The sequence below is a fragment of the Talpa occidentalis genome, unplaced genomic scaffold, assembly GCF_014898055.3.
Source record: "Talpa occidentalis isolate TD23 unplaced genomic scaffold, MPIMG_talOcc4v2.1, whole genome shotgun sequence".
Classification (NCBI taxonomy): Eukaryota; Metazoa; Chordata; class Mammalia; order Eulipotyphla; family Talpidae; genus Talpa; species Talpa occidentalis.
In genome coordinates, this window is record NW_026555331.1 from 107,619,642 (window position 1) to 108,497,750 (window position 878,109).

Sequence of the window (878,109 nt, forward strand, 5' to 3'; positions counted from 1 at the left end):
AAATAAATAAATCTTTTTTTTAAAAAAAGAAAGAAACATTATATGAACCTATTTGAGGGACATTCTATAAGATAATGGTGCAAGATGTTGTTGTTGTTATAGTCAAAAGACTTAGAAATGTTCCAGATTAAAGGAGAATAAAAAGATAGGACAAGTGAATGCAACTCATTACCCAAGATTCTCCTTTATTATAAGGAATGTTTCTTAAACAATTACTTGGTGATTTCTCAATAAGAACATTGTCTGTAGGTTAGATAATATAGTATCCTATCAATGAAAATTCCTGATTTGATCACTCTCTAGTAGTATGTAAGAGATTGTTCTTATTCTTACACAATAAACAGGGAAATGTGAAATATTTATAGGTAAAGAGATAGCACACCTGCAATTTACCCATATATATGTATCTACACAGAGCTATCTATATCTATATATACCTATATATCTATCCATATATATATATAAAGGTGAAGACAGAGAGGATAGCAAAATTAGTACAATTTTAAGAAGAAATAACTGGGGCAAATGACATGATATATTCTTTAAACTTTGTAATATTTTTGTGAATTTTCTTTAAAAATGAAATTAAATCAAAAAAGTGTTTTAAATTACAATGTACATACTTCCCGTCCCTCTCCTCACCTTATATTTCTTTTCTACACTTATTACCTTTGGATATATATTTGATTACTTGTTTGTCTGTTTTCCTTCATTATAATTAAAATTCAGTAGATCTGTTGGGCCCAATTGTGATCCCAATATGGAGAATAGTACCTGGCACATAGTAAGTACCAATACAGTAGACAAACATGCAGTAACTATGCGATGAATATTCTCAAGAGAACATAAGGGAGGTTACCAGAAAAAGAAAGCTGGCACAATAATTTATAAAGAATTCTAAGAGATACTAGACATGATGCATATCACAGTTAATAAAATATAAGAACATGAAAGAAAAGAGTAAGTTCTGAAAGCTTCTGAGCAGAAAAATAATACCTAAAGAGTGGTGATGCCAGGTTTTTCAGCTGCAACGCTGGATGAAAATACAATGAAATGCAATTTCAAAAGATTAAAAGAAGAATTTAATCTAGAATTTTATATCCAAGTTTTGAGTAAACTGCATACATTTTTAGAAACATATTAAATGCCAAAATTGGCATAAGAATAAATAGGGAAAAATAATAAACTGTATTTAAAAAAAACAATTAAAATCCTCTATCCTGCTTTCATTAACAGAAAGTCCAGGTCTTGGTAGTTTTAAAGGAGAGTTCTATATACTTTTAAATTAAAAAAAAAAAAAAAAAGAATGGAGAAAGGGGGAATGGAGGGAGGCAAAGTGATGAGCTTATTTTATGATGCTAGTATATTTGCAACATCAAAGGCAGATAAAAAAAGGAAATGGAAATTATATGGACATTTCATCTAAAAGCATAGATGAAAAAGTAAAATTAGATATTAACTATTGGAATATTTAGTATATATAAATAATACTGTGCCATAATCAAGGAACATTTTTCTCAGAAAAGTGGTACAGAAAAGGAACATTTAACTTAGGAAAAGCATAGAAAACTAGGACTAGAAACTCATTTCCTTACCTTGATAAATGTTACATTTTAAAGACCTCCAGAAACCATATGCAACAGAGAAATATAGACCTGGTTCTTTTAATTTAGGGAGAGAATTAGGATATGCCACTGTCATGATTAATGTGTTATCTAAAATAGTAGTAGAAGTTCTGCCAATGAAATAAGACATAAAGTAAACAAGAGAGGGGAAAAAGAAATAAAAGGTAGAAAACAGAAAGGAAAGAGACAACACAGATGTTACTGTAAATTATACCATTACCTACTCAGAAACCTCGACAGAATTTTCAGAATGTGTTAGTAAATAGGAGAGTTCAGCGAGACTGTCAGATACAAGCTTATGTACTGATATTAGTTTTTTATACCAGTATATTGGGTTCTCCAGAAAAAGAGAGACAATTGTATGTGTATGTGTTTACATCTCCTAGGTAGATAGGTAGATTAGATGATAGATCGATCAATCGATAGATAGATAGATAGATAGATAGATAGATAGATAGATAGATAGATAGATAGAGATAGGTAGATGATAGATAGATGTATAATAGATGTACGTATTTTGGGATATCTGTTTATTGAGAGAGCAAACAAGAGTAAAGGGGCCCTCTTCACTGAAGATTGTTTAATAGATGGTATTCAGAAAACTATCCCTGATGAGTTTCATGCTTACACATAAAAAATAAGTTTGGGTCCATACTTTATGAGTGAACTCCAGAGGTATAAAGAACTATATAATAAATATAAAACTGTAAAATGAATGGGAAAGGCAGTATTTAAAAAAATTCATTAAGTGGGAAAGTTCTTCTTAAATAAGAACCTCAAAGCACAAACCATAAGGCAAAAATTGGATTTGACTACATCAAAATTAAAGACCTCTGCTCAATGAAGTGCTCTATAGATTATGCTAACATATGGGTGGCAGATTAGGAGAACATATTAGCAACTTCAAAAACAACAAGGGATTAATCTATAAAATACAAGGGACTCTTATGAATCAACCAGAAACAAAAATGAACACAATAGAAAAATAGGCAAAGGTTATGACTATGCAATTTTAAAAATGGAGAGCATGGAGAGAGAGCAATATTTGAAAAGGTTCTCAGCTTTGTTAGTGACAGTGTAATGAGAAATGAATTTAAAACAAAATAGACACACTGCTTATATCTCAGAAAATCAGATAACACACAGAGTAAGCAAATGCTTGAAAATGGGATTTCTCCTGAACTAGGGGAGTATGGACACTATTACACCCTTCTGAAGAGCAGTGGACAGAACTGGGTGAAATTAGGAGTGCTTAAACCCTCTAGGGAGGGCAACCTGTGGAGATGAAAAACAGTGGATGTCAAAAGGAAAAATGCAAACAGAAAAGCACCCTTATCATTCAGTTGTGTGTGGTTTACAATTCTATTTGTGGTAATAAAGTAGACCATTGACATTAATGGTACCCACACCTACCTGCACTCCAAACCAAAACAGCAAGAAGACAACACAAGATTCAGGCCTCACATTTCTGGCATGATTTCACTCTTCGAAACTAGCTGAGAACTCAGATTTTGTAGCTATCCCCTTGATACCCAGGGACCCAGTGTGTGGTGATCATTCAGACCACCCTGGATCCTTAATCATCTGTATGTCATTTATACAAAAACAAAAAAATATTGTGAACCTAGTTATTTCTGAGTCATTGAGGATGCTCACCAATCCTTGACTATAGACCAGTCTTTGTGACTTGGATTAGCTGACCCTGATCCAAAAGTCAGATTCCTAGGTGTATTTCCCTACAGTTCATATACAAGGTCATAAAAGACTATTCATGAATGGTATGAACAAAATGATTATAAATCCATTGGGGGGCTGGGTAGTCAAGTGAGGTTCCATCAATGGTGAGATGGATAAACAAAATAAATTGAGTCCTGTATGAACAAGAGTCATACAGCCAAATAAGGAGAAACTTTTTCTTTTTTTTTTTTTTTTTTTTTTTATAAATTTTATTGTTATATTCCCCATACAATGCAGCCCCCCCATTCTGACCCCAATCCCTCCCCTCCCGCCCCGCCCCCCTAAAATTGTCTCTGGTTCATAGTTTTTTGTTGATTTTGATTTTCACTTTCTTTTAGTTATTCATTTTCCTGGTCCCTTATTTAAGTTTTCTAGATTCCTGCTATGAGTGAGACCATCCGGTTTTTTTTTTCTTTTTGCTTATTTCGCTGAGCATGATCCCTTCAGCGCCATCCATGTTGCTGCAAATTGCATGTGTTATCTTTTTTGAATGCTGAGTAATATTCCATGGATATATGTACCACATCTTCTTGATCCAGTCATCTATTTTTGGGCATTTGGGTTGTTTCCAAAGCTTAGCTATTGTAAACAGTGCTGCTATAAACATAGGGGTGCAGGTGTTCTTTGGAATTGATGTTTCTGTGTCCTTTGGGTAAATACCTAGGAGTGGAATTGCTGGATCATATGGAAGCTCTATGTTTAGTAGGTCCAGAAATCTCCACACAGCTCTCCACAGTGGTTGGACCAGTTTGCACTCCCACCAACAGTGCAGAAGAGTTCCTTTTCTCCACACCTCGCCAGCATTTGTTGTTGCTAGTTTTTTAATATGTGCCATTCTCACTGGTGTAAGATGGTATCTCATGGTAGTTTTGATTTGCATTTCCCTGATGGCAAGTGATGTTGAACATTTTTTCATATGCCTGTTGGCCATTTGCATTTCCTCTTCAGAGAAGTTTCTTTTTAGCTCTTCTGCCCATTTTTTGACTGGATTATTTTCTTTGTTGTTGCTGAGTCTCATCAGTTCTTTGCAGATTTTTGTGATCAGTCCTTTATCATTAGTGTTGGGTGCAAAAATGTTCTCCCAGTTGGTGGGGTTTCTTTGTTTTTGTTATTGTCTCTTTTGCTGTGCAGAAGCTCTTTAATTTGATGTAGTCCCAGCTGTTTATCTTTGCCTTCACTATCACTGCTTTGGGTGATGTGTCTGTAAAGATGTCTTGATGTGCAGATCACGTAGTGTTTCGCCTATATTTCCTTCTATATATTTTATGGTTTCAGGTCTTATGTCTAGTTCTTTAATCCATTTTGAGTTGATTTTTGTGTGTGGTGTGAGGTAGTGGTCAAGCTTCATTCTTTTGCATGTAGCGACCCAGTTTTCCCAGCACCATTTATTGAACAAACTTTCTTTGCTCCAATGCATAGTCTTTGCTCCTTTGTCAAAGATTAGTTGACCATAAATCTGTGGATTATTTCTGGATTTTCTATTCGATTCCATTGGTCTGTATGTCTGTTCTTGTCCAATACCATGCAGTTTTGATGATTATGGCTTTGTAGTATAGTTTGAAGTCTGGAGATGTAATGCCTCCATTCCCTTCTTTTTTTTTCAGGAGAGCTTTGGCTATTCGGGTTTTTTGTGATTCCATATGAATTTCATCAATAATTGTTCTATTTCTTTGAAGAATGACATTGAAATTTTGATTGGAATAGCATTGAATCTGTATATTGCTTTTGGAAGGATGGCCATTTTAATAATGTTTATTCTTCCAATCCACGAGCAGGGGATGTCTCTCCATTTCTTTGTGTCTTCTTCTATTTCTTTTAACAGGTTTTATAGTTTTCTTTGTATAGGTCCTTTATCTCTTTTGTTAGTTATTCCCAAATATTTGATTTTTTTGTTTCAATAACAAAAGGGATGGTTTTTTTTATTTCTTCTTCTTCAGATTTATTGTTTGTGTATAGGAAGGCTACTGACTTTTGCATGTTGATTTTGTATCCTGCCACTTTACTGAACTGATTGATGAGTTGAATTAGCTTTTCTGTGGAGTTTTTGGGGTTCTCTATGTATAATATCATATTGTCTGCAAATAGTGATAGTTTGACTTCTTCTTTTCCTATTTGGATTCCTTGGATGTCTTTCTCTTGTCTTATTGCCCTGGCTAGGACTTCCAGTATTATATTGAAAAGCAGTGGTGAGAGTGGACATCCTTGTCTTGTTCCAGATCTTAATGGAATTGCTTTCAGCTTTTCACCATTGAGAATGATGCTGGCTGTTGGCTTGTCATAGATGGCCTTTATGATGTTGAGGTATGTTCCTTGTATCCCAAGAATTTCAAGGGATTTTATCATGAATGGGTTTGCACTTTGTCGAAAGCTTTTCAGCATCTATTGATATTTCATATGGTTTTTATATTTCTTTTTGTTGATGTGTTGGATAACATTGATTGATTTTCGGATGTTAAACCATCCTTGTGCCCCTGGAATGAATCCTACTTGGTCGTGGTGAATTATCTTATGGATACATTGTTGGATTCTGATGGCTAAAATTTTATTGAGGATTTTTGCATCAGTGTTCATTAGGGGATTGGCCTGTAGTTTCCTTTTTTAGTGTTGTCCTTGTTCGGTTTTGGTATTAGTGTAATGTTGGCTTCATAGAACGTGTTGGTATTGTCCTTCCTTCTCAATTTTTTGAAGAGTTTGTGAAGGATAGGCACTAATTCGTCTCTGAATGTTTGGTAGAATTCATTTGTAAATCCATCAGGTCCTGGGCTTTTGTTTTTGGGGAGGTTTTTGATTACCGTTTCAATTTCGCTAATTGTAATTGGTCTGTTTAGGTGTTCTATTTATTCTTTATCTAGCTTTGGGTGATTGTAGAGTTGTAGGAATTTGTCCATCTCCTCTAGATTATTAAACTTATTTCCATATAACTGTTCATAGTAGTTACTGATTATTCTTTTGATTTCTGCTGTGTCCGTTGTGATTTCTCCTCTTTCATTGATGATCCTGTTTATTTGTGCTTTCTCCTTTTTTCCTTTGTGAGCCTGGCTAGGGGTTTGTCTATTTTATTGATTTTTTCAAAACCAGCTCTTGGTTTCATTGATCTTTTGGATTGTTTTTTTTAGTTTCAATTTCATTTATTTCTGCTTTGGTTTTATTATTTCTTTTCTTCTACTGGTTTTGGGGTTTTTTGTTGTTTTTCTAGATCTTTGAGCTTCGAGATTAGGTTGTTTCTTTGAGTTCTTTCTTGTTTCTTGATGTGAGCTTCTATTGCTATATATTTTCCTCTTATTACTGCTTTTGCTGCATCCCATACATTTAGGATATTGGTGTCCTCCTTGTCGTTCAATTCAAAAAATTTTTTAATTTCTTCTTTGATCTCCTCATTAGTCCAGTGGTCTTCCAGTAGTGTGGTTTTTAATCTCCATGAGGTAGGAAAGTTCCTTGCCTTCTTTTTATGGTTTAGTTCTAGTTTGATGCCTTCATGGTCAGAAAAGATGGTTGGTATGATTTCAATCTTGGTGTATCTGTTGATGTTTGTCTTGTGCCCCAGTATGTGATCGATCCTGGAGAATGATCCGTGTGCGCTTGAGAAAAATGTGTACTCCGTTTTTTGGGGTTTAGTGTTCTATAGATGTCTGTTAAGCCCAATTGCTCTAGGTCCTTATTTAGAGCTTTGGTTTCTTTACTTATTTTTTGTCTTGTTGATCTATCCATTGTTGATAGTGGTGTGTTGAAGTCTCCCACTACGTATGTGTTTTCTCTGATGTCTGTTTTCAGAGAAGACAACAGTTGTCTGATATATTTTGGTGCTCCTTCATTTGGTGAGTATATGTTAATGAGTGTTATTTCTTCTTGAAGTATTGTCCCCTTGATCATAATGTAGTGACCATTGGGGTCTCTTTTTATCTTTTTGAGTTTGAAATCTGTTTTTATCTGATATAAGTATAGCTGTTCCTGCTTTCTTTTTTGGCCCATTTGCTTGTAGGATTGTTTTCCATCCTTTGACTTTGAGCCTATTTTTATCTTTTGTAGCTAAATGTGTTTCCTGGAGACAGCAAAAGGTTGGGTTTTGTTTCTTAATCCAGGCTGCAACTCTGTGTCTTTTTATTGAAGAGTTTAGTCCATTTACATTTAGAGTTAATATTGATATGTTAACATCTGTATTTGCCATTGTGTTTGTCTTTCCTTTGATTTTATTTATTTATTCTTTTATAATTTTTTTTTTTTTTGGCCTTCTTTCATTGTTATTCGTCCCTCTGAGGTTCTGGCTTTAGGACTCCTTGTAGTATTTTTTGGAGTGGGGGTTTAGTTGCAATGAAATTCCGGAGTTTCTGTTTGTCTGGGAAGGTCCATATTTTTCTTCAAAGAGGAAGGAGAGCTTTGAGGGATAGAGTATTCTTGGTTGGCATCTGTTTTCTTGGAGTCTGTTGACTATGTCCCTCCACTCTCTCCTTGCCCGTAGTGTTTCTTCGGAGAAGTCTGATGTCAGCCTGATTGGCTTTCCTTTGAATGTTATCTGTTTCTTCCCTCTTGCCAGCTTCATTATTTTTCCCTTGTCCTGGATTCTTGGGAGCTTTACTATTATGTGTCTTGCTGTATTTTTTCTTTCGTCGTGGAAGTTTGGTGTTCTTCTTGCTTCTTGTATATCAATTTTCAGCTCCTTCTTCACATTTGGGAAGTTCTCTTCAATTATCTCTTTGAATATTTTCTCTGTTCCTACTTCTCTCTCCTCTCCTTCTGGTATTCCTATAACTCTTATATTTCCTTTCCTCATGGAGTCAGATAGTTCCCGAAGTCTTTCTTCATTCTTTTCCTTCGTACTTCTCTTTCCTTTTCTGTTTTGGTTCTTTTTATTTCTGTGTCTTCAAGAGCACTTATTCGTTCTTCCATTTCATCAATTCTGCTTTCATTGCTTTTCCCAGAATTCTTTAGTTCTTCCACTAATTCTTTGATCTCCTGCATTTCTTTTACTTCCCTCTTTAGGGACTCAATTTCATTTCTGATCGTTGATTATTTTTCCCTTATCATTGTTTTCCTTTTGACTTCTGTCAGTTTTTAATCACGGCAATTTTAAATTCTCTTTCTGGAAGGCTCAGAAGTTCTTCCAAGTTACTGTCGTTGCAATCTGGGGGCTGTTTTTCTTTTGTGGTGTGTTTTTTCTCTGGAGAGTTGCTAGGTTGCGTGTGGTTCTTCTCCTCCCTACTGTCTGTTTTCTAATTTGCCGTATGCGTTGGGACACTGTGGTTGGGACTGGCCGGCATCTTGGGTGGGCTTCTCTTCTCCCCTGGTTCCTCCTGGAGTCATCGGCAGCCCGGGCTGTGTGCGCGTCTCCCGGGGTCTTTGTTCTTCTCTAATGGCGCCCGGAGCCGTTCGCTCACCGCCGCGGCGAATCCTGCAGGGTTCTCCACAGCTCCCGTTCACGGGTTGTGGTGGCTGCAATAGTTCCTTTCCACGCACAGTCCCGCTTGCTGCGTCCGTTTTTCTTGTTGGCCGTTTTGGTTTGTTGTTTCCTCCTCTCCGCCGGTCGGAGAGTGCCACCTCTGTGGGCGGGGGAGGGGAGCAGGGTTCTGTGCTTCCCTCCCTTCTGGTCCTCTTTTATGGCAACTTTCTTCTTCGGGCAGTTTGCTGGAGTCGTCCGTTTATCTTCCGTGTCCCAGTTCTCACTGGGACCTGCCGCTTTTCCTCCCTATTCACTTTTTTTTAATGGGAGATCTTACTCGCAGCGTCTCCTCGCCGCCATGTTGCTCCGCCCCCCGAAACTTTTTCTAAAAGAAGACCCAACATCAACCAACATGGGTGTGCTATGTGGGATAAAAAAAATTCTGGGTACTTTTAAATAACTACAGTTGTTGAATAAATGAGTGACATGTTAAATTGCTAATAACTGTGATGATAGATTAGAGTAAGAGAAAGTCAGGAGACAAGAAAGCCAGCAACGTGGCTGAAAAAACTGAGAAAAAAAATGTTCAGGCTTGAAATGTTCAGGTAGATAGAGAGAAAAGGATACATTTGAGAAGTATTTGGGAGGAAGAATTGACAGTGTTTTGTTCTAATGAGAATGAGGAAGAAAAGAAATCTGTGATAATCCCTACATTTTTGGGCTGGATTCTGAGTGAATTATTATTAATAATAATTGTATTATTAATTGAGATCAGAAATACAGGGAAATGTTTTTTGGCATTAACAGGTACATAGAATCAGCAACAACAGTTTCTAGATTTAACAAGTACATATAATTATCTGTGAACAAAGATGTTTAAAGACATTGACTCTGGTGTCCAGGATCTTGAAGGTTTTTTTTTAAAGATTTATTTATTTATGCATACAAGAACTGAGGTAGAGGCCAGAGGTGGGGGTGGGTGAGAGGATTCATCAGAGACAGAGTGGGGAACAGAACAGGCAGACTGACTGAAATATACTGCTGAGGGGAGCCTCAGGTGAGGCTGGAGAGATCTGTTGCGCCATGTGGAAGCTTCCTGGCCAGCCAGGGATCGAACTCATGCTGCAGGGGCTGAATATATCTTCATAGTGCTGTGCTAAACCTCTTGTGCCACCAGGGAGGCCCCAGGATCTTCAAGTTTAATGTGTAAAATAGCCATATAAACTATAGCAATATGTGAAGGTACAGTAATGGCGTTAGGGAAGAGGGATAAACCATACAAAAGGAGGGATGTCAGGAGTAGTTAAGAGTACAGACTCCAGAATAAAACTACCAGGCTTAGAATCCTGAATCTTCTGAGAGGTTGCATCCCATAACTTCTCCATGTCTCAATTTTCTTATCTACAAAATGGGAATAACAGTAGCACCTAAGCCATAAGGTTAATGTGAGGTTTTAATTAGAACGGTGTTGGAAATATAGACAATGCTTAATTAAATAAGTTGGTGAATGAGGCCTCATGAGAGATTTATAAAGCAGATTGTAAACCAAACTTGGAAAAGTGATTAAAAAGAATTCGACCAACTAGGAAGAAGATGTCAGGCAGAAGAAAGTCCATATGCAAGTTCAAGAGACAAGATAGAGCAAAGGATCTGGGGAGATTTGAGGAGTTCAGGGTGAATGGAGAGTACTATTTATGTCTGCTGTTAGGAATGGACAGAAGCGGAAAGAGGCTGAGGCCTGTGGAGCCCTAGTTTAACCCAGACTCTGCTACTCTTTGTCACCTTCCTTTCCACTGCCCACCACCTCTCTGGCACTTTCCTTTATCTGCATTCTGTCTTGGTCTCACAGATGAGTATTCGTGGCTGTTTGTATTTGGTTAAGATTTTACTCCTCTACAACCATGTTTGCACCCTAACATTAAAGCCAAAAGCATGTTATTTCTTACTGCTTAAATATCTCCTGTTCATCCCTACCTGGCATCAGACCCATATTGGCAGGACATTAATCTTGAAAACTCATCTTGATCCTTAGTCTTGATATTCTGCATTATAATTCTAGATAAGGCTTTGGTTTCTCTTAACCAGATTTTTATTTTCATGCCATCCACCCAGTTTACCTTTGGTAAATAACCCTTCAGGTCTGACCTTCCAGAATGCCCATCTTGTTCTGGTATTGCATGGAGGAGCCCCGTACCTTGCCTATGCTCTTAGCTTTCGGCCTAGAGCCCCAGTGATTCATCCTCTCTGACAGGTAACTGAAAGTCTGGGATGCTGAGATGGGTCAGGGACAAACATAAGATTGAGCTATTACTTGTTTCATCACTTACAGTCTATATTCTTCACAGAATCAACTGAAGTCAATATTATTGAAAGAAACAAATCAAGGACAAACAGGCGATTCAAAGGAGTTTTGAAACTTGAAGTTGCTAGACAAAATCCAAAAGAAGCAGGGTTGCTAGGGAAAATCCAGAGGCAGGAGACAGAACCTGGGAAAACCAGGTGAGTGTTAGAGAAGTCCAAGTGCAGGTGGAAAGAAGCCATTTTTTATGAGGTGATGACCTAGGCAGAATGTCAGAGAATACTTGGGAAGCTGGGACACAAGACCACATAAAATCAATTGAACCCTGTGAGAAATGGTTAGGTATTCCTCGAGACTACCCCAAAAGTATAACTTATTGACCAAGGACATTTTTTTTATAAAGACAAGTGTTCAGGGCTATAGGATATTGTAGAAAGGGATATTCAGACTTGGTAAAAAGCTGTGTAGCAGTCCAGGTCATGTAACTGTGGACAAAACAAGTCATCTTTTTTTTTTTAATTTAAATTTTATTTTTATATTCCCCATACAATTACAACCCCCTTATTTTGACCCCAATCCCTCCTTTCCTCGCCCCCCATCCCCATAGAGTGTCTCTGGTTCATAGTTGTTTGTTGATTTTGATATTTTCTTTCTTATAGTTATTCTTTTTCCTGGTCCCTTATTTAAGTTTTCTAGATTCCTACTATGAGTGAGACCATCCGGTATTTTTCTTTTTCTTTCTGGCTTATTTCGCTGAGCATGATCCCTTCCAGCTCCATCCATGTTGCTGCAAATTGCATGTGTTTATCTTTTTTGATTGCTGAGTAATATTCCATGGTATATATGTACCACATCTTCTTGATCCAGTCATCTATTTTACGGCATTTGGGTTGTTTCCAAAGCTTAGCTATTGTAAATAGTGCTGCTATAAATATAGGGGTGCAGGTGCTCTTTGGAATTAAGTCTAACAAAAACAAAGAAAATAATCCAGTCAAAAAATGGGCAGACGAGCTAAAAAGAAACTTCTCTGAAGAGGAAATGCAAATGGCCAACAGGCATATGAAAAAATGTTCAACATCACTTGCAATCAGGGAAATGCAAATCAAAACTACAGTGAGATACCATCTCACACCAGTGAGAATGGCACATAATAAAAAAAAACTAGCAACAACAAATGTTGGCGAGGTTGTGGAGAAAAAGGAACTCTTCTGCACTGTTGGTGGGAGTGCAAACTGGTCCAACCACTATGGAGAGCTGTGTGGAGATGTCTTGACCTACTAAACATAGAGCTTCCATATGATCCAGCAATTCCACTCCTAGGTATTTACCCAAAGGACACAGAAACATCAATTCCAAACAAGTCATCATTTTGAGACTTCGTGTGTTCCATGTTAAATATGGGGGTAGGGGGAACCTAACTTTCCTGCCCTGGATACCCAGCAGGTTTTTAAAAATAAAGTAAAATAATGGATATGAAAGCACTTAATAAAGCTGTGAAGCCAATACTAATGGAGCAAATTATAATCATTAATGTGATTTCACTGGGGTTGGGGGATGTTAACAATAAAACATACTCTTTTGTGTGTTTGCTACTCTGTGGGAACAGGGAAATACCAAGGACGGAGGTTTGACCTAGGGATAAAATTACCAATTCATTCTACCTTCCTTTCAGAGTTCTTATGACAATTAACTTGCCAAGTTTCAACCACAAGACCATATGTTTGCTGGATCACATGGGGAAATGTGGTTTATTCTGATTATTTGTTTGTATTAACATTATTAGCGCAATGCTTCATTTATTACACTGGCCCAAATTCAATCTGTCAGGAGGCTTCACAGCATTTGAAAGTGTAAAAGTATTCCAAATGCAAAGGATTTTTAAAATAGGAGAGCCCTAAGCTCACCTCCTCCCCAGCAGACCTAGTTGGCAATCACCTTGAATATTACAGTGATATTCATGCCAATGAGAATCCTGACCTTTAATAAAATCCTGAAATTCCTTCTGAAGTGTCAAAGGGATATTCACATATACTAATGACAGCTTTAATATTCAATGTACTTTAATTATTGTAATTATTTGGAGATTAGTAATCATTGTCCTAATTCGCAAGGGGTCATTTGATGGACCATACCACCCATTTTCTGAGCATACAGTAACAAAACATACTTGGAACTCTTCCTTCAATGCTCTTTCTCACAAATACAAGTAACAGGCCAAGTTCAGACACCAGCGTGTAAAGCATTGCAGTACCCAAGTCACAATTATTGTTTCTAAGTCACAAGGCAGCCCTCAGTTGAGGTGTCCTGTTTCTTTGGTTTCATTGCTGTGCTTTGCTTCACATACTCCACATTTCAGTCATACCAATACCTTTGCAGTTCCCCAAATGTATCAGTCTGTTCAATTTTGTGCTTTTGTATATGCTGTTCTTTCTTCCTTCGATGTCCTCGCAGCCTTAAGTCCAGCTCAACACTCAATCATCTGGAAAGTTCTGACTAATACTTCGGAAGTCATCCAGGTGTTATCTCTGTGGGGAAGCTTCCCCAAATTATCACTAGATAATGTGACTCCTCTGTGTCCTCAGTCTCCTATGTGAGTTACTAGTTGTGCCCTCAAAGACTGAAAGCTCCTATTCCCCACCCAGGGTCTGCCACCAAGTAGACCTCCCAAACATTCTGTAGGGCCCATGAATGCAGGGAGTCTCCTCCAATCTGAAGGAGCCCCACTGTCTCAATCTCCTATTTTGAATGTTTCCTGATCCAAAAGGATCAGTAAAACAGGTTTTTCCATAGGACAAATGGGCGTGGGTTATGAAAATGTTATGCAAGATTAGTCAAATGCTACACTGCTCCCTTCAGGAACTGTCCAGACACGATGTCCAGGCAGTTCAAGAGTGGACAATTTCGTGAAAGGGCCTGTCACAAATGTGGCTGGTCAAACGGGGCCCGTGAAGTTCGGCTTTAGGTGGTGGACTTTGCTTATCTCCTGAGCTCTGCTCCAACTGGGGAGGTAAGATGTTTATCAAGAACTTTCCTTTGTGCCATAGCAGCCTGAATGTTTTCCCTGTTCCCCGAAAGAACAGACACAGAAAGTCTGCTTTCCTTTTTCCCTCTTCCTATTCATAGAAATGTTGACTGCAGCCAAGCTAAAAAAATGGGTTGAGTTCAGGTGAAATAAATGAGACTGAAGCTGTTAGAATGATGTTAAGTGTTGTTGGTGATGAAGTGGTTGAAGGGTTCACCGAGAAAGAGGCAGAAGTCTGAGTCCCTGGAAGAGGCAAATCAACAATGACGATAACTTCGCATTGCAGGGGTGAAGAATTGACAACTAGGTGGTGTGGCCACCAGAGCTAGCCCACTCCAGGGAAGGGGAGAGGGAGGCATGGGACAGAGAGACCAGGAGGCAAGAGGGGCTTCTAAGCGTAATGTTCCATTTATGGTTCCTGGATTGTGATATTTTTGTGTGAGGATATAATTCTCAACATAGTACAGAACACCACAATCAGAAGATATCTCATTTTAAACAGATATAAGTTATTTAATGAAATACAGTAAGTACTAATAAAATTGTATTTTCCTGTGATAGAGCAGAGCACATTTACAAATATATATTTCCATTGGGACACAGGTAATAGAGTTGCTTTTATTTTATATATGTCTATATCTACGTGTGTCTACTTCTCTGTTGTATATAATAAAAGCAACTGTATTTTCAGCAGATTCTTTTCTTAAGTCAGCCCAGTGGTCCCTCTCACTTCTGGTTCTCACGTGAGGCCAATCCATTCCAATCACTATCAGTGGGGAACTGCCAGGAGAAATGGTAGTGGTGATCTAGTAATTATTTATTCATGTTTGAAAACAAGCAGCTAAGTAATAACTTTATCAATTCACTCCTCTAATTCCTCCAAAATGAGAGTAAGAAGAAGGGAGTTTGGGAGAAAGGACTTTAAGAGATATTGTTGTAATACGGCTTTGCTATACTTTTATAGTTCTTCTCTGTTAAAAAAACAAATACATGGGTAAAGGCAATGAGGGGTGAGTGCACTGCTTTCTACAGCAAGAGTAAAAAGAAACAGAGAGAGAAACAAATCATGGTATGTCATGCAATAGACTACTATGTGGTCACCAAAAAAAAAAAAATCAAATCTGCAGGTTTGGGCATAAGCATGCCATTCAGCAGCTGCTCATATGTGAAAAATCCTAAAGGACAATGATTGGCAACATTTTTATAATGATCATATTATTGAGAAAGCAGGAGGAGTTTCTCGCTTCATTTTATGTTGTATTATTTAAAATGTTTGCAATAAGCCTATCTGTTACATTTCTTATATAAAGAGTGAATGACAGAACAAGAAGAAAACAATGAAGGAATCTGGGCACAGATCCCAAGAATGTGAGCAAGGTGTAAATTTCTTTTGTGGTGAGAAAAATGATTTCTCTTTCATATTATAAAAGGCTAATGTGTTAAGAAAAGGAATAGTCTATGTATTTGGAATCATTTTTAATAAATTATTTTGCTATTAACATACTAGGTTTTTAAGTAATATTGAATTTTAGAAAATTTAATAAAATATTAACTAAAGGAGATATTGGGAAAGGAAAAGGAATGATTTTGCAAAATTAGTTTAATTTTAAAAAGGACAAATCAAGCTGGACTTACAGAACCTTACAGTGCACAGAACAACCTCAAAATTTCAGAGAATCATAGAGATACAGGGGTTGAGCAAAGAGAACAATAAGCCACTAAGATTAATAAAAGATATTTTTTGTAAATATCTTATTTTATAGTGTACTCAGTATTTCATCACTGGGTACCTTATTTGTGTGTGTGTATTATAGGTTCTGGAAAATAAAGATTGAATATTTTCAGAGAAGGGAATTAATATACCAAAACTTAAAAAAACCCACTTAAATTATATGATCTTACTTGTTTTCCACCGACTAATTTCTAGTGTGTCTGCAAAATTCAATTATGACTCTTGCTACATAATTTTAGACATACTTCTATTTTTTGAACCTCACAAAGGGAGACTTGAGGGGCATTAGGGCATTATATAAATGGGGATAAAAATATCACTGAATTAGAGATGGCAAAGCTCATAGAAAGAAAGTAGCTTACCCTTAGTAACATAGGTAATAGGAGGTAAAACCCATATATAAATTTAAGTCTGTTTCACTATATCTTATACTCTTAAGAAGAAAAAAATTTGTCTGAATGCAAAAGTGTTCAGGTGCTCACATAGCTATAATTAGAGCTTCATATACCCATTTATACTTTTTTAAAGGGTGATCTTTATAGAATCAACCAAGCAGTGACTTCCCTACAATAGATGTGACAGATGTCAAAGGTACCTAAAAGGAGGCTGCAAAGAGGAATCTATGCAAATAGAGTTTCATACAAGAGGTGTCCACAGATAGAGTGTGGGCAGCCTCAAGAGGGTGAAGATGTAGAAATGAAGTATCCTATAGCCCTATCCTACAACCCCCAGAAAGGAATGCAGCCTCGCTGACACCTTGATTTTTGCCCATTGTGAGGCCCTTTTCAGATTTCTGACCTCCAGAGCTATAAGATAATGAACTTGTGTTGCCCTAGGTTACTGTGTGTGGAAATTTGTTATAGCAGAAATGAGAAACTGATGCAAACTGCAGTAGTCTCCTCTAAGTGAACTTGAGGTTTCAAATGATGTGTCAGTTAGAAGATAGGAGCGAGGGATTTGGAGAATGTCACTGAATAAGAGAAGGCAGAGTCACTGATGTTGGAAGAGCCTCAGAGTTTAATTTTGAGACATGTGGATGGTGAATTGTGCTTTTCCATCATTCTCCCTTACTCCCAGTTTTACGGTAAAAACAGTGTAATTAGAATGACATATATATATACATATATATATATAGTAATATGCTCATTTTATCGCACAGATATTTTCTACAGTTTATAAAAAAATTTTAAAAATATCTCACCAAGGTCTTATGAATTATCCTTGTATTTAATCCATGCATATTTTAATTATTCTCATGTATTCAAGTCTTTGTAAATTTCCAAGGACAAATTTAACTTCAAATAATAAATTATTGAAAACCCATTAAAAAAGCTTTCTGAACCAATTCCCACAGACCAGATACTTCCTGACTCTGAATCTCCCACCACTTTCCAGAACATACAAAGTTGGGCAAGACACATAATCTCCCTGGAGTTCCTATTTTATAAAATGATGCCTAATTCTTTGAGACAAGTAGAGAATCTTAAATCTTAGACCTGAAGAAAACCCAGAGATGGCAGCAGCCTAAATTTCCCATTTTACATATGAGAAAACTGAAGCACTTAGCAGATTTCACACTGCCTTGTCCTCTGCCTGCACCCACAAATACACTGTATACCATGCTCTGTACAAGAGAATAGGGGTACTGAAGAAAGCTTATTTTTGTCCTAGGAAGTTTATGAGCTAGGAAAGATGATAGAGAAATAATATCAGTGCATAAAATGCTTTCTCACTAATGACAGAGGTTAAGTACAGGTTTTTGGTTGGGCTTGGAATAGGAGCACATAGCCTGGCCAGGTGTCACTCATCATCAATACTGGTTTGTAGAAACTTCTATTAATTTCTTTTTTACTTTACAAAAAAATTGTGTTTTGGTCAATTCTTTTAAAAATTCTGATGAATGAAATGAAGAGCAGAAAAATAGTCCATAATCATGTCATCCAGAGATAATTACACCTATGCAAAGATACACACACAAATACAAACACACACACACACAAACACCCCTTCCTGCTGATTACCACAAATACCTTCTTTTAGAATCACTGAATCACAGACCTGGAGTGGGTATACTAAATACCATCTAGTTCAACTACCAAAATTTTATATTAGTGTGGTACATATATTACAATGAATGTGCCAATATTAATACATCACTATTAACTAAAATTCATACTTTGTTTATTTTCTTAATATTCTCATGTTTAGACTAGATTTTGGGGTGGAAGATAACAGAGAGATTTTTCAGCTGTACACCTATTATTTATTGGAATCTTATTGGTATGTTCATAAAATGTGGGAGAGAGGAAGTGTTCTGTAATATTCTGATTAGATATCAATATTTCAGTGGACCTGTATGCTGGGGCTATGACTTTCACAAGTATTTCTCCAATAAGGTAATATATTCCCTCTTGCCCTTTATTGCTATACCTGGCTACTGATCTCCTTGAACCCTCTATTATTTATATTTCTACCAATATTTATATAAATATATTTATATAAATATATTTATATAAATATATTTATGTAAATTTATATTTATATTTGTCTAATCTCCTTGATCCCTCTATTGTTTATATTTTTTTCCTAGATGAAACAAGAAGGTTTAGGTAGTCTAGAATAGAAAGAATGTTCTACAATTAGGATAATGAGCTGGCAATATATTGTCCCTAGAGAGCAGGCTTTTTGTTATGGAGAAGGATTTGGCCATATTTCACAGTATTTATTCTTCCCTTCCCTCTGCCAGAGCCATGAGGGTATCTTTCTTGCATTTTCATTGTGAGGATCTTGATGGCCGGTCCTTGAGGGAAAACCCACAAGAATGGAGATTCTCTTGAACTGCATTTGTGAGGGGTCTTAGTTGCTCACAAGCTGTTATATTATTGTATTCATAGTATGGAATAATAACACACAGATATTCTTCATTAAGCTTGTAGGATTATATCAGAAACCTGGGTTTTTTTCTAACTAATGATAAGATACTCCTTGACATAAATTGTAGTTGTGAGCGTGTTGGCTCTGCTTGAACCACTGAAGTGCCCTTTGGACTAAAATGACCTGAAATAACTAGTCCAGGCAATATTGAGTTCATTCTAGATGAGGAGATTCATGGACTACGATAAGAGACCATATAGGAAGTATATGTCGGTAATAAAACTATTCAAATGTTCTACTGTGGTTGGGCACCAGACAATGTGTGAGATGAGTCCACTCACTATTTTCTATGAAATGCCCCTGAATGTTTGGTACTGTCTTCTCCAACCGAACATGTGGTGACTTGGTAGAGAAAGGAGTAAAGTGACATTAATTCAGTTCATTTTATCAAAAATTTATCGAGCGGTTATTTATTTCCTGTGAGCAAAGTTACTCAGAATACTATCAGCTGCCTGGAGTGCCCTAGAAAACTTACCCAAATACCATTATTTTGCATCTGAAAATATTTTATACCTTAGTTACTATGATGAGCAATTCACAGCACATACAGCTGTTTTGAACCATGGTCGGTTGTCTAATTTCAGGATTAACTATGACAGTGTTGTCTGCATTTTATTATTTTCTGTATGGTCAGATTTAACAAATTCATTGTGAAAAAGCAGTTTCCATTTTTTTTTTTACTGATTTCCATCTATTTGTGGAGTCATAAGAATGTGTTTTCCCCCATGGGGATCAGTAAAGTAAGTTAGCAAAGAAAGATTTTTTGTTATTGCTTGTAAAACTGCAACTCATAAACATTTTTTATGTATCTTGAATTGTCCTGCTTCTAAGAAACTTTATTTGCCTATCCACTGTTATATAGCTTAAGTTACATAGTAGAATAACTATTTGCTTATGGTTCTAGCTTCATCCTTGAAAAAGAGCTCCTTAATTGAGGAAGAATATCTATTTTTAGATCCCTAGTATCTATGGGAGTGATAGTCTAGAAATGCTGCTCAATAAATACTTATTAAGATAAAATTAAAATTAATAAGATTTGGGTTCATACTTGAAACTCAGCCCAGACTTCATTACTGAAATCTAGACCTATATATCCCAAACTACACAATTACTATTTTGTAGTTATCAGATACATATAATCATATATATCTATGATAGCACTACATTTATAGGTCATTTCTCATGCATTATATAATGCATGTACAAATGTAATAATTGTATAAGGAGCACATCTATAAAATAATTATCTGCCCTCTAAAGATAAGAACATTGGGACTCAGAAATGTCATCTAGGTAGTAAGTATTACAGCTAGGGCTGGAGCTAAGCATTTGTGAATTTAAATTCTTTGTCTAATTCAGAACTTTTCTGTCTCAACATTCTTGCTATTTGAGATTGAAGAATTCTTTGTTGGAGGGTAACGGAGCTTTATGTTTATCAGTATTCTTGGCTCCTTCCCATTAGATACTAGTATCACCCTCCATCCCACTGTGACAACCAAAAATACCTCCTGACATTGCCGAAGTTCTCTTGGGAGCAAAATAAACTCTAGCTGGGAATCAATGATCTAATATTTCCTTTCTCTCCCTAGTATAGTGAGCACGCTGGGAAAGGCATACACAAAATGATGGAAGGTATGGAGGCACACCTCACAGTGGAGGCAGCATTTGATTTAGATCTTTACTATAGAAAGCTTGAATTATCAAGCACGATTTATAGTGATCAGAATAAATGCTAAATATTTGTTGAGTGTGCATGACCTGCCAAATTTAAGTCTAAGAGGTAAAATATAATAAACACCATTAAATGTTTTTCTAAAATCAAAAGCCATCTTAAAATTCATTCAGTGGAACATAGAATTATCTGTAGTCATGTAATCTCATGATATGTATTTAATATCCAGATTTATCATAAAGGAAAGAATTACATCCCATTTATTTTTGTAGCATATATATATATATATATATATATATATATATATATATATCTCAATTCCAATCATCTAATTGTACTGTATGTGAAGACTACTTTCTGGTAAGTCCTTTTTGTAAGATAAGAGATATTCTTAGAAGATAGGAAACGTTTCAGTTGGTCTTATTATAGGCTGGGGGTCTAATGGGGATTCTGAGGCTGAAGACCTAACTCCACTTGGCTTTTCTTTACCCCAGCCATCCTGTGACAGGATTACTATGCAGATCCAAAGAGATCAAGATCATGTGAATGATTTTCTAATTAAAGATGTGGAGAAAGCCTGATATCACTTTTCTAATCTCACTTTGCCATACTGTCACTTCCCTTCTACCGGGAGCACCTCCTTTTTTGGTTTATTTCCTTTCTCTTCTACCTCTGAACTAACTCCTGGTTTCCTTTCAGACCAAGCTCAGATGCAATATTTTCCAAGATGCTTTTTTCCAAACTCTCAAAAAGCTGGGCTGAGAGTGCTATCTATGAGATTTCATGAAACTTCTCCTTACAAAAATTTTGTCACTAGGATAATATTCTTCTGTATGTTGGGGAATAGACTTGGATGGGAAGTGTTCAATTTGAAAGATAATGTTTAAAATAGCACTGACTATCAAATGCCCACTGTTTCACAGAACAATTTTTTCTTCTTGAAGTAATCTTCTAGAATTTAAAATCACTAAATTTTAAATTTAGTGATGTACACATTGTTTTTCTGCTCTAAGAAGGAAATTGATATTTCCAAGATCATTTTAACATGAACTAAATTTTTTTGGGTCCTGTTCAGCTAATTTCTAATGCACGTTTGAAGGTACTATGTATTGCAACCTCCCAACAAATGAACTATATAAACAATACATAGTTAACTAATAGGTAATTAAAATATACGTAATTGAGGACTGGTTTTTGGGCATAATTGAATGTTCATTTTAATTAAAAACCATTTTTATTAAAATCTGCTAAAATATAAGCTATTAAAATGGGTCTTCATTTTCCAAGTGTAATTCTGGACATGATATTTCAATTAAAATATGTTTTGTGAATTAGCCTTTGTCCAAGGTCACCAGGTACTGAAGAATGGTGCAAAATTTCTGGTCTTCTTAGCATTAGTGGGTAGCATATGCACAGCAGGAGAGGTTATGGTGTTATCTCAGACCTTGAGACACTACTGAGCTCCTGAGAATAAAGTCCTCAGACACTGTGGTGAAGAGGTAAAAGAAATCTTAAGAGATAAGAGAGACTGTTTCTGGAGCCAGTTTTATAGAACTATTCAAATCCTGTTCCCTGATGCCTGGAGCTCTGCAGAGCGACTTCTCCAGCTGTCATAGAGGGAGAGGGAAATTGCGTGAGGCCTTCTGCCCTCAGTGCCTTCAAAGACAACCTTAGCTTTCATTTTACATATTGGGGTTCCTCTTTGTTTGGAGTCAATTGTAATTTGAAATGCACATGGTTCTTTGCATAATGTCGAACTCTGATAATGAAGCGTATTGTTGGAATGCGTGACTCCAGAATCAAATTATTTTTAGGTCATGCTTTAGCATTATGTCCTCTGTATGCTAAATGTGACTGTGAAATTTAATTTAGAAAAATGAGGTTGATAATGAGCTTATTTACCTTTTTAATGTGAATTGTCTCATCTTTCAACTAAAATACTTCCTAAAATCTGAAATTCCCTGGAGCACAGGAATGACTGTTAGCCATCACAGTTTGTTCCTCTACCTTATGACTTTGTAAGTACATGTTTATATCTATCTTGTGTTCCCTCTGAACTTTCCAATAGAGGTTTCTGTGAATTGAATCTCTCTACCCGGAATATCAAGTTCTATTGTCCTCATTTCCAGTGATAGTTTGCAATGCAAATCATCAGGTTGGTAACACACAGCACCATAACCATGGTAACCAAATGAAGACAAGTTTGCTTTCCTTCTTCAGTGAAGCGCTTTCCAGTCCTGTATTCAGACCTGGCGGTGCCAACAAGTCAAAGGGCATTCAAGGAACAGCAAGGAGGGTCATAGTAATAAACTACAACTGGAACGTCATGTTCACTCTCCACATTTTCCTCCTTGAGAACAGGACTTGTTACTAATAAATCCTGCCATGTCTACTTTCTTACAGCTTTCTTTCCTATAGAAGAGAAGAAAGAGAGAATCTACCTGACCACAGATTTTTGGCAAGCTGACTACCTTGGCTTTCTGTGACTAATTTTACATAGGCATAGACAGAAAAGTAGGTCACAGCTCTCAGTCTCGGGACATTTCAGTGTTAGCAGCCGTGATGCTGAAGGAGCTAGGAAGGTACCCAACCTTCTACAAACACTTTGAGAACAACTACAGCAAACTAGGAGGGCCACATCTTTGCCGAGTCTCCTTTCTTCTGGTACAATAACTTATCATTTGTTTCCAACTGATGTGTGCAGGTAGGAGTGTGTTGGGGGGGAGCAGTGTTCTCATTTCTTCTCAGCTGGAATCAAAGGGCAGCTGTGGCAAGCTCTGAAACTTCCTTACCTGCAGCTGTGTGACTGGATGACTCCTAGGAAGAAAGACTATTAGCAATAGGGTAAGCGATTTAATTGTCATGGATTCTGGCTTGGATGATTTCAGTCTGCCCTTGACTGCCTGGGTGGCATCATTAACATGGAAAGGTCTAAAATACAGGGGATGGCAGCTCTCAGTTCAATATTGTTAAGGTATTTCCCCTATATTGTGAGTGTTATTTCAAGCAATGATTTTCAGGTGAGAGGCAAGAGTTGTGTTTTTCTTCCTTGTCTAGCTATTCTTGGTATCTTGGAGATTTTGTCATTTTCAAAATTACTTTTTTACTTATTGAAGGGGTCTAATTCTAAGATGAAGATAAGGCATAAAACTTTGGTTTTTAACTGTCAGCAAATTCATTAAATATGAAAACTGAGCTGATATGCTGGGACTATGTGGGATCTTTGGTACAGGCAGAATCACTATAGTAGTGAAAATTTCTCCTTTTGAAAGAGCAGAAAAAGCTGATTCAGAGGTACAGTTGCCAGAATTTTAGCTAAACAGTTGAATTTTAGATAAAGAGCTTGGGGGGGGGCATAGATATATCCTAAATAATATCCCAATCTCATGCTAATAATTATCTTTGATCTGAAATCAAAAGTAACTAAACATCCTGTGTTTTTATTCACTAAACCAAGCAATTCAATTCAGGCATGAAAATTGAAGTAGGTTATAAGAAAATAAGAGAGCACCCATTTCTCACTATAAATTTTGCAGTAAAATTTTCCATTGAAAAGTCCCCTAAATTATTATTATCTTAAAGTACCGTATTAGAAAATTATTTAATATTGGGGCTAAAATCTAAAAACATTGAAACAATGGTCAAAATAATCCTAAATTCAGAGTTCAATACTGATTACTTTGTAATATGAGCACATGAGATTTTTTTTTTTTATTAGGTTCCCAACCAGATTTTGAAAATGAGTTTGGGGCCTCCCTGGTGGCGCAGCAGTTGAGCACTGGGCTATGAAGCTGCCCGCAGCCTCTGCAGCACAAGTTCGATCCCTGGCCACCGGGCAAGGGTCCCACATGGCGCGCAGACCTCTCCTGCCATGCCCGCTGCTCCCCTCAGCAGTGTACTTCATCAGTCTACCTGTTCTGCTCCCTGCTCTGGCTCTGGTGAACTCTCTCACCTTCCTGTGCTTCTGACTGTACCCAGTGCTTGTATAAATAAATAAATAAATCTTAAAAAAAAAACAAAACAAAAACAAACCACATTATAAAGGTATAGATAATGAAGCATTTAAAAAAAAAAGAAAGAAAATGAGTTTGGTCATGATCATGGGTTGGATTTCTAGCTGTTTGATAGATAAGACTTCAGAGCGCTGCCTGAGCTGCCGTACTGGAAGCTTCTCTACCAATTTGCTCAAGTGGGTGTCCGGTGTGCTGGGAGATACTGATGCCCTTGGTTCCTGAGGCTGCCCCTCAGAGAGGGGCTGGGAGAACTCCAGGGCTGGTCATCTTCCAGATCAGGCTTCTGCAGGACTTTTGGGGGATCTAAGAGCAGCAGGGCAGAGAGGTGTTGTGCCTGTCCTAAAGTTAGAGAGTGCTACCCAACTTCTCAGGGAATTCTGGGCATATTGAGACTTTGCATAGTGACGGGATCATCTCTGTATACTAAAAAAATAAATCAAATGAATTGATGAATTTTAGGAAGGAAGAAATTGATACAGAGAAAATAAATATTCTTTTGGTAATATTTGTAACTATACTGCAGGGTACAAAACAAAATACCTTATAATCAACGTATTTTTCCAGTTGTAAAACTAATTTGTGATTTTGGGCCTCCCTGGTGATGCAAGGGGTTAAGACACAACCTATGAAGCAATCTGCGGCCACTGCAGCAAGAATTCAATCCCCACCCAGGTTGCTACCCACATGGTGCAGCAGACCGCTCCTGACTTACCCGCTGCTCCCCTCAGCAGTGTATTTCGGTCAATCTGCCTGTTCTGTTCCCCACTCTGTCTCTAGTGAATCCTCTCACGCCCCACACCTCTGGCCTGGACCCCAGTTCTTGTATACATACATAAAATAAATCTTTAAAAAAATAAATAATTTGTGATTTTGATAGAATGTTAAGAAATAACAAGGATGAGGAAGAAAACAGCAATCATTCTGAACCACTGAGAATGGTGCCCTGTTGGAAATTTGGACTAATTTATTTCCATTTTGAGAGAATAGCATATTAACTACACGTATAATTGTATATAAATTTTTATTACATAGAAAATTTTATAGCATGATTTTTTTATTATCCATACATTTATTGTGCTATAGACATTATGATGACAACAGCTTTAATGTTGAGTAGTTCTCTATTCAATATTGAATAATTCTGTATCACTTGCTGGAAAGAGGTTTCTTTTCTCTTTGTCATGCTTATCTATAAAAAAGGACAATTTTATTTCTTCCTTTCTAATCTTCTGTTCTGATTTTCTTTCTTTTCTTACTTTATTGAACTAAGATCCACAATAAGGTTGAGTAGAAGTGGTTACAGCAGACACCCTAGTTTGTTTGTAAACTGAGGGGAAAATGCCTAGTTTTCACTGTTTGGGATGAAAGTTACTGCAGGTTTTTCACAGACACCTTTTCAGTGTGAAGAAGTTCATTTCTATTCCAAGTTTGCCAAGAATTTTTATGGTGCATGGATTTGAATTTGGTCAAATGCCTTTTCTGAATCTATTATTTGATCATCTGATTGTTCTCCTTTATTCTATTGAGGTGAATTCCATTGATTATTTTATAGGTGCTTGTTACTTTCTGAGAAGGTACAATTACATGACAACAATGGTAGGGAAAAAGAAAAGTGAGGTAGAGGATTAGGGGAAACAAATACAAGGCAGAGCTTTATTTAGCAAGCTGGCCTCGCTGCCCAGACAGGTTTGAAAACTGCACTTTCAGGACAACTCAGGGCCAACATTCTAATAATCAGCTAATCTTACATTCCAACGATAAACTTGAGCCTGATGCAGTGTCCCTTTTATGTATTGCTGTATTAACTTGCTAATACTTTGTTAGGATTTTTTGCATTTATGTTTGTTAAAGATACTGGTTTATAATTTTGGTTCCCTGATATTTTCAGCATGTTTTGTTATCAGAGTGATGCCAGCCTCATACAATGAATTGAGAAATTTCTTCTTTTCTTGTGCTCAAAAAAAGTTTGTGTAATATTGGTGTTATTTCTTTCATAAATACTATTACCTAATAATACATGTAGGAAAAGGGATTTAGACACAGGAGCTGACTTAAATCTTGATCTGTTCTTCTCATGTCCAGTTATTTCATTGTGTTCTCAGGCAGAATATTTTCTCTCTTATGTAATAAAGAACTTTATTCAGTCCAAAAGGACTGAAAATGGTAATGCAATTTTTATTGTATAGCAACATATATTTAAACTTTAGATGTGTATATCCAAAGATCTTATAACTGTCCAAGTATTTCCTAAAAGCACTAGGAAAGATATATGGAAAGAAAATGTGATACAGTCCAACTAAAACCTTTCTTAAGAGAAACAATTATCTGTATTTGTCAGTTTTCTTCAGAGAAATAGGGTAACTAACTATCTACCTATCTACCTGCTTACCACCTACCAAACTATGCAGGATATAGAAAGACAAAGCTACTAAAAGGATCTGCACCCAGTGGGGTCAAAAAGGAGAGTATATTTGGGAACAATAAGTAATTCTGCCATTCAGAATATGGTGTAAGGGAAGGAAACTGGACTACAATAATGGAAGGAATGGTAGACCTGAGGTAGATTGTAGATGCCCTCACATTCTTTAATCTCTCTTCTCAGGATGAGGAAAGGTAAATATTGAGAAGACATGAGTAGAAATAATGGGCAAAGAGGGAATCATTAAGAAAGAAAAATCTCTTTAAAGTTAGAAAGCCATTTGAATAGTGCTAGCAGTAGATGAATCAGTTGCTCCAACTTTACAACACTCAAAGTCATTTCAAGCTGCCAGGAAGCTGTATGTATGGACCTTGAATTAATAATCCTTTGCTAATTTTCACCAACAAAAGATGAAAGCTCCAAGTCCAAGAAAACTAACTTTGTATTCCACCTTGGACATAACTGCCTTGTCTTTAAATCCATCTTGCTCCTAAATGGCAGGAGTGAGCACCCTTCACATATTTCATGGTGGGAGGAAGCCACCCACAGAACAAGTCATCACAGACTGCTTGTTCCTCCCAGCAGAGTGTTGACAGAACACTCTATTCCCCAGATCTGCCTCTACTTTACTGAATCACTTGGAAATCTTTACAAGTGTCTGTGGGACTTTGATACTTGGATAAGGAGGAAGAGCAGAAGGGCATTCCTGGCTTGGCTTTACTTGAGTTTTTGAGCGGTCTTCCAAACTTATGAGTAATAGTAGCAACGTTGTATCATTCTCATTTTTGTAGTTTCAAGGAACATAGCTTTAAAATATTCTGAAAATGTGAACTTCTTTGATCAAATATTAAACAGTCTATGTAGAGGTTAGAAATAGAGTAATCAACTTATGGAATTAGCTCATATCATTCAATTCTCTCATATTATGCAAAAGGAAATTACATTCTAAGATAACTTGAAACTACAGTGTCCAGTGTCACATAGCCAATTAACTGTTTTTTGGTAAATTACAATAAAGTAAATTACTTTTTTGCTTCCTGGGGATGAATTGATACTTTCATCAGTTTATTCGTTGTTGGAAGGCCCAAAAGAAAGTATTCACTTTGAGAGTTTGGGTAAAATAGCAGAAGTGGGCATTAAGTGACGACCCAGAAAACTCTGGTTCAAACTGGGAGGTAGAATATATATATATGTGTGAATGTATGTACATAATCTTAACACTTTTCTAGCTCAGATGTACAGTGCATTACTTCTTGATACTGTGTGCTTATTCTTGGCAAGTTGCACCTTCTGAGAAGTTATTTACTAAATACCAAACCATTCTTAATGATTACAAAACTAAATTTGCTTTGATACTTCTCAGTTCCTTGTTGGCATTTATTTAACTAGTCATTTATTCAACATATATTTATTGAGTAAATTTTCCTTACACCTATGATATGAGAGCTAAGATTTCTGTCCTGAAGAAAATCCCAGAATAGTTAACACAGGCTTGCGAAAATACTTTAGTTGAGTTTTACGTTAAACTGTGGGATTATAGAGGAATGATTAAAGCCAGAGTTACATAGGGAGAGAACGAAGATAGAGAGGATGAAAGGGGGCTGAGGATTGAGGTATAAAACACTCAGACTTCAGCAATATAATGGAGAAAACCAGCAAACGAACTTGAGAAAGAGTTTTGAGCAGTGCAAGAGGAAATCTGGGAGACCATCGAATTCAAAGTTAAAAAAATGTTTTCCATTAAGAGGAAGTAGTTAACTATATTAAATGCTGCTAAAAATTCTGAATTGATAAGAACTGAGAGTTGACTATTAGCATCCTGATTGGAGTGGGGTATGAAAGAAAGGGAAGTGAAGATAGTTTTATAACTGGAGTCATTTGCCATGATCTAAGTGATACTACACGTCTGGTTCACACCAAGTCCATGCAGTAGAGGTGGTTGGTCTGAGAATAATGTAAGACCCCCACCCTCTCTTTTATTAATAGCTTTCATGAGAGGTGAAGGGAATAAAGGAATCAAGGAAGTCTCAATTTCTTGACCTGAGCAACTGCCTGAATAGGGGTGCCATTTATTAAGATGAAGAAATACTATAATTACACAGAGGCTCAAGTAGAAGTCAAGGAAAAATAAAGAATTTAGTGCTCTTCACAGTTCTTGACAGGACAAAAATAGGAGACAACACAAAAAAAAAAGGAAAAGAAAAAAAAAACTGATCAACTTAAGCGTTGATTGTTTTAAACATGGCGCAGCGGACCTCTCCTGTCTCGCCTGCTGCTCCCCTCAGCAGTGTATTTCAGTACATCTGCCTGTTCTACTCCCCACCGAAGAACTGGTTGTTTCATACTCATTATAGCAATGAACAAATAGATTGTCAAAGATATTTGAAAATTTCCCCAAGAAAATATTAGAAAAGCCAGCTGAACTCAGATTAAAATTTTGAGTTATCTGACCTGAAAGCACTTGCTTATTTAATCATATAAGAACCAAGAATGCTGGCTTAACCAATTAGATGTTTCATTCCCAAATAACCAAGCAATCAGCTATCAGTTACAGATTATTTATCCTGGGAAAAGTGCAGCACAGGAATCAAGGGGGAATGCAGAGATAAAGCACAGTCCCTATTCTCTCAGTACAGAACAACCTGTTTGGCAAGACAGTCCACTTGCATAGAGGGGTAAAAAGTTAAGTAACCCCAGAGGACAAGAATTTAATCATGATAACTGCTCTAAGTATCAAATTATTAAATTCTATGGTTTCACTGTGGACTGAAATCTTCAAAATGATAAGGCACTTAAAAGGTTGAATTTGCTCAAGTGAAAGAAAATGCAGTGTAAAATTAATGTAACAGTCATTTTTTCTCACTTTGCTTATTTTTCAAATTTTAAAATTGTGATAACATTTCAGTACGTTTCTTTTTTTGTTTGTTTTTTTAATACATTATGGTTTTTTGTTACTGTGGGTTTGTTTTTTTTTTTTTTTTTTTTTTTTTGCTATTACAAAATTGAGTTCTTGGTGCATTTAGAGAGTTTTTTTTTTTTAAAGATTTATTTATTTATACATACAAGAGCTGGGGTACAGGCCAGATATGTGGGAGATGAGAGGATCCACCAGAGACAGAGTGGAGAACAGAACAGGCAGATGGACGGAAGTACACTGCTGAGGGGAGCAGTGGGCGAGACGGGAGAGGTCTGCTGCACCATGAGGGTTGCTCCCTGCCTGGCCAGGGATGGAACTCAAGCTGCAGAGGCTGGGGACTGCTTCATAGTGTGGGGCTTTAACCCCTCGCGCCACCAAAGAGGCCCCATTTAGAGAGTTTTGTATCCTCTTTTGATAACACTGAAATTTCTCATGTTAGTGGGAGTTCTTTATGCACATAAATATTAATGGCATAGTAATCAGAATAGAAGGGATCTGAAGAGAGAGAGACCTTTGAGCCCAGGGGACAACATCACCCAGGAAGAGGATTCACTTTGGGTTAAGTCAAAGTTAGTAAGAATTTGGTTCCAAATAGTCATGGGGACAGAGGGGTTAACTAGAGGAGTCAGCAGTGGCCACATGCCATAACTTCTGCCCTGTCAGTACACTGGGCAATTCAGGGCTGCCACCTGATCTGTGTCCCTTTCCCAAGGTCTGCCCTGGAGGAGCAAGACAGCGGATGCCAAAGGAAGGTCACCCAGGCATCGAGATTCTGTTTCCAGCAGCAGATTTGTTTGCTAACTGGGAAGGCATCCACTAAAACAGAGGGGACAAAAGAGTTTTTCTTTACAAACCGGTCCCTCACCCTTGCCTTTAGCAAGGGTTCCCACTTTCCTTGGCAAGCGTTTTCCTGATCTAAAGCCAAATACAAGTGAGCTGGCAGGAGCTTATCCTCACTGGTTGTGCAAGGCTGGTTGCCGAGGTCAAATTTGCCGTTGCAGAATGGAAGTTTGGGGACATAAGAAAAAGCAGAACCTTTATCTAAGAAGCTTCATGGTTTTTACAGGGTTCCATTTGAAAAAGTGGTAGCTGGGGTGAAATTTGACATTATAGCACAGAAGCAGCCATTTGAGGAATCTCAGCTGCTTCACAGCTTCTGCTGCCACTACCAGCAAAATCTTCCCTGCTAAACAGAAACTCACTTTTGGCTGAGGTCAGTGGCGGAGCAAGATTCTTTTGGGGATTTCATTTTTCCATAATATATTATCTTTTCTTCACACCCTGATCCTTAACTGAGTCTGATGTTTCATGAATTTTGTTGAGTACGATTTTGGAGACTTTCCTTCTTGTGAAATTTTGTACTGTCAGAGTTGATGCTCTGATTGCAACTCATGCTCACGAGACTCAAGGCATTGCCAAAGATGCCGAAGAAAGCCATTTTTTTTCTTCCAAAGACCCAAAAGCTACCTAAAATTTAAGTTCCTAACATTTACTTTGTCCAGTGTTAGAAATTCTAGTATACCATACAACTCTAAAGTGGTTAGAAATATAATTTTGTCTCTATAATGTTTGTCTTCTGTTATAATCAAAAATTTTATAAACATTAATTTGCTCACAGATTATGTCCCTGAAATTAACTTACTAAGGTCAATTGACAAAATACTTATTGTTAATATAAATATTAGCTGTCAACCTTAATTTTAATTAATTTGAATTTCAGTAATTGCATTTTTTACATAAAATTAAGTTATCACAACTGTCATTAGTCTTTTCAATTCTTTTCTATTGCCTTTCTTTTATTTTTATTTTATTGCAATTATTTAGAAATCTACTTATATTTCTATTGCAATTATTTTTCTAATGCATGTGTATTTATATTTAAACTGACTGATAGGTTTTAATATATAAAGCTTATAAGGAGATTCTTACTACTAATTACATCTAGAATGCTCACTTATTCTTAAAAGAGAATACTTAATGTTTACATTAAATGTGACTTGCTATGTTGAAATGATGATTAGAAGGGATGCCATGTGTGTCATGTGATCAATCATTATGCATAATTTTAGGAATGACAGAAATGTTGATGACATTGACATCTCACTATTTGGCAATTTCTCTAAATTTGAGGAATAAATGCATGCATATATTCAAGTAGATGCCATGGAAAGAATTTAGTCAGAAAGTAGTTTGGCAACCTAGCTCTGCTACTGTTATTGTTACTTAGCACCTGCTCTGAGCCGAGAATGCAATCAAATACTACAGATACATCGAAGTAAGAGTGAGGTCATTGTTTTCAATGTTCAGAGGATCTGGGGAGTTTTAACCATTTCCACAGTGGCTCTAAAAGGATGCAAACAAAGGTCAAGTAAGATAACAGAGGCAGGCAGTATATCCTTTACAATGTGCATGATATAACTATATCATAATGATATGCACGCTGTCTCCACCACGTAGCAGGGGAGATGGTTGCTTTCCTGTTAGTTGATTGCTTTACCAGTCATGGTAACATACTTGGAGTTGTGCTGGGTTTGAATCCCTGTTGCTGTGTGGCTTTGGGTCTGCAACTTCACCCCCCTGCTCTTCAATTTACCATAAAAGTGTGACCATTTGGTAACTTCCTTCATTGACAATTAAATTAATAATGGATGTACAGAATTCAGCATACGGTTTGACACATAGCCATAATAATAACAGAACATAATCAGAGAACTCACCTGAGGTTGTTATTACCAGTTAATACAGTTTATTCCCACCTTGAGAACAAGTTCCAGAGCTGAGACTCAGTAGGCAGTCAGGCAGATCTGTTGCAAAAGCTCTCATTTTCCATAACAATTTGCATCCCTAAAACTGTTTTAATGGATGTAACTGTTGAATAAAACTGAAGAATACTTATTATGTTAATCAATGCTTTGAAACTTTCTCCTTGGCGAAGTGGGCCCTCCAGTCCACTTCTGTGCTCTCCATATCCAACACTACCAGCTTGAACCTGACAGAGTGTACAGCTGTGGCCCTGTGACCCATGAGGCCACATCTCCAGCTCCTATTCATTGAAAGGGAAACATTTCACCAACTGAATCAGGAAACTCAGCTCAGGTGGGTGAGTGAGGATCCTGAGGGTTATCAAGCAGGACCCACCCACTGGACTGTGAGCATTCTAGCCAACCTCACTGAGCCAAGCCGAAAGCTGAGCTCATCGTGTCTGATTTGTTCGTGTGCATGTCTTAAATCAGCTTCCCGAATCACTCTCATGATGGCGGAGATGGCTCACGGATCTGACAACCCTCAAGGAGGCCAGGAAAAGGGCAGACGAGGCATCCTGTGGTCCACAAAGACAGCCTGGGCTCCGCTGGATGAGCAGCTGCCTCCCGGTTCTGAGGAGGAAAGTCAGGGTCATATGGATCCCATACTGGGTGAGAAGGGCCTCCAGGGCTGCTTAAAAAAGTCCTGCTGTGGGTGGTGAGAGATGCGGGGGCTTTGGGCTGTGAGCAAACACATTTTGGAACAAGGGCTTGACTTTGAAGAGTCCAGTCTTGCGGCATAATGTTAGATAGGACTATGAAGTGGGCGCTTCCGACTTCCCCACAGAAACCCAGGACATAGACCTTTTTGATGGACATAGACCAAGCGAGGTTGGTTAATGCAGGCACCTCATTGGTGGCAGGATAAAGTCAAAGACACTCAACCCACAGGGCATTGTAGCCAATTAAAATGGTCTGGGCTTCCCCGGTGGCGCAGCGGTTGAGCGCCCCGCTGCGAAGCTGTCCGCAGACTCTGCAGGGCCGGTTCGATTCCCCGCCGGCCAGGGAGAACCCCACATGGCGCAGCAGACCTCTCCTGCCTCACCCGCTGCTCCCCTCAGCAGTGTCTTCGCTCCGTGTGCCTGTTCTGCTCCCCACTCTGGCCCTGGTGAATTCTCTCACCCTCCCGCGCTTCTGACCTGTACCCCAGTTCTTGTATAAAATAAATAAATAAATCTTTAAAATGGTCTGCTTCTGGGCCTCCCTGGTGGCGCAAGGGGTTAAGCACAGCACTATGAAGCTATCTGCAGCCTCTGGGCACAAGTTCAATCCCCGGACGGGCAGCGAGCTACCCACATGGCACAGCAGACCTCTTCTGTCTTGTTCGCTGCTCCCCTCATCAGTTTATTATCAGTAGATCTGCCTGTTCTGTTCCTCACTCTGTGTCTGGTGAATCCTCTCACCCCCACCCCCCTACCTCTGGCCTGTACCCAAGTTCTTGGGTGCATAAATATATCTTTAGAAAAATAAAATAAAATGGTCTGCTTCCTTTCCACTCCAGCATCCCCTCATCTTAAGTCCCCTGGGGCTCTGAAAATGTGGAGTTCATGCCATGCACCTGAGGTTTCCTGCAAAACAGCAAACACTTTGCTGAAAGGCACTTATTTGCTGGGTCTCCTATGAAGCTTTAATAACCATGATAATAGTCTAAAGAATAATAAAGTAAGGAAATATTTCTCCCTCTACTATCATGTAACTGGTGGTTTATCTTCTTTGTTCACCTCCCGAATCATTCTGTCCCTTCACATAACCTCCACGGAAGAAAAAGCATCCTTCATGTACACCTTGCTCTGTTGGTTCACCAGGCAGCTTGTGAGGGGTTAATTCAGGCACCTCCTTGGTGGTAGAATAAAGTCAAAGACAGTCAATCCACAGGAGACTATAGCAAATTAAAATGGAAGCAAATACTTAACAGGAAATGTTGCCTTTATATAATCTCATTTTTGCCGTTGACTATTTGTTCAGCCCATGATAAAGATCCACCTTAAAAGACTGGTGCCTTTTTAACACAGGGTGCCTTTGGCAATTCTGGGACTCTCATGCAATTTGTCTCTGGAATGAATGCAAATTTGGTTTCTAACCTGGCAGAGAACTCCTTGCAAATAAATATCACTGGCTAGCTGCCTCAGGTAAATGCTGTGATTCAATAAGGACAGGCTCTATGGTGATTTATATCCAACAAGAGGGAGACAAAAGTCTCCTATATTCCCTTCATAGTCACACCAGGTAATGTAAATGTTATTCTAATAATTCTCCTTCTCTGTTCACTTCTCTCTTCCCTTTCACATTTTCTCTTTCCTCTTCTTTTTTTCAAGTTAAAGTCTTTTTGGCAAGTTTACACATCATTCTCAGCAAAGGCTGATGGAAAATAGCAAGTTTTGCCTTGGGGGGGAAATGAATATGATTATGGAAGCATGTGACTAAATATGTAGGAAACAGAGCTATTAAGTGGTGGCTGAATGATGGGGTAGGGTTGTTTTTGCTCTTATGCTTTAACTGACTGAACTGTTTCATTCTTATTTATAGAAGATTCCAAAAAAGAAAGCATTCAGCAGTGGCTGGACTCTGGATTATTGTAAGTGTTTCCTTGTGGCCTTGGCCTTACATATTTCTCTTGCGAAGATCTTTGAAAACAATGTGGGTAGTAACTCTGGGGGGCCAGGAGTGACACGCAGGGATTTTCCTTTTAACTGGGTTCTTGCGGGATTACTCTACTATTGCCTAAGTTACATATCAGTTTAAAAGTATGAAACAATACAATTTCAATCTGGCTATTGATCGGTTTCCAAAAGTCCTCTTATAATAGTCAAACTCTACATTTGCTCTCATCTGTTTAATTAAAAGGTAACTTTTAATTTGTTTACACAGCTTGTTGGACTCACAATACTTTTGTTTCCTTACAGCATCTCTGTAAATGAAAACTTTAAGCAAATCATTCACCAAGCTGGTAAGACAAGAGAACGGGCAATAATTATGCTGTGTGGACCTGAGTAGGAGGTGTATTCAAATGTCTGTGTGAATAAATCTTAAAAGGGGTATTGTCAGTGGTTCCTAGAAATGGAACCAATCTGTCTGATATATGAGTCTTCAAAAGGATAGATGTTTGCTTAGCAGGTTGGGGGTTGGAAACCAGGACACTTGCCACATTGCTCAGTAGCTCAGACTGGTAGGAAACTCACAAGGTGCTGTGAAGACATTTTGCAAGAATGTAATTATGGAAAGGAGATTGTTTAATTTTCATTGTACTGCATTGTACTTTTATTTCTAAATCTAGTTTCTATTCTTTGATCTCAAATTATATCTTTTCTAATGATGCATCTATTCTCAAAAAAGAACAGATGACTGAATTCTAAGGCAAACTTCAAATATTTCTGAGGCAGAAAATGTATCACACTCGTTATATTGAGATTTGATAGGAAGATTATAAAGGGAAAAATTTCAATACAGGTTTCACAGTTTCCATATTCTTTAAATGAAATGCCGTATTTCATAGACTCTCCATTATAAAATACACTCATATTATATGCAGTGAGGATATACATTATATATTAAGTATCATTCAGATGGGGAAAAAATCAGTCCTGGCAATTATAAGTGAAAGGGTGAAAAGCAAAATTTACTATAAGATTTCATAGATGTTAAAATATGAAAAAGTGTGTTTTACATTGGTGAAATGTCATAAATAATTATATATAAAAATAACAAATTAGGAGTTCACTGATTTGAGAGAAAAATTATTAGTCTAATAGTTACTTGGTTTGTTTTAATGATCTCACTCCCTCCACTATCATCTGAAGATAGACCATTGGTTACAAAACAATACAAGTTTAGGATTTTTTACTGAGAAATAGTGGGTATATTGTCAAAATTTCTCCCTCTGCCAAGCTTATTTTTTTGATATAAAAATTCCATAAAGCTGAATTCTCTGAAGATGTTTGCCAATAAATTGAACTTAAGTACCTCTGTTCACAATAGTTTAGACTCAAGAAAAGAAAGAACTTTTCAAAACGCCAAAATTTCATATCCTTCGGCATTTCATCTTGCATGGTTGGTTGTTAAGAGCCCTGGCACCAGTTCTGGGGTTGTCAGTAACTGTATTAAAAGCTCCACTTCCCAGAAATTAAATTCACTGCATCAAGTCAGTGAACTGTAAAGGCACAGACATGAGGTGAAGACCTCAGAGTAAGAAGGTTTATCAGCATGGCTCTGGGGTCAGAAATGTACAAGTTTTGATTTACCGGATACTTTATCTACAGTGAGGTTTTTTTTAATAATAATGGAATAGCTTCTTACAAGTTTAATTGACCCTTCACTTCCACAAATCCTTCTCTCATCTATCATATTTTAAGCTCAGTAACCTGTGTGGTAGCTGGGCTGGTGTTCATCTGTGTTTTTCAGGTGAAGCTGAGCACAAAGTGGTCACGTGTTACAATTTTTGGTCACAGCTGGTTAGAGACAGGAGGAGGAACTTGAGGCCAAAAGTTCTGTCAGCCCTGCTGTGTGCTGGTGTTAGCCACTATCAGGCCAATACACACTAAGTTGTAAAGTTAGAAGCCACCCCAAGAAGTGTAGAAGATGGACTAGAACCTGCCACCTGAATGTTTTGGTGAGAGTGGCAGGAAGAAAAACTGGTGAAATGAAAAGGAACTGAAGAGGGAAAAGAAAAGTAGTCACCACTGACAGAAGAGTTTATAAAAACTCATGCCATCCTGATGTGAGATAGAGGGGCACATTACTTCCTACAGCAGCAATAGCAAATGACCTTATACTCGGTGGATTAAAAAAAAAAGAAAGTTGCTCTCTCATAGTTCCAGAGGCTGAATGTGTAAAATCAAGCTTCATCAAGGCCATGCTCCCTTGGGGGGTTCTTGGGAAGACTCCTTCCTTCCCTCTTCCTAGCTTCCTGTGTCTCCTAGCAATCATTGGTGTTCTTGGGTTTGTAGCTAATTATTCCATTCTCTGCCCCTCTCTCTCGCCAAGGATCTCTTTAGCCTGTGGGTCTTCTCTCTTACAAGGAGATCAGTCATTGAATTTGGACCCATCTTTATTTCTATATAAAAGATATCCTGAAATTAAATTTCTGACATAGAAATGAAATGTAAAGGGATGTCCTTCAGTCCTCTACAAGTGAGATTGGTTCTGAATCTGTTTTTTTCCTCATTGATCCCTTCTGAGGTTTAATGAATCTGGTAGAAACAAGATGCAAGTATCTTGTTATAGATGACTCAGTGCCTGTCGTAGAAAGCATTCTGGTGGCTCACTAAGTCTTGGTCTGTGTCCCATATAAAATAGAGAAGTGGAATAAGCCTTTAGCAGTCCTATCGCTGGTTCTTTCCTGAGTTGCGAGATGGTCAAGGTGGGGTCTCGGCTTTCATGGTAACTCTTCAACTTTGGTTCTTCAACTCTTCCTCTCTAGCTGCCCCAAATCTCATTTGCATTAAATATGAACATGTCTGGTCCATATACACCTTGTTCACCACCATCGATGCTGGGGAAAATCCCTGACCCTTGGTTTTTTAGTCTCTTTAGTGACAGAACTGGGAAGGTGAAGAAATTTGTATCTGTGGAGAACACAGGCTAGGGACATCACACATTCTAGTTCATTTACCAGGACAATCTTCTGAGGTAATTATTACCATTATGAAGTTTTGCAAAAAAGAAAATAAAGCCCAAAAATGTTATGTAAGTTGCCCAAAGATATGGAGTTAGTAGTTAAGGGAGTTGAGATTTGAGCTTGGATATGTCTGCTTCTACAACCACGTTGCCCCTCTAGAGGTATAGTATAATTCACTATATATATTATGCACGGAAACCTGGGAGGAAAGCCCTACACCAACATCCCTGCTAGAGGATGAGCAAAGTCTGAGCAACACATGCTCTTGTGTAAGTCATCAGGGTCTCAACAAAGTCCTGAATTTAAATTTTTTGATGTGAAATGACTCTAAATTTTTTACATCAACCAATTGGCAATGGAAATGCAAAATAGCCACATCTGAATCTTAAAATCAAAAAAAAAGATATATGAAACAATTCATCTGGAAAGCTATAGAAAACACCTCAAATCCAGAAAATTTAAATTATAAGAAACCAAATTCTTAGAAAACTGGTATGACTGAGAAACTAATGCTAATTGTCAGAAAATTCTCTGATTGTTATGCTTTTTCCAAGACATGCTAAATATTGAGGAAACAGGCATTAAATTAAACACACATATTAAATATTAGGAAACAGACTCAGAAAAAAATTAGAAATTTTCCTATAACCACATACCAATAAGATAGAGACATGATTTGAATAGAAGCCTTTCTGATTTCAAAGTTCATGTACTTCCTGCCTCTACTGACTGGTGTTATCTACTGCCATTACTTTTATCTCTAGATTTTCCTTTTCTCTATGAGCCAAGTATGGGATGTCAGAAAGGGACATTTCCTAAATAAGATTTTTCATGTTGATGGCAAAGCAGACCTCTCCTGTCTCGCCCACTACTCCCCTCAGCAGTGTGTTTCAGTCAGTCTGGCTGTTCTGTTACCCACTCTGTCTCTGGTGAATCCTCTCACCCTCCCCCATCTCTGGCCTGTACCCCAGCTCTTGTATGCATAAATAAATAAATCTTAAAAAACAAAGATTTTTCATGTTGAGACATACTCTAAATGAAGATTTGGTTAAAAAAATTAATTAAAGCCAATTGTAAAAGTAAGAAAGAAGTAAAAAACTATTCTGAAACTAATTTCTTATAACTCAAATTTTTCTCAGGCCTCATGTGTCTGTGGGTACATTAGACTACAATAAAATTAGCTCCCCCATTTTGATGGAGTATTGTTCCATCTTGGAGACACAATGTCTGTTGCAAGTATCCACCATAATTATTTCTGGATGTCACCAGGAGATGCCTCATATTTTTTCATGAATGACTTAGTTCCCCCTGTCACTGCTGCTACTTCAAGAGACTCCCTTTGGTATCACCATAAACACAATTCTTGTAACATCAGTTCCTTAACACAGTTCTTCATCTGTTCCTTGTGTACAGCCTTCACTGCCTTTGATGCCTGATGATGCTTGCTCTAGTTTTTACAGAATGTGTATAAACACTCATTGCCATTATATAGCATGAACCTTTACATCTGAGTATCTACTGTTCTGAGTAACACCAAATGCATAAATCTTTCAGTTTCTTCCCATATCCCAGATTTAGGTTGGCAACTGGAGAAGAAAAATACTATCAACTCCTTTTCCTTGCCCATAACCACACAAAAATTCTGACACATTTATTCTTCTTCAGTTATTTAATAAATATTCATGGAGTGCCTCCTACAAATGAGAAATTCCTTTAGGATTAGGGATACTGAATAATTCCTCTAGGATTAGTGGAGATTGAGTCAATAAACAAATAAATATGTAATATGCCAAAGGTATAGATGGTCAGGTAAAGCATCCCATATAAGCTGACTTTTGAGTAACTACCTAAAGGAAGTGAAGAAGGAGGACATTTTTGTATGGAATGAGCTGTTCTAGGCAAATGAGATGCTAATGTGCAAAGGTCATGGGAGGGGAACATACCACATGTATTCCAAGAATAGTAAGAAGATTTTAATATGATTGCATGGTAACTGTGCAATAAAGAGAGTAGAGGATCAGAGGTCAAAGAACTATCCAAAGGCCAAATAAGTTAGGGCCGTACAGTCTCTGTAATAACTTTGACTTCTATTTTGAATGAGAAATGAATCTTTTCAAAGTGTTTGCAAAACAGGCACGACAGAATAACTTTATAGACTGGATGTAAAGTATGAAAGAAAGAGAGAATTCAAGATTTTGCCTAAGTGTCTGGGATGGTGGATGGCTATTCATAGAGATGGGAAAAACAACAAGAAGATCAGGCTTGAGATGGAAAATTTAATTTAAGTGTATTATGATTCAAATGCTTAATAGATACCCAAGGAGATACTATTCCATAGGTCTACATTCATATAAACTGGAGATACAAATCTAGAATTCAGGAGGAAAGTCCAGGAGTAGATATGTATGTGTCAATTAGTTGGCATATATATGGCATTTAAAGCCAGATAACCAGATAAGATCACCAAGTAAGTATATTGAATAGAGAAGAGGCCAGGAAAAGACCAAAGAGCCAGCAAAGAAGAAGGAACAGGTCATGAGGTAAAAAAGAGAAGCAGGGCCTCCCTCGTGGCACAGCGGGTTAAGCACCGCGCGTGAAGCTGTCCGCAGCCTCTGCAGCGCAGGTTTGATCCCTGCCGGCAGGCAAGAATCCCACATGGTGCGGCAGACTGCTCCTGCCATGCCCGCTTGCTCCCCTCAGCAGTGTTTTTGGTCAGTCTGCCTGTTCTGCTCTCCGCTCTGTCTCTGGTGAATTCTCTCACCCTCCCACACCTCTGACTGTGCCCCAGTTCTTGTGTAAATAAATAAATCTTTAAAAAGAGAGAGAGAGAGAGAACCAAGTGACAACTATCCAGAAGGCACATGAAATTTGGGTATTGAGAGGAAGAGAGCAACGCTGTCAACCATTGTTCATAGGCTATATATGATGAGAAATGAGAACTGGCCATTAGGTTTGCCAGTGGAGGTTGTTGGTGACCTGGAGAAGAGGTGGTTCAGAGAAATGGTGGTGGAGAAAGGCTGACTATCTTGTTTTGAGTGGGAAGAGGAGAAGAGAGGTAGAAACAGAAAAAAAATAGCTGGCAGATTTGTGAGCTGAAAGGGAACAGTTAATTGAATGATAGCTGGCAGAAATGTGGAGAAAAAGATTTTCTCTTCGAGAGATGAGAACTATTGCATCCAAGTGTGGCACTGATGGTCCTGCGGCCTGATACCCCGAAGTGGGTGTGGCACCTCCCATGGCTTCCCAGAGCAGCCAACACAGCTTGGACCTCCCCTGTGGGACCTCTCCTCTTAGGACTTTGAAGTGTCTGCCACTGAGACATTACTTACCCACACTTACTGACAGAACTTATTTAGTACTGTCCCTTGATGACAAATACATTTTCTCATCCCTTTTTCACGCTAACTTCAATAACAGAAAAAGGTCGTACAACATCCCTTGCTGTTTTTGTCCTGAGCGTCATGGATGCATTTCATAAATAATGCCATCTCTCACCCTCTAGCCTCTCTTCTGCCTAATACTAGGGCGTCTTGTTAAGTGCTCTATCTCCTTTTTAAGTATCTCTAGAGCATTATCTGCTCAGGACACATACATGACTTACAAGGGGGAAACTCACAAGGATTCTTCACCTTCTCTGTTCCCTTTCTGTGAACCACCATGACCTGGTGCAAATTAACTCCTCTCAGTGATCACCAACTGAACAAGCAAACAAGTTTGCTCAACAAGGATCCACTGACCTTCCTATAGTGATCAACACAATAGAATATTCAGAACCTCTTTGGGGTTAATCCTGATGCTCAAAGACCAATGGTCATGGCTGTGAAGCAGCCTTCTCAGGCCACTGACTCATCTTAAAACCAAATTCCAGGGTCTCTATCCGCAGCCACTGCAGCAAGAGTTTGATCCCCAGCCAGGGAGGAACACACATGGCACAGCAGACCTCTACTGATTCCCCCACTGCTCCCCTCAGCAGTGTATTTCAGTCAATCTGCCCGTTCTGTTCCCTACTCTGTCTCTGGTGAATCCTTTCACCCCCCCCCCCCACACTTCTGGCCTATACCTCAATTCTTGTATGCATAAATAAATAAATCTTTAAAAAAAAATTAAAAAAGAAACCACATTCCATTTTAAAGGTGTGTATGGCGAGAGGAAAGCCTGGAAAGATGAGCTGGTTTGTGGCAAACACATTTGTTGGAAAACAAATTAAAATTCAAGCACTGTCTGCCTATAAGAGTGCGTTGTCTTTATGCTGCAAAGACAGACACACACATGGAGGCATGTGTCCCTGTGTAGGTTCATATCAGGTATACTTGTTTGCGACACAGTCAAGCATAATGGTGAGTGAACAAACTAGAACTCCTACAACAGAAAGACCTGCTTTTGTAAAAGATCTGCTTGGTACAATTGACTGCTTGATGGGTGGTTAATTCATAGTCCTTTTTAATATTTAAATATTTCTTCTCTCATCCCCAAAGTAATCCCACAAGAGGAAACCTATTTCTTTCCAGAAGGAATTTATTAAATAATAAGAAACTTACAAAGTCAAATTCTACTTTTTGCAGACTATATCATAAGAAAAGGTCAAAGTAAATCCAATTAAATATAATAGATGTTCCCTTAATGTTTATCAAAGAAAAACATCCAGAGCAAAGAACTGTGTGAGGTGGAGGTACAAAGATATAGAATATATGACTCTTGTTCTCAAATATGTCACTCTGAATGACAGGACTTATACAATCTTGATATGACCTATAACAATTTCCTACAAAACCCTCTAATCCTTTTTCATTAAATTCTTAGTTCTTTTCCTTTCTTCATCGAGTTTCTCTTGTCTCAAAGTCTTTTCTGTTTTGTTCACTTCTTTCTCTTCTTTTGAGTCCCGTATGCTCTATATGACTATTCCTGACATCTGCACCAAGAGACTCAACTTTTCTCAGCCACATCCAGTATGGGTTCTACCCATAGGACCCTCACTTTGTGCTGTCTCAAATTTATTAGGTACATGATTAGTCTCACTAACAAAACTATAAATTCCACTGAGGCAGGAAGCTTTTCTGATACATTTATTTCTCCCAAAGCTAGTCAACAAAAGGATCCTAGTAAAATGATCCATAATGAAGATGATGTACGATGTAGTCAGAATGGGAAATATTAAAGAAGGGGTGGGACTTAATCTAGTCAATCAAAGAGAGATGGTCTTGACCAAACAAAGTGGCAAAACAGGATGATATAATTTGGTGAATGTAGTAGCAATTTGAACAAAGACACAACACAAAACTGAATGTATGCCGCTTACAGGAAAGCCTATGGAAGGTGGTCAACAGACAAATAGTTTCCTGCTTGGAAGCAATGGTGGAAATTTTTCTGTCAAATAGGATGTGGTCGGGTTATTACTGCATTAAAACCCAGAGAGAAGGACTCACACTGACGTCTTAAGACAGGGATGGCAAAAAGGGCCATTTTGGGATCTTGTCAAAAGATAGGTAGTTGTGACAGGGGTCTGTGTTGAGTAGGATTTTGAAATGGTGTCTTTGTTCACCAGAATGATCAGTGATTAGCCCTGGGGAGCCAAAGCAAGTGTATCAGATGTTTGCCATCTCTGTTGTCATGAGTTGGGAATGGTTTCTGGAAAGAGAAGTGACAGATTCCACCATTTATCCTGGAAATGGGAAGAAAGTGCAGACCTTGGGAAGAAGCTAGCAGGAACTCAGGCTTGTGGTAATGAGGGTGTGTACTGGTGTCAGTGATGGAATGGAGAGAAGTCAACATCATCTGGAAAATAAGCAAATATGTGGGTGAAGAAAAGTAAAGCATTACAATTGGCTTTAATGTTTGAGCATGAAAGTCAGAGATGATGTCAGTGTGCTTTTTTATATTTTCAGTAATAATTTAGGTTAATAGTTTACCAACAGAGCTAAATAAACCTTGCTGACTGCCTCTTCTAAATGTCTTGGTCATGCAGGAGTTAAATATACAGAAAGCTACAGAATGCTATTATTTTAGAGCCCTGTGAAAATGTAATTTGATTAGTCTATTGGACGATATTCCAAAGAACCAAATGTCTTCCATGAATCAGTCAGAAATGCTTAGGAAAACCAAAATAAAAATTGCTTTCTAAGCCAATAAAGGTGCTAATTAGTGCCTTCTGCATATCTCACTACATCTTCTCCAGTAATACATTTTGCAGGGTTAAGTGCGGTGTCTGCTGCTTCAGATGGCAGAAGTCCACTTAACAGTAGGGGGGGTGGCTGGAGACTCAAGTATCTAAAAGAGAATCAGAACTGGCATTTTAACCCATGTAATGGGATGTTTTGAGTGGAACAGGAAAAAAAAAAATTCTTGCTTCAATTTTCTTCCAAATCAACCCTTTGGAAACTTGGGGATAGTAGGACCGTTTCTTTCTTTCTTTCTTTGTAATTCCAATGTATTTGTAGAGCAAAATCTGATTTTAAAAACCTACTAAGGGTATCTTGGGAGAAAATGAAGAGAGTATCAAAACCAAGCCCAAGCATCCAAGCATGTGAGTGTGGAATTGAGGGGACCTACACAGCAGGGCTTTATGTGGTAAATACAAGGCATCCTCTACCCTCAGCCTCACAAGACTGGTGCCTGCAGAAGCTGGAGAAAATCCAGGGTAACCGAAGCAGTCTGTCCTATTATGGCATCCCCTAGGTGCCAAATTCTTGCTCTGATCACAGGTGGCAAATTCAAGGGTTCCAGGAGCCAGGCAGGTCCCCACTCATGAGCCAAGCAGTAGGGTAGAGATGGCAGAGAATGTAAAATGCCCTCAAGAGATTGCTGTCCTGAAGACATGGCCGGTCCTGCTGGATCTTCTCAGTTTTAAGGAAAGTCTAGGAATCCCACTGCTGGTGAGAACTGGGCCACCAGGCTGCGCCTCAGCTTCAGGTACATTCTTGAAGACACACAAAGGGAGGCAAGGACTGACCCTCACAAGCCTATCCTCAGGCTGCAGAAAACTTACCTTACAAATCAGCAAAATGGAGAAAAACAAAACAAAACCACAAAAACCCACTAGTGGACAAAGAAGAATTGTTTCACACTGTCCTATAAAGACTATCAAGTTCCTGGATCCCAATGATGGGGAGATGAATCGCTGCCTCCACCATCATCAGGAGGTGAAACAATAACCATGAACATGACACTTGGTCTTGCAGAATTCAGGGAGCCTAGGAATGCCAAAAGGCGAGCAGATATTGGACCTAGTATTTTTTTTTTTTTGTGGGTCCCTCACCGGTGGCTGGGGAATGAACCAGCACTGCAGAGGCTGCGGGCAGCCTCGCAGCCCAGCGTTCAACCGCTGTGCCACCAGGGGAGGCCCCGAACCTAATAAATTTTTAATAATTTTTAAAATTGGGCTTATTTTTGTAAGTTCAAAAATTTATATCAATTTTTCCTGGAGTGGTTTTCTTAAAACATCCAAGCTTGGCAGCAGAGAAGTCTGAGTCTGAATGTATGGGATGGAGATAAACATAATTTTTAACAAGATCAAGAAGGAAGAGTATAAGAAGTCTAGCAATGGGTGTAAGTTGTGTCTGTAGTCAGTGAAGCTGGGATTCAAGTGAGGGGAGTTAAACATACCTCTTGCCCCATAATTGTCAATGATGACTGGGCCTTATAAGCTGTAATGTGTAATGTGAGCAGGCCCTGTCCCCAGCTGGTGCTAAAACTCTGTAATACAGACCTTCCTGAGTAACATCAGGTCAGAAACAACAGCCTTCTCTCTCCCTCACTCACACTGTGATCTAGCCAGGTCCACCTTGCTCATTCCACAGAAAACATGTTGCCATTAGGGGCTTCTTTCTCTCTTTGGGGTTTCTCTCTGGACACCAGATTGCTCTTGAACATGGATGGCAGGGCAGCAGTGTGACCACTAGAATCCCACAAAGATGCCCTGGGTGAGGGCTGTGGATTTTTCCGGGTGACTAGATTTTCTGCAGGGCTAGGATTTTTTGAAAACTCAGCAAGGCTGAGCTAATCTTCTCATCAATATCTGAAAATGGATCATTTTCTCTCTGACAGTTTGAGCAATTTGCTGTGGCCACCATGCCAGACCACTGGCCTGTATGTGCACATTCATTTACATGTTCTAGAAATCCAAAGTGACATCAGAAAACCAGAATAGGCTGGGGTAGTGGCAAAAATGCCATCAAATCCCCAAAGAAAAATGAAATATTTTCAGAAAGCAGAAATGCCCAGAAACCCCAGAGTTTTCTAGATAAGCTAACCAGGCACACATGGAACATGCTTTTATAAATTATATACAAAGCAGTATTGGAGGAGGGGGTGATAAGAAGGGAGGCAGGGAGATACAGAAAAATTTTACTTAAAAGATATTTTACCTTACACTTTGAGCAGCTTACTATTTAATTCATCATGGCATTAAGTCATTATACCACGACTGTTGAAAATAATGATGTGTTTGCATCTATAACATGGTTAACAAGGTGGCAAATCAGCTTTTTCTCATGTGACAAATTCAATAACTTGGCAATGACTTTATGGTTCGAGAAGTTCTGAGACTGAGTTGCGTTTGAATTAGCTGCAATGGATTAGCAATGTCTGCTTGGATGAGAGACTTGGTATTCGAGAGCAGATATTTTTCACTCTGAATGCTGGAGGTGCCACACCAGTTGAAATAAGAGCCAAAAGAAAGAACACTCCCATTTCAACTATTAGAATTTTGCAAAATAACTCCTCTACCAAGACCCTGGTAGTAAAACCACTGGTGTAAATGGGCATAAATACAGGAGTTTGGGTTTTAAGCTCATTTCTAACTTGGTGCATAAGTTTGAGAGAGACATTGTATTTTAAATAACATGAATATTTCTCACCAGATGTCACATAGGGCATTTAAGAAATGTCACATATATATCTTAACAATGGTCATTCACCTTGATATTCCATCTTCAGTAGTGGCTCTCTGGAATGTTTCATGAAGAAGTTGTACATTTTTCTCAAGTTAACAACTTAGAAAGTTTAGATATGTACCCAGAGTTACTGTTTTTCACAAAAACCCACCTGTCACCCTTATTCTAAACAAAGGATGACAAATAAGCTTTGTCTTACTTCACTTTGTTGTCAGCAGCATTCCCAACAGTTTTGAGAGCCCCTTAGGATCTGTGAGAATGATGTGACTGATTAATGATGTCTACTTCAGGAACAGGCATGAGAGTGATGGCCCAGGGGTCACATATAGACATATATATATATATATATATATATATATATATACACACACACACACCCCCTATTTAAACCTTTATCATGAGATATCTATTTTACCCTTTAAGACTGGTGACAGAGTTCCATTTGTTTTGAAAGGCAAACATTTGCTGTATCTGTTCTCTCATCACTACTTCCTCACATCTCAATAATATACAACCAGTCTGTTTGTTTTTCCAAAATATCTCCCAACCTGCATTATCTTTCTTATTGTGAAAAACAAGTTCTCACAGAAGTGCTGGATGGCCATACTTTCCAGTTTACACATCTCACACATTTGCATCCAAGAGAGCTACAAGAGAGGGGAAATAAGAAGACTGATGAAGCTTCTGTGGACTTTGCCTGTCTTTGTAACATTTCCTCCTGCAGATGTCTGCCCCATATCATGTCATGACCAGGGTTCTGAACAGTCCAGGGCTCCTTATGGGCCTCATATCCAGCATTTAGCTTTTCTAGCCTGTCCTCAGCACCACTACCAGGCAAATGGACCTTCAGCATCTTCTTTCTTGCATTTACTTGTTTGTTCTTAAAAGTTTGATGGTTCTTCATATCCTGACATTACCTATAAACACCTCATTTTGATTTTTATTTATTTATTGCTATTTTTATTTATTTATTTTTTAAGATTTTATTTATATATTTTTACATCATTGTTCATTTTTAAAGAATTTTATTTTTATATTCCCTATACAATTGCAACCCCCTTATTTTGACCTCAACTCCTCCTTCCCCGCCACCCCCCATAGTGTGTCTCTGGTTTGTAGTTGTTTGTTGATTTTGATTTTTTCTTTCTTCATTTTGATTTTTAAATAAGCTACAAGACCTTCTGTTGGCAGCGTGGTGTTTTGAAAAGAAATGACAGCAATAAATTAAAATAAGCCATGACATCTCCTAGCCATGAGAATTTTATTCAATTTCTCTGAGCCTGTTTGCCTCTCTTTTCAGTGGGAAATAATACTTATTTCTTGGATTTGTTGTGAGAATTAAAAGATATTTTTCACAATAACATTGCCTCACTTGAGATTAAGGCAATAGTATATTCCTGGATCTGCTACTTTTGAATGTGATCATGGGTTCATTATTCAGCTTTCATGAGTCTTAATTTTCTTATCTGAATAATAAGGATAGGTCAAAAATTATAAGGCAATTGTAAAAATTAGGATGGAAGTTGCTCAATAAATATTGTACTCTTGTATTCTTTGACTCATCCTTGCTTCTCAGTTAAATGTATCATGAGAGAATATCCGCAGTTCCCTATGATATTCCCAGATTAGCCATATCCTTGTGCTTTGCACTTGCTATAAACACTTTTCTTTCATGCCAATTCCTCTTTTTTCATTCATCAAAATCTCCCCATTCTTAAAAATCTAAGACACATACCACTTTCTTCATGAAACCTTTGCTGACTATTTCCTCGCCACTGACTTCCCTCTTCACTAAGCAAATACCGTATTTCTTCAAGTGCTTGTCACACAGTTTAGCCCTCAATTGCATTCTGTCTTGTTCACTGCAGAAAGACCTTGTATCAGTTTCAGAGACGGAAATCAATTCCACATTGTTCATTTGAGGATAAGAAAATCTTCCATGAGATAAAAGAAATTAAGTGTATCTCCCCTTTCTTTTTTTGCAGGTTCTTTGCCTGAACTAGGAATGGTTCAAATGACTGTGAAAGAATACATGAGGTAGGTGGCAGAGGCAATGACATTTCACTCCAGGATTTCACGGCTGTGTCTTTGTCAATGAAATGGGAGTGGGGGGCCTCCCCTGGTGGCGCAGTGGTTGTGCGATGGGTTGCGAAGCTGCCCTCAGCCTCTGAGGCGTGGGTTTGATCCCCGGCTGCTCCCCGGCCACCAGAGGAGGGTCCCACATGGCGCGCAGACCTCTCCTGCAGCCCGCTGCTCCCCTCAGCAGTGTACTTCGGTCCTTCTGCCTGCTCTGCTCCCCACTCTGGCTCTGGTGAATTCTCTCACCCTCCCGCGCTTCTGACTGTACCCAGTGCTTGTATAAATAAATAAATAAATCTTAAAAAATATATATATTTAAAAAAAAAAAAGAAATGGGAGTGGGGAGGTTTCTTAATGTCATAGATCTTGGCATCTTGTCCCTTGATTAATCACAGTGTCTAGACTCCAAAACCAGGACAGTGCCTGGGTACTTCGCTGAACTTTCCAAAATGAGGTGCAATACTTCAATCCAGTGTGAAACAGGGATTATGGCAGACCTAATACAAGCTGAGGTCAGGCAGTGAAAGAAAGGATATCTTCTGCTTCTCTTCAAGACTCACAGCAAGCTCAACTGTCTGTTGAAACCAAAGTCTATTGTTCAGATCCGTGCACCTTCTCAGTTTTAAGTATGGAAGCAACTGAACAAAGAAAAGGCAAGGCCCAGTCATTCTTACTAAGTGGGGACAAAATTAAATCAAGTTCAGTTGCCCAGGTAGGAAAACTTAGTTTCCTTAGAAAAATTGCAGGGTCTCCCCAGTGGCGCAGCTGGTTGAGTCCCATGCTGTGAAGCTGTCCACAGCTTCTACAGCGCAAGTTCGATTTCCGGCTGTCCAGGGAGAAACCCACATGGTGCAGCAGACCTCTCCTGTCTCGCCCGCTGCTCCCCTCAGCAGTGTCTTTGATCCATCTGCCTGTTCTTCTCCCTGCTCTGTCTCTGATGAATTCCCTCACCCTCCTGTGCCTCTGACCTGTACCCCAGTTCTTCTATAAATAAATCAATCTTTAAAAAAAAAGAAAAAGAAAAATTGCTATCTATAGTGTATTTTTTGATAAACTCCAATTTTGTGCCCATTGGCTATTGTATGTTTAAACTACATGTATCTAGGTATAGCTGATCTATATAAAATGGGACTATATTACATAAACAGTGTTCCATTATGTTTGAAAGTGCTTTCAAATATCTTGTAATGCCAGCCAATTTGGACAGAGGGACACTCACTTTTGCAGTAGCACAGGAGTTTTATACCTTTGCATATGGATACAGCACTTAGAGATTGTTAACCACACTGTACGAAATCCTCTACCACCAAGAGATTTAATGTGGTGTCGCTTCAGTGGCTGCTCACTGTACCTCTTTCACCATGTAATTTTAACTTCTTCCTGAAAGTTGGTGCCTAGCAAAGCTGTGTTCCTGAAAGGATTCCTAATGATTTGCCATCTGTCAAAAGTGAGACATTCTATCACCTTTATAATGAGCACTAGCCAGCACCTAACACTTAAATTCTCACACCTTCTGTAACACTAGGCTCTTGAAAAGAGATGCAACTCTTCTGATGCATGCTCTCTTCTTCAAAGGCGTGGCCATTGTGGGATTACTAGAAAGGAATAGAAAATGCAAATGTTTGCTCTGGAAGGGAAAGACTCATCATGACCTCCTAGTAGACTCTAAATCAGTATTGGTATTTGTCTCCCTCAACCTCCATAGATCTTTGCATCACTTTTCAGAAACTCCCACCTTATCCAGAGGGACCAGTTTCAACTCTTACCATTCTGCAGCAAGTATACCACAAAGGTATGTGATTTCCAGGCACTTTTCATCCAGAGAAATCATTCTGTGCAACAACTGATTTCATGAAATTATAAATAGGCACTTGAGAAATACTTGTATGGTTGAGAGAATTAATAAAGGATTTCTAAACACCAACTTGCAAGAAAGTGAGAGTCGATGAAATTGGACTAAATATCTGTTACAGGGCAAATGGTTAAATAAACTATAGGTCCACCCATTTGATGGAATTGTGTACAGCAATGAAAAGGATAGGTAGAGTTATATACACTAACTTAGAATGGTATTCATGTCATATTTTTAAGGGAAAAAAAGCAAGATGCAGAAAAATATAGAAAGTATATTAGCATTTATAAAGTAAACAGTGAAAACTACAAAGCAAGTTTACAACTATAGATAAAATGTCTGAAAGTTACATATAGATTTACCAGGAAGGAGGTCAGAATTGTGAGGTTACTAGGGGGAAAAAAGAGACTTAATTGTAATATTATAATTTTTTTAACATGATGAGTATCCATTATTGAAAGATTAAACATAAATAGAAAGTTAATGGTCCTGAAAATATGACAAGTTGATCCATTTTTACTTTTTTGGTCACAAGACTGTGAACCTTAGACCATGTCTCAGCGACATTTTGTACCTTAGGTGCCCAGTAGAAAGACTAGAACATGACAGATGCTCCATAAATATTTGTATAAACGGTGAAATTTGTACCAAGATATCCATAAGATAACAGATTAAACTTTCATGAGTAATTTAGATTTCTCACAGGAATTATTTTCTCCCTTGAACCTCTGATATATTACCAAGTGATTAGCACCTCCAGGTCTCCAGCTTTTTCCTAAGGTTACGACATCCAAGTGATGCCATTTAAGGCCCACAGTGAGGATTCTTGGCTTGTCTATTCTCCCTTGATGAAATCAGGAGCAAAGTACAGGTTCCTACTTCACAGGAGAAAGTGTGGACACAAGATTAGGAGGTGTCTGGTAAATGGACCTCTCCAGTGTGACTATAGGTGGTGGTTGTTGGATGTGTGAGTGGCCAAATAAACGAGCTGTAATTTATCCAATTTAAAAGAAGTGATGAAAGCAAAATTATTGTAACTATCTCAAATGAGCTCCTTAGCGTAGCATGTAAAATAAAGGCAAATGTAAACTTCAACAAAAGAATCTAGCAAATGTAGGAAAGCCTCATCAAAAGTTCTGATTCTGGGGCCTCCCTGGTGGTGCAGGCGGTCGAGTGCCGTGCTGTGAAGCTGTCCACAGCCTCTGCAGCGCGGGTTCAGAGCAACCCACATGGCAAGCAGACCTCTCCTATCTCACCCGCTGCTCCCCTCAGCAGTGTATTTCATCAGTCTGCCTGTTCTGTTCCCCACTCTGTCTCTGGTGAATCCTCTCACCCTCCCGCACCTCTGGCCTGTACCCTGGCTCTTGTATAAATAAAAAATAAATCTTTAAAAAAAATTTAAAAAAAAATTCTGATTCTGATAGCATCCCTGAGTTCTTAAAGTCATAGTTACCAAGAAGTATGTTGGGAGTATGTTGGAATATGGAGATATAATTTCCAGATAGCTGATGGTTATCATTTTAAATGTCAGGCTGAGTGAAACAATTTGATCAAAGTACTTGTTTCTCAGTCAAGTCCAAAAAACCACAGAATCCATTTAAACCTTAACTAGGGACTTAAAATCATTATTTATAAACATCAGCCCTTGTGATCTGCATTTAGTGATATCCTCAACAGCCTTGTGGAGCTGATGATACCCCAGACTGACTCTTGTAAATATTCTTCTCTCAATCTTCTGATTAGTGTTGTTTTTTTTCTTTTTCATCTCTTGCCATCAACTTCCGTTTCTTTGTGGTTATCAGTGCGCTATCTCTGTCTACTATTCAAAGTCTCCCTGCCCTATCTAATTGAATGTTTGCATATTATGAAACTGAGTCAAATAAATAAAATCATTAATATTGCATATAAAATACAGGCAAGAATTCCCTGAAAGGGAGTGACAGACTCCCTTAAGTAAGTGTGGATGAGCCCTAACAAATGTACCACTTCTGTCTATCCAGATTCCTCTTTCACACAATTTCTGCAAGGTTGAGTTGTTAGAGTTGACTAGAAAAAAAATGGCTTTTAGTTAATTAATGTTACTGGATAAAGATATTCATCCTTTTACTGCAGCATTCCTGAATGGCTGGAATTTTGTGAAAAAGATCCAGTGGAGATTCTCTTGGATCTAGGTTTTGGTGCTGATGAGCCAGACATCTGCACACAAATCCCAGCCAGATTCCTGGGTTGTGCCTCTGCAGCCAGAGGAATCAACATTTGTGTCTTCCTTGAAGCTCAAAAGCAGCGAATGGACATAGAAAACCCTAACTTGTATGGTAAGTGAGGATCGGGTGCATTTGAATCTCAGATGGATGAGGGGTCAGATGAGTCACAGTATTCAGAGGGCTGGCCTGAGGTCTATGTGCAAAAACAATCAAGCCCTTCATTGCAGTGACTTCAAACAGAAAAGGTTGTCTTTGTCACACTGTGTGTCCACATCTAGCTGGCGTGTATGTTGGGGATGTCAGGAACTACTCCTTGTTATCCTCACTCATGGACTTTAAAAAGTCACTGGTTTTAGTGACAGGGAAAAGGTGGAAATGGAATTTTTTTCCAAGGTTTGATCACTTTTTAAATTTTTATTTTAATTTTTGACAGTAATTTTCATGCCTATATAACTTTGGGAATGGAAATAGAGAATCATACTTGGCTTTTAAATTCTCCCACTCAGAATTTCCACATATCAAGTCTGGCTAGATTTCATGGTCCAAAATAAGCCAAGTGGCCACATTTACCTCTAGAAGTGAAAATGTACAATTCTATCATATGCCCAGAAGAAAGAAAGTAGGCAACATGTACTGTGAACACATACCCAGGATCTGACAAAGCCTATCATGAGTTAGAAGGTACAACATTAATTTCTTCATAGATAAGGTTTAGAACCTTACTCCTTCCTCTATAAGCTGCTTGTGGCAGTTATCAATCAGCCATATCTCTAGATTTGTGGATTAAAATGCTGAAACCTTTTAGGTATCATACATGCTGCTATTTTTCCCCCACTGGTGGCCAAAGGATGCTTTTCTGTAGGACATTAGTAATGACATTCTTGGGGTACTTACACTGTACTCAAGTGATTTGGAGGAAAGATGCCTTGCAGTTGGCAGTTTCCTCCTGCAGGATTTGTCTTAAACGCTGAGCTGTGCTCTCAATCTCCACAATGGGGCGTTGTGCACTGTATTCAAAGTCATTCAGTTTCAGAACCACTCCTGGAGGCACATTAAAGAACATCTCTGTTGAGTAAAGTTGGTAGACTTCTGAGCTGGGGGAAACAGCAAATTTCTTTCTGAAATAAATTCTCTTCAATAAATAAATTCACTGAAAAGAAAGTCAAGTGAGATGAGGTGTTTCTCTCAAACAAATATCTGGAATAGAAATTTCAGTTAGATCTTTCATCTTTGTTTCTGTTTTCCCTGTTTTCATGTGGATAAAATAGGTCTCAAAAATCTCAGCAATGAGATTGAAAAGAAAACAGGTATGTCAACCAAAAGAATTTGCAATCTAACAGTTCTTTACATTTTAGAAGAAATTAATAGCATTTTTTTTGTTATCTCCTTCTCCAAGTCACACAGAAATGCAAGTTCTTTGATCAAATCTTTATTTGGGCAGAATAATAACACTTACCAATATTTGAGGAGTTTTTGAGCTGATCTGTGAAGTAAACATTTTACAGATGAAATTGACACATGGATTATAGGACAACCAGGATTTGGCCCCTCATCAGTGCTTGCTCACCCACTCCATTTTCTCACCACCTAATGCTTCGCTGCTAGTGCACAGTAACTATTCTCACTCAACACTTATGCATACATTATTGATTCAAGAAAGCTGGGAAGGTCAAAAGTAAAAGAAGCAATAATAAAATTAGCTGACTCTTTAAAGGCATAATGAAAATATCTCTCATTCAAAGTCAATACAAAAAGCTCTAACTTGGGGGCATGAGAATCAATTGTTTCATTGTTCAGTTTACCCAAAGGCACAAAAAATAAAACCCACTTCAGACTATAGTGCGCTCTGAATTGACTTAGCCAATTAAATTGATTGGTTTCGTCTTAATCTAAGTATAAAACCTGCTATGGGATGGAAATGAAAACAATCATAAAGGAGGAATTATGATTATATCATAACCTCAGGCTCACAAAACAGATTTAGTTTCAACTAAAGCTGAATGTAGGAGGAAAATGTAATCAGAAATGCTTCTAGAGCTCCTCTCTGCCTTGAAGGAATATGGCAGTCCTCTTTGAGAAACCCATCACATTTGTGGAGTGGATATTAGTCCATATATTCTCCATTCAGGTAGACATAAAAATATGCTCATGGACAAGTCAGTAGGATTTCTGTGATGGTACAAACAGAATAGAAGATAGACAGATCTCACCAGTGTGGTCCTGTGTGATGTCTCTGGGGCTGAGAGAAAGCAGTGCAATAAAAACAAAACGTTCTCAATTAGCATGGCCTCTGCGCAAGGATTACACGCAAATTGTGAAGTGTTCCATATTTTTAAAATAAATTATAAAGTGTTGTTGGTTAAAAAACAAAAAAGTTCTCTATTACCATGCTTTCATTATTTAGAGATGCCAAAAATATTTTTTTGCCACTTGTTTTAACGGTGATACATTGCATTAAGATTTCTCTATATGCTATTTAATTCATGGTTTGTATATTGGCTAGATGACTGAGGTCAGACCTTCCAGAAAGACTTAGAAGAGATTTTGGTTTGTTTGGAAAGGTAAATGGGTTTTCACATTCATAATGATCTTTTCTTAGAAGACTGAAGACAATATATTCTCTTCTTGAGTCTCACACCTTTATCATTCTAACAACTGAAATTTAGGCAGTATTCAGATTTTACAATAGATGTGAAATCTACATAAGACAGGTATTAATACCCTCATTCTTCAGTAAAGAAACTGACCATTAACTGTGTGTCTGGCACAGGACTAGCTTAGCAACACGTATCTATTAATTAATTAACTTTGTGGTCACATTTCTAGTCTCAGGTAGAGTAGTTTACCTGAGATTTGGCCCAGGCCTCCTGATACCATGTGCCACAATCTTTCCATACACTCAGGTGACAGCATAAATGGAGACAATGAAGGTGAAGATGAGGATACCTATCACCTAACTTGCGAAGGAATACTCAAGGTCACCCATGTGAAAAGAACTGGATTTACTCTTTTCCATTTTGTTGAACTCAGGTTTAGTTTAATACAAGATCAAACTCAAGAGTCACTCATGTTTATGTATACAGCCATAAATCTATGAAAATATGTGAATCTATATTGTTATGCATAATCAACTAGATATAAGTAACAGGTATCTCCTGTTTTTTGAAAGTTAAAATTATGCCACTTTTTTTTTTTTTTACAAAAGATCTCTGTTAGTACAACAGGTTTTCAAATTATTTCATTTTGCTCAACTTAGTTTTGTTGTAACATTGATGAGAAGAAAAGAATTTTGGTTGATGTTGAAGGAAATGATGTCATTTGAGAACCTGGTTCCTTCTTTGTCTTTTCACTTAAAGTTGCAGTTTCCAAGAATTTATTGAGGATTTACTGTACTTAGTGTCACTAACCAAAAAAATTCAACGATTATTGCTTTTACAACAAAAGCTGCAAAGAATGATATCAGGAATCAGCATTTGTTCTGATACAAATGCTGCAGCTGTTCTAGAAGCAGCGACATCTTGAGCAATGACAGCAGCACTGCTAAGCTCCCTCCCCAGTAATTATCCATCCAGGTTGTGTATTTATCAGATCATTCCTGATTTTACTATATGTGAGTGTTATTTTAGGTTTTATGTGCATGACTTGGTAGGTTATTTTTGGAGTCTGAGATCAATTCTAATATTTTGTTATAAATTAATAGTAATTCTTCACTTTACATTATTTTGTTTTATAGAAGTTTCCATGTGAATGTTTTCAAGTTCCTTGGGAGTGGGGTAATTCTTTATTCACATTTCCCCATAACATGTTATTGGAAATGAATAGGGAGTCGATTCCATAACCAAAGTTTAAAATCTCCCCCATTTTGAAAATCACATGTGCTAACCATCCTCCTTAGTTTTGACTACATTTAAAAGACCCAGTCTGCAAACTGTGTGTTTTTTGTGTGTTTCAGGTCGTTTCCAACAGTTAAAAATCCTGGACCATGTGGCCAATGCCTTCTCATCTTTGCTGGATGATGTTAATGTCCTGCAGAACAAATCCAAAGAAAAAAATGGGGGAGAGAGTGTACAAAAATCCTCAGCCAGTGGGTCCAAAGAACATCGAAAAAGAATGGGCAAACTTTTCAGGAGAGCTTCCAAACAGAGCAGAAAGGGGAATTGTAGCTCAGAAGGGTTGGAGCCATTGAAGATGAGAGACAGATCTTTCATCACCTCTGAAAAATCAGTGGAGTTATCAGCATCAAAAAGTAACTATGGCCAAAGTCATTTGTCTCAATTAGCTGAGCTGTCCTCTCTCCAAGCCTGTGATGACTTGACACCTTGTCATCCCCCCTGGGCACCTCTGACCAAGCAGTGGTCTCACTCGTCCAGGGCAGCCAAGCAGACTCCTCCTTGCTATGTACTTAATGGCTCAGCCAAAGAGAGAATACGAAAGGAGAATTCAATTCAGACTGACAAGCTCAAGAACTTGTTTCGTTGTGCGGGCAATGCCCCAGACTCCTTTGAAATGGAAGAGGTCAGTGTTATACCTAAGTACTCAACTTTTAAGGGAAATAACCTTCACCAAGACACTTTTTTTCCTTCCAGCCCACCATCTTTCAATCACTCAACATTACATCTTACTGTTCTACACTCCTGTTTAGTCCAGGATATTAGTGTCATTCTCATTGATTCCATCATAATTGGGCTAGTATGAAACTACCCTTTGCTTTTTCTTATTCTTTTTCATTTTCTAGTTCACAATTAAGTCCATAGGTCATTTCTGACCTTGTTTTGCTGTTTTATTATGCAGTTCAGCATCCTGATATCTACTATCTACTTTTCCATGTTTCACTTTCCTTGAGGGTCAGTTCAACTACCTCCCACTAGGTGAAATTGGCCCTGCCCAATCCTCCTCATTCCACAGCCTCCTCGGCAGGGAGAGCTTGTTGCAGGGGAGGTAGCGTGTGTGTCCATGACACCTCCCTGATGAGATTGTCAGCTCCTCAGGACCAGGAGATGTGCTTGGAAATATTTCCCCCATGATGCTGATTGCAAGAACTTGGACAAGGAAGCAGGGACTCAGATTTGGTTTTGATTGTAGTCAAATGGCATTTTATTTGCTTGCTTACTTTGGTATTGACGGAACTTGAACACCATCTCACACATATTCATTGCCCCTTCATCCCCACCTTTACTCACACACTAATTTTTACCCACGTTTAGATGACCCTCTCACCCACACTTCTGTCTTTTTATTCAATATAGACATATACTTTTACTTATTTCTCTGTTCTTTAATATAATATAAAAGAAGTACATTATATCTAGACTTCTTCCTCCTTTGAAGTAAATTGTCCACAAGTTGGTGGACATTTTTAGGCACATTTTAAGACCACTTCTCCTTTGGGACATTTATACTCCAGGCACTCTTGTGGGATCTATTTACAAACTCTGCCCTCAAGGGAACCACAATACAGTGGCAGGGAGAGCACAAAAACGAATTATATGGACGGGACAGTGACAGCCTTACGAATGTACTTTCTCAGTCACTATGTAGAGATGCTTAGTTATCTGGGAGTAAGTAAGAAATTAAGTGATTCTTGACCAGTCAGTGGACTTGTGGAAAATAAGGTTTATACATAATCCTAAAAAAGAATAGGAGTTAGGTGAATATGACTATTGGTAGCCCTCTCCATCCCACAAAGATATAAAAATCACCTCAAAATACAATCATGCAACACTTAAGGACAGATAGCTTCTAAGAATGCATCATTCCGTGATTTCATTGTTGTGCAAGTTTAGGGTGTAAATATACTAACCTCAAAGCTACAGTCTCCTACACTGGAGGCTATCTGGTCTGGCCTATGGAACCACCACTGTATTTACAATCCGTTGTTAACCACAATGCTAAGCAACACATGTCTGTATAGAGCTGCTTATGATCCTAAGGTCTATGTGAATACGTTTAGGGATGCGTATATCTTATGTCAAAAATAATTTTAAGAACCTCAAAATAGGCATCAGAATTTAAAATAGTAGCTTAAAAGGAATAAAAATTACAAAGGGTTAAACAAAAACAAACCTGTGGGCGTTGCTCAGATTTAAAAATGTGAGGTGACACTAAAAGAGTGTATCATTTAGTTCATCTTGCAAAGACTATTTAATTACAAAACTAATAGTTAAACTACTATAATATATATTAAGAAAACATGCAAATCACTGGTCAATCTGCTATTTAAGGTAGGATCCAAACAAGGAGTTTCACCAAAAGCCAGACCATTGTCAAGTTTCAATAGACAACACTGTGCCCTTAGTTAAGTTTCTTCTGCTTCACTTAAAGGCACTAAAATGTTCATTGTATGCCAATTTATATGTGAATGCACAGGCAATGGTAATTACATTCAACATAAACATCCAAGGACCTCCTTTCAAATACTCTCAAATGATAGTAAAATTTGAAGAAAAGCAACATATTAGTATAAATCGGGAGAGAACAAACTCAGACATCAAAGAAAACAAACTCACATGGGTTTTTTGGCACATAGCAGGCATTCAATACATAACTGTTGTTGATGCGTAAATTAATGTAAGAAGTATTTGATAACATTGCTTTAGTGTGTGAGCGGCTTCCATAGAAAAACAGGATATTCTGTTGAATTTTTTAGTCAACTTAGTTAATAGTGTTTCTTTAATATTTTTGTCCAGATTGCTTATGTGTGAGGCTACATGTGTATTTAATGCAGACATAGCCTTAAAAAAAAACTTACTACTTGAATTTTGTTTTTCTGAAAAAGTATGCTTCAAATACTACCTCCTCATCACACAGACTGGAGTAAAAATATTTGTTTCACTCAATACCCATGGATAAGTAAATGAAGCATGGGTAGGTTGCATCTTAAACAGCAGCTAATGCCAGATTTAGTAGTCATTTTTTCAATGGCAAATTAAAAATCTAATTATAAGAAATGAAAAATATGTGTGAAATTGGCAGATTTTCATGACATTTAAAACATGAGCCAATGTATTTAAATATCTAGATATCAGACTTTCAACTGTGATTGGCCAAATTTGGCCTCCAGATCAATCTCTGATGCTTTCCCTAAAGTCCTACTAAAAGGCTGAGTTTGGCAATATTTGACTCACTTCTCAAAATTATGATTCCAACAAAATTGTACATAGATTTTTAATGCAAAAATCAACATATTTTTGTGTTTAATCTTACTTAGTGGAGTCGAATCTGTTCCTTTCCCTTTTAATTCCCAAACATATTAAGGGAATTTAATATTTATGAAATATCTGCAACTGTAAACTCAAGGTAGGATGTTTCTTTATATTGGCAATAAACCATCTTTAACTGTCCCTGCTGCTTGCCTATAGGGGTCCTGATCACAAGAAGTCTCCTATAAGAATGTTACCTAGTTATTAAGCCCAGGAATAAATCTGGCTTACACTTATAATTGTCAGAGCTTTTTTGTTTTGTTATTTTTTCAACAGACAAACGTAATGTAATTGCAACCCATGGATTTTTCTCCATGATAATGGTCACAGTCAAAGAATTGTTTTATTATACTTGAAAATTTATATGATGCACTCTGATTTGAGTTGCAAAGCCAATAAAAACAACATTAAGAAGTATGTCTATACAGTAACTTCTTTTAAAAATAGAGATGAAGGAGTAAAAAAGGAATAAATATTTCTTCTTGCATTGCTGAGCTATAAACTCGTAGTCTTCTCTTTATTCTGGGTTAAAGGTCATTGTGGGCATAGATGCCATCGTATTTAAAATGTTTACATTCCTGTAGTTAGTTTTCAATATTCAGATATCAATCCCAAGTAAATAGTGTGACATGTACAAATAGATGTAGGTACAAGAAATCCCATCTCAGCATTATTTCTATCTGCAAAATTTAGAAAACATTCTAACATTGGAAGAATCATTACATAAATTAATATACCTTCAAAATGCAGCCTATTGTGTAGTCATTAAGGAATCTGTTTCCAAAGAAAGTTTAAGAATTTTTTATGAAAAAAAAATTTTTTTACCTTTTTTAAAAAGATTTATTTATTTATTTATCTATTTATCTATTTATTTATTTATTTGTTTATACAAGCACTGGGTACAGTCAGAAGCACAGGAGGGCGAGAGAATTCACCGGAGTCAGAGCGGAGAGCAGAGCAGGCAGAAGGACCAAAGTACACTGCTAAGGGGAGCAGCAGGCGGCAGGAGAGGTCTGCCCCCTTGCCTGGCGACCGGGGATTGAACCGGCGCAGCAGAGGCAGCTTCACAAGCCAACACTCAACTGCTGCACCACCAGGGAGGCCCCTTTTATGAAAAATTTTGAAAAAAATTTAGTGAAAATCAGCTATATGACTATCTCCAGAATAAATATATTAAAAAGAAAATAGGGAAAAAAAAAGGCACTCCAAAATACTATAGTAACTACATCCTCCTCTTCTTTAACTTTTTGGGTTTAGTAAGTTTCTATAGCAAGTTATGTTACTATTATTAAGTAAATATTTATTTTTTCAGTAATAATTATATTTTTATTTACAGTAGCATTTACTAATTTCTAAAAAGAAAATTTTATAAATAAATTCCATTCTATCAATTTGAAAATTAAATTTTCTTTGAGTTCTATGCCTCCTATAGCAACTATGTTATAGATTTTCTGAATTTTTCATAAATTTTCTAAGTGATAAATCTCTTGGGGAAAATACTTGCTTTCTCCAAAAATTCTTTGGGAGCAAAAAAAAATGTAATAATAATAATATTCCCTCTCTTAAACTCCAGTCCTTTGAATCTTTATTATGTCTTTATGTGCTACCTGCCTGCAGAAGACTACAAATTATTGGAATTCAAAAATCATATTCACTCCTCTTAGCAGTATCCAGTGGACACTTATTATATGTTGATAAAATTATTGAAAACTTATTTCTAACACAATTGATCCATTTTGGTGTCTCAGGTCCAGAGCTTTGAAGAAGAGACTGGTAATCCTCTTGACGTGACTCCAGGAACTGAAGGTAAGAGTTCATTAAGGTGTGCAGCTTCATCAATGGTCCTCCAAAAGGAGAATGTAAATAATTGGTACTCAAATTTCTTAATATGTAGAATTTAAAATATTTCCATGAGATACCTTACAAACTACTACTATCTCTATGACTGTTTTTTTAAAAACCTAGTAGCAATGTAAATATCAATGCAAATTTCAAAATATTTCCCACAGCAATGTTGGCTATCACTAGGGCTAACATAATAGGTGGCTTGTCTAATATTAACTCTCTATGTTCCAACCAGGATAGAGGATTGGACATAGGCCCGGGGTTAACTTGATGAATATGTTCTTACTCCTACTACTAGCAGCTTGTTATTGCATAAATCTTGCCATTTTACTGGGCCTCGGTTTTTCCGTCTGCAACAAAGAGATAAGTGTACAAAAAAATATTTTCAAATTTCAGGTTTTTTTCCTTTCAGTTTCATTGAGATATAATTGAGAAATAAAACTGTTTTAGGGGTCCTGCTAGTGAGTTGGCTTCCATATATTGTTAAGTGACTACCATAAGCTCAGTAAACATCTAACACCTCATATAGTCACTAAAAGAAAAAAGAAAGGACTTTTAGAATCTACTCTCTTAGCAAATTTCAAATACCCCACATAGCAGTGTTAGTTATAGTCAACATGTTCTACATTACATCCCCAGGATCTACTTATAGCTAGAAAAAATTGCCTTTTTTGCCTACTCCCTACCCCGTCTCTGGAAACTTGCAATCGTCTTTTTAGCTATGAGTTTGTTTGTTTGTTTGTTTGTTTTGTTTTGTTTTTCATTCAACTCCCCCACCCCTATCTAAGTGAAGATACTTTTTTAAATTCCCTGTCATCACTTATATTCTAAATTATATTATAATTTATGACGGTATTATATGACCGTCATATCAAACTCTCAGTGGAAACAAGTTGCATGGCTAAAACTTTCAAATAATTTCTTAGAATGATGCTATATCATCCTGGACAACAGGGAAGGGAGCCTTTCTCTACTCCTGGTACTTATGCCCCCACTTAGCCATCACTATGATTCAGTGTTTCCATGATCTTATAACAGAGCTAGAAGTAGCCTGGGATTAGTGAAGCAAAATAAAGCAGATGAAGCTAGTACATTTCCTGGAAGAAAATATGCAAATTTTTAATTTAATTTAGTGTGGTGTCAAACACATCTTTTTCATTACAAAGTGTATGTATGGGCCTCATTTTGCTAAATGCTGTTTAGAAATTATGCATTAGTAATTATAGGGTCCCGCTGATTACATAAATTGTTATCCTGCTCTTTGAAGTAATTACCACATAACCTGCATTGAGGTTTATAAGACAAAAATAAGCATCTGTTTTCCATCTAATTGAATGCTTCTCAATGAAGCTAGAGGTCCCCTTGCCAATAGAAACTGCCTTCCTTGACATTCAATTATGAGGTCTGCACATATCATGTAAGACACCCCAATTATTCCAAAAAAATTATTTGGGAAGTTAGGCAAAAATATTATTCTACATTTGATTTCAAATTGAGAGAGCAAATAAGAATGTGAAAATTAACCTAATGGAGATTTTATTAATGGGATTTTATTACTTTCAAAAATAATGTTGCTAACCCAAGAAAAATAGTAGTAGGGGTTAAGTAATAAAACTACTTCACTTAATGGGAAAAGGGAAATATTTGATATTTAGTATTTAATATTATTGCTTTGATATATAAAGTTAGATGATAGCTAGGAAGACAGATAAGAATTTTTAACTTAAAGTTCAAAAGATGACTTCCTTCAAAAAGTAAAGGCACATAGACTGTTTTGATCAACTGTATATGGTAGAAGTGCTTCTTTCATTGCATAGCCCTTCACCTCCTTGGCTTAAACTTCCTGGCTTTTGAGATATCGGTTTTTGGAATATTTCCTTTGGAAACCCAATTCTCATATTGTAAGACATACAAGCCATAGAATGCCACATGCAGGCCCTCTTATGGACAGACTTGAACGAGCCCCATGTGAACGGCTACCTTAGACATCTAGAGGAGTCAGATTTTCAGATGTCGTCTGGCTATAACTGCATGAGGGAGTCCAAAAGACAGCCACTTAGCTAAGCCAAAGTAGCTCACAGAAGCAGGGAGAGCACAGAAACCAATTACATGGGGCCTCCCCTGGTGGCTCAGGCGGTTGAGCGCGGCGCTGTGTGGCTGTCCGCAGCCTCTGCAGCGCCTGCTGGATCCCAGCTAGTTCCCAGCCTGCCAGGGAGGGTCCCACATGGTGCGGCAAACCTCTCCTGTCGTGCCCGCTGCTCCCCTCAGCAGTCAATATGCCTGTTCTGTTCCCCTCTCTGTCTCTGATGAATCCTCTCACCCTCCCACACACATCTGGCCTGTACCCCGGCTCTTGTGTAAATAAATAAATTAAAAATTAAAAAAAAAAAGGAACCAATTGTATGGAAGGGACAGTGATAGCCAATAAATTACTGTTTTAAGCCGCATATATACATGTAGTAGATGAAGGCACAAGATGAACTCTTCAAATACCTTTAACACTTAGGTAAAAAACATTTTAAAGACTATATTTCTTCGAGTCATGCACAATATTCCGAATATTGAAAAGGTCTATTTTAGCATTTTCCTAAATGAATTCGAATAAAATGACTTCTTATAAAAGATGGAAACTCAAGGCCACAAATATATTGTCCTCTTTTCACTTCGGAAAAATTATCACTGAAATGATCAGGGTAAAATGTATGAAGCAGAAGAATATCATGGGGAGAATGGTAATCTATGACTTTCCAGGCAAAAAAAATACTGATTACTAACAAAGTGAAAAAACCAAGCATCTCATTAGCAACACTAAGTGACCAATGGAAACAAACAAATACACATGTGATTTGGAATTAGAAAAACGTGAACCAATGACTTCATTTCCATCCATACTCCTTGTATGCAAGGACTGCATAAAGTCATTCTCCAAGGAATTGAGAAGTATACCCTTCACCACTTCCCTAGGACAATGTCCCGATGATTTACATATTACTCAAAGTAAAGTACTCTAGGATAACTGAACTAGGATATGCAAAAAAGTGAACTCCACTCAAAGTAATAGCAAAACATAGTTAAAATTTAGTCAATTGTGAAAACTTTTGGAAAAAATAAAATGTGACAAAATAATGGGATGAAAAATAAAAATTCACTAAAGATTTGCTTAAATTCCATTGTTTTCTACAAAGTTACTGAAGAAAGTTAACTGTGAAAGGTTGCACATAGGATGAAAGAGAAATAAAGGCAAAAACTAATCATTGTTTATGATATTAATACCTGATAAAATATTCTTCAAGGCAAAAGAAAATTTTAAAATAAAAAGACTTAAATAAAAATTATAAATCCCATTTAACAGACATGAAGTACTATATACTAAGTAATTAATATCCATCTATAAAGACTGGTTTTGTGACTGTAAAAAGGCTATGTACATCAGTAACAACATCATATTAGATTAATGAGAAAAAGAAATACATAGATAGCCCAAAGAAGAAATACACAAACTGCAGAAAAATGGTATAACAGATCAACTAAAGAAATGCAAACTTAAAAATAATGATAACATGTTACACCTATCATGTTATCAAATATTTGAAGTTTTAATCATATCAAGTAACTGTAAAGCGTGAAACAAACACTTGGTTGGAAGTTAAAATGTCATCATAACTTGAAGTTAATTTCAAATTGTTCAATTTGAAACAATATGGTACCTATTTGAGGCAACTATTGCAGTTCTGGAATTTAGCTTATCAATAGACACACAAAAATTTTCTTTGCAAAAATGTAATAACTTAAGGCAGCCTAAATGCCCACAATTACATGTGGTATAGCCTTACATTAAAAAATATTCAGACATTATTTTGAAAAATGAGACAGAGATTTATGTGTAGATATAGAAAAGTCTCTGAGATATAGAGCTGTTAAATGAGATAAGATATGTGTAAGAGTCTTTATTGATACCGCTCTGTATTAAGAGAGTATCTATTTCTGTTGGGAGGTAGAGGTGGAGGGGGAATGGCAGAATGCCTCTGGAAGAAGGTAGACGCAAGTGCTAAAGGTAGTATTTTAACAGAAGGGAGACTAAAATGCTTGAAATTAATTGGCATCTTTTAATTTTCTTTTGTTATGATGTGCATATGTTATTTTCACAACACTACTTAGCAAAAAATTCTGCAATACCATGGGAAACTGACATAATAAAAATGGGAGACTTTTTGTTGTTGTTAATTTTCAGCTCATAACAACAGTCCAAACTTTTTATTTTAAAAAAAATTAATAAAAGTTATATATATTTAAGGTGTATAACATAATGATTTGATATATCTAAATGGGGAAATGGTTGCTATTGTTAAACTAATTAACCTAAAATTCTACACATAGTTACCTTTTTAAATCTGATTAAGAACCTGAAATCTACTCTTTTTAGGAAAATTTTAAAATTCAACAGTATTATTAACTATAGTCATCATGCTATAACTTAGCTCTCTAGATTTGTTCACCCTACAGAGCTGCAACCTTTTACCCTTTGGCCAACATCTCCTCTCAAATTAGGATATTTTAACATTCTCTTCAGTCTTTCACAAATCAAATATGAAACAGTAAAAGATGATAGAAATGATATCAAAGTTGTAATGAGAACATACACTTAATAGAAAATATTACAATAACCTTGGATTATTCATTAAAATATCTAACAATTTATAAATATGAAGATTAACTCACATATTTCTTAAATATAAACACATGTATTAACTACTTTGCCAGAGATTTAAATGCAGAAATATTTAATTCAGTAATTAAAAATATAAGCAACACTTTTCACCTCCAAAGAAAAATACCGAATCCAGGACATGGGGACTAAATCTTCCATCCTAAAAAAAAGTACAGAAAATGTTATGTTAAAACTATATATTTTGATCATTTGAATAATGATGAACATTTCATATCAAATGGAAGAACTCACGAGGAAGCAATAATCTGAGGCAAATTCATAGCATAAATGTTTTTTATTATGAAATAAGAGAAAACTAAAAAAAATCTATCTTTTGCCTAGTAGAAAAATAAGGTTTAGCAAAGTAAGGTTGAATGCTAGAGCAAAATGCAAAAATCATAATTATTTCTATGCATCAGCAGTAACCAAATACGTAGACCATTAAAGGGGAGAAAGGATGTCTTTCACAATATAACAGCAAATGGGGAGAAAGGATGACTTTCACAATATAACAGCAAATGTAAAGCTATGAGAATACTATAGAGTATATTTAAATCAAGAATCAGGATATTTATTGGGAAAATTATAAAGTCTTATCTCACAAGGAAGACCTACATAAAAGCAGCATAAACAAAAGTCAGAGACTTAGAAGGTATTTTCAATTTACATAGAACACAAATAGTCATTTCCAAAATTAATAATTTCTAGACATCAATAAGTAAAAAGCAGATGACCAAGCCAAACTGAATAGAACATAAATATACATCACAGAAAAAATGGTCAATAAAGAAAATGACTTATCCCATTATATTCAGGAACAGATCAAGTTAGATGATTAGATAGCATTTTAGGCCCCAAAGACTGACAGCAGTTTTAAAATTTGATACTACCAAATGTTGGTTAGCCTATGGAGAGAGGAAAGATCTGTTACTTTAAACTGCTGATGAGATTATAAATTGGTAAAACACTTTGCCAAACAGTTTGGCAAAATCTAGTATAGTTAAATGATGTTGAACGCTTTTTTTTTTCAATTTTATAAGTTTACTTCAATTAATGCTATTTACACGGTGAGAAAATTGCAAACAGTAAATAACAAAGCTTCTAAAATCAGAAGTCAAAACAACATGAATAAAAATATAAGTTAAGAAAATGGGGCCTCCCTGGTGGCGCAGTGGTTGAGCACTGGGTTGCGAAGCTGCCCGCAGCCTCTGCGGAGCCGGTTCGATCCCCGGCTGAGGGTCCCACATAGCGCGCAGACCTCTCCTGCCGCCCACTGCTCCCCTTAGCAGTGTACTTCGTCAGCCTGCCTGTTCTGCTCCCCCCGCTCTGGCTCTGGTGAATTCTCTCACCCTCCCACGCTTCTGACTGTACCCAGTGCTTGTATAAATAAATAAACAAATAAATAAATCTTTTAATATATATATATATAAAACTTAAGAAAATGAGTTTAGATAACACTTCACAAAAAAATTTTCTCACTGAGTGATAAAGTCAGGTTAAAATATAGGTCGAACAATTAATTGCACAATCATGTGTTCATTTCATATCTCTTTTGATAAATTTACAGATGGTCAAAGGTGACCATCTCATGGTGATGAGTTTCAGGTAATTTTTCCTTCTTTTTCCTTTTCATATTGTACAAGTTTTAATTATTTTAGCAAATGTCTAACTCACTCCTCCCACAAATTAGATGGGGATGGGAGGGATAGGGAGAACAGTGTTGGTATTAGCAATCTCTACATGATAGAATTCCATCTGGTTTTTTCTTTTCCTTATCTGTATTTTCTAATTTGTCCTCAGCAGAATAAATAATCATTCAACAAAGATAATCACAAATGTTAATTTTTACAAATTGAGTATATTTGGGGTTTCATGAAAGCTAAATTATTGATGTTTTGCTGATAGGATTTTTGCTCCAAAGCAGATTTAGAAAAGAGAACTTTCAAGAAGCATCTTTTACACTGTGTCTCCTAGGTTAATCATCTTGTTGATCACTTACGACCAGACTAAATTCTCTCCTCTCATGCCCCCTCTCTTCCCTTTTTTCCTTTCTTCTCTCTCCTCTTGCTTCAGAAGGGCTGGTGTACTAATTCAGGGAAAATACAGCCTGTCCTCCTTTCTTTTTTTTTAAAGATTTATTTATTTATGCATACAAGAACTGGGGTACAGGCCAGAGGTGTGGGGAGTGAGAGGGTTCACCAGAGACAGAGTGGGGAACAGAACAGGTGGATCAACTAAAATACACTGCTGAGGGGAGCAGTGGGCAAGACAGGAGAGGTCTGCTGTGCCATGTGGGTGTCACCCTGGCCAGGGATCAAACTCGTGCTGCAGTGGCTGCTGATAGCTTCATAGGTTGTGTCTTAACCCCTTGTGCCACCAGGGAGGCCTCTGTCCTTCTTTCTTAAGCAGACAAATTCTGAAGTCCCTGCTTCTTTCCTCCCTTTCTAACCTCTTTCCTTATACTACAGCTACCTTGGTAAATAACAACTTTACAGGACTCTTTTGGGGGAAATTGTAACCATTTGCTTATATTTCTTATGCTAATTTGTGTTGTCTTGAGGATACCTGTCATCTTATTTGCCCCGAACTAGCTGCAGGTGCCTGACTCACTCATACTTGTTGTCTCCCCACATTGGTCATATTATTATCTAGACTTCTCTTATCCAGAGAGTTCTTGTTCTTATTCACCAATGGTGATTTAATCTTGCAACAGTGTATTATGGTCAGAGGAATAATGATTATTCCTAAAATATACCAAATGGGAATTTAATGATTTTTCTGCATGGATTTTAATATTTTTAATTTAGGAATGTATCAAATTTGTATATTCCATTCAAATCTATGAGTGGTGCTTTATTTTTACATGTTGCAATTGGTCTTAAATAATGTACGTAGACTTAATTTATTTTGCTTTGTACATATTCCAGCAACATCTCAGAAAGGTGGTTGACCTGAATATGATTGGAATCTGTTACTTAACTTTTTATTCCAGTCAGTTACAATTATTAGGGGGCCATTTGTTGTTAATTTATTTATATGGATACATAGATTTGCATTGCTGCTAGCAGTTTCAATTGCATTACTTAATGTGATCATCACACTATTCTTTCCTCTTTAGAGATGAGACACCAAGAAATAATGTAATTTGTCTAAGTTTACATAACTGCCAAAAAAGGAAGGACCAAAATTCAAGCCACAGTCTTTTTAATTCACATCTAGGCTTCCCTCCACACTGAATTCATTCATTCAACAAATATTTCATGAGCACTTGTACATACAAAAACCTATACTAGGTATTGGGGGAAACAATGCAAAAAGACATAGTCTCACTGAGCATGTAAGCATCTGCAAAAACCAATTAATTATTAAATTATAATTGTGACGAGTGTCTTGAAGAAAAAGCAAAAGTTGCATAAAAGGCTGCTCACATCCAGTAAAGGGCCATCTGAAGGCCTAGCTGAAGTGTCTCTTTAAATCCTCGGCAGCATTTGTTGGGTACTTCCTCTGGGCCAGGAGCAGCTCCAGCCTTTCACATGAGTTCATTCATTGAAACCTCCCTTGGAGGTGGATTGTTTCCATTTCACAGATGAGGAAACTGAGGTAGAGAGATTCTATAACCAATGGCCACATACTTAGGAGCCCCTGACTGCCTTTTGCTTCTGTAGCCTTCAAATTGACCTTGAAAGAACGCCCCTCATCATGAACTCAGCACTGGCCTTAAATCCTAATCCAGAAAATCTACTAACACAACATAATTGCTCAAAGATGAAACAGACGTAGAGCACGAGACTCAGAAGACCCTTATTTCTGTAGTAAAGTCCCACACATGAATCTCTTTTGCAGCCTGTGAGTTTGTACCTGGATCATTATTCCACTGACCTCCCGCTGATGTAGTCGGCTAACACGATGGCAGAAATGGACATGGTGGCACTGAGAACAGGGGCCAGAGAGCCCATCTCTTTTGTTATTTGTTTGGTTTGGGTGGTATTATTTGTTTTCAGGGGATTAGCACACAGGGAGGCAGAGTAGCCAAAATGAAGGGAACTGATTGCAGCGGCTGCCTATTCACAAGACAGATTAGGACCAGGACACTGGTGGAGTACAAGTCTCAGGGGCCCTGTCCCTTGGCTCAGTCACCTGGCCTCAATTTGAGTCCAATTGCTTAATTTTCTGCACACCCCACGAAAGCCAATTCCCATGCTGCTCTGTGTCTTCTTTATATTTCTCCATAATGCAGTCTCTGGCTGTTTAACTGCGGCAGGCTTTATGATAAGGGTTGTTGTTTGGTTTTTTTCTTCCTTGGCAGTAGGCAAAGACTTAATTTTAAAAGACACACTCAAACTCAAACAGTCCTGAATGACTTACACAGAAAGAAGGGTGTTTTCTGGGCTTGTTTTTGAAATATTACAATTTTTTTATTAGGTAATTTTATCATTGTTATAAATAAGTAATTGTACTGGGGAGAAGGGATAATCCTTATTTAATTAAATTCATCTATACTCCCAGGTTGGCAGCAACAAGACATATGTGAGACTAATACCCACAGCCTGCCTCTTTGCATGTGCAATTAAAAATTCACTCTACAGTAGCACTGGCAGTTTAGTGTTGCTTTTGGCATTTACAAATTCTTTTATTTTGTGACTTTTTTTTTTACCATACACATATGCTGGAGCAGATGTTGCTTATTTGTTGTTTATTCAAATCTGTAGGCTCTGGCAGCTAACTCCATTGTTCTGTAATGAAGCTTTATTCACTGTCCTGTATTAGGACCCAGTGCCTGCACGAGAGGCTGCTTTAGTTCTCAGTAGGACGCCACAGTTATTGCCCTTGTAGTTGGCTGTTTATAGTTGGAAGCTTGCATTGGGGAAAAAAAACAACAACAACAAAGGGCTGGGTGGTGGTGGTTGGGGTGAGTGAGAGGGAACAGGCGGGCGGGAAGGTCACCCGCAATGCTCTGCTCTGTGCTCCTGCCCTGTGGTCTCAGCCCCGCATCCAGACTCATCTGCTATGGGGATTTGTATTGAAGCTGGGAAGCATTCTTGCTTTCTTTTGCACTCTCCATTTATTGAATTCGTTCATAAGCAGCGTTTCTACCGCAGCTCCCATCCCCGCTCTCCCACCCTTATTTCCAGTACAGTCATAGAGCTATAAAGTCATGCTTAGCCATGGGAGCTCTGTCCACTACAAAACTCTTTCTTCCACATAGCACACCCTCATCACATCTTTCCTCCTCCACACACTGTTTCTGGCTGCCCGTGTCTTGAGAGTAGCCACACTTCATAAAGTCGAGAATGTCAGGTCCATGTTGACCAAAATAAAGACCTGCTGATCTCTCAGCTCCAATGCCAATTTGGAGACATTCGCCTTCTGGAAAACCCCTGTCTTGGCCAGGAGGCAATCAATCAGAGATGTAACCACCTCCATCTGGCACATTATGACATGGAACCTCACTATTAACACATTTGTGATTCATCTTGTCCCAATGAGTGGTGCCAGGGATCAAACCACATCTTTCCTCCCTGTGGCAGCTGGGAGCACTCTAGCTTCCCAGCATGCAGAGTTAACACGTTGGCTCCTGTGACATCGCAAGTAACAATTCTTTTAATTATCACACCTTCCTTCCCCCTCCCCACCCACTCCACAGACATTTTGGCACCATGGGGATATTTTGCAGCCGGCAATCAGTACTTTTCTTAATTGACTGAGTATGTTTCAATAGTGTGAATCCTGGTATTATCCACTATTGAGTGAGAAGGATAGTTACTTGATGCTAAGTTCTGTAGATATGACTCCCTATACTTATCTGGGACCTTATACTTCCATAAGGATGCTGTGGTATTCATTTATAATATTTTCTAAATGCATTTCTCTTACCAGTCCATATTTGAGTGTGAATCTCTTTAGGATTGAATTCAAGGTCTTTCCTTTCTGATCTAGTCCATACTGACAGTCTCCCACAACCCAAATTCTGTATGCATTCAATTGTTCAGTGTCCTCCAGCATTCTCACTGCTGTATCTTTGTAGCTATATTACTCCCTCCTCTTCATGAAATCCACTCCCAATGTCCTTGGTCACCTGCTGAAAGCCATCCATCCTTCAAAGGCTCTGATGACATTATCTCTTGTATCATCACCTCCAAGAATCCTAATTACTGGGGATACAACCTTGTTCAGTAGTCCCTTAAATTTTGATATATGCCTTTACGATAGGCCTGAACAGTTAGCCTTGGATTATAATTAGCTGGTGCAAAACATAACTAAATTGCTATTCCCTTTAAAGAATCTTTGCATACATCTTTGTAGCCATCTCTCCTCTAAGGGTTGGCATCACACCTACAGAGGATTTAGCATGGGTTTAAGGAATGGGAAAAAACAATATTGAACATTCTTTTTTTTTTTTTAAAGATTTATTTATTTATTTATACAAGCACTGGGTAGGTACAATCAGAAGCGTAGGAGGATAGGAGAATTCACCAGAGCCAGAGTGAGGAGCAGAACAGGCAGAGTGACGAAGTACACTGCTGAGAGGAGCAGCAGGCGGCAGGAGAGGTCTGCACGCCATATAGGACCCTCGCCGGTGGTCAGGGATCGAACTGGCGCTGCAGAGGCTGTGGGCAGCTTCGCAGCCCAGCGCTCAACCGCTGAGCCACCAGGGAGGCCCCATATTGAACATTCTTTCTGTTCAATACCAAACACTGCATAAAGCACTTTACATGCTTAATTATCCTCAAAACAGCCACCATCATAAATGGACTTTACTCCCATTTTACAGATGAGAGCCTTAAGGTCCAGCGAGGAAAAGCAATTCTATCAGAGTAGCCCAGCTAGTTACTCAGTGACTAAGCTGGAATCACAAATTGGTCTGATTCCAAGGTTTTAATTCTTCCTAAAACTCTTTTCTATTTCCCTAGCATTTTTCAAATGTTTCATGTTAACATAATCAAAAAATGACCCTAATTTTAAAAGTAAGTAGAACAAGATTTTAGGTCAGCAGAGGAAATCCTGCTGTATTTCTAAGGGAATATTAAATATACATGAATGTGACTGAAATGATCCACACCAGAAAGGGTGCACACCGAAGTCTATGACTTAACTAGAGGTCGAGTTTATGTGAAATCAGAATTCACAACCTACCTAGCACAAAGTATGCTTAGATATGAAAATAAATAGGAATATGTTTTTCTATGTCCCTTATACAAATTTTTTGTTGTTGTTGTTTCTCAGGACATGTGTTTCAAAGGTTTTATCAGGGGAGAGTGATGTCAGATATCAAACTAAGAACATTTGTTTTGTACCTGAGCGGTTATTTCAGAAGGAGATTAGAAAATCAGTCTCTCACGGATATTTTCAAGTCTGGACAGGGGATTATTGAAGGGAGGCAAAGGGAGGCAACTGCCAAGGCAGTTGATCAAAGTCAGGACAAGGAAGGAAGGGGAGGGAAAGTGGATGCATTTTTATGCTCATAGCTTCATTTTATCCTCTTCTCCTCTCCCGGTTCAACCGCATCACTTTCCCCCATTCCTTTCTAGGTTCCTTCATTTACTAGCCAAGTGTTAGTGCAATATCAGTGAATATCATATCAAGAAACAAGGCCATAGTTATGGGGTTTTGTGTTTTGTACAATGCCTAATGTGGTATGAAAGTAATGTGAAGAGCAATGGTCTGGAGGAGTGCAAAGGGAAAAGTGCAGCTCTCCTTGCCCTTTTCAGGGATCTTTTTGAAGATCCCAGATATTGTCTTGTGTAGCAACCATCATCCTTTATAATAAGCAGGAGGGTCTAGAAAAGGGCAAGGAAATGAGAGGAAAATTGGTGCTGAAAGAGGCTACAAATATTGTGTTCTTCCTTCCATGATTGACCTTATTCTGGCTGTCCTCTTTGCTTTGAAAAGAAAATTGTCATTTTTCCTCTTTTAGCCTTCCATGGGAAAGCTGAAGCCAGAGGTGAGGTTGATTCTTCCTTTAAAAAGAAAAAAAAAAAAAAGGTTAGAGAGTGATTTGGAGTCAGAGCAGCTGAAATTTTGATTGGTTTCTTCTGCTGCCAGCTCTGGTCTGCTTCTAGTGCCCACACAGACATCAGTCCTGAAATCTGACATGGCCTACTTCCTTCACCACATGTACTTTGCCCACCTGCATGGCAGTCACAAGGGTTTGACCTTGGTCATGATCTGACATGTTAGCCAATAGGATTTAAATTTTATTTTATAAAACATAGAATAATATAAACTTGTAGATACTCTATTTTCCTTAAACTATTTTCCTTTGAAAAATGTATAAAGTTGTCCTATAGGGAATTCTGAAGTTTTGTGTTCCTTGTTTTTCTTATAATAGCAGATAATAGTATAAATACTTGCCTCCTAAAAAATATGATTATTTCAAAAACAGCATTTACTCTTTGTTAAATATAAAGTGAACCGATTATGATTTGGTTGCATAACCTGATAACTTATGGGGGACCTGATACATACTGGAATATCAAAAAGTATTTGTTCAATGGGTAGAGGGGATCAACAAACACTTTTCAGGGCTTTATTTCTACCTATTGTAAAAAGACAACAAAACCAAGTCTGTCCCTAAATGTCTAGATAGTGCAATGATGTAAGACAAATGGACACACATACACAGAGAAAGATGAAAATTCATCATAGCCAAACCCCAGAGAGTAAATGAAACCAAGGTCATGTATATAAAACTGCAAAGTTAGTATAATCCAGTATCATATATTTCTGTTGATCTGACAATATGGAGCAAGAGTTTTGAATTTAGAGGTATAAAAGATTTTTATATCCATGAGAGTATCATTTTCATATATTAATAACAAATTTTATATCACCTGGGAATTTCATTAGGAAAATTGATGAAAAAATTGAAGTTTTATAAAGATATTGAATAAAAGATATGGACCAAGCTATTTCTGGCAAAACATTTTTTTTTTCCCTTTGTACATATTGCCAACCTTTTTATACTTTCTGATACCTCCTCAGTGTATTTTTTTCACAAAGTAAACTTTTATATCTGGTAAGCTAGCAAATCTAATCATTATTTCACCTATATGTGCAACATAAGAAAACTAAGTAGGTAAATGGAAAAAATAAAAATAAACTAGTGGCCATTGAGAAACAAAATGAAGTTACCACAAGTGAAAGAAAAGGGGGAGGGAGTAAACAGGAGGGGCATACTAGATAGTGGGAGGTCTTTTATTTTGTTTAAAAATAAAAATAAATGACTTTCCTATACAAAATTCTCTGACATTGTTATAAGATCCTTAGCATAGATACAAATTATTAGAATTCCCATTTTTTTTAAGTTATGGTTTGAGATCAATACAGTTATAACCACCTTGAAAGATGACAGTTTTTAATTGTGGCTGTTCTTGTTTTTTAATGTAAATTATTATTGTTAATTTATCATTTTTCACTTAATATATGATAGCTAGCCTTTCAAGGCCTAGTGATGAAAATGTGCACAATTGGCATATGGTCTTCAATAATCATATTTTTAAAATATAAGTCATAGAGTTCAGTTAGGTCATCCCTATAGTTTTGGTTCCCCAGAAAGGGGCCTTTGGAGGAGTTTGTGTTAAAGTGATTTATGAGCAAACATTCCTAAGAAAAGCAGTAGGAGAATGGGGAGCAGGACCATAAAGAAAAGGGGGTGATGCACATTTAACACACCCTTCCACATAACAAAGACACAATTTTTTCATCATTTCCATTGATAACACAAGCACTATCTGCTATTTTAACTTTGATAATAGCTAGTACCTTAAATCCCCTGATAGCCAGAAGAATAGTTTTCAGTGGCTCTTTTCTGATTTCCTCTGTGCCCAATACAAGAAACAGGAGGACTACACACAAGTGAATGAGACAAAAACCATAAGACCAAAAAGGTTTCTAAAATTCTTTGTTGGCAGCATAAAAACATTAACTTATCTTTCAAGCAATTGTCAGACTCCCAGCCCTCTCCTGCCTCCTTTTTGCCTTTCCAACCCTGGGTACTCCAATTAGAAAAGAAATTATTTTAATCTTGGTGGTTTGTGTGTACAGTGTGGTTGTCCTGGTCATATTCCAATCTAGATAATTATATCTTCTCTCCTGAAACCCCCTGTTGCTTATATTTCAAGCAACATTCTTCTTTCCTTTTTAACCAACTGCTCCCAGGCACCACTGTGAAGTGGTAAACAGCTGGAGGGAGCTACCCCAGAGATGGATGTACATTAGTGGTAGGTGAGCTCTTCCCGGTAGAATTTGTCTATCAACTTGTTCAATTTTTAAAGCATTTGGCTTCATCTTACAGAAAGAAAAGCCTGATGAAGGGAAGATCCTATTATTACTCCTATAATCTCAGTAGGTTTGAAGCACTGCTCTAATTAGAATGGAGATGGCACCAATGATTAAAAAGTGATAGACCTTTGCAGAGAGGGTGATTAATGTAAATGAGTTTCTCAATATCCAGTAATTCATTGATAACTTATAAAAAAATTAGCCTTAAATTTTCAATTGCCAAAGTATCATATCTCTAAACAGTATCAAGCATTTCTAAGTTAAACATGAGGGGTATTGAAATAGTAACCAAATATCCCAACAGCTTAATTCAAAGAAAATGTGTACAAATACAAAATCAAAGCATTCTTGCCTTTTGTGAGGAAAACTTCATTTTAAGTGGAAATAACAGAATTCGGACAAAATTATTTCAGAGGAAACACATTTTGATTTAAACAAGCCCTTTAAATAAACCCCTTACATTGTAAATCATTCAATGCCCCCCCTTTAATGAAGGAACTCTCCATATTCTGTTATAGTTTTTTGGTTTATATTTATAAATCCCCACCCCTCCAGCTCCTGCATTACTTTAGGAACAGCCTCTAAAATAGATTCAATAATATGTTTGAGAGAATGGAGATAAAATATTTATATATCAGAAGAAAATATCTTACTTTTTCAGAAGAAAAGTGCTTCAATTTACTTCCAACACTAGAGATTACCTCAGAAAAAGAAAATAAAGTCCTTTTATTTATAGGCAGGGAAGTGATGGGGTAAGAATTTCAAAAGCACATTTATATTTATTATTGTTAAAGAAAGTGTATGTGCTCCCCTCCTCAGATACTGCCTAGTCGTGGTAGCCTTGCTGGGCTAACACTCCGCTCACCACCAACTACCCTTCCCTCCCCATACAATCTGACTGATACCCATAACAAATAATTAGGGCTGTTTGATGGGAAAATCCAAGGAAGGCAAGTTTATATTTTTCTTAGGAGATCTTCTCATGTCCATTTCTTCTCTCACAAAACACTGCTAATTAGCTTATTAAAAAGGAGGCATCTGGGGTGTTGCCTTTGGCACCAAGTTTCACAAATCTTTTTGCAATGGAAGGGAAGGTTTGGAATGTTTCTTTGTTGATATGTGGTCTAATCCTAGGACAAAATGTCTGCAGGAAGCCCTTCTCCTTAGAGAAGGATTAATGAATAGACTTCTAGACCAACCCTCATTCATATGAGGTTAACCATTTGCACATGAGAGAAGAAAGTTAGTTTTTCCCTTTGTAATGGCTACTGACATCCTCAGAATTAATCCTCAGAGCATTATGCTGTGGACTTCTAGAAAGGGGAGTATAGTCCTCTTTATCATATACCCCTTGAATCCAAGCTACTGACCAACATATCGTAAGCACTAGATGAATATTTGTGGAACAAATAAGTACAGCATGCTTTCTCCTAGAGGTGACTAATCACCAGCTTGAAGATTTTTGTAAACAAAAAAACCTCCTAAAAGAGATTAGTGATTTCTTACAGATAACAAATCTAAGAGCGGTAACAAATCTAGATCCAAACCGCTCAGTTAAGAATCTTCAATTCTGATTATTTAATGACTAACAAGTTCTCTGTGTAACATGTTCTTAACTTACTCTTTGTTTAAATCATATGTGTAAAACTGAGTTTAAGCAGATAATTCCACTATACCATAGCATTTGGATGAAGGAATAATGTCTGATTCCTCTTCAATTCCTCAAATTTACCTTCATGACCAACACAGCGCAAATATTCAAAAATACCCAGTTGAGGAAACAAATGATGAAATAGCTTCTTAAGTATGTTCTTCTCTTCAGAGTTAAAAAAAAAATAGAGTAAGATTTTCTTAGAATGCCTTTTCTAAAAATCATTTTTATGTATTCTTAATTAAAATAAGATATGTAGTCTCACCTCAAATTAAAACACTGTAGTTCAGTTTCAGCTACACTCAATGTTAATGAAAAAGTTTTTTATTTGCAGCTATCAGGTAATGACAAAAATCTTAAGTAAACTTTGTAAGACTTCTTTATGGCTAAATCTGTGATTTTTCCAATGTTATAAGGAACCCAACTTGATTTTAAAAATCAAAGAACAGACAGAAGTTCAAGTGGGTTGCAAACTTGGCAAAAACATCTTCTACCAAGAAAAAGAAGAATTCAGTCTCAAAATCTGTTACTGTGCTTGCATCTTCTGGTTTTCTTTTTATAAGAACAAAGTCCAGGAAAAATTATAACATCACATAAAATAATGGAGTATATTTTATGTATCAAAGGATATTTAAATGTATGTTGGAAATTTGTCCAGCCATGTAACTCCTTCTGAAAAGCCCATTTGAAATAGGCCACCTTGTAAGCAACATCATGATTTAAGTTTGGGTCTGTCATTGTAGCCACTGTAACACTGTAAACTACCATCGCTTAGTGTGGTGCTACTAGATAGAAATGCTTTTCTAATATATTTTTGTTTACATTTACTATAAATAGTATGATTGTCCTTTCGATTTGCTATCATGACCATCGCAAAGATGGAAAGAGCACTTGATTTGATTATTTTCCTTATTCAGGATTTCTTTTTGAGATAGTTTTTAACATTTGAACTGAGTCAGCTTTCTCATGTCAGTGAATCCATGTTCTAAAGAGGAGTCCGTGCTGCTGGAGTCCAGATAAAGTAACTTTGCATCAATGTGCCCAAACACTCATGTGTTACGGCAGTTTTTCCCTTTGTAATAGCTACTGACATCCTCAGAATTAATCCTCAGAGCATTATGCTGTGGACTTCTAGAAAGGGGCGTATAGTCCTCTTCATTATGTACCCCTTGAATCCAGGCTACTGCCCAACACATTGTAAGCACTAGATGAATATTTGTGGAATAAGTAAGTACAGCATGCTTTCTCCTAGGGGTGACTAATCACCAGCTTGAAGATTTTTGCATTGTATTTTACAGCTTGGGAGAAATGCCTTATGAATTATGTGTTTCTAAACACAAAATCTTAAAACACATGTTCTATTTAAAAATATAATGTTCAGATCATGGAACAAAGAGAGAATGTTTATCATGCTCACTTACTTCTCAACAAATACCCTCTTATTAGATACTAGAAGATAGTGGGGGTACTTCAGTCCATTTTAAAATTTTGCAACTCAAGAATTCTATACTCTTTTCAGTTGTCATATATTTTAAAGCAATATTCTAAGGAATTATAAATTTTACAGGTACAGCACAAATATCACGAAAATCCTTTGAAAAGGACCATAAAAATAATTTAATTACATTCTAGACCTTAAATTTTAGACATCATATCATAGAAAGGTGAATGTAGAAAATAAAATTGTCAGTTCTGATTACTTGCAGTTAATAGATGCTATATAATTTTTCTTGTTGTTAATTGCATTTTGAAGCAGTTTAAAAAAATTTTTTAAGTCACTACTAATTAAATTTATTTTTTTTTTATTATTTTTTTTTTATATAGAGGCATGTTTTCTTTCTTTCTTTCTTTCTTTCTTTCTTTCTTTCTTTGTTTTTGTTTATACATGCACTGGGTACAGTCAGAGGCTCGGGAGGTGAGAGAATTCACCAGAGCCAGAGCGGAGAGCAGAGCAGGCAGAAGGACCAAAGTACACTGCTGAGGGGAGCAGCGGGCGGCAGGAGAGGTCTGCGCGCCATGTGGGACCCTCCTCCGGTGGCCAGGGAGCAGCCGGGGATCGAACCGGCGCCGCAGAGGCTGCGGGCAGCTTCACAACCCAGCACTCAACCGCTGCGCCACCGGGGAGGCCCACTACTAATTAAATTTAAAAATGCACTACATGCCTCCTGAATCACTAGAGGAAAAAAGCAATCAACAAAAATATAATCTACTTGGCAAAAAGAATAATCATTAAAAATTACTCATATTAATATTACTACTAAATGTTGAATGTCAGGCATTACACTAAGTGTTTCACATTATCTCCTTTAATTCTCATTTATGTCTCTGATATAGCTATACTTGATGAATTCAATATTAGATCTGCTTAACTGTCAAATTACAATCTTTATTAATACAGTAATAGGATAGAAAACAGATTATAAATTGTGTCTCAATTCTCCTGATTTGTACTAACCATTAGTAATGTTGAACTGATAAATATTTTGTGGCTAAATTCAAGCTCAGCAGCAAAGAATGTCATGGATTATCAGTGATGTGAATTTTCAAAACAAGGAGGACTAACATCAGTTTCATCACAAATTTGTTTACTACATCAATCACAGGTATAAAAATAGATGACATGAACTAAAAGCATAAAACCAAATGTGAATCTTATGAAAATAGTCACAGATGGAACTTCTAACAAGGAAGGAGTCAAATCTTTTTATAAACCTTCAACTACATTGAGGGTGAAGAATCACAGAGAAGTAAATAGAAAATGAGTGAGCAAAAGCATACTAGAAACTAAGTCAATGTAAACTAAAATAGGAATTATGATATTACTATTCAAGTATAGACATAAAGCACACATACATGCAACAAAGTATACATAAAAACTTAAGAAATAAAGCCAAAGCTATTACAAGAGGCAGAGACATAGTCTTTTCTCTTTTTAAAGAATATGAAATGAAAATAAGTCAAAAATATTTGACTGATGGCTTGGAGCATAAATAAGAAAAAAGGCATTGGTCCTAACTCAAGTCAGAATCCTGAAATATCAATTACTGAAGAGTAGTCAAAGAATTTTATCATTTAATATACATCATGGGCAGTGATTTTATAACTACATCCTTATAAAGGTTTAAGGAAGGTGATGTAATTAAGTTTTGGAAGCTGCTTGAGAGCATAGAAAAACCTATCCATATATTTTTACATAAGCGGCATAACTTTATACCAATATCTGAAAAAAGAACTCATGCACTCACAAACATGCACACGTGCACACACATTCAAACTACAAAAAAGGTTTTGATAAAGAAAATATATTGTGTGAAAAGAATATCAGCTGAGTGTTATGATTATTTTACAAAGCACACACATACACATCTACACACACACACAAAAAACCATACAAAAGAGAATACACTGGACTGAAATATATAGAAATATAGTGATTTCCTTCATGGTTGGGTAATAAATGATTTTTATTTTCATACTTATCATTTTAACTTTTCCAGATGTTTTTCACCACTAAGTACTACCGCTTTACCGATATCATTTTAACTTTTCCAGATGTTTTTCACCACTAAGTACTACCGCTTTACCGATATCATTTTAACTTTTCCAAATGTTTTTCACCACTAAGTACTACTGCTTTACTGATGAAAAAGCAATTAATGGCATTAAGTCAACAAGAACTTTATTTTAGAGAAACTGCTCTATTGTTATGACAACATAGTGTTACTCTTCCTTGTTCTAAAAAAACAAAGGAGAAACTGCTAAACTTGGAAGTATAAACAAAAAAAAAAATAGAAGAAAAGGAAGGAAGAATTCCTGATCATAAAAGATTAAAACAAAAATGCCAGTTGGACACTAATGAACTTTATCAAAACATTATACAGAAATCTTTCCAAGATAGACAAGCCTTCTGGAATAGAAGGAAGAGTTAAATTCCTTCAGGAGTATTGACCACAATCACCAGTGATTCTGCTTTTCTTTAGTTCTAGCTGAATGAGAGCAGATACCTTTTCTGACACTGCCTGTGGAGTTTTAAGAACATTTGTGGGATGCCACCATGGCTCCCTGAACATTCGTGAACTGAGCATGTAGGGATTCCAAGCTCCCAGGGGCTGTTCTTTTCAGAATATCAACAAAAGATTTGGCCCACAGCAAAGAGGTCTTTAAAAGCCATGGATAACACAAATGGATTTCAGAATGAAGATCAAAGTTATCTTTGACAAGATAGAACTCCAGTCCCAAATTAGCTAGATTAAATTTCAAAAGAATACAAATTAAATCATTCATTTGGATGCCAAATCATTTATTTTTTTAATGTCAAAATGGAGACTGATCTATAACCTACACTGGGCATGCAAATTCTGGCTAACACATCGCTTCTTGGCCTTTTGGCTAAGATCAAGTGTAGCAAATTCTGGCTAACACAACCTTAGACTGTGTGTATAGAGCCACTCTCTTCCACGCCATGCTGGAACCACTGGGTGCCTTGGTTTACAGCAAACATGATTAAGTAAGAGCTTTCTTAAAAGTACCAAACACAAATGGAGACCCTGCCTATGAGGGCTGCCTTAAAGGACCCAGGCATACATAAGCTGTGGAGAAATGCCTGGTGGGTACAAGAGCACTGTCTAGAGGAAAAGAGGTTAGACATGTCTTGTATTACTCCACAGAGCAGAACGATGATGGAGAAGTAGAAAATAATCATTTGGCTCAGTATAAAGAGGCATTTTAAAAGGCATGATATGCTCTGACTACGTAGGTGGGTCTCCACCACTACAAGTATGTAAACACTAGCTAGATGACGATGACAAGGAATGTTGTGGAAGGGATTCCTGCACCGGCTGATCAGTGACACCATCCTGGCTTCCAACCCAGGGACTATGGACTGACAGTGGCCACAGAGAGGTTCTGATTCTTCTAAGAAAACACTGAAAATTCATTTTTTAAAATGCCTTTGGGGAACACACACTCTCACATCCCAGCAACCCACACTACTCTCTATTGCCTTGAATCCCAGCTGTTTCACATACTTCTGCAAGCTGTCCAGCTCCTAGAGACCTCTGAGTTTGGCATAATGTGTAACATCCAGTCCAATTTGAAGAGATTTTTTCTTCTGGGGTTCAACTTTACCACAGAACTGTCCCAGAATTTTCTACCGTGGGGGGACAGAAAAGAGAGAAACTTAGCAAAGAAGTAAGGTAGACTATTTCAGTGTAGGTGGTGAACACCAAACAGTCAAATGTTGAGACTTTTTTTGCTCCACCATTTATCTAACCCTGAAAGACCCCTTTTCTTTTTCTTTCACCCTTGATTTATGTTTCAAGTTCATAGTTGTTGTTTTTGTTTATTTTGGTTTTTTTTGTTTTTCCTGAGCTTCTAGGAATTCAGATTATGCTAAGTGTAAAACTTTCCATTTAGGATTCAGAAGCTTTTATTGCCAAGCCAGTTCAGAAAAGCTGGCCCTTCAGCCTGACTTCTCAGGCTAGTTTAGCCACTCCTGAGGTGCTGCTCCCTTCCGTGGTTGATGTGATGCTGCCACCTGGTGATTATTCAGACAAAGTGCTTGAGGCATCGGCCTCCTCCTAGGCAGAAAGTAGGTGGTAGAGTAGGTCCCCCCTGGCTCCCATCCACCTAATTGGGAAAGTAAAATATAACTTTATGATGATAATTGTAAGCTGAGAAGGGTAATGTCTTATAAATTTAAATATTAATAATGACCTTCATTAAGGATATTTAATATTGATGTTAATTGTAATTGTGTTCTAATCATAATATCAAGATGTTCAGCACAAATGTATGCATATAATCATATCATGTTTTACATGTACATACATTCTTCATGTATGCATTATTGGATATTATCCTCATCACAATCCCTAAGTAATCTTATGCTATTTCTTCTTTTCCCCACGAGGAAAGAAGATTCAGCAAGAGTCTGTGTCTAAGAGCACACAGTAGGAGAGTAGGAAAGTCAGAATCTGAATCCAATCTAGTTGATTGGGCTGTGGAACGTTACTGGATGTCAACAGTCATGCTTTCAGTAGAGTGAGGGAACAAGCAGCGTAAGACAAAACAAATCAATACAGGGGTTGGTGGTGGTTTGGAAGGAGACCCAGCCAGTAGTGGGGAGTTTGTGTGATAAGAGCTAGCTAGAGGGAAAAGACTAGTGAGGGTAAAAGGCAAAGTTAAGACCCCCATTTAGTGGGCCCCAGTCTAGAAGAGCTGTGGCTCTTTGGGCATATTACATGCCTAGGAAAAATACTAGAGCTGACCAAGCTTCTACAGATCCCTCAGTCTTGACTTAGACACTCTCAAGACTGGATTGTGTCATCCTAGGAGGTGCTCTCACTGCCTCCCTTGTATTACATGTTCGGTGTGAAGGTGGGGGAGTGATAGATGATGCACATTTGTATTTGTCTATTTGTTTAATCATCTATTATAGCCATTTGGTCTAGGCGATTTCTCATGTCTTGTCTCGTTTAATTCCATCAACCCTAAAAATATATTTAGAATTTACAAACCCAATTCTGAGATGTTTCTTGTCTAGTTGCTGAAAAGGTGCTTTATAGGAAAGATTTTTAGCCTCCTGAAGAAACGAAACCACCTGTCAATTGGCCAACATTTTGTTTGTTAGTCTCTCACATTCAGACACATGTATCTGACTTCCAACACAAGCAAAATCAGCCTCTACCCCTGAGAGAGCTATGCCCAGTTCACTATTTGATTTCACCATCAAAGAGAAGTTCTCGAAATTCAGTTGTTTGACAAATTTACTTAAATCTGTTTCAGATGTTTTTGTTTGTTTTTGTATTTGTGCAGTTAACTAACTGTAACAGTTACAATACAGGGCCTCCCCGGTGGCGCAGGCAGTTGAGCTCCCGCACTGTGAAGCTGTCCTCAGCCTCTGCAGTGCAGGTTCGATCCAGTCCGGCCAGCGAGAATCCCACATGGCGCGGCAGACCTCTCCTGTCTCGCCTGCTGCTCCCCTCAGCAGTGTATTTCATCAGTCTGCCTGTTCTGTTCCCCACTCTGTCTCTGGTGAATCCTCTCATCCTCCTGCGCATCTGACCGGTACCCAGATTCTTGTATAAATAAAAATAAATCTTTAAAAACAAAACAGTTACAATACAAATATTTCCCATTAAAATGAAATTACCTACAAACCTTTATATTCATGGTGGTTTACTTTCACTTGGACCAGAATAGCAGAGGATCCATCAATAATCACCATTAATTTTGTACCCATCGTTGATATAAAGTAGAAAATGGGTGGTTTGTTTTCTAATTCTAAAGATTTTTAGTGTTGGTCAAGTTAATTGTAACAAGATTAGTGAAGTCTTAAATAGTACACAATGTTATGTAAATAGTACACAAGTTAAATATTCTATAAGTAAATCTATAAATATACAATGAGTGAACAGTCAGCAAAGAATAATTCTATGACCCAAGTTAAGGGCTGTAAAAATTGCACACCAGTCAAAAGAAAATCTCATAGGAAGTTCCTTCCATACAAATTGCTCCATTTTGTAACAATAGGTGCTTATTTTTGTAGACTTGTACAGCTCTTTGCTATAAATAGTGCATTGTAATTATTTTTGCTTAAATAGTTCATTAGCTTTTGAAAAGATTTAAGTACTAAAGAAAGCATTAAGAATTATCCACAGGGTTTGTTTCTTTTAGGATTTTAAAGATGTTACTCAACTATCTTCTTTTTTGGATTATTTCTGAAAAGAAATCTGCAATCAGCCTTATTTTCTGATTCATCTGTATGTAATATATCTTTTCCTCTGGTTTGTTTTAGGAATTTTCTCTCATCATTGGTGCTGGATGATTTCATTTCTATGTGCCTTAGTTTAGTTTTTCTTCATATTCTTATGTTTGAGGTTTATAGAGCTTTCTGAAATAAAGTTTTATTTGAGTATTTCTTCAAATGTTTCTACTCCTCTTTAGGATTTTTAAATTCCCTATGCTGTGACTACTTGGAATTGTCCCAAAGGTCACTGATACTCTTAATTTTTTAAATTTTTTTTTAATGTGTGTTTTATTTGGGATAACTTATAATGCTATGTCTTCCATTTCACTAATCTTTTCTTCTGCAATAACTAAAATGCTGTTAATTTCATGCAGTATAAATTTTACCCAAGATAATTATAGTTTTTACCTTGAGAAGTTCAACTTGGGTATTTTCCAATATCTTACCATATTAAATCTTCCGTAATTCTTGTGAACATATGGACAATAAGCATAACAAGTGTTTTAATGGCCTTGTCTACTTATTCTAACATCTGTATCAGTTCTAGGTTGGTTTCACTTGATTGACTGTTCTCTGTGCTGTGGGTCATATTTTCCTGCTTCTTTGCAGGCCTGATATTTGTTAATACGTACCAGATATTGTGAAGTTTACCTCGTGGGTACTAAATATTCCTATAAATATTCTTAAGCTTAGGTCTGGGACATGGTTGTGTAACTTAGCAACAGTTTAATCCTTTCAGATCTTGCTTCCAAGCATTCACTGTTTCAGATCTGGGTGAATATTGGGTATTTTACACTGAAAGTGAAGTATGCAATACTTTCAGATGATTCTTTCTCCAATATTTGGTGTTTTCTTACATGTATGAGCTGATCAATAGTCAACTGAATTCTCACCAAGGACCCTCGAGTTCACTGTCCATGCATCTCTCTCCTTTGTCTTTGTCTGCTCTTTGAACTCTAGCTGGCTCAATCTTTGTGGACCTTAGCTCTATCTCTTCAATTTAGGGAGCCTGTCAAGTTCTGCTTGGGTTCCCTCTCCCTACACCTTAGCCTGCAAACTCTCTAAAGACATAAACTGGGTAATTAAAGGATTCAGATTATTTGCTCTTGCCTCTTAAGGATTGCTATCTTTAATTACCTGATGCCCATTGTCTTGCAAACTATTTTTTCCCACATGCTTTGTCCAATTTTTCAGCTGTTTCAGGTGGAAGGAAAATAAGCCTATTATTCCAGATTGCAAACACTAGGTAAAAGACATTGTTTTACCAAATCTTTGCTCAATTTCTTTCCATCTTTCTAGGATTCAATATTGAAAACTATATCCTCAGATTTTTAGCCTTTCATTTTACTTGAGACTAATTAATGAGTACAGATTTAGGACTTTATTTATTTTTTTTTTATAGAGGCATGTTTTTATTTATTTATTTGTTTGTTTGTTTGTTTGTTTTGTTTATACATGCACTGGGTACAGTCAGAGGCGCGGGAGGGTGAGAGAATTCACCAGAGCCAGAGCGGGGAGCAGAGCAGGCAGAAGGACCGACGTACACTGCTGAGGGGAGCAGCGGGCGGCAGGAGAGGTCTGCGCGCCATGTGGGACCCTCAGGTGGCCGGGGAGCAGCCGGGGATCGAACCGGCGCCACAGATGCCGCGGGCAGCTTCGCAACCCAGCGCTCAACCGCTGCGCCACCGGGGAGGCCCCAGATTTAGGACTTTAAACTCTGCAAAACTAAGCTTCTTTATCTTTACTTCGATCTCAGGGTAATGTAGTGGGAATTCTAGCTGGGTAGCCCAACTCCAAGACCATGTCTCTACTAGCTGTCTTTGCTTGGACACATGGATAGGTAAGGCTGGTGGAGGACAGTCCTACAGGGACACGAGATGCTGCTGACCTTGTTAGCGGATCTGTCTTTGAAGGCTAGATAGTGACTGCCTAAGCAGAGGCTAGTGGGTTGGTTGCTTGTCTTTGAGCACTTCTGCAGCAGCTAGTTCTTTAAACACAGGAAAATTCTCTGTAGGTCCCAGATATCCAATTACTGTATCTACCAACAATCGGCTTTTTCCTTTCAAGTCTCTCCCCAGATCCACACTCAGTCTTTTCTCCCAAGATAAATAACATTTCTCTCTCTGCTCCTTCTATTATAAGGACACCATTCTCTTTTTTTTTTTTTTTTAAGATTTATTTATTTATGCATACAAGAGCTGGGATACAGGCCAGAGGTGCAGGAGGTGAGAGGATTCACCAGAGACAGAATGGGGAGCAGAACAGGCAGGTCTACTGAAATACACTGCTGAGGGGAGCAGCAGGTAAGACAGGAGAGGTCTGCTGTGCCATGTGGGTAGCTCCCTCGACAGGGATTGAACTCATGCTGCATAGACTACGAATAGCTTCATAGTGCTGAGACTTAACTCTTTGTGCCACCAGGGAGGCCCTTAAGGAGACCATTCTTTATCCCTCCTCCACAAAAGTTTTTTATTCTACAGTGGTATAGGTGGTGACTTTCCACGTAATTTTATAGCTCCATGCAGTGGGCCTTTACTGAGCATCTTTGGCATGTCACACATGTAGTGGGTTTGATCCCAGGCCCACTGGCAGCTAAAACAGCTCACTGACCACAGTCCTCTTTATTTCTTTCCACAGGTGCCGTGGTGAACAGAGCAAACAGCTGCCAGTCTGACAGCAGCGGGTTCCTGGAGGAACTGCCGGAACCACTACCTCTGCAGGTAGAGGGCCACCTGAGTGTTGAAATAGGAATCAAAGGAAAGATAAGTTGAAAGCAAACCACTGCAACCAACCAAAGCTAAAACAGACATAGGCCACGGGCATCCAAAGGGCCAGGGATGAGGGTGTCATCCTGCACAACGTGCCAAAAAGTTCTGCATTCCTTCCTTTATTTTATTTTGATTTTTCTAAACAAGGAAGCAGAGCATCATAGAAGGAAGGTCCCAGAAAAAGTCATGACTGATGTAAACCTGAGTATTTGTGTCTCCTAAATCAATGGAAATGATAAGAAAAAAATTTTAAAGCACTTCTTAAACGGAGTGCCTCCCCACTTCCTGACCATATGCCTTACGCCCGGTTTCTCCCATAGATGCCTTCCTGGCCAAGCAGCCAGGGTCTTGCTGAGGATGGATGCCCAACACGAGGGCATCAGAGCCCCAGCTTAAGGTCCTCCCAGGACTGCCAGCAAGAGTCAGACGAGTCTGATTCCAAGAGCACATCTTTTTCAAGCCAAGACTGGAGTGCCTTGGAAGAAAAGGTCTCAACATCTGCGGTGGAGAAAGGGTCTCAGTTTGAGGCCATGGAGGGCTCAGTAGAACTGTTGACCCCTAATAAGGTTGGGTCCAAGCCTACCATGGCGGGAGAATGTCCAAGGACAGGCAACCGTCTGCCGCAGAACCAACCAAGATCCTGGAATGAAAATGAAGTCATTGCAGGCACAGTTACTGCCAAGTGTGCTTGCCCTCTGGAGTTTATGGCGGGCCACATTGCAGAAGCGAAGGAAGGATTTGTGAGGCCTGCAGGCGCTGGGAACGTGCATGAAGTACATGAAAAACACCACCACTGTGGATCTCCACAGTCATCTAGAATTGATCACACACAGAACAAGTGTCCTCATGCTGACGCTGAGGTGCCAAGAGGAGTGGCAAGCGGTCAACTCTGTCCTGATGTGGACAACACTTTAATCACCTTAGAAAGGCCACCACAGCCAGTCCCCAAGCCCAGTGAAGTCACGCCCTATACAGCTGACCTTATTCAAACATCTGAAAAGTCCATCCCCTGCTTAGATAAGCTGCATGAAGTTATTTCTCCAGAGGAACCAAGGGGTAGTGCTCTGGCTCCAGGACCACCAAGGTCAGAATCTGGGACAGGAAACCTTCCTCCAAGTGCTGACGCAAGTACTGGCAGCTCCAAATCTGTGACAATCCAGATGTCCTGCAAGCTGGCCTCAGCTGCTCAGAGTGCTGTGGCCTCGGGGACTGATTGGAGAGGAAGAACTTCAGAATGCACTAAGTGTGACCCTATCACCACCACAGGACCAGAACTCAGGAGAGAAGCAAAACAGTTCAATGATGCTTCTGTTCAGACTCATCATTGTGAGCCCAGGCCCTGGCATTGCTGTTTGGATCCAAGTAACAAGGCCTCGGCACACACAGCCCAGCCCCTCACCAAATCTGTCTCACTAGACACAGGTTTCCAGGGGGGAATTTGCCACACCATCCCTGCTCACTGCTGCAGCTGCTGTCATCACCGTCCCCACTGCCACTCAGAGAGGCAAAACCCCAGCCCCGTGCCCTCAGCCTGCAAGCATTGCCTCTGCTCACATCATCATCACTCAGAAGCCCATTTCATGAAGATGTTGGAAATCCTTCAGGAAACCATAGTGAGAGAGCTGTGCTCGGTGAGTATGTACTTCTACCTGGGTGGGAAGGCAGATGCATGAACAAACACCTCAGGCACAGGTCAGCCTTCCTTTCCCAATGAGAGCTCTTGGGGCATGTCTTTCCATTTCAAATCACGAATGATATTTATAGTGTTTTATTGTTTATAGTATATTCTCAAAAATGTTTTCTTAATTGATCACCTAGTGATCAAAGTTTTATTATAAATCCACATTTTCCAGAGAGATAGAAAATAACAAATCTGTATGAAAGGTGATAGATGTCAGTACATCTGCGCCTTATCTCCAGTTCAGTCTCCCTGACTGGTTCTGTCTTAGATTCACTCAGCTTCATCCGTTGATCTTATACAAGGCATGGAAACTTGTGTCTACTTCCTATTTTAAAAAAGAGGGACACTGTTCATGCCACTTAGGTTTGTCTTAGGATTAAATGAGAGAAAGCTTTAGAAAACTTAGCACCCTTAGGCGTTGAACATGGTGACTGGCACATAGAGCTATAGGCAAGGGTAACTGTGGTTTTTTTCTTTTTGCAAGTTTTGCTACCATTTTATTATTATTGAGGTCTTGAATCTAGAGTTTCTAAGGTCAAATAGAATAACTTTTGCTAAGCTTATTTAAAAGTGGACATTGAGGGCCTCCCCGGTGGCGCAGCGGTTGAGCGCTGGGTTGTGAAGCTGCCCGTGGCCTCTGCAGCGCCGGTTCGATCCCCGGCTGCTCCCCGGCCACTGGAGGAGGGTCCCACATGGCGCGCAGACCTCTCCTGCCGTCCGCTGCTCCCCTCAGCAGTGTACTTCGGTCCTTCTGCCTGTTCTGCTCCCCGCTCTGGCTCTGGTGAATTCTCTCACCCTCCCACGCTTCTGACTGTACCCAGTGCATGTATAAACAAAAAAACAAGCAAACAAACAAACAAATAAATAAATAAAACATGCCTCTATTAAAAATAAATAAATAAATAAATAAAAGTGGACATTGAACTTACAAAAACTGAATGGCCCACACATTTTCTCAAACCCTGATAAATCAACACATATGTAATGTGTTCTTCCAGTGCCCCTCTTTAGGGAGTCTCAAGTTGAGAAGACCTAGGCTAGCCACTGATTAAAAAATTAAGAGAATCACACATGAAACCACATAGAGAGATATAGTTTTTCATGTGCACCAAGTCCATCCAGGATGGGGTGCAGAAGGGAGTGACCTGCACGGAGGGCACAACTCTCCCCATTCTGCCTACCTGGTGTCAAGAGAAGGCCTTAGACCTGAGGAGCTCCAATTGCGTGGAAAGATCTGATTATTGAAAGTACATATTCTTCCTGATTTTCAGCTAGGCTATATCAGCACTTCTGCAGATAATACAGGGATTGGCTGAGGTGACTGTGATAAATCAATGCAGACGAAGAAGACACGGGGACCAAAGTGGCTGCATTATGCACAATGACTGCTTTCACCCTGTGTACTGGCTTGGGTCAGCAGAGCAGATTTGACACTGTATTAAGTGATAATGCAACCCTTATACTGGAAAAAAGTTCAAAGCATCCTTTGTGTGTGTGTATATATATATAATTTTATAATATAATGAAACTGCTCTAGAGCTGAAATGTATCTTTAGTGTTTCAAAATGACCAGGAGATGGCAGTGTTTCAGAATCTTCCATATCATACCCTCACAGAGCATGAACAAACCATCTGATTCCTAAATCCCAGTCCTTGTAACTTCCTATCACATGTTGCTCCAAAATAACTAAGTGAAGCATAAATTCCAATGTTTATAATGTCCAGCCTATTGGAGTACCACAGTTTCAGGATCCTGGCCTTACTCTCCCTACAACTTGGTGACCTCGTAGGACTCTACTTGGACAATTCCCAGTAAATAACACCTCTGTGTGCCCAGGCATGAGTCGTCCCTGCTATGAGCCAGTTAGAAAAAGAAAGAAATGATGAATTGGAAGAACAAAAATAAGCAGCAGGAGACTTGGGTTTGAAATATGACTGCCATTTCTTTGTCTAACAAGTTAGCCAACATTGTGTGTACAAACATTTCTTAATGAAAGAAGCCCCTCATGGTTACTGGTTTTAAGAGTCAAAATTGCAGCTTCCCTGGTGGCGCAGCGGGTTGAGCGCTGTGCTGCACTGTGCTGTGTCTGCAGCCTCAGCAGCACAGGTTCAATTCCTGGCCAGCCAAGGAGAAACCCACAAGGCGTGGCAGACCTCTCCTGCCTCGCCCACTGCTCCCCTCAGCAGTGCCTTCAGTCTGTCTGCCTGTTCTGCTCCCTGCTCTCTCTGGTGAATTCTCACCCTCCCATGCCTCTGACCTGTACCCCAGTTCTTGTATAAATAAATAAATCTTTAAAAAAAAGTTTTTTTAAAAAAAGTCTAAATTATAGTCATATTTTAAGTAGCTTTGCACACATCAATAATGCTTCAAATATTCCTCTTAACTGGTTCAAATGCACTCACACAGAAACAAAAGTAACTGGAAAGTTTTGCTCTACCAAATGTCTTATTTGATATAAAAATTACAGGATTAACTCAAAACCAAACCTTCAAGGAAAAATGGAGAGTTTTAATGCAAAGACATTACTCCTAGGAAAGTATTTCCATTATAGCAATTCCAGTAAAAATAACCATTAGGGTGCTGGAATCTTGGCCATTTGATTTTGAGGAGAAGTGTAAAATATCTGGGATTTTGTAGAAATAGGATAGGGAGAAATCAATATGGCTATAAGATTTGTTTCAATTAAAGAAGGAAGAAGAAAAAGTTCAAGGACCCATCTGCTTAATCAGTTTCCTTTAAAGGCCTTCCCAGAAGTCTCAATCTGTTCTCTTGGTTTCCATGGCATTGTCATCCTATCTTCAAAGGCTGCTGGGAAATGTAGTATTCCAGCTAGTCACACTGTTGCCCCAGAAATATTAGCATTCTGTTAAGGTGAATAAAAGGAAGAAAGCTAGTGAGTGGGTGGCTGGAAGATTATGCCACACTAGTCTGAGAGGGAGTCCCAGTGGTAGAGAGAACCAGGGGGCCTGGTAGAGAGAACATTAGGGTCCAACAAGCATTAATATCAATCTGTGTCAGATAGAGATGCTGGGGTTCTAGATGGTGTGTCTATTCATAGCATGAGCCAATCTTAGCTAGAAACAAAGGGGAAAGCTGCTAAGAACCCAGCAAATCCTCAGACTTCCCAACAAATGGACAGCATTTGATGGCTAACAGAAGATATTTATGTCAGGAAAACACAGCAAAAGCACAATCACAGAGATAGTAAGAGTTAGAGAATGATTCACGTCAGAAGAAATAGGGAGCAGGATTGGGAAGACAGTGCAATTCTAGACTCCAGTTGATGGGAAGGATGGGTGCCTACTGTATGCTTAGCTGGGTGGTGCTGGTCCTACCGCTTGCAACCACTGCGACTGTGATTATGCAGGGCTAAGACTAATAGAAAATATTCTAAGCAGACTTTCTCTAAACAAATACAAACCATCCAAATGGATGTGTTCTATGTTATTGAGATTCAAAGTGAGGCATTACTCCACACCAAAGTTAAACAAGATAAAACAAGATTCAACTTCTTAAAGCACAAGTCTTATATGCAGGCCCTTCCCCTCCTGGCTACATCCATGCCTCCATCACCTTGTCCTCCAGAGCGCCTTCCTGTCTCCAGGACGTGAGGCATGCAAGGGTCACTCCCCAACTGCTGCTCCCCTGTCCAGCCAAGTACTGCCTCTGGTGGCTTTTAGATGTCAAGGTCCAAGCGAATCCCTCTTCTCTTCCCCTCCTGAGCAGCAAGGCTGCGCTGCCAACAGGTGAGCCCAAGCTGAAGGCAGGCTCCAACACAAACAACTCTTGCAGAGAATCAAAAAGGACTTTCTTCTCAGCTCTTTCTAATTGTTCTCAGTGCACAGTCCATGAGATGGAAGCCATGAAGACCGTATGCCAGAGTTTCCGGGATCATTTAGAGGAAATTGAAGCACACCTTACAGGACAGCAGGCACTCTTTTCCAGGGACATGTTGGAGGAGGAAAGGTAATTATCTAGGGGAGCCATAAAAGTAAGTACCAGACATACACCTGCAGCAAGGAACAGTAATCAGGGCAGGACAGATGAGCGCCAAGGAGAAGGGCTAATGAGAGGTTGGCCAGCGTTTCTCCTGCTTTCATGCTCTTCCTCAGTGGGTGTCTGAGAGCCATTTAGTAGACAACAGCCTTCTGCTCTTTTAGACCAGGAAGATTTGAGGTCAGAAGGTGGGTTGCAGGGAGGGGCCAGCCAGCCAGGATATCTCCTATCTACTTGAATCCATTTCATGCAAATGCAAATGTTGGAGGTTGTTAGAGTTTTGAAAATCCGCATTATTTTCACAGAGGTTAAAAGTGTAGCTCCTTGAAAGTAGATTCCTTTCTGACTGAGGCCTGAGGGGTAAGGAATAGGGATTAACTGTAAAGAGACAGAAAAGTCCTTACTGGAGACAGGGAAAGCTCCCAAACTGGACGGTGGTTACACAACTTGGCAAATTTCTTAAAAATCATTGAGTTGAAAAAAAAAGATAATTGAGTTGAGCTCTTAAAATTGATGAAATTGATGCTGTGTAAATTATTCTGCAAGAGAGTTATTTTACAACTATGAACCAGAGACACACTATGGGGGGGGGGCAGGGAAAGGAGGGATTGGGGTCACAATAAGGAGGTTGCAATTGTATGGGGAATATAAAAATAAAATTTAAAAAAAAAAGAGAGTTGTTTTTAAAAAAGGTGGGGGGTGGGGGTGGGGAGAGCCCTGCTCTAGTAATATGCCAGTATGCCTGCAACAGACACTACTAAAGATGTTTTCTTTTAAGACATGTCAAAAGAGCAACCTACATTTTGAGAGGGACATTGGCAGATTGCACCAGCAAGTGATTGTAAAATTTGACTTTTCTATTATTTACCTGCAGGGAGGAGGCCCAGCAACTGCAAAGTCTACGTGAGGACGTGAGGCAGCAGGTGGAGGAGCTAGCCTTTCAACTAGGAGCCCGGGCTCAGCAAATCAGAGAATGCATTCTATTAGTTTGGGATGTGAGTGGCAGAATTTGATCCAATCCACCAAAAAATGGGTGCATTAAATGAGAAGCTTCACTGTGCAGTCATTTTAGATTCCCAGAGAATATGCCAACACCTTCATCTTAAGTAGAATGAAATTGAGGCCAGAAGCACTTTGCTTTGCTAAAGGTCACAGGCTAGTTGATGAAAATTCAGGATTAGAACTGGAGTCCCCTAACTCTTAATGCTAATCTCTCACTCAACCCTGTAAATAAGAGCTAAGTATTACTAGTTCATTTGCCAAATGAAAACAAGAAGCACCACTTTTGAGCTAATATGGGCTAAGTTACCAGTACAAGCTCACAGACCCCCTCCAGAGAAGTCATCACCCATAATGCCTTCCCCACAAGTCTGACTTAGCTGTTTGAAACAAATATGGTAAGTCACCCACTCTTGTTCTTGTTTCCCTTTTAGCAGTTTGAGTTTCTCACAGAGAAAACACCTGAACACTATCCAAATCCACATCAACTCAACTGGACTGGAGACAAGAATGGTCCGTCTGTGTTTCCTCCAGATGATGGCCAGCAGGCTCCCTGCTCGGATGTGACCCCTACAGCTAACTTTCCTCCCTCAGCCTTGGGGAGCAGCCCCAGGATGTCTCCTCCAGCTCAGGCTGAGTCAGATGAAACCCCTTTGTCAAACTGTGCTGTTGGAGGAAAGGGGATGAATGTCTTCCTCTAAATCAGAATGGATTGATGATCTTTCTGCAAAACGTAAGAACATGTTCTTGCCAGAGCAAGGAAATCTAAATTTTCCTCAATGAGTGTCTATCATCAGCTATTTTTAAAAATATCCTACTCTATGGCTAAAATCAGGAAGAACTGAGAATACTTTAATGTTCATTCACTATAGAAGAGGTAAGCACCTACTCTGTGCTGGCACAAGGAATATATGGTGGCCAACACAGCAGACAGACAGAAAGACAGGTACAGATTCAGAGCTCAAGGTACAGATGGTATACAAGCCTTGCCCCACTGAAACTTATGCTCTACTGAGAAAGAGAGAATGTAAACAAATAAATATGTACAAGTTTTGGAAACTGTGAAAAAGCTTTGAAGGAAATTATAAGGTGTTATGGAAAAGGACATAGCAGGGGTCTGAGTTAGCTCAGGGTTTCAAGAGAACCTGACTGAGTGACAACAGAAGGGGGAGAGAAGATCCAGGCCTGGTGCTACCAGACTACGCAATGACCTTGAGTCCATCAGTGGGACCCCAGAGTATTGATGAAACACACACCATGTGTCAGGAATCGTCCAGTGCTAGAGACAGCTGTGAACAAGTCAGGGAGAATTTCCACTCATGTACGTTGGACAAAGAGTGAGGGGGGGAAAAGTTAATTAATAATAAATAAATAAAATTTTAATGCTGCAAGGTGCCATGGAGACAATGGTGTGGTGCTACTGTGATGGGTGATGTTGGCTGAAACTCTTATGCCATTGATCAGATGAAGGTTTTGCCCAAGGGGAGCCATTTGATAGGACCTGAATGATGAGGAAGAGGAAGCCATGCCAAATTCCATTCTAGAAATGGAAAGTGTAACGGTCCTGAGACAGAAACAGAGTTGTGAATGAGCAGTGGACTGTGGAGGGAGAAAAAGTCCAGGAGATAGGCTGCTGTTCACTGAAGGTGGACCCAGCTTCTTTATCCACGGTATTGAAGGCCATCACAGTGTTTAAACAGGGTTGTCAGAGAATCCAGTTCACACTTAAACATCGCGATCACTGCCTCGTGGAGAACACACTGCTGGGGGCTTAGAGTTAGTCACGGCTTCCCTCCAGCTGGGGAGGCTTGTGCGGCCCCCATGGTGAAGGCAAGGCAGGGAGGCAGACACAAAAGCTGAATGAACTGCAGGAATTCTAAGGAATGAGGAATAAGTGAAGAATAGAACAATTAAAAAGTTCATAGAAAAACTTACCCCTTGAAGAAAGTTTATAATTTATGTAAGATGGATAAGTAGAGGACACTTCCTAACAAGGAAACTACGAAGTTTCTTTTGAAAGTACTCATCTCCAGACCCACTCTCACAGCCTCTCTCACTGTTCATCCTCCTTGCTCCTTGGCAGTCCTTAAACTTCCAGCAGATCCATCCTTGCCTTTGGACTATCGCTCAGTTTCCTCCATCGGCTGTACTTCCTCAGGGTGAACTTTCCCTTTCCACACTTAATTCTCTTATTTTTCTCTCTCCATGCCATCTTCTTCAATATACACACTCATTCTACTGATATCTGTGCCTCCAGGTCCCAGCTTTCTGCACAATTCCTGTCCAGCATTTTCTATTCTCTGCATAATACTTTCCACCTGGAAGATTTGTCTGTGTATCGCACTCAGCATCTAAAACTGATCCTGTCATTTCCCTGAATCAGTTCATTTTCCTGATACTTTCTGTCAGTGGCAAATCCATCTCCTGGACATGCAGACTCAGAACTGAAAATTCACTTTGTCTCTTCATTCTCCTTCACCCTCTTCCCTTAGAATTAGTCCATGATCCCATCGCTACCTAGTCTACTGCCACAATGCAGTTTCCAGAAACATCTTCAGAACTGATTATCTAATGGTGATACAACTGAGGGGTCTCCTGACTGCTTCTGGATTCCTTCTCTCTGAACTACACTAGCCTGTGCCAAACTAGACTCCCTCAGGTCCCTTTCCCTAGCCTCGCACATACCAGGTAGTACTTCAGGACAGCCCTGGGAATGAGAGACGGCACAGGCTCATACTTCCCAGGGCAGTCTTATACCAGATAGACTGTGCCCATCCCCTCTTCTCCTCTTGTCCCCTCTCTGCAGCCCTCTTCTGACTCTTACTCCTGGCTCAGCTTCCACCCCAACTTGGCTCCAGGTACTTTGCATTTGTACCCCCCACATTTCTTCCCTTCCAAAGGCCCTAAACCTTGACCTGAGTCAGACTGTCGACCTCCATTTCTCCAATGTCATCATCTCAAAGCTTGCCCAGGGTTTCTGCCTTCCTCCTTCCCCACCACACCTAGTGAAAAAAGAGGAACACCTGGCTTTGAGTCCTCCCCAAATTCGCAGCCATCTACTTTACAAATCTCGTATCTTATTTTGTCTTCATGTGAATCTGAAGTGCTCTTTCCCTAAACCACCTCTTGCTTTCCTGTTCCCTTTACCTCACTAAATATACACGAAATATATCTCCAGTAAGTCCTGGGTCAGCCCCCACCGCCTGCAGAGGCTCTCTTCTTTTTGGCCCTTCAAGCGTTTTGCACCTTGATAGGCATACTTAATACCTCCTGCCTATCATCTTATATTACTACAGGTGTGGGTCATATTTGCTCCATTAAACTTAAAGCCACTGGAGAACTGTATTAACATCCTTTATCTTTGTGTTTGGGAGACTTTCAAGATGAAAGTTCATGTTCCCACATTTGACCTTAGGCACTTGCTCTCCACACCCTGGTTTCTTCCTCTGTAAAATAAGGATAATAAAAGCAACACAGTGTTGTTGGACAGAATGAGTGCAGTAAATCACCCACAGGGTTTTTCCCACTATCCATCATATAGTAAGTGCTCAGTGTATATCAGCTTTTACTATGAATACACACTCCAAAAGCTCAATAAATGAAAGCTGGTATTATTATCTTCCTTCTGTTATCAAAGTATTTTACACCTGGAGAATACTACCAAATGATGAATGATCGCATTGGACAAACATGCAGCAGCAGTTTCAGGGGAGGACAGCAAAGGGAATAATCAGTGGCGGTGGCACTATTTTAGGTTGTAGCAGGAGTAAGTTTGCATTTTAAAAGGAGGCACATTGTTGGATGGTTTTGACAATCAGGTAAGTAACTTCAGATGGGATGGAAAAGGGACACACACACAATGCCTTCAGATGAGGTTCCCCAAAGGGCACCAAACATTAATGGATTTTTCTGTTTTTTTTTTTCTCCTAATTCTCCAAAGAAAAAGAGCCAAAAGTAAAACCAAGATGTAGAGAGGCTGTCCCCCTCACCCAGAGCCTTTGCTGCCTTCAGCCCATGATGAACAAATTGTCAGTTCACCTACCCAGTGGTTCTCAGACCTGTAGATCCTTTAGACTCACTGGAGAGGTTAAAGACTGACTGATACTGAAATCCCACTTAAGACCAATTAAATAAGAACCCCTTCTTCCTTGCTTATCTGTCCCTATATTTCATCTTGATTTGTAGAGGAGTAAAGAAACAGATGACAATGGTCTTTATTTTCCTTTCTTTCCTCAAAGAGCAAGTTCTAGTCTCAATTTGACAAGCCAAAATGTGTGTGTGTGTGTGTGAAAATCTGCAGGTTGTAAAAATTCTTTGACCTTTGGCAAAACATTCAAGTCATTTAGAATTACGACTGGAAATTCCATATTCCTTATTAACCTTTGGCTCTTTCACAACATCTGAAAACAGTATCTTACTCATAGTTACGTCTCTATAAATGTTTACTTAAATAATTTAAAAAGGAATGCTTTGCATTGTACACTATACAATGTTTGGGGATATCATCTCTTTATATTCCAAGTGAGACATTTATACGTATATCCTTGTAAAGCCTAAGTCCTCTGCATCATATCACATTTTATAAAGATACATATTATGGACAAAATTGTTTCCCACCCCAAATTTATATCTTGAAGCCCTAACCTCCAATGTAACTGCACTTGGAGACACGGTGATTAAAGAGGTAATTAAAGTGATTTTGCTGTATGTATGCAGTTCATAATAAACCCAAGATTCTATACACAAACTTTAAAATTTGTTTCTTCAACTACCTCTTCTCTAACACTCACCCCTTAGTCTCTGACTCTAATGACCTCCTTTATTTGACTTTGCCTAAAAACCTAAGGTTTTGGCACCGTGCACTTTAATGAATTTCTGAAACTAGGTGTACATGAGAGGAAATGGTAAGAGAAAAGGGCATGTAGAACCCCTCCTGCTGTAATTGCAATTGCTTCTGCTGCTATTGCAATTTCCTCACATGGGATGCCCAAAGTAGGACTTAGAGATGCAAGGGTTATCTTTTCTAATGGCTTCCTTCCCAGTGCTCTAGACCAGGATATAGGATTTTCCTTGCAGCTTTTTCTGTTAACATCTATTGCAGTTTCAAGATTCAAACTGCCCTAGACTCCAACCCAGGAAATATGGGAGGGAAGAAGAAGCAGGGACTCATCTCCATAAACATTACTGCTCTTTGAGTTTTTTATTCTCTTCCCCTTTTGGCTTGCTATTAACATGCTTTTTAGAGTCCACAGATAGTTGTTCCATGTAGTCTGTTTAGGACTTGTAGTTATTATAATTAGTAGAAAAGACAGGGTGTTAGTTATGTACGTACTCCATCTTAACTGGAAGTGAAATTTACCAACCTGATTGTTTTTAATGTTCTATTATGGTAAAAAAAAAATGCTAACACATCTTACTATGTGCTAAATACTGTGCTGAGCCTTTTATATGTGTTACTTACATATAGAAAAAAAACAAACAAACATTTGTGGTAAGCATCGATATCCTCATTTTAAAGATTAGGAAACAGTGACTTAAACTGGTTAAGTGATTCCTCAGTGTTTCACAGCTGGGAAACCAGGTATCACCAGAGGCTGGCCTGACTTCAGAGCCAAACTCCAAATCCCTCTGCAATATAGTCATGGCCAGCTCTGTCACGCAGCCTGGTGGGGCCAGAGCTGCACATGCTCGTATTACAGGTGAGGATCAGGCAGCAGTCTTCTCCGAGACCTATGTTTCCCCAGCTTTCAGCATTGATTAGGTCAAGTTGAAAGATGTACTTATGCACTAGGCAGGTTGAGATTTAATATTGCTTTGTGTTAGCTATTGGGCAGGTGTTTGTTTAAAGGAAGTGGAAACAGGTGTGTGGGCCTTGATTCAATTATATGATGGAGGAGAACACACTAATCCATGGCCATTTTCAAGGAGAGATGTTGATTGTGCTAATTAATCATTTGACTGTCAGGACAAAATAGAACATAATAGAAAATGATGTTCCAGTTACTAGAGGTATGGAACACAGACTCTAGTGTCTGGTTCTCCAGCAACCAGATGCAACTGTTTATAATGACAGCAATTAAGATGCAGTCCTCACGTCCTCCTGGATTACCATGTCTCAGACAGTTTGAAGGAACGGAGTTTTATAAGCTCTTGCCAACAGCATGGGACCTCATCCAACAGGAATTGCCTCTCAAAGGAACTTTTCCCTTCAAAGAGATTAATTGAGTTCTTTCAGATCAAGAAGGGATCCCAGAGATGACTGAATGGAATGTTTTTCCACTCTGTGTCTTGGAACGCTGGCTCTACTTTACCTAGCCAAGACATTTCTGCTTATAGTGGTGTGTCATAATCATATTTTACTTTTTTCATCTATGCACTTGCTAACCAACAGTCAGGGTATTTTTTAATAAACATAATGCAGATATACATTATTCCCTGTTTAAGAATCTCAGGTGGGTTTTAGTACATTTGTAACCAAATGTACTTATTTCATTCTACTCTTTTCCTCTCTCAATGTGATCCAACTTCATAGATCTTGCTATTTCCTGAACACATGAAGGTCACTTTCACTTCAGGGACATTTCCATTGCTACTCCCTCTTTGCATTTGCTCTTCCTCTTTCCATGGATATTCTTATGGCTAGTACCTTCTCATTCAGACCTCTTTTTGAGGGCCACATCTTCAGGGAGGCTTTCCTTAACAGTTATCCAAAACAGGGATCCTTCCTGCACACATCTCTGTGTATTCTTTATTCACTTATCCTACCTTGTTTTATTCATAGCATTTGTTATAGGATCTGCTTCAAAGCAGGATTTAGTATGGACAGGTTTCCTTAATCTTTAAGACCCTTTGTTTACATGGGCTTTTCAGTTTCTACTGAAGAATCTAGGTCTGTGATTCTCAAGTTTGACCTTCTATGAAAACACTCCAATAAGCGACTAAAAGGTAACATTACCTAGAAGAAAAAACCAGAAATGTTTGTGTTATTGGTCATATTAAGGTGCTTCAAGTAATTTTAATATGTGTACAGGATTGAAGACAATTGGTCTCAGTAATTTACAATGAGTGCTATTTATAGGGAAATAATTTTAAACATGCCTGGTGAATCTGACTTTTCTTCTTATCCTCACAAATTAAGCACTTCTTAGGAGGTCCCTTTATTAGATACCCACCATGTAGTATCCTAGCTCACTGTTACTCAGCTTCTGATTTCTTCTCACAGTGCTTCATTCAATCAAGTTGTCGGAAAAAAACTATTCTTTCTCTGTTACATTGCTTGGTCATTTTGTCAAAAATCAACCATCCACAGCCGACTTTCATATGTGGTAGTTATGTTCTACAAAGTCCATGTAAACACTGAACCAACACTCTGTGCCTCGGAGAACAGTATTACCTTAATAGGTCCCTATATGTTTTATGTATTTTTGTTTAAAAACACCTTATTCAACATATTTTGTTGATTTAATAACGTTGAATGTATGGAAAAATTGATCATAGGTAGAAACATAAAACCCCAAATCACAAAAATTTTCAAATAGAAACAGAGCAAAAAATTCTTTATGACTTTGGGTTAAGCAATATTTTCTAGAAAAGATATACAAAAACATAAACCATGAAGGGGAAAAAATTGATAAGTTGGACTTCAACATAATCAATATTTTGTCTCCCATACTTACCTTGACAATTATATGTTGTCTTACTAATTTTGATTTTGGCTTGTTCTATAAGTAGCTATTGAGTTCATATTCAACACCAGTCACTGCTGAAGGATCTCAAACATACAAAGATAGACAGTCTTCTTTATTGTGACTTATATTTTAGAAATTTAAATAGTAAATGCTTTTATGTAATCAATAAATAACACAATCCAATACTTATTGCAGAAGTTATGGTCCATCATTAAAATGGACCAGGGCCTCCCTGGTGGCACGAGGGGTTAAGACACAACCTATGAAGCTGGCCGCAGCCACTGCAGCACAAGTTCAATCCCCGGCCAGGGAGATGACCCACACTTCGCAGTAGACCTCTCCTGACTCATCTGTTGCTCCTCTCAGCAGCGTATTTCAGTCAATTCACCTGTTCTGTTCCCCACTTTGTCTCTGGTGAATCCTCTCACCCCCTGCAACTCTGGCTTGGCCTGTACCCCAGTTCTTGTATGTATAAATGAATGATTTTTTTTTTAAAGGGACCAGCTCTATCACTGGGAAGCATATCAGAATGATGGAATACTAAGTAAAGCAGATAGTAACAAATGTTGCCATGAATGTGATGATATAACTTTGGAACCCTCTGGCATTGCTAGGGGGATGTAAAATGGCACAGTTACTTTAGAAAACAATTTATCGGTTGCCCAAAATGCTAAGCACAGTGATGCCATTTAATTCAGTAATTCCATTCCTGTCCATTCAAGAAAAATGGAAATTTATATTCAACAAAGACTTGTGCATCAGTGGTCAGAGAAGCACTGTTTTTAATAGCCACAAAGTAAAAACAGTACAAAATTCCAGCAGTTGATGAATGACTAGACAAAATATGGTATACCCATGCAAAAGGAGTATTCTTCAGCAATCAAAAAAATGAAGTACTGATACATGCAATAACATGGATCAACCTCAAAAACATACTAAGCGAAACCATGTATTTTACATACAATTCATGTAAAATGTCCAGATTAATCAAAACTAAAGGTACAGAAAGTAGATCAGTAGTTGTCTAGGACTGGAGAATGAGGCAAGAAAATAGATGTGACTGCTAATTGGCATAAGATTTCTTTTAAGGGTAATGAAAACATTGTGAAATTAAAATACGGTGATGGTTGCACAATTCTATACTAAATACCATTCAATTGTTCACTATAATTGTATTTCATATAAGTTATATCTCAATTAAGTGTTAAAAAATAATAAGCAATCAGTCAAACACCAGAGAGAGACTGTTTCCAGGGAGAGAACAGCAAGCAAATCTCCTGAACTGGGGATGAATTTACTTATTTAAGGAACAGAGAGGAAGTAAGACTGGAGCCAGTAGAGGAGGGAGAATTAAGTAGGAACCAGGTCAGATAGGTCTATTAAGTCATGGCAGGGAGTTTGAATTTTATTTTAAATGTAATGAGAAACCATTGAAGGGTAACAAGTAGAAGAGCAACAGGATATGATGCATACTGGTCTGGACACCTAGTGGATAAATTGATATGGGAGATGTGAAAGGAAGCAGGGAGACCCACCAGGAGCTACTATAGCAGTTTGGGCAACACTCAGATATAGTAGATTTCATTTTATTTCCTCCTTTAAACATTTTCTTCTGTTCTCTTTTTATCATAAACAAAAAAGCAAAGTCACTTTAAATTTAACAGAACATATTACATGAGTTGTCCCAGAAAAAGACACTAGCCAAAATATTAGAACCACTGTTAACCTTTAATAATACATCCAACAAATCGCACGTCACTGGTCACAAGAGAACAATCTATTAATAATGAATATTCTGGACTACTCTTATATAATTAGTCCTTATGAAGAAGGTATTATCCTAATTTAGTCAAAACCTGCTTTTCATTCCAACTAGCACTATCAAAGTAAAACATAGACCACGTTATTTGTCTATGACAACTCTTTCCACACAAATTTCCTAGCTCACAGCAGCCAAATGATTTTCATACATCACAAACAAACTACAATCTTCAGTGCTATATTTGGAAAAGGAACAATAAGGCATCTGCAGAAAATATCTTTTGTATTAGTCTGCACTTCCTGCCTGAGGGGTTATTTCCATCGTGCAAGCTCAAGTGGGTGGCAAAGAGTAGGCAGGCTTTGTTAGACCATTACTCATGTAATGAGATCAGAGGTCTGCTATTCAACACAATTTTCAATGGGCACTTTCCCCAGAACTAAATTGCTGCCTACAGATATTTTGATTATCGAACATAATTTAAAAACAAACGAATACAAACATCCCTTCTTTTCTTCAGCCCCCTTCCTTTTGAGTTTGTGGGTTTATCTGATAGAGGAGTTTCGCTCAGACGAGTACTGTGCTCAAGGCTGGAATAGCTAACTCTCACCTGGGACTCCTCCAGCCCTCCTCTCCGCCCTCGAGAGGCCCCAAGGTGTCCCTCCAGATGACCCAGATATTTTTATCATAACTAATCAACCTTGAAAGTAGGAGTGATTTGATACCTTGTCTTTCAGTCAACCCCAAATACTCACATACCACATGCCCTCTTCTCCCATGCCACACTCACCCACTGGTGATTGATATGGTTGTTTCAGAGTCTTTTTTATCAATTTTAAGCATACTAGAGTCACTGCCATTTTCTCACAGGTTCTTTGCTTTATGCACTGGCTTAGGTCCCTGTGAAGTTTGTTTCACTCCCATCTCTCTAACCGGTAATGTTTTCCATTCCATTGTGGATTCTAGAAACATCAAGCTATGCATTAAAGTAGACTTGTGGGTACTGAAGAACATTAAGCCCAAGCCTTCTCTATAAACTGCTTTTGATATGGGGCAAGTGGGGGTTCTTTGGATCCCCTTGAGGGGTTCAACAAAGTTACCTTACCCAGCACACAGTGAGTATATTAAGAAAAAGAGACACTTGCTGACTAAAGCTGCATTTTTTAATGGCCTTATATGTTATTCTTTGGTGTTAGGTTGGTTTGCTGTAACAATTGTTAGTCCTCTCTACATCCCTATTCCCGTACCTGATCTTTTTTTTTTTTTTAAGATTTATTTATTTATTTATTTATTTATTTATTTATTTATTTATTTATTTATTTATACAAGCACTGGGTACAGTCAGAAGCGTGGGAGGGTGAGAGAATTCACCAGAGCCAGAATGGGGAACAGAACAGGCAGACTGATGATCTACACTGCTGAGGGGAGCAGCGGGGGTGGCAGGAGAGGCCTGCGCGCCATGTGGGACCCTTGCTGGTGGCCGGGGATTGAACCGGTGCTGCAGAGGCTGCGGGCAGCTTCACAACCCAGCGCTCAATGGCTGCACCACGGGGAAGCCTGTCCAGTACCTGGTCTTGATAAATCTGCATAGTTGGTTTTAACAACTATGTTAATCATCCCTACCCCCACCTCAGACTCCTCCAGGAGACAGACAGTCTAGGTCTCAGGAGTCAAGGTCTTTGACTTCCCAGCAGGGTGTTCTCTTCAGCAATCAGATGTTTCTGATGCCACTATCAACCTCAGAGGGACACAGTGAATTTTATTAGGGGAAAGGGTGTAAGGAGTGCAATTCAGAGAGTCAACAGTTAATCCTAAGGAGAGACTACAAGACAGTGATCAGCGTTTAATTCTGCTTACTCCTAAATTTTCAGTCTAGAACTTTTTTGTTCCATAATGGAAGGGATCCGACGATACTATGAGACTATCTTATCACCTTTGGTACAAAGTCCCCTCATGTACTCACTGGTCACTTGTTGCCCTGTGTCATGGTGATGGCCTCTTAGGTCCACTGTCTTTCAACTGTCAGTTACTTGCTGTGCATCCCACACCATCTTGATCTACACCAAACTGGGCGTGTTATAGGGCAGGGAGAGGGGCACCCCAGATCCTGCAAACCTGCCTGCTCTAAATGGGTTCTGTCATCTGCTGAATCAACACAAAACATATGAGACTTTAATGGGAAGGAACTTTAATACAACTAGGAAACAATACAGGAAAGGCAAAGACTATAGTTTCTAAATCAAGCACCCAAAGTTACCCGTCCCCTCGTGGGTAAAAGTCCACCCAAGCAGGATTGGCCCAGAGCAAGGCCCCAAAGCCTGCCACAAGTCTAAAGCATCTTCCACTGGGGACCCACAGAAAAGGATCAGAAACAACCAGACAATTTTGGAAGGAAAAGAGCAAAATCAAAATCAAGACAAAAACCGCCATTGTCACCTCCCCACGGGTCTCTCACCCACATCTGTGTCACCCAGTCCACGACCAAAAGGCAAGTGCAGTTTCTTTATGTGTCTCTAGGCTCCATGTGCCTCATCCAGGTCTCCTTTTGGATCTCCATCCTGCTTCCTTCCTTCCTCAGTCTCCTCTGCAGCTTCTCTCTCCCTGCTCAGCTCCACCCTCCATTTGGGTGGGGCAGGGAACCTGGAACCTCCCCCTTTCCTGGAGACCATCCTGTTACAGGTGGACTGTATTACCTGGCTCTCTCAACATCATGCAGGCTGTAGGGAGTCAAGGAACCATTTCTCAGACTATCTCTTTACCTAAGGTCACCATTTCTGTTGTTCCACCCCATAAAATCATGGAGCATATAAAAATAATGCAATGAGAAGACACACAGGGTCAACCAGAAGCTCAGGTTGGAAGCAAGTTATAAGCCCCTGAGTTCTGGGGTTCCAGACGTCTCTCAGAGAATCCCAGAGATCCATGGGGGATCTAACAGGACACCAGAACTAGGACAGAGCTCATACTAAAACTAAATTCTTTACCCTCTCTTCTCTCTCATCCAGCTACTCTCGCCACTAATACCACAAGGACTTTTATATTAACCTCATTGTATCAGTCTCTGTGGGTCAATTCTTGATTTATGAAAAACACACTTTAGAAATTTTCTACAAAATTACTACTTTTGCCTACCTAAAGCCCTGTTTTTATGACTATTATATTGGCAGGGACTTTCAAATACTCAAAATTGAGTTATGACTTCTTTGTTCTAGGTACTATAAGTCTTCCCCTCTCCTTGGGTAAAAGCCTCAAATCCTTGGCCAATTGTTAATATCCAAAAGAGCAAGGGGGAGGAAGCTATGTTCCATGTCTAACATACATGGAGTTCACACTTACAGTCTTCTCTCTAAAAGGGATGATTTTACAAAAAGATCTCATATTAAGCTGGTCAAAGTGGGGTACATATGACATACTAAAATAAAAATTTGAGCACACATTTAGAACAAGTTGGCTCAAAATTTTTAAAAAGAGCAAAATGCCTTCCTAGATGGGTACTTGGAGGCTTCAAAGAAAGGATATGATTGTGCTACTTCAGTGCAGCCACTGAATAGGACATTAACAGAAACTGTCTAAATTAGAGAAAGCCACTGAACAGTTCTTTCTCTTCAGCTCCCCCTGCTTCTGTCTACTTCTCCACTCTCAAAACTTCCTGTGCCTGAATTTATTCCTCTACCTCTTCCTCCTTCCCCTACCTTACCTTCAAAATCTTTGGAGGACAGCCAGGATGCCAAACTTCTTATATATAGGCCCTTAAAGGGAAGAGAGAAGCTATGACCACTGTGACTTATATCCCATGGTCCAGGACTGAATGATGTGCTATTACTAAAGAATTCCCAGATCCCTTTATGGGACCCCATAGGATTTTCAAGTTACTTAGTAGGGCATGTAAGTTAGGATTCTCAGATCTGTATCAACTAATCCAAATGCTTGTGTCAGGGAACAAAACTAAGCAAAGCTAAGCAATGGGTGGGAAAAGCAGAATGGAAAAACCCTTTACAGGATTTTGGCTACCATTCCCCAGCTGACAAGCAAGGATGTCAGGCATTAGCAAACTGTCTTCATGCTGTCATTTCCCTTGCATTGCCTACAACTACTAATTGGACTAAAAATCAGCTATGTAAACTAAGTCCTGATGAAAATATTCCTGATTATTCTGAAAGACTTGAGAACATCTATAAGCAATATTCAGGCATAGCTGCAAACTCCTTCCAAGATAATCTGAATGATCCTTTGCTAAATGCAGCTTTGATTAAAGAATTGGATGAAGAATTAGCCACTTTAATTAAAAGACATAACCTTAACTGGTCAGAACTTCATTCCAATGCATTAGTCATGCTACCATCTGATTTTCTGAAACTATGAAGAAGAAAGAGAAAGAGAAGGCCACTAAGGCCATGAATCTCCAGTTAAAGCAACTGAATAATCAGACTGCAATGACTGCAAGAGCAGGACAGATTCCCATCCTCTTGGAGACTCTGAAGTTTTCTTTCACTGTAAGAAACTTGGCTATCAAAAGAAAGGCTACAGGAAATGGCAGAGAAATATTGAAAAAATAAGAAAGACCCTACAAGTTGTTAGGAGTACAAGTTCCTGCTAGGGTAGGGATGTTCAGTGGCATAGGAAGGTCTTCTCTCTCCTAAGTGCTAAAAGTCTTTGGATAAAATTGAGAAACAAAGGCAAAATGTAAGTATAACAGTCTTGATATTGGGGCTAGACTTCAGCTCTAACTGCTACCAAACTCAAACTCTCTCCCTTGGAGTGCAAAAAACATTACCAGTGATTTGGCTATCTAGTTCTCCTATGATGGTCTATTTCACCCTCCCCATTCATTTCCAACTAGGGGAAATTGAAGGCAGCTACTTTTCTCTCTTTGTAGGATGCACTCCTACATCTGATTAGGCAAGACCTTGAACAATATGAAGCACATATCCCCATTACTCCCACAGAAGAAACACTTAAAGTTAAAGCCCACACAAACTAATGAGCCCACATGCCATGTGATCCTGACTACACCTGCAGCCTCAAACACTGAGGACTTCCTAAATCAAGTTCCTCGAGAACTTGGGCTACATCCTCTACAGATACAGGCAGAGTCCATTCTGCTGAGTTCATGAAAATAACAACAAACTCGAATAAGCTCCTTCCCAATACCTAACAGTAGTCACTAAGTCCAAAGGCAATAAAAGGCATACAAGACCCCACGCAAAACTTTATTTAGAAAAGAGGCTCATCATTTTCTGTACAGACCCCTGCAGCACCCTATCCTAACAGTAATGAAACCTCGTGGTAAGGGATAGAAGTTTGTCCAAGATCTGAGAGCAGTAAATTTCATGGTTATACCCTGTCACTCTGTGATGCCAAATTCCAACCTCTTATGAATTGCACTTTCTTTCTCAGAAGCTGAGACACTGGAGCTCGGGGAAGAGAAGTGGGAAGAAATCCTTAGGCACCACTGAGTGACTGGGTTGGAGAGGTAACGCCAGTTCAGATTGAGTCTGGATTCAAATTGTAGATGTTTAAAATCAGACTCAAAGACAATTAAAATCTTTTCATTTCCTGGATTGTGATGGGCATGTAAGAAAAGTCTTACAAGAACTGGTAGAGACAAGAGCTGGGTGACATAGACACTCCAGAGTTTGCACCACCTATCCAGACCCCACGAACATGCAACTTAGTAGAAACTGTGTGCTTCTTTGCGCATGCAGCTTAAAGCAGATCCTCTAACTTTCCCTTCCAACTGAAGTCCACTCCAGCCCTCAAATACTCCAGGGCTGCCCTGTTGGGGGTCTTTTTCAACTGCCTCTGCCCTGTACTGGACAGACAGTTGGAGGGGCCAGAACTCAACATAGAGACTCTTTCCAGAAACTGGGCAACTGACCTCACTGGCAAAAGGCAAGAGAGTTTCCCACTGGGCTTTATGAGTGTCATAATGTGAGGAATGTAATTTCCTTGAAATCAAGTACAGAAGTTATAGCTGCTATTTTAAATACATGCTGGGTTCAAAATTTGCTTCCTCATATTCCTAAATTGTGTGTCATTTTTCATCCAGTTGAAACCAAAGAGGCAAAGTCCTAAAACTTCAAAACATTTTTTCCACATCATAGATCCCTTAGCCAACACTTTTCCTTGTGCTCATAGTTAATGAACTTACTTATTAATATTTTTGTAGCCCAATTCAAACATAATTTTTCATTTAACTACTTTTCTCTGAGCAACAGTTTTAAACTACATTGTGCATACCTTAAAATTCTATGTGCCCTTTGGGGAAATATATGTGCTGTTCCCTCTGTGTTGAGAAGCCCCCATAAACAGTGTGTCGTGTCTGCTGCTTTTACCATCTGGTAGCTGACATCAATTCCCTTGCTGGTTTCCTCCGACAAAGCAGCCATATATGAACACTTGCAGTAACATTTGACAGGCTTTGGTGACACAGTGGGGATTAGGCTCAGTTCCTTTATTGTGCTGACTCTTTCATGGAAATTTTTTAGAACCCAGACAAGTCTCAGATTTGGAAAATTCTAATAAGAGCTGGAAGGAAGCAAACTGGAGAAAGAGCAGTGAATTCACTCTTGCAGACCTGGTCGCTCTTCATGCTGTGAGTGGTATCTAGTGACCAGAGAGTATTCAAGCACTCTTATTGACTGAGAATTGCATTAGTCAGCATATTTTCAGCATATTTCACATCTTTAGTATGCTTACTTAATTAAACATCAAAGGGTGCGTGAAAAATTAATATTCAAACAAAGCTTTGGATTAGTAACCAAATAAAAGCCACATGTTTCCCTTGTTGTTCTGCTGAGTGGTGATCACTATTTTATACAGTAGCCAGATGTCCAGCTTTGAGAGCATGTTACTCATAAAGAATAAAATCATCTTGATTTTCATGCAGGAACAAATATTTGGTCAGATCTGTCCATTACATTGATGCAGGAAAATCGATGAGCATGAAGTGTCGGAAACTAATCAATGCAGAGGCAACTAGGGAAGTGTCACACTCACTATGGAGTGAGGTAGAATGAAAAACAATGACTCTGGAGAAGAGAATCTGAGTTCAATCCCTCCCTTTCTCTTTAGCAGCTACTCAGCATTGACAAGTGGCCCTGGCACCTGGAAATCAGATTTTAAGCCTGAATAAAATAAATAATAATAATAAATAAAATAATAATAATAATAAATTAATGATAAATATATAATAAATAATAAATAATAAAATAAATAATAATAAACAAAATAAAATAATAACAATAAATATATAATAAATAATAAAAAATAAAATAAATAATAATAATAAATTAAATTAAATAAATTCCCCTGATGTGGCTGTGGTGAGAATGAAGCAGAATATAGTTAGGAAGTTGAAATGGGAACTTGTTAAAAGGTAGTTAAATGAAGTTCAATATCAGTGTGGTAATGATCCTTTGGGTCAAAATGGAATGAAAGGTCAATGGGACTGTGGCACCTTTGATCAGAATGTTGCTCATGGTTCTGGGACTCTATTGAATAAGACAAACCAATAGTCCAGGACCTGGACTGCATATAAGGAATGCATGTAAGTAGGCAAACCCTGAAACTGAGTCAGCTGTAGGAAATGAGGGAAAATCAAGGGAGTGATAAAGGAGAGATAAAGGATGTGGTGTGCATGTGAAGAGTGGTACTGTATCACAGATCAAATACCCAATCGAGCATCAGGAAGCTCCAATGTCAGGTCCTGATACCTGCATGGTGCATCCTTAGAGACCTTCAGGCCAGCCAACTAACAGTAAAGTGAGGGGCCAGCTTACAACCTTTCAAGACAATCTGTTCACATTCCTGGGTAGATGTTTTCATTAGGCCAGAAATGAAACATTCAGTTTTATTTGAGCTCTGATGGTTTTGAAACCATATAACACAGTCCCTATGGGAAGATTATAATTTTTTTGTTGTTATTTTTCAGAAGGGCCAATAAATCATTGCCGCATTTTTCTAACTTTCAAAACTTGGCTGTCTTTGATCATCTCTCTCTGCCACATTCCTTGCAAGGGAATATAAAATTGTGGTGACACTGTATTTTATGTACCATTATTTCTGCAGTGCCTAACACTGCCTGCACATTGTTTCTCAAAGTTCAATTCGATGGATATTTGGACGGATGGATAGGTGTTTGAATATGTTATTATTTCTCAGTGTAGATTATCATTTTCTGGCTTTCTTTTCAAGTCATCCTTCAACTTCTGTATATTTCATTGTCCCAGATTATTCATTCTCTTTCAATTGGCAAACTGGGGTCCCATCACCTGTTGACACAGAAACTGCCTTAAGTTTATTTTGGAAGGCAAATACTTCAAGTGCACATTTTACAGCATATAGACTGAAATAGATTATCAGGAAATGTTTATCACTATATCATTCTCATTCAGCAAGACTGAATATTTGTGACTCAAATGAAAATTTATTCATTTGAAGTTAGTTACCATTTGGCATCCATCAGGAATGAAGTCAGAGGAAATCCAGCCACACACCAAAGGGTTCCTGGACATACAAATCATGTCATGAACTCAATAGCTCCTTGCAATTACAGTGGGAGTGCTGTAGGCCAGGGGTCTATGACTTCAATGTTGCACATATGTGGCTGTTATTTAGAACTCTCCAAGGTATAGATTTACATTACCATCTGCCAGCTCAGTTGCTGTTTACATCTGCCTTAAAAGGGGGGTTGAGCATAATCAATTAAAGGGTGCATAGAAAGCTCTGGAAAAAACCAACAACAACCTGAACTTCAGAGAAGCACACAGGTCAATCTAAGGGAAAATAGGGAATTTATACACTCTTGGAAACTATTTCTTTTGAACTATAGGATTAAGTGACAAAAGAGTGTTTAAAAATCCCTAACACACTTCAGTATCTCTAAAGAGCCTCAGAAATAACCTCAACTATACAGGCTTTAAATGTAATTTAAAGAAAAATGAAATTTCATAATGATGAAAAACTTTTGCTCTACAAAAGACTCACATTTGAAAAGCCAAACTACAGATAGGGAGAAAACATTTGCAAACTTAATTTCTGATAAAAGAAATATAATCTGATATATCTAGATTATATATATAATATTTTCAAAACACAGTAAAAAAAAGCAATTCAATTAGCAAAAAAAAAAAAAATTCAAAAAACAATTCAATGGGTGAAAGACATGAAGAGAGATTTCACCAAAAAAAAAATACAGATCACAATAAACACATGAAAAGTTGTTTAACATCATTTTGGCCTTTATCTCCCCAAAATGAATACTTATGTTCACACTAAAGCTTGAACATACATAATAGCTTCATTTGTAATAGCCAAACACTAAGAACTACCCAGTTGCTCTATAACAGGTGAATGGTTAAACTTTGGCACGTGCCATGGAATACTACTCAGTGATAAAAAGGAACAAATTATTGATGCATGAAAGTAATTCAAATGAATCACCAGGAATAATGCTGAGAGAGGAAGGAAGTGACCCCAAGAGGTTATGATTCCATTTGTATTACATTTTTGAAATGACATTATTGAAATGGAGAACTGATTAGAAGCTGCCAGGAAGGTATAGATGTAGGGGAAGTAAGAAAAGGGAGGAGAAGGGGGGTGAATAATAAGGGTAAATGAAGGATATCTACGGATGTGCGACTGTGTTGTGTCTTGACTGTATCAATATCAACACTATGGTTGAGATATTATACTATGGTTTTGCAAGATGATACTATTGGAGGAAATTGCTGAAAGGATATACAAGAGTTCTCTGTATTATTTCTTATAACTGCATGTGAATCTGTAATTTTCTCAAAAAAGGGTTTAATTGTAACAAAGAATTGAAGAATTTGAGGAGAAATTATATTATTCCACTCGAGCTTTGGAATGAGAACACTTCTAACCCTTTGATCCATGAAGCTGTTGATAAGAAGGTAAAGCCAGCAGTTTGAAATAGAGAACTATTTCTAGGGACATTCCCCGGCATCCAGGGTCTCCCTTCCTAGCCAGGAGCATTACCATTTAGGCAGCCTCCATCTTTTTCCAGGAGGTTCCAATAATGACTAAGAAGATCTGGGAACTATCTCAAACAAGGAAGCCTATTCCCTAGTGATTGATTACCATGGCTTTTAAATAAATTCTCATTACAGGAGTCAAGTTCAGGATTTGTGGTTCAGTCCTATTATGGTTATTATAATTAATATGGTTCTGCCCTATTATTTGGGTTGCTAGTAAATAAAAAGGCATCAACCAACCAATGACTGGTAACTAATGGCTGCCCAGGACCTGTGCTGCATGAAACTTGAGAAGGAAAGGAGACAACACAGACAACACTTATTCCTCTTCTTGAGGACCTTCCCTGGCATCCTTGGTGGGTGCCCACTTGGCTAGGAGGTATCTGCAACCTTCCAGTTGGCAATGATTCCTCCCTTATCCCTGGACTGACCATCCTGCTGTTAATGCCCAGACCAAGGATTACAAACTTCTGCTCCTCCAAATCAGCACAGGACACTCTCCTGTGAGTTTTCCCAAAACACAGACCCTTCCTCTTTACTTGACAGTGCACCTGTGCATGCACACCACCCCCCCCCACACACACACACTTCTCACTCCCTTAACCATTCTTGGCCCCATGTCTTCCTGGAGTGCATAGGAATTCCAAAAGTTGAAATGTTTGATTTATTTCTTTTGAAGGTACACGTTTTCTTAACCTGCACACCCTAACCTAGATAGTTGGGGCTGCTTCCTTTGCCATGTGCTGTCCTGCTCCAGCAGTACTGAAGCATGGTTGAGGGTAAGGACTCGAGCATTCAGTTTCTCAATGCAAATCCCAGCTTTAATCACTTACTGGCAGTGAGACATGGGCTGGTGATTATGGACTGTGTGTCCCAATTTCTTCACCAGTGAAATGGGGGTGATGATAGCAGCTTATCTTTAAAGACTATTAAGAGATTAAATCAGTTAATAGATATAACGAAGAGTGAGTACTTTCTGCATGGGAGAACTTTTGTAAGTGTCTCTGTTATTAATCATCTCCTCTTACTATTATTTCTCATCTCCTCTTCATGATACTACTCTAAGAGTAGTGGTGAGTGGTGAGTGAAAGTATTCTGAATGTAAACATACATAGATTTGAGAATCAAAATTAGCTATGGCACCTATTGGACAAATTGTAACCTCTGTGTGCCTCAGTTTCCATATTTTCAAAGGAAGCCCAATAAATGGTCCCCAAATACATAGCATTGTTATGGGGATTAAAGGCTCTAGCTGATGTCTAAGTTTCTCCAGGCTGCATACCAGCTACTCAAAACACAACTCTGTGTATTGTATTTTTGTAATGGACAATTATTGCAGCTGGGAGTAGTGGCTGTGAGATTAGTCCTCGTTCCCTCTCCATCCCCCTTGCCCTGGCGCCTGAGAAACAGAGCATCCCCATGGCAACAGCTGCAGCTGGTCCCTTGATAAGAGAGCTGGAGCCAGGCAGCCTCAGCCACAGCCTGCAGAGGAGCTGGCCCAGCTTGGGGAGACAGCACACCCTCCCCATCTCTCACCTCCTCAGCCCAGCACCTGCTTTGATTGGTAAGTGCTTTAAGGAATTTTACTCCCCCAACTTTTGTGATGAGAAGAGCAAGTTTCCAATAAGTTAGTTTCTTTATGGTTGCTGGGACAAAGAAAATTGCAGCTGGTGCCTGGGATTGGGGGTTGGGGTGGGGTGGGCTGTGCTTTCCTGATGCAGACTAAGCTGCCACCAGATAAAGAGCAGGAAAAATCACCACTTAAGAGTCATTTTTGCAAGGAAGGTGAGAGTTCTGAGTTCTGTAGGAGTCCTTCTACAAATTAAATTGTGAAGTTTCCAGATGAACATTGTGGTATCTGCATATTACATAGCCTGTGGAGGTTGTGGGGAGGCTAATCTTCCCAGACTGAAGGTGGAGACTGAAATAAAGAGGGAAAATGTGCTTGGCAAAAAAACTTTGCAAGCCCTACTTTAAATAAGAGCTGCTCCTGGAGGAATATTGAAAATTTAGGTCTTCTATAAATGAACATATTTGATTTTAAAATATGGTGCTTTTTGACCTGAATTCAATCTTCCGGGTAAAATGAGATTTGACAAGGGATATGAATTTTCTGTTAACCAGACATCACATTGGGTTGTGGGCATAACCTTCTAACTTTGTATACCATCAAGTAAATCCATGTCTGATTAATTTTTTTTGACTTAATTCAGTTATTTATTTTTTAACTGAGATAACATTGGGGTATTCCCAGCAGGTGTTACCTCCATAATGTTGGCCTGATTATTTAGGGAGATTCTCTAGCTTGCCTGAGGGCTAAGCAAAGCTGATTCTTAATCAGCTTCACCATGTTCCCAAGCCCTGGAACTGGGCTCTCTGCAGCTGGTCTGTACTTTGGACTCTTCTAATCTTATCGTTAGTTTCAGGGAAGTCAGAGGTGGGATGAGGAGATGATTCCAATGGTTCAGTTTAGATAAACATGTTTAATCATGATGTGAGGACTGAGAGAGAAAAGAGTTAGCAAGTGCTGGTCTGGGAGCTTTACAAATATGGATTGTATCAATCCTCTCAAAAAAAAAAAAAAAGACCTATCATGCAGAAACTAAGTTTCCAAGAAGACATGTAAATTCCCTATATTTGCCCAGCTAGAGCATGTTGCAAGCTACCCAACATTTGCCTCTTCCTCATATTACCTCACAACACCAAACACAGTGAGTGAGGAATTTTCTGCCCACGAGTTGAACTACATATTCTAGAATCCAACTGGGAAATCTATTCCAGAGAGTATTACTTAAGAAAAAGGACAAAATGCCCAGACCAACTTCTGACCTCAAGCTGAATTGAGCAGGCTTTGCTAACTGTGGAAATAGCACCACTGTCCTCCTGATGTATCAACTTACTCTGAGCTGGTGGGTTGAGGCAGGTTTCCCCAAACTTGTCCTCAGTCTCAGGCCACTCCGGTGTACTGTCCTGCAGCCTTGTGAGTTCTTCCCTGGCCCTGCATCCCTGGATTTCATGTTCCCCTTCTCCTAAGAGGGTACATTTGTCATTTACAACCCCCTGCTGTTGTGGTGTCAGTTAAAGTAGCTCTTCTTTCAGAGATATTTACATTTGTAAGTGTCTTTGTGAAAAGAAAGGTTTTGTGAAAAGAATGTAAGAATCAGCCAGGGGCACTTGTTTGAGTTTTGCATCTCTGGTCCTGAAACACTCCTCAACCCCCTGAAATGATACCTTTTGGTCTCTTGTGTATGCTGCATCAAATGACCCAAGTTCTCTCAAACAGCAACAATCATCCTTTATTTTCTTAGTAAAATAATCAGAAGAATTCCAAAGAGCAAAGGTTTTGTTGTTTATAGATATAAAGTTCAACATAAACTCACTTGGTAGAAAACCCTGACCTGAAAAGGTAAGAATCTTTCTGTCATCTTTTATGTGTCAGTTAATGTAAATGTTCATATTTTTGCTGCAGAAGTAATGCTAGCAACTGCAATACTTCCTGAGATCTGGGGGTGCTGGGGACAACAATTTCCTGAGGGCAACAGCAGTGGCCTCAGACTTTTCAGATGAGGGTGGGCAGGCTGAGAGTGACAATGGCAGCTCAAGTAGTCTTCCTGCTGCCACTGCTCAGAGGTCACAACTGAATGGATAGGCAGTGAGAGAAAGTTAAATATCACAAATCTGTGTACAAGAGAAGCATTTATGAAACACCCCAGAGCATCTGTTAAGGCCTAAGCTTTTGGGGTAGAATCCAAAGACCTAGGGGACCAGGTGTGTAGGCATGAAAGTAAGATGAGCTGGTGCTTCAGAGACTTCCCAAATTACAGTAAGTTGCTACAGGAGATGATGAAACCTTCCCCGGTCAGCAGGACAGGACAGTAGCCCCTTGCCTGTGCTTGGTGTTGAGCGTGGAGCCTGAATTGGAGATGCTTAGGCAGTCAGGCATAGGAGGAAAAATATTCCACTTCTTAGTCAGAATCAGACTGGTTCACGCCTTCCAGTGGCTCAATCAGGAAGAGTACCCCGTCTTACTAAGGAGGAAAATGGAGTGTTGGAGACAGCGGGGTCATCTTAAGCTAACATTCAACAGGCAGGTGAAATGAAATAAAACAAGCTACACACCAATTACCTCCCCCTCCATGTACTTACTATTTGTGTGAGGTCTTCTACCAAAAAGTTCAGTGATGTCATCCATGATGAAAGCAGTTTCTGACTCCACAGGCAGAACACAACTTGCCCGGCACAGTGTTTTTATAATGTGAAACACTCAGTCTGAGACTCCCCTTGATATTCCTAGCAAACAGAGGTTGCCAGTTCAGCATGAGGTTCCAAACACACCGACTTAAAAATAGTGTTATTTCTCCACGGAGACTCAGGGCAGCAAGAGATTTGGGGGATCTCTATTGGGGAGAGTGTATGTGTCAATTTTGAAACTAATCAAGGGTACCCTCACCTTGTCCAGAGACTTCTACCATTTGCATAATTCTTTTCCCAAAGGCAGGCTCTTCTGTCTCAAGTCCTGCTTTGTGAAAGCCATTTTGCTCAGAGGAAGGTTTCTCCTCCCATGGTTCAGCATCTAGATAAAAAATGAAGGTTCCAGTGATTTTTCGAAACTTTCCTGTTAAGACAGCTGTCTCCGTGAGCTAGCTGTGTAGCTGGGGTAGACGATGGTACATAACAATGCTGCAACTTATTCCATGCCGACAATGTGGAAGCAAGCGTGGAGCTACACATTTAATCTTCCAAGTAGCTCTCCCAGGTAGATACTATTATCTCTACTTTACAGATAAGAAAACAGTATAAGAATAGAGGGCAGGGAGGGAAATAATTTTATGGGCACATGTCTATGTACATACCACAAAGATGCTAGCCATTGCAAATTCTGCCATAGCAATAGGAGCTTGGAGAAAGAAAGGGAAAAAATTATATTACACACGGATTTCATTTATCCTCACCACATCGTGAAGATTTAGAGACTTTATTGAAATCACATGGGTTTTAGAGACTTAACCTACATCTATTTGACTGGAGAGCTCAGTTCAAACAATACCTATTGAGCACGTGGAGCAGCTGTGTGATTTGAGTTCAAAAAACAACTTATGTTAGGTTGGAGAGGAGAGGAGTGCCACACCAGCTAGCACCTAGAAAGAATAAAAGGCAGGGGGCCTGAGTTGAAATGATGCCTCTAAGTGTGTAAGTAATGGTGGGTCATTTTAACCTCGGGGAACCTTAGTTTCTTCTAGAGAGTGAACAGTCCAACCAGATGCTCTCTGGGGTGATAGGCAGCACAGTCTTTGACTGAGCCCATGACCTTCTGTCGAAAGAGAAACATTAGTGGAGTAGGTGCACAGGCCAAATTTGGGGCTGTAACTTTGCCTCTGGCTTTCGGCACCGAGCCCACACATCCACAGTAATATTCCCATAGCTGCCCTCTCCACTCAAGCTGGTGGGGGCTGGCCCCTCAAGATAATAGCGTGCTTCCTGAGGGTCCCAGGGAGTCGGCATTCTGTATGCAAACACTGAAAACAATGGTCAGATTGATTTTTGCTGAAGTCACTCAGGACAATCCATCTGCTCAGAGTGGCACTAAAAGCTGAGCTCAAGAAATCCATTAATGGCTCCATCTGCTGTGCTATGATCTCAGCTTGTAGGGGGAAAGACCCTCCAGCCTTCCCGGAGGTTTCACCTTAGAAAACAAACGAGTAGAACTGGGTCTGTGAGCTTGAAATATTAACGCCGCTGGTCCATGGGAAGACCTGTGTGCCGGGGATCCTGGGATCTCAAGAGAAAAGGATCAGTTGGATCATTTTCTCTTATTCCTCTCCAATCATTCTTGTGATGCTAGGACATGAATAATAGATTATCTGAAAGAAATTCAAGAAACAAAGTCCAGGCGGACGCCAATGAGATATCATGTAACTTATTAAACACACTTCTCGTTCAGTTTGACACATGTCCATTCTGAATTTCCAGTCCTCCTGGACAATGGCTACAACTAATAGCTCTGGAAACTCAGTTGGTTGTGGGCTAGGAAAAATAGGGTATGGGGGGTGGGGGGAACTGACTTGCATTAATAATAAAGAGACATTTCAGGAACTAGATTTTTTTATCCCAGGACATCTCTACCACTATTGACACATAGAGAAGTCTCATTACTTCACAGTTCAAGGCTATAAGGTAGAAAAGTTAAGTGAAGCCTGATTCAATTAGAGCTCAAAGGCTTTGCTTTATTTCTAAGTGTCAAATAAAAGTCTGCAGAACTAGATTTGGACCCTTATTTGGCTATTTTGTGCAAATGTGATTAACTAAATTAACTCGATTTTTAAAGCCTCAGCTTCCTCGTCCGCAAGGTAAGTTTTGCCGAACTCAACAGAGAAAATATAGGCAAGGTATAATCAAAGTTGTAAGTTTGTAAGTTTCAGTTAACTCATTTTTAATTCAGATTTGTCTATAATGTTCTGAAACTTCCACAGTGCCTCTGAGAGAAGGTAGGTATTAAACATTTGATGCATGACAGTTACTAATAAATGCATGTAAGTGTGTGTGTGCGGTGTGTGCACGTGGGCTTGAAATTCATTTATTTTGGCTTAAATATTAAGTTCAGAGCTTCTAGTAGCTAAGTGTAAAAAGCAGACTTGAGAAACAGGCCTGGAGTGGAACATAATAGTAAGTGCTCAATAAATATACTTGATAAGTGAGTGAATGGAAAGAAGGCAGATTAATGGATTTTTCTTCTACTTCTTAGTGCTGGAGAAGAAGCCTCCACACCAGCCCTCCTTTGATGATGTCCACCGAGCAAATGCAGCCACTGGATCTCTCAGAGGACAGACTGGACAACCTCGACAATCGTCGCAGCCACTCAGGTAAAGGCTTCAGTCTGAATGTCAGAGTGGCAGTCAGAAAGGGGGTGTCTCTGCCATTTGGTTTGCAGGGGAAATCAGAGGTAGGCCCCCTGAATCCTGATAGTTTGTGCCTTGTGGTAACAGCCAACACCAGATGGACAGGCAAATAGCCAGGGGTCTGTGTGTTCTGCCATGTAAATATTAGCTAACGCACTGGAGAGAAGTTTATTAGAGTTAAAAAAAAATGATGAAAGGCATTGTCCCCTTTTTTTGGTCTGACCGAGTCCCAGGCAGAGCATTTTTGAGGCAATAAATGGAATGTGGCAGTATAGCTTGTTTCTAGTATTTCCCAGCACATTTACACTCCACGTGCAGTGCCAATAAAATATTTCAAATATCTCTCTTTGCCTATCAAGACAGAATTTTAAATAGCCTTTTTCTGCTTTATTGTCAATCTGTTTCCTTTCCAGAACTGACTTTTTGCATAACCTTTGTAATGAAAATACCAGAAACATTTCTGCCTCTACCCATTTCTAAAAATGAGACACTCAGACTTTTGATGGATAGGCCTTTTGCATATTCATAGTCTTTGTTTATGTCTCGCCTGGTTATGACTCCCCCCTCCACTCCCCTCTCCCTATTTGCCATCAAGATATTTTATGTTCTGGATTTCTCCAAAAATGGGAAAAAGTGTAATTGAAGTAAAAGTCAAAATTGAAGCAAATGCCTTGCTCTCTGTACTGTGCCCTGAGTGGCCTCTTGGGGTTGACAAGTGACACATGACAGATCCACATCCAGCCTATACCTCCAGGGACCCCACAGCTGGCCAACATCCATTCTGAGCAACATTCATTTATTAAAAAGAAAAAATAGCTATGCTATGTATAATTCAGGAGGAAGTTAACTATGCTATGTGGTAATAATTTTTTTTAAATCCTTTGTTAGCCAGATAGTATAGTCCCAAGACCCTGGGTTTAGCTCTGATCCTGTACCCTGCCAGCAGAATCATCTTTTTATTTGCTCTTTTGAACCTCAGTTTCCACATCTGCAAATTGGGCTTAGTTATGGAATTCTAGCTTTCTGTGTTAGTATATGTGTTCAGGAAAGGCTACTAAAGTGCTCTGCAGAAGAGGCCCAAATAAATCAATACTTTGCTTTTTCAGACCAAATGCCTTATGCCTTTGTTATCAGATAGAACTGGAAACTAACCAGTTTGTGAATGGACCCTGACACATGTTGTATTCTTTATTTTTGCACAACCTATCAAAACCAGATGATCTTTCAGACCAATTCATTAAGGACTGTGATCTCAAAAGGAAGCCAAGAAAGGGGAAAAATGCACAAGTCACCCTGAACGTTGAGTCAGACCAAAAAAAACCCAGGAGGAAAGACACGCCGGCCTTGCACATCCCCCCTTTTATACCAGGTAAGGACAATGAGGTCCTTTGCACACCTTGACAGGAAACCACTTGCCATGAGATCACATTGTTTTTGTGAATTTTTCCTTAAATATTGTATTATTTGTTGCACTCCCTGTATCTGTCTTAATTACAATATAGCTGACTGCTATAACTGATAAACCCTTAAAATAACAGTGACATAACCAGCACACGTGAGTTTGTTTCACTTACCCCGGTGGGAGTCAGGGTGGGAAAGCAGGCTCTGCTTCAAACAGTCATTCAGGGCTAGTGCCTGATGGAGGGTCGGCTGTCAGGCGCGTATGGCTTCCCTGGTTGTCGTGAGCGTCCACATCCAGCAGACATGGGGGAGACAGGATGTAGGGTTGATGGGCCTGGAAGTAGAATGCATCACTTCCTTCTGTCACAAACTTCTTGACTGCAAGGCAGGCTGGCATGTGTAGCCCCGCAGAAAAGTAAAACAGTTTGGCAAACAGCTTCAGAACGTGTGACATGTGATATACTCTTGTTCCCAAAAGTTTTATTTCCTTTTCCCCTTTGCTCCTCACCATTTATTTTATATTCTCTCTATTCACAACCCACTTGGAAGAATACAAAACAAATGGCACACATTTGCTGGGAACTTACTGTTTTATAAAAAATAACAGAAGCACCCAAATAGCTGAAATACACACTAGGAAGTAACTTAATGGAGGTCCTCAGATAAGGCCGCCCAAAGGCTCAATCTGGGTTGAGAATTATAGAAATTTTTCAACAGAAGGTTCACTTTTAGAGAGTTTGTAAATGATGGAGAAAATTTTCACGTGCAGAGGAGAGGTGAGAGGTAGGTGGGTGCAGGCAGAATACTAATGGAGTCATTGAGGTGGGTGGCAGGGGGCTTGTAAAACAGCAGATCACCCACCACGCTGACGATGGACTTTGGAGGCAGACAAGCCTGGGCTCACACCTGGCTCTGACACCAAGATGAGCTGTGTTACCTGTGTTACCTCAGCTCACGTTCCTCAGATGTGTGATAGCAGTGACGGGAAATTGCTCAGGGCCTTGTGAGGCAAAAGTGAAATCAGGCACGTGAAAACCCTTTGCATAGGAGGTGGTCTCTTGTGTGGTCTTATTAATTCTTAGTATAAAGAAATGGCTATTATAAAAATAAGTTTTAAAGGGGTATGACTTCTGTTACCTGGTATATGTGCAAATATGGATGCTCAGTCATCAGGTATGAGAACAAAGTATCTATTTGACCCCGTCTCTCCCTCTGTTCCCCTAACTATGCAGGTGTGCTTTCAGAACATTTAATTAAAAGATATGATGTCCAAGAGAGACATCCAAAGGGCAAAACAAGTCCAGCTCTTCATAACACTGACCTGGAACAGAAAAAGCCAAGGAGAAAAGACACACCTGCCCTGCACATGTCCCCCTTTGCAGCAGGTAAAAGAGCTGGTGCAGGGTATTTGCAGGGGGTGATGGGAAAAAGGTCAAGAGCCTTACCATCTGGAGGTGCTGTGGGATTGGGCTTTCTCCTGGCCCGGCAATCTGTGTCGTGTGGATGTGCCCCGGGGAGGAACAACATTTATTGCTGCCTTTCAGGTTTACCTTTATTGGCGGCTCCCCGGGGGCTGACCTGGATATTTGGAAGGGGTCGAGCATTATTCACACTTCAGCAGAACTGATAAAATTCACTGAGACAATGAAACAGAAATGTCGATGGGTCCTTAAGAGGAGTTGAAATACCCTCCTCTCCATTCTTCCATGGATCATGCCTCCTGTGGCTGATGGCTAATTCTCCCAAGACACCTGGACATATTGAACAAATCCTCAAAACAAGAGAAAGAGAGAGAGAGCGAGAGACAAAAAGAGCGCGATGCAGATGTGTGCATAGCTATCTTAATATGCGACAAATCAAACCCAAAACTTTTGCTATGCTCACCAGCCCAGCTGATAAGGCAGTCAGTGTATGATACACAGTCCTTGTCCCTGAGAAGCTGATGTGCAAGTTGGAGAATAAGATGGATATTTATTCATGATTAAAGTATGACTGAGGGGTGTGTGTGTGTGTGTGTGTGTGTGTGTGTGTGTGTTTTGTAGATGGTGGTTTGCCAGGATGAAAGGAAATGATGTTCATTGAGCTCTTACTAAATGTGACTTTGTAACTGGCATGTTTCACAGACTTTCAAAATTCAACTCAATAACACAATAAAGTTACTGTTGTCTCCCTTTACAGAGAAAGAAACTGGGAGAGAATTTAAGTAACTTACTCAGTCTTTTTAAAGTCTTATGTGAATGAAGTTGATGGATGCTTTGCTGAGCGTCTGACTGGCGGTCCTGAGGATGGGTTTGTGACTGATGATGGCTAGATGAAAGGATCAAATTATGCCCAAGATCAAACACTAATATTTGGCAGAGCTGGGGTTCAAAGCCAGAACTCTCTCACCTTTGGGTAATTTTTCATCATTCTGTGCTATGGTTTATACATATAGCACTACAGGGATTCAGAGGAACACTTGTGGGAGGAAATGAGACTTCCTTGCTATTATAAGCCATGTTTGCAGTTATTTGGAAAGACAGCTCAGAAGGAGACATCCTGCAGTCAAGGATGAAGTCAGGGTTACTGTCTTCTGAGGAGCAGAGCTTGGCTCTGACATGAGGCTGTGACATGAAGAGGCCCTTCTTTTTTTTTTAAGATTTATTTATTTACACAAGCACTGGGTACAGTCAGAAGTGTGGGAGGGTGAGAGAATTCACCAGAGCCAGAGCGGAGAGCAGAGCAGGCAGAAGGACCGAAGTACACTGCTGAGGGGAGCAGCGGGTGGCAGGAGAGGTCTGCGCGCCGTATGGGACCCTCCTGGTGGCCGGGGATCAAACCGGCGCTGCAGAGGCTGCGGGCAGCTTCGCAACCCAGCGCTCAACCACTGCGCCACTGGGGAGGTCCGAGGAGGCCCTTTTTTAGAGAAAAGGACCAAGGACCATTTGGGAGCATCTGAACCTGCCTCACCATCATAGATACAGACATTCCTACCTACACTCATCTTCCAGCCATTACACATTCCCTCAAGGTCTGCTTCTGTCTGAGTTCCAACCAACTTTCAGGACTCTGTCACCTCAAAGTCTCTGCTAATAGACGTTTCTAAGTCCAAAATGAATCTTGCCTATTGTGAACTAACTGTGCTACCCAAAGGCATGCAAGCACCTTTGCCCTGCTGTCTCTATTAGTACCCTTCTTGTTGCTCTTATTTCAATTAATTTACATCAACAACTTGTTTGGTGAATGTATGAGAACTTTGATTGCCCTGTGTTGGTGATATTGACCTTGTTGTCTAGTCCAGTCCTTCTATACGACAGTGCTCAATAAGGATCTGTGGAGTCAGTTTTCTATATGGCAGTCAGAAGTCTGTGGCTGCAAATTCTCCATTAAGAGACTGATTACTTTCTGCTAGTTTTTCTATCTCTTTTTTACTGAAGTTTGGTCTAGGAGAAGACTTGATAGAGGAGCAAAAATGAGCAGTGAGTCACCTTAGTACATAGCATGAAGTGAAAATGTGGGGATCAGAAAAGTCTAGGTTTGCCTCTCATTCTGTCCTTTCTAGCTTTGTGACACTAAGTAACTCACACAAACTATAAGCCTCCTTTGTTTTACCCATCTCTGAAGAACATCCAGAAAGTATCTTTGCCAGGTTTGTCAACACAATTAAATAAAGTATATAGAGCAATTAGCACATTTCCTGGCTCATTGAAAGTCTTCAGTCAGTGTTGCCCCCCCCCCCATTATCTGTCCAATCTTAGGTTCTTTGAGATAACTCAAACATTTCTAAAGGTGACAATGTTCCTGGCTAGAGTGTTTTATCTTTCTCTATAAGCTTACTGATTCAAGGACCTTCTTAAGGAGTTGAGCTCTGTATACCTGAAAATGTGTGCTAGCTACAGCCCAATCCCTATAGCCAAAAAGAGCTGCTTTCTGGGTGAATAAAAAATGTTTATCAAACAGTACGACATACACAGAATTGAAGAGGGGGACTGTATATCCATAGACTCAGTACACATTATGGAAACCCTTGAATCAGCAAATCTCTGTGTTACAAGTATTTGCAGTTATAGATAGTGTTCTATGATTCTAGCTTTTATTAGCATATTAGCTGAAGCACTTTATTTTTGAAGAGCCTGTTAGTATCTAAAGATTTGGCAGTAATCGAAATGCTAGTTAAGCTGCTAAGGATGGAGTCTTCAGCAGATGCTCAGAGAGACTCACATTGCTTCTAACAAGGGTGTTGAGAGAAACTCACAGACAAATGCACTCCAGAGGAAACTCCTCTCATTAGCCCTTGGCAAGTGAAGACTGGACAAGGATTCACTCTCTCTTCTAAATCTCTTGCTAACTACCTTCGCTCCCCCAGGTTAATGAGCTTATTTGACAGGTTCCAACTGCCAGAGAATTCCTTAGTGAGATGTAGTTCCAGTCTTCTTTGCCAGCCCAAGGTCTGCTCAAACTTGGCCCATGGTTTCCAGGGCTCCTATCTTGAAAGCTGCATGACAGGGAGCATCGGGTTGTGATTGGTCAGATCTGGGTAGCTTCAACCTGCATACAAGAGAATTTTCTAGTTGAGGTGTGTAAGGAAAAACCAAAAGGATAACTAAAGAATAAAGAGGCTGGAAGCCCTGAAGTGGAGCCTCTTGGAAACTGACTCACGAGCTATGAACATGTAGGATTAAGCAGCCTGCTGCACTTGTAGATGGGGAGGATCTGTGCTTTGAAAGTGACACCTCTTCTGGCCTGCTGGGAACAGAGCATCATGTCTGGGTTGGTTTACCAGGAAAGGTGGTATCTTAGCCCTATCTCTTTTAGATCAGAGGTGCATATTTTTAATGCTTTATGTGTTGCTCTGGGTGAGATCATGAACCACCACAGCTTGCTGCAAGGCTGACTGACCCTCAGGTCTTGAACTGACAGCTTTGGCCTTCAAAACATACCAAATTCTAACAGGCAGTCAAGTTGCTCAACTCTTCTTCATGGAGAGTGGAAGAGTAGAAAACTAATGTTCTAAATCCTTATTGTATTCCAAGTTCTGTGATTTTTGTTAGCATATTCTTTTGAAAATCTCACAATTCAGTGAAGGAGGTACATGTAGTGTCCAATGATTCTCACAACATAAGAAGGACCTTAAAGGTTCATGTGAGGTGGGGTGGAAACATAAAAGAATGTTGGCCTAAATCTGATGGTATCATCTGCTAAAGAAATTATTTTTCTTTAATTTTACAGATGAATGAACTGGGCTCAGATAGGTTTAAGTGACCAGCTCGAAGTTGAATAACCACTTAAATCAAAGTGTTCTGGATCTAAAGTCTATGTTCCTTTCAATGACACACCACAGCTTCCCACAGGAGAGCATGACTATCAGGATGGGGTTAAACCAGACAGACCAGTGCTTATCAAACCTTGTTCAGCAACCAGTCACCAAAGCCAATGATAAGGAAGTATCAAATATAAGAATACAATGATGACTCACAGATGCTACTGATTTACTTAGAATCTCAACTGATTTCACTCTCTCTCTCTCTCTCTCATTTTATCTCAAAATCCAAGTGTCTTTGATAACATTCCTAAGATCTTTTAGCCTCGTCCTAAAAAACAATATCCTTGAATCAAGATTTTGATGAGCTATTGTATTTTTTTAATGTCTTGTAAGACATTAAAAGGCATGCCTGGCAATCCTGATACAAAATACTTGTTCCCGTTCCACTTGAAAGCATTTCCTTTGCCACTATGGAAAACCTAACCCACTTTGGGAAAGGGCTGACCTTGATCTTGATAATTAAGCAGGTTCATCTCTTCTCCCTTCTCTGGGATCCCAGAACCTTTTTTTTTTTTGGTACAGATGCTCCTTTGCCTAGGTTTCAAGGCTACCCAAAATAACCAGAAAGTTGACCAGGACCTGAAAATTTAAAGGCTCTTCTCCACTTTAAATCAGCCCAAACTTAATATAAAGAGATGTCAAGGAAAGTAGGATAGATAGTTTAGGGGCTCAGCATAGCTAAGTGTGTTCTCCTACCAAGATAGCCTTAATGCCAAACAAGAATCCAAACTCTGTGCAGCTGTTATAAGAGCAAATATCCCCCACTGTTTCTCATAAGTGATTTATGCAAAAGCCTTAGTTTCAGCCAGACTCTTGAAATTGTTTTTCTCCTCCAATAAATATCAGCTAATTGGTAAAGAACCCATATGAACAAACTAGAAACTGAATCAAATGAATAGTCATTAAGATCAGCACATAGTTTTCATTAATTTGCTGCTGTTGAATGGAGTCCAGTGTTGTAGAAAGGGCCTCTTGTGGTGCACAGCTTTCCTCCCACAAATTTAGATCTTTATGAAATGCTTCATGAATGGAAAGACCTTTAATTATGAGAAGGAAAAGGGGTGGTGAAGGCAGTGGTGGGGAAACAAAACTGGCTGACTGGAGTGGGATGACAGAAATCTAGGAGGACTGGTATTGAATCACAGTTTCCTTGTCGTTTTATTAAAGTGACCCTACTTCACATTCACAGGATGATCAGAACCACCCAGAATGGCCTCTTTGGAGGGTCTTTTTGGGGGTCTATCAGCCCAGATAATTATTTACAGATTTCTAAATTTCACAGCCCAGTAAACTTTTAAAAGCAAAGCATTATGGATCATAATATAAGGAGAAGTATCCCTTTTAATTTTGCCTATTAAGGAACTTTTAAAAAGCCCAACCACCTAACACCTCTAAAATTTCATAAGAGAATAATCTGAAAATAAGGAACTGTATAAAATTGTAGCCAAATAGCTTATGAAAAACTCACTACACTTTTCTTATTTTCTCATTCGGCTCTGAACTATGTAAACTTTAGTATCTGTTGGTACTGACATTTAGAAATGGCATGTTCGGAGCCTCAGCTCAATAATTTTCCCAGATGTTAGTAAAATCTGTTTAAGTTTGACTTCTTCAGGTTTACTTACCAGTTCTTCTCAAAAGGAAAATAAACTAACAAATTGGGAAAGGAAAGGAAAAGCTGTCTTGGTAGCTCTATGGGGTGGCTCTGTGCTAAGCAGTGACACACTCCTTACTTATAACAATAGCCCTTTCCACAAGTGCTAGTGTCCTTGATTTGTATTAGAGAAAACAGAGGGTGGCTTTGCATTGACTGGGAGGCAGACTGAGAAGTCCAAAGCGCTAGACTCCAAATCTATGCTTCCTATTCTTCTGTGCAGCAAGCCTGGGATCCACGGTAACCAGATGCCCCAGTTGAGCACCCCAGTTCCCTGGTAACTAGAACAGCATCCTCATTGAGCCACAGCCCCTTTAGGAAAACCAAGTAAGGACACTGACTCCTTCTATCTTGGTTGGCACCTGTAGTTATTAGTTCTGAAAAACTAAAAGTTTTCTAGGTTGTTGCACTCCTGTGTACTGTCTCTGCTATAAGATTGTTTAATATTTTAATTAGAGTCCTTAATTGCAGGTCTGTGCTTTGTTTTGCAGGTGTCACACTGCTCAGGGACGAGAGACCCAAAGTGATCATGGAAGATGACGAAAAGGATAGCGACAAGATAGCTATTTAAAGATACTCCCCCTGAGATCACGTGTAAATAGGTTAGATTGGTTCCCTATGGTGACCTAGAAAAAAATAGACATGTTTCTGCTCTCATTTTGTCATAGTTTGCCTTGAAGATCCAGACACCCTTTCCCCACGAGACATATGATATCAAATTGCTGGTCACCTCTTTGTCTTTCTTCTTCCTTGAATATGGTTTCTATCCCTGCCTCTTGAATTTTCATTTTGTAATGCAGTGGAAAGGAATCAGGCATTCCCACATTAGAAGATAACAGGGAAAATTCTAGAGTTCAATTTTCACATCTTCTGGATAAATTCATGGAGTAAAGAACAGAGATCACATGGAAATCCAGTATTTCATGATTTGTGCTGCTGAGTAGAACTTGACTAAATGTTATCCGAACACCAGTCAAGTGGGGGCTCCCTATGACCAGTTAGGGAGGTAAGAATATTTGGGTCCTAACCCACTGGAGAACATGGACCTGTCTGTTATTCTGTTTCAAATCCAGGTACCTCTGGTGACATTCCTGAGATCTTTGTATTGTAACTGGTACCCCAAAGTTGAATATGTGAGCTGGGTTGTTATCCCAGCCACCTATACCTTGGCTATAAATACCAGAGGTAGAGCATACTGGTCTATGTGGAGAACTTCGCAGTATGTCCTAATTATTTTTATTTTTTAAAATGTTTCTTAATCACATCCTGATTTGTGAGTTGGGTCACAAGTAAACTGCCACAAAGGACAGGTAAAATACCAGTGTTTGTGATGACTTTACTTTTAAGAAAATTAAGTTGGGAGGAACTCATAACTTTAGCATTCTCACTCATTTAGACCCCAGTATGCCTTCTTGAATAGGAGGGAAAGATGTGATGTTAGCTAGTTAGCAAGGGTCTATCTAGAACCCCTGCTCCAACCTGCAGTCTGTGGGTGTCATGGGAAGGTTTTGCACAAGGGCCTCATCTACCAGGTGATGGAGTTTGGGACAGGTGAAAACTACTTCTCAGAGGAAGAGAGGTGACTATTCAAACAGATCCTGCCTAAAAGTGATAACATGGAAGCTCTGTCTAGACTTTGTTCCAACAGTTTAATGTCTTCTGTCTTTCTGTCCACCATATAAAGGTGGAAAAGATACTGGATCCTACTGGTGATAAAGGTACTTCTACACAAATCTTTATGTTCTCTATGTCTACTTAAAATTATAAAGAGCAGAAGTTGAAAAAGACATTCACTTAGTTGTTGTGCATATTTGTTTTGGCCCACAGAGGTTTAAAAATGATTGAATTAGCCATTAATATTTAACAGGAGAATTTTCTTAACATTCTAGATTTCCACAATCTCTAGGAAAAAATACCTGAAGGTCTGCCAACCCTGGACCTGATTAGAAACATAGCAGCTGTGAGCTGGCACTGAGCACTGGATGCCCTTTTCAAAGGAACATACATTCTCCAGCTCCCAACCTGGCAGTTTTACCACCACCCCAACTTGAGTTGGGAGCCCCTGAGGAAGACCCACACTTTGTGATCCTAATGCTCTCTCATCTCTTTGACCCCAGGGCTCCATTTTCTTTACTGAGTGTCCAAATCACAGCCTCAGGGTGAGGGAATAAGACTGTGGCCAGGTTGATGGTTGAGACATAAGTGGTAAAACAGGCCACTGTAGAGTCTTTAGGAAGTCCAAAGCCATTACAGGTATGTGAGAATGGGATTATATCACAACCAGCAGCAATTTTCACCAAGGGATTCTCGCAGAAAACACAGACACTCCCTTATCCTATCAGTCACTATGTACACACAGCATACTCCTGCACACCCACACACCAGGGTCACTAAACTCAAAGGCTGCACAGAGGAGCCCCCCTGTTTCTGCTTTCTGCAGTGGGTGGAAGTAGATGGGCTGCTGTAAATACAAAGACCTTGAGTTGTGGCCCCCACTGAGGACACTGAGCAAGTCCCTGGAACTTGCTCTGTTTCCTTATCAAAAGGAGGATAATAACAGTACAAAACACAACAAAGCAAAAATGGACAATTATAAACCAGAGACATCCTGCAGGGGAGGAGGAGGGAGAGGGATCAGAGGGAGGGAGGGAGGAGCACAGGGGACCGAGGTGATGGTACGCAGGTGCATTGGGGAAGGAAACTATGGGGACTACACCAGAAGGGGGGTTGGGGAAGCAAATATTGTTTAAAAATGAACAATGATGTAAAAAATTTAAAAAATTAGTATTTTAAAAAAAGAAGGATAATCATCTCTACGTTGCTCTCTGTATAGTTTGAGAATTAAATGAGCTAATGTCTGGCAAAGGACATTGTGAACTGAAAATGTCCTATCCATCTGTAACGCAGGACAATTTTAGGACACCTTCAGATTGCGGACTGTGCTTTTTCTGTTGCCAAATCTCCATCCCCTGGCTTTTAAATGGGCAGTAGTGATGTGCCATTGACTCACAACCCCGGAAGAAGGACTTCAAGTAGGAATAGACTCTCACGGGTATACAGTACAGACTTAACTGAAAGCCCAGGACTCCCTTTTCTGGGAAGATGATTTTCATAGTAGTCCCAGCCTCAAAGGAGCATTCACGGAATAGTGAGGGCCAAAGCCAATCTAACCAACCCTGGACATCACAGGGGTGATTTGGATAGTTGCCAAATCTCTCTCACTCCCCTTGATCCACATGACCATTTTCTGGGTAAGGTAGAGATTTAATCATCAGGATTATACTCCGATTAAAATAGTTTTCCGTACACTGTGAGTAACTGCCCTCTAACCAAATAATAGTTACATTAAAAAAATAAAAGCAATACATGGTAATCCATTCAGAAAGAAGGGCCAAATTAAAGATGTCTCAAGAGAAGTGGCAAACCAATTGGCCATTTGTTCATTCTGAAGGCATTTAGTTCAACCCCAGGCTACCTAAGATGAGGAGACACAGATATGAGATGTTCATCTCTTCTTCAAAAGCTCCGCATGGGATGGGTGCCTTTTGTTAAATCCAGACCCCCTTTAAAAGCTATTGCCTGAGATCACAGTCAACTTCTAATGCCTAATTATCACTTGGTGAGGCAGAAGCTGGTGCTGAAGGATCAGGATAGGACCATAAAGGATTCAAGCAGTGTTTCCTTTTAAATGCAATTAAGTGAATTTCCCCCTCAGAGCCTGCGCTGTACAGGTTGTTTTTCTTAAAACAAGGATGGACTGAGATAGCATGTGGATATGAAAATATGTTAGTCAGGCAATTATTTTCCCAGCTGAGAATCAGAGGCAAGTTACATGATGGATGCTCTAGAAACTCTTGTCATCTTGTATAATATAAATGAGTCTCCCTGGACACTTGTAATTTGTAAATATGAAAATGTTTCTCAGAAAACTCCCCGAGGTAGTAAATGAACACATAGGAAGTGGCAAACTGGTACTATCCCCTTCTCCTGGACACAGGATTGCTTTTCAGCTGGTTTTAATATATCCTCTCTACAGAGATTCAGAACACCATCCTGACCGTAGTTTCCAAAAACCCAGGCAGAATACTCTCCACAGAGAAGTGTATTTATAGGGAAAACAACATACATACCAACTGAACTGAGTTCTACCCTGGAAAATCCAAGACAGCAGCTTAGCCTTCTCAAGGAGAAAGTGATGGATTATTTGTGTCTTTCCTCTCCACTCCATCATCCATGTTACCCGTTCTCTACTTTGCTGCTAGAGTGGCCTTTTCAAAACACAAATCTGAACCTGTGAGACCCCTCCTTAATGTCTTGTGCTTCCTTAGAATAAAGGTGTTTGCCTTTATTCTAAGGTAAACACCTCTAGGCTGTTTGCCTCCACCTTACTCCCTCCAACATTTTCTGTGCTCCAGGGACATTGGCCCCCTGATGGGTTCTTAATATATGGGGTGCTCCCTCCTACTGCAGCATCCTCCCATTGCCAGGGACTCTCCTCTCTCCTCCCCATGCCCCAGCCCCAAAACACCCTGGTCCTGCCCTTCCTTCAGAGCTCAGAAAAATGCCACTTCCAGGGGAAGAGGGTGACTCTTCCTCACCCTATTGATCAGGTCAGTTTTCCCCACTATTTGTAGTTTCTCTAATTGCCCTGTTCTTTTCCTTCATAGTTCTTACCTCTAATAAGTGTAACAAGGTGGTCTCGGGAAAGGGGGAGTTTCCAGTTTCCAGCCCCACCCAAAAGGAGGGTAGAGCTGAGCAGGGAGAGAAGAGGCTGCAGAGGAGACTGAGGAAGGAAGGAAGCAGGAGGGAGAGCCAGAAGGAGACAGACCTGGATGAGGCACATGGAGCAGAGAGACACATAAAGAAACTACACTTGCCTTTTGGTCGTGGACTGGGTGACACAGATGTGGGTGAGAGACCCGTGGGGAGGTGACAATGGCGGGTTTTGTCTTGATTTTGCTCTTTTCCCTCCAGAATTGTCTGGTTGTTTCTGATCCTTTTCTGTGGGTCCCCACTGGAAAATGCTTTAGACTTGTGACAGGCTTTGGGGCCTTGTTCTGGGCCAATCCTGCTTGGGTGGACTTTTACCCATGAGGGAACGGGTAAATTTGGGTACTTGATTTAGAAACTAGATTCTTTGCCTTTCCTGTATTGTTTCCTAATTGTATTAAAGTTCCTTCCCATTAAAGTCTCCTATGTTTTGTGTTGATGCGGCGGATGGCAGAACCTATTTAGAGCAGGCAGGTTTGCGGGGTCTGGGGTACCCCTCTCCCTGCCCTGTAACAGATCTGGAGCCCAATGTGATTTGGGACAGAGCCATCTGTGGTTAGTCAGCCACATGGGGAAATTGGGCTTCCCTATGGCACTGGCTACCATAAGCACAAATGTGATTTTTGGTTTCTCTAGTATGTTTGTTTCATATGTAGATTTGCTGTTAAAAAACTGGCTTGAGCTCTGTGAAAATTCGGTGTGTCTGTCTGTAATTTGTAGTGACTTTCTAAGAGACTTGATTTTGTGGAAATTGTTCTGTGCAACAGTTTTACTCAAAAGATTAGGTAGTGGCTTGGACCATACGGCCAGATCAAAGATGGCGTCTGAGGCCACTTGGCAGGCTCTTGTAAAACTCAGGAGTTCTTGTTACTAGGACTTTGGACCTTTTTTCTTTTTGTGATCTCTGCTGTCTCATTAGCATTTCTAAAGGCAATAATGATTCTTCAGTGATATGTTGCTTTGTCTTCCACTATTTCCTGACCTCTGCCTGAGGGGTTTCATTAAAGTCTCCTGCTTTGTGTTGATGCGGTGGATGGCAGAACTTATTTAGAGCAGGCAGATTTGCAGGGTCTGGGGTACCCCTCTCCCTGCCCTGTAATATAACTCTTATAAGTCCTGATCTCTTTTTTTCTGGTCATCCATTAATCAAACTGATTAATGTCTGCCTCCTCACTGTTGTGCAAGGTCCATGAATGCAGGGATTGCATCTGGTTTTGCATACTTATCCCCTATACCTGACACAGTTTTTAGCATGTTGTAGATACTCAAGAAATATCATTGAGTGAAAGAGTGAGAGAGTGAGTGACAAATGAACACTTTGCAAGAAGCCATGCCTGGTAGTCCAGGTTTAGGCCACCTGCCTAATTGGAGGGACACTAAGCTATGAATTGAGTACAAATATTAACCACAACAAGCTGGTCTGCTTCTTGGATCCCACAACCTCCTTATAGTACCAGGGAGTGCTCTCATTAAGCAGCCCCCCTCTTCAAGAACAGTTTCCTGTTACTAAGTGGCCTCCCACTTGGGAGTCAGAAAGGGGGAGGGAGGGGCAATAACCTGAGGGCATGAGTGTCTCAGAAGGCCAAGGATAGGAGCTCACAGATGCTGGAGTTGTGGAATGTCAGCAGGAGGGGAAAGCAAGGGCTGCTGTGTTCCTGTGTGTAAGACTTCTGCTTTGTAAGATGTTGGCTTATCACCATATGTGCTCACTCTTGCAGTTAAATAGTATAAGAAGGAAATGCCAATCATCATTGACATTTGATAACTAACAAAATGACAAGGGAATGTCTAAGATGTTGGTTTGATTGTGTAAAGATACTTAACAATTTCACTAACAGCCTTTGAGGGAAGAGTTTATTATTCAGATGTAATATCATTACTGCAATAGTAGTTAGGTTCCTCATTAATTATCTGTGAAGACATTTTTGCTCTACCTTTTTTTCTAATCATTGAAGGAATCTCTACGACACTCTTTCCAGTCTGTTAACTTTGCAGCACAGATGTTCTCAACTTAGGCTTGACTCGTCCCCTTGATGGCCCAAAATCCTTTGAGCTAAAGTCCTGAGAATATGCGCCCTCTAATACATCAAATGCCTTAAGAAGCTGAAGTAAACAAGAATAGTACTATTTGAGACCCCCAAGGACTAAATCATCCCTGCAGTTTTGAGTGAACTCTAGATCATTCGGTGTGTCCTGTGGAATCAAGCACCCTGCGAGCTCACGCCACCTGTGCTTGGTCTTCAAAGAATTCACACTAGTCCCGGCCATTTAGCAGTGTCATTCAGCTAACAACCAACTGCCCACCTTGATGCTGTGAACTTGCCAGATGAGTGTGAGGGAATTACCTCTGTGTACAACTTTCCTCATCTGCAAGCTGCTTCTGGGCCTCCAAGGTAGCTCCTATGGGCTACTCATGGGTCATGTTAGGGGAAAAGTACCTGAAGCTGCCTCTAGAGTGAGTAGAGTCGAGGTGATGACCCCTCCTGGGGTTCCAGAACTGGGCCCCTAATACCAAACTGACCCTCAATTGCCAGCACGGGGTGGCCAGAATGAGCATTGCTGCAGGCAAAGGCAGGTTGAGAGATAGAGGTTTGAAAGAAGTGCGTGAACCATGGCAATGGAGGGAAAGAAATGGGTGGGAGACAATGAGTCCAGTGATAGATCCAGTTTCTGAAATCTTGAATATCTGGGTTTGTTCTTCCACCAGGTGGGCACAAGGGACGGATGGATGCACATGTGTACTGTGAGGGGAAGGGAGTTGCTATAATTCAGAGCAAGTCTGGGCACCAGCTTCTTACACCATGATTTGCAGTGGTTCTTAGATGCCCTATATTCTCCACCCTCCATTGACCAGCTTTTCATCAGCATGACAGATGCACATAATGCTGAACGTTCATAAGATAGGAATGCCAGTTTCAGGAAATTTAAAAAGGAAGTCTTTCCTCAGTCTTGGAGTGCCTGTGTGGTTGCCCTTACCGCTGAAGGATTGATTCTGTTGTAGAAATAAATTCTACTTTTTACCCAGGCAGAAGAACAAGCAGTACTTCAGGAATGGTGAGGTCAGGAGAAGTTTATTACTCATGCATAAGGCCCAGACCTGGGTAGCCCAGTAAGGTCTGAGCACCTGTTTACAGATAAAGAATTTCTTTTATACATAACTATCCTTACATTGATAACATCATTTGCTGCAAAGTTCCTAAACAAGCGACTGGGAAAAAGCAAGAACACAGACATCTCGGGGTCTTGAGAAGATAGACTAACTTGGCAGGCTGCCTGACCTTGTAACTTTGATAGTCTGCTAAGGAAATATTCGTTAAGTGAGCAAACTTGTTGATTACAATTGCATTGGATTATTAACTGCACCAGGCCTAAGACCCTCAAGCATGGAGCTAGAAAGCTTTATTTACTTAGCAGTTCCCCTTCAGTTCAGTTCTGTACTGTCCTGGTCAATGATATTATAATTTCTTGGCACCAACTTGTCACATGTTCCTGAGAACCTAGATCTTTCCTTGATGGGATTTCCTCCATCCTCTCGCCAGCCGCAAGTTGCCCTCCCATTAAGGACCACATGGCTCTGTGTTCCATTGACAGACAGTAGTCAGGACAGAAGTAAATTCCACACGCTCATTGACATGACTCATCACAGATATGAAGGGTTTAAGGCACATTGTTCAAAACCTATTGCTCTAAGACTTAGAGCAATACTTAGAAAATAAAACTGGTAGCATGGTCATTGCTGCCCCTCCCTAAGCCCTTCAATCCCATAGGAAAGCTCTTGCTTCCATTGTCAAGTGCTGGGGGATCCTTAAAAGAAAATGATACTAAGAAGTCTAATCAGCAGAATGCAGAGAAGCTGAGGGGCTGAGCAGGCACACTGGGAGCCACCATACATATTCCCACTTTTCTCCCTTCTCATGCCCTCTTGAGTTCCTTTAAGAAAACCACCCACTTCATCCCCATGGGCTACCACACTAGGAAATTGGGGAGGTTATTCCTTTGGCTGCCTCCAACATAAGAATCCTCAGTTCACAATCAGCTCAAGCCTCTCGTGTGGAGTGGGATGATGGTTTTCATTGTGCAGGTAATGTATGGGTTTTAATATACGCATTTGAAGCTCCGTCTTTGATATACCCTGTGCATTTTTGAATAGGAACAATGTCCCTGGTGATTCCTCAATCTGAGCAGCAGCCAAATCTGCAGTCAGTCTCCTATAGAGCAAAGCAAAAAGCCAGCAATAAAAAAAGGAAAAAAACTAAATAGCAAATCAACAGGGTGTAGTTCTTGAACAAATGCACATTCATAATTTGTAACTGTATAGTAATAAATCCCCTCCTAGAGCTTTGCTCTAACGACCCAAAACAGAGAGGAAGCTTTTATTTTTTATTTTTTTACCACTTGGGTTGGTGAAGGAGCAAAGCACATTTGCCAACAGTACAAATATTTATACTTTTTAGTACTTCAAAGAATTACTTCATATGTAGTGGAGTTACAGAGAATCAATGCCTGATTTTACCAAACCTTGCTTTGGCAAAAAATCTCCTATCAACCATAGACATAAATTTTATAGAAAAAAGAGAATTCCTGATTTGCCACAAGAGATTTAAAGATGTAGACTCCGTTTGCAAATCCTCAGTTGCTTGCTTGTATGAGTATACGCATAAAAATATCACCCAAAATGTTCTTGCCACCAATATCACACAATGGCTTGGAAAACAGCAGAATATTCTGGGTCCATTTCATTTCAAGCTCAACCCTGGTCAAGAAGAGTCGTCAAAAAGAGGTCCACAGGATGAGAATTCTAGACTTGAGATTATGTCTACCATTCAGATGATCAGCCTTGAAAAACAAGTCTCCCTTATCATAGACTTAAATGAGGAAATGACATCCAAGTTTTGGAAATTCCCTGACCAATAGCAGCCCTTGTGATGCTGTAAATACTGGAAATGCTCAAAATTGAGCTGCCCTGTGTGGGATGCACTAGCCACTTGCAGCTACTGAGCACTTAAAATTTGGTTGGTGAGATGGAGGAAATCAATGTTCAATTTAATTTAATTTTGATTAATTTAAATGTAAATAGTCACGTGTGCGTAGTAGCTATTACTCTACAGAATACAAGGTTAGAACATCTAAAACACCTAACTTAGGAGACTGTGGTTGAAAAAAATCACCCATCCCAGCAGTCTGATTGGGTCTATCAAAACAAGGGAATTTAAGTTGGAAGTTTTCTTATGGCTGGGGCCATAAGGTTTAGAACTTCATGAAATGCTAGAAGTCAAGTATAATAATGGAATTTGATAGATCCCTGGCGATGTTTGGAAAAGCTCTGTTCAGGAAACTCCAACCCATATAGGAACACCCGCTGAAACACGTTTGGTCTAAAAAGGGTCACTCAATGTCCAGCACTTCCATGGTTGCCCAAGGAAGGCCAAGTCAAAAAGGCAGGGGATAGAAGGAATTGGAATTCCCTAAACAACAACCCTGTACCAGGTGCTTTCTCCAATATTCTCATTTTATCCTCACAATAACCCCAATTCCATAGAGCAGGAAGAAGAAAATGTCTCAGAAAGTGGGTGCCCAAGGCTCACGCATTTAGAAAGTACAACCCTTGGGATTTGAACCCTAGTCATGATTGCGTCAAACCTCCACTCACAAAACCTTCCTCTAGTAGGTGAGTTTTACATTCAATGATCTTCTCTCTCTCTCTCAACTCTCCCCTTTGGATTTCCTATCCCTTTCCCACAGGCATCATCCTCACATCTCTCCTCTGAGTTATCGAGTGTTTTACACTAAGATAATTGAACAAGAAGTCTTCTCCTGCCCCTCCTTGCTAAGACTCCCCACAATTCTTGTGGTGCATGTTCTTCCTCATTGCAATGAGCAATAACTCTAATTTGCTGAGCTGCTTGCAGGTGGGTTTCCGACAGCCTTTTGCTAGAAGGCATTGAAACAATACCTGGGGGCCTCCCTGGTGGCACAAGGGTTTAAGATGCAACCTATGAAGCTGTCCACGGCCACTGCAGCCTGAGATCAATCCCCAGCCAGGGAGCTACCCACATGGCACAGCAGACCTCTCCTGACTCACCCGCTGCTCCCCTCAGCAGTGTATTTCAGTCGATCCGCCTCGCCTGTTCTTTTCCCCACTCTGTCTCTGGTGAATCCTCTCACTGCCCCACACCTCTGGCCTGCACCCCAGTGCTTGTATGCATAAATAAATAAGTCTTTAAAAAATAAAAGACACAATAGGGCCTCCCCTGGTGGTGCAGTTGTTGAGCGCTGGGCTGCGAGGCTGCCTGCAGCCTCTGCAGCACCGGTTCGTTCCCCAGCATCCCTTGAGAGTCCCACAAAAAAAAAAAAAAAAAGACACAATACATGGTAAGCATTCAACTTTGTGATCACATAGGCCTTTAATTCTCCTTTTTAATGGTTGTATGTATTCCATTCAATTACTAGTTCCTAGTTTATTTGACTCTACTGATGGACCCTTAGTTATTTTTCAGGTTCCCATATTATAAATAATACTGTAACGTAAGGTGTTCAAATTATTTCTGGTTATTTCCTCAGGCAAGATTCATAGAAATAGAATTCCTGAGACAAATAGTGTGGATATATTTGAGGTCCTTGGGGCATACTCGCCATCTCTTCATTTTACAGAAGAGGAAATTGAAGGACACAGATGGAAATTGACTTGTCCAGACTCATTAGCCATCCGATAACATATCCAAGCAAGTCACGCATCTCCTGACTCCCGATGCAGCCTTATTTTATCTTTTGAGACTGAAACTGGAGATATGAGTACATGAATCAATAAAATATTTCATGTTGTTTGATTCATAATCACTAAGGTAATAAGGACCCCGCAGGGGTAAATCCACGAGCCATGTCCAATCATGCTGAGATTTTCTGGAATGGTCTTGTACTTCAAGCTCACAGACCATTCTGGATAAGGATATTTTCTAAATGTTTTAGATGCATAAGCCTTTTAAACACTAATCCAATGGCCAGTGGGCCTAGAGGAACCTGGAGCCTGCTCTCTGTCATTTGGGAAAGAATATAAGCCAGTCCTTCTCTCATGGGTGAAGATAGCAGGCCACCCAATGTAAACTCATCAGGCCTTGAGGGCCACTAGCCTCTTTCTCCCATTCACTAACCATTTAGTCTGACCAAATCCCCAAAGCATAAGAAACACAGCATATGTCTTATCTGGCTCTGCTTTTCACTATGTTATTTTGGAAGTTATTTCATAGTTCTTATAGTCAGTTTTCTATTCTTATCTTCTGGAATTGGATCACTTCATTCATGTATTTATTCCTTCATTCCTCAAGTATTTATGGATCATCCCGTCAGACACTAAGGATTTAGAAATAAAAATAAGACATGGTCCTAGACTGTGCTCACACCATCCTGGAGGAAGCTGCCAGCAAATACCAATGACCCACTGTATTCAGTGCTAAACAGATTTCAGTTCTGGAAACTAGAAAAGAGGACTGGGGGTGTGGGGAAGTTAAAAGCTGCTAGGAAGTCTTTAAAAAGTTCATTAACAAGATAAATTTGAGCCTGGCTTCAGTCATTTAACAGAGAAAGAGAAAATGGAGATAGTATTTCAGACCTTAGGACACTTAAGTTAAAGCAAATAAGGGAAGAAGGGAAAAGATATTGTGTGTCCTATAGTGATAAATCTCTCAGTCCAGAGCCTGGAGTTCAGGTAGACCTGTTATACTTGGGATTTGAACTTCCTTACCTCTTTGAGGTCTTGATTCCTCATCTAAAAGATAGAAAACGATAGATACAGAATTTGTGAGGCTTTTGTGAGGATTAAATGTAAAAACAGGCATCAAAGTTTCTAGCACTTGACCTGGAATTAAGGAGGCATAAAACAAACTATAGTAGATTTTCAGTATAAGTTGGCTTACTTTCTTCATTCCACTGGATAAAAATCTTCCACTCTGGTCCTTGGCAAAGGCTGCCCTCCTGCCCAGATACCTGGATGATAGGCCTGGTGCAGAACTTAGATGGAATGATTTCATTTGTTCCTATCAAAGACTTTGTTCTGACATCTCATAAAAACTCACCTCCTGAACACTACAAGCCTGCACAAAATAGGCACTTAGTGAGGGAAAAGCACAAAATAGGTTTTGCACTTTTTATCCATTGCACTGCATGGTCTTTTTTAAAATTAACACAGCAGTAGACTTAGCCTCAGCAATGCCCGCAGATTGGAGGCCAGCTCCAAGTCATAAGCTCAGTTCAGTAAGGACAAGAGGACCAGGCAGGTGAGGGATACCTGGACTTGTGAAAGGATCTCGCGAGATCTTCTCCCGTTAATGGAGGATCCATGAGAGTTTTTCTGATTGACTCCACTTTGGGAAGCAAAACATCTGAAACTGTTCTCAGGACCCTTCTATATAAAATGAACTCAAACATAATCTGAGACTTCAAATCTATACCCGGGCAGGACAGCTGGTAAAATGGGAAACTTTGGAAGCAGACCCATGGGTATGGTGACGCTCAGATACTCACTGGGCTATGACTTCTGCGGTGAATTACTCAATCCCTCCTATCCTCACATCTTCATCTAGGAAAACAATCTCCTTACCAGGTTGGTGGCCGGAACCTGAGATCATGCATTTAACATTTCTGGCTCCCGTGAACAATTCAGTCTCAGTCTCTCTTACTCACCACTTTCCTCTTGGCAGCTGTAGCCTTGGCCTCATGAATCAGGCAGTTCACCAACAAATACAGTGTACAAACTCATGCGTGTGCGTGTGTACAACATGCACACACTCACAAACACTCATACGGACATCATCCTTTCAGCTCAACAGATATATTTCAGGATTATGTCCTCTAACATCAGTTCTTGGGTTCAGAGGCTGCTCTCTCCACTCGATTTCCCCTTGTACCCTTCACCAGGCATGTGGGTGACACCCCAGAGCCCCTCATTCTTCCTGGGGTTATGCCAGCCCCTTTCCACTCTACAGATCCCATCGCACTTCATCGTCTCTAGCCTGCGCGCTGTAAACTGACAGGTGGTGGGCACAGAGGAGAGGTCGGTGTTTCATGTGTGTGTCCTGTTGGAGCAGACCCGCATGGGAACAACCAGGGGCGGCTGAGCCCTCCCTCTCCTCAGGGAAGCTGGTGTGGCCCCCAGAGCTGAGAGGCACGATCCTCCCCTCACCACTTTCCCTGCCAAGATGGGGTTTTCTGGAACTTGGCTCCCTGCCATCTGAAAACCACCCAAGCCTGAGGGGACACTGGAGTCAGAGTGTTGTGGCCAGAGCTCTACCCGCTGACGTCCTGAGTGGGGGAACTGCTGGGAAGGGGATGGAGGGAAAGCTTTTAAAAGTTGGAAGACACACAGGTGGCCTTTCTTCATGTGGACTGTGATGGTGTGGACCTGCTTCTTTCCAGCTCGGCTCTTCAGTGTTGGACAGTGCAGGACCATGGGGCTCTCCAGTCTCCTCTTCAACAAGCCACAGGATTTATTCCCCCATGTGCATGGCTGGCTACACCATTAGTCCCAGGCTGGCCAGGCAGGCCTGCTACACCTATGAGCTCTTCTTCCTGAGGGGCCAGCAAATATCTTGTCACATCTGTATCTCTCTCTCACTCTCTTCTCTGTAAAAAAATGCTGTTATTGTTGTTTCTCCTGTAGTCTGCTTTTGAGTCATGTCCTACAGTTGTAAGCACATGGGTTACCCGCTAACCTGGTCATCCCTTTTCTGTCCAGGCTCCCCTGATTTCATTGCCAGCTTGGAGCTGCCCTCTATGCAGTGTGAAAAATAAAAAGGACTTTCAGATCAATTCGGTTAAATACAAATTTACTAAAAATCCTATTTTTCCACGTTGAAGAGTGAATGCCCGCTCCGTGCTCAGCACTTTGTTAGTTGCTGCAGACACAGGGTTGAATCATTCCTGCCTTGAATAGGAAGGGGAAATGCACATATAAGTAAATAGATATAATTCACTGTAATATATACAACCATATCTATACATTCGAGGGACAGATGTCACACATGATAGAGTGGGAGTTTCTCTGCCTGGAAGAAAGTGAGGGGAACAGAAAGAGGATGAGATTGTTATAGACAGGGAGAGGGCAGCCCAAACCCCGCAAACCTGCCTATTCTAAATGGGTTCTGCCATCCGCCGCATCAACACAAAACATATGACACTTTAATGGGAAGGAACTTTAATAAACTAGGAAACAATACAGGTAAGGCAAGAGTCTAGTTTCTAAATGAAGCACCCAAAGTTACCATCCCCTCGTGGGTAAAACTCCATCCATATGGGGTCGGCCCAGAGCAAGGCCCAAAGCCTGCCACAAGTCTAAAGCATCTTCCAGTGGGACCCACAGAAAAGGGTCACAAACAACCGGACAAGCCCGGAAGGAAAAGAGCAAATCAACATCCAAATAAAAGCTGCCATTGTCACCTCCCCATGGTCTCACCCATCTGTGTCACCCAGTCACGACCAAAAGACAAGCGCAATTTCTTACATGTCTCTAGGCTCCATGCGCCTCCTTCAGGTCTCCTGGCTCCATCCTGCTTCCTTCCTCAGTCTCTTCTTGCAGCTTCTTCTCTCCCTGCTCAGCTCCACCCTTCCTTGGGTGGGGCAGGGAAGTTGGAACCTCCCCCTTTCCTGGGGACCACCCTGTTACAAGATGACGAGTGGAGAAGAATATGAAGGAAAGACAGAGGAGGAAATGACATAGCAAAGAGAAGGAGCAAAAATAGAGGAGACTTACCTGTATTAGCCTGGTCAGTCAGAAGAGCAAATGTCTAGATCAGAAAATACAAGATGAAGGGAATTGAATCAAAATTTCATAGGCACATCACAGGTATGGGCCTTGATGGTCCTGTCTGTGGGAAGTCTTTGGCGTTACAGGAACGAAACAGCCTGCTGATAACTAAGCACAGCATGGGGTCAGGGAGAATGGCATCTTTCAATAAACGTGCCGAATTTCTCTAGGAATGCTTTTCCACAAAATTCCTGGCCTTATGCTAACTTTCCAGCAAGCTAACCCCTGGCCCTTGGGCTGATCTGGCCACAATCTGGCCAGGGGCAAGGGGGAGGGAGAAGGCTACTCTCTCTGAATAACTATTTCTCATTGTTTGTTTTCCCAGAGCTGCATACTTCCTCTAATTCTGAATCTGATAAAAGTGTTACTTAAGAGGGACTCGCCCTAGTGGAGGAGGAAATGTTAATAAAAAAGGAACATCAGCCCTCAGATTGATTGTCTCTCATGAGCACCAGAGGCAGGTGTTCCCACACCCACCCAGATGTTGCCATCCTCCGCCTGGTCGGGAAACCCAGACACGGCTGCTGGGGGAGGAGCTTTAGCATTTCATTTTCCTAACAGCTTTTCCTGGGAAAGTTTTCCGTTCCAAGTCTTCTCTCCCACTTGGTTCAATTCATCTTAAGATGGTATCAATGGAATTATGATGGATAGCTGATTTTAGTGTTTTTGTGAGGGTCTCAGTCACCAACTGTGGTGCTTAAATTTAGGTTTCAATCTGAGTAGACATGGTGCTTGGTTGTTTGGGGCCCAACACAGCCTAGGTGTTTCTGTGAAGCTAATTTTTAGACATTATTTACATTAAAATCAATAGAATAAATGGTAAAGCCAGTGGATGCTTTGGGGGGGTGTGGTGTGGTGTGGTGTGGTGACATACATCGAGGAGGTGTGAGCCTATTCCCCTGGGTTATATATAGGGTTGTAAATCAATGTTGCCACGATATAAATAGACAAATAAATAAATCTGCAGACTGAGTAAAGCAATGTGGGTGGCTTCACCTAATCAGTGGAAGGCCTTAAGAAACAAAGACTGAGGTTTTCCAATAAAGAAGATATTTGGCACAAGGAGTTGTTATAGAGCCACCCCGATATTAAACGGGTTCCTGGCTGTGGGTCCTCACCCGCGCGCTTTAAAGGACTTATGAATACTACTACAGACACACACAAAAGGTTATAAAAGGTTATTTACAAGAGAAAAGAAATAAGGAAAATGTACAACTCAGGGAGAAAATAGGGAAATAAAGTCTTTAATGCGTCCTACCCGATCCGATGACCTGGAAACCCAAAGTCACTCTCAGAGCTGGCTGGACGCTGCGAGCTGGCCGAGAGCCCAAAATGGAGAGCCCCTCAAAGCCCACGTGTCTGCCTTTTGTATCCACCTGGCTGCTTAACCCCACCCTCAGGTCCCAGCCACCTTCCCTTTGGTGGTGATGGGATTTGGAGTTCCCAGTGTCTTTGGCTTTGACCTGGGGTGGGGTGGAGTCCACAAAGCCTATATGGAATTTGCTTTGGGACATCCTTTTCCCCCTAACAGAGTTAAGACACAACCTATGAAGTTCGCTGCAGCCACTGCAGCATGAGTTTGATCCCCGGCCGGCCAGGGACCTACCCACATGGCCCAGCAGACCTCTCCTAACCCACCCCCTGCTCCCCTCAGCAGTGTACTTTGGTCAATCTGCCTGTTCTTTTCCCCACTCTGTCTCTGGTGAGTCCTCTCACCCCTCGCATCTCTGGCCTGTACCCCAGTTCTTATATGCATAAATAAATAAATCTTTTTTTTTAAAAAAAAAGAAAGAAGATATTTGACCTCAAAAGTACAACATAGAGACTGCCCAAGCTTTCAGTCCAGCTGCCCCCCACAATTGCCAAATCCCACAATTGTTTGCCAAACCCCACAATTGTTTGAGCCAATTGATGTATATTATTGTTTCTGTTTCTCTGAAGGCTTAAGTTTGCCCGCACACTTAGAGTTTTTTATTTCCACAATTTGTGTTTGTTTTAATGTCTCTTTATCAGTTAATATAGCTAAGCTCAATGATGGTAAACTGTAAATTCAAGGAGGACCTTGGGGATTAATTGGTGGATGTTCTTGGATCTAATTCTCAAAAGAGAGAGTTGCAGAATCCTGAGGCTTCATCAGTCAAGAGAGAAGAGGTGTGTGGAGTCTGGTGGGTGGAAAAAGTGACTCATCTTGATACTGAGGTGAGTCTGGAAGATGGATCTGTCCTTGCAGGGATGTGTCAGCCTCTGAGCCTGGAATTTCCATCCTAGGGGAAAACCACTCCATAGGGCCATCCCAAGAAAAGAGTAAGAATACCTGGCATTCTGCCGACAATCATTTTCTTTTTTTGCTCCTACATGAAAGTGAAAGGTTTTGCCCCAAAAGAAACATAAATATTTATGAAATAAATTGACTTGTGATACCTAGTTTGATATCTCCCAAATGGATAGAAATTGAGTCTCTTCTTATCTTCTCCAAAAGGCTCCTTTCCAATTATCTGGATAACATCTGAGCCCTATAATTAAAGTAGTGACACTGAGCAGGGATCCCTATGGTTTCTGGGAACTGAAGTCATTAACTGAACGTCGTCCACAGTGAGTCACCTGTCTATGGAGGGGACAATGACTGGTGACTGCGGATGACCGGAATCCTAAGTCACAAAGCATTCTCATATGCTTTAACTTTCTAACTATTCTTCCTTGCCCAGAATGCAGAGAGCAAATATGATTCTCCTAAAGAGAAAGAAACTGAAATACAAAGACTCACATGACTTGCTCAAATGTGCACAGGTAGCAAGTAGTTGTCCTAGAATTAGAATTTAGGCTTTTGTCTTTGATTCCTTGCCCATTGCTATTTGTGTACCTGCCCTTCTAGAATGTCATGGTGCAAATGTCTCCACTACAGATCTTTTTAAAGTTAATGCAAAGAACTGGCTACTAAGTGTTTCCTTCATACATAAAAAGGTTTCACTTTTTAAGATGTACTGAAACCTCTATCCACAACCCCCACCTCGACACACCAAAAATTAAGATGTTTTAAAAGGCATTTATTGCCCAGCTATATACTGAGCAACTACTAGGAAGGTTCTGTGGAGTTTGATGTGGAATGTGACACAGTTGCTGCCCCTGAGAGCCTAATCTTTTGGAGGACTTGAGATGAGCATACAGATCATTAGAATCTTAGGTATTACATCTGAATGATCTTTAAGGTTAGTTACTGTGATTGCTGCTCTATGCAGAAAACCACCCTTAAGTGCTTAGTACTCTGCTGAGGTCACAAAGTAATTTTGTAAGAGGGTGGTCCCCAGAAAAAGGGGAGGTTCCAGGTTCCCTGCCCCAGCCGAGGGAGGGTGGAGCTGAGCAGGAAGGAGAAGCAGCAGAGGAGACTGAGGAAGGGAAGAAGCAGGATGGAGATCCAGAAGGAGTCCTGGAGGAGGCACATGGAGCAGAGAGACACGTGAAGAAACTGCGCTTGCTTCTTGGTCCTGGACTGGTTGACACAGACGTAGGGGAGAGACCTGTGGGGAGGTGACAATGGCAGTGTTGATCTTGATTTTGCTCTTTTCCTCCTAGACTTGTCTGGTTGTTTCTGATCTTTTCCTATGGGTCCCCACCAGAAGGTAATTTAGGCTTGTGGCAGGCTTTCGGGCCTTGCTTTGGGCCAATCCTGTTTGGACTTTCACCCACGAGGGGATGATGGGTAACTTTGGGTGCTTGAGTTGGAACTATATTCTTTGTCTTTTCTGTATTGCACACTAATTGTATTAAAGTACCTTTCCATTAAAGGTCTGTATGTTTTGTCTTGATGCAGCGGCGGGTGGCAGAATCTATTTAGAGCAGGCAGGTTTGGGGGTTCTGGGGACCCTCTCCCTGCCCTGTCACAATTTGGTGAAAGATTCTTGGCTGTTAGTCCAAAGCGCTCTCCCTTTTGCTGCTCGCTGTTCTGTACCACAACAGAGTGCATCAGGCACAGTTCCCAGACTGCACAGGCGGACACCGGGGCACCACGGGATATTTTTGATTCCCAAGGAGTTTGCAATTTAAAAATGCTCTAAACTACTTTTGGTGTTGTGCTTTATTTTTGAACCTGTTTTCTACTGTTGCTGTGGCAGAAGAGAAAGTATGATAAAAAAAAAATCACATGGAACAGGAGATGAGGATGAGAGTGTCCAAATTGAATTCGAAGTTCAAGAAGCTGTGCAGGATCGTCTATATCCCACAAGTAATTGTGTATATTTAAGATAAAGTAAAAATAGTATCATTTTCTTTCAATTTATGTATGCATTTTTTTCCAAATGTCTGCTAAATTATTAGAGCATAGTACTTATTGTTAGCTCCTAACAACTAAAAACTAGAATGGGAATTTTTTTTGTCCTAGAATCTCCAGAAAAAATTTCAGAGACAAGAAGTTTGGGAACCTCTGTAAATTAGTCTTACTACTCAAAATGGTCTCTCAACCAGTACTTTCGCTATCCCCTGGTTCTTTTTTTTTTTTTTTTTGTGGGACCCTCGCCGGCGGCACCAACATGCGCTGCAGAGGCTGAGGCCAACCTTGCAGCCCAGTGCTCAGCCTCTGCGCCACCATATCCCCTGGTTCTTGCAGGAAATGCAGGCTCCTGTCAAACCCAAATCAGACTTCCTTTTTTTAACCCATATCCCAGGTGATCCTTATACACTTGATTCACATTTGAAAACTGCTGCGTCTGAGAGTCAGAAGGATGCTCGAAGCTAACTTCCCCATCTGCTATCTTCTCATCAGCCACAGAGTGTCCACTGGACTCAGACTTCAGATCCTGCCCCTGACACTTAGTAGGTAAAGACCTTGGGTAATATTGTGAAATCTGAGCCTTAGTTTCCTTACCTGTCAAGTGAGATTAATGTTTGTCTTGATCTCTTTGGTGGTTATAAAGGATAAAGAAGATAACACAAATGGAATGCCCACGCCAGAATAAATGGTGAATTATCAATTCTCTTTGCCTCCTGAGTCTGGCTCCCAGGCAGGTAACTTGCTTTCACTTTCTGCACCTTTGAATGGTCACAATTATAGGAGAAGTTGCATTTTCATGGACAGTCACTGGATTGATGATCATTCCTGCTCTAATATTCAAGCAAATGCAAACACTTATGTGTTTGCAGGTCTTTTACCAGTAATGCTGCCTGGGAATGTATGCAGATGTGCCTTGGAGAAATTGTTAACACCCTAGGCAGGCTGATGGGCAGGAAAGAATTTGCTGTGTGTGTGTGTGTCTGTGTGTGTGTTAAAATATATGCAACAGTTAGTCTTAACTGTTTTTAATGGAATTAAAAGCATGCACTTTGCTGTGTAACCATCACCACCATCCATCTCTCTAACTCTTCATCTCAAAAAATGAAACTATTCCTTACACAATAACTTGACATCACTAGTCTACTCTGTCTCTTTGATTTTGACTATTCTAAGTCCCTCACATCAGTGAAATACTGTAGTATCTGTTTTTGTGTGTCTGTGTGACTGGCTTGTTTCAGTTAGGATAATATATTTAAGTTTCATCCACACTGCAGCATGTGTGAAAGTTTCCTTCCCTTTTACAGGCTGCATAATATTCCCTTGTATATGCACGCATGCATGTATGCATATATACTTATATATATCACACTGTGCTCATCTCTTTATGCATCAGTGGACACTTCTGTTATAAAGACAGAGCACAAATAATTCTTGGCGATCCTCCTTTCATTTTTTTTTTTTTTTAGATATATTTCCAAAAGTGGAGTTGCCGGACACATGATAATTCTATTTTTAATTTTTTGAAGAACTGTCATGCTGTTTTCTAAAGTGGCTACACCATTTTATATTCTCACCTAGCAGTGCATAATGCATGAATTCTGTTTCGAACTTATTTTCCAATATACATGAATATATTTTCTGATACAATCAATGACCCAGCCGGGTAGACAAAGACACTCTCCCCTAAGACTGAGAGCTCTCCAAACTGGGAGATCCTGCTTTACTCTTATTGGATCACTGCACACCTAGGGTGGTTTTTTGGAACTAGAAGGGTTTGCTGCCTGTTTGTTGACTTAAATGGAATGTTTTCTACCCCCATTCTTCTGGGTCCTGAGGACATTTATCCCAGAATGTAGCTTTTCTTCCTATACAGCAGCGCCACCTGCTGGAACCATTGTCACATTGCAGTTGTCTGGCCAATATCTACGCCTTTGATTCATACTCCGCCCACACTGATTTGGAACCTGTGTGTTCAGGCTTTTGTAATCCTTTAGACAAGGTTGAGGTTTATTTTCCTTTTGCAAAGTTTTTTTCTCAGAGATAAACAATGTAATGGAATTAAAATTATGGGTATGTGAAAACCATGTGCGCGAGCGCGCGCGCGCGCGTGTGTGTGTGTGTGTGAGAGAGAGAGAGAGAGAGAGAGAGACAGAGACAGAGAGAGACAGAGACAGAGAGACAGAGAGAGAGAGAGAGAACAAGGTGATGTTGCACACGATGAGGACAGCTTGAGTGGGAGGGAGGGTCTGTAAAGAAATGGAATGTGGCAAAGTGTGACTATTGTAAGAAGGATGCAGGAGGCTGAGACCAGACCAAGCCCACCTTGAGGCATTTTTAAAGTGGACACAAAGCAGTTGATGTTATAATTACAAACTATTTACTCTTATTAATAACTCTTTTAACTAAAAATAGCTGCAGGGAAAAAAAAATTAATGGGAACCTCCATCATTAACTTACTTAAGACTCTTTATCTCCATATACAGTAAGATTGTTACTTTCCAAACTTCGAATCAAGAATTTGGCTTTTCAGTAGTTCAATCTGATTTCCCCAAAATAATAGTCTGAACACTTCCTCAAATATGAAATATCATTCCCACTCCAAAGATATCATCATGGAGTACAAAAGTCTACACTCATCTATTTCTTCTCTATTTCATCATTAATAGGAAGAGGGGTGAACAGATTTAAGCTTTGCCGGCCTCGAAGTGGTTTTATATGATGAACTAATATAAAGCCCGACAAGCACATTGGGTGCTCAGGGAATTTCTTTGCTTTCTTATTGGGCTGGAATTTCTCTTCCTGGCCCCCCTCTGTGTTACAGCTCCTTCTTTCTGCCATCACCCAGGCCCTAAGGAAAAGGTCTGACCCTGGGATGGGCCTCAGTTCAGGACTCCTCCTAGTGGCTGAGTCGACTAGTAGCACAGATCAGGGTGTGGGATGGTGTGAGTGAATACAGGGTAAGGAGAAGCAGGGATGAAAGCAATCTCATTGAAAGCGATGCGACTTGAAAAGAAACACAGCTAGGAGGGGAGGTGTTTCAGAGGAGCCATTCTAAGGGTGCTAGTTTCCACAGTACCTAGCACTTCAAAAAAGGCCCTTGGTGAGTTGGAAGGCAGCAAACCCACCGGTTCATTGGGGGGTTTGTTGGGGAAGTGGAGCTGGCAACAAAGCCAGAGCTTTGGATTCTGGCCCATCTGGGTTCAAACACAATCTTTACCAGTCATTGGTCATGGAGCTCACCCTGGGGGCTGAGCCTGCTAAGTCTCTGCCTGCTCGTGAGTAGAAGAAAGGTGGAGACGGTGAGGATGCAACTCATAAACCTAGGAAAGTAGGTCCCACACACACCTTCTAGAGCAAATTCTCGAATGTGCTTGTTGTCTTTGGAGAACACCAGGTTCCCCTCCTAATCTCACCCCCATGCACCCACACATACCTATATATGTGATTCAACCCATACCCTATAATCACTCTACCTGCCACCCCCATCCTCAAATCCCTGGCCTCACTGGTTGATTACCCGTTGTGATCTCCCAGACTTCCTCTTCACTAGAACTTTATTGACTGTTGACAACAATAATTCAGACACACACACACAAGTCAACTTTTCTAAGGGGAATTTTAATCATGATCACACTTTTGAAACAAATGGGACCAAGTCTCACTCAGGAATCGGCTAGCCCAGGAACAAATTATGAACCGAAAGTGGCAGCCTTACCTCTCATTAGTGAAAACTGCATCACATGATCCCTATAAATGTAAAACAACTGGGCTACTGGGTGTTAACTTACAGCTTTTCTAGAAGAGACAGGTAAAGGGAAAAGACACGGATATGGAGTCTGGGCTGGCATATTACCACCATGATAGGGATAATAAATAGAAATTCACAGTACTGTAATTAAATTGTGCAATAAATACATTGTTATTTTCTTCCATATACAAAATAGCACAGAAAATGTCTTTTATGTAGAGTTCTGTCTTTATGACACTTATTTGTACAATTCATCTGTCAATATTTCCCTCAACTCTTTTTTAATTTTCTCCATGGAATTTCTTAGCATATAAATACATATTTCAACACACACACACACATTTTGTTCGTTTATTTTGAGCAATAGAACTATTTAAGGACTATTTTTATAGCAGAGCACACTTTTCCAGAAATGAAATGGCACCTTTTGGAAACAAGAATATTTTCCACAGGCTTCTGAAGCCTAAGATTCAAGTTTCCTCCAGCTGAAAATCATCACCATTCAAGAGTCCCTGAATTCAGCAAACATGTCATGCCCCAAAGAGACGCCAGGGGGCAGGGCAGCATAAGAAGTGAGCGTGCTCCTCACTTGTAGGTCTGTAATTTGATTGTATCAAATTAAACCCACCTGTATAATTGTGATCAGGATGTTCCTTACCTAAGTTTTTGTGCCGCCAGTTCATCGTGGTTTCAACCTCATTTCCAGAAATGAGCAAGGCATAAAGCACTTCCAGTGACCCATACTTCATTTGGCTAATTAACAGACCAATTCTTTTTAAAAGAGGAGTCTGTTTACTGAAAACACAACTGTGTTGTTGAATGCAACATCACTCAGGATCTTTTTAACCTATTTTAGGAAATAAACACTCTGATATTTGTTTCCAAAATTCTAGATCATATGGGCAGATGTTTGTGGGAAAGAATGACTCAGGCAAACTCTCTACTATTAAGGGTGAGGCTCTAACAACTAGAACTGATCTTTCCTTTTTAAAAATTTTGAGTCTAATAATGAAACAGAGACACTTATGAGCAGCAAAGTAGCTTTTTTTTTTCAGAAACGTGTAATGACACTCTAATCTTTAAACATATATTCCATTTTCTGAATCAACTGAGATTTTGACAGATGAAGAGCCGTTGAATCAGCAGAGAATTAGGGTAAAGGCAAATTCAGGTTATATCTTTAATTCAGGATGATAACATTGATTTCAATAGAATGGAAGCTCCGGTGGATTCAAACCATTTGCAAAGAACTCATGTTGGGAAGGCTTTTCAGATTTTGTTTGCACTTGGTGAGAAAAGGTGCACTGACTGATTATTGACATTGGTCCTTGGTGAAGAAATGAGTTGTGTAATAAATACATTTGTCACGTCTTGACACATTTCCTCTCTCTGACTCTGGTTTAGGACCATCTCCAACCATTATATTTTTTGAGGATCTGTTTTATATAAAGCACAGTGTTGGTGCTAACGAGGACAAATATGAAATAAAACAGGCTGGTCCCTGTTCTTCCTGAGATGATCATGCAGTGGGAAGAATTAATACCTTTGCAATCTGAGGCAGAATCACTGAAGTTCATAATAAGTAAAACAGTGAACATTCTGAGGGTTAAGCAGGGCAAAGACCTCTTCTAATTATTGGGCAGCCTGCAGACAAGGGGCCAAACACTACACTCCTCCCCAAAAGACCCACTCAGGCTGGAAGGGGCAATGCCTGAGGGGTGCCTCCTCTGCACTCTGCCCCAGACTTTCTTAGTTTGGGGGGCTGCTGGGAAGGGGGTGGGGCCCAGTGGCCATTTTAGGAACCCTGAAGAGGGAGCAAAGCACAGGAGCACCCTCTTTCTCCTCAGAGTTGCTGGGCAAGCCAGCCACCTCTCCTGCACATGGTGGGGGGTCCTCCCACCCCATTGAAGGCAGGTGACCCCAAGCCTCGGAAGCTGCAGGCTTCAGTCAGTCGTAGCCTGCCGGTTCCTGTAGCTGCAGCTCCTCTGAGCGCCATCAGTCTGTGACTGGACCTTCTGCCTTGCTCGCTCTCCCACGCCCCTGCCCTATTGGTCAGAATAACTTTTTTTTCTTTTTTTGCTGCACCAAAGGCCTTTTTGTTTGCATTTGCAATTGCGTGCAGCCAGCCCCAGCACTGATGAGAGAAGTTCTGACCCAGTGACACATTTTTAGACCCGCTACCCAGTAATATAATCAAGGAGGTGATAGTACATGTCCCAGAGGGACATTTTCTGCTGGAACTTGAAGAAAAAGATTTCTGCAGAGAAACTAGATATAGAAGAAATTTCATAAAAGAGGAGTGATGTGAACACAAATGAAAATAGGCCTTGTCCAGTCAGTAGACAATAAATGTGAAGGTGAATGGTGCAAAGCAGTGCCGAGTGTGATAGGTGTCACATCACGGAGGGCCTGGTCCTCCAGAAGAGGCCCAATTCCCTACTTATTTTTCATTAACAATCATCTAGTGCTGCCTGCATGCTTTTTTGGCTCAGAATGCCTGAATCCACATTTGAACCCATGATTCCTTTGACCTCTAGCTGAGCATGGCTGGAGAACAAGGGGACAAGGAATACTGCAAACTTTCTGTAAAAATGTAATCTTTTTGACTCTCAGTTCATTGACCATCAATGAGGACAGTAAGTCTTCCCACACAGGTTTATTAAAAGAATTAAATATATCGGTGGGTATTAAAGTGTTTGGGACCTAGTAGGATTACAGAGAATCTCCATAATAAGGGAAGGTTCCACGTTCCCTGCTCCACCTAATGAAGGGTGGGACTGAGCATGGAGGGGAGCAGGAGGAAGCTTGGAGGAGACACATGGAGCAGGAGGGCCGCTCGCTTCTCACCTTTGGAACTGCTCCAGGGACTTTGGGGACATGTGGCGTCAAGGCATGTAGAGGAACTTGCAAGAGACATGGGAAGACTGACAATGGCAGCCTTTAACTTGATTTATAGTTTGATTTTGCTCCTTTCATTCCAGGCTTGGCTGGCCCCTTTAACCCATTTCCTGTGGTTCCCTGCCAGAAGGTGCCTTAGACTGGTGGCAAGCTTTTGGGCATCAGTGGTCTTGCTTTAGGCCAACCCTTTTTGGCTGGGCATTTGCCCAGGAGGGGATGGATAACTTTCACGGTATTTTATTGGGAAATTATTACCTTCTCTTCTTTCTCTATGCACACTATTCTATTAAAGTTCTTCCACTCTCAGAGTATGCTTTATTTTTATGCACCAGTCGGCAGAACCCATTTAGAGTATACAGGTTTGGGAGTCCTGAGAACCCCTCAGTCTACCCCCAACAGTGAGTTCTCAAAAATAATAACCCGATTTTAAAATCTATTGTATAAGAGCAGCTTTGTACAATTTTAGTTTCACAGTAGTTCTTGAACCAATTTCTCTCTGTTTTTGTATATACTTAGTATCCTTTAACCTCTGTGTCCTGAGGTAGAATCTTCTTTTATCCAGTAAACCATGTAAGGTGCTGCTGAAAGGGCGATGAGCATATATGGCTATTTCCCGGACAGGGTGTTACTTTAAGTGAAGGGCAGCTGGACCTCTCTTACTCAGATTTCAAAACACAGCATGCCAAAGGATAGCCACAGGAACCCAAGTTAAATACTGAAATGCCCAAGTGAATATAGCATTCCCATAGTTTTTATTTCTCTTTCCCAAAAAGCAGATTTTCATGTCTTTTGACTGTAACAAAAAATGAGTGCCCATAAATCTCCTAGATCAGGCCCCTTCCTCCGTCTATGACACTGCATGGTCTTCTTTGACCTCCAGGTGACCTTGCTGTGGGCACCTGGGGCGAGGGAGGGGTCAAACCTGGAAGCCAAATCATCAATCCTTCACCCACTCCTGGCCCTAAGGATTCTTTACTTCTCACCTAATTTGTCAGACTCACAATAAATCAAGATACTGGGCCAATAGGATTTTTTTAATTAAAAATGGATCAAAGGGAATATTATTGATCAAGTGAAGTTGGCAGCCAATGAGAAAATAAGTTTAAGCCTTCCATCTGTCTTATGAATGAAGATCTGTATGGAAACCCTAGACTTAAACAGTAGTGGTGATAAACTATTTCTACCCTATTCCTCTATCTCACAGGGATTAGAAATCCTAACAATCTCTAAAGCTCGGTGGATGTTCTCTTGCTAAGCCTTAACTTGCTTGTGATAGGAAGAGATAGGAAGAGAAAGGAATAAGCATTGCCTGAGCACCTGCTAGTGGCATCCCTGCCCTACACATCAGGTGGGTATTATAACCAGAGTGGAAAAACACAAAACCAACCAGAACTCGTGAGCGTTTCGTGTGGGCCAGGAGTGGTGGTGGTGGTGGTGGAAGAAGAGACGTATTTATACTGCTCTTTTCTTACAGGAACCGATCCCGCTTGAGAACTGGAGTACATTAGAGAGGAAAACTGCCATTTTGAAGTTTCTGTTGTTCTTACCGTGGTAGAAATTTGGAAGGGTAAAGGACGTGGGGTGGGAAACCCAATGGGGTGAACAGGAACAGAAAGTAGAGCAGCTGTGGGAAGTACAAGGCAGGGTGGTATGAAGGGGGTGTCAGAGAAGAGGGGTGGCCGTTACAGAAAATAGATGGTGTCCCCAGAATTCTGAGGAGACACAGGTGAAGGAAGCTTCGAGGAGGCGATGTCAGGTGTCTGACTGAAGGCAGGAATTCACATTAAAAGTTGAAGAGCAGTGTGTGTGGCAACTGGTGCCTGTGGGTAATATCAGGGGAAATTATTCTTTTCACTGACGTTGAAAAATGCTAACAACCTACCTGATGTCATAGAACTCCTGGGGGACATGTTCTTAATCTCAAAAGCCTAAATTCTTTTTTTTACTGCACACCACTCTTTCTCTACGAAATAATAGGTAACATCGATTGACTCCTTGCTATAGGCTTAGGTCTGTGTTATGCTGAGTCATGTTCTTTTATCTTTATTTTAAAGCCAAGGAAACTAACATTCAGAAAGTTACATAACTTGGTAAAGCTCTCAGAGCAAACAAAAGACAGAGTAGAGATTTAATTGGAGGTTTTCTAACCCCAAAGTGCCAGTTCTAAACCACCAACTACACAGCTTAGCCTGGGGAAAAACAAACTGAGTTGATAACACAGGTAAGTTTACCTGTGGACTAGCTCTATTATGGATTATGCATATTCACAAATTTATTTATTGGATATGATGTGTAGGGAGGAGTTGTTTTTTAAAGTTGTTGCTGGGGCCTCCGTGATGGCGCAGGGGTTAAAGTCTCAGCATTATCAAGCTATCAGCAGCCACAGCAGCATGAGTTCAATCCCCGGCCAGGGAGATAGCCCACATGGCACAGCAGACCTCTCCTATCTGGCCCGCTGATCCCCTCAACAGTGTATTTCAGTAGATCCTCCTGTCCTGCTCCCCACTCTGTCTCTGGTGAATCCTCTCACCCCCACACGTCTGGCCTACACCCTAGTTCTTGTATGCTTAAATAGATACATCTTTAAAAAAAAGAAAAAAGTAATTGTTTAAAAAGCTGTTGCCGCTACCATCAGGAAGCACACTGAAGAGTCTGAGTTCTACTATTCACTTTACAAGATAATCAGGACTAACAGGCACCAAGCATGGGGAAAATCTATTTTCAAAGGAATCCAGAATTCTGGAGAAGAAAAAGATGACTCACATACAAGAAAGTCCTTTAAAAGCATCTTTTTATTTGCTGTAAGAATATAATCTGGCATTTCTATACAATCCAACATGCAAAAAACATGGTTGGCATTTTACAAGCAGTGCAGACTCTCCATGTCTGTACATTTGCTCAAGTAAAATATTAGCAAAGGGTGAAAAATAACATCTTGGGATAAAAGAACACAGAGGGAGCCGTTTCCCCCCCAGGATCGTGGCTTCTAAGTGAAGATGTACAGTCAAGAGAGTATAGCGGCCCTCACGTTCCACACCGAGGTGAAGGAACTAAGAAATAGGTGAGGGAGTCCGTGTACGGACTGAGTCACTGGGCAGCAGGGAGGCCCCACTCCATGGGCGGTTTCATTGGGGGCCTACCTAGCTCCTCACAACAGGCGTCTGTATAAAAACAGACAGGAAATAATCTAACTCAGGTGGAGCGGTCACTACCAGCCTGCAGAAGGGCCACAGCTCAGGCACTAGCGGGGTGCTAAGAATTACAATGCTGCCCTAACAAAAGTCACAGTGATTTTTCTTTTTGTATAGTAATTACGTTTCCCTGAAATACCATCGTAAAGCACACTGTAAATAAATTGCTCGCTAGCATGATGGGCACTAAAATCTGGAGCTGTCTCAACTCATGTAACTGTGGTTTACTGGAAATGAAATGTGGAGAATGAGAGCAGGCGAGGACACTAACCCCTTTACCACCAGACTCCAAAGGCCATGGCATCGACCTTCCAGGGGAGTCTTAGAGAGTTTGTCTGGATGGAGAATGCTTCTGGCTGCATCTGCGGTGCACCTACACTCTCCAGCCAATCTCAGCAGCTACGATCTGAACCTACATTAGCCTTCATCGGTCTTACAATAGGCAGAGTGAGTATTATGAATCCACTTTCTAGTTAAGCAAACGGAAGCTTTTAAAGATGATGCTGTTTGACCGAGGACCTGCATCTAGTTAAAGTAGGGACAGGGATGGGAAATCAGACCGGCCTGACGACAAACCTCAAGTTTTTCCACTGCATCTGACCATTTCTGAAGGGACAAGAATTTTACTGGCCTTGCACTTTTTTCTACCTTTCCTGTGCTTTTAGTCCTAGGGTAAAAATAAATATTTTATTTTTAAACAGTATTTGCTTCCCCCCACTCCCTCAGATTGAGTCCCCGTAGTATACCCTTCCCAAAGGCATCTGTGCACTAGGGTAAATATTTTATGGAAAGAGACACAGGGCTGAAAATGTCACCATGGAGTGCTGGGTTTTCAACTTACATTCTCCCAATAGTTGGGAGAGCAACCCACCTCAGCAATGTGGGAAGATGGTCTGAAATTTAACTTAAAGGCATCTCCAACCTTATGAAGGAAAATCTGCAAATAGGGAATTCCAGTTAGGTTCATGGACATCTCTTGTCATGAATCTCAAACCTGGAATACCTGAGGCATGGGCATCCCTCGATTTTTAGCATTTTCTAATGTGAGAGAAAGTAAGGGATTAGAAGAAGTAAAGTCAAAATGCATTTCCTGAAATCACCCATAACTTTAAAGGTATCACAAGGGTATTGGGCTTGAGGCACCCAATGAGAACCAAAACCCAGGACTTTGCTTTGAATTTGGATCTCCTTCATGAAGCTTGTGTTTGGAAATCTCTATGAACACAACAATTCATCTGTCTCTTCCCTCTACGACTGCAATATTCATAAGGACAACTATTGTTTTGAATGGGCTTACTTCAAAAGTTACACATTTACTTGAATTTTAACTACTAGATTTAAAATTGGAAAAGACGTTTTTGAAGTTTATTTCTTAAATACTTAAGTATGATGATCACCGGACCAATATTTTTATTGGGGCAAGTCAACTTCCAAAGATGAAAAAACTGTCACTGGAGGTATTTTTACTTTTTCTGAACAGGTAGCATTATTCTAATTTTAGTCCAATTTAGATTTTAAAAAATTCATACCAAGAAAAGCCTCATGGGACTACCCTCTAAGTGATTTTGCTGCTGGAGTTTACGTTGACCACAAGTCCAGCAACTAAAAAGTGTGTAACATGACAAAGGGGAAATCACACGTGGCCTTCACTTGTCCTCTTGGAGTCACCATGACAGTGCCAGCCCCTAAAGCTTCCAGGGTCTTGGGGGCGTTGCCCACAGTGGCTGGTGAGTGCTGAGAGGTGGGTGGGTAGGTGGGCCTCGCCATCACTCCCACTATTGCCCCGGACCTATTTTCTGTTCCAGTTATGTGAGATGTTCTGAATCTTTTTCATTTTGATCCTCTGATCCAGCATCTTGTACCTCGCAGGATGCTCATCAGTTTTCTTTGGGATCGAAGGTGCATAGGAGCTAGATGCGTAAGCAGGGCGTTTAAAGTGACGCAGAGGAGGCTTGATGACTGGAGGCCATGAAAAGGAAGACAGACAACCATTAGCCTCACCAACGACATGGCACACCCCTAGATCTGTCTGTTTGCTTTAAAACCAGGAAATAAACAGGGTTGGATTCTCACTGGGAATCTTACTGCAGAGAGATGAACAAGCACATCAGCACCTTGGTCATTCACTTAATAGAAAAATTCCTAGAGACAGACAGACAGTGATGACCCCAGAATATAAAGCTTCTCTCACAGTGAATGGATGAGATGAAAGAAATGAGAGGGACAATGGGGTCACTTCGGGAACAGAAAGGCAAACCAAGTTGAGTAGAGCATATCATTAATCAGCATTTAGGGGCATATGCAAGCTTTCAGGCTGCAAAGTGGAACACAATCCTGAAGTGTTACTAAAAAGGACATTATGAAATTATTTGCAAAAACACATTTATAAAAAGGCATTATTGCTAAAATATAAAAAGGGCCCTTGAATTCAATAAAAGAAAACAACCCTGTTTAAAGACAAGCAAAAGATCTGAACAAACTCCTCACCAAAGAAGGTATACATAAGGCCAAAGAGCATAAGACAGGTGCTTGACAAATTTTGGCATCAGGGAACCACAAATTAAAACAGCAATGATATATATGACACACCTATTAGAAGACATAAAATCCAAAAATAAACTCGATGATACTAACTGCTGGTGAGGATACAGAGCAACAGGACCTCTCATTCTTGTTGGTGGGAAGGTACAATGTTGCAGTAGCTTGGAAGACAGTTTGAAATATCTTAGGAAGTTACACATAGTCTTGCAATGGAACTCCTAGGTATTTACCCACCTGATTTGAAAACTGAGGTCCACATAAAAACCTGCACATGAATTTTTATAGAAGTTTATTCACAACCATCTCAAACTGGAAGCAACCCAGATGTCCTTCAATAATAAGAGGATAAACAATTTGCAGAACATCCATACAACAAAATATTAGTCAGAGATAAAAAGAAATCAGTGGTAAAGTCAGACAAAGACACAGATGGATCTTAAATACATATTGCTAAATGAAAAAAACAATCTGAAAAAGTTTTATACTTATGATGCCATGTGATATTCTTGACGAGGCTAAAGAATAGAGATGATAAAAAGATCAAGATCAAGAGTTCAGAGGGAGGAGGATCGGTAAATAGGTAAGCACATGGGATTTTCAGAGCAGTAAAACTAAGTACTATGGTACCCAGCAGTCAACACATAATTCTATTCACTTGTTGAAAGCCAGAGAGAATTGCAGCACGAGGAATGGATATTAACATATACAAATTAAAAAAAAAATAATTTAGGTGGGGGATGCATGGAATGAATGCAGAACATAACAAAAATAATCTCACTGCATTGTAAATGTAGAGACAACCTCACTAAAGACAGTGGGCCAGAATGAAGCTCACCCAAGCAACTCTGGGCTGAGTGGATTCTGTTAGACTGAAGGCCAAAGAAACAGGGCATAAAGATTGCATGCTCCTCGCTGGAGCTGTTTCCCAGGGGCACACAGTCGAAAGATCCCAACACTCTAACATGGGTACTGGAAACGACTGTGTAAGTGGGCAGTGGATGGTGAAAGCCAGGCTTCTCATTGTTGGAGTAGGAGAGAAGCAACAAGAGGAGGCAAGAATGGTCCACGTGGTAATGGATTAGAGTTGGAGGTATCAGTATGAATACATGTTTAACTAAATAAAGATTCATATGATCACACATAGAAATACACACAGACACACATTTCCTTGCTCCGTCAGCTGAGAGAACCCATATCATATGATGAGGCCTAGAAGCCTCAGGAGCAATGAGCATTCCTAGTGCTCACCAACCATTTTCCAATAAAAGGACTCCTTGTAGAAATAGCTGATCCTAGAACTAGGAAACAAAATAAACAAAATGAACATGGAGCATCTCTGAAATTAAGAAAGAGCTAAAATAAACAAACAAACAAAACCCACTGTGGAAAGACAAAGGAGGCCTCAAATGAAATAATTCCCCAATGGTCGAAGTTGGAACTATTTGAGCAACAGAATAAATATGGCAGTATTCAATTATAACCCAAAGTGTAAGATTAATATATGTAAGTCCATAACAATATAAATAATTGAGAGAGAACAGATGAATTGCTTAAGCAGAAGAATTACAAGTAATTTATCTAGATGCTCCTACCTAAGGAGGAGGAGACTTCAGTGTGGGGAATTCAGGGAACAAAAGCACAGCTTTACAGTGGAGAAATCTACTATAAACACCACTTTAGTCAGCAGAGATCAAGGTCTCCTTCCACAGCAATGCCGTGTCTTTGTATTATGTGATGAAAACGTACATTATATGATAAAAATAGCACTTTATCCCCAAAGCTTCTCCCCAAGAAACATAACCCCCTTCTAATGATGAAAAACTATCAGACAAATCCCAATTGAGGGACATTTGACAAAATAGCTGATCAGTATTTCTCAAAGTTATTAAGGTCACCAAACACAAGGGATGTCTGAGGACCTGACAGTTGAGGAGCTTAAGCAGACAGGATGACTAAATGTGATGGAGTCTCCTGGGCAGGATCCTGGACAGGAAAAAGACCCTGGGTAACAACTAAGGAAATCCAAATAAGCTATGGATTTTAGGTAATGATGAAAGGGCATCAGCTAAGCTGTACATCTATAATTAGAAGAAGGTAAAGTACTAATTGGTTCTTCCTGCCTCTATTGCTCTCTGTTCACACCACACATGGTCCTGCTGAAACAGTGTTTAGTTGATGAGACAATGTAAAAGTGAACTAAACTAAAAACAGTTAAATGATAATCACAAATAGAGGGGAATATAATAATTAGGTAAACTGTGAGGACAGGAGTAGATGCTAAGATACTGCCTCAACCCATACTCTGTTTTCACTTAAAGGGACCACAAAGGCAAGTGACACACAATAGTCAGCTTGTGGACAAAGATGGGGGCAGGGTACACAGATCTATTAAGTCATTGAGGTTAGTTACCCTTATAAAAACCCAGCTTTGCAAATCTCTTCCAATAACAGGAAAATGCATGGTGTTTATGATCAAGCAAAAATTAGAAGCAAATAAACAATGACAGGAAATTGGTTAAATTCTTATACGTTCTTAAGACACTACTGTGACACTGTGGGAAATGATAAATATACCCATTAATAAAAATAGCAGTTTAAGTAATACTGTTAAATGAAATAAAAACATAACTGACATAATCAAATACTTGAAAAATATATGAATAGGGAAAACACTTAAACATAGCAGTGTTTATCTCTGAGGAACACAAACGTGGCTATTTTATTTCATTTTGGTTATTTATACATTCTAATTTTTCTGTGATCAGGTTTCAGCGATATAACTTTTGTAAAAGAAACATACTACTAAAAAATCCTTCTATAGAATCACTTATCAGCGCTAGCTTACAAACTCATAAAGAATAGAAAGTCAGTAAAACTGAGTTTATTATGGGCTTAAGTACTAGACAGCTCAGAAAGGTCCTAGCTCAGTAGAGACATTTCACAACCTACCGATGAGTACTCATTCTTTGACTTCTTTGGGCAACTAGTGTGTCCTATTGATATAGTAGTGAACAAGTCAAACAGAAATCCCTGCCGTCCTGAGGTTTCCATTCTAGTAACACCCTCTGAAATTGTCTGTTGCCTATAAAAGAAAACCATCTTCAAGTATAATAAACAATGCTGTTACCACAAGCTCCAGAATATACCCATATCACTTTGTCTTTTGAGTTAACCTAACACGCTGTAAAACTTTTTCAGCAAATGGCCCTGCAGTGACATAATACATACGCAGAAGAAAAGATTTGTTTTTTAAGATCTCAGAGTGCTTAATTCTGTTTCTTAGGGTAAACAAGGAATCGGGGTGCAAAACACTCTAGGAACAGATATAAAAACAGTCCTGACAGTCTGGAGAATGGGGTAGAGCCAGGACAGGGTTTCAGAGTAGAAGCTGATTGTTGCAAATGTCTGGGCTAGTTGATTTACTGCTTTTCGCGTCACCGTGCCTCTCTGTAGTCATTCTATTTTCACTGCTCAGCATGAACCAAGTCAAAGTATTATTGAATTTCCCACTTCTCAGCATGAAGATACATTTTACCATTTGCTGGAATTCTGATTGTCAGAACAAAAACTCTCCCTGCCACTGGAGTCGCTGCAAATAGAGTTGAACCCACTGATAGGGATCAGCTCCCCACTGAGATTGTGGAATTACATAAAGGCCTGCTGTCACCCACACTCAAAATATGGGAAAAAGAAAAATTCATACAGTGCTGCTTGGTATGCATTGATTGCCTTTCCCTTCTACAAGAGCGCGCGATTTGAAGGCAGGGCAAACAGCAGGTGTGAGGAGGGTACCATCTTGAATTTAATAGGGGTCTTTCTTCTGGGGTCCTGGCATGGCCTCCTGAGGAGTCTTTCTGGCTACTTCTAAGATATTGGAAGGGAGTCTGATCTTTCCCTTTTCAATCACTGGGCACTTCCTGGAGCTGAGCCCAAGCAGCGGGTTACAATCCTCTCCCCCTGGGGAAGACCAAACTGGGAACTGGGTCTCCTCCCCTCTGTAAGCTTGATGATCAGCAAGTCAGACTCTTTTTCTCTTGGGGTCACATTCAAAGAGCCTGCTGTCATCTCTTAGAGCAATTTACTTGAAGAAAAAGATCTAATTAGCTAATGAATATTTGACAAAGGCGCATGTCTCTGCACAGAGTCTGAACTTGGGAAAGTCATTATCTAGATTACTTACAAATGTGCTTAGGAAAAGGAAAGTTCAAGACAAAAATGGACAGACACATTATTATCCTTTATTTTGCCATTACATGCAATGTAGTTTTTAGTAAAAGCAATGCACTTCAGGAGTTTTAATCCTCAATTGCTTAATCTCATCTTTTTTTATAAATACCACAAGGCAGGTGTCTGATTTCCTTCCTTTCCTCTGACATCGCCAGTCTATCTTTTATTGTCTCACTCTCTTTCTCTCTCAGGCCATTTGTTTGAGAGTTACTTATGTTTTTGGTGTGAAAGATAATTACATTGAATTATTGCTCTTCCAAAAATTGAGTTAGACTTAATTCATATATAAAGTTAATATAACCGTTAAATGAATTCCAGTGTTGAAATATAAATGAGGATTTTTTTTAAGCTCCTTGTTTAAAAGTACTCATATTAATCCAGTTTCTCTAAGTACCTTCAATAGAGTTACCTATGGAGTGTTGCTGGGGGCGGGGGATGGGCTCTTCAATTAAAGTTAAATTAGGGGCCTCCCCGGTGGCGCAGCGGTTGAGCGCTGGGTTGCGAAGCTGCCCGCAGCCTCTGCAGTGCCGGTTCGATCCCCGGCTGCTCCCCGGCCACCACAGGAGGGTCCCACATGGCGCGCAGACCTCTCCTGCCGCCCGCTGCTCCCCTCAGCAGTGTACTTCGGTCCTTCTGCCTGCTCTGCTCCCCGCTCTGGCTCTGGTGAATTCTCTCACCCTCCCGCGCTTCTGACTGTACCCAGTGCATGTATAAACAAAACAAACAAACAAATAAATAAATAAATAAAGCATGCCTCTATAAAAAAATTAAAAAAAAAAAATAAAGTTAAATTAGTATCTTCATGGCAGGACTGCTCAGGGACCTAAAAAATGGCAACAAATATGATGAATCCATACAGACATTCAATGGCATGTAGCTTTTCTCAATTTCCTTAGGCTAAGGAACCCCTTCACCAGAAGCTTCACACAGCGTCAGCGAAAGCACTTTCAGAAAGGGTAGGTTAATGCATCACCATATCCTGCCCCAGTCCATCCATCACATTGTAAATCCTAATTCAGTACGCCATGCTGTTTTGCACTGAGTGAGGGCAGACCTGTGACAATAGTCACTAGTCCACATCTAATCCAGGCCTAGCTTAATGCTGGGGAGTTAAACATCAATCCGCCGTAGATTCTGTTATTTCAAGTTCAGGGAGGCCTCCTGGAACACCGGGCCGCACAGCGCAGCCTCACCTGGTGTGTTTCTGAATCTCCCTTACAGAGAAGCCTCCACAGGCAGCACTGGGTCTGCTCTAGGCTCCTGAATTAATTCTAATACCGGCACTTTTCAAGAAATGTGGAACGCGTTTTCAAAGACAATGCCTTTCAAAGACAATGCCACAGCACCTTTCTATTTATAGACATTTTCTGTCAGTATTTACACACACATACACAAATACACTAAAATAGCAAGGTAAGAATTATCATTTATTATCTCTTACATGTTATTTTATATAAAGAACAAATTCTATTTCTATAAATTCCATTCCTAAAATCAATGTCTATAACCTCTGGTATCTGCTTGAAATATGATGGCGAGTCCTCCTAAGGCACAAAAATCACCTGTGAGCTTTGAACTGCCGGGGTTGGGATGTTAATGTCAGCTCCACTGAGGATGGACAGTATAAAGAGGTAGCCTGTGCTTTTCACTGCAGGATCGGTCTTGGTAAAGTATAATACCTGACACAGATTGTGTACTAGGCACCAGGATAGCAATTTAATATGAAGTAGCCTGTAATCTTCACCACAATCCCATGAGACTATTATCATCCCTTTTTGGGTGAGGTAACTGAGGCCTAAAGAGCTTAAGCAACTTGCCAAAGCTCACCCAGCCAGTGCTCAGGATGTTTGGAGTCGGCATTCACACCCAGGTGGTCTGACCTCATAGCCTTCCTCCCATATTTAAAATGATCTCTGATCACAGTTCAGAGTAAGCTTTAACAATGACTGTACCTCAATCACTCTGATCACAGTTCAGAGTAAGCTTTAACAATGACCTCAATCACTTAAAAGAGGTCAACTAAAAATTGTACCTTATTTATACTATCAATATCTTAGTACATATCTGTGTGCTAGTCAGGGTTGTGGGATGTCCCTGTTAGTAGCTGTAACCACACTTCAATGCAAAAGCAAATCACCAGCCCCTTCTCCCAGTAGGATGTGGGGTAGTGATTCAGGAAGGAACTGCATACCTGCCTAACAGGTCTCTTCAGTAAATAACTTGACTGCTTCTTCCCTCACCTCCACCTCCTACAATGCTACCTGCAATGCTAACAGGTTTTCTGAAAATTAAAGACAATCAATCCTAGGTGAGTCCCCGGACAACATTTTGGGATGACATATTAACTCGGTGGTTCTCACCTCTGGCTGCCTATGACAACTACCAGAGGAGCTTTGAAAGATATCAGTGCTCAGGTTGTACCCCAGACCAAGTAAAGCAATCTGTGGGCACAGGCTGAGACTGTAACAGGGTGGTCCCCAGGAAAGGGGGAGGTTCCAGGTTCCCTGCCCCACCCAAGGAAGGGTGGAGCTGAGCAGGAAGAGGAGAAGCTGCAGAAGAGACTGAGGAAGGAAGGAGGATGGAGCCAGGAGACCTGGAGGAGGCACATGGATCCTAGAGACACGTGAAGAAACTGCGCTTGTCTTTTGGTCGTAGACTGGGTGACACAGATGTGGGTGAGACCTGTGGGGAGGTGACAATGGCAGCTTTTCTCTTGATGTTGATTTTGCTCTTTTCCTTCCGGGCTTGTCTGGTTGTTTCTGACCCTTTTCTGTGGGTCCCCACTGGAAGATGCTTTAGACTTGTGGCAGGCTTTGGGGCCTTGCTCTGCGCCGATCCCATATGGATGGACTTTTACCCACGAGGGGACGGGTAACTTTGGGTGCTTCATTTAGAAACTAGACTCTTTGCCTTTCCTGTATTGTTTCCTAGTTTTATTAAAGTTCCTTCCCATTAAAGTCTCCTATGTTTTGTGCTGATGCGGCGGATGGCAGAACCCATTTAGAATAGGCAGGATTGCGGGGTTTGGGCTGCCCCTCTCCCTGTCCTATAACAAGACCTCAGGAGTTTTTAAAGCTCTTCAGATAACTCCCCTGTGCCGGCATTTGAGGACTACAGTTTTATTCTCTCCAATCTGCTCCTTCCCTGTCTTCTCTAAAGAAAGAGCAGTACTAATATTTTGCACACTCTGTAAAAGCCAATGCTGTTGTTATATTTTGTTAGATGAGACTATTTTTATGGATTCATCATACTTGTATATATTAATGTAACTTGTGTTCTGCAGGACTATGCCCCTTTTTTCCTCTTAGCCTCTGTATTTTGTCCTTCCAGTTGGATCTACCGCAAAGACATAAGTTCTGAGAAATGAAAATTTCTTCTTATGTTGGAGAAAGTAATGCTGAGCTCTCATTTGTAGACTGTGAGAAAATATAAAAGAAGAGGTAACAATGAGAGTCAACCCATCTTTTCTAAGTAAATCTAACATTTGAAAAAGCAAAGATTAGACCAAAGAGGATGTTCCTGGTATCTGAGTAGTGTAAAGGAAGAGAGCTTTGCAATCAGTGAGAACAGGTTATAAAACCCCTTCCCATCACTCCCAGCTATTCCATCCTGCGCAAAACACTGCACGTGCCTTAGCTTCACTTTTCCCTCCATAACTTGAGCATAATGATATCGTCTGTCTGGCTGTTGGGAGAACTCGGTGAGACTGGGCGTGTAAAGTATGTACCACAGTGTCTGGCATAATAAAGTCTGTCTTTGGTTAATGTAACTTCTATTATTATTACAATGATAGAGAGACCCTGTCATGTGCAACTCTGGTGGGTAAAGTGATAATTAGCCCTAAATAGAGTTCCAGAGAGATTTCTGGGACAGGCACCCCATTTCTTACAGTACTGATCTGGGGCTGTCCCAGATCAGTAAGAGGCTACCCCACTCTTTCTGCCCTTTTCAGATCATGTGCTTGATATTAGCTTAAATTTCTGAATTTATCTTTGCTCTGGATTCTTTCTACTTCTTTCTAGGACATCTTTTCACATTATTTGTTACTCCAAATCTGCTTTATGACTGATTGTGATCAAGTCAGTCATGCTTGCTGTTTTGGTGTAAATCAACTGCATATTGGAGGCGAGCTCATGAGAACACATAAAATCAGCGCTGACTCCTCTCACTGCCAACATCACTCCATGAGGACTAACTCAGGAAGCACTCACCCCAGTCCCAAGGACAGAAACACACACTTTAAAACTCCAGAAGGTTTTCAAAGCTGGTCTTTTTCTTAGGTAGCAAGTGGAAGATACTCATTGTTTCGCCAGAAAGGGAGACCTGGCCCTAGTTAATTATATAGACTTCTATGAGCTATTTCTAAAATTAAAAATGAAATATAACAACATTACATAAACCCAGATGTTTGCTGTTTGAAGAGCCCAGTAGCAAGGCCTTCACGTTCTGTCCTATTTAAAGTGTTTTCACATCCATTGTCTCATTTGTAACCCCCCTCCTAGTCCTTTTTGGAAGGGAATCAGATTCGGTTCAGTGTCTGCCCCTGTGTGACTTGGGCACATGATTTCAGTTTCCCATTTAAAAAACAGAGATAAGAACACTCACTTCAGAGTGCTGTGGTGAGAATGAAAAGAGGCATGCATGTACAACAGCCGGCTGGCATGAAGCAGGCACCTGTTCAATGCCTTCCCTACTCCATTTCAGGAATTAGCTAGAAGTTTTGCAACTGCCAGCAAAATTCAGTGGCAGCATACTTTCTCAACTAGGCCATTCATTGGTCTCCCAAGACACAAAGGCAATAAAGGTATCCCTTCCTTTTGTAGAAATACAATTTAGCAACATTCATTCACCCAGAAAATTACTCTTAAACCACGCACATTAGCTGAAGTGTTGTCTAAGGTGATGATCTATTCTGAGACTCTTCAAGGTGTATTTTATATTAAAAGTAGAATAATTAAACCCATCATTAACATTTTAAAAGACTCTGAACTCCCTGAGGACTTTACCACAAGAAAATGAAATTGCAAAAATAATCTGATTCCATATTTCACCTCACAGAGCAAGGAGTGCAAGACCGGAGGCTGGCTGGCTGAGGAGCTGCCCTGGATGAGCTGAGCTGACACCCCCTGCACCAAACCACCACCTGGTGTGGGAAGGTGACCTGTCCAGGTCTCCAGAATCATGTATGTTCACAGGGAAAAGATAAACTGGAATTTTGTTGCCTCATCCCAGGCAACATCCGAGTGAAGCTGTTTGCTTTCACTTCACGTGTGGTTCCCAATCCTGGAGGAACATCAGATCACCTGAGAACTTAAAAACTTACTGACCACGAGGCTCTGGGGAAAACATTATCTTAAGGTGTCTGCAGTTCCCCGTGGTCCTGGCATGCAGTAAGGCTCCACCCCACTAGATTAGGTGTGGGGTTTGTTTTGAGATGGGACTAGTTAGTTTATACTGAGGTTCTTATCCTTAGGGCAGTTGACGAAGTCTGTTCATCACGAACAAGAGTCACCTACCCATGGCCACGTGCTAAGCTCCATGACAGGAAGCAAACCCATGAAAATCTAACTTGGGGAGAGGGAGTGTGTTATACGAGAAACCTGGTCTTGGGGTGACACCACAGTTGTGTGACACTACTAGTTGTGTGGTATAGGAGATAATCTTTTCTGGGATTCATGTTTTTTAATTTTTCCTGTAAAATGAGAAAAATAGAAACTGGCTGGCACAGTTGTCGTGGAGATTTTAAGGGGGATATAAACGAGGCATTGTACACATGCTACCTTGCAACTTTGCATGGATACATGGACCCCACTATATGTAGCACAGAAGATGAAAGGCCATCACCGGGGTCCTCTGAAAAGTAACTCCCTGTAGATGTTCTTATTATAGGATAGAAAAATCACATGATTTCCCATACAACTTGATGTTATTACGTGAAAGACCTCACCACAGAATTAACTTAAAGAATTTATTTGCAAATGTTTGGCAAGGAACATGCCACTCTGATTCACAAAAGACTAATCTGGAAAGTGCATTCGTAAAAAAAAAAAAAAAAACATGCATAGAAATATTTTTCATTCAGCTACCTGAGGGAACCACTATGCTGAAACCAAGGGCCGGTCCAAGCAAAGCAAAACCATCTAGGCCCCGTTCTAAACAATGCATGTGAATATGGGGCCTCCTCAGAGACTGTGGGCAATACCTAGCGAGGAGTGCAAGGAGCCAGGAAACCCTGGATGAGACTTGCAGCTTAGCCAACCAACCAGGATGGAAAGCGCTCCAGTCCCTGAATTCTCATCATGATACATTTAGGAAAATGACAAGTACACTCTTGAATCTCATGACACGACACATCTTGTAACACTGAGCCACACTACTTCTTTGTACCCTGCCCCATAATTAGTCGTGGCTATGTAAAATTCATGAGGACAGGGACAAGGTGTTATGCACACTTGCATCCCTAGAATTTAATCACAGTACCGATAACAGTTGGTGCTAAGAAATATTTAATGAACAAGTGAAATACTTTATATCACCTTCATAAATCTTCCATTTACTAGAGAATAAATGAATCACTTAGAATACACACCAGCTGGCAAAGTTGATTGGAATCTATAGAACCTAATATTTCTCCCTTGCTTCAACAATGTCTCCATATGTAGATCTGCTGCCCATATTTGCACAAAAAAGAAAATCAGCAAGTTCAAGATTCAAGTCTGAGCCATGAGCACCTTTGTTTTACAAAAATGCTCCGATCTCGGCGCATTTCTACAGGTCTTACCCTAGTGTGGAAAGGCACTGAGGCAGTTTTGTTTCCCTTCCTCCCTGATGACTAGGTAAAAGAAGAGCAATTTTAAGGTTGGTAACTCAGCTCTTTTCTTATTCAGTGTTACCTATTAGATGCCCTGCAATCATACAATTTAATGATTAATGACTTAATTTAATAAAACTAATTTTTGCTTTAATTACTAAAGAAGGTAAGATAGCCCTCCATCAAGGAGATAACCATTTTCAATTTAGTTCTTTGTTTTCATCTTGTTTGCTCTGGCAAGTCAAAGTACATGATACATGCCTTTTCAAATGAGAAAAATATTTTGGAGAGTATGCAAGCTTAGCCTTTTGCTGGATCTTTCTCAGCAGCAGGTGTGTTTCCCTGAGTACATATGAAGATGGGGAATGTAAGGCTTGATCAATAGTTCTAAATCCTTTGTTCACACCAACAGTGACCTGTGCCAGAGGAAACCTGCAAAGATAAGTTTCTCCAGGTTCTGGGGCTCAGAGAGCTTAATCAGTGCATAACAATGAGCTTTGATCTAGTCCATAATAAGACAACTGTCATTTGTTAAACTGAACTCAAGACAGAAAACAGTTGCAAAGAGAGTATTCATTGGAATCGTCACTTAAAAGACAGCAAAGGCAGGACACCCTCTACCTCATCATTGCCCTTAAAATTGGTACATGGGCAATTGATCTAATCCCTGGGTAGATGGCAAATGTGAAAGAAAGTGTGGACCCTTTGATGTCAATTTTTACCCACTAACAATGAAACTTGGCACAAAAAGCAGAGGTTTGCCTACTGCTAATTTTGGGTAAATTATATTTGATTATGCCTCAGTTTCCCAATTTGCAAAATGGAGCTCACAGTACCTTCCTTAGAGGTTGTGAGGCTTGAGTGAGATAATACGTGTTATGAACCCAACATTGTCTCTGCTCTTTGATTAGCTGTGCAATACATATCAAAGTATTTATTGTTAAAAAACACAATGTAGGAGATCGAACATCATCATTTTTGATATTAATACCTTCATAACTTACAATACACATTATATTTTGTTTTGATAAAGGAAACATAAGCTTCCTAAAAAGTCTTCAGACCTCAGAGCCGGTCCATTCTCTTCTGAAGAATCCGTTGGATAGACGTTTTATCCATAGTCTCCTAGAACAGGACACACAACAATGTCATTGCAAGCCAGTTGGCACAGAAACACACAAACTTTCTACATTAGACAGTAGAGATTAGAAGCTGTGTCTAGATTAGGGCTGCGTCTACCAACTACACTACCGTGCATGCAAGCAGCTGCACAAACAGGAGCAATCTTCTATCTGTAGGAGCAAATGGCTAGGGTACTGTACCTTTGGATATAAGGATCACTTCGGAAAAGGGAGGTGGCTGAGGCGCCCTGGGGGATCTGCTGAGAAGTCAGTCACTGACTAATCTCCATCATTAGCAGTCATGACTGAAAGTGGTGCTGAGACACTGTGCCACTCCTCCAGCGAGAGCCTACACTTCCTCAGCAATCCCCGGAGCCTGATTGGATTCAGAAAGCTCAAGGGACATTAGTTGCAGTTGCCTCTAGAAAAAAATCAGCTGCAGGTGCTATCACTTTGCCATATAAGAGTCACTGTGCTGCAGATGTGCAAGGAATCAAGGTGAGGTCCCCAGAGAGGTTTCCTGGTGCCAGAGCTGCAGAATGACCCCTTCGGTAATTTTGGAAACCAAACAAGCAGTTCCTAATGAACTGGTATCTGCTGGCTTCTGTCTTGAAGCATGTTACTGGCAGAACTTCTTCACCTCTGAATCTTCATGTCCCAACACCCATCTCTTCCAATAGGTTTAAAGGGAAAATGTTAAATTTCTCTAAATATAGGTAATACCATGTCTACATGGATGAAACCAAACAAAACTGTCTTGGTAGATGGTGATGGACTTTTCACTTATAAAAACCCCTTAATATATATGATTTTGAGCACAGAAATGTATAAATCCATGTACATGTACATATCCATGTACTCTCAAGACAGTTTCAACAAATCAAATATTTTGTATATTTGCTCAAAACTGTAATTAAAGAGATAAATAGCACACAGATTTGAAGTATCCAGTATACCCTTCCACATATTTCTCCCCAGCACCAAAAAAGCTGCAATTCAGAATTTGATACTATTCTGGAACATATATTCAATTAATCACTGCATTTGTATGTATCCATAAAATACCTCATATTTTTTCTTGCTTTAAAAAATATAAATTGTGTTTGATGGTATATATCTTATAAAAATTATGTTAATCATTGTTCATAATTTAAAAAAGAAAAATAACTATCAGCAGGAAAATAATTAACTACCCTGTAGCCCATTTATATAATAAAATGCTAAATTGAGGTTAAAATGGAGAACATTTTTCAAAGAACTACCTTATATGTTGCATGGGATTTCTTCTGACAATCATTAAACTTTCTGCGAGGATTTTGTAAAGGTTGTCTCCTAAAAGCAGGCTAGAATGAAATTTTGTTTTTCTTGCTGATCAGAAAAGTTCTGTATTTTTTTGGGGGGAGCTGAAGCCATTTGCAATTATTGTTATTACTGATATTTCACCATTCTTAATTTCTTGCTCCTTTCTTCCTTTCTGCCTTCTGTTAAATTTACATATTCTCTATATTCCTTTTCTCTGTTGGTTTTCACTTGCTGATTTAGCTTATATATGTCACATCACAATTATTTTATTTATGTTCCTTTGTGTCAAAAAGTTATAAAATTACAAAGTTCTGCCCAAGGATAAAATAGATCTTAAGTCCTTGTTAAATAGCCTTCCTTCCAGCTATAGCTTGTTTTCTATTTTATCACAAAAACTGGACATTATTGTTCTGCTCACATGTTTCATTTACTCATGTGTTTGCATTAGGGCTTGTATCACACATGTGTTAGGGGCGCTCTTTTCTTGTTGTAGTAGATCCCTTTTAATTGAGAAATAATTCCCATACCATAAAATTTACCCTTTGAAGTGTACAATTCCAAGGTATATTCATGACGTTTTGCATCATCGCTATCTAATTCCAAAACACTTCATCACCCAATTTTCATTACCCCATGCCCAGGAGAACTCATTCTCCATTCTCTCTGTTACATTGACAACACTGCACTGACAAACAGGAGTCATGGGGCAAGCTGTACAATATAGAATGCTGCTGAAAGAGCAAGATCCTGACCTTATTATTCATAGAATAATCATATAGCATCAGTTGTGCGGGGAAGAGGGACAAAGAGAAAAGGGAGGGTTGAAACTAGAAAATGTGCTCTGTAATCTATGCTATCTGTCCCCCAGGCATTCTCATCTGCTTGATGACTCAGTATTGAGATTGAAATCAAGCCTTAGTTCCCCAGTCACAGTTTCAATCTTATCAAGGTGTCCCATTAACCAGCTTCTGGGGGTCCTTTGTCATTATCAGTCAAAGGGCCCCCAGGTGTTCCCAGTCATACCTCTAGATGTATAAGTCAGGGGTAAGTTTAGGCATCAGTCATTAGGCCCCTGGGCGTTACTGGTCATAGCTCGTGATGCATACCCTTCCCAGGGTGATCAAGTTTTCTATTCTTGATGGCTTGAAAGGCACCTTATAGGGTTGGGCTCCCAGAACTGATTGACCAGGCTGTTCTGACCTTGTGTAGGAATGCAGAAACATAGGTAACAAAATGGTGGCCAAACAGGCCACTTAGGATTACCAGACTCATATCTTTCCTCTCCTCTCCTCGGCCTCTAGCTACCACTGAACTACTGTCTTTCTGCATTAGCCCGTTTGAACATTTCACATAAATGGAGTCATGTGTTATGTGGTCTTTCATATCTGGTTTCTTTCATTTAGCAAAATGTTTCCAATGCAGGAAGCATCCATGCATCATTACCTTAGCAAAGTCAGATAATAACCTATTTCTATGGATTTACCACATCTTATTAATGTATTCATTCACTTGACATCATGGACATTTAGATTATTTCCACTTTTTCGCGTATTACAAGTAATACGTCTATACATATCTGTAGACATTTTTTTTTTAATTATAGACAAGTTTTTGTGTGAACACGTTTTCAATTCTCTTGGGAACATACCAGGAGCAGAGTTGCTGGATCGTACTGTCACTTTATGCTTAACTTTTTGAGAAACTGCTAAACTGCATTCCAATTTACATTCCTACCAGCAATGTAGGAGGGTACTGTTTTTTCCACATCATTGTCAACCCTTGCTATTATACATCTTTTTTTCTCCACATCATTGTCTAGTCATCTTTTTTATTCTCATCATTCTAGTGCATACAAAATGGTTTAGGTTTTAATTCCCTAAACACCAATGATGTTGAGCATTTTTCTCACTGCATTTGCATATCTTTTTTTTTTTTTTAAAATGTTTATTCAGATCTCTTGCTCACTTTTATTTGGGTTGTCTTTTTATTTTTCAGTTATAAGAATTCTTAACATCTTCTGGATTTTGGATCCTTATCAGATACGTGATTTGCAAACATTTGCTTCTATTTCATGGATTTTCTTCCCACTTTTCTTGATGGTATCGTTTGAAGCACAACTTTTCAATCTTGGTGAACCTTTGTTACTTATTTACTCTTTGGTTGCTTGAGCTTTAAGTACCATATTTACAAAATGATTGCCTAATTCCAGGTCACACAGATTTACCCCTATTTTATTTTCTAAAACTATATGTTTCATGCCCTTTCATATTATATTATGGTTCCCTCTCCACACTGTCTTTCATTAGAAATAAGGACTATTTTCCAATATTAATTCTCTTTTCAGCTGTGTTCTACCTTGAGGTTATCCCATCAACTGAGTTTATCTTTTTTAAAAAATTCCAATGGCTATATTTGTTTGCATTTTTAAATTTTCAGATTTTGAATAATTTCTTTTGCCTGTCTTTGTTTTTTTCTATATAATTTTACTTCATTATTATATTTTCAAGAAACAGTATTCCTCCATTTTTCTCTAAGTATCCTAAACATTATATTTTAAACTGCTTGACAGCCTGCATCAAGAGCCGATGATGTAAGCATTGAGTCAGAGAGAGACAACACGTGGTGTTCCTGAGATGGGAGAGAGAAGTAGTGAGCTGGCCATTGTAATGAGAGAGATGAAGAGTGTCTGGCAGGCCAAGAATGGCAAATTATGTCAAATGTTTAACTACCCATGCCATCTCTAATGGTATGGGAGTGGTCAGAACATGGAGCATAAGACACAATTTGGGACCTGCTTATACTGCCAAATGACAACCAAAGACAGATGGCTAAGACTGACTTGGAGGACTTGGAAACTCAACTGACTAGCAGGAAGCCCCCAGCACAGCATGTAGAAATTAGGTCAGCCCTGGCTATTCTGATCCCTGCCCAGGATGGCCTCCAGGTCCCACCTGACTGAATGTTAAGACCTAATAAAGAAGAGCAACCCCCACCAGTATACACTGGAGTGGTTTGATCTACAACATGTTTTCTCCTAATGCTCATCGACCAAACAGCATAACTTCAGAGCAAGGTCTAGTCAATATTAAAAAAACAAGTTAGCATACATACATGATGGAATACTACTCAACTATAAAAAATAAGATGAACTCTTGCCATTTGTGACAACATGGATAGAACTGGAGGGAATTATGTTAAGTGAGGTAAATTAGAAAAAAGACAAATACTGAATGATTTCACACAAATGTGAAATATAGAGAAACAAATCAAAGAAAATGACACAACTGAACCAAATAAACCCTAGAAATATGACTGCAGAATTGAGGCTGTTAGAAGGGTATGGTGGAGAGGGATTGGGTGAAAGGGGGGGAGCAATAGTCTAAAGTAAAGGACAATGGATGCTTTGGTGGTGGGTGTGGTGTTGTGACATACATTTGAGGAGGTGTAAGCCTATTTCCTTAAATCAACACAGTGTTATAAACCAATGTCACTTCAAAAAAGGGAAAAAATTCAGTTAGTTTACTAGATTCAGAACCAAATTTGAAAAAAAAAAAAAAAAAAAAAACCAAAAACAATGAGCCTTTCTGTGAGTATGGTTGCTTTCTGTATAGAGTAAATTCAACTGGAGAATACACACTCATACCCACACATTCAGTCTTATAAAAGTAGTGAGCACCCAATATGTGCTTGCCACTTTGTCAGGCACAGGGCAGAAAGGAAGGCAGTCCCCACCCCTGAAAAAGCCACCTATTAATGGAGAAATGGATTGATAAGCAAATAATTGTGCTAATATTACTTCTCCTAGATGATCTGGAGGGACTGCAAAGAGAGATGAATCGGGAAAATACAAGGGTAAGAGCATTGCAGGCAGAGGGCGAGAAGCAAGAAAGTTTAAGTAGACACTGAGTCCAGCTGTTGGAGTGAGGTGGGGAAGCCACAGAAGCTAAGGTTGAAAAAACAGACATAGATTATATTTCATCTAATCTAAAATGTCAATTATTTTGAAAAGTTAAATATTATTTTATATAAAACCTAGAAAAATTGCTGGTAATTAAATTATGACAAAGCACCATTGATTGCAAACATTCCTATTTCAAAAGGGCTAACATGTAAGGGTATCTCTCAGAATGGGTAAAATATGGCAATTTCAGAAAAAAGAAATGTGAAAGATTAATTAATGTTAGAAAGCAGATTTTTTAAAAGATAAAATAAATGCGAATCTAATGCAGATATAATTTTTCTTATTTTGTTAACATATTAATGTTGGCATTAGCAAGAGCAGAGTGAAATGGCAAACTCACTACACATAGTATAAAATACTACCTTTCCAGAAATCACTTTCACAATAATGACAAAGAATATGAACCTAAATATGTATGTATTCTTGATCCAGTAATTCTACTACAGAAATCTATCCTAGCACCATACTTATGGACTAGAAAGAAGATTTAAGTACAAGAACATAAGGTTAATTAAAATAATAAAAATGCTAACTACTTAAATGTCAAATTATCAACGATCTTATAATATAAATTGTGACATAATTATATGAAATGTTAGTCAATGAAATATTTTTCATTTATTTAATAACATGGGGGGAAATCTCATAATGCAATGGCAAATTTTAAAAGGAAGGAAACAAAAACTCCATGTAGAATAAAAAACCTGAGAAAGACATATTCAGTGGAGACTGGAAAGAGATGTAATATTGGTGAGCTCTGGGTGGTATATTGGCAAAAGTTTTTCTTCTGATAATTGTTAGCATTTTTTCCATTTTCTGGGATGTTCATATTAACCTTTTATTACCTCTCCTCAATAGATATGTCTTTCTAAGTCTACTTACAAACATTAAATTGTAGTAGACAATGTTGTCCCATGCATAGAGACAGAATGAACAATATATGGCTCTCACATGAAACAGTGATCACACATGGATATTGTGAAAGCTCAAAATTCACTAATAGGGCCTGGTGGCGCAGCGGTTGAGTGCTGGGCTGCAAAGCTGCCTGCAGCATACGCAATGCCTGTTCAATCCCCGGCCGCTGGTGAGGGTCCCACATGGCGCGACAGACCTCTCCTGCTGTACCTGCTGCTCCCCTCAGCAGTGTGTTTCGTCAGTCTGCCTGTTCTGTTCCCCGCTCTGGCTCTGGTGCATTCTCTCACCATCCCACGCTTCTGACTGTGCCCAGTGCTTATATAAATAAATAAATAAATCTTTTTAAAAAATCACTAATAAATGTTAGATGAGATTCAATACAGACCACACATGACTTCCATATTTCTCAATAGCAGAAACTGATTAGCTATGAACACCCAATATACATGTCAGCATATATATGTATGTATTTGCATATGCAGTGTATATATGTATGCATATAAATACATGCTGTATTTGCAAGAATTATTTCTAATCCCAATCTGTAGAGATAAGGACAGAGTTGAACCCAAATGTCTCTCACCGAAGACTCACACTCAGCCCTGTACCATCAGTCTCTCAAAGAAATGCTTCCATAGCACATCTTGATAAACATCAAGGAAGAACATGGGAGGCAGTGAACCAGCTATGAATATAGTATGTCCTTTCCTGGAGGAACCTCAGATAAAGCTCTCTGATAACAGGTTGGAGTGGAAAAGTAAGGGGTCAGATACTCTGTCCGCTAACTGCTAAACTCAATTCCTGAGAAACCATCCTGAGAAAACTCTCCGGATCACTAGGATTATGGCACAGTACAGTTTACCCACCTGGCAAGGTCAGGCGACTTGTGGAGCTAGTGCTTGGGGCTGGGGAGCCATGAGAACGCTTCTTAGTGCCTGTGAAGAGGAAAAAGAGGATAAGGGAGGGTAGCATTGTGAATACGCTTCTGGGACGGGTAATAGTCATCAAATGATATCTCAAACATTATCCAATGACCTGAAAGCGAGAGTCTGAAAACAATGTTTAGAAGAAAGTAGGGGCGGGGCCGCCCCTACTCCAGGGTCAGAGAAGCCAGGAGCACAGCCTTGGCCTGTGTGCACCTGTGTGCACTTGACCCTTCTCGGTCTTCTGGGGGGCAGGTTGGTATGTTGAGACCAACACACCCTGAGCGGGCTGAATGTGAGGACCAAGAGGGAGAGCTTCTAAATGTGCAGAAGCCTGAGAACCGTCACCGGAGAGTCGGTCTCATTTGCGAAGATGGAGCTTAGCATCAGTGTTTGTAACGCCCCCGGCCCCCAGGTCATAATTGTTTCCAGGATGGAGAACTACTGTTGCGGAAGTAGCTCCTCTGAACAGTTGTCACCCTTGACATCGTGTTATTGTTATTATTGTATTATTACTATTATTCGTAGTTGTAGTGTTAACTGTACTACTAGTAATAATAAAAATAGAAAACAGAATGTTAACCCAAATGCCTCAGACCCACCCAAACAGTTACTTTGCATGAGGTGAGAGCAGTGAAGCAGGAGGACTTTAGGCCCCAGGCCTCATAGATGCTCTGAATGTCAGAGTTGGCGAAGAACTTAGAGGTGCAAACTTGGCTGTAAGAGAGCTTCAGAATCCCCTGAGGTGATTTTTATAAGTGTGGCTCCCAGGGTGCTTTCCAGAGCCTACTGAAGCAGAATCTCGGGGAATGGAGCCAGAAGTTTGCCTTTCAGCAAGTTTCCCAGGTGAACGTAATGATTATCAGTCTAATGAGGTGTCCTGGACACACAGAGGTGAACACGTTCACCCAAAGTGAAGGTGGTTGTCAGGGCTGCCTGGTGCACAACCCCAGGGGTGCCATTCACTCTGGATCCCACACAAAGAATGGTGGGCATGAGTGTGGAAAAGTCAGCCCCAATCAGAGGCACTATGTGAATCACAGGTGTAGGGTAAGGGAAAATGTCAGGCTTTTCTGCCCTCCCGCCATCAGGATAGATGGTGGATCCTTGCGGTCTTGAATGCATGCCTGATGGCGGGCACCTGGAATAGGGTGTGGGCATAGGTAGATGGGATTCACCTGGGCCAAGACTGGGCCTTTAAGGGCGGCGTCACGGGGACGCCAGCAGAAGCCGAGAAGCAGCAGAACGAACAGAAGAGCAGAGAAGCAGAGAGAAGGCCAGAGAGCCCAGATAGAGTAAGGATTTGCTGGGGCCTGGGAGGTCTACCAGCCTCCCGGCCCCCCAGCACCCCTGCCTGCCATATGCCTGGTAAACCCCAATAAAAGCCTGCAAAAAGCCACTGAGGACTCTGACTCCTCCTTTACCCGGTCTGCTGGATCATAGAAAACCTGCACTGTGTCCTTTCCTGACCCTACAACAGGACGCAAATCCATGCCTCTGATTTTTGGGTGATCTCCTAGAAAGGCATCTGTGTCCCACTGGATCCACCTGCTCTATGGGGTGACCCAGAGTATTTATTCTTCCAGTCACAAGACTTTTTATTTGTCTCACTGTCCCTTTGGGGTAGGGCTTCTTAACCGCAGCAGTATGACATTTGGGTCACATAATTCTTTGTGAAGGAGACTGTCCTGTGCACAGTAGAGTGTTGAGCTGCATTCCTGACCTCTGTCCACTAGATATCAGGGGCACCTCCCCTGTCCTGATGATCAGAAATGCCCTCCAGACAATGACAAACACCCCATAGGAGCGCAGTTACCCTCAGCTGTGACCACTGCTTCAGGCTGGAAGTTTAGAGTGTCAGTTCACAGTTTGATAGTTCGGTCCTAAGTAATAGTCACTGTCATACATCAAACTACCACCAATGTCCTAGGTACCATATTACATGGTATTGTACCATTTTTTAAATAAGCAGCTACCCACAATTAAATGCATGTTAGTTGTCTTTTTTGATACTCTGATGATTAAATGATTTCCATTTTACAGAATTTGGAAGCAAAGGACATACAAGTAATTTGCGTAAAGTTGATGTGTGTTACAACACAAAATCCTTCAGAGTTACAGTTACAGACTCTTTTTCCAATGACTCCTATTGTTTTTTGACCAACCCATTATCCAGATTTCCTTCACGTGCAGTCTTCCTAAATTTACCTAAGGATAAGAAAAACCTGCAGTAAGTATTTTAACAAAAAGGAAAAACAAAACCAGATTCCCAGGCCTTACCAAGTACTAGTGAGTCAACATTTCTGGAAGGGCCTGTGAGTTCCATAGGTCCCCCAGGTGACTGTGACTTTCAGGCAAACTTGGAAAACCTTGTGTGATACATTTTCCTTCTTGTCTAACTGTTGGAAAATATGGCACCCTCTCTCTATGGATACTCAAGAGATCAAATGTAAGGTTGCCAACACAAGCACTTGAAAATCTTCAAGGCACTCGGTGGCTACAAGCTTCCAATACTGTTACTGCCTGTAGAAACACTCACTTATTATTTTATAGGAATGATTGGTGCAAGTTTTAAAGGTCATCTACTAGGATCTCCCAAAAGCTTGCAGCTTGATGATTCTCTCTTGGGGAAGCTTTTCATTCCCTCGGTATCTTCTTTGCAGACACTGAGTGGGATCGGAATCTCTGGGGGCCTTGGGCCATTGGGAAAGCAAAACTAAAAGCCCTCTGGAAATGATGTTGTTTTTCGCTGTGCTTGATGACATCCCTCTGTATCAGGAAAGGGGAGAAGCCAGCCCCACTTCTCCTAATCATGAGTCATACACAGGTAGCAGGCAGAGATGCATAAAATAAAGCTGCTTGAGAATTCTTCAGCACTTTAGCAGCAGCGTGAGCCATCAGGGATGTTTAGGTTCTGAGTCAGCTTTCACTGGCTCCCCTTTAATTGAGGTGGTATTCCTGGAATAAATTCTCAATCCATGGTCACCAAATTACATATCACTTTACTCAGTCCCCTTTGTGGGAATAACACTCAATGTATCTAAGTTTCATTTTCTAAAACCCTTTACCCCTCCCTTACTCCCATTCCTAGGAAAACATCTGAAACTGAGCACCCAACTACCCCATTCCCACAGTTGGCCTGGGGACACAGAGATCCCTCTGGGATTTACTGGAGAAATCTACTCAGGGATGTTACTTCCTCAGTGACACAGAATTTACTCTGTCAGAGGTTTTTAATCTTCACTACCCATCAGGATCATACAGGGAGTTTTAAGGAAAATATGCTGCTATCAGGACCCTTGTAAAGACGCTGTTTAATTGGTCTGGGGTGGCATCCAGCACTCGGCTTTTTTTTTGCAGCTGTGAGAGAGAAACATCATATTTGGTGGTCCCTGCAGAAGACATTTCTTTTCCTTCAGCCATCAGGGAAGGCACCCTGTCTTCTGAATAACTGGTGTCCTTTATTTTCCTGGATGAAATGACGTTTTATTTTCCATTTTTATTTTGGGTTTCAGGAAACTCAAATCCAGTTTATGACAATGTTGTGAGGTGGGAGGCCTATTTAGCCTGTGTGTCTACATACGAACATTTGCCCTGGTATGCTCTCTCTACACAGACTCTCCTTTCTGCCACTGATTTTATTTTGCTTTATTAATTATTACAAAACAGATTGATTACATTATGTTTTAGAATCCTGAACTATTACATAAATGATTTGGATAAAATGGGAACAAATAAATAAGTAGCTACATCAGTGTTGATATGCTAAGCTTCATTTTCCTCATCTATAAACATTTTAAAAACATCAATTTCAGAATGTAATTGTGAAGATCAAGTAAGAGTAGACAGGTAAAGTGTTTAGCAAACTTCAGTGAAATAAAATGTTTGCTATTAACTTAAATTGAAAGGTGTGCATTATATTTATGTGTGTGTGTAAAGTAGCTAATATATCATCTGTGGGAGAGAGGCATTTTAAGGTCATGAATTGCGTTGTCCTCGACCCAGGGTACGTGACTTTTCAGAAAGTAAACAACCCAATCAGTCAGTTCAGGGCAGAAATGTCATCACTGCAGCTTGTGTGACTGGAAGTATCTTTTGACAAATGAATAGCTTTCAGATATTTCAAATTAATGTCCTTGGTTGGTTCAGTTAAAGGGCAATGAATCCAATTCATCAGGAGTCTAGAGAAGACAGTGATGGAAGTGACAACCAAGGCTGCCCCCCTGGGGACAAATACACACACATAAGACTCAGGACATGAGTTTGCATTAAACACCAGTGATTTTCAGCTCGACATCAAACAAATAGTCTCCCTTCTACAAAATAGGGTTAGCACAGCCAAGCCCATGCCTGCTGAGGAAAGGGTGATTTAAGAGCTCCTGAGAACAAGCGTCACCATTAGTAATGATCCAACAATAGCACTGCTGTTATCACACAACTGGCTCCCACAGGGCAGAGGTGGGAGCTGCAAGACCCAGGAGGGAGAAGTTTCTGTCAACCTACTGAGTACTTGCAATCTCTTTTATTTAGCATATTGTAAAGTCTGCCTTTATGATACTCACAAACCTCTGATCCTTACTTATAAACACATCTACCAACATCTTTACTACGTTGTACTTGGGCAGCAGTAGAGGGCAATTGGCTGTTGCCTGATGTCTGGGAACAAAATGTCATTTTTGTCTCTTTACAGTCTTAAAAAAAAAAAAAAAGAGCATCAAGAGAAGCCCAAGTTCAGCTCAGGGCTGAAAATGGAAATGTTGGAAGACTTGGAGGACTTCTAATCTGACAGCACTTACCTAAGCGTTGTCTTCCAGTGGTATGTAAATAAGAGTTGCATACTGAGAATGTTTAATAACAACTACCCTCCACAATACAACCACCACCAGTACTATGCTTGCTTTTGTGTGACCTGATCTCTGTTCATTACAAAGAAAATCACCAAAAACACAAGAGTTATTTATATAGCACAACACTATATACATTTTAAATACAGCTGCTTTACTATTTGAATATGCTTTGGAATTGACTATAGGAATGAGGCATTGAAACTGTTCATGACCTTTGGCCAAACTTGTACACCTAAAAAGCTGCTCAATGGAGAGATTCAGAAATGCAACAAAGCCTTATGCACAAAGAACTCCATTTCTATGCTAATTTTAACTGCAAAAAAATAAATAAGAGCATGTAAGCTAATTGTCCAAGAGCAGAGGGGCAGTTAAGTGTGCTAGAGCCACAGAATGAAATAAAATGTTGCTACTGAAATTATATTAATAAAGAGCTTTTTAAAAATGGGACAATGCTCACAACCCAATATTATATGAACAAACCATAGTACAGAATTAAATACACTGTAGGGTAAGGTCACGACTGTGTAAAAACACATAGCAAGAGACCATAAGGAAATACAGTGAAAAGCTAACAGTGAATAGCCATTGGATGGGATATTACACGTGATTTTAGTTTTATTGTACTACTCTGTATTTTTCAGAATCAGTAAGTTCTACTTTTGCTTTCAAAAAAGAAGACATATATGACAAATACAACAGCACTGAAGAAAATCACACTCCGTTTGTCAGTAATAATCCAGTGGATTAGAGGGTGGTGTTTGTGTAATACACATCATCACTACTAGGGGAGTCATTCTCACATGTTGCTGGCTAGAGGAGTGAGGCCAGGTGCCATCCCGCTTGCCCACAAGCAGGGGTAGTGACTAGTCCTAATCAGACTCCGAGTATTTGTGGCTGGAGAGGAAAAACATATATATTTCCAGGTAGACCTTTCAAAAGAAGGAGGAAGAAAAAGAGCCTGGAATTCACAAGCCAGTATCATGGACTGTCAAACCATTATCATCAGACCCAAAAGATTGAACATCTGGATGCTAGTCCAATTCTGAGAATTCTGACATTTCCTACGCCTCTAAGGAGTTTCTGATAATCCATTCACCTCACCCCACCTACTCATTAAAGATTATATGAGATGTGAGGCACTGTGTATATCTTCCAGCACGTAGGCACTTGTACCTGGGTATCATGTGGTTTTGAAGGAATACAAGACACAGATGGTTGAGTGAGTACGAACAGTCACTTATCTGGGATGGTGACAACAATGAAAAACACTGAAAGAAAAAAGGCACCTTTTTCATTTTTCAAATTCCAATTGAGAGGTTAACTCATTGTTTTTATTTGGTAATCAGAAGAACATACAAGACATTCATTATTAGATGCTGGGGGAAAATAATACATTGAGGAACTGTCAGCCTCATCTGTGCAAATAAGATTTACAAGAAACACATCTTTAATTTATTGAGCGCAGTTTAGCATATTGTTTTTACATGAATCCTCATGATTTATTTTTGCACTTGGAGATGTGATGCTATGGCATTTGAATAGTTTCAGTATAAACCAGCATCACAGGAAACAAAAACGCTCTTCTTCAGACCCTATGGTCTTTCTCTAGCTCGATGATACACAAAGGCAATTTGCAACCTGCATTTTATCTGCTAGAAGCATATTTCACACCGTGGAAGTATATTCTATCACTGCTATAAAATACAGACAAGTCCATTTAACATCTTCCTTTTGGAAGAGTATTCTCAGAACTCAGCCCCAAATCCCTTTCTTATTTCTCCAAAGAACTAAGTATTTGGCATGATTTGAATTGAGGTTTGGGGATTTGATTCTGCTTGCCTCCCTCATTCAGTCTTGTTCAGCATTGTTGAAATTAATTCAGACATCTCCCACAAATTCAGTTGAACAGCAACAAAATCTAAGGCTTAGGAGATGAGCTGAGTGATCCATTCACATGTTATGTATTAAGAGAGACTCTACAGACCCATGGAGGGGCATAGCATCCTATGGAGAAAAACCCTGTGACAGAAATAATTGTGCTCTGCACTGAGGGAAGATAATGTGGCACATATTAGCCTCAGAGTGACTCGCCTTGCATTGGGTGATGGGTCTCCCCTGAGGATTTCCTTTGTCCTGCTTCCTTCCCCAGTGTAATCCCTCCTGCCCACCTACCCCTTGGCACCAAACATTTCCTCATGTAGGATGTACTAGAACAAGTTGCTTTCACTTTTTCCCTATTATTTTATGTTTCCATGTGCTAAAATGATACTGCAAGCTAAATGGCTTGCCTAGACAGAGGCAAAAGAAGGAATTTTCAAATGGCAGGAAAATGAAGAAGAGAGGAAAGGTAAAAGAAAATTTATGAAAAGGGGAGGAGACTCAAGCTAGGGGTGTGTGGAGGAATCTGGCTGTACAGTGGACACCAGAGCTCATAAAAACCTAACTGAGTTCTACAAATGAAAATAGCAAATATTTAAAAAATTTTTACAGTGTATAAAATTGTATAAAAATATCATCAAAGCAAAAAAAAATGGAAAGTGTATACTCTACAGTTCTAGCTCTAGAGTCAGTGACTTGACGATATACCTATGGCTATGAATCTATACTATAAATCTTTACTATAAAGCTATGTATATTAATGTGTGGCTATATTTCTATACCATCACACATATACCCACTCAAAGACAAATATATAAGTACATAAATCCTTACTCCAAGCTAGACCATGACAGAGAAGCAAAGACTATACAATGATGTGCCTCCAGGACGACCTATTTAAGAGCCATTTCATAGTCACCAGGTTTTAATGGGCTTTATTTCGAGTAGTTATCCTGCACCATCACCTGAGAAATACTTCTGTATGGTCAAATGCCAGCTCCCACAGAGATACATGGTTTGAGGGGCCCCTTGTGATGACACTCTCTGGCCTGCTGCAGTCAGCATTTGCTCCAATTAATAGCAAGGATGACTAAGTGTGCCCCAAGTGAGCTGAAAGGGTTCATGTGGTATCCTCTATTTCCCTGGTTCAGTGCGCAGCAAACTAAACTGGGTAGCCAGATTATGTAAATTCATCTCAAATAATGTTTGCCGATGTTTTAAGGAAAAGTGCTTGAGGTGGAGAAATGAGTTAAAATAACTAGAAATGAGTAATGTTTAAATTGGCTTTCATGAATCTTTCAGTCAGGTCTCCCCTGTTCCTTCAAAGAAACAGTTCTGGCTTGTTGCAGACTTCCCTGATGGAGCATCCTGACTTTTAGAAATATCTAATGAGAATATCTGGGGGCCTCCTTTCTGTTTTTCTACTCTCCCTGGACCGAAAATGACATGTCAGAGGAAGCCTGTCTAATGTCATAACTGGTTCTAATACCATTCTAATTCACTTGTCACCTCCATGCCCATCAGCGTTTTTGTTGAAAGGAAACCTCAAAAGCTGAAATCTGATCTTGGCAGGTAATGTATCTCTTGTTTCTCAAAGGGGTATTTTATAGAAATACTGTGCTGTTCATTGTATAATTTTTCATTAAGTTTAATTTCTTTTTTTTAAAGTTCAATTTCTAAGAGATAATGAGGCCTTTAGTCAAGGATCACTGTTGATGAATTACAAGTATTACTTTCCATTTATTCACCCATAAAATCCAATATAATTATTGCAACATTATTTTCTTTAACTTCCAATTTTGCAGAATTCAGTGCTATACCAATCATAATACTGGTGGAGCAAAACTGGGCAATGATTCCCCACTCTGTACCTAGAGAATCTCCTATTTTCTCCAAGAGAGTGAATTCTGGATTTAAAAGTTACAACTTAGGTTATAAATAAATCCACTAGTATTTCCAAAAGATTGGTATCCTCATCCCATCCCAAAACCAGATTAATCCTACCTTGGTTTTGGTTTTAGCTTTTCTTAAATACAAGAGTCAAAGAGAAGTTTTTATTGTTTGGTATTTTATAAACTTGGCTCTGACAAATTTCCACAAACTACCTGCAATTTCCCATTCATTATGATAAGTTATTTGCGTGGTTAGGTTGTCTGTATATACCGAGAAGCAAGTCGTTAGCAATATGCTTGGTATATAGGAGATGCTAAATAAATTTCAGACAAGTCTGAAATTTGTTTGCACTCACAGGATGGAGTGGGATTCAGCTGGATAATTTTGCATGTGTTTCCTGAATTCTGACCACACCGGGCACTATGTAGATTTCAAATCAGAATGAAGTTTCCCACTAGAAAGAAAAAAAGTGTTTCCTGGATCCTTAAATTCTCTTTATTTGAGACATTTGCCACCTACATGTACTTTAATCTCTGAATCATCTCTATATCACTATAAGAAGATTTTATTCTATTTTTCTCTTGTTTTCTCCAATATTCCATAAGTAAAATTATGAAGTAATTCTATCATATAAGTCTTTGCTCTAAGTTTAAGACTAGAAAGAAACATTATATTATCTACCTATATCTGTGTATCTTTCATCTATCTATCTATCTATCTATCTATCTATCTATCTATCTATCTATCTATCTATCTATCTTTCTTTCTTTCTATCTGGTATCCATCTAAAGAAAAGTGATCTACGAGAGGAATAATATTAAAAGACCAGTATCCTTTCTCCCAAATACAGATTACAAATTTGGTCTCTATTTTTAGGTCTGCTCTATGCCTTACATCCTGTGACAATTTTGCTCTTTACTTTTCATATTTACTAAATGCATCATTCCAGGTGGAAAATGTAATATGATGGCTTTAATTCTGCAAATGAAATGAACAGGTGCTAGACTACTCTGGCTCTCAAGTGTTTAGGTATCATTTTATTGTTTAAGTATATCATGTCCTTAATAGGAAGCTGTCCAAAGTTTCTAATCATTTTTAAGAGCTCCGAGAATGAAATGGACAGTGGAAGAAAGCCCATTTGAATTTAATGTGCTAGAAATGTGTTTCTTGTCTGTGCCATAAGCTATTAGGGCCCATGACCCAAGAAAGGTTAACATGAATAAAAGATGGACAAAGACCTCTCTATGGATGGGTCCCATAACACTGAAATAAACAATATCAACACAACTGGGATATAGAGCTGTTTGGCGACGTGGGGACCCAGACTCAAGGCCCAAATCCATTTGCCATTTTCCACCAAGAGACACACAGAACTTGTTTGTCAGTGATAGGAATGTTCCTACTGCTTTCCCTACCTGCCAGTCAATTCTTAATCTAGACGAGCAAACTTTTGCTTTCTATGTGACAAGGTTAACACAGAATTAAGATGCCAAGGTCTATGCAATGGAAGGATGAGTGCCCAGCGTCACTTGTCTTGGAGGACTCTGAAGAAAATGAAAACTGAGCTGGGACATTGGAAATATTGTTCTTCCAGTCAAGACTAACTTGAAGTCATGATTTTAATGTATCAACTCCAGTATAAATTCATAGCATAACAATATATTGTTTTATACTTTTAAAAAATAGTCTTGCATTTCTTTCAAACCTTTCAAAATACTTTTTGAGGATTTAAAAATCCACATAACGTGGAGCTTTTATTTTTCCACATTAAAAGGTGCATACAGAGCTCTGTATAGTCTTCCCATTCTTTTTCATCTAATCAATGACTTAAAGCAAATGAAAAACAATTTCATCTTTAGTGATGCTAGAAAAAAATGGCTATAATCCTATTTCTTTTTTAAAAAATTGGTTAATGTTGCTTGTTAACGTATAAAAGGGAAGTTGCAGGCTTTCTATTTTGACTGGCTATGAGATACAGAATAGAAATGAGGTAAAAGGTTCAGGTTCCAAGGTCAAGAACAGACATGTACTGGCTGTATTTCATTCCTATACAAAACCACAAAGAACAGTTCACAAACTGAAGTCCCGTGGACTGAATGCGGGGCATAAGTATGTTTTCTGTGACCAGCACAGTGTAAGTTTCTGAATGAGTTGCCAGTATTTAAAAATTTAGAGAGGGTTTATATAAAATCCTAGGTTTCTAGGGCCCCCCAATCCTACATAACACTCATCCTGTTGCTGGCTAGCAACTGCTCCCTTCCTAAGCATATGTGCCCCCTCTCCAATTTCTCACTGTCCCTGCTACTCCTACTGCCTCACAGATACCAAGGCCCATTGTGAATTGTCATTTATCACAATAATAGCGGTATTACATGGCTTGCTTTACTCATTTACATGACCTGCTAGGTCCCTGATTTGAATTTGCAGCCACATTATTTATTGTGATCACAGTTAGTAAAATGGGGGGTGAGGGGGGCAAGAGAAAAAAACATGTTATTACAAAGCAAAATGCAAAGCTGACCAATACACCCTGTTCAAATATCCACACACCACTGTGCAATGTGTGTGACAGATTTCTTCAAATCATACTGCTGGGGAACACTTCAGCAAGGCAAAAGGTTTTGCAGACCACATATACAATTTCCTTTCTGTCTGAAGAAATACCAACTTTCCGAATTAGTAATAAGAAAATTTTTTTTAATATTTGTTTTTGTGCTCTTTTAGTAGAAATTAAATCTTCAATTGGAAATACATGTAAGAAAATCCTCTCTTTCTTCCTATTACTAATTCCCTTCCATCACCAGCATAGTCACATGATTTATCCCTGGGAAGCACTCAAAGATTCCTTGTGAACCACAACTATATTGTTAAGAATTTGTTTTATCCAAACCACACCCTTTATATCCATAAAATTATACTCCATAGGGTTCCATTTTGGACTTGGTTTGGACGAGGAGGGATTGCATCTATATTCTCTCAGTGCTACATCTACTATTCTTATATTTGATTTGTGCTATTAATCAGGTCCTACCTCGTATTGCTAAATCTTCTTAAAATGAAAAAAATTTTCTGGCATATCTCCCTGATACTAATTAGGTCAAACCATAGATGTCCGAAATAAGAGGACAAGCTAGTGGTAAATATTTCAGTAACCACTTAGTTAGAGATGCTATCCAACAAAACAGGATTTTCCACCTGAAAAGTATGGCCAAGAATGAAACATTCAGGTTTATATTGATGAATACACAGATAAATTCAACATCAAATAAAGATTCCTACAGGATTATCTTTAAAAAAGAATTTCATATTATATATATATGTATGTAAAGGAAAGCATATGAACAAATTTTTAAATCTGAAAGGAAATTGGAGGGAAAAAAAAGAATGTTCCTGATTCAGGATAGGAACAATCAGAGACTGGAATCATCATCTTAGCTGTGATGAAGGCCAGCATAGCTGTGTCTACTATCAGCAGCCCGTGCAAAAAAAGTAACATTTAAAGTAACAGCATTGACAGTAATAACATGGCAGTTTCTGTGTGTGGCTTTTCAGGCCCCTTTCAGCATATCCAGGACGTCCATTCTCATCAGGCCAGACAGGTGCCTTGAAAGTCAGGGCATTAGCAAAGGATTTTGTGGAAGTCCCTTCAAGTTTTATTTCTGTTTGTGCAAAAATCTCAAGTTGCTTGGTTTGCTCAGGGGAAATTCCCAGACTTGTAAGAGCTCAAACCAGCCCTCAGAGGATCAGCCCCTGGGAGGGAGTGGCATGAGAGAAGGCCAAGTGTGGGGGCTTGTTTTTGAAAGTTGTACACCTTCCCCAGATATGGGTCTTTGTGGAAGAAGGAGAAGAAGGAGAATGAAGAAGCTCAGCTAAAATGATGCAAGACACTGGCAGCCTCTTTTATTGTATATGAGGTGTTTTTTACTCTTCTGAATCTGAAAAAAAGAAAAAGAAAAAGAAAAGTGTCAATGCTGCCTTTCCCCCCCCTTCTCCACCCTCCAGATCTGAGGAGAAGAAAATCTGAAGGTTAAAAAAAGGGGGGGGGTTGGTGATCAATTAAACATTTTGATACCAGTCATTGCTGTCTCCTTTGTAACAAGATTCATTCTATTCATAAAGGGAAAAACCTCAGTGGCGAAACTGAAGCATTGGTTATATTTGAAACCTTGGTGATTCCTTCAAACTGATTATGAAACATTTATTAATACACCTTATTTTGTGTATTAATTGTGCCTCAGGGGTAAGTGGGATTGGAAGAAATCAGATTCATCTAGTCCATCCCAAGCATTTCATACCAAAAACAGTGTCCCTCTCTCAGAATTTTTGCCCCACCCTTCAGAAGCTTCTCAAAGAGATTTAGAATAAGATGTATCCCAAGCAAAATAATCATGCAGCTGGGTAAATCACCTGAATCCTCTACTGGACCCAGACCGAGGTGGTGGCGAAGAAAACAAAAACAGAAATAGGATGAACTTAACAAAAATACACATCAGATTTTCTTTTCACCTGGAATAACCTCAGCATAACCATGTAACCTCAATGGGTTTCAACAGAATTTTTAAAAAGCAAACACACAAACAAAACCCACTATGCTATTGTTTCCCATAACCACTAGCTTGTTCTGTAAGTCATGTGTCTTATAGTTAGAGAGAGTTTCCTCCTCTGTGGGGTTCCCCAGGGACAGCAGTCCAGCGGTCATCTACAACAAGTGAGGAGTCATTAGAGGACAAAAACATTTCCTGTTCGACTCTAAAGACAAAGATCTTCTCCTAAATAAGTCTTAGTTGAAATTAGGCAACATACCATCTGAGAGACAGGAGAGCCCTTTCTGATCTATTGCAATTACTGTCACCTGTCTACTCTCCTGGGGCCATAAGAATCAGTCTCCTGCTGTTCCTCTTTCTTTGTCTTGGTTTTGAATATGTTTTCCCACCATTAGTACCTTCACCTATTTGGCAGCGATAACAGAAAATAGAAAAACTTCTAACCAATCAATTCACACTAATACTAGAAGAAGGACTGTTGAGGGAAGTTGCCAGTTGCCTCACAGGAATTTGTCAATGAAGGAAAGATGTGAAACAGAGGCTGAAATCAAGGATTAGATGTTTTCCATTGATTCAGATTGTCTATGTGCAATCTGGTTTGCACAGGAGTTGCAAGATAGGCCCCCACTTACTGCTCAGACTCTGCCATTATCAGCCTGGGATTATATGTAGTGAGAGTCTTTTTAGATGTTCATCACAGTACTAAGCACCAAGAAAGATGTCCCCAGTTTTGCTATGATGACATAGTTTGGATGTGATTTTTTAAATGAAACAATTATATTGGAAGCTAGGGATGTATAGTTGGGGGTAGCTGACAAGGATAGCTGCAGTGAACCTCCATTAGTCAACAGACAGTGGTGCATATCTTGTTTCATAAAGTCTGGGTTTGCAGTTGCCTGCCGTCTGGACAGCTTGGTTTGAGAAGGAGGGGTCCATTCAGGATCTTAATGGAGCCCAAAGGCTCCTAATGGGAGATCTTCCTCCCATTCTAGTCATTGCTTATTAGTAATGGTAGCATGTACCCTCTGGCTATGGATCTCCTATAGCCTTTGGTCAAGGGAGGTATGTAGAGTTGGTCAAGGGGCGGAGGAAGGGATAAACAAAGGAAGCTCATGTGTTTATGCTGCATCTGTGTTCACAGTCATTAATAACCAAGAGCAAAAAAAGAACAAGGATGCATGTTCTGAAGTTGATTGTGACCTTAGTGAACTCAGGTTTCCCAAACACATGCTTGCTCTAATGTAACTTCTGTTTATGATCTCTTAGGGTTCTCACCCTAAGGTAACCAATATTATAGCTTATCTGCAGGAGGATGATTTTCACTAGTCTGTAGAATCCTTGAGGGCAGGGAAAACATCATTTATTGTTGTAATTCTTTTTGAGGCATGCTTTATTTATTGTTTGCTATACATGCACTGGTACAGTTGCTCAGCGGGCGGCAGGAGAGGTCTGCGCGCCATGTGGGACAGCAATGAAGAGGCCGCGCGCAGCTCGGCTGCAACTTTTTGCATGTACTACAATGCCTGGTACATGGCATATGCTCAATGGATTGCTATTTTAATGAAAGGAAATGAACTGAATAAGCAGAATGTAAAGGGGACAGATAAAGGGATAAGCATGAGTAAGAAGTTTCTCTCCACATTTTTCCTAATCTTGATTTTCACAGTGTGAAAAAAAATTAAAGATAATAAAATACATTGCTTTTATATCTTATTCAATAGCAACATATGATATGTCAAAAATTATATTCCCAATCAACAATGAAAAGGCAGACAACGTGATTAAAACATGGGCAGAGGATCTAAATAGACATTTCTTCAAAAAAGTCATACATAAGTCAACAAGTACATGAAAAAGATGTTTATCTTCAGTAATCATTAGAGAAATTCAAATCAAATCCACAACAAGATATCATCTCACAGCTGTGAGAATGGCTATTATCAAAAAGACAAGAAACAACAAGTGTTGGCAAGGATGTAGAGAACACTATGGTAATAGGCTAAATTGGGACAACCTATATGGAAACATTATGGAGATTATTAAAAAAATTAAGAACGGAATTAACTTATGATCTAGAAATTCCACTTCTGGCTATTTATATGAAGAATTCAAAAAAATTTTAAAATATATTCACCCCTATGTTACCAGTGGTATTACTTACAGTAGCCCACATATTTACATATAAAGGCAACCAAAATAACTATCAATACATGAATGAACAAAGAAGACTAATGTATAAATACACACACACACACATATACACATAGTGGAATATTACTCAGTCATAAAAAGGAATGAAAACTTGCCATTTACGATAACATGGGTAGGAAATATATTAAGCGAAGTCAGTCAGATGGGGAAAGACAAATACTGTATGATTTCACTCATGTAGAATATAAGGAAACAGAAAAGGGAACAAAAGAAAACAAAAACAAATCCTTATTACAGAGAACAGAATGGTGCTTAGAGAGCAAAGAGATTGAGGAGTGAATTAAATGGTGGTAGTGGTGAAGGTGGTGGTAGACAGAAACAAAAACAGACTTTTGGTGGTGATGATGATGTAGTCTATAGAGATGTCAAATTATAAAGAGGCACACCTGAAACCTATATAGTATTATAAATCAATGTTATCTCAATAAATATTTACTTAAAAAAATGTATATTCCTTTTGAAGTAGAACTTCTGTAGATGGCTTTTTTGGGACAAATCTCCCACAGAAGGAGACCTGCTATCCAGGCATTTCTCTAGATCTGCTGCTCTCCTCACTCCATACTTCTCTGAATTCCAAAGTTGACTTCGTTATGTTTCAGTTTTGTATTTGTTTTCAGTGTAAACTAAAATCAATTAAGCCTATTAAGCTAAGGTTTGGTAAGACTATAAAGTATATGAAAAGGAGGACCTAAAGATAAAATATGAGAGGCCACTTTTTATTTAACTGAGACCTATGACTATTTTCAATAAAACTGCTTTCAATTACATTGGTTGTAAAGCTATGTGGGCTTTGGACGTCACAAAATGTAGTTAAACTCATCTATCTTTTTAAGAGTGATTGAAGAAATACAATGGAGAGTATCTTCACCCAACTTCCAACAAGTCCTGAAAATATCTAAAATAAGTGTTATCTCCTTCACCTTTGTTCTTTTTGGTTTTGTTTTGTTTTTTGCTTTTTTTTTTTTTAATTTATACAAGCACTGGGTATAGTCAGAAGCGCGGGAGGGTGAAAGAATTCACCAGACCCAGAACAAGGAACAGAATGGGCAGACTGACGAAGTACACTGCTGAGGGGAGCAGTGGGCGGCAGGAGAGGTCTGCGCGCCATGTGGGACTCTCACTGGCGGCCAGGGATCAAACCGGTGCTGCAGCTTCGTAGCCTGGTGGTCAACTGCTGCGCCACCGGGGGAGGCCCTCTCTTCACCTTTGACCAAAGACTTTCTTGATCTCAGAGAAGAAAAGCCCCAGTGCCCTCAAATCCTGATGGGATTTATTCACGGGAGTGAATAGCAAAGACTGTTCCAGCAACTTCAATTAGAGAATTAGATGGAGATGTAAAATACTATGGCCTTGTTTATTTCACCCTTCCCACACCATCCTGAAGGTAAATGTAGATGCTGCATAAAACCACTTGACTTAAGGATAATTGTTTTAAGAAAAGGCTCTTGACATTTAAAGAAGAATCTTGAGGTTAACATGATGACTCTGAAAATGTGTTAATCAGTCATAATGTTTATTCCAAAATCATCACAAGTCAGGCATCTATGAGATGGGCCTCAGAAGAATCTTGCACTGGACTTTAAAAAACAACTGTAAACACTTTCTTTATAATTTTTCTTGGGTTTTAGTTTATTTGTTCATTTTTTTTAAAGCATGAGTCAACTATCACCCAAGTTCAAAGAAGTAAGATGACTTGGCTGAGGGCAGCCATGGGCTCCAAAATCAGATTTTCCAGTCAGAAAATCTACGATTGCTACCTCCCTATGAGTCACTTTCTACAAAAACAATAAGGTGATACAGTAAGCAACAGAAACAACTGTAAAAAGCTAAATAGAAAAACAAAACATGGTGAAGAATAAATGTGGTGAAACCAAACCCAATTTTAAATGTCTAGTAGAATTTCTGAAGTGCTTATATAAATGGATCAGGTTTTTTTTTTTTTTAATAATGAAGAAATACTAAAAACAAGCAAATATTATTTTAGCGATAACTCTTGCGATTTATCCAGGCATAGATTCCACTGTCATAGGTCAAAAGTGCACAACAGTTATTTTAAATGGCTACCACCAAGTACCCAAAAGCACGTGTGTATGGTCTTCTACTTGCCCCAAATGATAGTGGATATGGTCACAACAGGATTATTCTAAATTCATTTCACTGCATATAATACCAATGCTAGAGCCCTGTACAGATGGATGGAAGGATGGGTGGGTGGATGGGCGGACAGACGGTGAGAGAGATATGAAGAGAGTGAGTACATCTGTGGGAATATAACTTCCAAAACTTGGCCAATTTGATCACCTCCTAAAAATGTACCCACTTGATCAAACAGAGTAAGAACAGCACAGAGATGGAAAAGCTCAGGTGTAGCTCATGCACTTTCTTTATCTTTGCTTTTTTTTTTTTTTAAGATTTATTTATACAAGCACTGGGTACAGTCAGAAGCACGGGAGGGTGAGAGGATTCACCAGAGCCAGAGCGGGGAGCAGAGCAGGCAGAAGGACCGAAGCACACTGCTGAGGGGAGCAGCGGGAGGCAGGAGAGGTCTCCCCTGGCTGGGGATTGAACCTGTACTGCAGAGGCTGCAGGCAGCTTCGCAACCCAGTGCTCAACCGCTGTGCCACCGGGGAGGCCCTCTTCTTTATCTTTGCTTTTGATCCACGACACTGGTGCTATCACTGAGAACAATGATGTCATATTTTTATTTTCTAACCTTGCTGTCTTCTCTCTTTGTATAGCATGGTTTTTCTTTCAAAACTTAAATATGTAAGTAATTGTCTCTGCTCTTTCATCCCGCACTGCCCAAGGACTTTTACTGCTATTACTTTCTGTATCAAGAACCTACTTCTTTAACACCTAAGAAAACAATTAAAACATTTAACTCTCTATGCACATCAGGGCTGAACCACTCTTAACTCGTAAGTAAAAGTGAGGTATTGGCAGCCCTACCACTCCTCTGGTGCTAAGCAAGAACCCAGCCAGGTTCACATAGGTGCAGGAAGGGTAGACTTGTCAGCACATAAGAGGTTTGTTATTTCTGAAGTCAACAAGAAGCCAGAGGCTTCATCATGAAATTAAGGAAGTCCTCTAGGGAAAGCTAAGTGATGCTGGGATTTTTAAACCCAAAACATTTTTACTGCTCTTCATGATTTTCTCTTTACTAGTTCAGGAAAAGTAACACAACACGCAAAATGAATGAAAGAAAAAGCAAACACTTCTAATATTTTCACTATGGTTTCAGGGTATAACATAAAAATAGCATGTACTGTAAAGGACTAACATGTATGAAATACAGATGATGTCACTTGGAGATCTGAGTGTCCCTCAGTGGAGAACACTGAAGGGACCAGGAAAAAGACTAATTATAATAAAGTAAAAATCAAAATCAACAAGGAACTATAAACCAGAGACACACTATGGGGAGGCTGGGGAGAGGAGGGATTAGGGTCAAAACAAGGGGGGTGGGAATGGTATGGGGAATATAACCAAGATGAAAATGCATACATTGTGCAAAAATGAAAAATGATGTAAAAATTATATAAAATAAAATAAAATAAAGAATAAATACAAAGAGGAGGCATTGATGCATGTTTGATATTACTTTTTTAACAGCTCTCCTAGCAAGTGAGTGCCTAGAAAAGAAATGGCATCAACAACATAGAAAGTGCTAGCTCCTGGCTTTCACATATATTTATCAAAGGCAGGTGTTACTTTAAAGAATTTTTACAATGTTAATGATGTTTCTTTTGACTTTTTGCCAATGCCTTGCATAGAATCTCACAAAATAAGATTTTTCTGAGGGGAAAACAGATAAATATTTATTTCTGAATACTAAAAAGTTATCTTTTATCCTAAACATTAGTATTAAAAGAAAAATCACATTTTCAACTAAAGTTCCAAATTTTGAATCCTTTCTGTCAAACTGATTTCCTTTAAAAATATGATGGTACATTAAGAATATAACAAAATGTCTAGGAGATATAGCAAAAACATGAAAGATTTACTACCAATAATTGGAAGGGAAAAGTTGTTTAAATGATTAATTTTGTCATTAACAAATAATGCATAATATACTTCTTTTTTTTTTTTTAAATAGAGGCATGTTTCATTTATTTGTTTGTTTTTTTTTTGTTTATACATGCACTGGGTACAGTCAGAAGCGCCGGAGGGTGAGAGAATTCACCAGAGCCAGAGGGGGGAGCAGAGCAGGCAGAAGGACCGAAGTACACTGCTGAGGGGAGCAGCGGGCGGCAGGAGAGGTCTGCGCGCCATGTGGAACCCTCCTCTGGTGGCCGGGGAGCAGCCTGGGAATTGAACCGGCGCCGCAGAGGCCGCGGGCTGCCTCGCAACCCAGCGCTCAACCGCTGCGCCACTGGGGAGGCCCTGCATAATATACTTCTACTTGACATTTCCTCTGTGTACTTATTTGGTAAGAGTCTAGAATCTAAATGGCTATGTACTAAGCATGAACTGACTATAGGCATTTTCTTTAATAGAACACATTTAACTTTTCTGAACCCACAAATTTTGCATCATTATATATTCACACATATATACAAAATATGCACATACTATATGTACACATATATACATGTATGCACATACATATATGTGTGTACATAAATACACAAACACACACACAATTGCTGTTGTTACTTTGATCCTACAGATGTGAATTTCAGTAACACAAGAATCTACTGGAGGATAATGGTAGTGGGATGTCATCTTTCTCCTTTATAGTCACCATGAGGATATCTATTATACTCCCTCCTTTAAAGACACAAAGACAGCCACTGAAAATAAAACTACATAAAAATGCACTGGTTTAAAATCAATGTTTGTAATCAAAAGCTAATTATTCTGATTCACTGTGACTCATCAATATTAGACCCACATATAAATAATAGGTTTTGCACTTCCAAGAGTAGAAGTCCATCGCAAGAAGGAACAAGCAGATTTTTAAGTTTACCCTATTTGACCACTTACCACCCACGTATCATGAATCAGCTAATAGTTTTACCCCAAATCCATCCAAAAAATAATTCTGTTAGGGCCTCCCTGGTGGTGCAGCAGGTTGAGCACAGCGCTGTGAGGCTGTCCGCAGCCTCTGCAGCGTGGGTTCAATTCCCGGCCGGCCAGGGAGATTTCCACATGGCGTGGCAGACCTCTCCTGTCACGCCCGCTGCTCCTCTCAGCAGTGCTTTCAGTCTGTCTACCTGTTCTGCTCTCCACTCTGTCTCTGGTGAATCCTCTCACCCTGCCACGCCTCTGGCCTGTACCCCAACTCTTGTATAAATGAAAAATAAATCTAAAAAAAATAATTCTGTTAGGGTTCATCATTGCTGAACTGACAATAATTTATTGTTTGGTTAACCTACCACACAGCTGCTAAAATTAGCTAGAAAATGACACTAAAGTATATCAAAGTGCTCAAGCAACAAAATCTTTTAGATTCTATATAGTGAGGTTCTATCCAAATGTGTGAAAATAAAAGGCATCTAAATATTATATTGCCAATTTTTCATTCATTTAATGTTGTTGTTTTCCTTGACAGGGATTTGGAATAGACACCTAGTTTATCATACTACTTGAGGAAATAAACATGCAAAATGTGTTGAAAAATAAATATTTCATGCCTCTTCTTATGAAACCACATAACTTCTTGTTCCATGTGTACATATACAAATGTATATATGCACACACACACATACATACATACATATATATATACACATGTTAAGGAAATGGGTCACAAGAGTTTTCATGGGCAAATGATTAAGGCAAACGGGATATTAATCAGAGCATGTATTGTTCTGATAGCTAATCTAAATTGGGAAACAGGGCACTACAGATATTTGGTACAGGGATACACTCATGGGAAAAATCTCACAAAGATACTGGATTCTCATGTTCAGGGTAATATCTTTGTTAAAAAAGCAAGCCTACTTTTTGCCAATACTTAGAAGGGTACAGAGAGAAATCTTTCCAGTAATAAGAAATAGTGTTATTCTTTGAGAAGGAAACAAGTAAAATCCTTTCTCAAAGGAGAGGACTGACAATTGCACAAACTACCTCGAGGCAGAGATTGTTGATTTCAGTGGCATGATCAATGGTGAGGTGGACCACAATCATTCATTGCTAAAAACAGTTAAGCCCTGATGTTTTGCAGGCCAATTTTTTTTAAAAGATTCACCTATTTATGCATATAAGAACTGGGGTACAGGCCAGAGGTGCGGGAGGTGAGAGGATTCACCAGAGACAGAGCTGGGAACAGAACAGGCGGATTGACTGAAACACACTGCTGAGGGGAGCAGCGGGTGAGACAAGAGAGGTCCGCTACACCATGTGGGTAGCTCCCTGGCCAATGATCGAACTCATGCTGCAGTGGCTGTGGACAGCCTCATAGGTTGTGTCTTAACCCCTTGCGCCACCAGGGAGGCCCCGTGCAGGCCAATTTTTTTAAAGGAAATTTGAAGGGATTCAAGGTTATTAGAGTGACACTGCGTTGGGTGTGAGAGAAAAGGACAGGTAACAGATAATGTTGCCAGAGCTGTTCACCATCCTTGACTTATTCTACCTTCCATTAGTCATGATCTGGCATACATTCAGCAGTGTATAGCACTTAGGAAAATCTGGTGAGCTAAAGTAGCAAAAAATTGAGAAAAAAAAAATGTTTGAGAACATCTGTCTTGAAAACCAACATGTTTCCTTAAAAGTCTGAAAAAAGAGAGGTGCCATGGAGGAGTATCTCTTGCATTGTCAGGATATAGCATACACAAGATGATGTCTATTCACTCTTCAATGTATGAGATAACAATTGAGGTCATAATTCATCAACTAACTCCTCTGACAGTTTCAGCTTGTCAAGTAACTTTCTTATATGATTTGACTTCCCAAGAGGAAAAAAAAAATTGACTGGCCAGTTGACATGAGCACTCCCTGGGGAATATATGGGAGATATATTTCATATTATATATCAATGAATAAGCAATGAGAATCACACATTGGTCACAATCATTGATTTTAGTGTCAACAAGTCTTCTGAAGCATAATCAGCTCCTTATTTGCTGCCAATGTGGAATTCCTTTATCTGTCAATGTATAGAGACCTACTTTCCACTCAGTACATTTCTCTTTATATCATCACACAACATATGCTTATAGATGAAGGAATTGCTTGTTTCTCAGACAAAACAATATAGAAGAAAAAGATGAGCCACACAGTGAATTTCATTCCAAAAATCCTATGTTAAGAATTCTTAAGAATCCATAACCTCTTCTATTACTATTAATATTATACATTGTCTTAGGGTAACTTATGTAACATAAATTGGCATGAAAGTTTGAACTAAGATGTCCATTGTCCTCTAAGAATTGTGAACCCATTAGAATTCTGACTAAATCACATTGATAACTGCTTAGAAGTAAATCAATCTTTCATAAACTGGCAAAAAAAAAAAGTAATAAGTGAAAATCAAATGTGCTGTAAAGTCCCATATCTCAGGTCTAAAGGGACTAATTCAAACATGATTGTGCTCACGTGTGCTGAAGATGAGCATATGTGTTAAAGTATCTCTCTGGCTCTGTATGGACAAATGCAGAGCCAACATCAGCTACAAGTGATCACAAGCAGCCCTGTAGGAAGAAATGGCAAAGACTGGAACCATGAGGTACTAAAAAGAGCATCAACCTTAAGTTAAGGTTTTGCTGGGTTTGGTGGGAGTCCTTTATTTTGGCTATAAAGACAGTTTAATGTTACTGTCCTGAGTAGGATGGAGGAAAATATTTGGAAGAAAATATGAGGTGAGTATGATTCCCTAACATGAAAATACTAGGATACAGGTGTCTCTGCCTCTACAAAAACTGATGATGTCAGCAAAGGCATCCATATAAATAAAGGCAAATGTGTTAGTACATTAGTTTATTCTCAAATCTCTAGACACCAACTTGAGTCAGAACAAAGTTTGTTCTAAACACATAGATGCGTCTCAGTTCTCCCTGTAACCTACTCTTTGACTGTCTGCTCTTCAAATCTGCAGAGCAGAACATACTTCCAGGCCTGGACAGTGCCCTTCTGTCTCTCACTACTGATTCCATGACAGAGCAAGTCATCATGCTCTACCCTTTAAGCAACTAAAAAAATTTTCAACTTCAGCTGAAAAATAAAAACATTAAGTATAACTTAAGTGGAAAGGCTTAGACTATATTTTTCTACTGGTTTATTAATACCTTTGTAAATCTATTCTAATAGAACAAAAGATATCTAAAGCCCAAAGTCATCCACTGAATTTATTTATTCCATTCCAAACTAACTTGGTAGAGGTCAGCTAAAAAGAAAACAAACAAGAAGTATTTCTTTATTCAGGAATTCTTGTGAGCCCCAGGGCTTGCTGATTGTTAGTTAATTCCTCAATTCAGGGAGTCCATCTGTCAGTCTGGGTTTCCCCCTCTCTGCCTGAAAACCCCCTGAAGGCAGTAAACTGTAGCAGTAGAGGTCTCACTTTTTTTTTTTCTGTCTCTCACTGTTGTTCATTTTTTGATGATCAGTATCTTGAAAACCATATATATATATATTCGTAAAAAAATTTCAGGTAGAAGGGACAATCTAATTCTTCTAACTCCACTTCGACAGAAGCAAATTTCCATAGATTGTCTTCTGTACACTCTTCCCTCTGTTTACAACTGAATTTTAAATTTCATGGACCAACATCTGTAAGTATTCCAACTCTCAGAACAGTCCATGAAGGAGAAGTTTCTGCTGATCTCCCTCCTGGGGACTGGGCAAGTAACCCTTTAGGGTCTAATTATAAAAACCTTTGAGAGATGCGTACACAGAAAAATTACAGTAAATCTTTTGAGTGACTATCACCTAATGTACTCAAGTAAAGTTAAGACAAGTCCATGTTTCTGGGCAACTAGAAAAGTTTATGGCATGTCCTCCTTCAAGAGGCTGTGCTGTTACAACATGACTGGAAACACACTGGCAATCACTCATCCATGGGGTGCTCCCACTCGCCTTCCAGCAACAGTGTAAAAGTTTAGGCACTGAGAGAATCTTGACTTAGATGCCGAGATCTTTTTTGTTAGTACATTTCTCCCTGAGACTAAGTAGTGTATTTCAAAGAACACCATTCTTCGAAGTCAGTTAGAAAATTAGTGCTGCAGGGTACTAAAGAGTACCCTAGTAGCCTGACAGAGATAATGTACAATTGCATTGTGTTCATTATACCAGGAGGTAATTTGCCCTTTCAGCCCTCATTCCTCCCCACTGTGCATGCCTCAGCTCACTGGAGTTTAGGAATAACTAACTGTGGTTCAGTTTCCATTGAGTTACTTTCTGAATGTATACAGCACTGGCACTTCATCCACAATGGGTGTGATCCTTCTGTGCACTGAATTGTACCTGGATACTCCCTCTGAAAAATTAGACAGCGCTGGTCACCATTAGTGCTCAGGGGTTGGATTAGGAGTAGAGGCATTAAAAATGGTTAAGTTGACTTCCCTTGGTCATCCAATGTAATTGGATCTACTAATAGAAATGTTCAAAATATATCTGCTGGTTTCTCCATAGCTTTGAAAAATCAACATATGTACATATCTACACATATTGGAATTAAAATTTTCTAAAGTAGAGATCTTTGATAACCAAAGGGTAAGGGGCTGGTGAGACTAATTGATTTCTTTCCCACTTCATGCCACCAAGAATTAGCTTTAGTTCTGGTAAAAATTTGGGGCTAAGATAGCAGAAGTAACTTTAGCTCAATGATCTAAGGGCTGATGATACCAAACGAATGATAAAAACTATTGTCATATAATCTGTCAAAGTCATTTATGCCAATGCTTGGGTACAAACTTGCAAGCATAGGTACACAACAGGCACCATCTGAAATAGTGAAAGATTGGAGTTAATGGGGAAAAGGTTGTTAGAAGATGTCTCCTCTTTATTCACTACAGTCTATGCATTCACTTTATTCACTACAGACTTGCCCTAGAGTACCAAGATTCCTGTTCATCAAACAATCAAGCTTTATATTTACACATATGATAAAATATAATATCTATTTTATCACTCCTCCTCACAAAGAAATGTGTAATTATTTTAAGCATTTGGGGGCAATTTAGTTAAAAGGGGCAAAATAAAAGGGGCAGGATGAAGGTAATAAAATCTAATCCACAATGGCCACATGACAACATTATAACAGATATTTATAGCACAATACAGATATACAACAAGATTCAAAACCTCATGTTAAAGATTTGGAACTTGACTTATTTTGGACTTTTACGTTGAAGAAATTCAGATGCGGCCAGTTGGTGGATGCAAGATGGGTCAGGTGTCCAGGTGCTAGGTTTATAGCTAACACCATTCTCTACTGTATATTTATTGTCTGACTTGTGCTACCTTGATTGGGTTCTAATGATACAAGGCAGAGAACCTGTAGTATCTGAATAAGCCTTGCCCATACCAGAATCTGGCTGAGAGACTGTCATTTCTTTTTTTTTTTTTTTAATATTTATTTATTTATTTATACAAGCACTGGGTACAGTCAGAAGTGCAGGAGGGTAAGAGAATTCACCAGAGCCAGAGTGGAGAGCAGAACAGGCAGACTGACGAAGTACACTGCTGAGGGGAGCAGCGGGCAGCAGGAGAGGTCTGCGTGCCATGTGGGACCCTCACCTGGAAACAAACCGTTGCTGGAGAGGCTGCAGGCAGCTTCACAGCCCAGCGCTCAACTGCTGCGCCACTGGGGAGGCCCAGAGAGACTGTCATTTCTAAATCTATTTTATCTCCTGTGATTCATATCTTAGTCACAATCACTCAAGGAGAGTGTATTTATTACCTAAGTGGTTTCCATTTGTATAAACAATTTGGTGAAAAATTGCAGCTGTGTATTCCTCAAAAATTATGTGATAAGATACATGGAGTGAATTATTTGAATGACCTTAAAAGTGAAGATTTGAGAACTGATTTCAAACATGTGAGTATAGGAAATTAATCACAATGGCTTTGAGATGAAAGCTAAAGGAAGTGTTTCTTTTGTAACAGATGTGGGAAGGCTGTGTTCATATTTCTTCTTACCCCTCAACCTGTTTACCCAGCATTTGTTCTTCAGTGGGATTATAAACAAACAAAACACAGAAAAGCCTAGTATCTTGCGTGATGTCTCTGGGGAGGAATGATTCAATGAGGGTGTGGGACTCTATCAAAAGCCATTCCTTAGAAGCTTCCATTTTTAGTTTAATGTCATATACGTGTATGAGGAAATAGCTAGAAATGAGTCCTTATTATAACTGAAACTGGAGATTTATATAAAAGGTAAAAGTTGTTTTTCAGAGTATACAAAGTTTGGGGGGTAGTAATAATTTGAACTGTCAGGTTTTAGAAAGAGTGAAATGGTTCTTAATGAAAAATAACAGCAGTGCTCATGAAGCATGTTACAATGTAAGTTCATTCTAACTGGTTTGAGGTTGTCACCCAAGTTTGCCTTTAAGAATTACTCTTGCTGGGACTACATCAAATTAAAGAGCTTCTGCACAGCAAAAGAGACAATAACAAAAACAAAGAGAAACCCCACCAACTGGGAGAACATTTTTGCACCCAACACTAATGATAAAGGACTGATCACAAAAATCTGCAAAGAGCTGATGAGACTCAACAACAACAAAGAAAATAATCCAGTCAAAAAATGGGCAGAAGAGCTAAAAAGAAACTTCTCTGAAGAGGAAATGCAAATGGCCAACAGACATATGAAAAAATGTTCAACATCACTTGCAATCAGGGAAATGCAAATCAAAACTACCATGAGATACCATCTTACACCAGTGAGAATGGCACATATTAAAAAAACTAGCAACAACAAATGTTGGCAAGGTTGTGGAGAAAAAGGAATTCTCCTGCACTGTTGGTGGGAGTGCAAACTGGTCCAACCACTATGGAGAGCTGTGTGGAGATTTCTGGACCTACTAACATAGAGCTTCCATATGATCCAGCAATTCCACTCCTAGGTATTTACACAAAGGACACAGAAACATCAATTCCAAAGAGGACCTGCACCCCTATGTTTATAGCAGCACTATTTACAATAGCTAAGCTTTGGAAACAGCCCAAATGCCCAAAAATAGATGACTGGATCAAGAAGATGTGGTACATATACACCATGGAATATTACTCAGCATTCAAAAAAGATAAACACATGCAATTTGCAGCAACATGGATGGCACTGGAAGGGATCATGCTCAGCGAAATAAGCCAAAAAGAAAAAGAAAAATATCGGATGGTCTCACTCATAGCAGGAATCTAGAAAACTTAAATAAGAGACCAGGAAAATGAATAACTAAAAGAAAGTGAAAATCAAAATCAACAAAAAACTATGAACCAGAGACACTTTTTGGGGGTGGGGGGCGGGAGGGGAGGGATTGGGGTCAGAAGGGGGGGGTTGCAATTGTATGGGGAATATAAAAATAAAATTTATTATTTAAAAAAAAAGAAAGATAATGGAAGTACACCTTTCACAAGTGCTTGAAATAAAGCAGGTATTACAGCAAAAAAAAAAAAAAAAAAGAATTACTCTTGCTGACCAAACTACATTCCACAGCTATGGATGCTATCTATGTGGGCTTCACAGCACAATGGTAACACTACAGAGATTTCTGTTTCTGCCAAAAGTAGTAACTATATTAAAAGGAAAACAAAATGGACACCATGGAACATTTCCCATTTACATTGCATAATTCATGATCAAAGACCCATATTTCATCCTATTACAATAAGTCCAGAGGCAACATTTTATAAAGTTTAAAAGGAAAAATGGCAGTGAGAAAAGAGAGAGCATAGAATACAATTGTGATAGAAAAGGTATGATGGGGGCGGGGAAGAGATACAACAGTAATTTGTAAAGTATTGAATAAAGGGATAATAATGTTCTTTAAAAATAGTGAAGTGTTTTTACAGGGTATAATATGAGAACATATTAACAACCACTATTTCAATTTTAGGTGCAATTTTAACCAGCTTGCATTAAATTACACATTTTATGGAAAAAAAGTAGTGGGAATTATGCTCTTACCATCTGTTTTCTTTGAATCATTTCCGACATTGGATTGATCCTTCTTGTCAGTCTTATTTTTACCATCTTTCAAGTCACCTGAAAGTGATAAACATGACAAACAGTAGATGTATATAGCTAAGGGGGAGGTTATAAATAACTTTAAACCTGTCAAACCCAAAAAGATTAAAAGTATAGCATAATTGTAGTAATGAGGAGGTATTTGTCTGAGTGTAAATATTTTTTATAACCACATATTAGGTCCTGGAAATTGGATTATGGTCCATAAATTAAGATGGAAAGTTCTTGTTAAACAGGGTTGTAATTAAGTCAATGGTATTTTTCCTCCAAGAAGGACTGTTGGGCTGTGGAGTGAGGGGAAATATGAGTCCAATATAAGTTAAATCAATTAATGCCTTTGTACTTCAGTTTCCTTATGTGCAACATGGGGATAACAACTACTTCATGGACAAAATGTCAAGACAAATGCATTTAAGGTATAGAGGGTGATATCTGACACATCTTTAAGCATAGTTGTTATTAAACAGCTATAAATGGTTTTCTAATTAATGAGCTTGTTGAAAGATAATTTATAAAAGTCAAAATATGTCTTTGCATACACATATAGAGTAGATATGCCAAAAATTTAACTCACTTATGAAGAAACAGTGAGATAGTAAGGATGTTTCCAAGAGCACTCAAGGAACTGGGGATTTACAGGCAATTTATAAATATGTTAAAATAGGATTGCCAGATTAGAGAACAAACTGGTAATGTCCTTCAGAACATTTGGGGTAACTCCTCTATGGGTCAAAAATCTACAAGTGAACATACAAACTCAGAAGATCTGGACTTGAATCAAATAGTAAATGAAAAAGTTAAATTCGGCACATACTCCTAAAGCAGGGGCCAGCAAATTGTGGTTCGTGGGCCAATATGTAATTATAGTTTTTACTCGAAGCCAGAAATATTCATTCCTTTGGAGTCTATGGCTGTTTCTATGCGGCAGTGACAGAGATGAATAGTTGCAACAGAGATGAATAAAATCCAGGAATAAATATTATATGACCCTTTACAAAAAGAAAAAAAAAGTTTGCTGACTGCTGCCTAAAATAATTAAATAATCTTTGGGTAGTTCTGTTCAACAATATGTGGGTATGGAACACATATCATGAAAGGACATGACATCCCTTCCTCAAGTCTTATTCTCAGCTTTTGGATATTTTTCCTACCAGCCTTACTAACAACAGCTTTCTTTTTAGCCTGCATAAAACCAAGAATATATTACTACTAAAATAGCAGTACTTAGTGAAGCAAAAAGGCTCTAGTAATAATTGTAACCAGGAAAGAGTGAGCAGAATCCAATATGGGAAGGGGTACATTTATCTTCTGTGCTTTCTTTGTGCCAGGAAATGTGTAAATGCTTTGCATACATCATTTCATTAAATTCTTATAAAAACCCCAATATGGAGGTACTATTATTTAAAACAGAACACTTCATCAAAGATTACCGTACTAAATGTTCAATTTGCTAAATAACAAACTCACTAAATGATTGAGGATGTTTTCCAAGTTTGAGTTTTTCCTAGACCTCCTGCACGAACTCAGTCACACACCGGTAAGTCCAGCCATGGGGACCACAATGAATGGCTCACCCGCCTGCATGTCACACACCTCCTGGCCCACCTCTGCACCTGCAGGTCGCTCTGGCAGCAAAATTATGCATATTGGCTGTCGTCGATCTGGTTTAAACCATTCATCTGACAGCTTCTGAACAAATGGCTAATTGCTCTTTCTACAAAGTGATTTTACTTGAACTGACTAGTGGAAAATTGATGTGAAACTCACATTATCATCTCCATTTTATGTCTATGGGACCTAAGTCACAGATAAGGTGATTTAACACAATGTACACAGATGGGTTTGATTTTGGAGGCCAAGTTCTCAGCTATTATAATTTTCAGCTTCCTGATGAAGCTCAAGTTTTAGGCTTTAGGCTTCCACTTTCTGTTGCCATTGCTAATATCTCATAGATTGTTAAGGAAACAGTTATCTAGAATAATTCAAGACCATTTTGTGCTGATATATAGTCTACAAAGTACTTCTAAGAGAATGTGATATGTGCTAAGCTATGTTCTGAGTCAATAAACCTTCCAAGTTTCCTCTTATTCTTAATTCTAAAATGGGATGAACTGGCTCCTGGGATTGAGGGGAAGGAGAGTGGACTCTGATTGTGAAAACAGGAGGGCTTGAAGCGAAGGAACTGGTTATCGCCCTCTTCTACCACCAATGGCCAAACGGGACTGACTTTTACCCATTTTATTTTTTTTAAAGATTATTTATGCATACAAGAACTGGGGTACAGGCCAGAGGTGCGGGGGGTGAGGTGGGATGAGAGGATTCACCAGAGATGGAGTGGGGAGCAGAAGAGGCAGACTGACTGAAATACACTGCTGAGGGGAGCAGCGGGCGAGTCAGGAGAGGTCTGCTGCACCATGTGGGTAGCTCCCTGGCCGGGGATTGAACTCATGCTGCATTGGTTGCAGATAGCTTCATAGGTTGCATCTTAACCCCTTGAGCCACCAGGGAGGCCCAACTTTTACCCATTTTAAAGATACCAGAGATGAACTGGAGGATCTTGAGCACTGTAATAAAATTAATTCCTTGAAGAAAAATGATCTTTCTTTCCTAAATGAGCCTTCTTCACACCCTTAAGGCACAATACTCTAGGCTTCAACATGCCCTGGACTGGAGCTTTACGCAGAGGCAGCAAGACCAGGAGGTCTTCCAGAAGGTCAGTAGGAGCAGTTGGATTTGCCAACCAGTCACACAAGGCAACCTGCCTTCTCTTCAGTCAATGTTGAGAAGGCTGAAAGGGGAAGTGGCTTGATGCAGACCAAAGTTTGGAGGCTCTCATAACTGTTGATAGGGGACCGAACTGCTGTAAGCCCAACTAACCAACGTCCTTGTGCTCCAAACAGCAAATATCTGAGGTGGTCACAGAGGAGTGTGCTGGAAAAGTGACACATGTTTGTTTGATGATGTTCCTTGAACAGATCCATTAGGTCATTTCCCATGGGTCGTATATGCAGTAATGGTCAATTGTGAGCTGTTATTCAATAAACAGAAGGAAACAAAGAGCCTTTCTGTGTAGTTATAAATCATTTTAATTAGGCTGCTGTAATACAGTCCTGACCACTGTTAGCTTTTCTTATTATTGTGCTAAATTGATTTCTTTTCCCACCTCTCATTTAATACTTAATTTTTAAGGGAAATGGTAGACTGCTGCTAATGTTGGGAAATAAAAGTTGTGACATCAACGCGATCCAGCTGAAGACCCAGGCTCCTGCTTTAAATCCTTCACTTACTCCCTGTAGTTGTCCTCAAAATAAATTATTGTCACCTCTGCCCTCCCCAGGTTTTTGTTTAGACTTCTCTTACAGAATTTATAACCTTTGTGATGGGCTCATTGGTTTTTCTAGTTTTTTTTTTTTTTACTTTTTTTTTTAAAGCTTTATTTATTTATTTATACAAGCACTGGGTACAGTCAGAAGTGCGGGAGGGTGAGAGAATTCACCAAAGCCAGAGAGGGGAACAGAACAGGCAGACCAACGAAGTACACTGTTGAGGGGAACAGCGGGCGGCAGGAGAGGTCTGCGTGCCATGTGGGACCTCGCCCAGCGGCCAGGGATTGAACTGGCGCTGCAGAGGCTGCGGGCAGCTTCCCAACCCAGCGCTCAACCGCTGCGCCACCTGGGAGGCCCGGTTTTTCTAGTTTTATGTGGCACACAAACCAAGAGTGTTTTTTTTTTTTAATATTATTAAATGGTTGGGGGGCGGGGAAGAGGAGAATTTCATGATGTGAAAATTATATAGAATTAAAATTTCAATTTCCGTAAGTAAAGTTTTATTGGAACACAGTCATGCCCATTTGTTTATGTGTTAATTCTGCAAACCCAGCAGTGCTGAGTAGTACAAACAGAGATTATATGGCTTGCAAAGTGTAAAATACTCTATTGTTCTTTCCAGAAAGTGTGCCCACCCGGGAATAAGTGAATATAAGCTTCTTGTGAGCAGCTGCTGAGACTCAATATTTTGGGGACTCCCCACTGTCCTCGATGGTGCCCAAAAGGGTCAGTAGATGGAGAATTTGGATTAATTTAGATCTGAATCTGACTTGAAATCGCTCCTTTTTTTTTTAAGTGGCTGTCAGACCTTAAAAAAGTGACTTAACCTCTTTGAGTTAGTTTCCTCGTGTGAAACAGAAAAGGTGCATCCACATGTCAGAGTTGTTAGGTTCTTAAAATGATTTAACACTCAATAAATGCAAGTGATACTATGATGACTCTTTTTGTTGAGGGAAAGAAATTTTTAACCCACTCTTCTAAAAGGAAAAAAGCAGGGAAGAAACATGCCTTGTCTCTTTCACTAGCCCTTATATACCCCACCTTTGAGAAGGAGAGATTCATCTGGAAGGAGGAGTTGAGCATGCAGAACTCAGTCCAGACCCCCATATCTCCAGCTCTCAGCCCCCGCTGAGGTGTTTTTCACAAGACACACACCTTTTCTGTCACTCCAGAGCAGCTGGGGTGCTGGGGTGGGGCAAGAGCAAGCTCTGAGCCTGTCTGCTATGACAGTATCTGGTTGGTGATGCTCAGTTCAGGGAACATCATTACTTTTGTGTAATATACTGTCTTCTGGTTCTATTTTTATTTATGCTGATTGTAAAAATGATTGAAGTATGTTGTGTAAGCACATTTACATAGCTCTCCTTCCCTCGGCCTATGTAGCATAACAGCTAAGACACAGTTCTGAGCAGGTCACTTGGCCCAACAGGCAGGTAAGGGTGAATTTGTAAAGAGAGAACTTAAAACAGCATCAGGCATATAGTCAGTAATCGCTGATTGTTTTACTGTCACTGTTTTGCTATTATTATTGGAAGCTCACCAGTGGCCCGTGCTGTGAGCACGTACATTCTACATGAGGATTAAGTAGAAGGTTACGTAACCTGACCAAGATCACTGAGAAGTGAGAAACGGTTGTGTCTTGAATCCTGGTCTAACTTGAAGCAAGGTCAAGCTACCTTGCCACAAGCTGGCACTGGAACACTCCAGAGACTCTGAACTTCCTGTTATTCCTTAAAACAGGTAACCAATGTCACACCTGTGAGTGCTAGCTCATTTACTCTCCCGGTAATAAGTCACTGTCTCACAGCGGAGCAGCAAACTATAGCATTTAAAACCCAGCTCTTCATTATACACACACATGCACACCAACACTCACTCTCTCTCTCTCTCTCTCTCTCTCTCTCTCTCTCACTCAATGGAATACTATTCAGCTATAAAAAAGAAATTTTGTCATTTGTGATAGCGTGAATGGCACTGGAAGAGATCATACTAAGTGAACTAAGTCAAAATGAGAAAGATAAATAATGGGTGATTACACTCACATGGACTATAAAAAAACAAAACAAAGGAACAGACAAAATTAAACCAAAACAAACGCTAGAAATTTGACTGTAGAATTTAGGCTATCATAAAAGGAAGGAAGAGGTTTGGATTAAAAGGGAAAGAGGTTCCAATGGAATGTGGAGGACTGTGGCTACTTACATGGTGGGTGTGGTATGAAAATATACACTGAATAGTTGTGTACCCATATTCCCACAATAATACACAGTATTGTTTAAGCCACCATTACCTCAATAAAAAATAATGCAATTAAAAAATAAAACAGAGCCCAGCTCAGATATCACCTCCTCTTGAAGCCCTCCTTGACATTTACTCCACTCCACAACCCCCACACCCAGCAAAGCTGTCTCTGCCTTTGCACGCGGCCTTTGGGCATCTCTTCTGCCATGGCACTACTGTTACTTGTTCACAAGTGACTAGAATTACTTGTGACAATATCTATACATCCTGCGAGATCATGGACTCCTGTAGCCTTTCACTTTCTAAAGCACACTGCTTGGCAAGTAGTTCCTAATCAACAAATATTTTGTGCATTAAATACAAGAAACCGTCAACTATACGCACACTATGGTGAGCAGCTCTTCTTGGTTTGCCTGAGTCTTTTCTGGATTAAAAACTGAATTCCTCGCATCCCAGGAAATCCCCTCAGTCTCAGGCAAACTGGGGCAGCTGGTCACCCTAAATTAGTATACAGCTACTCACCTACAGATAAACAGGTACACACTACAGGAGCTGAGCTGGGGCAGACCTGAGACAGGGCCTGCTAGGATGCTATACACAGAAATATGGCTCTTCCATCACCCATCTGGGCAGCAAGCACTCAGGAATGTGCTGGGTTGTTAACAGTAACTTCCCCAGTGGGCAGGAGACACTGCTCAGAGTCCCCAAAACAGCTGGGAAGGGCCCAAAAGGTATAAATATCCTCAGACAGCTTCTGGCTGCTTCTGATGGGATCCTGATGGGATCCTGATGGGATCCACAGCCCAGTGTGGCAGGATCCACAGCAGCTGGGTGACCAGGGAAGCCAGCGCTGCTGCTCCGGGAGCTGCCTCATAGGCACAGCTGTTTGTCAGTTTCCATTCATCACGTCATTAACACCCTGAAAAGAGCTTTTCACCAGCACAATTTCTACTCACCATTCTGTTGCTTTTCTCCTGACGACTTCTCAGCTTTGGAATTCTTCCCACGAGGGTTGTGGTTTTTGTTGGTGCGCGTTCCATTGACTTGGTTCTTAGCTTCCTCAGACGTCTTTTTCTCAGCATTGCCAGATGCTCCTTCTTCAGCCTGGCCTTTGGCTTCCATTTCCTTCTGCTTCTCCTCTGCAGCCAAGCGAGCCTTTTCCTCTGCTTCCTTCTTGGCTTTCTCCTCTGTTTCCATGGCAAGTCATAAACGGCATAGAAAAGATAAAAAGAGATCCCTATTAGAAGAGTTGACTCTGACAAAAACAATTATTGGCCCTGGGAATTATTACACTAAAATGATATAAGATGACTACTGAGTGTTTGGGCTTATTTTTGGTTAATATATATCAGACTGGCATGTGTATTCAGAGACCTAATAAAATTGATTCTTGGTGATGCCATTTCTGAAAACAGTGGGTTAGAAGAGAAAGCAGGAAGAAAATAAAATTAAGGATAATAATAATGAACAAACCAAACTGTCACTAGCATTATTGTGACAATGTCTGTAATAAATTAATTAATAAATTCTCGAGTGTATCCCCTATGTCAGGTGTTAAGCTAAGTGTTTTTTAAGGATTATCCCCTTTCATTCTCAAAACAATTTTATGTTGTAGCTACTACTACCATAATCTTATTTCACAAAAGTGGAATCGAGGCTCAGAACCAAGTTTCTCACATGGCCCAGGAAAAATTGGAGTTTCATGTTGAAATTCTAATGCTTGGAACTGGGAGTTTAAACATAAACAATTGACTACAAGACAAATAGGGAAAACCACCACCACTCGAATAATGCCTTTTCAGGCCACTGTGAATTTATAAGTAGGAAGAGGATAAATAAAACAGTCTTCAAACTGTCTACAAAGAGAGGTAATCTTTAGTTTGGCCACTGGCTCTTGTCTGTGACTTCCCCTCTACTGAGAAGATATCAGTCTTATTTCCAATTTGGTTGACTAATAAAGGGTATGGTTCTGGGCTTAATCAAAAACATAGCATAGCTGCATACATTAAGTATTTATAAAAAGATTGGTTCATTCATTCAATTAATGTTTACTGATCAACTATAGTGTCAAGCACAGTTTTAGGCACTGGGAATAGAGCCGCAAGCAGGATGACATATAGAGTGCAGAAGACCACGGTAAGATCACTAAGTTAATTTCAAATGTTGAAAACTGCTTTACAAGCAGGAGAACAGAATAATATGATGGAACACCATCAATATACGGGAGTGGGGAGCCATTACAGAAGGAGGTAAAGAAAGTGACACTTGATCAAGTCCTGAATGACAAGGAGTTAGCCTTGTGGGAAACAGTGTTCCAGATGGAGGAAATTTTAGAAAATATAAAGGCCATGAGGAAAGTATGAGCTTTGTATGGCCAAGGGACATTGGTTATGGTTATGGCAGTATGGTTAAAGCAAAGTTGTTAGCAAGTGGCAAGGACAGATGATGTGATCAAATGACTAAGGACAAACAAGGCTAAGGCAATGCAGGGCCTGAAGGCATGATCAGGCAATAAAGGGGTGCTGGGCTGTAGGAATTCCATAATATACATGGAAGGCACCTCACAAACCAATTTTTTCTGAGACTCAACCTGTCTGGCATTCAGTTCACTGAAAAGGTCATCCATCAAGCTCCCTTATGAAAAACATTATTGCTTGCCCCCTTGAAATATGCTAGAAATGTCCCATACCTCATGATCAGGGGTCCTAAAAAGCCCTGGTTTTCATAGACAAGATTGCTTTTTTTTTTTTTTTAAAGATTTTATTTATTTTTATTTATTTATACTAGCACTGGGCACAGTCAGAAGCGCGGAAGGGTGAGAGAATTCACCAGAGCCAGAGCGGGGAAGAGAGCAGGCAGAAGGACCGAGGTACACTGCTGAGGGGAGCAGCGGGCGGCAGGGGAGGTCTGCGCGCCATGTGGGACCCTCCTCTGGTGGCCGGGGAGCAGCCGGGGATCGAACCAGCGCTGCAGAGGCTGCGGGCAGCTTCGCAACCCAGCGCTCAACCGCTGCGCCACTGGGGAGGCCCGACAAGTTTGCTTTTAATTTAATGGCCAGCAGCATGATTATGCACCTTACCAAGTTTTCTTTTATCATGCTGCTAAAAAGCACAATGTCCAAATGGGGTCCAGGTCCACAGGCTTTGTAGTACTGTGCTCTGTGGAGGTCTGTGAGCTCTGGCTTCACTGTATTTTCCTGCCCTTACATTTGTTTGTTCAGGTGTCTTCAATAATACATTATAAAATTTTCATTTATCCTTTCATTGATTCACCCAACCACCCATCCAAACCAATAACTTGGCCTCACCCCAGATATTTAAATCAGGTTCTGGGGAGAAAGAGGTAAGAACAGAATATGCTAAAATCTCTCCAGAGGATTCCAACATTCAATCAGGGTTGTCAAGTATTGATTTAAATTTTAAATGTTTAGCACTCAGTTTTTTATGGCAGGATGTATCTGCAATTTACACTAAAAAGATAAAGCGATTTCTTTACAAAATAACATAATCATGTGCATATATAGAATAATAAGGCTCCTTACTTTTATATAAAGATACAATTGTTGGGGGGAAGGATGTCCTGAACAACCGCACAAACACAGGTTTTATGGACGCCTCCCCGAACCCAGACCAAAGAGATCCAAGACACCAAAGACTACAAATCCCATAATGTCATCATCACCACTGAAGGGAAGATTGCTGGGAACTGAGGATGGAGCTAAGTAGCCAGGCTTGGTATATAACCAGATATGTGGGCCTTGGGGGTGTTTGGTTTTTCGCCAGCTTTCAGTGTGCTATTGGGGTTCCAGCTCAGCAGAACTGGTAGGCCGCATTCACAAATTTCTCTCTCTCTCTTTATCCCTCAGTTATTCATTTCTTGATTTTCCCCTTTTTGTAAATAAACCCTTTATTAACCTGCAGTTGAGTCTCATGATAAGTCCCTTTTAAGCACAGGGGTGAGGACCCACACTCGGGCCACCACATTTCACAGTGGGGCTGCCCTGTAACACAATGAATAAGATGGCCCTGCAGAAGAAGATGATGGTGAGAAAGCATCCTCAGCAGACTGGCAGGACCACAGAAGGCCCCCGAGAATGTCCATCCAAGCTTCTTCTCATCTTTCTGCAATGCCTTCAGGAAAAAGATCAAATGTCATCTGCATCAGTGAATTTCCAGTGTTTGTACACCACCAGGCACACAGCAGATGCTCATGGATTATTTGTTGATTAAATGAAATCTGCTCAACAGGTATGATTCACCCTATCTGCCAATGAACCTGACCTGCACATACTCGTCACTAACAATCTAAAACAGTGTGAAATATAGAAAATAAATAAACTCCAAAGTCCTATTCTGAAAGAGTTAGCTATTTGACAAATAGTTTCCTCAACCACTAATGTAGGTGAGTAAAAAGATGACTGTTTTTACTACTCTGAGAGGGAAAATAATACAAGTAGGAGAGGAATTTGCTCATACTCAGGTATGAGGTAAAATAACTTATAATCCCCTCACATAATCCCCACTGACTCGGTGGCAAACTTTCAACATCTGAAATGCCCCCAAGTTAAAAATAATTTGATAAAAACTGAAGGTGTTAAATTCTGGTTTACTACAGAAGAGCATAAAATATTATCTGAGCAAGAAAAATTCATTTGACAACTGAGTCAGACCAATTTTCTATGGGAACTCTAGCAAAAAAAAAAAAAAAAAGTAAATGAAAAACTGAGAGGAGGGTACATTTCAGAAATAACTCTGCTTTTGCTCAACTCCAGGTGACAGCAGGCAATTAATGCTTAAATGAAGAGATGGTCACTCTCATAATATCATAATCAGATCAGAACATGAGCTCACCCCACTGTGGTGATGGTGCTTCAGGTTGGCTCTGCAAGGGCCTTCAATTTCTCTACCTCCATCCCTTGCTCAAATCTCTGAAATACCTGATATTAGTGTGGCCAATCATCAACATACCATGGTACTACTCAAAATAAAGAGACAAAGCAAATCAACACATAAATAAGAAAAAAGGTAATAAATGGGCAGGAGGTAGGGCAGGCTATCACACTATAATTAGATTCCCTCATGTTTTTAGGATAAAATATCTAATATATCATAAAACTTTCTACAATGAGAATATGAGAATGCACGTAATCTGTATGTGCTAACAGTTTCCAAAGGTGGCATGTGTACAGTCAAATTAGCTTTTCAGATCTTAGATTTAACATCCTAGGCTTCTCAACCAGCAGAGAACAAATATCGTGTCCAATCCTGTCTCCTTTTGCTTCCCATTTCAAACTGTCTATCTGATGTGACCTATTATGAGAAAGCTCAGAAATAAGTAGCTGAAGAGTTAAGGTAGAGCAGAGCCCTTGTGATGCATAAACTGCATTTCTCTGAGAGTGGTTCTATCCCACACTGAATATCTACACAGTCTGGTAGAAAAACATTGATTACTTAATTTGTCCTTCTGAATAATGATACTATAGGCTCTTGGTTAAAAATGGCATTGGGCCAGTTGTCCCTTCATGTAATTTTTCTGAAATGCTTAGGTAAATTACCTATAAACAGATAGAAAGGAAACTAGACAAAGAAAAGGAGAGAGAAAAATGGACTAATTGAAAAAAAATACTATATTAACTTTGACTTGCCAATTCTCAATTACATACAAGAATAACAGAAAGGTACTTCTAGACATGTAAAGATGATGCTCCCACAGAAATCTGAAAATTTTAGCCATACTGCTTAAGCTGACAGAAAAATTCAAATTCAATGTTAAAAACTCAAGAATGAAGGAAATATATAAGTGTACTGCAATAAAACTTGTAAAGCTTAGTGTGTTAAATAGATTGCTGTTAAACTGCAAATAAAATGATGTAAATATTTAAAATAACATAAAAAAGATAAGTGTATTATAAAATAATAATTTACTTATAATTACCAAGGCTGGAAATTTCAATTTCAATAAAAAAACCAATGATGAAGGAGGAAATAAATAAAAATTCACTAAACATCTCAGCATTAGCAAACAAGCATCACTATTTATTGTAGTATATACTATTCTATATTTACATTGAGAGAAATAATAAAAAAAAGAGTGGTGGTAATCTCTGTAAACGTAAATAAAATTAGCATATATAAAAAAGACTATAAGCAAAATTAAAAGCATAGGAAAAACTGGGGTGGACCACAAATTGCAAAACATTTTGTCAACTTATGATTATCATCCTTAATATAGAAACAGTTATTATGAACCAATAATAAAAATATAAACATCCTTGTGGAAAAAATGAAGGATAGGATAGGGAAATAGGCCCTTTCACTATATTTGTACTGGGAGAGAAAATTGGTAAAGCAAACAAAAGCACAAAAAACGTTGCAGAGAGAAATTTGACAATATATATCAAGAGAAATTTGACAATATATATCAATATATATCAAGCTTTAAATTTTTTCAACTTTGACAGCATCTACCCAATACTGCAGAAGAGCAAAGTGAAAGTAACTGAAATTTGTTTGATAACTCAATAAATCTCACACAAAATATAGAGAGCCCAGGCTCTTTGCCTGAGGCCATCCCCTTCCTCCTTGCTAAATACAACACCTCCAACAGAACTCAACCCCAGGCTATGAGATGACTTTCATTCTTGGCTACAAAATTTGTTCCCCAAGCCTGAAGCATGGTTAAGAAGGAGTCCTTCTAAAATAGCTTAAGCATATCTCTCTCAATATACCACAAGTCTAAAGCATCTATGTTTTAAAATTATTGACATTTGGGCCTGCCCTGGTGGCACAGGCGGTTGAGCGCCACACTGTGAAGCTGTCCACAGCCTCTGCAGCACTGGTTCTACCCCAGCAGGCCGGCGAGGGTCACACATGGTGCGGCAGACCTCTCCTGTCGCACCCGCTGCTCCCCTCACCAGTGTATTTCATCAGTCTGCCTGCTCTGTTCCCCGCTCTGTCTCTGGTGAATCCTCTCACCCTCCCGCACATCTGGCCTGCACCCCGGTTCTTGTATAAATAAATGAATAAATTAAAAAAAAGTTAAAAAATATTATTGACATTTATTTATCTTTTTTTAAAGGGCCAGTTTTCCTCTGGAAAAGAAACTGTCTAATGCTCCCCCAGGTAATTAGTTTCAGAAGGTAATTTTAGTAAGCCAGCTAATTGCAAACAAATTATTTTGAAGTACTTTTTAAAATGTGTGTTGTCAGGAATTGGATTTTCATGAGTAATGAGTATAATTGATTACGAAAGTGCTTATCTTTTTTTTTTTTTTTTTTTTTTTTTTTTGGAGATGATACGGTAGCTGCCATCACTGCTTGCAACGCCTGCCAAAAGGGAGGGTGTTAATGTTTAAAGCATCTGAACAGACTATGAGAGGCTACCTAAAATATAGACAAGGCACTGGCTTCCTCCATAGTTTAGGGTGAATATCTGTCCTGAAATGTTAAGGACCCAATTATACCTTAAAAACACCACAGGTATAAATCCTTTGCATCACCTGAAATGAGAGGTCACTAGGACAGGATTTTGTGGGCAAGTCAGTGGTTGGCTTTAAAGTAACTTCAACAGAGAGGTCTCGCTCACTCTAGAAGCAGTTCCCCACAACACCCATGCATGAGGGGCTACTCCCACCCTTGTCACTTGTGTTTATACTCAGTAAATGAAAGTGTTATTTTGAGGATTAAAAACTCTCTGTGCCTGTTATGAGGGTCTGGGGTTCAGAGCCGGTAAGCACTGGCAGCAAGTGCAAGTTCAGTCAAGGGATTAAATATCTGTTCTTCTTTTGGAAGACACTGTGTAATAATATTGCCCCCTCCCAGAACACTGCAAACTTGAGGACAAGGATGTCTATCTTCATCTCCATACCCTTCCACAGAGCCTGGCACACAGTAGGCGCTATACAGATTATCAACTGACATGTTGAAGGTTCATCTCCACAGTGAGGACCAGCCCCCTCACTGAGCTCCAAGAGTCATCCAAGAGGAAGCAAGTAGCATAAGAGTGTAATTTTCACACAAAGAGGAAGTTCCCTGTTCCCAGCCCCACCTAAGGAAAGGTGGAGCAAAGCATCAGGGAAACTGAAAGAAGACTTGAAGACTTGGGGGAGGCAGCCCCACCTGCTTCTCAGCCTTGGACTTGCACCAGGGTTTTGGGGGAGATGAAAAGAAGGTGGACTTGGAGTAGAGACATATAAAGACACTTAGAAGAGACATGGGTGAGAGAACTATGGCAGGCTGACAATGGAAGCTTCTATCTTGATTTGTACTTTGATTTTGCTCCTTTCATCCCAGACTTACCTGGCCCCTTCTGCCCTTTCCCATTGTTCCCTGCTAGAAGATGGCTTAGACTTGTGGCAAGCTTTCAGGTCTCAGTGGCCCCACTGACGGTCAACCCTGTTTGGCTGAGCATTTACCCATAAGGGGATATGGTGGTCTGGGGAGTTTCATTGGTAAAATACATCTTTTCTTGTCTTTCTATGCACACTACTTATTCTATTAAAGCTCTTTTCTAGAAGTCTTACACACTAACAATATGCTTTGTCTTCATGAAGTGAATGGCAGAATCCATTTAGAGCATGTGAGTTCAGGGATCTCGGGGTGCCCCTCAATCTGCCCATTAACAGTACCACAGCTTCATACCCCTATGTCAGGTACGTGTCCCTCCTGAGACTACAGTATGAGCATGTAGTGAGTGCGATCATTTTGTATGTTTTCAACAAAAATACATGCATGTATGACAAATGAATTTCAGCTGTCAAAAACCACATGGGCTTTAGTCTTTTTTGTTCACTTGTTTACAGTTTTCTTGTCTTTTATGGGACCCGAAGTCACGACTCTTCTGATTTGAATTTTGATGGTGTCCACATCAGCAAATTTCTGTTCACCTGCATTGTTATCTTCATTTCAGAAGACCAGCCTGAGTAATGGTTAACGGGAAACTCTGAACATGAAAGGAAGATAACAACGCATTTAAGAAAATAAAGCTCTTTCTATTCCAACATAATGACTGAGGTGGCTCCTGGCCAGACTTTAGTTAAAAGATGTCACAATGGCCACATAACTGTGCCACATGAAATAAAAACGATGAGATCATCTAGAAGAAACCAAGATATAACAAAAATTTAGACTCTGGGACCCCTCATACCAAGAAAAGTCGTTCAATCACACAGCACAGAGGTCACGCTGTCAGGAGTCAGGTGGTCCACGGCCTGTTATCAAGCCCTGGTGTTAGATATAATGATCAAAATACCTTAATGTTCAGGAATTTAAACCTACATGCTGAGATTGTGCTTTGTTTGCAACACTCATAAATCAGGTGTAGCAGGGCCAGGTTTTATGAGTGGGAGCTGAGCAGTTTGGACTGGCCTTCTGGAAGATTCACCAATAGCACATTACCTTTGGGGACCTTGGCCCTCCATCGCTCCCGATTGATGTGCACCACCTCCGTCCAAGTGGTTTTAAAGCTCTTATAGTCAACGGGGATCACGTTGTTGTTGACCGGGGCACTTCCTTCTGAGCCAGCGCTCTTGACACCTGATCGCTTGGCATCTGCCGAACTGATGCTGTTCAGACTGGAGAGCAAAAAAAAAAAAAAAAATCATACCAAAGAAGAGGGTCAGTGTTAAGAAAATGAGTATCAATGGACAAGCCCAAGAGAGTGGTGGTTAGTATTCCTCAAGTCACTGCCATGAAATCTCTAAGTCAGGAGGCTTGTGATTATTCTATTTTCCAATTGTGACAGGTGGAAAATTTGGCATTTTCAATAGGAAAAAAAATCAAGTTTTCGCCTTACGACTACAGATAATCCCCATATTTGTTCTGTTGATTGGTCGCATCTCTTTTTCAACAAGACTAAAATCCTCTCACATGATTTTCTGTCCTCAACTCTCTGACATTAACTAATTTGAACTCAACTTCCAGTTGGTCCCACAGTTCAGCAACCGCTTTCACAGTAACCACTTTTCCAAGTTATCCAATGTTATTTATAACAAGAAGCATGTGTTTGGTCTTCACCTCATTCTTGGCACAGAGCTCCCGAAAGCCCTGGGGATTTCCTAAGTTACCAGAGCTATAAAATTACCTTTTATTATTTTAATAAGGAGATTTGGGGACCCTACCAATGGATGGGGGTTGGCTGCCCCCACAGAGAGCCAACTGTGTTCAGTCCCACCCTCAACCTCCTGAGAGAGGAGAGGGCAGGAGGTTGAATCATTTGCCAAAGGCCATTGGGTTAGTTATGCCTTGGTAGTGAAAACTCTAGAAAAACCCAAAGGGACAGGGTTTGGAGAGTCTCTGGGTGGGTGTACATGTGGAGATTTGGGGAGAATGGTGCACCTAGGGAGAGCCCAGCAACTTGACACTCTTCCCCCATATGTTGCTTGATGCATCTCTTTCATATGGCTGTTTCTGAATTATACCCTTTTACAATAAATTGGCGATTTGATATGTAAGATGGTCCTCTGAGTTCTGTGATGGGTCATGGGAATCTCTGATTTAAAACTAGTTGGTCAGAAGTACAGGTAACAACCTGAACTTGACCTGATGTCTGAAGTTCAAGGAGGAGGTTTGGGGGACCTTCAATTTGTAGTCCATGGGTTTGAGAAGCACAAGTAACCCAGGCTTGCAACTGGAGTCTAAAGTGGGAGCAGGAGGCTGGGGCAGATGGAATACTTTCTCTCGGTAGGCAGTGTCAGAAGTGGGTTGAATTCCAGACACCTTGTTGGTGTCCTGGCATTGCTTATTGTCGGATGTGGAGAAACTCTCTTCCCATACATGTACTGACTGGAATTGGATCTAGAAAAACTTTTACCTAGCAACTTGGTGTTCTTTCTCTCCACTCCCATGTCCCTCTATATTCAGCGTGTCCCTGATCCTAGACTTCCCAAGGCCTGGGTAACGGGATTTCCAATGTTCTGCGGGAATGCCAGTGAAGAGGTAGTCAATTTGGAGATGATGAGAGACCAGTGGTGCAAGAGATCTTTTTTATATGAATATTAATTTATGTTTTTAATCATGGGCAACTTCACGAATATAAGGATGTGCCATCCTCTGGGAAACTTTAAAGAATCATTGCTCATCTCCAGGTGGCTAGCTTGGGACTGACATGAATCCAAACAGAATGACTGACACTAAGCCTGACTAGAGGAACAGAGTACATTTCAGTCCAGTGTTTGCAGCACTCTAGCCATCTAGAGATGACTCAACTAGTAAGTAATGGGGTCAGAAGTTTAACCCCAACAATGGGACCCAGACCCTGAATCTTTTAACTATGAGTCTTCTCTCCGTATAATGATGTTAGGTGAGTTAAAACATTCAGGGTTTTTTCCTCTCTACTTTATTCTTTTTCTGAACCTAAAAATGAACATTAGTGTCTTTCTTGTGAAACTTTGGTCAAGCCTACTATCTTTTTGGATGAGGACCAAGAACTGTGTGAGCACAGCAGGTAAAAGTGTAGTCAGTGGTGCCGCCATTTACTCTTACATAAGAGTAAATGGGTGTGTGTGGGGGGACGTGGGGGGCTGAGGGGTGGAGGGTGGGTGTGGGTGTGTATGCCGTGCTCACACACACGTGTCAGGAGAAGGGGGGATGTGTACCAGGTACCTGGCAGTCATATTTTAGACCTTGGGTGTCACCCTCCAGGCCAGCCTGGAGAGCATATATAATACAACTTCAATTCCTCTAAAAAAGAAAAAGGTAGGCAATTCTCTTCTTTAAAAATGTAGAGCAAATGTCATTATGAAATAGCCACCCCATCTCTTCTGAAAGTAGAACCCTGTCATCATGGACAGCCAGCCTGACCCTCCAGCCTGAAGCTTCTCCACTGACCTTGAACGCCTCTGTCCAGTGCCACCCGTTTGAGAGGGCTCATCGATTAGGGGACTCACAATCTTCTCGGTCATGTCTGTGAGCACAGTGAAGGTGGGTTCCACAATGAAATCAATGAAACCTGAAGAGACACAGCAGTACTTCAGAGGAACTCCATATTAACTTAGGCCTTTTCATACTTTCCCATGGAAATTCACGAGTTCTCATCTTTCTTTTAAAACTAATCTACACATGAGCGCCAGATGAGATTGAGAGAGAATAGGTTGGTCTTATAGTCCTTGATTTGAACAGCTAGAGCCAGTTCCCTTTTTCCTCCATAAGTTACCTATGGCATTTTAGTAGATATTCAATAAAATGCCTAAAAATATATATTCAACACCTACCATGATACAAACACTGTGTACAAGACTAAGATGTACAACCTACAGATTGTAATGACCCCAAGAGTATAAGGGACAAAGGAAAAGCACAAATAAAGGCTCTGGTGAAGGTCAGGGATGAGGAGCCAGCAGGGTGACATGCAACAGCTTTATTGAGGTGGTGATGTATGAGCTGAGCCCTAAGACCAACTCTACACTCTAGGTGCAGAAGGTGGAATAAGCAAAAAGAAAGGGATGGGGAGGGTGCAGGATGTGTGATGCTGGGGTTCAAGGGTTCTTTTGCTGCCAGGGAAGGAAACCCTGGGGAGACACATCATCATCAGCCAGGGAGGCTCCCATTGTCAGTTAAGAGACAGGCTTAGAGGGGCACTAAAAGCCTCTGGAAATGTTTGGGCAGCATTGTGATGACACTTTCAGGTATTCTTTGGTAAAATGAACCTGGCAGGATGAATGGTAAGGGAGAGCGCAAGAGGGACTAAGGCTAAGAAAAGCATTTTAGAAGTTGTTGAAGTAGCTCAAAGGAAAAGGAAGGAAGGTGGACTCCAGCGGCACTATAAGAAGCAGGAGGTGGGATCTGTTGAAGACTTCCTACAGCAAAGCAGAGGACACAGAGACAAGGGGGTAGGAAAGACAGCAGGTTCGGTCTTAGATGTGTTGCATTTGAGATTCAAGAGACACATCCAGATGGGAGAGGAAGAAGAGTTGGAAGAAACAGGGTGAAAACCAGGAGAGGGGTCAGACCTAGGATGTACCTGTGAAGATCACCACAGGTAGTTTCATGAGATAGCTGATGTTGAGCTAAAGTGAATGTCTCAACAGTTCAAAAATACCTGTGTTGTGTGACACATTTGGAGAAAATATATGCTCTGGAACTAATGGTAGTGATTCATTACACAGTCATGTGAAAGTTGGAAGGAAACTAAATAACAATCAAAGGAAATGCAGTGTTTGGAAACGTACAAAAAGCCTATTTGGTTTTCACAATGACTGTGGTGGGGTGATTCTGGCATTTCATGTACAGCAGTGAAGGATGCAAAATAAAAATCATTGCTATCAGATGCCAAAAGTATCCTGATAGGGAAACCTGACATTCAAATTTGTGTTGTAGTTAATTCTGGTTTAATTTTAAGTTGAAATTGAAGAGTGTGATGGCACCGTTTTCACCATTTTCTTTTTCTCACAGGTTAAGCTGAACATTCTAAACCAGCACTAACTGATCACCTCTCCCTCGGCATCCTGCACGTGTTAGCCCAGCCACTTAACCTAGATTTCTGCTTCTACCTTGACTCGGCATGACAACATGCACCGCTGCTTGCTGTGTCCCTGATGGAGGCACCCAGCTAGTTTCCTTGCCTCTAGTCCTTCTCAAAACCCTCCAATCAGTCCCCATGGTATGGATAGAGAAATATTTCTAAAATGGAGTTGGCAAACTTTTGTGGTAAAAGATGAGAAGGTAAATATTTTCCATTTTTTGTGGATCTTCCCTATAACAACTGCATAACTGGCAGTGTATGGCAAAAACAGCCACAGACTATCTGCAAATGAATGAGCATGGCCACACTGTAATGAAATTTTATTTATAAGACCATGCAGTGGACTAGACAGATTTAGTCCATAGGCTAGAGTTACTATGTTTTATTCTAAAATATCCATTTATGTATATTTAACCATCCTTAAAATTCTTTAGCTATGCCTTCATTGCTGAAGAAAAGTAAAACATATGCTATTCTTTTATAATATATAATGTGGGCCTGGTTTCTCTCTAAACATGTCCCTCATTGCATTTTAATCCCTCCAGTCATATAGAATTATTTGTAATTCTTTGATCATATCAAGCTGTTTTAAAATTCCCTATTTATTACATACTTGTGACCTTCCATACAACTCTAATCCACATCACCATTAGACACTGCCTACTTATCTTTTAAGACTCAACTCAAATACTGCTCTTCAACAAGTTTTTCTACGTCTAGGGATTCACGTACTCTGTTGTACCTGGGTGTACTTCATGCCAACTCTTCCTAGTGTCATGATACTTCAATAGATTTTGTTTTCATGCCTTACATCTCTGAGAGAAGATTCTATGTACTATTTGTCTTTGTTTTTTTGTAACATCTATTGTAGTGCTCATCAGTGCCCAACACCTAACAGGGACTCAATCTATTATTATGAAAAAAAAAAATGAGTAAGTACTCAAAACACAATAAATCCTTGTTGGATTTATTTTTTGAATGACTTCAGACTCTTCTGCAGAGGAGATAACTGGTGACATTTAATTTATGTTTGGCACTGGTACTCTCTCATCTGAGTATTTTTTGTTATATACATATTTTAAGGCTATTAGCAGCACAAAAGTTATTCTTACCAAAAAAGAAAAAAAGTGCTAAAGTTTTTTTTTGAACGGAAAGGAAGGGAGGACGAAAACATTTAAAATGTGCCATTCCTGGAAGTAGGGATCCAAGAATGAGGATCTCCTGGAACAGAAGCAGAAGAAGCATAAATGATGAGAAATGTCATGGAGACTTATGCTACTGCAGGCAGAATGAATTGATGAAGCAGAATGGGCATTCTGCCACTAATTCTTGTCATCGTCTTGGAGATCTGAAGCTCCCTTTTGTCTTGGCAGGGAATGATGGAGATGGCAGAGAGGTGCTGAGCCAGTCCATGAACCAGCCCATCGCAGGAAGAAAAGTACGGGTATAGCGGCTCCATCAACTCAGGCAGTCAAAGCCCCGAACACAGCAGGGCAAGATGGAGCCAGGTTCCCAGGAGAAAAATCACTGAGAGTGACTGAGTTTACTTCTATGGACACCTCTCCGGTTTGTCTGTCCAAAGGGCTGGCAAACACTTACCTACTTGGGACTGAGCAACCATGGTTGACTTTCGGTCACACAGAGGAGAAAAAGGCAGCCCCAGTTCTGCTTCTCTGTCACCCTAGAAAAATAAGAGGTCATAGTAAATTAAGAACATTAGGCTGAACCTCCCAAATTTGACTTAGTGACTTCAACTGCTCTGAAGGTCAATGGTCTTTATGTTAATTATTACAATTACATTATGTAATAAGTCTTTATGGGGTCTGCTCTTCTGCATAAAAGACACCAAGAGGCTGAAGCCCTCTGGGGTCCAATCACTCCATCCAACTGCAAAGGCACATGCTGTTGTAGAGAAAGCCTCATCAGGCAGCAATAGGTCCCCTGAGGAATGTAAGAAAAGCAACCCGTCCTGTGGCTTGGAGCCAATACTGCAGTCAGAATTCCTCTGTTCTCAAGTGGTCCTGTGTCCACCCCTGGTCTTTCTGGAGCCAGTGCACCCCTCCTAGCCATGGGCAGTGTCCAAAAACAAATCTAACTGAACTGCCATGGATTTATTCTCCAAGTGCTACCAAAAGCTACACAACTGCAGCAAATGCTTCTGGGTCCTTAACCACAGGGCTCAGTCCATAATGAAAAGTGGACAAATAAAGCAGCAGGATAAATAATTCCTTGAGCTTAGTGAATCAGAGAACAATAAAACATGATTCTCTGGCCAATATATTTTCAATTGCTTTCTCAAAAGGCATCACTATAGCAAGCAAGTGCTATAAAAGTCCAAATCATGATGGAGAGGGTTTTAAAAATCAGAACCAGAAACTCAACGCTCCCATCACACATTGGAAGAAAAGGAAGACCTCCATCCCCTTCTTAAAGTGTGAAGTTGTGCTGATTCACTTTACCAGGAAAGCATCTGCACAGGTTAATGACTTCTGACTTGGGTTTGAGTCTTCTCTTTCTCCTACTACCTGTAGGCTATTTTCCCTTCCTACATTTCAGTTTTAGGTGCTATAAACTGGAGGATAATAATCCCTACCTCGTTAGATTATGATGAAGATTAATGACAAAATGCATGTAAATAAATAATAAAGAACTGTTATTGTTTCCCAACAGGTATCTCTAATTTTTAAGTCAAGGTTTGAGAAGCATTTAGTAAATATGTTATGCCTAATACATTCTGATTACAATAAATATCACCAACAAAATCAATAGTAAGTAAAGAGTAATAACAACCTAGTTTAAAATTCAGACCTAATTCAAAAACAGAATGCATTTTCTTTGTAAGGCATGCTACCAAAGAGAAAGGACACCAATTCACACACATTTAGCATCTAATGAAAGGCCGGAAAAGGAATAGACGTTAAGGAAGCTGAACAGAGGGCTCATGATGGGAGCTAAAGCAATCCAAGGGCCTCTCAACAGCCCTTAAGTGTCTCAGTTCCTCTGCACCCTTTCCTGTGCAGACACCCCATCAGGCACAATGGCTTCTCTGTTTCTGAGTTTGCCTTGCTGAGAGTTATGCCATCTCTAAGGGGCATGATAAAAATGATTTACTCCCAATTATTTTTACTTGGATAGGATGATGAAAAGGAAGAGCATTCATAACATAAATTGTCCTTGTAGCTGTTCAGTAAGACTAGCTCAGTTAAAACTAGTTAAACCCATTTTTGTCCCCTGCTTAATTGGGATACAAGTTCTTAGCATATTTTAATGGGGGCTGGAGGTTTGGAAGAAGAGATAGTGAACATGAATCACATGACTAATAACATGCAAGTATTAATTTGAAGCATTTATTTCTGAAAATCTACATGATATTAAATAACTTTTTATCCCATGGGCTTGCCCACGCACCTCTATCTGCCCATCTCTTACAACTATTGGATTTCATTGAGCTGGTATACTCAACTGTTAACAGGCTATTCTAAAATAGTGGTCAATGAATTTCCTTTGGAGGACAGATACTTTTATGAAATGGAAAGAAAAGTTTGGAAGATAATATGGATGGATGTTCTTCTAAAGGTGAATTCAACTTGAATGATAATTCAGTACTGCATGACTCATAACTACTGGCTCTGGTGGAATTACACATTTTCTGCTTTATAAAAGAGTTCAGTATGTTTTTAAAAGGGCAAAGGTCTTAGCTGACACAAAGGATTTTCTTTTAACTCATACTTTTTTTCTTCCAGGACACTGCAGGAAAATAAATAACTATTATTCCTCAGGTGGGGGTTAAGATAACTCTGAATGAGAAGCTCGTGTAGTCAGTCTTCAAAAGAACACAAGAATATTTGTTGAATAAATGAAAAGATGAATCTGGTTAGAAGTAGTCAGGACATTTATGACAGGCAAGCAGGGGGAGTAATGAGGCAGTTAGCTGTTCACCAAACTCCATCCTCCATTTCCTATCCTGCAGCTAGCACACTTCCCAGAATTTCTACCAGTTAATGCCAGATAATAAAACAAGAGGAGAAGGGATGTATTTCTGTCACAGTTCTCACCTATAAAATCTCCTATGCCTTGTAGGACTGAGGTTACCAGAAGGGAAGGGAGAGGAGAAAGAGCAAAGTGGGGATGAGGAACAAAGGATACGGTGGAGGACTGCAGGGGTGTTGGTGGTGGGTGTGTTTACCAACACCTGAAAGCAGTGATCAGATACTTCCAAATCATATACAGTGTTGTAAACCAAGGTTAACTCAATACAAAAAAAAAAGTCTTCCATGCCTACTTCTCCAGTATCGTCTCTTTTGTAGATCTGATACGGACAAGTACCATGGAAGCCGTGTGGCTGGTAAACTCTGGGTCTAAAATCACTGCTTATCATAAAGCACCTGCCAGTCAAGAAACACCTGTCGTACACACACCTATGTGTGTTGTCAAACATTTTGGGTATGTTTGCTACAGCAGCTCTATGTAATAAGCAACATATCAATTAAGAGAAGCAAAGGTTCTTTTTGTATGGGAAGTTCACAGGGCAGATGGCACCTGCGATGCATGAGCTTTGAAAGATCTTTAGGTTACATTTCCAGGGAATCTTTTCAGGTAGAATCAAGAAAACTTATTTGACTGGGAAGATAACAAAAGCACCCAGCCAAATAAAATGCAGAAACGTACCAGCTTATTTCTCAGGGGAAGAAGTTATAAATATGAGGTATGAGAAATCTATCATGATTTTGGATTTAAGATAGTATAACAAAGACAACTTTGTCCTTTCCTCTCAGAAATTACCTTCACAAACCAAGAACAATGAGAAACACAAACACAAATCTAGAAAAAAATCTGTTATCTCAATGCAAAATTACATGATATAGGACTGTCGAATGTTGCATCATGGGGGAGGTAAGATTCCCAGAGATGAAGATTATGGCTGCAAGTCTCAAAAACTCTTGAAGAAGACAATTCAGAATAGACAGTACATGCAGGTGTGAAGAGCAAGCCTGGGCCCTATTTAGCCCCAGGTATAGTGAAGAAGGAGGAGCTGAGTAAGGAAACACAGGGGCACGGTGAGAGGGTATGTGAACTGTGAGAGGCCTGACACCTGCTGTCACCAGTGACTGGGAAGAAGTAAAAGCTAACACGCTCACACTCACATGCACGTGAACACACACACACACTTAATAAAAGCCTCACAACAAACCAAAGGGAATCCCAGCTTGTTTAGGATATTGCTATTCTGGCTCCTCCTTGGAAGGAACACATTTACAAATAGTTGATTTAAAAATAATATATTTCATTCAAAGATAGTAACTAATAAAAGGAAGAAAGAGGAGGAGGATGGAGAGAAATAACAGCAGCACACCACCACCAAGAAAAAAAAATGAATGAAAATATACCTCCATTAAAAAAAGGAAAATAATAAGAAGGAGGGAAAAACCAGATAGGGAACACTCACCCAAAAATGGTGCCACTGAGTGACCAAATATAGTGCCGTGAGTAGAAAGAAATTCCTGAAATTATTAAGGACTCAGTAAAAACAGGAGCTCAGACCGGAAAAGTAAAGACTGCATGGGCATCAATGCAAAGAATTGTTCCTGATGAAGGCACATCGAGGGACATGCAGGTCAGGGAAGAAAACAGCAGGCCGTAAACAAACACCATTGATCCAAAATTTAGAGAATTAAAGGAAATATGGAAGAGAAACCAAAGAGAGGCAATATATGAGTGACAGTTTTTCCTAAATAAATGAACTAAGCAATGGAAAAGGAATAACGTCAATATTTAATCAATGTAATGTGACTCCATAGAGAAAAAGAACACACCAATCCCAAGAAAAGCTAAAGATTCAAAGGTAAAGAAATAATGCCTACGGCACATAAGCAAAAAATATATCACCTAGACATGGAAATGATTCCAGACTGGCATCTGACCTCTCCATAGCAACCTCACAAATAGAAGACATTTGAGAGAAATCCAAATAAGACCTCAACAAAAGAAAGTTTGATTTGAAAAATTTCATACCCAAGCAAGCTATGACCCAAACACAACAGCAGCAGAAAAGCCTGTAAGCACTCAAAAATGTGGCTTCATTAGTGCTTCTAAAAGAAAGTACTCAAGGAACAGGGTCAGAATGGGGCGTTTGCAATTGTATGGGGGAATATAAAAATAAAATTTATTATTTAAATTAAAAAAAATTAAAAAAAAAAGAAAGTACTCAAGGAACAACTCTGGCCAAGCTGTAGCTGCACAGACCAAGCTTTGCCAACGTGACAGCATCGAGTAGAATCAGGACATGAAGATCGGAAGACTCTAGCTTTTGCCAGATTTTTCTTTCCGAGCCTACTGTTTCAGGTATGATTTTTGTAAAGCACATGTAGCACGTGAAATAGCATGTTCATTTAGAAAATCAGGTCACTTTAGAAATAATATAGTCAACAAAGAGTAGCAAGGAGTTATGAAAGAAAAACGGGGAAAGGTATTGTAAGGTATTGAATGAATACTTGCATCCTTATCTATTGTGGAATCAGTCCATACCTTTCCCTATTTTTACAAAAATCATACCTGAAAGACTAATTATAATAAAGTAAAAATCAAAATCAACAAGCAACTATTAACCAGAAACACACTGTGGGGGGAGGGAAGGAGGGATTAGGGTCAAAATAAGGGGGTGGGAATTGTATGGGGAATATAACCAGATGAAAATGCATACCTTGTGCAAAAATGAAAAATGATGTAAAAATATATAAAATAAAAAATAAATAAAATAAAATATAAATGAATAGATATATAGAGATATAAAGAAATAGAGCTATATTTAAAGAATAAAGGTACAGACCACAAAAAAATTAAGCAAGTTGATAAAACCACCTAAAATCAGGTGTTGCATAAAAGTGAGAGGAAGCAGAAGTTTGCTAATTTTTATGGTGTGGAAGCAATAAATATTGTCTAAATAAATAGAAGATAGAAAGTTTTCACTATTGTGTTAGCTACTAGAATAACTAGAGATATCATACAAAACTTCCAAAACATCAGAAAAACAAATACATAACTAACATAACAAAGCAGATGGTACAGACAATACAGTGAACTATTTATAAAGAAGCCATAAAAAACCAGAGAGCATAATATAGAATATGATGATACCTAAGATCAAACATTCCTGTCATTTCAATGGATGTTACTATATGGCTGATTTAAATAATGAAATAATCTTATATTGGCTCATTAAAAAAAAAAAACTCAGTTATATGCAGTGTTTAAAAGACACACCCAATCTAAAGTAAATCTAAGGTTAAAAGTAAAAAGTTGAGCAAAGATAACAGTCATCATCTTAAAATGAGGAGAATTTGAATTCTAGGGAAACGCATTAAAAAGAAGAAGCAGGTTTTATTCTGAAAAAGGGCACAATAAAATTTGAAGTTCTAACAGGAATACAAAGAACCAAATAACATAGAATCAACATTCCAGAAGCAAAAATTACCCTGCATAGAAAAAGAATAGAAATATGTACCAGTTCCTGACAGATCAAATATTTTTAAATGATATAAAATGCCTAACTTACAAAAAGGCAGATGTACCTGGTGTTCTCTGAATTCTGTATCTTCCAAGTAGAAAATAAATCTGCTTTTTAAGAGCCATGCACATTCACAAAAGGTAATTATACAGTAGGTGACAAATTTCACAATAAACTCCAAACAATGAAAAAAATCTTTGATCAAATTTCAATAAGCCATGAAATAATTATGAAACTAGAAAGAAAGTAGATAGTTTCTTCTACCTCTATCTGAAGGAACTCTTAGGTAAAAGAGATATCAAACCAAAAATCACAGAACATTTAAAAAAATTCATTATCAGAGTGTATAAGATTGATGATGAGAAAAAGATAAACTCCTAGCCTTACATTTTGTACTATTAAACAGACAGACAGAATGAAAATAAGTAAATGTTCGAGTTAGGGAGTTAGCACAAGGACAGAGTTAACTCAAGTAGAAGAAATGAATTAATAAAAATAAAAACACCAACTAAGGCATTATAAAATAAAAAAGAAATAATAAATGAGTCAAATGATTAGCTAATTTTATAGTAAAGAAAGGGAGAAACACTCATACATGAAATTTTTAAAAAATGGTGAAATAGCCCGTTACACAGAGAAAAATTAAAAGGGTTATAAGAGAGAGTTGCAAAATTTAAAAATATGCAGCAATACAAAGAAAATGAACCTCAAGATTTTTACCAGATATATTTACCAAGGAGATAAATTTATATTTCTTTAAAGTCAGTATTTCATTGACAAGCACCTTGAGACAGTCACTTGAATTTTGTAAAATAAGGCTATAAAACCAAAGATACAACATTCTTTTAGCAAAGTATGGAAGGTTGTATTCATCGGCACTGGTACCATTCCCTCATTTTGAAATATAACCTAACTTCTCATTGAGATTTCCCACTGGAATTGTTCAATCTAAAATCTATAGTTAAGTACTAAGGCAATATTTCTCCTACACAGGTTACTTACAATGGCTTATAGTCTCTGGGTTAAAAAATAAGTCAATAAAAATAATTTACTGAACCATAATTACTAGAAAATAGTTTTAGTCCAGTGAGCTAACATTCTATTCCCAGCAGACAAGAAAGTCAATATGGTCATTTTCACATATCCTCTAGCATATTTTCATTCAATTCAAGCATATGTGTATGCACACAAGATTTCCTTTATTGGAAAAAATATACTCAACATAGATACACTAGTTAAGATCTACCTTTTGCTACAGATTAAACACTCCTAACTATATGGGGTATGATATACCTCAAAAGCAGAATCAAAGAAAGCATATGATAAAGGGAGTGGGTATTTGGAAAATGGCTCAAAAAAGCCCTCAATGAGGGATGAATTGGCAGTGTCATACTTGTATACAGAACCAGGACTCACCTGTACAGCTCTAGTTCCTCCTGTGCTATTGGGATCCATTTGAAAATTTCCAAGAGTTGTAGTTTACAACTGAGGCCAAGAGTTGACGTTACAATATGAAATATACATGTATGTTGAATGAGGAACCTGCTGGTGTGTTCATATATACCTTTTAAAGGTGTGTGTGTGTGTGTGTGGTATTGATGTACACCCATGGACAGAATGAAGGAAACACGGAACATGCAATGCTTGGAAGGATACACCCAGTGACAGATGTTAACTAGAATTATTGTGATCAATTTGCAGTATATATAAATATCAAACCAGTATACGGTACACCTAGAGCTAATATGTTATGTGCCAATTATGCCGCAATAAAAAATGTGATACCTTGAGTTAAAAAAAAAAACACATCTGGTCCAACCTTCTGAATCCCTCCCATTCCTATTTCCCGCCCCCCAAAAAATTAATATTAAAAAAAGAAAAAAATGTAAAATGTTAAAAAAATAAAATAAAATATCTGATAATAAGTTAATGTTATGCAAAAAAAAAAAAACAGCAAATCAGAGATAGACCACTGGGAACTAGAGGAGTTATCTGATGAGTCCCAGGCCACAAAGCAGTTAGAATTAAAATTCCAATAAAGGGTGTTCTGGCCTTTGTTTAATATGCTTTTAACTCTAGTCCAACTTCATTACCAGATAATGTAGACAGCTTCAGAAGAAGAAAGACTCAAATACCTTCCACAATTTCTCCACTCAAACTAGAATCACAGGAATGAGAGTCATCATACAAGAGTAACTTGCTTCCAAAAATCTGAGTCATCTTTGAAAGAGTCTACCTTTTGTTAATTTAGATGACAAAGTTGAGCTGGTTAAAATCATGTTTTATGGAATCTCAGGTATCTCTGAATCCATTATATGAACTTCCCTTCTTAAATTAACAATAATTAACTGAACTAACTTGAATCAACTATAATTAACATGATCATTCTTTTAACCTCAGGACCCCCAAGTCTGGAAGCAGATGTCTTAATGGCAGCTCTTTCTGAGATGAGGTTAGCACACATGCCTGAATTTAAGAAGAGTCTTGGTGCTATATACTCATTTTTCTTTCTATGTTTACAATGTGTACTCATAAAGACTCTGGCTATTCATATAGAAAACACAATCCTGGGTCTTAGGAGCTGTCAATTATAACTGGAAGAGTAGCTTCAGTAATTTCTTGACCCCCAAATTACCATGTCTGGCTTAGGAATTTGACATCATGTACGTGTGTGCTAGAAGCAACCCACTCAGTTATAATAGACAGGAGTTAAAGATTAACATTTTAATCCCTTTGGCAACATCCAGGGGACCATCAGTTGCTTCACCCATTAGAATAAAAAAGTAAAAGCACTACTGAGGTGACTTTTTCTTTCCTTTCATTACAGATGACTGGATAAACAAATTATGGGATATGTATATCCAATGGAATACTACTCAATGATTTAAAAAGATGAAATAGTGCCTTTTAGGACAGCATGAATGGATCTTGAGGTGATTATACAAAGTGAAATAAATCAGAAAGTGAAAGACAATTACCAGATGGTTTCATTCATATGTGGAATATAAATAACCAAAGAAAACAAACTAGCAAAACAATACGTATAATTCTTAGGCACTTTGCAAAATATACTGGTTACCGGAGGGGATAGAAAGTGGGGGTGGAGGGATAAGGGAGGTATGGGCAGGGATGCAAATCGAATGCAGCAATATATTAAGAGAATCATCCCCCATGACCAAATGGGACATATCCCAGGGATACAAAGTGGGTTCAACATATGCAAATCAATCATATCATTTCCAACAAGAAGATTAAAGTCACATAGCCATTTTAATAGCTATGGAAAAAGAATTTGATAGATTTAACACCCATTTATCATAGAAACTCTCACACAGGAATAAAATGAACATTGTCTCAACATAATAAAGGCCATATATGGCAAATCCAAAGCCAGCATCATATTCAGTAGTGGAAAACTGAAAGCATTTCCCCTAATATTAGGAAGAAGACCAGGGTATTCACTTTCACCACTACTGTTCAGATGACATTTTGACAAAAGATTGCTGCTTAGAATTTTGCTTTCTAAACAGAAATTCTTAGGCTAGAGACACCATACTTTTCTGAGAAGCAGAATTTAAGGAAGATTCAAACATCACATCATCAGGAGGTAAAACCAAAACCAATAACCCGCAAATCTTCCTTCCCCAAAGAAAATTCCTGTAATCTCTATAGTCCTTATTTTAGCATTGTTAAAATATAAAGTCCATAAAATAACTACAGATGATAGCCCTGGGGGGTAGCACACCCACAAGGTACCTGTCTGAAGAACTCCTCCAGGAGAGACATTGTCCAGCGATGATGGAGATCCCATGCTTTTGCTGGATGGCTAATATCTGCCGTGTGCAGCATCAGAGATAAGGCTTTTGGTTTTTCAATCCTAAAACCCAAAGGACCAAACACAATGACAAAGTGATCAAAACCTCCATAGAGTTGGAAAAATTCATTAAATTTAATCCCTTCTATTCTCCCATCTTAAACCCTGAGTTGGCACAAAGCATCATTCCATCCTACAAATGGGGTATTCATCAGCTTCATCTCCATGTTTATTGAGAGGCACCTCAGAATCAAAACTATTTCTGGAATGACTGCATGATTCCAAAAGACAAGAATCCAAGCGTCACTCACTGATTTTTATTTGTTGCTTCTGCATCAAGTGGATCTTTGATAAATTCCTTTTTCCAAAGGGAAGCATTTTAAAGTCTAATTAGGATAGATTGTTACTGGCTTTACTATTTATTGCCATCCTGAGAAGAACAGGATATGAGATGTTCAATTTGCCTATCACCCCTCTAATTACCCCCCACTTTATGAGACCAGTCAAAGTTCCATTGAAGGAGGTATGTCTTTAAGATGCAATCATGTGGACAGCCATTCCCAACAGCTAAACAACAGAGGATGTCACAAGAGCACTCACGCTTCTGGCTGCTGCAGGGCAGTCTTCATTGCTTTGATTTGTTGGAAATGACAGGACATATCCGTGGCCATCACCATCTCAATTACCAAAGTCCGAAATTCCCTTTTAAAGACATGGGGTTGGCGTGGGGCAGGGGAAGAAGAGGAATTTAAAAAATGGAAAGTAAATATTTTTTTCCATTTCTAATCAAAATCAGTTAATTACTTGTGACATTTCTAATCTAATGGGATCCTTTTAGGTAGGCATTTTTATGAGGAATAAAAGTTAAGGGTTAAAGAAATCATTTATTACAAATATAGTATGTGGAATGCACACATCATTTGGGAAATTAACTCACAGGAAAAATTCCAAATAGTACAGAGAGCTCCCATACATTCCCTCTTCCCAGCACAGGTTCCCTGATTAGGACCAGTATTATAGGACCAGCATTATTTAACATCTTGCAGCATTTGTTGCAATTGATAAGCTAACATTGGTACATCGTGTACATTGGTACTGCCAACAGGAATACAGAGAAAAACGACTAGGATTGTGTCCTAGTGTGAGCCTTGTTTTTTTGTGTGAGCTGTGAACTGATGTGTTCTGGTCTGCTCTGGTACCTTGCATTTAGATATTCCGATACTAGCCTCGCTAACCCTCAAGTAGACTGCAAAGATCAAAGAAGCTATGATCATACAAAAGTGAGAATAAAAAATACCTAACTACTTTTTCTTTAACAGAACTAGAATTAAATAGAAATAGAAAAGCCTTACCAAAAATATTGATAATTGAAGTGACATATCTATGGTTTGAAAAAATGGTAAGAGGCAACGAAGCACGTTTTTGAAGCACTTGATTAGATTTTCTTGAGACCAGGAATATACATCTAAATAAGACCTCACACAAATCCTTCCAAACCCTGATACGTCTGAATATTCATGAAGCCTTTCTTGCCATATTCAAATATTTCATTACATTTTTACAACCATTTTAATTGGATAGAGGACTCCTTTTTTATCCAGAAGACATGCATTGATTAACTGAAATGCTCTGTATTTTTTAGATTCTGGCTGAATCTAGCATTTTTCCAATAATATTCAAGCCAAATACTCTCCTATCTTTTAATAAACTGGAGCTGCATAGAAACTAGTGGCAAACTCTTACTGGAAATCAGTTTTACGTTTATGGCTCAGTATGGCTGCTTTCTCTGCATTCCTTGCAGAATAGCTGTCATACAGATCCTCTATAAACTGCAGATCATTTAATTTAAATACAAATACTATTTCCATCAAAGTAGATTCAGAACTTTGTAAAGACTTACATGATTTTGCCTAAAAGCTTTGAAACACCTTCATCTATATTTATAGCAAGAATGATTTGCAGGCTTGCTGTGTGTGCCACAAAGTGTGTTAAGCATCCTAAATAGATTATATTACTTAAGCTAGCCCTCACCAAGTCACAGGGCAAATAATAATTCTCTTCTAGAAATCAAATATTTAAGAAGTGTAAAGAGTTGATTAACTTCCTAAACATCATATCAATAGTAACTTTGTCATATTCAAAGTCAGGTGTTTCTATATTTAGACACACAGTGTCATACAGGCAACAGAACTAGGTATCTAATGTTACTTTTACATGTCAAAATACTTTTCTTAGCAAAATTTTTGAATACTTGTGTCCAAAAAAAGAGACACAGAGTGTTTGGGAACTGGGGGAGAGAAAAAGAGAGAATAATATAAATTTCAAACAGGGTATTATTTCTTCCAAAGCAGCACACTTCATCTCACAGTTCTTTCCTGGCCTCCAAATATCTCTCCTGTCTCATCCTTACCTCCAGTCATCCTTTGAGAGGTTGATCAAAATATTCATTTCCTCATCTTCTTGCAGAAGGCGATAAGCTGCACTTAAGTGGTGATTTTCTAATACAGACCTATCGTTGTACAGAATAGCTGGATCAGACCTGAAGAGACAGCCAAGCAAAGAAATTTAGGATGTACAATGCTCGAGGTTGTCCAATGCACCATCTGTTTTTCCTATATTTAGCAATTATTTTTTGCCCCCATGCAAATTATATCAAGCAAAAAGTTCTAACACTACAAATTACCAATAGATATGTAGAATGTTTTGTTAATATGTGGATGTGATGTCCAACTCTTCAAAAACTGTTCCATAACCAGATCTGAATCATCTGTCCTAGTGGCAACAGTGAGTTTTAAAAATGCAGGTCAAGTCAATTTTCTTATATTTTCTGGAATGATTTTATTTTTTTTTTTATTTTTATTCTATTCAGCAAGAGAATTTATTTGTTTTAGTTGCAACTCTCTGAACACAGAACACCCTGTGGCTACAGTTCTAAGTTCCTTTGGTAGTTGTTTGATATTAAAATTTTGCCCAGCAGAAGTCACAAGTGGACAGTTAAAAGTAAAGAATGTAAGAACCACACAATTGTTAGTCACTCTCTCCAAAGCTACTCCACAGCTGAATGGCACTATACACAAAGCTGTGTGATATTTCAACATCTTTAATTTAAAGAAATATTAAATTACTAGAGCTTATTTGTTTCTCATCAAGAAAGCTGGGTTCCAGAGGTGTGAATGACTTCTCAGAGTCCTACAGCGGAGAAAGGTCAGGGTTGGGATAAAGGTGAGGTCTTCTGAGAGTTGGATCCGTCTCCCCAAAATAATTTCCACCTGTCATTAGCGAAACTTTGGGATATATGCAGCATATCTTTCAAGTGTTAGGTGTAACATTGTGTCCCTCAAAGAGAAGAGGTTACAGACTTAGCTTTCTGAACAGGGATAACAAGGGCTGACATGCTTTGGATAAAGCTCTGTTGAAGAAGGCCAATGTTTAAAATACCTTCCCAACCCAGTTTAACTAAACTCACTGGAATTTTTCTTACTCCAATGGACTTGACACCAAACATGCACATCCTGGCTGAAAGAGCTGATCTTCTACCTGTCAAGTAAGTAAGGTACCCACTGATGTGTATTTTGTGACATCCAGTTATTTTCTAATTCCTGAAATTAAGCCATTTCCCTCTGAGTTGTGACTAGTTCTGCTACTGTCTCCAGTCAAGATCCACATATAACTGCTCCTTCAGCCACCTATCTTCCTGCAGGGCTAGTCACCACAGCCTCTGTCCTCAGAGCAAGGGCTCTACCTGCAGACAGCCAATAAACACGGCTGCTCCGTGGAACTCTCTGGATTTAAAAATCTTACAACACGACTACAAAAGACTGTTTGGCAGCAGCTGAGACTGTGAGGAGGCAGGAGGTAGAAAATGAAGCAAGGGGCTTAAGTCCTTTTGTCCTCCATTCTATTGAAATTCTCTTCTGCACAGAGATCAGATAATATTGTCTTCTTTTGTGTACCCCATAATTAAGTGTTGGGTTCATTATATACATACAGATTGATTTAAAGAACACAAATCTATCTGGAGAGTGCACCTGTTTTTCAAGAGAAATTGGTATTTATTTGGTATTAAACTCTCACCCCTCCCTGCTATATTCTTTGTCTTGTTGCCTCTCTCCAAATTCTAGCTTCTTTTGATTTCTATGCCAGGGCCCAATGAAAGCCAGTCAGGGTCTTCAGTTCCATATCATTGTGTTGAGAGAAGGTAAGTTTTTAGAGGATAAGGAAGGGGCACAGCGGGTTTAATACTAAATGGAAAGGACAGCTGGCTGGTATTCTTGCCTAGAATTCTGTGCTGGAGGAATAATGAGAATAAATTTGCAATTTGGTAAGAGAAAAACACCAGAATTAATTAGTGAGTGCCCCCCTGAGATTTGTGCCCACTGAGAGGGCATGCAGGTTGCCTTTGGGGAAGTTGCCTATGTGGGACTACCTGGCTCCCCAAATCCTGTGTCAGGGGGCACTGCAAGCACTGAACAGAAGAGATGAAATCAGGGAGGATGAGGAGATTATCACCAGGACCCCAGAGATCAGAGGGTAAGAAGCTTCAATTATTTTCCATGTCAATGGAAGCTCCATGCTTGTTTGTCCTGATTTAGCTTACATGGCATCTCAGCCTTTATGGAAACTGTTTCACATCCTTTCAGAAACAGATAGAGTAGGCATTGTTCATATGTAAATCAACAAATTTCTGCATTAGAATGCAGAAAAAGAGGATATCTAGGCTAGATGTGAATAAAATGTGAAAATTAGGCAGATAGCCTCTTAAACTCTAGTACTTGATCAAAGCTGACCCACTGATCTCTTGTTTGAAGTTTTATTTTTCTAGAATGTACAATAGAGCAACCATGTGCAAATAAGAAGGTGACAAGCACCTTCCTGAGTTCTAAAACTCTGTTCCTGCCCCCTTTGCCTCTTATCCAAACACTTCAACATTCTCACCGGGTCTGAATGTGGAAATTGTTGGTGGTTCCGGTGTGTTCATAGTCATGGATGGCAGCTGAGAAGATTATAGCAAAGATCTCCAGCTCCGTCAGCCAGTTCTGAAAGGGAGATTACAGAGCAATCAGATAATCTGTCTCTTTCTCAGACAAAGTCTTCAGCTTGCTGACAACACACCCACATTGCTGCCTCTGCACCCTGCAGCTGGCAAGCTATTGCCAAACACACATTTTCTGACAGACAGAAATGTTTGTGTGTGTGTGTGTTTCTGTGAGGAGAAGGGGTGGTGGGGAGGGGACATGTGGTTTGAAAACAGCAGGCCGAGCAAGGTTGGACTGCTAACTTTTTCAAGGAAGCAAAATATAATGAACACGGTATTTTTTTAATGCTCGTTGCATACTCTCCCAAATTCCAAATAAAACCCCTAGGTAGACACAGAAAGTAAGTTAAAATTTCAACACAATACCAAGAACTAAGAGTAACGGGAAATCTAATGTCTATCCATGGAAAGGGGTTAGACAGAGACACATGGAGAGAGAAACGTGGCCTTTGCCTAACAAATACTGATGTTTGAGGAGCCCCATACACACCACTAAGATTGGCTGTAGTTCAACGGTACTCAAAGAGTGTTCCCTGGCCAGCAAAGGCAGTACCATCTGAAGCGTGGCAGAAATGCAAATCACACTTGTATCCCACTGGACTGGAAACTCTGGGCCTCAGACCACCTCTGTGTTTAACCAAATCATCAGATAATTCTGATGCAAGCTAGGGCTTGATAACTGCCGCTATATTTGAAGCTCTCTTAATTAAATTCCTTTTCAGGGGCTCTTTGAATTCATCCCTGCTTCTCCTCCCTCTGCAAACCATACTTCCTGATGCCCACATGACTGTTGGTCCAACCATTGATACTCTCTGATCACTTTTTTTTTAAGATTTATTTTATTTATTTATGCATACAAAAGCTGGGTTGTAGGCCAGAGATGTGGAGGGGGGGGGCAGTGAGAGGATTCACCAGAGACAGAGTGGGGAACAGAACAGGCAGAATGACTGAAATACCCTGCTGAGGGGAGCAGCGGGCAAGACAGAAGAGGTCTGCTGCGTCATGTGGGTTAGCTCCCTGGTCAGGGATCGACTCGTGCTGCAGTGGCTGCGCATAGTTTCATAGGGCTGAGACTTAAGCCCTTATGCCACCAGGGAGGCCCTTTGCTCACTTTCATTACTATTGGAATTGATATTTGCAAGTTTCAATGTGGTGTATTCCAGCTCCTATTTAACATGTCATTAAACAATTAATTATACCATTGAATATCATATTAAACAATAAATTATTAAAACAAATTTGGAGTTGGTATGTCTGTAGAATTCAAGTTCAGTGCTTTGGACAAACACAGTTCAGTGCTGTTGACAGAGCTGTGACAACAGTGGAAGAGCAGAAGAAAATAAACATAAATCTAGAGATACTGCAATCAGTTTTCTTCATAAGTATGCTTAAGTTACAATTTCACTTTAAAGAAGTAAAACAAGGAATCTTACATAGGGGCAGGGTAAATGCAAGGTAAATATGAGTATGTAAATTAGCATAACTCAGCAAAGAGCCTGAAGTCTGAATGAAAGTAGAGTGAATAAAATATATTTACTGGATCTAAGTTAATAAAAATTATTTTTAAATGAACAGGTACATTTTTATAATTCCAATTAGAACAAACAGAATAAAATGAGAAAGAAATGAGTAAGATAAGCAAAGATTGCAAAAAAAAAAAAAACCCCAAAACAACAAACTGGATTTTAAAACATATCTTAAAAACAGCAAAGAGCCTCCTCATCAGGGTTAACACCTGTAGGGTCTATTCTAGGTGCTTGATATCTAAAATACTCATACAGTAGACAATCCCTTAATGGTAGGTACTGTTATTATCCCCACTGTAGAGATGATGAAACTGAAGCTCAGAGGTGTTTAACTTACTAAAGTCACACAGCTAATCGTGTGACAAGCCACACACTATTACTCCAGAATTCTCACTCATCATCTTGAAGTCATCTTTGAGTTCAATTTTGTGTGCTGTCATACAGGTTTAATTTCATATTCCACATGTTCTTAATATTTTCCATACCTGTATATATTTTATGTTGGCAACGTCTTTCTTTTCATCTTCAACACCCTGTCCCCAACCAGCTTCCCTGACTCCCTCTACCCAAGTCCCCCATATACTTCTCTGTCCAAACTCACGCAATGATAATTTAACATTTTAAAGGAAGGTTATGAATGGGAGACATTGCACCATGTAAATAAACCTGAATCACAGAGCACTGGTGCAGGTGATTCAGAAGGTGTTCAAATAATCACATAATTGCAGTTCTCACATTACAAGTATTAGTGTAACTTCCTTACTCAAATATTCTAACAAGATATTTCTTAGTTGTAACCTTCTTCTAAATACCAAAACAACACATTAGTAAATGAGCATGCAACAAGAGAAATAAAACCTTAGCTTTTAACATTCGTTTTAATATTCTGGCTTTTCAACAAAACCTTTGGTTGCTTAAAAGTCAGTTTTGCTGTTTGAGTATAAGAAGAAAGGAGAGAGAATATCTGGGGGGGAAAAGCAAAATAAAAAAAGAAAAGAAAGAATGAGATAAGATGAGAAACAGCTTCACAGATGAGAGAGATTTAAAATGGGCATTGAAGACTGGAACGAGCAAGAAATGGAAGTGGTTATTTTTAGAAAAATGCTCAAATGAGCAAATCCCAGTGGCAAAAGCTTACTAGTCACGAGTAATGAAATTCTTGTGTTTACTGGAGTGAGAGTTAAGTCTGACTAGGGACCTCTGATGTCAGGTATTAAAGGCCAGGATGAGGAACACAAACTGGATTCAATAGGCAGTGACGTTTACATATAAGAGATGTGGTAAAAATGTGGTCAGCCTGCCACCGAAAGGAAGAAAGGAGAGAAGTATTTTTGGACTAGAAAGTTTTTATGTGTAGAGAGTGTGGAGGCAAAATCCATGCAGCCTAGCAATGAAGTGAATGTGGGGGCAAGAAGAGGTGGTGGTCAAGAAGAACAAGGAATTAAAGATGACCTCAATCTGCCTTGCCTGAGTGGCTGAAAAAGCGACAGGTGGTAGCAGATGGCATCATTCACAGGAATGTAGAAGGTTGGAGAAGTTATTTTGAAGGAAATTTAGTTTCATGTTTTCATATGGCTCAGATTTTGTAACCTTTTCCAAATTAATTATTGTGAACCCAGCTTTTATGGAAGTCTAAGAAGTCAGAAGTTTTAATTCTGCACGAATTTTATTCCAGTTTATCAAATGAAGACAAGACACATGTCACAGAGCCTATCAGTATCACCATCTACAAATTATGAGTGTCACAACCAATTAAATGACAAGGATGCTTTAGTGGACCGTGAATTTTGCTACAGGTGACTCAGAAGATCAAGAGGTGCGTGTGTGTGTGTGCATGCACGTGAGTGCACACACATTGACACACCTCGGGGTAAGTGGGGAGCAATGGAAACCTGAAGGGAAAAGACAGGAGCAAAATATCAGAGACAATATTAACAGTTGTGACTTTGATATATGACTGACAGTTTCTTTAGTAATTTGCATTCACCCCTGTATTATTGATAGATTTCTATTGTGACCTTAACAAACAACTGCAAACTTAAGCTTTAAGAAACCACTCCTATTTATTGGCATACAGTTCTGAAATCCAGCATAGCGTGGTTGGATTTTCTGGTCAGGACATCAAGGTGTTCTCAGGGCTTCATTCCTCTCTAGAAGTTCCTTGGAAAAATTCACTTCAGGCACATTTAGGGCATTAGCAGAATTCATTTCTTTCTCATGCTTTTCACCTGACTTCCTTCATGTTCAAGCTACAAAGCTTCATTGATTATTTCCCACTTTTTTCTACCACACCTCTTGACTTTTAAAACTCATGAGATTCCATTGGTCCCACCTGGGGAGTCCACCATCACTGCCCCACTGTAAGATCCTCTGATTAGTAACTTTGTTGTGTCTCAAAGTCACTTTTACCATCAAATGTAACATATCAACAGTTATGATACTAGAGGGCAAAGGTCATGGTGACCAAAATTATGTAAACTACAAAGTCTAATAAAATTACTTAGCACACTTTAACCAGAATGTTGTTTTGATGTCCATAGTGATTCTCTTATAATTATGTGTGATAAGTGAGCTAAAATACAAGATACACAGTTTCTCCCTTTAAAAAAAAAAGTCAAAAGGAAAATTGATGGCACCTTGCCTGGCAAAAGCAATGAAAGGGGCCAAGAGGCAGCTTTTGAGTTTGGAATCTTTTGACCCAAATCAAAATCAAACTGGAGTTTGGAGTCTGAATCATCTCTATTCAATGATCAACAACTCTTCAATCTAATTTTGTTTAAGGATTTTCTCTTAGAACGAGCAAACTAATTCTGAAAGCATTCAAGTGTCTTCTATGCACCCAAGTTAAGCAATAATGAGTAATATAAGCAGATTACAATGAGTAATACTGTCGATGTTGAAGCCAAGACATCACTTTATCAATGGGATGTTTTGAATCCCTGTGCATCTTACAGTTTATAACACTGAAATGATTTAAAGCATTTCCCCCTCTTGGTTTGTAATGAAAGGTTAGAGTAACAATATGTTCTCCATTCATCAGCATGCTCCCCACTGTTTTTGTAAGCTTGCAATGAAAGATGTTTGTTTTAAGCTGCATTTCCAAGAGAGAGTGGGTGGGAAGTAGTTTCTAAATTTAAGAATTATTCTGAATATAGCCAGAATTGATAATAAAAATTCAATGGTAAATGGCAAATGAGCTCATTTAAGAACAGTATGCAGTACATCATGATCATTGGCTGCTATGATCTAACATTTATGTTAATGATAACCTGCATTAGCATATATGCTTGGGAGTTTTTCTTGAGGACTGAAGAAGCTATATATGATTCACCCTTATATCCCAAGGCATACTGTACACAGCAGGTACTAACTAAACAAATGTTGAATAGATGAGTTCAAAGCACATTTTCACCTTCATTTTGATCTTTACCATAATATTTTGAAGTTATACAGGAGGATAATAAGGTTTCTTTTCTTTCTTTCTTTTTTTTTCTTTTTTTTTTTTTTTGCCTAAAGCATTGTTAAAGCAAGTCTAATTACTCAAATGCTTGCGATGCCAAATCTGGTCTGTGTCCTGCCTTCTTTTCTGACCTCATTTGCATCACTAACTCCATGTGTGCTGTCCACCAGGCTTGCTCTGTGCTCCTTGAATACTGCAGAGCTCTCATGAAGGTGGACAACCCTGCACGCACTGTGCTGGCACACTCCTCTTCAGTTCTTAGTATGGTTCAACCCTACAATCACAACCTCCCCCCCCAGATTAAATGTTATCTTTGGAGAAAGGTTGTTCCCAATTATCTAATTAAACCCCCAATTTTCCCTATACAAGTACACAATTTTAATTCTCTACAGAACACCACTGTCATTCTCTTATTTATGCTTTCATTGGTCTTCTACTTTAAGTTCCCACTAGAATGCAAGTTCTGTAAGACCACTATCATGTAAAAAAGGAACCATACCCAGTAAGTGCTCAATAAATATGCAAGTTTAGTTTTTGAAGCTCTACTGAAATCCATTGCTATAAGTGTCTATTTTGCACAAATACATTTTTTCCTTACTACAGATTCAGCAGATACTTTAATATTTAATAGAGTAAGAACTACCCACCATATACATTATCTTTTTCAAAACTGTCTGTGATAAGGTTGCAAGACATCCATTTTTACATAAATTTCAGACTCAAATGATCTTGTTTCATGTTGAAATTTTTTATTGATATTGCCTTGAATTTAGAGATTACCTTAAGGAAAATAAACATCTATATAATAATGAGGATTTCATTAAAAATATGTGTTTCTCCACTTATTGAAGCATTGGTTTTTTGTCTTTTCATTTCCTTTTCTATGCCATTTTTGAAGTTCTTAGTAGAAAATTTATCACTGTTTAAACTGTTGGGAATGTTTTTTCTATTGTACTTGTTAATATCTAGTGTATAGGACAGCTATTTTAATCTGAACTTACTTTTTTTTTAATGTGCTTGTCTAATTTGTAGTTGTTTTTTTGATTTTTTAAAAATGATCAAACTACTGTCATGGTGTACTTCTTGGTTTTGGGGGATAATATTGTCTAAGACCTCCAGAAAAATGCTCAATAGCAATATTAATGTGGGTGTTGTTTGGTTCCATGCTTGCACGGAACCTTTATTGCAGTAAACAAATTACTTTTTTTAGTGTTGCTATAATTAAACAAAAAGGTTTTTAATAATATATTCAAGAAATCAGCATAATCATAGAGAAGAACTAAAAACCAATGATATATTTTGGGAAAAGCCTCCAGTTTTAATAGCAATTCCCAACTACTGAACTTCCTTTCTGAGACAGAGCACTTCAGATTTTTGATGCTTTACCCCTAACCATCACAGAAGTTTTACAAGATAGAATGTTTTTCTCTATTTTAGAAATTAGGAAATCCTGACTCAGAGATTCAAGCAATTTATCATAGGTCACAAAATCTAATAAGTAATTAAGCTAGGATTTATAGCCAACTATATCTAGCTCCAAAGCCCACACTCCTCCCACTGTATTCCATTTTTAATTCAGCAAGATATTAGACCAACTTCTTGAACATGCCCTAGCAAAAAATATAACAAATGTGTACTGGGTTTATGGGCTAATTAAGAACCATACCCAAAGAATGTCTATCTTGATGTCAATTATGAAGATTTCAAAATAAAGTCATAGAAAGCTAACATAGAGACTTAGCTGTTTGTCACTAACACTTTTAACTTTTAAAATTAATGTCTTACATCAGCCACAGGGCAAAGGCATGGATGTCCAAGCTGAACAGATCAGTAAATACAATGGATTACAGAATAGAAACTACACAGCTATGAAACAAAAGATCTCATTTTGCTGTTTCTGGGTGGCAGTAGGTGGAAATTATACTAAGATTAATAAGCCAGAAGGAGAAAGATCAATATCAAATGATACCACTCATGTGTGAAATATGAAGAAACAAAACTAAATAAAACAAGCCCTAAAAATCTGAGTGTAGAATTGAGGCTACCAGAGGTAGAGGGATAGCGGTTAGAGAAAGTCAGGAGGGGGACACAATGGACCACGGTGAGGATTATGGGGGGCTTTGGTGGTAGATATGGTGTGATAACATACATCTGAAGAGGTGTGAACATATATTTCTAATCATATAAAGTGTTGTGAACCAATATTAACTCAAGAAAAAAGACCACAAATAGAAATATGAAACATAAATTTACTCCCTTAGTTGAAAAAAAAATCTAAAGGTTGAAAGCAAGCAAGAAAAATTTCAAATAATTAGATGTAAAGACTGACCCTTAGGTTCAAAAAATTCAAATGTATGAGAATAACCTTTGTCCTTTTGAAAAAGACGTAGTGGTCTAAACCAGAAGTGAGCTCTGTGCCACACAGCTGCCATGTACACTCAACGTGATTTCACATGCATGTATGTCATCGCTGGTGACCACAGCCAGAGGTTATGGTATTCTTAAGTTCTAGAAACTATATTTAATCTGATCATAACCTAGTAAGGATAGAGAGAATTCCAGAGGCAAAAGAAGACCCCAAGACTATCTGTGATCAGTTAGACAATTTTTGAGGGTCAGGAAGCCCACAAAATGATGCACTTGTGAATTCAACCTTATCAGAATAGGAACAGCCTCGAATATAAAAATCATCATCACACCTTTTGTACAATCTGAGAGTTCCTATCTTTACGTACCGCCACTCCTGTCTTATAGAGAAGGTAATGCACAGTCTGTGTCACATCAGCAGCATGCATTAAATTGTGGTAAGGATTTTTATGTTTGCTGTATCCCACTTCCAAGGCTTCCACAAATGAGACGAGTGCAGAAATGGGGATCTGTAAGAGACCAGCAAGGTTAATTAGCTAATGATTTTATGACTCTAAGGAAGGAAGCAAAAGTCTAAGTGTGGTTGTCTCTTTCTGGAAGCATATCACATGAAAAAATGAGAACTTTTCTAACAATAAAAATCACTGGAGAAATTATCAGATAATTTAAAAATCTAGCAGGAAGTCTGGTTTAGAAATAATCTGCATTACAAATTGTTCATTGTTCTCTCATTCAGTGGTCCAGAGAAATGACACAGGATCAATTTCAAAGATGTTTAGGTGAAAACAGTACATGTGTTCATATATTTCTCAGGCAAAGTCTTTCATTTTTTGAGAAATCAAAGACCAGCTATTATGAAGCATATCTCATTTATTTATGAGTAAACAAAAGTACACAATTATACAATAAATGTAAAATAAACAAAGGCGCCATCATTTAGAAGGAAAATGGTATGTACAAGACATATTTAAAAAAGAAACAAAATGGGATAGTCTATTACTTGTGGTAACAGAAACAGGCTGTATTTGTATACTCATTATTTGTCTATTTATTATTGGAGGCTTATAATCTGGAATAATATTTCCAATAAGTTTAATTGTTTTTCTGTCTCCAATATGTACAGTACACATACCTCCTTTTTCTATGTGGCAGAAAGTGAAGGACATAATATCTGTAAAAATTAAGGGAACCCTGAAATCATTCATTGCATTCATTTTTTGGATCAATTCCTTGGTCTAGGGTAAATTATCAAGTCCAAAGCTGGGGGAAAGGAAAGAGTATGTTCCAGATTAGCAATCACATTAGTAGGAGGGAAAAAATGGAAAATGCTATGCTAATGATTCCTAAGAGTTTATAGCATGTTTTACCTCGGGCACATTCTTCAATATTGACTGATGGTGGATTTCTTTTTAATTTAAATATTGCCTTTTAGATATTAGAGATGAAATCATTATCATTTTACAAAATGAATATCCAGTGAACCTGGGTTTTTTGAGCTGCTCTTGGGAGAGCTATGAATCCCCAAAGTGCTTGATAAAGGGGTGTATGTGCAGAAACCTTGTTCTGGGGAAAAGTCTGCACCATCCACAGAATTTTTAATCTGGTTTCTGATGCAAAAGGAATTAAGGACCACTGTTGTAAAGTACTGGTGGCTATGCAAGAAATACCTTCCCAGATACACAGCCCTTAGGAAAGTGATAGAAAGCTATGCTGTCTAGAGAAAAAAGACCTACAATTTCCAGAACCTTCTGCATCTTAAGAGAAGCCTGAAGACCGTGACATGGTACTTGTCAGCAAATGAATGCACGGTTCCCCATAGAACTTCATTGCACCTCCAGATTTCATGCTATTATAAGGTTGGGGGAGTTGAACACTGGAGACAATTCATGCCCTTTACTTTAAGTTGAAGAATTAATCTGAAGCATGAATGGTTGGGAAATACCAATGATCTGTCACAAATGATAAGTGAGAGTGTTTGTCTGAATTTGAGCCAAGTGGTGTGAAAAAAAGTTTGCAGAGACAGAAGTACACTCTGTCTCCATTACTGTCTCCTTGCAGGCAGGGGTCGATGGTACATGAAATGAGGCTGAAATGAGACCTGTGGGTAGAGCCGCAAAAAGGTTCTGCCAGTCGAGGCTTCAAGTTGTACTTCTAGGAAAATGGGGTTATATTATTGTTATTATTTTTGTTTTTTTTTTTACAATGTTTGCTTTCTTTTCTCAGGTGTAGTCCCCATAGAATTTCACCACCAATCTATCCTTGTGCCATCACAGCAGTCCCTTGGGTTCTTCCAGCCCTCGCCCTGGTCTCTTTTCCTCCCCCTCCCCTGCAGAATGTCTCTGATTTGTAGTTGTCTTTTTATTGTTGTTTGGTTCTAAATGGAAGCTCCAGCCTCTCCTTGACAATGAGCCCATCCAGGCAAGGGAGTAACAAAAAGTTCCCACCACAGAAGCATTCAGGGCAGCAGCTGCCACCCAGGGCAGTTTTCAGTCTATATTAAAAGGATTCTCTTGGCATTGGCCCAAATTCATGCAAAGATGGACAAATGTGTGCATTTTTTAAAAATTAGGCACTGACCTTGAAACGGCTGATCAGATCATAGCGTGTGAGTAACTCATAGAAAATGAATTTCAATGCGTGATCCCCACTGGCTTCATTGAGGGAAAAGACATCAAAAGACCACTTGTCCACATCCTGCAGAACAAGGTCAAGAGAAATAAGGCATCAGTCCACAGCCGATCATGCAGCTACTGCTGTCCCAGCCCCTCTGGGATCAGCCTGCAGCCCTCACCTGGGATTTCACAGCCTAAGAATCCAAAGCCCTGCTCACGCTCACTTTTCCCCTCCTGGCAGAGGTACGTAACATTCCTGATAAAATACTAAATAGAATTATTACTAATCACAGCTAGAATCTCTGAGTGCCTACCAATTGTTCAGCATTGTGATGGGATGAATAAAATTTATCCTGAAAATAACTGTAGGGATTAGGTAATAATATTTCACTTTACACATGAGAAAACAGAGAAGTTAACTAATTTCTCCAAGACCCACTGTGAATAAGTTCTAGGAACATACAAGGGGCCAGAACACAGATAATGCTTAACTGTTGACTAAGTTCAGAATCTTTCCATCAAGCCCTCCAGCTACAATTGCTAAATGCCATGTTCTTAATTCACTCATGGCTACCTAGGGTGCTTCCCTACTTTAAATTTCTCCCCATCTGCTTGATACTATCTACTGAATTATTCTTTTTCCACACTGAGTGTTAACCCACTTAAAAGTGTACAGAAACAGGTGTCAATATAAAAAGCCACTTCAATCTAAACTGCTGAGCTGAAAGCAAGGAAAAAGCTTTCATGTCACAGACAGAAAAACACTACCACTTTTGGGGTCACCGATCCAGGGACCTAGACCTTAAACCTATCACATTACTTTGCTGAAAAGAGTAAAATGAAGAACTAAGTTAAACACACTCTTCATACACTGTTCTTGAAGTTCAAAACCTGTCTATAAATAGCTACTCCAAAATATTTGTGAACACTGTACTGTCTGCTGAGCCTTTGACTTAAAAGCAAAGTAATGAACAAAGGTGTGTTTAAGCAATAGTAAAAGCAACAGCTCTTTGATTTCTCATCACACCCAGAGTTTTACTTTCAGCTTTAAAGAAAGTACAGAAAGGATACCCGTGAGGCGACATTTAGATGGTTCCTGAAGGAGACCTTGGCGTTCAGGAACTGCTGGGCTGGGAGTCCTTACCTCTGTCCTCACTGCACCCAACATCATGCACCCACCTCAACCCTTCATTCTCCCACCATCCCAAAGGTCAGGATTATCCTAAGACCATCAAGTGCCTCTCTCATTAATGACAGGGCACAAGAAAACTGAAATACAGATAGGGAATACCAGACCTTTCCAAAAAGGTTCCAACTGAATCATTTCAATTCACACTTGTTGGAACCTCACCTCAACCTTCAATAAATTTTCTTTCATTATAATAACTAAAGAAATGGCTGTAAGCAGTGAGAACATTTTCTGTGCCAGGCACATGCAAAGTATTTTATATGCATTTGCAAATTCTCACAACTTTAGAAACAGATGTTACTTCCCTGAGGTTTAAAGGTGACAACCTCAGATTCAAGTGTCTAATGTCACTGGGTAGCAGAACCACAGAAGAACTCCACTGACACCACTGGTGATATCATTGTCAGCAGATGGCATTTTTAACTCAATGAATAATGCTGCTGTGGCACCAACAGGGCCAGACCACAGGTAGTGAGGTCATCAAGAACTCAAGATCTAAAGCATCACCTTTACTACTATAATTGGCATCATCACAATGTCTATTGTCTGACCAATGGTCCTAAAAAAAAGTCCACTGACAATTCAGTAAGTGGAGAGACACTTTGTCACGTGTGATGATTTTTAATTTTATTCTTCAGAGTAAAATGGGGTGGGGCTCTATATCACTGGAAAGAAATAGATTCTCATAGCAAAAAATCAAGATTTACTTTGAATATTAGGACTCAGAGAAACAGGAGGATGAGTAAAAAGAGACAGTGAGACAGCTGTCCTCTCCAGGCCCTCCTGTTTGGGAGGTGTTAACTGTGGTTCTCAAATTTTAATGCTCTTCAGAACCACCTGGAGCACTCAGAAAAAAAATGGTAATTCTTGGGAGGAAAACTGCAGCCTCCCAGTGTGGGTCTGGAATCTGCATTTTAATAAGCATCAATTTTAACTGCTGTAAGCCACTTCTCTTTAACCAAATTTGGCCTCAGGGCTATTGGCATGGAGAAAATGCAGGAACTCCCTACCAGTCCACTGTAAAGGAAGCCTGATCCTCCTCATCTCCCTCCTCCCTCTTTAAACCTGGAATCTGTCCAGGGTGTTTCTTCCTGAGCCACAAAAGACAGCACATGTCTACATGATTTATGACCCACCCCAAGTACCAGAGTTCAGACACCCCAAATTAGAAGTTAGTATATGTGCTGCCGAAGCAAACACACCAAATTAGAAGTTAATATAAATTGAATGGAAAGAAAACAAAAAGAAGAAAAGCATGTTCTCATATTCCAAATCTAGAGGTTGGTGGTGCTTAATTATTCTCTTACTTAAATGTTATTTTAGGCCATGTTCTTAGAATAATCACAAAGTTTAACATGACAGTAGCAGCGTGGGTATTTTATTGAATTGTATTCTCTCAGTCTTTGGGGAAATTTTCTGTACTAGAAGAAAACAATAGTGATTCCACATAAACTGCCAGTGGCAAAGTGGAAATAACCTTTCCCTAACAGGCACTACATAAAAAAAGAACCCATCCGTGTGATTTCTCCAACTCACCTCCAGTCCACTGCAAATAAAACCAGAGTCTTGGGAGGCGGAAACATATTACATTGTAAAAAGGTCTTGAACTTCCCCAGTAAACAGGAGAACAAGAGAAATAGCAGTTTTAGGCTTATGTACATACAAGCAAGACATGTGGAGAAGGGTAGCAATTCTGAGTTAGTGCTCATTCTTTGTCTGAAACATCTAAGTATCTTTCACTCAGAGAGACAACTTGTGTGCATCTGAGAGTTATTTTTCCCCAAAAGTAAAATAACAGCTCATGAGCATAACAAGTTGTCCCACCTTTTCTTCAGTTAGTCTGCATACAAAAGCTGCTTCATTTAGGAAGAAATATTTTCATAAATTTCTTTGTATCTATATAACCACCTGTATTTATGTTCACAATAAAGGAAGAAATTAAAAAGACTTTCACTGACTGTTTCAAGTTCAATTATCAAAATCAATGCAACTTCATAGTGAGTTTTATGAAACATTGTTCTTGTAAAGTGATTTCACTGATTAAATGAGCTGTAAATCACACTGAGGTATTGGGCATAAGTATGTGGTTAAAGAGGAATAAGAGAAAACATTTAACTTTTTCTTTTATCCTTCTTACATATCCTTTCTGTTCTTATAAGAGCTAAAAAGACAGAGGAAAAGAAAGACCGAAAAAAGATGCCTGCATATATGGGTCTCACAAACTCAGCCCTTGAATGTCTCTGAGATAAAAGAGAGCACTATGAATACATAATCAAAATGACCCTAAAGGACTCTCTCCTGACATTAAATTAAGAAGCACCCTACCCCTGCTTTCATGACATGGCAATTTCAGTTATCTTCTGAAAATATCATCAGATAATACCCTTTTCAGGTTTGAGAGCAAAGCAACAAAATGTTTTAACAATAGAAAGGTAGGACGTTCCTAGCAAGTGAATCGACTTCTAGTGTAGGCACCCGGCAAAGTCAACCAGTCCAGTGATCCTAGATCTCAGCACAGCCCTGTGCTCCATCCAGAAGCCAGAATAGCTTTAACCCAGCTGGGATGCCCCCAGCCCTGTGGATCTGCAACATCACACCGATAGGGGTACATCTGCTTTGGGCCTCATAAAGATAGTCTACAATCCAGAAGTTTGCTTGATTGGGAGTAATTCTGCAACATTCAGTTCACTTAAATGCAAACATCTGCATGTCTTCCCATGGAGCTTTTAGACCCAGGGAGAGGCTTCAGAGAATAGTACTATATGTGGAAAGGACAAAGGCGCTGGGGGCATTCATTCCTGCAGCAAAATGTTATTGAGAGAAGGTTGTAGCAAGCCTTAGTTCTGCCTCTAAATGCATGTGACTTTCTAAAAACTTTCTGAGTCTAAGTTTGCTTTTTTTTTTAATCTACAATGAACTTTGAGTAAGAAATCAGATAATGGTAAAATTATGATCACCAAAGGCCTGATGTTGAATACCTATAACCACAACAAATTTGATCTCCTAGAGTCAAAATCAGCCTGTGTACCACAATGTACAGATCACTAAACTATTCCAGGGGAACAGAAAGAATTAAAAACCCACCCAGCGTTTGACTTTTTTTAATTAGCAAGACCAAGACTCAAAATAGAGTGATACTGTTCAAATAGATTAGTAAAAGGTAATAAAAGAACAAAAAGTCATAAATGACTGGGAAAACTATACATGAACTGTATGAAAACTTATTTTGTAACAAATTTAACTGAATTTTTTATTGGGTACAATGTACATAGTCAAGACTTTTCATTGGTGTTACCTTTAAAGCTTCAATAACTGCTGGTGGGTAGCTCAGTCCAACCATGTTTGATGTTCGTCTGTACATTCTGGCAAAATCAGAGGGGGAAAATGCAATATTGTATTTGACAAAGGAGGATTAGCAAGTCACAGATTTATAACAAGTTTTGATAGAATATGAGAAGGGGCATCACCTGGTTACCCAAGGAACCTGAAAATTCATTTACAACCTATTTCATAGTCACTCAAGTGGCTTAAATGTTAAATTCTAAAGAAATTAAAGCAATTGAAAACACATGAACCTCTAGGGACAAAAACTATCTGTGCGTCCCAAATGGGAAATTAAGTATTAAAAATGGGTCACCTCTTCTGCCAGAAGTGACATGGACAGTATGCAATGTGGTACTTTCTGAAAGGAGAACTTCTAGAGGTAACTGATTCAGAAGAGATTGCTCTTTAGAACTGTCAAAAACTAGAAGGAAAAATGTCCCAGGTGAACTTTGACCTGACCATGGTATTTCTAAACACATAATTGTGCAAAAAGAATTACAGGAAGAGTAACTCTATTTCTCAATTTTTAAGAACCGGGGCAATTCCATTTCAAAGAACAAAATGGTTAACAAAATTGGAAAGTGTCATGGGGAACTCAATTCCTTGAAACAACTGTCCCCTCTGGGTCAACAACCCCAAAATATCCCTGATTTGTTCCAAATGCAGACACCATCCACATATGCTAACGAATGATATATTAAATGATGTTTTTCTGAAGAATCTAGAGTTTGAACTCAAACTACATCTTTTCTGGTTAACAAAAGGAATTTTGAACAAATGCAGTTTGTCCAAATGATGCTACAGAGATTAAAAATACATAATTTTTTGGTCATTTCTTATTCAAGACTACCCTTTCCCAGCCAGATAGTTACATTTATAATATCGATATTTATAAAGATACTAAATATTTAAAACACAAAATTTAAATAGAAAAGTATTTATAAAAGTACCAGGATTACATTGAAGCAAAGCTTCCAATTACAAAAACTGGTGTTCCTTTTGCTGCTCTGGTTCCTGAATGACGTCTGCATTTACCTTTCCACAAAGATCCCAGCCTGTACTGCATGGACGATGCTCTTGAATCGTGGTTTCTCTTCACTCCTTCTGAGCATCATCCCCATCTGTCGGGTGAAGGTGGAAGCCAGCCAGTCTCGAACCTCAGAAGGCACCGCATCCGACTGGATGTCACTGAGCTCATCCTCTGTATCCAGGAGTCGCCTGAACGCAAGAAACCCAATACACAATCAGGACATGGAGATGAAATCTGAAGTGAGAACTTTCTGTTCAAAACAACTGTTTCTATCTCTAGTCTACCTGAACACACAGGTGCAAGGAAACCAAATTAAATTAGCCACCTAACAAATATAGCACCTTTACAGTAAGGCTTGTGAGAACCATCTCTTTCAGAATGGCCTTTCCCATCATTTATGGTCCAGGATGGTTTTCTGTCCACAAGACTGGACAGAGGTTCCAAGGAGTTGGAAAGTCTAAAAGTCTCCATCTCAAGCTCCTGGATCTCAGACCCCTCACACTCGAGAATACCCAGTATCTTTATCCCTAGGTTTGTCTAATTTGAATGGAATCAACCTTCCATTTTAAAATGCATTCACATGGAAATTTATTTCATAGATGGGTCATATGGCATTATAGTATATGTCCATTTAAAAATATGGACATTTGAAGACTTTCTTATAGATGACAATATTTACCATAAAGAGTTGCTAAGAGATAGATCTTGTTTCCACCACAAAAAAGAAGCAGTAATTATATGATATGATATGATAGAAGTGTTGGCTGACATTATGATGGTGAGCATATTGCAATAGCTCTCCCTATATAAATATATCAAGTCAACATATTGTTCACCTTAAATTTATACAATGTTACATGTCAGTTATATCCCAAAAGCACAGACTCTGAAAAGAAACAAAAATAAATGCTTTGCGAAGTATTACATAAGTCACCTCAACACAGTCCTCCGAAGTAATGAACCTAAATGATATCAACTGATATTCTCTCTAGTTTGATAAGTCATGCAGAACGCTAATGTCTAAACTTAAGCAAAATTTCCACAACAGTGCAATTCTTTACACAGTGATTGCAAAATTGCTCATAGGTTAGAAAACTAGAAAAGAACGTACAGAGAATAGTAAACTTGAAAATTGTATTTTTTTTTTTTAATAGAGGCTTGTTTATTTATTTATTTATTTGTTTGTTTGTTTATACAAGCACTGGGTACAGTCAGAAGCGCGGGAGGGTGAGAGAATTCACCAGAGCCAGAGCGGGGAGCAGAGCAGGCAGAAGGACCGAAGTACACTGCTGAGGGGAGCAGCGGGCGGCAGGAGAGGTCTGCGCGCCATGTGGGACCCTCCTCCGGTGGCCGGGGAGCAGCCGGGGATCGAACCGGCGTCGCAGAGGCTGCGGGCAGGTTCGCAACCCAGCGCTCAACCGCTGCGCCACCGGGGAGGCCCTGAAAATTGTATTTTATACTAACATTAAACCCTATCAAAAATGAACAGTAAAAGTAAGTATCAGTGAGGGTATTTTTTTTTCTTTTAGACACATCAATTGGGGAGAAGAGGAGGGAAATACAGAATTTGGAAAAAGTTTTGATTGCAAATGTCCTTAAATAAGGAGACAAACACATCACCAAAACCTAAACTACATAGCCCTTAGAAAACAGGGAAACCTTTTCAGATCAGAAATTGCCATAGAAAAGTAAAACATCATAAATTAGAAAAAAAAGAGAAAAACCCTTTCTTATTTACCATTTTGACCTCCCCCCCCCCAAAAAAAAAGCCATTTCGTTACTTTCAAGTACATTAAGTAACTGGAATTTCTTTAATAATTTTGCACAAGTCAAATGGAAAGACTCTGCTAAGAAAATCATTAACATACATAAGCTCTTAGGGGGAACACTGGGTGCTAGAGAGAACAGATGTTTCTCTCTCCCTTCAGGAATCTCCACTTATGGATGGATAATATACCTTAAAACATGGACATCATTTTTAGACACAAGTTAACACCATGCAATATACCATGGAAATCTGAGTTTGATAAAATATTTTTAGAAACTCCTTTTTCTCCTCTTACATAAATTATCTCACTTCATTGCCATAATGGCTGGGAGATCAGTTCCATTTCATAGATGAAAAAGGTACAAAGGATATCTGACATATCTTAGTCTATCCCGTTTGTTTGTGGAACTTCAAGTTCCAAGCCCAGTCATTTGAATACCACCCCATCCTTGCCGGGGTTGGGGGGGATACCCTTAGAAAAGCCACGGTCGCTGTGCTAACCTCTGTCACGTTTAGCTTACCTGGTTTCGTCGATGTACACAGATTCAAGCACTGTAGCTGCATATTCCAGATTCTTCTTAAGATCTACCACCGAAGCCTCCCCTCTCTCTAATTGTTTGACCAAAGACCGTAACCTAAAGGGGCGGGGGAGATATAATTCAATTAGAATAGAGGAAACAAGGGAATGATCCTACAATTAAAGTTATAAATTTTATATTCAGCAAATGCTTTTATTTATTCCAACATATGTGACAGGAAAACACAAGTCGAATGATGGAGCTGATCAGTATTTCTCAAAAGAGAAAATCATAAAATAAGTACGAAAAATTTTTGCCATTGTAAAACAAAACCTAACATGGTCTCATCCACCAGGCACCAACCACCCCAATACCTTCTAACTACCTTTTTTCTTTCTTAAAAAAATTATATAAAAGTAACATTGGTTTGTAATGCTATATAATTTTCAGGAGTACAGCATTATAAACCAACATTCATCTATAATAGATTATGTTCAACACCAAAAGTATGGTTTCCAATTCTTCACCGTTCAATGACCCCTTTTACCCAATTTATCTTTCAAAAAGTTCCCAAATTATCAGTGATTTTGCTTCTCAATTTTATTGGTGTTATTGGTAGTAAAGCATGACCAGCAGCAACATCACTAAGCACCATTAGAGATTCTGTTACATGGAAGGTGCTGTGCTCACAGTGGCCATAGAGAACAGCAAGCCACCAGCCCACAAGTGCCCCAAGTCAGGAAAGGAGATTTAAGCCACAAAACAACCATAGAGAGTTGTATAAAGAATACATGAAGACAAGCTCTTTTCCTAAAGGAGAATTCTTCTATTTAACAGGTAAATACCCTACTTTTTCAAAAATGAGAAAGCACAATAAGCCAAAGCACTAAAGATAAGACATTGCCCACTGCTAATCGAGTTGTAGACAGTGTAAGACAAATGATGAAACGTGCTTCTCTCTTATTTACACGAACATTATTTGCACAGAGAAATTCTCAGTATAGATGAGAGCTGATGCCAAACGATGGCCAAGACTAGTAACTGGGAAAACTGTAAATGCCACAGAGATTTGGAATTTGGAAAAACTCTCCAGGCTGTTCAACAGTCAGCAAAGTCATGAGCAGAAACTGAGGACAATCTTAGTTTCAAATCCCACTTCACAGCAGTCACTATGTAGTACCAGGCAAGGTTATTTACCTTCTCTGAGTGCCAGCTATAAAATGGAAATCCAACCAAACTTCCTAAGTTGACATAAAGATGGAATCAAATTGAGATGAATATAGTCACAACGTGACCCACAATTATTTTTTTCTAGCTTTATTGAGATTTAATTGACATACCACATTGTATAATGATTTCATGCACATACACATGCTATGCAGTTGCCAAAATAGTTAGTGAACACATCCATCATATCACATCACCACATTATCTTTGTGTATGTGGTGAGATCCACATTTAAGATGCTCGCAACTTTCAACTATGCAACGTAGTATTGTTCAGTGTAGTCACCATGCTGTAATTAGAGCCCAGAACATATTTAAATCATAACTGGGGGCCTCCCCTGGAGGCGCAGGCGGTTGAGCGCAGTGCTGTGAAGCTGTCCACAGCCTCTACAGCACTGGTTCAATCCCAGCCAGTGGGTGAGGGTCCCACATGGTGTAGCAGACCTCTCCTGTCTCACCTGCTGCTTCCCTCATCAGTGTGTTTAGTCAGTCTGCCTGTTCTGTTCCCCGCTCTGTCTCTGGTGATCCTCTCACCCTTCCGTGCATCTGGGCTGTACCCTGGTTCTTGTATAAATAAATCTTTTTTAAAATAAATAAATAAATAAATCAGAACTGGAAGTTTGTACTCTTAAACAACACCCTTCTATTTCCCAGTTATTTTTTAAGGCAACTGTTACAATCAGGCCATTGTTGTCTTGTTATTCAGCAGCCTTGACCACCATCAGTAACCAAATGAGAAACATCCTAGCAGGATACTTCACATCACGTCTCCATTTCCCAAAGCTGTTCCAACTTCCTGACTTCAAAATATGCTCAGACTAGCATCCATAAAAGAGAACAGGTCTACTTCTTGGCTAATATAAACTACTCCTCTCCAGATCGCCATGAAAACGATCAATTAAGAATGAGCAAAAACGCCAAATCAACCTTTAAGAGTAGGCAAGTGTAAGTTATACAAGAGAAATTCCCAGGAATTTCAACAATGTAAAATGCAGAGGATATCAGATTAAGGGTAGCTGCTACTTGACTTTTGAATCTCCAATATGCAAAAGGGCACTATGCAGAAGAAATCAGCAGAGGTTTTGGCAGGTTTGGGGGTGCAGGTCAGCCCAGCAGCTCCACCAGCAGCACTAGAAAGTGTTCTGGTTTTGGAGGCAGCATGAGACAGGGAGCTGGAACGGAAGGACTTCCTGGTCACACGCAGTGGACAGTCAGCTTGCCAGAGAATGGGGAAGCTGTGGCAGCAAGTCCTGAGCACTGTTCCAACTAAGGAATGGAAGCTCTTCAGCAGAATGCACTCCTGGCTAAGGCTGCCTCCACTTTTGACTCTCACCTCCAGGGCCCAATTACCTCCTTGGGTTTTTGGACTCTGAACTGGGCAAAATAAAATGAGCGTAAATTTAAACTTAAAAATAGTCTCCCTTCATTTGAAGCTTAATGAGTCTTTCAGGAATTGACAAAAATCTTCAATAGAACCTATCTCAATTCTCAAAACCTAAAAGGAAAAAACAGAACAGAAAAAATGATGAGGAAAAATATAAGACTAAGAGAAGTAAGAAACACACGATCCTATCTGTTTATAACAGAGCTTCCATAGGAAATAAACAGAAGTAGCATTAATCCGCTAAATGTTCCCAGATGAAAGCCTGCACAAATGAAGAAGATAAAATAAAACCGGGGGGGGGGAATGAAAGAGAAGGTCCAATATATGCTGTTGCAACTTTTTATTTCAAAGAACAAAGAACTTGAAAATCTTTGAGAGAAAATAGATAAACAGATAGATAGTAGATAGCTAGTAGATAAATAGACAGATAGATGTCACAAAATAACAAGAATTTAAACTGGTCATATACTTGTATCATGCCAAATAGCTATTTAATAACAATACCAGTTTTTGAGGCTAATAGGGCATAATTTAAGCTATCAATCATTAAATCTATACTTTGCAGAATTTCCATGGGTGGGTATATGAAGTTGACAAATATATGCTCAGGGTAGAGGATGGAAAAGTTCAAAATTCCATAATTAATATGCTTTTCCAGAAAATAGAAATAAAAAATCTTTAAGATATGCATACTCTAGGACAGTGGTTTTTCATGGCAGGGAGGAGGGCTGGGGGGTTTCATGAGTTCCCAGTTTTTACCACTGCTCACTAATGGGTCTCAAAAATAGAAAAATTTCCTAAAATGTTTGGGAATAAAAAGGAACCTTCCCTAATTTTTCACCAGCATACAGTTTTCCCCTGGATCTCAAAATCATATTCAGAAGGGTGGTCTAGGGGCCAACCTGGTGGCGCAGGGGTTATAGACACAGCACTATCAAGCTATCACCAGTCACTGCAGCATGTTCAAACCCTGACCAGCCAGGGAGCTAACCCATTGGCGGAGCAGGCCTCTCCTGTCTTGCCCACTGCTCCCTTCAACAGTGTATTTCAGTAGATCTGCCTGTTCTGCTCCCCATTCTGTCTGGTGAATCCTCTCACCCCCACAACTCAGGCCTACACCCCAGTTCTTGTATGCAAAAATAAATAAATCTTTTTTTTAAAAAAGAAGTTGTCTACAAATAACCAAGGTATTTCATATCCATATTATGAAGTATTTTTGTTAAACTTGAAGACTATGGCAGGAAGGCTCAGTGCCTTCAGTTGGTTTCTTAGTAAAGTTTGTCGGTGAATTCATTTTACCTAAAAGGTGAAGGTCCCCAAAAGAGGTGCTCTAGTAAGTTGTAGTCTGTATATTTACCTTTTCAATACTATCCAAAAGGAGTTAGGGTCCAAGGAAGGAAGAAAGGACAGGGGGGGTGGCTAGAGGGATGGAGAGGGGAAATATGCAATAATGATAATAAAGTTTCTCTTCGGAGTAGATACTCATAGTTTCCAGCACTCCATCTATTTCTGTCACTGTGGCTGCCAGATAATAGTTCCAGTGTAGAAGCACAGCACCATTTTAGGAATAGCTTACGCTTTCAAGTTTTGGCAAGATGTCTTTCAGTTAAGATAATGTATAATTACATTGTAGATGAGCCATTACATCTTTACGAGTTTTTCATTTCTCAAAAAAAAAAAAAATTGCTTTCTATATGCTTCCTTGCTACAGGCATGCGAGGGAATGTTGCATGACTTCAGTTCTCTGTGCTCTTAAGTCCAGAGACATCCTAGACGCCAAGTTTCCTTGAAACCCATCATGGGGATGCATGAAAGTGTTGGGAAAGAGGAACTAAGTAAGAAAAGGACCGAGGACCTCCCCTGGTGGTGCAGGCAGTTGAGCACAGCACTGTGAAGCTGTCTGCAGCCTCTGCAGCGCGGGATTGATCCCGGTGGGTCAGCGAGGGTCCCACATGGCACAGCAGACTTCTCCTGTCTCACCCCCTGCTCCCCTCAGCAGTGTATTTCCTCAGTCTGCCTGTTCTGTTTCTCGCTCTGTCTCTGGTGAATCCTCTCACCCTCCCGCACATCTGGCCTGTACCCCGGTTCTTGTATAAATCAATCAATCAATCTTTTTTTAAAAAAAGGAAAGAAAGAAAAGGACTGAGTAGTGTATTTTGGAATTCAGAACGACATTGGAGTAGAAGATAAACAATCTTCTTTCCCCCCCACCACCCACAAAGATAACTCTAGGGCCAATGGAGTTGACTTTATTAGGAAGCAACTTACTAAATCAAATTCATAACTTAGAAAACTGCCTTACCATGGATGGGGCACAATGCTTTGAGAGTATATACATTCACTGACCTTTAGACACTGCTAGAAAGAAATTATCAGAAAAGTATAAGCAAAAATAACTAGACTAAAAACTATAAAACACCCTCTCTTAGGTCTGGCCATTCTACACAGCATGATTCCCTCTCACAATGAATAAACAGTCCCTAAGGTGTCAGCATGACATGGCCGACAATGACTGTTGTCTCATTTTGTTTCACTTGAAAGAATATGAGGGCCTCCATGGTGGCGCAAGAGGTTAAGATGCAACCTCTGAAGCTATCCACAGCCACTGCAGCACGAGTTCGATCCCCGGCCTGGGAGCTACCCACATGGCGCTGTAGATCTCTCCTGTCTCGCCCGCTGCTCACCTCAGCAGTGTATTTCAGTTGATCTGCCTGTTCTGTTCCCCACTCTGTCTCTGGTGAGTACTCTCATCCCCACACCTCTGGCCTGTACACTAGTTCTTGTATGCATAAATAAATCTTAAAAAAAAAAAAATCTAAAAGACCCTTTAAAGCTCTTCCCAGATATGTCCGAATGAATCATGAGTCCTAAAAATTCATTTGAATAAAAAAAATCTCCATTTTAGTTCATCCTATTGGTGTATTTGTAAGGCAAAGGCGTCTGTGTATTTTTCACACAGCTGCTTTCTCCCTGTCACCTAAATGCCACAGAAAACAACTTCTCCAAACAAAATGCCCAAAGTGACTTTTAGGTTTAAGTTTTAATGCCATTCAAGGATGTCACTCAGGCATTTCTCTGGTAATGTGTTTGTTTCTAAAATTAAGTTGGCTGCACTTGAAACACTCGTTCAACATTTACTGTGTACTTTTTTCTGTGCAGGCTCTGTGATAGGTTGTAAGAATACAATGTGGAAAGTGCCGTATCCTCCCTCAATTAGAAAAGACAAACAGCTAATTGGTATAGCACAGCACTCGTGCGGCAGAAGCATAAGACAGCACAGAGAAAACAGAAGAGAGGAATCTCCAAATATCAAAGCCCTTCCTAGATGAGATGATGTCATCGCTATCTTGAGATCAATTGGGAATCAGCCAGACCAGCAAGATGGTGTGGAGAGAAAGTGGGCTCTGGAGAGGTGGGGGGCAGTTTGAAAACTGTGATCCATCCAGGGAATTGCATGGCAGGCTGGAATTCAGGGGTGCATGAAGAGATAAAACTTCAGAAGAAACAGCAATTAGACCCTGATGTGCTTAGAGTGCTAAGATAAAGAAATTCTTTCCTGGAGATAATGGGAGATCCTGTAATTTTTTTAATGTGTAGAGGGGTAGCATGATAAAACTGGCAGTTTAGAAAGATCAATCTAGCAGCAGAAGGAAGCATGCAGGTACTCACTGAGAGGGGTAGTCAATGTTTTTGTTATAATGAGGTTTGTCTGACACCCTGACCAGTGCATCACCAATACGCTCACACGAGAGCACTTTGATAGGGTGCAGCATGAGTTTGGTTGCTTTTAAGACTTTCTGGGAAAGCATTTGTTTTGGGGTGTGGTTTCCTCACTTAATGACCTCCAAACTAAAAACAAGAGTGCCTACAAAATTAATGACTGGCAAGAACAGCTTAATGATGCAGCTTTCATCTTTTGTTAATGCCACTAATAAAGGACAATTTTGCTTCAATTATACATTTTTAAGGTAGATATACAAATAGATTTAAGCAAATTATTGAGCTCCATTACTTCTTCACTTAAGAAAATAAATTTGGCATCAGCTGCATTATTTATAACAGCTAGGACGTGGGAGCAACATAAATGTCCATTGATGGACAACTGGATCAAGATGTAGAATATCCACCCCCATAGAATATTATATAGCCATAAGAAAGGATGAAATGAAGCCATTTTCAACAAAATGGAGGAAATGTGAGACAATTGTGTGTAGAAAAGTAAGTCGGAACTACATTGTATCTCTAAATTATAAGTCTAGATTGACAGAAGTACTGGGAAAGGATGCTAAAAACAAATTCTGGACATAAAATACTTTAAAAATCAGTGAATTGCAATAAATATCCTGAGGGCACTGAATTTAAGAGGGTGAGGGAGGGAAGGGATAAGAGATATAAGGGATAGTGGGGGAGGATAAAAGAGAAAGGAGTGGAAAGAAAAAATAAAGTCACTGTGGATGAAATAATACATAGGTACCTAAAGGAATTTGCACGTAAGTTTTAATTAAAAGGTGAATTTAGCCAGGTCACTAGATAAATAGCAATAAACAATTAGAAAATGCTGCCATCTACAAAAACATCAAAATAAAAAATATCTAGGAACGAATCTATAAAAGACAAAAAAAAAAAATCCACTACATAGAAAACTGTAAGACATTATTAAAGGAAGTTTAAATTGTCTAAACAAAAAAGGGATGATGCTCATAAACTTGTGAATTCAGCATTTTAAAATTTGAATTCAGGGACTCCCTGGTGGTGCAGGAGTTAAGTCTCAGCACTATCAAGCTATCTCCAGCACTGCAGTGTACGTTTGATTCCCGGCCAGGGAGCTGACCCACATGGCCCAACAGACTGACCTGTCTCACCCGCTGCTCCCCTCAGCAGTGTATTTCAGTAGATCTGCCTGTTCTGTTCCCCACTCTGTCTCTGGTGAATCCTCTCACCCCTTGTACCTCTGGCCTATATGCCAGTTCTTGTATGCATAAATAAATAAACAAAATAAATCTTTGAAAAATATGAATTCTGCCTCAAACTTTTATCTTTATATCCAACGTAATCCCAAACAAATTCTCCACAGGTTATTCGGTGGAAATTGAGACTGATTCTAAATTTTTTTTTAAATACAAACAACCAAATATGCCAGCATGGTTTTGATACAAAAGCACGAAACTGAGAGGACTTATACTCTCAAATATCAAGACTAATATCAATATTTTAAAGCTTTTAATTCTGGGCTGTGTCTCTCATCTCACCATTCCAGCCTTTTTCTCTCACCATCCAGCTGGTATGTGTGAGAATGTACGCATATATATATATTTTTTAAGCTGCTCTGAACATTTGTGTTCAGTCTTTGTATGGAAATCCTTTTCATTTCTCTTGGGTGAATGCCTATGAAAAGACAGAATGTTGGACTATAGAATAGGTGTATATTTAACTCTAAGAAAGTGTCCTTCAAAACGGTTGTCAATTTAAACATCCACTGACAATTTATAAGAGTTTCAATTGCTCCATATCCTCTGCAATGTTTAGTGATGTCAATTTTATTTCATTTAGTCATTTCATTTATTTATTTATTAATAAAGATTTATTTATTTATTTATTTATTTATTTATACATACAAGCACTGGGTACAGTCAGAAGCACAGGAGGGTGAGAGAATTCACCAGAGCCAGAGCAGGGAGCAGAGCAGGCACAAGTACACTGCTGAGGGGAGCAGCGGGCGGCAGGAGAGGGCTGCGCGCCATGTGGGACCCTCCTCCGGAGGCCGGGGAGCAGCCGGGGATCGAACCGGCGCTGTAGAGGCCGCGGGCAGCTTCACAACCCAAGCTCAACAGCTGCGCCAACGGGGAGGCCCTCATTTAGTCATTTTAATAAGTTTATAGTCGTATCTCAGGGTAGTTTTAACTTGCATTAATTAATTATTTAATTTCACTTCAGTTAATTTTCATTAATGATGGTGAATGTTTTGTGCATTTATTGATGATTTACATATTTTCTTTTTTAAAATCATTTCATTATAGTTGTTTTCCTTTTATAGTTTTATTTTTCTTTCTCAAATTACTCAATCTGTTGTAGTCCAGTGTATTTTTGTATTTACATAAGCATAAGTAGAGAAGGAAATGTACAAGAAAAAAAAATAGCCAAACCTAAATTGCCTGTGAATGATCTCTTTCTACACGGATTGTTCCATTCCATTCGCATGGATCCATTCACTGGGTGCCCAGTTGAAATGTTGTCACTAGTATTCTCTTGTGTGCTGTGGATTTCCTCATAAAAATTTGCTTCCTTTTCTTCTCACGAAGCTGTGCCATGAAGCATCCCAGTAGATGCAGTATTCTCCTATTTCTCCTTCCTAGAATAAATCTCTTTCTAGGAAGCAAGTTTGTGGCATGAGAGTGAGTGAGCAATTATATGTACATGCATGCAAACTCACTGACCCACGGAAAGCACCGCTGGGTCCACAAGAAGCCTTATATTTTTGTGGTATTCTAGGAGGTATTATGACCCAAGGTTAAAGTTCCAATTCATTTTGAGTTTGTAATACTGACTTGATTCCCCTGGAGTTCACGTAGTACTGTAACACTTTGGTAAGTGTAAGGGGCTACATTTCCCCCCTCCAGTCATTCTTCACCTTAAACTAGTTTATTATTTAACCTGTTTTTTACAGTCATTCAACTCACACATTTTATTAAAAGAAGTAATCCAAAAAGAAAATTTACAAGATTCACAATTATCAGATGACAATTTTTATTCCTAAAGGAAAACATTTTACCTCAGGATGATGACTCTAGGTTGACATTGTTTATTGGGAAAGGAAGTTAATATAAAAAACCCATTTTGGCCACTGTTTTTCAGGAGAAAAAAAATAAGGAAGGAAAGACAGGGCATCATTCACAGTCTACCACAGGCCATGCCAGGGAGGGAGGTGAAATTCTGCCAGGCTGCCAAGTGGTAAGTTCCAGAAGCCTTTTTTCATTTACAGCTATTCATGTGGAAAGAATCACCATCACTTTTCTCTGCTGATAAATATGCCACTTCAAAAACATCTGTTTCAATAGACCAAAGAAATGAGAAGAACTTAAAAACATCTCTGAATAGTGGTAATGAGAAAAGGAAGATGAGCAGAAACTAGAAGAAAGTTTGCAGGAAGATTTAGGGAGGTTGACACATTTATTCACATCTTAAGAGTCAACCAACCCCAAAGTTCCTTCATTTTCCTTCCCTGAATTCAGTTCCTTACTCAGTCTGAACTGTGTTGTGTTGGTATGAGTATCCAGCAGAAGCTTATTCATCCAGCAAAATCCCAGGAATTCTACCATTCTAGAAACATAGTATGTTTTAGTAAGATAAATCCAGTTACCTTTCCCCTCACTTCTGCTATCAATTTTTTCTTTTATGACAGAAATAAACAAAAGTAATTTCATGGGCATAAACCTACAAAGAATAGCTCACAGGATGCTAATTAGTCGAGTTCCCTTCCTTGAGATTAATTCCATCACATTCTATTGTGCTCACCTCTTCACCCCATTCCCCTCCTGAATGTTCCACACCTGAGGGGAGAAATCTTATATTGTAAAAAAATAAACAAGAATGTTTAAAAATAAAAAGTAAAAAAAAAAAATTAATTCCAGAAGAATTTTAGCACTAAAAAAAAACAAAACTCCAAAGAGAACTGAGAAACGCCTATGGTGACTTGAGAGAGTGCTATTTGGACTGTGCGAGCAGGGGGCAGTGCACATCCAAGGTTTAGGACCCGAGGCAGACCAGTCAAGGCCTGTAGGGAATGACAGGGAAGGAAATGATACTCTGCGATTGCTTCCCTGCTCTCCACTGCCACTCTTATGCCTCCCCACACTCCAAAGGTCAAGGGATCCTAGAGAGTTAAATCAGGGTTGTTTGTCACATCTTGTGGCTTCACTAAGTTTCTACTGATTTTCAAGACTGTGAGAGAAGGGGGGGAAATGTGCAAGGAAGACAAGCAGGTTGGGTTTGGGACTCATGGTCTCTGGTCATCTCCCATTGTCCATAACCCAGCCACATGGCCACACCTTTCCAAGAGAGACACTGGAAAATGTGACCCAGTTACAATCCCAGAGGAAGAGGAAGTGGGTTTGATGGAGAGCCAGCCAAACTCTGCATAGGCCAGAAAAAGGAAACCTGTCATGTATGCTTGGTTTTTCTTTTAAGTCTTTTGTTTCTACCCTGTTGAGAGGATCAAATGGAATGCTTTATATTAAAGTGGCTTGAGAACTTTATAATATGATCAAAAAGGAGATGTAATCATCTTGATCATGAGCTAACCTACTAAACATTCTGATTAAAAATGAGATGATTCTCAAGGGAATTATGCTGAATGAGAGAAGCCAATTCCAGAAGGTTACATACTATACAATTCCATTTATATAACATTCTTGAGATGACAGATTTAGGAGATAAAGGACTGATAATGGTTGTCAGGCATTGGGGGGAGATAGAAGTGGGATGAAGATGGATAGAAAAAGAGCAACACAAGGAGACTTGAGATGTGAAGCACTATTCTGTATCTTGAATGCAGTAATGGATGCCCAAAGCACCACACATAATAAAACTGCACAGAGCATAATAAAAATACACGCTCACACCATTACAATACAGCTGGGGTGATCTGAAGAAGATTGGTGGTATATGCTAGTCTCCTGCTTATACTGCAGCTTTGAAAGATGTTTCTTTTGAGAGAAAGTGAGTAAGTAGTACGTAGGAATTTCTGTTATTTCTTATAATGAAAATCCACAACTATCTCAAAATAAAAATTTTAATTTTAAAAAGTGGGACCTGGTCTTTCAGCTGAAAGAAATTAATAATAGGCTGGGCTTGACTGTCTTTGCCATGGCGGGTTTTATAAGGACCTCTCTGCTCATGTGGCCTATTGAGTTATTTATCTCCCAGGTCCTTCTGCTTGGCCTCACAGCAGTAGGAAGGAAGGTAGAAATGTTCACAAGTGAGTTGTATAGGATCAGCCTCCCCAAAAGTTTTCACACAGGTTTTCTCCAATACATGTTACCTTGACATGTAGAGCTAAGGTCAACAGAGATCCTATGGGCCTTGGGGGAAACTATTAATTAGCATTACCTGTAAGATGAAGACTACTCAGATTTATGATCATCTGCAGAAATAAACCTGTTATTAGAGGAACCTATGTTACAGCAGGACAAACATCTAGAGGCAAGGCTTTATCATACAAAGTCATTCCCTGGTCATGTAAGACTACCGCTTCTCTCCCCCAGCCTCCATTCCAATTCCAGCTCAAGATATAAACCCTCACCTTGTTCCATTTAAGCGAGAGTTTACAGCCATGTAATTCTCCAAACATATGTAGTTAAATTGGGTCCTTTTCTCCTACTAATCTGTCTGATGTTAATGTGCTTGCTAACCCACCCAGAGAAGAATCCAAAGAGGTGGGGGAATTTTCCCCTGTGCCTCAACAGCTGTTTACCTTGGGTGGTGGCATTGGAGAGACTCTAGGGAAAGCTTCCAACCAGTGACACCGGAGCTTGGTGAGCACTAGAGAAAGACCCAAGCCCATTTCATGCTGGAATTTCTCAAGATCAACCGGAGAAACTGTGATGCCAACGAATGGTCATTGCTCTGAGATGAAGGAACGAGGATTGCAGGGGACACTATCAAAGGCTATGTTTAAGTCTCTAAGTCTTAGGCACGTCCTCTCTCCCTTTGCAGCTCATCCTCCGAAGCTGGTTTCATTTCAGGTAATTTCGCGAGGCAGGCTGGCCCAAAAGATTTTGAAAGAAGGAAATTCAGTTAGGTGTGAGCTGATGGAGTTGGGTAAGTAAGTAGGGGTGTCATGAAAAACAGACAGACAAACTGTCACAGTGATCGTCTTGCATTGTATAGTCATATCCCATCTAACAGCAAAACAATTTGCATATTATTAACATTTCAAGTTTGTTTTCAACATAACTGCCATTCAATTTCCTGCCAACCATAAATCACTTTGTAATGGCTTTGGGGTGGGGGATGGGTAGGGATCCGGACCTGTAGTGCATTATCACTTATTGTCTGTCAGCACCAGCACATTCATGTAAGTGACTGTGTCAAAAGCTTTTCAATTTTTTCACTCTGTATTAATAAAAAAGAGTACTTGGAGTGTGTTTTTATTCAGGCATTACCATCTCATTCACTAGCATGCTTTATCTCTCTTTGTAGATGAGGGCTGGGACTTGTTTCCCTTACCCTTCTATTAAAATACTTCTGTTAAAATACTTTCCCTTCCATTAGAATACTTTCTCCCTGGTTATAAGCATAAGCTTGATATAGCTCAGGTAATTGAAAGAGGTAAATGCCAATCTAAGACCCAACTCCCAGAACTATTTAGGAACAAAACTCATCCCTTGTTAGCTATTTTCTGTCAGAATTTACAAGGAGAATTGATTTACAGAGGAATTAACAGGAATAGTACAAAATACCAATAGATCAATATGGATAAAGGACTCTGCTTGGCACGAATAAACTATTCTTCATTGTTCATGATGGTAATTTTGGCTGCTTAAAAATATTGTCTAGTGCTCTGGAGTGCCCCTCGTGAGCACTGCGGGCCTCTCTGCACTAAGACTTCCTCAATTAGTGTTTTTAAAGTCTTCTAAATCTTGCCACATACTCTGAAGGATTTTTTTAATGACATTTGAACCTACACGGTATCATAATATGTTCTATTATTGAATGTAAAAAGAACGCTTTTTCTTTTTTCATTTAGAACTGCTTTGTTGAGTTTTTAGACTCTGGCTCAGGGAATAGAAAGAAGAAGAAACAATTCCATTAAATGATCCCCTATTAAAGGGAAAAGAGACACCGTGGGAATCACAAAACGTCCTATACTTGATAGGGATATTGATTCTTTGGAAGTGTACATGAAATTGTCAGATCACAGGAGGGAGTGGAGTGGTGGCCTGTGTTATCTCAGGGAGGGAGTTTTCCCTTCTCACTGCAAGACACACATGAGCAACAGGGATGCAGTGATGTCCCTGACCTGGCCTCATAGGACAGGGGCCCCTGCTCTGTCTACTTGTGAAGCCGAAGGCCAGCCAGAGCAGATGTGCCTCCTCTTCACCTATTCTTCCCACAGAACTGTGAAGTGGCTGAGCTTGGTCCACTGCTGGTGTGAAATAAGAAAAAAATGAGTATCCTTACTACATTTGGGACTGGTCTTTGAATTGTATCCTCACACATGGTTTGATGAATAGCCCCAGCCACTTCTGGGTGTGCCTTTGGTGCTGGGCCATCTATCTCTACACTCTGAGGACTGGGTGGGCTTCCTTCCTTCTCTTTTGCTCTTAGCTCCTGCACTCACACCCTTTCCCTGAACCAAGAAGCAGAAGAGAAGAGCTAAAATCTGTGGCTTTTGATTTACAGCTCCTAAAACCCAGCTCCTCCGAGTACATAGATTTCTACCACCTAAATTCACTGATGTGTAATGGAAGAGTATTTTTATGTTTTCATCCCCATCCCCTTCCCCGCCTGCCACTATCAGCCTTTTCCACCATAAGTCCTCAGGGAGAGGAGGAAAGAGAAGACTAGGGAGTGGGTAGTGTCTGGTGGTATCTGAGTGAGATGGGAGGTTGAGACAGGCCAGGCGGAAACTCAGAGCTTCCCATGTCCTTTTTTAGACTCAGCATGGAAATGACCTTCGAGGTGACTCGCAGCACACCCTCACACCAGTCCAGGATTGTGGCATCAGTAGAAAAGCAGCTACTAAACTATCAATACACAGAGGGTGACTATAGTTTCAATCCACAGAGTCTCCCTTGGCTTTTCCCAAAGATCCCTTGTATTGAATGGAGAGATCACAGGGGTGCCACCATGGCTGAGGGTCACAGGATGTCCTTCCAAGCCAGAGACCACACCGGAGTCACAGTCAGACCTCAGCAAGATCCACGGAGCCATGGGAGCTGAGCAAGGCCAAGTTGGTGTGGAGGGACAGACACAGACCTTGCTTAGAGATGTCACTATGACTCACAGTTTCCAAGCGGACAGAGACACTGCATAGAGACAAGAGTTCTAGAGGACAGCAAGAACACAAGGGCCTGGGCAGTCTTGGTGAGCACAGAGAAGGGAATAAAACAATCTGTAAGACTAAATATTTAAAAATTTTTAAAAAGAAGTGAGTTATCTAAAAAGACTAAATTATTACACTGGGTGGAGTTTCATGAATTGGATTATGAGATTCTCTCATTCCACCCTCACACACACACTTCTCTCTCTCTCTCTCTCTCTCTCTCTCTCTCTCTCTCTCTGTGTGTGTGTGTGTATATGTTTCTCTCTCTCTCTCTCTCTCTCTCTCTCTCTCTCTCTCTCACACACACACACTCCAATCACACACACTGTCCAATCATAGATCCTGAACCAGTAGGATGGGATCATGAAGGAAATCTGATCATACATAAGAAGTAACAAAGCCACAGATCCTTTGCACACTTAAAGGTGCTGTTTTCTCTGCCTTCTCAAAGCTGTTTCCATTGAGGTTGCTGTGAATGGGTGGGTATGTACACATTTACCCACTAGAATTGACACAAGTCTTGTAAATCCTCCAGGACTTAAATACTCTCTTGCAGGGGCCTTGGCAGCACTGCTCTAGAGTGGGGGCCCAAGCCCACTTTCCCAATACGCAGGTGCAGTAAAGTGAAGGCACCCAGCTCACTTGAGAAGAAATGATGATTATAAATCTAAAATGAGATTTTTGTATTACATATTGAGATAAAAAGGTAAGGAGCAAAAAACATGCAGTGATTTTTATGAAATCATTCCATTCCTAAGGAAAATATGCCAAAAAAAAAAAATTTTCAAGTGAAAACTTCAGAAAAGAAAATAAAGCTTTGCCTTGGCTGCTACAAAGAAATTGTTTTAAAATAGAAAATATTGGGCCTCCCTGGTGGCGCAGCGGTTGAGCGCTGGGTTGCGAAGCTGCCCGCGGCCTCTGCAGTGCCGGTTCAATCCCCGGCTGCTCCCCGGCCATGGGAGGAGGGTCCCACATGGCGCGCAGACCTCTCCTGCCGCCCGCTGCTCCCCTCAGCAGTGTACTTCGGTCCTTCTGCCTGCTCTGCTCCCCGCTCTGGTGAATTCTCTCACCCTCCCGCACTTCTGACTGTACCCAGTGCATGTATAAACAAAACAAACAAACAAACAAATAAATAAATAAAACATGCCTCTATAAAAAAAAAAACTTTAAAAAAATAAAAAAATAAAATACAAAATGTTCCCATAGCACACATAAAAAGATAGATGCAATTATTAAAACTGTTAATAAAGTATATTTTATTCCCTGCTAAGCACCAGAGTCAAGAGATTTTTACAAATATTCCACAAAATACAGGGATTTTTTTTTTAAATTGTATGGACACTGCTAATAAAATTAATTCAACTGTAAGAAATTCTAATGATCCAACTTCTCATACTTCAGTACTCCAGTGAATTGTAAATGGCACTCAAATACAAGGCCAGTTCTTAGATCAATTCCTGCATTAATATTTATTGTAAAACTTGTAAATCTTTGAACACTAGCTACTCTACTCAGCCTACATATAATGTAATAATTAAAAGAATTTAAACACCAGGACAGTCCATTATTTTGCCAAAACTTCAAAGGGAGCATGTAATGCAAAAACTGTTTCCTTTAGTGAGATTTCTCCAAAGATAGCAGCATGCGTCAAATAGGGAAACAATTGGGCAAACTCTTTTATTATTACAATTTAATCATGTTTTGCAGCTGCCCATGGGATGTCTAGGAAATTACATTTACAACTTTAATCAAAGGACCAGCACTAATGCTTATTCAATAATCCATTCTTCTTTGGTTATCTCTGTCATTGAGATAAATACAATTAAGACAAGATAGGAAGTGGTCATTTCCCTCTTAAACTTATTCTGACCCTCAGTCTTGGTTCCCATATTTATTTATACTTCTGCAAAAGCAGAGGAGTGATCATAAGCTCACCAGAAAATTAAAAGTGAGAATTTTTCTAAACTTCATGAGCAGTCTTCTAAGTACACAAGAATATAAATAGCTCCACATGAAATCTTTTGGGAAATACTTAGTCTGTCCAGCTCTGTAACCATGACAGGACAGAAGCTGAATTCAGCTTAGATTCACTTAGAAGTAGGCAGTAGGAAATAAACCATTTCATCTCTTGAGTCACTAAAACCCAAAGAAAAGCACAGAGCAAAATGAAAAACCAAAGAGAAACAACTTGGGGGGAATGTAATCACATGTTCCACAAACTAGACTACGATAACTTCCATTGTTAGGATACTGCATCTATACACCTACTTATAATTTTATGTTCATCCTTTCTTTTCATTTTTCATAGACAGTTAATGTAATGCAACTCATTGGATGGTGCAGCAGATCTCTCCTGTCTCACCTGCTTCTCCCCTCAGCAGTGCATTTCAGAGTGGGGAGCCTGTTCTGCGCCCCGCTCTGTCTCTGATGAATCCTCTCACCCCTGTTCCCACACCTCTGGCCTACACCCAGTTCTTCTACATAAAATTAAATAAATAAAATCTTTTTTAAAAGCCTATAGAGAGATTGGGAGAAATCAGTGAGCACAAAAGTTTTCTAATAAACTAAAACCTGTAAAACTTTCTGGGAAGAAGGTGTTTGTGTCCCATCTGACAGAACAAGAGCCTAATGAAAAGGGTTATGTGGACCTTTGTGAGGTTATCTGTCTGCAAGCAATGGTGGGAATGTAATTACCTGCTCCACAAACTAGACTATGATCACTGTGCAATTGTTAGGATACTGCATCTATACATCTACTTATAATTTCATGTCCCTCCTTTCATTTCATTCTTCATGGAAAGTTAATGTATTGCAACTCATTGGCAGGCAATTTACTTTAGAGTGAAAAGTAACCTAGTGAAACAATAAAATCTGTGAATGCGAAAACTATCCCAAAGATATAAGCAGATTTATTATACATCACTGAAAAATACATCTCTTACATGAAGGCATTCATAAATTGAGTTAACTTTTCTGTATAGCTTTTTTGAAATATCCTTGTACACAGTCATTCACTTTCAATATCAGAAATCACCTGGGAATAAGTAGGTGAAAGTTATTTGTACAAATAAAGAAGTAATTATAGGCAGCCAAGTGATAACTACAACAAAATAAAACCTTTTTGAAGAAATAGATGAGAACACTGGGGGAAAAAAGCAGGGGATACAGAGAAGAGAGAAAAATGTAAAACAGTAATTTAAAGACAACATTTAAACAGACCCCGTAACCAATAATGACTGAATTATAGGACACCTATAATCTTGATTTCATTTGACAACTTTCAATAGATAACTTTTTAGAAAGTGCCAGTCAATTATTTAATATTAGTCTATAACCTGGAACTTTCTTCAGGATCTTTAAATTTAATTTTTAAGGTCACGGATCTGAGTTACCATGAAAAGATTCAATATAATTTTCTTTTATTAATTGCTGCAATCAGTTCCTCTTTTATCACATCATTAATCTCAATGCCAAGTTTTGATGGTTTTGCTAAGATTCACTATCTCTGTGGGCAGTGGATGGTCAAAACACAGTTATTCTCACTCCACTGCCATCCACCATGCTCTGAACATTCATCATTAGCAGGCACATCACGGTGTGTTGTGAAGGTCAGCATACACGACTCTGTGGGTTCTTGGGCTGAGCCAAGACATTCAAGGACTGAAAGTCAGGTCCATGAAGCAAACACTCTGACTGTGCAGGATAACTTCATTTTGTCCTCAATGCAAATCTATTAAATTATATTGTTTCTATTTCACAAATGCAAAAAATGCTTTACTTTATGTGACTTTTTTCATGGTGACATGCCTAGGAAGTGATGGCATTTGACTCCAGAGACTGTGCTTTTAGCCATTACATTATTCAACTAATAAAGCAGATTGGATGGTTTAACAAATGACTAAACAAATGAATAAGACATACTAAAGTGAATTATACACCATGATCATGTTGCTACTCAGTATCTGGTCTCTTTGAGCTCGAGTATTCTTAAATTTCAGTATGCTTATTCCCAATTCAAAATTAGCTCCCAAAGGCCTTGCCCATTGCTATGGATACTGCCATCCAATGAATGAGCTGTAGGGCTAAAGGGAGATATTAGTAGCAAGGGATTATATCCTCAAATGTTGACACACTTAAAATGTGAGTTTATAAATTCACCAAATTTATGCAAAATCAGGCCTTTTATTTTCATTTCACTGATTTCATCAACTAACTGTTGTGATGCTTTTTAAATGCAATATTATAATGTCAAGGTACAAATAGAAAAAATGATTATAGACTGAGCTACTCTGGCCATTATTTATCCACTAAAATGTACGTTTTAAAACAAACTTCTTCCAAACATTAACATGATGCTCTTCTACATGTAAACTTGGTTAGACTAGTCCCTTGTTATTCAACAAAATACAGATATAGGGGTTGCTGAGAAGGTATTTTGTTGATGTAACTAAATTCACAATATGCTGACTTTAAATAAAGCAGATTATACTAGACAATTTGGGTGAACTGGATAAAAGAATTTAAAAGTAGAACCTCTCAGACTTCACATCTCACCCAGAGTCCCACTGAAATAACCACTAAATATTAAAAAGCAGATATCGTCACTGAGAAATAAGAAAATGAAACAAAGACAAAATAACTTACAAAACATGTGGCTTAAACCCTCTTAGTTGGTTACCCACATGTCTAATTTGGTCACATAGCAGGACAGAGGCTAATGATAAGAATTAATATTGGGTCAGAAGACACATAGGAAATCTGGAGTCAGAGGACATGAGTCATGCAGCAGGTGACAAATTAAAGATGTGACTATGGAGGAACAAGGAATAGCAGACAAAAAACACCAGAATCTGAAAAGGACAAGTGGTGGGGTGATTTCAGTTTTACAGGCCATAAAGAGATCAAATGAAGTCTGGGATGTGTGCTCTGGGACCAAGACAAGAAAAGACTGAAGGAATTTCAAGAGATGGCTTCGGGATCTCTTTTGAAGGACCAAGTGCAAACTGAGTCTCATCTTTACAAAGCATTCTCAGATTGGAGCCTCATAAAACCAGGGCAGCAGTGACTAGTGAGCAGAATTTGAGTGTGTGTTTGTCATCTCTGTTCATGAGAACAAAGAGCAAAGTTTTTTTCACAAGGAACTTGCATAGTCCACATCCTTCGTCTCCTTAGCTTGCTATCTTCCACCTCCATGACAGGGTTGTATGCCAGTTAAATTCACAACACTTATATTTTTAAGCCAGCAATTATCCTCATTCCTTCTCATTACACTCTGTATAGTTAGTTTGGATTAGGTCCAAGGCAAAGAAAAGAAAAGCCTATACTGGCTAAAATAAATTTATATAAACATAACTCAGATTGGCTCAAAAATCACTCATGATTTTTTAAGCAGTTCCAATATGATTTACAGGTCAGATTCCAAGTTGGTTTTATACCAAGTATGCATCAATTACAAAATATTTCCAAAACAGCTATAAAAGAAGTCAAAGACCAAGATCTTCATTAAAATACAGATTCTTTTAAAGAAGGTCGAGATTATCTTTGGAAAGCCCTATCACATCAAGACAAATATAATAGTTTAGATTACATGCAGAGAAATAAGCACAGGCTGAAAAGGAAACCTTTATGAAAAAGGATTCAGGAAGGAATTCGGCAATTCTACATCTAAATGTCAACATATACCTTGCTTTTTCTACTTGTTTATTAAATATGGATGCTGATATTGGCTATGGTCATAAAAGCAATCTAGTGAAAGCAAATAGCAGGCCTAACATGATACCTCTCAGTCTAATCATAGTCAACTCACTCAAAATACATGCTTTCAAAGCAAGGAGAGTAGATTAAGCAAATTATATTTCCCTTTTTTACCCATTATCCTCTGTCTTCTTCAATCATCACAAAGGTTAAATACTAAACTACCAAATACATAAAAAGTGGTTGCCTCAAGAGCAACTTTGGTGAAAGATGCTTATGTCATGTCAACAAATATAACTAATGGTTATCTCAAGTTTGCTTGTTTTTCTATTTTAAATGTTTTAAACATTTTAATATCAATAGTCTTAATATCAATAGTTGCAAGAATTGCTGTCCATTTGAAAAATGTTTGAAAGAGAAGATTTCAGTTTAATTGTGGAGGAAAGTCTCTACAGGCAAACCTGGTCATATTGTGCTGTATCTTATTTGGCTGCACAGACACGGTGCCATCTATAAACTCAAGGCCTGTAGCCACACAATGGTGAGCAAGTCTACCAGCGCCATTTTCCCATGTGCTCACCTATCTGTCTTTGTGTCATGTTTTAATAAGTCTCACAAACTTGTCATCAAACATCTCTCACTTCAAGTCAAAAAATTAGACATGATTAAGCTTAATGAGTCAAACGCTAGATCCCTTGTACCAAACAGTAAACCATGCTATGAACATAAAGGAAAAGTTCTTGAAGGAAAGTAAATGTTACTCCAATGAACACATGAATGCCGAGAAAGGGAAACCACTGTATTACTCATATGGAGAAAGTTTTGCTCATCTGGATTGAAGATCAGAGCCTTAAGTCAAAGCCTAATCAAAGCAAGGTCCTTACCTCTTCCATTTTATGAAGGATGAGATTGGTGAGGAGGTTGCAAAAAAAAAAAAAAGTTGGAAGCTAACAGTAGTTTTTTCAGAGGTTTTCAGAAAAGAAGTTGTGCAAGGAAAACAAGAGCAGAAATAAACAAATGGAACTACAACAACATATTTTCTTTTTTTTTTTTTAAGATTTATTTCTTTATTTATTTATACAAGCACTGGGTACAGTCAGAAGCGCAGGAGGGTGACAGAATTCACCAGAACCAGAGTGGGGAACAGAACAGGCAGACTGACGAAATACACTGCTGAGGGGAGCAGTGGGCACAGCAGGAGAGGTCTGCGCACCATATGGGACCCTTGCTGGTGGCTGGGGATCGAACTGGTGCTGCAGAGGCTGCGGGCAGCTTCTCAGCCCAGCACTCAACCACTGAGCCACCAGGGGAGGCCCACTAACATATTTTCAATATAAATGAAATAGCCTTATGTTGGAAAAAGATGCCAACAAGAACTTTCATTGAGAGGAGAATTCAATGTCTGGCTTCAAAATTTTAGAAAGCTGATACAGGTGGTGACTTAAAGTTAAAGCCAGTGCCTCATTTGCCATTGCAAAAGTCCTAGGGCTCTTAAGATTATGCTAAGTCTTGTCTACATGTGCTCTATATGGAACAACAAAGTCTGGATGATAGCACATCTGTTTACAACATGGTTTACTAAATATTTTTAGCCCACTATTGAGACCTACTGCTCAGAAAAAAACCAAAAATGGTTCCTTTCAAACTATTACTGCTCACTGACAATGCAACCAGTCAGCCAAAAGCCCTTATGGAGACTAGATTTTCATGCCTGCTAACGCAACATTCATCCTGTAGCTCATGAGGTAATCTCAATTTTCAAGTTTTATTATTTAAGAAATACGTTTCATGAAGCACTAATTGCCACAGACAGTGATTCCTCTGATAGATCTCGGCAAAAGTCAACTGAAAACCTCCTGGAAAGAATGTGTCATTCTAGACACCATTAAGAACACTTGTGATTCCTTGGAGGAGGTCAACATTATTACAGGAGTTTGGAATAAATTCTGAGTATGATTCTGAGGGGTTTAGAATTCAGTGGAAGAAGTGTGACAGCTGTGACAGAAATAGCATGAGAATTAGAATCAGAAGTGGAGCCTGAAGAGGTGACTAAATTGCTGCAACCTCATGCTAAACTTTTAACAAATGAGGAGTTTCTTCCTGCGGCAGAGCAAAGAAAGTGATTCCTTGAGATGGAATCTACTGGTGAAAAGCTGTGAACATTGTTGGAAAAAGGACTTGAACTATTACATAAGCTTAGTTGAAAAAGCAACAAGGTTGAGCCTCCCCTGGTGGCGCAGAGGTTAAGCCTGGGCTGCAAAGCTGCCTCTGCAGAGCCGGTTTGATCCCCGGCCACTGGCGAGGGTCCCATATGGCACGACAGACCTCTCCTGCCGTGCCCACTGCTCCCCTCAGCAGGGTGTTTTGTCGGTCTGCCTGTTCTGTTCCCCACTCTGGCTCTGGTGAATTCTCTCACCCTCCCTTGCTTCTGACTGTACCCAGTGCTTGTATAAATAAATCTTAAAAAAAAAAAAAAAAGAAAAGAAAAAGCATATATAATTTCAGAGCTTTGACTCCATGTTTGAAAGAATATCTACTGTGGGTCAAATATTATCAAGCAGTATCACAGGCTAAAGAGAAATCTCTCATGAAAAGAAGAGCTGATCATAGAGGCAAACTTCATTTAGGGCATTTCCTTTTAAGAAGTTGCCTGAGCAAACACCGCCCTGCACAGTCGGCAGCCATCAACACTGAAGAAAGACACTCTACCAGCAAGTGACTGAGACTTGATGAAGGTTCAAACGATTATTAGCACTTTTTTTTAGCAGAAAAAAACATTTTAATTAAGGTAGATATGGGTTTTTTATATAATACTATTGCACACTTAACAGACTGCTGTATAGTATCAATATAAGACATAACTTTTATATTCATTGGGAAATTAAAAAATTTGTTTGAATTGCTTTATTCCAGTGATCTGGAACTAAGCCTGCAATAACTCAGATGTCATCCCATATTCCTCTGAAGTTATGAGAGGGTTTGCTAAGAATAAATACTTTAGCACAGAAAAACTGCTTATGTGACAATGATGCATCTGCCTTCCTGGCCCAAAATATCTCCAATTCACCTAATTCTATTTACTTAGTCTCACCAAAATGATGTCCATACATTTATTCATTAATTCATTCATTCACCCACTCATTCCATTAACCTTCCAGAATCCATTTGCTACTCAGGATTGGATTCAAGGACTCCCAAGAATAAAATCAAAAAGTCAGCCTTATTCTTGTACAGATTCTGATCAGTGGGCTATGAGCCTACGGCATTTAATAAGATCTTGCTTTATCCATGAGAGTTATGCTTTCGTAGTCCAACCTATATCCTAATAGCCCAATCTAAATGCTTCCAGCAACCCCAAGCCAGACATGGCTGGCTCTCCGGTGGCAGCAACACTCCAATTTCAACTGTTGAGTCACAATCCTTATACCTAGGTTTTGGCCGAATATATCTTCCTAAGAATACTACCTGCCAGGTAGGGCTGCCTGCTGCCAAATTATCCCACGATGGAAATCTATCCAATCACCAGTTTTTTTTTTTTTTTTAATAGAGGCATGTTTTATTTATTTATTTGTTTGTTTGTTTGTTTGTTTGTTTTGTTTATACATGTACTGGGTACAGTCAGAAGCGCGGGAGGGTGAGAGAATTCACCAGAGCCAGAGCAGGGAGCAGAGCAGGCAGAAGGACCGAAGTACACTGCTGAGGGGAGCAGCGGGTGGCAGGAGAGGTCTGCGTGCCATGTGGGACCCTCACCCGGTGGCCGGGGAGCAGCCGGGGATCGAACCGGCGCCTCAGAGGCTGCGGGCAGCTTCGCAACCCAGCGTTCAACTGCTGCGCCACCGGGGAGGCCCCCAATCACCAGTTTTGATATTGACAAAACTAGCATAGGAACTGCTACCTGCGCATTTGGGGCGATTATTGATATTTATGTACACTTCAGATTTCACTGAATTCAAAGAATTTTTCTCTGGACTATCTTAGCCTAAAGTGTATAACTTAAAATGTCTTGGTTTCCTTATTTGTTAAAAGGAATAAATGTTAGTGTGCACCATAAAGTTTATATATATATAATTATACAGAGAGAGAGAGAATCTATCCTCTACTATCTATCGATCAATCGATGGATCAATTGATCGATCTATCCATCTATCTCTTACTTAGAAACTTAGAACAATGTCTGGCAGATAATAAAAGCTCCGTAAGTGTTATTTTTAACATTATTACTATTATTGTTGACCTCCTCCAGGAAGTTGTAGGATTCCTAAAGACGGAGACTATCTCATTCTTAAAATTTCTCAAACCTAAAGGGTGATCTGCATATCTCAGACAATAAGTGACTGTCAAATAAAATTGAATTACTCAGTACTTTACAAAGATCTCTAAAAATATTATGTCTATTATATAGTTGTAGAAAGTAAGACAATAGAAGTTAATCTGCCTACTTAAGGACATAAAATCACTGAAAGAGCCAGGAATGAAAGACATAAGTCCACACTGCTGGTTCCATGCAGCATCTTCATACCATACTGTTTTCCTGACAGGAAAACCAAAGCCTTTACTCTGAACTTATGCTTTATGTAAATATACTTCTGGTTGGACAAGGACATGTCAAAGGGTAGTTTAGATGAAATTCATTCATTCATATGTTTATTGAGCAGCCCTATGCCAGACTGTTTTAGGTAAGGAAACTACAGGAAGCTGAGAAAATGAAAAGCAGTGCCTCATGGAACTTTCAACTTTTAGCGTAAATGTTACAAAATATGACTCTAGAGTAAATTGTGATAAACATGAAGCATAATATCGAGGGGCTGCTCCCTTACACCAACTGTAATGGCAATATCAGCTCCCGCCCCATTTATTCATACCCCTTTGATTCACTGGGCATTTTTCTCTAACACTTGGTTGGTGAAGGAAAATTACTGATTTGATGCTGAGAGGGGTGTTACACTGATATTTTGCTGCCAATCCCCCTGCCAATATATACATATCACAGTCTTCCTGGGGAAGAATCCCACTACTACCAGGTATGGACAGAAACTTAAGTGGCCATAGGAAGCTCAAAATGAGACAGTTCTCTTGGATGGGAGAGACATCACTTCTATTCATTCACAGGAAGAGAAGGAAATGGCCCCAATCCTGAACTAGGTTGTCTCTCAAATAATAATTTGAGATATAATATATAAAAATATATAAATGATATAGAAATTTATATAATAATATATAAATAATATATAAAAATTATATAAATAATATAATATATAAAGATATAATATATAATTTGAGAAAGGGATAATTTTCATTTAATAAGCATAAATTATGTTTTGTTAGATAATGTGCTCTAAGATCACAGGGACTATTTTAGAGAAAAAGATTTTTATAAGTCATCCATTTCATTTTAAGATTTTTTGAGGCATCTTCAAGATTTTATGACCTTTCTCCAATGCAATAATCATAGATGGATATTGCTCTTTAAAGAAAATTAATGTCAACCTAGCTATAAATGAGTCAGACCTATGAGTCTCTGATTACTGTGGTTTATTACACTTCTAAAACCAAGCCTTTGTAGTTTTAATTCTCTGACTCTTTGAATAAGCCTGCAAAAGAAATATTTAACTTAGTGACATTAATTGTCCCTATATTGTGTTTAGATAAGTTGCTTTTTCATACAGCAACTGAATGAAAAAAAAAATAACCTAATAAAAAACACATGAAAAAACAGAAATAAATCAATAATATTTCTTTTTCCACAAGTTACTGTATTAAACCTGTATTAAGGACCTGGTAAGTTATTGAGCCATTCATCAAAATTCTCCATGTTTCTTCCAAATAATCATATTCTTCATTAAAATATTGCTCTTCAACCATGATGCTTGATAAGCAACTTGCCTTGCCAAAAGTAATAATAGGTAATAAAAATATCTACTCTGTTGCTCTGGGAAAGTCTGTGTTAGAAATGAAACATTAAATAGTTTAGACTCAAATCACTGGTTGACTTAAACCCTGCAGAAATATTACAGCAAATAATAGAGAGAACTACCGACAATCCCATACATCAAAGATATGTATATTGAAGGCCTTTCCAATACAAAGCCCAGGAGAATGACAAGAGGTCAAGGTGATTAGACCTCCTTAATTAGAATGTAAGTTCATTGACTGATTTATTGTATCAAACAGATCCATAGCAGCTGCTGATTTTTTTAACATGTTCCTTTTCTATTTCAACAGTAGATATCAAATTAAATATGAATCAGAATTCCCCCACCTCACCTGTATAGTCACTGTTATGTGATTAAGTAAAACAGGAGCATTTTATGTCAAAATTTTATCCCATTCTAGATTCAGAGTTTGGGATATAGAATATACCACACTACACAAATAATTTGTGACAAACTACCACCTCTAGGCAAAATATTTTTTTTTTATGATATGTACATGTCACGCATGTATGCTCAGCCCAGCTCTGTAGCCCTATGTAAACCCACGTGACTTCTTCATCCCAAAGCAAAGAGACAGAAAGAACTGCTCAGCTGTGCGTGTTTCAGAGAGGAACTGGGGGGGAATGTGTAACTTGAAGACTGTGAACCTGTCATTCAGAGGTTCTCATGCCCCTAGCCCTTGTGTCTTTCTGTAGTTCTGTATCACATGTGAGCCAGCCTCACTACCTTCCCTCTCGAGGCTGTCTCCAGTTTGCTAAGACAGCACTAGCTCATGAAATTTCCAACTTTCAAATTTTTGATGGTATGTTTTCTTCTGTCATATCTTTTTTTCCTTTGTTCTTGTATATTTATGACTTCATCATTGCTCTTCTGTTAAACGGAAGAGTTTTATGAACTAACAGGAATAACCTCATGTGTCTAATCTGACATGGTTAGCCAGAAGTTTCAACTATACTAGAAGATACCACTCCCATCTAAATCTATTAAAGCCAAGATGGCTCATTTCTAAGACAGGGAAGACTAACATAAAGTAATGTAAATGGCATTCCTTTGCCTCTCTCCTGCTCCTCTGTTTCCATGGATCAGGTTATATGCAAATAATCAGCAGCAACTCTGTTATGATTAATCATATTTTAGTGGGGCTTACAGATAAACTCCAAAGTTCACTTTTGAGTATCTGATAAACTATTTACTCTCTCATTGAGATATTAAGAATAGGGAAATAGCACTCAAGACAAGAGAAATAGTTGTAAGAGTAGCAGAGTATACATATTATATAAACCTGAATAGACAGTATTATTACATGCGGAGTGAAAAGAGTGAGGATGATGGAATAAAGGTTACAAGAAATTGCAAGCTCTTATCTCTTCTCTTTGCTCCTCTAATTGCTTGAATTCCACTGTCCTGACTTTGACTTCCTTCCACCTGATCTAGTTGTCTACTGATTCTGTTGACTTTTATTCGGCTCAGTTATTGTATCATTCACCTTGTGTTTCACTTTTTAATATTTCTCACTCACTGTATTCATTCTTTTCTCTGACATCCATGGGCATCTTTATGACCATTACTTTGAACTGTCTATTGGGTAAATCGCTTACCTATGTTTTGTAAAGTTAGGTATCTGAAGACTAATCTTGTTCTTTTGTTTGGAACATACTCACCTGTTTTTTTCATTTTCAATAACTCTCTGTTTTGGTTTCTATGCACTATTTAAAAAAAGCCACCTTTTTCAATCTTGACAGACTGGTCTCATGTAGGAGATAAATCCCATCAAACAGTCAAACCCAAATAACCATTTGCCTCTCAAAACTTTGTGATTGTCCAACATACCACTTAGGTTCTTCCTGGTTTGAGGGTATGCCGAGACCCATCAGTGTCAGCACCTAGATGTAGGCTAGTGGAAGCCACACCTTCAGGCAGCCGTTGGGAAACTATGCAGTCAAACCCCATGAGGAAGAAACTGCAAGATGGCATTTTCATCTGCTCCCTCTATACTGAGCCCAGGTGTGTAGCCTGGTGGTTTGCTAAGGTTCTGTGGGACAGATGAATGCAAACCCATTGACTATAAAGAGCTAGGTGATGTGGGGTTCATGCCTTGGGTGGCAGCCATAAAATCTGGGGAGCTAGAGTAGTAAACAAGCTCCTTCCAAAGAGTGCTGGCAATTTGGTTTTGTTGTGAGTCTGAGGGAGAATGTGTAAGAAGTGTCCACCAGCTCTTTGAGATCCAGAGAGCACACAGATGTATTCTAATTAAAAGCAGGAAGTGTAGGAAATAGTTTGCAAGTATGCAGTCAAACTCTTTCCAGAGAAAGTCGGGACAATGGGCATTTTCATCTGCTCCCTCTGCCTTGAGTCCTGGGCAGACAGTGTCAGCGACTGTTTACACAACCATTGATAACCATTTCCTTGATTTCTATTTTCTATGGGACTCATGTCTGCAAACCTGACTGGCTTTCAGAGCTATGTGACATGTCGCCTATATCTCCAATAGTAGCCGTAAAAGTTCGGGTCCTAGGTATGGGATTCAAAGCCTTCACTCCTCAGGGAGAAGGCATGAGTTAAGGGTTCCTTCTCAAACTGTATGATACTATGCCAGTGAGTGTGTCTCAGTCTTCACTACCTGATTCAATGCAGGTGCTTTCTCAGTTGCCCTATGCATAGGAGTCACTGAAAAAATTTCTCGATTTTTCGCAGAGGGAATTGCTCTGTGTGTAGCTCTACATTTGGTGTGCCCATGGGAGGAGGAAAATTTATGAGCTTCCTACGTCACCATGTTGGTCTGGATTTGATTATTTTATTTTTCTTGGTGAAAGGGCCCTTAAAAGAATCAATGCTGCTTCTATTGATAATTACAGTATTTAACAAATTAATTATAAACTATTTTTGAGCTTGTATTTTGTGAGACATTATGCCAATTATTTGATGTACATGAACTCATTTAATCACAACCATATGATACACATATTTTAATATCATTGTATAAGTGAGAGAATTGTAATTAAGAGAGGTGAACAGTTTGCCAAAGTTACACAGCTGACAGGTCGTAGAGCAACCATCTAAATCTTGTTAGCCTCCGAAACTCACTTCTTGCCTCTTTATTATACTACCTCATATGCCTATGAAATTATACATCATAAAGAAAAGGGAGGGTGCCACTGGGATATTTAACTTTTCTTGAAATACCTTTTTGTGTGATGTCCTTTGTCCCTCTTGCAAATACTGCAGATTATTTTGGGTAGACTCCATGAAACAGTCCTAGGAAAATGCTCTGGGAACACGAATGGAATTGAGCTTTTAAGATATAAAATCTCACTGCCCCAAGCAAGAATACACTTTGAAATTACAGCCAGATTTCACTTATAACTTAATTGTCCTTTTTTCTCCATCATTTGCATAGTGATACACTGTTTATAGAGTTTTAATTCTGAATTTATATTCTAGAAATGTCAATCTGGAGGCTATAATCCTACTAATTTTTCTGTATGCCTATTTTTCTGAATACGTATAAATGTTTATTTTCTTTAAGCAGCATATTTCAGGGGTAAAATGTATTCCAAAGGCTTTAATATAAGCACAGGCTGCCATAAAACTTCCCTGGCATATCTTTCTCTTACAGTTAACCAAATTACATTTGGGTATTTGAAGCAAATGAGGATATAACAAAGTGATTTGGGTGGACAAAATGTATGAACTGCATCCTGTTTATGGGACATTTTTACAATTGTATGGGCTGACAGCTTGGCTTAGAGAAACAGTTGAAGAAGCAAATAAAATTATTCACTCAGTGGTTTATAAGCAAAAGGGAAAAGGGGATGTTAATCTTCATGATAAAAGCGTGGTGCCAGTAATTAGTTTTATAAAGAAAAAAAATCATTACAAAAGTCCTTGAAAGGATGTAAAAGACAACACAATTCATAATGACTGGCAAAGTGGGCCCACTGTTTCCAAACTGGAAGCCTCTGTCCTTCTTTCTGTGACTCTCTCTATATAAAGACTTTTTTGTCATCTTGGGTGCAATTTCATCAATTTGGGAGTGTACATTTCGGAAGCTATGGCTAAACATAGACGAATAACATATGCTGAATCGACTTGGGCAGAGCAAGGTGGGGCGTGGGGGTTCTCAGAGCAGCTGACGCCGAAGTTGATGAGGAAGGTCCCCACAACACACTGTGATTCTCTCAACAGAGAAAACCTACAGAGATTTTAAATGTTAACCCTAAAATCAATAATTCCACTGGCAGATGCTCCAAATTGCCTTTCTGATTTGGGACTGAGCTACTTTTCACCTGGGCCACAGCATGATTCTGGCACATTAACATTATTGGGAAGACTTTTAAAGAACTATGGGTGCTCAGGACCCAGCCAGTCTAGTTAAATTGGAAATCTATGGCAGTGGGCATAGCATGAATTAGTGGCCACAAGATACCAGCATGTTTAAAAGCTTCCAGGTGATCCTAAGGAGCAGCCAGAGTTGACAACCACTGGTTCAGTAGCAGCCAGAATTTATTTAATGATAGTTCATGGTTCTTTCCTGAATAACATGGAAGAGGACAGCTATTATATAAAATTAAAACTTTGCTAGTGAATAACTGAAAATACTTTATCTGTCAATTCTATATGTCTGTATCATATAACATACTTCCAAGAAGCTGAGACACTAAAAGTTAGAAACTTGCAGATCAGTAGAGGGATTTGGCCAAAGCAAGGCCACTGCTTCTACCCAGGTGTCTTCTAGCAGCAAATATAATAGTCCTGACTTCATAAGGACAATCTTTTTCTACTACTCAGAGCCTCATTACCATGGGTTAATGGAAACCTGAGTTTTAAGATCCAAGTGTGAGAGTTCCAGTCACCTCGGCTAGCACACTTCTAGGGAAAAACTGGTAACAGGGGAGGTAATATAAGGCCTCCCCAAACAGGTAAACAGACCCACTTTAATTTACTGCAAGATTCCTCTAAGTTGACAAGCATTTTCCATTCCCCCCATTCCATCAGTATTTTTGGATTCAACCTAAGGAACAGAAGGGACTCTCTTGTGACTCTCTTGTGCCTCTCTCTTACCAACTGGCTGCTGGTAAATCCTTGCCTTAGAGCATTTCAGACAGCTTCGAATAACAAATCAAGGAAGGCTACAGGCATCTGGCCCATGAAAGTGACTTTTCACCTTCTCCATGGTCCCTCAGCTGTTCTTCCTTTGGGAACCACACATTTGTGTATTGGCACAGTTCAGAAGAAGAATACTGCAACCGTGTTTACTCCAAAGCTTCTTCCATTTGAGGAATGGTGGCAGTGGTCACACTCAGTTCTGCTTCCGGAGCCCACTAGAAAGTCCAAAGCATTGTGCTTTTCCCAATGAGAAATGGCAAATCCTTGTGGTGACAGCATGATCTTGTTATTAAGATAATTTTTGTATATAAAAGAGTAAGGTCAAATACAGTGCCATCAGCAAAGAATGAGGAGTATAATTTATTCAGATTACAGTTGTCAAGTCCATTGACATATACTCCACCTAATGTCAAAATATATTCAAGATGGGAGGCACATGAGCGGAAGGTGATACCGCACAGCTCTATGGAAGAAGCCTATCTTTGTGAGATGCCCAAAAAAGATGGGACCTAGAATTCAGTCAACCCAACCATACTATTGCTATCAAAGTGCTTCCACTGCAGAGCAGGAAAGAGCAAACATCAATATAAAATTCTCAATGATAGGGCTACTAAGCAAATTTATAGAAATAACCTGATAGAAAACCCATCCCATATGTTAGAAGCAGCTCTGTAAGTACAGACATCTCTTTACTCCGTGTGTGTGTGTGTGTGTGTGTGTGAGAGAGAGAGAGAGAGAGAGAGAGAGAGAGAGAGAGAGAGAGAGAGAGAGAGAGAAAGGCAGAGGAAACAGAGAAAGAGAGAGAGACAGAGAGAGATTCTCTATTACGGAGCTTGGAACTGAAGAATTTCTTTGGTCTTGTTAGGGGGAAAGGATGTCCTGAGATAATCTCATACAGCTTTGTGTGGCTCCACCCCCACTCCAGACTAAACCATCAGGACATTGGGAAAGACAAATCCCACACACCAAGGAGAGGGTGGCTGGGACCTGGGGTGGAGTTGGGCAGCCAGGTTGGATATAAAAACCAAACACGTGGGCCTTGCTCTCTCTCTGGCTCGCGATCGCTCGCCTCCTGGCTTCACCGCTCCTGGCTGGCGCCAGCTCTCAGAGCGCCATTTTGGATTCTGATCGGCGGATCGGGTAGGACTCATTTAAAACTTTGTCTCCCACTTTTCTCCCAGAGCTTTACATTCCTCATTTCCTTTCCCTGTAAATAAACTTTTATTAACCTTTCACGTGTGCCTGCAGTAGAGCATTGATAAGTCCTTTTAAGCGCGCGGGTGAGGACCCACAGTCAGGCACCCCGTTTTGTATCGGGGTTGCTCTACAACAGTTTGCGCCCAGCGGGTTTCAAGTTTACACCGCGGTTGACCAGCCCAAAGTAACATTCCTTGTGTTGGTCACCATAAGCGCACTAGTTCTGCAGGACTAGCAGTATAATATTTGTCTCTAGTCCTGAAAAGTCTTTTTTTTTCCCTGTGCGTACAGCCTTGTGGGTGTTTTGACTCAAATATGGCCTCAACCATGAGCCTATACAGTTTCATCCCTAGCCTGAGTTCTTTCAGTTTCCTTCCGGCCTTGAATTTGAGCAGCCTTCTTCCATTAATATCACCAACAGTTTCATTAATAAAATTATTTGATGAAGCCTGGTGTATGGCATGTGATTTTACTATTGTCTACATACATGGGTGGTTTACAAGCCATCCCTTTACAGACTGTGCTTCTGGGTGGTTTTTTGGTAATATTTGTCTTTACATAAGTTGAACCATTTTAAGATTTTTTTTTCCTGTGATTTTGACATATCTGCTGTCTTGTTCTGGCTAATGCCTCCAGATGTTTTCTTTTGGCTGGGACTGATGAACTGTTTTCCAGGAATGGAGGACTTTTGCTTTCCACAATGGACACTACCTGGAGGGATTGTTTTCTTTCAGACTGGAACCCTGGAAAATTTTCATCTGAGACTGTATCCCAGAATCCATATGTTTGATCTTCATCACCATGGAAATGGTGGCAAAAAGTGAAAGGGGGGAATTGTTAGGGGGAAAGGATGTCCTGAGATAATCTCATACAGGCTTTGTGGACTCCACCCACTCCAGGACTAAAGCCATCAGGACATATAAAGACAAATGTCATCATATATTCAAGATGGGAGGCACATGAGCTGGAAGGTGATACCGCAGTTGGAAGAAGCCATCTTTGTATAGATGCCCAAAAACGTGGGACCTTGAATTCTCTGGCCGCGATACCTCGCCTCTGGCTTCACCGCTCCTGGCAGGCGGCAAGAATCTCAAAACATCAATTTGGATTCCTGATAGGCATAAGGTAACCTCATAGAAAACTTTGTCTCCCACTTTTCTAGAAGAGCTGTAGAGTACAGACATTTCCCTTTACTCCGTGTGTGTGTGTGTGTTGTGTGTGTGTGTTGAGGTGTGAGAGCAGAGAGAGAGAGAGAGAAGAGAGAGAGAAAGAGAGGGTGAGGAAACAGAGTCAGAGCAGAGACAGAGAGAGATTCTCTATTACGGGGTTGGAACTGACAATTTCAGGTCTCACCACTAAATGGACACTGGTGGCACTTGATTTTCTGGGAATAAGTGATGGCCAGGCTTGCCTTCTATTTTCTGTAGGATCACCACGAGCTAGAAGAACACGCATGTCTGCCTCTATAAGACATAAAATCCTCAAATACTGAATTTCCTTTCCAATACTACAAGTAATTTCAAGGGGGAAAGGCAGCAAGTTAGTGATTATGTCCAGTGTTGTTTTTAAAATACTCCATTTTGAAACTAAATAATCACATTTCTGGAAGGCACATATAAGAGTAAAAATGACAATTAGTGGATTAGTCTTATATAACAAAGGCAACAAAAGCTCAAATGTCTTCTTTAATAGGTCAATGAATAAAGCTATCATCCATACATAGCTCTACAAATTCTAAAATGTCAAAACACTATAATAGTGAAGAGAAGGCATCCTGGATAGACAGAAAGGAATAAAGAGTTTCACTTATAGACACAAAACTCTTTTGTTTAATTGAAATCAATGCTTTTTAAAATGCCTGCCTGACAACGCTGAGCCCTGGGCATTCTCCACTTCCTTAACAAATCAACTCACTCACTTCAGTTCAACCCTTGCCCCAGGCCTGTACTTCATTCACTTAGTTACACAACTTCCCTCTTACTGATTTCAGGGCACAAGTTCATTCTCCTTTAGCCTTTGCTTTTCACACTGAAGTTCCTATCACTCAAAGGAAAACCTATAAATCAGCCCTCAGGACAAATGAAAAGCAGCAATGCCAAGGTCAGAGAAGGTTCCAATGACACAGGGCACATTCACTCATTCATTCATTATTCACAAGCACTCACTTGACGGCAGGCCCAGTGTTAGGTCCTGGAAACAGATATAGCAGTAAATATGACTTAGTCCCATGTCTCAAGATGTTTAAAACCTAGTCAGTGGCTAATACAATGAACTGAAGTTAAGACACATGTGCTGAGAGGTATTGATAAAGTACCATGGGGGTTCCAAAAACAGGGCTTAGGGGTCCTTTGCCTCCAAGAGCTTCACTGCCTCTGGGATCCCTCACCTGTCAGGGATGTACCACCAGGGAGCAATTGGTAGGAGGTAAGACAATTCTAGCAGTAATAGCAGCTTCTATCATGCTTATTCCATTGAGTATGAGCCAGGAACGGGCAGGGACAAGAAGGTCTATTGCTCTACTCCTCAGTTTGATAGAGGAAAAGGAATTTTACTCTTCTTCCTATGGGGGAAAACAGGAGAGAATAATTTCCTTCCATGTGATACAGATGTGTCTAGGTTTCACTCATTCCCAGTAGTGACCACATTCTACAAACCAAAAATTGAGACATGTGGTTTGACAAAAGATAAGCTTTCTTTAAAAAATTACGTATATTTATATAAACTATTTTAAAGACCTAAGAACTGAATCACTCAGGGCTATATACTTGACAAGTAACCTTTATCTACTAGACAATGATCTCTGCCATGTATCTATGTCTTTTTGTAATTCGCTTATTTCTCTGTCTACCATATTCATCCATGCTACCACCTGTGGCAGGATTTCCTTTCTTTTTAATGCTGAAATACATTCCAATTGCATTTCTCTATTTTTGCCTCAAAGCAAAAAAAAAAAAACAAAAAAAAACCCTGCTTTATTTATACTCATTTGAAATAAACCTCTTTACGATAAAGAAGTCCTTTTTTTATCCTTAATCACCCAGACTGGAGATCTATATTGATTTAGCCCTCTGGCTAATTACTCATGACACATTACATATTGTGTAGATACAATCTAACACCTATTACAGGACTTACAAGCAATTTTGAAATTCTTGCAAGAATGTCATTTTGGAAGGTGGATGCGTTTTTTATTTAATAGAGTTATTAATCTAGTAACCTGGGGTTAAAAAAAAAGTCAGCACACCTAATACACTTAAAATTGGTTCGAGAGGTCTAGAATTTGCGGTTTCCAAAACAATTCATATCTTTGGTCATTCCAAATAGTTCCTTTGTGGCTTTTGTCTTGTAAGTAAGATATCTCAAAAAAGAGCAGGCCAGCTAGATAAATGAAGGTCAAAATATCAATAAGCTTAAAGCCAGAATAATTTTACTGGTGGAAAGTCTTTTACACTTAATATAATATTTACTCTTAGAACACATTTCTTTTAATCATGTATTCAGTACTATAACTTTGTGTCTCTACCTTACTAATAACAACATTGACAGAAGTTTACTGTAAAGCTTTATAAAAATCTACTTTGGGTCATCTTCATATATCATAATTAGTTCCTAGCACATAGAAGTATTCAATAACTTCATTTTTTTGGAATGAAAAATTAAATGAGTGATTTATATTACAAGTCTTAGTGACACAAAACCAAAGGTACTTTTCTAGCCTTAATTACAGTTACAGTACACTATGGATTCAGCACCAACATCCAGGCCTCAGCAAGTATTACCACCCAGAACATCAAATCATTTTTAGCTAATACTGGTATGTTCCATGAGTGGAGCAGAACACTTCAAACACATAATCTAAGTCCTTTAAGAGAGTCCAAATGAAACAAGCCCAATGGCATAACTTCTAATACACTAGCATTGCACACAACTATTTAGGCGACTAAACTACTTTTCTGGTCACACAGAGTGAAGAGAGTAGTTAAATCATTTACACGGTGATTAAATTATGCATAACTGACTTGGGTGGACAATGAGTAGACAATTTCATTGAGTTTTTAAGATAGCTGTTTATTCATGAAGTTGACAGAGTCTGACAAGAACTAAAAGAAAACAAGCATTAAAAATAAACCTCTGCTTGTTTTAAATAGTGATATGGGCTTTGCCCAGATTTGGAAAGATAGTATATTGCCAGAAAACACAGAATAGACAAGCATCTTATACGAGACAAGTAAGAGGTATATCTGAGAATTGAGAAAAACACAGGATTTGTAAGGGGAAAGAATTGGTGGGGAAATGAAGATGCAAAAAAGATTTCAAAGAGCAGTTTCAGGACATGTAAGAACAGTTCTCATTCTGCCAGACTCATCAGGCCATGCCTAGGACTGAAATGATAATTATCTCTTCTCTACCAAATGGATTAATGATATATAGCAGAAATGGATCAAAATAATAGAAAGGAAGGAAGACGTAAAACACAAGACAGTATGAGACAAAGGTCGATGCAGAACTGAAGTCATCTAGAAAGACAGAGACTACTGGCAAAGAACAGTCCCAAAGAACAGTCCCCTCAGGATTAATTGAGATTCATGGAAAGGAAATGGGCTCTGCAGTCCAGAGTCTGGGGAAAGGATGAGTCACCCATTATCACAGATATGCAATCTAGAGATTGGGACATTAGGAAATTCTCCCCAAACCATTGAGTGTAAAGGACCATTGTCAGACTAGGCGAGCTCGGGATGCATATTAGCATCACCTGGGGAACTTGTGAAACTGCTGACTCTAGTCCCCACCTGGAAAGTCTGATTCATTTAATTCAGGTTTGATCTGTGTACAGAAATTATTTTAAAGCTGTCCAGGTAATTCTAACACACAGTCGGGGCTGCATACCAAGATTTTCATTCCAACTGTATAATAAAGAAGAATCCACAGTCAAAGAGGGTTAGACTTCACCTTCTCCCAACAATTTTCTAACTTTTTCTCTGGGTATCTGTTGATGTTATATCAACAGATGTATTGGAACAGGCAACAAACTGGGAAACCAGAGGCTTCCATCTAAGTCTTGATTCATCTAAAGCAAGTCTGTCCATTCTGCAAAGGTAAATGAAGACCTACAAACACTCAGCAATCCCCTGGTACTCAAAGAGTTCCCAGTGCTAAAAATGCAAATTCCAAATATAAAGAACCCACCAAGTTGCAAGCATGATGAACTAAGAAATTTAAGAGGAACCTTACTTTATATATTGTGGTGAAATTTCAGAACATCAAAGTCTGTGAGAAAAAGAACAATACATGATTCGAAAGAGAAGCAACAGATTTCCTACAAAGGTACCAATTGCTATCAAATTTCTCATTGGCAACACTGGATGCTGGAAAGAAAAGATCATGTTTTTTGAGAATGGGCAGGATACTATTTTGAATCTGTACCAGCTATGCTCTACCTCCTTTGCTTAGCTCTTGAGAAGCACAGAACATTGAGATAAGATCCCTGTCTATGAGGGGCTTCTAGAAAGGTAGCTAGCAACCATTTTTGGTGTCTTTCCAGTTTCAGTGCAGAGTCTCAGGCTGGGCCTCCAACACTGTCTGGGAGAGTATCACAGAATTCATTTATCAAATACTCATGTCAAGGATATGACACATAAATTCTCCCTATCATACCCATCTTCCAAAGGAAATATTATAGCCACTTTGCTGGGGACAAAATGGGGGTCATGGAGGGATGGGGTTATTTTCCCAAGGTTTCTGCTAATAAGCAGCAGAGTCAGAATTTGAATTCACATCTACCTTATGTCAAATCCCACTTCCCTTCTGGTTATGTCAAACTGCCTCCTTCTAGCTTGACCAGCCACACTGCTGAAAAGGTGAAGTCACCTGTGCTGTGCTTTCTCATCTGTGATGTTCTCAGGTAAATGAAGCCTTGTTGAGATGAAAACAGAGGCAGTAATTGAGAGAGCAGATGGGAAAGACCTGAATGACATTTCCCTAAGTGATGTTTCAGCTCTTCTGTGTAAGGTAGAGTTGTTGATGCACCCACTTCTGGACTAAGAGAAAACATCTGCAAAATTTTGCAGTGGGGACAAAAAAATGGAGCCTAGAGAATACTTAAATAATCCAGTATTGCTGGTGTAGACAGCCTGGGGAGAGCTGAGGAGGACAGGTGGGGCAGGAGAAAAAGCAGGACTAGTGGAGTCTAGACACCCCACAAAATACTTAGAGATGGATACCATAAGGCCCTCAAAAAAAGTCAGAGCTTCCTTGGAGGACAACAAACCTGCATCTACTCACCTGAGTGGACTGTTATTTCATATGGGAAGTCCACTTAAGACGTATTACTAAAGAAAATACAGTAAGATGCACAGGTGGCCTTGGTAAAATGTGATGGACAATGTTTAGAGATTTACCTCTATCTTCAGGAGCATCAAAGATTAAAAAAACCAATACCAACCAAGACTAATCTCTTCATTTGTGCAGCACCCGAGACAGTGTTTATCTTAAATCATGACTTCTCTCTGGGATTTTTTAACACCCTGCTCACTATATAACAACTTGACATTTTTTCAAAAGTTGACACAAAAATACATCCCAATTACTCAGTTTCAGTAATTCTTTTAAGAATTCCTCCCTTAGAAATACAGGTATGTGGACTCTGGACCTGACCCTTTTTTCAGTGATCAAAACTAAGCAGACTGAAAACCAGGAATAGGAGCAGTAACTAATAAGCTCTACACAGGTTTCGTTTAGTTTTGCTTTTATGCAACAGTTTAGATATTGGCTGAAGGAGTCATCATCTTAAGCTTAAAAATAGTGAATTATTTAAAGTGATAGTTGAATCTTAATTTATTGTCTTTACATTCACTTAGTTCCATGAGGTTGTGAATCATTCAATACTCTTGTGATTTAAAGTATGAAACTCAGTAGTGTTCAAAATTACTCCTCTGGACACCTTCTCCAGACGTTTTTAAGCCTCCTAACTTTCTTTTCTTATCTATCCTTTTTTGGGGGATGGGACTAGTCACTTTGGAGGGATTTTGGTTTTATATTGGGGAGGGTAGTATCATCCTGGCACCTTTCCTGGTCATCTAAGTGAGAGATATTTTGTTTAAAATTACAGATCTCATCTTACTAGTCATAAAAACCTGGCAACCAAAATACATGCAAGTCCTAAACTGGAGCACAGTAAACAGAACTTCCCACCCACACTCCTACAAAAATCAATATGCTCAAATTTGTGCAGTTTGCTGGAAAGTCACTAATTTTATAGGAGCACTAACTTTATGTCACAACATGGCTTAGTACTCCTGAGCACATGAGAAAGTGCACACTTTAAGGCACAGGCAAGGGCAACAGGCTGACACGCTGCCTCCAGTGGCAGGAGCTATTGAACACCAGAAAATACATGCCAGGCAGACAGAAGCTCCACAAACAATGAAGTCCAGAATCTTGTAGAGCAATAAATTATATTCAGCAGACCTATCCAGTTTGAGCTAAAAATCATTACTACTATTTTCCTCTATTCTTAGATATAATTTTTTTAAAACCTTTTAATGTTTTTAAAACTGAAATCAGTCTAAGAACTCATCTATTCCTTTAACACACTAATGCCTCTTTTCTTTAATGAAATTCAATAACAGTATAACTTACAATCTAGGATGGAATAAGATAAAAATATTCCTAAAGAGGTTGAATTGGGTTTATGGTTCTCCTGATTAAGAGCTTTCAAAATTTTATAGAAATGTTCACCTAAAGTAAAGCATTTTTATTTTTAAATTTGACTTAGAGGTGTAAAATGGAAAATTACGTGGCACATCACATCACTTTCCCTAAAGACTCCGGATAAGTGAGCTATATCTTGGGCACAGGGACCTCCCGCAAAAGCATTCAACTGTCACCAGGAGTAGTTACTAGTTGACTCTTTTTAGCAATTTTCCCCTCCTAATTAACTTAAATATGGCATTCCTGTGTCTTCAAAGACCTGTTCCACTGAAGTTTAGAGGCTTTCTATGCATCAAAGTACAATTTTTCAATTTTCACATAAAAAACCATATGCACATTGCCATTTTTGCTTAATAAAGAAAAGTTATATACTTGAGCACATGTTTCTTCACCATTTTTTACTTGATTTTGGTAACAGTTCACTAATCTAATCGTCAAGCTATTCTTCCACATGTTAAAGAATTGAAGTTCCTATTTAAATATCTCTAAATCTCCTTATTTAACTGGCACTGAGATCAATCAGCACTGCAATGCAAAGATAAAGAAGATGCAAGTTATAACCAAAGGGCACAAGAGAGCATTGACATGAGGGCTGATCATTAATCAATATAAATCACGTTTTGATCATCTGAAACACATTTCTCCAACTTCAATAAACTGAGGCACATACTCCTAGCTCACTCCAATTTCTGTATCAGCCCCAAAAGTGTGTAGAATAGAGTAGAACTAATAAATAGCTGTTACCACAATTGCTATCAGACAATGAAGTTCTCTGACAGAAATTTTCAGTATGTGATTGTGTGGGTTTAAACCTGCACACACATATCTGTATGCTCACGTTATCACTCACCTTCCCTTTCACTAATGAAAAGTATATCTGAAAGAAAGCAAGAGCTACAGGAATAGCCTTAATTAATTTAAGTGCACTGTTCATAAACTTTGTTTCATTATCAGTAACAAATTACTCATGACACCCCACAAGATCAATTTATAGTGGTCATTATCCAGAGAATCTAATCTAGTATAAATGCTACATGTTAAATCAGAGTAAGATTTAAATTTGAAATAGTCTGAAAAGGGTCAAATTTCTAATTTTAGTGTCTTCACCAAAGTATAGAGTACTTTAATTACAATGTAATCTCTGGGAGTTTAGCAATTATTCCTATTCAGCTGATCCCCGAATTGTCCACGTATGGACTCAGAGAGGAGTAGGTTCCAGACCTAAGCAGTCAGGCGTAGCTCAGGGACTAGCTCATCTTCAGCCTTCAGTAAAGCTGTCTTCCCTCTTTTAGTTTGCTGTTCTTCTTACTAGTCTGCTAGTAAGAAGAGATCACTAGTTGCCAAGTAGGTCTGAGCAATAAGCCAAAGAGAAATGGTGAAATTAACAGTTACTTCACTTGTTACTGTGCAATTCTCAGGTTTTCTTCCCAGGAAGCTGATGTATCTCCCTCATAGCTAGCCACGTTGGCAGGAACTTCCTATATCCAGCATTTTCTTGTCAGATTTCGCCATGGGATTAGTTTTTGTTTTATTTGACCTAACACCTGATCCCAATGTCAGTTAAATCTCCTCTCAGTCTTCAAAGCACCTCAGCCTGCACTGTGCTTGTAAGAGAGCAGGACCGTCCCCACTCCCTGGACACATTCCCTTGACCTCGTTCCCCCTGTCTCTCATGGGGATACAGGTACAGGCTCCAACTCCTACCCTTCCTTTGGTCTTCCATGAGAAGATACCAACTTACAGTTCACTCCCCACCACTGTTATGAAACCCATAAACAACTAGGAGTATTAAAATATATAACAGTAAGTACTAATTAGAATTAGTGACTGACTTTTTTAAAGATTTATTTATTTATGCACACAAGAACTGGGGTACAGGCCAGAAGTGCAGGGGGCAAGAGGATTCACCAGAGACAGAGTGGGGAACAGAACAGGCAGACTGGCTGAAATACACTGCTGAGGGGAGCAGCGGGAGAGTCAGGAGAGGTCTGCTGTGCCATGTGGGTAGCTGGGAACCGAACTCGCGCCACAGTGGCTGCGGATAGCTTCACAAGTTGTGTCTTAACCAGGTTGTGCCACCAGGGAGGCCCCAGTGAGTGATTATTATGAGAGGCACTCTCATAAATTTCCTAAGTAACGTGCCTATATTAGGGAATGATTTACCTTTTAGCAAAATGTTGTAACATTGGGAGGTACACAGGTCTCAGAAGTACTGCTTCTGGATTTCATATACTATCTATCCCCAATGGGGCTGTAGTTATTCCTCTCTGTGCTTCAAGTTCCACATCTGGATTAATATAACCTGCTCTCCCCAGCTCACAGAGCTAAAAAAAAAAAACAAAAACAAAAACCAAAAAAACAAAACCCTGAAATGAGATGCTGCCTGTGAACTAGTTTTTAGAAAAATCAACAGATAATAAAATCAAGAAAAAAGTTAAATAAACATAAATTATTTACGTGGGTCAAAATTCAAGGCAGAATTCTATTTTCCATGGTGTTTCCTTCAACACAGCAATCCCAGCCACCCAAGTTCTATTCTCCTTCCAAACTCTTTTAAGAACTCAGTTTCTTTCTTTCTTGCAGTCCTTCAATATACAACACAATTGGCAATATAGAAGTTTTTGCATGCATCAATCTAAAAAACATAAATGAGTCAGAAGTACCTTGATTTGGAGCTGATGTTCATTATTTTTAATGTTTCTTATATTGCCATCAATGCTTTTCTAACTGGTGAGTATTCAAAAAATTTCATATTGTCGGGTTAATAATAAATATATGTATCTCCAACGTCATAACCAAGGAGTTGCCATTAAGTGAAAACCATTTAAAATAGGAAATTCAATTTCTTCCATAATTAAATGAATTTTTACTAATTGTACCTTTAACCAATCTGCCTGCCTTAATCTATTTGGGCCTACAAGAACCTTGGTTTGCAGCTTTGCTGATTCAATTAGTAACCACAGCAGGTTCTACCCAAAACTTGGCTTAATGGATTCCACCATTTACATCCTATGTCCACAGCTTAGAAAATGCTTTCCTCATTTTGAAGGTACAGGGGGAATCTTGGGTCAGAAGAGGAAAACTTGATTCTTTAGTCTCAAAGTAAATGCAAAACCACTTGCTGCAGTCTATAAGTAAGATCTGGACAGGCCCTCAGCAAAATCATTGAATTGATAGGAAATGAATAACAATCAAGGTACCTCACAGCTGTAAGAAAGCATAACTTCACTAGGAAGACTGCTCGTTGGATTTCCTCTATAAATTCAAATTTTGTTTTCACTTTAAACCAGTTTTCTAGAGAAAAATATCTATGCAACTTGCCAGATTCTTTGACCCAGGAGTTCTGTGCTAAGCAAAATGTATTTTGATACATCAGAATAGCTACTGAAACTGTTTCATATGACGCATCAAAAAGGCTTTAGGCAAGCCTCTGTGTCATGAGACCTACCACTCAGAACCACTTCTGAGTATCTTATATGAAAAAAATAGCAAATAAGCTGTAAAAATAAGGCAGTAAGCCCAATAAGTCCAAAAAACCAGAAGGAGTAGAGCAAGAAATAGGGTATCCTTCATACTTTGGTGCACCATATTTTAATGGGAATATTTTAAGCTGTGATGATTCGAAATTTTGTCATTTGAAGTAAGTAACACCAGTCGCCAAATATGTCCTCCACTCAATCTTCTGCTATAATAAGCAAACAAAACTCAATAATAAGATGCCTAGGGAGATAAAGAAGGCCCTATTTGTACAGCTGAGTGACTAACGATCTCCCCACACTCATGTTCCCCTTCTGTAGTATAGAGCTGTTGCTGGAAAGTGGCTGCCGAGCCCCTGCATCTAGGGACACCATGGGGCTAGTTTTTGAGCAGATGTGATGTATGTCACTTCAGAACCCAGGACCCTGCAGAGTAAGTAGCTGTACCTTCTTCACATTTGTCCTCTTAGTCTCTGGCTAAATTCAGATTTTGAAGGCTGCTGAACTTTCACAAGTTGTGTGCCACAAATGTAGAAAGAGCCTGAAAAACCCAATCACCAGCTGGAAGGCTGATCATCCACTTGACCAGAAAGATGAGAGCAAAATATAAACTAATAACGCTGTCACTGGGCATCTGTGTTTGTTACAGCAATTAGTGTTACCTTAAATGATCCAATTTGCAATTTTTGCTGTAACTATCCATTCTACAACTTTCCATTTTGAGATCTTTTAACAGGTATATGCCTCTATAACTAATAGTTTGATTCTCTGACCTATTTCTCACTTATTTTATGTACTGTGAAGTTGCCAAGAATATTCCCTCCAGCTTACTGAAAGTTATCTAACTATTCTTTGCATATCTATGGCAGTTTGGCTTAGCATACCCAGTTACTCCTTTCTGATGGAAGTGATTAGAATAGTAGTGCATATGTAGACATAAATTTGAATGTTGATTCTGGGTCACCATGGACAAATTATCAGCATGTATTGGCTTAATGATGGGGCCACATTCTGAGAACATTGTGCAAATGTCAGAGAGTGTAAATATAGAAGCCTAGATGGTATAATCGGCTGCGAGGCTATGTGTCATGGCCTGTTGGGACCAATCATCTTACACACGGGCTAGAATATAGTCACATAGCACATGACTGTACTTACTTTCACCATGCTTTAGTTTCCTCCTTTACTCTGCTTTAACATTTCATTTTCTAGTCTCAAAATGTGAGTTACTACCCCAACATATCTGCCATAGTTCTGTACTAAAGAATCTTATTTTACTTAACAGATAAGAAGCATATCCAGGAGCAGCCAAATGTGATCTGATGCTGGGTGGTTTATCTTGACAACCCTCCTGCTCCCTGCACTTGGATTATGTTATATACAATTTGATTTGGCTGCTGTGATTTGTCACATATAATTTATCTGACATCTACTATGCCCATTTCATTAATTCCTTCCTGCTGAAACAGAACACCCTTGGAATCCCAAAGCTGGCACACCCAACTATACGGAAGAGTTTTCTCCTGAAGTACAAATATTCTTCCTAAGTCTACTTAATTTCTCGATAAAGAGATCATAATCTAAACTCTGCCAGCTCCACAGGCAAAAATGACTGATAAGTGCATTAAGGAGTAAGAACTGGAAAATTCATTAATAGTCCTTTTCAAGAAAGAAAGAAAAAAAACTGCTCTGTATTAGAACCATAGTGCTAGTAAAAATATAAGTTTTGAAATACTTATTTCCCCCAGTCTTATGCGTCGTACTAAAAAACCATGTCAGTCAACCCCTCTGATGTAGACATAAGGAAGGTTTACATAACACAATATTTGGCATTTAAGGAAAACATGTCATTTTTCCATTTGTTCTACTGCTGGCATTAGACAGCTAGTGGCTATCAGGCACAAACAGAAATCTTTTCCTGCAACCCTAGCATCACGATTTCTGTCATTCAACGGTTTCTTTTCACATGGTCCTTGAAAACAGCTGCAGACAATACCCCAACAGAATCTAATAATCTATCTTCTGTGTGAACAGACCAAACCCCCTCATGGAAGCACTGGGTTTTCAGTGCCAAGACACAGAGCAGGCTGATGACAGAAATGAATCAACATTTGGGAACTGTGCCTCACTGGCAAACTTAGGTTTGTTCTCTGTAAGATATAACATAAGAATTCTTCCTTTTCCCTATTAGTGCTATCGTTGTTCTTTTTTTTTTTTTAATGGGGAACACAGGCCACACTAGCACAGTTTTCATGCAGCATTACACACACTGCTGTTCCCTTCCTGAGTAGCACGTCAAAAATGCATTTTCTCAGCAGTTCTCTTCTCAGGAAGAGCTTTGGTTAAGGCTGGAGGCAGTGAGGGCAGGGCAGGTAGAAAACATTGTGTCAAGCCACTGAGCAGCACCCGGGACACCTAGGGCGCTTTATATTTTTTAACAAGCTGCCATCCAAAGGCTAAGTGACTCTGAAAATCAATTGGTCTTTATTAAAAGCACTGTTTCCAGCCACAAATCTCTAGCTTGACCGACCTAGGATGTTGGATTGCCAATGAGTTGGCTCTCTAGTCACTGAGGAGTTCCGATCTTGAATATACTGTAGCGGTTAAATGAAATGCCTTTTTGGTTTACAAATTGCTCTAAAGTTAAGACTATTCTCCCCAAAATGGGTTTTGGATTATTATAAATAATGCTACAATGAACATGGAGGTAAATAGATCTCTTTGAAATTAGTGTTTTCATATTATGTGGATAAATACTCAGAAGTGGAATAACTGGATCATATAGAATTTCTCTTTTAATTTTTGACGAATCTCTATGCTGTTTTCCATAGTGGAAACCAGTTTACATTCCCAGCAACAGTGTACAAGGTTCCCTTCTCCATAACCTCACCAACATTTATTTTTTATCTTTGATAACAGTCATTTTCACAGGTGTGAGGTGGCTTCTCATTGTTGTTTTGATTTGTATTTCCCTAATAAAAAGTGCTAGTGAACACATCTTCATGTGCCTGTCCGCCATCTGTATGTCTTCTCTGGAAAAGTGTCTATTCACTTGAGTGCCTAATGTATTCTATTTTTTTTAATTTTATTTTTATATTCCCCATACAATTGCAACCCCCTTATTTTGACCCCAAACCCTCCCTTCCCCGCTCCCCCCATAGTGTGTCTCTGCTTCATAGTTGCTCGTTGATTTTGATTCTAGTATTCAATACTAGAATTCTAGTATTCTAATATTCAAAATGATTATTTTGCAGTGATTAACTTCTAAATAAAGGAGAAATGAGGAGGGAGAAAATTCATTCCTCGCGGCTGTGTACAGATTGGGAATCTGCTCCATCAACATTCAGTTTACAAGCAGGTAATTATATTTACATGGATGAGACCTGCCTTATCATGTACAAGATTCTTGCTAACAGTTAAAAGGATAAGCCCTAATACTCTAAATGTAGGCAATTTATCATTGTCCTGATTCACTGCAACCCAGAGACACATCTTTATCTAATTTTCTACTTAACTTATGCCAAACTCTGAAAATGATCTGTATTATTGCCCTGCACTATTTTCTCTATTCTTTCCCTTCTAATATGAAGAATGACAATGAGGATCTCTTTGCCCAATAATGTCTCTTTTGATACATTTTAAGCACATTTATTCTGCAGACTTTTATTGAGTTTTTACAATGACCAAGGTGTTTTCAAAATTCGGTTTTGTTTTTAAAAATGTACTCACAAAAAAATAAGTGTCATTTAGATACTTTATCCATTCTTTAACTAGGTTGCTTGCTTTGTCTGGTTGTTGTTGAGTTATATGAGTTCTTTATATAATTTGTATATTGACCTCCTGTCAGATGTATAATTTGCAAATATCTTCTCCCCCAATACATTGCTTTTTCATTTGGTAACAGTTTCTTTCATTGTGCAGAAGTTTTTTAGTTTCATGTAGTTCCACTTATTTATTTTTGCTTTTGTCTCTCTTGTTGTTAGAGTTGATTCCCCAAAGATATCTCTAAGGTTGATGCCAAGATGCTTTCTGGCCTATGTCTTCTTCTTTGCAGCTTACAGTTTCAGATCTTAATTTAGTGCAGAATTGCAACAACCTAAGTGTCCATCAGCAGATGATCAGATAAAGAAGAAACAGTGTAAATACACAGTGGAGTCCTATTTAACTGTGAAAAAAATGAAATCCTGCCATTGGCATTAACATGGATGAAACTAGAGAATATTATGTTCAGTGAAATAAGTCAGATGGAGAAAGGCAAACATCACATGACTTCACTCATATGTAGGAGATAAACAAAGCTAATCAACAAAACAAAAACAAACAGACTGGAAGAACAAAATAGTGTCTACTAGAAGGAAAGAGGGAAAGGTTGTCAGTCAGTTGGGTAAAAGGAGTCAACTGCATGGTGAAGGACAGAAACTTCACTTTTGATGGCAAACATAATGTAGTATATACAGATGCTGATTTACAATGCTACATATCTTATATAAACCTATTTAAAGATATAAACAAATATTGCTTAAGTAAATTTTTTTAAGAAACAATCAATCCAAACTTAAAAAACATTTTCTTACCCAAACATCTGTAGAGCAAGTTACCTGGCATTCATGCTACATTCAAACCAGTGACACAGATACGAAAGGCTTGATCTTAGTTTCTCCATTAAGGGTCTTTCTTGCATTTTTCCAGCCCTCATCAATTTACCCCAACAAATATCCATCCAATGATCTCAATTGCTTCCTTTAAAAACCACAGTCATATTTACACGTTTTAGCTTTTATAAATACTTGTTTCAAGCATAGAAGTGCATTTAACATATATAGTAAAAATATTCCCAAGGAACTGTCTGTAAACTGATTTTTTTTTTTTGCAAATTGAGCAATTTAAATAAACAGTAGAGAGTACTCATTAGTTACAAAACCATACAACTAATTCTTTTGCAAAGTTCTCTTTTGCAATCTGAACATCCAGTCCTGATTCATCTATTTTGTAACTTCAAATCATCATGTATCAAGCACTTCAAAAAAATGCCTACCAAAAGCACCTGGCAAATAGTCATCATTCAATAAATGTTCTGGTTTAATGATCTTGCTGCAGTTCCATGAAATTCACAAAATAATTTAATATCACAGTGCACCCAGATACCTCTTGTAAAATACTGTACATGTTGATGAGCCTAGAATAAGTTGGGCATATTAGTTCCTTTGCAGATATTAGATGACTCTATGGAATATTTGGATTTTAGAGAAATCTTTGGATTGAGTTAACTAGCAGAGAGGTATCTAACTAGGGAATCAATTTCCAGATCCTTAAATTCTATGTAGTTTTTTCCAGAAATAATCCTCCTGCAGCCAAAGCGTCCACCAGTACTCTTTCCGTACACCCTTTCCCCTCATGTAATGATCTCACGAGTGACAAACAAAAAGACAAGACAAAATGGGAGTTCTCAAAACCTAGTTTAATCAAGGCTCCATAACACCTCCTTCTACTTCTTAAGAGATAAATACCAGCTTTACTATTGCTATGCAACAATTATTACATTAACTATTATAATGACTAATAATATAACTAATTATAATGATAATCAAGTATTTACCTATATCTGATTATATTTTATTATTAGTGTAGCTATATATTATTATAAAAAGATATGTATCATTATATAATTAATTATATTAGTAATTATACAAATTATAATTAATTTACATGATTTTGATCAATTTTATACTAACAATAATGGTAAGTAAATGGAATCCAGAGGAAAAGGAAAACTATTCAACAGTTAAAGACTTAAGGTCACAGGAAATTGAAAATAAATAGCTTGATTAATATTCATATTGCCATGCTATGGTGATCAAAAAGAGATGATCGAATATAGGGTAATATTTTTAGGAGAAGTGGAATGAAAATAGAAATTCCAACTGTTATTCCTGTTATTCTTTTAAAAATAAATTGGATATCAAATTAAACTAAATCAAATGTTCAATTGCATACCTGTTAAGGAATAATATAAAAGCTTTACTTTTAATCATCAGTATTTACAAATCACCAGAAATTTCAACTGGCTAAAATTAAAATATGAACTTTGCAGTAGAGAATTCTAGAGAACAATGTGCTGACCAAGTGATAAAGTTAACACACCAAATATGAGATAATTGGGGCTGTGCTTCCTGATGTGTCAGAGTGACAAGGACATGTCACTTCTGGAAAATTCCTGCCAAAAATACATACCCCCTGGCCCTCCCCTGGTGGCACAACAGTTGAGCGCTGGGCTGCGAAGCTGCCCACCGCCTCTGCAGCACCAGTTTGATCCCCAGTCACCAGAGAGGGTCCCACATGGCACACAGACCTCTCCTGCAGCCCACTGCTCCTCTCAGCAGTGTATTTCGTCGTTCTGCCTGTTCTGTTCCCCGCTCTGGCTCTGGTGAATTCTCTCACCCTCCTGCGCTTCTGACTGTACCCAGTGCTTGTATAAATAAATAAATAAATAAATAAATAAATAAATAAATCTGTAAAAAAACAAAAACAAAAACAAAAAATACATACCCCAAAACTAATTATGAAAAAACTCAAATTAAGGAATATCCTACAAAACAGTCTTGTCTCCTAAATGTCAAGAAAGATGGAGGAACTTTCAGGCAATACGTAATCTTAGACTGGAGGGGAATGCATACAGACAAGTGGTGAAATCTGAACACAAAATTGTCAATGTGATAACAATATTTTCTCAGTTAAACTTGATTTTGATTATTGCATGGTGATTACGTTAGAGAAAGTCATTGTTCTTAAAAATGTACACTGACATATGTAAGGGCAAGAGAGAACTTACCCACAAATGGTTTAGGGAAAAAAACCAGACAGACAGCTAGATAGACTGCTAGACAGACAGACAAGTAGATAGATAAATAATGAATGACGAACAAAACTAGCAACTATCCACAAATAATGAATCTAGGTGAAGGGTATACGGGAATTCTTTGTACTAGTCTTGCAAAATTCTCTGCAAGTCTGCAATTATTCCAAAATGAAATGAAATCCACATGTTGAATTAAAACTGGGAGTGACTACATAATACTCCAAAATCTTATCAGGTGTTATTGGTCAAAATGTTCAAATTCTGGATTCTTTTCTTCTTCTCTCCAGGATCCTTGTCTGTCATACAGTTCTACTCTCTTATGTTCCTCCCATTCACACATTTCCCAGCAACAAGATCTGTATGTTCAATTTTTTTCATCTACTTTCGTGATTTTGTCTAACAAACTGACACTGTCTATCGCCTTCTTAAGAAAGAGTAAAGGAGTGTCACTTTCCATTTGATAAGCATGAACTGCTTTGTCTAGAGAAGTGATGAATTCATTATGTTTAAAGATAAATGAGCTACAATTAATCTAGTTGAATTTATATTGTCAGCATATGCAGAAAATACAGAATGCAATCCCAATTCTTTGCTAGTATTAAATCACTATTATCTACATATATTTTATAAGTGGTATGTGTTATATACACTCATAAATACACACATACATTACATATATTTGAATTTGAGTATTTATAATTGAATTTAGATATATGAATAAAGTTATTCCTTAAATATCAGTTAATACATTAGGTATAATATTGAAAATTATCTTTAAAAGGAAAGAAGTGGCTGTGAATTCATATTCCATACTTGTTTTATGTGTGGTCTCAGAGTGTGTGGAATACACACTCTCAATTATCCCCATTCCATTCTTTGGAAGAAAACAGCAAACAATCCCATTTAACAGATAGAACACTGGGGTTAAATGACACAAGGCAGAAGCACTGTGCAAAATCACAGGTAGAGAGATGGGTCAACTAGAGTGAGAAATCAGCCCTCCCTGTGTCCATCTATAATTATTTTAGTGCATCAGGCTGGGATAGAGGATCATGCTGGATTCTGCTGGGACTTTCCCATTGCCATACATAGACATATATATATATGTATGTGTATGTTGTATGGACTGCACATACGCACGAACATACACACATGCATACAGGCATGCATGCATACATGCACACATACATATCATTTCATGTGAACTCAAGCAAGAACATACACCAGTAAGAATACTTCCAGAAACCATTTTTTTTCCTTATGCCCTTATCAACAAAAGGAGTTACATATTTATTAATAGCAGAGAGTGGGTATTTGCAAAAATAAATCCTGTCTCAGCTTGGATTAAGGCACAGGCAGTTCCAATTTCAAAAGACATATATTGTATGTCAGATTTTATATGTCAGATTTTATAAGATAAAACTTATAGCCAGCAATCTCTGTAAACTCTAGAGTAAATGTCAATATGAAATTTCTGATGTAGTGTCTGTCTATAATGCCCCATGTTTCATAATTAGAAGTCATGCTCTGACTGCTAAATGATCAAAAACTGGTTTTTCATCAAAATAGAATAAAATAAAGAGGTACTTTGTTCCCACTGACTTCTTGGGCTTTTGCCTGGACATAAGCTAATTTTAACTAGAGGAGCCTAGATAATATTTCAGAAAGTGTTACTACTCCTAAAATCTCTTTCCCATGGAAGCACGTAAGTGCAAGTTTCATCCAAAGCAAGTTCACTGCAACTGGAAAGTGTCAAACCCCCTGTAAATCTGCAAAGAAAAGTTATTCCTTTGGTGTCACTTGGAACAGTTGAAAACCAGATTTTCATTTCAATACAATTTCTTCCAGGACAGAAATATAGAACATTTTGCTAATTACCAGCTTCTTTAAGAACTGCAATGTTCTGCCATACTTTTGTTGAGATTATTCTCAATTTGGGGTACAGTTCTAACTAGGACCCTTCTCTTAAAATTCAAATGAACAGGGAGACCAAGACTTTTCATAGAATCCATAGAATCTGGAAGAAAAGCTCCCAAACTATGGCCAGCATAATTTTCTTAGTTCTTCTGAAAACTGTTTATCACAGTGCTCAAGACCCACTGTTATCAAAATACCACTACAGCCATTTTGCAAACCACCATTTTCAACCATATTCAGTTAGGACTTGACAGAAGTCACTTTAGTAGGTCTCATTTTTTTCCCTAGCAATTCCAAGTATAATTGCTAATCAATCCACAGGGCATGAATAAGCATGTAATTACTCAGTTAAAAAGTAATTATATGGGCATTTATTTGTACCCTTCAAGCTCAAGGGATTTGGGATGCAATATCCAAAAGAGGCGTACTGTATGTTTTCAAAGACTCAAATTTGTGTTTGCTTCAGTGTTTCCTTTTTGCTGTTTCTGCGGATCTTTTTATAGCTTTTGTTTTGGTGCACAGTTTTGCTGTGTGAAGCTTAGGCTCTTTAGATAGAATGTTCAAAGTAAAGCACCACAGTGTCTCACATGACTGAGTAATCGTTGTGATGAGTTGAAGTGATTTTGTAAGTTACCCTACATTATTAGTGAATCACTGCAAATTTCCCATTTTGGAATGGAACAATAAAGCAGTGGTCCTGACAATTGCTGGTCATCAACAGCTTCAAGCTGGCAAGGCACAGCTCTGAGAAGCTGGCAGCTTGCCACTTTCAATAATTATATTCTGCCAATCTTAATTCCCAGCTGCACTGTCAGCTGTGTCCAGAACTCTTACCTACTTCCTGCCCTGTATACTGCACCGCATGGCCACACAGTGGCTGGGTTTTGTACCAGATGTGAGGGCGTTCCAGTGTGGACCAAGTAATGGCTAAAAAACGCTCCTCTTATTAGAGTGAGGAAATATTCTGGAGTCAGAAGGGTCCATGAAGAAAGAGGTGGCCTTGGCCACACTTCCTTGTCTTCTTGCGATCTCAGCCTCCTCGGATGCACACTCCACTCATCCAGACCTGTTTGTCCTTTGTGTCATGGTATTTGCATTCACCTTTACAGTTGCCAACCCCTGCCTGACGCTTAGGTTTTTGCCTAACAGATAGTAGGCATAAATGAATACTTGATAAATGAGTGAGTAAATAAATAAATGAATGAGCCTACCTGGATGTCCCTAAACATAAACAGACTTATATGTGCCCAGCAACTCTACTTCAAAAGGCACCAATATTATAGAACTTGGTGATGAAGCCCCAGGACCAGGACCAAATTAGAACCCAAATCCTAGCTCCAGCCTCAGCCCAGCTGCCCCCCTCTGCTGGCAGTGCAACTGACCAAAAGTCCCTTCTGCTCCTTGCACCTCGAGGTCATCCTTTGTGTAGGGGGATGCTGGAGACTGTGCTGGCTCACAGACCTACTTGATAGTGTCAAGAAAGTGCTACAAATACATAAGGTATTAGAATAATGTTATTGTTGTTGACATATGCAGGAGATAAACAACTGCAACCCTAAGGTCTCAGATCCACAAATTTGGGGAAAGGAAATGGGAAAGCCTACTCTCAGAAAGATGACAGATTCCACTTCTGCTCCTCCCCGCTAAGTATTTAAAACCCTGTAAATAATGACACAAATAATCACCGATCATAAGTAGAAAGAAGGAAGCAAACTGGCTAGGGACCTTAAAACCCTTAGTACAGTGCTGTGACCACATCTCTAAACTCCTGCCCAGCAGCAGAGACAGCCTGAGTAGATACTAACCTCTGCACGGAAGGCCAACAGCCAGCACCAAATTGTGAAAGGAAGCCCTGTACCCATGGTCTTGACACTATTAGTGCCAGGAGGAAACAGGGACACACCTTCTTGCCCTCATAGGCAACGCAAGCGAGATTGAGTGAGAACCCACCAGCACACAGCAGAATGAGCTCAAGAAAGGGGTATCCATTCCTCAAGTCTGCAGCCCCCATCTCCCACTCTGTGGTCCCACAGGGGCCCTGTAAAGTGCCTTCCACTTACACAAGTGAAACCAGCAGGCACTTAGTGGAAGCCCCAACAGTGTCATGGTAGCAAAGCTGACCAGAACAGCATGGCAAAGGCTCTGAGAGCCAAATTGTCATTTTGACAGTTGAGACTATAGTTTACCAAAACAGGCCAGGACTTGGCATGCCAACCCAAGGAGGACAACTGCCTACTAAAACAGAAGATAAAATCTGATTCATAGCCTCCTAACATAATATCCAAATGTCAAGGATACAACAAAATAGATCACAGAGAATAATAAGATCCAGGAAAGACACAACCTTGATGAGAAAAGAGAGTCAACAGAGGCCAATAGAGAAAATTTGCTTTGAATTATCTGTCAATCATTGTAAAGCAGTCATTATTTCTATTCTTCATTAATAGTAATTAAAGGATCTATTAATGCCTTTGAACAAAGAAAAAGATAGAAAAATCTCACAAAAGACTCAACCTAGCACACAGTGGGAAAGAGAGGTCAAGATCATATTCTTCTCCAAAAACAACTATCAATATAAAAAAATAATATTTGCTCAAAGGAAGACTCAGAAGTTTCCCAATAGTACCCCAGGACTTTCCTGCCTCTACCTCTCACCAAAGTAAATAAAGGAAAGAAAACAAAAAACTAAATCCACAGTGTCCCAACCAAATATAAATAAATAAATAAATAAGGCAAAACACATAGCCATAAAACAAGGAGTGTCTGTACACAAGATGGAGAAGCAAAATGAGAAGAATAAAAGTTCTGGGGAAAATATAAAAGGTACAGAAATAGAGGACCTATCAGATGAAGACTTCACAATAATATTAAAAATGCTAAATGAGATACTGAAAATCAGTCAAAGGCAGAAAAGCAGGTGCAAAATCTTGGGAAGGTGATCCAGGAAGAAAGAGCATTCTGCACCAAAGAGATTAAAAATATTAACACAGAGAGACTCGGGCCAATGAAGACAAGTATAGAAAGCACTTAAATAGTATTCAACTGACAAAAGAAAGAATTTCAGAAATCAAAGACTCAAATTAGGAAAAAAATCAGAGAAATAAGATACAGTTAACAGTTAGGAAACTGTACAAGGAACATCAGAGTGCATTAGAAGAGGAAACATAAGGAGAGTGGTTATTTCAGCAGGTAAAGAGGAAGAGAGAAGGGAGCAGAGAACCTATATAAAGAAATAATAACTGAAAATTTCCCAAATCTAAGGAAGGAATTAAATATAGATGTTCAGAAAAAAAGAGAAAACACTCAAATTTCTATATACAAGATGATCTACCCCAAGAAAAATCATTTTTAAATTATTAAAAATCAAAGAAAACATTTTACAAGAAGCAAGAAAAAAGAAAATAATTTACAAAGGCACCCAAATTAGGCTGTGCTCAGATTTTTCCCCAGACACTCTCTAAGCAAGAAGAGAGTGGAAGGAAATAACCCTAACACTGAAAAACAAGAGCTGCCAGCCAAGACTACTCTATCCTATAAAACTATCATTCAAGTATGAAGGTGAAATAAAGGCTTTCCCAGCAAACGGAAACTAACAGCATTTATCAACCAGCAGACAAGCCCTACAAGAAATGTTGAAGGGAATTCTTCTACAAGAATGAAACACAAAACACTGTGCAAAATGACAATATGAATATAAAACTAGAAGCATAGGTAAGAAAATTATGAGTCAACAACAAAACACCTAAAGTAGTGGAAGAAATGGACAGAACCTGTACCGTTAAATGTAGGGGAGAGGACTCTGGCTCATAAGGATTTAAACAAACCCCCTATGGTAACCACTAACCCAAAATCCAGATTAGAGGCCCACATATCAAGAAACATAAAAATTGATAGAGTCACTAGGGAAAGTCATCCAAAATGAGCTGAAACAAATGGAAAAAGAAAAATAGAAAAATAAAACAATCAAAAATACATAAATAAAATGATAATGAAGAGTACATATCAACAATCACCCTAAATGTGAACAGCTTGAACTTGCCATTAAAAGGCACAGAATAACAGTGTAGGTCAAAAAGTTTCAGCCATTTATACTTGTGTACAAGAGGCCTATTTAAAACCAAAAGACAAAAATGAACTAAAAATAAAAGGTCGAAGCAAGATTTTACAAGCTAATGATGTATAGAGAAAAGTGGGAATTGCCATTTTCATGCTGAATAAAGTAGACTTGCATTTAGCAAATAATCAGGGACAAAGATGAACACTACATAACAGTCAAACAAACCATTCTTCAAGAAGATAAAGCAATTATTAATATTTATGCACTTAAGAAAGGGACACCTAGATATGTAAAGCAACTATTAACATACCTCAAACAACATATTGACAAAAATACAATTATGGTCAGAGACCTCAATGCGCCACTGACACAGAGGGTTAGATCATTCACACAGAAATTTTTTAACAGAGAAATAAGTCTTACTGAAGTGTTGGATTGGATGAAGACACTGAAATGTAACTGAAAGGCTAAATAAATTGTGAGACAACAGAGCTGCTCATTGCAGAGCCAGGGATCAAACCGAGGCTGTCCTACTCCAAAATTCATACTCTTTACCACCATTCCATCACCTCTGTTGAAAAGCCACTGACCCAGATATTTTCAATATGGATTTTAGGCGTCTCTCTGCAGGATGTAGCAGTGAAGACTCTGTCTTCCCAAGTCGGGTCGCTTACAGATGGAAGCTGGGCAGAGGGGTAGCCAACTCTGCCATCTGAGTCTCACGAAATTATAATGTTAACTGATGGGCACTTAGAGAATGTACATTTTGGAAGACTTTTAAATTGAGTACAGATGTTTAGAAGATTACTGTCAAATTAGAAAGCATTAAGCTGACATTAAGGCCGACCAAAATGGCTTTTTTGGGAAGTTGGGATAGCATGGAAGAAATGTATGCTTGCTAAGTAGGCCAGGTTACTCAGAAGCGGTCCTCTAACTCTGGAGGAAAAGGACCCAGCTTTGTCAGAGGTTGAGACACAGTAAGGGGCCTGCACCCTGGGGCTCAGGATCCAGCCGCTGCTTTCAGATGAGGTGGAAAGAAAGAGGATTCTCTTTCTAAGACATTTTTCACACGTGAGATCTACCCTCTTAACAAATTACTAAATGTGCAGGACATTATTGCTAATTATAAGCACAATGTTACCCAGATCTTTTTATCTTGCATGACTGAAATTAAAGCCCTTGCACACTGATGATGGAAATGCAGACTGTCATAGGCTCTATGGGAAAAAGTATAGAGGTTCCTCCAAAAAGTTAAAAAATCAAGCTACTATATGATCCAGGATCCCACTTCTAGATATTTATTGCAAAGAATTGAAATCAGAACCTTGATGAGATATAAGCACCATGATGCTCATGGCATCATTATTCACAACAGCCAAGCGTGGGAGCAAACCAAATGTCCACTGATAGATGAAGGGATAAAGAAGTGTGCTGCATGCATACAATGGAATATTAGTCTGCTTTGAAAGAGGAAAATCTGGAATGCTTTCAAAATCATTAATTGATCTAGAGGTGCTGAGATTGGCTTGGAACTCCATTTTTTCAACAGAAATTACTGGGAAAAAGGCATGAGTTCCTGCTCCCTTGAAAGACATGCTCATTTCATCCATCCATGGGGTTCGGTTCAAGAGGAGACAGTGGTCTCTGAGGGTTTTTGAGCCAAACTCTCCCTTTCTTTTTTATGCAGCATTTCATATTCAGAAAGGTTGGGTTTTCTTCTTCATTAGGAAACCTCATTGTCAAAATTCCTTTTGGGATCTATGTGTTGGACTTTTAATCATGCTACGTGCCTAGCCATACCTGCTTCCAAAACGAGATGTGAACAATATAACCTCAGGTAAAGATATTTTATCTTGTGTAGCTAAACGTGCTGAGCACTCACCTTCCTAACTCATGGCAAACGTCATTAATAAATCACAGTCTCAGAATCCTCCTTAATCCATCAATCAGAATCAGCACTCATAAACTGCGTGCTCCCCTATCATGAGTAATTGTATGGATATAAAGAAGTCTATGAGGCATATAAACTGGCAGTTAAGAGTTCCACTCTGCAGTGAGACAGACAGGTTCACCTCTCAGCTTTTTCACTTACCAACCATGTGCCATTGTTTCCATCTTTATTTTTTTTTTTATTTATTTTTTTTTTTATTTTTTTTTAAATATTAAATTTTATTTTATATTCCCCCATACAATTGCAAACGCCCCATTCTGACCCCAATCCTTCCCCTCCCGCCCCCCACCCCCCAAAAAGTGTCTCTGGTTCATAGTTTTTTTGTTGATTTTGATTTTCACTTTCTTATATTCATTTTCCTGGTCCCTTATTTAAGTTTTCTAGATTCCTGCTATGAGTGAGACCATCCGGTATTTTTCTTTTTCTTTTTGGCTTATTTCGCTGAGCATGATCCCTTCCAGTGCCATCCATGTTGCTGCAAATTGCATGTTGTTTCCATCTTTAAATGGAATAAAGATAATCCCTAACTTATTATGTGAAGGTTATAATTATTAAATAATCCAAATAGTTACTATTTTATAAAAAAAAATGTGCAGAGACTGCACTGGTCATCTTCCACATATTGACTTATCTAGTCCTCAAATAACCTTATGAGATAAAAGCTATCATTATTCCCCTTGTTGAAGAATCAGGTACACAAAGAGGTAAAGTAAGTTGCCCAAGGTTACACAGCAGTAGGAGGCAGAGCATGGGTCCAAAGCCAGGCAGTTTGGTCCAGAGACCACATGCATAAACACTGCACTACTAAGAAGACAATTCTCATGTTTATTAGTGTCTTACATCAGTAATATTCTCGGTTTCATAACAAGTGAGCAAAAAGATACCTACTAGCTATGATTTAAGATCTCCATATGAAAGTTACTAGAAAAATACAGAGAAATACCTTTTGATTCCAAGCAGAAGCAACAGGACCAACTCTACCCAAGCATTGTGTTATTTGGAGACAGGTCAGCAACTACAGCAGATCTGGTCTCCACCTTCCTGAGCAACACTCTTCCAATTCTATAACCTCAAAATATTCATCTTACCCTGACACTAGGGGGAAATAACATACAAATCACCACGTGGAGATGGACATCTAAGTAAATGTTCCAGGAAAGAGCTTCTTGCATAAGTAGTAGCTCCTTCATACTTGCTCACACTTCAGGGAGGAGGCAACCCAAGACTGTCAGAGCTCTTCTGCTCTGCCCTCCTGGAACCCTGACACAGCAAGGCAATCAGTATTCTTCTGGTGGCCCAGCCACGGCTAGTGGAGCAACTTCATCACAAGGAGTCAGTTGAGTCACAGATAAGAAGTGAGTCCTTAAGTATTAGTGGTCATTATCTTAGGAAGTAATGATTTTTTTAGAAACAATATTTTAATTTTAAGAAATATGGAAATTAAAGCTTTATCCTATGCAGAATGATTTAAATTCTGGTTTAATTTCCAACTACTAATATAATTACAATGACTAATCTTGATAAAAAGTACTCTGAACTTGCCTAATACTTCCTAAATGATTAATTCCAAGGGCTTCAGTATATCCTGAGTAGCAAGATTACTATTTTTTTTTCCTATTTCATAAGACCTTTGGGTTGACACTCTGGGAAACGAGCCACAGGCAGGTTTCACCTTCCTGATCAAAAACAGTTATACAGTTATACCTATGACCAACTAGCTCCTAAAGCAAATTACCATAAACTTAAAATTACCATGGCTTAAAACAACATAAATTTCTAACCTTATAGTTCTGGAGATCGAAAGTTTAAAATGGGTTTCATTGAGCTAAAGTCAAGACATCAGCAAGGGTACATTCCTGCCAATGGCTCTAGTGATGAGTCAGTTTCCTTGCCTTTCCCATCTTCTAGAACCTGCCTGCAGTCCCTGATTTATGGCTTTTCTTGAGTCCTAAAGTGAGCCAGCATAGCATCTTCAAGTCTCTCCTGTTCTCTGACATCCCTCCCTCTTATGAGAAGCCTTGTGATTACACTGAGCACAACTGGATAACATAGGGCCATCTTCCCATCTCAAGATCCTGAACTTACATGGTCTACAAATTGTCTTTTGCAGATAATGTGACATATTCAGATTCCAGGGACAAGGATTTGGACAATTTGCAGTGTGTGTTTAGGGACGGGGGGGGGGGGCGGGGAGGCATTTTCTACCTACATTAAGAATTTAATTCTTAAAGTATTTTATCCTATTCTAAATGCATTACATGTTAAAAATACATATGGTGGCATATTTACATGTTACATTTTCAGGGACTATAATGTGGACACCTTGGAGGAGAAAGAACATTTTCTACCTATCACATTGAATACTGACTTCGATTATTAAAGTCTTTCTCCTGCTCTATAAGAATATTCAATGTCAAAAATACTAAATCTAAAGTTTTTTTTAGACTACATACCATCTTGTCTATATCTAGTAACTCAACATTATAATAATAATGTCAAACTATAACCAAGAATGTTGACATTATAAATAATCATTTACATAAACCTGGGGACCGAAAGTACAATAAGAAATTTTTAATCTTAAATTCTGCTTTCTTACATTTATATACCTAGGAATTTACAGATAATTGAAATGTAGTAGATAAGGTTATAAGCACATTTTAACAATATAACACATCACTTATCCTCAATTGATCCATTTCATATATCCAAATTATAAAACTCTTGCTAATAAAAGTTAAAATCCAATTAATTTGCTTTCTACTGAAATGTTTCAATAGATATATCAGTCTAAAGCAATTCTTTCCCCTGAATTTGGATGAATGTTTTTACTCATTAAGAATAAAAACTACAAACGATGATATAGAGTTGACAAAATTTTATCACTGTTTTAGCTTTAAAAGTATGTCTGTCTGTAATCACATTTTGTAGACAGCCACACCTACTCTCTTAGCTTAAGTAGATGATATACATACATATTGCATGTGTCAATATACATAAAAGAAAACAAGTATTAATCTGCATATATTATATCTTGTGATGACATCCAAGCAATCTGGAAAGTTTTATATGCAACAGGAAAAAAAAAGTTTCATATCTTACAGATGATATTGATGTCTTGGAAGCAAGAAAAGAACATTTTCTGAGCACATTTTATGGGTGAGACATTTTTCTAAGTGTTCTATTGAAACAGCCATCTCAATTATATTATAGTTTGTGTCAGTGCCTTAAAAATAGCCTACTCTGTTGCCTCCAAGAACCCCCTTCCTAGCTGCACAACATAATTCATTCACTGTTCCACCAGAAATGTAGAGTAGAGCATTGTTCTTTCCACACGCAAATATCCAAACAGAATTACATGGAGGGTAAGTGTCTCCTCACTGGGCCTCCCCTGGTGGCGCAGGAGGTTGAGCGCAGCGCCGTAAAGTTGTCCGCAGCCTCTGCAGTGCTGGTTCGATCCTGGCCAGCCGGCGAGGGTCCCACATGGCGCGGCAGGCCTCTCCTGTCTTGCCCGCTGCTCCCCTCAGCAGTGTATTTCGTCAGTCTGCCTGTTCTGTTCCCCATTCTGTCTCTGGTGAATCCTCTCACTCTCCCATGCATCTGGCCTGTACCCCGGTTCTTATATAAAATAAATAAATCTTACAAAAAAAGAGTGTCTCCTCCCTGGAACCAAAGGTAGCCCAGGGAATGGTTCTCGACTTGACCCCTGATAAGGCTGCACTCGGGCACAGCTCCCTAGCAGGTGGCACAGCCAGCAGAGGTCTCACTGAGGCTCCTGCTTTCCAGATATTTCTTCTCTCAACGAACACCTCAATATTAATTCAAAGAATGAAAAAAACAATTCTCTACAATTTTTATTGATGGTTTGGTTCTGGGAGTGGCTGTGGTAAATTATGTAACAGGAATTTAATGTTAAATTCCTGTGATCTATTAGACATAAAGTCAACTCACAGTGTAGGGTAAGTAAATGATATCAGGCTTTTCTGCCCTCCTGCCATTAGGATAGATGATGGATCTGCGGTCCTGAATGCATGCCCGATAGCAGGCACGTGGAATAGGGTGTGAGCATATGTAGATGGGATTCACCTGGGCTGAGAGACTGGTCTTATAATGGTGGCGTCACGGAGATGCCAGCCGAATGAACAGAGGAGTAGAACGAAAGAGAGAATGGAATAGCAGAGAGAAAGGAGCGGAGAAGCAGAGGCCATGAGAGAACACCAGAGAGCCCAGAAAGAGTGAAGACTTGCTGGGGCTGGGAGGCCTGCCAGCCTCCTGACTCCCCAGTCCCACTGCCTGCTGCGTACCTGGTAAATTCAATAAAAGTCTGCAAAAGCCACTGAGGGCTTCAAGACATTCTCCTTTACCCCATCTGCTCGGGTCATAGAAAACATGCCCAGTGCCCATTCCTGCCACTACACACAGTAACCTATAAAAAAGAATGTGAAAGAATGAAGATAAATAAAATTCACAAAAAAACAGGGAGACCTCACTGGAATCAATAGGTGTTACAACTTAGCGTCATCAAAAACACTAATACAGAAATTCTGTGTTTTTTTTTTTTTAATTTTGCATATTGGTAGAAGTCAATGGGTCCCTCTTAATTTGGAAAATTGCAACAAGCCAATACCAACAGATTTTGAAGGGGGACCAACAATAACACCAAAAAATTGGCTAACCGTTGTCAAGAACCAACTTCCTATAACATTGGTTGAATCTAGGTGGTGGGTATAAGGTAGTCATTACACCAAACTTTCATCTTCCTTTTATGTTTGAAAAAATTCAAAGTGAGGGTCTCCCCAGTGGCGCAGCAGGTTGAGCGCAGCACTATGAAGCTGTCTGCAGCCTCTGCAGCGTGGGTTCGATTCCCGGCCGGCCAGGAAGATACCCACATAGCGTGGCAGACCTCTCCTGTCTCGCCCACTGCTCCCCTCAGCAGTGTATTTCAGTAGATCCGCCTGTTCTGCTCCCCACTCTGAGTCTAGTGAATCCTCTCATCCCCCCACATCTCTGGCCTGTACCCCAGATCTTGTGTAAATAAATAAATATTTAAAAAAAATTCAAAGTGAGGGCCTCCCCTGGCAGCGCAGCGGTTGAGCACTGGGCTTATAAGCTGCCCACAGCTTCTGCAGCACCGGTTTGATCCCCTGCTGCCAGCGAGGGTCCCACATGGCATGCAGACCTCTCCTGCAGCACCTGCTGCTCCCCTCAGCAGTGTACTTCGTCAGTCTGCCTGTTCTGTTCCCCGCTCTGGCTCTGGTGAATTCTTTCACCCTCCCGCGCTTCTGACTGTACCCAGTGCTTGTATAAATAAATAAACAAACCTTTAAAGAAAAAAAATTCAAAGTGAAAAGATAGAAATAAAGACACAATTCAGAAGACTTTTATGCAACATTTGGGGACTTAGAGAAAACTGCAAAAATTGACACATATTCAGACTCACCACTTAGTTCATCTTTCCATACACAGCACCATCCAAAATAATTTATGTAAAACCTACCACCTGAGAAAATGGAAATCCACATTATTTCACACCCCTTTGGGAGAACAAAATGTCAGTGGTGTAGAGTTACATTCTTTAAAGAAAATTCCTTTTGCAGATCATGTCATATTGACATGTACTAGAATAGCAATTAAAATATTCCAAATCTATTCCCCTCTTCCTGTAACTGTCCTTCTCACACTGTCTTCAAATCAAAGTACAAACTACCCTAGGGCAAAGCAATGATTGAACCATCTCCCAATTGCTCCTAGTACACAAATTCAAACATGGATACAGTGAATATTTTTATGTCTGCACCCTCTGAGGTGCATTCGGATTTCCCCAAATGATAAATAATCAAAAAGCAAAAGGAAATGTGAGCCAGCCTCGGCACGGGAGGTGCGGAGCGGGGGTGGTGTCCAGAGGAGGGAGATACAGAGAGAGGCTTTGCTTAAAGTAGTTTATGGATGATTTCCTAACACACCTCAAAAAACTTAGGACAAAGCCAAATGCCCTGAAACATGAATACCATTTACAGTCACAGCTCGTACCCCCAAAATATTTTATTGTTATTTGGCAATAAAACGAGTGTTCTTGAAAAGTGATATAAGATTCAAAGGCACTATAGTTTGAGGTGAAGAACATTGCTACCAATGCACAGAACCCTAATGTCCCAAAGTGATGTGCAAAAGCCTTCTTACTTCCTTCACAAAACATGAGAGCTAATTTCACATGAGAAAGCCCTCTAATTTATCTTCCAATATCTTATTGATTTTGGTTGTAATACTAACTAAACAAAAACTGAGTGACTCTAGGCTGAGGTTCCCAGAACTTCTCTGCATTCCCATGGGTAGCACACTTCACCCTGCACACACCTCATGCACTCTTTCTCTCTTCTGCCCCACCCCACCTCACAGATACAATGCCTTCTCTCCTGGCTACTTCAATAAGCCTCAACTCCTGCTTTTATTTTCTATTTTTGCCCTTCCACTTTGCCTCCTCCTTTTAGGTAAACTTCACCCCCAGCAAATGGCTATCCCAATGGGCAATGAATAGTTCTAAAGAAATAACACTGGTAAGAATCAGTGATTGAACCAGACAGAAAGATGCTTCAAAAATTAGTGACCTAACTATATAGAACTGGTGACCAAACTATACAGAAAATTGACCAAACTATGCAGAAAAGTATAAAGAAAGTAAAAGAAAAGCTGGTTGATACTTTGTAAACAATCCTTCAATCGGCAGTGAGTGGTTAAGCCAACCGAATTAGTTGAAGGAGGAATTCAATGCCTATATAATACTTTAAAAACTGTTATATAAAACTCTCTATGAAAACTTTAATTGAGGATTATTAATTTGAATGGCAGAATTTGTCACAGAAATCTGTAAGCTTGGAATAGACTGACCTGTGTCACCACCCAGCTAAGAGACCTTGAGCAAGTTATGAAACCTTTCTGAACTCTGTTGTCGTATCTATAGAGAAATGACAAGACCTACCTAACAGGGCAAGAGGACACATGACTGCACACATAGAAAGGGCACAGAATATACTTAGATAAAGAACAAAATAATGAGTAGTGAGCTGTTGAATACTAAGCTTTGTGAAGTGTTTTGCACATGCTGTCTCACTGAATCCTCACATCAGATGAAATTTTAGCTCCTCTTCCCTGGAGAGAGCAGAGTCCTTGTCAGTACCCAGTGCTTCCCCAATTTGGCTTTATGTTTGAATCACATGAGGAGTTTTAAGAAATCTTGATACCTGAGTTTCTCTTTTTTTATTTTTATTTATTTATACAAGCACTGGGTACAGTCAGAAGTGCAGGAGGGTGAGAGGATTCACCAGAGCTAGAGTGGGGAACAGAACAGGCAGACTGACGAAGTACACTGCTGAGAGGAGCAGCGGGCGGCAGGAGAGGTCTGCGCGCCATGTGGGACCCTCGCCGGCAACCGGGGATAGAACCGGTGCTGCAGAGGCTGCGGGCAGCTTCACAGCCAGCGCTCAACCGGAGGCATTGATACCTGAGTTTCTTATTAAGAGGTCTGAGACGTAGACCAGACACTGGGATTCCTAAAAGCTCCCGAGGTGACCCGGTGCACAGATACAGTTGAGAATGATTGTTCCATAAACGCCTTTCCCCTCCGACCTTCCACCTTGCTGCATCGCTGGGCAATACTTTCACCCTTGAGGGGGCAAGTACATTTAACCCACATTCAAATTCTAGTGGCGCTTATCAATGAATTAGCCAATCATTCATTCACTGGGAATTTGGATAGAAAGACGACATGGTTACCAGCATATGGAAAATTAACTGGAAGCCTAGAATACTAAATGTAACAGTAAGCCAGCAGTAATTGTCTAGGGTGTTCGATCATGCCCCAGACAGCACAATGGTAGGTGCTGGAGGCAGAGAATGAAAAACACAGACACACAGCCTGACCGGATGGCACTTTAAGTCAATTGATAAGAACTGTAAGGAAGGTAATATCTGGCTGCACTGGAAAAAAAAAGGAATGACCTCCCTCCAGAGTCTGTTTCCCAGGTTGGAGAAGCACAAGCACTGAGGATGAAACAGCATGAAAGTGGGAAGGTGGGTAAGAGGAAAGGTCTTGCTAAGGACAGGTGTGACTGAAAGCCAAGTGTAGACACTGAATTATCTGCACTGCCTTAAAAGCATCTTGTTTTCCCACATGCAGCCTGGGAATTCAGGAAAAGTCTTCATGAGGGGGAGCTCTGCACTGACTCTTCAAGGAAGAAAAGGTGGTACTCAGGTTGAGAGATGGTGTGAAGATTCTAAAGAAAAAGACAACACGGGCAACAACTTTGAAAGAAACATGGGCAAACTGCGTCAGAGGACCTGCCCGCTTTCCTCCCCTTCTCTCCCAAATCTCCAATCTCTCCTCCACCCCCTTTTACTGTCTACCCCAACTCTTTATATCCCTGTCTCTGCCCCAACCATTTTTTTCCTTTTGCTTGTTCCTGTAAGTGGCCTCTAACACCTCTGACCCACCGACGCCACCCGGACCCTCCCTCCACTGCCTCATTCTGGGTCATTGTCCTGGAAGCAGGGCCAGATTCACTGACCTGCGCTCAGCGGGTCCCCACGCTTGATTTAATGCTCTGATGTCACCATCTGGAAATACTTAATAATTTTTGAACAAGAGGACACACATTTTTATATTGCACTGTATCCCACAAATAATGCGGTTTGTCCTGCCTAAAAGATTTAGGGACTGACCAGTCTAGGTGCAGCAAATAATTTTTGAGAAGTCACCTCTGGTGCAATGATCTTTTAAAAACTGACTGAGTTTGTGGATTGTCTATAATATCCATTTATAAAATACATGGGCTATTAAATTGGATGCTGACACAAATGAATAAAACCTCTTTTTCTCTCTGAAAAAATTCTAGTGAATAAACAAATTGCAATATGGAAGCCACAGATGGGAAACATAAGACATTAACAAGACATCATCCTTCAGAACAACTGTTCATTGGACTTCCTACCCCAGGTCCATTCCTGGCCTCCTCTGAAAGAAAGATAACTTTTACAAATTACTGGAGGAGAAATGTAGCGAAACCAGTGCTTAAAGAAAAAATGCAGGAAGACTGAGGAAGACTGCTGTTGAGGCACCATCAAACCATGAGAGCAAAACATTTCTCTTCTGGGGAAGGATTTTTCAGTCCAGAGAAAAAGCCTGGGAGAACACTAGTCCATGTGCATACAACAGTGATGAAATGATACCCATCCTCACTGAAAAGGAAGAGCTTTCTTAAGATTCTCTTTGTTCCATCAAGTACAAAAGGGTGCTGGCCACATTTTTTAAATTGCAATGATACAATGGAATAAATTAATTTATGATCAACTCCCCCCCAGAAAGAATTTTGAACTTGGGATTTCCAAAATAAAACTAAAGCTGAACTGAGTTCCCATGCCTTCCCATAGGAGCTTGCTCCTCATTTGTATGACAGATGACAGGTAGGCAGGTTCTGGAGCCACCAGAACCTGGAAGAGGTAGGCCAGCACTGGCCAACTCCCCTCATGACAAGGTAGTCTTAAGGGCTAACTAAAGTTCATTTATCTAAAAGTGCTTAAATCTGGGTGAATGAGTCATTCATATAAAGTGTATACTATTGCTACCTGAGATCACTCCTTTTTCTCATCTTAAGTCAAGACATCCTATGACTTCCTTTTCCTTGCTCAGACCAAGTCTATCTGTCAGTCCCTGCTCACCTCTGTCTTGCCCAGCTACAGATGCCACTGAGGATCTGTCTCTTGCTAGCTTCTAGAGAATCCACAAACCCTTCATGTTCTTTGACTTGTAGTTGTGTTATTTCACTCTTATCTTCCTACTTCACATGTCTTTTCTCAGTATCCTCTCCCCTTCTAATAAGTTATTGGATTTAGGACTCCACTAATCTAATAAGATCTCATTTTGACTGATTACAAATGCAAAGACTACTTCCAAATAAAGTCACATTCTGATGTTTCAGGTAAACATGAATTCTAGGGGGATAGTATTCTACCTACTACAGTGACCTTATTTGGTAGGATCTTTGCAGATGTGAATAGTTAAGGATCAAGATGAGATCATACTGGATAGGGTGTGTCCTAAACACAATGACTGGTGAGGTTATAAGGAGAGAGGACCAAGTGAAAACTGAGACAGAGTTTGGAGGGATGGAGCCTTAAATGAAGGAATGTGGGAGCCACCAGAACCTGGAAGAGGCAAGGAAAGATTTTTCCCTAGAGTCATCAGATAGAGCGTGGCCTACTGACACGTTGATTCTGGACTTTCAGTCAACAAAACTGTGAGAGAATAAGATTTTATTGTTTAAACCACCAAGTATATGGTAATTTGTTGCAGCAGCCCTCAAAACTAACTGGAAGAAGGGGAAGGATAAAGATGAAGAGTTTTTGAACATGACCAAATGACTTTAACACTTAGATGAACTTCCAATTAAAAAAAAAAACAAACTAGGGGGCCTCCCCAGTGGCGCAGCGGTTGAGCGCTGGGTTGCGAAGCTGCCCGCAGCCTCTGCAGCGCCGGTTCGATCCCCAGCTGTTCCCCGGCCACCTGAGGAGGGTCCCACATGGCGCCCAGACCTCTCCTGCCGCCCGCTGCTCCCCTCAGCAGTGTACTCTGGTCCTTCTGCCTGCTCTGCTCCCCGCTCTGGCTCTGGTGAATTCTCTCACCCTCCCGCGCTTCTGACTGTACCCAGTGCTTGTATAAATAAATAAAATAAAATAAGTAAATAAATCTTTAAAAAAAAAAAATAAAAAAAAAATAAAAAAATAAAAAAAAAAAACAAACTAGGAAGAAATGCATCTGTGTTAACACAAACTCCAAACCTATATAATTTAATGTCAAGGCTAATTAAATCAAAGGAATATAATAGTCAGAACTCTTTAAATTTTACTTGGTCTGTTCCTGAAGCAGTTGTATGGAAGAAAACATTCTTGGAAGGCTGGGATTAAGCTACTAGATATTTCCTTTATTTATTTATTCATTTATGTATTTATTTATTGTGTAGAGTAGACTTTTGAAAAAGAGGAAATTTTAAATTGTTTATCAGGAAACCCCTGCTAAGGAAACAACCAGTTCTTAATAAACTAAAGATTCTTGAGGAGATTAATAAAGAATAAACAGAGAGATACAAATGAATGTGCGAGACAAAGTTTTTATTCCCAGTGACCTTGCGAACTAGGATGAGATGGTTCCACCCAGTTGAGCTCATCTTGCTCAGCCTTCCTCTTCCAGAATGTCTATAAACTAAATCCCTCCTCAGTTCCTTCTCAAAAGCAGTGGAAGATATTACTGAGAGCTGAAACTTCAGAAATTACCTTTGAAAATGTTTGGGTGTGTAGAAAACTACACCCAGACCTAAAGGAATAATAACGTTTTTGGAAACTAAGAAAATGTCTCTAGCTATCAATAGAATTTTCTCACAGGGCTTTGTTCTCTTAATTCCTAATTCTGCAAAGTACCTGGGTGAAATGAAGGGGCAGGGTTTTGAGTTTCATTACAATGTATTTTTCTAGAGAAAAATGTTATCATCTCATTAGCAAACAAAGTAGACTTAAAAGAGGTTCCTTCAGTAATAAAATTCCATTGAATATAGGGCTATCTTTAACTGAATTTATTGATGTGAACAATTCTACAATGAACTTTCAGTATAAAGCTGAAGTTAGTAGCAAATGCCACGTATCTGTGTTGATTATTCTGCCAAGTCAGATCCATCAGCCACCTTTTTCTCCATGGCTCCAAGGACCTATGGATGTGCATTACTCTGGCAGGTGGGGTGGTTACTCTGGCAGGTGGTGCATTACTCTGACAGGTGGGATGTGCATTACTCTGGCAGGTGGATGTGCGTTACAATGGCAGGTGGGGTGGTTCCTTTCATACAGCTCTATCCAGTCCAACCCCAATTAACTCTTCCCTCCCATGTTCCATAAGGCCCAGGTAGAGATAGCTTCCCACTGTGGTCAGTTCCTAGGCACCTCTCCATTGTCTTAGAATCTCTAAGCCTGTCTACACTTCTGTAAAGTGCAGCTTCACTAAGGGGCCCTGAGTTAAATCCTAGGGCCTGCCACTGGTTTCCCACCAAGAAGCATGACTGATCAAGTAAAAATGTCAACATCTGTAAGTCAATTATACATATGTATATGTAATATAATTCAAATAAATAGGTGCATGTAATAGAATACAAATAAATAATCAAAGCAACACACAAGATGACTTCACTTTAGGTGCCTTTTCACTGTTCCATGTTTACATATTGAAATTTAGTCTATCCTCTAAGAATCTGCTTTAACATATTTCTGCACACAGTTCCTTCCAACATTTGAGCCTCTATTTATTATTGTTATTGCTATAATTTTGGACTTTACTTAAGGTATTTTTCTCACTCTGCTTTATCTTTCTCTCTGTTCCAGTTGTGACCCCTTTTTTTGGCTAAAATCTCCTTAAAATGAAGGATAGAATGGTACAAATTTTTATGACTCTTCCCAACCCAGTAAGTAGTTCACGAGAAGCACAAGTGTCCAATAACTGTGTGCTGCTGTCATAAACTATAACCAGGTAGGTATTTCAAATTATTCCCCACTATCAAACTAAGACCATCTCCATAAACAGGCATATCAGATTTTCCTATAATACATACATACATTATATATTACATATAACATATACACCCTCCACTAAAATTTTTACCCAGTATTTCCTTTTCCATTTGTCTTTTTATTTACATAGAAAATTTTTCTTCCTGTTCCCCTTTCCATTACAGCTGTAGTTGTCCCTGATCGGCCAGCTTTCCTTCTGGCCTTGATGTCTCCAGATACCAGCTATGGGTGTACCTTGAACCTTCCTCTAGGTGGCTCCTTTTTCTGCCTGCTCTGTCACCTATTTATCATGTTGAATTATCTACCATGTCTGAGCTTTGCTTTCTTTAATAAAAAGTAAAACTTTAGGCATTCATTGATTCAATTATTCAGTAGCCATTTGTTGAAGATTAGCCACTGTTAATGGACTCAAGGAAGCAAACCCTCCTACATGGATTTTCAGTCTGGTGGGGGAAACCAGACGAGAAAGCCAACTACAGTGTGTGTGGATGGGAAGGTGACAGGTATTAGTATGGGGTCCTAACAGAGCACACAGGAGGGTGTGGTTGGTGGAAAGGGGTAAAGGAAGAGGTCCCAGAAGAAGAGAATACTAAACCAAGTCCCCAGTTCTAAGTTAAAGTTAGATGGAAAAAGAAACATCCTTGATATTTCATTGATTTTGAGAATTATGGAAGTAACAGTCATAGTTGCACCAGCAAAAGATGCTTTTTTACAACTTAAATTCATACAAATTTACTTGAATTCTACTATGTATGAAGAGAAATTAACTGCTCTAGTGAATCTGACAAGTGAATTAAATTCAACTTCAAAATTAAATTATCCCTCTGCTGGAGATTCACTTAGAGCAGCAAGATGCAGGAGAAAAGTAATGTAAATTAAAATTACACTTAAAAATTCAATATGTCACTGTGATCTTACGATGATGTTTATTTCATGTTTAAGTCACTACAATTTTCTCCTCCTACAGAAGAGCCTCCTGAATGACTTTGCCAGCAACTGGGAGCTGCCTCTGGATGGCGATGAGGCTCCCAGCTCCAAGAGTCCTCTCACTTCACCGAGAGAGAGTAGCGGACACTGATGGAATACTTTAATTTTTTAATAAATTTAACTAAATTAATGCTATTAACAACCAACCAACTTACACATTTTCAAAGTTAATTTATTATCTATAATTTGAATAGGTATTACATATTAAAAGTTTATTTGTAAGACATTTAATTGATATTTAATAGTGCTACATCTCCAGGCTAAGTAGGCCTCACAAGTTTATTACAGCAGACATTATGGTCAACATATCAAACAACCTCACCAGAGGGGAAAATCTATGGCCAATGATCAAATACAAAGGCCTGGAGTCCTGATTCTAATGAAGTAAATGAAGTTAGGGCCTCTGAGGCAAAGACTGGAAAAAGGGCTGTGGGTACAGTTAAGTGGGGTGTCTGGAGCTCTTGCACTGCACCAAGGAAAGAAGGGAGGGCAGAATCTCATATTCACCAACTACTAACTTTGTGGCCAATGACAAATTTTGTTCTCTCTTCCAGTCTTTACCCCCAATGTAGGAATGGCAGTGAGGATTAAGTCAGGTACATATGGAGCACACCTCCACAGTGTCTGCCACAGAGCAGGACTCAGTAAATACTGGCTCCCTTCAATTCCTCCCTTTGCTTTTTGAACCTTTTTGGAACCTGTTGCCAGTCAAACCTATAGGGCTGAGGAAAAAGAATTCAGCGAAAACCATGTGGTATGTGCACATGTGTACACATGAGTGCGTGTATACATACATGTATATATGTACATGTAAATAATAAGCACGTGGTCCAGTGAATGTAAGAATTTGATTGAATATTGGGTTATTTTCCACCAGCTCCAAGCACTATGCTGAAAGAGCCTATTTCCTTTTCTACCAATACCATTCTTGTCACCACTCTGTTCCCAGGCCACTGCAGTGTGAATCATAGCATTCCTTCTCACAGTCAAAAGCCATCATTTTAATGGCTGGCAACATGTTAAGGGGGGGTTCCTAGTTGGTTCCATATCTCTGGGTTAGTATGAAAAGGCAAAAGGAGACAGCCTGGAGGCAACTGTTTCTATAAGTCAATCCACAAGGCACCACAGGGTCAGGGTGAACGAAAAGAGAATGACCCAGTGGGGTCCCACACACGAGGCCTGAGCCCAGAGGAGAGGAGCATTATGGACAGAGGCTGTAGTAACATTTCACATGTGAGCATGTGAAAAGAAACCCTTCTCATGTATGCACAGACAACACGTGGCTTAGCCCAGTGGCACCTGAGGGGTAATAATACCATTGGAACTATAAGCTGTTTGCTTTCAAGAAAAGGAGGGTTATCAGCCACAGGAGTAAGGATGAGCAAGATACTAGAACCCAGTGCTTCCAAGCATCTTGGACATCAGGGAAGGAAGCATTCAGAAAGGAAAACCATGGGAGAACTAGTTCATGACCACATATGAGATGACCCCAGCAACTCCCAAACAACTCCGGGGAATTCACTGGGAGGCAGAGAAGTGGCACTGAGGTCTCAGCAGGAACACAAAACAGGAAAGCTTGAGTTCCCTTGATGTGCTTATTTTTCATTCATTGGAAGGTGAGGCCTGTGAAAAGGCACAGAGAAGGCCAAGGAAGAGCCCAGGAGGAAGCCCAGGGCCTGCATGTCAGGCACGTCAGAGTGACTGCAGGGATCTATATTCCAATGATTGGATAGCAGGACAGAGTAAATGGTTACACTGCCACTATGTAGATTATATAGTTTCTAAATATTATGGCACCGATATTACTAAGCATGTCTCTTCTAAGCAAACATAAGCTGAATCCTTTTGTTGATTGCCACCCAGAGATGACAATGATGTCTGGCTAGCATTTATCAGATTCTTGGGCAGAGGACCCCATATAAATATCAATTATAATCAACTTTTCCCATTCTACAGTGGCCTTTTATCTATAATAAATGAAGTTTTGATCTCTAAGCCATATACCATACAATCAGCACCTGCAGAGTAATGTCTCCAGCATCTAAATTCTGATTCATTTATGCCGGTGCTCGAGGAATACTTCTTATAATGACTTTGCTTATCTAATAATTATGCCTTTGGTGCCTTCTAAACCACAGCAATATATACTGATTAATATTTAAGTGGTTTCACACTGAGATAAGACAGGCTGTGAAATATCTTAGCTATGTCTGAGATAGAAAAGAGCTGTGACTTTATTTGAACTATAATACAATAGTTCCTGATCATTTAATAAGAATGTTTAACCCAATGGATAACCACTGCTTTCCAGGCTAACACTTCAGTTGTTGATTTAGAGATATTCTGAGATATGCAAAAGAACAACTTTGAGGGGAAGAGGGCAAACAAGAGTGCAGAAGACCCTGGTTGGCAGGTATTTGTAACTATAATTTAGGAAAAACGACAGAGGTATACAGCCCAGGACAATTTCAGATCTCCGAACTGATCAACTAGAAATCAGAAGGATGTATGGATAATGTTCCTGAGTCTAATTTGTTTCCTACTATATAATACAGTAGGTTATACATATAAAAGCTTTGGATCAGGGAAATTGAAAGAAAAATTTTAGAGTGGGAATTTCACAAAATCTTGCAAAAGAGTAAGAAACATTAAACAACAAAGAGTTTGAATCCCAACATATCCAAAGGATGAAACAGAGCAAAAAAAGAATGGAACAGAAAATTATGAGGCCTGAGCTATGGTCCTGAAGTTTACACTAACTCACTCATGCCTTTGACAGGTCTTTTCATCATCAGTCAAGAGAAAATGATACATGAAAAGGATCATTTTGAAACATCAACGAAAAGCAATAGTCACGAGTTTTTCCCTTTTTAAGCAGTATTCATGGTTTTAAAAGCATATACTCCCACTTATCAGTATAAAACAATTGCCCTGGATAGAAGGCAGGATATGCCATTAACCCCCAAGGAATAGAAACTAAGAAAGTGGAAATTCTATAATATTCCTGAATTGCTGTTGTTTTGATACCCCAGTCTCACAAGCAGTGACACCTGCCCAAAGACTGAGGAGACTGATGCAAACGCAAACAGCAATCAATCGCAATGTTGCAGAAACAGCCACCATTCTCCTGGTGTCTAATTTTATGACCTTCAGTAAGCCTCACATTTTCTCATGCTTCAGTTTTCTCATCTGAATATGTATGTAATATTATCTAAACCATTCTTATCATAAAAAGAAGGAAAATTTTTAAAATATTCAAAATCGAGAAGCATTTCAGATCAGAAAGTACCAGTTTTGAGTCCTAATGTGCTTAATGGAAAAATCACTGAGCTTGGAATCAAAATACTGACTTTGAAAGCAGGTTTGCTGTAAGAGCTGGGAGACCTTCTAAGCTCTGTTTTATGGTCTGATAAGGGCGAACTGCCAAATTTTCCTTGTTCACCCCAAGATTGCCAAATTCAAATGAGATTATGTACTTCATGGCATTCCTTGAGCTCTACTGACTGTTAAGACTGAGCTCCTGACAGCCTGGATAGAACAGGAGTAGCCTGGCGAACTGTTTCTGCTCTCCTCCAGCCATTTTCACAGGCCCAACCACTGTAAGTCAGGGATCTTCAGAATCCCCAGAAGGTGAAGGTACACCTACAAAAGAAGTGAATTGAACCTAAGCTTCACGGCTTTATGTAAATTCAGGAAGAGTAACTTAAACTTGTTAGAAATGGCTAATCATTATTCTTAACTGGTTTGTGAAACCATAGCAGCAGATACAAGCAAAAGCTTATTTACCAACAAGTTCATGTTGCAATAAAATCTTTTGTCCCAATTAAAATGTAGCAAGAGCCAATTGGTAATGATCTGGGTCTTCACCATGGGAAAAAAAAACCCACATTGTCAGGATTGGCTGGATTATGACAAGGCTCTCCAGAAATGCTTTTCACACCATACCCAAAAACAGGACCATCCTGGAAAGAAGTCCAAATAATCCCAGATGATCTTTGCTCATTTTATTTTATTTTAAGATTTATTTATTTATTTATACAAGCACTAGGTACAGTCAGAAGCACGGGAGGGTGAAAGAATTCACCAGAGCCAGAGCAGGGAACAGAACAGGCAGAAGGACCCAAGTACACTGCTGAAGGGAGTAGCGGGTGCAGCAGGAGGGGTCTGCACGCCATGTGGGACCCTCGCCGGTGGCCGGGGATCGAACCGGTGCTGCAGAGGCTTGCGGGCAGCTTTGCAGCCCAGCACTCAACCACTGCGCTATGGGGGAGGCCCACTCATTGCTCATTTTATGGATAATTCTTCTGTCTACATACTATTTTGGATATTTTTTTTTCTTATTCAGAAAGGTAGGTTTTTCTCCCCCCACAAGAGTAACCCTGAATTCCCTTTAATTATAGGGGTAGCTCCTGGCAGTGGTGGGGAGCTCCTTAAATAAAATGGGAAAAGAAGGGGACAGAAAAGAACAACAAGGCCCCTCTTGATTAGAGATCTTCTTTGTAAAATATTTACTGGAGATCTTCTTTGTTAAATATAGATTTAGATACCAATCTGCAACAGTTCAATCTCTACCACACATTTAGTGCCCAGAAGCCTTGTTCCTCAGTAGGGACTATTTCTCCAACATTTTTTTCCAGCTCTGAATTTAAATCCACCTAATAATAAAACATTTTCTAAATTATGTTTAAAATTGTAACATAATTATCATATTACATTCCTAATTTTGTACCAAGAATTTTTTTTTAATTCTTATTGCCTCTCAATTTTGGCACTGAAAGAATTAATTGAATCATCAGTCTCTTAAGAGCAAGAAAAGATTTTCTACTCAACTTTCAAATTCCTCAAAGGAACTGAAAGAGTTTTATATCTATATAGAGTTAGTGCTGCTTATAGCTGATGGGGCAACTGGTCTCGTGTAAAAGGCACCATGCCATAGAATGAAAATAAACAAACAAAAAGCATCAATTTCAAACTGTCACCAGCATCCAGAGCAAACAAATGCCTTTCTATTTGTTTGTGATTTCTAACTGGGCTGTGTTTCGTCTGTCTACTTGAGCTCCAGGTTGCCTATTCATAGGGTGGAAGGACCTTTGGCAATGGGTGTGGGTGCCAGAAAACTGAGGTTTACTGGGCAGCCGGCATTACTCTGAGAGGGACATCTGTTCTCAGGAAGCTCCCACTCTGCCATCCTTCAAAGCCATCTGCCTCTTTATGCTTCGGGACACACACACACACACACACACCATTTCTACGCACTGCCTAAGTGTGAAACCCAAATTGGGGAAAGAAGTCTCTCTGCAAAGGCTGAAGGCACACACAGGGAAGACCCACAATTACTCTATGTACGTGTCCCTGTATGGGAGGAAAGACTCTCCCACCCTGCCAGGGCCCACCGCTAAAACAGTCATCTACAGCTTGGGAGACTGTAGATCACCCAAGATGATATCCAAAACCAAATGTCAAGGTCATACAGCTATTGTCAAAGCTTTCAACATTCAGAAAATGACTTAAAAAAATTATCCTTAAGTGATTTCCGTTGTTCGTTTTCTTCTGCTTCTAGAATCTATTTTATTATAACATTTGGTGGGCACAGCTCAGATCAGATCCCTCTCCAGGTAGATTCTATAGAGTAAGGCCTGAGGGAGGAAGAGACCAGAGTCCTGACCAGCAGCCCCTCTCCAGCCCTGGTTCCAGCACCCCTCTTTCAGATCACGCTGCTGCTCAGCAAAACAGAACAGGCCTGTTTTCTTTTTTATTATTATTGAGGTAAAATTGACATAGAACATTATGTTAGTTTCAGGTATGCAATATAAAAAGATTCAAGAATATTTATATATTTTATGAGATAATCAGTTCCTTTGAAAACATATACAATGCAGAAATGCCACTTCTGGGTATTTATCTTTTAAAAAAAAAAACACTCTCTCGAAAAGATATCTGCACCCTATGTTCACTGTAGCATTATTTAAATAGCTAAAATATGAAAATAACTTAAGTGGCCTATAATGGGTAAAAGAGATGGATAGAGCCTCCCCGGTGGCACAGCGGGTTGAGCACAGCGCTGTGAAGCTGTCCGCAGCCTCTGCAACACGGGTTTAATTCCCGGCCGGCCAGAGAGAGTCCCACATGCCACAGCAGAGCTCTCCTATGGCGCCCGCTGCTCCCCTCAGCGGTGTATTTTGATCCTCTGCCTGTTCTGCTCCCCGCTCTTTCTCTGGTGAATCCTCTCACGCTCCCGCACCTCTGGCCTGTACCCCAGCTATTGTATAAAAATAAATAAACCATTAAAAAGAAGAGATGGGCAAAAGAGATATAATAGGCATATACACACACTGGGATAATACTTAGAAATGCCTCTTTTATTTATTTATTTATTTATTGAAGATTTATTTTTATTTATTTATACAAGCACTGGGTACAGTCAGAAGCACGGGAGGGTGAGAGAATTCACCAGAACCAGAGTGGGGAGCAGAGCAGGCAGAAGGACCGAAGTACACTGCTGAAGGGAGCAGCGGGCTGCAGGAGAGGTCTGTGGCCATGTGGGATCCTCCTCTGGTGGCCAGGGAGCAGCAGGGGATTGAATTGGCGCTGCAGAGGCTGCAGGCAGCTTCGCAACCCAGCGCTCAACCGCTGCGCCACTGGGGAGGCCCAGAAATGTCTCTTTTAAAACAGCTTTCATATAGGGAGTTAGAGAAGTGAGAGGGAAAGAGTTCTTTAGAGGGGATGCCTTATTACACTGTGTGGTTGGTCAGATCAGGTAAATAGAGAGTAGGGTCAGAGAGACTAATTTCCCCCAAAACAGACATACAGAGGCCATGGCCAGGAGAATCAAAGGGAACGTCTGACTAATTGTGTGTCCGTGCACATCCATACACTCATATACATTGTATACACATGTGTGTAAAGACAGAACACAAAGCTATTGCTTAAATGGTTTCAGTCTGTCCCCACTACTGCACATTGTTAAGTTGATATCCAAGATGGGGAAAGTGGTTTTACTGTTTGAAAAATGTTGTGATGATTTCATAAGTTGTATCATACTTTAAGAAATAATTTAGGAGCTTAAGAGGCAGTTAAAATAAAAAAAAATGTGGTAGAAAATTCTAGATAGAAAGGTGGAGATAATCGTACAAGAAAGCAGAGATGAGAATTATTGCAATTGAACATTCAATCTGGTTCTCCAGTCAGGCAAAAAAAGAATCATGAGAAGTGAAATAACCCTCACAATGCAATAAAAGGGCACATTATAGCTTTACAGGAAGAGAGTTTTTTCCAGGCACTGAGTTTAGGAAGAATTTATCGCATGAAAATAGGAAATATCAATAAATACCAATAAAATATTAAATAGCAACAAATAATGCTGCAAGGAGCAAATCAGCAGAGAAGTTTTGAGTATGGATTTTGCAGTAGACAAAATTGGTTTCCAGTTAGTAAGCAGGGCATTGGGCAAGCTACTTAAGCACACGAAGTTGCTGGTTCCTCATCTCTGAAAAGGAGGGTGCTTAGAGCTTAAAAATGTCATGAGGTTTAAATGAGATGACACAGGTAATGGATCCCACAATCCATTACTAGCAAGTGCATAGGAGATGTTGCAGGAATAAATCTTGAACCCAGTGAAAGAATTTAAAGGTTGCCAGAGGAAACAGAAAGGAAGGAGAAGGGGATGGGTAAGGGAGACACAAGGGTTACTGGCACAGGTGGCTTGGAGGATGAGAGGAACATGTGCAGATATGGAAGAGTGAAAATGTAACCGCAAAATTAAAATTTTTAAAAATTTAAAAAGAGATGTTGGTTTCATATCCTACCACTCACTTCCACTCACAATGGTTGGATTTGGGTCTCTGTCCAAATGGAACAAAATCAGAGACCTAATGGCCCCGAAGACACTTCCAATGAGCACTTAAATTAAATATTATAATAATCTAAAATAAATTGCCAGCTAGCCAGATGCAACAGCAGAACTCAGAGAAAGTAGAGGAATGATAGCTAGTGTATCTTAGATTGACAATGATGTCAACCACAATCAGAAAACTGTTGCAGGAGTGTCAAGACTCAACTGTCTGGCAAGTATCTAAAATATAGATGCTCTCTGATGCTAACCAGGTGTTTGAGACACTCATTGCCAAGTGAAAGGATTAACATCTTTTTGACTGTCTCACCAAAAGAGTAGACCACATTACCTCCACCTGGACAACGACTGCAGGCATGATTATGGACAAAGCCAACTTTTTTTCTCAAAGAAAACACATATTGTAAACTTCTCAAATGCTTAGACAAGAACGAACTGGGATTCCAGATCTCTGTCATATAGCTCTGGAGCAATTATTGAAACGTGAAATATTTAAGAATAAATGTCACCTACCTAAAAAAAAAAACACACAACAAAATAGAATGCCTTTATATGGCTGCTAAAAATTATCTTATTTTTAATAGCACTATCACCAGATGGAAAAGTGGATGTACACATATTGGGTGGATGACTAAATGCTTAGCAATCTTTTACCATATGTTTGACTCTGTGCTAGAACTTTACACATATATTATTTCAATTAATTCCAGCAACAGAAAACAAAAATAATACATTCGGGTTTTTATCATCAATGACACTCACATCTAGGTACAACTTCAAATTTATATTAGTGATCAATAAAAGAACTATTAAACTAAATTAAAGAATGCTACAAGATCACATATGTGATCCATAAATACACTTAAAGAGACTGAAGCAGAAAATGGCCATTAATAGGAACATTATGGTTACTTAGTAATCACATACATTACTTTGAGCATAATTAGCAATTTGGTTAATACATGCAAGTTCTTTAGCTAAAGGAAGAATTAACCAAAATTCATTTTCACAGTCAAATTCCAGACTGTGGCAAAAAAATTTTTATATCTGTACATTTTCTCAAATCTTGAAAGCAGAACAATGGCACTAAGCCAAAGCAATGGCTTAATTTTAGTGACTCTATACAAAATCCACTGCAATCAAGGTCACAGCCAAGGGTACTGCGCCACCTCCTAAAGGCTCTGCCATCAGAAACACCATGAGTCATTTGCAAGTACTGACACATGACAGAAATGTCAGTGTTCGGTAACAGAGGAACCAATGTACTTGGAGTCTTTGCAGAATCTCACTCTTACCGAGAACCTCTCTCATCTCCCTAAAGACACCACTCTTCACTCACTCAATATTTATGGCTTGTCCACTGTGTGCCAGCTACTGTGCTAGGCAATATGTAAAGAAACAGGTACATTAGACACTGCCATGGCTCTGTTAGAACTTACAGACATTCTGGACATGAACACAAACTTCAGGGGCACTTCATGGTCATCAGGAGTGATATTTAAACAGACTGCCATAGTTTGACGCTGGGCTTTACCACTCACTTAGGCACACAGTCCTAAAGAAGAAAAGGACTAAAAATCAAAGTGCAGGCATATTAAGATGCAAATATGCTCTTCCTAAGGACATAACGTCTATTTGATATGTTCAAAATACACTTGGGGAAAATGATCCAACATAATGATCCACTCGATCTAAATGCCCATTAGCAAGTGTGGGTTTGGTCAGGAGAATTGTGTAAACTGTGCCCAGTGAAGCACATCACAGCCTGGAAGAGCACCAGGAATCCCTGCATTCCCTGATTCTCTGGTCCAAGAGTCACTTCACACTCACACTCGCTCACATGTGACACTGATAAATTATTAAATCTGCTGATTGCTTAGCAGATTAGGATCATGGAGAGAAAGGCACTCCTACAAGGATATAAACACACCCTTAGGCAGGAAACCTGATGAACTCCAGGTGAAATACCAACATTAAGCCTTCTCAGGTTTTTATACTTTTTTATATATAATTTTAAAGTTATTACAGTGAGATATATATTTAAGATAAGGAGCACTCACATAGAAGAGAAACTGAGAGAAACTGAGAAACTGACCATGCAACAATTGTTGGATGAGTGCCTGCTTCATGCCAGGAGCAATACTAAGCATAGCTGTTATTGGGGGAGAGAAGGAGACCCCAGTAGTGGAGGGCCCATCAGCATAAGACTCTTAGCACCAAAGGTGTATGTACAGAAACAGTGAGTGGGAAAGGAAAAATCACGAGAGTTGAATTGAAAACCCAGTTCTGCCAGGTGACTTTGGCAGGTTGCTTAGCCTCTCTGGGCTCAGTTTCCTCATCTGTGAAAACAGAGATAATCACAATCATCCAGCAGTAATTGGGAAGACGAAGTGAGAGCAGTTATGGCTATTAGGTCACACATCTCACCCTGCCATAATTTAACACGGGGCTTCATTGCTCTGTAAAGGTCCCATTTCTGTGCCTCAAACTTCTTCATATGAAAAATAGGGATGAGAACAGTCCCTTACAGGTAGTGGTGAGGAGTCAAAGAGCAAATCATGTAAAGAACTTAGAGCAGTGTGCAGAATATAGTGAGAACTCATATGAAGTTAGTTCTTACCAGGCTTTGAAGCAAGAGTAGGATTTTACCAGGAAAAGTTGGGAGCAATGGGTGAGATGGGAAGGGAAGAAATGTAGAGAGGGAGAAAAAACCAAAGACTAGGAAAGTCATCTGGGTGACCTGCAGTAGAAGATGGCAACCCTTGCTCTCTGGTGTCCCTGCCAACAGCTGCTTCTGTCCCAGTCAGTCCCCAAGCCAATCCCAACAAGCACAGTGTCCTCTCACCCACCTCAACACCCGCCAGAAGTGTGGGAGTCACTTCTTTCATCACAGAGCATGAGCCCCAGACACGCTCACGTCAATGAGACACTCCCCACCCACCTCTGTTCTCCACTGGGATGATCAGGATGCCCCAGGATCAGAGTTCTTTCCTGAAGTCACTGAGCTTGAGTTCTTTTGGGTCATATTTGCTTTGTATATATTTTTACAGAACATATTCACATGACATGATTTTTAAAAAATCAACATTTTTTTAAAAAGAGATATTTACTTATGCGTACAAGAGCTGGTGTACAGGTCAGAGATGCGGGGGTGAGAGGATTCACCAGAGATTGGGGAACAGAACAGGCAGATTGACTGAAATACACTGCTGAGGGGAGCAGCAGGCAAGTCAGGAGAGGTCTGCTTGCGCCATGTGGGTTGCTCCCTGGCTGGCTGGGGATCGAACTCATGCTGCAGAGGCTGTAGATTGCTTCATAGCACGGTGCTTAACCCCTTGCGCCACCAGGGAGGCCCCTCAACATGATTTTTTTAAAAAATCAAATTCTCTGCAAAAGAGTGCTAATCACTACCAAAAAATGAGATAGCTATTTTAATTTGTCTCTTTGCATCCATGTGTGTGTGTGTGTGTGTGTGTGTATGTGTGTGTAAAAGAAAGAGAGAGGATAAACCAAGTGAAAAAACAAGGTATAGAATTGTACATAATTTGATCTCATCTGTGCAAAACAATGAATATGAGAATGGAGCCTATAGGTGAATAATTTGAATAATTCTTGAAAGATACAAAAAAAATGTTTACACGATTTCTCACTGAAGAGTAGAATTGAGAAACCTATAGTGGAAAAGAGACTAACTTTTCATTTAATGCACTTTTGTCTTATACCATGCATATGTATACTTTAAAAAAAATTAAGTTTAGTGAATAAACTAAAAACCCCAGAAGTTGACTCTAAAGCCTAAATAAACGTATGTGTTCCCAGTACCATGTAAGTTGTTGGTCATGGTAACTGCTGATTGCCACTACTACTATTATTTACATACTAATAACTATTGCATAATTAATAAAGTTATTTAACAATAGTAACTATTTGCATAGTAATAACAGTGCTCAAGCTTATTTATATATATCAGCTCTCCCCCAGTGAGGCTGTGCCTCCATGAGGACAGCTCCTCTCTGGAATGGCTTTCCTTACAGCAAACACAGCACCACCCATAGCAGAAAACATTACCACAGACTGACTGACTGAAACAACACTCAGGAATAAATGCCCTGCCCAGGATCCCATGGGTGAGGGAGCAAATGCAATCTTATCTCCATTTTGCAGATGTGGAAACTGAGATCCAGTGGGGTTGTGTGAAAGGCTTAAAGCTGGGAGAGGAACGCCAACAAAACTCCGGTGCCCAAGTCTCCCAGGTAGAACTGCTGTCCCTCAGCTATAGCAGGCACTTTACAACACAACAGATGAGATTCAGTGCTGGAGAAGAATATGGAGAACTCGGAGGAACCACAGCTGGAACTAAGCTTTCTGAAACTGACAACAGATGTTGTTTCACTGTACACATATAAAGCAAGTTTTTCTCCTGATACAAGTCATATTAAGGTTTACCAGAGAAACAGCTCAAACAGCACAGCAGAAGAAAATTGGAAAATCCCTCCATTGTCCACCTTTTGTCCTATTCAAGTCCTCAAAAATTTGAATGACGCCCATTTACATAGAGAAGAGTAAACTACTTTACTGAGTCTAGCAAAGCAAATGCTCATCTCATCCAGAAACAATGTTTAACTGGGCACCCTGTCCCCAGTCAAGCTGATACAAAAATAGTGAAATTGCCTTAGAGGCACATACATGTGCACAGATTCCAAACAGGAAGAGACTAGCCATAGGGCGAGAAAGAATCCCTTAAGATCTGTGGACAGCACTTCCAGGAGAGTTGTGCCAACTAGCCTGGAAGCAGAAAGGCCACTGGTGTTGGGCAGCCACAGCTGACAAGTGTCACAGAGTTTCTGTGACCATGGGCAACTCACTGGTGTGCCGTAAACTTATTTTCCTCATTTGTAAGAGCAGAACAATCCTATTCCACAGAATCTACTATGAGGAGTAAATGAGATAATAGGTATAAAGTAATTAGAACAATGCCTGACATTAAAAGCACTCACTAAATGCTAGTTGAAAATTTACTGTTAATATTATTATTACAGATAAAAAGTCACAGTCAGGGCATAAACAACACACACACACACTTACACACACCACCCCAAGAAAAATTATTTGCCACTTCCTCTGCTATTTTGCAGACTTCCATCATACTACTTATCATAGATACTAAATTGTGTGCAACTCTGTCTTCTCCTTGGAGAGGTTACTGACACCCGAACTGGTTTCATCTTATTCAATTTTATACCCTCACCACCTAGGACCTATACAGCATTTACACATGTTTGTCAAAAATGTCAGAACGGAACGAAAAAATGTGAATCATTTAGACACACAGAGTGACAACTGCATGCAATATTCTGAAAACTGAAACTCGGTTTCATTTCATTTTGTTAATGTCTTTTTAGATAATTCACCATAAAAGCAATGTCTATAAAGAAAGCGAGTGCATACTCTGAGATTCCCTAACATGTGGAAGCATCAGCCCTGTAGCTTCTCTTGATGTATTCAACTTCATTTCTGCAAAGTTTAAGCCAATACATTTGACCAAATGAATCCAATTTGTCAAGGAGCCCAGTCTGACGCAGATCTATACAGAGATCCAATCACCAGGTTCACTCTGAAATGGGGAAATGCTGACCCCTTTAACAAGTGCAGACACTGGAATCAGTTGTCTTTCTCACGCTTGGTGGGCTGGAGGGAGGCATATGTGGAGGAACTGACAATGGAAACGTTAATTCACTGCAGGCACTATGGTGAAATTCTATGAATGAGGTAATTATTTCTATATTTCCTCCAAGTAGATTGTGATTGTGAGATTGCAAGCCCCAGCAGCACATTAATAACAAACCTTATTCCATTTCTATATAATGCAATCACATTTGTACTCAGATGCAATTGTGTGGCTCGAGATAAAACACTACAGTATAATGTTTATTGTCTTTAAGTGTAAGTTAGCACCATCTATCATGGTGGCCAGACCCATTCCTTGCCTAAAGCCAGTAATATGTCTTTTGGATAACGTACAAACTTTAGGACTTAATAACTTCATTACGTTGCATGGTCCATCCATTATAACAACACAGCTGTGGCTGGACTCGGCAGTTACTCAAGCCAGGCTCATCTACAAAAGACAGTTTGTGTCTACAGAGGCAGTAGAAGGATGGTTCTAGGAGCCGTGCATTCATGTTCTAGTAACTGCTTGTTGAGTGTTCACTATGTACCACACACTGTTCTACCACACTGAAGAAAATGAGATAGACAAAAAAGTTTTGCTCTTAGCGAGAGGACATAGAAAAAATACTTAAAACAGAAGCTAATTCAGACAATGATGTATTAAGAAGAATCAGGAAAACTGGTCTGACGAGGTTCTGATGAAGTGAAATGTGCAAGATGAGAAAGGGATATCCATGCAAAGATTACCCTTTGCTCAAAATTTAATATGGCTTTTCTGTTCATGCTTCTGGGAGCTTTGTGGAAGAACCAGTTTCCCAGAAAATCAGAGCCACACAGTGAATTTGAGAATCCAAGAATGTACTGGCTTAGATGCAACATGATGGAGGCGCTCAGATGAAAGTGTCTCGGCCCAGTGCCTCAACTCCATCTTCCCACGTTCCTCTCCTCATATGAAAGAATTCCAAGCACCAAAATCTCTAGATCCCTAAAAAAAGATCAGACCCATGAGAATAGCTTAGACATTTGGGGAAAGGCTATGTTTGTGTTTTATTGCCTGTGAACACAAAATGGCCCCCCAGACACCTGAAAACAGATGGGAATCTTATCATAAAATAGACTATTTAGAATCGTCACTATCTCATTAAAGATAATATCCCTTATCTAAGCTTTGCTTCTAAAGAGGAGTGAGTTACATTGGGCATATTGTCCAAAATTCTGACCAAATGATCCTGGAACATGTAGGAACTGCTACAGACACTATTTTTCCCTGCTGCACTGAACCTGGAGATACGTGAGGCCTAAATGCAGCAGGTAAGTCTGATGAAAACAGAGACATGAGGAGCAGGAGCATGGGGAGATGGCGTGAGGCCGAGCCGCCATCATCTGAGCCACTCGATCAAGTCACATCTAACCAATATACTCTTGTGTTCTCAAATTCATTGTTTAATAAATTACCTTGTTTTTCTTTTATTAGTTTAAGATGGGTTTTCTATCATAAGCCACAAAAAATGTTCAAACACAGGTAAATTCTCTCTAATACCAAATTATTGAGAACTGAACACAATTCTCAATATATCCAAAGAGCCATGTGTAGAGAAGTTTAGATCCTTATAAGAGAAAAAAAATTTTTAAAAGGATTAATAAATAATTTTTTCTAAAGATTTATTTATTTTTTATACAAGAGCTGGGGTACAGGCCAGAGGTGCAGGGGGTGAGAGGATTCACCAGAGACAGAGTGAGGAATGGAACAGGCAGAAGGACTGAAATACACTGCTGGGGGAGCGGCGGGCGAGATAGGAGAGGTCTGCTGCGCCATGTGGGATTCTCGCAGGGCGGCCGGGATCAAACCCGCACTGCCAAGGCTGTGGACAGCTTCACAGTGTGGCACTCAACCTGCTGCGCCACCAGGGAGGCCCAATAAATAATTATTATTTGGCACATAATAGTTATTCATATTATCAGTTCCTATGGAGAATGGAAACAGAAAACACTGCTTTCCTGGTCTCAAAATGCATAACTTAATCTATTACTAGAGTTAATGCACTTATAAAACACTGAATTTTAGATGCATACAATCAGACTAGATCAATCAAAATCTAAATCTGTTTGTTATTGCCCTACACATAGCCCTTTTTCATGAAGTGCTCACTAAGCCCCACTAAAAGTCATCTCATTGCATCCTCACAAATGAACAATGAAGCTGGATTCTGAGAAATCATCAAAACCTCATCCTTAGTGAGATCCAGATCCAGAATTTTAACTGAATTCCTCCCATTCCCCATTATCAGCCCTCTGATAAGAGCATAAACATAGTTCTTCCAATCACATGGCAAGGAGCCGCACTGAACTGGCTCGTGTATTTGAAAGTTGTAATTCAGAACAGAATGCTAAACACAGATCCAAAGCGTAAGGGGCTGCTTCTAGTCTACTGCTAATCTGCCATCGTTGAACGTGATCATTTAAAGTGATTTTGTAGAAATTCAGATTTTGTAGAAATTCAACTGTAGATGCACTGAAATATTCAGGCCAGAAATAAATCAAATTCTTCCAGGACAACAATGGGTGTTAGCTTAAAAGCAATATTGAATTTTTTCCTTCAAAAGTCACTTCTTTAAAATGTCATTACTGCCCCACTTTAGTGGCATTTTCCTTTTACAGATCAATAATAAGTCTATTGTCCCTTTCTTGGATCCACTGGTTCTGACTAAAGTCAATCAGGAAAGAAAAGGCACAGGAGTTTCATTTATTTAAATCTAGAAATATAAATACCTATGAAAAGATTTTTTTTTTAATTTACAGGTAATTGATTTCTACTTCTTTGCCTGACATCACTCTTCTCTTATTCTCCTGGCACGTGAATGTAGTGAGGAGTTTCACTTTATAAGAACAATGCTCTCAGAAGCATGAATTTCCTGCATTGGCTCATCAATTTAGAAAAATTGTCTTATTCACCTTAAAATACAAAATCCTACCCCACACCATGTAATGCAACGGGGTGTAAGCTGTAAGAGCAAAAGAAAAGAAATGATTCTACGGTCTTAGTTTACAGAGGAAGTCCACAGCTTGGATCCCAGAGCTTTCAGCCACCACCAGTGCGTGATAATTCTGGATCAGAACCCTGTGTTCAGGGAGGGCACCACTGCCAGGTTCATCACTATCTGGGAGCTGGAGCACAAGACAGACTGGTGGTGTGGGGCTTCGAGCTGCCAACCACAGAAAGAAGGACTGTGGCAATACAAATGCTCCATCTCTATAGTCATCCAGCACAGGTCCGAATTCCAGCTGGCACTCTCCAGCTTTGCTGTCATATAGCAAGACAAGAATAAGAAGAGTCCACTGTCTGGCCCTCACTTTCTAGAATGGTGCTTGGATGTGCTAGGATGATGGAATCAAAGACTCATCCTGTCTTCCAAGGTTTACCTTATTTTTTTTTATATATATATATAATATTCAAATGCATGCCTGAAATAGTGAATACAGAATCTGGAGTACCAGAAACAGCCTATTTTTTCATTAAATTAGACTAACTGACTACATCATGACCCAGAGGGGGTTTAAAATAGAACTTAGCTGATTGTGTCAAGAGTTAATTCTATGTCCACTATTTCTGTCTGTGCCCTAAATAACAAGCTTTACCCTCACAAATTCCCCACTAACTCTTCCCCATAAGAGCCACCTCCACACAACTACCATACGGGCCTCCTAGCTGTACTTTGTCTCTAACAAAGTCTCATCCCACTGGCTTTTAGAAGAGTGTAAATCAGATCAGTCATATTCTAATTTCCTCAGTGGAGAGAAGGAATATAGGTAAAGGAGGTCATTGGAAGGAATGGAGCTTGTAAAATGATTTTAATTATCATTTTTAAGACACTGCCATGCAGGTTTACCATAAAATAAATAGTCAAGAGTTAGTGATACAATCTTTGCTTTTTTCTGTCCTCACTATTTTCATTTGCACACCAACACTATTTCCAGTTCCCACTATTTTTATTTTTCTCTTGAGCACTGGTGGTTCCATATGTTCTACTTATTTACTTTTGCTACTTTATGTCTTAGTCTAATAGAATGGAGGTTTAAAAAATTCATCAATTTGTGTGTTCATTTTCACTTCCATAACCCCAAGCCTAAAACAGAAGCTGGCACAGAGCAGGTGCTGAGCAAATATTTGTAGGATGAATGATCAGATCTACTATTTTTCTGAGACTTTCTCTCCAAAAAGAACATCATGAAAAGCAAAATCTAATATAACATGCAACTACCAAATAATGGATTTCAGAGAAACATGTAGAAAAATGTTTTTTTTTTTTTACAAACAAAACCTTCTGGTAATAATTCAAGTATAGTTTTTAGTCTTGTTTCCCGACAGTCCTTTAGTGACTATTTAGTAAATGAAAAATATTCCTTTCCAGATTCTGCTGCAACTCTAGGGCTATCCAGGCCTGACCCACCATGTATAACCTGTCAGACATTAAAAAAAAAAAAAAAAAAATGGCAGCTGTGGATATTCTCATGTCATTTGAATCGATGGCCCAAATGCCTACTCCATTGGTTTAGCTGCCAACTTGGCTATAAATTCTTCCAAATTAGATAGTGGGATATAGACTCTTAACAAAGATGCAGCACAATGTAAGGCTATGGGAAAGAAATATGGGGAATTACACTTCTGACCAAGCTGGAGTATCAGTGACCAGATTCCACCCCTTCCCACACCCATCATGAGAAACAACTATTAATACAGGCAAAATATATGGTTTTTCAAGATACAGGCAAAATCAATGGTTTTTCAAGATACTGGACATCAAGCAATAAGGAATGGTGACAAAAAGCAGTGACTGAGACACAGGAATTAAAAGAGGGAAGTTCTCTGATTGCCACAGCTCAATACCTTGAGAACGTTTTCAGGCTCGATGTAGGGAAAGTAACATAGTGAACTTTGAGTTAGGAGACTGGTTTCAGATTCCAGAGAGATCAAGGCAGCTAGAAAACACAGGAAAACAGAAGTGCACACCAGGAATACAGCAGAACTCTGTAGAGAATTTCCCTGGGGTCAGTGCGTATGTGTGAGAGTTATGACTGCTCTTGTATTATAACAGCAAGTTGAGTAGTTACTACAGAGACAATGTGGCCCTCACGCGACTAGAATGTTTACATTACCAACTGTTGACTAACATCATACTTAACAGTGTAAGATGAATGCTTTCCTCCTAGGGCAGTTACGTGACAAGATTGTCACTGTTTTAATGTTATGATGAAGGCTGTATTTGGTGTACTAAAGCAAGAGAAAAAAACAAAAGACATACAATTGGAAGGGAGAAATAAAACTGTCTTTTGTTTATGGACAACATGATCTTTTATGCAGAAAACCTGATGGAAGCTACCAAGAAGATAGTAGTCAATTTAGCAAGTTTGCAGAATGCAAATCACTACACAAAAATCAATCAATAAAGTCAATCTATAATCTCTCAGAATCACAGAAATTCTATATAGTATAAATGAATAATCAGAAATTAAAATTTTCAAAATAATACCATTTATAATGTAAAAAATATGAAATAGGAGTAAGTATGACAAGAGATTGCCAACACATGGATACTGAAAGTTACAAAATATTGCTGAGAGAAATTAAAGAAAACCAAAAATAATGGTGACATATATGCTTATGGACTAGCAGGTTCGAATTTGTTAAGATATCAAATGCCCCCTCCAAGTTTATCTATAGATTTAACACAATTCAAATCCAAATCACAAAGAATTTTTTTAATGATTTTTAAAATTCATATGGTAACACAAAGGTCCCAAAATAACCAAAGTCACTTTGAAAAAGAACAAAGATGGAAGACAAATGCAATCTGATCTCAAGTCTTACTGTAAAGCTACAGTAATCAAGGCAGTTTGGGGTTAGCATCAAGATGGACAAATATATAAATGGAACAAAATAGAGACCCCCCCCCAAAAAAAAAGACATATATACACATATTATAAGATGTAATAGCAGTTCAGTGAAGAAAAGATAATCTTTCCAACAAATGGGGCTGGAACCACAGGATACTCCTATGTAAAACATTAAGCTTCATTCCATATCTCCCAAGGCATACTCAAAATGGATCATAGCCCTGAACAGAAATCTTAAAAATATATATACAACTTATAAGAGCATATATAGAAGATAATCTGTGATACTTTATTAGCTTAATAATAAATAAAGCTTTATTAGCTTTATTATCTTTGTGGGATAACAAAGTACCACAATCTGTGTGTTTTAAACTACAGAAATTTATTATCTACAGTTGTGGAGGCAGCAGTCTTAGATCAAGTTGATAGCAGAGTAACATTTATTTCACAGAGTAACTGTGGATTTCAATTGATAACTAACTTGTGTCTGAAAGTGTAGTTCTTATTAATAAGTGTAGTTCTTATTATAAGTGTAGTTCTTATTAATAAATAATAATAAAGGTACACATTCTTGTTAACTTCCTTGAAAAGCTATACTGAAAGACGAGATGTAGAACCCATATTTTAATTTATTTTTTTGTATTGAGGTAACACTGACTTACAGCACTGTCTTTTGCTAAATCAGAAAGTCAGAAGTGTGTCTTTTTGAGCTTTTAAAATCCTATTTTCAAATGTGAACTGTGACCTATTCTGTTACAAACACAATGACTTCAAAGGTTATACAGTCTCAGCAAAACAACCTTCTTTTATCCACATAAAACGCTTCCTCAATTGCAGCTGACGAAACCACAAAAACACAAACACACACACATACACACACTTTCGTATCTCAAAAATTTCAACTTAAAGGTCCTATAATATGTAATGGTTCAGACCCTCACGAAAGAAAGCATAAACAACTGTTGTCCCCTATCACAGCCCATGCAGGAAGGCTTATTAGACTGCTCAAAGAGAAGGCACAGGTCTGGCTAGCAGCCTCAGAAGATATGGGGGAAAGACCAGGTCTGGAAAGAGGGCCCTAGCCACTGCAATTGGTTAAAAAGGCAAGATACATAAGCACTTTGCTGAGACTTCAGGAAGTGAAATTAGGAAAATTCACATGCAAAAAGCATTATATATCCAGTCAGTAAGAATACAGTTACTGTCGGCGAGGAGCAGCAGAAAAAAAAAAAAAAAACAGTTTGAAAACAATTAAAAGCTAGTCAGTCAACAAAACAAAAAACTTCTGATACAACCTGTCTCAAAAATATCACATCTTCACAGCAACCAATGAATGACATCATTTTAATGCCTACAGATCTGAATTATTTAGGAGCAAATGCCTGCAAGAACTTTATTTACTGAATCATTAAGAAATTTATTAAAGTCTTTTTTAAGGCTGAGATTATAAAGTAATCACTCCCAGCAGATATTTTTCAAGTTCATATAAAGAGACAGGGTCTGCAGCTCTGCATTGAAAACTCAATTATATGTATGCTGCTTAAACACTAGTTTTCTGGGTGTATGTATTTAAAATTTTTAAAGGTAAAAGAGATAAACTAAACAAATAACAAAAATAAGGGGTCAGATATACATATACAATATAAATGCTGACCATACAGTATGCAGAACTTAACAAATGTAGAAACACTTAAATAACAGGCACTATGGTATATTGCTATATGGGTAAAGTTTCACGCATATTTCATTTCAACAAAGCTATCCAATTCCTTTTCTCTTCTGAGCAAGGAGTTACACATGGGCCTCCAGTCTGACACCTGGGTTTAAAATCTGTACAACTGTTTCCTAACTCTTTGATCTTGAGCAATTTACTTAACCTTCTCCCAATTCCAATTTCCTCCTATGCAAAACAAGTGTGAAAACAGTGTATTTTATTGTGATGATTAAATGAGATAAAGTTTATAAAGTGTAAAGTGTTCAGCACAGTTTTGCAAAAGTACTTAATATTAACTTCTAATTGAGACAGGCACATTTCTAGCCCTCTGTCTAAACCCTTTGAAAGAGAGTAAGTCTGAAATGGAGTTGGAGCCCAAATTAGAAGTGTATTTCATAAGTATGGGAAAAAAAGAGTTAAAAATTGAAAGATTCTAGGCCATGAAAACCCCATCCAGGCTCCCTCTGCCTCCTGAGTCACCTCCCCTCTAACCTCACCTAATGACTTAGGGTCTGACCACTGAAGAACTAAGCTAAGTTCCTTAGCTTTTAGACCTCCTCGCCCTTTTATACACCTCCTATGAGCATTTACCTCAAGAATCTTGAGGGAAACCTATGTACCAAGCACCATCCTGGTGCAAGCGTATAAAAAAGTCACAAATTCTCTGTCCTAAAAAAAGTCTCACTGGGCAGAGGAGCAAAAAATATGCAAAGGACATCATGTGGCAAGATGTGCCAAAAGAATCATGTGGCAAGTGGGTCTAATGAGGGCCACACCCTCAGGTGGCTCTAGGACCAGAGAAAGGAGAGGCAGAAGAAGGAGAAACACTTCTACTCCGGAGGTCTGGATAGGCCTAGCAGAGAGCACTTCTGGCATATGAGTTTTAAAAATGAGAGAAACCAAGTGCTCAGAGTGAATTGTGCCTGATGTTTGGGGGATGCAAGTATTTCAGAATGGCTATAGCTTAAAATGCAAATGGAGAAATTCTTTTATCTCAAGAGAGGAAAAATCACTGAGGGTTTGAGTTGGAGCACTTTGATGAAGCTCGTGTTTTTAAAAAACAAGCAGTAAAAAGAAAATTCTAATTTATGAGTCAGATCCCAGGTACCACTCACATGGGTGTCTTTCAAAAGCGCAATACAAATGTTAGTTTATAATCATTTGCTATATGCTAATATATTCCCAGCAAATACTGCTAACTGGAGGAGCATTTGTCCTAGACAACAGGGGCCAACAGCTCCCGGGTATTGTATCCAGAAATGCACTTAAAGTTTCTGAATATCTTCATTGTACCTGAAAAATAACCAAAAATAAACATACAAAAATTTTCTATATATTTTTTAAAGATTTATTTATTTATACAAGAACCGGGGTACAGGCCAGATGCGCAGGAGGGTGAGAAGAGTCACCAGAGACAGAGCGGGGAACAGAACAGGCAGACTGATGAAATACACTGCTGAGGGAGCAGCGGACGAGACAGGAGAGGTCTGCTGCGCCATGTGGGATTCTCGCTGGCTGGCCAGGATCAAACCCACGCTGCAGAGTCTGCAGACAGCTTCACAGTGCAGCGCTCAACCACCTGCGCCACCAGGGAGGCCCAAAAAATTTCTATATTTTTCCTCCTTAATTTGTTTTTGGTGGACAAAAAAAAAGGGGAGTAATTTAATTTTATAGATTCTAAATTCACTTTTCTGAAATAGGAAGCACAATAAAATACAAGGACTTAGAAAACACCAAATATTTTAATAGGTCCTTTCTCAAAATTGTGTACTTAAGCCAAATCCCACAGGTCTGACATACTAAAACACGGAGATACTTTGAAATCAAGACAGAAAGAAAAAAATAAAAAAATAGAAACTTGTTTTTACACAGTAAAAACATTTATTATAAAATTGCAGTTACATTTTCTGAAAAGCACGCTTGAGCCTCAAATCCTGGCAATTTGTGCAAGGATAAACTGTATTCAAACAAGACCCAAAAGAGTTCAGTTCAGACTATGACAGACAAATTTCACACAAATCTAAAAGTTCACTCTAGGGAGCAAATCAAAATCTTCCCAACAAAGTACAGATTATATGGCATTGTTTTCATGGCAACAGCCAGGAATCTAAAACCCAAGCCACTTTTTTCCTTGCAGTGATGTCTATACCTCAGGCTGGTAAACTCTGATGACGCGTGACACAAGGTAGGGCAGCCACATTTCTCTGCTGCCAAATGTTTTGCCCAGACAGAAAGGAAGTAGATACAGGAAAGAAACTTCATAAAACTACCATCGGAGGAGGACATAGAACTGAATTCTAGAAGGTTTTCTCAATTCATCCCTCTATATCCTTCCCTAATTAGCACCATGATCCACTGAGTTTCTTCCACATGAAGTCAGTCGGTCATTTCCAGCTGCCTTGAATGTCCTCCCTCAGCCTGTCTCCTTGACATTCCCACATTAACGCTTCCACAGGCCAGCCTCACATTTTGTCGAAAGGAATGTTTCCCAAAGATTTTGTTCTCATGCTTGACTTTTTTTTTTTTTCCTTATAATCCAGGACACTACAATTTGTAGTTCTGACTGCTTTATAGACATTTCCCTACAAACCCTAACTGCACTAACTTCTCTAAACAGATTACACTCAGCCTAACTCAGAGTATCTATCTTAACTTTTTGAGAATGAAGAAGGGCAAAGAAGAGCTATCAGAGAGCATAAGGAAAATGCATCCTGCCTTTACAGACAATTCTTGTTTACCACTTATCAAGCACTGCAGTCGTGGGACAAGATGCAAAACCAGATACTGCGCAGGTCAGTAATAAGCAAACCCAATCCTTACTCTCTGCTTCCGCTTTTCTTATATTTACATTTTCAAAATGCTGAATTGAAGCATTTTGTGTACCAAGAAAAAGGATTCTACTACATAATTTTAACTCCAGAAATAAATTAATCTGCTATTTTCAGTTTATATCAGTTTTGTTTGCAGTTGATGTCTGCAAACAAAACATAGGAACACTGTATTTTTCTTAAATTCACAGAATCCCAAATCTGGGAGTGAAATGGGTCCCCTTTAATCTACTACCTGTGAGAAGACTATAGTCACACACCCTCTCTTAGGAAAATGTTTACTATCATTTAAAATTTCTGAAGAGGACTATTTAATACACTCTCTTTCAAGATGTCCCTGGGCCATTAACTAAAATTAATTCCTAATTTTTAACTTAAATATAGAATTACATCAACCCCAAGGAATGTAGTATGTGTTTAATTCTCTCCATTCAAAACTCCCATTACAGTGTTCGGCACATAGTAGATGATCAGCTAATATTTAATGAACACTTTAAAAAGAGAATGATGAGAAGAAAAGAAGGGGTAGAAGAAAGAGTGGGAGAGAGGAGGAAGAAGGGAAAGAGGGAGGAGAGCAAATAAATTCTTGCAGGCACAGAAAAAGCCATAATATAAACTCAGAAAGTGTTCAAGAGCCGCTGATAAAATGTTGGGCAAAATATGAAGAAAGTTTTGGAATTTCGAGCTAAGACAAGAGTGATGATATCTGGGTAGGCTTTGAAGAGGATGTCGAATTCAAACAAGAGGTCATAAAGGGCAAGTGGAATGTTAAAGAGAAGTGAGAAATGTGAGAAATGATAAGGTGATGAGAAATAAAGTGGCTTGAGGGACGTGTAGAAAAAGGACTGGGGACTCCTTAGTCTCCAGGCTTATAGTGATATCAGAAGTATTAATAATGACTTATGAGATTATTTGAATGAGTAAATGAAAATACTAACAAATGAATTAGCTAATAGGATCTTTTAGAGAAAGAAAAACAGCTAGAGTTTTACAACCCTTGACCAACAACCATAAATTATACTTCTATTACAATGCAAAGAATCTTGGGGACAACCTTCTTCCACCCTTCTACTTGAATGAAAAAAGAATGAGAGAATTTTATTTATTTCACAGAACCTTCATGTCATTTTATTTTAATCCCAGGGAAACTGGAAACTTAGGTGAAAATGGACTGTCATTTTCCCTAATAGAACAATCCAATATGCACTTGCTTTTCATCTTTACTTCTGATATTTCTTAACATTTAGAAGCAAACAGAAAAAAAGATTTTGTTCCTTTTGCCTATTAAGTGCCCATTTAATATACATTAAAGTTTGGCCAACCAATGTGTCAGTGAGCTACTCTCCTGTTGGCTATTATGTCTGAGTTTTACTTCTATTAAAGAACTGAAAAATAGGACATACTACTGCATGATTGGTCCTAGCAGAAAGGTTAACTCTAGATCAGATGGATAAAACAAAATCAGCATGAAAGCTGGTTGGATTAGTGAAAGCTTAACATACAAGTTTCAATGGGCAAAATCTCTGCTCACTGGTGATGTTTGTTAAAGATGACGTTTGTTGAAAAACAAGCTCAGTCAATGTCGTTAAGGCTAACAGGGTTTTCATCTATAGCTAGCAAACTTCCTATACAACATCATGGGGCTTTTTCAAACTTAAGTTCAAATGAATTTTTAACCATACATCAGAGAACTTAATCCCTTACTAGTGCAGAAATTTGCACATAAATATTCCTAACAGTTTTATCTATAATAGCCCCCAACTGGAAACTATCCAAGCAAATTTTAGTGAGTGAAGGGTTCACACGATGAACTACTACTCATGACTAAAAATGAGCAAAGTATTATGCCCACACCTTGAAGGTACTTCTGGCAAACCGCACTGAGTGAAGAAAAAGCCAGTCTTAAAAGGCTTTGGGAAGATGCCACTTAGGAAACACCAATGGAATAAAATTATAGAAATGAAGAACATTAGGAATAGAGGAGAGGGGATGTGTGTGATTTAGAGGAATAACATGTAGGAGTCTTATGGTGATGGCAAAACAGACTCTTTTGATGGTGCAGTTTACTTTACAAGGCCACACATGTGATAAAACTGCACAAAGCGACACCCACATGCAAACGAGTATGAGCACAATGAAGTCTGACTAAGCTTGAAGCATTGTACCAGAGTTAATTTCTTAATTTTCATGTTGTACTATAGTCATTTAAAATGTTACCACTCGAAGTAGCTGGAGGATGGATACAGAGGACTTCTCTGTATATTTTTCTGTAATTTGCCATGAATCTATAAATTATTTAAAAAATAGAAGGTTTTAAAAGATAAGGTCAGTCCAGATCAGTGTGCGTCATGAGGTTCAAATCCTGAGTTGAACATTGCTAAATAAAACACTGTGTGCAGAATAAGGCCCCAAACAAATGCTTCTTTTTGGAAAAAAAAAATAAAAAGCGGTGGTGGGGTGAGGGGGAGAAAGGGAAAAAAAACATTTAACCATGCCTAGTAGTTCAAATTTGATGAGAACCTGCTTTAGGAAATAAGTGACAAGCCTGTCTTAAACTTTCAATATACCTTTATTAATGGGGACACTAACACCATCTTTATAAAGTAGGTGTGCAAATTAAAAATTAGATGTGGTGGGCCTCTCTGGTGGCGCAAGGGATTAAGCACTGCACTATGAAGCAATCCGAAGCCTCTGCAGCATGAGTTCGATCCCCTGGCCGGCCAGGGAGCAACCAACATGGCGCAGCAGACCTCTCCTGCCTTGCCCACTGCTCCCCTCAGCAGTGTATTTCAGTCAGTCTGCCTGTTCTGTTTCCCACTCTGTCTCTGATGAATGCTCTCACCACCAGCCCCTGCCACCCCGCATCTCTGGACTGTACCCCAGTTCTTGTATGCATAAATAAATAAATCTTTAAAATAAATAAATAAATAAATAAATAAAAATAAAAATTACATGTGGTATTTAGTAAGTCCCTACGAGTCAAGAGGTATTAATTCTCTTTCACTAAGCAAAAGACAAAAAGAAAATTTTCTTCCACTTTATTCTTCTTTCTCTGCTCCCTTATGAATGATCTTAGTCTTAGTAAAACTATTTCCTCCTCCATTATCAACTATCAGAGACAGCAAAGATTAAACATAAAATCAAAGTTCCTTTCATCAAGGTTCATCTGTTGTAAACAAGCCTAAATTTAATCACTGAACACTGAGTCACAGTTCTGTAAGCTCTCAGAGGCACAGAATTCCGTATACAGGCTATTCAGTCCCAGGGCTGAAATGAGGTAGCACTTTAGCAAGAGTCACGGCTTGAACATTAACACCAAGCACTCTACCAGTTTCCTTTCAGAGATGATTGCAATTCTACTTCTCTTAGTGACTATAATCCCCCGTCTTTTTTCCTTTTAGTGAATTGTAATGACATGGCAAATAGCACATAAGAAAAGTGATGCCTCAAGTACCAATCCAATGAGGAAATCCATTCAGGGAGCTTAAAATGGAACACTCAAGCAGGTCAAGGACCAGCAAAGCAGGGAACTGCCCCCAGAATCAGCTGACGGAGGACACAAATGCACTGACCTCACAGGCACAAGTAGACAGGCCAGACAATGGCCATCAAATTAAGAGTCATCATCATATAGAGTTACTATCTTTTCAGAAAACACCTTCCCATCTCTAAATGTGCCTATTTATTTATATTATTTTTATGCAAATACCAAAAAGGTATAGTATAATAGAAAGGTTGGGCCAAAGACAGCCTAGAACTCAAACCAGGGTCTGGGTGGGAATGAGGGTACAATCAGCAGAAACCAATGGGTAATGGGGCATGAAAACAGTAATTAGGAGCATCGATGTACCCTGGCTTGAAGACATATGGGGACTGCCTGTTACTGCTCCAAACGTGAGGAACTAATCCTCATGGGGTAGGTAGGGCTGACAGAGACTTCCAGGATAGGACAGACCAGCAGAGAAGCCTGGCAGAAATGGGCCATGATGGGGAGAATAGAAACAGAAGCTCTCGGTAAGCTAATTTTATTGGCATCAGAAATGAGGCAGAGCAGTAAAGTAGGTTCACCATGGGTGGATTTCATTAGAGCAGGGAGAGAATGGTGATGGTCAGGTTTTGGTTGACTCAGATTGGCACGCCCACAATTATTTAGCCAGCACCCATGTTACGGACACATTTCCCAATACACATTTTCAGCTAAAGGTCACACAGTCAGGACACAGACCACTGTTCTGGTGCTCTGTTCATCAGGGAGCACATTCTCTTTTTGATCATAAGGTAGAGGATCAGAGCACCTATCTAACTGTCTTTTCAAGCCAACCAAGTTCTGGCAGCTTCTGTTTCCTTGCAATACCTCCCCAGGAATTTGCTCTGCTAATGAGGTTCCTCCATCTGACAGCTTGTTACACAAGCTGCTCTCAGAAAACAAAAGCTGCATGTTGAGGTAACCAGTACCCCCCACACTCTCCCCAATAAAATTCAGAAACTGTGGTTAGAATGAACCCAGCACCAAAAGGAATAAAACCTGTCTCCAGCTTAGACTCAACATTCCTACCTTTCCTTTGCCAAGTCCACAGCAAGAGCTATACTTAGCTTCACTCACAGAGCAAAGCTGGCACACAGATGAATTACTGATGCTCAACCTTTGGCCTGCCACATTCTTCTATCCCTTGATAGTTGCCACAGATGGGGCTCACTGTATGTCTCAGGACACCAGGAATATATCTCAGTCCCCCCAAGAACAGCATGCTGCTGGGACAAGAGAATTCCAACTGAACCATTTACCAATCTAGTCACATAAAAGTAAACTGTCGCCACCTATTAGAACAGCCAAAATTCAGAACACTTGACACCACCAAATGCTGGTGAGGATGTGGAGCAACAGGAACTCTTAGTCATTGCTGGTGGGAATGCAAAATGGCACAGTCACTTAAGACAACAGCTTGGCAGTTTCTTAGAAAACTAAACATACTGTTGCCATATGACCCAACAATCACACTTATTAGTATTTACCCAAGTGAACCTAAAACCTCTGCAAACCGATATTTATGGCAGTTTTTTCCATAATGGCCAAAACTTGGAAGTGACATGTCCTTTAGTAGGTGAATAGATAATAAAATGTGATAATAAACTGACAATGCAATATTAATCAGTAATAAAAAGAAATGAGCAATCAATACATGAATAAAAACAGAGAAAACTTGAATGCATTTTACTAAGCGGAGGAAGGCAATATGAGAACATTACATACTTTGTGATTCCAACTATATGACGTTCTAGAAAAAGAAAAACTATGGAGCTAGTAAAAAGAAGGTAGAGGTTGTGGGAGACAGCGATGACTAGATGAAGTACAGAGGATTTTTAGGGCAGGGAAATTATTCTATATAACATAATAATGGAAACATGTCATTCATTATCTGTTTATCCAAATCCATAGAAGGCCCATCACCAAGAGTGAATCCTTAATGTAAACTACTAATCTTAAGTGACAATGATCAATGTAGGTTTGTTAACTGTAACAAATGTACCAATTTGGTGGAGGACATTGACAGTGGGGAATCCCCACTATCATGTATATATATGGGAGCAAGGGTACAAATACAGGAACACTATACATTCCACTCAGCTTTGCTGAGAACCTGAAACTGTTCTAAAAAATAAGACTTATTAATTAAAAAGAAAAACTTCAAAGACTGAAAAAGTCAAACAAAAAATACTGACATGTAAGATTATTGGTGCACTGCATCTTTTTGTGTGCATTTGTATGTGTATTTGTATGTGTATGTCTAATGTAGCATTCCAATGGAATGTTGTCTTTACCAATGTGATACTCCAAATACACCACAAATAAATGCCATTGTCTTAAAATTTCTTTTGCAAAAACAAAGAAATACAGGTCCTCCCCTGGTGGCGCAGCGGTTGAGCACTGGGCTGCGCAGCTACCCACAGCATCTGCAGCACCAATTTGATCCCCAGCCCCCGCCCTGGAGAGGGTCCCACATGGCACACAGACCTCTCCTGTCTCACCCGCTGCTCCCCTCAGCAGTTTATTTCGTCAGTCTGCCTGTTCTGTTCCCCGCTCTGGCTCTGGTGAATTCTCTCACCCTCCCGCGCTTCTGACTGCACCCAGTGCTTGTATAAATAAATAAATAAATCTTTGGGGGAAAAAAAAACAAAACAAATGAATTTAAAAAAAAAACAAAGAAATACATTTAAAATGGAAAAGAAGCCAAAGGAAAGAATTTTTATCAAAAATCACAACTCTGGCTTTTTTTTTGCCCAGCGCACCGGAAGAGGAGGCCCTCTTTCCGTGCCTAGCGCAGCCATGGCTCGTGGTCCCAAGAAGCATCTGAAGCGAGTGGCGGCTCCAAAGCATTGGATGCTGGATAAACTGACCGGGGTGTTTGCTCCTCGTCCATCCACCGGTCCCCACAAGCTGAGAGAATGTCTTCCTCTAATCATTTTCCTAAGGAACAGGCTTAAGTATGCTCTCACAGGAGATGAGGTGAAGAAGATCTGTATGCAGCGGTTCATTAAGATAGATGGCAAGGTCCGCACTGATATAACCTACCCTGCTGGTTTTATGGATGTCATCAGCATTGACAAAACTGGAGAGAATTTCCGACTGATCTATGATACTAAGGGTCGTTTTGCTGTTCATCGCATTACACCCGAGGAGGCAAAGTACAAGTTGTGTAAAGTGAGAAAAATATTTGTGGGCACCAAAGGAATTCCTCATCTTGTCACCCATGATGCTCGTACCATCCGCTATCCTGATCCCCTCATCAAGGTGAATGACACCATTCAGATTGATTTGGAAACTGGCAAGATTACAGATTTCATCAAGTTTGACACTGGTAACCTGTGCATGGTAACCGGAGGTGCTAACTTGGGAAGAATTGGTGTGATAACCAACAGAGAGAGACATCCTGGTTCTTTTGATGTAGTTCATGTAAAAGATGCTAATGGCAACAGTTTTGCCACTCGCCTTTCCAACATTTTTGTTATTGGCAAAGGCAACAAACCATGGATTTCTCTTCCCCGAGGAAAAGGTATCCGCCTCACCATTGCTGAAGAAAGAGACAAGAGATTGGCAGCCAAACAGAGCAGTGGGTGAAATGTTTACTAGGTGGATGGAAGAGTCTTGATGCTTAAATAAAGATGATACGGCATGATTTAAAAAAAAAAAAAATCACAACTCTGATCCTTTATCAAGAGGAACCTCACTGCTATGGGCTACGTTACAAACTACTGCAATTCTTAAATTCTTAAAAAGAATTTTTATCTGATAGGCAAATGTGGTGTTAACCATTTTCTCAAATTCCTCACTTCATGTTTTCAGAGCAGCAAAAACCTGATACAGTAAGCCCTACATTAAAATGATTAGATTTCAGAAATCAAAAAAAGTATAGGTAAGTCTTGGGATTTAGATTTAATCAACTTTAAGGATTAAAATAGCACCAGAATTTAAGTATGTCCTTAGCAAAAAGGGTGCTGCAGAAAATACCCTGGCTGAGGACCAGCCTTCTTCCAGATTAACAGATAGAGTAGTCCACCCAACAGAAAGATACTGCCAGTCTCATGCGGAATTTGGATTTTCTAGTAGTTATGCTTTAAAAAATAGACAAGTAAGATTAATATGAATGATGCATTTCAATTCACTCAAAGTATCCAAATATTTATCATTCCCCCATGTGGCAGTGGCAGCCGCATTTGGGGAGTTCAGTAGCCGGAGGTGGCCATGGTCACCATATTGAACAACACAGATGGAGACTTTCAGTGTAAATCTAAAAGGTCCCAAGCTTCCCTTCTCAAACATTTATTTCTTCATTCAAACTGACTTATCAAACACACTTCATTACTGTTGTCCTAGAGGTTCACCAGAGAAAGCAGCAATAGCACTTGAATTATCCCCTTTATGGAAACTATGCAAACTATAAAACTGTACTTTTATATGCAAACTATAAAAATTAAAGGTTAAGATCTCTGTTAAGATCTCAGATCAACTTCAGAATCCATCATCATCATTTCTAGTTTATATCCTTCCCATGTTCTCTGAAAAAGAAAAGAATTCATCTCAGGTTTATCTTTATGACTCAAAGAGATGTTGTCCATAGTTCTGTTTTGACAATAACCTACAGAATTTAAAGAAGCAGAATAAATCAAGAAATTGTGCAATGCTACAAGAGGCTTGCCAAAAGAGTAGAGGTAAGTGTCGTGACAGGAGGGAGAAGAGAAAAAAGGGGTGAAAGAGAGAAAGCAGTGAGGGGCAGATAACACAGCATTTAGTATAAATAAATAAGGAATTGAGTTTAAAAACAGGATTTCACATTTAATGACTTTCACCCAACCGCGTAGAGCGACTGAGGTTTAAAAATTGTGTAAATGTTAATAAGAGGGATTTTTCAAAGCAATGAACACTGATTACATGCACCAATACATCTGAAAGAGCAAAAGGCACAGAATTTGCCATTGCACTTGTGCCTTTTAAAACTGTGCCTTAATAAACACAAAACACAATAATAGGCCTTATTTCACTGCAGCATAACACCACAGTAAAGAACTGGAAACAATCTAAATCCCTATTGTCAGGAGATCAGCCCAATTAATTATGATTTAGCCACATTATAAATATTTTTAAAAGAAGTAGTTTTTTTATGAGCAGAGAGAAAAAGCTCTATGCTGTAAGTATGTATAAAGGCACTTTTCAGAAAAATACATACTATATAAAATACACACATTCCAAGCTAGTAACTGTTATGACATCCCAGGAGGAACCTAGGATAAGATGGCTGACGGGGCAAAGCAGGTGTCCCAGGCGACCGGGCACTTCAGCCTTCTCAATATTTTCATTTTTTATAGAAGGAGTAGATTCATATTTTACTTGATAGCAAAGAAGAGTTTTAGAACAACAGTGCACACATCAAATATGTTTACCCCCATATAAGATACAGCATATTGCACTCACCTAAGAACAAAGCTTCTCCCACCTCTCACTATATCTGTGTATATATCTGAATATGTAGGTGCATCTCTGCATCAGAGAAATAATTTTAAATTTGTATTTTAAAAATTCAGATCTCTGTACGTTTTGTCATGTAAAACTAAACATATGCTTCTACTTATCTGTATATGAATCAGGATCTTGGTGATATTATGAAATGAAAATAAAATGGATAAATAAACTACATATGAGGTTGCTGCAACACTGCAAGTGTAATTCACATCTCCTCATTCTCCTTTGATGGACTCTACAATAAATGAGTAAAGAACGTATAATAAATCTGATTAAGAATTTATAAAAATAAATGCAAACTGCAGAAAATGCTATTGACACATGGAAGTAAGGACTACACTCCACCCTGTTGATGTTGCACTTGACCATGAGATTTATTTTAGCTGAAAGAATGTAAGTTGTGAAATACATTACAACCAGGCAAAAGCTCTAAAGGTGACCACCTGGTTTGTCTTTCTCTTGCTTTGTCTTTACCACAACAGGCACAACCCATGTAGTCTTTGAGCTATTTTACAAATCCATAAATTGCAGATCACTAAAATAATACAAAATAATTCTTATCTATAGACGTGCAAATACATTATGACTGGTAGAAAATGAGTTGACTTTCCCCATTGAAAAAAGGTTTAGCCTCCATCTGCATTCCTAATCTAGAAATGTTTCTGTTCTTTGGACTGTCATTTGAACTAGCTGCAACTTCTTACCAGTTTCCTCATTAATAATAGTTCAATAAATATTTAACTACTAATAAATATTTAACGGTTTATTTTATAAATGAGTTACAATTTTACCTTTTTTCAAAAATTCTCCTAAAAATACTTAATATGTATTAGATACTTTATTATTTGATCCTCCAAACTACCCCTTCTTCTACTCATGAGAAAATGCTGACACACAGAGATAAAATAACTTGCTTAAAGGCACACACTGTTTGACAGAAGAGCTGGGAGACTTAAACTCAAGTGTAGATGAAACTTCTCCATAGTATCTTAAGGGTAACCATTCTGAGAAAGGATAGATTAATATGGGATTGGGGTATCATGAAATCACAGAAATATCAAGGGCCAGTTCTTTTGTCATATGAGAGAACCAAGGTACAAGAGTATAAAGAGCTTGCCCATATCACATGAGGAGGGACCAGAACTCAAGGCTCCTGATATGCAGCTTAATGATCTTGGGTTTGAGGAGGAAGTCAAATTAACCAGACATTATCTGAGAGTCCCAGGGACTGGAATCCATAGGTTATTATTCCAGGAGCAGCACTGCTTAGTGGAAAAATGCCAAGAGGTTGTTAAATGAATTCTGTACTTTCCAAAGCTAGGTATGAGGCACATATCCCTTCACCTTTGGTCTTGTTGCTTCACCTGACACCAAACAAGATGGTGTGTAAGTTTACTTTCTAGGACCAAAGCTAAAGCATATTCAAAAGAGAAGATACATTTCCTCTTCAACTGATCATGGTGGTGTGTTGAATTACAATCAAATGTTTACTGAAACCCAGGATGTCAATAGGTAGAAAGGCCATGAGGCTGTCCTTGAGGGAAGAGGCTGGATCAAAGGGGATATGAGGAGGATTTGAAAAAAAGCTATTTGCTATCATCCAATTGCTCAGCCTGTACCCCAAATCAGCAGGGACTTCACGCCAAGCCTACGCTATTTTTTCTTGTTGGGAGTTGTGCCACTATCAAGAATTTCTCACACTCTGCCACCTGGGCATACCCTGTTCCTCACAACTCCAATGCAAAAGCAGTGAATCCCTTCTCTGCTGAGGGTGTGCACAGACAGCTGCTGACAGGAAACTGGACCCTTATTCCCAAAAGGCACATGTAAAATACAAGAGGAACATGGAAGGTAAGGTCATTAGACCGAAGGGTAAAGAGCAACTCTGCCAAGAAGGAATGATGATCCCGGAGTCTCTTGTTGTAAAATAAAATCTCCAGCCTACAACCAAACACCAGGTATAATGAAAATAACAGACAAAGCAGAGAATGCCCTTCCGGCCACTTCCACATCAACCTATGAGTCACAGTCTTCAAAGAAGGGCCAGAGACAAGGAACATCAACATCACCCATAGAAAGCAGTCTCACCCAAACCCCGTGGATAAGAATCTGCATTTTAACAACACTCTCAAGTGATGACATGAAAGTTGGAGAAGCACTTTTTGTAAAGTTCCCAGGAATAACACAGCAGCCAAGCACACTTCCATAATGAAGGCCTAAAAGTGTTCAGACCACAGAGATAAGCAAAGACCATAAGCAAAGTCTATGAATTGGGAAACACAAGCACTATTACCAACACGGTTCATTGAGAAGGCAACGTCTCAAAACTCATCTTCAGCTGAGATGGGCTGCAACTCCAAGACCTTCCCATGGTGAACTGTGGACTGAATTCACAGGTAGCCACAGGCAAAAGGGGAAGCATGGACTCTCTTCTAGCCGCATCCCAGCAGAATCCAGCACTGGTTCCCAAAGCTGTCCTAGGATGCCTGCTGCTCTGTGGTAAATATGCTGTCTCTTTGTGACTCACCCATAGATGAATGGACTTGAAGGAAAAGGAGAAGTGAGCCATGAAATACAGTAAATTACAGCTTAATCTCCTCACCGTGGAATTCATTCACTGTTTTAATGAACTCACAGGCTGGAAATCAGGTTGAAGAACGTTAGCAGAGAGCATTTCATGCCACCCTGTGCATCAGCAAAGCTCAATTCCCTTCATTATTAAGGGGATAAATGTCCTTCTTTCAACCAGCACTTTGGCAAAGGGGAAAAAAAGCAAAAACTTGCTTTCTATTACCACTGTTGTCCACTATGGAGTTCCAAAAATGCTGATTCTCAAGAACTTATTAGAACAAGAAGTGTTTTCCAAGACACAGTCATCTCCTGTTGCCTTGTGCTTTCACCTGTACCCAAAGGCAGGCAGAGATGAAGGACCCTGACACTCTACCAGGTTTTCTTCCTGTGGGCTATTTCTTTTGACTTGATCCACACAGACATGAGAGGGGTACACAAATGACTTATTTCTAATTTAGGCTGGAGGAAAACCCAATCTCCGGGAAGGATATTGAAATACCCCTAGGGAAAAAAAAATATGGTACCTTGATTTACTAATACATTTAAGCTAGGTCCAGGTATTCAAATTTATCCAGAAAAGGACAGTTCATGCTCTTATCCTGGGTTCCCACTGATCACCATCAGTAATTTTCCAAGGATGGGTGATGCTTTTGGCATCAGCAGTTAATAAAATGAGTTCTGAGTTCTGTATCACAGCCAAATTTTTTACATTAACAAAATAGCACAGAATATGAAATACAGACTTAATCATTAGTGTTAAGATTAAAATTTTTATTTCAGTTGTGTGTGTGAAACAGAGTGTGTGAGTGCATGCACATGTGAATGTAAACATATACTAAGTCACAGTATAAAATGGGTTTCCTGCTGTGGCTCAGACTAAGCTGGAAGGCCACCTGATATGTTTCCTAGCACCTGGAAGTTGGCCCCTTACTGGAAAGAGGAGAATCATGGGAAGAAGACTGGAGAAATCTATTTCCTCCAAGAGCAGCCAAAAGCAGAAGGAGAAAATATTGTAATTAAGCCCTCTTGCAGCCTAACAGACGGGACTAAAGCTTCTAGATATCTCCCAAACTTTTTCACATACCCCCAACAATTTTAACTCAATCAGAAGCCTCATCTTACCATAAATCTCATAAGAAAGAAAAGCTGATTTGTGCTATCAAAGATTTGAGCCTTATACAGAGATGCCAGTTGGCCACATGAGCAGATCAAGAATAGGCTGAACAATCAGGAGAGCCTTTTTCTTCACTTAGGTCCTCGTTCTCTACCAAGATTATTTTTGCTTTCTCCCCCACTATGTTCATAATAGGCCCAAGTCATGTTCAGCTTGAAATGCATAAGAAACTAAACAAAGGGGCCTCCCCTGCAGTTGAGCGCAATGTTGTGAACCTGTCCACAACCTCTGCAGCGCAGGTTCGATCCCCAGCCAGGGAGATACCCACATGGTGTGCAGACCTCTTCTGACTCATCCACTGCTCCCCTCAGCAGTATATTTCAGTCAGTCTGCCTGTTCTGCTCCCCGCTCTGTCTCTGATGAATCCTCTCACCCTCCCACACATCTGGCCTATACCCTGGTTCCTGTATGCATAAACAAATAAATCTTTTTAAAAATAAAAAAGAAACTAAACAAAGGAATTAAGCAGATGTCCAAATCAACGCTGACAATGAGTTTAATACAAACACCAAGTCCTAACCCCACTTTTAACTCCATACCCAATATTCCCAAAATCAAATAAAAAGGCTGAAGAGGATAGGCCTCATGAGCTTGGGCTCAAGCGCCAAACTATTCTCAATGAAACCAACCCCCCCACAGTTCTCTAATGTTGGGAAAGTTACTCATGTTCTCACCCACAAGATAGAGACAAAAACAATACCTACTTCAGAGACTGTAGGACAAATTAAATGAGAAAACTGTGGAAAGCACTTAGGCCAGTGCGAGGAACATAATGACTATCATGTATTATTATGCCCTATTACTGTTACCATCATAATTTTATTACTTTAAAGCAAAGTTTAATTTCTCCTCAGCCTGGCTTGCTTGTTTTGAGATCTATACCATTGGTATAGCCTTTAAAATACAGAAAATGAAATGATTTTTTTATGTTCATTATATATGATTTATGTAACGCCAGGCCCCCAAATTATATAAATCTCCCAGGGAAATTCCATTTCCACTGGGAGAAAGAACACCATAATTCTTCTCCCTTTAAATGAGTTGCCAAAAAGCAGAAAAAACACGCATTTGAGAGTTTTTATTTCTGAAGACTTCAAGGGCTGGAAATTCCAACAGGATGAATCTGTGTCTGTTCTAATATATGGAGTACATTAGCAGAGAATAGTTCTTGCCTCTGATAGCAACAGACACCAGCTGCTGCTGAGAAAATGGGAAAAGCAAGTCCACGTTTCAGCTATAATGCACCTGGTCAATTGTGAAATCTGACTTGAAGGGAGAAAGATTTCATCTTGACCTCATTTGGTAATGAGAAGGAAGGGAAGCTGAAGAAGGTGTTTTGCAGAGAAACAGCTCAGAGAATATTCAACCAACTTAGGCAGAGGAATAATGTTCTTTGAGTGCCAGGCAGCCTCATAGCTACCTACTATCAGTTTTTTTTTTAACAAGAATTTCTCCACTCCCACATAGTTTGTCTCAGAAATGACTTCTGCACCTACAAATGGTATTCTTTTGTCAGAGAATCACATGCTCTCCCCCCACAAAAAAAAAACAACAACAACAAAAAAAAAAAAAACAGGAGAAAAGGAGACATCTAAGCCACAGATCAGCCACAATCACTGAACCACTTGCTCCAACATATTCATCCTATGGTTTACTTAGGGAAACAAAAAATGAGCAATAGCGTCTTTTCTATGAAGAAGATTATGGGATACTCAGGGAGACAAGCAAGAGTCCAGTGTGATGAGTAACACTACAGGTCTGTATGGATCAGGAACCAGGGAGGTACAGAAAGGCCTTGCTGGGAAACTACAGAAATTTGATGATTAAATTTAAAAAGATGAGAGGTTTAAAATCAATCAGTTTCATACTGAGAAATCAGAAAACTCAACCCAAAGTAAGCAGAAGGAAAGGAGTAAATATAAAAGCAAAAAAGCAAGAAAATACAAAACAATAAATAGAAAAAGATTTCAAAGATAAAATTTAGTTTATTTTATACTGGATGGTCTCACTCATAGCAGGAATCTAGAAAACTTAAATAAGGGACCAGGAAAATGAATAACTATAAGAAAGTGAAAATCAAAATCAACAAAAAACTATGAACCAGAGACACTTTTTGGGGGGTGGGGGGCGGGAGGGGAGGGATTGGGGTCAGAATGGGGAGGGTTGCAATTGTATAGGGAATATAAAAATAAAATTTATTATTTAAAAAATAAAATAAAATAAATTCATTTATGTTTAAAGTAAAAAAAATTTAGTTTATTTAAAAAAAACTAGTAAATAAACAAGTAGCAAGATTGCACAATAAATAATGAGAGAAAGCAGAAATTACAAAGGTCAGCAATGAAAGAAGGGATATCACTGCAGGTATTAAAGACATTAAAAAGATGGTAAGCAACATTATACCAATTAATATCACAATGTAGATGAAATGAACAAATTTCTTCACAAACATAACTTACCAAGAATGACACAAGAAGAAACAGAAAATCATAATAGTCCTATACCTATTAAGGCAATGGTTATCCAAGTGGTATTCCTAATTAGCCACACGTTGGAAATTTTTGAAATGCAAATCCTCAAGCCCTAATCCAGACCTACAAAATTGGAGTTTGGGGTGTAGGGTCTCAGCAAATTGTGTTTTAACAGACCTTCCTGGAGATTCTGGTATTATTTGAGAACTCTTTGAATATCATCATCCCACCACAACCCCAGACCCAGAGAGCATCACTGATGAATTCTATCAAACATATGAGAAAGAAGTAATACAAATCTTACAAAAACTCAGAAAACATAGAAGGAACACTTCTCACCATTACTTTGACCCTCTATTCCCTTACTGAAGATAAGGGTGATTCTTCTGTCTGCCTTCTGGTTCTTGTTTTCCAGTGATTCCTGGTTTCTTTGGGTAAGCGATTCTGACAGACAAGACGTCCACAATGCCAGGTGACACACTGTATGTCCTCAACTAAAGAAAAGTTTTTTCTTCTCCTCTTTCCACTGCTTACAGCCCTCAGAGGAGTGATTATCTACTTTTCTGTGTGGAAACTAACCAAAGCTCACAGCCATCCCACAAGGCTGCCCTAACTTACACTTGGATGCCAAACTTAATTCAATCCAGAGCAGGGGCTGGAACTCAGATAACAAAAGTGGTGGTAAAATCAACTACCTGCTCATGTTATTTCCTCTAAATAAACAGACATCCCCCCTTTCCACACTATTTTTTCTTACTCATCCTTTGTCTCAGCTCAGTTGTCATCTCCTGCAAGCCTTTTCTGAACCTGCAAAGCAAGCAGAGTGCCTCTCTTCTATGCCTCTGCACCTAACCAGAGAATTAATATTAAAATTCCCATCTCCTTCCATTATGCCATTAAATCCTTGAGAACAGAAAACACACTTTTCTTTTAAAATTTTTTCCTTCTGTCTCACAGTGCTTGACCTTCACACATAGGTGATACTTGGTAAATATGTAATGAAATGAAGTTTAGGAATGGAGTTAGAAAAGTTGAAACTTACATCCATTTATATATACACACATATGCCTAACTTAATCTACACAATATTTTTGGTAGAAATCCTTTTCAAAAAATATATATTTTCAATTTGCTTTTCACACAACCTTTCGGTGGTATTCTTTTTTTTATAAAGATTTATTTATGCATACAAGAACTGGGGTACAGGCCAGAGACGAGGGGGGTGAGAGGAACCAGAGTGGGGAACAGAACAGGATGAGTGACTGAAATACACTGCTGAGGGGAGCAGCAGGCGAGACAGGAGCGGTCTGCTGCACCATGTGGGTCAACTCCCCAGCCGGCCGGGGAATCAAACTCATGCTGCAGTGGTTGCGCACAGCTTCATAGGTTGCGTCTTAACCCCTTGCGCCACCAGAGAGGCCCCTCGGTGGTATTCTTAATGCAAACCATGTGGACTGGCTTTCATTTTGCACATTTGACCTCCACTTTTAAATCTCTGGTGAGTATATTTGGTCCCTGCCCTCTGCTCCAGGCATTGTAGGATCTCTTAAGAGTTTGAGTACAGGCAGCAGTAATGAACATATGACACGTAGTTTCATTGGCTGAAACAGTTGGATTCCTTCTTTTATGCTCTTTCTGCAGCTCTGTGTTTTATCACAGTTTTGTGGATCAATCTGGAAACACAGGCATCAGCTTTTCCACCTTTGCCCATAATTTGCTGGCACCATACCAACTACTCCTCTGACAAATGAGATCCTGAAAAATTAATCTCCTGTATAAGCAGAATATATCCTTGAGGGAGGCCAAATTTGCAGAGAGTTTGCAAGATCTCACTCTTAATTATGATAAAGAATGGCATTCTATGGCCATTATTTTTTATTGGGAGGGACCAGTGTTATATAATGAGCTAATAATTATTAAAACACTTATACATCTAGAATCATATGTACATTATTTTCTGAAATCCTTATCAATAGCCCTACACATTAGGTACAATTAGTAGTCCATATCCTGAGAATATATATGCTTTTATACCTGAAAAATCACAAAACTAGGGAAGTGTGGAAATGGAGATTTCAGTTTATGTCTCTCAGACAGCAAAATCCATACTCAGAACACCAAGATTATATTGTCCTGCTTATAGACTTCTGGTATGATTATGCCCCTGTAAAGCCCCACACAAACCAACTGCAGAAGTAAGTCACTGATATCAAGGAGGAGGAACAATCCATCCCACCAATTTAAAGAGTAAAAGTACCCTTTAAATATGATACATTTTCTACATAAGAGACTAATTTAAGAAAAATTTCTTTCTCTTCAAAATAATGACGCTAAATGAGAAGTGATTTAAGCTTTACAATGGCTTCATCAGAACCTCATCTGTCAAATCCCAAAATCATGCTCCTAGAACACATTTCTCAATAAAGAGAAATCAGCAGGGGGAAAAGGCAACTATAAATCAAATAGGTAAAAGTATGAAGTTAGTGTGAGCTAATGAGCATAAAACAGTCTTTTAATATTTTATTTTATATAATTCTTACATCATTTTTCATTTTTGCACAATGTATGCATTTTTATTTTGGTTATATACCCCATACAATTGCACCCTCCCCCCTTATTTTGACCCTAATCCTTCCTCTCCCCCCTCCCTGTAGTGTGTCTCTGGTTTATAGTTGCCTGTTGATTTTGATTTTGATTTTGTATTAATTAGTATTGTATTCTTTTTCCTGGTCCCTTATTTAGGTTTTCTCAATTCCTGCTATGAGTGAGACCATCCGGTATTTTTCTTTCTGACTTATTTCACTGAGCATGATCCCTTCTAGATCCAACCATGTTGCTGCAAACTGCATGTGTTTATCTTTTTTGATTGCTGAGTAATATTCCATTGTGTATATGTAGCACATCTTCTTGATCCAGTCACCTATTTTGGGGCATTTGGGTTGTTTCCATAGCTTAGCTATTGTAAATAGTGCTGCTATAAACTTAAGGATGCAGGTGCCCTTTGGAATTAATGTTTCTGTGCCATTTGGGTAAATACCTAGGAATGGATTTGCTGGATCATATGGAAGCTCTATCTTTAGTAGACTGAGGAATCTCCACACAGTTCTCCATAGTGGTTGGACCATTTTGCATCCCACCAGCAGTGCAGGAGAGTTCCTTTTTCTCCACAACCTCGCCAACATTTGTTGTTGCTAGTTTTTTTAATATGTGCTATTCTCACTGGTGTAAGATGGTATCTCATTGTAGTTTTGTTCATGAGCCACCACCAACACCACTACTGCCTTCATCATCATCATCATCATCACATCACTGCCATCATCATCACCATCATTGCTATGTTATTACTATGTAACCTCATCCCCAAAGGGAACACCGAAGGAGTTAGGCTTCTGTTTACCCTCAAACAGGCACTGTTTGTACTACCAAGAGGGTTAATCTCTTATCTTTTTCTCTTAGAAAAAATGGGGCATGGTGAGTAATAGTGATCAGGACATATGTTATTATTATTACCAATAAAGTACACTAGAATTAGTAAAATCATCAAAAAATCATGGTAAAATTACTTGGAATTATGAAGTTGGCATAACAGCAGAAGGATAATGCCTCTTCTCACAACCTATATGGCACATATCAGGCTCTTTTGTTAAAGGATTTCATTGCTATGCTACCTCTAAGAAATTCTTTATTATGACCTAAATAATAATATGTGTTAAAGATTAAGGAACTGATGATAGGAAACTGAAAAGTCAACCCATAAGCCCTCCATTTGCATTTATACCAGAGGACAACCAGACACCCAGGCAACTCTACAGCCTAGTAACAAAGAAATTCACAGTCTCACAGCAGAGACTTACCCTGTGACTCTAGATATAGCTGTGCTTTCAGAGGCCTGGTTTTGGTGACAATACTTCTATCACTTTCAAGGAACAGTTCTGTTGTCGTGGAGTACTAAGTAGGAATCAATTGAAATTTATATTGGGCTTTGCTTTGTAGCTACCAGTTTTAGCTAAAATTACTATCATAATTTACTTTGTGCATGCTCATATGTAAGGAGTAGGACTTTATTTCCTATTAATTGATTTATTGTCTCCTATACAACAATATGAAATAATACCAAACTGCTTCATTTAAGATTTATGATTTTATGTCTTTTCCAGGGCAGTAGAATAAAACAGCATGTAAAAGTTAATATTATCTCAATGTATACTGCATTTACATAAATTGAACAGCATTCTCCCTTTAAAACAACTTTAAAAATCTTTCAATACATGATTAAAAGTACTTTTTAAAATTTTTCCTCATAAAACTTAAATACATCTACTACACCTGTAAAACTTCATCTTTCAGCTATACAAATTATGAAACAGAATCCATAAATCTGCTACATAGGTAATGAATCATAGGTCAAAATAGAAACATTCATAAAAATAATTGCTAAAATACTCTGCACTTACTAACAGCTAGGAAGTACACTTCATGCTTTCAAAAGTCATCTCTTTTAACCCTTGCAACAACTATATGAGGTAAAAAACTATGATTATTCCCCTTTGTACAGGTGAAGAAAATGAGTCTTAAAGTAAGGTTTGTCCAGCTCAAGACTGCACATTTCGACTGGACAATTCTTTGTTATGGTGGAGATGTACTGTGCACTGTAGAATGTTTTGCAGCATCTTTGGCCTCTACATCTTAGATGTCAAGAATTTACTCCCACACCCAGATGTGACAATGCCAAATGTCTCCAGACATTGCCAAATGTCCTCTGGGGGAACATCACCACACATGAGAATCACTGGCTTAAAGAAATGAAGTCATTTATTCAAGTGCATACACTCAGTATTTAGTAGAGCAGGGATAAGAAAGCAAGCATTGAGTCTACAACACATGCTTATCATCCAGTAAGATACAGTGTTATTCACTCTATGATAAGTCAAAGAACATAAATTTTCCTTCAAATAGAAAACTGAAAATGATTGCACCCTTCCAACCTTTTTTTTTCTTAGTTAGGGCTCTTGTCCCAATTGCTATTACGTAGCACAGTTTGATCCCCTTCTTTCCATTCTGCTCTTGTGTCTCAAAAGAAAGTCAACCATCACTTGCAGCTGATTCACCCCTTCAGTAAATAAAGACACATTCCCTACCTTCCCGGAGCCCTTGAACTTCTTGGACTGTTTCCTACCAGTTTCATTAGAGGACCCGAGCCTTCCACCCTGCACCATGTCAAAGTGCAGGCCCTTTGCACAGTGATCACTGAATTCTGGTTTCTCTCTGAAGGATCTCCCAAGCCCTCAGACACTGAACAATTCCATATATCAGACTTCCCATGTGCATCCTACACACCATTATCTTTTAGACTCCTAAGAACCCAGGAAGCAAGTATTATGATTTCCATTTAACCATGAGGAAACTGAAGTTCTGGCAAATAGGGGAACCTAGCCAAGCATTATACAGAATTTGTTCCAGAACTCAGATTTCAACCTAAGCATGGATAACTGCAAACCCCTGCTCTTGACTCAACCTTGTATCTTTCTTATTTCATGACTGAAGGAAGACTACAAACATTCTTCTTTTCAAGCAGATTCTCTACTTAGCCTACGCAAGCTTTCCTAAACTTTTCATCCAGGTCCCCTCTCTTTGACATCCCAAAGTTACAAAAATAAACAGTCCAGATTTGAGAGTGATTCCAACTGTGGAAAGCCAGGGGATAAATCAGACACTGACCAGGGGAACTTTGAAAGGAACTATCATACTAACTTGGAGGATACAAAAATACAAAACACATTATCTTTTATGTGATTCTATTTATGTCATTTACTTCTTATGCATAAGAATTTATGTATTCATGTCTGACTGATTATATCCCTTCAAAGTACTTTAAGTTGTTATGTACCAAAATAGATGATTTTGAAAAAAACCACCTGGTAGTGGAGGTGAGAGATTTTCCCCCATTCAATCACATTATTTAAACACAGACTGTTTTTCTAAGTCTTCATTAAACTTTCCTGAGAGCCTCAACTTTTGGGTTAAGGTCAGGATGAAAGTTTTCAAGCATAAAATGTCCCAATGAAAAAAGAACAACTGGTAAGGTGGGGAAATGAACTCCAAAAGATGTATCTTCCTGACCTTTGGTTTTATTCAGCTTTAAGTTGCTTCACTTGAAGGAAAAAAAGAGAGGACTCACAGCTGTAAAGGAAAAAATTATCCTAACCATTGGAATAGAAAGAACTCAGGAAGCTTCTGCCTTTCAACACCAGCTCAAGCAACTCTCTGCTTTGTGACTTTGTCGTGTTACTTATTTTCCCCAAGTTCCTTATCAGTAAAATAGGATCATTGTGATGACTGAATAAGATAAATAAGATATAGCATCTGAAGCACCTAGTACACAGTAGGCACTCAATAAACTTAATCAGTTGTATGCACTTGGGAGATACCTTTGTTTTTGCCAAAATTTATGCTCTGACAATTGTCTTTTAATGTCCTTCCCATGGTTAGATCACAGTATTCACGTGAAATTAGAAGTCATAATCCAGAGTGATCCAGCTGGGAGCCAAATAACCATCACTATGGGATCAGACTATGTCACCTGCCCAGTTATCCATATGCTTATTGGCAACTTCGCTCCTAGTCACTGATTCCGTTATAGGGCAGAGTTCTTGCCATCACAGCAAATGTTGTTCAGTGTCCTGGGCCTTCTTATGGAAGGACCTCAGAGACAGAGAATCACAGAATCAGGGAATATCATTTATTTAAATGGAATTTAAAAGAACCAGAGAAATTTTTATGTTCAAGCTCATTCTTTAGAGATAGGACATAGGCCACAGAGAAGAAATTGGCACTGCTAATTAGTGGCAGAATCTAAATATGATTCCTTTTTTTTTTTTTTTAACTCAGAATATGTCTTCATCCCTTGTGCTCCCAAAGAAAGAAAAGACTGATCCTCAATGGCAACAGGTAGTTGTGAAACTAACACCTAAAGCCAGTTCCATGCTCAGATGAGAAGATGTGCCTCCTCCTGGTAGTTGCTAATGCTCTGTACACTCAGAGAAACCTCTAATAGATATGAGGAAAAAATCCCTGTAAGTATAGTCTTCCAAATCTGATTCCTAATCTTTCATCTTTTCCAGTGGTTTTCAGCCACACCAATGTTTCTCAACAGAGGTAATTTTGTCCTCTGAGGTCACTTGATTATCACAAGTATAAGGAAGGGGTTATTACTCCTGGCATCTTGTGAGCAGAAATCAGATAAGTTCCTAAAAATCCTACAAATAGCCCCCACAATGAAGAAGATTAAGAGCTCTGACTGCACTGTTGGATCCAGTTCACTGTCAGTTTCTAAGGACTCCAAAATTTGCCACTTAAGCTACTTCTGTTAGAGCTGGACGTGGCCCCAATTTAAAAGTGCTTACCAGTGACTAAATCACTGAAGTCCAGTCTGCCTCTTTAGTACTGAGGGCCACTGGGATTAAGAGGGATTTAGAAACTTGACCATTCAAGCAATTTAAAGTCTGAGCTTAACTTCTGAAGCATGGTGTAAGGCCCAACGTGAGTGCTTACTGAGGCCTTAAAGATACACTTAGGTCTTAAGAGACAATCTAAGAAAATTATTCTAGAAACCATTTTGGCAAAACACCAGAGAATATCCAAATGCTGAACATCACATGGTTATCAAGTACTCAAAATAATACACCTCAAACAAATACATTTGATACTGCATTAAACATTCTTAAGATTAATGATTTGAATGGAAGAGAGATAGAGGTGGAAGCTTTGACATAGAAAAAAAATACTCTCAGGTTTTCCACCCAAAGTTAGAATTATATTTTGGGAGAGTCAATAATCCAAGCAATTACATACCTTCTGTTTCCCACCCAGGCATGCCATCTGCTTGATGACTATATAGACCTCCACCCTTCTTGTGGAAGGACCTCAGGTCATAGGACTAGGATCACAGAAGGCCAGTGTGAGGGCCAAATGGGAGCCTGGATGTGGTCATATGTGATGATCTATCTGCAAAGTCATTTGTAAGTATGAGTGATTGATCAGTCTAACCCATTTACCCAAAGTTCCAACTGGCAATTCTGACTTTAGTTCTGATCCATTGTAGAAATAATACAAAGGATCCCAATCTGATCCATTCACAAATTTGATCCACATTTAATAAATACAAACTATATCCAAAGCACCATCCATTGGAGGAGCATATTCCCTACTCAAAAAAAAAAAAAAAAAAAAAAAAACAAAGTCACCATGATTCCAAGAATGGAATGCATGCAACTAAATCTTTTATATGGAATTAGAGAAGTAGTAACGGAGAACAAGATCTCTTTTGGATGGAAAGACCTAAGAATGTTCCATGGAAAGAATGGGGTTTAAATTGAAAGTTTAAATGATGGGATTTCTGCAGGAGAAAATAAATGGTCTTAAATAATAGAAATATTATGGATGGAGAAGATAAATATGATAGTAAAGAGTTCAGCTTAACTGAAACTTAGGGTGAATGGAAGGAGTTACCAGAGACAAGGCAGAAAAGTTGAGCTAGAGACAGATGTAGATACTTTTAAAAGTCCTAGACAAGAGAAGATAATTCTGTATTAACCAAAGGAAGTCAATGAAGGTTTATGTTGCTAATTTTTAAGCTGACATAGCATAATCAGAGACATTATGGAAAAAGTAACAGACAGAGGGAGGATGGATAAGAAGACACCAGAGTGAAGAGAGGGGGTAGGAGGTAATCTGAGAGATGGATAAATTCGAATCAAAATCATAGGAATAAAAATAGTAAGAAGGAAAGTTCCACAGCCTCTTCAGAGACCCATTTAGTATGAGTTAAAAAGTTGTTAAAGTGAAGAGCACATACAACAGAATATATAAAAGTGACTCAAAAGTTTTGGTGCTGAGTGAGTGAGAGAAGGGTAGTCATTATGAGACATGCAGATGGAGGAGAAAAGAAATTGAATTCTGCCTTAAATGACCCTCAACTCAGAAAATGATTGCTCAGTGCCAAGGTCAATTCTGCTACTCGTATCCAAATATACTTCTGAGATTCAGTGTTTCAGCTACTACTATACCTCAGATCACTCTCTTACCATGCCTGGTTCTATTTTTTTTCATTGCAATGGCAAAGGACAGCAGTCTACTGATTCTTTATCAGTGATGCTAAAAGCACGTCAGCATTAACCATTGAGCTTTAGTATGTCTTGGGAATGAAGTAGGGGCACAGGTCAGCAGAAAATGAACCTGCTACCACGAGGATATAACTGTTTAGAGACCAAAACCTTCCTGGTCTCAGACATGTTAACTATTATTAAAAGCAAAGGTAGAGATTCTATTGATGACTCATTAGTATGATGATTCATGAAAGCTAAGATGGGCATACCTGACTAAGGGAAGCACTTGCTAAATTTGATCAATGACTGAGATCATCAGATGTGAGTACTGAGCCATATAAAAATCCAAGAGAAAGAAGGCAGACATTGGGAGAAAAATAACTCTTGGTTTTGCATCGCAACAGAGAGAATCCACTCCATTATCTGCATGTATGATATACCCTTTATCAAATAGCTCCCATGTTTGTGCCCAAATATTCATACTATTTTGAGCCACTTACCCATTTAATAAAAAGTCTGAAGAATCAGCAAATCATATATTGTTAAAAAATGAAACGGGGGCCTCCCTGGTGGTGCAGGCGGTTGAGCGTCACACTGTGAAGCTATCTGCAGCCTCTGCAGTGCGGGTTCAATCCCAGCCAGCCAGAGAGAATCCCACATGGTGCAGCAGACCTCTCCTGTCGCACCCGCTGCTCCCCTCAGCAGTGTATTTTGTCAGTCTGCCTGTTCTGTTTTTCGCTCTGTCTCTGGTGAATCCTCTCACCCTCCCACACATCTGGTCTGTACCCTGGTTCTTGTATAAATAAATAAATCTTTTTAAAAAAATTAAACAGAAAAAATACTCAACTAACCTATTAGACTTGAATATAGTCATCCCTTCAAGCACCATGAATAATAAGCAATAGTGTAGGATCTCTTTGTGATCTAGTGAAAGAAGGTTTATGATAGTGTAAGTATTCCCCAAAAGACTCAATTATCCCCAATGATCTTCAATACTTATACCCATTTTGGTACCTAACATACTCTTCTACAATTATTTTATTCATATACGTCTCACCTAAAAGCCTGAGTTCTACTTTCCAGATATGTAAAAATTTTATACACCTTTTTATTTCCAATATTTATTTAAGTGTATGGTAGTAGTATTAAGTAAAGTTTTGTTACATTGGAAGATTTTTGAAATGTGAATGTGACTCTCAGAGTAATAATCAAAAAGATGAGAGATTTTTGGCTAAAGTTAATTGCTCACAGAAATGTCTAGATTTATAAAATCATATATACAGTCACTTATATAGTCATATATATATAGTCAAAACCAAAGGTTTTACTTAAATTATTTAAACAGAGCTAGGATTAATAGCTAATCAACAAAACCTTCATGCTAATGTAGGTTTTACTACCTGATGTGGCTCAAAACTCCAAATCCAATCATCCTGACCAAAGTACTTCCACAGTCCAGAAAAATCAAAAACTTAAACTGTACAAGTTTGCAGAGGTCCCTCAATTTGTGGATAAATCTTTATTTGGACACCTACCTCTGATGGTACTGGCCAATCACAGCATTCCTTAGCACACACCAAAATTAGGGTATGAGCATGTGTGGACGTGGATGTGTACATGTGTTAGAAAAATTCCTAACACAGAATCAACTTATAGCCTCATGAATGACAGCAATTACTTTAGTGAGGGGCAGCCCAAACGTATTTAATTATTTCTAGGTATTTCTGATTATTTTGTACATGTTCTGGTATGCTTTCTCAAAGATTTAAGCTTCTCATAGCCAGATCTGATAACTTAAAAACAACTTGATGAGAATTTTATGGGAAAGCAGGTTTCCTGTGTAATCTCCCTGTCAAATTACCATTTCATCATTTCAGCAAATCTCTTGGAATAAATGACACTTTGAACAAGCTTCATGCAAAGGGAAAAGGATGGTTCTTTTAAAATGCTGATTTAAAGCCCAATCCAATAAGATTTTCTGTGCAGGAATAAGCTTGTGTCCTACCTCTTAGTGTCCTTTCTAGTCAGGCAAAGAATACTTCTAACAGCACTCTTTTGGTTGAAATTCTCGTCTTGGAAGAGATGAGATTATCTCCCTTAATATTAAAAGTGCGACTCAGCAGAATCACTATCATCAAAACATTCTCTTGGGCTCCTACAGCCTGCCTAGTGCTTTATATTTTAAAACATTTGGGGCCTCCCTGGTGGCACAAGGGGTTAAGATGCAACCTATGAGGCTTGGGGCAGCCACTGCAACACAAGTTCGATCCCCGGCCAGGGAGCTACCCACATGGCGCAGCAGACCTCTCCTGACTCACACGCTGCTCCTCTCAGCAGTGTATTTCAGTCAGTCTGCCTGTTCTGTTCCCCACTCTGTCTCTGGTGAATACTCTCATCCCCCACAACTCTGGCCTATACCCCAGTTCTTGTATGTATAAATAAATAAATCTTTTAAAAAAAAAAAATTAACTCAGTTGGGTTATAGTAGGTAGATGATGACTTTGAAATCCAGTGAATTTTTTTAACATGACTGAAAGGTTAATATGTAAGTGAAACAGAATAAAATTTATCAAGAAGATGTGGTACATATATACCATGGAATATTACTCAGCATTCAAAAAAGATAAACACATGCAATTTGCAGCAACATGGATGGCGCTGGAAGGGATCATGCTCAGCGAAATAAGCCAAAAAGAAAAAGAAAAATACCGGATGGTCTCACTCATAGCAGGAATCTAGAAAACTTAAATAAGGGACCAGGAAAATGAATATAAGAAAGTGAAAATCAAAATCAACAAAAAACTATGAACCAGAGACACTTTTTGGGGGGTGGGGGGCGGGAGGGAAAGGATTGGGGTCAGAATGGGGCGCTTGCAATTGTATGGGGGAATATAAAAATAAAATTTAAGATTAAAAAAAAAAAAAGCAAGATATTTTAAATATGTTATTTTTGCATTTAGACCTATCTTTCCCCTGATGTTCAAAGCAAAACTACAATATCTAAAGTCTTTTAATATAACATTTACGTCACTTAATTCTCCTACATGAAACCACCAGCTTTACTTGACTAATTAACCAGTGGAGTCCGCATTGATATGCTAAACCTAATGTGGAAAAGAAATCATTGTTACTCCTATAAGTCCTACTCCAAATAAATCATCAAGTAGAGAAGTATGCATTCAAACAGACCAGCATCTAACAGAGGTATCAAGCTATATTTAAAGATGTATCCTATTCATCAAATAAGGTATCCACATACTCCAACTCTACAGATTCCCTGGAAAAGGTCTCAAACAAATTATTCTGAAAAAGGCAGAAGGTTGGGTACATGAAGAAAGGCTCAAATTCTTTAATGCCTTTTCATCAAGAGATGAAATCTACGAGCCCTTCTCTTGAATCTGGGTGAGGAATCTGTGATACCTTGACTAATAAGATACAATGGAAGTGATTCTGTGCCAGTTTTAGGCCCAAGTACAATTAAGAGACCATCGGTTTCCACTTCTTATCTCTGAGACAACCAGGCAATACAAAGTCCAGCCTCCATGGAGACAACTGGAAGATGAAGCCAGAGAGACAATGTAGAGAGAGAGAGAGACATATAGCACCAAGACTCCCCACATGTGAGTGAAGAAGCCATCTTGGGAGAGGGCCTTCCATCCCCAACAGCCCCAGCTGACATGAGGTGAGTCAAATCCAAACCAGCCAGCCAAGTCCTTTCTGAATACCTGACACAAAATTTTGAGCAAATTAAAACAGTTGTTTTAAGCCTTAAGTTTGAGGATGGATTTTCCCTCAATGATAGATTAGTAGACACGGATCTATTTCATATGAAAATATGTATGTGATTAAAAATAGAAGAGCTCAAACCAATCCTCTATTAATTTGCACTTTATATGACTCCAATGAAGCTAGTACAAGACAGTCTGCTTTTTTATTACCTCGACATAATAAAAAATGCAACAGCATTCATGTCCGATATGCAAAAATATGCTTTCAGAAAACTCAACATAGTAATTTGAAACTTGACAGGTTGGAGCAGCTCTCTTATGAAACTCCGTCTCATCTGTCTATTTATCTCTTTAAAATTGAGGCAACTTTGCAACATCTCATCCCTTAGGTTAACTACACATGAAAATGATAAATTACCTTTTACTACTGAACACTATTATGCCCTCTACTCTGAGTGATTAATTTGCATCCTGCTCAGTGGTTCACATGCAATTACTACCATGTGCCCAATGAACCTGAACAAGACAGAATTATTTAGCCATCTGTGTAAGTTCTCTATATTCTGAAAAGTATAGCAACCACTAAGAAGCCTTAAAGTTTTAGCTCAGTTTCTCACAATGTCATTCACTTCTACACTGCAGAGCAAGTGATGACACCACTACTTGGGATCATGGACTTTATTTAGAAACTACAGGACCCCAGGTAATGCACTATGAGATGAGCACATTAGAAAAGGTAAGGTGAAAGTGACCTCCTCAAAGTACCATTGGTGGAAACTATTGTTGGATTTTAATTGCATTACTGACTGTTGATCTGAATGGAATCTTTTTAAAACTATACTACTACAGTCAAATGCCATCAGTGAAAAGCAGACACTAGCCATTTAAACCAAAGTAGGGACCTCTAATGCTTGTCAAAAAAGATGATCTGAGTCACTCAATTCCTTTGGAATATGCTTTCCAGACTCTTCTCAATAAGATGGAGTAAGTGTTTTGGCAGTGACATTTGCATTAAGCATATTCTCAGTGCCTCTCCTTGATGGGAGGTCATCAAGACTACAATGGTTGATATTCGAACATTACTTTTGTTAAGTTTAGAAATAGTATTATTACTCAGGTTTTTACTGTGTCAGCTCCAGAATTCAAAGACTTTTCCTCAAAAATTCTGAGAAGAATCACATGATATTATCTAATAAATGAAAGAAGAAACATATACACAAGGAAAACAGCCTACACAACAGACTGAATTGTGCGTAATACAGCTGTGGCACTTCTCCCGGTGCCATCAGCAACAATCTGAAAACAACACCAATTCAACAGCATTCAGTCCGTAAGAAAAGCAGTCAGTTTTCATTCATTCATTCATGCAACAGCATTTACTGAGGGGCTACTTACTATATTCCAGGCACTGTGGCAGACACAGAAGATAGCAGAAGGCATATTATACCAGATGCCTACATTTAGGCTGGGAGCAAGAAAGATGAGAGTAGCTGTAGGAGCACAAGAAAAAGAGACACACAGTCCAGAGTATCACCTATGCAAAGGAACAGTGTTCAGTGGGGATGAAGGAACAGTACATGCAAAGATGCAGAGGAATGAGTCAGCATGGTGGGGTCAGAGAACTATAATTAACAAGCCAGATATTTCCCCACTCTTGCGTGGTCAGACTTTCCTAAGTAACTTCTAAATTAACATATTTTGTCCCTGTTAATTCAAGAAAAGCCTGGTGACATACAAGATCTATACCCTTAAGTAAGATTAAGATAAAGACAGTCACTACAAGTTTACCAAAATTTCTTCCTAAGATGATTATATCTTTGGAACCACAGAGCTGATTAAAAGCTATAGGTAAAGTTTAGAGAATAAAGAGGGAGATTAGAAGTAGGAGGAGATGAGCCTGGAGAATAAAAGAAGTCATGAACCCCTTATGTGCCATTACAGTCCAACTAAATTTATGAAAAGAAATAATCATAAAAAAGAAAATGTGGGGGCCTCCCCGGTGGTGCAGCGGTTGAGCGCTGGGTTGCGAAGCTGCCTGCAGCCTCTGCAGCGCCGGTTCGATCCCAGGCCACCAGCGAGGGTCCCACATAGCGCACAGACCTCTCCTGCCACTCGCTGCTCCCCTCAGCAGTGTGCTTCGGTCCTTCTGCCTGTTCTGCTCCCTGCTCTGGCTCTGGTGAATCCTCTCACCCTCCCGCGCTTCTGACTGTACCCAGTGCTTGTATAAATAAATAAATAAATCTTTAAAAAAAAAAAAGAAAATGTGAATACAAGATGAATCAATGTATAAGTTCCACGTGATGGAAGTTCATGTCACTATTATTTAGAGAAGCCATCTTCCCTGTCTATATTCATAATTTGCATGCATACACAAATACACACACTGTTCCCAAGTCAGCAGATATCTGTCAAAGGACACTTCAATGCAAAGTTAAAATAATACATACTGACAAATGATTCTCCATTGGGCATGCAGTCAAAGAACCAGTAAGTCATTTCTGACCTGGAAGGATGCCAGGTCAGGGTCTGCCTGACCCCATGGTGGTGCCCACACCATAGGGTCTGTTTGCAAAGTGTAGCCCTGAGTCAGGTTACCGTATCATCTTTACAGATCCACTTTTCCATGCAATGGGTGTATGTGCATGATGACAGATGAAATTGCACTTTAAATCCCCTTCCTGCAGTCAAATCAGCAGGACCTGACTACCCCTAACGAATTTTAACCTATGTTTTGAGCACAATGGCACTTTATAAGTGAATCAGGCAAAGGGAATTTCAGGCAAAAGAGAATTCAAACATTAAGGGTGCATTTAAAACTCCTCTGTATTTCCCATCCATAAACCTTCAGCACCCTCAGTCCAGTCCCTTCTTGGTCAAAGTTTTACTAAAATCACTAGCTCAAAAGCAACAGCTTTTTGCTCCATATGATCCACTCTCATGTGACGGTACACACTTACAGGGCCATGCCAATCGCCTGCGATCAGAATTTAGCTACAGCAGCAGTAGCAATTCCAAGATAAAACAGGCAACTCGCTGAGAAGGAATCAGGAGACTGTTTATTGCAATTCATGTCCACCATGAGCCAGACTTGAGCAGAGCTGTCACAAATGACTCAACCAACCAGCTCCCCTTCTCAGAAAGGTACTCTTACCTCTGGGATGTTTTCTTATATTTTCTCCTGTAGGAAAAGAAGCATAAACACAAATTAGAAAAGGGTTGGAAGCTAGCAATGGGTTAGAAAAACGTTAATTTGGTGCGGGGTGGGGGCATGGATATGAATACTTTGCAAAAGGACCAGTTGAAAGTTTGGGATTATTGTTACATTGTGGTTAAATATATATATAACCATAGTCCTAACAGCTACAGAATAGCAACCCAAGAGCTCAGTGGCTCTTGACCACTATGTTCTTCCCTTTTATCCCTGAGAGTGTAAGAGTGTAATATAAAAAGGGGAGGTTCCATGTTCCCTGCCCCACCTAATGAAGGTTGGAGCTGAGCAGCCAGAGGAAAAAGGCCTTGGGAGAGAAGACTTGGAGGAGGCACATGGAGCAGAGAGCCATGTGAAGAAGCTGTGTTTGCTTCTCCACCTTGGACTTGCACCAGGGACTTGGGGAACCGGAAGGAGACACTTGGAAAAGATATGGGTGAGAGACCCGGAGGGAGGCTGGCAATGGCAGCCTTTATCTTGACTTGTGCTTTGATTTTGTTCTTTTCCTTCCAGACTTGCCTGGCCCCTTATGCCCCTTTCCTGTGTTTCCTGCCAGGAGATGCCTTGGCTTTCAGGCCTCAGTGGCCCTGCTTGGACCAACCCTGTTTGGCTGGGCATTTACCCCAAAGGGGATGGATAACTTTGGGTGATTCATTTGGAAACTATTATCCTTTCTTCTGTTCTATTTGCACACTAGTTCTATTAAAGTTCTTTTCTATTGAAGGTCTTATGCACTAAGAGTATACTTTGTCTTTATGCAGTGGATGGCAGAACCTAATATTTAGAGCATGTGGAGTTTGGGAGTCTTGGGGTACCCCAGTCTGCCTGCTAACAAGAGGATGAGAGCTTCTTAACTGAGGTCAGGCTTTAAAGATAGCAAAATCCAGATTCAAATCCTAACAATTCGGGTGTTGTTGAGAAACAAGGGGGCAATAGCTATTAGCTATTTGGACAGCCACTATTGTTACTAATACCCCCATATGTAGCACTGAAGTCCTTTTAAAAATGTGCCTTTTTAAATGTAAATGTTAATCATACAGCTAAACCACAAGATCAATATAAAGTCTGGAAAGAAAGAAGTTGTACAGCACATTGATTATAGTTAATGAGACTAATGCATATATGAGAGTTGCTTAGATTGTAGATCTTAAAGTTCACATCACAAGAAAAACAATTTTTGTAACCACATGTAGTCATGGATGCTAACTACACTTCTTGTAGAGTTCATTTAGCAATATATACAAATATCAAAACATTACATTCTACACCTGAAACTAATAAGTGTTATATGTCAATTATAGCTCAATAAATCAATAATTTATTTTTTAAAGATTTATTTATTTATGCATACAAGAACTGGAGGGTAAGCCAGAGGGAGAGGAGGGAGTTGAGAGGATTTACCAGAGAGAGTGGGGAGCAGAACAGGCAGATCTACTGAAATCCACTGCTGAGGGGAGCTTGAGAGACAGGAAAGATCTGCTGGCCATGTGGGTTAAAAGGGAAGGAGGGGCTAATGAGAGAGTTTACAAAACAAGGTGAGGCAAGCAGCAGTAAGCTCTTGCAAATTGTGGGCTGTCCCTGGAAGTGGCTGGAGTTTAGTGGTAAGAGACTGCCATGCACAGTCCTTTTTTAGCCTCGGGCAAATCTACTGGGTTTTGGGCTAATTAATCCATCAAATGGAGAGCGTATCTCCCCTGCGGATATTCAAGGGGAGAATGACCATAAAAATTTACTGTCCCTTTATCCCCAAATTTTCATGCTTATGTCAGTTTTCATAGACTCTGAAGACTCTCAAAAAAAACTCTAATAGGCTCTCCACTAAAGGGAATTAGAGGAAGGGAAAGTGCTGGGAGAGGAAAATCATCTCCTGTGGCATTTCCAGGAAGTACAAATCTTCCCAGCAGTCCTTAGTTCCACACCCGCAACCCCATTACAGTCACTGCACCAAGGAAACCAGGAGGCTGATTTGCTCCTAGAGCTGTAAGTCACACTTTTTTTTGTTTGTTTGCTTTTTTAAAAAGGGCAAAGATGTTTCAAGTTCAGAATCGCTACAACCCATTTCATCTCTGTTCAAATGAAAACATAGATAGTGATGACAAGTGTGAAGCAGAGAAAGCAGCAGCAACACAGAACCGACAGGGTAAACATGACTAGACACGTACCAATTTCAAGTTATCCAATGATTATCATGACCTAGGGTAGTTGCTTAATGGATGGCTTCTTTTATTTTTACTTTTATTCATTTTACATGTTTTCTTTTTTAAAATGAGTGTTATAAGCACAATTTTAAAAATTAACTTTTAAAGAAAAAGAAAAATACCGGATGGTCTCACTCATAGCAGGAATCTAGAAAACTTAAATAAGGGACCAGGAAAATGAATATAAGAAAGTGAAAATCAAAATCAACAAAAAACTATGAACCAGAGACACTTTTTGGGGGGTGGAGGGTGGGAGGGGAGGGATTGGGGTCAGAATGGGGCGTTTGCAATTGTATGGGGGAATATAAAAATAAAATGTATTATTTAAATTTAAAAAAAAATTAACTTTTAAAAAGATGATAGCTGAGGCAAGAAGTAACCTCTTGCATTGCCTTGTCTCACTTATGATTTGATAAGAGAATTCTAGAATGTTGGCAGGCCCTTCCCCTCTCTATCTATAAGGGATCCAGCAAGCACTATGATAAATCAAGTTTTAGTTTCCACATCGATAAGATGGAAAGAATAATTTCAAAAAACATGATGTATTGGATTTACTGGGTACCATGTGTGCCATGCAAGGAATAGTCTAAACTTTGAGATCCCATAGCCCCTTGTTTTGAGTTTCCTGAGGTGAGTGGACTTGTCATACAGATCTCCATCTGTCCCAAGGGTTGCATGTGATTGGCACACAGCAAATATGTATTAGCAAAATAAAGGAGTCATGTGCAACTACAACTTATACCAATCAAATAAGGATTGTGCACTTGGTAACCCAAAGAGGAAATAAGAAATTTGATTTTCAGTCCAAGTTGCCATCGTGACACTCACTCTCAACAGTCATGGACACTTCTTGCCTTCTCAAATTCCAAACTTATTATCTTCCTCCATTTAAACCTATGTAGCCCCAAAATCAAAACAGACTCAATCCAAATAGTGTCACCTTACACAGGATTTGGAAAGTCAGACTTAGGGCACAAGAGAAAATGCGGATTCATGAAAGGTTTAAGAGCCTACTCACAGATCATCTTCGCTGGGCAAGACCATGATGCCTGAGGCCTACTCATTCTTCAACTCTCAGTTGAGACATCATTTCTTCCTGAAAACCTTTTAGTGCCTTCCAAATAGCATTACTCCTTTTTGGTGTGTCCATGGTGGCCAGCACTTACCCACAAGTTTGCACTAACTCCAAATAGAGTGGTCTGTTAGGCTGATGCCAAGATTGATGGCTTGTCCACTTACTTACTGGTATATCTCCCTTGCCTAACACAAAGCTTGATAAAGGGCAGCTGCACAATATATTGTCATTGAATGATTAAGTGAATTTATCCAGAAACTGATCAGAATCCACTCTACTCATTAGTTTACTACCATGAGCAGTGAGACATCTCCCACACACATGGTGTCCTCCACAGGAATAGTGCAGTGGGGGGGCTTTGGGGGCTCACAATCATTGAGCATTTCATCTGTTCTACATCCATTCCATAAATTAACTCATTGTGGCCTCCTACAAACCCTGGCAAACCTTTGCCTTTCTTTACTTTTGACAGAAGTGAGATGTAGAGGGTAAGTCGCTTTCCTAGGATACAGAAACTTAAAGTGTTTGAGACAGAAAGTAAACTCTGAGGGCTTCAAAGAAAATCGAGGAAATTATACAAAGAAGCCAAGGGATGTCAGACAGAAACTTAGACACTAGACAAAAATAAGCACTGGACATAACCAACAGCAATAGGACATAGTGGGCTTTTTCCATTCATGCAAGACACGAACTGGAAAAGAAACCAGCTTATTCTTAGCCTAACTTCAATAGAATTTATCCTTGATTCATAATCTAAAAGACAAAGGGAATGTTTTTAAATGTTCTGTTTGGGTTTTTCAAATTTTAAACTTACAATTCTTTCAAACTTAAAACGATACATCACAAGTCTCAAAGATTCCTAGAGATAGACTGAGCTGACGTAGAAAGTGAAGGATGTTTGAGAGCTGGGGTGCTCTGGTAGCTGGCAAAGTTGGCAGTGAGGGAGGCAGACACAGCATGGCTCCACACTCGGGCAGAAGGGAGGCCATCTGCAGGCATTCAGGCTACGGGACCACCTCAGTGGAGGTCTACAGAAGCGCTTCTCAAACTCTGGCTCTACTTATCTTCTCACACAAACAGCATTGTTTGTTGTTTGTTTTTGTTTTTTTAAAGGTAAGACATCACCATGGAATGCTTGAGACCACTTGTCTGAGCTCAGTTCTCTTCTGCATCTTTTGTCCAATAAGCTGTGTGACCTTCAGCAACTTACATCACTTTTCCAACCACCAATTTCCTGATATGTGAAAGATGGATAACAGTAATACCCACGTCACAGTGTGGTGTGGTAGCTAAATGTAATAATGAAGATAAAGCATATAGTGCAGCACTGGGCTTCCAGTAAAAATTCAATTGAGAGTCAGTTACTGTATTAGTAACAGTAGTATTACATAAAAGTGGTGCATAAATAATAATGTTATTGCAATTCAGTAGCTTCTGAATTTTGCTTGGGGTGGAGGGAAATCTTTCATTGATCAAACAATTTTAAAAAAAAAATTTGAAGATTGCATTTCTAGAATGAAAAAATTGATTACTCCCAATTCTCCTTTTCTTAGAAGAACTGAACAAGAAAGAAAGCAGGTGCTAATCTCAGTCCTGCTAAGAGGAAGGAACCGAAACCCTATCCAGCTTTGCCCCCACCCTACCACCCTCCTTGTCCCAAGGGACCCTACAGGCTGTACACTCTGCCTCCCACATACAGTGGCCTCAGATAGCCTAACAGAGCCACACACTTCCCTCTCACTCAAAGCTAGGCTGTTGCCAAGAAAGGAGGGGGAGAGGAAAACTGGGTATGTATGAGCTGGACATCAAAATCATCCTTAGAAATATCTAAAAGTATATTTTAAGAGATATCCTTTTTATCAATAACTCCCTAAAAACCGAAGCCTACTGAATTGCTTGCACAAAATCCATAAGCATCCTCCAGAACGTGTAACTCAATGCAGAGACAGTTATGTGCTGTAACAAGCAGTGCTGATTGACTCGTCTCCAGTTACCTCTTTGGCAAATTAAAAGACTCCTGGTCTTCATGGAAAATCAATGTCTGTTTAAGTCTGAAATGTTTCCATGGAACTGTGGATACCCACGGAGATCAGACAGCTAACGTATGCGTGCGTGCCTGTATACAAGTCACAGGAAGTGAGACAGGAAAGTTCTCCCTCGGGAAGCTCCTGTCCACTTACAGGCAGCTGATCACATTTGGAAACATGGATGTGGAGGTGGGAGCATCATCGAGGAGCAAAGAGCACAGAGTTTGCTTTTAAACGGCCCCCCAAAGCACTCTATTACTGTGTCACCTAGACTGAATTTCAGGTTACCTCTCTGGCCCCGATGAAGGAGGGAAAAGGATGAAACTGAGCAGCATTGGGGTGATTGTGCCCACAACTAACAGGGACCTGTGGGGAGGCACAGTAGGGACAGCAAGGAAACAACAAAAAAACAACAGTGAGGTGGGAGTAAAGATACTTGTGAAGGGCTATACTGGCTTTCTGATGGAGAGGAGTTCCCAAAATACTGGGCACACCTACAATCAAATGTAAGTTTCATATGCTCCAAAGTCAAATGGATGACTTGGAAATCATTCCTGATAGCCTGGATAAGTGAGAGTCAATTAAGTATTGATGCTAAATTATGAAGTACCTGGCAGTCTTCCACCTTTTGAAAGTGAATATCTTTGAGTAAGACCATATGGGTATTGCAATCATGAGGTTTATAAATAGCTGGCTTAGAAAAACCAAAACTTGTGTTCAGTTTCTAAGATGACAAGATACCTCCCAAGTTGGACACAGAGAGCTTTCTAGTACGGGAGGTAAATATGTAGCCACTGCACACACAGGGACAAATACAACTCTCCCCTCAGTGTTTTCCGGGATTTCTGGGAAATGATGACTCACTGGGCTCCAGATCCCAGCAGATCCAGGCTCCATCCCTCCCTAACCAGGCCAACGTCTCTGCCAATCACAGACAGCTCTGAATATCTTGGTTCTCAGCCCTCACTTCCCTCAAGGGAGAGTAGATTGGGGCACAGACTCAGAAAAACAAAAAAGCAACAAGACTTGTCGAGTTAACTCCATGTTCTCATGAGTTCAAGTCACAGGCAATTAACAATTAACTCATGGGAAAGTGAGCTGAAATGAAATGCCACCCAATACCCATGAAATGAGTGAGGGTCTGAACAATCATCTAATCCTCTGGTTTTGTTTTTCTTTGGCACATGAGGTCCAGAGTGAAGAGAACTGTGTATTTTTAGAAACTTCTCCTGAATCTGACTTAAATCATTCCTATGAATGACTCTACATGCTGTTGAGAATAGAAGGTTCATGCATATTTCTTCTCATTTCTATCATGACTTGATTTCTGTTATGCATAAGTTAAAACCTAGATATACAATACTCTGTACTGACTCCCTGCTGCTCTTTCTAATATTTTGAACAAGTAAATGTCAGTGATAGAAAGACAGATAGATGATTAATAGGTAGATAGAAGATAGATGGATAGATAGATGTCAACACATATGTATTACATCTATATATATTGCTGTCTTATGGTATTTTCTTGCTTAGCCAAAGATCCAAGGTAAGAAAAAAAATGAAAAATAATAAAATGACAAAGTTACTTAGAACAACCCAATAATTAGGAAAGAGGTTTTTTTTTTAATTTTCTAGAGAAATTTCTGACTAGGCTCCCTCTTTGAGAAAATTGTCCTACAGATTCATACCTTTTCATTTAGCCCTCTTAGAAAGCAACAGTAACTCCCAAAGTTCAAAACTCCAGTAGGCTTAACCCAAAGTGGTAAAATCAAACTGAGATGAAAGAAGGATTTGACAGGGCAATTCTAGAATGGGGTGTAGATCTGGAGAATGAGAGTATGCTAATCTGAAACAGAGCTACAAATAAGACAATCAGTGTTTTACTCATTCCTGGAAGCAAGCGTGTTTCTTTCTAGTGCTGGCTCGGCAGTGGAAAGAGGAGACTCTTTAAGGAGAAGGTTCAATCCAAACTAAACAACTGCACAGGAAGCCTCACCTGCCACCACACCAACACACACTGCCAAAACACACGGTAGGCAGTGCTCCCACACTTCCCAGGCCTGTCTTTCATTGTTCTCCCTCCCCAGCCCCTACACAGCTGAACAGATGCAGAAATCCAAATTTCCTGTTCATGCTGCTTCTCTCCTGGGTCTGGTTAAGAATCCAGCACTCAGATTACTCTCTCACAGGCTCTCAAATGGGACCCCTCCCCAAAGAAAACTGAACGTTCCTTTGGAAAGCAAGGTTTTGTTTTGGTTTTGTTCTTTTTTTAGCTGACTAGGCTAGATGTTGAGTCAATCATAAGTGTCACCCATAAAAACGATGGAGGGCCTCCCCTGGTGGCGCAGGAGGTTGAGGGCAGCGCTGTGAAGCTGTCCGCAGCCTCTGTAGCGCCGGTTCGATCCCGGCTGGCTGGCGAGGGTCCCACATGGTGCTACAGACCTCTCCTGTTGTGCCCGCTGCTCCTCTCAGCAGTGTATTTCGGCAGTCTGCCTGTTCTGTTCCCTGCTCTGTCTCTGGTGAATCCTCTCACCCTCCCGTGCATTTCGCCTGTACCCCGGTTCTTGTATAAATAAATAAATCTTAAAAAAAAAAAAAAAAAACTGGGGCCTCCCCGGTGGCGCAGAGGTTGAGCTCTGGGTTGCGAAGCTGCCCGCGGCCTCTGCAGCGCCGGTTCGATCCCCGGCTGCTCCCCGGCCACTGGAGGAGGGTCCCACATGGCGCGCAGACCTCTCCTGCCACCCGCTGCTCCCCTCAGCAGTGTACTTCGGTCCCTCTGCCTGCTCTGCTCCCCGCTCTGGCTCTGGTGAATTCTCTCACCCTCCCGTGCTTCTGACTGTACCCAGTGCTTGTGCAAATAAATAAGTAAATAAATAAACAAAAAAAAACAAGAGAGTTCTCCTTTAAAAAAAAAAAAAAAAACTATGGAAAAAAAATTTTTTTGAGAAAGAAAGTAGAAAGTTAATGTCACTCTTGTAGAAGTCCAAGCAGCACTTTTTCTTGCAGAAGTGACTTACTCCTCTATTCACATATTTATAACCACTTGCGGTGTTACAAGTACAGCAAGACTGTGTGGGTGGGAATGGAAGAGATTTCTGTGACCTCTTTCCTGGCTCCCTTTTAGATAAACATCAATGAGAAAGGCTGAAAACAAAAATATTTCTTAATATCTATGACGACAGTGCCAAAGCAGAGATAAATCCAAAGGATTAAGACAAAATCTCACTCTTCACAGACCATTTCCCTGTAATTTGGGAAGGGGAAGATCTTTTAAAAATAATTTATCCAGAGAATGGCTTCAATTCTCCACCGTGTTTTTCCCCATGGAGACTTAGCCAGAACGGAAGCTGTATCTTCTGGCAATCCTCACTACAGTGACCAATCTAAATTTTCTAATTCTTTCCTATCTGTTTCAGTGTATTCCTTTATTCTTTCTCTCTTAATACCCCTTCTCCCAACTTTTATCAAAACCTACTCCTGGAAGAAGGCAGTTACTGGTCATTACAACGCCAGGTGAACTGCAGTCAATACAACTGCCCCTTGAGAGCAGAAATCTTCTCTGGACACAAACTCTAAACTTCAGTAATCTAAATAAGACAAAAATGAGTCCAGTGGTCAAAATTTAAACAAAAATAACTGTAGTAGATGTGGTCATTGAGATCATTTTGAGCTCTACTGTCAACTGAAATCAGTTGAGCATTTGAACCAAATTCTTTTTTTTTTTAAAGATTTGTTTATTTATGCATACAAGAACTGAGGGGCGGGGGGGGTAAGAGGATTTACAGGCCAGAGGTGCAGGGGGTAAGAGGATTCACCACAGACAGAGTGGGGAGCAGAAAAGGTGGATCTACTGAAATACACTGCTGAGGGGAGCAGCAGGCGAGCCAGGAGAGGTCTGCTGCACCATGAGGGTCAGCTCCCTGGACAGGAATCAAACTCTTGCTGCAGCGGCTATGGATAGCTTCATAGTGCTGAGACTTAACCCCTTAACCATAAGGGAGGCCCCTTGACCCAAATTCTCCTTCACTATAGTTACCATCACTGAATCTATGCCAAGATACCCCAAAATGGGAGATATGAACAATTCTTCCACTTCTTAACAATGACTATGTTTTATACACAGAATGACAACTAAACAATATTTACAGAGCTTAATTGATGGTCACTAATCTTTATAATTTAAAAATGAACTACTCAGGATCCTACTCAGGAAAATATTCGTTGTTGTTCACAGCAGACAGGGTTTCCAGTAACAACCACCTGGAATATTATACTAGATATAACATAATTTTGAGGAGCTTCATTTAAAAATATTATAAGACCCTTTAAAATCATCTTTAGGGCCTCCCGGTGGTGCAGCAGTTGAGCGCTGGGTTGCGAAGCTGCCCGCAGCCTCTGCAGTGCCAGTTCGATCCCCGACTGCTCCCCGGCCACCGGAGGAGGGTCCCGCATGGCACGCAGACCTCTCCTGCCGCCCGCTGCTCCCCTCAGCAGTGTACTTCGGTCCTTCTGCCTGTTCTGCTCCCCGCTCTGGCTCGGTGAATTCTCTCACCCTCCCGCACTTCTGACTGTACCCAGTGCTTGTATAAATAAATAAACAAATCTTAGGGGAAAAAAAATCATCTTTAGACAAGAGTAGATGTACAGAAAAAAAAGGGATGGGTTGTGAGTCTGAATGTGAACTACTTCTGAAACACACCTGGAGGCAGCTTTCAAAGATTAATCTCTCACTGCTGGGTTTACTCAGCATGTCCCTAAAGTGCAGGGAAAGTCTTGGTTATTTAAACATTTTTGCTGTTTGGAATCTGGATAAACAGAATTTAGCATTTCTTGGATGTTCCATCGTGACTTTTAACCAGAACAGTCAATGAGATCTCATGTTGATAGTTTAAATTTCACTCTTCTTTGGCCAGAATATTATTGGATCTGCTGCAGATTATTGAATATTGGGTTCTTGCAATAGGCTCTTGGAAGGACCTAAAGAACAGGAAGAGCCAAGAACGAGGCAGGGTGTTATGAAGGATGAGGGCTATGAGAGGGCCCATGGACTGTCCCAAGACACAGAGGCTCAGTGGCCACTACAGGATACGTCTGGAGTAGCAGCAGGAGGCCACACCCACTGGACAAGCTGGACTAGTGGACAGCCTCCCACAGGGTCGACTAGGCAAATAATTATTACCCATTCATTTGTTGGTGTTTTTTAACTTCTCACAGGATAACGATTTATCTTGTCTCTCTAACTGGACTCTAAGTTTCCTGAGAACAGAGGAAATACCTTTGGATATTTTCATATCTTTTCTGAAGACCACAGTAGCTGGCACAGAACAGGATTACAATAAAAAAAGTTTTGAACCATCACATTTCCAATTTAAATGGGTGGGTGAGAGCACCAATTAATATACTAAAATATGAAATCTGGAGGAAATAATTTCTTAAGTTATTCTTTTGGAATTGCTTAATTAAGTGAGATTCAGGTCAAGGACCTCTTCCCTAGGCCTTCTGTTTGCAAAATCCTCACTCAGAACATTAACTCTCAGAGCCAAGTCTCCAGGCCAAAATGCTCCCCACAATTTCACCCTGGGACCACCAACAGCATCTTGGACATTCCAGAGGCTACTCTGGTTCAACATGTTTAAATCCACATTTATCATTCTGCTTGAGCCCAGCTGTCTCTCTCCATGGTCCCAAACAAGGCAAAGACATCCAAGTCAAAACAAACTTGGAAAAATCTTCTCCTTCTCTGTCTTTGCTCCAAATCTAAATTCTATCCATTCTCATGTCAAATATGACCCCTACTCTTTCATCTTTAGTGGCACCATTACAATTCAAGCATCTTCTCCAATTGGACTGCAGGCCTCTCATCTCATCTACAGTCTGTTCTCCATACTTCCAATCTAAAATCCAAAACTCATTTTGTTACTCTCTAGTTTATAGTCTTTTTTCAACAATTTCTTGTAACTTAAAGGACAAATGTAAACTCCCTAAAATTACATATATCCAAAACATATCATCTGAAAGATGAATAGAGACTAGCTAGAACATAACATGTTTTGTGTGTAATGTAGCAAAATATGTTCCAATACTTGCCTCCTTAAACTATGACCATATTATTTAGAGTAAAACAGAAAGCAAACTTTTCAAAATTCCACTTATCATTACTGGACTCATGCCTTCCTTTGCAACATTACCTCTCACTCCTCTTCATAGGCTGAGGTTTCTCATGCCTCAGTATCTTGCACACACCATTCCCTCCATTCAGGAATTCCTATCCTTTAACAGGGCTCCAAGTGAGGGCTGCAAGAAGATGCTGCACAGTATCTTTGAAGGACAGTAAATAAGACTCTGGGACTGATTTGTAGAGGAAGGTTACCCTGCTGTGTGGACAGCTGATGAACCAATTTGGGAGACAACTGCTCCTGAGGTGGCCTGTCTAGTATTGTTAGGGGAAAAAGGCTGTCCCAAAGCTAATTCCATACAGGCTTTGTGGACTCCACCCCCACCCCAGTGTTAGGGGGAAAAGGCTGCCCCAAAGCAAATTCCATACAGGCTTTGTGGACTCCACCCCCACCCCAGGTCAAAGCCAAAGACACTGGGAACTCCAAATCCCTTCACCACTAAAGGGAAGGTGGCTGGGACCTGAGGGTGGGGTTAAGCAGCCAGGTGGATACAAAAGGCAGACATGTGGGCTTTGGGGCTCTCTCCATTTTGGAGCTCGCGGCATCCGTCTAGCTCTGAGCGTGACTTTGGGTTTCCAGGTCGTCGGATCGGGTAGGACGCATTAAAGACTTTATTTCCCTATTTTCTCCCTGAGTTGTACATTTTCCTTATTTCTTTTTCTCTTGTAAATAAACCTTTTATTAACCCTTTTGCGTGTGTCTGTAGTAGAGTATTCATAAGTCCCTTTAAAGCGCGCGGGTGAGGACCCACAGCCAGGAACCCGTTTAATATCGGGGTTGCTCTATAACAGTATCTCCATGTAATTCCATGAATGAGAGCAAACAGACCCAACCTCACCCCTGCCAATGGGGATAATCAATGAGAGGTGAGCATATTCAAGGAGACTAGAACTCAGGCTATAGCCTTAAGAAGTAGAAGCAGCTTTTCCAGTTGTCAAAAAATTTAGCTCCAAATCCTGGGATGCTTTATTCCAGGCTGACTGGGGGACTCTATTTCCCTTGCATTTTTTTCAAAAGGCTGACATGAACGAAAGGAATCTGTGTACACGTCCTCTTTGTATCTCTCAAGACACTTCCCAGAACAAAAACACGGTTCACTGCTCATCTGCAAGTACCTTCTCTAGCCCTCAAAGGCAGAGGTAGCTCTTAGTACATCTCTTGCATCCCCTCTGTAGCTATAGTCAACACATCCTGCTGTACCTCCACTTATCCTTGCCAATATAATTTGCTAGCCAGGAATGGATGAAGGACAGTTAGTATCATATATACTTTTGCATACCCAGGGGCTCATCAAAGTAACTGTACATAATAGACACTCAGTTAAATGCTAACCGAGTCAACTTATGTTTCTGAACACTGATGACTCTCTTAAAAATTTGAGATGAGTAGAAAGAAAATACAGAGGTCTTGATTAAATAAGAACTATGAAACCAAAGATCCAGCTTTCTTGCTTAGTTTTCCCTTCTGTTTTTGCTGTGTGGTTAGGAAGAATCTGTACTGCACTGGGGGATAGTTGAGTTCTTTCAAATTCCAAGCAGACTTAGCAAGAGCAGTGCTGGGTTGGCTCCTGCAGCCGCAAGAACAGACAGCATCATAGAAACAACTGCACGCTATCTTCTCCATTAGCTTCACTTTGAGTATTGGCCTCACTGTACCCTAACACAGAAAGGTCTTCTCTGTGAAGCAGGAAATAGAACTAGTAGTGGCCACCGGCAAGAAGAAGACAGAAAAGCTGCTTCTTCCACAGTCAACTGAGCAAACTCAATGCAGAACTCTACTGCTCCTGCTCGGAGCACACCTGAGACCCAAAACCAATGCCAGAAAGGTGAAACTCTATGATTGGCCAGCCCTGTCTTAAGCCCACTCCTACTGTGGGGAGTGAGAGGTGGGGAGGGGAGTAGGGTCTATTACCATAATAAAAGGAGTGGGAAAACTTGCTGGATAAATAAATATTCCCAGGACAATAAGCAAACAGAAACTGGAATTAATTATGGGCTTTAGTTCATAGTATATGAAGTTAATTAAGGGTAACCTAATATGCAAGATATTAAAAGAAGAATAATATGCAAGATATTAAAAGCAGACAATAAAAAAATGCTGTCAGTCTGTTATACTGATAACCATTTTCCTCTTTTTAATTCATAATATTATTATAAATAATGCAAAAAAATCATCATCTTCATAGAGTGCTGTATAAACAAAATTTATTATACTGACTACTTCATAGTTTGGCAAAATAAATACACAATAGCTTAACTACAAGTCTGATAATAAATGCCAAGAAATACGTAGAACCTGTTCTCTTGCTCTCAATTAAAAAAAAAAAAGGTACAGAAGTACCATTCTGTCATACAGTAGAATGGTGATAGAAAAACTCCTGTTCAGGACCCAAAGTACACATCATGACTCAAACCCGAGCAGTCATGAGGTTCCCTACATCATCAGAGGAATAAAGCAGAGCATGGTCAGATTTTCCCCTGATTGGAAGAGTCCCTTAAAAAAAAAAAAAAAAAAGCAGTCAATGGGAAGTGCTCTTAAAACTTCCAGCCACTCCTACAGTGGGAGGAGACAGGACCACAGCACAGGCTGACAGCTGAGGTTAACGGAAAAACAAAACTGAGACTCCCTCCAGAAATGTAAGGACAATGCCCCTCCAACATCTGCCCCACGCCCCAACCCCCAGTTAAAGAGCTGTGCGCACACATGTGAGGGGGCAGGCAGGCTGCACAGGGAGCTGGGAACACTACACCTCTTGAAACACAGTGGGCCTTGGTATGCAGCGTCTGCTCATGGGAAGGGGGAGCCAATGTAACCGTAAACACTTAGGCGTGTGAGTGGTCGGCTCAGCTGGGGTAGTGCTTCAAGTTCACACTTTCAATATTTAATGCACAACTACTATGTTGATAATGCTACAAGGCTAGGTTAAGAGTTTTTCCTAATTCTTTTCCAGAGAAACTTGTGAAGCAGTCCTTGGTTTCAAATACATAGTGATAATTCACTATGTTTCAGGTAGAATTGTAGGCACTGGGGATAGACCAGCGACCAAAACAGAGGGGGGAAACCCTCTGATCTTATAGAGCTTATATTTTATTTGGAGGTGACAGAGAGTAAACATAATAAATAAATGATGGTGAGACACGAGAGAAATGTCTCACTTTTCCCTCTCATAGTGACAGAGAAAAAAATTAAGCACTGAGGGGGGGATGTGCAGGGTTATAATATAAGAGGATCACCCCCTATGATATCCTAAGCTGTGAGTTCTTGGTAGGATACCATCCTGGACTTCGTGCTGCTGCTAATGAGCACTCCTCCCCAGAGCAGAAAAGGAAGGGCTGTGGAGGGACAGACAGAACTTGGGTAAACACAAGAACAGGATTCTGCCCTGGGCAGTAGCCTTGCCACATCTTATCCTAAGCTTATTTATGTCAGCTTAGACTACCATCCACCACCTCCCTCCATGATGTTAATAAGACCTGTCTCCTCCTAGTTCATGGAAAAATGTGTTGATAGGTAATATAGCCTATAGGCTAATCCAAATATATATATATATATATACACACACATATATATATATCTTCATTTTGAATATTAAAAAGTTCACATATAGGTCTTTATATTTCCTTCATAATCTATTGACTGAGCACCTATTTTATGCCAAGCCCTGTTTAGAAACTGGAAGTACAGCAGTGAGCAAGACACACAAAGTGTCTCTCTCAAGAAACTTACATTCTAACAGGTGAGATGAAACATTCAACAGTAGATTAAATTCGGGAGAATCTGAGAAGGAGACTAGATACCATGGAATAGTTTAGTCCAGATGTGAGGTGATCAAGTTGTGAACTCAGATAGCTCTCAAGCTGAATTGAATTCCATGTCAGGTTCCCTGTGGTCACCCTAAGTGTTTTCTGTAAAGGTGCCAAGGTAATCAATTGATATGAAAATTCTACCGTGACTACTGGGTCTTTCTATAGTGAAGAAAGGCAGTTTCCTTTCTCTTACTGACAGTCTGTTTCATGGACAAATCAACACACACTTTACTATCTCCTAAGGTACTGATTTTGTGAACTGCAAAAGTGTTATTCCACATTGCATAAATAAGCACGTGCTTTGATATCTGGAGTCTTTCACAACTTATCATAGCACTACTGTTTTGTTAAAAAAAAAAAAAGTGGTGGTAAAATTTATAACACTGGTTTAAAAAAAAAAAAAAAGCACCATAATAACAATAGTAACATGCCCTTTTCAAATTAGAAAGTGAAGCTAGAGATCTGCTAGAATTGCTGTTGGGCAAGATGTCTCAGTACGAAGGATAAAGAGTAAAAAAAAAAAATCAAAAACACATTTGGAAAAGAATCAACCCACACCTTTTATGTTCAAGAGCACAGGGTGCTAGGTAGATAGGAGAGACTGGAAAATGAAAATGCAGATAACATCGCACCCCAACAACTTGGGGAGAGATGTGAAGCAGAGAAAGCAACAAGAGTGTGTTGTGTTCAACTCTGAACCATGCAAATTCCCATCTCAGTCTTTTGTCAAACACTGCTCTCTAACCTGAGTACCTCCAGAGTATGTTTGAGTAGTGAAGTAACCCAGAAAAACACTCACTGAGTGTGTGCACATGAGCCTCAGCGGAGAAGGACAGTTAGACTTTGCAGACACAGCAAACTTTCTGTGTGCACCACAATAGGATCAGATGTAAAGTTCATTTCATATAACACAAGCTTACTGTAAACATCCCTCTGCAAGAGGTGCTGCCTTGCATGTATCTCAACTGCCAGGAGAGCCCGCAGGCCAGCTGGCAAGGTTTCCAAGTAAGTTTACAGCTTCAGCTTGCAGCAGTCAGACAATTCAAAAACCATATTATTTGGCCTGGTTTCCCATTGGGATCACTGACAATGAAGCTTACTTCCATTCCTGATGGAAGGGCTTTTATAAATTGCACTTTGAAGAGAAACCCTTTAAAGAGACACCACAACCTTCTTGCTTCCCTTCAGAAGTTTTGCATATTTGGTTGTGATGTGGTCTCCCCTCAGATGAAGCTGGTTGACTCAGATCAATGCCTTTTTTATTTGTTTTGGTTTGGGGTGGGGAGCACACACATGTTTATTACATTCATAAACAATAACTGTAACAAAACAAACTGCTGATTTGCCCATCACTACTCTTGGTAAGAACAGAATGGCTGGAGAATACACTTGGAGAAAAACTAATTTTTTTAACTGTACTAAAAATTGGATGCCAATTATCTGATGAAATGAGTGTCTGGTAGTTATGGCAGGTGACTTTGGTATCTGCTTCAACTGAGGAGTTATCACTATGGCTTCCTGCCTGGGATGACCAGCAGTTCATTATTTATGAAATCTTGTCACCAAAAAAAAAAAAAATACTCTGTATTTTTAGGTTACCTCTCCTCTGTACCCCCAAGCCAGGTAAAAGTCAATAAAGTAAAGAAATTCAGATACTGCCCCTCAGATCAACAAGAATTTCTGTATTAAAAGCAAATGTCCCATTTTACTGCACAAATGTTGCTAAGAAATTCAAATACTGCTTCTGACCCCCACTTTCTCCAAAACAGCCCTTCGTTCCAGTAACCATTTTTCTGCTAGAAAGAATCCTAAGAAAATATCAGAAGTTGAACTGGGCTAGGTAAAGGATGAGAACAGAATTTAAGCAATTAGAAAGTAGGTTGAATTTGAACTCTTGGTTAAGTTCCTTGACCGACCAAGGTGTTTGCAAGCACTTTGCAGGAAAGGCTGCCTTTGATTGGAAGTCTTTGCTCCCAAACTTTTTTCCCTGGGCAAAGAGGACCAGAACATCTCCAGGTGTAGTGAACTACTACAACCGAAATCAAAGAACATCTTCCCCTCTGCAAAGAACACAGTCTAAGAAAAAGACAGCTCTCTGTCAAAAGGAAGGTAGCAGTGACTGTAGTTAACAGGCAGTTGTGGAACTTTCAGGGTTATATTTAAAGGGCCATGCAGGAGAGGGGCAGGTTGAGCAGTGGTAATTGTGGCTGTGTAGTCAAATGCTGATGGCAGAGGGTGAAGGGACAAGAGAAATAAATAGATGTACTTACAGTCCTCGGAGGCGAAGCCAAATTTTCTCGATCTGTTCAGGTTGCAGGTATTTCAGAGAGTTGCTCTCAAATTCTTCAATCTCCTTGGTTGGGGACTCCATAGCTGCAGGTTATCACTGGGAGTGAGACTGAGAGAGTTTGGGCTGTCCCCTCCCCGCCTCCACACTCAGCAGGGCCCTGGAGCCCCAGGCAGGCTCTGCGCGTGTTTGTCACTTTCTCAGTGCGCTCCCCCTTCTGCGCCCCCACAATCCGGACTTAAAGCTGGCTCAGACGAAGGGTGACACCAGGCCCAGGTGACCCTGGGAGGCAGCTGCTGAAACCAGACATGGTCCCGGGCTAATGCCCAGGGATATGGATTGTGCTCCTGCTCAAGAAGGCACCTCAGACCTATCTGAATTCGTCTTCTTTTTTTGTTCTTCTTCCTCTTCTTTCTTTTTAAACAAAGCCACAGAAGCGATCGGTGTGACTGCTGAAGGATTTGGAGGCGAGGGGACCGAGGTGGAAGGAGAGAAAACGAAGGGGGAGAAACTGAAAAGGGGAGAGAGGTGAGCCGGGATGCGCAGAGGGGGAAGTTGGCCGGGGCGGGATGTCTGACCCTTAGGCCACGCACCTCGGCTCCGCCCCAGCCCTCTGTCCTGGGGCGCCGCGCTCCCCTCTTGCCCCCTATGTGCCCTCCTCTCTACCTCGCTGCCACTGCGCCCCCTATTTTTTTTTTTTTTTTCACTTACCAGCAGCTCTACTGACAAGCGAGAAAATTGACAACTGAGAAAAGTCGTCTGTCAGCGCGCCCGGGCTGGCGTCTGGTCTGGCACCCGCGAGCGCCCAGGGAGGGGCGCGCCGAGGGGGCACCGCCGGCTGCGGGGCGCCCGCCCGCGGGGGTCCAGCCTCTGCCCTGAGATCCGCGTGCGCCAGGGCCCCAGCCGGGTGTGTAGATGGCTTCTGAAGTCCGCACAAAATAAATAACACGGCAGCACGCGCGCAAATCAGAAGGAAGGGAGGTCTGTGTCCTCCCGGGGGACTCGCGGGGCAAACAGCAGCAGCGAGGTTCCGCTGAGTCCGAGCTGAGAGTTTTCATTTACAGCTCTCACTTACACACCCGCCAGGAGCTGGTTCCATTTTGAAATACTACTGCGACCGATGTGAGCAAACAAACCGCACATCCACATTTGGAAAGTCCTGATATATTCTTGCTAATGGAAGCGCCCCCCCCACTTCCCTCCCTCCCTCTCTAAACAAACAAACAAATAAATAGCAAATAAATAAACAAACACATAAACCTACACTGAGGAATTTCCACTGGTTTATGCCACATACTCCTCAGAGGTCCCCATTGGGTGACGGGTTGGCAGATGTTGCGGTGGGCAATAGTTTGGGCTCCACAAAGCTGCCGGTCCTATCCTCAGAGTCCCCCTGGTCCTATGCCATTCACAATGCCAATGAATGAGAATGCTCTGGAAGAGCTGGACCAGGTATGCAGCCGGTGTGGTGGAACTGGTGGTCAAACCCTCTTCTAGAGGAAGCCAACTCCACCTCCCAAGGACCATTTCAAACACAACACTTCAGCTTGCCCAACACAGTATTTTTTTTCTCACGAATAGGTAATGATTCTTTCAACCCCACTCCTTTCATTCTATCACATCCTGCTTTTCAAAAGTAAGATCCACTTAAAAGTGAAAACTATTGTAGTTGTTCATTGTGCAAGTAAAGGTCCATTCATGTGACCTCGGTAGAGAAATAAAATGACAGTGTCTGAAACCTAAATGCTCACCCAATTGGCAGTTGGCATTTACTTTTCAGAAATGAGATGAGAGTGGCATGGCTAGCCCCACACATTCCAGCAGCGAAGGTACGTGCCCACAGTGAATGGACAGAACCGATGGAAAAGGACTTGCACACTCACCTGCCGCACAATCTGAAGTCACCTCATTAAAGTCAGCCCTTCAAGGTTTTCTGGTAGCACGTATATTTTCACTGAGTCAAGACATTAACTACCAGGCAAAACAGCATTACACAGCCTACGTAGTACATGAATAAAACCAATTACCCACCTAATGCCACCTAGCAAGGAACAGTGTCTGGAGAGAATGGGATGTTAAAAAAGAGATTAACCCCAAATGGGATTTTCATCCATTTGTGTATGTTGGGAAGAATATGGAAGTGTAATGATGATAACAACAGCAAACATATCAAAAACTCTGGTCAAAGCACTAGTCTAAAGGTCTACGCTCACGTTACACTAGGGTTAGCACCCAATAAACAAATCCCAAGTCTAAAATACATTTAATATACCTGGCTTACCAAACATGAGAGCTGGCCTAGCCTATCTCAAGTGCGGTCAGGACACCTACGTTAACCCACAGTTTGGCAAAATCATCGAACACAAGATCTTTTATAATAAAGCGATGAGTACCTCAGACACAGGTGGTCTTTACTTTGCCATCATGGGATGTGAAAACACAAGATTCAAAAAATGGTGGTGGATCATGTGCCTGAATAGCACTGCAAACACCACCTCATCCCCCATCCCCTGTACCAAGTGCCCAGCATAACAGGACAGTATCATTCTGCAAGTCAATGATCCAGGAAAAACGCAAAACTCAAAAAATTCCAACTTCTACTGGATCAGTTTTGCTTTTCCTACTTCATAAAGTTGAAAAATTGTAGGACAAGTCATCATAAGTCACAGACCATCTGTGTTATTCCCATTCTACAATAAGAAAACAAAAGCACTAAGAGATTATCTAGGGCTATAAAGGGAGAACAGAAGTGGGGAGACCAGAGCTTGAGTTATGGCTCATTACCTTATCTAATACAAAGTTGTCTCCCTCACAGAGTCCCATTTTCCAAAATTATTAAATGAAGAATATAGGCAAAAATAAAAAATAAAACAAAGTATATCTCTTCCACCTTTATGATTGTATGAAGTTATCTGGAGAGACATGGGACGAAGAATTGCTGAAAAGAGAAATACATATTGCTGAATATAGACTCTGATGACCCCATGGTTTCTCTGAAGAACCGCCTGGAAGGAGAGGATAAAGGATGAAATTCATCGTCCTGCCCAACACCATATCAATGCCTTTTTCCTAGTGTTTGTAGGATTTTGATTAAGTCAGAGAAAAACGAATGGCGGAGGGAGGAAAGGAAGAGTCTTTCACTGCAATTACACAAATCTGACAGGGAAGACAAAAACGCTTTTTAAAAAGTTTCTGAAACATGACAATTTCATTTTAGAAAAACTTTTAAAACTAAACATGTATTAAAAAATTGATAAGGACAGAATGTTGCTATATTTTACAGTCATAATCACTTTTGGAGTAGGACGGAATCTTAAAGATAAGCTAGTTTAGAAGTTCCAATTTGTTAAGCATCAGAATATTTTATTTCAAATAACATCTTATAAGGGAGTCCAATGCATATGTCAGATTTTAAAAGTAAAGCTAGAGCTGCTCCAGTTAAACAGGGCCAGGGAGTAACTAGTTCATGCTCAGGGACACAGTCCATCTCTGCCTCCTCTCTATTCCACCTGTGGATGCCCAATGTTCTCAATTCATGCATGAGATAATGGGACCAAAAACCAGAAAATGTCTTTGGATTCCCTCTTCCTAATGCAGGGTTCTTTCTAACCATATTAGGAAAAGTGAGTCTTCTCTCTGCCAACAAAATCTTACTACTATTATATGCACAATGCTATTACATCACTCAGGTTTTGTTCTCCCTTTATCACAGATAAGATACACTTAATAGTAGCAGCAGCATTATAGGCCATAGCTCCTACTACATACCGCTCAGAGGCAAGCAAAATACAGAGTCAAACCCACGCAAAACAATGCTCTAAGAAAATGCAAAGTCACTCACATCTTTGCTTTGGGGGTTAATTTCCATTGTAACTTTCTAACCCAGCTTTTTGAATAGAACCTTTTAGTAAACCTTGTATGGTGAAACATCACTAAATATATATCAACATGCATAATATATAAACATATTTATATATTTACATATATATTTATATTACAGACACACATACATATAACTGCCAATTTCTATGTAATTTAAATAGTCTCCCAAGCAGACACACAGTAACTTAGCATATGTACTAGCAAATCTCTGCATTGACATTAAGGATCACAGAGAAAGTGAGCCCACTGTCCCTGGCAGAATTCAAAGAGAAGTTCGATCATTATTTGACAAGGGACTAGATCAGGTTTGTAGGCATGAGAACAAAACTTCAGTTACCTGAAATCTAAGATTTCACGATTCAATTATATTCACAATAAGTACGACCCTTTCCAGGTATTAAGAAAATACAAGTGCCAAGCACTACTCTAAGAACTTCATAGGTTATTTCCTTTCATTCTCAACAAAATACTTCAGAATATTTCTTTATTCCCATTTACAAATAAAGAAAAAGTCCCCAAAATTCAGATTACATTTACAGAGTTCAATGGCTAAGCCAAATTTTAACCCCAGCCCATAATGCAAAGCTCTTGTTCGTTCTCCTATTGTTATATTACCTCCCTGCACACACACAAAAAGACAAGTAAAAACATACAAAACAGAAAGGGTGGGGCTGCAAGGACACAGATGAAACGGTCTCTACTGCTGGGGGGGGGGGTGGGTATTAGAAGGCTACAGAGCAGAGCTGCCATTTGAACAAGATACCCAAGGGGGATAAGAGGTTGCTTACATGGAGGTGAGCAACGGCAGGAGTTTCCAGAAGGAGGGCACTGAATGAACGAGACACAGAGCATGAGATAGGATGGACTTTCCAGTGACATGCAAAACTAAGTGTATGGCTAAGAAAAGCAGGAGAAAATGCTGGAAGGGTCAGTCAGATTCTTATCATCATGGAATAAGCTTGGCCCTCTACTGCAGATGACTGGGAGCCATGGGTAGAGTGTTTGTAAGCAGAGGGAGCTGTGGTCATGGACATGTGGAGGTACATGCTGCCCTGAATGTGCAGCACACACTTAGGTCAACTCTCTGGAAACCTGATACATAAATGTACAACAACTATGAAAGGCACAAATGATCATGGGGGCTCCCTAAGAGGAATCCAGCTACCAGAGGCAAATAAGCTCCTCAGCATACAATGAAGGAAGAGTTGGATCAAGAAAAGAGACAGATTCAGAAAAGGACAGCATCATGCCCCAAGAGCACCCATCTTCCAGCTATGAGATTCTGACTGCTTGTTTTGACCTCCATAAAGCAAGCCAGTGTCCTAGATACATTTTTCATGACTTGGCAGTGGCATCATGAAGAGAGTCTGTTGAGGAGGAAATTCTGGAGAAGCATTTAGAACATCGGAAGTAGCACCACCAGCACAGCAGCCCCTCCTTCCCACCCACAACAGATGTGTGCCAGCCCCCATTACACACTGGCAGCAGAGGATCTTCCCTCCCACTGGCTTCCCTGCCCAGTAAAGAGGCCTCTTTGATGACAGTCACACTGCTTTTCCCTTTGATGTTGCCAGTTTGATTTATGATTTGAGGCAAGCTCTGTCCTGGGAAGCAGCTCCACTAGAAAAAAGAGGTGCAAGGAGAGGCAGTGAACTGGCCAGAAGACCTCCATTCTCAGCCCCATCTGAAATGGGATCTCTGGATATTCCTGCTATCCAGAGAGGGAAGGAGAAAAAAAGGGGAGCAGAGACAAGATGGAGTGACAGCTCAGGGGCAATCCCATGTAACCTGCATGTGAGCTGGTTTTTGTCCCTCTCTAGTGGGATCCTTTGTTGCGCTAACAGGAGAAACTCACATGGTCCTTCCAGAGAAAGTAGCACAGGCAAAGAAAAGGACTTAGAGTAGCACTGAATCACATGGGACCTAAGACAAGACATTTCTCTTCTCAAGCCATGGCTAGGTTGGGTTCAATGACCTGGATCCTGGATGCCTTCCACTTTTTATATACCTTGATTTAAAATTAACAGTATGGCCTACCTGGTCTAACCAAGCTTTTCACTGCCCCCCCCCAAAAAAAAATGCTGAAGGAAAAATTCTGGAGTCTGGTGCCTGCCTGTATTTGACTATGATAAGCATAACCTAAGTTGGCCAATCAGAGCCACTGCCCTGTGTTTCTGAACAACGTGATTACTCAGAGGATGACACACAGCTAAAACAGATATAATGCTGGTTTCCTCAGGGGAGATTTCATGTAGTTACTGGAAAAGAGAAAGACCTATTTCTCTCCTCTTTGAGGTAAAAATCTCTAAGGCTTGAGGCTATCTTGGCCCTGAGTTATCTTTCTGCCATGTAGTAAGAATATACCAGAAAAATATGACATCAGCAAAGAGAGAAACAGAATGAGAAAGACAGAGAAAAATATGAAAGGCTCTGCTAAGCCCCTTGATCCTGCTATGCCTGAGGTCAAAGGTACCAGTGAACTTTAAAGCTATATGACCTGAATAAATACTCACCCCCATTTTTTTCACTTAAATTATCTTAAATCAAATTTTCATCACTGACAACTAAAAGAATCCTAACAGAACTCCTTCTGTTAGAAAATTATTGTAAGGAGTTTAAAAAAAATTTCTGATCAGTGCCTTCAATGTTAGAGGCTCTAACAGAATAGTAGGTCTTCTCCCAGCTCAGTGATCCAACAGGAAATGAAGAAAAAGAAGATAGAAAACAGCACAGAAACCTGGAGTAGGCAGAGCACCAATGTAAATACCAGAAGCTTATATATATTTTGACAAATAACTAGCTAATTATAACCTATCAAAGCATCACCATATTATACACATTAGCCCTTCAAAACAACCTTGAGGGCCTCCCTGGTGGCGCAAAGGGTTAAGCACCACACTATGAAGCAATCCATGGCCTCTGTGGTATGAGTTCGATTCTCAGCAGGCCGGGGAGATTACCACATGGTGCAGCAGACCTCTTCTGTTACGCCCACTGCTCCCCTCAGCAGTGTATTTCAGTACATCTGCCTGTTCTGCTCCCCACTCTGTCTCTGGTGATCCTCTCACCCCCTTAATCTCTGGCCTGTACCCCAGCTCTTGTATGCATACATAAATAAATCTTTAAAAAAAAAAACAACCTTAAAGTGAGTGAAACACATATTATTACTATCCCCGGATTAGAAATGGAGTAGATGAGGTCCTCGAGGTCTGCTAGCTCCACTTGGCTCATCCATCGTCCTGCTAGTTGGCCTAGGAGCACGACAGCAAGCCTGCCTCACTCCTGGCCTCAGTGGCCACGCTGCCTCTCAGAACACACTGCCAACCCAGCAAAATTAACTTGGCTGTACTAATGAAATTGAAAATTTTGTTCATGTAAAACTGCTGATGCTACAGTCAGCCAAATTCTGACTCAAATGCACATTAATCAGCCGGTTATTCTTCCTATCACTGTAAAGCAAATTCTCATGTGGAAAACCTCAGTGCTGAAAGGGACCTCGGTAATCCATATACTCAAGCTCCTAATTACACCAATAGGAAGGAGCAACTCAAGAAGGTTAGAAGATAAGAGTACACAGGAACTGGCATTTGATGGTGACAGAGCTGCAACCAGAGCCATGTCCCTGGAATTTCTGAACTTCTGGTTCTCAAGAACGGCTCCTGCTCCCATTCAAGGATTTGGTTCCATGGTTTGTTCATAGATAAAAAGAAAGAATACCGCCTAAAAGCATAGGCCATGAACAATGGCTTCAAAATCAACAAACAACTATGAACCAGAGACACACTGGGGTGGGGAGAAGGAGGGATAGGGGTCAAAATAAGGGAGTTGCAATTGTATGGGGAATATAAAAATAAACAACAAACAATGGCTTCCTGCAGGAAAAAGGGTAAAGAAGAGGAATAATGAGCCTGATATGATGGGGGTAAGGAAACCAAGAAAGGGACACAGGCAAAGGTGGGGCATGCAGACTGAGATGGCCTGGGCTACCATATGAAAGCCTAGTCTTTCTATGCTTATGTCAGCAGCAGAGAACCATTAAAAGAAGGCAAAGGTAGAAACTGGGTAGTAAATGAAAAGTAGAATTGTGATTTAACAAGTATTTGTGATTTATAAAAAAGGTAAAAAAAAATGTTTTTAAAAAAATTTCTGAACTGCCATCAGAGATGACTGCTAGATTTTTGTCTCTGTATGGGGGAGAAGAAACAATCTCACAAACAAGCAAATGCTGGAATCTTTAAAATGCAGTCATTCAGGAAACATTTGCTGAGTGCTTCCTATGTATAGAAAGTGATAGAAAGTATGTGATAGAAAGTATGCAGTAGTCAATAAAAAATCCAGTGCCTGCATCATGGACCATCAGTCTAATTGGGGAAACAGATACCAAACAAATTATAAAACAACAAATACATCATTGTAAATTGTGAAAAGTGCTGAAAAGAAAATAAACAGAAGCCAGTACAGAAAACAATGTGGGTGGGATTTATAAATAGGTTGGCATTTCTGTCAATTATAGGCTTGTAACAAACAACCCGCTGAAATTTAGTGGCTCAGAACAGGAATTATGATTTATTTCTCATGATTCTGCAGGTTGACCAGACAGTTCTTCTGGTCTTGTTGGGGGCTGCCCATGCAGCTGCAGTCAGATGGCAACTGGGGATAGATATCCAGTATGGTTTCAATGACGAGTCTGGGGTCTTAGCAGGGACAGATGAAAGCCTGGTACTTCTCTCTTGCCTCATGGTCTCTCCACATAGTCTCTCCACGTGGCAATCTTAGACAACTTTGGGTGGCAGCAAAATGGCAAGAGCAAGTGTTCCAATATGGCAGAAGGAGAAATTGCCAGTCCTCTTAAAACCCAGGCCCACATCTGCCAAAGCATCACTTCTGCTGCATGTGGTTGTTTAAAGCAATCACAGGGTTAACCCTGATTCAAGGGTCGGAGAAATAAATGTCACCACCTAAGATAAGGGGAGTGGGGGCGGGGCAGAGTGCCACCGATTTTACTGCCTTCTTTAATCCACCCAAGTGGTCAGGAATGGCTCCATGAACAGGTGACACCCGAGCCCAGAACTGAATGAGGAAAGGAGTCATCCAGGTAACAAGCAGGATAGCATTCCGACAAGAGGGAAGAGCATGTGCAAAGATTCAGAAGCAAGAAGGAACTGGAAGGAGGTAAGTTGTGACTGGGAAGGTAAGCTGTGACATGGGAAAGAGTGCTCTCAGAAGAACTGGAGGAGAAAGGAGGGTGGGGCCATCTCGAGTCTTGAGAGCAGATTTAAGGGCCAGCTTTCAGTGAAATCATTTAAGGATTTCAACAGATGTATATAAAGGATCACTCTGTTTGTTATGAGCAAGAATATCCTCTGACTTCATCAGAGATAGATAGTAAATGATCTCAAGAAGAGACCTGAACTCAGGAAGACTCTAGACTGGCAAGCTCCAGCACCCAAATCGATAGTGACAATACTGAACTAATTTCCCAGTCTTCTGGAGGGCGGAGATCACAAACGTCTTATGCATCACTGCCCCAGGCCCCAAGTGTATAATAGATCAACTGGCCAATGATCAACTGGGTTCCTTAGAGGAATGTGAAATTCATTTCATTTATGGTCCAAGGTGATTCCTGCCACGTAAACTATATTCAAGGAGCAAACATAAGACATGGAAACAAACGTATCTTCAATTAAACCAGATGCTAAGGCGGAGTTATTCAGAGAACAGCAGTAAGGCTCTGCCCAAGTTCTATTTTTGTGCATAAAGGGTTAACTTTTGACTACATAGCAGTTGTACCTCTGGGTAAGTGAAATAAGACTTTGTGTGAATGAGGGATATTAACAACTCCTGACAGTATTTTCAATTTTGTCCTCAGGGGCATCTAAATGGCCCATTCTAGTACCTGTGATTCTCAGCAATGAAAGGATTTTTAAGATTCTGGAAAGTAAAAGAATAGCATCTCCATGAATGCCTTCCACCCACAAGCTTTTGACAAATTTGTGCTAATAAAAAAGACCCTGCAGGCACCTTGATTTGGTCCATATTCCTTCAAATGTACAGAATGACAGACCCATCAGAAGTTGATGAGGGCTTCTGTTTCTACTTCTAAGATATAAACAGACACCTAAAAGCAGGAAAAGGACTTGCTTCATGGAGAGGAATGGAAATCTATGGCTACACTTTAAAAGTAATTAGCATGCAAAGAAAATCTTAGCCAGAGGTTCTAAAAGGATTTATGTGCTTCCAGCAGCACCATGGAACCTGACGGACTCTCACATGTATAGCTAGATGGCTTCCCCACTGCCTGGGCTAAATGTAAGTGAAGAAATAAAAATTATTTTCCTCAATGGGATTTAGGGAAGCGCTTGAGAATTACAACCAATGCATTAAAAGGAAAGAGTGCTGTGTCCTTGAAAATAGCTCCAATCAAGTCAATTAAGATCTGTTAGAAGTCATTCTGCTTTCACCACGGGCAAACCAAATGGCCTTCTGAATCTCTTAGCCTCTAAATAAGAAATATTTCATTTAATCCTTCCCCTCCCTCCACCAAGACCCAGAAAGCATTTGTGAAAATCAGTCCCCCCTCACCCATCCATACAATACAACAGAAGCACCCTCTGAATTCAGGGTAGAAATTAGTATTATTTGCCATAGTGGTTCCAATGTTAACTCCCAGAGCAACAATTTCCAATCTTCCCGATATATGACTCTATCAGAAATCAAGCATTTCTGCCAGATGAATTCCAAACAATTCCTGAAGGTGCTACGACTGCCTGGGACTTGTGATGACATTTCCTATTCATTTGTTGCAGAATTTATCTGTCTCCAACCAGCTGGGCAGGGGAAATTTTAATACATGATCTTTTCAAAAACCCTCCACCTCCCATATTAAAGTCTGACTTGTTTCAGATTTACTGACTGAGAGCTGGTCATTTACTACGGGTGACCTCAGGAGCTTTATTTGATAACTGGCTTTTAGAAACAACATTCTCAGCAAATGAAAATGCGTTTATATCAGAATATTGGCAGGGAGACTTACATCATTCAATTTCATTATAAACTGGATTAGAAGTTTAGTGATAGCTTACTTCCCACGGTTACTATTTAGCCCTGGAAGCTACAACTAATAAACACAGCATCACATAAAATATAAAAGGGGGAGGGGAAGGAAAGAAAACCACTGTTAAATAAGCTGTCGGATATTTCAAGACAAAAAGACTTCTAAAAATGTAATGACTGGACTTCTCTTTCTCTTTTATTTCAAACACATTAAGCAGGTGTTTAAATTTGACTATTTATCAGAGTTTGCTCTCAAAGTATGCACAAACTCATTATCCTGGGTCTCCTAGCAGCAGCCTCACACCACATCATTTTGTGCCGTTGGCTGAGGCCATCTAGCCTGGCATTCGCAAACACTTGGGCCACAATTTTCTTGTCCGCAGGGTCGCCCACCAGGGCCAGAGCCCCATTTGTCCCAGCTTCTGCTAACCAAGCGCCAAATCAATATCCCGTCAGTTGGCGCTTTCATGGCAACAACTGATAGCACCCTCGAGGCTCCGTGACGTAGCTCAGTGTTTGCAAAGCAAAGGAAAATCCCTCTTTGCACTGCAGGTTCTGACCTCACTGGAGCTGAGCAGAGCAGAGCAGAACACGCTTGCCTGTCTTTAATCACCCATGAAATGGTGCAGGGGAGAAGCGGCTCAGAGGAGAAGCTGCGTGGATCTAACCCATAGGGATGAACAGATGTGACTCATACTTTTCACCTTTGAAGGGAAGTAACATTTTGGAGCAGGATTCCATTCTGGCCTGCCTCCAAGGGACACAACACAGAGAGAATACCCTGCCTGTTCTCAGCAGACAAGGACCATGCAATACAGCTGGAAGAAAAGGGCCAACATTAATAATGCATCAGGACCCAAAGTTGACATCGTTTTCAGCTATCTGGGTAATTGAGCAGTTGTCAAAATATAGCTCTAAAAGGCCACGTGTGGACAGAGTTGTCATTGTTACTGAAAGGCCAGGTTTTACCCTGAATCATAGCCAGAGGACATATCCAATCTGCCATTCCCCAAACATAAATATTGTCACCAACACGAGAAATGGCAATAGTATAGTGATAATAATAGCTACTGTTTATTGTATGTATGTATGTGTGTGTATATATATGATGCCCTCCTCACAAGCATGATTCCACGAAGTCCTCACCTGGAAATTTAACTCACCCAAGGTCATACGAAAGTGGTAAAACTGGATTTGAACTGAAGCCTGTCATTGGCCTGCCCCGCTATGTTGCACAGAATGTAGGTATTTTTTGTGTAACTTAGGAGGATAACTCTATGTGTCTGATCAACAAATGACCCTTTAACCCAAAGTCCTCTGGTGGCAGTACTAGGACACTGCAATTACTGACCATTTCAAGTCATCTTTAAGCAGCTTTACAAGCAAGTATGAGGACACAAAGCAGAGAAAAGACCTCTAGCCCAAGGCCATACTTGCAGGCAGCGGCACCACTGCAATGAAAATGAGCCTGTAGAGAGCATGTCAGAGCTACTATCTTAGCAAGTCTCAAGTTCATAGTAACTAGCCACTGAGCTGACATTAGATCTCCAGGTTGGATCCATGTTCCATAACTGAAACACTGACCCCTTGACCAACATCTCCCCCCCTCTGCTTTAATGCATTCAACTGCTAAGAGAATGCATTTTAAGTGTTCTCACAACAACAACAACAAAGGTAACTAGTGAGGTTATGGACATAGTTTTTTTTTTTAAGATTTATTTATTTATTTATTTATACAAGAACCGGGGTACAGGCCAGATTTGTGGGAGGATGAGAGGATTCACCAGAGACAGAGCGGGGAATAGAACAGGCAGAATGACGAAATACACTGTTGAGGGGAGTAGCGGGTGATACAGGAAAGGTCTGCCAAGCCATGTGGGACCCTCGCCGGCCGGCCAGGATCGAACCGGCACTGCAGAGGCTGCTGACAGCTTCACAGCACTGCACTCAAATGCCTGCGCCACCAGGGGAGGCCCTGGATGTGTTAATTAGCTTATCTGTAATAATCATTTCACAATGTGTACATATATCAAAACCTTACTTTATATACCTTAAATACATACATTTTTTTTTACAAATTATACAGCTATAATGCTAGGGGATAGGAGCCAATAATGGTCTTCATGGAAACGGCTTCAGAACCCTAGCAGAACTCAGGAAAGCCAAAGCATGGCCCACAGATACCCCAGACTTCAGGGGGTGCATATTACTCAGGTTTTACAGGGAGGCTTGCTCTCTTTCCCAAAGGTTTCCAGAAACCAAAAGGGAGTATCTGAGCCTGCTGAGCAAACCCTATATGGAAGCAGAGTGGGGAACCCAGCATATTGCAATTTCCTACACTTTCAACCTATACTGGGATCAGTTTCCACCAGCTGACTCTCAAAGCAAGCTTGCCAGGTTGGTTTCCAAAATCCAGTTCCCTTTTGCATCTGTTTGCTGCAAAAGGTCAACTGCATTTCTTGCTCTGATGGTTATAATTTATACTACTGACTCATTTTTTCTGAGGACTCTGGCCCAATATCTTGCTGAGTTGCTCAGGATAAGATTCAGCTGCTCGGAACAATAGTGTTACTTCTCTAGTAGTGAACCATTTATTATTCTGCTCACTCATTCATTCCACACTTATGGCAAATTTGTGTTAGACCTACGGCTCTTGTCTTCATATAACTTGTCAATTGGCAAAGGCTATCTCTCACTGGTGTGATATCCTGGAACTAAACTATGGCAGATGACAAAGAGGACAGAATCCTCCTCTTTATCATCGAGCAAGTTGATCAAAGAAACTGAGAGACATAAAATAAGCCAAGACAGTTGAAGTGTTGCACTGGGTCCTATGAGCTATGAGCAGACAGCCCAGCTGTGCCTGTGATGACAAGCCCTGGACACAAGTGTGCGCTTTGGGTACTGCTGGCAAGGTGGGTCCAAGGGGCAACCGAGTCTTCTGTAGGCCTCTCTTCACTGAGAGGTTGCACAAGAAGGCACAATCCCTCTCTATCTCAGGACACGCCTTATTTCTGCCCATCCCCAAACCCCATGCTAAGACCTGCATATTTTTCTTTAATTTTATCATCCTTATTACTCCCCTCTAAACAAAATAAACTCCTTAAAGGTAAGGATTGGGCTAAATTTGTGCTCTAGAGCATATAAGAAGTATTTAATAAATGCTTGCTGAACCTAGTTATTTTGTTAAGTGAAAGAGTATTCAAAAACACTTTTTCATTCTCAGATCGCTCGAATATTGAAGATATCTTTGGGGGAAAACTCAGACAGCTGAGAAGTGTCTGATGAGAACGAAGTCAGACGGTAAAGTTGGTATCTCAGGACAGGCAGGTGTGGCGCCCCTCTGTGGGCTCACACGAAATCCCTCCTTCATCTTTAGTTCCTTCCCTCCAAATAATGGGTCTGAGGTGCATCCTCCAGGCAGCCCTCCTGCACTAGGGCTAATCTGCTCTTTGCTGCTGTGTCTCTGTGAGCAGCTGCTCAGGTGATGCAGCTTGGCCTGGCTTTGACCCAGGTCCAGGAAAACCAAGTGGGGCCAAGTGCTTATTACTATATTTCTACAGACCTCAAAATCATAATCTCAGGCCTCAAACATATGTGTGGCTTTGCTCTAGCCTTCTAATATACCCATCATTTGTTTCTAGTAGATATTCTTCATCAACTCAGTTTGTAGAATTTGAACATTGTTTCAAAGGAAACTTCTCTTTCTCCTTCTTAAACTTTAGAAACAGGCTATCATTATGCAAATGTGAGTATATCCTCCAGGCCTTCACCCCTCTGCAGAACTTCACATTTCAAGACAGACAAGTGAACATGCATTGGACAGAGGGGCAGCCAAACACAGTCACTAAACCATGACATGAAAGCAAAGTACAAGTTTAGATCATGAACAAAGTGAGGGGAAATACACTTTACAAGGAGCAAGATCAGGACAGGTTTGGGACTGAGACTAGCTGTCCCCTACCCCAGTCAAGAGGAATGGATGAAGGATCATGAAGCAAAACTGCCATGGAGGCACATGCCAATGTGACACCAGGTTCTTTTACTGCCTTTTGAGTAAGGTTACAGATGAAAGAACTGAGGGTTAGAAAATCCCTCACCCAGGGTTACACACACAAATAACATGTATGTCTTCAAAGCCCATGAACACACTCTCCTGAATGACATCCATTATCAAGAACTTAGCACAGGGCCAAGCACATAGTAGGATAACATATCTGTATCTCATTACAAAGTCCTGCAGCCTCACGTGGGAAAAAACAAACAACATACAATTAAGGAAGAATAAATTTTCCCCTGATAGACCAAAAGAAGATGGTAACTCCACATCTGTCACTAAATCCCACCCCCACTGCCCTTTCTATCATCATGTTTTTCCCTCTCTGTGTGTGTAATTTAAAGCAAAAGGCTAACTTCAGTTACATGTCATTGTACAATGATGCGGATGAATCATCGTCCCTCAAGACGGTGGTACCACCACAAACCCAGAGACTGCCATCTGACTAAGCCCCATGGATGGGGGGTATTTTCCTAGCCACCATGTTCAAGATTTCAGATACAGGTGCGGGGAGTAACGGCCAAGCTTATTAGAAGAGGACTTTAATTGCCTGGAAGGAAACTAAAAATTTCCTCAAACTCCCCAGAGAAATTTCAAAAACTCTAGAGTGGCTCCAAGCATAACTACATTTTTGCTACAAATAAAACATCTCACGTTGAATAATGTACTTTCATTAAACGAACAAAGCTGGAAGGTGCTATTAGGAGATTTGAGGGAAGCAGTGGACTGATGCAAATTAAACCCACAGTGAGGCCTTTCACACACGCCACTGCAGGGGAGAGGTTTGTAGCCAGAGGGCAGAACCAGGCTGAGAGTGAGGAGCTGCCCCAACCCATCCTTCTCTGTCCCACAGCAAACCCAGAGCGATCTCTGAATTGGGCTCAAAAGAACAGAATCTCTTGAAAGCCTGAAAATATGTAAGCAAATGAAATCAGAATGTGCAATAATTACAAATCACTAGCTCCAAGTCCCTAGATTTAAGCTTTGAGCAGAGAGGCAGGTGTACAGTGATGATAAGGGTGTCTCTGAGACATCAAAGATAGTAGCTTTGATTACAGATCCTGAAATCTTCTAAAGAATATCACTACTTTCTAGCATTTTAAAGACATAAAATTGTGTGAGGTATTGGATGCTGATTATATTAAACTCTGCCACACTCCCCAGCCCCCACCATTGTGGGAAATAATGCAGGGAATAGGATGGAGTGAGGTGGCAGGCAAGGATGGGTGGTCAAACCCAGTTAACCTGAGTTTGTGGAACCATGGTTGGGGGTTGGGTTCATTGGTGCCATAGAAGTGTCAGGAGCCATGAGTCCACCAAGTCAAGTCTGTTGGGGAAATGTGAAGTTTAGATGTGGAGACCTTAGGTCCTCAGTCAGGCAGCAGTCAGAACTGCAGGAAAAGTGTCCAAAGCTAAGGTGATAGGATGAAAAGAAAGACAGCATCAAAATGCAGGACGTGTACCCCGACTCCATCAGCATGTGGGTGGATCAGCAGAGGGATGGCACAAGGGCCAGAATAAAGGTAGACGAACAAGAGTCAGCGAGAGCCCCGCACCTGCGCTGCTGTGGAGTACTCACACCGTGCAGTCTGTAGGCGATGTGACGTACTTCTCATCCTCCTGCCACAGAACTGCACCTACCTCACTGCCAAAGAGCACTCTTAACGTGCTCACAAACCCCATAAGACAATACACCTGTTATTCTCAGGGGGTGGGAGCAACGTGTCCTTGCTACTTCAGACTAAAGCTGATGCATCATAATAACCAAGAAGCAGGCAGGGGGTTGTCAGATTTATTCGAAGTAAACACCTTAATGACCTCCCCAAATGGCAGGGGGGCTGCTCATAATAGGCATATACATATGTAAAACAGCAAAAGAGAAGATGCCAGAATTTTTCTGCCACCTGTACTTCCCTAGCCCGATTCCACCACCTGTGGTGAGAGGGATGATGAGCTGCTGGAAACACAGAAGGTGCATAACCTTGGAAAGCTGGGGGCTGAGGGAGCAGTGAGCTACAGAGGGAGAGGAAGTCAATGCAAGAGAGTCTGGGCTGAGATTCTCTCAGCCACATTTCCTACTAGGTGGTGTGTCCTCTTGTGCTATTGCTTTGGACCACAATAATGTGGAACAGTAAACCTTGTGCCCCTCATGACCACTTAGTTATTTCTTTGCAGAGCTCCAATCACATCTCTGGACAAGTTCACCACTGCACCCTATAGATCAATTTATGGCAATAAACTCTGCATCAAAATGGTGTGTTAACACCCCTCACCTCACTGTGACTCCCTGGGCCATATGGGGAAAAGCATTTTCATTTGCAAGTGATTGCTCAACAATGCTGGTGAAAATCTCTGCTTCTCTGTCCCCGAGAGTATACGAAACACAGAAATCAGAGACCTTACTTGGTATGCATCTGGAAGCCCATCAGAGGGAACACATCCTTGGAATTTCTTCCTTTCTTGAAATTTCAACCTTTAATTTTTTTCCTCTCCAATCCCTCAGAGAGATTTTGATTTAAAAGGACAAGGGGGAACTATTGATCGCAAGCAACTTGACTGGCTAGGCTTTCCAAACCATTTGACTGATTGCCATCTGCCTAAATCTACTAATAAAAATAACAACTACAAGACAACTATCTCATATGTAAATGGAACTTTATAGTTTGGGTGGTGATTTTGTACAATACTCCTTTGGGACCTCAAGGCTTACAGGCATAGACTGTTTTGCTCTTTTATAGACACAAAAATCAAGGCCCAGAGTAGCTGAGAGACCTGCTCAAAATTATTATCAGAGCTATAAGTGAAAGCTAAGTCTTCTAATTCCAGTATAGCACTCTTTCACTTCTTTGGGTCTTTTCAAACATATTATAATAATTCATCAGTTTATCAAATACGTACCCATATGCAATGTGTACGTACACATATGCAAATGTATGCACCATACGTACACATATGCAAATGTATGCACCATGGTATTGTGATGTCCCCTCCTTCATTCCTAATATTGGCCATGTGTCTTCTCTCTTATTTTCTTGATCAGTATAGCCAGAGGCCTATTTCTTATAGTAGGTTGTGGTTAAGAGTATTCAAAATCCACTTTTCTCCTTTTCTCCCTAAAAAATTCTGGAACAGAGTAAATTATTGAGAAATTAAACTGATGCTATGTTTTTAATTTGGGGGAAGGACATTGTTGTGAACTCATTAGCTAAAAGAATTAGTTATTCTCCCTTTCCCTTCTGGAAAGTCATGTTAGTATGTCTGGAGAAATAAGGGATAGAGAGGAGGAAGTTGCACGGCATCATGACAACCAGGCCTGCAGTCAGTGTCACTGCAGAAAGTATAGAAATAGAGCCTGACAGACACGAAGGGCCATGTGTCAGCTGGAGCTCCAGAGCCCGGGGAAGGAACCAGTGATGGTGACTGCCATAGACATAAAGCCTTCTTCTATTTCCCACATAAGTGAGGAGGCCTGTGCATAATTCAGTAGAGAGGAAAGAGAATCCCAATAAAAATGGGTTTGATTTCATTTTGAAAAATAAAATGTAGCATTACTTACACTCCAGGTCATAAAGCATTTTGTAGTTGTTCTCTGCTCTTTGTGATACTGCAGTGATATGGCTGACTTCTGGTCCTACCCAGAAATTTTTCTAGAAGGGCTCCTCCAGCACAGGGAGGTACCAGACAGTACCAAGTTGATACTAAATCCCAAGTCAGATAATGTGTGATGGGTTATCCAAGGCATTGCCACTGTGAAGATGAAAAACTAGTTTTTCCACTCCCTCTCCCCCACTGAATTCCCGTCTTTCACATTGATCATGGCTGTCCATGAATTTCCTGTTTATATTAAAATTCCAATTTTACAAAAAAATTCAAGAAGATTCTTAGGACACTAAAAGAAAGGGAGACTGCAAAATGCTTAAGCTCTAAGCCAAAACTGCCAGCTGGAAACATACAGAATGACACTGAAAAGTCCCAAGTTAAGTCAAAGTCTTAAACACAACTCCAGGATTGCCTTATTTAAGGTTCCCACTGGGAATTGCCAGAGGGGTCTCAGAAAAGAAACAGCGTGATGGGAAATGTTCCGGTTTCCACAAAAGCCTAAAACTGACCTTCCATGAGTTAGAGGGAACTCCTCCTGCCTGCCTGTCTTAAGTTGGGACATTAGTTTTTTTTCTACCTTCAGAAAAAGGCTCTTTTGGGGTCTCAATCCTGTTGGCATTTCAACTGGGACTACCCCATTGACTCTTCAATTAACTAACTAACTTGCCCACTGCAAATCTTGGGACTTCTCAACTTCCATATAATCACATGAATTAATTTCTTATAATAAATATCTTTCTATCTATACATACATCCTATTTGGTCCTCTGGAAGACCTTAACTAAAAAAAAAAAAAAAAAGATTAAAGACCCTAACTTAAATTTAAGAACTCTTCAGAATGTAAAGACAAACCCTGAGAGATTATTTAAGATAAGAAGTTCCTAATGAAAGAGTGGAACCAATAAAACAAGAGTAACATTCAACGACATAGTAGAAAAAAACTGGGTTGGTCTGAAAAGGTAATGATTGTCTACCAGGAAAATTCAAAAGTGAACCAATTAGAACTCAGACAGAAAAGTAACAAAATATATTATTAAAAAATTATAATTTTCCTACATACCCACAATAATCAAGACAGCACTTATGTGGAAGCAGTGGGTTTTCTAATAGCAACAATCACTATAAACCATCTAGAAGCAAGCATAACAGAAACCATATCAAAAATGGATTAAAAAAAAAAAACCTTCCTGAAGAACATAAAAGAGGACTGGAATAAGTCTAGAGCACACCAATTACTAAACTAGTACAATATTGTAAAGATATAAATTATCTATATAATGGATATATCCAAATAATCTATACACTTGATGTAATTTAAAGGGGGATGCTTTGAATTGTTTTTTTAATTTTAAAAAAGATGTGGTGGAGGACAACAGGTTCTAGCAGTAGGTATCACCTGATAACATTCATCTGAAGAGGTGTGACCCTCTATTCTGAATCACGTGCAATATTGTGAACAAATGCTGCCTCAATAAAACAAATTATTTTTAAAAAGATATTCTAAATGTTTCCTGGAAGATTAAATGTAAACATTAATTAAGATGGCTCTGTGAAAAAGAAAAGAACATTTATGCAATGAAATTTATCCAACTAGATACTAAAAGATATTTTATAAAGCTACGGTAAATACAACAATGTGATGTCAATGCAGGAAAAAAGTAAGGCAGATGAATGGATCAGAAGTGAAAGTCAAGAAAGATCTGTAACAAACTTCAGAAAGAGCATATGGCAAAGTGGCATTTACCATTACTGAAGATAGAATTTTAATTTAGTATTGTGTTAGTGCCACAGTAAATTCAATAAAAGATAAAAATTTAGCTCTTATACAAGACATCAAAATAAACACTAGCATATTACAGATACAAATGAAAAAATGAAGCACATGAAAAACTATATGATATGGAAATTTTATTTAGAAAATTTATTTTCTAATCAGGAAAAATTTTTTAAAAGGTTTCAGAAATATGACTGTAAAAATTCCTATAAGTCAACACACAACATAAAATTAAAAGTACACAACATGTGAGGGAGAAATTGTAGCATGTATGGCATAAAAATGGAGCAATATCATATTTCTTATAGTTCAAGATATACTGAAGACACATATAAAAAGAAGAAATTCAAACTGCCTAAAAGATAATTAAAATTTTTAACTTCATTATTTAATTTTAAAACGTAAATGAAACAATGGTAACATTACCATCAAGTTAATATTTTTTAATGATCTTGGCCTAAATGATGGAACATAACAACCTCATATTGATATTAGTGATGGTATCAAATGACATGACATTTCTCAGAATAATATGGCAAAGACCTAAAATCTATGTGCTGATTTTGCAGGAAGATCTCTGAGACAGCAACTCTGGTATAGGGCAGGTATGGGTCCCCCTCAGGAGGTGCCTTAGACTTGTGGCAGGTTTTCGGGCCTCAGTGGCCCTGCTTTAGGTCAACCCTGTTTGCCTGGACATTTACCTGTGAGGGGATGGGTAGCTTTGAGTGCTTGATTTGGAAAATTTATTCTTCCCCTTTTCTATATTGCACATTAATTTTATTAAAGTTCCTTTCTATTAAAGATCTTACGCGCTAGAATATGTTTTGCCTTGATGCAAAACCTATTTAGAACAGCAAGGCTTGGGGGTTCTGGGGTGCCCCTCACCCTGCCCTACAACAACGGGAAGTCAAATTACTTTTTTTTTAAATTTATTTTATTTATTTATACAAGCACTGGGTACAGTCAGAAGTGCAGGAGGGTGAGAAAATTCACCAGAGCCAGAGCGGGGAGCAGAACAGGCAGAAGGAGCAAAGCACACTGCTGAGGGGAGCAGCGGGTGGCAGGACAGGTCTGCGCGCCATGTGGGACCCTCCTCCGGTAGCCGGGGAGCTGCCGGGGATCGAACCGGCACTGCAGAGGCTGCGGGCAGCTTCTCAACCCAGCGCTCAACCACTGCGCCACCAGGGAGGCCCGGAAGTCAAATTACTTTTAACGTGTTAAAATATAATAGATAAGTAATAGCTCTCAAATTTTTCTTTATCAAGGTGCTACATTGGTAGTGATTTATCAAGAGGAAAAACAATGCTAATGAACTCATTCTTGCTTTTCAGTTGCCTTTCAGTTAACTAGTTTTTCTCAGACTGAAAACTTCTTGCATTTACTCTCATCAAGTCACTCCACATTAACCTGAAATAACACAGAAGTAGTCTTAGAATAGTATGACTTCTTTATTACTTTCATTCAAAGACCCTAAATTGTTTTAATGGGTTTATATGTGTTTTTTTTTTTTCCCTTCTCCTGAGCTAAGATAGCAATAATCTTCCCAACAACTCTGTTATCTCAGTTCAGGATTAAAATAGAGCACACATTGTTCCAATATAATTACACTGACACTTTTTTATATGCTACTTTACAAAGTTAGAGAATTATAAAATTGTGACTCTGAAAGTCAAAGATCTTTTCCTCAACTCACTATCACCTGGAAACAACATACCTCACTCAATAACAGTGGAAGTATAGTTCTAACACACAACTCCAAAAGCCAAGCTAACTGCTTGCTTAGATTAATTTTTTTATAATATTGATTCCCCCCCCCCGAGTTGTTTGATTTTATTGTCAAATAAAAGTTAGCCAGTGGAAATATTAAATAAGGAGTTGAATATGTGTGTGTGTACAGCAGTCAGGTTTGAAGGTAGGTGTGAGTTACCCAAGATGAAGATATAAACTCAGCAGTCATGGATATGAAAACACTGCTTAAATACATGGCCTATCTGCTTCTGACATGAAGTAGTAGACACCCAACAACACCATCCTTAGCAAACAAAAAACAGCTGTAAATGCTGGAGAGAGTAAGAAAAGCAACTACTTGAAGGTTCTGAAGACTAAACAAAACCTGAAAGATTTTGGAGGAAGTTGAAACTGGGACCAGAACAAAGGAACCTCTTCCTTTTTGTAACTTCACTCTGAAGGTTAGCAAAGTGGAAGGGGAGGGGAAACTAAAATGCCAATAGAAACCCTGACAACTTTCAGTCTGAAGTAAACAGGAACAATGCCTGGGGCATCAATGACACCAGAGAGTAAGGAAGCACCCAAATTCAATATATAAATTTTGCCCAAATGTATGCCTGACCCATTAGGTTATAGCTAAGAATTAAGGAACTGAAATGAGACCTGAGCTACCACAGGTAGGATAGTTTATAATTACATATATTAATATGTATATATACATCTAGTTAATGTCTTACTAAAAACATCAACACTCTTTAAGGGCTTGTAATAAAATCTAATTTCCACAACATAACTATTCACAATGCCTAGGATTTATAAGAGCCAGGAAAATGTGACCCATTCTCAACAGGCCAACTTGAAGATACTCAAAATATTAGAATTACCAAATAAGACTTTAAAATAGCTATTACAACACAACCATGCTTATTGAAATATAAGAAAACATGCTCACAATGAATGAATACATAGATTTCAGACAATAAAAAGTATAGATTTTTAAAAACACAAACAGAAATCTTAGAATTGAAGAATACCATGCCGGAAATTAGAAATTCCCCAGATGGCCTTCACAGCAACAATAAAGCTAAAAAGGAAGGATTCGGTGAATCTGAAGATATATATGATGGAAAATCAACAAATCTGTAGAATAGAGGGAAAATAATGAAGTAAATTTAAAGAGACTGAGTAACTTGTGGAAATTTTCAAAAGGTCTACCATAAAAATTGTCTGAGTCCCAAAGGAAGAAGAGAAAGAAATTGGACCGGAAAAAAATATAATAGAAAAAGATGAACCTAACTTCCCAAATTTGGTAAAAGACAAAAGCTGACAGATTCAGGAAGAGCACATTTCAAGAAACCACACCTAAGCAGGCCAAAGTCTAAGTATTGAAACAAAGTTAAAGATCAAAGATAAGGATACAGATGAAGCCAAAGACTCAGCCCCAGGACCCTCTAAAACAGAGAAGAAAAGGATGAAAAGCTAATAAAGGAGACTGAGAAAAAACAGCCAAATGAGGTATTGAGACAAAACAAAACAAAAACAGGAGAATGTGGTGCTCACAATAGCGAAGAGAGAAAGTGGTTTAAGAAGAAGGAAATTATTAACCAGCCAGTGGTAATGCAGACCAAGAGAGAAAACGGCAACAAAAAAGTGGCAATCATTCTTGGCAACAGGGGAACCAGCAGAAACCTAGACAAGAATAGTCCCAGTGAAGGGGCAGAAAAAGAAATGCCTTGAGAAGACTCTGGGGACAGGACGGCAAAGATGAGAGGCAGGGGCTTCCATCCTTCACTCTGATCACACAGTTTCTAACCTGCAAAACACATTATGCTTTGCTCCTAAATAAAACCACTCAGTGGTCTCACAGTGACCTAAATACAGAGACCCAAATTCTTCAAAAAAGTGCTCACCGCAGATTCAGGGTCTTGAGCATGACTACCCAATATGCCAATCTAGAAGGAAAGCTAACATATCAAAGGGAAGGTAACCCAATGGGGAAAAACTGCATTACCAGAACTCCACTCATGGCAAGTCCTACAGACTGATGGGAAGAATATTTTGAAAAACCCCTTGGGACAGCAATGGAGAAACTTGAGACCCCTTAAGGAACACTTTGAAAGAAACATAGATAGCCTTTATGGTCAAATCCAGCAACTTCACACTAGTTGATTGATCCATTTTTGCTTCCTCTGTGTCCAGAAGTGTCCAGGGCATAGTAAATGCCCAATAAATATTTGTTGTAAGAACAAATTGTTTTAGCTCAATGTTATTCTTCCCTTGGATTTTATATCTTAATCAAAGACTCTTTCTGACAAGAATGCATTTTCAGTTACAAAGAGAAAGGATCTAAAACAAGCATGTAGCAATAACAGCAAGCTCAAAATTGCTGTAATGTTTATCCATATGGAGGTAGCTTTAGCTGAGTTCTTTGCTCCCAAGATAAATCTATACTACATGATTTGCAATATATACAAACATTGAATATTATGTGTACACCTGATATTAATATACTGTTTTATGTCAATTACATCTCATTTTTTTTTAAATAATCTCTATCATAATTAAACATAGGAAGTATCTGGGCCTAGCAGAATCTAAAATGTCTGCCTCCTTGTCCAAAAACTTGCCTTCACGTGAAAAGTATGCAGAGTTTACTTGTTTAATTGGAAGTTGTTTGATGTTGTTTATAGCATTCCTTAATAGAAAAGAAGGAAGCAATTACACCCAGGAGACTTTCTTTTTAAATCCACCATTTACAAAGCATTGTATTTTGTTTATGTAGCTCACAGAGTCCTGTAGTCATTCAGTCATTCGTTCATTCATTTTATTTCTGTATATAAAGTAATCTAGGATGGGAATGAGAAAATCATAGTGTTATTAAAAAGTAATGATCTGGTTCAATAAAAACCCTACAAAGTACTGAAAACAATATGTATTGTAACAGGAGGTTTGTTTCCAGAAACAAGCTTTCATGCCATAAGCAAAAATGCATAGCAAGCAAGCCAAGCAATCTAAAAATAGACCAAGATCCACCTCAAGCCCTGGCACTTGCCATCTTCACTCTCCACTTAGGAAAAACTTCAGCATCACCTGGTTGGTTCTTCAAGTTCTGTGAAATTACAGGCCCATTGAGCCAACGCTCCAATTTCTGGACAACACAATCAAATTAACCCCTGCCATATGACTTGCTTGGATGTCACCATTATTAAAAAGCAATGTGGAGACTGCCTGGAAAAAGTCTGATTAGCAGCCACAGTTAAATAAAGGCCCTAAAATTAAATAATCAACCAGGTGAAGAATGATTCATCAATGGCTATTGTATCTCCTTCACACCCTGAGAAGAAGCAGAGAGGTGACCAAGTCTGTTCATCATGAGATTAAATAATGAGAAGAACCAATAATCATTTTCCACTTCAATATTTGTTATCCAGTTCACTTGACCAATTATTCAAGTTGTGTCTATATCAGTTGAAAGAGTGTTTTCTCTCTAGAAGCATTAACAGAGAATATATTAGTCTATTCAACTAAGCTCCTACTCCTACCACTTTTGACATCATCCCAATGAATAAATGGATATGATTATTTATAGTGAAATAAAAGGCTTGCATCAATCCATAAATATTTATATATCTGCCTGATAAGGGAAATTCATAATTTATATACCTTTATATAATTAGAATTTAGCACAGCATTTATGTCAACATCCCAAAAGTCTTCATGATTACTTATAAATTAAGTCCATTTATTTTGTATTTCACAAGTTCCTATGAGATTTTTAACATGATCAGCTATAATTATCTCCAGCAAATGGGAAAGATATAATGATACAGTGGAAAACAAAGACAGACAGCCACAGGTAATATGATTAGTAATGAACTTTAAATCAAGAGTTTTGGATTCAAATTATAGTTTTAATAACTTTTTGAAATGCATGTTGTATATGTTCACTGAGCATTTTATTGAGCCAAATTCTTACTTTATTCACAGCCCTTTATTAGGGCCTAATAAATAAATCCTTGTTTATTATTTTATTAAAAAAACTATCACAAAGCAGAAATCTAGTCTCTTTAGTTGTCTGAAAATGAGACTACCATGATAACTCAGAGGTTTATTTTGAAGATTAAATGGAGTAACAAATGTGAAAAACATATTACAGTATAAGGTACTATTTTTAATAATTAAATTGACAGATGGTCCAAGCTCCTTATTTGCATTAATGTCCATCTACCAAAACTTCACAAGACACTGGCAAATTATAACTAAGTTTCATTATTTGAATTTAATACACTATCTTTACCCCATATTCTGATTGATAATTACTGGGCAAACCAAGACAGGAGAGAAAATAATAAAATTGAGACAATCACTACTGTAATACCTAAGAATTGAGGTGTATGGACATAAATAATTTAAATACTAATTAAAATTCAAATTGCAAATGTACACACATTGACAATTATTGATTCCAGTGATGTAGACCATCTGACAAATAACTAATGGTTAATTTTCTAAGTATTGACCCATAAATAATCTTTATTTGTTATTTTTCATCTAACCAATTTCCCATCAAATTATTAAATCCCATTAAATTATTAAATACATAGACATTAGTAGTCCTGTCTTTCATTTATTCAGAATTTTCAAATGGATATAATTCTAGTAGAGGGAGTAATCATCCTTCAGAATACATTAAAGAGAGTCTTTCAAACTCTGAGATTATATGATATTAAAGAAAGAACCAATCAACCAATTTAAAGGGAAGGAAGAACATTTACATTTTAATCAATCAGGCCAATGACCAGCCTCATGAATTATCTCAATAACCTTGTATGTTGGACCTGTAAAAGATTTGACATATTCAGATTCTCCTCTTTCTTAAAAGAATGCAGAATTTTTTTTCAAGTAAAAGTGCAGTCAAGTCATTGCTTCAAGAAAAGCTGGATCAGCGTCTGCTTCTGGAGTGGATCCTGAGTGATCTAATCCAATTATGGTGGCCCATGATGTAGACACAAACTTGTGATGTAATTCTAGTTGATGTGCTCTGAAGAAATGTCAACTGGGGAGGGAAGAGTAGAAGTGGAGTTGTTTTGAAAATTTGTCCTCACTTTTTTTTGTATACTTTTAAATTATTTTGAGTCATGCAATATGTAGTCAAAATACTGTTTTTCAAGGCTATTTCAGCTAGTGCTTTTTGATCGTGCATACTTTAGTCTGGTATGCACTTTTGCAATGCAGTTAGCTCCTCTTTTTAAATTTTCTTAATTTTATATATTTTTACATCATTTTTCATTTTTGCACAATGTATGCATTTTCATCTTGGTTATATTCCCCATACAATTCCCACCCCCCGCCTTGTTTTTACCCTAATCCCTCCTCCCCTTCTCACCCCCCTGTAGTGTGTCTCTGGTTTATAGTTACTTGTTGATTTTGATTTTTACTTTATTATAATTAGCCTTTATCCTGGCCCCTTATTTTTTATTTAAATTTTATTTTTATATTCCCCATACAATTACAACCCCCTTATTTTGACCCCAATCTTTCCTTTCCCCACCCCCCATAGAGTGTCTCTGGTTCATAGTTGTTTGTTGATTTTGATATTTTCTTTCTTATAGTTATTCTTTTTCCTGGTCCCTTATTTAAGTTTTCTAGATTCCTGCTATGAGTGAGACCATCCGGTATTTTTCTTTTTCTTTCTGGCTTATTTCGCTGAGCATGATCCCTTCCAGCGCCATCCATGTTGCTGCAAATTGCATATGTTTATCTTTTTTGAATGCTGAGTAATATTCCATGGTGTATATGTACCACATCTTCTTGATCCAGTCATTTATTTTTGGGCATTTGGGTTGTTTCCAAAGCTTAGCTATTGTAAATAGTGCTGCTATAAACATAGGGGTGCAGGTGCTCTTTGGAATTGATGTTTCTGTGTCCTTTGGGTAAATACCTAAGAGTGGAATTGCTGGATCATATGGAAGCTCTATGTTTAGTAGGTCCAGAAATCTCCACACAGCTCTCCATAGTGGTTGGACCAGTTTGCACTCCCATCAACAGTGCAGGAGAGTTCCTTTTTCTCCACAACCTCGCCAACATTTGTTGTTGCTAGTTTTTTGGTTTTTGGGTATTTTTTAAAGATTCATTTATTTATTTATACAAGCACTGGGTACAGTCAGAAGCGCGGGAGGGTGAGAGAATTCACCAGAGCCAGAGCGGGGAGCAGAGCAGGCAGAAGGACCGAAGTACACTGCTGAGGGGAGCAGCAGGCGGCAGGAGAGGTCTGCGCGCCATGTGGGCCCCTCCTCCAGTGGCCGGGGAGCAGCCAGGAATCGAACCAGTGCTGCAGAGGCTGCGGGCAGCTTCGCAACCCAGCACTCAACCGCTGAGCCACCGGGGAGGCCCCTGTTGTTGCTAGTTTTTTTAATATGTCCTCACTTTTAAGAAAGACTCTAGAAAAGTTATCTCTCCTTCCTCTGGAAATTGTAATCTGCAAACATGATGCCTGGAATTTCAGCCGCCACAAAGAGCTAGTTTGAGGACTGACCCATTCTACAGAGGATTACAGCTGAAAGATAGAAAGAACCTGGGCTTTTGATGACAATGTTGAGCCTCTGAACCACTTCTGGAGTTATCCTCCTACTATGCCAATTATTTGAAATAACACAGATAAACTTTTGATTCTTTCTGCCACTTTAGTTGGATTTGTTATTACTTGCACCAAAAGCATGCTAAAGCAGCGGCATTCTATTAGGTACCAGGTAGACACTTAACAGACATTATCTCATTTAATCCTTGCAACAACTATCCAAAACAAATTTCATTAACTACAGTTGAGAAATCTGAGACTCAAGAGAGATAAAGTGGAAAAGGTTACCTGACTAATAAAAGGCAGTATCCAGATTGGAACTCAGGCAGGATCTGATGCCAAAACCCACATACTCTTTTCCAGCTTCTGCCTCTTAGGACATGTCCCAAAGAACATGTGAATTAGTAGACAATTCTTAAACGGTTCCTGCATTTAGCTGCATTATTTTTCACATCATCTGTGCATTCTCACATGTAGAATAAAGTGATCCACCTAGATGATCTCACCCAACTACGATTATAAAAGGAAAACAATTGGAGCTATGATTCATTTCATTTTTATTTCAAAAACATTCCCTTCACATTTCTCATGATAGCTAAGAAAGAAGACTTAGAAGCCAAAATGCCAGCTCCCTTTAGATATTCTGCGGTTCTTCTGTGATATGGCTCAGGTTCTAGCTGGCTAGGTAGGGCATGATGATGGCTATTACAGCAAAATACACCCTCTTGCCTCTTCCCTTAACAGCCAACAGAGCATCTCAGCACTATGGCCTGCCACAAAGGCTAGGAGCCATTCTGAAAAGGCGAGGTGCCTTACCATGTCCAACCAAGAGTTAGGGTGTGCATTCATGAGTAAGGGAGGAAGTGAGAGAATCAAGCACTTTGTGGTTATTAGTCAAATCCAAGCTGCACACATTATAATCATATGCTGACAGGCTCATTTGCTTGCTTTGTCTGGATTCCGAAGAATGGACTCTCTTCTCGTACCTTTGGAATAAAAATTTGCAAGGCTTTTCATTTAATTAGTTGTCAGAGAGATATCTTTTGTGGTCATGATTTACATCTGCTATTGAGGCTAAATCTACTTAGGGATTTTGAAAGTATTTAAGTGGGGAAGCATAAAGAATAGAAAGCTCCAAATAATATTAAATGATACTATTCTTCCTTCTAGGAGGCAGAGCTTAATCCCGGGCCCCCTTGAGTATGGATAAGACACAATGACTGGTATCCAGAGAATAACAGTATAAAAAGTGGAAAATAACTTTAAAGTTAAGAAATTCAGCAGGCAGGACTTTAATAGGTGAGCAAGTTTAGCATAATGAGTGATGTCATGTGGCCAGCATAAACACTGATATGATGTGATAGAGAGAACTTTACCTCTGTGGTCTTCTTCTCAAAAACCCATAGCCCCAGGCTAATCAAAGAAACCTGTCAAAAAAATCCAAACTGAGGAACATTCCAACCAACACCTGACCAGCACTCCCCAAAACTGTCAAGGTAATCCAAAACAGAAAAGACTGAGAAACTGTCATAGAACAGAGGAGACTTACGAAGAAATGAAAATCAAATGTAATGGGATACCCTGAAAAAGATGCTGAAACAAAAAAATGACATTGGTGGAAAAATTAGCAAAATACAAATAAAATTTGGAGTTTAGTTAATAGCAATGGGCCAGTGTTAGTTTCTTAATTTTGACAAATGTACCTTAGACATGTAAGATGTTAGCATTAGGAGGAATTGTGCAAGGGGTATATGAAGACACTATATTATTTTTGCAACTCTTCTGAAAATATAATATTATTACCAAATAAGTTTATTTAATGCCTCACACACATCCAAAGAAAGAAGGGGGGATGGTTTCCTTCTTTTCCACCTGCCTAAGACTAAACACGTGTCCATCACTGACTGTACTTTTGTAATTTAGTTTTGGATGAAATGAAAAGTAGCTTAGGGGAAGGCAAAGGGAATTTTAAAAATCTAGCTGATAAAGTGGAAAACGTGAAGAGAAAGAGGAGAAGGGAAGAGGGGAGAGGGAAATACAAAGGTGGATGCACTCAAGATATTGTGCCTGCTCAGGAGTAAGGAAGCAAAACAGAAGGGAAGATAGCGTGTGCAGTGCTGCCCACACACAGGCCCCCAGGTCTGCTGCCTGATATGTTGAGGTTACCTGGTTCAAAAATGCCAACGGGTACAGGAATGTTAGGACAGACTTCCTCAATAGTATGTGCTCCCCAATCCCATTTCCTCTGCCAGGGTCCACAAGAAAACTGCATCTCCCAGCCATCTTGCTTTTAGACTGGAACCATATGACTCAGCTCTGGCCAGTGGCATGTAGATGGAAATAACATGCCACCTCCCAGTCCAGTCTTTAGATCTCATCCAACATCCCATCTCTTTCTCTCCTTCCCTCTAGACAGGAAGATAAGGCCTCTGATGGCAAAGGCACATTATGAAAGATGCCTAGATCCCCGAGTCCCTGGTTGAAGGTAGCCAAACAGAAGAGATACTCAGGTTCTATAAGAAGGTAACCAAGTAAGAAATGTAATTTTAATGTGTTAAGCCACTGAGATTCGAGGTTTGTTTGTTATAACACCTGATGTATCCCTAATATATATATATATATATATATATATATATATATATATATATATATATACAAGTAACTCTTAACGACCAAAGCCATGACCACAGTTGAGAGTGTGAAAAAGGGAGGAGGCAGAATTGATCTGTGTTCTCAAAGAATGACAGCTCTTGGTCTTGAAGAATTGGGAATTAAATGTCCTAGGTGAAGAGATGTCACTATGAGAATGACCAAAACAAAAAACCACAGGGCCTGGCCACCCATAGAGGCTGACATAGGGTTGCAGCTGGAACACTTACGAGGAAAAATGGGAGCATCAGAAAATGCGTCTGTGAAGAAAGCTCAGGTCATACCATAGAAAACCCTAAGGGATGCTTTCAAGAGACAGGGGTCCTTATGGTTTATAATCAAGGGGTGACAGGAGCCAAGCCCAACTACAGGATCATTCTGAGCAACACACAGGATGAAATGTGTTTGTGAAAGGCAAGGAGCCCTGAGCGAAGGCTTCTGCAGTAGACCAGTGGGAATGGTCTGAACTAGGGAGTAAAGAGAAGAGTCCTGAGAAATATCTCCGGGGTCGAGATCCCATCAGCTAGAGGGATTTTTAATCTGTGCAGGACACAGTCACTGACTGTGACCACATTATGTAACTTAGAAGCATCACTTTTCCCCCATTGTCATCCCCATGTGCTATGCTAAATTCCTCCCATCTAGGAAGGAATCGACCATATATTTTCCAGCTGTCAAGTACTGACAGTTCCCAGAAGAAGAGATTAAATAGGTTTAGCTAGTTATTCAACAAGTTGTTCCCAACTTTTTGACCTATGACCCAAGTCCAAGACTCACATTTTAAAGGGCAAAATCTTTCCTCTTTTCTTCCTTCCTCTTCTTATTCTTTCTCTTTTTCTGTTAAATCGAGGTCAACAAATATGTTGACAGAACATATTCTATTCACAGAAGCTACATAAAGTGTGAAACATATAAATTTATTTTTTAAAGATTTATTTATGCATACAAGAGCTGGGGTACAGGCCAGAGATGGGGGGGGGGGCTGCAGTGAGAGAATTCACCAAAGACAGAGTGGGGAGCAGAACAGGCAGATCTACTGAAATACACTGCTGAGGGGAGCAGCGGGCGGGTCAGGAGAGGTCTGCTGCGCCATGTGGGTAGCTCCCTGGCCGGGGATCAAACTAGTGCTACAGAGGCTGTGGATAGCTTCATGGGTTGTGTCTTAACCGTTGTGCCACCAGGGAGGCCCAAGCATATAAATTTTAATAAGATAGTTAAGTATCTTGTAAATCAAGGAAATTCTGATGCACACGTAACAAACTATAACACAAAGTACAATAATGCATGTGACCCCAGGGTACAGGCACACAGAGAGCAGCTTCATGTGACCCTCATCTGGTGAGGCAGCAGTGAGGATCTGGCCTGGCATGGACAGTCAGATGCAGTACTGCTGGGAGAGGGGGGAAGGGGCATTCAGACCCTGAGCAAACCACATGATGGTAAAGGGCTTGCCAAGGCTGTGAATGGCAAGGAGCCCAGCATAATAGGCAGGACTCTTTGTCTGAGATGGCAGAAACCAAACTCAAACTGACTTAAGCAAGAAGAAGTGACAGACAGACAGGCGGTCAGACTCTATATTGACGTATAAAACCAAGCTTTTTTATCTTTGGCTGTAATGATGCCTCTGAGAGTCTGTGTCCATCTGTCTCTCAGTGCTCCTCTCTTCTGTCGGCTCCATACTCAAGTCAGCTTTTTAGCTGGTGGCAACATGGTCCCTGGCAGCACCAGACACACATCCTACCAGCCTGGCACCACTTCCCCAATAATTCCTGCAAAACTACAGGTTGGTGGACCTCCCTGGTGGTGCAAGGGGTTAAGCACAGCACTGTGAGGCTGTCCACAGCCTCTGCAGCACGAGTTCAATCACTGGCCAGCCAGGGAGATACCCACATGGCGCAGCAGACCTCTCCTATCTTGTCTTCTGTTTCATTCAGCAGTGTATTACAGTAGATCTACCCGTTCTGCTCCCCACTCTGTCTCTGGTGAATCCTCTCAACCGCCCCCCACACACACACTTCTGGCCTATACCCCAGTTCTTGTATGCATGGATAGATAAATCTTAAAAAAAAAAAAAAAAACACGGGTTGGTGTCATTGGCTCAGCTAGAAGCACCTGCTCATCTCCAACCCCCACCCACTGCCCCCAAAATGACTGCAGGGATCCCATACCCCTGCTGACCAGGCATGGGATACAGAGGGTAGGGGTGGTTTCAGTCCCACCCGAGCCACACAGGCTGAAAACAGAGGAACAGAGCTTCCCCAAAGGGCACCAGGCCACTAGAAGAAAGAACACATGTTGGGTTGCACACAATGGTGTGGCTGGGGGACCGCACATGGGATGGGGATGGCAGGCACTGTGAGATGGCGGGAGAGAATCGAAATAAGGACCACATCATGGATCTCTTTGATAATATGCAACGAAATGGAGATTATATTCTTCAGGCTACTGGTTCTCAACTATTTTCTCCCACAACACAAACGATGAACAACACTGTCTGCAGGCAAGTCTGGGGGTTATTTCACAATTTTCCCATGCATTAGCTCTAATTCTACCTTTATGCTCCCACGCTAGGCAGCAATGATACAGTGAACCTTGCTTAATTGGCTTTTAAAGAATAAAACAAAAAGAATAAATTATTCACAGACTTCTGCTCTCTAATTATTAGTACTAACAATCTACTTGGATTCAACAATGTCTCCCAATGCCTCAGTTGAGCACAGATGTTGTGGCAATGGGGAGCCACTGTAGATTTTTAAATGTAGGATAGATTGAATGAGGAAATTCTAAAGTCAGAGAGGCCAGTTGGGAGGCTATTATGGTAGGAAGGTGAGAGGTGCCAAGAACTTGAGACAAATAGCCTGAGAGAATGGCAAAGGAGAAACTAATTACAGAGGTATCGCACAGGATGTAACTACTTATCAGAAGGAAAACAACACAGCAATGCTTCAGGGTTTGCTGAGCTCCATTCTCATCCCCTCACCCATTAATTCTTCCATTTGTCTGCTAGTTACAGCATACACACCCCTGTGGGTGTGGGTGATAAATGGCAAAAGGCAGACATGGGGATTCCTGTCAAAGCAAAGTTCTTACTCTCAGGTTCAGAACACTTCACTGTATCTAAAATTATTGGGTTGTCACAAAAGTCATGACACAATCTAACAAGAGAATAATGTAATTATTGGTTGTGTTATATGATTATTAATGGATGTGTGGACATTATCAATAACACCTATTGTAATGGCTGATCACTGCCAAATGATTACTAATAACTGTTCAAAAGTACTGTTTTAGCACTTTACCACTTTACACTTTCATTTATCTCCATTTATTTTACTTTCATAAAAATTCTGAAATAAGTATTATTGATCCCACTTCCCCAGCTTTATTAGACTGACTCACCCAAATCATACAATGGAGAAGTGACAGAGGCAAGATTGAAACTCCAGACTTACGGCTCCTAGGACAGTGATTTGTTTTGGTGCTCGTTATTTGCAATAAATATTAACAAATAGAACTGTATCCACAATCTGAAAACTGGGTTATCACCTAGCTTTCAGATTTTTAGCTACCCACATTGTCCCAACAAGAGCATTTAAAGGAAGAATGTGAAGGCACAGGTAGTGGGGGAAAGCAGAGCTAATGACCAGCCCTAAGGGCAGACGGCTCCCCCGCAGTTTGGTCTCAAGGATGCTCCAAGACTCTGTCACTGATACTAGCGCTTTTTCTGCATGTCTGATAAAGCACTGTCTCTGGATGGCACAACTAATAGGTCACCTGAGAGGAGACTACTAGTTTCCTATTGGTGCTGGAACAAACAATCACAAGCTTAATAGTTTAAGAACAACACAAATGTATTATCTTGCAGTTCTGAAGGTTAGAAGTCCAAAACAGATTTCACTGGACTAAAAAGAACACGTTGTCGGCAGGCTTTAGAGAAAGGCCAGTTGCCTTTCCTTTTCCAAAATTTAAAGTCCACCTGCATTCTTTGGCTCCTGGCCCCTTCCTCCACTTGAAAGCCAGCAGCACATCTTTGACTCCCTCTCTAGCTCTGACTGCCTCCTCTTCCTCGTAAAAGGACACTTATGGTAACATTGGGTCTTCTTGGCTAATTCAAGATAATCTCATCATCTCTGGATCTGTAACTTAACCACATATGCAGAGAAGTCTTTGCAATGAAAAGATCTTTTTAGCCATGTAAGATAACAAACTCACAGTTTCTAGGGGTTAGTGGACAACTCTGGGAGCTATCATTCTACCTACCCCCAGAGTAACACACTAACAGATATTCTGATCAGATTAAATAGTTACCATCTTTCTGAAAGCAAAATCTTAAGGAATCAGACATAGAGAAATTAAGGCGGTCAGGAAGGTTTACTCCAACAGGGACTCTTAGCAATGAGCTGAGAGGATTTTTCATGGTTGTGCTCATGTTTTGTTTATAAGAGTATAAATTGTGTTGACATTTTGGAGAATAATTCAGCAGTGTCTACCCACATTTGTAATTGACCTGGCTAACATTGTCACTGCCGAAAGTGACCAAAGGCATTAGAAGACACAGCACATAGACACTAAACATCCACTACAAAGTTCTGGCTAAGTAAACTAGATTATATTCATATAATGAAATACTCCGAAGTCCATAGAAAGAATGAGATAAATCAGCATATACCGACATGGGAATATCAACAAAAAGCAAAACATCAAAAAAAAAAAAAAAAAACACCTTTCAGGAAAAAATGTGAAAGAGCCCATTTAGCATGAACTAATCTGGTAAATAAAGAAGCATGTATAGCTACATTTCATATTTGCATACAATCATTTTGACTCTGGGAGAAGTTTTAAGGGTCATTACAAAGTAAAGAAGGGATTTTCCCTTTTATTTTATTGTATCTTTCTATACTATTTGAATTTTTTTACAGCATGCATTAATTCTGCTTAATTTTAACTGTTTAAATACCATGACAACTCCTGGTGATTCTGGTCCTAGAAAACTGGCACAGTGCCAAGCATGGATATTCTGGAAAAGTTCCCAAAGTAATTTGGTTGCTTATCCCAGGAGGTTCTCAGTGGGGTTGCTATTTGGGGCAAAACAATTCCTCTTTGTGTTGGACTGCCTTCTGCACCATTAGGATGTTAAACTCTTCCTCCACGCCCAGGCATTGTGACAACCGCAATTCCCATAAGGATTTTCTGTCACCCTCTGTGGGATCAGAATAACACTGCAGGATATCTGTGCAGAGTGTGGGCACCAGAAGACTTTGAACACCTCAGACTTCTTGATAAGACAGAGTTCAAGTCAATGGGATTCTTTAAAATCATTATACTTCTGATAACAGGTCCCAAACTCTTTGACAACTATGCACTGGCAAAAGCTGCTTCCTCTCACTGGAATTTGCTGTCCCCCTCACCAAGTCAAACTTTGAAAATAATCATAAATCTTTCCTTCAAGCCTCCATCAAATGACATTGTCCCAAGAATCCTTGCTAACCTCCTTACCAGTGCAATGATTCCCTCCTCCCCCATACCAAAATTCCCAAAGCATTCTGTGCCTCTGTGCAGTCTGCACGAGTTCTCATGCTCTGAATCATACATCCTTATCAGCCTTGCTGACAGAAACAAAATATAAGTCACATAGTTAATCTCCCAGTAACCACATCTGAAAGTGAAAAGAAATAGGTGAATGAGTAATATATCTTACTTAACTTATATAACATATATATCCAAAATATTTTAACATGTAATCAATATTAAAATTATTAATTATTGTTTTTGTATATTTTAAGTATTAGAAATCAGTGTGCAATTTGCTCTTATAACACCTCTCGATGTGAAATCTAAATTTTCATTACAAATACTTGATTGTATTTAGATTTCATAAAAAGCACAGCTGGAAATGTAGAGTCACATACTCCAGTTCTTCCAGATGTAACTTTTAAGGGCAAAAAAAAAAGGAGTTTTCCAATAACTGAATTGGTATCAGTTTTTAAGCTTTTATTTAATTTACTAAAACTAAATAAAATTTAAAATTCAGCTCTTCACTGGCACTAGCCACATTGGAGTAAGTGGCCAGTGCACTTCTGACCATGATGTTCTTCTGGGGAGTTCCACAATTCTGTCTGGGCTATGAGAATCGATGCCAAGCAAATTATCCTAACTGTACAAAAATCTATTTACACAAAGGTATCCAAGCCAGCACTGCTTTTATTACATTTGCAAGAAGACTGGAAAAACTTCAACAACCAAATATCAACAAATGGTTTACTAAATTACCCTGTAGTCACTGACATTTAAAATTCATGAAAGGTTAAACAAGGGGAAATGCTAAGTTAGCTATAATGTTAAATTTTAGGACATGATATTGTGTGATTAAAGAGAAACATATTCATAGAGGAAATGAATCAAGTTTTAACAATTTGAAACAGAAGAACCATGGGTGATAGCTCCCTTTTTTCTTTGCTATGAGCACATATCGCTCTTATAATAGAAACATATTTCAAAAAAATCTTCTTTCAAAAAAGCAAATAGGCAAATTCAAATAGCTTTCCACCTGTCCTCCTCTGAGTGTGAATAATGAAGCTCAAGGAAAAGGTTTCTCCTACTTTTGGTCTGGAAAATGGGCATCCAGTCATAATCATAAAATGGGCATAATCATAAAAATGGGCATCCAGAGATAATCCTTTTCTCTGAGTTGTTGATCTAAACTACTGGGGGGTCAAGAACTATAGTCACCCTTTGAAAGGAGGCGCTAACTGCTCCACCAACAGTCCAACTCAATGTCCAAGGTCACACAAGTCTGTAGAACTGAGACCAAGCAACAGCTACCACTCAACTGTCACAGCAGCGCTGCTTATGCTCCCAAGGCACTCTGGCTGCCTTCCAGCGGACTCCTTCACACCGGCCCCTATTCCTGTGGGCTGCCTTACAGGCTTGGAGAATCGCCACCCAGCTCTGGGAAATGTTGCTCACACTATACTAAGTGAGTCAGTCACATAAAGTCCTCAGTGATAAAGAACCTGGAATAAGAAACGTCCTGTAGCAAGCCAGGGGAAGGCAAAGACAACTCCCAAATCCTCCCAGGCACCCATCTGGCCTTGACTTTGAAGTAGAACTGTCTTTCTTCTGAGATCAGTAGGATTCCCCAAGAAAAACAGAAGGATCCCTGCCAAGAAGACAAAAATCTCATACCTTACTAATGGGCATTCAGACGACCAGGGGGTACTGTTCAAACTCCAATGAGGGTGAAGCATAGTTCAGTGAGTCATCACTTGAGTTTTGGAGCCAGACTGTAGGGACTCAAAACCCAGGCCCCACCACTGGAGAGCTAAGTGATCTTGGACAAGTCATTTAACTTTATCTCAGGATTCCCATTTATAAAATGAGGATCATAGTAGTTCCTATATCAAATGATTATTGCAAGGATTCAATGATGTTTGTAAAGGATTCAATGATGTATGCATTCAATAATGTATGTAAAGCAGTTAGAATAAAGTCAGGCCCACAGCAAGAACCATGAAAGAGTTAGGGCCTCATTTCCTTGAAAATATTAGTTGAATGCCTCCTAATAACAGTGGACAAACATGGGCCAAAGCCTGTGCTAAGCTTTACCTACTTGGCTATTTTTAATTCTCACAACAGCCATGAAGTAAAACTGAGAGTTTATTTTCTGTATCTGCAGAAACTAATGTTGGAAGAGGTTAAGCATCTTGCCTGGGTCACATAGGACAGAGTCCCCATTCAAACAAGTCCCCATTCAGGTCTCTCCAGATCCTGAAACAAAATATCTTCCCAGGAAAGCCCACATTTAGATTAAATATATTTAGGAGAACTAAGTAGGGACTTGTGAAGGTATACTTACTCTGTTAAGTGTTTTCCCTTTGATGTGGGGCTCTGTCCTTTTCTGTGTGTGTCATTCACATAGTTTCCTCTTCTTTCTCCTTATCATTTCTCAGGATATATGGGGTCCAACAAAACAGTCCCAGGGCCTGGGTGAATTGAGGACACCGAGGCAATAGGGAAGATTGCTGGTCATCTATCTGAGGACTGGACAGATGCCCCGTCCACCCTCTGGCTCCTCTGCCTGTCCTACGTCCACTGCCCAGCTACCACCATCATCATCACGATCTGCTGATAATAACAAAATTGATTGTGATAAAATTAGCAATACCGCACCTACTTTCGCCCAGTATCAGACCATTTCCTCAGCACTTTCTCATGAAATTATCTCCTCGTACCTCACAACAGTTTGAATGGGGAGAAAAGGAAAATACTTATCCCTGTTGTAAAGCTAGTAAACAGAGGCATCCAGCGGTTAGAATTTGCCTGATCTATGATGACAGAAGGGTCCAAGCAACAGACATCTATTTAACACTCTTTCCAAAGCACTGAAGGTTCTGAACCTCTTCAAAGCCACAAACCCTCAGCAGAATCTGCTGCAAGTTTCAGATTCCCTGAAAATTATATATATATAACCCAAGCCCTCAGTCACCCATGAGTGCCTGATCCCAGGTTAAGAACTACCCTAAACTCAGTGTCTGCCCACATGGATCTGAGGGAGGAAAACTGGAGGTCGTGAGCCATAGAGAGGTGTAGAGGCTTTGGTGAGAACAGATTTTTCAAGAAAATTGTGATATTATTTTGCTTCAGTCAATGTGGAACAGAGAAGTGAGGGTTTTTGCCTGGATGAACTTTAAAGAATACTTGGGAACTGTAAGCTTCAGATTCCCTTTCTTTCAGCCATGTCCTGTCTCACCACATGCCCTCAGCAGGTTCCCCCTCCGTGCTGCAGACCTGGTTTGGTGGTGTTTCGCCAGATGACTGCTGCTATTCAATGATGAATGAAGAGATCAGAATGGAACGTGCTGAGATCATGTGGAATGAAAAGCACTACTATAAATGTGAATTATTACCCTATAAATATGATTCATTACTCACAGAGAGGAAGACATATAAAATATTAAAGACCAAAGTTAAGCAGCTCCATTTTTCGCTCCTTATTTTTTTCTAATGTTGCAAATTAGCTCGTACGATACCTAAAAGGAAGTTAATTTAACAATATGTCTAAGCAGGAAATGTAAAAAGTTTTCAAGAAACTCACCTCCAAAAATGATTCATGTATTTACTTTCATTTTTTAAAGTAACCATAATGTACAAAATTCTAAAATCAGATTTTATACCTACCCACAATCAACAGTTAATTTCCTAGGCAATAAATCCTTCTTCAAAACAAATATTCTTTGTTAACCACAATAGTGTTTTTTAGGAGTCACATGGACAAAGTAAAAAAACAAAAACAGCTATATGTAAGTGGGAACCACCCCATCCACACAAACAGAAGGATAAAGATCTTGGTAGCAAGTACTAAGCTGGTTCATGGGCACCATGCCTGGTTAGACCAAACGCAGAACACCAAGTGTTTGAAGCAGGGAAAGATTTTATTGATTGAAAAATGGCAACATCCATGTGATGGAAGCCTGAGCTCAAATCCATCCCCACCTCACCCCCACTGAGGAAGTTTCACGGCTTCTAGGAGTGGGCATGTGCCAGAGTTGTGGGAAGAATTTAACTATTTTAAGAAAGCACATAAATGAGCCAGGGTCTAAGTAAGCCAGCATGTTAGGTGGCTCAAGTCTCCAGCTTAGTAATGTTACCCTGCTGATAGCTGCAACCTGGGCTCCTGCGCTATCATCTTGGGCCCAGCTTCCTCATGCTGGAAAAACTTTACTTCTCAGGTGGGCTCGTTAGAGAGTGCTGCTCCTTCATTTACATCAGGGTGCACAACGCTCACCCCATGACATAGGTGCTGCCCTTACCAACTGTTGTCGTGCAGTGCTACAATTCCTTCTGCTCCATACCTGTTTGATGCCCAGGACAAATTCCCTACATGCATACGTGAAATAGACTGTCTCTTGCATCCCTGCACAAGCCCTCACTCTGTGACTTCATGTTGGTTACTTGAAATCGACCAAGGTAGAAATCGTGACACCACAGAAGTTAACAAATGCCATCAATAGTTGAATCGATAAACAGTGGTTGAATGGATAAACAAATCATAGCATCCGCATGATACACAACAAAAAAAGATCTACTGATACAGGCAACAAAACAGATGACTCTTAAAATAGTTATTCTAAGTGAAAGACATCAGATAAAAAATATGTACATGCAAATACATATATATATATATATACACACACACACACTGTGTATGTGTGTGTATGATTCTATTTCCATAAAAATCTAGAAAATGCAAACTAATCTATATAATCTATACTTACAATAAAGCACATCAGTGGTCACCGAAGAATGGACTGAGGATGGTATGGAGGGGCTGGAGAAGGGGTTACATAAAGGCACAAGGACTATGGTGATGGTGTCAGAGATCAAACATATCCATTTGACTATGTTCATTGTTTCTATGTGAATTATATCTTAATACAGTTGCTTGTAAAAACACTCTTCTCTGGATGCAGTATAGATACACAACAGAATACTACTCAGAGATCAATAAAAATAAACTCACGCCATTTACAGAAACATGGACAGAGCTAGAAGGGATTATGCCAAGCAAAACAGGTCAGAAGGAAAAAGATAGAAATTGAATGGTTTCACTTATATGTGGAATATAGAGAAACCTAATAAGGGACCAGGAAAAAGACAAAACTTGCAAGCAGACCAAGATCTGAGACACACAGCAGGGGTAGAGGAGGGAAAGAGATCAAAATAGGGGAAGGAGGGGTATAAGGGGTAGTGGAGAACTACAAGGACTACACCTAAGGGGAGAAATCAAACACTGTCCCCAAATTAATAACAATGTAAGAAAATAAATAAAAATAACAAAAGGTATGTACAATGTGGAAAAAACACTCTTCTCTGCTCATTTCTATGCTAACATTTGTTTTTAATACTAATTAAATAAAGTAACTACTATTTTTAAATAAATAAAACAATGGCTTATGTACCATTCAGTAATTATTGATTTCCTATATTCCACTAAGCCCCAATTTCCTTGAAGGCAAGAACATTCCTGAGACCTGGCCTGGGTATTTACTTTCTTCCCACCTTTGCCCCCAACTCCTCACCCAGAAGCAATTTATGATTCCATCCTCTGTGCTCTGTGCCCCACAGAATGGAGTGAGGTAGAAAGTACAAAAGTTTTGAGGGTCAAAATGATGCAGGTTTAACTCTTAATTCAGCTACTTCTCAGCTGTGTGCCTTGGGCAAGTCACTTAATTTTTCTGAAACTTGCTTTGTCAGCAGATAAAAGAGAGTGGTATTGACACTTTGCAGGCAGACAAAAAGTGACTGTGTTATTTCCACGAGTAGTAAGTATATCAGCAAAAGACAGGAAGCAAAGGAGATTCTTGAAAATACAATAATGAATTCGAAGTTGTGAGAAATGAGCACTATACGGGACTCAGTGCCCACTGAAATTTCTGTGAGAAGCCCCACTGAAAGGGACTATACAGGCCTCCTCTGGTGATGTGGTTTATTAAAATTCAAGATGCCCTTTGAACCAGTGTTTCTACATCAAATTATCTACCCTTAGGCTGCAGCTTAAAATACAGCAATAAAATACAGCAATATCTAGATACATGAGAATTTTTATCAAAGTGTTCTTGAAAAGAGTGAAAAACTGGGAACAACTTAACTGTTCAACATACACTCTCTCTCTCTCTCTCTCTCTCTCTCTCTCTCTCACACACACACACACACACAAACACACACTGTGTGGCAACTTGGGAAAATTTTTTAAGATAAAATGTTCAGTGAAGAAAGGAGGATACAAAATTGTATCTTCACTATAATTACAACTATGAAAGTAAGGCACAGCTATGAATTCTTTAGAAAAGATAGCAGGGACTCTATCAAGTTCTATCAAGTGCTCTCAAGATAAGTATACTATTTTGATGACAAAATTTCATTTTGAAAAAGATAGAGAAAGGAGAACTGGTGACTAAGAAACTAAGTCAATGTCTCAAAGTCAATTTATCTAGAAGGTGGTGAAAACATGTCAGTCACTGAAAACAGAAAGTAAAAATCGTGCCTAGTGGGCTTTTGAAAACTTCAACATATCACATTCCCAAATGAAAGCATTCAATTTGCCTGCATTCCATTGAATTGGCTTTTGAAGAAAGACTACATAAGGGACATTTGGTGACACTTCAGTTGTCTAAAATGGCATGGACATATGGCATCTCGCAGGGTGGGGGCGAAGAGCTCATTCTGTGATCATTCCAAAATTCTGGATACCCTTTCCAGATAAATACTATAAAAAGAAGGGAGTAAAGTCTATATTTGGTAATTGTGGTCAACAAAGACGTAAGTAGTCATCTGAAAAAATGGTCCTGAGGACAAAGTAACATGGGCATGGGAGAGTGGAGGAGGAAAAGATCACCAAGACAGGGCTGTGATACTGGAATGGCCCCCAATGTGGTGTCTGCTGCCCTGAGTATAACCAGAAAAGCTTTGAAAACACACAGCTGCTTGGGCCCACCTCAGGGATGCTGGTATCATCTCTCATGAGTTGCTGGATTAGAAGGTAAGTAATAAATCTGAAGAGACCACTAAATGAAGTAAAAATAAGGTTTTCTAGAAGAAGATGAGATTACAACAAGAACGGTTTCACATGTGGTTGTTAACAATGATGCTGATGTTCATTGTGTCATAAAAGGGAAGTAATTTTAGAATTTATTTGGTCTTAAATGAATCTCAATATCTATCTATCTTTTTCTCTCTTTCCCTCTCTCTCTCTCTCTCTCTCTCTCTCTCTCTCTCTCTCTCTTCTCACACACACACACACACACACACACACACACACACTCCTCAAAAATGTAAGCTTGAGCCAAACAATAGAATTCCTGGTGATATTTAATCATTTTAAAGTACAATTAATAGGAATTAGGGATTATGCTAAATTTTTTTAGTTTTTTGTTGAAATGATAATAGACATACCAAAGGTTGCAAAAATAGTAGTTTGGAACAAAAATGTCTACAGAGTGAAACACAGGGTCATATCGTCATAACATGACCAGGTGCCTGCAGAGGACATGGCCCAACCACCAATCAAGGGGTATCCAGGTTTGCATTATCACAGAGCTCAATTATAAAGGGTTTGGCTTCCTATCTTATTTAGAGTAACTTAATTTTACTGCAAAAACAAATGTGGCAAAGTCATTCATCACTGAAAGTTTATAAAGGATAGCATATGGTGCTTTTGAGATATTTCCAAGTATAGGGTCCCATACCAGTAGGCCAATCTGTTTCTTTACTTCATCTACCATTAAGATAGTTCAAGGCCTGGCACTGGGGAGGAGGAGGATAGGATACAGAGTAGATAACCAGGTCTAGCTTTTATGACTTGGGAGATTACAGAGAACACGAAAATCAAATCAAGGCAAGAGAGGCTGTAAGGAGACCTTCTCTCTGGAGGGACATATGTCCACAAACCAGAGGGTCCACATGAAGGAAGAATCAGTGGTAAGTGGAGTTAAGACAGAGGGAGGCTGGGTGTTCACTTTTCCAAGTTGTCCTTCAGTTCTCTGTAGTTTGAACAGGCCATAGATATTTCCACAAGTTCTTGAGGCCAAAGCTCAGAAATTACTCAGGCTGTGACTAGGGATTCAATCAGTGAGATTGACATGGGAACAAAGAAGTTAAGGGTTCAAGACTGAAGCACCTGACCCAGAACCTTGTGAGAATCACCAGACCTCAGGAGGTCAAAAGCATGACAGAGGGGCACAGATGTGGGAGAAGTGAAGAGGCCTTCCTTCTTTCAGAAAAGAACTTCAGGGATTCCCTGCATACTTCAAGAATCTCTGTGGCTAGGGCAGAAGTTCCTGCTGCAAATCGGGAAGCTTGGGAGGTTGAGCCATGCCGCACACTGGCATGGAGATTCAGGTGAAAACCAGTCCCTCCTGTCCCACCTAACCATACTGAAGCTCCCTGCTCCTCCCTGTGGGGTTATTCTAGGATGAAGAGCTTCCACTTTGTAAAATGTGCTGCTTGGAGATACTCTGATTTAGGCCAACCCTGAGCGGGTGAAGATGGCCCGGATGAGCTCCATTCCTGTGGATGGAAACCTGGATTCCTCAATAGTCTCATGAGAATGTGTCTGGTTTGAAGAAGGATGTTAATGCTTCCCTCTTGAAAGGAAATCAACCCTGGAGACAGGTCTACTAACTTGTACCTAAGTGTGTTTATAAGGGAGCTACCTGTTCAGCATCCAACATTTATTAGCATTTCCCCTGGACAATGGAAACAGTCATATTTGGGGTACAATTAAATATTCTCCTTTTTATGTGCAATTTCTTTAGTTAACTCAATGCTTCAGCAAACTCTTTTTGATGCTCTTAAAAGACGATGAAGAAAACTGTGGCCTCCCACATGCTACCCCACCACTAGAGAGTGTGGTGAAGACGTAAAAGATAAAAATCAAAAAGAGATGGCCAAGCATGCCATGACAAGATTGACCATGCAAAAAAAAAAAAAATCATCAGGGATGAATATCTGTAAGAAAACATGGACAAGGAGCCAGGGAAGAAGGAAAAGTTGGGTGAAGTTCTGACTCCCTGTGGAAGAGACAAGAAAGGAAGGTTAGGTAGAAGCATCTCGGAGCACAGTGTGGAGTTAAAGAAAATTTAGCAAAGCCATCAGGGAGTCCTGGAACCAATGTCCCAGTCAGAGGAGTCCACATCCATGAGAAATGGCTGGCCTTAGGATCCCTAATGCTCACAGTCTTGGAGACTCTAAGGAAACAGAGCCTCAAATGCAACAGGGAAAATTTCCTCAAAGAGGTGATGCCCCAGGGTCAAGTACTCCTTGTGGTCAGAGATATGAGAAGTACACTCACAGGACCATCAGAGAGTCAGATTTCTGCTTTTCCATAATACCAGTTGAAGGATGTGGAAGAATGGAAGAGGAATGATATCTACATGATAAACCTTTGTCAATTTCCAATAGTGAAAAAAAAAAAAACAACCCTGTCTATCAAAACTTACAAAAAGAAGCCTAAATATTTCCCTTTTGGGAAGCCAACATTGCAATGCAAACTCCTCTGAACTTTAAGAGAAACTCAGAATTCATTTGTTCATGTCTCCCCTCAGCAAACTTAAAATTCTACTAAATCTGGATTAGCAGAAGACTAGAGGAAGCAATTGTCAACTCTGGGAAGGCAGAAGTCAGTCAGGGAAGTAGGTAGCTCCGAAGTTCCCAGCAGGTGACCAACATATGGTAATAAAGAAAGTTGTGTGACCTGACTTTCCATGAGCTAATTGGGAATTTTAACCCATGACTCATCCTGGGGTGGGGTCTGAAGCTGCAGGGGACACCACCCTCCACCAAGCCATATCATCAGCCAGATTGCACATTTCCTGAAAGTAATCAAGTCAAAAACTGGCTTCTTGGCAACAGCCCCTGGTGGAAAAGTGACTGCCAAAAGTCAAAATAAGGATGAGTTCAACGATTTCATTCTGCATGGAAAACACAATCCATTAAATGGGATCTGACAAGGGCTTTATCTCATCCATCACTGAGGGTGTTGGCTCAATGCAATTCTGCTCCCTGGAACAAATGCTTAGCAAGCTATGTATAGAATCTGGAAAGGTTTTGCCAAAGCCCAAATAAATCCATTCTATGTAGAAAGAGAAGCCATCAAGCCCCCAGTTTTTCCCCAGGGAGTGGGCATGCTATTCTTCCAAATGCAAAGTTATCAAAACCTGGCAACTCAACTTTTGTTAGGAGTCACACAAGTAAAGTAAGTGTGACTGTAACTGGCAAGATATCCAATGCACTGGGCGGCTTCACAATTTCCACTGCTACCCAAGGAGACAGGTCAGTGGCCACTCTTGCTCACAAAACACCCATATAACTGGCCTGAGGTTCACCGCATGACCCAGAGAGAGTAGAGGGGGTCAAGGTGGGGAGGGTCAATCACCCCTAAATAAGGTTTTGAAAACAGAGAGAAGGAATTAGGGGCTGTCACACTGATTAGACCACTTCAGTATAGCAACAGCCCCTGAAAACTGAATTTTTTTTATTGTTTCCAATTTGTAAAACGAAGAAACTAAGAATCAAAACCATGACTCAAATCACATAGTTTAGAAGAAGATTTGCAAACTTCTATCTATGGTATTCCCAAACTCATGCCTCACTTTTCAGAGGTAGTCCTTGTACCATCACATCACTTGGAGCTTGTTAGATGAAGATTCACAAGCTGCACCCCAGACCTACTGAATCCAGATCTACATTTAACAGGATCCCCCAAAGAAGCCATTTAGACATAAATTTGAGAAACATTGCCTTAAAGAACTACTATCCAAAAAGGGGGTGGGGGTGGGGTGGATTAATAACCTAAGTCTGGACTAGTAAAAGGATTTAGTGTAAAGGAACAGGGTCAGTCTCACAGAAGAAGCGGTGAAGTTTATATCCAGAGTGCACATCCAAATTAGTGGAACCAATCACACTATCTTATTTCACCAATGATGAATACAGACACATGAAAGCCAAGGTGATGAGGTGGTAGTAAGCCTTGGGAGAGTGGCTGTACTTTTGGCCAGGTGGTCTGAGTGGAAGTTTCCAGCTCTGCCACTTGATAGATGACTTTGGGAAAGTTGTTTGCTCTCTCAGTCTCAATTTCCTGACCTGCACAACCAGGAAAATAATACTTCCCTTGCCAGGGCTTGCGGAGGGAATAGGGATAGGGGTTGGGGGGAGGTTGGGATTCTATGAACAAATGAATATATACTTTCTGTATGTAGCAGATGCTCGGTAAACACTGGTGTCCTTGACTTTCAGCACAACCTGGGTTGGGTCCTACCTTTGCAAAAATGCACTCAGAGGCTGGGGAGAGAAAAGGCCATCAATAGCCAGCTCTTTGCTGCTCCCTAGGGCCCTCTAGTGGCAGGTACAGAGATTCTTGTCACTAATCAGACTGGCTGGACTTGTCTGTCTTCTTAAGCCCCAAGTTCAGCTTATTCTCTCTTTAAGAAAAATCTAAACAGCACAATAGGTTCAAAGGGGGACAGGTCATGAGGAACAAAGAAAATAGGTATGTGGGGTGCAGTTCCCAGGAAGCTATACTTTCTGGGTACTGATGTCTTTTTATTTAGTTCTGCTTCTCACTTTCTTCTTTACAAAAGTCTCAGGTTTTGAAAGCAGACTTTTCACGCCAGGCTTAGTGAGCGGTCAGAGGCCACGGTGTCTGTACTCTGCTGAGCTGTCTGCTCCAAGACAAGTAACATCTACTGCATTGAAAGTGACCAGCAAAGTGAAGGCCCAGAGGAGGAGTCACATATTCAGAACTGTGATGGCATCTGCATACACTTCAACTATCAACTTCAAACCCTTGGGGGGAAAGAGGGCGTGTCTCTCATTTCTGAAAAATGTGTTAAGTTCTCGCTTTCAACTATGCCCTCTGGCATTGCTGCTAATTGACATAAACTGACAGTGTCGGCCCCAGCAGGATCCCAGAGTGTGCACAAGACATACTTAGGGGTGGCACTTTGGTTAGAAGACATACAAGATGCATTTGCAACATAAGCATGCTTTTCATGGGAGTTTATAGACGATATCTGTATCAATTGTGGGATTCCACGGGCTGAAAAAGATTAAGTGGGACCTAAATTCTTCTCAAACATAGGGGACCTACAAGCAATTGTTCTTACTTGTTTGTGTTTGAATTCAATCAGAATTCTACGTTGTACCTTTCTGGACCTGACAGATTCTTCATGTCTAAAGTAGAAATCATCTTTGGGTTACTGGGAACATGCCTGCCGATATAAGAATAGCTATTACTATTGTAACAGAAAGCCTGGGGGAGACTGAAACATACAAACTTTCAAAACCCTTTTCAAAAACACCTGCCATTTATAAATTTATGAGCACTTCCTGTCTTTGGGAATAGAGAATAGAATTTACCTTTGGGCATACTGTCCCTATGATTTCAAAAGAACTAATTAAATGAAAATGTTATGCAAATATGAAACAAATATGCACTCTTTTCCAGCAAGTAGCCTGTACGTAATTCCTTCCACATACTTGGAAAGAGTTAGAAAAGATTTCTGGAGAAAGTGAAGTGAAAATCCAACTCTTCCTTTTTAGGATCAATGTTATTAGAACAGGAACAAGAACTGTGGAAGAGCTAACAAAAGCCAAGTTTCAGGAAAGAACAACAGAGCCTGGGGACATCACAAGAAAGAGGAGGTCTGGAAGGCAATGTAAGCATAATTTCACTGAGGTCACTCTATTTCCCTGGAAGTTGCAGGAAGCAGAACAGGATAAGGGCTGACTCTTAACCCATTGTCAATAAACCCCAGCCCCAATCCGTAGAACAATTAGGAAAAGAACCTCAAAAGAAGACTGGAATTGTTGGAAATTTGGCGCATCAGGTTTATTGTCATTAAAATTTGGATCTTTGACAATAAAGGCTGATGACCATATTTCATGATCCTGGATCCCAAATGCCCAAGTATGAACCTGGTGGAAAAAAAGAGGCTAACACAGCTACTGCTTATCCTATGCCATTCAGTGGTGACAGTCCTACAGAGGAGTTATGAAGACCCACAATGCCAACTCATGAGTAGGTATCACGCGCTCCTCCTCAGCAAACAAGACCTGGCAGGTAGTAAAAAATCACATGCTCTGATCCTCTGTGTGTGGGCATGTGTATACAAGTGTACACACACACAGAGAGAGAGCAGCAGGGTAGGTGACAGGCTCTGAATTTCAGTCAGAGAAAAGAACACAACACCTCAACCTCAGCAGAAGGAAGACTGTACTGCTTGGTGAGACAAGGAGTTATCACAGGACTAAGAACACCAAACATCACTGAATCCCAGAAGATTAAAAAATACCCTTCCTTTTAGACTCCCCAGGGTCACTTACATTAGCAGTTGGAATTCTCAGACTTTTTCACTCCTACAGTGAAAATGCATTTCCATATTTTGCTTCTAATAATTTACACACAACATATCTCACGACTAATAGTGACTGCCACAGTTAGGAACAAGTGAATTAGAGAATACTTGTCACCTAATATTGCCATCTTCTTTTGAAGAAAGGATGGGCTCACAATAGCACATAGTTGTATTAAGGAGACCAATAGAATAACCAATGCCAGTGATGTCTAGCTTCAAATGCTGAAGTTCTGACATATTAGAACCCGCTGTGTTCTTCCTACTGCACGATGCATTACAAAGAACTAGAAGGAAGTTCTGACCTTTCAAAACTCACGATTTAATCTCTTTTCTGAACAAAGATATTGACACACAATACAGCTACCAGATCAGATGGATTTCATGGGCATAATAAATCTCTATTAAAGAACAAAGAGAAGGGATGACAGTAATGGATTTGGGCTAGAAAACACGTTCTTTTCATGAGAATAATTCTTTAGCTGTTCAGTGAAGATGATGAACCTGGTTTGGGGTGGGAAGAGTAGCTGGCGAAGACTGTACATGCATCCTGCCCCAGGATGCGAACACGCAGGCCATTTACCCTCCTCTACCCCTCTTCCACCACAGTCACACGCACAGAATCACAGATTTGTATAATGTTCTTCTCTCTACTTGAGTGTGCTTTATTTTTTTTTTTAAAGAGCACAGTAAAATAACCAAACCCTTGTTAGGAATAAGAAAAGCGTTTGCCTTACAATTCTTATCCCACCACTGCATCAGTAACATTTTGTGAAGAAATCTTAACCCCTATCTATCACAGCTTTTCCAAACTCATCTGTAATTCAATCTACATTAAGAACCCTCACATGATGAAATGGCTTTTCCTATGTGATTACACACATCACCTGAATGCAAATGCGATCACATGTTTCCAATATATTTCATGGACACCGAGAGTTGTCTGAAATGTTTATAAGGGGAGAAAAACAAAGTTTATATAATCCACTGGCCATATGGAAAGTAAAAAAGTCCATAATGGAAAAAAATGAGGAAAATAAAATTAGGGTAAAAGAAAGGAAGAGAGGTCGCACGAAGGCTGGCAAAATCACTAAATCATCATTTCTGATACCAGAGCAACCATGTATTTAGAAGTGAGTTTGAAAGATTCAGTATAAAAAAATCATTTTTATACATCACATCCATACCAGGATTGATTTTTATTTACTGTGGGTGAGTAAGGGGCAGAGTTATAGTGAAAGTGGAGTACAATACAAGAGACCTTTGCTGGAAGATATGAGACTAAACGATGAACAAGGACGGAGTAAATGGCCACCTGGAAATCACACATGAAGATGCTCGCTTCATTTCAGGAGGCAGCAGCGCTCACATTTTCTTACACTAGAAACCTTCCCCAGCAAGAAACTCTAAAGGCAAAGGGCTGAATTAATTCCCACCACGTGCTTCTATTTTGTGCACTTATCTCCATGCGTCATCCTCCTTTGAAGCAAAAGACTCATTAATCCAATTCAAATTGCCAACATCAGTAAAGCCTTTGCCTCAGCATTTAAATGCCAATACCAATTAAATACCAACAGCAACTTAACTACTGATATGATTTACACTGCATTCAGGAATCCAGCCAGAAGTCCAGCTCCCATTAATTCTAACATTCCTTCATCAATTCTAATTTACTCAATGCAAAGAAATAAGGTAATTTGTTGGCCAAACCGATGGTGCATCATGGATTCAAATAACTCCACAAGCAAATAAGAAGGAACAAACTGAGTTGCAAACCACCAAACCTGAAAGATGTCTTCACCAAGGCTTCGGGGCTGTCGAGTTGAGGCAATTCATCAGCTAGGATTTCCTCTGGTGGCCGGGGGTCGTTGACAATTGTGGGTCGGGGTCTCTCCTTGACATTGCCCGTGAGCCCATCGATGAGGGAGTTCCACAGACAGTTCTGTGACTTAGAGCCTGAGTCATAAGAGGGGGGAAGGGGGAAGCATGCAGGTGAATTACCAGTGAATTTCAGGTCCTCCTTGACTTATGGAGTCATGAGAATTTTTTTGATTTTTTACAAAAAAAAAAAAAAAGAGAGACTAACTGAATAATCTGACTCATAACTAAATATTAAGGAAAATATTAAGGAAATATTCCTGTTTCATTTCAGTGGTGATCAACCCCAAGCCCTGACAGAACTATAGGTATCTATTTAAATTTTTATCCAGTGACTGAAATTATACAAAGGGCCACCACTCCAGAGAAGAGTAAGGATGTTCAGACACAAGTCTCCCCTATGAACTCAGCTGACCTGAGGGTCCAAGTTAAGACCCACCACCAAACAGCCTGAATTGTTGGCTCTCTTGGCAGTGATGACCAGGAACGCTAAGGTACTTGCCTGGGCACACGCTGCTATGGCGGTCCCCACAAAGATTTACCCAACAGGAGCCAATATTGGGGCAGGATCATATCATATTATGATTGCAAGATACATCTAAGTAAAAATCATCAAGGAATGGGGCCACCCTAGTAGCACAAGGGGTTAAGCGTCAGCACTATTAAGCAATCCACAGCCACTGCAGCATGAGTTCGATCCCCAGCCAGGGAGTGACCCACATGGTGCAGCAGACCTCTCCTGTCTCACCCGCTGCTCCCCTCAGCAGTGTGTTTCAGTAGATCTGCCTGTTCTGCTCCCCACTCCGTCTCTGGTGAATCCTCTCCCCCTCCCCCAACCTCTGGCCTGTACCCCAGTTCTTGCATGCATAAATAAATAAATCTTTTTTAAAAAAATCATTAGGGAAATTTGAAGAAAATGATTTATGACTCACAGGCCCTGGACAGTACACAGAAAGCTACAGGGTCACACAATGAGGTCACTAGTAGAGGAGTAAGGGAGCACTGGCCTGGGGCTCTGCCTTTCCCTCTTTGTTTGTACATCTAAAACATAAGAGGAGAAATTTGGGCACAGGAAGGGAAAAACAGGGTTACACAGAAGTCAGTTATCTAAATTACTCAGGGTTTTTTGAAAGGGGAACTTCACGGGTGGGGTGGTCTGCTCTCTTATCTACATGTTTTACTAGTAGTCATTCAAACAGCTGGCAAAATGTTTATTCAAGATGAATCTCTTTGAAGTGGATGCTTCCACAATCAAAAGTTTAATGCCACAACAACAGTAATCATAATTTTAAAAAGCTTAGGAAAATGACACTGTATCCTCCTCTACGAACACTTTCTACATAGAAGATGAGCATTAAAGGCAGACATGAAGTAGAAATGTTGTCAGAAACATAGGGTCTAATCAGTCAGGTAATCAAGGTCAACATCAACAGGGATAAGTTATGTTGATTTTATGTACTCTGCATATGATGTGATGAAAATGACACTTTACCACTATGATCTTTCTCCAGACATAGAACCATCATGTATTAAGCATATTTCTAGCTTCTGTGAATTTGATTCTTTAACATCTGACCTACATGAATATTCCAGGAAAACCTCATTCTGGAGAACCTGATAATTTGCCTCAGTTACCTTGCCTTGGCCTCCTGCCTCCCTGGGTGCCTATCACAAAACCATCCCAAACCAAGTAAATCTCCAGTTACCTCCTTATCAAGCTTTTACACCTCTGGCTGCTATCTACCTGCCCTAATCACCCCAGAATCAGGTACCAGACAGGTAGGACAGCCCCTATGCTCCAGAAGCTGAAATCGTTCAAATTCAAGTCCTAATCCTGCTCACCCTGCCACCCCCATTCCTTTGCATGGAAACCACAATAAAGGCTCTTGCCCATGGTTTTCCCTGTCCTTCTGCCTCAAGCCTAGCGCTTCTCAGGTAATGAAGGTCAACATCAACAGGGATAAGTTATGTTGCTTTTATGTGTGTGACATGTACCCCTTCCTTTGGACTCTGTATTAGCAACTATCAATGGCAATCATCTGATCGGCTGCTCTTGCCACACCTTAATAGGATTAAGAGCTACTAAAACATGCAGTGTAGTCATTGGGAAAACATCAAACAAGACTCAGTTGAGGGACATTCCAAAATCACCAAACTGTATTGTTCAAAACTGCCTGCTTACCAAAAAGTAAGTCTGAGATACAGTCACAGTCAAGAGGAGCCTAAGATGACATGATAACTAAATGTAACGTGGTGTCCTATGGACCCTGAAACCTAAACACTAAAGAACTCTTAATCAAGTACATACCTTAATTAAAATAATATGTCAGTATTTGTTCAATAATTGTAACAAATGGACCATACTTAAAATAGGAAGTATAGTATATTGGTATATGGGAATTCTTTGTACTTGTACTTTGTACTTTGTACTTTTGTACTTTGTACTTTTACTTTTCTGTAATTCCAAAATTGTTCTAAAAATATAAATATGCAAATAAATAAATAATAAAAGAAGCTATTATTATAAAAGAGGGTCTTTGAGCAAATTTTTTTGTTGCCTTGAGGGCAACACCCTATCACATAAAGATACTATCAGGTCACCAGGACATGCACCCATGGAATTTTTAGCCCATCAAAGCAGAGGGAATACCTTTTTCCAATGTACACAAAGCTTGTTCATGAGGCATGAGGGGATGTGCATGGCGGGGTAAAAAGCCGTGCCAGCTAATACACATGCATGTGACAGCGGATAGAGGTAGATCTACACCCCAAGACTCTGCTCTTTAAGCCTATCATATAATCTACCACAGAAGCAAGCACCCTGGTTTATTGTGCCTGAAGGACATCTCTTCCTCTAAGATCAAAAGAACTCCACACACAAAGGCGAGACCTCATGAGGACTCCTGAGCCTTCGCCAAGAACACCTGTGCGTCAGCAAACAATTCTTTTAATGACCATGGCCATGACTAACCCCCTTGGGATTTCCCTCATCCAAGCTGCTGGTGAGTAAGTCAGGAAAAATTACAGCCTATTAGAAGTAGGAAACAGACCCCTCCAACCTCTGAAGTGCAAGTGGTTTGTTGAAAGCCCTACACATATATTTTAATAATATCTGGTCCTTTTAATGAAGGTCTGGTTTTGTGTTAACAAAGGTCTGTTCTATGCTAACTAAGGTCCAATTCTGAGAGGAAGAACAACAGCAGTGCCTGTTTTCTTAAATTTGATCTAAGTAAAAGCATTACAATAAACTGCCTGCCCATTTCCCTTCATTCTTTCATTTATTCATTCAATATGCACATATTGAATTCCCTTAATGTGCCAGGTCACGATCTAGGTCCTAGAAATAGAAAGAGGAAAGAGACTGGTCCCTGAGGAATCAGCATCCCATAAGCAATCAAAGTAAGTGAGCAAAACACCATAACTAAGGGAAAAATAAAGTGCTATAGGAGGCAGTAAAGGGCTCACTTGCCCTGCCTTGGAGCTTTCAGAATGCTACACATCACATCTTTTTTTTTTTTTTTTTTTAGTGGCATGTTTTATTTATTTATTTGTTTGTTTGTTTGTTTGTCTGTTTTGTTTATACATGCACTGGGTACAGTCAGAAGCGTGGGAGGGTGAGAGAATTCACCAGAGCCAGAGCGGGGAGCAGAGCAGGCAGAAGGACTGAAGTACACTGCTGAGGGGAGCAGCGGGTGGCAGGAGAGGTCTGCGTGCCATGTGGGACCCTCCTCTGGTGCCCGGGGAGCAGCCGGGGATTGAACCGGCACCGCAGAGGCCGCGGGCAGCTTCGCAACCCAGAACTCAACCATTGCGCCACCGGGGAGGCCCATGACATCTTTTATAGATCAAAAAGAGGAACAGGGGCCCCCCCTGGTGGCCCATGCAGTTGAGCGCAGTGCTGTGAAGCTGTCCGCAGGCTCTACAGTGCTGGTTCGATCTCAGCTGGCCAGCGAGGGTCTCACATGGAGCGGCAGACCTCTCCTGTCTTGCCCGCTGCTCCCCTCAGCAGTGTATTTCATCACTCTGCCTGTTCTGTTCCCCACTCTGCCTCTGGTGAATCCTCTCACCCTCCCGCGCATCTGGCCAGTACCCCGGTTCTTGTATAAATAAATTTTGAAAATCTTTTAAGGGCCTCCCCTGGTAGCACAGCGGTTGAGCGCTGGGCTGCGAGGCTGCTCACAGCCTCTGCAGCGCCGGTTCGTTCCCCGGCCACCCCGGCCACCCCAGCCACCGGCGAGGGTCCCACAAAAAAAAAAAAAAAATCTTTTAAAAAATTAAAAAAAAATAAAACAGCAACAGATCTTTTGCATGTGGAGAAAAGACAGATCCATGCAAGCAGTACGTGCAAAGGCTCAAAGCTATAACAAAGCAGCTTGTTAAAGCTAGAGCAAGACAGACCAGAGATGACGGCCATGAATTTTTTTTTAATCATAGCCATTTTGAACTCTCATTTTGAAATCTTCTATGTCTTAATGGCTGGATTCTGGAAACTGGTTCTCATAATGTCACATTCCTTTTAGGTCTCAAGGTGCTATGTGTTATATATTTTGTCTGCCTATTTTGATGCTTTAGACTGCTCTATTTTTTTTTTTAATCTGTAGCAGTAATTTAGAGTTGAACTACTTTTACTTTTCCAACAGGTGGTGGCATGGTATTATTTGTTTTGTTTGTGTGTTTTTGTGTTTGTTTTTTGTCTTTGCTGTAATCCATAGGCACTGACATCTGTTTTTGCAGTTGCTGAGTCAGAAGGTGAGGTATGGAGCTCTAGGTACTAGAATGTGCAGGAGTAGGGAAGGCTGGCTTGTTTTGGGGCACCACCACTACCCCTCCTCTCTGGGGTTCTACATCTGAGACTGAAGTTCATCCCTATTGGTGGACTTCACAAGGTCAGTAGCAGTCCTGAGGGCAGGAAAGGTGGAATGCAATCTAACACTTTCTTTTTTCTTTTTTACCTGAGACCTAGCCTGCGGGGAGCACTCCAGCTTCTCTGCACATGTCACCCCTGGGTCAAGTATGTGTGCATCCACACCACTTAGCTCTCCCCTTCCCAGAAGCACTGCCTGAGCCAGAAGTTTCGTATATGTAGCCCCTGCCGCACACCACAGCCTGAGCATTTCTCTCCAGACACTTCCTGTTCCGTGAAGCATGACTCTCTTGCCTGTCTCCTCTTCTCTGTCACAGTTTGTGTTGATCCCTAGTGCCCAAGGGGTGTTCTAGTTTCTGCCCAAATCTTGGGCTTTCTGAGTGTAGTGTCCACTGGACAGCTATTGAATGATCCACTCAGAAGAGAGGCAAATAGACTCCTCTGTCACCATCTTGGCCACAAATCTCAGATGTGACTGATTCTACCTTTGTTCCTCCATGGGTAAAGTATTTTTTTCTCTGGGGCCTCCCTGGTGGTGCAGGGGTTAAAGTCTCAGCACTATCAAGCGCTCTCCAGCCAATGTGGTATGAATTTCATCCCTGATCAGGGAGCTGATCCATGGCGCAGCAGACCTCTCCTGTCTTTCCCGCTGCTCCCCTCAGCAGTGCATTTCAGTAGTCGCCTGTTCTACTCCCTACTCTGTCTCTGGTGAATCCTCTCACCACCCCCACCTCTACCCCACACCTCTGGCCTACAACCCACTTCTTGTAGCATAAATAAATTAAATTAATCTTTTAAAAAATATTTTTTTTCCTCTGGTCTTTTTGTTTACATTGATTTTCTACAATTTCTTCCTGGACCTATGATGTGGTGTCTGATATTAATTTAGAGAAATTCTAGTCATTACTGTTTAAAATATTTCTTCTATTCCTTTCTCTCTTTTCCTTCTGGTATAGTTATTATGCATAAAATATACTTTTTGTAGTTGTACCCCCGTTCTTGAATATTCTGCACCACATTTTTCTCTTTGTTCTCTTTGCTTTTTTGGTTTTTAGGAATTCAATCAATATACACTTTAGTTCAGAGATTCTGTCCTCAGTCATGTCCAATCTATCAATAACATTATTCTTCACTTCTGTTAATTTTTTTTAATCTCTAGCATTTCTTTTTTAGCTTTCTTAGAATTTCAATCCCTCTGTTTACATTTCCCATTTGTTCTTGCACTCTGTCTACTTTATCCATTAGAGTACTTAGGACATTAATCACAGTTATTTTAAATACCTCATCTGATAATTCTAACATCTCTGCAATGTCTGGTTTTGATCTTGCTCTGTCTCTTCAAACTATGTTTTTTACCTTTTGGCATGTCTTGTGATTTCTTCTTGGTAAGCACATGATGTAGTAGGTAAATGGAACATCTACAAATGACCATTAGCAGTATGGGGGTGAGGCATGGAGAGAGAGAAGTGCGCCAATCAGTTCTCAGTCTTTTAATGACCTCTGCCTCTGGACTGTGAACTTCACACATGCTTTTTTTTCAGTGGACTTTTTTCATCCTCCTTAAGATTGTCATAGGTTTGAGTTGGGTATTTCTCTACCCTGAGGTCAGCTGGGCACTGACAATACCCCAGCATTTAGGTTCTAGTCAACAATTAGGTCTTGTTAAGAACAGAGCACTATGGCGTATGTCAAAAAGCTTCCCTTTTTCCTCCCCTGCCAGAAAAAGGAGGGGACTTGAACATTTACCATGATTGGGTTTCTGGGGGTAAATTTCACAATCTCCCCTTAAGACTGGGTCCCTCTGCAGTTTTTAATTCTCAGAACTGACCACATTGAGACCCTAGAAACTTGCAAATTATGGTTCATGTTCCTCCCAGAGCACTGGCTCCTAGGTGGTTTCCACTCCACTGTCCTGCCTGTGCTCCAGAAAGTAGTGACTCCTTGTATCTCCCTCTTGGTCTCTCTTATTTGGGGCAGCAGTTGGCCTTGTGTCCTCCCCTCTCCTAGAAAACCAAAAAGGGTTGTTGATTTTTCAGTGTGTTCAGCTTTTTACTTGTTAGATTGGAATGGCAACTTCCAAGCTCCTTACATGTGGAATTAAAAACCGGAAGTCCCTCCAGCCTACACTTTCAATGTCAATCATCTTATCATCTGTTGACCTTACCATTTGAAATGATATTAAAACAGGGCAACTGTGTCCTACAGAGATCCAGAGGAACCGTGGGTGACTCTCAGATTATCCTCCTGAGCAGTGGAAGAAGCATTTATCTGGTGTCTTTTATTTCTTGGACAGTGAACATTAATTCCCTCACTCTTCTGAGTCTACTATGCATGACTATGGGGCAAGTCCCACCCTCCAAGGTTCCCTGGGACAAAAATCAAAAGAAAGCAGGAGAACTAGAGCTTAAAAGGTGCTCAAGAGGATGTGAAGCTGGGCTCAAGAGATACTCAAAATAGCATAGACACTTTTTTTATTTTAGAAAATACAACCAGGATTCCATCTGCTACTCATTCAGACCACAAAAGGATCCCAATGGCCTCTGTTGTGGCTCATCCACCCAATTTGATGTGAGCTTTTTGGAACACTATCCTCTTTGAATTCTGAGACAGAAGGAAATACCTTTTCCTCTGACTCTCCACAAACCTGGGCTGAGCACTCTCCAGGGGCACTTGAATGGTCTGCTCTGACAAAATGAAAAATAAAAATTCCCCTGCTCTGATTTATTTAAAGTTGATTTTGAAAGCGTGAAATGTTTCTGACTAAACAGAAGCAAAAGTGGAGAAACAGATAGTGTCACACAGGTCTCTCTCAATAATATGAAAACCCCATGAGGGAAATCATAGATAAGCTAAGTCTTCAGGCTACCAAAAATAATATGGCTCAGGTGCAAGAGACACGCAGCCGCATCCAGCCCACTCTGGCTCCTCTGCTGCTGCCCGTGCCCCTCCCCACCAGTCCCAGCTTTCCTCTTGCCTTTGACTCGTTCTATTTCTCATTCAAATGCTTATTACATTCTCCTTTCTTCTCACCCACCTCTGTCCCTGCCATAAATCCTCTCCCTTCTTTTCACAGACAAGCCTTTGAATATCTCCATGAACCCTCTAGATTGATTATAAATTTCCCACAGTCATAAATCCAGGGTCCATACCCCTGAGCTCATCAGGAGAATGAGGGCTCAGATTCAGGCGTAGGAAACATTTGTTCTGTACCTGCTCTGTGCTGGTTATTGCTGCGAAGTCTTCTTCACTATTACCTTATTTAATCATCAAATCAACCCTTCAAAGTAAGTATTAATCGACACTATTGAATACCAAGATGTTAAGTCAAGTAACTGAGATCACTGAGTTAAAACAACAGATTGTTTTGTTCCAACTATCCCATTCTCCAAATATAGGGCTCTAGGTGACACATCATATTGTTGGTGCACTATGCATAAGCAAGAACACACACATAGTATAAATTGAATAAAATGTCCCCGTGTTTTATAATTAAGTAGACATTCTTTTACATAAGGAGTGAGATACATTTTATCTGCAACTAGGAAGAGACTTATCTGTTTAGTTCCTTGCATGAAGCAGCTTGGGCTTCCTTTAAAGAAGGAAGGTTGCTATGGGGAGAGGTGGGTGAAAAAATGCAAGGTGAGTTTAATGGGTTGAAGAAAGATAAGAAAATGAGACGAGAAGACTCTAAATCAGAAATAACTGCAGATTCATTTTGAAATGCTACTAATGGTGGCAGCCTGATAAACTGCTGGCAGGAAGTACCCCAGATGATGTGATAATCACATTTATATCTGATGAATGGCACAGGAGTTAGTCCCAGCACTACCAAGCCAGCCACTGTGGTCAGCCACTGTGGCATGAGTTTGACCCCCGGCCAGGGAGCTAACTCCCACGGCCCAGTAGACCTCTCCTATCTCTCCCGCTGCTCCCCTCAGCAGTGTATTTCAGTATATCCACCTGTTCTGCTCCCGACTCTGTCTCTGATGAATCCACTCACCAACACCCTTAACCTCATACCTTTGGCCTAGACCCCAGTTCTTGTATGCAGAAATACAATAAATCTTTAAAAAAAAAATAAATCTGATGAGTGGCCTATCAATTTAGTTCCTTATGGAAATTCACAAAAACTAGGCTGACAGAAGACTGAGAAAAACACGAAGAAGAGATTTAATTATCCAGAAAGGGAAAAAAATCTTTGAAACCCTCAGTGGTTCCCAAAAATATCCACAGTATGAGTCCGCAGGCATCCCCTCCCCCTAGAAGGATAAGGTTTTTAAAGTCCCAGCAGGTAAGAAAATTGGGACTGAGGTACAGACGTCAGGAATGAACCTTTAAAACGCTAGAGAAAGATTTTTATGCTCACACACACAAGAAGGAAACTAATGATAATACAAGAAATAATGCACTCATGTTTTGAAATCTTAACTATTAAGGTACTGTTATGTTACCCTCAAAATACTAATCCTCAGTTTTAGAAACTTTTCAGAAATCCTGTCTCCTGCAATTCCCAGGAATTTTTTTTACAGAGCCATCTCCATTTTTGCTGCCCCCACTTACATGCAATCAGTCTCCTTGGACTAGATACTGGGAACCAAGAGTGTTGCTGAGAGGCCAGGTGAGGCTAACAGGCAAGACAAGTCGGCTCTGGGGAAAAAGGGGAAAGAACTCTTGCTTCTGTAGCCTACTTGCACCCTGATACTACAGAGAAGGAGCCTGTGGAGGAGACCCAAGTTGGGAGGCTGACAATGGCAGCTATTATCTTGATGTGGTATCTCCTTTTGTCCCAGCTTTCTGGGACCTGTTTCAGAACCCCTTTCCTTTATTCCCTGACATAATGTGCCTTAGACTGGGGGCTGGTTTTCAGGCCTCAGCAGCCCCACTTCAGGGCAAACTTGTTTGGCTGGGCATTTGTCCACAGGGAAATGGGTAGTCTGGGTGTTGTACTGGGAAAAATATCCTTTCTTCTGCTCTCTCTGTATGCACACTAATTCTATTAAAGATCTTTCACACTGAGTCTGCTTTGTCTTTGTGCATGTGGATGACTAGAGAACGCAAGTTTGTGGTCCCAGGGTGCCTCTCAACCGCACAATAACAGATTCAGAAATCATGAAGGATGGGCTGTATGCCATCTTTTATTTGTTGTCTGGAAAAAAGTAAATCAACATATGTAAGACACAAGTGTAGGAAAAAAATTCAACAGGCTCAGAAAATGATTAATTGAAGTCGTGAGAGGAAACCTAGTAAAACACCTGGAAGAGTCGCTGATTTAAATTTTAAGGATTAAAACTGGATATGGAATTAGAAACAATAAATCAGTGCAGTAACACAGAAGATACAAAATTAACATACAATAATTTGTTGCATTCCTACATGCTGAAATAAGCAACATTGTTAAAATGGCCATTTTATCCAAAAGCAATAAATTCAATGCAATCCCTATCTAAATTTTAATAATAGTCTTCAAAGAAATAGAACAAACATTACTAAAATTTGTATGGAACCACCAAAAAGGCCCCAAATAGTCAAGCAATCCTGACAAAATAAGAGAAAAGAGGTATCACATGCCCCAACTTCAAACTGTACTATAAAGCTGCAGTAATCAAAACAGCATGGTACTTGACTAAGACAGACACAAAGACTAAAGGGGTGGAATTGAGAGCACAGAAATAAACCTACATTTATATGGACAGTTAATCTAGGACAAAGAGACCAAGACTATACCACGGAGAAAGGAAAGTCTTTTCAGCAAATGGTGTTAAGAAAACTGGAAAGTCTTGGGCCTCCCCTGGTGGCACAGCGGTTAAGCGCTGGGCTGCAAAGCTGCCCGCAACCTTTGCAGTGCCAGTTCGATCCCCGGCCGCCAGGAGAGGGTCCCACATGGCGCGCAGACCTCTCCTGCCGCCCGCTACTCCCCTCAGCAGTGTATTTCGGTCCATCTGCCTGTTCTGTTCCCTGCTCTGGCTCTGGTGAATTCTCTCACCCTCCCATGCTTCTGACTGTACCCAGTGCTTGTATAAATAAATAAATAAATCTTAAAAAAAAAAGAAAAAAAGAAAACTGAAAAGTCTCATGCAAAAGAATGAAACTAAATCACTACCTCACAAAAAATTAACTCAAAATGAATGAAAAACTTGGATGTAAGACCTGAAACCATAAAATCCATAGAAGGCAGCAAAGGAAAAGCACTAGACATTGGCTTCAGAGATGTCTTTTGGGACTTAACTACATCAACAAGGGAAACAAAAGCAAAAATAAACAAATGGAACGATATCAAACTAAAAAGTTTCTGCTATACAAAAGAAACTATCATTATAAGAAAAGACAACCTACCTAATGATAGAAAATATCTGTACATCATACATCTGGCAAGGCACTGATATCCAAGATCAACAAAAAATTCATACCACTCAAGAACAAGAAAACAAATATTGCAATCAAACACTTCTCCAGAGAAGACATACAGATGGCCAAGAGGCAAAATGAAAAAAAAGTTCATTGTCACTTATCATCAGAGAAATATGTAAATCAAACCACAATGAGATAGCACCTCACACCCATGAGCACAGCCCATTTCACAAAAGAAGGAAAGAAAGAAAAAATATTGGTGAGGGTGTGGGAAAAGGGATTCCTCAAACATCGTGAGAATATAGACTGGTCCAACCCCTTTGGAAAACCATACAGAGATTTCTCAATATAGATCTACCATATGACCCAACAATTCTACTCCTAGATATCTATCTATCCAAATAATACAAAAGCATTAATTCAGGAATATATGCATTCCAATGTTCACTGCAGCACTATATACAATAGCCAACCTAAGGACTGAAGTTCCCAATGATAGATGAATGAATAAAGAAAATGTAGTACATATACATAATGGAATACTACTCAGCTACCAAAGAGGAGAGAGAGAAAGAGAGAAAGGGGGGTGGAATCTTTCCATTTGTGACCACATGGATGGAACTGGAGGAGTTTATGCTAAGCAAAATAAATCAGAAGGAGAAAGACAAATATAGATGATTTCACTCATGTGGGATGTAAGGATACAAAACTAAGGGACAGACCAAACTAAGCCAAAATAAACCCTAGAAGTGTGACTGCCAAATTGAGGCTATCACAGGGGAAAGTTGAGGGAGGAAAGCAAACTGAGGGGGAAGCCTAATGGACTATGGTGGAAGATTACTGGTGCTTTGGTGGTAGATGTGGTGTGGTAACATTCATATAAAGCGGTGTGTGTGAATCTATACCTCTTAATCATGTACAGTGTTACAAACCAATGTTCCCTCAATAAAAATTAATGTAATTTTATAAAGAGTACGTAACAATTTACGTACAAAGTACTTATGTTTGGAATAATAAAAATGTCAGGACAAATAGGAAAGGTTAAACATGGTGATATTTTTATAGCAAGAAAATTTATTTTCCCATTCAAAAATTAAAGTTATAAAGGAATATGATTAACACCACACAATGTATATTCATTTTCAAGCTGAGTGCTGTTTTATTGATAAACAATTTGACTGCTGCAAATCTTATTTTCATGCTGTAATCCCATATTAAACCTATCTAGAAAGCATAATGAATGTTCTGGATGTACTGGGAGAAAATTTTTAATAAACCTGGATATGGAATGGGAATTTGAGGCAATCATATTATCATCTTAAAGAGCATGTCTATCTGACATCTGGAATATATGTTGAAAACACTTCTTAATAATGGAGTCACTTGGTATTACTCAATTAAGCTATATATGGTCGTGTTATATTGTTATGGTAGTATACTTACATATATGTATTGCCAGGATTCTCTTTAAAGCTTTTTGTAATTATATTCATAAAGGAAACTAGCCTTCAGTTTCTTCTTTCATGTAACTGTCATCATAGGAATAACCTATTTCCTGGTATTTTTATAAAATTGCTTATGAAACTCTTGGGATCCAAAGTATTTTTAGCAATGTAATTATTTCACAAATTTTTTCAGTGTTATCTTTTGCTTTGCTATGTATGTTCCTTTGGTGAGAAAATTCTATACAAAGTCAGGTTATCTACTTCATTTGGAGTCAGTATTTTCCTTTGGAAATTGCATTTTGTAAAGACATTCAAATTTGTCAAGAGATTTCTATGCATTTTCTATTTTAATCATCATTTGTTAATAATATTAAATATGTATGCTTGCTTGTATGTACTATATATGTGTTTATTTATTTTCTTCTCTGATTATTTGCTAGAGTGGTATTATCCAACATGGTAGTCATTAGTCTATGTAGCAGTTTAATCTTTAATTAATCCAAATTGAATAAAATTGAAAATGTACTTCTTTGACAGCACTAGACACACTTTAAGTGCTTATTAGGTATGTGATAATAGTAGCTTCTATATTGAACAGCACCAATATAGAACATTCTATCATCGCAAAATGTTTTACTGGACAGAGCTGTTATGAAGGTCTGTTATCTTTATTGCCTTTTTATGGAGGTAGCTTTTGAATTTATAAATTGTACTGATTTTCTCATTTTTAGTTCACTTGATTTTGGTTTCAAATTTGCTATTTTCATTCCCTGACTTTGGATAAGTCTGTCTTCCTCTTTCACTATTTTCTTTTTTAAATCAGAGAATTTGTGCCCTGGCTCTAGCTGCATGTCGACAATTTTGACATGCCAACTTCCTATAGACCGTACTTCTAAGACGACTGCAGAGGCAATTACCATTTCCTTTTTGACTTACAAGTTGGACATTTTTTTTAAATATTTCAAGTGATTAAAGTGTTCTTTGTTGTCATTTAAGTTTTCCTTGTTTCTTCCTTCCTTCTTATTTTCCACCATCCTTCCTTCTTCTCTCCTTCCTTCCTGTTTTATTTCTTTTGTCATCTCTTCCATCTTTGTATCCCTTCTTTCCTTCCTGTCCTTCCTCCTACCGGTCCTCTGTCCTCTCCTCCATCCTCTATGTCGTCTTCTTTTCTTACTTTTCTTACTCTTCTTTTCTTACCTCCTTATCTTCCCATCCTTTCTTCCTTCCTTCTTCAACGTTTTTCCTTTTTTTAATTTAGTTTGAATTTTATAACTATATAGTCAGTGACTATGTTCTATGCAATCTAATCTCGGCTTGAGGAACCTCTTGATGTTTCCCTCTGTCACGCAATTCATGATAGAATTTGTGTAACTATTGCACGGGCACTGAATTTAAAGAAAAGCCTTATCTCTAGTGTAGGCAGCAAGGGGTCGAGCTTTCACATCTTCATTCATGTTGGACTGTATTCGTTATCATCAGGAAATGACATTTTTCTTTTTAGTCCCTGAATTCTGCTTTTTTAAAGTTCACAGTGCCTCTGTCATCTATCTCTTTTCTCTTTGTGCTTACCTGAAATATCCTTACCTATCATTTTTTTATCTAAGTTTTGCCTCTTGAAATTATATACAACTGTAATGATTAGGAAATGACATTCTTATATTGTTTCTCTTATTATCTTGTTGACAACATTAACGTAACAGTACCATTTACTCCTGCCTGTAGGAGATGAGGAAATTGCCTTCTCTAACCCTCCTCTTCACACGCTCCATTTTCATTAATATTTTGTAATTTTTATCAGTAAATGGCTATTTTAAGATCGAGACATGTCACTATTTTTAATCTATTTATTGTTATTGAAGTACCATTTTACAACCTTGCTAGTTTATTGTTAAGAATTGCTTCGCATTATTTTTTGTTTTCTAATTTTGCCCATAATTATTTGTCAATATATGCAAAATATTATCATATTAACATGTAATAAATATAAAAATTATTAATGAGACTGTATATTTTTGGTCAAAAGCAAGTGTATTTTACACTTATAGCCCATCTCAGTGAGGGATAGTCACATTTCAAGTGCTCAATAATCACATTTTCTGAGAATGCATAGAATTCTACAGAATTTAATTTGATTCATGTTTCAATTGACTGAAATAAATATATATATCTCCTTGAATAATTCTTTCTAAGAATGACATGTTGACTAATGAGATATACATGAAAAACAACTCAAGTACAGATTTATTGAATCTACATTAAACTCTGAACATATTTCTTAATTATCTTCTGCTATTTACATTCTGTCAAAGAGAAGTGGGAACCAAGTCTAATTGCTTTGCTTTTCCTTTGTAGGCAAACATTTTCCTTTATCCTTATATTTCAAAAATTGTGTTAACATCTATGTAATTGTAGGTTATTTTATTGATTTTTTATTTATTTTCCTGGAACACAATGAGCCCTTCCAATACATAAACTCAGGCCTTAGTTTTTTAAGGCAAGCTGCCTTCAACTTTACCTTTGATTACTGCTTCTGTTATAATTGTTTGGTTTTAGTCTCAAAATATCTTTGATTCATTTCTTTGTGTTGGTTCTTTCTTCTCTGACCTCCTAATATCGTTTCTCTTTATTTTCATCTGTTTGTCTTCCAATCATTGATTAATTTTTTTCAGTGTTATTTCTTTTTTTTCTTTTTGCACCTGGTCCATCTGTCCCTCTTGTTGGAGAAGAAAGCAGACTCTACAGATTTCTCTGTCATCTTTTTTTTTTCCCATTTTTTTAATAATTTTTTTTTTATTTTTTACATCATTGTTAATCTTTAAACAATATTTGCTTCCCCCACCCCCTCAGGTGTAGTCCCCTTAGAGTTTCCTTCACCAATGCACCCGTGCACCATCACCTCAGTCCCCTATGCTCCTCCCTCCTTCCCTCTGATCCCTCTCCCTCCTCCTCCCCTGCAGCAAGTCTCCGATTTACAATTGTCTGTTTTTGCTTTGTTGTGCTTTGTACTGTTATTATTTTTTTTCACACTGATGTCTTATTTGGTTCCCCTATATTCCCGCTACGTGATACCATCCGATATTTTTCTTTTTCCTTCTGGCTTGTTTCACTGAGCATAATTCCTTCTAGTTCCACCCATGTTGCATGAATGGCATGAGTTTATCTTTTTTGATTGATGAATAATATTCCACTGTGTATATATGCCACATCCTCTTGATCCAGTCATCTATTTTGGGGCATTTAGGTTGTTTCCAGGTTTTACCTATTGTAAATAGTGCTGCAATAAACATAGGGGTACAGGTGTTCTTTTGAATCAATGTGTTTGCATCCTTTGGGTAGATTCCCAGGAATGGAATTGCTGGGTCATATGGTAGCTCCATTTTTAGTAGACTGAGGAACCTCCAGACAGCTTTCCATAGTGTTTGGACCAGTTTGCACCCCCACCAGCAATGTAGGAGCGTTCCTTTTTCATTACATCCTCGCCAACATTTGTTGTTGCTTGTTTTTTGATATGTGCCATTCTTACTGGCGTAAGGTGGTATCTCAATGTGGTTTTGATTTGCATTTCCCTGATTATAAGGAATGTGGAACATTTTTTCATATGCCTGTTGGGCATTTGCATTTCCTCTTTGAAGAAATGTCTTAAGTTCTTCTGCCCATTTCTTGACTGGATTGTTTATTTTGTTTTTGTTGAGTTGTGTGAGTTTTTTGTATATCTTTGTGATCAGTCCCTTATCAGTTGTATGGAGGGCAAAGATTTTTTCCCAATAGTGGGGTGTCTCTTTGTTTGGGTTAATGTCTCTCTTTTTTTTTAAAGATATATTTATTTTGACAAGAACTGCGGTACAGGCCAGATGCGTGGGAGGGTGAGAGGATTCACCAGAGACAGAGCGAAAAACAGAACAGGCAGACTGATGAAATACACTGCTGAGGGGAGCAGCGGGGGAAACAGAAGAGGTCTGCCGCTCCATGTGGGATTCTCGCCAGCCGGCCAGGATCGAACTGGCACTGCAGAGGCTGCGGACAGCTTCACAGTGCGGTGCTAAACCACCTGTGCCACCAGGGAGGCCCCGGTTAATGTCTCCTTTGCTATACAGAAGATTTTCAGTTTGATGTAATCCCAGGTGTTTATCTTTTCCTTGACTTTCTTTGCTTTGGGTGATGAGTCTTTAAATATGTTTGAGATGTATATCTTGTAGTGTTTTACCTATATTTTCTTATATATATATATTACGGTTTCAGGTCTTATGTCGAGTTCTTTTGTCCACTTTGAGTTTATTTTTGTGCATGGTAAGAGGTAGTGGTCTAATTTCATCTTTTTTGCATCTGGTGGTCCAGTTTTCCCAGCATATTTATTGAACAAACTGTCTGTGTTCCATTGCACAGTGTTTGCTCCTTTGTCAAAGATCAGCTGTCCATATAAGTGTGGCTTTATTTCTGGGCTCTCTATTCGGTTCCATTGGTCTGTGTGTCTGTTTTTGTTCCAATACCAAACTGTTTTAATTATTATGGCTTTGTAGTATAGCTTGAAGTTTGGAAGTGTGATACTTCCTTTCTCCTTTGTTTTCATCAGTAGGGCTTTGGCTATTTGGGTTTTTTGTGGTTTCATATGGATTTCATTAGTATTTGTTCTATTTCTTTTAAGAATGTCATTGATTTTTATTGGAATAGCGTTGAATCTGTATATTGCTTTTGGTAGGATGGCCATTGTAATAATGTTAATTCTTCCAATCCATGAGCAGGGGATGTCTTTCCATTTCTTTGTGTCTTCTTCTATTTCTTTTAACAGTGTTTCATAATTTTCTTTGTATGGGTCCTTCACCTCTTTTGTTAGGTTTATTCCCAAGTACTTATTTTTTTGTTTGTTTGTTTCAATCATAAAAGGGATGGTTTTCTTGAGCTCTTCTTCAGATTGTTTGTTATAGGAAGGCTACTGACTTTTGTGTGTTGCTTTTGTATCCTGCTACTTTACTAAACTGGTTGATTTTTTTTTTAAGATTTATTTCTTTATTTTTATACAAGAGCTGGGGTACAGGACAGAATTGCCGGAGGGTAAGAGGATTCACCAGAGACAGAGCAGGGAGCAGAACAGGCAGAGAGATGGAAAGCACTGCTGAGGGAAGCAGCAGGTGAGACAGGAGAGGTCTGCTGAGCCATGTGGGATTCTCCCTGGCTGGCTGGGAATAGAACCGGCTCTGCAGAGGCTGCGGACAGTGCCACAGTGCTGCGCTTAACCCGCTGTGCCACCAGGCAGACCCAACTGGTTGATTATTTCGAGTTTTTCTGTGGAGTTTTTAGGGTTCTCTATCTTTATTATCATATCATCTGCAAATAGTGACAGTTTTACTTCTTTCCCTATTTGGATTCCTTGTCTTATTGCCCTGGCTAGGACCTCCAGCAGTATATTGAAGAGCAGGGTACATCAGTGTCTTGTTCCTGATCTTAAAGGAAAGGCCTGGAGCTTTTCGCCATTAAGAATAATATTGGCAGTGGGTTTGTCATACATGGCTTTTATCATGTTAAGTTATGTTCCTTCTATCCCAAGAATTTCAAGGGCTTTCATCATAAATGGATGTTGGACTTTGTCTAATGCTTTCTCAGCATCTATTACTATGATCATATGGTTTTTATTTTTCTTTTTGTTGATGTGTTGGATTACATTCTTTATTATTTCTATACCTCAGTGTGAATTTTAATTCCCAGGCTACATATTTACTTTCTTTGCATTGTTTCTCTTTGCACCTTAACTCAAAATCAACCGGCTTCTCTTCTTATGGTTTTTCTTTTCCTATCTCAAAGGAAGGCTGTGTCTTCCTGCTTATTATGAAGAATACAAAGTAGTACGTACATGTTTTCTTTTGACTCCTACATTAAATCATTCTTCACCAAGTAACCTCTCCCCTATGTCTTTTGGATGGCATTTCATTTTCCCAGTTCTTCATATTTTGCTTGGAGTTTTATTTCAGATTTAGTGCTAGTTTAATCACTCTGGAATGAAAACACTGGCTCACTCTGGAATGTTTTCCCAAAGGTAAGATATGTAGGTCACTCTAGGTTTCACCACTGTCCATTGGAGTTACCAGACAAATTCAGTAGAAATTACCAAAAGCAAGACTGACACTTATGTCCAAACAGCTAGTTGTCACAATAAGCAACACACAACCAAGCCTAAAGAGTGTGCAGGAGGAACAGAGCCCAAATGCTTCAGAGCAAATTCCTGCATCTGTCTTTACCCACTTGACAGGCACCGCTCCTGCATAGTTTTCAAAGTCTATTTAGAAACACATCTGGTGCAGTGGATTACTATAGAGTGAGACCATCAACTCCAAGAAGAAAGTCTCAATTATTCTCTGTCATACATCAAAAGAATGAGTCTGTTCAGCAGAGTAATGATGTAGAGAAAATTAAAGTGAGACCGTATTCAAGAACTTTGACAGCATTCATTTAGTATACTAATTAAAAGAGAAATTTATCTATTAAGAGTGAAATCTACTTGACAGAGTGGGGGGAAGATTAAAAAATAAAGGAATCTACCTGACACTTTTTCAGCGGTTTGTGTAAGTTGGGTACTTGAGAGTTAGAAGATAGCGTATTTTTAAATTTTTCTAAAATTTTAACTTTCACTAATTCATACACCACCTTCCTCATAATTAAGTGAAAACTTTTCAATGCCTAACTACCTTGAAATATGCTAATGTCTGCAAAGCATGCAAAAATCCAAGTCTTACCATCTGCTGGATGATTCATTTGTAAATCTGCCTCATATTCCTTTGGGAAGTTCTAGGACTGATTTTTTAACCTCATTATAAAAAATGGTGGGAATGAATTCAGTAATATAGTATTATAAAAGTGCTCTCAGTGCTTGGAAAAATGTGCCACATTCATCCTAGGCAAGTGTAAACGGTATATCTACTGTGATCAAAAATAAAAATGTTTGAATAACTGCTTGGAGATTTGGAGTTTTTAACCAAGAGTTCCAGAGAAACAGAGGCTTTGGGTAATATATTAGTTACATATAAAACTTTTTCTAATTCTGACCCAAACAAGACATTGCTGGTAATAAGATAAAGACAATGGCTCATCTTGGCAGTAACTCCTTTACAAAAGAACTGTGACTTACTCATTTTTATATCCCTGTGCCCAAAATGTCTTTTCCAGGTTAACTTTTTATCAGCTTACAAGATGTCTCCCTTTGAAAATGGAGAAGCCACTTTAAAAACTTGGATGAACAAAATGGAGAGAGGATCTAGTGGTCTATGGTGGAGGATTATAGGTTCTTGGGTGGTGTGTGGGATGTGGTAACATATGCCTGAAGAGGTGTGAACCAACACCCCTAAATCCTATACACTGTTGTTAACCAATGTCACCTCAATCAAAGGCAATTGTCACCCAAAAAATTAAAAATAACTTGGAAGGATGCATCATCAGTATTTTCTGCTATGTGCTTCAACTGTCTCATGCATAAGTTTTCTTCACTTTTTCATCTATTTGGCTTCCCATATTATTTTTAATTAATCTCCATCTGGATTTTTTTCTTTATCTTTGCATTATTATACTTTTTATTAATTTGTCATCCATTTACATGTCTATAACCTTGGGGCTACATTTTTTATTCCTGCATAGTGCACATATATGCAACCTCCATCAAACCTCCCCATGCCAACGCCCCAGGCCCTTCCTGGAGTATCTTCACATCTCGATCTCCCTTTCTATCTTGCCCTGTTGGATTAGGGAACCTAAACATGAGAATTTTAAGGGGGCCCCAGGAGACTGCACAATGGTAGGGTGCATAGTCCATATCGGTGTACACAATGTCCTCCGGGGTTGCGCATTTCACAACCTACAAAGCTAAATGTGTCCTCCCCAGGCTTCCACCCAAGGCTCAGTCAAGGGCAGGGGTCTCATTAAGGTAAAATGCATGGGACTTCTCTATCAAAGTAACTAAATATAATCTCTAAGAACTGTCCCTTAGTTCTATTTTCAGTAGTACTGAACAACATTTATTGAACACTTATTACACACTGACTGACAAGACAACATTTTTGCTTTTAAGGAATGCAAAATCCAGTAGGGAGGCAGTCATTAAGGCAGTGTGAAGGAAGTAATAATGTAATAGTAGAGACATAAATATCAAACAAAGGAGGTAGTAGGATAATTTTGTCCTTTTCATAGAAATGGTGCCTGTGACCCGAGATTTTAGAGATGAATGGCTGAGCAGCAGGGGGAGAGCACTTTCCAGCAGACGAAAGGACATGTGCAAAGGAGGAGTGAAGCAGTCAGGAAGCCAACTATAACGGTTTCATCTCCCTGGGTTTAACTGATGGATTTGGGTGTGACAGGAGAGGTCAGATTTGGGGGGCCTTATGGACTTTTTTTTAAAGAGTTTATTTATACAAGGACTGGGGTACTGGCCAGAGGCGCAGGAAGGTGAGATAATTCACCAGAGACAGAGTAGGGAGCAGAACAGACAGACTGACGGAAAACACTGCTGAGGGGAGCAGCGGGTGAGACAGGAGAGGTCTGCCGCACCATGTGGGTTTCTCCCTGGCTGGCCGGGAATCAAACCCGCACTGCAGAGGCTGCAGACAGCTTCACAGCGTTGCACTCAACCCGCTGCGCCACCAGGGAGGCCCAACTTTGACTTTATTTTATAGGTCATTGTTGAAGATAACTGCTAGAACGAGAGGAAAATAAAGACGCCCAGTCCTTGAATATTGTTGAGGTGGACCATAGAGTTCTATCCAGAGTGAGCAGTTTAGAAGTATGGAACATTTTAGAAAAATGGATTCTTTAAGACAAAATGGAAACTCTCAAAATGCAGTCCCTGTCCTTCCTGGACCCTATATATGGCTCTGCCTCACCCCTAGTACGCACCCAAGAACACTGAATGCACAGCCAGCTTCATAGCACACTGCTTGTGGCATTTCTCAGCCATTTCTTTACTCATTTTATCTTCTTGTCTCACCATCCTGGCTTCACAGCCTACACACTCCCAAATCAAGTTCCCATTGTTTGCAACTTGTCACTGTGACAATCAACTTAGAAAGTTTTCTGGCTGAGCGCGAGCACTCTTTCAGACATGATCCAGAATTTGCCCAGGGGTTCCACAAAGAGCTCCACCCACTATCACCCACTATCCTAACCCTAACACTTCTACTCACTGTAGCACCTTGCCTGCCCCACCCATCTCTGTCCAGGGGACAGGATGGATGACTCAGGTCATATATCTAGTATAAAAATATGAGGTTCCTGGGCCTCCCCAGTGGCACAGTGGTTGAGCGCTGGGCTGCAAAGCTGCCCGCAGCCTCTGCAGCATAGGTTCGATCCCAGGCCACCGGCGAGAGTCCCACATGGTGCACAGACCTCTCCTGCCGCCCGCTGCTCCCCTCAGCAGTGTATTTCAGTCAGTCTGCCTGTTCTGTTCCCCACTCTGGCTCTGGTGAATTCTCTCACCTTCCCGCACTTCTGACTGTACCCAGTGCTTGTATAAATAAAGAAATCTTTAAATATATATATATGAGGTTCCCTCCCTTTGCTTTATCATCGGTTCATCCACATCATTCCAGCTCTCCAACAGAAAAATCTGTTTTCAATGATGTCTGAATTTTTGCCTCCCAAAGCAAAAGAGGGCAAATTTGCAGGCATTGCTAGTTAGACCCCATTGTCTTACTGCTTTTGACACAGTATTACCAAAATTTTCTTTCCCATCATTGTTCATCTCAGGAGAGAAATTATTCTCCCCTCAGGGAAGTGAATAAAGCTGCTGAATGGAGCTGCACAGCTTTGTACCCAAGCTTCGGGGTCGACACCGCCTCCGAGGCACACTCTTCCAGGGCCCAGGACTCCTTCACCAAATCTGCCCATTGTCCAGAATGCAGCCTCTGAAGTCTCCAGGAGCAGAGACGCAAGCCAGAACCTGGGCTTTTCCTGCCACACTGTGGCCAAGACTGAACACTACATGTGACCTTTATTACCTGAAAAGCGGTACTGCTTTTCTTTTATATTTTCTTTATATAGAATTAGAAGTTACCTTTACCTATTAATCCCCATTCACACCTAAGCCCCAGCTAATGCTTATCTCCCTTGGAGGACTCCTGTGAAACCACTCCCTCCCCCCCAGGTGGAATGAAGTCTCCCCCATCTGGTTCCCACAGCTCCAGCATTTCCTGCACACCCTGCATGGCAGTCTCTTACTCCTCCCTCTTCCTGATTAGAAGGTGAGCTCCTTGACGACAAACTGACTCATTTGTGTGTCTCCAAGGTCACCAAGGTCTGACACAAAAAACCTTCAACAGATATATGTGAAAGGAAGAAGGGAGCTGAGGAGATGAATCAGGGTAATAACATATACAAGGGCCCCTTATTCGGCATGTACTGTGTGCAGGCACTGTGCTTTCACCACTTATCCCAGGTCCAGCTCAGCCACCCCAGCCTCATCCAGCCACTGGACAAGCAGGGGCCTCAAGAACCCCGCTCTTCACATCACACCTGACCAATACATGTTCTGATTGCTAAGGGCCCATGTCACATGTTTCTAAGTATTTTAGCACACCCACCACCACCACCTCCGCCCCAAGTGACCATCCACAACAATTCTAGAATTAGTCCTAGTATTGTTCCAGAATCCAGTGCAGAATGTGTAGCTAGGAGAGATGAATTAATAATCCAAAGTCACACAGAATTCAGAATTCCTGGACACAGAACCCAAACTCAGGTCTGACACAAAAGTCCATGTCCTAGTGGCATCTGAGGACTCTCACATTAGTGCACTGGCAATACCTGAGGACCTATTGCTGGGGTGGTTCTAGAATATGTGTGCTGGCAGTGGGATAGCCTGCAGTGGGATAGCCTGCACCAGAGGGCAGCCTCCCAGCATCCCAGACGTACAGATCAGCCAGGCCTCAGGCCCGCAGCCAGCTGACTCCATCCCAAATATGTGGGTGTCAGGCACCCAGCCTGGGGGAGGGAGGTTCAGTCCTCAAGAAGTTCCTCACTGGTTGAGTCTGGAGCTGGCCTGGAAAGGTCCAGCACTTCACAGTACCAAGAAGGTGCTGTGTCCCCAGAGGCCACCTCTAGCTCCAAGAAGAGGGTGAGATGCGAGTCAAGTGTGAAAACCCTCCCAAAGTTTCCCCAGAATCAGGGTCTACCCCTTAAACTAGCACAAAGACCCCCTTGGCTTGATCTGGCAGCCCCTCCAGCCATTTTCCCCAATGTCTGTGTTTTCTGCCAGGCTCTGCCTCCCACACCTTCCTTGCTGGGTAATCCCAGCACCCGCCAAGACCAGATGCAAGCACCCCCTTTCCTGGGAAGCCTGAAGCTCTAACTCACTCAGAGGCCCAGTCCTGTGCTCCCAAAGCCACACCTCCTCCCCTCCCTCCAGGCTGACACCCTCTCTTGGAGCACTTTCCGCATTGTTGATTAACTTTTCTGTCTCCTCATACCAAGTCTTACATTCCTTCAAGGCAGGGATCTTGGTTTTGATCAGAATTTGTATCCTTAGCAAGCCCATTGTGAGTATTCAATAAATACTTGTTAAATAATTAAGTGAACAAATGAATGAAACAACCCCTTCCTCCCCTCTGTTTCACACTGAGAGCACACTCTCAGGTAGGGTGGGGTGGGGGGAACCTGAACAGTCTGAGATTATTCACTTTCACCATAGTAATAATGAATCCCAGTGTTCCTGGCCCCAAGGGGATTTCCTTTCAGTCTTCCAGTTTTTCCCTTGGCTTTGGGAATCCAGGTATCAGTGAGCTGGTAGAAGGAAATATTTGAGGAAAAGTATTCCCAACCCAGATGGAATCGTGTGGCGTGGAGGCCTCTACAATGTGACTCTAAGAAGCTGCCCTGTGCTAGAGCTTGAGCACCTTCACTGTCGAGCTGCAAGAGCCCCAAACCTCTCGCCACAGAACTGACAACATCCTGTCCCTTTGACCAGGAAAGAAGTAATGTGCCCTGGAATGTCAGGATTTGGAGTTGGGAGACCTAGAATCCTTGCAGTGAGCAATTCTCAATGTTTTCTTCAAGCTGCACTGTCTGCATTTGAAAAATGGAGACACTACACAGCTGATGTGAACATTGGCCATCTGGGAAGTTCTGCACGCAGCACCCACATGAGGTCCTCTGCCGTCTCACCCTGCGCTTTGCACAGAGAAGGAAATCCCAACACTCCGGGGCTCCAGCCCCAGGATGACTGGCATCAAGATGAGTTCGATCTGATATCATCTACTGATATCATGTTGGTCCAAAGCTTTGGGCTCACATAGTACCTTCAAATCACGGCTGCTCAGAACTTTGGACACTGTCATTCTTTTGCAGGTTTCTGAGGAAAAGATGATATTCTCCACTTCCTTGGGAGCGTACCTCCCTCCCTCCTTCTTTGTGCTCCTCACCCTCACTCCTAGGACAGTGACTTCCATGTTACTCTATGTGTCCGTGGTTCTTATTAAGGTCAAGGCTGGGCAAATGCTATTGCTAAGACTAAAGTGATGGAGACGGGGTAGTGCACAGCCCCCACCACCACAGCACTGCCGTGGATGGCACAGCAAATGACTCATCCTAAGGAGACAGGCACTGAGCTTGACCCCTGAGCTTTGGCATCAATTCTGTTGAGGAAGGCACGGTAGCTCTGGGCAGTGGTGTCAACCACAGAAACGGGGTGCTGTGAAAAAAGGGTGTAATGTTATAGACAACCCTCTTTCATAGGGACCAGAATGAGGCCTGCAAGGCTGGTAAATCAATAGGCCAGGGCAGAACAGAAACCAGTGGCTGCTGTCATCATTCCTACACTCCATTATTCTCTGGTTTTCCTTTAGGATTTCGTGACATAATAGTCACAAGCCAAGAAATGTATATTGATTCAAAGAAAGGCAAAGTCTATGGAGAAATAAATAACATATTCCAGAGACATGAGGAATCAGAATGTGAGATCCTCAGAAGAAATGAGAATCTTTAGATTACCTGGGGGGCCACTGGGCCAGTCCCTTCCTTCCCACCTAAGTTCTTATCTGTTGGCCCACCGGGAGGATCCAGTTTTCTTTTCTTTTTTTTTTTTTAATTTATATCTTTTACATCATCGGGTATTCCCCAGAAAATTCCCACCACCAGTTCACCTGTGAACCATCATCATAGTCCCTTATGCTTTTCCTCCCCTGCCCGGATCCCTTTTCCTCCCCTTAAATCACATAATGTCTCTGACCCACAGTTGCCTGCTGGGTTTATTGTTTCATTATTGTTGTTGTTGTTGTTTTCTTCCTGATCCCTTATTTGGTTTCCCTACCTTCCTCCTATAAGTGAAACCATTCGATATTGTTCCTTTTCCTTTTGGTTTAGTTCACTGAACATAATCCTGTCTAGCTCCATCGATATTGCTGCAAATGGCATGAGTTTATCTTTTTGATTGCTGAATAGTATTCCATTGTGTATGTATACCACATCTTCTTGATCCAGTCGTCTATTTTGGGGCTTTGGGTTGTTTCTATATCTTACCTATTGTAAATAGTGCTGCAATAAACATAGGGGTGCAGGTATCTTTTTGAATTAATACTTTTGTGTCTTTTGAGTAGATCCCTAGGAAGTGGAATTGCTGGGTCACATGGTAGCTCCATTTTTAGTAGACTGAGGAACCTCCACACAGCTTTCCATGGTGGTTGGACCAGTTTGCACTCCCACCAGCAACGTAGGAGAGTTCCTTTTTCTCCACATCCTTGCCAACATTTGTTGTTGCCTGTTTTTTTAATGTGTGCCATTCTCACTGGTGTGAGGTGGTATCTCATTGTGGTTTTAATTTGATTATAAGGGATATTGAACATTTTTATAATCCCTGATTATAAAGGATGTTGAACATTTTTTCATATGCCTGTTGGCAGGATCTAGTTTTCAAAGTGTCTCCAGCCTCTGCTCTTGCTCTACTCCTGCTGGGTCTAGTGCTGTGCTGGCAACAAACACTGTCATGTTAGATGTAGAAATCAGAAAATGTTGCCATACTCCATCTTTCAGTCTAAAGAAAAGTCTGTCATCCCAATCCTCCCAATCTTCCCAAACTTCAGTCACATCACAGATTCAAGGTCGTTTTCAATGTGGTAATGTGTAGTGAGTGTCCACTATTCTAGGGATGCTACATAAAGAATTTTTTTTCTTCTTAAAAATCACCCAATGTTTTCCCCTCTCATATTTGCAACAAAAAGATTTAATAGCTAATATGCCAGTTGACTTTTTCCAGTACATTGTACTAAATTAGGAGGGTTTTTCCTTTATTTTTTGCCCAGAATCACCTCAACTTAATTGGCTTGCCACTAATTACCTTTTTCCTATATAGCTATTGTTCCCCTCCTGACCTCACTTACCTCTTTCTAGTAAGCTTTCAAATGACACATCATCATTCTAACTCTGATGTAAACATTTAGAAATTATGGATGCCATTTGCAAGCAAGTTTGCCTTCTCTCTCACTGAAGGAACAACTGCTCCAGCTTTCACTAGCACCCAGCCCTTCCAACACCTGTGACGAGTCAGGACGCCAGGAACTCCCGAGGGTGTATGTGAAGCACAGCGTGCAGCGTGGCTGGGTTAGGACTCCAGCACATTCATTTGCCTGACACTGCTCAGCCGATATAAAGCAAAGCAGATGAAGAAGTAAAGGGGCTAAGAGCATATTCATCATCCTCATTGAGCTGTGGGATGATACACTTATTCTGGAAATAATGGATCCAGGTAGGAGGGCAGTGAAAGATGGGGCCTGTGAGAAGCAAGGGTTTTATTGCACAATTTCCAAAATGCTAGCAATTAATGTTCTATTTCATTATCACATATTATTACAGTTCTATAAAAATAATTTCTAGGACTCAATCCCAAAGTTTTGAAGCTTCCCAAATGAAAAAAAACACAAACCTAGGAGGCAGAGTTTGGAAGAAGTCCTGGAAATAGAGAAATTCTTCTTTTTTTTTTTTTTAGAAGATTTCTCCCTGGGAAATCTTTTTTTTTAATAGGATTTTTTTTAAAAGATTTGTTGTTTATTTACACAATAGCTGGGGTACAGGTCAGGGTGTGGGAGGGTGAGAGGATTCACCAGAGACAGAGTGGGGAGCAGAACAGGCAGACAGACCAAAAGCACTGCTGAGGGGAGCAGCAAGCGTGACAGGAGAGGTCTGCTACCCCATGTGGGTATCTCCCTAGGTGGCCGGGAATCGAACCCACGCTGCAGAGGGTGCGGACAGCTTCACAGCGCTGTGCTCAACCCGCTGCGCCACCGGGGGAGGCCCTGAGAAATTCTCCTTAACATAGCGCCGGTGTTCACACTCAAGTCCTGGCCACCCCTGTGTGAGCGATTCAGCGACTGGGGATGTGTCTGCTCCTCTAGTGCTGTGACTTCAAAAGACAGTAGATTTTTTTGTAAAGGGGAAAAGATGAGTATGAATTTCCTATTTTTCAGATGACATAACTGAGGTCCCGAAAGTATAATGGTGCTGCGGGAAAGAAAACTCCACCTATTTCAATTTACAACTCTACCATTACTTTAAGCAAGGCCCAGTCAGTTCAGAGCGCATCTCCACCCAGCCCAACCCAGTTTCTGACAATTCTGCTTCCTTCCTTGGGATCCTTGTTTTCATTCCAGAGAGAGCATTAACTTGCTATATTAACTGACTGACTACACTGGCGCAAAAAATAAAATAAATAAATAAAAAAGCAATACAAGGCTTTTGACTCCTGTTCTCCTGTAGAGATCAAGACCTGGAGACAAAGGAGTCAAGTGAAATTGATGGGGAGCTCTGAGGTCCCAGGACTAGTGGAAAATCATTCAATCTATCTGAGCTTTAAAATGTCACCAAACTATAGGTGACGGGCTTTCCCATGTCTTTGTACCTTGATAACTATAAGCATTTCACATACTCCTTCTCACGCTACCTTCATAAAAAGCCCACCCTGTAGGGTTCTCAGGGGACTCCCCAATGTAGCCCTTCTCAAACTCAAATGCGCATAGGAATCCATGGGGCTGGCAAAATGCACATCTGATTCAGTGGATTGGGGTGAATCTGGGGCTCTGAAGTTCTAAAAAGGACCCAGGTAATGTTTCTCCTGCTACTCTGAGGGCAACACTATGATCAGCAAAGTCTTAGAGCACAGCTTGATAAACCACAGTTCTAAGGATCAAGAAGGCAATGGCAATGAATAGGTCCCCATGAGGAGATTCAAATAGAACAGTAACCTATTGGAGAGATTTCCTGTATTACTCCCTTATTGACAGTGTATTACTGATTGCTGGCAAAGTTACAGGGTGTATATTCTATAGGTGAAAAGGCCTCTGGGGAACTTGTTCTGAAGGAGCCCAGAAAAGAAGTGAAATGAGATTTACTCACGGGAGAAGCGGGCAAGTGGTCTCGCTGTCTTGTCTCCAGCTTCATTTGCAACTGGAAAAAAAAAATCAAAAAGTGGAGTTGTAATTAAGAACATAGAATATGCCCAATCTACAGTTAACACTCTGGATGATCTGACATTAAGCTGTGTTTGAGAGTTTTTGTAAGAGGATAAATGTAACTTTACTCCTTCTCTTTCTATATTTCCAATGCTGTTCTCCTTGTGTAAATGAGGTCATATGTCTTGATCACTTTGATTAGAACATATGAATCAAGCTGACAAGGACCTAAACAACATCTAGTTTATTGACTATGCCTAGAGGTTACTGGCTTGCATCCACTTAGTAAGAGGGTTCAAAGCCAGTATGCCCTTCTGCTCAAGTTTCCTCTCATTGGGCTGTCCTTCAACTAGGAAATGCACCCCAGCCATCTGCCATGAGTCCGATTTATTCAGACCCGTAGGGGCAAAACCAAGGCAAGGATTTTAAAAGAAGGTTGGTTTTTGTTTAAAAGACCATTGCAATTTGGACAGTAGCAAATAAGAGGAGTTCAGAAGAGAATTCAGGAAAGTTTTTGGAAAACTGTTTAGAAATTGCAACCCCAAAGTTTCTCAGCAGCAACTTTACCCTCCTCTGAAAGACCCCTATATAATTTATCATGTTGATAACAGCATAATCAATAACCCCTACAGCATCTTTGTGGGTAAAAAAGAGATTGGTTATTAAGTAGACACACGTTTCCCTCACTTTAAATATCATTTTAATGCCTATAAAGATCTACCTTCATTGTTTTGTACATACACAGTCAATAAGCACAGATATTTGTGATTGATTAGACAAAAAACCCTAAGCAATTAAGTGGAAAACCTGTTTATTTTAGGGCAGAACAAACATTCAAAACAGGCAGAATAAAGGAGATTGTTAAAGTAATCATTAATGCATGACAAGTGGCAGTGTGGCAGGACAAAAGCAATTACTTCATTTTGAATGTTTACCTAATTTTGCAATGAATGGAGGGAGTTAAAGCTTCCTTTCACCCTCTCACAAAAGTAAACATTTTAAAACTTACTATATGTGGACAACTATTTTTAATCAATGGATTCAACTTCAGTCTACTTCTGTATTTCTGTTATTTGCTCTGCCCCACCAGCTCCTCTTTGTATTGAGATTACAAACAAGGCTTTCTACAAATCCACCAGCAGGGGGAGGTGACAGTGCATCTGCTTAGTCACTCTGCTACCCAGTCACTCTCCTACCTCTTGGGGCAGGGGAGGGATAAGTCATTGTTAGGTCTAGACCTGAGCTCTCCTGGCCTTGAGTTCAAAATATTTGCCACATCAGCTAATAGACTGCTTTTAACATAGAATTAGAAAGCCCACTGTAATTGCTGAGAACACCAGCAAGCACTTAGTACACTTGGAGAGTGTACATTTTCCCAGTGAGAAGAAAAGGAGCAGCGCACTAGTGTCGCTGTTACCCATGCCCTCAGAGGCTGCTGCCTCACTCACAGGTATTTTCCCCTTCTCCCCAGCACCCTATCCAAGAATAGCAATTGCTGACCCAGATCCTAGTCCTGCCAGGATATCTAGGCCAGTAGAGTAGCAGGAGAGTTGGGTCTACCCAGAAGGAATTTGAATCCCGCTCCCAGTATTACTTTGCTAGACAGACCCAAGTCTAAAAGGTCCTCGATGATGTCCCAACACCTACAAGAGGCAATGCAATAACTTGGCCTAGTCTCAAAACCTGGCCCCACCTGTTCCACTCAGCTCACCTCCCAGTGTACTTCCCAGAACATCAGTCCCAGTCTGATGCATTACATTAACAATTTCCAAACATGCCCTTCACAACCTCTCCTCTTTACCATGACTGCTCTTACCACAAGACACCCCTTCCCACTGTTTACCTTAGCCAATTCCTACGCAGCCCATAAGATTCAGGGGGGCCATTCATTTTCTGGCTCCAGCCCCTTCTTCCCCTGCCCATAGATCGCTGCCCGGAAGCCTGACTCCCCTCCTAGACCAGAGGTTCTCAAACCTCAGCAGGCACCAGAACTACTAGGAAGGTTTGTTAAAATAGACTGCAGATTTTATTAAAATGTAGGTTCTGATTGAGTGGGGGTGGGGATAGAGAATTTGCATTTCTTACAAGTTTCCAGGTGATGCAGAGGATGTTGGTCTAGGGACCAATTTTTAAGAGTAGCAGCTATCAACCATAAGCTACTCTGTCCAAGGCAAGGATCATAACTTTGGACCTATATTTCCAGTCTTTTGAACAGTGCCTGCCACACAGAACAACATAATGCATTCAACTTTTTTTAAAAGATTTATTTATTTATTTATACAAGCACTGGGGTACAAGCAGAAGCGCAAGAGGGTGAGAGAATTCACCAGAGCCAGAGGGGAGAGCAGAGCAGTAGACTGATGAAGTACACTGCTGAGGGGAGCAGTGGGCGGCAGGAGAGGTCTGCGCGCCATGTGGGACCCTCGCCCGGCTGGGGATCAAACCGGCACTGCAGAGGCTGCAAGCAGCTTTGCAACCCAGCGCTTAACCGCTGCACCATGGGGAGGCCCTGCATCCAGCTTTTTTTAGTAGTATCATTCTGTATTGAGGTATCATCAGTGTATAATACTGTATATGATTTAGAGGTATAAGTGCACCTCTTATTAGTAGATTGCCACACCACAGCCACCACCAAAGCCCCTATAATCCTCCACCACAGTCCATTTAGAATTGAATGAAGCAGAGTGAATTGGTACCAACTGTCTCAGATGACTTAGCAGACCAAGACCTCAGACTAGCTTTCAGAGGGTTACAAAAAGGCCCGGTGTGTTTTGTTTACCCCCCCCCCCCGCCATTATCCTTAATTTTTAAAGTTAGTTGTTTGCATTTAGAAATCAGGCACTTTCAGATATGAATATAAATGTCAGCATCCCTCAGCAAGGAAAGGATAGTCGGGTCCAAGGACACTCACATGCCCCTGTGCGTGGCTCTGCCTCCCATGTGTTTGGAGGCCACTCCTTGCTGCCTGGGGTTGGACCTTCTATATATCAGAGTATTCCAGAAGGCAAATGAAAACAGGACTCCTCAAAGGGGCTAAAGAATGCAACTCAACAGTGACTAGCACTTAGTGGTGGTGTTCTGTCCCCAGCCCACAAATTACCCAGATACAACTGATAAGCTATTGGGATACACCAGGGCTTCCTCTGAACACCATTTGTCTCCTATTTTTAAAAATATACAGAACTTTAACAATAAAGTAGATATTCTATTTAGGAGGTATAATTAGAGCTTGAATCTGACAAGACCTCATATAAATGTTTATATAAATTGAAGAAACATTACCCATATCGTACTGTTGGGCAAAATAGACTTTCCATCTCCTGGATCCTATGACCCAAGATGGCTCTGAATTCTGAATTGAAATATACTTTCTTTAAGTAAAAACATATACAATAGCCAAGATTATACATACAAAATCACCGTCAATTGTTTTCCACCTCTTTATGGAAAACATTTTTCCTGACTATAAACATAGCTCATGCTTATCGTAAGTTAGGTGTATGGAGAAAAGTATAAAAAAGATTTTAAATGTCCCCAAATTCCAGCACACAAAAGAAAAAAACTGTTTCTACGTATCTGGTGCATGCCCGCCCCTTATTTCTCTGTACGCACACGTAGCCTAGATATACAGTTCAACATTGATGCAACTGATGATTCACATTTATATTTTCAATTCAGATTTCGGAGCAGTCTTGGATCACAGGATCCAGCAGACTTTCCATCTCTAGTGCAAGAGGACTCCGTGCAAGATTCAGGAAATGAATCTCCCACTCCGCTCTCCAGGAAGGTCCATATTCTAGGTCAGTGATCTGCAGCCCTGGCCACACAGTAGAATCACCTAAAAACATTTGAAAATCCTGAGGTTCAGGCCACATTCTGGGGGTGGAGCCCACGTATCAGTACTTTTAAAGCTCCCAGGTGATTCTAATGAGCAGCTAAGGCTGAAAAGTGCTAACAAATGATGTAACTTGGAAAACCTCTATGAAAGCAATGTTCATGGAGGAAAGTGTGGCTCAGATGCCTTCAAAAATAATTATCACTATTGAGTTCTTTTCAGGATGCTATTGTTTTGGCATTAAAATCCTGAATGAAGACATCCTTCTACTTTAAGAAAAATTCAAACATTCAGACTGCAAATATAGCTATGGAGACCCATTAGTAGATAACACTTCACATTGTGAAGGGTTCTTTATAGAAGGATTCACCTCACATGGCCTCCAACCTTCAACACGGTATTAAGAGTCAACTGGAGCTCAGTGCTGGGTTAGACTCTGGTAGAATCGAACAATTGCTTTCACCCAGCCTTGAAGTACAGGTTAGGGAGGTAAGCTGCACCTCTGACTGTGGATTAATCCAAGTGTGATCAGCTGGTGGTGATGGTGGTGATGATGGAGTGGCAACAAATTCCTTCATCCCATCCCAAATCCACTAAGCCACAATGTCCCCTGTATGTGGGCACAGAGTCTAGGTTTTAAATAATTGCCCCAGAAGGTACTTCAGTACACTAAAGTACACTAAAGCATTACTACAGGAAGCATTCTAGATGGGTTGTTCCCTTGTATGTTTGTTATATGTCCCCGCTAACTTCTCACAGAAAGCTGTCCAGAGACAAATCTTAAAGCAAGGACTTGCCTTGGAGGCCAGTGGAAGGGAGGCAGGTGAGACAGGAAGAGAGTTCAGAGAGATGATCACCTTGACCAGGCAAAAAAGGTGTTCTGGTGTCACTGTTAAGCCACAAGCCATCCAGGCCATCAGAACTGGACTGGGAAGGGTGGTCCCAACAGTTGTGGTGGTGGCCTGGACAGGTGTACACTGCTTTGTAACCAAAACTAGCACCAAAACACTGCCACCCTTGTTTTGAAAGCCCCGGCACCTGGGTGAGCATAAACGCAGCTGAGGTGCTGGGTGCCAGGGCAAACATAGAGTGAGCAAGAGGCACGGGGCAGAGCCTGGCTTCCTACAAGGAAATCTGCCCAATCAACTGACTGCTGCTTTGCCACAAGCTCTAGATCTGGCCCAGGACCCCTCCAGATGAGGCACCTTGGGAAGCCTGGGGACTGGAGAGCCAAACACAAGGAACTCCCAGAGAAGAGGACATTGTTGTGAAGTTCCTAGCACCCTCACGGTCACTATAGGAGATGAAACCCAGAACTGCTCATGGGACTTGTCCTTACCTCACCTTGCCTTTCACATGCAAAGATCTGAGCAACAGCAAGGAAAATAGGACAGAGTGGTGAGGAGAAAGGGACCTGGCCCCAGATCATCATTAACCATCTTTGTCTAAATGTCACCTTCTAAATAAGGCCTTCCATCTCCTCCACCTTAGTAATATGGCAGCTCCGACTCCCTCTCTTCTGCCCCCACCCCTCTTTCCTGGTCTCTCTCTCCCCACAGCACTGGCACCTTCTCTTATGTCCTATACTTTATTCATTGAGTTTATTATCTTTCTCCTTCCATTGCAATGTAAGTCCCACACAGGCATGGATTGTCTGCCAATAAAAAATCTCTCTCCCCTTAGCGTCTGGCATGAAATATTCATTTCACATATGAGTGACCAATGATCAGTGAACTTCCTTCATTTCACATATGAGTGACCAATGATCAGTGAACTTCCTGTCAATCTACTGTGAGGATGTAATGGGAAGAGGAATTAGAAGGAGAATGGAAAGAGGAAGTGCAAGAACAGCAGACCCACCAGGCACTTACACATGCTTCAGAAACAGTTATCATTCGCTGATTATATGCAGATGCCAGATAAAGCTGGGACCAGACATAGCCCTGTCTTCACACTGAGTAAAACTGTCCTTCCCATTTGATTGACAGGATACTGGAGTTCAGAGAGGTTATGTAACTTTTCTAAGACCACATGGTTATGTAGCAGAACTCCAATCCAAACTCATGGGCTGCAAAGTTTATGTCCTTTCCATTCAGCTGCTTTGTCTGACAAGAAGGGCCAGCTGTTAAAAGTCATGTTCCAGACAGGGCTACACCTCAAGAAAAGACATAGTGAGGCCTGACCCTTTCCTCATGCCTCCAGTCCCAGGGCGAGCCCCATACCAACCTGCAGAGAAGAGGAAGGTCACCTGTCTGGAACCTTGTCCCTGGCACAAGTCCAGGAGATTGTCAGTGGAGAGAGGGGCTTTCTTGAGGTGGGCACAAGGGCTAGGACTCAGAAGAGGCACCCAGAAGAGGGAGAAGGTAGTTACATGGGGAGGGGCTTCACTGCCATGATCAGGCAAGAGCCCCAGCTACAGAGGGTCTCCCTAACCCTATTAAAACTTACCTAGATAGAAAAGAGTAACAAGAAAATATACATAAAAACAAATTCATCTTAGCATAAAAACAGCCCCACAGAGGCCTATTCTCTTTAAGTGAGGAAACTGACATTCCAAGGTCAAGTAAATTGTCCAAGACCAGGTCAAGGTCAAGAATCGGAACTACCATGCACTCCTTCCAGCTCCACGTCCAGCGTTCTCAGAGAAGGGAATGTACTACATCTCTCTAACTCTCGTGGTCGTTGTCAAGAGTAAAGTAAGAAGTTCCACTTCCTTTACCCCGATCAGGTTTGATAACTCCCAGATCTGTTTTAAGCATAAAAATATATAATTCACTGGCAATGCTGAATCAAGTGGTGCTGGTGTGCTGTCTGAGCTTAGCAAGATGAGTCTGTGGAGCATGACCACAGCCTGCCATGGTGGGGTGGGGGAGGAGGTAGAAGTACAACATGGGAAAACCCCTGCGAGCATCAATGGAACAAAAAAAAAACAAAAAAAAAACAGCGCAATAAAATGGGGAATTCACAAAGAAAACTGAATTAATAAAATACTTACATAAATGATTGGAGTCACTAAAAATGAGAGATGCTATATCATACCCAAGGACCAGACTAAGTGTCTCTCATTTATTACCTAATTTTACCTTCCCAGCAACTTTCTAAAGTTATTACTATTATCTGCCATTTTCCAAATGTGAAAACTGAGTCTTTGAGAACTTAAGTAAATTGCCTGAGAAGAAACAACTAGGGAATGGCAGGATCCAGCGCCTCCTTATTCCAGGGCCAGCACTCCTAACCCTCCTGCTGTCTGTCGGTCTTTCACCATGGGCTGTTAGGACTCTTTGATGGGCCCTGCTGCCAAGAAACCCAGACCAGGTGGCAGAGCCCCCTGCCTCCCCTCCACTTAGCCTCAAGTCAGAAGCACTGCAGGGGAATGCAAGCCACTCTCCTGCTCCTTAAACACGAGAGAGCTCTCAATTCTGCTGGAATTCATGCCCCAGTCACATAAAAGGCATCCCCACCACTCAGCCTGTTCCTTTCCCCTCTTCTTTATTCAGAAAAGCTCAGCATTGCCTCATTATACCTTCTGGGCCAATTTGGCTGTCAAGTCGACTTTGAATCAGGCTCTTGCACAAAAGAAAATAAAACCAATTAGTAGTGATGACTCATCAAAGCTGATCATTTGAAAGTGGCAGGGATGGCCCACCTTCCAGGCCTTCTCTCCTTAATGGGCAAATCCTTTTACAGAGGGCAATGCTTGCCTGCCAGAGGGCAGAATGGCTCGCTGGCTTCCTCTGCCCAGGGTGCAATGAAACAGACAGAGGGGAAATCAAATAAGTCTTTGCCAGTCTAAGAAGACAGCTTGGGAAACATTTTTCCCTTGCTTTTTTTTTTTTTTAAATTTGGAAGAATTTGGGTCATATGCAAAGGCTCATGTAATATATTACTTTCTTCCCTGGATCTTAATGATATATTTGCTTCTTTATATCCTACCTCACTCCACAAACTGTATTTTATTTCTACTTTGCTCTATGCACCAATCCTTTATGGAACAAAGGGGGATGTTAATAAAGAGTAAAATGGACTATATGTCAATTACTTCTTTGCTCCCTTTCCCTGATCCCTCTTCCCAAGATGCCAGGTTTCAAGCTGATTTTCCACACCATCCTATTACTCCATTCAAACAATCTGTCAGCCTCCATGAGCAGCCACTGACCCCCTCTTCTCATAGCTGTGCTGGAAGTGAGGACAGATACAACTGGCCCATGTGTGGCCGGAGTCCAGCTAAGGTCCACGGGCTGGACACTGAGCTCTCTGACATGGACTGTTGGAGTCATTGCCATATGAATTTATTAAGGTGCCTGGTATTTCTGTGGAAGCCTCCTGGCCAAGCTACTGGGCCCTGACCCCAGGGAGCCTAAGGCTGCGTTGGGGAAATATAATATTAATAGGTAACATGATCCAAACTTTTTTGAATGCCCAGAAGGGAGCGGTCCTGATGGCCTGGTGCCAGGAGACCGGAAGCCTAGCAGGAGGCAGGAGACAGGAGTTTAGTGAGGTGGATGATGCTGGAAGCTGTTGCAGGGAGAAAGGGATAGAAAGGGGTACTTTCCATACCTGGAAGCAGACTGAGACAGACCAACTGTATCTCCCCTTTGCTCAGGCAAAAAATCTTTTAATTTCTGTGTGTATGTTTGTGGGGCGGGGGGGAGGAAAGGAGTGGTTAAAAAGCAGTGAAGGGATGGCACTCATATCTGGGTGCATTATGAAAATGCTGCCTGCCGCAGGTCTGCCTTATCTCAGATTCCCACCTACAAGCATGTTGCATCTGCAGAGGGAACTAAGAGCAGATACAGCTACACATGCTCTAAATTCAGGGGCTGGTACACCAGGCCAGGGTTAGCAATCACACCAGAGCGCTGCCACCTGCATGGACAGGGGCCTTCCTGGTGATGACAGCTTGTGTGGCTCTGTCCAGCCCTCCTGGCTGACATCCCGCAGTCACCACAGACATCCAGCTGCAGAACCAATGGCCCACATCAGGGGTGCTGCCAAGAAAGTTCCCTTCCAGGGCTTCCCTCCTATTCTGGCCTCATTAAAACACCCCAGTTAAGCAAACTAGGCAAGATCAACCACTGGCAGTTAACAAGAATCAGAAGTGTGTGAGATTAAAATCCACTATCAAGCTGGCTGCTCAAACTGTTAAGTGATTACAGTCTACCCCAGACAAGGCAAAGACACCAAGTACATAGAAGAAGGAGGAGGAGGAGCTCTGAAGTTCATCATGCCAGACCCTGGTAGGAAATTGACAATCTAGCCTTTCATTTACTTTTCACACCATTCCATGAAATGAGCTTAATGATTCCTTTTTCAGATGATGAAACTGAGGCTTAGAAAAATTAAGTAACTTGGCCAAAGGTAGGTTAGTAAGTGGGAAAGCTGGGATTGAAACCCAGTTCTGTGAGCCCTTCTCCTCTCTACAGTTTACACGACTAGAAAACACATTAAAAGGTGATTTAACACAACTCCACATGTCAAGTTGATCCCCCTATAACAGCCCAAGCAAGTGGATGTCCAGCCCCGGCCTCAATTCCCCTAGGGGTGGGGATTCACCTGCTCTAAAGTACCCTTTTTCCTTTAGCCAGGTCTCCAAATGTGAGGAAGGTCTCCTTCGGGATGATACAACCTTATGGAAGCCTTCCCTTTGCCCCTCACAGAACAGATCTGCGTCCCCCGAGGACCCCTCCAACACTGGATGACAACTGTCATTAACGACAACAGAGCTGAAGTGGAGGTACGCGGCCTTAGCCCCTGAGCCTGTTCTTCTCCAGACTGACAGCCCAGTTTTCATCTAACAAAAATATCCCAAGCCCCTTGCCGACCAAAGTAGTATCACTTAGATTGTGGCCAAAAGAACGTGTTTTAAAGATGCCTCAGCAACTAGCTGCTTCACAACATTCGCTTGCACCAGATTTTCAGGCTGAGCCAGAGCTCCACCTCTGTCCTGTCTCTTTTTTTTTTTGTTTGATTCTCAGAAGACATAAAGGGCACCAGTGAACCATCTTCTGCATTGTGTATAGAAAAGCCACCCAAAGAGACTGAGCATGTTCCAGAAGCTTGTCATCTGACGTGCTGCATCTCCCACTTGACTGTGCAGAAGTTACATGGGGGTCTGGTTGAAACACAGATTCTAAACCGTCCGTTTGTGGTGGGATCTGAGAGTCTGAATATCAAATAAGTTCCCGAGCGACGCAGACATGCCGGTCCAGGACCACACTCTGAGCACGGCCGTGTGAAAGGACGTGACCCACTTTGAAAATGAACAGTCAAGCATACTTTTGAAGATTCACTGGAAAGCGGGTGGTTTTGAAAATGTGCACTATGTAATTTAATGTCCAGTTCCCTTGGGTTTTTTTTTTTTCCCCAGCAAGTTTGCAAGAGAAAAAACTATTAGCAGCACAGTTTTAAAACCTACTTATACTGAGAGCGGATCCTTGCAAAAAGGAGAGCCCAAAGCAGAGCAAGAAGCTCACCCCTCGGCAAGCATTAAATAGAACAGAGATGAACTGGAAGATCGCTGCCCACCCCGGGCAAGCTGCCAGCAGGGCACAAAGCCCAAAATGAATAAAAAGATTCTCAGATCCAAGGGAAGAAGTCAAGTTCACAGCCAGGATGAACTAAAGCTGCTCTTCGCAGTCCCTTGAGCTCATGAGCACAAGCGCTCGCGCTCTCTCTCTCTCTCTCTCTCTCTCTCTCTCTCTCTCTCTCTCTCTCACGCACACACACACACACACACACATGCCTCCCCAGCTTGGCTCAGGCTGCACTGCCAGCACTGTTATGGCCAGTGCCATAAATCATCACCTGGTTACTAGGCACTACAGCTTGAACAGATGAAATGCATCAAATAAAAGGAGGCACAGGACACTGTACCCTTACTTCTCTTACTATTGCCCTCGGGCCTGGCACAAGGCCTGCCACACAAGGGCTACTGAGTGAAGGGCTAGTGAACGAGTGAAGGAAGCTGGGCTGGTCATGAGTCATGGAGGTCTTGTAATGGAGACTGGCCACGCTGCTAGGAACTGTCTTATCTGGGAGCCAGAGAACCTTACACTGACAAGGTTTGCTCTTAGCCTGGCAACTCATCTTCTAAGGTAGGGGGAGGTCTGGGGACCACCCATGGGTCACAAGTTACAAGCAGGTGTAGAGATCCTGCAAACATGGTATTTAAAAATGAGGGGAGATGTGAATTCCCTTGGAAAGAGTTCTCCACAGCTGCATGAATCCCTGCTGCTCACACCAGCTGCCTTCCTGACACCCAGGCACGCATTAGGGCTCTCAAAAGAACGTGTCAGAGCAGCACTGTCTCTTCCTCCCAAAAATCTGCTCTTGCCCAGGCTTTCCCATCTCAGTAACGGGCACCACTATCCTCCTCTGCCCACTGAAGATGATCACGACAAAAATGTGAAGTTATCGTTATTTCTCTTCTTCCCTTCATATCCAAAGAACTTCTTCTGATAAACCCTGCAGGTTTATGTATTCTGATTGTTACTACTTTCTCTAGTACCTCACCTAAAACTCCAGCCCAAGCATCCACGGTCCCTCAACTAGACACCCCCTCTCAGCCTCCCAGGGTCTCCTGCTGCTTCTCTGCAGACTGCAAAATATCCCTGCTGAAACCTTCCAGGGTTTCTCACTGTGTTCAAATCATAGCTGACACATCTCCCCGTAATGGAACCTCCATTCTTCTTCGGGTCCACAGGCTAAGTAAGTCACACTGGTCACCTTTCTCTCAAGTCCACCAAATGTCTTCCCAAGTTAGCAACTGTTAAGATGCTTCTCTAGCTTGGAATGCTGTGCTACTGGCCATAAGGACCCCAGAAGTCAAGGCTACGCCTACAGGCCCTTCCCTGTGCCAGTGGCCACTATATGCACCTCACACGTGCTAGCTCACGCAGTCCTCTTAATGACCCTGGGACCCTGCTGTTGTTATCCCCACTTGACAGATGGGGAAACTGAGGCATGGAGAGGTTAGGTGACTTGCCCAAGTCCACACATCTGGTAAATGACAGGGTTGGATTCCTGTCTCAGCTCTGGTTCCAGGGCCTTGTTCTTAACCACTAGCCCACTCTACCACCTACTCATCTCATCCCTTGCAAAGTCACCACACCTTTTAGGCCTCAATTTAAATGGCCTGTCCCCTGGGGTCATCCTGGCACCCCCATCTCGGGCACCTGTCAGTATCTGAAATGAACACTTCTCCATCACAAACCCCCAACACAAGAAGGTATAAGTTCCCTTACGGCAGCTTCCGGCATTCTTATTCACTGTGCCCCGAGAATAGTAACTAGCACAAAGTTCTCCTAAACAAACATTAACAAAGCTATGCCTAGCGCATGCTTCCACCTGGCCGCAGAAAGCATCTGCGTTCTCAATACTGCATCTCCTCCACCTTATAATATTATCTGTATGTGTCCCCGGCCTGCCCAACAGGAGAGGCCATGTGCAGAGGCTAAGGAACCTGCACAACTCAGCCCCCAGATGCCATACACCCCACCCCCCTACACACAGCCTGCACACCAGCCATCCTGAGCTCTCGACCTGCAGGCCCACTCCAGCCCTTTCCTGCCCCATGCCCTTGTTCCTGCCTTTCCCTTGTCCTTCTCCACTATTTCCAGCTAAAGACACCCTCTCCCGCATCAGGGCTCAAATGTAGCCACCCCTGAAGGACGAGTTTCTCTGTGTTGCTGCTCCGGCATGCTCCACACCAGCTTTCCATCGCAGTAGGTGGAAAGACTACAGGCTTTAGGGGAGACAGACCCAGCTTGGAGTCCTAGCTCCCTGCTGTGTTCCCAAACCTCTGAGCCACTTGCATCCTGTCGTGACACTCGCCTCTCAGGGTCTTCAGGGTGGGAGATAAAATGGGAAAGACTTGACACCACCTCGCACACAACCAGGAGGAGATGCTCAACTAATCTACAGATGGTGTTAACAGTGTTTGTTTAGGGTCTAGTTTTCTAATAATATATGTATCCCATGAAAGCAGGGGGACTTTCTTAATTCCCTTGTATTTTCACTGTTTAGCACATGTGTAATATGTGAGTCTCAGCAACTGCCTGCGGCAGAAATGGGTGAATGTGTCCTTGGATTCTGGTTCCAGATGCCCCAGGATACAAGAAGTCTGAATCCTGCTCTGCTTCTTTTGTTTCACTATTAACAAGGGGGAAAACCTGAGGGGTGGACAAAATTAGTGTTTAGCACCTTCGATCTTGTGTTAGAAAATTTCACTTGGAAAACACAGAGGTGGGAAGGACCAGCTCTGTCTCTGGGAGGAAGTGCAGGTAGCTTGGAGAAGACGACTCCTTCCAGGAACCTGGGCATTGGTGACCAACTTTAGTATTTAAGAAATATAACTATTAAAGTACACCACAATCTATTTGTAATTAAGAAAGAAAAAAAGTGTTAAAGGCAAACTAGTTGCTATTTGCTTTCAAAGAAAATGGTTCTTCATCAAGTAGCAGCAACCTAGCTGACCTGTTAACTTGTAGTGTCCCCACCAAGAGGTCATACTCCAACTAAATAACACAACGGACTAGGGTGGAGGACTGTGGGTGCATTGGTGGTGCATGAAGCGTGGTAACATGCATCTGAAGGGCTGTGAACCTGTATCTCTACACGGCGTCGCAAACCAACACTACCTCAACAAATAAGTAATACAAAAAAAAAATGTTGCTTAGAGAAGGTGGCATGTATACACTACAAAACAGTCCTCAAATGTAAAAAAAAAAGATGAAATTTTGTCATTTTCAACAATAGGGATGCACAGGGGGGGATTATGCTAAGTAAGTCCAGAGAAAGACAAATAACCGATGATTTCACTCATTTGCAGAATACAGAGTAATAAAAGCAAATGAGCAAACAAAACAAAACAAAAACAAGCTCTAAGATTCCTCAACCAATGTCATAGCTGCCGAAATCCCGACAGACTGACCCAGTGGGTGACCCAGTGTCTACCCTGCCTGCCATGTGAGGCTGGGGCAGGCATGAACAGCCCATGTGTCTCCACGCCCCGCCTGCCCCATGTGGAGGGCTCCTCAGGGGCTCCCTCTGCCAGGGAAGAACTCCGCAGCCTATGTGGCTCTTCCTCTCTGGCGCTGGCTCTCATGGGCCTCCCTCTGCCTCGCAACACTGACGCCACCTGATGCCCCAGGTGATGGGCCCTGCCTCTGGGAGTTATCCCGTCCGTCCCCCAACATAAGCAAGGTGGCATTCCAAGGCATCTTGGAATGAACTCCCAAGACAGCAGTGGAAGCTGGGTCAAGCTGACAGGACATGACTCCAAGATCCAAACCCATGGAAATGCTAGGCCACCACCCACTGCTCTTCTGGAAGGGGGGATGTGTCTTGGGTCCTAAAGACCACTTCACAGGAACAGTGTTTCTGGAAAAAGAGAAGGAAAAGTCACTTTTCCTGAGCAACTATCCTGCATGAGCCCTGAACTTATTACACATATTTCTCTCCTCGCCTCTACCTGTGAGATGGGCATTACCATCCTCTTTTTCCAGATGAGTAAACAGAGTTCCAAAAGGCTATGTAACTTGCCTAAGGCCACGAACAGCTGTTGTATACAGGTGGGCAGGTTGTGCACTGCACAACTAAAGGGAGCATAAGTGACATATTATAGTCACCACAGTGTATTTATTTGTTGAAAGAAGTTCCCAGCAGGACACTTTCAGAAGGACAATCTTCAGAAGGGTGATCTTTTTCTAATCTGTACAAAGGCACATATGAGTCAGCAATGGTTCTACTAGAGAACGACCACCCTATGACTGTCTAACTTGCTTTTTCTACCAGAACATTTCAAACATTTCCATACAAATTTCTTCACAATTCAACTGGCAGAGATGGAAGCACAGACCTCTACACCATCTCAGCTGGAAAAGATGCTGGCAGTCAATAATCTCCCTCAAAAGCTCCCATCTATATTGAAAGAATCCAAGACCGAGAGAAGGCCAGTGAGCTGCCCAAGATCACATAGCTGGCACAGTTGGCACAGCTGGGATACATCCTGTGCAACTCAAGTCAGTTCTGGCCCTGACATAAAGTTGTTCTAAACTATGTTCAAACATACACAAATGGAGTTAGGTTATCTAGGCGAGTAGTCTCAACTTTTTTTGCATCAGAATCATTTTGTCAATAGCAGGTGGAGGCAGTGAGTAAAAGGCCTCAAGGGACAGTGTACTCGCTGAATAACTTCCTGAAGTCCAAGCTTAAGGTTAGGGAAGGGGGAACCGAAAAGGGCCACAACTCAGAAATCTCTCCAGAATTGAAAAGAACATTCCTCTGTAACTTTGTCAGGTCCTAGGAGGGAAACTCTTGCTAAGTAGATGCTTCTGAGCACTCCTGGGTAGCAGTCAGCATCTCCCCTTGAAGGGGGGACTCAAGATTCTGCACAGGCCTCCCTGGGAACCCCTGGAAACCATGGCAATGGTCCCCAAGCGGCAATTCAGTTCTATCTGGGCTTCAGCGAGGGCGCCAGGAGCCAAGAAAAATAATACAGGGAGGAAATCTGAGCACTTAATTTGCTATTCTATGGAAGATGCCAATTAAAATGCTTCACACCCTTCTGAGGCCACCCATTCAACCCTGTTCCTATTTGGGTTGCCTTATTAATAGCCCTTTCTGACCTCCAAAGCCCACCCAGCTTCCTTTCTGGATAATCGAGACTAGACACACCCAAGTTAGGTGGAAATGTATGATAACGTTAATGACCTCTAGAAATGCAAGTAATTCAGTCAAAATTGGGCAAAGGATTTGAACATTTCTCCAAAGCAGACATACAAATCATAAAGAGGTATATGGAAAGGTGCTCAATAGCACCAATCATCAGGGAAGTGTGTATCAAAACTACAATGAGATGCCAACTTAAACCTGTTAGGACGTTCCCATAAACAATGGGAAAAAGAAAAACATAAGAGCTGGTGAGAATAAGGGAGAAACTGGAGCCCTTGGACACCTTTCGTGGGAATGTAGCAAGGAGTAGCCCCTAAGAAAACAGTATGGAATTTCCTCCAAAAATTAAAAATAGATCTACCATTTGATTGGGTACAGATCTAAAAGAAAAATTCTACTTATTTTAAAAAATAAAATGCAAGACAAAACAAAAAATCTCAGCATGCTAAAAATAGAAGAAACTTTCTTAAGCTAATAAAGAAAATCTATCAGACACTCACAGCAAGCATCCTTCTTAGTGGCAAAAAAATGAGAAAGATTCTTTTTAAAATCAGGGAAAAAAGGCACATACCCATCATCACCCTTTCTGTCCAACCAGGAAATCTAACCAGACAAGGTTATAATTTTTACCTAGGAAACTCAGGAGAATTCACAGGTAATTAGAGTTAAAAAGAAAGTTAAATTTGCTGGATTTAAGGTTAAAATAATCTATACACCAGCAATGTACAATATAACAGGTGTCATTTTTGAAATCATATCTTTTACAATGATTATAAAAAATTGCAAAATCCCAGGCCTCCCTGGTGGCACAGCCGGTTGAGCACAGTGCAGTGAAGCAGCCTCTGCAGTGCCAGTTCGATCCCCACCACCCACAGAGCAACCCACATGGCGCAGCAGACCTCTCCTATCTCGCCCACTGCTCCCCTCAGCAGTGTATTTCAGTCTATCTGCCTGTTCTGTTCCCCGCTCTGTCTCTGGTGAATCCTCTCACCCTCCCGCACATCTGGCCTGTACCCCGGTTCTTTTATAAATAAATAAATCTTTAAAATAAATAAATAAATAACATTCTTTTTTTAAAAAATCAACAATATCATGAGGGGAAAAATCATAAATTTTTATTAAAAGGTATTAAAGAGGAGAGTTATTTACCATGTCCTGGAAATGGGAAGACTCAATAGCAAAAGGATGTCAATTCTCTCCAAATAAAAGTATATATTTTAACTGAGTGAATATTTGCAAAGCATAGAGTAAGTGATATATAAGTGTTGTTGAACAAATAAATCAAAATTCCAACAAGGTATTTCATGGAACTTGACAAGCTTGTTCTAAAATTTTTAAGGCAGAACAATGGCCCCAAAATAGCCATAGCAATCTTGAAGAACAGAAGTGGGAGGAAGGATAATTTGAATTCTATCAAGAATTAGTACTTAACTATGAAACCACTAAGACAACGTTTTATTGGCCCAGGAGCAGACATACAGACTAATGGAACAGAATAGAACGCTGAAATACTTTCTAAATGGAAACTTGATAGAGAAAAGGCTTATCAATTAGTGGATGCTGAAACTGTTTATTATCCATACTGAAGAAAAATAAAAACCTAATTTGCACCATTTACAACTTACAACTCCAGGTGGAATGAAGACTTAAAACATGAAAAGTAAAACTGTTATAAAAAAATGCTTTTATCCTCAGGGTGCAAACCATAAAAGAAAAATTAAGAAATAGAAACAGGGCCTCCCCGGTGACGCAGCGGTTGAGCGCTGGGTTGCGAAGCTGCCCGCGGCCTCTGCGGCGCCGGTTCGATCCCCGGCTGCTTCCCGGCCACCGGCGGAGGATCCCACATGGCGCGCAGACCTCTCCTGCCGCCCGCTGCTCCCCTCAGCAGTGTACTTCGGTCCTTCTGCCTGCTCTGCTCCCCGCTCTGGCTCTGGTGAATTCTCTCACCCTCCCGCGCTTCTGACTGTACCCAGTGCATGTATAGACAAAACAAACAAACAAACAAAAATAAATAAATAAAACATGCCTCTAAAAAAAAAAAAAAAAAAAAAAGAAATAGAAACAATAAAGTGTTTTAAAACTTGTGTGTTTTGGGCCTCCCTGGTGGCACAGGCAGTTGAACGCAGCACTGTGAAGCTGTCCACAGCCTCTGTAGTGCGGGTTCCAAGCCGGCCGGCCGAGGAGATACCTACATGGCACGGCAGACCTCTCCTGTCTCACCCATTGCTCCCCTGGGCAGTGTGTTTCAGTCAGTCTGCCTGTTCTGTTCCCTAGTCTGTATCTTGTTCATCCTCTCACCCTCCCGCACATCTGACCTGTACTCTGGTTCTTGTATGCATGAATAAATAAATCTTTAAAAAAAATAAAATTAAATTAAAAAAACTTGTGTGTTTCAGAAGATCCCATAAAGTTCAGTACAAGCTACTGAGTAGACTTTATTTATCATGCATATAACTAACAAACTACTAGTATCCAAAAATACATAATTAGAAATCAATACAAAAGTAATAAAAGGGCAGCTCACCAAAAAAAGAAACCAAGGTGGTTAATAGGCATTAAAAGACACTCAAACTCACTATAATCAGGTAAATGAAAATTAGCACCACAACGAAAAATCAACAAATTAAGTATTGTGAAGTTCTCTAGAGTAAGAGAAATAAATGGGACCAAAGGTTTCATAGAGCTGTAGCTCTATGTGTGTGTGTGTTACAGGAACAATTCATACATTAGCCTTTTCCTCCTCCAGGTATACGGCAGGATTGTACCTCCCACCCCTTCACAAGGTGAGTACATGTGATGTGATTCTGCCAAATAAATGTATGCAGAAGTGTCACTTATAGGTAGAAACTTTTAAAAGCCTGTATGCAATTTGTCTTCTCTCTGCTTTTGCTGCTGTCAGAACTGACAACAATGCTCTCAGCCTGGCTGCTGGGCTGGACCTTTGCCACCCCATGCATGGACATGCAGCACAAGCAACAGGTGAAAAAGTCACTTAGATGTGAGAGCTGTTTCTTACAGCAGCATAAATTAGTCTATGCTGACAGAGTAGACTATATTCCTTTAACTAGGTATATGAATGCTCATTCTGTTATTCGTAATGCTTTGTGGGCCTAAAATGGTTCATAATATTTTTTTAATATATTTATTTATTTATTTATTTATTTATTTATTTATTTATTTAGACAAGAACCAGGGTACAGGCCAGAAGCACAGGAGGGTGAGAGGATTCACCAGAGACAGAGCGGGAAACAGAACAGGCAGACTGACTAAATACACTGCTGAGGGGAGGAGTGGGCGAGACAGGAGAGGTCTGCCACACCATGTAGGACTCTCGCGGGCCAGCCGAGGGATCAAACTGGCGCTGCAGAGGCTACAGACAGCTTCACAGCGTGGCACTCAACCACCTGCACCACCAGGGGAGGCCTGGTTCATAACATTTTAAAGACAGTTTATGGTAATGATTTGTTATCTAAGTTAAGTATAGGAAGGGTACACCTACATCCTAGAAATATTGAGGGCTTACTATGTACCAGACACCGATATAGGATCTCATGATTTAACAGTGCAAAAAGGACAAATTTCAGTTTTTGCAGAGTTTAAGAGGGATGGGGGGTGGGGTGGCCAAACAAATACATATCTAATATGTCAGATGGCATTATTTCCTAGGGTGAAAAATAAAGCAGGAATAAAGGAATAGAGAGTAAGACCATGCTATTTTAAATAGTGTGGTAAGTTTCTGATAAGGAAATATCTGAACAGAAACCAGAACACAAAAATTGGAGCCAGAGGGAGTCAGGTCAAAAACCCTTCAAAAACAGTAAGGAAGCCCTTATGTCTGGAGTTGAGTAAGAAAACTGGGAACAAGACCACGTAGGCGCCTCTGTACCATGGAAGGCCACCACAGAGATTTGAGCAGAGGAGGAATGTGATCTGACAATGTTTTAAGTCATTCTGGCTGTTGTGTGAAGAATCTTTAACAGAAACACTAGTAAGGAGGCTAATCCAGGATCAATGATTCACTCAAGAGTAAACAGTAGCTTGGTCATGACAGAATTTGCTGGTGGGTTGGAAATGCGATATAAGAGAAAGAGTCAGGTCAAGGATGACTATTAATTATTTATTTGATCCAAGCAACTGTAATAATGGAGATGCTATTAACTGAGTGGAAAAAAATAGGAGGAAGAATAGATTAGAGAGAAGATTGGACAAAGAGTTTGGTTCTGGCTAACTTCTAAGATGCCTATTAGAAATCAATGTGTGGATAGCAAATAGGCAAGTAGATCTGAGTCTGAAGTTGAGGCGAGTGGTTCAGGTCACAGTAGTCAGTACATCACTGCTAATTAAAGCCCTGGGCTGAATTAGGTTACTTATGAAGTAAAGATAGATAGAGACCCAAGGACTCACTCTGAGGCAGCAAACCTAGAAAGAGTTTTCACCAAAAGAGGCTTTAAGGAGGGCATGGGCAACTATGTCAAATGCTTCTGGAAATCAAATATCATGGAGGAGGGCATGGGCAACTATCATGGCTGCTGGATTTGGCCAATGAGGAGGTTACATGTGATCTTGACAGAAGCAATGTACCTGGAGTTGTTGCGGGGTGCAGGATTGGCACAGAATGAAGAGGAAACTGATTTCACACGCCCTAACAATTGTGCTGAAAAGGTATTCCATAAAAGAGATCTAGAAAAGAGGTGAGTACTAGAAGAGAAAGTTATAACCATAGTGTTTCTTTTTTATTTAAGATGCTACTAAAACATGTTTGCAAGCTGGTAAGAATGAAGATTTGGTGAAAAAGAAATGAGATGATGCAGTAGAAGGGGAATAACTGCCAGCAAAGCTCTTGAGAAGGTGACAGGACATAGTGCCCGCTGCACAGTGGGGGTGTCAACTTTGAACCTTCTACCACTGTGGCAAGAGAGAGTGTGTGGGGAGAACCAGGAAGGACTGAGTACAAATGCAGAGTAGCGCGTGCAGATGCAGGAAGGGTGGCAGATGTGGCAATGGGAGCTGTGGAACATCTCTTCTGACTGCTTTTATTTTCTCAGGAAATTTAGAAGGTGGTGGGAGTGGGGTCTTGAAGGACTCCTTCAAATGATCAACAGCTGGAGATCAGAGTCAGGAGCCCAGCTTTAAATCCTGCCTCTTTCCTGGCAAGGAGTCTTTTACTTCAGTTTGAATTTCTCTGCATGTTAAACATGTTGAATAATGAAATCTGCATTTGGGAATAGTTGTGAGGAGCAAAGTGTACTCTTGTGTTCTTAGTACAAAATCAGGGCTAGCTTTCTTTTTTCCTATTATATTCTTGCTTCATTCTGTTCTCGTAACACTTACCTGATTTATAATTGTTTATTAAAGTAACATTGCATTACATTTTATAAGCTTCAGGTGTGCATTCATTATAAATCAAAATGTGTATGTACTACAATAAGTTCACCACTAAAAGTCCAATTCTATCTTTCAGCATACAACTGATTCCTTTTACCCAGTTTACCCACCTCTGCTTACCTCTTCCCTTCTGATAATCACAAATTTGATCTCAGAGTCTGAAAGTTTGTTTTGTTTGTTTTTTAATTTTTATTTTATATATTTTTTACATCATTTCTCATTTTTGTACAATGTATGCATTTTCATCTTGGTTATTGTTCCAGTAAAATTCCCACCCTCCCACCTTGTTTTGATCCTGTTCCCTTCTCTCCCCCTGTAGTGTGTCTCTGGTTTATAGTTGCCTATTGATTCTGATTTTCACTTTATTTAATTAGTCTTTTTCTTCATCCCTTATTTTGGTTTTCTAAATTCCTGCTGTGAGTGAGACCATCCAGAATTTTTCTTTTTCTTTCTGGCATATTTCACTGAGCATGATCCCTTCCAACTCCATCCACATTGCTGCAAATGGCATGAGTTTATCTTTTTTGATTGCTAAGTAATACTCCATTGTGTATATGTACCACACTATTTATAATAGGTAAGCTATGGAAACAACCCAAATGCCCAAAAATAGATGACTGGATCAAGAAGATGTGAAAGTTTGGTTTTTGTTTACTTTTTCATCCATGTGCTAGGTTTCTCTATGTACTACATATGGATGAAATCATATGGTGCTTGTCTTTCTCCACCTGATTGAATTCACTAGTGCTACCTTTCTTTATCACCTTCTTTCCAGATAGAAATAATGGTATCTGGGACAAGACCTGAGAAAGAAAAATCAGTATTATTCAGTCAGGAAGGACTCTTAGGCACAATAGCTTCTGAACTGGCTACAGAATGAAGCACATTTCAAAAACATTTCAAGACAAGGATTTATGTATCAGTGTGTTTCCAAGGAGACAGATTTTACAAAAGCTACTATGAGATACACTCCCTCCTCTAAGACAAGATAACATTACACTCCTGTTCTTTGTCAGATCCTGCTACATTCTGACAGATAAAAATGTAGGAGGAAGAGGCCTGAAAGCAGAATACAAAAGTAGGGCCCCACATACCTGGTGTGTGGAATGAATGAATGAATGAATGAATGCTGTGTTTTTCCTTCCCGCATGGATGGGGGAGAAGAGAAAGGAAAAGGACATGTAAAGGAGCTACATGGGGCCCAAGAAGAGAACACACTCACTCAGCTGAGGACATATAGGAAGCAGTGCAAATAAAATAAACAAGGCAAAGAGCACAGATTGGTTCTGAAAGCTTCCAGTGTACCCAAAATCACACTTGAAAGCTGGCCTCCTGAGCACACTCAAAATTCCAGAACTGACTGCCCTGATCTGGCCAGTCCGGCATTGAAGAAGTATTCACAGAACAGCTGTCTGTGAGCCTGACATTGAACAAAGAAAATGGAATCCACTTGAATTCTTCTGCCTTTGTGGGTATTTACTACTTCTGCCTAAGCAATCTCCCCATCACTGCAACAGACAGGCCGTGTCCACTGGCATATCAAAGGCTTATGATGTTCCACTGTGAAGAAACCTGATAAGTACAGTGCTTTAAAATCTAAGTGACTCTGAGCATGATCCCTTCCAGCTCCATACATGTTGTTGCAAATGGCATGAGTTTATCTTTGTTGATGGCTGAGTAATATTCCATTGTGTATATGCACCACATCTTCTTGATCCAGTCATCTATTTTGGGGCATTTGGGTTGTTTCCATAGCTTACCTATTGTAAATAGTGCTACAATAAACATAGGGGTGCAGGTGTCCTTTTGAATTAATGTTTTTGTGTCCTTTTGGTAAATACCTAGGAGTGGGATTGCTGGATGAGAAATAAGCCAGAAAGAAAAAGAAAAATACTGGATGGTCTTACTCATAGCAGGAATTTAGAAAACCAAAATAAGGGATCAGGAAAAAAGATTAATTATAATAAAGCAAACATCAAAATCAACAGGCAACTATAAACTAAAGACACACTACAGTGGGGGAGAAGGGAGTAGGATCAAAACAAGGGGGGTGGGAATTTTATGGGGATGATAACCAAGATGAAAATGCATAATTGTACAAAAATGAAAAATGATGTAAAAATATATATATAATAAAAATTAAAAAAAAAAAAACCTAAGTCACTCAAAAACTTGTTTCCAATCCATTCATGAGCATCTTCTGGAAGTGGTGTTCTCCAGGGAATCCTCAAAACTGGGACTCAGGTGGCTTCATTGCCCTGTCACTCACTCAACAGTACTAGCTAAAGCTTGGCACTGTGACACAATAAAGAGATGTTTCATTCTTCACTCCACAAATGAACATGGAGCATATGCAGATTTTTAAAAGATGTTGGTATCATGAAAGAGGTACAAGGACCTCAGATGAGGGACAGCAGGAAATATTGCAGAACCTAGACTATTAGGAGGCATCGGGAGACCATCTCAATTTTAAGGTTCCTCTCCAATAGTCACAGGTATCTTGGACCAATGACTAAAATCTGGAGATTATTTTAGGCCTCACTGTTAAGATAGGTATTTTATATCTGGTTCCCCAAAAGTAATATTTGCATCCATAAATTCATGTATTGAGAAGTATCACATGACTTGTATGATTCCATGGGTAAAAAGGTTAACGGGAATTGTCATCATCCCACCTCTGTTGCTGGAATCATACAAGCAGCTTATTAAAATGCACATTTTGAACGAGAATTTTTAGGGGGGTTATCAAGAATCTACATTTTAAATAGATTTCCCCATGATTTGGATGCGTGCTTATGTTTGAAAACCACCAAATCCAGGATTTCGCAAACTATTAAGGGATAACAAAGGACTTTGTGGAAAGACATGATATAATGAAAAAGGAAACCCAAGAAAAGAAATGTCAGTGACGTGACAGTCCAGAAGGTTAACGCTGTTCTGAAGCTGCCCAGACAACAGCCAGGGTTTTGCAGTCTCATGGCAGGGAGACTCCAAGGCGCAAGAGTCGCCTCTGGCGGTCACTACTTGGCAAGAGGTGCCTCGATGTGAGCTCTGACCTCACCAAGCACACTTCTGAGAGTCATGTGGCCTTTCATGCAAATGCTGCCAACCAAGAGCTAAGCCCTCTCGAGCACTCTGCACGTGTCAGCTCACAGAGGCCCCCGAAGCCCTTCAGAGCAGGTACCTTTGTCCTCCTGGAGTGCTGGGGGGTCAAGCCTGCAAGGCCAGCATGCGGCAGGGCAGGCTCCCCAGAGGTCCGAGGAAGCCCCAGCCTGTGCTCTTCCCATTGCTAACTGTGCTACCCAGGGAGAGAAGGCACCAGGCGCAACACAGCATGCTGGAGCCCTGTAAGTTCTCACTCTTGATCAATTGGTGGGAGTCATGGTAATCCTAGCCTGACTGACATCCTGTTAGGCCCAAGCAGACAGACAGCTTCTCTCTTTGCTTATCTTTAGCTAAAACAGCAAAACTTCTGAGATACCTTCCAGTTCTGAAATGCTTCATAGTTATAAAATAATTCCTGCAATGTAATTAGAAACTTGATTGCACAAAACTGATCTTAAGTCAACTTAGGAAGAAAACGATTCATTTTTGTGAACTTTGCTCTCTAATGCCATTTTTGGTCCCTCCCCCAACCCATTTGATATCACTTCCCACTTTTACCCCCTACTCATACTATCTCATCTCTGCTCTCTGAAGAGGGCCTAATACCATTCCAGAAAATCACAATCCAACTGAGTACTATGCACTCCCACATTTTCCCTTTCAGGTGTATCAGACATTGACTTTTATACTCCCAATGAAGAAAGGGATTTGCCCCTTAGAGGCAGGCAAGAGTAATGGGGAGGGCGGGCAATGGGTAGGTATTCTCCCTGGGCCCAAGGTCTAGATGATGCCAAGAAAACCCAGATGTTCACATGCTCCCACAGAGAACACAACCTAATTAGCTATTGGCCACACTATACGATGTTTATGTGTTTGGAATCTTCCTAGAACACAGAGAAGAGCATTTAGCAAAAGTGAACCTGCATAGAGGCCCAGAGTGTGGAAATGTATAACCCCTAGGAAGTCTTTCATGGGGAACAGGGGTTCTGCAGTCCAAGAGAGGAGACTTCAAACCTTGGCTCTCCTAATTACCTGCTGGCATGTTAACTTTTCAAAGCCTCAGTTTTTTCAGATGTAAATAGGTTTAATGAGAATACCAGTCACAAGACTGTTATAAGACCAAAATAATTCATACTGATAATTTGGTCACAGTGCATGGCGTGCACGATGCTAATAAATGGTGGCTAAATGTTTATTAAATGTATTGGGTGCCTTCCCTGGACCAAGCACAGTACTGTGCACTGAGCCTGAGTAGATAAATATAATGCAACATCTGCCTTCAATAAATACCCAATAGGGGCTCCCCTGGTGGCGCAGTGGTTGAGCGCTGGGTTGCAAAGCTGCCCGCAGCCTCTGCAGCGCCGGTTCCATCCCTGGCCACCAGTGAGGGTCCCACATGGCGCACAGACCTCTCCTGCCGCCCGCTGTTCCCCTCAGCAGTGTGTTTCATCAGTCTACCTGTTCTCTTCCCCACTCTGGCTCTGGTGAATTATCTCATCCTCCCGCGCTTCTGACTGTACCCCAATGATTGTATAAATAAATAAATAAATCTTAAAAAAAAAAAAAAGAAATACTCAATAGGGGAAGCGGTTGTGTAAACAGACAATCTAAACCTTGTAAGTACAGAAATTAATGCTGTGAAGATCCAGAAGAAGGGACTAACCTCCTTGAAGCAGCAAGGAAAGCCCCACAGAAGGGACGCTTGAACGTGTGAAGGATGAGCAGGAGTTTAACAGATGAAGAAAGTGCTCAGCGTGTGCAAGGCCAGGGAATGTTGGGAATGATTAGCAAAGAAACTAAGCACAATGGAGCAGGAGACACAGACCAAGTCTTGAGAGTCCAATGGCCTTGTTGACCAAGCTGGGGGGTTTTGATTTATAGATTCTCTGCAGCCACAATGTCAGATTTCAGAGGACAGGGTTATTTGTCTTATATATTATTGGTGTCCCCGATGCCCAGAACAGGGGCTTGCACATAGTAAACTCTAATTAACCATTTACGTCAATGAACTAACTTTATCCTGCAGGTGATAGGTGATCTACAGAAGATCTAATCAGGCAGTGAGGTGAGACTTGGCTTGGAGAAAAAAGAATGAGCAACACAGTGAGCACTAGGAAGGATGGCGACCGAGCAGGCCTCTACAGAGGCATGACAGTGGGGACGGAAAGGAAGTAATGAATTTTATGGACATTTCCTAAGCTGAATTGACTCCACTCAATAGGTAACTGAATATACTAAGAAGACAGGGACAAGGGCTGGCTGTTAATTGAAGGAAGACTACACTGCCATTCAAAACCGACTTGGGTGGCCCAGATGAATATATACAAATCATGAGTTAATACTATATAGTTTGCATTGAGGTCGCTGTGGGCTGTATAAATAGAGAGATCCAGTTGGCAATGGGACATATGGGAGTTTGATACAGACAATGGGGGAAGCTATACAGAAACCACTGCACTGTATGAAGTCCCCAAGGGAGAGAATTAAAAGTAGAAGTGGAGATCAAATCCTCTTCGATTCAATATCATAGTCACTGAACACCAAGAATATAAAACTCACTGGTCTAGAAATATTTACGTGTACAAGAGTCCTGGACTTAAGTTGGCTTATCATCTAGCAAGGGAGTTAAGAGAAAAACATATGGAGAATGAAAATAACATGTAAAATTGAAATAACAGCTTGATTTGGCCCCAGAAGGGATTTCCCAGAGTCTGGAAGAAAGCCTACCCAGTGAATTACAGAGACACAAAGCCAGAGACACAACAGATTTTGACAGAAGGCCTCCAGAGGAGGTGAGCTCTACAGAGACTCAGAAGGATGGATAAGCTTTACCAAATGAAAAATAAACCTGTGCAAGTAACTACTACTACTTCTCATCAAATGGACATGCCAGGACCTCTGCTGTAGCAAATACTCTCTGAACCAGATGCCACGCCATAATTAACTTCTAATCACAATGATGGATAAAATGTCACTTGGAAAACAAGTTATTTAGAGAGAAAAGATTTTGTAAGATTCCCTTTTGTTTTTGTGCACTGTTCATAAATGCTACTGTAAATGTAAAGCACAGGCATGAGACGTGTTGGATAGCAGTGTCAACAGAGCTGTTTATGGTAAGAAAGCAAAGTATCTGCCTTTAAATGTATGAAGGGCGTCATACTGAAAAGGGACGAGAAATGTGTTCTAAGGTGCCAATGAATAGAAGGTCTTATAGAGAAGATTCCAATAGGGCCCAATAGTGTGGGAAGAAGTAGGCCACACTGGGAGACAACAAGTTTTCCTTCATCACCAGCCTTGTCAAAGCAGGATCTGGACAACCTCTTCTCAGGGATGCCATGGGACAGATTCAGATCAGGGCACAGAAAGTCCCTTCCAATATTCTAAGGCAAATATTCTTCGGCAAAGAATCCAGATCACATCACTGAAGGCGGTGCTTTAGGAGAACCACTGGTAGTGTTATCTTCCCTTGAAGTATGTGTTTACACATTAGAGGATGCACTGAGTAATACAGTCCTAGCCTTTCTTGGACCATGGGAAATGGAACCCAGCTGTAAGCAAGGGCTTACACCCCATCAATGGCTACACTGGATACTGGGTACAAGAAAGAGGACCCCTTTAAACACCAACCTGATAAAAAGATCATTTACAGTGGGTCAAGAGGATAAAAGATGCCCCATTTTGCTGCTGGGAGTTATCTTAAAGAGCCATCCTTCCACACTGGTGACTACTTTTGGCATTTCTACTTTGGACTAATTTAAAACTTTTTCTTTTTAAGAACTAAGTGCCTTTCACAACTGCTATCTCATGTATCCACCCAACAGCCCATGAGATTATTTCAATTTTGCAGATAAAAAAACTCAAGGCACAAAAATAAGTCAATCATCATGTCTTAAGCATAGTGGAGTCATACCTTCTGTGGGGGTGAGGTTCTAAAGTTAGCTAAGAAGACAAAAATCACATATGCTCAGCGAGTGCCTCTAAAATCCCTGCAATCAATTGTAAAATATGGTCTCTTTGGTCATATATATATATATATATATATATATATATACACACTGTTAAACAGTGCACAAAATAAATGCACACCGCAAGGTATTTAATGAATGATATACATGGTAAATATAAATTTTCAAAATTATAAATTATAAAAAAGAGAGAATGAGCGTGTCCTGTTAGGTTTTTACAAGAGTGCAGAAGCTACCACTGCACCAAAAGCACATAAGCCCCAGGTCAGCTGGGCTGCCAGAAACTGAAAAATGACAACAGCTCCCGTTTACCGAGCACTCATTGCCCACCACGCTCTGTGATGAACACTTTATTGAGTCTCCTTAACCGTCCAGCTATCGGGTAGACTCTGCTACTACTCCCACTTCACAGATAACACCTCTAAGGCTGGGAGTGGGTGGGATCCCTGGGTCACACACAGCCAGTGCGGGCAGAAGTGGAGCCAGAGGTCTGTGTAATTCAAAAACTTGGGCAATTCGCAGATTCAATGTGGATCTGATTCACCTGAGAAAGCCTGTTAAAAGTGGAGTTTCCTTGGGCCTCCCTGGTTGCGCAAGGGGTTAAGACGCAGCCTATGAAGCTATCCGCAGCCACTACAGCACAAGGGAGCTACCCACATGGCACAGCAGACCTCTCCTGACTCACTCACTGCTCCCCTCAGCAGTGTACTTCAGTCAATCTGCCTGTTCTGCTCCCCCCTCTGTCTCTGGTGAAGCCTTTCACCCCCTACACCTCTGGCCTGTACCCCAGTTCTTGTATGCATAAATAAATAAACCTTTTTTTAAACAGTGGAGTTTCCTCGATCCATCTGCGACCCACTGATTCAGAATCCTGATTCCCAGTGATTCTGACAGGGTGGTCCACCAACCACACTTTGAGAAATCCCACTGGCTCTAATTCACTGCTTAATGCCCTTTCTCTAAACCACATGTTAGCGCTCTCTGCCAATGTCGTGAGGGCTATTACTAAAATGCTTGATGATGACTGATAATGCGATAGCCACATCCTCTTACCACTCATCTCTGACGTGACATGTCCCAAGTCCCTCCATAAATACACCCAGCTGCTGGGGATTGTTTTAATGATTCAGGACAGAGTAAAGTCCCTGCAACTCTGAGGCCTTTTCCTACAAGAAATGTTTCAGAGTTAATCCAAATAAGCTTTTTGCTTAAAAAACACCTTAAAGACTTGATTATAAGTTCACGGTTGAGCTGTGACATACTGCCAAGATATCCAGTCATGGGCTTGCATTTCTGAATGGAATCACCGCGATCCGTTTGACTGAAAAAGTGTGTGCTCCAGTGCCAGATGGCGACATTTGTACAAGTCAAGCTGGATTAAGTCAAGAGTTTTAGTGAAGCATGATGCAGATAAGGAAAATGAGGGTTATCAACACACACCGTGTATGCACATGCACTCATGTGCACACACACACACACAAGCTAAAACCGAAATCTTTTTTTTTTTTTTTAAGATTTACTTATTCATTTTACACAAGTACCGGGGTACAGGCCAGATGCACGTGAGGGTGAGAGGATTCACCAGAGACAGAGTGGGGAGCAGAACAGGCAGACTGACGAAATACACTGCAGAGGGGAGCAGCAGGCACAACAGGAGAGGTCTGCCACGCCATGTGGGACCCTCGCCGGCCGGCTGGGGTCGAACTGGCCCTGCAGAGGCTGCGAACAGCTTCACAGCATGGTGCTCAACCACCCGCACCACCAGGGGAGGCCCTAAAACTAAATTCTTTAAACTGTGGCAGCCTATTCCCATTTCCTGCCCTCAGTCATCCCCAGTTTCTCACAGATGTATCATCCACTGCAGCTGGCACATACAGAGTCCAGGAGGACCAAGGCCAACCTCGGGCAGCCCAGGGCTAAGCCTATCCTGCCCTCCTCCGGCCCACCTCTGCAGCACACTTGAAATGGGGCTGTCCCAACCTAAACAAAGCAAAAATCAGCCTGGAGCTTCAGGAAAGCCATCCTCAATTCTCAGTTTCCAGACCAGGCACGTGGGCATCCAATATCCATCTCTCCTTTTCCCTCACCTTCCAAATCAAAGCCATCACCAACTGCTGTCAGTTCTACCTCTGGCCTGCTGTCTCCTTCCAAGCCACCTCTGCCAGGATTATCGCTCACATCTGAGCCTGGGGTTTTAGAGACAGCTCACCAGGAAGGATTCCATTTTTTATTTCCCTATAGAGTCAAGACACTTACAGATTTTGAATATTTTAGGTAAATTCCAATTATTCAAGGGTCATGATCCAATTATATATTACACAGATCACCTGGACCCTCCTCTCTGCCTTGTCTATTCTTAGGCATCTGCTCTCTTGTCTTAAAATTATAGCTCATAATGACAGGAACAATGTGCAAGCATCTTTCCCATCAGCTTTTCATTCACTCATTCAGCAACTCTTTATGGAGCATCAACTCTGTTGCTGTCACTATGAGTGACCCCAAGGTTATAAAGCATAAGCCACAGGCAGGCAGAGCCCTTTCCCTCATGGAGCATATATTCTAGCGAGAAAACAGATATTAAACAATAAATCATGCAATTAACTATTTGATGGGGATTTCCTAAAGCACCATGAAGGAAAAGAACCAGGGGCAAAAAGAATATATAACTAGCTGGTCCGGAGGGAAAAAGGATTTCTTTGGGAAACAGATGGGGGACCTGACACCTGAAAGAAGCAGGAATTAAATCCATGGTGAGGACACACAAGGAGGAAAGGAACAGCATCTGCAAAGCTCCACAGGGACAGAGGGTGGATGTGAGGAGGTCAGTGTGGCTACAGCACAAAGGAGGATGGGAGAAGAGCAAAAGATAAAAATCCAGAGAAGCAGGCAGGGCCAGAACCTCCGGATATTGGAAGCCAGTGCAGTTCAACTATTTACTCCCAACAGGTCATGGTCTGATACTTTTTGTAAAATACAATAAAAATGAATTATTAGAAATTTCAAGTAAAAGACATACAAAATGCAAGCTCAAGATTTTTTACTATTAGATTTACCAGACATATAATTATTCTGTCAGTTATAAAAGTTTCTGAATGTTTGGTCTCAATTTGTGTCATTTCTCATGGGTCACTGGTGACAAAATGCACCCCAGTCCATGGGCCACACTCAGAGTAGCATGGTAGATCGGGAACCCTCAAAGGGCTTCAGGAGTGGGTAAGGGAAATTCAGAATTGTGTTTTTCAAAGATCTTTCTGGCTGTTGTATGGAGAATGAGTTTGGGGTGAAAAGGGTAACTGGGGCTATTGCAGGTGCCTTGGTGAGAAATGATATACCTTACAGAGACTGTTATTTAATGCTTGCAACAACCTATGAAGTAGTCATCAACATCCATTAAGTAAGACTTAAGGTCATCTCAGGAAGCAGAAACCACGTTTCCAAAAACCCAGCAAATGCAGACTCTCCGAAGCCTTGTTTAAATACAGTCCTTAGAGCCACCTCATTGGCGACCTTATAACAAGATCCTTTTTGTTGCTTCTGTAAATAATCTTCTATGGCATCCACAGCCAAAATGGCCTTTACTGAAACCCCGGGATGCTCCATCAGCGTTACCCAGGCTTCCAGAGAACACAGCTGCCATCCTTCATGCAAATGCCTGGCAATGGATGAAACCCCAGAGGAAGAGAGAGAATCTGCTTATCATGGGATGTTCTTTTCACCATTTTCTCATCTCTTTAACTGATAAATTTCGAAAGGGTCCTGATGACTAATAAAAACAACTGAGTTTACGTAGCAGGGGCTGGAAAGGCTTGAGGGAAGGCCAAGGGGAGGAAGAGCAGAGATCTTTGCCTTTAGAAGCCCCAGTGACCTGCATCCATTTCTCATCAGACCCACCCATGCATAGCCTCTCTGAGCCTCAGTTTCCTCATCCACAACAGGGGGCCAATAATCAGTTTGCTGATTCACTTGCCAGGCTGATATAAAGACGGCTTCCATTTCATTCAGACAAACACTTGTGTGGGAATCAGTGTGCCAGGCGCTGAGGTGGGCACTGAGGTTACAGACACGGGAAGATGAGATGTAAAGAAGGAAGGGTAATGCTGCCCGGCGAATGCAGTGTACACACACACACATCATACACACACACACACATCACACAAACACATACACACAAACAGAGGTCCACTCTCAGGGCAGGGGGCAGTGGGTCAAGGAAAGATTTCTGAATGACGCGGTGGTTGGTTTTTTAAAGCAGAGAAAGGAATTGTCAAGCAAACCAGCTAAGAGCAGCAACTTTCTCCCCTCGGCCTTCCCTCAAACCTTCCTGCCCCTGCTACATATACTCAGATGTAGGACCCTTTGGAAATTTATCAGTTAAAGAGATGAGAAAATGGTGAAAAGAACATCCCATTATAATAAGCAGATTCTCTCTCTTCCTCTGGGGTTTCATCCATTGCTGGTAGAGGGATCAGCAGGATGCACTTGAAAACCACAGGTAACTCACTAGTGAGGAAATATATGGCACTAAGGGAAAGAGAATAATGCAAGACAGGGACTGGGGAATCGCAAAGGGCCTTGTGCACCAGCACGGGAGGTAAGACCACAGGGAGCACTGCTGGGTTGGACTAGAATCCAAAAGTACTTTGGATGATGGGCGTTATTAGCATTGTTGTTATAGCTGAAAGAGAACAAAAAATGGTTGTATGCACATGGCAGTTCATCATGGAAACCTCCAGAAACAATGAGGCTCTGTGGTGACTAGAAGTCCTATGTTATGCAGGTGGAGACAAAAGCCAGTGACACTGGACTTGCACTGTCAGGCCCAGGAAAGTCAGGGCCTTTGCAAGTGCATCAGAAGGAACCAAACTTTGGGCGTTAATTCTGGGCAGGGAAAAAAAGAAACAAATTTTCTCCTCCAGACTTTCAGAGAGAGAGAAACCTCTGATCCCCCACACTTGAAAATGTAGCCAGGCTTCCTTCACTGGCATCACCATATTCTAAAAGCAATGGATAAATGTTATTTTCTAGGCAGATGATGAAGAGGGAAAGACCCTGACTTTTTCTCTGCTACTCACTAGAGAGCGACCGAGGAAATGCATCCATAGAAGGGGAACGTGACTGTGTTGTGTGGATGTGCCTGTGGGCGGGGGTGTGTATGTGTGTGTGCACGCACATGCATGCACAGTTGAGAGAGAAGAAGGCAGAAGGGATCTCAGAGACCCCTGCTAGGAGGAGTTGTCTCCTTCCAAGAAGTGCTGCCCTCAAGGCCCCTGTCATCAATTACGGGTTTCCAACAAGGTCTTTGCTGCCAATGAAATCCTCTCAGGAGATAATGGCTGCCCCAGAAAGTCAAATAAACATCCTTAAATCTAACTAGGAAAAAAACGGCAAACAAACATCTTTCCTTTCTTCTTAGGAGTTATCAAAAGCAGTCTATCTAAAGCAGCTGTAATGCTGAGCCTTTCCCCTTTGCCAATCTGTTCCCAGAAGAGCTATGAAACCCAAGTCTCTCTGTTTTGGAAATCGCCCACATTGATAACAAGAGGTCCCAGAGGTCAGTGGCAGCCCAGAACATGAACTCAGGGCGGCTGATGTCACCTTGCAAAGCTGTTAAGAGCATTAATGAGTTCATGGGTGTCAAGGTCTCTCGGCTGGAAGGCACAAGATAAACCCCCCAGATTTATTTCCATGCCAGAGGCATCCTCATCGTGCCCTCTTCTCACGGAGAGCAGACCGTGGGGGAGGAGCATGAGCACAGTGTCTGCGGATGCAGAGGTCCCAGTTTGAGTACAGCAAGACCATACTCAAAATTCTTAAACCTGAAAGTGATCAGAACTTACCTGGAGAACTTATTAAAACACAAATTCCTGTACCTCACCCCTAGAGTTTCTGATTCAGTGAGGCTGGTGCAGCCTTAAGAATTTGCATTTTGCCCAAACTTCCAGGTGAGGCCCAGGCAGCCAGGCTTTAGATCATATTCTGAGCAGCCGTAGGCTACCACCTACCTAACCTCTTCCTCACTTTCCTGGCCTTAGCTGTCTCATTTTTTTGGATGCATATAAAAATGCCAAGAGTCACCCTGACAACATGTGAGAGAACCTATTTTTCAGTAACTGACACATAAGAGGCATTTGATAAACAGGATCTAGAGTTTTAAATGGAACTTAGAGTTCTGCACCAAGAAAAACTTGAGCTGCCAAGATAGTAATACAAGCAGATTCCTGAGGCCCAGAAGCCAAAATCTCAGAAAGTATTGCACATGCACATACATACACATGTGTGCACACACACATGCACAGACACACCTACACTTTAATTTACTAAAATATTATTGGCTCTCTGGATACCTTGAGGTTTACTTGCTCTTGAGAAGGAAGAAAGAACGCAGCTCGAGGGGAAGGCCCACTAGCCTCTAGCTTCACTGTCTTAAGTCCTGAAACAATCTTCAGTTGGAGCAGTTTGTGCTCCAGTTTGTGCACTGAGCTGAACATGCCCCTCTGCTGCCCTTGAGAATATCATGGGGCCCATATATAATCAAATGCCTAAAATACAATGTTTTCAGTAGAACACTGAAAATATTATAAAATGCTGTGAAAACCAAAGTGAAGAGGGTATTTGTGAGTCTGCCAGGAAGAAAAGGGTTTGAAAAGTGTCACCCAGAACAGTATATTTTCAGTGAGCCTTGAAGGATACACAGAAGGAAAAATACCCCAGGCAGAAACAAGAGCACAGGCAGGACACCAAATGACAAACTCAGAATGAAGTAGTTTGTACTGTTGTGTGCCCAGAATGATATGTATGGACGGCGGTGGCTGAAGCTACCTCGGCCTAAGACGTGAAGGGTCTGGTAGACTGTGGTAAGAAATCCCTCATAAGGAAAGTAAAGAGACCCTGAATGTTTAAGGACAGCAATGACACAATCTGTTTAGGGCAGAGCATTGTGGCAACGGTGGGGTGGACTGGAGACAAGATTCGAACTAGGGAAACCATTCTGGAAGCAGGAGATGGTCACAGGCCTACCCCGCGTGTCCACACAAGGAAGGAGGTGAGCAAAAGAAACTATAAGACATTTCATAAGAATTGCCCACCCTAGTTCCAGTAGGCTTTGCTACTTCACATAATGCAAGGTTCACATAAGGGATCAATCCTCAGACACCTGAGCATCTGAACTTGAATATCTCCTAGAAGGTTTCACTCAAGCGGGTATGAGATATAAGCAGCTTATTTGAAGGAGTTTTCCAAAAATGTGGAATAGATTCCCTGTTTGGAGTTGTGGGGTAAAGGGCTCTCACTGCGGCCTGGCAGAAGGACTATCCTGACACGTGAGCAGAGAGGAAAGCCCGAAAGGGAGCCTGCCGAGCCAGCTGTCTGGTGGCAAAGGCCTAGAGATCAACATGCTGGTTCCCCTTTTTCCAAAGCATGAGTGCCAGGGCTTGACGGCAGCCAATGCACCAGGGGGTATTTCTGTCACAAGAAGCCAGTTCCCTCTGCCAACATCTCTACCAACCTAATCTCACCCAGCCATAGGGTTGCTCAGCTGCTCGGCTGGCACCCCCAGCCTGCTCTGAGTCTGGCCAACTCATGGAGTAGTGGACCACTGACCTTGGGCAAGTTATTTCTCCTCGTGGCTTCAGTTTCCTCCTCTGTAAAATGGAGGTAATTCTTTTCCTCTAACACAGAAACACATATTTTAAAATGTGTTTTGAACCGCAAGTCAATGTTTGGTGCCATTTTTTCTACTTCCAGCCCAGTCTCCTTCTCTCTTCCCTCCTTTTAGTTGGTTCCCATATTCTTGCTCACCCAGGAAAGGTCATTTTGAGGTTGATCCCTGGTAGCAGGGCTGAAATTCATCAGTGCAACTTTCCATCCACATCTCGAGCATATAGTTTTTTAAAGATTTATTTATTTATTTATACAAGCACTGGGTACAGTCAGAAGTGCAGGAGGGTGAGAGAATTCACCAGAGCCAGAGCGGGGAACAGAGCAGGCAGACCGACGAAATACATTGCTGAGGGGAGCAGCGGGCACAGCAGGAGAGGTCTGCGCTCCATGTAGGACCCTCGCCGGTGGGCAGGAATTGAACCGGCGCTGCAGAGGCTGAGGGCAGCTTCACAACCCAGCGCTCAACCTCTGCGCCACTGGGGAGGCCCATCTCAAGCATATTTTAAGTGTCAAGCTTTTGTGCGGCTGCTGGGGTTATCGGTCACAGTTTCTGAACACCAGGAGGACACTAAGCCACTCGACCAAGTTTTGATGACCAAATACTATGTGCCAAGGCAGAAATGGACAAGTACCCTCAAAGGTACAGGATGCCTCTGGATTCAAATTTGGGCTCTGCTTCCCATGAGTTAGGAGACTCTGGACCAGTCCCCTAACCTCTTAGAAGCCATGAGTCTTCATCTGTGTAATGGGAATAAAAAAAACTATGTCTCAGAATCAAACCCTATCCTAACACAAGGTCTGGCACATTGCAGACATTCCAACTTGGGAAGTAAATAGAAGTCCACATTTGATCTGCTATTATATCAGCCCTTAGCGCGTTAACCTGCCTCTTCAAAAGAGGAAACCCTGACAATGGCTCCCTCACAATACATTTTCCATGTGCTTCTCTCTGGCCCCTGAGAGTTGGGCCCCTCACGTGGCATGACCTGGGGGTGGCTGGTGTGCAGAGGGACCAGGTGAGGGCAAGCCCCTGGTGAATTCTCAATTAACAAGCTGTCTGCGTGCCCAGCACGCCCTGTGCCAGCCAAGGGAATGCCAGACTTTGGGGTTCCTAAGGAATCATCAAGAAAAAAAAAACTGGGGAGGTCAGTGAATGAAAGCGCCTCAATTTGGGAACGAGTCACAAATGAAAGGTCCAGGAAACCAAGTGGCAAGGCAGCCAACCCCCTAAAACTTTATTTTGGACAAGTGTGCAGCCTTCTATGATTTTTTTTACTCAAGCCAAAGAACATCTTTCTTCCTGCCCTCAAAGAATTCTTCAAGAGGCTCAGTTCCCTCCACAGCCTGTCCTTGCTCTCAAAATGTCTGCTAATTCCAAGCCATTTACCCCCTGAAATCAGTCTTCTCACCTGTAAACCGGAGACAAGTACATCTATAAACAAGTACAACTATCTATAAACAAGTACATCTCTAACTATCTATAAACAAGTACATCTATAAATAAGTACAACTAGGAGGACTGAAGGCGTTAATGACCCCCGACTAGGGGGAAGGGGAAGGGGAGCCTCAGAAGGGGCTCCCTCCAAGTCTCACACCATGGTTTGGGCCTCAGTGGATCACTGCATGGGGTACGCTGCTGGCAAAGGTTTATCAGGTGGAAAGAGACATTTTTACATCCTGACTTAAAACATTTTACATGGTGTGTTTTCCAACTCCTCAGGCCCAAAGAAATTGTCAGCATTTTTCTCCTACCAAAGACAAGCATTATTAAACTGCTTCCACATTCCAAGCAGGGGGTAAGAGGACACCGGTGAGGGGGCACAGAAACCCCACTCAGGGTTCTCACTCTCCTGCCTTATTCTGCTTTCTCCTCTCCTGTTACCAGCACTCCATTAAATTCCTCACACGCGCTAGCACAGGAGGGCATGGCTAGACAAGTGCTCGCAGATTTGGGACACATGCCACACGTTCTTTGCAGTCAAGTCCCTGCTCTGGCCAGGATATTGCTCTGACGTTAGGAAACTAAATTCACTTTGGGCTGTGATTCTCAGCAGCTGGAGATCTGGGGCAATTTCCAAACCTCTGTGTCCTTGTCTGGGATAATGAGGTATTCCCAGGACTTGAAATCAGGATGGATCAGACTTCAAATCTCATTATTTTCTCACTATCCTGGGCTCAAGTTAAAAAAAAAATAATAATAAAACCCTTCTCTTAAGGAAGAATTTCATTTGTCCTCTTGTCCACCTCCAGGAAAATTCCTTGAGCAAACATCATCACGTTTCCGCTGATGATATCGCCATGGCAGCCAAAGTGGACCCAATCAATCCAGAGAGAGAGCACACTGTCAACAGAGGCTACCTGTGACCCCAACAAACCCCCAGCCCCATCCCCACTCCCTTATGCTGCATGCTCACTTCTCAACAACTTCAGTTTCTAGCATCACGCAGTGTCACTGGGTAAACATGCAACACAAACCCACAGCCTGTCCTTTCTTTCACCCAGTCATGGACAGGCGCCCAGAAATTCTTTGTCCCACCTAAACATTGGGCTGTTCCCAAAGAAGCATCATCAGCCCCTGAGGACCAGGCCTAACCAGTCTCCAGATAGCTGCTGCGTGGATCTTCCTGTTTCCAGGCTTCCCGATGAGGGTCATCTCAACAGAGAAGACTTCAGTAGTTAGCACTTTGGCTTCAAATTCTGACCCAAAGCAGGAAGTATGTGAAAATAAGTCAAGGTCAGGGAGGGAGGCAATAAAGGGACGAACAGTGACTCAACACAGTCCAACAGAAAGTAAATGAACACAGCAGTCGGCAGTGGAAAGGCCGAGTCCAGCTCCACCCCCATTAGTTACATGACCTTAGAAAAGTCATGACCTTTCTGGGTCTCAGTTTTCCCATATGCAAAATGGAGATGCAACTATCTCTACTTTTCAGGACTGCCATAAGCCTCATGGGATGATGTACGTGAAAAATATCTGGCACAGAGAAGACCTCCAGGAAACTGAGTCACTTTTCCCCTCAAGGTTCATTTATCCCAAGTCTTTGTTTCTCCCGCAGAGGGGTCATCGTGGAGGGCAGCCCACCATGGGTTTTCTCTAGGGAGATCTCTCATTCCTCACCCTGGGGGACTGAGAGAAGCCAGAAAGTTCCCATCACTGCCCTGTGACTTCACTGGTGGTCTCTTGGAGCAGAAGCCAGGAATTAAATTAATTTTCAGTTTTACATTAAATGTCTACTGATGTGACAGTTAATCAGACAGGAGTCGGAAAAGTTAGACAGACATGTTGGTGGGTGTAAGTCACTCACTATTTTGAAATCATTTATTCCCTTGGCATCAGTTCAGTATTACTACTTTGTAGAGTTTTCTTTTAACATGCTACTAATTTTAAAGTATTGTCCTTAAGCAAAAAGCAAAACAAAACAATGATGAACCAAATTTGTCCTTAGCCTTCATTCTGAAAACTAAAATGTTTATAAAACATGTGTGCAGGCACTGAGATAAGGTAGCTCATACCTGCCACCTTCTCTGGATTTTTAGATGTGACATCTAGTAGTTGATGAGAAAAGAGCTTCCAAAGACCAGGTAAAACTTTCCCTGATTCACCCATAGTAGATGGGCATATATTTTAAATTTTTTAATTCCAAATTGAACTATACATGGTAGATAAAAAATCACATCTGATTATTTTTTACATTTATTTGTATTTTTTTGACCTGCACTTGTATTTTCTGTAGACTCCACCTCATACCTAAATAAAAGCAAGTAACCCAGGTAGCTAATACGATCACCCCTTCTTATGTTTTGTAAAATTCAAGTTTACTGAAAAATTTATGCTAGTGGATTAGCAAGGAGTCAAGAGGATAGAGAGGCTTCTGTGACTTTAAAAGTTCTGAAGGAAGAGAGGGTTAGAACCCCCAGAAGATGAGAGATCCAGACAGGGTAATGGCAGTAGTGCCTCATAGGGGTGACTGTAAGAGGCCCACAGAATAGCAGCAACCCTGGCACACGGGTTTTCCAGGCTGACCAAAGAGTTCCCCATGTTGAACAAGGTGGATAAGCAGCAAAGTCACCAACCAGACCTCGGGGAGCCAGACGGAAGAGGCAGCTCCATGGTTCCTAGTGTGGACCACTGAGCAATGACTGGGGTTCCCTCTACTATTTTTGTTCCTGGAACTTCTGTGAGAGCCTCAAAGGGGAAATTCCAGTAGTAACTCTTTGAACTTCCTGCCAACCTATTGGGATTGGAGGTTGGAATAAGTTTAAGTTGATTTTTACAAACGTAAGAAAGATGATGTCTTGCACACCTAGGTGTGGGAAGAAAATTTCTACCTAAAGGCTCTCCTTGCTCAACAAGGTCTTGGCCCCCACTTCTGCCTGGATCCTTTAGGCCTCAGTGGCAAATGCTGTTTCATTCAACACTCTGCAAAATTATGATTTCCATTTTCCCACACTGCATTGTAACTAAAGAATGAAGATGTCAAATGTGATTGTGGATGGATTCCACCTTCCTCCTTTCAACATGGTTTTGTGGGGAGGACATCAGAATCCCCTTGAATGGTTTTTCAGTACACATCTATTCATCACCACCACCCCAACATCCCTGGTAACCCAGGTCTCTGGGGGCAAGAAAAGTGGTAACAGCATGATGTATTTTTTAACTTCTTGGAAATAGTTTCAAACTTGCAATATGGTACAAGGAATACACAGAAACACTCTCACCCAGATTCCCCCTATTAACATCCTACTCCATTGGCTTTAGTCCCTCTCTCTTTCTAGGTCTTCCTTCCTTCTTTCTCTTCTCCCTCCTCCTGCCTCCCTTTACATGGATATGTGCATGTGTATGTAATGTGTATATGATGTATACATAGTTGTGGGTATACATATACATTTGTTTTTCTAAACTCTTTTGGAGTCAGTTACATACATTATGGCCTTTTATTTCTAAATACTTAAGGGTGTATTTCCCAAGGGATAACCACAATATTGTTATCAATTTCATAAATTTACATTGACACCATACTTTTATCTGCATTCCTATTCCGATTTTGTAGTTATCTAAAAATGTCCATGAGCCTCCCCGGTGGCGCAGCGGTTGAGCGCTGGCTTGAGAAGCTGCCCGCAGCCTCTACAGCGCCGGTTCAATCCCCAGCTGCTTCCCGGCCACCGGCGGAGGGTCCCACATGGCGCGCAGACCTCTCCTGCCGCCCGCTGCTCCCCTCAGCAGTGTACTTCGGTCCTTCTGCCTGCTCTGCTCCCCGCTCTGGCTCTGGTGAATTCTCTCACCCTCCCACGCTTCTGACTGTACCCAGTGCTTGTATAAATAAATAAATAAATAATCTTTTTTTATTATTAAATAAATAAATAAAAATAAAAATGTCCTGTATGGCACCTTCCCCCTCCAAAACAGGGTCCAGTCTAGAGTCAGGTGTTGGGTTTAATTATCACAGTCTTCTATTTACAAGTGTTATATACTCACCACAGTCTTTCTGAATCTATAACACTTCCAATAGCCTTTCCTTATCATTTAGCTTTTTAGGTTTTTTTGAAGAATACAGCCCTCCCACACACATTCATATATAATATATATGAAAGATAAAGCTCCTCATTTTGTGTGTGTGGTGCTTCCTTGTGATTAGATTGAGTTTTTGGATTCTCAGCCCAGAACACTGCATAGATGATGCTATTCCCCCTCAGGCTGTCGTATTTAAGGCATGCAGTGTCCACCTGTCCCTCAGAAGTCATTTTAATTTTGATCACCAGATCAAAGTGATGTCATACTTCTCAATATTCCTACTGTTTTATTTTCTTTCTTGCAAGATGCTTTGGGACCATATGACTATCCCTTCTTTGTCAAAATCCCACCCTACCCCTATATAGATTCAGCATTCACAGATGATTCTTGCCTGATCCAGTCTTCACTATGATGATTGAGAAATGATGACAATAAACACTGTCACTAGAGTATCTTTACACTCCAAAAAATTGAGAACCACTGAATGAAGAACCCGTGAAACACTGACAGGTTTTTGAAAACTTAACATGGAGTCTTGCAAGATAATGTTGTTGGTGTTTATCAAAGAAAGAACAGAAGCTAACATTTATCAAGCACTTATTATATTTAAGTCCTTTATGTACATTATCTCAATGATCCTTCATGACAACCCTATTAGTTAGGTACTTTTATTCTTCCACAAATAAACACACTGAGGCTCAAAGGGATTAGTTAACACGCCCAGAGTCAAAATAAAAATGACCAAGCAGCTGCACTGAGATTTGAACGTAGGTCCATCTACGCCCTTTAGACTCTGCAGCTTTCACAGCGAGCTTCTGAGTCTCTCCATCATGGACCAGTGAGGTGATGCAGGCTGACAGATCACACTGCGTGTCTGCTGGGGCAGGACACCTCACATGGCATACCACGTGCCATCCAGAACTTTGGTTGGCAGCAGCTCAGGTGCTGCACTCAGGAGTGGTTGACAGAAGCCATAAAAAGTAACTGAAATGGATTCAGTGACCACATTGAGCCTCTCAATGTCCTGGAATGGGTGAGCTTTGGTGTTCCATGCCCCACATGCTCTGGGCCTAGTGTGGAGCCAGAAAACCACCGAGCCTGCAGCACTAACAGAAGCTTTGCCTTCTGTGCTTCTCCCTTCCATCCCAAGTAGGCTTTTCCAAAACCCCCAAACAGATGCTTTCATTTCTCATTTCACACCACAATGTCCCCTATTGTTCGTTAATCCAAGTTACATTTTCCCTTGCAATCTGGGATGGCATTGCCAAGAAGAAAGAGCAATAAGCCAGTTTGTGATGAAACTCACTCAATATATAAAATTAAGGGTAGTGATGGATTTGAGCAGTTAAAAACAGAAAAGGTGGACCACTCCAAAGAGGGCAGGATTAGCAAGAAAGAAGCAGAGGAGAAGAGAACTCATTTCACCAACACCTTGTGTTGTCTCACCACTCTTAAACCAGATTATGACCAAGAGCGCATGATCAAGGCCAGGCAGGGCACACTCAAACCCTTTCAGCTCAGGAAGTTTAAGTGAAGCTGGTCCCATCCCTCGGCTCTCAGGTGGCTGCCCAGCCGGTTAGTATATCCAACTGTATTCCAGAAGTAGTGATTTATTCAGAGATGGGAACAAGACTCTAACACAGGAATGAATGCTAGAGTAACAGGGGGAAAGAAGATGTCCTTTCTCTTTCATTTTAAGGATACCCTAAGTGGAAGTCACTATACTGAGTTTGTCTGAGAGTGAAGTCAACCATAGGAAAATAGTCAAGTGATGGAAAGAGAGGCAGAGACAGAGGCCAAGCTAGAGGACATAATTTGAGCTACTGAATTCAGTTATACTAAAGCTAGATTACTCCTTGGTTTTACATCTTATGAACCAATGTGTAAGGTTTTTTCAATGAAGTCAGTTGAGTTTAGTTCTTGTCACTTGCAACAAAAGAAATTCTGACTAACAGATATATAAAGAGATATAGATAGAGATATAGATATATATGTCCAAATAACAGCAAATGGATCAGAATGGCACTATCACAAATGAAGGACACATGATGTTTTGTGTGTTCACAGGAGGAAGACATTACTTCCAATGGAGCAATCAAGGAGAGGTGGTAATTTAACGAGTTGCTGATGGATATGTTGGAGCATCTGGAGGACCTCCCCTGGTGGGGTGGGAGAGATAAGTAAAAAGGACTATACAAACCAGAAAAGCAAGAAACAAAGCAAGAAACAAAGGTATGGAGTATTTTAAAGCAAATTCCAGACATCATTTCACCAACAAAATCTTCAGAATTGAGCTCTAACATATAAAGATTTCTTTAACATAATCACAAGATCATTATTACACTCAACAAAAATAACAGTTCCTTAATAATATCTAATACCCAGTCTGTGCTCAACTTTCCAACTGCATCCAAGGTGTCTTTTTACATTTGTTTTGTTCAAGTTAGAATCCAAACCACACACCAGAGGGTATGAACAGTCAGATTTACATTTTTAAAAGATCACTTTCAAAAATTTACAAGAGAAAAATTCTATGGAAGGTAAACAAGAGGCTTAAAGCCATGATCTTGGTGAGAAATACAGACAGAGAAGAAGCTGAAGAGACAGTGAGATGGATTTGAAAATAAGTAGGAGAAAAAGCCTCCAGGAAGGGGTCAAAAAGAGGGTGAGCTGGGCCTCCCTGGTGGCGCAAGGGATTAAGTCGCAGCACTATGAAGCTATCCGCAGCCATGGTAAGATGAGTTCGATCCCTGGCCAGGGAGCAGCAGACCTCTCCTGTCTCTCCTGCTGCTCCCCTCAGCAGTGTATTTCAGTAGATCCACCTGTTCTGCTCCCCACTCTGTCTCTGGTGAGTCCTCTGACCTGCTTCACCTCTGGCGTATACCCCACCTCTTGTATGCATAAATAAATAAATCTTAAAAAAAAAAAAAAAAGGTAAGCTGAGATTGTGGTCTGGGACACTTCAGTGTAGGGAAAAGGTGTAGAAAAGGGGAGGAGAGAGGGAATTGTTCACCACTGGAAAGCAGGGTAAGCTTCTGGGGAAAAGGGACGCCAAAGGGCCTTCAACACCCACCCCCAATGCCTCTCCCCTCCCTTTTTTTTCCCTTTAACATCTCAGCAAATAATCTTCCAAAAAGGCCTAAGTGGAGTCTCTTCTCAAGCACTCCTGGTAGTTACTGAAAAAGGGAGTTAAAGTCCCAGTGGGAGGAAATCCCCAAAGAAATCACTTCTTTTTCTCCTAGTGATGGTTTCATTTTCTCCCCAGCAGGAGGAAGCCTGCAGCTCTCTGGCCAAAACAGCAATTTTGATGCCTCCAATGTACAGAATGTCCCGGCACTTTACTGGCATTATTAGTTTTAATCATCACAGCACTCCTTGGGACTAGGGATTTCCTGCTCATTTTACAAAAGTGGAAACAGACTCAGAGAGACTTAGTGGGAACAACTGTCCTGAAGGTGATACCATGTGCCAGCCACTGTGAAAACACTCCACATGGTGGCCACAGGGAGATCAGGGAGCAGCAGGCTCCCCCAGGGTTAACAACCTGGCAGGGACCCCGAGTGGTAAAGTCCATTCCTAGACCCTGACCTGAGGAGCTCAGGGTAAATCCCGATATCAGGAATTTAAGTTCCCCACAGTTTTGAAATTTTTAAATAGTTTATCCCTGCGTTTTCCCAAATGTTTTCAGAGGGTGACTTGCTCAGCATGGTCAGGTGATGGCAGAGGAAGTACTGGGGATTGGGGTGAGGGTTGGGGTGGGAGGCAGAACAACCTCTCCAGCCTCAGTTCCTTTACTATTATAGAAATGTTAGACTAATGATACCTCTCTCTCTCTGGAATGATAGGAGGATATATATAAAGCAACATATATAATGCATATCACATAGAGGACACAGGAAACATTACAGTAAAACAATGTTTTAAGTATAGACTAAATTTATTATTTATTTACACATTATTTATTTCTACTTGCCTTGTTCGAGATTGAGTTAAGGCAGCTGGTGCACAATAAATATTTGTCGACTAGAAAATGTAAAATAGAGACTAATGAGCTTGACCTCCCACAGAGAAGCTGAAAGAGTAAATGAGGAAAAATTGCGTAGAGTGATATTCAGTTGTTAAAATCAATTATTTGAATTCCAGACTTTCAATGGAAAGGAGAAAAATGAGTCTAGTTTTTAAATGTAGTTAGGATAATAAGTAACATTTCAAGTAGCATACAGCTTTTCACTAATTAATAGCACTGAACTAGACTTTGAATAGCATTAAACTGGACCTTCCCCATACTGTTCTCCCTCTCCTCTTCAGAGGCAAGCTTATAAAAGAATTCCTAAATGCCAGGCCAGGGTGAGGACAAGAGAGGTTGCAGGGCCAGCCAGCACCTCAATAAGAAGTAATTAGTAATTCTGACTTGAAGAGGAAACTCTCACATCTCCTGAATTCTTTTCCGTGAGACATGAATGAGGCAGAGAGAACAAGTCACCTGAGCTTGCTGGACTCATGTTGCTAAGAGAGCTGTGACAGCAGCAGTAGGCAGAGACCTCCTTGAAGACACCTGCTACCTGTTCATCACAGGTTGTTTATAGTCAAAACACTGGAAGCAGCCTACGTGTTCAGCAGCGAGGACTGCATTGGACCAGTGCTTCTGATTAAATGTGACACAGTCGCCCGGGGGTTGTACTAAGCTGCAGATGCTGACTCATGAGGTCTGGCCAGGGCTGAGAGTCTGCATTTCTAACAAGCTTCCTTTTTTTTTTTTTTTAATAGAGTTATGTTTATTTATTTATTTGTTTGTTTGTTTGTTCTGTTTATACATGCACTGGGTACAGTCAGAAGCACGGGAGGGTGAGAGAATTCACCAGAGCCAGAGCGGGGAGCAGAGCAGGCAGAAGGACCGAAGTACACTGCTGAGGGGAGCAGCAGGTGGCAGGAGAGATCTGCGCGTCATGTGGGACCCTCCTCCGGTGGCTGGGGAGCAGCCGGGGAATGAACCAGCGCCGCAGAGGCCGCGGGCAGCTTCGCAACCCAGCGCTTCAACCGCTGCATCACCGGGGAGGCCCTCTAACAAGCTTCCTGATGAGGAACATGCTGTTGGCCCAACAACCACACTTGAGTAGCAAGGCCTTAGTTAAGCTATCATTAACGTATACTGAAATAATGCACACCTTTTAAAATGATGATGTGACTATATATATTCTTATGAAGAGGACTTCAAATGTTAAATGATAAAAGCAGAATATCTAATTTTTTTTAAATTTTTTAAAATCTTTATATATGTAAATTTTGCACATTTAAAAAATCCAAAATAATACACTCCAAAACCTAACAATATTTATTTCCAGGTGGCAGCAATGACAGATACAGGACAAAGGGTACCAGCCAGAGGTTGCTGGTACACAGCCTGCAGCCGTGAGTCCCACCAATCACGGAAGTAGGCAGCCAGCATTTTGCAAAACTTATTAGAGCAAAACAAAGCCATCTATAAAAATTAATTGACAAAGTCTTGTTCCTGTGTTTTCACCCACTGTATAAACATAAACTAAGAACTTCCTGTAATTACAGTACTTACAAAAGCATGTTGGGACTACAAGAAGGACACAGGTCATTCCTCAACTATTTCCTTAGTCACCGTGAACATAGGGTTAGCACAGTGAGATCTGGAATTCGGTTTCAGAACCCTCTGGATTTCCTGCATGGGTCCTTGCATTTGTCAACAAGATGGCATTCACTTCAGCGCTCAGTCCCGCCTGCCGCCGCTGGCAGGACAGACGAGCATGGTAATGGTCAGAGAGGACATTCTTAAAAACCAGATGGTGAAGTTTGACTTTTGCCGTCAAAGGCCAATGCAAAAGATGTAGGTTAGGTGGTTACTTCAGCCATAATAAGGCCGATAGCTAGATGCAGCCAAGTAATATGTTAACACAATCAGCTGTGTCTACACTGTAAGTGTGGCAGCAGCCTGGTTTGGAGAAACATGAACATATCCAAAACCCCAAAACACTGATTGTTGGTATCACTACCTTACCAGGTTCTTGGAGAGAATAATCTATTAAGACTATCAACTCACATGGTTGCCTCTTTTCTAGAGATTTCAAAACATGACAAGAGCACTATTCTCCTTGTAGAGGAATGGAACAGAGGATTGTATCGTAACAAATGTTCGATCTTAAGAGTTTAGAATTATAAGGAGCTTCAAAATATCTACCTCTACCAAAGACTGCCTACACCTGCAAGCCAACAGAAACATTTTCCAAACCAAAAGGCACAAATCATCCAGGATTGTCATTGCAAATAGTTTCTGGAAGCAGGTTATGGGGCAGGAGAGCAAAGAAATTAGGTGATTGAGTAGAATTAGCCTTCTGGTTCATTTATACGTGAAATCCCAAACCTCATGACCACTGACAGCAGAGTCACTTCTTCCTGAATTTAATTGAATGTCTAAGATGCAATATTGTTTGCAGTACATAAAAACATCCAGCAAATTCACACTGACATGGTGACATGATATATAACCATGATCATTTAGTAAGATCCTATAATTGTAGATGACAGCTCACCAAGTTGGCAAAACTAAACTACGAATTATAAGATAGCCAGCTTGTGAAAATGCAAATATATATCCATTTCCTTAGTATATGAATGGTCAAGATAAAAGTAGGAAATTTTATTACAATATCATAATGTAATAAATATTGATAAATATAATATCAATAATATTTACATTTATTGATCATTTAATATCTAGCAAGCATTGTTACAAGCACCCTACATTTATTAGCTCTTGTCACCATAACCCTAAGAATTAGGCACTATTGACTAACAGGCGCATAGAAAAATGTTCAACATGACTTATCATCAGGGAAATGCAAATCAAAACCACAGTAAGATACCACTTCACACCTCTGATAATGCCCATATTTTTAAAATAATACACTGCTATGGGAACGTAGACTGGTTCAGCTCCTATGGAAAACAGTATGAAGTTTCTTAAAATATTAAAAACAGATCTACTATATGACCCAGCAATCCCACTCCTCAGTATCTAATAAAAAATACAAAAAACACTAATTCAAAGGGATATATAAACTCCTGTGTTCATTGCAGCATTATCAGCCTGTTAATATCTAAACAGGAAAACATGTTCCAAGATATGGAATCAGACTAAGTGCCGAAAGACAGATAGGTGAATGAAGAAACTGTGGTATATATACACAATGGACTATTACTCAACTACAGAGAGTGATAAAATCCTGCCATTTGCAACAACATGAATGGAACTGAAGGGGATTATGTTAAGTGAAATAAATCACAAGGAGAAAAACAAATACCGGATGATATAGCTCATACAGAAAGACACAAAGCAAATAGAAAGACACAAAGCAAAGTAACAGACAAAACTAAACTAAAAGAAATCCTAGAAATATGACTGCAGAATTGAGGCTACCAGAGGTGATGGGTGGGGGGACAGAGGGAGGAATAGGGTGAGTGAGAAAGCCCAATGGTCTATGGTAGACAATTACGGGGTTTTGGTGGTGAGCATGAGGTAATAACAAACATCTGAAGAGGTGCCAACCTATTCTCTTAAATCATATACAATCCGTAAACCAATGTTAAATCAATAAAAAATAATAAATAAAATTTTAATAATGAAGAATAGGCACTTTTGTCATCCCCATTTAAAGCAAAGACAAGAAATCAAGTATTAGAACTGACCAAAAAAAGTGTTAACAGGACTTAAATGATTGAGTATACATGTTTTCCTGTTTAGATATTAACTGGTATCTAACCTTGACTTTAAAAACAAGGAAAAGAATAAGTTTAAACATTCCAAACATCATCTTCAGCTCCTCTGTTAACAAAAATGAAAGGCATTTTAACACAAGAAAAAACAAACATTAAATCTGAAAATGAGGGGAACCTTGGGATCGAAGAGGAGGACTGGACAACTTCATGAAGGGTAACTATTTTGAGAGACGATGCTGTGTGATAGTTAGGAATCAAGGTTCCTCCAGTGTCAGACAGCACGGATTCCCTCTGCTACTTGTAAACTCTGCTGCTACTTGTAAACTCTGCGATCATAAGCAAATCCGTCAATACAATAATAACAAGAACAACAAACTCACAGGGTTATTGTAAGGATAAAATTAACTGCTCCACGTGACACCTTAACAAAAGAACATGGGCCATAAGAAACACTCAACAAACATCAGTTATTATTACTATAACTACTACTACCACCACCCAGAGGAATGAAGAACTGGGAAGTGTGGCTTTGGTTAGCATAGAAAAAACAAAATCCTAGCTTCTATATAACAATAGTTAAATTATTCCGTTCTTGAATTCATTTATAAAGAAAAAAATCCCCATGGCACACATGACTTAAAAACTGCATACATGACAATTTTTTCTACAAATAAGCCACAAATGACACCTCTTAGATATGAATCATTTAGTCTTCTATAAACCTCACTTACACAATTCACAAATTACCAATAGGTGTTTAAAGAATTTTACACAAGTCTTAGAAAATCAAATCTGATGCTTTTGGCCCAAAAGAGTTTAAAGTCACAAGTCCCTAATACAGATAACTCCTGATTTCTCTCATTAATAGCAAAGAAAACATAGGGAAAGATAAAAAGCCATTAAACTGACATAGTCCAGTATCTGAACCTGGGAGAACCAAAGAGGATTATGGATTGTATGGCCCTGGATTAAAACAACAGCTGCTGGTGCTTCAGCTCTTCAGAGAGGCTGGTTTTGATGAGTGAAACAGACTTGAAGACCAAAAACAAAAGGACTGAGAGAAAGATGCTCAAACTTCCCCTTTCATCTGTCAGCCTCAGATTCTGTTCCCTTCCCCTCACCCCTGTAGTATTGTTGGAGACTCCCTACCTATCCCAAATCTAAACAACAACCACAAGTTATGAAAAACACAACATTGATATGAGTGAGAAAGAGACTCTGGAGAGGGTGATCTTGATTATCTTTGCATTCAAATGATAATCTCTCCCAGATAAAGCCTCACAGTCACTCTCAAAATTCTTTAGCAGCTATTGACATCTTTCAGTACAATCAAGTTGACACAAAATTAACACATTATGATGGCTCACAGCTGCTTTGGTGTTGGGATAACTACAGGGACCACACAGAGGGGAGAAATCAAATACCATCCAAAAAAAAAAGATGTTAGAAAATAAACAATAAAACTTATTTAGCACATTATTTTAAAAATAAAATATAAAAACTTATCCAAAGAGAAAAATTTATAATGCTAAAAGTAATAATATAATAAGCAGATGGATTTTTTTAACTCAAGGTCATATCAACAGAACCTTAGAAGTGGGCAAGACAAGTACAACTGTGCTAAATACCTAATTACCAAAGATTTCATTTCACACTTGACTCTAACAATCTGAAAGAGTTGATTTAAAAACTTTTGGAGGGCTTCCCCGGTGGCACAGCGGTGGAGCGCTGGGTTGCGAAGCTGCCAGCGCCTGTTCGATCCCCGGGAGCAGCCGGTTCAATCCCAGCTGCTCCCCGCCCACCGGAGGAGGGTCCCACATGGCGCGCAGACCTCTCCTGCCGCCCGCTGCTCCCCTCAGCAGTGTACTTCGGCCCTTCTGCCTGCTCTGCTCCCCGCTCTGGCTCTGGTGAATTCTCTCACCCTCCCGTGCTTCTGACTATACCCAGTGCTTGTGTTAAATAAATAAATAAATAAATAAATAAATAAAATTTTAAAAAATAAAATAAAAACTTTTGGAAACTAAAAGTTAGCTACTAATACAAATATGCCTTCAAAACTCTAGAAAAAATAAAAGGCAGAGAAAATGTAGTATATTTAATAAACTATAAAATATACTATAATAATATAATATAATAAATATAATAAATAATAAATATACATAATAATAAATAATATAATATACATATAATAAACCCCCCCAAAAAATAGAATAACACAGCATTTTCCAACAGAAATCATTAACATGTCAGAAAGAAGAGTAATATAGAAATAATGATAATTATGATTATTAATTTGCCCTATAAAAAATTAAGCCATCAAATTGGATTAAAAAAAACACAAAATATTGTATCTACAGCACAATAAAGTGAAATACAGAGGATAAAGGTTTAAAAAGGAGGAGGCCTAATTACTTTTTTTCCCTGACTTCTTGATTAATGAAAAAGATAAATATTTCTAAGCAAGGAGGATCATTTGAAAGCATTCCTTAGCTTCATGCTTATGACAAAAGAAAGATGGCCATCGCATATTTCTAAGACCAATATGTGTGTGTATAAAATAAATATAATACATAGATTACACACCAGCACATACAGAGTGATCCCACAACAAACTGTGGGTGTGTATTAATGTGAAAATACATACAACAGATGTTCACCAAGACGGATGTCAAAAGTAGCTTTAGGTAGAATTTAAAGCTTTGGGGGGAGGGAAAAGAGTGATTAACTTGATTTTTTAATAATGAGAATACAATATATTCACACACACACAAGCATACACAAAGGATACCATAAATTTAAAGAAAACAGTAAATATCATTAGTGTTGTGTACTGAAAGAATCATTCTACATTGAAAAAGTAAAATTAACAGGCCTCCCTGGTGGCACAAGGGGTTAAGCACCGCACTGTGAAGCAATCCACAGCCTCTGCAAGCACAAGTTCAATCCCCGGACAGCCAGGGAGAAACCCACATGGCGCAGCAGACCTCTCCTGCCTTGCCCGCTGCTCCCCTCAGCAGTGTGTTTCAGTCAGTCTGTCTGTTCTATTCCCAACTCTGTCTCTGGTGAATCCTCTCACCCCCCACATCTCTGGCCTGTACCCCAGCTGTTGTATGCATAAATGGATAAATCTTAAAAAAAAAAAAAAAGTAAAATTAACAATGAGTATACAATCTCCATAAGTTCCACTATAACAAGGTACTGTACACCAAGATAATTATAAAGCTAAAACTGAAATACAGGGAGTAATTTACAAGAACAAAATATAATAATGAGAAAACTTTAATAAACAAGTAGTCTTACAATACCGCATAATTTCATTCACATGCAGAACAGAAAGAAACAAAATAAATGAGCAGAAAAACTTAACCAAATAAACCCTAGAAATCTGACTGCAAAATTGAGGCACCAGAAGGGAAAGAAAAGGGGAAAAGGGCGCAATAAACTACAGTAGAGGATTATAGGTGCTTTGGTGGCAGGCATGGCGCGGTAACTTACATCCAAAGAAGTAGTTATGAACCCACATCCCTGAATTATATACAGTATTGTAAACCAATGTAACCTCAATAAAAATATAATACAATGAAAAATTTTAATAAAGTTGCACCAAAAGAGAAGTAATACAAAATAATTTTAAATAAACATATACATAGAGATCAATCATCAGGTCAAGGAACCAAAATAATTGAGGATTTAAATAATGGTATTAGGTATTAATATAATTATGATCCTGGATAATCAGTGTGGATTAAAAAATGATATAATTATATTTAATAAATATATTGGATGATAAAAAGTATACCATTTTTCAGTGCCCATAAAGCATTTTTATTTAAATATTTTATTTTATATAATTCTTACATCTTTTTTCATCTTTGCACAATGTATGCATTTTCATTTTGGTTATATTCCCCATACAATTGCACCTCCCCCTTTATTTTGACTCTAGTCCTTCCTTTCCCTGTCTCTCCCTCCCCCCATCCTTAGTGTGTCTCTGGTTTATAGTTGCTTGTTGATTTTGATTTTTACTTTGTATTGATGAGTCTTTTTCCTGGTCTCTTACTTAGGTTTTCTAAATTTCTGCTATGAGTGAGACCATTCGGTATTTTTCTTTTTCTTTCTGACTTATCTCGCTGAGCATGATCCTTCTAGCTCCATCCATGTTGCTGCAAACTGCATGTGTTTATCTTTTTTGAATGCTGAGTAATATTCCATTGTGTATATGTACCACATCTTCCTGATCCAGTCATCTATTTTTGGGTATTTGGGTTGCTTCCACAGCTTAGCTATTGTAAACAGTGCTGCTATAAACATAGGGGTGCAGGTGCCCTTTGGAATTACTGTTTCTGTGTCATTTGGGTAAATACCTAGGAGTGGAATATCTGGATCATATGGAAGCTCTATGTTTAATAGTTCAAGAAATCTCCACACAGCTCTCCATAGTGGTTGGACCAGTTTGCACTCCCACCAGCAGTCCAGGAGAGTTCCTTTTTCTCCACAACCTCGCCAACATTTGTTGTTGCTAGTTTTTTTAATATGTGCCATTCTCACTGGTGTGAGATGGCATCTCATGGTAGTTTTGATTTGCATTTCCCTGATTACAAGTGATGTTGAACATTTTTTCATATGCCTGTTGGCCATTTGCATTTCTTCTTCAGAGAAGTTTCTTTTTAGCTCTTCTGCTCATTTTTTGACTGGATTATTTTCTTTGTTTTTGTTGAGTCTCATCAGTTCTTTGCAGATTTTTGAGATCAGTCCTTTATCGTTAGTGTTGTGTGCAAAAATTTTCTCCCAGTCGGTGGGGTTTCTCTTTGTTTTGGTTATTGTCTATTTTGCTATGCAGAAGCTCTTTAATTTGATGTAGTCCCAGCTGTTTATCTTTGCCTTCACTATCACTGCTTTGGGTGATGTGTCTGCAAAGATGTCTTTGAGGTACATGTCATGTAGTGTTTTGCCTATATTTTCTTCTATGTATTTTATGGTTTCAGGTCTTATGTCTAGTTCTTTAACCCATTTTGAGTTGGTTTTTGTGCATGGTGTGAAGTAGTGGTCAAGCTTCATTCTTTTGCATGTAGCGACCCAGTTTTCCCAGCACCACTTATTGAACAAACTTTCTTTGCTCCAGTGCATATTCTTTGCTCCATGGAACATTTTTAAAAGTTGATATAGAATTAGACCACCTAAGAAGTCGCTAAGTTATGTTCTTAACCACAACCCTATCAAAAATCCCAATGAATATTTTATGCAACTAACAAATTTTAAGTCCATCAAGAAGAAAAATGTGTAAGAATAGCCAAGAAATTTTTGAAAACTTGTCTCATTCTTCAGGTACTTTTTGAATAATGAGCACAGGCTTGCCATATTAGATACCAAAATGTATCAAACCTACAATAACTAAATAGCATGACACTCACATAGGAAAAAACTGGCTGATGGAAAAATGGAATAAAAATTCAAAAAGGACACCCAAAGATGTTTATGTTTGTATAACACTATCTTATGAAATCACTGTTTCAAATCAATACAGAGAAAAAATAATAATTTAGAGTGGAAAGAGTGAAATCTCTACATCATCATAAAATAAATTTTAGATAAATTAAAAATTTCAGTAAAAAAATCAAACTATAAAGTACTAGAAGAAAATATTGATACACAGTTCACAAGCTCTTCAAAATAGTAGGTTTTTCTAACTATGAACCATAAATGAAAAAAATCTGATTTAAAAATTGTCTGACCAATAAACAAGATTAAAAGGCTTATTTTTTTTAAAGATTTTTTTTATATATTTATACAAGCACTGGGTACAGTCAGAAGTGCGGGAGGGTGAGAGAATTCACCAGAGCCAGAGCAGGGAACAGAACAGCAGACTGACGAAATACACTGCTGAGGGGAGCAGCGGGCGAGGCAGGAGAGGTCTGTCGTGCCATGTGGGACCCTCGCCCAGCGGCTGGGGATCGAACCAGCACTGCAGAGGCTGCGGGCAGCTTCGCAACCCAGCGCTCAACCGCTGTGCCACCAGGGGAGGCCCCTAAAAGGCTTATTTACATCAATGATATTTGCAGCAAATATCATCAAGGTTAATAGCCTTAATAAATACAAAGTTTGGGCTTCCCCGGTGGCGCAGCGGTTGAGCGCTGGGTTGCGAAGCTGCCCGCGGCCTCTGCCGCGCCGGTTCGATCCCCAGCTGCTCCCCGGCCACCAAAGGAGGGTCCCACATGGCGCGCAGACCTCTCCTGCCGCCCGCTGCTCCCCTCAGCAGTGTACTTCGGTCCTTCTGCCTGCTCTGGTCCCTGCTCTGGCTCTGGTGAATTCTCTCACCCTCCCGCGCTTCTGACTGTACCCAGTGCATGTATAAACGAACAAACAAACAAACAAACAAACAAATAAATAAATAAATAAATAAATAAATAAATAAAATAAATACAAAGTTTATGTAAGTTAGAGGAAAATACCCAAATAGAAAAAAGAATGAGTCATGAATACGCTATTTATTTATGAAATAAACAACACATTTTAAAAAGGTTCAACCTCACAAATAATGAAATAAACTAATAGAATAGTTATATGCCATTTTATAAGTAATTATAATGTATTTCCTAACATTGAATCATCCTTGCATACTTCTTGTATACCCTCGTATACACACACACACACACACACACACACACACACCCCTTTAACCTTTGCCATCCCTCCTCCCTCTTAACCTCGGAGACCTCACTTTATTAGTCTGCCAGCTTTTTTTTTTTTTAAGTATTTTGCTTTGTCCAGTTACCCAACATTGGATGATGTAAATATGAGATACTGCTTTTGTCATTCAAACTTGATTTATCTCAAACGTGTTCCATTTTTTGGCTATAGAATGGAAAGAAGAATAATAACATCTTATCTTTTCTTATGACTTTTTTATTCTGTAAATATAACACATCTTCTTGATCCAATCCCGTTGGTGGCATTTAGGTTGCTTCCAAATTCTAACTATCATAAATGTTACAATTAACATTGTTGAATATATAAAATTTTGAGTTTCATTCTTTGGATAGATGTCCAAAAGTAGAATTGCTGGGTCATAAGGTATCCATTTTTAGCTTTTAAGGTAAAACCAGATGACATTCCAAAATGGCTTCTACAGCTCACATTCGCAATATGTAAGGTTCCTCTTTTTCCACATCCTCTCCAGCACTTGTTATAAGCCATTTTTTTAATCTATCATTTTACAACTTTTCTACAGGTTAAAATTCAAATTAAGTAAGGGTCAACAGGTAAATTCATACTTTAATATGTGGAATTATAAACTGGTCAGCATTGGAGAGGGTTTCAAATATGCATTTCAAATATTTTAAAAAGATCCAACTCTTTCTACTCAATGACTTTACATCTAAGAATGTATCCTAAGGCAAAATAGCTTACACAGATACCGAAAATATGATAGCCATTGAGTATTATCTGTGACATTAAGAAAGGAGAAAGAATTTAAAGGTCTAACAAAATAAACCAATTAAATAAACCACAGAACCTTACAAGCTCTGTGGAAGAATACTGATTAAAAAAAAATGATACTAATTAGACATTGTTGGTAGGGGAAAAATAACCAACAATATGGTAATGGTCCTTGAAAGGTCCATGCAGGAGGCCGGAATGCAAAAAGAAGAACTCCCCCTTGAGGTGACATGCAAGCACAGGTTTGATGACGGGACTGTCAGACTTTTGCTCTCAATGAGGGGTGGAAGAAGAGCAGACTCAGGAACTGGCATTCATTAGGCTCATAAGTCAGAGTGATGGAGGGGACAGAAAGAAAGAGAATAGGGGCAGGGTCTGCAGCAGAGTCAGTTGTGAGAGCAAGAGCCCTTGTAGCAGCCTTGTTATTACCTGTGGTAACATAAGAATTGTCAGTTTGGTGTCCTTTACAGTGGATAATGGCGACTTCAGTTGGAAGCTGCAAGGCTGCTAAAAGCTTAAGGATAAGTTTAGCGTTAATGATGGGTGACCCCTCCGCACCATGATGAAAGGTTGGGTGCGGTAAAGAAAAGAAGAGCCAGGCCAAGCGTTCTCAAAGGAAGGGAAATTTTATTGCACCCAGGTTGACTTCACCGACCCAAGGTGAGGGTCAGTGAAGCCCCGCACACTGCTCGGGGCGGCAGGCTTTTATAGGATGAGGAGAAGTCAGGAGGGATACTGGGTTCCTACGGCGGGAAAAAGTTTGTAGGGTGCGAAAAGGTTTGTAGGGCGGGGGTTCATTGTCTGAATTCTCTAGGCAGGTTTCCGCATTCCTGTGCCCAGGTGGGCTGCCTGGTGGGTTTTTGCATTCCGGCCTCCTGCATGGAACTTTCAGACCTACACTTCAAAAAATAATAATGAAAGCACATGTGTCAAACTTCAAGAGGAAAAAATGCTAACGGTAATTCTCTCTACATGTTATATATTACAAGAAGGACTTCAAAGTCTTTTTGCCATCAACAAGTATAAATTACTTGTTAATTGATAAAATAATAATATATCATGCTGAAAATCATTAAGCATTTTCTCCTTTCAAAGAACATCAAGTGCTAGTTCTTTTTCTCCTTAGCATAGAAGAAGGCACTGTGGACCGCCACTAATGGAAAAACTTGTAGCTTGCCATAACCCTGAGGGACACTTTCAGTGGGATGATTACAGCTGCCATGGCAACAAGGGGAGGATGTGATGTCACATAATGATCTGGCCACTGAGATGTCCCCATCCCTATGCAGAATTCTCACTGCCAGCAGGAAATCCAGCAGAGACCTCATTAAAGGCATCTGTTCAGTAATTACTACAAGTTTCCCCTCATCATGTATCCAGCTCTGAAAACAGCCCTACCACAGAACTCTAACTCCTGATTCACAGAGGACTTTAACCTCCCACTTCTGGAGAGCTCAGCCTGACAGCCACCAGCGATCCAGGGGCAAGGGTCAGCAAGTGAGTAAACACAACCTCAACCAACAAGGACAGGAGTGAAGAAACAGCCAGACGACTTTCCCTGAAGCAGACATACACTAAAGCCTCAAGGTCTTTAAAGTGTCTTACACTGCATCTCCAAAGAATGTTTAAATATCGTAATTTCCATTAGAGAAAATCTAGTACACCTCTAACACAGAGAAAAGAAGAGCAAATAGCAATGACTGCACAGCCAAGTCAGAGAATTGGTTGCAATATTAGAAGACATAATAAATTCTCCTGTAAGGAGTATGATATCCCAGGATCCCGTTCCCACAGTGCTCTACACAGAGTAGGGGGAAATTGCTATAGTGGGAAGATCTAGACAAGTCTGGTTTCAAGTCCCCCTCTGACTGCTTACTTCTGCACCTCAATTTCCTCACCCGCAAACTGACTATAATAGTAAAAGGGGTTGTTGGAAATAAATATAAAGCTCTCTGTGCCTAGCACCTTGTACTCGAAAGGGTTAGCTTCGTGGAAAACTAGCTGAATAAGTGAAGCAATAAGTCTCTCATTAGCCCCCGACTGAACTAATACAAAAGTCTAACTGTCCTCTCCCTAGTTGCCCCTGCTAAAAGCTGAACATTATGCTATTCTTTTTTTTTTTTAAGATTTATTTATTTATACAAGCACTGGGTACAGTCAGAAGCGCGGGAGGGTGAGAGAATTCACCAGAGCCAGAGCGGGGAAGAGAACAGGCAGAAGGACTGAAGTACACTGCCGAGGGGAGCAGCGGGTGACAGGAGAGGTCTGCGCGCCATGTGGGACCCTCGCCGGTGGCCGGGGATCAAACTGGTGCTGCTGAGGCTGCGGGCAGCTTGACAACCCAACGCTCAACTACTGCGCCACCAGGGAAGCCCATATTCTTATATTTTCTCTGCCTACAATGTTCTCCAAATTTCTCCCCTGCCCATTCTACCTTCAATCTCATCCATTTCAGTGATTCCCAAACAAAGCTATACAACAGAGTTTGAATACCTTCTAAATATGGACATGGCTGCACCCTCTCCCATAAATATAGAGTTACCCTCGCTAAAGCATGGAACCCAGAAATCATTAACAAGCTTCCCATTTGGTTCTATGCAGCCAGGCCTACCCTCTGCAATATCTGAAAATCAGTGATCTAGCTAATTCCTTCCTCTTTAAAACTCCATTCAAAGATTCAAACATTGCTGGTAGAATTGTAAATTGGTGCAGTCACTTTGCAAAAACAGTCCGGCACTCCTTAAAAGTTAAACATCAATTTACCATACAGCCCAGCAATTCCACTCCTAGGAATCTGCCCAGGACAATGAAAACATATGTGCACACAAAGACTCATACATGAATATTTATAGCAGCATTACTCATAATAGCCAAGAACCAGAAATAACCCATCTCCATCAACTGGTGAACACATAAATAAATATACATATCAATATAATGAAACTCCATTCAAAATGAAAGACTGAAGTAGTTATATTACTAAAACTGTTAGATGTACTTTTTTTAATTCAATGTATTAAGGTGATGGAAGGAACCTGATAGACATAGACTGAAATTCATTTTTCTCCTACCGCAACCCTGGCACCCCTCTGACCCTTTCTCTCCACCCCACCCCCCAGCTTAGACTCAGAAACCTCACTTCATTTATGAATGTCCTCTAGTTTACAATTATTTTGCTTTATCAATTTATCCACTACAATTCCTTGTTTTACTCATATATATATATATACACACATCCAATATTTATCTTAACCTTTCCAACTTGCTTTACTGTACATAATTCCCTCAAACTCCTCAAATGCTAACATTTCACTTTTCGTTATAGCTGAATAGTATTCCTTTGTGTGGATACAACACTCTTCCTAATGATTTTCCTTCAGCGGGCACCTACATTGCTCTGAGTCCTATCTGTTCTGAATAGCATTATGATAAACATCATGAAGCATACAATTTTTTGAGCTGATGATTTCATGTTCTTCAGATAGATGTTCAAAGGTGGGATTGCTGGGTCAAGCGGTATTTTCATTTTTAGTTTTTAAGGCAGGTTCAGATCACTTTCCAAAAAGGCTGGGCCAGCTGACATTCCCACCTTTCTTCACAACTTCTCCAGCACTTCTTGTTGGGGGCTTGCTGAATTGTACTCTTAAAATGGGTGAATTTTATGGTATGTAAATTATACCTTCATAGAACTTAATGAAGAGAAGTAGGGCGGGGTGGAGGATTGGGAAAGAGAGAGAAGGGAGGTGAAGGCAAGAAAGAGGAGGAATAGAAGACAAGAGTGGAAAAAACTGAGTCCAACCCCTTGCCAGCTCCCCCAGGCAGTGAGACCTTTCCAGTCCACCCAGTGTTATGTTACCCTCATTCTTTATAAACCCCTCAAACAGCACTTGGCCTCAATCAGTGTCAGCTTCCCCACAAGTACATACACTTTTCAAGAATGAGAATACTGTGTAATGTGCCTTATATTTGCAGGGAAGTCAGTGGACACTCAGCAAATGTTTGTGAGAGAATGAAGGAAGGAATGAGCCATGCGGCTGTCAGTTAAACTATAAGGGGGCCTCCCCGGTGGCGCAGTGGTAGAGCGCTGGGTTGCAAAGCTGCCTGCAGCCTCTGCAGAGCCGGTTCGATCCCCGGCTGCTCCCCGGCCACCAAAGGAGGGTCCCACGTGGCGCGCAGACCTCTCCTGCCGCCTGCTGCTCCCCTCAGCAGTGTACTTCGGTCCTTCTGCCTGCTCTGCTCCCCGCTCTGGCTCTGGTGAATTCTCTCACCTCCCGCACTTCTGACTGTACCCAGTGCTTGTATAAATAAATAAATTTTAAAAATAATAATAAATAAAATTTAAAAAAATAAAAGAATAAAATAAACTATAAGGAACATTCTGGTCCTAGGAGCTTGATGCCCACCCAGGTTGTCTCCCTCATACAAGATCATAAATCCTCTCACTAGGATGCTAAAAGATGTTGGATATCCCAAAAGTACTTCAGATTTTTACCAAATGTAAAAATTTAGGACAGTACCAAATGTCCCACCAGTTTAATAAGGCCACTTCCTCTGACTTCCATGCGGAGTCAGGCTCATGCATAACCACTTTAGCTGCCGATGCCTTGGATCCAAATCCTGGCATCTTCACTTCCCTGACCAAGTGCCTTTATTTTCTCAACAGTAAATGAAGAATTAGATGGGTTAGTGCTTACAAAGTCCCTGGAACAGTGACTTAAATATAGCAAATGCTCAATGAGAAAAAGAAAACGAGAATAAGTATACAAGCATCCTCCACTTTTCAAAAGTTTACATTATGCCACTTGACTATATTATTGTTTCAATAACCAGAGGAAATCCAGAGTTTCACTTTTACAGCAAACAGCAAAAAGTGAAGAAAGCTTCAGAGTTGCAGCAGCTGTTCCAGAGGCAGCACATACCTCGAGCAGCCCAGCCCCTACCCCAAGCTGCATTTATCATATTATTCCTGAATTTATGATGTGAGTGTGCTACTTGGTACAGTTTGGCAGGTTATTGTTTGGGTCTGAGCATGTTCAAAAAAATTTCTATATAAATTAATGGTAATTACTTTTTCACTTCACACCATTTCAGTTTATGAAAGGTTTCAAAGGAATATTCTAATTTCAGATAGATGTAGAAACCTATATGGGCAGGGGGGTGTGTGAGAGAGACAGACAGACAGAGACAGAGAGACAGACAGAGATAGAGACAGGACACTTGTGAGACAGCAGCACCCAAACAAACCATGCAGTAAAATGCTCAGGTAAGTTTCACTTGGCTCATGGAGCATTCAGGAACAGGGAAGCCAAAATATACACCAACAAGGGCCAAGGCACTAAACAGAGAGAAGATCAGTTGAGTAATTTTAAATGTCCATGCTTAACATTCAGTTTTTTCAAAGTAGGTAATAGGACAACATGAATGATTCCACTTAAATATAAAATAGCAATAGAATATTACATGAATCTAAGATAAAAAAAAATATAGAAAGAATCAAATTCACCTAAATATTAACAGAGCTCATCTCTGGACAATGAGATTTTCTTTCATGAATTCCTAAAAGGAATGTGAATCTTTTTACAGACAAAATTAATAATCCTATCTTAATTTCATTAAAAAATGAATTAAGTAATTAGGAAAATAAAGAAAGGCTCTAGCCCCCATGGACTACTTACCACTCCAGCAGACTCAAAGTCTGTCTGGTTTGTTCTGAGAAGAGAATGAATACTCAGAAGGGTACAGGAAGGCCCAGAAACAGAGGAGTTATAACACAAAACAGGACCAGTCAACAAGCACTCAATGATTTGCCACAGTATAGCCAGAGTATGCTTTTGTGAACACAAATTTGATCATGTTATTTCTGCTTAAAATTGTTAGTTCCTTTCCACTACTCCGAGGAAAAGACCAAAATCCTTTGAGAGGACTGCACAGACCTCTGCTCACATCTCCAACCTCTTCTGGATCCCTGTCCCTCCCCCACCCTCCCACAGCCCATCTCCACCCCCCAGCCATAGGGGGCCTCTGCATAAACTCTCTCATCTCCCTCCCTCACCCCCTTCATCAGGGACACCCACCCATCTCCCAGACCAGGTTCAATCCCACTGTTGGGCACTCAAACAGTCCTGAAAGAACTTTCTAGTCACCGTGTTGAGAATTTGGAGGGGAGAGAGTAGAACGGTAGGGAGACCACTTGAAAATATCGCGAAAGACCTGGAGAAAGAAGAGGATGATTTGAACTAAGGCACAGGGAACGGAGGAAACCATGAATAGGAAAGAGTTTAGAGAAAAAAATCTATAGGACTTGATGACAAATTAGATGATGTGGGGGTGCTGGTGCAGGCTCTTAGATGGCGCCCAGATTTCTGCTCCTGTTGCCTGAGCTTTCTGAAACGCAGAAACTGAATTTCAGTCATTGTTCTGAAACAAGTCACTCTGACTTCTTCAAGTCCCAGTTTCTCTATTGGTAAAATGGATCTGCTCATAGTTCTCTCACAGAGTTACTGGCAGAATCAAGTGAGTTCATGTTTGGGAAAATGCTTCACAAACTCTAGTAAAATTATCACTGTCATCATCAACAGGTGGCAATTACCGCAAATCACCCCCAAAAACAGACTCCTTGAAACAGTCACTAAACCAAACTGACTGTCTTACACAAGTGGACTAAATTCTGTATCTTTTAATTTTTTCACCGTCCTAAACAGCTGGTGTCTCGGGTAACCCTGATGAGAAAAGAAGAAAAGGCCTCTCATGGGAGAGTTGGGTCAGATTCCCAACAGTTCCCTCTTTAAGAGAGGCTGGGTTCCCCTTCAGTACTTAGCTGACCTGACAACAATTGAAAATCTAAGTAATTTCCAAGTGTTAAATAAAGACGAATCACGAGACACAATGAGTCTTTCTTGGAAATGGTTAACTAATGACATTAAAATAGAAACCCATCCACTTTCCCGCTCACTGCCTACATCCTATTGTGTTCAAGGGGGCGCCCCATGTCTGCCCAGAGTCAGAGTCAGCTTTTTCCTGGAAGACCTCTCAGAGAAATGAACATCTAAAGGGCTGGAGAGTTCCTACACTTTGCGACATCACAGCCAGTTGAAATGTCTCCAGGTTTGGCATGAACGAAGGTGAAAGGGGAAGGGAAAGGAATTCAGATGTGTAGCAACTAGGATGCTCTCATCACCGGGCCAGCACTTTATAAACATCATATAGTACATAGATATTATTATTCCTACTGCACAAGAGTCACAAAGGTAAAGAGAGTGTCAGATGAGATCATAAGTGATAAAAATCAAAGCTCAGCAACTTATTTCTGGTTTACCAGCTACTACAACATACACCATCATATACACCTCAACAATTCTTTGAGATGATCTCCAATAGTCTAGATGCCTGATAAATAAATAAAATATTTAGTAGGTCCAACACAGCATTCCAACCAAAATTAAATCATTTTTAAAAGAAAAAACATTCGTCCTAAACTCTGAAGGCCTACATTAAAATACTCAACAGCAATCTGATTTAGAAAAGCTGAATCAGACCACCTTTTAAAAACCGTTACTTTTTAAATATTTTAATCATGTTTATTGAGATAATATTGGTTTACTACACTGTTTATGTTTCAGGGGTAAAGGTTCACACCTCTTCAGATATGGCTCCACACCACACCCACCATTAACTCTCCTTAAAGTCTAACAAATGCTGGTCATTACAAATGATGCAAGTCCAGGGTGGCTGGTCCTTCTACTTTCTTCTCCAAGTCCATGGAATCATACCTGAGCCATTCTGTGACAGTATCAGGAAGAGAGAAAGCACAGCTATTGAAGAAGCACAGAGACAAGGCAGGAGTCATGCAAATAGTATTCATGGATAGAGTGAATGGCTGGGACTTTTGTCTGGTACATACTGTCTCCAGGAAGCACAAACCAACTTCCACCAACTGTGCCTCCACGCCCTCCCAGGGCCCCTAAGGGAAGGACTGGTTCTCAGGCCAACCTCCCACCACACTCCAGAGTCTGCCTGACACCCAGACAGGAAATGCCAACCAGTCCCTCCAAGCCCCCAAGCAGCTGGCACCAATTACCCAGGCCCAGCTGCAAGCACTCGACTGGGGTGGAGCAGACACTCCAGATCCTCAGGCGGGTTAGAAATCCTACATTAAAACAAAGGCAGCCTTGCTGTTGTGCCAGCCCTCAACATAAGTGGCTGTGGGCAGTCGGGGGCTGTGGGAGGCAGGCTGGTGAGCACCATCCAGGGAAGCAGCTGTGCATCTGGGAGACTTGCCGACTCCCTAATTTCACAGCATTTCCAGGATCACAAGCAACAGCTACCAATTACTGGGTTCCTAGGTTCATCATCCCATTCAACTCTCCCAATAATGCAACAAAGAAAACAGTAGAATCCCCACTTACAAATGAGGGACCTGTGGCTAAAAGAGATGAACCATCTTTCCTAAAGTCACAGGAAAGTGCCAGAGCTGGGTCTTCTGTGTGCTAGAGCCCAGGTCTTTTCTGTCACTTTCCTTTCTACCTACTATTCTGGCCCAGAAGAAATAAACAGCTAAAAAGAGCCTGGCAGCAAGGGACTCACCCTGCAAAATCATCACAAGTGACATACCAAGTCCTAGAAGAGGATGAACTGATTGAGGAGATGGAGACATGGGCTGGTCATCAAGACACCAAAGCCCAAAACACAAAGTGACTGGCCTACAGGAAATGCCAATTTTGAACAAGAAACAGAAGACCAAGGTCATTCTCATAGCTTTTTTGATTGAGGAGGGCTCAGGGTTGGTTATTATTATTTTCATGTTTGTAACATTATTATGGAAATGGCACTAAAGATACATGTTATTAATATATAAAAACAACATATTATCATGGGAATTATAGCAAACATTAATATAGAACTTGCTATGTACTAGGTGCTATTCTGAGTGCTTTAACTTGCTTAATCCTCCAGCACTCCAAGAGACAGGTAATAGTAAAGATGAGCACATCGAAACACAGAAGCTTAAGTAACAAGCCTGAAAGCACAGAGCCAATAAACTGTGGAGTCAAACTTCAAATCAAGGCAGTCAAGCTCCAGAATCCATGCTCTTAATCTCTATGCATACCATGTCTCAAAGCCAGGGAGCATTCATTAGGCAGGACCTATGCGAGGTGCTTCCATAACTTGTATCTCTGATCACATTTATTGTTCATAACATGCAAGTCTAATAACATGAATTGAAGTCATAAAAGCTTCTGATCACATGGGATTGAAGTTAACCCTGCAGGCAAGCAGAAACACTTGGAAATCTCCATCCATGGAGATTTGATATTATAAAGGTGAAATGGCTGGAAGGGACAGGCTGCCACACGATTGACTTACCTTTGGTTCCTTTCTTGAATCCTGCTGAGTGATTATCAAACCACACTGTGAGCAAGAATTACTACCCAAAGGTGTATACTCAAAATCTAGTCTACTTCCTTCCAGCATAATTATGGCTTTCGCTAATCCTATATCCCATTTGCCTCCACTTTGCTCTGCAAAGCATCTTTCACCAGCAATCCCCAGTGCACCTCACCCATCCCCTGCACCTTCCCTCTCTGGGACTCAAAGCTCACCTCCATCTGGGAGTGGCAGAAACTGCAGAGCTTTCCTTACCAGCCAGTTCCCCAGTTACAGATGGAGAAACTGAGGCACATGTTAAGCGACTTGCCCAGAATAAAAGAACAAGTTAGTAAGATGCTAACCTCACCTTCCAATTGCTAGGAAGTCTGGTATGTGCTCTCCACTACACTGTGCATTTCCCCCCACCATGGCTCCCCCATCCTTCCACAGTGCAGACTTCGGTGCTATAGTCAGCAAATGCTTATTAAATTCCGATAGTAATGATACTATCAAACTAATGTTTGTGCTCCCCCACCCCAAATTCATAAACTGAAATCTAATCCCCAGTGTGATGGTATTAGGATGTGGGGCCTTTGCGAGATGATTAGGTCATGAGAGCAGAGCTCTCCTTAATGGCATTAGTGCCCTTATAAAAGAGACCCTAGAAAGCTCCCTCCGCCCTTCTGCCACATAAGGACACAAAGAGAAGACAGCCATCTATGGACCAGGGCAGACACAGGCTTTCAGCAGACTGCTGGTGTCTTGACCATGGACTTCCCAGCCTCACTAAACACATTTCTGTTATTTAAACCACCAAAACTATACTTTCTGCCACAGTGGCCCAAAAGGACTAAGGCGATGCCTAGGAGCGTTCCTTGCATTATCTCATTTAACTTCCAGACCCAGCAAGGTAGTTACTATTGATTGTGTCCACTTACAGCTTAGAATGCTGAACTTAATCCATGTGATACCACCTCTCCAAGATCCTAACAAAAAGAAGATGGGGCTTAGAATTCCATTTGAGGGCCTCCCTGGTGGCACAAGGGGTTAAGATGCAACCTATGAAACTGTCCACAACCTCTGCAGCACAAGTTCCATCATCCGGCCAGCCAGAGAGCAACCCACATGGCACAGCAGACCTCTCCTGACTCACCCGCTGCTCCCCTCAACAGAGTATTTCAGTCAGTCTTCCTGTTCTGCTCCCCACTCTGTCTCTGGTGAATCCTCTCACCCCCCGCACCTCTGGCCTGTACCCCAGCTCTTGTATGCATAAATAAATAAATCTTAAAAAAAAAAAAATCCCATTTGAACCACAAGTGTCTAACTCCAGAGCCTGTTATATTCTGGACTCTACTAAGAGCAATTTAACCATTCTGATCCCCCCTTTCCTGTTGTGTCCCAGGCCAAATCCTCAAGCCAGGCTCAAAATGTCATCCTTTTCTGCTGTTCTCTCCAACACTGCCAACTTCCCCATGGCATCAGGTAGACTCTTTCCACTGCTCCTCTCCTAGTTCACTGAGGCTGGGTGGACATGCCAGGCACACTTCTGGTGAAGGGAAGGAACGCTGAGTGAGCACACAGTATGATAACCAGGCACCGTGCCTGGCACTTTACTTCTGTGGCCAAGGTTCACCTGCAAGGAAAGTGCTACCAGCTGCATTTATTTTGAGAAGGAATTGAGGCTCAAAGAAACCAAATGACTTACCTGATTGCTACAATAAATCATGTGCAACTCCATAGCCCAGGATTTCTCACTACAAATACTCTCATGGCAGAGTGCTTGGCTGACCCACGCCCCTAAAACCACGCACTCCGATTGCTGGCGGACAATCTAGCCCCATTGTGAGAGTCTCATTCCTCAAGCTAAAGTCACAGCTTCCCTTTGTCGAAATGCAAATACCGTGAAGAGGGGCGCACAGTTGTAACCAGTATTTTTCCCCTAATAACGAAAAATATTTTAATGGCACCTTAGAGTTAACAAAGCATTTTCATACGTAACTTTACTTGGTCCTCACTGCAGTTCCATAACTAAGGATCATGCTCCCCATTCTCCATACAAGAAGTGATTCGATAACATGCAGAATGGGGAAGAGAAGGAGGAGATGAGGGCCAGGGGCCTGGGAGCTCCACTCTGCACAACAGCTCCTTCCACAGGTTCTACCTCACTCTGCTCCAGTCTTATCAGAGATGTGAGGCGGAGGAAGAACAAATTAGGTCAACCAGTACCAGGAAGTGGCTGTGGGGTATTTTACCTTATTTAACCACTATTATTCCCTAATAACAAAAAAATAATAATTTAATGGAATCTTAGAGTTAACAAAGCATTTTCATACGCAACTTTATTTGGTCCTTTTTTGGCCCTCTGTTCCTCACCATCACTCCCTACTAGGTATACAAGGCCCAGAGGCTTTGCATCCACCCAGACAGACAAAATGTTAGGACCATAAGGCAAGGGGCCAAACTAGGCCAAGAAAGTCCTCAGCCACATGCACTGAGGAAGGCCAGTCCCCGCTGTGCCTGGGCCTGAGAGTAGGCCACACCCCCACATATGCAGCCAAGTGATGCCTGCCTTGGCCACCCACGGAGACCACACCAGAACCCCTCAAAAGGGTATCAGTCAGCAGACCTCCTCCACTCTACATGGGTTCCCAGCTCCCAGCAGTCCAAGAGTGGGACAGGGAACCCTCGCTCCCAGTCCTTGGGGCTCTAATTGCTGTCTAGAGGCGCCTTATTTTTCCTCCTCTGGGACAACCCCATGGAGAGAAACACAGGCACAAGGGAGCCAGAGGCAGTTGCTACAGGAAACGCATCCTTCTATTAGCAACACCTTGTCAGTGCAGGCCTAGAATTTTCCACAACATCACAGGGTTCATTGTTGAAGGAGGGAGAGCATCTTTGCCATACACCCCAACAACTTCACATCCTCACTCCCAGCCTAGGACTTCATCCACTGCCTTCTGCTTCTCTGGAGTTCATCACTGCAGGAAGAAGGGAAAATGAGGGTCCTCCCTGAGCCCCACTTTCACATCTGTAAAATGGGTGGTAAGGAGTACCAAAGAGACCAAGTGAGGCCCACTCCAGTGGCTTAAAAAAAATGCTTTTGTTGGGTCACCCTGGTGGCGCAAGGGGTTAAGCACCGCACTATGAAGCAATCCGCAGCCTCTGCAGCACGAGTTCGATCCCTGGCCAGCCAGGGAGCAACCCATATGGCACAGCAGACCTCTCCTGACTTGCTCTCTGCTCCCCTCAGCAGTGTATTTCAGTTAGTCTGCCTATTCTGTTCTCCACTCTGTCTCTGGTGAATCCTCTCACCACCCCCCACCCCCTACATCTCTGGCCTGTACCCCAGCTCTTGTATGCATAAATAAATAAATCTTCTAAAAAATGCTTTTTTTTTCCAGATATAATTCACTTTGTGGGGAGAGAGTGTGTATTTCAGGCAGGTTTATGGAGAAAGTAACAATCGGTGAACCCATGGAGCACAGACCCAGAGAGATATTCCTATTCCAGAAGACAAGGAGCATTCTTCAGGGAAAACAATGATACTACTACTCCCCCACACAACCATTCATTGTCTACCCTAATGCCATTTCACAAGCACCTCACCAGAGTCAAACTACACTTGAACTCTGGTATGTGGCCCGCAACTAATGCTCATCACCACATCACTTCCTCTAATCACAGGTTCAAGTGGCTTCCCAGGCAGGGATGGAACTCTTAAGTCATGAAGACCCTATGGCAGTACTTTCTGGATGCAACACGTGTTCAGTCTCTTATCTTGTTTCCAAAGATGTCTTGACCACATATTTGATTTCATGACCTTAAAAAAAACATATAAAGAAAACACAAAACCATCTGGCCTGGGATACAGGGGGGCCTGGGGACTGAGCAGAGGGCCCCGCTGAGCAGCAGATTAACAAGTCTTGTTTCTCTGAACCAATCTTGCACCCAAGGCAGCCTCATCCCACCTGCAGCCACAGTCTGTCCCTTTCTGGTTTTGGGGTTTTTTTTTTAAAGCTTTATTTATTCATGCATATAAAAACTGGGGTACAGGCCAGAGGTGTGGATGGTGAGAGGATTCATCAGAGACAGAGTGGGGAACAGAACAGGCAGACTGACCAAAACACACTGCTGAGAGGAGCAGCGGGCAAGACAGGAGAGGTCTGCTGTGCCATGTGCGTTGCTCCCTGGCCAGGGATTGAACTCGTGCTGCAGTGGCTGTGGTTTGCTTCATAGGCTGCATCTAAAACCCTTGTGCCACCGGGGCGGCCCCCTTTCTGGTTTTACCCCAGCTCTCCAGACATGGCAAAGCCCCAGATCTCTAGTCACTGGATGATGTACTGGTCCCAGGGTTCAGCAGAAATAAAGTCCACCGTGGGAGGCAGCGAAGTTTGGGGTAAACCCAGGGCTGAGGAATCAGGGCAGATGTGGTCTAAGCCCAACTCCTTCACTTCCTAGCGTGTGACTTCCAGCAAATGACTTCCTCTTTGCAGCCTTAGGAGTTTCTTCTCCTAAAATGGGGGTCATAACCAGAAACTTTCTGAGTGGCTGTGAAAGGTGATAGAATGAGCTGAATAAAGTACCTAGCTCAGTGCCTGGCCCACACCCCATGGCCGCTCATGATTATGGTCACCCCTGTGCTCAGCGCAGCCTGGAACTTCAGTGTCTCGGAGCCCCTGCAGCCAGAGCACAGGCCGTTTCAGCAGCCTAGGCTCCCGTGCCACAGGGAACCCTCAGAGGGTTCTTCGTGGGGGTGTCACTGGTGTGTAGGACTGTCCTCACATAGTAGATTATTTCAGCCTCTGCTCACTGTCAGTGAGTCCATCCCCAGGCTCCCGCACAGTGAGTGCCAAAAGAGCACTTCATGTGTCTAAACATCCGCCAGGGAGTAGCACCCATGGTGGGAAACACAGCTGGAGCCACCAGTCTGAGCCAGAAGCAGAAGACTCCCCTTAGCCCAGAAATGTCCACTCAACAGAGTTCTATCAGTAATTCTCCTATAGTCTTGCCCTTACCACAGAGGTGGGCCTGCCCTTCCTCCTACAGAACCCCCAAGATTCCCACTGTCCTCATAGGCCTCTCCTGGTAAGAATCTCCTGAGTCACCAAAAGCATAACATGAATCCCATTAGTAAAATTTTAACCTGGAAATTTTATATAGTTAGCAGACTAGAAGAGGAAGTGATTCCTAATGACAGAATGTCAGACCCCTGAGAAAAGGAGTGATCTGGGGACTACTGGTACCTCATCAGGATTCTTTTCTCACATGGTAGGAGGGGACAGAGCAAGTCCTGGTCACCACACACTGAGTCCTTGTGCTTGGAGGAAATAGTTGCAGTACACATGAGAGACAGCACTCGCAAATTATATACAAATATACTTACACACATGACATAGATATACATATAGACTTTTATGCATGTGTATATATAATTTCTATAATTATGATTAATATATAGCTATATATTATGATTAATATACAGTAATGATTAATATATAGTAATATATGATGATTAGTTATAGATTAATAACTAGTTATTAATTATGCATACTCAGTACATATTAGATAAGGAATACCTGCAAATTAGTAAGAAATTACAAACTCCCCCAGGGAAAAGCATACAGGCAAAGGACATAAAGAGGCAATTTTACAAAGGAAATGAAAAAATTTATGGAATTGAAAGTGTACTTTCCACCTCTCAAACTAACAACTTTTTAAAAAATGATAGTGTCTGGTCCTCATGAAAGTAGTGAGAACCTTGTGGGAGTGTAAGTTTGTATTTCAAGAGGGTAGTTGAGTGATATGTTCCAAAAATCCTAAAAATATACATACTTTTGGACCAAGCAACTGTACTTCTATAATTGAATCCTTAAAAGATTTCTCCTTTTTCCATTGGTTTTATGTCAAAAATTAAAAGCATCTAAATAGCCATCAATAGGTGAGTAAATGTATCCCTTGCATATAGCATGAAACAAATTATGATTATCACCTTTTGTAAAAATAAACTGTATAGAAAAAAATACAGAAAGTGTACATAAGATATAATAACATTTAACACTGGGTGATAAAATCACAAGTAACTTTCCTTTTTTGATCATCTGTATTTTTCAAAGTATCTATATTGGCCAACAAATTCTAAAATGTCTCATATGGCATTTACTGTTGTCTATTTTGTAAAATATTAAGCATGACCATATCATATCATCCCAAGAGCACAAACTCCCTGCATACCAGTTTGTAAGTCTGAATAATCTTCATAGACTTCCCATGACATTAGCTTGGTCCCTTGAATCATAAGAGCAATTGTCATTATTTATTGGATTTACTACATGGTAGGCATCATGCTTAAACTGTATCTTTTCATACAGTATAATTCAATAAGCATTTGTTGAAGGAGGAAGGGAAGAAGGAGGACAGACAGGAAGGAGTGAATGAACAATTGCTTAGAGATCTGAAATTACTTGGCAGCTCTCTCAGTTGGAAGTGACTGGGTAATTTTTGAGGTCCCTTCCAACGGTCCAGCAGACCGTAGCAATCTGCCAGGCAGTTTTTCTGGTGAGGATGGGAGCAAACAGAGGAAAGGGGTTTTGAGAGGATCACTCTATGAACATGGGTTTTAAAAGCCACCATTTTGGGGAAAACTTCTCACAGGAGACTACCATGCGAAACTTCAAAAATCACTTTGGGAAGTTTTCTTAACAGAATCAAGAGAATTAGTAGTAACATGACAATATCTTTTAATGAAACACTTTTGAGCTTTGGAGACCTTTGATTCATATCTAGACACATTCCCAGCATCCACCATCACCCATTCATTAAAGGGTGAAAGAAAAATTAGACACAGTTTCATCCTTTAGTAAATTATAAAGCAAGGAAGACAACCACTAGGCGCAGAAATGGTGATTTGAGACAGGGTGTGAGTTCTAACAGGGAACTACTTGTCTAAAGCAAGTGCAGAAGGAGAAATTCTTTCTGATGAGAAAGGAAAGCCAAGGATGTGGCGAGTGAAAGCCAGAACAGACAGGATTTCTCAATGCAGAAAGGGGAATGACATCCTGGCTAAGGAAACAGCCAGAGCAAAGGCTCTGAGGGATGGGATATGGTATTTGGCTGAGAGTAAGTAATAAGTTATAGAAGAATGGATTTGAAATGAGAGCTGAGGTAGGAAAGGCAGATTGAGTAGACTGGAGGGCTTGAGGGGCAGACGAAGGAGTTTAGACTTCATGGTGGAAGTAATGTGTTCAGCCCATGCTCCAAAAATCTTGGACCATTTCATTAGAAGGAGCTACAGTGGCCTAGAGATAAGGTCCTCTGTTAGTCTCTTCCTGCCCTTAGAGATTCCCTGCTACATCTCCAAGCAGGGGTAGCCCACTAAAAGCCAAAGGAAGATACCCCTCATTTTCAAAGGTATTAGTGTTAACCTCAGATTTAAAGCCATAGTGAACTGAGCACGCTCAGAAGCAGAAATGCCGGAGCAGCTCCTAGGCACTGCCCTGTGGTTGTCCAAACTCTGACATTCCAGAGAGGAAGCCTCCCTGACTTTGCAAGCCTCCCAGGAAGACGGGAAGGCAATTTCTGGACCCATAGTTTCAAAATGGTGTACAGCATGTGATCAGTAATAAAGCATCAAGAACTGAGCTGTTTAAATTCAGTCCCTAGACAGTTCTGTCGTGCTGCTCCTTCTTAACAGCCAAGAAAGTACCTCCAAGAGACCTCCAGCCCGCTCTGGCACCCGTCTTGGTAAAGAGTTCGGGACAGAAAGAAAAAAGTAGCCACTGAGAGTCCAAAATACAGGAGACATTGTTCGGTGTTCGGTGTTTTCTCAAATATTTCAAGAACATGATACATCCCTCCTCCCTGCCTGCATTCTCCCTGCCACGCTCTCTAAGAGACTGAATGGGCCACTTTTTCTGCTTTATCTTCTGTCCCCATCTCTTCTGTTTTTCTTGCTCCCTCCTTCATTCCCTCCCTCTCTCTCTCCCCATGTGTTCCTTTTCCTTGTGCGAAGTTTCACAGACTCTTTCCTTTCTCTGAATCTCTCTCTGTGTCTCTCTCTCCTGGCATCTGCCTCTCTCTTGTGCCTAGCACTGTCTCCATGTGTCACTTTGTCTCTTTGTTAGTCTCTATCTTGGAGCCTCTATCCCTGTATTTTTGACCAGTTGTCCACATGCTTCCATTAAAGTTTCTGCGCCTACATGTCTCTGCCATTCTGTCTCTGCGTGTGTCCTTTGTGTCTATGCCCCCGAGCTGGCATGTCCAGTCGCTCTGTCTTTCTCCATCTCTCCACCTCTGTGCAACCATCCCTCTCCCGCCCTCCTCTGCCGGCCTACCTTACTAAAGTCACAGCAAGGAAATGAAGCAGTTCAGAAAGCTGCTATCCCGAGAACCGGCTTCAGCGGGGTGCCGGCTTAGAGCAGCCGGAGGGGCGCCACGCGGGCAGACCCCAGCGCCGCGACCTGGGCGCGCACGCGACTTCCAGGCCCCGCCGCGCTCCCCACGGCTCCGCTGCTGGCGAGCGCCTGGAGACCCAGCGCGACCACCCCCCCCCCCCCCGCCGCCCACCCGGCTCCCTCACTTAGGACCCCCGCACCCCAGCAAAGGGGTTTTTGCCCAAGCCAGGAGTCGGACGGAGAGTGGAAAGTTCTCACCGATGGTGAAGCTGTAGCCATCTATGCTGAAAGTGGCGCTCCGGCATTTTTTGAAGCCCTCCTTCCTGTTGCTGGCGTCCGTCATGGCTGTGCCGGCTGCGTCCCGGGGTCCCCCGGCGGCGGAGCGCACCCCTGCGCCCGCGCCCCACGCTCGGCCGCGTCCCCTCCCCCGGCCGCGCCGCGCTCAAGCCTCGGCAGGTCCGCGGCTCCGGAGCTGAGCGCGCGGCGGCAGCGCGGGGAGCGCAGAGCCAGCTAAGGCACTAGGCGCGCAGAGGAGACGGCGAGCATCGCAACTGCCCCATCTCCAGTGTCAAGTTCCAGATAGGACGAGAGGAGTGGTGCTAAAAAAAAAAAAAAAAAAAAAAAGGCAGGCGACGCGTGCCCGTGCGCGTGTGTGGGGGCTGGTGGGTGGGTGCCGAAATCCTTGCCTTTTCCACCCTTATCCCTTGGGAGCCGCTGAAACCAGCATGCTACACGCACGTCTGTTTTCGATCTCAGCTTCACGTTCTGCTCTCTGGAGTCTGGGGGGTTTAGGCACCCAAGGGAATGGCTAGATTTGGCGGAGTGCTGCTTCTAAATGTTTTCTCTGGCGGACCGGAAAGCTCCCAAAAATCGCATCGACAGATGGAAAAGCAAACATCTAAACCGGTCAGATGCTACCAAAGTTTACTCCAAACAAGGAAGTCAGGAAAGTCACCACGCCCACTTCCTCCCAGCAGCTGTCCCCACAACTGGCCTGGAGCCCCCCACAACATTACTTCTTAACAGTCCCTGGCCACGAGATAATTAGCAAAGTAACCCATATGGGTGGACACAAGCCCTTTCACACTGAGGCTTTACGATGTGCAGTTTTCAATCAAGTTTTAGTCCCAGTCCATTCCAAATGGCAATTTGGTTTTATCAAATAGGAGCCTCCTGGAATTTATGGAGGTGGAAGCAATTTCGCCAGTCCTGCAACTATCCCTCTTGTTACTTGAAGAAAAACTGAAGCAGAGAGTGGCTTGCCTAAGGTTCTACAGGTAGAAAGTGGCAGAGTTGGGACATTAAAAGTTTCACTTTATGATACCAAGTCAGTCATTGGTACGTTCAGTTACTGAAATGAATGAGTTAGGCAAGGCTTATACAGGAGAAATCATTCCATCCAACCCGCAAGCAGTTACTGAGAGTTTACACTTGAGGTATGGTGTCTGGCTGGGAGCTCCTGTGAAGAAAGACACCAGCGTTGCATCCTGCACAGAATTCCACCCAGCCTAACATGGAGAAAGGCAGTGCTATACTCAGGCGCTTCTCAGTAGAACCACGATAATCTAATCTCATTTGTGGTGATGAAATTTGACACAATTAATAAACACTTGTCAAAATTAAATGTCAATCATTCCTAATTGGTTGCAGTTGAGTTTAGAAAGTGATGACCACATGCAGTCCTCAGAATCTAATCAAAATTAGAAATCCACTCCCCAAAAACGCACAAATACACACATATGGAATATTATACATACAATTTCAGGGGACCCAGAAAACCCTCAGACCCACTGGAACTCAGTTAATGAATGTTTCTGGAATTGGAGCTTCTTCAACTCCCCATATTTTTAAAGAACTGGGTATTTTTTATGTCAGCTGCAGTTGGAGCTTCAGTTACAGATCCTCTCAGGGAAGACCTGGTGCCACATTTGATAGTGTGCTTAGGCCAATGGCAAGATTAATTAATGGAAAAGGCAATGGGTGTCAGGGACCTCATTCAAGGAATGGCATAGGGGGTCAAGGGCACTCTGAATCCTCAGGTACTGGAACTGTCCATGAAACTGGAACTAGTCACATTATAAAGCTTGACAGGTACTGTAGAGACAGAGACAGCTATATGACCTTGAGCATGATGTCAGGTCTCCTTGAGTCTTGTAGCCTCATCTTACAATGAGGATTAAGTGAGAGGAAATGAGTGAAACTTAGTCATGCAGTAGGCATTCAGTTACTACAATCACCAGGTGACTCCCAAGTTTCATTATGTAGATGCTGGAAAATTCTTCTCCATGACAATAATATATTTTAGCTATTATTATCAACACTAATTTTATAAATGAAGAGCATTTTTGTGTGTAAAAATCTTATGTGTGATATATTATATACAGTCATATTTTTAATACAGTAGCCCCCAAAAGTTTCTTATAATTCCCATTTCCCTGTATTTCTCCCACTTTCCAAGCCTTTAACAGAAACACATGCCTTCTTTTGTGTCATCATAAGTCCTGAAATGAAGAGCCTAAAATCCCTGAGTTTTAGTCTCCTAAAGTAAATGGTTGTGAAAAAGATACCCTAATGCAATGGAAATTTTTCCTTGAGTGAAGGAAATTAAAAGTTGGTATTTAATCACTCTTAGCATAAAAGCTTTTGAAATATAATGTATAAAAATAATAACAATGTGATCATTTATCTGTCCCCTAAAGACTGGTAAAAATAACTTGCCTGAACAATTAGAACTGTTTTTAAACTGCTTCTCTCCAGAATCATTATCTCTCTCCCTGGTTTAGAGATTGCACACCTACAGAACCACTAAATGCTTTGCTTCCAATGCAGAATTTTAAAGCAGTCTTCTGAGTGTGGGCTCTTACACCAAACCAAGCGAAGATGAATGCACTCATTACATAAGCCAACAGAGAATGAATTCAAGACTATAATCAAAAGAAGTGTTGCTTTTGCTTTTACTTTCAGAAATGCTCCCTCAAGAATGCCTGTGAACAAGGAAAACTAAACCAAGATAGGCAAACATAAATGTAGCTCCTGGGCCTCCCTCGAGGCACAAGGGTTAAGTCAAAGCACTGTGAAACTGTCCTCAGCCACTGCAGCAAGAGTTTGATCCCCGGCCAGGGGATTGCCTGCTGCTCCCCTCAGCAGTGTATTTCAGCCAGTCTGCCTGTTCTGCTCCCCACTCTGTCTCTGGTGAGTCCTCTCATCACCCCCCCCCAACACACACCTCTGGCCTATACCCCAGTTCTTGTATGCATAAATAAATCAATCTTTAAAAAAAAAGAAAAGAAAAGAAATGTGCCTCCTCTACTCATGTTAGTACAGGTCTCAGAAAACTAATATCCAAAAATCAAATCCAGCTTGTCAGCTTTTTGGGGTTTTTTGTTTGTTTGTTTAAGATTTATTTATTTATGAATACAAGAGCTGGTGTACAGGCCAGAGGCACAGGGGGTGTGAGAGGATTCACCAGAGACAGAGTGGGGAGCAGAACAGGCAGATATACTGAAATACACTGCTGAGGGGAGCAGCAGGCGAGTCAGGAGAGTTCTGCTGCACCATGTGGGTTGCTCCCTGGCCGGGTATCAAACTTGTGCTGCAGAGGCTATGGATTGCTTCATAGTGCGGTGCTTAACACCTTGCACCACCAGGGAGGGCCAGCTTGTCAGTTTTTGTAAAGTCTTCAAGCTAAGACTTGTTTTCACATTTTTAAGTTATTGAAAAAAATTTGAAAGAAAGTGTGCCTGGTGACACATTAAAACTATATGAAATTCAAATTTCAGTGTCCACAAATAAAGTTTTATTGGAAATAGCTGTGTTCATTTATTTGCATGTTGTCTGTAAGTACTTTTAAACCATAAGGCAGAGTTGCCTAGATGTGCCTGAGACTGTACAAAGCCAAAAATATTTACTATCTGACCCTTCACAGAAAATGCTTGCTGATTGCTGGATGATAGTAAATATCTTACACCTATCCAGGCTTGGATAATTTGTAGTTTTATTATATTTGCTTTCAAATTTAAGTTTGGAAAATTTTGATTTTCTCTAACTGTTAAAATGGATTCTAACAATTAAGGCACAGCAACAAATGTTTGAGGAAGAAAGTAAGGCGGGGAGAGAACACAACATATCAATAATCTGATCCAATCATTAGTCAATATTAATTTCTCCTAGCTTCATCCCAAGAAATTAGAATAAGCACTCAACTCAGTACCTAAATTGGCTCATAGCTCGTGGATCAAACAAGGTCCTTCAAAATACAACAACCATAAAGGAAAGAACTTAAAATAATTTAAATCTGGGTCTCTCTCACAGTCAGGCATTCTGGGGTTCCTTGTCATCAAACTTTCAGAATATCATCAAAACCTCGCTCTTATTTGGTGTTACAAAGTCAAAGATTGAATTACTTTTAATTCAAGAAACAGTAAAACTTCACTTTTAACCTCCAATAGTTTCATCTCTATAAACAGTCCTCCCCAAGCCCTCCATCCCCAGATCAGAACCTATAAGTCATTACTGGCCCCTCTGTCTCGCTCATCTAAACAGCACTCGGTCCTGGGGGAGTATTACCCAAATGTCTAGCATCTGCCCATTCCCCTCTATGTTCTCCCCTCCTGGCTGTCCAGACTGTGCTGTCTCTCACATCAGTGTCACTACAGTCTCCCAGCTCCCTACATTGCTTACATTCTTGCTCCAAGCAAGCACCAAGTAAACCTCCAACAGTTTGGCAAACTACATTTTGCCAAAAAAGAAAAGTCAAATTAGTGATTCCTCTGTCTGTAGCACAGCCTTTCAATCTTCCTCTTTAATACAGATGGCAATTTTTTTTTTTAAGATTTACTTATGCGTATAAGAGCTGGAGTGCAGGCCAGAATTGGGGGTGTGTGAGAGGATTCACCAGAGTTAGAGTGCGGAGCAGGACAGGTGGATCTACTGAAATACACAGCTGAGGGGAGCAGTGGGCAAGACATCAGAGGTTTGCTCCACCAAGTGTGTATCTCCCTGGCTGGGGATTGAACTCGTGCTGCAGTGGCTGAAAATAGCTTCATAGTGCTGAGACTTATCCCCTTGTGCCACCAGGGAGGCCGTACTTTTGGCAATTTTAACAGGTGAGCTTGCATTTGATAAGGTTTTCCAAGACTATAGCAAGTATTTAAGCTCAATTTAAACCTGACTTCCACCTGCCCACACCCTTCAAGCCATCACTATCATGGTGTCCCATTATCTACAGTGACCACTAACTTCCTGCTGTTTCAACACTACACAAAACTAGTCTCATAGACATAAAACTTGAACGTGGCCATGACAACTATGGCAGGGAGAGAGGATCTTTGGCTCCGGAACTATGGGATTCCACAGCAGGGGAGGGAACGCAGGCCTTGTGGCAATCCCAGCTGGCCTTCCATTTCACCACAGAAAAGAAAATCACAGCTATCGGGCCTCCCTGGTGGCACAAGGGGTTAAGATGCAACCTACAAAGCTATTAGCAACCACTGCAGCACACGTTTGATCCCCAGCCAGGGAGCTACCCACATGGCACAGCAGTCCTCTCCTGACTCGCCCTCAGCAGTGCATTTCAGTCAATCCACCTGTTCTGTTCCCCACTCTGTCTCTGGAGAATCCTCTCCCCCCCTACACACACACTTCTGGCTTGTACCCAAGCTCTTGTATACATAAATAAATAAATCTTAAATTAAAAAAAAGAAATCACAGCTATCTTGGAAAAGGTGTATTTGAACTATAGTTCCTAATGATTTCAACTGCCTCCAACCTTTATCTGGTGTGCCCTAGACTCCCTGTGGCTCAGCCAAGCATACATCCCACTGCGCAATAAAGGCACAGATGCTGGGAATTGCCTGCAGTAGGGTTCACAGCTCCAACAGCAAGCTGCAAATGACCCTGCAACCAGTAAATTACATACATATCAAAGTCAACCAAAATAGATTCTGATTCACAAATTTGGGGTAGGGGTGGGGAGTAGGGAATCTAAGCATCAGGGTTTTGTGTAACTTTCATGTACACACAGAGAAAGAAATCTCTCTCCTTCTAAAGAATCCACCGATCCCACCAGTTCAGGACCCTACCCTTACAACCCCATTTAACTTTCACTGCCTCCATAAGGTCCTATCTACAAATACAGTCACAGTGGGAATTAACGTTTCAACATCAGAAGGGGCGGGGTTGGGGTGAGGTGCACACAATTCAATCCATGGCAGACATGGTATTTATACAGGACACTGACTTCTGTTACTACGAGCCTGTGAGAAAAGAACTGCCATCCAGGTCAGACCATATAAAGCATCTTTATTAGCATTGGTATATTTCAAAGCTAGCCTAAATTCTAGTGACAAACCAGGGATGAGAACCGCTGCTGACTTGCAACATGTACCCCAAACACTCTGGTCTGTTCCCAACCTGTTTTCAGCATCACGTTTCTATGTGGCTTCTGAATTAAGCCCATGTCTTTCTGTGACAAACCCCACCATGTGCCATTGGCAATGTATTTGGCTTCCCTGCTTGAGTCCTGCTTTCTCTCAAAAACCTGGCTTAGGTATACCCTATCAACTCTTCTCACTTCAGACTTCCTTGAGAGGCTGCTGACATTGTGTGTTCTGGAGAGTAAGAGAAAACAAACAAACAAACAAACAAATATTTATTGAATATGTGCTATGTGTGCCAAATCCTATATTATTTTGCACAGCTAACATCTATGACAGACACCCAAAGTCTTGGAGGCCTGACACTACAATAAAGACTTATTTCTTGCTTATTACAAGGCACAATATAGATTAGGAGTGGGGAGGAGAGATGCGGAGTGTTATTCTGTGAAGTTATTCAGGGATTAGGTTCCTTCCATCTGGCAAATCCCCCAACCCCTAGATCCCCACAGTTCTACACTAGAGGCCTCACATCTAGCTAGCAGGTGAAAGAAGAGGAAAAAATATAAAGGACAATGGAAAACGATTTTAGGGAGCAGGAAGGCCTAGAGAAATATATATTCCTTCTCACATTCCACATTACTCAGAATCCATATGACTATATGACATCACCCAACTGCAAAGAGGTGTGAGGAGGGAGGTCTGGGAAACGAAATTAGGAAAGAAAAGAAGGTTTGGTAAACACAGATCCATTGAAACCATAGCCTCTCTACTATTTTGACCCAATTTGACCTCCAACTCACCAGGTGCAGGCACAGTGTACATCTCTGTGCCAAGAACTAAGGTCTAAATCTGCCACCAAAAAAATAAAAAATAAAAAATCTGCCACCAATCAGAGTTTTAACCTTTCAAACTTAGGTCCTGGCTCACTTGATCAAAATGATCACAGCCATGATATAAATTAAAACTTAGCCCCAGAAAGAATATCTCTATTTCATGTGGTCTTGGCTGGTTGTCAGTTATCACTTACAGAAAGTTTAAGGGTATAAACAATTTTAATAACACGTTATAGCTCTAGCTTCAGAAAGCAAACTAAAAATATTCTTTTAGTAGTTGAAAATTGCATCATCTTGTGACATGCTTTTCTTTCCTTTTATAGCTGGAAAACATAAATATACAGAAATACAAAAATGCCAGTATGTTAAGGGACAAAGGGAACAGCAGAGAGAAATTCAGTGAATAATCATTAGTAGACCAGCAACATTTGCCACATCAAAGATGCTTAATGTGGAGCCGGGGAACAGAGGAGTAGAATAAATACAGCGCATCCAAGGTTACAACTCACACAGCGCTAGGTCCCAGATGGATTATCCATTATTGACAGAGTAAGTGCACACCCCATGCACTTGGACATGGGGAGGGGAGCCTGGTTTCCTAAGGGCCTAACAGGGGTCAGATCACCATGTGCCAGGCTCTGTGCTAAATATTTTGCACACGCCTATCATGTCATGTCCTCCAGTAACAAAATGTGGAGATGGGAAATTAAAATTTCTGAGTGTGGTTCTGAAATCCCTGGGGAAAGTGACTATTCTCAGTGGCAACCTTGGAAACAGAATTATCAAGAGCACCTAGGACACTAGAACCAAAGAGAATAGACACAGAGCCCAAAAGGGAATTTTTAACAAAGACTGGATCCAACTCTTTATCAAAATGACTTGTAATGGAGAAAATCCTCCACCAAGTGTTCACTAGCAGCCAAACTCCTCTAGCACTTTCTTCCAGCTTATTGATCGTTCACCTTAAACAAGGACAAACAAGTTCCTTGTTACCAGCAAACAAGCACCTACATAGATCCACACAGCTAGCTACACACACACTCCACAATATGTGTTCTAGATGTAGCTTCTGCTATTGATGATAATGATGAAGGATCTGGAGTTTTGGAAATGTCAAAACAACACAGTGAGAATAAAGATAAATTATATTCAAGAAAAAGGGGAACCAGCTACAAAGTAGAATACAATATGGCTAGCTGAAAGGGAAACTGCGTTTCAGAACGACAGAAAAAAAAACACACCAAAATGCTAACAGTGGTTATATCTCGGTACTGGGGTTCTAGGGAACTGGTTTTCCCAGAGTCAGTGATTTCACTCTTACCTATGGACGAAGACAGGCCCCACCCCAGCAGCCTCCCACCTAAAAACATTGGTGGAATTTAGTTTCTTCCTTTATGTATGACCTTAAATTTTCTGTGCTTACAATTAGGAAAAAAAAGGAAAGAAACATTTCTAAAGATGTTAGTACCAACATAAGCATCTAAATTATTTTCTGTATTTTTCATGTTTAAAACATTTTATAATTAACATATATATTAAAGTAAATTATCCTGTGCCAGATCAAGCTCACATTCCCCATAGACTGTAAGCTTCACAAGGGCTGTGTTTGTTTTGTTCATTGATGTATTTTTTTTTTCATTCATGTATTCTTAATACCTAGTGGTGCCTCATACAGAGTCAGCAGTTAATAAATACCTGTTGAATGAATACATGACTTTTCTCTTTCTTGCAGCTACAAGAAATTGGGAAATTACCAAGATGGCCCTCTAAGGGATGTGATCTAACTATTCTCCATGGATCAGGGTAAATGATTCATCCTTCCACTGAATGAAGAACTCATATTCACTGTCCCAAACCTCTTGCTGCCACTTTTCCATGAGATTTTGTTCTTCCATCATATCAGGACCTGATGGAAAAGTCAAGTAACCACATCACCTGCAACATGATCCTTTATATCATGGTGCTTTATAAAATATTAGGCATTTTCACCATACAAGGCAAGCTGATGCTCAAAGAAAGAGTACATACTTGTGCAATTGAAATTCTAAATTATGATCATGAATTATAAAAATCTTCATGAGTGGGAAAGCTCAGTCTCTACATTGACAAGATGACTGAAATCTCAGGATCACAAGCAAATTTTTCCAGATGTTGATTACGCTGCTGCCCCAAAACTACAAGAGAATCAGACAGTCGGTATTATCATGATAAAAGAAGCAGTTATAGTTGGCAGTACGTGGGTGTATTAATGATTTAATGCTGAGATGCTTTTGTCAGGTATTTAAGTTACCAAAAAGCATTTTTTTTCATTGTGAGAAATTTTTGTACACACATTTGGCAGCTGAATTTTTAACAAAATGCCTCTCAAGTCAACAACGGGCACGTGTGAGATTGAGAGGCGATTCAGTTTCCTCTTTTCACATGAGTTGCCTGTTAGCTTATTTAATTCTCCCTTGGCTTTGAAGATAATCCTCCCAACCACTAGGCATTATCTCTGACACACAGCCTCCACTCAGCAAATGGTTATGGGATTGACTCAAACGTATGACAACTGCAGCAAATCACAAGGAGAATTGAACAGTTGCAGTATGCTAGAAAGACAAGAGCACATGCTGGAAATAATAAGTGGGAAAAGATTAAAGCAAGGTGTTAGTTCAGTGATTAAATGGAAAGAAGGGAGAGGAAAGTCAATAGATCTTTCTAGTAGCTTTCTTCATTTGCAGCTCACATTTGTCCAGGTCCTCACTGAAGTCCAGCTACTGTGCCAGACTCTTTCACCCACACAACTGCCTTTACCCATCTTGACAATCCTCATTTCACATGTGAAGAAACTGAGGCCAGCCACAGCAAGGTGCACATGAGGTCTGGTGAGCACCAGTCTGACTCCCCTCAGGCCTCTACCCTCCAGGCTAGGCTGCTTCCCTTTGTCTTCTGAGAGGAAGAAAAGTTCCGCACACCCCCAGCTGGTGGCCATCCCACCCATTCTTACTTTTTTCCCAAGCTCTTCCCTTTAAATGAAGTCCAAAGACATAAGTAAGCAAGGAGGACACAGGTGCTAATTCAGCCCATGGGGGAGACTCTATTCCCTTTCTTGCCCCCACCTGGAACAGAACTATGCCCTAGGGTTTACTGTTCTTGGGCTTTCTGCCCAAGGGAGCAGGGAGCCCTTAGCCACCTCCCAACCCTCTCCCACACCTCTAGCCTCCCATGTATCTTAGATGGGCTTGGTTCACATCCACAACACTGGCATAGACCCCCCAACTCTGAGCAGCTTCAGCTTCCTGCTACAGACGGAAATGAGGAAACCCCAACCACCTTGAGCATGACTCACCCTGAAGCAGCTGCCCCTCAGGAACCTCAGACCTGCTTCCCTGGTGCCCAAATGGACCTTCCAAGCCTCTCAAAAGAGACTCTCCTGAGAAGGTGGCAGGGAGATCCAGCTGCCTCAAAGGAATGGTGGGGGGAGAAAGAAAGGGGAGAAATCCCCAAGAGTACCCAAAGGCCCAGCCTCCAAGCTCTACAGTAGCCATGTGTGGACTACAGAGGCTCCAGGCTCGGGACCTCGTCCCTGCCTCTGGCAGCCAACAGTCTAGATGGGCCGCCCAGGAGTGAACAGATGGTGACCTGAACCAGTGCCCGCACAGAGGGCTATAGAAGAAGTGGGGGTGGTCCAGAGTGAGGGGCATTAGTCCAGCCCACAACTTCCTGGAAGAAATAACATTTACACTAGTTCTTTTTTTTTTCTTTTTGAGATAAGAGTAATAAAAAGTATGAGCAAAAGTGATAGGGTTTTTTTTTAACATTACTAGTGTATTTTCCCCCTAACCATATTCACATCATTGTTATCCTACTCATTTTCATGTTAACCTGGTAAAACACCAGCATGAGAAGGAAAAGCTCCACACTGGACCTCCCAGGATCGAATACCAATACCGCTCTTATTGGCCGAATGGCCACTGCCTCAGTTTCCTCCTATAGCAATACTGCCTATGGCAGCTGTGAGGACTGAACGACTTAATACATAAGCCCTGCTTAGAGAGAGCAGTGTCTGGTACGGAACCACTCAAGAAATAGCAGCTGCTGCCATTATTGTCATTGTGGTTATGTTTTCACCATTGTGCGTTTCAGTGCACTTTTGCACAAGGTCTCATTGACAGAGTAACTGAAAGGGTGGGAGGTCACAGGTAAAAGGACAGGGTGAAAGGGGGGAACAGCCTGCCCTAACTAGTTAACTGTGGTTCCGGAAGCAGAACTTCTGACTGACCGTGTTATTTCCAGTGTTTCACAATACTTTATAAAGTTGTCTTAAAACCCTGAACTCTTAGGAGAAAGTTCCTTTAAAAGTCATATTGGGACCTCCCTGGTGGCGCAAGGGGTTATGCACCGCACTATGAGGCAATCTGCAGCCTCTGCAGCATGAGTTCGATCCCCAGGAGACTAGGGAGCAACCCACATGGCGCAGCAGACCTCTCCTGACTCGCCCGCTGCTCCCCTCAGCAGTGTATTTCAGTCAGCCTGCCTGTTCTGTTTCCCACTCAGTCTCTGGTGAATCCTCTCACCTACCACACCTCGGGCCTGTACCCCACCTCTTGTATGCATAAATAAATAAATCTTAAAAAAAATAAATGCCGCATTGACTTCAGTGTTACTTTTTAAGCGTGCAGGTGAGTACCCACACTCAGGCCAACCTATTTCACACTGGGGTTGCCCTGTGACACAAGGAGGAGAATGGCACTGGGAGATGACAACATTCCACATCTGGGGCTAACTTGAGGATACTGGGACTCCAAGCCAATTCTCCTTCTGTGACAAAATCCCTTCATAGTCCAAAAGGCTCACAAGGTCCTTCTGGCCAACATCTGCAACAGGACACAGCCACAGCACTATGAACCTCACTTTGAAAAACACTGGCTCTGTTCCCCACTACTGACCCCAGGAAGCAATCCCCAGAGCAGTGCTTACAGCCAGCACTGCTGCGGGAGTAACTGTGGGGTAGAGGGCAGGGCTCCACATCATGAGACTGTCACTCAACAGAAAGGTAACAAGAACCCAGAAAGGGGAATGCCAGTGACCCAGAAGAGTAAAAGCAATATGCAAGCAGAGAATTTTCCCATACATCTTCTCTTCTCATCAGGACATAGGACACCCCCTCACCCCCCACTTTCCTGGCTGAAGTGACCAGGGTTGAAAGGCAGTGAGTGCAGGAGTAAAGGCAAGAAATCCTGAAATGATTAGCTTTGAGGGCATCAAGATGGACCACATTCACCTGGCTATTTTCCCACAAGGAACAGCAGCAAGAATCCTGCAGCAAGTCCTGGAGGAATTTGGCCTGGCACCCAGCGCAGCGCCCAATTGGTCCTGGTACCTGCACCCAGTGCAGCATGGGAAACTTGTGAAAAAGGCCCCAGGTCCAGCACCCAAAGATTGGGCCTGAAGTTCAGGAGAGCTAGATTCAAATCCCAGCACCACGGCAGCTAAGTAAAAGCCTTAGTGCTGGGAGTCTTGGGTTTCCCATCATTTTAACTGATAGTGCCTATTCCCATCATTGCAACTGATAGTGCCTGTCACTCTGTCCTCGCTCAAGTCCTTGCCAAATCGGTGGAAGGGCAAGCCTCGGGAGGATTTTGAACAAAGTCAGTCTCAGGCAGTAGGGCTTACCTTGCTCACCGGCGCCCTCAGGTTTCTCCAAGGTTTCCTCTGGGCTGTGCCACCCCTCTGCAGCTGCTCTCCTCCTGGCTTCTGTCTCTATCAGCAGAGAAAAGAAACATGCCCTGTTAGGAACTAGAAGATAACCAGAGGAGGGCAGCCTGGGCCCTCTGTCATGTCTGCTTCAGTTGACAGGCAGAGTCTCTGTCCACCGTGCTCCTCCTGTGCTCCCTAAGCCCAGCACCCTCTTGGCTAGACAACTCCCCCATGCACCTCTACTCTTTAAACTTGGTGTTCCCCAAGGTTCTATCACAGCCCCTTTCTCACTTTACAAGTGAGGAAGCCCCATGGGTGCTGTTGACTACTGTCTCTGCAGCCAGCACATACAGAGACTGAGCTCTCTGCGCAGTGGGCAAGCCATCACTAAGGAGACCAGCTGAAAAAGCCAGGCCAACTTCCTCCAGAATCATCCCTGGAGTGATCCTGGACCTGACATACTCCTGCATTCTGAGACCACTAGTTCAGAGGGGAAGGAATGGAAAAGTAGACCAAACTCTGCCACGGAATGCCATTTGCCACAATGCTGTGAGCAGTTAATAATGACTCCTATTTTTCAAGTGGAAAAACAAACTCAGAGAGGTAAAGTAATACGCCCAAGGTCACAGAGCTGGTAAGTGGCAGAGTGAGGATTTGAATACAGATCTTTAGCAGGAGTGCACTCTTCCTCACCATGAATACTCTGATTTTGATTCCAAAATGAGAATACTGGGCCTCCTCAGTGGCACAGCAGGTTGAGCACAGCGCTGTGAAGCTGTCTGCAACCTCTGCAGTGCAGGTTCGATTCCCTGCCAGCCAAGGAGATTCCCACACGGCGTGGCAGGCCTCTCCTGCCACGCCCACTGCTTCCCTCAGCAGTGCTTTAGGTCCATCTGCTGTTCTACTCCCCACTCTGTCTCTGGTGAATCCTTTCACCCTCCCGCGCCTCTGGCCTATACCCCAGCTATTGTATAAATAAAAAATAAATCTTTTTAAAAAAGTGAGAATACTCCTACAGGAATTTTTCTTAAGATTGTGTTTAATTATATCTATTTTATGTTAACTGAAAATATTTTCTCTCAGTTTATATAGCTTTTATGCCTCCTGAGCATTAATAAATAAAACTCAATTACATACTTCATTATCCCAAAGCCCAGAATGAATGGGGTGGATGAAAGCTCTCCCAGAATGCAAGACTTTGCTGATGACAACCCAGCCAGACTGGGGACAAGATAGTCAAGGTGATATTAGGCCAATGCAATGAGTGTTAATTGGCCAACCAACTGTTCTTCAACCTACTAACTGACAGATGATTGACTCATCAAACCTTTATTTGGAGTAACATATTGTAAAGTTTACAAAGATTTGGATTTCAGTCAAACCACCCAATGGATACTATATTTCTAGAATGACATCTGTTTGTGTATTTTGAATTTCAAGTATCATGTTTGTCACAAATAGCAAATTTTTTATAAGAATAGAATGGGCTTTTCTCATCCAGTGCATTTCATCCCTTTTTTCTACTCTTTTTGGCTGGTGGATTTGCTTTCTGGGTGAAAAAGAAAAAAGGTGGAGTTGAAATAACAAGCATGGGATTATGAACATTGTCATATTCGTATCCACATGGCCCACAGGGGCACACAGGCATTCATACTCCTGCACACATTCACCCACACACATTTATTTCATGAGAATAAAAGTTTCACTTGAGTGTTAATTTTCATCTACTGATGTCAATTACATGGACCGAGTCCTGATTCAAACTTAGATCTAACTTGCCCCAGTAGCCATGAATTTGGGAGCAGGGAAAGGTTTACAGATAAACTTCACAATCCTACAGCAGTCCCCAGCTCTCCTTCTGATCTGCTATTATCAGCCAAAGAAGAATTGCTCAAAAAAAAAGGAATAAAACCTTGGAGAGAATCATGGCAACTTCAGTCACTATGACAGGTACTAAACACACACACACACACACACACACACACACACACACACACACACACACACACACTAATACCCTCCCTCCCTTCTTTTGAAGAAACAGCCTCTGCTGCAGCACAGTCATGGGGCAAAGCCATGCAATATCAGCCTGGTTCTGATGTGCCAGAAGTCAGCACAGGTTCGCTTCAAAAGGAAGAATAATTCACATAAGCATATGAGAGAGGAAAGAATGGAGGAGGGCAACCTTTAGTCAAATTACTTTGGGAGGACTGTGGAAATGTCACCATATTATGTTAATTTCTCCAGCATGCATAAAATAGGTGCCCCAGATTTGTGGATCATCTGTGACTTCTTCCAGCTTTCTCTCCAAGGCATCATTCAATAGTTCAAATCTATTGTATTTCTAAAGCGAGACACTAGTAACACATCAGCAGACAATGGAGACAAGAGAAATGGAAGAGACAGGAGTGAGACGCTATCCTAGGCATTTCTGACAGCTTAGCAGTGGACACTAGACCTAATTCCAAATTTCTCATAGCTCTATTGCTCTATAAATCGATGGATAGGGTTGTGTCAGAATAACTTTCATCTGTCACAGAAGGCTGTGCTGTCAAACCAGCTGCTAGCTAGAAATAGCTAACAACAACAAAAAAGCCCCAATTTGTGTTCACAGATTTCCTTTGTCAATTTCCACGGTATAAATACTCCCACCATTACAGACTTTGAGCAACCAGACATCTTTAAACTCCATTGGGGCGAGAGACAATGTGTATATTTGTGTGTCGTGAGCCGGGTTGAGCTGGTCTTAGCACCACTGTATGAAGTTCTTATAGTGAGTGTCAGAAACTGGGAGAGCCAAGGGCTGGCTGGGTGGGAAATACCAGCCGTGAGGATATGAGGTCTAGGGCACTTGGAAAATGAGTGCTTAAGCTCTAGAAGACTGTAGCAATCAGGGTGGTTCTCAAACGGTAAAGCCTTAAAAGTAAACTGGGGGCAAGTAGGACTATAAACCATGGAACCCAGCCAGAGAGTCAGGAGGAAAAAGCACCAGAAAAGAGCCCCAAGGTGACCACGTGCTGACCTCTGCTCCAACCCTCTCCACAACCAACAGTAGCTGTCCTGTCACACCTCCCACCCGCTGTGCACTCCTGCAGGCATCTAGCAGAGAGAAGGTTGGCAAACTCACCCAGAGAGCCAAATCTGGCCCACCACCTGCTTTCACAGGGTATTCGAGCTAAGACATATTGAAATGACTAAAGGGGGGGGGGGAAATCAATGGAAAATAATGTTGCTTTGTGTTGTATATAAATTATATGAAATTCAAATCTGTGTCCATAAACAAAGTTTTATTGCAACACAACCATGCTCATTCATTAACGTATTGCCTGTAGCTGCTTTCCAACTACCATGTGGCCCCCACAGCCTCTAAAAAATATTTTAATCACAACTACACAGAGAGCTCAGTGTTTTGACCCAAGTTTGGCTTAACCATGATCCCCTTGACCGCTACTTGATTGTGGGTGGCACAAACTCCACGGCACCTGCAGCCCTGCAACATCCTATAAGGAGCAGCTGACATCAACTCCCAGAGCAGTTTCTCTGCCACTTGCAAGCGGACCCCTCTCCCCCCTCAAGGCCCTGTAATATTACCTTCTCAACAAACTCACCCAGTTTAAAACCACAGTCTCCCCTCCTCCCCAACTAGGACTCTGGGTTTTCCTTACCCCATCCTAGTATTTTCCCTAGATTCATTCCATTTTTATTACTTCTTAGAGCTTGGACACAAAGCTAGTGGGTAGAATGGTAGCAGGGGAATCAATGATTCCCACCATTTATTCACACAGTCATTTCTTCCAACAAATATTTATTGTGAGCCTACAATTGCTAGCCACTATTCTGGGTGCTTGGGACAACTTGGTGACCAGCCAGGGGCAAAGTCTCTACCTCTTGGAGCTTACATAACAAATAAGTAAATTACATAATTTCTTAGAAGGAAATTACTTTTGTAATAGTTCATTCCTTCTCCTTGCTGTATTGCATTCCTTTGACTAAATACGTCACAATTTATTTATCCATTCTATTGTTAATGAATATTTCGATTATCTCCAGCCCGAGACTGTTAAGAACAGGCTGTTATGAACATTTTCTGTCACATCTCTTGGTGCATGTATGTCAGCATTTCTGATCAGCATGTTCTCAGTGTTCCTAAGTGATGTTACATTCAGCTTTAGTTGATACTGACAGGAAGTTTCCCAAAATGGTGATATCATTTTACATGCTCATTGCAATGTAGTACAGTCCCACTGTGACGTCCTTGACAATACTTAACACTGAGCTTTTTTTCATTCTAGCCATTCTAGTGGTGTGTAGTGCTATTTCATTGAGGGTCTAGTTAAACTGCCTTTTAATTAGTCTCCCTGCTTCCATTTTTGCCTCCTTCCATTCTCTAAATCACTCTCCAAATAAAAACCAGAGAAACCTTTTTCAAATACAATCCATGAATACCATTCCCCTTCTTAAAACTTTCCAAGGGCTCCCAACTCGGAATGGACCCAGATCTGGAGCCCGCGTGACCTGGCTTCTACCTACAAGTCCAATCTCACAGGCATCTTCACCATCATCCGACCACACAAGTCTCCTTTCTCTCTCTTGAACAAGCCCAGCTTTCCCCCAAATCAGGATCTCTGCATATGTTGTTCTCTTCCTGGAATATAAGCCCCTCCCATATTCCACCCCAACCTCTCACCTACCAAACTGTTAATCCTCCAGATCTCAACTTCCAAGTCACTGCCGCAGACAAGAACCCTTACCTGACTTCTCAAGAGTTTATTTCCTCTCCAGCAACTACAATCTACATAGGTCTGATTTCTTTATTAACTTATTCACATTCTATCTTCTCCACTAGCATAGGAGGTCCTGGAAGGCAAGGGCATGACTATTCAGTTGTTATTGTACCTGGCACATAATAAGAGCTTAACAAATTTTATTAGCTGAGTGATTTAATAAATAGTCTTTCTCTCTGGGGGGATCTAAGCCAAACAATGCTTTCTCATTTAGGAAAATAGATAAAGCAAAATGTTTTGAGATGTTCAGAAGAGAAGCATTATTTATTAATCTTAGCTATTGATTACTGAGCACCTACTATGTGTAACAGAAACCGCATCAGTGCTCCCTCTCCATGTCTATGAGCTTGTCATCCAATGTGGATGCACTTGCAATGCCTTGCTGCTGCTGCTTTTGACCTCCTTATATAGGTTCACACTGACATTAGAGGGGCAGCAGCACTTAAAGCAATTTACCCAGTATTTTAAGTCAGAAAGTTTGGGGGTCCTCATAATAATGCTAGTAAATTAGCACTGAGGAAATATGGGATACTAATTAAAGGAAAATAATAGCCAGCCATAATTATATTGCCCAGAAAAAAATCAGTAAATCTCCTTTGAATCTTTGCTCTTTCCTTTTCCCTTTATTGTCTGTTTTGTTCAAAAACCTCAGGAGAGGAACTGCCTGAAACAACTCTCAGGCATTTGGGAGTTTCTTATTTATTATTCAGGCCTGTGTTGACCTCTATGGTCATAATAGACAGGAGTGAATAGGGAATGAATTGAAAATAGATTCTGTAAAGCTTCTGGCTTGGGGCCTGTTTGCCACTCACTCGCTCAAAGCACCTTGCACCTGTTACCTTTTTCTCCCCAGCAGGAATGGCAAGGAGCCTGGCAGCACTACAACAATTCATCAAATACTGTCCTGAAATCAGAAGTAAATAGAAGATGGCCCACAACTACAAAATAGACTCAGAAACTGTATTTGGCAATGTGTCCCAGAAGATCAATGACTCTGGAAGCAGAGATGTACGGAATCTCTACTCCATGCTAGGTAGATGCTAGAACCTCCCTTATTTAATCCTCACAATGGCCCTGGAAGTGGGTATTTCCTCTATCTGTAGATGAAGACTCAGTGAGATAAGTGAACTGTACACTTAGTAAGTGGTTGCCTCAAGCTTGAACCCAGATCTCTTCAGTTCCATGATCCTCTTCAACGGTACTGATAAATTTCACCTTGACCGCAAACAGCAGGAATAAAAGGAGCAAGAAACAAAGGAGGATTTCCTGTGCAAGATTTAAAATTGCCTGTGAACCCACAGCTCTGAGTCCAGACTATCAAAAGGGGACTGGGGAAAACGTCAAATTAATTGAAATCATCACAGGGTTAGATTACTACTTAATAGACTAGCTAAACACTGGGGACGTGGCCTCAATACAGCCAGAATTTCAAACTACACTTGTCCCTTTCTGGGAATGCATGTGGATATCTAACTCCCTGCCACTACATTTGATGAGTTTTCATCCATACTAACAATTCATACTAGGGTAGGAGCTCGCCATTGAGAGATGGGTGAGGCCCTTCTGGAGGCCCCGGCCACATTTTATTCCACTCTGGACCTCAGTTCCAGAGGGAGGTCAGATGCAGGGCATGGGAGCAGAATCGACCACCAAGTATATTTTGTCCCCAGATCAGAAGTGCACTGGGTTCCCTAGAAATGCTATGGGTGGGAGGGAATTTTAGGCCAAAGAGCCAGGAATTGCATCTGCTAAATGAGGGGAGTTATCCAACTAAAACAATTAAGCAAGGACATTGGTGCCTTGGGAAGATTTTCTAGTTGTCAGTCTTGCCAAAACCCTGGGTTCCCTTCAGCTTACACACATGTGCCTCCTCTTTGAACACTGAAAATAGGTATTGTGCTGTCCTTTCAAACACAAAATGGGGGGCCTCCAGGGTAGGGAGAGCTCCCTCCCAAAAAGTATCCAGAAGAGACTGGACAGCCACTTGAGTGAGACAGTGTGCACTTCATTCAGATTTGACATAAGGTGTTAATTCAATCACTCAATGTCAAGTTCAACAACTATTTATTGTGCTGCACTGGTATATAAAGTACGCCAGTTCTTTGTGGAACTGACAGAGAGTGGCAAAGACAGATATGGAAACAAAGCAGGATGAAACATGTAATTACGGACTGGCTAAGTGTTATGAAGGAAAGGATGGGGAATATGAGGAATAATAACAGGAAAATAAAAAGCTTTAAGTAGAGGGGCAAATTTATGTCATAAAACAGTTCACACAGCAGTAGGAGGCCCATTTGGACACCATCTCATTGTCTGAGGGGAAAGAGGATGTAGTGTGAACCATAGTGGTAGGAGTGTGACCGTGTGAACCAAATGGATGTGTATTTTGGATATAAGAGCTACAGGACTTGGTAGGACTGAGAGGTGAAAAGATAACTAACTCCCCAGTCTGGAACTGAACATCATCATCTGAAATTTTGAGTTTAAATACTATATAAATTCCAAAACTATAGAACTTCAAAATCCAGATTAACAATCCATCCACTCCTAAAGCATAGAGACATTGGGGATACTACAGGCATTGTTACCTAAAATGTTTTTTCCATGATAAGGCTGAAAGGAGAAGAAAGTGAGGTTTTATTCTGACACCCCAACCTTCTTCTTTCCCCTTCCCCCTCTATACCATGCCTCTCAGGGTCCCAGGACTCTCAAATGCCTCCAGTCACCACCTTATCTGGGTGTATACATATGTGTGATATATAAATAAATATATATATGTGTGTGTGTATGTGTACATAGTGTGTTTACAAACACACACACACACACACGTCCTACAATCAATTAAACAAAACTAAACTAAAGTACCCAAAAGAAAATGGGTGAAAGATCTAATCAGGCATTTCCCAGACAGGGATATGCATTGTCGATACACACGAAAAGGTACGTAACTTCATTAGTTCTTAGAGAAATACAAAATAAAACCATATTCAGGAAAAAGACAAAACTTGCAAGCTGACCAAAGATCTAAGGTTTACAGCAGGGGTGGGGAGAAAAAAGGAGAGGAGTCAGAAGGGGGGTATGGGGGAAGAGCATAAGGGACTGTTCTCTCATGGTGCCACGGTGGTGGGAGAACTACAGGGACTATACCCGAGGGGAGAAATCAAATACTATACAAAAATGAACAATGATGTAAGGAAATAAATAAATAAATTTAATAAAAAGATGCATAAACAAAACCATAATGAGCTACCACTATCTACCCACTAGATGGCTAATGTGAAAAAGACTAACAATACCAAACGTTTGGAAAGATGCTAATAATATCAAGTGTTGGTAGGACAAACCTCTCCTACATTATTTATGGAAATTGAAATTGGTACAACTTCTTTTTTTTTTAAAGAGTAACTTTTTTTTTAAAGATTTATTTATTTATACAAGCACTGGGTACAGTCAGAAGAGAGGGAGGGTGAGAGAATTCACCAGAGCCAGAGCGGGGAACAGAACAGGCAGACTGACGAAATACACTGCTGAGGGGAGCAGCGGGCGGCAGGAGAGATCTGCGTGCCATGTGGGACCCTCCTCCAGTGGCCGGGAAGCAGCCGGGGATCAAACCGGCACTGCAGAGGTTGCGGGCAGCTTTGTAAACCAGCGCTCAACCGCTGCGCCACCAGGGAGGCCCTGGTACAACTTCTTTGAGGAACAAAAAGGTTTGGTAATATCTACTACAGTTGAACATATATGGCACAGCAATCCACTTCGGCGCATCCATCCAACCAAAATATGTCCCAAGAAATGTATGAGAATGGATGAAAACTCGGAAAAACTCAAGAAATGTTCATCCACAAGAAAAATGGATAAAATAAATCGTGACATATTCATACAAAGGAACGCTGTAGAGAGAAATAGAGAAGAAACAAATGTTTCATGTACAACATGGATGATCTCACCAACACAATGCTAAAAAATGAAACCAAATGTGAAATAGTGTATTTCCTACAACTCAAATTACATAAAGTTCAAAAACAGGCAAAATCAATCAATGATAATAAGGCCAAAACAATGGAGACATTTGAGGAGGGGAACAATGGTGACTGACATCAAGTATCAGAAGGTTTCTCAGATGCTGGTGATGTTCTTTTTCTTAATCAGCTGCTGGCCACACAAGTGAGCCCATTTCATAAAAATCATTAGCCTATGTCTTATGATTTACCTATATCTACATATTAATGTTAGATGCTAATAAAAAAATGGATTCCATAAACATCTAGAAAGAATATTTGCCTGTCAGAGCCAAAAGCAATAAGCTGCAGTAAACAACAAAAATCACAATCAAGGCAAGCCAAGGTCATGGCCATCAGTGCCAAGCATCAAGTTGAAAGAATGAGGATGAAGATAAATAAATAGCAAAATCATTGTGTTTATTTTCAAATATTAATTTTTCAAGTATTTGGCCTTGGTGTACTGTTACAACATCATTTGATTGCCAACTCTTGTTTTGACTGTAGGATTTGGCTGTATTTTGCAGGCTCACAAAGGGATTAGGGTATCCCTTTCACGGTAGCCTTTTATACATGTTGTATGTACACACCCAGATACCCACAAGGCTATGTACTGTACATAATAAAAGTCTGTGACTACAAAACAAGAACGATTCCCATCACCACCCACCAAACTAGTTTGATTATTTTATCATCACACCATCCACCAGGGAAGTCTAGAAACTATTTGAGGTCCTGCTCTGGTCATCAAAATATTGGGCTGTATCATGGGGAAAAAATACCTGCTTTGAAGCTCACCACTTAGCATCTATGTGCCACTGACAAGTGATTCTCTGACTCATTTCTACTCACATAACATGGAAGAAATACTACCTAAACTGCCAGAGTAGAATGAGAATAAACCGGAATATTAAAACAATAGTTTACAGGGAAGTGTCCGGCATGTACTAAACCTTTAACAAATGCTAGACATTTGCAATAATCTAGCATATTTCTTTATCTTGTGATTTAACCCGTTTTAAAGTAAACACATTAACATTCTCAATTTCCTTCATAATTTAATGAGGACAAAAGGTCAAGTCTTTTGAACTTGTTTCATAGACTGGGCATTTTCAGAAAAATGTTTAAAAATATCCCAAGTCCTGTTCTTTCAGGGGGAGAAAAGCAAACAAATAAAAGGAGGAAGGGCATTGGGATCTTAAATTTTAATTCATAGAACAGATATCATTTCAGGTATGTACACTGAAAGTAAAAATAAACTTAATAAATCAATGAAAAAGAAGTCCCCCCAAAGTTATAAAAATAAATGCATTTACAGTATTTAATTTTATATTTTAATCAAATTTCTTTCAGTGACAATATGCAATTACTGAGAAAGAATAACTTCAATTGCAATTATTTTTTAAAAATCCTTAATTTTTTTAGTAACTGGATATTGTAATATGTCCTTTAAAAAAATTTTTCCTAAACTAAATTTGTTCAACATAATTCCACTAATATTTTCTACATTTCTGTTTAGAAAATGCATTTATTTTATGAGAATATTTGGATATTAATTAGATAAAGCACGGTATATTTATATAATGGATATTAACACATGCACTTAAAGCCATATTTTCAGAGTATTTGATGAATAGGGAAAATGTTCAAAATGAATTATTTTGAAATGGAAAAAAACAGGCTGTGCAATAGAACATGTACAATGTAATTTCATTTTGTAAAACATGTATGTTTGCATAAGTATAGAATAAAATTTTGGAAATACAGCTATTCAAATGTTAATAATAGTCATCTTTAAATGATAGGATTGGGGAAGATACATGTTTCTTTAAATGTTTGTCTTTCAAATTTTATACCACAGATATCTATTACTTTTATAATGAGATAAGCAAATATTACTTTAAAAATGATTTGCAGTTAAATTTTTTCAATGTTTTTTAGTTGAAATCTAAGCATAGATCTGTAAAATTATTTCCTTCCTTTATAACTTCTCTCTCCTTTGTAACTTCCTACATTTTGGCCATTCATGTGAAATATTAATGAACATTATCATGTAATAAAAGGAAAAATAAGCATCTGTTTGCAAATGATTACCAGGGTGTATTCAACAGCACTTTCTCAAGTAGATTAAAGGACTGACAAGTACAAATCCCTCAGTGAACAGTGAGCTCAAGTATACAGTCTGGCTTCTGCCTGGGTGTGGGGCTCTGGACAAGATGTCCAACAGCTCACAGCTCTGTTCTCCAAAGGGGATTTCATCTCCACTCCAGGCACAGGAGACCTTGTGAGGCTAAGAAGGTGGCCAAGAGATCTTGGCAAGGCTAATGGTGTTGATCAGAGGTCTGTACTGATTTGCTAGGTTGACCATAATAAAGTACCACATAGGTGGCATAAACAACCAAAATTTATTTTCTCACAGATTCAGATATCCAAGATAAAGGTGTCAGCATGTTGGTTTATTCTGAGGTTGTCTTTTCCCTGTGTCTTTACATGGTCTTCCCTCTGTGTCCTAAATCTCCTTTTCTTATAAGATTGAGGCCCACCTACGTAAACCTCATTTGCTTAGTTACTTCCTTAAAGACCCTATTTCAAATACAGTCACATTCTGAGGTACTAGGGTTACAGTTTCAACATATGAATGCTGGAGAACACAACTCAGCCCCTAATGAATTTTTGTCAAAGAAATGAACATAGTCAGTGGAAGGAACGGGTATGACAAAAGCAGGAAAGTCCACTTAAAGACATTGTATGGGATTACTTACAAATTTCTCGAAATGTAGGTGGATTTCCAATTTTTTCACATCCCTTTGCAGCAGGGCACTGCTTACTGAAGTTACCTTCAGTGTGGGGATATTTTGTGTATTATCCTTGTGTATTATCCATTCAAGCTGCAGGCGCAGAGTTCGGTTTTAGCAGCACCCCTACTTGTATCCACTCAAGAGAGATTGTTTATGCACGTATTTGAATATTTCGCCACAATTGCCCTTATTATGTCAAATAAATGTGTAGAAAATGAAAAAGGACAAGCTGGAACTAGTAATTAGAAGCATAAGTCTCATATCTTTACTAGAATTGAAGCCAAAATGGGAATTATCATGTGGGCTTGAATCAGGGACTCTCTCAACTGGAAGTCACTGAATTTAAGCTGATGTATGTACATCTGTACAGGGAGAGAAAAAAGCTAAAGTATATAGACTAAGTTTCGAAACAAGATGCTCAAAGATTGGGCCTAAAAGACAATGTAACTTGGGACCTGAAGATGTGTGCCAGAGCTCAGAAAATGAGTTTCCCTAGCAGCATCCAAAACATCTTGTACAGCCTTCAGGCATTTGACATTGTGTACCTTTTCAGGAACTGCTTATAGGAAATTTTCTTAGAACAGAAGAGAATTCTCTACAGGAAGGTGCCTAATAAAGTTCTTTGCTCACTGTGTTTCAATAAATTATAATAAACAAACAACTCCAGTGAGCATAATTTAATAAATCCATAGCCACATCACTGAAGCTTACTTTCTGTACAAGTCCTGAGTTATATTATACCTCTCCTTCCCCATCCCCTGACATTCACAGTCCATGGATTCAGTTTTCAAATTTCTTTAATATATCTCTTCCTTTCTACCCCTTCTTTCCTTGTTCAGACATTTATCATCTCTGGCTTAAAGAGATTTTTTAGTGGCTTCCTTGCCTGTGGTGTCCTCACCAACAAATCTCCTATAGATCACAGTCAGATTAATTAATTTGGTCAATCAACAAGTATTTACTGAGTATCTACTACTACTGTGTGCTAGATACCATTCTGGGTACTGGGGATTCAACCTTCTTCCTTTTTAAAAGAATGGTTAGGGCCTCCCCTGGTGGCACAGACAGTTGAGCGCCACGCTGTGAAGCTGTCCTCAGCCTCTGCAGCGCTGGTTCAATCCCAGCCAGCAGGCGAGGGTCCCACATGGCACAGCAGACCTCTCCTGCCTTGCCTCCTCTCCCCTCAGCAGTGTACTTGGTCAGTCTGCCTGTTCTGTTCCCCACTCTGTCTCTGGTGAATCCTCTCACCCTCCCCCGCATCTGGCCTATAGCCCGGTTCTTGTGTAAATGAATAAATAAATCTTTTTAAATAAATAAATAAATAAATAAATAAATAAATAAATAAAAGGGTATTTAAAGAATGATAGTCAGTGTTAGAGAAGCAGGAATTGAGGAAAAACACCTGTATGCCTGGGCACAAGAGCCAAAGTAAGCGTGGTGGCTAAAGCAGTTTAAACCTGAGTTTAAATTTAAACCTGAGTTTAAACTAAAGCAGTTTAAACCTGAGTTTAAATTTCATCCCTCCCACTCACACAACTCAACACAACTCACACAACTCAAGTTGTGTGACCTTGAGCAAATGAGGCCTCTTTGTGCCTCAGTTCCCCTTCTGTAAAGTGAGATTGTAGTAGCACCCCACAGAGTGGTTGTATGGCTTAAATGAGTTGATAAATAGGAAGCACTTGGACTAGTAAGAACCACAAATACACTAGTTATTACTATCACACAGAAATGGTCCACCAACGTTATTATTTTGTGTCTTTTTATATTTAAGCCAAAATTAGCATTGAAGTAATTTTATTAAGCCCTGTAACATCACTAGCAAAGGGAAATGCTAAATTTTACACAAGATAATTTGGCAAGGTATTTCTCATTTAAAAGTGCTGTTAGGAGGGCCTCCCCTCCCCGGTGGCGCAGTGGTTGAGCGCTGGGTTGCAAAGCTACCCGCAGCCTCTGCACCACTGGTTCGATCCCCGGCTGCTCCCTGGCCACCGGAGGTGGGTCCCACATGGCGCGCAGACCGCTCCTGCCGCCCGCTGCTAATTTGGTCCTTCTGCCTGCTCTGCTCTCCTCTCTGGCTCTGGTGAATTCTCTCACCCTCCCGCCCTTCTGACTGTACCCAGTGCTTGAATGAATGAATGAATGAATAAATAAATAAATATTGACTGAAGAAAAATTGAAAGCTGAACCAGTATCTAAAAAAAAAGGGAGGGCCTCCCTGGTGGCGCAGTGGTTGAGCGCTGGGTTGCGAAGCTGCCCGCGGCCTCTGCGGCGCCGGTTCGATCCCGGGCTGCTCCCCGACCACCGGAGGAGGGTCCCACATGGCGCGCAGACCTCGCCTGCCGCCCGCTGCTCCCCTCAGCAGTGTACTTCGGTCCTTCTGCCTGCTCTGCTCCCCGCTCTGGCTCTGGTGAATTCTCTCACCCTCCCGCGCTTCTGACTATACCCAGTGCATGTATAAACAAAACAAACAAACAAACAAATAAATAAATAAAACATGCCTCTATAAAAAAATAAAATAAAATAAAATAAATTTTAAAAAAGGGGAAAAAAGTGCTGTTAGGAAATGTCCAGCATGTTGCCAGTCGCGAGTCCACTGCTTAAATGTGCCACCAGATGGCGCCAACAGTGGGTTGCTGACAAAGGCGTGCAAAGGTGAACACTAGGGGGGAAAAAAAGTCTACACCACAATTACTTCAAATCTACTCTAGTCCAACTGAGGCTGGATTTTTACTTTACACTTAAAGGTTCAATTTAAGCCATGTAGGCCTTTCTGACTTGAAGACTTTCTAGATCAAATGTTTGATAATATTTGAGTTTTAAGCCACATACCCCATCCACACCAGTTCCTAAGAATTAAGACACCATCCGACTTGTAGAACTCGCTGCAAATCTCTTTCACATCCTCGTACATGGTAGATTGTGGGCTGGGCTCTCGAACTTTCAAAGGTGAGCTCAACCCATTCCTTCAGGAGCATGGTGTGTTCGTGCAACCTCTCTCGCCTGGGGAGACGCTCTGTATTACCGTCCAGATTACTCCATGTTGCTCAGGGGTTCTGTAAAAATACCTTTGCATGTACATCCTGCTTCTCTCTAATAATTGCATTTTCATGCAAGTCACTTCTCAAATCTGTTTTCTCCCAAGTTCGTAGTTCCTCATTTATAGCCTTTTTGTAATAAATTATTCCTTGTCATTTCCCACAGTTTCTATTTATAATTAATCCATTTAAAACCAATTTCAAAGAAAATAGAGGTATTTTCTACTTAAATTTTATTCATTGGTACATAGGCCCATATTTTCATCTTTTTGGCAGCTCTGTAATAACATTTTAGATCCATTTTGTTAGTTTTTATTATCTGCACAGTACCTTTTGCCATTTTTAAAAGTTAACATTATTCAATGACACACTGAATTCCTGTACCATTCAAGAAATTGGAGGAAACTCTATTGTACACCTGAATAGCATAGAAATTTCAATAGAAGAGTCCACAAAAAATTATTCTATGTTCAAGCTCACTGTCTGAGCTGCTCCTGCTGCTGCTCTCTTCCTTGATCACCCCACTGACCCCCCACACCAGCCTTCAACAAGCCCTTCCACACAGCATTCATTGGGCCTCTTCCTTTTTTGCTCTTTCCCCAGATTTCACTTCCCCACCTCAAATATCACATTTAAGTGAGTTCCCCCCTGACCACCACATGTGATGTGAAACATCTCCAACATCCCTAGCCCCTCACCCCCTGCTATTTTTTCCCCACAATATTACTTCTCTGTGGCTGTATAACGATATATGTACCATTCTCTGTCTCCCCCTCTCCTGGAATGGTGCTCCACAAGAGCAGGGATTCTTGTCTGCTTTGTCTTATTTAGGCATCCAGGGAGCTTAGAACAGTGTCTGGCACATAATAGGTGCTCAGTAAGTATATTTTAAACTAACAGAATGGTTCAACAACATAAAAATGTCTCTAGGGGCCTCCCTGGTGGAGCAGGGGTTAAAGACAGCACTATCAAGTTATTGCCAGCCACTGCAGCTTGAGTTCAATCCCCAGATGGCCAGGGAGCTACCCACATAGTGCAGCAGACTTCTCCTGTCTTGCCCGCTGCTCCCCTCAGCATTATATTTCAGTCAGTCTGCCTGTTCTGCTCCCTACTCTGTCTCTGGCGAATCCTCTCACCGCCCCCACCCCCCTCCCTGCACCTCTGGCTTACACCCCAGTCCAGTATGCATAAATAAATAAACCTTTTTTAAAAGGCTTGAGTCACTTCTTTATCATTTATATAGATAGTCTTTACTTATGATGGCTCAATTTACAAGTTTTCAACTCTAAGATGGTGTGAATGCAATACATATTCAGTAGAAACTGCATTTCAAGTTCTGAATTTGGATCTTGTCCCGGGTGAGCGATGTGGTCCTGTCCTTTCTCATGATGTTAGGTAGTGGCAGCTCCCCTTCAGCCACTGGATCACAAGTGTAAACCAATATCCTATAGACTGGTTTTCATTTTCAGAAGAGTAGTCAACAAATCACATGATGCATTCAATACATTATTATGAATAGGCCTAGTGTTGGATGATTTTGCCCAACTGTAGACTGAGGTTGATGCAAGTCATTTGCCTTGAATGGTGCTTAGATTTTGAAACAGAGATTAGCTAGAATTTCAGCCTCAGGACTTTTTTCTTCTGATATGATCATGAGGAGAGATCTGTGGAAAATAAACCAACTGGGTCTGAGGATCCCCAGTCCCTGAAGTTTCCACATGATGCTTTTCCTCCTCACCTATAGAGCGGAATCCCCCATTCTGCAGTACACCCACCATCCTCTCCCCAGACACCATGGCACATGCACAGCAGGAGAAGGAAAGCGAAAGGCTGCAAAACTCCTGTTCTTATAACAATCACATTCATCTTCTCTGTGCGTATCTATACCACAATCAAGAGAGATCTGCCCCCAATGTCCCAAGTTCAGTAAAAGAGTAATTATTGTCACCAGGACCCCAAATGTCTTTCTTGAGGAGAATAATAAAATGCTGTGTTAGCCATTTAGGCAAGAAGGACAATGCTTAGAGAAAATTAAATGGCCTCAGGACCAATTAAATGGACTCAGGACCTCGAGACACACTTGCCAGAGACAAAGCCCAGGGAGAGCCAGGAAATGCCCCGAGGGGAGAAAGATGGTCCCCTACCCCAACCAAAGGCAGACCAAAAAGAGCAAGAAACACCCAGAGGGGGGCAATTCCTCAAAAGTGGCCAGTTTCTGGATGATAGGTAATTCCCTTAAACAGGACAATAATTACCTCCCCCCAAAAATCCAAATGTTCTCCCCAGGGCAAAGGTGCTTGATTCCATGGCCTAATGTTCGCCCTGCCCCTGCCTGCTGCCGGAACTGCTAAACCACACCCCAGGAACACAGTAGAAACTGCTGCCTGGTCAGTAAACCAATACCCCAGGAATGCCGCGCAGTGCACCCCACGAAAGAATGAACAGTTCCTACACCCCATTTAAGGCCAGCACACCCACAATTCCCTTACCAACATCTATGCCCACCCAGGGACCTCCCCTCTGGTGTACTTTTGTCTCTAAATAAGCTTTGTTTTTTGCTACTGATAAAAACGTGGCTGTGAATTCTTCTCATACCATAGTCAAGAACCAAGGAACACATAAAACCAGGAGCCCCAAAACCCAACACTACCACAGAATATGAACCATAAGAGAAAAAAAATTGATAAATTGAACTTCACTAAAAGTTAAAACTTTGGCTATTCAAAAACAACATCAAGAAAATGAAAAGACAAACCACAGCCTGGTAGAAAATATTTGCAAATCACATGACTGAAAGGACTTGTCTCCAGAATACATTTAAAGAAAAGAGGGGTCCCCCCTTGTGGCACAGGCGGTTGAGCACCGCACTGTGAAGCTGTCTGCAGTCTCTGCAGTGCCAGTTTGATCCCGGCCAGCCGGCGAGGGTCCCACATGGCACAGCAGATCAATCCTGTCTTGCCCGCGGCTCAGCAGTGTATTTCTTCAATCTGCCTGTTCTGTTCCCCACTCTGTCTCTAGTGAATCCTCTCACCCTCCCCCACATCTGGCCTGAACCCCGGTTCTTGTATAAATAAATAAATAAATCTTTAAAAAATAAAATAAAATAAAGAGCCTCACAACTCAATAATAAGATAAACAACCCAATTTAAAAACAAATGGGCAAAATATTTAAATGGATATTTCACTAAAGAAAACACATGGATAGCAAATTAACACAGGAAAAGTGATTCAGTAGTTCTGTTCATTTAAAAAAATGCAAATCAGGGCCTCCCTGGTGGTGCAAGGGGTTAAGACTTCAGCCTGCGAAGCTCTCCGCAGCATCTGCAGCATGAGTTCAATTCCCTGCCAGCCAGGCAGCAACCCACATGGCACAGCAGACCTCTCCTGACTCACCCATTGCTCCCCCACAGCAGTGTACTTCCATCGATCTGCCAGTTCTGTTCCCAGCTCTGTCTCTGGTGAATCCTCACACGCCCCACCCCAAACCTCTGGCCTGTACCTCAGTTCTTGTATGCATAAATAGATAAATCTTTAAAATAAAAGTATTAAAAATGCAAATCAAATCCTAATGAGATGCCATCACACCCCCTTTCCTTTAAGGCTATCATCAAAAAGACAGATAATAAGTATTGATGAGAATGGAAAGAAATCCTCAAATTTTGCAAGTGGGAATAAAATACGGTGCCGCCACTTTGGAAAACAATTTGACAGTTTCTTAAAAACTCAAACACACTTATCAAGCAACTGCACTGCTCTCTACCCAGAACGGAAAACATACATGCACACAGACTCCCATAAGCAAATGTTCATAATGACCAAAAACTAGAAACAACGTAAGTGTCCATCACCTGCTCAGTGGCCAAGCAAAGCACTCCATCAGGCAGTGGACTCCGGGTCAGCTTTCCCAGCCCGCGGCCAGGGCTGCTGCACATGGCCCCACTCTTGGGTTTGAAGTTCTGTGATCACTGTCTAGAAATTCTTAACCATTCCAGGAGCTGTCTTTCACTTTCTGTCTTTCATGTATTTCACTTAGTAGAATCACCTCAAGGTTCATTCATTGTGTCTCAAAATACACTATTTCCTCTTTTAAATAGCTGAAACATTCCATTGAATATATATTCCATAATTTTTTTATCCAGTCAACTATCAGTGGGCATTTAAGTTGGTTCCATGCTTGGCTATTATGAATAATGCTGCCATGGACATAGGGGTACACAGATCTTTTCATATCAGTGTTTTCATATTCTTTGGGTAAATACCTAGCAGTGGTATTGATGGATCATATGGTATTTACTTTTTGTGTGTGTGAAGAATCTCTATACTTAGTCTGCACCAAATTACATTCCCACCAACTGTGGAGGAGGGTTCCTTTTCTCCACATCCTCATCACCATTTGTTGTTTCCAGCCTCCTTGATATAGGTCATTCTCACAGGGATGAGGTGATATCTCATCGTGGTTTTGATTTTCGTTTCCCTTATAATAAATAATGTTGAACATTTTCCCCTGTGCCTACAGGTCATCTGAATGTCTTCTGACAAAGATTTTAAATCCTCCTCTACATATAACCAAAACTGAGTAAGAGAGCTCCTTAAAGATGTTTTTCTAACAGAGAACCACCAGGGGGCATGAAGTCATCAAAGAAATGACCAAAGTAGTGTCTCCTGAAAGAGGATCACTTCTAATTTATTTTCAAATGCCAAGAACCCTTAGAACATTCTGTTAAAGGTAAGTTAATTTCTTTCATTCCATGGACAATAATAGTTCCTTACTGTGTATTCACATCCCTGATCTGTTAGAATATGTGATATTTAATTATGTCCTTGCCTGTGGCATTCCTTTATATTGTTTCTTTTCAACACAACCAAATAATAATAATAATAATAATAAACCCCCTTGTATCCATTGTCCAATACCAACTATATCAATCCACCACCAATTCTATCCTTTCAACACCTCCCTCCTCCTTTCTCCAGTATCATTTGAAAGTAAACCACAAACATCATATCAATTCCTTATATACCTCAATACTCATCTCTAAAACATAAAGGGGTCTCCCTTTAATATAACCACACAATAATTACCATACCTAACCAAGTGACGAATAATTCCTTAATATCATCAAATATTCAATGTCCTAATAACCAAGTTCCCTCCATAAAGTATTCTGATATCTAAATTGTCCACTAATTGTGTTCTTTTTCAGTTTGTTTGGTCCAACTAAGGTGTGCCTGTGGCACTTGACTGACCTATCTTTAAATCTTTTAGTCCATGGTATCACCTCCATTCTTTTTATTTTCTATACAATTAATTCAATTAAGATTACTTAAATTTCTTGCATGAGAGAAGCTGAAGCTTGAAGGAGTTTATGAAATGATAACATGGAAGAAGATATTTTTCTCTTCGCCATATTAGTCTAATATTAGAAATGTCCATATTTGGCACTGAGATAGGGACATCCGTCTCCTCACTCCCAGCATACCCAATTGAGTATCATGACATCAGGACAACCTCCTCTGATCCCATCAGTCAGACAGGTGTTGTCTTCTTTTAACTCAGCCCAGGACCAAAACTACCGAAAATGTGCCCCAGGGCAGGGAACAATGTGGATAGCAGAATGCTTAGCTTATTCACTCCTTTCACATTTGCCTGTCCTCTCTCCCCCCCATGACTGCTGGGATCCCTACCAAAGCATGATTCTGTAATCCTCATTGATCAGTGTGAACTTTAAACCTCTCTGAAATGACCTAGCCCGCAAGTGACTTAAAAGAATAAAACTCACCAGATCTCAAGTTACCCCCTTGAGCTTTGATGAATGTAAATTGTGGCCAGTGAAGAAGAACTTGTAGACTCCTCTTTCTCTCTTCATTAATGACAGTTGTGGGAATCCTGTTATCTAGTTGATTCCCAGAGGTCTCTACATTACTCGACTTCTATGAGTTTGGAAAAATCCTTGCAGAAGATGTGAATGTGAAGGTTTAGCAGGGTCCCCAGTAAGTGATCACAGCTCCTTCGCCCACAAAGAGCTTTGGGAAGCCATAGCTGGCTCCATCAAGTAGAAGGAGTCCCAAGTATGAAGGCAAGTTCTCTGTTACATCAGAGAGTGGAAAATGATCTGTCACAGACATTGCAGAGGCCAAAGATGGGATATTGAAGCAGATGATCTCCAAGGGTCCAGCCAACCCTCAGACTTTAGCACCCCAGGTATTCGCATCAAGACACTGATCAAATGGCTAAGATCCTTGAAAGGGCAGGACAGGACACGGTGCAGGTTTTCTGATCCCATGCAGACCGAGTAAAGGAGGAGTCAGAGTCCTCAGTGGTTTTTTGCAGGTCTTTTATTGGGATTTACCCAGTACACAGCAGACAGGGGTGCTGGGGGGCAGGGGGGGGCCAGGAGGCTAGCAGTACTCCCAGCCCCCAGCAAGTCTTCATTCTATCTAGGCTCTCCGGTCTTCTCTCAGCTTCTGCTTCTCTTGCTTCTCTTTCGGCTTCTCTTTCGGCTTCTGCTGCTGCTTTCTCAGCTTCTGGCGTCCCTGTGACGCCGCCCTTAAAAGCACAGTCTTAGCGCAGGTGTACCCACTTCAGGTGCCCGCCATCAGGCATGCATTCAGGATCACAGGGTTCCCTCATCTATCCTGATGGCGGGAGGGCAGAAAAGCCTGATACCTTTTACCTTACCCTACAATCCTATAACGTCTTCTTGGAAAACTTCATATTTCCCAGGCACTTGGAGAGCAAAAAATTTTAAAAGGTTCTGCCACCTGCTAATTACATGACAATAAAAGACAAGTGCTAAGTGAAATAAAACTGCTAAGTGAAATAAAACCTTGATGAGTAGAGACCTGTTGACAGCCGACACAAGGCCAGAAGACATCGACCCTGAGTGAATTGAAATTGTTAACCTATTCTAAGCTTTTTTAATTATCCAAAATCTCATTTGGGTGGACATAATCTAGGAGAATACTCAAAAACATCATGGAAATTGAAGAATGTGTCCCATCTTCTCTTTCCACATCAGAAGTACCATGTGTGAGCAATTTGTCAAGAAGCCCTTTGAAGGGAAAAATCAGTTTCCTTGTCTGTGAACCAGCTGCTGGCTGGTTAATTACCTTATTTAATAAGCCCTGGTTACCTAATCATCTACTTCAGCCTTGATTTTTCAGATTGATATTGAATTAATTATAACTGTTTTTCATATCTAAAACTCATTTACTTTACAAATGAACTACAAATGAGTGTATCCAGGCTCATTTCCATACTTGAGAGAAAACAATTTCTCCCTGGATTAGAAAAGGGAGAGCAAAGCAGGGCTCACAGGATGGAGAGACCTAGGAGGACATTCTCCACAGATGACATGTCTCTTCTGTCCAGATGCACACATACTCCTAACTTGGGAAATGCCTATCTTCACTTCTGAGCTTATCATTTGTGTAAAAAGCCTTAGAGGACTATTATGTGGCTCAGTAGTATGTAATCCAGAGAAAATATGAAATAAAACATGTTTGGATTTAAATTTGACCCATCTTTTAGAATATTCATAGTCTTTCTGTTGTGCCCTGAAGCTGGCTTCAGAATAGAAACTCAACCTAGTGAACTTTAGGGAAATTAAAGTATTAGGAAAGAGTTAGCTAGAAAGAGGTTGTTCAAATGGAACTGGGTGAACTGTACTGGGTACCAGCTTAGGAGAAAAGATCTCAGCTCAGCAGACACTTCAAACTCATTTTAACCAGCTCCCACTTCCCTTTGCTTCTTTGGAAGTTCTCAGACACCAGCATTTCTTTATGTGTAGTGCAATCTGGGGGATACATGTCTTCAATGGATCCACTGGAGGCTGGACCTGTCACTCGTGGCCTCCACGCCATGTAGACTTTTGCTTCCGCTCACTGGAGAGGATATGAATCTTCAGGTCCAAGAGGTCAGAAGTGTCCAAGTCCATCTGTGGGCTTCAGTTTGCTTTATGCCTAATTTGCAACTCTAAACTTTTCTAATTTGCACAGAGGCACTTACATGGGAAGGCAGTGACCCTCACAGGAATCAGCTGCTTTTGACCAAAGAGCCGTACTGTCTTCCAAGGAGAAAATGCCTGTGACAACTCTTGTCTCACATTATTGTTGTTTTCTGAACCAGTCATCTTTTCTTGGGTGTTAATTCTCAACTAGAATTCAGAGGTGCCAAGGAAAGAAGGTCACCCCTTCACACCAGCCTAATCGGTGGTGCTTGCACAGCCATCATGTTTGAGTTCCTTATAAGAATCACTTTGTACTAGTGCTTGCATGCTACTAGCATCATGGAAACACCAGCCACACTCCCTTTCTTCACATTAACATAGCTTTAATATCCATGATGACCTCTTTGAAATGTTCCTGCAATGCCTTCAGAGGTGAGACCCCATATCTGTATTCAGCTTGGTAGCTCCCCTCATTTTACATCCAACAGTATTTTCTTCAGTGATACAAATGACACTGTCTTGGAGTCCTGGGTGCCCTCTGTGCCATCACGCAAGGACTGCTGTGTAAGAGCACCTGCGCTGACCCTTATATTATATTCTGTTATCTTTCTTCCTCCTCTCTGTCCCACCCAAGTTAACCCACCACCAAAATCCATCCATTATAAGTTCCTAACCTAATCAACATCCGCAAACCAGATTAAGGGTCTGTTAGCACCCTTCAGAACAAGCTCAATAAACACAGCATTTTCCTTCTATAACTCCAGCAGGCACTTTTGTTCTTTGATACTTAATGTTGGCTTCCAAGTCTCCAGAAAGGATGGGAATTCTTCTGTGCTGAGCTGCAGCACAATATAATTGCATTATGTGATAAGACTCAAGTCACAGCTCTGTCACTTGCTAGCTTGTGCCCTGGGCATGTTTGCTCCTCAAGCTGCAGAGTCCTCATCAGGAGGAGATGATACAGACACTCCTGTGAGGTGAGAATCAGACCAGGAAGTGTTGGGTTTAGTAAAGACAAAGGACTTGGAGGTCTGGGGTAAGGAAACTGGGGGATTGAGAGACAGGCTGGCTTGGGTCTGTGCAGATGACTCTGTATCCCCAGAGCCAAGATGAGAGTGGGGCACCTAAGTACAGCCAACATCCATGGAGCATTGCTGGGTGAGGGCACTGTGCCAACATATTACCTTATATAATCTCCACCACTCCATGGACAAGAGCTATTATTAGTCCCATTTTAAAGATGAGGAAATTGATATACAGGAAAGTTAAGTAATTTGCTCCTAATCATACAGTCGGTAACTAGCAAAGTGGAGATTTAGCACACTAAGCCCCCTTTCTAGACTATGTATTTGCTTATCTATTTATTTGCTTCAAATCAAGCAGTGTCCTCTTACTCAATGCAGACTCCTGGAGGGGACAGGCATGATATCTTTCCTGACTCTGAGTTCCTCACAGTGTCCAGCCCCAAGTGCTCAGTGAGACTTATAAGAGAGACCAACTGCTCAGCTCACCCTCTGGGCCTGGCAGTCCTGGGACATGAGCTGACCAATCTGGAATGAAGAGAAGCAAACAATGGGTCCTCTCTGCTGGCCAGCAAATGTTAATTTATTTGTGATTGATAAGGTATCTCGGAAGGGAATATGGTTAGAGAGGTAAAAGACCCAAAACAAACTACCCCCCTTATCTGTTGCTATAGTTACCACTGGCCAGAATAAAACATGTCCAACAGGTTTAGCGAGGACAAAGACCTCAAATGCAGTATCACTTTCCCCCACTTTCCTCAAAGGTGCAGGTCTTATTTTGAAAGTGGTGATCCAATTTGTCTTCAAAGGAAGCGGTAGACAAAAGCCTAGACTCTGAATCCAGTCCGGTCCAGTGTAGTAAGATCAAAGCTTTGTAGCAGGAAGAGACTCCCAGAGCGGCTTCCTGGGTATGCACAGTGTGCAATGCCAAAGGGTCCCACCTTTGGAGGGGGCTGCTCTTGGTTTAATGCTACACTGCCCCTGTCTTGAAATTCTCACTTGGTGGAAGAATTCAAACAAGTCACTCTGCATTTTCCTGGTACACTGGGCTCTGCAAATCTTGTAGCCAGTCCAGAGGATGCCCTTCAGGAGGTAGAGGTGGAGGTGGAGGTGCCTTTTGCTCCCAAAAGGCACATTTGTTTCTTCTCTCTGAAGGCATAAAATTCTGTGTCCACACTCTGGGCTTAGGATTGGAAAATATGAGGACAGAAGGCAACAGAACTGTGGGGTGACCGGTGATAGCAGCAGCAACAAGCATAATATGCTTGCACTATTTCAGAGCTTGGCTGGTATTAACTCATTTCATTTTAAAAACAACCCTGTAGAGACATTAATTTCATTCCCATTTTATGGGCATAGAGAAAAGGAAAGGTGGGAGAAGAGGAAGGAACTCATCCAGCTGCACAACTATTAAATGCCAGACACTGTGCCCCAGCACCTTCACACTTGGGATTTCACCTGACACCCGTGTTAAGTGGCTCTCCCAGGATTAAAGAGCAAGTTAGTAAGACGCCAAGCCCGTCTCCTGATTCTGAGTCCAGTATATGTTTTCCACTCCACTATGCATTTTCCCCATGGCTCCCCCTGCTCTTGCATGGTGCCGGGGTCACTGCTAGATTCAGCAAATGCTTATTAACTTCCAATAATAATAGTGCTACATAGCCTGAATGTTTTTGCACCCAGACACCCCAATTCACATGTTAACTCCTACTACCTAATGTGATAGTATTAGGAGGTGGGGCCTTTGGAAGTGATTAGGCCTTAAAAGTGGAGATCTCCCGAATGGGATGAGTACCCTTATAAAAGAGACTCTGAGCTTCCTCACCTCTCTATCATATGACACAGAGATGCCCTTATATCTACTAGAATTTCTAGAATTAACTAACCATAACAAGTGTAGAGGAAGATGTGGTGGAATTAAGAAACTCATACATTAGTGTAGGACTAAAAACTGGCATAATCACTTTGGGAAACGGTCCAGCAATTCCTCTAAAATTAAAAATATAGTAACTATCTAAATATAGCCCAGCAATTCCACTCCTTGTTATATACCCAAAACAAAGGAATACATACATCCCCACAAAATGTTGTACAAGAACATTTACAACAGCAGGCCTCCCCCGTGGCGCAGTGGGTTGAGCACCGCACTGCGAAGCTGTCCACAGCCTCTGCAGCATGGGTTCGATTCCAGGCCGGCCAGGGAGAGACCCACATGGTGCCTCAGACCTCTCCTGTCTCGCCCGCTGCTCCCCTCACCAGTGTCTACAGTCTGTCTGCCTGTTCTGTTCCCCACTCTGTCTCTGGTGAATCCTCTCACCCTCCTGCATCTCTAACCTGTGGCCCAGTTCTTGAATAAATAAATAAAAATCTAAAAAAAAGAAAATAACTGCAACTGATATTTAAAAATTATTTTTAAAAAATAATAATCAAAAGAATATTCATAGCAGCATTATTCAAACTAGATCCAAAAAGGAACACAACTCAAATGTTTGCCAATTGATTAATGGAAACAAAATATGCCCGACAACCTCATAGTAATATGCTGTGGAAGAGGCCAATCACAGAAGACCACGGATTGCATAGGTCCATTTACATGAACTACCCATAAGAGACAGACATAGAAAGACAAAAAATAGATTTGTGGTTTCCTGCAAAGAAAGGGGGACAGATTGAAAGGAAATGGAGACAGACTGCTAATGGAATTTCTTTTTGAGTGATGAAAATGTTTCAATATTGATTGTGGTGGTGGTTGTACAAATCTTGAACACTAAAATCCCTGACTGTATACTTCAAGTGGGTGAATTATGTAGAACATGAATTATATCTCAATAAAGCAAGTTTTTTTTTAATGACCACAAAATTTATTGACATTCCTTCCAGTGTCAAAATAAAGGGAATGTTCTCTGCCTTTAAGTCTGGGTGGTCTTATGACTCCTTCAACCAATGGAGGGTGACAGAAGTAACACTATGTGACTTATTCACACTTGGAGTCCTGAGTCCCTTTGTAAGAAGTTCAACCACCTTGAGGCTGAATGCAAATATGAACATATCACTCACCTTCTTAAAACTTCAGTGGTTCCCCATTGCCATTAGTATTAAGGGCAATAAACTCTGATCTGCCTACTGCCTACCTCCCCAGCTCCAGTTCCATTGCACTTCACCTCCAGCTCACTATGGACTTGCAGCTCCCTGAGAAAAAGATGTGCTCTCTCAGCTAGCCTCTCCAAGGTACTGTGAGCCCCTGAAGGGGGTGTCCCATTCTGAGGACAGGCCTTGATCAGAGTTGAATATCAGTACAGACATAAGACTGGTCTCGATAGCCAGGATGATTTCCTCAAGGATCAGGTAGGGCCTGGGGCACCATCCCTCTGTCAATTAGACAATCACAACATGGGGCTGGCAGCCAGGAACTCAGCAGCCAGGGGGAGCACGACCTGCGGGTAGGAGAGAGTGAGGCACAAGTCCAAGCAGCAAGCCATAGCTTAGGACCCCACAGGTAACACTCTGAGAACCAAGGACCTAAGGTTCAGAGATATCAACAGAGGCAATCACTTGGGCTACAAACTCAAGGGACAGAGAAGGAAGGTTGGGCTTTCAAAGAGAAAGAAAAACAGAAACTATGTCAGAAACAGAGACAGATGTACTCAGCAGCAACATCCCCAAAAGTCCTGTTAGTGGGCTATGCCATAGCATAATTAGGGCTGGCAAACAGATTTCCTACAACTCAAGAATCCTAAAAAAAAAAAAAAAGCTGTATCTTGGGATAAAAATGCAAGACCACTGTCCATGAGCCACAGGAAGTTGTCTGTTATCTGAAGTGCCACCCTCTCAGATGGTCAATTCCCAGCAACACAGAAATAAAGCAGCCCGAGATTCCACCCTTTCAAGAGTTGCCTAGAACATCTAAAAATAAGCCCAATAGTGGACTTTCATCTCATTAATTTTCCTGAGGGCTTCTCTCTGACCCTTTTAAATGCAAACACAGCTGACAAACTGCTGCAGCCTGAGAGCTTTAATTAAGCTGCTGATGGGCAATTGCATCATTTGGAAGCAAAGAATTTCCTACAGCTGCTATTAGTGGCTGCCCTGTCTGGTTTCTGATGATAAATACATCAAATTCATTGTATGTCTGAGACCAGAAATCTGAAGCTATAATAAAAAACAGTGCTGATCCCTGAAATGAGTCTTTGAATACTCTCTACAGGACTCACTATGCTACCTCTGCCCCTGCCCCAGGCCACACCCAGCTGGCTCTTGGGGATCCCCTGGGGTTGTGAGGTGCAGGCCACAACCAAGCCCACCCCAGAGCACACAGGGCAATCCCGTGTTGTCTACTCAAGGACTGGGTTGCTGCCATTGCCTCCTCTATCCTGTGTTATCAGTACTCCCCACATTCTCTGGATCATTCCCATTAGCACACAGATTTGCCATTTCCTCCATCATGAAAGAAAACCTCTCACTTAAACACACCATCTTCTAGATACTGTTCCACTTCTCACTTCCTTTTTTAATAGAACTCAATGTACATGTCTATAATTATTCTCTTCCTTCCTCTCCTCCCATCCTCTCTGAAAGCTATCCCATTCAGCCATTCAGGCTCCACTTACCAGATCAACAACAACCCTACCTTCCCAAATCAATGGTTAACCTCAATCTTCACCTCACTCGGCCTCCCACAGTCTGTGACACATTGGATCACTAACCCCTCTCTAGCTACCAACATGCACCTCCCTTACAGCACTTAGTCTGAAGGAATGTATGCGGTTCCTTCCTGCCTTGACACACCATCCAGAGCTTTGGCTCTGACCTTAACCTCAGGTCTGCTCCCAGGGTTCTGTTCTGCTCTGAGAGCTGGGCCTCACCTTAGCCCCTCAGCTTCATCTCTGTTTCACTCTTTGGTAAAAGAATCCCAAGTCTCTGTCTTCACCCATTTGCCTGATATCTTTGTGCCCAGAAATGGGTCCTGCCGGATACTTTCACAGAAGCAGGAAAGCTGCTAGTTCTGCCACAGAGGCCAGAAGGCCTTCAGGTGTTGACCACTGGATACTGGACCGAGCTTACTTCAGGAGAGCCATGTTGAGCTCTTCAGGAGGGCCTGCTCACCCCTCAGAATATAGCTGGTAGCCCCATAACTGCTTCCAGGGATGGCCCAAGCTTAAGTCCCCACTAGGTAGCCTTACCAACCTATAGATCTTTAACCATCATGTTACTCAAAACTTGCCAGGCACAGTGTACAGCACTTCCCACATATTACCTTATGTAATCCCCTGATGTCCTTATTATCTATGCCATTAATTTAAAAAGCTTAGAAACTTGCCAGAGGTCAGCATGGGAATATGAAACCTGTCCTTCTGACCCCAGCTCCTACGTTCTCTCCATGACTCCTCTGTCTCCAGGCAGACTTCCGCCAGTCTATGGACTTGTGTGCTTGTTCCCCATGCATCTCAAAGACAAATTATGAAACGCATGGCCCTGGTTGCCTGAGTGTTACATTCAAACACACACACACACACACACACACACACATGTGCGTGCGCGTGCATGCCTGTGTGCAGTCATGAGGCAAGGCCACAGCCAGCGGATGTCTTTGTTCAAAATTAACAGACAGCTGCACTGGGATATCTCAGGACTATCCACATTTACATTTAATAATAACAATCAAGTTATTATCTTTGACACTAATTGCAGGAATTTGAACAGATAATCACAGCTGAAGACTTGAACTTCTCTATGCTTACTAAAAGTCACAGGGGACTTGCTTGTGACTGAGGCCTGAGTCATTACACAGACTGCAAGAGCTCCCAGCAGTAAGCCACAATCACAAGGCTGTCAACAGGCATTTCTTGAATACCTGCTACATACAGCAAAGCCGAGTGGGTAGAATTCTGAAGGGACTACTTGACAAAGGTTGAGGTTTGAACCCCATCCCTGTTAATTTTTTGCTTACCTTGGGTAAGTCACTCTGTGCCTCTGAGCCTTGGTGAAAAGAGAGGATGGAACCAATTAGCTTCTAAAGTGGTTTCTCCTAGATTTGGTATTCAGTGGAGAGGCAGAGTCTTCAGATCCCACACTGCAGGGGCTAGCTGAAAGTCTCTTTGGGGAGTCCTGCTATCAATGGAAAAGATGAGGAGGGGTTGTTCTATGTTTGAGATGGCTGGTCTTTTGAATGCGAAATGTTGGATATTAAATAATTATCATGATGATGGATATATTCACTCATTCAGAACAGAGATGGCAACTTGACTCTGGAAAGACCAGCTGCAATTCTTATCGCAAGTGTAACCGTTGGCAAGTTTCTAACCTCTTTAAATCCCAATTTCTGCATCTTTAAAAAAGGGTAATCATTCCATTATCTTTATTCACCAGAGTCTAGAAGACTAGAATAGACCTGTTTGAGCACACTCAGATCAAAGGGAGTAAAATTTTATCACCCACCCAAAAAGTTTATATATACATAGGACTGTTCAAAAGCTAAAGTTTAGCCCCTTGACTTATTAAATATGTCGTTTAAATTTCTGTACATGTCATCAGTCTAGTTGGAGCTTCCTGTCCATTTAACAAACTTTTATGAGTGTCATTTTGTGCCAGGCATTGTGCTATATCCTAAGGATTCACAAGTAAATAAATAAGCAAGGTGTTGGTCCACACCACGCTTCAAATCTAGAAAGGGAAACAAGAGAGTTGGACTCAGAAGGTGGAGAACACAGTCGGATGAGTGATGATGAAGAAATAGGCTGAAGAGGTGATAAATGGAACATAAACAGAGATAGAATAGTACAGAGTTTGTTGGGAGAGGGGAAGGCAAAGGTGGTAGTCTGGTTCCTGGCTTGGACATCAGAGTGAGTCGAGGTGACATTCACCAAGACAGGGGTCAAGGAGAAGCAAAGTTTAGTAAAAAAAAAAAAGGTGCTACGCTTTGCTTTTGAGGTTCATGCTATGCTTTTGAGGTTTCTCTGAAAATCCTAAGTAGAGATACTAAGCTACAGGTTAAATATACAGAGACATGGATCTGCAGAGAGTTGTAGACTGGAGACATGTATCTGAGAGCCATCAGCAGCTAGCCTTCTGCTTTTTTTTTTTTTTTTTTTTTTTCCTTTTCCCTTCTCTATGACACCAAAGAAGTTAGAGCTGCAATTTCTTAACCTGGGGCAGAAAGCAGGCAGCAGGCAGCTCTACGGCACATCCCTCCATGAACCTATCTATTGCTCTTAAGCTTTCCCACAAGCACACATGATTAGGACCTACTAAAGAGAAGAGAGCTCCCTAACAGAGGCTGGTAGGAAGCTCATCCTGGGATTTTGTTTCTGCTCATTGTATTCAAATTCAATCTCCTTCACAAAGTTTTTGAGAGAAGGAAGTGAGAAACTGTGAAGAGTGCCTAAAAACCTGGCAGAGAGCAGAGAGAGGGAGCTAGGTTATAGTCACATGTGGGACCAACAAGAACTTGTAAGACTCAAATACTAGATCAGATAAGCCCTCAACAGTATGAGGCATCGGACAAAAAAGAAAAGGAGGTCTCCCAGGATATACAGTCAACTAGTACTTGATAAAGGAAGCCAAAAGCATTCAATGGAAGAAGGACAATTTCTTCAATAAATGGGAAAACTGGAAAACAAGATGCAGAAAAATGAATGTGGACTCCTATTTTAACATCACTCACACAAATTAACCCAAAATTTAATTTACTTTAAATTTAAGATTTAGATTAAAACATAAGACCTAATACCATAAAACTCCCTGAAGAAAATAGCAGATGAAGCTCCTTGACATTGTTCTTCATTATGATTTTTTGGATATGGTATCAAAAGCACAAGCAACAAAAGCAAAAATCAACAAGTGGGACTATATTAAACTAAAAAGCATCTGCACAGCAAAAGAAACAATAAAAAGAAAAGACAATATACTGAATGGGAGAAAAAAAAATTGCAAAGCACATATTGGTTAAAGGGCTAAAATTAAAAATATGTTAAAAATTCATACACCTTAATAATAAAACAGACAATAAGATTTAAGAAATGAGCAAAGGAATAAAATAGACTTTTTTTTTCCAGAGAAATCATCCAAATGGTCAACAAGTACAAGAAAAGGAACTCAACATCATTTGTCATCAGGTAAATACAAAACAAAACTACAATGAGATATCAATTCACACCTGATAGAATGACTATCATAAAGATAAGAAATTACAAGTATTGGTAAGGATGTGGGGAAAGAGGAATCCTGTACACTGTTGTTGGGAATGTAAATTGCTTTAGCCACTTGGGAAACAACATGGAGATTCCTCAAAAAAATTAAAAACAGCATTACCATATGATCCAGCAATATCACTTCTGGATATTTAGCCAAAGGGAATGAAAACAGGATATCAAAATGATATTTATACTCTCATGTTTGTTGCAGCATTTCACATTAGCCAGGGTATCAAAACAATGTAAGTGTCCATCAATGTATAAATAAATAAAAATATGTGGATGATAGATAGGTAGGTAGGTAGATAGATAGATAGATAGATAGATAGATAGATAGATAGATAGACAGACAGACAGATACAATGGAATATTATTCAGCCATGAGAAAGAAATTCTATCTTCTGCAAAACTGTGGATAAACCTTGAGGGCATTATGCTGAGCTAAGTCAGACAGAGAAAAACAAATACTATATATCACTTACTTTAGTTTCAAAAAAAAGCTGAACTTGTAAAAACAGAGTAGAAGACTGGGAGATGGAGAAATTGGGGAGAGGCTCTTTAAGATTTTTTTACAATTAGTAAATAAATAAGTCATGGAGCTCTGATGCACATCATAGTCAACAATACTGCCTTAAAACTTCAACTGAAAGTTTAGTTTTTAATTTTTCTCACCACAAGAAAAGAAATAATGATGAGACCCGATAGAGGTGTTAGCTCACAGCAATGTGATAATCATATTGCAGTATATAAACTTTTCAAATCAACACCTTATGCATCTTAAATTTACAGCCAAATGTCAACTATATCTATTGAAAATTAAAAAAAGAAATACAGGAGACTGGCTTTGTATATTAGTTTAATTATGGAAATCAAGGCATGATATGATCAAAACCAGGCATGTGGTTGCTGTTTGCTGACATACTAGGTTGCTTAAAACCCCAAGACCAGAACTGGGACTTACAGAGACTGTGAGGGCCAAGTAGTCCTGGACGTGGCATTGGGAAAATTGCTTTCTTTCATACCTCCATGTCTTTACTGTCTCAGTTCCCTCCATGCTTTATCATTCCACCTTTTACTTTCAAAATCCAGCTAAAGTCAGTTCTTGTAAGCAGATTTCCCTGGACCATTCATTCCTGCATTGTGTCCCCACTCACCGGTATAGGTGATCACCTTATCTCTTATATCCCTAAATCAATTTATTGTGCATAATGGTTTAATGTCTGACTCCTCCAATAGATTGTTAATTTCATATGGCTGTGACATTGGGGTGATATTAAGATAATATTCAACTGTGATAGTCAGCTATTGTGCAGAATGAATAGGCTGATTTTCATTTTCAGCAGTATGACAGAATTGGCTGTTAAGGAAAAGGACTCCTGGCACAGGACACCTAAAACACTAGTAAAATATTTTTTTAAATATATGTTCACTTACATGGATGAGCTAGCATGAAAGTAAAGGAAATGCTCAGAGGTCAGGAATAAAGACAAAACAGAAATCCAGAGAGAGAAGCAAGTACTGAAACTGGCATTTTCTCTTGAGTCATCATCAATCCCTAGGGTTTAGGGACTGATTTTAATGGGTCTCATGGGCATGGGAGGACAGGAAATAAAGCCTAGAACCAAAATGGGATAAAAGGTTGAATTGAAGATCTCACAAAAAAAACAGGACCTCCAAAAAAAGCTATATATGCTCAATGGTATGAGTTAGGTTTTTTTTAACCTTCCCAACAATACTGGAAAACAGTGGAGATCTTAAGTGTTTTGACCTTAACTCTGGATAGAATATAAAAAAGAAAAGGAGAACTCTCCCTAGAGAATTCTTAATCACAAGTCTTTACTCACATGGATTCAGAGCTGGAACTATACCATCTGAGGGGACAAAAAAAAAAAAAAAAAACCTCAAACATTTAAAGTAATCCCAGGTTGACCAATAAATACCAAGAAGAATGAACAAAAGAAAAATCATACTAAATACATTATATTCAATTCTTAAACATTACATATAAAGAGAAAATCTTTTTCAAAAAGCAAACAAAATGAGAATTTCCTCTCCTATACACCATAAAATTCCAAAGTCTCAGAGGAAAAGAAAATTAATCATCCAAATGAATGAAACTGAAAAATAATCATCCAAAGTATAATGAAACTGAAAATATGAAATCATCTATATAAATTATAAAATATATCAAAGTGAAGTTTGCTCTGTAATAGCACAAAAGGTACACGTTTTTAATACAGAAATAAAAAATAATGATAACGATCATTCACAAGCAGATCAGAGTATGACCCTCCAGTGATAATACTGGAGTGAGGAGGAGTCAAGAGAAGCAGACAACCCAGGACCTCACCCTAATCACCTCTATTTTAAAATTCAGGGCATGCGAATATATAAAGTATGAGAATAGCTATGATGACCCAAGAACAAAATGTTTTAAATTAAGAATGACACAGAAAATTAAAAATGCAGTTGTCTTATTGAAAGGTCAGAATGTGAGCTATAAAAAGATGGCACAAAGCGTGATAGAAAAAAGCATGAGCCCCTGAAGCCATCTTCATTCAAGCCTCCCTTCATTCAAGTCTAGCTCTACTGTATACTTCCCATCCTTGAACCATGCAGCAGAACCTTTAACAAGTCAGTTCTATTCCAGGTATCAAATCCTTAATCTGCAAAAATGGAGATAATCACACTTTCTTTATAGGGTGCTCGTGAGGATTAAAAAAGGTCAGGTTTGTAAAACACTGGCACCATGCCTGGCGTTGAAGTGGCCAGTAAATGTTACTTCTTTCCACCTCTCCCCACTCTTTCTTCCCCCCAGTAGGAAGTATCTGTTCCAAACTAGAAAGACCCAGAGAATAAGACTACTGTCTAAAACATCTATCTGGTCAGAGTTTCTTAGATACGAGTGAAAGGATGGATCCAGTCCCCTCAGATGTTGGAATCTGTAATTTTAGATGTAGGGACCTGCCACACATACAGCAGCTATGTGGACTTGACTCCAACTGTCCACACTGACGTGTTAATTAGATGCCAACATGTCTCAAGGCCCAGGTCACCGAGGTCCAAAGCAACCCTGACTGCTACTCCCACCCAAGAACCATAAGCCCTAGGAGAACTAATCAGCCACTCCTGAAAAACACTGTTTTGACATCAAGGAACATTGTTTTGCCATATTTCTGAGTACATGATCCATCATACTTTGGGGTGTCTGTAAATAACTTGGAGACAGCATGGATGATACTAATAATGATATTCATGAAGTGAATATAATTATCAAGCATTTAAAACAGCTCTTTAATCTTCAAAAATCTCATGAAAAATGGGTATCATCATATCCTCTTTTTAGGGATAAGCAATTCAGTGTAAAAAATATTGGAAAACTTTGCAGTATTCTATAGCTCATCAGTGAATCAGGATTATAGTTCAGGTCCAACTGTATTTCTCTTAAAATATTTCCTCCTCTCTCTGAGTCTAAGGCTCTGGCTATATTGGAGCAAAGTAAAAACACCAGAAGGTAACTCAAATCCACTGGATGAAATAAAGAGTAGCAATTTGTCACTTTTGCTACTCTTTATTTCATAGACTCTATATATTAGTTTATACAAATATATTTTATACATATTAGTACAATGTAGGGGGCAAGGAATGGATCGCTACTGGAGAAAAATTTCTATCTTATATTGGAATTAAATTAAATATTAATGTAAGGTATATTGGATAAATTAAAATGCATATTACAATAAAATCCCTAGAGCAATAGTTGACAACAGGGAATGATTTTGCTCCTAAGAGGACATTTGATGACGTACATTTTGGGTTGTCACAACTTGGGGGCACTAGTGGCACAATACCGGGGGTGGGGGGGCAGGAGTGCTACTAACCACTCTACAGTGCACAAAACAGCTTCCAATAACAAAGAATTATCTGATCAAAAATGTCAGTAGTACAGAAGTTGAGAAATCCTTTCCTAAACCCACCACTAATAAATAACTCTAAAACTTATAGTAAAAATAAAAAAAGGGAATTAAAATAATCACTCAAAAACATCTGCTTACTAGAAAAATAAACCAGTTAAGGAAGAGAACAAGAGCAAAATAAGCATAAGCTTATGCTACTTGAATTTATAGGCCAAGTATTTTGTCTGAATTTGTGCCAGCACTCAAATCATGTATTTTTCTCTAATTGTTGCCAGGAGATCATTAATACTCACCCCACTTTATGTCTTCCCTGACCACATTGTTAAGAGATATTTTCTCCAATACCACAAACAGCTGAATGCAGAAGAGGGCAAGCCTCCAGATACAGTCTATGAGACCATCATCACTCTAATACCAAAACCTGACAAAGACTTCACAAAAAAAGAGAATTACAGATCGTTTTTCTGAACATAAAACAAAAATCCTCAACAAAATCTTAAACTGAATTCAACAACACCTCAAAAGGATCACACGCATCAAGACCAAGTAGGATTTATTCCAGAGACACAGGGATGGTCCAACATCTGAAAATCAATCAGTGTGATTTGCCACATCAACAAAAGGCAAGATAAAAAGCATTTGACTGTATCCATAGACAAAGAAAAAGAATTTCATAACCTTCAACATCCATTTATGATGAAAAAACTAATGTTGCAATGTGTTAGGAATGATCTATACGGGAGTCTGAGTGAATAAACTACAGAATAGCCCTACCGTGGAGGATTTGGGAGCTTAATAGTTTTTTTAGTGAAGTTTTCTATGAACAGACATGGAATGATTTCCAGGATCACTCAATGGAAGATGTGAGCTTCGACTAAGGGACAGCCAAAGAGTGATGACCCCACGGGGATTCTGCTGGGGGAATAAGTGACCTGACATTACTTTTCTTCTACCCTCCAGTCATGCATATTCTTCCCATTAGCCCAATCCAAACAGAAGCTAGAAAGTAAGAGCAAACCACGAAGGTCAGCCTTCCAAACCAGAAGTGGGTGAAGTAGCGGATTTGAAAAACACTGGACAGTGGAAATGGAACCACAAATGTGAAGATAGCAAGACCATGAGCAAACTTTAGCTACCATTTATATTTGTAGGGCTATCGCACAGATGGTTCCCTTCCACTGCCTGATAAGGTCACCATTGAACAAACTCCCAACCTCATATGTGCCTTGCCAGCCAACACCTGGATGACCCGTGGTCTTAAATGTAACTCAAAGAATCCACCTTCACTTTGCCAACGTGGCTCATAAACAAAATGCAGCAATTTTCCATCTGAGCTCTCAGCACACAAAGGCTTCTCATTTGCTTGCCCTTTGTAAATTGCCATGGACTGGACATAATTGATGGTCATAACCTTGTGCTTTGATATGCACTCCTTATATATTTTATTTATTTATAAATTATGGGCATTTCTACCATCCTAATATGACCTTTATAAAACTCCTAAGAAAATAAATACAAGTCAGATAAGGAAACAAAAAGAAAGAGTTCGAATGCAGCAGGCTGTCTGGGCTCCCCCAGTATGCATGCCCCTCACTTTGTAGACTTAAGAGGTCAGCACCTGAGCTAACTCCCACATTTTACCAATGTAACAGAAGTCCATGTAGAGGCTACATCAGTCCCCTGAACTGAGCAGACAAGCTCTGCTAAAGTTTCCCTTCCAACTTCAAAAGGGGTGACTAGCCATTGTCAGAGAACCTGCAGCATATCGTCAGAAATGTGTGATCATATGAGTCTCAACTTGAACTGGATCTGGACTCAAATCCTAATTTTATCAACTTGCTACGGTTCAGCTGAGTGTGTTGATACACACAATCTATTCATCCTTATGTCTGTTATACAATGAAGATGCTACTGTCTCCATTTAATAACCCAGGAAACCAACCGCCTAGAAAACTACATAATTTATCGAAAGTAAAATCCATGTTTTCTGACTCCAAGTTCCTAACTCCTGACCACACTCTGTGCGTCCCACATGCCCATCTGTCTGTTGCTTTATCTATGAAGAGAGAGAAAAGTTCTTGTATAGTATGGGCACAGCACCTGGATTCAATAACCATTCACAGTTGTTGAACCCCCCAGGTGAGTTCCTGAAAAGGTGCAGAAGATGAATCTTCAGGATAAGAATATAAAGAAAATCGGGCCCTGTCTGAAAGAAGAAGGTATTAAGAGAAGGGCTACAGGGAACCTTGATGAGAGCAAGAACGTGGGGTGCGTGTTGTGCCCTGTCCTGTCACTGTGGCTTTAGGGACAAGGTTCTCAGGGCTGCTAGACAGACTCACCTGAAATATTGGTGGGAGTCTGGGGCCATGCCAGCTTCATGATCATCTTCATGATGATCCTATATGTTAGATTATATTTTATAACCTCCCAGCCTTACAATCATCAGCTACTTCTACCATGACCCCCATGGTCATCAGGCAAATTCCTGAAAGCATCTCAATTCTCTCCATAGAGGAGAGAACTTCAGTGACCACTACTGTTCTACATCAGGACAACTAAATTAATAAATGGACATTTGAGGGCCTCCCTGGTGGTGCAAGGGGTTAAGCACATAACTATGAAGCAATCCGCAGCCTCGGCAACACGAGTTTGATCCCCAGACGGCCAGGGAGCAACCCACATGGCGCAGCAGACCTCTCCTGTCTCACCCGCTGCTCCCCTCAGCAGTGTATTTCAGTTAGTCTGCCTGTTCTGGTCCCCGCTCTGTCTCTGGTAAATCCTCTCACCCCCACATCTCTGGCCTGTACCCCAGCTCTTGTAGGCATAAATAAATAAATCTTTTAAAAAATAATAAAATAAATGGACATTTGAAAAACTCCAAGAAGTGGGAGAAAGATCACAAGTCTAAAGCTCTAGGCATGAAGTCACCCATCCTAGACATCTTCTTACCAAAATATCTAACACTCCTTTGCCCTTTTCTGCAACTGCAACTTTTATAAACCTGCAACACTTAAATCTTCCATGCTACCATTTTCTTGATCATGAAATACTCAATGTCTCTCCCAGCACTGTCCCTGTTCCCAAGCTTGCAAACCTGCAGGGTGTATTTTAAGGCTTAGCGACAGATGCTCAGATGGAGGAAGCCATATCCTAAATGGAAACTAGCGCTAAAATCACCCATCACTTTAATCATTCAAGGCGACCTGAGGTGTGGAAATGTAAAAGCAGCAACAATCACAGTCTCATCCCCTCTACATCTGTAGAAATTATTGGCTTGGTTTGACATTGATTTGGTTTGCGATCAACATGAAGCCACTCCTTGATTCATTTTGATTCCATTCAATAGGCACTTCTAGCCCTGTACTTTGGCAGGGACTCCCTAATAACATTTCTGTGGGCAATACTGAACCATTTATGCAGTCATTACTACCATTTAGTAACCACATCAAAGGCATGTGGGAGAGGGTTACAAAAGCCTTTCTGTCCTATTTCTTCTCCTTTTTTTAATTATAAGAATAGCAAAGTTAAGTAAACACGAAACTACAATAATAACAACTCAAAATTGACCCACATTACCACCCTATCATCACACTGCATCAGGGGCACATACACATTAGCCCAATGACTAAGCACCTGGGCTGGGAAGTGAATTTCTGGGTCTGAATCCTGGTTCCCCCATTTGGGGAGGAATCCCTAAGACATTGGACAAGTTCTCTGAACTCAGTGCCTCCTGTTTTATGTGGGTGAATGGGCCTTACAATGGCAGTTCCTACCTCACAGGATTGTTCTAAGGGCTAAGGAGGTAACACATTCAGAAAGTGCCTGCCACACAGCAAACGATAAATAAATGGAGGTTGTCCATTATAGCATCCACATCAGTATTTAATTTCATTTTCACCAGAACTGATGACTTTGCCAGGTGCTCCATAGGCAAGGAGAGAGGGTGCTCCATGGCTTCCTTAGCTTGGTTTCCCTTGACAGGGAAGCAGGGAGACACACACTCTAGTATACAGGATGGTAGGTCGAGTGTGGGCAGATGAAGGGGAGAGCCAGGCTTTGCTGGGGCTCTTTTCTGGTATAGCTCTTATCTATTTTGGCTCTTTTCTTCACTTCTGTTCCTGCAATATTCCCCCTCCAGATCACCCCTGTTAGCAAACAGTATGTATCCTATACTAGGTGTAGATCTAATCATAGCAAGCGTGTAACAAGAGTGTGTGTGTGAGAGAGGCCAGGATGCCATTTCCTTAAAAAATTGGATCATACAATAATGTTTCTAAGCATCTTGCTTTTCTCATTTAAATACCTCAGCTGGGTGTGGCTTGTTTTCTTGTTAAGTTTGTCATTTTAGATGGAACATTTATCTCAGCAAGACTTTATCTGTGGGAATCCTGTGGATCCTGAGTTTGGGATATAGCTCTTCAGCAAATGTGTACATTTTCTTGGCCTGAGACTCAGTGTACTACCAACCCAAGTCTACTTTACAAATACATTATTGTATATTAGGTAGAGCCTTGTATATTACAAAGTCTACTTCATAATGTCCCAGGTTGTATGGATAGTGCCAGGTACTGAGAACTGACAATTCAAATGCAAGAACAGCTGACCTGCAGAGATGAAGGCTTCAAAGAAACTTTTTTTCTTCATCCAAACCCAGGATAAAATACATAACATACTGTAAATTTTTTTATTACTTGCGGGCAAAATTTCTTCCAGCATATTTATTCACAAGATTCCTATCAGCTCCCATCCCCTAGATAGCTCAGGCCGGAGGCCTTGTTTCCTGTACCCTGGTTACTGAGATCTGCAGCTTCATCTGTCTTTTGCCCCTAAGCGGCTCCCGTAATTTCCTGCAAGCTCAGTTCTGCATTTAAAAAGATGTTTGCTGTGCTTTATAAATTATTCTAGGAATTTGTCAGAGTTTTCAGGATATCTATTTCACTGTAAAGATCTCTGGAGGTCAGAGCCTATTAGGACAGCTGTGTATCCATTAGCTGCACACCAGCCCCTCACACTAGATTAATGCGTCATCGCGCTTGTGTTGCTTACTAGACTTTTCAAAGTGCCTTTCGTGTCCATTATATGCCTTGGTAAGTTCAACAACCCCATAAAGCAGAAAAGCAGACATCACAGGTATTATAATCTTCATTTTCTAGAAAAGGAATAGATGCTCAGAGAAGATAAGGGCCTCAACTCACAGAGACCAAAAGGCAAACTAGAGGCATTGCCAGAAGTAGCACCCTGGTTTCATCCACTGCACCAGAGGCTCCTATTGTGACACCACACTTCTTGATCTCCTACCATGTGCGAGAACCAGGGTCAGGCACTGGGATTTGAAGACCCAAGAAGAGAAAGCCCTTCTGAGGGGCTCCTAGATTGGCAGGGGGAAATAAGTAAAATCCTCAAATAAAATATAGTCAGGTGCAAACTATAGATAGCACCAAATTTGCCCAAATGCCACTAATGACCTCTATTTCTAGCATAGGAGGAAGGGGAAAAAATGCTATTCAAAGTTGACTGCAGACTTCCTCTTGTTCAGCAAAATATATTGATGTTTACAATAAAACCTCTCCATGAGGTAAAAATCCAGAAAGTCTTAATTGCATGAAATGCTGAAGCTGCACTATTGCAAGGTTAATGAAAAGCAATATATTTCAGAAAGGTTTTCAGTTACTGTATAATGTGCATGCATGTGGCACTGTGGGGAGTGCTCTTGAAGCTGATAGGTTTTGCTTGGCTGAGACAGGAATGAGGGAGGCAGGAAGATACACCCTCCAGTCAAAACCATGCCCAGGGTGGATGTAACCTGCTGGGAAGAGGCAGGTGGCCCTGGGCTCAACCCTGATCAGCTGGTGTGGGCACCATGGCCTCCTTCCCCTGGAAGACACACTGTCCTGATGAGAGTCAGGAATACTTGACATTGAACTGAGTACATTCCACTTGATGAGAGAAGTCACTCCCTCACCCCCTTAATCACACCCTGCTCCCCCAAAGGCTGGAATTTGAAATCCACTTGGGCAGAGGGAGGGAAACATTGCCAATTGTGTTACAGCTGAACTTCATGCTAGGGCACCATTGCTACTGGGGTTTATTGTTCAATTGTAAAAAAGCAAATTCCAGCATATCAAATAGATAAAGAGACTGAAAGAACTGGAACACTCTCTATGTTAAGAATATTGAGGGGGTAGGGAAGATGATATTAGGCAGGAAAGAAAAGAGAGCAAAGGAAGAGGGTGTCCAAGGAATGATGTGAACAAAACAGAGGAGTTTACTGTACAATTTTAAGTTGTTTGCTATTTTGGGTTCAATATTACAATCTCTTCTGTCCCTAAAACTACTGAAAAATTGCTACACCCACAGTCTTGGGTCAGTCATACTTTGGGAAGTAAGACAGTATCCAGTGAGGCTGAAGTGGGGTGATGTGTAGGCAACAAAATGAAGAAGGAAAAAATGGACAAGACAACAGAATCTACAAGTCAGAAAGTTGGGGTGACTGGGAGGAATGGGCATGATCCACTAATTGGTAGAAGAGTGCCTACCTATGCTGTTTAAACTTTTAATAATATAAAAAGATGTATGAGACTGCTCAATCATAAGTAAATTGTAAAATCTGGATGATTTAAATGCAATATATCATTTTATTTTATGCAAAACATAATTTGCCTAAAGATTCCTTAGAACAAACCAAAAATCTACATGGGCCAGTTTCTGGAGAAGAGAGGAAGTTGTCAAAAAACAGAACCCCAAAAAAAGGATCAGACCCACGATTTCTTGGCAAAATTATACAATTTTTAAAAAAAGCAGGTAATTCCAATGGTAGTTGATCTTGTCTAAAATATATAAAGAAAAGGAATACATCTAAGTTATTTTTATAAAGAGTAGTATATGATGGCCTCCCGGGTGGTGCAGTGGGTTGAGCTCAGCGCTGAGAGCTGTCTGTAGCCTCTGCAGCGCAGGTTCAATTCCCAGCCGGCCAGGAAGAAACCCACATGGTGCAGCAGACCTCTCCTGTTTCGCCCACTGCTCCCCTCAGCAGTGCTTTTGGTCCGCCTGCCTGTTCTGCTCCCCGCTCTTTCTCTGGTGAATCCTCTCACCCTCCCATGCCTCTGGCCTGTACCCCAGCTCTTGTATAAATAAATAAAATCTTTTGGAAAAAAGAGTGGTATATGATGATATCAAAACCTGCTAAATATTTCACATACAGTAAAAACTAAAAACAAACTTACTGAAGAATATCAGTGCAAAAAATCCTAAATAAAATATTAACCAAGAGAATGTAATAGCATATTAAAACAATGTGATGTCCGTCATATCCAAGTGAAATTGATTCTAGGAAGTCAGAGATGGTTCAATATTACAAAATCAATTGATTATTCATATTTATTGATCTAAGAAGAGAAGTCATAATGATTTTTGCAGAGCTAAAAGGGCATTTGACAAGCTTCAATCCTTAGTCTTCATTACTTTAAGTCAAATAAAATAGGAATTTTTGAGGGCCTCCCCAGTGGTGCAGCGGTTGAGCGCTGAGTTGCGAAGCTGCCCACAGCCTCTGCAGCACCAGTTCGATCCCGGGCCGCCGGGCGAGGGTCCCACATGGCGCTCAGACCTCTCATGCCGCCCACTGCTCCCCTCAGCAGTGTATTTCATCCGTCTGCCTGCTCTGCTCTCCCTTCTGGCTCTGGTGAATTCTCTCACCCTCCCACGCTTCTGACTGTACCCAGTGCTTGTATAAATAAATAAATAAATAAATAAATAAATAAATAAATAAATAAATAAATAAATAATTTTTTTAAATAGGAATTTTTGAATAATTCCTCTGTGTGTGTGTATATGTATCTATGTTTCCCTGTATATATGTACATGCACTTATATCCTTAGCATATTATATTCCTTAATATAATATATATTCTCTGTCATATGCTATATGCCACACACATACGCACACACACACACACTTTTTCTAGAGACAGAATTCTAATAAAATCAGAAAAATAAGGCTTATTCTCCCTATTACAATTTAATCTAGACCAAGAGATAATATGAATGTAATTATGAACATGACTATAACCATATAACCATAACCATAATATGGTGATATATCTGGAAAACCCAACAGAAAGGAGGAAAAACAAACTGCTACTACAAACAATAGCAAAACTCAATAAGATACAGCATGACAAAATCAATATAAAAGAGTTTTTTCAAACCAGATAGATGATATGAGAAGGAAAGACCCCATTTAAAAGAGCAACCATAGCAAATGCCTAAGAAAAAATGTAATAGATTTAAATTTAAATATAATAAATTCAAAAAGAAATCTATAAAATCTACAGATAGAAAATTACAAACACTGCTGAAGCAACACACACACACACACACACACACACAAACCACTTGAATCATAGAAAAAACAATTCAGCATCATCAAGATGACAATTTTCTCCAACGTTAATATATAAATATACCTTAAACAAAAATATTAACAAATTGAATTTTCTTTCTTTTCTCTTTTAACTAGACAAATTGGCTCTAATATTCATCTGGAAATAAAACCAAATGCAACCAGAAAGATCTCTAGGAAGGAAAGCATGACCTGGGACTAGTCTTACTAAAAGCTTAAGAATTAGAACACTGTGGTGCTGATATGAAAAAGACATTTGGACACATGCTGTTCTTTCTCCACCTGCCATCACCCACTCATCATTGTCTGACCTTCCCTGCTCCTCCCAACCCCTTGAGGCCCTCTGATTTCTTGTGGGGTTAGCCAATGGAAGGCTGTGCTAGAAGATCTGAGGATGAGAGGAGAGAGATGGGAGTAAGAGAGGAGGGAGTTCAGAGTGATTTCTTCCCTCTATTACTCTGCCCCCTGAATACTACTGCTGCTGCTGGATGCTCCCTCCAACACAGCTCCAGCACTTGCAAGACCCTAATATTATTTCCTCTCTTTGTTCCTTCAGACCTAGAAGTGTAATGCCTTCCCACCAATGCTAGTCTCTGGATGCTGCAACACACCTTCTATGTTCCATGAAACCTTATCACACACTTCCATCAAAGTCTCTTCATTTGAAACTTCTGAATTCTGTTTCCTACCAAGAATCTGATTGATACATAGATTAGTGAAACAGAATACACAATCCAGAAATAGAAACAAATTTACATCAGAAGATAGCATCTCAAATCAATGGAGTAAAGATGGACATTTTACTAACTACTGTTGACATGACTGGATAGGCATCTGGAAAAACATAAGGTTAAACATTTATCTCACTGGATACACCATAATAAACTCCAAATCAAATTAAATGAAAAGAAATAAAATCATAAAGGTGGCTAGAAATAAACAAACTACAGTATAGTCATAGAATAAATTTATTACTCAACAATATAAAGAATGAATTATGATATATCATCAGAGATGAATCTCAAAAATATGTGAAATCATAGAAGGTTTAGTACAAAGAATTTGTGCTGTGTTATTTGTTCCATTTATAGGAATTTTGGAAGCAGTAAAAGGAATGTAGAGTAGGGAAAAAATTAGAACAATAATTGCATCTGTGGGAGGGAATGAGGTGGTGATTGACTGGGAAGGAGCATAACAAATATTTAAGGTTGATGGTATTGTTCTATATCTTGATGGGGGTTTGGATTACACCAGTGTATGCATTTCTCAAAACTCAGCAAATCTACCCTTAATTAAGATGTTCACACTCTTGTGTATAAATTTTATATCAGGGCCTCCCCAGTGGCACTACCTATGAAGCTATCCCCAGCCACTGTAGCATGAGTTCGATTCCCGGCCAGGGAGCTACCCACATGGTGCAGCAGACCTCTCCTTTCTCGCCCGCTGCTCCCCTCAGCAGTGTATTTCAGTCAATCTGCGTGTTGAGCTCCCCACCCCGTCTCTGGTGAATCTTCTCATCCCCCTGCACCTCTGGCCAGTACCCCAGGATTGTATGCATAAATAAATAAATCTTTTAAAAATTTACATCAAAACAAAGAGTCAACAAATATATCACTTCAGTGATATGCAGATGAATTTATCTAGGAGCGAGTGTACTGGTGCCTGCATTTAATTTTAAATATACCAAAAATAAGATAAATTAAGGGATGGATAAATAGATTTGTGATATAGCAAGTAAAAAATATTCTGGCAACATCAAATGACAGGTACAGGAGTAATTACTATAAAATTCTTTCAACTTGGCTGTATGTCTTCAAATTTTCTTTTAAATATTTATTTATTTTTTTTAATACAAGAACCGGGGTACAGGCCAGATGCGCGGGACGGTGAGAGGATTCACTGGAGACAGAGCGGGAAACAGAACAGGCAGACTGACGAAATACACTGCTGAGGGGTGCAGCGGGCAAGACAGGAGAGGTCTGCTTCGCCATGTGGGATTCTCGCCGGCTGGCCGGGATCGAACCAATGCTGCAGAGGCTGCAGACAGCTTCACAGTGTGGCGCTCAACCGCCTGTGCCACCAGGGAGGCCCCTGTCTTCAAATTTTGATAAGAAATTTTCCTTTAAATTCTGGAAGAAGGGGCCTCCCCAGTGGTGTAGCGGTTGAGCACTGGGTTGCGAAGCTGCCCGCAGCCTCTGCAGCGCCGGTTCGATCCCCCACCACCAGGAGAGGGTCCCACATGGCGTGTAGATCTCTCCTGCCGCCCACTGCTCCCCTCAGCAGTGTACTTCGGTCCTTCTGCCTGTTCTGCTCCCCGCTCTGGCTCTGGTGAATTCTCTCGCCCTCCCGCGCTTCTGACTGTACCCAGTGCTTGTATAAATAAATACATAAATCTTTTAAAAATAAATAAATAAATAAATAAATAAATAAATTCTGGAAGAAAAAAATCTGTTACATGCTACAACATAAATGAACCTTGAAAACATGATGAAGCTAAGTGAAATAAGCCAATCACAAAAGGACAAATACTTCTCTGTGGTACCAAGAGCAGTCAAATTCAGAGCCAGAAAGGAAAAGTGATTGCCAGGGACTGGGGTCACAGGTCATGGAGAATTAGTATTTAAGGGCACTTTCAGCTCTACAGATTAAAAAAAAAAAATCTATGGCTGGATAGTGATGATGCTTGCACAGTGTAAGTGTACTTAGTGCCAATGAACTGTACTTAAAATGATTTAAATGGTAAATTTTATTACACATATTTTACCACAGGAAAACAATACTAAAAATTTTATGAAAATTAATAACTAGAAGAAAATCTGGGAGAATTCCTCCATAACATTGGATAAGATTAGAGAAGACCTTTATCTTTATGATTGTGACTCAGAATCTGAAATTGTTTGTAACAGAATTGTTTGTAACAAAGAAAACTGCAAAGAACTTCAAAATCCATCAAGTACAGAGTGAAAGGTAAAAATATACTATATACACAGATGAGCAACCTTTAAAAGTAATGATGCATAACTATATTGATGTAAAAATGCTCACAAGATATTAGAAAGCATTACATTATAAAAGAGCATGCAATATGATCGCACATAGATTGAAAAGGGGGAGGGAAAGAGTCTGTTTAAAGAGTTACTCAGAAGGGTATTCCCCAAAATGTTTACATTAGTTACCTTTGGTTAGTAGTATATTAGTACTTTATTTTTTGTGCTATTCTGCACTCCTTGACATTTTTGCCACGAGCTTATATTATTTTTATAAAATAAAAATAAATACTATTTTTATATAAATTTTTAAATAAATACTATTTTAAATAAATAAATTTTAAATAAATACTATTTTTATATAAAATAATACTATTTTTATATAAAAATAGTATTTTTATAAAAACAGTAAAACCATTTTAAACTCATATTTAAATAAGAAGTGGGTACCTGATGATCTGATCCCGCCCAGCTGCAAACATTCATCAATGCTATGCATGTCCAAATAGTCACAAAATTTAGCCTTCAGAAAGGAACTCACTAACACTTGCATTTTCATCAACTCTCTCCTTTCCGGAATATCAGAACTCAGACCACACAAAAAGAGAAGGAGAAATGACTCTGAATGACCCAAACCTACATCTGTCAAAGCTTGCCTGGAAAATTTCCAGTGATGGATTATTCACAAATCCAAAAAGTGCTGAAATACAAACAACTCAGATGCAGGGGGAAGATGGTTTGCGCTGGGAAACTGTTAGAAAAGATGGTTTGCTCTGGGACCCCAAACTGGCTTGGATAGTCATTGATACTAGTGACAAAAAATTCACATAAAAAAGATTAAATAGAATTGTATTATGAAATCTAAGAGTGGGAGAGGTGATATTCTAAATTACTGTATTTTCTGCAATGAGATTTTTTAATAGGTATAACAAAAGTAACAAAGTAAATATTAAAGTACATGTGCGTGGCTTTCCCCCAGTCCCTTCAAAGTTTCTATATTCAAATAGAATAGAAAAATTTTTAAGTTACTTTTTTTTTTCTGAAGAATCTCCTTAAAGGGGAAAATATCACTGACCTTGCATTTGGGGTCATTTCATTAACACACATCTTGAGAAGCAGTGCAGTAGGGGGAGGGTCTGGAGGCAGAGATCTGGAGCCCGTACTAACCAGGCACTCTTACCCTCTCCCCTTTCCTGACCCAGTGGAGCCAGAATCCCACACTGATGGTAACAACGTACAAGGCTGGAGGCAGGAGAGGGGCTGGGGCACAGATCACATGCCTCCTTTCCTTCTCCCTGGGGAGCACACAATTAGTATGGCGGTGGAAAAAGTGACAGAGCGGAAAATACAAAAACTCTCGCTGGCTGAATTACAGGGAGTCATCTTCAAGACCACGTGGTGAATGAAAATCCCTGCAGAAGAACAGTTTTCCCCTGAGTTGATGAGGTGCTGGTTCTTAGAGAAGAGACTGGAGAATTTTGAAGAGTAGCCAGTGCGCTGAGTTGAGTCCCCCACCCCGACCCACCAGCAGGAGCACAGAAGGCTCGGATGCCATGTCCCACGCCCACTCCATCATCCCGTCACCTTCAGACTTGACACAGCTACACCTAAATACTCCCAACCTTCCTGGTGACCCCTGCCCAGCCCTAGGCTTCCGCTCTTTCCAAATTCTGGAAAATAAGAGAAATTGGCAATTAGGCCACATTTTTCCTTTGTTGAGCAGGAAAAATCAAGCCTTTGCCTTTAACACTGATGCCAAAAAGCATGTTTCCTGCCCTCTTGGAGCTTTTATTCTACTGTGACAGCTTAAACACAGCCCAGGCCACACCTGTAGATGGAGACTGAGAAGTCAGAGATCAGGATCTTAACACTATCAGCTGTGTGACCTCAGCAAATTCTGTCAATACTCTGAACCTCAGTTTCTTCATTTATAAAATGGGATCATAATAGTGCCTGTCTTGGCTGCCTCAAAGGTTTGTTGTGAGTTTCAAGCAAGATTTTGATTTTTCAAATAATGTGAAGATTATACAAATGCAAGGCATCATTTCAATTTTTAAAAGTACTTGACAAACTAAAATCAATAACTTGTGAGAGATGACTTTTTTAAAATCTCTTTTGCTCAGGTCCAGGAGATCAAAGTGGAGGTGACATCAGAAAAGGGCAAGTTGGAACAAAGCCCACATTGCTTTCCTGTGGTATGCTCATTAGCTCCAATTGCTGCCAGTCAGGGTCCTGTGTGAGTGCATTTTTCCTGGTCTCAGCCATCCCATCAAAAATCAAACCAATGTCTGCATACTCTTTCAAAGCCTTTGAATTTCCACAATCTCACTTGATCCTAGTTCTGTCCCAGTCTATCCATCAGCAAGTTACTTGGCCTCTCAAAAGAATGCTGTGAACACCATGTGGGGAGGGTGGCAATTTTTAAAGTTAGAGTAAGATTCACCTGTTTGTGTGTGTAAAATGGCAGATTTCTGAGTCTCATTATCAGAGATTGTGACTCAGTAAGCGTCGAAGGGAGCCTGGGGGAATGCATGTTAACAAAAGCCACGTAGTCTTCCAAGTGTATTTTGAAAATGCTGTCATGGTACATACCATGCGGTTTAACTAGCTGGAGTCCATCTTGCACTGTTCACCTTTGTTTAACTTAGATTCATCATCTCATTAACTCAATTTCAAATTTCAAGTTTGAATCCCAGCTTGCTGCTTACTAACTCTGACATCTTGGGGAAATCATAGCTATAAAATGAGGAAAATCAACTGTAAATATTTTCCTAGCTATAAAATGAAGAAAATCAACTTTTAATGTGCTAACATCATTAGTACTCACAGTATTTATGACCCTGCTCCTCTCCCTACACACACATTTCCAGCCCCTTGCACTTTGGCTGGGCCATATAGCAGGAGGGCCAGGTGGCAATCTCAGCAGAACCAAGCCCCAAGCCCCAAATCCTCTAGTAAAAGGTGAAATACAGGATCAAATCAGAGGCCTCAGAGTACCAATATTTTCTAAATGATTACCATTTAAGTTATTTTCAAGGAGCCTCGTATAAATCACTGTATTTGGGTGAGGTTAATATCATGTCCATTTCCGGGCCTCTCTGGTGGCGCAAGGGTTAAGACACAACCTATGAAGCAATCTGCAGACACTGCAGCACGAGTTCAATTCCAGGCCAGCCAGGGAGCTACCCACATGGTGCAGCAGACCTCTCCTGATTCGCCTGCTGCTCCCCTCAGCAGTGTACTTCTGCATGTTCTGTTCCCCACTCTGTCTCTGGTGAATCCTCTCACCCCACATATCTCTGGCCTGTACCCCAGCTCTTGTATGCATAAATAAATAAATCGTTTAAAAAAATTATGTCCAGGGCCTCCCCGGTGGCGCAGCGGTTGATCACTGGGTTGCGAAGCTGCCCTCAGCCTCTGCAGCGCCGGTTCGATCCCCGGCTGCTCCCCGGCCACCAGAGGAGGGTCCCACATGGCGCGCAGACCTCTTCCTGCTGCCCGCTGCTCCCCTCAGCAGTGTACTTCGGTCCTTCTGCCTGCTCTGCTCCCCGCTCTGGCTCTAGTGAATTCTCTCACCCTCCCACGCTTCTGACTGTACCCAGTGCTTGTATAAATAAATAAATAAATAAATCTTTAAAAAAAAAAAATTATGTCCATTTCCATTTCCCATATCAGGAAATGAGCTCTGAGAAGGTAAATTCATATAGGCAGTATTGTAGCCAAGGATTAAGATTCCTTGAAACAAAAGAATCTCTTTCCCTAGCATCATGCTTCCTGGAAGAATTAATAACAGACCATCTGAAAGTCTACTAATTACAAGTGTTGTAGGATAAAGCATGTCTTTAATAAGAATAAAAATTTGATTAAAATCCCTTTATTAAAGAGAAACAATAAGGCCACCTGTCCCACCTATCCAGAAAACTTTCCTGAAGATCAAATGAAAAAGACACTCTCTAGGAGATTTCCAAGCTGTCAAGTGCTGTACAGACATGAAGCATTCCTCCCCTGAATCTCCCACAGCAGGGATAAACACACCCCTGGTGGCTCAGGGCTAAAGAGGTTACTCAAGAGTGCACTATCTTGAGACTGTCTATGGAAATAATGACTCTTGCAACCGCCAGGAAAGAGAATCAAAGAAAAGTGGTGCAGAGACTTTTCAGCCTTGATAGGACAGTGGATCCTGACTTGCCTCCCTAAAGGAAGCCAATGTGGTGGGGCGGGCAGGTTCTGGAGGTGATGCCAAGTCCCCAGGGGCCTAGCACTTCCCCATCACATATCCCCTTTCATCAATATTACCCGTCACTAATCTAAGCTTTTGGAAGGCTGCTTGTGACATATACTAGGGCATCTTGTGAATGTTGAAGACATTGGTGGCATCACACTGTACCTATCCACCCTCTGATCTTTAAAATGACAAGTTTTGTCTTGCTGTCATATTAACCTATTCTTTTAATTTAGCTAAAATTTCTCAAGAAATGCAATCCTAAATCAAGAACACACAGAAAGAATCATCATCATTCTGACATTTTAGAAATTAGCACTAGAATGGTTGTTAAAGGGTTGGGCAGATGATGCAGAGCTCAGACAAATTTTTCTGCTTTGAATCCAGAGTCTCTTCCCTCCTTAGTATCTATCAAGATCCCTAATCAAGAACTCAAACTGACCAGCATAATATCTCTAAGGATAGTGTCCCTCCTAGCTGGTTTCTATGCATTGTCAGGTGGTTTCTACGTATTTTAGTAACCATCCCAATTATTGTGATAAACACTTTAGTGATAACAGAATCAAAATTCGGTTAAAATTTGAAGACACACACAATCGCAGCCCTACCCCCTACCCACCAGCCCAGGCTTTTGGAATTAGCTCTCCAGGTGATTATGAGAAACACCAAGATTTGAAAACCACTGATATTAACATATGGAAGACCTGAGATAGAGACAAAGAATGATGAAGGGATTAACAATCCACCAAAGTGGGCATTTACTTTAAACTGAGAGCAACTGAACAATCAACAATCACAAGAAGAAACAGTATATAAATTTAAGCAAAGCCGCCTGAAAATACAGCTGTCATTGACCTCCCCTTCTCACCTTCTTTCCCCCAACCCAGGGAGTTTCCAGAGTGGGAAAAGACTGACTCTTAGCACCAGGATAGTCTTGTGCACAAATTCAGCACAAATTAGAGTCAAAAAGCCCAATAGACCCTTCTATACTTTCCCATTGAAGCCCTAAATGACCCTCTTTTTGTTATAAACAACCTTTATGTCCGACTGTTCAACAAGTTGCCCTTTAGTTAGTATTTCCAACATTAGTATTTCTTGTGAAACTAGCTACTGTCAGGTAATTTGCAGGCCCCTAACTGTGAACATAGGTGGGTAGAAGAAAAGTTTTCTTAGCAGCAATGGTAACTTCATTAAGAGTCACAGAGGACTTAGATAGAAACCAAAAAGTAGATAGAAACCAAGAAGTAGATAGAAACCAAGAAGCAGACAATGAAATTCAACAAAACAATGTTCCAAGACATTTGACAAATACTGACTGCACTTGGAAACCAGCTCTTGAGGACACACATTTTCGTAAGGTTAAAACTAAAAACTGAAAAAGTCCTAATAATTCCAATACAGCAATTAAGTTAGAATTACTTGAAGCAAAAATGTCAAAGTCTTTCCCCATCCAGAGTTATCTCTTAACAAAGGTTAGTAGTCTCAGACAATCTACTACAGATTATTACACATATACAGATACGTGTGCAAGGTCTTCTGTTGTTTTTTTTTTTTTTTTGGCTAGTTGCTTATTCTGAGATACATGTTTATTGAAATGGATCAAACTCTTCCTTCCTTTCTGCCAGTGAATGGGGCTCCTAAAGTTCTGAAAGGAAACAAATATGCAAAATGTCTGTGTTAAATATATGCCAGGTCCCCTGTTGGGTTTTGACACCATAGCTCACTTAATCTTCAAAACAATATGATGAATAGAGCTTCCATATGATCCAGCAATTCCACTCCTAGGTATTTACCCAAAGGACACAGAAACATCAATTCCAAAGAGCACCTGCACCCCTATGCTTATAGCAGCACTGTTTACAATAGCTAAGCTTTGGAAACAACCCAAATGCCCAAAAATAGATGACTGGATCAAGATGTGGTACATATACACCATGGAATATTACTCAGCATTCAAAAAAGATAAGCACATGCAATTTGCAGCAACATGGATGGTGCTGGAAGGGATCATGCTCAGCGAAATAAGCCAGAAAGAAAAAGAAAAATACCAGATGGTCTCACTCATAGCAGGAACCTAGAAAACTTAAATAAGGGACCAGGAAAATGAATAACTATAAGAAAGTGAAAATCAAAATCAACCAGAGACACTCTATGGAGGGTGGGGGACGGGGAGGGGAGGGATCGGGATCAAAATAAGGGGGTTGCAATTGTATGGGGAATATAAAAATAAAATTTATTATAAAAAATTAAAAAAAAAAAACAATATGATGAGAAAGGATTAGGGAACCTCCTCCATCCTTAATAAAACAAATCTCAAAGTCTCAATGTTTACATTTAGCTGAGGAAAGACAGTTGACCTGACTGTCCTAATCTGCACCCTGAGTGTCAATTTCCCCTTTACCTTCTCTTGCCCTAGATGCCATCACAGTAATATCCAAAGTGATTCTTTCTTCCCTAATGTTCCTCCCTCCCAGTATCAATGCACTTTCTCTTGGTTCCTGGGACAATACAAAGTTTTCAAAGGAATTACTAAAGAATAAAGGACTGAAAATGGGAAATAAACATATTGTACTTAAGACAAGTAACAGAAAAGTCGCTAAGAACATAGTTCTAAAATTAGCCAACATGAATTTAGATTCTGGCTTCTGGTGTTCACTAGCTATGAGAATAGTTACTTAACTATTAACTTCTCTGTGCCTTAATATCCTCATCTATAAAATGATCATAAAGTAACGATCCCACCATCTCATGAAATAGTGCCTGGTACATAGTGTGTGTGCCTGCACACACACAAAAGCATTCAGTTTAGCTTACAAAATACAATTTTTAGTTTGCAATATAGCTACTTTGCTCTTGAGTCATGGTTCTGTGCTATTCTACCCAAAATAGAGAGAAATCCAACCTAGCCCAATAAAGGGTCACTCAGTTTCACAGACAGGGGCAACTCAACTCATTTTTACAGGTGATAAAACTGAACTTCATCTGCAATCGCAGCTATCTAAACCCACCGCACTTCAAAAGTTTCAGTTCAAATATCACTGTCTTTTTTTAATAAGCCATGTATAGAAATCAAATAACTGCATAAGTGTCCATGATAATAAAAAACTGAGATTGTTGATTTTTTGTTGGATATATTCTTTATGAAATAAAAGAAGCACTGGAAAAGGCTAACATTTGTACAATCAAAAAGTTAGTTAATAGGATCTCCAAAGTGTATTTATCCAATTGAACAGAAATGCATTCTATGCAAATTCATAGACACACACACACACAGGTCAATATCAGCACATTTCATGAAGAAAGTCCATGTTTCATCTAATGTAATAAAGTAGACCACAACTGGGTTACATTAAAAAGTACCCTACACATTAGAAAATATTAGCCTCCAAATAGCTTAAAAATTCCTTATAAATATGCCATACTTATGGTTTCCAAACCACTTTTATTCCCATAATTTCCTTTGAGCTTCATGGCCTGGGAGATGCTGCAACTCTATTTGTATTTACTTTAAAGGAGCAGATAGTACAGGCTTAAAATATATATAGGTCCTTGCCCAGGGATGCAGAATTTAATAGAACCCAGATAACCTGACTCAAAGTCTTGTTCTCTTTCCATTAAAAGCACAAAGATAGAGCCTGTGGATGGAATATGCTAACTTATTTCACAATGATAAATCCCTCACCAGACAATGTGCATGCATCTTCTATTTTTTTAAGAACTGTTTGAATGAAAGAGTAAACAAAAGCTCATGGATAAACTCACAATATTTTAAAAAGAAAACTCTCAAAGGAATAAAGATATATGTGTATCCTTACTTCTCAGTGAGTCAAAGTGTAACTCAATCCCTCTTTTCATACTAACCATGGGAATTCATGTTTAGGACCAAAAGGCCAGCTGGTGTATTTAGAAACTTTTCTAGTATGAGACTTTTTTTTAATTACGCATGCCACCTAAGGACTTTTTCTCCCCTGTACACAAAACAGGACCTGCCCTGATGAAACATAGCCTTTGAATATCTCAAACTAAAACTTGAAAAGTTTCACTATTTCTTTCGATTTCAGCTGAATAGGTTCAGAATTCTGGTTGGGCATAATATTGAATACTTGCTTAGCACTTCATAGTTTTGAAAGTGCTTTATTCTACAGGCACTGTGTCTAGTCAGATTTTCCAGCTCTCTCTGAGATAGGTATTATTATCATTCTGATGTCACAGGTGATAAAACTGAGGAGCAAAGACTATCCTGCCCAAGAGCACAATGAAAGCAGCAGACGGTAATTAAAATCCACGTGAGCCACCAAGTCTTGTGCTCTTTCTACTTCTCCCTTGCTGCCTACCCTAAAAATGTCTTCCCCTAATCACACACCCCGGTGCCTTCAGAAAAGACTACTTCAAATACTGGTTTTCTTTTTCACACGTGGAACTAAATCTGGGAGCAGCAGGAATCCTCTACCTTTTCCCAATTCCCTGAGGAGGAGACTGAAAGGAGCGTCTCCTTACCCTTGTCTTTCCAAGAAAACAAGAAAGACTTCTTCCCGTGGTACCGGCGCCATGCAAACCGGAGAAAGAAGTCCTTACATGTAAACTAGCGTGTCAGGTACTGTTTAAACCCCTGTGAAAGATGGTCCTTTGGAGCGGGGGACAGGGACACCCCTATGAAACCAGATGAGTCTTAACTTGTAAAAGAAGATATGGGCGAGCGAAATCCATTGGAAGACAGAGTCCAACATTTCTGCCCCTGAAAGTAATACTTCCCCCAAAAAATCTGCAGGTAGCAGTTCCCGAGAGCCTTCTGAGATGAGACTTACCCGCGGCGCTGCGGCTCCGGGGCAAGGAGGGCTGGGACATGCTCGCTTCCCGCTTCAGCACCGGAGACAGCTCCGGACTCGCCAACTTCGCGCGCCCAGCCGAGCTCCGCGCAGCCGGCGGAGCCTCCCAGGCTGCAGGCGGGACGGGTGCCTCTTCACGCCCCGGTCCCAGCCTCCGGGTCTTGGGGAGGGTGAATGGGTCTCTGCGAGCAGCTGGGGTACTAGTAGATGGCGCCTCGGGCTGCGGTGGCGACGAGCCCAACTGCACCACGGTGTTGCGAGACCGCGCCAGCGCAGAGGAGACAGAGCCCATCTCAGCGGGCCGGGCTGGGCCCAGGTGAACAGTCAAGACTCCCCGTGGGACCCACACCCCTTGCCTGCCAGATGCTTACTTCTTCTAAGTGCCGAAGCGCCCCCAGCCTCTAACCGTTCCTCTGACCCGGCAGGTTGAAGCCTCTCCTCGGCGGGGGAGGGAGCTCCCAGGGAGGGCAGTGCGCCCACCCCGGACGGAGGGAGGATAACCCGAGCGGTATCCGCGTCTGTCCTGACAGCCCGGAGCGTGTGGGCACCTGGAAGGGTCGGTGTGCAGAGGCTGTCAAAGACTTCACTGGGTTGGGGGTGGAGTAGGAGTGGCGGGGGTGGAAGGGGCGTGGCAGTAAACGAAGGATACTTTTTCTCTACTTTCTGCACTTGGTTCACTTGGGACCAAAAGCCTGGCACGTTCTTCCTGTTCCTGCCCACACGTCTGGGCTGCCTTCTTCCCCTGGGAAGATGGAGGATTTTGCGAGGACAGAGGAAGGTTTTTTTCTTCTCAATTACTCCTCTTGTAGTCAATATCATTCGCTGCTCTTCTAGCCTGTGTTTTCCCGAGGATCCCTGCTGACGCTGGCGGCTGTCCCTGAGGCAGACCTGACAATCCCCCATTCTAGCGTACCCTCCCTTGTCCCTCGCCCTGGGCGCCTCAGCCTTGTGGACGCCAAATCTCCCCACCTTCCCTTTGTGGGATTTAAGTCAGAGAAAACAGTGGAGAGACAGGAGAGGCAGCTCCGCTAATTCTCTGCAGGAAAACAGGGAGGCCCTTATCAGCCCACCCTGGGGGCTCCTCTGAAGACAGGAAGTTAGAGTAGCCACAAATCTATTAATAAACCTGTCCTACTGCCCCCATCCCTCTGATTGCTGTGGGAAGATGGTGATGCCTACTGTGGAGCTTTACATTTGGTTGTTGACAATGCTGCTGATAAACAGACTCTCCTAGTTCTCCTGTCAGTGGGAAGAGATGAACTTGGAAAAACTGAAACAATCTTCCCTATCTCTTTCCCACATGCATTTTAAAAAATGGGACTGTAGCTGGTCAGCTTGAACTTGGTGACAGAGGCCATAAGAGAATGTGAGCTATAGGTAATCATATTCTCATGGCTCTTGAATTTCCTCTTCCAGCCTCTGACTTCATCCATCAAGGGCAGAAGAGCTATGTCCAGATTTCCACCAATGGGTGCTCGGCAGCGTGTGCACTGGAATGATCTGACTCACCCATCAGTATCCTGTGAGGAATGTCACCAATTGGGTGATTTGGAATCCTGCAAGTTTTACCACTGACAGTGTTGGATTTTTACCTGAACCCTGTACTCCCCCCCCCCCGCCACTATTTCATGTTCTGCAGAACAATTTATTATAGAAAAATCATCCTTCCCTGAATGATCTAAATAAAAAAAAAAAAAAGGCCCTTTGCTTACCCATAACAATGCCAAAGCCAGACTTCCCGTTCTTTGCCTATTTCACCTCCACTGATCAACTGGACCAAATGCATATGAGCCAAACTTTCATTAAACTTCTGTCTTCCAGGTTCCTGAATATTGACCCACTCTCAGCTCCTCCTGAGAACAGACTGGCCTCAGGGTGAAATGTTCACAGATGGGCAATGCCACCCTTTTATTTCATTTCTCCACATCCAGTGCTTCTAGTCTTGTTTACTTCTCTCTGTAAAAGAAAACTCCTTTCGGCCTAACTCTTTAGATCTTGCATGTATCATGGTCATAGCATCTCCCTGTTGCAATAGTCCCTTCCCTCCTTGCAAAAATCCTTTCCAATAAAGTATCTCCTTACTTGTGGACTTCTAGTGAGTCCGAGATCTGGGATGCGACGGGGAGGGAAATCAGACATGGGGTACTGTCATGTCCAGCATGCAGTAAATCTTTATTGTCTTAGTGCTCATTATATACTATTTTAATTGCAGCAGGTGTAACATCAAAGCATACCATATAATGATAACACGTATGAATGATTAGTCTACTTTCTTACTATTATCTATTTACTTCAGACAGTAGGGTACCAGGTGGTTAGTTCTCACGCACATAATCTTATCGCCCCCTAGCTAGAGACTGGGAAGTCCACTCATTATTTTTGTTATTCTCAGACTGTGGAGATGTAGAGGACTGACTCCACGCAGGTAACTTTCCAGGCACTCAACACCAAGTCCTGTCACCCAGAGGTTTTCCTCTGAGATGCATGTGTTTTCACATGCCTTAGGGACTCAGGTCAAGGCCCTTCTGCTCATTGCACGGGGTCTCTCCCAACACTTACTAAGTCAAGATTTGTTTTATTTGACATTAGATCTTCAACCCTATGAGAGGGCACACTAAGCCTCAGTTAACTAATGCTGTTATGGGGATTAATTTATCTTGCTTAGTAAAGGGAAAGGGGATAGGCAAGAATATTTGAGAACCTACTAGGCACTGCACACAATCCTGGAAATTACATATGCTTTATCACATTTTACTGTTACAACAATAATGATATAATTATTATCCTCATTTTACAGAAGAGAACACTGAGGCTCAGAGACATGAAGTGATTTCTCCCAGACCCCCAGAGCCATAATGAGACTAAGGTCATTAACATGGACTCATAGGTGCTACACAGACAACTGCTCTCCAAAAGAATATTAAAGATTCCAGATTCCAACCCCCTCCTGGGTCAGGCTGGGGAAACTGGTGTCAACCAGTATTTTAGTGGCAGCAGAGTCCAGAGTAGAGTTCAAATCCTGGACCTCAGTTTTCATCTCATTCCTGTACAACACAGTTAACATACAGCTCTGTCTTGTTCTTGGCCTTATTCTAAAAGTTCTCTGCTGCAGTAGTCTAAACAATTCCCACGAAAGTTCAGAGGACTTCAGAGAAGACCCTGAACTCGTGTAATATAATATTTTCAGAACACACTGGAGCAAAGTAGCAACTCAGCTAAGCTCCTTTAAAGTTTTGGGGCACCAACAGCTTTTTTTTTTCCCAACAGCTTTTTATGATCAAGCAAATGCAAAATTAGACATGGTTCCTGCCCGGTGGGGAATATATTATATAGGAATATAATAAAATGCTGGGAGCCTGAGCTATATACCACAGGCACTGCAAATAAAAGGAAAAATAAATGTAATTCAACCTCAAAAGATTAGAGGATGACCTGCTCTAGGGAAATCTGAGAGCAGCAGAAGGGTTGGAATGAAGGGCCCTGGCAGTGTGACGTCATTACTAAGCCTCTGGGTACAATACAGGAATAAACATCGCAAGTATTGTTCTTAAAAACAATGACACACAGGATGTTTTTCTGCTAGATGTTCCATTGTTTCATTTGTCTTTGGGGTATCCTGGTAAATTAGAAAGGTCAAGGTATTATTCAACCCCTCATTCTATAAATAACATAAAAAGGGTTTACAAGCTACAGTGGATTGCCAATACCTAAGTGATAGGTAAGGACAGACACAAGTCCAAATCTATTAACACCAACCAATATTCTGACTACTGTAAAAAGAAAAAGAAAAGTGAAGTTTGGTCATTGGGTCATCCATCTATTCCAACTCACAGTTCAGGGTAGAGCTTCCTTTGATAAGACAAAAAGGTAAAATTTACCAATGTCTAAATTAAAACTAATTCATGTTTAATAAATAGAGAGTTCTTTACTTGTTAAATTCTTTTAAAATGATACACATTCATGAGATAAAATTTGGAAACTACAGAAAATCATAAAGAATAAAATTTAAGCCACTCATATTCCCACTACAGAGGCATATCCTTTATGTCCCCTTGTTCTTAAAATACAAATGGAGTATATCTTAATTTTTCATTGGTATTACATAGGATAACAACCAAGACTCGATTGATATTGCTTTTTTGTAATAGTGACTTTCAATCACATACACCTATATAACTATATATATCCAACTCACTATATCTGTATTTTACAAAATTAGGGTCACACTTTATATACTATCTTGAAACCAATGTTGTTCCCTTATTATATTATCTTCATATAATATTTATTAAACATGATTTAAAATATCTACAATATATGCATTCATTCTTTGATATCATCTACTGTTCTGAGACTGTCATCTACTAAAACCCCAGGCCCATTTTGTGGAAGCTGTTTTTCCCATTTTGTACGCAGGCCTTTGAACCTAAATGCAGAATATTAAATATATTCCTATACGATAGGCATATGTTTTGCCTAAGCTGTATTAAATAAAATTGAATTAAACCATTTCTAAGACTCAAAGAAAAATACTTGATTTCATAATCTAAATAAAAGAGACCAATTATGAGGGTCACATGAGACTCCCTTTCCAGCTTCTCTAACTATTCTCCACATTAGATCAAGTTTAACAGCTGGGATTTTTGCTAACTCATGATTGAGACAAAAATATTGTACAACAGACACACTTAATCAGTTTCAGTTAGTGTGCCTGCATCTGATTGCCCACAGCAGTGTTTAGCGGTAATCTAGAGCAACATCCAGGCAGAGCAGGAAGGAAAGAATGCAGTGATAGATTAGAGGAGGCTGTCAAAGACAGAGTAAGAAGAAAGAGGCAGGTAGGAAATGCCCCACGGGTTTTACAGTGGTTGAATTTCTGCCAAAGGTCCTGTGACTGAAATCTAAAGGTTATTAGCAGGAGTGTTTAAATTGCTCTTAATTGTCACTACCATATAGTAGGAAATAAAGCTAGAAAAGGAAACCTAATGTCTGTAATTCTCTCAGCTTCAAAGGACATCTGCATGTGCTGGGCTAATTCCTCTGTTTTGTCCCCACCCACCCACTTCTGAGCCAGAAACAGGAAACATAATTCTAAACTAAGCAAAAGGATAGCAGGAGGGCGTCCCCAGTGGCGGTTGAGCGCTGGGTTGCAAAGCTGCCCGTAGCCTCTGAAGCGCTGGTTCGATCCCCGGCCACCGGGCAAGGGTCTCACGTGGTGCACAGACCTCTCCTGCTGCCCGCTGCTCCCCTCAGCAGTGTAGTTCGCCAGTCTGTCTGTTATGCTCCCTGCTCTGGCTCTGGTGAATTCTCTCACCCTCCTGCACTTCTGACTGTACCCAGTGCTTGTATAAATAAATAAATAAATAAATAAATCTTTAAAAAAAAAAAAAGTATAGCAGGAAACATGACATTATTTTTAATTACATGCAATATTATATGAAGTATATGTATGTAGAAATATTCTTTTAACTTTGTACAATATTATATGAAATGTGTGTGTGAATTAACTACCACTGAGGTACAAAGACCTTTAGCCTATATAATATATAAAGATATATAAAGTCATAGCAGAAATGCATAGCAAAAATAGCAGTGAATTTCAACATTTTCTGTATTCCCCAGCTGTTAAGTTAAAAGAAAGTCAGTGTATTTTTGTTATAAGTTAGAAAATGGACCCCATGTCAAATTTGGTCTGCCATCTGTTTTTATATGGCCTGGAAGCTAAGAATGTATTTTTATACTTTTTAAATATTATGAAAAATAATTTATGATATGTAATAGTATATGAAATTCAAATTTCAAGGTCCATATGGAATTTTGTTGGACCAAAATTGTGCTGATTTATTTATATGTTATCTGTAATTTCCTTTGCACTGCAATGGCAAAACTGAGTGATTCTGACAGAGACAGTATAGCCCACCAAGGCAAAAATATTTACTAGCTGGCCATTCACAGAACATGTTTACAGAAAAAGTTGTAAGGGATCATATCCTTGATCATAGCTAGTATATAATTTTTTCCCACAGATTCAGCATTGCAGCTTCTCAACAACAGGTAAGATTTCAAATGATTTGGGGTTTATTCTTATCCACATATTTTTATTTTAGTAGATATCCCTTTCTTTTCCTAACATGTGTTAAAATTTAAGGTTTGGCAATAAGGACTTACTCTGATTCACTGTTCCTTCCACTCTTATAAAGCAGAAAAGAGAAAAGTCTTTTAAAATTAGACTAAATTGAAGCACAACAACTTCCCACAACCAGTTTGTTGATTTTCTAGGAACATATTCCTGAATGTTGTATTGGCACTAGCCTATCAGCAATGTCATACTTCAACATGGGAACCCCTCTGTCCCAAGATTACCAGAAGTCCCAATTTCCTACCTGGAGCCCTGGCTCTCACTCCTAGTGTACTTCAGTTTGCTCTACTCATCTGTCCTTCCTTGGATCTGACAAGCCCTGCCATGTTCACTGAAGCTTATGAATGGCTTCCATCACTTCTGCCTCATTCCATTGATCAAAGCAAGTCAAATGGCCAAGCCCAGGTCAAGAGGCAATGGAATAGGCCCCAAGCACAAGGAGAACAGAATAATGGGGGCCAATGACATAGTTTGCCTCACAGAATCTCTCTGCCTCATTTCGAAGAAGGGTCAATGGGAAGATGAAATGAAGATGCTCAATATCATTAGTCATCAGGAAAATGCAAACTAAAACCACAAAGAGATACCAATAATTCTGCTGAGCATAAGGGAACCAGAGTGTTCTGACTTGACGTCTGGAAGGTATCTTCCTATATTCTGAGAGCGGGTCTTTTCAATTTTGAGGGACAAATGTAAGCAGGAATCATTAACAAGCCAACCCAAAGGAAGAATATACACAAGTCACTAGGCCAATTTAAAAAATCATAATTCTAAAAAAAAAAAAAGGGTCCAGAGAGTAGAAACTAACTCAGACACAAAATAAGATGCTTCCTCCTGTAAAGTTTGGGGGTAACGGAGGAAGGGAATCAAATGCACCTCTACCTGACATAGCTTATTTTCATTTCTATAGATCAGAATCATTTATAGGGGCCTCCCTGGTGGTACACCTATGAAGCTTTCGCAGTCACTGCAGCACAAGTTTGATCCCCTGGCCAGGGAGATACCCACATGGCACAGCAGAACTCTCCTGACTAGCCCGCTGCTCCCCTCAGCAGGGTATTTCAGTCAGTCTGCCAATTCTGTTCCCCACTCTGTCTCTGGTGATCCTCTCACCCACCCCACACCTCTGACCTGTACCCCAGTTCTTGTATGCATAAATAAATCTTTTATTATTTTTTTTTATAGAGGCATGTTTTTATTTATTTATTTATTTGATTTGTTTTTGTTTTGTTTATACATGCACTGGGTACAGTCAGAAGTGCGGGAGGGTGAGAGAATTCACCAGAGCCAGAGCAGGGAGCAGAGCAGGCAGAAGGACCGAAGTACACTGCTGAGGGGAGCAGCGGGCGGCAGGAGAGGTCTGCGCGCCATGTGGGACCCTCCTCCGGTGGCCGGGGAGCAGCCGGGGATCGAACCGGCGCGGCAGAGGCCGCGGACAGCTTCGCAACCCAGTGCTCAACCGCTGCGCCACCGGGGAGGCCCCATAAATAAATCTTTTAAAAAAGAATCATTTACATTACTATCAAAATTGTAAAACTTACAGAATTGTAAAAAAAAATTCAAAGACAGTGAAAGATACAAATCATTCAAGAATGAGATAATGTGGAAGAGCGCACTAGACAATGCCTGGCATTCTGTAAGGCATCCAGTAATCTTTTTCCTTGTTTTTCTATTTCAGCCTTTCACAATTTTTTTACACCTTCCAGCCTTATCAACAGTACCTTAAATTATATCCACATTGTGCTCCTACCAGTTGCCTAGGAAAGTCTCAAGTGCTTCCAGCCATATTTTGAGGCACTTTGGGCAGAGAGTGAACAGACTCTTTACTTGGAAATCTACCCATCATTCTATTTATTTAGCATACACTTTCTTCTATATCAGTAATAAGCCAAGCAGTAAAGAGTCAGAAGTAAGGAAGACAGGCAAGTTCCCAGCACAGAATTATACTTTGGGTGGTGCTATTTACCATGAATCATGTGTATTTCAGGAACTGTCTAATCATTGAGCAATGGTGGAGCTTCCTTTGTAGTGCCTGGATATGTCCACTATTGATCATTCCAAAGACAAAGAAACCCCTCAAAGGAGACTAAGGAGGAAGATTCCAGAGAGAGGAGGACGAGAGGAGGCCAAGACAAGGCAACAAAGAAAGAGGAAGGGCAGCCAGCAACACAACCACCATGGAGAGGTCCAGTAAGAACGTGAATTAAATATGTCTATGCGTTTTCAAATCCACTCTTTGCACAGTGTTTCAGCAGAAAGTTAAAGGCAGAAGGCCTATTATTCTGGGCTATAAAAGGAAATAGGGGGCTACAGAATGTAGGGATTGAATGTGACAATTTCTTTTATTTATTTAATTCTGTTATGGAACAACAAAGAGTAGAAAGGTAGGAAGAAAAAGTGTAGGCACAGTTGCTAAGTCATCTCCCAATAAAAAGATAACTATACTCTGATACAGAAAGAGATGTGGAGTCAAAAACTTGCATTAAAATCCTAGTTATGAGATTGGGAGCTTGCAAAGTGGGAGTAGAGCTCACAAATCCCAGAAAGAATCTATGATAGAGATAAATGGGACATACAAACAGCCTCGTTTAATCACTGAGGAGACAAAGCAATAAAGAGCTAAAGCAGTTTTCACAGAATTGATACAAACCCTAGGCCTCCGATAGTTAACCTACCTCCATCTACCCCCTCCCAAACCTCCACTTCTGCCCCTCAGAGGGAAAAATTAAGTACTTGAACAGATGGCTTTAGGTTTCTTTTCTGTCCTATAGAGGGGGAAAATAACTTCACTTTCTCTCCTCTAGACAGCATCCTAATTTGTCTCCACTTAGCTATATAGCTCAGGACAAGAGCTTTTGAAATTAATGATGCTTTTCTAAGAGTAATTGCTTCTGTTCTAATCACATGCTATTTCTTGCTACCCATGGGGCTCAGCATTAAGATTGCCAAAAGGAATCAACAAACGGCCAGAAATGCAATGCTCTCAAGCCTCTAGATTGCTTAATAAATGATGATTCGTCATAAGGATGATGACTAAGTCAGGTAGTCACCTCACATCCCTTATAATATGAACTTGCATGTAAATATGCTCCCTAGGAAGCAAATCAGAATGTGAGGTTGGGAAAGTTAGGGGCTCAGGTTTTTAAAAAACCATTCCCACTGCTTTTTTTTAATTGGGATAAAATTCACATTACATAGAACTAAGCATTTTAAAGGATACAACTCAGGGGTATTTATTCACTGTGTTGTATAACCACCATCTCTCTCTACTTTCAAAACTATTTCATCATCTCATAAAAACACCCTGTGCCCATTAAATAGTCACTCTTCATACTCCCTTACCAGCAATTCCTGCAACCTCTAATCTGCTGTCTCTGTGGATCTGATTATATAAATAATCAAATATATAAAAGGAGTCATATAATGTGTGGCCTTTTATGTCTGACATCTTTTTCTTAACATAATGTTTTTGGATATAGTCCTGTTGCAGCATGTATCACTACATTCCTTTTTTATGAGTGAGTAATATTCCATTGCCTGGATATAGTACATTTGCTTGTCCATTCATCTACTGACAGACATTTGGGTTGTTTCCACATTTGGTTGCTTAGAATAATGCTGAAATGTACATTCTTATAATTTTTTTTTTTGGATCCCAGCTATTTTTGATATGCCTCATTTGCTCTTTCAGATCAGGGAAGACACTGACTAGATCAACTTCCAAGAAACCCTCAGTAAGAAGGAACAAGATATTCTCAAGAAAGGGATGTTATTTTTTGTTTGTTTTTGTATTTAGTGTGTTATATGATCTTACTGAAAATGCTTAACACAGTGTTGAAGGAACCCCAGTGCATATTACCTCCAGGCTATTCTCAGCATACAATATGTTCTAATATGAATATATACAAGTTGGTTGATATAATTTAAGTTTGGGATTCAGTGACTTTTAGATGTTTATATTTCCCTGATTCCATTATTTGATTAGATAGAGGCAGTCTTCCACATTCAACAGATTGAGACATTATCAAAAAATGTGGCTGATCTCACACCTTCTGAGCCAGTGAAAATCAAGACATGGGGAAATACTGGTATCAGCTGCTTACAGAGTATCCTTATCAACTGGGTTAGAGTACAACCTCCAAATTTCCTTAAAACATGGTCCTTGAGTACAGCCAAATCCAAATTAATTAATTCTCAAGAGTGTTTAAAATACAAAAACCCTGTTAGGTAAAACAAAACAATGAAGTCTCAGATCAGGGAAAGACAGTACAAAATTTTAAATCATGTTTTCTACTGGGTCGCTACATGCAAAAGAATGAAGCTTGACCACTACCTCACACCATACACAAAAATCAACTCAAAATGGATTAAAGAACTAGACATAAGACCTGAAACCATAAAATATATAGAAGGAAATATAGGCAAAACACTACGTGATTTGCACATTAAAGACATCTTTACAAACACATCACCCAAAGCAGTGATAGTGAAGGCAAAGATAAACAGCTGGGACTACATCAAATTAAAGAGCTTCTGCACAGCAAAAGAGACAATAACAAAAACAAAGAGAAACCCCACCAACTGGGAGAACATTTTTGCACCCAACACTAATGATAAAGGACTGATCACAAAAATCTGCAAAGAACTGATGAGACTCAACAACAACAAAGAAAATAATCCAGTCAAAAAATGGGCAGAAGAGCTAAAGAGAAACTTCTCTGAAGAGGAAATGCAAATGGCCAACAGGCATATGAAAAAATGTTCAACATCACTTGTCATCAGGGAAATGCAAATCAAAACTACCATGAGATACCATCTTACACCAGTGAGAATGGCACATATTAAAAAAACTAGCAACAACAAATGTTGGCGAGGGTGTGGAGAAAAAGGAACTCTTCTGCACTGTTGGTGGGAGTGCAAACTGGTCCAACCACTGTGGAAAGCTGTGTGGAGATTTCTGGACCTACTAAACATAGAGCTTCCATATGATCCAGCAATTCCACTCCTAGGTATTTACCCAAAGGACACAGAAACATCAATTCCAAAGAACACCTGCACCCCTATGTTTATAGCAGCACTGTTTACAATAGCTAAGCTTTGGAAACAGCCCAAATGCCCAAAAATAGATGACTGGATCAAGAAGATGTGGTACATATATACCATGGAATATTACTCAGCATTCAAAAAAGATAAACACATGCAATTTGCAGCAACATGGATGGCGCTGGAAGGGATCATGCTCAGCGAAATAAGCCAAAAAGAAAAAGAAAAATACCGGATGGTCTCACTCATAGCAGGAATCTAGAAAACTTAAATAAGGGACCAGGAAAATGAATAACTATAAGAAAGTGAAAATCAAAATCAACAAAAAACTATGAACCAGAGACACTTTTAGGGGGGCGGGGGCGGGAGGGGAGGGATTGGGGTCAGAATGGGGGGGCTGCAATTGTATGGGGAATATAACAATAAAATTTATTATTTAAAAAAAATAAATAAATAAAAGTTTGTCTTTGAAAAAAAAAATAAATAAATCATGTTTTCTACCAAAGGACCCTTACTATAAAACTAGTTTGGCATTTACTTAAATTCTAAATATCTCAAAGTAAAATGTTTATCTCTAAATGAACTGGATTTAGATGAGTCAACATGTCTGTATTTGCATGTCAAGATGTCTTCATTAATGAAAATAAAAACTACATTTTCATTTCTCTAAGAAAAGAAATTCAAAAGCATTATTCATATGTTTCTCAAAAATAAACATTAGTTTTAAAACATGGTATTTTCATCATACTAAGCCAGTACTTTCTAGATATAAATTTTAGCCCCATAAGCATTACAGCACAGTATTTTATATGGCATCACATGTAGGAAACTGTTGCAAGCTATCAGTTTGTGGATAATATAATCTACATCAAGGTTATTCCTACCATCACTTTTGACCAATTTTGAACATTATCCTGAGGAAACAATTAAGGCTTACTTGCTACTACTTCTTACCTGACATTCTGCTACCTATATTCTTCAGATATAATTATAATTAAACAATCATTTGCCTAAGAGACTTGCTATTTCAGAATACAAAAAAAGCAAAACCTATCTAATATGAATGAAATAAATACATAAAGAAAAAAAGAAGATAGTGTTTAAATCTGCACTTGGAGGGCCTCCCCGGTAGCGCAGCAGTTGAGTGCTGGGTTGTGAAGCTGCCCGCAGCCTCTGCAGCACCGGTTCGATCTCCGGCTGCTCCCCGGCCACCGGAGGTGGGTCCCACATGGCACGCAGACCTCTCCTGCCTCCCGCTGCTCCCCTCAGCAGTGTACTTCGGTCCTTCTGCCTGTTCTGCTCCGTGCTCTGGCTCTGGTGAGTTCTCTCACCCTCCCGCGCTTCTGACTGTACCCAGTGCTTGTATTAATTAATTAATTAATTAATTTTTTTTAAAAAAAAAAAAGAAAGAAAGCGTCTATCTCAGCCAAGTAAAAGGTAAAAGCCACTCCCAGAAAAGTAAAAACAGAACAGCGTCAGCATTTTGTAACACATACTGGAGAAGCAGCCTCTGTAAAAATAAATGATGAAAACCAGAATAGATATGAACTTTTTGCAAATAACTGGAAAAGTGCAGTCAGAAGCCTTGATACGAGATACCACCTACTGGGACTAATCCCAGTACAATAACAACAGAAAGGAATAAATGGAAGAGGAGCAACAGGTTCTGAATACAGAAGAGTTGATCTGAAGATTTTTCTTTGGTTTACTGGTTAGAGTTTTGTATTGGCTAGCATGATCTAACAGAAAAAAAAAAAAAAAACAATAAAATAGAAAACCCAACCCAAATTAGCTTAAATTACAAAAAGATGCATTGGCCCACTAATCTGGGAAACCATACATAAGATGGTTCCAGCTTCATTTCTTTCACCACCTGGAAGCCGTAGCTTCATTCTAAGATGGGCAAGGAGATAGGTATTGCAGCTGCCAACCTCACATCCACACACAAATCTGTGAAAGAAGAGCACGGCTTGTGTTGTGGGTCTCTCTTGAGAGTGAACAAATTTTCCCGGAATCCTCCAGCAAGCTTTCCAAAATTGAGTCATATGCCCATTTCTGACTCAACCACTGCAAGGTGGTTGGTGGTTGAGAATACCATTACTTCCTTAAAGAAAAAATATAGACAGTCCCTCATAGCATGGCTGCTCCCCAGCGGAAGAGGAGTGTGATAGATGTTGGAGACACCATAAAGTCCACCATGGTTTCCCAACAATCCCTTCATTAAGAGGAATTAGAAATGGAGGTTAAACCCCCACATATGACCTTATGAGTTTAAAGATCTTTGTATTAGTTACAATTTTGGGGGTTGCAAGTAACAAATACAATTCATATTAGCTAATGGAACAGATTGGTTTTTAGCTTCCAAGAAAATGTTACTCTTCTGGGCCTCCCTGGTGGCACAAGGGGTTAAGACGCAACCCATGAAGCTATCCACAGCCACTGCAACACGAGTTTGATCCCTGGCCAGGGAGATATCTACATGGTGCAGCAGTCCTCTCCTGACTTGCCCACTGCTCCCCTCGGCAGTGTATTTCAAGTCGATCTGCCTGTTCTGTTCCCCACCCTGTCTCTGATGAATCCTGTCACCCCCTGCACCTCTGGCCTGTACCCCAGTTCTTGTATGCATAAATAAATAAATCTTTAAAAAAAAAAAAAAGAAAGAAAAGAAAATGTTACCCTTCCAAGATAAGGGAATATCCATGGATGCAGCTGGGCCATGACTGGAACAGGACCATGAATGTTGCCAGGGCTTTCCCTCCATCACTCACCTCTGTTCCTCAATATCAGTCTTTCCCACTTGGACTGGCCTCTTCCATATAGCAACAAATGTGGTTGTGGGTAGCAACCAAGATTTATATCTCACAGATTCAGTCACTATAGAGAGACTAAATCCAAGGTCTCTCTGATTCCCAACTTAAAAATCTTTGGGAAGGATCTCATTCACTAAACTTGAGTTAGATGGTAATCTTGGATCAATCAACCAAAACCATGGTTTGGGAGTCATTTACTAACATGACAACTTCTGCTCTGACTGTATGGATAAAAGGTCCTAGAAAATGGGAGCGGGAGACCAGTACTAGTGTACACTACAATAGTTAGGCTCAGCTATATAATAAGCTGCACAGAGTTCTCATTCCAAGGGATGGACTCCTTCATTTCAAAAATATTTCATAAAATGAATGTCGCCAGATATTTCTATAGAAAACAAAGGAACTCTTACCACTGCAATTAAGATTGGCAAAGCAGGGGAAAAAAAACTCTTTTTGTGCCTACTTTAACTCTGGGTGAGGAATACTCTTTGGTAGTTCTGACACAGAAAAGAAAAAGAATTAGAGAGGCTATGTCTTTTTTCATAATCCTGAGGATTCAAGCCTTCCCTTCCCATTACACAAAAGATGACAGTTGTGAAGTGGGACAGGAGTTCATGAAAAGAGCAGAAGAAAATACATAGGAGCTGGGTCAGAGCAGGGAAACAGCTACATCTCAGAAGGCAACAGGGTTAAGGGTTCCTTTCTTGGTTGGAGTTCCCCCAAAAGCAGATCCTGTGAATGATTTGTTTATTAAGTACCTTTGGAGATCCTCTCAGTAAACAAGCAGGGCAGCAGAGAAGTTACAGGGTGTGACAGGATGTGTTAATAAGTGCATTTCTGTTATGGACAACTGGGATTCCATTCCACTGGGGCCTTCTAAGAGACTGCAGAACACACTTCAGAATTGCCCACCAAGGAGCAAGAGAACTGGGATTTTTATTCACCAATTCCCATCCCTGATAGTTGAGAATAGCTCCTGGGGGTATTAATTCCCCAGAAATTTCAGACATAGTATGCTTACAAGGCTAGAGAAAACCTTTAAAGAATCATATGCTTCAAGTTATGAGTGACCTCCCCAAGTTATGAGTGACCTCCAGGATGGGTCATGGGAATATAGCAGGGGCCACTCACCGACAGCAATTCTCAGAACCCACTCCCCAAGAGACTCTCAACTTCCACACAATCTCAACTTCAACCACAATCTCCAACTTCCCTTCAAATCGTCCTTCAAAAGTTCCTGGTGTCCATTTTAACTAGATCTCTGGATTCAAACAGCAGTGGGAGAGGAAGATTGATGTAAAAGGCACAGGGCAGGAACATACACATTATCTCCCTACAGGGAGACACTTCGCAGGCTGAGTACTGAAGGAATTCAGTACCTGTTAAATGGAGAGACTTTACCTACAAAAGGAGTAGGTTTTAAAGAGTACAGGTGACACATATTAAAAAAACTAGCAACAACAAATGTTGGCGAGGTTGTGGAGAAAAAGGAACTCTCCTGCACTGTTGGTGGGAATGCAAACTGGTCCAACCACTATGGAGAGCTGTGTGGAGATTTCTGGACCTACTAAACATAGAGCTTCCATATGATCCAGCAATTCCACTCCTAGGGATTTACCCAAAGGACACAGAAACATCAATTCCAAAGAACACCTGCACCCCTATGTTTATAGCAGCACTGTTTACAATAGCTAAGCTTTGGAAACAGCCCAAATGCCCAAAAATAGATGACTGGATCAAGAAGATGTGGTACATATATACCATGGAATATTACTCAGCATTCAAAAAAGATAAGCACATGCAATTTGCAGCAATATGGATGGCGCTGGAAGGGATCATGCTCAGCGAAATAAGCCAGAAAGAAAAAGAAAAATACCGGATGGTCTCACTCATAGCAGGAATCTAGAAAACTTAAATAAGGGACCAGGAAAATGAATAACTATAAGAAAGTGAAAATCAAAATCAACAAAAAAACTATGAACCAGAGACACTTTTTGGGGGGTGGGGGCCTGGAGGGGAGGGATTGGGGTCAGAATGGGGCATGTGCAGTTGTATGGGGGAATATAAAAATAAAATTTATTATTTAATAAAAAAAAAATATAAAGAGTACAGGTGACATATGTGGCACCAGTGTTTTCCAGACTGGGGAATGCGTTGCACAAGAGAAGTGGATAATTTTAGCAAATTCATCTGCAGATAATTTCCCCAATGAGTCTCTGGAAAAGACTCCTCCTTTCTTCTCCAGGGCAACATGAGCTGGGAATTATTCTTTCATCTCCTCGAAGATAGTGTATCCCACATAAAATCCTCTGCCCTCTTAGCAACAATCACCTTGGTTTCATGTTACCCACTGGCAATAATTCCACTGATTCATAGGCATATAATGGGCATCTATACTACTTCCCGCCCTGTGAAAACATCAAGGATACGAATATGAGCAAAAGTTTAGCTGCCCTCACAGATGGAGGACAGTGATAAGAATCTGCAATTCTTGCATTAGATGGCAAATGTGCAATGCTGGCACTGTGTCTGGCACATGTAAGTACACAATCACTATTGGTTTTCCTTTTCTCCCCCTTAATATTCTTAAAAACACTTTTTTGGAAATTGGCTGATATCTCAGCGCTTTCTTGAATGCAATTTGGAATGAGACGGAGTAAGAGCACATATATAAGTACAGGAATCCGTGAGTAGAAGCAGATAGTATCAGCTTCATCTGCACTTGAGGAAAGTGAGTTAGGTCACAGAGCAACACAGTGGTGAAGGGCATGGCTGTGGAGCCGGAGTTAGAATCTGACTCTGCCACAACCTAGCTCCAACTGGGCATTCTTAACTCTGCCTTAGTTTCCTCTCTGTAAAAGGAAGTACAATGGTCAGTTTTATCTGTCAACTTGGTTAGGCAGTAGTGCTCTTTATCAAACACTAATTTGCTACTTACCAAACACTGGTCTAAATGCTGTGAAGATATTTTGTAGATGTGGCTAGCAGCTACACCCAATTGACTTTAAACAAGGCATGTCACCCTTCAGTACTGTGGTTGAAAAAAAAAAATAATAATAATGTGGGTAAGTCTCATTCAATCATCTGAAAGGCCTTAAGACTCAAAACTGAGGTGTCCCAGACCAAGAAGAAATTCTGCCTCCAGGAACATCAACTCCTACCCCAGCTTGCTGATTGCCAGGGTCTGTAGTTATGTAGTTATGTACACCAAGGTAAGTGTTCATAGATAGGTGATGATTGATAGATATGTGTATGGATAGATAGACATTAATATTTGATATATAGACATATAGATGATATGGATATATAAAGAGAGCTAGAGATAGAGGACTCCTGTCGGTTCCATTTCTCTGGAGAATGGTGACTGATACAGGAGACAAGAATACATCCCACCTCACTCAGTTGTGAGAAGTAGCTTACTTAAAACTGTGCCTGACACAAGCAACAAACCATACACGAAAAGTCACCTACTTAAGATCACTTGACTGATGGCTGTGAGCTAAGACCAGTTCCCAAGGGCAAAACTTTACACCACATTCATATTTCCTCTGCCCACCACAGAGAATTGTGCCAGTCTGTCCGGCCCCTTAAAGGCACTCAAGTGAAAATATGAGTGCACATTCCCCACATTCCTCTATCACTCAGTTGATTCACAAAATGGGTGGGTCCACTGCTGAGATATATTTGAAAAGACTATAGCCAAAAGAAAAACAAGAGAGGAAAAGTGAAGAGAGAGGAGAAAAGGAGGATGAAAAAAAAATGAAGCAAATATGGCATAATAATGACAATTGCTGAATCTAGGAATGGAAAATCTAGCTTTTTAAATGAACGTTTTTGTAATAAATGGATGTTTTAAAGGCTTGCTGTATTAATGCCAGATAAATTTTTTTTAATAATAAATTTTATTTTTATATTCCCCATACAATTGCAGCCCCCCCCATTCTGACCCCAATCCCTCCCCTCCTACCCCCGCCCCCCTAAAAGTGTCTCTGGTTCGTAGTTTTTTGTTGATTTTGATTTTCACTTTCTTATAGTTATTCGTTTTCCTGGTCCCTTATTTAAGTTTTCTAGATTCCTGCTATGAGTGAGACCATCCGGTATTTTTCTTTTTCTTTTTGGCTTATTTCGCTGAGCATGATCCCTTCCAGTGCCATCCATGTTGCTGCAAATTGCATGTGTTTATCTTTTTTGAATGCTGAGTAATATTCCATGGTATATATGTACCACATCTTCTTGATCCAGTCATCTATTTTTGGGCATTTGGGTTGTTTCCAAAGCTTAGCTATTGTAAACAGTGCTGCTATAAACATAGGGGTGCAGGTGTTCTTTGGAATTGATGTTTCTGTGTCCTTTGGGTAAATCCCTAGGAGTGGAATTGCTGGATCATATGGAAGCTCTATGTTTAGTAGGTCCAGAAATCTCCACACAGCTCTCCACAGTGGTTGGACCAGTTTGCACTCCCACCAACAGTGCAGAAGAGTTCCTTTTTCTCCACACCCTCGCCAACATTTGTTGTTGCTAGTTTTTTTAATATGTGCCATTCTCACTGGTGTAAGATGGTATCTCATGGTAGTTTTGATTTGCATTTCCCTGATGACAAGTGATGTTGAACATTTTTTCATATGCCTGTTGGCCATTTGCATTTCCTCTTCAGAGAAGTTTCTTTTTAGCTCTTCTGCCCATTTTTTGACTGGATTCTTTTCTTTGTTGTTGTTAAGTCTCATCAGCTCTTTGCAGATTTTTGTGATCAGTCCTTTATCATTAGTGTTGGGTGCAAAAATGTTCTCCCAGTTGGTGGGGTTTCTCTTTGTTTTTGTTATTGTCTCTTTTGCTGTGCAGAAGCTCTTTAATTTGATGTAGTCCCAGCTGTTTATCTTTGCCTTCACTATCACTGCTTTGGGTGATGTGTCTGTAAAGATGTCTTTGATGTGCAAATCACGTAGTGTTTCGCCTATATTTCCTTCTATATATTTTATGGTTTCAGGTCTTATGTCTAGTTCTTTAATCCATTTTGAGTTGATTTTTGTGTATGGTGTGAGGTAGTGGTCAAGCTTCATTCTTTTGCATGTAGCGACCCAGTTTTCCCAGCACCATTTATTGAACAAACTTTCTTTGCTCCAATGCATAGTCTTTGCTCCTTTGTCAAAGATTAGTTGACCATAAATCTGTGGGTTTATTTCTGGATTTTCTATTCGATTCCATTGGTCTGTATGTCTGTTCTTGTTCCAATACCATGCAGTTTTGATGATTATGAATGCCAGATAAATTAATGACAGATAATCTTTCAATTTACTTCATTGATGCAGTTTTTTCCAACTTCTGAGAGGCAGCTGCTGAGAGCTTACTGGCCACTTTCTTCTGAACCAATTATGACCAGGAATGGCCCCAGGCAAAGCTGTTGCAAAGCTAGCTTTGAAAAACCCTGGCTCATCTTCAACTTGCTCTGATTCTAGGTCCATGACAGCTTCTACATGTCCTAGGCAAAAGGAATCTCCTGCGTCGTCTACTCCAGCTCACTAAGTGCCATATTTTGTACTTGTGCCTGCATTGGTGAGGCGTAACCAATCAGAGTATGTAAGATAGTTCACTTCTCACTCATGCAAATGGCCAGGAAGTTGCTCGAGGATTGGGATGAGAATCCCTTATTACCCTGCAATATCCATCTCATCCTCCACCACTTCATTAAAATCCCATGAACCAGAATCTTTGCACGATTCTTACAAAACTACACATTGCTGAAAGGAAGGCTTAGAAATGTAGTCTTTAGCTGAGCAACCATGTAAGGAGAGTGAAAAATGGGGGGGCAACTACCATGCCCACACAATAAAAGGTATTTTGTCTCCTCTGGCATGCATTTCTCGTGGGGACCACTTAAAAAGAGCTCACGGGTCAAAGACAAAAATCAGGTTTCTAGGGTCCCCTACAGAATGTCATCTTACTATCTCTTCTATTGGTACTCTCTGCTGACATCAGAATGTGGGTCTGAATCTTCCTCTTTCTCCATCAGGGCAGATTTTGCTTGAGAACTGATGTAACACAAAGGAAAACAGCTAAAGACGGAGGGACTGTGTCCTGCTGATGATATTAGAACCCCAAGATCTAGCCATGCTGGTAAGTCAATGTTAAATTAAGTGAAACAATGCCATTTTTCCTTCAAAACAACAAAACATTAACTCTTTAGACTTCTGTCACTAAACCATGCACCTGCACGACTAGAGGAGACCAAAGGGGAGGGGACCAGGACGAGGGGAACCCTGGGGATCTCTAGGCACTGCAGCCATTTCCAGGAGGGCAGGAGGAAATTCCAACCTGTGGGTGCCAACTGCACACCTGCGGTACTTGTGAGGTACTTTCATATCAAGTATTTTCACACACATTATCCCACACGTATTACATATATTTGTCATATACATTATTTCATCTAATACTCACATAACCCTGAACTACTCATCATCATTACTGTTTTATAGAGAAGGGGACTAAGGTTCAGACTCATTTAGTATCTTCTTCTAGATCACGCTACTGAGAAGCAACAGGGCAAGTATTAGGGCCAGATCCACGCGGACCCCACACTTCCTTTACACTCCTTCTCAGGCCCCCTTCCTTTGCAGCTCCTAACTCATCAAAGCCCCTCTCCATGATCCCCTGTGCCCTTTGGTTCCTGTTACGTGTCATCCTTTTCCAAGGGGCCCAGAAGCACAAGGCATCACCCCAGTGGTACTGCACCTGTAAGGAAGGGATAGCCCTTTGGAAATAAACTAGGAGAGCTGATCTCAAGGACACCCATGCATAAGTATAGGTCAGATTTCTGTCAGCTCTGGGTGAAGCAGCTGAGTGGATAAACCAAGCACTCTCTAGGCACTCTCGGGGTCTGTGCCTCATCTACAAGGAGTAGTGCTGTAAACTCCTTTCAAACTCTTTGTACCCTGAGTCCTATGATTTGAGTGACCACAATCTCACTGCTAGCTGAGTCATCAACACCAGTCACTAGACCAGCATAAAGCCAGGATCCATAGGGTAAGGTCCTCAACTCTTGGGAGTTCATCACTTATTTTCCTGTACAGATGTCAGGCATAATAGAAGAAATTAGTTGTCTATGGGGGTTCATTTGTGCTTCCCACTACAGCAGAAAACGTAAGCTTCTGGAGCCTCTAGCTGTCTCTTTGGAAATAAACTAGGAATGCCTATCATCTCTACCCAAGATGATGTGAACACAAGACCTGGATCTAGGAGAAAACCTGGCCAAATTACCCAACTGAATAGTAATTTCCCCAAACTTTTCTCACTCTCTTGCCAGCACAGGTTGCCTCTTGCCTGACACAATTTTCTCCACTAATTAAATGTCACACTTTCAGCTGCAATCACCAAGAGATGCTCCCCAGGCAACTCAGTAGAGGGAAAAATAAGGTCCTTCCCATTTCTTACTGCCCCCATGAGATGTTGATCATGAAGCTGGCTAAAGACAATGACAACAGAGTTGCTATGAGGAAGTGCTAATGGGGCCTATGGCCGAAGAAGTGGTAATTACGAAACAGAAAATACTTCAAAGGAAATCAGTCGACACCTGCCCACAGAGCAGAAGCATGTGAGCCCAGAACCCCGCGTCTATGATTCACACACCATGATCATGGTCTTCTATTCCAACATATTATTCTAGTCAACAGGAAATATGGTAGTTCCATTTTAAATGTTTTAAGGAAACTCCGTATTGTTTTCCATAGTGGCTGCACCAATTTACATTTCCATCAACAGTGAACAAGGAGAATTCCTTTTTCTCAACATCTTATTTTTGGCTTTTTGATGACAGCTTTTCTAACCAGTAGAAGATGAACTCTCACTGTGGTTTTGATTTGTTTTAGGAAGGCAGCTCTTCTCTTTCCCTTAGACAAGCCCTTTTCTGCTCAGGAATACATTTGAGGAGGGATGGGGGGTCCAAATAGGATTTAGTTCAAGCATAGTCACCAGACTCGTAATATCTTTATTCCTTTCTGACCCTCACGTTTGTTATGAAACCACTTCACCATACTTTCCACACCTTTCTTCCCTGTGATGAAATCTAATGACTTCTGCAATCAGTCCCTTCAACCTTACTTCCAAATCTGACAGGTTAAGTCTGAATAGGTCTGAACCTACAACCTCCAAGAGTTCTCTTCTTCCTTTTATAAGTCAGAGTATGCTCACATGTCCTTTAGAGAAGGTAATCCTTTAACCCTACCTTTCAGATGTTGCCAAGATTCAGTTCTGGCTACTTTCAGCAGCACCCTATATTCCAGCTACCCCACACCCTCATCACAGCCCCAAGTGCCAAATCCTTCCACTTCCATGCCTGTTCCCTTTGTCTGGAGTGCCTATTTCCCTCTTATCTGCCACACAAATGCCTGCTCATTTGCCAAGGCCAAGCTCCAGCATGTCTTCTAGAGTGTTGGACTGATCTGGGTCCCAGCACCGTTCAGAGGAAGAGAAATCATTTAAAGTTAAGATGACTTACAGAGGTTCGGGCAATATAGAAAAATGTGAGGGCCTCCCTGTTGGCGCAAGTGGTTAAGTCTCAGCACTATCACCTGCCACTGAAGCATGAGTTCAATACCCGGCCAGGGAGTTAACTAACCCACATGGTGCAGCAGACATCTCCTGTCTCTCCCGCTGCTCCCCTCAGCAGTATATTCAGTAGATCTGCCTGTTCTGCTCCCCACTCTGTCTCTGGAATCCTCCCATCTCCCTACCCCTGCACCTCTGGGCTATACCCCAGTTCTTGTATGCATAAATAAAATATTTATTAAAAAAAGAAGAAAAATGTGAATAATAGGGAGGCAACCAGATAAAAGAAATGTGGAGGCCATTGCTATCCAGGACTTAAAGGGACAAGGGGAGGAAACAGTGTTATAGGAGCCCTTTGAGAGAGACTGAGCAAGAAGGAAGGGCTGCGGCATAGCTGCCAGTAGAGAAATTTAGTCACTGCTTAAGACACAGTGCTGAAGACGTCTTTCTATTAGCAGCTCTAACAAAGAACCCACTAGGACAAGTCAGGAAGCCTAGAACCCATGTTTTCAATCTTCATTACACTTAAGGATGATTTTTCACAGAAAAGGCATCTTGTGTAGAAAATATGAATGAAAAATATCCCTCTTTTTCAAAAAGCATAAAATGGTATTGAGTCAACCCTTTACTTGCTTGTGTGGTATGATCCCATAATAATTAGAAGACCGGAAACCTGAGTTCAAATGTAGGGTCAGGGGAGAAAAATAAGCCCTGGTTTCAGCAACTGGCTGTTTCACAGTGCCCTCTGGTGGCCAGTTAATGTCATACATTGCTTTTTTTATTAAATTCAAGAATGAAATGTCTAGTAACGAAAGATTCAGTCAGGGTCAACCTTGGATAAAGTACAGTAAGTCCGTTGCCCAGTTATTCCTTGTTCCAGCCTCATGAGCACTGTGCTGTAGCAGGCAGAGTATGGATTTGGGCATCAGGCTGACCTGAGATCCGCACTGGTTCCACCTCTTAGATGTTAGCAAGTAGGACTCAGCGCACCAGGACCATGCTGAATCTCCCCAAGTTTCTCTCACTGATCTTCCCTGTTAATGGCAGAGTCCAATTTTGTCATGCAACCATGCTAGCCAAATGTAAGACATTCAGATGATTGTACGGCTGGTGGTGGTAAAACTAGAGCAGATTCTATTTTCTGGTCCAGTAGTCTTTGTTCCCTTGAAACCTGGGACTGCGCATGGCACAAAATGCTTGAGGCTGTTTTTTGGTTTGGTTTTTGGGTTTTTTTTTTTTTTTTTTTTGAAGGAAGCAGCTGCCCAAAATAGTAATGGAAAGATGCTACAAATCTCCATGACACATAAGCACTGAGAAGTGAAGGATCTTATAGGACTTTCTAGAAGGGACACTGAACCTACTCTTAAAACGTTGGATAGAAATAAACCAAGTAGGGCCTCCCTGGTGGTGCAAGGGGTTAAAATGCAACCTATGAAGCTCACCGCAGCCACTGCAGCACACGTTCAATCCCCAGCCAGGGAGCTACACACATGGCGCGGCAGACCTCTCCCAACTCATCCGCTGCTCCCCTCAGCAGTGTATTTCAGTCGATCTGCCTGTTCTGTTCCCCAATTTTCTCACCCCCGCACCTCTGGCCTGTACCCCAGTTCTTGTATGCATAAATAAATATTAAAAAAAAAAAAAAGAAACCAAGTAAAGAAAATCTGGAGTCAAGGAGCCACAGGACCCCAACATGAAAAAAAGGCAAAAATTCATAGGGAAGTAGGGGATAGCAGTCAGCATTACAAATCCTGTGTTACTAAGACAAGACGCAGATGTGGTTGACAAAGTCAACAGGTATCCCTTAGGGTATTCTATTATGGAACTTGGGTTCTTGCTGTACAGAGAATAAGTTACTGAAAGTTTTGAAAGCCTTAGCATGGCACAACCATATACACATTTCAGATAAATCACTCAAGAGCTCTGATAGTTGGGCAGGACAGATGTGATGGGGTGATATAGGAGGCAGCTGGGGAGAAACAGGAGGTTACTGTGTTAATACAGACTTGAGGGCTCTTGGGGTCTTTTATGGAACCAATAATCAGCACCTCCTTTCCACATCTGGGTTCTGAGCCAATTGAGAGAAAAGGCAAAATGGTGGACACGGGTCAAAATATTTTCATTACTGACACAGGATAGCTCAATGATGTAGCGCATATGTGGATTCTTAACTTCTAAATATGGAACTCCTGAATTATTCAGATTTATCCACCAAACATTGTTGGCCCACCCCAGATTTCTTCATGTCTTTATGCAGACCCCTAAATAAATCCTGTAACAAATAGCAAAACAGAAATATACTCCCTGAAGACAATTCAACTTTAAGAGTTAAGAAGAAACGAGGCAAACGTGCCCAGTTTCCCTTTCCCCAAATTAAATCAGTTAAGTCACTCCATGTGTCCAGGGGTAGAGAGAACAAAGTGACAGAGAATGGCCAGGTGTGTTACACTAATTCATATTCCTCCACATAGGAAAAAACACTAGACTTTGAAATCTTAAGACATGGCCAGAGAGAATGTAATCAACAAATCAACCCTCAAAAACAAAAGTGAGCCCATACTGATGGGGAGTAACCCCCAAACCTAAGGACAAGTCGTGAGAATCCAAGGTTGCCCCTCTGCAAGTTCCTCCTTGGTGCAGATCAAAGTCTGGTATTTGTGGCAACAGATGGATCATTACCTGCACAGATCTGGCATTAATAATATAAACTAAGCAGCACTACCTTCTGCCCACCTGTGACTATGCAGGTGCTTCTTTCACCAACTCTCTCCTCTGCAGGGCAGCAGCTTCCCGCCTGCCTGTGACCTATACCTGCTGGGATTTCTCTTTACTGACCTCCCTCAGTGGAGGCAGCTCTCTTCAAGGCCGCCCGCCTGCAACCATGCTGACCTCTCTCAGCAAACCTGTCCATTTCGGGGCAGCTCTTCCTGCCTGCTTGTGTCTATGCAATTGTACTTTACTTTTCTGTCCCTCTCCTAATAAACTTGTTCTTTAAATACTATATATATATATATATATATATATATATATAAACTAATACTCCACTAGTACTCTACCGCATACACAGAACTTAGCTGCCTTCCAGTTTAAATGAAGCAAATACTCTTCTACCCATCAATGTACAAAAGCTCTGCAAATGGGAAAAAAAATTGACAGATTCTCATCTCTATAATCAAATCCTTGTTTCAGTCACACCTGTTTTCAAAGTTACACCTGCAACAGCCTATATTTTAAGGCAACGGGTGTCAGGTGTAAGACCCTACCTTACAAGCATGGGCCTCTATGTTCTCTAGTACATCTGCAAGTGATTCTGATTCCAAACCAAAGTTTAAGAAAAACTGACCCAAGTCACCAAAGCCAGCAGAGCTTCTGCCTTTTCTACTTGTTGCGCTAAGGCCTCACCTTCACTTTAGGGTGGAATCATATGCAGCGCTGCCTTCACAGAAATGAAGTAACACCTGGATAAAAACAGCCTCTCACCAGCAACCTGCCAAAGTGAAAATTCTATATGGTTAGCACCAAATATAGCACTTCAGCATACCACCACCTATTTTATATTTTTGGAATGCTTGGTCACAGTGTTTTCTCTCCAATTTTTATTTGTCAAGAACCATGATTCCTCACACATGTATTAAGAGATTTTGAGAGTCAAATAAATAGCATCCCTATAATTTAGAATGATGGTTCTTAACCACAAGTGATTATTTTGCCCTCGGTGGACATTTGGTGATACCTAGAGTAATTTTCTGACACAAATGGAGGGGGCAAGGAAGAGGAAGGATATTGCTGGCATCTAACAGAGACCAGGGATACTGCTAACATCCTACAATACACAGGACAGCCCCACAACTAAGAATGATCCAGACAAAAATGTCAATAGTGCCAAGGTTAAGAAACCCTTACTTAGTACTCATTCTGAACAAATTGTAATATAAAAGTATATGCTTATGTGAGTTAGACCTTACAGTTCATCTGTAAGCAATCAAACTTCCTATTACTGAAACACAGTAGTAGCCACAAGCTATTGATAGATAACTTTATGCCTCCCAAAGTGAGGCCAGGCTCCTCTAAATTCCTAGAATGTTAAAGCTTAGAACATGTGCTCCCTGCAAGAAACTAATTCCTGTGAGGAGAAAAGTTAGAATTGAGCATGATTGTCCAACTCCCCTATGAGAGGAGGTAAAAGAGGAAAGAACTGTATTACACTATTTAATCTTCCCCCAAGTTAAAGAAGCAACAGGAGGAAAAGCATGCCTCTCCAACAAGGATCAAAAGCAGAGTGGTATGGGGCAACAGGCTCCTGCCACCTTCTGACAATAGACTGTTAAATCTCTGCAAAGTCTGCAAGCCAGCTGTTAAACCTTCAGCAGCTTGTAATCAGCCAGTAGCACTTACATCATGGGGAAAAAAATAAAAGGACCAATCAGTTCTGGTTTTTGGGGGGAAAAAACAAGTTGGATCCTTTTTTCACATGGAAACACTAAAGTGAAGATGGATTAGAGATTGAAATGAAACTGGGCCTCTTTGGTGGCCTAGGTGTTAAGTCTCAGTCTGTCACCACGAGGGCCTGAATTGGATCCACAGCCACAGAGTTAACCCACATATGGCGCAGCAGACCTCTCCTGTCTTGCCTGCTACTCCCTGTAGCAGTGTATTTCAGTAGATCCATCTGTTCTGCTCCCCACTCTGTCTCTTGTGAATCCTCTCACCCCCTGCACTGCTGGCCTACCACCCCAGTTCTTCTACACATGCATAAATAAATAAATAAATAAATATATTTTTTTAAAAGATCGAAATGAAACAAAGAAAACAAAAGTAACAGAAAACCATATAAACAGAGCAAATGAGGTCTTTCTAATTCATGTATATGACAGACAAAACCATACAGAATAACATAAACATACAACTATATACATTATTTAAGTCCAAAAAACCACCATTACTAGAAATAATCAACCAGGGAAATCATCTGCAAAATACATGACTTAGAGTAACCTATTAAAAATGTTTACTTTATCCTAAGGGGGGAAAAAAAGGTGCAAAGAGTTGGTCAAATTATTGTGGTCAATAATGAGAATATGCTAAAAAAAAAAAAAAAAGTAGAAATCCATTTAATGAAATGTAGACATTAATGTTGCTGACATATTTGACATGGAAAAATGTCCATCATTTAAATTCAAAAAGTTTTAAATGGAGGATACAAAACAGTGTGTTCAAGTTTTTGTAAAAATAAAATGTTCATAGAGTGTACTGAAAAAATCTAAAAGGACTTATAAAGCAAAATGTGAGTATTTTCTTTTTGCTTTTCTGCATTTCTATAACATGCATATATTACCTGTATATTCTGCTTGTTTATTTTTATAAAAGTTAATAGAATTTGAGGCCAGTAGAAAAATCCTCATTACAAAACATCAGTTTGAACTGAATAAGAAATCATTTCAAATTTTTTAAATGCACGTGTTCAACACCAAACTTCATCATTTGGAACAACTTTTGTTTGAGAATCAAATGAGCATATAAATGAGGAAGCAAAAGGCCCAAAATGGCAAGAAAGCAAGTGACAAAGTAACTATAATCTTTGTTCCATTGGTTATTATAAGAAAGCGACAGTTAACCAAAAACACCTTTATTTTAGTCTATAAAGAACAAACCGCTCTTTTTCTGAGATAATCATGATTAACTTATAAAAATGGGCATTTACAATGCATTTTCAAAGCATTTCCCTTTAACGGGAAACTTAGCTTCACAGAATCCAAAAAGGTTAAAACAAATTTTCTATTTCGTTGTCATTTTAAGACAAAACAGAATCTAGCATTAAGTCAAGGAAATCCATTCATACTTCAGGTCCTTCTCCTCCAGGAACCAGCTGCATAGGAGGAAAAAAAGTATATTATCACCACGACCACTGCAACCACATAACCTCAAAACCCTAGCGCTGAGAGCTCCTCCACCACCAAAATCACTTTTGCCTCTCTGTCCCTCCTTCACATTCCCATCTTCTCCAGGTCATCCTTATTTGTTTACAATTCCCAAGATCATTAATTAATACTGTGTCTCAACTATGATTGTTGGCAAAAAATCCTCAGGGTTGATGTCATTTTCAAAAGCTCAGCTTTAGAGTCCTGACCAACACAGCACCCCTTTCCCATCTTAAGTTCCTCTAGGCCATGAATATTTAGCCAATCAAGTTAGTTCTGTCATCCCTGTCCCACGAAAATAGGCTAACATCTAAATAAATAGCTTTACTGTGTCTTACCATTGTTATATTATTTCCATTTAGCAGAATCTGATCTAACTTAGTAATTCTTCTTCCTTCTGGTGTGATCTCACTAAACAGATAAGATAAAAGAGTCAGGATAGACAGTGATAATGAAAGCAACATTTTAATCCCTAAAATGGTTATTCTTGTATACAAGTGAATATGAGGTCAGGCAATTATATCAATAATTTTCAGAGACAGAGGTTATCCACTGGATAATATACACTTTTCCCCAAAGACAACAGAATGAACTGACTGGACTAGATCCACACCCATTAGGCCTGATCTTCATTTTAAAAAATGTTTAAACTTGCCAAGGAGACCAAAAAAAAAAAAAAAAAGAAAAAAAAAGTTTTACTTTTTTTTTTTTTTACTATTACTACTAATTCTTATCCATTAAACCAATCTGTAATAAATTCAATTTTAAAAGCAGAGATATTGATCACAGTCTCTATAATGAATATGAATACGATCAAGTCACCACTAACATTTTATGCTATATAATTACATACTCTTAGTATCAGTTCTTTGATTTGACCTGAGTTCTAAGACTCCTGGCTATTTTTATTATTGTTTACTTGAAAGCTTTGTCTCCACTAAATTCATAGCAATTTAAATTCATAGCAATTTAATAATTACATTCTGGAAATAACACTCTGATCTGATTTTACTGGTGTCAGTAAATAAAATTTCTATCTTTAAGGACATTCCAACAGGCAATGTTATCTCATAATTCATTTCACTGATGTAACATTACAAAACTACATAAATGTTAAAAAGATTTCCCCCAATTCTTTATTTTTAACACTACTTACAACTCAGTGACATCTTCCAGTACCATATCTGAAATTTGGTGTTAAGAAAATAAACATAGGGCCTCCCTGGTGGCACAATGGGTTAAGCACCGCAATATGAAGTAATCCCCAGCCTTTGCAGCATGAGTTCGATTCCTGGGCAGCAAGGGAGCAACCCAAAAGGTGCAGCAGACCTCTCCTGTCTCGCCCACTATTCCCCTCAGCAATGTATTTCAGTCAATCCACCTGTTCTGTTCCCCACTCTGTCTCTGGTGAATCCTCTCATCCCCCACACCTCTGGCCTGTAACCCAGCTCTTGTATGCATAAATAAATATCTTAAAAAAAAAAAAAAGGAAAGAAAGAAAATAAATATACCTGGTTCAAATACCTGGTCCCTTTGTTCAGTTTTAATTATAACATTTAATACAATAGCTCAAAATCAAAATACCTGTAACTAGTACGAACTTTAAGTACACACACAACTCTAAAAATGCTGTAAGTTCCCTGAGGATAAACTGATTTGTATTATAATAATCTATAGGTACTTATTATAGCCCTTACTTCTTCTGTTCTTAAATACCAAAGAAAATCCCTTATGACCACCACCTTTTAAAAGGATACTGACAAAGTCATCAAATCCTAGAAGCGTACCAACAATTTCTTTATCACTTTTCATCACAATGTGAATTCTGGATCCTATACATTTGTCCACAAGCTCTATGGAGGTAATTTTTAAAAAGGAAAAAAAAGGGAGAGGGAAGAGAAGAGGTTAGTTTATCCTTCATTACTTCAACAAATATTTGAGTGACTACTGGTGCATGTTACTTGGATATGGTGAAAGATAAAACAGGGAAAGCATTCATAACAATACTTTAGATGTTACATTACATATCTCTGTTCAATCGTTAACAGAAAAGCTCTCTGCTCTGCACTTACCTCCTTTGTAGAAATTATTGTGAGTGTGATTTTATACTACTTTAAATTATTTCACTAACGCCGGCTCCCTGGTGGTCTAAATTATTTCACTAACACGCTAGACCTTAAGCTCTGTGAGAGTGGCAACAACAGTTGTTTTTTCCACATTACTGTATCCCTAATGGGCAGTCCCTGACATAAAGTAGGAATTCAAAAAAAAAAAAAAAAAAAACGCTTTGTCAAATGAAGGAATGAGAACTTTTCACTGTCTTGACCACTGACTCAATCACCTTTCTGCTACAAAAGATTAGGAATAGAAAGGTATAAATGTCTTCACCAGATTCCTTCCTGTCATTACCCTTTTGTTGTGACAGCAACTTGGGTATCTCTTTAACCGGCTTAGCATTATTTGGAATGTTTACTTGTTTAGTAGCCTCTCTTGTCCACTGGCCTGTGTGCTACTGGAAGGCAACGGCCGTGATTTAAAGTTATATAATCCCTGGGCCTCCCTGGTGGTGCAAAGGGTTAAGCACCGCACTATGAAGCAGTCCGCAGCCTCTGCAGCAAGAGTTCCATCCCCGGTTGCCAGACAGAAACCCACATGGCGCGGCAGACCTCTCCTATCTCGCCCACTGCTCCCCTCAGCAGTGTATTTCAGTAGATCCACTGTTCTGTTCCCTCCTCTGTCTCTGGTGAATCCTCTTACCACCACCCCCGTACCTCTGGCCTGTCCCCCAGTTCTTGTATGCATAAATAAAGAAATCTTTTTTAAAGAATATGAAGTTATATAATCCCAACCCACGGTACCTAGTACACAGATAACTGCTGAATGAAAGAATGAATGACGAAAACTTTTTCCGGATTCTTCTTTTACGGTTCAAGCCAGACCCTGGTGCTTCTCTCAAAACCCAGCAAGAGAGACGACAAGGTCTGGCCTGAGGCACTAAAAGGCCAGTTTAAGGAATGGGACTGCTACCCATGGCCACAAAGGCGAGCTCACAACAAAGACGGGCAGTGATGCATTCACAAAGTGTGGACTTTTTCTAGTGACGGTTTGGTTTGCAGAGTAACAAGTCCCTGCCTCGGGGAACCCCACACCCCGCTAAGGAGACGCGGCGTCGGGGGCCGCAGAGATTTGAGCCTAGAGAGCGACTGCGAAGGGGGGAACAGTTGGTGCCAGAGAGTTTCCTAACACTCGGCAGAGACTGCCTTGGTCCACAGCCCTAAGCTTCTGGCCTCTCGGTCCCCAACCGTAAGCTTCAGTTACCCATTCCCGCTCCCTACGGGATGAAAATTACCTAGAGGCAGCAGCTGCGACGGGTTAGTGGTAGCGTTAGCCGCCATGGCTACGCCGGAAGTGGCCTGCGTTCATCGACGTAAGGACGGCAAGTTTGAAAGAGCGCGCTTCCGCCCTTTTCCGTTTGGCAGGCTCGATCAATCTGAGGCCGAGCGTGCGATCGGGCCAGTCCGAAGAGATCGCGCCCAGATGCTTCAATCGAAGGCCGTGAGGTGGGTCAAGGATTTCTGTCCACTGACTATCCTACGATCTCGACAAATAGCCACTACGCCCACCCCCGCCACAAACAAACACACAACCAACAGAATTTTCCGAGGAACGTTAAAGATACCCTGCCTGGTGAATAAAATCTTCTCTAATCCGAAGGCTTTACAATATACGGAAATCTCAAGTTTATTTTCCCCAATAAAGTGGCATCTCATCTCAAGTCAGGATCTCTCTTCATTATAAATCAATTCGTTTTCCGCGGTACCAATTAGGTAGGTTAATATTTTCGTGAAAACCATTTTCTTAAGGAATCTGCTTTTTTTTTTTTTTTTTAACGTGTCGAGTTTGAGTGTAAACCCACAATCAGCATTTCCTTTAACTTTCCCGGGGGTTCGGGGCGAGGGTAGTGTTTTCTTTTAATATCTTCTACTATGTTTTTCTTGTTATATCTAGAAGTCTAATTATTACAGAATTTTTTATATTCACTATTTGAACACTTATTGCCTGGCAGGCAACCACCAGATGTCACTCTATGTTAATGTCATCACACTTAAGAAAAGGCTTTGCACTTCTGTTTTGAAAACAGATTTTTCTGCCTTTGTTTGTTTTATATTTGTATACCAGAACTTGGAACTGAAGAATCTAAACAGGAAAGACCAAAAGAACATTCATACTAAAAACAATTGTAAAATACCCATCATTCATTCATTGAACACTATTTGACAGGCATTTTGTTCAATGAACAATATTGGCAGGCATTTTGCTGAATATAAAACTACAAGGGCTTCTGCTTTGTGTGAGCTTACAAATGAGTGGGAGAGAAAGACAACTAACAAACATTATGTGCAAGGCACATGAAATTGAATATAAAAATCAGAAAAGTCCTCTTAGCTTCAAGGATCCATAAGAATTAGATGACTTAAAGCAAACATCAACATAAAGATTCAAAAGTACTTCACAGATGAGCCCTTTGGTTCAAAGCCCCCTCGAGTTCAGCAACTTCTGCTAAATACCAAGCCAATCTGGCTTTTATTTATTTCATAAAAATTGAAATAATTAGAAACAGACTTACTCTTTATGACTATACTTTCAGACAGATGTTAAGATGAAGTTTCTCAAACTTATATTTATTCAACTTTGGGCAACTTATTTAACCTGTATAAGTCTCAATTTACCCATTGGGAAAAATGAGGATAATAGTATCTATCACTTATAAGATTGTTGTGAAGATTAAATAAGATCATCTGTGAAAAGTGGTTGTCAGAAGTTTGGCACATATTAAGCCCTATTTAAGTGTTAATTATTACTTATCTTTATTTCCTTATACCTAACATAATTGTTGGCTTAGAGTACTATAATAGCTAGCATTAAAAGCTGGCTTCATATTTATCTTATTTTTATAACCAGACATTAACCACGCTAAAGCAGAATTGACTTAAGCTTAATGCACTGTGCTTACCAGTTTCAGTTCCCTACCATTATAGGATCTCAAAAATATTCTTTAAACTTATTCTCACTGTTTGATAGATACCCATCAACACTAACCATAATTTCCAGAAGATTCTAATGACAAAGTAAACCCACATTTGATTGTGAATTTCTCTTCTATTCCTGGTTTTTCTTTTCTAGCTCTATTCTTATTTTCTTTTCACCATATTATAGTGACAGTAAGGACCAAATTCAAGGCATTTTTGTTACTTGATAGGGTTTAAAAGTCAGAAAAATGTTTTAAGAAAGTCAGTAACTTTTTATTACAAGAACTAATGAACGTTAGCAATTTTCAATAATATTAATTATGAAGAGAGACAGTATATTCTGAAAAAGAAGATACAGGTTATTTACACAATACATAGTTATTGGGAATTGCAGGAGGGGTGTGATTTTATTTTACCGTTCATTCCTGGGACAAGACACAAAAAGAAACAACAGGCCAATTCCAGATGGTATGTTCATTTTTAATGAACTTGAAAATGTCATATTTCTATGTGCCCAGGGTTTTTCTTCCTTCAGTTCTTACTTATAATAGAGCAGAGAGAATATAAAACTTATAATAATTGATTATGAAAGACATATTTAGTAGAGATTCTTCAATGTATTATGTGTTAAGGAAACTATTTCTAAATTTTCCCTCTGGAAATATATGTCATAAAAATATAAGCAAAAGTTTTCCTTCAAAACATCAAGTATACTGTCACCTCAAATTGTTACTTCCAATCTTGATAATATTGTGCCAACTCTTTTAAAACAGGAATTTCTATTCTTTTCTCAATAAATAATTGTCCCTAAAGATAATATTTTGTTAATGAATTTATTATATATTAGCACAACTCATTTAAAATGAACATAAAAAATGTTAACACAAACTCTTATGTAGACCAGTCTCCATATTTAGAGATGGAAAAATTTTTGGAAATTCCCTTACTTTCTCTCCCAATTTTCTCAGTAACATTTCTTTTTCATTTATAGCATTGTTTTAAACAACATATTCTAAACATTTAAGCAACATAATAGTAATGAATAAATAATATAATTTCAGTTGGAACCTCTGGGATGCAAATGACACAGATTTTTATAAAGTTGTTACTGGTACTCCTGCACTGTGACTTAAACATCTGGAATTCACTGTACATATAGAGTTCTTAGATGTTCTGCCCTTAAATCTTTTTAAAAAGATGTTCAATTATACTTTAATTGTGCAAACTATCAAAGCAAATTAAAGAAAATAATAACATGGTCTGTACACATGGAAGAATAGTTTCACACACAGTTCTGAGTCATTGTCAAGAATTTTGTAATATAAAATAGAAATAGTAGCAACATTTTAAAAAGTTTCTACTGTATTTTCACTAGCATTAACAGTTCTACTCAATCATAGAAATTAAACTTGATTATAAAGTTTACAGTCAGGGAGGAAACCTGAAAAGAAGCTGAAATCTCAAATAAGCAAGTACTTTAAAAGTTGAAGAAACAGTTATACAGTTGTAGCATGCGCCCCATGTTTTCAAATATTAAAGCATAAAGAGCGGCAGAAATGACAAGGAAAGGAAGTGGAAGAACGGGGTATTTGGGTAGTGAGTAGAAAAGACACTTAAAAATAAAGAAAGGCCTCCCCGGTGTCACAGCAGATTGAGCGCAGCGTTGTAAAGCTGTCCGCAGCCTCTGCAGCGTGGGTTCAATTCCTGGCCAGCCAGGGAGATACATACCCACATGGCGCAGCAGACCTTTCCTGCCTCCCCCACTGCTCCCCTCAGCAGTGTCTTCAGTCTGTCTGCCTGTCCTGCTCCCTACTCTGTCTCTAGTGAATCCTGTCACCCTCCCACGCCTCTGGCCTGTACCCCAGTTCTTGCATAAATAAAAAATAAATCTTTAAAAAAATAAATAAACAAAAATAAAAATAAGGAAAGCTGAAGAAAGGAAGGAAGAGGTGGCGATTTTAAGGAGGTAGAAGAAAGGGCGGGCAGAGCAGGCAGAGGGTAGAGACAGTACCTGGAGCAGGACGCAGGTGAGGAGGGCTGCCCTGCGAAGCCCCGCCCCTTCCCCAGTTCCCCCTCCCATCCAGGCCCCGCCCTCCCCTCGGCCCCGCCCCTCAGGTCCCTCTGCCCTGCCCCGCCCCGCCCCGCCCGCGGCGTCAGGTGACAGCCCGGAAGCTGCGGAAGCGGATGAGGGGAGGGCAGCCGTGGCGCCGGGGGGCGGCGCGGAGCTGCGGGAGCCTCGGCCTCCTCCCGGCCCGGTGCTCGGCCCTCATGCGGCGGCCCTGCTGACACCTGAAGCCCGCCGCTCGCCGTCGGCCCTTGGCGGTTGAAGTCGTCCTCTTGCGGGCCCTCGGCGGCCGCCCATGGAGAAGGCCGGGCGAGGCGGCGATGGCGCCCCCCGAGGGCCCGTGCTGCACATCGTGGTGGTCGGTTTTCACCACAAGAAGGGCTGTCAGGTGAGAAAGTGAGGCGGCTTGCACCCGCGTCCGCCGATCGGGCGTTTGCACCCTGAGGGCTCCCACTGCCCTCCACTCTGTTTCTCCTCCCCATTTGAGCCCTTTTGACTTCTCAGCTCCTCGCATTTGCCCCCCCCAAAGCCCAACCTCCCCAGAGACCCCTCTTTCTCCTGCGTTGAAAATAACTGTTTTGAGTCGCGGAGGAGCCATGTGTTGCTGGATGTTGGGATTGTTAGATGCTGAGGTTCTTTGATGGAGTAGATGAAACGACTCGAAGATCGGCGCCGCTCTGTTCCCCCATCCATCTGTTTCCATTGATTCCCTGGGTGTCCACCTATAATGACAGCCTGTAGTAAAATCAGCACTTGGGCTGCGTTCTCTAGGTAATGGGCTCAGTGGGCTTCCAGACAAATGCCTCAGGTTGGTTGAAGCACGCGCGGCGTCGTGGGAAAATCAACTTCCTTTGTTTATCTATGGAAGCCCTAAAATCCTTGGTGTTAGGGAGGTTTGTTGACTCCGCCCCCCTTCTCTTTGGGCCTTGGTTTTGCTATTGATACTTGATCTTGTCCAGATCTTGCCTTTTGGTGAGAGATTGACCTCACCGGATCAATTGCAGCAAGATTGTAGTTACCAAGCAAAGAAATGTGCAAGTCGTCGCTTTCACAGAAACTGTAAACGGAACGTTTGCAGCCTGTATTGGAAGCAACGGGAAACAAAATAGGAACAGGATTGTTTAATGAGAGCAAACACTGGAAGGCAATGATGTCATAATATGAGGGTGAACTGTAGATTGAAATGCTTAAAAGCATTAAAAATCCTGATTTCTACCTCTCGGCAGTGTCGCATTTGGGTTCTTGCATCTCACAGAAAATGTAACATTTTAGAAGACTTTTGTTGGCAGAAGTTAAGAGGTTGATAATACAAAAGCGAGAAGAGGAATGAAAATAAAATCAGATTGTTGTGTTTTTATGTGTTTTAAAGATTGCTTAACTTTCAAATATCATGTGTTTGTTATTCCTCAGGGTAAAAATAGCTTACAAAGATACCACGGAGAAAGTGGCATTTTTCGGTGTGATGTTAAAAAATTCCAAGTAGCATTAGGATGTAGGTTTTTTAATGTGATCATAATTTATATGTAAGGGAATAGATCTTTCAGACTGTACTATGGCATGCAAACACACTGTTCATCATCAGTACATTTGTAATATTTTAAAATTTCACGTATTTGATCTTAATACTTTATAATTTACTTTTTTTTTTTAGCATGGAACTGTGGTGTGGGCTAGAGGTGCAAGGGGTGAAAGGGTTCCCCAGATACAGAGTAGGGAGCAGAACAGGTGTTTTTTACTGAAATACACTGCTGAGGGGAGCAGAGGGCCAGACAGGCGAGGTCTGCTGCACCATATGTGGGTTAGCTCCCTGCCAGGGGATCCAAATCAGCCATATTGGTGATAGTTTAACCCGTAGGCACCAAGGAGGCCTTATAATTTACTTTGGATATGAATTAAGTAACTCAAAGTGGGAGAAAGTAAAATGATCTTGCTGAGATCACACTGCACAGTATCCTAGAATCAAACTTTTGGCACCATATGTGTTCATTCTGCTGAGCCATGTGGCTTTTCAGAGTCTTTATGGGTCAAGTAAGTGCGAGCCAACCGCAGAACCAAACTGAATGGTACTTTTGAAGACAAAAAGTAGTATAATTTATATTTCCAGAAAGGAAAAATTAGTTATTTTATTAAATGAAATGTAATTACAGGTAAAAGAAAAATGAACAACAGATTGTAAGATTAAAGAAGCACTTTGGCTCAAATAGTACTCTGGGTGCTATGACATTTCTCTGGATAGATCTGGCTTTTGGTTTTAGTACTGAGATAAAGGTAACTGGTTTTGTAAAATGAAAACATAATGAGATCCACAAGACTTGTGTGATGACCTGATCTCACACAACTCCTATGACCTACAGCAAGTCCAAATTGCTTAAATTTTCTGAAACTCAGTTTCCTCTACCAGATTTCTTCATGAGAATTTTAGTTCTGCCAGGAACCCTCAGAAATCATCTTTTCCGACTTGCCTATATATAAGTAAACGGAAACCCAGAAGGATTAAATGACTTAAGCATACCCAACTAGTTTGATGCTATCAAGGTAAGGCCAGAGCTGAGCAGTATTTAAAGTGGTAAAACTGATTTTGCTCAGAAAAATTATTGCAGTGGGGGGAAAGAATCATCTGTGTAGAACTGGACTCAATGCCAAATGTAACATGGAAAAGTGGGAATTTATAGCCAGGGGACATGGCAGGAGTCATAGGTAGAAAATTATTACAATAGGGGTAAAGATGGTTTCTGGCTGAAGGTGATCTGTTAGGATACTTGCTGAAATTAAGACTGATTTAAAGCCCGAAGTCAGGGCCTAGTTGAGAAGCAAATTCAGAGAAGCCTGAGTAAAGTTTGGTTAAGAACTCTGTCAGCACTAACATTGAAGCTCAGATCCCTGGTCTTTATAACTCCATTTTTTTTTAATAGCACTTTTAGGTTGTCAGTCTTATAGTAGACAGGAAAAATACACGCCATGCCTTATATATTTTTTTCTTTTGTAATCCACATGGTACTGTGCAGACACAAGAACAACTAATTTTTAATACATGTATTTATTGAGTATATGCTCACATTGGTTACTATTAAGAACAGAAGAAAATGTAAAGGGTTCTGCCACAGTGCAATACATGATGAGAAACCCAGTATGGGTTATTTATCTCAGATGCACAAAGTGACTTGTTATTGTGCAATGAAAGAAAGCAACTTTTTAAAAATTATACTTTCTTTTATAGCAGAAAGCAAAGAACTGAGAACCTGGTTTTATAAATCAAACTTGATATTTATAGCTAATCAAAGTCAAAATACACAGTGAGTAAAAAGATGATTTTTAGATTTATCTGCTGTGTATTCTGTAGCTTTTGCAAGAGTCAAATGTTTAAGCCTGTAATGAAACTATTATTTATCAGAAAATATTTTTAACTTACTAGTAAAGTTCTATTAATTTTGTGTTATTCTTCTAATGGAGGTTAGCTGGATAGATAATGCTAGAATTTCTGGATTCTAAATAAAGTTGAAGGTGGGTGAGGGCTAGTGTGAAAAACTTTCACTGAAGACCCTCTGTGATACGTTAATCAGAATATGTTTAAAGGTGGCTAACGCAGTCCCTTAAGAAACAGAGCAAATGGGGCCTCCCCGGTGGCACAGCGGTTGAGCGCTGGGTTGTGAAGCTGCCCGCAGCCTCTGCAGCGCCTGTTCGATCCCTGTCCCTGTCCCCGGGCAAGGGTCCCACATGGCGCACAGACCTCTGCTGCCACCCGCTGCTCCCCTCAGCAGTGTACCTCGTCACTCTGCCTGTTCTACTCTCCTCTCTGGCTCTGGTGAATTCTCTCACCCTCCCACACCTCTGACTGTACCCAGTGCCTGTATAAATAAATATATCTTAAAAAAAAAAAAAATCAGATTCTTAAAAAAAAGAAACAGAGCAAATGAATGAAAAAAATCTCTCACATTAAGTTGGTTAATGAAGTTGATAGGTCAGTTCAGTTAAAAACAATAAAACTTTTGCTGGAGGCATAATCTGTATAAATCCATGGCAGTTAATCCAACTGGAACAGGATGTTCAGTAGATGTATAACTATATTGGAAAAGATGGGGAAATATACTTTTTTTTTTTTTTTTTCATTTTTGGTTGCCCCGCTTTTTCTCTTTTTTGTCTAGTTTTTAGAAAATAATCAAGGACAATGTCAATTTTGCCTGGTAAAGAGGAGTAGTATATGCTGAAAAATTTCAATATACAATATACATTATATTAGTTCTTAAAGGATGCTCTAAATCAGTGTCTTTTTAGTTGTTCTACAACTCTGCTTTCTTAAGCCTTCAAAATCAACATATATTTCATGTTTTGGAAAGTGTATGTTACATAAAGTATATGTTACATTAGATAGAATGTTCTAGACACTGCCATTGCTTTTTTCAAGTGTTCCAGAAACTCATGTAAGATTTCCTCACCAGATAAATTAATCTGCTACTGCATTTTCTGGTTTAAGGTTTTTATTTCCAGGTGTAAAGGGTTAAAAATGCAAGGCTCTGACTTCAGAGATTTTAGGTTGTGTGAGGGTGCTTTGTTAGCCTGCTCTTCCAAGTATTCAGAATGCTGTTGATCACTAGTTCTTTCTTTCCATGCACTGGGATTATTCATAGTGAAAATCTCCATACCTGGGCCTCCCTGGTGGCACAAGGGGTTGGGATGCAACCTATGAAGCTATCTGCAGCCACTGCAGCACGAGTTTGATTCCCAACCAGGGAGCTACCCACATGGTGCAGCAGACCTCTCCTGTCTCACCCACTGCTCCCCTCAGCAATGTAGTTCAGTCAGTCCACCTGTTCTATTCCCCACTCTGTCTCTGGTGAATCCTCTCACCCCCTCTACACCTCTGGTCTTGAAGAGTAAACACTACTTTTTTTAATGAATAAATCTTAAAAAAAAAAAAAAAAGAAAATCTCCATACCTGATTGTAATTTGTAAATTTTAGATTCAAGTGAACCAAAGTAAACCTTTAGTTAAATACTAATGCCTTTTAGCATTAGTTAGGCAGTAGTATGCACTAAGTAGTACTCAGTATGCTATTGAGTATACAATTCAGCAGTACTCAGTATACTACTTAGATGCACTAAGTAGTATTCAGTTGGCAGTAGTATGCACTAAATCTTTGTAGATTCCAATTATAAAGGTGCTCGGCAGAGGAATCAGGTGGTTTCACATGGATCACACGGTGAAAGCTATTTTCTAATGTGATGAAGATCCCCTTTTATATCCTTTCATTAAATGCCATCACATTGAAAACTTGGTTTCTCTCTAGGGTATTTTTAGAGGGTGTAATTGAAAGTGATATTTTTGACAAGACACATTCCATATTTAAATATAACTTCTTTTTTATCTTTATTTTTTAAATTGTATTTTATGGAAGTAACATTGCTTTACAACACTGTGTATGATATACCTCTTTGAATGTATGTTACCACACCATGCCCACCACCAAAGCATCTAAAATCCTCCACTATAATCCACTAGGTCCCTTTTTATTCCCCCTCTGGTATCCCCAATTCTATATTTAGATAGCTAGGATTTGTTTTAGTTTAGTTTTGTCTGTTCCTTTGTTTTGTTTCTTTATATCCCACATGAGTGAAATCATCAGTGTTTGTCTTTCTCCTGAATTATAAAAATAACATCTCTTACAGTGTTAAAAAAAAAACCTTTATTGAACACTTTAAAAATAGCATGTACTCAGTATAATAGAAAAGTGAGAAAATAGAGTAGAAAAAAGAAAACTAACCTTAAAATCCCATACCCTAGAGAAGTCTGCCCTTAATACCTTAATGAATATCTTTTTTTTTTTTTAATGAATATCTTGAATAGTGTTTACTCTTCAAGAGATTTGGGGGAGATGGTACAACTTAGAAGAAATGTCTTCGATGGGTGGGTTTTGATTTGGTTTGGTTTGGTTTGGTTTGATTTTGTAGCCTAAAATGCCTTGACTATTAAGAAGATAAATATCCTTTTTAAGAATGAAGGGGTAATGAATCCTTGAAATGCCTAGAAAGGGGGCCAAGAGGTGGGGCAGCTGACTCAAAAATTTATTGTCTGATCCACACAACTATATAGGAGCCACTAAATCAAACTGTTAGCACACAAATCAAACACATAACAGCCCCACAGATACAGATACGATTGGGCTTACTCCTCAGTAAATTTTTGAAAACAGTGTTGGAGAAACTAAAACTAAAAGGGCACTATTCAAGTGCCTTTAAGCAGTGATCAATTGTAAATCTCAAGTAAACCACCTGAAATGTTGGTTAATGCCGACCTACCCCTTACTCAAGTCCCATCAAAACCATTAGCTTAAAACTACAAGTGTTAGGAACAAGAAAGCCAATTTATAGGCAGCAACCCAGGATCTTGGCTCAACTTCTCAACTTCCTTTGTTGAACCTCTCCTCAGTTCAGTAGGATGTTTATCAACAACCTTTTGGCTAACATTCCTTACCATTTTAGGTTGAATTCTCTTACCCGCCCCTGATTCCAGGAGATGGACATGACAGCCACACTCTACCTGAAGAATGGAAGTATTTGCCCTTCCTTGCCTTACCAGATGGCGCGCACAACTACCAGGAAGGTATGTAAACAGACAGTAGAACAATTAGTAGGTACCTTTTTTTATTTTTTTAATTTGCCAGGACATTAAGATGTCTTATAAGTACTTTGTTAAATAAAAGGCCTTTAGCTATTTAAAAAATATTTAAATTCTTGTTTGGGGATGACTGGTCATGCACTACAGGATCTTCAAAGGAGTGCAGGAACCTTAATGACTGATGAACCTTAGCCACTCTTTTGCCAGGAGCACTGCCTAAAGTAAGTGATTAGCCAGATTTGGGCATCTGCTACTGTTAGTACTTCCTGCATATATACTTCAGACTCCTCTCAGAAATAACCTAAAAATCTATACCAGCTGTAGGTTAACTGGGGCTTTAGCTGCAAATTTACTAGGTTAATACTCCATTACCCACCTGCAAATAGCTGGGATTGCTTCCTCAACTGTAGAGTCCTTGCCATGAGTGTTCTGCTGAAGAGTGCCCTTTGCGGGCCTCCCTGGTGGTGCAGTGGGGTAAGTCTCAGCACTGCGAAGCTCTTTGCAGCCACTGCAGCACGAGTTTGATCCCCAGCCAGGGAGCTGACCCACATGGCATAGCAGACCTCTCCTGTCTAGCCCGCTGCTCCCCTCAGCAGTGTATTTCAGTAGATCTGCCTGTTCTGTTCCCCACTCTGTATCTGGTGAATCCATTCATCCCCTGAACCACTGTTCTGTACCCCAGTTCTTGTATGCATAAATAAATAAATCTTTAAAAAAAAAAAAGGCCCCCTTTGCATGCCTGTGGAGCATGTTAACACTGCAAAGCAATGAAATGAAACTAGTGCTGAGTCTCCTACCACTTTATAAATAAGTGTTTCAATTGGCTAACAAAAAGACCTTACCTGAAAGCATGGTATTAGAGACTCTACCAAAACACCTAATTAAACTTGGCTTGATTAAGAGTTTAATTAAATATTAAGAAATATTTAATAATTTTCTAATTAAAGCAAGTAACAGATTAACATAAAATTTAAATATAGTATTTTTTAATTCACAAATCTTTTTTTCTGATTTTTATTGTGAATGCTTTTAAACAGAAAAGTTGAAAGAATAAAATAGTCAATATTGTACAAATTTTTTTTTATATTTGTGTTTGTATGATCATGCTTGTGCTATTTGAATGGCAGTTGCAGGCATCATGACTCTTTACCTCTGAATACTTAAAAATATATCTCCAAAGAGTAAGGTCACTCCTCAGGGTAACTTCCAATACCATCATCACAGCTAAGAGATTTAGCAGTAATTCCATAATGCTAATATTTAATATCCAATCTAGGGAACCATAAGCTAATATTTAATATCCAATCTAGGTTCAAATTTCCCCAGTAGTCCTAAGAATTTCTTGGATCTTTTCTTGGTTTATGTGTTGCCTTTGGTTTTTACGTCTACTTTCTTTTAATCTGAAACAACTCTCAATTCAATAGATAAAGTATTTTCTGAGAAACCATTGGTGGTGCTGGAAATCAATATGACATGGGTTCCTTTTATTGTTACTGGTTTATAACATTGTGATACATCATGTTTTTTTTAATGCCTACATTAATAATTTCAAATTTCATTATTTATAAATAAGGCTAATTCACATAGGTATTTAAATTTTTCTGTTTATGTCTTAGATACCGTGTTTTTTCACTTGCCACCTAGAAATGGAAATGGAGCTACAGTATATGGCATTTCTTGCTACCGACAAATTGAAGCCAAGGTACAATCATTACAGTGAACAACAGCAAAACACCCAAATTCTTCCTTTCATGCTAACCACAAAAATGTAAAATTGGGGAAACACAGTCTTTCATTTGATATTTGTGATATTGTTTTAAATTTTTATAAACAAGTTGTAGCTGTTTTTCCAATATTACCAATTTATTTACGCAAATGTTTTTTAAGTTGACATTGATGGTATAGTTTGTCAAAATATTTTGTGCATTGTTTGTAGATAGTGATTCTTAAATTATCATCAGAAACAGTGCTATCTGAAAGAGCTACCCATTTTAAAACCATAATCAAGGATGACTGATTTGTGTTAGGAAAATTGCAACTTGCATCTGAATTATTCTCCACTAGACTGTAAGTTCCTTGAGTAGAGATGGTCTCTCACCGTTTTATTCCTAGAACCTGACAGATTCTGGCACCCAATGTCCTGACCAACATTTATTCATTAGTAAATATCTCCTGAGATTCCCAGTAAATGCTTTTTCTATTAAATGAACTAAATGTAAGAAACTTTTCTAATTGCTATTTTTATGTTATGATGTGTTTTATGATGCTATTTTTATGTTAAAGATGTGATTTTTTAAAATATTTATATGAAATGTTTGTATTAATGACTATTTCTTTATAATAGGCATTGAAAGTAAGGCAAGCAGATGTCACCAGAGAAACTGTTCAGAAAAGTGTTTGTGTTCTAAGCAAGCTGGTAAGAGACCAAATAACTTGTTAATGTTTTTGTTAAACATTCATGGAACATTGTTATTTGAGGATGAGAGATCACATTTTAGGCATCTTATTTTATTAGTATCAGAAGAGACTTATAAAAATAATAAATCTATTAAAATTATTTAGGTTCTCCTTATTTATACTTTTGCATATCCTTTCTCTTTGCCTTTCAGCAATTTTAATCTCATTTGCACCTCAAGTCAAAACTAGTTTAAAGGAAAAAGGTAGTATAAATAGGTTTTTAGGAAGGAGATTTCCACTTGACCAAAATGAGGTAACTGATATTTATACTGATATTGATCCCTTTTTTGTTGTTGTTCTCAACTTTTGATATTTTACTAAAATTCAAAATATCAAAATTACTTATGTTATCGATGATACAGAAGTACATGATGCCTTTGATATGAAAAATTGTAACCTTAACTTACTCTTTAAAAATTTAAAACGTAAAATGTTTGAGGAAAAGAAATGACAACAAATTATACTGTACAATACCAATATTTTTAAATTGTTTATTCCATGTACAAGTTAATCTCATGTAAGTGTAGGATCGTTTTGACTTATTTTTTACAAATGCCTGTTTCTGTATGTAAAATATGCCACCCGCTAAATACAAATGAAATTCAAATCTCTATTATATTATTTTAGATCTGTATAATTACTGCCTACAGTGGCTCTGCAGTTAACCTAAACCAAGATTGAGAATATTTCATTAGTCTTAAGTACCAAATATATATAGGTTTTGTTAAGTTATTGCTTCTGCAGATTTCTTATGTTCACAGACACTTTAAATGTGGTCTGCTTAATATAAGGTGAGTTTTGCAAAATAGATTTTATTTTAAATTCTGTTACTAAGCTAACACATGCACACCCTGAACAATGCTGTGGGCCTTAATAGTAAGATTGTAAGGATATTTCTTCCAAGATAGTGATTTTAAATAAAGGGCAAGAATAGTCTCTTAGGAATAATTATAAAAGACCCAAATATCAGAAAGTATAGTAAGTTGCTAATCTGACTGATGTACAAGTTTCTAGAAAGGTAACCTAAAAAAGAATACATCAGTAAATTACATTTTAATATTGCACCAGATGACCAGAACATAAGGAAATCAAATAGTAAAGCAAATGCAAGTGCCAATATGTTAGGCATGTATAACTATACATAATTACTCCATCACTCAGCTGTATAACTCTAGACACTTGTCCTTTCTACACCTGCTTGGTGATGTGAACACAGGTACATGAGAAGATAGTATATCTCATAGTACTGTTTTTCAAATTAAATAACATAGGTCAAAGCACTTAGTAGTATATCTGGCACTTATAAAACACTTAAATATTGCCTGATTTAATGTTAACACTTAAAGATATCCCTGAGTAATTATATATATAATTCTATTTTTAATACATTTTTATACAATTGTCATTTTAGTCCTGATAATAATGAGCTGTATTTACTGTTCTCATTAACAAGTAGAGATAAAACTCAAAGTCATATAGCTACTACTAAGTGAGTAGCAAAACTGAAAAATGCAGTTTTGTCTGTCTAAACAGACATAGGAGATGTGATAACAGCTACCTCATCCAAAAATTTCTGGTTGGTAGTGCATCGTCATTTATAAAAAAATAAGCTGATTTTATGCTTAGGTGTTAATGATATATTAACAGGGATAGTTGAGGTGGTGGGAAAGCTATTCCAATGTTAGGGTTGTAACTAATTGGAGCATAATACAGTATTGGTTTCTGCATACTGAAAAGACTTAGAAAGCATCTAGACTGACACATTGAAAGTAAAAAGATGGAAATTTTAGAAGAGAATCTAAGATCAGAGAAATAAGCAATAACTTTGTTCAAATATAGAAAAGAATATTATGATGTACTAAGCTTGTTCTAAGCTTCCATAGAGTACTAAAAGTAAAATTAATTTAAATTTCGCTAAAAATGTTCAATTAGATATAAGAAGGGACTGCAATAAGGTTGATTAAATGTTAACACAAGGCCTCCCTGGTGGCACACGGGGTTAAGCACAGCACTGTGAAGCTATTCTCAGCCTCTGCAGCATGATTTTGATCCCCAGCTGGCCAGGGAGCTTATCCACATGGCGCAGCAGACCTCTCCTGTCTCACCTAATGCTCCCCTCAGCAGTGTATTTCAGTCAATCTGCCTGTTCTGTTCCCCACTCTGTCTCTAGTGAATCCTCTCACCACCCCCTACCTCTAGTCTGTACCCCAGTTCTTGTATGAATAAATAAATAAATCTTTAAAAAAAAAGTTAACACAAGTCAGCAGAACAATGCAGAATTAGATTAAATTTTAAATCTGATTATAATGTTAGCTACCATTTCATTGCTACCTAAGTGCCTGATACTTTACTAAGTGCTTTCACCTGTTATTTAATCCTAAAACCCACATTAAATATACTTTCTTTGTTAGTGATTAAAGTGTAGTCATACACAGTGGAATACTACACAGCTATTAAAAAAAAGATGAGGGCCTCCCATTGGTGCTACGGATTGAGCGCAGCACTGTGAAGCTGTCTGCAGCCTCTGCAGCGAGGTTCAATTCCCAGCTGGCCAGTGAACTACCCACATGGCACAGCAGACCTCTTCTGTCTCTCCCACTGCTCCCCTCAGCAGTGTCTTTGGTCCTTCTGCCTGTTCTGCTCCTCGCTCTGTCTCTAGTGAGTTCTCTCTGGCCTGTAACCCAGTTCTTGTATAAATAAATAAATAAATCTTAAAAAAAAAAAAAAAAAGATGATCTGTTGCCATTTGCGAAAACATGGATTCAATTGAAGGGGATTCTGCTAAGTGAAATAAGGCCAAAGGACAAAGACAGCTACCGGATGGTTTCACTCAGGTGAAATATAGAAAAATAAAACAAGAGATCATTTATGAAGCATAGGAATCTGACTAAAATTGAGGCTATTAGAGGGAGAAAAGGGAGGGTAGAGAGCAGCGTGGAGAGGGTCCAGTGGACTATGGCAGGGGGCTGTGGGTGCCCTGGTGGTGAGTGTGGCATTGTAACATATATCCGAAGAGGTATTGTACACCTGTGTTACTTCAATTTTTTTACAAAGTGCTGTCTTTTCACATTCCTCTGTTCATATCAGCTAGCAGATATGGAGAGGATCAGTGCCCAGAGTTTTACAGCTGAGTGATAGAGCAGACCCAGGAGGTCTGAGCCCACACTCGCAACCACTATACCTATGAGTGTGTAGGCCACTTTCCAACTTTAGCCAAAGATTTAGATCAAGTGACTTAACAATTTTCAGTTACGAATGTTAAGGTACTAACATTGATAGTTACCTTACTCTCCTTGTTCTCTTTAAGTTAAAAAGTTGTAGGGTTTTTGTTTGTCTTTTACTATTATCAGCCTAATGGTAATTTTTTTTTTTTCCTTTAAGCCTCTCTATGGCTTACTTCAAGCAAAACTGCAACTCATTACACATGCATACTTTGAAGAAAAGGACTTCTCCCAAATTTCCATTCTAAAGGTAACTAACCCCTTAAGAGAGGTGTTAGGCGGAAACAGATTCATGAAGCAAGTAAATCTTACCAGTAATACTGTAAAGGTTAATTATTTATTAATTTAAGAAAGACTTTTTTTTTTTTGAATGTAATAGTTTTGGGCGGGGATATGCCCAAAATATGTATAGATTATACTTATTAAATTTAACCAAAATGTTTTTTATTAAATATATAAAATAACTATACAATCATTGTTTCTTTTAATAGATAATAACGCTTTTGCTTTGTCATTGCTTCCCTAAATTTGCTTATCTTATTAATAGACTATTCATTATGTTGATGTGTACATGTGGGCTTTTGGTTCCTAATTCCCATAGCAAATAAACAAGAGTAACATAACCATTTATTAAAGGTATTTTCTTCAAGGCTGCCATGAACATACAGAACATGGCTTTCTCCTGGATTTTAATGTAAGGAGACAGTTAGGTATTTAGCAAGGACGCAGAGGGAATTTGTCTTAGGAATCCATACCACTTGCTTATGAATCGAGATCTAAAATGTACAGGAAGAGGAGGAAGAAATTTTGTAAAGTGGGAGTTCAGAGAAACCTCAGTTTCTAAATTCAGAATCTGACTAAACTGATTCAATTAAATAACCCAGTTTTTTCTTGATCATTGTAGTTCTAATTCACTGTCTAAAACTATAGCAAAATGTTCTAACCTGAATATATTTTTTAGGAGCTTTATGAGCATATGAATAGCTCCTTGGGAGGAACTTCATTAGAAGGATCACAAGTATATCTTGGTAAGTAACATTTTTTTTGCAAGTCTGAAGTGCCTTCCTTTCTTTTTGTTTGGCAAATTAAGTTGCATTAAAATTCCATGATCAGAATTACATTTCTGTATGGGACCTAAATTCTTCAAGTGTGATGCTGCTTCTTCCTTAAATACCTACCTAGCTAGTATTTATAGCGAAAATTATTATCACACTTGAGCCAATATTTACAACTACTGTTGTACAAAGTGAATTTCTTCTTTTAGAATAGTAATGGGGGCCTCCCCAGTGGCGCAGCGGTTGAGCGCTGGGTTGTGAAGCTGCCCGCGGCCTCTGCAGCGCCAGTTCTGTCCCTGGTGGCTGGGAGAGGGTCCCACATGGCACGCAGACCTTTCCTGCCACCCGCTGCTCCCCTCAGCAGTGTACTTTGTCGGTCTGCCTGTTCTGTTCCCTGCCCTGGCTCTGGTGAATCCTCTCACCCTCCCTCGCTTCTGACTGTACCCAGTGCTTGTATAAATAAATAAATAAATCTTTAAAAAAAAATAAAAAATAAAAAATAGTAATAATTTTTAAAAAAAGAATAGTAATGGAAAGTTCTTCCTTTCCTTATATTAATGCTTTATCTTGACAACCTAGAATATCCATTGTTGCTCAAGGTACTCAGTAAATATCCCTTCCATGATTAAAAAAGTTTTTATCATATGGTGATTTATGCTATTTCCTATTTTATACTCAGTTCCTATTTTGGCCTGAAGTTACCAAACTGGTAGTTCACTTTGCAACCTTGCATATAATGTTAGCTGGCTACAGAACTCCATTCTGAGAACATATTTTTCTTTAAATTACTTTCTCCTTGTCCTATGGGCAGATGATGAGAGAAGACTGTGATTGAGAAATAATAGCATATAGAGTATAATGACCAAAATCATGTGGGGTTTTTTTTTTTTATTTTACTTATTTGCTTTTTTTCACATATCATTAATTTCCAACATTGTATATGATAGAGGGGCATAGTTTCACTCCTCAGGTACATGTTACCACACCCACCACCACAACATCCATAGACCATGGAGCCCTCTCCACACATTGTTCCCACTGTTCCTCTCCCTCCCCCTCTAGCAGCTTCAGTTCTGCAGCCATGTTTCTAGGGTTTGTTTAAATCATTGACTGCTCTTATAGTATAGACTTAATAATTTCTAAAATTGTATAATTTATGTTTGTAGAATGGAGAGGTGTTAGTGTTACACTATCTACAATAGTAGCCATTAGTCACATGTGACTTTATATTTAGAGCAGAATTAATAAAATTTAATTTTGTCAGTTTGTCAGTCACATTTACCACATTTCTTTTTCTTTTTTTTTTTTTTTTTAAAAGAATTATTTATTTATACAAGCATTGGGTACAGTCAGAAACACGGGAGAGTGAGAGAATTCTCCAGCGCCAGAGCGGGGAACAAAACAGGCAGACTGACGAAATACACTGCTGAGGGGAGCAGCGGGGAGACAGGAGAGGTCTGTCGCAACATGTGGGACCCTCGCCGGCAGCCGGAGATCGAACCGGAGCTGCAGAGGCTGCAGGCAGCTTCGCAGCCGAGCACTCAGCTGCTGCGCCACCAGGGGAGGCCCCCACATGTCTTTTTTTTTAAGAGTTATTTCTTTATACATACAAGAACTGGAGTATAGGCCAGAGGTGCTGGGGGGGTGAGAGGATTCACCAGGGACAGAGTAGAGAACAGAACAGGCAGACTGACTGAAATACACTGCTGTGGAGAGCAGCGGGTGTCTGCTGTGCCATATGGGTCTGCTCCCTGACCAGCTGGGGATCAAACTTGTGCTGCAGAGGCTGCGGATAGCTTCATATTGTTGTGATTTAACCCCTTGCACCATCAGGCAGGCCCAACACTTGCCACATTTCAAGTGTTCAGTGACCACTTGTGACTACTGTATCGGACAACTCAGATTGAGAATGTTTTCCATAATTGTAGAAAGTTTTATTGGACTATGCTGTTTCTCTTTTAACAGTAATATCCTAAATTTGAGTATGTATGTACATTATTAAATATTGCGTAGATATTTAATATTTGTATATTCCTACCCTTTTTTTATCTTTCTTATAGAGGAAAAAAATTTCCCTTGACAAAAACAGTAACTTGTAGTCATAGACTGACTTCTTTGTTAACATTGTAGGTCTCTCTCCTCGAGATCTTGTGCTTCATTTTCGACATAAGGTATATATAATACTTCATTTTAATTGATGATGTACTAAATTTGTGTTCATTTAACTATGTAAATTCCATGTGCTACATGATGTAATACAGATGGTGGCATCACTGTGTTTCAGTTCTTCAAAGATTGCTCTGACAATACAACATTGAAAGTGTCACTAGTGCTTGTATGATAGAAAATTCTGAAAGTATACTAATACTCTGTTTATTTCTGTGCAGAACAGTATACCTTTTTCTGTCATCTTTGTGATTTCAGGTAGCATTAAATAAGAGTGAAAAGAAACATGTTTTAATCTTGCAGAATATTTATATATTGCCCTGGAAGTGGGAAATTTCTAGAAAACATCTATACTTACGCCTTCTACTCTTAATTATGATAGAATATGTTTACTAGGTGATACATACATTGATCATTCATTTAACAGACATTAGTGATTATCTGTGTGAATGCTTAGACATCCAGAAATTAATGACTAGTTTCTGCTTTTCCTTAAGGCGTTTGTAAATATTTCAAGCAAAAATGAATTTACCCCTTCCAGAAAGCATAATTTATAAAAAACTTAAATGGTTCTTATATTTTTAGGGGATATAAATATTTAATTTCTCAGTGTAAGTTCATCACTTTCACTGTACTGTTAAAATGCTGTGATCATTTAATATTGATTAAAAGATATATGAGTGTGTTGGGGGGAAAGGCAAATGAATAATGTGGTTGAGTTTCTAATTTTAATAAAGTTTTTTTTATTTCTTCAGGTCTTAATCCTGTTCAAACTTATTCTTCTTGAAAAAAAGGTGAGATTTGAAGGGATAGAATATTAATATTTTTGCATTTCTTAAATACTATGTAAAATTAAAACTAGTGATGAAAGATTAAGACTTCTTGAACTGTCAAGTTGTAGTGAGCTGAGATACATGTTCTTGTTCATTACCTTAGAAGCATAAATTCGTGCAGTCTTTCTGGAGGCACTTTGACAGTGGATTTAATTATCAGAATGATTTTGACTGTAGGCAATGAAAAACCCATTTTAAACTGACTGAAATAATAAAGAAATGTATTAGCTCACTTCAGATTTAAGAGTTTGTTGACCAAATGTTCAATAGTATTAAGTACCTACATTTTTTTCCCCCATCTCTTTGCACCACAGTCCACAGTGCTACCAGTAGTTTTATCTAGATCCTAGTTTCTCTTGTCGGGTAGGATAATTGCCAGCAGTAGTTGGGCTATATGCATTCTTAGTTTTAAATGGTGGTAGAAATAATCTTCCCAACCATTTATTTTTTTGTTTTGTTTTAAAGATTTATTTTTTATTTATTTATACAAGCACTGGGTACAGTCAGAAGCACGGGACGGTGAGAGAATTCACCAGAGCCAGAGCGGGGAGCAGAGCAGGCAGAAGGACTGAAGTACACTGCTGAGGGGAGCAGCGGGCGGCAGGAGAGGTCTGCACGCCATGTGGGACCCTCCTCCGGTGGCTGGGGAGCAGCCGGGGATCAAACCGGCGCTTTGGGACTGCGGGCAGCTTCACAACCCAGCACTCAACCACTGCACCATGGGGGAGGCCCCCCAACCACTTAATAAGATAACTTCCCTTCAGTTTGTGTGGGTCTGTGATCCCATATGACTTCTCCAAACCAATAATTGTTGATCAAAAAATGATTGGCTTAAACTTGGGTTTCAGACCACTCCATTTTTCCACTTTATTTGTCTGGCTGGAGATGAAAGAAGTATTCATTGCAGAAAATCAGAATAGGGAAAAGTATCTCCTTAAAAAAAGAACATATATATTTATAATATTGGGGTTCTGGGCTTGATATGTAGCTGGAGAAACTTTGTTTTTACTTAACATGCCAGAGACATCTTCACAACAACAAAAGAGAACAACCTCGAATCTTTTTTTTTGGTCTGGAATTATATACAATATACAAGATTAGTTTTTCACCCATAATTCATTATTAAAAACGATCTGTGATAGAATCTCAGAATTCTCGTGTCCAACTCAGACTAATTCTAGAAAATTAATGTCTAAGACATGAATTACTGGGTCAAAGGAACAGATATTTTTGAGGTAATGATTATACTGTATATTGTGAATGGGTACATCCCAACATTCATTCCACCCCGACTTCAATGGGCTCAGTAATACAGAATATAAAACTGGTTCCAGATCCAGGGATAGCTCCTTATTTGTCTAAACCAGAGGTCAGCAATCTTTTTCTGTAAAGGATCAGATCGTAGTATTTTTCTTTATAGGTTATATGGCCTCTGTTGTAATTACTAAACTCCATCCCATGGTGTAAAAGCAGCCATAAATAATGAATAGATGAATTGGTGTGACTGTTCCACTAAAATTTTATTTGCAAAAATAGGTGATAGACCCTTGGTCTACATCTATGGTCTAAAATAATAGCAGTCCCACCCCTTTGTATTAGAGTGGCATGGACCCCATAGAGTATTGATAGTTTCGTGATTGGCTTATCATACTTAGTATATGTTGTCAAGGTGTATCCATCTAGTAATATGTGTCAAAACTTTTTTAAAGCTGAACAATATTACTTAGTATGTATATACCATATTCTGTTTATTCATCTGTCTATGGGCAACTTTTGGCTCTGATGAATGATGCTATTATGAGTGTGGGTGCAAGTATATTTCTTCAAGACCCTGTTTTCAATTTCCTAGGATAAATATCTAGAAGTAGTATTGCTGGATGAGATGGTAGTTCTATTTTTATTTTTTTTAATTATTTATTTATTTATACAAGCACTGGGTACAGTCAGAGGTGCGGAAGGGTGAGAGAATTCACCAGAGCCAGAGCAGGGAGCAGAGCAGGCAGAAGGACCGAAGTACACTGCTGAGGGGAGCAGCGGGTGACAGGAGAGTTCTGCGTGCCATAGGGGACCCTCCTCCAGTGGCCGGGAAGCAGCCAGGGATCGAACTGGCGGCGCAGAGGTTGCGGGCAGCTTCGCAACCTAGCGCTCAACCACTGCGCCGCCGGGAAGGCCCTCAAATTTTTTATTATATCCCATAATAATGTTTTACATTGCAACCTAGAATACACTTGCATGTATATATGCCAAATAATAGCTACATACAATGGCATTTATAATTATGAAGTAAACTATAATTAATGTGAAAAATTACAGATACACTCTTCTTATTGATTTGATAAAATTGGGTTGTGCTTTAAAGCCCAAACTTGGTTTCTCTGTACCTGGAAAGCACTTCTTATATATTACCAATATGTAAGTCAAGCACAGATGAATGTGGATGCTAAACTCTGTCAAATAGCACTTTAGTGTCACTAAATGATTTAATTGTTTGAAAAAGAAAAAAAACTTGGGCCTCCCTGGTGGCGCAAGGGGTTAAGACGCAACCTATGAAGCTATCCTCAGCCACTGCAGCATGAGTTCGATCCCCGGCCAGGGAGCTACCCACATGTTGTAGCAGACCTCCTGCCTCACCAGCTGTCCCTCAGCAGTGTATTTCAGTCATTCCTCCTGTTCTGTTCCCCACTCTGTCTCTAGTGAATCCTCTCACTCCCCACACCTCTGGCCTGTACCCTAGATCTTGTATGCATAAATAAATAACTCTTTAAAAGAAAAAGAAAAAAAACAAAAACAAAAACTTACCCAAGCAAATGTTTGCTTGTTTTTTGCAACTATTTTGATTATAGTCAGGTACCATTTAAAAATGGTCCCAGCATGCTACACCACACAGCCTAAGTGTTAGAAGGCTAGACCATCTAGGTTTGTGTAATTACATTTGTGTAATGACATTTGCACAATGAGGTTGAAATCACCTAGCAACACATTTCTCAGAATGTAACCCCATAATTAAGTGATGCATGATTATAGTACCAAGTGGTAGGTTTAGTGCAATATCTGACAGAATCCATTTTCCAATTCATATTTTCTCAATTTTTATTCTGAAAAATGTTAAATCTAAATTTTTAAAATGTTAAAAACAAAAATGTCTATAGAACTATATAATGAATACTTTTATACCCTTTGTATATGCCAGTTAACATTTTGCCATTTTGCATTATTAGTAGCTTATTTTTATGTCTTCATTCCCCCCATTCCTCATAATTTCAAGTTATGGTGATTCACCCCAAATACTTTAGAATATATTTCTTAACAACATGAGTTTACCTACAAAACAAAAACACTATTTTTACTTATAAGAAATAAGTCCATTTTCAAGTTTCCCCCCTATCTTTATAATGACCTTTATAGCTGGTTGCTTTTTTCAGTCTGGGACCAAGACCTATATGTGGCATTGTTAGCTTCTCTTTAATCTCAAACACTTCGCCATCTTGTTCTTTTTTTCTTTTTCTTTTTCATTATGTAGTTTTTGTTTTGAAGAATTCAGACTAGTTGTGTTGAAACATTAGACTTGTCTGATTGTTTTCATGTGACTAGTTTCAGATTATATATTTTTGGCAAGAATACTATACAGGTGGTCTTGTGTCCTTCTCAGGACATTACACCAGGAGACCCATAGCTGTATGTACTATTATTGGTGATGTGGTTTGAGCATTTGATTTAAAGTGATGGTCGCCAGATTTCTTCATATTAAGGTATTTGTCTTTCCCTTTGTAATTAATAGGTAATCTGTGGGATGATAAATTTAAGACTATTGAATATCCTATTGCCCAACAATCTTTCATGATAGTTTTAGCATCCATTGATAACTTTCATCTGGATTATGGTTGATGCTTGGTGATTTTCTAATTCTGTAATTAATTTCTGTATGTATTACATGTCACTCTTTTGTAAAGAAAAGTTTTTCCCTTACTTCCCCCATCTTTTTTTTAAGTGTCATTATGGATTCATGGATTTTCTAATTTAATTTTGGTTAAATTCTTTTCAGGTCCTCTTTTACATTTCCCCAGTGAATAAATTGGTGGGTGCCCTGATGACTGTGTTATCCCTTTTTCCAGGTAAGAGGATTGCAGCATTTATTCTATCCTTTATTTAACTTATATTGGAACTTTCAGTGATAAGTTTTCAAGGCTGTACACATTAGTGTTTGCTCTTTTAATTTTAATATTTTAACAATTCTTTTTGACATAAGCTTATAGGAGAGTTCCACTATATAGAACACAATATATAGCTCTTATTTTCTTCAACCTTTTTATAAGCCATGCTGTTCTCCAATATTGATGTTTTAGGCATGATTGAACATGGTCTCAGTGATTGTTCTCAGTACAGACCCCGAAAGAGTACATCTGAAGATACTGGGCTTCAAGAAAGTAATCCCCCTGCAGATGATTTTGTTTCTATGCCTGTTGCCGGCATTTCAAATACTGACTTGGGAACTGTCAAGAAAATCATGACAGGAAACCATGGAGGAGATGCTGCTATCAAGATTGAAGAACCTTTGTTCAAAGTAGATGACAACAGCAAAGGACAGGAACCCAGTGACACCAATCAATATTTGAAACTTCCTACTCGTCCATCTCCAGAGTCTTCAGAAAGTGACTGGGAGACCCTGGATCCTAGTATCTTAGAAGACCACACATTGAAAGAAAGTGAACAGGTGGAATCAGAACAGACAAACTTATTTCCAAAAGACTTGGTGCCCTCCGACAGTCCTCCAATTACTGTGCAACCTCAAGCTAATACAGGCCAGGTAGTCCTGATACCAGGTCTAATTTCTGGTTTGGAAGAGGACCAATATGGCATGCCCCTGGCCATCTTCACAAAGGTAAAGTTTAATGTCCTTTAGAATTTAATTTGTTAAATATATATTTGGGTCTGAAAATTTTCCTTGAACACTGTACATACACACCAAATATATACCACTATGTGTGAACTCTGTGACCATAGTATAAGGCTGTAGGGAATTAATTCAGGGAGAGTTGTTTAGGCAGAGGATATTCAAATACTACATTTCCAAAAGCTGCCATTTCATAAGGAAAAAAGTGCTTATGGGTTGACTTTAATTGTGATTAGTCTTGCTTTTTGTTTACCCATTAGAGCAGGGAAAGATCATAGATTTCTAATTTTATGTAAAATTTTGCCTGAAAATGTTTAGATGGCTAATTTACATATCAGTATACCTCACAGATATAGTGTTTGGGTTAACTTTCTCTAAAAATTATTTTTTAATCTTTATGAAAAACTAAAATATATTTGTCGCTTTTTAAATAACTTAAATACAGCATAGTAAATCATGTTGTATCTTTGATTTAGGAACTTATGTCCTGAGTGTATGTTTTCTTCTACTACTGTACTCTTGAGTAAATTCTTTCTGGCTTCATCCACCCTTGTAAGTGAGTTCTTTTCCTGAGTCAGCATTGCACTTAGCGGAGATCACTGTCTTTATCTATTTTGTGAACTGAAATTATCTCAATTCGTTTCATTATTTAGCTAATGCAATTTCTTGAAACTGGTGTTTATGAACCTGAAAAGAAAATTCAGGGCTCTCAAACTGCTGGGTATGGTCAGTAGCATAGATTGTGGGTTTTCTGAGCTCACATGAGGCTGTGCTGACTGCCTGCACCTTTCAGATCCCTACACAGCAGCTTCACCCACCCAACCTCTGATTTTTGGCACTGTGGATATATTAAGAGGGAAATTAACTGTGAGTTTGCTGTGAATTAAAGTAATGTGAAAGTGTTCTGTGTGCTGTCTGTATACCAGGTTTGGCAGAATGTTCTATTTGTATACATCATACAATACCAAATATTTGATGGGCTGCCACCATCATTATTGTAAATAAAACATCTTTTGTTTTGTGTTTTACTTTGTACTTATTAATATCTAATGTGTTGTTTAATAACAATTTTAAATACATATACCGATTCTTTTCATGTCACCAACTTTAGAATGTAAAACGTTCTTAAAAGTGAAGTGTGTTTTAGGCTTTTTGTAATCTTTAGGTTTCTTAGCATGCTTGCACAGAAGGAATTATGTTAGCAAAACATATTGAAAAATAATTTCAAAAATCACTGAAGACCAGAAGCATGGAAAATTGCTAGAGTAGCAAGCTTTGATGAGACTAATAAGCTGACTGGTTCCCTGACTCAGTTACCATGTGAATAAATGGAATCAAATTTCTAAATAATAAAACAGTGAACTCTGAAGAGATTCCCCAGTTCTACAGCTTTCTGTCCTTTCTCTAGTGCTTGAAATTGCCTGAGGATGTCAATCTTAAAAATGAGACTTACTGTATATATGCCATAGATACTAGGATTCAAAAATATGTTTGTACCTTTGCTGAAAACTGTTTTAGGAGGTGTAGAGAAGAAACAGGCGCTGAGAGGAGAGGGGACTGGATGCAAACTGTCAGGCATCCAAGGGTGAGGAGAACGAATAGGGTAGCCCAAAAAGAGGAAGAAAATTAGAAAATGAACTGTACCTGTGTGATATATATATACTGAGGTACTACTCCATTCTGTCACTAGAGAGAAGTCAAAGGAGGATGAGGAAATGGAAGAGAGATAAAAGAGGAAGTTAGAGTAACTATTTTCGGATGTGAAAAATCAGTCCTGAGGGCTGATTGTAATCTTCTGTCCTCTCTCTGAAAGAGAGCAATATAGAATTGGCAATACCCTGTTGCAAAGCAGAATAGGGCCAGCCAGAAAGGACCTTGGATTTAGGATAGTGGCTTATTTTAATCTGCTGAGACACCTTCACTCTCCTCTTTTCCAATTATGAGATAATATTTATTATTTAGTAAAAATCAATTGAATCTTACCATAAATGGAACTCTGGTTCAAAGGAACTTCACTCTAATTAAATAAAAGTGATTTTTCACTATTAGTATTTGAGGGATAAGGAAGATAATTTTAGGCAAATCACTGAAAAAGTTTTCAACATGATTTTTTTGCATGTTTTAAAAGATCAGCAGCTATTTCTTAGTTTAATTACGTATATCTGATACTTTTTTAAATATTCATTGCCTCCACCAGAAGATGACTTAATTTAGAATTCTCTTAAACTTCAGTTTGTAACATTTTTAGTAAAATGATGAATTTATGAAAGTTAAAAGTTCATGTAGGTGGAAACTGAGTTTTTTATTTCCCACACATATTAAAGTTCCTTTATGTGTTGCTCCTGAATTTGTATTTGATTTGCTTACTTGCAGGTTGTCATTTTCAAACTTTAGGGAACCTATAAATAACTTGACAGCTTGACGTGTTTAGAAACAAGTAGTTGGGAAGAAAGGGAGTCTTTGGTTTCTGAATACATAGCCCATGCAGAGCATGAACCTTAAGTGAACCAGCTATTTTAACTAATTCTGAATGAGGAACTGGGGTTCTATCAGCCTTTAGTCACCAGAGGGGCACCAGTTGAGAAGCACTGTAGCCTCTCTATTACCTGGACTTGTATTTGTTTTTGCTGCTGTTACAGAGTTTGATTGATCTGGTAAAGACATTATCAAGAATAAGAATAAAACCAAATCCATAGACCTGTATTCCAACTTTTCGAAGTCTTCTCCCATATTAAGTGTTTAATACCTATCCCAGATGCAGTGAAGAGCATGAAGTAACAAGAGGTCTATCTTCTGCCCTAGAGAGTGTTCCCAATTTTTTTTTTAAGGATGTCAAGTTTTAAAACTCTATCCTAGAACTCGAGATTAAAAACAAGTTCAGAAACAGCACATCTGCCCTACTGGCTTCAGACACAAATTTTGCCACTTGCTAAAAATCTTCTTGATGTAGAGTCTTTCAGCAGAAGTTTAATTTCTTCCTTTTGTACATCATTCCAATGTTAACACTTTTATTCTCAGGAAATATGCTGGGTTTTGTACACCCGACTGCTTGCTATGATTGGACAATTCAACAATAATGCTCAGTTAAACACACAACTACTCAGGATCATTTTTGCTTTAAACACTTAATAGCAAATATCTTAAAATGTTTTTCATTATTTTTAACAGTAGCACAGTGAAATACCTTGTGCAGTGCTTTGCTACTTTCATAATAGTACTTTGGTGATTATGGCCAGATGCATGTGTTTTAAATTTTTACTGGAAGAACTAACAGCTTTCTACCAGACAATATACTTTTTTTTTTAAAGATTTATTTATTTATGTATACAGGAACTGGGGTATAGGCCAGAGGTGTGGAGGGTGAGAGGATTCACCAGAGACAGAGTGGGGAACAATGCAGGCAGACTGACTGAAATACACTGCTGGGGAGAGCAGCAGGGTGAGCCAGGAGAGGTCTACTGCGCCATGTGGGTAGCTCCCTGGCCAGGGATCAAGCTTGAGCTGCAGTGGCTGCGGATAGCTTCATAGGTTGTGTCTTAACCCCTGCGCCACCAGGGAGGCCCCCAGACAATATACTTTAAATGGGCTTAATACTTCATTTCCTAAATGAAAAAGTTCAGCTCATTAGTTACTGTGGAGGCTTTCAAATTGAACCAAGAACAAAGTGATCACGTAAGACAGCCCTCATGTTAAATGACCTTGTCAAGATTTGACCATTCATGAGCAACATTAGCAATTAACTGAACTTAACTTAAGGTTCCCCTGGAATATAATTGTAGTGAGTTAAAGATTAGCTGCTTTAGGAATGGCATGGGATTGGGTAGCTTGGGAGTTTCTTCTACTCTTAGCTACCATTCCCATGATTAGTCTCTAGAAGAGAGAGAGAGGTAGCTATTGCATCACTTTTCTGATGTTTCCTATTTACTCATAATTTATAGGGATACCTGTGTTTACCCTATATGGCATTGCAGCAGCATCATCTTCTCTCTGATGTCACCGTCCGGGGATTTGTTGCTGGAGCTACTAACATCCTTTTCCGACAACAGAAACACCTCAGTGATGCCATTGTGGAAGTAGGTGTACGTATGAGCGTGTGTCCTTGATGCTGCTGGTCCCGGTTTTCCTTTCTTAAATGTAATTATGAAGGCATTGTTTCCTGTATGCTAGGCATTATAAACACCTTAGGTTTATTTTCATAACCTTTGAGATAGATTTTATTACTGTCTCTATTTTACACCTGCAGGAACTAAGGAACAAAGAGCTCAAACCGCTGCTAAGTGTTGAGGCAGGATTCCAACCCAGGCAAGGTGGTCCTACTACAATCTCACAATTAAAATGGGCTTATTGTTCAAATAGTTTAAATACTTCTATATTATTTAGTAGCTCCTGTTATCAAGAGGAAGAAAGCTATGGATAAATTCTTGCCACCATAACAATATATGAAAATTTAAATCATTTGTTCATTTTCACAATTGAAGTAATTTTTTAAATTTTCAATGACCTAATGTTTTTGTAGTTTCTGACGGAAAGTACTAAGACATGTTTCTGACAAAATGTTCATAATATAATAAATGAAAAATCTAGGATTCAGAACTATATGTATTATGATCTTAATTTTGAGAAAGGAAAATATATATCTTCCGAGGCAGGAGAATACAGACGGGAGGACCACAGGGTTGAGTCAACATTACTGGTTATGTACTACTGTTGAAGTTGGGTGGAGAGTCATAGGTATTTGTTTTTATCATTATACTTCAAAATAGTAAATTATGTTTCTTTCTTCGTATCTCCAATTTTATATAATAAAAATACTCCAGTGTTTCTATGCCTTCAAAGAAAAAATGTTAAGGATTATTATAGTTGTTAATTGTGTATATTGCTAATTGGTGATTAAGATAGTTTTTACTATATGCCTCTATATTTTCTGAAATATTTACTATCATTGAATTACTTTTTTAATTCAAAATTATAAATCTATGCTTATATTCTCTAAAAACAGAAAATGAGCAATTTTTTAAATAAAGGAAACAAACTACAGTGTGAAAACCTGTATCTTTCTTAGAGTCATCATTTGAGGATGTAGTTATTCCTACTTTTTATTTCCAGCTCCAACTTCCCAATAGTTCACTCTTTAATGTGTAGCTTGGAGGTCTGCGTGAATGCCCAGACTCTTACTTGTACCTGGGTACCCTTTAGGTAGAAGAAGCGCTGATCCAAATCCATGATCCAGAACTCAAGAAGCTGCTTAACCCAACTACTGCAGACCTAAGATTTGCAGATTACCTAGTGAGGCACGTGACAGAGAACCGGGATGACGTCTTCCTAGATGGCACAGGCTGGGAAGGAGGTGACGAATGGATCCGAGCTCAGTTTGCAGTCTACATCCACGCACTGCTGGCTGCCACGCTGCAGTTAGGTAAGAAACACATGGCCACTTTTTCACTTTGTAGCACTTGTGATGTTTTGAATTGTATAAAAAATATACCTTCTGTATAGAAAAATTCCCTGTTATTCCCTCACACAGAGATAGCCACCCTTATTCAAGGTGGCCCTTCAATAAGAATTATTCCCATTACACATTTTTTAAAACTTAGTTTTTCTTATTAATAAATACAGCTCTTTCACACCTTTATGTCACTGTTTAGTATTCCATATATGGAACCATATGTCAGTATTTGGGGTTATTTATAAATACTGCTTACATGTTTTAAGATAGATAAAGGGACAAAAGAGAAATGTGACAAAAATCATTGGAAATAACATTCTGAAGGATTAAACCTTCAAATTCATGCCCCATTCTAAGAATTATTATTCCTATTAAATGGTTAAAATGGTACAAGTAAACATAAATTGCTCCTATATTAAAATGACCTCATTATATATCTCTGTATGTATCTATAGATACATACAGAGATATATAAAGAGAAATGAATCTCTGCAATGAGATTTCTCATCTTGGACACTTACCTCCCAGGACACTTAGTAAATATGCAGCAGATTTGCTGTTATTGAACTTTTCCCCTCCTTTTTTTCTGGGGGTTTCATTAATAATTATGATGAAATACAAATAACCTAATATTTATCTCTTAACCACTTCTAAGTGTAGAGTCTTTCAGTGGCAGTAAGTACATGCACATTGTAGTGTCATTAGATTTTCTTAATCAGTCCTACCACTACCACTCCCAGGTTAGTTATACACAGAGTGTATAGGGAGTCTTAAACCCAGGCTTCGGGCATGTTCTTCATCTCTAAAGGAGAGCTATGGGACAAGTTCTTTTTTGTTATTGGTATATTTTTAAATATTTGCCTCTTCTACAAATGTGGCAGCTAAGAAATAAAAGGTAATTTCTCTAAGCCAGAATCATTCAGTAATCTAATAAGAAAACCCTAGTCTCTTCTAGTCAGGTAGCCTCATTATTAATTAATTTACTTTTTAAAAAGATTTGTCGAGGTAGTTGTAAGCACAGAACAGTAGCTACCCTTTTTTGGTATTTTTTTATTACCTTTTTTTTTTGAAATTCATGTGTGCAGGCATCTATTCTGAGCACTTTGTATCTACTGTCTCATTTCTTCTTCACAAAAAATAAAGGTAGATTCCTGTCATCCCCAATTTACAAAAGAGGAAACCAGGCACACAAAGGTTAAATAGACTTGCTCATCTGTCTGGATGAGGCTGACCTAGAATTTAAACCCAAGCAGTCTGACTCAGGCTCATGCTGTTAACCATGTCAAAGAAGAAATTCAGCCCTAGAAATGCTTGAGAAATATGTTCTTAAAAGAACTTCCATATGCTGCATTATTTACATATAGACACATCTATCCTCTCTTTCTCTCCCAACAACAAAAGACACAGATCCTACCTTCAGAGCAAGCAGCGTGCAATTCATATATAAAGCAATAGCAATATGCATCATTTCTCCCAACTTTTTCTAGCCTTCCAGGTAGAAGAAATGCTCTTCATGCATCTTGGTAGCTTCCACATGGTATTGACAGAGTCGAAAAGTTTTAAACATTAGATATGAAAATCCCCTTGTTATTTTGACAGTGAAATTCATGGAAACTTGAAAGTGAGTTTTACCAACTAGTGAGAAAATCCACAGAACAGAAGGTGTGATTTAAAGAACCAAGTCATGTATTCATCCTTAATCTTTCTCCATAGAAAAATGAGATTTGTGAAAAGACAGAAAGATACTATACCTAGCCCATATGTGTTCATCAGTATGTTTACTCATTATCCAGTCCATAGTTTTTGTTTAATAAATAAGACAATGCTTCCTAACTTCAGTAAGCAGAACGTGGAAATATTTTGGAATTGTAAGGAACCTTATAAAATATTTGGTTTGGCCCTCTATTTTCCAGTTAGGAAAAGGAAGTTACTTTAGGTCACAGAACTTTCACAGGATTTCTGGAACTAGGGTCAAGTTTCCTGATATCTGGTAGATTTCCCCCTCCCCAATAAAAAAGCAGGCGTTTGCGGGGAGGGGGAGCGGCAAAGCCATTCCTTTACCTTTTTTGGTTGTTAATCTTTACGTCCCTGATTGACCGCAGTCCAGCTCAAATTTTAAATATTTACTTAACAGATAATGAAAAGATACTATCGGACTATGGCACAACCTTTGTTACAGCATGGAAGAACACTCACAATTACAGGGTCTGGAACAGCAACAAGCATCCAGCACTTGCAGAAATAAATCCAAAGTAAGTACATCCTCTGAAGATTGATGGAGAGCCTGTGATGTAGTTGATATACTAAATGTGCCCAATATAAGGAAATTATAACTTAACTTTGATGATATCGTGGATATCTTACAGAATCTCCTTAAACAGATGATTAAAAGAGCCCCACATACAGAAAAACAGCTAAAAACTGCTTCCCTAGTCACACCACTTACACAGAAAACTCAAGGCGTTTTTGGAAGCTCTAACATTTCTTCCAGCCCTCAGCATGGTTCAGAGAGAAAATCCTGGCACAAGTGATGCTCAATGCACAGTGGTTCTTCTCTCCCTTTCTCTAGAGCTATGTCTTAACAGAATGGTCAAACAAGATAGAAGCCTCCAAGAAAATACTGCTGATGTTAAATCTGAAAGGTTATTTTATTTTTTTATTGAGGTGTAATTGATGCATAGCATATTAGTTCAGGTGTACCACATGATGACTCACTGTGTACATTACCAATCACCACAATAAATGTAGTTACCATAGAAAGGTATAAATTTTTTGCACATAAAGAGAACTTTCAGTATTTGTCTTAGCAATCCTCAAATATGCTGTACAATATTATTGACTCCAGTCACCTATATTGTGCACTACGTCCCTGAGACATTATTTTTAAAACATGAAATTTAAAAACTAAAATTGATATTTGAACTCCTGGACGAAAAACCTAGTTTCCACATCAGGTTCTAAAATCCAAAAAAAAAATAATGTCTGTTGCAGTAGAGGTGTAATACATTTAAACATGCTGTGGATTGAGGCAGTTATGAAGTAATACCATTTGTGTGAATGGAACAGAGTGAAGCTGGAGATCAAATGATGTAATGTATTGTATACCCTGGGAACTTACTTTCTAAATTAAAAGATTAAAATAATTGTGTTTTCAGTGATGTACCCATACACTGAGTGTTTTCATTTGTGTTTTTTTTAAAGATTTATTTATTTATGCATACAAGAGCTGGGGTACAGGCCAGAGATGCGGAGGGTGAGGATTCATAGTGCGGTGCTTAACCCCTTGCGCCACCAGGGAGACCTCATTTGTATTTTAAACTTTTACTTCTTGGTGAGAAGCAGACAAAATCAACTTTGTACTGCATACAATATTATTTGGGAGCTAGGATTAATTTTACCAGACTGGAGGTGTGATTTAAATGGCGCTAGACAGCATATATGAGTACGCACACAAAATCCAGATATTTATGACATAGTAACTTGGGGAGGCATCTGCAAGACAAGAATGAGGTGATGCAGTGGGATTTTAGTTGTCATGTCCAACTTTATATCCTCCGTTGAGAGAAATGATGGTTTGGTGTTGATTTTGGTAAATTTAATCATCATACTGAGCTATTACAGAAACGAATGTGGTTAAAAACAGAATTAGAAGGCAAAAACATTTTAATAGTATTAAATGAAAGTTAAGAAACAATTCATAGTAATCTCCCTCACTAACCACAAGGTCTGTGTTCTAAAGAGTGATGTAGGGAAACAGATGTGAAGGGAAACAGCTGTTCTCCTAGTGGTGCTCATAATAACAGGACTCCAGTCACATCTGCCATGACCCGCAGCAGGGGCAGCTTCTTAGCCTCATCCCGTTACTCTACATGGAGAGACTGGTCAGATTTTTACCCAGCCACTGCATCTGCGTTAGGGCCTTTAACTTTAACAACTCTGCAGATGTCTTTCTTTTTTTTTTAATGAAATGCCCTTATTTTACATCCTTGCTCATTTTTTCACAGTATAGGATTTCTTCCCCCTTAGCCCGTATGGAAAGCTCTATAGATTTTAATATAGGTTCTTAAAAGGCTTATGTGTGACAGTTTTAAAGGATTATAAAACAGTACTTTCTAAATTGTGTAAATAAATTATTTAGATTTAAGCTAAAGAAGTACCCGAAATAAATATGTAGGAAAATTATAGAGAGAAGAGCAGATTTTCAGTGTTTTCACCAAGTCAAAAACAAATAATAGTCTTCAGTTGTTATCAGGGGGGTATAATTTAGAAATAGTCCAAGTAAATCATATGATTTGACATCCATGAAGCCTTTCTTTAACTCCTGGAGATCAGAGAAGACAGTTCTCTAACTTCCCTTAGTAAGCAGCAGACAGATATTTGCAGCGTGGATGAAACTAAAGGGGATTATGCTAAGCAAAATAAATCAGAAGCAAAAATTCAAATAATTTCATTCATGTGGTATATGAAAAACAAAGTAAAGAAATAGACAAAAGCAAAACAAAGCCTTGATATCAGACTGCAGAGCTGAGACTACCATAACAGGAGGGTGGGGGACTGGGAGCTAAGCAGGCAGAGGTCCAATGGGTTATGGTGGAAGAGTATTGGGACGCTGGTCATGGGCACGGTGTCATAGAATACATTTGTAGAGATGTAAACTTATACCCCTAAAACATACAGTGTTATAAACCAGTGTTATCTCAATATACATAATTTTTGTTAAAAGGACACATCTCATCCTTTAAGTGCAGTTTTTCCAGGAATACAGAAAATGATTAAGTAATCCCTCAAATTTTTTCAACCTGTGCTTCAGGAAATCAAAAGAAAAAAGTTGTTAATATGCTTAAAGAAATGTTATCGGCCTCCTGGGTTGAGTGCAGCACTGTGAAGCTGCCCGCAGACTGCAGTGCGGGTTCCATTCCTGGCCAGACAGGGAGATACCCACATGGCACGGCAGACCTCTCCTGCCAAGCCCGCTGCTCCCTGCCTGTTCTGCTTCCTACTCTGTCTCTGGTGAATCTTCTCACCCTCCCGCGCCTCTGACCTGTACCCCAGTTCTTGTATAAATAAATAAATCTTAAAAATATATATATATTTTTAAAAAATTGGTATCATTTGAAAAGCTGTAAGTAGCATTTTGAGGTTTTTGTAGTAGTTATAGATTTCATAAGGGTCACTTTCTTTGTTAGACCCCAAGCGTGAGATAAGAATTTAGCTACTTATTAACTCCTTTTATTGTGTGGCTTTGGTCAAGTTGCCTATTTTTTTAATATCTATACTTTTTCCCTTTGAATATTTTTAAGACCTGCATTTTAAGTTGCTTTTCTAATAGAAAGTACAGATTCTGCTGATCTGTCCACAGAAATCTTTGTACTACAAATAGGACACATTTATGAGATTTAAAGTATAATCCATGGGCATAACGCAGTGGTTCTAACCCTGACTGTCTGAGGAACTTGTAAAATATGTTGATGCTTGGGCCCTGCCAAAGGAAAAAAAAAAACAAACAAACCCTATTTTACAGGTGAGGAAAGCTGGCATAGGTTCCCATAGTTGGAAGTGGAGAGCTGCGATCAAAACTCCATTTCCTGGGCCTCCCTGGTGGTGCAAGGGGTTAAGCACAGCACTGTGAAGCTATCCGCAGCCTCTGCAGCATGAGTTCAATCCCCGGCCAGGGAGCTACCCACATGGCACAGCAGACCTCTCCTGTCTTACCCTCCTGTCTCTGCTCCCCTCAGCAGTGTTTTTCAATCAGTCTGCCTGTTCTGTTCCCCACTCTGTCTCTGGTGAATCCTCTCACCCCTCATACTTCTGTCCTGTACCCCACTTCTTGTATGCATAAATAAATAAATCTTTAAAAAAAACCAAACTCCATTTCCTGATAGCACCACCACCCAGTTGAGTCACATCAGTGGTTTTACCAGTCCTTCCTTGTGATAACGCTTTTGCAGCTTTATCAGTGAAATATTCATAGTAGAAACCAAACTTTGTTTTACAGCCATCCATTTCAAGGCCAGTATTCAGTGTCAGACATGAAGTTAAGATTCTCACAGTGAGTATTTCAAGAAAATACTAGGAAACGTCTTATGTCTGAATTTATGCCATGTGTTTCTGTGCTAATTGGGAATTGTTTCTCTTCACTTGTTAGACTTGTGCTTCAAATAGTAACCAAATATGTGCATAACGTTCTCTAGCTCAGCAGTGTGTATGTTTCAAAGTGAAAACACTGCTGTTCTATGGAGAGTGGTGTGAATTAATAACAAGATCTACCATATTTATTCTGGTGAAATAACTTTAGCAAATCATAACTAGGGAGAATTAACCATACATTCTTATGTCCTTATCACTTTTTGGCTCATTTGCATCTTTTAATATTTTATAAAAAATCATATGCTTAAAATGTTCATACATTAATTTATGCATAGCAAATAATGAATAATTAGTTTTTTCTCAATGGTAATTTGGAATGCTTATAAAGTAGTTATTGTGTGTGTATGTGTGAGAGAAAGAGAGATTTTAAAATTGTACTTAACACTTCATTCCTTTACTCAGTTCTGTTCAAAACAGTGAACGTGGCAAAAAAATTGGAAGTGTCATGGTCACAACCAGCCGGAATGTTGTACAAACAGGAAAAGCTGTTGGTAAGGCATGCCTTTGACCGGGCACAGATTTGAGTTATTACACATTCCTTCTTTATCGTCAGTATACCAGTGATGCTGCTACATATAGATGCTGCTACATAAATCCTAATGCCAGTTCTCTTCAAAAATAGTGGGAATATATGATTCAGCTTGTCATTTCACTTTATCTTCAGTGTCTGACATAATGCCATTTTTTTATACAAGAACCAGGGTACAGGACAGAGGTGCTGGAGGGTGAGAGAATTCACCAGAGACAGAGCGGGGAGCAGAACAGGCAAACAGACCAAAGACACTGCTGAGGGTCGCATTGAGCAAGGCAGGAGAGGTCTGCTGCGCTATGTGGTTATCTCCCTGGCCGGCCAGTAATCAAACCCGCGCTGCAGAGGCTGCGGACAGCTTCACAGCACTGTGCTCAACACGCTGCGCTGCCGGGGAAGCCCCATAATGCCATTTTTAAATAACATTTTGTTTTAACAAAATTGACCTGAGGCAGATAGACATCTTCACTTGTTGCAACATCATTTTAGATGAAAAAGCAAATTTCCTGGGCCTCCCCAGGTGGCGCAGCAGGTTGAGCGCCATGCTATGAAGCTGTCCGCAGCTTCTGTAGCACCTGTTCGAATCCTGGCCAGCCAAGGAGATAACCCACATGCCATGGCAGACTTCTCCTGCCTTGCCCACTGTTCCCCTCAGCAGTGTCCTTGGTTTGTCTGCCTGTTCTGCTCCCCACTCTGTCTCTGGTGAATTCTCTCACCCTCCTGCGCCTCTGACCTGTACCCTAGTTCTTGTATAAATAATCTTTTTTGAAAAAAAAAATATTAAAAAAAAAGAAAAGGCAAATTTCCTTACAGAAGCCTAATCATACGCTTCCCTGTGTGGGCCATTATCAGTTACCAACTTGGGTTTAGTGTACAGAAAGCCCATGGTACTTTTTCAGCGCCCCAAAGGATTCAGAGCACACAGCCAATGTTGAGAACCACTGACTTACATGTAGGTTTTAAGAAAGGAGTTTACTGGATACCCTCAGATGCCTGGAGAGACTTTTACACAGAAATTATCCAGTTTCCTTTAAGACATCTCCATGGAAAAAGGATTGCTTTCAAACTAGAAATTTCAATGATATTTGGTAACTATTAATGTATTACAATAAGCTAATACTTATTAATTAGCATTGGTGTTTCACTATCATTTAACAAGAATGAAGACATTTTTCCTTTTGTTTTTCCCTCCTTACATCCAGGCCAGTCAGTTGGAGGAGCTTTTTCCAGTGCAAAGACAGCTATGTCTTCCTGGCTTTCTACTTTCACCAACTCCACCCCCCAGAGTCTCACCGAGCCGCCCGAAGGGAAGCCTTGAGAAGCAATCCGAAGACTGCTATTGCTTTCTTAGGTTTAAGAGTTCCCTGTCTGTCTGCTGATCCCAGACTGTTCCTCTTCGTTGGCCACAGGTCCACAGCAGGGGCCTGAGATGTCGAACTGTTTACATGGACAGTGCCCTCAGTCTAAATGAACGTCGTCGGATGCTGGAAAGATGAAATCACAACCATAAGCAGGGATGGCTTTCGAGGTTGGGGTTTAAATTGACTACTTTTATTTCAATCTGAGCCTGATTAAAACACACAGTGAACCTTCTAATGAATTTTGAGTTTGATATATACATTTGTTTACTTTAGAAAAGTTTTTACTTGTGTAAATTTTGTTGTTTTGCTATTTGACTCTCCAGATGGTCGATGTAGTTTCTATTTGCTAAAATTAAGTTATATTACTATTTAAATTTCTCTAAAGTTGACCCTAAAATGTGCTTATAAAGTTAAGAGGTCATACAGTCCAGCCCTTTGTTATATTTTGCTTAATTACAATTATATTTTGCTTAATTCTTTTGTTGGTTTCTGATCACAAAACACTTTCATCAGCTCACTTCCTCCCAAAATCATGAAAGTCAAGGGATGGCAGTTCTGAGGTTGGAGTGGAATATTTTGTTTCACGTGTTTAACTTGTTCTTTCCCTATTCTTAAATATTTGCTTTGAGTCATCAAGGAGTCATTATGCTTTCTTCTTCCTAATTGTGCAAATGAGTGTGCAGAAAAATGGCATAGTGACAGTTTTACTAGTGTTGGAGCAGTTTAACATGAATATGCATTTAGGGCAAGGTTTTAAACACCTACGTGTCAGTTCTGTCAACTCTAGTCATGTTGCGGTCTTGTACAGGCATTTTTTAATCCAAAGTTTGTGCCTTCTATTTCTTCTTTTAAACAGTTTTCCATTGGGTGTTTACAGACCTGCAAATTGTTTTCTTGACCTACTCTTCATAAAGCTTTTCCAGGCTTTTGGCTTTCCCTGACCAAAAATACTCCTGCAATCAATCCCTACCCTCTTCTGAAAGTATTTATTTTAAAAAAATGATCCATAAATATTAAGTAGAAGTCTTGTCTTAGCTCACATTTAGAAAAGCAAGAGGCGAGAGAAGAAAACTACATCCATGAGATCAGTTGTGTTTCATAAAGCATATCTGGTTTCATTTTAGACCTGTGCAAATGTGTGCTAGTTACTGAAGATTTTTAACAACTGAATCTCATCAGCTCTCATTTGCTTTTTAAGGGGACTTTGGATGGGTAATCTCAGGGAGTACTTATGAGGAGCAGATTGCTGTTTCTGTAATGGGATATTTGGAAAATACATTGTGAGTATAAAATACGTGTGCTATAAAGAATATTGGGAAATAAGGGGCCTACTTAACAAGGACCCTATTTATATTTGATTTATCCTTTGAGAAATGTTTATGTAAGTAAACCCTCTTAGGGCATGTGACTGAACATAGGGAAATAATCTAAATATCTCTAAATTATCCAATTTGTGTTTTGACACAAGTCCAGCAAATCTAGAAGCTTGCTTCCATTTGAACATAACTCAAGACTTTAGTAATGATAAATAAAAGGGCTTATTGTGAAAATTCCATTAATTCCACTTCCTCTAGGAAAGATAACCTCAGGAAATACTATTTGAAGAGAAGAAAGTAATACCAAACAAACCTTAAAAGGTTCTTTAATCAGTGTTGCACTGAGACTATAAAGAATTCATTCCAACATCTTGTTTCATGAGGCCACATCATCAGTTGGAGTGTGAGATAGTGTATTCGTGTGCAGTTAGTAGCTCAGCTGCCAGAAGTTCACAGTGCTAAGAGCTCACTGTGAGGGCTCAGCCGTAAGCTGCTGGTTCATGTGGTAGTTTGTATGGTTTATATAGTTGGGGTAAACTCCCATCTCTCCCTAATTCAAAAGCAGTCCAATCCACATTTGGGAATCCCACTGAAACAAAAAATAGTTACATGAAGTTTAACTTTTAGTATCACTTGTTCCCCCATTTTAGTATAGACCTTAATTAAACTTTGTATTAATGTTTCTAGTTAAGAGTTTTAACTCTTAAAATGATCACTTAACTGACTTTCAACATAAAATGAACATCTCAGAGGGAGAACATTTGTCATAGAAATGGTCAACAGACTATACCTGTGTTTCCTTCTAGGAGGTGCTGGAGTTTTCAGGGAGCAACGGCAAGGGCCCCAAGGCGGCCAGCACAATTGAAGGCAGGAAGTGTGGCCACTTCCAGCTTAGGTTCCGGGATCCAGCTGAGTGACCAGCTCACAAACCGTAGCCTCCCTCCAATCCCTGACTCTGAGCAGCCCTAGGAACCAACACTGGGCCACACTGACAAAGTTGTGTGTTTTGGTTGGCCACACTCTCTCCATTGCCTTTGTGTCCAAGCACCGGGGGTTTGTTAAGGAGGCATAAGGGAGCCAGGGTCCAGCCAGGCATTTGCATGGTGTGCCAGGCACAGAGACTGAAGCTGTAGCTTGGTGTGGCCTCACAGCTGTCTAAGTGACTTAAAAGCAGTGTTTGGAAAAGTTCCTGGCATACTTGGAGTCCTGCCAGACATTATAATGGCAACAACATAGAAAAGGAAAGGAGAGTTAAAGCCAGGTGAACAGAAAAAGTTGCATGTCAAGGTAAAGCTTAGAGTTATTTTACATATGCATTTGGCTACATAACCAGTATGAATAGTCTATGCCCACATCCATTAGTGTTTTACTAGTTCCCAAGCCTGAAACAATTCTCATCTACTTCGTGCTTTAGGAAACACAGCAGCAGTATCCTTGGGCAGCAAACCAAAGCATATGACATCACTTCCTCAACCTTACCTTGCTTTCCAAGTTCTGTATTAATTTTTTTTTTTTTTTTGAGAATGATTTACTTTGGAAAGACAAAAAGCAATTAAGAAGGGAAAGAAGTGAGAAGTTGTTGCAACGCCGTTGAACCAAGGTACTTAAAATCTGAGTGAAAGTATTTTGAGAGCAGTATTGAATATACTAAAGATTACAGAATTCTTTTGCAAAAATGCTGGAATTTTAATCTGCTAGTTACACGTTTTATAGTGAAGCTGTAACATTATCTCCCTGGCAGGAAGGTTTGGTTTTCATTTGATGTTTTTTGGAAGTTACAGCCTGTGGTTCTTCTTCCTCAGGCCTGGTGAGAAGACTGGGTGCCCTCAGCTCTGTGGGACCAGTGGGTTGTTTCTGAACCACATGAGCTTTTTCTCTACCACAGCAGTTTAAGAAAGTAGCCCATTCAGACAGTAGCTGTTAAATGTTGCCTATTATTGTATCATGAAGTTGGTAGGGACTCTTGAAGTGGCATTGGCATTTGCATAATGGGATTCTTTAACCAGAGGTGGCACGGCATCGTGGCCTTTCCACCCACTTCCTTGGTGGCTCTTAAACATGATCAGGAATGAAGCCCTAGTTCTAGAAGGTGATTGTCATTCCATGTAGCATAATGTGCCACTAAGTTTTTCCATTCCAGGTCTTTGTACTTCGTAACATTGGAATTGTTTTTTCATAATTTCCAACATTCCATAAATACTTGTCAAAGACAAAGAAAAGGAATGTGGATCTTTACTCTTTTCATATAAATAACTTCGTACACATGACTTCCTGCTTTCATTATGAACAATAAACTAGCTCCCTTGTATACAAAGTTAAAAGATTGTGCACGTATAAGGGGTTGAATCTATTTTGTAAAATTCTATTGCATTTGTATTTCTGTGCTGTTCTAAAGTTTACCTTTTTACTTAAATTAATTGAAGATATAGAAACTATATATTTAAATCATGTAAATGGGACACAATTAGGGATTTTTTCCAATCTTATTTTGCATCAGCCTCTCTCTCTCTCTCTCTCTCTCTCTTTCTCTCTATCTCTCTCTCTCCCTCACAAATACACACACACACATAGAGAATGCTGCTCAAATTTTTTTTGTGTGCAATATAAACATTTGAACATTTCAGCCAGGTACTGAGCCAGAAAAGGTAATTGAAGTTTTTAGAAAGCTTCTGTACTTAGAAAATATTTTGTTTTCTTGAAATATTAATAATGTATAGCTGGCAAAATAGGATCAAGACTTAAATGTTTCAGATCATTTGGTCATTGGTTCCTAAACTTAGGAAGTATTTGATTAACAAGTTGGTGAGGCATTTCATGGTTACAAAAAACTGCTTAAATATTTGAAATTAAAGGTTTTCCACAAGCCCTTTCTAAGGAAGTTTATCTGTTGCACATGTTTTGATGAGAAAGGAAGTTTCTCTTTGCTCTAGTAATTTTATAATTTGTACTACTTCTTTGTTTCTCTTATGATTTGTTTAAGAAATGTTAAAATTATAAATCATGTCTAATCATACTGAATTGTAAAACTTATGCTGTATCTTTATTTTAAGGAAAAAGGAGAATAAAATTATCCTGTTTGTCCTGTACTTGGCCTGTCTTTTTAGAAGTACCCTTTACCTTTGTGTCATCAGTGTGATTTCTGGCCTGCTCCCCCATCAGACAGGTTTGGGGATAATGTGAACACAGTGAATTGGAAGACTTGTTCATTGAATCTCTCATAGACATTGCTTATGGTGACACCTCAGTTTTTAAGGTAGTGACCCCTGCAGGAAGGGAACTTTGTTTATGTGAAATGCTAAGTGCGTGGCATTACACAAAGTACAACCAGACAGTGGCTGGTGACATGACACAGCAGTATTCTCTGACATGGTCCCTTAGCACCACAGAACTGATGAGGTGATATGAGGATAACAGAGCTTGGCCACCAATATTGCCCCTTTCCTGATGACCTGCTTGGGCTGGGCTCCAAGGTCCACTATGGTAAGCTGATGATTCTCCAATGAAGAGCTGCCTGCACTTCATTCTGATAGGATGGCGTTTATAAATATTGAACCTGGTAACATCTGGAAAGAGTGTGATTATGGAGCCATATCTTTCTAAGGAATAACTCCTTGCAAAGGACTTAACTCTGCCCGTAGTAATTTACACAGAGCTGGGGAACCACACTGTGGCAGGCCTGATCTGCCCAGTCTCAGGAGTGACTACCCACTCCAGATGAGGCAGCTAAGGTCTGCACCTGGCATCCTTGCATGATCATGGAGCCAGAAGCCACTGAAAAACTCGGGGCAGATCAGAATGACTGTGCTCTTTGCTTTTGATCCTGTGAGCATTGCATCTGGAACTACTACTGATAGCCCAGTAACACAAAAACTGAGATTAAAATATTTTCCTTTCTTTTTAATTTTAATTTTGGGGCCACATTTTCACTCCTCCATGTGTGCACATGTTCCACTCATCTCCACCAAAGCACCAGTGCCAGTGCCCATCTGTCTCCCTGCTCCCTCTGCTCTTCCCTCCCCCTTTTCCTCCAGTAATCATTAAATCCTCTTAAGTCTGAGACTGATTCCTACCATGTTTTATCTGATGTGGTTTTTGGTTATTTATATTCCACAAATGAGTGAAAACATCCGCAATCTTTCACTTTTTGACTTCATTTAATATAATCACCTCGAAGACCATCCTTTTTGTTGCAAAAGACATTTCAAATATTTTTGAATGTATGTGCTTTGTGAACACATGAACCTGTACTTCCTTTGATTTTGCCAGAAGTTAGATTAGCAGGTTTGATCAGCAGAAGACAACTATAAAGTGAAGGTGGGCAGAGTAGGGATAGCACAGAGGACAACTGTGCTGCTGTGCAGTTACTCATCTGGGCAAAGTGGAGACATGTGGCATCACTGCTGTGTTGATATGTTTAGATTTGGGTAAAACTTTTCTTCATGTAATTTATAATCAGGAAAGAATAGTTTGTATATTCAAAAAGTCCATTTGCAGTTAACATCTGGGTTTTCATTGGTGGAATTTTTTTTCTGACAAACTTTACCAGATGAGCCATGTGCCTACTCCAGGGAATGATGAGGTCAAAGCAGGACAGTGGAGAATTTGAACAGTAGCCTTTCCACCTGCCTCTCCTGGCTCTGCCCCAGAAAACAGTCACTGAGCAGCACTTCCTGTAAACCACTGAGACAGAAGTTGAACCACACCGTCCTCGGCTGCAGTAATCCTGAATTGGTTCTTTGTACAAGGTCACCCATTTGACACCAAAGCCTCTGTGCCCTCAATAGATCATTCACTCCCACTAAATGGAAATTCCCAGGTAAAGTCTTAAAGATGAAGATGAATGGGTATTTTGTGTCTGTGTGTTATCCACTTTATGGTCATTGAAAGCACAAGGCCAACAAGACTGGTACTTTTAAAGCTTCACATACTTCATAGGCTTTAAAGAATGTTTTTCCAATAGTGATAGATCCCTCATTTTTGAGACCTGACATTTAAAATGGTTTTATTTTGAGTGCCATTAATTCTGCCCCTTTGAGCATCTGGACTTAATGAATCCTTAGATTTTTCTTTTGGGTTCCTGTTGAAAATGCAGGATTAGAGTCACTATTCCACTGGCTGGAGTTTCCTATTTCCTTTTTAGATCCTCAAGTTCAATCTTGTGACTCTTCTCCCTTGAAGAGTCACTGTGTTTCCAAGTTTCTAATATGATTCCTGGGGAACTCAGGACGGGTTTCCTTCATGGACCATAGTGTCTGTGGGAGTTAGTGTACTTTCGCTCACAGAAGCCTGCATGTCAGGGAGCCAGAGTGTAGTACAGAGCTGCTAGAGAGTGGAAATGTTCCATACAAAAGACAGAGAAAAAGGTGAAACTTAGAATGTGACATCTGAAAACAGCTCTCTCCCTTCTGCTGCAGCTCCATCAGGAGTAAGTGAAGATTCACTCAGTGAGAAACCTTAGTATGAGTGAGGTGCTTTCTGGAGTCAGAAGACAAGAGGATACCTCAAATATTTGATTTGAAGAAAGAGATGAGTATCTTGAGAGAGCCAGTAAAGTGCCAATGCAGTCCTTTCAGCTGGAATAATGAGAGAAGTCTTCCTGAAGGAGGAGGAGTTAGTTATTCATGCTGCTTTTTGAGTGAAGATTATAAGATTCAGAAAAGAGCTTTTTGGTCTAGCCTGGGTGGAGGTGGGGGAACCTGTGGTGTTTGATGCAGGAGAGGAGCAGCAGACCGGAGTGAGAACCTTTTGGGAAGGGGTAAAGAGTAGAGAAAGAGAAGAACTTTATAATAGCATATAGTCTTGTGTTTTGGGGGTATTTCTATGCATTCATTTCATCTATGCTGGCTTGCATAGCAGATCACATCTGGAAAAGACAAGAGTATATCACATCTCAGTTTTATAAGTGAAGAGATAAGCTTGACTCCAGGACTCCTGATTTCTAATTGAATGATCTTTCCATCTCCCCAAAGATTTGCAACCGTGAATAGGCGTGGAGCTCTGCATGATGAAGATGAAGGGCTGGGTTTGCTGCAAGTATTTAATTACTTCTCAATAAATGTTCATTTTTTTTTATAGAGGTATGTTTTATTTATTTGTTTGTTTATACAAGCACTGGGTACAGTCAGAAGCGCGGGAGGGTGAGAGAATTCACCAGAGCCAGAGCAGGGAGCAGAGCAGGTAGAAGGATCGAAGTACACTGCTGAGGGGAGCAGCGGGCGGCAGGAGAGGTCTGCGCGCCATGTGGGACCCTCCTCCGGTGGCCGGGGAGCAGCCGCGGGCAGCTTCGCAACCCAGCGCTCAACCACTGCGCCACCGGGGAGGCCCTAAATGTTCTTTTTTTTTTCCTCCTTTCATGGTGACCAGATACACAGGTATGTGCCTGACTATGTGAAGTGCCATGTATGTGAAAGCTACTAATAATAAAAGTAGTATTCAAAATTCAAAAATCAAACATTTTCTGTGAAAGATGTAGACATCTCTTACATCCAAAAGTTTATTGTTCCTCCCACATTTCCTCAAGGTACCTCAAGTTTATAATCTGATCTCATGGGGACACAAACTAGGGAATGTTTCCTTTAATCTTGTCACTTGAAGACAAGAAAATGTCTTAAGTGTCAGTTCAAAAGTAAAACCACTCACTTTATCTTGCACCTGATGTTCTAATACCCATCAGGGCAATACTTATCCCTCAAAAATGATTTTTTTCTTCTTGGTTTTGGTATACCTGCCTCTCAGAAGAAGGGCAAATAAGGACTTGTGGATAAACCCTAAACACAAAGCCTCAAGTCAAAGTCCCCTCTTAATCAAGTCTCAGATTACTAACTATGGATAAACAGACAAGTAAAATGAGTACCAAATTTTTCCTTCAAAAATTGGCATCATAAGATTTCAATTGAAAGAGGTAAAGAAAGTTTTTTTTTCATATTTAAAAAGCAGGTTTATTAGAAAAGGGACATAAAAGTAAAAGACACTTGCATAGACACAAGCGGGCAGAAAGAGCTGCCCCGAAAGGGACAGGTTTGCTGAGAGAGACCTGCATGGTCGCAGGCAGGCAGCTGCCTCTGCTGAGGGAGGTCAGTGAGGAGAAGCCCCAGCAGGTACAGGTCACAGGCAGGCAGGAAGCTGCTGCCCTGCAGAGGTCAGAGTTGGTGAAAAGAAAACACCTGCAGAGGCACAGATGTGCAGAAGGACTGCTGCCAGGTAAAGGAATTCTTTAGGGAAAAAGACTTGTTTGAAATCAGCCTCATAATGCCTGTCAGGGCTAACATCAAAGGTGCCATAGTCAGACTTCTCTGGATAGTCGTTGACTCACCTGTGAAATAGAGAGGGGGCACAGGATGACTTAGGTGACAAGGTCCTCCTGACAGCAGCATATGTACCACCTTTGAGATAATGACAATGGACCAATACACTGACCAGTGTTCAGAGGAGCAGACATGGCTGAACAAGCTGCTTAGGGTGGATCTCATGTTGTCCTGAGTGCCCTTGAATCCGCACTGTGTGCCTGGGCTAAGGAGACATGGGAGAAATGGAGAGAGGGGCAAAGAAGCCAGCTCAAGGCAAGCAGGCTCGTCTAGAGTCACCTGATCAAGGAGCAGCTCAGTAGGCACCCAGAAACGAGAGCTCTCCTTTCATGCTTCATAATTACCACTGGCACCCTAGGGAGGTTCTGAACTAGGAGCGAATCTTTACTTTGATCTCTGACTCTGCCACTGGGTGGCCTTGGAAATAATTATGATTCCATTGTGCCTCAGTTTCCTCAATTGTAAAATGAGCTTAATATCTACCTTACCCACCCAAAGGGACGTTGTAAAGATAAAATTAGATATTAGGTATAAAAACTTAGTATCTAATGAAATTAGAAATTAGAAGTATTACTACACAAACTGTTGATTTTAATTTCAATTCTAATCAGCCTTCCAGCATGGGACACATGGAGAGCAGATTCCTTAAGTTCACCCCTACGAGGAAATTTCTCCACCTACCTCACAGGATTCTGTGAGAAATGAGGGAGTACATTCCCTTCCTGTAGCTGCATGATAAATTACCATACACTTAGCAGCTTAACAATGCAAAGTTATCAGCTTAGACTTTGATAGGTTAAAAATGTGAACTGCAGGGACTCCCTGGTGGCGCAAGGCGTTAAGCACAGCACTATGAAGCTATCTGCAGCCTCTGCAGCACAAGTTCGATCCCTGGCTGGCCAGGGAGCTACCCAGATGGTGCAGCAGACCTCTCCTGTTTTGTCCAGCCAGGGAGCTACCCACATGACACGGCAAACCTCTCCTGACTTGCCTGCTGCTCCCCTCAGCAGTGTATTTCAGTCAGTCTGCCTGTTCTGCTCCCCGTTCGGTCTCTGGTGAATCCTCTTACCCCCACACCTCTGGCTCTTGTATGCATAAATAAATGTCTTTAAAAAAAAAAAAAATGTGGGCTACAGTCAGGGCAACCAGAGTTGAGGTCCTGCTGGAGGCTCTAAGGAAGAATCCCCTTCCTGGCCTTTTCCAGCAACTCGACGCTGCCCTCTTCTGTGACTTGTAGCCCATCTTCACAGCCAGAGTCTCTCTGACCTTTTGCAGTAGCTTCTCCCTCTCCTCACAGCCAGGTTCTCTGCTTTCCAGGTGGTTAGATTGAGTTCAGCTGGATAATCCAGAACCATCTGCCATCTTCTGGTCCTAGCCTTAATTACATCTGCAAAGTCTCCTTGGCCACGGAAGGTAATATTACCACTGCTTCCGGGGTTTGGATGAGAAGATCTTTGGGAAGCCATTATTTTGCCTACCAAGCAGGGAAGTAATATGTGTAAGGCACAGAGTAAGTATCCAATAAATATTAGGGTATTCTCCTGGGAGGCCCTAAAGGGCTCCACAGTCTGAAGATGCCTCCAGCAGGATGTACTCAGCGCCCCCTCCAGTGCATGCGCAGTGAATCACACTAGCTGAGAGTGAGGGACTCCTTGCCTGGCACACCATGACCACCAGGCTCACCTACACTGACCCAGCCCTGAGCTCAGCACTTGAAGGGCAGTTGTTCCATGCACTAAGGAGTTAGAAAGCTTTCATTGGGTAAAAGCCTAATCATCTGCCCCCTGACCCCAGCCTCCTCTCAGTGCCCAAGTACTTCTCACCCTCTTTTAAGTAGGCACTGCTCTTTCCTTCTCCCTTCCTTTCTGGTCATGCAGCCCATTCTCCCAGCACCATGCTGGCTGCTAGAGAAACAGTGAAAACAGACATCATCCTACTTTTCAGAAACTTTAGGGAGCCCCAAGGACAAATGGAGAAATAGGGGGTCAGGGAAGGCCACCTGAGGGAGTTCCTGCAGGAAAGTCTGACCAGGGCCGGTGAGTACGGGGAGGAGGGGAAGGTGCAGTGCAGAGGACGGGAAGGGAGGAAAGTGAGAGAGAGCTCAAGCTCAGCATGGGCTGGCTTCCTGCAAGGGAACATGATGAGGCTGGAGGGGGTGAGGAAAATCACAGGACAAGGCCTGCTGCGCCCAGAGGCAGAGTGTGCTGAGCCATGCATGGGGGGGCAGGGGGGAGGGCGAAGCAAGGGCTTTCATGAGAACAGCATGATGTCTTGTTTTGTTTATAAAGCTTTATCTACATAGTTGTGGGGGAAAGCTAGCATCTCTCCTAGTTTTTACCACACATGTGAGACTCCTCCCACATGAACTCCTCCCATGAACAGAGCACCCCAAAAGGTGAAGGCAGAATACACTCTTAGACTGTTGTATGACTGTGGGGATGTTTAAAAAAAAAAAAAAAAAGACCTCTCTGGGTCTGTTCTGAATAAAATAAAGGCAATAGATTCGTGGTTTTCAAATACACTCTTAGGTGGGAAATTGCTCGAACTCCCAGATGAACGGTGAGTAAGGCCACTCTGACCAAGCTGGACTCCCCTAGCGTCTGACCATTTCTTCCTTCAAAGCGCTCCTGGCTCAGCGCTGCCAGGACTGTATCTAGATCGACATTACAATGGAGTTCTTTTCTGAGTGTGTTCGAATGTTAAGTTTTAACCCTTGTAGCTTTAGGAGACTTGCTTTTAGAAGAAATGGTAAATAAAGGAGTGAACACTTTTAAGCCCTCTTTAGGGAGAATCTCTAACTCCTTTTAAATGGACCTAATCCCATCCTAAGCCTGACCAGCATTCCATTCCAAAAAGTTGATTCCTAAGGAAACAATCCAGAAACAAGGGGAAGCCATGTTAATGGAGCTCTTTGTGGAGGCATTTTTCAAAATAATGAATAATTAGGAAACCAACAGAGGACTGAGTTATGATACTTCAGTGAAATAATAAATTTGATGCCCATTGTAATATGAGACAGATATTAAATACTATGAAAACTGGGGTAGTCTGGAGACGAGGAAAATGCAAAACCCAGAACTCCACAAAGGGGCAGTAGGAATCGAACATGCTTCCTTCTGCATTTCTTCTTTCTTACTGTCTTTTCTCAGTTGCCCCCACATGGCTATAAGAACATGGGAAAACATGTTGATTTATGGGGTCCATGACACAATGGTAATTGTCTTGTGCTCTGTACTAGGGGGAGGGACAGAATTCAAGCACAAATTAAGGTACCAAAGATGCCACGTGTGAGTAACAGGCTTGCAGGCCTTCAACTAGACCAGGGCCTTTTTCTCTCTCCTTTGGGCCATGAATATATATTTCCATCACCATCCTAAGTCTTCTGGGGGTAACTATGTGGTTTTGTAATGAAGATTGAGGCTAGGGAGGCAGGTGCACAGTAGTGACATGAATATGGTGAAATGAACAAAACCTTCCTTTCCAGTGGAAGGCTCTGTGGTTAAGATTTTCCAAGAAGCACGGTGTAACATGTACTGAAACAGAAAAGGAGCTAGGAAAGCAAAAGAAAGCAGTGCTTTCAACAATTTCTGTTTCACAAAGTACTTGGTAGAACTGTAAAAGGATATTTAGTACCACAAAAAGTAGGCCAAGGGTAAGAAAAACTCTTCATACCCAAGAGAATTCAGCTGACCAAATTAGGTCTGATCCAGAAAAAACAGCTCTCATCTGGAAATCTAGCAGTTCCACAAAGTACTGTCCAAGGGGAAAAGGGCCATAATGCTGATCTGATCTGCATAATTATATAACCCTTTAGCAAAGAGGGCAGAAGTGCCATTGCACAGGGTGCATGGGGAAAATCAAGTGTGAGAAAAAAACAGTTCTCAGGACTTAAGTGCCTTTTCCTATGAACTTGACCAACCTCAGTCGGTATTATCTGTGTTCACCCAGCATCCAAAACCCTCCAAAAGAAATATCTTTCAGACCTTCCCGGTGGCACAGTGGGTTGAGCGCAGTGCTGTGAAGCTGTCCTCAGCCTCTGCAGCACAGGTTCAATTCCCAGCCGGCCAGGGAGATTCACACATGGTGTGGCAGACCTCTCCTGTCTCACCCGCTGCTCCCTTCAGCAGTGCTTTTGGTCTGTCTGCCTGTTCTGCTCCCTGCTTTGTCTCTGGTGGATCCTCTCACCCTCCTGCGCTCTGGCCTAGACCCCAGCTATTGTATAAATAAAAAAAATAAGTAAATCTTTAAAAAAAAAAAAAACTTTCAAATAGTCATATAGTCATATACGTATCATTGCACACAAAGGAACTCATTTGAAATGAAACTGCAAGTTAGCTATTAAAAGCAGGTGAAAACCACGTTAGTGTTTCATCAGAAAAAGCCTATCACTGTCCCCTTAAAAGGTCACTTAAAAACATCGAACTAAAGAGGAATTTCAAATAGAGCTTTCTTTCTCCAACAAATTGTAAAATCCAGGCTTTCAATTGAAAACAGGGCCTTGGAGATATAGAGGTGCACCTATGTTCATAGCATTTTCCACAAAAGTCAAGGGGAAGAAGCAACTCAAGTTCAAATGGATGAATGGATAAGCAAAGTGTCACCTATACATACAATGGAATATTATTCATCTTTAAAAGAGCAAATTCTGACCCATGGTACATGAGTGAACCGTGAAGACATTAGTCAGTGATAAAAGACAAATGCTGTATGATTTCACTTACATGAAGTACTTAAAGTAGTCAAAATCATAAAGACAGGAAGTAGAATGGTGGTTGCTCAGTTGGGAGGAGGAGAGAACAGGGACTTACCCTTGAACAGGTATAAGGTTTCCATTTTACAAGATGAAAATAGCTCTGGAGATGGATGGTGCTTATGGTCACTGAACAGTCCACTTAAAAGTAGTTAAGAGGGAAGATTTTATATGTACATTTTACCAGCATTTTTTTAAAAACCCAGGTTTGACTGGTGTTTTGCAACCATCCCAGGCAGGGTAGGTTGATCATTCGTTCTAGTGATTTGAAAAAGAATTTTGGAGCCCTTGGCATCATTTTTTACAGGCTTTCAGGGAAGGCAGGGGAAACAAGCCAGCAGGGAGACAGCAGCTTGAGGCCCTGCCCCCACAGTGACAGCGCCCTTTTATCCCCTCACTTCTAGGCTCAGGTGTGCACACTTGCACATGTGCACACGCCCATGCTCAGGTGGCCATAGTCAGTCACTGTGCCCCACACCCACATGTCTTTTACATTAACAAGATCTAGGCTGCCAGTGATAGCCACAGAGGCCAATGACATAAAAACCCTGATTGGGGCCTCCCTGGTGGCGCAGCGGTTGAGCGCTGGGTTGCGAAGCTGCCTGCAGCCTCTGCAGCGCTTGTTCAATCCCTCGCTGCTCCTCGGCCACCGGAGGAGGGTCCCACATGGCGCGCAGACCTCTCCTGCCGCCCGCTGCTCCCCTCAGCAGTGTACTTCGGCCCTTCTGCCTGCTCTGCTCCCCGCTCTGGCTCTGGTGAATTCTCTCACCCTCCCGTGCTTCTGACTGTACCCGGTGCTTGTATAAATAAATAAATAAATAAATCTTTAAAAAAAATTTTAAAAAAAGCCTGATTGACTTTATTTACCCTATAATTGGATAAATCTTGTTCAATGATGGAAAAACTCCTAAATTTATGTCTTCTGTTTTTACTTGTATTTTTACTGTACACGTAATCCCCTATCATGTTACTTTTTGGTAATTAGATGATTCCATTACATCCTGTTACAAAAGAAACATACATTTCCTAATACAGAAACATACATTTCCTAATACAGAGTCAGTGTAATAATCAGAAGAAGGTAGTTCTTTCTGTTGTCCCTCAGTGAACCTCTTCCAATATCTCCTGCTGATAATCATCGAGGCTGTGCAGGTCTAACTCCTTACCACAAACTCTATGGGGTGCTACTCCAGCTCTTAACCAAACTCCGAGTGGAAATTAATGTTTTAGCTGGTCCACATGGAATACTTGGGCTCCTGAGCACAACGATCTTGATCTTAGCAGGGCTGGGAGCCAGAACCAAGATTTCCTTCTGCATACTGTCTGCAAAGAGAGGTCGGTACGTGGTGGTCCCACCAGACAGCACTGTGTCAGCATGGAGGGTCTAATGCATGTGAACATCACATCTTCATGACGGAGTTGAAGGCAGTTTCATGGATGCCAGAGGGTTCCTTGCCCAGAAAGAAGAGCCGGAAGAGCGCCTCGGGCAGCAGACCCGCTCTTTGCAGATGGCAATAACCTGACCACGGGGCAGCCTCATTGCTTCTCCAGGGAGCACCATTAGTACTTATCTCCCTCCTTCTTTCTTACTTCACTTAGCTGAAACCCCCTCCACTTCCGTCCAGTTTGTTGCAAATGACAAGATTTTGTCTTTTTGTTAATAGCTGAGTAGTACTCCTGTGTGTGTGTGTGTGTGTGTGTGTGTGTGTGTGTGTGTGTGTGTGTGTGTGTACACCACATCTTCCTGATCCAGTCATCTGGTTTCTGGCACCAAGGCAGTTTCCATAGTTTGGTTATTGTAAATAGTGATGCAGTGAACTCAGGTGTGCATATTTTCTTTTTTATTAGTATCTTTATATTCTTTGGGTAGATCCTAAGAGTAGAATTATTGAGTCATGTTAGATCCATTTTTAATCTTTTGAGAAACCTCCTGCTGTTTGCCATAAGGGCTGAACCAGTCCAAGGAATTACTAATCTTACTGTTGCTCATATTTTCCTAACTTTGGCCAGTGGTTCTAGTTGGCTAGTTGGTTCTCAAGTTTTGACATGACTCTAATAGCCTTTGATCGTCCCCTTATTATCTGGTATAAGATGTCTGTAGGGTAAATGACAATTACCAGGTTTTTTCTGCCCTCCTGCCATTAGCATCTATGACCGGCACCTGTGGTCAAACACGCAGGCCTCAGGGCGGCTCCCCGCGTGTGGTGTGGGTGTGCATGAGTGGGCGCACCAGAGCCGAGACTGAGCATGTGAGGGCGGTACTAAGGACGGCTGGGTGGCAGAGGACGGTGCAGCGGAGCGCAGTAGAGACCCTCAAAGAGACCAGGAGAAAGCCAGAGAGCCCAGAAGCCTCCCAGTCCCCGGTCCCCTACCTGCCCTACACCTGGTTGCCTCGCTACAAATGATGCAGAAAGATCATTAAAAGCCTGAAAAAGCCACTGAGGGCTGAGGACTCCTCCTTTATCTGTCTGCCCAGATCCATAGAGAACCTGCTCTGTGCCTTGCTTGCACTACCTCGTCCTATACTCTTTTGTGCATTCCTACCCACCCCCAATCTGCAATCAACCTATTCTCTGAGAATCCTTCATTCCTTTTGTGAGAAACATTATTTCAGGACTACGGTCCACAGACCAGACTGCTGAATGGCACGGGTGCCTGGCTCCAGGCCTGTTCAATAGAAAGGAGAACGTGTTTAAGATAAAATACATGATGAGTTCATGAACAGGTACTTGTATTGCAAATTCAGGACCACAGTGTTTTACTGATCCTTCTCTATGTTACATCTGTTATCTGTTGCAGAGAATCCCATTTCTAAGAGATGCTACTAATAACAGTGGATTAGGTTATTACTCATTTGTTTTAACCCACAGTACACAAGCAATAGTGGCAGAATACTAATACCAACACTACGTAACCATTAATATGACAAAAACCATTACAGATTTCTTTTTTTCCTTAGGGGTTATTCCACTAGGGGTACACAAATTGCTGTTTTTAGTTGATTAAAAGTTACTTTTTGTGTGGTTATGCCACCCACTGAAAACTAATTTAGATTCATTAACTTCATCTTAAAATCTTTAAATTTAATTTTGTTTCGTAATTATGTAAAACATTTTCTAGTCTCAAAGCGAAATGTACAAAATAAGGTACATTTCAAAAGCCAACTTTTATTTTTATCCTTCAGCCTGTTCTTTCCCTCTTCTTCTAGTTAACCATTTTAAAATGTTTATGATTTATCCTTCTTTAAACCTATTTTACTACACACACATACACACTTTCCCCCACTTTGTTCTTAATAATATATTCTTGAGATCTACAGATGGATCACACTTTATTTAACCAATTCTCTACTGATGACATTTGGATTATTTCTGGTCTTGATGCTATTAGAAATACTGTTGTGGGCCTCCCCGGTGGCACAGGGGTTGAGCGCTGGGTTGCGAAGCTGCCCGCAGCCTCTGCGGCACTGGTTCGATCCCTGGCCACCGGGTGAGGGTCCCACATAGTGCGCAGACCTCTCCTGCTGCCTGCTGCTCCCCTCAGCAGTGTACTTTGTCAGTCTGCCTGCTCTGCTCTCCGCTCTGACTCTGGTGGTGAATTCTCTTGCCCTTCCGCGCTTCTGACTGTACCCAGTGCTTGTATAAATAAATATCTTTAAAATGAAAAATGGAAGAGCAATGCTATGATGGATATTATTGCCTTTTTTATGTCTATAAGAATCTGAGAGAAGGGCCTCCCTGGTGGCGCAGCGGTTGAGCGCTGGGTTGCGAAGCTGCCCGCAGCCTCTGCAGTGCCAGTTCGATCCCCGGCTGCTCCCCGGCCACCGGAGGAGGGTTCCACATGGCGCGCAGACCTCTCCTGCCGCCCGCTGCTCCCCTCAGTAGTGTACTTCGGTCCTTCTGCCTACTCTGCTCCCCTCTCTGGCTCTGGTGAATTCTCTCACCTTCCCGCGCTTCTGACTGTACCCAGTGCTTGTATAAATAAATAAATAAATAAAACTTTTAAAAATAAATAAATAAAAATATGGCATTTTAATAGGGATTCACTGAATCTAGGGCAAATTGCAAAGAACTGCCATCCTAACAATATTGATTCTTTCAATTTATGAACATGGCACATCTCTCCATTCCTTAGGTCTTCTTCAATCTTTTTCAGCATTGTTATGTAGTTTTCAGTGCACAGGTCTTGCACTTCTTTTATTAAATTTATTCTTATTCTAGTAAGGTTTCTTCATCTCTTTCTAAGCTTTATGCCTTAATTTTATCTTACCTTATTGCCTTGGCTGGTATAATTCCAATGTAAGTGATGAAAGCAGACATCCTTGTCTTATCCCTGATTTTAGGAGGAAAGTTTTCAATCTTTCACCGTTAAGTATTATATTAGTTGTAGGATTTTCTCTAAAATGTCTTCTATCATTTTGAGGAAATTTCCTTCTCTAATTTGCTGAGTTTTTATCATAATTGGGTGTTAGATTTTGTCAAATACTTTTTCTATGCCTATTGAGATACAAATTTGCTCCTTTATTCTGCCAATATGGTATGTGATTTTCACATATTCAACTTTTCATTTATAGGATAATCACTATTTGCTAATAACCTTTTTATATGTTGGGAATTTATTTTTTAATACAGCTTATTTGATGTTAATTTGATAAATCCTTTCTCCATGGTGTGGCTACTAATTACAAGTCCAAAATGGTGATCCTGAACTTTACTGTAATTTAAATTCCCTTTAGGACCTATACACCCTTTTATGTAGATTTTATTGTGTCCCTACTACATACTATTGTGACACATTGAGTATACAGAAATAAATAGGTTAGACACAGCCCTTGTCCTCAGAGCAGTGGTGAAGACAATTGTTTGGCAATATGGAATACAACTGAGATTTAAATACAGGAAGCCCAGGTAAAATTTTTTTCAAACACCCTTAAGAAAACCACCTGAAATGTAAATTGAATTTAAATATAGTCACCCGGGGGCCTCCCCGATGGAGCAGAGGTTGAGCGCTGGGTTGTGAAGCTGTCCGCAGCCTCTGCGGCGCCGGTTCTATTCCCGGCTGCTCCCCGGCCACCGGAGGAGGGTCCCACATGGCCCGCAGACCTCTCCTGCCACCCGCTGCTCCCCTCAGCAGTGTACTTCGGCCCTTCTGCCTGCTCTGCTCCCCACTCTGGCTCTGGTGAATTCTCTCACCCTCCCGTGCATCTGAATGTACCCAGTGCTTGCATAAGTGAATAAATAAATTAAAAAAAAGGTAAAAATCATCATAAAAAGTTAATGAATTTGTTTCATTAAAAAAATAAAAAATATATAGTCATCCTATGGTGATTGTGAATGGGTGAATTGGTGGTGGGAATTTCACGGGAAATCATACATTGTACAAAAATGAAGGATGATGCCGTGTGTATGTGTGTGTGTATATATATATATATATATATATAATCTACATATATATACAGTCACCAAATCATTTATCATACAGAGACACTTCTCACAGTGAAAGGGCAAACAGGCATGTGAAAGGGCAAGGTCCATTATAGCAACTAAAAATTTCTATTTAGTGAGCCTGCTAAATGTAAGGAAGGAAATTAGGCCAGGAAAATAAGCATAGTGCAGATTCTAAAATCCGTATAAATCAGGAAAGCTAAGTGAAAAAGTGAAAGATGGTTCTGTATTTGCAGAATATAAATGACCAAAGAAAACAAGTAGCAAAGCAAGAATAGTCAAAGCCTTGACTTTTGTTTGAAAAAAATAAGTTGATGGCAGTGTGGAGAAAGTGTAAGTAAATAAAGGTATCAAAGATATCAGAGGGGAAATGTGGAGCGGGCACAGGTTTTGGGGGTCATGAAATGTTTTATTGTGTGATTGTACGACTGTGCATATACAGAGTCTTTGAATGGTACACTTTGAATGGGCAAATTGTATGGCAGGTGAGTTATAGTTCAATAAAGCTGGTTGGGTTTTTTTTAAGGCATTTAGGAAATTGTTATGTACTCTAGGTGAAATGGTAAGAGTTCTAGTTTATGAGGATGAATTCAAGAGCTATTTAAGAGAAGCTATGGGATCTTGTAACTGACAGGATATGAAGATGAGGGTGAGGGAAGAATTAATCCAAGATTCTGTCTTGAGTAGCAGGTGGATGGTGGTGTCATATACAGAAGCAGGTGAGGTGGAGTCTTAAGACATTTTGAATTTGAAATAACCTTTTGAGACACCCAAGTTGGGTATATCATGGAATGTTTCTCAATTGGTATTATGGGACACTAATCTCTATGTGATGGCATTGGGAGATTCGGCCACTGGCTACTAATTAGGTAATGAGGGTGGAGCTCTCGTGATCTGATTAGAGCCCTGATCTTGGGCTCCCAGCTTCCAGAAACTGTGAGAAATAAATTTCTGTTATCTAGAAGACACCTGGTCTATGGTAATTTGTTATAGCAGCCCAAGCTACCGCAATATCCAGTCTGGGCTGAAGGGAATCAGCATGTCTTTGAGTGAACAGTACTACATAGGGTTTTGTGCGACTAGACCACAATCACAGAGATGGTTACAGGTGAAATCAGCAAGTTTGAAGAAAGGCTCCAGAGGTAGGAAGAAACCAGGGGAGCATAATATCACAAATCCATTTTAGGGTCTTTCAAATTAAGTGTTCCAGCAGTGTAAAATACTATTATGTATCGTACAAAAATTAGGTATGAGGACTGTGTACTTCAAAAAAAAAAAAAATTAAAAAAAAATTACTAAAAGTTTGGGTGGAGTCCTAATATTACAGAGAGCATAAGTTCAGTGGTAGTTAAGTTGTGGCTCCTCACACAAATAAAGCAAGGAATTAAGCTTGTGAGGGGGAAAAGAGGGAAAGATTTTTCCTTTAAAAAGGCTTGGTTGTGTTTAAACAAAGGGCAGGACCCAATTAGAGAAGCTGAAGATATTGATGAATGAGCTGGCTGCCTAAGAAACAGACTGGGGAGGCATGCTTAAAATTTGGATAGAGTCCAGGATTCTGTATTTAAGTTCCTGACACGATTTTGGCACACCAGTGTGGGAACCAGTGGAAGGTTGGACTACAGATCCTTAACACCTTTATTGTCTGCCTAAATAGGAGAGGGAGAACCTATAGTGTTGCAGGTACAGGAAGTTTCCCCTCTATCATTCCCTGTGAAGTAATATGCTAATAGGAGAGTGGTGAGAGTGAAGATTTAATGAGACTGGAGGTCTCACATTGTTTTGAAGAATGAAGGACAGCTTATGTTAAGGACCTTGCTGAAGACAGTGATGGCAGATTATATAGTGGCACCCATCTGTACCATCATATGGTTTTGTCACCGTGCTCTGTAATCCAACTATAAACAGTTTTGGCTATAATGACAATAGGGCAAAGTTTAGGATATTGCCAAGCGAGTGGCAGAAGTATTGCCAGATGGATCTCCACTGGATAGATGGAGAGGGAAGAAAAAGGGCAACTAATGGAACTCTTAATAAGAGAATAATTTGATGTATTGGGTTCATTTCTAACTCCCAAAGTCCTTTGAATGTCTGTTTTCAGTCAACCTTTTTTTTTTTTTTTTTTTTTAAAGATTCACCTATTCATGCATACAAGAACTGGGGTACAGGCCAGATGCTCAGGATGGTGAGAGGATTCACCAGAGACAGAGTGGGGAACAGAACAGGCAGACTGATCGAAATACACTGCTGAGGGGAGCAGCGGGCACGACAGGAGAGGTCTGCTGCACCATGTGGGTTCTTGCCAGCTGGCCGGGATCGAACCCGTGATGCAGAGGCTGTGGACAGCTTCACAGTGCTGCGCTCAACCACCTGCACCACCAAGGGAGGCCCCTTCAGTCAACATTCTTATCACCAACTATTTTACAATGTAGGGGAATGCAGCCTACCTTCAAAAACATCTATCATCTTGTACCAAGACATAAGGATACTGACTAGATTGACTGGTGCAATTTAACAGGTCAAAGTACTAAATAAGGAGAGTCTTTCCAGTACAGGAGGTGGGCATCAGGAAGCATTCGTTTTAAAATTGCTTTACATCTATTTTTTTTTTAAAGATTTATGCATATAAGAGCTGGGATACAGGCAAGAGATATGGGGGAAGTGGGTGAGAGGATTCACCAGAGACAGAGTGGGGAACAGAACAGGCAGACTGACCAAAGTACACTGCTGAGGGGAACAGCAGGTGAGTCAGAACAGGTCTGCTGCGCCATGTGGGTCACCTCCCTGGCCAGGGATCAAACTTGTGCTGTAGTGGCTGTGGTGAGCTTCATAGGTTGCGTCTTTAACCCTTGCGCCACCAGGGAGGCCCCTTTACATCGATTTTGAATAATACAGAAAGACAGTCACAAGCACAGTAGCGATGAAAAGACCACTCTGAGCAGAAGAAGTCGCATACAGAAGGCAATAAAGTATAGGTAAGACTGATTAGAAGTTACGGTTTATAGCACACATCCACTGTTGGTAGGAATGCAGTTGATGCAGCCCTATGAAAAATGGTATGGAAATTTCTCAAAAAAAAAAAAAAATATATATATATATAAATACCATGATTTAGTGGTATCACTTCTAGGTATTTACCCAAAGAATATGAATACAAAAGATTTATGCACTTCTATGATCACTGCCATTATTCACAAAAGCCAAGTCATGGAACCAACCTGTGATCATTGACTGATGACTAAAGAAACTGTGGTATATATATTCAGCTATTAAAAAAGATAAAAAAAATAGTGCCTTTTGCAACACAATAATTTTGAGGTGATGATGAGCTAAGTGAAATTAATGTGAAAGATGGTTTTGTATTTGCAGGATATAAATAACCAAAGAAAACAAAGGAGCAAAACGAGTAATTTTGAGACTTTGGAAAAAAACATTAGTGACAGGATTGTGGCACTGGCCATGTGGCAAAGGGTGAGATAGATAGATAGATAGATAGATAGATAGATAGATAGATAGATAGATAGATAGAGAGACAGAGAGACAGACAGACAGATACGGGTACAAAGTTATACAGTCCAAAATTACGGCTATGTGAATGAGTAGCAAAATTTGAGAAGTTACGGTTTGTGTGAAAACAATGCAAGATTAGGATGTAAAGATAATTTAAAGCCCAATCACAGAGAGCCTTAAATGAACCAAAGATTTTGAACTTCATTTTAGTAGGCAGAACAGTACGTTCCAAGAACAGTAATCCAGTGTCAAATGCTCCTATTTAAGACCTGATCCAGTGGTTCTCAATGGGACTACACAAAAGAATTACCCTTAGTGTTCTAATGTGAACAAATGCTGGAGGTATCAAGCCAAGTTTTTAAAAGTACCCCATATTATTTTAATATGCAACTATGATTGAGGCACTGTTTTTATTCTGTAGTTTATATTGAACATAAAGGCTCAAATCAGACAAAAAAATGAAAAGTTGGGCCTCCCTGGTGGTGTAAGGGATTAAGCACAGCACTATGAAGCTATCCACAGCCTCTGCAGCACAAGTTTGATCCCTGGCCGGCAGGGAGCTACCCACATGGCACAGCAGACCTCTCCTGTCTCGCCCACTGCTCCCCTCAGCAGTGTATTTCAGTCAATCTACCTGTTCTGTTCCCCACTCTGTCTCCGGTGAATCTTCTCAACCCCCACACCTCTGGCCTGTACCCCAGTTCTTGTATGCATAAATAAATCTTAAAAAAAAAAAGTCAAATATATATGTATGTCAACAAAATTCTAAAGAAACCACCTCTAACAAGCTAAACAGACCCCATGAAAATTACAAAGTACACCATTTTACCATCCCATCACAAAAGAAAAACAGATCTTGAATATATACAATTTATTTAATAAATTAATGTCATTCAAAATACAGTGCCAGAACATTATGCAGTTGAACATGCTAGTAATGTTTGTCATGAAGCACCTGTGCTCATGTTAGATTGGCGGCACCCCGCTACTGCTAGTGGTTCCTGGGATTAATGCCAGAGCAGCACTAGTTATCTGCTCTTCTGCACAGCTAGTGCAGAGAATTCCTGAACAGTTCGCCTTTCTAATCCTACCCACCCCACACACACACACAACAGGTTAAAAAAAAAAAAAAAACACAACCTGACAGCTAACGGATATCTATACACAATCACTCTACAGTAATGCTTGTTATTAAATTAAGATGTAATGACCTGGTTAACCCACTCTAAATCTTTAAGATGGAGAAATACATCAGCAGCAGGTAGTTATATGCATGAGCCAATGTTAATGTAATACAGAAAGTGGAGGCATTTACTGATTAAAGCTCCACCCAGACCCGCACAATGAGGGGCTAGCAATTCTTATTGCAAGCCCAGCAACTTAAGTCCACACCTGGTAAATGACCAGCTGACTGGAAGACCTGTAGTCTAGAGAGACAAAAATAAGTTAGTGAAAAGGGAATACATGCACCTAATAGTATAGTTAGACTGATCCTGCAGTCAGAGCTTTCCCTGTAATACCATAAATGGAAGATCTTCCTCAACTATAGCATAGGATTTAAACATTTCTATACCAACATGGACGTTAGTGTTAAGTGCAGCTGAATTAATTACACTGAAAAAACTGTATTCCAGGACTTCACAATAGAAGCACAGGAATGAAATACATATACTAAAATAACCTCAGCACAATTTGTGATATACCACACTAGGAACAGGAAACTACTTTAATAAGTGAACTTTTTGAACTGTACATACACAGGGCTAACAATGTTAGATAATCCAGATTTTTATGCTCTCATGATACACATAGAAGTTTCTCAATTATTGTATAATCTATTTCATATTGTGGAAGCATATCTTTCTGTAAGACTCACTGATATATATTATACTGATGCAAATATTAAGTAGGGCATAAAAATAAAATTTATCAAAGATAGACTTTACTCATATTTAGTCCTTTCATAGCCTCTCTTGTTTAGCAAAGAAAATGACAAAGTACATAAATCAGGCGTGCACTCTGTGAACTCCCCAACTATACAGGTGGTAGTGCAACCATTTCTCCATCCAGTTCAAACTCCTCTGTCCCGTCTGGTGAAAAAAGGTAAGTTGGTGGTTTCCATGGAGATTCTTCAAGGCAGGATGGATAAAGTTTCCCCACAGTGCATCGAAAGTCTCTCCCTAAGTCCCACAGCACGCGTTCGGATATATGCTGCCGCAGAGACCACCGGTCAAGTTCCAGATCATATTGGTAGGTGACATATTTAGCTCTCTCGTTTAAGTGGGTTTCTCGCATAAACACACACAGAGAATTTGAGATCACAACAGCTCTAACACAGGGGTCCGAGTACCTCTTTGCAGGGATGTTGGCTGCCATTTTCCACTCATTTTTAGTCACATCATAAATTTCCACAGTTACTGAAGACCCATCTACGGTGCCAGAGGGGAGTCTTATGCCAGAATTGGTAGCTATATGCAACCCTCCAATGTAGAAAATTTTATCACCAAAAGCTGCAGCAGAAGCAAAAGATCTACTAGTCTGTCTCATGGCCATTTCAACCCATGAGTCAGACCTTGGAAAATAACAGTACATGAGGTTCAGTGTCATCACATAAATGCAATCATGAACCACAACGGCTGCACTCCACTGCCAAGCGCAAGGCAAAGGGCTGACCATCGTCCACTCATCCTTCTCAGTGTCGTATCTTTCCACAGTCCTCCGATTCAGTTCTCCACCTACACTATCTCCTCCAATTGCATAGATATAGCCTTCACAACAAACCAAAGATGGTTTTATGCGGACAAAAAGCATTGGTGTCTTTGGGAACCACGTATTTTGCTGTGCATCAAACCAATAAAAGCAATTCACAGTTCTGAAGGCAGTCTGAAGTTTGCTTGTTTTACTGTGATTTGTTTTTGTGTTTTTCAGAGGAACCTGACCCCCTGCTATATAGATGTCATTATCAGGAGTTACAACGGTTCCCACCTTATGCAAATCAGCTGGTGGGCTGCATAACTTGTAAACTTTTTCTGCTTGGGGGCTGTAACAGACAGAAGAGTAAAGACCACAAGAATTTTCTGAAGATGCTTCAATGAAAATCATCATCTCTTCTTTAGTCATTCCAAGTCTTGGTTTGAAAAACTTGGGCATAGACTTATATAGACCCTGAACTACTACAGACTTATCATTGGGTGGCAGACCTTGAAACCAAGCTCTCTGTGTTACTTCTGAAAGTGCATCAATTCTGATTTGGCTAAGAACTGAAGACAAATACTGGGATCGTGATTCCGTGTTGTACTCTAGCCACAGCATAGCAGCTTCACGAACTGTTTCCTCTTTTTCTACATTTAAGTTGTCACTACTGAGAATGTCTATCAGTAGGTCATGTGACAGCTGCATGAAAGCTTCCTGGTGATACACAACAGTGAACTTGTGTTCCACCATTCTTTTAGCACTTTGTTTTAACTCCTCACAGCTGAATAGATCAGCAAAACTCAACAATCGCACACAATTCTCTGCATTAATTTTTTTAATTAAATATTCTCGACAACGTTGTAACACATCTTCTACCTAGAATGGGAAGGAAGAAAGGATGATAAAAGCAGAATAGACAAGTCATATAAAACACTGTATCTTAATCAGACCTCTATACTGTAGCTTTCTATTTTTAGATACATGTACTTGGGTTAATGTCTTTCAAAAATAATTAGAAGACTATGTAGAATATTGCATGTATTCTTTCTGCCCAGTGGCCTAGTTTACTCAACATGAAAAAGACAGCCATATTAAACCAGAACATTGTGCACAATGACTAAGAATAAGTATTATTTCCCCTTCTTAGCTAAAGGTAAGAAAACCAAACCCGAGCCTCTGACCTGTACCCCAGTTCTTGCATAAATAAATCATAAAAAAAATTATTAAAAAAAAAGAAAAGCAGATCTCAGTTGAATAAGAAGTGTTACCTACTCTGCTGATTCCACATCATAGTGGTTAACTAAAAGCAGTTTATGATGACAATCAGATTGTCTGCATTGGAAATGCAGCCCTTTTACGTTATTAAGCAAGTAGCTTGCTTCTCCAAGCTTCAGGTGTCTTTTTTTTAATTATTTTTTTGATTTTATATATTTTTTTTCATCATTTTTCATTTTTGCACAATGTATGCATTTTCATCTTGATTATAGTCCCCATACAATTCCCAACCTCCCCCTTGTTTTGATCCTACTCCCTCCCTCCTCCCCCCATAGTGTCTCTCTGGTTTATAGTTCTCAGCTGTCTTTTAAGTAAGATGGGGAAATAATAGTTGTCCACCTGAAGGGATTATTGTGGGGATTATTGTAGGGATTAGTGAGAATTTATGTAAAGAAATCAGTAGGTACCTGGCATATAAAATCATTATAATTTCATTTGGTTAACAGTGAGAGTCACCTGGACAGTCATAAAGTGTCCCATCACAGGGGTGCCAGAACAATCCCATTCAAGAGGCAGAGTCCTGTTTTACCCTTGGACAAGTACATGCATATGTGTTTCATTAATATGGAAAAAAAATTTAAGGCACGGTGTCACTATTTATAGACACAAAGTGTCCCAGAATCCAGATAGTTTCTGGCTTTAAAGAAGGTGATAAAAACTTACAAGCTAAAGAAAGACAGCAGGCATTTCCCGCTTCTAAGTTTGGACTTAAATGTGACCGCCTTTGATTCCAAAGCACCAGGAAGCTACAATATCTCGTTTTCCCAGTGTTATAGGCACAACAGGACACTACACAGTTTTTATACTGGCTGTCGGGGGGAATACAAAAATAAAAAGGAAGTACATAGCCATCGACTGAGTTCTGATTTCCAGAGTTACAGCAGACACTGGTTGTTTAATCCATGGCATTCATATTAATTCACCACACATTTATCAAATAGCTACTAGGTATCATGAACGGAGTTCCCCAAATTTAACCTATCGTCTAGAGGTTCTCCCCCTTGGAGAAACTGTTTCTGAAACACAAAGTTTTATCCAAAACAGGTAAAAAATTGAGGAAAATATATTTATATTCCTCTTAAAATTTAAAAATTTTTCAAGAGGGAAAGTATACAGAAAAACAATTTATTATATGTAAATATATCAATCATCACTTTTCATTTATTTTAGTTTAAATACTTATTAGTTCATTATAGTCGATTATAAATGACCATATGGTTATTATAAATATTTAAGTGACAATTTCCATATGAATCTTGAAATTTCCTGTGAGAATATAAAAAATTAGTACATTTAAATTTTAGCACACATAAAATTGAAGCATTTAAGTTTAATAAACACTTTTAAAAATATTTTTACGTGAAATCTAAATTCTCACATACATTTGGTAGATTATGAAACAAAAATGAAATTTCCAACTCTAAAATTCCATCAAAAACTAAATACATTTACTTGCTGATCAATTCTTATTGCTTTCCCATTACATACCTCAATTTTTTTTTACTTTTAAAATCTGCAATTAGAAAATTACAAAGATATCACTAATAAAATTTTTCTTAAAAAAACAAACCATGGTTCAAGTATATAACTGAGGGAAAAAAACTACTTACCTGCAGGAAGCAAGCTGTTTCATAAAGTTGTTCTACAGTGCTATCATTTATTGCCAAGTTACCCGTGTATGCGTAAGTTATTATTATCTGTAAGGTGGCTGCATCCACGTTCCTCAGGTGTACATGTGTCTGTTTGCTTTCGCTTAGCCCACTCATGAACATGGCCCTACAGTAGAGAAGGGAATAGCGAGGCTTAAGGGTTTAGTGTAAAACAAATGTAGAGCTAAAAAAGAAAAATTAGATTACATGGATATTTATTTAGCATATTTGCTGATAGAGAAGACTTGAGACAAACGAAAAGTATAATCCAGTGCCAAAGATGTACCAAACTATACCACTACAACATTTTAAGTGAAAAGATCAACATTTAATTATTACATATAGTCACACAATGAAATGCTATTCAGCAATAAAAAAGAAGTCCTGAAGTATACAACACAGGTGAGACTCAAAAACATGCTTGATAAAAATTTAGATACAAAAAAGACCATTTATTGTATAACTCAATTATCTGAAATGGCCCCCAAAAACAAACACAGAGAGACAAAAGAGAGGTCAGTAGATACTTAGAGCTGTGGCTAAGAATGGGGAGTGACAATAAGTGGGCACAAGGTGATAGAGATGTCCCAAATTAGATAGTAAAGATGGTTGTGTATCTCAGTAAATATAGTAAAATTCATTTAATTATACACTTAAAATGGGTGGATTCTATGGTATGTAAATTATCTCAATAAAGTTATAAACAATGTTATTTACTCAAATGATATTTATTTATTCAGAAGATTACTTACTCAAAAGAAGATTATTTACTCAAAAGATATGCAGAACAATGTCCTAAAAATCTACCATATTCAAGACATATGCTGGAAATGTAATTAGCATTACGGAGAAGACAAAGTGGAATGCCCACATACAAGTGAGAGATGAAAAAGTCAACCAAAAAAACACTAGCATATGCACAGGAAAGCCCATAGTGATCAAAGTGGGCATCGTAATTGTCACTAGTTTGGCCCTTCAAAAAACAAGGAAATAAGGCATTCAAAATGGTTAAAAATTGTGGGTAGAACGTTAGACTTGTTTTGAGGAGGGGCATGGCTGAACATAAGGACTCAGGCAGGAGACAGGAGAGTGACCTGGAGAAGTGAGTGGCAGTGAGATCACCAAGCACTTTTAAAATGTGACATAGCAGTATGGACTTCTCACAGAACACTGAAGGGCTTTAAGATGACTTTTTTAGCATGAAATACTGTTTTCTAGGATCAATACTCCACATTGAGAGACCTAAAGAGTCAAAGGCCAGAGACAGTAAAAATGATTCTGAGGCTACTGCAAAAAATGTAGATGAGAGGTAGTAAGACCTGAGCTATGTGGCTGAAGTGGATTCAAAAGCTCTAAAACAAGACCTGCTGATTTCTGAACACAGGGAATAGAAAAGAGCAGAAAGTAGATAGGGAATCAAAAAATTACCTATTCATTTTCCAGTAACTAACTGAAAAAATATTGTTAGCTACTGAAAGAAAAAACATAGGGAAAGGAAGAACATTAATCCTGGGAATTAGATAAGGGCAGTTAAGTCAAATGGAAAGAGTACAATAATAAAATGTTTAATATTAATGGAGCTTTGGAGAAGGTGAGGCATTAATGTAGTACACCTACAAAATGTTACAACTAAATGTTAGATGAGGCAGATTAAACAACTATCCAAAAATTCCAATGACCAATCTGAAGTAGAGTTAAATAATGATTAAAAAAACCCAAAAAACAAAAGGTTAGGAAAAATTCATCAGAGAAATAAGAATCACTAGGCTGGCACAAAGCTACTCAGTGCAAAAGAGGTTAAGGTGTCAAAAACTTGGAGTCAAGGTTAAGAAACACTGAAAAAGCAATTAGGTAGTCGCTGTGGCTTCCCATGTAGCTCAGAATGCACAGTTAAGACAGCAGCCAGGGGCCTCCCTGGTGGCGCAAAGGGTTAAGTTTCAGCACTATTAAGCTATCTGCAGCCAATGCAGCACCCAGTTAGATCCCCCCACATGGCGCAGCAGGCCTCTCCTGTCTTGACTGCTGCTCCCCTCAGCAGTGTATTTCAGTCAATCCACCTGTTCTGCTCCCCACTGTCTGGTGAATTCTCTCTCTCACACATACACACACCCCACACCTCTGGCCTATTTATGCGTGAATAGATTAATAAAATAAACCTCTTAAAAAAAAAGACTGGCACAAACAACATCAATCAGGGTACGGTGGTAGATGACTTCTTCCTGAAGAATATAGGATGGCTCTAAATAAAATGGACCAAGTAGTGGAGAGCAAGAAGTGTTCTTGAAAAACATCTAAGACATGACAAGAAATGCTTTAAAACACCTATTGTTGGGCCTCCCCGGTGGCGCAGCGGTTGAGCGCTGGGTTGCGAAGCTGCCCGCGGCCTCTGCGGCGCCGGTTCGATCCCCGGCTGCTCCCCAGCCACCGGAGGAGGGTCCCACATGGTGCGCAGACCTCTCCTGCCGCCCGCTGCTCCCCTCAGCAGTGTGCTTCGGTCCTTCTGCCTGCTCTGCTCCCCGCTCTGGCTCTGGTGAATTCTTTCACCCTCCCGTGCTTCTGACTGTACCCAGTGCATGTATAAACAAAAACAAACAAACAAATAAATAAATAAAATAAAAAAAAATGCCTCTATAAAAAAAAAAAAATAAAATAAAACACCTATTGTTACTGGTTTTTTCTATCTGACACAGGAGAACAGGTGCGAACCAAAAGAAATCTGTTAAAAAATATGCATAACTAAATCTTTAAAAAAAAAAGTATAAGAGCTCTGAATATAAAAAATAAAAATGGAAGATGTAAGCATCAAAGTGTTTGTGTTTTTTTGGTCAATTCCAGTAGCAGGTAGTAACTTTAGGAAAGGGAGTAGCTGATTATACAGATGACAAGGGATCTGGTTACTCTACACTATGGTTTAGGACACCAGAGTGATGAAATTCTGTGAAGAATTATGATGCTTCCTGCAGACCAAAGACAGAAGCCTAGCCAACCTGATATTACAGAGAAAAATAAACTATTTCAGAGGTTCTTTTGATTTCAGAGGTTCTACTGTTTCTTGGTAGAACAGAAGGGTAACAACAAAAAGTACAGTTTAAAAGGCAAAAATTTTCAAATTGTAGGTTTTGACAGTCATAAGTGCTATAATTTGCAGAGCCCCTAACCTAAAGCCCCTTGCGCTACTCTATGGCTGACCCCTCATAAACAAAACCTTTTGCTTTTCAGCCTCATTTATATGTGATCCTCTCTTTATCTGTTTAAATGTCAGAGAGATGACCATGGCACCTTAATTTTCATTTCATATCTTTTAAAAACAGTGACCACAGGGCCTCCCTGGTGGCGCAAGGGGTTAAGGACCACACTATGAAGCAATCCGCAGCCTTTGCAGTACAAGTTCGATCCCTGGCCGGCCAGGGAGCAATCCACATGGCACAGCAGACCTCTCCTGACTCGCCCGCTGCTCCCCTCAGCAGTCTGCCTGTTCTGTTCCCCAATCTGTCTCTGGTGAATCCTCTCACCGTCCACCCCCCACCCCGGCCTGCATGTACCCCAGTTCTTGTATGCATAAATACATAAATCTTAAAAACAAAAAAAAAGTGACCACAATAGCAACATTTCATAAGGAAATGCCTTTGGGCACCAAGAAAACACTGTAATTTTTCAGTAGGTTGTTATCTTTTCTTCAGAGCTAAGACTGATAAATTGTACACCCACACTGCTGGATACAAATCAAGGTACTATCTAAGGCACAATTTTCCAGAGGAACTAGAAGTCTGAACATTGAGTCATGCACTTTAATAATCCTCCTGTGTCTTTTAAAAAAAATTATTAACAATAATAATAGTATACTTGACATTTTAATTAACTTATAATCAAATACCTCAAAACATGTTAATTCTGTGTTTTGGGAATGATAATGTAAGCCTACATTATTTTTCCAACACTGCTAAGAAAGTCAGGAATGAGTGTCTGAAACAGCCTGCTAAATCCAAATGTAAAATTTGTTTTCTTTTTAAACTGAGTTCATACCATGCCTTTAATGGTCATCATAACTGCATGGCCACTGTGAAATAAATCATTGCCATGACAAAAATTACCTTTGAAATATATCGTATCCCAAGGCCAGATATTACACACTGCAAACAGTTTTATTGTAGAAAAAAATAAAAGGCAAAATTTCTAATAGGAAAGAATAATAGTATTTTATATAAATACACTGAAATCTACACACCTGAAGCAGATTCCAGTTGGGGAAAACCAAATCACTGTATTAATATTATAATATTGTATGACTACTATTATACGATAACCTACCCAATCCAGAGAATATATAAAGGAGAAAATAACTAACATGAATGTTTTCATCTTGTGGATTATGAAACTGGCCCAGACACCACTTTAAAGATGGATGGCTCTAAGGTCAAACATGTATTAAACTACCTCTTTACTTATTATTGGGCAGAATATATTCTCAGAAGACCTAGAATGCTAAAGAAGGAAACTAGTTAGTGATAATAGCAACCTTAATAGCTTTTGTAACATTAAGGAAAGATTTTAAGTTGCTTGGTTTAAGAAAACCAATTCCAATCAGCTAAATATAAATAATAATTTCATGGTCAGAGTATTTAGAGAACTCTCTATAAGGAGGGAGAAAAGGTAAGACATCTACAGAAAACCTTTACTTCCTGATAAAGATAACTATGTAAAATATTATAGACAGAATTTCTGTGTAAGTTTAAAAGACAAGATGACTGCTAAGATTACTATCATAAAAGATTTACTCTATGATTACAACTGTCAACTTGAAAATCAAGAACTAAGGCATGAAGTTCTTTCTGACAATGGGTTATCAATGTATAATTATCAGCCATGAAACAAAAGATTTAATGAGCCCAGGTACTGACTAAATCAGTAACCTTAACTTTCTAACATCACCTACCAAGCTAATACATCACAAAAATTAAGAGGCTTTTAAACATAAATTCTGAAGCCCTAACCCATACCTGATGAATCAGAATTTTTAGGTTTTAAATCCAGTAATTTGTAAAAGCACCCAGAAAGAGTCTGATGATCAATTAGGCTTTAGACCCATTGTTTGCAAATGTAAGATTTCTAACTCAGATTAAGAAAACTGGTGTTGTCTATGGTTGCCAGTAAAGAGAAGCAAAAATTAATCTTTTGGTTAATTAATCAGTGATCTCTACTGATTATAACCAGTATTTGTAGAAGAAATATACTAGCCCACATTTAATTCATCTTTATTCATTCTGCCCTTTTCAAATATTAAGTGAAAATTAAACATAAGGGCATAAAACAAAGTTCTATCTTAGTTTCTATCCGTTCCATGAAACAAGTAATAAAGAAACCTACTTTAAAAAGAGAAAATGCTGCACAGGATCAAAGAAATATAAAGTTAAGATTTACTTATTTGTAATTAGCAAATTAACTTCCAAATTCTGAAGCACAGAGAACAACATCACTAAATATTTAAAACTGGTAGGGAGTATGATACGGTTGAAAGGATATCACAAATGGTAACAGTAATAAGAACAAGAAAAAAAGACATTTTTGCAAAGAAAACAAGGCCTTAATGTTTAAACAGCCACAATTATCTTCTAAAAGTTATTACTAACCCTACTGTTATGAACAACCCATTCTCTATATTCAGTATTTCTAAACTTCAAGATTAAATTAAAATTGCCACACTTGTCATTCTTTCTCTTTCAATGGAAAAATAGTATTCTGAATTGTTCCCTTAGCTAACTGCAACAAATTTCTTGTATTTAAACTTTGTAAAAACATCTTTTACTTGTCCCTTACTGTGTAAAGTAAGTAAAAACTTACACATACAAGGAAGCAATTTGCGAAGTACTACATCATCTAACTAGAACACTTATGTAAAACATTAAGATAATCAAATTTTTTAATTTAAAAAACAATTTAAATAAGCCTAGCAAAATATTAAAATAAACAGTCTGAACTTGAAACTATAAACAAATGAAGAATAAAAGCACTTACCTAAAATATGAGCTACATGTTGCCAGAACCATCTTATGACAAGGGAATTCAGTGCCCTCAACAATTAACACTATGTCAGTAAACAACTGCTGTTCATAAAACAGTTTTAACTGCTCCAACAAGGACACAGCATATTCCGTATTGATCTGCCTCTCCTCTTGAGTGGACATGACTGTATTCCATTAATAGCTCCCGGAACAGATTAGAAAAGTCAGTCTTACTGATGGAAGGTCAAGTGAACGCTTCAGAAATAAAGAAGAAACTCTACTTGCTATTATCCGCAGCATTCAGAACCAAGTCTGACACATTCACTATTGAACAGTATCTTGTTAGAGGTTTAGAATCATTTCTAGGTCATCTTTAATTAGGTTCTTCAGTTTTTCAACACAGTCTGCAGACATCTTGCTCAAATTTGTAATTCTTGTGCAGCTCACGAGTTAAAGAAAATAACACACGAGGTAGATTTTGTGGCAACATCCTATGTTCTGTGCATCCTCTGGAGTAACTAAAAGGAAAAAAAAGTTGTTAGGGTATTTAGGCCAATACATTTTTAGAACACAATGTTTAAAATGGTAGCCTTAAATATAAATAAAATTCATTTGAAATTCACCTGAAGACATTACCATAAAAATGAAACATGAAAAGGGACATTTTAAAAGTCTATTACATTCATAATGAAAAGCAGTCTGAAGAAATTAGCATTTGTAGCTTTAACTTTTGCCTTCTATAAAAATATAATCCTTTTAGAAAATAGGTAGCGTAATAGTAAGCGTACATTCTTAAAGGTCATTTAAAAGAGTTTTTAAATTTTTAGTATATTTTTTACATCATCAAGTTTTGGACTTGATTTGGTTTGTTCCCTCACGTGTAGTCCCCGTGATTCATCATCATAGTCCCTTCTGCTCATCCCTCCCCTGTTCTGACCCCACCTCTTCCTCTAGGGGCTAGTATGGCTCAGATCTATAGTCAGCTTACAAGTTTTGTCTTTTTCCTAACCCTTTGTTTGGTTTCTCCATATTCTGCATATAAGTGAAACCATCTGATATTTGTCTTTTTCCTTCTAACTTATTTTGCTTAGCATAATCCTTTCCAGTTCCATCCATGTTGCTGTAAAGGTATGAGTTTATGTTTTCTGAGTGCTGAACAGTATTCCATTTTGTCACTATACCACATCTTCTTGATCCTAAAATAAAGAATTTAAGTCACCGCAAGGTCAGATTTTCTAATACCTTTTTTAGTGGCAACATGTGACAATATTTCAGAGAACAACAGTACTTTCTCTTGTATGAAGAGTCTCATTTTGAGACTATATTTTCAGTCCATTCAAAAGACTTTTAGGGCCTCCCCTGGTGGCGCAGTGGTTGAGCGCTGGGTTGCGAAGGTGCCCGCAGCCTCTGCAGCTCCGATTCTATCCCCGGCTGCCGGCGAGGGTCCCACATGGCGCGAGAGACCTCTCCTGCCATGCCCGCTGCTCCCCTCAGTGGTATATTTCATCAGTCTGCCTGTTCTGTTCCCCGCTTTGGCTCTGGTGAATTCTCTCACCCTCCCGTACCTCTGACTGTACCCAGTGCTTGTATAAATAGATAAATCTTTTTTTAAAAAAAGACCTTTATATTTAAATTACTTAAAACTGTGTGATAGACTCTATCTAATTCCAAATTATAAGTTACCATTGTTCCATTCCATAAGAAAAATACATATATGCATGTGTGTATATTGTTATACAGTAGTGGTTCCTTCCTAGAAGTCTTTTCTTTAAAGATTTATTTATTTATTTATTTATTTATTTATACATACAAGCACTGGGTACAGTCAGAAGCGCGGGAGGGTGAGAGAACTCACCAGAGCCAGAGCGGGGAGCAGAGCAGGCAGAAGGACCAAAGTACACTGCTGAGGGGAGCAGCGGGCGGCAGGAGAGGTCTGCGCGCCACGTGGGACCCTCCTCCGGTGGCCGGGGAGCAGCCGGGGATCAAACCGGCGCTGCAGAGGCTGTGGGCAGCTTCGCAACCCAATGCTCAACTGCTGCGCCACCAGGGAGGCCCTCTAGAAGTCTTTATGAATAAGAGAATACAATGAAAAAGGAGATGTGCTCCTACATGAAAGACTCCCTATTATACAAATATGAATGTTCTCCAAACTAATGTGCAAATTTAATACAAATCCAAACTAAATTCGATTTGCAAGAGATTCATCTGGAAGGATGTGCAAAAGTTGCCAAGATATTTACAGGGAAGAGAGCCCAAGTTTTTCCTCATGACTTCTATCAAATATTAAAATTGTTACAAATCTACAATAAATTCAAGTACACATTAAGAAATTAGATGTGATAAAGATAAACATGACATTCAAAATGAAGACAAGCTTATTTTTACACATAATGTTAAAACATTTGGTCAACCACTAACGGAAAAAAAAAAACCACCTAGGTTTTAATTATACCGCATACCATTCATCAAAAAGAAATTCCATCTGAATTAAAGTTTAACTTTAAAATGTAATTTGGAAATCACTATTTCCAACACAGGGCAAAGGAATCACAAATCAGGAAAAGACGATGTAAGGCCCATACAGAATGCTATTAGTAGCTAAAAATGACCACCTCTTTTCTGTGACCTTTAGTTCTCACAATCAGAAAGTCACAAAATCAAAAAACATGACCATCACTAGAACCACTAAAACTTTTTCTCACAAAATATCACCCATACGTTAAACAGAAGATCACACTGTACTTCCTTCTGCCAAACTATAATATTACACAAACTGTTTTAACTTGATATCAAAGTTAAATTTCTATAAGACAGTAACTATAAGAGGTGTAAAGGCCAAGTAAGACTTTGGGTCATTTAAGGTAATGACTTTTGTTCAATCTGAAAGTTATAGTATAATCTAAGTTCTACTACTACTAAGGCTAAAAATCACTGGCTATTTTCACATATTAATCATGCATCAAGGCCCAGTATTCATGAATTGTGGGATAATGAGCATTCTTACACAGGAGTCTAAGTCGACACATGCTTACAAATCCTTAGTCAAAACTCTTAGAGTAAGGTATGGCCTAGAATTCATAACTTTTCAGATTTTGTAACGATAACAGGGTGCCTAAAAATATATATTTTAAGAATGCCAGAGTCTGGGGTAGCACTTCATAATAGAATATTGTATCTTCACTGTGAAGATATTTATTTATTTATTTTTTTTTTTTTTTGAAAATGGTGTCTGTAGTTTATTTATTTATTTTTTAAAGATTTATTTATTTATTTATTTATTTATTTATACAAGCACTGGATACAGTCAGAAGCGCGGGAGGGCGAGAGAATTCACCAGAGCCAGAGCGGGGAGCAGAGCAGGCAGAAGGACCGAAGTTCACTGCTGAGGGGAGCAGCGGGCGGCAGGAGAGGTCTGCGCGCCATGTGGGACCCTCCTCCGGTGGCCGGGGAGCAGCCGGGGATTGAACCAGCACCGCAGAGGCCGCGGGCAGCTTCGCAAGCCAGCGCTCAACCGCTGCGCCACCAGGGAGGCCCTGTGAAGATATTTAATGGTGTGAAAAATAGTACGTGCATGTCACTTCAGGTCAGGTTTACAGGCAATTGTTTAAAAAACTTGATTTTTAGTTTACTGAATTTTCAAGTTACAAGAAATTTATGTTACTGAAATGCATGCATTAGCAAACTGAAGGCACTAACTCCAGCTGCAGGACCCACTACTGTCCCCATCCACATTATTTATTTATTTGTTTGCTTGTTTGTTTATTCCCATCCACATTTAAACCAAGTGACAGGACCATCTGTCAGGACCAGGATGGATTTGGATCACACTGCTAGAATTCCTTGCCAATTAGCTGCACAGGCTCAAAGATTAATTTCTTACTACCTGATTTTTTACAGCAACCGTTTTTCTTACGTTTTTTAATCACAGGTATGGCGTAATAGTAAAACAACTGAAGAATGCTTTCAGAAAATTAGTGAGCCAACTTTATGTAATGGTGTAAGCTGCTCATCACTGCTTTATACACTTCTTCTTCTCATCCTTCTTTTGTAAGCCAGGGGCACATTTGCTTCCTAATAAAGCAATTTTTAATGTATCTTAATAATAAAATAGGCAGAACAAGCCATTCAAGTATCATGTTAAGTAAATAACAATAACGTAAGCAGATCAGTCTAGTACAATTCAAAATAAAACGAAATATCACTTCTCGGGGAAGACAGACTTCCAAATGTCTTAACTGAAAAAAAAAAAAAAATGCAAATAGTTTAAGATGATCAATCAACAACTTTCAAATGTCCATAATATGAATTTTTTCTATAACAAGATTCCTTCTCAGCCAAAAAAAAAAAAAAATCCTTGAAATGACTACCCTAAAAAATCTGAAACACTTCACAAGGTCTGTATTATATTACTTATCAGTGATTTGACACATTTCACAAACTTTCCCTTTTAATAATTACATTGTTTCCTTTTTCATTTTGTATTAGATCTAAAGTTAGCTTCAAAATAAGTCATACATCCTGTTACTTGTAGAAGTTAGCATGCTCAGACTAAGTAATTTTCAGGCATCAATTCATAATCAGGCACTTAATTTTCTATTATAAATTAATGGCTTCCTAAATTTTAGTCAATAAATATTTATTATTTACCCAGTGTTGACAAAAGAACTCAGACTAGGAGTTGTCAACTAGACTCCAAAACACCAAGCTTTACATGGTCTTAATATAGGCTACAACCAAAATCAAACTATTAACCAATTATTCTAAGCAAACTCAAAAACCAAAAGAGAAAAGGCAGGTAAGTAAACTAAGTTGGGTATAAGAAACATTTTCCATGAAGTCTAGCTGTCTTGATCTTTTATTTTCAAACTTTTGATAGATATAACTACAAGAAATTTTATTCTTTACTATAAGAAAAGTTGTAGTACAAGTAAAATGAGCAAAGGAGGCAGTTGGCCTAAATGCTAAGCAGTGAGGCAGAAAAAGAAAAAAACTACTTAAGACCTATTTAAAGTATGTGAAATTTATTAACACATGCAATGATTATCTAATTTTAAAAAACCTAACTTTCAAAAGCTGTACTAAGTGCTAAGAAGGTATCTTCTCATTACAAAGTGAAAACATTTTAGTCTTTGCAGGCCATAAGATGTCTGTCCCAGATGCTTAATTGTTGTAGCCTGAAAACAGCAGAGACAATATGTAAATGAGTGGAAATAACTGTGTTCCAATAAAACTTTATTTACAAGCAAAGCCTGCAGGTCACATGTGCCAATCTCTGCTTCTTGATCAAATATTAAGGGTCAGTGACCAAAATGTGTAACTCAAGCTGTTTTTCCTAGAAAAATGTTTTGTCTTCAGATCACAAAGACAAGAAAAAGCAAATCATAATTAAGTTAAATATTATTCTAACCTGTATATGTTATTACACATTTTAACTGAAATGTTCTCTCACCAATCACACAACTGCTTTCCACACCTACTGCAGGTTCAGTGGAATTCTGAACATTTTTTCTTTTATTTAGTGAGTACCCACTATTAAGATTTAAGACATTAATTCCCAAAATAATGCTTTAAAGAAAACACAGTGAGAACATACTCTAGTAAAAAACACATAAATGATTATTTTATCAACCACAAAAATATCTACAAACATTTTGAAAAATAGAAAATTTTTACAACACAGTACTTGAGGACACACGAATTCATTAGATAAATCAAGGGTTAGAGTTTGGGAAATCAGTATTATGTGCCACAATTCCTGGTACCAGGGGCTGTAAGATAGTCCTTTATTTTAAAATTGGCCATTAGGATATACTGCACAATGAAAAAAGCCAACTCTTAGAATTGGGAGCAATATAAACATATGATGAAATTCAAAATCTAAAATACAATATACTTACGACAAAAATTACAGATGTTCTTACTCTTAATGACAGAAAATTATAACAATGAGTAGGATTAGAATTCTATACACAGGATGAGATCCTCTCCTCTACTTTCTACCTGGTGACCTCTGTCAAATAATTAAGGAAAAAGAAACTTATTTAAGTCTCACGTGTCCTATAAAAGTACAGAGTTTATAAACTGAGACTGAAAGAAAAAAGATTAAAATTTGGGCTCTAATACATTTTTACTAGGATTCCTAAGCTTCGAAGATCCAACTGACTGAATTCTACCACACAAGTTTCAAAACAAACATTTTGCTATTAAACATCAGGATTAAATCCATCAGCAATCCGTACTAATATAATCAATTCTACTTAAAAAAAAAATCAGAAATATTTCTTAAGGAAAAATATTCCAACAGGTTTTCCATCCTTAAATAATCATGACTACAAAATACAGTTAACCTGCGTTTTCATTTTCACCATAAAATCAGAAAAATAGAAAATTTCAAAACTTTCAAATTACGGGTATGCCAAAAATTATGTTGGTTGTCTTGAATTCTCACTTCATTTGCTGTTAACGGTAAAAAAAAAAAAAAAGCCAAAATATGCCCAATATGATGTCTGCAAAGATTTACACAAAGTAAACACTAATGTAATATATACTATTGTAGGGCCTCCCTGGTGGCGCAGCAGTTGAGCGCTGGGTTGCAAAGCTACCCGCAGCCTCTGCAGTGCAGGTTCGATCCAGGCCGCCAGCAAGGGTCTCATATGGCATGCAGACCTCTCCTGCTGCCCGCTGCTCCTCTCAGCAATGTACTTCGTCAGTCTGCCTGCTCTGCTCTCCCCTCTGGCTCTGGTGAATTCTCTCACCCTACTGCGCATTCTGACTGTACCCAGTGCTTGTATAAATAAATAAATCTTAAAAAAAAATACTATTATAATATGCATAAATAACAGCAACAATTTTTATGTTCCTCATAAATTCTGTACATGTTGATATAAAGGAATAGGAACCAAGTTTAAATGGTGAAAGGTATAGATACTGAAATTTAAAAAATAATTCCAAATATTTTTAAAGGTTTCAAAGGTAGACAATAATGCTTTTTAATAGGGGAGAGAACAGGTCTAATTTCCCTTTAAAAACCCAGCTTCAGCGGCCTCCCTGGTGGCGCAGACAGTTGAGCGCTGCACTGTGAAGCTGTCTGCAGCCTCTGCGGTGCAGGTTCGATCCCAGCTGGCCGGCGAGAATCCCAAATGGCAAAGCAGACCTCTCCTGTCTCGCCTGCTGCTCCCCTCGGCAGTGTATTGTGTCAGACTGCCTGTTCTGTTCCCCGCTCTGTCTCCATTGAATCCTCTCACCCTCCCGCACATCTGGCCTGTACCCCCGCTCTTATGTAAAAATAAATATATCTTTAAAAACAAACAAATAAAAAACACCCCGCTTCAGGCCTCCTCTGGTGGCGCAGGTGGTTGAGTGCAGCACTGTGAAGCTGTCCGCAGCCTCTGAAGCGCAGGGTTTGATCCCGGCCGCAGGGGATAATCCCACTTGGCTGGTAGACTTCTCTTGTCTCGCCCACTGCTCCCCTCAGCAGTGTATTTCAGTCAGTCTGCTTGTTCTGCTCCCCACTGTCTCTGGTGAATCCTCTCACCCTCCAAAACTCTGGTCTGTACCCCGGTTCTTGTATGCATGAATAAAAAAATCTTAAAAAATAAATAATCCAACCAACCAACCAACCAACCAACCTAGCTTCATTCCCACAGGTGTGGGCCATTTGTGGTACCCTTACTGAGTAGATGGAGGAACGCAAATGGAAGCAAAGCAATGTTTTCCAACATTAACCAGGCAAGACCTGGAGGACCAAGGAAAGAATAAAAGATTAAATAACAACTCAACTGAAAAGGAGACTGAATAGTCATTACTGAGCTATGTATGTTAAACTCAAGGAAAGAAAGATGGGGGAAAAGACTACAAACAAGGCCTGCACAGGAATTACACAGTAGGGATGAAACTGTGACAGAAGGGCCAGGGGCTACACAGATCGTCATCTGTATGAAGCATTTTCAAGTTACATATTACTGAGGAGGTGCGGCTTCTTCCAAAGCTACAATTCAGAAGACTGAAAACTTTTTTTTATTGAAAAGGATCCAAGCAGCTCTGAATGTCAAGTATTGCAAAAAAAAAAAAAAAAAAAAAAGAGCATGAATTGTAGTGCCAAATTACTGGGGTTGAAAGCCCAATTCTGCAACGTACTAGTTGTGTGACATTTTATAAATTACTTACTTTGTATGCAGTGGTATATTCATCTGCAAAATGGGGGATTAAAAATAGAACTCTTTTCTTCAATGGATTAAGGATTAAGTGAGTTTCATACGGAGCTTGGAACAGAGCCTGACATACAGCACTATTATAAAAATATCTGCAATTATTTTTATTAATGCAATCACTGTTCAAATGTTTTGTAGCACTTTTCCAACTCCTTAATCCCCACTACACACGTACACTAGATCTAGTGGTCCCAAATACAAGGTCTCAGCACTCAAACAGTTCTTTTTTCACCCTGGATAAATGGTATTTCAGGTAAGAGAAAATTCATTCAAAGATTTTACAGAATATTCTGATGGTATACATCATGACACAAACTAGTTCAACAAGACTAATCTTGACAAGGCTGATGCCAAGTGCAGAGAAACCAAATGAGAAGCAGGAAGGCATCAATCATAACAAGCTGGTCTTCATTTCTATGAGGAGACATGTTTCTCCTACAGGAGGACAAGATATCGGGCCCAGTAGTAGTTTGCTTTCATGTTATCAAACAACCCTCACAGTTGAGGATATTTGGAAAAGACCATTTGGTCGTTAAGATTGTCAACCACTTTACAAACAGAACATTTAAAGTTGTGACAAACAGTAATTAAAAAACTAACACCTTGTCTTTTGAAGGATTCATCAAGTGTGAGTCAATTTCAGTACAGCTTTTTCTACCCCAATTAAGTTTAGAGTTCAGGTCTACTGCTCTGCGTTCCCGCTTCCCAACCATACAGAAAAAACTACATGGCAACATCAGGGTAAATATGCTCAGCACCCTAAATAAATTCAGTGACAAATATAAGCTTCTGCACTGCATTACGATTAAGTTACACCACTGCTAAAAAATTAAGTAAGAACATAAAAGAGACACCAACTATGCTAAAAAAGGTATGTCCTTTCATCTTGGATATCACTTTTCTTTTTTTCCTCTCAGTTCTATAGTGACTTATTAAGAAAGCTCTGTAAATACAGACTGAAGCAAAATTGATCCTAACTTTTTCACTGGGATTTCATTTTCAACCAAGGCAGTGATTTTTACAATCAAAATAGCAAAAAGAAAACATTTCCCATATAGTCAAACAAATTCACGTGGTAATTAAGAGCACAGCCACTTAATGATTATGACTACTAAAGTTTCTCAGTATGCTTTAAAAAATTGAGAGTAAACTGAGGAATACTTAGAATTGTCTGCTTACCATGGAAACTACACATCAACACTTGTGAGAGGAATGGGAGTAGAACAGAGAAAGGGGAGAATTTTCAAAAGCATCTCTCATTAAAGGATTATATTTTCTCCAAATCTCCTACAATAACCTCTTTTTCCCACACAGAGGAACTCAGGTACTGAAATTCCTGGCCAGGAAACCAGGAATAATGTTCATATACTTATGTAAATGTACTTCAAATCAACCTGTCATTTCTAATACTCTTTAAGTTATTTAAATATTGTTCACTCTATTCAAATCCCACAAAACTGAAGTCAGTAAAACTGAGCTCTAATGAAGAATATTTGACAATTTCATTCATATATTTCATGTATTTCATGGCAACAGGTCCAATCCTTTTTCCTGGGCTTAGGAAGTGGGTAAGAAGAAAAATGACTCTACTGAAAAATGCGTAACGTTTTTTTGAAAACCCAGTTATCATTTGGCTAAGACTGCACTCAAGTTTCTAGGAACTTACCACCCACCTTAAACACATTCCAAGTTTAATGGTTGGGTTCCACGAAATACCTCATTATTTCCACTAATCAGAAGAAATAGAATCTACAGAGAAGTTAAATACTAAGACACTTCTTCCCTCCATCTCACTATGAGTCCTATGAATAGCTGAAGTTAACAGAATGTATGGTAATGCTTATGAGATCAAAAAAAGGGGGAAAGGAGTTAAAGCATTCCCTTCTTCCCACAGAACTGCGGGAGTGAACAGTCCTATGTGGATAACCGTGGACTTCAGAGAGCAACAGAACTGCCAGTCTTGTGTTTACCAATGGACTGCACCTTTGAGGAATTTTGGGCCCAATCTAAAACCTACCAACAAAAGCTCAACGTGAAGTAAACTTAACATTAATTAGTAAAATGTAAGGAGAGCAAAATTCTACAACACCAAGATGGGAAAACGGGTCTGACTTTTCGATTTACTTTAGGTCAGAAAGAAACGTCATCCTGAAAATAAGTCCTTACCAAAGGTTAACTGACACGAGTTACTCACAATTACAAGAGATGGTAAGTGCATACTTCTCAAATTGAGGCAAAAATTCACATTTCAGAAGCAAAACAAAACAAAAACAAAAACCCCACCATGTTTATTAGTCCTCTCAATAGAAGAAAAAGCAATTTTGAGTAGAACACATTGCTGACAGGGTTTTGTTTGTGAATGTCTGAACGCTCAGTGAGCCAGACCGACAGATTCCTGTATAAACAACACGTGACCAGTCCTGGCCCTGCATTTTTCTATGGCCAATCAATATAGAAAGCAGACATTTCACACAAACATACCCTTTTAAAATTAATTTTTCCTTTCAGCTTCTTTTTCTACTTTCACTGGAAAGGGGCATCGTGGCAGTGGACAATGCAAGAGATCTGTTGCCCACGGAGTGTCTATACTCCTCTTCCCTTGAGGTAGCTAGAGAGAATTTAGGTTGCTAAACCAGGGGGGGTAAAGAACAAACAAACAAAACCCCCAAACCCCAACACACTAACTCAAAACAACTGCCCCACATCACATTAAGGAATATTCTTCTACTCCGCGGTTTCCAATTCATAGGGAGCCAGTTCTCATAAGTTAACGATTTCGGTCTAAAGTAAACATGTACACAATTTCCCGTTGCAAAGGGCAGCTCTTGCTTTCTTTCTAGAATCATTGGCTCACAACGCGACCTGTTTATCTGGCCATCTCTGGGGAGTTTCAAAGGCACCGTTACAGAAATAATGCGAGGAAGGACTTGTCTGCCCTCGGTCCACCATCTCGCGAACTCGCCGCGAGTCGTTAGGGGAAACAGCTTTATTTTGACCAGGGCGGGCGCCGGCCGGGGATCGGGGTGGGGGGGGCGCCGCCCGGAGGCTCCCCAGGCCGGGGCCGGGGCCGGAAACGCCCCCGCGAACGGCGCGCCAAGCGCCCCAGCCCCTCGCGCGGGCCGGGAGCGGGACGCCGAGGAGCCGCCGCCCGGTATGGAGGGCGGCGCCGGCCGCCCGCTCCCCTCCCCCGCCCGCGGCGGAAGCGTCTGGGTTTGAAAGATGCCGCCGCCTCCCGCCCGCCGAGCCACAAAGGGCCGAGCCCCCTCCCGCCGTCGCCCTCCGCCCCCAATTCCGCCACGGGTCGCCGCGGGCTCCCGGCGCCCGCGCCCTCCCGCCCGCCCGCCCGGCCGGCGCTGGCGGCGCCCGCTCACCGGCGTCCCGCAGACCTGACGGCCGCGATGCGCTCCGGCCCGCGGCCCCGCAGACACTGGGGCCCTCAGGCGCGGCGGCGGGGGCGTGGCCCTCCCGCCGGGGCCAGGGCTGGGGTCTCGCCTCCCCTTCCCGCCGAGGAAGGCTGGCGCCGCCGCCTCTTCCTTCCGGTTTCTCCTCGCGCCCTCCCCCGGTCGGCCCGTCCTGCGCCGAGAGCAGCGTCCTCAACGGGCGCCGCCGCACGCTCCTTAGGGCCGGGCCAGCGCCAGGCTCCGCCCCCGGGGGCCGCGCCGCCTCGTCAGCCCGGGGCGCCCAGACGGCCGGCTCGCCGCCCCGGGCCCGCCCCCGCGGCGCGCTCTCGCGCTCCTCGTGGCCCCTCTCCGCGGCCCGTGACGCGCGGGCGGCGCGCCCCTCCCCGCCGGGCTCCTTCCCCGCCGCTCTTGCGCGCCTGGCGCCACAAACGGCAGTTTTACAGTTTCCCGGGTTCCCGAGCGCACCCCCCCACCCCCCGCAGCTTCCCCCGCCCTGTTCCTTCGCTGCCTCCCACCGGAAAGCCAAAACAATTGGATCCGCGCAGGCGCGAAAAGGGAAGCGGAAAGAGCTGGAAGGGCGGGGGCGGGGCGGGGCGGCGCGAGGTGACGGGGCGCGCTGTGCAGGGGTTTCCCGGGGAAGGTCAGCGGAGGGCGCGTGCGCCGGGAGCGGGCTGTCCCGCAGGCGGGCGGGCGTGGGGTGCCTGCGTTGTCGGGCCGCTGCTAGTGTCTGTGGGCGAGGAGGGGCCCGAGAAAGTCGTTATTGGGAGGTCCAGACGGCCCCCCCACACCCCCGAAATAAAGAGACTTGCAAGGCAGGTCGAGGGATGGGGATGGGGGAGACTAGGCGACACTTAAGGGGAGACGGTGGGCGGCCGGCCGAGTGGGCTTTGTCTCTTCATCCCCTTCGCTCCAAAACACCCTCCACTTTCCAAAGCACGCATGTTTAGTTTCTCCGATTTCATTAAGAAGGGCTGCAGGTCCTCGTCTCAAGGCCGAGGAAAAACTCGAAGCAGCACTTGAAAGAACTCACTTAGGGAGAGGAGCAGTGCGGGTGCGGAGGGGGCCTGTGTGCGTGCAGCCTGAGCATAGTTCTGTGCTGCAATGCGGAGGCTCCCCAGTCCCGGCCCCCTCCAGCCCCCCCCAAGTTCGGAAAGAGTGCCTTCAGTTTTGCCTCACAAAGCCAAACGTTTGCAGCAGCTAATGGCTGTGGCTCACACTAGTTTGCTTGGCACAGCTCGCTAGCAAGCAAAAGAATGTTGTGTGCGTGTTTTGATGCTAAGCAATAAAGAAGCCATGCAAAAGATTCAGTTATTTAACAAGCACTTGAGCACCTACTCTGGACAGAATCCTGGAAATGCAAAGCCTAGACAAGAAGGCAGAGACAGCAAACGATATCTATGGGAAGAGTCTGTTTCATCCTGTAGACAGATTCATTAAAAATATTAAAGAAGGAAAACATACTGACAAGATTTTTTTTTTTTTAATTCTGAGGCATGGTAGATACTGAACTGGAAGCAGGGTGAGGGGGCTGATAAAATAGTTGAGACAAATCTAATTGAATGCCTGTGACGTTAGTGAAACAGATGGATTTGAAATTACCCAGACATGACAAATAACACTTGATTATGAAGAGGATGAAGGAAAATAAGTGAGGGACCAGTGAGTTTTCTAGTTTCGGTGATTACAGGTAATATTAACTATATGAAAAGTAGTAATTGTGAGGATGAACAAGACTAAGAAGGTGTAATTTTAATAGCTGTACCACTTATATACAGTTAGGAATATTTTTGGTTATAAGTTTAAAAACAAATCCATTGCAATGACTTAAATATAGTCACACAGCAAGCAATTCAAGAACAGCAGGGCCACAATTTCTGTGATTTTTTTGACATCTGTCTCGTGGTTGCAAAATGGCTGCCAGTTTTAAACTTTCACACCTTTGTCAAAACAATAAGATGGGAAAGGAGTGTCTTTGACCATCTGTTTTTGTTTTGTTTTCCAGGAAAGTAAAGGCTTTCTCAGGACAATATCTTACAACCCCAACTCAAAAACTTATATATTCAGCTCATTTTCTGGAACTGTAATTTAACTACCAGTAGCTGCAGAGGTTTTTCCTAATTCTAACACAAGGCTGTAAGGCAGAAAAGGGGTGGGAATGGATGTTGGGTGAGACTAACAGCTATCTGCTAGTTAGGTATTACTTAAAGCATCCCCTTTCAACATTTAAGCCACTGAGGGCTGGCAGGCTGCTATGATGTGCCTTAGGTTTCAAAAAAGCCAGTCATTTTGGTGTGTTATCTTAACTGGGGGGAAAAAAAAAAAAGGTTGAATGTTTATCCTCAAATATTTGTACTTGTTTGCCATTCCTTCCCTCAAGGTCGCCATCCCTTTAAAATGTCTCAGCGGGAATTGGAACAATCAGTAAGAAGTGTTGTATTTTAAAATAAACACTCAACAGTGAACTTAGGTACTAGAATCTAGAATAATAAAAGCCCACTAATGTTACTCTTAATTATTAAGAACAGCTTCACATGGGCCTCCCCGGTGGCGCAGCGGTTGAGCGCTGGGTTGCGAAGCTGCCCGTGGCCTCTGCGGCGCCGGTTCGATCCCCGGCTGCTCCCCGGCCCCCGGAGGAGGGTCCCACATGGCGCGCAGACCTCTCCTGCCGCCCACTGCTCCCCTCAGCAGTGTACTTTGGTCCTTCTGCCTGCTCTGCTCTCCGCTCTGGCTCTGGTGAATTCTCTTACCCTCCCGCGCTTCTGACTGTACCCAGTGCACGTATAAACAAAAAACAAAGAAAGAAAGAAAGAAAACATGCCTCTGTATTAAAAAAAAAAAAAAGAACAGCTTCACATGATCTTAGAGTTCATCATTATTGGGTAAATATGAGAAAAGAACAAAGAAATACCATTTAAAAATTAGTGTCATTAAAAATAAATAAATAAATAAAAATTAGTGTCAGAGTTGTACCAAATAGAAGAAGCCAGATATAAAAGAATGTGCTCTTAAAATGGGTGTATTTTAGTCAATGTAAATTATACATGCATACATTTGATTTTAAAAATTAGCATGATGATTTAAAAAGTCATTGTTATTTTATCACAAACAGGGTCCTCTGCTACATGCATTATACTCTGCTGTCTATTGCAGCACTAGCTACTTAAATCTTTAATTGTCATACAACTTATCACAATTGATAGATATTTCTCACTTGGCAAATCAAATTCCAATAATATTTCATTATTATTTCAACATATTTTTTGTAAAACAAAGTATATTCCAAGAAAATAATTTTAAAAATGGAAGTTTGGGGATTATTTTTCACCTTAACACAAGAAAAGTGCAGTATATTTTTCAATGACAGTATAAGTAATTGCATTTTCTTACATTTTTGATGCCATGAAACCAGAAATTATCCTACTTTTTCCCAAATTTCTGCCTTAGGCACTGTTGCCTTCCCAGGATGAAGGACATCAATGAATATTTGTTTCTGCTGAAACAGTTGGTCATGAACTTCCTGATCCAGATCACCGCTGTGTCAATCATGATGGCAACAGATCTTTATCAGTTTTCTAAAGTCAATATTGTGCTGAAGGTCTTAGATAAACACAAAGAAGAAAAATGAGGAAATATTCATTGAAAAGGAAGAAACAAAACTTACTATATTTGCAATGATTTATGTCTACATCAAAAATCCAGACAAATCTACCAAAAATTGAAACGGATGACTGTTCACCAGTTTTTGGAATATAAAATCGATATATATCAGTAGTATTCCTGACATCAACAACAGTCAGAAAACATAATTTAAACAAATCATTTTCAAATAAAAACATTTACTTTAAAAGATATTTATAAAGGGAATTATAAATTATTTAAGATTCATCTATGGAGGCTTCCCTGTGGCGCCGCAGGTTGAGTGCAGCGCTGTGAAGCTGTCCGCAGCCTCCGCGAGGCCGGTTCGAGGCCGGTTCGATCCCCAGCATGCCAGGGCAATTCCCACAAGGAGCGGCAGACCTCTCCTGTCTGGCCCGCTGCTCCCCTCAGCAGTGTATTTAAGTCCTTGTGCCTGTTCTGCTCCCTGCTCTGTCTCTGGTGAATTCTCTCACCCTCCCGTACCTCTGGCCTGTACCCCAGTGCTTGTATAAATAAATAAATCTTTAAAAAAAAAAAAAAAGATTCCTCTATGGAGACAGATGCCATTCTAGGTCATTGATTTAACACCCAGGTAGAAGACCATAATCAACATAAATTTGATTTTATCCATTTGAATTAATCCATTCTCTTGTATCATGAACATTTATGTCCTTTTCCATTGTTTTATATTATAAACAATTCTGCAGCAGACATTTTAAACAAATGGCTCCTTGTATGTATATGCAAGATTTTTTTCTGGGCTATTTTTAGAAGTAGAATTGCTGCTTCATAGACTATGACACATATTCAGCATTTTTAGAAACTGTTCACCAATTTGTACTCTCACCAGCAGTGTATGTATGTTCCTGTCACTCCATTTCCTCCTAAAAACCTTGGTGTTTTCAGACTTATTCCATTGTTTTTTCTGATAGTAATAAATGGTATCTCATTGCAAATCCCAGAAGAATCAAGGCTCCCTAGGAATTATAACATTGTTTTTCTCTTCTGCCCTTTCCTTAGGGTCAGACTATACCAGTTCCACTGTAGTTTCTGGAATATTCAAGAAGGTAATGAATGGATAAAGAAGCATTAATGAGCCTGAGTATTCTTTATGTTTATCACTGACCAATATGTTAAGGAGCAGACACACTTAGAAAACACACTATGTACAAATACTCAGTTTATAAATAACTCTTAAATCTGTCTTAAAATTGACTAAATTAATCTAAACCCTTATGATTGGGCCTCCCTGATGGTGCAGGGGTTGAAGTCTCAGTGCTACCAAGCTATCACCAGCCACTGCAGCATGGAGTTCAATCCCTGGCCAGGGAGCTAACCCAAATGGCGCAGCAGACCTCTCCTGTCTCGCCCACTGCTCCCCTCTGCAGTGTATTTCAGTCAATCTGCCTGTTCTGCTCCCTTCTCTGTCTCTTGTGAATCCTCTGACCCCACTTCACTCCTCCCCCACTCCCCCAATCCCGGCCCCCTCTCCCGCTGCACCTCTGGCCTACACCCTGGCTCTTGTATGCATAAATAAAGGAACCTTAAAAAACCCCACAAATGTCCTTTAAGGGTCTAATTGGAATTTATGGGCCTTGTAGTACTGCTCTGATTCATCCTTGACATCTTTCAGCACTGCCTCAAGTCCAGGGGGTGCGTTCCCTCCCTCTCCTACTTGGTTGGCCCAGTTTGACAAAGTTGAGGAATGCATCATGTGGGAGATGAGCTGGTGGCAGGAGGCATAGCTGGAACAAGCCCCTGAGTCATCACCAGAACACAATAGAAAGGAACCAGAGAAAAAGTCCATATTAGGAAACTGGATAGAGATGAAGGGGTGAAGAGCCACTAACAGCAAATCAAGTTTTCTGAAGCTCAGAAACTGACTTCCTCTTTGCTCTCTGCTAGGGGTAAAAAAACAAAACAACAACAACAACAAAAACAAACCCTGGTTTTAAAATTCTCATGTGACTTGTTTTAGATCACCCAAATAATCAGTTTATAAAGGTCAGCTTTGTCTTACAATCTAATAATGGGACTAAAATCCAGGTAGTAACAGTCCTATTGATTTAACCAGCAAACCTTAGCAGGCATTTTATAATTCTGTCTGTCACCATCATGCTGACAACTTGATAGGATACACTAGTGGCTTCTTTTGCCCTCCTCAAAAGGAGTGAAAAGTAGCAAGGCAGATAGATTTTAGGATGAAGATGGTTGATCAACTTTATGGGTTCGGAAGTCTGGTATTGAAGCAGAGGAAGGAAGAGTTTGGTTTTCACTTCTTCCAGGTAAGCTGACCAAAGGGACCACAGGCCAAGGGAGATGAGAGGCCAATATGACGGGCTGTGGAATCTGGACCAGAAACAAAAGACAGAAACCTGGAGTGAGGGCAAAGGAAAAGGGATTAGCTTGCAAGGACAGTAGAGGATGGTGAGATTCCAATAAATTGGAGGAAGTGTCCATAAGTGGTTAACACTTGGAGGAATTATTCTTCAAGTCTGGTCCCCAAACCAACAGCACCATTTGGGAACTTGTTAGAAATGCAAATTCCCCAGTTCATCCCCTAGTAAATCAGAAATTCTGCTTGTAACAATCACTCCAGGGCCTCCCTGGTGAAGCAGCGGGTTGAGCGCAGCTCGGTGAAGCACAGCTCAGTGAAGCTGTCCATCAGCCTCCGAAGTTCTGGTTGGATTCCGGCCAGCCAGGGAAATTCCCACGGGGTGTGGCAGACCTCTTCTGTCTTGCCCGCTGCTCCCCTCAGCAGTGTATTTCAGTCCTTCTGCCTATTCTGCTCCCTGCTATGTCTCTAATGAATTCTCTCACCCTCCCACACCTCTGGCCTGTACCCCAGTGCTTGTATAAATAAATAAATCTTTAAAAAAAAAACAACAAGTACTCCAGGTGATTTTAATGTCCCGTGAGTTTGAAAATCATTGATGTTATTCCATATTGTAATGATACGTTTATCATGAATGGGCATCTAGCAGGAGAAAGAAAATTCCAGGAAGGAGAAATTTCTGCTATATGCTGAGCTAGGATGCCAAGGATATATGCCAGACATGGCCAAATACACCGGTTTTCAGAAATAACAAGTACTGGGCCTCCCTGGTGGTGCAAGGGGTTAAGCACCGCACTATGAAGCAATCCGCAGCCTCTCCAGCACGAGTTCGATCCCCGGCCTACCAGGGAGCAACGCACATGGCACAGCAGACCTCTCCTGTTTCGTCCGCTGCTCCCCTTGACAGTGTATTTCAGTCACTCTGCCTGTTCTGTTCCCCACTCTGTCTCTGGTGAATCCTGTCACCTCCCACATCTCTGGCCTGTATCCCAGCTCTTGTATGCATAAATAAATAAATCTTAAAAAAAAAAAGAAAGAAATAACAAATACTAAGTCAATTTTGTTCCTGCGGTGAACTTTCTAAGACTAAAATTAGTGGCAGTTACTGAAGAGAGCTGGAAAAGGACCCAGCCTGATCGGCATCAGTTGTTCTTAAAGAGGATTCTAACTACTAGGAAAAGAAGATGTGGAAAGGGTGTGACAGAAGTAGCAGGAGATCCTGGTTGAGAGGGAAGGACACTTGCTCATAAGCAAGATCTGGCTCCACTTTGGTTCAACAAACAACCAACAACTGCTGGCAGACAACACCCCAGCCTGTTGACTTCCTTAGCTGCAGCACAAAATTAGAAGTTTCCAGGTAAGCTGTGCTGACCTACAGGATGAGGAAGTGAGGGATGTATTTTTGGAATGTGGGTAACTGATACAGTACAGAAGTTCCTATATCCCTGTAATTTTACTGAAATAATCATAGGACAATAGCCATAGATCCAAGCAAGTAAATACATAATTTTTCATTGTTATAGGATAACCCACCCATTCAAAAAAGTTAAGCAGTCATGCCCACGGTTTATAAGCAGGTCTTTGGTGTGTGGCAAGGCCCACCATGCTTTAACAGTGTTGAAAAAAGGCAAAAATTATGCAGGCAAATGTGTATAGTATGCTAGCATTTGTGTTGAAGAGAATAAAACATTTACTAGTGACATGAAGTATTTTTGGATGACTTCACAAGGAACTGATAACTTTGTTAGCAACTGAAGAAGGGAACTGAGTAGCTGGGATAAGAGAAGAGGAAGGATTTTCATGGTGAAACCTTATGTACCTTTTAAATTTGGACCACACAAATATAGTATGGTTCAAAATTAAATGCATGACTGCTCTTTAAAAAAAAAAAATCAACTTTTATTATTCTCAACAATACAGAAAAAGGGCCTCCCCGGTGGTGCAGCGGTTGAGCGCTGGGTTGCGAAGCTGCCCGCAGCCTCTGCAGTGCCGGTTCGATCCCCGGCTGCTCCCCAGCCACCAGAGGAGGGTCCCACATGGTGCGCAGACCTCTCCTGCCGCCCGCTGCTCCCCTCAGCAGTGAACTTCCGTCCTTCTGCCTGCTCTGCTCCCTGCTCTGGTTCTGGTGAATTCTCTCACCCTCCTGCGCTTCTGACTGTACCCAGTGCTTGTATAAATAAATAAATAAATCTTTAAAAAAAAAAATACAGAAAAGCCTGAAATCTGGGAATTAAGTAGCCCCTCTTAATTGAAAAGTGAAAGCTGTGGCAGCATTTGGAGAAGCTTCCTCAGAGTTGCCCTTGGTCCGGGCACCTGGCAGAGGCCATTCAAAGGAATCCCAAAGCCCAGTGAGCAGCAGGGGGGACACTGAAAAAGGCCACTGTTCAGAGCTAGCACCTGGGAGACACAACTCTATGGCAGGTCACATGCTCTCAGTGTCCATCTCGATTCCTCTCCGATCCCACAAGCCTCTGGTCTTTGGCCACAGTGTCTGATTTTTGAAATGAGAATGTTGAACAAGTTCTTGTCAATCTGAGTCTGAGCTCTCATTTGACTTGGAAGACTTACGCTTTTGTTTTATCTTCTTTTTCTTTTCTTTCTTCCTTTTCTAATCCTCTTCTTTCTTCTTCTTGTGTTTCTCTTTACATTCTGAGGAAGTGGAGCTGCTCCCATCTTCATCTGAGGTAGAATCCGACAGTAACTGCTTCAACTGTTGTATCCTAAACATACAAAGATTGGTCAGAGAACAAAACAATATTTAAAGTAAAATATTTCTTTTAAGAGTAAAAATGAGTTATATTTTTGAGTGTTAAAAATAGTCACACATAGCCACCCCATTAAAGATAGTGCTTATTTTTGTTTGCATATTTTCCTTATTCTTCTACATATCCATGCCCATTTCATATGAATATAACCAGTTTACAGCCATTTTAATCTTTTTATTATCCAGAATATTTCTGCACCTTTCTAAAAGTCCTTAAAATTATAACTGCTCAAGTTCATAGTGCGTCTTCTACTTCCTCAACAATTATAACTCATCACCACCAATTAGAAGAAAAACAAATGTTGTGCTTTCATACGAATCATTAGTCATGTCTAGGAAAGATTTCTTTTTTTAATTGAGGTAACATTGGTTTACAGCATTGTGTGATTTAGAGGTATAGGAATCTCCCCCTTGAGGTGTTAACACACCACAAGCACCACACAGAGACACACATAGTCCTCCACCATAGTCCATTATGCTCTCTTTCCTTCTCTTCCTCTGGTAGCCTCAGTTCTACATACAGTTGGATTTCTAGGGTTTGTCGCTAGTTTGACTTCATCTGGTCCTGTTTTTGTTTCTCTATATTCCATATATAAATGACACTATCCAGCATTTACCTTTCTCTTTCTGACTGACTTATTTAACTTAGCATAATTCCCTCCAGGTCCATCTGTGTTGTTGCAGATGGCAAGAATTTATCTTTTATTATAGTAGAGTAGAATTCCGTTGTGAATATATAACCAAACCTTCCTAATCCACTCATCTGTCTTTAGGCATTGAGATGGTTCCAAAGCTTGGCTACTGAAAATAGTGTTGTAGTGAATACAGGAATGCATATATCCCTTCAAATTACTATTTTTGTTCTCTCAGAAGACACCTAGGAGTGGAATTGCAGGATCATGGGATGTATCTATTTTTAATATTTTGAGAAACCTCCATACTGTTTTCCAGAGGGGCTGAATCAGTCTCCATTACCACCAACAGTGTATGAAGTTTCCTTTTTTTCCCCATATCCAACACTTGTTTCTGATCTTTTTGATATGGGCCATCCTCATAGGTGTGGTGGTATCTGACTGTGGTTTTGCTCTACATTTCCCTAATAAGTGATAATGGGCATTTTTTCACGTGCCTGTTGGCCATCATATGTCTTCTTTGGATAAGTGCCTTTTTAGCTCTTTTGTCATTTTTTTATTGGGTCATTTGTTTAAGAATGATTTTAAATAATAACTCAGATCCTTAAAGACAAAGGAGAAGATAAACTGAATCACATGAAAGAGTATTAATTGTACACCAGAATGTGGGTTGTCATCTTGAATTATCAGCAGCATGAGTGGGCTGGATTAAGGCTGCTGCTTTTAGTTAGCCCATGTAAAACAAGGCTGCCTGCTCACTCCCCGTACACTGTCTTTTTCGGTGATTATTTCTGCCCTCCAAATATTTTGTTTTTGTTTTTGGTTTTTTTTTTTTTAAAGATTTAGTTATTTATACAAGAACCGGGGCACAGGCCAGATTGGCAGGAGGGTGAGAGGATTTACCAGAGACAGAGTGGGGAACAGAACAGGCAGACTGACGAAATACACTGCTGAGGGGAGCAGCAGGCATGACAGGAGAGGTCTGCTGCGCCATGTGGGACCCTCGCTGGCTGGCGGGGATCGAACCAGCGCTGCAGAGGCTGCGGACAGCTTCACAGCGCGGGGCTCAACCGCCTGCACTACCAGGGGAGGCCCTCTCCAAATATTTTGCTCCTTTGTTATCTTCAGGATGGCCTCACCTCACATCCTTTTCATGTCGTTCATTCTCTCGTATGATGTAATACATGGGCTCTTCATGTGCCTAAGGGTGAGAAGGTTGATTAAGATTGGGTAAGGCTTCACAGATCATCAGTTAAATAAAAATGAAATCCCTATATTTCTAAAATAGTCATGTGCTGTTTGGTATATTTTTGCTCAGCAGATTTTAATCCTTTTGAAGGGTCGCATCACTTCAAAGTCATTGTGATATCTGTGAAAAGGATTTTCCACTTAGGGAAATATAGTATATAATTTAAATATTCTTTATAAGGAAATAATCCATGGCAGAATCATGAAATACTATTCAAGGTATTTCTTTGTTCGTGTGGATTGATGACCAAGAGATAGTAATAAGAACAAGTAAATTACAAAATGATATATAAAGAAACATTTATATACATACAAATGTGTGTTAAGTACCCCCAAAAGAAGTCTGAAAGTATAGGTTATTTAAAATTACTTGAAGTACTTAAATATAAGAATATATGTAGGGGAAATGCTATGATATTGAATTACCTTAATTTAATAAAAGAATCTTTATTCCAGAAATTTAAGATGTTACCAGAAAATCAAATTTAGAAAATCTATTACTTCACTACTTACATATAATTACTTATAAGCATTTAGTTTCTTTTAATCATTATTCATAATATATGAAAAATTATAATCATATTACATATAAATTTTATTACTTTTCGCTTATGTTTTCATGAACATTTTTACACATTATATACTTTTAAAATGTAATTCTTAATGGCTAAATAATTTCTGTGGTACAGTAATTCATGTTGACATGTTATCAATAGACTATTACAGTGTTTACTCTTTTTTTTTTAAGATTTATTTATTTATTTATACAAGCATTGGGTATAGTCAGAAGTGCGGGAGGGTGAGAGAATTCACCAGAGCCAGAGCAGGGAGCAGAATAGGCAGAAGGACCAAAGTACACTGCTGTGTGGAGCAGCGGGCGTGGCAGGAGAGGTCTGCGCACCATGTGGGACCCTCGCCTGGCGGCCAGGGATCGAACTGGCGCTGCAGAGGCTACTGGCAACTTCACAACCCAGCGCTCAACCACTGCGCCACCGGGGAGGCCCAAGATATTTACAATTTTTCTTTAGTTTCCATTTTTCAGTTGTATACATCATAAAAATTGTGTACATACTGATGTTCTGTAATATCCTCAGAGTAAATTCTTAAATGTGGGATTTCTGAATAAAACAAAAAATGTTTAAGTTTTTGAGATTTACCACTATCTTCTGTGGTATGTCTAAAAAGTGTCATTCCCCAGAAGTGGAATGATTGATCCAAAATAAGTTCTTCTGATTGTTAAAGTGAAAATATAATATTTTAACTATCTTAAACACCTTGGAGGATGTCTGTTGACCTGTACATCCAGACAGCAGCATGTTTCATTTGGCAGAAGCAGTTCTTGGATGGTGAATTAACACTTTGGGGCAGTGACTATTAGAATAAAGTGAGCAAATAATAGATCTACTTTACTGTCATCTAAAGAAAATATGTCGGGCCTCTCCGGTGGCGCAGAGGTTGAGCACTGGGTTGCGAAGCTGCCCGCAGCCTCTGAGGCGCCGGTTCGATCCCCGGCTGCTCCCCGGCCATCGGAGAAGGGTCCCACATGGCCCGCAGACCTCTCCTGCCGCCCGCTGCTCCCCTCAGCAGTGTACCTTGGTCCTTCTGCCTGCTCTGCTCCCCGCTCTGGCTCTGGGGAATTCTCTCACCCTCCGGCACTTCTGACTGTACCCAGTGCTTGCATAAATAAAAATAAATAAATCTTTAAAAAAAAAAGAAAATATGTCATTTATATACACATATCTAGCTTATAACGGAAAGAGATCTAATGTTTAGATAAACACTAAGATCCTGATCTTAGCTATATGAAACATGATTTTTTTAATATAAGTTAAAAAGTTGAATAAATATGTCTGATTCAGAAAAACAACCATTATACCCAAGGTACTAGCAAATGATACTGTAATAAGGAGTTAGTTTTCTTTTAAAGAAATAATTTGTTACACAAATGTAATTTAACAGAGATATGTGTTTTTAACCCCAGATACTTTGTCCCAAAAGGTTTCTAGGAATATATTTTATGTAAAACTCCAGATCATTGATTACTACCTGAGTCATTAATATTCACTATCTCTGTTAACCGTAAATTGACATGATGGGGTTCTACTTACTACTCTAAACTGTTCTAACTTTTGGTTGCCTTTGATAAAGAAAGGGCATTCTTTATCGCCTGTTCAGTGACCATACCGTTTACAACGCCAACCTAAAAACAAAGAAAAAAGGAAAATATTTCTGTAAGATAACACAGTTTCATTTAATGAAGATACAGAATCACTAGATCATATTAAAGTTTTTCTTCATTAAGTTCCAATTCTAAAAGCAAAATAAAATCAGAGGATAAGCATGTAAGAGCTTAGAAAAGGAGGATGCAGCTTCCCTAGCATCCGTTAATCTTACAGCTTTGGGAATGAGTATTACCCCACCAAATATTTACACTGACAATCCAATGTAAAGTACTAGAAAGGGTGAATTATTTTTTTAGTTTGTAGCTTGCTATGTTTTTCAAAGTATAAATCTTTTCTATTAATCAAGTGACTCTGATCCTTATATGTAACTAAAGAAACTAGAGAAAATAGCTTCTTTCTCTGTCACCTACCACACAAACCACTTATATTTAACAAAGTCACAAATTCTCTTCAAATGTGACACCATCAAAACCCTGATAAGCACTCCTGCTGTAAAAGGAAACTGTCCTATTTAAAGAGGTTTTTGTTTTTTTTATTAGAAGCAGCAGAAGGCCTGATAAAGGAACTAAGAGGAGACAAAATAAGAAAATGCATATACACATTGCAGGCCAACTGAGGGCAATATATGTTTTGTAATTAATGACTATGAACTTGGCACCTGACACTGAGGTGTGGGAAAAATAAAATGGTGAGGAGCAGGGATGGATGAGATCCTTTTTTCGTCTCTCACCTGTTTTCATCCTCTTAGAATTAGGTGGATTTCAGACAAATCAGCAAGTCATGGGAGAATGGAGCAAATTGAGACCCTGGGTTTGGACATTAAGCAACTCCAGCCAAGGAGGTCAGGAAGTATGAAGAGGGATTATAGCTAAGATCAGCCAGTTTTGCTCTATGCTGGCAATTACTGTAAGTATGTAGTAGATGGGAAAGAAAATAAATCAAGAATGGCCAGGTGAGAACCTCTGTGAAAGCACTGAAAATAGTTGCAAGTTGTCCTAAATCAAGTAAGTTGGAAATTAAATTATCTAGAAAAGTACCTAAATAACAAAAAAGGAACACCAAAAGCCCTGGGTAGGAAGGAAAATCTGGTTTCCAGAACACTTAATATTATGTAAAATGTCCAGCTTCACCAAAAAAACAAAACAAAACCAAAATTTAATATAGAGTAAAGTAAGTCCAAATATTGGATTTACTAGGCAAAGGCTCTAAATCAGCTTTTATAAATATGATCAAAGAACTAATTAAAACGATGTATATGGAATTAAAGAAAAGCATGAAACTGTTACACCAAGTAGATTATCAATAAAGAGATATAAATTATAAAAAAAGCATTAAAAATAAATACTGGTGATGAAAATACAATAACCAAAATGAATAATGAACTAGAGAGGTTTTTTTTAAATATAAATCTGTCTTTATTTATTCATTTAATTTATACAACAGCTGGGGTACAGGCCAGAGGTGTGGCAGGGTGAGAGGATTCACCAGAGACAGAGTGGGGAGCAGAACAGGTAGACAGACAGAAAGCACTGCTGAGGGGAGCAGCGGGCACAACAGGAGAGGTGTGCCGCACCATGTGGGAATCTCCCTGGCTGGCCAGGAATCGAACCTGAGTTGCAAAGGCTGCAGACAGCTTCACAGCGCTGTGCTCAACCCTCCGCGCCACCGGGGAGGTCCCAATTAACTAGAGAGTTTTAACAGCAGATTTAAAGATTGCAAAGCAACTAGTAGGCAAACCTAAAGATAGGTCACAATTGAGATAATCCAGTCTGAGAAACAGAAAGAAAAATAAAGTAAACCGACTATTCTCAAAGACCTGTGGGATGCCATAACATTCATATAGTGAATTTCACAGCATATACATAGTGAAACCTCAGAAGTGCAACAGCATGCAGAATACACGTCTGAAAAAAAATAATAGCCAAAAACTTCCCAAATTTGATGAAAAACATTAATTTGATGAGCAAATTAAATCAGAGAAGTAAAGACGCTTTGTCAGTTGTGATTTATAAAGTGTGTGTGCTGGGGGTGTTACTTGAAACTCTCCATACTCATACTGCATAACTTTGACTTCTTTGCCCAGTGGCATCCAGAGCCCTTTGGTTGGTGCATGCGCCAGAAACTCCCTGGCATGCTCATTGCCTGATACATCTGGTATACAGTCTTCTGGCTTAGTCTCATCATCCTGAAAGAGGAAACACCATGTAAAAAATATGGCAAAATGCACTGAAATTCTCTTTCTCCTTCTCAGAACACAGCATCACCTGGCTTTCTCATGGACTGGAGATCCCAATGTACTGTAAGTTTTCCTTGCAAGAACTGGGGAAAAAACCTCCTTAATCCAAACAGAAAAAATGGAAGTAATTGTACCAGAAAAACTATATTGTGAAAACAAAAGCTGTTCGTAGAGAAAAGTTATTAGTGAAGCAGAACAGAAATACTTTCTTCATGTAGAAAAGCTCGGTCTCTCTCTAGCTCCCAATTCTTAGGTAAATTTGATTTTAAGATAAAAACAAAAGACTCCATTACTTCAAAATCTTTGTGGAATAAGGCAAGGCATAAGAATTAAAGTAAACAGTTATTTGGCATAGTAAAAATGGCACATTACATTAAAATACTTCATTATACCTTACAGGTCACTGTCATGTTTTCTAATCACACATATGCTGTATCTCTGCTATGTGTTTTCACTACTAAATAAACACATTTATAATTAAGGTGCTTTATTTTGTTTCCATGAATATTAAATTTATAATGGAAAAATGTTTTCTAAACATCTTTTTTTTTAATTGAAAGTTACCAAGCAGAAAAAGTTGCTTTGGCCTTTTTTAAGTCTCACTCTTGCAGAAAGACACAGACTCAAGTGTCTGCATCTACTATTCTATGCGTTGATGACACTCAGGAAGCCAGCCCTGTTCAGAGCAGGAACAGAGCACAGCAGAGCTTGGAGAAAATGCAGTCACAACAGAGAGGGAGAAGGGGGGGTCACTGAGGATCTCACAGGGGCTGGAGGCTTCTTAGGGAACAGACACGATTACATTTCTACAAAGGCACAGGCTTGTGAAAACCCTAGTGTGTATGAATGACTGGCATCTGCAGGGAAGATCAGGGTTATCATAAAGGCTGTTCAAAACCTTTTACAGGACCTCCCTGGTGGCGCAAGGGGTTGAGAACCTCATTATGAAGCAATCCTCAGCCTCCCCAGCCTCTGCAGCACGACTTTGATACCCAGCTGGCCAGGGAACAAACCACATGGCACAGCAGACCTCTCCTGTCTCACCCACTGCTCCCCTCAGCAGTGTATTTCAGTCTATCCACCTGTTTGTTTGTTTTTTTTAAGATTTATTTATTTATTTATACAAGCACTGGGTACAGTCAGAAGCGTGGGAGGGTGAGAGAATTCACCAGAGCCAGAGCGGGGAGCAGAGCAGGCAGAAGGACCGAAGTTCACTGCTGAGGGGAGCAGCGGGCGGCAGGAGAGGTCTGCGCGCCATGTGGGACCCTCCTCCGGTGGCCGGGGAGCAGCCGGGGATAGAACCGGCGCTACAGAGGCTGCGGGCAGCTTCGCAAGCCAGCGCTCAACCGCTATGCCACCTGGGAGGCCCATATCCACCTGTTCTGTTCCCCACTCTGTCTCTGGTGAATCCTCTCACCTCCTGCCCCACCCCCCACCCCTGCATCTCTGGCCTGTACCCCAGCTCTTGTGTGCATAAATAAATAAATCTTTTTTTAAAAAAATCCTTTTACAATTGTTTTTCATAACAACTTATTGTGCGTGAGCACTCAGTTAATTATGTCTAAGAACATAACCATACATACAAACTTCACACTGACTTTGATAAGCCCAGGAGGAGGTTTTTCATAACTAGAAATGAAAAAAAAAAAAAGCCATCAACAACTACATTAAAAGGAATACAATTTATGAGCAAAAGCAACTTTAGGCCAACATAGAAAGGACATTTTCAGTAAAAAACTTGAAACACTACATTATGTCTAAAACAGTTAACAAAATATAACCAGCAGTCAGACACCACGTATAAACAAACTAACACTCTACCACATCCTACTGAGATCTAGAACTTAAATTCACTAACCTGGTGTCTTAGCACTAGAATTTTATTTTCTTTATTTTATTTTATTTATTTATTTATACAAGCACTGGGTATAGTCAGAAGCGTGGGAGGGTGAGAGAATTCACCAGAGCCAGAGCGGGGAGCAGAGCAGGCAGAAGGACCAAAGTACACTGCTGAGGGGAGCAGCGGGCGGCAGGAGAGGTCTGCGCGCCATGTGGGACCCTCCCTCCGGTGACCGGGGAGCAGCCGGGGATCGAACTGGCACTGCAGAGTCTGCAGGCAGCCCCACAGCCCAGCGCTCAACCGCTGCGCCACCAGGGAAGGCCCTAGAATTTTATTTTCTTAAAAAGGGAAAGCAAGAGACTGCAGAAAAAATGTGAGATAAGTATACTTGTGAGCTAACTATGATTCCAAAGTGTTATTGTTATGTCAGGTTATTTACCCAGCATAACTCCACTTGCTCAACAGGGAAGAGAGGCACAGGGGAGAAGGAGCGAAGCTGGAGGTGAAGGTGCTCTGTCCCTGAGGCACTCTCTCCCATCTCCCAGCATCATTTAATCCAGGCTCCTCCCAACCTGCCCCACCTGTGGAGCTGGCGGAGTGCTTCACAGCTCTCTGGCCTTAATGCCTGTATTGACCTTGTTGGACTCACATCCTGTGTCCAGATGACAGGCACCATTCAATGAAGAATGCTGTTAAATTATGTCCACGAAGGACTGCATGGGAACCTGTTTTCCCTTTCACTAAGAGTTCTCTGACTCCTGGGATTCTGAGGATAGAAATCATGCCTATGCTCTCAAGTCATTTTCACTTGCATACTCTACTGAAACTATTAGAAAAGATTTCTGGACTCCAAATCTGGAAAAATCAGCACCAAATGCTCATGTTCATTTTTTTTAAAGATTTATTTATTTATGCATACAAGAACTGGGGTGTAGGCCATAGGTGTGGGGAGTGAGAGGATTCACCACAGACAGCGTGGGGAGCAGAACAGCCAGGTCTGCTGAATACACTGCTGAGGGGAGAAGTGGGCGAGGTAAGAGAGGTCTGCTGTGCCATGTGGGTCATCTCCCTGGCCGGGGATTGAACTCTTGCTGCAGTGGCTGGAGATAGCTTGATAGTGCAGTTTTTAAACCCTGAGCCACCAGGAAGGCCCCTCATGTTCATTTTTGACAATGGACACACTACTGGCTATTGAGCACATAGCATGGATGTTTGTCTTTTAATCATGAATGCCCAAGGGAACAAAAACAAAATGAAAATGAAAAAAAGATACAGACAACGAAACATCGCTGTTCTTTTTTTTTTTTTTTAAGATTTATTTATTTATACATAGAAGAATTGGGGTACAGGACATAGTTTTAGGGGGTGAGAGGATACACCAGAGACAGAGTGGGGAACAGAAGAGGCAGATGTACTGAAATACACTGCTGAGGGGAGCAGCGGGTGAGACAGGAGAGGTCTACTTCACCATGTGGGTTGCTCCCTGGCTGGCCAGGGATCGAACTCGTGTTGCAGAGGCTGCGGATTGCTTCATAGGTTGCATCTTAACCCCTTGCGCCACCAGGGAGGCCCCGAATATCCCTGTTCTATTCAATGACTCCACAAGGAACATTTCATTGAGGACGTCTGGATACTGAAACTGGTTTACAATTGTGTCTTGACTCCAGAAACTTGGAAATGTAAGCACTCAATTTGCTGCACCAAGATAGTAAGAAGGGTGACTAATATTCTGGGTTTTCTATAATGAAAATATATTACTTTTATCACCACAAAAAGATTAATGCTAAAAAGTGTGAATTAACTTAGGACAGTCTTCTAATTTTTTTAAAGGAGAGAGAGTAGGGAGCCACAGTGTATAACTGGTATGCTTCTATTTGTGTCTGTGGGAACATGAGTCTATATATGACTATTTACATATGCATACACATTTATGTACACAGACTGTCCCCAGGAAGGATACCTAAGAAACTAGTTACATGCTTGCTTCTAGGAAATATAACTAAAGATTATAAATGTGAGGGATCTTCATTGTTCCTTTCTATTCACATCTATACACATGTATTAATCTAAAAAATAATGTGTTTTAGCTAGAAAAAATTCAATGGTATTTTCAATACTGTTATGTTGGTATAAGCCTGGGTAAATATATCTCTGAAAGAAAAACTTAAGGTAACAGGCTAAAGGAAAAATTGAAGCAAAAATATATCATTAGTTCAGATCCACTATAGAATTACATAGACTGAATTTTTAAACAATATTATTTCTGTAATGGTTTCTGGAATGAAATCCTTACTCTAGCTCTAACCACCCTGATATTTCCTTTTGCAAAAAAGGAGAAAGTGTAACAGACAAAATCTAACTTGTTTGTCAGGTAATAGTGAAGTTCAACATAAAACTTAATCCTTGCAGAAATAGCCAGTCAAACAATAAAACAAGCTAAAGGAAATGCTATTAAGAAAATCATATTTATCAATACCTTAATTTTACAGTCTGTTTATAAGAAAATCTGTGTAAGTGAACTCAGTTCAAACTCTGTTGTTCAAGGGTCAGTTTTATAAAGACTGGAACAAATGGAGGGCTCCAGGACTTAGGTCTTCAGGAAATAAATGGGACAGATAAACAACATATTTGATAATGTAGAAAATAAAGATGTAAGGACTAAGCAAAAAAAAAGAAAAAAAAAAAGAAATAGCCAGTCAAAATACTGTGCTAAGCAAAGGTGCTAGGTCCCAGGAGCAGGAGTCCGGCATAACATATTTCTAGTTACATTTAAAAAAACACATGGGGAAAAGCAGAGAGGAAACTGCTACATATACTCTAGTACCCATGTATTCACTGGCAGCAGTGATGGAGCTAGAGCATGTGTGGGTGGAAGACTCAGATGAATTCAGCAGGAGTGGTCAAAGAGAGCAGCAAGTCAAGTGGAAGAAAATGATCAGTGGAGACTGAAGAGGGTGCATCAAGGATGAAAGAATTTGAATCTAATTATAAATGTTAATACTAACATGGATTTAGCAAAAATTATAATGCAACTATATTGGATGGAACAAGGGCAGGGAAAGAGAACTAAATCCTTATATAACGTGACAAGAAATTAATAATATCTAAAATTACTGAGTGAAAGAAAGCATATAATTTAGAAATGTGTAGTTTAGTTGAATCCAAGAAGAAAAAACTAGAAAAATTTGCACATGGAAGCCGTGGCCTTATTTGGGGAGTTAGGAGGGCTGTTTAGGGAATGTGAGGCTACAGGAAGAGTTGGGTAGCCCAACTCTTTTTTTTTTTTTTTTTGTAGTATTTTTAGCAAAACATTTGATTTGTTAAACAAGTATCACTCTGGTATGAATAATGGTATGAATAAACTTAATTTTAAAACCCAACTAGCAAACATGGCAATAGCCTCATCAGTTTTACATCTCTGAAACTAGAAAACCCCACTGGTGAGTTTCACATACCTCAGGTGAGCTCTCCTTTTGCTAGTGAACAGGTCAGTGGCTTAACCACAGACCCTCCACTTTCTTATCTGCAAGAAGGGACCATAATCTTTTTTGTCAGAGAAAAAGCCCTGTTAGCTACAAAATAAATAGTATTAACCACCTCCTGGCAGCCTATAATTAAAAGGTACTTGTTGGGCTAGCCTGAACCCTCCTTAGCTTAAACTAGAGAAAGAATTTTTTTTCAAAGATTTATTTGTTTGTTTGTTTGTTTATTTATTTATATAAGCACTGGGTACAGTTAGAAGCATGGGAGGGTGAGAGAATTCACCAGAGCCAGAGGGGAGAGCAGAGCAAGCACACTGACAAAGTCACTGCTGAGGGGAGCAGAGGGTGGCAGGACAGGTCTGCGTGCCATGTGGGACCCTTGCTTAGCGGCCGGGGATCGAGGCTGGGGATCGAACTGGCACTGCAGAGGCTGCAGGTAGCTTCGCAACCCAGTGCTCAACTGCTGCGCCACCAGGGGAGGCCCTAGAGAAAGATTTTTGCGCATATGCTTAAGCAAGAGACAGAGCATCCCGAGGGGCTGGGCAGTGGATGCCAGCACTGCAGGGCCTGTATCCTGCATCTGCTGCCCCACTGAGGTGAAATTAAGTTCCAGGGCCACAGTGAAATGGGCAGACCAGGCTCCCACAAAGGTGTGCACGTTGTGTCAAAGCTCCCGGAGTGTTATGAAGAGTTTGAACCCTTTCAGGACCTTTCCTTACAAGATGGTCTTTGCACAAATAACGAGATATTCCTAAAAGAGAAGCAAATTAGAAAAGTTTGACGACTAAAGCTAATTACAGAAGGAAAAAATCTTTGGAACGAATTGAAAGTTCATTACTCCAACTTCCCACCCGATGTTTAAATCTCCTTTACAATCTGCCCTTCTCTCAATGGAGATGGGGAAACACAGTGCCTCCTGTCAAACTGTGGCCAGGCACCCTCAATTTTGTAGCTTTTTCTCTTAGAATGGAAACTATTCTACTATACTTAGAACTTAACAGAACTAAGCAAAATTAAATACGAACTACCCTTGGTCTAGTGATTAACTTTTAGTCATAACTTTTAACTAGCAACAAATGTATTCTTCTCCAACTGCATTCCCAGAAACCTGAAAACTGTGTCACATCTCTAACAAAAACTGTCCCTTCCAGGTTGATAACATTGAGGGCAAATACCAGCGGGTCAGAGCTTGTTAGGCCAGGAAGGAACACTCCCTGAAGCAAGGTGGCTTAGGACGCCCACCTACTGCCCTGTGCCTCCTGGCACCTGCGAGTGGAAAGCCCCTGACTCCCTCCTAGACCAGTACCTGCTAACTTTCCTTCTCGCCCTTATATAATCTCAGCACTCCCACCTTTCAGGGCGCAGGGGTTTTAGAGTGTTCAACACTCCAACTCCCCTGGTGGCCACTTCAAATAAACTCCTTTGTGGAAAAGACATTCTAGTGGTGCAGTTTGGCTTTCTGAGCCGGAGAGACCTGATTTGGTTGCTTACAAGACCATGCAGACCAACAAGAATCTATTCATATATGACTCTGCTTCTGAACAGGACTATCTGAGCAGCAAGAACCTAGGACTCTGGTCCTAATTCTCATTGCAGAGCAGAAACTGGTCTTTTAGCAGTTCCCACCTTTATCCTGTTGCACTCTGCACTCGCCTCCACTGACAGCCACCTCGCCAATATGCAGGGACAGCCCTTTGGCCTTTCCTTTCCTTTCCTCAGCACACTAACGTCCCAGCACCTGCTTTTCTCTCTCTCTCAGCAGCCGAGGGTGAAAAGCACCGGGCTTCCACGGATCCAGGTCACAGTGGGCCGTTTGGGTGACAAATGAGCAAAGACCGGGAAAAGCACCCGGGCGCTCAGCTGAACCTCGCACGCCTTCGCCCCCCGCATCCTAAGTGGGCGCCCTCCAGGGACCTCGCAGCTCGGGGAGCAAAACCCGTCGCCTCCGGGGGTGCCCCGCCGCGCGGCCAGCCTGAGCCCGGGCCGAGCCTCGGGGGCCTCGCGCCAAGCCGGGCCGCTCCGGGGCGCCGGCCTCTCCCGCGCGCGGGGCTCGGCTGGGGGACGCCGCGGGCCCCGCCCCAGGTCTCGGGGACGCGCCTGGGGCGCGCACGGCCGCGGGGCCGCCTCGCCCCCTCCTCGGGGAGCTCGGGGCCGCCGGGCGGGGACTCACAAGGACTCCAGGTGCTTGAGCTGCTGCAGCTGCTGCGCGTCGTGCCGCCGCCGCTTCTGCTCCCGGCGCCGCAGCAGCTCCTGCTCGGGCGGCTCCCGCGGCCGCCGCGCGCCCCCGGCCCCCGCGTCGTCGCGCCGCGGCCCGGATGGCTCGGCTGGCGCCGAGGCCCGGGGTTCCCGCCCACCCTGCCCGGCCTCCGCCTCCCGATGGGGCGATCCGGCCGCCTCAGCGCGGTGCTGCCCGCGTGGGCGCCCGAAGCGCCGGGACCCGCTGCTGGCACGGCCGGTGCCGGCGTCGGAGCGCGCCCCCTGGCGGCGGAGCCGAGGCGCAGAGGAGCGGCCGTGGAACCCGAGAGCCCTTCCCCGCGCGTCCCGGGCACCCACTGGGGCGGCACCGCCTCTCCTTGTGGCCTCCCACTTTGGAGAAGGAAGCCTGTGCCAGTCCACCTAGTCTTCCCCAGACACACAGGAGCTGCTCGTTACATGTTGGTAGCTTTCACCTAATTTTGGAAGAAAGCAAGTCTCTCTCCATAGAAATCCTCCTATTTTCTAGAGCATTGGATCCGGTTAAGGTATATTGCATTTAGATCAAGGCTGCAAGGCTGCAAGGGAAAATCCAAGCTAGTATACACTGAGCACTTTTTTATCTTCTGGTCATTGAGCTAAGCCCTTAATAAGACCTCATTTATTCTTTTGAAAACTTATTACCACCTTTACGTTGTAACCACCCCTTACTGATTTTAGAAGTAAGGAGGCGGCTCAGATTTTAATAGTGGGGCTGGGATGCAGAAGTGTTAGGTGCTTACCTAGGCTGTATTTTCAAAACGTATGTGATATGTGAAGTCATAGCAATTATTTTAGCTTTCACATAATGAATAAAACAACAAAGGAAGCCAAAATAATAGCTTAGGGAAATATTTGCCTTAAATGTGACAGTCAATGTAGTTAATATCTAACATTTACCAGGATTTCATACTTATTAAAGATAATGTAAATAAACACACAAAAGGCTATGGGCAGATATGCCATGTTGCTTTGACGTGTCCCAAAACTTGGAAGTCAGGCTTCCCTCTGAGAGAGGACTGGCGCATGAGCAGTGCGGCTGTCCAGGCAAGTTATCTGGGCCAGTTAGTGACCCGTAAGCCTGTGCTAGAAAAGGACCGGAGTGGGTTTTGTATGTTACTGGATTTGAGTTGCTAAAAATTTTTGTCAAGAATTTTTGCTTCAGGGCCTCCCCGGTGGCGCAGCGGTTGAGCGCTGGGTTGCGAAGCTGCCAGCGGCCTCTGCGGCACCGGTTCGATCCCCGGCTGCTCCCCAACCACCGGAGGAGGGTCCCACATGGCGCGCAGACCTCTCCTGCCGCCCGCTGCTCCCCTCAGCAGTGTCCTTTGGTCCTTCTGCCTGCTCTGCTCCCCGCTCTGGCTCTGGTGAATTCTCTCACCCTCCCACGCTTCTGACTGTACCCAGTGCATGTAAAAACAAAACAAACAAACAAATAAAATAAATAATAAATAAAACATGCCTCTATAAAAAAAAATTTATTAAAAAAAAAAAAAGAATTTTTGCTTCAGGGCCTCCTTGGTGGTGCAAGGGGTTAAGGTGCAGCACAATGAAGCTATCCAGAGCCACTGCAGCAGAGTTCCATCCCCCGCCAGGGAGCTGACCCACATGGCACAGCAGACCTCTCTTGACTTGCCTGCTGCTCCCCTCAACAGTGTATTTCAGTCAGTCTGCCTGTTCTCTTCCCCACTCTGTCTCTGGTGAATCCTCTCACCCCAAACACCTCTGGCCTGTACCCCAGTTTTTGTATGTATAAATAAATCAATCTTTAAAAAAAGAATTTTTGCTTCTATGTTCACAAGGGATATTTGTGGATGGTTTCTTTTTCTTGTTATGTCTTTGTTTTGACTGGGTGTCAAAGTACTGCTGTCCTCCTAGAATTACAAGGGAAGTATTCTCCACCATTCAGCTTTCAGGGGCAGTTTGTTTTAGGATTAAAAAATATACACATGTAGGGCTTCCCTGGTGGCGCAAGGGGTTAAGATGCAACCTATGAAGCTTGCTGCAGCCATAGCAGCACAAGTTCGATCCCTGGCCAGGGAGCAGCCCACACGGCACAGCAAACCTCTCCTTGCCCACTGCTCCCCTCAGCAGTGCACTTCAGTCAATCTGCCTGTTCTGCCCCCCTCTGTCTCTGGTGAATCTTCTCACCCCTCACACCTCTGGCCTGTACCCCGGTTCTTGCATGCATAAATAAATAAATCTTTAAAAAATATATACACATGCACACATGTTTTTTTCTTAAATATTTGATGGAGTTTTCTGGTGAAGTTACAGGTCTGAATTTTTTGTGGGATGTCTTCAAACAATAAATTCAGTTTTTTAAATAGATAAGGCTATTCAGGGATCTATTTCTTTAGTGAACTCAGGTAGCATGTGTATTTCATAGAGGAGGAAAACTTTTTCAACCCTTTTAGGGTTCCTGGTTGGATCTGAAAATTAAATTGACAAAAAAGATCAACAAAAGAAAAGTACACAAATTTATTTAATGTAAGTTTTATGTGACATGGGAGTCTTCCTAAGGAAATGTAGACTCAAAGAAACAGTTAGAGGGCCTCCACAGTGGTGCAGCAGTTGAGCACTGGGCTGCGAAGCTGGCCGCAGCCTCTGCAGCGCCTGTTCGATCCCGGCCGGAATGCAAGGGTCCCACATGGTGAGGCAGACCTCTCCCATCTGGCCCACTGCTCCCCTCAGCAGTGTATTTCATCAGTATGCCTGTTCTGTTTCCCGCTCTGGCTCTGGTGAATCCTCTCACCCTCCTGCACTTCTGACTGTACCCAGTGCTTGTATAAATAAATAAATAAATCTTTAAAAAAATATTATATATATATATATAAAAAGAAATAGTTAGACCTGAATATATGCTAGATTTGATGCAGGCTGGGTAGTGGTGTAGACATGTGATAGGCTAAGGAATAGGAGGGCTTAGCAAGGCCTGTTTGGTAGGACTCTTCCCAGAGTCCCTTTGTCTTCAGTTGTTGCCAGTGTCTTAGGATGCTCCTATTCCCCTGTGTACTAGGAGGAAACCTCTCACATGAGGGTTTTATGACCTGTTTCAGGGGAGAAGGAGTTGGGAAAAGGTCAGAATAACCTTGCTGCTTCTGCTGTTTTCTCAAACTTCCTCAGCTTAAAATATACAATCATGTCCTGTTGTACCATATCACTTTCAAATAATTTATCTATTTTATCTAAGTTGTGGAAGTTGTTATCAATGTGGTCATATTGTATCCGTATTGATTTGTTACTGTCCATAGAATCTGTAAAGATGCTCCCTCTCATTCATGTTATTGGTAATTTGTACCTTCCCTTTTTTTTTCTTTTTCTGTCTAGCTAGAAATGTTTTAATCTGATTAATCTTTAAAAAGGATCAGCTTTTGGTTTCATTGATATTCTTGATTGTTAGCTGCTTCTAGTCCATGAATTTTTTTTTAATGATTATTTATGCATACAAGAACTGGGGTAGAGGCCAGAGGTGTGGGGGTGAGAGGATTCACCAGAGACAGAGGGGGATAGAACAGGCAGATTGACTGAAATACATGGCTGAGGGGAGCAGCAGGCAAGTCAAGAGAGGTCTGCTGCGCCATGTTGGACTGCTCCCTGGCAGGCCGGGGGATTGAACTTGTGCTGCAGAGGCTGCGGACAACTTCATAGGTTGCATCTTAAGCCCTTGTGCCAGCAGGGAGGCCCTAGTCCATGAATTTTAACTGTGGTCTTTATTATTTACTTTCTTCTGCTTACTTTGGGTTTACTTTCCTTTCTTTATTTTCCCTAGGAAAGAAAAAAAAAGGCAATTTAAACCCTAAGTAAGGTGAAAAAGAAGCTCATTCATATAACACTTTTTCTTTTCTAATAAAGGTATTTTATCCTGAATATGTGTAATATTAGTTTAGTTCTTGGGTTGGATGATGGTTCATAGCTATTCATTACACTGTATAAACAAAAATAAAAAATTAACACAGGATCATACATGAACCACAAATGACAGTCATGAATCAAGGTATAAAAAAAGGAAGGAAGAAGAAAGATAAAAAGACACCAAATCTTCTCCAACCACACCAGAAGAAATCAGCTTCAGAAAGGGAGCCTACTACAAGGTCATCAGTGATTACATGAAAACAGTCAAGGGCAATCTTAAGGAACAGAGGCTAGAAGGAGTAAAATGTTTATGGCTGAGGCTGCAGAACAGATCAAGCACATCTTTGCTAATTTTAAAACTACCAGTTCTTAATTGGTGAAAACACAAGTCCAGATGGCTTGATTGCTCTATTGGACTACCATGAGGGTGCTGTTACTCCAGAATGATTTTTCTTTTTTTTTTTAAGATTTATTTATTTATGCATGCAAGAACTGGGGTACAGACCAGAGGTGTGGGGAGTGAGAGGATCCAACAGAGACAGAGTGGGGAACAGAACAGATGGATTGACTGAAACACACTGCTGAGGGGAGCAGCAGGGGAGTCAGGAGAGGCCTGTTGCGCCATGTGGGTTGCTCCCTGGCAGGGGATTGAATTCTTGCTGCAGAAGCTGCAGATAACTTCATAGGTTGCGTTTAACCCCTTGCACCACCAAGGAGGCCCCAGAATGATTTTTCTTTACTGATGTTTCAGAAATGGAAAAATGCTAACAAATTTGACAGTTACTTTGGATGAACCATTTGCGATTATAATTAGCAACTGTTTTTCAACCACTTAACACAGGTCTCAGAAAAATGGGGCTGATGTCATCTTGAGCTCTTCATTTATTTTGACCTTGATTTATTTGGAGTGGAAGTGTTGCTTTTTAGGGAGGGAAAGTCATGAAGATTATCAAAAAGTAAAATACAGGGCCTCCCCGGTGGCGCAGTGGTTGAGTGCTGGGTTGCAAAGCTGCCCGCAGCTTCTGCAGCGCTGGTTGGATCCCTGGTCACCGGCGAGGGTCCCATATGGCGCACAAACCTCTCCTGTCGCCCTCTGCTCCCCTCAGCAGTGTACTTGGGTCCTTCTCCCTGTTCTGCTCCCCGCTCTGGCTCTGGTGAATTCTCTCACCCTCCCGCGCTTCTGACTGTACCCAGTGCTTGTATAAATAAATAAATCTTTAAAAAAAGAAAAGAAAAAAAAACAACTCACTTGAGAGAATGTCACTTAGTTTGATACATTGTTCAATGCATCCTGCAAATTTCTGGAGAAGCTAAAGCCTGGTTGTACATCACTACTAGAGGCTGCTTCAGACTACCAGGGATCTAACTCATACTGCAGTGGCTGCTGATAGCTTTATAGGGCTGAGACTTCATCCCTTGCACCACCAGGGAGGCCCCTTATTAAAAATTTAATCTTATTACAAAAGTGATAGATCAAAGTTTATCACAGCTTAACAGTTAAAAAAAACAAAAAGATAAAATCTATCCATAGTTTCAACATGCAAAAATAATCACTGTTAACACTTGCATAATATTTGCAAGATAAAAATAGTTTTCTCCCGATTGCTGGTCATTTTTTTCTTTTTTGATTGCTTGCTATTATCTGCTAGATAATAACAACGTTGGTGAGAAAATGGAGAAATTGGAACATTCATACATTGCTGGTGGGAATGTAAAATGGTGCAGTCACTTTGGAAAACAGTTTGGCAGTTTTTCAAAAAGTTTAAAATAGAGTGTCATATGATCCAGCAAGTCTACTCCAAGTGCAATTAATTCTCACTCTTCTCAGTAGTGATGATCTAGAAAGTCTGAAGAAATATTATATAAGGGAATATGAACAATTGCTCAGACTTAGGCTCTGCAAGTCTTGGGTTATGACATTTTTGTCAACTGACCAATACATAGCTTTGTTTTATTCATGTTCAAGACACCTTATTTAGTGTATATTGCTGATTCATCTACATTCAACTTCTGCCCATTGCTACTATAACTCACTTCTGAGAGAAGCTCGTTTGTTTTCCCCATGAGGTACATCACAGCTTTCCTGCATTTAGGAACACAAGGCAGCACTTAGCACAACACTCAGGGACCACTTTCAATAGCAAAAATACCAACAAAAAGCACAAAAATTTGAAAACCCATGGCACTAAATATATTGTGAAAAGGACATTGTTTATAATACAATTGGAACCAGTTGAATTTTATCAAATGTCTTTAATCTGCGGCCGTAGGGTTTTGGATTTTTCCCTTCTCTACCCTATTAATAGGATGAAGAACAGAAACAGGATTTCTTTCTTTCCTTCTTTTTTGGTAGTTTAGTCCTCTAAGGCCACAAAACCTTTTAAATTCATAAAAATTTAGACAAAAATAGAAGCGCTCCACAAACAATGACAGGTATAGGCCAAGCCTGTTATAACAATAGGATTTTTATCACAATTGAATGAGCTCTACTAGGACAAGGAGGGCCTTTTTTGGTGGTTTGAGTTTTTATTCTGCTACATGTACTTTCTCATTAGATCCCTAGCATCTAAAAGAGCTATGATAATGTTATAATTATTATTTTATCTTCATCTTACAAAGGACACTGAGACTTTAATTAACTTGTGAAAAATCACTCAGGTAGCCTGCATAATAGTGTATTATTTCATTAATAAATTGTTTAATTCAATTTGTTTACGTTTTATTTAATAAGTTTGCGTTTGTATTTATAAATTAGGTGTCCAGTTTATCTCATTCTCTCTGGCGCACGCGCCTCTCGTTATCTTTGCTAAGCTCGGTATCAGGATTGTTGACTTTTCAATCAAGTCAGGCAATTTTTGGTGATTTTATTTCATTAGTCCAAAGTTTTAATAAATAACACCACTAATTCTAAGGTAAGGATGCATTTAACCACATCCGGTCTCTCGCGAAGTCCTACCTGGCTTAGTCAAGTATATGTGATATTTGGCTACCAGGTTTCAACTCGCATCGCACCCATTAATCGCTAGGGGAAAGAAAACACAGCAACTTAAAACCTTCTTCTGGACCCCAGAGGACTCTCACAATACACGCCTCTCCCTCTCTAAGTATTAAAAGAAAATCCTGGGGGACTCCCTGGTGGCGCAAGGGGTTAAGCACGGCACTAGGAAGCAATCCGCAGCCTGTGCAGCATGAGTTCGATCCCCAGCCGGCGAGGAAGCAACCCACATGGTGCAGCAGACCTCTCCCGACTTGCCTGCTGCTCCCCTCAGCAGTGTACTTCAGTCAATCTGCCTGTTCTGTTCCCCACTCTGTCTCTGGTGAATCCTCTCACTCCCCGCATCTCTGGCCTGTGCCCCAGCTCTTGCATGCATAAATAAATCAATCTTTTTTTTTTTTTTAAAAAAAAAAAAGAAAATCCTGGGAAAAAAATCATGAAGAATGGTTCCAGTCTGTTAAAGAGCAGAATCTATCCTTGTGACTAAGTTTAAACCAAACAAACAATAAAAATGCAACGTTGCCTCCCTCCCCAAAGCAGCAAAGGGTAACTGGACCCCTGGCCACGTAAGAGGCTCTCCAGGCACCAAATCCCGACAGTTTCCAGGGACAGGCGGGAGTTGGGTGTGGGCCAGGGCAGTAGACGCTTTTCTCTCCCGACTTCGGGGCGCCGCCCCTTCCCGAGGAATTCACGATGTCTCGCTCCAGGATGGGTCCCCGCTGAGGTTGCCAGCCCTCTCCCGGACGCTGCAGGCGCCTAGGACCCGCCCGGGCGGTGCAGGGCTCCTCCCCTCGCTCGGCAGTGTGCGGGGGGCGGGGGGCGGGAGAGAGGGGGTGGTGGCTGCCGCCCGGGGAGGGCCGGGAGTCTTTTCCACGTTTGCATCCGCCGCAGTGCTCCCAGGCCTCCCCCGGCTCCGCGCCGCGCCCTGCGTCCGCCCCTCGCTCCTCAAGCAGCCGCCCGGAATGGCGTCCAGGTCCCGGGGCTGGCGGCCCCCGCAGCCGCCGCTGCTCCTGCTGCTGCTCTGGGTGACCGGGCAGGCGGCGCCCGTGGCGGGCCTGGGCCTGGGCTCTGACACGGAGCTGCAGATCGAGAGGCGCTTTGTGCCCGATGAGTGCCCGCGCACCGTGCGCAGCGGCGACTTCGTGCGCTACCACTACGTGGGCACGTTCCCCGACGGCCAGAAGTTCGACTCCAGGTACCGCGCCCCAAGCGATAGTCCCGGCCTCCCGAGGCTGCGGCGATCGCTCTCCCTTCCCTCTCTCCGGACAGGCCTTTCCCTCCCGACGGACCTCCCCCAGCTCCGCCCCTGCGCTCCTCCTCTCGCTCCACCAACCCTAACGCTCCCGGACCCTAATAACCCCCTCGGCCCTGTAGGTGAGCCTCCCGATCCTTAAGCTCCCCTGGTTTTTCCCTCTGCCCCCGGGACTGGAACTCTGGAAGGGACCTTGAGCGTTAAATCGGTATACAATGGACACATTCCTGGAGCCTCCTCAGTCCCCAAGAGGAGGTGTTGATGTCTGCCTGCCCCGCCCTTTACTGTTCTCTCTGGACGGTCCCTTGAGTATCTAGTCAGAAGATGCCTCTTGCAGATCGTGATGACAGCAGCCGCTAACATTTATGGGGTTATTTCAGTGTGCCTGGCTTAATTCTAAGTACTTTCCATATAATGAACTCATTTGACTCTTAAAATTCTCTGAGGTAGATACTATCATTATCCACATTTACCAGTGCGGTAATTTGAGGCCACTGAGGCTGAGGAACTTGCTGAAGCAGAGGCAGATGGAAACCCAGGCTGCACCAGTCAGAGCCCACGTGTGTAACTACCACCGCCCTTCCCTTCCGGTGATTGATTGGGCACCAGGTAGTCCAGACCAAGTCACTCAGCTTTGCCACGGGGCCTTGCACCCTCCTAGGATTCCTTTTCTCAACTTTGCCCAAAGATCACCACCAGCCTGCTCCATCTTCACTGTTTTAGCTCCGTGATGCACAGGCCCCTTTTCTTCCAACTCTGGGCTGCTCGCCTCCCCAAGTCTGTGGCTGTGCTTCTCTCAGTCAATCAGGAGACTAGGCAAAGAGAACTGTCAGTCAACCGCTGCTATGTGCTCTAGTCTGCGCTGCTCACATTCCTGAAATTGTCTTTTAAAGAATACACTTCTTTTTTTTTTTTTTTTTGAAATTCCAGAGAATCGGTGAATATACCAAAGCTGGCACCAGCAAGTACTTAGAAGTGGTCATTCTTACTGTTGTTTTAGTTGCTGTTTTTAAAAACAGCTTTGTTGTTATATAATTCACAAATGACACGGTGCACCCATTTAAAGTGTACAATTCATTGGTTTTTAGTATATTCACAGTGTTGTACAACCATCACAGCCATCTAATTCCAGAACATTTTCATCATTCCCAAAACCTCTGGACCATTATCAGTCACTCTAGATTCTCCAGTCCTAGGTAACAGCTAATCTACTTTCTGTCTCTACCTGGAATCCTGTAATTTGTGGTGCTTTATGACTGGCTTCTTTCACTTAGCATAATGTTTTCAAGGTTCATCCAATGTTGCAGTACATGCCAGAACTTCATTTCTAAAGATTATTCATTTCTAAGATTATTTTCTAAAGAAATAATCTGCGTAATAATCTGTGGTATGGATACACCACATTTTGTTTACCCATTCATTAGTTTTTGGATATTTGTGTTTTTTATACCTTTTGGCTGTTAAGATATTTTGAATATTCATACATATGGTTTTGTAGTGGTGTCGGCTTCCATTTCTCTGGGGAGCAGATTTGCTGGATCCTATGCTAATTATATTTAACTTTTTTAGGTACTTCCAAACTGTTCTCCAAAGTGGCTGCACCATTTTATATTTCCCCCAGCAATGTAGCCAGGTTCCTAGTTTCTCACATTCTCCCCAACATAAGTAATTGCTTGTCATTTTGATTTTAGCTATCCTAGTGTGTGTGACTTGGTATCTCACTGAGGTTTTAATTTGCATTCCCCTAATGCTTAGTGAGACTGTGCTTATTGGTCATTTGCATATCTTCTTTCCTTTTCTTCATTAGTTAGAAAATAGTAAAGAATTTCCTGTTTGTTTTGATGGCAATTAGTAATTCCCATTAGAATATTTTGTCTAATACTTTCTACTCTCTAGGCATCGCAACCACTGTGAGGCAGTGTGGGACAGTGAAAGAGTGCAGAGGAGTCACGATACAGCAAAAGTGCATATATACATGAAAGTATATTTATTCAATCATGGTATCTGCCCTTGAAGAGCATGTCCCGCCCTTATCTACCACCTATAGTCCAGGTACTTACATAGTGTGATAAGTACAGAAAGACTATAGCGCATACTCTCTCTCTCCTCTAGAATTCAAACATAGTTCTTACCACGGGCCTTTACATATATTAATTCATTTAATTTCAGGTGAATTCATTTGGTCTCACAGGCTGTGAGGTAGGTAGTTCATTGCAAATGAAGAAACAGAGGCTCAGGAAGTTTGGGTAATTTGCCCAAGGTACCTGGCTACTAGTGAAGGGGGGCTTTGTACCTAGGCATATAGTGCCAGATTCTAGAATCTGTGGTCTGCAATGTGCCACATATGCTAGAGTGTGACAGAGGAGGGAAAGGAGAAGTGAGAAGAGAAGAGGCCAGAGAGGGAGGCTGGAGCCAGCTTTTGAGAGCCGGTGAGGTTTCCCAGCTATGGAATTTGGACTTTGTCTAAGGACAGTGGGAAGCTACTGAAGAGTTGTAATTAGGGATTGAGGGTTCAGACCTCGCATTTTACCAAAGTCCCTGTGGTTGCCCTGTAGACAAGGGAATGGAAGGGGCAAGGCTCATGTGACGGCTTCACTTGGGAGTCTCCTTCTCAGACCTTTCCTTTGGGAATTTGTGAAGTATGAGGGGATGATTTTGCCTGTTCCTATACTAAAAACTTGGGGCAGTTGAACTCTAGGTATCTCGGGCTTTGGCTGTTGATTTGGAAGGTTTGTCCAGAAGAAAAGGATGCCTGGTGTCCTCACCAGAGTCATAAACCTCAAAGGGCCTTTCTTTCCACAGAGCTTTCTTCCTGCAAGTCTGCCTGGCACTTGGGGCAGTTGGTATCTTTTCAGCTTAAGGACCTTTGCAGTTGCCAGGAGTCCAGCACTTCAACCCTTGGCCACTGGCTTGGTCCTGTTTTAATTTTGTTTCAGAGCTTCCAGGGGCTTATTGATATGCTGCTGTGGCAGCTGCTCCAGACCCAAGGAGACAGCAGCTCCCGCTGCAGGTTTATCACTTCCCAGCCCTCGGAGTCCTTGTCAGCCACTCCTCACTTAGCCTTTAGGAGTGCCATAGGCTCTCTAGCAGTAAGCAGTAAGGGCTCGTCTCTTTGCTCTGATTTCCTTCTGGGGACTGACTTTATCTTGTTTCTGTTACCTTGAGTGGACAGCACAAGCATCTGGTCAGCTCATTTACAGCCTCCAGGCCTGTCTGCTGCCCCTTAAGTCCAGACATTCAGTGATATTATTGTACCTATACCTGCTCTAAAAGGAGCATGGACTCATTAACAGAGATCAGCCTTATTTACATATTCATTCATTTATTTATTTATTCATTCAACAAATATTCATTGAATACCTACTGTTCTGGGTGCTGGTAGTCAAGAATAAAACAGACCAAAACTCCTGCTCTCTAGTGAAACTAATCTGTATGATACTACAGTGGTGGATACATGCCCTTATGCATATTTCCAAAGCCATAAAATGTACAACACCAAGGGAGATCCCTGATGTAAACTGTGGACCGTGGGTGACTGTGATGTATCAATGTAGTTTCATTGACTGTACCAAGTGTACTACTCTAGTGGTAGATATTGATGATAGATGAAGTCATGCATGTGTGGGGCTGGAGGCATATGGGAAATCTGTACCATCTGTTCCGTTTTGCTGTGAATCTAAAACTGGAGTAAAAAATTGTCTGTTTTCTAGAAAACAGCAAGCTGTCCTTAAGTTGAAGTGGTGGGGGAGAAAGAAACCCACACAAAGAGAGGGTTTCTTTTTATTTATTTATTGGATGGATCCCTAATTCCTCATGGGGATCCAGAATTATGACTAGAAATGACTTTCTACATCTCCTGAGGGCTTGCGGAGGGGCTTCATTGTCCCCTCCCTGGAGGTAGAGCTCCAACAGGCCCTCCATGCCACATAGGCAGCTTCTTGGTCCAGCAATGCTTACTGGAATCTATCTCCATTCCACATTCCTAGGAGAGAATTTAACTGGTCAGGTGTCCACCCTGGAGAGTGTTAAGTTGCTTATTAAGTGAAGGGGGGGTAAGGCTCACCCCTTTGGCAGGACTGGTTCCCAGAGATGAGCCAGGAGGCTGGGCAGCACCCCAGGTGGTGTAAGGCCAGAGTGGAGGGGGTAAGTGGTGGCAGGAAGACCAGTCAGGTCAGGAGATGTTCACTGCAATAGGAAGCTTTTAAAGCGTGTGTCTGCATAATCATGACTTTTCCTATGGAAAAGTCACATGATAAAAGGAAGCTGCTGCTTGTGTGTTAATCCAAATTAGTTCTGCGAACATTTGGAAGATTCTAGCTTCCTAGAGATTCTTCTTACTAGGATCTGAGGCATTTGGCAGGCTTTCTTAACATCTTGTGTAGACTTAATGGCATAGCTTTTAATTTTTATTTGTGGATCTTTCCGAGCAACTATGCTTTCATGTTAATTTAATTTGGCTATATTTTTCTGAACTGGGAGTGTGTGTAAAATATGCATTATTTATAGGCTTCTGACATTTTAACTTGCACCGTTGTTTAGAAACAAAACCCCTTAACAGCAGTGTCATTGATGATTTTACTTTGAAAAGTTTTTCTTTTGGTGATTTTTAATGTGCCAAAGATCATCCAGTTGCTCACATTCAGGGTCTGATCCTCTGTGGAGGGATGAATGTATGCAGTTCCCTCCTCACGCATTTCTTCTTCATCACTTTCACTCGCTTCCTTTATTGTAGCATTCTCTCAACTGTCTACCTGGGTAGCAGACTAGCAATTTGATAGTTTATTAACTGCTTGCTTTTTCCTTTTGCTAGGACATACTTGCTATTGGTGGAAGGGGCTGTTTATTTTTTTTTTTTTTAAGAGGCATGTTTATTTATTTATTTATTTATTTATTTATTTATTTATTTATTTATTTGTGTGTTTTGTTTATACATGCACTGGGTACAGTCAGAAGCACGGGAGGGTGAGAGATGGAAGGGGCTGTTTAAAGGAAATACTCTTAGACAAAGGGTCTGGGACGCCTCAATTGGGAGTATGTCGTATGGGGAGAGAGGAGGGAGCCAGAAAAGTCAGACTTCGCTTTCCTCCTTTCTAGTCTACACCCAGGCCCCAGATCAGAGTGGAATTTGGCTATGGGAGGGTATTGAACCTCCCTGGGTTATCCCAGAGTGGGTAAACAGGTAAGAGATGGGTTTCTACTTTTTGTGAATTTCTTTTCTTTTTCATAGTTTAATTTTATTATTATTATTTTTAATTTATTTATTGTTACTGAAGTATCATTCTTTTACATCCTTGCTAGTGTTTTGACAGTATAGAATTACCTCTCTCAGGTGCAGCCACCATAGCAATCCCACCTCCAAATCTCCCATGAACCTTTGCCATCATCTACTTGCACCAAGGGCTTTGGTAGGACCACAGTTAGTCAGATCCCATTTGCTCCAGTCCTCTGGGTTGGTCCTAAATTGTACCAACTTTGAGGCACTCCAAAAGATGGTTCCATGCCTGGGGGCGCTGGCTCTTACCTCGCTTCTCTTCTGTTATAGACTTCTCAAAATGAAGTGGTTCCTTTAATGTTCAAAAGGATCTATTTAGTCTATGTATAGCAATGTGAATACAGTTAACAATACAGTATTTTGTACTGTATAAAATTTATTAAGAGGGGAGATTGCAAGTGTTCTCACCAGGAAAGAAGAAAGAAAGGAGGGACTAGGGAGGAAAGAAATGGTAACTATATGATGTGATGAATATGCTAATTGCCCAAGTATGATGATTGTTTCACATTGAAAACATCAAGTTATATACCTTATAACTTAGATACACCTAGGTTCAATTTTTATTTGTCATTTATACTTTAATAAAGATGGGCAGGTGGAAGTATTCTATTTTTATTTCTCCAAACTGAATCTAAAACTGGCATTTTAGGAACGCTCACTTTTCCTCTTATAGCTAATCAGGGTTTTAGTTCTAACTACGGGGCAATTTTCTGTTTCTTTTCTAATGGAATGATTCTTTAAATTTAAAAAAATTGGTTTTATTTATTTTTAATTGAGGTAATATTGGGATACCCTGGTCAAGTATTGAACCTTAGTGTAATAGAATGTTTTGAATTTCCCTTATGTTCTTTTAAAAGTTAACCCTCACTGAAGACTAAAACCTACATTTATAAATAGAGCCGTAGGGTTTATGCTTTAAAAACAGTCACAAGGGTAGTTATTTATCCTGAGGAATATGCTGTGAGATAATGTGCACTTGTGTGCAGGCAGTTTAATGAGCTGAGTATGATGGGTCTCCATGGTATCTCCTCCCTGGGCTGATAATCTTGAAGGGCTGCAGCTCTATCCCACAGGAGCAGTGCTTGGAGGTCTGCAGCTGTGACTGAATGAGTAGGGAGTGGGGAAGAAGCTGGTGGAGAGGAAAGTGGGTGTTAGATGTGCTGGATAATTTCCTTTTGTCTTTTTAGGTGCAGTCAGTTCCATTGGCTTTTTGCCATCTGTATAGTCCGTGTGCATAGTAGGGGTTTTATCAACCACCACTGTTGCCTAGCTTTTGGTTAAGCTCAGCCAATGGGACATCAGTAGGAGATCAGAGGCAGAGAGGAGAATGAGCTGAAGATATATATATATTCCCCTAGTTCACTGCCTTTAGAGTCAACGTGGATAGCGTTTCTAGGCTGGAGAGAGGCTCTTGCTCCTGTCAGCTGCCCTGGACTACTCTGTACCTGGATCCTTCAGGCCCAGGTGTGACAACAGCACCCCCTACTTGTCCCCAGAGTTACTACATATTCTCTTATGTTTCTCAGCACCCTGAACACACACCTTTGTACATAGTCCCTTTATTACACTTTCCTGAAATTGCCTAGTTTGGATGTCTCATGGTTCCTGTAGGAATTTACCTGGGATATCTGCAAAAAAGTGTAAATCAACCAGATACTGAGACAGGCTGTATAAGTGCTTATCCCCAACCTGCAAAAATAATTAGTTCTGGGCTTGATGCTGCACATAAATTTGTGCCAGTTGTGCTCATCAGCACAAATTTGCTCAGTTTGACTTTATTTTTCCAGATGGTCAGAGTTTTAAGCAGTAGATAAAGACTGGTCTTGGATTGTTAGTTTCTTATGTATGTAAATAATACATTTTTCTTTTAGAAAGGTGTTGTTCTTAGCACTTTACTTAGGCAGTCATCAAGTGAAGAAATTAATACCACAAGGCAATAACAGTTTTTGTTCACCATTTAGGGAGGCTCCACACCTGGAGGGTAAGAGTCAGACAGCACTAAGTCAGATGATTCTAGTCTTTTTTCCCCCACTTATGTAACTTTGTGACACTGGGAAACTTTCTCACTCCTGAAGGCCCCAAGTACCAGCACCCACCTTTAAGTGTTATATGCAGGGCCTTCCCGGTGGCGCAGTGGTTGAGCGCTGGGCTGCGAAGCTGCCCGCAGCCTCTGCAGCCCTGATTTGATCCCCGGCCACCAGGTGAGGGTCCCACATGGCGCACAGACCTCTCCTGCTGCCCGCTGCTCCCCTCAGCAGTGTACTTGGGTCCTTCTGTCTGTTCTGCTCCCTGCTCTGGTTCTGGTGAGTTCTCTCACCCTCCCGCGCTTCTGACTGTACCCAGTGCTTGTATAAATAAATGGATAAATCTTAAAAAAAAAGTGTTATATGCAGATGAAATTAGGTAGTATATAGAAAAGTCTGATTTGTCATTGTGCTTCACACGTAATAAATAACCTCAAAATAATAGTGATTATTAAAAACTCTATTAACTTCAAGAATAATATGCAGGTTTTGTGCATGAAAAACATGCTTAGGAAATAGTTTGCAAATTGTCCATTGCTGTTGTTTGTGTGTGTTCTGTATCTGGGGAGTATTTGAAGCCTTGAGTTCTGGTTCATTTCTAATATAAACCTGACACTTAGATGATGGTTCAGGGCCGGGCCCCAGCCAAGTGAAATTCAGGAGCTAGCATTCCAGCAGTCAGGGCTTGGTCCCTTGGACATAGAGGGTGGAGGTGTAAAGCTGTCTTGGCACAGAGCTGACCATGTGCTTTTGTCCTCTGGCTTGCTGGCCTGAACTTGAAATCTTGCCTTCTGTTCACTGCTCTTGGAGAAAGGAAGGCTATTAAAATGCACTGTAAAACTAGGAGGAGAAAGGGAAGGGGGGCAGGTCAGAGGGAGCTGCCATGAGGAGTGGCAAGGTGGACTGTGCTGCTCTTCTGAGCTGTTCAGTAGCAAAATGAGGAAAAGGTGGACTTAATATACCAAGGGAAGGGCACACTCTCCTCCTGCAGGTGTCAATGTTTTAGTACCCAAGTATTCCATGGTCATTTTGAAAATTCAGAGAATTAAAGAGAACAAAGATTATATCACCTGAAATCTCCTACCCATAGCTTATAATTGATAACATTTTTATATATTACCTTGTGGATTTTTTCATATGAATCTATATATGTAAATTAAAAATGGAATGCTTTTATACTGTGGCTCTGTAACCTGCAGTTTTCTCTCAATGTGCTTATCCTTCCGTGCTAGTGAAATTTATTATTTATAAAGAACCAGAGCGCATTTTCTTGTATGTCTTTTGTCTTATATGCATCAGTGCCACAACCTTGGACTTATAAGTTATTTAAGTGTTTCATTCTTATTAACCAAGCCCTGAAACTCCATGGATGTCTCTGCTACTTTATAAGGTGTGGCTAGGCAAAGTCCATGCCATGGACTTCATTTATCTCCTCCTAAGCACCTAGCAGTCTCCTAATAGGCAAATCCTTGTTGTAGCTGAATTTGACATTGCAGAGGAAGAGCGTCAGAGCCACAGTTCCATTAATTATCTTCTAACCTAAGGCCATCATCAGTCAGTCTTTAAAACATATATTAGTGATTTGAAGACTACATCAGACTCTGTTACCTGCAATAATTGTAGTAGTGGCACAGCCCTTAGGCTTTCAGAGCACTTTCCATGTTGTTATATCACACGGATCTTGGTTTGGCTATTATTATTCCTGCTTTGCAATGGAGGAACCTGAACTTAAGACAGTTTAAGTGCCCTTCATGCTCCACCATGCTGTCTCCTTGCTTAACTTTCTGATTTTAAATATATCTGTATCTATATAGACTTTGATATTAGTATATATAGTGTTGCTTTTAGGTACCAATCACAGAGAAATGAAATCAACTCCCCCCCCACCCCCAGTGGAAGAACTGGTAGGTATTTTGCAAAACAAACTTAAAATCTAAAAATAAATAATTTTTTTAATGGTGGTTATGCTTATTTAACTATATTTTCTGGCAATATTCAAGGTAACTTAAAAATCTCAGCCCTCTATGTTTTGTCTGGTGAAGATATTTCCAGTATCAGTAATTCCTCTGTGGACTTTTTCCTTTGCAGGGACCTCACTCTGTCCCTGGGTATGTTTTCACAGGTTGGCTTTACTAAGGGAAAGATTATTTATACTTTTGTTTTTCTCTCCTTACCTTTTGGGTCTTCAGCTATGACAGAGACTCCACTTTCAACGTGTTTGTGGGAAAAGGACAACTGATTGCAGGGATGGACCAAGCTCTGGTTGGGATGTGTGTAAACGAGAGACGTTTTGTGAAGATCCCCCCAAATCTTGCCTATGGAAGTGAAGGAGTTTGTAAGTGTTTGTTTTGTGTTTGTGAACACGTCTGCACAAACCATCAGAACATTTGAGAAAATTTGCAGTCTTTACGGTCAGGCAGACCAAAGAATCTTTGGAAGCTTTAGATTGGGGAAAATGAAAATCAGCGAAACTCCCCTCACATTGACAGAGCCAAAATTTCATCTCTGGTTTATTTCTTCTATAGGAAAGATACCATGAACACAAGTGTATTGGATGTTTATTCCCACTGAGGGGAGAATCTTGCTTTTTTTCTCTTTCAATTTCATTTGGAGGGATGAGAGCGGGAGTGGCTCATTTTGGAACTGTATACCAGGGACCCCTGGAGCCCTTTTGCTTTCCTTTCACTTCAGCTGCTTTCTAGATGTTTCTTTAGCTGCAAAGGTAGTAGCTTCTCAATGTGAGCTCTTTTTAATTTCTAGCTGGTGTGATCCCTCCAAATTCAGTGCTTCATTTTGATGTACTCCTGATGGATATTTGGAATTCTGAAGATCAGGTTCAGATTCATACTTATTTCAAGCCCCCCCGTTGTCCTCGGACCATCCAGGTGTCGGATTTTGTAAGGTACCACTACAACGGAACGTTCTTGGATGGCACGTTGTTCGACTCAAGGTAAATATTCTTGGCGGCAGCAGGGACATGCCCTTTCGTTTCTCTGTCTCATCTACTTTTTATGCCTGTGGAGAAGCCAGAAAAACACACTTATCAGTCCCAAGTCCTATAGTTGAAACTTGTGGTTGGTATTTCATGCTCTGTAGTTTCAGAATCAAAGTTTTAGGGAAATCTAAGAGCAATGTTAATCTACATTAGCAGTATTTTGAGATCTCACCGTTAAGTGAAGGGTTTTATTTCCAAGTAGGTTCTTGTGTTTTTGGGTTCACTTTTAGAGTTTTCCCATGGAAGGCGGAGTATACACTGAATGTATATGAAGCTACAGAGAATAGGAGGAGCAAGTGCCAATTGGGGGAACAGTGAACTCTATCCTGTCATTATTGTGTGTTTAGCTAGTAGAAGAACAGGTCTATTTGGGGGAATCACTATGGTTTAACTATGTGCTTTTTTTTTTTTTAAAGATTTATTTATTTATGCATACAAGAGCTGGAGTATAGGCCAGTGATGCGGGGGGTGAGAGGATTCACCAGAGACAGAGTGGGGAACAGAACAGGCAGATCGACCAAAGTACACTGCTGAGGGGAGCAGAGGGTGAGACAAGAGAGGTCTACCTCGTCATGTGGGTTTCTCTCTGGCTGGCTGGGGATCAAACTTGTGCTGCAGAGGCTACAAATTGCTTCATAGTTCGGTGCTTAACCCCTTGTGCCACCAGGGAGGCCCTAACTATGTACTTTTAACTTAAGAATTTCTGCTCAGTTTGGTAGCAGAGCTCCAAAAACACCGGTTTCCAGAGGTGGGGATGCGTTCACTGTTTAGCTGAGATCTGGCTAACACAAAACTCATCAAGGGATGTGTTCGAAGCACCCTCCTACTGTGGATCTTATCCCTTTTCTGTTGTTTTTCAGTCATAACCGCATGAAAACATATGACACCTATGTGGGTATCGGCTGGCTGATTCCTGGAATGGATAAAGGGCTGTTGGGCATGTGTGTGGGGGAAAAGCGCATCATCACCATCCCCCCCTTTCTGGCCTATGGAGAAGATGGAGATGGTAAGTCCTTCTCATTCTTTGAGCCACCCTCATCTGTCTTTATTGTTATTGCAATGATGGTTCCATTTACATGTGACTGTTGGTCTAGACTTGCTCTGTCTGTTCTGGTAGTTATTAGCTACCTGAGGCTATTTGCATTTAAAGTAAAATAAAATAAAATTCTGTTCCTTGGCACATGGTCACATTTTCAAGGGTAAATATTGGATAGGGTACGTATGGAGCATTTCCATCACTGGGGAAAGTTGTGTGGGACGGTGCTGGTCTAGATTATCTGCTGTCTGATGAGTGACTTGCAGAAACCTCTTCTTCATTCATGGTTATTGGCATTCATAAGTAAACCCTCTGACACTCTTCATAAGCTGTGACCTTGGCCACCAATCTCTTCAGCTTATGTCTTCCCAAAAGAGATTTGAATTAGATAGTCTAAATGTTGTAGACATCAAGGAAGAAATTTAGCACAGAGTGCCACAATTGCCTTTTTCCCCTGATGGGTACTTTGCTGGGTTTTACCTATGAAATTAGCTCTGTGGACAAATACAAAACATAATGTTAGAAAGTGCATTGATTTTAATTAGTGTCCTGTTTTAGTTGCACTGTGAGGGAAAACAGAATATTGTCTGATAAGTAAAATTTCTCAGTTACTAATATTTGAATTTCAGGCACATTTAATCATCCTTATAGGCTGATATGACAGAGACCTCTGGGCATTAAAGCGAGCAGACATACGTAGTTAAGACGAGGAATAAAAACATGATGTTGTTTAGTAAAGACTACTGACAGTGGTACCTGAGCTTTGTTTCTGTCCCTATGGGTTTATGGAGCAGGAGGAGAGGGAAGCCTGGGTGCATGGGGCTCTGCCTTCTTTCCTGTCCAAATAAAATAAAACATATTTTATTTGCTGGGAATCTACAGTTTCTTTGAAAAGATGGAGGTAGGGAGGAAGTCTCCTGGTAAACGAAAAATAAAGTTTGGAAATGACTACTGTAAATAGATCTTATTTTTCCTTTCCTCAAGATATGTTATCACTCTTATTGATGCTCAAATTGTCTCATCTTTGACTAGTGTAGATCATTCACCTTAGCTGCTAAATCCTTTTAACATCATCTACATGCATACAACATACCTAGCAAAACTACACACCTAGCCTACTATATGGAATATTATTTATTTTTAATGCATAATTATTTAACTATTTTTGATAAGATGGTTTATTTAAAATAGTTGTTTTTAAAATACCTTATATATTTAATACTATGCTCAGCCATCCAGTATAATTTTAGGTGACTTTTATGGTCTGGGAGTTTATAGCTCTAATAAAGTTATATTAAAAAACCAGATGTTCAATTAGAACATGATAGTGCTACAAAAATGTAAACCCTGGGATTATTTTTAAGTTTTTTTTCTTTAAATGAGAAGATACAGAAAAGTGCAAAAGATTAATATTCTATCACCCACACACCCACACATCAGGGATTGACCACACCTTGCATTCCAGAAGCTGCCTCAACAGCCCAATTTCAGCAGATTTCATCACTCCTCTGAGGGAAAGGAGACAGAGAAGTGGACTCTGCCAAAGAGCCAGTGGCAGGAGCATAGGCTTGGTATGCCCACTGGCTCACTTGCCAGGCCTACTCCTTTTCAGGGTATAATGTATAACAAATGGCAAGTAAGAGTGTTGAGGTAGGTGGTTTGTCAGCTAACTTCCTTTTACCCAAAATGCTGGACCCCATCTATGGGGTACTCACCATCTATGAAGTCCAGATGAGATGGCAAGAGAATTAACTTCATGCCAGGAAATCTGGGACCTGGTCTTAGAGTTACTTATTCGTTGATGTTGATCTTTGCAGGAACAGCTGATGCCAGCACATAGAAAATATGATCAGAGTAACCTCTCATGTCAATAATATCAGTTTACACCTTTATCTGGGGAAGTAAGACTTCATATTAACCTACCCAGCTCATTTTGGGTACTATGGTGAACCAGAATAGACTCCATGGGGACCATTCAAGATGCAGACGAACACATGAAAACTTCGAGGAATGATTAACACCAACACAGTGGCAGCTGAGTTGTAGTTAAATTATTTCCTAAATCTGGTGTCCTGATTTCATCATCTTCTTCCGTTCTGCTCTAGGAAAAGACATTCCTGGTCAGGCATCTCTGGTGTTTGATGTAGCACTTTTGGACCTCCATAACCCCAAGGACAGCATTTCTATTGAAAATAAGGTAGTACCTGAAAATTGTGAGCGACGAAGTCAAAGTGGGGATTTTCTCAGGTATCATTACAATGGCACGCTTCTGGATGGCACCTTCTTTGATTCCAGGTATGGAAATGACTAGAGCCTTCACTCACGAGAATGTCTTATTAGGTATAGTCTGCTGACTATGGTCTCAGTGCCCTGTCAGTGCTGGTTTGGGGTTAGTATTTTCTTCTTCTTTTTTTTTAAATATTTATTTATTTATTTATACAAGCACTGGGTACAGTCAGAAGCGTGGGAGGGTGAGAGAATTCACCAGAGCCAGAGTGGGGAGCAGAGCAGGCAGAAGGACCGAAGTACACTGCTGAGGGGAGCAGCGGGTGGCAGGGAGGTCTGCACGCCATGTGGGACCCTCCTCCGGTGGCCGGGGAGCAGCCGGGGATCAAATCGGTGCTGCAGAGGCTGCGGGCAGCTTCGCAACCCAGCGCTCAACCGCTGCGCCACCGGGGAGGCCCTTGGGTTAGTATTTTCAACTTAAATACAGGTTTCTGTTTTTCCTGCTGAATTCCCTCAGAGACTGTTAGAACGGGCTGTGGAAGATGAGTCTGCTGGAAAACAGAAGAGGTTCATCCTAGAAACCCACCATCCCCCCCACACTATCCTTGACTATCCAAATCTAAACCCAACTATGGGGTCCAAGATGAGAAGTAGCCTGATGGCAAGAGAACTGACTTGGTGCCAGGAGCCCTGGCTTCCAATCTCTAGGTGTGGTGACTTTGGATAGCATGTGTTTCCTGTTATGAGTAGCTTTCTCAAAAGGATGGTCAGAATAAAGAGTTAAGGTATATGAAAGTGCTTTGCGGACTTTAAAGGCTGGTTGGATGCACTGAACTCCCTCATAAAACTGCAGAGGCTGATTACCGATCCTCTGTTGTTATTCAAAGTTTTGTTTTGTTCCCTGGGCTTAACCTACAGTTGTGCAGATGGCCTGAGCAGCAGTAGGCAGGCTGTTTGGTATGTCTTGCTCACTTAAGTGGCATGTGTTGTTTGGAAACCACTCCTTTAGCTTCCTCTACAGCAAACAAGTGGAGACAGCAATCTACCTGTCTCTCTGAGGTAATAGACTTCTAGTTTATTTAGTCATCCAAAAACATTACACAAGAATTTTTATATGGTAATATTTTATTTGAATATTTCATCCTTCTTATTCTTAGACTCTCTTCTTTTGATTTTTTTGGGGAAAAAATAATAATCACATGTTCAAAATTAAAATATGCATTAAGATATGTTGTTTCATGAGTCCTATCTCAAATCCCCCTCTCTGCTAGTCCCTTATTGTTTGTTAATCACTTTTATTTATTCATTTTCTTTTTTATTTTTCCTGTATGTCATTTTTTTCTAATGCAGATATAAGCAAATACAAATTTTTTCCCCCTGTATAGTATATAGCACATAGAATATGGTATAGAGTATGTTACATACTATATATTCTACATATTTTAATACTATCCTGCTGCTTGCCTTTTTTCACCTTGGGATTGTTCCTTATTAATGCACAATGAGAAATGTAGTGTGTGTTTATGTATGTAAATATATGTGTGTGTGTGTTTCATTGGGTAAATATACCATATTTATTTAATAATTCCCTTAGTAATTAACATCTGAATTGTTTTATTCTGTTTCTATTACCAAAAACTTTCAGGGCACTTGTGGTTGTATGTTCTTACTTGTACATAGGAGCTTGGTTCTGTCTTTTATTCCCTGAAGTTGTATTTCTAATTGAAAGACTGTTTTTCTAGTGTTCACTAGATTTCGTTCCCTAATAATGGAGCCACAATTTTCTTTGGTTTCAAATCATTTTCCACATTGTACATTGGGATCTAGCCCATCCTTATGATATGGCTGTATAATATTCTGTTGTACAGGTTTGCTTTAATTTAGATAATTAGTCCATTTTGTCTGTTACTTATGATGTTTTCTACCTTTTGGCATTCTAAATAGGGCTACAATAATTATTTTGTAGCAATTATTAAAGCATAAAAGTGTTTCCTTGGATAGATTTCTAGAAAAATCTTGGGGTCTGAAGTTATGTGTATTTTTATAACTTTTAATATGTATTACTAATTTGTCCTCAAAGGAGATTTCACTCCCCATCACTAAGAGTGCCATCATTCCCTGAAAACAATAACACTGGCTATCATTTCAAAGTAATCTTTGTCAATTTATAGAGAAAAATTAACGTTGTAGTTCTAATCTGAGTTTCTTAGATTTCTTAGATGTTGAGGTTGGAATTCTTTCAACTGTTTATTGACTCTTTGGATGTCTTTTGTTCATATTCATATCTTTTGCCTGTTTTTATATTGAGAGTATTGATATTTGTCCTTTTCCTACTGATTTGACAATATATACTCTATATACTAAAGATATTAGCCCTCATGGCTGTTTATTGTTGAAAACATACTGTTTATACTATCTGATTATTGTGATTTTGAAATGATTTAAATATAAACATTTTATGTTGCTAAATATGTTCAACTTCTCCTTTCTTGTTTTCTTAGTCTTATATAAAGTCTTCTATATTCTGTCTTTGATGACTTGCTAATAAAGTAAAAAGTCTGTTCTCTCCCCTGGAATATATAAATATTTGCCTGTATTTTTTCAAGTCCTATTAATGGTTTTGTTTTTTTAATCCTTGAAAATATTTTATTAGAATTTTTATTTTAAAAGGTATTGTGTTATTATTGTATAAATGAAATATTGTAGAGGTGCACAATAAAATGCAATATTTCCAGTCAGTTCCTTTTAAACTCACCAGTCTGAGGTAAATATTAACAACTTTCCACAGTATCTCTCCTTTCTCATAAATGATTTCATGTTAAATCTTTACTCCATCTGGAATGCATTGTGGTGTTCTGTGTGACAGTAAGAATCTAATTTTATTTTTTCCAGATGGTTTTAGTTAGTTTTTCCAACACCCTTTATTGAATAACTCTATCTTTCCTCTCTCATCTAAAATGTAACTTTTATTATGTACCAGATTCTTATATATATGTTTGGGTCTTTGTCAGAATTTTTATCCCTTTCCATTGATTTAACTATTCCTGGACCAGAATCACACCTTTAGCTATTGATGCTTTTGAATTTATATGGTAGAAGCTATTCTTTTTCTTCTTTAAACGTCACCTTCTTTTTTAGTAAGTGATACATTGACATAGTTCAAAATTCTAAAAGCATAGGAAATATAATGAAAACTTTCCCTCCTATCCTTGTCACCCAGCTCCTTTCTTTACAGGGAATCAGTATTATTAATTTCATAGGTCTTTCCTACACATACAATGAAATACATACATTCATATATATTTCCGTCCATTTACATGTTTTTACATGAATAAGAGCTTGCTATATCTTACACCTTCAAGACAGCATTCATAATGATTTGTTTTTCCAAATGAATTTTAAAATCTCACTCCTCCCCCATACACACACAATTTTGATTAGAATTGTTTTAAAAATTCATAAATTATTTTGGGAGAGCATTGAAAATTTTACAATTCTCAGTTTTTCCATTGGGGAATGTTGACTGAAAAAAAAAACCACCACAGGGCCTCCCCGGTGGCGCAGTGGTTGAGCGCTGGGTTGCGAAGCTGCCCGCAGCCTCTGCAGCCGGTTCGATTCCCGGCTGCTCCCTGGCCACTCCCTGGCCACCAGGTGAGGGTCCCACATGGCGCGCAGACCTTTCCTGCTGCCCGCTGCTCCCCTCAGCAGTGTACTTCGGTCCTTCTGCCTGCTCTGCTCCCCGCTCTGGCTCTGGTGAATTCTCTCACCCTCCCGCGCTTCTGACTGTACCCAGTGCTTGTATAAATAAATAAATAAATCTTAAAAAAAAAAAATAACCACCACATCACGAGGAAGTGTCTTTGTCTGGACTTGTGGGACTGTCTGTCCAGGGCCACAGGGATACTGTGTGCTGGCCAGCATACCCCCTCAAGGTCACTGTGTCATTGGTCTGTACTAGGCCTGGTTTGGGGCTGGATCTTGGCGGTCCCAGTTATTGCAGAATCTGATGCTGTCTTGGGGATGTTAGGGAATATTTACCAGAAATGGAACTAGAAGATTAGGGCAGCTCTTCCCAAAATGCCTAGCAAAGAGCTACACTCTGTGATGATCAACAAGTACCTGCCAGGGCCTCCCCTGGTGGAGCAGCTGTTGAGCGCTGGGCTGCAAAGCTGCCCACAGCCTCTGCAGCGCTGGTTCGATCCCTGACCGCCGGCGAGGATCCCACATGGCGTGGCAGACCTCTCCTGCCGCCCGCTGCTCCCCTCAGCAGTGTATTTCATCTGTCTGCCTGTTCTGTTCCCCACTCTGGCTCTGGTGAATTCTCTACCCCTCCCGTGCTTCTGACTGTACCCAGTGCTTGTATAAATAAATAAATTAATCTTTAAAAACAAAACAAAACAACACATAGAAAAGTACCTGCCAAAGTGGTAGTGACCTGGGGAAGGTAGAGAGCCAAATCTACCCTTTCTTTACTCCTGTAATTCCCCTCCTAGCCTCCATGGCCTCTTGAGAGGATAAGATCTGGAGCTGCTCAGTGGAGGGTGGGGTGGCTCTTTTCAATTTGGGGAAGAGTCATTTTTCCACAGCCTCCTGGAAGAGTTTATGCAGATAATATGCTTTCTGGATGAGGAGGATCATCTGTTATTACCATTTCTTCATGCCCCTTGGCTCTGTGTTCTCTGAGGGGTGTTGAGGAGAGTCCCTCAGAGGTTTTCATCTTCCAGGCCCCCTCTGCTGGCCATCTTTTCTGGGGAAATTGGCTGTGTTTCAGGAGGCAGGGCTGAGTGACAATTTCAGGACAACTTTTGCCACATCTGCACTGGGTGGGGGTGGTGATGGGCGCAGATCAGTGTGGTTGAGAGTTTGGTAGTAGACGTGGCAAATCATGTTTTTTTGTTTTATTCTAAATGGTCAGACTTTTGGGGACTGATTCTTATTTTCACCAGCCATAATAATCAGACTCAACTGGCAATTTATACGGAGGTTGGATCCTTCCACAGGGTGGAATGTTTGGGCATCCTGCCAGAGGCACTTGGGAAACCCAAGTACTCACCAGAAGGTAGTTTGTTGAGCAGAGATTACAGCAGGGAGCATTCACCCCGACTCTTCTAGAGACTGCAGAGTTAAATTGCTCCCAGTATATTCTTATCCCACATATACAGATAATCTCTTTGGATTCTAGAGACGTTGTCCTTGGGGTACACCCTGAGTTTCTGACAAGGGCCCCCTTGATCTTCATTAATAAACATGCAGACCAGTTTGCGTGAGCCACATTTCTGCGTGGTTGCTTCTCCTTCCATGTGCTTGTCGGAACCTGAAGGTTGGAGGGAGTCTCCCCAGGTCTGTTTCTGTGGATGCTGCTCCCACACTGTGTCGTATTCTTGTCCTCCATTTCAGGGGAGCATGTTTCCTGGCTGCGTCCTCAGATTCTGTGTTTCACCATGTCCTGGGGCTCGAGGCCTCTGCGTCCTGTTGGCTCGTGGAGCTGACTGGGGTACCCAGCTGCTATAGCGACCCTTGTGAGCCGTTTCATCTTTCCTTTCTTCTTTCCTAGCTACTCTCGGAACCGCACCTTTGACACGTACATTGGGCAGGGCTACGTGATTCCTGGAATGGATGAAGGTTTACTTGGTGTTTGCATCGGGGAGAAGCGGAGGATTGTGGTTCCCCCTCACCTGGCCTATGGAGAGGAAGGAAGAGGTGAGTCAGCACATCTGCCTTCCTGAGGTTAAACTAAGAAGCTCTAACTCGCTGCTTCCATGTTACTTGGCACCAGGGTGCCCTGAGAGCCAAAATGTTGAAGTTCAGTTCTGTACGCAATTGCCCCAAGAGCTTTGGTTTCTAGAGATGCTCTGTTATTTCTTCTTTTCCTCCTGAAAATTTTAAACATACACCAAAGTTGGAAGAACTATACAATGAACTTTACTTAATTCACCAGTTGTTAACATCTTGGTTTATTTATTTTCTCTCTATCATTACATTTTGGTTTATTGTTGTTGTTGAGTCATTTGGAAGTAAGTCACAAACCCACTGTATTTGGTTTGTGATAACTTTATTGAGATAAAATTGTACACTGTAAATTTGACCCATTTTAAGTAAAAAATGCAGTGACTTTTAGTCAATGTCACGAGCTTTGCAACCATGACCCTTGTCCAGTTTTAGAACATTTTGTCACCCTGCTAGCAAATTCCCTTTTAGAAGTTACACAAATGATTATTGACTTTAGAAAAAGAAAATAGATAAAGAAAACAAAAATTTCTCATAACTCCCTCACCCAAGAATAAGCATTGTTAATGTGGAAGGCAGAATAGTGGCCCCAAAAGATGTCCTTGTCCTGTCCCCAGAACCTGGGAATATGTTACCCTGCATGGGAAAGGGGCTTTGCAGATGCATCGATGTAGGAATCAGGAATCTTGAGATAGGATCCTGGATCATCCAGGGAATTTTGATATACTTACAAGAGTCTTTGTAAGATGGAAGCAAAAGGTGACAGAGAGAAGATGGTAGGCTGCAACTTGGAAGATGGAGGAAGGGGCCACAAATCAAGGAATGAGGGCAACCTTGAGAATCTGGGAAAGGCCAGAAAACACATTTTCTTCGAATGTCTCAAAAAGGAATGCATCCCTGCTAGTACCTTGAATTTAAACTCTGACCTCCAGAGTTAGGCAAATAAATTTGTGTTATTTTAAGCCACCAAGCTTGTGATAATTTGGAATAGCAGCAACAGGAAATTAATACAATCATGGAGTGAATATACTGCTATACTTTTGAGTATATGTCAATCTATGTAGGCAGAAGGAAATATATATATCTACCTCTATTAATAGACAAAAAAATGAGATCATCTATATATATTACATTGTAATTTCTCTTTACTTAATTTATTGTGAACAACTTTCTATGCTAACAGATATTTTTAATGACTCCATTTAGATCCAAATTCTTTTTTCTTTTTTGTGTTTTTTTTCTTATTTACTAACTTTGCTTAGAAATCAGTTTCGAAGCAAACTGATTCAAAGTTTACTTGACTTTTGTGTTCTTTTTGCTGATGTGATTCTAGCAGGCAGCACACATTCATTGCATTAATGTTTTCCTGATCTCTGCTGTTATCACATAAATCTTTGGAATTTTCCAAGTAGGGTTTGTCCAGAGGATCTAAAAATCATTAGGTTGCTTGGAATCTAGGTGTACCATGGAGAAATGTTTTTTTTTTCCTCCCTGACTTAAATTTCTCATTTATTAATCCACAACAGATCACAGCTTATGTCATAGTCAACAGACCTTGTTTGCGTGTCCTGTTTATCTAGTGTGTTGATGCCCTGTTATTTTGTATCATGTAACATTTTACTTCTAGACAATTATATACAGAAATAGGCCACTACTTTCTAAGTATTGGCATTTTATTATTCCTCAGGACTAAGCCTTCTTTTTCTAAGAAGAATATATTGTTGGAAAACATTAGCTTAAATTATTTTTTTTGTTTGGCTTTTTATCAAGTATGAAACACAGCTCTGTGAAAAAATTATATAAGGCTCTAGGAAGCATCTGCAGGCTCATAAATTTTCTGGGCATGAGGTGGCTTCATGAATCATGTTGCTGTGGGGGAAGGACACTCTGACGTGTAACTCCAGGGTGCTGTTGTGCAGGGCCTGCCTCTGGCCTCTTTGTGGGATTTGCATATGCATAGGACCTAATGCTAATCCCTGAGGGACTGACTCTAGAAGGTGTTAGGTCACAGAGGAAGTTTATGGGTTCCTCTCCACATGCCACAGGGCCATGCATGTAGTAAGTGTTCAGTAAATATTTGTAGAAGGAATGAAATGCCACATTCCCCTACAGGGTTGATAGGGATAAGGGATAGGCCTCTTGGAAAGTTTCTGGGTCTTTTTGCTCTCTGCTTTGTGACAGAGAGTCAGTGGAGAATGGGTTCTGCACTCAGGGTTAGGTTTCTATTCTACAACTTCCAAATTACCATCTAAGCACATTTTTAGGGAAATGAGTGAGGAAAACATTATTTTATGCAATGGTGTCAAGGATTTCTCAAGTATGCTCTCATTCAAAGCTTGGAACAATTCTTAATTAAAATAATGAGGCCCAGAGAGATTGAGTCATTTGCCTACCGACACCTAACTCATTAACTAGAATTGGACCCAGGATTTCTGACCCTCCTGCATCATAGAGAGAAGGGAAGAATGAGTTTCCTCTGGCAGTGATTTGTTGATGTCCATACATGGAGAACTGTGAACACCAAGCAGAAATCCCAGAGCTCTCAGAGGAAACCCACAACCCCCAGAAGCTTTTCCTTCTGGCTGAGCTAGCCAACTGCATTTATTTATTGTCATCTGTGTCTCTTCTTAAAGAGGCATTCTAGGGGGGGCAGATGACCGCTACTGTGCTGGTTAGGGGTTTATTCAGGGAGGCTGGTGTTGGAGTCATCATGAAATAGCAGATTATTTTCACCTGTTTGCTGATCAGCACTTATTCTTACACTGTGGATTCTTTGTGGAAGGCAAAGCAAGATAGAAGGAGTAGAGGTGGGAGGGTCAAAGATGCATTGAGTGCTTTCATGACCAGGAACTGCCCTAGATATTAAGGATGCAGCATAGAAAAAGATAAAACTCCCTGCCCACACAAGGCTTACATTGTTTATGCCTCAGTAGATGAGCATTTGTGCCTAATCAAACACATGGTAGACTGACTCATGTCAGCTTCCTAGGAGGTGACAAACACTCCATCCTCAGTAGGTACTTGACAATTATGCTTGACCTCTTCTTCCCTGTAAGAATACTTGTGCCTGGAATCCTGAGAAGCAGAGTAAATTATCAAAAAAGTGCTGGACATGGGCCTCCCCGGTGGCGCAGCGGTTGAGCGCTGGGTTGCGAAGCTGCCCGCAGCCTCTGCAGCACTGGGTTCGATCCCCGGCTGCTCCCCGGCCACCGGAGGAGGGTCCCACATGGCCCGCAGACCTCTCCTGCCACCCGCTGCTCCCCTCAGCAGTGTACTTTGGTCCTTCTGCCTGCTCTGCTCCCCGCTCTGGCTCTAGTGAATTCTCTCACCCTTCCACGCTTCTGACTGTACCCAGTGCTTGTATAAATAAATAAATAAATCTTTAAAAAAAAAAAAAGTGCTGGACAAGCTGATGTCAGAGCCCAGGGAGGTAGGTGGTGGTGGCGAGGGGCATGTCATTTTTTTTGCGCACAGAAGGTTCTGCACACAAGTACATTTTTTAAAAGATTTATTTATTTATTTGTTTGTTTATTTGTTTATGCATACAAGAAATAGGCCAGAGGTGTGGGGAGTTGAGAGGATTCACCAGAAACAGAGTGGGGAGCAGAACAGGCAGATCTTCTGAAATACGCTGCTGAGGGGAGCAGCAGGCGAGACAGGAGAAGGTTAGCTCCCTGGCCTGGGATCAAACTCAGGCCACAGTGGTTGGCAATAGCTTGATAGCGCTGAGACTTTAACCTCTGCATCACCAGGGAAGCCCCCCGCATACAAGTACATTTTTTTTTAAATTTAAATTTTATTTTTATATTCCCCATACAATTACAACCCCCTTATTTTGACCCCAATCCCTCCTTTCCCCGCCCCCCTACCCCCCATAGAGTGTCTCTGGTTCATGGTTGTTTGTTGATTTTGATATTTTCTTTCTTATAGTTATTCTTTTTCCTCCCTTATTTAAGTTTTCTAGATTCCTGCTATGAGTGAGACCATCCAGTATTTTTCTTTTTCTTTCCGGCTTATTTCTCTGAGCATGATCCCTTCCAGTGCCATCCATGTTGCTGCAAATTGCATGTGTTTATCTTTTTGATTGCTGAGTAATATTCCATGGTGTATATGTACCACATCTTCTTGAGCCAGTCATCTATTTTTGAGCATTTGGGTTGTTTCCAAAGCTTAGCTATTCATGTAAGTACATTTTAAGGGGAGATTCTATTTGAGTTGGCCAAGTGCTGGCAGGTAGTTGTCCCAGGTGTGCCTTGGTGGGCTCCATCCACTTTTGTTATCTTCAGGTTACTGGAGCAGATCATGCTGCAGTTTTCTTTTCCTATCATCCCACCACACTGCAAACAGGGCCTGCATTGTGGGCCTCTTCAGAGACGGGGTTTCCTCAGTGTCCTTACCTGCTCACTCTTAGACCAGTTAGCTTAGTGTTCTGAAACTTGGCTACCTGTTAGAAACCCCCGGAAAAATTAAAAAGAGTTGCAAAACCTGGGCCCACTCTAGTCCAGCGGTTCTCAAATGTTGGTGCCTCTCACAAAGGAGAGTCACTGGCAGTGCTTACGGATCACAGAGCCCACACATGCTGAGAGGAAAGGGGTCTGCCCTGTGCACTTTCATAAGTTCTCCAGGATGTTCTGATGCCATTTACCTCCATGCTCAGGGAGCTACTCTGAATCTCAGAGGGGGACCCAGGGATTGACACTGTTTTTAACATTCCCGCTAAAAACATTTAATGATCCTCTCATTTAATGATCCCCTTTTGTTAGATGATCTGTGATTTTTCTTATTCTGTGAATGTGGTGTTTCGATTTATTTTTTAATTGCAGTATAATGCATATATTTACTATTTGAAGCTATTTTAAGTGTACAATTGATTGTCATTAAATATTTTCACAGTATTTTATAAATATCACCACTATGTTTATGTTCAAAACTTAAAAAAAAAGTCTACTGAAATATATTTGACATATCACGTGGCAGTTTAAGGTATACCACATAGTGATTTGATACATTTATGTACTGTAGTGTTGCCACCCTAGCATTAGCTAGCACCTCCATTACCAACTATAATTATCTTTCCTTTTTGTGGTGGGAATAATTAATGGCTCCTGACACATTTGAGGTTTATAATATGATATTGTTATCTGCAATCATTACACTGCACATCAGACCTCTAGGATTTATTTATCTACTAATTATAAGCTTGTATCCTTAAATAACCTCTCTTTTATGACCCTACCCCACCCTCCCATCTCTGATAACCACTATTTTACTCTCTGTTTTTATGAGTCCATAGATATATGATATCATTTGTCTTTCTCCGACTTACCTAGCATAATGTCCTCAACAGCCATCCATGTTGTCATACCAAACCTTTTTCATCATCCCCTAGATAAAGTCTGTACCCTTCCTAGTTACCACCATTCTATTTTCTGTCCCTGTTCTAGGTGTGTTATGTAAGTGGAATCATTCATTATTTGCTATTCTCTGTATGGTTTGTTTTACTTAACTTTTCAAGATCCACCCATATTTTAACCTATATCAATATTTAATTGCGTTTTGTAGCTGAATAATATTCTTTTGGATATATATGCCATGTTTTGTTTATCCATTCATCTGTTGATGGACGCTTGAATTGTTCCCATCTATTATATGAATAATGCTGCAGTGAATATCAGTGCACAGATACCTGTTTGGATCTCTGCTATTATACTTTTGGGTACACTCTATAGAAGAAATTTTTATTTTAAATTTTTATTGAGTTAATTCACATTACATAAGATTCATTGTTTTAAAATATACAATTCAGTGAATTTTAGTGTAGTCACAAGGTTGTACAACCGTTACCACTAATTCTGTAACATTTCATCATTCATAAAGAAGCCCATACTTATTAAGTTGTCGTTCTCCATTTCACACGCACATACACAAACATACATATCACACCTGACAAACACTAGTCTAGTTTCTGTCGCTATGGATTTCCATGTTTTGGAGGATTGCATATTGTACAGTATGATTTTGTTTCTGGCTTCTTTCACATTTTTAAGCTGTAACCCCATATGTTTTTAATGGACAGCCATGCTTGAGAAATCACTGATCTAGTGCCACAGCCATTCACCACTGTGCTAGTTTTCCACCAGGAGCTGCCCTTGACCCTGACTCTGGGCCACCTCCTAGAGCAGCCTGCAGTGCCTGTTCCTATGGAAAAGCTCCTGTACCCAGCACCACCAACGTCAGCAACTCCCCATCACTAGGCACTATCAGGTGTTGGGAGGCTGCTGCCCTAAAGGGAGCTGAGTTTTTCGAGAAGACCTGTTTACTCTGCATATGGAGTTCCAGGACATTAAAATTTCTGCAAACAGAACTTCTTCCCATAATTGACTCCTATTGTCTGAGGATGTACTGGCTTGTGCGCATGTTCCCTACTAACCAGGAAGACTTGTTTTCAGCAGTAACTTATTAATTGGTATAAGAAAAAACCCAATCGCATGCTATTGTCTTGTTCTTTTGTTCATGTCTGTAATAAAAGCTTGGGCTGGAAGAGCGAAAGGCAGAGCTGCTCTCGATGGCACTCTCCCTAGCCTCCTCCCATTGCAAATTCATTTAGACTCCGAGTCTTTGGTAATGGCAGAGAACTTCATCGTTTGTCCTGCCTGGAGCAATCAGGCACCTGTGATCTGCAAGAAAAGCACATGGTTCTCTAATTCCTGCCTTAGTAACTTTGGGCGAGCCCCCAAACCTGTGCCTCAGTTTACTCATCCATAGATTTAGAATATAGGATTGCAATGACAATTAAATGAATACATCTACAGCACTTAAATGAATACATTTACGGTACTTAGTAAGCACTCATTAAGTGCTTGTGCATATGTGTGTCTTAGAGCGAGAGCAGCCAATAAATAGACACAGAAAGCTACAGAGCAGGGGTGGGGACTGTGAGTGTGCATATATCTCTGTTTAATATCTGTCTATAGCGATTTTTTTTTAAAGATTTATTCATTTATCCATACAAGAACCGGGGTATAGGCTAGATGCAGAGGAGGGTGAGAGGATTCACCAGAGTCAGAGTGGGAAACAGAACTGGCAGACTGATGAAATACACCTCTGAGGGGAGCAGCGGGCAAGGCAGGAGAGGTCTGCCGCGCCATGTGGGACCCTCACCGGCTGGCCGGGATTGAACTGGCACTGCAGAGGCTGCGCACAGCTCCACAGCGCAGCACTCAACCGCCTGCGCCACCAGGGGAGGCCCACTATAGCGATTGTTTTTTGAACAACTTATATCTTTTTTTCCTTCCCTGTAAACACTTGTGGAAATATACATCCTTGATTCTGCATAACACTTTTATAAAACTTTTACATTTAAACTTTTTGAAATGATCTAGAGATGTGCTTAATAGTTAACTTTTTTAACACTTTTTAAAATTTTATATATTTTCTACGTCATTTTTCATTTTTGCACAATGTATGCATTTTCATCTTGGTTATAGTCCCCATACAATTCCCATTCCCCCCTCCCGTTTTGATCCTACTCCCTCCTCCCCTCCCTCCCTGTAGTGTGTCTCTGGTTTATAGTAACTTGTTGATTTTGATTTTTACTTTATTATAATTAGTCTTTTTCCTGGTCCCTTTTTAGGTTTTCTAAATTCATGCTATGAGTGAGACCATCCTGTATTTTTCTTTCTCTTTCTGGCTTATTCGCTGAACATGATCCCTTCCAGCTCCATCCATGTTGCTGCAAATTGCACGAGTTTATCTTTTTGACTGCTGAGTAATATTCCATGGTGTATATGTACCACATCTACTTGATCCAGTCATCTGTTTTTGGGCATTTGGGTTGTTTACATAGCTTTGCTAGTTAATACATATGTTTAAGGTGTCCCTCCATCCCCTGAGAAGCCGACATTAAATTCATGGAGTGTCTGCTAATCCAGGATTTATGGTAATTCTTTCTCCACAGGGTTGCTGCAGAGGTTTACTGAGAAAATGTGTGTGAAAAATACTTTTGTAAACTATAAACATTATTCATATGTGAGATAAATATTTTCAAAAGTGGAAATAATGGAAAAGTGTATTAATTTCATGTAGAACAAACAGGATGTGCTCTACAAAAAGCATTTTGTGAGCTGTTAGGTGTCCTATATCATAAGAGCTATGAATGGGCTGATTTGGGGAGGCATTTTTCCCTGTGAAGTTTTATACGTTTTGTTTCTCCTGCACACTGGTAGGACACTGAAGTAATTTCTACTTTTCAGCTGATTTTCTCATTTTAACTCTTACTTCCAGTGGGAAGCAGTGCTTTAATAAGGCTGAGCTTTAGTTTCTTCATCTGTGACGAATTTAGCTATCTTTCAGGCTTAACAATTCCATGGAGCAGTAACCCATTGTCTGGAATTTTAGTCCACACTGATCCTAACTGGCTGTGTGACCCTGAGCAAATCTGTGCCTCAGTTTCCCCACCTGGAAAACGAGGGTTAGGTTACTTGTTACAGCCTTCCAGCTTCATTCTCCCAGTACTCCCAGAGCTTTCCTGTCTGGGTCTCCATGTTCCTCACTGGAGATCTGCAAGGCCTTGCCTGGTGTTATTGGGGAGGCACATTGTTGTAGTGTGTAGGGCACATTCATTAATTTCCTGTATCTGTCCCTTAGGGAACATCCCTGGCTCAGCTGTACTGGTGTTTGACATCCACGTGATTGACTTCCACAACCCTTCAGACTCCATCAGTATCACCTCCCACTACAAGCCCCCCGACTGCTCTGTGCTGAGTAAGAAGGGAGATTTCCTTAAATATCATTACAACGCCTCTCTTCTGGATGGGACCCTGCTGGATTCCACGTAAGAGCAGCTGGAGTGGTGGGGGAGCGAGTCTGGTGGGTAAAGTGTGTGTCTCCGTGCGGTCCTCCTTTTCTAGTCACTGGCTATGGGTTGAGAGCTTCCCCAGTATATAGCTCATGCCCACATCATTGCTCAGGAACATTTTTTTTTTTAAAGATTTATTTATTTATGCATACAAGAGCTGGAGTCCCGGCCAGAGATGGCGGTGGCGGGGAGAGGATTTACCAGAGACAGAGGGGGAACAGTACAGGCAGACTGACTGAAACACACTGCTGAGGGGAGCAGTGGGTGAGACAGAAGACGTCTGCCTCGCCATGTGGGTTTCTCTCTGGCTGGCCGGGGATCGAACTCTGCGGATTGCTTCATAGTGTGGTGCTTAACCCCTTGCATCACCAGGGAGGCCCCATTATTTTTTTTTAAAGATTTATTTATTTATACAAGAACTGGGGTACAGGTCAGAGGTGCAGGAGGGTGAGAGAAAATTCACCAGAGACAGAGCGGGGAGCGGAACAGACAGACGGACAAAGGACACTGCTGAGGGGAGCAGCGGGCCAGGCAGGAGAGGTCTGCTGTGTCATGTGGGTTTCTTCCTGGCCTGCCAGGAATCGAACCGTGCTGTAGAGGCTGTGGACAGCTTCACAGTGCAGCGTTCAACCCGCTGCGCCACCGGGGAGGCCCCCAGGAACATTATTTTAAGAGTTCCCTATGAATGATCTCCCGCTACTCCTGTGAAATTGTCTTTCTGAAAAACAGATCTCATCCTATAACTGTTGTCTTTAAAAATTAACTCACAGATAAAGTCCAAACTCCAAAGTCTGGTGCATCAGGCTCTTTGTCAGCTCTGTTCTGCTTCACTGGTCTCATCTGCTGGGGCCCATATTTTACCTCCCAGGGCTGCCACGTATAGTGGTATAGGATGTGAACTGCTTCTTTCTTGTCAATATTTGCCCTGGATTAAATATCCTCCCTTTTATCAAAATTGTTCCTTAATTCCAAGGAAGACTCAACTGCTCCTACTTTTATAGCCTCATTTTATTTTATGTATTGCGTTTTTTTTAGTTATTTGATTTCGTTTTCAATTCTGTTGCTGGTCTGAATACCCTAGGGATATCTCATATTTTTATTGATATTTTTATAACTTACATCTAGCCAATAGCACCTATATCATAGCATAAAGGGAGCATTTTAATAAAATGTTAATTGATTGACAGTCTGAATATATATTAGTAGGAATCAGCAGAATAAACTAGTATGGTAAAGGTGAAGGGAACTTTGCTTCTTCTTTATCTGGATCTTCAGATGTATCTAAGTGAATACAATATTCTTTTCTTTGGGAAACAAACCTTTTAAATAGTTCGTATAAGTTTATTCATTTTTTGTACTGAGCGTGACCTTAATCCGTAAGTTTGTTCTTAGGAAGAAAGAAGAACATCCTATAAATAAGTGTGCTACTGCATTTATTCTAGATGGGGAAGGCTTTCTTTCTCTCTCACCCATCTTTCTGCCTTATAGCTTCAGGTAACAGAGTGTGAGTGGGGAGACCCAGGCATGAAGAGACAAACTCTGGGATATATTCTTCAGAATACTCTCTCTGGTGCCACAAGATCTTATATACAAATGCCTATAGCATATTTCATGTGTTGATTGTTAAAACACCATTATTTTATGCATTGCTAAGAAAGTATAAATCTTATCCCATAATAATGATATGCCATCAATTTCAAAATGTATTCAAATGAGAATGTAATAGAAAATATATAATCAGCAAAACATGTACTAATTTCTGAGGCCTAGAATTACAGTGATCTGGCTTATAGCAAACTTGTTTGCAAAGAAATCCCAGCCACCTAGGTATTAAAGCTTTGGAGTACAGTGGAGAAGAAGCATGACTTGTAGTTAGTTGTTTGGGGGATCCAGTGAGCTCATGCATGCAAAAATGTTCCACAAACTGAGAAAGGTCTATAAGGGCAGTTACTCTTGCTAATGTTTATACTCATATGTAGCACTCCTGTGACCATGGAGAGGGGATGTGAGGGTGGGAAATGAACAGAGGAATTCCCTCCCAGTGTGTTCAGCATATGCTTCTCATGTGGGTTGGGGATCCATCTTCCTGACATCTGATATGTCTGGTGGATTCAAAACATTCTTGCATGAAAAGCTCCTTCCCCTTACCTGAGACTCCAGTCTGTACTGTGAGCATCATCTGTGTTACATGTAAGTCTACCTGGAAGAGCAACATGCAGTTGTACCTGCAGGTCTCTTCTTGATGAGATCTTCAGAAAATTGTGATAACATCAGGTATGGCAGGCCTCTGCCTACCTGTGTGTGTGGGAGGAGTCCCTTAGGAAGTTACTTCCTTCCCCCCCTGGGCCCCAGTGGGCTCTAGCAGTGAAGAGGCAGGTGCTGTGAGTACTAGTTTGTCAGTGCCAAGACAAGCTGGCTGCTGAGAGATAGAGGGGACTGTGGGTGGAGAGCCACAGAGGGCGGCCTGCAGGCAGGAAGCAGGAAGCCTGTGAGGGTTGGGAAGCCTGGAATGCACAGAAGGAATGAGGAGCATATCTGAGAGAAAAAAACGGCATAAAAATAAAAGATGTCCTGCGGAAAAAGAGTTTGTGGGGTTTTCAGAGATGACACTTGAACACGAAGTGTTTACTTGGAGCATTTTCTTAATGTGTGCTTACACTGGCCCCAGAGAGGAAGAAAAAGCATTTGTTATTTGATAACTAAATGAGTTCCTAAATGTTCTGTAAGACTTGGAAGCCGAGGAGTCCTAAGGGAGGTCCCTAATAGTCCCTGGAGTAAAGCTATGTGAAGGCGCCTCTGTGCTGCTGACAAAGGAGGGATTGTGTAGAGGGCAGAACGGAGGACGCTCCGTCCTGCGGGCCTTGGGCCAAGGTGCCCTGCGCCAGAGTTGGCTGTTTGAGTTTCATCCCAGGTAGAACAAATGCAGACCCTGTTTTGGTTTGCTGGCCCCAGAGAACCAGTTGCCTTTGAGATTGGCTTGAGAAGAGACAGAGGAGGCAGCCCTGGGCCCAAGGAGGCCTGAGAAGGACATATGACCCAAATGGGCTACTGTGTCGTCATCACCTGGGGAATGGGCAGCAAGGGGGCATCATGGAGGTGGGGTTTCTTTCTTGGTATTGAAGAACATAGCCCCGCTTTGCCTTTAGGAAGTGATAGGAACACATGACTTTGAAAATAGATTTATTTTCAATAGTGACTGAGGTGATAGAGCAAACGTTTATTCATCTGGGCTTCCTGGAAACCATGGACATCAAGGATAATTTAAACCATGGCCCAAGTTAAACTCTCAGTTATTTTTCAGAAGTCAGATCATTATAGACACAAGCACTTTCCATTACATCCCCCAGACCATCCATTTATTAACCCTTTGTACTTGCTTTCTGCAGTGCCAAGCTTAACATGTTATTTATTATTTAGAAGATCCCTGTGAAGTAGCTATCATACCCACTTTTTGGATTAGGAATCTGAGAGATTAAATGGTCAGGGTGAAACTGAGTGGTAGAGCCCGGATTCAAATGCAGGTCTTACTGCATCCAAAACCTAGGGTTTGAACCACTTTTAAATTTTATTTTAAAAAACTTAGGAAAATTTCTGCCAATGAACACTGATGAAAATTTAGGGAAACTTTGCAAGAGCAGGCAGGACAAAGAACTTTTTCTTTCCGAAACCATTGGCAAGAAGGTTGCCCCAAGAGGTCCCATCATCCCTCAACCTTCTAGTATGCATTTCCTACAATATGGAAAGCACCTACGTTAAGTCAACACATAAGTGAAATTCAGGGTGTTTATTGCCATGTAACCTTACAACCTCACTTAACTTCTGCAGGATGTGAAATAACCCCATTCTGATGTGCCCCAATGCTTTGGGACAATTCCCTGGTTTTCCTTTGGTTTTCACCGTGACACTTTTGAAGATTACAGGTGGTAATTTTACCAAATGTCCCTCGGTTTGGGTTTGTCTGATGTTTCCTCACGACTGAAGAGGGCTTCTGTGTCTTTGGCAGAAACATCATGGAAGTGATGTGTTGTCATGGGAACACTCTCAAGTGCCAGTGGGCTCCTGACCTAAACAGGGACTCCTTTGCTTTGTTTTCAGGTGGAATTTAGGCAAAACGTATAATATTGTTTTGGGATCTGGACAAGTTGTGCTGGGAATGGATATGGGTCTCAGAGAGATGTGTGTTGGAGAGAAACGAACAGTGATTATCCCTCCTCACCTGGGGTATGGGGAGGCCGGCGTGGGTAAGTAAGCAACAGTATTAAACGCTTTTGGGGCACGTTTACTATCTGTATTTTGTGCATTTGGGGTGCCATATGTAGAGTCACACCATGCTTCTTCCATTTAAAACCCAAACAATCTGTGGCTTTATTTTTTAAAAGTATTGAGCATTTTCGTTTGATAACTAAATGAGTTCCTAAGATCCCTGTGAATTCAGTGTTAATGCCATGTTAATGCCCCACACCCTCTTGTGAAAGCAGGGGCTTTAGTGGAATAAACCTTTTGCATCTTCAAACCCACCTGTGGGAAATGTCCCTAAAGGAGCTTTCCAGGCAATTTTTCTTAGGTGAGGCCAAGTGCTTCCTTCTGGCTCTGTTTCTGGGGTCAGGAAGGCTTTGCTTTCTCCTCTCCCGAACCTGCAAGGTGGCCAAAGGGATTTCCTTATGGTAGAGTTTAGTTTCAAGTCACGGAAATACTGTCTTTGCCTCGTCCTCACAGGAGAGGTTTGTGTTGTGGTATATACTTCACTACTGCTGCCAGAATGAGTCCACCACATGGGGATTTGGCAACCCCTTCTTTTTTTCAGCTTTTTAATGCTCCTGCTCTCTGGAGGTGGGGGAGATGCAAAGTGTTAACTTGTAAACATGGCAGGCTTGATTGATTTCCTCTTTTTCATCATTTTAAAATAACTGGAAAAAGTACTCTGTTCCTCCTACCAATCCAAAAAGAAACACTTTAAAAAATATGTTGTGTATCCTTTAAGACCATGCTTCTGTAAGATAGATTATAATTATCATATATAATCTACATAATATTTAGTAATTTAAATTAAGGCATATTTACATATACATTTGAATTTATATATACACATATCTATTCACATAGTTGCATAACTTCTTTTGGGCTCGTACTAGGTATACTATTCTCAAACTTATGTTTATTGTCATGTTAGATTGTAATTTTAAGACGTACCGTATTATTTTTAAAATCTTACTATTCAAAAGTTCTACCAATGTGGTCTCTACTAGTGACTTTCAGATTTTTTTCACTGACACACATTAAGAAATACATTTCATCTCCCTGTCTCTAATATACATAAACCTAAAATTTCTGCATGTGTTAATATACATTTTATTTTATATATAAAATTGAATAAAGCTATTTTTTCTATGTGCATTGTACCCTGGTCTATTTTATTCTCTTCTTTAATTAAAAAAAAGAAATCCTGGTCGCCATCTAAACTGATTTCATAACTCATTAATGGTGACTACATATAGTTGGGAGAAACTGCTTGCCAATGCTAAGGTCTCCTGCTTTCATGAGAAATGCCTGCCTTTGTCAGGCAGCTGGATGCATCCTCAGGTGGGGAGGGGAGCTGAGCCGGTACTGCTGCCCTGGGCACTAACCCGCTTCTGCCCTGTTGGTGAGACAGCTGGAGAAGTCCCTGGGAGCGCCGTGCTGGTGTTTGACATCGAGCTGCTGGAGCTTGTTGCGGGCCTGCCTGAGGGGTACATGTTCATATGGAATGATGAGGTGTCACCCAACCTCTTTGAGGAAATCGACAAGGATGGCAATGGAGAAGTCCTCCTTGAAGAGGTAAATGACCTTTGAAGGAAAACGGGGCAGAAATGCCTAGTGAACATTACTGGGCCCAAGGCCATTCAGCAAGTGAAGCAGGGAGTCTGAGGTAGCATCAGAGTCCACAGGTTAAGAACTCAGTCTCCCAGGACTGCCAGTCACTTCAGAAATCAGCTGAAATCCAAGGCTGCCACTTGGGCTTCTGACCGACTGGCTGTAAATCAGGTTTCTGGACACCCTCCTCAGGTTTGATTAACTTGCTACAGTGACTCACAGAACTTGGGAAATTCATTAGCTCACTAGATCACTGGTTTGTTACAAAGAATATAACTCAGGAACATGCAAATGGAAGACATATCTAGCGCACGGTATCGGGACAGGGCACTGAGTTTGTCTCCCTTCCGTGAACACCACTCTCCCCAAATCCCACATTTTCACCAACCCAAAAGCCCCCCACCTTTCCTCCAAAGCCTCTACGACCTGCTTGCTGTCACCCCCTCTCCGGCTGCTCTCCCCTGCTTACTTGCCCAGCACGCTGTCCCTGTGTTGTTCTGTGAGCACATCAGGCTCACACCCACCCCAGGCCTTGTACCAGGTGTTCTGTATTCAGAAAACACTCCCCCAAGATAACGGTTTGGCTCACTCCCTGGCTTTCTTCAAGCCTTTGCACAAATTTCCCTTTTTCACTGGCTTTTTACCCTAATGTCCACATTAAACACTTCAACCCACTCCCCCACCTATACTCTTTTTTTTTTCTTTAACCACAAACTTTTTCTTTCTCTAATGTACTGTGTTGAAATTTTCTCCCTGCCATTAGATGGTTGCACCAGCAGATCCCATAACATTTCTATTCACTTTTGGATCTTAATAATCTCACTTTTAATTATTTGAAGTGCAGACAGTTTAATATCAGAGCTTCATTTCCTTCTCCACACTGAGGCTCAGAATCCCATGGGGTGCAGAGTTAGCTTATTCATCCAGCTTTCTTTTCCATGCCTTCCTCCTTAACCACTGTGCTGCAAGGGGGATGCAGGGTATAAAGCGGCAGGAAAAGGTGGAGGAGTATGTGTGACCAGTGACTGCCCTCTGGACGAGGACCCTTGTGTGGCAGATGCCTAGAGATTTGCTCTTCCTCTTATAGGGCACTGCTATGGGTTCCACTATCACCAGCACCACCTGGAACTCCCGCTTCCCATTCCTTGCTGTCAGCACTGCCTCTTTGCATGGCCCTCTAGGACTGTGCTTAGCTGTGGCCACCTTCACACTTGCTCTTCCTTACCTGGCACTGCTTTTTTACTTCTCTGGAGCATTTTATTTTCTAATTTAATTGTAATTTACCTATTTTTTAATGTCTATTTTTAATGGTGTGTCTTTTCCACCACAGCATGCTAGAATTAAGAGGGTGGGCTATTTGTTTATTGATGTATCTCTAGGGTCTGTGATGATGCTTAGTGCACAGCAGCCACTTGTATGGCGAGTTCTCAGGGTGGTTGGGGGTCAGCCTTTGGTGGGGAAGTCTTTTGGTCAGGGGACTTTTAACCTGCATCTGGGGGAAAAAACCCAAGTCGTGTAGCTCATAAGATTTTGTCTGTTTTGCTAGCTCAGATTCAAATTCCGGCTCCATCACCCTTGGGAGGCTGTGTTCAGGCTGGGGGCTTGGGGTTCTCAGCTGCCACATCTCATGCTTTGCACTGTCCCCCTTCTCTCCAGTTCTCAGAGTACATTCATGCTCAGGTGGCATCTGGCAAAGGGAAACTCGCTCCTGGCTTTGATGCTGAGATGATTGTGAAGAATATGTTCACCAACCAGGACCGGAATGGAGATGGAAAGGTCACAGCTGAGGAATTTAAACTCAAAGACCAGGAGGCCAAACACGATGAACTCTAAACCTGACTCAGCCACCTGTGTGACTCCAAGCCCCCGGTCACGGCAGAGTGTGCCTGCGGGTGCGAGGGTCTCAGAAGCGCACGGTCAGCAAGTAGTAGGTGGGTCATGTGTACCTGGGCTTATGTCAGGGATGGGTTGTACACGCGGTGAGAATTTAGGCCAACTGCTAGGAATCTTAAAAAAAAAAAAAATCGGTGCGAGGTGCCTCAGCGTGGGATGTGTTGTCTATGGAAAAGGCTGAGCTGCCAGCCAGTGTTTTGTGAGCCATCTGGGTAGTTTTGTTATTAAAGGAAAGTAGTGTCAGACAGGAGTTACAATCATCTTGCAGGGAACAGAAGAAAAAGTGACCAGGATGTCTGCATAGGAGGATTAAATTTTTTTTTTTTTTTAAATTTGCCAGTGCCAGTGTTTTAAAGTATTCTTCAAATGGGCAGAAAAGACAGGGTGTGCCAGCATTCCCAGTAAGCCCTGGAAAAGTTTCCTCACTGGCTCTGGTGATGCCCAGCACACACGTGTGCGTGTGTGCGCGCGCACACACACACACACACACACACAGTTTTCTAGTTCATCACACTCATCCCCTTGTTCTGCTCCAATTGACAGTGTAACTTGGAGGTTAAATAGAAAACAAGACATTTTGGACTATGAATAGAGAATTGATTGTGCATTTGCCACGTAAGATTGCCTGCTTCACTCGTCCTTATTGCTGTCACTGTCCTGCAGTGCACTCTCACCCGCCCTGAGTCCTGTGAGCAGACAGGGCTGGTGGTGAAGGTGGACTCTAGCTTTCTCCCCAAGACCAAGATGGAAGCGACTTCTCAGCAGATGAGCATATGCAGGTGACATTCTTTTCCTCGAGAGAGCAGTGCCCTGAAAGGGGGGCTGGGTTGTGCTCTGCATAGGAAAACAAGGAATCTTCACCTGCCTAGCCTCCCCACCTCACCTCGTGTGGTAACCGCATTGCTGTCTTATGTTTCTTGTTCCCAAGTGGTGGTGGCACTCACTCTGAAGTAATCATGATTTCCCTTTGGGACTGCTTTATTTTACTAATTTAAACTATTTTGTACTGATGTAGCCCTAAGATACTTCATGAAAATGCCGTGCACTCATTCAGTGGAATTAACGTTGCAAAACTGATCTTTTGTATATAAAGTATTGACTTTTATCATGTTGGCTTTGTGGTGTTTTATTTAGTTTTTTAAAGATTTATTTATGCATACAAGAACTGAGGTACAGGCCGGAGGTGTGGGGGGGCGGTGAGAGGATTCACCAGAGACAGAGTGGGGAACAGAACAGGCAGACTGAAATACACTGCTGAGGCGGGCAGCGGTGAGACAGGAGAAGTCTGCTGCGCCATGTGGGTTGCTCCCTGGCTGGGAGGGCTGAAGTCAATCCCAGAACTGTGGCTAGCACTGCTGGGAAGAAATACCTATTGTGTCTGTCTCACCAGGGACTCCGGTTAGCTGAACCTGAACCTGATAGGAAGCCAGAGAGAAAGGAGCTCAGGTGCTGGTGTTCTCAGAGGCCAGTCTCTTGCAATATAGAGAAAAGAGAATGACTCTGAGGTAGGGGCTGGGCAGGAGCAAATGGAGACTAAACTAGCACGTGTATTTTTAAAAATAGTGTTTTAAATGTATTTTTAAAAATAGTGTTTTAAAGAAGCAAATGTTCACCGTTTACTCTTGGCAGAAGCAACTTCAGGGACTCCATGTACTTTGGGGAGGCACAGGAGATGACCATGGCCTTTCTGGCTCTGGCTGCCATGGTCACTGGTGGTCCTTACCCCTCTTCCATCTGGCACAGTCACTCAGATTTTCCATCGACCAGAATTCCTTAAGTACATTAGATAGGTTAGTCATCTTGCTAAATTGAACTGCCCTTTGGAATGCACTGGGCTTTGGTTATCCGTGAGTCTTCATAAAGATAAAGCCTGTGCTTATACTGTGCTATTCCTAGCTGGTTCTGTTTTATTCTCACTGCCCATTCCAAATTTCTGGACCCCATGAATGCTCAGACTTCCCCATATCATAAATTTGACCGTGACTCTAATCCTCGAGCTCCACAATCTCTGAGCAACTAATTGGTGTGCTAAGGCATCTGATCTGTGATGCTCACAAAGCGAGATCCAACTACTTTTAGACATCCAGGGAAGTCAGCAGTCTCTAGTTCAATCCGACATGGCAATGAGGCAAGGTCTTGTGATGAAAACCCTTTCCCTGGGGCATACCCTTCCTATCCTCTACTACAAACATCTCCTAGTAATGGGACAGGTTGACTGAATAAAAAATGTTTCTCTGGGGGAAAAGACTGCAGGTTTTAGAGCTTCAGGAATAGAGAAATGTTTGGCTCAGTTTTGTTTGTTTTTAAACTCTGCCCAAATGCTGAACTGGAACATTGGTCTTTTCTGACCTTCTGGCTGAAATACAGTAGTCCCTGGGAGGATAAAGAAGATACATTTTATGGTTTAATAGTTTTTTATAAGGAGATGTTTGTAGTGGAGGATAAGGAGGGTATGCCCCAGGGAAAGGGTTTTCATCACAAGACCTTGCCTCATTGCCATGTTGGATTGAACTAGAGACTGCTGACTTCCCTGGATGTCTAGAAGTAGTTGGATCTCGCTTTGTGAGCATCACAGATCAGATGCCTTAGCACACCAATTAGTTGCTCAGAGATTGTGGAGCTCGAGGATTAGAGTCACGGTCAAATTTACGGTATGGGGAAGTCTAAGCATTATTGGGGTAGCAGAAATTTGGAATGGGGAGTGAGACTGAAAAGAGGAACACAGGTTCCTAACTCAGCAGTTTTAGTCACCATGTGACCTTTTGTTTGCTACTTGTGTTTGTTTCTGAAACTCTTAGACTTATAATAAATGACCCTCTTTTACAGATCTTTTCATTGGGGGAAAATGGTTTTCCCAGGTTCTCTAGTATTTTCTGAGGGGCAGATTAAATTTGCTCTGCAAATATCTTTTTATCCTTAAACTTATTATGTGTAAATTTGAAAACATTCAATTTAAATAGGCATTATGACAGGGACATTGGGACTCTCAGCACACTCAAACACACAAGAAAAACACAGCCGGCACTGAATATATATATCTGTTGAATGAATGAAATACTCTTGACAGTAGAATTAAAAAAGTTTTTCATTTCATGTTTATTATCAGTGCTTCAACACAGAACATTTTATGATTAGTGAACGTGGATACCAATTTTCAAACACCAAGTGCCAATATTTTCTGTTAAATAGTGATTTTCACACCAAACAAAATAACCAAACATAACACACTTCAAAAGACTGTGATGCCATCAGCATCATGCACCCAAATTAGAAAAATGACAGTACTTAAAACCATGTCATTTTACCATTTCATAAAACTTCTTAAACCTCTATAAGCTTTCTCAGTGTAAAAAGACTCCTCAAAATCTTCCCAGTAACAAACTATGAAATTCACTTTGAAAATGTAGGGAGTTATTTTTCAAATTTTGGTTTAATGACCTTTTTTTTTTTAAATCTGTTAAAAAAATACGGTGAGGAGTGTGTTGAGAGAGGTGGAGAAAACGGAGTTTCCAGTTGATGGATTCAGCTTGTCTGAAAATATACTTCAGCAATGGAAAGGAAAAACTTCAAGAGCTAGAATATATTATAAATAAAAGTTTTTCAGCAGATGAACAGATGAGCAGCTCTTGCATAAAACGTACACACAGGAGAGGTCTTGTCCAAGAATACTTCTTTACAGAATCTTCTGTAAGACAGAGTTGGCTACCTCCAAAGAGTCCTCCTTTACCAAAACAACATCGTAAGAGTCCAGGTACTTGTCTAAAAGCTCATCCACCTAATCAACCACAACATAGAAACAAAAATTGAATTAATATGCAGGAAGAACTAAGTTTCACAGAAATTTCACTGTGATATTAGATCTACTGGGCAAAATGTAAATTAATTCACTTTCATAAAATTTCTTTGAAATGAAGAAATACTTCCAAACTTTTAAGACTCACTGACACAGAAATTTTCCCACATAGTGGCTTTTCTCCCCAAATGACTTCTTTCTAGTACAGTGATTCTCAACTGGGGAAGACTGTGCCCAAGGAACATTTGGCAATGTCTGGAGACATTTTGATTCTCATGGCACCTAGAGGGGAAGAGGCCAGAGAGACCTCATTTAGAATTTCACCCTCTCTTCCCCCAATAGGTAGCATGCATGAACTCCTTTAATCATCCCCAGAATAAAGAGCAATCAAAATGTCTCTAAAGGAACTACTTTGTCAGGTTCCTTTTGTAATAATTGCCTGTAACATCTCACCCTAATTTTTCCTTAAAATTAAATGACACTTCTGGATACTTACTCTATCATTTAGATACCCAATTTTCAGAATGTGTTCAACATTGGTCACCCCATCTGCCATTCTTAAGTCTCCTTGGGAGTCTCCAAGTAGAATTATGTTGCTGTTGTCTTTTAGTTGATTGAAATAGTCTGTGTTCTTCAAGGCACCATCATGTTTGTTAAATACATGAATTAGTTCTCCTTTAAATCCTTTGAGCACCCCCTATTAAAAATACAAGTCCTTTTGAGATAACAGGTTTTGCATTTTATAAATTCTGTTTGTTGTTTTCTCACATTCATGAGAAGAAAGGCTTTGAGAAGTAAATGACTTCCTAGAAACTAACTGTTAATCACAATGAGTTGAAAAGTCAATTACTTTCATTTGGTTCCTAGTGAAATGGTCCAATTTTATGTCTAGCATAAATATTGTCTTGATTAGAGAATTCTTTAAATAATGTCAGTTCTGATTCACTTCTTTCCATCTATGGATGTTAAGTTTTCAGAGTTGCTACATTAAGTTACTTTAAAAGAAGTTTTAATAATTGCAATGTTAGCCTACAGTTTGGAGAACAAAAGTGTAAGGAGGGTATGTTATTGTTAACATATGGCTATGAATACAACAGTGGGGGAGATAACTCTCTCAGTACACTTATCAAGTTGGCCTATTAAATGAATACATATTAAATAATACATAGCATACATTCAGGTGATTAAAATATTTTCACATTTTAAAAATAACTTTGAAAAATGATTTGATATTCTTACACTGTCATCAAAATCCATGAAGTTGGACACTACTTTGACATTTGGATGATAAACACCAGCTTGCCTGATAACCTCCTCGAGTACATCACCAATTCCAGCCGAAAATATGAACATAGGGATATTGTACTTGTGGAGTTTATCGAAGAAATTCTCGTATCCTTCCCTGAAAGATGGAGGTGTAAACTGTTAATGAACAAAATGTATCTCCTTTTCACCTAGAAGTTTAAAAAACCAAATATCTCTTCCTAAGTCTATGGCTCACTCATATTCTCATTTCAAATACTGCCCGCTAGGACTATGACTGATGTCTGCGACATAACTAGCACAAGTTTTTCAAACAAGTTAACTTTACCCTCCTTTTAATAAATATTAATGACACATTAGCTGCTTTTTAGGCTACACGAATACTGATATAGGCCTATGATTCAGAGTTTACACTATTTAATATCAAATAATGAAACCACACCTTGAAAAGCCCAATTAGGGTGAGCTGAAAGACCTGCTGGTCCATCCTGTTCACTTACTCCCTTTTGTTAAAAAAGCTGAGTGGCAGCAACTAGCTGTTTTCGCTTCATAGTTGGCATTTCTCCTGCCTAAGATCTGGCAGCTGTAGTTCATGTTTTGATCTTAAAATCCTTTCTTTTTTACTCTTCCTTGGCTATAGATTCAACTGTCTACAAAGGAAGGAAATACTTACTAGTTGTCCTCACACTCTGACAATTTAATGCTTTCCCCTTAGAAGCATCACCAAAAAAACAAAAACAAACGAAAAAAAAAAAAAAGGAAAAAATAGCATCATCATCCTTGTCTAATGGGTTGAAAATTTTAAGAGGTGGTAAACAGCATTTGAAAATAAGCTTTAAAATGTGTTATATCTTAGAGTTCACATATTACAAATATTACCTACTAATTTACCTTGTTTTCAAGAAACTGAGAATTCAGACTGCAGATTCATGTAAATTTAGAAATGGAGTACTTAGCTAACTCCTTTTCAATTTGATCAATAAATATTCCTTTCATATTTCATGTCTAACATGTCATTCTCATTCTAACATGTCCTTATTTCACCACTATTTTGTGATAGATGGCCTATTTTGGATATGTTTTTATATGAATATTCTTATAGATTATTTTAATAAAAATACACACTTGAATACATATGTAACAACAGTTCAAGTCTGTAGACAATTTACAACAGAAGACACCCAGGAAACTTACTTGAGCATAATGTCAGATTCTGCCACAATTTCTCTAAGTCTAGCTTTTGGTATAGCCTGTTCAACAAGCAAGCTATGTGATTTAGAATACCTGGAGTTTATAACCAAAGAAAAAAAGAATGATTATCAGTTAAGGCAAATTAAAACTATTATCGTTACAAAGCATTCTTCAATGTGAGAAAATACAGCATTTCATTCATATTTTAGATTTTAATTTAGATTTAAATTTTAAATTCACCACCAATGAATACACAGGAAATATGTCTCAAATGACATACCTGTTCTTAAGCATTTCCTTATTTAACTGTGTAAATAAGATAACGAAAGGGTATAATGTGTAAACCTCTCCTCAGTCTACAGATAAGAACTGAGTCTAACCTAAGGAGGTGTAATCATTCCTTTGCAATAAGAATCAGAGCAAAGGTATTTTTTTCACCCACTTGTAGTTTTAATGTTCATGAAATGCCTGAATACTAATGATATTGTCAGTGAGTATGAGAGAAAATCCTTGTGATGAAAAATTTACATACAGGGGCTTTATAATTACATACAACACCTATAGTCACAGCATCTCAGTTTAAGAGGTCTCTAAAACCTCACTACCTTTTATGTAAATATGCCCCTACAATATTCCTAAGCAACCCTTCTCTCTGCCTGGGCCGGCTCCCATCATGTTAGTGAGCTCATATGCCCAGGGAAACTTATTCCACCAAAATTCTAATTACAAGGCAGTCCTTTCTTTTATCATGATGAAACCAGTCTTGTTAAGTCTCCCAACTCTAGCTCCACTTTTACTTCCATAGGCATGGAGAGTAAGTCTAACTTTTTTCCAACACTTTATACCATAAAAAGTGATTAAGTGTGCCAGGTACTCTGTTAGCCAGTAGGATAATGAAAATAAATAACATCATTCCCAGTCTTTTAAGATTCTGAAAGTTGCTTCTGAATCAAAGCATTTTCTATTCCTTGAAATGTTCCTCAAATGGACTGGCATTAATTCCTGTGATTATCTTAGTGAACTCCTTTGACAATCTAAGTTTGTCAACATTTCTCTCAACAGCATTTTCCCAGGACTCAACACAATGCTTTCAGCATGGTCTGCTTGGAATGCTGCATTTGATTAATGCAACCAACACCAATTCTCAATAACATTGTCACCTGCTGGTTCCAACTGAGTTCAGATTCCTGATTCATTTCTTTCACACATTCAGTCACATCTTGTTCATATATTTTAAAAAAGTTTTTTAATTTAAGGCTTACATGCGGAATTTTAAATTTAGAGTGATCAGAAAATTAAAATTCATTTTGTTATATTTAATCATCATAGAACTCATTAGGTAATTTATGATTCTATATATAGTACAGGGGAAAATGAAACATATACAGTAACTGTAATGTTATTTTATTATATTTCTACTCTCTTATTGCCTAATGTGCACTTACCATTCAACCATATAAGGATACTTCTCTTCTACAGTAAGATTAGGATCAATTTCAATTGCATAATATTTTTCCTTTAGTTGCAGTAACTAGAAAGAAATGAGTAGCTTAATCAGGGAGGAGAATTACAGAGTTGTTATTAAGTTGCTTGGTTTTATGGAAAGCAAAACAGCTTAAACAAGTGATTTCCAAAAATTGCTTTATAATGTAAAATTAGATCATTACTGTCTAGCTAGTACATTGACTGAAGAGCTCTTTGTTGATCTTAGTTTACATGTGACTAAATACACCTAAAAGGCTGCCTTTATAGCTTTCTAAGTGCTTTCGGGGTCAGCGATTTGATGAAACTGAATAATAATCAAATTATCACTACAAACCGACTTGTATTCTTATAGGAAAGAATTGAATTTGATTCACATTTAGAATCTTAATTTGTTAAGAGAGATACCTACTCAAGGAAAGGAGAGAACTGAGTCAATTTCCTGATCAATACATGGAAACAAATCTTACACAAAAGCAAATTACTTTTGTTTTCATTCTTCAATTCATGTAAGACACGTGACTATTTTGTTCATAATTTAAAAGGTATTTACAAAAGTTTTGTTGCTGTTGTTAAAAAGGTATTGTTAATTTTGTCCTTAGAACATTCTGAGAATGATAATCCATACAGTAAATCTAATTTTTATTGTTTTTCTATGTCCCAGGTACTTTGCATTCATTCCTGTTTGTGTGAATGAATTTGAAGAAATTAAATTCTTAGGCAAAAAGGGTAATGAAGTCTTTGACTAGCTCTCTGTTACTGCTTTTGTTTACCTTTTGTCGACATTCATCTGAAATCAGCCTACAGTTGTCAATGACATCTAAAAAGAGAAAGTAAAGCAGACATTAAAAGAAAAATGACTGATGCTGCCACTACTATAAAGAACTTTTTACTTTTGTCTTAAGTTTAAAAATGCCACTTTTTGATCTTAGTGCTGTAATGTGTAATGTGCATGTGGTAGAGAACCTAAAGGTTTAAAATCCAAGATTCAGTGCCTGGTTACACTGCTCAGGTAGATAATTCATAGTCTTCATACACTGAGAACTGTACACTGATCAGTCCCTTTTTGATTTTCCTTCTTAATTAAATAGAAGCAAGGACCACATCTTTGAAATTGACTCTTTTCTTAATGAAAAGTTTATAATGTGAAATTCTGATAAACACAGATTATTGTAAAGAAAACAGTATTATTTCATCAATCATAAATTACTAAAATATTTCAGTCTTATTTCCTTTCAGCTGTGTTATACATCTCAATCAGATAAAAGACCATACTAGACTTTTACTTTTGAACTCTGCTTGCTTTTTTTACTTCACATTGTACTGTGTATTTTCCCATGTAATTAAAAAGCTTTCCTTAAATATCATTCATAATGGTTGATATCTCTGGCATGTAGACATGACATTATTTATAACATTTCCACAGTGTTAAACTTTGTAGGTTGTCTCCAAGCTTTTGCCATTATAAATAATATTGAGTTGTCTGAAAAGTCATGACTTATTTTTCCTGTTTTACAAGTGACAATGTATCGTGACTTTTCCAACAGCCTAATACCATGTTAAACTTAGTTACCACTATTTTTGTAAGTAAAGCTCCCCCCATTAGGAATTATTTGGTTAGAAATTCTCCAAAGAGGAATTAGTGGACCAAAGGCATGAGTTTTAAATGAACTATATCTTTTTATATATATTATATATATATATATATATATATATACACACTAAATATATAATACATAAACATAAACTATCAAAATATTTTATTAAATTACATATGTACCAATAGTAAATGAGACAGCTTGTATCTCTGCTTATTGGGTCAGAGAGTAATATTTTAGAAACTCACTTCCATGTTTGGAAAACATAAAATGGCATATTATCTTAGCAACATTTTAACTTCAGATATACTTATGATTCACTTTTTAATTTAATTTATAAATAAATATTTATATATAAACAATATAAATGCTTAGTAACATTCCCAGAAAAAGATCACTTGATAAATGCTGTTTTTTAGGTCAATTCCAAGTTTAAAATAATTTTCCATAATAATTTTCCTTGAATAATGAACAGACCACATTGGAATAAAGAAATTTCAGAAGTATTCATTTTTCTTGCAACCAAAATCATACATGAAAATAACCATTTATATAATATGAGGAAAAACAAGTTTTCAAAATATAATAAAAGAAGAAGGGAAAAAAAAAACCAAACCAAACCAGCTAACCTTAGGTAGAATTTATTTAGATAAAATATAGTTCAGTTATGAATGCCATACTTACTATGACATGTTGGGCATCTGTTTCCATTATAGGAAAATCTACTCAGTGTCATATCAAAGTCTGTTATTATCTGTCAGAAAAGGGAAAAAAGCATTATAAAAACATAGCTATCAAGGTTGGGTGCCTACTGTGTGGCTTCTTAAAACATGGGTCCCCATTACCACTGTAGGTTATTCTCTCCATATTGCATGATCTAATGAGGTTCATATATAAAGTTATGAGAATTGCCTTAATTTAACTAGCACTATCATCAAATCTGCAACTCAGTATAAGAGCTTGCAGTGGGAAATAAATGCTGTATAAAACATTAAATGCTGTATAAAGCATTGCATAAGTACCACTTGGCAATGTATAAAAACCAGGGAGAGCAATAAAAACTATAGGAAGCTCTTAGTTATTGCCACTGTTACATTCTGAGTTTAACTTGCCTATGTAAACTATACCAGTTAATGAATGAGACATGGTAATAGTCTGCCAGTTCTTGAAACTTTGACTGGGTTAAATATTTTTTCAGAGATGTCTGAAATTCATTAGCCCTAATAAAGCTACATCTTAATTTGAACTACTAAGGTATATTTCTATTTATTTATTTATTTTAATTTAAATTGGGGTATGTGTATGTGTATGTGTGTGAATGGGAGTGTACGTAGAAGAACAGGGGTGTAGGCCAGAGGTATTGGGGGGGCGGGTGAAAGGATTCACCAGAGACAGAGTGGGGAGTGGAACAGGTGGATTTTAGGTCTGCTGTGCCTAAGATTTGTTTAGTTAAAAGATTGAAGAAAACTTGAAACTGCATACATTTTTAAGAACATTATTTAAGAAGATACTTATTTACATTTTACAATCTTGGTAATATTCTTAAAATGGTTTAACACATATATAAGATTAGTCAGTTCAGAACTTGATATTAAAGTTAATTTTATTTCGGGGCTATTAATTATTGTTTGTTTCAACAGGTTATTCTGTGTATCTTAGACCAACTCTAGGTATATCTTTTAGATTTTATATCCTAAAAGGATGGACAAAGCTTTTCGTTCTTTTTTTTTTTTTTTAAGACTTATTTATTCATGTATACCAGAACCGGGGTACAGGCTAGATGTGAGGGAGGGTGAGAGGATTCACCAGAGACAGAGTGGGGAGCAGAACAGGCAGATTAACTGAAATACACTGCTGGGGGTAGCAGTAGGCGAGACAGGAGAGGTCTGCTGCGCCATGTGAATATCTCCCCAGCTGGCCGGATCGAACCTGCACTGCAGAGGCTGCGGACAGCCTCACAGCGCTGTGCTCTGCCGCCTGTGCCAACAGGGAGGCCCTGGACAAAGCTTTTCTAATTAAATTTTCTTTATTCAGATTTTAGCAAAACATGAGTTGAATGAGACTACTTGAACATTAAAAGTAAAGACTTAATATCAAGGGCTTCTTGACAGTTCCTCACCTGAAGTTTGGCAGCTCCTCCTTTAATGAGACCACAGATAATTTCTTCTACTCTTGTAGGGTTCTTCATGCGAACTGAACTCTTCTGGAATTCTGGCATCTAAAAATAAAAGGAAGATAAATATTTTTAAATTCTTCTTCCCCCAGGTTTCTTTAATACCAAGCAGAAGTTTATATTAATTAAATATATAAAAGATTGAGACATTTTTTAAAAAGCAAATCACCAAATCAAATTACCATTTATACACACAATTTTTGTTAAAGGATATCAGTTTTCATCTAGAAGATTAAGACAAAACTGTATTTATGACACATTATCAGAAGGTGTAATTTTTCTACTGAAAAAAGTCATACAGGCTTACCACAGAAATAATAGGAAAAAACCATAAAACAGAAAACAACAATTTCCTCGAATTCTATTATCAGAAAACACACCAACATTTTGATTTTATTTTCCGTTTTTATGATTATAAATGTGCATATGTGTACACATAAAATTTTTCATTCTCATTGTATACTTTTGCATCTAACTTTCTGAAATTAATAGTACTTCTGAGTACTATTTTTAACAGAATTCATTAACATAAAATCCTAGGGTTAAATCAACACTAATGAATTTAGTCAAAAAATTCTTCTGGGAACATTTCTGTTTTAGATCTAGTTTATAACAATCTTACATTTAAAAACACTTCTTCAAAAAGTAAGCAAATATTATATAATTGTTCCCCACATTTACCTTTGTACAGATAATCAAAACATCTAATACACTTAAGATCTTTGCTCCTTTATTGTGCTATATCCCAAATAACTTCTTAGTTCTTGGCATAAATTTAACATGGATTTGTTTCAAGTTAAGTCAACTACTGAAAAGTATTAGACCACCTGGGGCTTAGGCTGCAATTAGGCTGGTGTATGAAGATGGTAGTGCTGCTCACCAATTTAATGTTAACTATTCTTTTTCGACCTTATCACAGATAGAATGAAATCGATCAGTGTAAACCAGCACAGGCACAGCATTCCTATAGCACATATCCAAAGAGGTCATGAGGAGGAAATTAAGGGTCATTTAATAGTCTACTCAACAGTATAAAAAAACAGTAATAGAACCTCAAATCAAGGTTCTACAATGGTTTGTACCAAATAATCTTTATTTATTTTATACACAATTATTTTATGTATGTTGTCACCAAAATTAACACATTTCATGTGTACAAAGGGCACAACTGTGAAAAATTCTGTCTTTGCTATGACAGAATCTGACCATGTAAGTCTGTCAAGTCCCATGTTGTTTCTACATAACGTATAAAATTAGAAAATTACAAAAAAGCTAAAATGGTGTCCAAAGACTAGAAGATGGATACATAAGCATACAGAAAAGAGAAATGTGAAATTAAAAATTTCTCCATAAACGAAAAACCTGGACCAACATACCACTGATTTCTAAAAAGCTATAGTTAAACGTAGCATAGGACAACCTATAGCAGTGATTCTTTTAACTGGACTTTGGAAGGTTTCAACAAGTTAAAGGCTATCTAACTATTTATTTTATAGTGATTTTTCAATACATGAGAAAAACAAATAGGTAGCTGTTCTTGCATTTCTTTTTTCCCACTTATTAATCCATTAATTTGTTTAAGAAATATTTACAAATACTTAGCAAGACACTGGCTAGATGCTTAAGGACATGATGATGAGCAATACTTAAACTGTTTTCCCGCTGAGCTTGAGGAACGATAGCTGCTTTGGAATATAACTTCCACAGTTTCTTTACAAACACTCAACTAGAACATTTAAATTCTGCTCTTATCATTTTCTTAAATGACAGATGCACAGTAATCAGCATAGGCTGGTTTAATAACCCATTATTGAAAGCAACAGAGGATATATGTCACTGGCAGTATTTCCACCAAGGAATTAAACATTTTATTTCATTGTGTCCATACAGAGGAAAATTTCATGACTTAAGCAAATTATGCTCTCAAGTTTCAGATAATAGATAAGAGAATAACATGAAGATTACTTCCAAGTAGTCTGGTTTCTGCTAGGCTACCAACTGTAAGGTTGATTTATTCTGTATCACTGGGGCCTGATAAGAGAATCTGTAGACTTGGTACTGCTGCTTCTGCACAACACATAGTCCATTTATTTTAGATAAAGGAGTGAATACCCAAGCAGCACAGAGATGGAAACAAAGGAAAGAGCAGCTATTGTCTCCAGAGAATACAATAGGGATGGAAGACATAGCTGTAAGGAATATTTAAAAAAGTAATAATTTGCCTTGGGTTACACACCTAAGCTACACTAATACAATACACACCCTTTGCAACACACGTACAATGTCACTAAAGTATTTGATAAATACATCTCAGCAAATGGAGATACTGGGCATTCTGCTCAAATATTTTAGAATGCAGCTTAAAAAATTTAAAATACTGTATGAAATGTGTCAAAGACTATCAGAACATTAAGAAGCACATTGCAGGAGTATGCATTTAATCTGACATCATGTACTTTATTACTTCCTCAAATCCCTTTTTCATATTCCCTTGGACAAAAACATACTTGTTTGGTGGCACATAAAATAACACATGTAATTTGAAGGGCAAGTTAGTCTGAATTGTCTCAAGACTTTTCAATTTGATTACAATACAACTTTATAGCAAATAAATAAGGGGCTAAAATGCCCATCATTTGAAAACAAAAGAAAACAAATTTATTTTATAAAATCCATAATGTAAAATTTGGGGGATGGAGTAAAGCTTTACTGACAAAAATCAAGGTATTTCAGTTGACTGGAGCCACATCTGATTCAACACTACACAACATTCAGACTATATATGTCTAAGAAAAACATAAGTTTTATTTTTTATTCCATCTGACCTTTAATATATTGCATTTGCAGAGAAAAAATAAAATCCTAATCCTTAGTCTACTTGCATAGTTAAAAAAGCAGTGATTTCTGTATCCAATTAATGCTGAACATGAAGAGTAAAATATTTATCTAAAAGAAGCTATTTGGGTAGGAGAAGCAATGAATGTATCCATTTGTACATGGTTTACACGTTGTGGATGCATTGTATACATTTTCCTATATGTTTAAATTGTGTAGCAGCAGGATGTAATTGCCCTTGTGTGTAGTTAAAATGAATCATCATCTGGTCCTGTGTGAAATGGAATTCATGGTATTTTCTTTAACATTTTCCTGAAGCTGTTTCTGGAGAACCACACATTTGAATACAGACAGCTTTCCTGATCATTTGATTTATTGTGCACCTGATTTTTGGTCTAAAAGAAATTATTGCCACAATATATTTTATTTATTCTTTAGCTTTTAGCCTTGTAGGTTAAAGTACTTTACATGATAATGTTAAAAGCTGTTCCTTTACTGGGTTTTGGGGGCTGTTAAAAGATAGGGAATAAAGAATGCAAAAATGGCTTATTGTCCAAACTGTCCACTCGATCCAAGCCTGTACTGATAGTACCTTTCCAGTATGATATTGTGATGTTTCATATAATGCAGTGAACATAACCAACTTGTTACCTAAATAAAGAATTGTAAAAATGAACAATGTAAAAAATTTAAAAATTAATAAAAAAACCAAAATAAAAAAAGAATTGATAAAAAAAGAAGTGGTTTCTAAAGAAGCTGACTTCAAATTGATGTAGCTTTATTCACCACTCTATAGCAATGAGAGATTATTCAATAGTATCTTGCAAATACACTGAGACAAGATATAAGTGATTATCTGCGCTGTATAGTCTAAGTTGCAAGTCTAAGCTTGGCTGTGAATCACTAATCCAATAATAATTCCCAGACTAATGATCATCCTAATTCCCAGAATGATATAACGACAACTTCAAAAAGTGAATCTGTTTATTATGAAAAAATAGTATTAAATTTTGGTTAAAAAATACATAAGTGCATCTTCTTTATAAAACTACATTAAACACAAGCTAAATTAGGAGTTATTATTTAGCTTACAATGTATAAATAGTACAATTCATATTTTAAAGAAAATAAATGATTTGTACTTTTAATTTATATAAATGCTCTATATAAATTTCTCTACAGGCTTTAAATTATCCTAATATTGCCCTAATGAATACTTGTATTTTACTTAAAAATTGGCCATGTGAAAATTAGTTTAAATTACTTAAGAATCTGTCCAAAGTCCTCAGGGCAAATATTCTTTCTTGACTTTCCAGTGTTCAGATATGGTATAAGCAAAAGACTTCATTACTGACTTGGTAATGGGCACTACAGTTTCTATGTAACTACATAAAAGGTGTAGATTTAAAGTCACTTATTCCAAATACTTTGGTGATTCTACGATGTATTTGGAAGATTAAACATTATTAAATTTCAGAGCTAGCTATCTCCCTCTCCCTACTACAATCTGACCTGTCTCCACTCTAGGCCAAATTCATTCATTTACCATATAATCATTGAGTGTAAGACACTACTGTTAAGCAGCTCTGTAAAAGAGACACAGTTTTAGAAGATATACAGCTTATACTCAGGGTACAAGTGTACATGGAGGGGAGAGAGAGTGTGTGTGTGTGTGTGTGTGTGTGTGTGTGTGTGTGTGTGTGTGTGTGATGTCTGGAATGAGAAAACTGGAGCTAGATCATGAAGCTTTCAATCCAAAAGATAATGTAACAGTTTTAGAAAAGCAAACCCAGACTAAAAATTGTGTAAGATAATACAGTATTAGTAAAAAAAAAAAAAAGTACATAATACCTTTTAGCTTCACAGTAAATTATGTAACAAATCACATTCCTACATCACTTGTATTCCATTTTGGTTAAAAAAGTCAACTGGAGCCAAGAAAATGTTTACTGATTTAAATCTACATAGCAGAAATAAATGCTCACTACCAACAAATCAAATGCTAATCATGCAATGGACAGAAAAAAAATCACATCTAAGTATTAGGTTGAGCCATATGCAACTGTCAATATTGGACCATATTGAGCAGCAACTTCGAATGCCTCATCCTCACAGCAGGACTACACGGACAACTTAATTGGCTCTGTGAGTCAGCTTTCATCTCCCATCACACACTGGATGAGGAAAATTAAGCTGAGCAAAATATTTATTAATTGTGACACAAAGTTCTTTGTGTGCTAAGTAATGCAATGGTCCATAGGCTCAAAACAGAAAAAGAAAGCTAGAAAGAGGATGGAAAAATAGAAACAGAAGACGAGGAAAACAGCAAAAAGAGCAAGAAGAAAAATAAGAACGAGATGAGGCAGGCAGTTGTCCTCTTTAAGAGAGAGGAAGAAGCAAGTGATTTTGATTTTTAGGATTATATCACTGTAAATATGGAGAATGGATATAATTTTTTCCCACCTGTAAAAATAACTATGGTACTTACACAGTTAAAACACTCACTAATATAAAGAGGAAATTAAAACCTATTGAAGAAAAAAAATTTATTGAAATACTACACATTATCAGATACTTTACAAACTTTTAAAATTAAATATTAACAAGAACATTTTAGCTATAAGATGATTAAGGTCTGAGGATTTAATTTTAGCATGATAACTATTTAGTTTATAACACTATTACATAAATGAAATTTGTTCAGATATTAGAATTTAAATGTTCTCACCAAATAAAGGTGATATGTGGCCTGATGAGAGGAATCCTTTCATAATATGTACTTATTAAATTATATCTTTGTACACTTTAAATATCTTAAAATGTTGCTATTTATACCTCAACAAAGGTGGGGGAAAATGAATAAAAACATAAGATTGTCAGTTTTATACCCATTTCTTAAAGATGAGATTTCCTCCTCATTCCATAACAGCTACGAAGGACTGAGTTAAGATCTACAGTCAGTTCTGACTCAAAAGTCTATCTTTTTCCTATCTAATCCTAGTATCTATAATGTAATGAACTCCACTGTTGTACAAGAAATTTTTAAAAATCTCATGCTGTATGATTTAAGTGTGTTGTTGCTGAGCAAGGAAAATTTAGCATAAAAAGGAATAGGGTAGCTACCTTATAGGCTAAGAAATACTATAATGCACATTATATTTCAAACAAAAAGAATCATAAGTTGAAAATCTTAAATTGAAATTCAATTCAACAATTATTTGAGGTTCTAATGTGTGTCACATATTGTAAAGAAAGATCTATACAAAGTTACAGCCCCATAATTTATTATCTGATTAAAGACAGAAGTAAAAGTGGTGAAAATGCACCATTAGTAAGTGGAACTGGAAATATTCAAATACCCACCATTTTCAAATGTACAGCAGAATCTTGATTAGGCATTTCTTGGCTATCCAATCTTCTGGATTTTCCCAGGTGATGTCACAGTAAAAGAGAGAGAAAAAAAGTACATGTGACATACATGCATTTTAGGCTCCTCCTGTATGTTAATGACATACTAAAGTGGAACTTTTGGTTTGATTTAAATACCAAATTATTAAAGGCATCTTTTTTCTTTTCTAAGGAGCTCAGCTGTATATACATTTTACTGTATCTAACAAAAGTTTTTAATTAAAAATTTTGTATGGATAATCTGCAGCTACCCTGTAAAAACTTACAGGGTGTTAATAAGAATTGAATAAAAAGTTAAAGTGAAGAAGTTATTTGCAAGAAAATGCTTTATTGCAAGAACATTTTATTTTTCTGTCAATCATTTTCTTTACATGTAAAAATGAAGTTTGTAAGGAAAACTGTGCATTAATGTTCCTGAATCAATGAAGGAATACATAAGTAAATGAAAAAAAATCAGTCAAATTTATTCCTCAATTTTCTCATATTATAATCCTTTATTTTGTGAAATTATGTGACTATGATCTGAGTGCATTTATATTTAGCATAGTATCTGGCACAAAATAAGTATGTGATAGTGTTTGTTAACTGAATGATTATTTTAAGAGTTTGGGTGAAATTTGTATATATATTTGTTAAACTAGAAAAAGCAGTTTTTAAAATCTCTTAGAATTTTAAAACATTTTCATCTTTTGTAGTATAAATCAAAGAGAAAATCACTTATTTAATTTTGTTCCTCAATGACTACTTTTACTTTATTCTAGGTAGATAAAATTATATAATAAAAACTTTATTTTAAAAGGACAACTTAGTTAAAAGGGGAAATCTGACTTTTTCTTAAGCTCTTATAACTAGATCTGTATTCTTTGCAGTTAAAATGTGCTGTAGTAGATACATAAAAGTTCTCATATTATAAAGTCAGGTCCCCCCCTTTCTATCTTAATGCATAAAATTGGAAAATGTCTCATAAATAAGTATTCCCCCTCTCTTCTCTCAGAGAAGCCGTTACTAAGTTCATGGTCTTTATGATTGATGGCATCTTAGATTTGAATAAATAGCATTTCCAAATGGTAAGATACCTGCAACTTTTCACATCTGAAAAGTAATGCATCTGTAGAAGTATAAATGAACTGTTATCTGTATCTCATGTATAAATGAACCGTTATCTGTATCTCAGTTCACACTCTATAAAACATTTGATTACAACCCCCACAATGTGATTAGAATAGTAGTTTGGGGGTTGAGTCTTTATTTTTTTTTTTTTATAGAGGCATGTTTTATTTATTTGTTTGTTTGTTTGTTTTGTTTATACATGCACTGGGTACAGTCAGAAGCGCGGGAGGGTGAGAGGATTCACCAGAGCCAGAGCGGGGAGCAGAGCAGGCAGAAGGACCGAAGCACACTGCTGAGGGGAGCAGCGGGTGGCAGGAGAGGTCTGCGCGCCATGTGGGACCCTCCTCCGGTGGCCGGGGAGCAGCCGGGGATTGAACCGGCGCTGCAGAGGCTGCGGGCAGCTTCGCAACCCAGCGCTCAACCGCTGCGCCACTGGGGAGGCCCGGGTTGAGTCTTTAGATGATTATAGTCAAAGTTTAGTAAACTTTCCTTGTCCTATTTTTTTTCTGTCAATCATCAAACTTAAAGAAGATGTCAGGAAAGCTGCCTGCAAATCTTCATTTACAGAAACCAAAGCATGTAATATTAAATATGTATAGCTTTCCTTTATGTTTAAGATCTGAAAAGGGGTCCAACTTTCTGAAGGCACTATTTAAATAAACCATTTTATTAGCTTTTTTTTAAAAACAGAAAGGATAATGTAGAAAAGTACAGTAGAGTTTACAAAAATGCCACACACTTTGCGAAACATTTGAAAAGCTCACAGGAAAACAGAATTCAGGCAGTGATGAATACATTTTGATATCTGAGAATCTAAAGATTTCTCACATACTATAGCCAGAAGGCCCAATTGCTCTCCCCCCTCCCCTTCCAAGTATGGTTCTTTTTGAAACTTTCATGTCTAGCTCAAAAAAAAATTAAAGCCAATATAGTAGGTCAAAGAGTAAACACCTTTTTCAGGGTTTCTTCAAATATTATTTAAACAAAACACAAGTGAAAACAAAGAGTGATCAGAAATTTAATAAGAGTCAACTTTAGGATGTTATGTTTGGTCAGTAAACGGAATAGTTCATGGATACTATGCAAATTTCACCTGAAGAACTTTCATTCTCTTTCCAGTTGTCAATGGTAATCTAACCAGAATTTACCCTTATTCAAAAATAATCTCACACAAATTGCTACTGCAGTTCTAATTTAAAAAAACACTCTGAGGGTTGCTATCATTATAAAAGCATAAATACTAAGGCATAAATGTCAGCATTCTGGCACTGTTCTAAGGAATAGTGAAATTAGGGCAGGGTATTTTTAAACAAATAGCCCTGTAAACCTACACTTAGTATATAAAGTTCTGACTTACTTGCCAACAGTCATCTGTTGCAGATGCTTCAAGAGAATAGTTGCTGGAAAAAACACATCAAGTGTAGAAGACATGTTCAAAAATAGAAAATGCAGCCCTTCAACTATGAATTCTATTCAAAGGAAGTTTTGAAGTTTTAGGTCTTTCAAATCTTAAACTCAGGTTGGAAATTGTGGAAATGGGAAATAATTACTTTCTGTGCTTTCAGTATGAGGTTAGGTTCTCCACTGTAAGAGTATCAATACAAGGAGCATGTAAGACAAGACTAAAGACTGAAGCCTGAGGTAAGAACTTCACTTGACTAGCATAAGCCTGGTAACTGAGTTTTTTTGCTATGGTGGTATTTCATCCTCAGGTAATTAACTTTATGTTGAAAACATGGTTTTCAAATCAATGCCTATAATTTGTATGTCTGTATGAAAAAAATTTCCTTGCCTTTATTCAAGTTTTAAAGCAACTGGATACAAACTGAATACTTTTAAGGGCCCTCTTAGCTCTGTTTTATGGAAAGTGAAAATAATTAAATTCATTAATATAATGAACTTAAAGGTTGTGATTCTGCTTTAATTTTGATACTTGCAGGGACGTTTAAGCTAATAGTGATAAAGTAGAAATTTCCAGTGGTAAACTGTATACCACTTACATAAGAAAAGGCATGTAATTACTGTAATATGGACAGGGTATTCAACAACATTACTAAATACGCATGGTGCAAGATTCATTTTTACTGCACTTTTCCAGCAACCAAGTAATTGTCCTAAGCTTGGTTTTGTTTTTTTTTTAAATGACACTTTTTTAGGGTGATGAACACATGTAAAGTCAAAGTGCAAATCTGTTATTTCTGTAGCACTATAAATCAGTTTCTTGGGACATATAAATAATTCTCCCTAATTAGATTTTCATTGCAGCAGTGGAAAAAAAAAATACACAAACTGGAAAGTGAAACTTCCTCGATACACACATGAAATGAAACTGAACAGCAAAAGGTAGGAGGGGATTACCAGAAGGTTGAAGAGAGACAATACATTTCAAAGAGTAGTTATTTAAACATTGGCATTTTATACCAACATTCTTAAGTAGTAAAACTTGTCTTTTCAGTCAAATGTTATGGAGGTTTACAAAATTATACAAATTCATAGCTTAGAATTTATTCATCTATCTTCCTTAACCTCTCTGTTCTAATACCTAACAGAGTTTTTCAATATGAGTAAACCAAGGCATATAGAAATTAAGTAATTTATACTGGTCACCCTTAAGGTACTCTGAGTTCTTCTGCCCTTGAACGGTGTCCTAGAACAACAGGATAGGTAGTAAGTGTTCTGGAACTGGATAGGTAGGTAAGCAATATGCAGAGATGCAGGGCTTGGATACTTACTGCCAATAAAAATCATAGTGCCAAAAGAAAAATAGTAAACTCATAGTAAATGGTCTTCTGCATTAATTCTCTGATTAAAAAACAAACCCTAAAAATAAGGTAAATGCAATCATTTAAATCTAACTTAGCCATAATGGTAATGAACACACACATATTTAAATCTTAATTTTCAATGTAGAATTTGCTATAAGCCTTAGAGGCAGTAAAACAGCTTTTACTGATTCATGAAACACCCAGAACAACTTCATTCTGTATTATTCTGCATAAAGCTCACAGGCATAAAATAAAAAGTTACCATCTCTATTATTAACCATAAAAGACAGTTTCTAATCCTAGGGATATGAAGCAGGTAGCCATCAGCAAAAGTGAGTCATAGCAACTGATGAACACAAAATTGTATAATATAGTGGATTTCACCACCCCATCCAAGAGATTTCAGAAAGAACTTTGCTTTTCTTAACATCAACATGTCAAACAATCTCTTACAATTATAGCCTATAAAATGTAATTTCTGATACCCAAGACTGCAAAGTTTTACATATTCATACCTTTGCAAACTAAAAATAAATTTTGCATTGTACTGGCTCATTCTACCTTTATTTTTAAAGTGCTGACAATTTCAACAAGATACTGAGCTAAGTAAGAATCAATTAAATTTAAACAAGAACTTATTGCTTACAAGAACTGTATACACTTACTCTGAAGGTAACCGGACGAGCTACTCAAGCTATACCAGCTGAGCTGCACCAGCGAAAGAAAATTCTTCCTGTTTGAGAAGTACTAATATAGCACAAGGTACAACTGAGGGCGGTTCCAAAAGCCTTGGCCAAGCTCTATGCAAAAACAGTTTCATGACGCATTACTGCACAGTGCTTCATTATGCTAAGCCACAGGCTTAGCTAGCTCTGAGCCAGTCACCATTCTACAGAATAGAATCAACGGAAACAATGTGACAGCTAAGAAAAGGTAATTTTTTACTATTAGAGCACTGGCAATTTGATCTGCAAATAAAAATGGAACCTGATACTAAACCTGAAAAATACTCCCTTCCTCATTGTGTTTTTTTGGTTGTCAGCCTACTTGTGGTATAGCACTTTATTGTGTGGATTTTTTTTTTTTTTTTCAATACAAAGTAAAAAAGATTTGGTTGTGGTAGCCAGGGGCTGGGAAGGGAAAAGCAGGAGGTGTTTGTGTGTGTGTGTGTGTGTGTGGGGGGGGGGGTGCTCTCCCTCTGTTGCATAGATACAGAATTTAATTTGGAAGATGAAAAAGCTGAGGAGATGTATGGTTGTGATGGTGACACAACAATGTACTTATAGCCACTTAACTTTACACTTAAAAAGTTAAAGAGGTGAATTTTGTGTTTTACCACAATTTTACAAGGATGGGCTCATTTAAGGCACATTAAAAAGAGACATGCTACATGTAAATGTGGTCAATAGGATGTTGTCTATCACAGGGCTGTGAGATGTAAGTGATTTTTATGTTTTCTTCATATTTTCCTACAATGTTTGTAAATTTTAATGACACCATGCATGCATTTGCTATAAAGTCTGAACAGAACAAAACTGTCACAGTCAAACGTTGAAAAAAGTTCCTTTCCTGCTGGAAAAAAAAGCAGTTAAACTGTTGTAAACAAGGACAGTTTTGTGTTTTAAAGAGGGCCGGTCTTGTTTTCAGCCAGAGTGACAGCGTGGTAACACTGGACTACCATGTGTCGGGGCCTGATAGTGGCTCCCAGATTGGGAAACCCTATCATGAGGAGCCTGGCTAAGCAACACAGTGTAAACAGAATTTCACATCAGCCTTCTCTCTCCTATGCTCCTGAGAAGTCAAACCCACATACCAGTTCAGTCACCAAACTTCCAGTAGTATTCTCTACTAAGAACAGCATAGAATGTTGAAAAACCACTTCAAAGAAAGTCCATTAACACATTATTCAAACTTGGAATCTACCAAATGTTAAAAATTTGGCAGTTGTTTTAGTGAGATTTATAACAAAACATTCCTGGAAGAGGAACCTTTTATATTCCAGTAAGGTGGCTCAAGAGTAACTGAGTGGTCCATTTTAAAAATACTTCTGGGGCCTCCCTGGTGGCACAAGGGGTTAAGAGGTGACCTATGAAGTTATCCACAGCCACTGCAGCACGAATTCGATATACGGCCAGGCAGATACCCACATGGCACAGCAGACCTCTCCTGACTCACCCGCTGCTCCCCTCAGCAGTGTATTTCAGACAATCTGCCTGTTCTGTTCCCTGCTCTGTCTCTGGTGAATCCTCTCACCCCTCCACCACCTCTGGCCTGTATCCCGTTCTTGTATGCATAAATAAATAAATATTTTTTAAAAAATACTTCTGTATTATGTATGACGGATGACTTCAACTGTCCTGTAAATATGTAGTTATAGTAAAGAATTGAAAATGTATTACTTTGAAAGATGACAAGATAAATATCCAACAATAACAATAAAAATGATATTCTCATAACCTTTCTGGAGGACTATTTAGAAATATAGTTAAATATTTAGAAATATACATTCCTTTTGACAAACCAATTTTGTATCTAGTAATCTGTCCTACGGAAATAAGGCAGTACACAAAGATCTACTTAGAGAAGATACACATTGCAAGAGTTGTTTCATAATAACTGTAAACACCCTAACTGCCTAATACTTAAATGTTCATTAATACAGGAGATGTAAATAAATTGTGGTATATGCACAAAATATAGATATAAAGCTCTCAAAAATGATATTATAAATTGCTAAAATTTATGTTTTCTACTTGTCAAATATTTCTAAGAACTTTACATTCATCATCTTAAGAAATATAATTGTATAAGGTACAGGCTATCAATATCTTTATTTTATAGGTGAATAAATTAAGACATAATATTATAGCAAGTGGCAGAACTGGATTAAAACTCAGGTTTCTCTGACTTCAGAATCCATACCTGCAAATTACTAGACAGTGCTGCTTTGTGAGAGTTACATTTACAGACATATTGAGATGTACACGATTTACCACTGAGTTAAGAAAGTTATGAGGGAGTATCTATCTACAAGAGTCCAACTGTAAGATACAAATCTTCATATAAGCATAGGAAAGCTTAAAACAAAATGTATAAAATAGTATCAGTGAAAGATAATACTTCCCCCTTTATTGTAGATAAGAAATCTGTCTGGAAAAGTTAAGTCACTTGATACTTGTATGGCTTATGTACAAGAGCTGAAACACTCGTTTTTTCTTACTATATCATGTTTCTAGGCAATGATATACATATAACACTTATATGAGAGGGCTAGAGATGTCTATGAATAAGAAAAATGTTTTGAAACTGTGCCACAGAAAATAAGGACACAAGCAAAACATGGAATACAAAAAAAAAAAAATTGTTTCTAAAAAAAAGCCGTAGAGGCAAGCTTTTTAGCAGCACAATGGACTTTCATCTGTGGAAACAATGACAGGCCCTGTTGCCTTGGAGTTTCTTTACTCACTGTCATAGAAACAGAAATCACTCATATTAATCCGACTGCAAACTTCGACTTGACATTGACAGCAGAGAATTTCCTTTTTTTTTTTTTTTAAGATTTATTTATTTATTTATTTGTTTATACAAGCACTGGGTACAGTCAGAAGCGCGGGAGGGCGAGAGAATCCACCAGAGCCAGAGCGGGGAGCAGAGCAGGCAGAAGGACCGAAGTACACTGCTGAGGGGAGCAGCGGGCGGCAGGAGAGGTCTGCGCGCCATGTGGGACACCCCTCCGGTGGCCGGGGAGCAGCCGGGGATCGAACCGGCACCGCAGAGGCTACGGGCAGCTTCGCAACCCAGCGCTCAACCGCTGCGCCACCAGGGGAGGCCCAGCAGAGAATTTCTTATACAGGATTCATCTCTTGGGAATATTTTCCTCCCCTTATAATAGTGTAACAATGTTTGCTTCAATGGATAAATATCCATTTGTACTCTGATCAACTAGTCAAAATTTTAAAATACTGTCAATTATTCAATCAATTTGAAAAGCAAAAAATCATCACTTCATATTTTACCATCAACAAGTTTCAAAATTTTGTAATAACAAACATACGGGAATATAAAATCAAATCTATATAAAATCAAATATTTTAAATTGATAGAAAATCAAATCTATCAATTTAAACCTTAATAATGCATTAATTAATTCATTTTGTCTCCAAACTTGGGGCAGGAAACTGGAAAAAGGTAACATGTTAATTAATAATTCTACATGGAAGAAATCACTTCATAATCCTACATAAAACGTGTAACAAGTATAGCTATTTCTCAATAATATAATCTGAGACAACTACCAATTCTGTTAATTTACTATACTGCAATTATCATTGGGCCATGCAATGTATTTTAAAACTTCAATTTGATCTTGATTGACACAGAAGGAAGTCACTGCAAATAAAACAGGAAAGCCATATATGGAAGACAATTTAGCAGGCGGTGGGATGCGATGCTCTCTACATGGACTCTTATAACGTGTTCCTGTTAATTGATACATGATGTAAATGGAATGATTTTTTAAAATAACATGCAAAACATCATTCTAGGCTTTTGATTTCTTCCATGAAGACGACAACAGTCAACTAATTTCAACACTATGACTGAATAAAGGGCTAAAAATGGTTCTAATCTCAATGTATTTCTTAAATACTCTACATAAAAATCTAGTAATGAATAATTTAATTTTTGGAAACTCAAATGAGTCCTTCGACATAGTCCATATCTTTTTTACTTTCTTACTTAAAAAGTAATAAACCTCACTCCCAACAAACCTCACTCCCACAGCAGCAGCCACTGCAGGGCACCTGCCACAGCTCTGCGCTCCACTATGGCCTTGGCCTTAAGGACCACGTGGTGATGAGGAACGTGAGCAAGCCACACATGGCACTGTGGGGGGCGACTCCCCAAGCACCCCGAGTCCATGCAGGACAGATCCGGGATGCGTGTGGCTTTGCCCCCTATGAGCTGTGTGCCCGTGTTGCTCAAGGTCTCCAAGGACGAGCAGGCCTTCAAGTTCCTCAAGAAAAGGGTGTAGACACACATCTGTGCCAGAGGAAGAGAGAGTAGTTGAGCAATGTCCTGGCTGCCATGAGGAAGGCAGCTGTCAAGCGTGACCCTTATCCCCCACATGCATCAATAAAATCTTTTCAGGAAAAGAAAGAGTAATAAACCCAGTAGTTAAACTTTTTTAGAGGAAATATAGCAATAGGTAGGTCAAGCTCAAGAAAACTGGATATATAAGACAGTATCATGAATGAAAGGAGTCTTTTCTAGCTCTCTTTTCAAATCTACTCTGTTCTAATTTCAAGATACTTATGGCTGAAACTGTTTCCATTTTATTTTATCTGGATCTCCCTGCCTGAAATGGAACAAGAATACAACTGGTATTCTGTCTGCTGAAAATAAAGTATTGTTTAGAACAGATATTGTGGTGTGATAATAAAAAATGGCAAAAAGGTTATTTAAGTGTTCTTTTTATTATTAGTGCACTATATCCAGCATATCTAGATGGAGACCACAAAAACTTAATTTACTATCTCTTCTCTTTTTGCTGTGCCAGATAAACTCATTTAAAAAATAATAAGGTAAGGGCCTCCCCTGGTGGCGCAGCGGTTGAGCGCTGGGCTGCGGAGCTGCCTGCTGCCTCTGCAGCACCGGTTCGATCCCCGGCCGCCGGTGAGGGTCCCACATGGCACGCAGACCTCTCCTGTCTCGCCCGCTGCTCCCCTCAGCAGTGTATTTCGTCAGTCTGCCTGTTCTGTTCCCTGCTCTGGCTCTGGTGAATTCTCTCACCCTCCCGCGCTTCTGACTGTACCCAGTGCTCGTATAAATAAATAAACTTTAAAAATAATATAAAATAAAAAATAATAAGGTAAGAAGATGATGAATAAACTTACTTTGAAAGAAATCCAAGTTCACTAATAATTTGTAGCAAATGATTATTTGAAATCATATGGAGGGCAAGGGGGTAATAACTTGAGTTTTAATATTACATAAACAGAAGAAATCATAAAATATTGCCTTTTGAAGACGTCCTTGATAATAGCTCAACACGGTAAACCAAGGTATTTAACCTAGAAGTTTTGATAGCATATATATTACACTCAACAATGGCACATGAGCTCAGAATATTATTTATAAAAATAAGTATATGAGAGAATGAACTTCAAAAAGTTTTTTTTTAATTTATGCATACAAGAGCTGGGGTATAGGCCAGAGGTGTGGGGGGTGAGAGGATTCACCAGAGACAGAGTGGGGAACAGAACAGGCAGACTGACTGAAATACACTGCTGAGGGGAGCTGTGGGCGAGTCAGGAGAGGTCTGCCACGCCATGTGGGTAGCTCGTTGGCCGGCCAGGGATCGAACTTGTGCTGCAGAGGCTGTGGATTGCTTCATAGTGTGGGGCTTAACCCCTTGCACCACCAGAGAGGTCCCCCCCTTTTTTTTTCAAAAAGTTTTATGGTCAAGTTTTATACTGGTGAACTCTTCCAAACTTTCAAAGCACAGACAGCTCCCATGTTATATAAATTGATGAACACATAAAAAGATGGTAAGCTATCCGATGCCATTTATGAAAATAACTAGTATATAACCCTCAAAGGAAAGTCTGTCAAAGATAGCATGAAAAGAGAAAACATACCTAATTTCATTTATGGATATAGTTACAAAAGTCTTAAAATAATGAACCAGTAACAAATACCTTACTATTTTTTTTCTGTACTAGCCTTCCTCATTCTATGGATGGGCGGGTAACCAGTAAGATAACACAAATCACTTGAACAGAATGTTGTATTCTCCTCCTACTCTTGCCTTAGATAAATAATGCGCAAATGCAGAGTCATGTACCAATCAAGGTCAGGAAAACACTAGAAACAATTACTACACTAGTTTAAAGAAGCTACATAAAGGTCTGAAAAGGGGGGAATGATTACCTTTAGATTGCTCAAAAATGGAAATGAAACCAAAAAACATGGAAAAATACATCTCTAACATGGTCTCACAGTTAAAATAATTTCTTAGAGTTGCTGCAAATCAAGAACTCAGGCAATTCAGAAAAGAAGAAAATAATGGTCAATTATTTAAAAATAATTGGTGAATTATTTTTGAAAGTTCTGTGGCAGGAACTGCCGGAGTGGCCGAGAGAGGGGTTGGTGGCACCTGTGCAGTCCTCAGGGCTGTGCTTGCCAGGCCTGGTGTACCTCTATGCTCGCCTCTGCCAGTAACCACCACAGCTGAGTGGAGGAAGGCGAGTGTGCCGGTGCCCAGGGTATTCATTGAAGAGGGGGCAGCTTTCCTGCTCTACCTCTTATGTATGTATGTATGTATGTGTGTATATGTATATGTATACACATGTATAATCACTTTTTTCAATCTTAACAATCCAGGTAGATCTCATAATAGTGTATTATTAGAATTCTCTGACGTGTGATTATATAAAATACCAAGTAGAATGAAAAAAACAAAGATAGAACATATTTTTAATATCATATCCTGAAGGAAACAAAAGGGCAGGATATCTTTTTTGATGAGTCATTTACATTACAGAGAACTGGAATTGAGGCTAAGAAAAGTAAAGTAATTTATCCCAGGTTAACCCATTAGAATCTGGCAGCGCTGGGCCTCCTGGTGGCGCAGGCAGTTGAGCGCAGCATTGTGAAACTGTCCACAGCCTCTGCAGCACAAGTTTGATCCGGGCCGGCTGGGGAGTTACCCACACGGCACAGCAGACCTCTTCTGTCTCGCCCGCTGCTCCCCTCAGCAGTGTATTACAGTCACTCTGCCTGTTCTGCTCCCTGCTCTGTCTCTGGTGAATCTTCTCACCCTCCTGCACATCTGGCCTGTACCCTGGTTCTTGTTTGCATGAATAAATAAATCTTAAAAAAAAAAAAAAAAATCTGGCAGCGCTGAGATCTGAACCAAGGATTTACCAGCTACTAAACTTTTTTTTTTTTTTTTTTTGTGGGATCCTCGCCCGCGGCAGGGGAACGAACCCGCGCTGCAGAGGCTGCGGGCAGCCTCGCAGCCCAGCGCTCAACCGCTGTGCCACCAGGGGAGGCCCACCAGTTCCTAAACTTTTAAACATATATTACATGTCCTCAGCCCCTTACAAGACTGTCTAGTGTTGAAGTTATAGGATATGCAATACATTAATGAAAGTAAATACTGCTTATTTTTACTAGGTAAGCCACTATAGTTATACACTAAGAATGTTTACAAAAAGAATTAAAGAGTAATTATGGCACACTAGGTGGATGTCCCTATCCTACCAAAAGTAGAAACGTGTGACAAATGATATATAAAAAAATATATAAATGTTAATTACATGGCTGTAGACCAAGCAAAAACAGAATAAAGTATCTAAAACACCTCAGTAAATCTCATTGTTAACTGGGAAAAGTGCTTTAATTAAAACCTAAAATCAGATAAAATGCTACTACCTCTGCTACTTATTAGCTAGTTCCTAAGCAAAAAAAAGAAAATTAAGACACTACCAATTGGACTGTGTTTTAAGGATTCAATACTATAAACACACATGGTATACTTGGCCATAAGAATACATTTCCCCAGGGCCTCTCTGGTGGCGCAAGGGGTTAAGCACCACACTATGAAGCAATCCAAAGCCTCTGCAGTTTGAGTTCGATCCCCGGCCTGCCAAGGAGCAACCTACATGGTGCAGCAGACCTCTCCTGTCTCACCGGCTACTCCCCTCAGCAGCGTATTTCCATCAGTCTGCCTGTTCTGTTCCCGGCTCTGTCTCTGGTGAATCCCCTCATCCCTCCCCCTCCCCCAATCTCTGGCCTGTACCCCAGCTCTTGTATGCATAAATAAATAAATCTTTGAAAAAAAAAAAGAATACATCCCCAAATTTTAGTTCCAAACTAATGCAAATGGAAATCAGTTTCTAAATGTTTTCTGGTTCTAGTCCCAGTGTGACTCTCATTTTCTTAATATGACTTTAGTACCTTTCTATTATATAACATTTTGTGATGCTATCTTAGGTTCTAAATTTTTTCCTGTCTCTCTTCATGAAAATCCATCAGTGTCTCATTTCTTTAGAATCCCCTAAAAATAGAGAAATCTAGATAAACCAAGAACCTGGTCACGCGGGAAGACTGTATAAGATTATGAAGACTATTTTTTTTTTATGAAGACAGTTTTGATAACAGCAATCTGAACCCAGACCTGAGTAGAACATCTGAGGTAAGGTAAGTGAGGGGGGTGTGCCATGACATGGCTTAAGAGGAAATACAGAGGGAGGAAGGCACTTGAAGGAACTCACATCATGCTAAACAAACATGTGGATATCTACTTCCACCTATTTTCAAGCAGGAACTTGCCAAACAAATTAAGCAACTTTCCAATCAACGGCTAAACAACTTAAAGAAAAAAAAACATTTGCTCTGTCACACAGATAAATCTCTCATAAGGCAATCTAATCAATCCATGGTAACAGCTCTCTTTCTGGTACAGGCCCCGTTTCTAAATTCCCTTTTAAGCATTTAAGGAAAAGGTAAAAAGCTTCTCCTGAGTTGGCTGGGTCTTGATTTCCTTCAGCTCAAAAGAATCCACATAACCAAGTGGCACATTTTGGGGTGGCATGTTTTACTTCTCAACAGGTTTAAGCAACACTGAGCGCACACAAAAACAAGAAAGTTAATTTAGAAACCATTGCAGAGAGATAAGCCTGCCACCTGCTGCCCAAAAAAGGGAATTGTATAGATTTCCCTGACTGCTGTTTTAAAGAGGGGGAAACCTAAAAGGTAAGGTTCATAATATTGGATTGCAAGTATGTTATTATGCCGAAGACACAAATTCCAACCTCTAATTTAAAAGAGAATAAGGATTAATAGAGTATTTAAGATTCTTTATATGCTTCTTAATAACCCTAAATAATGTGATGCTGAATTATTTTAAAAGCAAAAGAAAGAGGAAGATAGGGAAATAATTTAACATAACCCATAGGGAACATCCAAACTGTTCTGAAAAATTAAGGATAATGTTGGGCCTTCTCGGTGGCGCAGCGGTTGAGCGCTGGGTTGCGAAGCTGCCCGCAGCCTCTGCAGACCCAGTTGGATCCCCAGCAGCCAGGCGAGGGTCCCACACTGCGCTCAGACCTCTCCTGCTGCCTGCGGCTCCCCTCAGCAATGTGCTTCGGTCCTTGTGCCTGTTCTGCTCTCCGCTCTGGCTCTAGTGAATTCTCTCACCCTCCGGCACTTCTGACTGTACCCAGTGCTTGAATAATAAATAAATAAATCTTAAAAAAATAAAATAAATTAAGAATAATCCAAAAACACTGCAAAAATTATAAAGTCCTATAGATTTTTATCTCTGCAATCCATCTCTTTTCTGTTCTCCTCTTTCTACTGTTCCCACAGCAGTCTAAGACTTCATGAATAATCCAGACTTGAATTCTCTCTCTTTAATTCCTGCATGAGGGTGATTTTGATCTGATTAGTTCACAGAAACAGTGGGCAGGGAGAGGCTCAGAAAACTGCACACAGCTAATCCTCCAATGAGGCCGGAGTTGGGGCACGCATGTACGTAGCTCAAACCTGTGTTGTTCAATGGTCAGCTATGTATTTCAAAGAAATAAGGTGTGTCCATCTCTATTTGTCATGATTTATAAAGACAACTCGTAAGAGATTGTAAAAAATTGCTCTACTGTACGGGTGGGGACGCCCTCCCCTCTAAATCAATGACTAGTGTTGGTAATGTAAATGAAGGTGAAAGGATCTAAGGATATGATGATCTAAGGATATGATGATAGCTTTTAGCCAGAAAAAGAATTCTGGATAGATTAAAAATGTTAGTATCTAGTTCACCTGTCTTGTAAATGAATTCACAACAAAAGGAATAAGAAAAAATGTAAAACTGCTTCAGAAAAATATTCTAGCTAACAAAAATAGCATGGATCAAATTTTTCATTTAAGTTGAAAATATGGTGAAGTTGTATGAGGATAATATACAGGAAACATGACAAATGTGATTTGAGAAGGACAAAATCATATGCCTGGTACATTCCCACACTTGCAAACTTGGGGATTCAAGATGATCTTGGATATACTCTTTACCAGTGGTGGGTTTATGTATTTCCCTTTGTATTTTATTCAAACTGGACCAATCATAATTTTACTTTTACTTCTCAAATATTATCACATCCATCAAACATTACCCAGTGTCATGTACTGCTTTGAACTCCACAGTCTTGTTAATATTTCTCTCATGACATTTACAGTCATTTATTCTAAAAGTGCTCTTAGGGCCCTAGCTTTTTTTTTTTTTTTTTTATAGAGGCATGCTTTACTTATTTATTTATTTGTTTGTTTTGTTTATACATGCACTGGGTACAGTCAGAAGCGCGGGAAGGTGAGAGAATTCACCAGAGCCAGAGCGGGGAGCAGAGCAGGCAGAAGGACCGAAGTACACTGCTGAGAGGAGCAGCGGGCGGCAGGAGAGGTCTGCGCGCCATGTGGGACCCTCCTCCGGTGGCCGGGGAGCAGCCGGGGATCGAACCGGGGCCACAGAGGCTGCGGGCAGCTTCACAACCCAGCGCTCAACCGCTGCGCCACCGGGGAGGCCCAGGGCCCTAGCTTTTAAGCTAGCTGTAACACATAATTGGGAGACCAAACTCTTATTAAAGTGCATCAGCACATGTGAAGGAACAGGACATACGGCAAGAACTCTTTGTAAGATCTAGATATTTCAGATGTGAATGAATAAATTTGTACTTTCAGGGTAAGCAGTTCAAAGCTATTCTGAATCTGCACTATTACTATATTAGTAAGTACTTGGAATAGTTGGAATGTTCTATTTTTCTAACAGTATACTGACCACCAGTAATATTAGATTATATACACGTTTTCATTTATATTAAGCCTATATTTAGTAAAGAGCAAATGCTATGAAAAAAGGAATAGGCACTGTGGCATACCATGTTAGATTGCTAATTGCCTAATTAAAAAACATTCATCCCTAACTTTCTTATTAATACAATCTCAATTTTGCCAAGGGTGGCAATTTGCATGACCAAAAGAAGACTCCTCAGCTTCACTTATAGTTAGGGTGACTGTGACACTTGTCTCCAATGCCATAGAAGAAGAAAGTTCAGCATCTGTCTCTGCTGTTTAGAAAATGCATGTGGTGGCTGGGCCTCCCCTGGTGGCACAGCAGTTGAGCGCTGGGCTGCGAAGCTGCCCGCAGTCTCTGCAGTGCCCGTTTGATCCCCGGATGCCGGCGAGGGTCCCACATGGCGCGACAGACCTCTCCTGCCGTGCCCGCTGCTCCCCTCAGCAGTGTATTTCATCACTCTGCCTGTACTGTTCCCCACTCTGGCTCTGGTGAATTCTCTCACCCTCCCGTGCTTCTGACTATACCCAGTGCTTGTATAAATAAATAAATAAATCTTAAAAAAAAAAAAAAAAAAAAAAAAGAAAATGCACGTGGTGGTCAGGACTGCAGTAGGCAATCTTGAGAAAAGACAAGACATTTCAAAGACACTGCCTTGATGTCCTCACATTCTCTAATACCAGCAACTGGCTATTTTTGGACTTTGGGGCCTCTGTTTCTTTGCTTAGCCAAGTGCAATTAATAAAAAAAGACAAACCCAAGCCCTTAACACACTCCACAGTAAGCAAACAATGTAGACATTGCTATATTATGAGAAATCATCAGGAAATGTCACAGGAGTTCAAGGAATATGCTTCACAAAACAAATCAATTCAAAACTGGTTCTAAAAGGTTGTAAATCTGAATACTAATGTAATTTAGATGAAAGTTGATATAGAAATATTTTAAAAGCCTATGACAGAGATGGTCCAATAAAACAATTGTTCACATCTTGATTTTTCCCCCTCCTTTTTCTAAACATACACATTTAAAATAAATGTTTTTACTTTAATAGGGTTTTAAATGCTTATTCAGAAAATTGAAAGAAGCTTCACTGGCACTGTCCCAATGCTCTGATGGCTACTAACAAACCTGTTTTTAAGAGGTGTAAATTTTCCCATAATTGCCTTCTTTAAAAGCCCATTTAATACTGAAATTTGTACACTGCTGTCTTTTTAATCACTAAGTTTTATTTAGCTTCAAGAACCGGCTTTTTCTTTTATAAGGAAAAATTATAGTGACTTCTACTTCCCTAAGAATTTTTTAATGTTAAAGCTTTTACATTTAGGCTAAATTAATTTGAAAGTAGAAAAATTCTATCTGGAGAAAATACAATATAAAAGCAATATCCATGAATAAAAATCAACCAAGTAAAAACACTAAAGTTGTAAACAATTTAATATAAAATAATTTGTATCAAAGACACACATGACTACGTTTTCCTCCCCAGAGGCTCATCCTTCAATGACTAATCTTTGTTGGAGCCGGTTTCTCTGTGTAACAGGAATTTTCCAATCAGTACACAAGTTTTGTTCCAGAGTACTTGTTTTTACTGACAGATCAACCATTCCTGGCTAAAAAGGCTACAGAGAACTGGTCATATCTGAACTGGAGTAGGTTTCTGTGTTTGGCAGGAATTTTTCAGGCACTGCTCAAGCTTTGTTCCATTATCTTTGTTTTTAGTGAAAGAGTAGCCATTCCTGGCTGAAAAAAGCTACAGAGAGAACTGGTCATCTTGGAGGAGGGATAGTGAGTTAAAAGCTCTGAGAATGTCTTGATACGCCAAGAATCCAAAAAAGGTTGGTAGAAGGGGGCAATTCAGGTTTACAATAATATATTGTAATTCATCCCCAAATACCAGTTATTTGTATTATTTGGGCAAAGTTCTACTCTATATGTATCAACTTTTATATACATTTTTATCAACCTTTATTTTTTTGATCCAGCTTATAGAAACTGCAAGTCATCTTTACTGGGGAGAATCAGAAAAAGAAATTTTTATTAAGATGACTTAGGAGACATAAAAAAAAGATGACAGTGGCTAAAAATTATGTCCCACCAAGTTTTCTAAGAAAAAAGATGATAAGATATGAAAGGGGCTGATAATCTGTGTGTCTGTATAATAACTATTTATTAAGCAGTTATTATGGGCCTGCTATTACTACATGTTATGCCATACTGTTTTTATACACAACACCTCTAACAGTACATGTGTGGGCTTTCTCTTCACACCAACCAACTCTCCACACTATTCAATTCAATTCTGACACACCTAGAGTTACTGTCTGATCCCATGAGAGTTAAGAAGGACTCAGGCCCACAACTCTGTCCCCACTTTAGATGCTGTCACAAGCCACAGATTGCCACCCATACTTCTGGTTGACTAGTTATATATTTCAGGGTTCCCAGAACCCCCTCATAATTTTCTATTATTAGCTGAACAATACACAGAACGCAGAAGAGTGCTTTACTTACTATTACAGGTTTATTATAATGGATACAACTCAAAACAGTGAAGTTGAAGGGATGCATTACGGGAGTATGGTATAAGTGGTGCAGCGCTTCCAGGCCCTTTCCAAGTACACCTTCCTAACAGCACCTGACACTATTCACCAACCTGGAATTTCTCTTTTAGGGCTTTTTATGCAAATTCTGTTTTGTAGGCAAGCTTGACTGATTCATTGGTCAGATGTGATTAGCTCAAACTTCTACACTTTCTCACCCCACAAAGGGCTAAAAGTCCTCTAATTATACCTTTATCTTTTTGGGAACCTGCCCACATCCTGAACTCATTTGGGGGCCCCCAGTCACCAGCCATCTAATTGTCACACAAAAGACACTCTTAACATTTTCTAGAGTCCAAGTGTTTTAGGGGCTATATACTAGGAACCTGAGACAATACCAAATATATATATTTCTTATTGTATAACAGATATAAAAAATAAGGAAAATCTGAGAAAATGTCTCAGCCAGATAAGATTAGGAGATAGGATGACTAAATGTAATGTGGTGTTCTGGAGGGAATCCTGGGATAGAGAAGGGCATGAGGTTAAAAAAAAAAAAAAAATGGAATCTGAACAAAGGACAGACATTTCAAAGTGTATGAATATTTATTTATTAAATCAATAAATATACCATGTAAGATACTAGTAAATTGGTAATGGGATATAAGAGGACTCTGTATTTATCTGCTCCATGTTTCTGTAAATATAAAAAAGTTGAGTCCAGCAAGATGGCAGCAAAGTGAAGATGCCAGGTTTGCCTCCTCCATATAGTCACAGCTAAATTGCAGCAGTACAAAGTTAATAACCACTGGAAAGATAAACAGACAACTGCAGCACACAACAGGAGCAACTGTTTGGTGGAAAGAGGTAGAAAAAACTTAAACTGAATTGTACTTACAGTGAGACCATGATAGTACAGCTTGTAAGAGGGAGGGGCGGCTGCTGCATGGAGCTCCCTGCAGTTGTTGACTCAGGGGCACATAACCTATACTGGGCACCACAGAGACTCTGCATTGTGCTGGATAATGGAGTACACAGAATTGGCATCCATGACAGAGTGTGCACTATTAGAAAACTACAGGATCATGGGAAGAGAGTGATGATAACTGGCTTGAGCTTGAGGCTCCCAATGTAGAACAGCTGGAGACTGAACCAGCAGGTAGAGCCTGGGCATATCAACTGTGTGTCCCCATAGACAAGGCTATTATTTGGAGCCTGTGATAGTCTAAACACTTGACACCTCCATCCCCACCCCCATACACACACACATCACCCGTCACCTAGGGTCAAAACTGAGACAACTAAACACTTTCACTAATCAGAATTTAAACAACTGTATCTCAATAACAGGCACAGCACCCCAAGATAAGGTCTGTAGTGAAAAGGCAAGGAGAACAATACCCAGCATGTGAACTCAATTACAATATGTGTCCAGTGTGTATCTAGTACACAAATATATCCTTGAGGTTGAGGTTGGCACAGAACTATATGAGATATTTAGGCCGACAAATGGGCCTAGAGGAGGGGCTCACTTTGGATCCCCATTGTGCAACTATGGTACCCACAGCACAGCAGGAAGCTTCAATTTCAGATACTCACTGGAGATGACACTTAGTGAGATAAATGAAACAAAGGAGGTAAAAGGCCTGTATAATGCAAACTATAGCCATTAGTAAAAGAAATAGATGGTAAGAAGGAATGGAAAGATATTACCTGCTCACGGACTTCAAGAATCAATATCACTAAGATAACCATCTTAGCCAAAGCAATATATAAATTCAATGCAATCCCCATCAAAGTTTCAATAGAATTTCTTAAATAATAGAACAAACATTACTCAAATTTATAATAAGCCACAGAAAACCCCATAGCCAAAATAATACTGACAGAAAACAAGAATGGAGAAATCACACTCCCAGACTTATACTAAAAAGCTATGGTAATCAAAACAGTATGGTTTGGGAATAAAAACAGACACAAAATCAATACAGCAGAAGTGAGAGACCAGAAATAAGCCCACACTTATTCGTACAATTAATGTACAGCAAGGAGCTAAGAGCATACTTTGGAGAAAGGAAAGTCTCCTTAAATAGTTTTGAAAAAACTAGTCAGCCATAAGCAAAAGCATGGTACCAGATCACAGTGTCATACCATACACAAAGATTAATTCAAAGTGGATTAAAAACCTGGATGTAGGGCCTCCCCTGGTGGCACAGCAGCTGCCTGTGGCCTCTGTGGTGCCGGTTCAATCCCTGGCCGCTGGCGAGGGTCCCACATAGCGTGTAGACCTCTCCTGCTGTGCCCACTGCTCCCCTCAGCAGTGTATTTCGTCGGTCTGCCTCTTCTGTTCTCCACTCTGGCTCTGGTGAGCTCTCTCACCCTCCTGTACTTCTGACTGTACCCAGTGCTTGCATAAATAAATAAATAAATAAATAAATAAATAAAATCTTAAAACAAACAAACAAACAAAAAAATCTGGATGTAAGACCTGAAATACAGAGAAGACAGAACATAGACAAAATATTCCATGATGTTAGTTTGGCTTCAGTGATGTCTTTGGGGACTTGACTACATTAGCAAAGAAAACAAAAGCAAAAATAAACAAATGGAACTATAGCAAACTAAAAAGCTTCTGCACAGTGAAGGAAACTATCATTAAAATGAAAAGACACCCTATGAATGGGTAAAAATGTTTGCACATCATATACCCAGCAAGATGCTGATAACCAAGATCTACAAAGAACTTATACAACTAAACAAAAAGAAAAGAAATAATCCAATCAAAAAATGGGAAGCGCTAAATAGGCACTTCTCCAAAGAAGACACATAGATGGCCAACAGGCACATGAAAAAAAATGCTCATCATCACTTCTCATCAGGGAAACGCAAACTCAAACCACAATGAGATACCATCTTACACCAGTGAGAATAGTCCATGTCAGAAAGACCAGAAACCACAAACATTGGCAAAGATGTGGAGAAAAGGAAACCTTCGCACACTGTTGGTAGGAATGCAGACTAGTCCATCTCCTATGGAAAAAGGTAAGGAGGTTTCTTAAAATATTAAAAATAGGCCTATCATCTAACCTAGCAATTCCACTCCTAGCTATCTACCTAAAGAATGCAAGGACACTAATTTAAAGATATGCACTCCTATATTAATTGCAGCACTATTTACAACAGCCAAGCTATGGAAATACCTTTGTTTTTTTTTTTTTTTTTTTTTATAGAGGCATGCTTTATTTATTTGTTTGCTGGTTTGTTTGTTTGTTTTGTTTATACATGCACTGGGTACAGTCAGAAGCGCGGGAGGGCGAGAGAATTCACCAGAGCCAGAGCGGGGAGCAGAGCAGGCAGAAGGACCGAAGCACACTGCTGAGGGGAGCAGCGGGCGGCAGGAGAGGTCTGCGCGCCATGTGGGACCCTCCTCTGGTGGCCGGGGAGCAGCCGGGGATCGAACCGGCGCCGCAGAGGCCGCGCGCAGCTTCGCAACCCAGCGCTCAACCGCTGCGCCACCGGGGAGGCCCTGGAAATACCTTTGTGCCCAGCAACAGATGAGTGGATTAAGAAAACTTGGTATATATACACAATGGAATACTACTCAGCTAAAAAAAGAAAAAAAGATGAAATCTTTCTATTTGCAACAACACAGTAGGTAAAATAAGTCAGAAGGAGAAAGACAAATACCAGATGATTTCATGCATATGTGTAATATAAAGAAATAAAACAAAGGAACAGACAAAACCAAAGCTAAACAAACCCTAGAAATCTAACTGCAGAACTGAGGCTACCAAAGGGGAGGGAGGGAATAGGAAGCAAGGTGTGGAAGGGACCCCCAATCGACTATCGTGGAGGAGCCTAGGTGGTGGGGTTGGTCTGGTAATACATATCTGCAAATTGTGAACCTATACCTCTAAATCATATACATATAGTGTTGCATACCAATGTTACCTTAATAAAAAAAGAAAAGAAAAAAATAGAAGTTATACAAGACAGTGGACCTGGATCTTTAAATAAAAAAAAAAAAGTAAGGCACATGTCAAAAAAAGATTAAAGAAAAAACAAACAACAAAATGAACCTATACAAGAATTAGAAGACATTAGAAGAGTTAGTGACAAGGAGAAGGAAAGACAGCCCATGCTCACAGATGGGGAGACTCAATATAATAAAAAATGACTGTTCTACCTAAAGTGATATATAAATTTAACACAATCCCCATTGAAATACCAGCAACATTCTTTAAAGAAACAAAACAAAAGATATTGAAATCCGGGCCTCCCTGGTGGCGCCAGGTTTAGCGCAGCACTGTGAAGCTGTCATCAGCCTCTGCAGTGAGGGTTCGATTCCAGGCCCGCCAGGGAGATTCCCACATGGCGCAGCAGACCTCTCCTGTCTCACCTGCTGCTCCCCTCAGCAGTGTGTTTCCGTCCATCTGCCTGTTCTGCTCCTGTTCAATCTCTGGTGAATCCTCTCACCCTCCTGTACCTCTGGCCTGTGCCCCGGTTCTTGTATAAAAATAAACAAATCTTAAAAAAAAAAAAATCAAAATCTATATGAACCATAAAAGTTCTTGAATAACAAAAGCAATCCCAAGAGAAATAGAAGCATCACATTTCCTGACTTTAAACTACATAAAGAAACTGATGGTACCAGCATAAAAAGAACACATGGGTCAACAGAACAGAACTGAAATTCCAGAAATAAATCCCGTACCAATCAATACTTAATTTATGATAAAGCAGCCATGACCATAGAATTGAGAAAGGAAAGCCTCTTTAATAAATGATCCTAAGGAAACTGGAAGGCCACACGCAAAAGAGTGAAATTGGATCACTCTTAGTTCATGTGCAAAAATAAATTCCAAATGGATTAAAGATCTAGCTATAAGACCTGAAACTCAGTAGACTATTTGCCAAAGTGAAGAATTTATAAAAATTAGTGGATATGAAGTGAGGTTTATGAAGTTATGGGGGAGGAAAGGTCAAAGGGATAACGGTGGGAAAAGAATAAATAAACAAGAAATATAAAAATATGTAAAAATAAGGCCTCCCCTGGTGGCGCAGCGGTTGAGCGCTGGGCTGCGAAGCTGCCAGCAGCCTCTGCAGCACCAGTTCAATCCCCGGCCACCAGCGAGGGTCCCACAAGGCTTGCAGACCTCTCCTGCAGCCCGCTGCTCCCCTCAGCAGTGTGCTTCGTTGGTCTGTGTATTCTGTTTCCCGCTCTGGCTCTGGTGAATTCTCTCACCCTCCCGTACTTCTGACTGTACCCGGTGCTTGTATAAATAAATAAATAAATAAATCTTTAAAAAAAATGTAAAAATAAAATATTTAAAAATAAAGTGTATTGACTATGACAAATTAATTAGCAATCTCAAAGAGGTTTTGGGCGTCAGGAAGAGAAATCTACGGAAACTAGGGCGGTTGTTGGATGGTTTCAGTGTAACACACTACAGGGTGTATACCAGGGATTATGTATCCCACAAGTCCTTTAGAAAGCAACTCAGTGAGTGATCTGCCTTGATGAGTGGGCTCTAATTAAACACCTATACACACACACACACACACACACACACACACACACACGAAAAACATCTCCAAATTGGGAGCAAATATTGCTTCTAATGTACCTCAAATGAAATTCCTGACACTCAATAAAATATGACACAAAATTCTAAAAGTATTATGCAAGAGGTTTGGGGTGCAATTAACACAGATACTTGCTGGCAGAGTCAAGAGAGAGTAACAGTCAAGTACAAAGCAAACTATTCTCAACTCCCACTGGGTTGATTGGCATTCTTTTAACCACTAAAGAAGCTGCACCTTTCCAGATCGGATGCAAAAAGAACTCTGGGAAATACAGGAAAAAGGGAGCCACCTGCCCCAAACATGCAATTTCTGGAGAAACGGGTTCTGCAGCAGGAGGTGGCTTATTTCAGAATCATCTATTTGCTGCCTTGCAGTTTCCAATGGAGGCAGTAACAAAGGCCATGGCAACCCGTGCGCCGTCGTCCGACCGCGACACCGGGCCCGCAAGCTCGCAGCCCACGAGGTTTCGGGGTCCCCCGTGCGCCCCGCAAACTCGTCGCTGGCGGCGCGGGAAGGCGAGGCCAGCAGGGCAGCCCCGCAGCCCATGGGGCGCCCCGATCCCCAGCACTCACCATCTCGATGATCTTGGTCTTCCGCCCCGTCTTCCTTTTCAAGGTGAATATGTACTGAGCCAGCACCACCCCCGCAACCAGGGCGCACACGCTGGCGCTCGCCACCGCGCCCACCCTGGCCACCGCCGCGCGATCCATGGACAGAGCCGCGCGCGCCTCCGGGTCAGAAGCGAGAGGCCGCTGGGAGGCTGCGGGGCCTCCGAAGCGCAGACCCGCGGGGAGCCCGGAAGCCCCGCCCGCGCCGCCTGGCCCCGCCCCCGCGGAAGCCCCGCCCATAATTGCAGAGGGGGCGGGGTCAGGGCAGAAAGAGGCGTGGCCTTCGTCCCAGGCGGGCTGGAGTGCTGTGTTCCCCACCTGCTGGGTTCCAGGAACTGTCCAAAAACACAGTAAGAGGTTGTATTAATTAGCCCGCTCTGCTAATGAGGGATTAGCAGTGGTTCAGTCCATCCGGATGATTCCAAGCACTGAGAAAACGCCCCCTTCTGCTTTCCATGCTCCGTAGCCACTCTGGACTACAACCCCCAGAAGGCATTGCAGCCTGGAGGTCTGATGTGCTCAGTAGCACAGACTGTACTGTGCTCTGAGAAACCAGCAGTGAAAAGGCTACCAACAGTAAGTGAGAAAATGTTTGTAAGCCATATAGTTGATAAGGAGTTAATATTCAGAATATGTAAAGACCAAGTATGACAACAAAAAAAAAACAATAACCAGTTTTTAAAATGGGCAAAAGAGGGCCTCCCTGGTGGCACAAGGGGTTAAGCACCGCACTATGAAGCAATCCACAGCCTCTGCAGCACGAGTTCAATATCCCCCCCTCCCGACCCCCCCATCGCCAGGGAGCAACCCACATGGCACAGCAGACCTCTCCTGACTTGCCCGCTGCTCCCCTCAGCAGTGTATTTCAGTCAGTCTGCCTGCTCTGCCTCCCATTCTGTCTCTGGGGGATCCTCACCCCCCGCATCTCTGGCCTGTACCCCAGCTCTTGTATGCATAAATAAATAAATCTTTTAAAAAATGGGCAAAAGATGTGACTACATGGCCAATAAACATATGAGAAGATATTCCAACACCATTAATCTTCAGGAAAATGGAAATCAAAGTCACAGTGAGATATCACCGTCACACATTTAGGATGGCCACTTTAAAAAAAAAAATAACAAACAGAAAATTACACATTTTGGCAAGGATGTGGAGGAACAGGAACCTTTGTGTAATGTTGGTAGAAATGTACATTGGTGCAGCTACTCTGCGAAACAGAAAGGGAAAAGGTGATTATCAGGGGCTGGGGATAAGGAGGAGTGGAGGAGTTAATTCAAAGTTAGTTTTGCAAGATGAAAAAGTCCTAGGGTTCTGCTGCACAACCATGTGCATATAGTTAAAGCTACTGCACTAGAAACTTTAAACAGTTACACTGATAAATTTTATATCACTGATAAATTTTATGTATTTTCTAAAACAACTGTGACAACAATGTGAAGATGTGAAGGATGGTGAGCTTCCACTACAGTCATTTTTCTGCTACATCCCACTCTTCGCATTCTATATCATTTCCTTTCCTTGATCAACAGGACTTATTCCCATGTCTAGTGTCTTCCAAGGGATTGATTCAGTTTCCCCTGTTCCATCCAGGGGTGACAGAGAAATAAAGGGACATTCTTTTCGGGGATCACTCAGTGGTGCTGCCTGGTTAGTCTCCCTTTGCCAGAGATGTGGAACACATTGTAGAGAATAAGAAGGAAGTAGGGGTTGCTTTTCTCTGCACTCTGTATGCTTGCTCTCCTTGCTCCAACCTTGGAACTGTAGCAGTCTTTCTTCAAGGGAAAGCTGCAGAAAAAAGGCTCACAGAAAAGTGTGCACGGCCCACCTGTGGATGACCAGGCATCCGGAAAGAAAATAAGTCTGGAATTACCTAACCATCAAGTGCCTGCATGCCCTTACTGTATTTTATTTGGTGAGCAAGATTTATCCTCTGATGCCATGTAATGATTTTGGGGATATAGAATGATCGATTTCTTGGGGAAAATGTTAGCTTTTTCGTTTTAATACAAGCATGAGATGTGCAAGATCGTATGTGCATATTCTAGAAAAAAATAACAAGACTTTTAAAGGATTCCATTAATATCACAGAGTGCTTGAGCATCCTCCTCCTGTGACCTACATTTCAACGTGGCCCCAGCAAATGTGTAAAGCAAACTTTAGCATGTGATAAAGCAGGATGCATGTCCTAATACTTCATAACTCCTTCTTGTAATAATGTTGTTACTTCCACTTCTCTCTTTTTTTTTAAGATTTATTTATTTATTTATACAGGCACTGGGTACAGTCAGAAGCGCGGGAGGGTGAGAGAATTCACCAGAGCCAGAGCGGGGAGCACAGCAGGCAGAAGGATCGAAGCACACTGCTGAGGGGAGCAGTGGGCGGCAGGAGAGGTCTGCGCGCCATGTGGGACCCTCCTCTGGTGGCCGGGGAGCAGCCGAGGATCGAACCGGTGCTGCAGAGGCTGCGGGCATCTTTGCAACCCAGCGCTCAACCGCTGCGCCACCGGGGAGGCCCCCCACTTCTCTCTTTACTTTGCAGATCATAGAAGTTTATTTTTTTTTAAAGATTTGTTTATGCATATGGTAAGTAGGGTGTAGGCCAGTGGTGCAGTGGAGTGAGAAGATTCACTAGAGACAGAGTGGGGAGCAGAACAGGTGGATCTACTGAAATACACTGCTGAGCAGAGTAGAGGGCAAGACAGGAGAGGTCTGCTGTGCCATACATGGGTTAGCTCCCTGGCTGGGGATTGAACTCATGCTTCAGTGGCTGGCGATAGCTTGGTAGTGCTGAGACTTCAACCCCTGCACCACCAGAGAGGCCCAATCATAGGGTTTAGATTAATTTAGTCAACTTTAAGACAGATTGAGTTATTTGTAAACTGATTATTAACACAATTACTTTGTACAAAGTGTGTATTCTAAGTGTGTTTGCTTTGTTTGAACCAAGTGATCACTAAGTCTATTGGAAGACAAACAAGGATATTCAGAAATCTTAAATGAGATTGTTCAGCAATGCTATCATCTCCATAAGGGGAATCTAAATTGTCATTTCAGTCTAACATTTTATTTTTTTACACTTTAGAATGCTGGGGTTACTAGGAAAGGGAGAGAGGCATCTGCTTAGTCATAGATGGGCAGGATATATATATATGTATTTGTTAGTCATATACAAAATTTTCTGGAAGACTTCACAAAGAAACTGTAAAATTGGTAGCCAATTGGGAAGGGAACTAAGTAGCTAGGGAAGAAGGGAAGAGTTTTCATGATTAAACCGGTATGCCTTTTAAATATGGTGTACACACATGTATTATTTAGAAGGAAAAAGTAAATACATTTAAAAAATAAATAATAAGCTTTTATTATCCTCACAATACAGAAAAGACAACCTGAAGTCTTAATTAAGTAGCCCCACTATGAAGCTGTGGCAGCACCTGGAGGAACTTCTTCAGAGATGCCCTTAGTCCAGGCACACGGCAGAGGCCATTCAAAGTTGTTTGGTCAGTATAGGTCAGGTTGGATGCACTGATGCAGTCTGTTTGAAACTGACATGGTACTGAAAATGGACCAATCTGAGTGGAGCTCAACTGGCACAATCAATAGCTGGGATTATAAATGGACCAATATGACTGGAGCTCCCAAGGGAACCAATCATTTTTGAGCTTGCACCAATCAAGAAAGACTGACCAATCAGGTTTGAAAGGTGGATACTCTGAAGGGGATGTAAGCTGGGCTTCAGAGAGCTGCAAAAGACTGATCTGGAATCTCTCCTGGAAAGAACTTTGCAGACTTCATCTCTGACCCTGCCTCCAATATCATCGGCTGAATGACATTGTTGGCCTGTGCCTGATGTTGGCTTGTGTCCAGTCATCTCTAAGAGCTGCAACACTGGTCCTTGCCATTGACATGTCCAGCACTGCCTCCTGGTGCTATTGCCTCTAGCGATTTCCAGTCTATCATCCAGTGCTGCCCAGCTCAGCCTTCCGATTACTGCTGCTACTGTGGCTCCACCTATGGAAGGCTCTTCACAGAGACCTTCAAGCCTTATCTCTGCTTCAGACCATCACCTGACCATTGCTACTGTCTCTGGCTCTGCCTATTTCTTTTCTCCCATTTTATCTTTCTCACTCCTTCATAAACTATATTGTTGCACCCTGAGCCTGTGTCATGTCCTGCAACTGCAGCTGTGAGTGCAAAGGTGAGGGCCCGCCAACTGTGAAATCTGCCCTCCTCACCTTTGCATGGTTTCCAAAAGGAATCCGAAAGCCCAGTGAGCATCAGGGAGGATGATACTGAAAAAGGCAGCTGTCCAGAGCTAGCACCTGGGAGACACGACTCTCTCTGGTGGGTCACATCTTTACTGGAAGGTGAGAATTCACATGCTGACCCCAAATAGTCTCCTCTCAGTGTCTGTCTCTCTTATTCATCTGAGTCTGAGCTCTCATTTGACTTGGAAGACTTATGCTTTCGTTTTTTCTTCTTTTTCTTTTCTTTCTTCCTTTTCTTATGCTTTTCTTTCTTCTTCTTTTTCTTGTGTTTCTCTTTACATTCTGAGGAACTGGAGCTGCTCTCATCTTCATCTGAGGTAGAATCCTCCAGTAACTGTTTCAACTGTTGTATCCTAAACATACAAAGGTTGCTCAGAGAACATTATTTAACCTTAAAACCCCTTTTTACCATAAAAAATAGAAGAGCAGTAGAGGAAGTAAAAAATACCACAAATAGCCACCCCTTTAAAGACAGTGCTTATTTTAAATTTTGCATGTTTTCCTCATTCTTGTGTACATACATGCCTATTTTACATGGCTACAACCAGTGTAGTCATTTTTAATCCTTTCATTGTCCAAAATATTTCTGCATGTTTCTAGAGTCCTTACAACTATAATGCTAACAGATGCATACTATCCTAAATCATTTTCCCACCGCTCAAGTTTACAGTAGGTCATTTATATCCTTAATAATTATCTCAATAACACATTTGAGAAAAGCCTTTCTATATTTCTCCCTATCTTTAATCTTATCTAAGAACTTTTAACAAAAGCTCAGATCTTAAAAGACACTGGAGAAGTTACAGGCATCTCTTCTTGTCTAAAGGGAGTCTGTTCTAAGACCTCCAATGGATTCCTGAAATAATGGATAGACCCAAATCTTATATATATTACATTTTTCCATATACCCACAGACCTGGGATAAATTTAATTTATAAATAAGGCATAGTAAGAGATTAGTAAGAGTAACTAATAATAAAATAGAACATTTATAACATACTGTAATAAGGGGATAAGAAATGACTTTTATAAGCTAAGTTATAGTTGTCTACATCAACTCTCAATGCTGGGTATGGGCAAGGTGAAACCCACTACTTAAGGTAACCCAAGTAGAATGAGGCTGCCTATTCATTCCCTCACTTTTGGCTGTTTCAGTGATTATTCCTGCCCACCAAATATTTACTTTACCACTCATGTAATAATGAAATGGTCATTTCCACCTTTATATAATTTCAACCTTTAAGAGGATAGTTATCAGGACAAGATTACCTCACATCCTTTTCATGTCGTTTATTCTCTCGAATGATGTCATACATGGGATCTTCATGTGCCTTGAGGGTTAGAGAAAGTTAAGGTTGAGTTCTATTTCATTGATTATTAAGTTAAATTAAAACTAAATCCCTCTTTCACTGAAACCAGTTTTTTTCCTATTTGGTATAATTTTATAGTCTAACATAAATTCTAACAAAACATGGTCTAATCCTTTCCCTGAGTCACCATCACTTCAAACTCATGGAAGCTATAAAAAACGTACTTCCAAATATACAAATAAAGGATATAATTTAAATAGCTTTTATACACACTGGAAGGGAGAAAACCTATATTGTGAAAAAACAAACAAGGACGTAAAATAATGGTATGTCAAGAATTAAAAAAATAACTTTTTAAAGAAAAAACCATAGGAGAATCATTATGCAGTATTACTTAGTTTAGAAAATACTGAGGGGCCTCCCTGGTGGCGCAGCGGTTGAGCGCTGGGTTGCAAGGCTGCCCGCAGCCTCTGCAGTGGCAGTTCGATCCCCGGCCACCGGTGAGGGTCCCCCCCCCAAAAAAAAAGGAAAAAGAAAATACTGAGGTTTTTCTTTTTGTTCTATGTGGACAAATGATCAGGTGATACTATTGCAAAACAAGTGGGCTGAAATGACATGTACAAATGACCCATTTATAGGTACTTAAAAATATGTATATTCCCCATAGAAGTGTATAAGTATGGTTACCAAGCTACTTACTACAAAAGAGGAAAGAGAGGTAAGCCTGGACCTGAAAAATCAATTATAATGCTTCATTTTGTTAAAATAAAGCAAATGTATTCTTGCAATGTTTGCATCATTTAAAATCATACTTAAATTTTTGAATATACAAATAGATAGAATGAATTTTATAGTATGTGAGTTATGTGTAAACATACTTGTAAAAATCTTTCATGCTAAAGGAAAAATTAAGTTAAAAACATCTGTTAGCTCAGCACCCAGGGATAATCACTGCTAACATTTTAGTGTGCATGTCCCAGTTATTATTCATAATTTGTGAAAAATGTATAATCATATTATACATGCAACTCCATTCTCTTCCCTTAGGTTTACATGGATGCCTTCTCATGACATTATACATTCTTTCAAAACGTAATTCTCAAAAGTTATATTTCTTTGTCACAGTGATTTATGTGGTAGGTTGGTGACTGAACTTGTTTCCTATTTTTCTTTAGTTTCTAATTTTCCATATAAATAATTTTGAAATTATCATAATACATTCATAACAATTTGTATATACTGATGTTCTGTATATACTTAGGATAAATTCTTGGAATTTGGATTCTGACTTATAAAAATATGCTTATGTTTAGGTTTTTGAGATTTATCACCAAATAATCTGCTATGAGAGCTATAAAAATGGACATTCCAGCTAGCAGTGACTTAACCAGAATATTTTCTTCAGATTAAAATGAAAGCACAATATTTAAAATGTCTTAGATATAGGTGATTATGTTAAAATAAAGTGAGGAAATGACAGATCTATTTAAAGAGGACATTTAATAAAAAAGTGATTTAATAGATAAACAATGTCTGCTTCAGAAAAAGGATGAACTATTCCCAAGGCATAAACAAGTAACACTTTAATTGATGTCAGTTTTTTGTTAACGAAGTAATCTGTCACACAAATTCAGTTTAACAGCGATGTAGTTAGTTAACAACAGATACTTCAGTCAAAAGTCTTCTGGGAATGTATTTTATGTGAGCCCCCAGTGCACTGGTGTCTGCTTGATTCACCAACATTTATCCTCGCTGGTAAATGGAAATTGACATTCTGGGGTTTTACTTACTACTCTGAACTGTTCTAACTTTTGGTTGCCTTTGATAAAGAAAGGGCATTCTTTATCGCCCGTTCGGTGACCGTACCGTTTACAACGCCAACCTAAAAACAAAGAAAAAGGGATATATTTCTGTAAAAGAGTACATTTTTACTCAATTAAGATAAAGTATCAGTAGATCGCAGTTACCAAAATCCAATTTTGAAAGCAAATGGCATCAGTGGATGAACAAGGTAAGATCCAAGAAAAGAGGGAAACTACTTCCTCAAGCATTCTGTAATCTTAAGAGTTTTAGAAATGAACCAAGTACTTACCAAGCAGTCCCAAGAAAAACAGTGATTGTTTTCCCCTATATTTCGATATATGTATTATATTTTTACTTATATTGTATTATAGGTTGAATTGTATCATTCTCCCTTTTACAACAGAGATCTAAGATATAAGAGACTGACGATCCAACACAGGGGCGGTTACAGGACTCTACAGAATGATGGGGAAGGAAGGCTCTTGGATGACAGATAGCATGGGACTAACTATCTTCAGAAAGATGCTCAATCCCTTACCTTAGATCACTTACTAACACAGAAAGTTGGCTTTCTTATCATAAAAAAAAGAGCATACCATGACTCTAACAGTCCTCTGGTAAGAGGAAACTAAATCAGAGAAGTAAAGACGCTTTGCCAGTTGTGATTTATGAAGTGTGTGTGCTGGGGGGTGTTACTTGAAACTCTCCATACTCACACTGCATAACTTTGACTTCTTTGCCCAGTGGCATCCAGAGCCCTTTGGTTGGTGCATGAGCCAGAAACTCCCTGGCATGCTCATTGCCTGGTACATCTGGTATACAGTCTTCTGGCTTAGTCTCATCTTCCTGAAAAAAGGAAACACCATATAAACAACATGACAACAAAACACCAGAGTTTGTTTCCTCCTGCTTCAGAAACAACATCCCCTGGATTTCTCATGGATGGGAGATCCCAACATCATCATCGTAAATTGCCATCTCATGAGCTAGAATGAAACAAAAATTATATCTGACAGAAGCAACAGAAAGAAATATAGCAGAGGAACTGTACCATGAAAATGCTGTAGCTATTCTTAGGGAAGAGTTGCTAGTGTTGTTCACATAGGAATGATTTGTGAGCCCTAAATTCTGATTCTAGATCACAAAAATTAGATTTTAAGATCACAAAGTTTTCTGCTAGCTTAAAAGTTGTGTAGAATGAAGTAAAGTCTAAAATTAAACATTGAGGTTTTCTGGAGTAGTAAAAATAACACATTAAAATTAAAATAACTTATACCTTGAAAGCCACTGTTATGTTATGACACTCACACATGCTGTATTTATAAAGTGTATTTTGATTAGCAAGTAACTGCATTAAACAATTGAGGTGGGTTTTTTTTTAACCTTCTGATCTTTTTCTAGTTTACATGAATATTAAATTTATAGTGAAAAAATGCTTATATTAATTTTTTTTTTTTGTGGGACCCTCGCCTGTGGCCAGGGAACGAACTGGCGCTGCAGAGGCTGCGGGCAGCCTCACAGCCCAGCACTCAACCGCTGCGCCACCAAGGGAGGCCCTTATAGTAAATATTTTGAAAGTTATCAAATAGACTCTTCTAAGTCTCACTCTCACAGAAAGACATGCTTGAATGTCTGCGTCTACTATTCTCTGAGCTGATGACATTCAGGAAGCTGGCCCGGGGAGAGACAGCAGAAATGGCACAGCACAGCTTGCAAAAGATGCAGTCACAACTGAGAGAGAGAAGGGGGGCGGTTGCTGAGGATCTCACTGAGGATCTCGCTGAGGGCCTGGAGGCTTCTTAGGGGACAGACACATGGCTGATTAAAATTCTACAAAGGCACAGGCTTGTGAAAACCCCATCATGTATGACTGACTGGCATCTGCAGGGAAGATCAGGGTTATCATAAAGGGTATTCAAAAACTTTTAGAATTGTTTTTTTATAACAACTTATTGTGCCTGAGCACAATTACGAGTTAATTATGTCTAAGAAGATAACCACACGTACAAACTTCACACTGACCTTGATAAGCCCAGGAGGAGGTTTTTCGTAACTAGAAAGGAAAAAAAAAATCCATCATCAACCACATTAAAAGGAATATGATATATTTTAATAAACAAAAGCAACTTTAGGCCAAAAGAGAAAGGATATTTTTAGTAAGAGCTTGAAACGCTACATTGTCTAAAATAGTTAACAAAATGTGCCTAGCAGTCAGATACCTCATATAAATGAACTAATACTATACTACCTCCTACTTAGATTTAGAACTTAAATTCACTGAAATAACTAACATGATGTCCTAGCATCAGGATTTTATTTTTGGAAGGGAAAGCAAGAGACTGCAGGAAAAATGTGAGGTAAGAAGGCCCATGAGGAATTTATAGTTGCAAACTTTCATTGTGATGTCAAATATTTACCTAGCATAACTCCACCTACCCAACCCTGAAGAAGTTTGGGGCAGAGGCATTCAGGATACTCTCCATGTACCCCACCTGGAAAGGGTGTCCTCTGCTGAGTTGTCTGACCACCCTCGATGCCTGTACTGATCCTGATGCACTTGGGGTGAAGGACCCCTGCACAATACTGGGATGACACTGCCATCCAGTGAAGAATACTATTAGATCAAGTACATGAAGGACTGCGTGGAACTTACTTTCCCTTTCACTAACAGCTCTCAGACCCCTGGGATTCTGAGTATACAATTCATGCCCAAGCTCTCAAGGACTTCATTTTCACTTTCCATCATTCTTTGAAACTGCTAGAAAGGATGCTGGACCCCAGATCTGGAAAAATCACCACCAAATGCTCTTGTTCATTTAAAAAAATTACTATTTTTTAGATATAATTGACATATAACATTGACATATTCCTGGTAGGTGTAATCATGCTCATTTTTAACTATCGACACACTACTGGTTACTGTGTCAAGCTAGTCAATCATGGGAATTTGGATTTAAATATGAATGTCTAGTCCTCTATCCCCAACAACAATGAAAAAAGCAGTAGGACAATGAACATCTTATGTATTTTCAATGCATCTATTGGGAACATTGTACTGAAAGTGGGCATTTAGTCACTGTGGCTAGTTTAAAATTGTGTAGACCCAAATAACTTGGAAACATGCTATCCAGATGTTGAGAACAGAGAGCGAAAATGTCTTACTTTTAATATCAGAAAGATATAAATGTTAAAATAAGTCATTTATCTAGTAATCAAATATATATTAATTATCCCTAAACTGGGCCTCCCCGATGGCGCAGCGGTTGAGCGCTGGGTTGCGAAGCTGCCCGCAACCTCTGCAGCGCCAGTTCGATCCCCCGGCTGCTCCCGGCCACTGGAGGAGGGTCCCACATGGCGCCAGAACTCTCCTGCCGCCTGCTGCTCCCCTCAGCAGTGTACTTCCGTCCTTCTGCCTGCTCTGTTCCCCGCTCTGGCTCTGGTGAATTCTCTCACCCTCCTGCGCTTCTGACTGTACCCAGTGCTTGTATAAATAAATAAATAAACTTAAAAATATATATATAAAAAAAAACTTAAAAAAAATTATCCCTAAACTAATGTATGACAATCTCCAAAATAGTTTAAATTAAAAAAAGAAGTATAGTACAGAACAGTGGTTTCCTTTATTAGATTACGTGATAAAGGAAATTATACACATTAAATACACACAGACATGCCTTTCCATGAATAGAATTCTTCTGGAAGGGTACAAAGGAGGGAGTTTTATTTTTTTACTGACATTTTTCCCCACTTACATTTATGTACATGTAAATATATAACCTGAAACAATGCTTTTTAGTTACACAAGAAAAATGAAACCAGTATTAACTTCTTTACACTAATTAACCTGGTGTAAGCCCAGATTAATATCTCTCCAAAGAAAACCAAAAAAACCCAAAGGTTATGTGCAATTAAGGAAAAGGGGATCAAACTATGCTATTAAGTACTCATTTCCGCTATAGAATAACAAATGCTGCATTTTTGTTTTAAAAGTTCAACAATATTTCTGTGATTGTTTGAAGAGTTAAATCCTATTCTACCTCTCACTAATTTGTTAAGTTTTCTTCTACCAAAAAGGAAGAGGTTCAAGAGGCCAAATTAAATTTAATTTACAGGTGACACCGAAGGTTCAATTTAAAAACTTAACTCCTTGCATAAATAACCAGTTAGCAATGTTTATACCAGGCACAATGCTATGTACCAGAAAGGAGAACTAAGGGCATAAATATCCTAATGAAATCTAGAAAAACATAAAAAGTGCTCTCAGAAATGCCCATGTCACTCTTGCTAAAGGTAATTTGTATATTGGGAGCCAGGCAAAGGAGGCTGCCACAATGTCCTGTTCCAACTCACATATGTACAGATAAGTCAGTCTGTGTGAAAGGGAAACACCTTCCTGTCAAGGAAACCTAATGCTGATCACAATCCTCTAATTCAGCTTTCGCCAACTTAATACCTCCCCTAGAAAATAGGACACCAACCCCAATAAGGAAATCCTCCAGGCCAATCAAGCCCTGTTTCCAAGTTGCCTCTTCTAATAGTCTATAAAACACACTCTTGCCCCAAATCCCTAGTTGGGGGTGCTCCCCACAACCATGCTTGTGAGGCCTGGTTGTCACCCAATTCATGGACAGTCTTCCCTTGAATAATGGGCCTTAAATTTGTTACTAAATTGTGTTAGTTTTGTTATTTGACACTCTTTATAAAACTGTCCCAATAAAAGACAGTTTGGAAGACCCCAAATTCCAGCCAGAACATTTTCCATTTCCAAATCAGTGTGACTGGGCTTCGGAGGTAAACAAAAATTCTTGATTTGAATTCTGATTCATTCTCACAGCTGGGTACTTTGTGCAAGAACTTAACCTGAGTCTCAATTTTCCCATGGGTCATTATTTCACAGTACATTTGTGAAAGGCACTGTTTCTGCCTCTTTCGTTGAAGGGAGGTGATACTCTTGGCAACATCTTGAGGCAGCTCAACACTGGAGGCCTCATATTACAGGGGCCAAGATCTGGACCAACAGAGAGGTCCAGCCAACCCAGGCCAGCTTTTACATAGCTTTAGAGTCACAAGCTGCTCCTAAACAGAAGTGGGCACAGATCTGGCAGACATCTTCCCCAGCTGGGCTTATGTTCTTTCTGAGCCATGTGAATCAGAGAACCCCCCTCCTAGTGTGGTTCTAGGGATCACTGCCTTTCGCCAAGTGTATCTAGATCTACTCTGAAACTCATAGAATATGCTTTTTATAGCTATTAAACTATAATGCTAGAATCTCAGAACAAGAAGAGGGCAGGCCAGTGACCCATTTTAGCAATGGTCAAATAGAGGCTATGCCAGCAAGAGGCTGAATTGGGACAAATACTCAAAAACATTGAGTTGCAATTGCTATTCTAGGCTAGCGGTATATTTCCTATACTAATAATCATGCTAGGTCAAGTAACCTGTACAAGGGCACACAGCTTAGTGCCCACCTGCTATCTTCTGTGCCAATCCTCACCTGTACAGGATCCTCCATAAGTGTTTAGCTGAATCCAGTAATTATTCTAGCATCATGCTTGTAACTGGAGAACAAGACTCCAGGAACAATTTATATCCAGAGTTTCAGTACTATTTGATTTATGTACCGGTACTGTCCTGAATCTAATTTTCCCTAAAATTTCCTCTCTCAGACATTGCAGGCTGGGGCATCTAGTCCACAGGAAGACTTGCACTATTGTTGCCTCACACAGGTTAACTGAGAAGACAAAAGAGCCCTGGCTAAGCTGGTAGAAGCTCTCAGGGCCAATTAGGATGACGGATATGATGAGATCAGCTGTCACTGGGGGAATCAATGTCCTGGGTCCAAAATCTGTGGCTCGCGTTGCCAAACTGGAAAAGGTGAAGATTAAAGAATTTGCCATCAAATTGGGCTAAGTGTATACTGCTGCCTGTTCCCTATAAAAATAAAAAATTGTCCTTAAAAAAAAAAAGGGCAGGGCCTCCCCGGTGGCGCAGCGGTTGAGCACTGGGTTGCGAAGCTGCCCGCAGCCTCTGCAGCGCCGTTTCAATCCCCGGCTGCTCCCCGGTCACCTGAGGAGGGTCCCACATGGCGCGCAGACCTCTCCTGCCTCCCACTGCTCCCCTCAGCAGTGTACTTTGGTCCTTCTGCCTGCTGTGCTCCCCGCTCTGGCTCTGGTGAATTCTCTCACCCTCCTGCACTTCTGACTGTACCCAGTGCTTGTACAAATAAATAAAATAAATAAATCTAAAAAAAAAAAAAAAAAAAAAAGGCACAGTGGCATCTTTTGTTATACACTTTTGTTCCCAGTTCCTGCAAAAGCTCTATAACTATAAAGGTGAAAAGTTTCTTTTGTTATTCATAACAAGACCCAACCAACCACAATGTGTTTATGTGAATGAAGTGACTTTTGGAAAATCCCTAAGATAGGGGCTGGGGAACCAAGGCCCCTGGGGAACCAAGCAGGTGATTATGGAAGTTTGATCTTGCACCCCACCTCCTGGGAGGCTGAACTAGTCACCAATGGCTATGGAATGAAACCTCCATAAAAAAACGAGTAAACATGTGGCGCTGTGGCACACCTCGAGGGGGTGTGGGAACTCTGTGACCCTCCCCACATACCTTGTTTTTCTGGCTGTTCCTGAGTAAAAATCTTTTATAACAAACCTGTAACCTAGTAGTAAGAAAAGTGTATGAGTTCTGTGAGCCACTCTACTAAATTAATAAAACATGATGAGGGGGTTCCAATTGGTAGACACTTGGTCAAAAACAAAGGTAATGTGGACTTGAGATTGGTATCAAGACTGTGTATGTATGTAACTCCTATGATACTGAGCCACTAACCTGCGGATTCTGATGCTATTTCCAGTGTACAGGTATACAGTATCTTGAGTTAATTTGGTAAGCTCTCTACCTGATGTCCTCTAAGAATAAAACTGTTTGGTGTTGGTAACCCCCTACACAATGGGAGAACAAAGTAGTAATGTTAGTGTGCTCTGATTGCAGAAGAAGGAAGATTCCCCTCACTCCCTTGATGGATGAGAAATGCCAGGAGTTGCTACAGTAAGAAGGACCTTTGTTTGCCTCCATCTCTGGATCTTTCCAAATAAGGATACTGATGGAAGTTTCTCTGCTCTTATTCTCACTATCACTAATTCAGTTATTCTTTTTAAGATTTAGTTTATTTATACAAGAGCTGGAATACATGCCAGAGGCACAGGAGGGTGAGAGAATTCACCAAAGACAGAGTGGGGAGCAGAACAGGCAGACGGACTGAAGATACTGCTGAGGGGAGCAGTGGGCAAGAAAGGAGAGATCTGCTGCGCCATATGGGAATCTCCCTGGCAGGCTGGGAATTGAACCTGTGCTGCAGAGGCTGCGGACAGCTTCACAGAGTGGTATTCAACCCACTGAGCCACCGGGGAGCCCCTAATTCAGAATTATTCTAAAGGGACAGGGAAGGACTCACTCCTTGAAGACTACATAGTAAATAACTGGGTATAAGGATTAGCTTGTTAGGTATGGTATTTCCAAAGCAAATACTTAAAATAACTTCCAGTGGAAAGCTGTGGCATGTTATAGGCTTGGCCTATCTTAGCAAGAACAGCGGAAATGTGTATGAGTCCATTTGCAGCCAGTCATTAATCAAATTATGGGCTCCTGACAGTACAATCTGTAAGTCCAATAATCCAATAATATTTCCTTTGAGCCACAACAGTTGTACAAACAACATATGGGCAATCAAATTGAGATTCAAGTTCCTGAAAAATATGTAATTGTTGTTGCCAAGATGAAAAGGAATGTGATGGAACTACACATTTTGAAATCTATTATTAGTAATGGCATTCCTAGTAATTCCTAACAGGTTACAACTATTTTTCCAAGTTTAAAGGAAAGGGGTTAATGTTTTTTCCTGGGACTAAATAATTAATTGAGTAATATTACAAAAATAATTCTCAAAATTTAAAGAGATTAAATATTTAGCTAGATTTGGAAATGGGAGTAGATTTATGCGTAGTTTGTCTTCTGTGTTATGAATAATGTCAACAAGTCTGTATATATATTTGCAATTAAAAGAAAGTTGGTGAAGGCCCATTATTTTATACAAGTGTGAAGCCTTGTTTTTATATCATTTAGACTAAAAATTTGCTCTGAGCAGTATGAAGACCAAATTTAGATACAGGAAAAACATCCTCCCAAGTGGGCATGGGGCGAGAAATCATTATTTTGCCAAGTACTTAAAAAATACTTTGTTTTTGAGTGCTGGGGTAAGATTTCTTTTGGAAGAGTCCTTCATGTAAGCACATGCCATTTCTATTATTCATGCAGCTAACTCCTGGGTCTGGAAAGTAAGTAGAGTATGTAAATTGCCACAAAGACACAGGCTCTTCATTCTGTTAGCCTGATAGCCCAGGAGGAAGCGGGAGCATGAGCTAGCACATGGATGGAAAGCTCAGATGCCTTCAAGGGCCTGGAACCAGAAACAAAGGAGACATATATGAGGCATGTAAAAAACAAGGAGGGCATAATAAGGGGTTAAAGAATTTGAATTCAATCTATAAAAAAATGGTATGGGGCCAGCCAACTTACTTAACAGTCTTTCTTCCCCAGTCTTAAAATGATAGCAAAGGAATAAAAAAGGTAAAAAGCCACAAAGAAATCGTGAGAAGAGATAACAGCAAGGAACAGTTTCAAGGCACATTTGGGAAGATAATGGAAAGTACAAGAAAGTAATGAACTTCTATGTTAAGGAAATTACAATCTTTGAAAAGTGGGAGTTGGGAGTATAAACTCTGAGTGGGTAGAAACACAGGATTCTCCTTCCCCACAGCCAGGACAGTGACCTCACCTGGAAAGAGGCTGTAGGATGAGTTCCCAGTGAAACTTATCTGGAGAGGGCCCAAATGTATGGGAATATTACACAGCTGAGGTGAGCACTGGCTCACACAGTTGAGTCTCAGTCTGAAATCTGGAATAGTAATGTTAATACTGACTATTGGTTTAACAAAAATTATAATGGGACTATGTGGGAAAGACAGAGATAAGAAGGGTAGAGAAAGAGATCTCAACTACTATTACATGAGGTTAACAGGTAATGCCTATTGTTCAATTAAAAACAAAAAGTCAAGCATATTATTTAGAAATAATTAAATCCCAGAAGAAAAAAACTAAAGTTTCCTCATTGAAACCTTTGCTGGAGGGAGAGGTGCAGGAAATATGTGGGATGAACTATGAACCACTAATATTTTGAAATCATGGGGTCCCGGTATTATTTAATGCTTAATCTATGTGAAAATACTGCTCTGGAGATGCAAATTTTATTTAAAAGCAAGTAAGTCTCTCCACTACCCAAACCAAAAATGTCAGTCCAGAAAGTTTGAAATCTGGGGACCAGACACCTGGGTTCCTTTTCTTAGTTTTACTAGTAGACATGTGATGTACCCTTGATCAGCTTACTTAACCCTTGAGGCTGCATTTCCTTATCTGCAAACGGAGGTTATAATCTCTCTGATGTCTGTAGATTATAAAATGAATGCATAATATTATCCATTGTCTGGCAATCTACAGTTAAAGAAACTGAGGTCTGGGCCTGGATAAGTCCCGACTGAGTTTATCCCAGGAAGGAGTTTTGACCTCTGCATAGTAAGAGGGCCACCAAATGTGCTGAAGGGGCTGGGCAGTGTATTCCAGCACTGCGGGGCCTGTATCCTGCAATCGCTGTTCCACTGAGCTGAAATTCAGCTCCAGGGCCACAGTGCACTATGGCAGACCAGGCTTCCCAAAAGGTGTGCACGTTGTGTCAAAGCTCCCAGAGGATTATGAAGAATTTTAACCCTTTCAGGACCTTTCTCTGGTCTTTTCATAGGTAATGAAAAGTATCTGAAATAGAAACGATTGCTCGAATAACTCAGAAAACAGAATAAATTTGATCTCTAAAGGTAAATACAGCAGAGCAGAATCCTGGGAAAGAACTGAAATGTCATTAATCCAAACTTCCACCTGATGTTTAATTCTCCTCTACAACCTACCCGTGTCCCTCTGCATCTGGGGAGCACCTTGCCTCCGGTCAGGCCAATCTGAGCCGCAAGAACCTAGGACTGTGGTCCTAATTCTTCTCATTGCAGAGCAGAAACTGGTCTTTTAGCAGTTCCCACCTTTATCCTGTTGCACTCTGCACTCGCCTCCACTGACAGCCACCTCGCCAGTATGCAGGGACAGCCCTTTGGCCTTTCCTTTCCTTTCCTCAGCACACTAACGTCCCAGCACCTGCTTTTCTCTCTCTCTCAGCAGCCGAGGGTGAAAAGCACCGGGCATCCACGGATCCAGGTCACAGTGGGCCGTTTGGGTGACAAATGAGCAAAGACCGGGAAAAGGGCCCGGGCGCTCAGCTGAACCTCGCACGCCTTCGCCCCCCGCATCCTAAGTGGGCGCCCTCCAGGGACCTCGCAGCTCGGGGAGCAAAACCCGTCGCCTCCGGGGGTGCCCCGCCGCGCGGCCAGCCTGAGCCCGGGCCGAGCCTCGGGGGCCTCGCGCCGAGCCGGGCCGCTCCGGGGCGCCGGCCTCTCCCGCGCGCGGGGCTCGGCTGGGGGACGCCGCGGGCCCCGCCCCGGGTCTCGGGGGACGCGCCTGGGGCGCGCACGGCCGCGGGGCCGCCTCGCCCCCTCCTCGGGGAGCTCGGGGCCGCCGGGCGGGGACTCACAAGGACTCCAGGTGCTTGAGCTGCTGCAGCTGCTGCGCGTCGTGCCGCCGCCGCTTCTGCTCCCGGCGCCGCAGCAGCTCCTGCTCGGGCGGCTCCCGCGGCCGCCGCGCGCCCCCGGCCCCCGCGTCGTCGCGCCGCGGCCCGGACGACATCGCGGCCCGCGCGGCTGGGGCGGCGGCGGCCGAGCCCGCACTTCCTCCGGGCCGCGCCGTGCCGCGCCGCGCCGTCCTGCCCGGCCGCGCAGCGCCCTCTTCCGCCGCCGCCAGCGCGCCGCCCGCGCCTAGGCCGCGGCTCCCGCCGGCGCCGCCCGGCCGCCGCCTCCCGATAGGCCGAGCCGACCGCCTCAGCGCCGCGCCGCCGGAGTTGGCGCCCGAAGCGCCGGGACCCGCGGCCGGGACGGCCGGTGCTGGAGTCAGAGCGCGCCCCCTGGCGGCGGCCGGCAGCCGAGGCGCGGAGGACGCCGCCGTGGCACCCTGAGAGCCCTTCCAAATCCAGTCAAAAAGAAGAATATCGTTTCCGGGAGATAGGGATCAGAAGCAAAAGCGGTAATGAAGTTGTTACAGAAGAAAGTTGGCCTGCAGAATCTAGAAAAGGAGAAAGAAGGAAACGCAATGGGGCTGCGTTCTCAAGCGTTATCCATTAGAAGCCCAAACTGAAAATTTACACTTAAGATTTGTTTATTTACCATACAAGAGCTGGGGTACAGGCCAGAGATGCAGGGGCGTGAGAGGATTCACCAGAGACAGAGTGGGGGACGGAACAGGCAGACTGACCAAAGAACACTGCTGAGGGGAGCAGCGGGCGAGACAGGAGAGGTCTGCTGCGCCATGTGCTTGCTCCCTGGCCCAATGGGGATCGAACTTGTGCTGCAGAGGCTGCGGATTGCTTCATAGTGTGGTGCTTAACCCCTTGTGCCACCAGGGAGGCCCGAAATTTACAGTCTGTGGTAAGAGGGGTGAAATTCACCAGACTCGGCCTCTTCTTAAAGGAAGTAACTTTAAGAATAGCTAAGTCCCTGTACTCTGATTACATGCTCAACCAGCAGCATTTTTAAGCCCATTTCATACCAGATGTTGATGATGAGCAGATGTTTTGGTGGGATCTGAGAATCAGGGTGACTGGAAGGGTCCTACTACAAATTTGTAACTTGTCTCTGTTTTATAAGGTAGTCTCTTGTGACTTTTGTTATTGTTGCAGATAGTTGTATTTTCCAAGATGGCTGTAATAATAACTGCCATCCTTCTTGTTCTACAATGTGAGCTTGATGCTGGTCCTGATGGAGAGGTGGGTGCTGGGGATCCATTCCACTTACCTTTCAATGGGCAAAAGTTGATGGGATTTGCCTGTAACCAGTAGTATGTAGGGTAAGTGATGCTGCATCCTTTCTCATGAGAGGTCTGCAAAGTTCATAGGAATTTACCCGGGTTCTTTTTAAATCTTGAAGTCTTCAGAGGCAATATAAACTGTTCAACTGGCATGCATTGAGCAAGCTTAACTTAACTCCTGAGGAGAGAGCACCTGGACAGGCCCTGAGACTAGAGATGCCCCGGCTGGCTTACCACCTCTCCTACCTTGTCTGCTCCAGTCTATCTGACTGACATCACATAAGAATCTTGAAGAGAAATGCTAAATTAAGGCCTTTGGGAACTCCTGATACACAGAAACCATGGGAGTTAGCAAAATGCTCATTATTTCATGCTAGTCGTCTGTTATAAAACATATCACAAGACCTCAAGGAAATGCTAGGCTCTGGGCATGTGAAACAAGGCACAGACAGTGTTGTCCCCTATACCTCCTAGGAACCCAAAGACTTTCCTTACTAATATCTTTTATTTCCTTTCTCTTTAGTCTTAACATAAGATCATATGGAAGAATATGCAATCTCATTCATCAAAGATATGCAAACGAATGTGTTACTTATGTACTATTTGATACTTGTTAAATGAGAACAGTTTAATCTTCAATGATTATCCCACAAATGGCTACGTTTACACATTATTGGTGACATATCACTTTTGGAATGAAGATATTGATATATTTTCACCTAATATTCTCACCAGGGAAAAAAAGAAACTGCACAAAGATTTTTATTATAGCAGTTATTTATAAGTTGGAAATCTAACATTTGGGAGATGATTAAATACATGTAAAATATATTATTTATATATAAATAAATACAGAATATTATGCAGTCATTAATTATCATAAATCCAAACTAATGCTGACATAAAAGTAAACAAGTGGATGAACAGAACACATACAGATGACCAAAAAAATCTAAAAAATCAACAAATGCAGACTGGAAGATAGACCATTAAAAAAAAACCTATCATTGATTTAGGGTGGTAGGGTTAGGTGTATTTACGTTCACT

The 878,109-nt window shown here is 40.2% G+C and overlaps 10 protein-coding genes, 1 long non-coding RNA gene, 1 other non-coding gene and 1 pseudogene across 28 annotated transcripts; 6 read left to right on the forward strand and 7 right to left on the reverse strand.

Annotated features, from left to right (window-relative positions):
- The first annotated feature begins 32,994 nt into the window (after nt 1-32,994).
- Nucleotides 32,995-96,762, forward strand: ITPRID1 (ITPR interacting domain containing 1). Its single transcript, XM_037518015.1, has 13 exons — nt 32,995-33,157; nt 35,072-35,120; nt 35,449-35,492; nt 49,033-49,084; nt 50,832-50,918; nt 53,091-53,293; nt 57,135-57,697; nt 62,130-62,187; nt 89,254-89,336; nt 89,705-91,015; nt 94,905-95,032; nt 95,937-96,057; nt 96,496-96,762. The coding sequence occupies exons 1-13, from the start codon at nt 32,995-32,997 to the stop codon at nt 96,760-96,762; spliced, it is 3,129 nt and encodes a 1,042-aa protein (XP_037373912.1).
- Nucleotides 96,763-116,984: 20,222 nt separating this feature from the next.
- PPP1R17 (protein phosphatase 1 regulatory subunit 17) lies at nt 116,985-132,541 on the forward strand. 2 transcript variants are annotated; one of them, XM_037509913.1, is made up of 5 exons: nt 116,985-117,070; nt 122,249-122,366; nt 123,619-123,771; nt 125,036-125,188; nt 131,251-132,541. In XM_037509913.1, exons 2-5 carry the CDS (start codon nt 122,285-122,287, stop codon nt 131,328-131,330), a joined length of 468 nt encoding a protein of 155 aa, XP_037365810.1. In that variant the 5' UTR covers nt 116,985-117,070; nt 122,249-122,284; the 3' UTR covers nt 131,331-132,541. The 2 variants fall into 2 exon arrangements, with proteins under 2 accessions (XP_037365810.1, XP_037365820.1); XM_037509923.2 differs by lacking the exon at nt 116,985-117,070 and adding an exon at nt 118,857-118,912.
- Nucleotides 132,542-160,010: 27,469 nt separating this feature from the next.
- On the reverse strand, nt 160,011-577,016 carry PDE1C (phosphodiesterase 1C). 8 transcript variants are annotated; one of them, XM_037509936.2, is made up of 20 exons: nt 576,935-577,016; nt 489,941-489,991; nt 460,840-461,011; nt 263,900-264,013; nt 261,616-261,798; nt 260,552-260,618; nt 256,033-256,149; nt 253,824-253,964; nt 246,003-246,103; nt 243,478-243,606; nt 241,668-241,769; nt 241,010-241,130; nt 231,349-231,430; nt 228,117-228,237; nt 225,687-225,862; nt 217,249-217,479; nt 210,666-210,743; nt 182,170-182,238; nt 175,069-175,129; nt 162,348-162,384 (listed from the first exon to the last, which is right to left on the reverse strand). In XM_037509936.2, exons 5-19 carry the CDS (start codon nt 261,699-261,701, stop codon nt 175,116-175,118), a joined length of 1,635 nt encoding a protein of 544 aa, XP_037365833.1. In that variant the 5' UTR covers nt 261,702-261,798; nt 263,900-264,013; nt 460,840-461,011; nt 489,941-489,991; nt 576,935-577,016; the 3' UTR covers nt 162,348-162,384; nt 175,069-175,115. The 8 variants fall into 8 exon arrangements, with proteins under 8 accessions (XP_054548432.1, XP_037365850.2, XP_037365833.1 ...); XM_054692453.1 differs by lacking the exon at nt 576,935-577,016 and adding an exon at nt 564,325-564,448; XM_054692456.1 differs by lacking the exons at nt 460,840-461,011; nt 489,941-489,991; nt 576,935-577,016 and adding exons at nt 391,202-391,228; nt 408,811-408,913; nt 409,539-409,631.
- On the forward strand, nt 332,604-336,116 carry LOC129145330 (uncharacterized). The gene is made up of 3 exons (XR_008550785.1): nt 332,604-332,735; nt 334,861-335,005; nt 336,014-336,116. It is a non-coding gene; the product is annotated as an uncharacterized LOC129145330 (long non-coding RNA).
- LOC119244267 (40S ribosomal protein S4, X isoform) lies at nt 366,275-367,172 on the forward strand. The gene has a single exon (XM_037509965.2). The coding sequence runs from the start codon at nt 366,312-366,314 to the stop codon at nt 367,101-367,103; it is 792 nt and encodes a 263-aa protein (XP_037365862.1). The 5' UTR covers nt 366,275-366,311; the 3' UTR covers nt 367,104-367,172.
- Nucleotides 382,101-382,305, reverse strand: LOC119252183 (small nucleolar RNA U3). Its single transcript, XR_005126738.1, has one exon. It is a non-coding gene; the product is annotated as a small nucleolar RNA U3 (small nucleolar RNA).
- On the reverse strand, nt 576,990-665,134 carry LSM5 (LSM5 homolog, U6 small nuclear RNA and mRNA degradation associated). 2 transcript variants are annotated; one of them, XR_008550784.1, is made up of 6 exons: nt 664,884-665,134; nt 663,292-663,387; nt 662,691-662,718; nt 661,873-661,945; nt 659,019-661,482; nt 576,990-577,021 (listed from the first exon to the last, which is right to left on the reverse strand). XR_008550784.1 is itself a non-coding variant. In XM_054692458.1 (5 exons), the coding sequence occupies exons 1-5, from the start codon at nt 664,927-664,929 to the stop codon at nt 661,450-661,452; spliced, it is 276 nt and encodes a 91-aa protein (XP_054548433.1). In that variant the 5' UTR covers nt 664,930-665,134; the 3' UTR covers nt 658,657-661,449. The 2 variants fall into 2 exon arrangements, 1 of the variants encoding a protein (XP_054548433.1); XM_054692458.1 differs by lacking the exon at nt 576,990-577,021 and having other exon boundaries at nt 658,657-661,482.
- Nucleotides 665,135-668,820: 3,686 nt separating this feature from the next.
- On the forward strand, nt 668,821-707,735 carry AVL9 (AVL9 cell migration associated). 2 transcript variants are annotated; one of them, XM_037510005.2, is made up of 16 exons: nt 668,821-669,017; nt 675,106-675,226; nt 676,858-676,943; nt 677,586-677,657; nt 681,080-681,169; nt 681,881-681,947; nt 684,105-684,145; nt 684,896-684,934; nt 689,016-689,085; nt 689,317-689,852; nt 693,803-693,937; nt 695,061-695,280; nt 697,445-697,562; nt 701,306-701,359; nt 701,860-701,948; nt 703,189-707,735. In XM_037510005.2, exons 1-16 carry the CDS (start codon nt 668,925-668,927, stop codon nt 703,302-703,304), a joined length of 1,947 nt encoding a protein of 648 aa, XP_037365902.1. In that variant the 5' UTR covers nt 668,821-668,924; the 3' UTR covers nt 703,305-707,735. The 2 variants fall into 2 exon arrangements, with proteins under 2 accessions (XP_037365902.1, XP_037365895.1); XM_037509998.2 differs by having other exon boundaries at nt 668,842-669,017; nt 693,803-693,943.
- An 18,789-nt stretch (nt 707,736-726,524) lies between these two features.
- KBTBD2 (kelch repeat and BTB domain containing 2) lies at nt 726,525-749,091 on the reverse strand. Of its 5 annotated transcripts, XM_054692459.1 has the most exons (5): nt 748,867-748,947; nt 747,977-748,103; nt 737,299-737,803; nt 731,248-731,413; nt 726,525-729,238 (listed from the first exon to the last, which is right to left on the reverse strand). In XM_054692459.1, the coding sequence occupies exons 3-5, from the start codon at nt 737,466-737,468 to the stop codon at nt 727,703-727,705; spliced, it is 1,872 nt and encodes a 623-aa protein (XP_054548434.1). In that variant the 5' UTR covers nt 737,469-737,803; nt 747,977-748,103; nt 748,867-748,947; the 3' UTR covers nt 726,525-727,702. The 5 variants fall into 5 exon arrangements, with proteins under 5 accessions (XP_054548434.1, XP_037365916.1, XP_037365926.1 ...); XM_037510019.2 differs by lacking the exon at nt 747,977-748,103 and having other exon boundaries at nt 748,867-749,091; XM_037510029.2 differs by lacking the exons at nt 747,977-748,103; nt 748,867-748,947 and adding an exon at nt 748,358-748,509.
- Nucleotides 749,092-756,780: 7,689 nt separating this feature from the next.
- LOC119250247 (retinitis pigmentosa 9 protein-like) lies at nt 756,781-766,308 on the reverse strand (annotated as a pseudogene).
- A 12,897-nt stretch (nt 766,309-779,205) lies between these two features.
- FKBP9 (FKBP prolyl isomerase 9) lies at nt 779,206-816,585 on the forward strand. Its single transcript, XM_037510044.2, has 10 exons — nt 779,206-779,526; nt 789,069-789,214; nt 789,640-789,829; nt 790,735-790,880; nt 793,016-793,205; nt 798,691-798,836; nt 807,510-807,696; nt 811,816-811,961; nt 813,371-813,534; nt 815,227-816,585. Exons 1-10 carry the CDS (start codon nt 779,294-779,296, stop codon nt 815,401-815,403), a joined length of 1,725 nt encoding a protein of 574 aa, XP_037365941.1. The 5' UTR covers nt 779,206-779,293; the 3' UTR covers nt 815,404-816,585.
- A 1,950-nt stretch (nt 816,586-818,535) lies between these two features.
- Nucleotides 818,536-857,829, reverse strand: NT5C3A (5'-nucleotidase, cytosolic IIIA). Of its 3 annotated transcripts, none has more exons than XM_037510053.2 (10): nt 857,628-857,667; nt 833,162-833,216; nt 826,910-827,008; nt 825,475-825,544; nt 823,966-824,012; nt 823,156-823,241; nt 821,714-821,803; nt 820,496-820,658; nt 819,753-819,953; nt 818,536-819,238 (listed from the first exon to the last, which is right to left on the reverse strand). In XM_037510053.2, the coding sequence occupies exons 2-10, from the start codon at nt 833,195-833,197 to the stop codon at nt 819,137-819,139; spliced, it is 894 nt and encodes a 297-aa protein (XP_037365950.1). In that variant the 5' UTR covers nt 833,198-833,216; nt 857,628-857,667; the 3' UTR covers nt 818,536-819,136. The 3 variants fall into 3 exon arrangements, with proteins under 3 accessions (XP_037365950.1, XP_037365959.1, XP_037365945.1); XM_037510062.2 differs by lacking the exon at nt 857,628-857,667 and adding an exon at nt 837,747-837,831; XM_037510048.2 differs by lacking the exon at nt 833,162-833,216 and having other exon boundaries at nt 857,628-857,829.
- Nucleotides 857,830-860,996: 3,167 nt separating this feature from the next.
- RP9 (RP9 pre-mRNA splicing factor) lies at nt 860,997-875,889 on the reverse strand. Its single transcript, XM_037510076.2, has 6 exons — nt 875,738-875,889; nt 867,066-867,096; nt 865,760-865,889; nt 865,031-865,122; nt 863,200-863,261; nt 860,997-862,283 (listed from the first exon to the last, which is right to left on the reverse strand). Exons 1-6 carry the CDS (start codon nt 875,887-875,889, stop codon nt 862,082-862,084), a joined length of 669 nt encoding a protein of 222 aa, XP_037365973.1. The 3' UTR covers nt 860,997-862,081.
- Between the last annotated feature and the right edge of the window lie 2,220 nt (nt 875,890-878,109).

Excerpts from the sequence above, each read along its gene's own strand:
- PDE1C (XM_054692457.1), bottom strand. The coding sequence starts at position 564,409 with ATGACGGACGCCAGCAACAGGAAGGAGGGCTTCAAAAAATGCCGGAGC. Across the intron at positions 489,992-564,324 it reads TGGCTACAGCTTCACCATCG|TTGCAAATGAAGCTGGAGAC; the intron begins GTGAGAACTTTC and ends TTTTTTTTCCAG. Across the intron at positions 264,014-460,839 it reads TTGGTGAAGACATCTTTCAG|GTTACGGTCTTTGGTCAAAC; the intron begins GTTTGGTGGTTT and ends CCGCCCCTTTAG.
- PPP1R17 (XM_037509913.1), top strand. The coding sequence starts at position 122,285 with ATGATGTCCACCGAGCAAATGCAGCCACTGGATCTCTCAGAGGACAGA. Across the intron at positions 122,367-123,618 it reads CAATCGTCGCAGCCACTCAG|ATGATCTTTCAGACCAATTC; the intron begins GTAAAGGCTTCA and ends TATCAAAACCAG. Across the intron at positions 125,189-131,250 it reads CATGTCCCCCTTTGCAGCAG|GTGTCACACTGCTCAGGGAC; the intron begins GTAAAAGAGCTG and ends TTTGTTTTGCAG.
- NT5C3A (XM_037510048.2), bottom strand. The coding sequence starts at position 857,765 with ATGGATCGCGCGGCGGTGGCCAGGGTGGGCGCGGTGGCGAGCGCCAGC. Across the intron at positions 821,804-823,155 it reads TATCCTTATATGGTTGAATG|GTATTCTAAATCACATAGCT; the intron begins GTAAGTGCACAT and ends TATAAACTCCAG. Across the intron at positions 819,954-820,495 it reads TCATGGATTTTGATGACAGT|GGGGTGCTCAAAGGATTTAA; the intron begins GTAAGAATATCA and ends TATTTTTAATAG.
- AVL9 (XM_037509998.2), top strand. The coding sequence starts at position 668,925 with ATGGAGAAGGCCGGGCGAGGCGGCGATGGCGCCCCCCGAGGGCCCGTG. Across the intron at positions 681,170-681,880 it reads CCCAAATTTCCATTCTAAAG|GAGCTTTATGAGCATATGAA; the intron begins GTAACTAACCCC and ends TATATTTTTTAG. Across the intron at positions 681,948-684,104 it reads AGGATCACAAGTATATCTTG|GTCTCTCTCCTCGAGATCTT; the intron begins GTAAGTAACATT and ends TTAACATTGTAG.
- KBTBD2 (XM_037510019.2), bottom strand. The coding sequence starts at position 737,468 with ATGTCCACTCAAGAGGAGAGGCAGATCAATACGGAATATGCTGTGTCC. Across the intron at positions 731,414-737,298 it reads ACATGTAGCTCATATTTTAG|GGCCATGTTCATGAGTGGGC; the intron begins GTAAGTGCTTTT and ends TCTCTACTGTAG. Across the intron at positions 729,239-731,247 it reads AAACAGCTTGCTTCCTGCAG|GTAGAAGATGTGTTACAACG; the intron begins GTAAGTAGTTTT and ends TTCCCATTCTAG.
- ITPRID1 (XM_037518015.1), top strand. The coding sequence starts at position 32,995 with ATGATGGCGGAGATGGCTCACGGATCTGACAACCCTCAAGGAGGCCAG. Across the intron at positions 50,919-53,090 it reads GCAGCAAGTATACCACAAAG|CATTCCTGAATGGCTGGAAT; the intron begins GTATGTGATTTC and ends CTTTTACTGCAG. Across the intron at positions 53,294-57,134 it reads AGAAAACCCTAACTTGTATG|GTCGTTTCCAACAGTTAAAA; the intron begins GTAAGTGAGGAT and ends TGTGTGTTTCAG.
- FKBP9 (XM_037510044.2), top strand. The coding sequence starts at position 779,294 with ATGGCGTCCAGGTCCCGGGGCTGGCGGCCCCCGCAGCCGCCGCTGCTC. Across the intron at positions 798,837-807,509 it reads CTATGGAGAGGAAGGAAGAG|GGAACATCCCTGGCTCAGCT; the intron begins GTGAGTCAGCAC and ends TCTGTCCCTTAG. Across the intron at positions 813,535-815,226 it reads GAGAAGTCCTCCTTGAAGAG|TTCTCAGAGTACATTCATGC; the intron begins GTAAATGACCTT and ends CCTTCTCTCCAG.
- LOC119244267 (XM_037509965.2), top strand. The coding sequence starts at position 366,312 with ATGGCTCGTGGTCCCAAGAAGCATCTGAAGCGAGTGGCGGCTCCAAAG.
- LSM5 (XM_054692458.1), bottom strand. The coding sequence starts at position 664,929 with ATGGCGGCTAACGCTACCACTAACCCGTCGCAGCTGCTGCCTCTAG. Across the intron at positions 662,719-663,291 it reads AGGATTTGATGACTTTGTCA|ATATGGTACTGGAAGATGTC; the intron begins GTATCCTTTTAA and ends ACCAAATTTCAG. Across the intron at positions 661,946-662,690 it reads CTGGAAGATGTCACTGAGTT|TGAGATCACACCAGAAGGAA; the intron begins GTAAGTAGTGTT and ends TTATCTGTTTAG.
- RP9 (XM_037510076.2), bottom strand. The coding sequence starts at position 875,889 with ATGTCGTCCGGGCCGCGGCGCGACGACGCGGGGGCCGGGGGCGCGCGG. Across the intron at positions 867,097-875,737 it reads CTCAAGCACCTGGAGTCCTT|TTACGAAAAACCTCCTCCTG; the intron begins GTGAGTCCCCGC and ends TTTCCTTTCTAG. Across the intron at positions 863,262-865,030 it reads AGTTAGAACAGTTCAGAGTA|GCACATGAAGATCCCATGTA; the intron begins GTAAGTAAAACC and ends CTAACCCTCAAG.